Source organism: Pseudorca crassidens, chromosome 1 (assembly GCF_039906515.1).
Source record: "Pseudorca crassidens isolate mPseCra1 chromosome 1, mPseCra1.hap1, whole genome shotgun sequence".
Taxonomy (NCBI): domain Eukaryota; kingdom Metazoa; phylum Chordata; class Mammalia; order Artiodactyla; family Delphinidae; genus Pseudorca; species Pseudorca crassidens.
Window position 1 is genome coordinate 195,546,201 of NC_090296.1, and position 1,111,148 is coordinate 196,657,348.

Here is a 1,111,148-nt window from a genome sequence, read left to right on the forward strand (position 1 = left end):
GTTTGACCCAGACGCCCTTCAGGTTACTGCCTCTGCGCTGGGACTTGCACTGTGTGAGATTTACTGTGTGCCCCTTATGAGTCTCTGTTTCCTAGATTCCTCCAGCTCTCCCATGCACAAGCCCTGTTGCCTTTCAAAGCCACACGTTCTGCAATCTTGTTTTCCTGGTGTAGGACCTCCAGGCTGGGAAGCCTGATGTGGGGCTCAGACCCCTCACTGTTTGGCAAGAACCTCTGCAGTTGTGATTATCCTCCCATTTGTGGGTTGCCTACCTGGCGGGTGTGGGTCAGATCATCGTGTATCTCTACCATCCCTAACGATCTCATTGTGGTTCCTTCTTTGTGTCTTTAGTTGTGGAAAACCTTTCTGCTGGTCTTCAGGTTGTTCTCATAGATAGTTGCTCTGTCCATAGTTGTAGTTTTCACATGCTCGTGGGAGGGGCTGAGCTCAGGGTCTTCCTACTCCACCATCTTGGCCCCACCTCCGTCGTGTTCTCATTTTTACTCATCTCTGAGTATTTTCTAATTTCCTTTGTGATTTCTTTTTTTTTGATCCATTAATTGTTTAAGAGCGTATTTCTAAAATTTTGTGAGTTTTCCAATTTTTTAGTTACTGATTTCTAACTTTCATCCAGTTGTGGTTAGAGAAGATCCTTTGTATAATGTCTATATTTTAAAATGTATTGAGACTTAACTTGTGGCCTAACATACGGTGTATCCTGGAGAATGTCCTATGTGCACCTGAGAAAAATATGTATTCTGTGGTTGTTGGGCAGAGTGTTCTGTATATGTCTGTTAGACTCGTTGGTTTATTGTGTTGTCTTCTGTTTCCTTCCTTATCTTCTGCCTGGTTATTCTATCCACTGTTGAGAGTAGAGTAGTGACGTCTCCAGCTATTATTATGGAGCTCTCTGTTTCTTCCTTCAGTTCTGTCAGTTTTTGCTTCATTTATTTTGATGGGCTATCATTTGGTATATAAATGTGGGTAATTGCTGTACCTTCTTGCTGTATTAAACGTTTTATAATAAGTAATGTCATTCTTTGTCTCTTCTAAGCTTTTCTGATTTAAAGTCTGTTTTGTCTGATATGACTATAGCCCTATCCCCTGCTCCCTTTGGGTTGCTGTTTGCACATAATATCCTTTTCCATCTTTTCACTTTCAACCTGTTTGTGTCTTTGGATCTCAAGTGATTATCCTGTAGACAGCATATAGTTGGAACATGTGTTTTTATACACATGCCAGTATCTGTTTCTTGATTTGTGAATTTAATCCATTTATATTTAAAACAATTACTTGTGAGGAGGGGCTTACTTCTGTCATTGTTTTCTATATGCTTTATAGCTTCCCCCCCCAATTTGCTACATTCTTGTCATCTTCGTGTTTAGTTGATTTTTTGTAGTGAGATGTTTAAATTCCTTTCTCATTTCCTTTTATGTATATTCTATAGCTATTTTCTTTGCGGTTACCATGGGGATTACATTTAACATTTTAAAGTTATACCAACTTAACTTTATTAACATACAAACACTGCTCCTTTACAGCTCTGTCCCCACCGTTTTTGGTTGTTGATGTTACAGAATTACATCTTTATACATTGTATGCCCCCAAACATAAACCGATAATTATTTTAAATGCATTTATCCTTTATATTATGTAGAAAACAAGATTTGGAGTTACCAACCAAAGTTACAGTAGTATTAGCTTTTACACTAATAATTTTTTCTTTAAATGTGTTAATTTCTTAAACCGTGTAGAAAATGAAAAGTGCAGTAACAAATCATGGTTACATTAATACTAGCTTTTATAATTTCCCATCTGTTACTTTTATTGAGATATTCATTTCTCCATGCAGCTTCAAGCTACCACATAGTGTCCTTTCATTTCACCTTGCAGGACTCCCTTGAGCATTTATTGCAGGGCAGGTCTAATGGTGAAGAACTCCCTCAGCTTTTGTTTATCTGGGAATGTCTTAATGTCGTCTTCATTTTTAAAGACAGTTTTTCAGGGTATAGGATTCTTGGTTGACAGTTTTTTCTTTTAGCACTTTGAATATATCAGCCCACTGTCTTCTGTCCTGTAAAGCTTCTGATGAGAAATCTGATAATCTTATTCAGGGTCCCTTGTATGTGATGACTTGCTTCTTTCTACATGCTTTCAAGATTCTTTGTCTTTGTTTTTTGATAGATTGATTATAATGTGTCTTGGTGTAGGTCTCTGAGTTCATCTTACTTGGAGATTACTGACCATCTTGGATGTTTATACTCATGTCTTTCATCAAGTTTGGGAAGTTTTCAGCCATTATTTCTTCAACTATTCTCTCTGCCCCTTCCCTCTCTTCTCCTTCTGGGAATCCCATGATGCATATTATGTTGGTCCACTTGGTGGTGTCCCACAGGTCCCTTAGGCTCTGTTCACCTTTCTTCAATCTTGTTTCTTTCTGTTCTACGGACTTGAAAATTTCTGTTGCCCTATCTTCAAGTTTGCTAATTCTTTCTTCTGCCTGCTCAAATCTGTATTAGAATGCCCCTGGTGAATTTTTAAACTTGTTATTGTTCTTTTCAGCTCCAGAATTTCTTTTTGGTTTCTTTTTAGGTTTTCTATATTTTCATTAATATTTCCATTTTGTTCACTGTTTATTTTCTTGGCTTTCTCCACATCATCCTTTAATTCTTTGAGTATCTTTAAGACAGTTGTTTTAACATCTCTGTCTAGTAGATTTGCCATCAGGTCTTTTTCAGGGACAATTACGTTGATTTATTTTTTCTTTTGAATGAGCCACACTTTCCTGTTTCTATGCCTTGTGATTTTTGCTGTTGTCATTGTTGTCGAATACTAGACATTTGAATCTAATGATGTAGTAACTCTGGAAATCAGATTCTCCCCTTTCCCCAGGGTCTGCTCTTTGTTATTGTTTTATTTTTATAATCTGTCTCTGAGACAGGGATTGGTCTGAGGTGTAAACTTAAGGTTTTTCTCAAGTCTTTTCTGAGCCTTGTCCTGGGCATGTGCAGTCACTTTCTAATTTTCCCCATATATTAGTTGTTTTTGAATGTCCTCATATCTGGCTCCTAAAGTGAAAAATGAATGGGGGATGGAAGTCACTTCATCCAGAAGGAGAGGGGCTTGTGACAATTGGGGGAGGAGTAACAACAGTGGCTGCCGCCTCTGTGATCAGAAGCAGGAATCAGCGAACAGAGCACAGGTGTCTGCTATTTGGAGCACAGCGTTCTTTTTGTCCACCCTGGATCCTGCACACTGTGTGCAAGATACTCCAGCGACATGCGTGCAGGTGCCTTTCACAGGCTGGGGTTGGGGGATAGGTAGCTGCTCCTGTTGACCAAAAATTAACTTTGGAAATTGACCAAAATTAGCTTCAATTTACTCTCCAAGTGTTCCCTTGGACACTAGTGCCCAGGGTACCAAACGAGTTACATCAGACATATTCTGCCTATAGGTAATTGTTGTCTAGGTGGGGAGACAGAGCCTGGCGCTGCCTACTCGACCATCTTCCCACAATCCTTCCCCAATATGTACATTCTTATTATGCCACAGGGCCTATCTCACAGTGCCATTATGAGGATTAAACAGGTTATAAGTATAATACAAGCATCCCAGTGTCCGACATAAAGTAAGTGCTCAGTAAGTATGAGCTACTAATTATATTAGTGGAAATTCAGGTGTAACTGCTAAGGAATTTGGCTTTTACTCCATAGGCAGTGGTCACACATGAACAGGGAGCTATAATCAGAGCTGTACTTAAGGAAGATTAATGGGCAGTATGTGAAGATGAATAGTTAGGAGAGAAACTCTTCTATTAAGCACCTACTACGTGTGCATATGCTTGAAACATTTGTACACATTTTCTCATTTAATCCTCACGAGGGAGCATATTAAATACATTTTATAAACGAAGAATCTGAGAAGTGATTCCTAACATTCTGAGATTTAAACCTAGGTCTGTCTGACTGGAAGAAATAAGTATTATGTATCGGAATAAGTATCATCAAAACAAAATAACAAGTGTTGGCAAGGACATGGAGAAATTGAAATGCTTGTGCTTTGCTGGTGGAATATAAAATGGTGTACCACTGTGGAAGACAGTTTGGTAGCTACTCAAAAAGTTTAGCTTAGAATTGCCATTTGATCCAGCAATTCCACTTCTAGGTACACACCCAAAAGCATTGAAAGCAGGAGCTCAAAGAGATACTTGCAAGTCAGTGTTCACAGGGGCATTATTCACAATAGCCAGAAGGCGGAAACAACTAGATGTCTATCAATAGATGAATGGATAAACAAGATGTAACATATACATACAATGGACTATTATTTAGCCTTGAAAAGGAATGCAGTTCTGATACATACTACAGCATAGATGAACCTTGAGGGCTTTATGCTAGGTGAAACAAGCCAGACACAAAAGGACAAACACTGTGTGATTCCACTCATATGAAGTATGTAGAGCAATTCATAGAGATGGAAAATATAACAAAGTATAATAGAGGTTAAAGAGGGTGGGGACAGGGAGGGATGAGGACTTTTGGGTACAGAGTTCCTGTTTGCGATGATGAAAAATGGGTGGTGGTGATGGTTGTGCAACATTGTGAATGTACTTAATGCCAATGAATCGTACACTTAAATATGGTTCAAATGGTAAACTTTATATTGTATATATTTTACCGCAATAAAAAAGAATATACAAGCCCCAAAGTAATAATAATAGAATATAGCGTTTTCTGAAGCTCCAGATGATTTTTAAAAAATTCTAACTTGCAATTTGCCTTGAATATGTCTGCATTTAAGAGATAGTCCCCTTCCCACCTTCTAGTACTCTAAGACTGAAAGAAGAAACCTACTCCAATAATAGAAATACTGAGTTACTGCAACACAACTCAAATATATACTTAGAACACAAGGACAGCGCTTACTACCTGTTGTTTTGATCTTTTAATTAATAAAGGAAATGGAGGCTTGGCAGCAAAAAGGATACTTTTTACAGTTTTTACAGAGGTGTATCCCCGTGTGGCCACCACACTTCCTGTTATACTTTGCATATCTGCTTTTCAGGTTCATCCACGTTGTTATATGTTACTTATTGCTTATGTGTTACTTGTTCCCGTGTATGGAAATTCTGCAGTTTGTTTAGTTGTTCCCTGGTTGATAAGATATTTGGGTTATCTCCAGTTTGGCTATTATGACTAAAACTGCTATGAACATGTTAATGCAGTTTTTGAGTGGACATATATTTTCATTTATCTTGGGTAAATACCAAGGAGTGGGCTTTCAAGGTTGTATATTAAGTATGTGTTTAACTTCATAAGACACCGACAAACTGTCTTCTAAAGCGGTTGTACTGTTTCAAATTCCCACCAGCAATGTAGGAGAGCTCCAGCCGCTCTATAGCCCGTGCGGTATTTGGTGTTACTGAGAGTCTTAAATTTTGGCCGTTCTCTTGGGTGTGTAGTGGTAGCACATTGTGGCTTTGCTTTGCCTCCCCTAATGCCTGATGATGTGGACCATCTTTCCATGTGCTCACTTCCCATTCGTATGTCTTCTTTGGTAAAGTATCTGTTCAAATCTTTTGTCCCATAAAAAAAAATTGGGCTGTCTTATTAATGTAGATACATATATTTTAACAGTTTTGTTGAGATATAATTCACATACCATAAAGCAACCCATTTAAAATGTACAATTTTATGGTTTTTGTATATTCACAGAGTTATGCAGATATCACCACAATCTAATTTGGAATTTTCGACTGTCCCCGAAAGAAACCCATACCCGTTAGCAGTCAGTATCCATTCTCTCCCCACCCCCAGCCCTAATCTACTTCCTGTCTCTTTAGATTCGCCTATTTTGGATATTTCCTATGATGGAATAACAGAATATTTTATCTTTTGTGACTAGCTTCTTTCACTTAGTGTAAGGTCCTCAGGGTCCATCCATGTTGTAGCATGCATCGTACTTCATTCCTTTTTACTATGAAATAATATTCCGTTGTATGGACATACCACATTTATCTATTCATCAGTTGATTGACGTTAGGACTGTTTCCACTTTCTAGCTATTGTAAGTAATGCTGCTATGAACATTGTGTACAGGTTTTTGTGTAGACACGTTTTCATTTCTCGGGTATATAGATATACGTGTGCAAATATTTTCTCCCTCTTGAAGAAGTCTGTGTCTTCCCTCTTGATTTTCTTGACAGTATCTTTTGGAGAGCAAAATTTTAAAGTTTTCATAAATTTTAATTCATCAATTTTTTTCCTCTATGACTCATTCATCCTTTTTGTATCTTATCTAGGAAATCTTTGCCTAATCGAAGGTCACAAAGAATTTATGTTTTCTTCCAAAAGATTTATACTTTTAGCTCTTATATTTAAGTATGCAATCTATTTTGAAACAATTTCTGTGTCTGGTGTGACTTAAGGATCGAGTTCATTTTCCTGCATATGGTTATCTATCAGCAGTACGTTTTAAAAGATGATCAATTAACCATTGGATTATCTTGGCACCTTTGGCAAAAATCAATTGACTATGAATATGTGGATCTCCTCCTAACTTTTAACTCTGTATTCTTGATCTATATGTCCATTCTTATACAGCCCTCTATTGTCCATTCAATACAACCCTGTATTGACTACTGTAGCTTTATAGTATCACTAGAAATCAGGTAGTCTAAGTCCTCCAACTTTATTCTTCTTTTCCAAAATTCTTTTGCTTACTTGAAGTCTTTTGCATTTCCATATAAATGTTGAATAAGCCTGTCAGTTTCTACAAGTATGTGGCTGCAGTTTTCACTGGAATTGTGTTGAATTAATAGATAAATTTGGGGAGGATAGGGACTTCCCTGGTGGCACAGTGGTTAAGAATCCACCTGCCAATGCAGGGGACACAGGTTTGATCCCTGGTCCGGGAAGATCCCACATGCCGCGGAGCAGCTAAGCCCGTGAGGCACAACTACTGAGCCCGTGTGCCACAACTACTGAAACCCACGTGCCTAGAGCCCTTGCTCCACAACAAGAGAAGCCACAACAATGAGAAGCCCATGCACTGCGACGAAGAGTAGCCCCCCGCTTGTCACAACTAGAGAAAGCCCACACACAGCAACGAAGACCCAACAGGCAAAAATAAACAAATTTTTAAAAAAGTAAAAAAAATAGATAAATTTGGGGAGGATTGGCACAGCAATGACATTGAATCTTCTGATCAATAAGCATGGAATATCTTTTCATTTTCATTGCACCTTTAATTTCTTTCAGCTGTGTTTTGTATTTTTCAGTGCCTGGGTTTTGCCCGTAGTTTGCTAAATTATCCCTAAATATTTCATACATTAAAAAATTAAATTTCCATTTTACCCTTACTATAAGAATATGATAGATTTTTGCATAATGACCTTATATCCTGTAACCTTGCTCTCACCTTTTCTAGTTTTTTTTGTAAATTCCTTTTTTTCGACACAGACAACCAACCTGTCTGCAAATAAAAAGTTTTACTTTTTTTTCCCCGATCTGTATGCCTTTCATTTTTCTTGTCATGTTGCACCTCGTGGGACCTCCAGTACAATGCTTAATAAAAGGGTGAGAGCAGATATTATTGCCTTGTTCATAATTTTAGGAGGAAAGCATTTAATTTTTCAAAATTATTAACTATGGGGTTTTTTTGCAGGTGCCCTCTATCAGGTTGAGGAAACCCCCTTCTATTCCTAGATTGCCAAGAACGTGTATGACTTGGTGTAGAGTTTAGTCAGATGCTTCTTGTATACTATTAAGATGATACAGTTTTTCTTTTTGCTCTGTAAATATGATGTAAATATGTAAAAACTGTAAATTTTTGGTTTACAAGGTGGTGTTTGAATGCAAAAACAACCTTGCAGTCCTGGGATAAATTCCACTTGGTTGTAATGTACTTTCCTTTTGATAAACTGTTCAAAATGATTTCCTAATATTTTGTCAAGGATTTTTTTTTTTTTTTTTTTTTTTTTTGCGGTACGCGGGCCTCTCACTGTTGCGGCCTCTCCCGTTGTGGAGCACAGGCTCCGGACGCGCAGGCTCAGTGGCCATGGCTCACGGGCCTAGCCACTCCGTGGCATGTGGGATCTTCCCGGACCGGGGCACGAACCCGTGTCCCCTGCATCGGCAGGCGGACTCCCAACCACTGCGCCACCAGGGAAGCCCCATTGTCAAGGATTTTTGCACCTACATCCAGGGAGCTGTTAGTGTGTAGTTTTTGTTTCTTGTAATATCATTGTCTGGTTTTCCTATCAGGTTAATGCTGCTGCTTCACAGACTAAGGCGGGAAGTGTTTTCCTCTTTTATTTTCTGGATGAGTTTGTGTAGAATTGGTACAATAACTTCTGTAAATTTTTGGTAGAATTCACCAGTGAAGCCATCTGGGCTTGGAGTCTTCTTTGTGGGAAGATTTTTAACTAGAAATTTCTTTGTGATTGGACTAATCAGGTTATCTATTTCTCCTTTAGTGAGTTTTGGTATTTTGGACGTGACATTTTCATCAAAGTTGTCAAATTCATTGGCATAAAGTTCATACTACTTCCTTTTCATCCTTTTACCCTGTAGAATCTGCAAGAAGATCTTCTCTCTCATTCTTGGTGATTTGTCTCCTTTCTTTTATTCTTTGATCTGTCTGCCTAGAGGTTTAGCAATTGTATTAATTTTTTCAAAGAATCAGATTCTGATTTCATTGATTTACTCAATTGTTTTGGTTTTCTATGCCATTGTCTTCTTTTATTATTGCCTCCTTTCTGCTTGGTTTGGGTTTAATTTTATTCTTTTCCTAATTTCTTAAGGTGGAAGCTTAGATGACTGCACCTTCTATTTTCTAATAAAAGTTTAATGTTATAAATTTTCTTACATGCACTGCTTTACTGCACATTGCAACTTCTGATGTTGCATTTTCATTTTTACTTAGTTCTTCATCATTTATAACGGTCATATTTTACCTAGAAATGTGTTGTCTAATTTCCAGTAGTTTTGCGGAGGGGGGTAGATTTTCCAGATGTATCTGTTACTGATTTCTAGTTTAATTATTTTGTAGTCAGAGAAAAACCACTTTGTTTGCAATTCTTTTGAATTTGAGGGTTGTTTTATGGCCCATAAGATGGTTTCTCTTCATGAATGTCCCATGTGTTGTTGGGGAAAAATGTGTATTGAGTGGAATGTATTTGTTCACTAGAACAGAGGAATTTATGCTTTTTTTTTAGGTTCAGAAGACAAAGACCATATTGTGGTTGTTCTAATTGATCTTAAGAGATCTGTTCTGAGTTTGCATTTTCACGTTTTCAGGGCTAATTTTAAGTTTGCACACAGATTTGAAAAACCCTTGCCCTTGCTTTTCTTTTTCACCATGTTATAAAATGTATATTGGCCTTGCTGACATTTTCTACTCATGTTACTTAAGGCCAGGATTGAGTTTAAATGTAGATGGTGTAAGCTGCTCTTAAGTGAGATGTGAGGCAGGCTAGTTGAGGGCATGGCTCTTAGAGTTGGGTGGACCCATGTTCCAGTCTTTATTCTGCTACTTAATATGTCTGTGTTCATGGGCACATGGTCTTTCAATCTTGCAAGGCTTTTGTGAAATCAGCTTTGACAACAGCAGTGAAGCACCTGTGTGCATGGTACAAGTCAGGGACAAATGACACTCTTGCTGTTACGGGGCTTGGGGGAGTAATGGGAAGCATTCGCGCGGTTTCATTTTCAGAACCTGTCTGATGAACCTGGATCCCTTTCTTAGCCGTTTACCCGTATGTATCGAGAACTCTGCCTTCTTTGAGCTGCTCCTTAGTGATTATGGCACCAATGTCTCCTAAGAAGGGTTATTTACTCTTATTTTCTAACCCTATACAATGCATTTGTTTATTGGGTAGCTCTTCTCAGTGACGGGAGAAATGAGGCACCATGCTGATAGCGATCACCTAGGAACATGAGGCCGTAAGAAGGGGAGGGTCGTCCCATCAGTTCCTACCAGAGGCCTTGAATGCCTGTGTCGTGTACCATTGGGTTAAGCACCAGAAAGACGACACCTAGAAATAAGCTCGCAAATCAGAGGAGAAAGGCGACGGGAAAGGTATAGTTTACAATTTGTCTGCTATGTCGTGTTCCGTAGGGCCTGAGTAAAAAAATTATTAAATTGCTGAAATCACTGAACATACATAGAAGCAAAAGAGTAGTAAAGACAGACACAGCTGAGCCCTGTTAACGTGCAAATTATATTCTCGTTTGACCAACGTGGCGGCATGCACTTGGGCCGGGCACTCTGCCGGGCGGGTGACCCAGCGGCCGACACGGCCCGTCCTGGTGGGCGGCGTGCGAGCCACAGCATAAGGGCTGAGATGACGAGGCAGGTACAGGGGCTGTGGGAGCCCAGAGGAAAGGCACCTAATGCAGGCTTCCCGAAGGGTGAGAGGCCACGGAGTCAGGAGTGAGGGGCGAAGGGGTTCGGGAAGAGGAAGCAAGCTCTGGGGAGGCCGTTCGTTAGTTGTCACCTCTGACCTTCCCAGAAACACCCAGCCGCAGGGAAATGCACGATTTAGCAGGGAACGTCTACACCATCCAGTCTCCCCAGACCCAGCCCAAGATAAACCAAGCACAGGATGACGGTATAGTACCCCCATGTGTGTTACAGAGTTTTCCAGAGAAAATCTTGATAATGATTAAAAGAATGACCGCAAGTAAGTCAGGCTTGTTGATGCATTTTATTGTGAGATGGGGGAGTCTGGTAAAAAACTAGAAAATGACCATGGTGTAACAAGGAACTTAAAAATGAAGAGTCAGGTTTGTAACTTACATACATGAATACAGGAACAAATTGGCACAAAATGTTAAACGTTGTTCCCAACACTGTTTACATAAGGTCGCCCTAGCTTGGCTTGTAAGGAACGAGACTTCATGGTTAGACTAATCTCTTCATAAAACCGCAGAGCAGCATGCTGTTAGTCACACAGTGAATTTCAGAATTTAATAGTTTTATAGTAAAAACTGGGTAAAGGTAAAATGACTTGATTGTAGTTGTAAAACTAATACATTCCCATTTAAATTCTGTTCTACAGTCCAAGGCAAGTATAAATGTTAACATAACACTGTTAAATCAAATCTCAATGCAAGAGAACCAATTGCATCTCTACTTTAAATCTTATCAACTTTCCAAATTTTCATACTAAAATATATTATTGTATTAATACAAACTACAGTATTATACACTACACTGTGTAATAAATAAAGAAATATAAAAATAAGACACATAAATATAAAAGTTTTCTAAAACTAAAAGTACATATGTCAGTTAAGAAGGGTATTAATACTGCCAGGTTTGAAGACATACAGTACAAAAATGTTGCACAGATCTATAAACTAAAAGAAATAAAATAATACTGATAGGTAAGAATCAGCTAATGTTGTTAATAAACTGGGTCCATAATAACTAACATTTGGAAACAATTATGAGCCAAATAACAATGGCAGGTCCATGTTTGAAATGCAAGTACATGGATAAAGCAGATTAGAAAATTTCCCTTTCATTTCTGTAGAGAAATTCTGAAAGTCAATTAACGCAAAATGAATACGGAGGAATTATTAAAGGGTGAAATGTCCCAGTGTTTGGCTTCTCTGACAGAGTCAGTGGTTCTGAGTTTTATTTTAGAATTTCGATACAAGAAACAAATCAACAAATGCTAGTTATTGTAGGCCACGCATGAACGGAGGCTGGTCAGAGCCTTGAAAATACTGATAAATGGCACTTAGAGCACACAGGTCTTGCTTAAGGCCAAAGGAGATACAAAGCTTCATATCACATCCTTCATATTTGTTTACCACGTACTCAAACACAATTACGAACACCGATCTCTGCTGTCCTCACCAGTATCAACACTGTTAGTCCCTGCAATCAGAGCTCAACGGCAATCTTTTCAACTCCATTTAAACCACATGAGTAAGAAACTTCAGCTCTTCTATCGGCTGCTTTCTTAAGGCTAACGATACACTTTAAATGAGAATACGCTCTACTATGACAGCTAAATATTAGAAGTTACTACTTTCTAGACTGAATTTAGAAATGGTAGTTAGCACGGTTTGGAACTGCATTATACTTCTCCGTGAAGGGAATTTTGTAGTGCAGAAGTTCTCACATTTTAAAAAACATAATAAAATACTGAAGCGGATTTAGCATATGTTTACCAATAAAAAATTATAAAATTTCTCCCAATTGTACAGCTTAAGAATAAACCAACGTTAAGAGTGATAATTAATACTGATAAAATGAAACAATGCCAGATGCTTGTCTAAGTAATCAGTTTCCTTTAGCCTGTTGCATCTTTGCTTTCTGAGTCATTAAGTTTTCTAATCTGCTTCATGTTACAAACTTGTTCCTAACTTTGAAAAATGCATGAAAAATTACTAGGTCTGAGGTTCAGGCACACCCGGATTTTTTTTTGTGTGTGGTTTTTTTTTTTTTTTTGGTATTTTGTATTTTTTTAAATTTTTACTTTACACAGTAGTGAACAGAAATCACAGTATACAGGTTACTGTGTTTCCGTGAAAAGCATGTATAACATAGAACAAACTTCATTACCAATTAGAATTTTCTTTCTTTCTAGAAAAACGATCAGGCTTCATTTGTTTTCTCTTCAGACACCTGCTCAGCGCCCTGGCTGACTTTGTGTTCTAAGCTGTGGGCTGGGCTTCCAGCTCCTGCGCCCTCCCTCGCACCTTCTTCGGAGTTGGCTCGCCCCTCCCCCTCGCGCCCCTCCCCCTCGCGCCCCTCCCCCCCCTGCGGTCCTCCACTTTCCTTTTCCTCCTGCAGGTCTTCCATCTCCCTCTCCTCCTCCTCCTCCTCCTCCTCCTTGTCACTGTCCTCGTCCTCCTCCCGCGTGGAGCTCTCCCTCTCGTCCGAGTCGCCCTGCGAGGGGGAGGCGCGGGCCCCCGCGTGGTGCGTGGGCGGGCCCCCAGGGCCCGCGGCCCCCGGCTCGGGCCCCTCGGCCTCCCTCTTGCAGTAGGAGTAGCGGTGGTTCATGTGCTGGGAATAGGAGCCCGAGTGGGAGAAGCGCTTCCCGCACTTGTCGCACTGGTAGGGCTTCTCCCCGGAATGCAAGCGCGTGTGCTCGATCAGGTGATGCTTGTGTTTAAACGCCTTTTTGCAGATGCCGCACTCGTGAGGTCTTTTACCTGAAAATAAGGGCACAGCTATGAAATAAGATGGCATTAAGCCGACAGGCTTCGGGGCACTTCAGGTTGGAAATGGTTATAAATTTGTTTTTTCAAAACTGCCAGGTTCACGAGCATACATACCTGTGTGTTCGTATTTATGTCTCAACAACGAGCTACTCTTCTGGAATATCTTGTCACACAAATCACAAGCATACATTCCATTTTCTGTCTTCCGCATTTTCTTTTTGGGTGGCGTGGAGTCAGAGTCGTTCTGATCTTCTACATTGGATACTCCTTCGGAGCTAGTGTCTTGCCTTTCATCCTAGAGGAGACGAAGAAGGAGGAAAACTTCCTTTAAAATTACAAGATAAATGAGAGACATAAACAAAAGCACAGATTAAAGAACGACTGTGATGTACACTTTCCACAACTTGACCAAAGCAGGCTCCAAGGGGAGGGCCAGGTGACAGGTGGGGCTGACACAGACAAAAGGGAGGGGCGCTACAGCCGCGACCGCAGCAAACCCAGGGCCAGCTGGCGCCGAGAAGGAAGGACACCAAAAAGAAGTAGTACAGAACGCAGTACTAACACAGTCCACCTAGTTCCGTATGAATCGTTAATTTATGAGAAGTTGGCAGAAAGTTTTAACTTACGAGTTTGCGGAACAATCACAGGTTCGTGACTGCATCACTTACCTTCACTCTTTCATTCTGGGTTTCACTGAGCAAAAATTAAGATTCTGTTTTTTAAAAAAGTGGTCTTTAAATTTTATCTTCCAGAACCTTCGAGTTTTGTGAACTAAACTCCATTGTCTCCCTATCACTCTTCTAAGGAGCAAGATGGAAACAATGTAGGAGGGTCCACATCTCTAAACAAGGACACTCGCTAGACAACGCATCTTCCGAGTTTCGGGTTAGGGATAGGGTTGGGGCCTCCTGCCGGTAGAATTCTTCTTCAGGGAGCCTGTGGAGGGATTGGGCCCCTAAGATCCTGTGTCTTTTCTGAAGTCTTCCATTGTAAACTCACAAATTTTCTACAAGTTCAAAGGTTTTCCACGTTTCTCACGGCTTTGTGAGGCGGGAGAAGCGCCGACATATTTCTGGCATTTGCGAGCTGCTAACGGTGCTAAAGGGACTCGATTTTCAACGTTATTTGATCTAGTTGGATGATTAACTGAAATGCTTGTGGTTCCCTGTTTATTATTCAAAGGCATGAAGAGTGTTTTATATACCCAAAATTTAGACTTAGTGAGAAATTTAGCCGTGTGAAAACTTTTTCAAGAGAGAAATTTAGCCGTGTGAAAACTTTTTCAAGAGTTACCACAATTACGGGAAGCCCATTGGTAGCAATAGTTAAGGAGAAGAAAGCAGCAAAACACGAGTGAACAGGATACTGTAATTATTTTAGCTGCACCTACTTATAGCAAATATTTGGAAAAAAGATTGAATCAAATGAATACTAGAGATAAATTCAATCAGAAATTGACGGAAAGAAATGGAGAGACATCAAGGTCAGTGACATAGAAAAAGCCCGGACAGTGAGACACACACAATCACACACATTGGTTCTATCAAAACCGTCATGGATTTGGGGGGAGTTAAAGAGGAAACTGCAAACATAGATTCACAAGTATATTCCCTCCTATATCATTACGATTGAACACTATTTAGTTTACAGCTTACAAAATCATTGGTAAATTCACTAGATGAATTCTTTATATACTTTTGTTTGTTTACAGTTTTACAAACAGGTGCTAACACATAAAAGGTGGTGGCTAAGTTTGCCGGGTGTGAAATATCTGTGAACAAATCCTCATTTACGAATGGTCATGATCGACACAGAACGCTAACGAATTTTGGGATCTGACTAGAGAGCAGAAGTCTGATTAGTAAGCATTCCAGGTTTACTTTCCTCTTCTGTCTCTAGTTTCAAACAGTCAATATTTAGCTGAGACTCATCGACCCTTTTCTCAGCAGAATAACAAAACTGCCGTTGAAAAGTACTAAGGCACACATTCATCTATTTCCTTTCAGAAATGACAGCTTAACCAGCTGCTTGGCTCATCTTGGGACTGATTTTTATTAGAAAAATTCACTGAAAAAAGTCAAACGAGCACTTGACCAGTAGAGGCCGAGGGTGCGGGCATTCTTTACCTGATTTCCGTTGGGCTGGGCCGCCCTCAGGGCTGCTTCCTGGGCTGCCGGGCTGACTGCAGTCGAGTACGTGTAGGCGACCTGGGGGATCAGCAGGGTCTGCTTGTTGGCCGCCAGCGCTCGCAAGCACGGAACGCTGTTCTGGTCGGCGATGGCCACGATCGTGGGTAACTGGGCAGTGACTGTAGGTATAGCAATATTTATGGGGTTGGCACTTGGTGGGATTACATTTACAACTGGTTCTGAGTCTGTGACACAACTGTCCTTTTGTGGCTCCTTTTTTGCACAAGACAAGTTCAAGGGTTCTTCCTGGACAGAATAAACACTGTTCTGGTAAACACTAGTGATAGTTGACCTTTCCAATAACTCTCCCTGTTGCTTTGGTAGTGAAAGATCAAGAGGTTCGACCTGTGGCTCCTCCTGTGCCCCTTCTGCCGGGTACGAGTAACCCTGTGCGTTTCCGGAGGAGGAGAGGTTGAGGGGGGATGGGGACGATGCGCTGCCTCTGGAACCGTTGACCGCGGAGCCCACTGGTAGGACGGGGGAGCCGGTTATCTTCAGAGGACTCTGGAGATTCCTCGTGCCGTCCTGGGATTCATCTGCGTTTGTGGGCTGAGGCTGGTCATCGTTCTTAGCAGGGATGTTGGCTTTGCCTGGCTCGGGAGAAGATGCCTCAGAAGACTGCACTGACGTCTGTCCCGTCTGCATCTTTTCAAACCACTTTTTCACTACATCCGGCGGTAGGTTCACTGAGTCAGCAATTTTTGAGAGCTCTTCCGCACTTGGCTGTGCATTCAGAGCATAATATGCTTTCAGAAGAGACAGGAGGTTCTTTAAAGGTGGCTGGCTGGGAGACAGGCTGCCGTCTCCGGACCCCGAGGGAGCAGAGGCCTCGGGCTTGGCACCTTCTGGCGCGGGGGGCAGATGGGGCTGGGCGGGCTGCTTCAGGTCATAGTGCTTTAGCTCCGGAAGTGCGCTGATGTCCCCTGGACAGTCGTCACACAGGAGGCAAGTGCTGTCGTTCCCTCCTCCTTCAAAGCTTTTGTCCTTCTCAGATTTAACAGTAAGATCTTCTGGTAACTTTTCACTTTTGCAACTGTTGGTGGGGACTGGATTTTCTTTTTTTAAATTCTGAGGAACAACTTGAAGTTGGCTAGGTTGTTCAAGACTGTAGTTAATGATGATTTTGGTGGTTCCATCTTGATCCACCAGAGGAAGACTGATGGCTGAAATAACAGAATGGCCACCTTGCTGGATGGATGAAGCGCTGATTGTTTCTTGTTCTTTGGATGCAAGATTGGCTTGATTATTCTCCAAAACTTGCCTGATTACATTACCATCTACTGCCACTTTAAGTACATTCTGAATATCACTTAAATTGATACTGATGGGGGACACCAACCCCACCGTTGGCAGAACAACGGCTTGCACCACACCCTGAGGAGTACTGGTTGCCTGCAAGGGGCCACCACCACTGAAAACCCCATTCTGTAAAGGGGTTGAACAGTTGATTCCTGAAGCAACCACTATGGGCTTGAACTCATAATCCACAGGCTCCGTTTTGATTTGGTTTACGGAAAGTTGTTCTTGGAAGGGCTTATTCTCTATCTTCTGCCGTATCTGTGGTCGCGTGGGACTGCCTGGTGATGCCGAGAGAGATGGTGAGGGACACTGCGAGGTCTTGAGCCCTGTTCGTGGTCGCCCGTTCACAGGCATCAGGCTGATACATTTCTTACTGCTTATGTGTGAGCTATAGGAACCGGAATGGGAAAAACGTTTCTTGCAGTTTGGGCATTCATATGGCTTCTCTCCTAAACGACAACAAAAAATTACATTCATAAATTTTTACGTATCCACGTTTTTCCTAAAACAAGCAGTATCAATTTCAAAAGAGGTTACCATGTATATTTGTAATATAATTTTATTTAGAATCATCACTTTACGTTCAAAACCTACGTAAATGTCATAAACACCAGTAAAACGTGAGTCTGAACTACGTGCTAACCAATTAAAGAATCTTCTCAGCATATGTGTCCAACATTTCTGCAAACTTTTAAAAGTTCAAATCATTCTCAAATACCAAAAAATTATATCCTACTCTTTGAAGTAATTTTTTTCTTATCCTGTTTCACCAATTTATGTAATTTTCTATACTTTATTCTACTTAACCATCTGTAGGAGAAATTAATATTAGAGGAAAGAAAAGTAAATCTCCCATAAGGCTTAGCATGCATGAACATCTCGCCTTAACTGTGTGAGTCATGAAGATCTATCCTTCCCATATCCACAGGTTTCCTTGAAAATATCTTTTTCAATGGGAAGAAAACTTGAAATACAAGGTATTGTTAGAAGCCGTGGCTTATTAAACTGGGATGTATGTACTTCTGGATGTATCAGGCAATGTTTTACTGGGTATGAAAAGCATCTTACAGTTTCAATTTAGCGATAGTGGTTATGGTAATTTAAAACATGTAAATATTAAGACACAGAGTAGACTGTGTTGCACAAATGCAACGTTTCTGTGAAACGTTAGGAAAAAAACAAAGAAGCTTCCTGCTTACAGAGGCCTCCTTTAAGTTGCTTCCCTGGACCTTCCAGGGCACAAGGCATTTATTCTTCTTGGCCAGTAGGGATACTTGGACAGAAAATTTTGAGAAGCACTGAGCTACATGAAATATTTACATACAGCCTATTTCTTTTTTCCTTTTGCTTTAACTTATAGTTCATCATTTATAATTTAAAAGTTACTGATGCCCATTTTCAGGGAGGTAGCAAACTCCAGGTGTTGTGGGCCGTTTACCTGCACCTGTTACAGTGCAGCTCAGCAGCTCACAGAGATGCTCTTTAAAAACCTTCTTTAGATGAATGAATGGCTAATTATGAAAATTATGAAATGTGACGATGCTGATTATCTACTCAGTAGCAAAATTAAAGCTCTTTATCTCCCCCCCTTTTTTTTGATGTTTATAGCCACTTTATTTTTTTTAATTGATGTATAGTTGATTTGCAATGTTGTGTTAGCTTCTGGTATATTCAGCTTTATTCGTTTTTTGAATCTTTGAAATTTATTTTTTACACAGCAGGTTCTTATTAGGTATCTATTTTATACATACCAGTGTATACATGTCAATCCCAATCTCCCAGTTCATCCCACCCCACCCCCAACACATTCCGCCTTTCTTTTTAATAATTAAAAGGAAAGCAGCAGGAAAGTCAACGTAAGCTCTGCTAGTAATGTAACTTCAGTGTTGTAAGCGTTAAAACAAGTGCATTGTATTTTCATAGAAATTTATGTCTAAGAAATCAGAACTGGAGGACCTAGTAGGCCCTCTGTGTGGCCTCCTTCTCAATGAAGAGTTCATTTTGTATCGTCCTTGACACTGGCTCATCTCTGCTTAACCTCCTTTAGAAGGAGCCTCCTGCCGCTGGGCAGCTCTGTGGAGGACAGTCTCGTCTGGCTCTGCTGAGGACCGTGGGTCTGGGTTCAGATTCTGGCTCTGTCGCAGGCTGTTCTCTTAACCTTTTTAAGCCTCAGTGTTTTGGTGCATAAATGTAGGTACATCCTCGCTGGACTGTTGTAGCAGTTATGTGAGATTATATAGCAAACCTCAGTGTGCTCTCGAGAAGTGTTAGTGATTCCTTCCAAAGGCGGTGAGACAGAGGCTCAGTACTAAGCCAGAGTCCGCTGCTTGGAGCGCCTACTTCCCTGCACTAGTTTGCTTCTGATGCCACAGAATTGGGTTAACTTTTCTTCCACGAGCCAGACTTCCAAACTGATGAAGAGCTGTCACGTGTATTCTTCAATTTCCCTTGTGTACGTTGAACATATCCGGGTCTTTCACGCGTTCCTCGTGGGACGTGGTTTTTAGAACCCTTACTCGCTTGTTAACTCACCTCTGGAAATTCTCCAGTTTAATCAGTATCTTTCCAGTGGGATGCCTGAAATATGATTCATTACTCAAAATGCATCAGATAAAAATTTCCAGTGGGGGTAAAATAAGGGATATGTCCTAGTATCTCTCCTATTTTAACATTCTTAATTATTCGGTGGCATTTTTAGGTGAGCTACGCTTGTTCTCCTGCTCTCTAGGAAAATAAGCATATGTAATACAGGTTACTTCTGTCTTTACAAACAGGGAGGTAGAAGAGCACAGTGGGTACGGCAGTGGCTTTGGAGACAGGATGCCTGTGTCAGAGCCCCAGCTCTGCCATGTCCCAGCTGAGTGACTGTGGACAAAGCTAAGCTTGCTGAACCTCCATTTTCTCATCAGTTTAAAAAAAAAAAAAAAAAGAGGAAACGGTAGCATCCACCTCACAGGGTTATTGTGAGAACTATATGACTTAATGCATGCAAATAACTAGAGTGTGGCTGTACAGAGTTAAGTGTTCAGTAAGTGCTAGTTATCATTATGCTTATCGGGAATCACCCTGATACGTTACCACTCCTGCAAAGAAAGTCTGCAGGACAATTATTCTAGAGCCAAAGTCACTACGTTTGTTAGAAAAACTCTTGTTTCTAACTCTGACTTCATAGCTTACGGATGATAGATGAAGCACATCAGCTCGCTTACCAGTCGACCTGGGTCAGTGTTTGTAACCACTCAGCCCTGGAGGTCGTATCAGGAGGGTGTGCTGCTCAAAGTTACATGTACTGCGAACACTGACTTGCTTTTAATGGCTGGGTGGGTGTTCGGGTGCACCTGATGTAAAGGTTTTCCAGGCTAAAATGACTGTGAGGCCGTGGAACAAACCCAGGTTACTTGCTGGGAGGATCCCAGCCCAGGTGCAGGGGCTCCTTTGCACCCCCGTGTGTGGTGTGGTGGCCTTCTCACAGCTCAGTTCCCACCCATGTGTGAAGTTCACATGACGCGTGACACACGTCTCTGCATAGGGTTCATTTCATGGGTATCAGAAGAGACCAACTATCCGGGCAATTTTAGGGCATATAATCGAGGACCCTGACCCTCAAGGCCTTATGAAAACTCAGCTGAGAAAAAAAATTACAGAGGATTCCTGAAGGATATGCAGTTCATTCATTACTAGATACTCTAAACAGTGCTTTCAAAACCATCTGTGGTGAAGGATCATTTGTTTTTTCATTAAAAAAACTTTCCAATCTCCTGTGGACCAATATTGTATAAAATACAATGAAATTGTCACAGCACTGTCTTGGTATACTAGTTTCTCAATGTATCTGCGATGACACTGAGTAGCCCTGCTTGAACTCTCCCCTTGGAATAAACCATCCGGGAGCCGTAGACTGGGACGGCATCCATCGGCCACCCTGGGACAATGCTTTTTCTGAATTGCACTTTGGTGAAATATCATTGGCCTCTATTGAAGAATCTTATTTTAGAGAGAAAACACTATCAAATTCTCTGCTGTATTATTTTAAGGATATTTCTCAGGATATAAATATTTTGTTCTTTATTCTTTTTTAACTTAATTTTTAACATCTTTATTGGAGTATAATTGCTTTGCAATGGTGTGTCAGTTTCTGCTGCATAACAAAGTGAATCAGCTATACGTATACATATATCCCCATATCCCCTCGGTCTTGCATCTCCCTCCCACCCTCCCTATCCCACCCCTCTAGGTGGTCACAAAGCTCCGATATGATCTCCCTGTGCTATGCGGCTGCTTCCCACTAGCTAGCTGTTTTACGTTTGGTAGTGTATATATGTCCATGCCACTCTCTCACTTTGTCCCAGCTTAACCTTACCCTCCCTGTGTCCTCAAGTCCATTCTCTACGTCTGTGTCTTTATTCCTGTCCTGTCCTGCCCCTAGGTTCTTCATAACCTGTTTTTTTTTGATTCTATATATATGTGTTAGCATATGGTATTTGTTTTTCTCTTTCTGACTTACTTCACTCTGTATGACAGACTCTAGGTCCATCCACCTCACTACAAATAACTCAATTTCGTTTCTTTTTATGGCTGAGTAATGTTCCATTGTATATATGTGCCACATCTTCTTTATCCATTCATCTGTCGACGGACACTTAGGTTGCTTCCATGTCCTTGCTATTGTAAATAGAGCTGCAGTGAGCATTGTGGTACATGACTCTTTCTGAATTATGGTTTTCTCAGGATATATGCCCAGTAGTGGGATTGCTGGGTTGTATGGTAGTTCTATTTTTTAGTTTTTTAAGGAACCTCCATACTGTTCTCCATAGTGGCTGTATCAATTCACATTCCCACCAACAGTGCAAGAGGGTTCCCTTTTCTCCACACCCTCTCCAGCATTTATTGTTTGTAGATTTTTTGATGATGGCCATTCTGACCGGTGTGAGGTGATACCTCATTGTAGGTTTGATTTGCATTTCTCTAATGATTAGTGATGTTGAGCACCCTTCCATGTGTTTGTTGGCAATCTGTATATCTTCTTTGGAGAAACGTCTATTTAGGTCTTCTGCCCATTTTTGGATTGGGTTGTTTGTTTTTCTGATATTGAGCTGCATAAGCTGCTGGTGTATTTTGGAGATTAATCCTTTGTCAGTTGCTTCATTTGCAAATATTTTCTCCTTTCTGAGGGTTGTCTTTTCATCTTGTTTATAGTAACCTTTGCTGTGCAAAAGCTTTGAAGTTTCATTAGGTCCCATTTGTTTGTTTTTGTTTTTATTTCCATTTCTCTAGGAGGTGGGTCAAAAAGGATCTTGCTGTGATTTATGTCATAGAGTGTTCTGCCTATGTTTTCCTCTAAGAGTTTGATAGTTTCTGGCCTTACATTTAGGTCTTTAATCCATTTTGAGTTTATTTTTGTGTATGGTGTTAGGAAGTTTTCTAATTTCATTCTTTTACACGTAGCTGTCCAGGTTTCCCAGCACCACTTATTGAAGAGGCTGTCTTTTCTCCACTGTATATTCTTGCCTCCTTTATCAAAGATAAGGTGACCATATGTGCGTGGGTTTTTCTCTGGGCTTCTATCCTGTTCCATTGATCTATCTTTCTGTTTTTGTGCCAGCACCATACTGTCTTGATCACTGTAGCTTTGTAGTATAGTCTGAAGTCCGGGAGCCTGATTCCTCCAGCTCTGTTTTTCGTTCTCAAGATTGCTTTGACTATTTGGGGTCTTTTGTGTTTCCATACAAGTTGTGCAATTTTTTTGTTCTAGTTCTGTGAAAAATGCCATTGGTAGTTTGACAGGGATTGCATTGAACCTGTAGATTGCTTTGGGCAGTATACTCATTTTCAGTGTTGATTCTTCCAATCCAAGAAACACAGTATATCTCTCCATCTGTTTGTATCATCTTTAATTTCTTTCATCAGTGTCTTATAGTTTTCTGCATACAGGTCTTTTGTCTCCTTAGGTAGGTTTATTCCTAGGTATTTTATTCTTTTTGTTGCAATGGTAAATGGGAGTGTTTCCTTAATTTCTGTTTCAGAATTTTCATTATTAGTGTGTATACAGGAATGCAAGAGATTTCTGTGCATTAATTTTGTATCCTGCTACTCTACCAAATTCATTGATTAGCTCTAGTAGTCTTCCGGTAGCATCTTTAGGATTCTCTAGTACAGTATCATGTCATCAGCATTACTTCTTCTTTTCCGATTTGGATTCCTGTTCTTTTTCTTCTCTGACTGCTGTGGCTAAAACTTCCAAAACTATGTTGAATAAGAGTGGTGAGAGTGGGCAACCTTGTCTTGTTCCTGGATCTTAGTGGAAATGCTTTCAGTTTTTCACCATTGAGAATGATGCTGGCTGTGGGTTTGTCATATATGGCCTTTATTATGCTGAGGTAAGTTCCCTTTATGCCTACTTTTTGGAGGGTTTTTTATCATAAATGGGTGTTGAATTTTGTCAGAATCCTTGCATTCATGGGATAAATCCCACTTGATCATGGTGTATGATCCTTTCAATGTGCTGATGGATTCTGTTTGCTAGTATTTCTTTTTTTTTTTTTTTACGGTACGCGGGCCTCTCACTGTTGTGGCCTCTCCCTGTTGTGGCCGCCTCTCCCGTTGCGGAGCACAAGCTCCGGACGTGCAGGCTCAGCGACCATGGCTCACGGGCCCAGCCGCTCTGTGGCAGGTGGGATCTTCCTGGACCGGGGCACGAACCCGTGTCCCCTGCATTGGCAGGTTTACTCTCAACCACTGTGCCACCAGGGAAGCCCTAGCCTTTATTTTAAAGTCTATTTTGTCTGATAGGAGAATTGCTACTCCAGCGTTCTTTTATTTCCATTTGCATGGAATATCTTTTTCCATCCCCTCACTTTCAGTCTGTATGTGTCCCTAGGTCTGAAGTGCACCTCTTGCAGACAGCATATGTTTCTGTATCCATTCAGCCAGTCTGTGTTTTGGTTGGAGCATTTAATACATTTACATGTAAGGTAATTATTGATATGTATGTTCCAATTACCATTTTCTTAATTGTTCTGGGTTTGTTATTGTAGGTCTTTTCTTTCTCTTGTGTTTCCTGCCTAGAGAAGTTCCTTCAGCATTTGTTGTAAAGCTGGTTTGGTGGTGCTGAATTCTGTTAGCTTTTGCTTGTCTGTAAAGGTTTTAATTTCTCCGTCCAATCTGAATGAGATCCTTGCTGGGTAGAGTAATCTGGTTTTTAGGTTCTTCCCTTTCATCACTGTAAATATGTCCTGCCACTCCCTTCTGGCTTGCAGAGTTTCTGCTCAAAGATCAGCTGTTAACCTTATGGGATTCCCTTCTATGTTATTTGTTGCTTTTCCCTTGCTGCTTTTAATTCTTTGTATTTAATTTTTGATAGTTTGATTAACATGTGTCTTGGTATGTTTCTCTTTGGATTTATCCTGTATGGGACTCTCTGTCCTCTTGGAGTTGATTATTTCCTTTCCCATATTAGGGAAGTTTTCAACTATAATCCCTTCACATATTTTCTCAGTCCCTTTCTTTTTCTCCTCTTCTTCTGGGACCCCTGTAATTCGAATGTTGGTGTGTTTAATGTTGTCCCAGAGGTCTCTGAGACTGTCCTCAGTCCTTTTCATTCTTTTTTCTTTATTCTGCTCTGCGGTAGTTGTTTCCACTACTTTATCTTCCAGGTCACTTATCCGTTCTTCTGCCTCAGTTATTCTGCTATTGATTCCTTCTAGAGGATTTTTAATTTCATTTATTGTGGTGTACATCATTGTCTGTTTGCTCTTTAGTTCTTCTAGGTCCTTGTTAAATGTTTTTTGTATTTTCTCCATTCTATTTCCAAGATTTTGGATCATCTTTACTATCATCACTCTGAATTCTTTTTCAGGTAGACTGCCTATTTCCTCTTCATTTGTTCAGTGTCGTGGGTTTTTACCTTCTTCATCTGCTGTGTATTTCTGTCTTCTCATTGCCTAAGTTACTGCGTTTGCGGTCTTCTTTTCACAGGCTGCAGGTTCTGTTTTTGGTGTCTGCTCCAAGTGGCTAAGGTTGGTTCAGTGGGTTGTGTAGGCTCCTAGTGGAGGAGACTGGTGCCTGTGTTCTGGTGGGTGAGGCTGGATCTTGTATTTCTGGTCGACAGGACCGTCCGTGTCCAGTGGTGTGTTTTGGGGTGTCTGTGACCTTATTATGATTTTAGGCAGCCTCTTTGCTAATGGGTGGGGTTGTGTTCCTGTCTTGCTAGTTGTTTGGCATGGCCTGTCCAGCACTGGATCTTGCTGGTCACTGAGTTTAGCTGGGTCTTAGCATTGAGACGGAGATCTCTGGGAGAGCTCTCGCCAATTGATATTACATGGGGCCAGGAGGTCTCTAGTGGACCAGTGTCCTGAACTCGGCTCTCCCACCTCAGAGACTCAGGCCTGACACCCAGCTGGAGCACCAAGACCCTGTCAGCCACACGGCCAGGTATGTGGGGAGAGTCTTGCCTATTGGGAAGTCTGTGGTCTTCTGCCGGCATTCTGTAGGAGTTGTGCCATATGTAGATGTATATCTGATGCATTTGTGGGGAGGAAGGTGATCTCCTCGTCTTACTCCTCCGCCATCTTGAAGGTCCTCCCTGTTCTTTATTCTTAGTGATGCTTCAAGGAACAACTTTCTCTATGGACTTAGTATCAGGAAGGGTTGTGCTTTTTCCAGCAACTGATTCTTTTTACTTACAGTCAGTCTGGGTCTTGGTTACTAATTGTAGTTTTCTTACTTCCGAAACCTTAGGGTCTAATTTGTGGTCACTTCTAGCGTGTGCAAAGGATTTTATATATTCCTTTTGTTCTCATGTTTACTTCATGCCTGTCTTACTTTCTTAACTTTATTTTTCTTAAATGTTTTTAAAATTTTTGCTGTATTGAAGGTGTACAAGCCTCATAGTAAATAATTTTAAGAATAAGAGACATAAATACATAATGAATGGAGAGCAGAGCACAGTGGAAGTTTTGGTTCTACGATGTGGCCTAAATTTGCCTTATCTTTTAAAGCAGCAGCATACTGTTAGCTTATACAAAGCTCTTCACCATCGAAACTCCTAAAGTTTTTCTGTAGGTACTACAGCTACTAGCTCCCTACTTGATTGAGGTTGATTTTTGAATATCAACGTAGGATTCTGTGATTATTAACTTCTTGTTTCTAGACTTATATTTTAATGTTTGGTGTGATCTGTGCATCCCAACTGCGCATCATCTATAGATCTGATAAGTCCTCTTGTATGACTGCAATAGGACCATATGACATTCACTTTGTAAGTGAATCTTACTTTAGGAAGGGATGCTTCTGAACTCATTCTACAAGGCCAGCATCAGCCTGATACCAAAACCAGACAAAGACACTTTATAAAAATCTACAAACTCACAGAAAAAGAGATCAGATCTGTGATTACCAGAGGCGGGGGGTGGGGGGGACCTGGATGAAGGTGGTCAAAAAAGGTAGGTACAAACTTCCAGTTATAAGAAGTTATAAGATAAGTAAGTACTAGGAATGCCATGTATAACATGATAAGTATAATCAACACTGCAGCATGTTGTATATGGAAGCTGAGAGTAAATCCCAAGAGCTCTCATCACAAGGAACGTATTTTTTTCTATAATTTTGCGTCTGCATGAGATTATCACAGTAAGTTTAGTGAACATCCATCATTTCATGATGTACGTAAGTCAGATCACACTGTACACCTTAAACTTATACAGTGCTATATGTCGATTATAAGGCCGGAAGAAAAAAGGACAGTGGTGTAAGAGGAGAAAAGGTCCATTTAATATATATATTAATATATGTTAATATATATGTATAAAATTGATGAAAACTGTTCAATGGCACAGGAGCTGAGAAACAGGATCCTATTCCAGGCTCTAAAAGACAATCTTTACTTTCCAGACACATTATAATGTGTAAAAATTTTAAACTGTATTTGTATGAGTCTTGGTTTAAGTGGTAACTTTAACATTATTTAGCCCTCAACAACCAATTCAGCACAACGTCTATAAATGCAATTCCAAAATAAAACACAGATATCACCAAGCAGCCCTCATAAGGCCACCCAACTCTACTCTTCTTGCAGGACATTTGTGAAATCTTCACAAAATAAGCGTGTGCAGACACATAATTTCCCACTCATGAGCTATCCACTGTTTTTCATTAAAATTATTTAAGTCTTAAGTCTTAAGTAATACATCAGAATTAATCAGGAGACGAACAGAGTTCATAATGCAAATGTGGGATACTTTCTAGGTTTTGAGAGCTTTTGTGGAAACAAGTTTCTAAACAGACATAACATTTTTACCATATAGTAATGTTCATTCTGTACATAAAGCTGCAGACAATGACTAGTGTAGAAGGGAAGGGTGAGAGGAGGGCAGAGCACATTTCCCTCCTCTAAGTCCCCCTTCACGCCTCAGTCCGCGCCCTGCTGTGCTGCCCTCTCCCGCTGACTCCACAGCACCCACTGCCACCTCCTGCCTCGAGTTCCATTTCTACTTCTCTCAGGTAGAGTGTCTTCATCTCCTCCTTTCCTTGTGCACATGGTACCCCGTACCCTTTATCATTCCCTTGTTAACTGTGCAGACATTCACCAGAAAGCTGAAGTGTTTTCAGGTTGTATGTCTGGTTAATGCATGCTACTCTGATGAGGAAATTTGGAGTATGTCCTATTGACTTGCTCTACTTCAGTATACTTCCTATACTTTAGTCAAAGATTAAGATTCCAGTAAAATACCATTTACAAGCAGAAGATTTCTCCAGATTAGTCTTTATCCTAAAAGAAAAGCAGCATTTCTAGTCATGTGTGTAGATCGCATGTGATACTAACTTATTACCGTAATTGCTATGATATTCACCATAGACAAAGAAAACAAATATTTACCACTGTGGATTCTTAAGTGCTCTTTTAGATGGTGTTTGTATTTGAAAGCTTTTCCACATTCAGTGCACTTGAATTTACGATTACCCGCAGACTGCGTCACATGTCTCTGTAAGAAAGAATTGGTGTTTTATTTATAAAGCAAAAAGGCTTTAGAGATAAAGAACATCCAATCTACTAAAAGTAAGGTTTTGGTGATTCTCAAATTTTAACAGTCACAAAAATCTAACACTAGGAATATTACCAAAAGGAGGTTGATCATGGCAACAGAATTTTGACGTAAAGGAAAATCTCCACTTCCTAAAGGATCAGAAGTGTGAAGCAGCACAGCATTAGCACAAACACTACGCACTTCGCTAGGAACCGGAGGCCACGTCGCCTGCGGTCGAGAACACCCGTCATCTGTCTGTAGCACGGTTACTACGCAGAAGAAAAGGCCGGGCTTTTTCAGCACCGTAGCCTGTCTCTAGTAAGTTTGGTATTTCCAAAATGTACCTTAATCTGATGATTTAAAAAGTACTTCCATGTTTTTCAGCCCAATATGGGTGGTTGCACTAGCTTTCTGCCTGGCTTACCAAATCCCCACTTCTGTATACTTCGAATCTATCCTGTACCCTCTATTACTCTTACAGAAGCACCACTGGAATTGAATTATTCAACCAGTTCTGCTCACAGATTTCTAGAGGATTCCTCTCCACCCCTGAACCCAGATTCTACTACTACAGACGCCAGGTTCATAGCCCCTGAGTTTCCAGGCTTCTTCGCCAGTCCCCTCTCAGGAGCCTATGTCCCAGTCGTCCAGTGGGTCCCAACCTCCTGCACATGTACTGCTCTTCGCCTCCTTGCTCTGATTTATACTATGCCTTACTTCCTGGCTCTGCTTCCCCTGAATTCTGACAGTTAAGATTCTACCCATCTGTCAAAGGCTCAAGCTCTGCTTGCTGCGTGCTCTCCCTCACTGGACTCTCCCTTCTTCTGTCCTTCGTACAGGAAGGACAGAGAATGAGCACGCACCGTGCTCTACTTCACCCAAACCCCTGGCTTTGAAACCGAACATACGGTGACAAATGTCTCTCGCTCGATGTCTCCCATCCCCTCAATGCCAGGCCCTCACAGCCGGCCGCTCCCTCGATGGTCCCCACTGGGAAGCAACAGGCCACTGTCAACAGGCCTGCGGTGACGCCTGCATTTCTCTCCTGGAAGAGTCGGCCCTCCCCTCGTGTGTCTCTTACCTCTGTGAATAACCCCCTCATTGATCTGATCATCATTTAAGCCCTGAACTTCGGAGGAATCCCTGCTCCCTCTCTTTCCCTCAGACCCTTGTTCAATCCCGCAGCAAGCCATCCTGCCCCCACGGTCCCTCACGATGTTGCGTCTGCCACACCGACCACCTCTGGCCTAGCCCACAGCCTCTAAGTGGGCTCCCTGCTTCCTTCTTGTCTCTCTGTCTACTTTCCGCCCAGGAGCCCGAGCTGCCTTAGAATTTAAAGACAAAATGCAGTATCTTTCAGTGGCTTCCCTATCACACTTATTCTCAGAAAGGTCTCCCTACCCTGTAAAAGAAGAAAAACTCTCTACCCTCTTACTCTTATTTTCCATCATTCTGCCTGCTTTTATAGCTTACATTTCGGCCACCTACTAATACTCGCCTTCTACTGGCAGGGACTTGGCTCCTCTTTTTCACCATTGTGCCTCTAACACCTACAACAGGCCTCATACAGAATCGAAACTCACACTTTTCAAAGGCCAGCAAGGCAGATGGTCTGCCCCTTGGTCCTAACCTAAATTGTTCCCAATTCTGTTTCTCACATTATTACATTTATCACAGCTCCTTTCTGACGTTGGTCTGACTACATACTTCACATATAAAACCGACTACCTTTGCAAAACCCATCGGACAAATCCTCACAGAAAGTGGCCTTCACCCTCATCAGAGATCTTACAATTTTATAGCAGCATCTCCTGCTTTCCCCACCAGTTCCATCTGTCCTCTGAAGGTCCCCTCCTTTGACAAGGGCCCTCAGGGTAGAGGATGTGGGGCAGCAGAGGCAGGACAGAGCTGCTCCCCAAACATCACCTGGCAGGCCCTTTCCCCAGGGCTTGTCTATAGCATGGTCATGTCGGGACACCAGGGTGGCAAGAGCATGCGTCTGTATTGTCCCTGACAAGACTCGTGCGGGGCAGATGCGAACAGATGGGCTTTGTCTTCCGTGTGTCAGTTTTCTCCCCTCCTGGCGCTCGCTCCACCCCAAGTGCCCTGCGTGGACTGACCCACCTAAGGAGAAGCTTGGTTCTTGCTCCCTGCCTGCCACCCTCCCACACCCCTTATCTTAGTTCGTGAGTGTTGTCCCCAGAGTCCTGAGAAGACAGGCTGACCCTTCTCATCATTCTGTTGCAGTTTTCTGGTTTGGGGTAACTTGTCCTCTAGGGGATCTGTGACTTAGGTGCACACAGAGCAGACTCTCATGCACTCAGGTGGACGGATGTTCACATCCTTGGATATAAGAAACTGGACATAGCCTCAACATACCCTGTGCAGCTGAATATTTACTTGACTTTTAAATCTAGAATTAAGTAGCTAAATTTCATTACTTGCAGTTGATAGTTATCAGGATCTTATAAAAGGACAACTGGCAAAAGCTTCTTTAACTTTAACCTGTACTTAAGTACAGAGCCAACAATTTAAATATAACTTACACTTACAGGATAGTCTTGGTCTATGCTTCTAGAAATTGAGGCAAAGTGAAACAAGTAGAATAAACCATATGAAAATTGAATCTTCAGATTAAAAATGGTTTAGAGTCTGAACTTTAGATTTTTAGAGGCATGCAGTTTATGTAATCAGTTGTTTTCTCTACACTGAACATTCCAGTAGTATGTATTCTGAAATCCTAAACGTAAGAGAAATATTTGTTATGGTATAAGCAAAACAATTAAATTGAGATGAAAGGGACCTACCTGAAAAAGAAAACTTAGTTACCTCTAACATAGTGTTCATATGTGCTTTTAAAATCAGAAATGACCAGATAATCCAAATGAATCATCACTTTCCTTTTCGTAAGGCTGTAGACCAGACACATCCCCTAAATTTTTCAGTATATTAAAACCCTCACCTTCTGTGGAGGGGTGAGTTCTCAGTGTGGAAATTTCGTGAATGCAGTCATTCCACTTACTTGATCTCTTCCTGATTTGTGGGAGGTCATGTGACGTTCGAGCTGGGTTCTGTACGCAAAGGTGTAACTGCACAGGGAGCAACTGAAGTTGTCTTCGTTCTTTTCATGGCGATATTTAATGTGTTCTTTCAGAGAGGTAAAGCGTTTATATCCTCTGTCACAATATGGGCAGGTGAGTAACTGGGAAAATGCATCTGGTGTTCCTGTAAAAGAAGGATCATATATTTTAAAGTTAAAACGTTAAAAAAATATTGCCAGGACAGACTGTCAAGATGGCGGAACAGTAAGACGCGGAGATCACCTTCCTACCCACAGATACACCAGAAATACATCTACACGTGGAACAGCTCCTACAGCTCGACAGGCCATGCCAAACAACTAGCAAGACAGGAACAACCCAACCCATTAGCAGAGAGGCTGCCTAAAATCATAAGTCCACAGACACCCCAAAACACACCACTGGACATGGTCCTCCTGCCCAGCAGAAAGACAAGATCCAGCCTCATCCACCAGAACACAGGCACTAGTCCCCTCCACCAGGAAGCCTACACAACCCCACTGAATCAACCTTACCCACTGCGGGCAGACACCAAAAACAACGGGAACTACGAACATGCAGCCTGCGAAAAGGAGACCCCCAAAACAGCAAGTTAAGCAAAGTGAGAAGACAGAGAAACACACAGCAGATGAAAGAGCAAGGTAAAAACCCACCAGACCAAACAAGTGAAGAGGAAATAGGCAGTCGACCTGAAAAAGAATTCAGAGTAATGATCCAAAATCTTGGAAATAGAATGGAGAAAATACAAGAAACATTTAACAAGGACCTAGAAGAACTAAAGAGCAAACAGACAATGAAAAACAGATAAGTGACATGGAAGATAAAATAGTGGAAATAACTACCACAGAGCAGAAAAAAGAATGAAATGAATTGAGGACAGAAGAAGAAGAGGAGAAAGAAAAAGAAAGGGATGTCCAAGAAAATACTTGAAGAGATTATAGCTGAAAACTTCCCTAATGTAGGAAATAATCAAGTCCAGGAAGCGCAGAGTCCCATACAGAAACATGTCAAGACACACATTAATTAAACTAGAAAAAATTAAATACAAAGAAAATAAATATATTAAAAGCAGCAAGGGGAAAACAACAAATAACATACAAGGGAATCCCCATAAGGTTAACAGCTGATCTTTCAGCAGAAACTCTGCAAGCCAGAAGGGAGTGGCAGGACATATTTAAAGTGATGAAAGGGAAAAACCTACAACCAAGAGTACTCTACCCAGCAAGGGTCTCATTCAGATTCGATAAGAGAAATTAAAACCTCTACAGACAAGCAAGAGCTAAGAGAATTCACCACCAAACTAGCTTTACAACAAATGCTAAAGGAACTTCTCTAGGCAGGAAACACAAGAGAAGGAAAAGACCTACAATAACAAACCCAAAACAATTACGAAAATGGTAATAGGAACATACATATCTATAACTAGCTTCAATGTAAATGGATTAAATGCTCCAACCAAAAGACATAGACTGGCTGAATGGATACAAAAACAAGACCCATATATATGCTGTCTACAAGAGACCCACTTCAGACCTAGGCACACATACAGACTGAAAGTGAGGGGATGGAAAATGATACTCCATGCAAATGGAAATCAAAAGAAAGCTGGAGTAGCAATTCTCCTATGAAACAGACACAAGAGACAAAGAAGAACACTACATAATGATCAAGGGATCAATCCAAGAAGAAGATAATAACAATCGTAAATATTTATGCACCCAACAACAGGAGCACCTCAATACATAAGGCAAATGCTAACAGCCATAAAGGGGAAATCGACAGTAACACAGTCATAGTAGGGGATTTTAACACCCCACTTTCACCAATGGACAGATCATCCAAAATGAAAATAAATAAGGAAACAAGCTTTAAATGATACATTAAACAAGATGGACTTAATTGATATTTATAGGACATTCCATCCAAAAACAACAGAATACACTTTCTTCTCAAGTGCTCGTGGAACATTCTCCAGGATAGATCGTACCTTGGGTCACAAATCAAGCCCTGGTAAGTTTAAGAAAACTAAAATTATATCAAGTATCTTTTCTGACCACAATGCTATGAGATTAGATATGAATTACAGGAAAAAAAAACCATGGAGGCTAAACAATACACTACTAAATAACTATAACTAAGATCACTAAAGAAATCAAAGAGGAAATCCAAAAATACCTAGAAACAATGACAGTGAAAACACAACGGCCCAAACACAACGACCCAAAACCTATGGGATGCAGCAAAAAGCAGTTCTAAGAGGGAAGTTTATAGCAATACAATCCTACCTCAAGAAACAAGAAACATCTCAAATAAACAACCTAACCTTACACCTAAAGCAATTAGAGAAAGAAGAACAAAAAAATCCAAAAGTTAGCAGAAGGAAAGAACTCATAAACATCAGATCAGGTATAAATGAAAAAGAGATGAAGGAAACAGTAGCAAAGATCAGTAAAATTAAAAGCTGGTTCTTTGAGAAGATAGGCAAAATTGATACACCATTAGCCAGACTCATCAAGAAAAAAAAGGGAGAAGACTCAAATCAATAGAATTAGAAATGAAAAAGGAGACAAGTGACACTGCTGAAATACAAAGGATCATGAGAGATTACTACAAGCAACTCTATGCCAATAAAATGGACAACCTGGAAGAAATGGACACATTCTTAGGCACAACCTGCCAAGACTGAATCAGGAAGAAACAGAAAATATGAACAGACCAATCACAAGCACTGAAACTGAGACTGTGATTAAAAATCTTCCAACAAACAAAAGCCCAGGACCAGATGACTTTACAGGCGAATTCTATCAAACATTTAGAGAAGAGCTAACACCTAACCTTGTTAAACTCTTCCGAGGGAGGAACATTCCCAAAACTCATTCTACAAGGCCACCCTCACCCTGATACCAAAACCAGACAAAGATGTCACAAAGAAAGAAAACTACAGGCCAACACCACTGATGAACATAGGTGCAAAAATCCTCAACAAAATACTAGCAAACGCAATCCACAGCACATTAAAAGGATCATACACCATGATCAGTTGGGGTTTTTCCTAGGAATGCAAGGATTCTTCAGTATACGCAAATCAGTCAATGTGATACATCCTATTAACAAACTGAAAGAGAAAAAGCTTTCGACAAAATTCAACACCCAACACCCATTTCCCTCCAGAAAGTAGGCATAGAGGGAACTTACCTCAACATAATGAAGGCCATATATGACAAACCCAAAGCCAACATCATTGTCAATGGTGAAAAACTGAAACCATTTCCTCTAAGATCAGGAACAAGACAAGGGTGTCCACTCTCACCACTATTATTCAATATAGTTTTGTAAGTTTTAGCCACAGCAATCAGAGAAGAAAAAAGAAATAAAAGGAATCCAAATCAGAAAAGAAGTAAAGCTGTCACTGTCTGCAGATGACACAATACTACACATAGAGAATCCTAATCTAAAGATGCTCCCAGAAAACTACGAGAGCTAATCAGTGAATTTGGTAAAGCAGCAGGATACAAAATTAATGCACAGAAGTCTCTTGCATTCCTCCCATTTACCATTGCAACAAAAAGAGTAAAACACCTAGGAATAAACTTACCTAAGGAGACAAAAAACCTGTATGCAGAAAAGTATAAGACACTGATGAAAGAAATTAAAGATGATACAAACAGATGGAGGGATATACCATGTTCTTGGAGAGATATACCATGTTCTTGGATTGGAAGAATCAACACTGTGAAAATGACTCTACTACCCAAAGCCATCTACAGATTCAACACCATCCCTATCAAACTACCAATGGCATTTTTCACAGAACTAGAACAAAAAATTACACAATTTGTATGGAAACACAAAAGACCCCGAATAGCCAAAGCAGTCTTGAGAAAGAAAAACGGAGCTGGAGGAATCAGGCTCCTGGACTTCAGACTGTACTACAAAGCTACAGTAATCAAGACCGTATGGTACTGGCACAAAACCAGAAATATAGATCAGTGGAAAGAAAGAACAGAGATAAACCCATGCACATATGGTCCCCTTAATTTTCATAAAAGGAACCAAGAATACAATGGAGAAAAGACAGCCTCTTCAATAAAGTGGTGCTGGGAAAACTGGACAGCTACATGTGAAAGAATGAAATTAGAACACTCCCTAACACCATACACAAAAATTAACTCAAAATGGATTAAAGAATGTAAGGCCAGACACTATAAAACTCTTAGAGGAAAACATAGGCAGAACACTCTATGACATAAATCACAGCAAGATCCTTTTTGACACACCTCCTGGAGAAGTGGAAATTAAAACAAAAATAAACAAATGGGACCTAATGAAACTTAAAACTTGCACAGCAAAGGAAACCATAAGATGAAAAGACAACCCTCAGAATGGGAGAAAATATTTGTAAATGAAGCAACTGACAAAGGATTAATCTCCAACATTTACAAGCAGCTCATGCAGCTCAATTTCAAAAAAACGAACAGCCCAATCCAAAAATGGGCAGAAGACCTAAATAGAGATTTCTCCAAAGAAGACACACAGATTGCCAACAAACACATGAAAGGATGCTCAACATCACTAATTACTAGAGAAATGCAAATCAAAACTACAATGAGGTATCACCTCACACCAGTCAGAATGGCCATCATCAAAAAATCTACCAATAATACATGCTGGAGAGGGTGTGGAGAAAAGGGAACCCTCTTGCACTGTTGGTGGGAATGTATATACAGCCACTATGGAAAACAGTATGGAGGTTCCTTAAAAAACTACAAATAGAACTACCATATGACCCAGCAATCCCACTACTGGGCATACACCCTGAGAAAACCATAATTCAAAAAGAGTCATGTACTACCTACACTGTTCATTTGCAGCACTATTTACAATAACCAGGACATGGAAGCACTAGTCTCAGTGTCCATCGACAGATGAATGGATAAAGAAGATGTGGCACATATATACAATGGAATATTACTCAGCCACAAAAAGAAATGAAATTGAGTTATTTGTAGTGAGGTGGATGGACCTAGAGTCTGTCCTAGAGTGAAGTGAGTCAGAGAGAGAAAAACAAGTCCAAGTACAGGAATAAAGATGCAGACATAGAGAAGGGACTTGAGGACACAGGGAGGGGGAAGGGTAAGCTGGGTGGGACAACATGAGAGAGTGGCATCAACATATATACACTACCAAATGTAAGGTAGATAGCTAGTGGGAGGCAGCCGCATAGCACAGGGAGATCAGCTCCGTGCTTTGTGTCCACCTCGAGGGGTGGGATAGGGAGGGTGGGAGGGAGACGCAAGAGGGAGGGATATGGGAACGTACGTATATGTATAGCTGATTCACTTTGTTATACAGCAGAAAGTAACACACCACGGTAAAGCAATCATACGCCAATAAAGATGTTATAAAAAAATTACCAAAGCTACCACCAAGGTCCTCTGGTATGTACCAGACATTATGCTTTGTATTTGATCCTCAAAACAACACACTGATCTCCCCCTCTATTTTATAAAGAAAGAACGTGAGGCCCAGAAAAGGCTAAATAACTTCCAAATCACACAGCCAGTAAATGATGAAGTCAGAAGTCAAACGCGTGCTGTGTGACTTTTTCACTAAAACATATTTCTTCTCTTCGTTTTCAAGGTTAATTAGAGAAAAACGACACTCTAGTTATAGTCCTTGGAGAGTAAGCAGCACATGGACTATGTTTCTAAGACTCCCTTGCAGGTAGGTGTGGCCCTGTGCCCGAGTTCAGACCAAAAGAGTCGGGGCCAGACCAGGCCTGGCCCCCTGAGACGCCCCCTGCACGGCTCTTCATGTTCTTTTTCCTCCTGAAACACACCAGCACATTTTCTGTATAGTTTTAGCTGGGTGACTATTACGATAGCTTTCAGAAAATAAGGGCATTATGGATGAACTGTAGTTTGTGGAGTGAACTAGATATTTTTTATATATGGAACCATCTAAGCCTGCCAATTCTAAAAATCTAATACTTCTTTGGCCAATTAATATTTAACTAAGAGTAGATTTCCATATTTGATGTATTTCTTCAAAGAAATAAGTTCGTAAGTGACAGCTTATTGTAAATATCATCTTCCCTTCATTTTGGATTTCTTACAGAAAAAGACCACCAAAGAAAGTTTCGGAACATTCTTCAAATGCTTCATAAACATGTGGCCCCATTATTGAAATTCAAGTCTATGTAAATTAAATGTCTTGCTTAAGGGCAGGCCTGCAAATACTAAGCTGAGCACCTGACACTACACAGCTAAATACGCCGAAATATGTATCAAATATACAAATAAAATCACACAACCAAGACCCCCATGGTTTATGCTGTTTTTTTGTTTGTCAGCAGTTCGCAAGTCACCTGGAACCAGAGTTTTTTTCTCTTAGTGATGACTCTGGCATGACCCCCCCTTCTTTGGGGACTAGAGTAGCCACATGAGGACATTTTGGGGGGAAATCAAGTTATATTTTGTCTAGTATCAATTTCCTATTTGTACAGACAAGTGGGAAATCAACATTTGGGACACTCTCCTTGCCAGACTGTCTGTCTATCCTACTGGTCTCAGCAGCTAATGTCAGAGTCCACCGTTACAGGTGTTTGGTCATCAGTACCACAGTCACAGTGTGATTCCATGATTCAAGCTCCTTGTACTCCTGGGTCATAAGCGGTCTGCCTGCATTATTCTATTTTCTTCTTTACCTTCATTAATCCTTCCAATCAATCAGTAAACAAAATATCCATAAAATGACAAGTTTATCATATTCAAATAGCAAGTTCTTTTCATAAATCAGTATCTATTGAATGTTCATACTCATAAACCAGCACTGGAATATTATTTTTTAAAAACTCACTTTTTAGCAATGAAGACTTGCCATGTAAGGAAAAAAATGTTTCTTTTTAGAATTCCTATAATAAGCTTATGGTAGCAGTTCAATACTACTAAAAAAATCCAACCTATATCTGACCATTTTTTGAACAATAATTTCTTTATGTGTCTGTGACCATGCATATACTTATTTAAAAAACATTTTAAATTTCTGTATCTTAAACTTCCTTTAGTAGGCAGACTGATATAAAACCTGTGAAAAATTTCCTGATTTGTTCCCCACTGAACCAGAATTTGTGATAAATCCATCTGTTGAAGTTTCCCTGTTTACAACTTATGACATGCAGACGGTATGTTTAATCTGTTAAAACACTAAAAACCTAAGTGCTTCTGAAGATAATCACTTTTTCTATGTAAACAGATGTTGCTGGTGTGACAGAAAATCTACTGTGAAATACTGTGTTAGCAGTTAAATTAGATTATATACCTAAAAGTAATGAATTCCTGAATTAAAAACATATTGAATAATAATTAGACAAAGAAAACAAAAAATGTTTTACTAATTCAGAACAGTTAAGGCCTCAATTTTTATGGGATTTTACTGCCTTGATTTGTAACAATGGACTTTACAAAGTTTAACCTTATTTGATCTATGCAATGGAACATTTCTTTAGTTTTCATTATTTTCTTTCACTGATACTTTCTGAAACCCTCTTTGTTACACAGTTATACACATCTGCATTTAAAATGTTCTATTTCCCTTTCATATCTATGGTAAGCTACTGCTTCTTCAGGTGAAATGTTATCACATTTTCTTTAAGAGAAAAAAAAACAACCAAGAAACAAAAGTAGAAAACGAAGGCCCAACAGGATTATAATGCCAATAACTACGGACTCTGCAAATATGCAAACAGATCAACAGAACGCATATCATTAAGCTGAAATGCAGTGTCCCCGGGGGTAATTACTTATAGTTTTCAGAAACGTGTCCTTTTGCCACACTGCAGGAAACAATTCCTAGAGTACCCTACTTCTTTTTCCTTTGTCACCAAATTAGTTACAGAAATCCTATCTATTCTGGAGTGAAACTTCTCTTTCTGCTCTTTTGCATAGCTGATTCCTGATTTAAGGAAGGTACAGTTGACTCTTCACAATGGAATCTGTTTTGTTTTCTGTACCATCCTTCTCGATTTCATTCAAACATTTAAAAGTTGATTGATACAACACCATTTACACTAGCACCAAAAATACTTAGGCATAAATCTAACAAATTATGTATAAGGTTTATTTGAGGAAAACTACAAAAGTCTGATGAATAAAATCAAAGAACTAAATAAATGGAGAGATATTCCATGTTCATGGATACTCAACATTGACTCAATATTGTCAAGATGTCAGTTCTCCCCAACTAGGTCTACAGAGTCAATGTAATCCCAATCAAGTCATTTTATGGATAATGACAGACATTCTAAGTTTATACAGAGAGGCAAGAGACCCAGAAGAGGCAACATAACACTGAAGGTGAAGAGTAACGTTGGGAGACCAACACTATCTGACTTCAAGGCTTACTATGTAGCTATAATAATCAAGAAAGTGTGGTGTTGGTGAGAGAACAGACAAATGGGTCAGTGGAACAGAACAGACAGCCCAAAAAGCAAAGGCAACTGGACATCCACACACCAAAAAAAAATGTAAACACAGACCTTACACCCTTTACAAAACTCAAAATGGATCACAGACAACAACAGGAGAAAACCTATGTGACCTTGGGTATGGTAATGCCAGTTTAGATACCAAAGGCATGAGCCATGAAAGAGATACTTGATATGCTGGACTTCATTAAATGAAAAAGTTCTGTTCCATGAAAGACAATAACAAGAGAACTAGAAGAGAATCAGAAGATAAGCCATGGACTGGGAAAACTGTTTTCAAACGACACATCTGAAAAAGGACTAGCATCCAAAATATACAAAGAATTCTTAAAACTCACTGCTAAGAAATCAAATAATTTAATTTAAAAAATGGGCCAAATCATAGCCCCCTTCCTCCTCCAACTTCATGACGGAGAATCAGGAAATCAACACTGGAACTACTGAGTTCAAGAATACATACTTGAGATTAAAGTAAACCTGGAGGACAAGATGGTGGAGTAGAAGGACCTGAGCTCACCTCCTCTCACAAAGACAGAAAAATCACAACTAACTGCTAAACCACCATCAACAAAAAAGGGCTGGAACCTACCAAAAAAGATAATTCTACTTCCAAGGACAAAGCCACAACGAGATGGTAGAGGGGCACATTCGCAATACAATCAGATCCCATACTAATTATTTTCTAGTTTGACCCACAAACTAGAAAATAACTATATCACAGAGGTTCTCTCACAGGAGTGAGAGTTCTGAGCCCCACGTCAGGCTCCCCAGTCTGGAGGTCTTGCATTGGTAGGAGAAGCCCCCAGAGCATTTGGCTTTTAAGGCCAGTGGGGCTTGACTGCAGGAACTCCACAGGACTGGGGAAACAGAAGCACCACTCTTGGAGGGCACAAATAAGGTCTCATGTGAGCTGGGACATGGGAAAGAGTAGTGACTTCATAGGACCCTGGGCGAGACCTACCTGCTGGTCTTGGAGGGGTCTGCTGGGGAGGTGAGGGATGGCTGTGGCTCACTGTGGGTAAAAGGACACTGGTGGCAGAGGTACCGGGGGGTACTCATTGGCATGAGCTGTCCTGGAGGCCGCCATTTTGACACCAAGACCTGGCCCCACCCAGCAGCCCTTAGGTTCCAGTGCTGGCACGCCTCAGGCCAAACAACCGGCAGGGTGGGAACGCAGCCCCACCCATCAGCAGACAGGCTGCCTAAAGTCATCCTGAGCCACAGCCACCTCTAATCACGCTCCTTGACACGGCCCTGCCACCAGAGGGACAAGACCCAGCTCCACCCACCAGTGGGCAGGCACCAGTCCCTCCCACCAGGAAGCCTGCACAAGCCCCATGACCATTCCTCACTCACCAGGGGGCAGACACCAGAACCAAGAGGAACTACGATCCTGTGGTCTGTGGGACCTCAAACAGAGAAAGTGAGACAAAATGAGATGGCAGAGGAATTTGTTTCAGATGAAGGAACAATATAAAACCCCAAAAGAATAATTACATGAAGTGACAGACAATCTACCTGAAAACAAATTCACAGTAATGATAGTAAAGATGATCCAAGATCTCAGAAAAAGAATGGAGGCACAGACCAAGAAGATACAAGAAATGTTTAACAAAGAGCTAGAAGATTTAAAAAACAAACAGAGTTGAACAATACAATAAATGAAATGACAAATACGCCAGAAAGAGTCAATAGCAGAATAAATGATGCAGAAGGATGGATAAGTGAGCTGAAGACAGAATGGTGGAAATCACTGCTGCAGAACAGAATAAAGAAAAAAGAATGAAAAGAAATGACAGCCTAAGAGACCTCTGGGACAACACTAAACGCACCAACGTTTGCATTATAGGGGTCCTAGAAGGAGAAGAGAGAGACAAAGGGCCTGAGAAAGTATTTGAAGAGATAATAGTTGAAAACTTCCTTAACATGGGAAAGGAAACAGTCACCTAAGTCCAGGAAGTGCAGAGAGTCCCATAAGGGATAAACCCAAGGAGGAATATGCAGAGACATGTTAATCAACTTGACAAAAATGAAAGATAAAGATAAAATATCAAAAGCAACAAGGGAAAAGCAACAAATAACATACAAGGGAATCCCCATAAGGTTATCAGCTGGTATTTCAGCAGAAACTCTGCAGGCCAGAATGGAGTGGCAGGATATATTTAAGTGGTGGAAGGGAAAAACCTACAACCAAGAATACTCAGCAAGGCTCTTGTTCAGAGTCGATGGAGAAATCAAAAGCTTTACAGACAAGCAAAAGCTAACAGAATACGGCACCACCAAACCAGCTTTACAACAAAGGCTAAAGAAACTGTTCTAGGCAGAAAAGAAAAGCCCATGAGAGAAAACAAGAAAATTATGAATGGGAAAGCTGACTGGTCAAGGCAAATATACAGTAAAGGTAGGAAATCATCCACTCACAAACATGCTATCAAAACCAGCAATCATGAGAAGAGGAGAGTACAATGCAGGATATTTGGAAATGCATTTGAAATTAAGAGACCAGCAACTTAAAACAATCTTGTATATACATATATAGACTGCTGTATCAAAACCTCATGGTAACCGCAAACCAAGAATCTACTTATAGACAGATCCAAAACCTATGGAGTGCAGCAAAAGCAGTTCTAAAGAGGGAAGTTTACAGCAATACAGTCATATCTCAGGAAACAAGAAAAATCCCCAATAAACAACCTAACCTTACACCTAAGCAACTAGAGAAATAAGAACAAAAAAACCCCAAAGTTAGCAGGAGGAAAGAAATCATAAAGATCAGAGCAGAAATAAATGAAATAGAGACGAAGAAAACATTAGAAAAGATCAATGAAACTAAAAGCTGGCTCTTTGAAAAGATAAACAAAATAGATAAACCTTTAGACAGACTCATCGAGAAAAAAAGGGAGAGGGCTCAAATCAATAAAATTAGAAATGAAAAAGGAGAAGTTACAATGGACACACCACAGAAATACAGAGGATCTTAAGAGACTACTACAAGCAACTATATGCCAATATAATGGACAACCTAGAAGAAATGGACAAATTCTTAGAAAGGTACAATCTCCCAGAAATGAACAAGGAAGAAATTGAAAATATGAACAATAATCACAAGCACTGAAACTGAAACTCTGATTTAAAAATTCCCAATAAACGAAAGTCCAGGACCAGATAGCTTCACAGGGGAATTCTATCAAACATTTAGAGAAGAGTTAACACCTATCCTTCTGAAACTGTTTCAAAAAATTGCAGACGAAGGAACACTCCAAAATTCGTTCTATGAGGTCAACATCACCGTGATACCAAAACCAGACAAAGATACCACAAGAAAAGAAAATTACAGGCCAATCTCATAGATGAACATAAGATGCAAAAATCCTCAACAAAAAAAATACTGGCAAACAGAATCCAACAATACATTAAAAGGATCATGCACCATGATCAAGTGGGATTTATCCCAGGGATGCAAGGATTTTTCAGTACCCACAATTATTCAGTGTGATACACCACATTAACAAATTGAAGGGAAAAAACCATATGATCATCTCAATAGAAAAATCTTTTGGCAAAATTTCAACACCCATTTAAGATAAAAACTCTCCAGAAAGTGGGCATAGAGAGAATATACCTCAACATAATAAAGGCCATATATGACCAACCCACAGCTAACATTATACTCAGTGGTGAAAAGCAGAAAGCATTTCTTCTAAGATCAGGAACAAGACAAGGATGTCTACTCTCACCACTTCTATTCAACCTAGTTTTGGAAGTCTTAGCCATAGCAATCAGAGAAGAAAAAAAATAGCAGGAATCCAAATTGGAAAGGAAGAAGTAAAACTGTCACTGTTTGCAGATGACATGATACTATACACAAAAAATCCTAAAGATGCTGCCAGAAAACCACGGGAGCTCGTCAATGGATTCAGTAAAGTTGCAGGACACAAAATTAATGCAGAGAAATCTGTTGCATTCCTATACACTAACAACGAAAGATCAGAAAGAGAAATTAAGGAAACAATACCATTTATCAGTGCATGAAAAAAGAATAAAATACCTAGGAATAAACCTACCTAAGGAGGCAAAAGACCCGTATGCAGAAAACTGTAAGATGCTGATGAAAGAAATCGAAGATGACACAAACAGATGGAAAGATATACCATATTCTTGGATTGGAAGAATCAACATTGTCAAAATGACTATACTATACCCAAGGCAATCTACAGATTCAATGCAATCCCGATCAAATAACTAATGGCATTTTCTGCAGATCTAGAACAAAAACCTTAAAATCTGTATGGAAACACAAAAGACCCTGAATAGCCAAAGGAATCTTGGGAAAGAAAAACAGAGCTGCTGGAGGAAGCAGGCTGACTGATACTATAAAGCTACAGTCATCAAAACAGTATGGTACTGGCACAAAGACAGAAATACAGATAAATGGAACAGGATAGAAAGCCCAGAAATAAACCCACACCCCTATGGTCAATCTATGACAAAGGAGGCAAGAATATACAATGGAGAAAAGATAGTCTCTTTAATAAATGGTGCTGGGAAAAGTGGAGAGCTACGTGTAGAAGCATGAAATTAGAACATTCTCTAACAGCATACACAAAAATAAACTCGGAATTCATTAAAGACCTAAATGTAAGTCTGGATACTATAGATCTCTTAGAGGAAAACATAGGCAGAACATTGTTTGACATAAATTGCAGTAATACCTTTTTGGATCCACCTCCTAGAGTAACGAAAATAAAAACAAAAATAAACAAATGGGACCTAATTAAACTTAAAAGCTTTTGCACAGCAAAGGAAACCATAAAGAAAATGAAGACAACCCACAGAATGGGAGAAAGTATTTGCAAATGAAGTGAACGACAAGGGTTTAATCTCCAAAACATACAAACAGCTCATGCAGCTCAATATCGAAAAAACAAACAACCCAATCAAAAAAATGGGCAGGGCTTCCCTGGTGGCACAGTGGTTGAGAGTCCGCCTGCCGATGCAGGGGACGCGGGTTCGTGCCCTGGTCCGCGATGATCCCACATGCCGCGGAGCGGCTGGGCCTGTGAGCCATGGTCGCTGGGCCTGCGCGTCCGGAGCCTGTGCTCCGCAACGGGAGAGGCCGCAGCAGTGAGAGGCCCACGTACCGCAAAAAAAAAAAAAAAAAAAAATGGGCAGTAGATCTAAATATACATTTCTCCAAATATATATTTACATTTGGAGAAGTGTGTATTTCTCCAAATATACAAATGTATGTTTATCTATTTTGTTTATCTTTCAAAGAAGATACACAGATGGCCAAAAAGCACATGAAAAGATGCTCCACATCACTAATTATTAGAGAAATGAGAATCAAAACTACAGTGAGGTATCACCTCACACCGGTCAGAATGGCCATCATCAAAAAATCTACAAACAATAAATGCTGGAGAGGATGTGGAGAAAAGGGAACCCTCTTGCACTGTTGGTGGGAATGTAAACTGATACAGCCACTATGGAGAACAGTACGGAGGTTCCTTAAAAAACTAAAAATAGAACTACCATATGATTCAGCGATCCATCTCCTGGGCATATATCCAGAGAAAATCATACTTCAAAAAGGTACATGCACCCCAATGTTCACTGCAGCACTATTTACAAGAGCCAGGACATGGAAGCAACCTAAGTGTCCATCGACAGAGGAATGGATAAAGATGATGTGGTGTATATATATAGGTATATATACACAATGGAATATTACTCAGCCATAAAAAAGAATGCAATAATGCCATTTGCGGCAACATGGATGGATCTAGAGATTCTCATACTAAGTTAGACAGAGAAAGATAAATATCAAAGGATATCATTTATATGTGGAATCTAAAAAATGGTACAAATGAACTTATTTACAAAACAGAAACAGACTCACAGACTTTGAAAACAAACTTACGGTTACCAAAAGGGAAAGGCGGGGGAGGGATAAATGAGGAGATTGGGATTCACATGTGCACACTACTATATGTAAAACAGACAACCAACAAGGATCTACTGCATGGCACAGTGGACTCTACTCAATACTCTGCAATGACCTATATGGGAAAAGAATCTGAACAAGAATAGATATGTATATGTAAAACTAAATAACTTTGCTGTACACCTGAAGCTAACACAACACTGTAAATCAACTAACTCCAATATAAAGTTAAAAAAATGGGCCAAGGACTTTGTTACCTCATCAAAGAAGATATACAGATGACAAATAAGTGTGAAAAGATGCTGCACATAATATTTCATTAGGGAAATACAAACTAAAACAGCAAGATACCACTACACACTATTAGAATGGCCAAAATCGGGAACACTGAGAACGTGAAATATTGGCCATGACGTGGAGCAACAGGAACTCTCATCATTGCTGGTGGAATGAAAAGTGGTGCAGCCACTCGGGATGATAGTTTGGCCGTTTCCTCTAGAACTAAGCATACCCTTATCATATAATCCAGCAATTGTGCACCTTGGTATTTACCCAAAGGAGCTGAAAACTTATTTCCAGACCAAAATCTGTGCACGAATGTTTACAGCAGCTTCATTCATCATTGCCAAAACTTGGAAGCAACCAAGGTGTCCTTCAGTAGGTGAATGGATAGATAAAATGCAGTACATCCAGACTATGGAATATCATTCAACGTTTAGAAGAAATGAGTTATCAATCCATGAAAAGACACAGAGGAAAGTTAAATGCATAACTAAGTGAAAGAAGCCAATTTGAAAAGGCTATATGACTATGTACTATATGACTCCAACTATAAGACATCCTGGATAAGGCAAAACTATGGAGGCATAAAAACATCAGTGGTTGCCAGGGCAAGGAGGAGGGCAGGATGAACAGGCAGAGCACAGAGGACTTCTCGGGCAGTGAACATACTCTGTGTGATACTATAATGACGGATACTTGTCATGGTACATTTGTCCAAACCCACAGAACGTACAACACCAAGAGTGAACCCTAATGCAAATTAAGGTCTTTGAGTGATTATGATGTGTCAGTGTAGGTTCATCCTTGGTTAAAAAAAAAAGTACCGCTCTGGTGAGTGATGTTGATAATGGGGGGGGGGCAGGGGGAATATGGGAAATCTCTGCACCTCTGTACGATTTTGTTCTAAATATAAAACTGCTCTAAAAAGTCTTTTAAAAAAGTTGATTATTGAGCTCTTAAGCTAAATCTATCCATTAAACTGGGAACCCTGGAGAAACCAAACCAGATTTAGGATCTTAATACTTCAAATATCCTCCAACATTCCAAGCATCTTCCTAGTTCTTGGTACAGATACTGTGTAAAATTTCTTACAGGAGTATTTTCATCTGTTTCTAGTGCATGGAAGGCAGAATGACAGCATCTTTCTTTTCAGGAGAGTATGAACGCATTATTATTGTATTTCACCACTCTTTATATACTGGCTGTTCATATCAGAGAGGACCAAAGTAGATACAGGAAAACCATCTGTCTCCAAATCAGTATGTTTTGAACCAGACAGCCACGCTTTTCTTGCCAGAACAGTGGAGAATAATCAAAGGGCACTAAGGGTCATCCTAGTTCCCATTTCTACTACTTGCTACCATGTAAGTGAATGGAAATCAATGTCCAGGCACTGCCCTAAGCATTGCACATGTGGTGGCATCACACTATATACACGAGAGGCCACTGACACAATGCTATACTGTTACCATGGACAGTGTTCCACTCATTAAAGAGATCACTCTCTACAGCCACCTGCAATAAATGTTGGTTTTCAAAAATGTTCCCTCTAGTAGAGTGGGTTCCCACATAGAGTAATGGAAGCAATAATCCTCTGGAGATGAGAACAAAGCGGCCGTGATGCTTGTTACCGTTTTCATCGTGCCCGCTGGCCTCCGGCGTGCCCTGCCTCTGGTCCTCCTCGGGCGCCTCGGGGTAGATGACTGCAGTGTCTTGTTGCTGCAGGAACTCTTCAACGTTGGGATCATGGTTTTGTTCATTTTCTGCATCTGAGTCGCATTCATCATCTTTTACTAGAAGAAACGCATACTCTATAAAAACCAACTTCACCACCAAGTTGTTACACAGTTTTCCTAAATAAGAAATTGTTTATCTTGGGAGAATAAATGACTGTTCTTGAATTTGCAGGAAATATTTACAGAACATTAAAAATTTACTCGTTCTGTTCTAAGCTATTAAGAAGTCCGTTTTCATAAGTTTAAGATGTTATAAAAGTCTTGACATTGTCACGATATCCCTTGAAAGCTTTAGGGTTGTACTTCCATTCCATTTTACTGATGAACAAGACACAGAGAAGGTTGGCTGAATCCTTAGTTTCTGAATCAATGATAAAGCAAGGAAAACAGGAAAAGAGAAAAATGTAGTTCTCAAACCTCAGTCCTTCCTAGCAACCTACTGTTCATATTTAGTTGGAGTTGTGCTTGAAATCTGAACCATTCTCTGAATAACGAACTGCTCTGAAGTTCAGTTCAGTTATGTGATTTCTCAGAAAATAGCTTTAATAGTTCCCTACAGTTGGAAAGACTTCTAATAAGAGTCAAAGAGTATCAAATTGATAAAATTGCTTCCTATCTACCCTGGTATTCAGATACAGGCAGGGCTATTCTTTCTGTGTTTCTTCCTCAGTAAATGTTAATTGTGGGGTGAAGGAGAGGCATTTTCCCTGAGTCAGAAGGTTCCGAGCATTAACAGCACGTCTTCACTTGGAGAAGGCAGCCCAGAGCGTTGCCGTGTTTGCAGAGCGGGACTGGTATCCTGGGGTTCCCGTCCGTTTCCTCCCGGAGGAGGGTCTGCTCCACACTGCTGCTAACTGTCCTGGGTCAGGGTGGCCCCCGGGTGTCTCATGGCTGACCTCTTCACACACTTCAGACTGAACTCAGTTCTAAATTTATAAAGTAGCAGACTGAACTGGTGCTTAAAATGGTGGGACTTCCCTGGTGGTGCAGGGGTTAAGAACCCGCCTGCCAACGCAGGGGACACGGGTTCGAGCCCTGGTTCGGGAAGATCCCACATGCCGCGGAGCAACTAAGCCCGTGCGCCACAACTACAGGGCCTGCGCTCTAGAGCCCGCAAGCCACAACTACTGAGCCCGCGCTCTAGAGCCCGCAAGCCACAACTACTGAGCCCGCGCTCTAGAGCCCGCAAGCCACAACTACTGAGCCCGCGCACCTGGAGCCCACGCTCCACAACAAGAGAAGCCACCGCAGTGAGAAGCCCACGCACCACAACGAAGAGCAGCCCCCGCTCGCCTCAACTAGAGAAAGCCCGTGTGCAGCAACAAAGACACAGCACAGCCAAAAAAATTAATGAAGAAAAATTAAAATGGTAAATGTAAGGGCATCCTTTTGTTCGACAGTTACCAAAGCAGTCTTGCACAGGAGCAGTAACCCAACTCCTCAGGGTGGCTGCTATTAACAGACTTAGAGCCGATGACATAGTAATCATGATGACTCGTCATTTTTTCCTCCTCTTCAGTGCAGCCAAGAGCTATCAATTATTTAGTATCTGCTGTACACAGCTGACCCCTGAACAACATGGGTTTGAGCTGAGTGGGTCTACTTATACTCGGATTATTTCAATAGTAAATACTATGGTACTACATGACTGTGGTTGGTTGGATCCGTGGATGTGGAACTGTGGACACAGAGGAACCTCGTGTTGCAAGGGCTGGCTGTAAATTACACACAGATTTTCCACCGCGGGGAGGGTCAGGTGCCTCTAAGGCCTGTGCTGTTCAATGGTAACTGTACTGAGAACCGTAGTTTTTAGTTGACGCCTCTGAGCCACCAAACCAGGGTTACTGGATCCGGTGGTGTGTGCGGTGGGGGGGGGAGGGGGGGGAGGGGAGGCTCTTTTAAAGGGAAGCCAGTACTGTTGGTTTAAATGGAATCTACTTCCAGATCCTCAGCTTCCATGCACGGTCCTTCCTAGAATCCTGAAGGTTCTTCTTTCTACCCCTGCTTTTCACAGTCCTTTGCTCTGACTTCAAAGAGGCAGATCCCTCCCCCTCCATCCCTTACGTTAATACCGTGCATCGCCTCGGAGTGTAAAAAGCCTCCAGGTTGCCGAAGGAAAACGATTCAAAATACCGATTGGGGAAAACCTTCTTTGTTGGTCAGTCAGGGCAACATAAGAGCGCTCTAGGCGTCCAGCCTTTCCTGTTTACATGGATTTCTATCAGGGATAAAGTGTGGCAATTGAAATGGGGATTATTTTGGCCCTAGTTACAAAGCTCTGAACTCAGCTATATAATATATCCAGAGGGAGTGAGAGTAATTTTCCTTTAATGATCTCACCTGTTTCATTCCCTATTATTAAAACATTCACTGCTATTCAGGAGGCTGGTGAGAGCAAAGCAAAGAGTATTCTCGAAAACCCTTCCCAGGATCTGTCATTAGCTAGAACAATAAGCACTTCTGAATAACTAAAGCAGTGCAAGTCTGTGTTATTAGGTCTTTTCAATGTAACTTCAAAGTTTCAAGTTAAACTAGATTAAACTCATGAATGAAATTTATATTTTATGTGATTTCCTATACAGAAATATAGATTTGACAGGTTACTTAAAAATATTTTTATCAGATTATATTAAAAATATTTATCTCAGTTAAATAGTCTCCACTTTTAAAATGTTTATATTTTCTATAGCCTAGTAACTATATATATGCTAGATGATGGTATGATGAGGTTTTAAATAGTATATGTTTTTCAGAATTATATAATCTGTATTTTATACACAAACCTTTCATCCTCAGTAAGTTATAAGTTTATCTCCACACTGGTTGTAAAGGTACCCATTTGGAGACCAAGATTTTTATAAAGCATAACGATTACATTAGATCTAAATGATCTTAATCTCATTACTGAATAAGCTATTTTAAAGATGTATTTATTTATACTTTATATATTCCTCATTATTTGTAACATATATTTTTCATAGAAAATATTTTATAAAATCCCTCAAAATGTGTATCGATGCATTTATTTTAATTAGAAAAATGAAGACGCCCTTTTTCTTCTGAGAGAAAGTCTGATTTGGCTGATTGGTCTAACAGTGATAACCGGTTTTACTAGTAAGGTTATTAGGTACAGATTTTCCAGAAATTGAATGAACTAAGTCTATAGCTCTAAGGTATTGATCAAAATATAGTTAATTCACATGTTAAAAGGATTTTTATTTAAAAATGTACTGACAGAAGGTACTAAAATTAGCAAGATTTCAGTATCTCCAACCATTTCTGAATATATTAAACAAGGTGCCTCAAAGTGAGGGGAAAAAAGTAAGAAAAGCCAAAACAGGTATCATTAGTCCTTTGATAAGTAAGTATTGGTAAAGCCTTTTGGCATATGTCCCAGGAAAGGAGGGAGTCAATGATTCTGGTGACTGGGAAACAAATCCTTTAGGAAATTAAGTGGCTTTCCATGTTTGCTTTCAACAAAACTGAAGGAGCATTTAATAGAACTGTCAGTTGACAAGACATCAAAATATTTTTATTAATAGATAACCATAATTCTTTGCAAATCTGAATATGTAAAGAATCGAATAAATCATTTATAACAAAAATGTATTTCACCTTTTTATTTATGAGAATAAGGTTATCTCAGTGCTAAAGAAAAAAAGGAAACAATTAATGCTGAACACTTTTTCTTCTAGAATAAGCAACATTGAACTGCTGATATATGGGCTAATTGAAGAATACTTCAGCTCCTTTAATCTCATTTCCAGTAACATTTTTCTTTAATCAGTAGTTGACCCCTGAACAACACAGGTTTGAACTGCACAGGTCCACTTACACTGGGTTTTTTCAATACAGTAAATACTATCGTTCTACACCATCCATGGTTGGTTGTGGCCACGGGTATGGAACCGCGGACAGGGAGGGGTCCTGTGTACGGAGGGGCTGCGTACACGGGAGCACTGACTCTCAGTTATGTGTGGACTCTGACTGGGCAGAGGGTCGGCGACCCAGTCCCCATGTTGTTCAAGGGTCAACCATATTTATTACAATTTGTCATGTATGCTGTGATCAACTATGTAGGACTAATAATCATAGGATAAATCAATCCATAACGTTTTTTTAATCTTAAGAGCCGTATGGTTCCTGGGAACTTAAGAGAAACTTAGATTTCAATTTCTGTACATGTTTTTCTTGCAAGGAAATGAGAGTTGATCAAAAATATCTTCGAACAGGAAATATACACTATGTTAGCATCAAATTCTATGGGCTACATAGAATGGAAATATGAGTTCAAGGGGTAAACATTATGACATAACATTTCTGACTCTTAAAGAAGAGCTTATTCATATTTTAAAAATGAATGGTATTACACTTCTTTGGATTTCAAATATAAGAGTGATGTTAGAAATGTCATTTTTAATATGCCAGAGATTAGGCTGTAAGTACAGCTGACCCTTGAACAACTCGGGGCAGGTTACTGGTGCCGACCCTCCATGCAGTCCAAGGTCCATGTGTAACTTAGCGTCGGCCTCTGCGTACGTGGGTCTGCATCCTCGACTCAGCCAAGGCCAGACTGCAGCACTGCCGTGTTTACTATCGGGAAAAATCTGCATGTAAGTGGACCTGCACTGTTCAAACCCATGTGTTCAAGGGTCAGCTGTACTTACACTTAAAATGAAGAACTTTATATGTCCATCAGAAACTTGGGGAGTAATACACGATCCATGTGTATAACATAACATCTGGAGAATAATAACAGCACCTCTTAGGGTAGTTGTGAGAATTAAATGAATTACTACAGTATGTGCTTAGTATTGTACCAGGCACACAGTAAGTGCTGTATAATTGTCATCTATTTTCCTCAAAGCAGTCCTGGTAAGGTGAACATTAAATTGGAGCAGATGATTCAGTATTAGGAGTCTGCTTTCAAATTCTGGCGTCTTTCCAACTACACTGTCTCCACGAACCTGCATTTACCAAGCCAATTTCAAGCTAAGACCAGACATTCCACAGTTTCACCCATAAAATTTAAAGTGTTGGGAAGTGCATGTTGTGAAAAGGTCAATTATAAAGCAAAATTCCTCGTCCTAAGACTGATAACCTTACGTGTTTAAACATTAAAGAGATGAGCAAACACAGAGAAACACATAATGATAATTTGGTTTTCTTTCAGGTGTGACAAAACTCAGAGCTAACTGTCAAAGTATAGAACTATAATCATTTGACGAAGTGCAGAATTACAGGGTTATCATCGCAGATTGGAGAAAGCAAGGAGAGAGAGACAAATGTTTAGTGTAAAGACTAAATAACATTTTTAACGTGGCCATCAGTATTTCACTCCCATCAGAATAAAGTATCCTATCTTTATCCTCCAATTTTAAAACTCTGCACAATATCAGCTATATAAACAGAAGAGGGATGCTTAGAAGAACAAAGCCTGTTTTGGGTGATTTTTCACTCTCTGAATACTAAGCTGAGACCATAGTTCTCTTCACTTCGTGAATTGCAGAAGGAAGTCAGCTACAGAAAGAAGCTGACAAAGTTCTAAACTAATGATGGTGACCTTTGTGCCAGGTTTTTGTTGACTCTGTCAGCACATTATTCCCTAGAAGTCAAGGAAGTAACAAAAGCGAAGGCGAAACATAGTTTTAAAAGTTTAACTGCTCAATAGTCTCAAACGTCTAATTTCCATCCTTCTTTGCTGAAAAGTGCACTTGTCGGGGTTTCACTAAATGTCTGTCTACTCCTAACTCCCCATGTTCCAAGGAAATAATGCACAGGACTCATCGTCTTGTGGCAGAGGGTCCTGTGTTTCAGTGGCAGCTCTGGCTGATACACAGTGACTGTATCTTCCAGATGTGACTGTTTTGGTGGGGGGAGGGAAATTATGTATTACTCAGTACTTCAAACTGAAAGAATTCATTCATTTTCGTAGTGAAGAGCAAATTGTGAGGTAAAATACTGTAAACTTGGAACTGTAAATGTCTTTTTTGCTGGCATTTTGCCTAAAAGGGCAAACGATCTTTTACAGAATAACTTATATTACCCTGGTAATGTAAGTCATCAAATTGTAACATTAAATAAAAGAGTAATGAACAGCATTCTTTTGTGTTCATTAACACTATTTTACTAATAACAAATACCTCGTTTAAATATTTTATATAATGTGTGAGTTAGCCTGACAAATATTTGATAACAAGCATACCTGAATACATTATTCATGCAAGTTCAACATAACCATATTAAAGGCAGAATACAAAACCTTTGGCTGCAGGCACCATAAATTATCACATACTCCATTATTATTTAGTTAATCTGGAATGCACCTTCAGGAACAGTACAATGACTTGCTCTTTGTTTTATAGAACTGACAAGTACGGGAGGGCTGACGCTTATATTATGGATGAAAATCTATTTTTGACACATTACTATAAAACACACTCATCTTACACAACACAAGGTAATTTATAAGGCTCTGTGGAATACTCCTAAAATGTACTGCAAAGAAAAAAAAACCATAAACGTTAAACCAAAGGAAAAAACCAAAATTTAATTAAAACTATATGATAGAAATATCTAATTTATGGTTGTATATACAGAATACAGTTATACTACTTTTAAGTACAGAATTTTGAGGAAATGTTTTAATAATCTGGAATTTATTTTTGAAGTTTACATTCTAAGACTGACTTATGAGACACAATAATTAAGTGCCTACTCTTATCATATGTAAGATCTGGATTTAAGATTTGCACTTATTCTTTTGCTTCTTAAATCTGATTTGACTCCATTACAGAGGAATAGCCTTAAGTCTCAGAGAGTATGTACTTTTAGTCACCTAGAAGCAATTTTCAACGTCATTTTGGCCTTTTTCAATCACAGTAATTACAAGAAAAATGTTTATTCTCTTGTTTGCTGTGACATGTTCACTCATCAGTGTCCATGATTCTCAGTCTGGTTTCTGGATAAGCGATTATATCTGCTTATTTTTCTCTCTCTTGTCTTGTGGGCAATTCAATGTAGATCCTTGTAACTAATAATGAAACTCAAAATAGTTAGATCTGTATTTCTATAACTATGGTAAAAAAATTTGACAGAAGTTTAAATTATCATTCAGATACTTATTTGGGGATTATCTGTAGATTACACTTGTCATCCTGATGGCTGGAAACCTGTATTACATGAATCTGTAAGCTTACGCTGTATTTGAAGAATATAGAGAGCTAACTTTCCATCCAGTGTCCCACACGCCTAGGTATTTAAACATTTAAAGGGGACAAGATAAAGAGTAGGAAACAGACTAAATTCAGGACTCACAGATGCACAAACCAGTGACACAAAAGGCCTTGTTCAAGGACGACAGTGTGCATGAAAAAGGCAAGAGTTACCTGTACCTCCCACTTCATCTGCCCGAGCTTCAGGCCCCAGGATTTCTTGTCCTTCCTTTCCTGCTAAAATCAAAGAACAAAGCATTAAAATAGATCCACCTCTCACCAACATTTTAACTTCTAGAAATCTGAAAAGGAAACTTTCAGATTATATTTGGTTTGGATTTTTTCCCTTTTATAAGTATAGTAATATCTCCTAGTAAGGAAAAGCTTTTTAAAGAAATTAAGCAGATAAGTTTTACAAAACTCAGATATTTTAGTGAAGCAAAATAAGTGAAGATGTATATGTAATTCTGAACGCATACATGTCTTAGAATTACAAGCATACTAGGATTTTAGCATTTTCTTTTAGGAGAGGAGACCTACCTACAGGCAGTAGGATTCGCTTTTGCATCTCCTTCCCGAAGCACAGATTGCTACGTCCTGGGCACTGTACTAGATGCCTTATCAACTCATTTCCTTTAATCTTCATAACTACCTTCTTATAAATTTAAAAATCCCACCCAAACATGAGGCTTTAAGAGGTTAGACCACCTGCCTAAGGACACACGTTGCTGGGTGGTGGAGGCGGGACTTGCGTGCAGGTCTGACGGCTCCAAAGCCTACTTGCTACCCCACCTTGGCCCCCTCACGAGACGGAGTCCCGGACAAGCAGAAGGCAGGCTGGACCGAACTGCAGTGTGCCCAGAGCAAACACCTGTGGACGACACTTTTTCTTTCACTGTATTTATTATTCTAACTACTGACAAGTAGTAATAAATGATAACAGTGTAGGTACTAATAAGCATTTTAGGTGTCTATTATCTGTCTCTGCCACCTATATATGTTTGTAATGAACTCATAAGATCAGAGTAGATATGCACATTATTTAGGCAAGCAGGAAGTTGGCTTTATATACTTAGGTACATTTTATTCATTAAATAGTGCACATACAAAAGATAAGTTAAAAACTGCTTTCAGAGTATATATCATAATTATGATCAGAAGACTTACAGTCATATTAAAACACTGTGTAGTTATCTTCACTCCAATCAATCCCATTGAATATGTCAGTCAAAAATCTTGATTTACATTTCCCCTAAGTTTGATAATTGAATTGAGAAATAGAGCACTAATCAAGTAAAACGTGCTCACATTAAAGCATGTATTTCCTTAAGTGTCCCGGATTGTCGGGTGGATTTACTCAGCGGATTATCTATACTCGTTAACTGTTATGTTACTACTTAAAGATGATCATTATGTGAGAAACAGTTAAAATATGCACAGACCTCTCTAGATCAGCATAAAGACCACTGTCTAAAGTGGATAACGATGAGACTAACTTCTGCCGAAGAATTCTCATTTTGCCATCAGCAAAATGACAATTTAAAAATCTCTGGTCAAGTGTTAACAATACTGTAGGATAAACACTAGTATTTGGTAAGTGTCTGAAAATCTCTAATGTCTTTTATTCCTCTTCCTCCAAAGCATCTACTTAAACTAAAATAAACAGTGTGCCAAGTGGGCAATTATATGATAGTAATACAGGTACTTATTATTGCATATGCGCATTCTCTATTTCTCCTCAAATGAAGATCAAAGCAGGCAGAGTTACGACTTGCTAAGGTGGAAGATAACACTGATGTTAAAGTTTAAAGTGATACTTTGGACCTTATTAATTTTACTACTTACAGTTATTATTATAGCTAATTTAAACACTGTGTGCGATTCAATTAAATTATTCACTTCTTCATTCCTTCTGCTGGAATAAAATCTAGGCTGCTTAGATGAGTATGCGGCATGTCAGAATCTGGTCCCACACTCACCACAATTCGAAACCCGGAAGTGTCCATTCTTTCCCTCATTACTGGGGCTGGAATTTTGGTTCAATGACTAAAACCACGTCAACTAATGAAAACAGAAACGGTGCTGATGCTGGGCTGTAAGGTGGGCACACTCCTCTTGCTGCAGACTGCTACCTGGGGCAGCCCCCCTACCGCCCACTGCTCTGTCCAGGGATCAGCACGAGGGTGTCTTGGAACAGGGGCTGTTCTAAATATTTCTCAAGCAGCGTTCTCCCTCATGTGTTCTGATCTTACTTCTAGTTTTAAGAAATATATGAGGGGTAAAGTAGTTGAATCTACTTGTATATAAGACTTTCTCTCCTGTAAGACTTAATGTCAACACATTATGACTGACCCACCTAAATGCAACTCAGGAAGGAAAACTAGAATGCTGCTGAGGCTTTGGCTTTTAGTCTAAATTCCAAAGCAGATACATAAAGGAAAAACTCCTCAGTAACAAGACTTTAGTTTTTTAAAAAGGGTAAAATATAGCTGCAATAAGTCATAAACTACGACTCAGCAACAAAAAGGAACAAACTACTGATACATACAACTTCAGTGGATCTCCAAGAAATTACGGAGAGTGAAAAAAGCCAATCCAAAACGTTACATACTGTACAATTCCACTTACATAACATTACTGAAATGACAAAATGACAAAAATGGAGAAGAGCTTCGTGGTTACCAGGGGTTAAGGGTGGGGTGGAGGGGAGGAGAGGGTGGGTTGTCTGAAGGCAGGTAGGGAGCCCTGTGGTGACGGAATGCTCTGTATCTCACCTATGTCAGCGTTAATATCCTGGTGATGATACTGCACCACAGTTTTACAAGATGCTACCCCTGGGGGAAACTGGGTAAAAGGTACAAGGGCTCTCTGTATTACTTGTAGATCTAAAACTGAATTATTTGTGAATCTGTAATTATTTCAAAATTGAAAGCTTAGTTTTAAAAAAGTCAAAGGCAGATAGCACACATTTAGATCAAAATAGACAGCACTTGTTCATTCTGCCGAAGGATGAAATTCCTAGCAAGTAAAAGTAAGAATGACAAATGCAATTGATTTTAATTAAAAATCCAGAAGCTTACTATCAATGGCAAGATAGAACAGTGCAAAGTACAGGACTGATTTAACACACGTTCTAAACCCTAAACCTCGCATTTCTGAAATTCATGCCAGGGTGTTTCTAACCATTTCACACGTTTCTGTGGGAACACTTTGTAGCAACGGCTAATAAGGCACAGTAAGTGGCTAAATGAATCAGATTTTCCTTTCCTGCTTCTGTCTCTTCCTTGATGACACACATCCACATATGCCATGCACATGTATACCTGCTTCTTCTCAAGCTGTTTTCTCTGCCACAATGCTGTTACCCATTCATCTGAGTAACTTCTACTAATCTGATTCTTTAAAGATCAGTTCACATGTCTCTCATTTTGTAAGTCTTCCCTGACCCTGCTCTCTGCTATCCCCACCCCGCTGTTCCTATTATAGGAATACTATCCAAAAAGCAAACGCCGATAGTATAGTATAGTACAGTATAGTATAGTATAGTATAGTGTAGTATTAGTATAGTATAGTATTAGTATAGTATAGTATAGTATAGTATAGTATTAGTATTAGTATTAGTATTAGTATTAGTATAGTATTCAAACTTTATTTAGGGGTGAAACATTTGTTTCATTATGTACTTTTTCAGAACCTTTCCAGACAGTGCCATCTTCCCTTCTAATATCCTTTAGGTTCCACACATGTATTAATATGCTTTTGGTATAACTGCCCATCAATGTCACAGTAAATATAATTCACAACCTCCATGAATACCTGTTAACTTAGATAATGGTAAAAAATATATATATACATCTGGGGTCAGCTTTGGTTAAGATGGAGATGAACCACCTGTGTGTCCCACTGGATGCAGCTAGAGCACCTGGGGGGATGCAGGCAGGGGCAGTGTGAAGCCTCTGGAAGGCGAACCACAGCAGGAAGGCAGGCAGGGGAGGAAGACTGGGCCACTGAGCTGGAAGCGACCCCTCCCACCCCAGCCTGGGTTCAGGGAGGCCCAAAAGCTGGACGTCAACACTGAGGCACGAAGAGCGTGCTAAGAAAGCCCTCTACTTTAGGCTCAGGGAGCAGGAAGGGGCTCAAAGAAGGGAGAAATATGCATTTTTCCCTCTTTTGTCTTGTGTCCCAGCCCCCAGGTCATTCCACGGTGGTGGGAGAGGCCATGGGGACAGAAGGGGCCTAAGGGTACCTAAAACTCCAAGGGAAAGGGACCTTCTTCTCCAGTCAGAGGACCAGAGCCTGAAGACGGTGCACAAATGTCCACTGAGTTCCTCCTCCCTGTCTTCTCGCGGCCCTTCTTCTCGCAGTCACAGTTGCAGGAAGTACGCATCAGGTACGGCAACAAAGTCCCAGGTTTTTGTCAGAAGACTGAACAGGGGAGTCCCAAGGAACTGGAAATACTGAGGAGACGGTGGAGAGGGAGGGGCGTGGGAGAGAGACTGCACAAAGCTGTCTGTGAGCTCCAGGGTGCATCCCAAGCTTCTCATATGTGGATCTGACCACAGACTCTGAGAACTGAAGTGTGGGATAAGATCACTACTCATGTCCCAGACTGGCCACTGCATGGCACAGATCTGAAAAGCACTGCAAAGGCTTGAAAACTGAACTGATGTTGGAACCACAACCCACAGAAAGCTGCTTGGAACTTACAGCCTGATACACTGAATTGCCTGCTAAACCAAAAATACAAAAATTCTCCACAGGATTTAAATAACAACAAGGGTCTCATAAGACAATACTCAGAATGTCCAGAATACAATCCAAAATTACCCAGCGCACAAAGAACCAGGAAAATCGCAGCGCCTGTGGGAAAAGGTGATCAAAAATGGCAACACGGAGATGACACAGATGTTGAAATTATAGGACAAAGACTGTAAGCCAGCTACTGGAAAGGTGTTCCAAGAAGTAAGGCTGAACACTCCTGAAAAGAGTGGAAAGATAGAAAGTCTCAGCAAACTCTCATCAGCAAATAGAAGATATAAAAAAGAATCAAAGGAAATTTAGAACTAAAATTACAGTGACAAAAATGTAAAAAAAAAAAAAAATCACTCGATAGGCTCAATAGCAAAATGGAGATGAAAGAGGAAAGATCAGTGAACATGATGATAGAGCAATGAAAAAAAATTATCTAATCTGAAAAACAGAGAGTAAATGATTAAAAAATAATCTTGAGATGTGTAGGATAATAATAAAGTATCTTTCATGCCACGTAAGTCCCAGAAAGAGAATGACACAGAAAAAAATATTTGAAAAAATAATGTCTAAAAACATCCCAAATTTAACAAGACACAAATTAATAGATTCTAGAGTTTAACCGAATCTCAAATAGGGTAAAGCCCCCCAAATCCAGGCCCAGATCATGAGTCAAACTCTGAAAACTAAAATTAAAAAAATCTTGAAAAGAGAGAAAATGTAGCATGACTATAAAGGGAAGAATGATTCAAAAGACGGCATATTTATCATCAGAAATTAAGGATTCCGTAAGAAAGTGGAACATTTTTAAAGCGCTAAAAGAAAGAAAAGCCTCTCAACCCTAAATTCCACATCCAGTGAAAATACACTTCAGAACTGGAGGTAAAATAAAGAGATTCTTAGATAAAAGAAACCTAGCAGAGTTCGTTGACAGGAGACCTCATCTAAAAGAACTGCTAGAAGGATATCTTCATAAAGAAGGGGAAATGCTATTAGAGGGAAACTTGAAATGTCAGGAATGAAGGAGAACATAAGAAATGACAACTACATGTGACAACTACAACATGAAGGAAGGAGGGTAAAGGGACCCAGTGGGTGCAAGGTTTCTATATTTCACTTGGTAAAATAATGATTCTAAGTAGACTGTGAAAAGCATGTAACATTCAAATCTATAGAGCAAAGTAAGTCAGAAAGAGAAAAACAAGTATCGTATATTAACTCATATATGGAATCTGAACAAATTGGTATAGATGGTCTTATTTATAAAGCAGAAATAGAGACACAGACGTAGAGAACAAATGTATGGATACCAAGGGGGAAAGGGGGGGCGGGTTTGGGATGAAGTGGGAGATTGGGATTGACATATATACACTACTGGTACTATGTATAAAATAGATAACTCATGAGAACCTACTGTATAGCACAGGGACCTCTACTCAATGCTCTGTGGTGACCTAAATGAGAAGGAAATCCAAAAAAGAGGAGATATATGTATACATATAGGTGATTCACTTTGCTGTACAGCATAAACTAACACAACATTGTAAAGCAACTATACTCCAATAAAAAATTTTAAAAAACAGAGCAACTACTAAAAAAAATCTATACAAAGAGATAGTCAAAAATGAAATAAATAAGTGAAAATGTAATACTAAAACATATTCAAATGGTCCAAAAAAGACAGGAAAAGAAGAAACAGAAGAATGAAAAAACAGTGAACAAATAATATGCAATCATAAACCTAAACCCAAACACCAAAAGTTACATTAAATATAAATGGCCTAAGCAAGCCAATTAAGGGACAGAGATTGTCAGAACAGATTTTAAAAACCAAGCTCCATCTGTAGTTCTCTACAAATAAGTTATCTCAAAGGTAGTGATACAGGTATGTTAAAAGTAAAAGGATGGAAAAAGATATACCATACAAACACTAATGAAAAGAAAGCTAGGGTGAGTATTTTAATATCAAAGTAGGCTTTGGAGCTAAGAAAATTACCAGAGATGTAGAGAAACATTATAATGATGAGGTCAATTCACCAAGAAGACATAACAATCTTAAATTTGTATGAATCTAGCAACAGAGCTTCAAAATAGGTGAATGAGAGAACAGAAAGCAGAGGCAAATCCATGATTATAACTGGAGACTTCAATAGTCCTCTCACATTAATTGACAGAACAAGCAAACAGATAAAGTCAGCAAGGATATAAAGAACTAGGCAACATTAACAACTACCAGATCCAATTGACATTTATAAAACATTCAACCTAATCTTTTTCAGATGCACATAGAACGTTCATGAAGACAGATCACATCCAGGATCATACAACAAAACTTAACAAATTAAAAAATATATATAATACAAAGTATGTTCTTACCATAATGAATAGAAACTAGGTATCAGTAGAAGAAAGAGGAGAGAATCTCTAAACACTTGGGAAATTAACACACTTCTAAAGAATCCATGGGTCAAATAGAAAAATGAAAAACAATGTATCAAAATTTGTGGAATGTACCTAAAACACTGTTTAAAGGGTAATTTACATTATTAAATGCTTATGTTATAAAATAAGGACTCAAATCAAAATTCTATGCTTCCATGTTAGAAATGGGAAAAGAGGAGAAAAATAAACCCAGGGCAAACAGAAAGGAAGAAGTATTAAGATCAGAAATCAATAAAATTCAAAAAAGAATAACAGAAGAAAACAATAAAACGTTCTTTGAAAAGATCAATAAAATTGACAAACCTTAAGTAAGACTGACAAAAAAAGAGGGAAGCCACAAATTCTAACATCAGGAATGAAAACGGGATATCACTGAAAAGCCAGAAGATATTAAAAGGGTTATAAGGGACCACTATGAGTCCAAGGAGTAAACATTAAGATATACCTTTCTGACTCTTAAAGAAGAGCTTATTCATATTTTAAAAAAATGAATGAAAGTATTAAATGAAGGTATTAAATTGCTATGGATTTCACATATAAGAATGATGTTAAAAATGTCATTTTTAATGTGCTAGAAATTAGATCGTTTTTGTAATTATTTACACCTAAAATGAAAAATTTTGTATGTCCATTATGAAATCTGTGAGGCAGTACATAATCAGTTTACAAAATATAAATTTGGAGGATAGTAACCGTACCTCTTAGGGTAGTTGTGAAGATTAAATCAATATAGTATATGCTTAGTACTGTACCAGGCACATAGTAAGTGCTATGTAATTGTGAGCTATTTTCCTTAAAGCAGTCCTGTAAGGTTAACATCTCTAACACACATGAATTTGAAAACTTTGAAATGGACCATTTCCTCAAAAGCCAGAAACTACTACAAGTCATCCAAGATGAGATGGTTAACTTGAATATTCCTATAACTGTTTTAAAAATTGAATTTGGAGTTTAAAACCTTCCCCCCAAACAATATAAAATTCTAGGTCCAGATGGTTTTACTTTAAATTTTTCCAGACAGTTAATGAATTACACTAAATTTAAATAACATTTTCAAGAAAATAGAAGAGAAAGGAAGACTTTCCTACTAATTTTATGAGGTCCACATTACCCTGATATCAAAATAATGTAACAATATTGCAAAAAAAAAAACCACCTATAGACCAATATCTCTCATGTACATTGGCACAAAAATCTTCAACAAAAAATTACCAAATCATATTAAGCAATATATGAAAACACAATGACTAAGAGGGGCTTTCTAGGGAATCAATCTAAGGCCGGTTCAATACTGGGAAGTCCAGTAATGCATTCTACTGTGTTAACAGGCTAAAACTGCATGATCATCTCAATTGATGCAGAAAAATCATTTGAAAAAATTTCACATCTCTTCATGATGAAAACTCTCAGCAAACTAGAAATGAAAACTTACTCAGTTTGATAAAGAGCATCTACAACAAAGCTACAGTTAACATTAGATTTAAAAGTAAAAGATCAAATACTTCCCCCTCTAAGATTGGGGAAAAGAAAAATGTCCACTCTCACCACTCCTGACATCTTTTAATAGAAAGAAATAAAAGTTATACAGATTAGAAAGGAAGAAAAACTGTCCCAATTTGAAGAGAAGACTGTCTACATAGAAATCTCAAGGAATCTACAAAAAATTTCTAGAACTAGCAAGTCTGCAGGATACAAGGGCAACACACAAAAATGAATCATATTGCTTGCTATATAACAGCAATGAACAAATGGAAACTTACTTAATAACAAAACATTCACAATAGTTTCTCCCTTCAAAAATGAAAGACATAGGTTTTAAGTCTCTCAAAACATGTTAATGACCTGCATTTTGAAACTACAAAACACTGATGCAAGAAATCAAACAATACCTGTGCGGGACAAGAAAAAAAATCAACATACAAAAAATCAGTTGCATTTTTATATACTAACAGTGAACTGCCTGAAAGAGAAATAAAGAAAACAATCTGTTTACAACAGTGTCAAAACCAATAAAATACTTAGGAATAAATTTAACCAAGGAGGTAAAAGATCTGTACACTAAAAACTGTAAAACACTGATGAAAGAAATTGAAGAAGACACAAATAAGTGGAAAGATATCTTCTCTTCATGAACTAGAAGAATTAATATTGTTAAAATGTCCACACTACCCAGAGGTATCTGTAGATTCAATGCAATCCCTATCAAAATCCCAGTGGCATTTTTTACAGAAATAGAAAAAAAAAATCCTAAAATTTATACAGAATCACAAAAGACCTTGAATAGCCAAAACAATCTTGAGAAATAAGAACCAAGCTAGAGGCCTCACATTTCCTGATTTCAAACCATATTACAAAGCTATAGTAATAAAAACAGTATGGTACTGGCATTAAAAACACAGACTAATGGAAAAGAATCAAAGGCCCAGAAATAAACCCACGTGTATACAGTCAACTAATATTTGACAAGGGAGCCAAGAATACTCAATGGGCAAGAGATGGTCTCTTCAATAAATGGTGTTGGGAAAACTGGACAGTCACATGTAAAAGTGAAACTGGACTCCTATCTTGTATCACTCTCAAAAACTAACTAGGAATGGATTAAAGACTTCAACGTGAGACATGAAACCATAAAAATCCTGGAAGAAAACATAGGGAAGAAACTCCTTGACACTGGTCTTGGCAGTGATTTTCTAGATATGACACCAAAGCACAAGCAACAAAATAAAAAATAAACAAGTAGGAAGAAATACATCAAACTAAAAAAGCTTCTGCATAGCAAAATAAATGATCAACAAAGTGAAAAGGCAACCTATGGGGTGGGAGAAAATATCTGCAAACAGTACATCTGAAAAGGGGCTAATATTCAAAATATACGAGGAACTTATACCACTTGACAGTAAAAAAATAAATAATGATTTAAAAATGGGCAAAGGACCTGAATAGAAAGTTTTTTCAAAGCAGATCTACAGATGGCCAAGAGGTACATGAAAAGGTGTTCAGGATCACTTACCATCAGGGAAATGCAAATCAAAACTACAGTGAGGTACCACCTCACACGGGTCAGAATGGCCATCATTCGAAAGTCTACAAATAATAAATGCTGGAGAGGGTGTGGAGAAAAGGGAACCCTTGTGTACTGTTGGGCATGTAAACTGGTGCAGCCCCTATGAAAAACAGTATGGAGGTTCCTCAAGAAAATGAAAAACAGAACTACCACGTGATCCAGGAATCCTACTTCTAGGTATATATCTGAAGGAAAAGAAATTACTGTCTCAAGAAATATCCGTACTCCCATGTTCACTGAAGCATTATTTACAATAGCCAAGACATGCAAACAAAGTGTACATCAAGAGATGAATAAAGAAAATGTGGTATGTATACACATACACACACACAATGAAATAGTATTCAGCAGCAAAAAAGAAGCAAATCCTGCCCTATGCAGCAACATGGATGAAACTTGAGGGCATTATGCTGAGTGAAATAAGTCAAAGGGAGACAAATACTGCGTGATCTCATTTATAGGCAGAATCTTAAAAACATAACTCACAGAAACAGAATGCAGATTGGCGGCTGCCCAGGGCTGGGGAAAATGGGAGATGGTGGTCAAAGGGTACAAACTCCCAGTTATGAGTAAGTTCTGGGGACCTAATGAATGGCATGACGAATGTAGTTAACAATACTGTATTACAGTTCGAAAGTACTAATAAGAGAATAGATCTTAACTGTTCCCGCCATACACACAGTTGTAACTATGTGAGGTAATGGATGTGTTAACTAACCTTATTATGGCAATCATTCCATAATAAAAACATATATCAAGTCATATTGTACATCTTAAACAATGTTACATAGCAAATACATCTCAATAAAGCTGGAAAAAATAAAGATAGGGACTCCTCAACATAATAAAGATGTTAGTTCTCTCAAAATTCATCTACAGATTTAACACAATTTAAATAAAAATATCAGCAGGATTTTTTTATATATATAAGATTATGTTAAAATTCACATGGAAAGGCAAAGAAACTATAATAGTCAAAACAATTTTTAAAAAGAAAATTAAAGGTGGAGGAATGTCATTGCCTAATTTTAAGACTTAGGATAAAGTCATAGTAGTCACATGATGTGGTACTGGCAAAGGGACAGACCCACAGACCGCCAGAACAGAGTCCAGAGACAGAGCCTCACAATATGGACATTAAGTTTTGACACAAGTGCAAATGCAATTCAACAGAGAAAGGACAGTCTTTTCAACAAACAATATCAGAACAAATGGACAACCATATCCAAAAAAATGAACCTCACCTCAACCTTGTCTCTTATAAAAAATTAACTGAAAATGGATCATAGAGCTGATAAAAAAGTGAAGGACACAAAGGAGAAAATTCCAGTAATCTTGGGGTAAGCAAAGAGTTCTTGGACATGACACCAAAGCATGATCCATAAAAGGAAAAACTGTTAGAGGACCTCAATGGATCTAAGAGTTTTGCTCTGTGAAAGGCTAGGATAAGAGAATGAAAAGCTATAGGCTGGGAGAAAATATTTGCTACAACTAAAAGGATCACTCAAAACTTACAACTAAAACCCTGTTTATATAAATGCACAAAAGACACGAACAGACACTTCGCTGAAGGGGATATCCAGATGGCAAACAAACACATGAAAAATGTTCAACTTCACTAGCCATCAAGGGAATGCACAGGAGAGCGACACATGATAAAGACACACTTATTACAATGGCTGAAGTAAAAAATAACCGGTAAAACCAAGCAGTGGTGAGGATGTGCAGAAACTCGATCTTCCTGCATTACTGGCACTTTGACATTTTCTTAAAACATTAAACGTACACTTAACATTTTATTCAACAATACCACTACAAGTTAGCCTTAGAGAAATGAAAACTGTTCACAAAACCCCACACATACACCAGTGTTTACAGCTTTATTAATGATCCCCACAAACGGGGAACAGCCAAATGTCCTTCAGTGGGTGAACGGATAAACTGTGGTGCGTCCATACAATGGAACACTACTCTCCAACGAAGGGTACAGTATTTATCCTTGCAACAGGATGAATGGATCTCAAAGGCATGCAGCATGCAGGAAGCCAGACACAAAATGTGTTATGCTGTGATTTCATCTATATGACCTTCTCAAAAAACCAAAACCACAGTGACGGAGAAGAGGCCGTGGCCGCCAGGGTTTGCAGTAGGAGGAAGGTGTGACTAAAAAGGGTACAGTGAGGAGTTCTTTGCTGATGGAACTGTCCTGTGGGGTCCTTGGTCCTACAACCAAAAGGAACTGATTCCACCAATCTCCAAATGAGTGAGGAAATTGATCCTCTCCTAGGATCTCCAGAAAAATACGCAGCTCTGTCAACACTCAGATTTTAGCCCAGTGAGGTCTGTCATGGGCTTACAGCCAACAGTGCTGTAAAGCCATACATTTGTGTTGTTTAAGCCATTGAGTGTTCTGGTAATTTGTTATGGCAGCAACAGAAAACCAATCAAGTGGTTAAATAGTCTTAGAGCAAGGAGAAGAAAGAGGGTAACACCTATTTGCTGGCTAGCCAAGAAGAAGATTGTGATGTAGGGTTCGATATCAGATACCGTAGGCCTGAAAACCAAGAATCATCTAGCAATTACTAGGTCCTGGCCTTGCTGGAGGCCATGGGAATGTTTATAGTCTAGAGGGTGGGCCAAAAGGTTCCTTCAGATTTTAAGTAAAAATAAAAGACACACTTTTCATTTTCACCAAGAACTTTGTTGAACAACATAGTCACCTTTTTGTTCCACTACCTTCTGCCATTTTTCAGACAACTTCATAATTCCATCTTCCCAGAACTTTCTCTTGAGCAAAGAACTGCTCCAGGTGCCTTTTACGGTCTTCCGGGGAATTGAAATTTTTTCCATTAAGAGAATTTTGTGAAGACCGAAATAAATGGAAACCTGAAGGTGCAATGTCTGGTGAATCTGGTGGACGAATCAGAACCTCCCAGCCAAGCTGGAACAGTTTTTGCCTGGTCATCAAAGAAACATGCGGTCTTGCGTTACCCACATGGAAGATTGTGCGTCTTCTGTTGACTAATTCTGGACACTTTTTGTCGAGTGCTGCTTTCAGTTGGTCTAATTGGGAGCAGTACTTGTTGGAATTAATCATTTGGTTTTCTGGAAGGAGCTCAAAATAGAGGACTCCCTTCCAATCCCACCATACACACATCACCTTCTTTGGATGAAGACCGGTCTTCGGTGTGGTTGGTGGTGGTTCATTTCGCTTGCCCCATGATCTCTTCCATTCCACACTGTTGTACAGAATCCACTTTCCATTGCCCGTCACAATTTGTTTTAAAAACGTAACGTTTTCATCATGTTTCAGTAGAGAATCACATGCAGAAATATGGTCAAGAAGGTTTTTTTTCCGCTTAACTTAACGTGGAATCCAAACATCAGAGCAATTCACATAACCAAGCTGACGCAAATGATCTTCAGCGCTTCATTTGGATATTTTGAGTATGTCGGCTATCTCCTGCGTGGTGTAACGCTGACTGTTCTCAATTACTGTTTCCATTTGATCGCTATCAATTTCAACCGGGCTACCCTGGAGCACCGTCCAGCGAGAAATCTCCAGCATGAAACTCTGCAAACCACTTCTGACGCGTTCGGTCACTCACAGCACCTTCTCCGTACACCATACAAATCTGTTTTTGCATTTCAGTTGCATATAATAAAGCATAATACGCAGAAAATGTTGCTTTTTTCTTCCATCTTCAATATTAAAATGGCTACACAAAACTTCACCAATTTTGATAAGTTTTTTTAAAAATGCATACTGATATGACAGCTGTCACAATACAATCTAACAAAATTGTTTCGAATGAAGTTAAAGACAACTATGCACTACTAGAGCAATCTTATGGAAAAAACCGAACGCTCTGGCCAACTCAATGTAACTTGCCTATGAGAAGAAGGGAATGAAGGCTTTTATATTTAAAATATAAAAATGAAATACAAACAGATATATGAAGGAAACATAAAGACAGAAATTTAAAATAAAATTAAGATTTGGAGGTCATTAAGTCAATTAGAAAGGGGAGCATGAAACAGAGAAGAGTTCAGTGCTGACAGAAGCACCACAGAAGAGATCTCTATGGATGTATCCTATGATGAAATTACATCCTGTTCCTCTATACATGTATGTCACATAATGATGTTATATTCAACGTATATATATATATTTTTCTGTTGGTCTATAAGAAAAAGAAAATAGCATACTTTTCAGTCAAATAGATTTGGATTTAAATCTTGGCTTTCCATATTTAATGTTTCATCTTAACAAGATACTTAACCTTTCTGAGGCTCAGTTTCCTTACTTGTAAAATGGAGCTAATACGCTATCTCACAGAGTTGTTATAAAAATTAAAGAAAATGATGTTTGGGAAAGCAGTCAGCAGCAGGCCTGTACAGGTGCATCCACCCGGTGTTACTTCTCTGTGCTGATGTGTGGAAGTTGGCTTTACAGGTGAATGTTCATGATTGTGCCAGCCTTCCCAGCCCTCCAGTGTTTTTCAGAAAAGATGCATATCTCTCCAAACCCAAACTAGACCCGAATACAAAAGCCCGGATGAAAGGCAGAATGAGCCTGACTCATCCTTGCCCCCAAAGTTCCAGGTATGGAGACCAGCTCTGGGATAAGGCTGCCGGCAACCTGGAGCAGACCGGGAGGACAGTGACGGCCGTGCCCGAGGCCTTCAGGGACGGGACATCAGACATTCTATCAGACAGGCTAAGGCAGGGATGAAGGCCAGAGATCTGGCCAGAGATTCGACAGCACATGCACTCTGTAAGCTGAATTATTACTATGTTTCAGTGTTCCTCCTTTTGTTCTATTATTGTTTATTGAGAAAAATCTTTTTGAAAACTCCAACTTTTTTTTTTCAGATATACTAATGAAACTCAAAGAAAAGGGGGTTTTGCTTCATTTTGACCAGGATTAAAAAAAACCTTTTTGATGGATTAAAGACCTAAATGTAAGGTCAGAAACTATCAAACTCTTAGAGGAAAACATAGGCAGAACACTCTATGACATAAGTCACAGCAAGATCCTTTTTGACCCACCTCCTAGAGAAATGGAAAGAAAAACAAAAATAAACAAATGGGACCTAATGAAACTTCAAAGCTTTTGCACAGCAAAGGAAACCATAAACAAGACCAAAAGACAACCCTCAGAATGGGAGAAAATATTTGCAAATGAAGCAACTGACAAAAGATTAATCTCCAAAATTTATAAGCAGCTCATACAGCTCAATAACAAAAAAACAAACAACCCAATCCAAAAATGGGCAGAAGACCTAAATAGACATTTCTCCAAAGAAGATATACAGACTGCCAACAAACACATGAAAGAGTGCTCAACATCATTAATCATTAAAGAAATGCAAATCAAAACTACAATGAGATATCATCTCACACCAGTCAGAATGGCCATCACCAAAAAATCTAGAAACAATAACTGCTGGAGAGAGTGTGGAGAAAAGGGAACACTCTTGCACTGCTGGTGGGAATGGGAATTGGTACAGCCACTACGGAGAACAGTATGGAGGTTCCTTAAAAAACCACAAATAGAACTACCATATGACCCAGCAATCCCACTACTGGGCATATACCCTGAGAAAACCAAAATTCAACAAGAGTCATGTACCAAAATGTTCATTGCAGCTCTATTTACAATAGCCCGGAGATGGAAACAACCTAAGTGCCCATCATCGGATGAATGGATAAAGAAGATGTGGCACATATATACAATGGAATATTACTCAGCCATAAAAAGAAACGAAACTGAGCTATTTGTAATGAGGTGGATAGACCTAGAGTCTGTCATACAGAGTGAAGTAAGTCAGAAAGAAAAAGACAAATACCGTATGCTAACACATGTATGCGGAATTTAAGAAAAAAAAATGTCATGAAGAACCTTGGGGTAAGACAGGAATAAAGACACAGACCTACTAGAGAATAGACTTGAGGATATGGGGAGGGGGAAGGGTAAGCTGTGACAAAGCGAGAGAGAGGCATGGACATGTACACACTAACAAACGTAAGGTAGATAGCTAATGGGAAGCAGCTGCATAGCACAGGGAGATCAGCTCGGTGCTTTGTGACCACCTAGAGGGGTGGGATAGGGAGGGTGGGAGGGAGGGAGACGCAAGAGGGAAGAGATATGGGAACATATGTATAACTGATTCACTTTGTTATAAAGCAGAAACCAACACACCACTGTAAAGCAATTATACTCCAATAAAGATGTTAAAAAAAATATTTCATTCATTTTCTTCTTGTTGGTTTGGTTTCTGACGAGAAGTTGGCTGTAATTTTTAATTCTTGTTCTTCTGTATATAAAGTATTTTTCTCCTCTGATTTTTTTTCAAAATTTTACCTTGCTTTTGATTTTCTACAGTTAGAATATGATATGTATAGGCATATTAAAATATTTTTTATTTTGTAAAAAAAAAAAACCTTTTTGATTTAAAATAATTTTAGGCTTATAGAAAAGAAAAATAGCACTGAGTTCCTGTATACCTTTCAACCAGTTTCTCACATAATCACCATACTATTACGACCACCATTATAATAACATTAATGCCATACTATAACTCACGTACAGATCTTATTTGACTTTCGCCAGTCTCCCCCCTTAACGTCCTTTTCTTTTCTGGTTCAGAAATCAATTCTGGATCCCACAGTGCATTCAGTTGTCATGTCTCCTCGTCTCCTCCAAAATTTGACAATCCAGTCAGTCTCCGACAAGTCTTTGTTTTTTATGACACTGACACTGACAATTTTGAAGAGTACTTCAAAATTGCTGAGTTTAAAAAGTGATCCCACTTATTTTGTAAGATGCCCTTAATCTGATTTCTCTGACGTTTTCTAATGATTGGATTGAGGAAATACATTTTGAGCAAAACTGTCTCTGAAGCGATGTGCCTTTGTTAGTGCCTCTCACCAGTGGTGTGTGGTGTCAGCGTGTGCTACTACTGGTGACAGTAACCTTGATCACCTGGTTAAGATGCTGTCACGTTTCTTTATACTAGTTATTATGCCTTTCTTTATAATTGTCTGGTGGGGAAATACTTTGCGGTTATGCAGATACACGCTTTTCTCATTTTACTTGTACCCACTAATTTTAGCGTTCATTGATGGTTCTTGCCTGGAACAATTATTACCAAGGTGTTTGCCGAATGGCGATTTTCCATTCCCCTAATTACTTCTTAATTTACAACTGGAATTACACTGTAAGGAGGAGCTTTCCCTTCTCCCCCATGTATTAAGTATTTATATCAATATGGATGAATGGGTATTTTATTTTATAGATTATAATCCAATACTATCATCATTATTTTGCTGCCAAAACTGTTCCAGATTTGGCCCTGGGGAGCTCCTTCAAGGTAGCTCTTGTGTCCTTTGATATGCCTTCATAAACTTTTTAGCACTTTCTTACTTATGTTCCAGGCTTATCTCATTTCCCCCCCCCTCAGTTCTAGAATCATTCATGCAAGGAGCCTGGGTACAGTCATTCTGCAGGAGATGGTATGTGAATCCCAGGTCTGCACACTAGATACACTCACTGCTACTGGCTCTCACTGCTTCCATGCCTCCTCAGCAGACAGAGCTGGGAGATACATATACGTACCCTAACACCTGCATATACCCATGTATAATTTTGTATTTATCTTTATAGACATAAAGAACCATGAGTTCACTCTGGTACCTCTGATTCCAATCGGACACCACAGCGTTTATTCTAGCCTCCTTTCTTCCGCTTGTTTGTAACTTCTTTCTGACAGTGAGCAATCTGGGTCTCATCATCCTCAACAAACTTCTTTGTTCAATTCCAGGGTACACTTTACATATAAAATAGTCTCAAAATAATGCATACCTCTGTGAGTAGCATTTTTATTAACTAGGGGGAAAACAGGGACTGGGGGGGGGGAAGTGTGACACTTGTTTGAGTGTATCTTTCTGCACAGTACACCTTTACAGCCACGACAATGTCCCTGTTCCCCGCTCCACCCCCCCAAAATAAATCACTCAGCAGACAGAATAAAAAATGAAATACAAACATCAACAAAGGAACCTAACTGTATTATAAATGAATGACATCACACACTGAAGGGGGTGGGGAAGACAAGAAAGAACCTAAGTAACTTGGAAAGCAGTACTTGGAACACGCGCAGTAGAGCTGATGACAAAGGAGCTGCACACACTGCTCTCCAGGCAGCTCCTGTGTTTGGCTGGGATTTGCAGGAGGGCAGAGGGCACGGCTGAGGCTCACACTGTGGGCACAGCCCAGGCTCCTCCGCCAGGGCTGTCTCTTAACACTTAGGTATTTAGAGGCACTTAAATACTACGGTTGCATATTAGCGCAAATGGAGTGGGATCCCCTTATAAGCAGAGCTGAAAAGTACCTCCGTGGTCGTCTGGCCCAGTCTTTTCATTTTACAGACGCAAAAGAGGCGCTCGAGAGGCACAGAGTACAGTGACGACACGGAGCCGCGGGGCGGCTTTGTCCACATCACACACCATCCTTGGTTGAAAAGTTTCCAAAGAGTAGGTCAGGCTGAATCTTGAGACATGAGGATAATTTGGCTCGATAATGCGTTATATAGTGATTGATGCACTGTTTGCACAGATTACTTATTTTATTACAACTTGTATTCAAGAAAGCCTTATTGCTATGGACTACAAGATCAGAATTTCAGATGTTTTTATTTTAGAGAAGTTTTCACTGACTTGGCATTTTTGTAAACACGTACATTTCTACAGAGTTTAAAAAACTTCAACTAGAAAAATGGTTAAGTCGCTATTACTTGGGATCACTTTTTAAACTCAGCCATTTTAAAGCATTAAGAAATAGCCAATCCATTAAACAATATTTTATACTATTGGATTAGTTTCATATACTTTTTAAAAGCTAAAAAAATGAGGGGCCTATAAAACAGGTGTCCCAAAAGTTAAGAGTGTATACATTTAAGAACGTTTAACTGACACAAGCAGGAGAATTTTTGTCTGAACCACAAGAAACTCTTGTCAGATAAGTACAACATGTTGGAACACTGCCAGGTTACACTATCTTCCCTACAAAAAAATGTCAAGTTTATAGTATTTTAAAACAACAGGGCTTAAAGAACCTAGAAATTTCGTTTTTAGAAGTGAACATGTCCTAGTTAATTTAGTATCTACGAAGACACTGTTGTGTCTCTATAATCTAAGAACTTGCGATTTCACTCCCAGATAAGAAGAGATTCTTAAAGGCGCTTACTGCATGATTAACATCTCGATAGCATATATTTTCCAGTATATTTAGACCCTTGATTTGCACTCTGCTGCAGCTGTGTATCAGTTTCATGTGCTGGTCTCTGGCACAGCTAAATGGCACTGACTGCTTTCTTCTTTACTGCTCCCCCTTTTTCTTAAAAGTCTTTAAAGTAGCTGATTGGCGTAGATGGTGTGGCTCCTGTGGCTTTCCTTCCTTGTTTCTGTTGTTTGTTGTGTCACACTGGGTAGCAGTTTATTAACAGGATGCACCAAAAAAGGAAAGAACACAGACCAGCAGTGGAGCTGGGATCCTGAGAGAAACGGTGACCAGGCAGGGGGACTGTCTGCCTCTGGGAGCGAGCTCCACTGGCCGTAACTCACGTGTTCTGCTTCTGCTCCAGGATCAGGCTGGTTTGGTCAACCAGGTCCAATTCGACAGATAATTTTTCAAATTCAGCCACAAGGACCGCCTTGAGGAGCCATAAAACAGTTCAAGGGTAGAAGTGCTCTGGACCCGAGGTCTCATTACATGAACTTTCATCTGAAGGCATGATTAAGGGCCACAATGGTAGCCAACTGAATAAACCAGTAACCGTTACTAACCTGGAACGTCATGAAGTTAAATTAATTTATTATTCTGAACCAATATTCCAGCACAAAGTCTTGGTGGCCTTGCACTGCTGGGCAGTGTTGCAAACCTGCTGCGCCCCTTTTCACAGATGAAATTCTGAACTCCAGCAGTGGGAAAGGGTATCTTTACGTGGTGGAAGGCCAGAGTTATCCAGACTGGAGGTTTTCAGTGGCTGATACCGATTCTTCACTTTGGTCAAAACTATTTGTCAAAAGAACGGTTTTATGTTTATTGGTTTGTTCTACTTGGTCAGGCAAGATTGTTTTGAACATGGTGTGACACACATAAACCTTTATTTACTTATTTAATTAGCTAAGGTAAAGCCTAGAAATTAGCCCTTTATGTTGGTTTAGAAATACAGTTTATTTATGAAAGGAATGTATCTCCAAATTGAGGGTTTTTTCTTCAGAGGAGTTTTAAGTAGTTTTCAGTGTCTCTTTAACATACGTTCTCTAAACAATGCATGTTGAACAATAATGGCTCAAATGAAAATAGTTATGTTCAGGTAGGAATTAACGTGTAATTCTCAATACCCTATGACTTGAGTATCAAATTTACCATGAGATTTGGTCAAACAGAACTTGAGGTAGCTTGTACACAATACAAATGAGAAAGTATTGATATGTACTCTGTCTCATTAATTTTTCCTACCCACACTCATGTTGTTTGCTTTGTCATCACACGTAATTGGAAAATCCAGAAGAGGATATTCTACTGCATGTAGTCATACGTTCACTCTTGCCTTTGCGCTTTCTTCCTTCCTGATGTCCCAGGATTTCTTTTCTATCACTTCCTTTCTGTTCAGAGAGCTGCTTTTAGCCATTCATTTAGCGTAGGTGTGCTGGGGACAAACCCTCTTCGTGTTTCTTCATTTGAAAGTGTCCTGATTTCTTCTGCATCCTTGAAGGATCTCTTTTCAGGATACAGAGCTCCAGGCCGACAATTCTTCTCTTCAGCAGCTGAGGTGCCCTGTTTCTGGCTGGCTCCATGGTTTCCTATGAGCAGTCTGTCACTTAAACTGTTTTCCCCTAAAGGTAAAGGCGTCTCCTCTCTCTACCTTCAGGATTCTTTCTTTGGCTTTAGTTTTCTGGAGTTAGCCTACGATGCATCTTGGCCTGGGTTTCTTTGGATTTATCCTGTTTGGGGTGTGGGTGCGTGTCTTTTGCCACATTTTGGAAAATTTCAGCCATTAATTCTCTGAATACTTTTTCAGGCCCTTCCTCGTACTTCTCTGGAATTCTGATGACAGGCACAGCAGATCCAAAGAATTCTGATGACAGGCACAGCAGATCCAAAGAAGTCGCTTAGGCTCTGTTCTTTTTGCAGTCTGTCTCCTTCTGTCGTTCACGCTGGACGACTCTCCTGTTCCAGCTGCAACCTCGCTGATTCTCCTCCCATCCTTCCATGCGGCTACAGAGTCTGCGTGCTGAGGTTCTGAGTTTCAGTTATTGTATTTTTCAGTTCTAAACTTTCCGCCTGGTGCTCCCTCGTACTTTGTTTCTTTGTGAAGACTGTATCTTTTAGCTTGAAGCATGCTCACAATTGGGAGTTGAAGCACTTTTATCACGTGACTGCCCACGTCAGATAATTCTAGCATCTTTGTCACCTCAGTGCTGGTGTCTGTTGATTGTCTTTTCTACTTCAGTTGAAACTTTCCTGGTTCTCAGTGTGACAAATGAGTTTTGAATGACACCTAGATATTCAGCTATTCTATAGGGAGACGGAGACCCAGGATCTCCCGTGGGGAGGCGGGCACGCTCCCATCCTGGGCCGTGGCGGGGGAGGTGCGGGCTCCTCCCTCAGCCTCTGTTCTGCACCTGGGGAGAGGCGCTGCTCTTTACGGCTGAGCGGGTGGGGTCCAGGCCCCGGCCAGGCTCTCCTGATCCCGCTCAGGCTGTGAAGGGCGAGGCGCCTCATCACCGCGCTCCGCTCCACGTGGCTTCCGCTGGCCCTGCGGGCGGGGGTGAACGCCTTCAGTCTCCACCAGGCTTCCTAGCACGAGCGGGTCACCACTGCGGGCGGTGGGATGGAAGGCCAGGCTCCCGCGTAGTTTCCACGGTTACTGCTGCTGAGTGGGGACCCAAGTCCCAGCTCTCTACTTGGTCTCTGACATCACCATGGGGGGAGGTTCCTTTCAGCGAGTGTGGAAGGCTGGGCTCCCCACTAGCCTCTGCTGGTGAGGGTGGGCAGTGGGGCTGCCGTCTTCCCGTGGCTGGACTAGAGCAGGTAGTGTCCACAAGCCGCCTGCTTACCACGTGTTGAGGTTCTGATCCACGAGGGACACATGGCTGAGAGAAAGCCCAGGGGACTCACTGCTGGGTTGTTCCTCAGGACCTGAGGCAACGAGCCTGCCTTCTTCCCTCCACCTACCTTCCAGAGTCTTCTTGTTTACATGTAGTATCCACAGGTTTTGGCTGTACTTAGCAGAAGAAACAGGGAAAAGTATATCTATTCCATCTTACCAGAAGTCTCTATAGTTCTTTTTAAAACAGTTGATAAAGGATTAAGTGATTATCTTATTTTACTACTTCCTAGATGCCTTATACATGGGCCAGCCAAGAATACTCCTTAACCTCTATTCATATTTTATATAAGAAAAGTTTAAGAAAAGGAAGAAAGCAAAGTGCCACCCAGATGGAGCTTCCAGGTTGCTCAGATTTCAAAAGTAAATTTACAAAGAGCAGAAAGAATGTCACATAACCAAGGATGAATACAGGAGTTTAGACAACATAAGGTCCAAATAGTGTCAGGAAGATAAAAAATGGAGAAGAACTAAAGCTCTCAAAATGTTAAGGAAAGCAAGGAAGGGAAAAACATTTTCTTGAAACTGATGGTATAACTGATGAAGATTAAAAATAAAAGAAGGAAAACGTCTTACGTCTTAACTCATTCACTCACTTGCAGGAGATTTCTTAAGCATCTAATACGTACTAGGCGTTAATGGTCACAGACAGAGGTCAATATGATACAGTGTGTGGCCTCAGGAGTGTTTGGTGGAACAGAGTGGTCAGTCAGTCACAGCACGATGTGGGAGAGTGACAGACAGACGCAGCTTTGCTGACACTTACTGTGTCTGCGGGGGTCAGACAATGTTTCACAGAGGAGGAGACAGACAGGACAGAAGGACGCCCAGGAGAGGGGACAGGATACGGAAGCTTAGAGGAACGGGCTGGACACAGGGCGTGGTACCACTCCAAGCCTGGGAAGACGTGGTGGAGCTGGGCCGTACCGGCCCTGGTCTGTCATGTTGCAGAGTCTGGATTCAAATCCCACAGGCAGCCAGGAACTAAAAGAATTAGTTTTGATCTTCTCTTCCAGAAAGTATGAAGTTCAAGAAGCAAAAGAGAATCAAACTCATGATAGATACGTCACTGTACGGGAACTCTTGGTCTCCTGGCTCATACAAAATTATCTTCAGAAAATATAGAAGACTTTGAAGATAAATCACTGACCTGATCACTGGTTATGATCTGTGAGTAACAGTGGAGATTAGGAGATATGGACAAAGTCATTCAATTTGCATAGTCTACCTTTGACTTTCTTTTGTAAACTACAGATCAGAGATATTTAACTTCCATCCTGAGAATGTTTTCTAGAATAGATTATAAAGGTACTATGTTGTCTGCACTTAAGAAGAAAAAGAAAACATTGACCACTAGCATTCGGAATGGGTTCAAAGAAAAAAAGTCATATAAACTGGCCTCATATCCATTTTTTAAAGTATTACTAGGAGGCATGATCTCATATGATATTTATTTTTGAAGACATGGATGGATTAAAAAATGGTTGAATAAGTTTATTTAAAAAGTGGTGGTTTAGAGAGTGATGACAACAGAAGAAAGCTAGTGCCACTAGGTGTGTCGTTGGCCCTACTCATCACACTTCTGGATGACAGAGGGAAATGGACAGGACAAAAGACAGAATCAGACTCAAAAACAGATACAAGTGGGACTGGTTCCAACAAGATTACGAGTAATAAATGTGTCATAATCAGCTCCCTCCAAACCTAACTGTAAAATGGAAGAATCCATGGGATCATCTTAAACCCCTCTTCCTCTCACAATCCTGATATAATCCATCAATAAACCCTAGTGACTCTACTTTCGAAGTATAACCAGAATTTGGTACCCCTCACCACCTTTACTTCTACTGTCCTGGTTCAAGTCACTGCCCTGGAGTATTGTAATAACTCTGTGCCGGTCTTTGTGTCCCTACCCCTGACCTCTAGGGTTTATTCTCAATACAGCAGCCAGAGTGCTCCTTGTGAAATGAAAATCAAACCACACCACGTCTCCATTCAAATTCTTCTAATGTCTCCTCATTTTAACAAGAGTACGAGTGTGTCCAGTAGCTTCTAAGACCTCTCAGTGCTCTGGCATCTCACTGCCTCTCTGGCTTCATGTCTGCGGATCCCTCCCTCCCTCCCTCCCTCTGCCCATGAGCCTGCTGGCCAGGCTCCTCAGACGCCAGGTTAAAAATCACAGTGATTCCGGGACACAGACACACTACTAAATGTAAAATAGATAACTAATAAGGACCTGCTGTGTAGCACAGGGGACTGGGAGACTCTACTCAATACTCCATAATGGCCTATATGGGAAAAGAATTAAAAAAAAAAAAAAGAATGGCCATATGTAGATGTATAACTGATTCACTTTGCTGCACACCCAAAAGTAACACAACATTGTAAATCAACTATACTCGAATAAAAAAAGACTTTACTACGTTATTCTCTGAAAAATCCCACACCCTCAGTCTAATTATGGAAAAATATCAAGACAAACCCAAACTGAAGGATGTTCTGCAGGTACCTGACCAGTTCCTCAAACCGTCAGGTCACGAGAAACAAGGGAAGATGGGAAACCGTCACAGACTGGAGGAGACTAAGGAGACCAAACCAAATGCAATGTGTGCCCTGGACTGGACCCTGGGACAGGAGGACATGAGTGGGAAAACCCGTGAGATCCAAATAAAGTCTGGAGTGTAGGTAAAAGAAGATGGAGTCTTCTGACCCATGGACATGATACACTGCTCCATGCGCTGAGGTGCTTGCTAATGCCTCTGATAAGGGCTTGTAATTTGTCCGTGTGCTCTTCCACATCTATTTTCATTTTTTAACTCTTGCTGACGTATAAGGATGACTTTAAATTCAGTATATCATTTGTAGTCAGCAAATTTGTCAAATTCTCTTACTGGTACTAATAATTTATCTGTAGGTTCTTTTTTATATGCACAGTTGTATTCTCTGTAGATAGTGAGAGGTGTTCGTTCCTTCTTAACTGCGATCTTTCTGTGTCTGTTCTGTCTTACTGTGCTGGCAGCACCTCCAGAAGAAGGCTGAGGAGAGCGGTAAATGTCCTAATCACCAAGGAAATGTTCTCATCATTCTGTCATTAAGCATGATGTCTGTGATAGATTTTACATAGACATACTTCCTTCGATCAAGGAAGTACCTAATTCATTAGTTTTTATTATATCCATTCACAGGTACTGAGTTTTAATAAACACTTTTTTTCCGTGTCTGTTGAAGTGAATTTCGAGTGTTCTCCTTAAGTCTGGGTTAAAGTGGTATTTTTAAATTTTTATATTTGTAAAGATATTTTTTTGATGTGGACCATTTTTAAAGTCTTTATTGAGTTTGTTACAGTATTGCTTCTGTTTTATATTTTTTGGTTTTTTGGCCACAAGCCATGTAGGATCTTAGCTCCCTGACCAGGGATGGAACCTGCACCCCCTGCATTGGAAGGTGAAGTCTTAACCACTGGACCACCAGGGAAGTCCCTAAATTGTTTTAAATGTTACTCTGACCTTGCATTTCATACACGTACATGCATGTATACTGTATCGCTAATATCTTGTTTGGGATTTCTGTGTCTGTGCTCTGAGCAAGTCTGTAACTTTCCTTTCTTATACTTATCTGGTTTGGTATCAAGATTAGCCTCATTTAAAGAGTTGGGGAATCTTCTCTCTTACACTAGTCTTTGGAAGCACTGTCTAAAATTCTGATTATTATCTCCTTGACTATTTAGAAGAATTTACCAGTGATGTCATTTGGGCCAGTTTTCTTTGTAGAGGAGGAAAAAATTTCTCTCTATATATATACATACGTACACATATCAAATTATCATGTAGAAAAATTTACTGTTTTTTCTTTTGGTGTACAGTTCTATGAACTTTAACACATGTAGACTCATGTGACCACCACCACAAACAGGACGCGGAGCAGTCCCGTTATCCCCGACACCCCCTGGTGCCGTCTATCCCTTCATGGTCACACTTTCCCTTTAGCCCTGGGCAACTACTGATTTGTTACCCAGCATACAGTCTGTCTTTTTGAAAATGTAAGGTACGTGGACCCGAACAGTATACAACCTTTTGAGATTGGCTTCTCTCATTTAGCATAAGGCCTTTGGGATTCATCCAAGTTGTTGCTTGACCAGCAGCCTGTCCCTTCTCATCACTGAGCAGCATTCCATTTCACGGATGTACTACAGCTTCCTTACACTTTCACCTGTTGAAGGACAATGGGTTGCTTCCAATTTTGGGAACTTATGAATAGAGCTTCTAACATCAGTGTACAAGTTTTCCTAGGGAAAATACCCAGGAGTGGGATTGCTGGGTCATGTGCTAAGTGTATACTTAACTTTATAATAAACTGCCAAGCTGCTTCCCCGGGTGGCACAGCATTTGCAATCCTACGAGTCTCAGCTGCTCCATATCTTCACCACTCCTTTGTGGTCAGGTTATAGAACTATTCCTGTTTTCCAATTCTTCCTGAGCCAGTTTTGGCTAAGAATTTCTAATATCCTGTCCCACATTTCCCCTGTAAACTTGTTAATGTCTGTAGTATCTGTAGTTATGTCCACTCTTTCATTCTTGACTTTAGCTATTTATATTTTATTTTTTCCTTGATCAATCTCATCAAAGGTTTGTAAATATTAATGTTTTCGAAGAATAAAGTTTTGCGTATGTTGATTTTTTGTAGGTTTATTTTTTTTCAAAAAAAATTTTTTTTTGACGTGGACCATTTTTAAAGTCTTTATTGAATTTGTTACAATATCACTTCTGTTTTATGCTTTGGTTTTTTGGCCGCAAGGCATGTGGGATCCTTAGCTCCCCGAACCAGGGATCGAACCTGCACCCCCGGCATTGGAAGGCAAACTCTTAACCACTGAACTGCCAGGGAAGTCCCCTGTAGGTTTATTTTCAATTTTATATTACAGTTGATCCTTGAACAACATAGGTTTGAACTGCACAGGTCCACTTACACGCTGACATTTTTTCAGTAGTAAATACTACAATACTAAGCTATTTGCAGTGGACTGAATCCATGGATGAGGAACTGCACCAACGGGGGGGGACCTGCATGCACTGAGGGACTGCAGGCATGGGGGGACAGTACACATGGCGGGGACCACACACGTGGTTGGGGGAGAACTGCAAGCACGGAGGGCTGACTAGGCTGCAAGGAGGGTCGGCACCCTGACCCTCACATTGTTCAAGAGTTAACTGTACTTATTTTGTTTTCTTTTCTTTTACTTTCAAACAACTCAGTTTGCTGTTCTTTTTCTAAGTTCTTAAGATAGATGCTTATTAGTTCATTAACTTTTAGCCAGAAACTTTCCTAAAATATGTACTTAAAGCTCTAAATTTTCCTCTAGAAACTGCTTTAACCACATCCTACAAATTCTGATATAGAATATTTTTACCATTCAGTTCAAAATATTTCCTCATTTTCATTATGATCTCTTTATTGATCCATGAACATACATTCAAGTGTATTCCTTAAAACTCCCAAACATAATATTCTATGTATCTTATTTCATAGCTTAATTGTATTGTGTTCAAGGAACATGCTCTGTATGATTTTATCCTTTGAAATTTGTTGAGATTTGCTTTATGACCCCGTATATGTTCAATTTTTACAAATATTCCAAATAGCTTGAAAAAATACTTATTTTGCAATTACTAAGTACACTGTCCATATATCTTTTCAAATCTTCCGTATCCTCATTGGTTTTGTGTGATTATTCCATCAATGACTAACCAAGGCATGTTAAATCCTCAGCAATGACTGTATATTTGTCTTTTTCTCTTTGTAGATTGTCTATTTTTTCTTCATACATTTTTGAGGCCTCGTTATTAGGTACAAACACATTTAAAATAATATCTGATCAGTGAATTTAATCTTTCGCCATTATAAAATGATCCTGTTATCCATAATAATGCTTCTAACCTTCCAGTCAACATCATCTGAAATAAATTTAGCTACACCCGTTTTTTTTGTGAGTATTTTCATGGGAAATACTTCTTTTTTTTTTTTTTTTTTTTTTTGCCGTACGTGGGCCTCTCACTGTTGTGGCCTCTCCCGTTGCGGAGAACAGGCTCCGGACGCGCAGGCTCAGCAGCCATGGCTCACGGGCCCAGTCGCTCCACGGCATGTGGGATCTTCCCGGACCGGGGCACGAACCTGTGTCCCCTGCATCGGCAGGTGGACTCTCAACCACTGCGCCGCCAGGGAAACCCGGGAAATACTATTTGTTTATCTATCTTTACCATGTACTTGTCATTTTCTCTGTTCTTCTTACACCTCAGACCTCTAACAAGGATTTCTCTCTTCACGCCTAAATAAGGGTCTACTGAGAACACATTTTCTGTTTTCATTGCCTGAAAGTCGTCTGAAATCATCACCTCCTTTCTTAAAAGATATCTTGTGAAGTACAGAATTCTGTATTGGCGGGCATCTTTTCACTATGTTTGGCTTCCACTGTTTTTACAGAGAATTCAGCTGTCGGTCCAACTGCCACCCTCTCAAACATAATCTGAATTTGGGGGGTTACTTTTAAGAGTTTTATTTTTGTCTTGGATAATCTGTAATTTCACCATAATGTGACTGGGGATAGATTTATTTATCCTTCTTGAGATCCACTGAACTTCTTGAATCTGTGGTCCGGTGTCCTTCATCAAGACTGAAGAAAATCTAAGCCATTATCTCTTCAAATACTGCTGCTTCCCTGTTCTCTCTTCTCCTAGAATTAAGAGTAGAAGAAACTTCTATTCTATCCTTCATGTCTCTTATCAGGATTTTTCTATCTGTCTCTCTGAGTTACATTTAGTATAAATTTCCCCCTATATTCCAATTCATTAATTCTTTCTTCAGCTCTGTTTACTTTAATGTTAAACCTATCCTTTGAATTTGAATTTCTATTATTCTATTTTTTTAATTTTTAGAAGTTTTATTTGGTTCTTAAAATCTGTTGATTCTACTGTATTTTATTCTACCACAGCAGGTAATTTCAAGTTTGCATGTGTTTTCTTTAAACATGACAGTCATTTTATAATCTGTATCAGATAGTTAAAGTCCTTATGGGTCAGTTTCTGCTTCCTTTTGTTTCTGGTAGCTCTCACTCACACTGCTGTCCTCTTGCTGAATTATCTGGGAAACTTCTACAGTGCTACGATGAAGGTATGCTCCTCCAAAAGATCTGGCTTTGCTTCTGCTTGGTGTCTATGGGTAGGGCAGCAGGTCCACTTTGGACTCAATTATGGCTTGAACTTTATCAGGCTGCCCAGTGATGTGAATCTGAGCTATAAATCAATGCATGACAGCTTGTGGTTACTGTTTCTCAGAGACAATCCTCCATTCCCCCAATCCCTAGTCAAGGCAATTTTGTTTGCTAACTCCTGAGGATGGTAGGGGTGGTAGAGGGTTTGCTTTTAGTTCATCATAGTCAGGATGTAGTCCATACTAGGGGAGGATCTGCTACTAACTCTTTGGTGGTCCAAGGCTTTGTTTCTTCTCAGAGGCCTGAAAACCACATCTTAGGTTTACCCTTGTGAGGCAAATGTCCTCGAGGCCGAAGAGTCTTCTATGCTGTGCTCTGCTGACCTCTATGGCTTCCTGTATCCACTTAGATATATAATCTGTTAATGTCTTACTATCTAGTTAGCTCTTTAAATCTTTCAAGAATATTTCTTTCTTTATTTAAAAATTTAATATCATTAGTTATTTTCAGTGAGAACACTGGTCCAAATAATCTATCCGAATGTATTTTCAGAAACAGAACCTCTTCATTGATTTTTTCATCTTTCTTTTTACCTCTATCTCATTCTCTTGATCTCCCCCTTTTCCAGACAAATCATTTCCTTCTTGCTTCTGTATTAAGACTTCATATCAATGACACCAATGGATCAGTTCTGGCTACCAACAGTAAATACTTAAGCAACAGCTGCTCCCCAAATTTCTGAGCTCAGTATTACAATTTAACAGGTTATCAGCCCTGCTGTTAACCAACTGTGATAATGAATAAGCAAGTTAACTTCTCTGGGTTCTACTTTCCAGAAACCTGGGAGTTATGTCAGCCTTTCTTTCTCAATTACACAGAATTACATGGAATCAACCAAATTTAATATATTTTACCCCCTACGTTTCTGTCAAATCTCTCCCTTTTATTCCCATCCCAAGGCCCACTTCTTTAGTTCCAAAACTCTCATCACTGCCTGAACTATTAAGCCTCTTTACTGAGGACACTACCTCCTGCCTCTAGACACCCCTGTTCCCAGGATTCTTTTTCCATATTGCTACCAGACTTATTTCTAAAGTACCTATCAGTGCTGTTATTCTCATAGCTTCCACGATAAAGTTCAAATTCCTTGACTTAGCACATGATGCCCTTCATAGTGTTTCCCTTGTTTACTTCTCTGAGCTCATTTTCTGCCAACCCCATTTGTTCAAATCTTTGTGGTTCCATGTATGTCGTGCCTTCTGCTGCAAAACCACCTCCTGTGCCTCTCCTCTGCCTGCTGAACCTCTGCTGGTCCTTTGTGACTCAAGCCCAGCACTGTTTCACTCGGAGATCCTTCTAGGACTTCTCCTCTCTCAGGTGTAGGTGTTCCTTCCTCGTGTTTCCACATAACTCTTAAATTTACACCTACATCGAACTATAATGACTTTGTGACTTACTTCCCTCTCCCACATTAAACTGTAAGCACTTTTCACACAGAGACAGTCTTACTCCAGTTTGCAATCCCATTCCTGCAGAGCTGCTGAATGGACAGATGAGTAACGCCATAAAACAAGGGGCTGATTATGTGATTCCAGAGGTCCTCTGTTAGCTATAAAACTTGTTAACTCCTGTCACCCTGTGCCTACTCTTTGGACTCTTATCTCAGCTTCCACATTTGGTCACCCAGATTCTTGGGCCTGCATACCTGACCCATTTCCCCTGACTGTCTAGCCTGAGTTTTGATATCCTGTTGAGATGACTTCCCTGCGTTTGAATCTTGCTGGGCAGCTTCTCTTTGCCTGACCTTGAACTTGGTCCCTTCACCTGCTCCTCTCTGCCTCGGTTGATGCCCCGAGCCTGACCCCCGATCCCTCTAATTCACAACAGCTGCCACGCCCACATCCTTCTCTTTTTATCCCACTGTTGCTTAAATTCTCACAAGACAGGCTAAATAGTTTACTGGGAAAAGTAGAAAGGAGACATTTTAGAGCTGGAAGAAAAAGCACCTTCATCTGACAGATGGGGAGGAAGGTTAGACACAATGCTCGCTCACTGCAAGGGCACTAGTGGGGGCTCCTGGCTTTCACAGCTCCTTCCACTCAACCATGCTTTACTTTTGTAAAGGGTTCACTCGGGGAGAAATTTAAAGCAAGTGAAAGAACCATGAGAGAGAGACAGAGAGAGGGAGGGAGAGAGAGGGAGGGAGGGAGAGGGAGAGAGAGAGACAGAGAGAGAGAAAGAGAGAGAGACAGAGAGAGAGAGAGAAAAAAGGGAGAGAGAGGGAGGGAGGGAGGGAGGGAGGGAGGGAGGGAGATGCTTACAAACACTAACAATATTCCCATGATTTACCTGCATTTGGGATTTTTGCACACTGAATTACCTTATAATGTTACTATACCAAAATATACTTTGTTGGTAGATTCTTCATTTGAGGTCACAGTATGAAATTAAAGATAGGTTCAATTACGTCAACAGTATAGGGAAAGCTTGATTCTGGTTTTTGAAAAACTACCAAAATTCAATATATTATATGGATCAATATATTACATGCAAGTTATGGTCAAAATAACTTTCATCTCTCCTAATAAAATAGCAATGCATCATCAAGTTTAACACAATGAAGGTATTTTCAAATTGTCAATTAGGCCCATGCATTTCCTATTAATCCCACACTGACTTTAGAATGTACTTTTTGGTAAGTAGAAGGAGACGTTCTACTGATTAACAGCAAATAAGTTACAGTTCATTTCAAACTTTTCATCCAATTTATCGTTTCAGTTAATATATTTTTTAAAAGAAGACGGAAGAGATATGGAACATATGTATATGTATAACTGATTCACTTTGTTATAAAGCAGAAACTAACACACCACTGTAAAGCAATTATACTCCAATAAAGATGTTAAAAAAAAAAATCCAGAGAATAGAACATTACCAGAAAAACTGAACTCACCATCGTCTTCCCAGCAGCTCTTCACGTTCCCTTCCCTTGCGCTGCTCCCAGGTAGCACTGCCTGGTCTGTCGGCAGGCCGTCTTCTGGGGCGCCACCTTCACAATCTGCTGCATCCGTGATACTTTCTTCTTCCACAATGTGGAGTTTGTCTTCATCGTCTGAATCTGAATTTGTTTCTACCACAGTATTATAGTTTGTAACTGTAATACAAACAAGAAACAAATAATCAAACCCAATTAGTACAAAAGCTGGTTTTCACACCTTAGTACAAAGACATTTTAAGAAGTACTCAAAACACTGGTGTTCAGTAATAGGTTTAGCCTGTAAAATGCAAGCAGCTGGTTTCTTTGATAACATGCACGCACACAGCACTTCCTAGATACCAGGTGGACAAAAAGGCAAGTGACAGTAGCCACGCTTATTAAACGCTTAGCTACGCGCACGGGCGTTTTACGGAGAGTAACTCGCCAATTCTTCCAAAAACCTTTTAGCAGTCCCATGACCACAGGATCTACCTACCGCCTACTGCTTATATCCCTGTTCTACAGAAGCGGAAACCAAGGCACAGGGAAGGTAAGTATCTTGTCCAAGACCACACATCTAGGAAGTGGCAGGGTGGGGATTTGAACCCTAGGAGTCTGGTTCCATATTCTGTGTTCTTAACCACTACATCAAACATCTTCTCCAATCATAATGAGTTTATATGACATGACGCTGCTTATGTAGAACAAGGGCTTCAAATCTTTAAAGCATTGCAATTTAAGAAAAGAGTTCATCTCTCCTAATAAAATAGAAATGCATCATCAAGTTTAACACAATGAAGGTATTTTCAAATTGTCAGTTAGGCCCATGCATTTCCTATTAATTCCATACTGACTTTAGAAAGAATCAACCAATTTAACCAAATTTCCACATAATTAAGACATGATTTAAGTAATGTTTATACGTAAGTCCATCATTCTGAAGGAAAAAAGACCATGACATTTAGTTTTCAAACGGGCACCCTTTCCACATTTTTAATGAGCTTCAATAAACTTTAACACACCAGTATTATAAAGACATATAATAATTCTGAATAACTACAGCTCACAGAACCAAAACAACTTATATAGTACAGTCAATATTTCTTCTTTAGAGTCCTTGTAGTAGTCACTCTAATGCGATAAATTATTCAGAACCTCATGGGGTATGGTCACGGGAATACCTCTTTTCAACAATTAGCCGGGTGATTCTTACTTGCTAAGATAAGTGTGAGAGGAAGGGGGAAAAAGAAAGCTTTGTTTGCGTAGCTAAGCAACAATCACTTCCAGTTATTCTTTCCATTTCTTCCTTAAATTTTCCAAGCTTTCTTGAAAGAAGATAATCACCTAAACGCTTAAAACAACATGTGTGTGTATATATATATACACACACACACATATATATATATATATATATATATATATACACACATACCCCTTCTCATACACACACACGCACCCAAGAACACAAAAGAAGAAACACAATCAAAAGCATGGATGTGTATGTCAAGGTGAGAACTAATAACCACGTCTCCAAAACTGCTCTGACAGACCCTGGGAAAAGCCCTCTGTCCAAGAGAGTACTGGAGTTACTCTTTTGCCCACACTGGGAATTCTTCCATATCTGAAGAATAGTGTCAAGTATTGTTGTGTCTGTAATACTTCAGTGTGAATACAGTTTCCCAGATCTTGCCCCAAGAGCAAATAGTTTTCTCTCTAGTTTTAATGTAAAAGTAATACATGTAAAAAATTCAGACAATACAAAACATGTAAAATTAGTAAAATCCCCCTCTCGCAATTTTTCCTTCCTCAACTCACTCTTTCAAGGTAACAATAACAGCAAGGTTTATTAATTACTTTATGCACTAGGTAGGCATGATACTAAGCATTTTACATACCTTATCCTATTTAATTGTAACACAGACCTCACCTTATACACATACGTATCATTTAATACCAATCCTATATATAAGTGTATGTGTGCATACTTAAAATACACACACATGGGATCACATTATACTGTTCTGCCACTTAGTTTTTTGCCACTTAATTACATATCCCGGAAGCTTTTCTATGTGAGCATCTGTGGAGCTTTCCCATTTTCCTCTGGATGGGTACAGAGCATTTCACTGTAACAGATAGAAACTAACCAATCACCTGTGGACAAAATTTAGTTTGTTTCCAGTGTTTAAGTATTGTCAACAACATCATAATAAATTTTCTTGTAAATGTATCTTTGGACATTCCTTAAATACATTTGTCAGATACATTAGTAGGGGTGGAATTGCTGAGTCAAAGGAAAACTTATTAAGTAGATATGGAAACACGGGGAATTCCTTGCACTCCAGCCACACCAGGAGCAATGTAAATTGTGAAACTGTGTGTGTGGGTAAACAGCGTGATTCTCAAAGGACAGTCTGCAGTTGGGAAAGGGTTTCCCACCGAACCTTTAACTGAGAGTAAGATAGAGGTGTGTGTGTGTTTGAATGAGGGAAAGGGTTTCCCACCGAACCTTTAACTGAGAGTAAGATACAGGTGTGTGTGTGTTTGAATGAGGGAAAGGGTTTCCCACCGAACCTTTAACTGAGAGTAAGATACAGGTGTGTGTGTGTGTTTGAATGAGGAAAAGGGTTTCCCACCGAACCTTTAACTGAGAGTAAGATACAGGTGTGTGTGTTTGAATGGGGGATCTTACCGGCAAATGATGCGCAATGCTATTAGCTTTATTTTTACTGTCAAGGGCTCCTTAGTAGTAGCCTACTGAATGACTTACTAAAGTCACTGAAAGCTGGGACAGTATATAAAGGCATTTCTATGCCACAAGCTAAACTTAGAACACAGCTAGTGTTTCCTCAGGGTTAATCGATTCTGTGTTCCACTAGACCTGGATGCCACGGAAGGTTCGGCTCACTGCAAAGCTCTCGTCGCGCTTGGACATTCACAGACAGCTGAAATTCCTACTATTTTCTGAAGGGAGGTTTCAGTGCTTCTTCAGTGTCTTGAGTTGACCATGGGTTTATATTGGTGCTATTCTTGCCTTTTAATGAAGTATACTCCAGTTTAGTTTTATCATTATCAATTTTGTTAGCTGTAGGTTTTTTTTTGTCAACCCTAGATATTTACATGCACACTTAAGAGTATTCTAGGCTTGAAAATTTTCCAAAAATTGGGCTTTAAGACATGTATGCATTATGGTTCAAATATTTACTCGCGTGCTTCATAGTTTTCATTGAGTTCTTTTTACTCTGAGCTGTTTTATTCTGTCTGAGTCAACTGTGGCCTGAAGTCCTCTGAGAACACCTGTCACCGTCCAGGACTCTAGCAAAACTCCCTCCTGTCCCCCAGTGCAAGCTGCCATTGTGGTATGGAAGATTATAAGCCAAATGACCAAAACACAGAGACGGCAATATATTTTACTATTATCTTGTGAATTTTCCTAGAGGATGTTTTGAAGAAGTGGTATAAAACTTGAAAAATCCAGAAGAGCAATACATTTTGCTGGCTAAGATGGAAAAAAGACCGATAACTATTTTTCCAAGACTTCACACTGTCTTCTGCTTCAAAGTCACTTAGTGGAGAGAAAAAGTTGTGCAAAAGTAGTGCAAAACACTTACATTAATTATCGTAACTCAGATAACAGGCAAGCCTCCCCGTGTGTCTGGATCTATCCTGTGGTGGATCTACAGAGCTAATCTCAAAAGTACAGCCCCAGCACTAAAAAGCAAAGAGAGTAATACAGGACCTTTATCAATTCTGATAGCCAATGAGAGTGCCAGTGATCTCAACTGTGCCCATCTATCTCCGTATCTCTACATTGTTGCACCCTTTGGCTAAAAAAGTAACATCTAAAGAGAGGAATATTATTAACCATCACAGGTGATCATCACCTCTTGCTTCTGAGTTTTCACTGAAATAACATTTTAAGAAAGAAAAGACAAAGGAACAGAAAAGGTAAACAGCTTTTTAAAATCTTTAAATATAATTTATAATACACAATACGAATTTAAATTTCAATAAAAATAGTAACATTTTCAATGCATTCTAGAATGGGACAAGGACACGCTGACTCTCGGTGGTGATTCCTGTTCGTGCCATTTGCTACCATCAACGCCAGGTGTAACAGCGTCTCCCGCACAAGGCGGCTGGGAGGAGCTACTGACTTAGAAACGCGCTGTGCTTATTAGAGCAGCACCTCGTAGGCAGTAAAGACTGCAGAAGTGCCTGCTGTTACCATCAGCAGCAGCAACATCTCACTGAAGCTTACAACAGTTCCTAACAAGTAGGTACTATTACAGCTTCCTTTCATAGACAAGAAAAGTAGCTGAGTAACGTGTCTGAGGTTATGTAGCTACTAAGTTGAAAAGCTGGACTCCAAACCTGGTCTGCCTGATTCCACAACCCATACACTTTTACTGCTATATACAAAGCCTGCTGACAGAAGATGGTTGCACTAATCATAAATATTTTTAAACTTGTATTTTTGTGTCTAGCCTATTCTGGGGCCCTGTAATCCCAAACTTAACAATTTGGCACTAAAAACATTTGCAAATGACTAAAGAATTTTAACCATTAGAATCTCAAAATAATATAACAAACAGTATATACCACGGGGTAATATCATCATTATAATCAATAAACTTTAAAAGACTAGCACATAGCGTATTATTTCTAGTACTGATTGCACGTAGCACCACATCAACTGTGCTAAACTCCTACGTACCTGTTTCTTAAGTAATGTACAATAATACAAGAACTAGCTAAATTAGACGAAGACAGTTCAAGAAGAGAGCAATACAATCTCAACTTCCATCACGAAGATATCTGAAGGCTTTAAAAATAGAGACCCCACCAGACACTGTCTACAGTTGCTCTGAACAGCAGGTTGGGTTCCTGCACGTTAAGCGGGAGACTAGGGGTGGGTAGGGGAGTGGGCGGTGGTCAGGTCTGACACAGGTTTTCGGTTCCTGTCCGGTGACAGCGGTGGCATGTGTCGGTTAAAGCCACAGGTAAGGCCACGTTTCGACATATTTTTGGATGTACAAAGGTGTTTTTCCTTCCAGAGGAGGGGTATTTCATGCTTAACTATGTCCCACTCATTCCTACCTAACCCCCAACACACACTCATCCGCATGGCAGAAAAGAGAGATAAAATCTCTCTTAGAAAAAGACCTAAGACTGGTCCTTAAAAACTAACAGACTCCTTCTAACAAACTCTTCCATATACATCAGTCTAACCTACTGGTATAATTTAAGAAAGACCTAGAAAAAGAGGTACACTGCACGTCTGCTCAAGATCATAGCTGGACTGGGGAGCAGAATATTTTACACGTGTCTGCACTAGGCTGAGAACAATGTGACTTAGGCGTGAGTGCATGAAACGTGGAGAGAAAGGCGGAGACCAGCACAGGTGCTTCCATTACCCCTCGACATCACTGGGACGGAAATGATGTCACGTCACGTATTTTTCTTGTCCTGAGCAGAGTCCCTGGCACACTCACTGCCTTCCACACGGTAGGTACAGAATTATTTGCTGAACTGAATCTGAGGCCACACTTTTCTTCTCAGTGAAGTCAGTGAGTATATTTAAGTGTTACTGATAATTCAGGAAAATGAAGACAAAGCTGCAGTGACAACCATATAAAGAAACTTGTAAATTAACACATGAAATAGAAAGGAGAGGTTATTTGACAATTCATAAGGTTATAGAAAACTTCTGCAAATACTACTCCAAGAGAGAGGAGCTCACGCTGTCCATAAACACTACGCTCAGTCTACACCGTCAGTATTTGTTAATCTGGCTTTTGACCTGATTTACAGATAAGATTAACTTACTATCTATATTATTTACTGCATAAAGTTATGATATAATATGCATATTTAATATAACATACAAGTAATCCAGTAAATAATGTACAATGTGTATATTATCTAATTTTACATTTAAGTCCCTTAAAAATAGGCATCACAGTGACTGTAGAGCGCTCCAAGCCCTATGAACATGTGAGGTTTTAATAAACACTAATGGTTCAGCCAGTTTTGCGGGAAGTTATTTCAATTCCTCTCTAGGTAAAATCTTTCTTAACTTAGGGTATCTAATGAACAATAATCATCGACTCTTTTTACATTTTCAAAATAATTTGAAAAACATAACTTCAGTGAAAGTCAATGATTCTGAAGTTGACCCCATGCAAAAGGGCTGGTGGTTTTCAATGCCTCCAGATACCAGCTATTAATAGACTGAAAGCTGACTTGTCTTCTCCCCTCTCTCATCACACAAAAAATACTAGGTTTCCATGGGATCCGTCTTTGGTCCTCTCTCCATCCTTACTCTGGCCCTTCCCCCATTCTCCACGGGTCCGCTGTCTATGGCCCCCAACAAGAGCCATCCCAAGTGACCTTCCCCTTGTCCTGCCGTATCAAAACTCCCACTCATCCAGGGAGCTTATTGCAGCCAGTGTTAGTACAATTCACAAAAAGGTTGGTGGAACAGTTAAACAGCAAAGTTCTCAGCAGATTAAAGTAAATTCAGTCTCACGAACAGGTGAGGAAAATATATGGACTAAAATAACTCACACTAAATTATTAATAACTAATATTTCCTTCATAGGTTAATTCTACATTTATAAAAGGATGCTTTTTAATTTACATTACTTGTTACCTCTGGAACACAGGCAGTATGACAAAATGCAAATAAAGTGTGAAAAAGAAATTAAAAATATAAACATGGAAATTATTGAGTCAAAAAGTAGAGAAGCCATATAATTGATAAATCAATCCAAAAGCCAGATCTTTGAAGTATCAGTAAAATAGACAAGTCACTAGCCCACTTAACACTAGAAAAAAATCGAGAGGCACAAATATTCGATATTAAAATGCAAATAGAGAAGTAACTCCAACTAAAAGTAATTTAAGCTACTTCCTGTATAAATATTTTGCACAAATCTAAGCAGGTAAATGTGTAAACATGGATGAAGTAACTTTTCTGGACACTGTAAATGCTTATAGCTACATCTGATAGAATTTATAAAATTATGGAAGAGAGACCAATGGTAGACAGACCATAGAATAAATTTAGGAAGTTATCAAATAGTTAACCGAAAAGTGCCAGATAAGTTTTCCCAGGTGAACTTCAGATCTTCAAAGGACTGATAATTCTGTTGCCTTTTAAAAAGAGAGAGGAAAATGCAAAGAGTCCAAATTCTTTCTATGAAGCCGCATAGTAACAGTCAACTAGAATCTGAGGAACAGGGACTCCCCTGGTGGCACAGTGGTTAAGACTCCGCCTGCCAATGCAGGGGACACGGGTTCGAGCCCTGGTTCAGGAAGATTCCACATGCCGTGGAGCAACCAAGCCCTGTGCCACAACTACTGAACCTGAGCTCTAGAGCCCATGAGCCACAACTACTGAAGCCCGTGCACCTAGAGCCTGTTGCACCCTATGCAACAAGAGAAGCCACCGCAATGAGAAGCCCGCGCACCTCAACAAAGTAGCCCCCGCTCGCCACAACTAGAGAAAGCCCACGCGCAGCAACGAAGACCCAACGCGGCAATCAATCAATGAATGTCTGAGGAAGAGTACACACATGCCCACTCATAAAATCAGTCTCACTGGTAATCACTGATGTAAAAACTCCAAATAAAATATACTCAACATTAAGAAATATATGAGAGTTCACTACATTAACACAGTAAAGGAGACAATATGACTTGTATAGAAACCGAAACGCTTTTGAAAAAATTCACTATTCCTTGCTGATAAATGCTTTCTCATAAAAATAAAACTGAAGTCAGTATCATGATAAACTATTATGTATTGGAGGCAATTTTAAGATAAAGATGTTTAATGTCATTAGAAGTTAGCAGTATTCTAAAAGAACAAGCTGATTTTTTAAAAGAACAAAAGAAAAAGCACAAATACTGGAAAAAATAAAGCAAAATTATTATTTACAGGTGATATGTTTCTGGAGAATGCAAGAAAAAAATCATTAAAAAACTATTAGTAATTAGAAAAATTGGTAAATGACTAATTATGAATTTAACAGAAAAAAATCAATAGCTTTCCAATAAACCAACAATAACCTGCTAAAGACATAGGAAAATAAAAATTCTATTAATAATAGCTACTCAAAGGATAACACATGAAGGAAAAAAAGAAGCCTGGAGGACAGTGGGGAGCTTGCACACCCCCACTGCGTGTGGAAAGATATGGATGAATGAAGACATCCCTCTTGGGGGTGGAATGATTTCATATTGTAAAGATTCAATTCTACCTAAAATAATCTACAAACTCAATGTAATTCTGGTCCAAATACTAACATGATACTTTAGATTCTAAATCTAGATGATTTAGACCAAATGATTCTAAAGTTTACAAGGAGAGCTAGGAGCTCAGTCTCTGGAGCCAGACTGCTTGGTTCAAATCACAGCTTCCCCACTTACTGGCCATGTTACTCAACCTTCTCATGCCTCGGTTTTCTCATCTCTAAGATGGGAATGATAACAGTATGTCCCTAACAGGGTTGGCATAATGATAAAAATAATTATATATGCAAAAAACTTAATGTACTGCATATGAGTGCTCAATACATGATGTTAGTAGTATTATTTTCTGGGAAAATAAACACAAAAATATTCAGGGAAATTCAGAAAACTAATAGTAACGGTGGTGGTAGAAGAACATGGACTAGCCATACCAGATAGGGAAAGCATCTCAAAGCTATAGAATGGAAAGACATTTTTACAGGCACAGGGACAGGCAAACGATCAATGCACTTGCATAGAATCCAGAAACAGACCCCCAAACATATGGCAGTCTTGCTAATCAGACTCCCACCTCACAACTTTAACCAAAATGAAATCTGCATGAATCAAAGATTTTAATTAACACTAATGAAACCACAGATACAACAGAAAAAAGCACAAGCAAGTCCTTCTACAGACTTGGAATAAGGAAGGCTGTTACAAACACGACGTGAAACCCATGATTATATATAGAAAAAATTCAAGTCGAAAGACAAATGACAAACTGAAAAATATCTGCAATGCATGTTATCAAAGGCTGACTTCTTTATTATACAAAGAATTCTTAAATGTCCATGAGAAAAAAGATGAACCACCCAATAAGAATATGCAAAGGTAATTCACACACACAGCAATATGAATGGCCAATAAGCATGTAAAAAAGACATTCAACCTTGCCAATTAAAAACATACCTACTTTAATCCTACATTGTTATAATATCATTACTTCTTACACACACCTTTAACTCTCCTGCCTTTCTCCGACTTCAAAGCCCCTATTCTGATTAAATCTCACTTTTCCAGACTATACCTCAGTCCCTGTTCCCTGCAAAGCCTCCTGAAAACACTGCCTACACTTGCCTCCAACGTTTCTTCCAATTTGCTCTTATCTTGTGGCTGTGAAGGATGTTTACATTGCTAAATCCATCGACAATCGTCAGGCCTCATGTTACACGACCTCCTAGCAGCATCTGACATCATCCATCACTCTATCCTTGTCAAAGCCCTCTCTTCTTTTTTTTTCTTTTTCTTCTTATTTAATTAGTTTATTTTTATTTAAGAAAATGACCAATCCCAGAGCCTATATACAATAAGGAAGTAACGTGATCTATGGACATAACGTGAACAGCTTGCATTTATGTAGCTTTGACTCTCCTGGTTTTCCTCCTAACCCCTTGCTGCTTTTCTGTTTCTTTCCTCCACCTCCGGGCCTCCATCTGTCTCACGGCCCCAAACCTGCTTCATATCCGAGTCCCGTTTCTCCTCGGAACTCCGGACCTGGGCGTCCACTGCCTACCTGACGCCTCCACCTGGGTGACCAAGATGCAAACCTGCCGTGTCCCAAAGCCGACCCCTGGGCCTCTTCCAGTCCCCTCACTTCAGTAAATGGCAATTCTGTTCTTCCAGTTGCTCAGGCCAAAAATCTTGGTGTCAGTTTTGACTCCCTATTTTCTCTTATATTCCACGTCTAACCTAGAGGGGATGTATCTTAAAACCCATTTGGCATCTGACCAGTTTCTGCACCCCCCTGCCCCCCTGAATATCGTTAACGGGCTCCTCTCAGGCCTTCTTACTGCTTCCTTTGCTTCCCTACGGTCAGTTCTTGGGATGGCAGCCAAGCAACCCTTCCACCACATCAGGGGGACCCTGTCACCCTTCTCCCAACTCAGCCAGTGGGTTCCCACCTCATCCACTGCAATCCATAGGCCCTTCGGGAGAGGTGCCCGCCGCTGCCGCCGCCTGGACTCCACGTGCGCCCTTACGCCCGCTCCCTGCCCTCCGGATGCTCTGGTCAAGGCTTCTGCAGACTGCCCTAATTACAGTTACAGACCTCCTGCACCGCGAGAGCACACCCCGCTCCTGCGACGTCTCTCTTTTTAAAGTGCGTGCTGCCCACTGCCGTAACATTTTACTAGTTTTTAATTGTCTCCTCTCACTAGAATGTAAAATGCACATGGGCAAGATTCTTTGGTTTGCTCACTGCTGTGCCCCCATGCATGTGCGATACTGCCCATCAGTACTAACTGTTCATTAGCTCACGGTACACGCAGGGGTTGAGGAAACAGACACACGCTTTCACGTTGTTGTGTCAACTGGGCAGTGTTTTCCAAAATTTAAAACGTTTACCTGCTGATCCAGCAATTTCTTGGAATTTACCCTTTAAATGAACTTACACAGGTGTGCACATACGTATACATACGTTTCTCTGCAAACTTGTTTTTAATTACAAAAAACCTGAATAGCCACCCGAGGTATATCCATTTGTACTAATATAGAGGAGTCCTCCGAAACAGTCTGACCCCATTCCGGTAGAAAATACACAGAGCACATGTACATGCACCTAAATAATGCACGACACTGCCTGGAAGGACATACAAGTGAAGAAATGGAGGAAGAAAGAGTGACCTGTTGTTTTTCTATTTTATTCCTTCTATAAGACTGTTTAAATGTTTGTATTACTTAAACTTTTTTTTTTTTTTTTTTGGCTGTGTTGTGTCTTTGTTGCTGCACGCGGGCTTTCTCTAGTTGCGGCGAGCGGGGGCTACTCTTTGTTGCGGTGCGTGGGCTTCTCACTGCGGTGGCATCTCGTTGTGGAGCACGGGCTTCAGTAGTTGTGGCATGAGGGCTCAGTAGTTGTGGCGCACGGGCTCAGTTGCTCCGCAGCATGTGGGATCTTCGGGGACCAGGGCTCGAACCCGTGTCCCCTGCATTGGCAGGCAGATTCTTAACCACTGTGCCACCAGGGAAGCCCTACTTAAATTTTTTTTTTAAAGATATAAGTTTTAAATGTGCAGGGAGAAAGTCTGAAATAATATAAGCATACTGTTGCTAGTGGTGAACATCAGAAAACTGAACTGGGGGGCTTCCCTGGTGGCGCAGTGGTTGAGAATCTGCCTGCCAATGCAGGGGACACGGGTTCGAGCCCTGGTATGGGAAGGTCCCACATGCCACGGGGCAACTAGGCCTGTGAGCCACAACTACTGAGCCTGTGCGTCTGGAGCCTGTGCTCCGCAACAAGAGAGGAAGTGACAGTGAAAGGCCCGCGCACCACGATGAAGAGTGGCCCCCGCTTGCCACAACTAGAGAAAGCCCTCACATAGAAACGAAGACCCAACACAGCCACAAAAAACAAAAAAACCCCAAAAAAACAAAAAAAAAAGAAAACTGAACTGGGATCAGGGGGAACGTTTTCTTAATATTTCTGTTACTTGAATTTTAATAACAGTAGATAGGAGGGTATGATTAGAAACAACATGAAGTGAAATCTTAAAAATAAAGGTTAAAAATAATATTTAGGAAGAAAACAAGTAAGTTGTAAATATACATCCTGTAGGTTTTGAAATAAAACAACTTAAGTTCTTATTAGAAAATAACAGCTCTATTTGTCTTACATATGTGAAAGACGGCTGCCTGCTTTACAGTAAGAATAACATTCACCTTTTCTATCCATAGCTACCTAAAAGTGTGACATCACGCAAAACGAAAAAGGAAAGTGACGCTTGCAGAGAGACGTAAGTGACCACCCAGGCCTGTGCCTCCTGCCCTTCCCGCCGGTGCCGGTGCCGAGGGCAGCTGCTCTCGTACTCCGCAGGCGCCCAGGGAGGCCTGTGGAGAGCACTCGCTTCGCCTTGTCAAAGGCAACTAATACTCCCAAAGCACAGGTTACAGCAACACACACACCCATCCACACAATCATATGTTAGTAGCTTCTACTGCAGGAGTTGGCATGATGCTAAGTTTTCCTCGAGACATATCTTGTCATTTACCAATCCCAGAAGGCACTTTTTCCCTGACTGGTTTTGAGACTCACCGACTTGTGGTTGAACTGGTGATGAAAAATAAGATGAAGGCAGAGGACAAGAATTTTATTCTAAATCTTTTCATGTGAGTTTTTCACGTTCCCTTCAACTAGTATACAGTGTGTTTAACTGAAAACTCCTGGCCGTGTGCTGGACACCACTGCTCACAGCTGGAAAGGAAGTCAGGAGAAATGGAACGAAACAGATTGTAACCCCAAGGATGGGTGGTCCCTTGCTTCCAGGGGGGGCAGCACACAGTAATCAAGCAGGGCTCAAGGCACCACTGGGGGACCTCGTCTTTGAAGCATTCCTGAGGGCACTGCACGTACTCATTCCCCAAGTCTAGCCTCATAAAGGAGCTCTCTTCACTTCGTTATGGACTCATCACAGAAGAACAAGAATCACAGCAGTAAGGTCTGAACTGGAATTTATTCTTAATGAAGCATTAAAAACAATTTAATAGGTAACTAGATATTAGTTTTACTGAGATCTTCTAAACATTACATGTTACAAGCTTGTGAGTTATCAAAGTAGAATGAAGACTTTAGTTCTGACCTAAGTGCTCCAGAAGGTGGGAGGATGAAGACATATGTGGTCTACAGTCTCTGCTTCCGAGATGCATGCAATACTCACAAAATATGAATGATATATGTTGAATATTATGATGAGAATGTGACAGTAAATAAATGCTAAGAGTGATGTAGAAAATAAATACTATAGGATTCCCTACCTCATTGTGTCTAATCTTTTACACCTTGTTAATATGCTACAGAAATAAAATTTTGAATACTTTGGGTTTTTAATTTGAAATACATTGTCGAGAAGTTGAATGTATTTGAACTTTGTACTAAAGAATTTCTAGTATTTTCCTGGACCTGATTTATCTGAGAAGCAGTTGGAATGGTAACCATCTTCGGACAGAACCTATTCAGAAAATAAACAATATCCAGTAAACAAGATCACGTGAACTCACCACACCTAAGTTTTCATATAAACTTTATCTTAGCGAGTAAATGGCCTTCGTGGTGAAAGAAGTGGAGAATCTTGGAAAAACACACATCAATGGAAACTTTAATATCATAGACAGAAACAGACAGAGAAAGGAGTATTTTAAAAGTATTTAAAAAGACATTATGACCTACTGAATTTCTACTACTGGTGAAAAGGAAAGTTAAACTAATCAATGCCACTTACATAGTTTTGCACCCTGCCCCAAGAAGTACTAAGTATTCTATTTTTTAATTTTTTATTTATTTTTTTAACATCTTTACTGGAGTATAATTGCTTTACAATGGTGTGTTAGTTTCTGCTGTATAACAAAGTGAATCAGTTATACATATACATATGTTCCCATATCTCTTCCCTCTTGCGCCTCCCTCCCACCCTCCCTATCCCACCCCTCTAGGTGGTCACAGAGCACCGAGCTGATCTCCCTGTGCTACGCAGCTGCTTCCCACTAGCTATCTACTTTACAGTGTTTTATAAGCACGGAATCAGTTAATCCTTACAAGAGCCACATGAAGAGCTACTAATATTCTTATTTTATAGATAAGGAAACTGAGACTTAGGTTATGGAACCGCCAAAGGAGACCAGTTACACTGGAGCCAGGACCCCAACCCAAGCCCACGTGGCTCCCGAGGTCCTGCCTGAGCCTACGTCTACTGTGCCCTCCCCGGAGCAGAATGCCAGGGCCAGCGAACGAGCCACACGCCCTCACAAACAAACCAGGAAGAGAGAGAGGGTCACGATGAATTATTAGACACTTCACTGACAAGCACTTAATCAAGCCTTTCTGACCTCAGAATCTAAGAAAATAAAACTTCAAATGTCCTTATTATTTGTCTTTACATCAGAATGACATTGGAAGACACAAATAACTACAAATCTCAGTTCAGAGACTGTTTTATTCTCGATTTAAATTTCCATTGCATACACCATGAATTCCAAAATCCTATATGCAGCAAATAAGGGTCTGTAGACTGTGAACATTACGGCCTCAATTACCTCTTTATCTTGACCCCTACCACTCTGCCCAAGGTCTTCTATTCCCTAGGCAACTCTGTATGTTCACGTTCCCCTTCGCCCCTTTTCCTCTACTGCCGAATTCATACTCGTCTTTCAGAGCTCACATCCAAGCCATCAACAGATCCTGTTGGTCATGCCTCTCCACGCCCTCCTCTGGATCCTGTAAGACCTACCTCGTCGGTATCCCTGTCCGTATTTACCAGCGGCAGCTAGAACGATCTTTTCAAAACATAAAAGCAGAAGATGCCACTCTCCTTCTTGAAATCTTTTAATGGCTCTGCAGCGTTCTGTCATGGCCTGCATGCTCTGCAAGTTCGGGCCCACACCTTCTTTTCCCCTCTTCTTACACATTCTCACTGGATGATCTTGCACTTGGCATGTGTCCAGGCTTCCTGCACCCCCAAGCCCTTGTCCCCGCCCTCCCCTCTGCCTGGAGTGATGCTCTGCTCCCAGCTCCTTCCTCACTGGCTCTTTTCTCCACATCTCCACCCCAAGGTCACAGTGTCAAATGATCCTTCCATGGCCACTCAACCTAACCTGCTCCACCGGGGTTCTCTCACATCATCCTATTTCCTTCACAGCATCCAATCCGTAAATGTCTAAACTGTTCAGTTACTTGTTTATTTTCTTTCCTTTATATTAGTTTTCTGTTGCTGCTGTAGCAAATTCCCACAAACTTAAGAGGTTTAAAATAACACACATTCATTATTTTACAGTTCTGAGGTCAGAAGTCCAAGACAGGTCTCACTGGGCTAAAATTAGGGTGTTGGCAGAGCTGTGGTCTTTCTGGAGGCTCTGGGGGAGCCTATTTTCTTGTGTTCTCTAACTTCTAGGGGCTTCCCGCACTCCCCGCAGGTGACCCCCTTCTCCCTTCACAGCCAGCGACGGCCAGCTGAGACTCTCTCACGTCACATCGCTGACACTGACCCTCCTTTTGTCTCTCTCACCTCCACTTTTAAGGGCGCTTACCCCTGGGCCCAACTGGATAGCCCAAAATATCTCCCTATTTTAAGTTCAGCTGATTAGCAACCTGAATTTCTTCTGCTACTTTAATTTTCCTTTGTCGTGTAACGTAATGTACTCATAAATTCTCCCTACTATACTTTCCCACTAAAAATGTAAGCTCCACGAGGGCAAAGACATTGTCTCGTTCGCTCCAAGAGCTTAGTTCCAAGCAGTACAGGGCCTCTTGAAGGCACTTCAGAGATCTGTGAATTCATTAAAATGCTACTGCTTTGGTGGAGCTCTTCTTGCCTCGTCACGACTCTTGTTTCAATCTTTGTGCTCCTTTACAAACTCTTACATTCTCTGCAATAGCGCATATCTCATGATGTTCTCATTATGTTCACATATCTCATGATGTTCTCATTATGTTCACATGCTTATATTAGGTCTTTGGTCGAGTGTGAAGTGTTCTGACAATATGTCAATAAAGGATTAAGTGCTGTGAAAGATGTCTACAATCAATGAATTTTAAAGTGAAAGAGACTTTAAAAGGTTTCAAAAAGTTTGTTAATGATTCTGTAACTGTTTTTACGGTTTCCTAATAAAGTGTGGAATATTCTAATAACGTGTCAATAAAGGATCACCCTGCTGTGAAATATATGTTAAATTAATAAATTTTAAACCTGGAAAGGATTTGAAGATTAAGTTTCAGTCCCATATTTTACACTTAAAACCCAAAGAAGCTAAGTAATTTGCCTATTTACACAAAAAAATTGTGAACCTGGCAAAAGATCCAGTGGACCTTCTATAAAAATCTACCTCCTGAGGTTGCCATGAAGATTAAATAAATACATTTAAAAGCACACAGGGACTTCCCTGGTGCTGCAGTGGTTAAGAATCCGCCTGCCAATGCAGGGGACATGGGTTCGATCCCTGGTCCGGGAAGGTCCCACACGGCGCAGAGCACCGAAGCCCGTGCGCCACAACTACTGAGCCTGTGCGCTAGAGCCCGTGCTCCGCAACAAGAGAAGCCACTGCAGTGAGAAGTCTGCGCATCGCAACAAAGACCCAACGCAGCCAAAAATAAATAAATTTACTAAAAAGGAAAAAGCACATAAATGCAGTACCTCGCACAGAGCAAGTGCTCTATAAATAGTAGGGTCAGTAAGATGCTCTTATTGGCATGATCATTATCATAAACACTATATATTTCCAATTTCTCAACGATGAAAATAACTTATGCAAAGTAGATATTCAATGAATACTTGAGGTAATGAATGATTAAAATGTAAAATACAAATGAACATGGTTAAACGGTTTTTTACATGTTAACTGCTTTCCTACTCACTTTTTTTTTTTTATGGGAAAAGGCAGGTAAAAGAGAAGCAAAGCAGAGCACGCATATCACACTGACCTCTGTCGTGATGCCTTCCCCAACCTGTCCTTGTTAAAGGTACCTTCCCTCCTCCCTCATCGTCTATACCAGCAAGGTCAAAAGCGTTGCTATAGTACTACTAAGATGCTACATTATTTGCCTTATTTACTACTCTTTTGACATTCTGCACTGATGCAAAGGCAGTGGTGGGTAAAACTGTTGGTTTTGTAGCACAATTCAAAGCAATGGCAACAAACTGTATCCTTGTATCCTTTACTGCCACTCATTTCCAGCTTAAAAATAATTGCCATTTCACCTAAGAATGCCTTGATGGGGGCTTCCCTAGTGGCGCAGTGGTTGAGAGTCCGCCTGCCGATGCAGGGGACACGGGTTCGTGCCCCCGTCCGGGAAGATTCCACATGCCGCAGAGCGGCTGGGCCCGTGAGCCATGGCCGCTGAGCCTGCGCGTCCGGAGCCTGTGCTCCGCAACGGGAAAGGCCACAGCAGTGAGAGGCCCGCGTACCGCAAAAAAAGAATGCTTTGATGAAGTAGTAAAAATTATTTTATTAAATCTTTATTCATTAGAACATGTCTTTTAAATATTCTGTGTGACAAAATGGGATGTACACATAAAACATTTCTGCTGGATATCAAAGCATGTAATTGTTTTGAGTTGCCAGCTAAACTAGCTGCTTTGCTCATGGTACACCAATTTTACTTGAAAGAACAACTAATTATGTTTTTTCAGACTTAAGAGTTTGAGAAACATTAAAAAAAAAAAAAGTAAGCCTGTCACTTAAAGGAAAACAAAAGCCCAAATTTGTTTCCAATGATAAAATTTGAGCTTTCAGTTATAAGTTAGAATTTTGGAAAACATGTGAGTTTCACAGCTTCCCAATTTTAAAGACTCTTCTGAAGGGACTAGGGCTAATACTGATTTTTTTGACATGGTAAAATGAAAAGGGTCAACATTTGGAAGATCTATACAACTCAGTGAACCAATATATTCCAAATGAGTAATGCATGATGTTACAGACTCATGACTGTACAGAAGATCCATTTAAAGTTCAAGATAGACCAATGGATTTTCATGTAACAGACTACGAAATCATTATATGGTTTCCTGTTCCACTCACACTGCAACTAATGAGCTGCTGCTTGATGAGTTTTGGGGTAGTAATCAAAGAATACCCACAATTATCTGAAAAAGCTAATTCCAGCTACATAACTGTAGTTGTTCCAACTACATAACTGTGAGGCTATGTTTTAACATACTTCAACCAAAACAAATTACAACAGATTGAAGACAGAGCAGATACGTGAACCCAGCTGCCTTTACTGTTATTAAGAATCAATTAATATTTTAAGTGTTTTCAGTTTTAATTTTGAAAAGAATAAATATTAATCAACAAACCCAGATAATCAAAAGCACTTTGAGGTCTTAAAGGATTCTGAAGAGTGCAAAGGTGTCCTGAGATAAAAAAGACTTTGAAAAGTGTGCTGTTTAGTAAGGTAGCCACTAGTCACATATTATTCTTCACATTAAAGTTAAGTAAAATTATAAATAAAATATAAAGTTCAACCTCATTCGTCCTAGACACAGCTTAAGTGCTCAATAACTACATGTGGCTAGTGGCCATTAGACAGAATAGATATAGAACATTTCTATCATCACAGAAAGTTCTATTGGACAGTGCTGATCTATAAGTACACTTGGGAGGCAGTTAATCAGCATCTTACTAAACATCACTGGTATAATATTCTTTCAGTATTTTCACACCTGTTTTTAACTCTCTAAAAAGAATATATGCCTTTTGAGGGCAGGGACTAAAACACTAATATCTATACGACATGATAATGTTTTATACACATATATATTTATATTATATTATAGCCCATGACGCCTTAAATATACATTACTAGAAATAAATATGCTGAATAAGATACCTGCTGAGCCGAATACTTACTCAGTAAGTATTTATTGAGGGTTTTACATAAGACAGACCCACGTGATTATGTTTATCATCTTTCATATTTCAATATATTCCTGCCCAAATTTATAAGCATTGGGTCTCCACTTTTTCTCTTCTTATGGGTTTACAATAAACTACTTTGTCAAGGGTCAAGTTACGTTGTTTCACTTCATTTGCATAAATAAGTATTTAAAGACAGTCTTTTCCTTTTATTATCTATTGCTTATACTATATAGGTCTTGCAGTTCATAATCATGAACTACTAATTATGACTTTCAAGTCTTCCAAAGACTTGTGGGTGAAAAAAGGCAATGTTTTTAAAGTTATATTAAAAGTTATAATAAACAATAAAATGATTAAACTTGTTTTGAATAAATTAGTATCACCTGGGGTTTACAGAATGCTTTTATTTCCTGTATAGCCTTGTAGGATTCCTAACTTTTTAAAATTTTAGCATCTAATTATTTTGATTTGACAATCCTTATATCCTACTAAAAGCAGGGAATGGGATTTGTGGAAGCGTATTAAAGTTAAAATTTTAAATAAATTTTGTTTAAATACACTTCTGAGATTTTTACATGCCAAGATAATTGCAAAGTACTTAGGGATACCAAAGAGCTAGAGCTGGCCTGTATTTGCCCTCTGTTACTCCTCACTTAGTAGTTAACAGGTTTATAGTGTAGAGTGAACATTGCTTCCTCTTTCCTGTTTAGTTTAAAGCAGTGCTCCCTGGCAGGCATAGGAAGGTGAACAGGAGAGATACACAGGCTTCTGGCGGGTAGGTACGTCTCTGCTCAACAACCAAGATCTGTACCTGGAGCTAGGGGAGCGGTCAGCTGCTTGCACCCATACAAAAGCCCTCTGCCAATTTAGGACTCTGCATCAGCCCCTCCATACACCCCCTGAAAGATTCTTTAGGGAAAAAGAAGACAATATTTTTTCTTAAATCTACCTTCTGGGTGAGAAGTAAAAACATGATCCATAAAACTAACATACTCTTCGTACAGCGCGGAGCAGGTACTGATTTGGGGGCCTTACACAATCACCCCTCCTCCATGCAAAAGAATGTGTACCATAAGTTGAATCACAAGAATTTTTCAATAAAAGCAAATAAAAATAATTGCTATTAAATGAAGTAATTTTTGTAAACTGTAAACTTTATACTATGCTAGCTTCTAAAGCCTCTGTTTTCAATTTTGTCTTGCTATGTAAGTTCATTCTAAATAATGTTCCTGTAATTAGAAAGGGTTATGATCTAAGTAAGAGTTAACATATTTTCATAAACTGCTTTATTTTCCATATAAAGTGTTTGTGTAGCAAATTATTTTGCAAGGAACATTATAGCTAAGGGTAAAAATGTGACACTATATTGGCAGTGGTAGAAATTTTTTAAAAAGTAAAATCAGAGTTTATGGTTCAAATTGGCTTGTTAAATTTTAATATGGAAAAATTAGGAAATTTAGATAAAAGTCATATGACTACTTAAATAATTATTAAACTGAAAAAAGAGGCAATTTTTAGTAAATTCACATCATGCCACTAAATAGTAGCAATCTAAGACACTATACTAAAGGGCAGTATTTGGTTCACGTAAGGAGGCAATTCATTCATAAAAGCCATAAAAGTATAATCTAACAATGTAATAGAGGCTTTGGGGTCCGGCTGATTTGAGTTCAAATCATGGGTCAGACACTCAATGGCTGGTTGTTCTTGGATAAGTTTCCTTCTTAAGTCTTGGTTTCCTTACATGTAACACAATAATAACCACTTATAAGAGTGTTTTAAGGACTGAATTAGGCAATTTCTGTAATCTGCTTCACACAATAAAAGATGCACGGTAAGCGATTAATAAATGATCCTACACACCACACACACAGTTTCCCGAGGACACAAATATATTTACAAGCATTTCACTTTGATTCATTTTAGTAATCCATACCTGAAATAATATGCTATTTAAATTTTTTTTTTTTTCCTTTGCGGTACGCGGGCCTCTCACTGCCTTGGCCTCTCCTGTTGCGGAGCACAGGCTCCGGACGTGCAGGCTCAGCGGCCATGGCTCACGGGCCCAGCCGCTCCGCGGCATGTGGGATCTTCCCGGACCGGGGCACGAACCCGTGTCCCCTGCATCGGCAGGCAAACCCCCAACCACTGTGCCACCAGGGAAGCCCTATTTAATTTTTTTTACTTTGTCAAATATCACTGAGAAGTTTAAATAAGAAATTAAAAGATTTAGATTTAAAAATCATATGCAATTGCCTAATAAGTGTATCAAAAACAGACTCTCAGAATCCTATGATTCACTTTCCCTCAAGTAAGAATTCTGTCTACAGTATTCCTGACAGATTTGTTGACTTTTAAAGCAACTAGTTCAAGTTTTTTATATTGCAGATAGGGGATAAGGGGGGAGGGGGGAAGGGGGAGGAGGGAGGGGGAGAGAGACAGAGAGAGAGAGGGAGGGAGAGAGAGATCCCTCTAGAGGAAAGAGAGAGAGAATGAGAAAGGAGGAGACTGAGATTAAGTCCTGGTAATATAGTTTGAGCCCCTGGATGGATCAATACCTGAAGTCATCACCTCTTGTACTTTGAAGTTATACAAGCCAATAAAATCCATTCCCTGCCCTCCTCCCCTCTTTTTGCTTTTGCCTACTGATTGAGTCAGATACCTAAAACTTACAACCCAAACAGTCTTTGTCAATACACTAATTATGGGTGAGAATACAGCAGGTAGGAAAATGGAGGCTTTCTTTCCACAATATCCAGTAGAATTCTTTAGTAAATGATGGATTTAGCACATTCATACTAAGGTACTGATTCCAGAGCCTGTGCCCTCAATCACATTGCTGGAGTAAATGGCAGCACTGTTACATATACCCCTGAGATGTAACAATGGAATTCCTTTCTGAATTAAGACAAGGTTGCACACACCTATAGGCATCTGTTTTGTAACCATACACTTTGACAGTTCGTAAAGAAAATCAAACAGCAACAGAGAATACAAAGATGCAAATGGTATTTTCCTCTTCTCAGCAATTTAGACAAGAAGATAATTAAGACATTCTTTCTTTTTCCAGAGGTTTCTGCTACATTCATAGCAAGAGGTGTACAATTGAAAACCTATTTTCTCAGTTATACAGAAAGACTACAGCCCTGTGTCTGTACTTTAGATATGTCTCCCATCCAGATCAACGGGAAGTGCTCTGCAAAGTGTGACTGCAGACTGAGCTAAGGATTATTTAATTATATAATCTTGCCTTTTTGAGCTAAGAGACTCACCTACAAAAGGTGTTTGTATAGGGAGAAGGTAAATAAACACGCAAACTAGAGATTTCTGTTGTAGAAGGTGCTATACAATCTGGCATTAGAATTTCCAGGCATCCATCCAATTATTCACAAACAGGATATGGGTGGGATTAGCTAGTGCACCAGGAACAGTCAGATCACAGGACGTCCCAGTTGTAAAACTTCAACAACACGAGGGTTCTCTGTACTACTCCCAGGTTATAAAGTTAGACTGACTCTATAATCATAATATCTTGGTATAGTCTAAAGACTCTGGAATGAGTTACAGACATAAAACTGTCTTTCAAGAGAAGTGCTTCAGAAGGCCAAAACGAACTAGAAGTCAGTGAAATCCATAGAGAGCTCCCCAAACTGTCCTGTTTATCCCAAGTATCTCTTAACTAAGAACAGCTGTCACCCTGAGTCACTCTGGGGAACAGAGAGTAGAGACTCATGTTTTCTCTAGGTCACATGTTTTGTGTTTCAGCTGGAACCTTCAGATTGACAAGGAGTAAAACAACCCACAACATCTCCAAACCTTACAACTCTATGCTGCGGTTTATAAACGACAAAGCACTTCAACCAGAACATCCTTAGAACAAAACAGTGAGACTGGAGAGCTGGTATTCTCATCACTTTTTAAGGAAAAGGCGTATGAAGTATAGTGAAGTTAAAAGCAAACTGCTTAAATTCACACAGAGAGTAAGTAGGAAAGTAAGGATTAAAAGCCAGTCTCTGGAGTTCTCTCCAAAGTTCCATGGTATTCCAGGAATAAATATGTCTCTTGCCAGGTGCTTTGAATTTCACATTTAACTTTTCACAAAACCTCTGTGCTGTCTATATGCATGCATCTACAACTCTGTTTGATAACTGCAAACAATTATTCCATCCTTTGGTAAGCATCTGTATTCCAATTTCTCAATATGTGGGTAGATGTTCAGCTCTAGAAAAATACACCCTTAAGTGCCATGAAAATGCAAGCTGCTACAATAATTTTTGAGACCTGCAAAAACGAAACAAGGGGAAAAGCAAGTGAAAAGTAAGCTTCAAGCCAGACAGTTTAGAAGCTTTCAAATAGGCACTATTTATATAATTCAAAATTCGTGTGAGACTGATGCTGTAGATCACCACTGAGGAAAGCGGGTCAGGTGAAGAGTTATTTAGTGGAGGAAGTCTGTCATGCTGAGAAATGTGGGGGTTTTTGGGATTTTTTTAGATTAAAGAACTTCTCAGGTTTACTGAGGAATACATACGTAGCAATTTTTCTGATGATTTCCCTAGGCTTTGTTTTCTATGAGGCCTGATGGTCCCTGCTGCACTTCTGTCAATCCCACTCTTTCTAGAAACCTCACCTCCTGGCTGGTAGGAATCACTGAGTCGTCCCATTAGAGTATATGTCAGTGCACCTCCGTGTTACCAAATGACAAAGTGCTCTTGAGTCTGTGAGGATGGTGGGAAACTCATTCAGTTAATTACTGGCTTACTCAAAACTACTTAAAATCTATTTAAAATTTTAAAACACTTTCCTACAGATCCTTTTATTCTTAAATAAAAATACTGTCTAATCTAAATCTGATTAATTCAAATTCATGTCTTCTGGTCTCTGTATTTACAATTAATAAAGCTTTACTGAAACACCACCAGAAGAGGTACACAACTCTTCTTTTTCAGATACATTGTGCTTTCTCAAATTTCTTCGGGAGTACTGACATTCCTCCCAAACTAACAACTGCTGAATATCAACCTTCCAAATGTTTTCAAATTTTCTGTAATAAAAGGTTTTTTTCCCATTAAAAAAAATTAAACATTGGTTGCATTTATTGTATAGGAAAGTTGCAGGTAGAAGGCCAAGGCCGTGCTTAAGGCACAGTCCTCTGTCTGTACTGACCGTGTGATTGATAACCTACACTAAGGTTACTGTTATGAAGCATAAAATGTTGATTCATAGGCTGAAGAAGATTTAAAACATAAAATAAATCAATAAAATACTATGATTTGGTAAACCACTTTAAAGAGAAAAACCTACAGAATATATTATGCCAATAACCCACATGTCAAAAAAGAAATTCCCACCTTAGAAAAATAAAGTCCATGTGAGCAGCGTAAACGTTCTAACACGAGTTTAGCTGTCAAGTTCCAATAACCTGTCGTTCACACCTCTTTAATCACTGCCACAGAGTCGATTATAAACAGCCTCATACATTTTAAAATAAGGTCATTCTGAAATGAAACAAAGAAGGTAGTAAATATTCTTGTACATAAGGAGCTCAAATTCTAATGCACCACAGAACTGTGACTTGCTCAACGTTCAATCTAGAGAAAGCTCAACCACACCTTTTATTAACTATGTCAACTGTGCGCTCTGCGTAGATTCAGTGGAATAACTAAATTGCAGCACCATTTAAACCCAGAAGTTTAAAAAAAAATCCCTCCCCAACAAATTTCATTACTGAGACCGAAGGCGTTATTCATGGTATAATAAAAGTAAAATATAATAATCAATTTGTTGATCTACCTGAAACAATGCTATGCAAACTCAGGATGAAACGTCTACAAGGAAACTGTGTAGTTTCACTGAGGACACTGCTGGCTACTAATTACTCCACACAACTGATAACCTGAATGTACTCCTTCAGTGCGACTTTATCTAAACATGTGTTAGAGAAGAAGGTATAAAATATTTTAACAGAGTGGCAGAATACTTTTCAGAAAAAAATTAAAATTGAGAATAAGGAGATAAAGTACCACTTAGAAGGCAAGGATCTAAAACGATAAGCTGAAACCAATAACTGAAATGAAAGACAACAGAAACAAAAAAAACAGAAGTAACAATTTGGAATTGTATCAAGTGTCCTTCATAACAACTGGTCATCACAGAATTACTAAGTAAAATCTAAAGCATCCCCGTTACTCCAGAATGGTGCTCCACCATCACTGCACCTGCTGAAACGGGAGCAGTATGTTATTAAAATCCTGCATTTGAGAACTTTAAAGACTAAGAGAATCAAAAGACTGGGCCCGAAGAACATTTGATTCCAAGTAACTATTGATACAATCAGGTTTGCGTTTAATTGACTTTTTTTTTTTTTTTTTTTGCCGTTCGCGGGCCTCTCACTGTTGTGGCCTCTCCCGTTGCGCAGCACAGGCTCCGGACGCGCAGGCTCAGCGGCCATGGCTCACGGGCCCAGCCGCTCCGCGGCATGTGGGATCCTCCCGGACCGGGACACGAACCCACGTCCCCTGCATCGGCAGGCGGACTCTCAACCACTGCGCCACCAGGGAAGCCCTAATTGGCTATTTTAAGATTTCCCATGAAGTTTTCAGACTAAAAATCCTAAAGTTTTCTGGATGAACAACTCTCCCGCCCGCCCCGCCATTTTTCCATTTCTTCCTACAAGTGTGCCTGCTTATAGATAAAAATTACATTTGGGGAAGAGATACATTGGAGATTGGTGACTACTCAGTTCCTGAACACTGATCCTTATACATTTACATTATGCAGTAACACATCCTTTTTGGAGTATACCTACTGCATAAACTCTTGTTATCAGAATAATCTGAAAACAAGAAAGAAGTTAGAAAAACTTTTTACAATCTTAAAAAATTCCATGCATGTCCCAATTTCTACTGAATCATTAATTTCCTTCACCTGGTTTTAGAACTGCTAGCTTAAAAACATTATTTCTTGCCTAATATAAAGTCATTCACCTTCCGACTCTGTTTTCCATCCAAAACAGATTCATTTTTAAACAAAACTTTTAGTTAACTGTAGTCAGATACCTTACCTCTGACAAGGTAAGTACCCAGAGAAAATGGCTGACCATAGAGAAAACCGGGAGACTGCTTTCTGCCAATATTCCAGAAGAAGAGCTACATAGAGCTTTCTGAAATTAACTCGGCATTGTTATCCATATCAAATTCTCTTAACTCTATACTCCTATGATACAGCCATCAACATTGGATGGAATTAATTCTCACATTAAAAAGTACACTTCTGATATGGAGGTGATGTTCTTCCAAGGCCGTATGTCTAATAATGCTACTGCACCATCTTTAATGCTGCTTTTCAACAGTAAAATATACAAGGATCTTCAGTAGACAATAATCTAAAGATACTGTGACTTAGCTCTCTCTGTTAAGTATGAATATAAAATTAGTTTCCTTAGTAGTCCAAATACTATACAACCCTCAAATTCTTCTGCATTTACAACCTTAAAAATATAGTGTATATTTCAAAATTTGGGGATTTCCAAAGATAATCTTTAGTCTATCCCCCAAACCTACGGATGCTGGCATTGTCGTCCCTGCTCTTCTATTTCATATCCTCGGAAGTTCACCCGAGTGTGAAGAATTATACTGAAAACCCTTGTCTAGTGCTTCACCCTGTGCCAAGCACTTTAGTTCCCACACTTTCTGGGGTGACTGAGGGCTTCAAGACAACAGGCTTTGCCCAGACATAACATCTTTCTGGAAGACTGGTCTTACGACTTTAAAACATGCTGGTCAGTAGCGGGGAGGGGGAGGGGAAAAAGCCGAGAACTCTATGCTAGAGTAACCAAACTAGCTCCAGAAAGGCTGGCTAGTATGTAGTTCAAATACATACCCATGGCGCCAAGTAAAAATAGGGTTATCAGGGTCACTGTCTGTATCTGAGGGAACCAGATGTGGTCACTTGAAGTCATATGGGTGGAAATATTGTGACCTGGGTTGGGGCAATGACTGATTCATCCATTTATTTAAAACATTTATTGAGCATTTGTCATAGGTCTGACACTATAGTTAAGAAAATGAATAAATCAATTTATATCACCAAGGATCTCACGAGTAGGGTAGACTAACATCTTAAATAAATAAGCTATAAAACATCACGATGGGCGTACTTGATATAAACATGTATGACCTGATAGAAAGCAAAGAGAGAAGAAGAGGATGGACAATGGGGCAGGTTTCGAGAAATGAAAATGCTTTAGCAAGGAGATGATAATGTCTAAGCTTTCTTGCTAAGCTGGTTCTTAATGGATAAACCAAGTAGATAAAAAAAGAGAGATGAAGGTCATTTCAGAAAGTGGCAAAAGGAACTGCTTCTTTCAGACAAATTCCACCAAGCTATTCCTAAGTTAGGGCAACTGCAGAGGACTGAAGGCGTTAAGTTATACACAGTATACCCGGTTTTGCTAGAGGACCGAAGGCTGAATTCAGGTGCAAATGCTACACTTAAAACGTAAGAATGTGTTTCCAGCAATATAACTTGAAATCATTGTGGGTTAATAATAACACACAGTTGCCCCAACGCACTCATGTCTGGCCCCTCTCAATAAAAGCCATGAGCGCACCCACATTCTTTGAAGGTGCCCGGGCACTCCAGGGCAACACTCCTCCATGGCTCCGTCTTCTAGACCCCCTGCACAACTGCCTAGCCCCTGGGCTGGTCAAGTTTTCCCAACCATCCTCAGGGTTCTCGCCACCATCCATGCACAGCTTACCCTACCTTGAGTGGCTGGAGCTGCAACCAATCATGATAAGATAGGGATCTTCCCCTCTCTTCCCAAATGGATCCTAGAATGGCAGGAAGTAGTAATAATAGATAGCTTTTGTTTTATTCAATATCCGATAAGTCTGTGTCGTTCAGCAAGTGATTGGAAAGAAAAGAACCTGCTCTTAGTTTTGTTTTTAGGAGAAGGAAAATGGTCCTCGTCCAGTGGAAAACAACAGATACAGGGTCAAGAAACAGGCTGGCTGGCTAACAGGATGTTCTGGAAAATGTGAACATTTATGGAATGGATGAAGAGAATGGAGAAGGAACCATCGAAGATGTGGAGAGGCTAAGAAGACCACGCCTTGTGGGCGGCCAAGAGACTGGAGAAATTCACAGAGGGGCAAGTGAGGCAGGCAGGATTCTGAGTGACTCCCCTGTGTGAACCCTGCTGTGTGCGTGTGGACGGAGATATCACTCCCATTATGATACCAAGTTACATGATGAATGTGAAGGGGTTTTGCAGATATAATGAGGGTCTCTAATCAGTTGACTCTGTGTTTATCAAGAGATTATCCTGAGTGGGCCTGACTTAATCAGATGAAACCTTTCAAAGAGGGCTTAGGCCTCTGCTGAGCTCAGAAGCTCAGAGATTCAAAGCAGTGGAGACTTTCTCTCTTCTGCTGTCCCTGAAGAAGCAAAAAGCCATGTTTTAACTGCCCATGGAAAGGAGCAGCCTTCCGACAAGGACAAGGAAAGGAATTCCGTCAATAATCTGGAAGAGCTTGGAAGACGATCCTGAACTCCACGTGGGAACGTGGCCTGGCCCAGAGAGGCTGTGCCTGGACTCCTGACCCACAGGAACTGTGAGATAGTAAATATGTGCTGTTTAAGCCACGACATTTGTGGTAATTTATGCAGCCATGGAAGGCTAGTCCGTTAAGTAGGGTCCCAGCTTTTCTGAAAGTGAAGGAGAACTGGAATTCAACCTTCAGGCTGTCAGGTCCCTGACACATTAGGACTTATGAGGGACTGTATCTTCAGCAAAAATATTCCAAGTACAAACCTAGTAGTACAGGTTAGAACCAGTAGGGTCTCCTGGTTCACCCAGGACATTGCAGATCCTGAGGGTGGGACAGCCAGGCTAATTCCACATGGCATCATTTGACAGGCACGAGGCCAAGCTACTGCTCATTCAGCTCGGGTCTGGCTAGCAGAGCGGCGGTCACCTGCCGGCAGACGTCATGCCTGTCTTATACACGATTCCGTATATTCAGCTCCCGGCCAGCACCAGGCACGTCTCAAACACTCAAATGTTTGTTGAATGAATGAACGACTTTCACACTGGCCAAGATGAAGAAGCAAGTCAAAATATCTGAAGCTTTATGAGGAAAAATTAGTACAAGTCAGCACCACTCTTTGTGACTTCTTAAAAATAGTCAATTTAACTCACGGTCGAAGTATGAATTATTTGAGATGTTACGACAGACAGTGATCCAGTCATCACGCAGTAAGCCCACACACACCTGCTGCGCCCGACGCTGGGCTCAGACTGAGGTCTCAACTGAGGTCTCCGTGTCCATCCTAGCTGTTCTCTCGGCCAGTTTCTACACATCACCCAGAGCAATCTTTTTAAGACAAATCATCTCGTTTCACTTCCCTGTTCAAAACCTTGTAACGGCTTCTCACGATACTGAGGATAGAAGCCCAGGTCCTCAGTGTGGCTCTCCATCATCTGGCCTCTGTCTCCCCCTCGAGCTTCTTCCCTTGTGCATATGCTACACCCCTGCCTGGAACCTTCTGCCTTTGCCCACCTCCTCCTCATCCTTCAGACCCCAGCTTAAGCTCCTACTTAAATGTCACTTCTTCAAAGCGCTCCCGATATAAATTCCCTCTTCTGCACATCAGTTATCACACAGCTCGCGTGATTCCCTCCACGACACTGGAAGCTCCATTAGGTCAGGGACTCTGTCTGCTTTGCTCAGAGAAGTACCACCAGTACTAAGCATAATTAGTACACATACTGTTGAGTACATAAGAGTAAAGGCCTAGGAGACTAGCAACCACAAATCACGAAGGCTACTGCCACCACCAGTCAGGAGCCCAGAGCCCTACCGTCACTGGAGTACGCGATTCTGAACCTCAGTGTGGGGCGGAGGCAAGCAACGGAGACAACGCCCAGCAGCCCGGTGCTCCCACAGACGCAGCAGAACGAGCCTGAAAGCACCACAACTGGAACAGAGAACTTCTCCTTCTGTCTGTCTGTAACATACTGAGCTAGAAGTTTTAAAATTTAAGAATTCCACTGCTAGGAAAACCAAAGTTTTAAAATCACTGATTTAAGGGATCTAAAATGCTTTTTTCAAAAGATGTTTTTAAGAGTAAGAAGGTATAGAATAACATTTTAAAAAATCTGATTAGTATAAATGGGAAAAAGAAAGAATCTAAATTGGGCTTAGAACAACGCTGGTAATTAAACAGGGTCACGTCATCTTTCTTTAGCTTAGAACCTGTCAGTGACTCCCCACTGCCCTCCCGACAGAATGCCAGCTCTCACCAAGGCCCGCAAAGGCTGCCCCCTTCACAACCCGGCCCCTATCAGGACCATCCCCTCACCACCTCCGGGCTCTGGCCTCGGAGACTACTTCCCCCGTGAGGCTCTCCGTTCACCACGCTCCCTCCCCAGGAGCGCTCTGGCTCCTCTGTCCTGCAGGATGCCTTCTACTCGCCTGGGCTTAGCCAGCCCTTCCCCTCAAAGGAGCTCCAGAACTTCTACCCGGGTAAGGTTAGGGGTGGCACTCTGGAGGGAGAGAACCCTGGAGACTTGTCTTACAGCTGTGTTTGCAAAACGACACACACCGTACTTTGATGGTCAGACTCAGGTGGTATAGTTTTGGGGTCTGAAGGAGAGTCTCGGGGACTAAACTGTCTTCATTCTCTTCTTGGTGCTGACACTGCTTCTACTGGAAAAGTTTGCTGGGCAGCCCAGCCCTGTCCAGGTACTACACACCACTGTGTATTTCCCTCGATCAGAGAACTTACACTGCATTGGGGTTGTCTGTCCACCCGTCTCTTCTGCTAGCTCATGTACCTGCAGGTGAGAGCACAGACTATGTTTTCATGGCTCTAGTACTAAAGTCCTATGTCTTGGCACATGGTAGATGCTCAATTAAAAAAACAGTTTTTTTTTTTTTTTTTTTTTGACAGAATGAATCAAGTGTTTTATGAAAACCTGTTTGCACAAAGTACCCTATTAGGTGTTCAGAGTGGGGAACAGAGATACTGCCTGGTTAAAACTAGGAAACATAAAATATTTACAATAGCTTCAAATAAAGAAACTACCAGCAAATATGAAATAGATGGTAAAAACTAGACATTTCTATTAACCAGTATTCCCATACAACTGAATTTCTAAGTGAAACACCTGCTATATAATCAAAGAGGCATTAAAGACATTGCAGTACAGTATATTTTGTTATGATGTGAATTTGACTGAAGAGTGCTGTGCACTGTCAACCTATGAAGAAAATGTGATAACCCACTAATTAACTAGAATACTCAATTTCCTGATATTGCTTTCAGAATCCAGAATAAAACGATGATCCAGATTGATGACTAAACCCAACCTAAACCTCAAACCTCACCAGGTACTTCTGGCTGTGTTTTTAAAACTTGTAAGGGAGGAAGAGGAAGAGGACGAAACACCAAGAAGTGGAAACAGACACAGACTGTGCTGAGAAGAAACGTGACCACGAAGAGACGTGTACCGAACAGCAAGAACAAGTGAGACTCGGAAAACTTTGAATTCTAGGTTGAGTTTAGTTTTGATCTGCTAGTCAGTTAAGGACTATTAACACTCCTAACTTGGGAACGGAAGAGATAAAGACATTGCTTAAATAAATGCACGGCACATGCTAGGTTCTCAAATGCACACGGAACAAACAGGTTGAACGTATCAAAGTCTGAGCCAGGGCGAGACTGAGGCACGGATCCCAGCACGGAAGATACAGTAAACTAGGTGTGAAAAGATGAGAGTCGGGGCTGTGGCAACAGCTGCGGAACTGGACAATAATGGTTTTGCAGACTTTCTAACCGCCCAAACGTTTGCCCTGGAACTGATTTCATTAATCAGAGTAATGCCACAAATAGAAATTTCTAGGCTGTTACGGTACAATCAAGAAAATACCTGCTTCCTAGAATCATGTTATTTGGCAAGTACGTGCCGTGTTGCTGAGTCCTTGGATTAACTGTAAAATACGTAACTGAATTCATTCTTTCTATGTACTCCTGTGTTTCTCTCCGGTGCTCTAAAAATAAAATTTAGATACACCTGTAACATCTCCCAGTTTGTAAGGGGCTTTGACTCTTTGGTCAAATAATATATTTTAAAATTTGACTCAATATCCTCTAGGAAAAATGACTAAACAGTTCACAAAGAATTCAAATTCAACATTTTTAATTTCTTGTTTTCCATTTTAAGCAGACTGGTGCGTTACCATCATACAGATAACTCTAAGCTTACAGCAAGACTAGAAAATATACGTCACCACATCATCACGTGAGAATAAGAAATAATATTTTATTTCTTGAATATTTTTCCTTGAATTTGTTTTTATATTTTAACAGCTTTACTGAGGTATCATTGACATATAAAAGTTACATGTAGTTAAGCTGTACAACTTGATGTTTTTTGTTTTATTTATTTTTGGCTGTGTTGGGTTTTCATTGCTGCGCTCGGGCTTTCTCTAGTTGAGGCGAGCGGGGGCTGCCCTTCGTTGCGGTGCATGGGCTTCTCATTGCGGTGGCTTCTCTTGTTGCGGAGCACGGGCTCTAGGCATGGGCTTCAGTAGTTGTGGCACGTGGGCTCAGTAGTTGTGGCTCACGGGCTCTAGTGTGCAGGCTCAGTAGTTGTGGCACACGGGCTTAGTTGCTCCACGGCATGTGGAGTCTTCCCGGACCAGGGCTCGAACCCACCTCCACTGCACTGGCAGGCAGATTCGTAACCACTGTGCCACCAGGGAATTCCCTGATGTTCTGATATATGAGAAGATCACCGCATTCAAGCTGAAGTATTCAACACCTCCACATAGTTACAATTTTGTGCCTGTGTGCGGTAAGATTTAAGATCTAACTTCTCTGCGAATCTCAAGTATACAATACAGTACTGTTAACTATCATACCCATACTGTACATTAGATCTCTAGAACTTATTTGTCTTGCATAATTGAAACTTTGTACCCTTAGACCTCCATCATCCCACTTCCCCCTACCCTCAGCTCCTGGCAAACACCATTCTACTCTCTGCTTCTAGGAGTTTGATGATTTTAGATTCCACATAGATGTGATATTTCCTTATTTTTTAAAACCTGAATATTCCATAAATAATATTCCATTTATATATTCCAATGGCATTCCATATATGTATGTATTTATAACATTCCATTTATATATGTAAACATTCCGTTGTGTGTATATCACATTTTCTTTATCCATTCATATGTTGAAGAACATTTAGGCTGTTTGCATATCTCAGCTATCGTGAATAGTGCCGTGTTCAACATGGGAACGTACGGGATCTCTTTGAGATCCTGACTTCATTCCTTTGGGTATATATCCAGAAGCGAGACTGCTAGATCACATGGTAGTTCTATTTTCAAATGTTTAAGCAACCTCCATATGCTTTTCCATAGTGGTTGTACCAATTTATGTTCCCACCAGCAGTGCACAAGGGTTTCCTCTTCCTACAACCTCACCAACACTTGTGTCTTCTCTTTGTGGTAACTGCCATCTTGACAAGCGTGAAGCAGTATTCTTGGTTCTGACTTGCATTTCCCTGATGATCAGAGATGATGAGCATCTTTACATATACCTCTCAGCTGTCTGGGTTACTTCTTTTGAAAAGTATCTTTTTAAATTGGGTTATTTGTACTTTTGGTATCGAGTTGTATGAATTGATTGCTCACATATTTTGAGTATTAACTCTCTACTGGATATGTGGTTTGCAAATATTTTTCCCATTCTGTAGTTTGCCTTTTCATTTTGTTGATTATTTTCCCACTTCCAATAATGGATAGAACATCCAGCAGAAAATTAATAAGGAATTCTTCCTTTGCTGTGCAGAAGCTTTTTAGTTTGACGTAATTCCCCTTGTCTATATTTTGCTTTTGTTGCCTGTACTTTTGGTGTCATAGCTAAAATAATTAGTGCCAAGACTAATGTAAAAGAAGCATTTCTCCTATATTTCTTCTAGGAGTTTTATAGTTTCAGGCCTTACATTTAAGTTTTAATCCATTTTGAGTTGATTTTTGTGAATGGTGTAAGATAGGGGTCCAATTTAATTCTTTTGCATGTAGATAACCAGTTTTCCCAGTACCATGTGTCGAAGAGACTTGTCCTCTTTCCCCATTGTGTGTTCTGGGAAACTTTATCAAAGATCAGTTGACTGTAAATGCATAGGTGTATTTCTGGGTTCTCTATTCTCTTCCACTGGTCTAGGTCTAGATGTCTGGTTTTATGCCAGTCCTCTACTATTCTGATTACTAATTTCGTAATGTAATTTGAAGTCAGGCACTGTGACGCCTCCAGCTTTGTTCTCCTTGTTTGAGACTGCTTTGGCTATTTGGGGTCTTCTGTGGTTCTATATGAATTTTAGGCTTGTTTTTTCTATCTGTATAAAAACAAAATCATTGGGATTTTGATAGGGATTGCATTAAATTTGTAGATCACTTTGGGTAGTATAAACATTTTAACAATATTAGTTTTTCCAGTCCATGAATGTTGAACGTCTTTTCACTTATTTGAATCTTTTAAAATTTCTTCCATCTACGCTTTATGATTTTCAGCATATACCTTTAACCTCTTTGCTTAATACCTAGGTGTTTTATTCTTTGCATAGCTATATGTGAATGGAATTTTTTTGGTAGTTACTTTTTCAGATAGTTTGTTGTTAGTGTACAGAAATGCAACTGATTTTTTTAATGCTGATTTTGCATCCTGCAACTCTGAAGAATTTATTGGTTTTAACAGGATTTTTTTGTGGAGCCTTTAGGGTTTTCTACACGTATGATGTCATTGCAAAGAGGTAATTTTACTTCTCTTCTGATTTGGATGCCTTTTATTTCTTTTTCTTGCCTGATTACTCTGGTTAGAACTTCTATTACTATATTGTTAGCTATATTGTCCTGAGACTTAGAGGAAAAACTCTGTTTCTTCCCCATTGATTCTGATGTTAGTTCTTTGTTCTTCTTCTTCATATATAGCCTTTGTTGTACTGAAGTACATTCCTTCTATATCTACTTTGTTGAGAGTTTTTAACCATAAAAGGATTTGGATTTTGTCAAAAATTTTTTCTGCATCTACTGAGATAGATCATGTGGTTTTTGTCTTTCATTCTACTAATGTGGTAAACCACACTGGTTGATTTTCGTATGTTGAATAATCCTTGCATCCCAGGGATAAATCTTATTCAGCCATGGTGTATGGTCCTTTTAATGTGCTGTTGAATTCAATCTGCTAGTATCTTGAGGAGTTTGCATCTATGATCATCAGAGATACTAGCCTATAGTTTTCTTTTCTCGTGCTATCTTTGTCTGGCTTTAGAATCAGGGTGATGCTGGTCTCGTAAAATGAGTTTAGGAATATTCTCTCTACTTCTATTTTTTCTGGAAGAGTTTAAGAAGGGTCGGTATTAGTTCTTCTTTGAATGTTTGGTAGCATGCCTTCCGTGAAGCCATCTGGTCCACAGTTTTTCTCTGTTGGCAGGTTATTACTGATTCAATCTCTTTTTTATTGGTCTGTTCAAGCTTTCTATTTCTTCTTGATTCAGTTTTGGTAGGTTGTATGTCTCTAGGAATTTACTGATTTCTTCTGGGTTATCCAGTTGTTGGCATATAATTGTGCCTAATAGTCTCTCATGATTCTTTTTAGTTCTCTGTAATGTCTCCTCTTTCATTTCTGATTTTATTTGAATATTCTCTTTTCTTTCCTTAAACTAGCTAAGGGTGTGTCAATTTTGTTTATCTTTTCAAGAAACCAACTCTTACTTTCATTGATTTTGGGGGTAATGTTTTTATATTCTCCACTTCATTTATTTCTGCCCTAATATTTATTATTTCATTCCTTCTGCTAATTTTGGGTGTAGATTGTTCTTCTTTATCTAGGTCCTTGAGTTGTAAAGGTAGAATGTTTACCTGAGATCTCTCTTCTTTATTTTTTTAATTTTTAATTTATTATTATTTTTTTAATGGCTGCGTCGGGTCTTAGTTGCAGCGCCCAGCCTTCTCTCTAGTTGTGGCGTGAGGGCTCCAGAGCATGTGGGCTCTGTATTTGTGGTGTGTGGGCTCACTGAGCTTCTTTAGGACAATTATTTTGCATTCTTTTAGGCATTCTGTGGCTCTCCATTCTTTGGGGGTAGGCTAATTGGAAGTTTATTCAGTTCCTTTGGTGGCGTCATGTTTCCCTGATTTTTGGTGTTCCCTGTTTCCTTGCACTGGAGTCTGTGCATTTGAAGAAGCAGTCACATTTTCCAGTTTTCATAAAGAGGCTTCCATAAAGAAAGACCTTCACCTGCAAGACGGTCTAAAGAGTAGGTGTGTGAGTGCCACTGGAAGGGTGTGCAAGAGTGCACTGCTGCACCAGGTCTAGTTGTACACAGGACATCGAGTGCAGGGGTGTATGGCAGCTCCAGGTTTCGGGGAGGGATCCAGTGGTGCAGCAGCTGAGGTCATCAGTGGCTGTGAGGGCTGGGGTCCTCAACAGTGATTCCACCCACGTCCAGTAGTGAGTGTCCTTGGCTAGGCAGGGGCTAGGGTTGGCTATGAATGCATGCGTAACCGTTGGAGTCGGCTGCAGGCATGCATGTGGCAGCAGGGGCCAAGGCCAGCTGTGTGCAGTTGTTCTGCTGTAGGGGTCATCCACAGACACACGCTCAGTAGTGGCAGCCAGGATGGTGGCAGGGGCCAGACAAGGTCGTGAGTGGGTGTGTGTAGTGGCGATGGCCAGCTGAAAGCACCTGTGCGGGGACAGAGTTGCACAGTGTGTTCGCAGCTGTGAGGACCGACCACTGATGCACGCGTGCCAGTGAACACTGAGGCTGGAAGCGGGAGCTGGGCTGACCATGCTTGGCAACGGAAGCCGGGAGCTAGCTTTGCGTGTGTTACGGTAGCAAAATATAATAATGAGGGCGCTCGGCATGTTTAGTTATTCCAATTTTGGCTTAGAAACCTACATCACAAAGGAGAAACAGATTAAGAGCCTACCGATAGGTATACCTAAAACTAAATTATCTTTTTTCTTTTCCAAATATATGAAATATTCAATTACAACCAATCAAAAGGAACAAAAATATTTAGCCAAGACAGTCTTTAGAACTATGTATTAGTAGTAACCAGTACACCATATTTAAAATCTGGAAAAGAAAATCAGTCCTCAGATAATCACACCTCTACATAGGACACAAACTATAACAGAGGAAATAACTTCAAACATTTCAACACATTTTTATACCAACAACGGTAAGGTGAAGCAGAAAGCCAATAAGGCATTAGCATTTATATCTAAGATGATTACAAATAAGTCCGGCCTTGATTAACAATTAGGTATCTCATGCTCTGAAGCCCTCTTATATTTCTGAGTGTCAGCTTGGGTAGCCCTTAAAACACTGGGTAATTCTACGTTAACTTTATCGTTCGTGTTCACAATTGAAGAGAAATCAACACTTGTTGCCAATGATCATTCACAAAGTGTTATGAATCAAAACAACCGATCAATATTAGTGATTCTAGGTTATCTTTAGAAGGCAAAAAGGGCAACGGATATCCCAAATACAGGTTTTACATTCAAATAGCAACTTCACTTTTCTATATTCAGAATCCCTCAAACTGTATCTACAAAACTGTTAAAGTGTCAAAGTACTGAGTAAATGGTAAAGGGCTCTCTATCAATGTCAGAAATGCAACCATAAATGGAAAGTAACTGATGATTTAATGAAGTCCAATAAGACGGGACTCTCACTTTTTAAAATAAAAAAAATTTTAAAGTACAAGAGAATCTAACTTCTACTTGAGAAAAATTAAAGGTAAGGAAAAAGACGTTAAAAGAGATGTGATCTCACCACCCATCATGCTTTCTGCCCCCCAACCCCGTGAACAGAGACCTTTTTCTACACTATTAGTGTAGCTATGCTAGTCCTAGTAGTGTCAACAGCAGCCAGGATGATTAAGGTATCCTTGTCTAATTTACATAATATACATGGGCTAAATACTCCTGGCACTACTTCTCAGAAATGTAATTTCTTTATACACATGTATCACGCCAGCTGTCCTTAAGAACTTTTTTGATATTTAAGTTTCTAGAATTAAGTGAGCAAGGTAAAACAAATCTCTCTTTATAGGACCATGCTGTCTTTTCACAGAAATCATGTTCTCTCTCTTGAATAGTAATTATATTGGAAACACAGACTTCGTAGTCCATTGCTGACACTTCAGCAATGCCGACCGAGTCAAAGTTCTTTGTAAGGATGATGGGGGCAGGCAGAGAGAACAGTAAAATGATTCTGAATGAAAAACAATACAGAACTTATAAAACTGTACTGGCTAAAACCTATGACTCTGTTTCTCAATAATCTTGTTTGAATAAAGCTGGTGCGCTCATGTTAAGTTTCAGTTCCAATCTTTCATCAATGGTTAAGTGTTATGAAGTATGAGCAGTGCTTTTATCATTCTTTGCGATGTGTGCTCAGTCACTATATCAAAAACTCTAGTTGACAATGCTGCTACTATTTATAACCAAGTGAGGACTGAATTTTTCTTTGCTGAGGGATCTTGAAAGACAGAAGGGAGATAGTTGTGACAGGTAAAGCCTTGGTATAAATGTGATGAAGCCCAATATGATGTCAAGATGACAGGGATATCATGACTCAGATCATCTATATTACAGGCGGGGACGTGCAAACATTCATTCACAACTTCAAGAATCACTGAGTCATCGATGGGGATATGGAATTAGAGAGGTTGCCTTAGTCTCAGGAGCAAGTAATTTCATAACTAAAATTAGAATTAAGTATACCCTGTCTCATGTAACAACCCCTCTCACTAATTTTCAAACTTATTTTAAGATAATTACGATTTTATGGGTCCACTGTAGGACAGTGATGCTATATTTTGTTATGCCCCAATTAACCTTTTAAAACAAGTAAGGTAAAGACAGAACACTTGATAATCTATCTAATGAGAACACATTTACACATAATCCACTGTATAAATGCGAACCAAAATTTTGGCAAACACAATTCATTTAAAATTTTTTCTCTAAATTCTCACATTTTCAGTAGAGTTATGATTACCGGTCGATAAGAGAGGAAAAACAAATAACATCTGCTGACCGAAGCTCAATGACTGTGTGCTATGAACTATGCTGGGTGCTTTCAAACATTAGCTCATTTACTTTTGAAAGAGCCAATAAAGTTTTATTATCTCCATGTGACCTATCAAAAAACTGAGGTGCAGAGAGATTAAGTCACCTGCAGAAATCATATCTAGGACTGAAAAGGGTTAAGGGAAGAGAGAAAATAAAAAATGACTCACAGTTTGCTAGTCCTTGGATACACCACTAGGAGGAAAAGGGAGTCTGGGAGGGGCCGGGGAGGAGCCTGTAGCAATGGACACACTGACGCAGAGCAGGCGACCAATGGAGCTGTTTTAGGGGCAGCTGGAAACACGGACTGGCACAGAGACCAAGACATTTTGCCTGTTCACGGTTACGAAGATCAAGCTTAACGACTATAAAATTATAAAGATGTTCCGTCTACAAAGTTAAACTGTAAACAAGTCTCAGTTTAAAGACACAAACCACCTCTGTATTCGTAGCAGCAGTCAGAAATGTTACAGGCAGCCTTAATTAGAGGCTGTGCTTCATCTCTCTCAAACTCTCTGTCCTGAAGGGAGACCCACAGAGGTGCCTGCTGGTGAACGACACTGTCGCTGAGCCCACCAGCCTGCTTCTGCCTCCGCTGCCTCCTCAGCTGCGTCTGTCTGTCTGTCCCGGTAAGTTTTGTTTTTGGTTTCTGCACCAGCACAAGCCTGTGACCTCTGACTCCTGAAGCAGTGCTTTCCACCCTCTACACCTGTAATCACAATGTCCGTCCTCTTTCACTGCACTTGTCAAAGGCACTTTTCCCATCATCTATACACCAACCATCTACAATTCCACCTCCTATGTAAAGTTTTTTGAGGCTAAAGCAAAAGATGCAATTTTTGCTAGACCCTTCCAGCAGAATCCAGGGTTTATTACCTGGGAAGCCCAAAATGCACTCACCACTCTGTTCTTTGATTTACGCTACTGGTCTAGTTGTTGCCTATCTTCCACATGCCTGTGTTGATGCTGGATGTTTCAGGCTTATGATGGGCAGACATATATTTAACTTCATTTTTACAGGTATTAATTACCCTGTACAATGTCATGAAAAAATAATGCTTCTAATGTTGTTTATCGTCTATATAATCTAAATACGTAATCTTGTAATTATGGATAAAAATAAGTGAAATAAAAGAATTCTTGTCCATAATTTAGACTCTGTAACTTAAAAAAAATTATTAGCTATATGACTGTTTAAAAACCTTCTCTTGCAACGTACGGCGAGTCAGCTGACTTTAGGTTGGTTTCCGTCTCTTAGTTATACTTCCAGGATGTAGAAGAGTTTCAACACCTTCACTAGGCTGAGAGCAGGACCCCTGCTTAAACCTTCAGCTTGATGCTTCCTGACAGCTGTTTCAGGATACTTTACAAACCCAGGAAAGACTTTCCTAAGGACTAATACATTTTCGACGGAAGCCAAGGAGATCTAAAATCGACCCAGTGAATCCTTAAAATTATATAAGAAGGAGTCTTAAAGAAATGTATTTTGTCCATTTTAAAATAAAAATTCCGCAAGTGTAGTCACCCTACAATGAAAATTTTGGTATTCCCTCCTCTAGCTTTAAAAAGTTAGTTCTTAACTATGTTATTGGACACTTTATAAAAGTGAGCACGTACTTTTTCTCCATCTGCAGAGAAGCCGCAGTGTTACTCCCCCCTTCTCCCCCACCTACAGCTTTTTCACAGTTTTGCTCCTAAAAGAAAGTACAATCTTATTCTAATTCATGTGGTTTTAAATATAATGAATTCTGGCTGAGGTCTGTGAATGGTTAATTCAACTTTCAGGAAATCTTATATTGGTTCACTCAGTTTGCAAGGATCCTTATGAACTGAGGCAATCCCGTCCCTCACCCATTACGCCACAGGATGACAGAACGCTCAGCTGAAAGAATGTAAAGAAAGGTTGGTTTTATGTTTTAGCTTGGTTATGCAGTTAAATGAAATCAGCAAACTTGAACAAGGAAGAGATCTGGAAAACGAGTGCAGGTGTGACACAAAGCAATATCTTCCATCTTAAATAGGCAAGTACTATGTCACTACCAAATAAAAGAAAGACACTGACAGAGTTCCCTAAAAACCGTAGTATTTGGGATTTTGAATTTCTAAATTTTCATTTCCAAAATCTTTTAAAAATAAACTTTACAAGCACTATAAAGGCAAGAAACCATCACCATGTTAGACATAATAACAATATTCAAAGGAAAAAATTACCAAGTAATAAAGTACTACACTGAGTACAAAATATCAGGCTTTACGGGTGCAGGAAAAGACTACTATGGTCTGCATAAACATGCAGTAGGTTAATTCAGGAATAAAATTCTGTAGTTCCAATCATTGGTACTTCTCAAACTGTGTATATTATGTATTTACTTGGCAAAGTCTCTACTGGAAGTCTGGCCATCTTTGATATGTCTATACGATCATTCTAACAAGCTCCTATCTCCCTCTGTCCAATTCTCTGTTAAGTGGCTGGAGTACACAGGTGCGCACACGCAATCACTTTCAAATTAGGCTCATCTTGCACAAGTTTTCATGTCTGTAAGTCAGCCTTTTAAAAACAATCCCTATCCTGGCACTGGGAAAAGGAATGAAGAGCCAAGAATGCAGCAGAATCTCTGCTTTTTCCTCTTGTTATTTTCTGTTGCAGGACCAGCTACAGAAATTGGGAGATCCAGTGCAATGAAAACGCAGGGACCCCTGTTTGCAAAGTATTTGAAGACGGCGACAGCGGAGCATTCAGCCCAGGGCACGGCCCCTCAGCGTGCTTGGCCCCTGCGACCTTGCCCTCGCTTCGCACCCTCGCCCAGTCTACTGCCGAAGACTCACCTCCTCTGCGGTCAGCCCCTCCGCCCTCACCTCTTCCCGCCACCACGAGGCTGACCGGCAGACCACATTCTCTCTCTGTGCTGCTTCCGCCTTCAGACCGAAATCACAAAAGGAGAGAGGCAAAGGGCAAGGTGCACGGTTTAAGGTCAAATGGTCTGTGAGTGATTTTAATTGTAACCTACACTTTATAGGATAAGAACAGGATATAATAGATGCATAAAAAGATCAACTCGCTAGACAAACTATACAAAGTGCAAAGTAATACTTGAAAGCAAGCAGATGTAAACTTAAAATGTGGTCAAATATATATATTTTTTCCCCTACGAAGGTAAACCGCTCAGGTTGAGGTATGCATTTTGCTTTTAACCGGAGTATTAATCAGTTAACAGCATTTAAAAAAATATTCTCAAGGCCACAAAGTTGGTAACATTTTTAGTAAATTAATACTTGCATAGGTAAGTGCTCTGTATAGACAAGTAAAAAAATGTATAAAGGCAGATAAACAGAAGCCTACATTTACTATTAACAAAAATAACCGTTTATCCCTTCTGAAACAAGAAAGAGAATCACTATAATAAAACAGACTTTAAGAAGAGTGAAAAATGAAGCGGTTGTGGAAAAGGGTACACACAGCAATCAGAGAGGCAATGATTCACTGTATTAACATACAGCCTTCAACTATAACCGCAATCATAAAATGAATTTGTTATCTCAAACACATTGTTTCTGTTCTGAAAAAGAATGAGTTTTACTATTTTTAAGTGTCCAAAAGGATAATATACTGGATCTTTCATAACTTAGGTGGAAATTTAATATAGTAAATATAGACCAATCTGTCCATAGTCAACACTTCCATATTTTATCCCTTAAAGACTTTGTGAATTTTCAGCAGTAATTTGCCTTTCATATTTTCTCCATCTATTTTAAAAGGTACTTTTATTATTTCAGAAAAGACGACTTCTGCAAAAACATGAGTTTTAACCATTACCATATCATCAGCATTATCAATCTGTGTTCCTAATTAAAGCAAAGCATAAAAGCTGTTAAGAAGTATCTAAAGTATATTTCTGAAATTTTAAAATAAATTTCATGAAAGCAAAGCTGAATATGTAATATAAATAACAGGCCAGCAAACAATCTTGAATGCCCGCAATACTGGTGACCTTTTACAGGAAGCAGGGTAAGAAGGATTCTGTAGCACGCTGTTTCTGTTATTTTGTCAGATCTAGCAGATCACTAGTCTACTCTTACTTTCAAAAATGATTTTTTATATTAGTCTCAGAAATAATGCCATTTTAAATGCAAAAAACAGAAAGGAAAGTCATCTTAATTTTACACAAATAATTCCTCTCTAATTTACAAAAGAGTAATTTTGGTGTTTAAAATAGCAGAAGAAATTAGTTCCAACTCCTTGGAAGAAGATCATTATTTGTCACTATGGTATAACCTGGTAAAGAAAGAGTCATGAGAGCCTTGCCTGGTGGTCCAGTGGTAAAGAATCTGCCTTCCAATGAGGGGACACGGGTTCGATCCCTGGTTGGGGAACTAAGATCGATCCCACATGCCGTGAGGCAACTATGCCCGTGCGCCACAACTACTGAGCCCATGCGCTGCAACGAACGAACCCACAAAGAAGACCCCGCGTGTCGTGTCGCAACTAAGACCTGACACAGCCAAAAATAAATAAATTTTTTAAAAAAGTCATGAAATTACCCTTAATGCATGCAATTCAAACATCACTAATTTTTAACTCTTTGGGGGGTAAACTAAAGCTATTCTGTTATTAGTTAAGTGTAGCGGTTCTCAAGGTCCGGTCCCTGGAACAAGAGCATCAGCACCGCCTGGGAACCTGTGAGAAGTTTCTTGGAAATTCTGGGGCCCCACCCCAGACCTACTAAGTCAGAGACGATGGGGGAAGCGTCCCTCAACCTTTGTTTAAACAAGTCCTCTGGGTGATTCTGATACAGCTGAAGCTTAAGAACCAGTGGTTGAATGTTTTCAAAACGGATTATAAGGTATTTGAGATAAAACTGTCCAAATCTCGGAGGAAAGATGACGTGAAGACAGGAGATGGTCAACTATAAGCCAAGGAGAAAGGCCTCAGAGTAAACAACCCTGCCCACACCGTGACCTCCCAACTTCTCGTCTCTAGAACTGTGAGAAAACTTTCTGTTGTTTAAGCCACCCAGTCTCTGGTACAGTACTTTGTTTTGGCAGCTCTAACTTAGAGCATAGCATTAAAAAATGTTATTTTGGTGGGAAAAAAAAAACTGTCCAAATTTCATGTATGGTTTATGGATGAAGTGTCCCTAGACCACATGAATAGTGTAAGTGCAACTTAGAAGAAACAAGAAATCAATTTTACAAGTACATTAAATCTACTCTCTTCAGCAATGATGTAATCAAACTGTGAGAGAGAGCAATTAGGACTGAATGCAATGTCTTGGTCAATAACAGGTAGGAAATTTTTTAAAAGCCACCCCAAATGCTTTACGTAACAGCTGTATAATGTATCTTACGCAATGAGAAGTGCTAAATGCGCAATACGACTGAGCTGGCACCGGGTACGAAGTGCAACAGAGGAAAGAGAAAGCAATATGCCTGTTCCTTAAGGACCCTGGGAAGAAAGGCATCCATCTGAACACGTAGTTATCTTTCTTCGCTTTGAAATCAATTCCTGCATAAAATAGGTCCTCTGATCACATCAATTGGCATAAATAATATTTCCATGTTTTAAATTATTCAAAATGTATTTTCTCTTGAATACAAACAAGTTTTTCTGTTTCGCTTACAAAATACAAAGCATCAGGGTCTTTTTAAAATTTCCTTCTGATTTTTCATCTTTTCCTCTTTTGTCTTCCTGACAAACATCTTTCTTGATAAACCAAAAAGTCATTTTCATCCATATTTTCTTATTAGTTTTGAAGCTCATGATATGTCTATATGGTCACTGTTCCCTCACTTATTACTCTTCCTTCCTCCATATGTATCCGAATAAAGAACTTTCTAGTATAAATCAAGTCAGTGAAGCACATCTACTTTTTTCAGATCCCTGAACAAAAAAAAGTTCCTAAAAGAGGCCACTGAGAAGCACAGGAACCCTCCTCTAATTAAACACCTAGGGCAGTTCTTCTGGCTCTGGCGTCAGAAAATAATAAATTTGTATACAGTATGACAATTCACTGTTATAACATTATAGAATACAATCGGTAATTTTTAAGAAGAAAATTAGCGCTTCTGATTCCCAAAACATTTTACATTATACGACCTAAACTCCCTAAAAAGTGCACTTCTAGTAATTTTATTGGACTACCGTCTGAATCTAACAAATGTTTTCACAAAGGCAGCAAAAGACAGAAATTTATAGGGAAGAAGCATTTCTTTAAAAATAAACATTATTCCATCTGAGACTTGAATATGCCTAAGCTCTAGAATAAGAATTTTAAAAATTAATTTTTTAGTTCTACCAAATCATTTAAGCTACCAAAAAACTGAATATTAGAAACCCATGGTGTCTTTCTCCCTCTCTCCCTCCCTCTCTCTCTCTGTCTGTCTGTCTCGGACTCTGTCTCTGTCTCTGTCTCTCTCACTCACACACACACACACACGATCCTAATTACAGGACAGGAATACAGAATAAGTACTTAATACAGGCAAGATTTTGAAAAAGTATTAACTAAGTATATATTATAATAGCAATAGCAATAACTGTTACTGATAATCGATAAAGGTTAGTGTTCACTGAATACCAGGCTATACAGTTAGTACTTCACAAACATTCTCTCTGATCCTGATGACAAGTCTGCAAACTCAGTACTGCTATTCCAATTTTACATAGAAAGAAACTAAATCACCCTCTAAAATCAAGCTTTTCATTGCAATTTGCCTAAGTTACATAGCTAGTAAAGTAGTAAAACTGATAATTGAACATGAAATGACTAATTCCAAAGCCTGCTCTATTCTCTACAGGCTACTGCTTTCTCCATAGGCTAGACTGTATTTATCACATATACTTTATGTATATACTTATATGACATTATTATATTTGTATTGCATTACATTATTCCAAATAATTTATTGGGATTTATGGTGGCTAAGATAAATAAGAACCCCAAAAGTACGTATTAAAGAAAACTCCAGAATGTTTTTTCAAAGTTTGGCCTTAAATCCAATCTTCTCTGTTCTAAATTTTGATCCATAAGAAGTTGCTCCTGGCAGAGAAAGACAAAATGCAGTGGCAGTTCTGTACTTCCTGTGTTGAAGTGTTTTGAGTATTACGGAAAGTTTCACCCCCAGCAGACTCAGGATTGGGCATTTTACGCTTTTTCATTTCTTGTAAGCCAAACTTTTTACAAAAGGGCGCTAGAAACCAATGAGAAGAAACAGTAACGGAGTTCAGATGAAACAAAAGACACAGCAATCACTCCAAAGTTGGGAGAGACTTCAGCCACCACCTAGCAGTGGCCCAACACTTGCTTCACAAGTGAGAAAGCTCAGAGCCAGAGGAGTGACCGGCTGTCCATGGTCCCCACGCGATTAATCAAACACTGCAACACTGGCCTGTCTCAGGACACAAGCCAGTGATGGGTCCACTCACAGTGAGGCTTCCTCATAAACTGAGCTCATCATTTCAGGAGGACCCCCTCCTCCAACTCAGAAAGTCCTTCTTCCTGATGCTCTATTCTTTTCCTTGGATCACTACTCCTTAGCCACTAAGGATAATACTTTGGAGCAATCTTGGACAAATGTTTATTTTATATCCTTTTTATCCTACATTTATGGGAAGAGAAATCCTACTGCTTATATTTATACTTTCTTTTCCATTCTTACTGCCACCTCACTGGACAGCAACCTCTAACAGGAGGAGAATACTTTATTACTAATGAACATCAGCATTCAAAGAAATTGACAGATTTTCCATGCTCTTGGACTGGAAGAATTAATGTTAAAATGACCATACTACTCAAAGAAATCTACAAATGTAATATGATCCCTATCAAATTACCCATGACATTTCCCACAAAACTAGAATAATCCTAAAATTCATATGGAACCATAAAAGATCCAGAATTGCCAAAGCAATCCTGAAGAAAAACAACAAAGCAGGAGGCATAACCTTCCCAGACTTCAGACAATATTACAAAGCTACAGTAATCAAAACAGCACAGTATTGGCACAAAAAGAGACATATGGATCAATGGAAGAGAACAGAGAGCCCAGAAATAAACCCACACATCTATGGTCAATAATCTTTGACAAAGGAGACAAGAATATACAACAGGAAAAAGACAGTCTCTCAGCAAGTGGTGTTGGAAAAGTTGGACAGCTGCATGTAAATCAATGAAGTTGGAACAAACCCTCATCACACCATATACAAAAATACACTCAAAATGGCTTAAAGACTTAAACATAAGACTTGATACCATAAAACTCCTAGAAGAGATCACAGGCAAAACATTCTCTGACATAAACTGTACCAATGTTTTCTTAGGTCAGTCTCCCAAGGCAATAGAAATAAAAATGAAAATAAACGAATGGGACATAATCAAACTTACAAGCTTTTGCACAGCAAAGGAAACCATAAACAAAACGAAACAACCATCTACAGAATGGGAGAAAAAAATTGCACATCATACGACTGACAAGGGCTTAATTTCCAAAATGTACTAACAGCTCATACAACTCAACAACAACAACAAACAACCTAAACGAAAACTGGGCAGAAGACCTAAAGAGACATTTCTCCAAAGAAGACATACAGATGACCAACAGGCATGTGAAAAGCTGCTCAACATCACTAATTATTAAAGAAATGCAAATCAAAACCGCAATGAGGTACCACCTCACACTGGTCAGAACGCCCATCATTTAAAAGTCTACAAATAACAAATGCTGGAGAGGGTGTGAAGAAAAGGGAATCCTCCTACACTGCTGGTGGGAATGGAAGTTGGTGCAGCCACTGTGGAAAACAGTATGGCGGTTCCTCAGAAAACTAAAAATAGAATTAGCATATGATCCAGCAATCCCACTCCTGGGCATATATCTGGAGAAAACTATAATTCAAAAAGATACCTGCACCCCAATGTTTATAGCAGCACTATTCACAATAGCCAAGACATGGAAACAACCTAAACGTCCATCAACAGATGAATGGATAAAGATGTGACACATATATACAATGGAATACTACTCGGTCATAAAAAAGAATGAAATAATGTCATTTGCAGCAAGCAACATGGATGTAACTAGAGATTAACATACTAAGTGAAGTAAGTCATAAAGACAAATACCATGTATCACTTATATGTGGAATCTAAAATATGACACAAATGAACCTATCTATGAAACACAAACAGAATCGGGGACATAAAGAATAGACTTGTGGTTGCCAAGGCAGAGGCGAGTGAGAGAGGGATGGATTGGGAATTTGGGATTAGCAGATGCAAACTGGTATATATAGAATGGATAAACAATAATGTCCTACTATATAGCACAGGGAGCTATATTCAATATCCTGTGATAAAGCATAATGGAAAAGAGTATGAAAAAGAATAAATATATGTATAACTGAGTCACTTTGCTGTACAGCAGTAATTAACACAGCATTGTAAATCAACTATACTTCAGTAAAAAATAAACAAAACATTCCAAAAACGAACATCAGCAATATTATTACTCATCTACAAAGATAATGATGAAACATGCAAAACTGGATATCATACTTTAGAAACAAAATGAAATGCATCTTATGACTATAATTATTTAAAATTGTTATGCATGTAGTCAAGACAGACAATAAATATGGAAATTGGAAAACAGCAGTTATTTGGTGGTTTCATGATGGTTATTAAAAATCATTATTTAAAAAAGCAATAACTTTAACAAAAGCTATATTAGTAGGTCGACTTAGTATCCGTGTTATGCTTTCTGAAGCTTATAAACTTACAAAACATAAAATAAGGATCCTAGGGCTTCCCTGGTGGTGCAGTGGTTGAGAGTCCACCTGCCGATGCAGGGGACACAGGTTTGTGCCCCGGTCCGGGAAGATCCCACATGCCGCAGAGCAGCTGGGCCCATGAGCCATGGCCGCTGAGCCTGCGCGTCCGGAGCCTGTGCTCCGCAACGGGAGAGGCCACAGCAGTGAGAGGCCCGCGTACCGCAAAAAAAAAACAAAACAAAAAAGGATCCTGAAGAGTACAGTATGTACTATCTTTATAACTCTTCTGTAAATCTAAATTATTTCAAAATAAAAAGTTTTAAAAACAAAAAAATTCTTAGTATTGTACTAAATGACCAACACTTTTAAAGACAAAAAAATTCTTTAAAAAAAATTCCACATTGTAGCATACTCAAATAACGATCATATGTAATTTCAAATAATATTTTTTTTAGTATTCTACACTTTAAAATTGAATAAGTAAATGGTCAAAACCAAGGACCTGTTCAAAGAAGCTCTACATATGTTATAATATCAGTATATACAGTCATATTTCTAATACCTTGGTTCCATGTATGGTGTTCACTGAAATGCTTGAGTGTTTATTAAATCACCTCTGAACTACTTTTAATTTGGAGGCTATTTTTTATTTTATTTATTTATTTATTTATTTATTGCGGTACGCGGGCCTCTCACTGTTGTGGCCCCTCCCGTTGCGGAGCACAGGCTCCGGACGCGCAGGCTCAGCGGCCATGGCTCACAGGCCCAGTTGCTCCGCGGCATGTGGGATCCTCCCGGACCAGGGCACGAACCTGCGTCCCCTGCATCGGCAGGCGGACTCCCAACCACTGCGCCACCAGGGGAGCTCTGGAGGCTGATTTTTAAACGGCATTCATTCGTTTAGCAAATATTAACCGAGCAGCGTATAACATGAACCAGGCCCTGAACTTCTATGTGCTGAGAACAAAGCAGTGAACAAAAGCAAACAAAATCCTTGCCTTTACATTCTATGTGGAAAAGGCAGAAAATAAACAGGAAAAGTAAAATCTACAGGATGGTAGACAGTAGCAGGGCTCACAAGGAAAGAACCATGAAGGGGCAAGAAGAATGGGGATGGAGAGAATTTGCAATTTTACACTGAGTGGCTGAAGAAAGCCTAAGCTGACATTTCAGTAAAAATCCCCAAGTGATGAGGGAATGAGCCACAGGTAACAGGGAAAGAGATTTGCAGGCAGAGAGAAGAGCCACTGCAAATCCTCTGAAGCAAGAACTTGCCTACACGGTCCAGGACGAGCAAAGAACCAGTATGACTAGAGCAGAGGGAGGGAGGGAGAACAGGAGCTGAGGTCTGGGAATATGCAGGCGCCTAGAGGACGAGCCTGGTAGGCGATTTATCGGGTTCTAGCTTTTCTTCTGATTGAGATGAGAAGTCAGTGGAGGATTTTCATCCAGGTGGTGACATAATATGACACATTGTAACCTAACTGCTCTATGTGCTGTATTCAGAACCGACTGAAGTAAACCACAGGCAGGAACAGGTAGACCCACTGTAGGAGGCTTCTGCAATAATACAGGCAAGACGTGAAGGGGACCTGGATCAGAGACGCAGCAGTGGAAGTGGTGATCTGTGACTGAATTCCGGATATTTTTAAGGGTGCGGACGACAGACTGGTGACAGACATCTGGGGGATGGTCAGACACGGGATGAAAGAAAGCTAGGAATCAGAGGGGGCACCAAGGCTGACCGGAAAAACGACACTGCTTTACTGAGACTCGGAAAACTCAGGAGGACGTGGTGAGGGGGCTAAGATAGGGAGTCTGGTTTACTGCAGTACGTTCTGAGCTCAGAAAATGACTTCTGCTCATGAGCAAATCGATGGTCATCTAAAACCATGGGGCTGGGTGAGGTCACCAAGGGCGTAAGTGTGAAGAGAAAAGAGGTCCAAATTCCATATGTTGATGCATTCCCAGTTTAGAGGTTGGAGAGGAGAGAAGGACCCAGCAAAGGAGACTGAAACAGAGGCCAGAGAGGTGAGCGCAGCATCTGGAAGCCAGATGAAGACCGCGGTCAATGCTGCTCCCAGGTCACGGGAGCTCAGGGCCGCAAAGCCCACCACGGGGGTCAGTGAGAAGGACGGTTCTGAAGGGGTGGCAGAGGCTACACAAGCTGAATTCCCAATGTGCGGGCAACTCTTTCAGGGAGGTTAGCTGCAAATGAAAGGACCCTGGGCAGTGACCGAAGGCAATATTGGGAACAGGAATTATTTTTAAGATGGGAGAAAAAAACAGCATTATTTGTATGTTGATGGAAAATATCTAGTAGTGAAGGAAAAATTAACGGTGCAGGAGATGGAAGTCAGGTGTTTGATTTAAAACATTTTAAGTCAGGAGAGGAAGAGCTGTTTTTATTAACATCTTCTGGATTGTCAGACCCTTTAAGACTGATAAAGTCAACGAGTCTTCCTCCAGAAAAGATATACATCTAAACTTCTGCTCTCTTTTCAGAGAGATCCAGCCTCACTGAAGCCAATCCACAGATCCCAGGGCAAGATCCTCTGAACTTAAACAGTGTAATCACTTTGTTCCTTCAGGTAATTTCACAGATAAAATCTAAATAATTACACATAATAACAAGTAAAACCTAAGTAATTAACTGATGACAAGTAAAGTAAAATTATACTTACAGATAATCTAAAAATCAATAATCCGTGTTGTTATGTCTGCTGACTTATTGAGCAATTCAAATCCTACTTACCCATCAAGACCTAAAATGAATTCTACCACATCCATCATTTCTTCTGATATCATAGCCCGTAATTTTCCCCCCCTGGATTCAATGCTTCTTCAACACCGTTCAATCAGTTAATCCTGTAATAATTTGCATCAACTCACTGTTTCTGTATGTTCTGAGTTTCCCAACTAGAGCACTAGTAACAAAGTCAGAAATACTTCTTGGCATCATCGCCTTCAGCTATAACACTGTTGTAAAACATGATATATATTTCATAAGTATATGTTAAACAAACTAGTTAACTTCAATGGCTTCTGAAAGTACTGGTCTGATTTCACTAGATCAATGTCGATTACAGGCAAAAATTTGAAGGAAAAAAAAAAAACCCATGAAATGAAATGGAGTGTTTATTTTAAAAACAGTACCATCTACTAAGTGACAGAGCCCAAAGCTGGGTAAAACTCTATTAACTGAAAATCGTGATCATGATTGCTTAGGTTTTTTTTCGCTGACATGATAAACTGCCTTGATTTTAGTTCAAACTTTATGGTCTAGATACAGCAGTGAATCTTGATTGGTGTAACAGGGGTAAACGGCCACGTCTACTTGGGATTCCACTGTCAGTGCTATACCTATTACTCCTCTTCCAGTAAAGTCTCCCAAGGGTACACCCAGTCCCGGCAGCACTGTAAAGGAGGCAAAGTTCCTTGCTCACAATTCCTATCCCACCCTTTGGCATTCCACGCTGTTAAGATCAGGTTCTTTTGTCCGTGCTCTGACACCCAGGGCCTTCCCCGTGGCACCTGCCATGGCTTGTGCTCAGGCGGCAGGTTTCACAGCATTCTCATCTTTCTTTCCTTTGCCCTCCCAAAATTTAATGAACATTTATTTCAGTCATGTTAAGTCTTGCCAAGAAAATAGGTTAATCATTTCACAGAAATAAACGCACTTTAAGGGGTGCTTATTGTGCTAATTAAAAAAAATTATGACAGAAACCTAATTTAAGCTCCAAAATACACAAACAGCTCATGCAGCTCAACACCAAAAACCAACAACCCAATCCAAAAATGAGCAGAAGATCTATAAAGACAATTTTCCAATGAACAATACAGATGGTCAAAAGGCACATGAAAAGATGCTCAACATCACTATTGATGTGATGAGAATTATTAGAGAAATGCAAACCAAAACTACAATGAGGTATCACCTCACACCAGTTAGTCTACAAATAATAAATGCTGGAGAGGGTACAGAGAAGAGGGAACCCTCCTGCACTGCTGGTGGGAATGTAAATTGGTGCAGCCACTATGGAGAACAGTATGGAGTTTCCTTAAAAAACTAAAAATAGAGCCGCCATATGATCCAGCAATCCATCTCCTGGGCACACATCCAGAGAAAATCATACTTTGAAAAGATACATGAGCCCCAGTGTTCACTGCAGTGCTATGTACAATAGCCAGGACACGGAAGCAACCTAAATGTCCAGCAACAGATGATGTATACGATGTGGTACATACACACAACAGAATACTACTCAGCCATAAAAAAGGATGAAATAATGCCATTTGTAGCAACATGGATGGACCTACAGACTATCAGACTGAGTGAAGTAAGTCAGAAAGAGAAAGACAAATATCATATGATATCACTCATATGTGGAATCTAATTTAAAAAATTATATAAATGAACTTATTTACAAAACAGAAACAAACTCACAGATTTCAAAAACAAACTTATGGTTACTGAAGGGGAAACATGATGGGGAGGGATAAATTAGGAGTTTGGGATTAACAGATACACACTACTATACATAAAACAGATAATCAACAAGGACCTACTGTAGAGCACAGGGAACTCTACTCAATATCTTATAATAACCTATAATGGAAAAGAATGTAAAAAAAAGAATATATATATAGGTATGTATAACTGAATCACTTTGTTGTACACCTGAAACTAATCAACATTGTAAATCAACTATATTCAATAAAAATTTTAAAAATCCTAACACACACACACGCACAGAGCATGAAGGCATTACAATGCCTTTCATATCATGTATATAAGAAAGTGTAAGTCTGCTTGCATATGAAATTAGCACTATTTTAGGGGGGGAGTTTTATAAGATGTGACAAAATCACTCCTACAAACACTTAGAAAGAGTATCTGATGAGATTTAGAAGTGAAGAAAGACAAGATTTACAACATGCCCTATGCAGAAGAGCTCCTTGTTACCACACTATTATGAATGAATGTAAAGTCATGCATTCACTCAGTTAATCAACTGGTATTTTGTTGTATGAAGCAGACCTATCCACAGTACCTCACACAGATCGGATACTGAATTAATTATCCCCCTCTATCACTACAACTCAAACAACAATCCATTCCCCTCAAGTGTGAGGGCTTAAAAAAGGGACCACCATCCGTTTCTGCCCAAGTCAGAAACCCATGAGTTACCCTTGGTGTCTCTGTATTCTTCATCTTCTCATCTAATTAAGCCCCAGGGCCTATAAATTCTGATTCTTAAATCTCTAATACGCCCACTTCTCTTCATCCTCACTGTCACCACACTAGTGCAAACCCAAACTGACTGTGAAGCTTACAACGTCACATGTTTCCTTCCTTCCTAGGGCAGATGTGGCAGTCTCAGAAAGCGCAGGTCCTGTGGCACATCGTAATCCACATGACAGAACACACAGGGCCGTGAGAATGACCGGCAGCTACACTCAACAACACGGATGACTCTCGCAATCATAACGCTGCGTCTGGCTTCTTTCCTTGAAATGAGCGGAGAGGGGATGCTCCCATTTCTATAACATAAGAAGAAGAAGGTGGGGGACTTCCCTGGTGGCGCAGTGGTTAAGAATCCGCCTGCCAATGCAGGGGACACGGGTTCGAGCTCTGGTCCTGGAAGATCCCACATGCCGCGGAGCAACTAAGCCCATGCGCCACAACTACTGAGCCTCTGCTCTATAACCCGCGAGCCACAACTACTGAGCCTGTGTGCCACAACTACTGAAGCCCGCGCACCTAGAGCCCGTGCTCCGCAACAAGAGAAGCCACCATAATGAGAAGCCTGCGCACTGCAAGGAAGAGCCCCCGCTCACCACAACTAGAGAAAGCCCACGCGCAGCAACGAAGACCCAATGCAGCCAAAAATAAATAAATAGAAAAAGAAATACTTTAAAGAAGAAGAAGATTGGCCAGAGGTCTCCTTGGGGGCATGGGGGGGGGGGCAACACTGACCAGAAAGGAAAGGTGAGACGGGACTTCTGTTTCTTCACCCGGACGATGGTCTCATATGTGTATCGGTTTGTGGCGATTCATGGAACTATATACTTAGGATAGGCTCACTCTTCTAGATGTGTATTAGGCTTTAATTAAAAGTTTTAGAAAAAAATACTAACGTGATGTTCAATGTCTTCCGGCTGCTCTTAGCTAAAGCCCCAAATCTAATGTCTAATACCTAATAATGACCTGAAATATATTTCACCTTCCCCTCCCTCCATAAGCCTCTGTCTTCAACGTGCTGGCTCTCTTTCTTCCTTCATGGCTTTCACATATGCTTATTCTGCCTTCCCATTTTGTTTGACTAACTCCTAATAATGCTCAGATTCAGCTAGAATTGCATTTTTGCCAGTGAGCCTTCTCTGACTCGAGATGCACTGCTTCCCTCTGCACTGCTCCACCACAAATCTGTAGGAGACTGTACATTCTCTGAGGGCAGGGAATGTGTTTTATTTCCCACTCTATTCAATGAGTTCTTTATATATGTGATAACTGGTTGAATACATTTATTTCCTATACAAGAACATGGTAGGTAGTGGTGGCAAAGTTTCAGTCCATGAACTGCAGTATAAACAGTGAAATTGCTAAAAGAGTTTTCAATACAGGAACTTAAATGAAGTAAGAGTTAAATGCTAAATTGTTTATACACAGCAAAGACGTAAGCCATGCACGTGGGCACAGAGAGAGAAGCCACTTTTAATACAGTTCTTAAGTTTATTCACAAGTTCTACTTTAAATACAATCTATGATAATAAACTTCTGGGATAGAATTGACCATAAATAAGCTTTTACTGTCTGCATTCAGATCCCGATTATTTTTAATCTGCTATGAAAACCAAGGCTCCACCGCTGAGTGAACTGACTGAGTAGGTCAACTGTTTCAGTTTCTTTGAACACAAAGAGAATATTTAATATCTGTCTATCTCAATTTAAAAAAAAACTATAAATATTTGCAATTGTTCCTAAGAAGAATTTGAGCTTTTCTATTTTAAACACTAAATGATTTGTTGAATGAAAAGTAAAAATTTAACTCCTTATTTGTTATAATTACCCATGGTAAGTAACATAGGTGGCCTACTGATTCACAAACTGTTCTTCCTGGAAAAAAACACATTCTGGCTTTCTGAAAAGGTTACTGGCTATAAAGGCCGACAGCATAAGTGATAATCGCCTTGAGTGCTAATGCCCAAAGGAGAGAACAAAACAACACAAAACAAAACGGTCATCTATTTTGGAAATCAATGCCATTTTCTATAATGAGCTTTATGCTACAAATTTTAGAATCTTTAAGTATAATTAAATTTAAATAAAAAATACAGGTAATATCCTAAGTTGTCTTACTTTTTTCTATTCCTTTTGGGAAATAATTGCTTTCTGTGTATCATCCCTCAAGTTTCTTTTTATTCTAATATTCAGTTCATTAAAATTCATTAAATTCATTAAATCTTGAATTAGACAGACTTTACTGGCCAGTACCAGTACAAGAAAAAGATACTTCCTTTACTTTGAGAAAGAAGTATTAGTTTCCTTAATTAATGTAGGCCTTACTTATCATTTCTAAAGTACTACTGTAATTTTTTTTTATTTTATTGGAGTATGGTTGATTTACAATGTTGTGTTAGTTAAAAGCATCTTACAATAAAAAGAATAACCTTAAAATACTCTATCACTGAACCACAACTTGAAGCATACACAGTCTACTACAGAATTTCTTTAACCAGGGCTCAGAACCAGAAGGGGTCCCAACAATGCTCTGTGTGATGTTTATTAAGGCAATTAACTGCTTATTTAAAATAATCTGAAAATAACAAAAATAACATTCATCTATTTTTTTGAGTTTTAACTCTTTTTGAAGGGAGGATTTGAAAAGAGAAAAATAGGATTTAAATGATAATAGACAGTTCATTTTTTCTTTACTCCATCTTCAGGAATCTACCACACAGTCTCATGTACTTTACTGAGGAGTCATTTTCATGTGATGACTGGCACAGACTGCAGTCAAAGGGGGGAACAGAAGAACCTACTAGCAAGCTAAATGCTCCCATTTAGGCTGGTATTTCTCAAGTTTAATTAATTCAAGTTAACTCTTTTTCCTTCTAAAAATAAGTACAGTGTTTCTTAGAAATAAACTTTAGTTTTTATGCATATTAAGTTTCAAACGAATGAAGGCAAGTAATATATTTTTTGAACCCCAGTTTATCAGCGAAGTGATAATGTTAGTCCAGGTCAGTGTTTGTTAACCAAATTTTTTGTTACAAAAACCCTTCAAGAATATGATGAAAAATACAGACATTCTTCCCAGCAAAAAACACATACATACAAAATTTGATTATAATTTCAGGGTGTTTACAGCCTCTCTGGAGCTCATCCAAATACCACTTGGTAAAAAGAGAGCTAGGTTATATTTAAGGTACTTTGTAGCTTTAAATTTTGGTTTCAGAAATAAGGTTAAAGTCTTTAAACAAAAGAAAGTCAGTCTTGAGAATGTGAAAACCCAAATACAATTCATTAATTTACTCACTGCTGTTAAAGATATTAGCTTGGAAAGGCTGAACACCTTATCTACATATAGATGCAGGTGTTAATTTGACAAAATAATTCATACTTTAGACATCAGAAGTTAGGTGAAGTAAGATTCTTATGTAAAGCTAGGGTATTTCTAGACATGGAAATGTGTGACATTCACAGCTTTCAAATGACAATAAGCTGTCTCCTTCCAACCCTCCCCATCACCATGTTCAACTCCTTCTTAGAGTGAGGAAGAAAAATATTACATAACGTAGGCTATATTTGAGATCTTTTAGGTGACTGATTTGAGGGAAAGGGAATACTTTCAGATCCTTAAATTTCTTATTTAAAAATAACTGTTGGATCACTGCCAGAAAAAAGAAGAAAACTTACCTGTAATTCTTGTTCTCTGAAGGAAATGCAGTAATTTTAAACACATCCACACTCTTGGGTACATTCTCCTAAGCGTGAATGGATTTGGAATGCGCCATGGCTTACACCCAACTGCTAAACTGCCAGACTGCACTGGCAGTGGCTCTCCCTGCCTGGCTGGGAATGAAGTGGAGATGTCACCTAGTCATTCACCCTGGGAGGCAGGTGCGCCCCCTAGAGGGAGTGTGGAGCTGGTGTAATTACTGTCCTTAGAGAACACGAATTATGGTCTCTTCTCTACAGCTTAAGGGGGATGGAGCCACTACTAGAGAAGTTGTTACCTGCTTCAAAAATGCCACTAAAATATGAACACTAAAAACTGGTAAAGAGTAAGAATGGAAAGCTGTTCCTATGTAAAAGAAGCCCTGAGGGGGAGCGAATGAAACTGGTATAAGAACTGACTGGTTGTTGACCAGGTTGGGATCTACTGGTCAGCTCCAGAGCAGGGCATCACAGGTACTTAAATACTTTCACCTTGGCATTTAGCAACCTAGAATTTCGTGTTAATGCTTGCCAACTTGAGAGTTATGTGACAGCTGCAGTGGAAACCAATGGTAAGAAAGTAACTCAAAACAGCCAGGACCCTAAAAACTGCTGAGATCGTCACCAAGGGTGAATTGTTTTTCATACGGTCTGATACCAGTAATGTGCTGTTAGACAAGTTCTCTTTTATAAACTCAAGCAACTAATCTTTCAATTTATAAAATTTAATAAACCTTACAGTTTAATGTGATAATTTAGATTTTAAATGTTTAACTATATAAGGACTGAGTCCCTGTCATACACGCCCCTCTTTTGTCTCTTAAACATCTTAGAGAATTAGGAAGAAATGGGCTACAAATAGTTCCGGGTTGCATACTGATTTTCAGAGGGCTGTAAAACTTCTCCACAGAGGAAAAGATTCTCTATCCTCTAGTCCTGCACGTTTATAGGCAGTCTGATGTCTTCCACTCAGTGAAACCAGGGTAGGACTGCCAGATAAAATACATGACACCCACTTAAATGTGCATTTCAGATAAATATTTTTTTTTTAGTTTATACTAAATATAGCATGGGACATAATTGCTCTAAATTATTTTTTATTTATCTGAAATTCAAATTATGCTGGGCATCCTGAATTTTTTTTTTTTCCCCCCGTCTTCTGCTAAATCTGGACACTCTTAACCCAGGGGAGCTCACAGGGTTACCATGGACATCAGCATGGAGGAAGCTAGAATGGGCCCTCGACTCTCAGTCTAGATCTGTACCAACACGGTGGCCACAAGCCACGTGCGGCTATGGAGCGCTCGAACTGTGGCTAGTCCAATATTAAATGTTCTGTAACTGTAAAAGTCACACCAGATTTTGAACGCTTAGTATTGAAAAAGGTAAAACATCTCATAAATTTCTGTACTAATTATATGTTGAAATATTTTAGATATATTAGATTAAATAAAATATAATTAAAAGTAACTTTGCCTGTTTCCTTTTACCTGTTTCATGTGGCTACAAAGAAAACAGAAACCCTTAAAATTACACATGTAGCTTGTATCTGTGGCTTGCATTACATTTCTACTGGACGCTGCTGGGCTGCACGGCTCCAAGGAGAGGACTGGTCTAGAACTTCCTTGCTGTTCTTTCTCTAAAAAAAATCAATATTGGTAAACACAGGACTGCCTCTCTCACTTGTGTCCTGCTCTTAGAGTAGGTAGGGAACATGACCACACCAAGGAGACAAAACTTCTAGCAGGGCTGTTCCCACGGATTGGCTATTATGCTTTAAAAACAAAAACGAAACATGGCATCCAAATACTAGTGAGAGACAAATCAGAAACTTGGTCTTTGATAAGGTCTTATGTAAGTCAAAAGAAGAAATAAACCCTTGTTATGTGCGTGTGTGTATGACTAAGTATGTGCAGGTATGTACAAAAATAAAATCTCCCGGATCCCAGTCCCAGTGGAAGAATCTCTCAGTACTCTCATGTTGGGTTTTCACTCCTATATATTATCAGAATCATAGAACAATAATTTATCTTGTTGTCTAATACAAATTGAGATGATACAGTTATTAATAAGAATTATTGGGAAAAGATCTGATTTATGATGCTCTAGATACTGAAGGCAAGACCCAAAGGTCCCCAGTTTTTGTATTCATGCTATGTAAATGATGTGATATTAGACCACTGGTTCTAGAACGATGAAATAAATTTTTCTATTTAAAAAGTGTGTTGCCAATACTATAGTAAGATAAAGCTCATTTTAAGAAAGACGGGATGGGGGAGGGGGTCTTTTTAGATTAAAAAAGTTTCAGTTATAAAAAAGCTTTAGCTTAGGTAAAAAATAATAACCTGGTTAGTTATTTTTATACCCCACCTTACATTTTCAGTAGGTTTGACTTTCAATTCAAATTTTTTTCTCAACTGGCCCAAAGAGTTAATACATTTGTCTATTCTGTTCCATGCTGTTATAAAGGTTAAAAATATTCAACATGCTCTCAAATTAAAAATTCAAAGAAAATTATATATAGAGATTTTTCCCAAATACTTAATAATCTCCATTTTCACTAATATAATCTATATCATATCTACTTTGGAGATTGAAATCTTTTAAAGTCACCTGCAGTTATAATAAGCAAGACTGGTTCCAACTCCTCAACTGTATAACATACAAAAAAACTGGTTCTCAAGGTTTTTCATAAAAGGTCTCAGTGGTATTTTTACTCATTCTAACAGCAAACACAAGTGTACTTCTCCTTCTTAATATCTTTTATTATACAAATATAGGAAAAACTGCTTTGAAAAGAAAGTAAAATTATCATAAACCAAAGATAGGGCTACCAGACAAAAATCAGATTTTTCCCAAGTTTAATAGTTCATAAAAATTTCGCATCTTTTAACGTTTCCAAGATCACTTTAAGAGTTTTAATAAAAGATGAATAAAATTGGATATGGACGGACTTAATTTCTTCATCAGCACTTTAAGTCCTCACTGACAATACAAATGTCCTGGTGATTATAATCTGAAATGTTCCATAGACATTTGGTCTCCTGGTGGTCAATTAGGATCTGACGAAAATTTTATGACCCTATACCTATTAAAGATTAAGAAGACGTTCGCCTTCACACTTTCTGAAGCTTAACAGAGATTTAAAAAATGGTTTGAGGGACTTTCTCTGAAGTAAAGGTAAGCTTCAAGAAGATCATGAAAAGCAATTCTTCAAAGCTGGTTATATCAATTTAAGCTATTAAGTCACCAGATTGCTTAAATGCTGTCCTCATGTCAAAATTCTTGAATGCAAATCTTAATACATCCAAGAAGAGGTTTTGATGAAGGATCAACTGTGGTAGTTATTAAACTGATTTAAGTGTAGACTGAAGTGGAAGACAAGTTTTACTGTAACTGGAATTTTTAAAAAACAAAACGAAACAAAAAACACCCGTACATCTCCAGGACATGTGGACTTCTCAACAAGGAGAAGCATCTCTTCCTGATGGGTGTGGGTGCCCTGCCCACAGGTGCTGCCTACGTGCTCTTCTACGAGAGAAGTAACGGTCTCCGAGCCACCATGGAGCATTCCAAACCCAGTCCTGCGTGGAGCCTGGCCCTGAGCGTGCGCTCGCTACTCGGAGCTTACCTTTAGAGAACAAGGAGGCTGACAGAAAGGGACCAAGGGCTCACCGCCCACACCTCCAAGAACACTGAAAAAGACCCGCAGCGCTCTCCTGGTGCAGGAGGGACCTCTTTTTAGTCTTCTGGTGATGGAAGTTTAAGATTTTCCTGAAGAGGGGAGAAGAGTCAAATATTACACTGAGACCATGTCATGTGGTTCAGGTTTATGTATCTAGAATACAAATGGTAGGCTCTGAAGAAATAAATTAGATACAATCATGAGTCTTCCAAAAGCCATATTCTCTTCTTTCACAAAAAGTATCTTCCCTAAAGGATACTGCCTGCTTCAAACATTCCTCTTTAAACTCCAAACCTTAAGTGACTAGTTCAACTTCTACCTTTGCACTGAACTAATAGTTGGAAGTTGAGAAAAATACAGAAAAACTCTGGGTTGCCAAATGATTATAGTTGTAAATGCCACTAAAAAAAATCAGGAAAGCTAAACTCACTGAAAAGCAATGAGTTAAAAAGAACAAATAGAAATTTTGTCCTGCCTCTATCTCTCTTTAATGACATGCGTTTCCTGACAATTAACAGAAAAGTAGCCCTTTGAGTTAAATGCCACATAATCATATATGAAGCAATCTACTAAGTGTAAGCTCCTGGGGGAAAAGAATTTTGGGTGCGTTTTCTTCCTTACGCAGATTATCTGCAGAGCCTTAAACAGCTCCAGGCACATACTAAGCACTAAAAAAAATCTGGTAAGTAGAAAGAATATTAACCAATTAGTCAATATTCTCAAGGTTGAAACTTACACAGAATGAAACAATTAGAAGCCTACAAATGTTCCAAAGAATTTGAAAACACGTTACTTAAAAATACTATTAACAATATCAACCCCTAATCACACATCAAATAACTTGAGAATATAATGTTTTTAAAATGCTATACCTTAAAATATTTATGAGACAATGCTATAAATATATTATTTCAACCCAAATTCCTGAAAAGGAATGGAATACCTTGTTAAGGTCAGGAAATCACACACTGTACCTTCAAAACATATTACTAAATATCAAACATAAGAATATTAATGTAGAGAAAAAGAAACATGCCTTCTTAATGCTTTAGTATTAATTATTTTTCATCCTCTGAAGAGTAGGTCTACATAAACCAAGTGCTAATACGGTTATCTATATGCATAATTCTGCTTAAGTAAATCATTACCATATTTTAAAACTGAAATCAGAAGATGCCATTCTATCGGTATGATTTTCATATATATTTTAAGTAAATCTTCTTCAATCTCAAAAAAGAAAACGTAAACAGGAAGTGCTGGATATTATTCGCTTATTTGCTTTCCTATAACTTACAGACTATTACTAAGAACAGAGATTGATTTCTTCCAGGTAGTTTTAACGACTCTTTCCAAATTTGATAAATTAGGGAGAAAACGAAGAAATGCTGAAATCAGTAACACATACAACAATCCTACTGATAAAGGAATAACATGTATATGTTTTTTAAGTCCAAAATGCAAGGCCACTAGAAGAACAAACTATTACGAAACACCTGATTTCATTTGACCCCAAATTCCACAAATGTGGAACTGGTCCTCAAAACACACTGGACGGTGCACATGGGCATCTCATCTCAGAGCACAGGCAACCATTTAATGTACGGTCAAAACCACAGTCACACAAGACAGGTAGGAAATCTAGGATCGATGCTGACTCTGTATCAGTAAGACAATGTTTTAGCTGACAGATTACGCCTTAATTATAGTAGTAAAGAGCTTTTTGTATTTCACAAAGAATTCAATTTAATATCTCATATCAGGGAATCAGGATTAAATGTGAAAATGAGGAAGAAATTTTAGAACAAAACTTTAGAAGCTCACTTAATTTAGAACAATTTTCCTATTTAGGTACCTTGAAAAACCTTCGAAACTAACTTTGGAGGAGAGGGGTGAAAACAGCTATGAAGAACTAAGTGTAATATGTCAAAAAGAGCTTAAAAGGGGTAAAGGAAAATACAAAGTTGGAAATTTTGCTGAAAGAAAAAGATTCCGCTACCTGGTTGAATCCCCAGGCTCAGGAGGGTGAAAAGAGGAAATCAGTTCCCCAGACAGAGGCACTGACTAGGAGGAACTCCTTTAAAGTCCTGGTTCCCACTAGTGGGTAACGGATCCTTTGCCTCATTTCCACTGGCAGGAGGGATGACGTCTAAGTTGACCACATTCAGAGATTTTGTGTTCTATTCTGATTTCACTTGCAAGTATAGACTGTTAACCTATAGTAACAAGTGATTTAAGTTTCTTACACAATTGCCCTAAGCAATCTGCTTTCCCTTTTTCATCCTGACCAGTGTTTAACATAGTGGAGGACGGTTTTTGGACCCATGCTCACGGCCTACTGCTCATAGCTATTACTCAGCTCAGACCACATGGGGCTTTCCAGGCAGCTTCCTCCAATGAGATAAAACAGGTGATGTGCTTGGATGACACAGAAGCATGACACTGCTGTGAAAGGTTCTAAGCAACTACTGAAATTGAGAGGACGCAGTGAGTCGTGGACAGTATAGCCATCACTACTCCACTGCCCACACTTCATGGAATGCTGATCTGGGTTAAAAAGTAGTGTCTTCTGATACTATCCCTTATACTTTTTTACTGGCTCGAATTTCCAGTTCTCACTCATTTGTGCCCTTTGAAATCTACTGATCAGTTATCAGGGGCTGGTTCCAGTATATCCCTCCCATCAGTTCCCTCTGCAGCACTTACAACAGAACATTCTGCAGTGGTCGATGTTCTGTATCCGCTGTCCAAACGGAAGCATTAGCCATGTGTGGCTACCTGAAATGTACCAGTGTGACCGAGTGACTGAATTTTTTATTTTACTTAAGTTAAATTAATTTGTGTTTAAACTGTCACATCGGGCTGGTGGCTACCATACTGAACAGCACAGTGCGGAGTGCTGCGTTGTTTTCACTTATCTTCTAATCAGCATTTTAAAAAATCACCCATTTCCTTCAAACCTAGAACAAATATTTTAACTGTGGATATCACTTTCCACATGTACATATAGGTATATACACACTTGTAATCATGGCATATAAACTTACTAGTTTATTTTCACTCACACCTAACATTTCTCCACATTTCTAGAACTGCAATGCCCAGTAATGTGGCCACTAGCCCCACATGAGTATTTAAATTTAAATGCTGCTAAATACAATGAAAAACTCAGTTCCTCAGGTGCCCCAGCTACACTTCAAGGGCTCAGCAGCCACGTGTAGCTAACGGCTATGATATTAGTACAAATAACAGGATATTTTCATCCACACAAGAAGTTCTACTGGACAGTTGTTCTAGAGTCCTCAAAACTAGCCATTTAAAGACAACATAATATTTACACTGATGTTCTATAATTAGTCTCTAAATTGGGTACCTTTCTCTCTCTCTATATCATTAGCACAATATATATTTCCTAAATTCCTACTAGTGAAATATCTAAACATTGCTGTGACTCAGAGCATTTTTGCCTGTATCACTTCCCAGAAGAGTTTAGTATCACTGCTTATCTTGCCAAGATTAGATTTCTTTTAAGAAAATTCAGCCCCTTTAATACAATGAAAAACCTGTATCTCTAAGTCGTAATTTGCTCAAATTTATTGCTCAACTTATCAAAGTTTTTTGATAAGTGCATGGGTAAATATTTCCCCTCATATTTATTTATTTTCATATTCTTAATCTGTCATACTTTTTCTCATACGTTAGAATCTTGAAGCCTAAATTTGCATATTCTGCAATAACATAAAACTGCCACAGCTATTATCACTTCCTTTGTAACTTCTGATTTAGATATTTCCACAATCTTCAGTGATCCTTTGAATTGCAATATTTTAGTCTGACAAACATTTTTAATATTCAGGTGTATCTTTACCTTGCTGAGTTCTACTAATGCTTCAAATATGAGACGTAAAGGCATTTTCTATGCTACGTTTTAAAAAATTCCTATGGTGGTATGAAATACGGATGAAAGCCTTTTTTTGTCTTGTCACTTCTGCAGTTATACCACTATCTAATACTGGTGAATGAATATTGTTTAAGTGGCCTCTCCTATAGGGAAGGATATTAAGCTGTTGTAAGTAGATGGGACTAATTTTGGACTCCTCATAACACTCCAGTAATCCATGTTTCACAAGACAGGAAAAAAGTTTACTTTTCAGAACTCCTCTTAAGAAGGCAATTGTATTAATTTAGTAAAGTGTGTGAACAGAAGTGGGGTGAGGGTGTGGATGGTGATGTTTTGCTCAAAGGCTAAGAAAAAATTTGCTGATTATAGCACCTACTCAGTTTCTAAACCGACAAAATGCTAAATTTTTAAAAACTAGTAGAAGGGGTTGATTTCACATCTGTATTGGCACTGGCAAAAAACAGGGTGGGCAGAGAAGCAAGAAACATGAGCATTAAGTGAGGGACAGGGATCTGCATAAGTCACAGGACGAAGGGTATTTCTCTTAACTCTCACTGACCAGGAAGTCAGGGGTTCAAGGAAAATTTCTGTCTAAATCTCCAAGGAGCAGAAAAGTCTCCTCTACTATCTGGGTTACCCATCTATTCCTGCATCATTACCACTGTTGCTGCTTTAGAAAAGTTTCCGGTATGTAGTAGGGTGAGACTTCCCCTCAGTGTAGAATCACTATAAAATAAATCACTAGAAATTCTGAAAGTTAGAAGTAAACTTAGAAATCTATAAATTGCGTATAGTCAAATAATTTGCCAATATTCTCAAGATTCAGAAACAGTTTCTCTTCATTTATTTGAGTCTTAAAATGTTCTCAAATGTTTTAATAATTTCTTTCTAAAGGCTTAACATTTTTCTCAAATTTATTGTTAAGTATTGTACTTTGTTACAATTCTGAGTGGGGTCTTTCTCCATTATTTTTTCAGCTGGTATAAAGATATAGTATATCCAGAACTTTATTTTTATTGTTTCTAAAAATGGCTCTAAAGCTGACTGCCATAGATTTTCTTAATCAATCATGTCATCTAAAAATGAAATATTTGTTTTATTTTTTCTTCTTATTTTGTTCATTAACAGTATTAAATAAAAATGGAGTTAGTGGTGGTTGTTGAATAAACTAATAATAAAAATGGTAATTGTTTTGCTCCTGAATTTAAGTTTATTAATCTGGCAATATTAAATCATCCCCTATATGCTACCCACCTATATGCTACTACTCTGCTCCGTGGTACTGTTCAGCTTGCTGACTTAATGAAGCATCTTATTCCTTGAAGTTCAACTTGTCACTCATTACTCAGTGGAAAGCAATATATTTAACCAAGTAGAACTTGGTAGAAAAGGTTCCCAACTCCTAAATGATCAACACTGTATATGCTGACTATATAAAGCTGTCCTAATACTGACAATGTTCATGACAATCAAATAAGAAATATCTTTATTCTATAAAAATCCTATAATTACATGGGCACTTCAGTGTTGTATGCTCTTCGTACCTAAAGTTACTCTTGGATAGTAAACTAGGTATTTAAGAGATGGTACTGAAAGTACCAGGTTTCTTTCTAGGATGAAATACTTCAGGGAAATCAAAAAGCCACAGTTTATGAGGGAAATTTCTTCTTTATAGAAATTTCAGTAATAAATAATATTATTTATTACTTTCAGTAATAAATGTAGATGGGGTAGCAGATTAAAATATTCGTTATCTTGCAAACCCTGATGACAGAACTGATTCAAAAACAATCAGCAGTGGGGCTTCCCTGGTGGCGCAGTGGTTGAGAGTCCGCCTGCCGATGCAGGGGACACGGGTTTGTGCCCCGGTCCGGGAAGATCCCACATGCCGCGGAGCGGCTGGGCCCGTGAGCCATGGCCACTGAGCCTGCGCGTCCAGAGCCTGTGCTCCACAACGGGAGAGGCCACAGCAGTGAGACGCCCGCGTACCGCCAAAAAAAAAAAAAAAAAAAAAAAAAAAAAAAAAAATCAGCAGTGGATGAAACCACAGAGGAAAGGGGGGAAAGTCTCCCTGGAGAGACTGGTCAGCACTGACTAATTCTAGCCTCGCAAAGAGTGTGACAAGCAGACATCACACGCTACATGACGTGATCCAGTGTGAAGGCACAGCCTCACGTTCGAAGTATTCCTGTCCACCCCACCACAAACCCAAAATCAAAGCGGAACCTGGATCTAACTAGGTCTTTTGCGCTAACTTCTAATTTGCGGGAAATTTAGAGGTCAATGGAATAAATAACTGGGAAGCCACCGAAAAAATCCAGAATGGGGGCTATTCTATGGGACAGCTTACTCAGCCTCTTTAATAAGTCATGAACAGGAAGGCAAGAAAGACGAAGAGAAGGAGGGAAGGAGGGAGGGAAGTAGGTAGTGGGGAAGAAGAGATGTTGCAAATTATGCTGCAGAGTCCAGACAACCAAGCACTACATGGATCTTGCTGGGATTCTGAACAAACAGCCCAAATGTGACGGGACAATGTTGAATTAAAAGCAGGGGGGGCTGAATAGGGAGACAGTATCAGGTGATAAATAAATGTTGTTAATTTTGTTTGATGTGATAGAGGTATTATGGTTATATTTAAGAAGTCTTTCTTTCCCTACTGTAGAGCACAGGGAACTATATTCAATATTCTGTGATAAAGCATCATGGAAGAGAACATGAGAAAGAATGTGTATATATGCACATATATGTAACTGAAGCACTCTGCTGTGTGGTAGAAATGAACACAACATTGTAAATCAACTATACTTCACTAAAACACATCTTTTAAAGTCTTTTTTAAAAAAGAGATGACTACTGAAGAAGGCAGGAATAAAAAGACTTGAGGTCTGGGATCTGCTTTAAAATAGCTGAGAAAACAGGAAGTAGATGAAGCAACTGTGGCAAAAATGTGCTAATTGTTAAATCTGGGCCACAGATAGAGGGAGTCTCTCTTCCTTTACATGTTTGAAATTTTTCATAATTAAAACAACTCAGGCCCCCAGAAGATCATCTATTAAGCCAAACACGGTATGAGTAAAAATAGAACTATTATCTACTACCCTGCCAGACATCAAACCTTCTCACCCTGTACAAAGCAAGGGCGCAAAAGATATGACAGACTGCCCTGTGGTTGGCATGGATGTGCCCACGTTGTAAAAGATTCATTTTAAAATTAAATTTGACTTGCATATATTGTTACTGTGTGTATGTGTATTTGTAGAGAAAAAAATGGTAAATTCTAGTCCAACAATACTTTAGGAAACAAAATATCAGAGAAACAAAACAATTTGTACCCTCAAAACAAAAGATACTATGGCTTGTAGGGTACACTGAACCAATCAATGCAAAGTAAATTATTTTGCTATCTTACCTCCTTCATATCTCAATAAACTCCTGCTGCCTTCTGATTTTAATGGTACATATTACTTAGGTCTATATTTTCAAAAACTATCCCCTGATTCAAATGCCGCCCCCTTTAACCAACTGATACTCTCTTCTCTGCATGTGGCTGACTGGTCTCACCTAAGCGACAGGAGGTTGTGTGTTACAGCCTCACTGTGCTAAGTATAAAATAGCATAATATTTTACACACAGCAGGTACTCAGGTATTCAATTGAAAGAAAGATATAAGTTTAACACCCACACAGATATCTGGATTTATATGCTCCTCTTAAACATTTAAATGACTCTCTAAGGGTAAAGTACGTGGCAGAGATCCCCTGAAACCTGCCCCTCATATGTTCCACCACAGAACCTCAGTCATCATTTATCTGTCCTCACATAAAAAGTATTCTACAGCTTAAGAGAGAATTATCTACTTATCTTGTTTTCACAGCAATTAGAAACGTTTTTTTTTTAAGGTTTTGGCTGCACTTTTACTATTAATGATTGCTTAGTGATGGATAAGACTTTTTTCCACTTGATACCACAGTAAGCAAATCCTCCAAAAAAAGTTCTTTGTTAATTTTATATTCTTATAAACTTCAGTCTTCTTTCATATGATTGCGTGTTAATATTTCCTCCAGATAACTCGTAAATTTAAGTACTATCCTTGTCCAGAAAATGTTTGCATTTAATGCCCTTGTAAGATTTTCACATTTTAAATGTAGTAGCTGACAATACAGGCATTCTTAAATCTTCTATTAAAGTCTATAAAAGGCAGCTATTTTAAATCTGTGATTTTTTTAATATGAAGAATTATTCTAATTATGACTACAGTAGCATCTAGTAGTTCACTAGGCGTACCAACCAACTTCCTATGTTCACTTGGCTCGGAACCCATCGGGGCCCAGACGCCTGCCACACTAGAGCAGAGCTGGGTGATACAGGGGCCTTCAGTTAGCAGCTCCTAGCCACTCCACTCTCCTTTAGCAGGAGTAGGTGGTCTTTTATAGGATTCAGTGAGATCATCTGGTAAAGCAAGTAAGTGCATATATATAAAGCATATATAGATCATGCTTGCTTATGTCTTTTCCCTTAAAATGCTATAGTCTACTTGAATTAGTAAATTACTCTGAAAACTCATGACACCATTTATACAACTATAAATGCCCTATATTGTTGCAAAGGGCAGAGTTGGTAAGAACTGCTGTAACTATTTAAAACTGGTTTATAAAAAGTCCAGATGTGTAAAAAATAATAATTTGGTACCTGTTTGAAACGTTTACTAGAAAAAAGTTTTAATCATGTAACAAGGAAATGAGTTTGAAATTAGGCAGACTACAGGAATTTTACATTTCCCTTGTGAAGTTATGGAACAGTATGTAATTTATATGGGAATATTTGAGAGGCCCTGAAATAGTATATGTAAAAATCAATAATGTATTTTTACTTGAAGGCATCATGTAAAATACCTTGTAGAACAGAATTCTTTACTCAGTATATTTAAACATTAAAAAACGTAATGAATTCTTAGCTTTTCATTTCAATTTGGAGCAATAGCATGGACTGGATATATACCTACTGTGTGTGTACATGTGCACAGACACGTGCACGCGTGCACACACACACACACACACAAATACATAACACATACATATAAAAGGAGGCGACTGAGAGCTGAGACAGCCGCATAATTCTAACAGGTTCATACATCTGAGATCCCTCTACTTATTAGTGGCAGAGCAGGAACTGGGTCTCAACTCTTCTGCTTGATGTCTAAGATCTTTCCATGGTTTTAGTCTTCCTGAGGCCTAAGCACAGTGACAGCATAATTCTTCTGGCTACCATGACACTACTGTTAGCAAGTGCTAGGTAGCTTAGTAAGTTCTCAATAACTTACTAAGTCGATTAATTCTATTCTGCTCTATTCTATTACTTATTAATTCTATTCAGCTAATTGTGGTCACTGGAAACGATACTTGTAGTAGTGAAATAATTTTCTCTCATTGAGATCTTACAATGGAAGAAATATTTCTGTATTGTAAACAAAAATAAAGACACTAGGTTATGAAATTCCTATTTTAGATTTAATTCAAATACTTCATCTGAAAATGATTCATTGAAGTACTTGCACTTATTATAATAATTAAATTGAATTAATCCACAAATATAAAATTTTTCTTTGTACTCTTTTTATCTCCATTTTGCAGATGAGGAAACTGAAGCACAGAGGAGCTATACAACTTCCCTAAGGCTGCAAAGCTTATAAGTATCTCAGTTAATACTCAAGCCCAACCAGTCTGACTCTGGAGCCCAACCTCTTAACCACCGCAGTTTGGAAATTTTTAACGTAAAACTGCTTCATATAATTGTATTAAATGATCTGTGTAATGTACAACATACAGGATAGGCTTTATGAGTTTGCTCTGCTCATATTCACATTTCTTGGTTCCTTAGAAACTTGAAGATTTTTCCACAGTAGTTTCTTGCTTTAAATAAGCTGTACAAAAGCCAAGACTATATATCAGTCCCCACTAATTTCTGAGATCCATCCTCAAAGAGTCTCTGTCCAATTTTATGTCAAAATGAATAACCTCATTTCATGAGGAAAGTAAACTGACTGAATGATGAGCATACTACAGATCAATTCTCAAGGTATCCTGAAGAACGGACTGCTTTGTTTTTTTAATGTCACAACTTGAAAGGGAGGTGGGTGTCCTTCTTTTGAGTGTATCTAGGAAAAACTTAATTTAGAAGTCATTGCAAAGACTGAATTCAACGTAATAATCTGGAGGAAAAAATTAACAACAGACAATTTGGATTTTTGCCACTTGAAAAATACTTACATTTATTTAATATTTTAAATAGCTTACATATTTTAGTAGTAAATTAGGGAAAGATCATTTCTATTATAAAAGTAAACTTTTTTGATTTTAGGTTCATACTAAATAGTATACTCTGATTCAATCTGTTTATACTATCAGCTGAATAAAGAAAAGCTAGTCCTTCCATGAGAGTTTTTTTAAAATGTTGACAGAGCAAACACAGAAAACAACTAACTTCATCAATTTTCAAACATCACTTCCCTTAGACAAGATTCTCTGTGTCCTACAGAAAAAGCGTAAACATTTAGGCATCCAAATGGTCTATCATATGTATTTTCAAAAATGTAATAAATATGTTTTAGAATAAATTATAAAAGAAACATAAATTTTATATTCTTTTCTTTCAAAAAGGAATAAAAGTTGATTAAGGAAATCATACTATCATTAAAAAATGTCTGCATGTAACAACTCAATGATATAAAGTGAGTGATGGCCTGACACCAGAATGGAAGAGGTGCTAAGGAGGACAGTGGTTATTTTATGATTGACATACTTTAATAAACTTAAATTCGGTTGAAGAAATCAGGGTCTTCATTCACTGCATGCAATCCTACAATGTTAAAGGATCCTATAAGAATTCTCCCCAGAAAATGAAATTCTCACATAAAAACACTACTTTGACAAGACTTTGTTGTAAATTCTTAAGAAATCTAAGAAAATAGAACAGTAGCATAAAAAAATTTCTCTCTCCATGGTTGGAATTTAGTCTTTCTGCATGTTTCAATTAGAAGATATTCATTTAATAAGTGATAAATTTTAAAAGTTCAGAAGACAAGTCATCAGTTCATCTTAATACATAAATGTGAGCTCCCTGCTTTACTTACATGCCAGCCATACTGCTTCTACTCTCACAGCTACTTACACTTTTCCAGAGTGTTGGTTCCAGTTGCAATTTTACATTCATCTGTGTAATTTTATCTACAGTGTAATCACTGTCTACACTGCAAGTTCAAGAGCAGTCAGGAAGCACCTCTGTTTGGAATCGCACCATTTTCTTCTCAGCACTTGGCTGAATGGCTGGCACGGAGCAGAGAGTCTATATGAACCTGAATTACTAAGCAGGCGGATTAAAGGACAGATGCTGCCATCCAGAGTACTTAGTTCACTGTCAGCGTGTGAATGTTTACATGATGACAGCTGCTGTGCAGAGGTGCTTGTCACACGTGCTATTCCTGACATGCTTGTTATTAAGCTCTAGAAAACAGTTAAGAATATGGTCACATTCAACTAACATCATTTTGACACCTCTAATCGCAAAAAAAAAAAATTCAAACTATGTCAATCTCAAAAATTGTAAGTTTGACAACAGAATACAATCTACTATTAATATCTGGCCTTCATCACCATTATCCAGTTATCACAAAGCTACTATGTCCACAGACGCTAGAGTAAGCTCGGATAAACAGTGCTTTTAGACTTCAACCTTTATAAGATACTAATTCCACTCTTGTCCAAAGTTAATATAACTAATCATGGATCTGATAAGACACAGACGTCCAAATAAAGGGATATACAGGAACCAAACACAAGGAGGATAAAAATATTAAGTTTAAGGTCACCTGAAAGATATAAAAATGCAGCTAAATTTGAACTTTTTTCTCAGTGCAAATGTGTGTATGGCAAGGGAGAGATGTCTGATTTTATCAGTACAATTTGATACTGTGCTATATTGTGAACAGCTACTCTATTTTGGCTATACAAACATCTTAAGAATCTAATATTTTTCACAGAGGTATAGTAATAATGATACATTTTAAAGGCCTAATGTTAAACTAAGTCTATTTTATTATTAGATATTATACATTCTTTCTTCTTCCCTATCACTTTATAATGGAAGTAAAAAATGAAACAGGAATCAACAGACTACTTTTTTGCAAAATTTATGACATTTACTGTAAATGAGAAACAGCTATGAAACTAACAGATAAATTCAGTTTGGTGAAAACTTTACTGAAGCAACACTGAAAATAGGCTATTTTTAAAAGACGATTAACTACAGTCGAACCACAAAAAACTGAACCTGTTAAACTGATTTTCACACTTAATACTGTTTTCTTATCAACATTAAGCATATAAAATCTTTCATAAAACGACTCCTTGCATTTATTTCATTATAAGTGCACCAATAAGCAACAGACATAGAAATTCAAACACTTGGCATTAATTACGTCCTAGATTTTAAAAGCTCTAGAATTTTAATTCAAATACAACGTGGGCTGGTAAGCTTTACACACACGCACTCGCGCACACGCTGAGTTAATGGGAAACTCTTACCATGGGTTCCCTTTGGGCAGCTCGTCCCTCCACAGCTCTCTGGGTAGGCCTTCCTCTGTCGAGCAGACAGTAGCGAAATCACAACACGGCTTTTGGACGCTCCTGTCTTCAGATGGGAGTTTTCGGCCAATTGCCAGGTGAGAATTTAAACTGAAACTAAATTACCCAAACTTTATTAAGTTGCTTCCACACCCACCAACTGATAATGAACAAAGACTCTAAGCTGGAGAATTAAGTGAGTTGAGTTTGATTCACCTCCTTCCAAGCAGTCTTAACATGTTTAAGAAGTAATGCTAGGGCAAAGAAAAAAAAATCTCTTCAGAGAGCAGTTTTAAGTAAACTTCATTTGCTTCCAAAAAAGTTCCCTCAATTATTCTGTTAACCCAAGTTAACACACGATAAAGATGGTATTTATTCAATGATGTATCTATAAACTATAGAGTCACAAACTTAAATTCTGTCAAACAGTGACTCTACCTGAAAACTATTTGTAATGTTGGGAAACACTTTGACAGTATCATCTGTAGTTATAAAGTATTTATTAAATCATCAACTACTTGCAGTCCGTATCATAAGAAGTTAAAGGTTACATGCCCTGCCTGCAAGCCTCATCCTCTGTACTGAGAAGAAAAAGTATCTGGCTACCACTTCCAACAATAGTGCACAAACAACTCGGGCCCTTTTCTGCACCAGCTTAGGCTCCTTTTTTCTTAGTTATTATACCTAATCTTTGCAGTGCCTGTCAGCTACATATGATCTTCAACCATCAGGCTTTCCAATTAGGTTTTTACAGTCTCTGTCTTGACACTTCTCAAGTATTCGGCATATTACATTGCTCCCAGATGTCGCTGAGGTATACCCCAGAGTCCCAACAGCATTTCTGCCCAGCTAGAAGTTGGCCCATTTCAATAATTATTTTTTCCTATTTACAGCTTCAGCAAATACACAATAAAGCTAAAATGAGGACAGGAAAGAAAAGAAAAACACGGTCTTATTTTCCTAAAGTATTGTGTTTACTACTGATTAAAAATTGTTTCCGAATGTCAACTATAACAGGTCCGAAACTCAGTGCGCATAACTAGACAGTCATGCAGACTCAGATCGTTAACACTGACCGTGACGCGTCGCCCATCCACATTCCAGACCCGCCCTCCTCTCACATGCACATGAGGGCGTGTGCGCGCGCGCCTCTATCCCTCCTACATCCTGACAACTCTCCCCATCAGTAACCTGACACTGAGGCATTACATACAAGAGAATATAAGGTGAATAATCAATTTATGGTTAAACTAGGAGAAACTGACTTCAGAACACAAAGCCTAAAGCTTGACGAAACAGCAGTGACCCCAAACAGTTTGACATCCTAGAAACAGGCTTACTTCATTCTATCCAATAATTTTAATTCCAAATCCTCAGTAGCAATAACACTTATGAACTATTCAGAGACTAACAGAGTTCTTTCCTGGGTACTACGAGATACACAGGAAATGTTAAACTCCTTTCTCAAGGAGTTTTGTAATACACAGCTGAACATGGGGGTTAAGGAGGAGAAAACAGCTCATGAAGACATATGAATGGCTAGACTTGCAAGAAAGAAACAAGCACACAGTGGCAGCTTACATTGTTTGAAGAGACTTGTCACATGGCGGTTGATCTGAGAAGACTTTGTATCAAGAAGCATTTTTAAAAACAGAAAATATACAACCACTTTAGTTAGCTTGATGAAGCCCACAAAGCAAAACTTGATTAAATATGGACTGTGACTATGGAAGTATGCACGTCCTCACTCTGGAAAAAGATCAAGGATAAATTCCTTAGCCAATTGAAATTACACAACACGAAAATACTTGAAAAATCATGCATTCAGGATAAGAGAAGCAAAAACTCTAAATTTGTTCATGTCACTCATCCTAATGATTCCGATCATCATGGCAGTAATTTAATTTTCAGTACAAGAGACGTAATTCTGAAAAGTTACTATCAGAGTAACAAAATCATGAACCAAAAAGCAGAGAATGCAACTCTCTTGGTGTGAATAACATTATCGGTAACACACCTACACAACAAAGCTGTTTCACAGGCTTCCCTGGTGGCGCAGTGGCTGAGAGTCCGCCTGCAGGGACACGGGTTCGTGCCCCGGTCTGGGAAGATCCCACATGCCGCGGAGCGGCTGGGCCCGTGAGCCATGGCCGCTGAGCCTGCGCGTCCGGAGCCTGTGCTCCGCAACGGGAGGGGCCACAGAAGTGAGAGGGCCGCGTACCGCAGGAAAAAAAAAAAAAAAAAAAAAGCTAGTTGGTTTCACATTCTAGCAATGACGACTTGCCAGTGTGTTTATGTGCTTGCGTATAATCTTAAATATATTCAACTAGTCCACTTATAACAGTTTCAACATGTGACACCACGCTTCATTTTAATGAAGAAACAGGTCCAGAATAAGAGGACATTATTTGCCCAAAGTCACACAGCTAGTCTGCAGCAAAATCAAGACCCCTTAAGAACAAATGCTTCTTTTATTATAATCAAGGAAAGAAACAGTTATGCCTCAGAAGGAAATACAATTTTATTAGGAAGATTTAAACCTTTTAACCTCAATACTAAATCTCAAACATACACATCATTAGCCCCAGAAAAAGGCAAAGAATCAATTCGCAAAGTTAGGGGAAGAACAGTGTATGATTAATTTAAACCTGATCCTCCCTCTTTATAAGCTTTAAGGCAGGCAATTAGTCTTACATCCAACTCTTACAGACTCAGAACATGGGTCTAAGGAATACATAAAATTTTATCAAAAGTTTCTATACAAAAGACAATTCGGTAGATTTTCCCCTGGCATCACATCTATTTTTATTTTACCTCCTGGCACTCTATTTATCCAGTTTTTCTTAGGATTGTCTAGCAATTTAAGCACAGCACATGGACAGCATTAGAATTGAAAAGTCTTATCTTGACTGCTTGATATAACTCATCCCAACTATATATAAATCGGCAGTAAGAGAAGTTCAGAAAATGTGTAAATGGGAAATATAGAAAGAAATAGTCAAAAACTGCTTAGATTTAGTTGTAAGGATAAAAGTTGGCCACTAACTCAATTTAGCTTTGTAAAACACAGCACACTTTTTTTTTAAGTACAACTGGTATCCAAAGCCAGAGTGCTCATTAGGCAATACCTAAAATCAATCACCAAAACTCTTAGAACAGGTAAGGACACCAACAAATTAGTTCCACCCACCAGCATGACACACTTCCCCTGACCAGAGTCTGGGAGACAGCCAAAGAGCGTGAAATACTCTTACCATTTATTATTAAAAATAGAATAAAATATTCTAGAATATAAAATCCAGATCTATCTTATGCTATTTAAGCAAAAAATATGTGCTTAAGGAGTTTTACTTATATTCCATTTGGTCACAAAATAACATCTCAGTATATTATATGTATCAATATATACACGTGTATATGTATGTCTATATTTATAGTAGAGAGCGGTTGAGTTGTGTCACAACTAAGACCCAATGGAGCCAAAAAAAAAAAATTCATGCGAGTTTATTAGAATGTGTAATTTTTAAAAGTCTTCCTCAATGTGCTAAGTTTGTGTGTGTGTGTCTACTTTTTCACCAAGAATTGTGACTGGCCTCCTTAAAGCAACATAGGGTTATCTATGTTTAGGTCTAGCTGTTGAAGTATTCTATACAGGGTTAGGATATTGATATACCAATACACGTAAGAAGAAACAGCTTCTTTATATCATTCACATTATTCACAGCAATCTTTGAGAGAATAGGATTTTTTAAACCAACCAAAGAAATATGCCTCATCCTTTTCATAAATTTACCATGTTTATAGGAAAGTCATCTGGGGGGCAAGTTATTTGACTTATCTCTACCTGAGTTTCTCCATCTGAAAAATGAAGCTAACAATAGCATCTCACCTCACAGGCTTGCTGTGAACATGAGGTAAGTTAACAGCTGTCCACCGGCTGAAGGAGTGCGCCAGGCACACATCAGCCTTCAAAGCCGTCACAGCCATGGTAAGCACCATGACCACCACCATCACCACCTTTGGAAGCACCTTCAAGGAGTCTTAGTAAGAAAGCAGACTAGGCCACACTCCCAGAGATTCTAATTCAGTATCACACCAAAGTCTGAAAATACGGTATTAAAGAGAAAGCAAATAAATACGCAAAGCACTGCTTGTACCGATATGACATATGAAGACAGTATCTAGAAGCAAAATACTTTACAACAGAAAAGGCTCCAGCTTTAAGAGTCCAGTAATAGTGCTACTTCCTTCTCTAAAACACACAGAACCCACCCCCAAAGCCAAGCGTTATTTTCTAATAAGCCAACTGCTCTACAGGGTAGACAGGAATGCAGAAGTAAGTAAGGGATCCTGGGTTCAACAAACAGTTAAAGAAGCTTAAATACTTCATTCCTTCTTGGGTACAGAGTTGCAAGCAATTTTACAAAAACTTCCTGTGAGTAAGGCAGTTACCAAACATTTGCACGCTCACTTGAGGTGGTGTTCTCTGCTAGGTATTAAGGGGGATAGAAGCACGAGATACGAAGCGTTACTGGAATCTCAGCAGGAAAATCACCTCTCATCACGGAAGTCCGGCTCCAGCTCATGAGTAGTATGTGCTCGGAGCTCAGAGAAGGGATTTTGATGGGGAAGGCTTCACAGAAAAGATCTTTGCTAGACCTTATAACAAACAAGATTTTTACAGGTAGAGATAAACTCCATTTCAGGTCGAAGAAGTGTGAGCAGGAAGCAGAAACTTGGAAAACCACCGCTATCCCAGGACAGCGCACACACCGCAAAGCACCTACACTGCACCCCGCAGAGCCTGATCATCTACCTCACTTTCTCTGCTCAGAAACCCAACCAGTCCTTCAGAAAGCTTGTATTGGCAACGGCGTGCGTAACGGGGTATGTTACGACAGTCCAACCCTGCTTTTGAAAAGGGACAGAGACGGGAATCGAAAGGGTTATTTTAATCCATCAATTGACGGTGAGGAACAAAACAGGTACTAAAGATGGTTTAAGTTTTAAGTCGGGTTTTTCCAGCAACTCTCTGTTCTGCCCTGTCAGCCTAGGATGAAGGAAATGGTAGACAGCAGAAGCCGTGGAAAGCGGACTTGGGGTGGTCTTGGCGGCAGGCGGTGAGGACTACCCCGTGGCAGCAAAGGCAGAGCAGCTCCAGCAAACACTTGGAAGCCTGCTCCGGTTTACCAGAGCCAAGCGCTCACAGCTGCTTTTTCTTGACGACACTTCAAAAGGCCTTAAGGGTGTGACTGACGAAGAAAGAAAAGGAACAACAGTTTGAGACACGGAATGCCTAAAAATGTCGATCATCTGGTCTAAAGATTATGTTCCCTATATTTAGTAGGGCACACAAACGCATTCTACTACAGTTTATGACAGTCACAAATTCCGCCTGCCCAACAAAAACGGATCAACAGTAAAACTGCTTTATTCAGTACAAATAAACGTATCAAGTACTTGTGAACAAACCTCAATAATAAACAAAGCTCATTTATTTCACTGGAAGTGAGAATTTTTGCTTTGTTAGACTGGACTCACCTTTAAATTTCATATCATTATTCCTGAACATAAGAAAAATATAAGTCATATGTGATTCTCATTTAAACCCTACCTCACCCCACCCTCCGCCCCCTGGCCTTTTTTGGAAAGTTGTTCATAGGTAACGTTCGTAGACATCCATGATATCACATGTTTGGATCTTCTCAGTCAAGCAGGTCACATCACTGAGATGGCTCCTTAAAAGCAAAGGCTGTGCTTTTCTGGGTTTTGTCTATCAAAACTCAATGGCACTAGGGGACTTCCCTGGTGGCACAGTGGTTAAGAATCCGCCTGCCAATGCAGGGGACACGGGTTTGAGCCCTGGCAATTAGGAAACTAACAAGTGCCCAGCTCTATGTAAATACTTTTAGAAAATTATAAAATTATTTTTACCTATCCCTGGCTTTTAAAGAAAAGTGCTATATATTTTTTTCTATATTTTCTTAATTGCCTACTATGACTGTGTATTACATGTGTTACTGGGAGGAGAGGATTTAAAACATCGGAATGTACCAAACAATCTGACATCTTCCTGATCATTAATATAAAAGTTAAATAATGCTTTCAATATAGTAATGCTTTCAAGGGTCCATGACCTACTCAGACTGCTCTTTTCTTATACTCTGAGTTTTCTCTGACATCAACTGTGTCTTGTTTCTGCTGTACTTTGCTGGGAACTGGTTAAGAGAGAACCACTAAAAACAAAAAAAAAAAAGAGAGAAAGAGAGAGAGAACACCAGACGCCCATCTATATAGCTCACTGGCTCCCTGCTCCCCACACATCCCGCTCTTGACTTCCCAGTTAAGCACATTCAGACAGCTGAAGCTGCGAGAAGCGTGCTCTGAAGCACAGACGAATTATTCTGGTGACAGTGAATCTCTTTTTGAACTTAAACTAAAAATCAAACCTAGATAGTTTTGTACTTTATATAATATAAAAAAAATTCCTCATTTCCTCTTTCCTTTTCTTCTTTCTTTCCTTCCTTCTCTTGGCATTTACTTTACCTAGAAATAATTCTGACCTTTTATCTTTGTATTGTGATTGCAGACCTCTATAAAGCAGAGGCTGTAACATGAAGGCCTGAGGGCTAAATATATTCTACCGTCACATCTTTCCCTGTAGTGATGGTTTTAAAAAACATTTGAGGGCTTCCCTGGTGGCGCAGTGGTTAAGAATCTGCCTGCCAGTGCAAGGGACATGGGTTCGAGCCCTGGTCCGGGAAGGTCCCACATGCCGCAGAGCAACTAAGCCCGTGCGCCACAACTACTGAGGCTGCGCTCTAGAGCCCGCGAACCACAACTACTGAAGCCCGCGCGCCTAGAGCCCATGCTCCACAACAAGAGAAGCCACCGCAATGAGAAGCCTGCACACTGCAATGAAGACCCGACGCAGCCAAAAAAAATAAATAAAAATAAAAAACATTTGAATTAGTTACTAACTAATTTACACACAAATCTGTATTTCAGGATACTTTTGAAAATCTGGAAAATGTGGGAACACTCAGCCTGAACACTCGCATGGCCACAATCAGGTGGAAAAGAGTACTAGCCGCTCCCCACCCCCTCACTTAGAGGAGCATAAACTCCCAAGAACCCCAGGCTCCAGATCATTTCCCTAAATGCTCTAATTCTTCCTGTCAAAGCTCTTACAGGTATTTGTCTATGCGACCCCGATACAACAGACTGACAGAAGCCGTAAGTACACAAAAAAATACTGCTGGCTAAGAAAACAGAGCAGTTCGTAAGGCATTCAGGCAAGCATGCTTTTAAAACTTTTCCCTTCTGAATCTTCTAATTTAATTAGGAGCCTATTTCTAGAACCAATGAGCCAACTGTAAATTCTGATCATTACAAAGGAAAAAGTGTTTCTTAATAAAATGCTATTTGAAACAAAATGGTTTAAATCTCAGTTTCAACCAACCAATCAGCAATAATAAAATCCTAAACATTCAGTCACCTTTCTAATCTGATGTTGATTAATAAGTGAACCAAGTAACATGCACTACATGGGTCCACATCGTGTACGTACAGAACTGCTTACATGCTTCACCATATAAAGAAGATGTAAAATTCTCTTTTAAACTAAGTTCTCCATAGACTACTTAATGGAATCCACCAAACAGTAACAGGAATTAGCTCAATACACAAGTTATTTTTAAGGAGCAGTGCTTTCTCAATTACATTCTGTGTCACAGTCACTCCCTGGCATTGAGCGCAGGTCACTCAGAGGATTCTGGAAGCGACCTACAGACGGGACAGCGACAGGACTAGTGCTGCGGCCCGTCAAATCCCTAGGCCTGGTCGAACCTCCCACAGTTCACAAAGCTGCCCCTCTCCCTCCAGCTCAGCTGCTGGACCCATCATCTCCAGCCTGGTCTACGGCAGCAGCTTCTAACGACAGGCTTCTACTTGCACTGAGGTCAGACTCAATGGTTTTCAAGTGAAAACCGAATCAGGTCACCCCTCTGCTTACAACCCTTCCATGCCTTCCAATATCCTTTAGGAAAAAGGCCGAAGTCCTGAACAAGGTCGCATGATCTGCTTCCTGAATTCCTCTCCACCTTTACGCGTCCTCTTTCTGATGCTCAGCCGCACTGGAATCCTTTTAGTTCTTCTCTTGCTTTCGCAGAGGCTATTACTGCTGCCTGCAGCGCTCTGACTCATGCTGATTCCTGACAACCTCAGCCTAGAGGTAACTCGCCTTGTCCTTCCCTGACTTGCCCATCAGCACTGCCCACCACCAGTCCAGGCCGGGTTAGGTCTGCCTGCTACATACTCTCCTATCACCTTGTGACTTACTTCTCCCTTAACGCTCATCTGAGTTGCAGCTACTTTGGTCTTTTCCAAAGTTGCTGGTTTCCTGAGGACACAGACCTTAACTTCTCATTTACTGTCTTACAATATCATTTAACAGAATGCCTGGCACACACTAAGAGCATTTAGTAAATATGTGTTGAATAAATGCACCTCACTAAATTTAAGTTGAAAAGGTGGCACAGTACAGTAGACAGTGCGCGCATCTGGGCGTCCTGAAGAGCCGCTACGTAATCCCAGAGCTACCGCTCACTGCGCCACTAAGTCTCAAACCCTCAGATTCTTTGCCTCAGTAAGAGCAGTGTCCAACGCCCTCTCTGTCCTCCTTACGTAGTTGGGGGGAGGGAAAAAAGGAATAGTCTGTTTTCGAAATTTTACAATGCATGTATTTTTCACTTTAACACTTTTCAAATCAAGAGGAGTCTTACAGTAGACATGAAAAGAAACTTGCCAGTCGTTACACGTCATAACACCTTGTCACTGCCTATCCATGTGTGAACTTGGACATGATTAAGAATATACCTTTTATCTATCACCTCAATTATCTGCATTGAAAGAACCACATACAGTTGAGTTTTAACTTAATGTTAACTCCCTAATTACCTCTTAAAATGCCTTTATAAAGATCGCTATAATGCAGCACTGAAATAAAAAGTTATTGTACATGCAGAGCTGCCTGTAACATGTGGCTAATTTATGTTCAGTGAAGATTTACTAAGTGATAATTCTGAGCAGGTACCAAATACCTGTCTGTGAAATTCTCCTGGATGACTTTCAAGAGAAGTTACTTAACTTCTAGTGATATGTAATATAACTACTAAAAAAAACAAAGCTACAAGCTTAATTAAATAGGAAATGGAAGCGAAACCAAAGTAATTCCTGGGTGTGCCTCAGAATTATGCTATCGACCTGAAAAGTGCTTGAGGTCAAGAGCAGCACCCCTACAGCTGAAAGAAATTCAGAATAATCCTTAGATAGAACGCTCCTCCCCCCTCCAAAATAAGTGCTTGATTTTTTCGAAAAAGAGAGTAAAAAATGCACTAAAATCAAAGGATATGTCTTACAATCGTCGTCTCTCAGAATCAAAAAAAGTAGTAATATGCATGAACATGCTCTGCAAATTAAGTGCCACAAATAGGTAATTTTAAAGGCACCCATTGTGTGCCGTGTACAAAAAGCAGTGCTTTCCATAAAACTTAGAAGCTTCTGCCATAAGTCACTTACAAAGTCAATGTTTAAAAATAAGAAGGTGAACAAGATTCCAATGTTATTGATTTTTTTAGAGGAAATGAAACGTTCCCTCTAACGTTCAAAAGACAAATACACTTGACAAAACTAAGTCCACTTCTTTTGCCCTGTTCGCACTTTCAGCACTTTCCACGTAATCCATAACCCTATCATACGTTCAATTCTTTAAAATATTCTCCTGGGAAATCTATTCTAACATCTAATGGTTATCACTGTCCAGAAGTTCTTCCTTACATCTATCTCCATTCTTCCAATTGTCTACTGTATTTAATATAGTATTTTATTTGGTTTTATCTTTGTAGATACTGTTTAAAGCCAAATCAATATCCTCTTCAACCTGATCCTGAACAGCAAAAAGCAGGACTTGTGCTTTCACTTATTTTTTATAAGTGGCACTGATTTTCTGACTCTCTTACCTGGTGACCAAAACTCTGTAATGACAACATGACAGGTTGGTGGCACTGGTGACTCCCAAGACTAGAACAAACAGCCGACTCAAAGTGAATCAATCTTTGACTGTTAGCACCATGGCTGTATCAACCAAAGCAGCCAGTATTCACATCCTTCATATAAATGGCCAGTGGAAAATGACGTATCTCTTCAGACTTCTTCCTCTGATTCGGTCTGGTAAGCCCTACAGCAAGGGACTTGTCAATCAGATCATAAACAAATTCTGGCGACCTGAAAAGACGGCGTGGGAAAGTCACACGACTTCTCTGCAAACTGGAAGGCGGAAGAATGATGGCAAATGGAAACAGCCGATTTGCTTAAACACTTCGACCAACCAGCAGCCCCCTACAGTGGGAACAGTCTGTACAGAACAGTTATAAAGAACTTCTGCACGAGGTAGATGCTTACATTAGAGCTATCCATTAGATGACTACTGTAAACTTTATTCAGATTAGAGCTAGCAAAATACCTTGATAAGACGAGATGAATTATCACTCGTCATTTAAAAAACATACTTCCAAGGACCCTCATCACAAATACAAATATTAATCAAACATGCAGGACAGGGGAAAGGGACGTGCTGGGAGCAGCTGGTGCTCCAGCACGCCGCCGCGCGCCTCCACACAGCCATCTCATTTAACTGTCGCATGATCCTGCGGGGTTGACACTACTACTGCCCCGCCGAGAACATGGCCGCGAACAGCTGTTCCGTGATTCTCGTGTGGAGCCAGCACATGCCCCACACGTGCCCGGTGACGCCAGCTTGTGACACGTGGTAACAACGAGAGCCTACGTCCCACGAAAGAAAAGCTCGACTCCCCTGCGGTAGTCCAGGTTCCCAAGGAGGGCTGCGACAGCGCCGTCGCCCCATCCGGCAGCGGAACCACCCCCCGCCCCCCCTTGACCTGAGCTGGCCTCGCGACCTCTTCTGGCCAACGGAACGCGCAGGAGTGGCTCCGGGTCGCTCCAGAATCTGGGCCTTCACCTTCCGGGGCCCTCCTCCCTGAAAGCCAGCTAACCAACTGGGAGAAGCCCGAGAGGAGCCCCCCCCGGAGAAGCCGCCCCCGCTGCAGCCTGCGTCCCGGCCGTCCTTCGAGCACCGCGACCACGACCCCGAGAGGCATCAGACTCGGCCGGGCAGCCCTCAAGGGCACGAGGGATGAGCAGCCACTGTCGCGTTAAGCCAGAGCCTCAGTGGCGTTTGCTGCGCAGCAACTGATCAGTGAAAGGCGCTCTGTCCTCTCAGGAACGCGCTTCAGCGATACAGCATCAGCACGTAGAAGGCCAGTGAAACCCCAAAATATTTGGTCTCTGGGACTAGTGAAGTAGAATTGTGAAACACCACAGTAAAGCCTAAGTTTTAAGAATTACTAAGGATCACACCTAATTTAGATCAAAAAAACCCAACATGGTTCAGCACTTAAAGTCAGTGTGAATATCACAATGACTGTTTATGAATAAAGTTAATATTGACTGAATCTCCAAGTCCTAAAATAAGCAAATAAGAAGGTATCGCTTGAAGTTTGAAAAAGGCAAATAGGTAACACGGCAAAGTTTGGTTACATCACAATACAGCATCTAAATCAGCTTTATCAGCCTACACATTATGGATTACTGTCATATGGAGAAGAGCACACGATAAAATATGTAACACTGAATTACGCTAAACGTATTTATCTTACTTAAAAACTTATTCAAGGATAAACATTTCACTGGTGAAGTATCAGTACACTACAGAAGCAGCAAAATATCAACTAATAAATATTTCCAGTTGATGGAAGTGTGGATTACAGTCTAATATCTTACTTTAAATTTCCATCACATAAATGTAAAGTATTATTACATCATGAAATGTGCTGAATATACACAAGTTTGAAGAAATATTTTTGGATAATCTCTTAAGATATCCGGATACTAATTTATTACAAAAAATAAGTATGCAGTTGATTTATGAAAGATAGCCACCATCTCCAGTGGTGTCACCGACCAAGAGGCTATCGGGCTGTGGAAGAAATCGCTTTGATCCAGTAAAACACTGAGTCTCTTACGACTTAAATAGCAGAGAAAATAATCTAGCATAATTCCTACTTTGGTGCTGTAATAAAAGGTAGAAAAATGGAATTTCACATAAACATTTAATATTATCTTCATAATTCTTAGAAAATAAAAAATTCTCAAATGGCATGTAAAGAATTAAAACTCTGACAATGTCACAGTCATAGTGAAAACGTTTCTGAAAAACTAGAAGAAATGCAATGATTTACTCAATTTTAAAATTCAACTTTGTCTTGAGGCAGACACTATGAAAGATACTAAAGCCAAAAAGAAGAATGTGTTTTGCTAAAGAAAATGCCCCAGGCAACTTCACCTAGGGTAGGGTCTGACAACTCGTAACTACGACAATGCATAACTACTCTGCACCTTTCTAGCCGCTACGAGAGAATATACATTTAAGACAGATTCCTCCCTTTCTCTGGTGACCCCAGTTATGCAGCTAACACTGAGGCCGCAACCATGCCCGAGCCCTTGCACATTCACACAAAGTTACTCTTTGGCTGTAAAGGATCCTTTTAAAAGAGAGAAAGCGAATAATGGGGGAGAAAGGAACTGGGGAGAAAGAAAAAGCCGCTTTTGTGCCATATGAATTATTTATTCAGTCAAGCAATGAACTCACTATTTCTACCGCTAACAGTCCATCAGGGAACTCTAAATAGTGAACTCAAAGACTAACAAAGTTTAAAAACTATCACTATTCAGTAAACTTCTGCTTTTTTTCTACTTGAAAACACTTTTAACACTGTAAATTATATTTTTCTAATTTATAAATTTTATAAATCAGAACAAAACTGTCAATTTTAAAACAGACCAGCAAATCAGCTAAAAATTTTCATCACGGGATATTAGAAACCAAACTATTTTTTGTTATTCTTAATTGAGGAAGCTAATTACAAAATGCTCATTTATCAATCTTTTAATTTTTATCATTATTTGTGTCCATTTAATAATTAAACGTCTTAAACTGGTTCAGGAAAACCTCTCTCCACTGGTGACAGTGTCATCGAGATTTACTTTACAGAAGTCTCTGCTGGGTAGTCCCGGCACTTGATGCGCACAGCCAGGCTACGGGTCAGGTTTCTCTCACAACTCTTAATGATGTCTGGTTGCCTAAATTATTAATAGAGCTTAAGTCTTCTTTGAATATAGGCAGAGTTAAGGTGGTTGCTTCTTGAAAAGAGAAATAACCAGGTTTATTCTCTGCCCAGGTCCCCTTTTCCTACATATTTGAGATCACACACAACTTCTGCCCCCTTTCTCATCACAGAATGAATAATTTACTCTAAAAATATGAAAATAGTTTGCCTTTGTGTGAATATCTGAATCTTTAACAAAATTCTCTCTTTTTTCTTTGGCTTCGACTGAGTCATTTTGTAACCTACAACCTACACAGGACACAACTTCCTTCGAAAAGTTATGTACATGTCTCCTTATACTTTCATTCTCTACTTAAAATTATTTGAAAATCCTTCTGTCTCAAGAGAAGTTGTCTACATGATGTAATTAGACTGGATCCCATTTTTCTTCTCCCGCTAAACCACCTGAAGAGTGAACCACACGTCTTGTTCCTTCGGCCCGGTGCCCTCCCTCCTCCAGGTACATCTGATGCTCCCTACTCCTGCCTCCTTCCAGACAGATCACCTGGTCAGATGCCAGCACTCGTCCTCCCTGTTCAAACCCGTTTTGTAATAGAATGAGAATTAGAGCTGGGAGAGCACTTAGAATTCATCGAAGCTTATGGTGAGGAAACCGAGGCCCACACAGCTCAGGTAACTAACTCAGACATCTACATTAGCACGTGGCGGGACAGAGACTAGAAATCATGCTTCCAGACACCACCTGGTGCTCTGTGCTACGCGTCCTCACCAACCTCTCAGGAGGATTCCAAATTCATACTGGAGAGTACCGACTGACGAAGCCTTTTGCAAAGAGCGTTAGCAATATGTATTAGGAGGCTTAAAAGGGTCTGCCCAATAATTTCACTCCTGGGACTCTATATCCCAGGATAAACTGTCAAACCAACTTTATATACAAATATTCATGTCAGGTACTTATAATAAGGAAAACAGTTTTCATAACGTATGTCCAATAAGAGGAGCCAGTATATCCACTAAAAGACCTATAATGGAGTAATCTGAATTGTTTATGAAAGTTTTATAAACTTTATAAAAGGTGCTTTCCTATGTTAAGTGGTATATGCGTGTGGAGGGGACAAGTTAAAAAACTCATGAATGTTTTCAAACAAATGAACCCTCAGCTCTTCACTGAGTGAGATTCGATTACATTAAGACTGACAGAAATAAGAGAAGAAGAATCTTATTTTAATAAGAGGAGGTTATGGGGGGGAGGGGAGGGAGGGAGCGAGAGATCTTCCTCTAAGAAGTACATTTGTTTTTTTTAAATCGGCATTTCACAATTCATTTTCTTTCTCTAGCACTTTATAAGGAATAAAAACCTGCCCTCATAATCACTTTAGAGTAGAAATAAAATGAGTTTCCTAAACCCTGACTAAAACCTCAAAAACTTCCTTATCTAAAGCTGAACTGCATTTTACTTAGAACCAGAATAAATACCCTCCAAGTGTTTGGAAAATTTTTAAAGTTCTCTTTTAAAGCACCAAATCTCACTTATCAAAGCTTCAAACAATCCTCAGTGGTTAGAGGCCTTTCAAAAATCACACTCTTAAAATTCTGTAAATATTGTCTAACCTTAACTCCAAGGAAAGGGCTGAATGAGCAAAAGTACAGTGTTAGGGTAGAAAAGTATTTTGTGCATCTATTAAATGGGCAGTGCAGAAAAATGTGCAAAGAATATTCACATTATTTAAGACTCAAAGGTCTGATAACACATTTACTTATTCTGTAACCTATAGTGAAAGAAAGACCTGATAACTGACATCATTAAACATGTATGGTTATACCTGAAAGACAGAAAATAGGACTTATGTGTAAGTTGACAAGATTTATTAAGTTCCTTTTACACAATAAAGAATAACCAGACTAACAGACAGTGAAAAACTTTATCTTTTCTCTGACAGGATTTTTTTCTATGTTAGTTACTATTTCATGCCTCTCTTCAACAAGTGGTCTGTCCTTAACTAATCAAGACATAATAGTAACGTTAAAATGCTTTATCCACCTCCAAAAGCGAAAAGAAAAGGGATACATGAAAGTTGTTTATATATTTACTTTTTGTTAAAAGAAATACTATTAGTCCCAAATCCATCTAATTCAAGATAAATTGTTAAGGGCAACTGTTAAAACATCTCAAAAAGTTCCTGTTTCATTCAAATTTTAAGTACTAAACTCATATAATTCTGCCTTTATTTTGGGTCTAGGGTTTCCATATATCAACAACTCTTATATCCTTTTGTCTCCCTAAAAACTATCCAGTTCCTAGAAATAACCCTAATGGAGTTGAAATACTCAAGTCAGCAAGACATTTCCCATAATTCATGTTTGTACAAAGGTCAGTCTTTCACACAAGTCAATGAATAGAGTTTTACTTCTGAAACAGTGTATAAGGAACAGTGAACAAGCTGTAAAGGTAACTAGTAGTCCTTTTGTCATATGATCCCCTATAACCTCCTCACATTTTAACAATGACTGTTCACACTTTTACCAACCAAACCCAATGAGGAAATGGTACTTTTGGCTTCAAACTAGCTCTATGATCTACACACCAAACCACCTAGCTTTCTGACGTTCTCAGAAAGATAGGTAGACAAATTCCTATCTATAAAATGACCAAATCAGCTGGATTTGTTTAAGGACCTTTCCAATTTAAAAATCTGTATTTCATTTCTCTCACTCTTTTTCAAACCCTTTTCAAAAGTGATAGTAAAAGAAAATGTTCTCACCTTTTTCTGTTAGTCTGCACAGAAAAGTCTTCTAGGATCTCCCAGCATCTTCAAAACCCTCCTTAAGATCTAGAGAAGCTGATTTCCTTACAAGATAATGATTCTCATAAACGAATGAGGCTTCTCTGCTAACAGCCTCCTTTTTTTTTTTTTTTTTTGGCGGTATGCGGGCCTCTCACTGTTGCGGCCTCTCCCGCTGCGGAGCACAGGCTCCGGACGCACAGGCTCAGCGGCCATGGCTCATGGGTCCAGCCGTTCCACGGCATGTGGGATCCTCCCGGACCGGGGCACGAACCCGTGTCCTCTGCATCGGCAGGCGGACTCTCAACCACTGTGCCACCAGGGAAGCCCAACAGCCTCCTTTTTTGATCTCCCTCCCTTTAGACTACTGGTCCCCTCGGTGTTCTGCTTAGGCAAGACAAGTCACATAACCCCCATCAGGGTTTCTCTCCCATAAAAGGTGTTAGGATTGGGGTTTTTTTGTCTTTACAGCTTTATGGGAAACATCAAGGCTTCTGGAAAGTAGTTTTGTGCAGCTGGACAACTTAGAGCATGTAAGGGTCTATATTCACCATACTGGCCAAAAAACTGGATGAACTTAGAGAAAAAGAATTAATTCTAGGTTGCTAGTCTACCTTCCTGCCACCACACAATTCTGATGAGGGAAATTAGTGCTCCTGTTTTAAGCAGCTTTAGTAATAACACAATGCCCTCCCACAGCTGTTTTCATCTATCGCAATGTATGCTTTAAGCTTCAGCTAAACAGACTTAACTAAAGGAAACGACTTCAGAGCCCTGTGAGTGAAGAAACTCGTCAACAGAGATGCTGCGAACACAAGTGGCTCAGTGAGATGCTACAGGCTTGGATACTGAGCACGTCAGTGGTTAATCTGGGCTCAACCACCTCTTCAGCTTCCTTCCCCTACTCCAAAATGTTCAAATCAGAAAAACCTCTTCTGGTAGAAAATGCTTTCTTCTAGTCAAATCTTATTATCTAGAGAAATCATCAAATATTTTGATTTTCTATGTTCTCTCATATCAAAATTATTCAAGATCTCCTTTTATGTTACTAGTTTTCATTAAGTTTCAAATCGATATTTATTAAGTCTGTTAAAAGAGCTTTAATCACTAAACAACTGATTCAGCAAAACAAGAAAAAATGAGTTAAGTTCTGAACCATTCTGAGACTACGGTTCAATATGTTCAAAATAGCCCTGAACAAGCCGAAATGTCCAAGTTAGCAAGAAATCGCCCACAATTCTTGTCTAAAAGGAGGAAGAGTCTTTTCACCCAAGGCACTGAATAGAGCTTTTCTTCTGAAACAAAGTGTATGAGGTACAGCGAACAAACTGTAAAGGTAACTAGTTCTTTTGTCATATGGCCCCCCTACAACCTTTTTATATTTTAACGATTAGTGACTATTTGTAGCTTCTAATCAACTATCACCAATAAGGATGTAGCAGAAGCTTCTGCTACTGAAAGTCATGCGAGCCTAAGTATATTCTTAATTTTCAAACAGATTATCAGAACCTAAATCAGAAAGTTTAAAAGAGTAAGATTCAAGAATTTTCAATTTCATTATTGTAAAATTAAAATACTAATTACTTAACTATATTTATATTTAAGCATTTTACACTTAACAGTTGACAAACTGGCATAATTACCAGGCTTACAAAAATCCTCACAGAAAAACACACATATAATCTTTTATTATATATACTATACACATACTTGGACACATGAAAAACCTCTTATGCTATTAACTACTGTGAGGCAATCTAATCTAGCTTACTGATAAGGGAAAAGGGAGATGCCCCCCAATACAGTGCCTTGATACAGAATCCTTAACGTGTTTATGATAAAACAGGAGTGCCTGGGTCAAAGGGGAACCGCAAATACCAACCAGCAGCCCTGCTCTGCTCTCCATCGGTGTATGGAAAGTACGGAGGAGAGGGCAGCAAGCCCACCTACACTTGGCTCGCACCCCCCTGAAAGGACCATCACCCCATCCCACAGCAAGCCTCCCTAACAGAAAAAGATAAACGGGGTGGGATTATGGCAAGCTGGCTCCAAGCTCTGTTCTCCTCCTCAAGACACGTTCAGCAAAAGACTGGAGCGCACATCTGGTCTGACAAGCACTTAAGCTTACAGAGGAGGTAAAAGTGAGATCATACGTGGGGCACTCGTGGCTTCTGGGTCAAAGGTCGCTTAGCAGTATTTCAGCTGCTGCTTACTAAGACCCAAAGTAGGCCAAGCACAGAGAACCGCAAAATCATGGTACATCTGCTCCAAAAGGCACCTTTGGAAATCATGGGCTCCAACCTTTTCGTTATACAAACATATTGTATAGCATATTTGATTAACTCTGAATTTCCTAAGAGCTATTACTCATCTGTCGAAAGACACACACATACATAAATAAACAAAAGGATAGGCGGGCATAACTGTCCAACCACAAAATGAAAAAAGTCTATAAATCAAAAGCTATGATTTAAATTATGTAATAAATAACAAAAATTTAGGTTTAACACAATCCTGTAATAAATTACTGGGTTTTTGTATTTTTCTAAAGGGAAATATTCAGGACAGAAATAACAATGCTATGAAAATAAATTAAAGCCTTTTAAAGCAGATGAAATATCAGGTCGAATAATCTTTTTAAAATGAACCAGAATTGACTGCTTAGGTTTACTGAAACATGCTGAAAACGTTCAACTGAAAATGTTAACTCTAATTCAGTGCTAAAATAAATTTTGCTTTTTTCTGTGCCGCCAGTGTAATGTAGAAAGCTCTCAAGAGCTTTTTGAAACAGAAGCATTCAAAGGGCCTTGGGGGAGGGGCAGGGTAAAGGGCCAGCAGGGAACTGGGGACAAATGGCCATCCACTGGGCAGTGCCTGAGGATTAGAAGAGCAAGTGCGTTTTGTTCCTGCCATTCTTGGGATGTGGACTCAACAGCCACCAAACAAAAATCCCTGATGCTACAAACACAAAAAAATTGCCCTACTACTATAAAAAGCGAGGTAGGGGTTTTTCTTTGCAGGGGAGAAATGCAACATTCAGAATTCATACTTTAAGTATGGCTGGAATGTGAGGCCAAATTTACAATTTTTGTATTTTTATTCTGAGTACTTTTGCAGCTTTCCCGCAGGACTGTCCACGTGCGGGAGGCAGTGAAGCCAATCTCTCCCTGTCTCTTCAGCAAACCAGCTCTCACCCTTATGTCCAAAAGCTGGGAGTCAAAGAAAGAAAACGGTACTCACCTCTCCACCCTCTGCGGCCCCTCATCTGCACAGAAGGGCGCCTCACCTACTGAGGACTGGGTCACTCTCTTCCTTGCCATCCAAACGTCTGCAGAGAACATCCTCCACTCCACTCCACTCCGCCCCCGAGACCTGCCCCTTGGTCACCACCCAGAACAACCCACCTTCACCTGCAACACCTAACTCCCTGACCATCCCTCCTCTCTGTCTCTCAGGACTTGGTCCCCACCACACGTCCTAGACAGTCCCAGAACGCCTCCATTCTCTACCAGCTCCGGGTCTCGGCTCACTTCCTTCCCTCCCAGCTCTGTCACTGAAGAGCATGAGTTTCTGAATCTCTCCTTGCCCAGCTTCCACCTCCGTAAAATGGGAAAGATAATATGTACTTCGTATTCACTCATTTATTCAACGAGTATCTGAGCACATTCTGCAGGTCAGGCACCGAGAATACAACTCCTGTCCTCATGGAACTGATGCTATAGACTCTCCTGGGACAACGATGGTTGTTGTGAGGATTAAATGAGTGGATACATATAAAGAATAATGCACAGCACATAATATGCAATATTTGCCACAGCTGATCATCTCAACTGCTCTAACTCCAGCACAAGCGTTTCCCCAAACTCACAGCTTTCCACTGTGCCAGACTGGTGAAAGCTCAGTCCTGGATCAATGCTACATTCTGACCTCCATCACTGGTTTAGGCTAGAGAGGGCATCACAACTGTATCGATCTGTTCTGTTAAAAATGTGGCTCACGTTACCAGTCTCAGGTGGACCCTCAGGCGGGCTCACTGATTACTTCATTTGCTCTCAGCTGATTCCTTCTCTCCTTTGTGGGGCTCCTCCTTCCCTGCTTGACTCTGAAACACTGAGATTCCCCAAGAGCCCGTCTCCTGCCCTCTTCTACGTTCTCTGCGCACAGGCGCTCCGCGCAGGGGCTCGTGATTTCAACAGCCTCTGACACGCTGGTTCTTCCAGCCCAGGATCCTCAGCCACATCCCACAGGGTCAGATTCAAAAAGCCAACTGCCTTGTTAGACCCGAAACTCAAAATGCCCCAAACTGGCTCCCTTAGCTTCGAAACTGGTCCTTACTCATCATGTATTCGCTCTGTTTGGTGTCATCACCACCCACGCAAGCAACCGGCGAGAAACCCTGGAGTCAATCTTATCTACTCCTGCCCACCACCCGCCCCGCCATTCCCAAGCATCAAGTCCTACTGAATTTACTATTAACCAACAACAAACGCACAGAGTCTGAAATCTGTTCCCTCTTCCCCATTTCTGTTAACACCGCCCTAAAGTCCTCATCAGCTCTGATTAAGCCAACCACCTGGCCTCCCTGCCCCCCATCTTTTTCTCTTCCAATTACCATCCACGACAGCTATCAGCGTAACCCATTCAGCTTGCCTGCAATCGAATCAGCGCCTGCTTCAAACTCTTCGATGGCTTCCCGAAGCCCAGAATGAGAGATGAGTTCAAGCTCCTACAAATGGCATAAAAAAGCTTTCTGTGATCTGGTTCCATAGCTCTCCACCCTCTCGGTCCCTTACTTATACTCCTACCAACACACACACCTGCGTGCACTTCCAGAACACATCTGCTGTTTCTCACCAACATGCCCTCACTCCTCTTCTCCCATTCCCTCCCCCCCACCTCCATTCTCATACACACACAGACACGTGCACAAATGCTAATTCTCTCTCTCTGATCCTTTAATATTCAGTTCAGACATTATCTCTTCCAGTAGTGCTTTCTTTGGCCATTCTTTCCATTTCTCTGTATTACAGTGACTGTACTGTATCACAAATATCTGTTTTTGTGACTCTATCCATTGTCGACTGTGAGTTCTCCTAACTGCAGGACCACAGCTCTATCCATCATTGTAACCCTAGCAATTAGCACAGTGCCTACCACACAGATGGAAATCATTAAACGCTGGTTACTTACACTGTCTAGTCTCATATCAAGAACAGCAAGTAAGTCATCAAGCGCCAGATTGTCAAATCATATAAAACTGCAAAGGAGAAGTTAGGTGATTTACTTCTCCTTTCTGAACGTTACGTGCTGTTACTAAAATGTTATGAACAAGGCTTAAAGATTAGCTGCAGCTCCAGTCAACAAAAGTAAAAAAAAAATCAGACTTTTGCTATAGTTTATCCTCCAAATGGTTTCAAGTCTGTACCAAAGGAAAAAGTTAACAATTCATACAATGTATCCCTCAGTGTTTTGACATCTGAAAGAAAGAGGTCTTGTGCCCAAAGCAGGATGTGCCTGGTAGGGGAAGAGTAAGAACATGGAGTTATAAAACCCTTGAATTTATATTGCAATTTCCATAAGCTAATATCAGATTCTCAAAAGGGTGTGACCCTCAGTGGGTAAAGAACTATCGCTCTGAAGGATCTGATTCTTCTCTCTTTATCTCTGGTGCCTTATTTCCAAATATTACTACTAGCTTCTTCACAAACCACTTACAATTGCCCAATTCTCTCTATTCACAGTCTAACTCTACCTGATTATAAGAATTTCCCAAAAGTATCATCATGTCAACATCCCTGAATCAATATTGCTGTCCCAAATTTACACATGCTACCATTAAACTTTATTTTAGACTATGACTCCATCAACTCATCTTCAGAAAAAGAAAGAAAGGTCACTACCACCATTTGTGCACGTGGTCAGACCTGCAGTTAGACTACCAGGTACTTTGACCCATCCACTCTTCTCATCTGATGAATACACGGACACAAGTTTCATTTAGGAGTAAATTTAAGCAATGGCTGGAAATATATCATTTACTCATGTTACTTTTCACATTCTAGATAAAAGAAAGGGAATTACATAGTCTCATAGTCTGATAACATGCTGGCAACCTTCAGCAACAATACCCTATTTATTAAACAATGTTGAAAATGCTGGCATGTTCCCCTTAGAGATCTACTTCACATGAGCTTCTGTAGCTCAGTGGTCTGGAGCCAAGCTGCCAGGCTTTCAGGCTCACTTACTAGCTGTGTGACCTTAGGAAACAGCCTCTTTGTGTCTGTGTCCTTGGCTATAAAATGAGAATAACAATCTCCTCCTCACGGGATTTTAATACAGATTAAATGAGTTAATATTTTCTAAGTGCTTAGAATAGTGCCTGACACATAAAACTATTAAGTGTTTTATAAATAAATAAAACAAAACGGTAATATTGAATGCAAGTGCAATTTGCACCCACAAATGCAACCGCAGGAATAAAAGACATCATACATGTTTTAAGTTAGAAAAATATAAGGTAAGGCAAGGCCTTTCTCAAACTTCTTAAAATGCAGTCAATAAGTGGAAAACATATGAAAGTAGAAAACTACGTAAATTCAATGCTTAGAAAAATGTAAAAGAATTAAAGTTATCTGTACCCCTTGAAATAAATGACTACATGTTGGATGGAGTACCTCACAACCAGCATTAGAAACTGTTATGCTCTATTAGACACAAAGATCATATTAAAAACTCAAGATACCCAAAAGGATTCACTTTTCTGTTTCCAGTTACTATTTTCAATTAAATATTGACTATCAGTGATTAATTTTATAAGTAATTATTAATGGGAAATACTAAAAAACATTTCCATAGAATAAGTTTAAGGTATAAAGAATAATACAGTACATATGAGTATTCACCATCCAGTTTGGAAAAAAAAAAAAAATTACCCTTACCTCTTATATTTACTCTGTGTCCTCCCCCAAAGTAATGTTATTCACTTATCCCAAAATTCTGTATTTATCATTCCCTTTAGAGTTGTACTACGTTGGTATCCTTTAACAGTATATTACTTCACTTTGCATGTTCTTGAATTTTATATGAATGCAACCATGCTGCATATTCTTCTACGATTTGTTTTGTACCAACAGTACATTCCTCAGATGATCTAAGTTGTTGAACACAGCTATAACTCATCCATTTTCAGTAATGAACAGCATTCCATTGTATGAATATACCACTTTGCATCCTACTGTGGATTTGAGGGTTTTTTTGTTTTGTTTTGTTGTTATGAACAGTGCTGTATGGACAACTAGACACATGACCTGATATGTCTATAGAGAGATTTCCCTAAAACATACTTGGGAATGGAGACACTGGATCATAATGTATGTGCGTCTGCATCTTTATTTAATATCACCAAATTTTTTCTAGTGGGTATTTTTTCTAGCAAGTGTTCTAGTCACTCCATATTTACATGAACAGAAATATCATTTGGCTTTTAATCTTTGAGAATCTAGGAGAAATGAAATGCCTTCTCATTGCGGCATTTGGTTAATAATATGGTTTTAATATGCACTTCCCTGATTACTCATGAGGTTGAATATCTTATAATATGCTTACTGGCCAAATGACTTATTCTTTTATGAAGTACACATTTAAATCCTTTGCCCAGTCTTCTGTTACCTTTATTCCACTGCGTGGCAGATCTTTATTTGTGAATACTAATCCCTATTGTCTTTAGATATCTATTAGTGAAAAGAAATTGTTAATTTTGATGTAGTCATGTTTGCTCACCTTTTGCTCTACTTATGCATTTTTACCGTATTTATTCAGTCATTAAAATACTCTGCTCTGTTATCTTTAGAAAGTGGTGTGGTTTTACTTTAACTATGCCTTCACCTCACCTACAGATTTAGATCTATAATCCAGCCCAAGTGATTTCTCTGAATATTATGAGGTGATGCTCCAGCTCAACTTTCTTCCACTTAATTAACCAACTACCCCAATTTTTTTTTTTTTTTTTTTTGCAATATGCGGGCCTCTCACTGTTGTGGCCCCTCCCATTGCAGAGCACAGGCTCTGGACGCGCAGGCTCAGCGGCCATGGCTCACAGGCCCAGCCGCTCCGCAGCATGTGGGATCTTCCCAGACCGGGGCACGAACCCGTGTCCCCTGCATCGGCAGGCGGACCCCCAACCACTGCGCCACCAGGGAAGCCCCCAACTACCCCAGTGTTTGAAAGAGCCATCCTGTCTCCACTGACTGGCAATGCCAATGCTGTTACTGATGATCACGTTTCCTTAATGAGCATCTCACTACTACCCCTTGGATATTTTGTAGAATTTTCTAGTAACCTGTGTGGAGCTAGTATTTTTGAGAGAGTATTTTTCCTTTATGTTTTAAGAACATTCAGTTTTCTATCCCTTCTTGAGCCAATCAATATGAGATATATTTTTCTAGGAATTTGTCCATTTGATCTAAACTTTCAACTACAGGAGCATAAAGCTGGCCATTCCCGAAACAGCTATCGGAACACACCCCCTTCTTCATTCCAGAAGTATGCTGCTTTGTGACTTCTCTCTTCCCTTGACTAATCTTGCCAGCAGTTTTCAATTCTGTTAGTCTTTTCAAATAATCTACTTTTAGTTGCATTGTTTTCCTCTCTGATTTACTTTTGTTTTCTATTTCACTAACTTGCATTTATTTCCTTTTTATGTTACTTGAAGTACTCTTTTATTCTTCTTCTAATTCTTAAGAATTCAGTTATTTTTCAGCATTTAGTCCTGTAAATAAGCATCAAAGTCTACAAGTTTCCATAAAGTACCACTTTAGCTATATCACACAACTTCTGTATACAGTATTTTATACTGTTAAATTATAAATATTTTCTAATGTTCTTTTTGAGTTTTTCTTTGGCCTAAGAGTTATTTTGTAAATAATACATCTGAATTCCCAAATATACAGGGAAATTATGTTATAGTTATTGTTATATATATTGTTATGTACTTATAGTTAATGGCACTGTAAACAGAGAATGCAGTGATGCCAATATACTGAAATTTGTTAAAACTGGCTGTATTTGACCAGAATATTATCAGTTTTTAAAAATGTTCCCCATGTGCTTGTAAATGCTATTATTAAAATCTTCTATATTTTTGTTGATTTTTCTCTGCTTATTCCAACACTAATAAGCAGAGAAATTATTTTAAATTTATTAAAAATCAATTTAAATCTCTCTTTAGTAAGGGGGACTGTTTTTAATAACTTACAAGGCTGATGGATTTGCCTGTTTTTTCTGTGGTCCTACTGTTTGCTTAATATATTTTAAAAGCATATTATCAGGTACACAGCAATTTTAAATTACCGTTCTTTTTATCTTTTTGTCATTATTTGGTGACCCTCACTGTCTAGGATACTTTTTTTCTCCCAAAGTCAACCTTACACCATATTAACATAGCCACATAACAGAACCTTTCTTTAGTATTATCAGGCATGTCTTATTTTTATCCTTTTTATTTTCAAGTTTTTATATCCTTTTTAAAGGTATGTTTCTTATAAAGAGCACATAACTAGATTTTGTTATTTTATCCAATCTGACAATCAGCTTCTGTTAACAGGAGCATTTTTCCAATTATATGCATTTAATTTCTAATATATTTGCATTTATTACTACTACTTTATTTTGTGCTTTCTACTTGTATCCCCTTTTCTATGTTTCTTTTCTTCTTCCTTGTCTTTTTAAAAAAATTGAGTATTTTTTCTCATTCTATTTCCCTCCTCTACTAGTTTGGAAGATACACATACTGTTTCTAGATTTTTATTCCTTATCTCAGAAATTTTAACATGAATATATAACTTATCAGGGTCTACAGCTTATCAGTAATTTTACCCTCCTCCCAAATTTTACAGTGTTTGTCTAAACCTACCCTTATTTATCATTTCCTGGGTTTTCTATCCTTACATCTCAGACCTTCCATCTGCAACCACCTTCCTTACCCGTGAGACTACGGTGATCAGAAACTCAGAGAACGTAACGGTGGAAGTATGACCACGACTGATAACTGACTGCTGCCTCAACCCAATACACTAAGGACAGGTGGTAACCCCAGGCTCTCACAACTCAGGTGACCATGAACAGGTGGGGGTTAGTGTGGCCCTGAACCCTGAAAATAGCCAACACCTTGCTTCCCTCCCCACATGCCTAAGGTACTTCCGAAGAACAGACTGCCGAAGTCTGCCTTCCTGCCATAAACCATTTCTGAAGTTAGTACAGTAAACTCCACACTCGTCCACTACGGATAAAAAGGAGGCGGCCGCTCCTCACTCAAAAAACCAGCTTGACGTGGTAAGAGCTAAAATTACGAAGCACTTTACAACAGTTAAGTTTTACTAATGTCACACATGGTATTACGTTTTATTGTTGTCACACATGGTAAGTTAAACATATAAATAAGGTACAAAAGGTACAAATGAATACTAGTAAGATGAGGTTAGTTTTCTAAGTTTTGATTTAAAAATACAGTTTAACATATAGAGCGCAAAAGCCCCTTAATTAACATAAAATTAGGTCCAATGTGAAATACTTAGAAAACATATATAAATAAGATGGTATTTTTTACGTAAGAATTATTACCTTAGTGGATGAAACATGATAAAAGTGTGCTTTCTCAGCACTAGGTCTAGAGAAAGGCACTAGTTTTCATCTATCCTGCAGCATACAGTGAAATTTCCCAAAGAAGCCTGAATTTTTGTTCGTTTGTTTAATAAGAAAAACACACACCAGTCCTACAGCTATTCTGAATCAGAAACATTCAGGTAAACAAAGTGTTATTTTATTTGGAATATGGAAGTTTTGTAGATGCCTAGTTATTTCCATGTAGACAGTAAAAGAGCCAGCTCACTACCAGCCTCATCTAACATAGGGAAGCAGGTACTGGATCATGCCAGCCAAGAGAACGGCAAGCATCATCTACCTTATTTTACTAGATACCTATGGTAGGGAGCCGGTGACAAAGTACATATAACAGGTTCACGAGACAGAGCTCTACACAGACCATTAAGGAGTGCCAGGAACGATCCAGAAAACTGTCTCGTAATAATAAACGCAAAGGATTTTACATCTCTGGAGAACCATAATTCATGGCAGCAAAACCATCTTATTCCATAGGACTGTAAGTCCACAACACATTTGCATTGGTTGTGATTTACTGATTTGAAAAGAGGAAACAAATAAAAATACAAAATCCCTCCAAATAGTGCAGAGCTCAGAAGCAGCCAGCTTGGGGCACAGACTTTAGCAGTCACCTCCAACCAAGGCCACTTCCGCTTCTAGTGAAGTAAGCCTTTTATTCATAGATGCAAAGTGGTAGTGGTGACAGTCATGATGGTGGCCACACCATCAGAGCAATTACTGTGTGACTCTCTTAGTGTTATAGTATACAAGCAAAAACTCGGGAACACAGGAAAAATCAGTGTTTACTTTTATACTTTTCCCACTTTTAGTAAAGCAAGCGTATATCTTCTTGGATTTTTAATCATTTAACTTTTTTTTTTTTACTTTTTTGCGGTACGCGGGCCTCTCACTGTTGTGGCCTCTCCCATCGCGGAGCACAGGCTCCGGATGTGCAGGCTCAGCAGCCATGGCTCACGGGCCTAGCCGCTCCGCGGCACGTGGGATCTTCCCGGACTGGGGCACGAACCCGTGTCCCCTGCATCGGCAGGCGGACTCTCAACCACTGCGCCACCAGGGAAGCCCTAATCATTTAACATTTAATACATAAAGAGGATGATGAAGTATATAATCGTTGTCACTCTCTGCTTCAAGACCTTTGGCAATTCCCCACCACTTCCAAGATAAAAAACGATCATGGCAGTATAAAGCTTTCTTTTCATTTGCTTCCCATCTAATTGTTTAGCCTCATCTCTAGCCATTCCTCCACTCACCCTACAGAGTTTGCCCAAACATGACTTGCAGGTCCCAAAATATGTGTGTGTGTGTGTGTGTGTGTGTGTGTGTATGTGTGTGTGTGTGAGAGAGAGAGAGAGAGGGAGGGAGAGGGAGAGAGGGGGAGGGGAGGGGGAGGGGAGGGGGAGGGGGAGGGGGAGGGGGGGAGGGGGGAGGGGGAGGGGAGGGGAGGGGAGGGGAGGGGAGGAGGAGGGGAGGGGAGGGGAGGAGGAGGGGAGGGGAGGGGAGGGGAGGAGGAGGGGAGGGGAGGGGAGGGGGGGGGAGGGAGGGAGGGAGGGAGGGAGGGAGGGAGGGAGGGAGGGAGGTGCTTTTGCACATACAATACCCTGTCTGGAATATTATTTTCCACATCTTTACTAAGACAACAGACACCCATCCTTTAAGACGTGGCCATCCCCTCCATGTGTATGGGACAGAATATCACATCAGTTACCAAACTAAATTCTTAAGGTTTGTCTTCCTATGTTTCTTCCCTAGTACACTGGAAGCTATTCAGGGCAACATACTGTATCTTTCATCCTAAGAGTCTCACTGCCTTGCACACAGTAATCCATCATGTTCATTCTACAGATGAACACACTTGGGCCCAAATAAATTGAATTATTTTCCCAATTTCATAGGCCAATTAATGGCAGATTTAATATTAGAATCTAAGACTTCTATCTTCCAGTTCAATGCTCTTTCTGTAAGTGCACCAAAGGATACCAGATCAGAAGGAATTATGCATTAATATCTATAATGTTCAAGCCAGACACAGAGCTAAATGGAGTATAAAAAAGTGAGACCTTTACGAACAAAAATAAGATACAAGTTAGTTATAAAGAATTTTCAAGGAATAGGGATAGGTGATAAAAATAAACAGAAAAGTTAGATAGAAAAATACTATCTTAAAAATAAGAATCACATAGGAGTTAGTCCAGTGACATATAAACATTTTAGGACATGAAAAAGATAAATAATAAGTAAATAAATATATCTGTAATCAACTTCAAAGTAACTAAACATTTCTTTCCTTAAACAATATAAGGGGTAAAGTATGTAGCTAAAAATCAACAAGATCAAGCATTTACGCCTCGGTAAAAGGAAAGTAGCCTTATTTGGTGTATAAGTTACCTTTTATGGGAAAAAACTTACAGGAAGCAAGATTTTAACTTAAATAAAAAATCACCAGTCCAAGAAGAATGAACTGAAAAAAGCTCTCAATTGAGTAAAAATAATATTAACCAACTCAGATGTATATGCTTTTAAATATTATAAAATATATAAAATTTTTATCTAGTCTTTCAAGTTATCCTTGGGGCAGAGGGGAGCAGGGCAATAAAATTCTTCTCCCAGGGTTAACCTTCATTCAACACGCACTGAATGCCCACCATGTGCCGGTTCACTGAGAGGCAAGAAAGGGCGCTGGCTACAGGAGTAGAGACTCTAAATGGATTCAAATCCCGCTTCTACTGCTTATCAGCTGTGTGAACTTGGGTAAATCACTTAATCTCTTTGCCTGTTTGCTCACCTACAAAAAGGGTCTAAAAACCGTAACAGGATCACTGTGAGATGCCAATGAGCTAGTCAGATGTAAAGCACCTGGCACGCGGACAGCAGTGTAGATGCGGTAGGGCTGTGCCTGCCACATCATTACTACCACTCGACTACCCCCTGGTATGCCAGGGTGAGGAAGACAGTCTCCATCCTAAAGGAAACCAGGGTCAGACAGGGAGGATGACACAGAAACACACCATAACACAGCAGAAAAAGCACAATAATACAAGTATAAAAGATGGATCCGGGCTTCCCTGGTGGCGCAGTGGTTGAGAGTCCGCCTGCCGATGCAGGGGACACGGGTTCGTGCCCCGGTCCGGGAAGATACCACATGCTGCGGAGTGGCTGGGCCCGTGAGCCATGGCCGCTGAGCCTGCGCGTCCGGAGCCTGTGCTCCGCAACGGGAGAGGCCGCAACAGTGAGAGGCCCGCGTACCGCAAAAAAAAAAAAAAAAAAAGATGGATCCACCGGTGTAACAGAAGAGAATTAACTTTTTCTGACAAATGGAAAAGGGATCACAGAAAGCATTTCAGATGAAGAAATACCTGAGATGAACTCCTGTCCACCTTGCAAAACATACCAAAACATATGGGGTAGTGGGGAAAAAAGTGTGTATTAGGTAGAGAGAACAAAAGTACCTCCAAAGACACGGAGAAAGACCCAGACATCTGTAGGTCGGAGGGGCCACCAGAGAGAGGAAAGAAACAGCAGGGCAGGACCATAAACCAGGGCCTGGGATCTCATGCGAAGGATCTTGGTTTTGTCCTGTAAGTTAATAAAGATCCAAGGGGGGGTTTAATTGGGGCAATGACTGAATCAGACTTTTTCCACAGAGATAATTTTGGCAGCAGCCTGCGTGACAGACCAGAGGAAGGAGAAGTAACTGGCTAGTGTAAGAGTGAAGTGCTAAGCTCACTGACACCACACAGGAGTAAGAGGCCATCAAGAGAACATCCACACTCAGCTCAACTCCGGCTACTCTCTCTCAAGCATCCTTCCCGGAAACTTTAGCCTTGAACGTCTCCGTGAAGTCAAAGTGTGTTCAGGACACAGAAAACTTGAAAACGCTGACTAGACACAATGGAACTGTGCTGTTTAAAAATGTATAAAACCAGGAAAGCAGGATTTGTGTTCCTCTACAATCAAGAGCGTTGGTTCTTCGGTTCTGAAAAATATTCTTAAAAACCTCCAACAGAAATTCTCATACTGAATTTTGATGAGTAAGATCAAGTTTTTGTCTCTTGCAAACTACTCAAGGCTATCTCAAGCAGGGTTGCAGATGAAGATCAAAACAAGGTAGAGACAAAAATTAACCTGAAATGGATCACAGACCTAAATGTTAAAGCTATAAACTTAAAACAAAACATAGCAGCAAATCTTCCTCAATTCGGCAAAGATTTCCTAGAATACAAAAAGCACAAAGCCTAAAAGAATAAAATTATAAATTCGACTTCATCAAATGTGGTACAAGCCACAGAAAGGGAGAAAATATTTTAAATATCTATATACAACAAAGAACTTGGATCCAGAATATAAAAAGAACTCTTGCAACTCAATAATAAAAAGACAAGCAACCCAATTAAAAGTAGATAAACGATTAGAACAGATATTTCAGAAAAGAAAATACAGAAGTGGCCGTTAAGTACATCAAAAGATACTCCAACATCATTAGTTATCAGTGAAATCCAAATTAAAACCAAAAGGATACTACTACACACCTACTGGAATAGCCTAATTTATTTTTTAACATCTTTATTGGAGTATAATTGCTTTACAATGGTTAGTTTCTGCTGCATAACAAAGTGAATCTGCTATATTCCTACGTATATCCCCATATCCCCTCCCTCTTAAGCCTCCCTCCCACCCTCCCTTATCCCACCCCTCTAGGCAGTCACAAAACACCGAGCTGATCTCCCTGTGCTATGCGGCTGCTTCCCACTAGCTATCTATTTTACGTTGGATAATGCATATATGTCCATGCCACTCTCTCACTTCGTCCCAGCTTACCCTTCCCCTCCCCACGTCCTTAAGTCCACTCTCTAACATCTGCGTAGTTATTCCTGTCCTGCCCCTAAGTTCATCAGTACCATTTTTCTTTTAGATTCCATATATATGTGTTAGCATACAGTATTTGTTTTTCTCTTTCTGACTTACTTCACTCTGTAGGACAGACTCTAGGTCCATCCACCTCACTACAAATAACTCAATTTCGTTTCTTTTTATGGCTGAGTAATATTCCATTGTATATATGTGCCACATCTTCTTCATCCATGGAATAGCCTAATTTAAAACGTGGACAAACGTTTGCAAGGACTGGAGCGACTAGAACTTTCATACACTGTGAAAGGTGAAATGCCACAAGCACTTTAGAAACTAGTTCGGCAGTTTCTTGCAAAGTTAAACGAACACTTACTACATGAGCCAGCAATTCTACCCAAAGAAACGTAAGCATATATTCACAAGAAAAATTGGATGTGAACACTCATATCTGCTTTATTCTACAGCAAAGGACCAGAACCAACTCAAATGCAGGCATACCTCTATTTATCGCACTTCACTTTACCGCACTTCGCAGACACTGCGGGTTTTTGTTGTTGTTTTTTTTTTTTTTTAACAAATTGAAGGTTTGGAGCAACCTTCTGTTATCAGATGATGGTTAGCATGTTTCAGCAACTAAGTATTTTAATTAAGGTATGCACACTGTTTTTTAAGACAATGCTATTGCACACTTAACAGAGTACAGGACAGTGTAAACATTTTATATGCACTGGGAAACCAAAAAATTCATGTGACACACTTTATTGTGATATTCATTTTATTGTGGTGGTCTGGAACCAAACTCCAAGGTCTGCCTGTAGGAAGCCCATTGTAGATGAAGAGAGAAACCAATTCCATCACACAATGGAAGACTACTCAGCAACACAGAAAGAATGAACTACTGATACATGCAACAACACGATGAAAACGTTATGCTGAGCAAAAGAACACAGACAGCACATACTGTACGATTCTGTTTATATGAAACCCTAAAGCAGTAAATCCACCTTCAGGGATCAAAACCAGATCAGTGGTTGCTTGGGCAGAGGCAGGGAGGATTGACTGAGATGAGGTACAAGCAGGAAACGTTCTGTATCTTGACTGTGGTGGTGGTTACACTGGTAGCCACAGGTATGTCAACACTCACCAAAATGGTACATGCATACTAGTGTATACATACAGCCTTCCTCAAGCTAAAAAACATATACTAATAGCTATAAGATGAAGCTTCAGTGTAGAATGCAAATTATACCTCAATAAAGTTTATTAACACACACACAAAACACGGTAGCGTTTTAACTTTTGTCTTAGGATTGCCTTGATCCACAAGCACAAGAACATACTATGTTTTAGGAAGACATACAACTGTCTTCTTCAATATATTCCAAACTAAATGAATGAAACCATGAAAAGTTGTGGATGCCACATTCATTAAGCTACTCAATTTTTTTTTCATCTTTTTTGGAGTATAATTGCTTTACAATGTTGTTAGTTTCTGCTGTAAACAAAGTAAATCAGCTATACGTATACATATATCCCCTTATCCCCTCCCTCTAACCCTCCCTACCTACCCTCCCCAGGTCAAGGTTCTTTGTTTTATGCAATTGAATAATACTGGGACATTACCCTTGAAGTTCAGGTCAATGTTATACATAAAGTAATATGGTGAGGTCTCTCTCAATATAATGCTCTTTAAAAAAGAGTTCAAGGCCGCCTTCCTCAAGCTAAAAAACATATACTAATAGCTATAAGATGAAGCCTCAGTGTATATTACTATTCTATTACTGATTTAACAGACAGCCTTGTTCTTAAGGCCAGAACAACTAAGCAATGTTTAAGGTCAAAGTTATAGAAGCAATGAATAAATTTTATAACAACATCCTTTTAGATGGCAGTTATGTCAGCTAAAGTTAATTGTGGACAAGAGAGTAAGGAATTAGGTGTCAGTTGATGCAAGATGCATTTAAAACGAACATAATCTAATAATATAAATAAAACTTTAAGCAAACATTTACTGAATGCTTAAAACTGTGCTAAGCGCAGTGCTTCATAAACTCTAAGGTTACCATCCCCATTTTACATATGGGAGAATTCAAGCATACGGAGACTAAGTAATTTGGCCAAGGTGACTCATCTAGTAAATTACAGGATCAACCCAAACCCTTAACCACTACGTTTGCTCCCCTTCAGAAAGAAACACTATATTCAAAAAATGAACTCCAGATTCACCAGAGACCTAAATATGAAAGGTAAAACTACAAAACTATTAGAAGAAAATCAAAGAAAATATTTTTGCAATTCATGGATTAGGAAGGACTTCTTACTACCCACAAAGTCAATAATTTGACAGATGTAAATATATTAAAATTAGGGATTTCCATACCACAGGCAAAGTCAACAGGTGACTGGGATTACTATCTCAAATACACAAGGAATTCTAGGAAATCAACAAGTAGAAACCGAGCCAAAAAGGAGGGCAAAGAGTATGAATAAGCCAGACATGGAAAGGGAAACTCAGGTGGCTAGCAAGGATATGAAGAAATAATCAACCTCGCTAGTAAACAAGAAAATACATATTAAAGCAACTACAATATTCTATTTAACAACTGTCAAACTAGCCAAATGCAGATGTTGTACAATACCAAAAGCTGACAAAACTGTGAGAAAATAGAAATTTTGATGTTAACACTGGTGAAGGTAAAAAGTGGTGCAGCCGTTTCAGAAATAATCTGGCAGAATTTAGTGATATTAACTATGTGACTAACCTATAACTCAGCAATACTGTGCCTGGATGTATGTTCCCTAAGAAACTCTTCCACAGCCATTAGCAACATGTAAAAAGATGTTTTTTACAGAATTATTTGTACCCAAGAGTTGGAGTCAACCCAGGCATCCATCATTAGGGGAACTGATGAGTAATTGACAAGTGCTGACACAAACCATGAAATACTGCACAGCTGGAAGCAATGAACTAGATGTACTTGCAGGAACATGAACAGATCAGATCTCGAACAACAGGGGTGGCGAAAGTAAAATATACAGCAAAATATCAGGTATACAGATGCAAAACACACAAAGAACTAGATAATTTTACAAGGAAAGAGACATAGCCAAGGACGTATATAAAACACCCTAGACTGGGTGGAAGTGAGGGTTGGGAAGGACAGGGTGGGACAGGGTGAATGGGAGTTGAGGTAGGGAATGAAGAGGGAAAGTTACAATCCAAATAATGGGAGCATATGCCTCTAAGCAGACCAAACCTACTCTCTGCACCCGAAATGTTTTAAGTGGTATTGGCACATTAACTGTTAAATTTGATGGATTTATGGGAATAGATTAGAAATCCATTTTTATGAGATGATTGAGTATTCTACACAATGCATTTGGGTTTTACTTTGACAAATTGGAAAATTCGCAGCTTATACTTCTTCATTGTTATCATCATAGATAAAACGGTCTAACAAAGGAACACCGAGCTACCGGCCTGAGAAGCTGTAACCTGGTCCAAGCAAACTAGTGATAGAACTTGGCAAAGTCCTTTTACCTCTTTGAACCTGTTTGCTTATCTGAAAAAAATGGATTTGGATGACTGTCCCGAATCCCTCCAGCTCCACAATTTTTATTTTCTTTTTTTAAATTTTTATTTTCTTAATTTTTATTCATATGAAATTATTTTCTCTCTGCTCCAACTATTCCCTCCCCCGCAATCAAAAAAAAATAAGAGAGTATCAAAAGAGATTTAGAAAAGTGATGTAGCAATAGGAATGAATAGCAACTTCGTTTTTTAGGGTAGAAAGGAGAAAACATCAGAGATACAGTGATGTTCAGAGAGCCTTGGCAAGTACCTAAGTCAGAGTGACGTTAACTTGAGCCCAGGTTCAGACACTCTGTTCCGTTAAGGATTTTACTACCCACTATTCCACGCGTCACCACTGCCCCTTCTCAAAACACACGTTATAGTCTCGTATGGAGTTTCTACTTGAAGGCCCTAAATTTCAGCTTACCTATATCAATTTTCAGATTAAAAATGATGAGTCCCTAAAAGCCCTTCCATATTAAAAATGTAAGATTCCAAGAGAATGATGAATTTTTTAATCAACAAACTGGTCCCCTTGAGCATTTAATAAAAAACCAAGCATTCAATTAGATCTGTGGATTAAATGGATATAAAGACATTAAAAATAAGGGAAATTAGACTATATTGTGGCTTGGTGACCATGAATAGTAACTGAGGTATCTAAAAATTAGTGGTGTCACATTTTATAAAAAGAGAATTGATATCACAATATTTAAAATATCTCAAAAAAGCTGGAATTAGAATATACCTAAAATCTTGAAACTGGAACATTTTAAAAGAGAAAAGAGATGTCTTGCAATATTTTTACAATACAATAATAAACATGAGAAACTGACATCATTCCCATATTTATCTTCATTCACACTGAAGTTTAAATATGGATGGGGAAGGGGAGGGGGAAGGGGAGGGGGAATTAAGAGGTCACGAAACATCTGTTCCTAGTAATTCCAGCACAGATGCAGTTGTTGCAGCAAAATCGAGGATGAAGGTCCTCCAGGCTGCCCTGCTATGAGGTCTTCCACCAACAGCTACAGAGCAGACCCCAAACGCTGCACATCAAGTCCCAGGAACACAGAGTTGGCTGTGGGAGAAAAATGTATGTGTGCAAGGACGATTAACTGCACTCCCTGTGTCTCCAGAGCACCTGTACTAAATAACAAGGAAACGGCTGACGAAATGACCGAGAGGAAAACAACTTCTTAGAGAATGAAAAATAAGAATCTAATAAAACGTTTCACAGCTTGGACTTGAATTCCGCTTTTCTGGCTGTTCCTTCTGGACTCTTTGGATTTATCTGCACCGAAGTGATATACTCCAAAATACGTTTTAACAAAATCAATGAAGTGAGTTGTAAAAATTAAATTTTTTTCTCTGAACACAATCCACAGGCAAACTTTACTCATTAGAGAGCACCGTGCTCTTGAAGTATGTTGCCGAACTTCCAAGAAACTCCGTTTCAGGTTAACAAGCAGTATAACCCATCCCATCACGTGCACAGCATACTGAAAAACTGTATTTGGTAAAATCCGCGTCCTAAGAATGCTTCCTTTGCAGATACAATTCTTCAAACGCTGTCCCATAGAGATGTCTGTCAAAGGGTACAAACTTCCAATTATAACACGAATAAACTCCGGGGAACTGATGCACAGCACGAGGACACTAGTTAACAGAACTGTATGCTGTATGTGAACGCTGCTATGAGAGTAGTTTTAATGTTCTCACCATGGCGACAACAGAGTGTAATTACGTGAGGTGAAGGGTGTGTTAACTAACCTTATCGTGGCAAACGTGCAATATACACATGTATCAAATCATCACACTGTACACCTTAAACTTACACAATGTTGTACGCCTATTACATCTCAATAAAGTTGGAAAAACTTAGAAAAAAAGCCACTGTCCCATCCAAAGGAAAGATTATTTCCTATAGCAATGCTTGTATAACAGATCACATTTAATTTTAACCAGGGTTGCTACAGAACTTTTCCTACTATGTGTATATCCATTTATTTTCTACTTTTAATATAACTAGTTTAATGATCATTTAGCTAGTTATAGGCACAACATACAGCCTTTTAAAAAGTATTTAAAAATACATTTTATTATATTTCCTAATCAGGGTATCTTTCTAACTTAAAATATTTTACTTCTCTTTCAACAATGAACTTTTGTTTTATTTAGCTTATAGCTCTATTTGAGATGGACATACATTTCCCCCTTAAATTAGTGATCATACTGCAAGGATTAAGAAACCTTTTTCAGTCCTAAATACTATTTCTACCATTTCACCAAGTCCTCTAACCTCTCATTGCACTTTCGCACACCAATGTGTATCTTCTTCTGACATCTGCATGACTTTTCTTCTCCTCCATTGCAATTCACTACAGGTAGTTAAGAGTAGCTAACGATATAATTCCACGATATTGCATCTGTGTTTACATCTGGCTCTAATCACATGCTTAGTAGTGATTTATACAGGGGAAAGCAAAAAAGGAGGGGAAAAAAACACAACTATGAGAAACAAGTTGTTATTTTAAATGTATCATTCCCAACTTGATATAACTTTCTCACCACAGGCTTCAAAGTTACTGAAATTGCAAACATAGGGTATGGCATTTCAAAAACACTGGATATAAGAAAGAAAAAAAAGTACTAACCAAATATTTCATATGCTTTTATGCTAGGATCATTTTAACAAGTGATTGGTACCTTCAATTTGTAAGATAGTTTAAGTTTTGCTCCATGCTACAACTGTATATGTCATGGCTCTGTGGTAAAGTTCCTCAGTTCATAAAAAAAATAAGTTGATAGTAACCAAACTTATTCACTACTGAACTCTAGGAATTAGAACACCACACTCAAGAACTGTGTCAGGAAATGTAAAACTATATTTACACACACACACACACAAACACACACTCTCTCTCTCTTGAAGAACTATGACACCCTAAAATGAGAAATTCACACAGGTTTACCTGATAATTCACATAATTCCTACTTATTTCAAGATAAAGAGTATTACTGTTGCATTATGGTACTGGTGTTGGTGCATTTACAGAAATACCATTAAAAAAATATTTAGGTAAAAATACCTAAAAAACATTAGGGAAGTAAATACTTCTAACATTTGACCTAATGAAAGGCTTCTAAAAGTTTACAGTAACATTAACATAATTATATAGACACAGGCCAAAAAGACATAACTAAATACATTAAACCTCATGGAATATAAGTTACAATACCAATCTATATTTGCTGAAAAGAATTCTTTGAAAACAAGCACACAATAATTAGTAAACTACAGAGACTCTTAAATGCATTTAAAACTTCAAAACAAGTTTCATTCCTTAATTTATAATTGGTAAATTTAAAATTTATACACTACCTGATTCTGAATCTTAATCAGAAGCGGAAGGAAAAGATAAAAATCGCTAACATCTGAGTGACCGCTGTTAAATACCTTCTTCAGTAGTTGTCTGCCAACCCATGTATAGTTTTAAGTCTATCTAAGTTATGAAAAAATAATTATACAATATCACCAATTAATTTCAAATTTTCTTACCATATCCAACCATTTACATTTTTTAATGTCTAAAAATATATATTTCCAGGGATCTTACCATGAATGAAAAAGGAGATTAAAAAATATAGTAAGAATGCAAAACAAATACGGACCGATCATTACATATTCTTCTCTAAACCTAACAACATAAAACTTTCTTTAAAACAGCAGTAATACAACTGGTCTACAGCAAGACTAAATTGACAGCAATCTCAGCTGCAAGATTTAAAAAGACCAAATTTATACAACTGTTCAAGCTAAAACAATCCTACTTCTTTCCAGTCCTAGCAGACTAGAAAATGCTTTTGCCTAATTTACCCAGGGCTAGTTTTAAATAAGGGTAAGACCCGGAATTATACTGAAGGTCCCTATCAAAGCAGAGGTCCCAAATCAACAGGAGATAGACAGATTTATGGTATACTACACCAATAATAATTTTTGTTAGCATCCTCTACTGGTGGTTTCCAAAGACAGCAAGTAGAAATGCAAATGACAGAAGATATGTACCTGCCAGTCCATCTAGAGTGAATTAATCAGTATATGGTCATTAGCAGCTAGAGTACATTTCTCAAATAGATAAATAAATAAGTAACCACAAAGAGTAGAAGTGGAAAATGAGAAGGCAGATTTTTAAAATACAGCAAACAAAGCATTACATTATAAACGGTAAAAAAAAAAAAAAAATCAATTTAAACCACTAACATCATCACCATAGAGTTACTACGTAAGGTTTCAGGCTTTGGCCAAACCTTGCTCAACTGTTTTACCCCTGTCAAGTTACATTACTTGATGCTCCCATTAACATCCTACTCTGCAGATATATTCCAGAAAGGAAATTAAAATGTTTTACTGAAGGCTTAGCAGAAAATCTGCATGCCTTATTTTAAAATGAACAAAAAATTATTTACATATAAATTACAGTATAAAGTATCTCTATGACCACCTCCCACTGTATACATCATTTATTCCTTCATTAAAAAGATTTAAGAGTTAACATTTTCCAAGCGATTCTCTCCAATAAACAACTGCAACTTAAATATGACTGCGTTGCTAAGAAATCTTAACCAGCACCTATCATGAGGTTTCACAACACAATGGCATACAACTTCATTTTTAATTTGCAAATCATGAGGCTTAATCAAATAGCGTGGCTGTAATAATCAGCAATGGATGAAATGCATCTGAGAACAAAAAGAAATACAAGGACAGAGCCAACACTGATGAAAATGGAAGATACCTGTAGTAGCACAGTGCTATCTGAAACACCTTTTGTTTTCTGAGAGTGATGCACACTGCAGACGAGACATTTTGTGCTAAACAGCCCCAAATCTGTTTCTCTAATAGTAAACACAAAGGAAAAACACTGACAGCAAGCGCGGTAAATAAATCGCTCCCTTGAGAATGAAAGCAGCAGACTGGAGGGGCTGACACGCGCAGGGGAAAACTAAACACCATCTTTTTCTACCTGCGCAAGTTGCCATTTGCTGCAGCCGTCCAGCAGCTCTCTTTCCTCCTGATTTCAAGTACCTTTCGGGATCGCTTTTTCCCCCTAAGTCAGCTGTTGATATGCCTTATGGGTGTAATATTCGTATCACAGGATCTTTAGGAGGAAAATCCATCCTTTCCTGCTCAGGTAAACATGTTTACAGCAGCTGCACAGACGCTGGGTGGTTCAGACTCACATGTCACACACATGTCGTCAGCAACAAGAAAAGCCCCTTTCTCTGGCGACGAACATTTTAAATAAGGTAAAACGCGAACAGCCCTTTCCAAACCAACTTACCTTTCATAAAGCCACAGCAGCAACAGCTCGATATAGCACACACACTATTTGACGCTAAAACAGGAAATTAAAATTGCAATAGCCTGTGCTCCGCTGCGGCCGTAACAAGTCATCTCTCCACAATGAGGACGCCCAGTATTAGTTATCGATCATAACTAACGGAGGTCTTTAAAATACAAACGTGTATTTGGATAACTAACACAGTTCATGAAAGCGGTGATTCTAATGTCGACTCGAATATATTAAAATTACGTTTACGATTGGAAGGAAACATCTTGAAACCGCCTAAAACCTTCGTATCTGCTTCGAGACAGGAAATCCCACACAAAATCTGAAATTGCCAGGAAAGGTTACAAAACCTCGCGTTTCGCATCCCAGAGGGGAGGGAGAAAAGGGGCCCAGGCGTGGGGGTGGGGCGAGCGCCGGGTAGTTCTGACTTAAACCCGCATTTCCTCATTTTCTGGCGGACACGGCGATCCCATTTCAGGCGCCTTTATTTCCCGACTCTCAGAAACTCGTTTTAAAAATAACGCAGGAACCCACACGAGCCCCTCGGTCCGCTAGGTCCGTGCAATTCCTTATATAGACTCGGCCTCAGCCGGCGGCAGGGCCGTTGCCGCCCATTATTCTCCAAACAGGTACCGGGCGGGCGGGGGCCGCGCTCCAGCCTCGGCCCTGTCGCCGCAGGAACTGTCCAGACAATACCCACCAGCAGACGTTCGTTGCCGAGCGGTGGGCGGGCGGGCGGGCACAGCGGCGCCCGAGATAAGCAGACATGCAGTCAACTTACACCGTCTCTCCCAACTGCAAAAGGCGACTGTGCAAACCACCACCACATGTTCGGGGCTCGCGCTCGCTCTCTCGTCATTATTGTTATTTTTCTAAACTCTCACGCCAGGCAGGGCGGGTGTGCGTCCCCGGCGCAACGGCACTCATCAGTAAACACCGCGGCCCGCAGCGCAGGCAGCGGCGCCCCGCGTCCGTCGGTCCGGCCGCCCCTCCCCCACCCTCCTTCCACCCGAGACCCGGAGCGCCGTCCAAGCTCCGTTCGCCGGCTTCACGCCCCGCGCGTCCGGCCCAGGTAACAACTTCCCCAAACCGAAAGAGCACAAGGGAGGCGCACGCTCGGCACCCCATCCCGGCGCGGAGGAGGCGTCCTCCCGGGCGGGGACCTGTCTGCGGTGCTTCCCGGTCCCGAGACCAGGTAACAACTCCGCAAACCCGCCGGCCCCCGCGGCTCCCGCGGCCGCAGCTCCGCGCCCGCCCCGCCCGCCCGCGCCCCCGCCGGCTCCCCGCGGGACGCGGACCGCGCTCGGGGCGCGGCGGCGGCCGCGGGCGCGGGAGAGGAAAGGCGCTTAGGCACCCGCGTCCCGCGCCGCGAAGCCCCGTCCCGCGCCGAGCGCGCCTCGCCGGCCGGTCCCAACTTTACCGCCGCCGGCCCAGCCCGTCCGCGCGCTCCGCGCCGCCCGCGCACACGCGCGCACGGACGACACGCAGCCCGCGGCCGCCGCTCCCGCCGCCGCCCGCCCGGCCGAGCCGCGGGGCCCGAGCGCCGGCGCCGGCGGGGCTGGGGCGCGCGGAAGCCACTCTACACAGGCAGCGCCGGGCACAAGTTAGTTCCTCGGCTCCGGGGCCTCGGCGCCGCGGGGACGAAACGCCGAGGGCGCCGAGGAGGAGGGGAGGGGGGCGCCGAGGGGCACAAGAGTGGGGAAAAGTGCGGAAAGAAGCAACAGCCGCTCCCCCGGAGCCCAGAAAAGTGGACGCCGTGTCCCGGCCGCCCGCCTGCGCCGGGGATGCGGCGGCGGCGGCTAACGGTCCAGCGAGGCGGCAGGGGCGGCGGGAGCCGCTAGGCGGAGAGACCAGGTAAGAGACATAACGGTTCAGGGAGAGCGGGCGGCCGCGGCGCGGCTCCCGAGGCGGCGGCCCGGAGGGGGGCAGAGAGCACTACTTTCTACTTTCCCACTCCACTTGGCCCGTCCCTACCCGGCCGCCCCCAGCCCGGCTCGCCCCCCTCGCCCCCGGGGGCGCCCCAGCCGCCCGGCTCCCCCTGACTCCGCCGCTCCCCGGTCCGCTCCGCCACTCACCGTTATTGCGCCGCGGGTTCGCCTGCTTTCTGCGCTTACACCTGGGGCCATCCGCCATGATCCTCTCGCTTGTGTCTAAATGCTCGAGTCACCTCCTCCCCCTCCCTCCCTCCCCCTTCCCCCCCGCCCCTCCGCCTCCACCCCTCCCCCCTCCCCACCGCACCTGGTTTACGACACTCGCGGCTTTACGACATCACCTTCCTTACACCTAGAGCCGCTCGCTCTACGGCCGGAACCTTGTTGCTAGGGAGAGGACGGTTTGCGGCCGCTGGGGGAGCGGCCGAGTTTGCATTGAGGGGCGAGGGAGAAGTTTCCCCCAGGTGTCGCGGGTTGGGGGCGGGGGCGATGGGGATCGGTGCGGACGTGGTCCGAAGGGCGACTGGCCGTCGGAGTGAGAAAGGTAAAGTAGGAGGCTCTGAACCGGCCACACCCGCCGCGGCCGCCAGGGGCACGATCGGGTCTGGCTGATTCTCCCCGGGATCCGGTGTCCTCGGAGCTGCCCCCGGAGTCGCCGGAGCGACCTGTCCTCCCTCCTCCTCACGGGGGGCTCACGCACCCCGGGCCGCCCGGGGACGCCCCGGGATCGGGGCAGGCAGGTCCGGGGAGCGGAGAGGGGCTAGTTCGGGACACGCGGTGCCAGGGGAGAGGCCACCTGACCCCCGCACGTCTGCCTCTCTGCCCCTCCTCGGACGCACGGTTTTCCCCCGCGCGACCCGGGATGGGAAGTGACTTCAACGAGATAGAAGTCCAGCTGGAGCGACGGAGGGGCGAGGAGTTCCGCTTGCGAGCCACCTCGGCGGTAACGCGGCCTGAGTAATGCCCACGCTGGCCTGTCTCACTTCCTCCTCCGCGCCGGGCGCTCACCTGCTGTCACCTCGGCCGCCCCCGCCCCCGGCCGGCCAGATCCGAGGCTTCCAGACTTAGAGCTGAGGTTATCGACAGGCCGCGATTTAGTACCTAGACGGGCAGCTGTGGCTGCGAAGGACCTTCCGGCAAGAAACGAGGGCCGGCGGGGGCGGTCTTGGGGGCAGAGCGGTTGCGATCTTCTCTGAGTTCTTTGTACAAGTTCGGGGACTTCTGAAGGGCCACGTAGATAACACCACAAATACCAAGAAAGTCAGGTCTTAAGTGCTCGGTAGGGACTTAGCTTTCCCCTCCTCCCCGCCTTCAAATGAGGAAATGTCTTTGGGACCAACCTTACGGAATAAATGAGCCGGGCTGCACTTCGAATCGTGCAGTTCCAAGTGAACACGGTAAGAGATGACAGAGAAATTGAGGAGACCGGAGCGTGACGAAGTATGAGAAACAACCCAGTCACCTAGCACAGTGCTGTCACAGTAGGTGCTCAATAAATTCATGCCTATAATTTCTGCCGTGCCTATGGCTGGACTTTTTTTATTATGTTAATCTTCTAAACACTCTCCAGACTTTTAGAAGATTCATTAATAATCTCTTCACACCTTTCAACTGAAATTTACAGCTGAAGTCTGGTAATTTAAAATTAGAAAGTTTAATCCTGAATATAGATGAAAATTCTCTCCCACGTTTGCTGTGGCATTTTGAGAAGTGAATGCATTATTTATTGGTGCGTGAAATGTGACTGTAAATATCCTTTGCTATACATTATGTCTATATGTCTGCTCCCTTCCTCAAGGCCACAACTAGAATTATCCGTCTTAATGATCATCTTAAGTACAGGCAGCCCTGCCTTTCCTCAGCACCACGTTAATTGGCCTTGTACATGTGAGGACCAGAACCATGTGGGTGCTTTGCTTGGTTCAGGTGGTGCTTTTTCCCGACCCTCTTAAGAGCTGTGTGATGTTCAGTTTCCTTCTGCATCAGCTTGTAGACTGTATCCTTTGCTGGCATCTCCCCGCCCCCCCACCCCAGCACACAGGCAGGCACACACGCACAGCTTTTTACAGCTACCCTAATTTCCAGTCCGAAAGGAAAAAACAGAACAAAACAAAACTTTCTAACTCTAGTGCACGTTCACGTACTTTTAAACTTAGAAAGTGTCCAACGTCTTTCTGAGGTGCCTGTCCTGACCCCCCGACTAGGCTTTCTTCGTTGTTCATCCTTACCTTGAAGTCAGAGAGACCAAGTCAAGCGATAAGCCAAGTGGAAGTCATCTTCCTTACTTTAGTGGTTACTGGTTTAGTTAGTTTGGGCCAGACTATTCAACTTCTTGCGGACAGGTACCTTTTTTGCGTTTTGTTTTTGTTTGTTCATTTCTGTGCCCTTAGCACTTAGCAGAGTACCTAGTCACAGAGCAGATGCTTGGTAGGTAAATATTTCTTTTAAAAGTGAGTATCGTTGACTTTTTCTGAATCTCTTCTTGGCTCTAACATAAGGGTTGTTTATCTGCCTTCATCACATTAGTTCTTAGGAGCAGTTGAAATCATGAATGTGAAAGCCATTTTCTGTCGTTTATATTCTGCCTTATTTTGAGGCTAATTGCTCTTGATTTTAGATTCTCCATAATCATTTCTCCCAAATGATTAATCCCGATCACTTCTGGTTTTTAAATATGCACAGGAAATATTGATGTTCCAAATTGTCTGATACAGAATTTCAATTTTGTAAAATCCTACAGTAATTAGATATAGATTATAAATTTAATATGTGGTTAATGCGCTTTATTTACTGTAATGTTCCCAAAATTATTGAACGCTAGACTGGAAAGAAAGCAGGCAAAAGTAAATCTCAAGATAGATTGCTGCTTTAAACCTGATGCGTATGTGATGGTTGCTTTCTCTCTTAAATGTAACTAAAGAATTGGAAAAAATCTTGAGAATAACTTTAGAAAAGGAATTTCTAAATAAATGTGTTAAACTTTAGGTTTATTTAGTCAATTATACCTCAATTAAAAAAATTAGGCTTACTTTATTCAAACATGGTGGGGATACTAGAGTTTAGCATGTGTGCTGTATTGTTGTTGGTTTTTAGTAATCGTAGTGTCATGGTACAATATGTATTCAATATGTGCCCCTAGCTCTAATGCCACTGAAGTGGTAACACTGCTTCCAGGGAGTGCTGGGATTGCACATGTTGAAGGAGAGGTAGACTGCTAAAACTGAATTCCTGTAATCTTTTCTAAATTCACAGGGAAAATGTAAATGGGTAGAACATTTTCAATATTGAGTTTTTTCTATAAATTTTTCATAAACCCCTTGCACCTGCTGTTTGCGTTTCATGTAAGATTCATGTATCAGCTAGGATAAAATTTGACATAAAATTATTTTAAGTTTAAAATGTACATACTGCACAGTGTTCCACGTGGAGCATATGATTTCCGTGTACCTCACTTCCTGAACACATTTGAGAAGTAGAACATAATGTGATTCTATAATCTTTGTTAAAGTAAGAAATCGGTTATTTTCACGGCAAGTTAATATATGTATTTCATGAAATAAGTTGACTTCGCTAACTTGTCAGGCTTTAATCTTAAAGTCTTGAGACATGTTGTCCATCAAAGGACAGCATGGAGAAGCCCCTGGAGAGCGGCCCTGCAGTCCGTGCTCAGTAGTGACTCTGGGTGTACATGGGTCACCATGCGTTGCAAGAGGGCAGTTCACCAAATTCTGTGTCACCAGATCAGGAAGGAAACAAGGCTACGGGGTGGCACGGAACCAACAGTTGTCCTGAGGACCCACACATGCTTTTCTAATGAAGCCTCCCGGGAGGTAATAATAGGGACAGGTGTTTTCCCCAAACCTCCCTGTGATTTTATTATATATTGCATCACAAAACTGTTTTTCCCTCTCTGGGGAATAAGGCTCCTATTTTTAATATAAGTCCGTGAAATGTTAACCCATGGAGCTTCTAATCTGGGGGACAGTTTTTTGGGAACATGTCTAACATAGAGAGATGTTAAATATAAATAAACGTAGAGAGAGAGAGATGTTTGAAGGCTGTTAATGAACATCCGAAAAGTAAAGCTGATCTTTTCCGTAAAGTCATAGTGATTAAAACGATTGCATTCAAAGGCTGCCTCTACAGAAGATAGATTAGTTTCTGTTATTGAAATCACTTGTGAACATGAGTGGCATGTTTTTTCTTATACTTAACAACTATAGGTAGGTAATTTGTACTAGAGAAAGCAACATGCATATTTTGGATTTGAGGGAATTTTAAGAATCTACCGTGGTATCAGGGGTCTGATATCAGGTTTCTTATATTGTTTTGCTGTTTTTTCCCCTTTGTCTCAATGCATTTCTTTTCTCTGGTATCTTGGCTTATTTTTAGCAGCCGACTGGTTCTGCTGCAGAGTATTGCTATTTCTTTGACCTACAGTCCTAGCCTTCTGTATTCCACAGACCTTCAGTCATAATCATTGCCACTATTCAATCCTTTGAGTATACATGTTAAAAATATTTGCAGTCAATAACAGGTTTTAGATGTCCCACCACCGTGTTAAACTCACGTGGAAAAGTTGGCAATGAGAAACACACTGTGTTCAGACATAGCCACAACTTTAAGGCCCCTGGTCAGGCCCTTCAGAAGTTCTTTCGTCTTACGCCTCCATTTTTCTTCGCTCACTCTCTTTATCCCACTTACATTAGTAGAGCACACCTGGGCCCCTCTCTGCTCTTTCACGTTTTAATCATTCTCTTCCTCCATCTTTCTTCGTCCCAGGTCTTGCCCAGATCTGTTTGGATCGATTCCCTTTTTCTTTTTGTTCAAGGCCTTTTGAACCATCCCCACCCTGTGAAATATCAGTACTTTTCCATATTATGCTGGTTATATCCTCTGTCCCTCAAAGTCCAGTCTCTGCCTTTCTGTGCTCTGAAAGGCTGATTCCTGTGGACCACATCACCCAGGCTCCTTTGTCCTTTGGTTTCTATTTGATTTCAGCCCATTTGGAGGCATTGGCAGATGATCAGAGGAAGGAAAGAGAGAGAGGTCAGGATATTAATTTCACCTTCCCCCACACTCCCTCCTGCCTGTCTGTGGCTTTTGGCAGGCGCCTGGCTCCTCTACCTAAGGCCGTGGCTCGGGTCAGACAGTCCTGTCCCATGGCTACAGGTCTTGGCAAGTTCCAGAAACCGTGCCTTCCCTTTGTCCTTTCAGGCCTAGAGAGGGTAATGGTTTCCTCCTGCTGTGAGTCCTTGGGTACTTCATCCCTTATTGGTTCCCCTAGAGCCTGCCCACGTCCATGTAAGTAGTCTCTTCATCAAACTCTCTGCGATTTACCCTTGGGGCATGCCATCTGCTTCCTGTCAGGCCCCTGAGTAGTACACATCTAGAAATAAAATACGTTTTTAGCCTTCTTTTTTTTTATGATTAAGCATTTTTTAAAATTTTATTTATTTTTGGCTGTGTTGGGTCTTCGTTGCTGCGCGCGGGCTTTCTCTAGTTGCGACGAGCAGGGGCTACTCTTCGTTGCGGTGCACGGGCTTCTCACTGCGGTGCCTTCTCTTGTTGCGGAGCACGGGCTCTAGGCACACGGGCTCAGTAGTTGTGGCGCATGGGCTCTAGAATGCAGGCTCAGTAGTTGTGGCACACGGGCTTAGTTGCTCTGCGGCATGTGGGATCTTCCAGGACCAGGGATCGAACCTGTGTCCCCTGCGTTAGCAGGCGGATTCTTAACCCCTGCACCTTATTTCTTATTAGTCAAGAATTCTGTTTCCATCGATTACAACACTAGAGTTTGAATGTGATGTCATCACTGACAGGCATATACTCCTGTTCTAATATGTGTACATGCAAAATCTGGCAGAGCTTAGGAATGTGCCGGAGCCAATGCATCGTAATTATTCAGTTACTGGTTTTGTAATGAGGGCCCCTGCCTTGGTTGACCTAAAAGTAGGAGAGACTACTTCTATATACTTAAAGCAGTGAGTGGGAGGGCATCACAGCACTGCAGTATTAAGGTAGAGGTGGCTGGTTGTCCCCATAGGTTTCTTCCCCTTTTAATAATGGAACCCGCCACACTTGTCACGTGGCCCCTGGCATGGCCGTTGCACGTACCTCGCTGCTGCTGTGCCTCTCAGTTCTGGCCCGTGAGATGTGAGTGATGCCCTGGTTGGTGAGGTCCCTCAAGAGGGAGCGGTTCACCATTCCTCAGAACTCCTCTTCTTGCTGGCTGGGATCAGACGCGCCGACGAGCGCTCCTTCAGGTTAAGGGAGGCACAGCAGCAAGACTGAAGGAGCCCGAGTCCTTGATGGTGTGGGAGAGCATTACCAGCCCTCGACTTCTGCTGCCAGAGCCCTGTTCTGGAGAGACAAGTAAACTTCGATCTTCTTTCAGCCGCCACTGTCTTCGGTTCTGTCACATGGAGCCAAGGTTAACCTTGTCCGATGTGTTGTAGGTATTGTAGGTTAGTTTCCTGTTGCTGCTATAAAAAAAATGACCACCAACTTGGTGGCTTAAAGCAACACACACGTATTATCTTACAGCTCTGGATGTCAAGAGTCCGGAGCGGGTCCTGCTGAGCTGGAATGAAGGTTTTGGCAGGATTGGGTTTTTTCGGAAGGCTCGAGGGGAGAACCTGTTTCCCGGCGTTTTCCAGCTTCTGAGGCCGCCCACGCTCCTTGACGCCTGGGCCTCCTCCATCTTCTAGGCCATCAGCCCGGGGCCGAGCCCATCAGCCCGGGGCCGAGCCCATCCCGTGCTGCCAGCTTGCTGGCTCTCTTTCTGCTCGGCTCTTCCAAGTCTGAGGGCTTTTGTGGTTAAATTAGGTCCACCTGGATCATTCAAGGTATCGTCCATTTCAGTGTCAGCTGATAACGATTAGTGAGCTTAATCCCATAGGCAGCCTTAATGTCCCTTTGCCGTATGACCTAACATAACACACAGTCTGTGCCCAGGGGATTAGGGCATAGACATCTTTGGGGGCCACTATTCTGCCTACCGGAGCATGCAAGCTCTCAGTTTCGTGATTGAGAAACATGTTTGTATCGATTAATTTGTTCATCTTTAATTGATAAGCAGCTCTAAAGCCTTTTGCTAAGTGGTCATTACGTTTTATATAACATTGAACATTGTGCCACATGGAAGTTCTAATAGTAATTCATTGGTTCATCTATTCACCTAATATTCTAGCATTCTAATGTGACAGGCACTGTGTGGGGCTAGGAATGCCTAGTACGGTCCCTGACTTCAAGCAGCTCACAGGTCTGTGGAGGAAACACACTGACAAAGAGCCTGTTACACAAGGGTCAGGTTGGTATAGTGCACACAGGAGAGACATCTGAAGTACCCTGGAGTCAAGGAAGTCTTTCTTGAAGAAGTGATGGAATTTGTCGGGAGGAGCAGGGAAGAGTGTTAAAGGCAGAAGTGACAACAGAAGTCTCCGGATGAAGGTCCTGTGCTTTGGGGCGGGGGATGGGGGGGCAGTAGGGGGTGTGAGGAGGTGGCAAATCCCATGGAGGAACCACAGCAAATAAAACCCCGCGTGCTCCCGAAAAGGCCGCAGAGGTGGGTAGGCAGGAGCCAGATCCCGGGAAGGCGCTAAGGTTTGGGGACCTTATACTGACGAATTGTAAGCCACGGAAAGGTTTTTGTAAAATCAAGGGTGTCCACGTTATATGTGTTGATTAGTGTCGTGGGTGCCGGGCATGGGGAGCGGGTGAGCAGAGCAAGCGTCAGGGGAGCTGCAGAGGTTTCTTCCTCTGGAATAATCGGTCACTGAGGAAAAACTCAGCAAGTAAAGGTGCACGTACGAGCTGTGACGATCCAAATGAAGCACAGGTGAAAGAACATTTCCACAGCAAGTAGTGTAACCCTGCTGTGAAAAGCAATGCAAAGCATCATCACTATTGAGTATTTACATTATTAATAGAGTTGTTTCAGTTTGTACATTCTCACAGTGCTCTCACCAGCTCCCAGTACTGCAGTAGTACACGGCAGACCCTCGAAATTCTATACTAAATGAATGAATATTTTAAAAAAGGGTCTCCAATGTGTCTTTTAACACTTGCTTTTCTTCCCCAGTAGTATGTTTACTACAGCCTAATGCACAAAAGCTAACATCCTCCCCGTCCAGATTCTGCGGTCTTCCGATTACCTGACATATTTCCAGGGAGGCAGGATAGTTTTCTTTCCGTAGATTGCACATTCTCTCAGCAGTTTTCTGATACAACTTATCAGAATTCGTGGGAATTGGGCAACCAGCCCCACATAGCTAGTAATTCCCTCACACCCTTCAGAGCACTTCCTACCTACCACTGTTGTAGCATTTACTACCTTTACTGGGTGATTGACATCTCTCTCCTCCCAGCCTGAGCTTTTCATCTTTGTATTTCTGATACCTAAAGCAATGTCTGTCTAATGGGAAGTCCACTCAGTTAATTATGGAAAAGAGTGAAAGTTCCTGCCATTTGTGAATCATTCTGGTGGAGGGGTTTTGTGAAGAGCAAATGAGAATACTGTATGTGAAGTTTACATGGTACGTGGCACATGGCCAACAGTAAATGGTAGATAATACGGCAAAGGCAAATTCTTGGGCAAAGAGCAGAGTCAGATATTAAGAGCATAATCCACTAGAATTCCTACACAGTGCCTTTCTGTTCAGGATAAAAGATAAGGTGATTTTTATCCCTTAAAATGTCACTTCAGGTATAGGTGGAATGATTCTAATTAAAAGGCAGAAAGAAGAGATGATATTAACATGCTGTTTGTTTAACATTAGCTGGAATATTTGTTATATTGTCTAGAGATACTGTTGGCTCCCATTAGCTATATTATCTATGGAAAATCTATCTACACAGTAAGTGAACTTCCTTCCCTAGTATGAGTAACGCTGTTTGCAATGCAGTTAGATGACGTGTGGCACTTTTTAAAAATACAGGTTAAAAATTACGAAAGGAATGTAAAAACTCTCTTTGTTTTGTTTTCTGGTTTGTGTGTAGCAGACACCAACTCAAAGTGGCCCAAGCGAAAAAGAGAGGGATTTTTAATAAGGATGTAAGTGTGTGGGCTTTTGGCCATGGAATCCGAGAGCAGGGGGGCAGCCAGGTCTCAGGAGGGAGGAGCTGGAACACCTGTAGACCTGCAGGTGGTGTCCCTCCCTTTCTCACCTCTGCGTCTCTCTTGCATCCGATTCATTTTCTTTGCAGACCTCCTGCTGGGCACGAGGGTGGGATGGACACAGGAGAGGTCTATTACGCAAGACTTAGGGTGAAAGCAGTCATCCCTACTCCTGCACCATGTTGGGATTATTCACTTTTCACATGTAGTTTATACAGTTATAATAATGCCTAGTTTTTGCCATATTCATATATAAGAACCGTGTATAATTTAGTAGTATTATACTGTTTTCACTTAACAAACACATTTTCCCAGGTAGGCACAGAACCTTTATGCTTGAATTTTTTTTTTTTTTTACTTAACTATAACATTCCTCAAATTGATATACTATAACTTACTAAACCAGTTATATATTGTTGAACATTTACATTATTTCCAGTTTTTTTGTTTTGTGAAGAATGGACACTATTGTATGGTTTTTGATCATTTCCTAGGGAAATATTCTCAAAACTGGAATTATTTTGTCAGTGGGAATGAACACAGTTGTATCTTTTTAAACCTATTGTCAGCATGCTTTTGAAAAGGGTTGTACGAACGTATGATGCCGCTAGAAATATATAAGAATTTGTCTCACCAAGATAAAAATTTTTGAAAGTTGGTAGCTTATTCACACTGATTGGAAACATACGAATCACTCTGTGTTTTAGAATATGTATACAGGAAGACACTTAAATGGACTAAGGAAGAACATATATGACTATATAGTAAATTCCATACTGGATTGAACCATTAATAATTCCAGCCCTGGACCTTGAGACCTATTCAAGCCCTCTCATACCTAGTGTTTTTAAAATATATGTATGTTTATTCATTTGTTTATTTAAAATTCACTTATTAGTGAAAGAACACTTTGTATTTTAGATTCTAATTAAGCTTATCACTGGATTTTTAAATAAATGTCTAGTAAAATAACAGTATTTAGAATTTTTGTGAGTTTCACATTCTCACTTGCTCTTATGAAATAATCAGTTAACTGCAAGTATCCTTTTTCTATGGGATAGCAAAGGTTAGCAATTTTGGAATACTTGAAAAAGTATACTTGGCTATCAAATAAATTAGAGCAGGGGCTTCCCTGGTGGCGCAGTGGTTGAGAGTCCGCCTGCCGATGCAGGGGACACGGGTTCGTGCCCCGGTCCGGGAAGATCCCACATGCCGCGAAGCGGCTGGGCCCGTGAGCCATGGCCGCTGAGCCTGCGCGTCCGGAGCCTTTGCTCCGCAACGGGAGAGACCACAGCAGTGAGAGGCCCGCGTGCCGCAAAAAAAAAAAAAAAAAAATAGAGCGTAGTCCAAAGGAATTCCTAGGAATACTGTGCCATCACTTAAAAAGAATGAAGCAGCCGATCTGAAATTAAAGTCAGATAAAATGGCATGATAAAGGACAGCGTGAGTGGTTAGCTACCATTTATTGTATACACACAATTATACACACACACGGCTGTGTAAGCTAGAAAGATGACGATACTCAAAATCATGATAAAGTGATTCCATTAAAAGCTGTAAGGTAGTGATACAGCCAGCTCTTAGCCGTAGGCATAGCATGGTCTGACAGAACTGCAAATCACTGTTAGCCAATATTTTTACTTTTTATCCACATCTAGACTGTACAACTCTGGCCAGTTTCCCATTTTGCTGAATTTCCATGGCGAATTCTTAACTCAGGTGGTTTTTTCTTTCTCTGTCAAGATTGCCTTCATCTGGCAAAGGGAACTTAGGGAAGGAAGAACAGTTAGCAAAAGGTGGATGAACGAGTGAATGAATAAATGAATGAGATTTGAGAGTCCACACTCAGTAGTTTACTGTAGGCATAACCTTGGGCAAGTCACCTCACTTCCTTGAGCCCAAGTTCCTTCTCTGTGGGATTAAGCCTAATTTCCCTACATAAACCAAAATTCCCTACATATTCACAGGGTCTTGGTGAGTATGACGTGAGATCACGTGTGTGGACGTTATTTTGAAAACTGTTAAGACATCGAATTTTGAAGTTTTACTGTACAAACCTGTATCATTATAAAAAATTCTTCCTAAAGCCAAATATTAATGAGTTTTGAATAATTAGCTCCTTTGTATTTTATTTGAACCTCTGTAGTATTAACTCATTTCAGCAACATATACTGAGTTATTTTTAATTTCTTTCGTTTCTCTTGCTCACCCTCTAATGGAAGTGCCTTTAAACAATGAAAAGGTCAAAAACAAAATAGATGCAAAAGACAAAGTAACAAGAGGTCTGAACTAAAAAGGTGTATCAAATACTTGACGATTATGTCACAACCACCCTGATAAACTTTTGAAAACTATGTGCTTTTTATTTCTGAAGGTATTCGCAAAGGACTGGCTTTGGTTTTACGACCAGTTTTGTCTCCGAAATTGCCTGCCAGGATTTCAGCCAGCTGTCAAATGCAATTGACTTTAGTCACGTTTTTCCTTCTAGGTTACTCTATAAAGTGTTCCTACAGACCATTTTAAAAATGCCCACAAATAACACAATTATTGTTTACTCCTAACTTTGAGATTGTTTTACATTTTTGTTGTATAACTTTAGAGAATTATGTTTTTTTACCTTCAGTAGCAATATTTTAGTCATAGGTAAAGTCATTCCTATTTAAAATAGTATGGAACGCATGCACATTTGGAATCAACGTTATTCAACGTGTTTTGCTGTTACTTACAACTAGCAATTAATACCATTTTAATGTAAGCAGTTGTGGAGTTTAGTCATTTTACGTACATTGAATTAATTAGTCATTAAATAAGTATCTTTTCTCTTTAGTGGCTCAACTAATTTCCTGATTCTGCCCATCTGATATGTGCTTTTGATTGGGAAAGTCACTGACAGATATCTGTTACGGTCTTTCGGATACTGTTACAGTGATATGAAAGATCTTCTGGCAGATATCTTTATTAGCTAACCGCTGGCATATTTAGTAAATGCCAGAAGGTAATATATGAATATAAAACATCCAGTGCTCAGCAGAAACCTTATAAATGGCAGAAATGGTGACTAGGAGAAATCACTCAGAAATTGTTCGCTACCAGAAAAAGATAAAAAAACATGGACTATGTGAGAAAAATGTAATTAGTCTCGTGGGATGGTCGAATAAACTGATTCGTTCTTCCCTGTTTTATTTTATTTTCTGTACCTATAGAAGTCGTAGTAAATCAAGAGAACATATGGCCTGAATTTTTGTTTTCCTTATTCCCTAGTTTACTTATATTTTTGTCCTCCCTCGAACTTATTTTCTCCAGACTTCGGGTATGTTATGGACGTAAATCAAACCACTACAATCCACTTTGGGGGTTAATGTTGGTTGTAAAGCCCGTCCTCGTTTGCATCTGCTCCCCTTCCATTGCTGGTCAGCATCGAACTGACCAAAATATTATCAACCAGACAGAAGCGCTAGATGTTGGACAACCCATTAGCTAGAAACCCATCCCCTGGATAATTCAAGATCTATTGAAGCTCTTCCCCATATACAAACTTGTGCTGTAGTTGCATTCATTGTTGCAGTTTTCCTTTGCACAGCCTTGGAAAACACAGATCAGTGGGGTAGCAGCAAAAGACATCGTGATACCAAATAGGGAACGAGCTTAACCTCTTAATTTCCAGGCCACTTGATAGCAGATACAGTTCATTACACAGGAAAATTGCTTGATCTTGGGATAAGAGGGTGCTGGAGGTGAGGGAAAATGAGTTAGTCACCAACACAGTTCACCTTGCAATTCAGTCATTTAGATCTAACTGGAGAATGATTGCTGTCGCATTCCAGGTGAAGAATGAAAGCTTATTTCCACAATAAAATGGTGAATCATGTATCCACTGTGTCTAGATTCGAGAGCAAAAAGGAAGGAAAAGGAAGGAGGGAAATATCCTACGTACGCTGATGCACACTTACCAGCATAATAGAGAACGTACAATTTGTAGAGCCTTTGTAACCTATCACGATGGTTTTATTTGAGCTTTGTTACAGCACTAATAGATATTATTTCCATCTCATATGTGTGGAAACAGAATCAGAGAGGCTACCGTCACCTAGTTGATGATAGTCTAGACTGGAATTCCAACCCAGATTGTAACTACAAATCCTACGTTCAAATTCTCTTGTACTCGATAAACATTAAAGCATATCCAGGGCTTTGCCAAAACAAAGTTCTAAAGCATAAAGGAAATGTTAACATTCAGAAAAATAATTGGGAGCAGAAATATTTTGGTGAACATTTTGTTATACATCAAGCATTTCTATAAGTTTTCTCATGATGTACAAAATTTTGAATGACTTGTAATTCTTTCTCTATCCCCTCTTCTCTACTTGAGCAGTTCCATGAACACGAGACATTCTCTCTTTCTCTCATGTTTCAGAAGATCCTTTTTCCCCCCATCCGCATCCCTCCTAATCTGCTTCATTGATTTCTCTAGTCTCCAACAGCAAAGTTTTTAATCACCTTTATTTCATAATCAATTGTTCCCTGTCTTCTCTCTCATGCTCCATTATAAACTCTTTAATGATAGAGACCATGGCTGATAACTCCTGTTATAGTTGATGACTATGTCTGGAACGTATATGTATTTTTAAATATCTTCTATGATAGATAACAACCATCAATGGCTCGTATAAGAAGAGGGTCCTGATTGGAAGCTGATACAGAAGGACAGCACAACTTGTCTCAGAGTAATTGACCTGAACTTAACCCGATAGGAAGCAAAAACCTGGAAAAGGGGCAGCCCTTTTAAAATGAGCTACTGGGGATGAGGCATCACATTTTATACCATTACATGTGGTATTAGTACATCTGAATTCTGAGAGCCAAGGAGGAAAAGATTCGTTTGGGGAGCAGACGTCTTTGACATAACTAGACCAAAAGGAGGAAGACAGCAGTCAAAAGTTGAAAGATATCCATCACCGAAAACAACTTAAATTCTGAATTAGAATTTAGGAGCCCTGGAATAGAAAGGGATCTAGATTGTCCATGAAAGTGGGGACACATGACAATACAGCTTGGGAGTTACGGAGACAGAAAAAGTCAAGAATATATCTTCTAGAGTGAATACTTCTAACAGGCAAAACTAAGAGTTTGGGGGAAAAAATCTAACATCCCATTGTTGCTAGCATAACCCACAAACATAATACAAAGATTCTTTTGAAACATAATTTTAGAGTTTTTATCTTAATATACCTGGGGCCAAGAGTTCATAACTATGGTAGCTCCTCTTGGACCAAAAGAAATGGCCAACCGGATAACAGAATTAATTGCTGGGACTGTCGAGGTTCTGTGCCTTCAATGTGTACATTTTAAAGTAGCCAATAGAAAAATTAAGGACTGGCAGAAATACAGATGTCGGGGAGGAAACGTTTTTTCAGATAGCACAAGATGCTTCAGTTGTCATGGAAGGCAACTCCAGCAGCAGGGCCAGACCTCAAAAACACGCACCACTCGCAGCATCCTGTAACCTACTTTTTCAAACCAGGGCTCTCTGTAGGCAAAAACAAATGACTGCAGAGTAGGAAGAAATCTCAAAAGCCTACCCCCAAACAGCTTTAAAGGTAAAAGTCAAAATGTTTCGAAGTAATTGTGTCTCAACTAAGACATTACTACAAGAATAAAGATGGTTTTATATAGATGCACATACACGTAAGATGTAACGATTAAGGATTTGAAAGAGTACAATGAGATAAACAATGTATTAACTGGATGTCTAAGAGTAATGATAAAAAGATAAGGGTCTAGTCACACTATCCAAGAAGAAAATTTGGAACAATATAGATACAGGCGCCAGTAATTTTCCGCAAAGAAACGTCAGCAGAGAAAGAATGCCTTTTAAAAGTCATCCAAGTCATTAACAAAGGTCTTAGAACAAAAGAAATCATAGTGAAATAGAAAGATTTCTGGGTGGAGCCAACTATTGGTTTAAGGCGTAAGAATTATTGTTCTCTCAGTATCAAGAAGGTCAGTGTGGTAAGCTCAGTACAGGAAATACTGCCGGATTGTTTTTAGAAAACTGGACAGCGCCGTGCGCCAAGTAAGATAAAACAGGTCAAATATTAAGCCCAAGATGTCAAAACATGCCATTTAACCTTATACATCTACCTTGGGACCAAGGGAGAGTGTCTAATCTTTTTAAAGAGGGACACTTAAGAAGAATTCATTTTTTTTCATTCATTTGACAGATATTTATTGATCTGCTTCTGCGTGCCAGGCACTGTTCTAAGTTGCTGGAGACGCCAAGGAACCAGACAGACAAAAATCCTTGCCCAGGAGAACTTAAGCGCTAGTGGAATGAGACAAATAATAAGCAACGAATACAATAAGCAAATTGTATGACGTGTTAGAAGAGGATTAAATGCTATGGAAAAGGAGAACGGGGTAAGAGTAGTTGGAGACGCAGAGGGGTCATGATTCCCTCTGGTAAATTACTGAACAGAATTCCAGTGCGCTGGTAACACGTTCTCAGAAAGGTGTGTGCTGGTATGGCCAGGAGGGTGTCGGGAGAGCCAGGCAGGTAGGATGTGTTCAGTCCACGATTGCTTGATTTTAACTGCTCGGTAAGTCTCGTTTGGTTCAAAGCAAGTGTCAGAGCAGAACATGTAAGGTGCGGAATTCTCATAAGAATATATAGTTTGTTACAAATGCTATAATGAAACCTGTGGTGTCTCCCATTAATTGACTCCCTAACACCTGTTCTCTTTGTTTACTTTTGTTTTTCATTATGTTAGATACCATTTCACTACTGTTTTAAAACAAAGTAAGTGAACATATGTGCAGTTTTCCTTATAAAACGTTTACCTTCTTTCCATCAGTGTTAATGATGATATAGTTGACTGTGTTCGTGTGTTGACGAAAATAGGGCTAATGTCTTTAATTGCCGAGACGGAACATGTAGAGCTTCATCCATTTGCACAGGGCCCTGGAGAACGTGGAGGGGTTTGCTGGCTTAGGCCAGGGGCCGCAGGCTTCATGTACCTTTGCATGGCTCTTCTAATGTCATCCAAGTACGTTATCCGTGACACTAAAGTCCAAACCACATCGATGTGGGGACTTCTGCCTCCTTTCTCAACCCTTGAAAGATCATTAGAATTAGGAAGCTGATGGATTATTCTTAAACTAGTCATCATAGTTCAAAGAGCTTTAGGCTTTGACCACTGAACATCTCGCTTGATCCTGATAATAACATCATGATATCAGGAACATTCGTTGGGAAACTGAGGCGCAGAGATGTTGTTTTCCCAAGGTCCCTCACCTAGTGGGGTGGACGTGGAGAGCACAGTGTGTGAGGCCCAGATGAATACTACACTGATCTTAAGAAAAAGAACCCCGTTAAGTTATTTAGGGTTAAGAGATTTGGTTTTGTTGTGAAAACCGGAGCAGTATTTAACAGAGCTTACCACATCTGGGTGCTGCGACGCCTAGGTGAGCCTCGTCCTTGAATGACTAAGCACCTTTCCCCGCTTTGTCCACAGTTGGTTCCTGTTTCTCAGCAGCTCAGCTTACCTCACCCCACCCCTCCTTTTCATCCCCGGGGAGCAGGGTGCGGGTAGGATCAGGACTGTTATAATCTCTAATAAAGGAAGCAACCAAGTATGCACGAGAACTTTAGTTGGCTTCTTTTAATGTTATGGTCACCTAGGATACAAACTAGAATTTTTTTTTAACTCGGCCGCACCGTGGGGCTTACAGGATCTTAGTTCCCCAACCAAGGATTGAACCCATGCCCTCGGCAGGGAGAGCACGGGGTGCTTAACCACTGGACCGCCGGGGAATTCCCCTAGAATTTTTTAAAGAATGAAACATCTCCTGTACAGTCATTCTTAACAATTCACGATTTTTTTAAGATTGAAAAAAGTTTCAAACTGGATATTGTAAAAAATTAACATTTGCAAGTCAGTGTTTTGCTGCTTTGTATGTGATGTATGGATCGAGCCAAGATTTTAGAATTTAAATGTGTGGAATGTTCCAGTCTCAATACTCGTGTTAGTACAGAAGCCGACCTGCTAAACCCTGGGTCATTGTAGTCCTTTACTGTGTATTAATACACGTCTGGAACGTCCATGGCCATAGGCTTTGCCTCAGGTCTCTATTTCCAACTTGGTCATGAAGCTTGCAAGAGAATATCCTACCCCATTTTGTTTAGGAAACAGTGAAAAAAAGAAAAAATACTCTCCTTGAACTCTAAAGTTTTTTTCCTCGTGCTGTTCAAAAATGTTCTCAGAGGGGTGTGTGTGTGTGTGTGTGTGTGTGTGTGCGCTCTGCTGAGGGATTGGTAAACAAGTTTAATTGCACATTGGATAACGGGATGAAATTTAACATTATCCAGCAGGAGTGCCCGACCCCACTCCCAGGTGCAAAGCATTATATTATTTATGGAGCGTCTCTAAAGATTGAAGTAACTCCCCCCGGAAAGGAGACTTAGGACCTCATTCCAGACTTCTACAGGTTTATTAGGATATTCTTCCGTATTGCTTACTGCTTTGTGTTTTTGCCTTTTCTTCTGGTTTCCTCCTTAACTGGCAATAAGGCCAGAACCAGACCCCACTGCGTATGTACTGAACCTCACAGCCTCTCCTTCACCCAGGGACGGAAATTACCCCCTCTCCTCTGCATCACGTCCCCTTCAGCAACACAGCTGCTGCAGCATCGTGAGAGCCGGAGGTTACTTCTCAGTCCTTGTGGCAGCAGAGCTCACGGCTAACCCTCTGTCCTCCCTGAAAGACCTCCTGCACTTGGCCTTTACAAAGGCACACTGGCCTGGATTCCCTCCTGCTTTTCAAGCGACTCCTTCTCAGTCTGTCTGACTTGTTCATCTTCCTCTCTCCAGTGTCTAAATATTAAAGTGCCAGGGGTCAGTCCACGGACATCTTTCCTTCTCGGTCTGCATGCCTTCCTGAAGTGATCTCCTCTGTGTCCTTGGCTTTAGTTCTGATCTCTTGGCCAGTGGCTCCCAAATAAATATTTCCAGCCTGGCCCTAATCTGTGAACTCTGGGCTTACTTGGCCTCTCCATCTGGATGGCCAGTAGACAGGGCTGCACACTTAAACTGCCCCAAACTGAGCCTCTGGTATCAATCCCCCTCCCCCAGCCTGCTGCTCCTGCGGTCTTAATCTCTTATTTCACACAACAATAATCCCATCCTTCTAAAAGGCTCAGGCCTGAGTTAAGCTTGAGTTAACCTTGGAGTTAATCTGGACTCCCCTCATTCTTAAACCCCTTGTTCAATTTTTCAGAAAATTCACATGTTCTCCTTTCAGAATACATCCAGAATTTGACCACTTTGCATCAGTTGCCCTGCTGCCGTCTGGGCCGAGCTACCGTTATCACTCGCCTGGACCATTGAAGTCACCATTGTCCCTCATGGGGTTTCCCCTGCTTCTGCCTTTGTCGCCCTCCGGCCTGTTTCAGTAGGAGCGGTCAGAGTTACCCTGTTAAAACAAGTCAGCTCACGGTCTTCCCTCCAGCCCTCCAATGGCTGCCCCTCTCGGTAAAGTCAATCCAGATTCCGTACAGTGGTCTTCAAGGTCTGCAAGATCCGCCCACACCCCGCTCTCCAGCCTTACCCCTGCAGCCCCATCTTCACTCCTTTCCACCACACCGGCCTCCTCAGTGGCCCTTGTATGTGCCAGGCGTGTTCCTGCCCTAGAGCAGGGTAGAACCAAGGTCTCAGATTCCAAAGCCTATTCGTAAATCTAAATAATTTAATAGAGAATCTCCAGAAATCCTAAGCAGAATGTTCTCATAGAGACATAGTACCTAACTCATATACTAATTTTAAATGCTTTTGTTGAAAGGAATTCTAAACATACGCTTCATTGTGCCGGGCTGTTTCCTAACATGTGACATAAACAGTTATGGGACTGAAAAGAAAAAGATCTAACAGAGTTCTGTGATGTATGATATATACAGTCTAATTAATATAAAAGCATCTAAATGCTATCAACAAATGTTTAGTGTCTATTAAGTGCTAGCACCTACGATGCCACCATGGGTATTAAGCCCCATCTTGGGGGAGATGCAATGGTGAATGAGAGAAACAGACAGAGACAGAGAAGGAGGGAGAGGAACTGGAGAGGCCCAGGTGATTTTGCAAAAGGGACTGTCAGGTACCTTTGTCCAAAAGCGAATAGGACATACGACTGTTAAAAGAATCTGGGAATGCACGTCTTATTCAATATTATATTATCAGTTAATGAATTCATCATATTAACAGGTTGAAAGATAAAAATTGTTAGATACTCAGTAAATGCAAAAAAAAAAGCATTTGATAAAATTCAGCATTCATTTGTGATTTCAAAAAAAACCCCAAACTCTCAGGAAACTAGAAATAGAAGGAAATTTACTTAATCTGACAAAGAGGACCTATAAAAATAGCTTATATCGGTCGTTGTATTTATTGATGAAAACCTTCTCACTAAGATCGGGGTGAGATAACCATGCCCATTGTCAATGTCCAATCAATATTGTGTTCAAGGTTCTTGCCAGTAAGGCAAGAAAAAGACATGAAACACAGAAGGATAGGAAAGTAAAAAGTAAAGGACATTGTTCACAGGTGATATGATTGGGTCAAAGAAAATCCAAAAAGATCTTCAGGTAAATTTTTAGAATTAATTAGAGTATTAGCAAGAAGGCTGAGTATACAATCAGTATACAAAAATCAGTTGTATTTCTCCATACCCAACAGTAAGTAAGGCCTAGAAAAAAATTAAAGATACCATATAGCATAGTTTTAAAAGCATCAAATGCCTAGGAGTAAGGTTAATAAAAGATGTACACCTCTACATAGAAAAACCATAAAACATTCTTAAAAGCAAAGCATAGAAGACCCTAATAAATGTGTGTGCATCGGAAAACTCAGTGTTGTAAAGATGTTAGTTCTCCCTAAATTCAATGAGTTTCATGTAATGAACATATTCAGACAAACCCAATAAAAATTCCAGCAGGTTTTTATGAAACTGACAAGCTGATTCTAAAATTTATATGGAAATGCAAAGGGCCGAGAATAGCAAAGAATCTTAAAGCAGAAAAAGAAGTATGGAGGAACCATGATTTACGTTAAAACAAAGTAATTAAGAGTGTGACCTGGCAAAAGGATTGTAAAAAGACCAATAGACCAGAGAAGATACTTCACAACTAATACATATACGTATATGGACTCTTGTGTTGTGACAGGTGGCATCTTTGATAAATGGTATTGAGTCAGTTGGCTACTCATACGGTAAAAGATGAAACTGCACCCTGGCTTCATACCATACACAAAAATCCATTACAAGTAGATCGTAGATATAAATACGGAGCGTTAAACATTAAATCCTGCAGGAAATGAAACAGAGGATTATCGTTAGGGTATTAGGATAGGCAAAGTTTCCTTAAACAGAACACAAAAAGCACCAACTAAAAAGAGTGATTGATACATCACATTAAATAGATTACATTCAAATTAAGAACTTACTAACACTCAGAGAAATAGAGAGTGAAAATGAAAGCCACAGAGTAAAAGGCAATATTTGCAACCTGTATAACCAAGAAAGAGCTCATATCCAGAATATGTAAAGAACTCTTAGAGATCAATAAGAAAAAGATAGATAACCAAAAGAAAAGTGGGCAAGAGACTTGAACTTCACAAAAGAGGATATCCAGATGGCCAATAAAGATATGAAAAGCTGACACCACTGCCCTTCAGGAGAATGGAAATTAAAAGTTACTTCAAATCTACCAGAATGGCTAAAATAGAAAAGCCTGGCAGTACGACGTGGGGATGTGAAGCAATAGGTACCCCTATGTTGCCGGTAAGAGCGTAAATTGATACTGGTAAACTAGAAAACTATTTTGTATTATCTACTAAAACTGAGCAGAGTCATACCTTATGACCCAGTTAATTCCACTCCTTGGTGGAAATGCATACACATGTGCACATGCACCAAAAGACATGTATAAGAATGTTCATAGCAGCATATACGTAAGTAACATTGTAAGATGTCCATTCAAGAAATGCAAATGAACTAACCATTGTTATTCCATCTATGTAATGTTAAAAATAGGTAAAACTAATCTATGGTGATAAAAATCAGAATATTGATTATCTTTCAGGAGGAGGGAGGATTTAGAAATGGAGAGGGACCAAGAGGGGGATTTTAGGGTGGTGGTAATGTTCTATTTCTTGACCTAGGTGGTAGTCATAAAGGTGTTCACTTTGGGATAATTCACTGACATATATTAAAGTGAGTTTTCACTTTAGTATATGTCTGTTATACCTCAGTAATTTTTAAAAGATTTTTTAAAATTCCCACTGCAATATAGCAACTATTACTTATTACGTACCATTTTTACCTATTTCGTCAATTGATTTATTTCTGTTAACAATGTCCTGCAGTTCTCGGGAACAGCATTATATGAACTAATAAATATAATAGCACCTCAGGAAATTATACCCTTGGCCCGAGAAATGACTGGGTTATTTTACTGGATATTTTGTGTTAGCAAGCATGGTTACAAATAAAATTTTAAGAGGCACTTATCAAGTTAACACTTTTTCAAATAATATTTTAATTCCAAAGTAATACATTGTTCTATGGCTCCACAATTAGGCCATGCCTGTGTTTATCAATACATGTAAAATACATACGGTTTTTAAAAAATGAAATGTGATCATAACTTACATACCGTTTTGGGGTTTATTTGTGTACCTGAAATATACATGTGAAATCATTCTGTTCATTTATTTATTTTTATAAAGTACATGTTGTTATTCAAACTCAAAAAGCTATAAGAATGAAAAGTAAATCCCTCTTTACCCCTCCCCTCACCCTTCCCTGCTTCCCAGAATTAATCTTGTTCACACTTTCGTTTTTTGCATCTTTCCGTAAATTCTCTGTGTGTATGCCAGTGCAGTTTTTTTCTTTTTTTTTTTTTAACAGAGTTTGAGACCATGCTCTTCTGCAACTTAATTTTTTCATCAGTATAGTTTTAGCATATTTATGTGTTTGCATATCAGTGCATAAATAACCTGCTTTTAAATATATCTTGTTTTAAGTATAGATAATGTCTGTATCGTATTTTTAATGGTTACATAATATTCCAACATCGGGAAATTTCGTAATGTATTTAGCTTTTCTCCTACTAATAGGTATTGATATCACTTCTAGTTTTTGTTATTACAGAAGTGTTACAAGAAATATGTTTGTGTGTGTGTATGTGTGTCTTTATGTGTCTGAGAGAATATATGTATAGGAATTCCTAGGTCAAGAGTATAAATATTTTTTGACATTCCAAATAACCAGAACCACACTTTTGTGAGTAGTCTTTGAGAATTGGGTACAGCAGCATAGCAAGACATTAATTTCATCAAGAATTAAAGGCACCAAAATGGGAACCAATGAGAGTCATTTAAGGCAGGTAAGACATGTTAAATGTTAGTGGTACGAGGTTTTAGTGGAAAGGAAGACATGTGGCAGGTAGTGTTCCCTGCCCCAAAGTCACAACCACAGGCCCCATCTGAATGTCAACTATAGAATGTCAAACAACTTAACACGAATCTACAGCCAGTACTCACAAATGGAGATTGTAATACAACATAATTAAATCATCAATTTATAGTACCTAATAGTCAAGTAGGGTATTTCACTTAGATTCCTTAAATTTAGAAATTGTCTTCTCAGAGTCAGGCTACATTTGCTCTAAAAAGCCATCAGTTTTGAGTCATGCTGTTCTAAGAATTGAGTTTTTCTTCTAATGGAAAACTGTTGATCATTTAAGTCTGTACCTACTGCTGATAGCGGTTCTTAGTTTAACACCAGGAAATGAAGGTATCAGAACCTGTTAGAAATGAAGCAGCAGACACTATATGTATTAATGTGCTCTGAAAATTGTTGGATTTAGAAAAGAATAAATAATATTTCTTCTTTACAGCTAGAAAATTCGTTCCCCGGCTCTGTGTTACTTACCTACACTGTGCGTCAAAATGAAATAAAAGGTTGTTAATTGTAAGAGAACAGAGGACATGGTGGACTCTATATACCTGGATGATGTTAGCCTTTGTGGATAATCACAGCTAATATTTGAGTGTGTGCCATGCTTGGTGCACTGATAAGTGCCCATCGGTGTCATTCCACTTACCTGTCGTGACAGCCCTGTGAGTTGGGTGTTACGATAAGCACCGTTTTGCAGATTGGGAATAGGAAGTGTAGAAACGCTATGCCAGGCAGGAGACCAATGAGTAGCCGACCCAGTGTTCAGACTCAGAGCCCCTCCCCCTAACCGTTTCACCAGAGCTGGAGTCTCATCTGGTCCCGAACTTGTGAAGCCCAAGGCTCCACATCTTTCCTGCCTTTGCAGCACACAGCCTCAGTGGTCATGAGATTTCCCCCTGACATTGGGAAGGGGAGCTGGACAAGGGCAGAGGTTTCTCTCTCTGTGTGTGTGTGTGTGTGTGTGTGTGTGTGTGTGTGTGTCGTTTGTAAGATGGGTGTCTTCACCTTGCCTTGCCTTTTAGCATGCCTTGTTATTTTTTTGCAGAAAGCCAGATATGAGCCAACTGGCAATAGGAACTGGGTTAATCAGGCTTTTAGTGTGAGGTGTCAATCTGGCCAGGAGCTGGGCCAGGGGCTTCTGTCTCCTCTAGGGTTTTTTGGTTTTGTTTGTTTTGTTTTGGGTGTTGTTTTTCCCTCCCCTGATGTCTTTAGGTTTCCCTAAGGGCTCCTTCTTAAATAGAGCCTGTGTCTTGCAGCTCCCTTGATTGTAATCCACTGATATTACACTGGAGCCTTGTTGACGTGGTGGTTAGCTATGGGGGAGGGAAAGTGTGCTATAATCTTAATGATTAAGTCTCTGCCACTTCTCATGGAAAATTGCATAGCTGTATACTGTAGACCTGATGGTATCTGAATGAGGTGACGGCAATGTCCAGTCACACACATAAGCTGTGGTGGTACCTGGTAGGCCTGGCATGCCTGGCTGTGCCCAGTGGACCCGGCAGTGCCCAGGAGGTGAGGTGCCAACTAGTCAGGGGGCCATCGGAAGCAAGAAGGCGCTAAAGCCTTACACGATGACTAATTCTCTTCTTCGACTCTAACCTCATGGTGAAAACTGACCAGACTTGTTAAGGAGCTCGTGTGAGACAGCCCTTGTGAACTTCCAGAACCCCTTCAGGCAGATTTGCAGAGACCTAGGGTGTTGTATTAGCAAGTGACAGAAAGATCCCCCAAAAGCAGGAGTGCTGCAGTTAGCTAGAGGTAAATTTTTAACGTTAGTATTAAAATCCATAAAATAAGAACTCTTAAACATTCTCTTATTTTTGTCTGTTTTTGCTCTCTGAAAATCCTTATTTGCCATTAATCCAGTTCTTTGATGCGACTGCAAACCTGCAGAGTAGATAGTTTAATTATCTTGGTTCAGAGCTCAGATCTGCACTAGAAGCCCGTGCAGAAGGCAGCCAAGGACGTACCTCCAGGACTTGGAGCTTCAAATGCAAGCACAGGAAGTCTCATCCTCTTTCAAAGCTCTTCGCTCAGTGGGGAGCAGGACAGGCTGAATTTTTATTTATCTTTTCTTCTGCCCCTTCCCTAAACTCCATCCAGGCTCAGTATCCTGTGGTCTTGTTAAAGGTAATGGATGTTGAAAATGTGATGTCAGTAAATGATGTTTGCAGCTATGCTTCCTTAATTTTCCCTTTGGGAAAGTTTCTGTCGTTTGTTCTGAAATAATTGTGTGTTTTGTTTTGTTTTTCATGATTGTTGACTTAGGAAGTCAGTGGCTATGTGTGGTTGCCTCCCCATCAGCCATTATTACCGTAGTTCCCAAATTGCACTGATGTGCTCTGGGGCACCACAGAGAACTCACAGGAGCACTGTGAGATATTTGACACTTTCAAGGGAAGCACTGTAACGTTTGTTGAATGCTGCATGAACTACAATTATTAAGTTGTTTGGACCTGACTACTTAATAATAAAAGCAATAAAAAAGGATCTGTAGATTATTTCTTTTGACCTAGAGGCACCATGAGAAAATTACTGAGGCACTAAGGGCACTGTGAACAGAGGAAGTTTAGCACCTCTGCATTACCTTCTTCCCAACAACTCTTTGGGGATCCATGTGAATCTGAGACATTGGATACACCACCAGGTTTGAGGGATGGACGGCATGATCAAGCTAAATTAATCAGTGTGGTCTACCTTCCCGGCCTTCTGAAGAGGTGAATATGTGTCCCAAACCAGCCCAGTCAGAGTAAATCTCAAGTCTCGTACAATCTCCATCTCAATCTCCCTGGCTCTCTCTCTCTCTCTCTCTCTCTCTCTCTCTCTCTCTTTCTCTCTCTCTCTCTCTCTCTCTCTCTCTGTGTGTGTGTGTGTGTGTGTGTGTGTGTCTTTGGCTGAGAAAGCATGTAGCCGTTGGAGCTATTGACAACCATCTTCAGACTGCAGTGAGAGCCAAGTTTGAATGAAGTTGACACTGCATAAGATAGAGTGGAGAAACTGAAAGAAACTGGGTCCTTGGTAACATTCTTGAGCCCCTGGATCAAGCCTTGCATGAAGCCTGCTAGTTCTTTTCATTTAACTTTTCTTGCCTTATTGCACTAACTAGGATCTCTGATACAATGTTGAATATAAATGGTAGTATTGGACATCATTGTCTCATTCTCAGTCTCAGAGAGAGAGCTTTCAATAATTCACTAAGTGTTATATTTGCCGTACATTGTGTTTTGTTTTTGTAAATACTTATCAGATTAACAAAATTCCCTTTTATTTCTTGTTGCTAAGAGTTTATATCATGAATGAATGTTGAATTTTATCTTTTGAAGCAGCAGTCATTGCTGGACCTGCTGCCCCTCTCCTGGATTGCCCAACAGTGCTCTAGGCCTAGAACATTCTCTTTTATCTGGAGGCAGGGTTCCAAGTTGTCACTTGGCCCTTGATTCGTCTTCCTTATTAAAGAAACCTTTCCCCTGTTCTGGGTACACAGTGAACTTCCTTTTATTTCTTAAATGTGTGTCACATGGCACGTGGATAATCCCACCAGTGTATCTGCCCCTTCTCCTTGGGAAGGGAGTGAGGTCTCCACCTGCAGCATGAGAGAGGTGCCTGAAGTCCATAGCCCTGCACTGGCTCTCAAGAGGGACATCCTGGCCATGGGAGACCAGCACACTCTGCAGATACTGATTTTGCTGCGTGTATTCTCCTTTCTGTGAGGAAAACATTGTTCCAACCACTGCCTCATATGCTGAGTCCTTCTTGGCGGCTTCCAACCCATAGAAGGTGGAGTAGGTTGAGGTCTGTGGGCTCCTACTTCTCCTGGTTGGCGTTGTTATGATCTTTGCTGTCCTCCCCTTGGTGGGAGTCCTCTCTGGGGATTGGTAGCTGCATCTTCCTGCTCAACATTATCAGATGCTTTTTCTGCATCTACTGAAATGACCATATCATATTTTTTTCTCCTTTGTTCTCTGTTAGTGAGGTAAATTATATGAACTAATTTTCAAACATTATACTACCCTTACATTTCTGTAATAAACTCCACTTAGTCATAATCTAATGCTGTTTTTATACATAGCTGGATTTGACTTGCTATTATGTGGTTTAGGAATTTTGCATCTGTGTTCAAGAGAGAGATTGGTTTGTGATTTTCATGTAATATCCTTGCAAATTTCGATATCAAGATTATTCTGGCCTCATAGAAAAGTTGTGATTCATTCTGTCTTTTCTTGTTCTCTAGAATTTGTTTATTTGCGACATTTCTTCCTTACAGTTTTTGGAAAACTTTACCAGTGAAACCATCTGGCCTTGGAGTTTTCTTCATGGGAAGGTTTTCAAAAACATGGTTAATTATTTAACATATATACGTGTGTGTGTGTGTGTGTGTGTGTATGAGTATTCAGATTTTATATTTATTCCCTTGTCAGCTGTAGTAAATTCTATTTTTAAAGAATTTGTTATTTCATCCAAACTGCCAAATTTCATGGCATAAAGTTGTACAGATTAATACCTTAATACATTCTTTATGTCTGTAAGATCTGTAGAGATGTTCGTTTTTTTATTCCTGGTGTTGTAATTGTATGCTTATTTTTTAATGATTGGTCTTGATAGGTTTTTATCAGTTTTATTTAGGGGATTTCTAACCTCGTGTTTATTATTTCCATTCTTTTATTTTTCTTAGGCTTTAAATACTTTTCTTTTTCTAGCTTCTTGATATTGAAACTTAAAACATTGTTTTCCAGCCTTTTTTCTTTGCTGATAAGTGTGTTTAAGGACATAGTTTCCAAAGTAAAGCTTTAGCTGCATCCCATGAGTTTTGATATATTATTGCTTCATTATAATTCAGTGCAAAGTATTTTATATTTATTTTAATTTTCTTTTTTTCCATGAACTATTTCATAACATAATTTTGTTGTTGTTTTGTTGTTGTTTATTTGTTTGCAGAGAGTTTGGGTTAGGATCTATTTCCAGCTGAATTCCATTGAGGTCAAAACACATCTAAGTGATTTCAGTCTTGTAAAATTTATTGAGACATTTTGTGTGACCCAGAATATGGTTGAATTTGGTAAATATTTCATGTACATTTAAAAAGACTGTCAATTCTCTCCTTCTTGGTGTATTAACTAGACCAACTTTGTTAATTATGTTGTTCAGATTTTTCTATAGTCTTCCTAAGATTTGCTTACCCTGTGACCTACTTAGATGAGGGTATGAAAATCTACCCCTTTTATTATAATTTGGACCATTTTTGTCTTTTAGTGCTGCTAATTTCTGCTGTATATATTTTAAATCTTTGTCTTTGTGTGCAAATAGACTTAGAACTTTATATTTCCTGGTGGACTGATCCCTTTATCATTATGAAAAGTCCCTCTTTATCTCTGATAATGCTTCTTGTCTTAAAGTCTATTAATCTGATACTAGTATTACTAAAGCAGCTTTTTCCATACTTTTACTTTCAACCTATGTCTTTATATTTAAAATGTATCTTTTGTAATCAGAATGTAATTGAATTGTTTTTGTTTTTGTCCTGTGAGTCTTTTACTTGGAACGTTTAGCCCGCTTACATTTACTGTAACTGCTGACACTGTTGGGTTTAAATCTATCTGCTTCCTGTTTTCTCTCTTTGACTCACTTGTTTCATATTCTTTTTTCTCTCCTTTCTTGCCTATTATTGTACTAATCAGTTTTTTATTATTTTGTTTCTATGTGTTCATTTGTTAGGTAGTTATCCTTTAACTCTTCTTTTGTAACTACCCTAGAGATTACAATTTATATCCTTGTTTTATTACAAGATAATATAAAGTATTACTTTTGATACTTCCCAGGTAATCCATTTATCCCCCTCCTGCCTTTCGTACTATTCTTATATGCATTTTAGTTCTTTATATAGTTTAAACTCTGTAAGACATTATCACCATCGTCGTTTTGTACAGTCAATATTCAGTTGTATTTATCCAAAATGTTTACCCTTTCTCTAACTCTTCATGACTTTATGATATTTGGTGTTTTCATCTGTGATAATTTTCCTTCTCTTGGGCTACTGACAACAAATTATCTCAATGTCAGTTTTTGTTTTCTAAAAAGTCTTTATATCACCATCATTTTTGAAGGACTTTGCAGAGTACAATTCTAGATTGGCAGTTATGATTTTTCACCAGTCTTATTTATGTCATACTAACACTATCGTTTTTTGGTTTCCATTATTTCTGTTGAGAAGTTACCAAACAATCTGTGGATCCTTTTAAGGTAAATTTTTCTCTGGCTGCTTTAAATATTGTCTTTTTGTCTTTTTAAAGGCAGTTTTATTCTGGTGTGCCTGTAATATTTATCCTTTGTATTTTTCCTTTTTGAGGTTTAAAGGCCTATTGATCTGCATTTTGATGTCTTTCATCCTTTGGGATCTTCTTCTTTATCTCTTCCTGTTTTGTTTCACTCTCTCTTCCAGCTCCTAATGAGACTCCACTTACATGACTGTTGAACCTTTTCACTGCACTTCACGTGCATTTCATATTCTTGTTTCTTATTCTTGTTGTCCCACTCATTTTTTCCTCTGTTCTTTAGTACTGATGTTCTACACTGACTTGTCTTTGAGTTTACTTTTCCTTTTAATCTCTGTAATCTGTTGTTAAACCCATATGTTGAGTTCTTAATTTCAATTCTTGTCTTTTTCAGTATTTTAGTATATTTTTGTCTTTTTTCTTATATTTCATTGAACATGTTAATTACAATCATTTCAGAGCTCTTGTCTGCTAAGTCTAGTCACCAAATCTCAGAGGTCTTTTTTATCTCTTGAGTTTGGGTTGTATGATCTTTTTCTTGGCATGCTAAGTAATTTTGTATTAATTCTGGACATTGTGTGATAAGAAATCATAGAGGCTCCAGATTATGTAATCTTTCTCCAGAGCAGTTCTACCTTTTCCTCTGCTGGGCAGAGAGAGTGAAGACTGACCATCTAAACCCAATCAAGGACTGTGTGGTGTTCACAGGAGGTCACAGTCTCCCCAGATTCCTGGTGGAGGCCTCCTGTGTTCACCAGAGCCTCTCCTTCCATCTAGTCCCTAACTTTCTTTTCTTTCTTTCTCCTCAATCAGAAACTCAGATCTGATTTTTGCAGTCTTTTTTGTTCTTAGATTCTCAGTTTCCCACCTCTTGCAGCTTCAGAATTCAGCAGATGTCCTGGGGAAAACCGACCATGTGCCAACGCTGGTGCTTCATGTGCCCCTGCTCTGACTTGTTAAATTAACTTTTGTTAAGCTTCCCACGGGGTGCTGGCATGGTTCAGCAAAAAGCCACAAGAAATCGAAATAGGGAAGTTTATCACTCACAGGTCCTGGAGGAAGTTCATGGTACGCTTCGAGGGGTTACACGGGGAGGTCAAGGCAGGGGGCAGGCAGAGAAAGAGGCAGGACCTGGGCACATGCCTTTATTAGGGTCTGTGGGCAGAGTGCTTTGGGGTTCCTGGGCTGAGATCAGATTGGTCAATTTAAACCAAAAAGAGTAAGGTTTGGTTAAGCTCCAAGGGGCACACAAAGAAGGCCTTGAGAGGCAGGGAGACTGCTGGTGGGGAAGTCATATCAGGAACTCAGGTTGCTTGTGACTCTGGGGCTGTTATCTAGGGAATGCTCTTGCACGAGGGGCTAGTGTCAGTGTAAGGCCCCTGCAGGCCCCTTGGTCAAACCAAATGTCCACGGGGGCAGTGATACCGTGCAACAGCTAAGCTACACTCTCAACGGTCCCTTTTCAGTCGAGTACTGGCCCTTCAAGTCTCTGATTTTGTGTCCCAGTGCTGCAAGCCCACCCAGAACTCTGCTGGTGTCTCTCCCCAGTAGCCCTCTGTCCAGGCAATCCTCAGACTCTAGGATCCAGCATCGGCAAACTTTCCCAGGGAAGAAGCAGCTACAGTCTCTCACCTGCTCTTTCCCTGGTTGTCCCTTTTCCAAAAGCTTCAGAGTCTCGGCCTCCCTTCTTCCTGGTTCCTTCCATTGGTCACTGATGCATTTAAATAGATGCGTGTTTTGTGCATCTCATTTTTTTCTATTTTTCTGTTTTTTCTTAGTGGGAACATTGATATACTCTAAGGTACCCCATCACATCCTGAAATGGACGTTGATTTATTTTTTCACATTAATCTTTATAACTGAACCGTGTTTTAAGGGATCCAAGCTTTCTTTGTGTTGCTGAGTGAGGTCAACTAACACCATTACTTAAGTACTAAGCACTTATTTCAGATAAGTTCCACGTACTTTAGAAGGAGTCTGGAAGTAGTTCTTACTTAAAGGAAATATTACAATATTTTTAGTGTTTGTAATCCAAACAGGATATTTCAAAAAATGTTTTCGAAATTACAAATAATTTAAGAGAAATCTCTGGACGTTTTGGGAAGGAGGTGCTAGTCAACAACATACAGAAACTGCATTATCTCTTTTCTTCCCCGTGATACCCCCTAGGATTAGGGACAGGGAAACATCTGACCCATATCAGAAAGACAGGAATTCTGCTGACTCACAGGAATTGGTCTAATGGCCAGTATCAGAAAAGCAGACTGAGAATTTTCTATCATTAGAAAGAAAGAGCCAAGAAGATAGAATTCCTCCAAACAAAGACCAAATAGGCAATGAAGGATACGCTACTGGGCTACAACACCGATCTAGAGTTAAGGGTCAGTAATAAAGGTTAGGATAAGCTGTTGCTAGCATATGTGAACAGCTAGAGAGATAAATATAGTAGAGATTTCCAATTTGCCGTGAAGGTTATCTTTCTGAGTCTAAAGGAATCCTGTCCCTCACGTCACCCCCATTCTTAATGTCCCCAAACACACATTTATATTTAAAGTCAAGGTAATACACGTTTCTGGAACCACCCTGGACCTGGTAGCAGAAAGGAAGGGATCTGAGGTTGTTAAATCATCAACTTAATAGTGTCCAGTCAGTCAATTCTGCAGTGATATCCCGGACTCCCACCTGCTTCTCCCAGTTACTGATCCTTCTTTGACATTTAGAAGCCTTTCCAGCCTACTTTTCTGGCCTTACCTTCTCCTGCTGCACTGCTGGCCCATATACTCCAGCCACATGGGACCGCGTGCGTTCTGCAGATGCGCTCTGGATTTGTTACACCTCTAAGCCTTTGTTTATTTGGTCTGTCTTCTTCGAAAATAGCCTCTCGTTTCATCCAACCCCTGTGCTTTCCTTCTTCCAATCTCTCTGTTTGTGGTAATCTGACTTATTTTTTAGTCCCCTCTCCCATGACTCTTTCCCAGCCAGATGTGACCTGTTCTACCTTTAGACTGCCGGAACACTTTGCTCAGGTCTCTCTTAGGACTTTTTTTTACTGTCTGCCTTGAAGACAAACTTGGTGCTCTTGTGTTTTCCTTCTTATTAGACAGTCTGTCCTCTGAAGAACAGAACTGTGATTTTTTTTTTCAGTCCATAGAAGGGCCACTAGATTGTTACAAATACTAGTCATTGATAAATATGTGTCCAGCTAAATATAGGTGGCATGTGGTCCCCACAGCCAGCGCACAGTAGGATGTTGCCTTCTTCCAGGCCAGCTGAAGCGTGCTTCTCTGACTCCTCACAGGCCTTTAAAGACCCGCCTGATTAGGTAAGACCCACCCAGGATAATCTCTCTTCTGATTACTCAGAGTCGACTTTTTTTTAAAAAAAAACTTTTATTTTATATTGGAGTAGAGCCGATTAACCATGTTGTGATAGTTTCAGGTGTACAGCAGAGCGACTCAGCCATCCATATACATGTATCCGTTCTCCCCCAGACTCCGCTCCCATCCAGGCTGCCGCATAACACTGAGCAGAGTTCCCTGTGCTATGCAGTAGGTCCTTGTTGGTTATCCTTTTTAAATATAGATATCCCTTCCCTCCACCCTTCCCACCTGGTAACCATAAGTTCATTCTTTAAGTCCGTGAGTCTGTGCCTGTTTTGTAAATACGTTCATTTGTATAATTTCTTTTTAGATTCCGCATATAAGCGATATCATACGATATTTCTCTTTCTCTGTCTGACTCACTTCACTCAGTATGACAATCTCTAGGTCCATCCATGTGGCTGCAAATGGCATTATTTCATTCTTTTTTCATGGCTGAGTCATATGTCATTATATATATGCACCACATCTCCCTTATCCATTCCTCTGTCAGAGTCAACTTATTATTACTTAACCATGGCAGTGATATCTCATCATATTTCCAGGTTCCATCTGTACTCAGGTGGAGGGGCACAAAGATAATGGGGGCCATTTTAGAGTTCTGCCACCCATATGCCCCTCCCTTTTCTGCATCGTTTTCTTTTTAATTTATGTATTTATTTTTTACTGAAGTATAGTTGATTTACAATGTTGTGTTAGTTTCAGGTATACAGCAAAGAGATTCAGTTATATATGCTCATATATATATATGTGTGTGTGTGTGTGTGTATATATATATATATATATATATTCTTTTTCAGATTCTTTTCCCATGTATAGGTTATTACAGAACACTGAGTAGAGTTCCCTGTGCTACAAAGTAGGTCCTTCTTGGTTATCTGTTTTATCTGTGGTTGTGTGTGTCTGTTCATCCCAAACTCCTAATTAATCCCTCCCACCCCCCACCTTTCTCCTTTGGTAACCAGGGCTACTTATACTTCTAGAATTCTCGTGAATATAATTAGAAAGGATTAAAACATGACGTGTAAATTGTGGAATAAGCCGTCTGTGTATATGCTTGCCTTATAGAAAAGGTAATGCAGTTTTCTTCTTCTTTTCACCCAGTTGAAAGGGCTTCAGACTTCAGGAACTATAAATAATGGTGGTGTCAAAATGGCGACCTTTGCTTTAGAACCACCTACCTGTGACTTAGAATCTCCACAGTGTTGCACAAGCTTTCAAACTTCACAATGCATTGGATGAATGGAAACGAGGCTTGAAATATCATTTTACCCAGAAACTCAGAACATTGGGAAATTGATGTAGCACAAATATTTATTAAAGTAAATTTAATTCAGAGTCAAAAATTCAGAAAGGAAATTTAATTCAAAACCTGTTGCCAATTAGGGGAAAAAAAGAAGAACCCTACATTTCCGAGTAGGCTTTTTCCCAGATCTTCATATCCCCTCCGTCGTCCCGTGCCCCAAAGAAGACCCGTCTCCTGCCTTGGAATCCCGCTACTCACACACACAGGGGAGAGCTCTCAGCCTCTTTGGAAATGCTTTTTCCCTCTCAAAGTGTGTTAGTTTTCTTCACTCTTTTAGGTATATGTTTTCATGAGCCTCCGTTTTAAGGCTAAAAAGAAAAAGAAAAAATCAACAACTAGTTTCAAATCAATTACCAATAATCTTAAAAATGCTTTATTTGGGCTTCCCTGGTGGCGCAGTGGTTGAGAGTCCGCCTGCCGATGCAGAGGACACGGATTCGTGCCCCGGTCTGGGAGGATGCCGCGGAGCGGCTGGGCCCATGAGCCATGGCCGCTGAGCCTGCGCGTCCGGAGCCTGTGCTCCGCAACGGGAGAGGCCACAACAGTAAGAGGCCCGCGTACCACCAAAAAAAAAAAAAAATGCCTGCAAAATTTGCCTGCATTACATCTTTTCCTTCCCATTACTTCCCGTCTGTGCACCACCCAGGTGGGGACGACCAGCACATGTGTCCGTGACTCTCGCTCCTTTCCCAGTTCCTGCTGAGTAATGAGCCTGTCCACAGTCCCTCAGCCTTCAATGTTTACTTCTTTCTCAAGTTCTTCTTTCTAACTTACTTGCTATTCTTTTGCTTTTCGCTCTTTACTTCTCTTCCTCTTACTAAATATCTCTCATCCTTAAATTTTCTGCTCCTTTTCTATCAGTCTGGGGCATCACAATCAACTTCCTAAATTCAGATTTTTTTTTTAAAGAGCAGAAAACTGTAATCTTTAACCATCAGATCGGAATCACCTAGTATGGCTCTAAAAGCAACTTCTTAATGTTAGTAGCATCTCTGATGAAGCTACCTACTCAGGATGAGCCCTTCTTAAATGTATTATTTTATGTGTTTATCTTTATACATGAGCATATTTACATCTTTTGAAATTAAAAAGCCTCAAAGTTCTAGCACCTGGAAATAATATATTTTTATATGTCAGTTATACCACAATTAAAAAAAAAACAAGCCCTGAAAGTCTTGTTGAAAACAATCCCCCTCACTGTCCCTCTCCACCTCCCAGACTGAGGATCCCAGGGCAGCCAAGTTCAGTCCTTTTACCTGCTTCTCCACCTTGTAAGTAATATACTTAGAATACAGTTCCTTGGTTTGTGAATTCTAGGCAGCGTCAACCTGCTATTTTGTAGGTGAGGCTATAGTTACAGTCTCACCCTCTCTCCATCACCCCGCCCCCGCCATCTTCCCAATAGAGTGAAATTTCAATTTGTGGCTAAATGAGCAGTCACGGTTTACATTTACAGGACTACATAAATCTTTTCTGTTGCTCATACAGGTAGTGTACTTTGATTGTTTCCTTCTTTGTACAAGTTTTTATTCTTCCTAGAGTTCATGATTGCCCTGTTTATATTTTTATTTGCTTAGTTTCTGTGTATCTGTCGCTCTATATATTTTTTCTAATGCTGTAACATACCTGTCAAACAACTAAAAATTAACTTTTCCAAATGCCACACATAGCAAATCAATCAGTTCCCTTTCCCCCCTCTCTGGAGATTTCTCTCCCATGGCTTTCCATCTTGCCCGAACATGGACCTGCTGTCCAGGGCTGCCACACAGCTGTCATTCCGGAACATTCTTTCAGTGCCCCCTGGGAATTTCCATAGTCTCCTAAATCCTCTGTTTCCTGTATCACACGTCTTCCTTTTTCTTCATTTACTTCCTCTTTTTTTGTGGAGCAGATGCTCTAGTACTTTCCTGAGAAAGAGAATATATAGGAGGTAAAATTTTTGAGCCTCTAAAATATTGGAGATACAGCCTCTAAAATATCGTAAAATATTGGAAATAATTAACAATTTGTCTGGGAGTAGTGTTTTAGGTGGGAAAGAATTTTGCCTCAAACCTTTGAAGAATCTTCCCCATTGTCCTCTAGTTTGTCCTGTGTTGGCAGTTGGATGCTATTTGACACCTGACTCTGCAAACGGTGTTTGCTTGCTTGTCCTTTGGGTTTAGATTTTAGGATCTTCTCTTCTTTCTGATTTTCCTAAATTTCACTGGTGCTGTGACTTGGTGTGGGTCTTTTCTTCTTTGTTGGGCTGGCCTCTTCAAATGTGGAAACTCTTTTTTTTAAAAATTAATATTTATGGCTGCATTGGGTCTTTGTTGCAGTGCGCGGGCTTCTCTTGTTGCAGAGCACAGGCTCTGGGGCGCACGGGCTTCAGCAGTTGTGGCACAAGGTCTCAGTAGTTGTGGCTCGCAGGCTCTAGAGTGTAAGCTCAGTAGTTGTGACGCACATGCTTAGCTGCTCCGCGGCATGTGGGATCTTCCCGGACCAGGGCTCGAACCCGTGTCCCCTGCATTGGCAGGCGGATTCTTAACCACTGTGCCACCAGGGAAGCCCCAAATGTGGAAACTCTTATCTTTTAATTTGGGGAGAATTATTTGTTTATATTTTCCCCTGTCCATTTTCTCTGTTGTCTCTGGGACTAGCAAATAATTTCAGTTTCTAATCACATCTTTATAGAACTGTTCAGACCATAAGGCTCATTTATGGCAAACAGTTTTCATGACTACCTATTAATTTGGAAAATGAGGCATAGGGGGAAGAAATCAAGTGTACATCTAAAGAATGTTTAGTTTATTCAATTTTTTTCTTACTCAGTTTTTCTTATGTTTCTCATTTCTCTTACTTAGTTTTTTCCTATATAAATCTTGCTTTTATAATTTTTTAAAGTGAAGAAATTCCTGTTGTTTTACTTCGTTTCCTCGTTAAACGTGAATACTTCTAACAGTGATAATGACATTGTGGTGATTGATGGTAACGGCTCCCGTTGTGGCTATCATCATGACTCAGGTTCCTCACTGTAAAATAGGATCACAATAGAATCTGCTGTCCCTTAATGCTGTTGTGAATATGAAGGGAGTGTCACACATAAAGTGCTTGGGCCAAACGCTGAACACAGTGAGTGCTCAGTAAGTAGTAGTTAACCTATTTTTATCACTATTCATGATCCAGTTTCTGTAAGGCTGGTATTGTCCCCATTTTACAGAGGAGGAAGCCGAGGCTCAGAGAGGTTAAATCACTCGTACAAGGTGACACAGCTAGCAGGGGCTCTTCCCATTTGGCTGTGTTACCAGTGGGGAGGCCTTCTTGTCTTTGCATCCATGTCCTTTTTCTACTCCCTTATACAACGCACTCACCTGCCCATCCTAAAACCCAACAGTGTGCAAGGTCAGCATTGGATCACCAAACGCTAGCGTCAGCAGACTTTCTTGAAGGCACTCAAGAAGCACGTAGAGAACTTTGCCCCAAATACGTCCAGTACCCGCTGTGTGGAGGCAAGGCCTGGAGCACACGTTCTCCACACGTGCTGTTCCGTGACATCACGGAAAGCCTAGGGTGTGTCTCAGTTAAGACCGTGAGGATTTCCCCGTTGGTGCACAGGGTAGGATACCTGCAGCACGTGCTCCACAAGCAAGACACGGATGGCATCCTCTCCAGGAGAACAAACAGACTGGCCATCCATGTTCTTTATGACACTTCCCAAAAGAAAAGGTTCCATGTGTGACTATATAGGCAGTGACCACATTTTCCCAGTCAGGCACACAAAGTCAGTCCCTCAAACCTCACCTGAAATATCCCCACATTGTGGCCAAGCGCACTGGGGGCTGAACACCCTGCTCACCGTCAGACCTCGCCCTGGAGAGCCAGCTCCACCCCGGGCCCAGGGGCATCCTGTGTGCTCAGCACAGCTGACTGCTGTGGGTTGCCTTCTAATTTTGGAACTGGACAATGTTCTTTTTGATAAACGTGGACCCACTTTTGGACAGGCCCATTGCACTAGGCAATTTTTGCACTAGAAATAATGTAAATTAGTATGAGATGAAAAGTACCCTTGCCTCTCTCCCCATTCAAAACCTCTTAAAAGTTTTAGCAAATGGAAAAAGGAACCAGCATCGAAGGAGGTGATGGGCTGTGTTATTGTGATCCTGAAAGGAATCATGTGTCCTAGAAAGGAAAATTCCCGGGACAAAAAATTAAAGATGCTGGAAACACAAGAAACAAGAACACACAACATTCTAAATACTGGTCCATCCATTTCCTTATCCTACCCCATCCTTTTCTCACTGCAAATCCAGTTCCTCAGGACTGCTTTCATGGTTTTGACACTAATGAAACACCCAAGAGTCTGGAAGCCAAAGAATCAGGCTGAGAGGAAGGCCATCATTTCTGGCCTCAAGGTTTGCCTTCGTGAAAATGACGGGCCACTGAGCCAGAGTGAATAGAGCGGAGAGAAGGGGCACCAGCGGGGGTCCCGCCCGCCTGGACCCCGTCCCCACACGTCCTCCTCAGTTCCTCAGCTCGGTGAGGTGGTCATTTCTGTTCTCACATTACATGTGAGGAAACTAAGGCGCTTAGAACTCACCCAGAGCGTCTAGAGGAAGAGCTGGGATTAGTCTCATGTGTAGTTTTCCAAGGACCTGCAACCCAAAGTCAGAATACTAGCTGAGTCCCTCACGGGAAAAGATCACATTAAGAAAAATGCAATCCTGAAGATAGGCAGGGGGATGGAAAGAGCTTTTTCCATTTCGAATTCTAAATGCCACACAGCCATCCTAGTCTTAATTATAGGACAAATAATCATTATTTGTTGAAATTCTTCTGCGAGTAACAGTTCGTTAAGGCTTTTGAGGAGGAATTATTTGGGAAGTGTGTTTAGCTCACTTCTACTTAAAATTCACATCAGAGCAACTGTTTTAAGTACAATGAAATGCCATTTTAATAATTTCATAATATGTTTTAGTGATGGATAGCTACTTTAAATTTACATGCCAGCGACGTAAATGGCCGTAAGTGATTTTTTTGTCATCCTAAATGAAAGGATGGTAAGTAGCTCGAGATACCAATGTGAGTATGACGCAGGCGTGCCATTTATAGTTGATTAGACTAAAAGGATGCTAATCCGTCTGTATATTTAAAACAACACCCATTGGGGAAGGAGATTGATTTGCTAGGATAAAAAGTTATTTTTTAGAATTAGAATGAACTGTAACAAGGACTTAACTTTAATAAGTATATTTGCTAAGGATTCTTAGTTTCACCTTAAGAAATGATTGTACCCTTAGAGCTGAGTGGAGTGAGATCTGGGGGGAGTCTTTGTAGGATTTCCTAGTAGACAGACTGGCAATTTCTTCTCTTCTCTGGCATAAATAAGACACTCATGAAAGCATCAGCCCTGAAAATCAGTGTTTGTATATTGACATCTACGCTCCACACTATCTTTGGTTTTACTTTTTTTTTTTTTTTTTTTGCGGTATGCGGTCATCTCACTGTTGTGGCCTCTCCCGTTGCGGAGCACAGGCTCCGGACGCGCAGGCTCAGCGGCCATGGCTCACGGGCCCAGCCGCTCCGCCGCATGTGGGATCTTCCCGGACCGGGGCACGAACCCGTGTCCCCAGCATTAGGCAGGAGGACTCCCAACCACTGCGCCACCAGGGAAGTCCTGGTTTTACATTTTTAAAAAAGGCTCTTCACAAAGCTTTACTATTAGAAGTAGTGACATCAAAGCAGAAGTAGTTTAGCCTTGAGCAAGCAGCAGTGCAGCCTTTTAAAAATCATTATTTGTGAAACAACATGAAATTCTGTTGACTCTTCTCGCGTAAAAAAAAAAAATTTGGCTGAAGTCTTTAAGTTACCTGCAGTGACTAGAGATGAATTAAATAACATTTTTAAAGTAAATCTGTTTTTTCACACAGCTAATTTTCCCAAGGAATGCAGGATAGATGTACAAATTGTTTTGGCCGGGTTTTGTCAGCAAAGAATCAGGTTTGTTTCAGTGGAGGATCGAGCTCTTTGATGCATATTGATTACCTTTTATGGAACACATATTTGCAGTTAATTGTTATAGCAATATTTTAGCTGATTTGGAAGTTGATAACTTTTCTTGGGAAGAAGAAAGGACAATTTTGGATGTAAACTTAGTTTAAATGTTAATCCGTAATTTATCCTTGAGTGTATTACTGTACAATTCTATGATACTTTAAAAACCGGAAAAAAAACAGAACCCAAAGCATTATCATATAGGTACCATCTTTAAGAGTCATTTCATTTTGTGTCCTTTCTGCATTTTACCAACGTTAATCGTAGGCCTGTTATGATGTGTGAAGGACAAACCTGGCAGAACATAATTTTGTCTGATGTCATTTAAAAATTAAAAGTATGTAGGATTTTAAGCTTTTAAATACTTCTCTTGGGGCTAACATTACACATATATGGATTTCATTTATTCCATCTTCATCCCAATAAGCAATAAGCTACTGAAAGCTTATTCCATATAAACCACTGAGCTGAGTCATGATGAGGTTACAGAGAGGAATAAATACAGCCCCTGCTGCATGGGGAGTGTTCGTTAGGCTTATTACGTAGCTGCTGTAACAAAGAGATCCAAAATACAGTGGCTTAAATAGGATAGAGATGTATTTATTCCCCCTGTAGCAACCCATAGGTGAGTATGTCCAGGGCGATGGAGGTGTTCTGCCGCCCTGAGTGTGTGGCCTCCAAGGGGCATCCAGCCACCAAGTCTTCCAGCCAGCAGGAAGGAGACATTCAGGACAAGCAACTTGCCATTAAGGGGGTGGCTGGAGCTCACATAAATTATTTCTTCCCACTTCTGTCACCGGAGTGAATCTAGTTTTGCGGCCACACCTGAGGCGTGTAGTCTCTAATCGGCAGTGGGAACCCAGCTAGAACTTAGGGGACTCCGTCACTGAAGGGGACTCAGTAAGTAAAGGGGTCAAAATATCTTTGTTAATTGAAGTAGAGTTGATTTACAATGTTTTTTAATTTCCGTTGTACAGTAAAATGATTCTGTTTTTATATATGTGTGTGTGTGTGTGTGTGTATATATATATATATGTATACACACACACATTCTTTTTTATATTCTTTTCCATAATGGTTTATCTCAGGATATTGACTATAGTTCCCTGTGCTCTACAGTAGGACCTTGTTGTTTATCCATCCTATATATGAGTTTGCATCTGCTAATCCCACACTCCCAGTCCGTCCCTCCCCCCTGGCAACCACAAGTCTGCGCTCTATGTCTGTGAGTCTGTTTCCATTTCATAGATATGTTCATTTGTGACGTATTTTAGATTCTACATATAAGTGATATCATATGGTGGTATTTGTCTTTCTCTTTCTGACTTACTTCACTTCGTATGATAATCTCTAGGTCCATCCACGTTACTGCAAATGGCATTATTTCGTTCTTTGTTATGGCTGAGTAGTATTCCATTGTATATATTTACCACATCTTCTTTATCCATTCATCTGTTGATGGACATTTAGGTTGTTTCCATGTCTTGGCTATTGTGAGTAGTGCTGCTGTAAACATAGGGGTGCATGTATCTTTTTGAAGTGTAGTTTTATCTGGATATATGCCCAGGAGTGGGATTGCTGGATCATATGGTAATTCTATTTTCAGTTTTTTGAGGAACTTCCATACTGTTTTCCATAGTGGCTGCACCAACTTACATTCCCACCAACAGTGTAGGAGGGTTTCCTTTTCTACACACCCCCTCCAGCATTTGTTATTTGTAGACTTTTTAATGATGGCTATTCTGACCAGCATGAGGTGATACCTCATTGTAGTTTTGATTTGCATTTCTCTAATAATTAGCGATGTTGAGCATCTTTTCATGTGCCTCTTGGCCATCTGTACATCTCCTTTGGAGAAATGTCTGTTTAGGTCTTCTGCCCATTTTTTTCAATTGGGTTGTTTGCTGTTTTGTTGTGGAGTTGTACGAGCTATTTGTATATTTTGGAAATTAAGCCCTGTCAGTCACATTGCTTGCAAATATTTTCTCCCATTTCGTAGGTTGTCTTTTTGTTTTGTTTGTGGTTTCCTTTGCTGTGAAAAAGCTTGTTATCTGGTACTGTTTTTAAAGTCAAAAGGGTTTGCTGCTGCCTTTGGGGAAGAGACATCACTTGTGCCCAGCAAAGGGGCCTAGGACTGGAGGGTGGGTTAGCATCCTCTGCCCTCACCCCAGTCCCTTCTGAGCTGCCTTCAGGCAACTTCCCTTCTCCCCAGATGCTTGTGAAGGTCCCTCAGGGCCCCATCCTTAGCAGTAAGTTACTCTTGTTGAAAAAGTGGTTTGAGAATGGGCAATGGATGTCCTCCCAACTACCCCGCTCCCACTCCGTCCTGCCAACCCCCAAAACTTAAGCTCTTGTTGGACCAGCATTAATACCCTGGGCCCTGTAAGCATCTCCAGTGGATCTGTAGAGGGAATCGCCTCGTTTTTTGACACACCGTGAGCCTGAGCGTCTGGGGTGATCATTTCACGTTCAAGAGAATAGACTGTGCAGGTCTGGTTTTCCTTCTTCTTCAAAGGACTTAATGAGAGCCAGGTGGAAAGTTTCTGGCCTGTGATGCTGAGCTGTACACGGGGGTCTAATATGTGCAACCCATACCCGTTCTTTGTCGTGATGATTATTCTGGGATGTTCTGAGCTTTGGGTTGGTCCTTGTCTGACCACAGAATTGCTGCATGCCCTTCAGAGGTATTTTACTATGCTCCCCCGAGCCTAGCTGTACTAGTGTTATTATATGATATCAGATTTCTCCACAAAATGCCATTGCCATTGGCTATTCGTTTGTGCACAGCAACAAGATGATTTTACTGTGCTGAGTCCATTTTGTAGTATTTGGTGACCTTCACCAGAAGTTCAGAGTTCTTGGCAGGCATCTTTCCCCTTGGCCACAGAGGAACCCTGTATTTCCCTGGATCCTTCCAAGAGATGGGAATGCAACAGCAGCAGCTGAAGATATGAAAATGACTAGGAGCAACACAGACACAAATTCAGAAAAGTACTGGGAAAGAATGGTCAGCTGAAGTAGTTCTCTTTTGACCCCGAACATTCTGTAGGAATCATTGGTAGGTTGGCTGTCACACAGCAGTTTTTTGTTTGTTTGTTTGGTGGGTTGGTTTTTTTGCGGTACGCAGGCCTCTCACTGCTGTGGCCTCTCCCGTTGCGGAGCACAGGCTCCAGACGCACAGGCTCAGCGGCCATGGCCCACGGGGCCCAGCCGCTCCGCGGCATGTAGGATCTTCCCGGACTGGGGCACGAACCCGTGTCCCCTGCATCGGCGGGCGGACTCTCAACCACTGCGCCACCAGGGAAGCCCACACAGCAGCTTTAAACAGGAGAAAAACAACTGCCTGTGTCCTGACATGTGATTTCATATTTTAAACACAGATGATAGAGTTCTGACTACAGATTTGACTCTTAGGCCCATGTGAGTGACTACCATTATATGCTGAAATCCATGAAATAATGAGAATCTAACAGAAACTTCTAATATATATATTTTTTAATTCTGTTGAAGTATAGTTGATATAAATGTTGTGTTAATTTCTGCTGTACAGCAAAGTGACTCAGCTATACATCTGTATGTATTCTTTTTCATATTCTTTTCCATGATGGTTTATCACAGGATATTGAATATGGTTCCCTGTGCTATCCAGTAGGACCTTGTTGCTTATCCATCCCATATATACTGGTTGGCAATTGCTGACCCCAAACTCCCACTCCATCCCTCCCCCAGCCCCCTCCCCCTTGGCAACCACCAGTCTGTTCTCTATGTCTGTGAGTCTGAGAAACTTCTAATATATTTTTAATCAGACACAAATAAAACTTTAAGATTTCCCAAAAAGAAATGAATCGAGTGGGTGGATGATGTCAGCACCTAAATTTCTCTCAATGCTTTCAAAGTGGGCTTTTTCTTAATGTTTAACAACAACAAAAAAATGTTCCACTGATTGGAAAGCCAGCGCTTACTGAGATACACAGTGCCTTTGAGCGAGCGTTCCAAAAAAGTGTATACATCCTTCTGGCCTGGATCGTCCTCTCCTCGGCGTTCCCAGCTGACACAACCGCATTCCTCCAGTTACATGTTCTGTTACCCTCGAGACTCCGGCGCCGTCCCACCCAAAAGCATTAGCGTTGCTCTATTACCATAAAAGTCCGCCCTGTGAGTGCTGTGTAAGAGACAAAGCAAATGGGCTGCACCGACACATAAAAGCAGCCCCCCCTCCCGGATTGAAGAAAACGCGCCCTCCACACTCTGACTGCTGGAGTTTCTGTCTTCCCGGAAGGATGATGGCTCCTCGAGTGCAGAAAGCCTCGCCCCAGCACACAGGGATGGCCACGACCTCTGCTTCTGTTTCTCGCATTTTCCCGAAGGTATTTTAACGCACCAAATCTTAAATCTAAAGCTGTGTTTGAGATCAAGAGAAATATTTATAACATTTATGCGTTCAGTTCGTGATTCAGAGATTTATTTATAAGACCGTTGACTTGGGGACACCCCACTCTTGCCTTTAAACTGCCGAAGTGAGTCATGTTTGTACGAGGTAATTGTACCAGAAGGTACAACTAACTTGTAAGCTTCTCTTTAAAATGTCCACAGTGATTTACAGTGATTGTTCACAACCTACAATCGCTGTAAATAACAGGCTGCCAGGAATTTTGCTCGGTTTTATGGCCGTGTATCTTTATTATGCGTGCATTAGGCTGTACCCAAACAGACTTTTGTCACAGAGGGGTTCTTGGAGGAGAAGCGAGTCCCTTTATTGAAGTATCAGTATAGAGTCCTGAGGGTGTAGGACTGGAAAGATGCAACATCTCAAGGTCTCCCTCCCATGATAGGGAACGAAGCCGAGGAAACAGCTGGCGCAGAAGAGAAATAATAGATTCCGGTTGGTGGAAGGTGTACACGTATGATTCGAGCATCATTAAATCGCAGCTGCAACCCACTGTCATCATGGCGGGCGCTTCCCTCTTTAGCACCTCAGTGCCTCGTGCTGGCTGGGTCTGTGTCCTCCTGGGAGGCTCTCTGACTCTCCACTGAGAGATTGATGAAGCCCACGCCCATCTGACCCCCAGCACAATGGGAAGCTTCTTGTGGCCACAACGCCAGAGTTTCTGAGAACATCCTGCCGTTCGAATACCCATGACTTAGGAGGAAGACCTCACCAGCCAGAGCTGGTGTTGTACGAAGGAGAAAGAGTAGGAGGGGATTTGGTGTCTGAAGTCAGCTTGTTACACAACGGACAAAGGCCCGCTCTGGCCGCGTCGAGGTTTCACTGCGCCCTCGCTTCACCTGCGTTTGACTCAACCTTGCTTAGCACACATACCTCAGCTGTGATGCCGAGGCCTCCCGGTCTCCCCTGAAGCTCCCTTGACTCCTGAGCCAGACACACTTCTTTGGTGGGTTTGAGACTCAACCGGCTCTATTACCAGCCTCCTCAGGCTGCCTGTGACCCAGCCTGTTCACATTCATTCATTCATTCGTTCATCCACTCATTCTTCACTCGTTTACTCACCATTCATTCAATAATGATTTACTGTCTCCCCTGTGTGTGTCAGTCATGCTGGGTCCTGGAATGTACCTGAGAGCAAAACCCAGCCCCTGTCTTTGAGGAGTGTCCTGCCTGGATGGGGAGATAGCCCTGAAAAGTGGCAACTTCAAAACCACATGATAACTGCTACGTAGGGGTGAGTGGATGCTACGGGGACACATCAGAAAGGTGTCCTACCTGATCTTGGGGAGCCGAAAGCACTTCCCATGAGAGCCCACGTTTAAGCCAAGCTGGGAGGGAAGAGCAGAAGACAGGCAGGAGACCTAAGGGGGAACGAAGATAAGGAGAGAAGGTACAGTATTCTATGGGGAAGGAAAGGGGCAAGCCAGAGCCTGTGAGGGCCAGGCAGATCCATGTCAGAGAAGTGTGAAGAGTTCACAGTGCGGGGCGGGGAGCAGAAAGGAGAACAAGTAGCGGAGAGATGACAGAGGAGATGACGGTCCGGGGGAACCAGACGTGAAGGGCCGCATCTGCCACGGTAAGGCGTTGGAGGTAATTGGGATCAGTCAGGGGATGAACCCCATGGACCGTGTTTCCATCAGAGCAGCCGTTTCCTGATTTGTCATAAGCTCGTATCTAAGCACGCAGGCTCTATCCTGAACAGGTTAGTGGACTCTAGCCATCTGGCTGGCTTTCATGCCCTCCTGTCTTTCCACAGTTAACCAAGGCTGTGACCACAGCTCGCCCACTGTTTGCGTCCCCTGACTGGTGGCCTCGCCCAGTTTGTTGTGCCTCCTATGGTCACACGCTCTGTGCTCCATCTGGGCCCACGACACACCTACAGTGCTCCTATTTTATGCACTTTCATCAAGATGTCTCTCTTAATTTTAACTCAAATTTAAATCTGAAACGTGTAAAAATATAGGAGCTTACCATTCCTTCCACAAATATTAGCGTAACTACTCTGTGCATGAGAATGCTCTAGGAGATACAGTAATGACTAAAAAGGACTCAGCCTCCAGCTTCGCGGGGTTGCAGACAGACAAACAAGACAGCAGAGGGTGACAGGTGTTACGTAGAAAATCGTTAGGAGATGATGCTTGTTCTGTAGAAAACTTAAGCAGCAAGGGTTGCTGGACCATGCTATTTTTCTGTAGGGTTTTAACATATACACACAATAGAAAAGACAGGCTACCATTACTGTAAGCCTGTCTCAGGAAGTTTTTTAATGACCTCAGGATTCAAAAATCAGAATTCACGTAACTAGTTACAAATCATAGATTTGGATAGTAATGTTATTGTCGCTTATCAATTTCAGTTTTTAAGAATCTTTCTGATTTTAATTTTATTAAATTCAGTGTATGATTATAATTTTAGCCTTGTAGTGGCATAAACAGGATTTTGCCATAATCTTATGGTCTAAATGTCCCTGATTTAAATGCTGTGACTCAATGCATTTCTGAATTAGGATTTTGCTTTAAGCAAATAATAGTTAAGCACTTCACTGTTTATCTTGTGTCTTAATTTTCCACTTGGAATGATGGAGAAACATTAGTGGTACAACCCTGTGGGCGATAGTAGGGACTTTGATAGGGAGGGACACAAGTCCTCCAATATATGCCCAGTAGGGGTGACAGGAAAGAGGACTGGAGAAGCAAGATTTGAAGAAAGAAGAGCTGAAATTTTCCAGAATTGTAAGACAGCATGAATCCTCAGATTAAAGGGACAGCCAGTAGCAAGCAGGAGGAAGAAAAATAAGTACAGTAGAGAGGTTGAAGAACACCAAAAATAAAGAGAAAAACTGTAACAGAGAAGAACAGATCTGACTCCATATTAGATCTGTTTCTTTTGCTTTAACCTCCGTGCTCCATTGCCTGTGCTTAGTCCTGCAGGCTCTGTGCCATTTTAAAAAGAATGTTGCCTGTAGCCTGAAATACATCCCATTCTCAAGGCTCTGACCTTTAAAGGTGTAACACCTTTCCGTTCATATAGAGATAAAAAGTTGTAGAACAGAGAATCACATGTGTGTGGCTGGAGGTTTACAGGAACATCGTGACCTGATCTACGTGGACAGCGGCAAAAACAAGGGATTCCGGCACCAGGAAGTTTGCAACAGCTAACCACGCCCCTCCCTCACCTGGCCTTTAATATGCTTAGCTGAGAGTTTGGGGTTTTGGGGGCGCAAGCCACCTGTCTTCTTGCACGGCCCTGTGATAAACCTCTCTCTGCTGCAGCTGTGACGTTTTGGTTTCTTTGGCCTCACTGTGCGTCAGCACACAAACGTGGGTTCGGTAGCAAAAACTTTAAAACTATCAGAGACAAAAAGCAGATTCCACGCAAAGGAGCACTCAACAGACTGACAGCAGACGTGTCATTATTACAACAGATGTGGGGAGACAGTAATGTTCTCATCACCTGAGAGAAATTAACCCTCCATCTAGCATTTTAGACTCTGCAAAACTATTAAAAATGCAAAAATAGACATTTACATACTTACAAAGATTTAGAAAGTTAACCAATCATAGACCCTCATTATAGGATATACTTTAAAAAAAAAAAAGAACCCAGAAAGTATGGACCACAAGATAACAGCAAACACAGATGTTGATAGAAATAAAAGATAGTATATCAACTATTCCAGTCCCTGGGAGCTCCATCTCAAAATCAGGAGAAAGTCAACATTCTTATCAAAACAATCTATTGTAAAGACAACACAAATCAGAATGAAGCCTTTCCGATGTGGACCCAGCTGCCAGGAGGGATGAGCATTGGCCGGCCTGTGTGGTGACCCTGGGGCTCATGGTATAAGAGGTCAGGCTTGGGAGGAAGCCAGCACCTCTCAGCGGCCTGAGGGTGAGCGAGGGCCCTGTGTAACCATCCGTTTATCTTTTAGTCTTTAATAGTACAATATGATTATTAGAAAAGTTTTTGGTGTTATATTAGATGAATCTGAAGTTCTAAATAACAGTATGAAGTATTTAGTGGGAGAAGGTTAAATGCTGACCAACTTTAGACTTGGCATTAAAAACATAGGGAAGAGACTTCCTTGGGGGCGCAGTGGTTGGGAGTCTGCCTGCCGGTGCAGGGGACACGGGATCGAGCCTTGGTCTGGGAAGATCCCACATGCCGTGAAGCAGCTAAGCTCGTGCGCCACAACTGCTGAGCCTGCGCTCTAGAGCCCGCGAGCCACAACTGCTGAGCCCACGTGCCACAGCTGCTGAGGCCTGTGTGCCTAGAGCCCGTGCTCCGCAACAAGAGAAGCCACCGCAATGAGAAGCCCATGCACTGCAACAAAGAGTAGCCCCCGCCCGCCGCAACTAGAGAAAGCCCGCGTGCAGCAACAAAGACCCAACGCCGCCAAAAATAAATAAATAAAAATAATTTTTTTTAAAATAGGGAAGAATATATTTAAAAATTTTAACAGTAGTCACCAAAAGAATAGAATCTATAGCTTCCAAAAAAGTAGCAGGGAGAAACAGGAAGACCGAAAACTTTTATCAGTCCAGCAGAAGACAGAAAAGGAGAAAATTGCAAAGGAACATGATAGTAAATTAAAAGTAGAAATGTTATGAATATGCAATGAAGCAGCAATCACAATAAATATGAGTGGATTAAGCCAGGAGTTGGCAAACCTCTTTTCTGTAAAGGACCAGATAATACTTAGGTGCTGTGGGTCACATACAACTTCTGCAGTTCTTTAAAAACCTTAAAACCATTCTTAGCTCGTGTATGGCTTGAAAGCCATACAAAAACGTATTTCAGGCCAGATTTGCCCCTTGGGAGTAGTTGGTCAACTTGTGGATTAAATTTTTATCAGACAAGAAAAGTTTTTCCATTTATATTTATTTATTTGCTTAATATTGAAGTATAGTTGATTTACAATGTTATGTTAGTTTCAGGTGTATAGCAAAGTGATTCATACACAAATATATATATATATTATTTTCCAGATTCTTTTCCCATATAGATTATTACAAAATATTGAGTATAGTTCCCTGTGCTATACAGTAGGTCCTTGTTGGTTATCTACTTTATATATAGCAGTGTGTATATGTTACTCCCAAATTCCTAATTTCCCCCCCCCACACCTTTCCCCTTTGGTAATCATAAGTTTGTTTTCTATGTCTTTGAGTCTGTTTCTGTTTTGTGAATAAGTTCATTTGTATCATTTTTTTAGATTGCACATATAAGTGATATCATATGATATCTGTCTTGCTCTGTCTGAATTGCTTCACTTAGTATGATAATCTCTAGTTGCATCCACGTTGCTACAAATGGCATTATTTTGTTCTTTTTATATGGCTGAGTAGTATTCCATTGTTTATATGTACCACATCTTCTTTATCCATTCATTTGTCAGTGGACATTTAGGTTGCTTCCATATCTTGACTATTGTAAATAGTGCTGCAGTGAACATTGGGGTGCATGTATCTCTTCAAATTATGGTTTTCTCTGGATATATGCCCAGGAGATGGATTGCAGGATCATATGGTAGCTCTGTTTTTAGTTTTTAAAGTAACCTTTGTACTGTTCTCCATAGTGGCTACACCAGTAGTGTAGGAGGGGTCCCTTTTCTCCACACCCTCTCCAGCATTTATTATTTGTAGACCTTTTGATGATGGCCATTCTGACTGGTGTAAGGTGGTACCTCACTGTAGTTTTGATTTGCATTTCTCTAATAATTAGCAGCGTTTAGGTATCTTTTCCTGTGCCTTTTGGCCATCTGTATGTCTTTGGAGAAATGTCTATTTATATCTTCTGCCCATTTTTTGATTTGGATTGTCTGTTTTTGTGATATTGAGCTGTATGAGCTGTTTGTATATTTTGGAGATTAATCCCTTCTTGGTTGCATCACTTGCAAATGTTTTCTCCCATTCTATAGGTTGTCTTTTCATTTTGTTTATGGTTTCCTTTGCTGTGCAAAAGATTTTGAGTTTAATTAGGTCCCATTTATTTATTTTTATTTTCATTACTCTGGGAAATGGGTCCAAATAGACCTTGCTGCAATTTATGTCAAAGAATGTCATTCCTATGTTTTCCTCTAGGAGTTTTATAGTATCTAGTCTTACATCTAGGTCTTTAATCCATTTTGAGTTTATCTTTGTGTATGATGTTAGAGAATGTTCTAGTTTCATTCTTTTACATGTAGCTGTCCAGTTTTCCCAGCCCCATTCATTGAAGAGACTGTCTTTCCTTCATTGTATATTCTTGCCTCCTTTGTCATAGATTAACTGACCATAGGTGCATGGATTTATTTCTGGGCTTTCTGTCCTGTTCCATTGATGTATATGTCTGTTTTTGTGCCATTACCATACTGTTTTGATGACTATAGCTTTGTAATATAGTCTGAAATCAGGGCAGCTGATTCCTTCAGCTCTGTTTTTCTTTCTCCAGATTGCTTTGGCTATTCAGGGTCTTGTGTGTTTCCATTCAACTTTTAAAATTCTTTGTTCTAGTTCTGTGAAAAATGCCATTGGTAGTTTGATAGGGATTGCATTGATGGGGATTGCAATGACTGCACTACCCAAGATTACCTTGGGTAGTGTAGTCATTTTGACAATATTGATTCTTCCAATCCAAGAATATGGTATATCTCTCCATCTGTTTATGTCATCTTCGATTTCTTTCATCATCATCTTATAGATTTCACAGTATAGGTCTTTTGTCTCCTTAGGTAGGTTTATTCCTAGGTATTTTATTCTTTTTGATGTGACAGTAAATGGGATTGTTTCCTTAATTTCCCTTTCTGATCTTTCATCATTAGTATATAGAAATGCAGTGTATTTCTATGTATTAATTTTGTATCCTGCACAGACAGAAGTTTTCAGATGGGATTTTTTTTTTTAAAGCTGGCTGTGTGTTTCTCACAGGATAAGAGCCTTTAAAAACACATAAAATATTTATAATAAAGGGTGGGAAAGATACTCTATGCAGCTGACCCTTGGACAACACGGGTTTGGCCTGTGCAGGTCCAGTTATATGTGGATTTTCTTCAATAGTAAATACTACAGCACCACACGATCCCTGGTTAGTTGAGCTGAGGATGCGGAACCACAGATAAGGAGGAATAGGGAATAGGAGAACCCAACTATAAGTTAAATGTTGTCATTGTGCACTGACCCTCTGCACAATCAGGTTCACCCTGGCATCACTCACTCAAGGGTCAACTGTATTAAGCAAAAGAAAGCTGGTTGACAGACCTGGAAGCAAGGTTCCAAGTACAGATTGTTTGGGAGGTGATTCCGGGAAACACAGGTAGGGAGAAGGGAAGAGAAGGAAGCCAGTCCGAGATGTTATTCGCCACTTAGCACCATGGCCACTGGAGCTCCGCCCCCCGAGGGCTCTGAGAGTCAGAGCAGGATGTGGCTCCAGGCTTCCACCTGAGGAGCAAAGGATCTCGAGCGCTGGCTCTGGGGACACTGGCCCTTCGGCTGTCCTGTCTTGCCTTGTGGGTGAGTGGAGTGTCCTCCCATGGCCAGAAATGAAGCGGCCTTTGCACACAGAGGTGAAGCTCAGGGACTCTGAGTGGGGCAAGGAGCGCCTTCAGCTACGCCAGTACCGCAGCATCAGTATGAGTCAAGACGGAATTCAGGGCAAAGGGCACTACTAGGGATAAAACGGGAAATGACCTAAGAATAGAGGAGTAATCCACCAAAAACCAAACCAGTCCTGAGTTAGCTCAAGACCTAGCATCACAGTAGGCAAAGCAAAAAGTGACAGAATTACACGGATACATTGGAAAGTGCACAGTTAGAGCTGAAGGTTTTAAACAAACTCTATTAATAGACCAAGCAAACCAAAACGAGTAGAGAAAGCAGAAGATACCGTGGGAAATAGTAAATTGTGATATAACTCAAACTAAGAATGAAAATGGGGGAACAAGTTCCGAGTCAAATGGGTTCCGCTGGGCTAACACCCAGGTGTGGGTAGGGCTGCATTCCTTCAGGAGGCTCGGTGGGGGAGACCCACTGCCTTGCCTTTTCCAGAGGTCACGTGCGAGCCCCTTCCTCCATCGTCAAAGCCAGCTGCTAACACCTTCCAAAAGGTGCTGACTCCCTTGCCTTTCTTTTTCACTTCTGAGGACCCTTGTGATTACTTTATCCTATTGGCCAAGTCCCTTTGGCCATGTAAGGTACCATATTCACAGATTCCAGGATTAGCACGTGGACTTCTTTGGGAGGGTCACCATTCTGTCTACCACACAAGCTATGTCAGCTGTTGCAAAATGTATATTCAGAGACAAAGAGACGCATCAGTGTACTCTTGAGATCAGGGAAAACATAGGAAAAGGAAACCATAGACCATTTTATTTATTCTGAATAAAATAGTAGCAAATTAAATTCAGCAGTGTTTATGTTCAGGTTGGGTTCATTTCAGGAGCAGAGGGGTGATTTCAGAAGGGATTCCAAAATCTTTTGATGTAATATGCTGCATTAAGAGATTTTAAAAATCTCTCTGATCATCTCAGTAATTCCATGATAAGCATTTGATTTAAAAAATCAGCATTCAGCATGATTTTCTAAAATCTTAGCAAACTAAAAAAAAATAAATAAATCTTAGCAAACTAGAAATAGAAGACAACTTTCTATACCTAATATCCAAAACCTACAGCAATCGTGTATTGATGAAACTTTAGAAGCATTCTCATTAAAGTCAGGGCCCCCCCCCCAAAAAAAGGATATTTCATGTCATCGCTCCTTTCAGTAATGTACTGAAGGTTCTAGACAACCCAACAGATGGATAAAAACATAAGAGATCCAAGTACTGGAAAGAAAGACATGAGGCGTATTTACATACTACAAAACCTAAGAATTCGTATTTTTCCTAGTAATGAACCCATACAAAATTCTAAAACTAATTTGAAAGCTGGTGCATATTTTTGGATAAAGCTGAGCCTAATAACGTTCCTAATAATCCATTAGAAAAGCAATACACAAAACATACTTTCTGCAATGACAACAAAAACGATAATTTACCTAAGACTAAATCCAACAAAGATGTATTTGATAATCAAAAAGAAAATACAGGGCTTCCCTGGTGGCACAGTGGTTGAGAGTCCGCCTGCCGATGCAGGGGACACGGGTTCGTGCCCCGGTCCGGGAAGATCCCACATGCCGCGGAGCGGCTGGGCCCGTGAGCCATGGCCGCTGAGCCTGCGTGTCCGGAGCCTGTGCTCCGCAACGGGAGAGGCCACGACAGTGAGAGGCCCACGTACCCCCACCCCCCCAAAAAAACAAAAAAACAAAAAAGAAAATACAGCATTATTGAAGTAATGGAAGTCTCAAATAAATGGAGAAGTGCTAAATAAAAACCGTGTTTTTGGATTGGAAGTTTTACTATAGTAAAGATAGCAGTTTGCTCCAAATTAATTTAAAAATCAGTTTAAAATGTAATTCCATTTAACATATCATCAGAGTTTTATATACGATTTGATAAGTGTCCTTAACATTTATATGTAGAGAAAAGGACAAGAATAGCCCCCAAAAAATCTTTAAAGAAGAGCAAGGTAGGGAAGAGATCAATACTTTTTGTAAAATTATAGTGATTAATACAAGGTGATTTTGGCACAGATATGGAGGAGGTGCCCAGTGGAATAGAATACACAAATAGAATATTTGTCAGGAGTGGCATTACTGATCAGTGGGTTAATAAAATGGTGGTGGGAACATTAGTTATCTGTATGGAAAAGATAAAATTTAATTCTTACCTCATTCCCCTGGCTGGATTAAAAACTCAGTGTGTGGAGCAGTATTTTAAAAATTTAGAAGATAGCATAAAACAATATTCTTAAGACCTGAGGATGGAGAGAGAGCATTCTTAAACAATATACAATAGCAGTCAAGGAAAGAATTGATAAATTTGACTCCTTTAAAATGTTAAACTCCTTTAAAATATATATTTTTTAATGCTATAAATAAAGTTAACATAAAACACAGACCAAAAGAAGACATTTACAATGCACATAGTTGACAAAGGATTAGTTGTCAGAGTATGTAATGATTGCCTGCAAATTAAAGAGAGAAAGAACTGACTTGATAAAAAAAAAATAGGCAAGGTTTCTTTTTTTGGAGTGGAGAGAGATGAATAAACGGAACACAGAGGACTTTTAGGACAGTGAAAATACTGTCTGACACCATCATGACGGATACAAGTTGTCATACATTTGTCCAAACCCATAGAACGTACAACACCAAGAGAGAACCCTACTGTAAACTATGAACTTTGGGTGATAATGATGTGTCAGTGTAGGTTCATCAATTGTAACAAATGTACCTCTTTGGTGGGGATGTTGATAATGTATGCTTGAGGGCAGGGGGCATACGGGAAATCTCTGTACCTTCCCCCTATCATTTTGCCGTGAACCTTAAACTGCTCCAAAAAAAAAAAAAAAAAGTCTTACTTAAAAAAAAAAAATTAGGCAAAGTTATATGAGGTTGCAGTTTATAAAAGAGGATTGCCTAATGACCAATAAACATGAAAAATTGTTTCATTTTTACTGGTAATCAGAGACATGTAAAATAAAAAAGTAAGTTGCTGTTTCACATCATGAGGTTAGAAAAATATTTAAAGCCTGACAATACCACATGGTGACTTGAATGTGGAGCAAGGAGAACTTTCAAATATTTCTGTTGGAAATGTTAGTTAGTACAAAATATTTGGAGAATAATTTGACCATGTCTCTCAGAGATGAAACTCGGCATTCCCTGTGTCCCGGCATTCCAGATCATTCCTGAAGGAATTCTTGCAGATTGTTGCACAGAGGCACTTGTACAGGAATGTTCACTGTAGCGGTGCCAGTAATGGTAACAGTCTGGAAATCGTGTGAATGTCCATCAATAAGAGCATGAATAAACAAACTGTGATACAAGCAAGGGAAAAGGAACCCTACACAACTTTAAAAGAATGAACTGGAACCACGGGTAGCAACCTCTGAAAAACATGATGTAGAAGGAAAAAAAGTTGTAGAATGATACGTAGAGTATGGTGCCACTTATGCAAAGCTATAATCCTTCACAACAATGCTATATAGTGTTATGGAACTCCCTAAATAGGTAGTAGCAAAGCGCAAAAACTTACATGAGAAAGATAAATGCCAGATGACTGACAGCAACTATCATTAGGGATAGAGAGAGGGGAACAGGATCCAGAAAGGATACACAGGGGTTTCCGCTTTGTCTGCAGTATTTAATTTCACAAAAGAAAAAATGTGGAGCAAATATGGCAGTATGTCAACATTTGATGAAGCGTGGGGGTACCACTGCGCTTTCTGTTTTGATTTATGTACTTCTCAGTGCCCATTCTTTCAAAATGAGTATCTCGCATGTGCCAAACACTGTTTTAAGAACTAGGGATAGAGCAGAACCCATCAGCCTCGTAGACTGTATATTCGAGCGTGTTTAAGATATTTCCTAATTTTTAAAGGGAGAAGCAGAGCAAGAGAAAAATGAAGAAGTGAAGATGAGTTTTTTGAGAAAGATTGGTTGGAACTGTGTAGATTCAGTTGTGCTTGTTGGTCATCAGTCTGTAGTCACTGGGGTTAAGCAGTCTGCTCAGTAACGTGATTTTCTCCCGTGGGATCCCACTGCCTAATTGCAGGCGGGTAGAAGAAGAGCAGTTGGGTTAGTTCAAAGGTTTTTCCAGGTAGGGAAGTGTAATTACCAGGCCGAGGTTCAGAGAGGGTTCTGGGAAGGTGACAGAGGAGGGAGCATCAGGAACCTGTCTCTGCACCCAGACAGCAATTGCACTGGCAGACTCCGTCCAGTGTAACCATCTTGGAACTCTGGAGTCCAGCAACTGCTAGTGGAAGGCTTCATGGTAAATTGTGGTTAAATTCAAATCAGTTTCAGCGCCCAGCATGGTAGCAGCTATCCATCCTCCGTCTCTCCATCCCTCCCCCATCCCACCCCCACCCCCGGCAAGCAGCCTTGCATGTGTTCCGGGAGCAGCTCGTGTAGCTTCCGGAGCCGGGGGATCTGTGCTCTGACTGCTGGTTGCTGCTTTGATCATAAAGGTGCAGGTGAAGAGGTGAGCAGGCATTGTTGCAAGCCCGCCTCCTCTGGCTGAAGTGACTTCCAGGGCATTCAGAGGGCTGGTACCTCCTCCCTTCATTTTTCCCTTTGTACCCTTTTGGGAGCTGGACACTGAAGACTAGAATGTTCAAAAGCAACTGCATATATGGGACAATTAGAAAGTTACCACACATATCCAGGGAAAGGGAAAGGTACAGACTCAGAAAAGACCTGAGAAGACCCTAAGTTTACACCTCAGGCTGATCCTTAGCATGGAAACAGCCTGTAACAACAGACAGAGAGGGGAGAGAGAGAGAGAGAGAAATCAGCAAACCTTGGGGAAGGGGGAGAATCTGATTTCCAGAGTTAGCACATCATTAGATGCAATGATGCATTGCATAATTGCAATGCAATTAGATGTGATTTTCTGATTTTTAAACAGAAAATCACAAGCAATACTAAGGAACAGCGAAGTATGGCCCATTCAAAGGAAAAAATAAACCAACAGAAACCGGCCCAGAGAAACACCAGATGGTAGACTTACTAGGCAAAGATTTAAGGTAGCTGCCTTAAAGATGCTGAAAGAACTAAAGGAAGATGAGAAGAAAGTCAAGAAAATGGTGTATGAACAAAATGGAGATATCAATAAAAATATATAAAATGTAAAAAGAGAGAGAGAGAAATCTGGCCAACATGTGGAAGCAGAACAAGTGTCCAGATAAGCAAAGTGTGGTATATATGTGTGTGTGGTGTAAATGATACCATGGAGTGTTATTTAGCCTTAAAAAGAAAGGAAGTTCTGACAGACGCTACAACATGGATGAACCTTGCTAAACGATGTTACGTCAGTCTGGAAGTTCAATGTTGCTCCTCTTGCTCAGTGATTTTAAAGAAATTGAGCAGTTCCAGTGTGATTTCTTTCTTTCTTTTCTAAGCTGCATTCCTGTTCCCACCTAAGGCATGCCTCTATGTACGTATCGGCTACTATGGTGTTTCAACGTGTTTGAGACATTGAACAGCATCCCTTAATTCTCTATGTTATTTGTCCGAACTGTTATTTAAAGAACGAAGTATGTGTTGCATGAAAACACGTGATTTTTTCCCTTGGTTTAAATAAACTTCAAGATAACTGGAAAAAAATTATTATAGTGAAATACGCCAGTCACGAAAAGACAATGCTATACGATTCCGCTTATGTGAGATACCTAGAGTACTCAAAATCATAGAGACGAAGGAGAACAGTCATTTCCAGGGACTGTCAGGAAAGGGGAATGGGTATGTGTGTGTGTGTGTGTATGTGTTTAACGGGTACAGAGTTTCAATTCTGCAAGATGAAAAGAGTTCTGGCGATGGATGGTGGTGATGGTTGCATCATTGTGAATGTACTTAATGCCACTGAATTGTACGCTTAAAAATAAATAAGATGGCGAGTTTTATGTTTTGTGTATGTTACCACAATAAAATAGATGGCAAGGGCTTCCCTGGTGGTGCAGTGGTTAAGAATTGCCTGCCAATGCAGGGGACACGGGTTCAAGCCCTGGTCCTGGAAGATCCCACATGCCGTGGAGCAACTAAGCCCATGCACCACAACTACTGAGCCTGCGCTCTAAAGCCCGCGAGCCACAGCTACTGAGCCCACGAGCCACAACTACTGAAACCTGTGTGCCGCAACTACTGAAGCCAGCATGTCTAGAGCCTGTGCTCCGCAACAAGAGAAGCCACCGCAATGAGAAGCCCGCGCACCGCAACGAAGAGCAGCCCCCGCCCTTCACAACTAGAGAAAGCCCACGTGCAGCAACAAAGACCCAATGCAGCCAAAAATAAATATATATATATATTTTTTAATGGTGAAAAACAAGCAAAAGTACAAGGGCCAAGGGAGTTTAGTGTCCCTGCAGGAGAGTAGTTGAAATAATGGGCCATGGACTCCAAGCTGGCTGGGAGGGATGTCATGAAAAGGAGGACGTGGAGAGGTCAGTGGATGGAAGTTTCACCAAGGCTACAGGGGACCGGGTGTTTGTAGGGTTTCTTGCGCAGGCCAGCAGGAGGGACAAAATACTGCTTGGAGAGGTTTGGACTGGCGATGATATTGGAGGGGGGCTTTTCCCGCTCCCCCGCATACATCATGGATGTTTTTCCGTTTCAGAAGTCAGAGTTCTATTATGTGCATTTTAACAGAGCATTTCATTGTATAGACGTGCCATAACTTACTTAACCAATCTCTTACTGTAAATCATAGTCACATGTTGATTATTTAAGCTAATAAATTACAGTCCTTACAGAAATCCTCACCAAGCCGTCTCTGACCTTCTTGACTTGGCCAGTGGAAGAAACCCTGGCGCTCCAGAGAAACTCAGGACCAAAGCTACCGATAGGTGTCCTCTCCACGAAGATGGTGGGCAGCCCAGATTCTCTGCACACTTAATCACGTCAGAGCAGAGATCAGGTTACTCTAACTTGCTCATTGATATATATGAATTAGTTAATTGATTAACTAATTGATATATATGAATTATGTATTGATATATATGAATATATATGAATTAGTTAATTCAACAAAAATTAACTGAGTATATATGAATTGATATATATGAATTAGTTAATTGATATATATGAATTAGTTATATATGAATTGATATATATGAATTAGTTAATTCAACAAAAATTTACTGAGTCGCTTCTGTGTAAAAAGAACTGTATCAGGAACTGGAAATGTGAAAGTGCTCTCAAAGATGGAAGGCATAATTAGACGAGGATGTAAATTACTGTAAGATCAAGTTCAAGCAGCGGCAGATTTAGCATGAAGTGTGTGGTGCCTGGGCATCAGTGCCCCTCACTCCTTTCCGACCCCAGGGAGAGACCCTATCAATTCACTTACCTGGCCATACATTTTGGTAAAATTTGAAAAAGTTGAGTTTTTGTTTTTTTTTTCCACCTGTGTCTCCCTTCTTGCTTTTCCCCATTGCTGAAAAAGCCAAGGATATTTTTGAGATCCAGCAAAGGAGAAGTTGTGCTGAGGACACATCTAGCTGGGTTTTTTGAAATGTATGAGTGGGGCTCCTGGACACTGCATTGTGGAATGAACCACTTCCCACTTGCACCGGTGCAGGAGTGATTTCTAGAAACATCTCACCCCCCCCACCCCCGTGCTGATGCAGGTGCCAAGCAGTGGCTTTATGACGACAGGAGCAGGCCCCGTGGCGCTCAGCACAGGAAGTGGGTGGGCACGGAGGAGACACCAGCTGTAAAGTAAATGGAACCCAAAGCGAGTTGGTGGGAAATTCTTCTAATCAGACACGTAAACCTGCAAACAGAAGATTCAGTTCACAGCAGTGCCTGGTCAAAATAGAACTTTCTGAAGCCAGGAATGCTCTCGATAACACAGCATAAATAGTTACAGTTATACACGCATCATACATTTTCTGGTTGTTGATGATGTGTAGGTATCGAGGTACAACCTGGTGGCTGTAGGACAAAGAGTGGGTACTGCACCTACATGTGAAGTTGTATGTTTTATTTATTCCAGTTATTAACAATAGTAAAATTGTGACCAACCTTATAGAAGAAACACTGAATTATCTTTCCATTTTCTCTATAAAAAATAGTTAAGTAACTCTGACAGGTACTTACTTCATGAAAATGTGAATTTTCTTCTAGATTTTGTAATGTTTGTTTTATTCATTAACTTGTTAAAACTTGATTTTGTTGTGATTTCTTTATTTTAAACAAATAATCATTTTCACATCTAATTTTTACTAATTACTGTGATTTAGTGAATTTTAACTAATCACTTATAATTATTTTCCCCAAGGAGGTGCCCCCCCCAATTGTTTAAACTTTAGGTCCTGCAGAACTGGATCTACCCCAGGACAAATTAATGAGTGTGATAAGAGAAAAAGATAAGAGGGGCCGGAGGGCGGGGTATTGAAAAGGAAGAAGTTATTAATGACAGACGATAGAGGAAGGGTTTCAGCTAAGCTATGATTGAGTGGAAGACTTTGAATTCAGAAACATGGCGAATGGGGTTCTAAATGAAGAAGGTAATTCTTCATAGCTTTTAGATAATGTCTATCCCCAGAACCACCCACTCAGATATTCTCAGTTTGTTATTGACATATCTTCTCTACCTTCACATCCTTTCCGATTCCGCATCCCAAAGCCTTTCCGTTGATGTTTTGTGCTGATGGCTTCAAGTAACAAACTAGTGTGAATTTGGTGGGTGTGAAGGAAGAGACTTTCCCAGGATGGATTCTGGGTAGGAGTTCAAACCAAGAAGTTGGTGACAGTTCCGCATTGCCACCCAGACCCTATGACATGAATGATGCAGAAACAAAGCAGACTTTCTCCCTGCTTTTCAACTGTGGTTCAATTTGTGAACAGGAGTCAGAAACAGAAAAGCCCTGTTTTTAGGCTCTAGGCTGGAGTCGCCTTCCTTCATGAGAAGGAAGCAATAGTGATATTCAGAAGCCACGGGGAAGAAGCGTTTTCATGTGGGGCCGTGGGGCCTGGATACCGTGACACCACATCCCTGACTTGTTGAGGTCGTGCTTGTGCATGTGTGTGTGAGAAAGCAAGAGACACAGAGAGACAGAGCCTGAGACCAACCGTGTCCTGCGCAGGCTCGGGGCCCCTGAAGGAAGGGCCACTTGTCCCACCGGCAGCTCAGCCTTCACAGGTCCGGTGACTCGCCGAGCACCTCTGGGGGCCCTGGACTTTGCACGACTCAGCCCTGAGCGAGCTCACTGTGCACCTAGCTGACGTGAACCTAGCTGATATCGGCGGGGAGAGACAGCATCAGAGACACAGAGGGTCAGGGAAACGAGGCTAGAGGCAGGTGGAAACCGCTGAGGAGTTGCTGAGTCACAGGAGGAAGAGCTGAGAGCCGCGACGCCTGGAGATGGGGCTCTGGGAGCAATGACTTGGGGCCAGGACTTCCTTGCTTCGAGGGCTGAGGCCGTGGGTCCTGCTGAAATGCAGCAGCGCTCTTGTCATCCAGCCCGAGGAAAGCTGGTCATGCTGTGCTAATGCTAATGACTGTCTTGCTCTTCCAGCCCCTCGGGACTGGGGGCTGAGCTCCGGCCGTCCCACGCCAGCTCTGGCCGGCTCAGGGTTGTGTGTGTGTCACCCGGGCCAACTCTGGCCGCTCAGGGTTGTGTGTGTGTCGCCCGGGCCAGGCGTCATCCTACTGCTCCGGCAGCCTCTAGGGCATCGTCCTCCGGTGGGAATGCAGGAGACACACACTTAGCAACCGTTTGCCAGGCGTGAAACCTTAGAGTTGGGACTTTTGTATTTGCATGTAATGCAATTTCCTTCCGTACAACTGTCCTCCAAGACGGGTACAGCTATCCATTTTCCAGGTAAGTGAGCAGAGACTCAGAGGTGGTACCTTGTGTGGGTCCCATCGATGATCAACTTCACTCTGGGTTTATTCCCTTTATCCTACTTTCATGAAATGTGCTTTCATTCATCAGAACTGGGGAGAATAATATCTACGGGATTGTTTCGAGGATCAAATGGAATCCTCACTACGAAAGTACCTGCCACGCGGTAAATACTTAAATAACAATTTCCTTCCTTCACCCTAACCTGACTTCTGCCTGGAAAACGAGCTCCGCTGACAGAATCTGGGCTTGGCGCATGCCGAGTCCAGCATCAGAGTATGTAGTGGGTTGTAATACATGTTGGATGGATGAATTAACGGTTAGTCAGTGGAAGCATTTAGGGTTTGCAAGCACCTGAAGACCATCCTTTTCCGCCTGCACTGGGCTCCTCTTGGGTCTATAATCTGAACATCAGACCTGCTCTCTTGCTGGATTTCTCTTCACTTGCAGCTGAACCTCCTCGCGCATCCTCACCGGTTCACGAGAACATGCTTGTCTGTTTTGCACGTGCCTCACTGCCGGGTCAGAGGCTCTCCTAGCTTGCCTGTACCTTTTCTTTCCGAGTTGCCATCCTGATGTTCTGGACTAAGGAGGCTGGACCAGAGAGGATGTGTTTAGCTGAGCAGGTGGTCCCGCAGGGGCAGGTCTCGTGTGGATGCAGGCGGCCCTCGGTGCTTCGACCGGGCTGAGCCAGGCCACCTGCTAGCTCAGCACCTTTCCAAATAATTAGGCAATCTACCGAGAGCCTGGAGCTTAGAATCAGAGGGAAGAGCTTTGGATGGAAGTACAAGCAAGGCTTCTGTAGAGATGCTTCCTCCTCTAGCCAACAGTTCCATTAAGGAAATTTATCACAGTGTTTTGGCAGCCTGAAGATTTTAGTTCAGTCACGGAGACGTCCAGTCATCGCTGTCGTCAGTCGGCAGATTCAAAGGCGGCTCAGAGGGGAAAAGGCAGGGCCCTGGGCCATCCGTAGGACCCAGGCACACCTGCAGCCATGCCAGGGAGGGGATGCCTGGTCCTCTGTTGAGCATCTGTTCAGGGTCGCCAGAATGATACCTGGTCAAGGTAAAAACTGCATCTGGAACTTGATTAATCTCCAACATTCATTAATCTGCAATTCTCCAAGAATTCGGAAAGGAATAAAGAAATCCACAAAGGTAGTCGCTAAAGAAGGATGCGGCGACCAGGGATTCCCTGCTCTCGAAGCCCTCGTACCCCACAGCTGGGACCTCTTAGTGATTACCTGGAGGCTCCGCTCTGCCTCAGGCTCTGTGATCAGGTCAGGGAGAATAGAGGAACCGTTTAGGTATCAGTTTGGGGGTTCTGCATCAGGTCAGCCGTGCTCTCACGTCTGCTCTGACTTGCAGTTCAGAGTCTGGGAAGCGGATTCTCACCTCATGCTTTTTGATCAGGCGCACCTGTGAGTCAGAAGTTCCAGGCCTGCACCCTTATCTGACCCTTGCATACCTGAGCTCCTACCTGCCTCGGCATTTTCCGGACTGGAAGCTTGCCTTGCTATCTCGAGAATTTGCAGGAAGTAGACTCCTCTGTTGGTTTGTCAAGCCTAAGGTCGATTTAGCTTACTCGGAGCTGAAATCTTCCAGGACAACCTGCTCTAACCCATTGGATCAGCCAAGTTTTGTATCACGGCCCCGTCACAACTCCATGTGACCAAACCTGATGTTTGACTGCCCTCTGATCATGAAAGAGTACAGTTGGGTGGATTAACCCATCCACGCCCAACTTCTCTATCTGCGTGTAGAATCCTGGGGCGTGGGTGGAAGTAGCAGGACATCCGGGAGTCCCGAGGATATCACGGAGCATGAAAAAAAATGAACACTTCTACTTCTGAACCAAATCCTACCAACCATTCCGGGAAGCCTGGCTTCTAATTCTGCATATGTCATTCACGTCAACCTTGCAAGGTTTGGGTCCTTACCGTATGCCTTCATTTCAAAGAACCAGCCAATTAAGGATCTTAAACTGCCATGAAGCAATAAAAATTTCCCTAAACATTAACCGTACAGAGGATCACTTCCAAGACTGAGATTTTGTTATCTCATTGCGGGCATTCTAGATTAAGCCCTGGAGGAAAATCTTACTGCTAATAAGTAATCACTTGTAGTAATATGCGTTATTGCTGAGATAATAGGCTCAGTATCAATATCTTCTCATGTTGTTGTAACTGGGAAGTTAAGATGGGAGAATACTGCTCTGTGTCACAGGATTGAGGAAAACCAAATGTTAATTTTCAGAGTGTCATGTTTGGTTTAAATTATCTATTCTAAAATAAAAGCATGTGTTCACCTTCAGTGCAGTGAATTCGTTTGTTACCCAGCCACATGTGATTTCTATCAAATTTCTCTCCAAAACAATTCTAAAGGATAGGACACAGAAGAACAAAAACCGTCCACAACTTATCAGTTGACAAATAATACACTGAAATTCACTAAAAGAGTGTTGATGAAATCTTCGTATTTTAAAAAAGGAGCTTCATAATAAACTTGACAATTCATATGGTGAAAGGTCTAAAAAATCTTAGATTCTTGTGTGTTTTTTCCACGCAGAGCAACTTTTCAGAATGTGTTGGTTTTTGAAAAATCCTGTATGTTGTATATATTCTGATATTTAGATATTGTCAAATCTTCAGGTGGAAAATCGCAGTCTCTGATTGATCTCCAAGGTTTGAGTTTTTAATTCACCAGAAGGGATTGCTGAAAACTGAACTGTTTTTTTCCCTGTGATTATTTTAAAGCTTACTTTAAAAAGGCATTTTTTCAAAAATAAATTTGGATGGAATGAGACTCATGAAATAATGAATCTAGGAGAATCTATGGCCACTCCAAGACTTTTGTTTCCAAAAGACTTATGGAAACAAAACTTACGATCAAGCCCCTAAGGCCATATAACTTGGTGGGGATTAATAGGGAGTGAGTCGACCATAAGTAGTCAATTCAAAGAAAGCAACTTAGTACAATGATTTTAAATCCAGGTTCACAGTTTTCCTGACAATGGATAGTCCAGGGAGATTCACAGTGGCAAAGATATAAATCTCCACTAAGGAAGCGTTCTAAAAGAAACACTAAACCAACTATATTCTGGAAAATGGGATGTTAAATAAAAAGAGCTTGCGTTTGCTGATCGTTGTAATCGTGGAACAGCATTAGTCAATGGAATATAACCCTAAAAGTATTGGATTTTCTTTTCAAACCACGGAGTAAATTTGGCTTCTGTCACTGACCAATGATCCTACCAAAGTGTCCGGGACTTGAAGGACCAATATCCCAGAGAAAAGGGATATTGCGGAAAGCTCCACATTTGGCGTCGTTTTCCTCTGACCCTATTGAAGCTTATGCTGTACAGGGCAAAGTCTAGGAAGCTAAGCAGAAAACACTGAAACACAGTGTGGAATTGTCAACAGGCTCACGGTCCTTGGGAAACAAACGTTGGATTTCAGCATCTGCCAGAAGGGGAGGGGGCCCTAGTGACCTTCCCCTGGAATCTCTGGGTTTTACGCTGAGCCTGTGGGTAAACCAAGCCTTACAAAGGCCACAAGTCCGCCTCACGTCCCCTCCGTCCTGGTTGGATTGAACTCATCTGATTCCGTTCCATTCTGGATGCCTCACAGAGGGCAGGGGAAAAGCCTCTTTGAAGAAAAATAATGGTATCCAAGGCCATAAATTTTTAAAATCACGATGTCTGACATTAAATAAAATACCAGGTGGACTCATCTGTGACTCAGCTATTGGTCAGACACATACTTAAAAATAATAAATGTTATTATGTTAAGAAACATTGAAATCAAGATAGAGAATTTTCCAGAGTACTAGATCTTTAAAAAATATCAAATGGAAATTCAAAACCTGAAAACTATAATAATGTAAATTAAACTGTAAACGGATGTATTTTATAATTAATTATATACAACCAAAGAGAGGACTAGGAAATGTGAATGATGTGATAAGCAAAACTAACCTACGTGACAATGCACCTAACTGATGGAATGTACTTTTTTTTAGAAAAGTCAACTTTTTAAAATTTTATTTATTTTATTTATTTATTTTTGGCTGGGTTAGGTCTTTGTTGCTGCGTGCACGCTTTCTCTAGTTGCAGCCGCTCCGGGGGCTACTCTTCGTTGCAGTTTCACGGGCTTCTCATTGCGGTGGCTTCTCTTGTTGCAGAGCACGGCCTCTAGGTGCACGGGCTTTAGTAGTTGTGGTGCACGGACTCAGTAGTTGTGGCTCATGGGCTCTAGAGCGCAGGCTCAGTAGTTGTGGCGCACAGGCTTAGTTGCTCCATGGCATGTGGGATCTTCCCGGACCAGGGCTTGAACCTGTGTCCCCTGCATTGGCAGGCAGATTCTTAACCACTGCGCCACCAGGGAAGCCCCAGAATATACTTTTTTCAAGTCATACATGCCAAATTTTATCAAAATTGATCATTTGCTAGGTCGCAAGTCTCAACAAATTTCAAAGGATTGAAATCATGTTCTCTTACACAGCGAAATTAAACTGAAAATAAGCAAACAGAAATAATCACTAGAAAATTCTCAAATACATGGAAGTTAAACAATTCATTTAAAAATAAACCTTAGGTCAAGAAAGAAACCCCAGTGGAGGTAAATGATACTTTGCACTGAATGAAAATGAAAATATGGCATATCAAGATATGTTGAGTGCCACAAATGTTGTGCTTATGGAAAACTGTACAACCATCAAATCCATATGTTAAGGAAGAAAGTTTAAAAAACAATGATCTCACTATCCAGCTAAAAAGCCTAAGGGAAAAAAAACCCACAAACTCCCAGCCAAGTAAACCCAAGAATATAGGTGGAAGGAAATAATAAAGATAAGAGCGGAAATTAATGAAATAGGAACTCTAAGTACCATAGAGAAATATCAACAAAGCTGAAATTTGGTTGTCTGAAAGACTAAGTTCGTTTTCTGAAGACTGAAGAAGGAAAAAAAGAGAGCCCTTATAATCAATATCAGGAATCAAAGAAAAAGACATCACTATGGATCATATAGACATTTAAAAGATAAGAAGAGATACTGGAACTAAATTTAGGCAAGAAATTTACAACTTTTGATGAAATGGACAAATTCCTGAGAAAGTACAATTTACCACAACTGTTACGAAAAGAAAAATGGAAAATCTGAATATCCATTTAAAACTTAAATATGTAATTAAAACTTAAATTTGTAATTAAATACCTTTCCACTAAGAAATCTCAAGGCACAGATAAACTTCATTTGTGAACATTTCCAAACCTCAAGTAATATATAACACCACTCTTAAAAAAACACTTCCGAAGGGCTTCCCTGGTGGCGCAGGGGTTGAGAGTCCGCCTGCCGATGCAGGGGACACGAGTTCGTGCCCCAGTCCGGGACGATCCCACATGCCGCGGAGCGGCTTGGCCCGTGGGCCATGGCCGCTGAGCCTACGCGTCCAGAGCCTGTGCTCCGCAATGGGAGAGGTCACAAAAGTGAGAGGCCCGCATACCGCAAAAAAAAAGCACTTCCCAAGTATAGAAAAAGAGGAAAAAAATCCCAATTTATTTTTATGAGGCCAGCATAATATTGATATCAAAGCCTGGCAAGAATAGTACAAGGAAAGAGAATTATAAGCTGGTTCTTCTCATGAACAATCGAGGCATGATCCTAAACAAAATATTAGCAAATTGAATTCTGCAATTTATAAAAACAAAACCAAAAACACGTCATGAAAAGTTGGATTTATTCCAGGAATGCAAGGTTGATTTAACACTATAAAAATCAATGAAATGCAATTCACCAGATTAACTGAATAAAGGAGAAAAATTGATTATCATGTCAGATGCAGAAAAAGCATCTGATAAAATTCAAATTCCAGTAATGATTAAAAAGGAAAGAATTTACCAAAGTGGATATAGAAGGGAAGTTCCTTAATGGGATGAACAAGTATATATAAAAAACTTAGAGTAAGCTTCATACTTAATTTTGGTATGTCAGAAGTTTTCCTCCTTAAATCAGGAATAAGACAAAGATGCCTAATAGCACCATTTTTTAAAATAATAATTATTCTTTATACAGTGTTATTTATTTATTTATTTATGGGGCTGCGTTGGGTCTTCGTTGCTGCGTGCAGGCTTCTCACGGCAGTGGCTTCTCTTTGTGGAGCACGAGTTCTAGGCGCGTGGGCTCAGTAGTTGTGGCTCGTGAGCTCTAGAGCACAGGCTCAGTAGATGTGGCGCATGGGCTTAGTTGCTCCGCGGCATGTGGGGGTTTTCCCGGACCAGGGCTCGAACCCGTGTCCCCTGCATTGGCAGGCGGATTCTTAACCACCGTGCCACCAGGGAAGTCCTAAATCACCATTTTTATTTAATGTTGTAATAGAGATCCTAGACAGTACAATAAGGCAATAAAAAAGTAGAATGATTAGAAAGGAAGAAATGAAGCAGTCATTATACATAGAATATTCAAAATAATCTACAAGCTATTTATAAGTTAATTTAGTAAAGATGCTAGATAAGAGAACAATACAAAAATCTTTATTTCTGTATATTAGCAATAAAGAATTAAAGGTGAAAAAATTAAATCTACCGTTTATAATAGCATCAAAAATATCATATATCTAGGATATAACTCATGAAAATATGCAAGAGTTCTATGTAGAAAATTATAAAACATCATGGAAATAAATTAAAAATACCTAAATTGGGCTTCCCTGGTGGCCCAAAAAAAAAAAAAAAACCTAAATAAATGAGATTTACACCATGGTCATGGATTGGAAGACTAAAATTATTAAGATAAAAGTCTCCACAAGTTGACTTATAGAGTAACTGCAAACTCAATCAGAATTTCAGCAGATATTCTTTTGTGTGGAAATCAACAAACTGATTCTAAAATTTGTGTGAAAATACGAAAGTCTAGAAATAACCAAAGTAATTTTGAAGAAAAGCTAATTTGAACTTATACTCTGATACATTAAAACTAATTATGAGGTTATCATAATAAAGTCAGTGTGCCATTCACACAAGGAGAGACAAATTGAGAAATGAAACATAACAGAAAGTACAGAAACAGACCTAAATATATAGTCATTTGATTAAATGACAAAGATGATACTGACGTGAATGAGAAAAACATGGTCTTTTCATTTAGTGGTGCTAGACCAATTGAATATCCATATTGAAAAACAGAAATCGTACTCAAAATCAACTCTAGGTGGATTATATATGTAAATAAGGAAGGCAAAACCAAGAAACTTCTGGAATAAATCACAGGAGAATATCTTCATGCTTTTGAGGTAGGGAAAGACTTTTAAAAGGCACTAAATGTAATGGATAAATTGGACATAATAAACAAGTAAATAATACATAATAATTGATAAATAGGGCTACACAAAGCTAAGAAACTGTTGATCTAACAACATTAGGAGAGTGAAAAGGCAAGCTGAGAAGTCGGGATATGATTTTTTGCAATACATGCAACCTGGAAAGGACACATATGTAAATGTGTAAAAAATATATGAAAAAATATATAAGTAAAAAACCTCTTACAAAGAAAGAAAGATAGTAGAGAAATGGACAAAATATATAGACAGATACTTCACAGAAGAAGCTATCCAAATGGCAAACAAACATATGAAGAGGTGCACAAAATCATTAGTTATCAGATAAATGCAAATTCAAATCATAAGATACCACTGCACACCTACCTGCAGGACTAAAATAAAAAGGACAGACAATACCAGACATCCTTTTGGCAAGGATGTGGACCAACCGGAACTCTCATATACTGCTGGTGGGTATGTAACTTGGTAAAAACCACTTTGGAAAACTGTTTAGCATATCAATAAAAGTAGACTAGACTTATACCCTAGGGGCCAGCAATGTCCCTTCTTAAAGTATTAATCAAATTGATAAATACCTAGCAAGGCTGATTAAGGAAGTAGACACTAACCATTATTACAATCAAAAAGGAGACATCAGGCTTCCCTGGTGGCACAGTGGTTACGAATCCGCCTGCCCATGCAGGGGACACAGGTTCGAACCCTGGTCCGGGAAGACTCCCGCAATCCACAGAGCAACTAAGCCCATGTGCCACAACTACTGAGCCTGTGCTCTAGAGCCCACGAGCCACAACTACTGAAGCCCGCGCGCCTAGATCCTGTGCTCCGCAACAAGAGAAGACACCGCAATGAGAAGCCTGTGCACCGCAACGAGTGGCCCCTGCTTACTGCAACTAGAGAAAGCCTGCGCGCAGCAACGGGGACTCAACACAGCCAAAAATAAATAAATAAAAAAATAAGTAAAATAAATAAGTTTATTTTTAAAGGAGACATCACTAGCGATATTTCAGAAATTGAAATTAGTACTTCAGGATATTGTGAAAAAAATTTATGCCAAAAAAATGAAAACTGAGGTAAAATGGACAATTTTCTATAAAAACACAGCTTTTCAAAACTCATATTAAGAAAAAATAGAAAATCAGAGTAGTCCTGTAATTAATAAAGATATTAAATCTGTAATTAAAAACTTTCCCACAAACAAAACTCTATGCCACATGATGTCCGTATGGCATCCCAAGTGAATTCTACCAAACATTTATTATTATTTTGAGCAACAGATAGAATTAAGAAAAAATCCATTTGATCTTACATGATGCTAGCATATTGTCTTTTAAGGCGAATGGCACTGTGATCTTGGAACAAGGGAGAAGGAATTTGGCCCTAGAATAAAAAATAACTATACAACCATGATAAATAGTTTATTGATTTCCAGTATTAGAATCAATCTATAGGCAAACCTCGAAATATTTAACTATTCTATCAGTAGAGGCAAAATGTACATAACATCAGCCTTGACCACGTAAAATAGGATCTATCAAAGTGGAAGTTTAAGGGGCTTCCCTGGTGGTCCAGTGGTTGAGGCTCTGCGCTTCCACTGCAGGGGGCGTGGGTTCGATCACTGGTCCGGGAACTAAGATCCCGCATGCCGTGCGGCACGGGCCCAAAAAATAATAATAATAAGTAGAAGTTTAAAATTTGTAGGAAAGGATAGAGACAGTGGTATCCTCATATTGCAAAGTAACAAATCAAGGTACACCATTGCAAGTTGATGGAACACGAAAGGGAGGTTTAGATGTAGCATTTTAATTTACAAAGGTAACCAAAAGAGAGGGGAAAATTAATGGTAGAACTGTCAAATAGAGAGGAGGGAAAGGAGATAAAATAGTAAAAATGCACTTGAATTTGCTGCCCTCTGGCAACTCTTTACGTAGCATTCACAAACATTTACATAGCATTTACCTTGTATTAGATCTTATAAGTAATCTAGAGATGATTTAAAGTATACTGGCAGGCTGTGCGTAGGTTATGCAAATACTGCATCATTTTTTTATATGGGATTTGAGCATCCTCGAATTTTGGTACCCACAGCGGTCCTAGAACCAATCCCCTCCAGATACCGAGGGAGGACTGGATGGCTTTAGCAGATGAGAAAAAGATACAAATAAACATATATGTATATATACCTATAGGGTGGTCATGAGTCTTCAGTGCAATGAAGTATATAACAGTGCTTGGCCAAGAGCAGGCTTTCAGTGCGTGTCAGTTTTTCCTTTTTATTGCAGAGTCTGAACACTGATTTGGTCCTTTGCTGTGTTCTCCCTCTTTCCTCTTGCATGGTTTGGTCTGTTGCCATCACATTTTTGTATTTCTGTATAGTAAGAATATTTTAACTTTCAATGAAAATTGCCTTTATTATTAAACGGCTTGCCTATTATTTTTAGAGAATTCCCGTTACTTTAAATAGTTCAGCGAGGACTTTAGGAGAGGAATCTTCTCAGGTAGAATCGTTGCCAGAACGCCTCAAAGTATTCCACGGAAGGAGTTGCTTTCCTTCCCATGGAAATAAGATCAATGCTCTGTTGCTATGGTTACTCTTCTTTCATTAATGCTAAAAATCGTAGCATTAATGAAAGTAAGGAGATGTGCTGATCTTTAATGGCACGAATATGTCATTGACAGTTTCCAGGCTACTTTTACTTACGGCGCTATTCTTTGTGTAGTGCGGCCAGTACTGTCGGACTTAACACGTAAACTCCAATTTTCAAGAGTTTCTCAAACAGCTAATATAAACCTCCATGCTTGGCAGGAACTTCCCTTAAAACGTGCCATCCATGGGCATCTTTTCTAAGTATAGGTGATCATTTAGCCTATGGCCTTCAGATTTCTACTATCTACAGCACATGAAGTAGGACCCCTTTCTTCTGGACGTTTACCAGTTTCTTGAGATTTTCACTTAATCATATGGGTTATGCTGCAGCCTGGAAATGTCTGGCTCGTATCAACTTTCTTTTCATTCTTACCTCATTACAATGTTGATTACCTGGTCATTTTAAGTGAGAACTGACAGGTACATTGGGAGGGTACCTGAGGGGATCAATCTGGACATTTACACACTAGGTCGCGAGTTGGTACGTGCGCAGCGAAGGACTGAAGGCTGATGAAATGCTGCCACTGCGAGCACATCAAGCACTGGCCTCATACAGAAAGCCAAGAAGAGGGCAGGAAAGAGAGAAAGTGTGATCCCGTTTATGAAGTTCAAGTTCAGGCGAAAGCTGTCTCTACTGATGATGGTCAGGTGGGCTCCCCCTGGCTTTTCAGTCCTCTGTTTAGAAATCAGCACAAGCCTAATTGTAGTTCTTTTGTAAGTGACCTTTTTTTCTCTGGCTGCTTTTAGGATCTTCTGTTTTTCTTAGGTTTTCCTGTGATTTTTCAGAAATTCATCCCGGTTGGAATTCACGGGGCTTTACTGCATCTAAGGATGGACGTCTTTCAACAACTCTGAAGCTTTCTCTGTTTGGACAGTGCCTTGTCCACACCCTGTTTTCTCCCTCTGGAACTCAAATTAGACATATGTTAAAGCTTCCAACTCTATCCCCTTCCCCCGTAAACTCTCTTTCCCATTTCCCATCCCTCTCCTCTCCAGATCTTTTTCATTTCTTTGGGTTTATCTGCCATTCACAGTTTCCTCTCCGAATCAACTGCGTCTAATCTGCTACAAAGGCAGTTCATTGAGTTTATTATATTCACTTTAAGCCTATTAAATGAGTTATTCTGGGCCAGTTATTTTCAATATCTAAAGCATTTGGGGACTTGTTTCTGTTTTGTGTTGCTTCTGGTGGATTTCACCTGTGACGGCTTCTTTCCTCGAGTGTTTCGTGAATGTTGCCTGATGGTTTGGGAAAGTTACCTGCGCAGGAATTTTCCCGGCTGGATTGGAAGCCGAGCTCCTCTGGAGAGGATTAGCCCTTGTTCCTCAGAGCCACCAACCCTGGACCATTTTAAATTAAAATTTCAACCTGAGTTTTCTGTACCACCCGGGTAGGGTGGATTTAGACTGCTGGCTTGTGGGTACGAATTCTCAGGGGGAGGAGGGGCATTTATTTTTCCCAACCTTCAGTTCAGAGTGGAGCCAAGTTTCCCTTCTGTTCCCTCCTGAATCTCAGAGTTTCCTTCTCACTCGTCCTTCCCTTAGGACTGTGGCCTAGAGGCTTCCGGATGACTAGGGGTCTCCTATTAGATCCCCCTCGGGCAGCCCTCTGCCTTACCTTCTGTCCTCTGATAGCAGAGACCATCCGAGCAGCGACTCAGCATCTCTAGGGTTTGGCCACACCCCTTCAGGGCATAAGTGGGATTTGGTGTCGGCCCACCTCCCAGGATGCCCGTTGTCACTCTCTGTAGGATTCTGCACATTCCTTGATTCAGTGCCAGCTCAGCAATGCCCCTAAATGAATGGGGTGTGTCTTTCAACATTTAATCTAGTATTTCAGTTTTTAGTGCGGGAGGTCCTTCAGGGTATCTTATCAATCACACCTGTGGAAACAGACGCCCCAAAGCCTGTTCTGTCGAGGTTGATTGTTTCCTGCTAGATGCTAAGCCTGGAGTTGCTACAGGGCTCCAATTTCATGAGTGCATCGTTCTACAAGCAGCATACAAGTTACTACTAGAAGAAATGATTCTTTCTTACCTAACCTCAGACCTTAATTAGGCAGGTGATTGAGACTTATTTGGGGGGAACATTTGAGTGGCAGGAAGCCTCAGGAATATGGGAGCGACATCTTCACATCTTCAATCAGCCCAAACATGCTTCACTGTTTCCATTGTTGGAACAGTGGGAAGCTTGGAATGGGGTTTATAATGCAATCATTCTTCCAAATGCATAACGTGGCACCAGTCCGAGCACTTGTAACCATCTCCAGAACGAGCAGAATGAATCCAGATTCTACTGCAACTGTCTGGCTGGTGGGAAAATGATTTGTTGATTTACAGGGAAGGATAAAGCCCATTAAAGTTATTGTTTGAGTTTGTTCTGTACATTGTCTTTTCTTTCTCTCCCTCCTCTTTATTTCCTACTTCTTCCCACAGTACATCATATTTTTATAAAAGTCACTGGTTTCAAAATTCCATTTAGAGATCGATAACAGCATTCCTAAGTCCAGCAAGATGAAACAGTACATCCCAGTTAGCTATTTTCCGGAATTAGAATCTTCTCTTTTATAAGGAATCTGTTTCTAAACAATTATTCTATGATTGTAAGCCTGGAAGGCATTCAGATTAAGAAAAAGGAAAAATAAGTATTTCGTAATAATTCTCTTAAATGGGAAATGCGTAAGACATAGTTAATGTCAATAGCATTCTGTTAAGATATGTTTTCTTTTTAATTCTTTGGGACACCTGTGAATTCACTGCCAAGCCATTATTTATAACTTACCAGTGTTCTACTCGCCCATCTCGTCCCCTTACTTCTCCACTCGCCCAAATCACCACTATCCTGGATTTTGTGTTTAATCTTCTCTTGACGTTTTTAGTTTGTAGTTTTTATCAAGTACCTTTGTATGTTTGAACAACGTATTGTTTAGTTTCATCCGTCCTTGAACTTTATAAAAAGGATATGTAACATTCTGAGACTTGCTCTCCAGTGGTTGCAAAGATCAGTCGTGTTGTGTGTATCATTCATTGTCCCTGCTGTAGAGTATCCTGCTGTTTGAAAATACGATTCCCTTGCCAATGGTCACTGGTGTTGCTTCTAATTATTTTTTGCTATTTTGAGCAGTGCTGCTAAGTACATTCTTACATCTGTCTCTGGACGCACGTCAAAAGATTTGGGGGAGTTCTTATCTAGAAGCGGAATTGTTGAATCGTAAAATGTGTAAATATTCAACTTTACAAAGTAACGCCAAGTTGTGTTTCAAAGTGATTGCGCCAATTTCTGTCCTAATCCTTGGTGTGTGAGCGATCCGGTTCCTCTGCGTACCCTTCAGTATTTGGTGGTGGTACACTTAATTATTTTTGCCGGCGGAACGGGTGAAAGCAGTCTATCCTTTATGGTCTTGATTTGTATTTCTCTGACTCTTGAAAGTTGAGCATCACTTCATGTGCTTATTGGCCTTATACATTTGGTGATGTGCCAGTTCACATCCTTTGCTCAGTTTTCTATTGATTTGTCTGTCTTTGCAGTATTATTTTTTGTTGCTTTGTAGAAGACTTTAATACAGTCTTCATAAGAAACCTTTCTTTGTTATGTGTGGCAAATATAGTCTCTTAGATTGTAGTCTGTCTTTTCATTTCTTTTAAGTAATAATCTTCAGTAAGCAAAAAACGAGCCCCCGCCGCCCAAAATGTGAAGCATGCATTCAGCAGACAGTGAGTGTTCCTTTTGTGCCAACTGCTGCTACAGGCCCCAGGGCTGTTGCTGGGAGCACAGCAGACCAGCACCTTCCTTCTGTGGAGCTGACTTTGGGGAGGTCCACTTTTGACTTCACCGTCCAACAATGTGTGGGAACTTGCAAAGCTATTTCAGTTTTTGTCTCTATAAATGGAGTTTGTGACTCTCAGCGCCGCCTTCCTGATGGACAAACCAGAGGCTCCTGCTGACTTTGGTGGAGGGGGCAGGACTCGCCCTCATTGTCTGTGCGTGTGGTGCGTGTCTGTGCGTGTGTGTCTGTGTCTGTGTGTGTGTGTGTGTGTGTGTGTGGTGTGTGTGTGTCTGTGCGTGTGTGTGTGTGTCTGTGCATGTGTGTCTGTGTGTGTGTCTGTGTGTGTTTGTGTGTGTGTGTCTGTGTGCGTGTGGGTGTGTGTGTGTCTGTGTGTGTGTCTGTTTTTATTTTATTTTTTATTTTATTTTATTTTAGAGTATAGTTAATTAACAATGTTGTGTTAGTTTCAGGTGTACAGCAGAGTGATTCAGTTACACATATGCTTGTTACCTATTGTTTTTCGAATTCTTTTCCCATTTAGGTTATTACAGAGTATTGAGCAGAGTTCCCTGTGCTGTACAGCATGTTCTTATTAGTTATCTATTTTAAACATAGCCATGTGTACATGTCAATCCCAAACTCCTAGTCTGTCCCTCACCTCCCACCCTTCCCCCAGGTAACCGTAAGTTTGTTCTCTAAGTCTGTGAGTCTGTTTCTGTTTTGTAAATAAGTTCGTTTGTATCATAAGCAATATCATATGGTATCTGTCTTTCTCTTTCTGAATTACTTCACTTAGTATGATGATCTCTAGGTCCATCCATGTTCCTGCAGCTGGCATTATTTCATCCTTTTTTATGGCTGAGTAATATTCCATTGTATACATGTACCACATCTTTTTTATCCGTTCATCTGTTGATGGACATTTAAGTTGCTTCCACGGCCCACATTGTCTCATGGTGCCGTCACAGGCCCTTCCTTGGGGTGCTGTTCTCGTGTTAAGGACCTTATTCTGCCTTCTAGCTCCCCCAGGAAAAGCATGAGCTATCTTACAATGAGGTCCGATTCTTTGCCATGCACCACGGGCAGTGTTCAAAGAAAACAAATACCCTTAGATAATTTCAACCCAATACTCTGAGTATTGTTTCAATGTTTGCTGAACATTCTCTCGTTGAAAAAGTCTCATTTAACAACCTGACGGTGGCACAACCACAGGTGACAAATGTGACATCTCCAGGCTCTGGCATCCCCCCATCATATACGGGCATGTGTGCGCTCCAGTGAGGTAAGATGCTACCTGAGACCCTGGGGCCGGCAAGCAGGAGCCTTAGAGTTCTCTCTTTGGAAAGATCGCCGCGTTATTCTGTAGGAAATGTCTTCTTGGCACTTACCTTGAGGATAAAAGGTGATGCTCCTCGAGTAGCTTGGGCATCAGTAAACTTTCCATATTTGATTGAATTCACCAATGGTCAGAGGTACACAGGGATGACTGAGTTCCTCCTGAGCGAGATCACCCCCTGCTACAGCCTCCGCCGATAGTAAACATTTACTGAGCGTTTACCTGTATTCATGGGTATTCAGTCTTTCTGTTTTCACAGCAACCATACGAGGCAGCTGTATTTATCCTCATCCTACAAAGGGAGAGGTCAAGGTCAAGCACTTTGTCATCTTAAGGCAGGAAGGACCCCCTGCTCCATCTTGTGTCCATTGAGGGAAACCATTGACGCTCCCCCGACAGTTAATCGCAGTTGGACTCAGCCTGCGAGCGGAACATCATGGCCAGGAACTTAGGCAGCATCTCAGGGGGGTGGGCGAGGGATGGCATAGCGGCAGGATGCTGCCGCGGACAAGTTATCCGATGCCAGGGGACCGCTCATCGCGGGATGGACGCCTGACCCCCCCAGCCTCACCCTTCTCCACCCTCTGAAAGGTGAAAAGAGAGACAGTGACCAAGTTTTTTTTAATTGAAAATTTTTTTGAAACCTTTTTTCAACTGGATTCTAAAGAACTCAGGGCCTTGCAAGCGTGTCCCAGGAGAGCAGGTGATGGCTGGGCTGGGAGGAAACGGTAACACGAATCAGCCTGGTAACGGCGCTGATTGGCTGTAACGGTTTCTGAAGCGCTCGCTGCCCGGGCCTTTGCCCCGCCCACTCCCAGCCTCATTAGCCTGGTGGCCTGAGCAGCGGTGCCCGGCCACCCTGCGCCCCGCTCCCTGGCCGAGCCTCCCCGCAAAGGCATAAATTCAGGGGCCCCCGCACAGACGCTGAATCACGGCCCCGTAAGCGCCTGCCGAGGAGCTGCCGTCAGCCACTTGCTCTGGAACACGCTGTGTCATCTTGAGGGCTTGCTTAGCGCTAAGCAGGTTTACCGCAAGGCAATAACCACGAGGGAGCAAATGAACCTTTCCTGGACGGAAGGCACGGAGAAACTCCCCCACTTTCCTTCTTTCTGTTCGTCCTTTAGGTATTGCCATTATCCACTGCGAATAAGATTTCCTGTCGCCGCCGGCAGCCGGGAGGCCAGGGTCTCCGGCTTCTAACTGGTTTACCTAAAAGGATGCAACGTTCGGACTCTTGTCAGTTTTAATGCCTTTGGCACCGAGCGCTAGTTCCCTCTGAAACGTACGCTTGACGTTGCGGCCATAGGAAGGTGCTTTCACAGCGAGGCCAGGAGTTCTGCAGGGCTTTCCCTTTGGGTTTACTAGCATCGTCATCCGAAGTTTATGAGGTCTGTCTGTACGTGACGCCGCTCCAGATGTCACCTCTCCCTTCCACCTAGGAAGAGGTGCCAGAGTTTCTCCTCTGGGATCCTCTAATTTGTAAACGCTTTGCTGAAGATCCTAACACAGGAGTATGCCAACAAGCAATGGAGAAGGTATGGCCGATAGAAACTGTTGAACTAATCGAGTGCGCTGGAGAACACATTAGGCATATAACCATCCGAACCAATTTGCAAAGAACTGGAGTTCCAGACATAGCAAAAGTGTGCCAGAGATCACGTACCCATTCGTTGATGAAATCAGGAAACGTCTGAGGAGCTGGTGAAAGCAGCTTTTTTGGCACCCGAGGGGAGCTGCAGGGCGGGCTGACAGCGGAGCCAGTGATTGCTCAGAGCTTAAGGGTGACCAGCAAGGAATAATTATTTGATGGGGGAGTTTGGAGAAAAGCGATCAATCATGGTAGATTTTATAATCGCCAAGAACAGGATGTGGTATGTAAGCCATTCCAGGAAACGGGGTCAGAGTCAGAGCCTGGGCTGACCGTCGCAGGAGGGCAGGTATCCAGGGTTCCCAGGGAAAGAAAGGCTGCAGGGGGAAGCAGCAGAGCAGCCTGGGCCGCAGGGAACATGTCACGAGGAGAAAGCAGCCCGGATCGTTAGGGGGGCTGCCCCGTGAGCCAGGCTCCATCCAGATCCTGAGGACTGGAGGGGGCGGCAAGGGCCACAGTCCCGGATAAGCAGGGACACTTGGACGGGTTCCAGGACAGAGATGCAGGCACGAGGGAAACTTGGGCTGGGGAACGGGCATTGCCAGGGGAGAACGATTTGATGCGGGATGCCCGAGGAGGGAGCACGTTCGAGAAAGGGGCCCGGGAGGAGCAGACGCAAGAGCCCCAGTGAACGCACGTCCTCTCCAGGACGCTGAGGGGTCAGCCTGACTCGGGGTGGGGGCTTGTGCCGCGTCGAGCTGCTGCCTGAACTTCCCCCAGCCGCGGTGGCAGGGGCTTTGCCCGGGAGCCTCGGCTGTGGAGACTGGCAGCAGTAGGGGCAGGAGATGAGGCAAATCATCACAGAGGAGAGAACACCCGTCACAGGAGCAATGGGCTCCCCAGTCCCCCACCCCCCAGCACTGCCAACAGTCCCCTGGGCACCGTCTGAGAAAGACTGGAGCCCCGATGAGGCCCCCAGCACGCGGACCCAGTGAGGTCCCCAGAGCCTGGAAGTGAGAAGGTGCTCAAAGAATGGTGGAGAAATGTCAAAATGACCCAGGGGCCCACCTGCAGTGGCTCCCACTGGCCAAATCTGGGATATTTTGATCATCAAAATATATAATGATATGAACAGATTATAACTCAGTGAGTAAAAACAAGAATGTGTGAGTCCACTCACATGAGTAAATAATCAAGGCACAAGGGAAAGCCCTCCTTACAAGCAAGTGCTGATGCGTAAATGCAGAACGAATGATGGGTTTAGGAGAGTCACCGTTTGCCAATGATCCTAGTGATGACTGATTCAAGCAAGGATCATCCAAAGCTTGATGAGGTAGAGGATACTTACAGCATCTCAATGTGTCTCCCCCCAGATTCCTTGTTAATTACAAAAGGGAAAAGTAACGTCGTCCCGGGGGAAACCTGATGGACTGCACTTTCACCAAGGCACCGGAGTTCGCACACTCTGCCTCCAACCCGACAGAAAATCCTTCAAACCGTATCCCGGCAAACCACCGTCGTCCCCCGCGGAGGGATCGCCGATCCCCTCCCCACTCGTGTCCCTGCTCCCCGCCCCGGCCCGTGCACCCAGAGGCCACTGTCAGCACAGCAGCCCAAGGGGTCCTGTGAAAATGGGAGTCAGATGGCGTCACTCGTCTGAACAAACCTGCAGCCCCTCATCTCACTCGCAGCCGAAGCCCAGGTCCTCAGAGTGGATGAGGGTCGGGTGCTGCGTCTGCAGCCTCCCACTGCCGCAGCCTTCGGTGCCTCAGGTGCACTTGCATCTCCGGGTCGCGGCCCTGGGGGCTGCCGCCGCCACGATGCTCTTCCCTCGACAAGCAGGTGCCTGTTGAACCTGCTCCCTCGCTCCTCCAAGGCCTGGCTCAGCCCAAACCTCTGTCGACACCGCTTTCCGTGGACACTGTTTAAAATGGCAATTCCCTGCTGCCCACCCTGGGCAGTCTCCCCTGCTGTGCATCTGCTGACACTTTCTGACGCACCGTGTGTTTAGTTATGTACTTTTGCTGACTGTTTCCTACACTAGCATTTGAGCTGGGAGCGATATCTCCCCGCAACCCAGAGCACAGTGGACACTTAACCCACACTTGCTGAGATGTTGAGTGGTTGCGTCCCCACCGTGTGTCACCAGGGCTGTGCTCAGCGTAGCATGGGGCACAAAAGAAGAAAACCTGAACGAAACTAAACGAAAACCATTTGCCCCGGTCTCTAGCTCTCCAGAACCTGACAGTCCCGCTGGAGCAGTGAAGCGGGTCCAGACTAGCATCAGCGAGGCATCAGGTGTTCAGTGCTTGGTCCCTTGTGCCGCGCAAGCCGGCTTCCAGGAAGGGAACGTCCCGGGGCCGGCCTTCTAGACTGGGTAAGCTGGCTGCGTTTGGGGGAGAGGCAGGGAGAGTGACACCCCAGACCCAAAGAGAGATGCTGAGGTGCTTCTTCCGGAGCCCGTGGTGAGGGAGGCCACGGGGAACACAGGTGCCGGGTGGCAGAGTGTGGGTCAGGCCAGGCCGCAGAGGTATTGCGGCTCCCAGGGCCCTTCACGCTCCCCACAGCTCGGCCCAGCCTGCTGTCCTGGGCCGGGATCCTCCTTAGTGTGCATCTCCTGGGAGCACACCTGCGACCGAAGAGAGGCTAGTGCCGCGTTCCTGGAAGCCATCCCAGGAGAAGTGAGCCAGGCAGGAGGAGGAAGCTGGTGCTGGTGCCACCCGAGCGGGGTACCACAGGGCACCACTGCGGCCAGGGGCCCAGCCTGCAGCAGACTAGGCTCTGAGGGCTCTCTGCTGGGACGCGGGAGCATCATGTCCCCCGGCACCCCCAGCCCGAGAGGCAGCCGCGGCTCAGAGAGCTGCAGGTGACGGGGCACCCAGAGGGGCAGCAGCAGGGACCTAGAGGCCGGACGTGGCACCAGAGCGTCAGCGCTCATGCAGTCCACGCGTTCCACAGTAAGGAGGTACGTACGCCGTAGATCCCATAGCAGGATTTTGGTTTAATAGAGGGGAGTGAGAATTCTCCGTGCATCACCGCAGTGCCTTTTGCCCAATTTAGAATTCCTGTGAAACCTGGTCCCTGAAACTTTTTTATAAAGACACGGAAAGAGCTGGCCCATCCAGTAAGGCAGACAGAGGGGACTCAACCATCCTTCCAGCTAAAGACTCTGTAAATCAGGATCAGCATCACGGAGCCTTGAAGAGGCATTCTCCCCCGTGGTGACAGAGTGTGGAGCGAAGAAATCACGCGCCAGTAACCCCCAATTCATTCACAAGGGCAGTGGCGCTTGTAATTAGTATTCAAGTTCAATTCCATAATTTCCCGATACCAAGGTAAAGCAAAACCCACATGGCTCCTGGCTGACTGTCCATTTTCGAGAAGATGGAGAAGCAAGATCACAAGGCCGCGGGCAGCTCAGTGCCGCGGCCGCTGGCTTCCTGTGGGAATCTTGGCACAGAGGCGAGGAAAGGGGTCTGCACGCGGCTCTCAGTGTCCTGGCCGGCAGACCCTGGGGGCAGAAGCTCGGACTCCATGAGAGCCGTGTCTCCAAAGGAAGACGGGCCAGCACTCAGCCCTGCGTGCTGAGCGGGAAACGCCCTTGAACTCTGGAGGTCCGTCAAAACCATTTCCATCCGGAGCGGCCTCCCTTCCACCTGCTGGTAACTGGAGAACGCAGAGGCCCTTCTTGTTCTGGTGGATTCTTCTTGATTCCTGGACCTGCCGGGAATGCGGCTGTGGGGGCGGCCAGCCGGGCCCGAGGTGTGCGAGGCTGAGGCATTCCGACAGCTGCTCTGGGGCGGGGGCACCAGCACGTTTCAGTTGTCTCGGGGCAGTTGCCGTAGAGTTGAATTCCCCCTCTAACCTTTAAAGCGACCCTTTATAATCCTGTTTGGGAATCCTGTGAATGAGTCAATAATCGGGACCATTCACTTAATCGAGGAGGAGGGAGGAGCCACCGTTTCATCCTTCCCTTCAGGGATGCTCTGGGAAGCTCTGTCCAGGGATCTCCCGCCTCTCTTTGGAGCTCTGTGTCCAGGGTGCCCGGAAGGAAACACTCTACTCCTTCCCCGCAGCTCTGGGCACAAAATGGGCTCCCCGATGGGGATGGCCCAGCGATGCCTGGCGGTGTGCATCAGATGTGGGCCATGGCTGGGGGCCCCAGGGGGCTTCTCCCCTCCAGGCAGCCACCCGACGCCCCAGGGCCTGGGCTGGGCTCTCCCCGCCTCTGCCGGCCTCCGTGGTCTTGGTATCGTCCATCTCAGAACCTCTGCTGCCTTGCCTCTGCCTTCACATTCGTATTCAGACAGGCATCCTCTCACTGGTCCGCACGGAAGCCCTGGGGCTGGTTCCATCAGGGAGGGCAGTGAGGCACAGAGAGGTTGCAAGTTGGCGAGGGACACGCAGCTGGCGGTGGAAGAGCTGAGGTTCAGAGTCGGGGCTTCTCTCTCCGATCCCAGGGCGCTTCCCATTTTACTCCAGGGCCGCCGCCAAAGTCTCCCAGAGAAACAGCCACTTAAAACTGCTGTCACGTATTAACAGGAAAGGGATGGGTGTTCCCCTCCCGCGTCCCTGTACGGGTCGTGGTACCCGAGGACGATTCCCACGCGGCAGGGGTGGGGGCTGGTTCCCAGGTGGAAAGATGCTGAGGGCAAGGGTAAGGGCAGCATCACTGACCAAGCTCCCGTCCCAGAGCTCAGCGAGGTAGAGGCATAAGCGCTTTCTTCGGATTAGTCCTTTGCACAGCCCTACGGCTTCAGTAGTATAATCATCCCCGTTTACAGTGAAGGAGCCGAAGCGCGCTTAAACACCGTGGCCCTGGGTCCCAAAGTGGTACCAGGGGATGCAAGCCTCCAGGTCCTGCCACCCCCGAGCTACCGCTGGGGAGGTACAGGGAGGTGCAGGGCGCGGTCCTCGTGCGTGCACACGCTAGCGCAGCTCCAGCCGCTCAATGCACGCCGCGCCGTTTCTCCCCATTTTACAGGCAGGCAGCCTGAGGCACAGAGTCTCAGTAACTCGCCCAAGCGTGCAAGCCGCCAGGGCGAGCTGGGGCCCCGGCGTCGTGGTCTAACCACTCACACTTGTTGCTCGTCTGTGGACGTGGCAGGTCACACCTCGAGGTCAGGGGTGAAGGAGGATCCGGTTCTCTCGATGCCCTGTTCAGAAACCAGGTCCTGTTTGGATTGTTGATGGTGATGATTTAAAGCAGAGGGTTCGCTGTGGCAGGAACTTGAAAGAGCCTCTGCCTGTCCCGCCTCCGGAGCCGCTGAGAAGCTCTGTGCTTCTGGAACTGGGCTGGAGGGCGGTGTAGACAAACGCTCTGCTCACGGCCCCGCTGGCAGGGGGCTCCATGGGGCCGTCACCTTTAAAGAAAAGGTGAAAATGAGAGAGAAAATTGACCTGCCTCCATTTTTCTAGGGGCGTATATTTCTACGTGCTAGTTGACAAACAGAATGGCCCTAGGTCAGTGCAGTGGTTACGCGCTGACTGCTGGATAAGTGCCGTTCTCAGACGATGCTTTGGACCTGAGCTGCTCCCTACCACGGTGGGAGAGGCAGTGCCGCTCTACCTCGGTACAAAGCTCCTCCTGAAAAAAGGCAGTGGCTTTCACAGAAATCAAAGAAGGCATTCACCAGCAGCATCAATAATTAACTTCTGTTTCTTTACTGTCATCCCCCAAGGAGGGCGCTTTTAAGGGAAGATGGTCAAAAGACAACAAAGAGAGCTAGATGGTGGTGACATTACAGGAGTCCGGGACCTCCCTGGAGGAGGTGCCCCTTGCGGCCGAAGAGACATTAGTCAGGTAGACCAGCTCCAGGATCACACGATCAGTATTTGGTAAGAGCTGAAGCTGAGGCGTGTGAAGCGAGGAAGACCTCATCCCGCCCACCCGCTGCTGAAACAGCACAGAGGGCCGCGGCCAAGCTGGGTACGCCGGACAGGGGCTCAGCTGTCCTTAAATCCACCCACCCATTCCTCCCGTCCGTCAGGAGGCTTACTCAGCTACGCATGAGGCACTGCTTAAGCGCTGGAGGTGTAGCGATGAGCAAAACAAAGCCCCTGCCCGGATGGCATTTATATTTTAGTGGGTGAGAAAAAAAAGATACACGTACATAATACACTTACATACATATATAATATACTATGTTAACATACAATGTGATTAGTATATGTGACACTAATGTATCATAGTATACATTATTCTATACAATTTAATACTATTGAATGTGTTTATTAAATATTAAATAAGTATTGAATCTAAATTTAATGCAAATATTAAATTATATCTATGTTTCCTATATATGAAATCTCAGCTAGTGGTAAATGCTGGTCAGTGTAAGTGACACGCGGAACAGCCCCGCTCTACATGCCTCTCCTGGATCTTACCGTGGAATAAAGCGGGGGGGCAAGCAGGGGTGCTACTGTTTCATGATGGATGGTGTCCGGGAGCCACTGGGATAAGGTGACATTTGAGCAGGGACCTGAAGGAAGGACGGGAGGGCCGTGCTGATCTGGAGGAAGAAGTCTTCAGGCAGAGGCCCCAGGGGCAGAATCTCGGAGGCGGGAACAGGCGACGTGTGTGTCTGAGGGGCCGGGGGGAGGCCCCGAGGCTGGAGCAGAGGGAACGGGAGAGAGGTGTCAGCAGGTGACGGCAGGGAGGTGATGGGGCCACCATAGGCACGTCGTGGACCAGTGTCAGGATCCTGGCTTTTACCCTGAATGAGCTGAGATGCCTTGGAGGGTTATATCACCCGAGGTGAGACAGGATCCAATCCACTGAAGATGAAACGACACAGGAGCGCTCGGACTGCCGAGGAGAAAATAGACCCAGGGCAGCAAGGGGAGCTGGGAGGCCGTTTAGGAATATCTGGCGATCATTCAGGCCAGAGATGATACCAGCTGCTGCCAATGGGCCAAGCACGACGTGACGGAGAACTGACCCCTGGGTTTAGCTGTGGGGAAGCCCTGGTGACGTGGCCAAGGGCAGTTTCAGGGGCGAGGTGTGGATGCAAGGCTGACTGGAGTGGTCCAGGAGAAGATGGAGAAGAGGAGGAAGTAACAGCAGTGGGGACACAGGGACAAAAGAGTTTGCTTTTAGAATGGGGAACAGCAAGGTGTTCGGATGCTATATTCAGGAGAGGATCCAGTAGAGAACGGAAAGGTGACTTCACGGGCACAGAAGGAGACAGATGCTGGAGAGGTGTAAGGGGACGGCTCCTCTGTCCCACTGGGGGGGCAGAGCTTAGACGCCGCCAGAGATGGTTCGCAGTTATGGAAGAGAAGGCAGTGTAGACAGGCGGGGGCAGACGAGATGGCGGGGTGTGAGGAAGCACTCCTCTGACTGTCTTCTCTCTCAGTGGGATAGGAAGTAAGGTCATGTTCACGCAAAATCAGTAGAGGGTGAATTTGGTGACTTGGAGAAAGAGGATTTGGAGATTTCCAGAGAGAATAGAAATGGTGAAATAGTCTCCTAGGAGAGCGAGAGGGTGAGGGGACCACAGAATCCTCGTAGGGCCACAAAGGTCCTTCTCGAGTTTGACGTGAAACCAGTCAGGTTGGTTGTGTGTTTTTTTCCAACTACATTCAGCCCGCAGGTTCAAGTACAAAATCGGTGGAGGGCTGGATTCAACTAGAGTTAGGATTTTGCTCGGGACAGGACACAGGGAGTGAGGTCACGGGCTGTAGGGTCAGGGGACTGTAGGTCTTCGTGGGGTCAAAGCGTTGCTGGAACTGGGTAGTAGAGAGTAAACTGTAAAGACAGGAGAGTGGGTTGCTCGGAGGCAGCATGACCTCACTTGCTAATGGAAGGAAGGTGTATTGGCTTCCTCTTGCTGCTGTAGCAGGTTATCAAAATTTATTGGCTTAAAGCAATACAGATGTATTATTTTATCATTATGAGAGGTCAGCATTCTGGAGTGGGTCTCGCTGGTCTGAAATCACGGTGTGGGCAGGACTGTGTTCCTTTCTGGAGGCTCCAGGGAAGAAGTCACTTCCTGGCTCTTTCCGGCCCACAGAGGGGTCACCCACATTCCAGGGCTCAAGGGTGTCCTCCTCCGTCTTCAAAGCCACGTTCTCATGTAGCATCGTTTTCCCGTCCTCTTCTCTTGCCTCTTCCACATTTGAGAACGCCTGTGGTTACATTAGGTCCACCTGGGTACTGCAGTATACTCTCTCTGTTTAAGGTCAGCTGATTAACAACCTTAATTCTGTCTGCAACCTTTATTCCCCTTTGCCATGTAATGCAACATATTCATAGATTCTAGGGATTAGAGTGTAGACATCTTTGGGTGGCAGGATCATTACCTACACAGAAGGAGTGTAGTTACTGGTAAAGACAAGGTCTAGGTATGACCGTGGGAGTGAGTGGCTTAAGTGGGGTAGAGGACAAATCATTGGAGGAGAGAAGGTTCGGGAGATGAGAGGCTAAGGTATTGCAAGGGGTATCTGAGAGAGTACTGATATCACCAAGTATTAGAGCGGGAATAGTATTGGAGAGAATGAGAGTCAATCAGGAAATAAAAATCACCAGTGAATGGAGAGTAATGACCAGGGGATGAAGCAATTTTCATTGACAAGCTGTTGGGTGAGAGGAGGTATTGATAAAACAGATGCAGCTGAAGTTGGTGTCAAGGGAGAAGACATTTTCCAAGCTCTGCTTTTCTGGAAGATTCTTAAAAGGTAGTCAAATGACAGAGAATTTCATCAGTGCAGACTTCCTTTATTCCATGTCTCAAGGTGAGCTCTCATACTTGAACGGTATTGTTTTATATTTTTCCAAACATTTAAACATCTATTATCTCCATATATGCTCAACTGTGAGATGGAAACAGACAAGCCACGTTGTCCCTCTTTCTTCGTTTGGAAAATTAGGGATTCACTGGTAGCAAATAAGTGGAAACATTAGATCGACCGTGTGCCCATTCAGTTACTGAGCTGAGTTATTGAAGATACTGTGGAAAATACAACAAAGAATAGCATCTAGTTTCTGTTCTGTTGGGTCAAAAATCCTCTGGAGAATCTGATGAAAGATAAGAAATTCTGCCCCTAAAAAAGCGCATACACACAAAATTTTACTTATAAGTTCATGACATCCCCAGTTTCCCTGAAGTCTCAAGGGGTCGGTGTATCCCAGGATAGAAACCTCTTATCTAAATGCTGGGGTAAAGCCATACGCAGTAGAAATGGACTTAACAGCATCAGGTCACAAGGGAAGGTATGGTTAGGCACCAATTAGTGGTACAGAAAATAGGAGTTCTGAGTCCTGAAGAATAAAGCATCACTGAACTGGGCAGCAAGAGGGAGAGGAGAGAAATTGGAAATTAGCTTGGAATGTTTGGGAGACAGTCTGACCATCTGTGAAATGTGGGCAAAATGACTTCTAAGGAATATTTGTGAAAGAGAAAACTCTCGGTGAAAGCAACCTCCACCCCCCAAACATTATTAATATGGTAGATGGATTTGGTCCAGGATGAACAGTGCATAAAATTATTATTGTGATTGATTCCGTAGGGATTTCTAACTGTGGGGTAAACACTTATAAAAGGCCTCTCTATCTTTAAAAGAAAATGTTGAAGCAGAAAAAAGTAACTTTCTCCTATTCCAAGTGAGAAGGTTCTCATAAGAGCTCCTTGAATATTACGTTTTTTCCTGTGACTTTTATGTACCTTTTAAGTGTTTGTAGCTTCTTCTGCAAAAGTGATTTATGAAGACCAAACAAAAGCCCTTGTTTATAACTGGGAAGAAGGCTTCCATTGCTCCAAGAGTTGGTGTAGGGTCCCAAGGTCATCTTCTGCTTCTCTTTCCTCCAACTTTCTTTTACTTTCTACAGAACAGGAGCGGCCATGTGGCAGGGAGGAAGTAAAGTGGTTAGTACACTGTGGCTACTTTAATAGCATTTAAAGAGGAGTCAGATCTTTGCAGAACACAATATCAAGTGAAAAACAGAGGGACGGTGATTAATAATTCTAGCTAGAGCTCTGAGTTGCCGCCCTGGAATCCAGCTCTGAGGTATCACAGGGAAAAATCCTGTGCAGGACTCATCAAGGGACTGAGTTACACCAAAATGAGATCCAGGTTAGCAATGTGGAGACCGTGGAGAAACCCCCTAAAAGCAGATTCTTCTGAGCTAAATTCCCCCTGGCAGCATAGCCATCGAGAGTCATTATGAGCATCGCAGAATCATAGCATGTTAGGACCGGAAGGGATCTCAGTGTCCTCCAGTCTGACTCCATAATTGATGCTCGAGGTTCCTCTCCAGCACAGCAGCTCCTCTCTGAATAGACGTATCTGGAGACGGGCAAAGTCAGTGGTGTGCTGGTAGATGCTTAACAACTGGATCCCCAGAGAAAAAAGAAAGACTCTGACTGGTAGCATTTGCCAATTTCCATGGCGTATATGCTCCCTCCATGGCCTATTTGAGCTTCCAACAAGACATCTCCTTACATCGTATTTCCACCGTATTACATCCGATACAAGTAAATAACCTTAGGAACATAGGTAATAGTAAAACACAGTAAAATAATTAGAAAATGATGAATTTGGAATATTTTTACCTTTTTATGGAAGTATAATTTAATAATGATGTTGTAGGATTCAACTTATAATAATGGCTGTATGTAATAATTTGGCCAGGCTGGCTCCATCACACCGCTGACAACAGCCCTAGAAAAGGACCGAGTTCACCCTCCCTAGGAAGGCCATCAGCTGGTTCTGATCAGTGGAGACACCACCCAAGCACTCTCTTCTTGGCCTGTTCTCTCTGCCCCACTCCCACTTCTCTGTAGTTTCTTCCAACAACAAACACCGTCCACAAAAATAAACTCCAGCTGGATTAGTGACCTAAATACAGAAGTGAAATCTTAAAGAACTAGGAGATACATAGATGGATACTTTTATAAACTTGGGGCAAGATGGACTTAAGCATGATATAGAATCCAGAAACTATGGAGGAAAAAAAAAAGAAGAATGAGCAGACTTGATTTAATAATTTAAGACCTTTGTATAAGAAAATATTTCATTAGAATAAAGTTCAAGGGAATTCATAGAATGGGAGAAAATATAAGTGCCGTATCTAGCAGGTTAGTAGCCTTACTCAATAAAAAAGCTCTCAGAAACTAGTCAGAAAAGGTATATGCACCCCTGTGTAAATCACATCATTATTTACAACAGACAAGATACGGAAACAACCTAAGTGCTCATAACGGATGAATGGATAAAGAAGATGTGCTATATATATACGACAGAATACTACTCAGCCATAAACATAAAATCTTGGCATTTGTCAAAAACCTGGATGGACCTTGATGCTATTATGCTAAGTGAAATAAGTCAGACAGAGTAAGATGAATACCATATGATTTCACTCGTAGGTGGAATGTAAAAGACAAACAAAATAAGTGAACAAATCAGACCAAACAAAGACAAACAGGTCGATACAGAGAACAGAGTAGTGGTTACCACAGAGGAAGGGGTCGGGGGTGGGATGGCAAAAGAGATAAAGGGGGTCAACCGTATAGTCACGGCTGGAAACTCAAATTTTGGTGGTGAGCTCGCTGTAGGGTACACAGAAGTAGAAATGTAACGTTGTACACGTGAAACTTACCTAACATTATAAACCAGGGTTACCTCAAAAAATTATTTAATTAAAAGCTCTTAGAAATCAAAAAGAGGACAAAAAATGCAATTGAAAAATGGGTCAAGGATATGAACAAGTAGAAACCACAGTAAAATGATATGGCGTCTAACAGATTAGTAAATGTTAAAATGTTTGACAACCCCAGTGTCAGGGAAGCCATGGGAACCAGGCATTCACACACTGTTGATGAGAGTGTAAATCAAAGCAATTAACTTCAAGAGGGAAAACAGTAATATCTAAAATAGAAAAATAAGTTAAAACGCATATACCCCTTGACCCAGCAGTTCTGTTATGAATTTATTTAAAACTTTTAAACTGAGGGACTTTCCTGGTCGTGCAGTGGATAAAATCCACCTGCCAGTGCAGGGGACACGGGTTTGATCCCTGGTCCGGGAAGATCCCACATGCGGTGGAGCAGCTAAGCCCGTGCGCCACAACTACTGAGCCTGCGCTCTAGAGCCCGTGAGCCACAACTACCGGGCCCGCATGCCACAACTACTGAGACTGTGCTCTAGAGCCCGCGAGCCACGACTACTGAAGCCCACGTGCCTAGAGCCCGTGCTCCGCAACAGGAGAAGCCACCGCAGTGACAAGCCCACGCACCGCAGCAAAGAGTAGCCCCTGCTCGCCCCAGCTAGAGAAAGCCTGCCCTCAGCAACAAAGACCCAATGCAGCCAAAAATGAATAAATAAATAAAATTTTTTTTTAATGAACTAAGTTCTGTGTACAAAAACGTTTGTCATAGCATGGTTGTACCTGTGTAATATTAGATACAATAAATGTTCTCTCATAGGAGACTGGTTGGAAACCTATGCGGTGGCCACAAAATATAAGGCAGTTAAGCTGTTACTTAAAGACCTTGTATGTGCAAATAAAAATGTCTCCAAGACTATAGCATTACGTGGGAAAAAGGTTCCAGGCACAGTGTTTAGAATTATTCCACTTATATAAATTTAAAAGGACATGTGTATATATTTGTGTAGTCATATCTTTTTCTGGAAAGAAATAAAGGACACTGTGAACAGGCATTACTGTCAGGTAGAGAGACTAGAGGTTGGGAGGTGAAAGATGTTTACCTTTCATTTTCTATCTTTTTATACTTAAAAAATACCAGGTTCGTGCATCACCTTTATTCAGAGAAGAAACTCTTTTTTTCCCCCAGAAATAAATCAGGGTGTCTTAGCTTTGGCTCTCCAGAAGCAGACACCAGGACAGAGATTTGAGCGTGAGGGTTCATTTTGGTGGTGAACTTGAGAAACATGGGCAGGGAATGGAGGAGGAGAAGAGCTGGTAGGAAAGGGAAGGCTGTCGATCAACAGTGTCTGTCAATCAGGTTACCACTGAGAGCAAAGGAACGCCGAGATCCAGTGAAAGACTCAAAACGCAGTTAACCCTCCAGCGGGTGCGTGTCCGTTAGCTCCTGTGGGTCACTGATTGAAGTCTGCTCTGGGGTGTTCGTTCCATGGCTCACACACAGACAGAGCAAGGTCTGGTGGCTCTGGGAAACCTCAGGCAAAGAGTCAGGACAGCCTGCCTGGCAATGGTGGGTGGCGGGATGTAGGTGAGGCACTGGCCACACCTGCTACAGAGACCACAGCCGTCGTACCAGATTCTAATATATCAATGATATGTGCATATGTGCTGACTTAGGAATCAAGTCTAGGAATGTCCCTCCTGATATACACTAACCTACCTGGGCCCTGATCAACAATATATATAGGAAGACAGGTTTTATTACAGAATTGTTTTCAATTTTTTTAATTGAAATATAATTGGTTTACAGTGTTGTGTTAATTTCTGCTGTACAGAAGTGATTCAGTAACATATATATATATATATATATATATACACACACACATATATATACACACACATTCTTTTTCATCTTCTTTTCCATGACGGTTTATCACAGGATACTGAATATAGTTCCCTGTGCTGTACAGTAGGACCTTGTTGTTTATCCATCCTATGTATACTAGTTTGCATCTGCTCATCCCAAACTCCCACTCCATCCCTCCCCCACCCCACCTTGGAGACCACAAGTCTGTTTCTGTGTCTGTGGGTCTGTTTCTGTTTCATAGGATAGGTTCATTTGTGTCATATTTTAGAATCCATATATAAGTGATACCATATGGTATTTGTCTTTCTCTTTCTGACTTACTTTGCTTAGTGATAATAATCTCTAGGTCCATCCATGTTGCTACAAATGGCATTATATCATTCCTTTTTGTGGCTGAGTAGTATTCCATTGTATATATGTACCACATCTTCTTTATCCATTCATTTGTCGATGGACATTTAGGTTGTTTCCATGTCTTGGATGTTGTGAATAGTGCTGCTGTGAACATAGGGGTACGTGTATTTTTCTGAATTAGAGTTTTGTCTGGATATATGCCCCAGAGTGGGATTGCTGGGTCGTATGGTAGTTCTATTTTTAGTTTTCTGAGGAACCTCCATGCTGTTCTCCATAGTGGCTGCACCAACTTACATTCCCACCAACAGTGCAGGAGGGTTCCCTTTTCTCCACACCCTCTCCAGCATTTGTTGTTTGTAGACAGAATTGTTTTTAATACAAAAAATCCAACGCAAATGTGAACCAGTAGGTGATGAATCGAACACATCGTGGTGTGTCCTATGGAAGAAACCAAGAGAAAGAGTAAGGTGTATCTTGTTAACTTTCATGACAAAAATCTCTGAGGCGCATTACACTGTATAACGATGTCTGTAGCAGGTGTCATTTTTATAAAGGAAAAAACAAAACAAGCAGGTGAAAACACACACAAACTCCCAGTCCAATATATGTGCCCTTATGTGTACACAGAAGAAGATCAGGAAAGGGCTTCCCTCGTGGCGCAGTGGTTGAGAGTCTGCCTGTCGATGCAGGGGACACGGGTTCGTGCCCCGGTCTGGGAAGATCCCACATGCCGCGGAGCGGCTGGGCCCGTGAGCCATGGCCGCTGGGCCTGCGCGTCCGGAGCCTGTGCTCCGCAACAGGGGAGGCCACAACAGTGAGAGGCCCGCATACCGCAAAAAAAAAAAAAAAAAAAAAAAAAAGATCAGGAAAGATAAACAAGTTGCAGGAGTAAATGCAATTTAAAGTGTATGTTGTTGTATGTTTGAATGTCTTATTATATGATTTAATTTACTGTAAAACCCACACTGTATTGCAAGGGGGGCCAGAAATCATACATATTTCATTGATTACTGCAGAGACTAGCTGAGGTGATACATGTAAAATGTCTAGCACAGAGAACCACATGCATTCTATGTTCAGTAAATGATTGGTATCAAAGGAGACCGCTTTTCCAGCCTGAAGAGCCCTTGGGTGTAAAGTGAGTCGGACGTCCTTCATCTCCTCCCACACCTCTTGACTGGTCCATCGTTTGCGAGCCTCCTACCAGCCAGCTGTGGGGGATTATTTAGGGAAGAGGACCAAGTCCCACCCTCGTGAACTCACATTCTGCCAGGCAGGCCGTAATCAAATAAATGTGCGACAGGCCATGAGGTATCAATGCTCTGGAGGAAGATGAAGTGGGGGTGGGGTGGGGTGGGGGGAGGGGAGAGTCGTGGGCAGGGCTGCTGTTGTTTACAGATGGTCTCTTATAAAGTGGTGTTTGAGACTTTGAAGAAGAGGAGAATACTTGAGGTATCAGCTCTCCGAAAATAGGGAAGAGTGAGTGCAAAGGCCCTGAGGTAGGTGTGCTTGGCCAGTCTGAGGAAGAGCCAGGAGGCTGACGCAGCTGGAGCAGAGGGGACAGGGGAGAGGGGCCGGGTGGTCCCACAGGCAGCAGGCTGTGGGGCGTGGGGGTCTGGGCAGGCTCACGGCAAGGCAGGGGCTTCACTGAATGAGATGTGAGGTGATTGCTGGGGGTGGGGGCGGTTAAGCGGCCTGGATGTCTCAACATCACTGTGGCTGCAGTGCAGACAGTGGATGGGGAGAGGGGCAGGTGGGCAAGGGAGACGGGAGGAGGTCCTCCTTTACAGGTGGGAGAAAGAAGACCCTGGGTATGACCATGCAGTGAGGGCGGGGAAGGAGTGGAGGGGGTCACGTGAAAAAGAGTTGAAAGGTGAAAGCAGCAGAACCTGGTAATTCATCAGATGTGAATTATGAAGGCGTGAGGCCGAGGTGACGCTGAGACTGCTGAAGGTGACAGCTATGAGTAAGTCTTGAGGGAGGGGGCTCCCAGGAGCCCTTGCGCACTCAGAGCCTCCAGCCTCTTGCCCAGCCAGGTCCCCTTCTGCCTGACGCACACTTGAATTCTCCAGCTGCACCAAGTCACTGAGTTATCCAGAATGCCTCTGCCCTACTTGGCTGCTAGGAACTCTGCTTCGTCCTTCAAAACCCAGCTCAGGCATCACCGCCTCTGGGTGGCTTCACGCCACAGCTCAGCTGAATCGTGTGCTTTCCTGCATCACTCCGGGCCTCGTGCACCGTCTAGCGCACAGCTTCCCAACCAACGTGACGTAGCACGTCGGGCACGCAGATAGATCCCGGGCGCGCCCTCGGGCCTTGAGGTGTCCAGTTGGGCCTAGAGTAGCTGGAGCTCCTGGCCAGTCACCTCCAGCTGCCAACGGCACATCCGCTGACCCTAGAGGACCACACAGATGCTTCCATTTTCTGTACATGCGACGCCCTGGGGGGAAGAGGGATGCGCTAAGGTTGCTAAATTGGAACCTTTAGTCTCCGTTTCAACTGAGGCCACAAGCAATAGCTAAGATGTTCCAAAATGAGCTGCAAGCTTTGCAGGGAATGCTCGTGAAGACCAGGTTTCTGTACCTTCAGCCCACCACCCACCTCCAGACTGTACAGGGTGATGCAGACGCCGAGGGAAGAACTGCAGTGCTCAGGAGAGAATTAGGGGGAGAAGGCTACGCGGCGGGTCCCACCCGGGAGAACGGGGTGACTCCCTCAAAACTGTACACAGGGGCTTTGAGGAAGTACTGGAGGCTTAACCTATGTCCCTGAAGCTGGCGGGACACAGTGGGCTGGAGCCTGGCTGAGTCTGGAGGGAGAGCCTGGTGGGTCAGCCACCCTGATGGCCAAGCAAGGAGAGGCGGCCGCCCGGGGACCAGCTTGCGCTCAGAGTTGGTGGGCAGGGGGCTCACAGCGTTTCCAGATGGCGGGATGAGGCCCATTCAGCAGAAGGAGGGAGCAGGGGGGCCAGGTAGAGAGTGGGGCGACCCTAGTAGGACGCGACCGTAGAGTCCAGGAGCCAAGGCAAGAGTGGAGAGTGGCCAGCCAGAGGGGATGCACCCAGCAGAAGGGGCTGCGGTGAGACCCCGGCTGGACTGGGGCCGAGCTGGGGACGGGGGGGGGGGGGGGGCGGGCTGGACGGTCTGGGAGAACCACTGAAGGCATCGCACGAGAAAGAACCTGCTGGAACTTAAGCGGGGCCGAGAGAGAGGCCGATGCACTGCCGCTGGTGGTCCTGGAGCAGCTCCCGGCTCCCTGACCTTCTCCCTCATCCCCGCTGCCTCACCCCTCTCCGCGGTAGGCAGGAATCCGAGCCACAGCTGGGGGTGGGCCAGCTGGGGGGCACCTCGCCCCTGCTGCCCTCAGCCCGCGGTCCGTGCCAGGGGGAGGGGCGAGCGAAGTTTTCCTGTGCAATGAACTGTGGAGCTTTTGATTATCACACTTGCCTGGCCACATAAATCACTGAAATGAGCTGGTGTTCTGAGATTTAAATGACTGGGACGTTTCTCACGTCTAAATGTGATCAGGAAAGTCACGGGCCCCTGATTTTTCCCCGCTGAGAGCTCTAAGGGGAGGCTGCAGGGAGAATGCACGTCCCCGCCCGTTGCCCGCTACGGTCCGGGCTTGTCCGTCCTCACAGGTGCGCCGCTGGCCGCGTCCTCCCCCCTCTGCATCCGCTCCTTGAGGGCAGGAGCCACACTCACACCTGTCGGCTCCTAGGATTTGGGGCAGCGCTGGGCGCACAGGGGGCACCGTGGAGCTTGGGGGACGGACCCAAATGCCATCCCGTGGCGCTTCATTTCTGTTTCTTTGTCCCCAGTTTTCTCAGTTGGAGCCCCTCGCCTCTGTGCCTGGAAGGAGTTGCAGGTGTGTGTGAGGAGAGAGTGGTCACCCACAGGGCTCCGGCACAGCTCGGGGGGCCCTCAGGTGAGTCCGGCGGGGCTGACAGCCAACACCGGTTCCCTTCATCCGCGAGCACCCCTTCATCCCAGCGGCATCCCTCCCACCTCCCTGCTCGAAGTAGTTTTTTCCAGTCTCTCCCCCAGCGGACACCCCGCTTCCCCGTCACCTTATGCAGCATCACCTCTTTCTTACCTGCGCGAGTTACATTTGACATCGCTTCTTCTCCATCTTCGTTCACTGAGAATTCCACACACGTGGTGATACCGGCGTCCCTACGTCTACGTCACTACGCCTGTGTTACAGGCATCACGGCGGAATGAGGATGCAGGGACCGCCACCTGGCTTCCTCTGAACCACTGCCACGTGCGTCGTCCCCATGTCGCTCCAGACTCTGGGGACGGCCGAGCTCCGGGACCAGTCAGCCTCCAAGGTGGGACTCGATTTAGCCACGGGGCAACAGCTAAGTCATTTTGCTGAATACCTGAAACTAACGCCACATTGTAAATCAACTCTATTTCAATAAAAGCAAGTTAAAATAAATGATGGCGACAGAGTTAGGAGGTGAGAAAAATTGTCTGATGCCAAAAAGCACCTGAGCTGAACTGGAAAGAAGGTGTTTCTGAGGAACTTGGTCAGAAAACGTGGCAGGCAGTCTTCGGGCTTGGGTTGTCTGTCTGCAGCTGTGACACGTGGTCCTGACCGCCTGCACCATTATTTGGAGACTCAGGCAAGACTAAAAATGTCTAATAAAGTGTGCTTCACGTTGATAAGACTCTGGAAGCAAGAAGAGAATTGTATTGTTTAGTCTGGCAGAAATGACTAAAGCAGTCATAACTGAAAACCATGCGCCTGCTTCTTTGAGCTTTGTACACAAAACGCTCTTAAGTCCATAGGGTTTGGTAACGGGGCGATTACTTGCAGTATGTGAATGGACTGATTTCCTCTTGGCCAGAGAATACACGAGGCAGGGAGATTACCCACCTTACGGAGTATTTGCTGTGCCCCCCTCTGTGGATGGGCCCACCGCTATCCCTTCACTTCCTCTATCGAATACAAACCCTGTCACACACCTTGCCAACCACTCCTCACCTGTGGCATCGTTCCTCGGAGGCACGCAGAGGATGGCCCAGCCGGAGGTGGGACCACGGGAGAGGCAGGAACCCCCAACCCACTCTCTCCGCATCCCAGTTCCGGGATCCAGGCCAGGCAGCACAGGGGCTCTGCCTGTGGCCCTCTCCCCTCTCAGAGGGAGGACAGGTGCGGAGTTGAGAAACCGAGGGCTACGGGCGCTCCCCTTAGCTTCTGCCCTGGCGCAGGGCAGGCACCGGAGTGCCCTCTTCCACTTGGGGTACCTGCCAGGGATTCCCAGTCCCCCCCAGGACTGCAGTCTTCTCCTTCTTCAGGCCTCGCACGGTCTCTGCTTTCCCCCAACAGAAGACCTCGGCACCATGACCTCAGGGCCACGCAGAAGATGCCTGCCCTTCCAGATCCTTCAGTGGGGGGCACAGGCTTTCATTCCTGCAGCAGAGCTTCCCCGCCTCTGTGCCAGTTGTCAGTGTATCGACAGACGGGTGCCCTCAGGTGTCGGGCACCTCGGCAGGGCCCGGAGCCTCCCTCCTCTTCGCTCTCCACGGTCCCTGAGATGTACAGGTATTACCATTCCCTGTGACAGCCATGACGTGCAGACAGTCTGAATGCAGCAGAGCGTCCTAGCGAGGAGATTCTGGTGAGGATGGGCCCAGTTCCGCCGGAGGCATCTCTGCCCCTCGGCTTTTTAGCCAGAGCATCACTACACGCCGGAGGGGCGGCTGGGTGCAGGGCTGGGGGCTCTGCCCCATGCCCAGGGCGCCGGGCGGACCTGAGCCCTATGGTCCCCACTGAGCTTTTGAAGTGGAAGGTCCCCCATTCTTCTAACCACTCCAGAATATCCTCCCTGTGGCCGCTTCTCTTTTTCTCCAGTTTCACCCAAGGGTAGAGTTGCCCTCAGCCCATCATGCCCTCGCCCTTCTCTGGCCCTGTGCTGGGAACTCAGAAGCAGGTGTGGGAGCCCGTGGCTGTGCCCTTAGCCCTGGTCGCAGGGGACACGGCCTCCCGTTAGCACGCCGCAGGAAGACTCCAGAACTGACACCCACACTCGGCTTTGGGGGGTTTACAAAACACATCCTGCCCCCCAGAATTGCAGGGATATTTTAAAATTCAAATGGGTTATATTTTCTAAGCAAGAGCTACATCGCCTTCCCCAAAGGAGTTTTCAGGCATTTGAAAAACGTTAGCTGGTGAGTCAGAAGTCTCCTTTTACTCCTTCTGTTTTCTCTGGCTCTGAAAATATATACGTATGTATACATAAGCACACGTCACGCTTGGAGGCGTATCTTCTAGGATGTAAGAGTGTGGCGGTTGGAATCCTGGTGCTTGGAAGAGATGGGTCTGTGCTCTGCATCCCAGCACAGCGTTTAGCACATTGTGACGTACGGAGCGTCTGTTCCGTACGTGCACCCTCGTCTTCCCCTGTGCTCGCTGACCTGACCCGCGAGGCCGCTGGGCTGACTTCCCGCGCTCGCGCCACGTGCTTGGAGAGTTCCCAAGGCCGGCAAGCCAAATGTTGCGGCCAGGTCATCGCCTATTTCCAGCAAAATGAGTTCATATCCATTTAGGCCCGTTTTACTGCTCTTTGTTATAACTATTGCCAAGGAGAAACGAGCAGGTTTGGGCACCACAAGGCAAAATAATATTTGAAATTTTAACATATGCTTGTTTCTTAATATTGTAAGCACCCTATTGTGACTTGGGGACTTTTTGTGTTCGTCTTCGATCCTTCTCCCACAGAGTCCGGGAGGACTGGGTGCCCTGGCCTTGGCCTTGGGATGCGCGGTCTCACTCCCCGTGCACAGAGGCGGCATCCTTTGCGCCCGGCGGGGCTGAGTGGAGGCTCCAAGCTCGTGTGGCCTGAGACATTCCATCGCAGAGGCTCTCCTAGCAACATGGCAACGCCAGCAAACCCAACAATGACCTTTTGTCGTTAGCTCTATAAAGCCTGTGGCATGAGTCTCGCCAGAAAATTCAAAGGATATTTTGCAAGCGAAGAGCGATTTCCAGCTGAAGCTTTGAATCGGTTGCTTTTCCTCCAATCTGCAAATATCAAACTGGACCGGCACCAGATGGTCGCTTCAAGAGCAGGACGGACCCAAAGAGGTGAGTCTGGACCGTCCCAGTCCTGGCTCTGGTTAGGGAACCACCTGTGTACCACCGGCAAGTCACTTAACTCTCTAGATCTCCACGCATGAGCAACTGCTCCTTGGCAGTGCAGGGTACTCGCTAACCGTCCAGATTCCTGGGCTGACACCCGTTCTCCTGCTGCATCAGAATCTCTGGGGCTGTGCTCCACAAACGTGACTTTCAACCAAAGGCAAATAGATGACATTGCTGAACAATCGTAAAAGTGCTTAGGTAACTAGCTTTCTAATTTGTTTACTTGGCATAAAGAGGGCCCACGCACCCTTAGAATTGGCCTGTTGTGTATATGGTAGGGAGCGTGTTTTTCTCTAATAGATTTTATAAAGGACTAAACCAACCCATTTTCTTTGCTGTTTCTGATTAGCTATCCTCTATAACAGACTATAAATCATGCACCCCTATCAGGAAAACACTTTAGAGCATGTGTTTCCAATATTGGCACTTTCAAAATATTGAATATTAATATCTGTATTTATTTATATACTGTATTGTGCTTTAGTAGGGACATATTTGAATATGTTCCTAATATTAAAAAAATGTTTTTAAAGGAAAAACGTTGAAATAAGCTTTAAGATTTTGATCAGTGAAATTTTTGGTTTAGTACTTTGTGATACAGTGAGATCAAAACCAGTTTGTAAACAACAGAGATTTACTGTATAGCACAGGGAACTGTATTCAGTATCTTGTAATAAATTATAATGGAAAATAGAAAAAGAATATATATATATGTATGTATAACCGAATCACTTGGCTGTACACCTGAAACTAACACAATATGGTAAATCAACTCCAATAAAACAAACAAGAAACAAATTTCTGATGTTGGTTTTGAATTCGCTTTTATTACTTAGTTATAATAAATGAAAACGTGCTTCACAAAGATACATAGATTTAAGTGGAAGAAGCACCCTTTTTCCTGCACTTACTAAATTATGATACTGATCTTTTAATTCCCTCCGCTAATTATCCCAAGGTTTCTTATGTGCTAGTAAATTTCCATTTTTTCTGAATGTCAAATTGATGTTGTTGAAAATTAGAAAGTGTGGCACTGTTTTACATTTCTAACAAACATATTTAAAACGTGATAAAATTCTTCATTTGGAACAACTGGGGGCAGGTTCGAAAATTCTGTTTCCAGAGTTTTCATGTTTGCAGATATGAGTTTTTACATTGTTTGTGACAGTAAAAGCCGTGTAAATCAGAAACATTCTCAAACATCCAGTTTCAAAATGCTCTTTCCGTAGCATGAATTTCTTTCAAAAGTTATTCCTTCCTCACTCATTTTAACATCATTTTCGCAAATGGACAGATTAAACGTATTTACTTTTTGGAAATGTCTGCCAGACTGTGTGTCAACCCCTTATAACCACACCCCCAAAAAGCCAGCACATTTGGAACATTTGTATTTGTAAAAGAATAATGACCATTTCAAATTTAATCACGTTTTTAAGCGCTTTGCCATCAGATATCTTACAACCATCCGAGGGCACAAGAGATTTTCACGGTCATTCCCCTATTTCTTTCTTTTATGACATCCGGTAGCATTTGGGGGGTCTCTGGTTCAGTGTTTTTGCTGCAGTGACATCCTTGTGACTGATGCTGTCAACGAACGTCCAGGGAGGGACCAGTTCTGGGCGTTTTCCTCGGTGTCCTTTCTTTTTTTTAATTCTGCCAAAGCTGCCACTCCATGAGTGATTATACTTATATGGATACCACCCCACTCCCACTTCTTTTTATTTTCTTTCTATCTTTATCTTCTCCTTCCAATTTTATTGAGATATACTTGACATACATCACTGTGTAAGCTTAAGGTGTACGGCATCATCATGTGACTTACATCCATCATGAAAGGATAATCGCAATAAGTTTAGTGAACATCCGTCATCTCCTACAGATAAAAAATCAAAGAAATAGAAAAACAATTTTTTTTCCTTGCGATGAGAACTTGTGTTAGGATTGACTCTCTTAACAAATTTCCTATATAACGCACAGCAGTGTTGATTCTACTTATCATGTTGTACGTTGCATCCCTAGGACTTATTTATCTTAAAACTGGGAGTTTGTACTTTTTGACCACCTTCATCTAATTAAAGAAGCCATACTTTGATGAGCACGTATCTTTGTCTGGTGCGTCTTTTCTCTGGCAGCCCATATGAAAGCACTTCTGCAGGTATTTCATTATTGAAACAATCCAGCCGCTCAATTATGGAGTCGTGTTAGAAGGCTTTCAACGTTCATTCTTGCGGCAATCAGCCCACAGTTTGTAATTTTTTCTAACACTTTGCTTGTGTCTTCTAAAGGGTTTTCTAACTAAAGAGAGCGCTTTCATTTTCCATTATTGCTTTATGTAAATTATTTCTCTGCTGCAGTTTCTCTAACAGCGTATTTGCTATTAGATAAGAAATCTCAAAAGTAGCTTCTAAATATTATAAAAATTTCGTAAATTATTTTAAAATCCTGGATGGAGAGTCACACAACCATACACTTCAAACAAAACAAGAGGCTTAGTTTTTTATATTCTGGAATTTTGATTTTAAATTGCTTGCTAACCATGATAATTTTGTTCTGTCATCTTCTAATATAGCAAAGGAACGCTATACACTTAGGTCAGTGTTCATTGTTAACAATAATAGGTGTGAAAAGCTGTATTTCAAATAGACTTTTTGTAAGAACTCTTTAATTTGAGAGAATTTTAGATTTACAGAAGAATTGCTAAGATAGAACGAAGAATTCCCATATACCCTTCATTGCAACTTCCTGTAATGTGGGCGTCTGACATAACCATAGTAAATCCATCAAAACTAAAAAATTAACACTAATAAAGTATTATTAACTATAGACTTTATTTGAATTTCTCCAGTTCTTCCATTATTGCCCTTTTTTTCTGTTCCAGGATACCATGTCACCAAAAGAGTCAGCAGCCAATGCCACGTAATAATTTTGTGAAGATTTGTTTAGTTAAAACTAGATGATATTATTTGGCATTCCAGTTCATCAAGAAGAGCTCACTGCAAGTGTTACAAGATGCTGAAAGCAGGGGTGGCTTTGTCCCTTTCTTTCCTGCTGTGGAACCAGGACTCTGTTTTCCACTGGACCGGAAATAAGGTTGGTCTAGCTTGTCGGCCGAATTAGGGGCCAGCCTTCGTATGTTTATTAAATATTGGGGAAACGTTACTTCTTCCTTGCCTTTCCTTTTTAAAGACAAAAATTTGTATCTGTAAAAATTCTCAAATTTCCTTTCTATAGCAAATGCCCCTGCTATAAAGAGAGGGCCAGGGTCTTCGGTACCCCCTGGAGCACCCACATCCCATTTTGGGGAACACGGCTCTATATTATATTCATGCTCCTTTGGTGGTCCAGAGAGTCAGCCCTAAACTTGTGCTCATGTTCACAAGGGCTAAACTGGGAAAACTGGACACTTTCAGTGTCTTGTTCTGACATGTGCCTGAATTATGGTCTATAATAAACAATTATCGAGTAACCTATTGAGGCAATGAGTACACCCAAATAAATTTCTCCAGGAAGCACCTCTTAGACCATCGCTCAACAAATCGTTAAAACTTCTGGTACTTGTGGCAGGGTGGTGTGGGGAAAACCCGGGGGTGGGGGCTGAGGGCCGATAGCCCTGGGGCACCGTGTCAGTCACACCACAAACTTGTGTGACTGGAAATTGAATCCTCGATAGCTATGTCATTCACTTACTGAAGGAACAGATAATGTCGTGGATACTGTTCTGTGCTGCCTGATCCCCCTTCAAGAAGGAGCGACTTCTCCCGCAGCTGCTGGGGATGTGCTAGAAGGCCCTTACCGTCGACCCCCTTTGGGGATTGCCTCAGCTGAAGAAAACTGCCTCACCCCAGGCCCGCCTCCTCCCAGGACCAGCCAGCATCCAGTGCCCGATCGATGGGGCATGAAGGCCTGGCTCCTCCTCCCATCTTGGAGCAGCTCTGAGGGGCCATCCAGTTTCTGACTCCTCAGGGGTTGGCTTTGCTGGGAATCCGTCGCAGACCAACTTCTCCCTCCATCCAATCCTGCTTCCCCCCTCGCCTCCACAGGAGCACCCCCTAACAGATGTTCTGTACACGAGTCTCAGCTCAGAGAATCTGCCTCCCAGAAGACCCACCTGCCACACAGAGAAGTCAAACAAGCCAAAACAGTGTGCAAAGGAAAATAAGCACACCTGTGCTTGCGGATGCATCCAGAGATGGTCCTGAGTGTGTGAATGTGTACGTATAAAACAAAAATACGTGTTTTGGGACTTCCCTGGTGGCACAGTGGTTAAGACTCCGCACTCGCAATGCAGGAGGCCCAGGTTTGATCCCTGGTCAGGGAACTAGATCCCACAGGCATGCCGCAACTGAGAGCCCGCCTGCCGCAACTAAGGAGCCCGCCTGCCGCAACTAAGGAGCCCGCCTGCTGCAACCAAGACCCAGTGCAACCAAATAAATACTTTTTAAAAATGTGTGTATGTATATATGTGTTGGCCATTTTCTTAGAAAAATGGTAGCATCTTATGCTTTTTTATTTATATCATATTTTAAAATCTTAAAATCTATTTTTACATAGTGATACATAAAGTTTTAAAATCACTCGGGCTTCCCTGGCGGCGCAGTGGTTGAGAGTCCGCCTGCCGATGCAGGGGACACGGGTTCGTGCCCCGGTCCGGGAGGATCCCACATGCCACGGAGCGGCTGTGCCCGTGAGCCATGGCCGCTGAGCCTGCGCGTCCGGAGCCTGTGCTCCGCAACGGGAGAGGCCACAACAGTGAGAGGCCTTCGTATCACAAAAGAAAAAAAAAAAAATCACTGCCTACTATGCCATTGTATGGACACACCATGTAATGGCCACCGTTTGAGTCCGACTGTTTGCTGTGCACTCTTGCACCCTCTTTGTATTTATTCAACACGTATTTATGGAGAGCCTGTTATGTGGAGACACTCTTCTAGGTGCTATTCTCTCAGGCTTCACTTCAGCCTTAAAAAGTACCTCCTGTGATTATCCTGATTTTACAGAGGAGAAAACTGAAGTTTAAGCAACTTGCCCAAGGTCACAGGATTAGTGAATTCATAACCAGGCAGCTGGTCTCCGTTGCTTCAGCTTTTAACCCCCCCACTAGCCCCCTCCCCAAGCCCCCTTCTGATGGGTAGTCAGGCTACATGCAGCTGGCGGCTGCTATAAGCAATGCTGCAGTGAACATCTTTTCTCATGTGTCTCTGGGTGCCGTTTCCCCACGTGTAAAAAGCGCTGAGAAAGGGAAACAGGTGAGCTCATTATCTTACCGGATATCTGTTAGCAGTCCCAGGTCATTTTAAAAGGTGCCTTTCTCCAAAATTAGGGATTTAAGGAATCAAAAAATACTACGTTCCATTCTTAATATGAAAATCTTGGGTTAAGCCTTTGAAATACTTCCATGCTGGCCCTGCGTGTTGGATGCATATTTGCAGATAGGGTAATACCTGGATTACCATCACCAGCATCCCTGGTGGGAAATGGAATGTTTTTATTAAAATTTCTCTTGTTTGCGTTTCAGGAAAGAAATGAAAGCGGATCCACAAGCCAGGTCTGGTTTTAATCAGAGCCTAATCTTTATGAGACAACGCAAGGCTGAGAATTTTTTAATCTGATATTTTGAAAGAAAAATCCGTGTTCCAAAATGATACAAACCAATCAGCCTTAGAAGAACGATGGAGAAAAGAAATCTCTTGCATAAAAGAGAAGCAGGAAATTCCAGAGAAGTTTCACAGGGAGGAGGGGAAAACCCAAGGTCTGTATCGCTATTTATGGTCTTACTTCTTCGTACAGGGTAATAATCTGGTTTTGTTGAACAACCGAAATTCAGTTGAGAGGGAATCACAGCATTCTGTCTCCCTGAAGTGAGAACATAACTGAACATATTACAAACCCACTCTGTGTCCCATGATCCATCGGCCCTTTAGATAAATATTTCGTCCTCTTCAAGGACTCTTCCCATTGTGGTCACAGATCCATCTCATATTAGATGATTTAATACCTTAGTGATTTGGAACGTCTCTGTAGACATTGCTGAACTTTTTATATTTTCATGTACCTTCCACTGATGGGGGGCAAAAGTTCCGATTGGCAGGACTTCAGGGTGGGTTGTTGAAATTTATAATCATTTTCATATAATGCTCGGCTAGAGTGGGGATAGTACAATCTCTATCTTCCAATAAGCTGCAAAACTATTAATGGATTTCTAGGTCATGTTGTTCAGGGTTAACACTCAGTGGAATATATTTTCCATTAAATATGAAAGTGCTCCAAGTACGTTTTATACCAGGTGTGTTAACTTTACTGTTTCCTGGAGTGTCTATAATTTCAAAATTAATCAAGTCTTCTTTTATGTGCTTTTGCATGAATTCTGGCTTTCTTTTGAACAGTCATAATGACTCAGAGATGGAGACTAAAAATTGGCAAGAAAAAGCCAATAAAAGCATAAAGTCCAGAGTTTCAGAGAAATGAGATTTACCAAATGATATACAGTATAGTTCCCTCGACCGGAGCTTTCAACGTTATATTTATTTGAAAGTGCCTCGTTTAGTGTTTATTTTTGCCAGTTTCATAGCAGGAATCAGATCACAAGGATTCAACGAGCAAATCAAACACCATTTTAAAATTCATCCTTGGAGCATAGGCGTGTCTCTTCTTATTCCATTGTCTTATCTCTTTCCAAAGCAAGACATTTAAATTTTTATGTGACTAAAATCGTCACACGTCAGAATACCGTAGGACCTAAAACTCCAAATGTTTTGGCTTACACATTTCAATTTCCTAACTCCACTGCAAAAAGAAAAAGAACACTGGATAAATTAAAATAGCTGGTGTCTTCCTATCGTTAGTCTCCATTTATTCCTCTTTGCGTACATCATGCGTGTTTACTCGGATAAATACAATTGCCTTTTCTTCGGTTGCTTAAATCTCTTTGTCTATGAAAAGTAGAAAGAGCTCATCCATTATTTAAGTTACTATTTCTATAACTGAATTAATACATACATCTACCCGAGCAAAGAGGTTGACAGAGTGAAGGTCCGCACAGAGGTTCCGCTTGAAGTCCCACCTGATCTCTGTATGGATACGTAATAGTGAAAGCACGTTGCCAGAAATACCAGGTTTTAGTGCTATGATGATTCCGTAAATGATACTGTAAGAGGAAGAGACCCTCAAATATTTTCAACATTTAAAAGGATGTTCTCCTAGTTTAAAAGATGCCTCTCTTACTCTCTTAATTCTCCAGGGCACAGAGCAGGAAGTCAGAGCTGTTACATTCTGCTTTGTTGAGTGTAGGTCAGGCTGATGTATATCGATTGCCCTGGATTTTTCAATATAAAAACTTGGAGTTTGAGCTTTCCTTCAAGTTATCAGTCCAACCTCACTCTGCCACTGCTTGGGTTCCCCCAACTTCAGTTTCCTGGCTGTGACCCCCAAGATTTACACTGGCCCCAGTGGCTGCCTCTGTGAAGGGAGGACGTGAAGCGGAAGAGAATTTCAGGGCAGCCCCGGACAGGGAGTCAGGGGAAAAACGTGAAGTTTGCGGGAAAGTAGGGTCAGGCCCTTGCCCCATAGGCCTCCACAGCTGAACCTGCGTTCGTGTATTTGTTTCATAGATGAATTGACATACTTTAAGGGAAGATGTATTCTCTTCTGAAATAGTGCCTTGTACATTGCAGCTCATGGAAGATGGCCCTCTGTAGTGGTAAAGTGAAAGCACACACACACCTGAGCTGTTGGCAACGTGTATTTTTAAAACAAATACATGGGGCTTCCCCAGTGGCGCAGTGGTTGAGAGTCCGCCTGCCGATGCAGGGGACACGGGTTCGTGCCCCGGTCCGGGAGGATCCCACATGCCGCGGAGCGGCTGGGCCCGTGAGCCGTGGCCGCTGAGCCTGCGCGTCCGGAGCCTGTGCTCCGCGGCGGGAGAGGCCACAACAGTGAGAGGCCCGCGTACCACCAAAAAAAAAAACAAAGAAAACCCAAAAAACCCCCACAAATACATGGTAGGGGGAATGTGGGAAAGAGACAGAGAACAGAAGAACTGATCAGTAACAGGCGTCCTGCTTAGAGAGGTTCATTTAAGGAATTGGCCCATGTGATTGTGGAGATGGGCAAGTACAGCGTTTACAGGGCAGCAGCGGGTAGGTTAGGCTGGGGCTCAGGCAAGAGTTAAGTTGCGATCTTGAGTCCAGAAGCCGCAGGGCAGGCTGGCAGGACTTGTGTGTGGAGTCTTGAGGCAAATTCCTTCTTCTCCCAGAACCCTCAGTGTCTGCTTCAGCTGATCGGATGAGGCCCACCCACATTACCAAGGGTAACTCCCTCCAACGTCAGCCGCTCGTAAGTGTTGATCGTATTGACAAAGTATCTTCACAGCAACATCTAGACTAATGTTTGACCAAACAACTGAGCCCCATAGCCAGGCTGACACATAAAATTAACCCTCGCAGTATTTTCCCCCATTATAAAGGAGGAGACTGGGGCTTGAAGAAGTTAAGAACTCGCTCGAGGTCAAACCACGAGAGTGAAGTAACACTGTGCAGCCTCAGTGCTTATGCTCGTAATCACAGACCCTGGCTGCCTGCTTAGGTTACTTGCTAACTTAGGGAAGACGCTCTAAAAGAGAGGCACTTGAACCTGGTAGGTTTTGATTTAAGGCAAGGGTTTGAAACACAGGGCAGACAAGATAGGGTAACAAGGACCAGATTTACCCTCTTGCCTGAAATGACTGGAAACAGAGATAATGTATGTGAAACAAGAGTCTGAAAGACCCTGGATATCGGGTAGTAAAGGATAGCGATCCTTGAGAGACGAGAAGCAAACCGGGGTTGGGGTGGGGGGCATCCCTAAAGGAGGGTTTCCCAGCAGTGGGGCAGAGGAGGGCACCCAGGCAGGTCCCTGTGATCTCCCTAAGTTGAGGAGACAGCTGAGAGTCTGGGGAGGCCAAGGTGGCTAGAGTTAGCGGGAGAAGAGGGGGCCATGTGGAGAAAGCCTCCAGAAATGTCCAGAGTGTCTCCCCTGAGGCTTCAGCTGACAACCTATCAGCAAGCGTGTGTGAGGAAACCCCCGAGGCTGGGGAAAGAGCCACCCAAGAGATAAAAGTAAATAGTCTCCGGAGATAACACAGGGCCAGAGCAAAAGAGGCGTCGTCATTCATGGAGATCCAAGTGTGTGCCTTGGTGGTGAGGCAAAGTTAGACCTGGACCACATTCTCTGTGGTTCTGCCCAACAAACCTTCACAGCAAACTTGAAAGGATTGAACCATTTCCAAGTAATTTAACTGTGCTCCGGAGTTCAGAGTTCAAGAATAGTTCAAGCAATACAAAAACAGGTAGTACCCAGCAAGGTAAAATTCACAGTGTCTGGCATCCAATCTAGATTACTAGGCATGTAGAGCAACAGAAAATTTTGACCCATAATCAGAGGAAGAAATAAGCTCATGGAAACTGATACACAGATGCCATAGGTGATGGAATTAGTGGACAAAGATATTTAATAGTTATTATATCTGTATTCAGTGTGTTCAAGAAATTGGAGGAAAGATCACGCATGATTAGCAGAGACATGGAAAATATAAGATACAAACTGAAATTCTATGAAAACTACAACATCTGAGACTAGAAACACACTGGATGGGATCAGAATAGATTAGACATGGCAGAGAAAAAGATTAGTGAATTTGAGGACTTAGCAATAGAAAGTAAATACAGTGAAACATGGAGAGAAAGACTGGAAACAATAAACTATCTGTGCACTCTGGGACAGCTTCAAGTGGTCTGATAATGTGTACTTGGAGGTCCTAGTCTCGGCAAACTAGGCATCGAAGGGAATTCTACTTGATAAAGATTATCAAAGGAAAATGTATAGCTAGCCTCCTACGTGTGGTGAAGGACCGAACACCTTCCCCTGAAGATTAGAAACAAGACAAGGATGTTCACTCACCACCTGTATTCAGTACTGGAGGTTCTAACCAGATCCACTGATAAGGCAAGAAAAAGAAAGAAAAGCCATCTTAATTGGAAAAGAAGTAAAACCTTTTTTATGCGTTGATGACATTATCATCTGTATAGAAAATCTTATGGAACCTGCGAAAAAAGGCCAAAAGAACCAATAAGTGGCTTTAGGAAGGTTGCAGGATGTAAAATCAATATACAAAGATCTGTTATTTCCAAATACTACTAATGAACAGTTCGCTATTGACATTTTTTTAAATTCCACTTACAATAGCATTAAAAAGTGTTATATTCCTAGGGATAAATCTGGCAAAACGTGATTAAGGTCTGCACATTTAAAACTATAAAACATTGCTGAGAGAAATGAAAGGCCTAAATAAATGGGGTGATTTACAGGTTTCATGGGTCAGATAACTCAATATACCGAATATGTCCAATTTCCCCCAAATTCATCTGTAGGAAAAAAAGCATTCCCAATGAGAATCCTTTTTGTATAAACTGACAAGCTGATTCTGAAATTCATTTGGAAATATAAAGAACCTAGGGAAATCAAAACAACTTTGAAAAATAGGAGGAAAGCTTTCATACTACGTTACTTTGATATTTATCATAAAACTACAGTAATTAAGATACTGTGGTATTGGCATCAAGATAGATAAGTAGATCAATGGAACAGAATAGCGTAATTAAAATAGTATGATACTGGTGTCAAGACAGACAATAAGGTCAATAGAAAAAAATGGAGAGTCCAGAAATAGACTCACATCGATAAGGTCAATTTTTTTTTTTTTTTTTTTTTTTTTTTTTTTTTTTTTTTTTACCTAATCCTTGGGTTTAAAGTTCAGGGCTGCAGGTAAGGGGCAGAGTGGCAAGGCTGGTACAAATGGTAACAGTGGCAAGGAACCCAGCTGTCATTGGCAGGAGCCTGTGCCAGGGTGTTGCAGTGCCTGTGTCTTGCTATCCTGGCTCTCTCTTTCTGGTTTTCTTTCTTTTGGTAGGTGTCCTGGGGGATACACCGGAGACAGGTGTCAGCAGTTCTCAAAGGTCAACTTGTCTCATATGTCTCTTTACACAGGTGTAAAGGTAATTCAGAAGAAAGTACAAAGTTTTCAACTAACGCAGATGAAACAGTTGGATATTCTTATGCAAAAAATAATTCCAGTCCAATCCTGGCACTTATACGAAAAGTAAGTCAAAATAGATTGGAGATCTACCTGTAAAAACTAAAATTATAAAGTTTCTAGAAGAAAACATAGGAGAAAATCTTTGTGGCCTCAAGTTAGGCAAAGATTTTTTTACGTTCAACGGCAAAAGAATAATACACACACATACAAAATTGATATATTGGACTGCCTCAAAATTAAGAAATGTTGTTCAAAGGGCACTGTTAAAAAGTGAAAAGATAAGCCAGAGAGTAGAAGAAAATGCTTTTAAATCACATATCTGATAAAGAACTGGTATCCACAATATATTAATAACTCCCAAAACTCAGCAATAAGAAAACAAACACTGTATTTTTTAAATGAGCTGAAGATTTGAACACACAATTCATCAGAGAAGATAGACAGACAGCAAACAAACACATGAAAAGGTGCTCAACATCATCGTGCACTATGGAAATGTACACTAAAACCATAGTGAGACACTGTTGTGTGCCTACTTGTACGTCTATAGTTAAAAAGACTGACCCTGTGAATTGCTGGTTAGGATGCGAACGAACTAGACCTGTGACACACAATGTAAAATGGCACAAGTACCTGGAAAACAGTTTGACACTTTCTTAAATAGTCATAAACACACACTTTCCATAAGATCCAGGCTTTCTCCTTCTGGATATTTATCCAGGTGAGATAAATGCCTCTGTCCATACAAAGATGTGTATACAAATATTTGTAGCAGACTTGTTTGTAATAGCCTTAATTAATTAATTAACTAATGAATTAAAAGGAAACCAAGCACAATCGAAATGGTTGTATCATTAGGTGAATGGATGAACAAATTGTGGCACATCCTCACAATGGAACAGTACTTAGCAACGAAAAAGGAACGAACTGTGGACACATGGAAGGACGTGGATAAAGCTCAAAGTAATCATGCTGGCGAGGAAGCCAGAGAAAAATCAGCACAGACTGTGTGATCCCATTCATACCATAAACTGACCTCTGGGGACAGAAGGCAGGTGCGTGGTTCCCTGGATTGGGAGCAGGGGGTGGGAGAGTGATCGCAAAGGGTCAGGTGGAAAGTTTGGGGGGCTGGGCACGTTGGTCCCTTTGTGGGGCGGTTTCGTGGATGTACACGTATGTTGGCATTTCAAATTGCACACTTTTTTTTTAAAGAATTATTTATTTATTATTTATTTATGGCCGCGTTGGGTCTTCATGGCTGCGTTGGGTCTTCGTTGCTGCACGCAGGCTTTCTCTAGTTGCGGCGAGCGGGGGCTACTCTTTGTTGCGGTGCGCGGGCTTCTCATTGCGGTGGCTTCCCTTGTTGCGGAGCCGGGCTCTAGGCGTGCGGGCTCAGTAGTCGTGGCTCACAGGCTCTAGATCGCAGGCTCAGTAGCTGTGGCTGGCGGCTCTAGAGCGCAGGCTCAGTAGATGTGGCGCACGGATTAAGTTGCTCTGCGGCATGTGGGATCTTCCCGGACCAGGGATCAAACCCGTGTCCCCGGCATTGGCAGGCGGATTCTTATCCAATGCGCCACCAGGGATGTCCCCAAATTGTATACTTTTAAAACACACCGTGTACTGTTTGTTCATGATATGTGAAGCAACGTGGTGTTGGCCCTGCGACTGGAAGAGGCGAGACTGAGGCAGGAAGACCACTCAGGAAGATGCTGAGAAATCCAAATCGTCCTTACGCCTAGAACCCGCCTTACAGCAACCAGATTTACATAAATAACTCTAATATAAGCATAAGATCCTGGTCTGTTAGGGGTGAATTCATTTGTAGGAAAATAGGAGCTAGTAATGAGTTAAGTAAAGCCTAAGCCAGTACATTAGGGGCTTTGGTGCTCCTTACAAAAGGACTCCTGGTTCCTGCTGCCCCGTCACCCGTCACCTGGGTGCCTTTGTGCAGTGCACAGGCCGCACAGCCATCCACGGCAGCCCTGATCCTATAGACCACGTGGTGTGATAGAAACAGCCCTGACCACCGAATCTTGGCTCTGCCATTAACCATATAGCCTTTGGTGAATCACCTAGAAGTCGTCATACCTTAGCTTCTTCATCTTGGATTCTGGCCCTGTGGGGCTTGGTTGAGATAAGGACTGTGGTTAGGCTTTCAAAACAGGCATGGGCCCATCAACCTGTTCTGACAGAGGTGAGGGGAGAAAGGCTGGTCTGGAGTTCACCCAGAGAACATCCCCGGGCTCTTTATTCATCTTTATTAAGATGCGCATTAAGCTACTAAGCAGGGCTGTCTTGGATCAAACTGTGAGAGCTGTGTTCCCACTTCTGTCCCCACTGCTACCTTCTGGGGCCTTTTGTGATGAACAAGCATCACACCCGGTTCCCCGTGTCACCCCCTCAGCGGCCCAGGGCCCACTGGGAATTCCTTCCCAGAGAGGTTCGCTGCCCTGAATTCCCGAGTCAATCCATTCCTTGCTTCCATCTTCCCGTCCTTTCGGTGTGTAGATCACAGCTGGGAGGAGTGAATGTTACTAAATGGAGTCATGCTCGGGTTGGTATATACGACTAGGGCTATAGCTCTCTTAACCTTAACCTCTCAAGAGACGCTTATTTTAAACGAGATGCTCATTTACTCCAAAGAATGACTTTCTAATGGTGGAATTTGGTATCAAGTAGCTAGCTCTTTGGGCATGGGATGGGAGGGGTGTCTCTCGAAACAAATCTCCACGTTTAGTGCTGCCAGATCTCCAAAACGATCTCCAAAATGCTCAGCCATTTACGCTGACTTTCCAACAAGATAATCATGTTTATATCTATTTCTATATATCTGCTACAAACTCTGCACGGGAAATAATGGAATCAAATGTGGATTTTTTTAATCTAAGAAACTGATACACTGATTGAAGGCTGCTGTCACAGTGTTTCAGATGCTGCTCGTGGCTGAAGTTCAAGTTGGTATGTTCCAGTCATGTAGCTCGATACACTTGTCAGTGGTCTAGAGGATGAAGTGAATGGCCGTGTGAAAGAATTTGCTGATGACACAAAAGTGTTCAGGTTGGTAAGAGCTAGGAGGGTTGTGAGGACCTTAAGATGGCTCTAATAAACTGGATGACGGAACAAACGTGAAGACTGATAACGTTTTACAGAGAAGGCCCAAAGGCAATAGATACTGAAAGAAATCATTTAAGCTCTACATAATTTAAGCAGTACACACCGATGGACTTAGAATTTATGTTAGTTTCAAAAGGAAAAGACTTGCTGTAGGAATCAAATTAATAAAAACATTTCAGGAAAGCCATCTAATCTGCAGTGGTCCTGAAAAAGGGGCCAAAAGAGTCTAGGTATGTACTCAGAAAATGCAGGGAAAGATACAGGAAAGCATGAGGTGGTTGGGACTGGGTACCGACCTAACAAGCCCCCTTCTGCCGACTTGGTCCTGATGTGTTCCTCCTGTTACCCTCAGAAAATGAATCAGGACCTGTCTAAACCAATAGTCCCCAAAGTATGATCCCCAGACTGGCAGCAGTGGGATGACCTGGCAACTTATTAGAAATGCAAATTTATTAGGCCCCATCCCCAATATACTAAATCAGAAATTGTGGTGGAGGAACACAGCAATCTGTATTTTAGTAAACCCCCCAGAAGATTCTGATTCATGCTGAAGTTTGAGAACCACTGGTCTAAACCAGTTGTGATAAAATCCCATTCCCCTTTTTTGCCAATGAGTACATGAAGGATAAGAATGAACTCCCTTCAGGTCATTGAGATACAAGTGAAAGTCTGCTGGAGGATTTTAAGAAAGGTATTTCTCTTGGATGAAGAGAGTAAAGACATTGCAGCCTTTGGCCTTAGTTCCGTGAAGATGTGATGTTCGGAGCTTCAGCATCCATCTTGTGGCTATGAGGAGGCATGGCTGAGGACCACAGAGCAAAAAGATCATGTTTTTGTGCCACTGAATTAGCCAACCTTCCAATGACTCGACATCCAGGATGTCTGGCTATGTGAGAAAACCTCACTTTTGGTCAGATATGCTATTCCTCGCATCAGAAAGCATCCCCCCAAAAGCACATGCCTTTCTTCTCCACCGTGGTAGAGAGGAAGCAAACCTGAAGAGGTAAATGTTCAGAAATAGTGAGAAAAAAAACAACAACCCAGATCTCAGCCCTCTCACCTGAACACGAGAGAGCTACGTTCCCTAACCTTAAAGCAAGTGTATTATTGAGCCTCTCCGCTCTTATATACTGTATTAATATAACAAAGATTTACTTTTCTCATAGTTATCTGTAAAGCATCTTTAGTAATAGAGCTATGTGCAAACATAAAAAATCCCTCCTGGGGTCAGCATACCATCCATCCAGTTCAGGGCTGTGTGACTGAAAGATACACTGGGAGGAAAGTTGGAAGGTGTGATCGTTCTTGATCGCAACCTTGGAAAGTTAAAGTTGCACACAGTGCACTTTCATTTCCCCCGCATCCCGTTACGAATGACCATTTATGGATCTGCTCAGCTTTTCATGTTGTTAGTCCTACTAGGAATGAAGAGGTCACGCAGTGGACGCACACCTCAACCCAAGGACCGCTTTCATGGGAAATGAAATGCCAAGACAGATGTATGGGTGGAAACCTACACTTAGAGGAGGCAGAAGGTATCTCCTGCTGACTGTGTCTTCACACCTCGGCAACACACATTCGTGGGCCTGTGAGCAAAGTCACAAGGAAGAGTGCAGAGTGCGAGACTCAGCCCAGTGAGTGCATCCTTTTCTGTACCATCCAGCTTAACCTCTGACACACTCTTAACAGTGAAACCCCTCATGTGACTAACTGCAAACACAGGTGGGATTGTCATCATGTCCTACAGGTCAGGAAGATTGGGCTTCACAGGACTGACAGCAGGAATTGTTCCAAAATCAACTGTCCTCCTCGGAGAATTCCCTGTCAGCTGTCAGAGAAGGCTGGCTCCGTTGAATTCAGCCCTCGAAGCGTGCAAAGGGGAGAGAAGAGCTCTCAGAGACGAAAAGCAGACCCCGCAGGATTTTACGGCTTAAGACCAATACCTTCCCCTGCCCTCGGAGCCATTAGGGAAGCCAGCAGCATCTGGGGCCCAGATGTTCTGAGCAGATCTCCCTCTGGGCAGAGGCTGGCCTAGTCTTCCCTGGAGCTCAGAGCAGGTCACGAGAGAAAGGAGTCTTGCCCCGGCCAGGGAAGTGGAAGGGCAGCTCCTGGCCACAGTCTTTTATCTAGGCTGTAGCCTTGAGTTCAAGGTTTCTCCCATTTCCTACCCTTGGAAGGCAAGGCAATTCCTGTTGCCTGGTGGAGGGGAGATAAAATGGGACAGGGGATGGGAAGAGCACTGACTGTGTGGCTTATAAAATCCCTGTGGCAGAAAACACTGTTGTGAACTCACCCAAAGCTATTTCTCAGACTCCTTGGTAGCCAGGTGGGGTCATGTGACCGAGTCTTGGCCAATGGGATGTAGGTGGAAGTGAGTGACGTGCGTCACTTCTGCGCGTGGCCCAGAAAACACACCTGGGCCGTCTCGCAATCCCACTCCCCGGGCTTCTGGTCACGTGCATAGGATCCGCAGACAAACCCCCAGCTGACGGGGATGGGGGCCCACCCGATGGAAGGAGCTCAGTTCCCTCATCAGCTGCACAGAAGGCCACCTGCCTAGTGGTCTCAGATGGTGCTGGAATGCAAAATAGAGCTCTGACTGTGCTCAACCGTCTCAGAGTTTGTTGTCCTATCAAGCACTGTTTACCCTACTTAATGCAGGCTCGGGATGTGTCCCAGAGAAAGCAACTGAGAGGGTGACTGGAACCTGGGGCAGGGGTGGGGAGCCAGGGGTAGCAAATACGTTTAGAGAGATGGCTCACAACGTCCAGGTGGCATGTGGTCTGCCGCTCACTTAACGACCCTCCCTTATCAATGCTTTATGCTCTGGATGAACCTCTGTGAGGCTGCCCGGGGGCCCCTCACCTCTGGCTGGCTGTCAGGATCTATACAGACAGCCAAGGAGGCATATTAAACAGACCTCAGGCAGTTCAGGATCTGAAAGAGATTAGCCCAGGCAAATCACCACCGAGTACATTTTTCTTTTCTAGAAGACAACATTGGCGAACACAAGCCCCACCATCTCCTGAAGCCTGTGTGTTCACTGCCCTTGAACGCATCCATGTGGATGGCTGACAAGTGTAAGGACGGCTGGTGCACGTACAGCAGGTTAATAGCAATCTTCATTGGCTTGGTAATTAACCTGGGAGATTTTTTTCTATATGAGCTCTACAGTGTTCTTATTCCAGAGATGGCAATCATTTTAGATAAAATTTTTTTTTTGCGGTACGCGGGCCTCTCACTGCTGTGGCCTCTCCCGTTGCGGAGCACAGGCTCCGGACGCGCAGGCCCAGCCGCCATGGCTCACGGGCCCAGCCGCTCTGCGGCATGTGGGATCCTCCCAGACCGGGGCACGAACCCGCGTCCCCTGAATCGGCAGGCGGACTCTCAACCACTGCGCCACCAGGGAAGCCCTAGATAAATATTTTCATGCAAAAGATTCTTCCAGATATTTTTTATGCGTGAATAACCTGATCTGAAGAAATGCAGTTCTGATGCTCAGATACTACCTCCCTTATTTTGGTATTGTGGCAAAATATACATAGCATAAATGTACCATTTTATCAATTCTTTTTTTTTTTTTTAAAAGACCATTGTTTTATTTTATTTATTTATTTTTGAGGTACGCAGGCCTCTCACTGTTGTGGCCTCTCCTGTTGCGGAGCACAGGCTCTGGACGCGCAGGCTCAGCGGCCATGGCTCACGGGCCCAGCCACTCCGCGGCACGTGGGATCTTCCCGGACCGGGGCACGAACCCGCGTCCCCTGCATCGGCAGGCGGACTCTCAACCACTGCGCCACCAGGGGAGCCCCCATTTTACCAATTCTTAAGTGTACAATTCAGTGGCATTCATTACATTCACAGTGTTGTACAACCGTTATCACTGTATATTTCCCAAACTTTCTCATCATCCCAAATAGAACCTCTCAAAACAACTAAGTAATATTTCCCCTTCCCCACTTTCTCCAGCCCCTAGTAAACTCTGATCTATTTTCTGTCTCTAGGAATTTTCCTGTTCTAGATATTCCATGTAAGTGGAATCACAAAATATGTGTCCTCTCGTGGCTTATGTTACCTAGCATAATATTTTCAAGGTCTGTCCATGTTGTATCATACATCAGAACATCATTCCTTTTTACAGCTGCATAATTTTCCATCGTATACATACACTTTGCTTATCCATTCATTTGTTGATGGACATTGGGTTGCTTCCACCTTTTGGCTGTTGTGAGTAATGCTGCTATGAAGATGGGTGTATAAGTATCTTTTCCAGTTCCTACTTGCAATTCTTTTGGGGATATACCTAGGAGCAGAATTGCCGGGTCATACAGTAATTCTACACTTAGCTTTTTGAGGAACTACCAAACTGTTTTCCATAGCAAACCTGCAAGATTTAAAAAACCCAGATTAAAGAAAAAATGTAGTAGGCTCTTGTTATGCCATGGGGATGCCTGCGTGATGAGTGCCAGCTGCGTCTGGAACCCTCATTAGCACAGAGCACAGTACCTCTTGGACCAGCTCTCTCTGGGCAATCGCATTAAAGGCTTCACACCTGAGTGACTCCTCTATCCAGAGGTAAATTGCCGAGCAGCTGATAAAGCTAAGCTTCGGAGCCCCTCACTTGCCCTGACTCCTTCCAAAGCCCTGGGAAGGGCCCTTACCATATGGTAATTTGTTTTGTTTTGTTTTGTTTGCAAAAGTAAGAGATTTGAAGCAAAATCCGTTAAGACCACTGTCTCTTTTCACTCTAACTCCCCCTTGAATTGGGTGGTGTTGGGATGCCCGTGGGCATCTGGGAGAATGTTGATGATTTATTCTGGAAGCCACTGGAAGAAAAGACTCCCAGTTTTTGAGTCAAGTAAGTCTCCAAATAGCTATTGAATGACACTGCAGGGAGCTGGGTTAAAAGAGCTTAAGATGGTTGAGACCTGGCTCCCGCCCTCCGGGAGATTCCAGACTCAACCGGGATGGGAAACACACATTAACACTTACAATAAAAGTCAGAACTTGCAAAATGCCATAACAGTGTGTGATGGGTCCAAAGCAGGGAGAGACGGCATTGAAAGTGTCTGTGAGTGGGTCCACTTGGGATGGACCTGGAGGGTACATTTCCCCCAGCAGAGAGTGGACTAGTGGAAATCAAGGCCCTAAAGGCAGGAGCGCCCAGGCTCTAAAGACATGAAACTGCAAAAGGAAATATGGGACCACGTTTTAGAGCAGGGGTCAGCCGATGTTCTCTGTGAAGGGATAAATCGTACTTTAGGCGTTTCAAGCCACGTGCTCTCCGTCACGATGACTCAGCTCCGCCGTCAGAGCATGGACGCAGCTGTAAACAATATGTAAACGAGGGGTGTGGCTGCGTGCCAATAAAATTTTATTTACGCAAACAGGCAGCAGGGCCAGGGCACCCAGCTACGGAAACTCCAGGCCGTGAGAAGCCGCTGGAAGTCTGTGAGCAGGAGAATGACATTGTAACACGACCCGAGGTGTGTATTTGTTTGTTTTTGTTTGTTTGTTTGTTTGGCGGTACGCTGGCCTCTCACCGCTGCGGCCTCTTCCGCCGCGGGGCGCAGGCTCCGGACGCGCAGGCTCAGCGGCCACGGCTCACGGGCCCAGCCGCTCCGCGGCACGTGGGATCTTCCCGGACCGGGGCGGGAACCCGTGTCCCCTGCATCGGCAGGCGGACTCCCAACCACTGCGCCACCAGGGAAACCCCAGAGGTGTGTACTTGGAAAAGAAAGTTGGTTATAGGGTAATCCTTGAATCGGAGGACGTGGAATTGAGTGTGGAGATCATTGCTGAGAGGCTTTTAGAGTGTCTGGGGTCAGAGGCTGGCATTGGGGCGTTGAAAACAGGAACCAGAAGTCCAGTTTGGTAGGGCAAGGGATCTTATTGGGTGTAGAGAGAAATGGAGAGAGAGCTGGATTAAAAACGGGGCCTGGGGGGCCGGGATTTAGGGAGTCTGCAGGGAAAGCTCGTGAGCGATGAGGGGCTGTCGGGTTGGATAGGCCCCTGGATGGTCTCTGCGCTCTGGGTGGAGTCGTTGGGCAGCTGGCGCCAGGTGACTGAGACCCCTTCCTGCCGCCCAAGGCCACGTGGGGCACGGCTGCCACGGGCCCCTGTGTCACTCCCAAGGCTCCGAGCAGACAGCGCCTGGCACTCCGTGAGTCTGGCCGAGCCTGGGCTCCGGGCGAGCCACGCCCTGGATCGCTGGGCCACTAGACACCTCTGAGGACAGCCAAGGCAGAGCCATTGCCGCCCCGCCAGAGGCGGGCGGAGGCCGTGCGGAGCGACCGTGGCTGCTGGGTGGGAGGGCCCGGCTGCTTTCTCATCACACGGTGCTCCAGACAAGACAAGGCTGTGTCTCTTGGAAAGCATGTGTGCGGGGTCAGGGTGAGTCCAGAGGAGGTCAGGCCTCGTGGAAACCGCAGCAGCCAGTGAGGTTACAGAGTTCCTTAGCATCCCGGGGACTGTGTGTGCGACCCAGCGGCCCGGCAGGCACACGTATTCCGGAGACTCGAACGCATTTAAAGAGAGCAGGGGGTTCGGAAAGAAAATGTGCCGTTTCACCGCGAAAATCTCGTCATTTCTCCCAGGAACGTAATATAATACCTTCCTGGAGAAATCATCTGAAGGTTGGGTTTTTGCCTGGGTCCCGTAGCAAACCCTGTCCCGGCTGCTCTGCGTGCTGAGACAATTCAGTGGAAGAGGAGCCGCCTTAGAATTTGCCACATTTATGTTTGACAAGGAGGCACTTTACTCACTCGTTGCATGCTTTCTTGCTGAGATGCGAGCGTGAGGTTGGCAGATACTGAAAATGCTATTTTGATACGTTGCGCACTTTCTTGGGAATTTATTTTAGAAGCAGAGTAATAAGAGAAATCTTATGACGCTACCGCGTGCGGTTATTTATTTCCGAGGCAATCAATGAGGAAGTGTTAGGAAACACATTCAGAGGGATTTCAAATCTGATTCCAGTCAAGTGAGTAATCTTTCCATTTTCTTTCCATATGTTATACGATTTCTTAAAAAGATGAAATGCTAAAGAACTAAAAGGCACTCCGGAACTCAGACCCTAACTATGGATATAAGATTGTACATTTTTTCAAGGAATGAAATGGCTTTAATTATGCTGAAACACATGTTGATAGTGAAACCAAATACTGTGCATTGTGTTCATAGGCACAATATTTTATGTTATTTTAAAAATTTATTTTATTGAAGTATAGTTGATTTACAATGTTGTGTTCATTTCTGCTGTACGGCAAAGTGATTATATATATATATGCATTCTTTTTTATATTCTTTTCCATTATGGTTTATCACAGGATATTGAATATAGTTCCCTGTGCTCTGCCGTAGGACCTTGTTGTCTATCGTTCCTGTATATACTAGTTTGCATCTGCTAATCCCCAAACTCCCACTCCATCCCTCCACCACCCCCCTCCCCTTTGGCAACCACCAGTCTGTTCTCTATGTCTGTGAGTCTGTTTCTGTTTTGTAGATAGGTTCATTTGTGTCATATTTTAGATTCCACATATAAATGATAGCATATGGTATTTCTCTTTCTCTTTCTGACCCGTCAATACTTTGCTTAGTATGATCATCTCTAGGTCCATCCATGTTGCTGCAAATGGCGTTATTTCATTCTTTTTGATGGCTGAGCCATATTCCATTGTATATATGCACCACATCTTCTTTATCCGTTCATCTGTCGATGGACATTTAGGTCGCTTCGGTGTAAATAAACTGTAAATAGACTGTTATAAGTAGGCTACTGTAAATAGAATAGGCACAATACTGTAAAATACAGCTGGTGATTCCAGGCCTTTGGGCAACTCTTTCAGTTTTTTCAAGGTGAAGAGTCAGCCAGCTGGGATCCAGTCCCTTCAACTTGGTCCCAGGTGGTCTAGACCAAGTACATCCCCAGGCGTTTCAGCAGTTGAGTTTCCGTTGTACGTACACACCATGGGCTCTGCCTGTACTTGTTGGCAAAAGGGTTAAGAAGTGATAATGAGCAAAGGTTACGTGCGGGTCCTTTACGTTTCGTTCCCACCAGGGCCATCAAGGAGGAGAACAGACGAGTAGAGGAGCTTGCCTCGCTAAGTCAGGGAAGGGAAGAGGGGGGAGTGAGCTTGGTCTTCTTTCAGCCCTCTTTCTGATAAGATCCTCTTCCTGGACCATGTTAAAGGTTATTTCGGCCTTCTGGAGGACCTGATGGAAAGGGCCAGGTGGTTGGAGATTGGATCTAGAGCAGATGCTGCTTTAATATTACTTCTCCCAATTTGGAGACCCACGGGCCTGTGGATACCTGCCCTTGAAGGCACGTCAGGAGCAAAGGTTTGGAAACCCATGGCTGCGTCCCTGTGTCTATAACCAGGTGAATGGGAGCTGGATCTCGCGATCGAGTCAGCTCCTCCCGGCTCTGCTGGGGGCAGGGTGGTCAGCAAAGTTCAGGGTGAACCGGACACAAAGGCAGCTTTGTTTGCCGTTGACCTTGGTGTGGAGAAAAGTAGCTTCCCATCCACTGAGAGCTCTCACCCGCAGGCCTGCTCTGCTGATGCCGAGAGAATAACCCACCGATGCCCAGGCAAGGTGTGGCGTAGGTGAAGTTGTCTTCCTTTCTCTGCGTGTCCCTTCTGGTGCCCTTCCAGATACACTTTTCTTTTTTCTGGGACCCACGGACCGCCTGTTCTTGACCACCCCTTTCCCACCCCCGCCACCAGCTTCCTTCAGAGCTTAACCTCAGGCAAGAATCCGCACATCATCGAAAATCTCGTGGGACGTTTTCCACAGGCATCTTTTCCTCTTGGCAGAGGCCTTGGCTCAGATGGTAGAATTAAAGATTTCGTTTCCTGTTTGAGGTTTCAGGCAGCAAACTGGCAGAGGAGGACATATGAGGAACACGTCTGCACACAGATGGCCACCCAGGTTTGGCCCCAGTGTATCCACACCCTGCGCACACACGCTTGGCAATATCTGGAGACACAAGATCACAAGACAGAAACACGCTGATTCTTAGAAAAGAAATTTGGATGCAAAAATCTAGTTCATCTGTGCAGATTTCGGTGAATTACATGGTTTGGACCACAGTGCATGACCTTTAGGAACTGAAGGCAAATGGAGATAATCCCCAAGTCACTCTCAGCAGAGAGGAGGTATCTGTCTCTCTGTGGATCACAGACGCCTCCAAACACACCCCCTGGTTTTCCTCCAGTTCTGGTTTGGCCTACTTTCCCAGCCCCAGTTGACACCGCTCTTGTGGCTGTAGCCTGAGAAAGGAAGTGACCCTCTGAGATGAGAGGGTTCCCCGGTGACATCCATCCAGCTGGCCACAGTGGGGGCTTGTCTGGGGCCCACACAGGCGGGCTGTCGGAATGTGCCAAGATCAGCAATGATAAGGTCTTTGCACAGAATTCCTTCATCGTGAGGGGCAAAAAGGCTGGACTGAGTGACATATCTGAACCCAGCCCTTGCTTCTAACATCTTTGGCCAGTGGAACCAAACTACACTCAGAGAATAGTCTGGTTCAAGAGACAAAAGAAGAAATAAAAAGAAGCGGAAAGCCAAGGTCATGGCTGGAAAACTTCGCGTATTTTGCAAATCAGACCAAAGCAGCTCTATCAGCTAAAAGGTCAAACATCTTATAGATAACTTCCAAATGGCTTTGATGCTGGAAAGTGGCTCCTGCCAGAAAGCTCCACTGGGATCTATGAGCGAGGGCTTTTTTTTTTTTTTTTATCTATTTAGCCCTGCACACTCCCGGACTTTATCCTTATTCTCTTCTAATTGGTCTTGATGCCAAGCTCAGGGACCTAATGAAATTAGCCAGAGCAACTCTGAAGGGAAAGAAGAAAACCAACTTGTGTTGGGCATTTGGCGAAATACCTGCCCTAATTGGATACGGAGCTCCGGACCTGGTGTTGCCGGATCTTCCCACGGTGGCTCTGTAGCTGGGAGGCGGAAGTTCCCATCTGATGCCCACGGGGGCTCCTTGGGCTCCCCCAGAACAGATGGTGAAGGCTTGAATCTAGTGGCCTCAAAGAGGTGACTCCACCTGCACCTCAAACTGTCCCTACTTGATTAGCTTCAAGAAACACACGACCTGCCTTTGGAAGGAGAAATATTTGATGGGGCTGGAAAAGTGGGGGAAGGTTTCTGCTCACTTAGGGAGATGGGCTGTGCTTTCTGACGTTTATTGTTACAGAGAGCAGGGTAATGACCCCTCGGGCTGGAGGACCACCCAGGCTGCCCAGGGATGCTTGCTGACACTCCTCAACTAGTTCTGTCGTCACAGGGACCCTCCACCAACTTGTTCTAGAAGCTGACTGTCCTGACTTGCTATTCTCAGTCTCCACACTGGTGCCCTGGACCATTTGTTGTAGCTCGGATTCTCTGTGCGTGCATTAAAAAAAAAAAAAAAAAAAAAAAGCCACCTTGCCTTCTGTTAGTGCCCTGCTGTACGGAAACAAGGACTGAGAAAGTTGGAGGAGTTGAAGAGTAGCTTTAACTTGCACAACAGATGTTTTTGCATTTATTTTCCCCCGGGGAGGAGAGGAAATGCACTTTGTTCATTTGAGCAATTTCCATCCTTTTGGATGGCCCCTATCCCCTCGCTGTGAAATGTGCGTAGCTTCTCAACCAAATTGTATGGGATCATCTTTCTGAAGGGAGAAAACCTAGTTTGCATACTTCAGATTAGAGGGCTGCGTTAAAGTGCGTGGAAACCAGAGACTCACACCGTCCCCAGTCACAGCCGACTCGGGCCCTTAGGGAGGGTGATGCTTGACGCTTAGAGGTGGTGGCAGGAGATCTAATGACACTTGTGAAAAAAAATGTATAGCTCATTACACAATGTTTTGGAATTCTCAGTCTTTCTGAAATTTTCAGATCTTTCTTCTGCAGGTATACCAGGGATGAAACTTTCAAAGCCTGCCTCTGCACACAGGCTGTGCTCAGGCCAGCTCCCTCGCTCGTCTCAAGAAAGGGGAAGGAATCCGAATTGGGTTTTCTTTTCCTCAGCATGAAACTACCTCTGCGGCCAAACAGCTGGCGCTCGCTTCCTCAGCAAGTTCAGTTTTCCCTGGAACTCCGAGGCCAGCAGAAAACTCCGGAAACTGAAACCATGAAACCTCCAGGGTTCCCAGAGGAAACTGGACCACCCCAAACCTTTCTAAAACGGATGATCACCGACCCAACTACAAGTCAGGAAAATGGTCTCCGGGGGAATGAGTTTTCTGAGGTCTCAGAACGTTTTCCCTGCACTGAGAACATTTGGACTCACGGTCTTGGGTTTGCATCTGGAACGGGAAAAGTGCTTGGTGCCATTCTCTCCTCGGGAGGTCAGAGCACAGTGGCCCACGACCGGCCCTGCGGGCCCCAGGGCAGGCGGCAAGGCGGGGCGCGCTCCCCAGTCCTGGACCAGCTGCTGACGGTGCTCCATCCCATGACTCTGCAGCCACTCCAGCTGGGCAGCCACGTCACCAGCGTTTACCGCTGGGCTGGCCTTCCAGAAGCTCAATCCCATGGACTCTCGATGACAGGGATTTTCAGTGTTTACTAGTCAGGTTTCACTGTTTTTCTCCGGTGGATAAAAAGCCCTGACTTCCTTTGTTTCTAATTAAAGGCAGATGGGCAGCGGATTGACCTGCTCCTTCATTTTCCCTCCGTGTGAGAGTATGGCCGAGGGCAGCCCACTTTGCCTGTCACCAATCTGTCGGGCACTTTTAAACAAGTCACCTGGTCTCTCTGCAACGCGAGAGGAACACACACTTCTCGGTTGGGGTGCTGGGCTCTTTCCCTGCTGAGTGATGTTCAGCGCTCATAAAAGCGCCCTCGAAGCAAAGCCCTGGGTTGTCCAAAGGCCCATCCGTCACCATAAGCAGATTTATCCCATAACACTTCAGGTCTTTAGAACTAAATGGAATAACTGCAAAAAATCTCTTTGGAATGAAAGGGAGAAGGCTCAAGTAAGAGCCTGAGCCGCGCGGTGAGTTAATGACCCCCCGGGAGCGCAGTCTTTTCCTACTTGGCAAAAGCTTTAACTCTGCTGGTGCAAGAAGCACAGCCTAGTAACTAGGCCACCAAACGGCAAGCTATTTGCTCGTCACTCTGTGCCTTTTCCCCCCGAAATATGCATCAACACAAGTCATGGTTCTTGTACCGCAGCTGTGGTTAATGCCGGGTCTGTCTTTCCAAATGAATCGGTGTTTAGGGAACATAAACTATGGGTTTCAGAGCTATGGGCCGGGAATGATATAACTGGAGAAGGAGTTCGCGTTTGCCGAGCACGTCCTCTGTGCTGGATACCGTGCTGACTGCTCGAGGGTCAGCTCACGAAATGCACACAAACCCGTGGAGCAGGTGACTCGGCGTCTCCACGAACCTGGACCGCGTGACCTCAGGCTGCAGCCTTCACACACGCTACCTGTCTCCAGGTGTCTTCAGCTAGTCCGATGGAGGGGACCTGCCCACGTTAGAAATCTGCTTCACTGGCTGTTCATCGAACCGGAATCCAGCGGTCGCTTAGGAAATACTAATTCCCTCTCCCGTCCTTTCCCGTCAATCCTATCTTACAGCCGTCAAGGAGGATGTATTTGGAAGAAAGACTCTTCTCCGGGTCGGGAAAGAGCAAGAGAACAATCTGTTTAAGAAGATCTTTTCCTCTACGTGGGGATTTTAAAGAGTAGGGCCTTGTCAGTTACATCTCCACGAAGCTGGGGAGAAAATGGAGTGCCTCGCTTGAGGTAAATCAAAAGAATAAAGAAATGAAAAGTAAGAGGGCAGAGCCTTTCCGTGTTTATAAAATGTGTGCACTCCAAAATGTTGATGGCAGGCGCCCTAGGGATTCCGGTAACGACCCTTGTCAGAGTCTAAAACTGAGGCACCCCTCAGCACGACTCACCAGCAATGTGCTCAGAGCGTCTCAGGTTTCACACGCTTGGTTGGAAAAGAGCTCATCCACCTGCTGCTAAGAGAAGCCCCCTGAAGTGGTTCCCTGGGGACGCAGGGGTGACTATGTTGCTCTGCCTTCCTGGAAGCGGCTTTTTGCTCTTCTCTTCAGGAAGGAGTTCAGAAGCCAAGAGGAAGTGCTTTTTCTGCCCTAGAACACACTGAATCAGGACTGAACCCTATTCCCATTCCAGTCCCTCGGACCCATGTCCCCTGGATGAAACTATGCCAACGGTCAGCGGACGGGCTCCACGGCTGGAAGGGCGGAGGGGAGAGGTGTTGGCAGGGAGGGGCTAGAAAAGGGACTCCTGCACCGTCACACACCGGGCTTGGCCAGGTCCTTTGCAGGTCAGCACCGAGAAGTTGTTGCTCTGGGTTTTGGCCATCACTCACGTCCGTCAACCTGGGACACGTGTGGCTTTATCAGGGTACACGCTGTGTTTTTCACGGCCTTGCTGATGTCTATACATACTCAGAAGATCCTGAAAACCAAGAGCTGGCCGCCCGCTATGAGAACTGCCCCAAATCCCAGTTTCCACTGAAGGAGATTAAAGCAAAGAGCTGTTCAGGGGCTGTGTGTGTGTGTGTGTGTGTGTGTGTGTGTGTGTGTGCGCGCGCGCGCGCTCTTTTGTTTTTTCAAACTGGTTAGCACTGTTCAAAGCGTCTGTAGGAGGCTTTTTGCTGGGAGCTGGCCCTGCAGACCGCACACGGCCACTGCACCACATCCTGCCCGTCTTTCCCAGCTCCCGGAGCCAAGCTGGGAAGTCTCTCACGACCCTGAGGCTTGGCCTGAAATTGCTACAGCTGCCTTTCCTGGGGCCTGCAAAGCACACTGATCCCTGAGCCGGGGCTGCTCTGCTCGCCTATTCTTAGCCTCGCGCCACAGACCTCTCTGAGGGCTCAGGACGTGTTTCCATCGGGGCCGCACCCGGAGGAGACCCGTGTGCTGCCAGGTCTGTGGGACACCTGCACGGGGATCCCAGCAGCAGTTCGGTGTGGTTTGTTTCAACGGCCAGAAGAAGAGAAATAAACGCCCGCCGCCGGCTCCCTCCCTGTGTCCCGAGAACAAGGGGCTGAGTTTTCTCTTCCAGCTGAGCTGAGGCCCTGGAGGGCGGCTGCGGGTGGACCGTGGTCACGCCGAAGTGCCCGAGGGGCGGGAATGGCACACGCAGGACAGCCACTCACGGAGCAACGGGTCAGGCTTCGGCGCGGAGCTGCCTCCCGGCCTGCCCTCCGTGCACGCCCCCGATCTGACCGTGCGCCACGGGCTCTGCAGAGCGGTGCTCCTGGCTTCTCCGCTCTGCGTCCTCAAGCCCCCGGGCAGACGCTACTACAGGCTCCATCACCTTGGAACGGTTGCTCTGTGGCTGTCACCCTCACCCGACGGGGCGACTTGAGGGACAGGGAACCACGTCTGTTCACTTTATCTGCATGTGTGCCTGGTGGTCCATGTATGAGGGGAGGGGGTGTGGCCATGAGGAAGGAGGCGTGGTTTGGGGTCGGCTTCCGAGGCACCGCCTGTGACACCCCCCCCCCCACCGCAGGGAAAGCCGAGCAAATGAACCCACGGATGACGCGCTGCGAGAGGATGTGATGATTGAAGGTCAAAACCCAGCAAATCGCCACAGTTAGCAAACATACAGCAGCTAATTCTGGTTTTACTTGTACTTTTCCAGCTTATTTGGGTTTAAGTAAGACTCTCTGGAGTGACTGCATTCATCCATTCAGGAGACCTACGGACCCTAAACCCTGGCTGGCCGGCCCAGGCTCTACATACGCAGCCTTACGTTGTAAAACGGTGAACGCACCATCTCTGACTCGTCCCCAGTGTCAGCCGTATTCAGGCCAGAACGTCATGTCCAAAATAATCAGGCGTGACGCTAGCAATGAGAAACAACGCTCAGCCGTTCACGAGCTGAGGCAGACCGTTGCCGGTCACTCAAGAGTGACGGTCCTGCAGCGACTGTGCGGTGTTCGGACCGGAGCTTGGCCACACTGACTGCTGCACGGGGCAGAGCGGGAGGGCGGTGCCCGGCCCGGCGGGGCTGCGACCCTTCCGAGGCCTGCTTTGCGCCCAGGCCTTTAACTGTCCCCGCCCCCCACCCCCACCCCGCGCTCGGAAGCTGCTGTCAGAGCCCGGCTCACCCTCTCTGTTTACCTTCCTCGGTGGCGGGGCCTCCCTGCCCAGCACCTCCTCTGAGCTTTGACACTTCCCTAAATGCCACTTTTCTGACCTCTTCGGCGTCTCCACGTTCCTCAGCCCACAGAGCCAGGTACCCTGGGTCCCCACGGCACTGAGAAGGGGGCTGAGACAGTCATGAGGTGTAACCTCAGAGCCAACCCCAGAAGGCGGGCTTTCGGAGCCAGGGAGGAGGTCAGGGGACCAGGTAAGCTCAGCACAAAGGGGTGCTCCCGGCCAGGGACAGACTACAGCAGAGATGCCCCAGCCAGAGTCGGCATGAGAGCAGGTGGCCGGTGCAGGCCCGACCCCGTGCCTGGGAACAGGCCCTCGGGAGCCCGTGTTACCCCTGGCCCAGGGCAGCTCCTGACATCTTGGGCCAAGAGGGGCTTGCGGACCTACTGCCCCACGAAAAGGAGCTGATTTCTACGGAGTTCTGGAAAGATCACTAGACCAGTGGTTCACCACCCAAGGGTGTAATCAGAACTATCGTAGGAGTCTTGTTTTTTCATAATCCACACGCCAGGGCCTCTCTCTGGACCTGGCAAATCCAAATCTCGACGAGTCTGGGGTGAGAAGAGCAGACACATGTGACTGCCCAGGTGACTCGGATACAACACCTGCCCCAAGGGGGACGCCTTCCCAGCCGGGCAGTTTTGAGGCCAGAGACCATGCCTTTTCGAGGTTTTTAAAATTTACTGAAGTATAGTAGGTTTACAATGTTGTGTTCATTTCTGCTGTACAGCAAAGTGATTCAGTTATACACATGTATGTATTCTTTTTCGTGTTCTTTTCCATTATGCTTTATCACAGGATATTGAATATAGTTCCCTGTGCTCTACAGTAGGACCTTGTTGTTTATCCATCCTGTACATAATAGTTTGCAGCTGCTCATCCCAAACTCCCACTCCTTCCCTCTCCCACCTTCCCTCCCCCTGACAACCACAAGTCTGTTCTCTATTCTGTGAGGTTGTTTCTCTTTCATAGATAAGTTCATTTGTGTCATATTTTAGATTCCACATACAAGTGATATCATATATTTGTCTTTCTTTGACTTACTTCACTTAGTATGATATTCTCTAGGTCCATCCGCGTTGCTGCAAATGGCATTATTTCATTCTTTTTTATGGCTGAGTAGTATTCCATTGTATACATGTACCACATCTTCCTTATCCATTCGTCTGTCGATGGACATTTAGGTTGCTTCCACGTCTTGGCTATTGTGAATAGTGCTGCTGTGAACATAGGGGTGCACGTATCTTTCAGAATTAGAGTTTTGTCTGGGTAAGTGCCGAGGAGTGGGATTGCTGGATCATACGGCAGCTCTATTTTTAGTTCAGAGACCATGCCTTTTCACCTTGCACTTAGTACAGTTCCTCCCACGTAACAGACCTAAAATTGTCTTTGTTGATTGATCGAATGAATGAATATGTGAATAAATGAATAAACACTGCCAGTGACCAAAAGAATTATTGATAATGCCAACACATCAGCGAAAGAATAGAGTTTCCCACGGTGGCTTTTAGCCCCAGCTGTAAGTCAGTCACCAGTTCCCCACTCGGAACAACAGCTAAATATGACGACATGGACGTGGATCTTAGGGGCTTGTGTGGTTCGGCAGTATACAGTGTTGCTGCAGGAAACGAGGATTTGTATGAACGTCGCAGAAGAGGGCATACAACGAAAGAGGGCACTCCACTTAGCTCACAATTAATCGTATCATCTGAGGTTTCGTTCTGGCTCTGGAAACAATGGGAACCGTAATTACATGTCTAAAGCCCCAAATGGAATCCCACAAGTGTTTGACAAGGAGAACAGAAGGATGATGGAGTGCTTCACCCATCAGCCTGACCACAGGGCAGCCCTGGTGAGTCACGCTTTCAGGCCGCGGTAGGATTTCTCATTACCCTCCATTCTTCTCCCTGAGTATATTGAGCTCATAGCTGTTTGATGGATGTGACTCTGTTTGTGAATCCAGGCTGGCCTGCTGTCTTCCTGGATCTGACCCCTATGGAAGAGCCATGTAAATTAGCATGGGCCTTGGGCCAGGAAAAATGAATCCAGGCCTCAATGCAATCAAGTAAGAGGTGTCAAAGGGCAAACAGAGAGGGAAGTGTGACTGGGGCCAGGGATGCCCTCTTTTACAGGTTTCGCTACTTACCACCTGGTGATCATTTTTTGTTTCTGTTTTTGTCACTAGAAAAGTCGCAAAATGTAAGAGGAGCTGATGGAAGTCTTTCCAAATCTGTATGGGATGAGAAAAGAGTTCTTGCTGAAAGTGGGATTAAGGCATTCAGGGAGGGCTTCCCTGGCGTCAGGTCTGAGTGGGCCTACAGGCCGGGACCCCTCGCCTTGACCTCAGCACCCAGGCCATGCCTGGACAGCGCTCGCCACACTGGGTTGTTTATTCACGTGTTTTGTGGTGTTCGTCTGTCTCCCCCGTTGGACTGAGTTCCAAGGAGGCTGAGAATCACGTCTGTCTTGCCCACCTCTGACCCCAGTAAGTGGCACAGGCGTTGCAGGAATGCACAGAGATGCCAGATGCTACCCAGCCTCCCTCTAACGAGAGCAGGCTCCAGGGTTGGCCGTGCCCACGGTTCGCTGTGCGCCTGTCCTTCACAGAACCCCCTGCTGGCTGGCAGCTCTCACGTCCTGCTTGGGCGTGGGATGCCTTGAACACTCATCAGGTTTTCTTCTAGCTGCCCTGGCGAGCTGCCTGGTGAAACACCACCCAGAGAAACGGAGACAGAACGTAAGGAGCCCTGGCAAACTGGAGAAGGGAAGGCAGGGGCTGGGGCGAAGGGTGGGCTGGACCCAGAGAGTAGCAGGTCGCGAGAGAGCTGGGGGCCCAGAGGGGCTGGGGGTGGAGGGCAAGGCCACGTGGAGGGCAAGGAATCAGTGTAGGCTGAGCACGCTGGGGCGGAGACCCAGGCGCAGCAGCTCCCCGTGTCACAGGACCCCACTTCTCCGCCTGCAGAGCCCGTGCTGAGAGCAGTAACAGTAACTGGCATCCACTGAACTCTCACTCTGTGTCCTCCACAGACTCTCCCCGTGGGAGTGACCGACCCAGGCTGGGGACGGGAAATTGTCAGAGCTTAGAGGTCACAGAGGTGAGGCTTTGACATCCGGGATGGTATCGTCGTTCGGGAACTAGCAGTGTCCCAAGTCTCTGTCAGTCAGTCCCCCTCCCCTGAGGTGTGATTGTGTGTCACCGCGGAACACCTGTGATAGCACGCAAGGAACAGTGGCAGAATGGCATCCCAAACACAGGGCCTTGTGATATCCCAGGGACCCCAACACAGCGCTCACGGGTTGAGGTGGATCAGAGCCTGCCGTCTAGACTGACGACCACACGGACACGAAGACCTCCTCCCCCGCAAGGAAATGTAAATGATAGAATTAGCGAGTTACGACCCTCTGTAGGGAGAGAACAAGCACAGGCAGCCAGCAGTGTCCTGGACGAGGTGCGTCAGAGGGGCCGCTGCCTGGGAACACGCCCTCGAAGGGTGGCGGCCTCTGAGCCTCGCCATTCTGTTGGAAGCTCTTCCTTGGAGGACAAGGATGTGTCACAAGGAAGGGGCCGGGCCAGGGTGCAGGTGGACGGGCAGAAGCAGGAAGACGCGGGAGGGGAACCGTCTTCCCCTCCAGCAGTCGCAGTAATAGTAATGATGATAATAAACATTCAGATGCTATCTGCAGAGTGCATCTAAACGTGCAGTTTAACCTATAGGATGATCATGCTGGGAGCTGTTCTTTGCCTTGAGATAAGCACATTGCTTTAGTGACCCATCCGAGACCACAAAGCCAATAAGTAGCGGAGAGAGAACTCAGTACCACCAGCGTAACGTCCACCACGTGGTGACCGAGTTAATCTCGCCGGGGAATGGGATTTGGATAGAAGGGCAGACCTGACGCTGTGCCCATCATCCCAGCCAGGCCCTCTCCTTCCTACCACCCGTCCTTGCCAAAGCATCTTCCTTGCTGACTCCCAGTAGAGGAAATTCTCTGTCTGGCTGTACCTTTCCAATTTATAATTCTACGTAATTTAAAATCTTTCCAATGATGGATCAGTTCTTAAAGGCAAGTCACTAGTATAGGATGTATGGCAGTAAGCACCATCTGAATGTATTGGTAACTCGCTGTGCGCAGAACGGCACGTCTAGGTGCTGGGATGGATAGAGCAATGAAATGGGCCTCAGAATATGACTGTTCATTACAACAAAAAGATGTCATTTCAAGTTCCTGAGAGAAAAGATGGACTTTATAATAAACGATGATAGAATAACTTGTCTGTTAAAAGAAGATTCAGTTGGCTCTTTGCTGCTTACCATCAACATATAGATGCATCAAATGTAAAAATACAAAGCCACAAATGTCCTGGATAAAAGCATAGATGACTATTTTTATCATCTTGGAATGAGGGACTTTTTCATCCCAACATTATATTGATACAGCACATAATTTTAAATTTCATACAGCAGAAAATTACAAATAACATTTAAAGAGAAATAATAAACTGGGAAAAATATTTGCAAACTGTATAACAGACTAAGAGTTAATATCCTTACTGATCACAGGTCTTCTAAAAATCAATAAAAGGAAACAAACAGCCCAATAAAAATGGGAAAGGAAACACATAAGCTTTTTACCAAAGAAGAAATGCCAAACATATAAAAATATACTCAACTCTTAGTACTAAGTATAGTGACACAAATAACTATATTGTTGTGTGTGCGTGTGTTTACCTACCAAGTACAAAGAATAAAGAGACTGAGCAAAGAATGTTGCCAGCTTGCTGGGAAATGCTTATTCTCCTGAACTGGTAGTTGGCACGTAAACTGACATAACTTCTGGAGGAAAGTTTATTAACATATACCCAAATGTAAAATATACACACTTACCCTTAGCCCAAGAATTTCAATTCAAAGAATTCATTTATTTTTCTTGTGGTAAAAGACGGGTACTATAAAATTTACCATTTTAACCATTTAAAAATGTACAGTTCGGTGGCATGAAGTGTATTCACGTTGTTGTGCGCCCATCACCTCCATCCACCTGCAGAACTTTTTTCTCTTCCTCAGTTGAAACTCTGCACCCATTAAACACGAACTCCCCATTCCCCCTGCCCCCCGCCAGCCCCTGGCAACTGTGTCCTACTTTCTGTCTCTAGGAATTTGACGACTCAAAGAATTAATCTTAAGGAGAAAATTGTCTAAGAGCAACATATACATCCACGAAAGATGGATTCATTCAAAAACCATTTCCTGAGGACCTACTGTATGCTAGGTAATAAACAAGATAGACCAGGTTACCTGATTTACGCACAAGTCGTGATCAAGAGAAGGTAGACCGTGAACAAACGTGTAAGGAATAGAGCATTGGGTTGCCATAAAGACTCTGAAGAATAGAAACAGATTTATGTGACAGTGATTTTGGGGGGTGGGTGCTTTAGATAGGGCAGTAAGAAACAATTCTCTCAAGCACTATTTATAATAGCCAACGAATCAGAAAAACTAAGCATCCAGGCAACACCCCTGCTAAGGCGGAGAATACATCTGGCCAGATGTCAACATGTGCCAGTTCATTATAGGCCGCAAGAGACTTTCTCAGAACGAACTCCCTTAATTCAGTGTGTCTTCTGTAGAGTATTTTCCTGGAGGGCAAAAGTTTCCAACATTTGGGGATAGAAAATAATTTAGCAGGGGCGCACGCCAATGCTGCTTTATTCCGAGAAGGAATGTGTGGATGACAGTTTCAAGTGTTTGATGTCCAACCCCTCCTAAAACTGTAAACTAACAGCCAGACGGGGAAGAGGCTGATCTAAATCTTCTTTCTGTGGTTTTACGTTTGCTCTGGCAGGCTGAGCAACACGAAAAAAATTACAGTGCGTGCATGGGAAACATTCTCCCCTTTTTCTTGAGTAACTGACATGTTGGAGGGCGGGCGTGAGTTAGGGGCGATGGCGTTGCTGTGATACACGGACGATCGAAATAGCATCAAGGGCCCGGCCTATCCTGAGCCCAGGCAGGAAATTCAAGGGTAATATAACACTTCACCGTTAAGTAATGCCATTGGAATAAAACCATGTTTGGGATGACTTTTGGCTTTCACTTGGAATTTCTGTTTCATTTGCTTCCAGAAAGAACTTTCCCCCCTAACGTTCTTAACTTGCATTTCAAAAGTTTTTGTAGCTTTATAAATAGGATGTATACGAACTGGCCTTGAATTAAAGCTGTATGTCACAGAACATGCTGAAAAACAAATCCAATCCAGGACCTCCGTTTTCACTATGGGCTCCAGGGCAGCAGCTTCAGGAAATGGAAAGCGTAAGTCACAGGTTAGAGACCTCACTCTGCTACCTATTAGCCGGGTGACCCCGGGTGGATTCTTTGACCTTGGAGCCTGTAGTAGAGGAATAACAATAGTACCCGCTCAGAAGGGTTTTGTGAGGATAAAATGCAAGAGCATGAAGGCCCGGTGCTAGCTAGCAATACAGCGCTTTCCTTCTTTCCTGGGCTTCAAAACTGAGTCGGGCATGACTGCCACAGAGTAGAAAAAGACTAAAATGGAAAATCAAAATTTATTTTTGTCTGAATAACTTGGCCGTGGTTTGCTTTTCCCTGTTGGTTTTAAGCCATATTCCTCCCGTGCTGCCTCCTAGGCTGAGTTTCTGCATGATTGAAACACCATCTTCAGTTTCAAAGGAGCTCAGATGCACTGGAGCATCTCCAGATACTCGGATGGTGCAGGAGACTCAGACCCACGGCAGGAACTGGTGAAGGATCTGCAGGTATTTAACTGGGAGAAAACGCGGAGGGGACATGGGAGTTGCCTCCAGATACCTGAAGGGTAATATCATGTGGAAGAGAAATTAGATTAATTCCGCCTCTGGCTCCATAAGTGGAGACAGATTCTAGTTTTATGGATCGAAAACCTTAAAAAAAAATCAGATTGTCAAGGAAACATGCTATCTTTTTTTTTTTAACATCTTTATTGGAGTATAATTGCTTTACGATGGTGTGTTAGTTGCTGCTGTATAACAAAGTGAATCAGCTATACGTATACATATATCCCCATATCCCTCCCTCTTGCATCTCCCTCCCACCCTCCCTACCCCACCCCTCTAGGTGGTCACAAAGCTCCGAGCTGATCTCCCTGTGCCATGCGGCTGCTTCCCACTAGCTGTCTGTTTTACGTTTGGTAGTGTATAAATGTCCATGTCACTCTCTCACTTCGTCTCAGTTTACCCTTCCCCCTCCCTGTGTCCTCAAGTCCATGCTCTAGTAGGTCTTTATTCCCGTCTTACCCCTAGGTTCTTCTGATGTAGGGAATTCCAGAGGGATCCTATCCTGCACTTCGTGGGAGTCCTACAGGGAATTCTGCATCAGAAAAGGCTGGGTGAGCTGCCCTTTGAAGGTTCTTTCCAGGTCAGGGAGGCTGCAATTCAGGTAGCTACATAAATGCAACATTTTGCTGCAGGAACTTAAGGAAGAACAGCCCGGGGAGGTGTAAGGCACACACAGGGGCACACACGTTGTGCGGGCGCGCGAACTTTAGCCTTCTATAACAAAAGAACGTCATGCCACGTTAGAAAAAAAGGCCTTTAACTGCGAGAAGCCAAAACGGTCATGGTTTAGCGGATCATATTTTACAGGTTCCTGTAGACACAGGGGCCAAATGAAACCGAGCCACGGTCTTAGGCATCAAATTACACTTCACTTTTACCTTTTCCCCATGTGATTCTGACATACGTGATTAAAAATGAACCCGAACCTTTGACCTACCCATTTGGGTTTAGGGTTCCCCCTCCGTTTATTTTCTCTGTTCACCTGCAAACCTTTGCTGGTCGTTTCATAGAGACTTGGTCAACTGCTTTCAACAGCTTAACATTAAAGCCACTGAGAGCATAAACAGGAAGCTGGTGTTTAGGTGGGAGTTCCTAGGAATTTTATACCACCGACCACAGAGGCCAAGAGAGAAAGGAAATAGGAAAAACAGTGTAAATACCTGGGTGACTAATGACTTAGCGCAGCTCAGCTGGCTTTTCTGAACACTTAGCAGGAAGTCCTTCCAGGGGCAACACCCTTCACATTTTTCAGGACCCCGCAAGGCACCGAAGGGCCAGATCGGGGCGTTTGCTGGTTAGCCTGCAGACTCTGCCCACGTCTCCAAAACGCCGGCTCTATTTGCATGCGCGCTGCAGACCGCTCGCCGAGCGCCTGGGCTCCAGGCCTGGGGCTGCAAAGGCTCGGAGGGCCACCCCCTTCCCGGTTCACACGGCGAGCGCCTAAGAGGATTTAGAATCAAGTGGGCACGTTTGCAGGCCTCGCTGTGAAGAGGCAGCTGGAGCGCGGCGCAGCCCCCCGCGCCCCGGGGCTTTATTGTCCTCCGAGGGGCCGCCGCCGGGGCTCCTTTGTGCGCGGGGCCGGCCCTGTCCTCCCGCCTGGCGCCCCCGCCAGCCCCCGCCCCCCCGACGCAGACGGCTCCCTCCGGCCGCCGACCCGCCGGCTGCCGCGGTCCCCGCGCGGAGGAGCGGGCAGGGCGGCGGGCGGGCCATCTGCACGGAGACTGACGGCGGCCCCGGAAGGTCAGCGCCCCGACGACCGTCGTCTGAACAGCAGGCCACCCGGGCCTCCCAGCAACACAGGGACATCTGCTCCCCTTCATTCGGAGCCCCGGTTCCGATTTCACCAGAGGGCCCCCCTCCCGCCGACCCGGGCTCCGCGGAGGCGGGGGAACGGGGACCCCCGAGGGGCCAAGCAGACGCGCCGCCCGCCCCCCCCCCATATGGGGCCGAGCGGCTGAGTCCGGCGGGGCGGGGGAGGGGGGTCGCCCACGTGACCCAGGTGACGTCGTGCGGGGGAGGGGCGGCTGGCCGAGTGGGCGCGCGGGTCCCCGAGCTCGCGGCGCGCGGAGGCGTCCCGGGTCTGCAGACGGGGCGGACCCGGATCCCGCCCTGCGAGGAGGAGGGGTCGGGCAGCCCCGCGGACAGAAGGGTTTGGGGCTTTCCCACTTGCGCTGGGAAGAACGGCGAAGGCGCGGGAAAGTTCATAGCGAGCAGAGAGGGGCATCCATCAGGGTTCCTCGTGCAGGGCCCCGACGGGCAGTTGTAAAGCCAGCTGTCAGCGGGCGAGGCCGGAATCTTGCCTGGACGGCTGGCACCCAGACTCGTCCTGCCTTTCCTGCTTCATATTTTGGCGAAACGATGGAAGGATGAGAGGACAGCGTTTCTGTTGAGTTTCCACCCCTAGATCATAAGCTCCCTGAACACAGACGCTGCATCTTATTCATCATTGTCTCCCCGCCTCACACAAATGTTTGGACGACGCTAGACTAATGTGCGAAGGGCTTGGGGTGTGGTCCTTGTGACCTCCGGGTCCAACTGCTGTCGTTTCCCATTTGACTGAAACCAGGGCGTTGTGGAGAATGAACTTGTGGCTGCAGGGAGGTGTTATTTCATCGCTTTGCACCCTCTTTCCTTCTTCCCTGCTTTTCCACAGACGTTTTATGGAGTGGCTCTGTGAACGAGGGAAATAAAGAAACAGGACACCCAGGCCTCAAGGTGTGGGCCGTTTGCCAGGGATGCTGTGCAAAAGTAAACAGCTAACCAGGACTCTGGGTAATGAGTGCTATTGACAGGAAATGGGGGGGGTCCCTAAAGCCAGCTTCTAGGGAGGGAAGGGGTCTAAGCAGAGGTGGGAAGCCGGGGTGGAAGTGTACCAGGAGAAGGCCTGCTGCTGACGCCGTTCCCTCTGCATGGATCCCCCCCTCCCCAGATCGGTTCATCTCCTGTTCATTCTTTAGGCCTCGGGTGAAATGTGACTTCCCTGGTGCCTCCGTAAGAGAAGGTCTTCCTATTAAGTGATTCTGTAGCACCTGGCACTTTTTTTTTTTTTTTAAATACTCCTGACCGGTCCAGTTGGGCAATGTTCATCACCCCTATTCTACTGTAAGCTCTGGATGCAGAAACCGGCCTTTCTGTTCGTGAACAGAGTCTGCATACCCAGCCCGGTGTTCCCTAAATAATTTGTTGGGCTGATGAATAATCAGGCTTTCCTTAAGTTAACGAGCAGCTCGTTGCTAGAGTTTCTGTTCTGGGCATGAGGGCAGGCGGTGAGCGTTCCACGCCGGTCCCCCCGGGGGGGACCACCTGGAACAGAGGAGCCGTGGTGCAGCATGTATTATTTTCGTGGTCTCATGCAGCTCGGTGATCTCAGAACTGTTTTCTGTAGAACCGTCGTGAGGTCGGGTGCTATCATGAAGTGAGCCTGAGGACAGGGCTTGAGGCGGGACAGACAGGGCTCTGCGCTGCAAGTAGTTTAGAGCCTTGACGGGCCTGCTGCCCTGTGTCCCGGCCAGGAGCATCTGCGTAACACTTCGCAGCTGGGGGTGTGGATGGAGCTAAATGGTAACTTCGCTGCCCCGGTTCGCCCCTCTCTTCCTGGGCCCCGGGGCTGGAAGGGCCGGCCATGGGAGAGCCAGACAGGATTAATTTGCCCCCATCAAGGTTGGCTCCCTCATCCTGGCCTCTTGGTCACATCCTGGGACAAATCCCTCCCTTGGTTTTTGGTGATAAGGGGAGAATCGAGGTCGTGGAGTAAAGAGGCAGACCTCAGTGGCTGGTGTTGCCTGACTTAAACTCAGCTCTACCACTGCTTAGCTGTGTGACTTTGGAGGCCTTCCTTAGCCTCTCTGTGCCTCAGGCACTTTGCAATGAGAGATAATAGTATCGAATTTATGTGCTGTTATAATTTTTAAAACTCTGGTATGTACAGCTGTCCCTTGAACGACATGAGTTTGAACTGCGAGGGTCCACTTATATGCAGATTTTTTTCCCCAATAAGTACAGTACCGCACGATCAGCAGGTCGTTTGACCCGTGGCTGCTGAGTTGCGGATACAGAGGAACCTCAGTTACGGAGGGCCGACTATAAATTACGCTCGGATTTTCACGGAAGGTCGGGGCCCCTAACCCCCTGGGTAGTTCAGGAGTCAACTATATTAGAATTCTCATGATAAGCGTACATTTGACTTAAACGCTAGTAGCTGATTAATTAAACTTTGAATAGCCAACCTCCAGTAGGTTAGCGTGACTACTTAAGTCAAGTGTCAGTAGAACAGATCACAGAGGACTATGGTCTGAGAGATGAGATTTTCTCCGCCATTGCCTTTGGAACTCAAATGATGCCTTCTGCACTTCATCATTGCTCTTCCAGCCAAAAGGATTCTAATTCTTTTTTTTTTAATTTTTTAATTATTTTGAGATTTTTAATTGAAGTATAGTTGATTTACAAGGTTATGTTAGTTTCAGGTGTACAGCAAAGTGATTCAGTTACATATATATGTACATATATGTATATGTGTATATATATTCTTTTTCAGATTCTTTTCTCTTATAGGTTATTGCAAAATATTAATATAGTTCCCTGTGCTGTAGAGTAGAATTCCAATTTTTTACCCGTGTTGGCTGAGCTCTCCCTCTAAGTAAATTTAGTTGTGATTCCATTACCCGTTATTCTCACAGAGAGGGGCAGAGCAGCTGTACATCAAGATTCAGACATTTCGCCCGCAGTCCATTTCCCAGGACCGGTTAGTAGCCCAGTGCTGAGTTCCTCGGCCTCAGGGTGGTGATCCAGGAGACCACACTAGTTTAAACAGCAGAGACCTGCTTACAACGAAAAGTAAATAGGATCTTGCCTTGTTTGTTGCAGCTTAATTTGACCATGAAAAAAGTCAGGACTGGATTCTCAGAGAAGAAACGTTTTCAGGGGTTGTAGGTAAGAGGACAGTGGGACAATTCACACTGTTCTAAAATTGCATTTAAACCAGCCAGCCTAAAAGAAAGCTGCTTCTGGAAATTCAGAGGTGCTCTGAAAATGAGTGTAGAAATGGCTTCTTACCCACATGCGTAATACGAACAGTTTCACTCCTTCAACTGTTCATTTTCTGCAAAGGACGTTAACTTGTGCGGAGTTTGCTAGACAAGATGTTTGGCGTAAATCTGGTTCCAGATATGATCCCCGATGCATTCATGAAGCGTCATACTTTGAAACAGGAAACAAAGACATACTTTTCAAATATTGGCTCTATACGTAAATAGAATCTCAATGCCCAGAACGGTGTGTGGCTCAAATATCCTCACATCACATAACTCTTCCTGGCAGGGGGGGCGGGGGGGTCACTACTTAGGGATTTCTAAAGATCAAAAGATTTTCTCTAAGGTGCTCTTTAAAAAAAAATATTATTGAAGTCTAGCTGATTAACAATGTTGTGTTAATTTCTGCTCTACAGCAAAGTGACTCAGTTATACACACACACACACACACACACACACACATTCTTTTTCATATCCTTTTCTGTTATGGTTTATCACAGGATATTGAATATAGTTCCCTGTGCTCTACAGTAGGACCTTGTTGTTGATGCATCCTGTACGTAATAGTTTGCATCTGCTAATCCCCAAACTCCCACTCCATCCCTCCCCCACCCCCCTCCCCCTTGGCAACCACATGTCTGTTCTCTGTGTCCTTGAGTCTGTTTCTACTTCGTAGATAGGTTCATCTGTGTCGGATTTTAGATTCTACGTATAAAATATGGTATTTTTCTTTCTACCAAGAAGATGCTCTTACAGCAGAATCCAGTTTTAGACCTGGAGTACCTCGTGGGTACCACCTCAGTGCCTTCGGGCATCTCTTGTCCTTTATTACAGCCACTGAGGCAGGCTCTGAGCCGCTTCCTACAGGGGCCGCCTGACAGGGCCGTGCCCTTGCCCACACCTCACATCTCTGCTGAAGCTTCCAGCGTCTGCCGCGGAGCTTCTCCGGAGCCACGTGGGGCCCATGCGTTGACTAAGCCAGAAGCTCTGGGGAGTAAGTTTTGGGGGCAAACCTTTGACTGGTAGGGGCATAAGCGCTAATGGATAAACGCTTTCCTTTGGTCCCCCAGCTGCTGGGAGCGCTGTCAGATGATGGCCCTCAGCTGTTAGCCTCTGGGGTTTGCTGCAGCTAAAGGAATCTGCCTGGTGATCTGAAGATCACACCTCCTTCTAGTGACAACCTGCTTTGAAACGCCCTCTTGCCCTAATTTGGGACAACTCTAAAAGGCTGCCCCGGGTCCGGAGCTCCACATGGGCTGGCTGATGACTGTGTCACTCTCCACTTCTCCCTTTGTCTAATTCTGCTTCCCCCTTTCCCTTCACAAGTATTGAGCCTGAGAGCAGTCCTCAATCAGCTACTTCCCTGGGAACACGACCTACAACAGCCCGTGAAACTTGGGTCGTGACCAGATGAGATAATTTGTATTCATAGGCTGGTGAGGTCAGTGAACGACAGAACTTGGGTTATGAAAAGTGCTCCATCTTATTCATACCAAACTCTAATTATGAGCACCTTGCTAGTTGTCAATTGATTTTTTTTTTTTAGTTGTCAATTGATTTTGGTTAAAATATACATACAGGGAGCAAAGGGGACTCTTTCTGAGAGTTCCTAAGTACTTGCAGCCTGGACACACCTCACTTCAGATGCCAGATTTCCAACTCTGCTTGCAATTCTCAGTTTGGATTTTAGCCATTTCATAAAAGAGACTGCATTTCACAGAGCTAAGTAGATGCAGACATTCCCTGGAGTTTTGACACATGGTCAGAAACTGTAGGACCTTTGTGGATTCGTATATTCATGTCCGGAATCCTAAGGTTCTCTGCCTCCTTTGCACGTATGGCTTGTTCAATCCGTTCTCGAAACGGAACCGTCCCGATCAGGTAGATGTGTAACATAATTCAGATATATGCCAAGGTTCGCATTCAGTGGGCAACTGCAGAAACTTAAAAACATTAATTTTTATAAACCTCTCTGAATATTTTCTTGACTTATGACTCCGTATTTACCCAATAGCAGCTCTGTGAATTCTGTGGAGGTGTTGGGGAACTCAGGGTTGATCAGAAAGGTAGAATCGGTGTCCCAACCTGCCATCTGTTTGCACACGAGTCCACTTAGGTCTGAGTGCCTGGACAAATCAGCAAGGCACGTTTTTCTTCCTCGACCCTTCAAGTTCAGCTCTCGTCTCATCCGCAAGAAATGTCTCATCCCATTTGGGATCCTTTGGGAAAAGAACAAGGTGGTTCCTCTGAGTTCTTTCATGACCGAAGGTTATTGATCTGAGGAAGTAGTTTAGAAACCTTCTCCGACAAGTTCGTACAACTCAGCACTGATTATACTAATTCCACACTCCAGTGCCTATTCTTCTGTACAGCCTCAGCGTCACAGAGGGGACCGGTATAAAGAAAATGCCCACACGATCACTGCTGATACATGTGATGAGCCTGAATGGCCATGTCCGCAGGCTGGTTCTGACAAGGATGCTGTGGAAGCTGGGCCTCACCCCTTCTTTTTTTTTTTTTCCTTAAATTAATTAATTAATTAATTTTTGGCTGCATTGGGTCTTTGTTAGACCCATTAGAAAGCCTGCACACGGGCTTTCTCTAGTTGTGGCGAGCAGGGGCTTCTCTTGTTGCGGAGCGCGGGCTCTAGGCGTGTGGGCTTCAGTAGTTGTGGCACATGGGCTCAGTAGTTGTGGCTCACGGGCTCTAGATCGCAGGCTCAGTAGTTGTGGCGCACGGGCTTAGTTGCTCCACGCCATGTGGGATCTTCCCAGACCAGGGCTCGAACCCGTTTCCCCTGAATTGGCAGGCGGGTTCTTAATCACTGCACCACCAGGGAAGTCCTCACCTCTTCTTAGGGCTTGAGTAAAGAGCTGAGAACTTCTCCCCTTTTCATACGATCCTTCTGAGGCAAGCAAACTGGCTTTTCCACTTGATATCAAGCTTCTCAGATCTTTTACTGGAAGGGGCATGAGGGCTAATTCGTGGAGGGATGCTGACCTTGCACATGGTCCCAGTGAGCCCCACCTCCCATCTTCCCTCCCCACCCTCCTCCATGCGCAGCTCTGCTCTTCATGGTGTGCACGATCCTATCAGCTCTAAACGTCTCTGGTTAGCAGGACTGTAAGAATGAACCCCCTCACGCTCCCCAGCTTTGAGGGTTGCCCTGTGTGCTGCACTCCCGCCGTCACAGGGGCGGCAGAGGCCGGGAGCAGCGGGCGGACCGGACAGGAGAGGCCAGGAGAACAGAGCAGTTCAGGGGAGTGACGAGCCCAGGAGCTGTCAGAGCCCGAGTCAGAGCTTGCTTCTGCTGGGCCCTGTCGTTTCTCAGTGAGGTTAGGCCGTCTCCCAGGGAGATGGTCTATGGGAATATTGAACCCAGTCCTCCTGTCGGCCTCATCAATGTACATTTGGATGCCAGCATACTTGCAGTTGTACTTGTGTTTGTCCTTTCCCTTGGACTTTTCCATTGAAAAAGCCACTGTTGAAAATGATAGTAGACTTTTCCAGTATTGGCACCTCTGTCATTTCAGCTCTGATGGGCCATTGTGTGGACCAGCTGTGCCCTCTGGTCAAGCCAGATTTAGCTCCTCACATAGTCACAGGTGGAACAAGGCAGCAGCCCCCAGCTGAAGTCTCTGACTTGACTCACATCCAGAACAATCTTCCTTCCTTTCTCCAGGTTGGCTGTGCATACGTGTCTAGAATGGTTCCTTGTGGCCTGTGTGTTCCAGACGATCAGGGCCATGGTTTATGTTTTCCACCACTGTTTCCTTGGCTACTGGAACAGTGCTGGCACAGGTGACCCTCGGCTACTCTTGGCTCAGTAAATGAAGTCTGCTTCAGGTTCAAGCAGCAGCCTGGCAGGCTCTGGGCTGGGCTCTGAACGCACTACAGGGCGGAGTGACTGCATAGATGCAAGAGATCAGAGTTGGGGACGCGGGGAAGTGGAGAGACTGATGTCTGAACAGATCAGTACAGCATTTTTAAGTGCTATGAGGCTAGGGGTGGAGATCAGGGAAAGTGACCCAGAGTCCTGAGGACAGTAGGAATTGATCAATCCATCCACACTCCTCAAGCTAGCGACAGGGGCCATTTGACATCTGTTCCCCTTCCTGCACTTATCTTTTTTTTTTTTTTAAATAAATCTCTTTCTTTCTTTCTTTAATTTATTTTTGGCTGCGTTGGGTCTTCGTTGCTGCGCGCGGGCTTTCTCTCGTTGCGGCGAGCGGGGGCCACTCTTCGTTGCGGTGCGCGGGCTTCTCATTGCTGTGGCTTCTCTTGTTGCAGAGCATGGGCTCTAGGTGCTCAGGTTTCAGTAGTTGTGGCGCACGGGCTTAGTTGCTCTGTGGCATGTGCGATCGAACCCATGTCCCCTGCATTGGCAGGCGCATTCTTAACCACTGTGCCACCAGGGAAGTCCCCCTGCACTTATCGTTTTAATCTAAGTTCTCCTTACTTCCCAGCCAGCCAGCCCTTCTGTGCCAGGGAAGCTGATCTGCTTTCTGTAACCCCCAAGGACTGGCTGGATACTGTCTGGCCACTTGCGTCCATGCTAGCCTTTCACTGTGAATTTATGTTCGTTACATCCCCAGAGGTTTTGCTCAAACCCAAGGGGACAGCCTTCCCTAATGAACTCTCTTCTGATTCCTTTATTTCCCTCTTACGCAGAGCTTATGCTTCTGTCTTGTACAATCACACCGGCACAGAGTGTGAGCTGGATGTCTACAGATAAAAATCGTTCAAAGAAAGGTGTCAGGATTCTCCTCAGGTATTTTTATAAGGACAGGAAAGGTAGAGCTTGTGCATTGCATTTCAATGCGGAAATGAACACCGTGGGAGGTGTCCACCTCCTTTTCCAGAGACTCCTACCCTCCCTCCCATCAAGACATAGTTCTGTATGTAAATTTAGCACTGTTTATAGATATGAATATTTGAGGGGAAATCTGGAGGGGAAGTGTATTAAAATGGGCTTTATAACCACTATCAAATTTTTCTATTTGACTCCCAACTGAGTTATAGTCTCTTTAAGAATTTATCCATCTTTGTATTCCTATAGGAGAACAGTTAAGGAAACTAATAATAACAACTTTATAATTACGTAGAGGGCGTTACAGTCCACATCTCAAGTAGATGTCACCTCCTCTGAGAAACTGTCCTGAATCTCCAGGACTCTACTATTCATTGAAACAAATCCGCAGATTAGTGAACCTGCACAGTTCGAACCTGTGTTGCTTTAGGGTCAACTGTGATTTACGTTCCATGCCTGACTCCGTAGCAGACAGACTTCTCCAAAGGGGAACTTGGCCTTTTCATTTGCAGGCTTTTGTGATCTGGCTCATGATACATAAATAAGATAAATAAATGAATGAACGGATTAATGAATGAATGAATGATATTCCCGGATTAAATATTTGATTATGATAGAAAAAAGAAAAAAGCAGATAAATCGTGCTAAGAACGGTGGGGAAAATGTTTGTGGGAGAAAGTTTGGAGTTGTAGATAAAAGCCAGTCTCTAAATTTTCCTGAGTTCCTTTATCCCTAGAGTAGATGAGAGTTCGTGGTATTAATCCGGGCCAGCACTTCGGCGGTGTTGTGAGACTCATTTAATTCCGTCCTATCTTTCCCTAAGACGTAGGAAAGAGAAAGTTCCAAGATTCACAAAAGTATAGAACCAATAGCTGCCACGTAAATGACAGAGTATCAGGTGCTTCTCTGCGTATTTTCTCCTTCATGCTTAAATGTGAATCTCTGAGTTATGCCCTATAATAATAGATCCGACTGAAAACGTGTTTCTGGAACTAATGCATAAAATATGTGCATGCGGTCTGAAGACTGAAAAATGGTTCATTCTTGGGGGGAAAAAGAATGGTATGAAAGTTACTACCACTCTGGGGAAACAGAACGTGATTCTCTACAAGGTTAGCTGATTTTATATACTGATTGCCAAACTGTTCAATAAAATATGAATACTTATTATGGCAATCCACATCACTCGTTACATATCCTGTTTCGGGGGTGATGGGCGCCTTCTTGAAGAAACGTACACTAACTGGGTAATGTCAGACATTGTGAAGTGAGTGGAAATTGAGCCTGAGGTTCTTCCTCCCTACTGGTGGCCCAACTAGACTTGAACCTCTAGGAAAAGACTAAAACTATAAACAATTCTTAGTATCCATGGTAACATGCATAAGAAGGTAATTATTTTTTCTTTACGTTCTTGAATTTCAGAGTTTAATAGCATATTATATGCGTTGCCTCAGGCCCACAGTTCCTCCAGTTGGTCATTAAGTATCAGGAAATGCCCTCCCTACCAGTCATTGTGGCTTAAATAAAGTGCCGCTTACAAGCCCGCTGAACAAAAGAGCTACAGTGTCAGCGGCAGGCACACCTTGAGTGTTTAGCGAGTTGGTGTAGGAAGCGAGGACCCTCAGAGCACCTGGCCCGGGAGCCCGGCTGTGTCCTGAGAGCAACATTCACTAGGGAACCTTTTCAGTTACGGTTAACTGGACTCAAGAAACAGCTCCATCCTTCAGGTGAACCCACCAGAAGACAGGTCCCAAGCCCACATTCTCATATGGTCACTGACTGCAGGAGCAAAGCATTCTGGGCAAATCCAACCAATGTACATTAATTCCACGTGACTACGAAGAACTACTCTCTGATAGGCCAATTAGGAAGTTGTGTTTTGTACTATTTAGCTTTTTTTTTAAAGGAAAATTCATATTCACAACAAATCAGATAATTGAGAAGGTATAAAGGCAGAATTTACTTAGCAAAATCTATCTGATGTGAGTTCTACACAGGCAGAGTGATGACAGTGTTTTAAACGAATCCAGAAAAATCCAGTCCAAGTTGAACAAACTCCTTTCTTGATTACGGAGGCTCCTTTTTCCTTGGCCCCTGGGCATCTGGGTGTCTGACTCCAGACAGGTGCCCCGTCATGGCTTTGGTTTGCCTGCAGAGACGGCCTCAGTAAACCCGTACCCAGATGACTTGTGCAAGCGAAAGGAAAAATACGTGCTGAAAACCGAGAGCTAATCTAGGAAGTTCTAAATTTAGATGAGACATTTTCTTCCAAGAGTTTGTTTGTAAATCAGTCTTTGGAACGCAAACATTTTCCCATAAATGTGGCTGTGTAAATGTCACCCTAATGGAAATGAACAAGTACACATTAGCAAAAGCATCTTGTATCAGCTGCGTTTTTTTTCACTCTTTTCCAGCTGCGTTATGGATTAAGCAGGCCATTTTTGTGGGCTGCTCTGGGAGCTAGACTACCATGTGCAATGGTTTCTATGGGAAATTACTCCAACTCAAAAAGCTGGACGAGAGGAACTCTCCTCCCGCTGCCAAAACTTCACAGAGAACAGGAATTCTCTCCCGCGGTTCTGATAACGCCGCCCACAAGCAAGAAGGAGCAGCCCTTTTGGTGTAAGGGACATTCATAAATTGGGTGTTTGTACTTTGGGAATTGCCAGAACTTAATTTAGAAAGTATTACAGCTGTAATTGGCTGGAGTTGAACTTCACAGAGTTTAGACCAGGAAGTTGAGTAAGAAAACATAAACAGTAAAGCAAAATATAGAACCAAGATCTGAACAGAGGTAAACCCTGGAACGAAGAACTTCAGAGCAGGGCTATGGGCAAGACCGGTGTTCCTGGGCCAAACAAGGCAATGCATGCATCTCTTTACTAGGAAAAAGAGAGGAATTCAAGGGTAGCAAAGTGACGGATTGCGATGCGGATAACACCAACTCGGTTCTTCTTTTGTCTCTGTCTGTGTTGACTGTAGAAGTTAGTAAGTCCTGAACAGGCTGAGCTGCCATGAAGTCCTGTGGCCACTCTGCTCCCCGTCTGTGACCCACGTCCCAGCTGCTTGCCCCACCCCAAAAAGCTGTGAGCAGCCTAAGCCCTCCTTCTAGACAGTTCCCCAGTTGGTTTTGCTTCCAAATGACAAGCATGATAGAGAATTGTTTTTTCAGCCAGAATGAGGGGTGAGGCAGGCTGGGGGGAGGGGAGCAAACGATGGAGCCGCAACCCATGAGAAAGATGAGTTAAGAGACCGCCAGGGCCCGGAGTCCTTTTGGAAGACAGGGAGTGTAAGCCTGGGGAGCGGAGTTAAAGCAGAGCGGAAGCAGGAAGGCAGAGGAGGGCTGTGTGCGGGGCATGAAAGGATGCTTGGAATCTTCCAGAAGAAGAACAGCAAAAAGGAAAAACGTGTGTGATGAGGTCACATTTCTCGTGGTAGCTACGAGGGAGCGGAATGTAAATTCCTGAGCCAGGGCAGCAGCTGTGAGGCTCACCAGGGACTCTGCAGATGGCCGTGGCTGGGAGTCTGTGCCCAGATAACCTCAGATCCAAGGTGCACAGAGATCTCTTCGTGCTCCTGGGGAGTAACTTGGCTTCTCTCTTGTTCACCCTCCAGCTTGGGCAGCTCTGGGAGCTTGAGTTTACGCTCCCAGCTCTAGCCATGACCCCGAGGAACCACACCAGCTGGGTTGGGGTCCAAATCCCCTATGATTTTGAGGAAGTGGAGGGGGGTTCAAACACTACGTCCTTTGACATCACCTGTGTCCTATCATTTGGGGCAATTTACTCCAGTTGCCACCAAGAAAACAAAATGGCGGATGAGAGAGATTTTTCAAAGCTGTTTTTTTTTTTTAACTGAAGTATAGTTGATTTACAGTGTTGTCTTAATTACTGCATACAGCAAAGTGATTCAGTTACACATACATACATCCTTTTTTATATTCTTTTCCATTATGGTTTATCACAGGATATTGAATACAGTTCCCTGCGCTCTGCAGTAGGACCATCCAACAATATAGGATGTTGTTTATCCATCCTATATGTACTACTTTGCATCTGCTCATCCCAAACTCCCACTCCATCCCTCCCCCAACCCCCTCTCCTTTGGCAACCACCAGTCTGTTCTCTATGTCTGTGATTCTGTTTCTGTTTCACAGATAGGTTCATTTGTGTCACAGTTTAGGTTCCACGTGTAAGTGATATCATATGGTATTTGTCTTTCTCTTTCCGACCTACTTCACTTAGTATTATAATCTCTAGTTGCATCCATGTTGCTGGAAATGGCATTATTTCATTCTTTTGTTATGGTTGAATAGTATTCCAAAGGTGCACCACACCTTCCTTATCCATTCATCTGTTGATGGACACTTAGGTTGTTTCCATGTCTTGGCTATTGTAAATAGTGCTGCTGTGAACATTGGGGTGCAGGTAACTTTTTGAATTAGAGTTTTGTCCAGATTTATGCCCAGGAGTGGGATTGCTGGATCATATGGCAACTCTATTTTTCATTTTCTGAGGAACCTCCATACTGTTCCCCATAGTGGCTGCACCAACTTCCATTCCCACCAGCAGTGCAGGAGGTTCCCTGTTCTCCACACCCTCTCCGGCACTTGTTACTTGTAGAGGTTTTAATGATGGCCATTCTGACCGGTGTGAGATGGTACCTCATTGTAGTTTTGATTTGCGTTTCTCTAATAATTAGCCATGTTGAGCTCGGAGCTGTTTGGAAATCACTTCTCGGCGTCAGTTAAGAAAAGGCCCACATAATATGCTATTTCCACTGCACCAAGACACAGAAGTGGCTGTATGCAAAGATGCTGTTGGAAGAGAAGGGGAGATAGCAGTCTGATGGTTCAGGTAGATTGAAAGCATAAGGTAAAATGCTTCGATGATAGGAGATTTTTCTGCTCCTTTGGACCTGGAATTTTAAGCATCTGTGGGACTGGTCCCTGTCTTATTTTTCAGTTTAGAGCTTTCAAATACGTTAATTTCAGAAAAACGCTTCTTGCTACTTAGTTCAAATAATTCCTCCTCAGATGAATGAAGAGAAAAGGAACAGGAGAGTCAATTTTAAAAATCCAGGACATGGAAGCAACCTAAGTGTCCATCGACAGGTGAATGGATAAAGAAGATGTGGCACATATGTACAATGGAATATTACTCAGCCATAAAAAGAAACGAAATTGAGTTATTTGTAGTGAGGTGGATGGACCTAGAGACTGTCGTACAGAGTGAAGTAAGTCAGAAAGAGAAAAACAAATACCGTATGCTGACGCATTTATATGGAATCTAAAAAAATTGGTTCTGATGAACCTAGGGGCAGGACAGGAATAAAGACACAGACACAGAGAATGGACTTGAGGACGCGGGGAAGGGACAAGTGAGAGAGTGGCATGGACATATGTACACTACCAAATGTAAAATAGATAGCTAGTGGGAAGCAGCCGCATAGCACGGGGAGATCAGCTCGGTGCTTTGTGACCACCTAGAGGGGTGGGATAGGGAGGGTGGGAGGGAGATGCAAGAGGGAGGGGATATGGGGATATATGTACACATGTAGCTGATTCACTTTGTTATGCAGCAGAGAGTAACACACCATTGTAAAGCAATTATACTCCAATAAAGATGTTAAAAAAAAAAAAAAGATGCGTCCCAAGGTAATGAGATTGTTGGAAGTCTGACTTGGTGGGAAACCCTAGCCTCTGGGCCGTGGGCCACTGCAGCCGTGCCCTGTGGCACAGCGACTTCTCAGCTTCACGATGTTTGGACAGCACAGTTTGGACACACGGATCATCAGAATATATTATTAGTCTCCTGAATATTCCACCCAGAAAGTTCACGGTTAGGGGAACCCCGCCCTTGACATCCGCCTCAGAAGGGCTTCATCAGAAGGGGTCGTTCTATGCTCTTGCGCATTTCAAAACAGGATTTGCGTCGGGCAAAAGGGATTGTATTCGCTATCCTGTCCATTATTCCTAAACCTAATTGTGTTTATTAATGTATATTATCAGAGTAATTTTTTAAGTCCTCACTGATTCGGATAGGCTGGAAGAAGGTCTTTCTGAATCGCCAGTGTCTGGGTGATGAAACCATTTAGAGCCCGCATGGAGTCTGGTTGTTTTAAGTAGTTCCACTTGACTGTTATTACACTTCCATAAGCAACAGTGACTGAGGACGCTGCGTCAACGAAAGAATGTGACTTGTCTTGACTCATCCATCTTTTGCTTCTACTCCACCTGTGCCCTTGAATGTGCCTGGGTTGCCTTCTCTGCCTCTGAGAATCATCAAGAGATGGAAAGGGGGAGGGGACCATTTGGTCAGGGGCTGGCAAACTTTTCTGTAAAGGGGCAGAGAGTAACTATTTCCACCTTTGCGGGCCCTATGGTCTCTGTCACAACGACTCAGCTCTTCCCTTGTGGCAGGAAAGCGGCCACAGATAATACAGGAACAAATGAGCATGGCTGTATTCCGACAAAGCTTTATTTATAAAAACAGGCAATACGCAGAATTTGCTGGTGGGTTTTAGTTTGTTAACTTCTGATCTAGTCCAAATTCCTCACTTTACAGATAAGGGAAAAGAAACCCGGGAAGATTGGGAATTTCCCAAAGTCACTAGATGGTTCAAAGCAAAGATCCCAAATCTAGGCATTGAATCTAGAATCCAGCTTTATTTCTACCATGCTGTATCCGTCTGTCTTATTTCATGAAGCTGCTTCTGCCCTGTAGATGGCATAGGTTTGAATCAGAAAGTGGTATTTGAGGAAATGATGCTCTGGTAACATCAGTTATTTAATAAAAAGTACTTTGAAGGAGAGATTTTTATGGGAGATTGTCACTAATTATTGACACTACTCTCGTGTGCCATTGTTATGTTTCAAGATGGCATCAAGGTCTTCCCTGGCGGCACAGTGGTTGAGAATCCGCCTGCCAATGCAGGGGACACGGGTTTGACCCTGGTCTGGGAAGATCCCACATGCCACGGAGCAACTAAGCCTGTGCACCACAACTACTGAGCCTGCGCTCTAGAGCCCGCGAGCCACAACTACTGAGCCTGCATGCCACAACTACTGAAGCCCGCACGTCTAGAGCCTGTGCTCCATAACAAGAGAAGCTGCCGCAATGAGAAGCCTGCGCACCGCAATGAAGAGTAGCCCCAGCTCGATGCAACTAAAGAAAGCCCGCGCACAGCAACGAAGGCCCAACGCAGCCGAAAATAAAAATAAATAAATAAATTTTAAAAAGATGGCGTCAAAGGAGTGAAAAACTGAAAGATTGTTATTATGTCATAGGGTCTCATTTTAAGAAGGCTTTTCACTAGAGTTGATTTGAATAAGGCTAGAAAACTCGAGGTTCCCATTCACCAAAGAACAACCAGCCCCCAAAGCAGAAGTTCTTAACGTGGGATTCAGGGGGGTTCATGAAGCTCTGAAATTCACGCACTAGTTTCTGTGCGTGTACGTTTTTTTCTCAGGACAGGATACACTGTTTTCTTCAGATCCCCGAAGGGATTTGTGACCCGCCGCCAAGTTACAGGATTCTAGATGGTGAAAGATTCTTGTCCAGCCAGCCTGCCTGAAGAAAGAATAAGGAAGCTCTGATCAACCAAGTTCCTTCCTTCACATGTGCCCTCAGCGGCTGGCTCTCCGGAGGGAAGTTAGCAGGCCACCAAAAGTGTTCCAGCGGGGAAGGGAAAAGTAGTCACGATCCGGTCAACACGTGTGGACGCACAATATAATCAGTGGGGTGAATTCAGCATCAGAGGTCCCGGGAGCAGTGACACTCAAAGTTAGCGGACAGCGGTGTTGTAGGCAGGTTAGCGGCTAGCTCAGAGCAAGCCCTCCACCAGGGACTGACACGCGGAAGGCGAAATTCAACCCCCAGAGGCTGGTACGTGGGCTCAACTTCTGGCAACATGGTGGAGTGTGTTGACTCATCCACTCCTTCAGGCGCAAATACAGTGAGATCCTGGATGGAATAGAATCTTTAAAAAATTGTTGTTTAATGCAAGTTGAATTTTTAAAAAAAGAAATGGAAACTCTCATACGCCAGAGGCAAAGTGAATTCCAATCAGAATATGGTCCACTCGAGCTGAAGCCACATGGCTAGAATGTAATTCCCGCGCACAGATGAGAAACGTGGCCCCGAGGCTACTCAAAAGTAGAAGGAAGAGAGGTTTCAGCTGAAAGCCAGGACTCTTGAAGGGCTGCTGGTTTATGAGAAGGGCTCCAGGAAACTCCATCCAATGGCCCAGACAGGTATTAAGAAAGCATTGTGCCCTCTTCAGAGCTCTGAGTAGGAAAGACTGTCTACTGTGAATAATATTAACAGCCAAGGGCTTCCCTGGTGGCGCAGTGGTTGAGAGTCCGCCTGCCGATGCAGGGGACATGGGTTTGTGCCCCGGTCTGGGAGGATCCCACATGCCGCGGAGCGGCTGGGCCCGTGAGCCATGGCCGCTGAGCCTGCGCGTCCGGAGCCTGTGCTCCGCAACGGGAGAGGCCACAAGAGTGAGAGGCCCGCGTACCACAAAAAAAAAAAAAAAAAAAAAATTAAGAGCCAATCTTGCACTTCATATTCAGGGATGGAATCTGAATTTACATGACACACGTGGATTGGGACTCTCTAGCTGCAGAAAATATTGTCCAAACTGGAGAATGCCGGATGCCCAGTGGATACCTGCACAGAACCAGGGCACGGATCTCAGCCCATGGCACACAGCCTCCCAGAGGACGATGCTCTCCACTGAGGATGAGCTTATACAAGAAGATTACACACACACACACACACACACACACACACACACACACACAGCTGAACCACCATGGGAGAAACAAAACCTGAAGACAACTGAACAATCTGGAAGAGACTATAAAGTGAACATTTAAAAAATATAAAATAAGATGTTGAAACCATTAGGAAAGAAGAAATGAATAACAACAACAAAGGTTTGAAAAAGAACCAAACAAATGATAAAAATGAGAATCATAATCACAGTGAAAACCTCCATGGACCTGGAACACAACAGTCTCTATCTAGCTGAGGCAGAAGGCAGACCTGAGGGAATCTCTCCGAATACCCCGCAGAAAGTTAGAGGCATGGAAATCTGATGTGAGTCCGCAGAAGCCCAGGGCCGCTGGGCCATGACGGCAGGACCAACTCCAGACCCATCCAGCAGCTTCCTCCCTTCCACCCCAGGGCTAGGGGTCCTGCTGAACCGGTCAGAACTGCTTCAGGAGGGAGGGGGGCCTGAGGCTGAAGGTCTGGGGAGCTCCCGGTGAGCAAAGCTTGGGGAAGGGGGCATCTTCCTGTCGGGCCTGACGCACCTGCCATCACCTGCCCACCCAAGGTCGTCCTGTCCCGAGATTAGCTCCTCTCTGGAAAGGATGAGGGAATCATCCAGTTTCCTCTGGGTTTTCCTTACCAGGCCTGTGGTCCTCCCTCCGGCTGAGGAGAGCCTCGCCGGGGCCTTCAGAGCTTCACAGATGGTTTTCTAAAAGCCATGCTGCTCAGTGCAAGGACCTGACCCCACGGAGTTGTTGGGGGACAGTCACCAGGCCTGGGATAGATCTTGTTAGGAGCCTCCCCTGAGCAGGGTGCCCCACGAGAGTATGAACTCAAGTTCACTGACAGCCTCTCTCTGTGGAGTCCCTGGGCCAAGAGTCAGTCCCTGACCTACTGCCGGCCCGACTCCTCCACCCTGACCCCACTGACCCCTCCTGGTTCGGCCCTCAAATAGCCACCCTCTCCTGCCTGCCTCTCCCAGGCCTGGGACCACCTCGGCTTTGGCCCAGCCCCCGGCCCTGGCTTGGTCACACCCTGAGTACGACCTTTGCATAGCCAAGCAGGGTCTTTCCAGAAAGCGACCCCACTCTTTGCTTCTGTTCCTAGGTGTCCATTCTTGTTCTGAGAACCTCTTGACATACAGGACAGCATTAGAGGAAACACACTTACCCCAGGGGTCCCGGAACAACTGGATTTGGAAGTTGGAGGTGAATTTTCACAGGCTCATCGCGCAGGAGAGCCCCAGAGAGCTGGGCCGATGACGCCCACTAATGGCCCGAGAAAATAACACCATTAGCGCCGTAATGGTGCGGCGTCACCTCTGTCCTCAGGACTCCCGTTGACTGGAGAGGGACCCAGCCACCAGGTGATGTTAAGATGCCCTCTGCCCCTTTCCTTGTTCAGCGTGTACTGGTTCCAAAGTGAGTCAGCAGTCTGAACTCATCCTGGAACAAAATGAGGACCTTTGTTATCTGAAACTACTTGTGCCGTCTAACTCCCTAGACAAAGCCAAATGTCTCTTAATCAGATCACCCTAATTTCATAAGTACGTAGCACATTATCACAGCGAAGATTTTATTAGGCTACCGGAAGGTACCCTCAGAGACTGTTAAAAGGGGGCCACAAAGGATGTCAATTTAGCAGGGGGGAGGCTGAGGGTCCAGTTTCCTACCAGATGCTAAAATCCTGACTCTGGCTATCTGAACAGACCTTCCTACGAAATGATACCTCAACCCTAAATCTGTGGTCAAGATAGTCCTTATTATAATCCAAAATAAAATCCCAAAGAAACCTTCCCTAAACAGGCTGCTTCTGTCAAAGGATGATGAGAATCAAATGTTTCAATTCAGTTTTTGCTCCTATGTAAAAAGTCACAAGGAAACGGTGTCTGTAGTCAACAAGAATGTTCTGCACAGTTAAAAACTTGTTTGGAGGGTAGGTCTCGTATTGAATAATCTTACAACAATAACACAAAACAAAGCAAACAAAACGCGTCACAAGCAAGCAGACGGCCTGTTTCAGCTCCCTCCTCCCTCTTCCCCATCAACCGGAGCCAGTGCATTCTGGGCCTGGCCTGCACTCTTCACGTGTGCACACGACACGTTTTCCGAGGTCTTTTGGTAGGAGTGGAGCCAGAGGCCTGGACCATTTGGAGGATGGGTGGGATGCAGGGAATAGCAACGCCCTCACTGGCGAGTGCCTTCTAAGGAAGCGGTGAGGACGGAGACCCGGTCCTGCCCTGAATGGGCTGTGTGACTTTGGGCCATCGCTTAACCTTTCTGTGCCCTGGACGACTCATCTGGAAAATGAAGAGAATAGTCTATCTCAGAGTTGTTTGAAGGGTCAGTGTATAACACCTGTAAAGCACTGACCTTGTAACCAGCTACTTATTAGCGAAGTGGGCCTCCCTTCGTTGCCAGAGTCAGTACGTAATACCCCACAGCTGAGAGAGGGGTCCCCACTAAATTGCATGTGCAGAGGAGATCCGTTGTGGCCACTGAGGAAGATACAGACATTTCCAAGAATATTTTGGCATTCGGAACCAAAAGGACATATATTATTAATCAGGGAACAGGATTCTGGTGGATTCGGGTTGTAGAATATCAAGTAGGGACTGTTTAGACTGTCCTAAATGCAGGTTCTTTTTTTTAATTGAGTCGAGTTGATGTACAATGTTGTGTTAATTTCTGCTGTACAGCAAAGTGATACAGTTATACATATATATATATATACACACACACACATATATACATTCTTTTTTATATTCTTTTCCATCGTGATTCTAAATGCAGGTTCTAGATTAGCACCGCACTCATAGAGTTATCGAAAGCTAAATACGGTGGCTCATGTAGAGGCCATTAGCCCAGGGCTTGGTGCAGCAAAGCTCTCCGTACACATCGGCCGTGTGGTGTCCTGAGTCAGACTTACCCCGGTCCACCGCAGAGTGCGTCTTCACAGGCAAGGAATCAGGGGCCCGCGGCCATGAAGGGAGAGTTTACAGCAGACGCTGGGGTCAGCGCGGGCCCCAGGGCTGCGGGCTCCCTGGCCGGCGGGTCGCACAATAGGCCTCTCTGTTCTTCCCGTGGTATCCTGAGAGAGTGAGGGCCTTTTGACCCAGTCACAAGACGTGACTCCCTTATGGGGCAGGACTTTTACTGTGCGGCCTCCTCAGCCAGCAGGGTGGCCGGAACCTACCCGAGTAACTCCTGCCTCTGGGGACTCAGGGATGCCCTGCTGGGGGGCTTGCCCACAGCTTTTAATGATGGAGTTTTCATTTCTTTTCTTTTTTAATTAATTTATTTATATTTTACTTATTTATTTTTGGCTGCGATGGGTCTTCGTTGCTGCACGCGGACTTTCTCTAGTTGCGGCGAGCGGGGGCTACTCTTCGTTGCAGCACACGGGCTTCTCATTGCGGTGGCTTCTCTTGTTGCGGAGCACGGGCTCTAGAGCGCAGGCTCAGTAGTTGTGGTGCACAGGCTTAGCTGCTTCGCAGCATGTGGGATCTTCCCAGACCAGGGCTCGAACCCGTGTCCCCTGCACTGGCAGGCAGATTCTTAACCACTGCGCCACCAGGGAAGCCCTGATGGAGTTTTCTTCTCCTCTCTCTCACCTGCTGCTCATACATGGAATTCATTAATTCCTGTTCATTCTTGCAAATGACCGCAGAGACCGGTGATGTGGTGTTTCTCACTTAAGAAACTCAAAGACCTTAATGATGACAGGATCCAGCCACCTGGCTTTCTTGTTTTTCTAAACAAACAAACCAAAAGGAACAGGAGGCAGGGAGGTCCCTAAAACCTATACTTAACCTGCACGTGGATCTTGGCATTATTAGGAGAAAAATGCTGATGAGCATAGAATTATGGTTCCGTTTGTTGATGAATCCGCCTTTGAAGTGGCGACTGGCATTGTACTGTTCAATTTAGAGAGGATTTTCGTGAGCATTACTGCACGTGATTGTACCAAAACCCTGTGAAGTTGGTAGGAGATTCTGCAGATAAAGAAATGGAACCTCCGAGAGGACGGGTGACTTCCCAGGTACAGAGCTCAGCGGGTGCTCTGACTTTTGGTCCATCACCCAGCATCCCAGCACAGCAGAAAATGTAGGCAGTCCTGCATCCCAGCAGCCCCCAGGAGAGAGATGCAGTGAGAGCCTGGGCAGGTTATTAGAACACAATTTGAGCAGCTTGATGGGATTTAATTGTTTGGAAGTTATTCAACACGCTATTTCCAAACGCAAAAGGAGAATGCTGGAGACTGTTTCCCCAGATAATGACGCTGCCTTCATTTCGGAGAGTGCTTTCGTGTTTACAAAGCACTTTTGCAATTTTCTTATTTGATTCCAGATGCAATCTGGGATTGGCGTGAAAGGTTTCATTTTCATTAACAGATCGGACAACGTATTGGAAAGAAAAAAGATGATGGGGGTGAACAAAAGGGAGAGAGGAAGGCCTTTTTACATCACCTCCCTCCCTGCTTACCTGCACCTGCAGGCCAGGTGTGCCGATGGGCAGGGCACGGGGCCCAGAGCTGTTCTTCCTGCTTATAGGCACCACCCGCTTGCCTCTTGCTGAGGAAGCTTTCTGACCTCAGAGGGAGCCGCGTTTTGCTGCCTGCAAAGGTGTTATTGTCCACAGGGGCTTGTTTGAAACAAGCTTATGGGTGAGTCAAGGAGTACAGACGCAGCTGCTAGGAGAGGGTCTGCGGAATGCGTTGCAGGCCTGGGGGGGTCTTAAGGCCTGAGGTAAGGGTCCTCCCCCAGCTGTGGATTTAAAGGACCCCCAGGTCTAAAGCTAGCTCTTTTTTTTTTTTTTTTTTTGCGGTACGCGGGCCTCTCACTGCTGTGGCCTCTCCCGCTGCGGAGCACAGGCTCCGGACGTGCAGGCTCAGCGGCCATGGCTCACGGGCCCAGCCGCTCCGCGGCATGTGGGATCTTCCCGGACCGGGGCACGAACCCGCGTCCCCCGCATCGGCAGGCGGACTCCCGACCGCTGCGCCACCAGGGAAGCCCTGAGCTAGCTCTTTTTTAAAAGGACCTTTAGCTAAGGGGACACCCTCCCAGGCCTTGGTTGGATGGATTTAGCTGCAAACGCTGCTGAAGCCTTCACACCAGGAGGCTCTGAGAAACAAGTGGGAAGAGATGGGGCGACTGCTGGGGCCCCAGCCCGGGCAGAAGAGCTCTGAGGGCCTGAGTGTGAGACGGGGAAGTGACGCCGTCTGCCCTCAGCGTGTCACTGTCTAGCCCTCCCACAGCCAAACTTGGTTTGGAGGTGGTGACCCCACCATTCATCCCCAGGCAGGGCTCTCGCTGTGGTCACACCCAGATAAAGGGGAGGGTCTCTCCATCCCCCCTCCCGGCTGCTTCGGACCACGTCCACTATCACTGACAACTGTTTTCTTGCTATACGTTTTGGGGACACAGACGAGCATGACTTGGTGTTTCAGAGCACACGTCAGAATCCGATTCGATTTTAGCAGATGGACACTAAAGAAACGTGCTCCATCTTGTTCCAACCAGAAGAAGCTCTCTGGGAGCGCACGCTTCCCTCTGGGTTATTGCACAGGCTTCTGGCTGGTCGTTCCCCTCCCTGTGCTTGCTCTTCTGCGGTCTCTTGTCACACAGCAGCCGGAGGCATCCTTTGAAGCGGGTCCTGGCGTCCCACTGCTCCAGCTGGTGTGACAAGCCCGCCCCCCCCCGCCCCCGGCCCCCCCCCGCTCGCCCATCCCCGCCACGTGGCCTCCTCGTCAGCCCTCTCACTCCATTTGAGGGGCTTTTGCTCCAGCCGTAGCCTCTGCCTAGAATATTCCTTCCCCCTGAAATTCACAGCTCCTAATGCAGCCCTCCCCATGGGCAGGGGCATCTCTGCTGGCCTGTGGAGGTGTCCCCAGGGCCCATGTCACGTCTGCCACACGGTTGCCATTCAGTTAGCCTTGGTTGGGTAAACGGATGGCATCCAGCAGGCTGCCTGCAGACGGATGGTCCTCGGTGCCCAGTGTCCCCCTCGTGTGGGAAGAGGACTCTGCTGGACACTACAAGGGGCCACATCAGCCTCCAGGCTTCTGGAGGAAGGGCCAGAAATGCTACCCAGAGGGCCTGGCTGTTGTTTCACACGGACCCGAGGCTCCGGGGGCGGGAGGGGGCTCTGGGGGCAGGAGAGGGCTCCGGGGGCGGGAGGGGGCTCCGGGGGTGGGGGAGGGCTCCGGGGGCGGGAGGGGGCTCCGGGGGCGGGAGAGGGCTCCGGGACAGGAGGCCAGTACCGGCCCAGGGTGGGGCAGGCAGACTCGCTCTTAACCCCTCCGCTGCAGACATCGTAGCCCGCGTCACGGGTGGCTGGAGTGCTCAGCGGGCTTGTCCCCAGTCGTCAGGGCCAGCGGGGAAGAGATCAGGGCCAGAACCTGTTATTACACACAATTTGTAGGGATCAGAGTCCAAAATAAAAATATGGGCTGGCCTCTTGTTAGGAATGTATTCAGGGGCTTCCCTGGTGGCGCAAGTGGTTGAGAGTCCACCTGCCGATGCGGGGGCCACGGGTTCGTGCCCCGGTCCGGGAAGATCCCACATGCCACGGAGCGGCTGGGCCCCGTGAGCCATGGCCGCTGAGCCTGTGCGTCCGGAGCCTGTGCTCCGCAACGGGAGAGGCCACAGCGGTGAGAGGCCCACGTACTGCAAAAAAAAAAAAAAAAAAAAAAGAATGTATTCAGAATTTCAAGGTGCCGACAGCCCAGCATTAAATTGGGCTCAGGGCCCTTCCGAGGACTGACCACGCTCACAGCCTTTCACAGATCTCTCTGGGGAAAACTCCCCTCGGCAAACGTATATCACTGGCGCCGTGTGCAGCCTCCTTCTTTGAGGAAGGAAGCCCAAGGGTGCAGTGGGGGACAGTGGGGGACAGTCTCAGAGAAAACCTGAAGGTACCAAAAAACGGTATGCCTGCAGCGCACAAAAGGCCCTGAGGTCACGTTGCAGGCGGGGGAGGGGGGTGAGGGTGGCAGAGCAGGTGACATCAAAGTGGCATCCGGGGCCAGACAGGGCTGATGTCCATGGACAGCCAAGACCCCGGATCATTCTCCTCTCACAACGGTGCTCCGTGTTCAGTAATGGGCGAGAGGAGCGGAAGCAGAAGACGCAACCAGAAGAAATGAAGCAGGATTGGGTCGTGCGGTGCTGGCTTGTCGGGCTGGGAAGCCCAGGCCTCTCCCCGCGGCCGCTGACGGGGGGCGTGTCCTTACACGCCTGACAGCGCTCAGCGGGCATCCGTGGACGCTGAGGCAGGCACTACCTGCTTCCATTTGGAGGACGCGTTACAGTTTTAAAAGTGCCTTATGTGATTTCAGTGGACCCTCTCCGTAAGCCTCTAGCTTAGCCGAGTGTCGGGAAGGGCCAGAGAGGATGCTGGAACTCGGTTCTCCTGGTGCTGAATCCAGCACTTTCTTCCTTTCCTCCACGATGCTCCAGCCCCTGCTGGCTGCCATCTTCCCAGAGTCCAAGGCCAGAGACAGATGCAGGCCAGGGCATCACAGGCACGTGGCAGCACGTCGCTTGATTGCCTCCAAAGTACCAGTGACCTGCCAGCACAGCCAGAGGGATCTGCTGGCGACGCAGAAGACTAACCCCGCCCACAGGAAAAGGTAGACTTTCAGAAGGATCGGATGTTTCCCTCCTACAGACATTACGGGAGCTGCTTTCCGGGGTCATCCAGTAAATGTGAGCGGCAGATTACGTGAACATGAGTAAAGGGATGCTATTCTGAGCGAGCATGCGTTTTGAAACGGCCCATTAACCTCTTATCAGGAAGGATTCCTTCCTTCGAAACGTTGGTGGTTTCCTGCACTAAAAGGTGTGAGGATGATTTGCCAGATCACGTTATGATGTGCAGCTAACGGCTTTGCCGAAACTGGTACCCACAGATGTGAAGTCAGGGGGTTGAGTTCCATACCTCAGCCACTAACGTCTCCTCTAAAGACTGACAAGTGCAATTAGCCCGTATTAATGGAATAATCTCCCCAGGAGTTTTTTTTTTAATCTGAAACTCCATTTGAATCACACAAAGAGAATATGCACCTTCCAATCATTTCCGTTTTAGGACAGGCACATGTTAAAAACAGCTGGCCTTATTTTTCCCCCTCTTCAAATTCTGCCAAATTCACTCCCAGGTTTCCTTTCTAAGCCAAGTTTCAGAGCTGAGCACATTTTTATGGTCTAGTTATAAACCCTAGAAAAACAAGGTTTATAGGAAATGTTGACACAACCTTAACTAAAGTGGTGCTGGCTGACACCTATTTTCAATTTGGGGATTTCTACTGGGAAAATATAAACGCTAATTCAGCAAAGGAAGCCAACGATAATAAAAGTGTTGTAGTCTTCCTGTTCACCCCACGAAGCTCGGCTTCAGGAGATGCCAGGGCGGCGTGGAGGGGAGTTAGAATGAGGACGCTCAGTTTGCGAGAGGCACCTGCAAATAGCTCAGCCCCCCAACTACTATAGACCTCGCCTGGGAATGCACGACCTCACCGTGAGTCACCGCTGCGCATGGCGGCCCAGGCGGAGGGGTGGCAGAAGATTCCGGATCTTTGCGTCAAAGGTGCCTACCATCCTCCTGCGACTCACTTCCAAAGCTACCCTTGGGCTACCTTGAGGCACACCGGATTTTTCATAGGCCAGTAAGACCAACCTCCAAACATGCAGAGAAGCCCAAAAGGATGAAAGTTGGAGAAAAGGCAGGCCCCAGAGGTGGATGTTGAGTGATTTCGGCCTCAGGCTGGGGCCAGTAGCAGTGCCAGGGGGACCCAGGTGGGAGGGCAGCCCGAGACCCGGGGACAGAGGGCCAGTGACAGTTCCCGTTTCCCCAGTCCCGCTCCACAGCCCAGCTGAGAAGCACATGTGTTCCATATTTAGGCTTTGGGTGTTTTTTTGTTTTTTTTTTTTCTTCTTCTTCTCTCTTCTGAACCAGGAGGTGGGAGAAAGGAGTGAAGTTTGACTCAGGTCCAGAGATAAAGACTGACACACACAAATGGCCCATAATAGGGGGCAAAGCGAGTTAAGCCGGAGTCAATGTTTTCAAATCCTCAGCTAAGTAGACTAAACAGCACTGGCTGAGGAGCCGGCAGGGACAGCTGCCGGCCAGGCGCCCCCAGCTAGGAGAGGGGCAGCCTGCGAAGCCCCCCGGGTCCCCCTTTGTCATCTGTACAATGGGGGCCCGCATCCGCCCAGCCGTCCGGACAGTGCAGAGAGTAAGGCCGGTCCCCGGTCGGGCTCTGCAAAGCTGCGAGGCGAAGGGGGAGCGTTGCTTGGTGTTGCTTTATTCCTACTCTGGAAAACTACATTCAGAAAATAGAAGTGTTTTCAATCGAGGGAGCAATCCATCAGGATAAAGTAGAGAAAACCTCTCCCTGGCATATTTGTAATTGCTTTTTGTTCATCCTGGGGCTGATCTGGGGCTGCGTCCGCTGCCGATGACTTCGCTTTCCTGTTCGGTCTAAGACTCTACTAACGAGGCCATTTGGGTTAATGCCCCAATTACCATCACATATTTCTAGCCTTGCCCAGCTCACAAGGGACCACTCACTTACATATCTTCATGGGCACAAAGTATTTTTTCGGATGATTATTTTTTTCCTCCTCAGCTTCTAAGCCTATTGGCAGAATTTTCCCAGAGTGTTTTCAAAAGCTTTCACAAGATATCCTCATAACATTGGCAAAAAGAAAAAAAAAAAATAGGAAGCATACTTCAATGCTTAACTTCTGCAGGCCCTGATTTGTTTTTTTCAGGTTGAAAAGGAAGACTGAGTTTCTGGATGTACCTGTCAAGACTAAATGATTGTTCATTTCCTGTGAATTGGAAATCACGTAATAGCATGCAGCTGGGGAGCTAGCCTGGGTTTCTTGCTTCTTCCTCTTCCAGAAGCGGGGTCCATTACCAGCTGGGAAGTATTACTGTACGAATGTGCTGAAAAACTTAAGGGAAGTGAGAAGGGGAGCGTTCTCGATGTCAGCAGTTTGATGGTCTTACCTGTACCCACCAGAGAAGATTTTAACAGCAAACGTACAGAAAGATTAATTTAACTAGAAATGAGCTCAGGAGAAAAAAAAAAAAAGGATTGACAAAGCCACAAAAATCTTTCTCTAGCATTGAGCTGATTAGAATGAGCCCTGCTAAAATGATGCTTGCTAGTGATGGGGTGAGTTGGAGAGAAACCATTTAAGATAATAAAATGTTTTCACCCAAGAGAAAAGGATTACTACGAATCAACATAGTCATGTCTTGCTAATGAAGTTGTTACCTGGAACCAAAAAAAAAGAAAAAAAAAAACCCCACATAATTTCAATGCTGAGTTTAAAATTGGAATTCAGCAAAATGTCATCCCAGACACTTACTTGAAATGCACGCCTATATCTTTTTGTATAATAAATTTCATTCTGTGTTTCATTGCCATTATACTACTCATGGTGATTGTGTCAGACGTTAGCTGCTGAGAGATGGAGCGGACATTTACTTCAGGTGGCTCCTATTCCAAGTCATCATAACAATTAATTAGAGAAAGAGGAGGTAGGATGGGAGCAGAATTGATGCTGGGAAGGTAGCTTCTCCTGGGAAGGTAAGGAAAAGAAGGAGAGGCCAGGGCCAAGCAAAGTCACTGCCAGTGGAATGTTACAACATCGCTGCCCATTGCACCCAGACGTGTGCTTGGGAGAAAAGAGATCTGGGGTCTGAATGGAGTGTAGGGTTAATACAATGGCCCTGAATCACCTGGTGTGTGGTTCCCAACCCTGGCTGAGCAACAGGATCGCTAGTGGAACTTTTAAACATAGAACCCACTGGGTCCTGTCCAGTCCTGGGCTAAAGCTTTGCATGACTTCTCTATGTTTAAGAAATGTTTGGGGGCTTCCCTGGTGGCGCAGTAGTTGAGTCCGCCTGCTGATGCAGGGGACGCGGGTTCGTGCCCCGGTCCGGGAAGATCCCACATGCCGCGGAGCGGCTGGGCCCATGAGCCATGGCGGCTGAGCCTGCGCGTCCGGAGCCTGTGCTCCGCAACAGGAGAGACCACAGCAGTGAGAGGCCTGTGTACCACAAAAAAAATGTTTGGGTGTTTGTTGTTGTTTTGTCAGTACATAGTGAAAATTTCATTTTATTTTTTCCAGTTTTTAAAAAAATTATAGTTGATTTACAATGTTATGTTAGTTTCCTGTGTTAGTTTCGATGATTCAGTTATACATATATGTATAAAAAGAATATATTTTCTTTTTCAAGAATGCATACATGTGTATAACTGAGTCACTTTGCTGTACAGCAGAAATTAACACAACATTGTAAATCAACTAGACTTCAGTAAAAAATTTAAATAAAGAAGGTATATTCTTTATCAGATTCTTTTACCCTATAGGTTATTGCAAAAGTTGAGTAGAGTTCCCTGTGCTGTACAGTAGGTGCGTGTTGGTTGTCTGTTTTATATATAGTCGTGTGTATATGTTAATGTCAGCCTGCTAATTTATCCCCCCACTCCCCGCCTTTCCCCTTTGGCAAGCATAGGTTTGTTTTCTATGTCTGTGGGTCTATTCTGTTCTGTAAGTAAGTTCATTTGTATCTTTTTTTTTTAGATTCCATATGATATCACTTATAAGTGGGATCTTCACAAATGTATGTTTTTAATAAACTAAAACCTACGATTAATTCTGAGTGCTGAGTCAGGGTTGAAAACCATGGGTAGGTGGAGGCTGGAAATAAACCAGAAGGTGAGTTTGACAGTATTGCACTTTATCTAAATCTCTCTTTCATCTTGTTTGAATCCAAGAAAGAGCTGTATGTCCTGAAGTTTATCAGATAGACATAAGATGATAAGGATGACAATAAAAGAATACCTCGCACTGGCTCTCTGGGGACTCTTGCCCTAGCTGCCAGAGCGCTTACACATGCGTGATGTCATTTCTCTCCCCTCCTCCCCTCCCTGGATGCTGCAAAGCAGGCTGTGCAAGAATCATCACCCCATCTTACAGAAAAGAAGACAGGCCACATCCAGCCGAATCCCCCAACAGTGCTAATGAGTGGGCTGAGTCCTCTGCTCTCAGGTGGCTTAATGCTCGCGGAGCAGAAAAGAGAATCCAGCAAACACTCAGCTCCCACGTTCACTGCAAATGGAGAAGTGCTCTGTGCCTTGCTTTTACCTTAAAGAGTTGGCTGGACTTCCCTGGTGACTCAGTGGTTAAGAATACGCCTGCCAATGCAGGGGACACGGGTTCCAGCCCTGGTCCGGGAAGATCCCACATGTTGTGGAGCAACTAAGCCCGTGCGCCACGACTACTGAGCCTGCGCTCTAGAGCCCGCGAGCCACAACTACTGAAGCCCGCATGCCGAGAGCCCATGCTCTGCAACAAGAGAAGCCACCGCAAGCACAAGCCTGTGCACCGCGATGAAGAGTAGCCCCCTCTCGCCGCAACTAGAGAAAAGCCCGCGTGCAGCAATGAAGACCCAACGCCGCCAAAAATAAATAAATAAAATTATTTTTTTAAAAAAAGAGTTGGCTTACATCCAGTGTGTGTGATAGATTTTTGGCTTTCCCTTTTACACAAATCCTTTCCTTAAGTGAACACCTCATGCCTCCCAGGTCTCTTCCGTTGCTTCCTGGGGTGCAGTAGAGACAGGAGACAGGGACACAGGAGGAACAGTAGGTAGCCTGCCCCACACCTGCCCCCCAGCTTCTTCCACATCCCAAGAAGGAGATGGTCCCCAGGTTAAGGATGGCAAAGAAGCTGAGAAGTCTTCCAGTCCTGTTTGGGTTATTTCCCTGCCACCTGTGTAAGCTCTTAGTAGCCTTGGGCTTATGGTTCAACTATTCCAATGGAAAGAAATAATGATCACAGCATTTGAGGCTGTTGATGTGTAGAGCCGGAAGTTACCCTCTTCTGAGGAAGGCTTTTCTGGGAATGGACTTGAGGATAAAGATGTTACAAAGCATGACACTAGAATCTAAGCTTTTGCTGATACAATTTACCTAATAATCAAGTTACTTTGCAGTTTATGATAACATAAAAAAAACCTTCCTAGATAAGATTATTTTTTGAAGACGATTATGTTTTCGTGATGTTATGATAGCTGCTGCCATGGCAAAAAGTGCAGTGTTAAAGTGTGATAGATAAACAACAGGGATATATTGTGCAGCACAGGGAATTATAGCCATTATCTTGTAATAACTTTTAATGGAGTACAGTCTGTAAAAATACCATATCGCTATGCTGTACACATGAAAATAATATAATATTGTAAGTCAACTATACTTGAATTTAAAAAAGTATGATGAATCGATCTCCTCTCAGATACTAATATTCCACAGATCAATAAAAATTAACTGTGCTTACGGGTTTACTCCATTATACAAAAATATATTTATAAAGGTATCAGGTTTTTATACATGAGTTGGCTGACCATTTTATCATATTTTATCTTCTACATGTGTGAGTTTAAAAGATTGGTGGTGTTTTAATTATGTATAATCACATCTGGTTTCCCAATAACCTATTGAGAAACACTTTTGACAGTCATAAAAAGAAATTTTCTAGAGAGCTGAATATATGGAACGTAGCTAACTTTTTAAACCAGGTCTGTAGAGCTATCTTGGGGGACAGGAAGGGCAACTATGTTTCACCCAAGCGCCGACCCACTGGCCTATCACTGAGGTGTTATCTCTGGAAAGCTGGTCTGGGCTTAGCAAGCAAGTATGCCGAGACTGACTAGTGACGCCTGCCGGGGAAGAAGCGAGATCCTGGTACCATGTTTGCAATCTCTGCTGGCGGGGAGAAAGGGAAAAATACTGAAATACGTAATGAATGCCCATTTCACTGGGAACAGAGACTGTTGAGATATGTAAAGAATTCTCCCAATGGCACAGTTTTTGCCAGAGCCGAGCCCCAGTCGATAGTCTCAAATAGTTTTAGATATAAGAGCATTATTTAAAATGCTTAATGCATATCTGGGTGTCTAAAAGAGTAAGGATTATTCACTTTTCTCAACACGCTACACCGTTATGTGAAATTCTGGAATTAAGTCTGTCATCGTCACGGCGGTGAATGTCAGTCAGGATCTTCCAACTATTTAAGCTGCTCACAAATAAGGCTTTTTCCGTGAATTCCATCAGCGCTCAAGAACGTGTCAGCCTGGTCAGTTTCATTAATGTGTCGTTGCCATTGCACCCAAAGCAGTTGCCGTCTTTTCCACCGGCGATAATGGTGCCCATGTGTGATTGTGGCGCCCACAGGGAAGTCATAACGCCCATCATATTTCTGAATTCCATCTTACAGTGTTAGCGAGGATACTAGTCTAGTAATGTGGTTTCTTTCCTGTAACAAAGTGGTAATAATCCCTCTGGAGAAACTCTGAGCTTAAGATGATTAACGTTGCACAGAAATAACTTCCTTAGTGAATAAACGGTCCTTTCATCAGAGTGACTTGTCTTAAATTGCAAAATTTAATTTCAGAGGGAAGAAAGCACTCCTCAGTTATATGGTAAATACTGACATATGTAGACACACATCTTTAAGCACGTTTTCTACCAAAGTTATCATTTTAGATCACCTTCATTGTGTGTTTCTTAGTCGCAGATTATCCCTCTTTTCAAATGGACGGGCACTTAGTATTATCTATTGATTGGTCCTTGAAGACATGGGTTGACTCGGAAGGGGTTGGTGCTGGTTATTTTAGACACAGCCAGGCGGGTGGGCAGAAGCCTCTGGGAATTTGTCATTCCTTTCTATATACTCTTCCTCGTCTTCTCTATGAGCCATCAAATCCATTTTCTGGGACCCCGATCCCCACATCGTAGTTCCATATTTCCAACCGCCATTTAAACGGGACCTTCGATCATCTTGCCACGTTCTCCAAACCAGCGAGAGCCCAACCTGAGGTCTCTTGACTCATGCCCTCCTTTTCACTGAAGGCATTCTTCATACGGGGTTTTGTGTGGTTTGTTGGGGGTTTTTTTGCTTTAAATTATGAAAGTAGTTTGCTTGAGCTACAGGAGGAAGCAGGGCATGATTTTTCTGAATTCATACATTACCTTTTCTGTATCCATGTCTCATTGGTCTTTGGGGGTCTCTGGGGACTGAATGCCTTTGTGGTCATGTTTTCAGAGGTGGTTATATTCACCAAAAAGGAAAATTTCTCCGAACTGTGTGCAGAACCTCGGGCAGAATAGATGTGGGGAATATTTGGCCTTTATTCAACCCCAGAGGGCCAGCACAGAAGGTCCCCCTGGCAAACAGCCTTCGTCTCATATGGAGATATTCCAAGCTGGGTGAGCAGAAAGTGGTCATTTGCTTTCAGCCCAGCATTTGAGCAGAGCCTTCCTTTCGAGTCTGTGTCAGGACTGCTGGTGCCTCTTCAGATCTACCCTCCCTTCTTACCAGCAATGCGCCCGATGACAGAACTCCATTTGCTAGCCTCCCTGCAGGTGGGGAGGGCAGGGGGGCACAGAGATGGACGCCGACGTTGGGGGTGGAACTTCTTCTGACTGGTCCTCAACTCCCTCCTTTCATCCTCTGTCAGCAGATTGCTGAGCCCTTAAAACTCGTCTCAGCTCACATCCATCCCTGCAACTGTGAGGCTTCGCCCTTCCAGGGGGCAGTTTGATGAAGGTTGTTAGGAGATAGAAGGGGCGGGAAATCTGGTCGCGTTAATGCCACAGCCTATGAAACAAAAATGCAAAGATGTCACTGAGGATCTTACTAATTTAAATCTGATTACAAACACATTGCGGAGGAAAAATTTAGGTATAATAAATCCAAGTGGGGAGATTCCATTTCACCATTATCTGCATTAACAAGGATAGATCTGTTAGCTTAATAGTTACCAGCAATAGTGCTAAGAGATGTGGTCTGGGACTTTCTGGAGTTGTCAATCTAATGGGGGAAGGCATATAAAACAGGCAATCAGGGTGAAGATGTACAGCTGCACAGGGTGTGCACTGGCCAACTTCAGGGGACATTATTCCCATAGACTATGGTATAAATGGCCCCCCACTGTAAGGTGTGACCTGTCCAACCGTAGATGGTGACCCTTCAAGCAAAGCTGTCTAAAGGGAGCTAAGTAATCCCACTCCTGAGCATATACATCCATACAAAACTATAATTCAAAAACATACACGCACCCCATGTTCATAGCAGCACTATTGACAATAGTCAAGACATGGAAACAGCCTAAAAGTCCATCAACAGATGAATTGATACAGAAGATGTGGTACATATATACAATGGAATACTACTCAGCCATAAAAAAGGAACGAAATAATGCCATTTGCAGCAACATGGATGGACCTAGAGATGATCATAGTAAATGAAGTAAGTCAGAAAGAGAAAGACAAATACCATATTATGTCACTTGTATGTGGAATCTAAAATATGACACAGATGAACCTATCTACGAAACAGAAACAGACTCACAGACATAGAGAACAGACTGGTGGTTGCCAAGGGTGAGGAGGATGGGGGAGGGATGGAGTGGGAGTGTGGGATGAGCAGATGTAAACTAGTGTACATAGAACGGATAAACAACTGGTCCTACTGTAGAGCACAGGGAACTATAGTCAACATCCTGTGATAAACCATCATGGAAAAGAAAAATAAAATGAATAAAAAATAAAGTGATCTAAGTGAACAGTGATAGGGGACATGTTGTGCACCTGACCCAGCCGAGGAAGTGGGTTCTTGGGGTAAAGGACATTACTGTTGGGACGTAAAGATCAGCCCCAGTTAGCCAGACCAGAAGGAAGATGAGCTGTCCAGGCGAGGGAGCAGAATGTCCAAGACCGGGGACAGGGGCTGTGAGGCTGAGCTGCCCGAGGAATGAGCAGGAGGGGCACCGTGGCTACTTCGTCCTGCTGGCTGTCTGGAAGCCTTCTTGCTCTGCCTTTCCAAATCCAGATCAGCTGCACCCAAACTTGATGGATTCCAGAAAAAAAAAAAAAAGGAGGAACTCCTCACCTTCCAGCTCTGTTTTCTGACTGTCTCAGCAGCATTTGTCCCCTACAGTGCGGGTGATTCAAAAGCTTAGACTAAACGCAACACTCGGGGAAGATCCCCTGCCTTCAGACAGATGGGGCCCCGAGGCTGGCTCCGTTCCCGCCACCTGTTCAACTTCATCAATTGTCAAGCCTTTTGACTCAGACAAACTCCTTCAACCTGATGGTGACACTCCACCGCTTAAAGTCTCCTATTTTAAGGCTGTGGGCATTTAAAAACAAAATGAAACATAAAAACATTTTGAGGGATAAAGTTCCAAATTCTTAGCATGGCTTACGTGGTAGAGTCATCTCACATGGGGCAGGGACCCTTTCTATCTGGTCCTCTCTACTGTGCTCTGTCGTTGTATCGAAAGCAGCTTGGGGGACAGTGGCCTTGGTGCGAATGTGGTGGTGAGTCTGGAAGAGAAGCAGCTGGGTCCCCTCACACCAGACGATCCAAGCAGTACTTTTCCACGGCTGCCATTGCCGGGAACACGGCAGAGTCTCTATACATATTTGTTCTAAATAAATAAATAAATGAATAGAACATTTAGGATAAATTATATACTCAAACCACATAATTTTTATTTTCCCATAAAGTTTCTCTTCCTGAATTGGGTGATGGTATTTCAACTTCATCTCCTTGACAGTTGATATAAGAAACATCTTCACAAAACTCATTGAGAAAACCATAATTCAGAAAGAGACATGTACCACAATGTTCACTGCAGCTCTATTTACAATAGCCAGGACATGGAAGCAACCTAAGCGTCCATCGACAGATGAATGGATAAAGAAGGTGTGGCACATATATACAGTGGAATGTTACTCAGCCATAAAAAGAAATGAAACTGAGTTATTTACAGCGAGGTGGATAGACCTAGAGCCTGTCATACAGAGTGAAGTAAGCCTTTTGAACTTTTAAAGACCACCGGGACACATCATGTATCACTCGGTGTCTTCTTTATGAAGGTCCACAGGGAAAAATTCTTTCTCCGTAGCATGAAGAGTTGTGTTTTACATGGCTGATTCAATGGTATATTTAAGCAATTAATTAAGTACAATAATTAAGTGATTGACAATGTGATCAGAGTTCTTTTTTTTTTTTTTTTTTTTTTGCGGTACGCGGGCCTCTCACTGCTGTGGCCTCTCCCGTTGCGGAGCACAGGCTCCGGACGCGCAGGCTCAGCGGCCATGGCTCACGGGCCCAGCCGCCCCGCAGCACGTGGGATCTTCCCGGACCGGGGCACGAACCCGTGTCCCCTGCATCGGCAGGCGGACTCTCAACCACTGCGCCACCAGGGAAGCCCCAGAGTTCTCTTTTTTTGTATGCGTACCTGAAAGCTTGGAACCAAGTTGTGGCCCATCTTTGGCAAATGTATAGGGACTCCTACAAATGGTTTTTGTGTATTATTTCAACAAATACTGATTTTGGACCAAAACTTACTCATGGGTTAATCTTACTTTTCTTACCCTAATTCTCTTGCCCCCTGCTCACAACTTATTTTCTCTTCCAGTATAATATACATTTTAATAGATCACTTTATAGTTTTGAAGTATGGTGGAGTATATATAAATTGGTTGTTGTTTAAGGCTAAGGATGGTAACCTTGAGCTATGAGTGAACACCAGCCTGGAGCCTCACATCCCCAAACATTCCTCTTCGCCTCTGCCCTGATGCTCACACTGTTTTCTTCTTGATCTTCCAGGAGAGTCTTTTGTTTTTTTTTAATTGAAGTCTAGTTGATTTACAATGTTGTGTTAATTTCTGCTGTACAGCAAAGTGATTCATTTATACACATGTATATATATCCTTTTTCATATTCTTTTCCATGATGGTTTATCACAGGACATTGAATATAGTTCCCTGTGCTATACAGTAGGACCTTGTTGCTTATCCATCCTATATATAATAGTTTGCATCTGCTAACCTCAAACTCCCAGCCCTTCCCTCCCCTTTGGCAACCACAAGTATGTTCTCTATGTCTATGAGTCTGTTTTTGTTTCATAGAAAAGTTCCTTAGTGTCATACTTTAGATTCCATGTATAAGCGATATCATATGATTTTCATCTTTCCCTGTCTGGCTTACTTCACTTAGGAAGATAATCTCTAGTTGCATCCATATTGCTGCACATGGGATTATTTCATCCTTTTTCATGGCTGAGTAGTCTTCCATGGCATGTATCTACCACATCTTCTTTATCCATTCATCTGTCCATGGACATTTACGTTGTTTCCATGTCTTGGCTATTGCAAATAGTGCTGCTATGAACATAGGGGTGCATGTATCTACCACATCTTCTTTATCCATTCCATCTGCTGGTGGGCATTTAGGTTGCTTCCATGTCCTGGCTATTGTTCCACTGGAGTCTTTACCACATTTTATGGCAAAGATGTGCTTGGGGGCCTCGCCTGCCCTGAAGCAGAGCATTTTGATTCATCCCTACTACTGTAGCCTGAAAGTAAACTCACTGTTAATTACCAAGGATCATGGTCAACCAAGCCCCCTCTCTTATTTCTTCTCCAACACCCGCCATTGCTAATTGTGGGAAACTTTCACTTTCTACTTTATTCATTCCCATCGGCTTGTAATTTGTATGGGTACACTCTCTTTATCATCAGAGGGAAAAAAGAATAAAGATGTAGGAACATCTATATCTGGGTTAACCCCTCAAATGTTTTAGTCTTGTCTTCCCAACCCTCATCATAGTGGAGTTTTAGAATTTTAACCAAGACATGTGCACACGACAGGGAGTACCAAAAGGACAGTTAGAAATTTATTTAAGTTTGGATTTGAGAATAGAAGATCCTACTGTGGACAAGTCATTCCCTCCCTCTGATGTCCTGTGTGTACTTAATAAGGACAATCAAATCAGAAAGGATACCAAAAAAAGCAGGAGTGTCCATATCAAGAATGGAATGGCTTCCATTACTAATCAGCTAAATCTGTTTATTACTAGGAAGCAAATGCATTTGACCACTGCAGCTTTAAGGGGGAATCAGAGAATCTGATACGTGGACCGTTCCATGTTCATGTGAAACCAAGAGAGTGAGCACACCTCTTATTGAGAATGATTGACGGCCCCTGCTGTGATGAGCAAGTGTGGAAAACACATGCTGCCTGGTTTTATGCATTTTGGCTGCCAGATGGTGCCTAACACCCCCCCACCCCGGAACCGTCCCTCACCCCACCCATGCCAATCCGGCCTTACCCCAAACCCTCATCCTTCCCAGGCCCCGAAATCCATCCCCCACCAGAAGCAGGGGCTGGGGGGCACTGATGTGTGAGGCCCAGGTATAAAATACAGATATCTCTTTTGCATAGTATTAGGTAAAATAAAAAGCTTAAAGTGGAAGAGTTTATTTTCTAGGACATATGTTGACAGCATCTGAATGTCATGTACCTTTTCTCTCCTACGAGAAGCTTGTATTTCTGTCTTCATCGCCAAGACAGTTCCCGGAGCGTAGTTCGTGGAACATTTACGTAATTCATGTCTGTTCGATGAATGAGCGAACGAATAAATAAGTGAATACATGATCAACCCATATAATAACCCAACAAAGAAGGAAATGAGGGGAATCTGGCATAATATGGTGTCTGTAAACCCAAGCTTTCTCCCAGCGTTCTCATCTACGCAATAGGCTGTCGTAGAATTTGTTGGAGACCCACATCAGTCTTCTCATTTCGTTATCTCTGAACTGTACCATTTTCGCCCCTTGGAGAGCTGGGACACCACTTCTCTTTTTCAAAAGATACCCGCGATGGAATTGTGATCACATTGGCAATCACTTTTCATTACCCAGATTATAATTCACCTGGTTTTATAGGCCCATCTCTCTTCAGGCTACATAGTCGTTTATCGGGCATCAAATCCTCTTTTTTAAAATATATAAAGATACACATTCTTAGTACGAAAGTCATGTAACCACCTTACCAAAAAAAGTCTCAAAAGTAGGAATGAAGGGAGGAAAAAAAATCACCGTAAGACTAACCCTCTAATACAGCCACTTATTAGGATTTCGGTAAATTTCCTTCTGCTACTTTCCCCCGTTCCCCATCTGCTTTTACGTAGCTTCATACGGTTGTTTCTGTATACGTGTAATTCAATTTCCTAATTTTCCGAACTAGTCAGGAAACTAGAAACAACACTATTTAGCAGAGAGAATTTAATATAAGAAATTGGTTAAACAGGTATTGGAGAACTCCAAATGTATAAGGCAGACCCTGAAATAAGAAAGGAATAATAAGTGCAGGAAGCAGCTTCCGTAACCAGGGGCTGGAGGAACAAAGGGAAGAAGTGGGTGTCATCAGACCTAGAGGCTTGGGGGAGGGGCTGCAGAACTGGGACCTCCTGGAGGGGACAGCAGCAGGGCCAGGGCTGAAAGCTCTGAGGGGAGGGGTGATGGGGCTGCTGCTGGGTGTGGGGAAAGGGCCAGAGACTGGGACCAGCTGCTGGTGGACTCAACGGCCAGCGTCCAGGTCCAGAGGGAGGGGCCCTGGTGCGTAACTGGCAAGCCAGGAAGCACGCAGGAAGGGGCCTGCTCCTTCCCCCAGCCCCTGCCTCCGATCTCCCTCTAGTGCCCCCTGTTGGTGGAGCCTAATCGGGAGGCATCCAGCAGAGCAGAAACTGAGCGTGCTGAGTTCCAGCTCCAGCAGCACAAAGCCGTGGGGGTTCCAAGATGGGGGCCAATGGCTTCACAACCAAGCCATACCTTAAGCTTTGCTTGGGGTGTTACTACGCTGCCTGCATTTTTGGTTGTTGTTGTTTTGGGGGTTTTTTGGTTTTGTTTTAATTGAAACATAGTTGACTTACAATGTTGTGTTAATTTCTGCTGTACAGCAAAGTGATCCAGTTATACAAATATGTTCATTCTTCTCCTTTTTTTTTTTTTTTGCGGTACGCAGGCCTCTCACTGTTGTGGCCTCTCCCTTTGCGGAGCACAGGCTCCGGACGCACAGGCTCAGCGGCCATGGCTCATGGGCCCAGGCGCTCCGCGGCATGTGGGATCTTCCCGGACCGGGGCACGAACCCGTGTCCCCTGCATCGGCAGGTGGACTCTCAACCACTGCGCCACCAGGGAAGCCCATTCTTCTCCTTTTTTTAAAAAAAAATATTTATTTATTTGGTTGTGCTGGGTCTTAGTTGTGGCTCGCAGGTTCCTTAGTTGTGGCAGGTGGGCTCCTTAGTTGTGGCACGTGGGCTCCTTAGTTGTGGCATGCACATGGGATCTTGTTCCTTGACCAGGGATCGAACCCAGGACCCCTGCATTGGGAGTATGGATTCTTAACCACTGCGCCACCAGGGAAGTCCCATGTACATTCTTTTCCGTATGCATTTCCATTATGGTTTATCACAGGACACTGAATATAGTTCCCTGTGCTATACAGTAGGACCTTGTTGTTTATCCATTCTCTCTATATAATCGTTTGCATCTGCTAATCCCAAACTCCCAGTCCATCCCTCTCCCATCCCCATCCCCCTTGGCAACCGCAAGTCTGTTCTCTATGTCTATGAGTCTGTTTCTCTTTCATAGATAAGTTCATTTGTGTCATATGTTAGATTCCACATATAATTGATAGTGTATGGTATTTGCCTTTCTCTTTCTGACTTACTTCACTTAGTATGATAATATCTAGGTCCATCCATGTGGCTGCAAATGGCATTATTTCATTCTTTTTTATGGCTGAGTAGTATTCCACTGTATATATGTACCACATATTCTTTATCCATTCATCTGTCGATGGACATTTAGGTTGTTTCCATATCCTGGCTATTGTAAATAGTGCTGCTATGAATACTGGGGTGCCTGTAACTTTTTGAATTAGAGTTTTGTCTGTGTATATGCCCAGGAGTGGGATTGCTGCATCATATGGCAACTCTATTTTTACTTTTTTGAGGAACCTCCATAGTCGCTGTACCGATTTGCGTTCCCACCAGCAACGTAGGAGGGTTCCCTTTTCTCCACACCCTCTCCGGCATTTGTTATTTGTAGACTTTGTAATGATGGCCATTCTGACCGGTGTGAGGTGATACCTCATTGTGGTTTTGATTTGCATTTCTCTGAAAATTAGTGGCGTTGAGCAGCTTTTCATGTGCCTGTTGACCATCTGTATGCCTTCTTTGGAGAAATGCCCATTTAGGTCTTCTGCACCAGAAGATGTTGTATATAAATGCAGACACGCCGTATGTCCACACACATAACGCCTACAAGTGGTGCACGCATGTCTACGTGTATATTCACCAACTATTCCTTGGAGGGCTGGATTCTGCTAACACATGAGCATTTCTACTTCCTTTAATTAACTTTAAGAGGGCAGATTTCTTGTAGCAGCTTGTTCTATTAAATCCAGGCAATCTCTTCTTGGTTCCCAAATTTATGATCTCTAATTTCAGCACACCTCATATTTATCAAAACCACGAGAATGAGGGCCCAGATTTCACGGTGACTTAATGGTTGTTGTAAAGAGATTTTCTTTGTTTTGTCCTCGGGCCAGGCAAGGTCGATGGAAGTCCGCCGAGCGCTTTTCTTTTTTCTTGAAGGGGATGGAAGGAAGCAGAGAAGACCAGCCACAGACCTTCCTCAGCGTGAGAGGAGTGACAGCGTGTGGGGTGTGCAGCTGTCGCTCGCTATTTTACGGTCCTTCCCAATTTACGTGCTAGTCCACAGCTGAGCCCGGGAGAAGGAAGAGGGGCCGACTCTGTGGCCGGCATCGGGTTTCAGAGCTGATGACTTTATGCCTTAAAGATAAATAAGTAGAAGCAATGTTTAAAGCCAGTTCTGAGGGACGGTCACAATTCTGCAAATATGGCGTCGATAGGAAAGAAGGGTCGTGGAAGAAAATAGAAGTAAATTCACAGGCACGCCCCTCAGAGGCCTGGAAGGAGCGGCAGATGCCCTAGAGCAGGGCTCTGGGAGGCGGGTGGGAGAGCAGAGGGGCAAAGCGGGGGTGACGCAGATCTAGGAGGGAGCCCGACTGTGCCCCTCTGTTGACAGAAAGGACGCGTTCTAGTGACACGCCAGGTTGTCAGAAACATGGGCATCGGAAGGAAGAAAAGATACAAGGAACTTAAGAACGTCCTTTGGGATGAGAGCAAAGAGGATTATTTAGAAAAAACTTCTCGAATGCTCTGGAAACATAATCGAACGAGTTAAGATGTGTAGCGTGTTTGGATAGTGAATACAATGCGTTTGCCGTTTTATTCTCAGCAGCAGCACGTGGGCCGTATGAGGAAGGGGACCGTTCAGAGGGAGGGCAGGAGGCAAAGCATGGAGCACGAGTGTGTCTGAGGTTTCGGGGCTGGGGTGGAACGGCGTGCTCCAGGCCACAGGGCACGTCCATAAGAACATGGGCCAAATACGTGCAGGCACTGGAAATAGGTTTGGCAGGGGCCCGGGCAGCCCTGAGCTGCTTCTCCTCCCAGACTCTGGAAGAAGTGGATCAGAGCCTCCCAACCTTTTCAGAGCACTCACTCCGGTGGTCCTAAAAGGATAACCAACCCCCCTGCAGCACACCTGGCCTTAGGCAGCCTCACCCCCTCTGTCACCCAGCCCTCTCCCTCCTGCCTCCCATCCTTTTAATTTGGGACCCAAAACAGTAACCGGCACACAGACCTAGAGAACAGACCTGTGGTCGCCAAGGGGGAGGGGGGACGGACTGGGATTGTGGGATGAGCAGAGGCAAACTATCATATATAGAGAGAATGGATAAAGAGCAAGGTCCTACTGCAGAGCACAGGGAACTATAGTCAGTATCCTGTAGTAAAGCATAACGGAAAAGAATATATGTGTGTATAACTGAGTCACTTTGCTGTACAGCAGAAATTCACACAATGTTGTAAATCAGCTATACTTTCAATGAAAAACTAAATTAAAAAAATAATTTGGGACCTAAACTTTTGTTTCACACCTGTAGATAAAACATATGAATATAAAGTATATTAAATGTAAATATTTTACATTTATATGTTTTATAAATTAAAAATATAAATTACATCTGTATTGAAATATAGATCCCGAGAGCAGGGCCTAGAACTTACATTCCCTGGGTGTAATTAATCCATCAGCAGCTGTAACCCATTCTCATTAGAACCTCAGCAGAGTGGTCAAAAGCCTGGGCTTTGGTGTCAAACAGACTTGGATTTAACTCCAGATCTGCCCATTGCCGGTGACCTTGTGCACGTTGCTTCACCGTTATGAGCCTCAGTTTCCTCATCCGTAAAACGGGAATAATGACACCATTTACCGTGGGGATCGTTGCAATGATCCTACCATGTATTATGAGTAAAGGAGTTAGCACAACCTACGACTCCATACGTGGGCATAGCTGTTGCTGCTACTGTTCATAAGGTGAGTGGTTTAGAAAGCAGGACGCTGCTGGCCACAGAGCGGATCAAGGGGTGAAGACAAGAATAAAGATCCTGGATGGGCGGGAGGTTAGCATGTGCAACTTCCGCCTTGTACGACAGCACCCTGTGAACATAGAGAACTTCGGTCGTTCAGCTACGTGATGCCCACCACTGTGGCTCACGTAACTTATGCTCTCACTGTTGTTCGCGTAATGTCATTTTAAGGGAGTTTTGTCCCCAGAGGCATCCTTCATTGATGTATGGAAGCCTGGGGAAGGGAAGGGGCTGGAGATTAAGTTTTGAGCCTGTTTACTTCAATCTCAAACTTCCAAAGGTCTGTGCGAAGTCTCTGAAGAAATGAGAATTCCCTCCCAACCCAGATTATTAAATAGTGTAAATACTGCCCCTCAGAATACCTTAAGCAAAGTCATTTGCAAAGGCCTTCAAACTGGAAGGCCCATCCCCACCTCCTACTGTTGGCTCTGATCCAAAAGGCGCCCGGCACCCTCCCCATGCTCCCAGGCTGCATCCTGAAATACTTGCCTCGGTCCGTCTTGCTGGCCACTTCCCTTCCCCACCTGGTCCTGACTGGCCAGGTCACAGCCCTAGACCTGTTTCCTGCTCCTCTGACCTGTGGTCTGATACTGCTGCCGTCAGGCTGACCTCTGGCTTCCTTCCTTAGCTGCACTGTTCACTGGTCCCTTTGTCACAGTGCTTCATGGCTGCTCGGGCCCGGGGTCCAGCCTCTCCCTGGTGCCAGTTCTCAAGCCAGAGTGCCTGCCGTCCAGGTCCACTCTGCTTCTGGGAGTGGACACTAGACCCACGTCACCTTTGTATGAAAGAATTTTGGAGCCACTTTAAAGAACTGGCTGACATTCAGACTTTAGAATTTGGTCAGCAATGAAACATCACTGTGGATCGTATAGCTGGAAAGGCCGTGTGTATATGAGAATTGACCCTCTAGGTGTGGGTGTTGTGAGCACCAGACCTCACCCATCTATAATTTTTACAAAAATTTTTGACGTATAGTTGATTTACAATGTGTTCATTTCTGCTGTACAGAAAAGTGATTCAGTTATACACATATATACATTCTTTTTTCATATTCTTTTCCATTATGGTTTATCACAGGATATTGAATATAGTTCCCTGTGCTCTACAGTAGGACCTTGTTGTTTATCCATTCTCTATATAATAGTTTGCCTCTGCTAATCCCAAACTCCTAATCCATCCCTCCCCCACCCCTCCCCCTTGGCAACCACAAGTCTGTTCTCTATGTCTGTGAGTCTGTTTCTGTTTCATAGATAAGTCCATTGTGTCATATTTTATTTATTTATTTTTTTTTTTGCGGTATGCAGGCCTCTCACCGTCCCGGCCTCTCCCGTTGCGGAGCACAGGCTCCGGACGCGCAGGCTCAGCGGCCATGGCTCACGGGCCCAGCCGCTCCGCGGCATGTGGGATCTTCCCGGACCGGGGCACGAACCCGCATCCCCTGCATTGGCAGGCGGACTCTCAACCACTGTGCCACCAGGGAAGCCTGATTGTGTCATATTTTAGATTGCACGTAAAAGTGGTATCATACGGTATTTGTCTTTCTCTGACTTAACTCTGCTTAGTATGATAATCTCTAGGTCCATCCATGCAAATGGTATTATTTCATTCTTTTTTTATGGCTGAGTAGTATTCTATTATATATATATATACACCACACCTTCTTTATCCATTCATCTGTTGATGGACACTTAGGTTGCTTCCATGTCTTCACATGGCTATTGTGAATAGTGCTGCTGTGAATATTGGGGTGCATGTATCTTTTCGAATTATAGTTTTGTCCAGATATATGGCCAGGAGTAGGATTGCTGGGTCATATGGTAGTTCTATTTTTAGTTTTTTAAGGAACCTCCATACTGTTCTCCATAGTGGCTGTATCAATTTACATTCCCACCAACAGTGCAAGAGGGCTCCCTTTTCTCCATACCTTCTCCAGCATTTATTGTTTGTAGAGTTTTTCGTGATGGCCATTCTGGCCAGTGTGAGGTGGAACCTCACTGTAGTTTTGATTCGCATTTCTCTGATAATTAGCAATGATGTCATTCATCTATAATTAAAGAACAGTAACACATGGTAGATCTTTGCATGTACAGCAGTCAATCCACTATTCAGGGAGAACTTTTAATTGGTTGCTTAGAAAAGGACAACTTAAAGATGATTTTAATGACTCCACATCAGGTGATGCAGTGCCCCAGCCATGCCTTATAGTGACTTTCCAGGCATACTGTCCACATACCGGAATATGCAATATTTTCTGAGATCATCCTCATTTACAGGTGGGGAAAGGGAAGCACAGAGGCTAAAGACATGCCCAAGGTCACAGCTTATAAATGTCGGAGCTGGATTTGAACCTAGGTAATTGGGCTCCAGATTCCATGCTCTCAACCCTGACATTAGGCTACCTCTCAAAAGAAGAATTTCCTTCAAACATCTTGCAGTAGTAGTTATTTTTATTTGCTTGCTTTATACAATTCTTCAAGCTGGGGGTAAGTTTATAGAACAAGTGGAGCTGCCTTCTTCAAGGTGGTTACTGGCTGTTTCCAAATGCTAAAATGAATGAAGCTTTAAGGAACCATAAATACCAGGAAGTGAGATTTTTAAATCCATTGATCCAGGCATGGGACCTGCAAGCCATGAAAGACTAAATGTTACCTCAGATGTTCAATAGTTCAGGGTTCTAAGTTCTTATCCATGTTTGGGCAACTAGATATAGAAAAACCTAGAATTATCTGCTCCTGGCTTACCAGAATGCTCAATTATTGAATTTATTTTTCTTTACCTGGTCTTTTCATAAAGTGGTCGCTCTCAGCAAAATTCTCCTAGAGCCCAGATTGGTTGGTTAGTTATGTATTTATTTATTTAAGAGCAACTTTTGGTGGCCACCTGAGTTCGTACAACTTTGACCCAGTCTCCATCCAAATAATCTTTAGTGTGAGGGACCACGAGGTGCTAGCGCAGCTTGCATTTGGCCCTTTGGACCGTGTTTACCGAGTCAGGAAAGTGGCCATGGGTGCTTGATGGGTTCCTAAAAGCACTGGCTCTGAAGAAAAATCAATTCCCCCAAATTTCTGGTTGAATACAGCTTTACTATCGATCAAAATGTATTCTTTTCTATTAGGACAATTACTGAGAAAAATATTTTGTGTACCTTGTCTATATTGAGTGTTATATGCACAGGGGTTGCCATGGGCATTGCGTTTGTAAAGTCGTTCCATGATTTTAAGAGAGCACCCAGGTTAGAAGCGCTCAGCTAAATGGTATATAAAGTCAGTTGAATTCTAACGACATCTACTGAGCCCCTTTGGTGCAGGATGTGGCTGGGCTAGGTGAGATGAGTTACTCAAAACTGTGTAAGATAGAGTTTTCCAGATGACTACAATATAGGTGACTAGAGCACAAAGCAAACTAAAGAGCTGCAACACCATGGAGCTCATAGAAATGATCTAACTCGAAAAGGCAACTACCTGGCAATACACTGCCACACCCCCTTCCTGTATCCAAGACAGACATTATCAATCAATCACACACTCTTTCCACTGAGCCCAGAAGCAGCCTTAAGGAAAATCATACCTACAATAAATCTCTCTCGTATTCACTTGCATTTCCTTCTTGAAAGGGACAGAAAGGAGTGGAATTATAGCTACCAAGCTGGAAACACTCATTGGGTTATGCATGCAAACACAAACATTAAACTGTCACATGTTACAGCGGTAGAGAAGACTGAGTTTTTTTTTAGGGGGGGGTTGCTGTTTTTAAGCATCCAAGTTTTTATTATATTCACTTTAAACATTTTGGTGGCTTCATTTGCCCACTTTTGGTAATTTTAGTAAGAAATTATAGCGCCCCTCCAAACTCATTCCAATTTATTGGGGACACCTCTGTTGAGAACAGCTGCTCTGAAGGATTAAACTCCCAAGACTGTTCCAGACCAAGGTGAAAGAACAAGCTAATTAGGTCAAGTCACCTTAACACGTTGAGAAGTCACTAACCCCGTCCAAAGCAAACTTTCCCTTCCCTCCACATTCCTGACAGATGTGCATGGTCTTCCTACACTTCGATGCTTTCAACTCTTGGTCATCAAGTCAATTACAAGTCAGAGCCAGCACGTTGCGTTTATCCTTTGCAGACACCCCTCTGAAACGTGAGGGGGGCAGGCATGGCCGTGCTCCCTGGCACCTCTGTGCCTCGACCCCGTGCCAGCCTGGACAACATCTCAGAATCCTTCCCTACCCTCTTCAGGAGAAAATGCCCTCCACAAGGCAATGAGCCCCTTCACGGAGGGTTCTTGAGGGCCGGTGTCTGCCTTGTCTCCAGCATCTAACAGAGCCTGGTGCACAGCAGTGCTTAGGAAAGACGTTTGAATGAATGAATGAATGAAGAATCAGTAACACTTGCCTTATATTGAGGTGCTCCTATGTTGGGTGCATATACATTTACAATTGTTACATCTTCTTCTTGGATTGGTCCCCTGATCGTTACGTAGTATCCTTCTTTGTCTCTTGTAACAGTCTTTATTTTAAAGTCTATTTTGTCTGATATGAGTATTGCTACTCCAGCTTTCTTTTGATTTCCATTTGCATGGAATAACTTTTTCCATCCCCTCACTTTCAGTCTGTGTGTGTCTCAGCCATAAAGAAGAATGAAATAATGCAACATGGATGGACCTAGAGATAATCATACTGAGTGAAGTAAGTCAGACAAAGACAGATATCATATAATATCACTTATATGTGGAATCTTTAAAAAGATGATACAAATAAACTATACTTCAATTTTAAAAAAAAAATCAAGAAAAGTCCCCATCGTACATCTCTGGTCCCCTTCCAGAGCTTCTCTTCAGCCACAGGCGGCCTCACCTTGCTCTCCTTACTTGCCCTTCATAGCTCTGGGCCAGCATCTCCTGCTTCCGGGATCTCCCCGCACCCTCCCCCCCGCCAATATGTCCCCTTCCCAGGCAGAGCTACCGCCCTTTCCCCAGCCCAGCATCTTCACACCCATCACCTCCCCCTAAACGGTCCCTTCGGGATCCCCCCTTCCTTCAAAAACAGCCAGAAAATTGTGAATAACAAGGAACGTTTCCCTCTCACAAAAACACTGTTCCCATCACGCACATATCTGTCACATTCCTGCTCCCCAAAAGGAGTAAGCTCTTTAAAGGCAGGGACCTTGCCTTTCACCTATAGTTCTATGTGCTCCGCGTGAGTGTGTGTGCGTGCGGAAGGGGCACTATTAATGCCAAACTCTTCGGATGTTCTTTGATTCTCAGAACAAACCTTAGTCATGTTAATACTGTGTTTGAAAATGAACGTGTTGGCAGTTAGGGGAATTAAGTTCTTACCTTGTTTCCCAACAGAGAGAAGGCCTCTTAAGACACGTGGGATTTCATGGACTTTGAGTAAGGAAACGTAAGTTTTCTTTTCTTAAGACCATAATCTAATGAGTATAAACACATTCATTTAGGCAGACTTTGTGACAGCTCTGTAATTCTTTCCAGTAACATTCAAAAAGAAAAAAGAAATTCCTATTTCACTAGCTCTTTTCTCTTACCTCTTTCTTTCTTTTTCTTTAATTTCTTTATTTCTTTATTTTTGGCTGCGTTGGGTCTTCGTTGCTACACGCGGGCTTCCTCTAGTTGTGACAAGCGGGGGCTACTCTTCGTTGCAGTGCGTGGGCTTCTCACTGCGGTGGCTTCTCTTGTGGAGCACGGGCTCTAGGCGCACGGGCATCAGTAGTTGTGGCCCACTCAGTAGTTGTGGCACGCCGGCTCAGTAGTTGTGGCTCGCGGGCTCAGTAGTTGTGACATACGGGCATGTGGGATCTTCCCAGACCAGGGCTCGAACCCGTGTCCCGTGCATTGGCAGGCGGATTCTTAACCCCTGCGCCACCAGGGAAATCCCTCTTCTACCTCTTTCAAATGTTCTCCGTCCCTGTTCCCTTCTCTTCCCTTCCCTCACCACCCCCGCCCACACACACACACACACACACACACACACACACACACACACACACACAGGGAGAAACAGAAGGAAGACGTGTTAGAATTGCAGAAAGAGAATTCCACCAAGTCAAAACTATATGATTTACAGTTGAAAAATCTATTTTTCTGTAACCATTTTCTGCTTAGAAAACCAGTTCCAATAATTCAGCTCCTTTTCAAATGGACTTTATGTTGTTTATCTCCATTCCGTCCCCTGGAACTTAATTTTTATTTGATTTTATTGACGCTGCTCGATTGGAATGTGTATTGCTTGAGCCCCCATGGAGAGCCGAGCAGGTGTGAGTAAAGCAAAACATCCTTTGTTAATAGAAGTACACCCTGGGAGTTCATGGAGACACTGTAACTTCAATTGCTTTTATGAAAATTCTGTAAATTCCCATGTTGTGAATTTCAAACAGAGCTTGGGAGCCCAACAGCCTTTAATACAAGCCAAAGATACGGTTATTTCTGTGACTGAAATGAAGGTTCTGCTTTCTTTCTTCCAAAAAATTAAAGCCAGGTATTTAATTAGTATGTTGAAACTGGTAGAAAATCATATTAACTTTGAGTTTGGCTCTCGTGGAGAAAATGGAGCTCTTACTGTGATCAGCCTACAGAAGGATGACTTGGAGTTTCCCAGGTAACTTCTCCAGATGAAGGAGAGCTCATCCCACCTTCCTCGGGCGTCCAGAATGACTTAAGAGGATTGCCCATTCCCAGCCCAAATCTTCACACATATTTATGTTTAGAAACCAAGGGAACAGGAACAGATTCCCCAAAACTCTCGGCTTAAGGGGGTGGTGTATGGTTTCTCCGTCTGCCTCTTGGACCAGCTGCCACAGAGGACCAGGGGTGAAGCCAAGCCCAGCTTTCTTCCTGATTTGGGGCCAGACTCAGACGATGTTGCCTTCTCCCGAGCTGGAAGGAAAGACGTAAGCTCGGTCTATTACAAAATTGCATGTGTCATTAGAAAAAGATGTCAGAGTGCTTTATTTAAAACTTTGTTTTCTCAGGTTGTATTGCCCAAGTGTATCTTGGCACAGACGATCTCAGCTTCAAAAATTCCAAGATATATAAAGAGGTTCACATAGCTGAAGCTATTATAGTTGGTTATATGCCACTGACACCTTTCCCCGCTTCGTTCTTGCAGAGAAGTGAAGTGATGACTGAATTTCTACTAAAAAATTTGTTCTCTCCTCCTTGCAACCATAGGATCTATTCTTGACAGAATCATTTACTTGTTCCAAAAAGAAAAATGGGGAGTTCATAGGGATGTGGGGCCCTTGGGGATTTCTTGGACAAGACCTGCAGAGTCAAAGATTTCCACCATTCTTTTAGAAGAATGATCTAGCAGCCTGTCCTGGTGAGCTTGCCAAATTGCTCATCCTTGGCTAAAAACCACAGGCCCTTGAAAGGACTTTTTCCCCGTAGAACAATAGAGCATCACTTGACGGAAGGTAAGCACACTTGTGTGATGTCTCTGGGCGCTTTTATGGGCTGAGGATAAGCTCTTGTAAAGGGCCTGTACCACCTGCCAGGTTGACACATTCACATCCACTTAGGCTGAAAAGAAGATCACTTGTGAAGAAGAACAGACGTGCCTTTTTAAAACACAAGCCTTGCTTGGTTTTCAATGCTATTTGGTAAGTAGGTGGAGAAATAAGAAGGGCTTTGATTATTTTTTCCCCAAACTTTAGAGTGTTACGGGGCATGGCTATTCTTAAGTGGAAAGTTCTGATAGACTTGAGGACGCTTCTGTGCAACACATAAACTTCTCTGGGAACAGTCCTTCTGGGCAGGGACTTTGTCTGTCTCTTAGGAAGTCCCCAGCCCTGTTGATGACCTCAGCACAGAGAAATGTAACCAGGCTGAGTGTAGCCACGTCTGTCCCCAGGACCTCACTGTATTTCCAAGCTGCATGGCCTCAGCTTCTCACAGTTACCACAAGTAATGTTGGAATCTATTTTTGGTCCCCTTGGCCGCACTAAGAACATTTGCTAGAAAATAACAAATAGGGGTCCAAAAAATGATGTTCAATAATCTGTCAGCGGAAAGTAAGAGATCTGCCATGTTGCTTCCCCCAGGGCTTAAGATCCTGCCACCAATGCCAATTCTGAGTTGTGATTTTAATATGCCAATAAAATGGAGTGATGCCTAAGAGAAGCCATCTGGCGATGTGCGGAAGAGCAGGAAGCTATTCCCGGGCCCAGCTGTGCCTGGTATACAATTCTTGTGAGTCAGATGCTCGCTTTCTGCCCAGCTGGAGCCAAACAGCTCAGGGATAGATGGAAAAGAAGGGGAACTGCGTTAGGAGTTAGGACCCGAAGTCAAGGTGCAGAGCTGCCCTGAGTGAGTCCTGTGCCCTCAGGTGAGCCACGTTAATCCTCAGAGGCGCCGCTCTCTCCAGCAAGATGAGAGGCTCTTCTGTCCTGCGATGCGAATCTTCCGCATCTTCCTTCGGGCTGTACCGCTCAAGGTGGCTGACCCGACTCTCCTTCCCAGCCCAGGGAGCCCAGGGAAGAGGCTAGCGGGCCCAGTGGTCAGTGTGCTGGGCTCCTGAGAAGGGCCAGGGAGCTAGGGCTTCAGAGAACACCCACACGGCACAGGAAGCCGAGACTGGGGCCTGGCTCCACCTTCCATGCAGGAAAGGAAGCGATGACCTCTCCTATCGTGGGCGTCCCAGCTGCAGGAACGGCACACCCAACCCGGATCCTATGCTGGTAAGAGTTGATATTCTCCTTACAGCACCCTCCAGCTCCCGCCTCTCTCCCCTGCTGCTGGCAGAAATGCTGGCTTGAAATGTTTGAAAACCACATGAATCGCAGTCATTTGGGGAAACATTCACAATGACGCCTAATTACCAAGTAGCACAATAGCGATTGTGTGCGTTAGGGACGTTGTAAGGGGAATGAGATCTATTCAGTTATAACCCTATGCACGGCCTGTGCGTGGATGTTCAGTCTTCAGAGTTCTGGGAAATAACTGGACAGTTGTTCCCATTTCTCATCCAGGCACCCAGATTTCTAGAGAACAAAACCTAAGCCAGGGGTTCTCCGGTATTAACATGCAGAAGAATGGGAAAGTTTTGGAGTGGCTGTTACTATGCTGATTCCAGGGCCTCGCCACCAGGGGTGCTGGCTTAGTAGGTCTGGGGGAGAGGCTGGGGGTCTGCCTTGTCAACCAGTACACCAGGTGAGCTCAGTGCTCGTGGTCGGAGGAGATTCACCTGGGGAGATACCGACCCGAAGCCCACCCCTCTGCCGGCTGCCGTTACCTGAATGCCCGTCTCCCGTTCTAGAGCTTGCCTGGTTCTTCCTTCCTCCAGGCTCCAAGCTTAGTGAACGCCAGCTTCCTGAGCACCAGTGTGGCCGCAGAGCCAGACATCATGCCTGGTGGCTCAGGAATCACCTCCGATAAGCGAGAGCTCCAGTCTTTCCCGTCACATCCTTTAGCTGTCCCTTCGGCCTCATCACTTCCTGTATTGAGCTAAAAGTGGTACCCAGCATGTTTCTACTGTTACATTATTTGTGCTTATACACCCTAAAATTTCCTTTGGGAGAACGCCTGCCGGTTCTAACGTGGGATTCCAGAGTCTCTTTTCCCAGAGCAAAGACCCCCTCAGTCGCCCCCACACATCCTGGACAATGGAAACAGGGTCCCCTCACTCCCAGGACGCAGTGAGCGGTTCCGAGGGAAGGGGCTGCCCCTGGAGGGGGGTGGCGTCTCTGTAGGCGCTCAGCCTCCAGACGGCAGTCCCCTGGGCTGCTTTTTTGCCTGAGGTCAACTAATTCTTTTTTTCCCAAGAATTCTTGGGTTTGCCCCATGGCTTTGATTTCCACCGCACCCACCTGTTTCTTGGGGTCATGGTTTTCATCCTTCTCTTGCTTCTAAGCCTTGGGATCAGCCATAAAGACCCTCCTGCTTTCCAACTCCTGAAGTCAACCACAATCCGTTCATCCTTTTGAAGTTGGAAACAGCTGGAAACAGACGGAGGGTAAAAAGAGCTGACGGAGACCCACAGATGTTAAGAGCAAAGGCTCCCAAGCAACTCTGTCCCTCAGCCTCCTCGGCTTGTAACCGGAGCCGAGGCCGGGATCATGGTCTGGACGCTCTCGGCTCTTCAGAGGCGCCTCCCTTGATGTTCAGATGGGGGGGGCTGGTCGTCCCCGTCCCTCTCTTCAACAGCCCTTCCTATCTCAATTTGTTATTTACTCATTTCGTGCTCCCCCCCCTCCCCAGTCCCAACCTCCCCAGGAGAGAAGGAAATGGGAAAATGCTAAAGATGGATTTTAGGACTCCCAAAGATCCCCTCGTACAGTCATCCCTCATCACCCCTGGGGGATTGGTTTCACGAGCCCCGCCAGTACCCAGATCCACGGATGCTCGAGTCCCTTATATAGAATGAGGTAGTATTTGCCTAGAACCTACGCACATGCTCCTGTACATTTTAAATCACCATGTAGGTGCTCTGTCAATAGTTACTGACACAGCAGATTCCAGGTTTGCTTTTTGGAACCTTCTGGAATTTCTTCTTCTGAATATTTTTGATCTGTGGTTGGTTGATTCTGTGTATGGGGAACCCACAGATACTGAGGGCTGACAGGATTAGACATCGTCTAAGCATTAAGCCTTATTATGATGGTTTGGCCTTCATGTACCTCACTCACCGTGCTTATGTCTCAGTTTCCCTCCAGGATCCCCAGCACTTTCATTCAAACTGTAGCTCTCTTTCCCACAGCCAGAAGCAACCTGTTTCTTAGCAAGTTGCTTTGTAATTTTTCTAAAAACGTATCCGATTTAATACCATCTTGATCACATTAGATGACCCACAGTGCAAGTTAACTCCCATGCAATTGATCACTAGGAAAGGAGGTTAGCAGGACCTGGAAACATGGGTTCACGATCTCTTCCTGGGCAAGGGGCACTGTTACCACAGCAACAGAATGATAACCTGTAGCAGAGAAGGAAAAATTAAACAGCCTGATTACCACCCTAGCACTAGGAACCTATAACCTGTACCTTTAAGGAAATAGATATCGTGGGCCTCTGGGAGACCCTCCCCTAGAAGCGAGGCACAGCCTCTGTGGCCCTCGCCTTGGGGCAGTAGCAGGTCCTGGGTCGCCCACCTTCACAGCAGCCCACAGCCTCCCCGATCTGTGCTGCCGCGGCCCTGCCAGCTCTGTTCTGATGTAAACGTCACCCGGGATGCCACTCACTCATTTGCTGTGGCATTTTCTAGACTCCCCGAGAGCTGCCTAACTGGGCTCTGGAGATTATTACTCCGGGAACCAATTTTTGTTTTGATACTGCTCTGGTTACAAGGTTGCATAGTTTAGAATGGCCTGCTGTAATCTCATGTCTTCATAAACTCAGTTCCTTCAGTAAATCATTTTGCAGGGCACAAAGCTTTGTAAGGAAACACATCACCTTAGAGCCGAAACACCTGTCTTATCTTTACCTGGAAGACACATGTCAACACTTAATTTCGATGTGTCTCTATGATCTCTGTAAACGGATTGCAAGTCGTTATTTTAAGTCTTGAAGTTACCAAAAAGGTAACGTAGAGGTTCATTTCCTGGAAATGAGATGCTGTTCTAATGCCCTTTCATCCAAGGTAGCCTGGATTCAGTGTTGACTAGTTTCTAAGGTCAGGTGTAGACACCACGTAGCCTTCAGTTTCTAAGTTGCACGTTGATATCTTTATGAAACCATTTTATTTTTGTGTCCTATTCATTCACTCTCATAGTCTCTCTCCCTCTCTGTCTCTGACTTTCTCTTTCTCTCTCTCGGTCTCTCCCTCTCCCTCTTTCCTTCCTTCCTTCCTTGTCACTCTGGGAGAGGAGGGCTAATTTTATTCAAGGCTGTTTCTTAGTGACTGGTCCGTTTTCGGTTTTGTCAGTATGATCCATCATGCTAAGATAAGGGATATTTTATATTCTTGGAAAAAGAAATGAAGAAAGAAGATACACCATATTAATAATGAACTTAGACAGATCTGTCAATATTTCGCACAGAAGGCCTCAGTTACCTTGTCATCCGACGTGTGAGTTATTTGTCCTTAGTGATGGTGACGTCAAATCAGAAACATTTAGTTGGTGTTCATATATAATATACCACTTGCTATGAAATACATACAGATCAAATCGTTGTTTTAACATTTATTGACCACTTATCATTTTCTTTATATACATTAGTTAATTTAAAAATCATGATAATATCTAACACATTGCAACCAATGTTGTTTTTTAAATTTATCTTATCGGAGTCTAGTTGATTTACAATGTTGCATTAATTGCTGCTGTACAGCAAGGTGATTCAGTTATACATATACATGTATATACGTATACATTCTCTTTCACATTCTTTTCCATTATGATTTATCACAGGATGCTGAAGCAGTCAATGTTGTTTTAAGGCTTGTTACATGCCAAGTATTCTTCTAAGCATTTCAGTGGTTTTAACTCATTTAATTCTCCAATCATCCCCTAGAAGATAAGTACTCTCATTATACTCATTTTTTCAGGAAAGGAGACTGAAAATGGTTATTGAGTCTAAGGTCAAACAGCTGGGACGTGGCGAAGCCAAAACTGAAAGCCAGGCATTCTGACTCCAGAGCCTGCAGGGCAGATATCCCCCCAGCCGTCACCATGCTGGCCCAGAGAGGAAAGAAACGTCATTCCCATTACACAGCTGAAGAAACTGAGGCTTGGGAAGATAACCTTGTCCAAAGTGGCAGATGTTCAGGAGTAGGACAGGGATTTGAACTAAAAACTTAAGCCCTTGACCACTTCAGTTCTTCCTGAATTTTTCTGCTTCTCTGTAATCTTTGTCTCCTGTTCCGCCATTAGACCCCCTTGTCTTTTGACTATTTTTAAGACTTCATGGGGAAAAGCCTCAGTGCTTTTCATTTATTCCTTTTGAATTTGCATATTTATCATTTATTTCTCAAGTGTATGTAGAAATAAGACTATCTGGTTTAAACAGGAAGTCTTTAGCAAAAAAGACATCACTTCGAAGGCATTCTCAGAAAAGTTCTCAAATGTGCAAACACTTTTTCTTTTCCTTTTAAAAACTCTTCTGAATTAACTTGGCAGAAGACTGGCCATTCCTGATAGCTTTGAGAATCCTCCCAATTTCTCTTTAAAATTCCATGGAAGATAAACAAAAGGATTGGCAGTGGAAACTAAAGCTGAGAAGACTGTATACAGAAGACCAGCCGGATTCTCCACGCCTGGTATCACTCCGAGGGTTTTATAGGGGAGCACGCTCTTGGATGAAGAGGCACACACTCCGAAGGCTGAACCAGAACAGGACAGATGCTCCCCAAGGGGACCGGACAACCTTCTGACTCATGCGTTCTGTTACTGTGATACATCGGGTTGGCACCAACAAGAAAAACAGACATAGTCCCCAACTTTTGAACATGTGAGAGCCACACTTCTGCCTCACATCTACCAATGTCTCCTTCCTGTTTTTGTCAGTTTCTTCAGCTACTCACCTATGGCTGGAATAGGGGTAGAAAATGGGGTGGAGGGGAGGGGGTGGGGTTTTGGAGAAACAGTTTAGGAGGTCCCAGTGGAAGAACCACTTGCAGATAAAGGGGTATGTCGTTCCCAGAAGAAAACAAAATAGGGTTTGGTGACGAAACCTCAGTGGGGTCCAGGAGATCTACCCTCAGGGAATACTAGACTTGATGAGCTGAGCTGGGTTCTACACACCAATTATAATCTCCAACCTGGAGAGGAGAGACGTGCTTGCCAGTGTCCAGACCCCCATCCCCAGGCTGGGGTATCCATCCTCCAGGTGCTGTGAGCTGAGCCCTTCTCCAGAGTTGATAGGAGCTGCCTCACCTGGAAAGGCAGGGACGATCCCACCCTCCCCCCAGGTCATTACATTCAGCCAACAACCTGCATTGTGCAAAAGGGCAGCCCCTTGTTCAAGGTGGGACAACCAATGGGACTGTTCACGCTCCAGAGCTCCCCGTGGGCTCAGGTTGAGGTTGGGCTTGAAGCTGAGTCCACGTGTTCACCTGGCTTCTTCCTCAGTCCCATCCTGGACCCCTCGGTCCCTTGCAGGTTTTACCTGCAAACACTCTCACTGAATCACTGCAAAACAGTCCCCATCTCAGGCTCTGCTTCTAGGGACACCAACCTCAGAAAATCTCCTGAACTAACGAATAATCATGTAAGTAAAGCACCCTGAATATGATGGAAATAGAGGTGACACAAAAACTTTGACACCTGTAGTTTTTTTCTAATTGTAGAGATTCCAAATTCAACTCCCAAAACTACAGAACCAGAATAGTCTGTGGCTCTTCAAAGGCACTGCCAGATTCTTTTTTGGGGAAGCTGTCCCGACTGTACTAACCTCCAACAATGTTTCAGAGCAGAGATACTAACACAGCAGCCAGCTCTCGGAACCAGCATCATTCCAGGCTCTGAAGCTTAGCGTTGTGGCTTTTATCTGTGTCTCTTGGATTGCTAACGAGGTGGTTACACATTTCCCCGTATCTGTTTACTCATTGTAGCCCTTTCTTAGGTGCATTTCCAGTCTGAGAAGAAAATTCCATGCCAGGTTTCCAAAGGTTTCAACGCCACGAGATTAATCTCGTTGCGTGTGAGGGCTTTTCAGCTCCATGTAAGACAATTCCAAGTTTAAAAACCGGTCCAAGTCGTCAGGACTGTTTTTCCTGTGGAGAAAGGTTAAAGCAAAGCAGATGTGCAATGGCCTCCCACCTCCTTTCTTAAGCTGCATTGTTTGTCAGGGAGTGTTAACTCTTGAACCTGCACGCAAAAGAAGGCTGAAGAAATCATTTAATGATCGTTAAAATGACTTTTCATGTCATTTTCTTCATAAAAACAAGGGCACTGTATAGCCTGAGCTTCCCTGTGATAAGCGACCTCGTTGGCTTTCCTCCCTCAGCTCTCCTGGCAAACCCCCTGTTTTCCTCAGGACCTTCCTCCTTTTCTTCTCAAGTGCCCTGAATGTATGTGTTCCCCCCAAATTTCTGTCCGTGGGCCTTTCGTGGCTCCCCCTTCACCTTTTCTTTGGGTCATGAATTTGCAGCATGAAATGAATCCCTCTGGGGTGGTTTTTCCTGACCTTTCCATTGCACTCAGGAGTGTGGAATTCCTCAGGGTGCTCTACAAACCCAGCAGTGCTCTCCCAGCGACGGGGACCTTCACGATGAGGACACCTGGTTCGCTAGGGAATGCCGCAGAGATAACATGGGTGTTTCTATGTAATTCTCATGCCACCACCTGGCCACTGACCTGGGGTGAAAGACGACTTGCTCACCACAGTCTATGTGCTTCCTGTTACGGGCACAAAACAAGTTGTTGACAAACCGAGCCCAAGGAAGTGTGTTTCTAGCCTGTGTTAAGACTTTAAGTTTCTTCGCAAGATCCAAAAATTGGGAGATTTCATATCTGATTTCTAGCTTCTCTTAGAGAAAAAGATATGCTAATATTAGACTCCAAATTCCTGCGTGAGTAGAATCGACAAAAGCCTGGTAACGGCTCCAGGTTAACAGTCCAGGTTAACACAGCCCCCACCCTTCCCCATTGCCTCAGACCTCCTCAGACTCCTTTGCCTCTTTGCTTAATATCCATCCTCCCTCATTCTATCCTTCCATCCACCCATCCATGTATCAATCCTTCCTTCCATCTTTCCTTTTTCCTTTCCTCCCTTCCTGTACTAACCCTTCCCCTGTCAAAGAGTCTCTCCTCTCATGCTTCCTTCAACGTACCTCGCCTCTTCTGTGAAGGTTTTCCTGACTGCCCAGTACCCCCGCCTCCTAGTTAATCAGTGACTCTCCTCTAGCTGCTCTCTCAGACATGCATATCTGCACATATTTATCATTTATCTACACATATTGGACAACCAAGATGTCTATCGAGAGACTAGCATGCAGTAGGCACTCAGCGCGGGGCTGCACGTATAAAATCCAATACAATATGGTCCTGGGCGGCATGGGGTGCACAGCGTGTGGCAAGTGTCAGGATAACAGGTCCACAGAGTGTGGTGGAGAAGTGAGGAAAGGGCCCTCCACCTGGACCAGGCTCTCCAGAGCAAGGGACTTCCTTGATCAGAGATTGGAAGGACAAGGAATTAATGGCTTAGCTAATAAATTGAGGAAAAGTGAATTTTAGGAAATCATAATCTGAGAAGGCACAGAAGCATAAAGGGAATTGCAATCAGCTCTATGTTGTTACAGAGGTACATTTCCTGAAGCAGCAAAAAAATGAGGCAAGAATCATTTTAACCTACTCTTTGTTCAAATCCGTGGTTTCCTTTCACTCCATTTTTTTTTTTTAAGAAGATGTTGGGGGTAGGAGTTTATTAATTAATTTATTTATTTTTGCTGTGTTGGGTCTTCGTTTCTGTACGAGGGCTTTCTCTAGTTGTGGCAAGCGGGGGCCACCCTTCATCGCGGTGCGCGGGCCTCTCACTATCACGGCCTCTCGTTGTGGAGCACAGGCTCCAGACGCACAGGCTCAGTAGTTGTGGCTCACGGGCCTAGTTGCTCCGCGGCATGTGGGATCCTCCCAGACCAGGGCTTGAACCCGTGTCCCCTGCATCGGCAGGCAGATTCTCAACCACTGCGCCGCCAGGGAAGTCCTGACTCCATTCTAAGTGGTAGAATTGATTAAAGATCATGGTTAAAATACATAAAGGTGATTGTATTTTAGAAGAGAGACTTAATTTTTAACTTAAGAGACCTACATTTTTCATCTTAGTTCTGTGATTTTATGTGACTGTGGAGCCTGCTCTCGAGCTTTCTTTGGAAGCTAGAGTTTGGAAGGGATTTTGGAAACGGGAACACAATACAGGCCATTTTTAACACGAAGACTATCATGCTGCTTTGTTCTCACAAGCACAGATAGAAAGATTAAAGAGAAGAGGTTCACAAATGGTCATGACAATTGGATAGGGCTGTACAAGGACAGCTCACTTATTGGGGGTAAAATAAAAACTTGTTTTACCCCAGATTTTTCCAAATTATTTTTGGAAGTTACAGCACAATCAAATTTGATTCGCCAAATCCTCTCCTGGGGATTGTTTGGCAAATATGAAATGTAAGTGAGGAAAAATTTCCTCCCAACCTTCCAAATGGAGTTTTCTGTCATCATATCAGGAAAATATAACCTGAATTTATCTTGCAAGCAGACTAGATGTTGTTTCACCTTTTATTTTCCCCTGAAATTACTTTCAGGGATTAAGTCAGAAAGAGAAGGGCTTCCCTGGTGGTGCAGTGGTTAAGAATCCGCCTGCCAATGCAGGGGAGCATGTGTTCGAGCCCTGGTCTGGGAAGATCCCACGTGCCGCAGAGCAACTAAGCCCGTGAGCCACAACTACTGAGCCTGCGCTCGAGAGCCCGGGAGCCACAACTACTGAGCCCGCGTGCCTAGAGCCCGTGCTCCGCAACGAGAAGCCACCGCAATGAGAAGCCCGCACACTGCAATGAGGAGTAGCCCGCGCTCGCCGCAACTAGAGAAAGCCCGCGCGCAGTAATGAAGACCCAACACAGCCAAAAATAAACAAATAAAAATAAATAAATTTATTTTTTAAAAAAAAAGAAGAAAGAGAGGGATTATTTTGTACCAATAATGTGTTCTCTCTATAGCTGGATTGTAGTTATCACCGCCTGAAGCATACTTAACATTAAGCACACTTTAACATTGGTGTTTAGTGCTTAAAATTTCAGGTTCCACATACAAAGTTCCAAATATATCTGCCAAATACGGCAAACCCCCATGAAAGTTATTCATTTTGAAAGTTTGAAATAGTAGTTTCCTTGATGTTCTAAAGATAAGGACCCCTGCATTCTTTAGCCAAATACCTTGTCTTCTGATAGCTAATAAACTTCAGAATTGAAGATAAGAACTTTGTCGTGAACATTCAAATATTCACAAAGGAAGGCGTGTGCTCTAGCGCTTTTCATGGGGTTGGCTACCTTGATAATGACATGAGTAGTCCTCATAGACTGCTGGGCAGGGTTTTAGTTGCTCACCAGTGAGTAAATCTGATTTTTTTCCCCTGCTGAATTCTTCACCGTGAATCCAGTGTTACTGGAGAATCATCCCTGCACATTCCAATCCATTTTTTTAAGCTCATTTGTTCAGAAGAATTTTGAAAGGGCTTCAAAGATATTATTGGTTTGGTTGTAGCCCCCAAGGCTTGAGAAACGGCTTCCTTACTTCCACACCATCTTTAACCACAAGTCACGCATAAAGATAAGGTGTAACACAATGTTCTTGAGGATAATCATAAGATTCATCAGACTAAGGGGAGGAAAAAGCCAGGATTTGAGCTTTTGCAAAACTTAAAAATGTGGCATCAGCAGATAAGACCTTCTAATTCCTGACTATAGAATTCGAGAAAAAAATTCTGGAATAGCTTTGAAATATCCTCTCAAAGAAACTTTTGGGAGCCCTCAGAATGAATTGTTCCCCGAGAATTTCTCCAGCGTTGTGAAGTTTGGTCCTCCAGTGATTAAAAGGGATACTTGATACAAAATCTTTACAGCCATTACAGTTTTTCTTAATATGTTCTAATATTGTTTAATATTATATACCACAGAGAATTGCACTCTAGTAATAAGATCGACCCGTATAAAAATAAGGTTTGTGTGAATCCAATTTAAATGCCATGATAAATGAGGAGTTTGGGATTAACATATACCCACTACTCTATATAAACTAGATAATCAACAAGGACCTACTGTATAGCACAGGGAACTCTACTCAATATTCTGTAATAACTTATATGGGAAAAGAATCTGAAGAAGAATGGATATATGTATATGTGTAACTGATTCACTTTGCTGCACACCTGAAACTAACACAACATTGTAAATCAACTAGACTCCAATATAAAATAAACATTAAATTAAAAAAATAAATAAATGCCATGATACCCACGGTGGGAACGACATAGTTCCTTTGATCCGTGTACTTAGGCACAAAAAAGTTGAACGCTTGTCGTCTGCGATAACCTGCTTCCAACCTTGACATACAAGTGAGCCTCATCAGGTTTGTGTTTTGGCTGGCATCTTCAGTTGCCTTCTAGAAAAAATTATTCCTTCTTAATGAGGAGTGTTTCCAAGAGTGCCAAGCTGGTTTTGAAGAATAAAGCGATGCTGATGGCAGAAGACGACCCCCTAGTTCCCCCTCATACCTGAGCCCAGGAAGCAAAATATTTGTTCGTTTTGTGTGTTTACCCATGTCGGCCTAACACACGCCACCGTTGAATGGAGACTTAGACAAGATTTAACATAGTTTTATGATTCTCTGACTTTATTTGCTGTTGGGCTAACGCCATTGTCAAACAGTACAGAGATATAAAAAGAGAAAAGAATGATTCCCCTTCTCTTACCAATTCATCCTTCTGAGGTAAGTCAAGTTATGTACCCATCCTCTTCTTCATATGCTCCTGCAAATACATCTTTATATTAACACACAAATACGTAGTGTTTTTACCTTATAAAAATAGCGTTATATTGCACAGTTTTCTGCAACTTGCTTTATCACTTACCAGCTTCTCATGGGGGAATCCCCCTGGACCATACAGACAAATTATTCATTTTCATTTTAAAGAACATCAAAAACTTAAGATTCTGATTCACTTTGCATTAAAATGTATTAAAATGGGGAAGGAATTTTTTAAATCATACTGTATTTCTATCTAGTAACATAAGTTTTCATTTATTGAGGTGTTTTTAGGGTGTTTTTTGTTTGTTTTGTTAGTTTGTTTTTTGGCTACACAGCTTGTGGGATCTCAGTTCTCTGACCAGGGATTGAACCTGAGCCACGGCAGTGAAAGCCCAGAATCCTAACCACTAGGCCACCAGGGAACTCCGTTATTGAGGTTTTATTTACATCTTTCAAGAGGAAAAAAAGGTTTTCATGTAGCTACTGTAATTCTTTGTTAAATTTTTTTTTTTTTTTAGATTTTATTACTTTCATGAAAAAGCTTTTATTTTCCATTTATGTTTAAGTGGTTATCACTAGTATGGTAGATTGTACTATTCGTCATTATCTACTTCCTCCATGGTAAGAAAGGTCTGCTTGTTGGACATCATTTGCAGTACCTTCTTAGAGATGAAGCACCCATCCATCCTGTCCCCATTTGTGTTGGCCATGTGACTTGCTTTGGCCAATGAATATATGACATAAACACAGCAAACCGAAGCTTGAAATTCAAGTGTGTGATAATACTTGTCCTCTTGAGCTCCTGCTCTCTGGCATGAACATGGCCAGGTTGGGGCTACTTCTTCAGCCTAGATCCTGGAACAAGAATGCTCGTGAAGCAGACCTGCAGCCAACCCGTAGCTTGGAGCAGGGTAGCTGCCAACCATCAAGACCTGTGAAGGGTGTCATAATTTACTTTACTTTCAAGTTAAGACGTTCATTTGCCCATTGCATGGATGCTGACAGAAGACACAACTCCTAGACCAGAGACAAAAGACGGCAGCCAGAGTGAGTGTCAGCACGTTTGTGTTGGCTCCCTGAGTCTTCATTCCCATGGTGGGGACCGGATACATGCCTGAACACAAAGTCGGTTGCATCACAGGAGAGGGAGAGTGAACTTGAAATCCCATCACGTCATAGCAAGCAGTAAGCAAGCCTGCTCTTTGCCCCAGAGGTAGGTATTACCTTCTCCCTCAAGGTTGCTCACTGCATACTCAACCCTGAGGAATGGCTGGGTAAAAAAAATGATCAGGGTTTTGAAGGCTTAGCATACCCAGCAGGACACATAGGGACACAAGAGGCTCATGGAAGAGTATCTCCCACCACCAACCCTCAGGCCTCGTGGAATGTCAGTGAGAAATAAATGTTTGCTATTGTATCAGGGTTGTTTTGCTACAGAACAAAGTTAACTGGTGCAACAAGTACAGAGAAAAATCCATTGACATCTGTGTATTTATCTTACATCTTGCCACCATACCTTAGTCTCTTATTTAAAAAAATAATTTAGTATAGTTTCTTGAGTTCTCTAAGTATAACAACATCTTCTGCAAATAAAGTGAATTCTCGCTGCCCTCCCCCAGTATTTATGTTGATTGTTATTATTTTGTGTTCTTACCTTCAGCATTAGCCTAAGTTTCTAATTTTTGAATAATAATGGTGATAGCAAACATGCCACTCTTCATTCCAAACCTAACCTTTGATGCTTTGCTTGTGATGCTGGGGCTGGAATTTAGCAGACCGTGTTTTTGCTTTGCAAGGTGGCTGCCTGTTCAACTGTGCTGATGAAGAGTTCACTGGCAGAGAGCTCCCAGGAAGGAGAAGGAAGCAGGGATTGTTCCTTACTGTTTGTTTTCTGGTCACTTCTTATTCGCTCCCTGTTCTATGAGCGTCAACCTACCGATGCTGCTTCATCTTGACAGAGCAGTTCCTTCCCACAGCAGCAGGACAATCCCATGAACAGTTTTCTAACATGTGTAGGAACCGCCTCTTTGCACCCCCAACTCAGAGATACATGACATCTGCGTTTCATTTCCTCGAGGCCTTTCTCTAAGCTTCTAAGCTTTAATAACTCCAACTTCTCTTCTTGATCCCACTCCATCATATAGTGGTAGCTGTTTTCTGCAGTTGCTACCTCTGTGATCCCAAGTTCTCTTTTTGTTTTTAAGCTACCTTGTGACGTTGACACCTAGGTAATAATTCCTTATATTAAATTCTCTCTGCTAAAATAACTGGTGTGGTGTCCGCCTCTTGACTGACCCCTGATTGAGAAAGTAGCTATCCCTATTTATTTTCTGCTTTTAATGATGACGCTTTACCCATTTGCCTTTTAGCCCTGTAACTGCTGGGTTTTGGTTTTTGGTTGATTGTTATTGAAGTTTATCAAGTGTGTTTCTTGTATATATTGACAAATGCATTTTTTCTTTCTTGTTAATGTAAGAAACTAGACATTTTTCGCAATGTTGAACCATCCTATTCCATATTTCTGGAATAAATAGCTAATAGTTAACACATTTGTAGCACTTACTACATATGCTCCAGGCATTGTATATATATAGATTCACTTAGCAAACCTCCTTGGTCATGGCTCATAATTACATTGCCAAATGTTTATTTAGAACTTACATTGATAACTGAAATTCAACAATATTTGGAGTTTTATCTCTTGTATTGATATGACTTGTTCCTACTATCTTATCACCTCTATCGAACTGAAAGATCCTTGAAAATCAATGTCTTCCTATGCAGTCAGTACCTCAGTATCATGCAAGAGCGTGTGTTGATGTTTGTTGAATGATTAAACACACTTAATGGATCTAAAGTAAGTCTACCTTGTGAAAATTAGCATTTATTCTGTAACATAAATTCTGATTTCACACATTTACAAATATTTGTAAGTAATCAAAATACATAAAAATGGATACATTTAATATTAAACTAGACTTTTCTGGGCATATGTATGCATTTCAGAATGCTAACATTTTAAGAATTATTGCTTATCCTGTCTCCTTAAATGTCTCTTCATAGAGTTTTAAAATTCTCCAACATTTTGTTAATAGCAATAATTACTGTTGTATATTTTTGAGTTACTGCATTATGTTTTGTGATGTAGATTATATCAAAATGATTCCTTTTTCCAGAAGATTAAAGACAAATTAGTAAAAGATATGCATCAAGGATTCTTAATGTATGAAACCATTTTCAACAAAATGTTTTTTATTTAAGTCAAAATTGGATTTCCACGGTTTAGGGCTTCAGGGCTTCTAAGCCATTGCTCCCACAGATTTAAGACTTGAACTGGACATCAAAGGTTATCGTGCGGCCTCTTCAAGGCACTAGCTCAAGTTTTGGTAACCGTTTTCTGTGGTTTAGCTTTGCTTGAATCCTTCCCTTCAAAGCAGCTGTTGCTATGTCATTGAGATTAAGTTTAAGGACAAGATGTGTTATTATTTATTTGTATGTTTTTTTCAATTGTATTTTAAGGACCTTCTGTGTGCACAGGAAAGTACTGGCAGACGGGTAAGTAAAGATGTTATCGTCTACCGCCAAGGATTGTGCAACATAAGGACCCACATGCAGACCCACATTTTATATAGAAATAACATTGTGGGACAAACTTTTTTTTGCAATCCCAAAGCAATAGGAAAAAGAAAAAAAAAAACCTATCATAAGGAGAGGAGCACAGTGCTATATTGGCACCCTGAGGATTTTTTCCTTATTTGTTTTTGCTATTGTTGTTTTAATTCTAGGTTCTGATTTTATGTAGTTTGGGGGGTAATGACTGGGCATTTATGATCACAATCACAAAGGATCTTTTTCTCACACCCTTTCATCATGTTTGGAAGCAGTAATATAAACCATGGTAATAGAAATTATTTTACTATTATTTATTTTTTCACCTTCCCTAATAACCTAAAGTTTATAACTCTAATTTTCATGAGTAGGAATGACATATGTATGTGTGTGTATACACACACACATATATATATATATATATATACACATACATATATATCCTTTTTACTGAAACACAGTAGTTTTATAAAGCTTGGGCTGGATTTATTTGAAAAAATACTCTATTTTAATTCATTATGTAGACTTTTTAATAAAGTCTAACTTTATTAAAGTGACCTAAAATTCATTTTATCAGTTCAATTCACTTATCTCAGCCTATGTGGTTTCTGTGTGTGTGTGTGTGTGTGTGTGTGTGTGTGTGTGTGTGTATCATCCACCTGATGGTGGCAAAAATGCTACACAGTTTTGAAAACTACAAATATAAAGAGCTATTTTGATGATCATCTAATTTTAGAAGCAAATTATGGCATAGAACTACAGTTTAATTATATTAAGTATAGTCTCCATTACTGTCCTATATTTTTATCTCAGTTTTCACTTTACCTCTGAACATAGATTCTTCTTTTCATAGGTTTTCCTGAATTATGATTTAAAGACAAGGAAATAAGAAATGCATATAGTTTATAGTGTGTTAAGTGACAGACACGAGGATCTATTTCAGGAAATTAAAATGGCAACCTGGGGGAATTTGTTTTCTATAAATTAGGTTTATTAAGAAATACAAATTTTCTCATTCACATCAATTACATAATATTTAGAAACACGAGAAAGTTGGTAGTTTAAAACTTCACACAATTGACTTAAAGAAGAGGTTTGTTCAAAGTTTTTCACCAACTCTCTGGAATGCCAGTCATAGGATAAAACATAAGACATACTATCTATTTTTTTCTGGTGCTAGCATCCCCTTTATTGGGTGGCTTAAGAACTGTTCAGTTTTCTGTACAGTTTTTGATTGCTTTTTAATGGTTTTTTTTGTTTCATTCTTTTTAAAATGTTGATACTATTTTCACAGAAAAAAAAGAAGCATAGACCAAAATAAGAAAATTATGTTGAGCAAATGTTAATGGAAATTGACTTAGGTTTCAAAACTGAAGTGGACACTTTTGAGCTGTGAAGTTCTGAGTTTTGTTTTATTTTCATCAAAAATTCTCAGATTTTATGAGAGCAACTGAAGTCAGGAGACCATCCTGAAGGAAAAATTGGGGGGGAAAAGGTGAAAATAGAATATTTCAGTTGCACAGCAACATCTTTGCTGTTTTGAAAATAAATCTTTGCAGGTGTGTTTCCGATCTGACTTTCTTGCTCAAGGAAGAATGTTTATCATTTTCTGAATTTACCAGCAATTGGTGTGCACTGAGGGCTCATTTATTTCTTACAAAATGTCGCTAACTCACTCCTGTCCTCTTAAATTTAAAACAGCTGCTAGCCACTGGCAGGATCTAAATCTTAACAGAGACAGAATTCCAGACTCTCTGGATGCCTGTATTACACTCTTGTTAATAACGATCTCTGTCCATCAAGGTGACGACAGGACAACGTGGGGCTATACATGTTTTCTCTGTCCATATGTAAAAAGCTAAAGCTTTTATTTTGTTAACAAAAGCCCCATGATTTCATGAAATAACCCCTCTGATTATTGGTGTCATTTGATGAAGCACTATAATTTAGTTTTGCTTGAAGCCCCCTAACTTCCGAAGTTGTTTCCTTTCTAGGCAGTTATATTTTTAATGTTATCTGGGAGTTAGAGTAGCCTTATTTACTGGAAGTAGCAGAGGGATCCAAACTCAACTTTAAAAGGTGAGGCAAATTTGGGAAAAGAAACATATTCTTTAGTTTTCAATTGTTTAGAATTTTATTTTCAGATACCATTTTCACAATGTAGAATTTATAATCTCAACATTTCCTTGTAAAGAAGACAATAATTTCAACTTTTCCAATGACTACCTCACTGTTTAAAATAAGAATTTTGACATAAGCCTTAAATACCGGGATTTTCAGTCAAAGATACAATACTGCTTACTTTACCAAAAAGAAATCATTTTGTTTTTCTTAGGTTTTCTTGCAGAATGACTGTTCAAGTTCTATAAAGATAGATTCATCTGTTGTGAACAAGGCTGAAGATTATTTTCATGCATAAGATAAATCACTGGAAGAGACAGTAAAGCATTCAAAATGTACTTTATGTCCTACCAGAGAAAAATCCAAATCACTCTTCTCCACAGTGAATTCATGGTTTCCTGCAAGATAAGATCTCATCCTGTTAAGGACTTCATCTTGGAAGAAGAGAGAACATCATCTCTCAAGGGAGCTCCAGTATCATAATTCATAAAATCAAATATATCAATAAACACAGCTCTAATTTTAAAATAGCCATCCAAGTCTCTGGAACCTAGAGCCTAAACACTCGATGTTAAACTGTAGTATTTTATAATAACATAAATTTGTAAAAGAGAACAAATAATTGTTTAATTATTTAAAAGTTTTCATTCTCATGAATAAAATTTAAATGCTCAGCAATCCTTAATTACTACATTTGGAATCCCTTCCTTAGTGATGAGAATTAACTTTGCAATTTAATTTGCTGCTTTACCATGTGAAAAAGAAAGATAAAAAATAAGCCTCTTGGGAACGGGAAGAAAATTTCCAGTCTCTCACCAGCCAATCCAGTTTTTAATCAGCACTTTCTCTCTCTCGACGTTATTGGCATTTTCACCCCCATTCCTCCCCCAGTTCTGGTTTACAGACATAACTAACTGTACAGATCTGAGGTTTGGATTTCATTTCACCTTGAAGTGTTTGCCTAGATTTGTTTTACTGGTCAACATGGTAGTCCAGAATGCAGAAAAGATTTTAAACAAATTATAGACTCTGCTAAAGAAGATACATGATATTCTAGGTATAAGATATCAGGAAAGAAGTATAGCAAAAATTTCCAAATGTTTACTACTTTTTCTTAGAGTGTCAGGCTTACCTCTAGGTGGTCACAAAGCACTGAGCTGATCTCCCTGTGCTATGTGGCTGCTTCCCACTAACTATCTATTTTACATGTGGTAGTGTATATATGTCAATACCACTCTCTCACTTCATTCCAGCTTACCCTTCCCCATCCCCGTGTCCTCAAGTCCATTCTCTACGTCTTTATTCCCGTCCTGCCCCTAGGTTCTTGAGAACCTTTTTTTTTTTTTTTTTTTAGATTCCATATATATGTGTTAGCATATGGTATTTGTTTTTCTCTTTCTGACTTACTTCACTCTGTATGACAGACTCTAGGTCCATCCACCTCACTACAAATAATTCAATTTCATTTCTTTTTATGCCTGAGTAATATTCCATTGTATATATGTGCCACATCTTCTTTATCCATTTATCCAATGATGGACACTTAGGTTGCTTCCATGTCCTGGCTATTGTAAATAGTGCTGCAATGAATATTGTGGTACATGACTCTTTTTGAATTATAGTTTTCTAAGGGTATATGCCCAGTAGTGGGATTGCTGGGTCGTATGGTAGTTCTATTTGTAGTTTTGTAAGGAACCTCCCTACTGTTCTCCATAGTGGCTGTACCAATTCACATTCCCACCAGCAGTGCCAGAGGGCTCCCTTTTCTCCACACTCTCTCCAGCATTTACTGTTTGTAGATTTTTTGATGATGGCCATCATGAATGCATTTTAAAGTATTTAAATGAATGAAGTTTTTTACAAGGAAGTTTTAAGTGAACTGAGAAGTTACCAATCTAGTCTCTTAATTAGCTGAGAAAAGCTTCTTGAGAAAAATGGGGTTTAAGGAGTACAAGCTACAGAATATCTGGATCTTCTCCTTCCTGCAAACTGGGGGGTTCTTGGAGTTCAGCTGCCATCTTGGATGGAGAGGTGACTTTGAGAATGTAGATCAAGCATTGACTGAGCAACAAGATGGAAAGAGCCTGAATCCCTGGCACCACTGTGGGCGAACTTGTCCTGGACCACATATATCCAGACAGTTTTACGCATCGAGAAATAAACTTCAAATTTGTTTAAGCCTGTTATCTCAGGGGTTTTCTGTCACTTGCATCCAAACCTTATCTTGACTAATGTCAACAGCAGTACCTAAAGTATGACTAGACAAGAGAATCTCCCCCAAATAACAGACTTATTAAATACCCACATTCTATACAGCCTCGGAGCTCACTTTAAAGTATAATTTAAAGGTGATTGAGTCTACCATTTGTGGTATAGAACAAAACGGAAACGTGATAATTAACAGGATAATTAACTTTCCTTCTCCCATGTTGTTACCTGAGAACAGAGGCCAAGGGAAGGAGAGAAACTTCTGTGACTCTCTGCTGGGTAAGCCTGTGTGCTCTGTGAATGCAATCCGGGCAACACGCACATAGGCCTGGCCATACTGTGCATCCAACCTTCTATATTGCACTTCAATTTTTCTTAAGTATTTTTCTTTTTTGTTTAAATACCAAAAAGCAATATCTTATTGGAAAAAATCTCGAATGCACAAGAAGTTTATTCTCTAGAAGACAGACATAGAAACAGTGAAAAATCTATCTATAGGGCAAAATGTAACTATTGAAAATCATTACTTCACTTAGAGCATTAGTGGATTTCTGAGCAAAGCTGTTTATTTTGCAGGTTTTATGATCCTTCTTAAGCTAGAGTCTTAAATGATCCAGCCCTTCACTCTCAAGGTCCATCATAAACTCCAGTGCCACGTGGGTAGCTTAAATAGCCCCCAGGTGGGGTTATGGGAAAACAGGGAACATCTGTGTCTCTGAACCCGGCAGCTTCACTCCAACGATGAATGCCCTGGGTGATGAGGGGGGCTCACATCATCAGAGCCACTGATATTTGGAAGAAGCCAAAATACTTGCTTTTTAAATGTTATCTTCTGATATTCAAGAATTTAAAAACACAACGTGGACCAAATCGAACACCTCAGTGACCTGAGCACCATCTCTAGCTTAAAGTCCAGGTGCAACTGGATCTGACCTTGCAAAATCAGATTTTAAAATTTAACTTTAATTTGGCCTCATTATATTGCTTTAACTGATTACAAACTGCCTGAACCCAACATAAAGGGTAAACAATAAATGACACTTTGTCAAGTAGAGAAGAGACATGCCGAATTAATTACCAAGGGGAACCTTCACATACCTTTAGAGCCAAATAGAACTCAACTGGGATAAAACTCAGAGAAGTTGTGACTTTGTTTTCCCAGAACAACAGGGCTTTGCGGATAATCAAAGAGTTTGGGTGATGACAGTGATGACTTTTGTCTCCTAGGTTGCACCCACCTGTCACCTGTCAGGGAGATGACATACCCTCCTCAACTGAATTCAAGAAATTTGCCCGATGCCTTTCACATTCCGGAAACTGTGTTAGGTGCTAAGGACACAAAGTTGAGCGAATCAATCTCCGTCTTCAAAGAATTCATAGCTTAGTGGGGAGAAAGACGTATAAGCATTTATAAAGCAGTATACTGTGTGCTATTAAATCAAAGATGCTATCTGTGATAAGATAAATCATTATTGTTTTATAAAACGAAGAAAAAAATTAATTAAATTATGTTATCCTTTCCATTTTAAGATGCATTCTGATTTGAGAGATATTTAAATGTCATGTGCTATAGAAGTTTCTTTAAGGAGCAGAGGGAAGAGATGGTTTGACCACCTGGGCAAAGCAATGAGCTCCAGGGTAGTATTTAAGGCTGAAATTGGGAGTCAGATAACTTTAAGCTACGTGACCTAGGGCAAGTCACTTAACATCACTTTTTCTCTCATCTGTAAAAGACATAAAAATAGTAGCTACTCTGAAGAGTTGTTGTGAAGGTTAAATAAAGATTTCACATAGAGCGCTGATCAGTGATTTAGATCTAAGCGCTCAAAAAAGTTGGCTGTTTTTAGCAGAGAGAGTTAATGATAGGACTTGAAGAAAGACTAGGTCTTTTCCAAGAGATAAGGGAGAAAATAGATCCCACGGAGGAAGAACAGAATACACAAAGACTTCAAGCCTGTTTCTGGAACGTTCTGCTTGACTGCGGTGCTGTGGTAGGTGAGGTTTCTTCCTTGAGGAATTCTGGATCTTTCTGACACCTTCTTCTTTCTCCTGCACCTTCTTCCCCTGCCCTCGAATCCCAACACACCCACAAGGCAGCTTGGTTCCTTCAGCTTTTCACTCAAAAGCATGCACCTGGCCCTTTACTCAGTCAAGGACTTGGCCTCTCAGAGCCACACCACTGGTGACTTGCTTTCCTTTTCCCTCCTCACTCCCCCACCCCACTCTTGCCTTTGGGAGAAGCCTTTGTCCAATATCCTTTGTCTGAAAGGATTCACTGCTGTTCCCTAGTGCCTGTCAATTTCTTTCCAGGGACTTCATGCAAATAAGGGTGCAGGTGGCCTGCACTGATTTCGCAGAGTTCCCTGAGGGCTAACACCCTATTAGGGCTTTCACTCTGAACAACGTTCAGTGATCCTAATCCCCTCCGAAGCTTGGAGAAGTTACTGGATTTCTCCAAATAACTGGGCACAGAAGTACCCAGGCAAGCGGACCCCGTTCAGGGTTTTGCGATATTATGCTGCACCATCCTTCAAACAGTTATTCCTCCTAAAGGATTTTTCTTCTCGGTATTATTTCTATTAACACAGTGCCCCCTGTTTAGAAAGCAGCTAGTATCCTGAGTAAGAAACCAGCCAGTGTGTGGATTTGAGGTCATGTATCCATCCGTTCATTCCTCCACACATCTTTAGTGAGTACCTGCTCAGGGTAGGGTCCTCAGGTACCAGTAAACCTTTGAGGTTGAACAAGACCAATATTACCCCTACTCTCACAGAGCATACAGTCGAGCAGGGGAGGAGGTGAAAATCATTTCCAAGGCCCAGAGCAAAGGCAGTTTAGGCAAAGCTTCTCGGAGGAAGCTTCTGCAAAGGAGAGACCACAGGATGGGGAGAATTAGCTAAGTAAAGGGATGAGAGAAGAGAGGTGATAAAATGAGATACGAAATAGAACTTTGCAAACCGTGTCACAGCAGCCGTAAGATTGTGGGCTTATGAACGTACCTCCTTCTGCAGCCCCCCAATCTCTGTCCCCAGTCTTTCTTCCACCAAGCTACCCATCTCTGCTCCTTTCTCATGACAACCTCTCTTTTTTTGGGTGTAACTCTTGTTTTGTGGCTGTTTATCATGTTGTCATTATTACAGTCTTGGTTTTTGTCCTGGAGACAAGAGCCCTTCTGGATGTAGAAGTGACCTGGTTATTGTGTTGATTACCTCGACCAGATCCTGGAGCTGGGAGGGATGCAAGGGGGTTGGAATGGGATTTGGTTTGTCTTGATCTTGATTCTGAATGATGAAATATGCATAGAAGTCAGGCAAGTGCTGGTTATAATAGTGTTTCTGAAACTTTTTGAATTGAGATCCATGGTAAGAAATACACTAACATAGCAACTCGGAAAACACACACGTTACCGAAACAGTAGTTTACTGAAGCTTGTGTTTTGGGAACAATTACCCTTATTGCACGGGATACAATTTGATATTTGGGATTCTGATTAGTGTTTTTCAGGCTGGTAATCCATTAATGGGTCACAAAATCAATTTACTAGGTCATGATGAGCACCTCAAAAATGGAAATAGAAGTGCGGAGACAGGCCAGGAAATGGTGAAGAAGATACCCCTACACTGTGGTCAGTCTTTAGGAGCTAGAATTTACAGATCTTGCACTTTCCAAGTCCCTGTTTCTTGCCTTGTTACTTGAAACTCAATACAGATCAGTGGTTATGGCTGCAGATTCTAGAGTATCTTGACTCTGTTACTCAGAGGCTGTGAGACGTGTGACACTTGGTCTCCTGCACTCTGCTTGCCCCGTGTGTAAATGGGAGATAATAACAGCACTTTCCTCATCCAGTTGCAAGGATTAAATGAATTAATGCAGTGTCTGGTGCATATAAACACTCGACAAATATTAGCCATTATATTTCAACCTTTTGTTTTCCCCTAGTGTTAAGGTTCAGCTTTTCGCAGTTTGCCAATAGGACAAAAGGAACAGTTATGAAGTACAGGGCCCTGGAACCCAGCTTGCTAGGGGCAGCAGATACCAAAGTGAAACAACCACCAGGGGAAACTGAAACCCCAAGGGCCAGAGTGAAGGAAGGTCCTTAGTCCTTCCAGTGCTAACCCTTGAACGTCCAGGGATTTGTTTTGTTTCTGTTTTTCCTTAAAGAAAGCAGTTCTCCTAACAGTTCCTCTCTCTAATATCAACATACATTTGACCCTAGCTCCTGGCTACTTATCTAGATCAGATTCCAGTCTGTTACAGAAACTTGACTGTATCTGATCATGTATTTCCCCCAAATTTCTACTTGATATTCCCTGAGGTTCCTCTCCTTGTTTGGGTACGCTTCCTGCCTGTCAATCTTTTGTTGGCCGCATTACTTCTTTCCTGCATCTAGCGAGACAGGAGGCTTTTGTTTTTGTTTTGTTTTGTTTGAAAATCTTGGGGTATCAAGAGAAAAAAATTGCTAAATAATAAGATGAGAAGAAAGGAATGTCTTCTGTCATACCATCTTACAGAGGCAGAAGTATTTTGTATTGAAGAACTTTTAATGCATTTGGTGTATACTTCTTAACCATTTCCATTCCATAAAAGGACAGATGACATATACGATGTGTGGGACGCTCCCATAGGAGTATCTAGAATCTCCTTAAAGAAGGATTCCAATTTTGGGGATTTTATAAGCATGTAAATAATGAAATTTACAATTTAAAGTTTTCTTAAAATTGTTGTTTTGCAAGGAAAATATACTGTCATTTGTTCAATATGCAGAAGTTTTAAAAAGTGCTTATTTTTCTATAACTGCTCCACAGAACAAAAACCTTATTTTTGTTAAAATTGTTATCTACAAACTCTAAAAATTTCTTATGTCATTTGATAATGATCGTTAAAACCTTGTATGATATATTAAGATAAAATGTACGAATAATATCCAAATCAGAAACTTCTCTAAGCTTTAATTACTTACGTGGATTTTTCCTGAATAATACGTTTATTTCTAACCAGCCCAGATATCAGGCGTTAAAGGCTAACATTCCCCAGCATCACTCTTTCCTATAAAAATACTGCAGTATTTTCAGTGAGAGTGTAAACAAACAATTGTTTCAGGTTTTATTTACACTGGAGCTGCCGGGCAAAATTCCCTGCTTCATCTAGCTATTTGTCGTGATTCCAAGTAAGTTTTTAAAAGTGATCCTTTCTCTCTTCAGTACTTCCTCCTTAGTGTCTATTTCCAAGGCCTGTTTTTCCCATTCTTTATTTTTCAAGACATATTTGCCTGAGCCACTTTTAAGCATCAAGTTTTTTTTTCTGCCTATAAGAGTAATAATATAAGAATCCAACAAGTCAGAAATAAATGTTTAGTATATTGCTGTCGGCTTCTCGAGCCTTCCTTTTTCCTTCCACTGAGCCATCTTTGAACCAGCACTCTTCATTTTTAAGAACACAGGAAAGAGCCTAAAAAGGGGCAGAGACCCGTGGGACGGGCGCAGGAAGGTGTCGTCACGCGAGGAGGAGGTGGCGGAAAGTTTACAAGAGCGAAGAAGCGAACATCCTTGTTTGTACAGATCATCGCCTGCTAAGCTTAATAGAGGAGAACGGTAGTCTGCAAGTCGTCTCACTGAGCCAAAGCGGGAAACCCAGTAGGAAGGATAGAGGCTAAAAACTCAAGTAATAAGGCTAGAGGAGCCGCCGGGACAGGGTGGGGCCGCCAGGCGCCCGCCTAGCCTCGAGCGGGAGCCGGAAGGGCGGGCCCTAGGGGGCGGGGCCGAGCCGATGTGGGCGGGACCAAGAAGGAGCAGGTCCGGTTGGGGCGGGGCCTGGGGCGGGGCATAATCAGAGTGGGCGGGGCCAAGCCACGGCCTATCCAGTTGGGGCGGAGTCTCGAGGGGGCGAGGCAGGAGCAAAGGCCGGTGGGGGAGCTGACCCCGCCCGGCCGAGGCGCCCGTGGCACCTGGTGAAGAGCAAATGGCTGTTTCCTCATGTGGAGGACTTTTAAGGAACACGTGAGGGAGGGAAGGCAATGTCTGTGGAAAATCTACCTCACAACCCTGGCGTCCTGCTCCAGCCCCCGGGCGACAGCCCGCTTGCTGTGTTCCCAGGGTCTTTGCAGCCACGTGGGCCGTCTGCGCCTGCGCCCGCGCCCAGGGCTCCGCGGCGGGGCGGGGCCGCTGAGGAAGGGCGTGTCTCCCGCCGGCGCGCGGGGGGCGGGGCCGTGGGGGGGCGGGCGGCGGCGACCCGCGGCCTGACCTGCCCGGGCGCCGGGTCTCATGACGTCACCTCGCCGTGACGCGCACGCGGTAGGAAAACTGTAAGTTTCTGAGGATTCCTGCAGTTCCCCGGGCCTGCGGGGCTAGCCCGGCTGCTCGCACCCCCGGAGTCGGTGGTGGCCGTGGGTTCTGCTCCTGGGGCGGTCCGGGGAGCCGCTGAACGCGGTGACGGGACAGGTGCCCGCCCGGGCGGGGAGCGCGCCCTCCGCGGCGGGAGGGACGGGCGTGCGAGCAGGCGAGGCCGCGCCCTGGCAGCACCGCAGCGTCTCCCCTGGGGCCGATATCGAGGCCGGGGAGGGGGGAGTCCGGGGGGGAGAGGCCCCTTTCTTTCTTCCCCGATGGGGGCACTGGGTTCCCCTCTGCACATACTGAGTCAGGGGTGCAGGGTTCCTGCGGAGACACCCCGCCCCCCCCCGCCCGGGCTTCCTCTGGGGTCCCGCGAGCGACCAGGTGGCTGAGGCGGAGCCACTTGCAGGGATGACCACTTGCTGCCTCAGTGCCCTTTTCGCGTACACTGGAGGCGAAGCGGCCTCCGGCCTCCCTCCGAGGCAGCCCCAGGGCCGGGCGCGTCGTGAGAGCACGCGAGGTGACACTAGCATGGGACCGCGCCAGGAGAAAGCGTACAAAGGCAGTGGGCTACTCTGCGAACGTGGGGACCCGCAGCCCTCTGACAGAGGTCTCGTGGGCCGGGGTCCTTGCCGCAGGTCTGCCTCCCGCCTTCCTCCGCCCGCTCTGATCCTGGACCGCCCTCGAGCCCGACGGCCGATCTGAACGTGGTGGACGGGGGCCAAGAAAGAAGTCGCTGGAAGCGTCACCGCAGCGCTCTCGGCGATTATGAGGCCCCGCCGTGCGGGTTTGCAGAGAGAACTCTGAGCGCCCCGGAAGAGTCGCGGGGTGCTGCCGTGTCCCCTTGGAACGCCCCGCCGTCGTAGCTGCCTGCCCGCCCGGGCTTGGTGCGCCGCCGACGCGTTAGTGCTGTGCCAGCATCGTTCTCAGATGCAGGGCAGGTGCTTGTCAGGAACTTCGAAGGGCGGAGGACCAGGCACCCCCGGTGTATTTATTCAGGAGACTGAGAGATCACGTTTCCGTAGAGTCAGCTCCAGGGCCTAATACTCTTCCATCCTAGTTTGAAGGGCCTTAGACTGGGAACGCAGGGGTTCGAACCTTTGTTCTGCTCGTTACTAGCCTTTGCGTCCAAAGATGAGTCACCCAAACTTGGAACTTGAGCCTTCTCCCTAAAATGGGAGATGATGGTATGCGTAGTATCGCTCTCCTGAGGTTCAGCTGTGGTCATGAAGGTGAAAACGAGAGTACGGTGTCGTTACCAAGAAATTCACGCCGGTTCCCTAACCTGGGGAAGAGGTGTGTTGTGCTCTCAGAGTCAGGTCCTGGGTCAGAAGCGGAACTAGAGCATCAAATGAGATGACATGTCCAACCTAGTGGAGCTCACGTTCCGGCGGGGCACTGGGCAGCAAAGAGCAAGGACGTGATGTTATTTCAGACGGCGGTAAGTGCGGTGAAGCAAAGGAAGACAAGGCCAAGAGTGGGAGAGCAGGGCAGGTCGTTTCAGAGGGGGTCTGTCTGGGGACACCTCTCAAAGGGGGTGGTAGTTGAATGGATTGACGGGAGAGGAAGAGCCTGAGGTAAGAGCATGTCAGGCAGGAATAATCATAGCAGTGAACCTTGCCTGGAGCTTACTGTGTGTGAGGCCCTCGTCTAAACGCCTAATGAAGTTTTTACAGCCTTCTGAGGTCTGTATTACTATCTCCATTTTTATCGATGGGGATAGGGCCCTTGTAGGCGTGGGGCAGTGAAGATGCTCCTCGAAGCGTGATGGAAAGCCACAGGGAGGTTTGCATCACGGGAATAGCGTCTGACTTCAGTGCTCTTGGAGAGTTAGCCGGAGGGTCGTGGAGCGGGGAGTGTTGAGAGTGGGGAGGTGGGAGAGTCTTGCTGCCCCCTGGGGAGAGACGGTGGGCGCCTGCACTAGGGAGGTACTGGCGAGGTGATGGTACGTGGGCAAAGTCGTGGAAAGCTTCTGAAGCCAGGAGTGCTGGTGTGGACTTGCTAGTTGGAGGGTGGGGAAAAGGAAGAAGTGATGACTTCTCAGGTTTTAGGCTGGAACAGCTGGATGGATAGTGGCGCTGTTTCCCGAGACGAGAGAAAGGGGTTTGGGAAGAAAACCGTGCATTCTGTTTTGGACGAGTTTTAGATGCCTGACATAGTAACAGCAGTATTGGCGCTAGGAATAACAGTAAGCACCGTGTAAGCGTGAACTGTGTGCCCGATGGGGTTTTAAACATGTTTACACATGTTAATTCATTTAATCCTTATATCACAGCTGTGTGTGCCAGGAGCCCTCAGGGCCCCCACTTTACGCGGGAGAAGACAGAGGCACAGAGAGGTTCAGAGTGACCCGCCTGCTGGCACCCAGCTGGGCAGTGATGGAGCTGGGATTCAGACCCCAAGCCGTCTGACTTCCAAGCCCATGCAGTTTATCCCTGTAACGCCCTGCAAGTCGACACGTTGAGTAGGCCCTTGGGTGTATGGATGTGGAACTCAGGGGAATGGTCAGGGCTGAAGACACACGTTTGTGTTTCTTAAGAGAAAGCCCTCTTTGGTTCCTCATTAAGCCTTGATTGGCAAGGGGAGAAAGGAACACAGGCAGTTGGCGCTGTGCTAACTGGCCTTTCATTACTTGATTCCGTTCAGGCAGCCAACATCCATCCAGGCTGAGGTTCGTATCTCTTCTACTTCTCTGTCTCTAGTCCCGAATCTGGTGCTTGCCATGGAGTAGATGTTAGGCATGACTTTATATGCAGGATATTGGCTGAGGTTTGGGGAGTTCAGAGATGAATAAAACATAGCTCTCTTTCTGGAGGAGCAGAGTGTGAGGAAGGACCCGTGGGGATAAAACTAGAGTGGACGGAGTGCACACTAATGAGCTCATCCTGGCCTTCTTGCCGCCCCCGCTCTGCCCCGCACGCTTGAGGGGTGGGGCAGGGCGGGGTCAGAGGAGCAAAAGAAGGCCTGAGCGGTCGCAGGATGGATTCGAGGTTCCCCAAGAGTCCTTTTCAAGAAAAGAATGACTCAGAGCCTTGCCTAGTTTACTATATTTGCATTAGTTTTATTTGGCAACCGTATAATTTTTCCCAAGTGAAATACAGTTTGATATTTGAATATCATGGTGGAGTGATGAGTTTTTCCAGTTCTGTTACATCAGTGTTGACAGGGCCAGCTGGTGAAATAAGGGAGTTGCCTTAAAATGTTGCAGCTTGCATAATAGAGGGCGATGGAGGGGTTGTGTGAAGTGTTTAGGCAGGTTTCCGCCCGGTTAAGTGAATCAGGCCAAAGTTCCACACATCGGAATGAGTTTGAGTTTCTCTGCGGATCATCCCGTTAACACTGAGCTGTATTTCTTGTCAGAGAAAGAGGATCTGGTGATATTTGTCATGAGTGGAATTGTGTGGAACAATGTGGAAACACAGGAACTTGAACCATACATACAAGAATAGGTATGTTATTTCTGTGGGTTTCTTTCAGGGCGTACTATAACCTCCATACATTTATCACAATTTTATTACTTCCTAATGTGAGTATTTCACATCTGAACCATTGCAGATTATATATTGATAAATTTATGCCGTTGTAGATTTCATGATTAATTTCAGAGCTTTTCCCCTACAACAGATAGCAGTTATATTTTGTTTAGCTTTTTTAGCTTTCAGTGGGAGAGTTGATCTGAATAACCAAGTCCCAGGACTCTAAAACAGGAATCCTCCGCAAGTGTAGAAGTGGAGATGTGCTGTCTCATTTTGCAGTTCACAAAATCTTAAATCTGCTATTGTAGCGTCCCTAAATTTAATGGAGTTGAAGTGATTATCACTATTTTTTTTAACCACAATTGCAGTTAGCTTCCTTAAGAACATTAGATATGGTATAAAGTAGAATTGCGTCTTAAGTGGCCTGTTGATGACTCAGGCTTTGTCACTTTTTAAGTTCAGGCTCTGGGACAGCAGGTTGACGATTAATTGTGTCAGGTAGCTCCCGGCAGAGGGGCAGTGATGGTCAGCCGTCCTGTTTGAAGACAACAGAAGCCACTCTTTCTAACACTGACCAGGTGAAATATAGCATCCTAGATAACTTATCCGAATTGCGTTTAAAATTTATATTTACCTAGGCAAATTTAAAAACTACCATGTTAAGAGTACCAGTGTAAGTACTGATATTATGGAAATTGTTTCTTGTAGAAAACCATGTGTCTAGCCCAGTGATGGAATGTAGTAGGCATTAAATGTAATGCTTAAAATTCTACTTCGTATGGTTTCTTTTATTTTTGCACATTACCTTCAACATATATATTATATATTTACAGTAATAGCTGAATACTAATTTGGGTAATTTTACTTAATATTTTAAATGTTTAATTTTAATAATTTAAATAGCTATGGAACACTTAATTTTGATTAATTTCATATTTGGTTGCTTAGAAATTAAAATGTCAAGGCTTGATTTTTTTTTTCTTTTTCAACGTAAACACTAACGAATAAGAATTAGTAAGTCTGGGTGGAGACTAAGCTTTAGTGACAGGCTAACCAAATTGTTAGCCCAAAAAAACTCCCAAGAAGAGAATTCTTAGAGAGGATGAGGCAAAAACAGCATGTTGATGGAAGAGATAATTGAACCATAACTCCCTACGGTACCTGTAATTCTTCTTACGACGTTACTGTCTTACAGACAGCATTCTTTTCTTGAGTTCTTATGTTGCAAAACTGTTAGTTTTTCAGACTGCATTGTAAGCCACCAGTCTATAGGGAGAGAGAGAGAGATGTAAGATAAATACGACTGGAAGGTAGTACTATGGCTGTAGCTCAGTGGATCGCAACTGGGGATGATCTTGTCCCCTCCCCAGCTCACCCTGGGGACATCTGGCAATGCCTGGAGACATCTTTAGGTGTCACAGCTGTGTGGGAGGGGTGCTGCTCTGCGCATCCAGTTGGTGGCGGCCAAGGATGCACCTACATACCCTACAGTGCACAGAGCAACCCCGACATTGAAACATGATCTGGTTCAAGTGTCAACACTGCTGCTGTTGAGAAACCCTGCAATGTATAGCTTTCTTCTTTTCCTTTTTTTCCCTGATGCTTTAGAAATTGAAGGGGTAGTTTTAAGTGGCAGACACCCGACTCGAACAAAAGATTGTGTTGAACTGCTTTTAGTTCATTGGAGAGCTGAGCCAATTTGGTGCGTTCATTGCGTGGAAAAGAATTCTTGTAGCTAATGGCCGAGTGGTTGCCAACGGGTCTGGTGTGTCGGGTATGTTCTTAGGTGTGAAATGTTTTTCTTAGTAAAGTTAATTTAATTGGAGCATTATATAATCCTGGGTTGTAACAAGTTTGTTCGTATGAATCCTCTTCATTTTTGTGGGTGTGGAATTAATTATCTCCCAGTCAAAACTCCCAGGGTTTCTCTATATTTGAAAAATCCTTTTCACATTAATTGTCATAAATACCCCATGACATGTGTAGGGTATGCGTTACACCACTGTTTGACAGATGAGGAAACCGACTTAGATCAAATGACTTGTCATGTGTATTATAGCAAGTTAGTGACAAAAGTAAGTCTAGGACTCAGAGGTCTGATGCTTAGGACACTTTTAAAGTTACTGTCTATCATTATCTCTTTTAATCTTTCTGACAGTCCTGTGAAATAATTCCTATTTTATAGACGAGGAAACAGGTTCAGAGATATTAAGTAACTTATTCAAGGTCACCAAACTCATAATGTAGTTTTGACTGTTTCCTCTGAGCTATACTGCCTCTCCATGGATTCTTCTCTAGAAATAAATTCGACAGTTTCTGTATGAATTCACCAAATCTATGCCTAACCTAACTATGTAGGCCTCTTGGCACTGTAGGTGAGGGAAAATTCCCATCTACCCTCTCTGGGTCTCTAGCTGGGCCTGAGAATTAAACTGACATAAAACAGATTAACAGGAGAAAAACATACACATTTTATTAAACTTTTACATATGCATGGGAGCCTTCACAAGAGAATGAAGACCTGAAGAAGTGACCAGAGCAGGAAGCTTCTGCACATTTTAGACAAACGATAACTTTGTGAAGAGTTGACAAGACAAAGGGGTGTGGGCCAGGGGCAGTGAGTGGTGAGGAGGTAACAGCAAGACAAGGGTTTTACTGTAATAAGGTTTGTTTGTACAGATTTCTCAGCCCCCAGTTCCCCGCCTCTGCTGATAAGAATGTCTTCCTCCTGGTACAGAGAGAGTACCTTTCACATGGGATTTTTATCTCTTGCTTTCAGGAAGGACAAAGGAGACTCAGAGTGTCTTTCTTGTACCTGCTATTTCTTAAGTGCCTTTAATTCAAAATAACCAATATGCCAAAATGGCAGATCTTGCGGTGACATTCTGGTTTCCTTTAACACCTAGTCAAATGTTCATGTTAACTTGAATCAATTGGTAATTCAGTGTTCGTAATCCTACTCTGACTGGACTCGAGTGGAAACTTCACGGAGCTTTGATAAACCGTAAGGTAACACCACTTGCCATTTAGAATTTATTTTTTGAGAACGCTAAGTCCACAAGCCGTCCAAAACGTGGCCCTCAGCCGTATCTGAGTGTACTTGGGTCAGGCAGCCCTCTCGCACGATTCACTTTGCCAGTCTGATAGAGGGATTTATATTTGGGATAGGACTCCCATTCATTCTAATTTTCTAATTAGAACCTGTATTACTCTCTTCAGCCATCTTTTATGTCAAATTGAGACAGTTTTTCTTACTTTTTTCCATGCTGACCTAAACCTCAAGCTGAGTTGACTTTAGCAACAAACAAAATAACATAATGGTTGGGTTTTATTTGCCTTTCTGAAACATTTAGCGTTCATCTTACTCTAAATGAGTACATACATCATTTTTGTGAGGTGGTAGGAGCTGGTGATGGTCGCTTTATTTTCTAGACTGAAAAATTTAAGAGGAGATGATCAGTTTACCCAAGTAAACCAATCTCAAAGATAGGATTTAGAATTTAGGTTTTCAGATCTTAAAAAACCAAGCCACACTGTCATTTCTATTAGGTCAGAAAGAGTATCTACTTGAATATTTGCTCAGTTACCATATTCTTTGAAGACTATTTGATGACACTCAATTCTTGATACAAGTTCCAGTAATTGGAAATTTTAGTGTTTCATATGGTACATCCATCGGCTGGGTTTGGACCATTGATAGTGTGAGGTGTGGGTCTGGGGTTGAGAGGAGAAGGAAAGGGACCCCTTTGTTAGTGCAGCTGTGTATTGGGCTAGAAGGATTATACTTAGGCTTAAAAGGCAAAGACTCTCAACTTTCCATAAAATTGAATTATTATAACAAATATTTTTCTTAGCTTCATGAAGAAAAATGCTAATAACCAAGTAACCATAATATTTATCGTATTATTGAAGGAAGAGACCACCACTCCAGTGGTCAGCTTCCAAATCGAAGCTGAATTTCATACTTGCTGAGCAAGGGGGAATCATGCCTGCAGAATATGGTCCTCACAACAGGCAGAGATGTGCTTAGGTGGGATTTTGAGGAAGCATGGAGTTTCAGGATTTTTTTTTTTTCAAAAGTGAGACAATTTAAGGATTGGTTGACTTTAAACTTGGAGTTTAGGGACTGGCCAGCTTTGAGGAGCGAAGGTACTGAAGGGGGGGCAGTTCCTGATTGGCGTACTTTCTCAACTGCGTACTTAAGTGGAGATATTGAGTAGAGTTGAAGGATTGATTGATTGGGGCTTATTTAAAACCGGTTCTGTGTTTACTTGTTCCCAGCTTGGGACAAGAGCCAAGGAATAATCTTTTCCTTTCTTGAAGTTGAAGAACAGGTACTTTAAATTTTCCATGTTTATGTCAAACCTTTGTTAGCAGTGGTGCTAATATAACACTTTGATTTTGCTTTTCTTTTGAAACTTAAAAGAAAAAAAAAAAAAGAGTGCAGTGAGTATCATTTGTTTCCTACCCAGTAGCCTCAGGATTCTATGATATTTGGGACCCAGGCTGTTTCAAGGATTATTTTTATATGTAGTTAAAAAGGTAATGTGTGATTTATGGAAATACTTTAATGCCTTAGACATTACGGTGAAAGCTGTGTGACTTCTATGTTTACCTTTCTCTCTTGTGGGGGTGTGTTGTGTCAGATGCCTGCCACAGTTCGTCCTGATGGAAGCTGAATTATAGATCTAAAAGCTTGCTGGGTTTGCTGTTGTTAGAGTTACCTCCAGAAGTGATCTCCTTTTGAAAGCAAACTAGCAATTTTCCCTATACCAACATTTTAGAAGTGTTCACGATTATATTGCATGTCTTTTATATAAGGGAGGCTGAGTCACGTTAGTATCTGTAAATCAGTTTACCACAACTATTATATTAGAGTACCATTCATATAAAGTATTTTGGTTTAGTATTTATTTTGAAATATTTTTATGCTTCGGAATGAAATAAAGAGCTATTTATGACTATTTCTCGGAACTGTGCCAAAATGTTGGTCTTTTTCTAAATTGATCTCTCCTAGTAAGAGTTTAGTTTTAAAAATGTTTTCCTCTGGAGATGTTAAAATCAACTCAGAGGGCATTATTTATCCTAGAAGTTCAAGAAGGCAAAATGAGTTGTTGGTGTACTTTGTGTTTTGAATCGAAATTTTATTTAAAATAGCATACATGCTGTATTTACACGAAATAAGCTCATAATATTTAAAAAAGAATGGGTGCTGGGCTTCCCTGGTGGCGCAGTGGTTGAGAGTCCGCCTGCCGATGCAGGGGACGCGGGTTCGTGCCCCGGTCTGGGAAGATCCCACGTGCCGCAGAGCGGCTGGGCCCGTGAGCCATGGCCGCTGGGCCTGTGCGTCTGGAGCCTGTGCTCCGCAGCGGGAGAGGCCACAACAGTGAGAAGCCCGCGTACCGCAAAAAAAAAAAAAAAAAAAATGAATGGGTGCTGTATACGTTGTGTTTACAGGCTTCTCCTACTCCCTTCCCTTTTTTTTAAAAAAAATATTTAATTTATTTATTGTTTGGCTGCGTTGGGTCTTCGTTGCTGTGCGCGGGCTTTCTTTAGTTGCGGTGAGCGGAGCGGGGGCTGCTCTTTGTTGAGGTGCGCGGGCTCTAGGCACGCGAGCTCAGTAGTTGTGACTCGCGGGCCCTAGGCACGCGGGCTCTGTAGTTGTGGCGCACGGGCTACGTTGCTCCACGACATGTGGGATCTTCCTGGACCAGCGCTTGAACCCGTGTCCCCTGCGTTGGCAGGCGGATTCTTAACCACTGCGCCGCCAGGGAAGTCCCCCTATTCCCTTCGTTAACCTACAGCTTTTGTGTCTCACCTCTGCCTTCCAGATGGATATCATCATCCAGTGCTAAAGCTATAGTTGTGATTTAGATAAAGCATTTTTACGTGAAAGCTCTTTGAAACCGTGAAGCCTGATTCTCGTTTTTATTTACAGTCCAAGTTTCTGACCTGCTATGAGAGTTAACCTTAAGAGGTTGATCTTCATCTAGTAGCAAAATTAATGTTATGATGTTCCTTATGAAAGAGCTGTTGATTACGAAATGATACTCAAGCATATTCAATCCTCAACATTTCATTTTTACAAATTTATTCTAAATAGGTACTTAAGTTTTCTAGAAAAAAGTCTATGATGCCTGACCATGGTTACTGGGATTATTCCTGTACTACCTACTGTATGAAGTTATGATTTGAAGTGTGGTTTTTCTCTGTGCACATGCAGTGAATAGTTGGGCTTGTATTGCCTAGTGGTGTGATGAAAAAAGAATCTTAGGCTAGGTGATCTTTTGTAATAAAATGGAAAAATACAGGGTTATATGCACTTCAATAAAAGCCTTGTTTTCTGGACTTTGCTAATATAAAAGATATAAAATGGTATCACGTAGGTTTAATTTGCATTTCTTTGATTACTAGTGAGACTCAGCTTCTCTTCATTCACTTGTTAGCCACATGGATTTCACCTGTGCTTGCCAGATTTAGAAAGTAAAAATACAGGACATTATAAAATTTGAATTTCAAATAAACAACAAATAATTTTTTAGTATAAGTGTATACTGTGTAGTAGTCAGGCCATGCTTATACTGAATTTTTTTCATTATCTATCTTTAATTCAGAGTTAATGGGGCAGCCTGTATTTTATCTGACCACTTGGATTTTATTTTCGGTGAATTGTCTGCTTGTCTCTTATCCACTTTTCAATTGCACTTCCTGTCTTTTTATTGTTATTTTTCAAGAGTCCTTGGCATACAATGGCTATTAAATCCCTTGGTTCTTTTTAGATGTTGCGAATAGGTAGTCCCAGTCTTTTGCCTGTCTGTTAACTTTGTCTAGAACGTCCTTTGTTGAATAACAAGTCCTTAATTTTGAGGGCCTTGTTGTTATTACTTGTTAAATTCCATCAAAATTTCCCCATGGCCAGGTAGAGCTGCACTTAAAAACACAGTCTCAGCTCCCTTACAGCAACAAAGGTTGATTTCTTCCTCATGACATGTCCGTGGCTCTGTTCCACATCGTCTGTTCCACTAAGCCAAAGGAATAGGCTTTTTGGAGACATTGCTGTTCTGTGGCAGAAGGAAAAGGATGTGGCAGAATCAGGTGCTTGGACGTGGCATGTGTGACTTCTGTTCATATTTTATTGGCCAAAGCAAATTAAATGGTTGAGCCTGAAATCAGTCAGACGGGAAGAACCGTCTCAGGTCACGTGGCCTGCCTGACATCACTGGGGTGTGGTGGTTTCATCCTCCTGTCATGAGTCAGATGACCTCAAGGTAGTTCACCTTGAATTGAGGGAAAGATGGGTCTGCCACAGAAGCCAGCAAGTGAAGGAGGAGAAAAGACAAGCTTAGTATCTATGACGGGACTGTCTTTAGTTGTGGTTGCTTTCATGTGGTACTGACTGAAGGCAAACAGACCTGTTGAATTTTTGAGAGGTTTACATTGGCAAAGATGCCACAAGTTTGGCTTGTAAAAGCCTGTGGTGGGTGTGACATTGACACCTAAAGCAACCCTTGACCCCCAAATTGGCACCAGCTGTTTGCCACGTCTTTGGAGCACATAGTTTTCCGTATCCACTTCACATATGGCTAGAAAGGATGATGGAAATTAAAAAAAAAAAGAATTTTCCAGAGGCAAAGCCAGGCTCCAGCAGACAAACTGATAAAGGAGATCCCTCCCCTTCCCCCCACAGGACAGGACTGAGTTTAACCAAGGGTCTGGCTTCCTTGGTGGAGGGGGGATTCTTCACCTTTCTTTTCCAGCTGTATCTCATCATTGGTAAGAATGTGTATTTGCCATTCTTTTCTTTTCAGAATGGGAGACTTAACTGCATTCATCTTATTTTCGTTTCGTTGTATTTTGGTTGCTGTGGTGGTGGTGGAGAGCAAAAGGTTCCTGGTCTGTTAGTTTGTAGGTCACTGGGCTGGGATGGAGCCACGTTGATATCTGTTGCAGAGATTGCGTTGCCCAGAGATCGTAGACTCGGAGTGGAATCCAGTGATTGGATGGGCGCCCCTTTAGGAAGGAGACGACTCTTCCAGAGTCGGGAGAAGGATACCCTCTCACCTCTGACATTTAGCTCGGCCTACAGAGAAATTGTATTTCTTAGGCTCCTTGTAGGCGGATGAGGCCACATGTCTAAGTTTTGGCCAGTGGGTGGGAGTGGAAACGATGAGTGCACCTTCTAAACCACATTTGTATTCAGATCTGCTGTTAGTCCTGTTCTTTTCCCCCACCCACAAGAGCAAGGTGTTGTGAGCCAGCTTCTGTCCTGCAGACCAGGGCAGTGTCCACAGGGGGTGGTGGGACAAGACAGAAGGAACCTCAGTCCCTGGACCTTCCTGAGACCACCTGTCTGCCCCCGAACTGTTACATGGGAGAGAAACAAACTCCTCTTTCATTTGAGCCATTGTATTCTTGGTTTTGTCACAGCAGATTGGCCTATATCCTAGTTAGTACAGATGGCAATGAGGTTAGCAGGAAACAAACAGGGAAAGTTAGATTTGAAATTGTTCTTAGGGATTTTTTTGTCCAGTTGAAGTTTTTCACTTATATAGTCTTTCTGTGAAAATTTATTTTTCAAACTGCTTAGCCAAGAGTTTAGAAATAAGCTCTTTTACTGGAACCTCACTCTGACGACAATTATGATATATTCCTTTTTATTTCATATGTGTGTGTTTTACGTGTCGGTATAAAATTTTGTAGCCTGATATTTTCATGTGACACCCATTTCCTCTGCTGCTTTAGAGTTCTTGTACTTGCACAGTTAGTGTTACATAACATTCAGCTTTACCATGCTTTAATTAAAGTGCAGTTACCGTTGGCTGCTGTGGACTGAATTGTGTCCCCCCAGATTCACGTCGAAGCCTTAACCCGCCATGTCACCGTGTTGGAGATCGGGCTTTTAAGGAGGCGATTAAGGTTAAATGCGATTATGAGGGTGGATCCCGACCCTACTGGTGTCCTCACAAGAAGGGGAAGAGACACCAGAGAGCTTTCTCTGCCATGTGAGAACGCGGTGAGAAGCAGGCTTTCTGGATCCCAGGAAGAGCGCTCTGACCAGGACCCAACCGTGCTGGGCTGCCAGCCTCCAGAACTGTGAGGAAATGAAGTGATGCTCTTGAAGCCACCCAGCCATGGTGCTTTGTTACAGCAGCCCACGCTGACTAAGCCCAAGCCCGGGCTTGTAACTGCTACACCACACAGAGAGGCTTTTCTCAGATCATACAGTAGATAGCAAAGCAGACTGCCAAGAAGGGTCCAAAAGAGTCAAGCACCAAGAAAGAATAATGCCACTGAAGCCAGGAGACAAGCACTAATGTCACTGAACCAGGAGACAAGATGTCGATGTTCAATTGACAGGTTTAATAAATTCGTAGTGGATTTTCAGCTCGGCGGTCACGTGTGTTTTGGAGAGAGCAGTTTTGTGTTTGCAGGCAAAATCCAGATCTCAGGGGGTCGAGCAGTGAATTGGGAGTGGGGAAGCAGAACCGTGAAAATAGTGAGTTCAAGCTGTCTTACGAGACACTTGGCTGCGAAGAGAAAAGGGAAAAGAGGACAAAGGCAAGAGAGAGACATAATGTCTGGGGCAGTTGTATTAGTTTTGTTTGTTCATTTGTTTTCTGATGGGAGAATTTGAGCCTTTGCGTGCAGTGGGGCAGAAGCCTGATGAGAAGGGGAAGGGGAAGATGGGGAAGGGGCAGGTGGACCCGTGACAGGGTAGATCCCTGAGGAGGTGGGCTGCCTCGCGTGCCTTCCAGAGCTCTGGCTGGGGTTCACTTCGGGCAGGAAGAAGGACATCCGCCCTCCGCGCTGCCAGGAAGGAGGTGAGAGCGGGCGTGTGGTCGGTGATCGGAGGGACGGAGGAAACGGAGGGAGTCTGACCTAATGACCTCTCTTGTTCCTGTGGAGGTGATGTCGCTTATGGAGTGGGGGGGAGGGGAGGAAGCGTGAAGAAAGTGATGGAAGCCTGGAATTGTTTCTGTCGGCTGTGAGAGAGGGACTGGATTGAGAGCCCTAAAAAAGATGGATGGGCTCCTGGTGCGGGACCGTGTGTTTGCAGAGTCCCCCGTCGGCACGGCTGGGGCTTTTTATAGCCGCGACCTCTGGGTGGCTGCGGTGTGCCAGTGAAGAAGTAGATCCTTAGGCTGGTTGAGGGGAAGGACAGGCCGGCGAGAAAGTTGAGAGTTTAGGCAAAGGAGTGATTGCAAACCTGGGTGATCAGATCCTAGGTCACAGTGGACAAGAAGTAAAGCTGAGCGCGTGGTTGATGGATCAGGTACGAAAGGAGAGGGGTTTGGGGAAAAGCTGGAGGCCTAAACGCCTTTCAGATCACGCAGGACTGATTCATTCACTCATTCCATAAATGGTGAACATCTGTCCTCCAGGCACTGTTCTCAGTGGTCTGGCTCCCAAGACCAAAACAGTGATCAAAACAAAGTCCCCGCCCTGGTAGAGCTTCCTCCTAAGCGGGGAGGCAAATGGCAAACAGGGAAAATTTCAGACAGTAAGAAAATGTTAAAGAGAAAAATGAAGAAAGGTCAGGGGTCAGAGAGCGATAGCGTGAACAGGAAGAGGCGACCTCGGAGCAGACTCGAGCGTCATCAGGACACAGCAGTGCACGTGGGTCCGGACGCAGCCCGGGCAGAGCCCCGGCCAGGGCTCGGAGCACGAGTGAGAGGAGAGAGGCATGGTGTGTCCAGGCTGCCCTGAGGAATTAGGGTTTGGTTCAGGTGTCCTGGGAAAGACACCCACCAGTCAGAGGAGTGACGGTCTACTTTCTGACGGTTCACGTTGGCTGCTCTGTGGGAGGCTGGTTGGCAACGGAGGCCAGGGATCTGGGGAGCAAGAAGGAGAGACTGGGGCCAGCAAGCGGCATTTTGGAGTTGAAGGTTTGAGCAGTTGAGTGGTGCTGGGTGAAGGAGCCCAGGCTGTTCCTTTAAGCAGACGCACCCACTCCACAATAGGCATTCTTTTCAGTGGATAAAGGCCTGACCCTGACCCCTGGCTTATTCCACACCCTTTCCTGTTTTTGACTCTGCTCCCCACCGGCTTCATTATCCATTCTCCCCTTTCTTCCTCACCTCGTCTTTCAGATCTGATGCACATTGTTGTCTGCCTGGCCAAGACTTCCTCTAGTCTTAAGGTTTTCAGACCTTTTCGTTGCAGTCTGATTTCAGTCTTCAGAAAGTGTCCGTGGAGGCCCAGTACATAAGACAGGTGAAGTGCAGTGCTCTGCCCACTTACAGCTCTTCTCTGATCCTCCCGGAGCAACCCCGAGATGCCTCCAGAAAACGCCTAGCCTCCCAGGTCACGGTGTGGAAAAGGCCCGCCTTGAACTGGGGTGCTGCTGCTTGCAGCCGGCGTCCCTGGGGTCACCTCAGGTCATGCTCCCCCAGCTGAGCTGTGCCTCGTAAATCCTTAGGCACCTCTAGCGAAGGGAGTGTGGGAACCTCCAGTTACAAAGTGGCGTGCTGAGGGCACTCAAAACTAGGAGGCGGGCATGTCTTCCCCAGCGTTAGCTTTACTTGCTGGCTGTCATTTAATTTACTAATTTTGCGTGGTAAAGATGGATGAGCAATGAGTTACCGATAAGCCATGAGTTCTGTCTTTCCTTCTCAACAGATTTGTATATTGACCCTCATTAAGAATGGTAAATTTTTTTTATAACAAAAGAACATAGATGTATTATAGTTTAGAATATAACATTGGTGGGAACTCTTTAAGAGAACAAACACCAGTCTAAGAAATTTTAAGTTTGCCTGGGCCCGTTAGGGCTGGGCCTTTAGTCTTCTGAGGATTATTTGGTCCCTCTGCTCTGTACTAGGAATGCTTTGATAGACAAGGTTGGAACTGCCTTTGTAAGTTAGTGAATTTTTGTTCTGTATTTTTGTTTTTATGTTTAATGGAGCTAGTATAACTTTTTTTTGCTCAGCATGGAGTAGGAACTGGCCAGGATAGGGACTCAGGACCTTCAGGTTTTTCTGATTAAAGGTAAAACTGTGAGTATTTTCCTCTTCTAGTCAAGTTTCATTTTGACAAATGTCATTAAACTAAGCACTGCTGTATTATAAAAAGGATTTACAAGAAGCAAGGGATGGCCTATTAAGGCCAATACTCAAAAACAAGGTCGTCCTAGGCCACAAAATAAGTTTGGCACTTCGGATTTTTTGAAAAACAGGATATCGCCTACATTAAAATCTGTGGTGTTTCATCTGAGTTGAGGGTGGATCTTTAAGCATTAAGATGAAAAATTTCTTTCTTTGGATTGTTTGCTATTAAGAAATTTTTTTAGGGCTAGGGACTTTGCATAATACTGCCAAGTTATCAGACTAATGAGGGTAAGGATTTGGTTATGTTCAGGAATGCATCCTGAGCTAGGAGTCAAACAGTGCCTGCGATGTAACACTTCATAACTATTTTTTCCAGTGAATGAAGGAACCGTCTTTTATATAACTTGGAAATAACATTGTCTGATTATAGATACAAGATAGCGTCAGAGTTGAACTGGGGGAGACTTCGTGGAAGTTCTGCTGCAGTGTCATCAATATACATTGATAACAATGTATATTCATAACAATGAATGAATATCAATATTCATTCATCTTTAAATGAATAAAACCAGGAGCACATCTGTAAGCTTACTTTTGAGTCAACCAGTTGTCAAGTCTGTTTAATGACATGCCAATTCTGTCTGTAAAATGGGGATACCAACACGGCATCTGTTTATTTAGTGCAAGTAGCTGCACTAAGATGAGATGAGATACACAGAGTGGGAGAAAATACATAAAAATTATATATCTGATAATGTACCTGTATCTAGAATTTATACAGAACTCTTACAGCTCAGTAGTAAAAAGGACAAATGACTCAATTAAAAAATGGGCAAATGATCTGTATAGACATTTCTCCAGAGAAGACTTACAAATGCCTGGTGAGCACATGCAACGATGCTCAGCAGCATTCGGCATAGGGGTGGGCAAGTCGGAACCACAGAAGGAAGCGTGCATAGCCCCTACCCGGCTGTAACAGCATTCGGCATAGGGGTGGGCAAGTCGGAACCACAGAAGGAAGCGTGCATAGCCCCTACCCGGCTGTAACAGCATTCGGCATAGGGGTGGGCAAGTCGGAACCACAGAAGGTAGCGTGCATAGCCCCTACCCGGCTGCAACAGCATTCGGCATAGGGGTGGGCAAGTCGGAACCACAGAAGGTAGCGTGCATAGCCCCTACCCGGCTGTAACAGCATTCGGTATAGGGGTGTGCAAATCGGAACCACAGAAGGAAGCGTGCATAGCCCCTACCCGGCTGTAACAGCATTCGGCATAGGGGTGGGCAAGTCGGAACCACAGAAGGAAGCGTGCATAGCCACTACCCGGCTGTAACAGCATTCGGCATAGGGGTGGGCAAGTCGGAACCACTGAAGGAAGCGTGCATAGCCCCTACCCGGCTGTAACAGCATTCGGCATAGGGGTGGGCAAGTCGGAACCACAGAAGGAAGCGTGCATAGCCCCTACCCGGCTGTAACAGCATTCGGCATAGGGGTGGGCAAGTCGGAACCACAGAAGGAAGCGTGCATAGCCACTACCCGGCTGCAACAGCATTCGGCATAGGGGTGGGCAAGTCGGAACCACAGAAGGTAGCGTGCATAGCCCCTACCCGGCTGTAACAGCATTCGGCATAGGGGTGGGCAAGTCAGAACCACAGAAGGAAGCGTGCATAGCCCCTACCCGGCTGTAACAGCATTCGGCATAGGGGTGTGCAAATCGGAACCACAGAAGGAAGCGTGCATAGCCACTACCCGGCTGTAACAGCATTCGGCATAGGGGTGGGCAAGTCGGAACCACAGAAGGTAGCATGCATAGCCACTACCCGGCTGTAACAGCATTCGGCATAGGGGTGGGCAAGTCGGAACCACAGAAGGAAGCGTGCATAGCCACTACCCGGCTGTAACAGCATTCGGCATAGGGATGGGCAAGTCGGAACCACAGAAGGTAGCGTGCATAGCCACTACCCGGCTGTAACAGCATTCGGCATAGGGTTGGGCAAGTCGGAACCACAGAAGGTAGCGTGCATAGCCCCTACCCGGCTGTAACAGCATTCGGCATAGGGGTGGGCAAGTCGGAACCACAGAAGGTAGCGTGCATAGCCCCTACCCGGCTGTAACAGCATTCGGCATAGGGGTGGGCAAGTCGGAACCACAGAAGGTAGCGTGCATAGCCACTACCCGGCTGTAACAGCATTCGGCATAGGGGTGGGCAAGTCGGAACCACAGAAGGAAGCGTGCATAGCCACTACCCGGCTGTAACAGCATTCGGCATAGGGGTGGGCAAGTCGGAACCACAGAAGGAAGCGTGCATAGCCACTACCCGGCTGCAACAGCATTCGGCATAGGGGTGGGCAAGTCGGAACCACAGAAGGTAGCGTGCATAGCCCCTACCCGGCTGTAACAGCATTCGGCATAGGGGTGGGCAAGTCAGAACCACAGAAGGAAGCGTGCATAGCCCCTACCCGGCTGTAACAGCATTCGGCATAGGGGTGTGCAAATCGGAACCACAGAAGGAAGCGTGCATAGCCACTACCCGGCTGTAACAGCATTCGGCATAGGGGTGGGCAAGTCGGAACCACAGAAGGTAGCGTGCATAGCCACTACCCGGCTGTAACAGCATTCGGCATAGGGGTGGGCAAGTCGGAACCACAGAAGGAAGCGTGCATAGCCACTACCCGGCTGCAACAGCATTCGGCATAGGGGTGGGCAAGTCGGAACCACAGAAGGAAGCGTGCATAGCCACTACCCGGCTGTAACAGCATTCGGCATAGGGGTGGGCAAGTCGGAACCACAGAAGGTAGCGTGCATAGCCCCTACCCGGCTGTAACAGCATTCGGCATAGGGGTGGGCAAGTCGGAACCACAGAAGGTAGCGTGCATAGCCCCTACCCGGCTGTAACAGCATTCGGCATAGGGGTGGGCAAGTCGGAACCACAGAAGGTAGCGTGCATAGCCCCTACCCGGCTGTAACAGCATTCGGCATAGGGGTGGGCAAGTCGGAACCACAGAAGGTAGCGTGCATAGCCACTACCCGGCTGTAACAGCATTCGGCATAGGGGTGGGCAAGTCAGAACCACAGAAGGAAGCGTGCATAGCCCCTACCCGGCTGTAACAGCATTCGGCATAGGGGTGGGCAAGTCGGAACCACAGAAGGTAGCGTGCATAGCCCCTACCCAGCTGTAACAGCATTCGGCATAGGGGTGGGCAAGTCGGAACCACAGAAGGTAGCGTGCATAGCCACTACCCGGCTGTAACAGCATTCGGCATAGGGGTGGGCAAGTCGGAACCACAGAAGGAAGCGTGCATAGCCACTACCCGGCTGTAACAGCATTCGGCATAGGGGTGGGCAAGTCGGAACCACAGAAGGTAGCGTGCATAGCCCCTACCCGGCTGTAACAGCATTCGGCATAGGGGTGGGCAAGTCAGAACCACAGAAGGAAGCGTGCATAGCCCCTACCCGGCTGTAACAGCATTCGGCATAGGGGTGTGCAAATCGGAACCACAGAAGGAAGCGTGCATAGCCACTACCCGGCTGTAACAGCATTCGGCATAGGGGTGGGCAAGTCGGAACCACAGAAGGTAGCGTGCATAGCCCCTACCCGGCTGTAACAGCATTCGGCATAGGGGTGGGCAAGTCGGAACCACAGAAGGAAGCGTGCATAGCCCCTACCCGGCTGTAACAGCATTCGGCATAGGGGTGGGCAAGTCGGAACCACAGAAGGAAGCGTGCATAGCCCCTACCCGGCTGTAACAGCATTCGGCATAGGGGTGGGCAAGTCGGAACCACAGAAGGTAGCGTGCATAGCCACTACCCGGCTGTAACAGCATTCGGCATAGGGGTGGGCAAGTCAGAACCACAGAAGGAAGCGTGCATAGCCCCTACCCGGCTGTAACAGCATTCGGCATAGGGGTGGGCAAGTCGGAACCACAGAAGGTAGCGTGCATAGCCCCTACCCAGCTGTAACAGCATTCGGCATAGGGGTGGGCAAGTCGGAACCACAGAAGGTAGCGTGCATAGCCACTACCCGGCTGTAACAGCATTCGGCATAGGGGTGGGCAAGTCGGAACCACAGAAGGAAGCGTGCATAGCCACTACCCGGCTGTAACAGCATTCGGCATAGGGGTGGGCAAGTCGGAACCACAGAAGGTAGCGTGCATAGCCCCTACCCGGCTGTAACAGCATTCGGCATAGGGGTGGGCAAGTCAGAACCACAGAAGGAAGCGTGCATAGCCCCTACCCGGCTGTAACAGCATTCGGCATAGGGGTGTGCAAATCGGAACCACAGAAGGAAGCGTGCATAGCCACTACCCGGCTGTAACAGCATTCGGCATAGGGGTGGGCAAGTCGGAACCACAGAAGGTAGCGTGCATAGCCCCTACCCGGCTGTAACAGCATTCGGCATAGGGGTGGGCAAGTCGGAACCACAGAAGGAAGCGTGCATAGCCCCTACCCGGCTGTAACAGCATTCGGCATAGGGGTGGGCAAGTCGGAACCACAGAAGGAAGCGTGCATAGCCCCTACCCGGCTGTAACAGCATTCGGCATAGGGGTGGGCAAGTCGGAACCACAGAAGGTAGCGTGCATAGCCACTACCCGGCTGTAACAGCATTCGGCATAGGGGTGGGCAAGTCAGAACCACAGAAGGAAGCGTGCATAGCCCCTACCCGGCTGTAACAGCATTCGGCATAGGGGTGGGCAAGTCGGAACCACAGAAGGTAGCGTGCATAGCCCCTACCCAGCTGTAACAGCATTCGGCATAGGGGTGGGCAAGTCGGAACCACAGAAGGTAGCGTGCATAGCCACTACCCGGCTGTAACAGCATTCGGCATAGGGGTGGGCAAGTCGGAACCACAGAAGGAAGCGTGCATAGCCACTACCCGGCTGTAACAGCATTCGGCATAGGGGTGGGCAAGTCGGAACCACAGAAGGTAGCGTGCATAGCCCCTACCCGGCTGTAACAGCATTCGGCATAGGGGTGGGCAAGTCAGAACCACAGAAGGAAGCGTGCATAGCCCCTACCCGGCTGTAACAGCATTCGGCATAGGGGTGTGCAAATCGGAACCACAGAAGGAAGCGTGCATAGCCACTACCCGGCTGTAACAGCATTCGGCATAGGGGTGGGCAAGTCGGAACCACAGAAGGTAGCGTGCATAGCCCCTACCCGGCTGTAACAGCATTCGGCATAGGGGTGGGCAAGTCGGAACCACAGAAGGAAGCGTGCATAGCCCCTACCCGGCTGTAACAGCATTCGGCATAGGGGTGGGCAAGTCGGAACCACAGAAGGAAGCGTGCATAGCCCCTACCCGGCTGTAACAGCATTCGGCATAGGGGTGGGCAAGTCGGAACCACAGAAGGTAGCGTGCATAGCCACTACCCGGCTGTAACAGCATTCGGCATAGGGGTGGGCAAGTCGGAACCACAGAAGGAAGCGTGCATAGCCCCTACCCGGCTGTAACAGCATTCGGCATAGGGGTGGGCAAGTCGGAACCACAGAAGGAAGCGTGCATAGCCACTACCCGGCTGCAACAGCATTCGGCATAGGGGTGGGCAAGTCGGAACCACAGAAGGTAGCGTGCATAGCCCCTACCCGGCTGTAACAGCATTCGGCATAGGGGTGGGCAAGTCAGAACCACAGAAGGAAGCGTGCATAGCCCCTACCCGGCTGTAACAGCATTCGGCATAGGGGTGGGCAAGTCGGAACCACAGAAGGTAGCGTGCATAGCCCCTACCCGGCTGTAACAGCATTCGGCATAGGGGTGGGCAAGTCGGAACCACAGAAGGTAGCGTGCATAGCCCCTACCCGGCTGTAACAGCATTCGGCATAGGGGTGGGCAAGTCGGAACCACAGAAGGTAGCGTGCATAGCCACTACCCGGCTGTAACAGCATTCGGCATAGGGGTGGGCAAGTCGGAACCACAGAAGGAAGCGTGCATAGCCACTACCCGGCTGTAACAGCATTCGGCATAGGGGTGGGCAAGTCGGAACCACAGAAGGAAGCGTGCATAGCCACTACCCGGCTGCAACAGCATTCGGCATAGGGGTGGGCAAGTCGGAACCACAGAAGGTAGCGTGCATAGCCCCTATCCGGCTGTAACAGCATTCGGCATAGGGGTGGGCAAGTCAGAACCACAGAAGGAAGCGTGCATAGCCCCTACCCGGCTGTAACAGCATTCGGCATAGGGGTGTGCAAATCGGAACCACAGAAGGAAGCGTGCATAGCCACTACCCGGCTGTAACAGCATTCGGCATAGGGGTGGGCAAGTCGGAACCACAGAAGGTAGCGTGCATAGCCACTACCCGGCTGTAACAGCATTCGGCATAGGGGTGGGCAAGTCGGAACCACAGAAGGAAGCGTGCATAGCCACTACCCGGCTGTAACAGCATTCGGCATAGGGGTGGGCAAGTCGGAACCACAGAAGGTAGCGTGCATAGCCCCTACCCGGCTGTAACAGCATTCGGCATAGGGGTGGGCAAGTCGGAACCACAGAAGGTAGCGTGCATAGCCCCTACCCGGCTGTAACAGCATTCGGCATAGGGGTGGGCAAGTCGGAACCACAGAAGGTAGCGTGCATAGCCCCTACCCGGCTGTAACAGCATTCGGCATAGGGGTGGGCAAGTCGGAACCACAGAAGGTAGCGTGCATAGCCACTACCCGGCTGTAACAGCATTCGGCATAGGGGTGGGCAAGTCGGAACCACAGAAGGAAGCGTGCATAGCCACTACCCGGCTGTAACAGCATTCGGCATAGGGGTGGGCAAGTCGGAACCACAGAAGGTAGCGTGCATAGCCACTACCCGGCTGTAACAGCATTCGGCATAGGGGTGGGCAAGTCGGAACCACAGAAGGTAGCGTGCATAGCCCCTACCCGGCTGTAATCAAAGATGGGCAATGACAAGTGTTAGCCAGGATCTGGGGAAGCTGGAACCTTTATACATCGCTGCTGGGAATGTATAAGGGGGCAGCCACTTTGGAAAACAGCTTGGCAGTTCTTTAAAAGGTTAAAAACGTCAAGTTACCATGGGTTACCTAGCAATTCCATTCTTAGGTATATACCCCAAAGAAATTAAAACATACATTCACACAAACACTTGTACGTGAATGTTTATCGCAGCGTTATTCCTAATAGTTAAAAAGTAGAGACAGCCCAGATGTCCATCAAATGATGACTGGATAAACAAAATGTAGTGTATCCGCACGGTGGAATATTATTCAGCAAGGAAAAAGGAATGAAGTGCTGACATGTGCTGCAACATGGATGGATCTCAAAACGTTATAATACACTGTATGATTCCATTTATATGAAATGTCCAGAATGGGCCATTCCACAGGGACAGAAGTAGATGAGTAGGCTGGGGGCATTGGAGGCGGGGGGATGGCGAGTGACTCCTGATGGGCAGGGAGCTTCTGTTCAGGATGATACAAACAGTCTGAAATGGCTTTGCTGATGGTTGCACAACTCTGTGAATATACTAAAAGCAATGCATAGTGTACTTTAAAAGGGTGAGTTGTATAGTAGGTGAATTATATCTCAGTAAAGCTATTAAAAAAAGAATATATGAGGTAATATGTAGGGACATACTTTGAGCTATTTGAGAAGATCCTAGTAATATTATAGTTTGACTGTAAGGCTTTTAAGTAGTAGCAGGATGACTTAGATATGTTTCCTTGCTTGCAGGCCTGTGATTTTATGCCATGACTCAACTTTATAAGGCTGTAACTCAGCAGTATAAAATACTGAAAATGTTGAAACATAAAATGAAAACTGCTTGGCTTACTATTTTTATCTAATAGGATTTTCTGAATCAGTTAATTAGCAACAAGTAGAATGTGTCATTAAGGAGTTAGATTTTAGAATCATAAAATTTTAGAGCTGGAAGAAACTTTAAAGTCATCTATTTGAGGTTCCCTCATATTATTTTGTAAGTGAGAAAACGGAGTCCTGCAGAGGTTAAATATGATATCTTAGGTCACAAAGTTGAGTAAACTCTGGAACTGAGTCAGTGTTCTTTGGGTTGATTACTGTTGGTTTTAGTGCTGTTAATAGTATTAGCACTGACAGTACCACCAGCAGCTATTTAAGTGCTTCCTGTGTACCTGGCACTCTGTTAGGTACTTTATGTGTGTTATCTTGGCTCATCTGCACAGCAGTCTAAGGGTGATTCGTTTCACCTGTGGATGAGTTTCCTGTTGCTGCTGTTACAAGTTAACAAAAACTTCATGCCTTGAAATAGCACAAATTTATTACCTCACAGTTCTGGAGGTCAGAAGCCCAAAATGGGTCTTACTGAGAGCTGGTAGGGCTGCATTCCTTTCTGGAAGCTTCAGTAGAGATGCGTTTTCTTGTCTGTTCCATCTTCTATAGGCTGCCCACACTTCCTTTGCTCGTGGCCTCCTTCCACTGTCCGCAGTGGCAGATTGAGTCTTTCAGATGCTGTTTCTCTGGTTCTGATTCTTCATCCCTCTTCTCCCATTAAGGACCCATCTCAGTAATCCAGGATACTCTCTTTTTTTTTTTTTTATTTTTTTGCGGTACGCGAGCCTCTCACTGCTGTGGCCTCTCCCGTTGCGGAGCACAGGCTCCGGACGCGCAGGCTCAGCGGCCATGGCTCGCGGGCCCAGCCGCTCCGCGGCATGTGGGATCTTCCCGGACCGGGGCACGACCCCGCGTCCCCTGCATCGGCAGGCGGACTCTCAACCACTGCGCCACCAGGGAAGCCCCAGGATACTCTCATTTTAAGGTCAGTTGATTGGCACTTGCAATCATAAGTCCCCCTTGGCATGTAACCTACCATATTCACAGATTTCAGGGATTTGCACGTGGATATCCTTGGGGGAGGGGTCATTATTTTGCCTCCTGCAATCTGTTAATGAGAAAGATTGAGGTCCAGAGAGGTTAGCTAAGTTGTCCAGGGTCGCAACGTTAGTAAATGAAAGAGCTCATAGTTTAACCCAGGTCTGTTATTTAGCATATCTTTCGCAATGATGCGATGTTTTCTACAAATGCCATTTGATTGTTGTCTGGAAGAGAGAGTAGGATGGTTGGCAGTATTCAGATGGTAAATAGCTATTTATTCTTAAAGTAAAATCACATTTACTTTAATAATATCAAGAAATAGGCTATGGGCTTCCCTGGTGGCGCAGTGGTTGGGGGTCCGCCTGCCGATGCAGGGGACACGGGTTCGTGCCCCAGTTGAGGAAGATCCCACATGCCGCGGAGAGGCTGGGCCCGTGAGCCATGGCCGCTGAGCCTGCGCGTCCGGAGCCTTGCTCCGCAATGGGAGAGGCCACAGCAGTGAGAGGCCCGTACCGGAAAAAAAAAAAAAAAAGGCTATATTACTGTGAAGTAATTAAAAGCATGGTAGAGAATTACATTTATTGATGTGGGAAAGTGTTTATGACTCCTTGAGACTTTAAGTTCGTTCCTCCCCCCCATTTCTCTCTATTCATGAGTTCCCCGTGGTCATCAGTTCCTTCCTCATCCAGGCTTCTGCCCCAGTTCCAGTTACTCGCCTGCAGACTCCCCCACCCCTTTGCACCCCTTTGATCTCCTGCCTGGCGAACACTCAGGGCTGGACGAGCCCAACTACCTGCGTGTTGGTTTCACGTTAATGGTACCTACACTCTGCAGCCTCAGAATTGCCGGTAGCCTCCCCAGGTGCCTTTTATCTCACTCCCCACAGCATCCCGCCTCCGGGCTTTCAGACCTCTCACCCCTCCCGTGTTACCTGGCGTCTCAGCAGTCCTCCGCGCAGTTGACCGCAGTTGCCCATTGCTTCATTGCGGGAACCCTCTGCTCTTGGCCTTTGTCACCCCACCCTTTCCTGGCTGCTCCTTTTCAGTCTTCTGTGTCGGCCCCACCGCTTCTGCCTGACTGCTCGGTGAGGAGCCCTCAAGGTCTAGTCCTCTTTTTCTCCCCTCGCCCTTTTGATTTTAACTATGATCTATTTGAGTCAGTCTCCCGTGTTCATGTCTCTCGCCCACGCTCTCTCAGCCTCGGCACTAGTGACGTTTGGGGCTGGATGACAGTTTGCTGCAGGGCTGTCTTGTGCATTGCAGGATGGTCAGCAGCATCTCTGGCCTCTACCCACTAGATGCCAGTAGAACCCCTCTGTCCCCGGTGTGACAACCGCAAGTGTCACCACTCATTGCTGAGTATCTCCTGGGGGGCAAAATCACCCCAGTGGAGACCCACTTACTAAGCCTGAAGCTCCCTTCTGAGGCTCTAAGGATAACGCCTTTTGGCAGCTCCGTCTGCCTGTCTCCTAACAAATTTGACAGAACCAAAGTGGACTCTTGCTCTTTCTCCCGACTCGCTGCCCTCCAGGTTTCCTCTTCCACATCATGCGTGACCTTGCAGGGCACTGGAGGTACTTCGGCTTTTATTCTGAGTGAACTAGGGAGCTGTCAGAGAGTCTGGGGCTAAGAAATGATAGGCTCTCATTTAGGTCAGGTCTTTGTTGAGAACATACTGTAAGTTGGAGGGTTGAAGCAGGAAGACTAGTTAAGAATACTGCGGTGATCCAGGTGAAAAGGTAGGAGGAGCTTGTACCAGGGTGGTGGTAGAGGAGGTGGTAAGGAGTATGGTATCTTTGGTTTACGCCTTAAATATAGGTATCCCTGAGAAGAGGAATGCATGGTGGCATCATGAGATTAACATCTTTGTGTGATTTGTTTATCAAGTATTTTCTAAGATCTTGAAGGAAGCAGGATTTGGTAGATCAGAGTGAGAAGAGAGTAGCCAAAGCCGGGACCCTGTGGGGATGTTACTTGAACGAATGCAGGCCAGGTTGGGTGGTGAAATGAGAGACCCCATGGGGGAGGGTAAGCAGGGCATCCAGTACAGCCAGGCCCACCTCACAGTCTTCTCCTGGGCTGGCCCTCCCACTCTAAAACAAGTACCTATGCCAGGGCAGGTAGAAGCAATGGAAGTCAGGAGACGTGTCTTCACCAGACCTTGTGAGCAGGTTGTGGGCTGTAAGGCTCTCAGCTGAAGTGGGGTGGCAGTTGGCATTTGGGGTGGGAAGGTGGTTGTCATACAGGGTGGCCCTGCACGTTGTGGAACACTGAGGATCCCTGGTCCCTCACTGAGAGCAGCGTGTGTGTGCTCCCTCATCATGACATCTAAACCGTGCCCCTGCCCTCTAAGTTCCACATTCCCATGGGGGTCGGTCACGTTCAACTGCAAACCACCACAGACTAAGCCCTTTTTATTTATTTATTTATTTAAATTTGGTAATTTATTTTCATGAATTTTTCCCTTTTAAAAAAAATTGGAGTATAGTTGATTTACAGTGTTGTGTTAGTTTCACGTGTATAGTACAGTGATTCAGTTATATATATATATATCTCTCTATATATACATATGTAAACATATATATCCTTCTTTTTAAGATTTTTTTTATATGGACCCTTTTTAAAGTCTTTATTGAGTTTGTTACAGTATTGCTTCTGTTTTGGTGTTTTGGCCGTGGGGCATGTGGGATCTTAGCTCCCTGACCAGGGATCGAACCTGCACCCCCTGCATTGGAAGGCGAGGTCTTAACCACTGGACTGCCAGGGAAGTCCCTATATATCTATTCTTTTTCAGATTCTTTTCCCTTATAGGTTATTACAAAATACTGAGTAGAGTTCCCTGTGCTATGCAGTAGGACCTTGCTGGTTGGTTATCTGTTTTATACAGAGTAGTGTATGTATGTTAATCCCAAACTCCTGATTTACCCCTTCTCTCTGCCGCCCCAGTAACCATACATTTGTTTTCTATGTCTGAGGGTCCATTTCTGTTTTGTAAATAAGTTCATTTGTATTTTTTTTTTAGATTCCACATATAAGTAATATATGATATTTGTCTTTGTCTGACTTACTTCACTCAGTACGACAATCTCTAGGTCCATCCATGTTGCTGCAAATGGCATTATTTCTTCTTTTTTATGGCTGAGTAGTATTCCATTGTATATATGTACCACATCTTCTTTATCCCTTCATCTGTCGATGGACATTTAGGTTGCTTCCATGTCTTGGCTATTGTCAGTAGTTCTACAATGAATATTGGGGTGCATGCATCTTTTTGAATTATAGTTTTCTCCAGATATTTGCCCAGGAGTGGGATTGCAGGATCGTTTGGTAGCTCTATTTTTAGTTTTTTAAGGAACCTCCATACTGTTCTCCATCATGGCTGTACCAGTTTACATTCCCACCAGCAGTGTAGGAGGCTCCTTAAGCCCTTTTTTCAATTTGAAAATTGTCTTCCATAACGTGAAGTCAAAGGGCCGTGGCATGGCAGACCCTTAAAGAAAACCTAGATATTTGATTTCTAGTTTTAGGGGCTTAGAAAGTATAGCAGTGAATATTGCCGCCAGTACTTTAAAATTAGCATCCCTTAAATGTTTTCTGTCCCCAATAGGTACCTTAAAATATTCATTCTTAACTCTTCTGTAGAGGGTGTGGGTGTCTCAGGGCCACCTCTAAAGATAGTGCACAGGACACCTGTTCCAGCTACTGCCTTCCCAGCCTTGAAGTGTGAGGGAATTTGAATAAAATAAGCGAGGAGTTGGGATGAAAGCAAATTCCCTGGCTGTATCTTAGGAAAGGGGTGGGAGTAGGGTTGGAAGAGGAAGGTTAATGGCTGTGTGTGAATGTTTATGCACGTCATGTGTTTATCAGGTCTAGCTGCTATCCAGAGCGAGGTATTTTTACAATCACATTTTAGACAGAGTAGTAGGAAATACAATGTACGACTCATCAGATTTGTGAAAGTTTGATAACTCAGAATTTGGAGCAATGAAAAACTCACCAAAGAAAAGATCATCAGTTTGGATATATGAAATTGAAGACTTGTTCACAATGGAAAAATACTATAACAGACTGGGGGAAATGCTCATATCAAGTGTGACTGAGGGTTAATATCTGTAATACCAGAGGAGTTCTCTCAAACTTAATGAGGAAAAAACTGTCAAGATTTAGGACATAGGTGGACAGAGAATTTTAGCAGGTAAGGAATACAATTAGTAATAAAAATGGGTAATCAAAGAAGTGCATTTTAAATCAGCCTTCTCTCAGAAGTACTGGAAATTAAGATAATTCCCGATTCCAGCGAGGTTTTAAGGGATTGAGGCCATTTTCTGTTTTCTGTTTCTTGTGCTGTAGCTACCCCCAGCCGCTGCCTTTGTCTCAACATGACATATGACTCTTCTGCCTCGTCCATATTGCGTCTTTCACCTCTTCCTCCTGGGCTCTGTCTTCTCTCGAGAGCAGCAACCCGATAGGAGCGGGGCATCCCACCCGACCCAGCGCTGCTGCTGAGCCGCCCTCTGAGTTGACCCCGCACCATACTGTGGTCTTGGGTGTATGAGTCAACCCCTGCCACCTGTCTGGGGGGTTCCTGAAGTTAGGGGTGGGCGATTGCGCCTCAGAGCCTGGCGCACAGAAGCTGTTCAACCACGTGGGCTCTCTCAAAATTCATAGCTGTACAGCTGAATGTCTCTTCTGAAATTCTGGCTGACAGCCAACGGTTAGAGGACTGAGTTGGACTAAGAGACCACTGCCGTGTCCCAGACAGGAGGGGGTGGCTTACATCAAGGCAGTGATGGCAGAAATGGGTGGCAAGGAGCATGTTTGGGACAGTTTCCTGTGTAGACTTAATGACAGAGTTGATGTGTAGGGGTAGGGAGAACGAGGAGTTGTAGATCGATGTTTCTTAACTTTTAGTGTGCATATGAATCGCCTGGGGATTTTGTTTAAAGGTAGCTCCTGATTCAGCAGGTCTGGGGTAGGGCCAGAGACTCTGGGTTTCCAGGAGATGAGCCGCACCGTTGGTCTGTGGACCAGTCTTTAAGTAGCAAGGGTGAGATAACTTGAGTTTCAGGCTCCAGTGCCTAGATGATGATATCTATATCAGAAATGGGAAACACGGGAGAAAAGAAAGGGTGGGGAGGACCTGGGAGATGGAGTGAAGTCCTTGTGGGACGTTCAGGCTGAAAATTATAGACAGCTGCACACTTGGATCTTCAACTCAAGAGAAAATCAGGCCTAGAGATACAAATTTGGGAATCAGCACTTCATCAGTTATAGTAAGTAAAAGCCACAAGAATGAATGACATTACCTGCAAGAAAGAGATAAAGGTATTATTAGAAAATGTGCTTATTCCTGCTTGCGAGAATTTTAATGTTCCATTTAAGTTACTTTGTAAACCAGCAGTATGGAGGAAATTGGATAGGTGAGCCCCTGCATGTGAACAAGCTGTAGGGATAAATCCAGAAGTGGAGGAGTCTTCTTTGGAAAACCCCTTGAGTCCTTGGTAATGACCATAGATCAGGTTAAGTATTCCATAGATCAAGTTTAAAAAGCATTGGTGTACCTTCTCTTAGGAAAGTTCATTCATACAAACAAATATGTATTAAACATCTTCAAATGCCAGCCACTCCTCTGATCTCTGGGCTTAAGATAACACATAGAATGTATCCCCAACATGGCAGAGATTATGGGGGAGACTGGCAAAGTGGGTTCCATGAGTGTGATGCATGCTGTCGTGGGGAAGTGGGGCAGGGCCACACGACTCAGCATGGGGACAAGGGACAGCTTTCTTGTGGAAGCAGCATGTAAACCGAGACCGGAAGTCCGAGAGGAGGTGACCACGAAGAGGACGGGAAGGGCTGGACAGTGACGACTTGGAGGGGACAAGGCTCTGCAGGTTGAAGGAGGGTGGTATGGCTGGACCACAGAGTGTGGGGAGGGAGAGTTGTGAGGGATGAGGCTGGAGAAGGGAGCAGAGTCCATGATGAGGCCCTTTCCCCCCGGGACCTGGTGGAGGGTGGAGGGAGAAAACAGTGTATTTTCCAAAGGAAAAAGTATTATTCTGCCTGGGGGTAGTTCAAACAATAGTCCTATGCATGTGGTTTCATAAGGCTTTTATGGACTGGCCTAGTAATGGAATGACTCATAGTAACATTGTTTCTGTAGGAAAATGTTTTGGGCTTCAAAAACTTACAATTTAACTTCCAAAAAAATTTTTTTCACCATTTCGGGACTGCTTGGATGGGCATACAACTCTAGTGCTTTTTGTTATTTGTGCTCCAATCATGCTTTCTCTGGTGTTTATCTGTGTGGCTGCAGTGTTGATTTTCCACCCGCTGATAGGAATCAAAGGAATCATTCCACAGACGGAGGAACAGGTTTAGAAAATATGTGGAAATAAAAATAGAAATCTTTTTACAAGTTGTTTTGTTTTCAGAGTGTTTGTTCTTTAAAGTTAAGGATTACTCCATAAACTATATTGTGGTGTCGTGTTGTGTACCATGAAAGTATGGAAAATGAAACTGACATGGAAATTGTAAACGGAAAGTAAGAGAGAGTGGCAGGGTTTCACTATTGAAGTCAAATGGAATGCTGAAGGTAAACTACACGGATAAAATACCTCCTTCAAAAAGACTTTAATAACCATGAGCTTAGCTTAGCCCCATCATAATTATCATCATCATTATCTTCATTACAACTATTGTTATCATTAGAAATACTAGATTTTTTTTTTTAAGCAGAAAAGAACTGTTAAGGCCAGTCCCTTTATAAAATAGAACTACATGAGCTTCATTTTGTTTAATAAGTGGAACTTTAGGCTGAAACTCCTTCAAATTCCCAGGTCTCCAGTAGGCCAAGTTAATTTCATCCACACCCATCTCGTGAAAATCTTTCTTTCTGTGTTAGTTAGAATGCTTTCCGCTGACAAATAACTGAAGACTCAACTGTGAACAACTTAAATAGTAAGTAAATTTAATGATCTCATATAACTAGAAATCTGGAAGAAAGATGGTTTTATAGTTGGTTCACGTAGCAGCTGACTGCTGTCATTAGGCTCTTGGGATCTTTCTGTCTTTCTGTTCTGCTGTCATGCTGAGTGAGCTTTTGTCCTCAAGCTTGTCCTTTCCTGGTCTCAAGATGGCAGGCAGCTTTAGCTCCAAGATCGACATCCTCATATCAAAGCACCCGAGACTGTAAGAAGAGGTGTCTCTTGTCTTGGTTCGGGTGCTATAACAAAATGCTGTATACTGGGTGGCTTCAGCAACAGACATTTTATTTCTCACAGTTCTGGAGTCTGGGAAGTCCAAGATCAAGGTGCCTGAAGATTTGATTTTTCACGAGCTTGCAGACAACTATCTTTTTCCTGTTTCCTCGCACGGCAGAGAGAGAGCGCTCGAGGCTCCTATATTATAAGGACACTAAACCCATTTTGGGGCTCCATGCTTCTAACCTAATCTAACCCTAATAGCCTCCAAAGACCTCACCTCCAGATACCATCACATTGGGGATTAAGGCTTTAACATAGGGTTTTTGGGGGGCACAAATATTCAAGCCATAGCATCTTTCTTATGTCTTTTTTCAGAGAGAAAAAGAAGCCTCCCAGAAGACTTGACTTCACTAGCCAAATTTACACGATATATCCCATTTCTAAACCAGTCAGTGGCAAGGGATATAGAAGTCCAGTGATCGGCTTTGGCTACTCAAGATTCATGGCCCTCCAGCCTCCTCTCAGAGAAGAACGAACTTAGGATTCTGGTATCCAGGACGGAGAGTGGACTGGTGAGGCCAGCCACTCGTGTCCACCACCCCTTCCAAGGCCAGCTCCTCTGCCTGGGCTCTGAATCCTTTTTTGCACTTGGAGGACTTCATTCTGTTCATCATTTTTTCTCATCTTTATTTTTAGTCTGTCTTCTCTTTCTCTTCAAGCTTATTGAAAGAAGGGTCTGTGCGTGCTGTCTCCATTTCTTTTCCTCCAGATTATTCCGTAGATCTCCTGTAACCTGGATTCTGCTGCCCCTAATAGGAAACCTCCCCTTCTGTCATCCGCACCCACCCAATTGCCTGGGCCTTTGCCAGTATTACCGCTAGTGTTTGGCAAGACCGGTGCTTCTCCAGGTTTAGCGTGTGCACCAGAATCGTTTGGAGGGTGACTAAAATACAGGCCCTTGGGTTCCATCCCCAGAGCTTCTAAATCAGTAAGTCTGAGCTAGGGCTTGCAGAGCTGAGCTGACTTAACCTCTCTGCGGACATTTGATATTGTTGATTTTACTACCACCTTTCTGAGTTTCAGAACTCAAAATTACTCTCAAACCTGCACTTGTTCCTTTTGTATTTTTTTTTTAATTGATGAATGGCAGTGTCCTTCTTCTCACGTAAGAAACCTGGAACTCACCGTGATTCTTTATTCTTCCTTACCCCCATATACAGTCGATTTATGTTGCACACTCTGAATATCCCTCCAGTGCATCATTTCATCTCCATCCTTATTGTCTCCGCTGTAGTGTGAGCCCCATCTTTTCACCCATATTGCTGTAATGTTCTTTAAAAGTGCTTGTCCTGTCTCCAATCTCAGACTTTCTCTTATTTATACTTCATACTGTTGCAGAGTGATTTTTTTTTAATGCAGGTCTAATCACATTATTCCTGAGCTCAAAATTCTTTGGCCTCCTACACCTTCCAGATAAAATCCAGACTCCCTCCCACGCAAGCAGAGGGCTTCAGACCTGGGTCTCTGCCTGCCTGGCTAGCGTTTGCTTCTCTCACTTCTCTACTTTTCCTGGGCGTTAGTACCTGAACCTGCCATGATTCTGATTCTCTTGAGCTTTTGAGCCTTTGCATGTTTTCTCTTTGCCTGAAACACTTCTCTTTCTCCCTTCACTGCTTATCTTCCAGGACTTAGCTCAGGGATGCCTCTACTATCACCCTGCTTCCCTGGTCCCTTTTCTGTCCCTGGGAGTTAGATGCTCCTTTTCTGTACAGCCATGGACGTATGTAAGTTGTACTCATTTAGCTCTTAAACACACTGCTCGATTCTGGAGGTTTATTTGGTACTTATCCTCCTCTAGACTATAATTTCTTTCAGGACAAAGACTGTACTTTCCATCTGTTTCTTAATATAGTTCCTAACATAATTAGTCATTGTTTGTTGAGTGATTGAATGTTAAGGACCATTTTTAGTGATAGAAACTAGTCATAAAACCCAATCTGGAGGGCTTCCCTGGTGGCGCAGTGGTTGAGAGTCCGCCTGCCGATGCAGGGGACACAGGTTCGTGCCCCGGTCCGGGAGGATCCCACATGCTGCGAAGCGGCTGGGCCCATGAGCCATAGCCGCTGAGCCTGCGTGTCCGGAGCCTGTGCTCCGCAACGGGAGAGGCCACAACAGTGAGAGGCCCGCGTACCGCAAAAAAAAAAAAACCACAAAAAACCCAGTCTGGAGAACTGAGGGCCCAATCTGGAGAACTGAGGGCCCAATCTGGGGAACAAATGGGAGGGTGACAAAAACACTGTAGGCTTTACATCTAGTTGGATTTGTTCAAGATTCTGGAGGAATTGGTATTTCTTAGAGACTGTGACAGGGCAGGGATTGGAGTTGGTGATGTATTATAGAAATCACTTTAGTGATATTCAGACTAGGTGGCCATTTTCATTTCCTTGATAATTTGGATGAAATTTGGAGATATGACTGTGAAATTTGGAGATATGAACATCCGATTCCAATGTTATAGCATATATAACGTATACCATATATACCTATGTCTATATCTATATTTATATCTATATGTAGATATAGACATATTGGTTCATTTGGTTGTTCTTTGAGAAGTTTATGCAAACTTAAAAAGCAAATTACGGTTGTCGCAAAGCTGCCATCTTTGCGATATGTAAATTTTATTTAAAAATTTTAAAGGTTAGCTTATTCACCCATTGTTCTTGAAAAACACGTATCTGCCAAGCATTTGATAGCAGTTGTATGTTCCAAGCCTGCACTGGCCATGTGCTAAATAACCACCAGCCACGTGTGGTTATTTACATTTGAATTTAAATTCGTTAGAATTAAAATCAATGAAAAATTCAGTTCCTCAGTCGTGCTGGCCACCTTTCAAGTGCTCAGTAACTGTATGGGACAGTGCAAATATAGGATATTTCCTTATTATATTGACAATAATTTAGTTAGATGATAAGCATATAACCTCAAATTCCTGTTTTTAAAAAAATCCAAAAATGTTCCTTAAAAAGTGTTTTTATTATAAAATAAAACAAAGGTATGAAAATCACCCAAATCAGATATATGATTTAATGAACTATTACAATGCCAGTAGCACCCAGGTCAAGAATTAGACCTTCATGAGTCACCCTTGAAATTCTTCCTTGTGTCCTGTGTCAATCACAGCCCTCTCCTCTCTCATAAGTAAGCGTCATCCCAAATCTTCGTAGTAATCACTTGCATTTTTCTTTTTATAATTTATGGATCCAGTTTGTTTCCTTCAACACTATCGTTTGGTTTTAACCACAGTAAAAACATTTTTATTCAGATACAATTTCCATGCTGTAAAATCAATCCATTTAAAGTATACAATTCAGTGGTTTTCGTGTCTTCTCAGAATTGTACAGCCATCACCACAGTCTAGGTTTTAGAACATTTTTGTCACACCAGGAAAAAACATGTGCCCCTTAGCAGTCATTCCTCTTCCCCACCCTCCCAGTCACCCCAGGCAACCATTAATCTATTTTCTGTCTCTATAACTTGCTTATTCTGATTTTTCATGTAAATCAAGTCACACAACATGTGGTCTTTTGTGTCTGACTTCTTTCACTTAGTGTAACACTTTTGAGGTGCATCCGTGGCATAGCATATATTAGTATTTTATTCCTTTTCGTTGCTGAAGACTATCCCATTGTACGGATATGCCACATGTTGTTTGTCCATTGATCAGCCAACAGGCGTTTGGGTTGTTTGCACTTATTGGCTGTTATGAATAATGCTGCTGTGAGCGTTTACATACAAGTTTTTGTGTGGATGTATGCTTTCATTTCCCTTGGATATATACTCAGTAGTGGGAATTGCTGGGTCAAGTGGTACTCTATGGTTTAACCTTTTGAGGAACTGCGGAACTGTTAGAAAAACAGGCGACACCATTTTGCGTAACCAACAGCAATGTAGAGGGTTCCAGTTTCTCCACATCTTCAGCAATATTTGTTATTATCTCTTTTTCATTATATCCATCTTAAAGGGTATAAAGTAGTATCTCATTGAGTATCTAATTGACTGTAAATGTATTATGGTTTTCTTTTTTTAATTTTTTTAAAAGAATTATTTATTTATTTATTTTTGGCTGTGTTGGGTCTTTGTTGCTGTGCGCGGGCTTTCTCTAGTTGCCGCGAGTGGGGGCTACTCTTTGTTGTGGTGCGCGGGCTTCTCATTGCGGTGGCTTCTCTTGTTGCGGAGCACGGGCTCTAGGCGCTAGGGCTCAGTAGTTGTAGCATGCGGGCTCTTGAGCGCAGGCTCAGTTGTTGTGGCACATGGGCTTAGTTGCTGCACGGCATGTGGGATCTTCCCAGACCAGGGCTTGAACCTGTGTCCCCTGCATTGGCAGGTGGATTCTTAACAACTGCGCCACCAGGGAAGTCCCTGTATTATGGTTTTCATCTGCATTTCCCCAGTGGCAAATGACGTTGAGCATCTTCTTAATGTGTTTATTAGCCATTTGTAAATGTTCTTTGGAGAAACATCTATTCAAATCCTTTGCTCATTTAAAAAATTTTAAATTATAGTTATAAAATAATGATAATTTTGATTATATAATTGTTTACCTTTTTATTAAAGGCTTACAGAAGTTCTTTATAACTGATACCAGTCCCTTTTCAGATATATGATTTACAATTATTTACTCCCATTCTGCGTTTTTTCCCCCGCTTTCTTTATATTATCATTTGCAGTACAAAATATTTTAATTTAGATGGATCCAAATTTATCTATTTTATCTTTTGTCACTTGTACTTTTGGTATCATATTTAACAAACCATTGCCTAATTCAAGACCATAAAGATTTACTGCTCTGTTTTCTTCTAAGAGTTTTATAGTTTTAGCACTTACATTGAAGTCTCTGATCCATTTTTAGTTAATTTTTATGTAAGAAAAGGTCCAACTTTATTTTTTTTGCATTTGGACATTCATTTGTCCCTGCACCATTTGTTGAAAAGACTGTACTTTGTCAATTAAATTGTTTTGGATGGCACTCTGTCAAAATTGATTATAAATGTAAGAGTTTATTTCTGAACTCTTAATTCACTTCCATTGTTTTACATGTTTGTCTTTGTATCAGTACCATAATGTGTTGATCACTGCAACCATATAGTAAGTTTTGAAATTGGGATACGTGAATCTTCCAACTCTGTTCTCCTTTTTAAAGATTGTTTGGCTATTCTGGGTTCCTTGCATATCCGAATGAGTTTTAGGATGTTTTTAAATTTCTGCAGAAAAGGCAGCTTGGATCATTATAGTAATTGTGCTGAATATGTAGACCAATAAGGGGAGTATTGATATCCTAACAATATTAAGTCTTAACAACCCATGAATGTAGCATGTTTTGTCTTTAATTTTTTCCAACGTTTTATAGTTTCCAGTGAGTGAGTCCTGTACTAGTTTTGTTAAATATTGAATATATTCCTGAGTATTTTATTCTTTTTGATGTGATTGTAAATGCAGCTCTTTTCTTAATTTCATTCTTTTATGTTTGGGTTGGTCATTGCTGTTGTATAGAAATAGAATGAATTTGTATGTTAATCTTATATCCTGCAACCTTGTTGAACCTGGTTATTTGTGTTTAATAGTTTGTTTTTTTTTTAGTTGGTTCCTTAGGATTTGCTATAAATTCATATCATCTATGAAGAGATAGTCATACTTATTCCTTTCTGGATGCTGATTTTGTTTGCTTGGTTTTCTTTCTTACCTGATTACAATGGTTAGTTACACCTGCAGTGAAATGTTGAGTAGAAATGGTAAGAAATAGAACATTGTATTCTTTTTTTTTTTTTTTTTTTTTTTTGCGGTAAGCGGGCCTCTCACTGCTGTGGCCTCTCCCGTTGCGGAGCACAGGCTCCGGACGCGCAGGCTCAGCGGCCATGGCTCATGGGCCCAGCCTCTCCGCGGCATGTGGGATCCTCCCGGACCGGGGCAGAAACCCATGTTCCCTGCATCGGCAGGCGGACTCTGAACCACTGCGCCACCAGGGAAGCCCGAACATTGTATTCTTGTTCCTAATTTTAGGAGTGATCCATTCAGTCTTTCACTATTAAGTATAATATTAGCTGTGATTTTTTTTGTGTGTGGATGCCCTTTGTCTGGTTTAGGAAGTTCCTTTCTATTCCTGGTTTGTTGAATGAGTTTTATGACAAGACTGTTGGATTTTGGAAAATGCCTTTTCTCAATTGATATGATCATGTGCCTTTTATTTTTTCTTTTATTAATTTGGTTTGCTAATATTTTGTGGAAGATTTTTGCATCAATAGCTATAAAGAATATTGGTCTGTAGATATCTCGTGATGTCTTTGTCTAGCTTTGGTATCAGAGTATTACTGGCCCCTGGCCCCATAGAAGTATTATCTCCTTTTTTTTTTTTTCTTTCTTTCTTTTTTTGGAAAGAGTTTGTCAAAGATTGGTATTAATTCTCATTTAAATGTTTGGTCGAATTTACCAGTGAAGTCCTTTGAGTCTGCACTTATATCTGTTGGAAGTGTTTTTAATCACCAATTCAATCTCTTGCTATAAGCCTTTTTAGAGATTCCGTTTTTTCTTCAGTTTTAGTAGTTTGTATTTTTCTAGGAATTTGTTCTTTTCCTCCAAGTTACCCACTTTGTTGTTGTACAGTTGTTCCTAGTATTCCTTTATAATACTTTTTATTTCTGTATAATCAATAGCAATGTCCTTTTATTCATTTGTAATTTTTGTGTTCCCTCATTTTTTCCTTGGTCACTATAACTAAAGGGTTGTCAGTTTTGGGGATCTTTTCAAAGAAACCATTTTTGTTTTCATTGATTGTCTTCTGTGTTTTTCTGTTCTTTATTTCGTTTGTTTGCATTTTAATCTTTACTGTTTCTTGCTGCTTGCTTAGGTTTAGATTGCTCTTTTTTCTTGGTTCTTAAGATGGAAGTTCAGGTTATTGATTTGAGATCTTTCTTCTTTTATAATATAGGCATTTACAGCTATAAATTTTCCTCTAAGCACTGCTTTCTTTAGCTACATCCCATAGGTTTTGGTATATTTTAGTTTTCATTCATCTCAAGGTATTTTCTAATTTCCTTTACGATTTCTTCTTTGTTTCATTGGCTACTTACCAGTGTATTGTTTTATTTCCATGTATTTGTGAATTTCCAAAATTTCCTTCTGTTACTGATTTCTGATTGCATTCCATTGTGGAATGGATTTTAGTCACATGATTTTAATCACTTTAAATTCTTGAGGGTTGTTTGTGGCCTAGAATATGGTCTCTTTTAGAGAATGTTTCATGTGCACTTGAGAAGACGGCCTCGTGTTGTTGGGTGGAGTGTTGTATAGATGTCTGGCAGGTCTAGTTGGCTTACACTTTTATTCCAATCTTCTATTTCCCTGTTGTTTTTTTCCTGGTTTTTCCATCTAGTGTTGAAAGGGGATAAGAAGTCTATTATCATTTTTGAATTGTTTATTTATTCTTTCAGTTCTTCTTCCTCCGTTGTTCTTGTAGCTTTACCACCCATTTTGGCTGCTTTTCTTACAGTTGCTGTTTCATCGTGTGTCACTTTCTATCCTTTTACTTTCAACCTATTTGTATCATTGAACCTACCGTCTCCTGTAGACAGTATATAGTATATAGTTGGGTTTTTAAAAATACCCTCTGATAATCTCCGCCTTTTGATTGGATTGTTTAGTCTATTCACATTTAATATTATTGATATGGTTGGATTTACACCTGCCACTTTGCTTTTTGTTTTCCATAGGTCTTATGCCTTCTTTTGTTCTTTTTTTTTTTTTACTGTCCTCTTTTGAAATAAGTGAATCTCTTCCAGTGTGGTATCTTAACTCCTTTAATAATTTTTAAATTATACATTTTGAATTAGTTTCTTAGTGTTTGCTCTAGGGCTTACAATATAGCTCTTAGCTTAAGAGAATCTACTTCTGATTTTTACCTACTTTCAGCAAAATTAAGAAACTCCTCTCCTGTATAGCTCTATTTCTCTCCTTTTTTTTTTGCTACTACTGTTATCTATATTACGTCTATATATTGTAGAAACCCAACAATATATTATTATAGTTTTTCTTTTATGTAAGTCTTTTAAAGAAGCTGAGAGAAGAAAGGAGAGCAGGTGCATATTTATGGGGTTAGTTATATTAACTTTTCTACTTTTCACCCACCTCATATATTCTGTGGGTCTCAGTTACCATCTGGTGTTATTTCCCTACTCCAGCACAAGGCAGGTTTGCTCTCATCTGCTTCCTCTGTGTTACTATCATCAAATATATAAAATTTTACATGTTGTTATTAGCCCAACAATACACTTGTATGCATACTGTTTCATTGAATTGCTCTGTAAATCAGTTAAGAGAAGGGGGAGAAATATGCAATGGTAGTCTCTTTTGTAATTATGTACATAATTCTTGGCAGTCTGTTTTTTGTGTGCATTCAAACTACTGTTTGGTGTCATTTGCTTTCAACCTGAAGAACTCTTTTCAGTATTTCTTATAAAGCAGATCTCCTAGCAACAAATTCTCTCAGTTTTTGTTTTTCTGGGAATGTCTTGGTTCTACCTTCGTGGTTGAAAGATAGTTTTGCTGGATGTAAGATTCTTAATTCACAGTTTTTTGTCTTCAGCATTTTGAATATTCAGTCCTACTACCTCCTGGTTTCCTCTGCTTCTGATGAGAAGTCAGCTGTCAGTCTTATTGGGGTTCCTTGTATATGAAGAGTCATTTTTCTCTTGCTGATTTCAAGATTTTTTTCTTTGCTTCTCAACATTTTGATTATATTTTGTCTGGGTGTGGATCTCTTTATATTTATCTGGTTTGGAGTTTGTTGAACTTCTTAGATGTGTAGATTACTAATGTTTTTCATCAAATTTGGGGAGATTTCAGCCATTATTTAAATCTTTGTTCTGTGCCTTTCTCTTTTTCTGTGGTGCTCTGTTCATGTTTCTTCATTCTTCTTTTCTCCCCATTCTTCAAATTGTATATAATCTCTATCAATATATCTTCAAGCACTCTGATTCTTTCTTCTTCCAGTTCATGTCGACTCTTGGGCTCCTATAGTGAATTTTCCATTTCAGTTATTGTACTTTTTCAGTTATTGTACAATTCCAAAATTTCTATTTGCTGCTTTTTTTCTGTAATTTCCTTATCTTTATTGATATTCTCTATTTGCTGAAACATTGTCATTATACTTTTCTCTAATTCTTTATCCATGGTTTCCTTTAGTTCTGTGAACTTATTTGGAATAGCTGATTTGAAGTCTGTCTCTGTTAAGTCTAACATCTGGGCCCCTTTAGAATCAGTTGTGTTGCCTGCCTTTTTTTCCTGAAAATGGGTTTGCTGCTTCTTTGCACATTTTGCAATATTTGTTGAAAACCGGGCATTTTAAATAACATGTAGCAACTCTGTGTAGTGATCACCTTGGGAATGGGGGTTAATACTGTTTGCTTGGTTATTTATATATATTTTTAGTGACTTGGATGAACTGACTGTGTGAAAGCTGTTACCTCCAGTGGACAACATTGGATGTCTCTACTCAAATTTATTTTCTTGTTTTTTCTTTTATCTTTACTACCCAAGGGTTACCCCTTGGTCAGATAAGCCACTCATTGGTTAAAGGCTGTGCTTATACCCTCCTAGCCAGTTAGAATTTTACTCTTTACCATTAGACGTGCATGTGGCTTGAAGAGTGCTATCGCAGTTGAAAGAGTTTAGGTATTACCCAGTCATACAGTTCATAAAGGAAAGGCAGGATAAATTCTTGAGCTTTTTCTTTGATTTAATAGTTTTTAAGAATGATTAATTGGTTCTCTATCATCTCTTGAAGATGACCAATTATTAAAAAAATTTTGAACTCTTAGAATTAAACGTTTGATGGGTTTTAATCCATTTCAGTTATTATCATTAATGAAGCTCAAATTATTCCATCTTTGGCCAGTGGGAGCCTTTTGAGATTGGCTCCTGAGTCCTAGAATTAGCCATTTCTCTAAGAAGCTCTGGTCTCTAAGGGATGCTCGATGATGCTGGATTGGCCTTTGTTTGTAGGCCTTTTCTGTAATCAGAGTTAAGAAAGATATGCACATATTTAAGATAAAATAAAATACCTCACAAGGTCATATTGATGCTTCCAGTTAAAACTCTAGACTACAGTGTATTTGAATCTTCCTTCTATATCTCCTTTTCTCTGTGCCAAGAATCCTGGTTTTTCAAAGACACAAGTGATTATAGAATTAGAAAATCCCATAATTATTCATTTATTTTTATCCCGTATTACACATGCAATAGTCTCAGAATGACAACAGTAATACTACTGAAAACATTAAAAAGCATACTTTTGCTTATACTCTCACCATCTTTACAGCATTTAGGACTGGCAGTGTCTTCTGAGACATTGTTTGTTTAGCAGAATGAAATGTTTGCTTAGCAACATTTTAGAGCACCTTCTCTTTCTCAGACTCCCTGCTACAAAGGAGGAAGAGACACAACCTTGTTCTCTAAAAGCTGGGCTGTTGGGTTACGTGGTGTCATTCCGGTATAGGAAGGCATGGCCCCAAAATCTGGGTTTTTCTTCTTCTTTAAAGGTACTGTTAATGATGTAATTGCATACTTCCTAAAATAAAACTCTTTCATTTTCTGCTCTTGTCAGGGAGCAGCTTCCATTGGGTGGAGATGCTTGATACTTCCTAATCTCTGTTACCTAGTGTATTAGTCAGGTTGTGCAGAGAAATACAGCTAGCAGGGGATATATCTATATATCTATGTATGCTATCACGGCTTTTGTGGATGCACTATAGATAGATGGATGGAAAGACAGAAAAATAGGATATACTAGCTAGATAGATAGATAGGGAGAGAGAGTTAGTTTTTATGTTAAGGAACTGGCTCACATGATTGTGGGAGCTGGCAAGTGTGAAATTTGTAGAGTAGGCCAGCAGGCACAAATTTTAGGTAAACGTTGATTATGTAGTCTTGAGTCCAAAATTTGCAGGGCAGCCCAGCAGACTGGAAACTCAGGCAGGTTTCTGTGTTGCAGTCTTGAGGCAGAATTGCTTCTTTCTTGGGAAAGTTCAGTCTTTGCTCTTAAGGCCTTCAACTGATTGGTTGAGGCCCACCACATTATGGAGAGTAACCTGCTTTAAAGTCAACTGATTGTAAATGTTAATCACATCCACAGGGACTGTCACAGAGACACATAGACTAGTGTTAGACCAAACAGCTGGGCACCGTAGTCTAGCCAAGTTGACACATAAAATTAACCACCAAGGTTAGGTTAACCATTTAATTTAGTGCCCAAACTGAGATTCCTTTGAGAATAAGAATTACTGAAAAATAATAAAATTGTATAATTTTATTTGTTGACTAACAGATTTATTTTTATTGTATTTTAAAAACAAGTTTATTTCTGAAAAACGTTAACATATTTCCATGTTAATATTTTAAAAAACCCCAAAACATCACAACAAACATCACAACAAAATTATTTCATACTGATTTTTTTCAACTTTAAAAAGACCATAAATAGAATTCTCAGTAGAAGCCCATATACATTATTTAGTTTCTTAGTCATAATTTGTCTGTAGTACTGGGTCTCTGTATGTTTCTGAAAGGAATGTAGTTTTGAAACACAGTTGTATTGTTTTTAATTGTTTCGTAAAATTATAGTCTTCAAAGTTTCATTTTATGATTACTAAACTTGAAACTTGATTCTTTTCAGTAGTTACTAATTGCTGTAAATCATAATCTTTAAATTTGAGAATATAATATCTGTATAGATACTAAGGTACCTGGTAAGTTCAAAGCAAATTCTACTAAATTGAGGTCATTCTAAATTTTGATTTTTTTTTAGTAGTTTAACAGGGAAATATTCCAGCCCATATATTTTCACAGGTACTGTCTTTTTACTCTATTTAGAGTACCTTTATTCAATGACATTTTTACAAGAGAAAGCTTGTCAGATAAGTTGTATTTATTTAGAAGTCTTCTGAACATTTTACCAGATTTTTTTTTTTGTTTTAATTTTTAAAATTTTTATTCATTTATTTTTGGCCACACTGCATGGCATGCGGGATCTTAGTTGCCTGACCAGGGATCGAACCTGCGCCCCCTGCAGTGGAAGCATGGAGTCTTAACCACTGGACTGCCAGGGAAGTCCCCCATTTTACCAAATTTAGATGCTGCTAGATTGTAAGCATTTGGAAGTCCATTTCATCCTGGTACAAAGTATAAACTTATCTAAGTAAAAAAACTGGTTCTCTGTATAAATTAAATCTGAATTAAAGATTTCCAACTGACTGAACAAAATGAAGCCAAGATTTAGAGTGCTCAGCTGAAAAAATTTCAATGCTATTGATGATTTTACTAAGTGAGTCTTAAAAGCCTCCAAGATTTCTAAGATATGTAGCAACAAGAGAAAACAGGTACTGCCATGTTGGAGTAGTATTTTTTTTTTTTTTTTTTGCGGTACGCGGGCCTCTCACTGCTGTGGCCTCTCCCGTTGCGGAGCACAGGCTCCGGACGCGCAGGCTCAGCGGCCATGGCTCACAGGCCTATCCGCTCCGCGGCATGTGGGATCTTCCCGGACCGGGGCACGAACCCGTGTCCCCCGCATCGGCAGGTGGACTCTCAACAACTGCGCCACAAGGGAAGCCCGGAGTAGTATTTTTTTTTATTCAACATTATCTTTGTCACATGAGTGACAGTTTCTTTGTGTGTGTGTGTGTGTGTGTGTGTGTGTGTGTGTGTGTTTAAATATTTGTCAGTTGTGATTGTTAGACTGTCACATCTTTGGTGGATGTAATTGTGGGACGTGTTTGCTTCTACTTTGGTCATATTTTGCCGTTCACATGGTATCTCTTGACACTGATAGAAAGCTGGCATGACTTAAGTGTAAATTTCTTCTGCTAATAGAGCCAACAAAATAACAGCTGCCACTTAATTTTAACTATGTAAACAAGACACTTTGTAATCAGAACTGAGCAAGATTAAAGACTAGTCATTTGATCTAAATGAAAAGTCATGCTTTATAGAATAATATATAAAACACCTTCTTCATCTGCTTTTCTGAAATTGGTATCTTCGAGCTACTCATAGTTGGGGCAGCAGCATTTTGAATATTTTTTCCACCTCCACCGAAGACTGCAGGATTTAGCTGTCCCTCGGCCTCTCCTGTCCAAGTGCACTTCCTTTTTCTGCCCATGGTTTGGGTGCTGACTTTGAGAACGAGGTGTCAGTTATAGCCCATCCAGAGAGAGGTCTTTCACGTTCAACCACAGGTTAAATTGACAATTGGATTCACTGTGCGTGTATCTCACAGCACTCACCAAGATCCGGGCACAGCCTGGAAGTAAATGTTCCGGCTTATTATAACACTCCCATTAAAAAAAATCGCTAGAAAGTGGAGACTCCAGGACAAATAATAAATTGCGGGGGTGGGGACACTGTGACAATGGACCTAAGTTGAGACTGTCTCAGTCAAACTGACACACATGGTCGCTTTACCAGACACGTGTCTTTTCAAAAATCTCCTAACCCCAAATTCCTGATTACTGTTTTCCCCTCACAAAGGCTGTGCCCTCAATGTGATTCACTTGTTTGTGACTACTTAGTAATTTCCACAGCATTACGCACGTGGAAAAGAATGTGAAACATTCTTATTAGTCAGTTTTATTCATTGTAGCACTTCCTTCTTTCTAGAACATTTTCTGTTTATCTTAAAACTTGTATTAAATTTTGCATGCCTTCATTTTTAAACATTTTTAAAGACATGTAATAAATTTATGGTATTGTTCTTCCTTAAATTAGTTCTTTTGTTATCTTAATAAAATATCATACAATAATTTTTAAAATTTGGGAATGAAAGGAATACAGTTGTTCACATATATTTGATAAAAATGGATTATCTGAATATGATTATGATAATACTTTATATTCTATTACAGGATTAAATTAAAAGGATTTACCATACATCTTATGACTCTTTACTGGAGCCTTGGGAGATAGGTAAGTGACAAGCATTTTTTGAAGAGAGATATTTCTGAAACATTAAATGATTTGATCTCATAGGTTCCTGACAAAGTAGACAATGGAGTATATCTTACTTCAGTGATTTACCTCTTTTTCTCCTCAGTAAAAATGGTAGAAATACCGTGTTTACATGAATGTAATGTAACATTCTCTGGTATCCAATAAATCATATTTTCCAGGGAGTTTTAGGTTTATTTTGTATAATAATTATACAGAGAACATTGTCAATAAGGGAAACAAGTTAGGCATATTTCAAAAGTTAAAGCCCTAAAAAAATCGTTAAATGCAAAGTGGTGTCCTGGATTGTATCTTAGAACTGAAAAAAGACATCAGTGAAAAGCAGGTGAAATCCAAGTAGAGTTTATAGCTTAGTTAATAGTAAATGTACCAATGTCAGCTTCTCAGTATTGACAAATGTACCATGGTAGTGTAAGATGTTAACTTTAGGTGGAATTTGGTGAAAGGAATACAGGAACTCGGTAATATCTTTGCAACTCTTCTGTAAATCTAAAATTATTCCAAAATAAAAATTTTTCTTTAAAGCCAAAAAAAATCGAGATTTATTTGAAAATTATAGTTTAGAAGTAGCTTTTCTGTGTAATACTTTGAAAACTCAAAATAATTAATTACCTTTAGAAAAACCCAGATGCCGTGCATTAGAGATGCAGGGAAATATGTGACGATAGGTTTCACTTTTCAGTTCATGGGAGGCGTGGGATTTCATTTTCTTGACATTGGCCTGGTGTCCATGAACATCTCCTTGAGCTCGGTTACAGACTTGCTCTTTGATTCCTTTAAGGTACTTGTGTGTTCTTTGGTGGTTTAGTACTGCTCTTTCTGTTAACATAAGCGGGCCCTTCCCACGGTTCCCAGTGCACCACTTTTTTCTTTTTCTTTTCTTTTCTTTGATGTACTGTTAGGGGCAAAAAGGCCAGTGATGTGACTCCGTGGTTTGGAGTTGAGACCCTTTTAGGGTGGTTTTGTTCAGTCACATCTACTTGAGCTTCTAGGTCAGGCGCTGGACTCAGCTGACCTCTCGTTAAAGAGCCATTTCTGTAGTTGAGCTGAAATAATTGATTGCTGTCAGATAATTGAAATTGTCAGTTTCCAAAATGAACTCTGGCAGTATAACTCTTTTAAATTTCTATAAATATTAAAAGACTATAAGAAGGGAGCTCCGTAGTTTGCTGAACTATTACATAACTTGTCATTAATAAAAGTAAAATAGCCCTGCCGGCCTTTAAATGGTCTCCTGCTGCTGCTGCCAACTTTAGTGATTTTAGTTAAACTTAAATTTCATGAAGGGAAATAGAAGTAGATTCTACTTAAAGGATACAGGCGTTTAACACAGCAGACCCAGGCCTGGATGACTTCTGCAGGATAGTTGTTAGGCTTGGAGAGTTCTGTTTTGCTTGATGATATTTGTTCAGAATTGGTGTTGTAAATTCTATTGGCATGAGATTGATATCTTTACTTCTTAGTGATGTAGCATAATTGTGCCAACCTTGGTAGGAAAGTTCAGAAAAAGGGAGGAGCATTTTTTCAGGACAAGTTGAAATTCCATTGATCAAATTATAGTCCACACATAAAATCAAGCAAAAAAGCTTTTTATTCTTCTGTGCTCGAAGAGCCTTGCAAGTGTTGTTTCTGGAGACATGCTTTACCACTCCGCTGGCTGGCTGTTACTTTATGGTCACCTAAAGTATAAATGGGGGTAGCTAATAGGCACTGAGCGCTTTCTATGTACCAGGCACTTTGTTTACAGTGACCTCATTTAATCTTCACAAACACCTATGAGCTAGTTTGGAACTCCCATCACACATGAGGCTGGAGGGTAACAGATGTCTCCAGGGCAGCCCTGAAGGTGTGGGGCAGAAAGAGCCGATTGCCACGGTGTGCAGTACCTACAGTTTAGTACCTGGTATTGCCAGCTTCCAGGGAATCCTGAGTCTGTGGACACACGGTAAACTTCAGATTACAACAACTCTTCTGGGTAAAAGGATGTCTGATCATACCGGGTGACCTAGAGCGGACTCCCCCCGGGGTAATGGGCCTGGAGTGGAGTCTCTGCTGCCCGTCGCAGCCGTGCCCTGGCTCATCCTCTGGTTCCCAAGCACGTCAGTTGCTCTCTGTCACCTGATGAATTGCCGAACAGCCACGCATTGTGTGCTTCATTGATCAGATGCCAGGAACTCTTGGCAGCTCTGGGGAGCGTGATCTCAGCGTGCCTCCTGGTCGGCGCTGGGCAACTGCAAGCTGTTAGTGGGGGTGAGAACTTGGATCCAGAAGCCAGGACCCATGCCAGAGGCCAGGGACGGGGTAACTGAGCAGCGGGCATGTGAAATGGAGCTCTCCAGACTCCGTCAGCTGGCCAGGAGGCAGAAGGAGAGTTGCACGTGACTCTGAAAGGTGGTCTTTGAAGAAGATTATGACGTCTGGCTGTGGGTTTTGTACTTTGTAGATATAAATTACTCCCAGTTGCTTTTTGAGGAAGAACGAGAATGTTGCCAACTTACACATCATAGTGCTTGTCACAATGGGCAGAAACCACTCTCTCTGAAGCTTCTCCCCGTCAGTTCTAGCCATGTCTTTCTGTGGCCTAAATCTCCAGTCCTTCTTATACTTGAAAGCATAAAATGCACGCAGGGTTACAAACTCTCCTTCTCGGTGTCCTCTTCTTCGTGGTCTCTGACGGTTGGTGTCCTTCAGGGCTCAGTCCTTGGTTGCCTTCGCTGCTTATTCGCCATGTGATCTCATGCGTCCCTCACTTTAAATACCGTGTGTCCCCCCAGTTTATTTCTTTGCCTTGATCTCTCCGATGAGCTCCAGGCTCCTATCCGTCTGCCTATCCAACGTCTCTATTCAGAAGCCCAGTAAGCATTTCAGACTTACGTATGTGCAGCGGGACGCCTGGTCTCTCTTCCCCAGACATGCCCTCCAGCTTACTCAGTGGTCCACTCAGTTGCTCAGGCCAAAACCTAGAAGTCGTCTTTGACTTTTCTCTTTGCTTCTTAACCCACATCCAGTCTATCGGGGGCTTGGATGTCTTCCTTTCAAAATATATGCCTTTGCTGCCATCGCCCCCACTGCTACTCTAGTCTAATTATATAATGTAACTTATAATCACCATTGTAAGTTACCTAGATGACAGTAATAGTCTCCTCGCTGGCCTTCCTTATCTCTAGTCCGTGCTCCATATAGCAGCGAAAGTAGGTTTTGTTTTGTTTGTTTCGTTTGTTTGAGTTTTAATGTTAAACAGTGCCTGTCCTTCCCCTGTTCACAACCCTGCAGTGTCTGCCCACTGCACTCAGGGTAAACTTCTCACCCCGTTCAACCAGGCCCTGCACGTTCTCCCTGCTGCCTTTTCGCCTGCCGTTCTCTGTGTGCTCATGTGGCTCTATAGCCACAGTTGCTTTCTTGCTGTCCCGTAAATTCTCCAAGTCCATTCGGAATTGGCTAAATCCCTCCTACCCCCTACCCTATACCCTCATCCTGACCATTTCAGCTTTTAACCTGGTGCCAGTGGAGGTAGATTTAGAGAGAAAAGTACATTTCTGAGGCTCTGTAGCACATGTAGTGGGAGAGGTCAGAGGTCACCCTAGAAGCTTTGCAGTCTCGTTGTTCCAAGTTTCTGTAATTTGAATTGCTCTCAAGCGTAAGAGGGCCTGGAGATGTAGAGCTGCAGAAAGACGTTGCTAGAATTGATGGGGAGAAGTTGCAGAGAGAGAGGTTTCTGAGGAGAGAGAACATTCTATAAGCAGTAGAAGGAATAAGTTGGTAACAGTGACATCTGCATATAAATAGACGGGCTGCTGCAGAGGACAGTGGGCTCTTTGTCACTGACGGTGTCAACTTGAGGCCGATCTACCTCCTGGGGTGTTGCAGAGGAAGATGGGCTAGAGTGGGGGAGGGGAGAGTGGTTTTTCTCGCCAGAGCTGGTCTCCCCAACTCTGAGATTATATCCGTTTTCAGAATCTTCTTTTTTCAGACGACTCCTCCTGTCTTTGTATAGGGAAGCTTTCATCCATAAATTATAAAGGTGAACTTCTAGGTGAAGTTCCCAGCATTTGAGGTGAAAGAAGAGCTCCTATCGAGGTACTCAGGTGGACGAAGTCCTCATCTAAGGCGTTTCCTTGGAGGCATTTTTCTTTCTTTCATTTTTCAATTTAAAATTTATTTAGATTGATATTAGGTCTGAAATAAATAATACACACATACACAAATTCTGTAATAGATTTTAGTTATTAAACAAAAGTGTACTGAGTCTCAGAAGTAAAGAGCATGATATTTGGAAATGGCCTTTGGTCAGAGTTTGCTAGAAATGGAAAGTTCATCCTACTCTGATGCCAGAAGCGCTTTGAGAAGGACTGACTGTGCTTCCCTGTGTCATCGACGGTGATCCAGCCATTCCCTTCTCTTCTCTTAGAAAGACAAAAATAGGATTTAAATAATAGAGAACTTTAAGTTATAAGCGCTTTTAGTTAGACCCCAGAAAGTCTATTAATGCAAATTCCAGTTTCTTATAACCACTGAACTGTGGAACTTGGAATTAGTGATACAGGAAGGAATGATTTTCAGGCACTCTGTGATACTAAAGTACTTTATACTTGATTGCTCTGGTAACTAGCGCCTAAGTAATAGGATGACACATTTAAAGATCGCCCGCAGCCTGACACAGGTGCCTGTAGCGCCAGGGTCCGGTCCAGCCCGCCCCCGTGCGTATGCTGGCGCACTATGTGAAATCAGCGTTCTAATGAAGACACCGTTCTGCCTCTAAGGAAGGCCTGAACTCTGTAACATGTTTCCACCTAGAATCTCTCTGGTTTCTCTGTCTTCTCCAGGCTTCTGACTTTGCTCCCCTCTTTCCCATTAGAGCGACCTCTGTCTTTTAGATTTGACTCCTTCTTCTTCTCTTTTTTTTTTTTAACGGATATTATTATTTTTTAAAAATCTTTATTGGAGTATAATTGCTCTACAATGGTGTGTTAGTTTCTGCTGTATCAAAAAGTGAATCAACTATACGTACACATATATCCCCATATCTCCTCCCTCTTGTATCTCCCTCCCACCCTCCCTATCCCACCCTCTAGGTGGTCACAAAGCACCGAGCTGATGTCCCTGTGCTATGTGTCTGCTTCCCACTAGCTATCTGTTTTACATTTGGTAGTGTATATATGTCCATGCCACTCTCTCACTTCGTCCCAGCTTTCCCTTCCCCCTCCCCGTGTCCTCAAGTCCATTCTCTATGTCTTTATTCCTGTTCTGCCCCTAGGTTCTTCAGACCCATTTTTTTTTTTTTTTGATTCCATATATATGTGTTAACATACAGTATTTGTTTTTCTCTTTCTGACTTACTTCACTCTGTATGACAGACTCTAGGTCCATCCACCTCACTACAAATAACTCAATTTCATTTCTTTTTATGGCTGAGTAATATTCCATTGTATATATGTGCCACATCTTCTTTATCCATTCATCTGTCGATGGACACTTAGGTTGCTTCCATGTCCTAGCTGTTGTAAATAGAGCTGCAATGAATATTGTGGTACATGACTCTTTTTGAATTATGGTTTTCTCAGGGTATATGCCCAGTAGTGGGATTGCTGGGTCGTATGGTAGTTCTATTTTTATTTTTTTAAGGAACCTCCATACTGTTCACCATAGTGACTTTATCAATTTACATTCCCACCAACAGTGCAAGAGGGTTCCCTTCTCTCCACACCCTCTTCAGCATTTATTGTTTGTAGATCCTTTGTATTTCTGCAGTGTCAGTTGTTACTTCTCCTTTTTCATTTCTAATTCTATTGATTTGAGTCTTCTCCCTTTTTTTCTTGATGAATCTGGCTAATGGTTTATCAATTTTGTTTATCTTCTCAAAGAACCACCTTTTAGTTTTATTGATCTTTGCTGTTGTTTCCTTCATTTCTTTTTCCTTCATTTCTTTTTTTTATTAACTAAAGTCCATGCTTTATTCAGATTTTCTTATTTATTTTTACATCTTTATTGGAGTATAATTGCTTTACAATGGTGTGTTAATTTCTGCTTTATAACAAAGTGAATCAGTTATACATATACATATGTTTCCATATCTCTTCCCTCTTGCATCTCCCTCTCTCCCACCCTCCCTATCCCACCCCTCTAGGTGGTCACAAAGCACCGAGTTGATCTCCCTGTGCTATGCGGCTGTTTCCCACTAGCTATCAATTTTATGTTTGGTAGTGTATATATGTCCGTGCCCCTCTCTCGCTTTGTCACAGCTCACCCTTCCCCCTCCTCATATCCTCAGGTCCATTCTCTAGTAGATCTGTGTCTTTATTCCTGTCTTACCCCTAGGTTCTTCATGACAATTTTTTCTTCTTAGATTCCATATATATGTGTTAGCATACGGTATTTGTCTTTCTCTTTCTGACTTACTTCACTCTGTATGACAGACTCTAGGTCCATCCACCTCACTACAAATAACTCAATTTCATTTCTTTTTATGGCTGAGTAATATTCCATTGTATATATGTGCCACATCTTCTTTATCCATTCATCCAATGATGGACACTTAGGTTGTTTCCATCTCCTGGCTATTTTAAATAGAGCTGTAATGAACATTTTGGTACATGACTATTTCTGAATTATGGTTTTCTCAGGATATATATATACCCACTAGTGGGATTGCTGGGTCATATGGTAGTTCTATTTGTAGTTTTTTAAGGAACCTCCATACTGTTCTCCATAGTGGCTGTACCAATTCACATTCCCACCAGCAGTGCAAGAGTGTTCCCTTTTCTCCACACCCTCTCCAGCATTTATTGTTTCTAGATTTTTTGATGATGGCCATTCTGACTGGTGTGAGATGATATCTCATTGTAGTTTTGATTTGCATTTCTCTAATGATTAATGATGTTGAGCATTCTTTCATGTGTTTGTTGGCAGTCTGTATATCTTCTTTGGAGAAATGTCTATTTAGGTCTTCTGCCTATTTTTGGATTGGCTTGTTTGTTTTCTTGTTATTAAGCTGCATGAGCTGCTTATAAATTTTGGAGATTAATCCTTTGTCAGTTGCTTCATTTGCAAATATTTTCTCCCATTCTGAGGGTTGTCTTTTGGTCTTGTTTATGGTTTCCTTTGCTGTGCAAAAGCTTTGAACTTTCATTAGGTCCTATTTGTTTATTTTTGTTTTTATTTCCATTTCTCTAGGAGGTGGGTCAAAAAGGATCTTGCTGTGATTTATGTCATAGAGTGTTCTGCCTATGTTTTCCTCTAAGACTGTGATAGTTTCTGGCCTTACATTTAGGTCTTTAATCCATTTTGAGCTTATTTTTGTGTATGGTGTTAGGGAGTGTTCTAATCTCATACTTTTACATGTACCTGTCCAGTTTTCCCAGCACCACTTATTGAAGAGGCTGTCCTTTCTCCACTGTACATTCCTGCCTCCTTTATCAAAGATAAGGTGACCATATGTGCATGGGTTTATCTCTGGGCTTTCTATCCTGTTCCATTGATCTATATTTCTGTTTTTGTGCCAGTACCATACTGTCTTGACTACTGTATATTTGTAGTATAGTCTGAAGTCAGGGAGCCTGATTCCTCCAGGTCCGTTTTTCGTTCTCAAGATTGCTTTGGCTATTCGGGGTCTTTTGTGTTTCCATACAAATTGTGAAATTTTTTGTTCTAGTTCTGTGAAAAATGCCAGTGGTAGTTTGATAGAGATTGCATTGAATCTGTAGATTGCTTTGGGTAGTAGAGTCATTTTCACAATGTTGATTCTTCCAATCCAAGAACACGGTATATTTCTCCCTCTGTTTGTATCATCTTTAATTTCTTTCATCAGTGTCTTATAATTTTCTGCATACAGGTCTTTTGTCTCCTTAGGTAGGTTTTAGATATTTTATTCTTTTTGTTGCAATGGTAAATGGGAGTGTTTTCTGGATTTCACTTTCAGATTTTTCATCCTTAGTGTATAGGAATGCCAGAGATTTCTGTGCATTAATTTTGTATCCTGCTACTCTACCAAATTCATTGATTAGCTCTAGTAGTTTTCTGGTAGCATCTTTAGGATTCTCTATGTATAGTATCATGTCATCTGCAAACAGTGACAGCTTTACTTCTTCTTTTCCGATTTGGATTCCTTTTATTTCCTTTTCTTCTCTGATTGCTATGGTTAAAACTTCCAAAACTATGTTGAATAAGAGTGGTGAGAGTGGGCAACCTTGTCTTATTCCTGATCTTAGTGGAAATGCTTTCAGTTTTTCACCATTGAGGATGATGTTGGCTGTGGGTTTGTCATATATGGCATTTATTATGTTGAGGAAAGTTCCCTCTATGCCTACTTTCTGCAGGGTTTTTATCATAAATGGGTGTTGAATTTTGTCGAAAGCTTTCTCTGCATGTATTGAGATGACCATATGGTTTTTCTCCTTCAGTTTGTAATATGGTGTATCACATTGATTGATTGGCATATATTGAAGAATCCTTGCATTCCTGGAATATACCCAACTTGATCATGGTGTATGATCCTTTTAATGTGCTGTTGGATTCTGTTTGCCAGTATTTTCTTGAGGATTTTTGCATCTATGTTCATCAGTGATATTGGCCTGTAGCTTTCTTTCTTTGTGACATCTTTGTCTGGTTTTGGTATCAGGGTGATGGTGGCCTCGTAGAATGAGTTTGGGAGTGTTCCTGCCTCTGCTATATTTTGGAAGAGTTTGAGAAGGATAGGTGTTAGCTCTTCTCTAAATGTTTTATAGAATTTGCCTGTGAAGCCATCTGGTCCTGGGCTTTTGTTTGTTGGAAGATTTTTAATCACAGTTTCAATTTCAGTGCTTGTGATTGGTCTGTTCATATTTTCTGTTTCTTCCTGATTCAGTTTTGGCAGGTTGTGCATTTCTAAGAATTTGTCCATTTCTTCCAGGTTGTCCATTTTATTGGCATAGAGTTGCTCGTAGTAATCTCTCACGATCTTTTGTATTTCTGCAGTGTCAGTTGTTAATTCTCCTTTTTCATTTCTAATTCTGTTGATTTTAGTCTTCTCCCTTTTTTTCTTGATGAATCTGGCTAATGGTTTATCAATTTTGTTTATCTTCTCAAAGAACCAGCTTTTAGTTTTATTGATCTTTGCTATCGTTTCCTTCATTTGATTTTCATTTATTTCTGATCTGATTTTTATGATTTCTTTCCTTCTGCTAACTTTGGGGTTTTTTTGTTCTTCTTTCTCTAATTGCTTTAGGTGCAAGGTTAGGATGTTTCCTGTTTCTTAAGGTAGGATTGTATTGCTATAAACTTCCCTCTTAGAACTGCTTTTGCTTCATCCCATAGGTTTTGGGTTGTCGTGTCTCTGTTGTCATTTGTTTCTGGGTATTTTTTGATTTCCTCTTCGGTTTCTTCAGTGATCACTTCGTTATTAAGTAGTGTATTGTTTAGCCTCCATGTGTTTGTATTTTTTACAGATCTTTTCCTGTAATTGATATCTAGTCTCATCTCTCATAACGTTGTGGTTGGAAAAGATACTTGATACAATTTCAATTTTCATAAATTTACCAAGGCTTGATTTGTGACCCAAGATATGATCTATCCTGGAGAATGTTCCATGAGCACTTGAGAAAAATGTGTATTCTGTTGTTTTTGGATGGAGTGTCCTATAAATATCAATTAAGTCCATCTTGTTTAATGTGTCATTTAAAGCTTGTGTTTCCTTATTTATTTTCATTTTGGATGATCTGTCCGTTGGTGAAAGTGGGTGTTAAAGTCCCCTACTATGAATGTGTTACTGTCGATTTGCCCTTTTATGGCTGTTAGTATTTGCCTTATGTATTGAGGTGCTCCTATGTGGGGTGCATAAATACTTACAATTGTTATATCTTCTTCTTGGATTGATCCCTTGATCATTATGTAGTATCCTTCTTTGTCTCTTGTAATAGTCTTTATTTTAAAGTCTATTTTGTCTGATATGAGAATTGCTACTCCAGCTTTCTTTTGATTTCCATTTGCATGGAATATCTTTTTCCATCCCCTCACTTTCAGTCTGTATGTGTCCTTAGGTCTGAAGTGGTTCTCTTGTAGACAGTATATATATGGGTCTTGTTTTTGTATCCATTCAGCCAGTCTGTGCCTTTTGGTTGGAGTATTTAATCCATTTACATTTAAGGTGGTTATCGATATGTGTGTTCCTATTACCATTTTCTTAATTGTTTGGGGTGTGTTATTGTGGGTCTTTTCCTTCTCTGTGTTTCCTGCCTAGAGAAGTTCCTTTAGGATTTGTTGTAAAGCTGGTTTGGTGGTGCTGACTTCTGTTAGCTTTTGCTTGTCTGTAAAGGTTTTAATTTCTCCATCAAATCTGAATGAGATCCTTGCTGGGTAGAGTAGTCTTGGTTGTAGGTTTTCCTCTTTCATCACTTTAAATATGTCCTGCCACTCCCTTCTGGCTTGCAGAGTTTCTGCTGAGAAATCAGCTGTTAACCTTATGGCGATTCCCTTGTATATTATTTGTTTCTTTTCCCTTGCTGCTTTTAATATTTTTTCTTTGTATTATTTTTTGAAAGTTTGATTAATATGTGTCTCAGCGTGTTTCTCCTTGGATTTATCTTATATGGGACTCTCTGCGCTTCCTGGACTTGATTGACTATTTCCTTTCCCATATTAGGGACGTTTTCAACTATAATTTCTTCAAATATTTGACTCCTTCTCCTTGATTACCATTTTGACCTCACACAAAACTGCTGTGCTGACCTAAAACATACCATTCGGATTATGTCCTGTGTTGTTATTCCTGTTTTGAATTGAGCCAGGGATCCTCCTAGGAGGAGAGATGGCCAGTGGTACCTTCTCGATGGTGAAGGTGACATGATCATGGCACACATGTCATGCTTCTCAGTCTCTGGCACTGAGGCAGTTAGACTAATTTTTACACCTGACCTTGGCAGAAGACTAATATATCCACACTCCTTTAAAGCCAGTAATGAAATAATCAATAAAGGGAAAAGCAGTTCTCAAATGTAGTACACTTCTCTCTGTCAAATTAAAGAGGTATTTGAGCTATATACAGATGATGTTGGAAAGTTCAGGTCTTGAAATGATCTCAGGTCCACTCAGAGCCCCTTTATTTACTCGTTTTTCCTCTTAATAACGAGAGTAAACACATACATAGCTTACTGTGTTCTAATTGCTTTATATGTTTGAGCTAATTTAGTCCTCACAGCAGTCCTGTGAGGTATAGATTGGGTGGACCAAAAAGTGCCTTCAGTTTTTTAAGTAAAAATAAAAGACATTTTTCATTTTCACCAAGAGCTTTATTGAACAATGTATTCACCCTTTTGTTCCACTACCTTCTGCCGTTTTTCAGGCAACTTCATAATTCCATCTTCCCAAAACTTTCTATCTTTTTGAGCAAAGAACTGTTCAATGTGCCTTTTACAATCTTCCAGAGAATTGAAAGTTTTTCCATTAAGAGAATTTGTAAAGACCGAAATAAATGGAAATCTGAAGGTTCAATGTCTGGTGATATGGTGGATGAATCAGAACTTCCCAGTCAAGCTGTAACAGTTTTTGCCTGGTCATCAAAAAAACATGTGGTCTTGTGTTATCCTGATGGAAGATTATGTGTTTTCTGTTGACTAATTCTGGACTCTTTTCGTCGAGTGCCACTTTCAGTTGGTCTAATTAGAAGCGGTACTTGTTGGAATTAATCGTTTGGTTTTCTCGAAGGAGCTCATAATGGAGGACTCCCTTCCAATTCCACCATATAGACAACATCCCCTTCTTTGGATGAAGACCGGCCTTTGGTGTGGTTGGTAGTGGTTCATTTCACTTGCCCCACGATCTCTTCTGTTCCACATTGTTGTACAGTATCCAGTTGTCATTGCCCATCACAGTTTGTTTTAAAAATGGAACGTTTTCATTATGTTTCAAAACGTAGAGAATTGCATGCAGAAATATGGTCAAGAAGGTTTTTTTTGCTTATGTGAGACCCAAACATCCAAGCGATTCACATAACCAAGCTGGTGAAAATTATTTTCAAAGCTTGATTTGGATATTTAGAGTATGTCAGCTATCTCCCAGGGGTATAACGTTGATTGTTCTCAGTTAATGTCTCGATTTGATCGCTATCAACTTCAACTCGTCTACCCGACCATGGAGCATCGTCTAATGAGAAATCTCCAGCACGAAACTTCGCAAACCACTTTTGACACGTTTGATCAGTCACAGGGCCTTTTCCGTACACTACACAAATCTTTTTGTGCGTTTCAGTTGCGTTTTTACCTTTCTTGAAATAATAAAGCATAATATACCGAAAATGTTGCTTTTTTCCTTCCATCTTTGATATCAAAATGGCTACACAAAAATTCACCAGTTTTGATGAGTCTTTTTTTAAATGCACTCTGGTATGACAGCTGTCACATACAGTCTAACAAAATTGTTTCCAATGAAGTTAAAGACAGCTGAGTACTACCAGAGCCATCTTACAGAAAAAAATGAACCTTTTGGCCCACCCAATGTGTATATACGTATGTATGTGTATGCTTAGCAAAACTCTGTGAGGACACATGCCAAATATTAACAGTTGTTATCTTCTAAGTGATAGATTTATAGATGGCATATATTTTCATCTTTATATTTTTGGCCTTTTCCAGTTTTCAGTAGTGAGCCTGCATAATTTTCTAGATATAGTTTGTGATTATTAATGTTATTACAACTGTCAGATAACTATATACTCCAACTTAGTTCATGACAGCCTAGCCTTGGAGGAAACATTTGCTTCCTACCACCAACTTACCTCTCTTCAACCTCCCCTAAAACATCTGCTCTTTCTTTTATTCTCCATAAAATAAGCTATTTAATGGTTTAGAGGAGCTTCATTTTAAGCCTTTACTTAGGTATCTACCCACACAAATAATAAAGCACAAGTATTTTTAAGAATAAGAGTAACAAAATAAATACTTTTTTCTATTCAATTTTTGTAAATTTTTTTGTATTCAATCCTAAGGAAAAAAGAATCTAAATAAATACCCTTTATCTACCCTCCCCCTCTCCTAGGAAGGTATGCTCAGTAGGTTTCTTAGAGGGAGATCAGTTCTCCTTTCAGCTTTTAAAGTTCAATAACCAAATTTAAAAGTGAAGTACCTGACTCTTACTATGGAGCAGGGAAGGAAGTAGCAAGGAGACAGGATAGAAAAGCCTGATTCATTTGAAATCTCACCTTCCTAGAGAGGTGGGTGGTGGACAGAGAAAGTATTTCTGAAATCTCCGTAGGGGGGCTCCTGAGGATCTGCTGAACACCAAACCATGCACAGGATGAAGCCCCCAAAAGGACATCTCATGAGAAGTGAAAAAGTACCAGGTCGCTGTAAGGTTGAGCCCTAGAGTAAAGGTTCCTCTATACAAGCCGTGAACGAGCTGAAAACTAAGCCTCAAAAGAATCATATTAATCCACAGTAACAACTGTCTGCTAGAAATTCAACACTGTTTAAACAAACACAAGAAATCCAGCATTCAGCCACTTAAAATTCACAGTGAATTGCATCCAGTCAAACATCACTAGATGAAGAAAGGAGCAGGAGAAAAACCCCATAACCAGGAGCCAATAGAAATAGACCCTGAAGTGACAGAGATGATAGAACTAGCAGATAGGTACTTTAAAACAGCTGTTGTAAATATGGCTCATGTACGTACACATAATGCGGAATGAAATAGAAGATAGAAAAAAGAAAACATTGGAACGGGCAGAGATAGAAAAATATAGTAACTGAAACGAAAATTTTACTAGATGGGATTAAGTGCAGGTTAGCTCTTTCAGGAGAAAAGCTCAGTGAACTTGAAAACATAGTGAGAATTTAACCAAAAGCATAGAGAGAAAAAAGATTGAAAAAGATGAAAAGCACCTTGGTTGCCTATAGTATGATAACCATGGGCATAAGTGTAATTGTAGTCTCACAATTTAGAGGGAGGGTGAAAGAGAAAAATATTAATGGCTGAAATTTCCCCAAATTTGAAGAAAATATAAACCCATTGATCCAAGAAATTCAACAGAGCCCAGGCAAGATAAACAACACATACACACACACACACACACACACACACACGGTACATCAAGAAAATTGGTGAAAATTAGTGATAAAGAGAAAAATGTTAAAAGCAGGCAGAGGGAATAAAAAGATATTACATACAAAGGAATAAAGTCAAGAACGGCAGCAGACTTGTCATCAGAAACTGTGCAAACCAGGATGCAATTTAATAGCAATTTTCAAGTGCTAGAAAAATTGTCAACCTAGGATTTTACAGCCAGTAAAAATACAAAATAAAGGAGAAAAAAAATAAGGGCCAAATAAGAACTTTTTTAGACAAAAACTGAGACAACTCATGACCAGCAGACATACATTACAAGAAATATTGAAGGAAGTTTATTAGGCAAAAGATACCAGGTGGAAATTGGACTATACAAAGGGATAAAGAATGCTAAAAGTGGTTCATATGTTGATAAAAAAAATTTTTCTCCCTGTTTCAGTTTCTTTAAAACATAAATGTCTCTTTAAATAAAAAATAATGACAGTGTTTATCTAGTGAGATTTATAACATATGTAAAAGTAAAATGTATGACATCAGGGCTTCCCTGGTGGCGCAGTGGTTGAGAGTCCGCCTGCCAATGCAGGGGACACGGGTTCGTGCCCCGGTCCGGGAGGATCCCACATGCCACGAAGCGGCTGGGCCCGTGAGCCATGGCTGCTGAGCCTGCGTGTCTGGAGCCTGTGCTCCGAAACGGGAGAGGCCACAACAGTGAGAGGCCCGTGTACCGCAAAAAAAAAAAAAAAAAAAAAAAAAAGTATGACATCAATGGCTCAAAGAATGGGTTGGGGAAAGGAAACATATCATAAGGGTCTTATACATGAAGTGGTATATTTTTTGAAGGTAGGTTTTCTTAAGCTAAAGAGTATTCACGAAAATAGCTAAAAAAGAGTTTTAACTAATAAGAAACTAATGGTGGATATGAAGTGAAATCCTAAAAACTAATCCAAAATAAGACAGGAAAAAAGGGGAGAAGGACCAAAACTAGATGGACAAATAGAAAACTTGTAACAATATGGTAGGACAACATTCAGTCATATCAGTAATCACATTAAACGTAAATGATCTACTCTAATCAGAAGGCAAAGATTGTCAAGTTGGATAAAAAACCAAGGTAACCTTCAAAATAGGTTAGAAACAAAAGGGTGTAAAATGTATACAATGTAAGCACGAAGTATGAGAAAACTGGAGTGGCTATAGTAATATCAGAGTGGGCTTCATAACAAGTGGAATTAAGAAGGTTAAAGAGGGACACTTCATAATAATGATGAATGGGCCAATTTGTCAAGAAGAAATAATAACCTTAAATTCCACAATACTACATTGTAAAAATACACAAAGCAGAAACTGATAGCACTGAAAAAAAAAGAAACTGACAAATCTTCAATTGTAGTTGTAGATTTTAATACCCATATCAGTAATTGATGGAAAAAGTTGAAACATGATCAGGGAGGATATAGATGCACATAACAACACTGTAAACCAACTTGACTTCACTGACATTTACAGAACATTCCACTCACCAGTAGCAGAATATGCATTCTTTTCAAGTGCACATGGAATATCCACCAAGATAGCCCTCCATCTTCTAATACATAAAACAAGTCTCATTAAATTTAAAATGATGGAAATTATGCAGAGTGTATCCTATGACCACAATATAATTAAGCTAGAAATCAATATCAGAAAGATATCTGGAAAATCCTCAACATTTGTAATTACACCACATACTTCTAACTAGCACATTGGTCAAAAAAAAGGAGGGGTGATTAAAAGATGTTTTGAAGTGAATCACAATAAAAACACATCAAAATTTCTGGGATATATGTGAAGCAGTGCTTAGGCAAATCTTTAAACGATCTAAGTGTCCACCTTAAGAAGGTAGAAAAAGAAGATCAAATTAAAACGAAAGTAAGTAGAAGGAAGGAAATAGTAAACAAAAGAACAGAAATTGATGAAATAGAAAACAGGTAAACAACAGAGATAAACAAGGAAACCAAAAGCAGGCTCGTTGAGAAAACGATTAAACCTCTAGCTATCCTAATCAACAAAAATAAAGAGGAAACACATGTTACTAAGTATAATGTCAGAATTGAAAGAGGGGACATCACTACAGATTGTACAGAAATTAAAAACATATAGAAAGAATATTACAAACATCTTTTGTACATAAGTTTGACGACTTTGATAAAATGGGTACATTCCTTGGAAGGCACAAATTATGTAATGAAATTGACTTCGGAAGAAGGATAACATTAGAGTAGCACCGTATCTATTAAAGAAGTTATATTCCTGCTTAAAAACCTTCCCACACAAACAAACCAAACCAAAACCAAGAACTCCAGGCCCATACATGTTTTAACTGATGAATTCTATCAAACATTCGAAGGAGAAATAATTCAGAAAATAGATGAAAAGGAAACTCTTCCCAACTCATTTTAGGACACTAGCATTATGCTAACATCAAAACTAGGTGAAGACATTACAAGAAAAGAAAACTATAAACAAATATCCTTCTTGAACATAGGTGAAACATTTTGTGAACGAACCATTAGTAAGTCAAATCCAGCAGGATATTAAAAATGAGTTTATTCGAGGGATGCAAGGTTGGTTTAACATTGGAAAATTCACTAGCATAAGTTCATCACTTTAACAGAAAAAAGCTATATGATCCTGTCAGTAGTTACAGGAGAAAGCATTGGAGTACATTCAACAGCCATTTGTGATAAAATCTGTCAGGAAACTAGAAACAGAAGAGGATTTTCTTAACCTGACGAAAGACATCTACATGTAACTTCTAGCTGAAGTCCTATTTAAAGTCAAAAGATGGAGTGCTTTCCTCCTAAGACAGGACACAAGACAAGTATGCCCATCTCCTCCATACGTGTATCTAATACTGTAATGGAGGCCCCAGCCAGTGTAACAGGCAATAAAAAGAAACAAATGACATACACATTGGCAAGGTAGAAATAAAAGGTCTTTATTTGCAGACAACATGATCATGTATAGAGAAAATGCTAAGAAATCTCTAAAATGCCACTAGAATTTGTCATTGAATTTATTAGCAAGCTTGCAGGACGCAGAGTATATACACAAAATCAGTTTTATGTATATATACCAGCAATGAAAAATTAGAAATTGAAATTGAAAATTTATATCAAAATACAAAGGACCTATAAAAACTAAAACATGTATTTACAAGAATAATATTGGAAGGTTTTTAGTACCTAATTTCAAGACTTCCTCTACTTTTTAAAGCTCCTTCTTTAAAGCTGCGGTGATCAAGGTAGTGTTGGCCTAAGATAAACATATATATCAATGGAATAGAATAGAGAATCCAGAAATAGACCCACACATATATGGTCAGTTGATTTCTGACAGTTGTGCCAAGTTAATTCAATGGGGAAAGGATAGTCTTTTTAACAAATGGTACTGGAACACGTGGATATTAAATGTAAAAACATTAACCTCAACTCTTACTTCTTCTAGATATAAAAATAACTTGAAAAGAATCATGGATCTAAATATAAAAGACTAAAACTATAAAACTTCAAGAAAAAATTACAGGAGAAAATACTCGTGAACTTGGGATAGGCAAAGATTTCTTGGGGCCCAAAAAGGATGAACCATAAAAGAAAAATTGACAAATGGGACTCCATCAAAATTTAAAACTTCTATTCTTCAAAAGACATCGTTAAGAAAATGAAAAGGTGATCTTTAAACAGAGAGAACATATTCACAATACATATACCTGACAAATGACTTGTAGCCAGAATATATAAAGAACTCTGACAGCTCATTAAAAAGACAACCCAGTTAAAAATCTAGGCACAAGAAAATAATGAATGCAGCACAGGAAAAGGTGTTCAGCATCATTAGACATCAGAAAAATGCAAACCAAAACAATGAGATACCATTGTATATTCATCAGAATAGCTAAAATTAAAAATTAAAAGAACAAGTGTTAGAATGGAACTTTCATATATTGCTGGTAGGAAAGTAAGACGATAAAACCATTTAAACTGTTTGGCAGTGTGTTATAAAGTTAAACATTTACCATAACATACAACAATTTTACTACTAAATATTTACCTAAGAGAAATGATAACATATATTTACACACATACTTGTACATGAATGTCCATAGCAGCTTTATTCATAATAGCCTCAAGCTGGGAGCAACTTAAATGTCCATAAACTAGTGGATGGACGAACACATTGTGGCATATATCCATGTAATAATATACTACTCAGCATTTAAAGGGAACAACGTACTGATACATACAGCAACATGAATGAATCTCAGAAACGTTATGCTGAGTTCAATAAGCCAGACACAAAAGAATACAAACTCTATGATTCCATTTACTGCCCACAATTATTATACCAGAAATGATGCTAAAAAACCCCAAAACAAACAGATTTAATCTATAGTCACAATAAACAGACATGTTGTCTGCGGCTGAGGATGGAGTGTGATTGACCTGGATGGGGCTCAAGGGAACCTTTTGGTTTGATCAGTGTGTTCTATATCTCTACAGTTTGTTTAACCAGGATGGGGCTCAGGGGAAACTTTTGGTTTGATCAGTGTGTTCTATATCTCGACTATGGTGGTGATTATATGGATATATGTATATGTTTGTAAAATTCATTGAAATGTACACATTTTACCTCAATAATGTTGTTTTGAAAAAAATTCCAAAAATTTGAAAGTTAATTTACTAACAAAACATTAACTTCTGACTAATGTTAGAAGACCTCTCTGTGTAAGGCTGAAACTGAGTTGACCTGAAAATTCCATTTAGATAAATCAGTATACACAATATAAATAAAAATATGTGAATTAAATATCCTTAAACAAGGAAAGAGAGTAGATGAATTCTCAGTGTAGTTAGCCTATGATTTGATGTATTGGAATGGGACCCTAGCATCCTTAAAATTCATTGACGTACCTTTCTAATTTCTTTAATTGATATTTAGTAGTGTCTTTGGCTCTAAGAAGAATCCAGCTAAAATGAAGTAATTACATATAATCCCCTCTTGATTTTGTTTTCTTGTTCTTTTCATTTTTTTTAACTAGAAAGAATATGTAGAAGATACTCCAGTGTCACTTACGATCTATTTTTCCTGTTAGGAATAGAACTTCTAGATTTTACCTGAGCACATACACGGCTGCCCATCCAGAAACTACATTTCTCTGCTTCTCTTGCAGCAGGGTGTGGCTTTGGACTAATGAGAGGTGACTGGTGACGTGTATAAGGTTACCTCATCAAGGACAAGCTACTTGCCCTAGACTTTCTCTTTTCTCTTTCTGCTGGTGGGGATGTTACATCAGGTATAGCAGCCACCTTAGGTCCAGAGATGGAAGCCATGTGGAAGCTGATAGAGTCATCTTGGGTCCCTGAATGATCTTGTGATGCACACCTCCCCCTGCACCCCGCATTGTGACATGAAAAAGAAAAATCTCTAACTGTGCCTACTATATTTTTGAGTCCTTTTGTTATGGTAGAAATTTTATACCCTAATACAAAATGGAAAGCATTTAAGACTTTTAAGTTTTTCTCTGTGTACTGTTTTGCCATAGCCAGTATATTTTGGTGTGTATTCTCATCTATTTATTTATTTATTTAGGCTGTGTTGGGTCTTCGTTGCCGCACACGGGCTTTCTCTGGTTGCAGCGAGTGGGGGCTACTCTTTGTTGCGGTGCACGGGCTTCTCATTGTGGTGGCTTCTCTTGTTGCAGAGCACAGGCTCTAGGCGTGCAGGCTTCAGTAGTTGCAGCATGTGGGCTCAGTAGTTGGGGCATGTGGGCCCTAGATCGCGCAGGCTTCAGTAGTTGCGACGCATAGGCTAAGTAGTTGTGGCTCACGGGCTCTAGAGCGCAGGCTCAGTAGTTGTGGCACACAGGCTTAGTTGCTCTGCAGCATGGGGAACCTTCCCAGTCCAGGGATTGAACCCATGTCCTCTGCATTGGCAGGTGGGTTCTTAACCCACTGCACCACCAGGGAAGTCCCTGATATGTATTCTCAATTAAAATAATTTCTAAGCTAGCATATGATTTCATGCCAAGAGTTCTCTTTGATCCAGTAGTTATTTAGGAGAGTGTTTCTCCAATTTACAAGTTACTTTTAAAATTTAGGTACTAATTAGTAATAAATTGATACACAGCATTCTAATTTTTAAATGTCTTCATTGACTAATTTATGATCAGTTTTAGTAAAGTTTCACAGACTTTTTCAAAGAATTTGTCTTCCTTGTAAAATACTAAAATATTTAGTTATTATGTTGTTTAACTTTTCTATAATTATTTTTTATCTGATCTCAAAGGGTTAAAGATGTAAATCAGTGATTTCTTCCATTAATTTTTCTTTATATTTCTCTCTTTTTTTGTTTTGCTTTGTGTGTTCATGTATTATTAACTGTCAGTATCTCAATTGAGGATTATACCTTTTATCAGAATAATATCACTTTTTTCCTAATTTATGCCTTGTGCTTTGTGTTTTAGCTGACATTAATATTGCTACTTTAGTTTATATTTCCCTATGTATCTGTGTACTTCTTATTATATTTATCCTTTCTTTGTCATTTCTTTTAGATATGTTTTCTATAAGTGGAGCATAGTTGGATTTCATAGTTGGATTTTTTAACCTAATGGGAGGAACCTTTGTCTTTTAACAGGTATTTTAACTCATTTATATTTATTGTCAAAATTGATCTTTAATTCGTTTTATTTCATTGATCTTGTTTCTTTTATACAAGTCTTTTATTTTCCATTGTGTTTTGGGCTTTTTGCTATTTGATTTAAAGTTTATCTTTGTTTAATTTGGTTTTGAATTTTGCCTGCTTTGAAATCTGCTGCTGATTATTTTTAAGTTTTTTTGAAACGTTAAATCTATGTCATACCTATAATTAAGTCAAGAATGAGATGGTATCTTTTGTCTTCCCTCAGTAGGAAATGAGAAATTTAATAAAGTTTTACTTATCTGCCTCTCAGTTTTCATTGATATCTTAGATTTTTATCTCAGACTATTATTAAATTGTAATTTTAAATAATTTGTAAAATATTTTCATTAATTTTTATAGCTATAGAAATTATGAAAACCCTAAGATTGTCACAACTTTAAATAAATTGCCATGTTTTCCAAGTATATATCAAAGTGAACCTTAAGAAAGTCATTAAAAATATGCTATTGTGCCATATTACATTACTTCTCATTTTCTTGACCTATTTCTGTATTATATCTTAAAAAGACACTTTTAGTATTGCCCACATTCAGGCCCTTTTCCTTCTCATTAGACTGGGAAAAAAGAAGAAATAGTCAAATTGAAGTTAATGTATCAGATTTTGTATTTGGTGTTTGCAATGGCAAAGTACAAGATTCAGAATATGTTTGGGATTATTGAATTACTGGATTTTATGGTGATGGGTAGGGAAACATTACCAGTTATTGACGAGTAAGCTTGTTTTCAGAGATGTCCCTGTCAGTTATGGTACCAGGTGGCACAGGGCATGGCATTTACATTCTCCTCAATGTTTGCTCAGTGTCAGAGGCCGTCCTTTTGCTTTGAGTCCCTGATAGAGTATTAGGATGCTCCTAGTCGTGTGCCCTTCTCAGGTGGGCGTCATCTCCATTCCCTCACTATCATAAGCGTGCTTGTGTACAGGGCTTTCCCATTTTTTTCAGAATATACTTGAGGACTATTTATGGAAGCGGCTCTTAGAGGACACGCAGCCTTGTCTTGGAAATAGTGTGGAGGAAAGAAGGCTGTAGCGGTTGCAAGGGGTAATATCTTTAAGAAAATAGTAATGTAGCTGTTACTTTGAACTGGAAGGCTTGTCTTTATTTCTCATATTTTTTTAGCAGATAATTATGTAGCTGGACTACCAAAATGCAGGGAGTGAGGGGAAGCTGCGGACAGCCTCTTCAGGATTGCGGGTCAGGGTGAAGTTCTTGGCCAGACTCCTTTCCGTGTGGCGTGTGGAAAGCAAACGGGCTGAGGAGAATGCAGGAGGACCGTTAGTCTTGCTTTGATCCTCTGTTTTCCTTTGTGACCATGGCAAACGTCTCAGTTCTTCTGGGCCTCAGGCGGGGTCTGTGCTGTGAGGTTGATGACTGTCCAAGATGCTTTCTCACTTTAAAACTCCACGCCTGACCAGGGCACCAGGGATAGCAAGGGAGTTTCCATCTGACAGAGCTTTTATTTCGTTTAAGCAAAGAAGTTAGCTTCATTTCATCTTGGAAAGTCAAGAGAAATAAATCACTTCTCTTACCACCTTGAGTAAGGAGAATTGGAAGGATCATATGTGACTCATGTATTTATGCTCCGACCTGACATTAGCAAGTGACACACGTTGTGGTGGACTGTCCCGCCATAACACCTGGAAGTAATCTAGTAATAGAATGACTCAGAGGAATGTGAAATCACCATTTTTTTCCCTGAGAAAACTAAGATATTTATCTAGACTCCCAGAAGGTTCTTGCCTTTTTCCCTGGGATGTGTGCATGTTTTGAGATTGAGGGTCCTGGGAGGTAGGCCCACTGTGCGACCTTCAGCCAGGCATCAGACTGAAGGTCATGCCGAAGATCTTTCATTGATGAGGTCCTGAGTGGTCCAAAGGCTGCTTGCCCTGAGTTTGTGTTTCATGAGGTCAGCAGTAGGAGGCCGCCCAAACAGGCTTTTTGTGCTAAGCTGAGCTGGGCATGGTCACAAGCAGGGTGGGCAGAGAGAGTTTTCAGATAATGAACATGTCACAATTGTGGAAGAGCGAGGACACAGTGCTGACTGAATGGAATCTGTACAGCAGTCAGAGGACGACTCTTTTTGAAGAAGGGCTTTGTTCTGGCTAGGTTCTGGAGGATGATTCCCGACAAAGGCTCCATCCAGAACAGTGTGGAAAAAAGATCATTGCTTCTTTTCTCTATAGTCATCACTTTGAGGACTAAAAAGTCATTGAAAAGTTTTATTTCCTGCTCTATCAAGAGCTTCTAGGGGAAAAGAAAAAAGAGAATTGTTTCATTTCAGAAATGCATTTTGTTTCAGTCAATAAAAAGTTGCTGTGAATAAGTCAAAATAACATGCAAAATAAATTCGAAACATGGATAAAAAAAGTAGGTGGTAGGCTTTTATTAACCGCCAGTGTGAGGTAGGCCCTTCTAGGGATGCAGAAACCAACGTTCAGTAACCTCTGTTCTCAGGAACTGAGCTTGAGTGAGGCAGACAGATAGATGGCTAATACTTACTATGTTTCAATTGGGTTTTTATAGAGCAGCTACTCTATGCAAGACACCGCACTAGGTGCTGAGTCTACAAGGCGAGGTAGATACAGTCCCTGTTCTCAAGATATTTAGAGTCCAGAGTGAGATGCGTCACCAGGCATGCCGAGCACCAGGTACGCGGAGGCGTACAGGAAGACATCAGTAATTAGAATGCACAGGACGGAATACACAGGCGACTGTGAACTTGCGCCAAGAGCTAAGCAGTCTCGAGGCACCGATTCCTGCAGCGGCTGCCGTAAGCTGTGCTTACGGACGTTCTGGCCCCAGAGCCACACCTTTCTGATGTTAAGGATAATAAAAATAGCCAAGAATCGCACAGTGCTTGGCTCTGTTCTAGTACTTTACACATAACAACTTATGTAAACCTTGCAACAGTCCTATCAGGTAGTGTTAATATTAGACCAGAAACTGAGGCCCAGAGCAGGTGGGTAACAGCTAGCCTGCGGTGGGTCACCACGGTGCTAGGTTGGGGCTTCTAGAATCAAGGAAGCCAGCTACAGGAGGAGCCATTGTTCAGAGGTTTGCAGATATAGCAGCTTAACATTAATGAGCCCATAGCTGAGCATATGGGAGAAAAAAATTGTTGATACATGTGCTTTTCATTTGCTAGAAATACAGATGTATATTGTTGTTGTTGAAATTGCCCTATACTAGCTACACATTATATCTAGAATTTTTATTTGAAATTATAGGAAAATAACTTTTGATCAAATAGTATTACCCATTTATTTACAGAGAAGGGCCTTCTTGGATTATAAATATATCTAAAAGAGATCGTACTGCTTCCCGCAAACACCGACTCCACAGCTCCTTGAGGTGGAGATTTCTATTCAGCCTAATGTCCTCCTGGTCAAGTAAGAGGCTGCTTTCTCTGCCTCTCATCTGTTGAAATGTCTGTCCCTGTTTACAGTACTGGAGGTCTTTAATTTATAAGCTGGATTTGTAAATTGCAGGGGCCTGGGGCTTCCCCTGGTGCGTGAACCACAGGAGGCCTGCTATTTGCTTCTTTGTGGGAGTTCGTAAGACCTTTTGTGACCTGGTTTGCCCACAGTTCATAGGCTCACATCTAGGTGATCTGAAGGAAGAAGAATGGGGTGAAAAAGTCAAAGTTATGGTTGTGAACGGGAAGGAAAGTTAGAATTTTAAAACCAGCATCAAAATGGTACAGACAAGAATTAGAAGCTAGGAAGAGCCTAGGAGGAGAGGTTTTTAATTAGAGCAACCCTCAAGACGTTGGAAATTGTTGTGACGATTTTAAATGGCCTTAAAAAGAATCAGCAACTTGACTTTCTGTATGTGGTTTATGAAATGTAAACACACACAGAATTCAAGGGGAAACGGTGATTTTTCAATGTAAAACTGTTTCGATTTATGGCTTCCTGGACATTGAAAGCCTCCTTGCACCTTGATTAAATACATTGAGTGGTTTTAAAATGTAATAAAATTGTAAGGCAGGTTTTCTTTTTTTTCTTTTTGCACAAGCAGGTATTTTCAGTGTAACAATCAGGAAGATTAGGCAATCTGTGACATAAAGCTTGAATGGTGTTACTAAATAGGGGGAAGGAGCCTTAGACCTCTTTTTGACTCTATCTACAAATAAAATAAACTTTTTCATGCAATACTGAAATCAACTATGCAGTTGAAGAAACTTATTAAGATAATACTTTGTGTAAATCTATTTTCTACTTTGCTTTACTAAAAATTTTATTTATAGAAGGAATACATAAATACCTTTTTTTTTTAAAAAAAAAAAGAAGCCTTACAAATCAAGGATTTAAAGGGATTAATGTTCCCTTTGACCATCACGGTCCCTGGGTCATCATTTTGCCCTTTATTCTTCCAAATCTTGTTCTGAATACTTACATGCATATATTTGTATGCCTAGAACAGATATTTATGTTTTGTGTAGATGTTAAAAAATAACCCACAGAGGGACTTCCCTGGCGGTCCAGTGGTTCAGACTCCACATTTCCAGTGCAGGGGGCGTGGGTTCGATCCCTGGTTGGGGAACTAAGATCCCACACGCCACAGTGTGGCCAAAAACAAAAACAAAAAGACCCCATAGAATGTATTGTTTTGCTGGTTGACTCAAATATGACGTTGCATTATATCTTTTGTTTTTAGTAGTTCAGTAATGTTACTGACTGCAGCTGGTATTTACTGAATAGTTATTATGTGCTAGGCAAGATGTTTAGCATCTTTCATATAATTTTGTTTCATAATCTGCATAATAAGCTTCAGAGGTGAATAAAAGTCATTGATTTTACGTGAGTCAAATTCCACCGTCAATATGTCTCACATTTACATTAAATTACTAATGCCAGTAGTTCCATCATTGTTTAATAAGACTTCAAAAATAAAGCATTTGGAATGATTTTTTGAATTGCTAAGAATGTAACTGTTAGTTCTGTTAGATTTGTTGTTCCTGTGCTGTTGGCCTCTCCACCCAGCCCTGGGAGTGAGTGTCTCTGCTAAGCCAGAAGGCCGGGAATGTGCTCACCTTTTAGGCATGAACAGGTAGTATGTGTCATGTATGACTCATTCTAAATGAAGAACAGACAACCCCAGACATTTCCTCAGTAGTTAATGGTTTTCAAAGCCCATGCCTGTGATGATGTCCTTATTTGGGGGACAGTTACATGATACAAGTCCTAAGTGTGAGCAGGTTTGTTTTTGAAAGATGCTTTTCACTGTGCTTTTGGCCATTCCGGTCTGAGGAGTAAAGGCTGCTGTCGTAGGAACTCTGATTGTTTTTATGGGAATTGGTAGAAAAGGAGCGATGTTGGGTGGGTTGAGAGAAAAAAAGATTCTGCTTATTATGTGTACTCTGACTTTAGAGTTTGGATGAAGATATTTTCAAAATTTCCTGACAAAGTAGAAAGCTTTAATGTCTGGGCAGCTGTCAGAAGAGTTTAGATCTCAGCTCTTCTGCTCAACTAGCTGGGGAATCTTATAAAAGCCACTTATGCTGTTTCAATCAAATGATAATAATACCCACTTAATAAAGTTGTGGGGTGGAATTAACGTAAAGTGCCTTGTACAGTGTGAAGCACTGTATGAATGTGCAAATATTGGGTGATACTCTTACTGTTTTCATCATCGGAACTGTTGTGAAGGTCGTCTGCAGTTTGCCTCTTTTACTATTGCCTCTGTCCTGAGAAATTAACCTGCTTTCCTCTGTCGTTTATTACATGGAAGGGAGTACTGTAACAGAGCTCTGTGGTCTGCAGAAGAGCAAAAGGGGCCTTACTGCTGAATCATTGAACGAATACTGAAGTACAGCCAGCATTTTTTCAGGCCTAATGTAAGAACTGAAAAGATCATCTACAGTAACTCAAGAAGCGGAGATATGCCAAAGGTCCCAATAAATATCATTTCATTGTCACCAGTACATAGTGTTTGTAGATGTATTTGGCCTTTTTGTCTTCAAGAGAAAAGTAGACAAGTATTAATTAATATCTGTCTATTTAGAAAAGTGTTTGTTACTAAATTCTGTTGGAGTGGGACCTGGTTTGAAAAAAACCATCAGAAATTATCTTGTGTTCTGGCTTCTTTTTGGCTATAAAATACTTAAATTATTCTGAAATCTCAAATAACGTTCAAAGAAGGTATGAAGTTTTTATGCTTATCAGAAGGAGACATGGGTTAAAGCGATTAAGAGGCCTTCCAAGTGAGCTCTCATTTCCAGGTGAGCAGATAGCGCCATTGAGTTTCCGTGTGGTCCACGTGGTGATGGGGAACTGATCGTTGCTTGGAAGCCCAGTCAGAAGTCTACAGTTGAAATCTCAGTTGCTGTTTGGGTGACGTGCCATGCACTGTACAGAGTCACTACTGGTACAGGTTGTTTCTTGGGGAAGCTATGTGTGCTTTGGAGGAGAGGTACATGCTGAAAACAGAGCAAAACAAAACAAAACAAATCTTTGGTTTTGTTGTTCCTTCTTCTGGATAGTTCTAAAAAGCTAACCCCTCTTCTGGATACTTCTAAAAAGCTAACCCTTTTAACTTTCATTGGTGGTTTGCTTTGTCATCTCTGTGTTCACTTTCATTTATTTCTTGACCACTATGGCAAACCATCTCTATCCTGGTTATACCAAGGGAAAAAGTGAAATCTTGTTTCAGAGTGACCTGTAAAATTCTATTCCATATTTTAGACTTAGCCCACTGGAGATATCACTTTCTTCTTCATTTTATTTCACTACCCCACCATGCCCTTACTGTCCGAGCACCATGGGGTGGGTTGTTTGTTGTTTTTTTAATGAATCTCACACTCACCTATTTATAGAAACTGAGCATTTCCCCCTTTCCCAGAGGCAGCTGTGGCAAGAGTAGCTTGTTTGCTTGAGATGGGGACCAGCGGGGCTCTGAAGCAGCCCAGGATCTGCACAGTCACACTTGGTTCTCCTTAACTAGCAACTAGAACTATGTTAACTTGCCTTGACTATCCCTAAGCAGCTCTTTAAAAAAAAAAAAAGTTTACAATCAGTTGAATTCTCTAAGCTTCTGGCTTACAATAGTGAAAAAACTTTTACACAGAGTAGATAACGGATGGAGTAAGAATTTCTGATTCGTTTGCATGTTATTTATTGTGGAAAGAATGTTTTCCCTACAGACTGACAAGGAACAAGATGTTTAAACATAAGCCAGGGTGGAGACCTGTTTGTTTGGTCAGCTTCAGAGAAGCCACGTTTCCCTACTTACGAAGAGTCTGCCAACTCTTCTATCCTCGCCACCCCCGCGTGATTCTTCAAGTTTCCTTGGGATTTTTACTTAGGCCTCTTGTCGGATGAGGCAGTGATAGAGTGCCTACGTGGCAATCAGAAAGGCTAAAGGCTTTTTCCTGCAGCAGCATGATTTTATCATGTCATTATGAGTTTATGCTGTGTGTGTGTGTGTGTGTGTGTGTATGTATAAAATCGCTTTTTCCCAGTCCCCTTCTGCTGTTGGCTTGTGTATTCGCATTGCTGGGTGGCAGCAGGACCCCATTTATCACAGGCGGTAGCAGTGGGTACGGAGATATGAAAGGGTTACTGTTCACATTTCCTGTGTAATTCCCTCTGATCTTACTGAGCTGTAATTCCTTTCTTGATGTTAAACATTCCCAGGCTCCTATAACCTTCTCGCCGGGTTGCACTAGCCAAGTTTGTCCCAGGTGATCATGTAGGCGGACCTCCTGTTTTTAAAGATTAGAAATCACTCCTTCGTCGGTGAGATAGGCTACATGCTCATTACTTTTCAATCCCAGAAGAAATCCCTTTGATTTGAAACCAGAACAGAGCACTAACATATTAGTTTTAAAATTCACATTTAGCAGCCAACAATCAAATTTGTTGTCAAATTAATTGTGTCGATTTAACAATCTGCCGATTGCTGGTTTAGTGAATTTCGAGGTAAATGAAAGCCCGTTGATCTAGTGAAGACTTACGTTCTTCCTTCTAAAAGCACACTTGAAAAATGGGTTCTGATTAGCAAAGGGTACATTTTGATGCCGCTGCCTTACTTTTAGCTTATGTGATTGGTAGTGTGTTTTAAGTTGCCTCAAATGTAAAGCTGCTTAGCTGAAACGGCAACATTTCTGCTTCAATTCAGTTCAGGAGGTTGTAGCTGAGCGTAGGGAGATACTTACTTTCTACTTTTTCTCTGGTTTTTAAAGTATATAGCAGCTCACTTTTATTCCACAACTTTTTAAATATACATTTTCGTGGTTGGCAAAAGGTTTTCTATTTTTGCCTTTTCCCCTTGAGTTTCGGGAGAAAATGTTACGCTCCTGTGAAGCGTCCGTATGTGTCAGCGGCTGCTGACGAATTGGTAGGGACCCGGCGTACCTATTCCAACACTGGCCTCGTCCAGGTAGCGAGCTGCCCTTTAGACGCAGCCCTGGGTAAGTTTGCTCGTGTTGTTTAGAGCGCATTGCCATGTACCCACCCGTCAACTTGGGGTTTGGGGATGGATAGAATCGAAACAATGTCTCTCTGAAGGAGTTTCTAGAATAATTTAAGTTTGCTGGCCAAAGCTATTTACATGGCTGAAAGCAGTGAGATAAAATATTTTTTATGCACCTTCCCATGTGTAATATGGTTTTCCATGAAGGTGGGTGGAGGAATTTTTGGATTGATTCTGTTTGAATCTGCCTTAGGGGTCAGCATGCCTGTTGATATTTCTCATTCCCTTTTAGGCTGCCTGAGACAGCCTGTCACGCAGGTGGCTTTCGATAGAGGGTTGTTTGAATGAATGAAGTAGATTACGTTTGTAGATTCGGAAGTGTTCCGTCTGTGCGCGATTAAGCACGTGTCTAACAACGTAACCCTCTCTCCTCTTCCTACTTGGTCATAGAGAAAAAGGACATTTAGTCATAAATTACTTAAATTATAGATAGTCTGTTAACATTTCCTAAGACCAGTAAGCCCATTTATTATTCTCATGATGGGAAGATGCTTATATTTTCTCCCATATCGTTATTCCTAGGGCCATCATAAAGCACTCAGTGGTAATGTTAATTAGTGGACAGATACTTAGAGAATGCCGACATCCACGGCATCGTGCCTGGCACTGTGTGTTCTCCAAAGACGTGTGCGACTTTGGTCCTACCACCGGGAGTCCAGACTTCTCAACACACAGGATCTGTACGCTGACCGGTTAAACAGCAACTTAAGGTCCATAAAAATGATGATGGGCTATGTGAGAGGCCTGAACGAGAACCAGGTGGCTTAGTGGAGAAGTCGTTTCACTTGAGTTAGAGAGCAGTGAGAGATTTCATCAAGGAAGCTTGAGTCGGGCATTAAACTAATGGTTGGGGTTCAGATAGGAAGGAGTGAGTCTCTTTGACATTTATATATATGGGTGATCATTATCACACTTTGTGTTCCCAACAGCGGTGAAGAAACAGCAACAAGAAACTTAAGTATACGATGGAGACCTTTCTCCATTGGTGACTTATTTGTTCCTTATTTTTTTACTGAAGTGGAATTTCAAAACAGCTTCCACCAAGGACATACAGCAGCTCTTTAAGTTACCATAAGGATCCACTTCAGTAGGGAGTGTCCTCCCAAATTTCTCACCCATTTAAAATTTCAGCAGGAAGGCAGGAATAAGACACATTGAAAAATTATCATTCATGACTCCACGTTGGTGATAGAGGCCCCATCCAATCTCAGTGGCAAGTTTAACAGCTCTCACTGTTGAGTTACATCTCGATTTGAAGTCTAACATATAAGGAGATAGATCCAAACTGACAGTTCCTTTTTGCACAGATGTTGGTGGTGGTAGTCACTATAGACAAATATAACTTCACAGCAGTTTTTTATTAACCCCTTAAAAGTTCTTCTACAGTAAAGCAATTGTTACATTAATATCCCAAACTCCTTTAATCCAGTTTGTTTTGGTTTTGTAAAGCAAATTTAAAAATGGATAGAATTTTTATTGGGCTCCTTGGACTGTATTTCCTTATTATTATTATTAAAAACAAATACTTTAGTGCATTTAATTTTAGAGCCAGACTTCTGTCTCTAGTTTCATCCTTTTATTGTATAAAACAGCCAAGGAAGAATTATACAGCAAAGCAGTGAAACCAGTTTTTCTAACACAGTAAGGACGGAATCTTAAGACGGTCTGCTGACTTTCTTATAGTCTTTTGGCCAGTAGCAAATTTATGTGGCCCTCTGCGTATTTCTGAATATGCCCATTTGTTCAGCTATATAAACTGAAGTGTGATAATGAAGGGGAAACTATAGCCAGTGCTTGTTACCCATATTTTTGTGACGATCTTGGCTTTTAAGATATCACTAAGTGATCCACGATTAAAGAGTGTGGTGGTTGGCTAATTTTATGTAAGGTGAGAGCATTTCAGTGAATATTGATATTTTATTTAACCTAGTATTTCCCAAATATATTTGACGGAAATGCCCACTGCCTTCCTTCCTTCCTTCCTTCTTTCCTTCCTTCCTTCCTCTGGCTTCCTTCTGTTCTTCCTTTCTTTTTTAAGAACACCTATTAAAATCTCTTGTAGAACAAGTTTCAGGAGTTGGTAACTATAAACTTTACACACACACACGTATATATTATTCAGGTCTACTGCTTAGGTCCATTTGCTTCTTCATCTTCACCTTTTCTAGGGCATAGGATGGGATATAGAAGGAAAAAGAATAATGTTTAAGACTTGCTAGCTATTCTGATGTCATGGTTAGTGGGAAAGAGGCTGAGGCTTCTTTCTGTCTAAAGCAAGGTATGAGATTTCTCTGCTGATTTATTTCAAGAGTTCCTACTCTCTGCATCTTCTATAGCTTTGAACGATCAGTTGACCAAGCGTAACAGAAGTTACCTGTGGTGGGAAGAGTAGGGTGGATTGGAGGTAAAACGAGACTTTCACTTTCTACTATAAATACTTCTGTTTTGTTTGAATTTTTCCATTAGTGTAAATTCCTTTTGTAACCTTAAAACAAAGGACAAATTAGAAGCTCTCACTAGTTGAGAGAACCTCTATTTTATGCAAGGATTGCTTACTCCAAGCTTTTGTATACACTAGCCTCTGCGGTGTTTTTAAACTCACTTTGAAAAAAGTCAAAAAATTTAAACCATGTTTTCAGAAACAAACTTATTATATGATGGCAAATCTGATTAAAGTTAATATCCCTTGCCTCCACTGTACCTTGTACATATTTCTGTTGTTGCTATTAATATACTGCACCATCATTCTCTATTTACGTGCGAAATGGGGAACTGTGTCTTACTTATCTCTGTATCTTCAGCACCTAACTTTGAACCATGTCGTAAGCATTCAATAAATGTTTGTCGTTGTGGGTGTAGGGAATGGAGAGGCTTAATTTAATATTTATTCCTAGGGGAATATATTAGTGATTGTCACTTTCAAATCTTAAGAGGAATATGTTCTTTTAAAAATACCTTTAAAATATCATTTATTTTATTTTTGTGAAATGTAAATAAATACATGTCTTTTTTCAGAATTTAAGATGGTATTCATTCGTGCATATAATGTAAAATAAAATTTAAAATAAATGAATAAAATAACAAAGTTGGAGGACTTTGTTACTTCCCAACGTTAAAACTCACTATAAAGCGACAGTAACCCAGACACTGTGACCTTGCCATAAGGATGGGCGTACGAGTCAGTAGAGTGGAATCAAGAGTCCAGAAATAAACCTTACATTTTTGGTCCATTGTATTTTGACAAAGCTGCTAAGACTATTCAGTAGGGAAAAGGTTCTCTTTTAAACAAATGGTTCTGTGGAAATTGGGTATCCTTATGCCAAAAAATGAACTTCCTCATAAAAATCAACCATACACAAAAATTAACTCAAAGTTAATTACGGACCTAAATGTAAGAGCTGAAACTGTAAAATGTGTAAAAGAAAGCACAGAAGGAATTTCATGGCCCTGGATTAGGCAAAGAGTTGTTAGATGTAACACCAAAAGCATGTGACATAACAGAAGAAATTGATAAATTTAACTTTATTAAATTACAAGCTTTCGTGCTTCGGAAGACACTGTTAAGGAACTGAAAAGACAAGCCACAGAGAAAATATTTTCAAATCATGTCTGATAAAGGACTGTGTCTAGAACATATAAAGAACTTTAACAGTTCAATAATAAGACAAACAACTCAATTTTAAAATGAGAAAAAGAACTGAATAGATATTTCATCAAACAATACATAAATGACGAATAAGCGCATGGAAGTGTGCTCAGCATCATTAGTTAGTAGGAAAATGCACATTTAAAACACAGTGAGGGGCTCCCCTGGTGGCGCAGTGGTTGAGGGTCCGCCTGCCGATGCAGGGGACACGGGTTCGTGCCCCGGTCCGGGAAGATCCCACATGCCGCGGAGCGGCTGGGCCCGTGAGCCATGGCCACTGAGCCTGCGCGTCCGGGGCCTGTGCTCCACAACGGGAGAGGCCACAGCGGTGAGAGGCCCGCGTACCACAAAAATAAATAAATAAATAAATAAAACACAGTGAGATAACTACTTTGTACCCAGCAGGATGCCCATAAGTCAAAAAGACAGACGCTGTCTAATGTCTAGGATATGGAGAAGCAGGAACTCTCATGCATTTTTGGCGGGAGTGTAAAATGGTGCACCCACCTTGGTAAACAGTTTGGCCATTTCTTTAAAAATTAAACGGAGTTACCATATGCAGTGGTCAGGTTCTCCAGAGAAACAGAACGCATAGGATGTGTTTGTATGTGGGACGAAAGTTATTTTAAGGGATTGGCTCACAGGATTGTGGAGGCTTGGTGAGTCCAAAAGTTGATAGGGGAGACTTGCAGGCCGGGAACTCAGGAAAGGGATGCAGTTTGAGTCCAAAGCCAATCTGCTGGAAAACCAGGGAGAGTCGACGTTGCTGATGAAGTCTGAAGGCCATCTTCTGGGGAGTTCCCTCTTGTGCAGAGAAGTTGGCCTTTTGTCCTTTTCAGGTCGTCAACTAATTGGACGAGGCCCACCCACCTTATGGAGCCCAGTCTGCTTTACTCAGAGGCCATCAATTTAAATGTAAATCTCATCCAAAAGCACTCCCAGAATAAAGTTTAACCAAACGTCTGGGCACTGTGCCCGGCCACGTTGACACAGAGAATTAACCACTACACCATAATAACCCAGCAGTTCCACTTCTCAGAATCTACCCAAGAGAAATGAAAACATATATCCACACAGACTTGTATGCCATTGTTCATAGTACCTTTATTCATAACAGACACAAATGAGAAACAATCCAAATGTCCCTCAACCTTTACATGGATAAACACAACGTGGTATGTCCAGACACTGGACTACCACTTGGCAGTTGAAAAAGGGAAAATACTGATATGTGCTGACACATGGATGAACCTCAAAAATACTATACTAAGCGAAAGAAGCCAAATTCAAAAGGCTAAAAATTGTATGACTCCATTTGTAGGAAATGTCTACATAGAGCAAATCAGAGGAGCTTTGGGAGTGGGCCTGGGAACTGACTGTATGTGGACTCAAGGGAGTTTGCGAGGGGGTTGGAACTGTTCTAAAATTGGGTTCTAGTGATTACTGCACACTTCTGTAAATTGACTAAAATGTCAATGAACTGTACACTTACAGCAGATGAATTTCATGGTTTGTCAATTGTATCTCAATACTGTTAAAAAAAAAAAGAGGGGTGACAAAAATGGGACAAATAGGCTAAGGGTAGGACACACAATGCATCTCATAAAAGCTCCCTTATTTGCTTGAGGTGATTCACAGATTTTGCTCTGAGCTCTTTAAAGAGACCTCTCCTAAGGTGAGCTATGTTTTCCAGTGTTTACAATGTCAAATTTTATCAGCATCTTGGGAGAAACCTAATGATTGTACTTCAAAGAGAAGCATGTCCTTTCAGTCGTAGTGCAGCGTACTCAGCTCTGTCCTCAGCAGCGTCCTTGGAGTCAGTAACTGACAGTGCTCTTCTCCACACCTGTCTCTTAAACCTCCCTTCAGTGCAGCGTAGTGGCTGCACATCAAGGGCAGTTCACAGAACACACCAGTTCTGCTGCGTGAATGGGGAGGTGAGCGTAAGAGGACGAAGCCAAGAATGCTGCTGCTCTCGGGTGGTCCCTCTTAATCCGGACACGCGGTTAGAGAGTAAAGAATGGTTGGACGGAATAGACAGATGGCAGTCCTGCAGGAGCTTTCGGTGAAAACTGAGTAACGGGAAGTTTAGCATCTCACACCCTGGCAAGTACCTAGAATGCAGTCGTTCTCAGTTACATGTTAGATACGGGGCCATTTGCTTTAATAGCCAGCGAGGTGGGGAGATTGGCATCCTCTTAGGGAAGCTGGGGAACCTGAGGAGGGAAAGTATTTAAATAGACTGCCTACCGCCTATGCGTAGATGTGGCCTGAAGAAATACGTGCTGATGGGTTATGGCTCTCCCTGAGAAATAATTTTGGCTGTTCTCCAGTGCTTAGACTGCTTAGAACAGGGCCTCATTCTGTCTCTAAAGACAGTAGAATGTGGCCACAGACGTTAGCTTGGAATGGTGTGCTTTTCATTGTGAATTTTCACAAGTGAGGCATGCTTGTTGTAAAACATTTTTAACTATTTAATTCATATGTCCAGTATAGAATATGTAGAATAAAAAAGTAAGGTCTCCTTTCATTTCTCTATTCCCTTCTTAGCTATTTTCCTATATTTAAATATATATTTAAATTGTTTCCAGATTTTAGCTGTTATGATGCTGCAGTAAACATACTGGCACCGGGCACTCCTCTGTTTATAAAAAGATATGAGTGTACACACGCACACACACATACACACGTGTGTGTGTGTGTGTTTATATGTGTGTGTATATATATATATATATATATATATATATATATATATATATATATATATACTCATATATGTTATCACCTTAGTAACAGCTATTACCTGGTCTGTACTTAATAATTTACCTTAGTACACCAGTATTTCTTTATGTTCTTTTTTAAAATCACTGGTTGAGACTACTACAAATGGTCTTAATTTTGTATTTGTAATTCTAGTCTTGTTTTAATCACGAGAAACTGTCTAAATAAGCATTTGTTAAATGAACTACAGGACAACCTGTGAGTGCATCTTTTGGCTTGATTATACGTGAAAAGTAGCTTACTTAGTAAGAAGAAAATTGTTGGTTTTAATTGCAGTAACTTAGTTGAAGTTTATTATGTTTGGAGAATTGTTTTATAGTATCTCTGAGAATGCTGGCCTTTTTTTTTTTTTTGCGGTACGCGGGTCTCTCACTGTTGTGGCCTCTCCCGTTGCGGAGCACAGGCTCCGGACGCACAGGCTCAGTGGCCATGGCTCACGGGCCCAGCCTCTCTGCGGCATGTGGGATCCTCCTGGACCGGGGCACGAGCCCGTGTCCCCTGCATTGGCAGGCGGACTCTCAACCACTGCGCCACCAGGGAAGCCCCAATGCTGGCCTTTTTATCTCTAAGAAATCATTTTACCGTATAATGAACTTTGCAGATTGCTTCTGCATAAGACCTAGGCTTAGGCTTCTGCTTCCAGTTCAGTTGTAGAGGTTAGAGGCAGGACGGTGTGGCCCCTGAAACAACCTAAGTAAATTACAAAAATCACTATTTCAGTGATCTGTTATTACATAATCAATTGCGCCAACACTGAGTGGTTTAAAACAGCAGTTGTGCTGTATAGCTCATGATTCTGTGGGTTGGGAGCTCAGGCAGTCTCAGCTGGTTGGTTTTTCTATTCCATGTTGCACTGACTGATATCACTGGATGGTGTTCATTTGTAGATGGATTGGATGCTCTGGAGGATCCAGGATATCTTACTCACATATATGGTACCTGGAAAAATGTAGAAGACTGTGTTCACATGATCTTTCTAGCATAGCCTCAGGGTAGTCAGACTTCTACTATTGTGGCTTGGGACTCCTAGAGAGACTTTTCCAAGAGATAGGAAGGGAAAGGTGCTTTAGGGGAAGGCCTAAAACTGGAAACTGGCCCCACATCAGTTCTGCCATATTGTGTTGGTCAAAGCAGTGCCGGAGCCCTCCCAGTTTCAATGAGATGGGACATAGGCGTGGCTTCTCAATGGAAGAGGTATCAGGGAATTTGTGATCATCTTTAATCTACCACAGTTAGATTAAATCTGGCCACAAATCATTTTGCATTCCTCCTATATTCAGAATATACTCAACCCCTCCCAAGAATTCCAGAATTCTCATCCCACTGTGGCTTTACCCTCAAGCTTCAGTTCCAGCACCTTGTCATATAAGTCAGGTCCAGATGTAACTACACCAGGAAGCTCCTCTGGTGTAGTTCCTTCCAAGAGACAAGTTATTTATTCAACACATAATGGAGAAGCAGGCATAGAATAACTGAAGTAAACATTTCCACTCAAAATCCAGGAAACAAGAGGTACATAGCTTTCACTGGTTCATAGCAATTTTGAAATTCTGATGTTGTCATTTCTTTATTAGGTCATTTCTACTCCCTGGAAATGATTGTCCATGGCTCCTGGCTTCACTCAAGCAATTCTGAGTCACCCAGCTTTTTCTATACGAAATGGTTCATGTTTATAACTGGGTAGTCTTTTCAGCCTTGCTTCCTGCTTGTAGAAATTTGAGAATCCAGAAGCATCTTTTCAGTTTGTTCTGTCTCTGCTCCTTTCAGTCCAATCTGACATAATTCTTTTGAAAACTTTGTGAGATTCCTGTGTATCACATTATAATCCACTCCGTTAGACAGAAGTCACACCCACATTTGTTTTGAGATATGCTTTTTTCTACTTCAGATTGTGTGTCAAGGCACTAGAAGATGATACCCATAAGATTCTTAGAAGCTGGCTTCCCTGGTGGCACAGTGGTTGAGAGTCTGCCTGCCGATGCAGGGGACGTGGGTTGGTGCCCCGGTCCGGGAAGATCCCACGTGCCACGGAGCAGCTGGGCCCGTGAGCCATGGCCGCTGAGCCTGCGCGTCCGGAGCCTGTGCTCCACAACGGGAGAGGCCACAGCAGTGAGAGGCCCGCGTACCGCAAAAAAGATTCTTAGAAGCTTTTCTGTTTGAAAGAGTCCAAAAGGCACACCCTCAAGATTCCTAGAGGCCTTTTATCTAGTAAAGAGAGTCTAAGTAAGAGGCACACTCTTAAGATTCTTAGAACTGAACTAGATACAACTTTAAATCATTTTTCAGTCTCAATACAGTATTTTATAGTCACACTCTAGAAATTTTTATCCTGAAACCATGCTTTACTGGCAGAGCCCTAGACTTGATTTTTAGTTTGAAGCCATTTCTTACTTTTCTGTCTGGGGAGAATGGGGATGAGAAAATGTTTTATGTTTGAAAAGAGCAAGTCCTGGCTCCTCTAAATTCTGCTTGAAAATGAAACGATTCTTTTGTTAGCTCTAAATTCTGCTTGAAAATGAAAGAGTTCTTTTGTAACTCATCTTTCTCTTTGCATTCCATATCATACTTGGCTAAAAGAGACATCACTTTCAACCTTCTGCCTGGCAATCTCCTTAGCCAAGTCTGCCACTTTATTGGGCACATTTTCTCTTTTCTATTTAATGCAAGGAATAGTGTTGCAATTTTTCCACCACTGTGTAAGAGGGCTTGTCATTTCTCCATCTGTTAACATTTTCATTAATGTCCTTTAAGCTTTCATTAACAGTATTCTTGAGGCCCTTCCTGTTTCTGCTCACCACCTGGTCCCAAAGCCAATGTCACTATTTTAAGATTTTTATTACAGAGTCCCACTTCCATGTACCAGTATCTGTTATGGTTATCTAATTCTGTAACAAATTACCTAAAAACTTGTAATCTTAGAACAACAACCATTTTGTTGTACTTCACAAATTGTAGGTCAGTGAAAAGGGCAGGCTCAGATGGTGGTTATTCTTCTCCATGTAGCATCAGCTGAGGTTAGTTGGTGGCATTCAGTTAAAGGATGGGCTGGTTTGAAGAGTCCAAGACAGTTTTACTCACATTTCTGACACTTTGACAAGGATCATTCAAAAGCTATTCTTGGCTGGGGCTGTCAACCAGAGTGCCTACACCTAGCTTTTTCAGCATGACAGTCTCACTGTAATTAGACTGTGGTGACAGTAGCACAAAAGACAGGAAGGAGGAAATAGGTATCTTCTGTTGTAAAATTCTTACTTATATGTGAAGTGGTGTACTATTATTAGAAGTTAGATTGTGGTAAGTTAAAGCGCTATAGTTTAAGCACCAGAGCTACCACTAAAACTACAAAAGAAACAGGTATGTCTAATAAGCCAACAGTGGAGATAAAATGAAATACTAAAAAATATTCAGTTCCAGATAAGGCAAGAAAAAATGGGAAAAGGATAAATTTGGGCAAATAGAAAATAGCAAGATGGTTACTTTGAATTCAGTCATATAAATAGTTATATTGAGTATAAATGGTCTAAATGCTCTGAAGGTGGAGATCATCAGGCTAGATAAAAAAGCAAGACCTACTAACCACAAACTGTCCACAAGAAATCCTCTTCATATATGAACACACAGGTTATAAGTAAAAGGATTGAAAAAGATATGCCATGCAAACACTAATCATTAAGAAAACTGGACTGGCTGTATTAATATACAACAAAATAGGCTTCTGAGCGGGGAATATTACTAGTAATATTGAGAGATATTTCATAATGACAAGAGAATCAGTTTATCAAAAAGACATGACAATCCTAAATGTCTATGAGCCCAATAACAGAGCTTCAAAATACTTGAAGCAAAAATTGACAGAACAGAAAGGATAAATAGGCAAAACTACAGTTGTAGTTAGTCTCAAACACTTCTCTCTCAGCATTTGATTTATAAGTAGGCAGGCTATTAATAAAAACTAGAATCTGGAGCAACACTGTTAACCAGTGGACTTAATTGACATTTATAGAATATTGCACTCAATAATAGAGGAACACACATTCTTTTCAAGTACACATGGAATTTTCATCAAGGTAGATCATATAACAAGTCTCAATAGATTTTAAAAGATTAAAACTATACAGGATATGTTCTTTTACTATTTCTAAATTGAACTAAAAGTAAATAACAATAGAATATATAGAATTCCTCCCCCAAATATTTAGAAATTAAACAATACAGTTTAAAAAAAAACCATGGTTCCAAGAAATCACAAGAAAAATTAGAAAATATTTTTTAACTGAATGAAAAATGAAAACACATTAGATCAGTATTTATGCAGCTAAAGCAGTGCTCAGAGGAAAATGTATAGCTTTAAAATACATACATTAGAAAAGAAAAAAAGTCTAAAACCAATTATCTAAGCTTTCACCTTAAGGAGCTGGAAAAATCAAAGCAAAATGAACCCGAAGTATGCGGAAGGTAGAAAACAAGAAGTAGAAATCAATAAAATAAAATATTATAAAACAGACAAATAATAGAGAAAATTGATGAAAGCAAAAGCTGTTTTATTATTGTTTTTTACCAGATCAGGTTAGTTGGCCCTCTTTAGTGTCAGTTCAGTGCCTTCCATATATATATTCCTAGATATAAGAGGTTAAAATTGTCAGCGTCTTAGGCTCTAGGCCCAGAAACTGGTGTCTTGTCATATCCACCATATTTTATTGGTCAAATAAGTCAAAGAGGTTACCCAAATTCAAGGTTGAGGAGAGACATATACCCACTTCTCAGTGGGAGAAGTTTCAAAATATTTGTGTCACTCTTAAGCACAGTCATTTTTGAAGACCTCAGAGAGCTATGAAAACGAAGAGTGCTGAATGAGCTGAAATAGCAGAAATGGAGGAGCATGTAGGAGATGAGATTGCTAGCAGTCATCCTTCCTGAGCGTGTTTGCTGAGAATGGACACTGGCTAAGGATCAAGCTTGCTATGGAAGTGAAATTCTATAAGGGAAAGAGGAACCATGGGAATTTTGATGGTCACATAGTCTGGCATGGTGAACTGGAACCTAGGGAGGCCTCAGACACACAGCTCGTTTTCCCCATAGGTTGTTTGCTGAGCCTTGGGGCGGGATGGGAGGTTGGGAAGTTGAGCTGGAAATATGCAGTGACGTCTTCTGCAGTCCTGCAGTGCTTAGGAGACCGTCTCCATGTGATGGAGTAGGGTGCAGCTGCAATAAACACACACTGATTTCACCTTTGAGACGTTTTACACCAGAAATAAGCTGATTAGATTGAAGTGAGCAGCTTCTCACCCTACCTGTCTAATAGAGGAAAGGATGGGCCCTCACTGGGAGAAGATAACATCAACCACAGTTTTATGGCTGTTACATTGACAGTATTGATAATAAACTAAAAAGTTAGGTGACATGTGAAAAGTAAAAAAAAAAAAGTTCAAAGAAGAAGGTACAAGAGAAGCAGATCCACCAATGATACAGACTTAGGAGTTACCAAACAAAGATTTTATAGCTGTTGTAAATGTGTTAAAGGAAATAAAGGAAGAGGCTAGCAAAGTGGATGAAAAGATGAACAGTATCAATAGAAAGTTGGGATCTATCAAAAAATAATCAAGTGGATATTCTAGAGCTGAGAAATACGGTATCTGAAATTAAGATTTGAGTTTAAGAGCAAACTTGGCACAACAAAAATAACTAGAACTAGTGAACTAAAGGAAAGTTCAGTGGAAAAAAGTACAAGCTCAGAAAGAAAAAGGAATGGAAAGAAAAAAAACAGCTTAAGAGACATAGGGGATTGAGTCACTTCATCTAATGTACATGTGGTTGGAGTCCCAGGAGGAGAGAATGAGCAAAAGAAATATTTGAAAAGATAATGACCAAAGGTTTTCCAAACTGATGAAAGATAGCAATCCACAAGTTCAAGAAGCACCAGAAACTTAGTGAACCCCAAGCAAGATTAATATGAAGAAAAACACACCTAAGTACAACTTAGTGAGACTTGTGAAAACCAGCTATAAAGAGAAAAATCTTAAAACAACTGAAGGAAATAAACCACACTCCCTTCAATGGAGCAACAGTCAGATTGGTGGCTGACTGTCCTACAGACATTATTAAAATCAGATCATAAAGGAATGACATCCTTAAATTTTAAGTGCAGAAAGGAAAAATATGGCCAACGTGAAACTCTATACCCAGCAAAAAAATTTTTTTTTAATTGAAGGCAAAATAAAGATGTTTTTAGACAAAAGATGTGACACTTCCTCACAAGTAGACCCACAGTACAATAATACTAAAGAAAGTTATTCACTCGGAAAACAAGTAATCCCAAGTGAACCATAAAAGCTCAGGGAAAAATGAAGAGCATAGGGAAGCATAAATATATGAGTAAGTATAAAAGATTTCAGACCATTGAAAGCAACAATAGTAATGTTTCGTGGGGCCTTAAACATACATAGAAATGGAGTTAAACTGGTATTTTTGTCTTGCTCAGGAAGTGGTAAAAGTCAACTGTAAATCAAGAAAGTATTTATAATCTGTAAGATAATTGCTAAAAATATTACAAAAATGTTTAAACAAAAACTTCACCAAAAGTAAAATGGTATAATAAAAAATTGATTAATCAAAAAAAGAGGAATAAGTGAAGAAAAAAGAGCAGATGGAATGAATAGAAAATTTATAACAGAAAGGTATCCTTAAATATAATTAAATTATGTGTAAATAGGCTTATTCCTCCAATTAAAAAACAAATTTTTGGACTAGATTTTTTAAAAAGAAAAAATATATAGTTTGCATAAGTTATATATCACATAAAAGGGTATGGAAAACAAAGAAAAGGTACACTATACAAATACTGACCAGAAACTCTTGTATATTAATATCAGACAAAGCAGACTTTATGCCAAGAAGAATTATGAGAGATAAAGGGGGGCATTTTATAATGATAAAGGATCAATTCAGTAGGAAGACAGAACAGTTCTAAATTTATATGTTCCTAACAACATAACTTCAAAATATATAAAGCTAAAATTGACAGGACAAAAAGGAGAAGTAGATCAATCATAGTCGGAGAATTTAACAACCTTCTTTCAACCACTAATATAACAAGCAGATTTAAAAAAAAAATTTTTTATTGTGGTAAAAGTCACATAATGTAAAGCATACTATTTAAACCATATTTAACTGTCCAGTTCAGTGGCGCTAAGTGCATTCACATTGTTGTGCAGCTCTCACCATCATCCATCTCCCGAATTTTTCACCTTCCTAAATTGAAACTCTGTCCCCATTAAACACTAACTCCCTATTTCCTTCCCCCCACCCCCAAGCTCCTGGCATCTACCAATGTACTTTCTGACTCTCTGAATTTGGCTATTCTAGGTGCCTCATATAAGCGGAATCAAACAGTATTTGTCTGCACCTAATGTATATTGGAATGCAGGTATTATTTTGTTATTTAAGGTTAACTTAATATATGTCCAGCAAGCAGATTTTTAACAATGAGTAAGGTGATAGACTATTTAAACAATGTGATTAATTTGACCTATTTATAGAACATTATTTGCTATTTATAGAACATTATTTCCAACAACTGCAGAATGCACATTTTTTTCAAGCATGCGTGGAACTTTTACCAGAATAGAACGTGTGCTAAGCCAAAAAGCCAATCTCAACAGATTTCAAAGGATTGATATCATAAAGTATATGTTCCATGGTGGAATTAAACTAGAAATATATAACAGAAAGATAAAAAATTTCTCAATTTGCATGGAAAATAAGCAGCACACTTTTAAATAATCCCTAGGTCAAAGAAGTACTCACAACCACAATCAGAAAATATATTGAGGGCTTCCCTGGTGGCGTAGTGGTTGAGAGTCTGCCTGCCAATGCAGGGGACACGGGTTCGTGCCCTGGTCCGGGAAGATCCCACATGCCGCGGAGCGGCTGCGCCCATGAGCCATGACCGCTGAGCCTGCGCGTCCGGAGCCTGTGCTCCACAACGGGAGAGGCCACAACAGTGAGAGGCCCGCGTACTGCAAAGGAAAGGAAAAATCAAAAAAAAAAAATATATATATATATATTGAACAGAATCAGTATCAGAACATGTGAGACACAAAGTAGTGCCTGGGGAGAATTGTACAGCTTTAAATGCATTTGTTTAAAAGGTAACATTAGGGCTTCCCTGGTGGCGCAGTGGTTAAGAGTCCGCCTGCCGATGCAGAGGACACGGGTTCGTGCCCCGGTCCGGGAAGATCCCACATGCTGCGGAGCGGCTGGGTCCTTGAGCCATGACCTCTGAGCCTGCGCGTCCAGAGCCTGTGCTCCGCAACGGGAGAGGCCACAACAGTGAGAGGCCCGTGTACCGCAAAAAAAAGAAAAAAAAAAAAAAAAGAAGGTAACATTAAAAGCCAGCCATCTAATCTTGCATCTCAAAAAGCTAGAAAAAGAAATGCAAACTAAATTCAGATAAACTAGAAATAACTAACAGAAAAAAGACAAAGAAAATTAGCAAAGTCAAAGGTGTTTCTTTGAAAATATTAATAAAATTGATAAACTCCTACTTAAAATAAAGAGCTCAAATTAACAATATGGTATAAAAAGGAAATATTACTAGAGATCCCAGAAATATTAAAGGATAAGAAAATACTATGAGCACCTTTATGTCAGTACATTTGACAACTTGTATGAAATGAACAAATTCCTTACCAAACTGACACTCAAAAAAGTAAAAATTGTGAATAGTATTATACCTTTTAAAGGCATTGAATCTGGGACTTCCCTGGTGGCACAGTGGTTAAGAATCCACCTGCAGGGGACACAGGTTCAATCCCTGGTCCGGGAAGATCCCACATGCTGCGGAGCAACTAAGCCTGTGTGCCACAGATACGAAGCCTGCGCTCTAGAGCCCGCGAGCCACAACTACTGAGCCTGCGCGCCCTAGAGCCCATGTGCCACAACTACTGAGCCTGCGTGCCACAACTACTGAAACATGCACGCCTACAGCCCGTGCTCCACAACAAGAGAAGCCACTGCAATGAGAAGCCTGCGCACTGTAACAAAGAGTAGCCCCTGCTCGCCGCAACTAGAGAAAGCCCACGTGCAGCAACGAAGACCCAACACAGCCAAAAACAAAAAAGGCATTGAATCCATGCTTGGAAATCTTCCCATCTCTAGTAATGTTCTTCACCTGAACTAGGTCTCAGTTTTAGGTCTCTGATGTAAAAGTTCACTGTGGCTGCTGACAAGATTTAGACTCAACTCCCCTTCCATACAGTTTCCTTCAGATTGATCTCCGTTTATTTACTTTTCATCCCATTTTTTGGAGTTTGAGGCGTCCAATTAAGTATATCACATTTCCTTCTGCCAGCTTCCGAACCTTTGAGAAGCAGACATAACTCAGGTTGGCATAAAAATGTCGACCTTATTTGTGGGGGAACTGGGTAAAAGCATCCTTAGGTCTGACTCTAGTCATCGTACCCCTTCGAATTGGACTGACCTAACTTGCCCTTCTGAGTTTGCCATGTGGATGAGAGGGGAATGTATGCAGGTTTGGGCAAGCAAGTTCTAAGAGAGGGTGAGAGACTGGTGACATGTGTGGTCAGTCTTTCACTCTCTCTCATCAAATAGATAAGGCAGAGAGAGGGAGAGGGAGAGAGAAAGGGAGAGGGAGAGAGAGAGGGAGAGGGAGAGGGAGGGAGAGAGGGAGAGAGGGAGAGAAAGAATGGTGTTTTTTCACCTGTCAACCTGGTTGGAGCCCTACTCTTATTATCCTCTTTCTCTAAGAAGTCAGATCTACCCTGTTCAGATGGAACCCCCAGTTCCACTGCCAACCTACTTCTGGGTCCTCATGTCATCTGGACCCCCTGCTCTATTTTGAATAAGTTTTTATAATTTTGATCTTACCCCCAGAATTCTTGCCTCTCCTCTGCAGAAATGTAAACCTGGCTTTCGTAGGCAGTGCTATTTTTTAACTGTACTATAACAAGTTATATTCTTTAACTTGATCAGTGCTGTCAACCAGAATCATCTCAAGATCTCAAATGCTGAAAGTCCCTCTGTTTTCCTTCCTCCTCTTCTCTGGCTAGTGTTTTCCCTTCAAAGCCTCAAATTCAGAGATTCCTTCAGTTATATACTGTCTCTCCACCTCTCTTTCCCTCCCCCCTCTCTATCACAGCAGATGGCCGTGCTATTGATCTTAACTTCCTCAACTGTACGCCCTTCTACACAATAATTTTTATCTATATCCGTCACCCATCCTTTCTTCCATTTCTAACCATAAAGAGAAAACAGTTTCTCCTCTTAACATGGCGAACTCTAACCAGACGTCTTTTCCCACCTTCTCACTAGACTTTGCTCCATTATTAACCTCTCTTCCTTTTACTGGCATTAAAAATGAAAACAACAAGTCTTGTTAAAGATTCAGCTTTCCTTTCAAACTATGCCAGGCCTCTTAGAGTAGTTAATTCCATTTCTCCATTTTCTTTAATTCCCCCAATTACTGGAAGTTTCTGTTCTCTTTTATTGCCATCCTGAAATTTCTTTCTAAGCTCACCAGCGCCTGTTAAGTTATTCTTAGCCCTCCTTCCGCCCTGAAAAGACAGGACCGGGTGCTGCCTCCTTTGCCTCTTCTTCCTCAACTTCACTGATGGACCGCAGACTTTGTGGAAAGCTCCCCTCTCAAATAAGTAAACCTTTTAGAAGGTAAGCAAACTGTCTTATTGACTTGCTGTAACAAGGGAGACCACACAGATGATTCTGAAGGACTGCCTGCTTTAGGAAATGAATTTAGGATTTTTATAGGTTGATTATAGGTTTTATAGGTTGATTATCAGGTTCTAGGGTAAGAGGTCAGAAGTGAGCTGAGTCTTTGGGTTGGTTGATTTTTTAAAGTCATGATCAATGCCCACACGCAAGGTGGTGATTGAAAGGGAAGGTCTGTGGCGGCCGAGGACACTGCGTCTGTGACTGTCCGACTGAATGCTGGTAACCGTTCCAGCCCTCGGTCTTGCATAACTGATGGCGTGGTTATTCGTGTTCTCACTTTCAAGCACGTCTTCAGTGTATTTTTGACGATTTAAATCCGTTGCAGTTGCCCTGGTTTCCCCTTACCTTGGCTATTACAGTAACAAAATAGGTCTCACCGCCTTTCGAATCTTCTCATAGTGACTCTAAAACCAGAGCCATCTTTCTAGAGTACAAATTCGAATGAGTTTTCTACTGAAAACCCTTGGTGGCTCTTTTTATGTATAAAATACAGCTGCATATACTGAGTGTAGCATTCAGCCCCTTTTCCAGTCCTCGTCTGTCTGTTGGTCTGTGGGTTTCCTGCTCCCTCCCTCCATCCTGCTTTTCCCCCTCACTCCCTGCCCCCCTTTTCTCTTCCTCACCCCCAGACTATGCTTTTATCATAGAAGTATACTGACTTTTCTGAGCTCATACTCTGTATTGTGGCCTCTGTGCCTAAAACAAAATAATTTTTGTTTCTTCTTGGAACGTTACTTGTTTCTAAACCTTACCTTTATCCGATTGTTAAAAGCCCTGTCTCTTTTCAAACTGTATTTCAATGTCACCTTTACAGAGCACGCTACTTTGCTGGGACTGTGTAGCAAAATCCTGCAGACGGGGTGACTTCAACAGCAGCAGCCTGTTTGCTCAGTCCTGGAAGCTAGTCATCTGAGATCAAGGTGTCGCAGGCTTGATTTCCTCTGAGGGCTCTCTCCGCAGCTTGCAGATGTCCGCCTTCTTTCCTTGTCCTCACATGGTCTTTCCCCTGGTGTGTCTCTTTGTGTCCTAACTTCCTCTTCCTACAGGGGCACCAGTCAGATTGGATTAGGGCCCACCCTAAAGGCCTTATTTTAATTTAATCATATCTTAAAGGGCCTTTTCTCCAAATACAGACACATCCTGATGTACTGGGGGATGAGGGCTTCGACACATGATTTTGGGGGGTTAGAAGACACAGTTCAGTCCCTAACACAGAGCCTCTGTACGTCTTCCCTGCAGTGAGGAGCCCTCCCCCAAACCCGAAGCACTCTGGACCACTTGCAGCGTTTATTGTATTTGCCTTGATGTGGGGTTTTTCGAGTTGATCTGTCTGTCTCTGGCGGTTTGTGGGTTTCCTAAGGACAGGAACTATCTCTTACTCAACTTCATCGCTCCCTGCTCTCTAGTGCTGAGTGGGGCTTGATTGTTCGCTAAATTTTAAACGATTCAGCGTAAATTGGGCTTAAATATCTAATAATATATTTTCCAGAAGTTTTAGGAGATTGACATAAAAAATATAGGAAGGGAATATGTTATACTTCCTATTTTAGAAGTCTTTGAGCATAGCTTGAGATTTTTATCTTAGGTTCTTAAATTATACATAATATAAGTAATGTCAGTTTTGTAGAACTAAATATAACTCTTTTATGATGTTTAATCATCTAATTGGCTTCTGTGAGCTACCTATCAGTTCTTTCAATTTTATTACTTCCATTACATTTGTTTTCAGATAAAGATGAATGTCATGTCTCAACCAACACTGAAAATGTGACGTTTAGAAGACATTTGCTAAGTCGAGTCACCTCATGTAAGTCTGCTCACATCTCTCAGCATCAGCTTAATATTGATTTAAAATGTAAAGAATTAAGTTCACCACCTTTGAGGCTTTCTCAACGCTCAAATTGCTCAGAATATCTCAGAGTCCCCTTGTATATTGAATCACTGGTCTTGGAAAATAGTGGAAAGATGATTACGTACTAAATTTCATGTGCTTATTACAAATATAATGTTTAAAATCAAGGTATTATTTTAAAACTGAGAGTAGCACTTCAAAATCGTCCTTTATTTTGTATCAAGTCTAGGCAACAAGTCCCAACTGTGTGCCAAACTTAATGGTTCTAAGATGGTTTTCCATTGTAACAAATGTTTTGTATTTCAGTTTCTTAAGTCTTTGTACGGTTTTTTAAAATATGTTCTTGATCATTAAAGGGCGATATATAGTAACTGGAACCTTAAATGGTTAACTATTTATTCAAAAAATGTAGCTTTGAAAAGTCATCTTAACCAATCCCAACTATTATAATTATCTCCTAATGGTCTTCTGTCTTCATTCTGTCTTCTATCCTGTTTTTGTTGCCAGACAGATCTGCAGGTAGAACCACTCCAATAATTTTAAAACCCTTTAATGGCTCCCCACTCACTACTGGATAGAATCCATGCCTTCCCCTGGCATTCACAGCCCTCTCCCAAGCTCCTAAAAATACCCCCCGCCTTAGCCAGCTGAGCTCTCTCCTGTTCTCTGACTTCTCGTTCTTGTCTGTGCCTCTGCGTCTCAACTTGGACTGTTTCCTTGGTGTTCTCTGTGACGTCCTTTGCTCCTCCCTTTCTGGTTTCTCTGCCGGTTGAAATCTTGGCGCAAGCTGGCCCCTCAAGGCTCAGCTCAGGTGTGGACCCCTCCACGAAGCTTTCCCTGATCACTCCAGCTAGAAGCACGAGCTCTTCCCCTCTCTGCTGGCTTCGCCCAGGATTTTGTTTTTACCACTGTTTCAGCACATTTCACCCTGCAGCTTTAGTGTGTGTGTTGATGTCTGTCTTATCTCCCACCCGAGGTTGTGAGGGCCAGAAAATCAAACCTCTTGTCTGACTTATTTTTGTCTTACACAGCATTCGGCAATAACCTTTAATAGTGCTTGGTAAATATTTGTATAACAAATTGAGAATGTGCCTGGACTTTTCTCCCATCATCCCCTTCCGTCTTTCATCCTTACAGACACATATGGTCCGTATTCATGGCAACTGTTCTCCCTCGTTGTGCCCTCCTGGCAGACCTGCACACTGCCATCTTATCCTAGGCAAACACTGACCGTGGTGTAATTAACAAGATACGGTCAGTTCCCAGCCTCAGAAATAAACTGTAGTCCCAAAGTTCATGTCTAATTCTGCTGTTTGGAATGCAGAAAGCATTTTTCCACAAAAACAATGTTATAAATAGTGGTTAGGTTTCTCAGCCAGCCCTCCCAAGACTAGTTAACCCAGAAGTACCAGTGTAGCCTCCGTGTATCACATTGTTTTGTAGAGAACTTCTAACTCTGGATATGGAAACACATCTCTCGTTCCCTAGAAGCAGAACAGTAACTTTCTGGGCAGCCTGAGCTGTAGGAGGGTCTGAGCTGGGGCTCTGGCATGGCCCCTCCCCCCATATTGGATACCCTCATACCAGCAGCTTTTTGGTTTTCAGTATTTGCATAAGGAACATTTACCGATAGGTCACTGATACTCTCATGTCTTCGGAATTGAGGGCAAGGGGACACTTGCTCTTCTCATCATCCCACAGTAGATTCGGATGGTAAATAGGGCTTCAGCTGCCCTGTCACATGGGGGTTAAGTGAGGTATTGACAGATGAGGAGTGTCTTACTACTGCTCACTTTCAGTTGTCCTGTGGGCTTATGGGAATTAAATATATAAGCATGGAAAATACTTCTCTCTATAGGAAAAACACATTTCTAGGCATCAGCTCTGTATTTGACATGACATCAGTTTTGTGGACAAGTGATTCTCATTCCTACGTGGGCGTAGTGATGCTTTGCCATGAAAAGCACCCGTGTATGTAAACAGCCCTGGAGGCTGACGGTTTCTGCTGTCAGGCTGTAAGAATAGCACTCCATAAAATTTAGAGAATTTAACATGTTCAGCATCTTATGAGCTTGGAGCACAGGAGTGAGTGTCTATTTTATGTTTAGTACTGTCCTAGATGCTGGGGACTGGGGAACGGGAACCAAAGATAATATGAAAAGTGTCCTTTCCCCTCCAGGAGCCTGAATCAGGGAGTAGAGTATGAAAGAAGCATTCGCAGTGCAAACAATATGTTGTTAATTGCCATAAAGTACTTCAGGAAGGTAGCAAACGTTCTTAGGATGATCAGAATGGCATGATTCCCCATGGTTATAAATATAGTGGTGGGATTTCATTTAGTCTTAGAGCAATGGTGAAGGTCTAAATAAAGAGCTAGGAGAGGAAATGATATTCCAGGTTGGATTAACAGCATGAACAGAGGACTAGAGTTACAAACAGACAAGCGAAACAGCATTACTGGCTGGAACAGAAGGTTTAGTTTACGTCAGTGAAATAATAGGTGGGAAAATGGCGCCAGTGGTTCCACCCTGGCAGTGAATAAGCGCTCATCCGTAGATCTTTTTAAACATACAAGTCCCTGGATCTTAACCCCGGAACTAATAAATAGAATTGCTGGGGCATGAGACCTAAGCCTCTTTATCTTTTAACGCTCCCCCAGTGGTTGAGAACCACTGAATTAGAAGGAGGGGCTGAACGTAGGAGTCAGGCCTCTGTCCCTCAAGCAGTGGGAAGCCCTCAGGGGCTTCTGAGACGGGTGACATATGAGCAACGGGCGTTTGCCAAGATAAAGGATTCGTCAACTGCATGTGAATGGCAGAGAAATAAGAACCAGCTTGAGTCTGAGCAGTGGTGGTGGGAAGGCAGAGGTCACATGTGTACGTGTTCATGGATGTATGGGAGTCAGCGATGTCAGCCTTGACCTCGGCGTGATTTCTTTTATAAACCGCTTATACGACTTCACCCTCATTAGTCTGATCTGTTTTCTCTTACAACCTGGCAACTTAAACAGTAATTTCCGCCAGTTTGCATTTAATGGAAGGAGACCATTGTCTACTCATGTCCACGTCTAACTCATAATCATAAGTGAAGTTGTGTGTATGAGGAATGCGACCTGTAGCGTACTCGTAAGGCGTGTACTAGCCACCCACATGTGCAGTAAGACAACCTCAGTTCTCACTGGGCAGGATTGCGCCAACAGCCGGAGTCACATGTACGATACTTACATGATTCTCTAGCATCTAGTTGAAATTGAAGCAATAGTCTAAATTATGCTATGCGCTTTAATATTTTTAGCAAGAGATTTGATAAGCGCTTCATTTTTCTGGCAGCAGACCCACGCCTGCTTCCTGACAGCAGCAGCTGCCCTTCCTCTGAGTTCATGCTTCTCTCCTGCCCACACCTCCTCCCCTCCCCTCCGGGCCCATCCCCTGCTGGTGTCTGTGCACCACACCACACCCCATCCTCACCCGGGGGGCAGCAGAGAGGAGATTAAAGCAGTCAGAATTTCACTTCTCCTTTGCCACTGACACGGCCGGCTGACCCTGGAGTCTCACACTCCTGGCCGACGCCGGACGTGAAGCCTGCCAGCGTATCCACACTCAGAAGTCTCAAACCACGCCTTAGTCGGACATGTTTCCCATCTCTTTGACGTATTTTAAATAACTTACGTTTGGCAACAATGGGCCATGTTTATTAGATGGCAGAGAATAAATTCAAGGTGTGATGTTTTGATATGACCTGTCCCCTTTAAAAAAGGATTCAACATCATGGATTTTTAAAAAAGAACCACTCTCTTGGCTATTCTGTAACAGTACATACAGTGACAGCAGTTCCTGCTCTGGTCTTCTTTGCCTGTGGCAGTTAATTTACTCTTGTGTTATCAATATCTCCAGATCTCTTGACTTAAATTTTTTATGACAACTTAGGCTTTCACTAACCATCCACATGTTTAACCAGACAATGGATGGTCTGCTCAGATTTGAGGGAGCCTGTAGGAGAAAGGGAAGCGGGGAGAACTAAAATTTGTTGAGTACCCACTCCGTGCCATGTCCTTTACGTGTCTTTTATGATCTTAACTCCATTTTACAACGGAGGAACTTGGGATTTAGAGAGGTTTTAAAAATGTATCTGATGTCAGAAGTCTAGTCAGCGATAGAACTGGGTTTTGATCCCAGGTCTGGCTATCTAACTGTTTAAGCAGACTGATCCTACAGATCTGCGTGACTTTTATTTGTTGGGAAACATCAGTGAACTTGGAATTGGTCGGGGGTGGGGGGTTGGGTGTAAGCTTTACCTCCCTCACTAATAACCGTGACCATTTTAATGAAATTTTTTTAACACCTTTATTGGAGTATAATTGCTTTACAATAGTGTGTTAGTTTCTGCTTTGTAACAAAGTCGATCAGTTATACATATACATATATCCCCATATCCCTCCCTCTTGCGTCTCCCTCCCACCCTCCCTATCCCACCCCTCTAGGTGGTCACAAAGCACCGAGCTGATCTCCCTGTGCTATGTGGCTGCTTCCCACTAGCTATCTACTTTACGTTTGGTAGTGTATATATGTCCATGCCACTCTCTCACTTCGTCCCAGTTTACCCTTCCCCCTCCCCGTGTCCTCAAGTCCATTCTCTAGTAGGTCTGCGTCTTTATTCCTGTCTTGCCCCTAGGTTCTTGAGAACCTTTTTTTTTTTAGATTCCATATATATGTGTTAGCATATGGTATTTGTTTTTCTCTTTCTGACTTACTTCACTCTGTATGACAGACTCTAGGTCCGTCCACCTCACTACAAATAACTCAATTTCGTTTCTTTTTATGGCTGAGTAATATTCCATTGTATATGTGTGCTGCATCTTCTTTATCCATTCATCTGTCGATGGACACTTAGGTTGCTTCCATGTCCTGGCTATTGTAAATAGAGCTGCAATGAACATTGTGGTACATGACTCTTTTTGAATTACGGTTTTCTCAGGGTCTATGCCCAGTAGTGGGATTGCTGGGTCGTATGGTAGTTCTATTTTTATTTTTTTAAGGAACCTCCATACTGTTCTCCATAGTGGCTGTATCACTTCACATTCCCACCAACAGTGCAAGAGTGTTCCCTTTTCTCCACACCCTCTCCAGCATTTATTGTTTGTAGATTTTCTGATGATGCCCATTCTGACTGGTGTGAGATGATATCTCATTGTAGTTTTGATTTGCATTTCTCTGATGATTAGTGATGTTGAGCATTCTTTCATGTGTTTGTTGGCAATCTGTATATCTTCTTTGGAGAATAATGAAATTTTAATTTAAAATATTTAATGCTCTCAGCTTCAGTTTCCTCATTTATCCTATGGGGATAAAGCCTGCTTTACTGACCATTTGGGATGGTTGTGAGAATAATAAGCTAGTGAATTTCAGTATGATTTTACACGTATAAAAACCCTTGAAAGATTGAGAGATTTTTAATGAAAGCAAAAAACAAGCAAAAACCCACAAAGCATTAAATGAGATGATTTGGATAGATTTTGTGGTATTTCACTTCTTAACATTGCTCTACAAACTTTCCAAATAATATTTGTCAGTTTTGTAAGTCCCCACCACCATGGTTTGCCAAACTGCGTCACTGAATTAAACATCTCAGTGCAGCAGAGAGAGTCCTGGCTACATACCAGGTACCTCATTTCACTTACCAGAAGCAATCATTAGTTTCTATACCATATCCAACAGGTCTGAACTCTGCTAGATACTGAAATGTTCATAGCCAGTGAGGACTCAGAATGTTCTAAGTCTGCTCACTAGTCATAGACTTATCGGACTAAAGTTAATGTTAACATTCTCAGGATAATTCTTTATATTTTTGAAGTTTTTAATAAGCCTGAGTAATAAAGTCACATTTTGTAAAAGTACTTTCACAAAACTGCTCTTCAGAAGTGTTTCTGGGTTTCTGGGCAACGTTCATAGGTTACAGGATGGTGAATACTGAAAGAGAGCTCTGAGCTATTGTCATCCACTTAAACTTCTTCCACGTATACAGAGAAGAGATAAGAAATGTAGGGAACTCGTTAAGTTACAAGGACAAGGTTACGAATGAAGTGGCCATGAGCCTGAGGAGTACCAAGGTCATGTCCTAGGTTTACCCCAAACCTTTACCCCATTAAAGCCCTAAGTCTCTCCTGAAAGGCAAATGCCTTAGGAAGCCCAGCTGAGACCATGGGAGAATGGTATTAGAATAGTATTCAGATGTGGATCCAGAAGACTGCACCTGTTCAGTCTTGGACCCAGAAGTGCCTAGGGCTCTTCCGCATCTGCCATGCGTCCCAGGAGGGGTCCCTAGTCCTGAGGTGCTGACTCCCACCTGACTTCTAGTGCCAGCACTGCGCTTGCTTCCTACATCTGGTGGATGGATGCCTCCAGGAAGGGAAAGGAGACACAGGAAGCAAAGTAAACGTACAAAGCAGAGACTGTCCATAATTGTGGACCATGTTTGGCTTGCACAATGTTCTTTTTAAACGCGAATTCGTTATTAACTAGCATTATTCTAACTAGTTCCTAATTGAATTTGCTGTTAATTAATTTAATGTACGAATCCAGATTTCTGGGTTCTCTTGAAAACTGTCAGATGTGGCAGCTTTAGTCCTACCTTTGCAGGTGGCTGTCATCCGTTAGAGCTGACGAGAAGTTGCCTCAATGAGATGGGAGCCTGTGCTTTCCAGTTCTCACAGCCCCACCCCTGGCTGTTGGTTTCCTTTAAATAGAATGAAGAGGAAAGTTAAATGTTGCTTATACTGCCATTTGTGTTAAAATTGGAAATAACAGGTTGATAGGATAGCACATTTCAGTATAAGTGAAAGACTGTGTTATTGTCCTAGGGCTGTTGTAACAATGTACCATAAACTGGGTGGCGTCAAACAACCAAAGTTTGTTCTCTCATTGTTTGGAGGCTAGAAATCTGAAATGAAGGTGTTGGCAGGGTCCTGCTCCCTCAGAGGCCTCGGGGGAGGACCCGTGTTTCCTCTTGTAGCTGCTGGTAGCCCCACGTGCTCCTTGGTTTGTGGCACCACCACTCCAGCCTCTGCCCCCGTCTTCTCTTGGCTGTCTTCCCTGTGTCCAGACTTTCCTCTTATGAGGACAGTAGTCATATTGTATTAGGGCCTGCCCTAATGCAGGACAAACTCATTTTAACTGAGTTACGTCTACGAAGACCCTATTTCCAAATAAGGTTACGTTCACAGTTACCCGGACTTAGGACTTCAGTGTAACATTTTGCAGGGGCACAATTCGACCCGTAACTGATGGCATATTTCTTGGTGGAGTGCAGAGTAATAGTTTAAGGGCAGAGGTCCCTGGAACGGGGTGCCTGCATTCGTACTTAAAACTTGTGTGCTCTGTAATATTGGACCAGCCGCCTACCCCTCTCAGTGACTCTCCATGCCCTCATCTGTCAAACGAGGATGATGGTACCCGCCTCACAGGGCTGAAGTGAAGACAAAGTGAGGAAATACATGGAAAGGACTTGGAACAGCGTATGGCACGTGCTAAGTTTCAATAAACTGAGCCATTATTCTCTTCACTGTTATTCACTCTTACTCATATACACAAGTTCTGTGCATGCAAGGAGTTTCCGTGTCCAAAGCTGTTATTTAAGATAGCATTATGAAGCAAGCCATGGACAAAGTAGAAATAATAGATAGAAGTGCTGCATGAAAAAAAAAAAAGCAACTTAAACCAATAAAAAAGAGAGTGAGAGAGGCTGGAATGTTAATAAGATTTACTTTTTCCTGCAAATAAAAGAATCATAATACATTAAAAATGTTTAGTCTCCTCACTGTATTGGATTACCTGCCCAGCCTCTAGATGCACTTGAAAGTGATAAAGACCCAGGCAGGAACTTCAGACCTAGAGGCTTAGATGTTGACTCTTGGGCTGGTGAGCACAGTGGCCCGGAGATAACACTGGGGAGGTTAGTCCAGGGAGAGCATCCAAGGAACACATTCCTTCTAAGTATCCCCGCCTGCCTCCTTGGAAGCATGTTATTACTGTCTGCCTCCTTCCCATAAACCCTTGCATTGAAATTATCCTGGTTTCCCGTCACTGGGCCAGAGATTGAGGCCGAATAATTCTTTACATTTAGACCCTACTTTTCTTCCAAAGGGACCAAATATTTTGAGATATATTATTTCATTTTTCCACATAGCGTTTATGTAAGACAGCCGTACAACTTGAATTTTATTAAAAACTGAGAACTCCAGTAGAGAAGGTTTAAAGAAATGACAGGACTTTCCAAAGTCCCTGGAAGAAGATTCTTCTACAGCTTAGGGCTGTTGGGTATGCAGTACTACAGAACATATATGTGCCTCAGTCTCCAAGGTAGTGCTGTCCTGAAAACATGAGACTATTCAGATAAAATCAAAGTATCTTACCTAAATGGTGAAAGGGGCATATGGGTATGATATTTACTATTTGTGATTTTGTTTTAATAAAAGAAGTTAGGCTGTTTAATTTTTGGCAAAGAAGTGGTGTTGTGTCATTCAATTAGTAATTTGGAACATTTCAATTAAATGATGAATTCATCAGGACTCCTTCAGTTGCAAATGCAAGAAAGCCAGTTCAAGCCAGCTTATGAAAATCAAAGGAACTTAATTGTTTATATAACTATGGTTTCCAGAGGTACATCTGGCGTCAGGCATGGTTGCAGCCAGGAACTCGGATGATCTCATCTGGACTCTTTTTCAGCTCTGCTGGTTTCTTTATTCGTCATTCTCCAGACAGCATGTGATCAGTGAGATGACCGGCAGTGGCTTGAGACTGTCATCTTCTCAGCTGAGCAGTCCCAACAGAAAGAGAACTTGTGGGGCTAAACACCTTGCTGCCTGCCTTAGAGAAGATGCGAATCAACCCTCCTTGACCCCGTGTGTGATGAGTCATCACTGAGGCCCAGCGGAGGGCATGATTTCCCAGTGCTTCAGTGAAGAGGTGTGGTCCAGGGACTGGAAGCCCCACTGGGGTCTTCTCATGCAGCAGAGAGGCTTTCTCCAAAGAATTCGAGGAAGGGTGGTGGGAGTGTGTGCTCAGCAGACCAAAACTGTAGTGGCCTCAGAGCGTTACAAATGGTGTGTGGTGGAGACTGTAAGTTCTGATTTTAAGATGGCAAATAGAGAACTTTCTGCCTTCTCCTATTACAAAATCCATCCAGAACAAAGGAAATAAGAAAAAAAAAATTCCGGCTCTATCTTTGATAAAAAGTAGGTGACATTAGTAACCCACAAATATGAACACAGAAGTCATATGACCCTGTGACTTAGCCGAGGACAGTGAAACACCTAAGCCCCATGAGGAGAGTAACACGCCAGGAAGCAGCTTTGCCCACAGAACCCTAGGAGGTCTCTGGTTAGGCTGGAGAGGGAGCTAAGGCATCCGGTTAGAAACAGACCCCGCCCGCTGCAAGTCTGTGAAAGGACCAGTTGGACACTCGGATCCTTGTCTCACCCCAGCCAGATAACTACCTTCCCCACAGCCCAGGCAATGGAAGGTTTATTCTCTGGAGATGTTGACACTTCAGAGAATCGAGGCTCAGGGACACGGGAGCTGTGGAGGGTGGAGTCAAGTAAACATCCGCCCTGCTCTTAGGGCATCAGGGGCCAAGTTCCCAGTCAGGTGCTGGAGGATTGTCCAGAGAGCCTGATGGGTCCCAGAGAGACTTCCTATAGGGGTTCCCCACAGGGAAAGCCAGCTTGCTCCCCACTTGCTCTTCCGTGAAGAGCAAGCTTCAACAAGCTCAGCCCATAGGCAGAGCCGCCATCTTGCTTTACTAATAACTTACACTTAAATAGGGAGAGTCAGCCAAGGATCAACAGATATTTGGGAATACCTCCCATATGAAAGCAGAGATAAAGCAAACAGAAATAAAGAACTCTGAGGGGACAAAACAGCAGGGAACTTAAGAAACAAACTAATTACTATCTCTGAAAATGTGAGAAGATTTTGCATAGCAGAATCCTTTTTAAGAAGGAGAATTAAAGGAGAGGAAAATTAAAGAACAAGAAGTAACTCACAAAATTAGAAATGTGGTGGCTGAGGGGCTTCCCTGGTGGCGCAGTGGTTGAGAGTCCGCCTGCCGATGCAGGGGATGCAGGTTCGTGCCCCGGTCCGGGAGGATCCTACATGCCGCGGAGCGGCTGGGCCCGGTGAGCCATGGCTGCTGAGCCTGCACGTCCGGAGCCTGTGCTCCGCAGCGGGAGAGGCCACAACAGTGGGAGGCCCGCGTACCACGAAAAAAAAAAAAAAAAAAAGAAATGTGGTGGCTGAAATCAATTCCTTAGAGGGATTGAAAAATAAATTTGAGGAAGAAATAATTAGAGACACAGTCCAGAAGATTCTGTCACTCACTTATACAAGAGAAAATTTGGAGAGAATTATCAAAGAAATAATATAAGACACTTTCCTAGAACAGAAAGAAAAGATAAACGATAAAGTTTCCAGAGAAGAGAAATTGTCATATACAAAGTGTTCTGGATAAGAACAAACAAGGGACCCCTCAACATCAGTACTGATATAGAAACATAAATTGTGAAATATTCTCTTAAGGGATAATTTTTGTCATTAAAAAGCATTTCTTCTTTTACCTGAGAGTTAGTTACTGTCAAATATCTCTAGTTTCCTTAGCACATTTAAAATATTCCACTTACAAATTTTCCATTATTTAAACCTATTTAAATGTTTTAAATAATCTGAGGTACACCTGAAAATTTGTGTTTCAGAGATTTAGGATATTTTATGGTGCTTTTTTGTACCATAAATACATAAATATTTTATGTATTTTTTGATTCACTAATTCACTCAACAGATAATTGAGTGATCTTTTCTCAGGGTACTGTGGAGTTGATACTTCTTGGTTTTGTGTGATAGTCTAACATCTGGTCCATAGTTTTATAGTCAGTGATAATAAATATGACTGATTTAGAAACTCACTGATGATACTAGGGTATGTGGTAGCAGGACCTGCAAAATACTTTTCTTTTTTTTTTTGTCCCAACATACTGTGATATCTTTTTTTTTTTTTTTTTGGCCGTGCCACATGGCTTGTGGGATCTTAGTTACCTGACCAGGGACCGAACCTGGGCTGGCAGTGAAAGAGCTGAGTCCTAACCACTGGACCACCAGGGAATTCCCCAAAACATATTGTGATTAGAAGTGACAAAGTTTGGGTCCTACTTTTCAAATATGTTTGGCTCTTATTTTTATACATGTATAAAACTATATTAATTGTGAGTAACAAAGTATCAGTGTAGAATATTAGTTTTTGTCTTATCTTTTATCAGTGTAGAAGACAGAGTCCTGAGTGCTAATTTCTTCCAGAAATTAGAGGCATCAAAAGTTGAAATTTAGCAAACACTTTTTTCAAATTTTAATTATTTGAAAAAATAATATTTTTAGGATTTGATGAATATTATTTTTGACTATATAACTAATAAAATGTATTATTATGGTATTTTTGGATTAAAAATCTCCTCCAAATAGCATTTTGGTTTTTAAAACATTCAGAATTTTAGGTTGTGAACGTTAAAAAAGAATTGAAATTTTAAGTGCAGTGCAGCTCCCTCCGCTTTTTGGACTAGTTTCGAAAGCCTAATGAAATGGAAGGCAAGTGTCTTTTTCCACTTAAAAATGGTTATATTTTATTTCTTAATGTACTATAATGAGAACAAAATAATATAGAAAAGTCAAGAAATGAAAAAGTGCCAGGATTCTTCTTGCCAATATAACTTTTTAGAATTGTGCTGAGTTGCTTTTGCTGTAAAAACCAGACCCAGTCTCTTATGGATTCTCTAGGTAATGACATTTTGTGGAGGACTTTTGTAGTTCTCTTGGCTTAGCGAGGTCGAGAATTTTGAATTAGAATTATAAAACTGGAAGACATCCTCTTATTCATTTTACAAATGAAGGAACTGAAGTCCGGAGAAATCATGATTTATCCAGGGTCATACAGTTAACAGCGAGGGTTGGAGGAGAAACATGGCCTCCTGGCAGGCAGTTCAGTGAGTGATCTTTGTAAAAGACTCTTCGGGTTTATTCTCACCACCATCACGTTACGTGTAGTGTCCATAATTTATTGCATTAGGCCCAAGATGCAACTTACAAGTTTGTGTTTAATTTTCTGAAGCTGAGGGAACGTTTAGAATTAGGAATACTGACAGTGACCCAAAAAACTGGAATGGCAAGAAGCATTTGGAAGAACTGTTGCCTGGGGTAGAAGATGTCCCTTGCTTAGACTCCAGCCCTGCTCTCTAGAAGGAGCTCCACTGTTCAGTATTCCCTAGGACCTGAATGTCTTCTGGAAGGTTCTTCTTTGCCCATCTTCCGCCAGGGTCACGCTTATACGGACATTGGGGGAATATTCCCGCCTTGGAGGCTGTGTAACCTTTGTTTCCTACTTTATGATCATGCAGTTTTGGTGGTTAGAGCATTGTGTTAGGAGTCAGCTGGAGGCTTAGAGGCAAGGCTTGGGGGGTGGGGGGCTGGCAACGTTATTCCCTCAGAAACTTTGCTGGCTTCTGACCTCCCTCCTTGTAGTTGACTCCATATGCCAGACGGAGGGATTACGTGTCCCATCTGTCAGGGACAGTCTCAGTTTATATCCCTCGTGCAGGTTAAGTGATAATGCCCTCTTTCACTCTCAAAACTGTCCCGGGTTGGACAGTAAATTGTGTATGGTCTCTCTAGCCAGAAAAGCATGCCAGGAAGCCCCACGCCTAATTTATTCCTTTGCTTCCTGTCTCCCGTTCCCCCTCTCTCAGTGTATGGGGGCCCTTGGATGGCCATTTGAAATAGGCTTCCTGGGAAGTTCACCGACTCAGCCTGATCGGCAGCAAGGCTGACTTCCCCCTGTTCACCTGAGAAGACCTAACAGGCCATCTTTACTCAAAGCCTTTTTCAGTCTCCTCTCTTGCTGTGTAAAATCCGGAAGCGGTCAGATTTTCTAACCCTGGGAGCCTCCAGACTTTGGGATTCTCCGCTCCCTTTCAGTTCTGCTCTCAGACCTGTCACTCCTTGCCTGTGCAGATTTCTTTCTTGTAAATTCTCAATAAATGCAGCAAGTAATAACGTTATTCTGATATTGTTTTCCATCTCTTTTTCCCTGTAGGCTTAGTTAGACACTTAGTTAACACTTAGGTAGATAGCTCTGAAGCTATCTCAGGCATTTTCAAGCATTGAGGTATAATGTACACAGAGCAAAGGCACAGCTTTCGGTTCAGTGAGATTGACAGTCGTATACACCGTGTAGGCCGCCACCAAGACCAAGATACAGAGCATCTCCATTGCCCCAGACGGAGGCCGCTTTCCAGTTAGCTCCCTGGAGACAGCCACTTTTCGACTTCTTTAACCACGGTTCCCTCTTCACAAGCAGTACTTGTATTAAAAGTTTTGTGACTGTGTGACATGACTGTCCTTCTATCCTTTACTCGGTCTCTCCCTTGCCTGCTGCCGGGCTGCTAAGCAGTTGTCATATATTTTAGATTTGTTTTGTTTGGTCTGCACCCCACTTAAAGATACCATTTTTTTAATGTTAGCTGGGGAAAGCTAAGTGCTGTAGTAAGTGAACCACAAAAAACGTAACAGCTTCAACCTATTTAAAGTGTATCTATTGCTAACGAGCAGTGCACTGAAGGCGTCCTCCGTCAGTCGGTAACTGTCATTAACCTGGGCCTCTGAGTCCTCCAGTAGCTGGGGAAGGAGCAGGAAGCTACCTCACCTGCTTCTGGAAAGCCTCGACCTGAGATCTGACATTCAGCCCCATTCTTGTGGGGACAGCTATGCACAAGACCACCTCTGGTGCAAGGGAGGAGGTTTGGAAGTGTGGACTCTGGCTTGACACTACTTCTCAGTGGCAGCTCCACACCATGAGGCGGGACAGCAAAGTTTGGAGATGTTAGTTGTCTACAAGGTTAATGTCACAGCTTTTATTTTCTTTTAATAACACAGATGTTAGTTGTCTACAAGGTTAATGTCACAGCTTTTATTTTCTTTTAATAACACAGATGTTAGTTGTCTACAAGGTTAATGTCACAGCTTTTATTTTCTTTTAATAACATAATACCATATTGCTTTTCTTTTCTGTCTTCATGTTACTTCTTTTTCTCTGTGTTGTGTATTCTTTTATGCTTTTCAAATAAACGTTTTAGCATTGGAAAAAGTTTTAAAAGGGTATTGCTATCTCTATGATAGAAATGTTCAAGGCAAAAGCAATTTAGTTTCCTTAGACTATTCTGATGAAATTAAAATTATCTCTGGCTATTAGCAGATATAACTTAACTTTTAAAAGATAAGGATCCATGATATCACCATTTCTAATCAATATTGTATCAGAGATCCTAGCCGGCAGAGTAGAATAGAGGAGAAAACCCTAAAAAAAATAAAAATAGAAAAGTGTAGGAATGGAAAGGAAGAAAAAAACTGTCACTGTTGGCAAATGATATAAGTGTCTATGTAGAAATTTTCCAGCACTCTGCAGCTAAATTCTTAGCATTAACTAGAGAGTTGAGCAAGGTTCTTGGACACAAAGTTTTTGTGGAAAAGCCAGTTGCATTTCTGTGGACCAGCAAAAACAGAAACAAAACAGGATGTAATTTTTTAAAAACATTTTATTTTGAAATAATTAGCATCCTACATAGCCGTGGTATATCTTCTCAAACTAAGAAATTAACATTGATACAATAATATAAACTGAACTGTGGCTTTATTTAGATTTTCCCAGTGTTTCTACTGATGTCCTTTTTCTGTTTCAGGGTCAAACCCAGGTAGCTGTTATCTCTTTAGTCTACTCCAATTTGTAGCAATTTCTTGATCTTTTCTTTCTGGGACCTGATGCTTTGAAGAGTAATGGTCAGATCCTTTGTAGAATGGACCTCAATTTGGGTTTGTCTGATGTTTTCTCATGGTTATGTCTCATCCAATCAACATGACATCACTGGCGATGTTAACCTTCATCACGTGGTGTCGCCAGGTTTCTCCACAGTGGAGTTACTGTAGAAAATGCAATTCAAAAAATGTACAATTTACAGTAGAGGCACAATGTAAGTAGCATTTGAATAAATCTAACAAATAATGTCTACAGCCTTTATTGAGAAAGTTATAAACTTTTATCGAAAGACATTAGCTACAGTCCAGTTAAATGGAGAGAAACACAGTATTAATGGATTGGAAAACTTAATGTTGCAAAGATAGTAATTCTCTCAATGCACCTAGAATCAAATTCCTAACAAATTTCGGGGGTTTTAACATTACTACTACTAGTAGTAGTATTACTCATCTTTAATGTTGTTATTTTGGTGATGCTTAACATTATAATTCTGAACTTAACATGGTAGAGGAGTGGTCCAAGAATTACAAAGACAAAGTGAAGACAAAGTCTTTCCTACCTATATTGTGACTTAATGTAAAATTATTATAATTAAGTCAGTGTATGATATAAAGATATACAAATTGGCCAATGGAAAGAATAGAGAATTCAGAAACAGATCCATCTATATATGGAACCTAGGTTTATAACAAAACTGGTATTGTAAACCACTGGGGGAAAGGACGGGTGGGTTTTTCAGTGTATCAAGTTGGGGCAAGAGATTGCTCATATGAAAGAGCATGCTGTTGGATTCCTATGTCATATCACAGGCAAAATGGGAAATGGTGGAATTATCAGTTATAAATTTATAATTAGACTTAATTATAAAATTAGAAGCAGAACCCAGGAAAGAACAGTTGAAGGAAAAAAACAAAGCTACCAAAGGAATGAAAACAAAATTGGAAGGCGTGAAAGGGAAAACAGATGATACAGAAGAAGAGTGAGGTCATAGGGATTAGAGATGCGAGAAGGGAGCCAAGTCAGACAGACATTTAAAAGATGATGTAACGCCTTTGGGTTTAAAATAGCAGTGTTTACAGTATGCCAGAACTGCATCAGTTACTACCTGTCCTCATCCTTCTGAGCTATGTGCCAGAAATCAAAAAGCGATCTATAAATTAGTTTAACGATCTATCTACCAGCAACTCAGTTACTCAATCATTTGTGGAAAGCAAAGAATTGGAAACCATCTGACTTTGAAAGGGATTTATTATCACTTTCTCAGTTTGGGAAAGTTTATTTCCCAAATAAAGATAAAGATTTATCACATAACTGTTATATTTATTACTCTTTTACTTAGAGGCACCTTGTTTAACCCAATGTGCTTAGAAAGTGTTATTTAGAAACATTATTAATTTTAATATATACTTACCAACATACAATGAGTTTTTGGAGGAATATTTTGTCTTAACATATGTTTGAAACGTATTTTTATCAAAACCTTGCAGCTATAATGTACGTCACTGAATTGAGGGAAAATGGTTGCCATTTAATCTAATTGACAAAGCTTAGTCATCAACTTTAAACTTATCTTCCAAGTCAGACTTCCTTCTGTCAGTAAAAATCCGACTTGATTTTTCAGCTCAAATAAATATGTTAATGTACGTTTCCATGACAACCATCACACAGCTGAATTCTAATTCTAACACAGACAAATAGATAAGGCACAGAGCCTTGCCACGTGTTGCCTGGATACAGTGATGCTGCTGCCTTCAAGATTTCTTTGCTTTGCGCTCCCTAAAGTCTCCCAGAGTTGAGCTGTACCTTTTACAATAGTAAGGGTTTTGGAAGGTAAGGTCCTTAAGTAAAAACACTCTCATTACTGCTTCATTCTACTCTGTACCTGATTTTGTAATTTACTAACATGGGCCGACATACTCCATTTCTTAATAAAATAGGTATGTTATATGTATGATGGGGAGTGAACAAATCCTTACTGTAGTGCTTTGATTAAAGGAGGATTTACAGGTTTGGCTTCCTGGAGGGTTTTTGTATGCCAAGGCAATGCACTAGCCGGGATTTGTGAGTGGTATGCATTTCTTTTGTAAAGTGGGAAAAGAGTGATTGTGAAGGAGGGGAAGAGGGACTGAGAAGAGGCTGGCATGGTACCTTGGCCTCAGGTACATTCCGGAAGAGGTCAGTAATAGGAAGGACGGAGGTTGAGGATCTGGAATTTGATTGCCTTTAAACGATCTGTGCCGACGTATCTCTTAGTCTTCATATAGCTCTAAATGTACCTCAATTTGTAGACCGCTGATACAGAAGACAGGCAGAACAGGTCCATCGTATATATAATTGTAGATACAACAAGACACCCAAACTAATGAAGTAAATCCAATATTTAGAAATTAAGCTTTTCTGAAATACAAGACAACTAGAATCTGCATATTAAAGGGGCGTACTGTGTGTCTGTGCCTAGTAAAAGTGCTGGACCTCAGAGGTAAAGAACAATTCCTTTGGGGAACCAGGCACATAGGTTGAGTTTTTTTTGTAAGGGGGGAAATTATGTTGGCCTCAGATTTCAGTCAATGCAGGAAAATGGAATATACTTTAAAGATTTTGAAGAAAAGAATAGGTAACTTAGAGCTTTTTATATCTGTTTAAACAATCCTTCAAGTATAAGTCAACCAGCAAATAGTTTTGAACTTAAAGAATTTTCAAAAATGATTCCTTTGGGCCTTTATGGAGGCAATAATAGAGAACAGATTTTTTTAATCCTGGCTTTGCAGGGTAAAGATGTACTTGGAGCTGCCAGAACAGGATCTGGCAAGACTTTGATTTTCCTTATCCCAGTACTGGAAGCTTTTTATCATTCTTAATAGACTTTGACAGACAGACTCTGGGTCCTGATAATACTTTCTACGAGAGAACTTATCTATTTCTCAGGCCTTTTCTGAGAATTAGGAAAGAATCCTGGCTTCTCAGCAATCTCATCATCGATGGAAAGACCTGAGACAGGGTGTTTGAGAAGATCAACCACATAAATATATTATACTTGTTTGCATACAGGTTTGACTGTTGAACACAAGGATGAGACAATAAGTGTTCATGACACCCGTCTCCAAAGGTTAGTTCATGATGAGGTAGAGTAGAATCTTGGGCGTGGACCTTTGCTGACACTACGAATGCTGTTATAAAAAGAAAGAAAGAAAGAAAGAAAGAAAACATCTTTCTAAATAACATTGACTTTGCTTTTTTCTAGGCAAAACAACTCAGATCTGTAAAAGACCTTGTACCTTGTGTGCTTGAGTTTGAAAATCTCTGAATATGTTAGAGTTGGTGAGAAAAGTAAAATATAACATCCCTGTCCCTTTGGAATAAAACTACATAGGTTGTGAGCTGAAGTAAGAAATAAGTATCCTATATTCCATTTTGAGAAGTATTATATTTTTTTCCAGTTGTCGAGAGGTTCGGTCCCTAAACCAAGTTTCCTACTGCCTGTACTCTGGTATTTCTATTCTTGACTTCTGTTGTTGACAACAGCAGATGAGAACAATGCAAGTGTGTAATAAGTTTATCTGCAAGAGAGTGAACTGTGCTCTTTGGTACTGATACTATAGCCAGGGTGTTGGATATTCAGGCCACGAATTGAGTTCTTCAGTTTGATTGCCCAGAGGATACCAACTCATATTCACAGAGTCAGAAGAAAGAAAGGATAGTACAGCAACTTCTTGAGTAGAAAGTGCTTATGAAAGAAATAAAAATCAATCCAGAAAAATGTATGGACATCTAGAAAACAAAAACAAAAACTGGAGTCATCTTTAGCCCAAGATCAACAATGAAAAGAAAGAGGTCAAAGGTATTTTGTTTGTTTGTTTGTTTGTTTGTTTGTTTGCGGTACACGGGCCTCTCACTGTTGTGGCCTCTCCCGTTGCGGAGCACAGGCTCCGGACGCGCAGGCTCAGCGGCCATGGCTCACGGGCCCAGCCGCTCCGCGGCATGTGGGATCTTCCCGGACCGGGGCACGAACCCACGTCCCCTGCATCGGCAGGCGGACTCTCAACCACTGCGCCACCAGGGAAGCCGGTATTTTGTTTCTTACGTATGTAAGTATATCTGATGAAGGATGAAAGAGTATTTGATTTGAACAAGTTACGTTTACCCAAATAGGCTATATTTCTTGTTCTTACTATAAGCAGCTCCTTGGATAAGATTCCTTCAGAAAGTGTAGAAACAGCTTACCAAAGAGTTGTTAAAGAGCTTAAGGCTCTATCCCTCACCCATGACTAAGTGGAGGAATTTAGAGCTTATTGCAGTGAGAAGATGTCCATCATTAAGTAAGGTAGAAAAAGGCCAGAAGCAGGAGAGGAAGAGTACAAGCTGGCCAATGGTGTTAATAAAGAAGAGGAGGGAGAGGAAGGGAGGCAGATGAGGGGAAACATGGAAGCGAAGACGGTCAAACCAAAAGGGCCTCAGACTCAGTCTGCTCCTAGTACTGATGAGGAAATCGCAGAAACAAAAAAAGTAATGAAACACCTTAAGTGAATAAGAAAATAACACGACTGATGAAGGGAAGTTGGTTCACCAGTGGCCGCCAATGTAGGAATCCACTGTGAAGGATACTAAGGAAGACGATCATGGTAGTATCAGCCCTGATAAAGCAGAAGATAGGCTTCCGGAAGAGGGTACATTTGATCAAGAAGAGCATGGGAAGAAAGTTAAGGCAAAGCATGTGGAGAAAAGACTTCTAAAAAGTGAAACCAAAAGAGAAGCCAGCAAGAGGCAAGCAGAGGCCAAAGATGAAGGGGGGATGATGCCTTTTAGGGCTGGGTGTGGTGTGTGATGAAGGATTTGATCCATTCACTCCCAGATCCTGATAAATACAGACGTCTGAAAAATCAGACAGTGAAGATGGAAAATGAAATTAGTGATACCTGGAAGAAGCAGAGAATGAGGAAGAGGACAACAGTGAGGTGAAAGGAGTGAAACAAGTTGCAGTAGAAAGGAGGCCACATGGGAAACCTACGAGCTTTGGGATACAGGCCTGTCTTTAGCAGAGGACAAAGGGCTTGTGTTATGTCTGCTCAGAAGTTGAAGCTAAATACTTCTTGCTCTACTCTTCTTGAAACCCTTGGTTATGACTATGTGGGCCTGAAGTCAAAAAAGAGTTGGCTTTGGAACAGTGAGGTACCAAGAGTCCCATCCTTAAAAGATCAATGCAGCTTCAGATAGAAGTGGTCATATATTTAACCCCCTTCTTGCCCCATCACAGAATGTGCTTAAAGTGAGTGGATTAAAGAAACTTCCTGATCCCATTTCCAGCATGTATGCTCTTGGATTATATCCATTCCTTTATTTTACTGTCAAGTTGTGGAGTCCTTGTCCCATTTTTAGAAATTCTTGTCTTGCTTACTATTCAGAACATACTATGTTTATTCGTTTGTTTATTAAACAAAATTGCTCAGAATTTTGATGTATTTAGTATTTCCAAGAAGAGTGTGTATGATGGAGCAGCCCTATTTTGAATTGAGATTATCAATAATATGCCTATTTCCCATTTTTAATAAAAGTACAACATCTAAGAATAAAATTAACAAGAGTCATGCAAAAATTTCTACATTGGAAACAATAAAACATTATTGAGAATAATTAAAGCAGACTTGAATAAATGAAGAAGGATGGCATGTTCGTGGATTGGAAGACTCAATTAGATGACAGTTCTCCCCAGATTGACCTATAGATTCAACTTAATCCCTATCATAATCCCACAGGCTTTTTTTTTTTTTTAATTGGCAAGCTGACTCTAAAAGTTATATGGAAATGTAAAAGACTGAGACTATCCAGAACAATCTCCAAATCATAGCTGGGGGAGTTGACTTCATAACCTAACCCTAAACTACAGTAACCAAGGTAGTGTGGTGCTGCCGTAAAGATCAACAAGCCGATGGACGCAACTGAATAGAGAGGCCGGAAGAGACCCACAGTTATATGGTCGTTGGATTTCCAACCGAGACCCAAAGCAACCAAGTGGGGAGAGGAAAGGTTTTCAGTAAGTGGTGCTGGAATAACTGGATATCCATATGGAAAAAAAGAAATCTCAACTCCTACCTTGCACCGTGCACAAAGATTAATTTGAGATGGATCATGTTACTTAAATGTAAAAGCTAGAACCATTAAGGCTTTTAGAAAAACACATCAGAGAATATCTTCATGATTTGGAGGTAGGCAAAGATTTAAATGTAGAAAGCAATAACCATAAGAAAAAAATATATAACTTAGATTTTATCAGAATTTAAAAAAACAAACTTGTGGTCATCAAAAGACACCATTAAGAAAACAAAAAGATGAGCCACCGACTGGGAAAAAATACTCACAAAACCTGTATTTGTCGAAGGGCTACACAGATGATGAATTTATACAACTCCATAACAAAAACACAAAGCGGGGATGGGGACAAATGATTTGAAAAGACACTTTAGAACAACAACGCTCCGCCACAGAAGATGTTTGAATGGCCAGTAAGCCGGTGTTCAGCATCATTAGTCGCTAGGGAAATGCAAGTTAAAACGATAGTGAGACACCCACCAGAATGGCTACAGTTAAACAGCTTGGTAACACCAAATGTTAAGGATGTAGAGCAACCGGAACTCTTACATATTGTGTGAGAGGCTTAAACGGTGCAACCTCTCAGGAAAAAGATCTGGAAGTTTCCTATAAAGCTAAACAGACACTTACCTGGTGACCCAGCAATTCTACTCCTAGGTATCTACCCAAGAAAAATGAAAATATAAATCCACAAAATAAGATGTAGACAAGAAGAACATAGCATATGGATATGTGACTTCATTCATAATAGCCAAAAACTAGAAGCAGCCCAGGTGTCTCAGTAAGAGAACGGATAAACAGACTGGTGTGTTCATAAAATAGAGTGCTACTCTGAGAGAAAGAAACAGCACTGACACCAGCAACAACGTGGCTGAATCCCATCATACTAACTGAGAGAAGCCTCATCCAAAAGAATACATCGTGCGATTCTCCATTTCTGTGAAGTTTTAGAACAAGCAAGGTTTGTCTGTGAGAGAAAAGAATCGGAAGCGTGGTCGCCTCTAGGGGAGGAGCAACGGATGACTGGGGAGGATCACGAAGGCACCTTTTCTGAGGTGTGCTTCTGGTGTGGGTTACAAGGTATATGCATTTGTTTAAAACTCATGGGATGGTCCACTTAAGATTTGTGCGTGTCATTGTATGTAAATTTCACTCCAAAAGAGGAAAAAAAAGCTTAAAAAAATATCTCAAGGAGGAACCATTTTATATCCAGCAGACTGGCAATGCAGTGGGGCACCCTGACCCCTCTGACCCTCACTAGTGGTGGTGTCAGTTGGATCGACCTTGAAAAACTTTGTCATTATCTAACAACTTGTGCATATACCAACCCAGCAGTTCCACTCCGAGAGATAGAAGCTCTTGCAAACATACGTGGAGAAACGCATATGACAATGTTCCAGAAAACCAGAAAGAACTCAGATAGCCATCAACAAGAGAAGGCATAAATTGTGCCGTGTTGAAACATACCACTACAGGTGAACCTTAGGAATGTATAAGAATGCTTCCAATATGATTCCAACCAATATAATTCCATCCCAGATCTTACAGAATTTAAGATTTGATTCTTGATTTGATTAGGGATACATATGCTAACACTATAAAGGAAGGTGAGGGAAAAAATTCAAGGTGTTTGGGGAGAAGGCATGGCAAGAAGGAGTGGAATTGGAATGGGAAAGACCACAAAGACGACTTTGGAGTGACTGGTAATGTTCTATTCCCTAATCTCCACAGTAGGAAGACAGGTGTTCATGTTATTATTTTTCATTATAACTTACACATATGCAAAAATATTGTTTGGTATATATTCAATATTTAGTAATAATTTCATGAAAGATAAGGTACATTTTAAATTTAATCTTTAAGAATTCTTTATTAGCAACAATATGATATGCAGGATATAAGAAGTTGGGTTTCTGATATCATTAATTCAGTCATTTGTTCAAATGTTTATTAAATGCCTGTACACAGCGTGATAGGGATGTGACATTGGTTAAGCCTTTATTTGGAGACTAAGGTTTCCGTAGCTGTATCCTAAAATGAATTTGAAAAACGACTGAAATCGAAGATGGTTACAGTCTTACATAGGCCCAGCTTTGACCTCAGTCCCCTAATGCTAGTCCAGGGGACGTCTGAAGGCACACTTTTAAGAATTGGGATGTCACTTGGACTGGTCATTGACCAGCCATTAAAGTTATCTTACAGTCGGGTCATGGAGAATGTCTCCCATAATTTATCTTCTTGAAACTTAACTATGATAAAAATTCTCAGGATGCTGTGGCTAACACTTACATCTTACTGCTCTTCTGTTGAATCTTAAGCAGTTTCAAGGTATTTATGGATTTTTCATTTTAACATCTCCTGCAAAATTTGTGAGTGATTTTCATTAAATGAACTCGCCAGAAAATAAAGATTGAACTCTGTAGCTATAATGCGGTCCTAAATTCGTAGCTTAAAATGAAAAGGGCTTACCCCAATCCTTGACTTTTTATAAGTATTCAAACATTCCTTTGAATGTCAAATAATAAATTCATAGTGCTAGATATCCAGCAAGATGGCAGTCCTGTTGCCTATATGAAGTGCTTAAATATACCCAATTGCAATTCCAAAGCTTTATTGCTTCATTTATCACAGGAAATGCCAGAGTTCTGAAATATTTTGTAAGGAAAGCTACCCTACTTGTATGAATTCTCATAGGAATTACCAAGAATATTATGCCAATTCAATCTTAAGTATTGAAGTTAGAGTTCTAAATGACATTTAATAGTATGATTTATTTTCTGTCTTAAACTTTATAGGTCACATAAACAAGATCCTATCCTTTCATATTGCTTTTTATTGTTAAAGTGTCTGAGTGATGATAAAAATCTAAGCTTAAGAACTGTCAGATGATTTATGATATTTCATTTATTTTTCAAAGGATTGGGGTGTCACCAATAAGCCTATTAGAATTGTAGGTTTAAAGTTCCTCAATTTTAAAAAAGACCAGCTGCGTAAACAAGTGTGTTAGCTTTGTAATTTAATTCCGTGTGATTTTTTATAATACTTCAAAGTACCAAAGGAGGCAGTTTTTCTTAGGTCATAAATGCTTATTTATGTCATTATGATCTCAAACTTTCAAGTGCATTTCAAGATCTACTTTTTAAAATATTAATACGTTTTTATTGTGTTCTTTATAACCTCAAGACATTTCTCCTTTTGTCGACCTAAATCTGCCTTTCTTCATGGGCTGACATCAACAGCATGGAATGTGGATGAACTGGAGGAAAACTGCTTTAAAAAATTAGAATTCTGTAGTCAGGGATGGATAATCTAAACTATCTTTGCGAGTGTGCTGTAAGCACCTTAAAGCTGTTTTTTTTGTTGTTGTTGTTATTAAATTGTAAATTGGGGATAATTGTAAGTTCACATGCAGTTAAAAGAAATAACCCGTGTACCCTTTACATAGTTTCCCCCAAATGTAACTTCCAGGATACTAACATGGATACAATGCAGATCCTATTCAGATTTTCCAAGTTTTACTTGAACTCATCTGTGGATGTATGTATTTAGTTCCTGTGCACTTGTTATCACAGGTATAGCTTCTTGTGTCTACTGTAGTCAAGATACAGAGAAGTTCCATCACAAGGATTTCTCAAGTTGCCATTTTATAACTACACTCACCTACCTCCCCCACTTGCCAGCCCTGACCCCTGGCAACCACTGATCTGTCCTCTGTTTCTATAATTTTGTCATTTCAATAATGTTATATAAGTGGAATCCTAGAGTGTATAATCTTTAGTGTTGACTTTTTCATTTAGCGTAATTCCCTTCAGATTCATCCATATTCTTGTGTGTATCAGTAGTTTGTTCCTTTTCATCATTGAGTGGCATTCCATCAAAATCTATTTTGATTTTTAGTCTTCATATGTACACACACATAAAATATGAGATAATTAAAATATCAGTTTAAAAGTGGTTTAAGATACGTTACTATTAACCTATCAATTAAAATTCCAGGTAAGTTTTTAGTATCCTTTCAGTCATTTCGATTGGACTTGTCTGTGTCTTAAAGTACTAAGAGCAGATGCTTTGCCAGCTGTACACACATTTCCAGTAGGAAAAATAATGCTATTTTCTAACAATAACTCATTCTAATAAAAATTGGCAAGTTTGGAGAAAAGACAGTAGCTGATACCATGCAAGACAGGTCCTTGTTTTGATTCCAGCAGATTTACTGTTTAGTTTTTTTTTCTTTCATGTAGCCTATAGCTCATGTGCATTTCAAGATCTACTTTTCACGTAACCCCACTAGCTCTTTTCATACAGCCTATTATTATACAAGTAACTCTCCTTACCCTTGTGCCTGTGTTTGTTAATGTGATAAATAAAGCTGTAGATGTGGATGAGATCTCCTAGGGAGAGACTATAAAGTGAGACCCAATGTTTACCTTGAGGAGCTCCAAGACTTAATGGCCAAGGATGGCCGGAAAGGCAGCACGAAAAAACCAGGGGCTTCTGGTTCGTGACAGCTAGGAGAAAAGAGGGTATGAAGAAGGAATAGCCTCCGCTGAATCTTCTTCCCCACTTTCACATGTGGTAACTGTGCTCTTAAGTCTTTCTGCATCCAGGCCTGGGGAGGATGCAGAGACCTCCAGGACCTCGCTTCTCCAGAAGTGCTCAGTTGAGCTTGGGAGCCTCAGGAACCAATGAGAAAGAAGCTCTAGCCAGGCACACTGTGAATAAGAATAAGTGTACCTGATATTACCCCTAATTCTGGTCATGAAGACAGTTGCAGAAATCTCTTTGCATCCCTGTCATTATCACTACCATCTATGTGTACCATAGTTGTGTGGATATATTTGGACATGGTTATCAAAATTGGAAGAAGGCATGACGTACCAGCATGACAAATGCATTTTTAGATTCAGGCCAGTGTTTCATGGTGGTTACCATGACTGCATAAGCCACAGCTCCTTCTAAAATGCCTTTACGATACTTAACTTTCTCACACGTAGTTAGATCGTACAGTTAATGTCATTACTTGGGGATGGAAAACACCCTTCTGTTACTAACACTACCTTGAAACTTAAATGTCTGAAAATGATTCGCCATGCAGTATTAAGAAGTAAAATGCTTTTATTACTTTCAATGAGAGGACAAGGCTCTAAATGTAGGTGTTCAGGGTGAAAATGAAGGAGAGTGAGTAGGACCAGGAAAAGCAAATTAGAGTAAAAAGTAATTTTCTGAGATTTATCATTTCAGGTGTTTGAGTTCTGTTTTTCTGGAAATATAAAATCTCAGCCCAGAGCCAGGAACTCTGCAGTTTAGTCAGTTAGAAACTTGTGTTGTATTTTTGGAGTCGAATTTTCCTGTTGCCCACGTAAAGATGTCAGTGAGTTAGAAGCAGCTCATGGCTACTTTGTGTGAGTTACTGAGTGTTGATTATGTGATAACCAGAACCAAAACTTAACCATGTCTTTGGATTTGTAACTTCATATAATTCAGTAGTCATTGTTTAGGTCATGTTCACATACATATACATTGAGAAATCTTAGTACTTTACTAAAGTGGTAAGCTTTTATATTATACAGTAGAATAAGGTAAATATTTTTATGGATTTTGCTTAAGATCCTAAATACTGTGCCTTTTTTTTCAGTAAATGTAGATGTAACCTTCATGCCATACAAGTGATATTGTTTTGCATTTTTCTCTCAAGTTTGAAAATCCAATTGTGTTTCCTGAGTATGTTGAAGAAAATCAGCAAATTTTATCTTCTACACATTTTGAGAGAAATAACTGCAAACCTTATATAAGAATAATGCAAAGATTTGATTAGAAAATGTTTGCACACTGATGTATCATAATTTCCATATTTGCCTCATGAGGCCTACTTTTGAAAAGTCTGCAATGGATGCTACTTCCAGAGTATAGTTCATAAATGAAGTTCCTGTATTGAGAAGTTTAGTTTTGCTATATCAGGCAGAATATGGTCTTTCTCTCAGAAAGTGCTTGGGCAACTAACTTTCAGTCTTAGTGGTTTAAACTAGCATTTCACATCTCACTGCACTTGTACTGATTTTTTTATTTGCAGGGTTTTTAAAATCCTTTCTTTTACACCATGGCCATGAGATAGATGTGATATTAATCAGGAAAGGTAGAACAGCTACATTTATTTCCTACTCTGCTCTCCTTAGAGTTCTTCAGAATAAATGTGTTTAAGGGCAAATCCGAAGTAAAGACTTCACCGTGTGTACCTCTTACCATTAGGGTGATACTAAGTGGAATGGTGAACACTTACAAAGGTAAACCAGCTAGACCTAAGTGCCATGTATAGAGCACTGCACTCAACACAGGCCGAGCACACACTCCTTCCAGTGCACACGGCTCCATCTCCTTGACAGACTTGCCGTTAGGCCATGAAACAAGCCTCAATAAATGTAAAAAGGATCGAAAACATACAAAGTATGTTCTCTGACCACAGTAGAATGCAATTAGAAATAAGTAGCAGAAGGAAATTTGGGAAATTCACAATTATGTGAAAGTTAAACAGCATACTCCTAAATAGCCAGTGGGTTAAAGAAGAAATCACAAGAGAAATTAGGAAATACCTTGATATAAAGTAACTTAAATACAACATGCCAAAATTTACAGGATGCAGCTAAAGAAATTAGAGGGAAACTTATAGCTATAAATGCCTGCTTCTTTTTTTTTTTTTTTTTTTTTTGCGGTACTCGGGCCTCTCACTGCTGTGGCCTCTCCCGTTGCGGAGCACAGGCTCCGGACACGCAGGCTCAGCGACCATGGCTCCCGGGCCCAGCCGCTCCACGGCATGTGGGATCTTCCCGGACCGGGGCACGAACCTGTGTCCCCTGCATCGGCAGGCGGACTCTCAACCACTGCGCCACCAGGGAAGCCCCCCTGCTTCTTTCTTTTAAAGGCCACATGTTAAATGGTTTTATTTATATGAAATTTCCAGACTAAGCAAATCCATGGAGACAGAAAGTAAATCAGTGATTTCCGGGGACAGGCAGTGGGGTAGAGTGATGGGACATTTTGGTATTAGATGGTGATGAGAGTTGTACAACTTTGTGAATATACCAAAAACCACTGAAATGTACACTTTGAAAGGGTGAATTTTACGGTATGTGAATTGTATCACAAATATAAATAAATCAATCTGAACTGAGCCCCTCCTGGGTATTCTGTTATTGTGCCCCACATGCTTTGGGTACCATATGAACACAAAGGGTGTGAACCCTGCCTTCTAGAGCTGCTAGTCTGTTGGGGGTAGTACCCCCGGTCCGGGGTACTAGACATGATCTAAGTATAATTACAATTGTGGTCAGTGACCTGAGGGAAAAAGGTACCTGTTCACTATTAACAGGGGTATCTCAGCCAGACGAGGTCAAAAGACGGTCCTCCTAAGGAAGTGATACTGCCTTGAGATCTGAAGGATGGTTTCAGGTTATCGCAAAGAAAAGAGGCGTCACAGGGAGGGGGACCAGCATGTAGACAGTCTGGACGACAGAGCCACGGTATGTTCTGGGGGTTGGAGGAAGGCCAGTGTGGCTGGGCACAGAGAGTGGGGGTGAGGGGTGCAGGAGGAGACACAGAAGCGGACCGAGGCCGGACTGTGCAGAGCCTCGTGGGCGCATTATGGCTTGTAGTGGCTTTGATTCTGGACCGCACGGCACGCTCTGTGTTACGAGAGCATCACTGTGGCCGTGTCGGTTGCAGGAGCAGGCGTGGAAGCAGGTAGAAGGGTATTCAGTGGTCTCTCAGGGGATGGTAGAGCACACCTGGAGCCAGGTAATTGGCAGTGGAACTGAGAAGAAATGGACGTATCTGAGGGCTTTTTAAGAGATAAAATTGACACGATCTGGTGAAGGCCTAGAGACGGGAAGTGAGGGAGGGCGTGTAAGGCGTGGCTCCTGGACGCTGGGCTTTTGAAAGTGAGTAGGTCAGAGGGTCGTTTCTGAGCCAGAGATTTTCCTGTCACACTTTGTATGGACAACTTCAAGTAACATGAATGTTGGTTGTTTTTTTTTCTTTTGAGAACTAGTTCTTTCTTACCAAGGCAGTCACACATTATGTAGAGCTATGCAATTTGCTGATAGCAAATATTTGGGGAAAGTTAACAATTTTTTTGAGAAAACCAGATACATTTTTTAGTATCTGCCAGATGCATTTCGGTCTTGGGCTCTTTTGGTCTTGGAGCCTCTTTTGGCCTAGCCTGCATCTTCAGGGTCTTATAATGTACTTGGCCTTGCTGTAGAGATCATCTGTCGTTTAAATTTCCTCATTTTGATGTAAGTATTGAAAATAGACTCTGAAATAATTTTCTGGCAAGTAACTACCTTCTAATGAGGAATAACTGAAATGAATCCAGTTTTAGCAATTCTTATTTCCTTGGCCAGCCAAAGTCTTACAATGTCAAGCTCTTCAGAGATGTTTTTATTCTGCAGTTATATGGAGCAATAACAGTTTATTATAATTTCTAAAAGCCACTTTGGCAATTTAAGACTACACGGAAATAAACTTTATACCCTAAAATTTTTTTCAAATGACCTTTGAAGAGTTAGTTATTTGGGTATCCACTTGCATTTGGAATGTCAACATACAGAACCAACAGATGGGTAAAGACCTGACGAAGAAAATAGATCATGCCAATAGGTTGTGATTTAGGTTAAGTTTTACCATAACTGTTACAAGGAAGGCCCTTCTGCTTACAGTGTTTATTGCTAATCTACCAGTAATAGACAAACCTTATAAATCTATAAATGCCACTGTGTACAGCAAAGCAGGAGGCAAATTTAAATTAGGGGAATAAAGAGTCATTTAGAGAAAGTCTTAGTGACCTGCCTTTTGCAGCCCTCTTCTGGGGCATTTTCACTAATGTTTGTTCTCATGGGCCAACACACACAGGAGGGAGTCAGCCTATTGTTCATAATTTTTCCACGAGAACACTGAAGCTTGCATCCATTTGAATCAAGTTTCCTTTTTTGTAACTAGCAATATAGGCTCAATCTAAGGATTAGCTCTTTGCTGGTAAGCATTAACTGTACGTGCTTATTCTATTGTGCATTTTAATTTCTGAGAATTGTCCTTTGAAATGGGGACTTTAAATGCAGACCTACTAGAGAATGGACTTGAGGATACGGTTAGGGGAAAGGGCAAGATGGGACAAAGTGAGAGAGTAGCATGGACATATATACACTAACAAACGTAAGGTAGATAGCTAGTGGGAAGCAGCTGCATAGCACAGGGAGATCAGCTCGGTGCTTTGTGACCACCTAGAGGGGTGGGATAGGGAGGGTAGGAGGGAGGGAGACGCAGGAGGGAAGAGATATGGGGACATATGTATATGTATAACTGACTCAATTTGTTATACAGCAGAAACTAACACACCATTGTAAAGCAATTATACTCCAATAAAGATGTTAAAAAAAAAGAAATGGGGACTTTAAGAACAGGGAGGGCTTCCTTGGTGGCGCAGTGGTTGAGAATGAGCCTGCCAATGTAGGGGACACAGGTTCGAGCCCTTGTCCGGGAAAATCCCACATGCCGCGGAGCGACCAAGCCCGTGTGCCACAACTACTGAGGCTGCGCTCTGGAGTCTGTGCACCACAACTGCTGAGCCCATGTACCACAACTACTGAAGCCCACGCGCCTAGAGCCCGTGCTCCGCAACAAGAGAAGCCACCGTAGTGAGAAGCCACCGTAGTGAGAAGCCCGCACACAGCAAAGAAGAGTAGCCCCCGCTCACTGCAACTAGAGAAAGTCTGTGTGCAGCAACGGAGACCCAACACAGCAGAAAAAAAAGAAAAGAACAGGGAAATTTGGAGGTTAGAGGCAGTTGTGGTTAAAAGCAGAACCTAGTACCTGTCTTCAGACCTCAGCTCCACCATTTTACTAGCTGTGAGAGCTTAGATAAGTTACTTAACCTCTCTGTGCCTAATTCCTTATATGTGAAAGGGTGATCATAAAATACCCATCCCAAGGCTGTGGTGAGAATTAAATAAATTAGCACACATTTAAAATGGCTAGAACACTGTTTGGAAGATAGTAAGCTCAAAATAAATGTTAGTTGCTGCCGCTGTTGTTATATTGCTAAAATATAAAATAAAATAGTAAATTAAATATAAATTAAATAAATAAAGATAAAATATTAACTCTCACCTGAAAATTAAGATGTTATAACTCAGTTATGGTGGTCGTTTTTGTTGATTTTGTTTGTTGTTTGGGCTTTTTTGGTGGAGCAAGGACAAGGTTACACGGCTAGTAAGTGGTGGAAACCAGGTTTCCTAAAGAGTTGGTTTAGGTCAGGAGTTAGCAAACTATGGCTTACAGGCCAAACTGGGCCTGTTTTTATACAGCTTGCAAGCTAAGAATGTTTTTACATTTCTAAATCATTGAGGGAACATCCAAAGAAGATAATATTTTGTGACACATGAAAATTACATAAAATTCAAGTGTCTTTGTCCATAAATTAAAAAGTTTATTGGTACACAGCCATGTTTATTCATGCATATTGTCTCTGGCTGCTTTCACGCTACACCAGCAGAAAGGAGTAGCTGTACAGAGACCGTAGGGCCCGTAAAACTGAAAATATATGCTAAATGGCCCGTTACACAAAACGTGTTCTATTAGTTATATTGACTGAATGAATGAACTGTCCTCCTTTGACAAAAGATGTAAGCTTGCATAAGAAAGCATATGACTTCAGTTATCCTTGTGTCCAGAACACTTTTGTTTTGTTTTGTTTTGATTTAGAAAAAGTATAATTTTCCACCTTGGTTAAAATTCTGTTGAACCTGACATACAAGTTCATGAGTAGACTTAATTCAACTGTAGTAGATGGCGTAAGTGCAGACATGCCAAAAAACATACTTCTTCAGTAAAGAGTATTAAGATTTGGATTCCTCTCAAGAATTGTCAGAACAAAAGTTCAATTGTGTGTGTGTGTGTGTGTGTGTGTGTTTAAGGGTATTTGCCATCCCATAATTCTTTTTTAAAGATTCTTGAAATAGAATTCTGAAACAGTCTGCTAGTAAGATGGATTTTACAGTGATAACATACCTGAAGAGTACAGTGTTATAATCCCACTTCAGGAGTTACTTGTTGTTAGTTTTCTCAAGGCTTTGACTTTGTGACTCAGAGCCTCATATTTCTAAGACAGCCCAAACTGTGGAGGCTTTTGGCAATTGAGCCTAGAGAACATGGGCCTTGATTTTGTCCCACAGATCATTTAGGCAAATAACCTTTTCTTCTCTCCTTATGCTATTTTTAACTATGATGTGGATCTTTTTTGTTTTGGTTGGTTACATAATCTTTATTTAGGAAATGTTTTGCTCTTGAATATCTGTAAATCTTGCAACTCCTTCTGTTTAGGTTTACATCTTTCAAAGTATATTCATCAAATGCTTTTGAACGACTTCTCCCCTGCAAGGCCCCAGGGCTAATGGGAACAAGACAGAGCTGGGCCCTGCCCTTGGAGAGTTTTGAGTTTGTCAGGTTGATAGATGTTAAATTAACATAAGTATCATCAGTGTTGGGAAAGAAGAATTAAATTGTGTACTGGATTCGTAAACTAAGAAAACCTAAACTCATCAGGGGAAGTCAGAGAATATATTGTTCCTTTGGAGTTTTTTATTTTTTAGTTTTCTGTATTTGAAAATCTGTTCTCGGCTAAATGCCTGTTACTAAGCTGAAATTATTTTGAGTTTAGCGAAAGTATTGAAATAAGAATTTTAAGAACTTACATCTAATGGCCCTCTTATTGATCTATGCACAATTTCCTAATTAGTATTTATTGGTAGACATTAGATGGTTGAGTGATGAACCTCGTGCATTTGTTTTTGACAGAAAATTACTAAGTGTAATGATCACAGTAAATTTGGGATGAGGAAAATACAAAGTGAAAAAAGACTACCATTTAGTTTGTTAATTATCACTTGAAAATCAAAATATCCTTTTATCCTTCTTGAACAGGTATGTTTTAAAAGTGGATTCTAGGGTTTCCCTGGTGGCGCAGTGGTTGGGAGTCCGCCTGCCGATGCAGGGGACGCGGGTTCGTGCCCCGGTCTGGGAAGATCCCACATGCCGCAGAGAGGCTGGGCCCGTGAGCCATGGCCGCTGAGCCTGCGCGTCCGGAGCCTGTGCTCCGCAACGGGAGAGACCACAACAGTGAGAGGCCTGCGTACCGCAAAAAAAAAAAAAGTGGATTCTAGCTAGTTTTTTTTTTTTTCTCTTTTGGAACAGTTTTTGTTTATAATATAAAAATAGACGGTTATATATTTTATACACACATACACTGTGTTTATGTGTATGGGTGTATATATAAACACACACACCAAAAAATGTACAAAGAAAAGAGGGAATTTTCACCAACCCAAGTCCCAAAGGTAACCACTGTTGACAATTTGATTTCTCTTGGAAATACAACTTTTTTTTTTTTTTTTAAGACAAATAACATCAGAGCATACTCACTGTTCCACAGTTTGCTTCACTTAAGATTATTTCCTGGATGTCTTTCCCTGCCAGTGTTTACTGAGGACCACCTGCCTCTCCAGATCTACTTCATTCTTGTTGTTCTTATCACTGATAATGTTATTTTAAGTAGTCCATCCATAAGGTAAAATATTCAAAAAGTTTGTTTACAAAAGAGTGTGCAGTGGAAGTCCGCCTCCTGCCCGAATGTGCACCCCAGGTCGCTCCAGGGGCAGCCACCCTGGCAGTTTCTTATCCTTTGAAATCGTTCCTTTATTTTTATATGCCTTCCCTTGGTGAGACTAAAATTAACCCCCTGCCCAGTCATTTATAGGGAATCTGAATGCTTAGTGAATTTCCAGCAGCAACCAATTGATCTTGTAATGTCAGCGTTTAAGATTGCATACCAACGGGCTTCCCTGGTGGCGCAGTGGTTGAGAGTCTGCCTGCCGATGCAGGGGACGCGGGTTCGTGCCCCGGTCCGGGAAGATCCCACATGCCGCGGAGCGGCTGGGCCCGTGAGCCATGGCCGCTGAGCCTGCGCGTCCGGAGCCTGTTGCTCCGCAACGGGAGAGGCCACAACAGTGAGAGGCCCGCGTACCGCAAAAAAGAAAAAAAAAAAAAAGATTGCATACCAAAATGAGAAAAGATTTCCCACTAGTTGTATTTCAGTTTTGAATTTCATGCCATGTGATTGTTTAGAGGCTATAATCCGTAGGTGTACAATCTTTGCCAGTGTTTTAGATCCTTAAAATGTAACTGAACGTTCCCAGCAGAAGCCCCACAAGGCCTACATGCCCCAGAGCACCTCCTCCCACCTGCCCTCACCCACCCACGCATGCTGTCTCACTGTCGACGTTGTGAATTACAGACCCAGGTCTTGGGCGGCCTTGCTGCTTTCATCTCAAAGCTAACAGGGATTTATGGCTAGTCTCTGAGATGCCTACGGTTATCCTAATCTGGAACCACTTGGGTTAACTTCATACCCTCAGCTTAATTTGGGTAGTGCCAGAGCCTGGGGAGGGGAGGGGGGTGGCTGGGGGAGCGGGCAGTGGATTGAAGTGGGGGGCACTCACCTCTGCCTGAACCAGCCTGGACCTGAGAAGCTGTTGGTTAGGGAAGCACTTGCCCTGTAACACTGGGTCTTTTGTCAACTGCTGATACTAAAGTCCCTCGTGAACAGAGCTGGTCTAGAAACCCCTGCCTGTCTGATAAACTCACCAGAGAATATGGGGTGATACATGTTTTGGAGAAATAAAAAGAAGTAAACCAGATCCAGTCTTCAGAGTGGCTATGTTGACATACATATGGCCTGAGGAGCCCTAGGCTGGGACTTCCTGTTTATAGGCAGTATTTACCTCTGTGTAAAATATGTTCCTCAAAATATACACACATCTGTGAAAAATGCCATTGGTAGTTTGATAGGGATTGCGTTGAATCTGTAGATTGCTTTGAGTAATGTAGTCATTTTCACAATATTGATTCTTCCAATCCAAGAACATGGTATATCTCTCCATCTGTTTGTGTCATCTTTGATTTCTTTCATCAGTGTCATAGTTTTCTGTATACAGGTCTTTTGCCTCCTTAGGTAGGTTTATTCCTAGGTATTGTATTCTTTTTGTTGCAGTGGTAAATGGGATTGTTACCTTAATTTCTTTCTGATTTTTTTGTTGTTAGTGTATAGGAATGTAAGAGATTTCTATGTATTAATTTTGTGTCCTGCAGCTTTACTAAATTCATTGATTAGCTCTAGTAGTTTTCTGGTGGCATCTTTAGGATTTTCTATGTATAGGACCCCAATGTTCATAGCAGCACTATTTACAATAGCCAGGACATGGAAGCACCCTAAATGTCCGTCAGCAGATGAATGGATAAAGAGTGGTACATATATACAATGGAATACTACTCAGCCATAAAAAGGAACGAAATTGGGTCATTTGTACAGACGTGGATGGACCTAGAGAGTGTCATACAGAGTGAAGTAAGTAAGCAAGAGAAAAACAAATATCGTGTATTAATGCATATATGTGGAGTTCAGAAAAATGGTATAGGTGACCTTATTTTCCAAGCAGAAATAGAGACACAGAGGTAGAGAGCAAGCGTACGGATACCAAGTGGGGAAAGGGTGGGTGGGATGAATTGGGAGCTTGGGACTGACATATATACACTATTGATACTATGTATAAAATAGACAACTGATGGGAACATACTGTAGAGCACAGGGAACTCCTAATGCACTGTGGTGTCCTAAATGGGAGGGAGATCCAAAAGGGAAGGGATATATGTATATGTACGGCTGATTCATTTTGCTGTACAGTAGACACTAACACAACATTGTAAAGCAACTATACTCCAATAAAAATTCAAAAAAAAAGAAAAGAAAAAAAACATACACAGAAGTTAAGTGCATAATGCTATATAAGAAGATTCTATCACCAGAGAACTAGTAAAACATTATACAATTCCTTAATACATCATTTCTTTCCACATAGATATATGTGTAGTATAAATATTGTATCTTTGTAAATATTCTTTAATTTTACTATTTTTCTTCACAATTGAAGACGTATATGCCTGGCTAAAGTCCACTGTGCTTCCAAATAGGTTAAGGATTTGCCTACTTAAAATACCCTGAATGATTTGCCTTTTTTGCCTAAATTTATGTAGGTCATAAGACCTATGCTTCTTATCACTAGTATAATCACATTTACCTTTTTAAAACTGTAAAGAAAAGCATAACAAAATTTATCATCTTTCCCATCTTTTTGTACAACCAATCTCTAGAGCTTCTTCATCTTGCAAAACTGCAGCCCTATACCCATCAAACAACAAGTCCCCATTTTCCCTCCCCACAGCCCTTGGCAATCACCATTCTACTTTCTGTTTCTATGAATTTGACTACTCTAGGTACCTCATATAAGTAGAATCACAGAGTGTTTGTCTTTTTTTGTCTGACTTACTTCACTTAGCATGTCCTCAGGTTCATCATGTTGTAGCAGGTGTCAGAGTTTCCTTCCTTTTTAAAGCTGAACACTGTTCCATTGTATGCATGTACTACATTTTGTTTATCCCTCATCCATTGATAGATAACTTGGGTTACCTCTGGGCGACTGTAAATAGTGTTGCTATGAACATAGGTGTGCATATATCTCTTCGATATCTGCTTTCTTTTCTTTTGGGTATATACCCAGAAGTGAAATTGCTGAATCGTATGGTAATTTCTAGTTTTAATTTTTTGAGGAACCGCCATACTGTTTTTTATAGCAACTGTACCATTTTTCTTTCCCACCAACAGTACAGAAAGGTTCCAATTTCTCCATAGCTTTGCTGACACTTGAAATTTTCTTTTTTTTTTTTTTTTGGTAGTAGCCATCCTAATGGATGTGGGGTGATATCTAATGATGGTTTTGATTTGCATTTCTCTAATGATAAGTAATATTGAACATCTTCATATGCTTTGTGACCATTTGTATGTATCTCCTTTGGACATATGTCTATTCAGCTCCTTCACCCTTTTTTTTTTTTTTTTATTGCTGTACACGGGCCTCTCACTGTTGCGGCCTCTCCCGTTGCAGAGCACAGGCCCCGGATGCGCAGGCTCAGCGGCCATGGCTCACGGGCCCAGACGCTCCACGGCATGTGGGATCTTCCTGGACCGGGGCACGAACCTGTGTCCCCTGCATCGGCAGGTGGACTCTCAACCACTGTGCCACCAGGGAAGCCCCACCCATTTTTTAATTGGGTTATTTGGTTTGCTGCTGTTGTTGAGTTGTAGAGTTCTTTATATATTCTGAATATTAACCCCTTATTTAGACAAATGATTGCACATATCTTCTCCCATGCCATAGGCTGCTCTTTCACTCTATTGAATGTTTTCTTCGATGCACAGAAACTTTTAATTTTGATATGATACAGTTTGTCTATTTTTACTTTTGTTACCTATGCTTTTGGTGTCCTATTAATCACATTTACCTTTAATCTTTTGAGCGCCACTGATTTTTCTAAAAGAATAAGAGGGAAATGTAAGGAAATATTTAAATAATCATAAAACCGTTGCACAGACGTAGTTGGACACGGCTTCAGAGTGAACTGTTGGCTGCTGGGCCGCACCGTCATGCACTAGCTTAAAAAGTCGCTTCATCAGCTAATGTGACAATGTATATGAAGCCCAAAAGGCAGTTTGAGATGTGGATCTATAAAGTGTAAAGAAATGGATTTGGGGGCCGCGGTAAAGCACATGAAAACAAAGGATCAGGAAACACTGGTAATCATATCCTTTCGTTGGAATCCCTGTGTATGCACAATGAACCATTGTAGGAAGGCTTGCAAGACAAAATGTTCCTCTGTTTCCTTCCGCATTCTTCTGTTTCTCATCTTGCCTATGCGGTGATGCCTCATGGTCCGTTAACACTTCTAAGCGAATAGAGATAATTTGAAAGTTTTATTTGAAGCCTGACTTTCAAATTTAGAGCAGTAGAAGATGGTTCTTAAAATATGTAACGTCGCTTGGCTCACCTTAAATGTTAATAAACTGCTGCAGTTGATCAGCAGCACGACCATTTGACACCCAGCCAATGGTTATTGACTATTTAGACCAGCGACAATGCACAGAGTCTATAGGTGTCTTTCTGGCTGCAGTAGAGAGAGGAAGAGCCGGTTCTTAACTGGTTTTCTGTATCTTCTAAGATATTTAAAGAAACTGGAATTTAAGTGCTTTTTTTTAATCACAAGCCATTTCTCCTACAATAATGCTGCCATTGTGCCTGTTTCCCTCCCACTTGCTTTTTCTTTCTTTTGTGATTGCTGCCCATTCATCCTTCCCCTGCTCGTTAACCCACGCGGGTGTTGCCCGCCCTTCTTCTTGCCGGATTCTCCTTCCCACCCATCCAAACTTACCATTCCGTGTCTTCAGCCCTCCTCTCTCTTCCAGCCTCTGTAGGATTAAAATGAGCCCAACGGAGTCTCTGTGGAGACCATTTCGGATTTCAGGTCACTAGTGGACACACACAGCAAATACTTCCTAAGTACCAGGTCAGGTGGCTTCCTCTTCCATCTGGTGCCCAGGTGTTGGTCAGGCAGCTACCAGGAAATCCTTAAGCTTCAGTGTTGCCTCTGGACCATCTTGTCCTGCAAACACCTAAAGAAAGCAGTTTGAGTCTTGGAAGCTTAAGCAGAAAAAAGAAGCTACTGAGACATCTACCCCACCCCCCGCCTTTATTTTCTTTTAGGTATAAATAAATAGGAATCTTTATGAGCAAGCCTTAAGTTGACAAAAGAGACAACAGAAAACAAGTGAAAACTGCCCGTGACAGATAAGCCTCTTGGCTCAGTCTCGTACCCACGTGAGGATTTTACTCCTTAAATAAAACGTTGTAGCAGATACAGAATTTTCTGCAATAAAAGTCCATGTGTGCTTGTTTAACTTTTCAGTTCAGCGTTAGGTGAATGAGAATTCAGGTTATTGAGTGGTTACTTAGTTCCGGTAGCCCTCTGGCGAATCATTTTGCAGTATGAGAGGATGCAGTCATCATATTCGAGAAGTTTTATTCATTAACAAAAGGTACCAAAATAAATTTAGCCGGGGTCACAGCGTTTAATTTAATAGTATTCCAATAATAACTGCCATAATTAGTTTCAGATTTGCCTTCCTTCCCAGAGGACAAGGATTTTTAGCTTTTTGATGCCTATTTAAAGCATGAGAATGACAGGAAAATTAATGTCACGACCTTTAGAGCCTGTTTATGGTTTTTCCATGTCATACCCTAAAGGATGTGGGGAGTAGTGTGCATCTAAAATAAACCACTTAGTACGGACAAGTAAAAATTGGGTTAATTGGGTTCACCAGATCCTCAGCTGGTAGCACCTCAGTCAAGACTCCATTTCATATTAGACAGAGGAGCACGCTTTATACACTATAAAATTATCTCTTAAACTACACCTGTTACATTCTGTGATGTCTTGAGAAGAAAAACAATTTTAAAAGGACAGTTTTTCAAATACGTAGGATTTTTTTCCTCCTATAACTTTATCTGGCTTGTCTGCCTCAATTAGGAAATCACTTTGTCTTTCCATTTTCACAACAAAAATGCGCTGACACCACCTCGCAGGCCGCACTCCCTGACCCGCACACCCACTTCCTTTGGGTGACTTGGGGCAGCACTGACTATTTTTCCCTTTCTAGTCCGTCAGGGACTTCCCGTAAACAATCACTTTCTTGATCCTTGAGAGGTGAAACTTGTTTGTACTTTATTGTCAGGGTTTGTGTGTTTCAACAGAGAGCAAGGGTTGTCTGTTCAACTAGAGTTGAGAAAACTATCTAGGCAAGCTGGACTCTGAAGCTTTTGGATTAGTTGGTTGAACTAATCCTGTGGCAAATTCGGCAAGTAGCGTTTTGCAAGGAGTCTCATGCGTCGCTGGGTACGTCAGTGCCGCTTCCTTGCATGACGTACGGCAGTGTCCGTAAAAATTTTAAGTTGACCCGGACATTTCTTACCCTGACTTCACCCTTCGGATGGACTTGCACGTGCCAGCTAGGCTGTGAGTATAAGGATGCAGACTGCAGCTTCGTGGGTAGGAGCAGAAGGCTGAGGACAGTCTCACTGTCAGTCGGTAGGTGGCTGGTTCATAAACTGCGGCTCCATGCAACGAAATACTCTACAGCCTTTGCAAGGAATGAAGAGGCTCCGTAAGTGCGGACACGAGAGCTCCTGAAAATGTATTAAGCGAAAACAGAGCAGCGGGTATAATCTGCTCTAATTTGGGGACGGGAGAACGGGTGATAGAGCATATTTCTACACGTTAGCTTGTGTACACACAGACTGTTGCTGAAAGGATTTCCACAAAGGTGCTAAGACTCGCTGCCTCTAAAGACGGGAGCTGGGGGGGTGTAGGTCGAGAGTCAGGCTTGTTCATTTTTCCTTCGCTTTTTCCATGTCGGAGATAAGCATTGTATGGTAACCTAAGCGATAGACCAACGCCATCAGTGGCGGCAAATAAAAGAACAATTTAGGTGATGCTGCAGAGGTAGGCGTGTGACTGGGGTGTTCCAGGGAAAAGGTGAAAGTTTATTTTAGAAGAGGAAGACATCACCAGAATCATTCGTGAAGCAGTCCACACACTCACAGGAACGTGAAAAACTATGGAGCATAGATGAAGTTAGCAGGAAACAGAGCAGAGCAGGGGGGTTTTGTTTGTTTGTTTGTTTTTAATTGAACAGTCATTGTAAAGTTAATTAATGGGATTTTAATTCAGGGCAGAAATGGTAGAGAAGAAAAGAGCTAGAGATGGGAGCAGAGGTGAGAGGAGTGGGCGCCCTGGCAGTGCTGTGGGAGGGTGGAATTCCCAAAGACAGGCAGGCGGTAGAAATAGTTGTTGAAAGGACACCAAGTGGTCTGAGGTGATGCGACCAAAACTCCCTGGTGCTCAGCAGCCGAAAACGAATGTGAGGGATCCAGAATGATCTTCAGAGTGTATCCGTTTCCTGTAAACCTGCTTAGTTTGGAGATGATTTTGTCACTAAAGGTTGACAAGAGTGGTGGAAACGATCATTTCAAAATAATGAATTAAACCCGAATGGTTAGAAACACTGCCACCAGACTGCTGGGAGGAAACAAAATGCTGACCGGTTTCACAGCGTGTCTCCAATCGTGGACGTGTAAGTGACAGCCTCTTTATTTGATAGTATTTATTTGACTGTCTAGCGTCATTTCTTACCAAATGGTGCAATTCTCTTTTGAAATGCTTTCATCTTCATCATGATGATAACCTCACAGCCCAGAAGGATCCATCCTTTTAGCATTGAGAAGCCAGGCTGGAGATTCCGAAGATGCTCTGTTTGATGTAGAAAGAACCAAATGTTTTTCTTACATCTTTATCTTTTACCTTTGAATAAATAAGGGATGGAAGAATGCCCGTTTGTTAAAACTTGCCTAAATCTTGGGTCTTTTTAGACTTAACTAAAATGCACTCAGGCCTTTTAACAGGAAAGCAGCATTGTCAAATTACTTCATTTATAGATAGTTTTGGGAATCATTGTTTCCTACGACTTGTTATTGATAGTTAATGACACTTAAAACAATGTTGATATATCTGAAAAGTCCCACACCTGCTACTAGAGAAACTGAAGAAACGAGGACATTTTTTACATTTACGTAAGATAATTTTTAAGTCATTTTAGGAGTGCTTCAGTCCTAAAAACACAACCAGGCAATCTGCAGAGATCAAAGGAAATTTATTACTGAAAAAATTAACTTAGTCACTTATCTGTCACTTTAAGTTATAGAAAAGTATAGTAATGGCAGAATTAATAAGCTATTCCTTCAGATTTCAAAAATCACTATTCATTTAAAAAATGACTCAGAATTTTAGAAACTCATCTATTGAAAATAAAAGATTTAAATGGTATGAAAAGTACTAGATGGAACCATGCAAGTATTGTTAAATAATTTCTAGCACTCTTATTTTTACAGGATTATTGACATTTATTCATTCAATAAGCATTTATTAAACCTTATTATAAACCAGGTACTTCTAGGTTCTGGAAGTATAAAGATAAATATGGCATTGCCCCTGCCATCAGGAAACTCACAAATTTAAGGGGAAAAATGGACAGATTTAAGCAGATGCTGCGTCCTAAGAGAGCCAGTCAAAGTGTGTTGAAAGGTAATGGACAGATCAGTAGAAATTTCTTGAATGGGCCAAGAAATTGTAGACGTTGCAGAGGCGTTGAGTAGGAATTGTCTAGCAGGGTAGGGGCGAGAAAGCTGTTCATGAAGAGCTGTGGAGGCAAACGAGAACGGCCTTTTGAGATGCAGCTGCTAAACGTAGTGGTGATAGCCACACAGGCCAGTGCGCTAAAGGCCTCGTGTGCCGGGCTGAGGAGGTCGGGCTTCATCCGTGGACAGCAGGGAGCCACTGATGGACCTGAAGCACGAGGAAAACATTTTAATGGTTAGATTTGCATGAAAAAGACCCTTTCAGGACTACTGGGTAAAGATGATAGTGGAACTCAGAGATAAAGTTAAGGAATTTTTCCAGAAAGGGCAAAAACAAAAGAGGTTAAACACGGGACTTCCCTGGCAGTCCAGTGGTTAAGCCTTCGCCTTCCAGTGCAGGGGGTGCGGGTTCAGTCCCTGGTTGGGGAGCGAAGATCCCACAGGCCTGGCAGCCAAAAAACCAAAACATAAAACAGAAGCAATATTGTAACAAATTCAGTAAAGACTTAAAAAAAAAAAGGTCCACATCAAAAAAAAAAAAAAAAAAAAAGAACTTTAAAAAAAAAGAGGTGAAACATGTGAAAAGGGGAAAAAAATTGTTAACAGTCCAGGGAGGAAAAACATCGGAATAAGAAGAGTTCAGGGGGAAAAGAACAGAGAAAAATAAATTAGGAAATCTTAGAAAAATAATTGAAGAAAATGTCCCAGGATCCAGAGTTTCCAGATTGAAAAGGCAAACACTTGGCAAATGGTTGAAAATAGGCTGAGAGACTTCATTGTGAAATTTCAAAACCTTGTTTCCATAGAGAAAAAAATAAAAACAGACTCATACAGAGGATCACAAATAGCTTTGGATGTCTTAACAGCAACACTAGAAACCGGAAGACAGTGGAAATTTCACCCTGGACTTCGGTGCTCAGAAAAATTATTAAGCAAGATTTTTGTTGATTGAGAGATAAGAATAGAGATAAATCTTCAACCTTCACAGTGGGACACCAGGAGGTACTGCCTAACACTGAACAATCAAGAAGTAAGATTATAAGCATGTTAGTGACAGAATGGAGGTATAAATATAAGAAGAGTCAGCTCGAAGAATTCAAAGTGCTTGTTTCTGGGGAAGATAGATGAATAAGCTCTGGGGGTCTAATGTACAGCATGGTGATTATAGTTAGTTGTGTTCTTAAAATCTGCCAAGAAAGTAGACCTTGAGTGTTCGCGCCACAGTTTAAGTGTTCTTACCACAGGGGGAAAATAAAAGTAACTGTGAGGTGACGGGTGTGTTAATTGAGCTGACTGTGGTAATCATTCTACAGAATATGCATATGTCACGTCATCACGTTGTACACATTCGGTGTATACAATTTTATTTGTCAATTAATTATACCTCAATAAATCTGAAAAAAATTTTTTTTTAATTTTAGGAGGCAGGAGCTGCATTTAGGTTTCAGGTAGCCAAGTGGAGCTGTGTAATAAGCAGAGAATATTTCACCCTGGAACCTGGGAACTAGAAATACAAATTTAGAGCTGTGGTTAGAGCCTTAGAAGTTGAAGTAATCTTACAGAAAATCTGTGAAGGGGATAAGAAAAACTAGGGTCTAAGGCTAGAATATATTTTCCTGGGTAGATTTTTATTAAGTTAGAAGAATGCCCTCCTAAATGCTATACCCTGCCTAGTTCAGTCATATGTGGAACACATGTGAAAGAACAAATATCTATATGTGCTTGCACTTTACGAGGGTGAATGATTAGATCTTACAGGTGAAAATGACCTTGTTTGTATTTCTAAGTATATTCTAGTATATTCCTTTTTTTTCTTGGAAAAAACCAAATGAACTTTTTTGCCAACTCAACAGTAACCTTTTTTTTTTTTTCCTTTTGGAAGAATCCTGCAGAACTTTACTACCATATATAATACCCTGTTTTTTGAATAGTTTTTTTTTACAAAGTATTTTCAACACATAGTATTCTAAGTTTAATCCTTTCTTCAGCCAAATGGGTTAAATAGTATTATCTCTCCCTTTCTAATTCAGGGAAACTAAAAGACAAAAAGATTCAATGACTTGTTCAAGCTCACAGAAGTTTCAATTAAAAACATACATCTCCCCACTCGGTTCACGGATCCTTCCACAACTTCTTAACACATTGCACAGTTGAGGTGGGGCTGGAACATGGTCCTGAAAATGAAGGGTCAGTCTAGTCTTTTCGGGTTTTGGTTTGGGGAATAGCAGTGAATATCTGGTGAGACCACCTTAGCAATAGGTCTAAAATTAGGGGAAGTGGGACAACCCAGACTTTCTGTAACGCTCAGTAGAAGAGAAGTTGCCTTGGAGGGACTCGAACAAACTAGTCCCCCAGGACAACTCTGTAAAGCATTTTACTGTGTCAGTGACTGACATTCAGAAATATCTGAATTTAAAGAGACCCTTTTTTTAAAAAAAAACTTATTTATTTTTGGGTGTGTTGGGTCCTCATTGCTGCACGTGGGCTTTCTCTAGTTGTGGCGAGCGGGGGCTACTCACTGCGGTGGCTTGTTGCGGAGCACGGGCTCTAGGCGTGCGGGCTTCAGTAGTTGTGGCTCACAGGCTCAGTAGTTGTGGCTCACGGGCTGTAGAGCGCAGGCTCAGTAGTTGTGGCGCACGGGCTTAGTTGCTCCGCGGCATGTGGGATCTTCCCGGACCAGGGCTCAAACCCGTGTCCCCTGCATTGGCAGGCAGATTCTCAACCACTGTGCCACCAGGGAAGCCCAGAGAGGCACTTTTTAATTGAACTGATTAACAGTGTTCAACCACTCAGGGGAGGAAGAAGATTGTCAAATATGTTATATTAATGCAAATATTAATATAGGCAGTTAAGAATTTTCTAAGTGGATCAAAACTCATTCTGTAGATTATCTTTCACCTTTTCTAATCCTTTTGTGCCAATTTCAGAATTTTATTATTTGTTTCTTAAATAGGACAGATTGAGATGGGAATAAGCATTTATTATAACTGAGCAAATGACTGCTACTATTAGTCAGAATCTGGGTACCATAAGATTACATTATTTTTGGAAAATTGAGCTTTAAGGTATTAGGATCCTCTCATTTATATAAAGATCTTGAGAAACTTGAGTTCCATCCATGCTGAAAAAAGTTATTTTTTTAAATCAGTGAAATATAGTACAACGACTTTAAAAACAGGCCGTTGCCTATAAAGTTAAACCACTCAGCAGTTTCACGCTAGGCAGTTTCACCCAAGAGATATGAACATGTTTATCTACACAAAGACTTGGACACAAATATTTATAGCAGTTTTATTCATGAGAGCCAAAAACTGGCAACAACTCAAATGCCCAACCATGGGTGAACGGATGAGCAAATTGCACTAGAGTCATAGGATGGAATACCATTCAGCAATAAAAAGAAATGATTTACTGGTACGTACAATAAAAGAATGTACACTGTTTGATTTATATGAAATGATAAGAAATTCTAGAAGAGGCAAAACTAATTTATGGTGACAGAAAGCATCAGTGATTGCCTGGGGCCAGGGAAAGGGGCTGGGGGTGGATCATAAGAGAACACAAGGGGACTCTCTGAGGTAATGAGGGAACTTTTTGATGTTAATGTTCTATATTTTCTTGTAATGTATCTGGGATTTGTTTTAATCGGGCATGGTAGGGTTACAGACACAGAGACAACTGCCTTTGGAAGAAGAATTTATTACTTACAGTTCCCAAGAAAGGGGGTGTGCCAGGCGTTCAGGGCCACATGGGGAAGCTCCAGGGTTGGAAGTTCCAGGGAAGGCGGGATGGGAAAGCATGGCCTAGAGCCTTTATTGTGGTCTCCCTGGGAAAGGCGAAGCAGGGCAAAACAGTTTAGGATTGGCTAGTTTGAATGATGTCAGTGGTTCCAGGGTCTAAGGTAGTCCTAGCTGTCCAGTGCCTGGCCCTGGGGTGATTAAAGCCAGGGGAAATACTGGCTTGCTGTGTAAGAGTTCCATAAAGGAAGTGGTTGGGGATTTGGACTTTGCATTGAAAGATGTGCTCTCCGGAGGTGGTTTGCTATCTCTAGGATTATCTAACCCTGGAAGGGGTACTCTGTCCAGCCAGCCAGGCCCCTCATATGTCAAAACATCATCAAATGTAGAAAAAGAAGAATGTAATTCCTACATAGATATGTATACGTTTGTGTGTGTGTGTGTTTGCTGTATGTAGATTATACCTCAATAAAGCTGATTTGAAAAGTTTTTTTAAAAAAATAGTGAAATATAATGGGCGCATGAAATTAAACAAGGTAGGAGAATTCATCCTCAAGTGCATTAAACGTTTGCAGACAATACCCAGGTTTATAAAAGAACAGAGCATCATCGAATACTTCATAGGTACAAGTTCATTCAGGCAGTTCCTTTCTTTCCCTCTCTGTGTTATGACTATTTCCTTATTACAGTAAAAGAAAGGTGGCTTTTTCACTCATATGATGTCTGGGGTTATGCAGCCTTTCTGAGGCCTTTCCTGCCATGGTGCTGAAGTATACGATGAGTGGTTCTTAGGGCTGGACAAAAAAGGCTTCAATCAGCTTCTCCTTCAACGTTTTCAGTGACAGAGTTCAGCATTTCAAATAGCAGGTAATGGAGTGGGCGTCAGAGTTGAACGTCAATAGTCATGAGAAGCTGCTTCCTCGCGTCCGGCTGAGGTTTGCTTCCTTGTAACTTGTCTCCCTTCCTGGTCTGACTACTGCCCACTGGAGTTACCTAGTGTCGCTCGAATCTTTCCTCCATGTAACTTCCCTTCAAATATTTCAAGATGACTATTGCTTTCCCCTGAATTCTCTCATTTCCCAGGTTCACTCCCTTCCCAGCTTCTCTAAATCACTTTTTCCCTATTACTTCATTCCCATTCTTTGTTTCACTGATTTTCCTTTAATTCTAGTTTCCAGCAACAAACCTTCTCTCTCCATTTCCATTGACTTGGTACACACTTGTACAGGTGTTCATGAGACAGAAAAATGGAGGAAAGATGGAGGGGAAGGGAGACTGAACGCAGCGGTGCAGGAGCGTGTATATGAATTTAGGGACCAGACACACTTGGAGAATTGGTTCTGGCTCATCCAAGTGACCTTGAGCACGTTACTTAATTTCCTTGGGCCTCAGTTTCTTGACCGTAAAGACGAGGACAGTGCTGATTCCCTGGTGAGGATAAGAAGATTGTGTGTGTGTGTGTGTGTGTGTGTGTGTGTGTGTGTGTGTGTGTGAGAATTACTTTGTAGGTCCAGCCCATAGCAAATACTCAGTGCAGAAGAGCTATAGTGTAGAATACAGTGGAGGGGCAGGTGTCTTCTGTAGATTCACCAACTCTGGCTCTAGCCTCAAACCTAAAATCTGTGGGACAGTCCCTGTGCAATGCTTTAAAGTCCAGAGCCACGAGATCACCATAGAATCAAAACTGAAGGAAGGCCTGGGAGAAGAACAGCTTCCCAATCAATAGGTTAGTAGCGTTACCTTCATATATAAAGAAGAGCCTGTTACAAATGACCCATAGTTAGACACCTAGAGACTTTATTACCTTTTTAAATGTTTTCATGTTTCAAGTTTTTCTGACCAATTGCATTATATTATGGCACTTATCTGAATGACAGTGTTTATTCGTTAGGAAATAGTTCCCTAGAAATAATTCCCTAATACTAATCAGTTAGTATTAAGTTCCCTTAATAATCTCGAGTAACATCCACATTGTAGCTCTCTGGATGGTGCCTACGTCCACACACAAGAGCACGCACTTAAACGCATACTCACACTCTGGGTTAATGGTAAGAAGCTTATTGAGCATAGAGCAAACAGTTTTCATTTATTCTGTAAGATTCTTTATCTAGATGTGTTTTTAGGAAACTTGTCAAGGCAGCATAGCAAAGACAAGGCAAGTTGTGCCTTAGGTTTCCTCAACTAGAAGATTTCCATTTCCAGCACCATCAAGTTGTCACTTCTCAAGTAACCAATTCACCTAATTTCCATTTTTAAATTTTCATTTTTAATCAACTCTGTTTAAATGTGACATATAAACTAAAATTAAAAGTAACCGTATGAGTGATTTATAAAGCATATTAAGTCTTGCTATAATCGATAGTATTCACTCATTGTGTTCTTTAATTTTTGTTCCTTTCCAATAGGTTTTTCTACTTAATGTACTTTTCAGCATTTAAGTAGGAAAAGCCAGGTTATAATGATCAGAGATTCTCTAGACTGTGAAGGACACAGTGGCTGCTAAATGCTGTTTCATAGTACCTTGAGTCAGGGTGCCCGCTGACTTTGCTTGTGTGATACTTGAAAAATGCTAATACATCTTACATGACTTTTTAATGCATCTTCCCTGTAGAACATGTATATAATGGCCTTCTACTTCCAGCCCAATCAGAAGGTGAGATATTGTGATTACTCAGGTGTTTTCTTTAATACGCATTAGGTGTATTTATTGCCCTTTTGTTTTTCATAATTACAGTGGAATTAAATACAGTCATGCTTTATGTGGCAGAAGAAGATAACAGACTCCATTTGAGTGAATTTTCTACTTTAAGTACCAAGATATTGGGGGTGTACAGTTGAGATTATTTTACTGGTAATGCTTATCTAATATAACATTCCAAAGCAATTAAAATAAAAAGTTGATTTTTGTTTTGCTTTTTTTCAATTGCAGAGATAGTACTTGTTCATTGGGGAAACATAGCAATATGTCCATAAGCATAAGAAGGAAAGTTAAATAACAGTTTAATTCCTCACTCAGAGAGATAGCCACTTTTAACATGTGGCAGTTTCTCCTAAGTTGGTTACAGAGTGGTACAGTAACCAGCTCCTCTCATATAAAAATGTGTGGCAAACATTTTTCAACTTTTTAAATATTTTAAGAAAGTGTCTGTAATAGTTTCATTATAAAAATATATCCTAATTGACTTGGTGTATATCTTCAATGGTAACCTGAAGAATTTAGAAAGATAATGCGGATGATGCTAGTGAAGATGGTAGTACATAGCTTTGCACAGTATCATGATTTTCTGAGGTGGAAGGAAGCTCTAGATGAAAAGGAATGCAGAACTTTAAGGCTCAGGGTGCATCCTGCAAAAATACCCCCCAAACGCTTTGCATGCACCGCTCTGTAGACTTTTTCCAAGCATGCATTGCTTTGTCTTTTTTTATTTTTGCCATTTTTTAGGGAAAGAAATCTAAATTTTTTTTTTGAAATTTATGTTTATTTGGTTATTAGTAAGGCTGGACATTCTAATGATTTACTAGTTTGACTTATATAAATCTGCAAGTTTTATGGAGTGCTTTCTCATTCTTATTAATTTGTTTATAACAGACCTGAGAGTGCAAGGACCATTTCTACCATATCCTTGCATAGTTGCACCTCAAAGACTGTTTGTTAAATGAGTAAGTGGGTGACTATATATCTATTGTAAATTTTCCATTTTTTCCCAATATTTGCCTTAATTTTTGACAGCTCTATTAAGGTGTAATTGGCATACAATAAATTACATGTATTTAAACTGCGATGCGGTATGTTTTGCTATATGTATGTAACACCCATGAAGCCGTCACCACAATCAAGGTAGTGAATGTATTCTTCTCACTAATAGGTGGATATATGTTCGTCGTGCCCAGCTGTAGGCCCTTCCTCCCAACTCTCTGTCTTCCTGTGCTCAGGCAACTATTAATCAGCTTTTCATTCCTACAATTTGCATTTTCTAAACACTTATAAAAATGAGGGCATAAAATATGTACCCTTTCTTTATCTGGCTCCTTTCACACAGCATGATGTTTTCGCAGATTCATCCATATTGTTGTGTGGGTCAATAATTTACTCCTTTACATTGCTGAGGAGTGTTATGTTGAATGGATATACCACAGTTTGTTTAACTGCTCACCTGTTGATGAACATCTGGGTTGTTTCTGGTTTGGGGCTACTATCAATAAAGCTGCTGTGAACATTCTTTGTACATATGCTTTCTTTTCTCTTGGATAAGTGGGAAGGAATTGCCTGGATCATATGATAGGTGTATCTTTAACTTATGAAGAAAACGCCAAACTATTTTTCAAAGTAATTGTACCATTTCACATTACCAGCAGCAGTGTGAAAGACTTCCACTTCCTCTACGTCCTTGCCAACGCCTTGGTATAGTGTTGTTGTGGTTTTTTTTATTTTAGCCATTCTAATAGATGTGTGACTTTCACTTACATTTGTGGTTTTAACTTACATTTCTGTAATAACTAAGGATGTTGAGCACCTTTTTATGTCCCTGTTTGCAAGCCATATCTTTTTTGATGAAGTATCTCTTCAGATCTTTTGCCTGTTTTTTTAAATTGCATGTTTGTTTTTTTATTATTGAGTTTTGAGAGTACTTTATTCTGGATATAGTATCTTTACATATTTATTATTTGCAATTATTTTCTTTCACTCTGCAGCTTGTCTTTTCCTTCGCTTAATAGTTTTTTAAAGAGCAGAAGTTTTAAATTTTGGAGTCCAACTTATTAGTCATTTTGTGGATTATGCTTTAGATGTCCTATCTAAGATGTATTTACATGATGAAAAGCCATAGTGTTTTAGAAGTTTTGTAGTTTTAGGTTTTACATTCAGGTGTATGTTGCCCTTTGCATTTGTATGTGGTATGAGGTATATCTCAAAGTTTTGTTGTTGTTTGTGTATGGATATCCAATAGTCCAAGCACCATTTGTTGAAGTGACTATCTTTTCTCTACTGATTGCCCTCTGTACCTTCATGAAAAATCAGTTGGCCACATATGTATGGGTTTATTTCTAGACTCTCTAATAAGTCTTGAAATTAAAAGAGTATTATCTGTTTGTCTTATTGTTAAAAATGATTTTGGCTATTCTGGGTTCTTTGCACTTCCATGTGAATTTAAGAATAAGTTGGTTAACTTCTACAAAATGTCTATTGGGATTTTGATTAAGATTCCATTGAATCTATAACTCTGTTTGCAGAGAATTACCGTTTTAACAATATTGAGTCTTCTGACCTGTGAACATGGTATATCTCTCCATTTATTTACGTCCTTAAAAATTTCTCTCATCATTGTTTTGTAGTTTTCAGTGTTTCACATCTTTTTTTCAGATTGACCCTTATTTCATATTTTTGATGTTGTTACAAATAGCATTTTAATTTCTGATTTATTGTTTCATTTCTGATTGTTACTAGTGTATGAAATGTAATTGATTTTTATATATTGATCTTGTATTCTTTAACCTTGTTAAACTCACTTAGTTATATTTATAGATTCCATTGAATTTTCTATGTAGATAATCACGCCATCTGCAAATACAGTTTATGTCTTGTTTTCCAGTGAAGATGCATTTTATTCATTTTCTGCTTTACTGCATTGGCTAGAACTTCCAATACAATATTGGTGAGAGTAGATATCCTTCTCTTAGTTGTAAACTTAGAGGGAAAGCATTCACTTCTTCTCTATTGGCATGATGTTAGCCATAGGTTTTTTCATAGATGTCCTTTACCAAGTTGGGGAAGTTTCCTTCTATTCTTACTTTTCTAAAAGATTTTTTTTAAAGGAATGAATGTTGGATTTTGTCACATGCATTTTCTGCATCTATTGAGATGATCACATAGTTTTTCTTTTTTTACTTTGTTAATATGGTGAATTACATTGATTTTGAATATTAAATACGTGTACATTCCGGGGATAACCCTACGTGGTCAGGATGTGTTAATATTGTTGGATTTGATTTACTAACATCTTGTTTATAATTTTTGCAATTCTGTTAATGAGGGATATTGTCCGGAGATTTCTTTCCTTCCAGTGGCTTCTTGAGTGATTTTGGATTCTGGATAATGCTGGCCTCATAGAATTAGATACTTAGAATTCCCTCCTTTTCAGTTTTCTGGAAGAATTTGTGTATAATTGGTATTATTTCTTCCTTAAATATTATTTTTGTGTATAATTGGTATTAATTAATTGGTTTTATTTCTTTCTTAAATATTCAGTAGAATTCACCAAAGAAACCATTTGGGCCTAGAGTTCCTTAAGGGAAGATTTTTAACTAAACATTCAATTTCTTTGAAAACATAGGGCTCACTTTTTGAGTGAGCTTTGGTAGTTTGTGTCTTTCAGGGTAACTGTTCATTTTATTTAAATTATCAAATTTATTGTCAAAATGTTGTTTGTAATGGACCCTTATGTCTTTTTTTTTTTTTTGGCGGTACGCGGGTCTCTCACTGTTGTGGCCTCTCCTGTTGCGGAGCACAGGCTCCGGACGCGCAGGCTCCGGACGCGCAGGCTCAGCGGCCATGGCTCACGGGCCCAGCCGCTCCGTGGCATGTGGGATTTTCCCGGACCGGGGCACGAACCCGCGTCCCCTGCATCGGCAGGCGGACTCTCAACCACTGCGCCAATGGGGAAGACCCCTTACGTCTTTTTAATAGTGGTAGTCTGTAGTGATGACACCTCTCTCATTCCTGATACTGGTCATTTGTGTCTTCTTTCTCCTGATCAGTTGAGCTAAAAGTTTATCAATTTTATATATTCTCAAAGAATCTGCTTTTGATCTAATTGATTTTATCCATTTTTCTGTTGTCCATTTCACTTATTTTTTCTCTGATCTCTTATTTCCTTTCTTCTACTTACTTTGGGTTAATTGTACTATTTTTTTATTTTTTAAGGTGGAAACTGAGGCTTGAGACCTACCTTCTTTTCTAATATAGATGCTTTTAGTGCTCTGAATTACCCCCTGTATACTGCTGTAATGGAATCATACAAATTTTGGTATGTTATGTTTGCATTTCATTCAGTTCCAAGCACACTCTAATTTTCTTTTTGATTTCTTCTTTGATCCATAGGTTATTTATAGGTGTGTGATTTAGTTAACAAATATTTGGAGACTTTCCAGATACATTTCTGTGATTTTGGCTTCTACTTTCATTCCGTTGTGCTCAGAGAATATACATTATGACTTGAATCCTCTTAAGTGTATCGAGCCTTGTTTTTATGACCCAGAATATGGTGCCTTAATAAGTATTTCGTGTGCACTTGAAAACAATGTGTATTCTGTTGTATTGGGTGGAATGTTCTATAAATGTCAATTAGGTAAAATTGGTTTATAGCGTCATTCAAATCTCCAGAGTCCTTAATGATTTTCTGTCTGCTTCTTTTATCGATTATTGGTTATTAATTATTCTCTATTTCTCCTTGCAGTTCTATCAGTTCTTGCTTTATGTATTTTGAAGCTCAGTTAGTAGGGACATAAACATTTAGGATTTTTATAGCCTTTTGATGAGTTGTCCTTTTATAATTATGAAATGACCTTCGTTATGCCTGGTAACATTCTTTGCTCTATAATCTGCTTTTTCTGATACTAATATAGCCACACCACCTTTCTTTTGACTAGTGCTAACATGATATATCTTTTTCCATTCTTTTACTTGTAATCTGTTTGTGTCCTTATATTTAAAGTGCCTTTCTTACAGGCAGCATGTAGTTGGGTCTTGCTTTTTTGTCCAATCTATCTTTTAATTGGGATATTTAGATCATTTATGTTTAATATGATTATTGATATGTTTAGGTTTTAATCTATCATCTTGCTTTTTGTTTTCCATTTATTCTACCTATTCTTTGTTCTCTTTTCCTGTTTTCCCTTGAAAACTGAGTATATTTATGATTCCATCTTTTTGTTGTTGGCGTATTAGATAAAATTCTTTCTTTCGTGATTTTAGTTGTTGCTTTGGGGTGTATAATATACATGTTTAACTTATAATCTAGCTTCCAGTGATACTATACCACTTCACCTGTAGTCTAAAGAACCTTACAATAGTATATTTACATTTCTCCCCTCTCTACATGTGTCCTGAAATTCTCATACATTTTATTTTTACATATGTTATAAACCCCACAATGCAGTGTTAATTATTTTTATTTAAACCATTATATTTTAAAGAGATTTTATTAAGAAAAAAGCCTTACATGCTTATCATGTAGTTCTGATTTCTAGTGTTGAAATCTTCCTTTCTGTATATAGATCTATATTTTAATCTAATATCATGTTCCTTCTACTTAAAGGGCATCATTTAACATTCCTGTAGTGCGGGTGGGCTTGTGATGAATTCCTTTGGCTTTTGTGTATACAAAAATGCCTTTATTTCTCCTTTATTTTTGAAAGATACTTTCTGTGAACATAGAATTCTAAATTACATTTCTTTAATTTAATTTCATTAAATTTCTTCAAGTACTTTAAAGATGCGGCCCTAATGTCTTCTTACTTGCATTGCCTCACTTTAAATCTTTCCTTTTTTCACTCGTTTTGAGCCACTTGGTCATGATATGCTTTGGTGTAGTTTTCATGTTTCTTATGCTTTAAGTTTTTTGAGCTTTTTGGATCTGTTCATAGCTTTACTCAAATTTGGAAGTTTCTGCCACTATTTTCTTAAAATAATTTTTCTGACTTTCCATCTCTCTCTTCTCCAGTTACTGATATACTAGACTGCTTAAAGTTGTCCTAGAGCCCACTGGTGATCTGTTCATTTTTCTTTTGCTCTCTTCTTCCTGAGTTTCATTTTGGGTAGTCTCTATTGCTATGCCTGCAAGTTCACTAGTATTTTCTTCCGACATGCCTAATATGCTGATAATCCTATCCAGTGTATTTTTTTACCTTATATATTGTAGTTTACATCTTTGGAAATTTTATTTGGGTCTTTTTTTATGTCTTTCCTGTCTAAACTTTTTGAACATATGAAATACAGTTATACATCTAATGATCTTGTCTGCTAATCCTAACATCTGTGTCAGTTCAGGGTCAGTTTTTATTATTTTCTACGCTACGGCTCATATTTCCTGCCTCTCTGTATTGCTTACGCTTCTTTATTAGGTGCCAGACACTCTGGCTTTTACTTTCTTGGGTGATGGATATTTCTGTCTTTCTATAAATATTCTTGAGCCGTGTTCTAAATACACAGGTGAGACACTTGGAAACGCTTTGATCCTTTTAGGTCTTGCTTTAAGATTTGTTTTGTGAAACCAAAGAAATGTTTGATGTAGGACCAATTCTTCCCCTTTATTAAAGCAAGATTATTCTTTGTACTGTACCCAGCGTTCTGTGAATTAGGAGTTTTTTCAGTCTGACTTGTAAGAACAGACAGTATTCCTGTGAATACTTGATGGGACCCTATTCATTGCGCGCGCTCTCTCTCTCTCTCTCTCTCTCTCTCTCTCTCTCTCTCTCTCTCTCTCCAGCTCTTTTCTTCATTACTCTGGGAATTTCCACCCGCTTTCTCCCTTCCTGCACTGTAGATGATAGCGTTCACCTCATTTGTTTCCTGTCTTTCAAAGATCAGTCTTTTGTCACCTAAGGTCCAGTGTTTCGAAATATTGTTTTGTGTATTTTGTCTGTGTCTTGGTTGTTTCAGGAAGGAGGGCAAACCTGGTCTCTGTTGTTCAGTCTTGGCTGGAAGCAGAAGTCATGCCCTTTTATTTTACCTAGTTTTCTATTTTAAAAACATTTAAAATTTTCAATGGAAAAATTCATCAGTCTTTACCTTAATGGCTTCTGTCTTTGGCGTCGTGCTTAGAAACACTTTCGTGTTTGAAGGCTTACAAAAATATTTACCTGTATTTTTTCAAGGACTTTAATTGTCTTATACATTCAAATAGTTTATTAATATGGAACCCCGTATTCTAGACAATTTGGAAAGTAGCTAAAATGGAAGGGGAAACACCTGTAATTATATCACCAAGAACAAGGCTAATATCCATATTAACATATTTCCTGTCTTGCATTTTTCTGTGCCTTCGTTTTTTGTATAGTTGTTATCCTCGTGTGTATGTCATTTGGTGTGTGCATCTGGTACATCGTATCATCACCATTTTCCATGTTGTGACGGAATCTTCAAAATTGCATTTTAATGACTGAATTATGTTTCATCAAATGATCATATTGCAGTTATACTGCCTTTACTTATATTGTTAAACACTTTAGTTATTTCTTAAGCAGAATCTATAAAACATAATTATCAGGCAGGGCATTTTTAGGGAACCTTAACTGCCTACTTGCACATTTCCCTGACCCTACGAGGGCAGAGAGGCAGATACAGGGCCCTCTCAGTGTGTCATTGCTCCCTCCCCAAGCCCACACCAGTGCATTCAGTGAAAGCCTGTCTGTATAAAAACTAGAAGGAAAATAAAAACTTCAGTTTCCCAATAGTTCAGTCCATTCCTTATTACTCATATAGTTATAAATAAAAAGCTTGTAATTTATATTTTTCGTTTGTGTTAACATGGCATCTCAATTATTTTCTAATTATTATTTGCGCTTGGTTATTTTTAGGCAAATTGTTGTTCAAGTCAAAGACATCATAATGCAGAGTGCTTCATCAGTACCACCAAAAGATCAAGGTAAGATAAGCCATGCCAGGGAAACCGGTAATGTGTGTGTCGTAAAGAGTTTTAACAAATGCATTTAACGTCACTGTCCTCCAACCATAAGGTGACTTATTTCCTGGAACTAAGAACCAAAAATCCAATTACATACGAAAGTTGATTTCTTTTGGTAAATGACTTGAGTGTCTGTGGATTCCTGGTTTATCAGACGACGTCCCCTTTACTGAGGGCAGCCCGTCTCATCCCACGTAAAACTCACAGACGCCAGCACCTCAGCTGGTAATTTAGCTGGCGCTAACAGATGCCAAATGAAGTTACAGAGCATTGGCTTTAACGAAGCAGAGTGACAGGTGTTCTAGTGAGAAGGATGTATACAGTATATATATTCTTGCACACGTATGCACACACAACACGCATGTAGAGAGAGAGAGGATGTTCGCTTATACATTTTTGACCTATTTCTTCCCATATACCCATTTAACAAAAAGAAACATAAAAGAAACTGTTTCCCCTCCATATGAATTTTTAAAAAGAAGATCATGGGTTTTTTTTTTTTTAGCAAGAGCTCCTGGACCTTTCAGGAAAGCCGTTTAAGGTGGAGATAGAGTCATTTCTGAATAAAGAATAACTAAATTTTCCTCAGTATAAACGGCAAAGTCTAACCTTTAAGAGGAATTCAAGTCTTTCCCTGGCCTCTACTGATTCTCTTCCCTACAGAAGGTTTGATGTGTGTGTGAGAAAAATAATGCCTTTAAATGATTCAAAACTGGGCTTCCTTAGTGGAAGGTGTAGCTGTTCGTGAAAGGAGGGCATTTGCTTTAAAGACCCCTGAACTGGAGAAAACACTCTTTGTTTGCTCTGCCAAAATGAAAGGTGGTGGCATAACTGTGAAGAGTGTGGCGTCTGTGTCTGAAAGTCATTTCTGCCCCTGCAGTGCATAACCTTGGGTACATCACTTGACCTTAACTTTCTCATCTATAAATCCGTAAAATGAAGAAAGTAAGCCCTACGCTCTAGGTGATGTGGGGGTTGAAGGAGGTAATGCTGTAAATCACTCCGCACACGACTCCCCGCGGAGCGGGCCCTTATGAGGTGACGGCGCCTCTTGCTGTCAGGGGTGGTTATTAACACGTGGGCCCTGCCCGCCTGTGGAGGCCCACGCGGGAAGATGGGCACGGCTGCTTCCTGCTGGGGATGACTCGCCGCCTTCAAAGGCCACGCGTGATCCAGGGGCGCTCATGGGAAGTGAACGCAGAGCAGACCCCCGGCTGGCTTCTCATCCAGGCCCGTGGCCAGAGGGAGAGTAAGAGCCCTTGAGAATCGCACACGTCCTAGCCCCAGACACTAGGGCAAGAGAGCGGACGGGGCAGACGGGCAGGGAGAGCAGGCCCTCGCTAGAAGTTAGAAGTGTGCATGCCCGTGAGCGTTTCGGTGCGTGTCCCCTGGGAGATCTCTGCACTTGTAGCCGATCAGTGTCCGAGCTGGCCTGACCTCCGTCCCCTGAGCAGGCGAGGAGAGGTGTGGCTGCTTGGAAGAGGGAGTCGGGAAAGCTGGGCCCTGGCCCGGATATAGCCCCAGCCAGCTGTGGGCCGCCAGACCAGTTATTTTGCCCCTAAGCCTGGGTTTCTTACTAGCGAAGCCAGGATTCCTAGCCGTTCTTTCCCAGCTCTAGCAGGTTACGAGTCAGGGTGAGTAACTAAGCAACGAGCTGCTGGGTTTCTGGCTGACACAGGGAAGCAAAGCTTGTCTCCACTCACACCTCTTGCCTACTTCGCTCTCCTCAGGGTTTACTTTGTTTTGGTTTTGTGTCTGCCTCTCTGAGCTGCTGTGTAAGCTTAGTTATTACCTCCGTTGACTTGACCAAAGTAGAAGATGCCCTCACGCCTAGCGAGGATTCAGCAGCTCTCACAAACTCTGCATCAGTCTTTCCTGGGACCAAAGGTGTGTAAGCCCCAAACCCAGAATTTGACAGACAAAGAGATATAATAACTAAAAGACCTCAATTAATCGAGGGCCTCAGTGTAATAGTCACTCTACCTACAACTTGACATCCGTTGTTTTATTTAATGTTCATGATGTTCAATATAATCTTTATTTCTGTGGTTCAGGGAGATTAGGGTTTTTTTTTTTTAACCAAGGTCACCAACCAGTTCAGTGACTGAGCCAAGATTTGAAGCTAGATCCATCAAAGTCCAAGACTGTTTGTCCCCTGCGTCATACTGTAAATTTATAAAGAAGATCTCTAATCTAGTTTTAGATCATCCCCCTTTTTCTTCTCTGATGAAACATTGTGCTTAATTAAATATATGAACACTTAAAGCTATTTCAATCCAAAGTAAGCAGAAATTAGAATTTGTATCGTGGGAAATTATATCAGTAAGGAAACCTATGAGGCCTAAGAATTGCCCGGTTATTCATTAATTTACTCATTTATCAATTGCTTTCTGTGTGTCCTGGATTACTATTCATATTTTTTAACAAAGAAAAATGCCAGATTTTTAAATTATGATTTTGTTTTCATTTCTTTCATCAAATGTAATCACTTATGGGACATGAGAAGTTTGCTGATCACATGTCATTCATTAATTAAATGCTGAGCGATTTATGTAATGAACTATTGATGGCTGTCTATAAATTACAGTACATTCAAATTTCAGATTTGTAAGCACATGTGCGTGCACACAGGCGCACACACGCACATTATACACGTTAACGTATGAAATTCAGGTAGGACATCACAGCAGAGTTGTGGAGCTTAAGAAAATCCATGGCATCATGTATGACACTATCTTCTAACAAAATTTCATACAGTGCAAGCAGATTTAATGATCACCAAGACAGTACTTACCAGGAACTATGCCCGGTGATATGAGGGATCCAAAGATAAATCAGACAGAAGCCTGCGCTCTTACAAGACACAAAATCCTAGTAGAACAGCAGACATGTGTGTAATTAACCAGAAAAAAGCATGACAAATGCTGTACTAGACCTGAGTGTAACATACTTGGAGAACAGTTGGTTGAGCCAGAAGTTTGAGGCTGGTCAGGAAACACGACAGGAGGTAGCGTTTGCTCAGGATGTGAGCACAAGTGTAGAAGTCAGTCAGGTGGGGTTTAGGGGTCACAGGATGTGGAGTAAAGCTAGGAAAGAACTAGAGGAAACTAATTAGAAATTCCAGTGCCTTCTATTTAAATGTTTCCTAATTTTGGATAAAGAAATTAACATTGTAACATCACTCAGATAATTTGTAGTATATTAAAAGCTTTCCATTATAATAGTGTTGTTATTATCCCTTTCTGTGTAAAAGTGTTACTTATAGAATCTCCAGAAGTTATTTTGTTACAATTTTCTATGTTCTCACGCATTCAGGATTTAGAGATAGGATTTATGGTTTTCCCATAACTTTCTTTTTTTGTTTGGTATTTTCAAATGATAAGCTAATAAAAATGTAAGGACATGTATTCTGTGTTGGAAAACAGCAAATTGTAGCAAGTGATAAACCATGTTTTGGAAAAAAAAAAAAAAAGGCATGAAAACAACATGATAAGGCCAACTACAGCCGTAACTTCCACTTTAAATTTGTTGAAGGAAAGAAAACCACCAGAGTGACTGAAAACGCAAAGGCATTGATTTACTTGCCAGATGAGGAAACACACAAGTGAGCAGCCTTGCCAAATGGTTCTGTTAGAGGGACAGTTTACGTTCATTATGTGCCAGGAAGAAGTTGACTGTAGTTGTGCCAGTTAAGGATTGAAGTGAGCACCTTGGAGAGGGCAGGATGAGTGTCAAGTCCCCACACAGTTAATTAACACAAGTCCCACTGTTCATTGGTCAGAAAAGAGTCTTAGGTCCCGGGAGGGTCTGTTTTGCTGGAGCCATTCAAACCTCTTAGATACTCGCCAGCTTCGCAGTTCAGTTTTGCCATTTCCTAGGCAAGTGTGCTGTGAGTAGAAAGGTCTTAGCGGCCTTCTGACACTTTTCTCGGCTCTGTCATAACATGTGTATAGATTAAACGTAGTTATCAAATTGTGAGCGCTGTTTTTGTCCAGTGAGAGCAAGAATAAATGGCGCTGGACTTCCCTGGTGGCGCAGTGGTTGAGAGTCTGCCTGCCTATGCAGGGGACACCGGTTTGTGCCCCGGTCCGGGAGGATCCCGCGTGCCGCGGAGCGGCTGGGCCCGTGAGCCATGGCCGCTGAGCCTGTGCGTCCGGAGCCTGTGCTCTGCAACGGGAGAGACTACAACAGTGAGAGGCCCGCGTACCGCAAAAAAAAAAAAAAAAAAAAAAAAAAAAGAATAGATGGCGCTGAGAAAATGGCAGATGCTTGGAGGCATCTTACTTCTTTTGAGTAAGAAGTAGTCGGTCTTAATGACCCCCTTCAGGAACACTGCAGTTAGCTAAACGCGCTCTGTACCATGCCTACTAGCCTTCAAAACCTGTGCATTATTTAACTGTGAAGCCAATAGCCATTACTGTCTTTCATGTGAATTCAGATTTGGAGCTGTGATAAAAAAGAAGAAAAAAACCTAGATTTTCTGATTAGGTGAAATACTTTAAAAATAATCATGGCACAGCCTAAAAATATATTCTTATGTCTTAGAGACATAAAAAGCTGTACTTACATCTTACAGAAATAAACATTTTCGTATTAGTGAATATAGAATTTTTGAACTCAAGGAACACTTGGGGTAGGTAGTTAATAATGTTCTTTTTTTTTAAGTTTAGGAAAATGATCCTACTTATTTTAGACTCTTAGTATCAGTTGGGTTCTTTATGTAAACTTTTTAATGAATTTTCTGTTTTTGGCGGGCTTTTAAGCATCCTGGCATGTAGTGGTTTCTCAAATACATATTAAATTTTGTTAAAAGTGCTTTAAACTCTCAAACACTTTAAAAAAAAACATATTACTCAGGTGCTATGAAAAGATTTTAATCTTTGTTTTTTTATAAAACACCAAGCTGAAGTTGTCAAGTCTGTGTGTTCACTTAACAAATATTTATTGCCTTTGGAGGGGCAATGAGCAAGGAGCAAAGGGGGAAAAAGGAAAACCAAACTAAGCTCTACGCTCTTATAGCTCAGTGTCAATGAATAAAACTGGGCTGTCTATCCAAGCAGGAGTTGACCTTTTATGAGGACTCAGCCTAAGAATGGCTTATGGTCTTGTTATCTAACTAAAGTTTCACCCTTCGAACATGGTATTGGAGATGCTTCCCGAGCTCCTTTCCTGTCTTTTGTCCTCTGCAGCCCTCTCGGTCTGGGGAAAGAACACCAAGCTAAGAGCTGGACAGCTGAGCTCTGGTTATTCTTCTGCCCTTCTTTCTAGGCTCTGTGATCTTGGCTAAATCTGTGAGCCTCAGTCCTTTCATCTTTCGAATGGGGATGTTAATTTTGCCCTGACACAGTCCAATGAGATAAGATACTGTTGATTCTCGTCACTTGCAGCCGTCACATTCTGTAAAGTCACCACAAACACTGAATTAGCTAATACTGCACCATGGCTCCTACGGGAAATGCAGGGTTAGGTTTCCTGTGAGCCTTTGGTCATCTTCATCAGCTATCAACACAAACCCTGGCTTTATGTGTGTTTCTGTTTAAAGACACCTCACTGAATGTATCTTGTTGATTCCTTGACATTAATTGGCCTCACAGACGCAGCATTATAACTCATGCCTGAACAAAGCTTGTCGAACACACGTATTTTTTTCCATGAGGCACATCAGACTCTTCTAATGCTTAGGAACACTGCACAGCATATCAGCACTATGCTCGAGGGCTGTTTTAAACAGTGAAATCACTAACAAAAAGGAAAAAAGTTAAATGTGGCGCTAAATAGACTGCAGAAAGGACACTTGTTTACAGTGTGGGAGCTGAAACAAGGCAGAGCACCAACTACTGCTAGGAACATGACACACACTTTTTGCCTGTGCATGTCTACACATGACCACGACAGTGCCACCAGTGTGGATTTGGGGGTTGCAAGTAAACTTTAGCAAGCAGGTGAATGCACAAATACAGAATCCGCAAGTGTGGCTCAACCATGTATGAATGCCCTTTGTAAATTCATAGAGCGCAATAGAAATCTCAGAGTCAGTTACAGAATAAAAGTGCTTTCGGAACGCAGGTATAATAACTTTGTGTAAAGTTGATATGATCGGTGTCACGTTAATCAGGTAATAAGTGTATTATTTGAAAGTGACCACAAGTTCTTAGCTCAGTAAAGCTACAAAGACAACTCCTGCTGTGAACTCTGGCTCCTCAGGGCTCACATTTAATACACAGTAGCAGGGAGAAGCACTGTGACTTGTTGCTTTGCACTTAGTGGTTAAGGTGGCGTTGTGACCTCATTAAAGGCGCGGAGGGCATTCCCTATGTTTTACCAAAATATTATGTTTCTAAATATGTGACATTCATATGGAAACATTTTGCTCTTAACTAGCGGTGTAAGTGCTGTTCTTGGGCTTTTGGTACCATTTTATGTTGCAGACCAAGTACAAATTGACATTTTCAAGCTGGTTTTGGTTAACTCCTTAACGTTGGAAATTGGAACTTTCCAATGTAATAACCTGCTGTATTAATATGTTATGCTGTTGACAGAAGTACAAATGGAAAACACACACATACCTACAGAAAGTTCCTTGTAGAACAAAATGGAAATGACTTGGGTGGCCTAAACCTTATCAGGTAGACCTCATATTAGGAGTTATTCTCCTATTTGAGATAAAATGCTAGAGTCTGGAATATCCTTTTTAGTAAATTCGGTTTATGAGTATCTCTGTTGTTTGAAATAGCCTGATTTCCACTGCTTAAAAAGCAGGCTACTCACCGGATCATCTCCTCTGGCCTGTATCAGTGTCACTGTAGCCACCCGGCAGCAGAGTCTGTCAGAAACTCCAATTAACCATGTAAATGTATTTCATAGCATCACATCTCACTTTGTCAGAACCCCTGCTGCCTTTCTATCATTAACATAAATGCAGGTGCAAACAGCATTTATGTACTTTGATAGGAAGCAGTTGGAGACATCTCACCGTGGGACCCAACATTTTCAGATTGTATACATCTGTTCAGATAATGTATGCGGCCCCAGCAACATGAACACAAGGATGGGAGCATCTGCCCCCAAGACCATTTGCCATATAGCAGGTGCTTACATCTTTATTTATGCAGATAGTTGGTGTGATAAGCTGAGTGGGGATAAAGGAAAGAATTTCGACGCGGTATTTAGATGTTATGCAAGCCAGAAGTATAGGCTAGGCATTTTATGTTTGTAAAAGTCTACTACTAATAGGAATGGAAATTTGTAAGTCTAGTCATGCTTTGAATGAACATCTTGTCTTTAAATTAATTGGCACCAAGACCCTAAAAACATTTACAGAAATTGCAATGTCCAACTTATATTAGAAACAGCAAGTTATTATTTTGGTTTTGATAAAGTAACTTTAAATGATTTTGAATGCATTTTGCTAAAAGTTCTGAAAGGAAAACAGTGCTCTGTTTTTTTCAAAAATTCTAATACTACTAAGAGAATCTTGTGATGATATTTCTTAAAATTGGAGAAAAAATGCAAATGTCATTAGTTTAAATATGTTATAAGATGTTCCATGAATATAAATTGAGTAAAATAAATTTCAAAGCATTAACATTTATAATATTTTTGTCAAAAAAAATTTTAATTTAAGCTGTATTCTAACATTTCCAACTAGTGATATTTAATTATAATTTATATTTTTATTAGGATAAATTACCTTTAAACACTTCATTTTCACAACTCTGTCTCATGGATCTGCCGTATTATATTCTCACAAGGGAAAAGCGTGAAGGAAACAAAAACTTATCAACCAAAAGCAAGACATTTCCAGATTTTATTTTCTATTCTCATTCACATACACACACAAGAAATCAGAATCTTGAAAGAGCTTGAACTAGATTTCATGTAGTCGGCAGTTCTCAAACATTTTAGTTTCAGGCCCCTTTACGCTCTTAAAAACTATTGAGGACTCAAAGAATATTTTTTTATGTCAGTAGTGTCAAATGGGATTTACCATATTTGAGATTATAAACTGAAAAAATATGTATTTGTGAATTCATTTTAAAATAACAGTAATCTCACTACAGCTTAACATAAATAACATATTTTGTGTAATTGGCTATATTTTCCAAAGCAAAAAAATTAGTGAGAAGACTAGCATTGATTTATGTTTTTTGCAAGTCTTTAAAGTCTGGCTTCACTGAAAATGGTAGGAGTCTCCTATCTGGTCCTGCATTCAGTATGTTGTGCTATAGTGTTTATGTTGAAGTATTTGAAGAAAATCCAGCTTTACAGTAACTGGAAAGGGAGGGAGTATTTTAATAGCCTTTTCAGATAATTGTGGATAATTTTCTTTGCTACTACACCAAAATGTGTCAGATAACTATACCTGAGTTTAAACGAGTCAGGTAGCAGCTTAAAGTTTAGTTGTAATGTGAAATTTGAAACCGTGTCAGTGTACTTCTTGTATTCTGTTACATTTAGGTCCATCGTGCAATGTGTATTAGAAAACAGTTCACTGAGTTACGCAGATCTTCTATATATGTCATTTTATACAATATTTTAAAAATCATATTTGTTAAAATAACCAGTAGTCTTACCTGAAAAATCACTAAGTCTAGGGAAGCTTCAATATCCTGGTGATGGATTCAAGTTTTCCAACATTCTAATGCTGCTCGAAAGCATGATTTTTATCACTGGCCATGGGTACTGCCAGATGTTTCTTCTTGTAATGACAAGGCTCGTTCATTCACGTCTGAGAAAATGTCTGCGAGGTACCCAGGTCTGAATATGTTCTCTCAACATATGTCTGTCAGATGTTCTTTCAAGTCAAGATGGTTATTCCATGAAGAGCAGCTAGTTCAGCTTCAGACCATCACATGAGCACTGTTCCTCGTGGCCACCGTCATGCCTCAATGAGCAGCGGAAGTGCTCTGGGGGGAATGAACCGTGTCATCGTACAGAATTTTTAAAAGGCCCGTAAGGATCAAGGTTTAAGAAAACTGAAATTTTATCCTGCGTTTTTGTTCTGCTGAGGGAGTATGGTGGCAAAGGATGTGGCTGCTTGGACAGTTTGCTGTCACTGCCTGAGTTCACTTTTATCCAATTACGTCCTTTGCTCCATCAATGCAACATGTGCAGAGGCCAACAGCGTAGAAAAGGGCAAGTGACATCTTATTACGAGTATGAAAAGAGAGTGTGAGGACCCTCCCCAGGTTGGCAGACCATACTTTGAGAAACTGTGCTCTAGTCTAATCCTCCCTTGGTAAAAAGAGAAACTTAAGACCAGGAAAGGTTATGATCTCGCGCGGGCTCACTCCAGTAGTAAGTGAAAGAACCAAAGCCAGGCCTCTGTTCTCATTCTTGCATGTAATGCAACTCGTCTTGTTTACCCCGAGGAGCTTCCCCCTCACCATCCAAAAAAGGGAAATTCTCAGATGCTCTGTCAAGGTGACTGAAGGGGCAGGACTTACCACGTGAGGAATTGAGAAATTCTTTCAGCATTTTCAGACTTCTTCATTCAGTCCTAATGTTCTTCATTGACCTCAGTTTTAGAAGCAAGAGCAATAGGATTTGAAAAAAATCTGGGAAATTTATATTATAACTGAAATTATAAAAGACCTTAGTAATGATTTTTTTCCTTTCATTTTTGCTCATCATAAAAAACCTCTTTAAGTCAGTACCTAAAAGCGTTATTAAATTGATTGTGTAATTGATGCTTTAAAAAAGTTACATTTTGACATAGGCCTAGAGGGTTTGTTCATCAGAAGCTCTGTGAAAGGACACCGTGGAGTTTGGGATTAAAATATACACACGACTATATATAAAACCAACAAGTACCTACTGTATAGCACAGGGAACTCTACTCAATAACCTATAACCACCTATAACAGAAAAGAATCTAAAAGAGAATAGATATACATGTATACGTATAACTGAATCACTTTGCTGTACACCTGAAACTAACACAACATTGTAAATAAACTGTATTTCAATAAAAAAATTAAAAAAAAAAAAGAAGAGGAAGGCCACCACGGAAGAAGCCTGGCTTTTAAGCACTAGGGCACTGTGAAGGGACTCCCTCTGTGTTAATTTCCTTAAAATCTTAAACTTCCTGTAAGTCTCCAGTAGCCATGCTGTAGACTCCTGTTAGGAAAAGGAAGCGTGCGCTCTCTCCTGAGGGTTACACTCTGGTTGGAAAAGGTTAGTCAAAAGGATCTTCATTTTCCCAGCGTCGAGATGGTTGGTGTGGCACTCACAGCCACTGGAGGAGACCGACAATATAAACAGAGTCATCGCCAAACCCCTTCCTTAAGTTCGGTGTGTTGGAACGGAAGGAGAGCAGCTTTGGGGCCAGAGTGGGTTCACACCCATCTCTCACCTACCAGCTTGTGACCTCGCCAGGAAGTTTCAGTTCCTGCATCCGTGGCCCAGAGATGTTACTACCAAGAGCGGGTGGAGGATGAAATGAGATCATAGCTTAAGCACCGCATCTGACTCTTGACGGAGGGACATTTTAGTCCTTCACAAGGGGGTTTAAGGGTTTAGGATGAGGAAAGATAGAGTTAATAAGTAGAAACGGGGAGCATATACTCTACCTATGGTAAATTTTCTCACAAAGAAAAGAAAGGAGGTAGGGCAGTAGCTTGAAGAGGAGAGAAAGCCCAAGGATTATTTATGGTTGTTGGGTTTGTTTGTATAGTTTCTTGTCCAGCAAAAGCACAGGAGAAAGCAAGACAATACAGCCGAGAGCTATCAGGTCACTCATTTAGTGAATAACGTACTGCCTGATGGCCACGTACCAGACAGGGACTAGGGACCAAGGTCCTGGCAGTGAACAAAGCCAGCCCCTGCTTCCTTGGAGCTTACATTCTAGTGGGAGGAGACAGGTGATATAATGTCATTATAAACATAAGTGCTGTGAAGGACAATTAAAGAAAACAGTTGAGCGCCTGGGGTGGAGCACAGCCTTCAGGTGGGATGGTCCGGAAGGCCTCCTGAACGCCCGGGGCTCGCTGATGGTGTAGGAGCCCAGAGGCAGCGGAGGGGCCTGGAGACAAGTGTGGGTGCAGCAGGTGTTGGGAACACCCCATTTCCTGATTCTGAGATACACATCTTCTTACCTTTTCGTGCTTTAGGACTCGGGGCATATGGTATATATTTAGAGCAATAGGGCCTCGCCCTCCTGACCCCACCCCAGGAAAAAGTAACCATATTTGTGTTGTATAATTAAAGAGGAGAGTTTAGAAGTAGGAAGCAGGGCCAGTGACCTCTCTCTTCCGCACCAAGTGTCAGTCACTTGAAGCTGCTAAAACCAAGTACCATGGACCGAGTGGCTTCCAAACAACAGAAATTTATTTCTCAAGTTTAGAGGCTGAAAGTCCAAGATCAGGTGCCAGCGTGGTCAGGTTCTGGTGAGAGCCCTCTTCTGGGCGGCAGGCTGCCATCTTCTCAGTGTACGCTCCTGTAGCAGAGAGAGAGGAAGAGAAGTCTCTGGGGTCCCTCTTATAAGGGCACCAATCCCACTCATGAGGGCTCCACCCTCGTGACCTGATTAACTCCTAATACCATTACACTGGAGGTTAGCATTTCAATATGTGAATTTGGGGGTGGGGAGGGAAGGCACAAATACTCAGTTCATTGCAAGGTCAATGCCAAAAATCACTGACAAGAGAGAGAGCCATGGGGGAAGGGTAGGGTGGGGCAGAGGGGTGGGGCCTCAGACAAGCACAGTGGGAGAAACCTGGGCTGGTCCCAGTGAGGGACTGAAGGGAGTCTGCTAGGACAAGAAACTGACTGTGGAATCAGTCTGCAGCCTCAGACTGGAAACCTGACATTTATGATGTTGTCCAGTGTTCACAGTGGTTGGATTTCTCCAGCACAAGGCAGCAGGCAGTGGGAGTGGAAAGCATGGGGGAAGTAGGGGAACCAGGTGGGGTAAGCGCTGTGGAAAGACGCACGGCATGCCGGGAGTGTCCAGGGATGATCAGGCAGGAAGCCAACTCCAGGACCAGGAGTATTTACCTAAGTACACATACCTATGTACGTGCAGAGCCTCGGGGAAAAGAGAACGCAGGTGGACTGTGTCATCACTCCATCCCCTTGGAGAAAATGGGGAGTTAACGCTTACATGTTCCTAACCTGTGGACGAGAGTGAGTGTTTCCTTCAGCCATGTCTGTAGTTGTCATCCAAAGAACAATAAAGATATTGATGGAGGAGAAGCCAGGCAGAATTCAAAGGGAAAGGAGTCCAGATTGGTCCCACAGCTTTCACACTCCGAGGCCGTCGTGGTTTTGTACCTCAGAATCTGTACAGTATGTGGGGGTTAGCTCACGGAGGTCCGGACTGGTCAGCCCCACGGGAATAACTCCCACAAGCCCGGGACCTTGGTGCCAGCAGTGCCCGGTGCTTCCTTTTCTTTCTCTTTATTTTCTTCCAAGTGTCAGTATCATAGGTGGTCTCTGTGTTAAGGTAAGATGTACCTTGACTGAAGAAGTGAGGAACAGTAAAGATTCAGCAAGCAGGAGTTTTAGGGAATAATTATCCACGTAACAAAGAGATACGCGGTGCTGTACGTTTGTACTTACAAATCATGAACTGTTTGACATAAAAGCTGAGGTGCAGAAAGACCAGAAAAAAACAAAAATGTCCTAAATCAGTGTGAGTTGTGAAGATAAAATATCTGTACAACTCTACCACAAAGCAGTGCAACCATTATTTCATTTTTTAAAATGCAGTTTGCACATTCTTTAAAGATGTCTGTTCTATATATATATACAGCAAATCTACTTTTGAAATTATGGTATAAAAATAAGAATATCTTTGTGATTCCAGTCCCTTGCTTTTAACTATCCTGCTGTTGAAACATTGTGATCTTTACCACTCTAGTTTCATAATCATGGTATTTTGACCAAAAGCAAGAACTTTCTGCACTGTCCTAGTTTAGTCGTTCCAGCTGACTGCGTGTTCTGATGTTGAAACCTTGTCTTTCCGTTCATCCCACTAAGGAAAAGGTTTTCTTCACCAACTGTCATCCCAGATATGTAACTGTTCCAACTGATATTGAAATATAAGGTGTAAACAGAAGGGGTCCATTTGTAACTCGGTGGTGGAAGATTTCTTGCCCTGAGACGTTTATGTAGCTCACTAAAGCCCTTTTGCAGGAGGTGTTTCCCTGCTCACCAGTCCTGTTGAGAAACAGCTGACTCAGAAGAAGTCGGCATCTCCTGGAAAGACAGCGCGCACAGGTATTTGTTCTATGGGAGTTAGAGTGTCGAACGAAGTGATTTGCTGCTTTCACCTTGATGTGGTCCAGTTAGCAAGGCCTTCTGGGTTTCAGCTGTGTGACTCACCTGAACATTCACAATCCTAGCAGTATTAACAGCAAAAAGAATAACGGGAGGATGGGCTTAACAAAGCATCCCTCTGGCTTGCTTTGCGTTCCTCATAGATCGTTAGCTCTTAGTCAGATTCTGGCGCTACTCAGTCATTCTTAGATTTGGGTAAAGATACCAAGTTGACTGCTGTGTAATAGTGAATAAAATCTTGCTCACATTACAGGGTTTTTTGGGTTTTTTTTTTTTTTTTTGCCAAAACGATAAATAACTTCATCTTTCTCGATGCATTAAAAATAAGAATATATCATAGTTTTCAACTGTTTTTCATCAGAAGCACTTGAAATTAAAAATAGTTCCTCCCAGAAATGAGGACTGATACAGGGGGCTTAATTAAAATGAAGGAGAAATTCACTGAAATTGAGCATTATTAAAAAGTATTTTAAATGTAGTACTTTTTAAATTTTAATTTGGGACATTAATTATATGACCCAAAAAGAATAATTAGCTACTAGAATTTAACAAAAACCACATTGTGTAATTTTTTTTTCTTTTATTGCCGTTAATGTTTTAGGTAACTGGCTTTTAAATTTGTTCATAAAGAGTGCTTGTTTCCCCATGCTTCATGACATATTCACATATCTAATTTGTTCAATTTGATGGGCTACAGACCCTCTTTGGATGCTAGACTTTTCTTTCTATAAACAAGCTATCTTAAACTTACTTCTTAATGATCCCCCACCACCACCGCAGCATACTGAAATCTACAAGTGCTGTCAAAGTTCTGGTTGCCCTGACCCACCCTCTGAGAGTCCCCATATTTTCTCTTCCGAATTGAGAAACCCCGTGGCCATTGCTCTCACCGTCCTCCTGAGATGTGGCCAGAGTCACTAGTCCCACTCTAGACCCCGTCCCTCCCAGGACCCCTGAGACCTGGGCTTACCCCCATCCCCTGAAGGGCCACCAGGGGAGTTTTGTCCCCTGCTAAGCTGGAGAACAACAGCAGTTAGCATCAATGCTCAGTATAAACAAAAGCAGAGGAGGATGTCCCCAGAAAACAGCCCTTTACAATGCACATATGTTCACTCCTATTCACTAGAACTGTTCATCTGCTTAGCACTTTGTCAACTGGATGCAAAAATTGGGGGGCGGGGCAGGGGAAGAGAGGCTGACAGGCTGGATCAGATGTAATAAGTGAGCTGTCAGAGAGAAGTGCTTTACAGGTTTATGGGGAGCATCGTTCACAAGGAATAGTTATTTCTTCCCGCTTTCCTTGATTTACCTCTTAAAAAAGAAATACCCGTTTAAGGGTTCAGTGCTGCTGCCGTATGATTCACGGTCAAGATTTGTGCGTTTTTTCCTCCCACCAAAAATAAATGTCAGGAGCTTCGTACTTCTTGGCAAGAGAAGGTAGGAAACTGCTGAGAATCTAACATGTGGTAAGCACCACCCTGGCACGTTTAATGCGTACTTTCTTCATTTAATCCTGACAGCGACCAGATACTGTTATGCCCATTTCATAAATGGGAACATTCAGGCTGAGTGACTCTCCCAAACCACGAGACAGAGACAGGAGTTGAACCCACATCTGTCTGAACCCCCAAACCCGTGATCTTACCACTAGAGACTGTGATGGTGACTGTCACCGTGCATAATAGCTTCCAGGCAGCAGGTAGACCTGGGGAGAGCCTTTGGAGTCACGCGGGCCAAGGCTTGAGTTCCAGCCTGTTACCCGCTGGCTGCAAAATCTTCATCTGTAAAATGCACATAACAGTAACTCCTGACCCAGCGCGTTGTGGGGATTAAAGGACATAACGCGCGCGAAGTATTTTGCACAGCACCTGACACGTAAATTGGGAACATGCTCGCTTCCTTTGTACAGTGTCAGATTTCCTGAACTTGGGCTCCTAGTAGAATGACTCTAGGCGGGCTGAGTGCTGTAGATGTGTGGACTGGAGTGATGATTGGCATCCCGAGTCCTTGGAAACAAAGCACCCGTGTGCCTGTGTTGCCAGCGCGCTTTACGGTACCATCTCTCCCGCCAGCACTCAGTACAGCCCTGTAGATGGCGCCGCAGAGCCGGGACATGCGGGGGAACGGGTGGGCGATGGCTCCACGTGTTTGTAGGTTTTTCAACAGAATTAAGTTGAGCTGCCTTGTGTTCTGAGACGTTTCTTTCATCTCAGATTTCTCCGGGGTTTTACCATGCTTGTTCTAACCAGAGACCATCCTGGGAAACAGTTTGAACCCCAACTGGAACTTATTATTGGAAAGCCAAGTGGGAGGGAGGACAGGGATGCCAACCAATAAAATTGAAGATAGGGTTTTTCAGTTCAATAACGTTAAAACCTAAACAAGTCCTAAAAGTTTTGGCTTTTTCGTGGCCAAGACTTGGCAACACTTTCGCTCTGAGCCTGGAGCCAGGGACTGCGTCAAGAGCGGGGGGCCCCCTCTCTCCACCTCCGCTCCGGCTTAGCCGCGGGCCCTCGGGTCCCCGCAGGTGGAATGAGGGGCAGCCATGCCCGAACCAGCCAAGGGTCGGGTGGGAAGAACTCTGTTCAGAAGCAGCGCTGCGGGCCTCGGTTCATGCCGGTGGGAATCAGGAAGTGAGCTGCTTGCGGCTCTTGGACAGTCACCCGCCCCGTGTTCCTGTCTCTTAACACGGTGTGCGGGGCCACGTTGTGGCACAGTTAGAGGGGGCTGGCTCAGATGCGGGCGCGCGGTGCCACTGGGCCCTCGGCTTCCATCCGCCGCCTGGCAGGGCAGCTGACACGCACCAGCCCCGGGCTCTGGAGGAGATGGAGGGGGACGCACACGGTGCTTTCTCCGGACAGATACCTGGCCGCCTTTCTGGGTTTGTCAGAACCCTGTGGATAGGAAGTGGGAAACTCAGCTTTGAATATCTGCTTTTACCTTCAGGTGACTATTACCTTTTCATCAGTTCTCTAATAAGTGGGCTGTTGGAAAGAATCATTTGATGGTAATTGAAGTTTGGAGATATGACAAGCCATTGCTATTTCAAATTTTTTTCTTCTCCTTAAAATCCAGAGATAAAAATTATATTTTGGAGCTAATTAGGGCAATTTTGTAAAGAATTTTCCCCCTTTTGAGGGGAGGATGAAGGAGAGGAAGGAAGGTCACTGCTTTGCATTGGAATGGGACGGACCTGGGTTGTGTGGATTTTGGCATGTAATTAACTTCCTCAAGCCTCTTTTTGCCTCATCTGTAAAAGGGGACAATAATGTTTATTTGCAGAGTTTGCATAAGGATTCAATTAAAAGACCAGCATAGATTCTAGACCATAATAAGGACTCATTGCCTCCTCGTTTTCCTTTAATCCACAGTTAGATCAAATTCTCACCAACTGTAAATGTCACTCTTCAAAATAATTGTTCAATATGCTTAACATATTAAAAACAGTCCACATTTAAAATCCTAATACTAAGTATTTGCATTGTAGAACTGTGCAAAAATTAATTTTACTGAGTGAGGCTTTTACGTTTTCAGTTTAGAAAAGTCCATGTTTAGTGCCTCAGAGTCCTGTGGGTCTAACTGTGTTACGGGTAATTCCGCAGGATTTCCAGAAATGATGAATGTCAGTAGAAATTTCGACTTACCATTTAGTGCACAGTTCTGTGAAATCTGTAAGTTAGTAGGTGACAGGTGACGGGGTTTAGATCACACCATCTGGCAGAGGCCTTGTAAATGTGTCGTGGAATAAACCACTGTTGCAACTACGTGGCCAAGAAAGCCTTCCCACAATCAGACAGCTCAGTGTTTTAAAAAACTTAATGGCATTTGCAGTTTCTCTAAACACTCCTATTGATCAAACCTCTTTAAAAAGAAAAAGAAAAGAAAACCCCTGTAGTTATTGTAGCATAACTGACCTTTATTGCAGACGGCCCTGTTTTATTTTAAAGAGCCAGTGTTGGGAGGAACGGTTCTCAGGACTGCGGTTGTGCTTCGGGGGTGAGCTCTGATGCTTCTCAGGGCTGAACCTTGGGGGGTAGTGATGAACCGCCTGTCAGACGATTCGATTACTTCCCTTATCATTAGCAATTCTTATCATTAAGTAGGCAAGGAAAGTAAAAGCCCGAGGTGCTCTCCAGGTGTCATCTGGACACAGTCATTTACGCACGGACGCAGACTTACCCATCACAGATACCCCACGGATAACCTTTTGCAAAACGGATCCAAAAGGGAAACTTTCGTTTTCCTTTTATTCATTCAAAAAATATTTGTAAGTACCTCCTGTGTGCCAGGCCCCGAGAGCATTCAGTGGGAGATACACATGCATCCCACCCCGACCTGTACTTCCCCCGGTGGCTCCACCCCGAAGGCCACACTAAGGCCAGTTTCTTTAGTTTCCTTTGAGAGAGATTCTGTGTGTATACAGGAGTAGATCTGTGTGTGTTTCTCACTGCTTTTTTTTTAAATCCAAGTGATAGCATACGATAAACCTCACATCTTGGAGAGTATTCCATGTCAGTCTAACTCATTCTTCTTTTCCGCTGTGGCATAGTATTCTGTTGTATGGTTGGATGAGTATTAGTACCCTGTTGCTGGACGTTTTAGTAATTCCTAGGGGTTCTTCTTTCCTTCTATTTTTGTGGCCTCGCCGTCTTTCTCCTGCCTTGCTTTTCTTCTGATGCATCGTTTCATTCCCTATCACTGCATCATTAATGATTCTGGGAGGTGGGACTCAGCACCACCTTCGTGAAGACCCCACCCTTGTATGTAATCCCCAACAGATCCGGGCAGGCATGAGCAAGTTAGCTTACTGTGCAAGGCCTTGTCTTTTCACCCCACAGACTTCTCGTGACTAGCTTGTGGTTAGTGATCATGAAGCCAGTTGATACGCTCTTCTACGCCAGCACCCACTTCTTTGAATTGCAGGGAACTGAAGGATGACTCTGTGCGGCGGGCCCCGTACTTCTCACCCAGGGCCCTGTGGTCTCAGGCCACCAGGCTGCTCACCGATCAGTGTTCTCTGTTGCCGGGACAGCTGGTTACCCTAAAGAGTTTCCTGTGCTCCTGGACCACGGTCGGCCTCCTTTTCTTTTGACTGCCATTGCTCTTTGTGTGTGATTTTATTTCCACTGTAATGGACGAACTCTTGAAGATCAGTTGAAGCACATCCACTTTTTTTTTTTTTTGCGGTACGCGGGCCTCTCACTGCTGTGGCCTCTCCCGTTGCGGAGCACAGGCTCTGGACGCGCAGGCTCAGCGGCCATGGCTCATGGGCCCAGCTGCTCCGCGGCATGTAGGATCCTCCCGGACCGGGGCACGAACCCGTGTCCCCTGCATCGGCCACCAAGGAAGGCCGAAGCACATCCACTTTACATGTATCGTAATTAGCTCCCTCCCTCGCCTTTGGAATGGCTCAATAAAGATAGTTGGTTTCATTGCTGGAAACCTTAACTGTCAGAAGGTTGCTTCCTTACACTTGGTCATAAAACCTAGGAAGCCCCTTCCCAGTGGAAGTCTTTGGGGACCTTGACGTGACCTTGACCACCGCTTGTTGCTTCAGCTGCATCTTCTCTTCTTTGTTATTTCTGCTCCTCATTGTGCTGGCGTCGCCATTCTCTGCCTCTGAGGGTCAGTTTTCTGTTTCTAGCTGTTCCTCCTCTCTTCACTCTAATCCCTGTCTTTTTCCCTCCTCGCATGTCTGTTTTCTTTAAAGCGACGTCTACTCCAGAGCTTGCTTGTTTCTGCCACTATTTGTGGGGTTCACGTCCCAACAGCGTCACTTACTGTCTCTCTTGTTAGTTCCTCAGGTGGTTCGTCAGTTGGCCTCACCTCTCCCCTTTATCTCAAAAGGTTTTGTTGTTGTTTGGTTTGGTTTTTCGTTTGTTTGTTTGTTTTTAAATCATGGTGCAAACCCATTTCCTTATGCTGGCAGTGGGCAAATTTTCAAAGTAATTTGGCATTGTTCAAGCTTGCTTTTAAGTTATGTTTTTTTTTTTTTCTTTCAGCCACTGGTCACTTTATCACAAATACCACTTACAAATTAAACAAATAATTATCAGATTTCTGAGCCCATGCCTAACCCTGTTCCAGGCCCTGAAGAGGCAGATAAACTCCCCTCCCTCAAGAAATTCACTCCAGGGGTGGGGGGGCTGCGGACCATAATGAAGTCCGTGAGCACGTGTACGGGAGAAAATTAAAACAGGAAGGCGGGGCAGGGAGCTCAGAATGGGGTACAGGTTACTGAGGCGCTCAGGGAAGAGTTCATCACGAAGAGGCCGTTTGAACAAAACTTGAAGGGAATGCTGCAGCAGGTACCGGCGGTCACCTAGGGAAGCAGTCAGGGTGGTGAGAGCGCAGGCGAGGACCAGCCCCGGGGGGGCGGTTGGCGTGCCTGGAGGCGGTGCGGGTCAGAGGGCTCCCAGGAGCCGAGGGCGCCAGGCCCTGGAGGCCCCTGCGAGGACTTGAGCTCTGGCTCGGGGACAAAGAGCCGACCGCACAGACTTGAGCAAGACAAGTGACGTGTCTTGTGCTGCGATGCGTTACTGTCACGTACTATTTCAAGAGGACTTGCGGCTAATTAAGGCCAGCATAGCCTTTCTTCCAGCTCTTCTCGCTATAAATATTGTGTGCTCGATCACTTAGGAGTATGGCCTAGACAGAAATCACCCAATGTTTCTTCTTTTTTCCCTCCCTCACCCCCGATAGGTTGTGTAGATGCAAAGACCGTTGTGATTGTTAGTGGAATTATTTAATAAGCCTTGTCCCTAGGCAGCCAAAAGCTTTCAATACTTTTAAGCTCTCTGCAGACTTTCACCAGTTCTGAGTTAGTATATTTATCAATACGTACAACTTACGTCAGTGCTTCTTGCAGAAAGATGAGATGAGGCTTAACATGAAAGACGTTTAAATTTAAAGGCTGTGAATGTAGAAGTGAAAAATGAATTAAATTATGCAGGGAGATGAGGCAAATGTAGCATATCAATTTGGGTGACTGTTGTGAGGTGATCGACCAGTCAGTTTACCCGTGAACTTCATGGTAGCAAAGCCAAAAAGGAAAAACAACAGATGACATAATTATCCTTGTCTGATGCCCCCAGACCGTAACACGACTCTTTTTCCTTCTTCCTCTAATGTAAGCTACCAAAGTAAACTGGTCCGTCAGGATATATTTCAACCTTATTCCTACTGTGCTACTATTTGTTACTCGCAGAGTGTCATTTTTGCTGAAAACATCAATTTTCTGCTAAAATTGCCACTTCACTAACTGTAGACATGAAAATCAAGGTTGATTTTTTTTTAATGTTTATTTGTCTGCTTTACCAGATTGCCAGCTACCTAAGGCAGAAATTGTATCCATTCATGTTTAGATCCTTGGTGGCCCCTAAAGAAATAGTTCTTCCGTCCTCTTCCTATGACTCCAAAACCTAACAGGCTCTGAAAACAGAAAATGTTATCAAACGTTGGGTACCAAAACTCATTCAGAGGCAAAGCCTGAACTGAAATAAGACCCTTTAAAAACCTTCATGTTTTTCCCCCTTGTGAAGGCTCACGTGTTACTCCAGAGGTGGTACTAGGTACTAGGTACTAGGTTCCCCCTTGTGAATACTCATGTGTTACTCCAGAGGTGGTACTAGGTTTAACTAGGGGTACTCTGCAGACTCTGCTGGGTGTTAGGTAACATCTGGCGTGAGCATCTTACTACTTTCCTAAAATTTGAAAGTGTAAATTCCAAAATACATCTGGCCGCAGTAGTTTCAGAAGAGGACTCACAGGCCTGCCACATCCACTGTCTAGAATAGTGTAGGTACCTGGTAAACGCGCGTCGAAGTGAAGCTTGACGAGCATGAGGTACTTAGAAATGGGAAGCTCCTCTGCAGCCAGGCCTTAGGAGCTTGAGGCCTCAGGGGATCAAGTCAGTGAATCAGCCCTGAGAAGCAAGAACTGTTTCCTTAATTGTTCCTCAGAGCAGTAATCACTGCTCTTCCGTCAGCCTAATAAATCTGGGGAATGTGAAGTGTTAGTCTGTCAGTTAAAGTTGTTCCTCTTGGTGTCCTGGAAGGGGCTTTTTGTGTGATTCATGTATTTTTTATGTTGTCTCTGTATCTTATCACTGTGTATCTTTTTGTTTTTCTTCCAACATGCTTGTAAGGTGTCACGTCAGCTTTTTTAATACTGGTGATTTAATTGCAAAAGCACACATAAACAGTTTGGAAGGTATGAGAAGAAATCCACAAGTCACACGGGAAAACAGCCACCAAGCCAGCATTCAGGCTGGAATTCATCCACTGTGCAGAACGAATTGGCTGCCAGTGGGTCAAACTGTGTATCCTGAAATTGAGTGGAAAAGAAGTTTGATACAAGAAACATTTGTTTCGTACCAAAGATACAGTGGGAAATAGCAAGGCAGATCCAATACGGGCTTCACGCTCACAGAGCTTAATAGGGAAAGCAAGACATTTATATGAAAGAAATAGAGTACAAGGCAGAACGTGCCAGAGGGTGGGCAGCCCGGGAGCTTGGGGGAGGGGTGGGGTCGCCCTGGCGGAATTAGGCCAGTGGAGAGGACGGACTTGTGGAATACAAGGAGGGGGAAGCCCCAGCTCTCAGGAAGCTCTGTGTTTAGTCGTAGAGATGCATAAACAGATAAATTACCGTGGAAAGTGGTGAATCATCAGTCCTGGGAGGGTGGGCAGGAGCTGACCTTCAGGCTGGGTCTTGAGGAACACGGGGTTTGCCCCCAAGGGCAGGGCTGGGTCTAGGGATGCTTCCAGGCAGAGGGAATGGTAAGATGCTTATGTGACACCAGCGTGACTTTTTATGCTGCATTGTCCTTGCAGGTGAATCAAACAGCCCTCCTGGAACGATTCAGGGTGGGAAGGGTCTGCAGGGTAAGAGTCAGTTTAGAACCATCGCTCCAAAACTTGCGCCCCGAGTCCTGGCGCCCAGAGTGGTCCCGGGCCCGGCGCCCTCCCTCTCTGACCACGCGCATCCAGGCCCCTCCCTCGGCTCGAAGGCCCTGGGGATGCCCCCCCAGAATTACGCGCTGATGCAGGTGGCCGGCCAGGAAGGGACCTTCTCTCTCGTCGCTCTGCCACACGTCGCCTCGGCTCAGCCACTCCAGAAACCCAGACTGCCTCTGCCCAAGAACCTGAAGCTGCCCATCCCCCGGTACCAACGCCCAGGACATAGCAAAGGAGCCAGAAAGAAACCGGGGTGCAGCTCCTCCGACAGGGGCTGTAGCCAAGCTCCCGCCCAAGCGGCCCCTCCCCTGCCTGAGCACCCCGAGGCCCCGCACAAGCCCAGCCCACCCAAGCCGGCGCTGGCACCCGGCCAGGCCCCGGCCTCGCTGACCAGTGGGGGTGGCCGTGGAGACCCTGGGCCCCCAGGGACCAGCGACCACGGAGGTCGGGACCCTCCCGCCGCCCCAGCGCTGTCCACACCGGAGGAGCCCTCTGCCGAGCGGGGCCTCCCGAAGAGTTCAGGGAGAGCAGGCGTTGCAGGCAAGAAGCCCTCCAGGAAGCCTGTTGTCGCCAGGGGAGAACTTAGAGAACAGGTCGACCCTGGCAGGGCCGCGACCCATTTGTCGCCAGGCGTTATTGGAAACGCGGTTCAGGTGGTCCCTTCCATCCCCAGAGGTAAACTGCCCATCCTGCCCTACTCAAGCGCGAGGGCGTCGCAAGTTTACAAAGGCGGAGCAGCTGTGAACGTTGCGCATGTTTCTCTCCCTGGGCTCAGGGCAGCCGGTGATAAGACCTCGTCCATCCCGGAGGGCTTCTGTTCGGCCCCCCAGGTGGCCGACAGGGCACCTGCCCCACAGGCGTCGTGGCAGAGCCCCTGCGACAGGGCCTACTGTCCGGCCACCAAAGCCGACCTCAACCACAAAACAAAACCGAACGGCGGGGCAGCCAAGAGAAGAGGAAGAAAACGGAAGGTCCCGGATGAACTTCTGACATTTCAGAGTAAAAGGAGGAAATGTGTCAGTAATAAGTGTAAAGATGGCAAAGAAAGAGCCAAAGCCGAGCCCCAGGAATCCAGGGACCAAAAACCTGGGGCTGTGAAAAAATACCGCAGCATCATGCCCAAGCCTGTCCTGGTCCTGCCGGCCCTGGCTCCCCTGGCCTCGCCCGCGGCCACGCTACAGCCCCCGGCGCCCGGCAGCCGGGAGCACGCGTCCTTCAATCACTCCCTCGCCGCCCCCAAGCATCTGGGCTGCAGGCAGGACGACGGCCCCTCCCCGAAGCCCGGCTCGGCCTTTAGAAATGGGGTCTCCGGCCTCAAGAAGCCTTCGCACGGATGCCACGTGTGCGAGCACGCCTTCCAGCCCAAGCAGCACCTCCGCGAGCGCGCCAACACGCACAGCGACAGCCGGCCCTACAGCTGCCGGCTCTGCCGCAAAGCCTACGTGCGGCCGGGCAGCCTGAGCGCACACGTGCGGCTGCATCACGGCGACTCCCGGCCCAGGAGGCTCGTGTGCTGCGAATTCTGCGCCAAGGTGTTCGGCCACGTCAGAGTCTACTTCGGCCACCTGAAAGAGGTGCACGGGGTGGCCGTCAGCACCGAGCCCTCCCCCTGCGAGCCGCAGCCGCAGCCGGGGGACTTGCTGAGGACCAGGGAGCAGACTGCCCGAGGGATGGAGGGACCGGTGGACAGGTGAGTGTGGGGATGCTTCGGAATTGAGGTCAGGGCCAGATTCCACATGCAGCAAGGTGGGTTTGGAAGACCCTCCCCCAGGTTAAGATTTCATAAGGGAGCTGCCGCCTCTTCCCCCTGTTCTGTGAAGAGTGGCCACATTCCTCTCTGGTCTCTGATCATTAGTGATTTTTGATGACTCCGCCTTCTACGAGCCAGGACACAGAGGTCCCTTTGAGGGACACTGGGGACAGTTGGGCAAGAGATTAATTTTGCATCTGAAATATGAAAGAGTAACTTAGTGTCTATAGTTCTGGTGCTTCCGAGAAGTAATGTTCTCCAAACTCTTGGCCACAGAATGTATACCCAAAGAGCACCATTTAGCCCAGAACACGGCGTGGCAGGTGGCGGGGACTCAGCGCGGCTCTGCTGCACGGACCAGCCCCCGGGTGCGGGCCTGAGGCGCAGCACTTGCCCTGTTTCCCCGTCAGGCGGGGTTTACCGTCTCCTGTGTCCTTGTCTGTTCAGCGCTGCTTCCCAGCACCGTAAACGAGCCAGCTGAGTAATCTGAAAGACTGCCAGGCGGGTCTGAGAGTTGGAGTAAACCAGGGAAACGCCCTGGTCTGTCCACCTTGCTCTAGGTGATGGGGCGGAGGTTGCGCTGAAGGGAATGCTCGTCAGCACCGTGAAACTTAAACATTTTCCAGCACTTGAGATCCTCGGCCCCTGACCGTTCCCAGTTGTCCTAATGGTTCTAAATCCTTTCTGTTCAATTTCAGCTTGGTCTGTCATATTCATTAAAAATAAGTTACGCCTGTCCTGTTTCCTCCCGGCCTTTCTGGGGGTTTCTCTGTGTCTCTGTAGGCATTTCTGCCCCTTTTCCTGAGGTACATAGCGGCCTCCCCAAAGAAACCTCACTTCTTAATTGTTGAACGGCGTCCATGCTGAGTTTTAGCTAAGGTGTCCAGCCTGCACTGGGTGCTCAGGGAGAAGGAGGGCCCTGGGGGGCGGGGGGACAGTCGCCTCAGCTGGACCCAGCGAGTTCCTGCCGCTCTCCTGGTGCTCACGTCTGTTGCCATGGTAACCGAAGAACAGGTGGCTCCCAGGGGAGCCTCCTTCCGAAGTGGACCCTGCGGGCGTGGGAAGTGTGAGGCCCCAGGCAGCACTGACCTTGGCCTTCACGGTGGCCTCTGCCTCCCACGCGCTCTCTGCTTGCCCCTCCTTCGGCCCCTCCTCGGTGAGTGTGTCTGAGATCCCCGAAGGCCAGGAGCTGTAAGGAGAAGTTCCGCTTGTATTCTTCCATGAGATCTGATACAGACTCTTTCCCCCCTTTCCAGGGAGACCAAGTCCAGCCTGGAAGAAGACCTCCTTCTAAACCAGGCTGATGAGGTCAAATTCCAGATCAGATGTGGCCGCTGTCACATCACTGCCCAGTCTTTTGCTGAAATCAAGTTCCACCTGCTTTACGTTCATGGAGAGGAAATCCAGGGCCAGTTGCAAGAGGAGCTCTCACCCTCCCCAGGAAGCAGGGGAGCTCAGGGAGAACTGGTTCAACAGGCTGCTCCTTTCTGGAAACATCCTGAGAGAAGAAAGCAGCTTAAGCACCGTCCCTTGGACGGGGAGCTCTGTGCAGTCCCCAGACTGAAAAAGCAGCTCTACCTCCGTCATCAGAATGAGGTGGAGATACTTGCGAAACGTGAAGGAGCCCAGCCAGGACCCAGTGAGCCCGGAGGACACCCCCAGGGCCCCGAGGGTCCCGGCCCCGACGCTGCCCTCTCCCCGCCCCGGCCTGGCTTTCGCTGCGTCCTTTGTGCACAGATGCTGGGAAGGAAGGAAGAGCTGCTCCTGCATTGGGAAGAGCGCCACAAGTGCGAGGACCCTCTGAAACTCTGGACGGTTCTCAGCACGCTCTCCAGCCAGGGAGTCATCGAACCTTCCAACGAGACCGGAAAATGAGACAGGGAGCCGGGGGGTAAGGGGAGGTTTTCTCTCCGCTTCCTCTGTTCCATGGTGGTGCTTAATACCAAAAATCAAGCAGGTTAGGATCAGCTTTAATGAGCACAGTGAGTTTTGTACAGTTTTATTTTATTATGAAATATATATGTATGGGGCTTCCCTGGTGGCGCAGTGGTTGAGAGTCCGCCTGTCGATGCAGGGGGCGCAGGTTCGTGCCCCAGTCCGGGAAGATCCCACATGCCGCGGAGCGGCTGGGCCCGTGAGCCATGGCCGCTGAGCCTGCGCGTCCGGAGCCTGTGCTCCGCAACGGGAGAGGCCACAGCAGTGAGAGGCCCGTGTACCGCAAAAAAACAAAACAAAAAATATATATATATATACACACACACACACATATATATGTACATATGCCCTTGATGCATATTTTTCTAACATAATGCAGTTTTATTTTAAAATTCTATGTCCTGTTAGTATCTGAGACTTTATTTCAGATTCAATAAAAAGATAAATTTGCAGATTGAAATGTAGAGTATTATAGGCTATTCTTCAAGTACGGTTTTTAGTAAAAACACGTGTTTGAGTTATTTCCTGTCTGTGTGCGTGTATGTGTCCTTTTGTTCACATGTTTTCTGTTTAAGTAGGTCGACAAATGTGGTAAATGTCCAGGTGACAACATCATTTCTGTCTCAACCCTGGCCTATTGTTGATCTTTATCAGATTCTCTAGTTTGTTTGAATATGCCGTAGAGCAGCACCTTAAACAAGGTTCTCATCTGTCATAACTGGAAGTCCGTGTTTTCAGGATTTTGATTTTTTTTAATTCATTTTCTTAAGTGCACATCCGTTGAAGCTTAGATGCTATAAGTCTGATACCTGTAGTGTTCCCGTCAAAGTCATCAGCCATTTCTTAGTACTTCAGCTAATAGAAAAACCACTTTTTTGTTAAAAAGTTATTTTCAAAAAGTCTTTTGAGTCAGAAAATTTACAACCTGGAGAGTGAACTGGGTAGTTCAGCCCAGATGTCAGGTGTCTCAGCGGCCTTTCCTCTTCCCCAGTAACTTCAGAGGGCTGTCACTGGCTGATCAATTTTAGATGCAACTGTGCCTTTCAAGCCTCGTCCTCTTTGAAAGTCAGGAGTAAATGATTGCCTGTTAAATTCTTGGGAAATTACCTCGAATCAGAAATGTTGCCATTTGAAGTTTCTGGCCATCCTGGCTGCAAAATCGTTTTCTCGGAATGAGGGAGTCTGAACACTTCAAGCCACTCGGGTCCCGGGCTTTGGTTGAAAGCGCCGTGCACGTGGCCAGGCCTGTTCCTGAAGCTGGGCCCGGGCATCGTCATAACATTTTTCTGTGTTAAAGGAAGTTACCTAAACGGAGGAAGACCTAAGTTCTAACTGATGAGCTAGCGGGTCTTAAATCATCTTTCTGAATGTCTCGTTTTAAAACCAAGTGTTCATAAGTACAATTTGGTTCAAATAGCGCAAAAAAAGGAAAACTCAATCCTTGGCTTTTTTGCAAATAGTTTTATAAATTTGAGAATAAGAAGGTGGGATAGAAATCTCGGAAAGATTCTGTGTGGTTCATCAATCGATCACACTGCACCCAATCTCAGAGAGATACTATCAGACCTCCACTGTGTGAATATTTTTAGAACTCGGCTAGTCACGGAACAGCTTTACCGTTCAGCGCAGCATCTAGTTTGTTTTGGGAAGAGTGGTCTCGGAGACACTAACAAATGAGAGCTACCACGAATGCTACTTGAGTTCAAGCCATGAAACTTGACTTAAACTCTAAAGTGCTTCTTAGACCCCTCTGTCTTCAGATGCTAAGCAGTATTTCTGAAATCCTGGCCAAGAAGGCCTCGGGCAGAGGAGCGGGTCCGGTTGGAGACAAAGGTGTGGGGGGCAGAGTGCATCCACCCCGCACGTAGAGGAGAGTCCGAAGTCCCCGAGGTTGCGAGGACTCGCCCCTGTGGCCCATGTTTAATCCCATATTCTTGCAGTGAGAACAAGACAGCGAGGGCTCAGGTAGCCTCTGGAAAGAAATAGAGGGTTAGGATGGGCCAAGAGCAAAGCTGGGGAGATGCAGTTGGCTCTTCACGAAGCGCTCTGCCTGGGTCCCCTTCTCAGGACGCTCCCTGCGTTTCTCCAGGAGCAGCCCAGTGCCACCTAGGTCAGGGAGTTTCTGGTCCTTAATGACGACGCTTCTTCAGTGGGAATGCTGCAAAAAGGGACTCCGACTGGGGAGGTGGATAAAAGGGAATCGTTCAGCTAAAGAACTTCGGGAACAGCTCAAGTTGATTCCCCGGGGGGTCTTGCTTGCCAATCCTTCCGTGGGCGCAGACGTCCCAGCCTACGTAGGTGACCCACAGGCAGTGACGTGTACAAGGAGGTGCTGTGAGGCTTACTGCCCGTGAGTTGCCTTTCGAGGCCCCATTCTCCCACCGGTAAGATGGGAGCCGTGACACCCCCCCACCAAAGCATCTGTCGTGAATGGTCGATGCCACACAAATAGAGCGTGGGGCACACTTGGGCCACGGAGTAACTGGGGGCTGTTATTTATTATACCTTTGGGCAGACTTGCAAGAAGAGGTATGTGGTGCCGTAGAAGGGTAACTTAAAACAGCTCAGGTCGGCCTCACGTCCAGAATTCAAGGATAAAACCTCTGCGGAGAACCACAGACATTTGCATCTTTGCATAAAAAGTGTATTTTAATTTTTAAATAAACTGGGGTTGGGATCACATGGAGTTTGGCGTCTATTTAGTCAATACAAGAGGTAAAATTCACTAGATGATCTCTGTTCTCAGTTCCACTGTGGGCCACGAATCCCTCCCCGGGGCTGCCCTCCGCGGCCTCTGCTGGCCCTGGTCACAGCGCCCGCCCCAGTGTCCTGAACCTCACAGTGGGCTTGTCTGTTTCCCACACTGGACCATAAGCCTTTTGAGGGCAGGGACTGTGTCTTTGCTCAGCACACAGCCCCAGAGGATCCAGCCCCTGACAAGGAACAGTGTACAATATTTGTTGAAAAAATAGATACGTGAGCAAAAAACACATAAAATTGTCCCTTTCCCTTTCTATGAATAAATCCAGCTTCAGGAGCTCCCCACCTTAGAGCTAGGAAGGCACGGAGGCAGATTTGGTCTTAAGTGCAGCACGTCCATTTCACTGCATGTCTTTTGCTTCTCGGCAAGTTGTCCCAGAGCCAGAAAAATGAGGGGTTTTTTGTTTTTTGTTTTTCTTTTTCTTTTGGCCCTAAATTATTTCTGAAAGTTACAGCATTTTAGATTTGTATTGTTTCATTAGCTGTCACTTTTATCCACGACCCCTTTCGTTTCTCTCTCTTTCTCTGGACCTCTTCCTGCTGGAGCTTGACCGTTCCTCTCATATGGAAAGTTGTCTGTCCATCAGCACGCCATAAGTAATCCAACCTGCGTGCATTCCACTGTCTGCCCTAGCTCCATGCTCCTTCCCACCCCCAGCTGCCCCGCCCCAGTTTTCTGTGGCCCCAGTGACGTGATCGTTGGCAATAAATGCTCAGCTCCATTTATTTACTGGAATTCTCAGATCTGGACCAGTTTGCTCCATTCAAGCTGCTGGCGTGTTTTGTTAGGTACACATTCTGTAGAATCTCCCCTTCGTGCTGAGCTCGGAGGAAGGGGCCCCGGTAAGGATGAACTGGGATTTAACAGGAATTTGGCTCCAACTTTATATGGACTTGCCTAACGCCAGGCAGTCCGCAGCTTATCTGGACTTGGGGTCCAATACGTATCTGAACCATATTCACCTCTCCAGCGTTGCTCCTTTTGGAGGTGAAATGTTTATTGTATCTCACATTTGGTCATGGTCATGGTTATCCCCATAATAAAACTATAACCGTGGTTTTGCAAGCATATTTTAAACTTGTGTTTAGGATGTTAGCTAAGTAGTACATCACATCTTCCGTGCTCAGAAGTGTGAGAATGTTTCAGTGTGTTGCCTTAACCCTAGGAGAAGATCCAGGGTCTACTGAAGGAGACCAGACGTGACACTTGTTCTGATTTTGATGTGAAGCTAAACAGGTTTGGGATTTTTTTTTTTTTCAGTGAAACTTGCTCACATGTTCAAAATCGCCCACCACGCCTTGGTCAGCTTAGCCATAAAGAATTCACCTGTAATAGGATGGCAGTACTTGCCTCTCTCAGTACATTCCACAAACAAAATTGCAAGCGGTTAGCATCACAATAGATCATGTCTTGATAAATCAGCCACTAAGTGCTACTCAAAAAAATGAAAGATTTTACCTTCTGTCATTAAGTAGGAATTTAATCTCCAGTCAGGTGTGGCAAAGAGACTGCCCACCGGGTGTTCTAAGGGCATTTGCAGAAACAGCAATGAACTTGATCTGATTATTGCCTGAGTTGTCATGCAGACCTTACCACAAAAATTTGGCCACGGAGGAGATCCAGGGGCTCAAACATACGAGCTGCAGGACCCTCCCTAAGCTCTGGCTATTTCCGGAAGTCATTGCTAAGTGTGTGCTCTTATGAGACTAATACACTGCCTTTCCCCAGTCTCATCCAAATTAAAGCACAGTGAAATTTTTCCTAAGACATTCATTGAACCAAGCCTTTTTGACAATGGTCACAACTGAGGAAAGTTGAAATATCCAGGAAGACTTAAGTCCTTTGAATGGCGTTTATTCTTTCTTGAAGTGAAGGGTGGGTAGGGCCAGCACGAGGGCAGCAGTGCCACGTCAAGACACGGCATGAGGAACTTTCCGATGATGAAAGGAAAGGCCCAGTGGGGTGCCGCAGGGTAGTGGCGAGCCTGGGTCTAGGGTCCAGGCAGCAGAATGGGATTAATAGTTTGGCACCACCTCCGTGGAACAAGCCAAATGTGACCATTTCTATCAAAATCTTTTTAAAATGCACAGACGTTTTGACCCAGGAACTCCACTTCCAGGAATCTGGCCTATAGATATTACTGCACGAGTTCACAGACAGATGTGGACAAAGAAAGGCGCCTGCCGTATCAGGAAACAAAGGATGTTGCAGCCGTCAAGCTGTCAGCCACTGCAGCCGCCCCAGACTGTGCACCCAGAGCGGATTCGGGATGGAGACACCAAGGATGCCGGCCCCAGATAGCTAAGGTGCATATCAAAGGAATCATTTCAGTGAGCCCAGACCCTTGCGTCTTCCCATACACAGAAAATTGCTAAATTCATTAACTTGAGATGTCTGGTTTTCTTTAATTAACAGTCATCATTCGATGTTCTGATGACCTGGGTTTTTTTTGCAAAAACTCCTATATATCCTGGCTTCTCCCTTCCGGTCCCTCCAAGCAATCTGAGAGCCTCTCTCCCAGGCCTAAGTGCTTAGTATGTCCACCACATAAAACGTAATTCTCAACTTCAGGGTTGTGGGTTTTTTTCAGTCGACACATATGTGAGGATGTTCAGTGCAGCATTGTTTATAAGACTGAACACAAATTCAAGTATCCGTCAGAGCCGGTTTAAAGAAGCTTCAGTGCTCCAGGGGACGGAATACCGTGCTGCAGGAGAAGAGATGGGAGTTGCACCTCATGTGCTGAAATCTGTACTGTGTGCAGGAAGCAAGATGCAGAGCACGTACGGTGTGCTGTCATGTGAAAAAGGAGGAAGGAAGGGTGGGCGAGAAGGGGTCGGTGTGTGCTTGTAATATGCATAGTTTTCCCGGAAGGGGGCTTCAGGAAAGGGGTACCAGGAGATGGCAAAGCGGGACACTTACTGTTGCGTTATTGGAATGTTTGGCTGCATTTTATTTATTGTTTTGGTTGCAAAATGTCTTCGCCGGATTAAGCAGTAGCTGGGCTGCCGTCGCTCGGGAAGCCCTCGGCAACGCTGTGAAGGAAGGAGAAGTCGTCTGACCCCTTGGGCTTGAGCCCCTGCTGCCTGACAGTACCGCACCACAGCCCACAGGTACAAAAGTTTCATTTCGTAAAAATAATACAGTCTACATAATCATGCACTTTGCATCTTGAATGCTCTAATTTCTCCTTTTAATTCTGGCTCCCTCGCACTAAATTCATCTCATGACCCACCAGTGAGGCCCCAATCTGAACTAGACTGCTACAGCCGTCAGACTTGTCACCCTCCCTGTCCCTCTGTGGCCTCCCTGGGCTGTCTGTCAACCCAGGCCCTCCAGTCCCTGCCGTCAGGGCCTGAAGGAGCACCGCCTCTCTCCCCAGATTTGCATTTTATAGGCCTCCTGAAGGGTGGCCTCAAGCCAAAGGGATGACTAATGCTGGCAAGTTCTGAAGCCCTGTGGCCGCCAAGAAGGCCTTTTGGTGCCTCAGTGATGCCCTGGGGGGCTCCTGAGTGCCCTTTGGAAAAGAGTGAAGGTCCCTTAGGAACCCAGAGGCATCGCCACCTGGCCCAGGCTCACCCTGAAAAGCTCTTCCAAAGTTTCAGTTGACCAGAGTTACTGACTCTGGGTTTGGGCTGGGTTTGAAATTGTCTCTCATTTCTCATCCTAATTCAAATAAAATGGTGCAGCAGAAATCTGGTCCTCTGAAGAAGATGCAGATTCTGACGGCATTGGAACCTACTGGAACCAACAGCCTTCCTCTCCCCTCTGCCCTCTCCTCCTCTCCTCGCCTGTGCTAAGAAGCCCACATCGGGCCAGGTTTTCTGAGGATGTGGGTATGACCTCCTCCTTCTCGTCCTCCTGGCCTCACTGTCCTGTCAGATGTTCTGCCGTTTTGCCAGGCCTGCGGTATGACTGGGTCACAAGGGTAGAACGTGGCCGAAGAAAGGGCCACTTAGACTCCAAAATGATCTGTATCCTTCCACCATCTCCAGGGAGGGAGGCTGAAATTAGACCAAGTCTCTCACGGATGCGAACAAACCCCCACCCCTCCCATGTCCAATAGCCGGTGCTGCCGTGAACACAAAGTCTGTCTGTCACGCAGCTGTCGCTTGGCCCAGAGCACTCAACGTTAACACCTAGTTAATCACATTCTCCTGTGTGTATTCCTCGGAGGGCCCTCTCTCGCAATTTTCATGTGTTGGCTTAAATAAAATCTGTCTGGTTCCCCTTTTCATAGCAGCTTAAATCTGTCCCAAGTTGCCCAAAAAAGTGTTTATGGAACTACTCACGGGTCCTCCAGGGAGATTTCCCAATCAACACACATGCGTGAGTGCCCAGCTCATGCGGAGACCCACACCCTAGCCCACTTGGGGCCCCCCGGCTGGAAAGCCAGCCCAGCACAGAGCACCACTGGTCTGAGAAGATCCTCCGCACTTCCGGTCACATGGGGTTACCCAGGAGATGCTGTTGCCCAGCTGTACTTTTCCGTTTGCACATAGACGGGAGCATAGGACTCTTTCATTGACAGTAAGAGGCAGTAGGAGAGAAGGAAATTGGCTGTGATCGGATGTTTTCATTTTGCTTTGATTTTCATCAGTGCCCTGAAAACACTATTTCAAACATCTTCATCATCTCATACGGAAAATAATAACCTCAGTGGTATTTGTTAACTCGGAGGGCCCTTATTATCGAAGAGGGCAATCTTATGCCAGTTTCACAAAGGACTCGTGCTTTTCTGGGTCCGGTGGGATTCACTGGGGATTTCAGTCCACTCACAACTGGGAAAATTTCCCCATCATAAAATCCATTGCCAAAATGGACACCAATTGGCCTCCTGGTTGACAATCCCAGAAGTGAAGGTTCTGGGCTCCAAAACGAAGCGATTTGCTCAAGAGTTGAGACAGTAGCAGGAAATCATGCTGTCTTGACCCAAGGTTTGCTCTCTGCTGAGGATAACGGAGAGTTTGGGGCTGCAGGGCCATCAGTGTCACAAGTAATCCATTCAGAAATCGCGAAAGGCCTTCTACTATTAACAAGGAATTTAAAACAGTTTCAGCCGGACTTAAGCATACTTGGGCATTCATAGTCTTTTAACCTAGTGGGAAAAAACCACTGCGACTTAGTTGGTGGTGAAGCTGATGGAGGGGGAAGATGAAAGAGCTACTTCTCCTGAGGTGGGCGTGTTTGACCAAATTTCAGGAAAACAGCCTAATGGCTCTCTTTCTACGCCTTGGGGCTGAAGGTGTGATTTGCGTGGACCACATCAGTCTCAGGTAGAGTGAATTGGCTCGCTGCGCTGTGAGGTTGGCATTAAACCTTTCACACCCGGGCCTTCCCCGGGGGTCCAGTGGTTAAGACGCCGCGCTTCCGGTGCAGGGGGCGCGGGTTCAATCCCCGGTCGGGGGGCTTGGATCCCGCCTGCAGTATGGCATGGCCAAAAAAATAAAAACTAAACGTTTCACAGCGGGCAGCCCTACGGTCCAAACTGCAGCCCATCTAGCTGAGAGCGGCCCGTTTCCTAAGTGCAGCCCGTACAGCCGGCAGCAAGCTTATCCCAATATTTTGTCACATTCAACAACATCCTCGAGAAAATGGCCTAAATGGACATTCTTTTAGAAGGCCAGAAAAATAAGATCAACAACCACTGAAAGGTCTGTGGAATCTGAAGCATGTAGAAATCGCCCCCCGGACCCCATGGGCTGTATTATTTCCCCCTTTTAAACCAATATTTATCATATAACCGCGGTTTTACAGCCAAGCCATCCTGAACATGTCCCGTCCAGGGAACACGGGTGGAAATGACCCGTGTCATCTCAGGGGCTCTGAGACCCCGGCCTTGGAGCTGAGCCCCTCCCGCCCCCAGCCCTGCTCTCTCCCCTGCAGGGCGGGGCTGCCTCCCCCGCCCCCCCCAGGCTCTGCTGGCCCCGCCTCTCCATCCGTGCGCCCGTGGTCCACGTGGCCACTCACGTGGTCACTCGCAATGGGCCCGTTCCCGCGGAGGTCGCGGGAGGCTTCCTCTGCTTCCTCCTCGGATGGGGACACGCTTTTTTACGGGGCCCCGAACTGGGAGGCAGCCCTCCATTTCTCCCAGTGAGCACTTATTCTTTGTTTAGTCTCCCTTTCTGCCCGCCCTTGAGTCAAGCCTGGGGGAAGGCGCTGGGAGCCAACCCAGAAGCCCCCCAGCGGGCTCTGCTCCCGCCTTCATCACTTCTGGGTGGGCCCTCTGCACCCGCAGCTGCGGCCTGGGGGGTCGCCAACAGCGGAGTCCGCCCCCTGGCAGGCTCGCCCTCACCCCGCCTCCCAAGCCCACCCCCAGTGCGGGGGAGGGGGGGACCGGACACCCCGAGGGCCTGGCAGCAGCTGCTCCCGTCCCGTTCCAAAGCCTGCTTCTACTGCCTCGGCTTGGGATTCACGCAGATGGGCGTGGAGTGGAGTCCCGTCTTCCTGGGTGAGTTTGTTGACTGAAAAAAAAAAAGCACAGCCTGAAAGTTGCCAGTTCAGGAGTCTTACTGAGGACTCTAGCCTGGGGATCAGCCTCTGAGATCGCTCTGAGGGACTGTTCCAAAGAGGTAAGGGAGGATATATAGGAGGTTTTGCTGAAAAAAAAAAAAAATGTAGTCCAACATCAAAAGATGACTGTTAATCACAAGGACAGACATCTGAGGTTAGTGATTTGAGTGCTTTTCTGTGTATGGGAAGAGGCAAGAGTCTGGGCTCATTGAAATGATTCCTTTCGTAGCATCTTCCTAGGGCCAGCATCTGACCTTCACCCTCCTGAGTGCCCCCCACCAGGGGGCAGCTGCAGTAGCTGATAGCTTGGGGGTGGGCAGCATTCACTGTTTACCGGAAGGGCAGACAACATTCTTTGTCCGGAAGTTCTCACCTCCCCAAGGAAGGCTAAAATCCTCAACTGTCAAACCTACCTTTCTAGCCCAAGAAGCACAGTTCGCTGGGTTTTGTGAACCAACGCTAAAGTGCAAGTGACAAGGTACCACAGGCACAGAACATATGCACAACGCAGGTTTTCAGGACGTTGAATTAAGAGAGAGGGGGCTGAAGAACGAGACTTCAAAGGAAGCATTGAACCCGCACCTTCCCAGAGTGAAGTGGGGACGGGTGGTTTCCAGAATACAGGCCCAGATGGGCATTTGAGTGGTGTCCTCTCACTGGATCACCTGCTCTGGCTCTAGGGGCATCGGAGGGCCACTTCTGGTAAATGAAAAGCAGGCATGTGGAGACTCTGATGAATGTCTTCATTGGAATCATACTGCTGTGGAGGTCGAGGAAACCCGCGGAAGATTCTGCTTTCCTAAGTAAGCTGTGCTTCTCAAGTTCAAGGTGCTGTTTCTTTCATGAAACTTGATTAGCAACTAATTAAACGGAGGAAGGACCGTCCACAGCACAGGTGACCAACAGGGTTCCCGCTGCAGACAGGTCGAAGCAGTTGAATGTGTGAAGCCCACTGTTTGTGTGTTTCCAGGGCTGTGAAAGTGATGGCCTGGCTAAGCAACAAAAAACACAACCCTTGAACACCACGGCCAAGGCCCACCCTTCTATAAAACATGTGCTCTCTTCTCCGAAGCAGGGAGCATCACCAACTCAAAAAGCAAGCCCAGGACCGGTTTCTTCTGAGGAGGGGAGCAGAGTACGGCCCACCGACAATGGCTGATTGTGATTTATTAGTGGAGGGAGATTCGGAATTGAACTTCACCGTTGGGATTTACTTGCATTTGAAAGCGATGCAGTTAGCAGTCCATCTTTCAACACTGAAAGTATTTTGTCCACTTTTCTATCCTTCTGATGAATTAAGGGCTTATGAAAGGTGAGGGGTGGAAAACATTAGCAGCTGAAGCTCTTAGTGGATCTGCTTGCCAGTTCAGGCTGGATGGAAAAACACAGGGGCCAATTTTACATTGTTTCCCCACCAATTCCCATCAGCCGTGAACTATGATGCTTTCCTGCGTCTGCAGTGAGTGGATAATAAGAGTTCCCGGTCCTCCGGTTCTCCAAGCTGTTTTGAACGAGGTCTGCTAATTGAATTCAGTTGTTTGCAGTTTTAAATGTTCCGTATTTTCCACAGAGCAAGAATGTATTAAACTCATTTCATCTGTCATCCAAGAAGAATTGGAGCCTGCATTTTTATTACCAACTGATTCGTGTTCACCTTCATCCTCGAATTTTTTCTGAAATGTTTACGATGTAATTAAAAACAATCAAGTCAAATTATCTATTTGAATTGGTCCCTTTGGGGGAAGATGAAGGAGCAGGAAAGGTGCCTGCGATGACATCATTTTGCATCCTTGCCTTCTCACACAGAAATACATCATGTAATCTGGTCACCGAGAGCATTCTGTAATGTCACTGCTGATTTAACAATTACAGAATATTGTAATTAAACGTTCAAATGCTCTCGTACATTTTCCCATTAACAAATGATCCTGGAACTTGATTCATTTCAGTGTTTAGAAAGGTCCTGGATTTGGTAATGTTGCTTCCTGCCACGCACACCTCCAGGGAAAACTATGATCTGAATCCTGAAGTCGGACCCAATTAAACTCTTGCATCTTCCCCACTGTGGCCGTAAGACGAACCACTTTTTCAATCATGGCTCAGACAGGCTTGTCAGGTTTCTAGGGCTCCGCATGCCTACTGCCAGCCTCGAAAAAGCATTCCCTGGGAACAGTCTCATAATAGGGAAGAAAAATGATAAATCCACAAAGGCAGGAGCCACAATGCACGATGCTGGGCACAGCGCTGACTAAACATCGGGGCAGCTGGACCTGGTTAGGAGCCCGGCTGCTGGCACAAGAGTTTGCTGCTCTGCTGGGCATAAAGAGGTAGGTAGCTGAGACATCGTAGAACAGAAAATGAAACTTCTGTATTGAAACGTCAGAAGAGGAGAAAGGCTTACAACCCAATTTGCCTTGGGGCTGACTAATTACAGGGGCAAATCCTTAGATAAGATGTCACATAGGAAATTAGCAAAGCAGGAGCCATTGATCATGTCTCCTTAATTTTAAAGTTAGTTTTAACGATTCCCCAGACAATGGACAGAAATCACGGTTCATGACTTGAGTTTCTCCTCCAGAGAGTTGAATGTTGGGTAAAGTTGCTCCATCTGACTTTTCCCCTGGCTTTGGTATTAAATAAACAAACACCACCAACAACGAAAACCTCGCGGCTAATTAAGATCAAGCAAATGAGTTGTCAAAAGAAAACTACCTTCTCTTCCTGGGAGGATGGTTGCCAGTCTGTTTTGCTTTGGAGGATTTGGACAGCTCTGCCCTGCTGGGCATTAAATACAAACCTCAGATTTGCTGCAAAGAATGTTGTTTTTAAGAAGGAGATTGGGGAATTCGCTGGCGGTTCAGTGGTTAGGACTCTGCGCTTTCACTGCCGAGGGTGCGGGTTCAATCCCTGGTCAGGGAATTAAGATCCCACCAGCTGCAGGCGGCCGGAAAAAAAAAAAAAAAAAAAAGATGTTTTTTGCATTTTCCTCTCTGACCTAAAGCAGGAGGTCTCTGGCGTGTAATATAGATGCCAACCTCTTTTATCACTTAATTTATAAAGCCATGGGACATTAGGTTCACAGGGTCAGAGGCGAGGACCAGGGCACCAGGCCATCGTGATGAGGACTGCGGGACCCTGAGCCCCTCACCAGTGCTGACACCCAGCGCCTGCACCCCATGGAGTTGCTTCATCAGTATCAGCTCTGCTTAACCTGCCCCTTCTTTTTTCTCCTGCTGTCCATGCATTAGTACATCTTTAAGATGAGCCCAAATCCTTCTATACGTTTCCCCAAAGTTCAGCAAAGAGTGGTAGTTTTTTAAATGTGATCTGAGCACTAATTAGCTAATGCTTTCTCATTCATGCTGGTTCATTATTAGCCAAGCAGAGCACGGCAGCCCATCCTTCGTGTTTAGAGGGATGTTACATTTGATGTCACAATCCTTCTCAAAGCGCTCGCCTTCCAGGTAGCCTCCAGCACCACCACCCTGGGGTCAGAAGGGAGGTGGCCGCAGGTGTTCCGCACTGAGCAGAGCCAGCCTGGACAGGTCTGGAGCTGGACAGGCCGTGCTGTCCTCCCCATGTCTGAGCAGAGCCAGCCCGGACAGGTCTGGAGCTGGACAGGCCGTGCTGTCCTCCCCCATGTCTGAGCTATGGTGTAGGAACATTCCAGAGTGTCCACCAGCCGTGCACTGGGGTCTGAACAGAGACTGCAGTAGCACCCAACAGCCCGGGGCAGGACACAGACCATTACCCATCCACCAGGAGGGCACGGCCGGGGCATGCGGGAAAGGAAGTCGGGAGAGGCCCCGAGGGCCAGCCGGGCTGCCCAAGGCACGTGCGGAAGCTTTGCTTCTGCAGATTTTGTTCCCGGACTGGATGTTTGCAGCACCTCCAAACAGGAAGCGGCTCAGGCCACCCCACAGCCTGGAGAGCTAGGTGGACCCAACACCTGAAGCACTCGTTAAGCCCGCCCCAGTCAGCTCCTGACCTGCCAGCCACAGGTGCCATGGGGCAGATGCTCTTCAGGGCGCCATGGGCGGGGCAGAGTTGGATGGAAGGGGTCAGAGGGTGTGGAAGAGGAAGAAAGGGGGCGGAGAAGCTGAGGGTCTCCAGCGGAAAGGGTTAGGAAAGCCTGAAGGAAAAGGCCGGTTTGGAAGGAGGCCAGCACAGAAGGACCCTTCAAAGCCCGAGGGGCTGGTCCAGGCCAGGTCCCAGGACCCAGTCTCCTGCAGCTCCTCGGCCTGCAGGGATAGCCAAGGCGAGCTCTGCCGGACTCAACGCTGTTTTCTGGAATGAGGGACGCTTGAGCTAAGCCCGGTCTCCATCTTAGTGCTTCGGGGGAAATCCCATTAGAACTTCTGAAGCGCAGTGGGATTTGTGGCTGGAGAGGGCTGGGTCCATGCGGGTTGATCTGTTTGGTGCACCTGCACCTCCCCCCTCCCCAGCCAGCCGCCAGCCAGCCCCTGCTGAAAAGCCCTGAGCTGGGCTGAAACGCGCCCTGCTGGAGACGGTGGAGGTAAAACAGGATTTAAAGCAGTGCATTCTACCGGGCAACCTTATCTGGCTTAACTGCTCTGCGTTTTCAGCTGTGTGTGGATGTGAAGGGTAATTACCATCGCATGTTACCTGAGATTACAAGGTTGTGTTCCAACTAATGACACCACGAGAACCAAGCGGTTGTTAATATTTAATCAGTCTGTGGGCTTAACAATTGGGTCAATGAGGTATGTAATTACGTAATTATAAAAGACATTTCAGATAGGAATGGCTGGTACTGGTATTAATACCAAAGATGAGAGCTGGTAGAAATACCCCACCAGGTCGTTTCAGAAATATCACCAAAGAAGGACCTTCGAGGGGAGGGTATCCCTTAGAAAACGATGAGCACAGATGGAAGATCGTTTCCAGCACGTGGACTTCTTCTCTTCTTTCAGGCCCCCATATGGAACATCAGGCCAGATGTTTTACTGACGTCACAGATAACTATCACTGCAGTATTTAAATGGACCCCAAGAGAAAAGCTCCAGAATTTTCTTAATTGCATTCTAAAGGTGAGCGATGTTTAGTGGCTATAGGTGCTGGTGGATTTTTGCTTCTTTGTTTATTTTTTATTTTTGGTTGGCATTCAGGAGAGACTGACCAAAAATCGGGCAGTGAAGCCCCGTGCCACCTTCCTGGGGCTGCAGCTCCCCACCCTGGGTGGCACCTGTCTGCTAAGGGAGCAGCCCACATTGTCTCTGCTGGGAGATGCTGCTGGCATCCCTGTGCTCTACCTGGGGTTCCAGTTTCTCTCTGGTGCTCGTGGCTCCTCAGTGGAAAATGCCATTTCTAACCGGGGGGCTGGGGGGCGGGGGGATGGGGGGATGGGGGCAGGCAGCCAATCAGCTGAGTGTCCCTGCTCCATGGCCTGTGCCTGCAAAACATGGCTGAGAGCCCGTTAAAGGCACCCGGCAGATGTGAGCGCCCAGACTGGAGCTGCCATCGGCCAGGACAATGGCCGTCGGAGATAGGAATCCGAGTGTGTGTGTGTGTGTAATTTATTGTGGGAAAATCCGTATCCCTCGAGAGCCATTTGTCAACGCTGCCAACAAGCCCTCTCCCCTCGCTCCACCCCTGCATCGTTTTAGGGATCACCTGGACGCACCTGTGCCGGGGCGCAGAGGTGCGTTGCAGCTCAGGACACCCATCCCATCCCCCCACCTGGCAGCCCAGCCTCCGCCCCCTCCTCCAGGTCTTGGGGCCCCCAGCCTGTGCCTTCCCTTCTTCCTGGGCTGCGGGAAGGATGGTTCCAGAAGCCGCTTTTGCACCCTGCCTGTGTAGCAGTGTCTGTCGGCACGTTCCAGCGCTGGCTGGGAGCAGGGCCCTCCTGGTGCCCCGGTCTCCACGGAGGGTGACACTGCAGTTCCGGGAGATGCGTGATGATGCGGAGGTCGGAGGCCGCCCTTTGTGGAGGCCTTCCCCAGCCTCTCTAGAGAGAGGGCCCATCTCCCCTTGCCCTTGTGAAGCTGAATGGCCCGTCGGAAAACCGCGGGCCCAGGCGCCAGACAGACGTGGGTTTGGATGCTGGCCTACGCCGCACTGTCAGCGTGAACCAGGGGGTGACTCTCCGTCCACGCCTTCACGTCCCCCTCCGAAGAATGGGCCGATTCCGCTTCAGTCAGAGGCTTGTGGGCAGTAAGGGGAAGCCCAGCCCTGGGGCAAATACTCTGGAGACTTGGGTTTTCTTCCCCTTAGGCTGCCTTGGGTTACTTATCGGTGCCACTGGCGGCGGTGAGTCCCTCAAAGCAAAGGAGGTGTGACTCCTTATCACACCTCTTCCAAACGGCCAGTTCGGGCATCACTTAAGGGACTGGCATCCTTTGCCCGTGGCCAGAAACCACGGTGTCCCTCTGCAGCGAGCTTCCCGAAGCTCAGCGTTTGCACCAGACAGGATGCCAGCGAGGAAGCGGGGAAGGTGGGGGGCAGGGTTGGCTAACCCAGCCAGAAAGTTCATGCAGCTGCCGCCAGATGCCCAAGTGATGATGTCACCAAGGCTCCATCGCTGGTCCCCTCCGGCTTGCTGGCTTTATTCTCCAAACAGACCTGCACGTGGGGCTGGCTCGGGCCGGGCCTTAGAGCTCACGGCCGCACAGAGCAGCCTCTCCGCTCGGCCAGCAGTGTCCAGGGGAGGACCTGGGGCCTGGCCGCGGGTCTGGGCTGTGTGCTGTCCCTGCTCAAGCCCCGGTCACCTGCCCGCTCTGGGTCTGGGACAGGGCGCAGTGAGTAGAGAGCCGCCCGCTCTGTGGAGAGAGGGCTCGCCAAGGAAGGCGTGCTGGACACAGTCAGATGTCCATCCCAGCAACCGCATTGCCCAGGCTCCCTCTTGTGTCCATGCCTCTTGCAGACGAGCGGGTTGCTTCATCCTATTGCCCAACCAGAGAGAAAGCGGGAGACGCCAGTGGGAAGGCCCTGGGTGGGGTTCGGAGGGCGGGGGAAGAGGCCCTGATTCCATGAATCTCTTTTTATGAGCGTGGCCACAGCTGTGGCGTCTCTGATTCTCCGGGGGCCCCCGGGGTGGGACTGACAGCCTCTGCCTGGAGACAAGGCCGGGCTGCGGGGACCGGGGAGCGGGGGTGAGCCTGAGACGCCTCTGCTTCCTGGGCCCGGCTCCAGCCTGAACGGGGCCCGTCAGTCTGGTCCTTTATCTCCGATTGAAATATTTATCGGGCTGTTTCAAAGGCCACCGCGGCTCCGGCAATCTTTCCCAGCACCCTTCCGTGGGGCCGGAATCTGTCATCATGGAGCCTCGTGCTGGGCGGGGCCGCAGTGGGGCTGGGTGCTGCCTCTGAAGGGCAGCCAGGCCACTGACCCACCCAGAGGAATGAGGTCTCGAGTTCAAGGGCAACGTGCACTCTCCCTGTGCCCCTCCATCCTCACCCTCCCTCGTGTTCTGCCCTGCAGCTGGCAGCTGAATCATCCCGTGGAGGGGGCCAAACCGGGAGGGAAGGGAAGCGGGGCGCAGGGGGCTCTCGGGAACCGGGTGCGTGCTGCAGGACAGCAGAGGAGGGCTTCCTGGGGGAGGTGATGTAGACTGGGAGCCTGGAGAAGGGAAGGCGTGCAGGGAGGACGTGATGCTGACCGTGGGTGCCGGCAGGTGTGGGGGGCACTGGCGGGGGGCACTGGGGCTGGCGGGCTGGACTGCACGCCCTCGTCTCTGTGGCAGTGGGCACCCCCGGGGGTTTCCAGATGCAGAGTCTCTGGGCTTTTCATCTTCTGGAGCCTCGGCTGTGCTGAGGATGGACAGTCAAGGGCGGGGAGAGCCCCTGGGAGGCTGCGAACTCGGGGGCCTGGACGGAGGGAGGGAAGTAGGGCCACTCCCTTCTTCCATCAAGGCCAACGTGCCCGGGTGCGCACCTGTGCTGGGGGCTGAGCCCGGACGAGACAGGTGGGCTTCCCACCCTCAGAGGCACCCCACCCCGCCCCGGAGCCGCCCACCCCAACTTCCTGCGGAGACGAGTGAACTAACATGTGAAGTGTCCGCGCGCAGCCCTTTGCGGCTCCAGACTGGCCGGCCCAGGCTGGAGGGCGGACGGTGGGTCTAGAGGGCCGCAGGCAGGCGGGGTGCGGGGAGGGATGGGGGCGGCCTGGGGGCCACTTCCCAGGGTCCCGCTTCGGGGAGCTGAATGGGTGGGGATGCCAGCCACGCGGGGATGGTGCCAGGGGCTGAGGGCTGCGGACAGGCCGGCGAGATGGACTCCCACAGGACGAGGCTGAGGTGCCCGAGGACTGCCTGCGTGGCGACGTCCTCCTCCCTGCGCCTTCTCTTTCCTCCCTGTGCCCCCCCTCCGTGCTGTCAGCGCCCCCCGGAAGAGCTCGGGGAGCCTGGCGGGCGTCTGCGCTCCAGCTTGGGGGCTGCGCGCGCAAGGATGCTGGGGCTGACGCGGCTGGACCAGCCCCGGCCCAGGGAAGCCACACTTGAACCCCTGAGAGGTGAACAGGGCTAGTGGCTGGCGAGGGCCATCCCGGAGGCAGAGCAGGGAGAGCCCAGGCGGCACGCGCGCCCCCAGCCCAGCTCGGTTCCGAGCCTCCGAGCCACCAGGGCGGCACAGCAGGTGCCAGACACCGGCTCAGTTGCATCGAACACGTACTCAGCCAAAGAGGTAAATCGTTCCAAGGATGCTGCCTCGTACTTCTCAGAAGGTAGGGCGCTGGAGCAATCGCAGTGCTGCCTCGTTTTGCCTGGGCTCTGTAGCTCATTTACTTCTTCCTTCGGATAATATTCCATTGAAACATGCACCGTGGCAACCCCTGCACCGTTTATGCTCCTTTGGACTCTTTTCAGGTGGCAACTTGCCCCGTAACAGGGCGGGGACGAAGGGAAGAGCTTAGACAGGGAACGGACTGGAATAGCCCACGTCAGCTGGGAGCTCACTGCAGGGGAGCCTCCGGCCATGGACGGAGCCTGAAGGACGGAGCCGGCTCCAGCCTTCCGGGGGGACTTGATTCCACAGCCCGAGGCCTCTCCCAAGCTGGTCCCCACCTGCCCCTCCCCCTTCCTCGCCTCTCTGCCTCCCCCCTCCCCCTTTCCCGTGTCACTGTGCCCATCTTCTTCCCTCCTTCCGTCTTCTTTACAGACGTTTGGACTGAAGCTGATGGTGGCAGCACCTCCTACTCCCCCGTTGACTGCAGCCTGCATCCTTACCTCCACGTGACGACGTCCTTGGACTAGATTCCCTCCAGACTTCTCCCAACCCGTAGCTGCAGCTCCCGCCTCTTCACCAGACCCAGTACCACCCCTAGCTCTCAAAAGAAGTTCTACAGGTAAACTTTCCCAAGAATTCTAGAAACATAGTAAATCCCTAGTCCCCCAAAGAATCGAGGAAACTTTCTTCAGGTCTTTGGTGGGAAATTTTCACTGCCGTAGTCAGATCATTCACTGGCTTCTCATCTCTCTCCTCATGCTAGAAAGTTAGTGCCAAGAAAGCAGTGCGTTTGCTCTACTTCACTTCTGTGTCCCTGGGGCCTGGCAGGCGCCTGGCATGAGGCAGAGCCTAATACCATCTGCTGAGGGACAGAGGAACCTCATCTTGACTTGGGTCAGGTTCAACAGCCTCATGCACTTGAGACCACGCCACCCGTCTGAGATGTGGCCCTCCACACAAAAGGCAGCGGTGCGACGCTGCCTCTGAACTTGGGTGAACGTGAGAGAATCAGAGGGAAGCCGTCCCCTTAACTTCCCATAACAAACAAAGAGACTTTGCTCGTTAACTCGGGCCATCCATTATCGGTGTCGCCGTCCCGCTCTCCTAGGCAGATAAAATGCACTTGGCAGACAGGGACGGGCGTCTGCAGAACATCTGCAGACCTTCCAGCAGGAGTTAATAAGCCACGCTAATCAGGTTAGTTCTGGGCCTTTTGCTTTAAAAGCATCATCCTGCTTTCAGTGTAGAAGACCCCGCACAGGAGGCACGCCCATCTGGGAATTCCTCTCGAAATTCTCCAGGAGTTGGTTAACGATAAACACAGCTACAGCGAGCAACGGTTCAAGGGATGGTTTCTCCGTCGCATGTGTTATTGGGTTGAACGTTTCTGCTCTGGCTTCTTGGAGTTTGTTCCTAAAAAGTATCCCCAAATATGTTGATGGAGGCAAGACTCTGAATAAAAGGAGGTCAATCCAAAGCGGCATTTAATCAGAATCGGTCGCTTTCTAGGCTGGGGGTTGAGGGCATAGCCAGGGAAGGGGGAGAGGGCAACACTGTACTAGATTGGCAGGAACGAGCCATTCCTAAGCCCAGCTCATTTCAGTAAAAACAGGCATGAGGTGAAAGCAAGTTTGGAAACTGAATTCTCCCAACATGACTCAAGGGTTGTCTTTCGGATGCCAATTTGCAATTTGGTTTTTAATAGGTGGATGAAAGTCTAATCTCCACATGAAGAATAGGACATCCGACGTATCATGTGAGCATGAAGTGGAAAGGGGCTCTTCCCCAAAACCTAGAGAGATGTTGGAATGCATATTCTGGAGAGGGAGATAATGTCCAGTGGGTCTGTTGTATAATGCAGCTGTGTACGGGGCAGGGGCAGGGGGAGGAAATAGGATTTAAAAATACAACCGTGTACGTCAGAGACGGGTTATAAAAGCATAGGTTTCTCTTTCAGGAGCCTCTGAAGTTGGAAAGTATGAATTACATACACTCATTAAGACTTGTTACGTTAAATTCAGAGAGTAAAATTAGAAGTCACGTTAATGATCCCTCCATCCAACAACTGGGCAGCAGATGCTGGAGCTTCTGGTTAAGAGATTACATGGTTCGAGACGACGATGTGCTGTATGTGTCCCTGGCCAAGAGGAGGTGTAACAAACATATTATCAGGCACAGAAAATATGCAGCCCTGGAAAAGGGACGCACGAATCGGACTGCCGTGGCGCTTTCAAAGCTGCACATTTTCCCACTAAACCGCTGTTTCGGAGAATTAGTGGCTTTTTTTTTTTTTTTCCTTAGAACGAAGAGTTAATCTTATCCAGGTTCAGAGCCAGAAACCTGTCATGTGAAATCCCAGCGAAGACCAACATTCTTTCCAGGTTCGTTACTCGCCGTGGAGCTGAGTTTTCCAACGATGCCCAGGCTGAGTAGCTGTTAGGAGAAACGGAGCCACTTGTGGCCACTCTGGGGGGCTCAGGGGGACAGCTCTCCTGGTGTGCGGGTTCCTTTTGGGGGGGAAATGCCGCTTGGGAAGCATGAATAAGGAAACCTGAAAGACTGGGAGGGACCGGGGCGTCCCGGTTTACAGACACCAGGAGGTCACAGGTTTGGTTCCCTGCAGAGGTGCCCAGCGCACTGATGGAAAGTGTCCCAGGCTTCAAGCTTCAAACCTGCGAGTTTTAACTCCTACCCCTTCCAACCATCAGAAGAGGAAGAGCTGCAAGAGAGCTGTGAACAGAGGAGTGTCCACGGGAGCGGGGAGGCTGCAGCCAGGCTCCCCATCCGGGGACGCGTGCAGGGAGATGGGCGCAGGCCGCCCTTTCCATCCTGTTCTCCGACACGAGCCGAAGGGCCGGCGGGGCAGGTGTGACACGATTCTGCTGGTTCCGTGCATCCAAGCCCTCTTCTCTTTTCCACGTTGCCTGCAGCACTTTAGTTCCTTCTTTCGGGGACCGGGCAGGGCTCCATTGCTTTTCTGGATTCCAGGGTGTACCCCACCAATTACCCGGGGTGGCTGGGAATGAAGCCACTCTGCAATGTTCTCGTATGCAGCAGTCACAGCTGCCTGACCTCGAAGGGAGCAGTGGACCCAAGAAACCAACCGTGAGGCAAAACCTGGGGGTCCACACCCTCCAGTCGTGCACCCTCGGGCCGGAAACTTGCAAACGAGGAAGCGCACCGGGCCGGCTGGCGAATGCCTTGCTCGCCTAGCTCGCATCTGACCAGTGCCCACGGTGTGCCAGCTTCCGAGCCAGCCGCCGGGCAGAGACGTGGACCCCCGCCCCCGGGGGCTCATACCTGACACTGGGGTCCCCCCTGCTCTGAGCTCTGGGGGTGTCAGGGTGCTGCCCACCTGCCTGCCTGCCTGAACTTCCTGTCCCAGCCCGTCACCTGCCAGCCCGCGGTGGGCAAACCTCCAGCTGCCGTGTCACCTGACTGCTTCTCGGGATGCCTCCTGGTCTCCAGGCTTCCCTAGGGTCCCAGCCAGGAGAGGAGATGGTCCCCGTGTCACGGCTCAGACGCCCTGTTGGCGGTCCTCCCCGACCCTTGATGGCTGGGAGCCGCAAAGCTGGGACTAAATAGAGAGGTGCGCCTCCTGGGGACCTGGGAAATACCGGGGCGGAGACCTGCAGGTCTTCAGTCTGCAAATTGTGCATCTTAACCACGAGGGTCCCCTGTGTTTGAAGAGCGCGTTTCTCCATAAAGCGCAGGACAGGGAGGGCTTTCAGGTGACCAAACTGCATCAGCACCTCCTCGGCAGCAGGCAGGAGGTGCCCAGACGGAGCGTGACAGGAACGGGCCAGAACCCCTGCTCCTCCTGCCAAGGAAGCGGACAGATGATGAAGGCAAAGAAGTCAACTGTGCTTTATTCGAAGGGAAACCGTTACGGAGAAAGAGGAATCAGGCGAGAGGGAGAGGATGACGCGTCACGGCCGTTACGAGTAGAGTGACCCGTGAAGGTGGCACTTAGAGCACGAATTTGGAGGCGAGGAAGCAGCTACTCGGGTATCTGGGAAGCGCACCCCCAGTGGAGGGACAAAGGCCCTGAGGTCGGAGCCCCCCGCCCTGGGCTGGAAGGAAGAGGGGCAGAGCGTAGGACACGAGGCCAGGGGTGCAGCAGGCCAGTCAGGGGTCTGAGCTCTGAGTGTGCGGGGCCTCCGAGGGCCGCAGCAGACGCACAGGGTGAGGCCTCGCCCCGCGGAGTGGGAAGCAAGGGCGGGCGCCACAGCAGCAATGCAGGAAAGGAGGCTCCTGGCCTAGGTGCCAGTTCGTGGTGGACTGGATGTGACGCGTGGAAGAAAGAAAGAAAGAAACCAGGGACCGCGTCCAGGGCGTTGGACTGGGCGCCTGGGTGCCCGGGCGGATGGGGTTGGCATCACCCAAGAAGGGGGCAGGCCTGGTGTGGGGCGATCGGGGTGAAGTGTGAGACACACATAAAGTCCACGTGAGGATGTCAGGCGGGCAGGAGTTTAGTGCAGACAGAAGGCTGAAATCCCCAGCACAGAGGCGTTCTTCAAGCCCCCAGATGGCAGTGCTCATGGGGAAGTGGGTGAGGCTAAAAGAGGCCTGAGCCCGAGCCCTGCGGGCAGACAGGTTAGACCCACTTTACCCACCAAGGTCTAGAGACGTCTCTGTCCAAGGCTGCGGAAGGGGGTCCACTTGGCCGGCCCCCAGCTCCTAGGGCCCTGGGAGACAGGCCCCCAGCCCACTTCCTCTTGTCTACTGCGCTTCTCCCAGGCCAGGAGCAGCAGTGATGGCCGGTCGCCAAGTGTCACACGGGATCAGGGCGGGCAGGATGCTGCACGCGGACGCGCACAACCCCCGAGGCTGCCAACCAGATAGCAGTGCGCAGTGTGGCCACAGGCCCAGGAACAAAGGCAGGTTGGCCACTGCACGACATCTGCAGTTCCGCACAGAACGCGCCCTGTTACGCCCTGGGGCTCGGAAGCAGCCGGTCAAATGGGCTTCCCAGCAAACCCCCAAACCCGATCTCTTTCCCAGGCCAGACCCCAAGACGAAGGTTCCGGAAGGTTCCAGAAGGTCCCTCAGTCCCTTCCCCCCTCCAACCTCCCCCACTAGGTGGCTGGGAGTTAGGGCTACATTCCCAGCTAGCATTTCCTCTACATGAAGCCACGTTTCTCAAACCCAGGCGCCTGGAGATCCCTCTAGATTCTTCGATTCCCACATTGTTCTAGAGGAAACTCTGGTCACCTCAATCCACGCTGAGAATTACTGACTGTGGAAATCCACATGTCTGGTGTTTGTTTTTGTGTTTTTGAGCCTGAGATTAGAAAGGCTTTAGGTCCTGAACCTCTTCCCCGGGGTGGGGGGGGTGAGTGGCCAAGAGTTCGAAAGCCCAGCTCTGGATTTCCGTGGCCTCTCGGTAAGGCCTTACTCCCCTCATCCGTGAAACGGGAACAATAACCGTCCCTGGTTCTCGGGGTTAAATGAGTTAGTAAGTGTTAAGTTCTTAGAATAGTGCCTGATATAAGGAGCCCTCACGCAGTCCCAGGGACCCTTATTACCCCCGCAGGAGTGTGACAAATGGACAGAGCCCTCTGCCTAGGCCAGGTTGGAGCCGTGGTCGGGAAACAAAGTTTCGCATTATTTAAGCCTGGCCGCGGCGCACGCCGAGGCCTGCGTCACTTCGAACTGCAGTGTGAAGGGGTCAGACGGGGACTTCCTTAGAGCGACTGAAGTTTCTCTCTGTTACACTTTAAACACAGTCTCGCCAGGTGTCCTGGGAGCAGGACGAATTAAGATAGTCTCGGCCAGTGAATGAAATCCAGGGTTTGGAATCCAAAGAGACAGAAGCCCGAGCAGCGTCAGGCAGCTGGATGGGCAGAAAATTGTCCCCTTTTGGTGTTTTCTTTTCATCCACAGACTTTCGTACGTGTCCTCGGGCATCTGTCACTCCCAGGGACCATCAGGCTTGGCTGGAGCGATGCAGTCCTTGACGCTGGGTTCTGAAGACTCAGGGAACATGCGTTCATTGCTGTTGTTTGGAAAACCAGGTGAGCTTCTGTGCGGCTCAGCCCCCCTGGGTGCCGGCTGGAGGGGACTCGGGGCGGCTGGAGTGTTTGCTCAGCCTGTGATCCCGCAGCCTTGCCTGCCCAGCCCCAGGGACCAGCTCCCTCGCAGTCGGGGGACATTCTTTCCTGGGGGCATCCCTGAATTTTCCTGGGCATCTACAACTGCAGTCAGCCGCTCACAATTCGCATTTCTGCTCCCACCTTGTAAACTTTCGCAGCCAAGCATTTGCCAGAGCCCTGGGGCCACCACCTGCGTTAGCCTCCAGCCAAGCAAGGACCTGCAGGGAGGCATAGACTTGAGGTTCTAGTTTACATTTTTTCGAATGAATGTTAAAACAAAAACATAACTACTGAAATTAAAAATGCTTGTTTGTGCAACACCAAGGTCACCCAGCTTGCCTTGGACGGACCGTCATCACACTTTGGGATGAAGAAAGTAAACATGACAGAACTGTGATCAGAGCCAGATAAATTTCATCTTTGTTACAAAATAAATTGACGAGGACTTTAAAGAATTACCTCCTCACGGCATTCCTTTAAAACTTAATTTCTGGGGCAGTGGTTAAGAATCCACCTGCCAATGAAGGGGACACGGGTTCGAGCCCTGGTCCGGGAAGATCCCACATGCCGCAGAGCAACTAAGCCCGTGCACCACAACTACTGAGCCTGTGCTCTAGAGCCCGCAAGCCACAACTACTGAGCCCACGTGCCGCAACTCCTGAAGCCCGCGCGCCTAGAGCCTGTGCTCTGCCACGAGAGAAGCCACTGCAATGAGAAGCCCATGCACCACAACAAAGAGTGGCCCCCGCTTGCCACAACTAGAGAAAGCCCGTGTGCAGCAACGGAGACCCGACGCCGCCAAAAATCAATCAATCAATAAAAGCTTAATTTCTGTGTCCTTAGAGGAGGTAATCATGTCATTGTTCATAGAATAGTGGTTTCTGATTGTGTGTTGCATCTTTATGCCTAAACACACGTTTTCACATTAAAAAAAAAAAAACCCACTGGTTTTCAAAAAAGATGCAAGAGGCTTTCACTGCCAGGCCTGCGAGGGTCCTTAAACGGTCAGAGAACCCTGTCTGAGACATGAGTACACTGAGGCTCTAGAGCAGCTGAAGGGAAGTCCACACAAGCCAAGGTGAGGCGCTATTCCCCCTGTGCCCCCCTCCTTCCCAGAAGACGCCCCTTGCTCCCTTGCCCTCTGCCGGATCCCAGCCCCGTACACCAGAGGCCTCGCTGCCACTCTCCCTGCCCTCCTGGGAGCCTCTGTACGTCCTCTGGCTTGGGCACCTCCTCCTGGCTGCTCCCCTGACCCGCCACGTCCAGTGTATCCCACGTTTACAGGCGGCTCCCTGCAGGCCACCCTAGAGACACAAAGGGGAATGAAAGCCAGTCCCAGGCTCGCACCAGCGGCACTTGGCCTCTGGGGCGACCCTCTGGCCTCAGCCTCCGCCATCACACTCTGAGGGCTGCCGAGGGTCTCTGGCAGGGCCTTCCTGGAACTGTGATTCCGGAGGTGGGAGGCCTTGGTGTCTGGCGGAGGGAACCAGACCACATGGGAAGATGTCTGCTCGGTTTCGGGGGTTTTGTTAGATGCTCCACAGCTGGGGCTCTGTTAGCTGGTCCCAGAAATTGGAGTCCGTGGAATGTCAGTGTTCCTCGAGAAGATCTATGAGAAGCAGGCCCTGTGATCAAGGCAATTTGGGCAACACTGCAGACTCTAATCTCCCTTTGGAGCACGATACCGTGCTAGCTTACGAAGGACTCCCAGGAATCCTAGAGTGGAGAAACGTGTTCAGCCCAGCGCGTCCCCATCTCATCTGATCACAGAATCCTTTCCTGGCAGACGACATCTGGAAAGGCCGGGGAACACTGGATTTGCCTACGGTCCAGCTCAAAACCCCGATATCTCGTTTCCTCTGATCCGGTGGCGAGCTCTCAAAATTCGGGACAGATTGATTTTTCAGGGACGGTAACAATTTCTGATAATTGCTGCTTAGAAGCCTTCCCTCCCCCTCTCTCCCATAAGAAACTTAACCACAGGGGGAAAAAAATGAAGTTCTGGCCTCGAATGGAAGTAAACAGCTGGAGCTGATGAATTCCAGAAGCAAGTGTCCCTCTAAGCATCTACGTGAGAGAGAGGTGCGTGCCACGGAGGCCATGCAAATATAATTACTTCCAAGTAGAGTACCTTCACCGTTTCCCGTTTTCCGTGAGGTAGCAGGGAGGTCACGGTGAGGCCGGCCGTCCAAATATGGCTGCCGATCCCTCTGAGTCAGCAAAGTGTATTAAAAAAAGATCTTTGGGAGAGAAATTTCTATTTTCATATTCTAGTTAAGTCTCTCCAAATGTATGGGGTATTATATTTAGAGCTGCGGTTTTCAAAGCATGAAAAAAACCCCTTTCGAGGAGAATCATACTCAAAACCCCTTCCCACAAGCCCCAGGCCAGCTTCTGAGGCAGCCTCAGGAGACCCCAGGAATCCGGTCTGGACCTCAGTGCTCTGGGGCCTTGGTGCTCAGAGGTGGGCCTCAGACCAGAAACTTCTCGTCACCCGGGCGCCTGTTGGAAATGCAGCCTCTGGGCTCCACCCAGACCTGCCTTTACACTCCGCCTCCAGGGAATCTGGGTGCACGTTAACGCGGAAGAGGCAGGCACGGGGATTTCTTCCTCGATTGGATCGTTCTAAATACCAGAATGAGGCTTCTTGAAAGTTAGTCTGGAAATGTTCGACGCCCAGCCCGGCGACCGCTCTGAGCAGGTAATCCAAGCGAGTGCTGTCTTCTCTCTGCAGAATCTACTGTGTACCACTCCTCTCACAGAAATGGCAAGAGAAGAAGTGAAGGTGGCCTGGAAGGAGGCAGGAGAAGAGAGAGCAAAATGGTTCAAAGGAGAGGGTGTGAACCAGAGTGCCGGGGCTTGAACCGAACACTCCCACCAGCTCCCCGCCTCCCACCCCCGGGTGGAATCGGGAAGGTTGATTAAGGTCCTGTCCTATTATCCCCATCATCACAGGGGGGTGGGGGGTGATGGCCATGGTGAACATGACGATGGCACCTATCAAACGACTGATAAGCAGGAAGCACCTGGAATCGCCTGGGCGGCCGGTCAGGGCCGTCACTCCCGAGTCAGTAGGCTCTAGACGCGTGCCCCGGGCGGTGCTTGTAAGCACCTGGGCTGGGAGCCCTTCCAGGCCCAGGGTTCAGCTGGGGCCTCCCGGGCAGCCCCTCTGCAGGGTGGTGCTGGCAGCCGGGAGCCTTTCTGCATCGTGCTCAGAGCCTCTGCAGCCTCTCTGGTTTCTTGGCACCGTGAACCACTTGGTCTCAGTCCAGGGATTTGCTCTTATAGAAAAGAGAGGAAAAAAATAGAAAAGTTGTGGAAAACTGACACAAGGAATTAGGTCACCCTAGAAATGCTAAGACATCAGCAAAGCCCTTGATTAGGAGGATTTCATTTGGGGACCTCTGATGGCCGCCAGGCCCTGGCTGTGTAGGCAGAGAATTCCAGATGGGACAGGCAGGCGGGTGAAGGTCAAGACGATCCACCTCCTGACCTCCGCCTTTCTGCTGCCGAGGGCAAGCCGTGGGGCTGCCCCACCGTTGAGGGTCTTGGACCTGGGGTCTGGGAGTTTGGGATCCTGATGTGGTGACCGAAGCAGGCTGCCCCTCCACGTGGGATTCAGTATCGAGCTCCCCTACCAGCAGAACGCTAAGCCACCCTCCCCTCCTTCGGGGGCCTCATCATTGGACTTTCGCTTCCTTGGTTTTGATGCCAGCGTCGTGTTCGCAGAGACGGAGCAATTGTCACCATTTGCCCTGCAAAACACCTCGAATGATGAAAGCTAGTCTTCCACTCTGCTGTAAGCCTTTAAGCCACTTACCAGACTGTTCTTACTATAAATGCATCTCTGCATAGACAGTCACCAGCCTCTGGAACACACTTACACCTTGGAGCGGCGGAATGCATTTTAATGGCATTAGTAAGAGCTGGGACCCGAGCAAAGCTGTAAGGCCCTCTCTTGCTCAGTTAAAGGCGGCTGGATGGGGCAATGGACCACCTGTCTCGCAGGAGCCGGGCTGCAGGGAAAGGGATGCTGCGACCCGTACTGAGTGAGAAGGGAGGGCTTGAAAGGAAAGGGGGCTTGTAGGTGGTGGTTGGATTTAACCGAAAAAAGAAGCAAAGGGAGAAAGGCTTGTGATGCGGTGGAATGAGCACCAGGCTTGCGATTAGCTCTGAGGCAAGTTATCTGCCTGTTTCCCCATCTGTAAAATGGGTGCAGTGGTATCTATCTACTCCCGTGAAGAAGATGAAAAGGGGGTTTCCGAATCCATTAAGCACCACATCATACGGCCTCTGCTGTTGCTCAGGCACTGACTAGGAGACCGGCCCTGTGTTTGCAGCAACCCTGAAGGAAGGCAAGGGTGGCTGTGCCCATTTTACAGATAAGGAAAGCAAGACGGTTCCCTAACTTGCCCAGGGCCACGTGGCTGGCAGGCGCTGGAGCTGAGCTTTGGATGCAGGGCTGCCTGGCTGCATCTTTACTTCGGGAAGGATGTGCTGTGTTTCCTGGTGACTGTGTAACGGGACAAAGCCACACGCCTGGAAACAGCAGCCTGAGTCCGTGAACTAGCTCCTCTTCTGCACAACTGCACCCCTGTGTGGACCCCGGCCCCTCTCCAGCACCCACCACCCAGGAGCGGTGAGCTCTCTGGTCGCTTGCGGTGCTGGCCACCCTGAGCCAGGGCAACAAGGAGCCAGACTTGCAAAAGTCCTTCTCCAGAGTCCTGTGTCCGGCTGCTTAGACGGCAGGTGGGACCAGGCCGCCGAGCATCTCTGCCAGGCCCTGGCCGGCAGCCGGCGCCTCTCTGGGTCTACACTGACAGAGGGGAGAGTGCAGACCTCCCTCACATGGCTTCTAGAGCGGGACAGCCCGCTGTCACGGCAACTCCAGTCATTCCCCAAGCGCCCGCTGAGCCCGCTTACTCTAAAGGCGGTCAGTGTGAAGAGAAACCCGTCCCCGTTTTCCCTGCAAGGGTGTCGGCCGGCCACCTCCGTCCAGTCTCCTGTTCTCTAGGTGAAACCTCCCTGCCCCCTTGTCTTCGGGGCTTGTGGGACTGAGTTCTCAGAGCTACCGGCTTCCTGCAGCCCGAGCTCTCCTTGCTCTGTCCACGCACGTCCGGTCTCCATCCTTCCCAGCTCAGGGCCCAGAGAGATGACCAACCGTTCTCAGCCTCGACGGCTCGGGCGGAAGGTGGGAGCCCTGGGGGGGAGGCAGGCAGAGCTCTCGGCAGCAGCTGGCCCTACGAGAGCTGAATAATTAGGGGATTCTGTAGGTGTCAGGTTCATGATCTGGGGATGAAGATGGGCTTTTCTGTGGTTGTCCATGTTACATTGCTGATCCTTCATCTGCATTTATAGACCCCCAATTCCAAGAAAGTCTGGAAATTCTGAAAACCTGGAAATGTATCAGCCATTCCCCTTCCTGAGCCGCTGGGAACATCAGAGAACGAAGCCGCCAGCTGGACCCCATGCTCCACAGAGCGGGTGATGCTGGTTGGGAAAGGAGAGAGAGAGAGAGACAGAGAGACAGAGACAGAGACAGACAGAGACAGAGAGAGACAGAGACGGAGAGAAAGAGAGAGAGAGGGAGAGGGAGGGAGGGAGGGAGGGAGGGAGGGAGAGAGAGAGGGAGGGAGGGAGGAGGGAGGGAGGGAGGGAGGAGGGAGGGAGAGAGAGAGAGAGACAGAGAGAGAGACAGAGAGACAGGGAGAGAAAGAGAGAGGAGAGGGAGGGAGGGAGGGGGAGAGAGAGAGAGAGAGGGAGAGAGACAGAGAGACGGAGAGGGAGAGGGAGAGAGGGAGAGAGAGAGGGAGAGAGAGAGAGGGAGGGAGGGAGAGAGAGAGAGGGAATGAGCTGGAATCCAGTCCAGCTGGACCCCAAAGCCCAGACTCTTTGTTCATACCTCCACCCAGCCCCTCCGTCCTGGGCTATCTGCCTGTCCAGGTCAGATGGGGAGGGGAGGGGAGGGGTCGGCTCAGCCCCCCAGGGAGCAGGGGCTCCCACCTCCTCTGCTCCCTCCCCTCCCCCTGTTAAAGTGCAATCGTGTAACTAACACATGTCAGATGAGCTCAATTTGGTAATTCTGGGCACCTGCAGTGCCGAGGGCCCGAGGGCCCGAGGGCCCATCCTGCACGGGGAGGGGCGGGCTTGGTGCGGCTGGCCCTGCCCACCCTCAGCCTGTGGTCAGGACTTTGCGACCAGGCTTGGGGGATGCTCCAGGAGCTACCGTATCCTCCCCATGTTCACGTTCCTAAGAAACCACTCTCAGATTGAGGGCTGAAAGGAAGGGGCAGAAGAGAAGAGAGCAGACGTCAGGGGAAGACGCAGGAGAAAGGAGACGGGCTGACGTGACGTGGATTCCCGTGAGCTCGAGCTTAACTTGGGTCCGATTGTAAGTTAATGCCCGCCTCCGAGATGATTTAATTAGAGGCAAATCCCACAGGCCACCTGTTGGTTTAGCTCTTTTTCCTGTCTGGTGGGGATGCTGGGACTCCCCGGGGGAACATGGAGCAATAGCCAGTGACTAGATTCTCCTGGGGGAAATGAGTGAGAAAATGTTCAACCCCAGACCCCAAACTGTTAGATTTTCGTCCCTAATTGGAACGCAGACCCTTGCGCACCCTTGTCTGCATCTCCCACGTGCGTGTTGTGTTTTCTTTATGGGGTTGGGATGGGCGGGGGAAGGCGGGCCCGGCCCTGGTTCTGCTGGCATCTGCACAGCGTCACCCCCGAGCTGGGTGTCTCTGATTAAATCACAGTCTCCCCACTGCTTCTCCACGTCAGGGGGGGACTCGCGTCAGGCCGCTCGTGCTACATACATGACTTCACAGCGGTTCGCATTTCTTTTCTGCTGTTCATTCCGAAACAGCTGGAGGCCCGAGAGGGAATTCAAACCAAGTTGCCGGTGGATGGGCCCAGGGACTGATGCCATCCTACAGGCATCCCCGGGACCAGGGCACAGGACGAGGGGCTGCGATATTGGCTCGCGATGAGCCGTGGCCTCTGAGGACGGCGCCGCACCAGCCCCCCGGGCCCCCTCCTCCAAAGGCTTTGCTAAATCTACTCCTCAGAGGGTCACCCTTCCTGCCGTGACGTCCTCGCACCATCAGGTACTGTCTGGATCATTTTTGCCGTATCCACATACCACATACTGTAGTCTGCTGCTTACTCCATCCTTTTTCCTTAAGTAGACTCACGTTTTTACTTCGATAAATTAGTTTATAAGGAAACGACCTCACGTTTTTACTTCGATAAATTAGTTTATAAGGAAATGAACTACCGCCGCACTAAAGGGGAAAGTGGTATCATTTGTCAGCCGTGGAAGTTACCATTTTAAAAAACGCCATGAAAACCACGGTGTTCTCAGAATGTAGCTGCTGCCTGGGGCCGGCTCTCTGCCCCGCAGAGGGAAGGGCATCGCCGGGGGACACGCCGTGTGTTGGGGCTCCCTCTGACGTCACCAGGCGGGACGGGAAGCATCTCTCACCAGGGACGCAGGGTCCCTCAGCTGGTGTCTGGGTTCCTGATGCTGGGGCGGCTCCTTGCCGGCACCCTGCCGTGTGGCCCCCGTCCTGCCAGCCATCAGGACCTCCTGGTCTCCAGCTCCGTGTGTCCCCGAAGTCCTCCCCTCTAGAAAAGCCTCTCCTTGGCCCCGGCACCATTGCCCTGCCTTCCAGATTCTTCCTCCCGTTCACCCCGTTTGGAATTCTGCCCTTCCTCCCCGTTCTTTGTGGGCTGGTGCAGCAGAGGGCTGGGAGCTGTGTAGACATCTCCGGTCAGGAGGACCGCGGGGCCACCTCACTGACCCCAGCGTCCTGGGACGTCACCGCAGGACGGGGCTCCAGGTGCACCAGCTAGGCTGGGGTGATGGGTGTCTGTGGGTGCCCAGAGCCCACAGCTGGGTCGGTGTGGTACCAGCTGGCCGAAGGGCCTGTCGACAATCAGGGCTTGGCCTCCCGGCCTCCAGGTCCCCGGGCAGTGGGTGCCCAAAGGGCAGGCCGAGCCTGGCACGGTCAGTGCTCGCAGGACTGTCCCTGTGGGTCACAGATGCGCCCTCCACAGATTCAAACCCTGCAGCCGAGTGATGCCCACGTCCCTGTGCTGGACCCGGTGGTCGGCCCGGGGGCGGGCGCTGCTGGTAGCCGGGCAGGTGTCCCCCGCTGCTGCCCCCTCCCCTGTCTCACCCTCTCCCAGGGCCCCTCCTAGCCGGCAAGCACGTCTGCTCTAAGGTTCTCATGGGTATTGTGGCATCCATCCCTCCTGCCTCCCAGGTGTGTGCTTAGCCTGGGGCCGTGCTGGAGACAGATTGTTGATTCCAAGGTGAGGATGTCGACCCGGTCCGGATGGAGGGGGTGGGTAGGCGGAGGACAGCATGCCCACCCCGCCATGGCCGCCCTCGGCTCTGGGGCTGCCCGTTTCCTCCTGCAGGCTGTGGGGCTGTGCTCCGCCTCTGAGACCCTCCCTGGGGTGACGAGGGTCCCTCGGCAAACACCTGTTTCCGATTTCTCCCAGGCTTAACCTCAGGTTGGGGCGGTGATGCCGCCTCGCTGGGATCCACTCCTGGGTGTGGCTGTGCAGTGTGTTTGCTCAGAGGGGTGGGGAAAGCCCAAGCCCACGTCCCGTGTCACTCAGGGTGGGAGACGCCGGGAAATAGAACTCACAGGGGTCGCGTCGGGGGAGACCAGAGTGATGAGGAAAGCGCAGACAGGTGCTTCCACGATGCTGAGTGACCACCCATCTCCCTGGTCCCCGTGGAGGCCCTGGGACGGGCTCCCACCCGCCTGGCGTGAGGGCGGCAAGCTGACCGGTCAGGCTTTAACCCCGGCCGTCCGACTCCAAGGCCAAGTGCTCTCACTACGGTGAGAACAGATTCCCTCTGGCACTCTTCGTGTTTTCACACCTGTTGAAGTGTGAACACTCTTAGATGAGACGAGGATGCTAAGGTCGTTAGATTCACTGCGCTTTTCCTTGTCCGACAGCTGCTTTTGCTAGACTCTCCTGGGCCCCGGGTCCCAGGCTTCCTCAGGAAAGAGAGGGAACCAAGGCCAAGCCTAGAGACACAATTCTTTTTTTTTAATTTTACCAAAGTCTAGTTGATTTACAATGTTGTATTAATTTCTCCTGTGCAGCAGAGTGACTCAGTCACACATATATATTCTTTTCCACTGTGGTTTGTCACAGGATATTGACTACAGTTCCCTGCTTTTTTTGTTTTTAAACTTTATTGAAGTATAGCTGATTTACAGTGTTGTGTTCACAATTCTTGGTCTGAAATGGAGACTTTGAAAAAACAGAACAGTGCTCTCCGCCATCAGGGGCAGCAGAGCCACAGGCCTGGCCTGCGGGGCTGGATGGATCCACAAATGCTGGGGTCTTGGGGTCTATCAGGGAGATGCAGGGCGCTGAGAGCATGGGGGGTCCGCTGAGTCTCCCCCTCACAGTCACCCTCCTCGGTGCTGCCTGCCCAGCCAAAGCACCCGTGGGCTTAGCTCGGTAGTGGCGGACCGCCTGGGGACCCTGGACAGACACGCTGCAGCCCCCAGGACGATGGGGCTGACGTGCTCGACTGCCAACCCGGGCTTTGCAGCAAGAAAGCAAACACGCCTTCAGCCGGCCTGACACATGGCCCTAAGACTTTAATAAAGCAACTCTTTGACACAAAACATAGGGATGGTTCCTTGGACCTGTTTCAGTGTATCGTGTCGCTCTTTGCTCTTGGAGATGTTACAAGCCTGTGAGGGACACAGTCCAGAGTCTAGTTTTACAAGGTTTTTGCTTAGAAGTGCAACCGCGTGTTGGCTCGGCCGACGCACAGATCTTTGGAAGAGTTTAGCGGGGAGAAAGATTAAAGTGACTCTAAAACCACAAACTATGTACAGAATGTATTACGGACTTGAATTTGCGGGCTTTTGTTCTTTTTTTTTTTTTCCTTGCCTCCTGCAGCTTGGGGCAATGGTTTCCAGAAGAGTCTGTTGTTTGGATTTAAAACTGCTTTGTGGAAATACTCTGTTCTCCAAGGTTCTGCGGGTCACGGAACAGTTGGCCGGAGTCCTGGTGGGCCCCCAGGAGGCTGGTTCTCTGGGTGATTCGGGCAGGGCTGGGCCTGGACTAGGGGCTCCGGGAGTCCGGCCTGGGTGGGAGTGGGGCCGGCCAGGTGAGCCCAGGGGCTGAACACCAGAAGTCCAGACCTCACTGGTCTCTTGTTTTCCTGCCTAATTTCTAGTTAAAGAAAGTAGGTCCTAGGGGCTTCCCTGCTGCTTTTGTCTTGTTTTGTCCTGAAGAGTTCACACCCTAGGGTGGGCCTTAGACACAAACCTCATCACCACCCTGACCTTCTGAGCTTCCAGCTGCTTCTGAGTCCAGGGTGGTTTTGATCATGGAACACAGTGTTGCGAGACCAGATGGGGCAGGAGGCTTCCGTGGCTGGGACTGCCCCTCCCTGTGTTTCGTGGGTGATGAGATCCCACACACAGTGGATCACTGTTGCCTATCGTCCTGGGAGTGTGTCTTGTTTCCTAATCAGAGGGCGAGCTCTGTCAAGACAGACCCCATCCCTCATAGCTCCTTTCTTTGCCCTGGTGGTAAGAGGATTCAATACAGAATATGTGGAATCTAAAATAAGACACAAATCAACATATCTACAAAACAAAAACAGACTCGCAGACATAGAGAATAGATTTGTGGTTGCCAAGGGGGAGGGAGGGTGGGGGAGGGATGGAGTGGGAGTTTGGGATGAGCAGATGCAAACTATTATGTACAGGAGGCATCAACAACAAGGTCCTACTGTACAGCACAGGGAACTGTATTCAATATCCTGTGATGAACCATCATGGAAAAGAATATGAAAAAAATATATATATATGTAAAACTGAGTCACTTTGCTGTACAGAAGAAATGAACACAACATTGTAAATCAACTAGACTTCAATAAAATTAAAAAAAAACCATAATCTGGATTTCATTGGAAGTTCCAGACCCAGCATTCCGGCCTCAGGCATCTGGCCTGGAAGAGGAGTGTAAGAACAGCCGGATGCCTGCGATAAAGGCGCTGGTCCTCTCTTTCTGGTGATTTTCTGGCAACCTTTAGCCAATCCTTGGCTATAAGCCTTGGCTTATAGAAGCACCACCCCCACCTCTGCCTTCGTGTTTGCATGGGGTTCTCCCCGTGTGCATGTCTGGGTCCAAGTTTCCCCCTTTTAAGGACACCGGCCATATTGGATTAGGGCCCACCCTCATGACCTCATCTACACTTAACCAATTACATCTACAATGACCCTGTTTCCAAAGAAGGCCATGTTCTGTGGAACTGGGGGTTAGGACTTCAACATATGGGTTTTGAGGGGGGTGGGAGGGATATAATTCAACCCATCACACCACCCTACCTCTTGGACCTTGGGACAGTGGGTGAATACTTCTGAACCACATTTTCTCCATCTGTGGCATTGCTGGTCTTTTACGATTCTTTCCAGCTGCTAAGCTCAGTGATTCCAAAAGTCTGGAGCACATGATGGTCTATTTCATTCCCTTTCTTAACGGTTTTAGAGCAAGTAATTCTTTTCATTGGACGTCATTTTTAAAAGCACTTTATCTGGGCTTTAGGAAACTTATCATGGTTATTTGCATGGGTGACACTCAGTATATTTAATGACCAGTATGGGGGGCCCCAACCAAACAAATGGCCACTGGCCGTTACAGCTGCACTGAACATATTGGTGTGTACTGATGTGTACTGGCTGGATCCCAGCCCTGGGCCTTTCTGTATTTGCTTTGTCTCCTTTTCGACTTAATCTTCTTCTTTCCAAAAAAGATTTTTTTTCTGGCTTTAAAATAGACATATAATCATTGTTGAAAATTTGGAGGACCCGAATTTTAAAAACCTAAAATACCACTTCTTAGCGATACATGATGGTATTGAAGCAGGTTTTTATGTGTATTCTTCTTTTTTCATATTTTAGCCTTGATATTCTTCTGTGCATTAAATACTTTTCGAAAATATAATTTTTATTTTTGCAAAAATTCTATCCTACGGATGTGCTATTTCCATTTTTTCAGTATTACAAATCACGCTGTCTTGAACATAATGATGTTAAGCACAGTGGTATTTAATCTTTGTGCCTGTCCTAACTGCTTCCTTAGGTGAAGCTCCGTAGCGTGGAATTACTGAACAAAAGTTTATACATATTTTAAATGTGTATTGTCAAAATGCCCTCCGGAAAGGTGGTGACGATGAACTCTCTCAGCAGTGTCTGAAATTACCTTCGTTTCCTATCGGGATATTTGCTCTTTTCTTATTGATTTGTACAAGCTCTTGTTATACTTAAGATATTGGATCTATTCCCGCACACGTGTTGGAAGTATGGACTTCACACTTCTCAAAGTAAAGGTCCATATGCCTTATCACATGAGATTCTCACAGTGTCAAGTTCCATGACTTGTACACAGAAACACCCAGTCAATAGCCACAGCATATAAAGGGATGACATCTGCCATTAAGAAGCATATGTTGTAGCCCAAGGAATTTAAACAGCTACAAAAACCAAAGTGAAACAAATGCTGTAATGGAGGCATCAAATACTGTGGGATCAAAGAGGAAAGTGTGATCCGTTCCAACGAGGAGAACCTGGGAGGTCCAGTTTCATTTGGGGCTCGAGTATGATTTTTAACCAGAGAAGGAGACATTCTAGGCTGAAGGGTCAGCATAAATACAGCACATGGCGTGACAATTCCTGGTGTGTTTGAGAGAGAGAGGGGGGCGTTCACGCCTCCCAGTGCTAAGAGGACCTTGAAGGCTACAGGGCTTTATGTAGACAGTAGGACCAAGTGGAGAACACTCTGCCCTGACCTGTGTTTGGGGAGGACGGTGCTGGCAGCCGTGTGGATGAGAGAAGGGAGAAGAGAGAGACCGCTAACTTGCTTTAAAGGAAGCTTTGTGGGACTTCAGACCAAGAGGGCAGCAAGGGAGGGAAATTCAGAAATTTTGTTTCTGAGCCACTTAGTCTGGTGGCTAGAGGACAGTGTGTGTGGTGGGGCTCCTTCCCAAGGGGCCGTAAGAGGGCAGGGCTGTCTCTCTATAGCGTCACAAACCTTTGCCTTGAGACGGACAAGTTGAAATGTCTGTAAGGGAGACACCAGAGCAGGCCTTGTTACAAGTTACCCTGTTAATTTTTTCAAGTTCTTTCCACATACGGGGAAAAGAGAATCATTCAAATGGAAATCGTTGCCACCTGCTGTAAAATAACAACAAAATTAAAAGAATAGGCAAATACGGTTTTACCTGGCTGCCTGACGAAATGGGTTGAAATGCCAGGGAGGTAAAGGCAGTTGTTCTATTATTAATGGCACAGTCCATAATACTCAGCAAAATGCTGTTTTCAGGTTTAAATTTTAGTGAAGACTTTTTAATGTTTAGGCTCTAAAGAAGATCCTCTCTTTTTTTTTTGGAGATGATGTGATTGAAATGACAAAGTGGTAAATTATGAATTTCAAACGAGGGCACTTCTGGCCTCTGAGGAACAGTCCAGAATACCCCTAGATCTAGAAAAGTGTGTTGTTTTTATGGACTTCAGGTATTTCTTTAGTTACCCTTCTTCCAAACCCCCAGGGACACTGGCTCAAAGTGTCTCCTCCGGCCTCTGTCTCCCCCCCTCACTCCAGAGGGGCTGAGAAATACAGTCACGACAAGATGTAACTGACACTCAAGGCCGGTGTGTGCCAACCTGGGGAGTGGCTTTTTCTGGGGCTGGGACCCCCGTCACTAGGAGGGTGGCGTCCCAGGTGTCCTCTCTCTGTCAGAGGCCCCCTTATCTCCCTCCTCCCTTGATGCCGTGTGTCCATCCTGAAATCTCTTCCTCCTCCCCTCCCCCTGCAGCGTGTAGTGGGCAGGGACAGGGAAGTGGGTCTGGGGTCAGAAGGCTGGGATTCGGACCTGCCATTGTCATGCCAGTTACTGAACCTCCCCTGGCTTCCGGAACCTTGAACTGCAAAATGGGATCACAACGTGCCTTATCCGTTCACAGTTAAACCCACCGACGGGTGCAGTGCTGGGCACAGAAGAGGCGGGCGGGCTGTGTGGCCCCCGTTCCCAGTCTCTGCGGGGCAGGTAATTACCCTGTCGTCTGAACTTGTAGGGGACGTTCAGTTTACACTCCTGCATTACCGAGACCATCCCTGCGGGCAGAAACACCCCCATTCTGCCTCCGGTCCCCACCGCAGTCGTCTCCCCAGCTCCCAGCTGATGCCTGAGCCCCCTGAGGCTCTACAGAGACCTTCTGCCTCTGGGTGACAGATGACTCTCTTCTCCTCCGGCCCAGGGAGGGAACCACCGCCTAATGTTACCGAATGTGGCGAGTATTCAGATGTAGCTACCAAAGCCACTGCCTGGACCAGTTATTGTCCAGGGCTCTCGTGTATTCCCTTCTCTCCTACCCTTTCTTCATAGCCAGAAGGGGTGGAAATTCCCTAATTCATCTGTGCACTTCGAGGAGAATGAGAATGATGAACGCGCTGCGGTTCGTGGAATAAATAGCTCTTGTAAAGCCAGACTAAGTTGTGATTTGCAGTACGGATTTTCCCGTCCGAGTTCTTAGAATCTGTTCCGTCAGCACATTCAGGCTCTGTGTCCAGACATCCGTCAAGTGAACGGCATCACCTCCAGCCCCGCTCAGGGTGTGGGTGGGGCTTCGGTTTGTCTCGGAAGGCTGGGCTGAGGGATATGCAGGGAGCAGGCTCCGGGTGGATGTGTGTGGTCGGAGAGTTGCCCGCCGACCTCCTGCTGTCTGGAGGACAGAGCCTAGTACCCAGTGGTCCCCAGGCCTCCCTCCCACCTGCATCTCAGTCCCTCCCCTCCACAGGGCTTTGCACACAGCAGCTGTGAACCGCCCAGCAGGCCTGCCTCTGGGGGGGACCACAGGTACCTCTGAGAACTCCCAGGGGACCTGGCCAGCCTGGCTGAGCAGCTGATGGTGGTGGGGGGAGGGGAGAGGTAGACAGGGAGTCAAACACAGCCTGCAAATTTTTTTTTTAATAAATTTATTTATTTTTGGCCGCGTTGGGTCTTCGTTGCTGCGTGCGGGCTTTCTCTAGTTGTGGCGAGCGGGGGCTACTCTTCATGGCGGTGCGCGGGCTTCTCATTGCAGTGGCTTCTCTTGTTGAAGAGCACGGGCTCTAGGGGCATGGACTTCAGTAGTTGTAGCTCACCGGCTCTAAAGCGCAGGCTGAGTAGTTGTGGCGCACGGGCTTAGTTGCTCCGCCGCATGTGGGATCTTCCTGGACCAGGGCTTGAACCCGTGTCCCCTGCATTGGCAGGTGGATTCTTAACCACTGCGCCACCAGGGAAGCCTGTTTACAAATTCTTAAACAAGAAAATCTGCTATAAAATAGCCCTGCTTGGCTCTAAAACAGGCGCCTCTGTAGCTCATTCTGGAATCTGTAAGATATCAAGAGCCAAGCCCCAGGACGGGGTGGGCAGGTGCGTGGGTGCTGCCTCTCCCTGGGCTACCTGCCCACGCGCCCCGTCTCCCTGGAGGGCAAGGCTGGGCTCTGAGCGCGCTGTGTGGAGGCCTCAGCCCTGCCACCTTCCTGCCTTATGGGATTCTGTGCTGAGTTGTTGGCTCCACTGGCCAGAGTGGCACGTGCCTTCCTTTGCTTTGAGATGAAATGATGCTACAGGATGCATAGAGCGACAGACGTCGTATTGGAAAAGCCACCTGTGACTTGGAGGGTTCAGGTCTGAGGTACCCACTTAATAAGTGACTTGGGAAACTCACCTTGGACCTCCCGGGCCCTTGCAGGCTCTGCTACAATCCTGTCCTCGGGATCCAAGGGCACCCTCTAAGCAGGAATATTCTTAGTGTCTCTGGCTGAGGTGCCAGAAGACCCCCTTCCCCTTGCACCACGTGCTCCACCGTCACAGCTACTTGGTCGACAGGTGACATCTGGGCAGAGACTTGGAGGCAGGGAGACGCTTTCCAGGAGGGGAATAGCCAGTGCAGAGGCTGCGGTGGGAGTGAGCTGACCCGGTGGAGAAGTGGCTGGCGGGAAGCTGGGGAGTGAGCCAGAGGGGTGGCGGGGTCCCACCTCGGGGCGCCTGAGGGCCATCGGGCGCCACCTGCTTTTGCTGGGAGGAAGGGAATGGGTGGGAATCACTGGGGGATCTGGAGCAGAGGAGAGGGCGATGCTCTGAAGACAGACGTGTGGCCTGCGTGCACGTTCACACACCGAGGTGAGCACACCCAGGCCTCAGCGTGAGCCAGTCTGAGTCGCAGGACTGCCATCCAGCAGATGTGGCAGCTAAGTGCTAGGGAAGGTCACTACTTGGGCACTTAGACAATGGTGGGACTGAGGTCACAGATGAGACAAGGCTGACGGCAGAGAATCCAAGGCACAGATCCACTTCCAAACTGCAGATGGCCAGGGTGGGAGACCCAGGCACCCAGGGGTTTCCCCGGGAAGTGCTGGGCGCCCAGCCCTCCTGTCCGGCCTGGGGCGTCCAGCCCAGAATTGCACCTCCTAAACCACGCCCTTGACATTCATGGCCATGTAACTTCATTGTTCCTGATGGCAGTAGTCTGTTTAGTTAACCTCTGGCTTCCTTTTTTCCTGGTACTTTTATACATCTGGTTCTGGTAAAATAAAAAGATTCACTCCATTTACAACTGTACTTCCTGTGCTGGCCTGGGCTTCCCTCCCCCCGCCCCCAGCTGAGGCGGACATGACAGAGCCCCTCCGGAGAGACCCTCCAGGGGCGGGACAGCGCCCGCTGTGTCCCCCGGGACATCAGAGACTGCCCCTCCCTGGGACCGGCCACCGCACCCCCTTGGAAGTCACCACTTAGGAAGGGACTTTCCAGGACACCACACTGCAGCATAGGGTCCCCTCCCAGGCTTTACCGGGACCCCAGGTGGAACAAGGCTGCCTCCTGAGAATGTGGGTTCTTGGTCCTGTGTGGGTTTTACACTGGTCCCCCTTTATCCACTGGGGATACGGTCCATGACACCCGGTGGAGGCCTGAAACCATGGATAGTACTGAACTCCATAGACACTATGCTTCTTCCTATACTTACCCACTACGATGAAGTTTAATGTATAAATACACACAGAGATGAACAAATATAGCTAAAAGTAAAACAGAACAATTATAGTAACACAACATCTTATTGTAAAGATGTCCTGCCTTCTCCACCTGAGCTAAGCGTTTATCACCCACTGTGGCCGTAACTTTTGCAGTTTGAGGTGCAACAGCGGGACCAGCACGAATTCTCTCTTCCTTCTTCACAATTTCATGAATAGGAGATTTGTTCTGAATGTAGATCTTAGCAACCTCAGCGAGATTTCATCAGTCCTCAGAATGGCATGCAACTTAGAACATATGACTTGTTTATTTCTGGAATTTTCCATTTAATATTTTCTTTTTTAAGTTTTTGTTTTATATTGGAGCATAGTTGATTCACAATGTTGTGTGAGTCGTACACCTGAAACTAACACAACATTGTTAATCATTTAATATTTTCGGACCACGGTTGACCGCAGGTAACTACAGCCTCGGAAGGTGAAACTGTGGATAAGGGGGAAAGACTGTACTTACTGTTTCCTACCAGCCGCCGCGTTTGCTTGTGTTCAAGCAAGATGCAAACTCTTCAGTACAGGGAAGCCTCTGACCTGCAAAGGCTCACAGAGTCTGTATGTAGAAGAACAGGAAGAAGGATGCCAGAAGAAGGAGGGCCCCGCAAGGCCCGGGGAGGCCGCTCAGTGCACAGGGGCCAGGGCCGGGAATTAGGACGGGGGCTCCGGGGCGCCCGAGCTCGAGGGACACCCAGAGGAGGGCCCCCACCCCGGCCACCGGGGCCAGCCTCGGGCTCCTTTGGGTCTCCCGGTCACGTGCTCCAGCAAGATTCCTGCAGGTGCGGCGGTGGAGCCCGACCTGCACACACGCTGCCCCCTGACCACAGCGATGACCTGCCTGTGAGTCTGAGCCCTGCCTGCGCCATCCCAGCCTTTCCCACCCCCAGAGAGGACGGCACCTGTCGCACAGGAGGAGGCCACCCTGAAACACCATAACTCACAGTGCCGCCCACGCACAGGGCTCCGGACCCACGGGCCCTCATGGATACAAAGGGGCAGTGCACACAGATGCACACACACACCCTGCACACTGTACACACCCCGCACTATACACACTGTACACACTGTACACACTATACACACTGTACACACTGTACACACTATACACACTGTACACGCTATACACACTGTACACACGATACACACTATACACACTATACACACTGTACACACTGTACACACTATACACACTGTACACACTGTACACACTATACACACTACACACTGTACACACGATACACACTGTACACTCTGTACACACTGTACACACTGTACACACGATACACACGATACACACTGTACACACTGTACACACTGTACACGCTGTACACACTGTACACACTGTACACGCTATACACACTGTACACGCTATACACACTGTACACACTGTACACACTATACACACTGTACACGCTATACACACTGTACACACTGTACACACTGTACACACTATACACACTGTACACACTGTACACACTATACACACGGTACACACTGTACACACTGTACACACGGTACACACTATACACACTGTACACACGGTACACACGATACACACTATACACACTGTACACACTATACACACTGTACACGCTGTACACACTATACACGCTGTACACGCTATACACAGTATACACACTATACACACTGTACACTCTGTACACACTATACACACTGTACACACTGTACACACTGTACACACTATACACACTGTACACACTGTACACACTATACACACTACACACTGTACACACTGTACACACTATACACACTATACACACTGTACACACTATACACACTGTACACGCTGTACACGCTGTACACGCTATACACACTATACACACGATACACACTGTACACACTATACACACTGTACACACTGTACACACGATACACACGATACACACTATACACACTATACACACTGTACACACTATACACACTATACACACGATACACACGATACACACTGTACACACTGTACACACGATACACACGATACATATGGTACACGCTGTACACGCTGTACACGCTGTACACACTATACACACTGTACACACTGTACACACTATACACACTATACACACTGTACACACTGTACACACAATACACACTGTACACGCTATACACACTATACACACGATACACACTACACACTATACATACTGTACACTCTGTACACACTGTACACACTATACACACTACACACTGTACACACTATACACACTGTACACACTGTACACACTGTACACACGGTACACACGATACACACTATACACACTATACACACTGTACACACTGTACACACTGTACACGCTGTACACACTATACACGCTGTACACGCTATACACAGTATACACACTATACACACTATACACACTATACACACTGTACACTCTACACACTATACACACTGTACACACTATACACACTGTACACACTGTACACGCTGTACACGCTATACACACTATACACACGATACACACTATACACACTATACACACTGTACACTGTACACACTGTACACACTGTACACACGGTACACACTGTACACACTGTAACACTGTACACACTATACACACTGTACACACTGTACACACTGTACACACTGTACACACTGTAACACTGTACACACTATACACACTGTACACACTGTACACACTATACACACGGTACACACTGTACACACTGTACACACGGTACACACTATACACACTGTACACACGGTACACACGATACACACTATACACACTATACACACTGTACACACTATACACACTGTACACGCTGTACACACTATACACGCTGTACACGCTATACACAGTATACACACTATACACACTGTACACTCTGTACACACTATACACACTGTACACACTGTACACACTATACACACTACACACTGTACACACTGTACACACTATACACACTGTACACACTGTACACACTATACACACTGTACACGCTGTACACGCTGTACACGCTATACACACTATACACACGATACACACTGTACACACTATACACACTATACACACTGTACACACTGTACACACGACACACACGATACACACTATACACACTATACACACTGTACACACTATACACACGATACACACGATACACACTGTACACACTGTACACACGATACACACTATACACACTATACATACTGTACACTCTACACACTGTACACACTATACACACTGTACACACTGTACACACAATACACACTGTACACGCTATACACACGATACACACTATACACACTATACATACTGTACACTCTGTACACACTGTACACACTATACACACTGTACACACTGTACACACTATACACACTGTACACACTGTACACACTGTACACACGGTACACACGATACACACTATACACACTGTACACACTGTACACACTGTACACGCTGTACACACTATACACGCTGTACACGCTATACACAGTATACACACTATACACACTATACACACTGTACACTCTACACACTATACACACTGTACACACTATACACACTGTACACACTGTACACGCTGTACACGCTATACACACTATACACACGATACACACTATACACACTGTACACACTGTACACACGATACACACTATACACACTGTACACACTATACACACTGTACACACTGTACACACTATACACACTACACACTGTACACACTGTACACACTATACACACTGTACACACTGTACACACTATACACACTGTACACGCTGTACACGCTGTACACGCTATACACACTATACACACGATACACACTGTACACACTATACACACTATACACACTGTACACACTGTACACACGACACACACGATACACACTATACACACTATACACACTGTACACACTATACACACGATACACACGATACACACTGTACACACTGTACACACGATACACACTATACACACTATACATACTGTACACTCTGTACACACTGTACACACTATACACACTGTACACACTGTACACACAATACACACTGTACACGCTATACACACGATACACACTATACACACTATACATACTGTACACTCTGTACACACTGTACACACTATACACACTGTACACACTGTACACACTATACACACTGTACACACTGTACACACTGTACACACGGTACACACGATACACACTATACACACTGTACACACTGTACACACTGTACACGCTGTACACACTATACACGCTGTACACGCTATACACAGTATACACACTATACACACTATACACACTGTACACTCTACACACTATACACACTGTACACACTATACACACTGTACACACTGTACACGCTGTACACGCTATACACACTATACACACGATACACACTATACACACTATACACACTGTACACTCTGTACACACTGTACACACTGTACACACGGTACACACTGTACACACGATACACACTGTACACACTATACACACTATACACATGATACACACTATACACACTATACATACTGTACACTCTGTACACACTGTACACACGATACACACTATACACACTATACACACTGTACACACTGTACACACTGTACACACGATACACACGATACACACTATACACACTATACACACTGTACACACTACACGCTGTACACGCTATACACACTATACACACGATACACACTATACACACTGTACACACTGTACACACTGTACACACGATACACACGATACACACTATACACACTGTACACACTGTACACACTATACACACTGTACACACTGTACACACTATACACGCTGTACACGCTATACACACTATACACACTATACACACGATACACACTATACACACTATACATACTGTACACACTGTACACACTGTACACACTATACACACTACACACTGTACACACTGTACACACTATACACACTGTACACACTGTACACACTATACACACTGTACACACTGTACACACGGTACACACGGTACACACGATACACACGATACACACTATACACACTATACACACTGTACACACTATACACGCTGTACACGCTATACACGCTGTACACGCTATACACAGTATACACACTATACACACTATACACACTGTACACACTGTACACTCTGTACACACTATACACACTATACACACTGTACACACTATACACACTGTACACACTATACACACGGTACACACTGTACACACTGTACACACGGTACACACTATACACACTGTACATACGGTACACACGATACACACTATACACACTGTACACACTATACACACTGTACACGCTGTACACACTATACACGCTGTACACGCTATACACAGTATACACACTATACACACTATACACACTGTACACTGTACACACTATACACACTGTACACACTGTACACACTATACACACTGTACACACTATACACACTACACACTGTACACACTATACACACTGTACACACTGTACACGCTGTACACGCTATACACGCTATACACACGGTACACACTGTACACACTATACACACTGTACACACTGTACACACTGTACACACGATACACACGATACACACTATACACACTATACACGCTGTACACACTATACACACTATACACACTATACACACGATACACACTGTACACACTGTACACACTGTACACACGATACACACGATACACACTATACACACTGTACACACTGTACACGCTGTACACGCTATACACACTATACACACGATACACACTATACACACTGTACACACTGTACACACGATACACACGATACACACTATACACACTGTACACACTGTACACACTGTACACACTATACACACTGTACACACTATACACACTGTACACACTGTACACACTGTACACACGATACACACTATACACACGATACACACTGTACACACTGTACACACTATACACACTGTACACACTGTACACACTATACACACTGTACACGCTATACACACTATACACACGATACACACTATACACACTATACATACTGTACACTCTGTACACACTGTACACACTGTACACACGATACACACTATACACACTATACACACTGTACACACTGTACACACTATACACACTGTACACACTGTACACACTGTACACACTATACACACTGTACACACTGTACACACGGTACACACGATACACACTATACACACTATACACACTGTACACACTATACACGCTGTACACGCTGTACACGCTATACACGCTGTACACGCTATACACAGTATACACACTATACACACTGTACACACTGTACACTCTGTACACACTATACACACTGTACACACTGTACACACTATACACACTGTACACACTGTACACACTGTACACACTGTACACGCTGTACACACTATACACACTGTACACACTGTACACGCTGTACACACTATACACACTGTACACACTGTACACACTGTACACGCTATACACACTATACACACTATACACACTGTACACTCTGTACACACGGTACACACGGTACACGCTGTACACGCTGTACACACTGTACACACTGTACACACTATACACACTATACACACTGTACACACTGTACACACTATACACACTGTACACACTGTACACACTATACACACTGTACACGCTGTACACACTATACACGCTGTACACACTATACACACTGTACACGCTGTACACACTACACACTGTACACGCTATACACACTATACACACGATACTATACACACTATACACACTGTACACACTGTACACACTGTACACACGATACACACGATACACACTATACACACTATACACGCTGTACACACTGTACACGCTGTACACGCTGTACACGCTATACACGCTGTACACGCTATACACACTGTACACACTGTACACACGATACACACTGTACACACTATACACACGATACACACGATACACACGATACACACTGTACACACTGTACACACGATACACACTATACACACTGTACACACTATACACACTGTACACACTGTACACACTGTACACACTATACACACTATACGCACTGTACACACTGTACACACTGTACACACTATACACACTACACGCTATACACACTATACACACTATACACACGATACACACTATACACACTGTACATACTGTACACTCTGTACACACTGTACACTCTGTACACACTGTACACACTGTACACACGATACACACTATACACACTATACACACTGTACACACTGTACACGCTATACACGCTGTACACGCTATACACACTATACACACTGTACACACTGTACACATGATACACACGATACACGCTATACACGCTATACACGGTGTACACGCTGTACACACTGTACACTCTGTACACACTGTACACACGATACACACGGTACACACTGTACACACTGTACACACTGTACACACTATACACACTGTACACACTGTACACACTGTACACACTATACATACTGTACACTCTGTACACACTGTACACACTGTACACACTATACACTACATACACCCGACACTGTACACACTGTACACACGATACACACTGTACACACTGTACACACTGTACACACTATACACACTGTACACACTGTACACACTGTACACACTATATACACACACACCACACTTCACACACACTACCCTCTGCACACACGTTCTCCACAGATACACACACATACACTCCGAACAGACACATGCCAATCCACACACACACACACACACACACACACAAATATCCATGTCCAAAAACATGACAGCAAAGCAAAAAGATCAAAATATTCAGATTGACTAGTGTTCAAAGAAATACAGTTTTTTAAGAAATATGCAATTGGCCACATTAAACAAAGTGCTGCTCTGGTGTTGAGAACACAGGCTCTGGCGTCAGGCCGCCTGGCACGAGGTGTCACCTCCCTGCTTACGTGCTCAGTGACAGCGGGCAGGTGAGTGAACCTCTGTCCCTCCTTCAGCTCTTCTGGGATGAGGGCCTGACAGCACCGACTTCAGAGCTGGGGTGTGAGGCTTTAATAAGTAAAAGCAAGTGAGGTGCTGAGAACAGAGCCTGCCACGTGGGGAGGACCCCACACGTCCCTCTGTTGTCACCACGGTAACCGTTACGGCTGACGTGGACCAGGGGCCCAGCCTGAGCCCCTCATCCCTACTGGTGGGGACGTCTCTCTGGAAGGTGATGTTAAGACACATCAACTCCTGAAAAACCGTTCCACCACGTGACCCAGTGCCTGCTTTACCCTGAGGACACAGCAGAGGGGTGCCCACAGACTTGTGTTTAAGGATGTTCCCTGCAGCACTGCTTGTAGCAAGAGAAGGAAAAACACAGACTGCCTGAGGCTCCTACACCAGGAGGTGGGTCATGGGCCACCCGCCTGGCACCCAAGCAAGGGACCTGGACATCACCCTTTGTTCCTTCCTCACATCCAGTCCTCGGCCAAGCTCTGTCGTTTCCACCTCTTCCCTTAGGGATCTGACCGCTTCCCAGATTCACCCGTTCACGCCTGCGCTGGAGCAGGACTTCCTCAGAGCCACACCCTGCCCACCGAGGATGCCCGGTACACGCGGGGTGACGCTCTGTCCTTTCCCACCAGGCTCACCACCTTGGCAATGACCGGATCCCCACTTCCTTCTCCCCCACCAGGTGGTGAGTCCCCCCAAGGGCCGGGCTGGCTGTCTCACTAAAATTGTGTCCCCAAAGCCTGGGACAGCGCCTGGCATACTCCATGTTTCCTGACTGAGGAACAAGCCAGTGAAAGAAGGCATGTGATTCAGCCTTCAAGCCATATTCTCAACAAATCCATATGGCAAAATGCTCACCATACAGCATTAGATGAGGAAAAAGCCTAAAAAACTGGATCTGTAGCATGACATTAACGTCATTATATACAGATACATGTGTAAAAACCCAGACGAAAGCATTAAATTGTTAGCCGTGGTTATTCCTGGACATTTTAATTTTTTTATATATATATATATATATATGCCTGTCTTTTCCAGATATTTTGCAATGTCCATTTCCTTTATAATCATGAAAACAGTGGGAAAATAGATGGATACAGCACCGGATCCAGAATCTGGGGCATTAGCCATGATTGGAGTCCAGGACGTGGGTGGTTGAGGCAGCCTGCGAAACGTCCACATTTGAACTTGCCCACGATGTCTATTAAAGCATCGTTTCCAGAGCAGCTCTGTACAATCACTGGTGATTCTGCTAATAACAGGCTCCTTCCTTTCTCGTGGGGACTCATTAGGCTGAGCGCATCAGAGGTGACAGGTAGTGGTTTCAGAAAGATAACAGAAATGTTTTTCTTCTTCTTAACAGAAAATGTCAGGGTAAATGAGTTTGTTTTTTTTTTTCTTCGTAAGTCATCATACTACACATTCAGGGGAATGTGGTCAGAGGCTCTTACAGGAGGACTTGTTTCTATGTCTATGTCTTTGTTTGCAGTAACTGTTGCAGGGTACCAAGGTGACAGCCCCACAGTCGGGCCATCGGAGCATCTCTAGGCCAGACCTCCCCAGGCTTGGGAATCTGCAGTCCCAGGGACGCAGCACATAGAGAGGCGGCCCTTGGATGGACCCAGGGAGGATGGAACCTCGTGGGAGGGACATTGGTTTCAAGTCTTGATCTGGACCCTGGATTTCTGCTATTGCCAGATTGCTCAGGACCTTGGTTTTTCCATCAGTCAAATTGGAACGTGTGTGCATCTCTCTGAGACAGTTGTAAGAAGCAGTGATATGTACAGCACTGCCTTTGGGGATATGTCCTCCCGACCTTCCGCCCAGAAGTCTCTCTCGAGAAGATCACCAAATGAGGAATGGAATGGAGAGAAGGAGGGCTGTTCAGCCTGGAGAAGAGTTTTTTTTTTTTTTTTTTAAAGGACAGGAAGTTGGAGCATAAAAGGTGTCATATGTATGCAGGATAGATTTGTCCCATGTGGCGTCCCAGAGCAGAACTGGAGCCTGGGGTGCAAGTAATAGAAAGTAAGATTTCTGCTTCCCTTAAAAAAGAATCTTCTAGGACTTCCCTGGTAGTGCACTGGTTAAGAATCCACCTGCCAATGCAGGAGACACGGGTTCGAGCCCTGGTCTGGGAAGATCCCACATGCCATGGAGCAACTAAATCTGTGCGCCACAACTACTGAGCCTGTGCTCTAGAGCCCGAGAGCCACAACTACTGAGCCTGAGCTCTAGAGCCCGAGAGCCACAACTACTGAGCCTGAGCTCTAGAGCCCGAGAGCCACAACTACTGAGCCTGAGCTCTAGAGCCCGAGAGCCACAACTACTGAGCCCGCACACCACAACTACTGAGCCTGTGCTCCAGAGCCTGTGCTCCGCAACAAGAGAAGCCACCACAGTGAGAAGCCCGTGCACTGCAACGAAGAGTAGCCCCCGCTCACCGCAACTAGAGAAAGCCCACGAGCAGCAATGAAGACCCAACCCAGCCAAAAGTAAATAAATAAATTTATATTAAAAAAAAAGAACCTTCTAGGAACAAAAAGTAATCCAAAGGGCTGTCCTGTAGGGCAGTACTGAGTCACCTGTCACTGTGAATATTTCACTGGGGCTGGTGATCACGGGGAAGTTTCGGGAGAGGGATTCAGCGTTAAGTTGAAGACAGGTAACCGCTAACATTTTTCCCAACTCCAAGAACCTATGTTTCTGCCATTTGGCCTTTCTGATTTTGGAACTGCTTGAAAATAATGTCTAATTCCTCCCAACCATGTTATCTAGGTCCAGCCAGAGCTGCAATGGCCAGAAGTTCCCCCTCCCCACTCGACCCGGATGTTGGAAATCTGTCATGTTTATTACTATCTCCCTCTTACATGAAGAGCTCACAATGAGTCCTGCCTTCCCAGAATAAAGGTCAGAACTCGAATTCCCAGCCTTCCCTGCAGGAAGGATAAAGGCTTGACCCCTCAAATGGCCCCATTCAAGACCTGAACTTGGAAGTGAATGACCTGGAGGGAAACAAGGTGAGGGTGGGGAGAGGAGGAGGGAGTTCCTCCTGGGGCCTCCATACTTTCTTAGAAGTGTTCTGGGTGATGGCAGAGACATCCGCCCTTCAGTGGTGGCGGCTGTTTCCCAGACACTGCAAGGTCAAGCCCTGGGACCGGAAGTTCCACTAGTGCTAGCAGAGGTGGCACGTGCACCCAGGCAGGCCTCTGGCATTAGTGGCTCCGAGTGCGGAGGCCACCGCGGTCTATCCTTGGAGCCTGCGGCCGGGGTTTGGGAACGCTCCTGGAAGTTCAGCCTCAGCTCTTACCCGCGCCCGTCCGTGACGCTGCATGTTCTAACATCACCTGAGAGAACGGCTAGATGCTCGCCTGAGTCGTTTTCTCTTTGTCCTTGGGCACACACGGGGCTGGGCTGCTGGACTGCCTTTTCCAGGCTTCCTGGCCTTTGCGTGTGGCCACATGACTGTGCTCTAACTAATGGAATGTGGGCAGAAATGAAGGACTTCCATGCCTGGTCCCAACCTCCCCCTCGTCATCCCACCCCCGTGCAGTCCTCCATGCTCTTAGCTCCCAGGATGGGGGAGAGACCCAGTGGAAGACACAAGGTCCCTAGAAGATGGTGGAGCCAGGAGAAGTGAAGGAGCCCGGGGCCCTTGAATTCCCCCGACTGGACTGTGCCCAAAATAAGCCTCTAATTGTGTTAAGCCACTTTGATTTGAGTGTTGTGTTAGGGTTAGCCCCTCCTGACTAATACACTTAAGAAATCCATTTTCTGCTCAACTAGATTTATTTTTTATGACCAAGAGCGCTGAGTGTTTCACCTCCCTACCTGGTCTGCCCTCAAGAAGTCTAATGCGAGAGACAGTCACGCCCGCGGGCAAGCTTCCCTCCGGCCAGGAGGCACCGGGCTCCACTTCCCTCCCCTGGCGATCCCCACCCTTCCTCTGGCCCAGGCCACAGAAGTCTCCCTGAGAAAGTCGGCTTCTCCTCCGCTGTGGTCTTGCCCCGCGTCCGCGACTTCACACCTAACTCCCTGCCTGACGCGGAGGGAAGTCAGGCACGTTCTGCCCGGCGCCCCTGAACTCGGCGTAAGGAATCCTGCCTCCTCTTTATTGTAAGGCGAAGCTAGCGCTGGGTCAGGAGCCCAGAGAGCCAGCCATGAGGAAATTACCCTACGCCGGGTTAAAGTCAGGCTTTGAGTTAGCGCAGTAGATGCCCTTTGGCACGTCTGGCCCCTCCCACGCCTTAAGTCTCCCCTACCCGCCACGGGTGGGGGTGGGCCCATGGCAGCCACGTTTGTAGCATGTGACTGAGTCCTCACAGCGGATTGGGCCAGGGCTGGGCACGTGATCTAAGCGGGGCCAACCGGAGACTTCGTGCCTGAAAGCAGGAAATGCAGCCTCACCGGGGCTGCCCTGAGCCCACCTGTTGAGTGGATCGTCGTGTGTGCCAGGTAGACTGAGAAAGAGGCCTAGAGGAAGCCAGTCGAACAAAAAGCAGCAGAAATAGAGAAGAAAAGGTAAGTGAAGGAGAAACTAGGAACTTTCTGAGCCCCGTGCATCCTGGGTCGTGGGCCCACTAGCAAACCCCCTACCCGTAAGATAAGCTTTCTCTAGTTTGCATACGCCAGTTCAAGGTAGCCTGTAAAATCTAAACTGGAAGAGTCTTACCTGATACAGGAAGAAGTAGAAAAGGTCACCCCACAGATTGCCTCCTCATGGAAGCCAAGGCACCTGCTGGCTTGCCCTGAACTGGGAAACCTAAAAGTACTGGGAGCGAGGGAAAATGTGGCAGCTGGAGAGACCTCTGGGGATTTATCGTCAGCGAAACGTGCCCGACTGATTTTCCAGCCGAGCAGCCTCATGTCAGAGCCGAGCAAACGCAGGGAACCCGGGGCCGGGCGGGAGCTCTCTGGATAAGTCAGCACGTGTTGCTAGGCTGGCGACGAGCGACGCGCCTAACTCCCCGGCCCCGCCGGTCCCCGCGCCGCGGAGACGCGCGCTCCCTGCGCACACGTGCGCACTCGGCCGGCGCGGGAGGGGCTGCGGAGGCCTGGCCTCGGGGGAGACGCTCGGGCCCCGCGCCCACCCCACCCCTGCGCGGCGGGGAGGGCCCAGCCCGCCGGGCCTTTCAGAGTTAATTAGCCTTCATGCATATGGATGGTACCGCCGACTGAACGCCGTGGCGGGGTCGCGACCTGACCCCGGCGAGGCGTGCAGAAAGAAAAGACTCCTCTTCCCAGCTCGCTCCCTCACTGAAAGCCCAGCTGCCGGGCGCAGCGCCGGGGTGTGATCGCCGCCGCCCCATTTCTCCCGCAGAAGAAGCGCTTGCGGGGAGGCAGGGGGCGCTGTCCCCGGCCCCCATGAGCAGCCATCCCCCTGATCTGTCGCCGTACTGATATCAGCGCTGGGAGTTTACTCCGAAGCTTTCCTTTCCCGTGATGGTTTTCATTTCCTGTCATTTAAAGCTGCAGCCTTTATGGAATATCACATGGTTTAAGTTTACACAGGAAATCAGCTGCAGTTGTGAGATGCCGACTTACTTTTTTTGTTTGTTTTTTAATCCTCCCCCCCTTAAAAAAATTGAGAGGGAAAGGGGAAAAAAAAAGCCAGCTAGCAACAGTTTGTTTTGAAATCGTTTTCCTTTTTGATCCCAAGTCCCTGTTCTCCGAAGTGGTTTGCGGTTGTACAGAAAGCAGCAGTTTCTTTCTGACACGTGGTAGTCACTTTACGTGAAGAAAGCCTAGCACCGAGAGATGCTTTTGCTTTTTCCAGGCCAGGGACGGGGGCGCGGGCGCAGCTGCGCCAGAAGCTCCGCCCCCGGGATGCGCCACTTGACCCGCCGCGATCCGCCCAGGGAGCCGCGGGCCCGGCTGTGTCCAGGAGCTGGGTTTACCCTCCTGGAAAGGTGGCACGTACTGCCCAGTTACCCATTCTGGGATCCCTCTGCTTGAACCCGAAAGGAGCAGTGTCCTGACCGACCCCCGACCCCGGACCCCCCAAGGACCACAATAGAAGTCTGTCCTCGACCCGGTCCCAACACATCACGCCAGGAATCAGAGAATCGCAGGGCTTCAAAACGGGGGTGAGGATGGTGTGGAAGAATTCGCGATTCGTTCTTTAAGCCCCGCCCTGCAGTTGCTACTGAGTTAGGAACTGCAGACTAGAAGCAGCCCCGCCCCCCAAGACCGCACTCCCTGGTTACCCTCTGCACGCCCGCCCTGAGGGCAACTAGACGGCCCTGGGCAATAGCGCCACCTGGTGCCCAGCATCCCTCCCAGCGATTCCTCGTATCCCTTTCCAGGATGCTGCACCGCCTGAAGAGATCAAGGGTGCCCAGAATGGGTTCAGGACTCCAGGGGAGCTCCCACCTGGGGTTGAAATGGCCCCTGCCTCCTCCCGTCTTGTCCCTGAAGGAGCTTAAAGCACAGGGAACAGGAGGTGCTCCTGTCTCTACAGAGGCACCCACGATAAAAGACCCACTCCTTTCATGGAAGGCTGAGCCCTCAATTAAATGGAAAATGCCCTTGAAGAGATGCAATTTAGGCACCTCTTTCAGAGTGAACCAATGTGTTACCTTTTTCCAAGGGTGAGCGGGCATCTAGAGAGGCGAGAAAGCAAAGAGGCAGGAGGCCCACCCTGAGGTCCGGGAGGGCCAGAGCCAGCACTGCGGCCGCCCTTCAAGGGCCCGGGCCATCCCTGCGGTGGGACTGGGCGGAAGGGAGGGACGGCTCTGGAAGGCTGGGTACGGACAGGGCCTGCGCGCACTTCATGGGTGAGCAGGGGGCCTCACAGGACCCAGGTGTCCCTCCGCGACGGCTGCAGCCCTGGCAGCTGAGACCCCTTTAACTGAGACTCAGGCAGCCCGCCCGTGACCGTCCGCACCGCCCCTCCCCCAGCCCGTAAACCAGCAGCCCTCTGTGTGAACATGAGCCCCACGTGTTTACGGGCTGTCTGCGGGGACGAGAAGGGGACAGGGCTTAGTGCTGCAGCCCTTTCAGCCTCCAGGTATTAAGCTGCGTGACGTGACCCATTCTCTGAAACCAAATGTTTGTAAGGACACCCGGAAGCCACCTGGGAATTTCTCTGGGCTTCCACGGGTCAGCAGGCAGAGCTCCCCTCTGTTATGCAGGGGAGCCGCCCGCCGGCTGTCACCGCTGGCCCCAGATCGGGGTGCGCAGGCAAAGTCTGCGGCAGGCCTGTGAGCCCGGTGAAAGGAACCCTGCCCCTTTCCGCAGCAGCAGGCGGCTGTGGTCTCTGTCTGAGGCCCTGAGCTGTTTTCCTCCCAGGAAGCTGATTGGCCTCCTGCTGCCTATTACCTGACTGGGGGACTGCGGGAGTCAGTGTGGTCCTGCGTCCAGACTCTTCAGCCCCGGGGTGAGCTCCGCTGGGGAGACCAGTTCGTCCCGAGCCAACGCCCTGATTGGGTCCCTTGTGAGATGCACCTTCTTCCTCCATGTCCCACCCAGCACTCCTCTTTTTCCTGCCCTTTCTCTGGAAGTATGGAGTTTATTGGTCTCTGCACGGAGGACGGTGGGGGGAATGATCTTAATTAAGAAAAGATCCAGCTCTGGCCTGGCTGTTTCGGTTTTAGGGCGGTTGCCAGCGAGTCACGAGGACTCTCACGTGAAACCTTCTCCGCTCAGGGCTCTTTCTGGTCCCCTTACTTGACCATCTGGAAGATGGGAGAGTTTTTGGAGGGAAGTTTGGGCAAGAAAAATCAGATGCGGGAAAGCCTCTTTCTCAGCCTCGCAGCTTCTGAGGACCCCCGCATTTTTGGCCAAGAGTGGGTCCTGCCGGCCCCACGCCCCAGGCTGCCTCCCCCAGAGGAGGCCTTCCCGACTCTGGTGAGTTGGCCCCTGGACTCAATTAACATTTCAATATGTATTTATTCCTGTTGCATGAAAAAAATAACAAAAAAAATCACCTTCTGGTAAGGTGCCAGAACGAGATATATAATGATGCTGTTTACCCGCGACGGTGTCGTTCGCTGTTGTTGACAGTCAAATAAATCAACATAGTAAACACAATTTGCTCAAAAACGGCTGAGGAAAAGCAGATGGTTAGCACATTTCAGCAGGACCTGTTGGTTCAAGTCTGCACGGATGTTTAGACTCTGCGCTGCCTGCAACAGATGCTCGCCTGGGTCCCCACGTGAAGGGCCCAGGCGACGCTTGCGCTGGCCCTTGGGGGCGGGGAGGGCAGCCCGCCGGCTGGGGGGCAAGCACCCAGCCCATTAACATTCACAGCCCGTGGCCGCCCAGCGCCCGGCCTTTGTGTGCCGGGAACAAGCCAGCTTTCTTCCCCGGGAGGATGGCGCCTCAGCGCCCCATGCGGCTACTGCCTTCGAGCTTTCCAGTGGCTTTGGGGGCCAGAGGGCCTCGCTTGGCACTCAGAGTGGCTGCCTCGTGGTGCTCAAAAGAGAAGAAAAAGTTATTTTTGCAGCAGGAGGAGGCTGTGGCTACCCGGTGCCAGGGAAGCCGTGGAGTAGTGGTGGGCGGGTCACTCCTGGGAGGGGACGGGACCAGCAGGTCGCTGCCATCCTAGGTCCTGGTGACCAGGCCCTGCTTCCGCCTCCAGCTCCAGTCTGTGTCTGGGGATGCCAGGGCTGTCCCTGGAAAGGGGACCCTTACCAGGGCCCCGACGGGCCCAAGAAGCTCCTGGACATGTCGGCACTGCCGGGGCACTTCTGTGTGCAGAGCCCCGGGGTGGATGCTGGAGACTTCAGGGATGGTTCAGGCGTGATTTCCCACGGGAAGGTCTAGGGTGGGAGATGCAGCGGTGTATGAAATCACCAGGAAGAGGGAGGCTCTGATGCAGGGTGGCTCGCCTGCCCGCTGCGCTGCGGCTTAGCTGTGTGACGCCGCACAGGGACCCAGAGTCGGTCTCCTCGTTCCCTAAGCGGGCTTGTTCTGAAGACGGGGTATGGTGACAGTTGCAAGCCTAGCACCACGCCCCGCATGTGCTACGTGCCCACCAAACGGCAGCCACCGTTCATCCTGCCGGCAACGTGCAAGGCGGCTGCGTGGGAAAGGCAGCATGTGCCCTGGGTCCAGGGGTAATTAGGACCTCATCCAACTGTCTGATAACTTCCTCAGACAGAGCACAGCCAAGACTTACCCGTCTGCCGATTTGCTCCTGAGCGGCCCCCGACTGACCCGCCCCTTCCCCTTTGCTCCAGGCAGGATGCAGGATGGACCGCTGCACCTCTGACCCTGCTCTTGGGCCGGGCTCTCCGGGAGGCCGAGGCGAGATGGAGTTAGAAGGCTCAGGGCGGCGGGGGGGGGGCGGATCTGGAGGAGGCAGGGAGAGCCTTCAGACCGGGATGCAGGTCTGACCCCTGGGAAGGGAGAAAGGGAGGAAGGAAGATGGGGTCTCAGGAGCCTCAGACACCAGTGCAGCTCTAGAAAGCTCGCCCCGGCCTGGAGGTGCTGTGTGTGAGCCTCGCCTCTGCTCTCCTGGACGGCTTGGGCAAGTCTAATAGGAAAGTCTAGTAGGGAGAGTGTTCTGGAAAGCTAGGGACACCAAGTACCTGGCAGGAATTTATCCCTTATCTAAACATTTTAGGGTTTTTAGTATAACAGCCACTATGGTGCTAACCTGCTAGGGAAGGATGACTCAGAACCAACATCCCTTCTCTCTGTGTAGCCTTGAAAATCCTTTAGCACAAAAAGCCTACTTTCATTTTCTAGCCCAGGAGCCTGGCTCAACTGTTGGCAATTTAGTCATTACCAGCGGCCTTAGTTCTAGAACGTTCCAGAAATGGGCTCTGCGACTTTGAGCACTTTGCTAGCATAACTCTTAGGTTATCTTGTGGGGGCAGTGGGAGGGTCTGTCTGTACAAAGCTCTCCTTGCTGACGTTCATGCCCAGTTGTTTCCAGTTGATACACACCCCAGACAAGCAGCATGGCCCCTAGAACCGTACCCCGCGCCAACCTTAAACCCCCTGGAACTTCTGATGGTCCCAGGCCCTCTCTCCTGACTAGCAGAGCGCCGCACCGTCAGTACGGCACGTCATCGCCCAATGATGGCAAAAATCTCCATTGGCTGGTGCAGCTGTGGCACAGATGTCCTGCACGGCAGTTAGAACATCGCCGGTGATCGATCAGCGCTGTCTCAGAGACATGGACCGCAAGCATGGAGCCAGAAACTGCGACAGCAAGAGCCGTGCGGACCCTTCGCAGGGAAATGGTCACAGACTCAGGACCCGCGGCGGGCCCCTCCCGCCCACAAGGAAGGCCTGCACGCCGTGGATCAGGTGCTGCGTTTTGGCAGGGCCCAGGCTTGAGTCTCTGTGCCAAACTAGGGTGTGCACCCCTAGAGTCTGCTCCTGGGGATGGATGCCTGGAGTTTGTGCTAAACCCGAACCCCGCAATTTGTGGTCCTCAAGCCCTGGGTCCCGCCTCTGGCGTTTGTGTGGCGGGTGGCTGCCAGGCTCACTCAGTACGCACTGCTTTGTGAAGCCGCTCGGGCTTGCTGAGCTCTAGTTGTGGTAGGCCGCAGCCAGTTTAAAAGAAATTTCTCCCAACGAGATAGCATCCCTCCAGGGTCCCCAGCGCATGTCTCCCTGCGTTCCTTTCTGCCAGAATAGGCGGCCTTTAGGGATGACGGGCTGCCACGTGGACCCTCAAAACTCACCGAGGTTCCTGGGAGGAGGAGGATGGAGCAGTTCGCCTGCCCGTCAGCAGGAGACGCTGCAGTCCGCGCCACTGGACTTGAGCCCAGAGGGCACAGAAGAGATGGCCCAGCCGAGCCCTCATTTTGCAGGTGTGGAAACCGGGGGCAAAGCAGCGACATGACTGTCCAAGGTCACACGGCCAGAGCCGGACCACAGGCCAGTCTGATGTTTGGGTCTCACTTCCATTCACTGTGTTGTTCTACCTCATCTTTTTTTTTTTCTTTTAATTTTATTTATTTATTTATTTTGGTTGTGCCGGGTCTTAGTGGTGGCAGTCGGGCTCCTTAGTTGCGGCAGGTGGGCTCCTTAGTTGTGGCACGTGAACTCTTAGTTGCAGCACGCGTGTGAGATCTGGTCCCCTAACCAGGGACTGAACCCGTGTCCCCTGCATTGGAAGGCAGATTCTTAACTGCTGCGCCACCAGGGAAGTCCCTACATCATCTTTTAAATGTAAATCATTGTGTGTGTTTGCGGGGGAGAGGGTTAGTACATTCTCAATTAAAGGGAAATTCTTCAATAAAATCTGACATTAAAAAAAAAAAGAGTCAGCACAAAGCCATGCCTAGATTCTGAGACCCTGAGTTGAAAGGCTCCTGACCCTGTAACATGGCAAGGGCACAGGAGGAGGACGTGAGTTTACAGACGGACAGACTCCAGGGACATTTGTCCCAGGGAGGAGGAGTCTAGGGCTTTGACTTGGCTCTGAAAGGGCTACAATTCCAGAAAATCCGGCTTGCTCTGTCCCTGTCTCTTCCAGGGTGAGCAGAATTGCCGTACAAGTCAGAGCGCTGTGCGCTGTCCTGGATGTCGGGGTCTGCGTGGGCGCCCCCTGAGGCTGCTTGCCCCAGGGCCAATCTGAGTCAGGGACGGCCTTCTCAGGGCCCCTCTTCTGGTCCAGACCAGGTGGCAGTGTTCGTCCCCGACCTGGTCCACTCGGACTTGTCTCCCGTGGCTTCTGGTACTACGTGGAGGGCCACCTCTGGACCCCGGCCGATGTCCTGACCCCACCTGCCCCGCTCTGGTGGAAGCCCCCTTTCAAAGTCACCATTCACTGGCATCGAGCCTTCTTCCAGAAGACATCCAGGTGGACCCTGAGGAGGTCAGGACTGATCAGTTACTGGTTGTAGGGGCGAGGAGCCCCCAGCTCTGCACCCCCGAGGTCACCAGGGCCTCATAAACCCTGTCTCCAACAAGGTCCCACAGACAGCAGCACCTCGTTCATTCTGATGTTTGTTCAATACTCATTTGCACAGTAACTCTTCTAAGGGTCATCCAGTGGGGACCGTCCCTCTTAGGGCTCCACAGCTGAACATTTACTGACATGCTGACACGGAGCTTCCAGGAAAAGAAAGAATCTCAGGACTTTACGGACCAGTGAGATTCTGCACAGTTCCCCATTAAGTTTCACTCTCCCTATTTCAAGGGAAAATCGTTTTCCCAAGTGACTGGGGGAGTCAGTGCCTGGTCTGGGGTCAACCCTTCCAATGCCGGCCACAGTCCCTCTGGCCTCGTGAGCAGCTTTAATGAGCAAGGGAAGCACCAGGGCCCACAGAGCAGCTGCTGGGAGGCGAGGAAGAACGGACACCCGCGTGGGGACGGCCCCCCGTCCGTCCGTCTGTCTTCTCGCTGATGACGGCCCCAGTACCCTGCTGGTTGATGCTAAGACTCACGGAAGGCAGGTCTGGGAGCGCCTGTCATTAGACCAGCCTTTGTGGAACAGCTCCCGCCTGCCAGGCACGGTGCTGGGTGCCGGGGCCACAGGAGCTGGGAAACGGGCTGCCACCCTCGCTCTGGGCAGATGCAGGAGGGCAGCTGTCTCTGGTCCATCAGGAAGTGCCCCGGGGCAGGGGAGGTGTGGTGGGCTTTACGAAGAGCGTCCCGGGCAGACAGGGCCTCTCCAGTGAGCCTGGCAGGGTGGTGGATGCTGGCGGACGAGGACGGGGACAGAAGTGCTGGCCTGGGCTCCTCGTCACCCCAGTGTCTGGCCAGGTCCCCGCGTGTGCACACGCCTGGCTCCTCTAGCGCTGACGTCAGTACCTGAAGGCCCACGGGGCCCGGAGGAGGTAGGAGCAGCTGCCGCGCCCTGCGCCTCCTTGGCCAGGTGTGCCACGGCGGGAACGGCGCTCCCCACGTCAGCACCTGTTCCTCCTGCCCGAGCCCCTCCTGTTGGTCGTGCAAAAGGACACGCCAGGCGCACCCCTGCCCCAGGCGAGGCGTGCATTGGGGGTGTGGCTTTTCAGGTGGGTTAACTGCGGCTGGATTATTGCGTGACCCGGGGCCGGGCCAGGAGATGCAGCGCCCAGCCTTGCCCGGGTGTCTGGACGCCTCTCAGGTTCCTCAGAGCGGCCTGGGGAACACCCCCCAACACAGGCCTTGTGGGTTAACAAACGCCATTTAAGAATGATGAGAAATGATTGATAATTAATTTCAGGAGAGTAGCCCTCGCCAAATAAGCCATTAAACGGGCTCTCGCTGGCTGTCCGTTCAGCTCATTGTCAGGCCTCCAGCACTCAGGAAAAGCAGCACCAGGTTTTAGCCAAAGTTTCCAGTCCGACTCTGCCGTTTTCGGCCGCTTTCCTGATTCCTGGGCCCTCTGATGTCCCAGCAGAGTCCACCCTGGTTCTCTGCAGACCAGGGCTGCAGGGCGTTGGTCTTGCAGGGCGTTGGGTGGGGGGCACCTTGGGTTTTTCTCCCAAGTGATCACAGGCAAAGCCCGAGAAATTCTCATTTTTATGTTTATGTCCGTCCTGATCTTTGTTCCCAGTTGTCAGGAAAGATAAGGAACAGAGATCCGAGCAGCCAGGACGTGTGCCCTAAGCCTCAGCGCTGGTCCAGGGACAGAGCGGAGCTGAGGCTGCCCAAGGGACTGCGGGCCCCTGTCCTCAGAGTTGACAGTGGCACAGGGAATTCGCTGAGGTGGGTTTGCACCAGTGAGCATCTGGTGAGTGAGGGAAAGAGCTTGGAATGGGGGCGTGTGTGCCAGGGGGGTGGGCAGTGGCCAGAAGGGGGCAGCTGGGGGCGGCTGCATTTTCTGCCGCCTCTTTCCAGGCTGGCCGGTGGCTGGCTGTGCTTTTGTCGGATGCATGGCCTCGTGAGAACAGCCATGACCAGCTCACCTTGGAAGATTGAGATGCGAGCGCGTGGGGGACAAAAGCAACCAAACCCCTCTTGACAGTGGCGTGTGGTGTCCAATGAGGGGTTTGGACAATGTAAACCCTCCCGTAAAAGGCAGGAGAGGCAGCAAGCCCTGCCGTTGAGGTCTTGGAAATTCTTCACCCAGAAAAGATTTGAGCTCTGTCCTAAAAACACGGTAGGATCTGGAAGAAGGTGTGTGGGGTTCTGGGAACAGGCTCTGGACAACACAGGTGGATCCGAGTCCCCCGGCGGCGGGTGTGGAGGAGAGTGGGCGGGTCCGGAGGGGAGCAGGTGGGTCCTGCTGGAGAGCTGGGTGAGAGCTTTGAACGGAAGACTGTGATACAATAGAAGATTTGTTCTGAAGGAAGTGATGAGATGGGAGTGTGGTCCAGGGCTCTCGCAGTGGAAGGCGTAGTGGGGGGCTGTTGCCAACCCCCATGAGTGATGCTTCAGGAGACTCTGGCCGTGGGGTGCAGGACGGATTGTTGGGGTACAGAGCAGTCTCCTCGATCTGCAACTCTGGGCTACCGGAGGATACATTATACCCCAAACAGCTGTTAGGTATTAGGCTGCAAGTGGCAGAAAAGCCCCCAGTAACAATGACTTAAGGATGGTTATTTTTTTCTCTTATTTTAAAAATTCAGGGGTAGACAGTTAAGGATTGGCTGGTTTTCCTTGGTGTCAGGGATCCAGATTGCTTCTAGCCGGTTGATCTGCAGCACATACCTTTTACTCCTAACGACTTCTCATGGTCCAAGGCAGCTGCTGCAACTCCAGCCTTCGCATGTCACTCCAAGCAACAGGAAGAAGGAGGAGATGAAGAAGGAGTATGGAAGACTAAAGATGGCCATAAATTCCTTGACAAGTCTCCCAGTGAGAAGTGGGGATCGTGCCCCCTTCCCTTGAGTGAACTACTGTGTCCACTAGAAGGTGGCAGTAGTCATGTCGTGCCAGTTTCCAAACCCACATCTGAAGACAGTGGCAGACTACACGGCCTCTAGGAATAGTCTCTCTGGAATAATGAGCTGTCAGGTGATGCCCTTGACCATCCTGACTGCCATGCTGGAGAGGCCACGTGTAGGGACTCTGGCTGACAGTCTCTGTTGCTCCTGGCCTTCCTGCCGTCTCCGCCTACGCGCCAGCCGTGTGGCCCCCATACACCAGCCCCCACACCAGCTGAGTGTCACCAACTGACCCAGTGGAGGAAAAAATCATATCACCCAGTGGGCTCCATCCAAGTTTTGGATCCACAAAATTGTGGAAAACAATAAAAATGATTGTTGTTTTAAACCCCCCAAGTTTGGGGGTAATTTGTTATGCAGCCATGGATAACCGGAACAAAATTTAGTACCTGGACGTGGGCTCCTGCCTCACAGAAACCTAACACATGGCCTTGGCTTTGGGATGAAGCATTGGGCAAAGCTGGGAGGACCTTGGGAAGGTCGTTAATAAAAGCCAGAAGGACCTCAAAGAGACTTGATGAGAGCTTGGAGGAAAGTGAGGAAAATATTATTTGGAGGCTGGACAGAAAGCTTAGCAACACTGTCACCCCTGGCAACATGGAAAATAGGATACGCAATGAACCCAAGGCCCTGGCTGAGGAGACGCCAGGCAGAAGACAGAACACGCCACTGGCTTCTTCCAGCTGCCTGCGATAAGCTGTATGAAGAGACAGATGGACTAGGGAAATATAAAGGGACCAGGGCTTTCTGGGTGTGATAACGAAACTGTGTCTCCTTGCCGCTGTCTCCCAGAAAAAGTGACTCACAGTGAGACGTGGCTTTAGGACAAAGATAAAATCCAGGGCACTGTCTGCGTAGCATGGCCTCAGGGTGACCATCCCAAGGTGTGGCTCTAAGACTTCTTTCCAGACCTTAGAAAGATGTAAGGATATACCTTGCAGGGCTTCTAAGAGCCTTAAAGGCGGGCCTTGCAGACTTTCTCGGTTAGACAGTGGGGCTTTTAAGAGTTTTAAGGGCATTGCTCCCAACAGCTCCTGACTAAGAGCCACTGGGAGCCCCTCCCCAAGAGTAGGACTTGGCTGTAATCGGGGAACCAGAGATGTGGCCTGGATGGGTTTCCAAATTGCTGTGGACCAGCTGCTGATACAGGCTCTCTCTCCTCCCTGCTTTGCACGGAGCGTGTTACGTGGAGCTTTCCTGCCCTGATATCACATTGTTTGTTGAATGGGTGGGTCATGGCGCTCTTTTCTCTGGTTTACAGGTCTTCAGAACAAGAGAAACTGGGCCTGAGTTGCTGTTCATGAGGAAACACCGAGATGGATCTGGACCTGCCTTGGGAAGCGCACTGCGGGACCTCGAGCCTGAGCCTGAGCCGTGATGGGGAGAGACCTTCGGGGGTCTTTGGATTCTGTGTGCAGAACGAATGTAAGTAATTCATGCCCGAGGGAGGTCTGTGGAGGGTCAAGTTCTTTGACGGTCGTGCTTGGGCCTGGATCCCAAACTGGCTGGATTTGAAGGGTGTTCACTGGAGGCGACTTTCTATTCCGGTTGAAATGCAAGCGAAAGCACAGCAGGTTCGTCCTTGGGGTCAGCACGTCAGTTCTAGAAAGCCCAGCCTGGACTCTGAGGGATGATAAATGGGCGACACTCCCCGGGGGGCTGGGGGCCGAGAAGTAAACAGGAGAGACCAGGCTCCAGGTCTGCTTGCCCGTCCGTAGCTTCCGTTGCGGCTGTAGAGGGTGCCCCTCGCTGGGGAAGGTGACACAGTCTAACAGACTCTGCTGTGACCCTCTCAGGGGTCACACGTGGAAGGACAGAGGTGGCAGGGGCCGAGGAGCCCGTGGTGAGATGTGGCTCCCTTGACAGCCCGTGAAAAATGACTGAGAAAAAGTGAGTTTTCCAGCTCTCTGGGGGTGGGTCCCGAGCTCTTTCCCGTGGGAGGTCAGAGTCCCCGGGAGGAGGTATAGCCCAGGGACGGGGTGGCCCCGTGGGACCAGCTTCCACCTCTCTGCACGCTCCCCTTGCATTTTTCTTGTAGCTCTGTGACCACGTCCAGTTTTTGCTGCTCACCCGTTCTCCTGAAGGCACGCTCACTTCTGTCTCCCCAGAAACACTTTAGAAGTGATGACTAAACCAGGCCTCCACGGTCAGGGCCCACGTGAGCCCCACTGCGGGACAGGGTGAGCAGATGCAGGAAAGGGCCCCAGATGCGTCTTTCAGCCCCTCCAGAAACTCCCTCTGCTCTGCGTCTGCCGGAAGTTCTGCGTTTCTGCTTTAGGCTCTTCCGTTAAGTAACTGAACCGAATGGATTCTACTGCGCGTGATCACAATTGCCTCGAGTTAAACCATAAAAACGTTCTACTGCTTGTCTGCAGTTCGGCTGTTATAAAGAAAGTAAATGGAAGTGTACGAGTTTAAGAGCTTGGAACTAGTTTCCTCTGGGAGCAAAAGTGGCAGCTGTCAGACACCTAGCTGCTAAGTCATCACTGTGCTTCCCGTTGTAGGAACGGGGCCACCGGGGCCTGAGGCGCTGCAGACAGAGATGCAGGGAAGGAGGACGCAGGGGCTGCTCCCGGGAGCGGAAGGCTGAGGCACACGTAAGACCTGGTGCAGGGCTTCCCTGGTGGCGCAGTGGTTGGGAGTCCGCCTGCCGATGCAGGGGACACGGGTTCGTGCCCCAGTCTGGGAAGATCCCACATGCCGCGGAGCGGCTGGGCCCGTGAGCCATGGCCGCTGAGCCTGCACGTCCGGAGCCTGTGCTCCGCAACGGGAGAGGCCACAACAGTGAGAGGCCCACATACTGCAAAAAAAAAAAAAAAAAAGACCTGGTGCAGGAGTCCAGGCCTTATTTTCTCTTCCTAATTTTTTCCTAAATGAGCAAATGCCCTGCTCTAGAAATGGCAAGCATTTTCCGAACGATGGTCCAGGTAGTCTCGCATTCCTGAGAAAGCACTTAAAACCAAACTTCAGGAGCAGATGTTGGCATTTTGGCCTCTCCTGACGTCAGTCGTTGAGGGTGCAGATGGCAGCTGACATGCTGAGTGGGCGGGGCCGGAGCTGGCCCCTCCCACCCAGAGGCATTAAAAAGCATCATCCCCTAAAATACCCACCAGGGCGATGGGCCAAGCCGGGGAAAGGTGGGCCGTACATTGGAAAACACTTGTTTTCACTCCAAGTTACGCGTGGAGCCCATCCCCAGAGGGAACAAATGATCGCAGGCTGCTGTTCAGGACGGCTGGTGATGGGTGGCGGGGCCCGGGCTGCCCCGAGAGCCCTCGCCTGTAGCTCAGCCTCGCCCTGGTCTCACCAGCCTTCCCGGTGGCGCCCAGGGACCCCAGCCTGGACCACGCTTTCCGGGCCACTGGGCTGCAGGAGCAGAGCTGTGTGGGCCAGCCAGCGCCTCACCACACACGCCCCGCCCCCCCCACCCCGCGTGTCCCCCACCACTGGCTGCCTTGGTGGGCTGTCCCGTCCCTCCGGCCAGGCCATGGTGGGCAGCGCGTCCTGCCCGGAGTGGGGGCTGGACTGCAGATCCTGTTTCAGGAAGCAGCTCGGCCTCCCGCCTAATTGTAGGGGTGGGAACAGAAAGGCAGCCACAGGGCTTTCCTTTGCCAACGAAAAGGCCGGAGTTGGGTCCTCCTCCCAGCTTTCATTTCAAAGAAGGCGAAAAACAATCCGCTCATTTTGCCTGAGTGCTGCCTTCCCAGGGTGAAAATGGAGACTTTGATGTGTCTCTGCCCGCCCAGCTCTCCAGGCCACCTGCCTCGGGGGCGGCCTCAGGGTGAATCACTCACCCCTGCCACCCAGTTCCAGGGCCCGGGACAGGACAGTGCAGGAGGCAGGCACCGCAGGGCGTGGGGCAGGGGACGCACTGCACTGTGGCTCCTCCTCGGGAGGGGCCGTGGACGCGGTGCGTGGCCGCCTCCAGGTCTGCCAGGGCCCAGCTGGCCTTCCGGGAGCACCGATCTGGGCTCAGGTGGGGCTCCTGTGCATGAACGCTCCAAGAACAGCTTTCCTACTCAGGCCTCTGGAAGTGGCCGTGGGGTCTGACCTGGGGCAGAAGGAAGCCGCTTCTCTCACCCCATCAGCCCCCATGGGGCACGGCTGGGCCACAAGGCCTGCCTGACTAAGCCCGGCTGTACTATCAAAGCGGTGCTTGATTCATTAAAGCTAGAAAATTTTTAAACCCAGTCTTCCTTAAGGTTTTAAGCCAGCTTTTAACAAATCTCGCATTCATTTTTAACTTGAAACGTTTCACCCCCTTTTGAGCTGTCATCTTACCCAGCCGGTCCATTTAAAAGCTTGGAAGTCTTCGTGGATCGCCCATAAGAGTGTCAGCCTCACCCGCAGTTCAGTCCAAGCAGTTTTCCTCTCTGTCTCCCTTTCCATCCAAATGCCCCATTATCTGAAGGGAAAAAGTGACTTGGGAAATTGTCAGTGTTCCGATGTGAACTTTCCTCCAATGTACATCTGGAGGCGTGGTTCTCTGTGTGCTCCATCTTGCTGTAGGTGCCTTATGTACGTGGCACGTGGATTTTTACAGTCCAGGGCAAGCTGCCTCTTTCATCACTCAGACCAGAACATTTCAGCGAGAAGCCCTCTCTCTGTGTCTCTTCTCGTTCCATCTGGAAGACAGGCTCACGGCGCCCATTAAGGTGGGCTGCTGGCACTGCACACCTTGCCCTCAAAAGCCTGGTGGCCCATCTGGAGCACCTCCACCTCCGTCCATCCCTGAGCTGACCTGAGGGCCCAGCTCCATCCTCAGCCGCTTTGTCTCATCCCAGGCCTGCGGGTAGAGTGAGATACTTGTTCATCTGGGGTGCCCCCCAACGCCGCCCCAGGCATGTCCTTCCGGACCTCACCTCTAGACCCGAGCTCAGGTCTGTTATTCTGCACCCGAGTCCCATCAGCACATGGCTAATCTGTTAGGATACCGCCAAGCAAATATTATACATTTCATAAAACTGTTTTTGTATCAGTGGATACTTCCACGGGAAGTGATTTTTCAGGTATGACTTGGAAGAAAACTTTATTGCTACGGAGTTAGGGAACCTTCCAAATTTAAACACACACACAGCATGAACTTTGCAATAATAGACTATTAACAGAGTCTTTGTAGAGTTTTCAATGAGTCCCCTTCCCATGTTGTCTCTGGACGATAAGCGATGGTCATTAACAACAGCTGGGGGACTTGAGTTACCGGCTGAAGGCATCCCAGGTGTGCCCCACCGTCTAGGGCCTGTACCAGACGGCTGGCCATGAGCAGCCTCGCTTGGCTTGCTGGAAACCAGTGGCGGTGTAACACTCTGACTAGGTAATTGGAAAGTTGCCCTTTGGGATCCATATATTTTAGTTTCAAGACCTTCATTCATGAGCAAGTTTATTCAATGAGGAACAGGCACGGTGGGGGGCGGGGCTTGTGCAGAGCTAAGAAAAATGTCCACCAGGCCAATTACACGCACTGGGGCCCTTTAACAGCCCTGGTGCTGGGCATGTCACGTCTGTAAGAAAGTGCATGGCATTGCACTGGTTTGCGTGTGTGTCAGTGAGTTGGGATTTCTGCGTTCACTCGGATTGATTTTTCTTTTCCTTCGTAATTTTCCTAAAAAACAAAATCAAACCTCCCGTCAGCCTTCTGGAACTTCCGGGAAGGTCCCTTTGCCGAGGAGCTCGGAATCTGTGCAGAGTTACAGGGGCAGAGCTGGAAACCCCTCTTCCGCAGCCCTGTCCGTCCTGGGCTGCGTCTGGGCGCCCACGGGCCCCCAAGGCCGCCGTGGGTGAACAGGAGGCCAGTCAGCAAAATCGGCCCAACCAGACGGAGTTTCTGTCGGCGGAGGCACGAGAAAACCTCGCTGATGGTGTGAAAGGGCAGCTACATCGTGACGGGAATGAAATTTTCCTCCTCTCCTCTAATTACAAAGAAGAAAAAAAACACACACCAAAAACATGTTTAAAATATCTTAATATCGGTCCGTACAGCCCCAAGCCACCATCTTAAGCTTCGAAGGCCGAGTACTTTGAGGCGGTTTCCGATCGTGACTCCACCTCAGGGGGAGGTCCAGCGGTCGTGGGGACGATTCTGCTCCGGAGACGCGTCCCGCGGCCCTGCGTGCGGGGCTCATGCTAGGTGCGGAGCTTTGTAAACACGAAGGACAAACGGCCCTGCGTGGCCGGGTTGGTTTGATCGGGGAGAAGCCGTGTCCCGGGCCTTCTTCTCCACTAACCACCAGCATGGCCCTGGCTCTGGCTCCGCCCCCTCGTCAGTGTCACAGGGGACACCCCGCGCCACAGCCCTTTGGGGCTCAGACCCAAGGCCTGACCCTGATAGGGCTGCAGGGACTTGCAGACTCATCCTTCCTCACAGCTTGCTCCCTCTGGGGCTGCTTGGGCCATGGAAGGGGTGCGGACAGAGTGAGACCATTGTGGCCTCCAAGGCCTCCGGACACTGGGCTCTGTGTGGCCCCCTAGGGTGCAGGAATCTTCCATCTCTTCGGAATTCCCGTCTCTTGCGTTTCTGTGTTAACTCACTTGCACTGCCCTCGGCTGGGCCTTGAGGAGGCTGTAGGGGACGGAAGAAGAGACTTCCATGGACTGACAGGAGGGGGACCTGGGGGTCAGTGGGGGTCATTCAGCATTGGCGCTGGCCTCTTAGGCAGGTAGGAGGTCTTTAAATGGTCCCTCGTGCCTCTCATTTCGGTATCCACGGTCGCCCCAAGGTCACCCAGCGCTCACTTCTGAAGTCCTGCCTTACTGGCCGTTGCTGCCCACGGTTCGCGTCCACATAGGGCGTCATCTGGGGTCTGTGCCGGATCTCCCATCATGTCCTGCCCATCTTTGCCTCTTTCCACCCTGCACCGACTCCCCAGCCTCGTGAGGCCCAGCACAGTTCTCTGAATTCTGAAAGTGAACAAAGCTCTGCTGAATCGTTTACTCTTTTTTATTTATTTAATGTATTTATAGCCACCTTTTCTAGAAGGCATTTAAGATGACTCATAAGACACAGAAAAAACAGCTAGATGGACGAATTTATTTTTTGAGTAAATGAATTCCAGTTCTTTCCAGATATGAGAATCTGAGAGTTGAGACATACGAGGTCCCTTCTGCATAAAAATACGCACGTAAAGCAGCAGTCCTGAAACATACGCCCAAAGAAGCGGTCCTGAAACATACATGCCAAAAGCCGTGGAGGGACCATATTCTTGAGTCTGTAAAGAAGGCCCGCCTCCTGGAGCCTCCCACCTGGTCATGCAGTGACTGACAGCGTTTCATGCGTGTAAATCATTTCTCCTCACTGGAGTACATGGCACTTGAAGAGGGGAATGGCCAGCTATGTTTGTGTCCACCAAAGGGCATATGCTAAAACCTAGGCCTGCAGGAGAGGTGTAATAGAAACCTTGGCCTGAATTGAGCCCAGCCCTGGACACAGTTGCCCATAAAGGCTACAGCAAACGATATAACATTTTCCTTACTCACCCCCGTAATGGGGCCAGTTGCTACGTGCCCTTAAGCCTTTTAAAATATGTGTAGCATTTAATGGGCTATCCAATCTCTGTACCAAGCCCAGAAACTGAAATTTCCTGAAAAGATAGGGTAGCTCACAGAATCTGCAGGAAGCATCAGGAATGAGACTCTGGAAACAAGGGGTCTTGGGGGGGAAGGTCATCTATGCGGACTTGGTCCCATTGCTGCTGCTGACTTACCACTAGCGGGTCCTGCCCTTGTCACCCTGGAGTCACAAAACTACCATCACCACCGCATTCTCACCTGTCTCACGGTGTGCCTCGCTCCCTCGAGATCTAAGCCCAGGGACCCAGTCCAAAGCGAGTGACTTCACTCTGTCTTCCTGTCCAGATGTCCAGTTCCACTGCAGGCAGCCACGTCACCCTGGAATCCTTGAACCCTGGACACCCTGAACACCGTTCTAGGTAGACCCGGCCCAGTCTCCCAAGCCCTTCCCTCCATGAGCACTTGATTCCGGAGACCCCAGGCCATCATTCAGCTCTTTTCCCACTGTGGTTCAGAACCCCATCTCTGAGCAAGGGAACGGCTCTGCCCTCAGCCGGGCAACAGTCCAGGCTCCTCCCCATTTCCTCTGGAGTTTGCTTACTGGCAACCCGCTCACACTTGGCAACGTCTCCCCTGCTAGACTGTCACCCTCAGGAAGGCAGACTTGGACGGATTATCCTGCCCATCAGTGTGATACCATTGGCTAAAATATTGCCAGACAAGCAGCAGATATTGATGAACGTGTTGATTAAGTGAATGAATATATGATTTCATTAGCACTCCGTGTCGCAGAGCTACGCTTAGGAAATTCTTTCCTGGAATTCTAAAATCCTCCTTGCACGGCCAAGATTAGCCAAGAGCCACGTCTGGTTTCTTGAAGGGAACAGCAGCATCTGAAGTAGGACCCTTGGCTGCCTCTTAAAGGCTAGAGAGTAACCATCCCCCAGTTGTAACCCTCAGGCCCATCGGTGTTGCACATCAGTGATGGAGCGAGGGGTGGGTATGATTATCTGAACTCATCCAGCCTAACTTGGGGTGGGGACCCCAGACTGGGGGCCTCTTCTAACTTAGGGTCCTCTGTGTAGTGGATTCAGGACTGGCCTGGACCTACAGAATTAGGTGCAAACTCTTGGGCCTACCTGCTGAGTGATGGCCTCTGAGTGACCAACTCAGGTTTCTAAGAGGCTCAGGGTTTTGAGTATCTGAAATTGTGATGATTTTGCAGGGCACTGCTTGGCAATTTTTAGTGATAAATGACGGACTTAAGTGTTCAGTGGAGTCTTTGCTGATTATTTTCAAAGCATTGCTTAGAAATTGTCCAAACAAAATCCCCTCTGTTCCGAACACACGGTTTGTCTGCGTACAAACATTACAAATAGTGTTCACAGGAGTTTATTTGCTGGTGTCCAGCTCCTCCGTTTCTGGGGCCACTAGTGAGCCGAGTACTAGCCTAGGGACAGTGATGACGTGTTAGTGCATCTCTGTAGAAAGCGGCTTATTGGTCAGACGGATCACAGCCAGATTGGAGAGTCTTCGAAAGAGCTGACCCGAAAGGGACCTTCAGGGTCGTCCACTCCAACTTTGTTTTAATTGAACTGTATTTGATTTACAATATTGTTAGTTTCAGGTGGCAGCAAAGTGATTCAGTTATCCATACACATACCGATTCGTTTTCATGATAGGTTATTACAAGATATTGAATATAGTTCCCTGTGCTCTGCAGTAAATCCTTGTTGCTTATCTAGTTTATATTTAGTGGTGCGCCAACTTCTTAACCTAAGAGGAATTGGAGGCCCCGAGGGAGCCTTAAAGGCCTAGGCTGGGCCGGCACCTGGTTCGCCCCGCCCTGAGAGAACTTAAGCCCGTTGGTGCTGGTTCTGGCGCGAGAGGCTGAGAAGTGAACGCCACTACCGACCTGACGCCTGGATGGGTCTCAGCACCTGGGGATGTTCCTCGGTGTCTCTTCTTACGCCTTGTTTGCCCTTGGACGTGGCTGGGCCCTCTGGGGCCGAGTCTGCAGCTGGCCTTGGCCCACCTGTTCCCCCGCCTGTTTCCCGGATGCCCTGATGGCGGGGGGAGGGGCCCGGCCAGCAGCAGCACAGCAGATGGAATTCATTCCAGGGGAGCCCGGGGCGGCAAGCCCGGCCTGGCCCGAAGTGGAAACTGGTCCTCCACCAGATGGGGGCCAACTCCAGCCGCCCCACGCCTTCTTCACACGAGATGTTCTGCTTTCTTTGGAAAGTAACTTCACAAGAGCCCGTCCAGGCTGAGGCGGGGAGTTGGAAGTCTAGCATCGGCCCATGGGGAAGCAGGAACAAAAGTCAAAACGGCCTAAGATCCGGTCCTTCTGCCCATCCCAGCCCCGGCCCCATGGCCTCCAGCTGGAATGGCTGAGACAGCTGGGATTTATCAGCGGCCCGACATTAACCCATTGGCTCCAGGAGTTGGGATTTCCTGAACCCAAAGCACTAACTTCTGCCATTTTTTTTACCTTTCCTCTCTGACTTCTAAGGAAGCAGGGAGCGTGTGTGGGCGAGGAGGCCAATTTGGGCAGCAGGTTGTTTCAAGTGAACTCGGCAGCTCAGGGAGGGAGGAAAATGAGCTCCAGTGGCCCTTGTTTATTGTTCCTGTGGGGTCCCCGCGTTCCTGCCCAATGCGGCCTTTCTGTCTCTGGCTTTTGGAAGACAAAACCCTAGGTAACAGGGACCCTCATCACCCCTCCCTGAACTGATTACATAAACAAACGTGGGGATCTTGGACCTCAGAGGTGACCCTCCTCCAGCTCGGGGGGCGCCGTCGGGTCCCATGTGAGCTAAGCACCCTCGTTCGGCTGGGCCCGGGCAGCCCGTGGGTGCAGGGGCGACAGAAGGGGCCCACTGCGTATGCTCTCTCACCCCCTCTTCCGAGGCTCGCCCACAGGCCCGGCCGTAGCCGGACTGTGAAAGGAAGCCGACGTGCAGCGGGACTGGAGGCCAGCTTCCACCTGGCCAATCAGCTCCAGCCTCCCCACGTGGCGGCCGGGCGGGCGCGTGCGCACACGCACACGCGAGGAGCTTAACTCAGGGCCCGGCGCGGCTGAGGACGGGGTCGTGGCAGTTTCCCGCCGCCCCTGCGATATCTTCTTGGTCTCCTGCTCACGCTGACCTTTACCGGTGAAGGTCCCCACCAGGTACGTGCGTGTTGGGTCTGCGGCCGAGTGGCTGCCGTGTAGGTAACCGTGCTATTTGCCAATGAGCTGCAAAGGTACGGAACCCAGGGGCCGCGTCTGCGCGTATCGGGCGCACAGTTCCCCCGTCCACTCTGCCGCCCCTCTCCTGCCAGCCCCTTCTCCCTGGCGGCTGCCCACCCCAGCCTGGGAGCTCAGAGGCCTCCTTTTCAGTAAGCACTCGGCTGTGGGACCCCAGCACCCTCCAAGCATCGCTCCAGAGCCCCGGGGAGGAGGGAGAGGCGCGGGGATTTGAGAGGAAACAGCTGAGTCACGGTACTAGCTTGTGGAATGGGTGGGGGGGGGGCCTTCATTTCCTCACAATTCTTGGGGCCTTTTCTAAACTGGTATCTGGGGTCTCGGGGCGTCAGCACCAGGGGAAGGCAGCCCTCTGGAGACCAGGCCGAGGTGAAGGCAGGGGACACCCTGTCACCTGGCTGCAAGCCAGGGATAAGAAAGCAGGGAGGCCACTGTTGTCTGCACCAGCGGCCGGGAGAGAAGAGGAGGGCGGCCGGGCCCTGCCAGTGGGCCCAGAACAGGGGCTTCCGGAATGTTTCAAGTGCTGTCACAGACGGAACCCCCGACAGGCCTCCGTGCTGCCCTCCGTCTGGAAACGGTAGCGTTTGTTGTCCGAGCTGTATAGCCTTGTGTGCTGTGAAGGGCGAGTTCCCCCAGGAAGGCTGCGCTCTCAGGAGTTTATAGATTGGTCTCCTCCAGGACAGGAGCCCCTGGGCTGTTGACAAGCAGGAGGGAAGAAAGGAGAAGGAGGGTTCTGCCGTTGTATTTGGTTTCCTTTACAGTTATTCCCTGGGCGGCCCAGAGAGGAAACAGCATAACAGTCTTAAAGAAAAGGAAGTAAATACGAGAAGGAGACGAGGATAACTAATACTCTGTCCCTTAGACCCGACTTTCACTTGCTTATAAACACCCTAAAAGACAGCCCAGATTTATTTAAACGGCCCAGATGATACATAAAGCAGTGGAGAAGCAGGTGGGACATTGCAGCTCAGGCAGGCTTGGAAACAGATGAAGGAAACCAGGCTCACAGCTGCAGGGATGGGGCAAGGAGGGGCGCTGACAGCACCCAATGCCAACAAGAGAAAGGGCACCCTTGTCGCCGGGCCAGACAGCTGCAGGGCGAGCCTTCGGGGCTGCTCCCAGAGCCGCCCTGACGGGGGATGGAAAGGACAGGTAGGGAGTTTGAGTTTCGGATCAGGCCGCTGCCCGGTGCTCTGATCCCTCGCGGGCCTCTGCTCGTTTGTATGGCGAATAAACAACTGTTAAACACGTATCACTTGGGTGAAAAGGGCCTGGCCTGCAGGCACTGGGCGCTCTGGAAGTGTCTGCGGTGGCCTGTTTGTGTTCGGTGGTGGCTTCAGGGCCACCTGGCAAAGGCGGAGCTGCGGGCGTTGTCGCCGTGGGCAGCCGGACAGCACGCTCTGCCGCCGGGGAGGGTGCAGGCCCCCAGACCCTCTGGGAGGAGGGGACAGAAAGCCCGGTCGGGGTCACCCATTTCTCCAGCAGAAGCCAGGCCCTCCTCCTAACAGGTGCGCCTGCTCCAGGGCCGCCTGCGGGCTCAGCGGCGGGGCCTCTTCCACTTCGGGTTGGAGGGCTAAGGGGCCGCTTTACCGTTTGGCAAGCGGGTGGGCAGGCGTCTTCCTAAGCGGGGTCTGTCGCATCATTTTCTTGTCCTGCGGTCCCTCTGGGCACTGTCTCGGAAGCCACAGGCCGCCCTCCACAGCTGGGTGGTACAGACACGTGCCGCAGTCACATTGAACTTTCCAGAGCTGTCACGTCTCGGGGTCCTCAGCCTTTGGAAGACACTGTCCCCTGGCGTGGGGCATCCAGCCTTGCCTTCACGGTCCCCTTCGGCGTGTCCAGTGGCTCTAGCTCCTGACGTCCGCCACAGGCCGCCAGCGAGCCGTGCGGGGTCAGAGGGGGCCTGCCAGCCGCCTGGCCTCCGCCCCTGGCTCCCTCCCCTCCCCCCTGCCTCGGTTCAGGATTCCAGCTTCAGGATGGCCAGCGGGCAGCCCCGCACAGAGACGAGCCCCAGGCAGGGGCCCCCAAAGGCCGACTGGAGCTCCGTGGGCCTTGGCGCGGGCTGCGGTGGCGGCTCGAAGGGGAAGCAGGGCTTCCCGGCCCTGCCCCCTCCCGGCCTGCAGTTTCCTTTTGCTGGTTTTGTCGCCTCTTTCCACTGGCTGTGACTTCACCGTGGACACCAGCCTCCGTCAGTTGGCAAGTGGGGACGGAGCCAGCTGGCCTTCTGAGCGGCCTCATCCCCAGGGTGCTCCGGCGGCAGGGCACACTCGGCCGCGGCTTCCCCGCCTGCAGCCTGGCTCCCGGCAGGCCTGGGGCCCCCTCTGCCGGCGGCCGGCCTCCACGGCACCCGGGGCGGGGCCTCGGGAGGGCGGGCCGCCCGCAGCTCTAGCAGGGAAGCCAGCTCAGAGCTGACCTGCACCTCTCTTGGCTCCTAGGGTAACCGACGATGGGAAGGGAGGACAGAATCGGTCCAGCTGGCCATGCTTAACTGGGGACGCCTGCTTTCCTAGGCTGAACCACCAGCCTTCCGTGTGCGCGGATCGGTTTAGATGCTCTTCAGCAAGGTGGAGCTGTCTGGCCATAATGCAGGGCACAACTTCCCACGATGCTCTAATGGGCTTTATCGCTTTAGGTCAATTTTCTGTTTGCTTCTCACCCCAGAGATCTTCCTGAGATCCAGTGTAGGGCCTGGAGCCCTGCTCCCAGCGGCTGTTCGGGTTTCTGAGTACTGTGGGAGTGACTCTATGAACCAGTCAGGGATTGGTGTGTAGCTCTGGGACAGAAAGCTCTGGTCTCCCGAAATGTCGAGGAATGAAAAGGCCTGTGATCTGACAGCCCGCGGGGCCCATCACCAACTTCTCTCCAAGGCCGTCCATCCTGGGGCCTCCCACCAGGCTGCCCATCTGCATGGGCCGAGCTCTGTTAACAGCCCACCAGCATCTGCAAGCTGGAAATTTCTAGCATCTTCCTGAACACACGTCGGGTTGAAACTCTCCCCGGTGGACAGCGGTGGAGACAGGCAAGCCTCGGCCAGGCCACGCAGAATAAAAATAGCCCAGAAGGGCTTCCCTGGTGGTGCAGTGGTTGAGAGTCCGCCTGCCGATGCAGGGGACACGGGTTCGTGCCCCGGTCCGGGAGGATCCCACATGCCGCGGAGCGGCTGGGCCCGTGAGCCATGGCCGCTGAGCCTGCGCGTCCGGAGCCTGTGCTCCGCAACGGGAGAGGCCCCAACAGTGAAAGTCCCGCGTACCGCAAAAAAAAAAAAAAAATAGCCCAATGGCCCGCAGAGGGTGTTTTCTTTCGGCTGTCTGTAGGGCCGGATTTCCTGAGGAGTGGGAGTGTGAGAGGCATGAACCTCTGTCACTCGCCTCAGGAAACCCTGTCTCCCCAGATGGCGAGCAGACCCCCCCGAGGGCCCCTCCGAGCCAGGCAGAGGCTCAGCACAGGCCCCGCTGGCTGTCCGTGGGAGGCTGGGGGCAGGTGACGGGCCGGTGTCAGGGGCATGTCAGCAACCACGGCCTCTGCGCGGAGCGAGGCTTGGGACCGCCGACCCGCCTGGTGGGCACTGGGCCTGCGGTGCCCACGGCCCCCAGTTCCTCACCCCGGTTTGTGTTCATGGCATCCTTCCCTCCCAGCCTGCTTGTCCGTGGTCGGCGATGACAGCCCCATTGCCAGGACGACGGTGGCGCCGGGAAGGCCCTCCTGTCGGCCATGGGGCGCCTGTTGTCCCAGACGGGTCTCCGCGCCCCGGCCCAGCCTGAAGGCCCCTTCATCCCTGCCCCGGCCCCTGGGCCTGACTCCGCCCCGGCTCCAAGCTCCTGTGTCGGCTCCCTGAGGCCTGCGCGGCCCATCTGTCCTCCTGCTCCGCGCGCCCGCCTCCTGGCCTCTGCGTCTGGCCGCTCGTCACACGGCCTTCCGTCCGTCCAGGTTCCCTCGAAGGCTCTGTATCCATCTGTCCTGCCCGATTGGAGCCCCATCTCAACGCCCGCTTTGATGAGCCCCTGTGACCCTCACGCCCCAGGCTCTGGGCCTGGCTCCCTGCTCCCCATGGGCCTTTGACAAGTTACCCCGCCTCAGGGGGTCTCAACTGGGGGGTAGCGTCGCCCCACAGGGGACACTGGCCACGTCCCGAGACTTTCTTGGTTGTCACGCGTGGGATGGTCCTCTGCTGAGTGGGGGCCCGGGATGCTGCCGAACCCCCCCGCCCCCCGGTGCACGGGGGAGCGTCCGCCCCAAATAGGGACGACGCATAGTGAGGAACCTGCCTTGGTCTCCCCACCCGTGAGAGAGGAAGGTGGTGGAAAAGGCGCCAGGACGGCCCGCGTAAAAGCAGATGAGACAGTCGATGCTCTTTGCATCCTGCCCTCCCCGCCCCTCCTGCAGTACTTCTTTTGGGGGGGGGCGTTGGTGGGAGTTAACAGCCCGCGCCGCACGCATGCTTGTGTGGGTGAGCCCACGGCGTCCTCCTGGAAACCCAATCGCACAGGGACTAGTGTGGACCCTACTTTCCGGAAGAGGAAATGGGCGCTCAGAGCCACCAGGAAGGAGCCGGAGGGCGCCCGCTCGTGGATGAGGGCTTTCCCAGCCCGCACTCGAGTCCCCGGTCTCATCACCTCGAGACAGCGTCTGGAGCAGCATTCGAAAACGGCGAGACACTGTGCAGGTGTGCTTGCGATTCTCTACCTGGAGCCCCTCCCACAGGCTCCCTGCGGAGACTCAGCCGTCCCAGCAGACGAATTCAATGTGCCTGACGCTGGCGGGTCAGGAGAGACTGTGGTGTGGCCCGGAGGCCGAGTCACCAGAACCTTGGAGAGTGCCGGAAGCTGGAGGAGGCTCCGTGGCTCCAGGGAGCCTGAGACCTAGTGAGGAGCGGCCCCTCACGGCCCACGCCCGGCCTGGCTGGCATCTCTGGTGCTTGAGCGGCACACGCGTGCTCCTGGCGGAGGGCACTGCTGGCCAGGGCCCGGGGCGGTTTGCCTTGTGGCAGCAGCACGGCGGCCAGGGCAGCAGTGCTCACCTCCAGAGTGGGGGGCGCCCCCAAGCTTGTCGGGGTGGGCAGCTCGCATCATGCTGTGACGTCCACAGCACGACTCTGTCCCCTATAGCAAGGCCAAGTTCTCTGTCAGGCACCAGGGAGAGGTGGCCAAGCTCCTTTGGGGACGCACGTCCAGGAAGATGCAAGGCCCAGCCTCACGCCATCTGCCGAACCACAGTCAGCCACTGTCTTCCTGTACGTAAAGGGCAGCTCAAGTCAGGGTGGCTCGCCTCTCGTGACCTGGCCGGCTTTGGGGAGCAGTTACTCATCTCCGTCATCATTTCCTCTTTGTTTTTCCATTTGGGAAGTAAGAGATTAAATCTGTAGGTGAAAATCTCTTTCCCAGGTTCTCCTCTGAAAATAATTCTGAGGTTAGGGACGGTTACTCCTCTGCTCTGGGCGTAATGCCCGTAAGACGAGTGACACTGACAAAACCCTCCGAGCAACACACAAGAAGCAACATAATCCTTCTGGGAAAAAACATCAACCCAATAGGAAGATAATATATTGCCCACTCCCCTGTAAATAAAATGGGCCACGTCACCTGCCCGTGAGTGATGACCAGTTTATCCAGTGTACGCTGAATAATGATTTTCCGTGGGGGCAGCAGCTCTTATGATAAAGTGTTACCGCTCTAGCTGTATTATTATAAACAACATCCAATTTATGGTGTTAGGAAGCAGTAATGTGCCACCGTCGTTTAGAACGAGCCGTAAACTCTAGGCTGTCATGTGTCTTCTGGCCGCACATTTCAAACACTTAATATTCCTGTAACACAGTCTTGATCGCAGGACCAATTTAGAAATTACTTGTTCAATATGATGATTGAATTGCAGAGTTAGAGCTTGCCGTGGCCAAAGGTGAATCGCCACATGTGACGAACCTTGTACAGCTTCTCAGACGGAAGGAACTGTTTGAGACATTGGGGATTCTGGGTGAATTTCAAATGAGGTCCCTTCACCTTAGGAGGATGCCACGGTCTTGCCTGCCTTCCAGAGGAAGATGAGTCACTGGTGTTTTCCTGCATCCAAATACCACGGCCGTTCCCTGGGCCTGAGTCAGTCTACGGAGGCGGCAGACACACACCCAGGAGGACCCTTCACCTTGACAGATGGCAGAATCTCTCCCCTGCTCTCCCCGAAAGGTCTTAAATAAGGTCATCTTCTTCTTCCCCAGCTCAGGGAAGCCAGACGGAACTGCAGGCCTGGGGGACGCAGAACGAGCCCTAGGAGACATAGAGCTTGGAGTGATGCCCCTCTAAAATCTATGCCACCAACAACTGGGTGGAAAGAGTGACAGGTGATGGGGACATTGTCACTGACGAATAGGTTATTTTAAATACGTGGGCAGGGCCAGGCCCGAAATTTTCATCCATACCGTGTCAGCAAAAGAGCGTCGTTTTATCATTTCGTTTGCAAAACCTGTTTCAGCGTTCTGTTCACATGTAAACATGTCCTACGTTTCCTTGGTCATTTCAGAAGTGCTGTCTTTTGTGTATCTATAGGTTCCCAAGGATGGAGGTGAATTCCAAAGACGAATTTCCCTGTATCCTGCATGGCCCACTGCATCTAAAAATGGAAGAGCCAAGAAGAAACCAGCCGCTCACTGGTGGTAAGTGTCTGGGGAGAGGGACACTCGTACACATGCTCGGGACGGTACGCCCTGTTAGGAAACTCGGGAAAGACAGTGTGGCCGTAAGTATCCAGACCTGCGTTCTCTGACGCAGCCATTCCACTTCCAGGAATTTATTCTCAGGAAGAGTCAGTGGAGGAGTGCTGAGCGCAGCATCCCTGCTGCTCCCAAATGCCCAGCGTGAGGGGATCTGTTCAGTGAGTGTGGGGTCATCCATCCGATGTAATGGCAAACAGCCTTGGAGACCGTGTTACGGACCACGTGGTGATCTATTGCCCAATGCAAAGGGCCACTTAAAAAGCACATCTCCTATGACCTCAATTTCATGTAAAAACGGAAATCTTACACAGGCTTGGGGGGGAAGGATCGCTAAACGTTAACGCCGATTATCTGTGTAGTTGAGGGAGTGAGTGGGTGTCAGTTTTTCTTCTTGGCGCCTGGCTAAATGTTCTAGAATAGACACGCATTACATTCGTTATCAGAGGAAAAGAATCCGTGTGATCGTTGAAGCACATTTGCCAGTTGTTAGCAGAATTCTTACAGAGACTGTGAGAATTTGTATGATATACTGTGTCCCGTCAGATCGTGTTATATTATATAAAGTTCTGTCCGTCACCAGGGGATGGGTCAGGGAACTTCTTGGCCGTTCCATTTATGATCAGATGATCTGGAGAAGAAGTGGGGAAAGGAGACCTGGGGCCTGTTGAACACGGGATTTTCTAAAGAAAATCATTTATGATGACCTCACCTAGGAAAGTAGATGTAAGAAGAGTCCTGGATACCTTTTGGTTTGGAATTCACCATACATTGGAAAGAAAGTGGTCAACTTATCCCATAACATAACTTGGAATCCTGGTAGCGTTAAGCTGCCATCCACATAAAATGGAGCAGTGAAGGCAAGACCAGTCATGCCGCCACCGCTCAGAGTGAGGTCCTGTGCGCAAAGCACCAATAAGAGAGGAGCCTGGCCAGGGCAGCTGGAGTGGGTCATCACCATCGTGGCACCGTGAGACCCAGCCCTAAGCCTCCAGTTTCCCCAGACGGAAGCCCTGGCGGGGAGGGCGAGGAGGACCGGCCCTGTGTAGGAGCAGCCGTAACACCACCTTCCTTGTCAGCCACAGTCCGTGCACCTGTGTGCGTGCACGCCAGGCAGAGCTCACCCACGTGCTGTGTGTGTGTGTGTGTGTGCGCGCCCATGCGTGTGAGCCAGCCGCCATCCTGACTGAGGTCCTGCTCTGTTCTGGCACCAGGGCCGGTGCTGTGGGTGCCCCCCCTTTGTTCTCTGTGTCTTAGTAAACAGCCACTTCCTCTTTTTATGGTAGTGAGGGCTCAGTTCCTTAGAATCACGGGGGGAGCTTGTGTAGGGGGACATGTAACTGTATTATGCCCTCCAGCACCCAGATTCCCGTCAGCATTTCTCAACAGAGGTGCTGTTGGCACTGGAGCAACAAAAAAGTGTTGTTGCTTGGGATTGGCCCAACGCCTTACTTCAATGTCTTTAGTTTTCCGAAAGAATTCCTCCAAAGGAATGCCATTGGGGCCCTTTCTGACCCTGTGGTCCCCAAAAACGCCCTCACCACTCTTCCAAAGCCACTGCAGGAGCCATTCTGAAATCAGAGGTTTACTCCCCGCATAGAGTCGGGTCGATTCTCAAACCTGGACCCTGCTGCTCTCTCCATCTGTGCCCGCCACTCTGGGAGAGTGGCTTTGCATAGCCACCCGGTTTGTATGATGGCTTTCCTGTTTGTTATTCCTGGCTTTCCAATACCCCATCCCTCTGATGATTGGATGCATGGAACTTGTGGCCTTGACCTATTTTGTGAGGTCATAAATCTTGGAATATCAAAGATGGGTCAGGGCCCTATATTTCAACTCACTCATTCATTCAGTCAATATTTGTAAAGAACCTACTACTGTTAGTTCCTCTGTTAAGGTACGGGTATACAGTAGTGATCAGAGAAATCAATCCAACAGTCACATGACTGATACGTAATTGTAGACTGAGATGCATATTCTGAGGAAGGAAAAGAATGAGACTTCAGGGGAATTTGTTCTAAAGGACCCCCCCTAGACCGAGCAGCCAGGGAAGGTTTTTAGTGAAAGGATGCTTGAGCAGAGACCCGAAGGGGATGGCTGGATGGAAGGGGTGGCCGTGCGTGCTGGCACTGGGTCATTCCGGATGCAGGGAAGAGGGTGTGTGAAGGCCTGTGCGAGAGCTGCCAGGCCTGGGAGGAGACGCAGAAGCCAGGGTGGGCAGAGCACAGAGGACAAGGGCATCTGAGTAGCGGCCTGGGAGGCTTGTTAGAGAATTGTTTTTCCTTTTTTTAACAATGTTGTGTTAATTCCTGCTATACAGCCGAGTGATTCAGTTATACGTATATTGTACATTCTTTTTTCCATATTCTTTTCCATTATGGCTTATCGTGGAATACTGAATATACTTCTCTGTGCTCTACACTATACGTTGTTGTTGATCCATCCTATATATACTAGTTGGCGTCTGCTAATCCCAACTCCCACTCCATCCCTCCTCCTCCCCTCCCCCCTTGGCAGCCACGAGTCTGTTCTCTGTGTCTGTGAGTTTGTTTCTCTTTCATAGATATGTTAATTTGTGTCCTATTTTAGATTCTACATATAAGTGATATTATATGGTATTTGTCTTTCTCTTTCTGACTTACTTCACTTAGTATGATAATGTCTAGTTGCATCCATGTTGCTGCAAATGGCATTATTTCATTCTTTTTTACGGCTGAGCAATATTCCATTGTATATATAGACCACATTTTCTTTATTCATTCATCTGGCAGTGGACATTTAGGTTGTTTCCACATCTTGGCTATTGTGAATAGTGCTGCTATGAACGTAGGGGTGCATGTATCTTTTTGAATTAGGGTTTTGTCTGGATATATGCCCAGAAGTGGGATTGCAGGATCGTATGATAGCTCTATTTTTAGTTTCTTAAGGAACCTCCATACTGATCTCCATAGTGGCTGTATCAACTTACATTCCCACCAACAGTGTAGGAGGGTTCCCTTTTCTCCACACTTTCTCCAGCATTTATTGTTTGTAGACTTGTTACTGATGACCATTCTGACCTGTGTGAGATGATACCACACTGTAGTTTTGATCTGCATTTCTCAAATAGCTAGTGACGTTGAACATCGTTTCATGTGCCTTCTGGCCATCTGTATGTCTTCTGCCCATTATTTTATATTTTATTTATTTATTTATTTTGCGGTACGCGGGGCTCTCACTGCTGTGGCCTCTCCCGTTGCGGAGCACAGGCTCCAGATGTGCAGGCTCAGCGGCCATGGCTCACGGGCCCAGCCGCTCCATGGCATGTGGGATCTTCCCGGACCGGGGCACGAACCTGTGTCCCCTGCACCGGCAGGTGGACTCTCAACCACTGTGCCACCGGGGAAGCCCCTTCTGCCCATTTTTGATTGGGTTGTTTGTTTTTTGATGTTGAGCTGTATGAGCTGCTTATATATTTGGAGATTAAGCCCTTGTCAGTCGCATCATTTGCAAATATTTTCTCGTATTCCACGGGTTGTCTTTTTGTCTTGTTTATGGTTGGCCTGGCCCCTCTGCTGTGAGATGGAGGCCTATGTATGTCTCTAGGAAGGCTCTCAGAGGCCCCTTCCCAGGGCCATTCATTAGTAAGATGGTGTTTGTGATGTCTCCCTCCATGTGTGGGGGGCCCCCTTCCATTCCGAAAGTGTAGATGGCGCGGTGATTTCCGGTGCCACAAGCTCCGAGTCTCCCGACACAATTGGTTGTTGGCACTTCGGCTCAGCTCTGACACTGACACCCCAGCCTCACAGGTTAAGGGCTGCTCCCACGTCAAACACCAGTCACAAGTCCTGGGCGTCCCCTACTTCCCACCAGCTGGCTGTCAGGCGGGTTCCTGTGATCATTTGCTAGAACACCTCCGAGAACTCAGGAACACGCCGCACTCCCATTTACCAGTTTATTACAAGGGATGCGACAAAGTGAACTCCTATATGGTGAGAAACACAGGGCGAGGTTCGGAAGGCTCCCAGGCGCAGGGGCTTCTGCCCTGTGCACTTGGGGTGCTGCCCTCCTGGCACATGGCTGTGTCCACCAGCCTAGAAGCTCCCTGAACCCCATGCCATCGGGCTTTCTATGGAGGCATCATCATGTAGTGATGATCGATCATAACTCGGTCTCCAGCCCCTCTCCCCTCTCAGAGGTTGGGGATTGGGGCTGAAAGTTCTGAGCTTCTAACCACCATTCGGTCTCTGGGGACCTGCCCCACTCTGAGCTATCTGGGGACCCAACAGCAGTTGCCCCATTAGGACAAGAGATTTTCCCATCACCCAGGAAGTTCCGAGAGATGGTTCCAGCCACAAAGACCAAATAGTAGGACAAAAGACACTCCTCTCACCCCATCACTTAGGAATTTCCGGGGGTCTCTGTATGAGGAACCAGGGACAGGGACCAAATACACGTTTCTTCTTATGCTGTAGGTGGCTGGTCCACGGCTGGCCCACCCTGGAGTAGGGCAGGGGGCACTCCCGGGGAATTCTAGAACAGTCTGCAGCTGCCGCCCATCCGCCAACCTGCCCTGAGCACTACCCTTACCTGCCGGCAGGGGGAGCCCGTCTCCGACGCAGGACCCACCTCTGAGGGCAGCGGAGGCCTCGGGACAGGGAGGGGGGCGGGGTGAGGAGGGGGCCTGCTCACACTGCGGGCTTGTGCCTTCGGAGTGTGACTGTGTCACGCGGCTGGGACCTGTGCCACCACAGGCACGGGGCAGCGGCAAGAAGGGGGCAGCGCTCGCCGCTCGCTGGCTTCTGATCTGAGCAGATCTTAGCCGCGTTACTGCTCACTCTGGAGCCCTGCAGGGAGGCAGGAGCAGCCCCATCTTACAGGCGAGTAACCGGTGGCTCCCGGACGCCTGCAGACCTGCTCAGCGTCACGGTCTAGTGGCAGAGGTGGGATACACACCCCACCTGGTGGGCGCCAGTGTCAGTCGTGTGCGTTTTCGTGATGGTCGGGGGACAGAACCCAGACCCAGGAGCCGATCCCGGAGGCTGGCCACACCCAGACCACAGCCGGCTGACTTACACGTAAACTAAACCAGGGCGCCGCGAGCCCGGAGATGCCGTAGAGACTCCCGTTCGCGGCTTGCAGCCTTCGCTCGGCCGCCAGGATGGAGGGGAAGTTCCTCAGCTATTTCCAAGCTCTCTTTCCGGTGTCTCTGGGACCCTATTTGAGAGGCTGCTGTGCATCTTCGTGAATGCAGGCTTTGCAGCCCTGGCACGGGCCCCTCGGGCACCGCGAGTAGGCATCTGGGCAGGGCCGGGGAGAGCACGGCGGCAGTCCACCCATGCCGCTGCCGTAGGCAAGCCTAAAGCTCCGCGTACAAAGAGCTTGACCCCCCCCCCCCCGCCCCCGGGAAGGACGGCCCCGTGCTCCCCACACCCACTTTTCCTGCTGCCCCTCCGGCCACTTAACTCACTTTCTTTGGCCAAAGAGACCGGTGTGTGTGTGGGGGGGTGGGGAAGCCAAGTTGTGCCCTTGGGGCAACTCCGCTTCTATTTTCAAACCCGCGGATGCTCCCACACCTGCTGAAGCGCCGTCCTCTCCCTTCCCAGCCTCTCCCACACCTCGCTCCCTCCCCGAACGCCCCCTGACCTTCCCAGGTGCACCGTGATCCGTTCTAAACAGCCGGTCCTTAAGCAACTTGTTGGGGAAAAAACAAATAACCTGACGAGCGCTTTAAACTGCTTCCAGCCCTCCAGGCCCCTCTGGACCCCCGAGGGGGACTGGACGTCTGTTTACCCATCACGGCAAACGGTGTGCACACGCCACCTTGCGACCTCCTTCTGGAAACGTTCCTTTCCGAGGCCCCCTCCATGTATGGACATGAGCGGCACGCTGGCCGTCTCCAGCGGCTCTGCAGCGGGCCGCGGGGTTGCAGCGTTTCAGGCTTTGCTTAGTCATCACAGGATGGCTCGGCGTTAGGGTTGCCTCCAGACGAGGCTATTATAAGTAGCCTTGCTGCCTTCCAGTTGTTTTTTGCACCGAGTCACCCACTGCTTAGCTGTTTAGCTTTCCTGGGGAGGGTCCTCCCTCACCGGAGCAGCAGGAATGTGCTTTAATCTCTTGGGTCCCCCTCCCTGCCCGCAGGGGTGCTGAGCCCAAGGAGAGCTTCCTAACAAAAAGAGCCACTTCTTGCGCCTCTGCTCTCTGCCAGGCCCCCGGGAAAGCACGTTCTGTGTATTTTCTCATTTAATCCTCAGGGCGTCCCTGTGCAGTAGGGGCCACTGGGATTCTGATTTTATAAATGGGAAAATCAGCACTTACAGAGATCGGATAATTTCACCAGTCACATAGCCAAGTAAGCGAGCGGCAGGGCAGGGCGTGGTTGTGAGCCAGGCCCCGGATCCATGCTCCCCTGCTGGGCCCATCCCAGTGAACTCATCTGTGCCTGCAGGCAGGTAAACTCCTGTGCCCTCCCAGTGCGACTGGTGGCTCGTCCCAGGCTGACCTGCAGCTTGGGAAGAACGTTCCTCACATCAGCCCCATGCAGGATCCCGTGATGGAAAGTCAGTGCCTGGGCTGCTAGTTTCAGGTAGAAGCCACCTGCGGGGGTGTCTGCCCGGGATGCCTGTCTGTCCCACCACGTTCAGAGCGAGCTCCGTATCCCCACTCCAGCTTCTGAGCCCCCAGACTGAGTTTTCAGAACAGAAGATGTGGTATTCCTCGGGTTCCCAGGGGAGAAGGGGGGCAGGAAGGACGTGGGGTTCTGCTCGCGGGGCCCTGGGCACCTCGGGCATCTTAGAGGCAGAGGACCACAGGCGTGCCCCGTGTCTGAGAAACCCCTGAGGGCCGGCAGCAGAGGCCCTGGGGTGAAGTAGGGCTGCAGGGCCACAGCCCCAGGAGAGGAAAGGACAGCGGCTTCCTCCTCTTCCTGAAACTCCTGCCTGGTGGGGCAGCTCAGGGCAGCTGCGGCCCTGGAGCGAGTCCTCGGCGCGAGACATGGAGAAGCACGCGGCCTCCGCCCTCCTCGCCCCTCTGGCCGGCTGGTCCTAGCCACGTATGTCCCTGTCTGAGAGAAGGGGCCTCACCAAGGTGGCTCCTGCGAGACCATCGGGGCTGGAGAAGCCTTTTAGATCGCCTGACCCGGCCCGCGGCCTTCAGACAGGTGAGGATCCGCCGCTTCTCCGCGGAGGCCGCCGTGGTCCAGAGAGGCGAGTCCACGGGCTGGGGGCTGCTCGAGGCCGCACGTCCCGGGGGCCACGGCTGCGGCAGCACCACGGGCTGCACTGGCACGGCTCCCCAGCAAGCACCCGGCGTCTTTTAAGATAGCATCATTTTTCTTTCTGATTCAAAAAAACAGTCTCTCATTTTAGAAACTGTCGAAAAAGGAAAATCAAAACTGTCCGTTATCTCTTCGCTTGGCAACGGTCGCCGAGGATGAACACTTGGCTCTATTTTATGTTCTTCTTCACGCACACGCTTTTCACATAATTACATTCACTTACGTAGTATTTTGTGTAGCTTGCTTTTCTCACTTACCATTATCGACATCTCCCCCAGTCATTCGGAGGTCTTTGTAAATACGCGTTTCATAACTACATATGTGTCGCTTGATATCATGCCAAACTTTTCTTAACTATTTCCTTAGATAATAGTCGCTCAATTCCAGTTTTCTGCTGTCGTTCATAATTCTGGGGCTAACATTTTCGGAGTAAGCTTTGTCTGTATTTTTGCGAACTTCCATAGTCTGGATTCCCCAGGTGTGGAATGACTGGGTCCAGGTTCTTGGTAAATTGCTCTCCAGGGCAGGTGTGTCCTTTTATACTCCTGCATCAGGGCCCGCTTCACCCCTCCAGTCTGAGAGTTCCCATTAAAAAATTTAAAATATGTAATAAAATGATCAAAGCCCATCAACGTCTGCAGTCATGACTTTCTCCACGCCTCAGCTCCGTCAGTCACGCGGCTGATAAGGACCATGTCCCCTATACCAGACTCTGTGCTAAGCATCTTACCTGCTTTATCTTGTGGGATCTTCCCAGCAACCCTGGCCAGGTGCTGTTACTGCCAGTGCATTGCAGATAAGAAACCTGAGACAACAGAGAGGTTCAGCAGGTTGCCCAAAGCACACAGCTGGTAAGTGGGGAGACTGCAGTTAAAGGGTCTAACTCTTACCTGCCTCCTCCACCCACCCATCCCGAATGCCAGGGCCAAGCTGGGCCCGGGTCCGGACCGCTCTGCCCGGCACGGGTCTTACTGCTGGTTCGGAGTGAGGACCCCACGAGGAGCTTCCTACCTGGTTGACTTCATGGCGTATCAAGGGCTCGGCCTGTCAGGGTCAAACCAACCGAAGCGGCCGTAGCCGTTCACACTGCCGCCAGACTCAACGCCACGCAGCGCTGGGCCGTTCGTGACGCGCTGAGCGCTCTGCGGGATGGAAGGTTGGGAGAACGTCCTCTTTCCGTCAGAAGTTTACAGATTAGTTGAGGGGTGAGCGGAAATACATAAATGGCCGCTTTATAAGATGGACTACGTAAGGGCCTTGAAAGAGATTTGAGGGTCTTGGGTGGTCAGAGAAGGGAGGGGCAGCTGGCTGGAGGGCTCCGCTGAGGAGGCGCCGTGTAAGCAGCATGAAGGGAGGGAAGAAGTTCAGTTGGCACAGGTGGCAGGCGAGGACCCCGGGCAGAAGGCCTTGCTGACCCAAGGGGTGGAAGGCTGTCGAAGAAGCGGTGGGATGTCCTGCGCGGGGAGCCGTGAGGGGCGGCGGTCGCAGACTGAGGCTCTGCTTTTCCTCTAATTGAAGTCGAGGGGATTGACAGTGTTGGGTTCATTTCTGCTGCACGGTGGAGCGACTCAGTTACACACATTCTTTTTCATCTTCTTTTCCATGATGGTTATTGCCAGATGTTGAACGTAGTTCCCTGTGCCCTACAGTAGGACCTTGTTGTTTATCCATCCTATGTGTACTAGTTTGCATCTGCTGATCCCACACTCTCCCTCCCCCACCCGCCTCCCCCTTGGCAACCACAAGGCTGTTCTCTGTGTCTGTGAGTCTGTTTCTGTTTCGTGGATAAGTTCATTTGCGTCATATTTTAGGTTCCACGTGTAAGTGATATCATATGGCATTTGTCTTTCTCTTTCTGACTCACTTCACTTAGTATGATAATCTCTGGGTCCATCCATATTGCTGCAAATGGCATGATTTCATTTCTTTTTTATGGCTGAGTAATATTCCATTGTATATATGTGCCACATCTTCTTCATCCATTCATCTGTCAATGGGCATTTAGGTTGCTTCCATGACCTGGCTATTTTAAATAGAGCTGCAATGACCATTGTGGTACATGACTCTTTTTGAATTATGGTTTTCTCAGGGTATATGCCCAGGAGTGGGATTGCTGGGTCCTATGGTAGCTCTATTTTTAGTTTTTTGAGGAACCGCCATACTGTTCTCCATAGTGGCTGTATCAACTTACATTCCCACCACCAGTACAGGAGTGTTCCCTTTTCTCCACACCGTCTCCAGCAGTTATTGTTTGTAGACTTGTTAACGAGGGCCATGCTGACCCTGTGAGGTAGGCTGTGCTCTCGACGTGGGCTGCAGGACCAGAGGTTGTGTCGCTGCCCAGGGGGACAACACCAGATGCCCGTGGGGCTGGAGGGGAGCTCTTGAATTCAGGCGGGAGATGGAGGGATCGAACAGTGAAGGTGGATGTGAGAATTGGGAGCGGAAGGGCACTTGAGAGTCTTTGGAGATGGAGTTGACGCGCCTGGATGACGGGATGAGAAGGAGTGGCTCATGATTGCCCAGGTCCCTAATTCCTCTCTTTGCTGCCCGCCTCCGCCCCCGCCGTCAATCCTGTTGGCTCCACCTCTACCACACATCCTGGGGGTGTCAGTCCCCCCAGCTCCCCAGCCACCACCCTGGCCAGAAGCCCGTATGGCTTGTCTTCACTGCATTCACTTCCAGCGGACCTCTCAGCTTCCACAACGGCTGTGCCCACGCCCCTCCCTGTGACCAGAGTCACGGGGAATCCTGTGATTTGTTGTCTGAACCAGGACACTTTTAAAATTGGAAGGAGGCACGATGATGAATTACACCAGGCAAAAGACACAAACCAGGACTGTCCTGGGCAAACCTGGACCTACGGACTTTCTAGCCAGAGGGGTCATTTGCAGATATGAGTCACATCACGTCACTTCTCTGCCTGCCGGCTTCAGCTCTGCATGTCGTCACCCCAGACGTCCGCCCAGTCTCTGTCCTCCCTCCTCTCTGCCTCTCCCTGTGCTCTGGCCACGTAGGCCCTTCCGTTCCAAGAACTCGCAGCTGCCAGTCCCGATGCCGGAGCGCCCTCCCCTGGACCTTCATGAGGCTGGTTCCTCCCCACTAGTCACGTCTCTTCCACAGACGGCCCTCTCGTGACCTTGCGGTAACTCATGCCCATCGCCCCAGTCAATTCTCCCGCACTTCATCACCACCCGAAAAAGTAGGTTATTTACTGACTTTTGTTTCCGAACCAACAGGTAAAGAGTTTGGAAGTTCTCACTCCCATCCTTAACGATAAGAAGCAGCTGGCCAAACTGAAAATTAACACCTTTTCTTTGACCCATTAGAGCAGCGGCCCCCAGCCTTTTTGGCGCCAGGGACCGGTTTCATGGAAGACAGTTTTTCCACGGACAGGGTGGGAGGGGTGGCTTAGGCAGTCATGTGAGTGGCAGGGAGCGGCGGGGAGCGGCAGACGGAGCTTCGCTGCTCACTCGCCGCTCACCTCCTGCTGTGCGGCCCGGCTCCTGAAAGGCCGTGGACTGGTACCGTCCACGGCCCGGAGGTTGGGGACCCCTGCATTAGAGAACTGAGGTTTCTGAGAAAACCACAGCCCTGAAATCTGCAGAGAATGCAGAGAGGCACGGCTGAGAGGTTGTTACCCAAAGCCAACGCTGCTGGACCCGTGAACGGCTAGGGACACGTCAGCGGCCGTTTCAGTGACTTGCTGGAGGCTGAGTACGCACTTGTGTGAGAGCACCCAATTCCTGGGGAGTGCGGCCTTCAGGGGACGCCTCCTCCCCTTCTTCGAGCTTTACCTCCAGAAACTCCACCGGGTTGTCCTGGCGAAGGTCTAAGGCTATGGCTGAAGTGAAGGAAGAGTGGCCCTTGTGAGATATCCCAGAGTGCCCTCTGTGGCTTCACCATAGCTAGCCTTGTCCCGGGTCTGGGAAGAGCATCCCTCCCCAGGCCTTCCTGCCTCACTACACAAAAAGAAACACTTGTGAAGGTCACAGACAAGAGGCACACACCCCCACAGGGCTGAGATTTAGCTAGAAGATGATGACGCTTCTCCCCTCCCCTCCACTTCTCCACACCAACAGGGCTCCCCGTAACAACAATGGGTTGCAGCTGAAAGGGTTACAAGACACACTCCCTCCAAGAAGGAGGATGTAGAGAAGCCCAAGATCAAGAGTGGAGACAAAAACCAGACATGGGGACCCCAGGGCGATCTAAAGTCTGTGGTGCTTATAGCTGCAAAAAACATTAAACAAAGCCAACTCCTAGCCAGATTATCATAAATCCTTACAGAAGAGGCCTGTTTGCCTCAGTTTCTATTACCCAGTGCAGCACGTCCAGCTTTTGACAAAAATAATCGTAAGTTCCACCCAAAACCAAAGAAAAACAGTCTGAAGAGACAAAAGATGCATCAGAAAAGCAGACTCAGATGTAACACAGATGGTAAAAATGATCATTCAGGGAATTTAACTGTGATTAATTTGTTCAGGGCTCTAATGGAAAAAGTAGACCACATGCAAGTACAGATGGGAATGTAAGCAGAGAGATAAGGAAGACGCGAAAGGAAATGCTAGGAAGAAAAAAAAACAGGAATGAGGAGTGCCTTTGATGGATTCATCCATACACAACACAGCTGAGGAAAGAAGCAATGAGCTTGAAGATAGACCAATGGAAACTTCCCAAACTTAAATACAACAACAAAGAATTTTTTTAAAACATCCAAGGATGGAGACAATTATAAAAGGTGTGACACGCACCTGATGGGAATACCAGATGGAGAACTGAGTAGAACAGATATTTGAAGTAATAATGGCAGAGAACTTTCTGAAATTAATGACACAGCAAACCGCAGGTCCAGGAAGCTCGGTACGATTAAACTAGCTCCCTTTGTGTCTGCCGCATACTGCCTGCCCTGGCCCTACCGGGACCCCACGATTGTGTAGGCTCTCTGAGAGCATCCGTCTTCTTCATTTCTGTCGCTCTGGAGTCCAGACAGGGCCTGACGCACGGTAGGTGCTCAGTAAAGATTTGTTGACTGAGTGAAGGAGTCAGGCGGGTTTTGAGACTGGGTGCCTCCAGAGCCTGGGCGTGTGCCCTGTGATCTCCTTGGTTCCTGGTGGTCACTGTGCCACTCCTGGCACCATGGCTTCTACCTAGATGACAACAGAGGCCTCGGGACCCGTCTGCTGATTCTAGCTCTGTTTCCCTCCAATCCACGGTCCACGCTTCAGCTAGGGTGGTCTCGATCAACAAACATATCAGTCCTTTCATTTTTCTCATTACAAATCCTTCCGCAGCTCTTTATTGCATTCATGATAAAAAACAAACCAACAAAAAAACCAAAAACCCAATTCCTGGGCATGCGCACAAGACAGCTCATTATTTTACCTGCTGTCCTGGCCAGTGTCGCTGCATGCCCCAGTCCCAGTGTCACCGACCAGGGTTCTTGGCTTCCTTAATCAGTTGAAATTGATAAGAGGCCAGACAAGAAATGCAGGCAAGGGTTTACTGGGGCCCCTGCCGCAGCAGGGGGAGCGGGAACAAGTAACAGGTTCCCTCGCTCGCTCCCCAAGCGGGGAGTCTGGTGCATACCGGGCCCTGCTGCTTCAAAGGCACTGGGAAGGCCTCTGCAATGGCTTCCGCTCTGAGCTGGTTTGGTGCCTTTCATTTCAAAGCGCCCATGCCTCCCACACGACCTCATTTCTCCTCACAGAGTCCGTGCCAGGGCAGAAAGGGACAGGCATGTGACAGAGGGGACGTGAGGAAACGGACCAGAGGAGAAGAGATGCTGCGGCCTGCCAGGCCCCGGAGGAGCTTGGGCAGGGAAGCTGCGGCCAGACGCCTCCCCGCACCACCACCCCATGCTGCTGCTGGGCCCCCTGGGCTGAGGAGGAAGGGGACAGGCAGGGAGGAAGCCGAGCGCTAATTCGAAAATGCTCCCTCGTAGTCCTGACAGGTACAAAATCTATGCAAACCTGTGTTTAAGATGAATTTCCTGATCGTGCCTTTTTCTCTGGTTATTCAGCAAGTTGAATGGATGATTATGACTCATTCCCCCCAAGCGTGGCTGATTAAATATTTGGTAAATAGAATTTAGCGCTTTTCACCCACAGAGAGCTTTCCTGACATTAACTAATTGCTTCTAAGAAAGGTGTCACCTTCCTTCTATGGACAGCAAACCTGGCCAAGGGGAGACACTCACAGGAGCCAGCAAAGAAAATGTGTACAGGGGACAGATGCTGAGAGCAAGACGATCCGTGGCCCACGGAACCCCCCGATTTGGGGCGGTTTCATTTAACTGTGAAATGTCTCGCCGCAGGGCTGGCCTCACGAGGTGGATTTGCTTCTGGGAAGGTTCCCTGCGCGCGGGCAGCAGGGGATGGAGAGGAGGCAGCCGCGGGATGGGAGCCCCTCCCCTCCCCTCGGGTCACCGGATTCAAGTTCTCTCGTGCTGGAAACAAAATAACCGGCAGAGATGGGGTTGCTCGGGGTCAGATAGGGCCCTGCGGGGGAGGTCTTAGCCCCAGCCCGACTCCGACCCCGACCCCCGTGCCCAAGAGCGGGCGCTGCTTTAGGGACGGTGACTCGGGGCGAGGCGGGGTGGGGGAGTGGGGGCGGGGCGGCCCGGCTCCTCCGCGTCCGCTGCGAGCGACAGCGCCACCTGCTGGACCCCCGCTCTTCGCTCCGCGCTGCGGGCCCTGGGCCAGATGGCCTTCTTCTGTCATTTCCCTACTTCCTCCCCAGGCCAGTCCAGGCTCTGAGTTCTGGCTTTTCAGCCGGAAGAATGCAATTGACACGTTATTTCAAAATTAATATAAATTAATTGGCCATTGGACCATTTGGATATAAACAGCAAACATCTCCCCCTAAGACATCACCCCTGCGTTAAATTCAGTGTTAAAGAAGAAATTTCAGGCTTGACTGGCCCTCGGGAATGAGGTCTCACCTATCCCAGGGGCCGCTGAAGCCCTTCCACCCTGGGGGCGCTGGGGGAAGCGCTCTGTCTGGGCGTGGGTTTCTGCATAGCGAGCGCTGTTTTCTCCCTTAAGCTGCGCGCCTGCTTGGGGCTGCCGGAGGGGGGGGGGCGATAGAGATGGCGGGCTTTGGCGCAGTTACAGGTCTGCTGTGCGAAGACCCCCCGCGAGGCCTGGCTCCGCCACCCCTCCCGCCCAGGGTCTCTATTACCTCCTCCAAGTGCACAGAGATGAGAAGCCTCTTTTGTTCTCCGAGTTCTGAATTACTCCCCAGGCTGACAGGTCCTTTCTCCTAGAAGGCAAGGCGATTCAGCTTCTCTTTCCCCCGCTGCTGCCACGCGGGAAGCACTCGCTGGCACCCTGTCTGTTACTTCCTACAACCTTATGTGGGGTGGGTACTGCCATCGGCAACCCCATCCTGTGGGTGGGAATAAAGCTGGGGCACAGAGAGGGTGAGGAATTTGCTCAAGGTCAATAGTTGTAAGGGGCAGGACAGGGACGGGCACCGGAGAGCCCGGGGCCTGTGCTCTTTGCCTTGGATGACCACCCCCCCGCCTCCCCCCCCCCGACCCGGGTACTGTGTTTCCAGCACCCACAGCCCCACCGGGTATCTTAGCCTCCGACATGGAAGGCAATGGGTTTGGGGGACGGGTGGGTGAATTGGGTACTTTTTTTTATTTTATTGAAGTATGGTTGATTTACCGTGTTGTGCTAATTTCTTTTGTACAGCGAAGTGACTCAGTTAGACATATGTATATATATACATTCTTTTTTATATTCTTTTCCATTACTGTTTATCCCAGAAGACTGGGTATAGTTCCCTATGCTCTACAGTAGGACCTTGTTGATCCATCCTATATATAATAGTGGGCATCTGCTCATCCCAAACTCCCACTCCATCCCTTTCTGTACCACCCTCCCGCCCCCCACACCCCCAGCAACCACAAGTCTGATCTCTCTGTCTGTGAGTCCATTTCTGTTTCATAGATAAGTTCATTTGTGTCATATTTTAGGTTCCACATATAAGTGATATATTTGTCTTTCTCTGTCTGACTTCACTTAGTATGATGACCTCTAGATCCATCCATGTTGCTGCAAATGGCATTATTTCGTTCTTTTTCACGGTTGAGTAATATTCCATTGTATATATGTACCACATCTTCTTTATCCGTTCATCTGTCGATGGACATTTAGGTTGTGTCCATGTCTTGGCTATTGTGGATAGCATTGCTATGAACATTAGGGGTGCATGTATATTTTTGCATTATAGTTTTGTCCAGATATATGCCCAGGAGTGGGATTGCTGGATCATATTGGCAGCTGTATTTTCAGTTTTCTGAAGAAACTTCATACTGTTCCCCATGGTGGCTGCACCAACTTACATTCCCACCAACAGCGTGGGAGGGTTCCATTTTCTCTACACCCTCTCCAGCATTTGTTATTTGTAGAGTTGTTAATGATGGCCATTCTGACCAGTGTGAGCTGGTATCTCATTGTGGTTTTGATTTGCATTTCTCTGATAATTAGTGATGTTGTGCAGCTTTACATGTGCCTCTTGGCCATCTGTATGTCTTCTTTGGAGAAATGTCTATTTAGGTTTTCTGCCCATTTTTCGATTGGGTTGTTTGTTTTTTTATTGTTGAGTTGTATAAGCTGTTTGTATATTTTGGAAATTAAGCCCTTGTCAGTCACATCATTTGCAAATATTTTCTCCCATTCCAAAGGTTGTCTTTTCGTTTTGTTCATGGTTTCCTTTGCTGTGCAAAAGCTTCTAAGTTTGATTAGGTCCCATTTGTTTATTTTTCTTTTTGTTTCTATTGTCTTGGGAAACTGACATAAGAAAACACTGATATGATTTATGTCAGAGAATGTTTTGCCTATGTTCTCTCCTAGGAGTTTTATGGTGCCATGTCTTATATATGTCTTTAATCCATTTTGAGTTTATTTTTGTGCATGGTGTGAGGGTGTGTTCTAACTTCACTGACTTACATGCAGCTGTCCAACTTTCCCAGCACCACTTGCTAAACAGACTGTCTTTTCCCCATTTTCTATTCTTGCCTCCTTTGTTGAAGATTGACCGTAGGTGTGTGTTTATTTCTGGGCTCTCTGTTCTGTTCCGTTGATCCGTATATTCTGTTTTTGTACCAATACCACACTGTTTTGATTACTGTAGCTTTGTAGTATTGTCTGAATTCTGGGAGAGTTATGCCTCCTGCTTTGTTTTCCCCCCTCAGGATTGCTGTGGCATTTCTGGGTCTTTTATGGTTCCATATAAATTTTTAGATTATTTGTTCTAGTTCTGTGAAAAATGTCATGGGTAATTTGATAGGGATTGTGTTAAATCTGTAGATTGCTTTGAGTAGTATGGCCATTTTAACAATATTAATTCTTCCAGTTCAAGAGCATGGGGTATCTTTCTTCCATTTCTTTGAATCATCTTCAATTTCCTTTACTAGTGCAATTTTATAGGTGCAATTTTATAGTTCTCAGCTTATAAACCTTTTACCTCCTTGGTCAGGTTTATTCCCATGTATGTTTTTTGGGGGGGTGCAATTTTAAGAGGTATTATTTTTTTTTACATTCCGTTTCTGATATTTCATTTTTGGTATAAAGAAATGCAACTGATAACTGTATGTTAATCTTGTATCCTGCTACCTTGCAGAATTCGTTTATCAGTTCTAGTAGTTTTCGTGGGGAGTTCTCAGGGTTTTCTATATATAGTATCATCTTATCTGTATATAGTGACAATTTTACCTCTTCCCTTCCAATTGGAATAACTTTTCTTTTTCTTGTCTGATTGCTGTGGGTAGGACTTCCAATACTATGTTGAATAGAAGAGGTGATTGTGGGCATCCTTGTCTTGTTCCAGACTTCAGCGGGAAGGCTTTCAGCTTTTCACCATTGAGTATTATATTGGCTGTGGGTTTGTCATAAATAGCTTTTATTATATTGAGATATGTTCCCTCTATATCCCCTTTGGTAAGAGTTTTTTCTTTTATCATGAATGAATGTTGAATGCTTTTTCTGCATCTGTTGAGGTGATCATGTGGTTTTTGTCTTTTTTGTTTATGTGGTGTATTACATTGATTGATTTGCATATGCTGAACCATCCTTGTGAACTAGGGATGAATTCCACTTTGTCCTGGTGTATGATCTTTTTTATGTGTTGTTGGATTCAGTTTGCTATCACTTTGTTGAGAATTTTTGTGTCTATATTCATCAAAGATATTGGCCTGTCATTTTTCTTTTTATTTTTGGTGGTATCTTTGTCTGGTTTTGGTATCAGGGTGATGGTGGCTTCATAGAATGTCTTTGGGAGTGTTCTCTCCTCTTCAGTTTTTTGGAAGAGTTTGAAAAGGATCAGTATAAGTTCTTCTTTGTATGTTTGGTAGAATTCCCCTGTGAAGCCATCTGGTCCTGGACTTCTGTTTGTAGGGAGTTTTTTTTTTTTTTTTTTTTAATTACAGATTCTCTCTCACTTCTGGTGATTGGTCTGTTCAAATTATCTGTTTCTTCTTGATTCAATTTTGGTGGGCTGTATGTTTTTAGAAACTTGTCCATTTCTTCTAGGTTGTTGTATTTGTTGGCATATAATTGTTCATAGTATTCCCTCGTGATTTTTTGTATTTCTGCAGTATCAGTTGTTATCTCTCCATTTTCATTTCTTATTTTGTTTATTTGGGTTCTCTCTCTCTTTTCTTCTTGGTGAGCCTGGCCAGAGGCTTGTCAGTCTTGTTTACCCTTTAAAGAACCAGCTCTTGGTTTTATTGCTTTTTTTTCTATTGTTTTTAATCTCTATTTTATTTTTTTCCTCTCTGATCCTTATTATTTACTTCCTTCTGCTGACTTAAGGTTTTGCTTGTTCTTCTTTTTCTAATTATTTAAGTGGTAGGTTAGGTTGTTTATTTGAGATTTTTCTTGTTTTTTGAGGAAGGCTTGTATCATTATGAACTTCCCTCTAAGAACTACTTTTGCTGCATCCCATAGATTTTGTATAGTTGTAGTTTCATTGTCATTTGTCTCAAGGTATTTTTAAATTTCCTCTTTGATTTCCTCTTTGATCCATTGGTGTTTTAGTAGCTTGTTGTTTAGTCTCCATGTAATCATTTTTTTCTCATTTCTTTTTCTGTGGTTAATTTCTAGTTTCATGTCGTTGTTGTCAGAAAACATGCTTGAGATAACTTCTATAGTCTTAAAATTTGTTGAGGCTTGTTTCGTGCCCTAGTATGTGGTCAGTCCTAGAGAATGTTCCATGTGCACTTGAAAAGAATGTATATTCTGGTTTTTTTGGATGTAATGTCCTGAAAATATCAATTAAGTCTAACTGTTCTGTTGTATCATTTAGGATCTCTGTTGCCTTATTGATTCTCTGTCTGGAAGATCTGTGCGCTGATGTGAGCGGGGTGTTGAAGTCTCCTACTGTTATCGTATTTCTATCAGTTTCTCCCTTTATGTCTGTTCGCATTTGTTGCATTTGGGTGCTCCTATATCAGGGATATATGTGTTGACAAGTGTAAAATCCTCTTCTTGTATTGATGCATTTATCATTATATAGTGTTCTTCTCTATCTTTCTTTATGGCCTTTGTTTTAAAGTCTATTTTGTCTGATATGAGTATTGCTACCTCTGCTTTCTTGTCATTTTTGTTTTCATGAAATACCTTTTTCCATTCCCTCACTTTCAATATATATGTGTCCTTTGCCCTAAAGTATGTCTCTTGTAGGCAGCATATCGTAGGTTCCAGTTTTTTTTTTTTTATCCAGTCTGCCATTCTGTGTCTTTTGATTGGAGCGTTTAGTCCATCGACATTTAAGGTAATTATTGATAGATATGTATTTATTGCCATTTTAAACCTTGTTTTCCCACTGATTTTAGACTTCTTCCTTGTTTCTCTTTCTTTTTCCTATTGTGGTTTGATGATTTTTTTAATTATACTTATGTTCTTTTCTTTTTGGTTTTGTGACTCTATTTTATGTTTTTAATTTGTGGTTACCCTGTTTTTCAAGTATGTTAATCCCTTCCTATTATCTACGTGCCTTAGACTGGCAGTCATATAAGCTCAAACACGTTCTAGGAAAAAAAAATTTACATTTTCTTACCCTTCTTCCCCTCACTTTATGATTTTGACGCGTCCTCTTTTACACCTTCGTGTTTGTCCTTCTGCTGTTCATTGTGGTTATCATCACTTTTCATAGAAATTTTTTGATTTGATTTTTGTTTTTTTAATCTGTGTACTGGCTCTTTTAAGTGATTTTATTTCCGATTGTGATTTCCTCTTTGGTATAGATTCTTACTTGTTTTCTGTTTAGAAAAGGCCTTTCAATATTTCCTTTAGAACAGGTTTAGTATTGCTGTATTCTTTTAGTTTTTGCTTGTCTGAGGAACTCTTTAACTCTCCTCCTATTCTAAATGATAATCTTGCTGGGTAGAGTATCCTAAGTTGCAGAATTTTTCCCTTTCAGGACTTTGAATAGACCTAGCCACTCCCTCTGGCCTGCAGCATTTCTGTAGAGAAATCAGCTGATAGCCTTACGGGGGTTACCTTGTAATTAACTCTTTGTTTTTCTCTTGCTGCCTTTAGAATCCTCTCTTTAACTTTTGCCATTTTTATTATAATATGTCTTGGTGTAGGTCTGTTTTGGTTTATTTTGTTTGGGACCCTCTGTGCTTCCTGTACCTGGATGTCTGTTTTCTTCTTTAGGTTTGGGAAGTTTTCTGCCATAATTTCTTCAAATACATTTTCGATCCCCTTTTCTCTTTCTTCTCCTTTTGGAATCCCTATTACATGTAGATTGGCGCACTTTATATTATCCCATAGGTCTCATATTGCTTTCACTTTTTTTTTTATTTGGCTTTCTGTTGGCTATCCTGATTGGGTGATTTCCATTATTCTATCTTCCAGGTCACTTATTCTTTCTTCTGCATTATTAATTCTGCTATTCATTGCCTCTAGCTTAGCTTTCATCTCTGCAAATGGGTTTTCTAATTTTTCTTGCTTACTCATTATATCTTCTAGTTCCTTTTTACAGTAATCTGCATTTCTGTCGATAGCCTTTCTTAATTCCTTCACTATTTTCATTATCTCCTTTTTGAAATGGGTGTTTATTAAACTGAAGAGGTCTGTTTCAATGTTTGTTATTTCTGGGGAATTCTCTTGGTCTTTTCACTGGTGTAGTGGTTCCCCTGCTTCTTCATTTCACTCGTATTTCTCTCACTCTGTGAGTTCAGGAGAAGCAATTATCTACTGTGGTCTTGGAGGGCTGTTTATATTCGGGAGTGACCCTGTGTAGCTTGTGTGGGTTTAATATATTTGGCCTGAAGGCTGTTTTTTTTTTTTTTTTTTTTTGTGGTATGCAGGCCTCTCACTGTTGTGGCCTCTCCCGTTGCGGAGCACAGGCTCCGGACGTGCAGGCCCAGCGGCCATGGCTCACGGGCTCAGCCGCTCCCGGCATGTGGGATCTTCCCGGACCGGGGCACGAACCCACGTCCCCTGCATCGGCAGGCGGACTCCCAACCACTGCACCCCCAGGGCAGCCCAGGGCTGTTTTCAGTATTGACGCCCGTCGCCTACTTCCTCAGCATGTACTGATCACTATCCCCTTGACTGGGGGTGTGCAGACGTGGTGGCTGGTGCCCAGTCCTGGGGTTCTGGGTGGCTGTGGAGGCCCAGGCCTGCCCCCGGAGCGTGCGATGGGAGTGGAAGCGGCTCTCGACCACTCCTGGAACCCGTGCAGGCAGCGTCCTGCCCTCTGCGAGTGCGTGCACAGGGAAAAAGGCTACAATGCCACCCCTTCCTTAGTGCACCCCCCAAACAATTGCGCCTGGCCTCTATGGCGGCCCATGCTTCCTCTGCCTACAGCCTCAGTTGCGGTTGCACCAGATGCCAGCCTGCCCGGGCTGCTTCTGCACAGCCAACCCAAGCCCTCTCTCTGGGTCTGACCTCCGAAGCCCGAGTTCCAGCCCCCAGCCCCCACCTGCACCGGCGGACTCCGCCTCAGGCTGGGGAGTGCAGCGTGGCAGCACTGACTGTGCAGTTCTCCCTCTGCTCTGGCTACCGCAGCCCGGCCGCCGTGCTCTCCTCTGAGGCTCTGAAGCTCCCCTGTGTCCTGGCTGCTCTCCCCGTCTCCTCTTCTATAGCTTCCTCCCCCCGGGCACAGGTCCCATCCCGATTCCTTTCTTCCTTTCTTTCTTTTTTCCTACTCCGGTGCGTGGAGGTTTTCTCGCCCTTGCAGCAGTCCGAGGTCTTCCGCCAGCGTTCAGCGGGTGTTCTGTGCGACTCGTCCCACGTGTCGATGCGGCGCTGACGTATCTGTGGGGGAAGGTGAGCTCCGCGTCCTGCAGCAGCTCCACCTTCATCGCTCCCCCTGCACTGACTTCTTACAAGTAAAGGAGGAAGTAAAGTAGGGCTTTTTCTTTGGGTCAAATACTGCACCAATATATTCAATTTCCGACTATTTCAGTTTTCAGTTTGACACTCCATTGTTCGCATTTGAATCATGACCTTGACCTTGACGTATTATTGTCCCCCTGACCCTTACTAGTCTCTCACTACACTGCTGACCTGCTTTGCACAGAGGCCTGTTTTGAGGCTTCTGGCCCTGACTCTGGATCTCAGATCAAGAACGGGCTTTGAAAACCAATCCCCAAACCCTCCCTCTGGGCCCTGGCTGGATGCCGCCCACCCTCTGAGGAGCACTGAGTGCTGACCTGGGCCTTCACACTGTGCCCCACGTGACCGCAGAACCTCACACACAGCCGGGTCAACATCCAGAGACCAGCGTCTGAGCGCTACTGCTGATGGGAGATGAACACGCCAAAGAGCAAATGCAGGTTTTCCCTTGGAAAAACCCCAAACGTGAGCACACATCTCTATGTTAGTTGATGTAAAGAAGAATCTGGAAGACTGTAAATCAAACCACTGAAGTACTTGTATATGGGAAGTGGTGATGAAGACACTGTCTTTGGCCAAGCTGGAGTCAGGCTACTCTGAGCCTGGCCTCGGGCATGGCCTCCAGGACAGGCCCACATGTAGCAAGATCCTCACCCTCGTTATCTGATCGGGTGTCTCCACCATCCCCCGAGGCGGCGTCTGGTCACCCTGACCTGCACTCAGCAAGAGTCGTCTGAGGTTGATATGGCCAGATCCCCCCCTTACCCTGACGTTTCCTCCTAGTGATATCCACTGATGCCCACACCCCACCTCTGCTTCTTCACTGTAAATCCCCACTCTTCCTTCTGTATCTGGAGTTGAGCCCAGTCTCTCTCCCCTTCAGCAGTGGCCCCTACACCTGTCATGATTGTTGTGAGTAACGTCTGCCGTACTGTCTTTTTTTGGGGGGGCGGGGGGGGGAACAGCTCACAGCTTGTGGGATCTTAGTTCCCCAACCAGAGACTGAACCCAGGCCTCCTGCAGTGGAAGTGCTGAGTCCTAACCACCAGACCACCAGGGAAGTTCCTGCCTTACTGTCTTGACCAGCGTCATGAGTGAGTGTTTCTTTAACAGCAAGAATAGCTGTGATTTTCCATCCCTAAATTATATATCCTTACAATGCTGACATTTTCCACGTAGATCAGTGTTCCTATTTTTCTGAAGCAGCACCCTCGTGGCATGACATCATATGCGGTAAAACACACCTACGCGAGTGCACGGCTCAGTACCTTCTAGTGCTTCTGCAGAGTTGTGCCACCATGACCAGAATCCAGCTCTAGACTGTTTCCGTCAGCCCCCCCGGCCCCCAGAAAAGTTCCCTGGGGCTCATCCCCAGTCCCCTTCACTCCCATCTCCATCTCGAGCTGCCACTCATCTGTCTGAATGGGTTTGCCTTTTCAGGAAATTCCATATAAATGGAATTGAACAATATGTGGCCTTTTGTGTCCGTCTTCTTTCATTGAATGACGTTTCTTCCCCCGCCCCATTTATTTATTTAAATGTTATGGAGTGTGGTCGATTTACAATGTTGTGTTAGTTTCAGGTGTACAGCAAAGCGATTCAGTTATACACATACATATATTCATTCCTTTCCAGATTCTTTTCCCATATAGGTTATCACAGAATACTGAGTAGAGTTCCCTGTGCTACGCAGTAGGTCCTTGTTGATTATCTATCCTATATATAGTAGTGGTGTGTGTATGTTAATCCCAAGCTCCTGATTTATCCTATCCCTTCCCCCCATTTTTCCCTTTGGTAACCCTAAGTTTGTTTTCGATATCTCTAAGTCTGTTTCTGTTTTGTAAATAAGTTCATTTGTATCATTTTTTTTTAAATTAGATTCCACATATGAGTGATATCATATGATATTTGTCTTTCTATGACTTACTTCATTTAGTATGACAATCTCTAGGTCCATCTAGGTCCATCCAGGTGCTGCAAATGGCATTATTTTGTTCTTTTTTATGGCTGAGTAGTATTCCATTGTATATATGTGCCACATCTTCTTTATCCATTTCTCTGTCGATGGACATTTAGGTTGCTTCCATGCCTTGGCTATTGTAAATAGTGCTGCTATGAACGTAGGGGTGCAGGCATCTTTTCAAATTATGATTTTCTCCAGATATCTGCCCAGGAGTGGGATTGTGGGATCATATGGTAGTTCTATTTTTAGTTTTTTAAGGAACCTCCGTACTGTTCTCCATAGTGACTTTATCAGTTTGCATTTCCACCAGCAGTGCAAGAGGGTTCCCTTTTCTCCACACCCTCTCCAGCATTTGTTTGTAGACTTTCTGATGATGGCCATTCTGACCAGTCTGAGGTGATACTTCAGTGTAGTTTTGATTTGCATTTCTCTGATAATTAGTGATGTTGAGCATCTTTTCATGTGCTTTTTGGCCATCTGTATGTCTTCTTTGGAGAAATGTCTATTTAGATCTCCTGCTCATTTTCTGACTTGGTTGTTTATTTTTTTGACATAGAGCTGTATGAGCTATCTGTGTATCTTGGAGATTAATCCCCTGTTGGTTGCTTCATTTGCAACTATTTTCTCGTATTCTGAGTTGTCTTTTTGTTTTGTTAATTTATGCTGTACAGCAAATTGATTCAGTTATACATATATTTTTTCATTTTTCTTTTCCATGATGGTTTATCTCAGGATATTGACTATGGTTCTCTGTGCTATACAGTTACCTTGTTGTTTATCCATCCTATATATAATAGTTTGCGTCTGCTAATCCCCAGCTCCCAGTCCTTGAATGATGATGTTGCTGAGGTCCGTGCATGTTGCCGTGTGGATCAGTGCTTTGTTCACTTTGCTGTTGGATAGTATTTCATTGTGTGGATGTACCACGTTTTGTTTATGTTTCTCAGCCAATGGACAGGTGGGCTGTTTACAGGTTTGGGTTATTATCAGTGATGCTGCCGTGAACATTTGTGTACTACAAGTCTCTGTGTAGACAGTGTTACTTTTTTTTTTTTTTTTGCGGTACGCGGGCATCTCACTGTTGTGGCTTCTCCTGTTGCGGAGCACAGGCTCAGCGGCCATGGCTCACGGGCCCAGCCGCTCCGCGGCATGTGGGATCCTCCCGGACCGGGGCACGAACCCATGTCCCCTGCATCGGCAGGCGGACTCGCAACCACTGCGCCACCAGGGAAGCCCAGACAGTGTTACTTTCATCATCAGAAGGCAAGAAGAACAAAAGCGAAAGGCCAAAGCGGGTTCTCAGGCTGTTTCTGGAGTGCGTCTCTTTTTACCAGAATGGGAGGTCTGCCACAAGTGGGGCTGAAGTTCTAAAATAAGGAGAGAATGAAGTGGGCTCCTGCGCAGTCTTTGACCCTGACCCTGACCCGGGCACAGCCCGAGAAGGACACACTGGGGCAATGGCTCCTGTCCTCTGGAACCTGCTTGTATTTCTGCGGGAATTTTTATTAAAAACAGTTGATGTTTTCTTCATTTGCTGCTTTTGAACTCAAGGACTTTTAAAGGGGGGAACGGATATCTGGGTGGAGACAAGATGTCACGTGTGTCCTGAGGCTCTGGAGAGGGAGCGGGAGAGGCCACAACAGTGAGAAGCCCGCGTACCGCCAAAAAAAAAAAAAAACAGAAAAAACCCCAGATGGTTTGCCTTGGAGTGGCACCGGAGAAGGAGTGCAGCCCAGGTGGTTGAGTTGTTGAGATTTAGCATGTCATGTGTTCAGGTGGGGTCCTTTCCCAGGATGCAAAGGTCATGTCCTGCTACGAAGGGAAAAGGATCACAGAGCCACATACTAGAGGATCTAGTCCTGCAGGCCAGAGAGAGAGTTGGGAACAGCTCAAGAAAAGAGGCGAGAAGTAATTACGAAATGCAAGACAGGGTTCCCTGTTTACAGAGAAGAGGCGAGAGGCAGACAGAGCGCAGCGCTGGGGGACAGTGTTTAGTACCAGTGGATGTACGCGGTTTTAAAGCATTTGGGACAGTTTGGGGTAATGGGTATTGCCGATGACTCTGTGTTACTCATCACACCTACAGCAGGCTCTCCTCCGGAAGTTCTCATCACAGCCCTGGTTACTTTCTGTGCATCTAAGGATCCAGGTGACTTCCTTGGGTGGTCACGACGCAGGCAGCCCTGCCTCTCTGACACTCACTGGTTGTCCTCCTGGCTCTGTGCGCCCCCCTCTGCTCCTCTTTGCCTACTACCCATGGGACACACAGTCTGAACCCCTCTCTCTACTTTTCCTTCTACATTTTTTCTTTGGAAGGTTCCACTTGCTTGGGTCGAACCTGTCATTTCTAGGTGCGTGACTGTGTTCCTTAACGTCAACTCTCTTGCTTTCCTAAGTCCACTGCCATGACGGTAACATTGGTAGCAGTGGGGATCTAGCCCTCCTCGCCAAGAATCAATCCTGGGAGGTGGGCAGTTATAGGATTGATTTCTTTTCCTTAAAAAGAGATCGAGGTGGGACAGTTCCATGCCTGCCCAATGTCACAGTCATCAAGTGGTAGGGCCAGAGCAGGTAGAGACCCCTGACCCGGCACAGTCCTGGGGCACGGAGGGGGTGGCGCTCGTGAGTCAGCGACGGAGTCTAAGGAAATTCTGTGATCGACGTGAGAACTAAGACCAAGGCGGGTGGTGGTAACTCCCAGCGGGCTCTGTGGTCTTTGTTCAAAACCAGGGATTTGGGGTTTGACTGACTGACTGAAGTACAGTTGATTTACAGTGTTGTGTTAGTTTCAGGTGTACAGCAAAGTGAGTCAGTTATATATATTCTTTTTCTTTTTATTGGGGTGTAGTTGCTTTACAATGTTGTGTTAGTTTCTTTTTCAAATTTTTTTCCCTTGGACCTAGGAGTTTAAGAACATAAGAGCTGGTGAGGAGGTTTTTTTTTTTTTTTTTTTTTTTTGCGGTACGTGGGCCTCTCACTGTTGTGGCCTCTCCCGTTGTGGAGCACAGGCTCCGGACGCGCAGGCTCAGCGGCCATGGCTCACGGGCCCAGCTGCTCCGCGGCATGTGGGATCTTCCCGGACTGGGGCACGAACCCGTGTCCCCTGCATCGGCAGGCGGACTCTCAACCACTGCGCCACCAAGGAAGCCCTGGTTGGTGAGGAGTTTTTAACGCTTTCTAAATGCCTTATGTCTGCAATGTTTTTAAAAAGGCACTGAGCTCTTGAATTTGAGATGCAGCTACAGTTGAGGGTAAAGGGCTTCTGTTGAATGATGACTTGCAAAAATACGTTCTTCGGCATAGGACTTACAGCTTACTTTACGGGCCGAATATCTGTCTATTTAGCCTCATAGCCTCGTATTACGTCTTGCCCTGAACTCAATTAAAAGTTACGGCAGTTAATACTGAATCGTGGCATATTGGTACTAGGTTAACATTTCCAAAAATTATTTTTCAGAAAGGAACTCAGTGTGAACTAAGCAATTCATAGTCGTGTTTATTCTGAAGCTTTTATTTTGGAGTCTTCCATCGCCGAATGACACATTTAATTTTTACAACAGGTATTAGAAATTGAGATTCATTTTAAAATTTCTACCATTTCAGCGTAAAATTGTAGATGATGTTCCAAACCATCGTCAAAAAATGCAGAGCAAACTTTTCTGTATATAAACTGTACATAATACAAGGCACTATACATTCGGGGGCGATATTAAGGTAGAAAGGTGGATTTGCACAGATTCTTAAGAGCCTGTGCCTGGAAGTATAAATTCTTTGTTCATCTTAGCACCGGAAGCAGCACTCAGAACGAGTCCGACTTAACGCTGAAGGAGGCGCCTCTGAACGTGGGTGAAGGTACGCGTTGGTGGCAGAACTAATTCAACAGAAGCAACTACCTTTTAATACTATTTTGACACCAAAAAAAAAAAACCCCTTAAAAGTGAATGAATACATATTGCTTTGTTAAATACATATTTGATTTATACGGTGTTTATATAAATATATATATATTTAGAATCCACAAACTATCAAAATAACAATTTATAAAGGGAACCGCTTAAAAAGTAATAATAATAACAGGCAGCGCTTAGCAGGACCAGGAGGGCAGTGCCGTGGCCTTTGCTGAGGACCCCCTGCGTGAGCGCGCGTGGAGATGCGGATGCCTTATAAACATCGTCCGCTCAATCGTGGAAGGTGTGTTTCCAGAGAGTTTTCTGGAACATTTACAAAATACACAACTCCCAAACAAGCAGGAGAGCTGATTGCTTCAGGTTTCGAAAACGCAGATGTAAAAATATTTTTTAAAGGACTAGCCATACCCCGCTTCCAAAAACAAAACACATCCATTTTCCTGGTCCAACAGTATTGAAAGTGACAACAGAGGTTCCTCCAGCATCTCATGACTCAGAACAGACCTTTTGCTTTCTTCAGGTTCACCTGCTTCCAGGCAGGCAGTGCATTGTATTCGTCTCGGGTCATGTCTAGTGCAAACTGGAAGGAGGGAAAGAAACGCCCTGAGTGAAAGGACCCTCCGACAAGCCACGCATGCTGTGTTCAAATGCTGTCCCACCCGAAGAAGCGCTTACCTCGAAATCCTCGTCGGTGAGGTAAATCTCCAGCTTCAGAGGGTCCACGCCCTCGGGCAGGGGCCTGGCTAGGAGGTCGGCCAGCGGGTAGATGGTTTTGCACAGCTTGGCTAAGACATCCTCCACCAGGGTGATCTGATTTGAAACTTCCGTGTCCTGGAGAAGAGGAGGGGGCAGAGAGGGGGACCTCCATGTCCCACATCTGAACACGTTTCATCATGTGCCTGAAAATATGCCCCCCTGGCCCATCCGCACCGCAGCCTGGAGACCCCGCTCAGGGAGATGAGGCTCTGAGAGGCCATCTCACCCTGCACGGCGTTTCAGATACATCAGGAAAAAGTTTAGGGACTGTCACACGAGTGAATTATGCAGAAGATGGTTAAATGTGAAGCTGAAACGCTGGAAGCATGCAAATAATGGAACTTGCTTACAAATATTTAAAAACAGTTAACCTTAAAAGGAATTACCCCCCTCCACCTCCTCAGACCCCATCTCTTCATCCTCAATAGAAAAAGGAGGTAAGAAAATGCATCTAGAATAAGCTGGGGCTGAACTGAGGTCTTTTTTGCTTTTAAACCACTGTGTGCATTTCATCTGAACAGGTTATTCCGGGTGAACGATCTTCCTCTGTTAAACCTGGGACCCCGCAGTGGGCTACCTCCTTTGGGTGGAGGTGTGTGTGTGGGGAATGATGTGAATTCAGCTGCACTCAGACCAGGGATCGGGGGCGAGTGGCGGAGGGAACGTGTCAGAGATCGGGGCGAGCTTCTCCGAGTGCCCACGCCTCGGCTAGTTCGCCAGTGAAATGGGATAAGAAGCAGCTGGATCTTAGTGGACTGTTGTGAAAATTAAAGGCGAAGCTAAGTGCGGTGTTCGGAGCAGTGCCTGGCACAGAGCGGCCCTTAGTGAATTCTCATCACGACTTGCCCGACGGCAGACTGGCCGATGGCCTGCAGGCTGTACAGGACTCCCCAGAGCCCCCCGGCCAGCCCCCGGGGGTCTGCAGGGCACACGGGACAATGGCAGTGATTCATGTAATTGAACTCGGACCGCAGCAACGGGGCTCGTAACCCTTAGAGCTCTGAGGTGTCCTGGGTCACACGTTCATCATGGATAGAGCCACCTTGCCATGCCTGTCGGCTCCCAGGCGGCCTGAGCCCCCATCTGTGAAGGTCAAGTCCACGGGGCTCCAGGGAGTGAGCTTAGGGTCACCAGCAGAGATGAAGCAGGCCCTCTCCGTGGTCGAGAAGCGGCACACATTTGCTGTTTGTTTAAACTTATCCAGACCTCCTATCAAATACCCCTCCACGTCATCTCTGCCAGGGAAGTGGCCCTCCTCCTACACAGTGAGAAAGCCTGAACGGAACAAACCTGTCTCCCACGACACCAAAAACGCCCTTGGGATTGCTACTGCAAGCAGCGTTCGAAGCTCAGACACTGAGAAATTCTACATAGCGGCAGTAAGCGTCCTCTTTTCGGTGCAGTTGGAAAGGGTAACGCTCTGGCTCATAAGGAGCTGCGTACCCCTCAGGACGGGCTCACCACCTCCACTCCCTGACGCAGCTGAGCAGGGACTTCCCCACGGGCTTCTCTCGCGTCCCCTCTGACCCAAGGTTAGGGTCTGAGACCCGGGGCGCTTTTGCGGTGCCTTATGTGGACTTGGAGAAGCAGCGGATCTTTAGCTAACAGGAGGAAGGGACCGCTGCTCCCAATGAATTAAATTCACCTTTGCGTTCAAGTGTTTGAACTAAGCCGTGTGCAGATTACCAAAATACTTCCACTGACTTCTCCTCAGGCCCTTCCTCTTCCTGAGCTGATTCTGCGGAGACTGGTGAACGTGTTGTGACCAAGGAAACGTGTTCCCACGTGAAATGCAATTGGCTGCTTCTCCCAGGTGAGGTCCTCCCACAGTCCGAAAGGCAGGGGGCCCCCTGGACAGGGAAGGGGCGTGCTCACCATTTCTGTGATTTCTGCAATGTCTTCTCTGTGCTCCCAGCTGGGAAACATGTTGGTGAAGGTCAGGGGCTCCAGACCGGCATGGATGAGGTAAGACTTGGGGGGCGGCTTCTTGAGGTTTTTTCCTGCGGTCACACAGAAGGCAGATGTCACAGAGCCAGCGTGGCCCCGATGGCCCTGGCTTTTCCCCTGTAATTTTTGCCCTGTTTGCATCTCTTAAGGGTTAAAATGGAAGTTATGAGTTTATAGCCCCTCCCCGCCATGATGTTTACCAAAAATGTTAATTTCATGCATGTGACTGTGCATGAAATTGCATGGGATCGACCTGACTTTGAACTTCCTGAACCCAACAGAACACTTCTGGGTCCCTGGATGGGAGAAGAGCAAGCCTCTCTCTGTGGCGTCTGGGTGGGACCGTCCCTCCTGGACTCACCTGTGAAGTATTCCTCTGATTGCCTAACCCAGCCTTGAGTTCGGTGTGAATTACCAGCTAATGGCAGCATTTTAGAAGCTACTGTAGCTTAAACATTTGGTGGGAAGTTTATTAAGTTATTGTTTATGAAAGAGCTTTCCAAGAGAAAATCAGCTGTATATATTCAGTAATACTAATCAATGAAATCTTAAAAATTCAGGTAAGACATTAATCACTGGCACCTTCATTTTATATAAGAGAACAGACGTTTCAGGTGGATGGTATAATAGAAAAGCCATGAATTGACTACAGATCTTTCTTTTTAGGTAAAACACTAAACAGAGTAACAGATGACAGAAAGGTTGCCATTGGCCTTCCAGCCCGCTTGGGGGTGCTCTCTACTCTCCGACGGGGCTGACACTGGGTGTGGACAGTGCGCGGATGGGGCCTGGTGTCCCCCAGCATGATCGATCCTCAGTGCAGAAGGGTTTTAACCAGGCCAGGCATCCCACAACTCAGCCGTTAACCTCGAGGGTGACAGGTTAGTCGGCCTCATTAATATAAAAGAGAAAAATGATATTCACTAGTTTGTTGAAGGGGGGGCACATAGGGGGAGTGGGTTAAAAGGTACAAACTATGAGGTATAAAATCTGCCACCAGGGTATATGGTACAACACGGGGAGTATAGGCCAATATTCTATAATAACTATAAATGGGGTACAGCCTTTAAAAACTGTGAATCTATATTGTATACCTGTAACATACAATATTCCACATCAACTCTACTTCAATTTAAAAAAGAGAGAAAAATGAAATCTCATTCACGGTGGCAGCTGAGAATGTACTAATCTCAAAAGTAACAAGCCTCAAAAGAGCTCAAGGGAAAGCAGTCGGCTTCAGGGCTGTCTGCCGGCTCTGTCCAGGCTGCTGGCACCCGTGGAAAGGGAAGCGTGTATCCGGGCCCCCCCGCCGCCGCGGCCTCACCTCGGCAGTACTGCAGCACCGTCTCCATGGCGTTCTTCCGGTCCGAGGCCCAGCGGATGCGGGCGGAGCCGGTGATCTTGTTCTCCACGGGCCACCAGCCCTGCCAGAGGTACACCTCGTGGTGATTGTCAACAAGGAAAAGTGCTGCGAGGGCGGAGCAGAGCAGACGTCTCGTCAGGGGCTCTGTCCCACACCGAACCGACGCCTCCCTCCCTGCCGCCTCGGTCAGTGCGAGAATCCGCTTGGCAGGTAAACTCGGGGCCGCAGGGAGGGTGCCCCTGATGTCTTGGCCCTTTGAACGGTGAAGCAGGAGATGCCTCGAGGCAGAGAGATGGCGTTGATGAGGGGGGCTCTTTCCTCCCTCTCCCCCCATTCCTTCCCCCTTTGCCCCTCCTGCAGCTGCCCTCTGGGGCCTGGCCGGTTGCGAAGAGTGGGACAGATGACATCACGCTGGCCCTCGGGTCATCGGTGGTCATGCCCCACGTAGGACTGCTTGGCAGGCCATCTAAGTCCATGGTTCTTTCAGGGAGGAATGGGCTTTGGAAATCAAGTGTTGCTCCCTTTTCCCTTCAGCAGACCCTCAGCCTGACTCTTCCACGTGGTCAAGGGCTCTCACACCCGCCAGCCCAGCTCGCCTGAGTCCTTTCCTAGCCTGCACCTCAGAATTCTGTGATAATCAATCACATGCCTGAAAAGCCCGGCGGAGGCTGCCCCCCCCGAGCCGCAGGACGGAGAGGTGGGTAGCAGCCCCTTTTCAGACACTGGCTGATAGTTCCCCAGTATGACCCTGTGACCACGTGCACCGTCGAGGTTTTAAGGTGGTGACCGCGGCTGCCAGGGTCCGGGAAGTTCCTGGTGCCGCTCCAGGCTCTTGTAATATGAGAGCAGAGATGACGTGAGGCCAGGGCGGCCGACCTCAGCCTCAACTGTCTCTACCGCCTGGTCTCTGTGACTGTCCCATGACAAGAGCGTACAGCTTCTGCCTCGAGGTGGCAGTCACGTGGATACAGCCCTGACCTTGGAATCAGAAGACATGGGCCTTGGCCCTGCTGTGCAGCATGGCAGACACTGCTCTTTGGCTCACTCCACAGATACTCCCAACCCCCTGCTCCTTGGACTCTTGCAAGGTTCCCTTGCAGCTGGGGTGTGGCCATGGGACAGAGCTCTGGCCAGGGGGATGTAAACGGAAGTCTGCTGGGGGCTTCTGGGAAAGCTTTTGCTTTATCTGGTAAGAGAGAGACATGGCCATCATTATTGCCCTTTTCTCTACTCTTCCTTCTGCTTTGAACAGAAACATGATGGCTGGAGCAGGGGCAGCTACATGGAGACCATGAAGCAGCAAGCTGGAGGGAAGGCTGAGAGAACAGCAGAGACTCATGCCTGACACAGCTGCACTCAACCTACTCTTAACTGACGAATGTGGGTGAGTTGAGTAACTGAGGGTCAGTTTTTTACACTATAATATGTGATTGATTGATGTCAACTTCCTTTGGGGGGGAGGTGTGAGGATTAAATGAGATAATATAAAGATTAAGTGAGATAATATTAAGTGTACTTGGCAAATTAAAAACTGCTTACTAGATGCAAAAGTAAAAAGCCTTTTGGAAGGCGTGCCTTCTGCTGGCTCAGCACGACTACCCCCTTCTGTGGGCCATACCTGGTTGCGGGGCGCTGTACAGGTCTTCCTGCAGGAAGGGCATAGAATTGACCACAGAGGGGTCTCGGGCTGGATACATGAACTCGGTGGCTGAGAAGTCGCCAGAGGAGCTACTGAGGATGAACAGGCGGGGCGTGAAGTTAAAATTTCCAGGATCTTTGAAAGAAGAGAGAACAAAAGCTAAAGACAAAATAGGCACCAAAGTAAATTCCAGGTGGATTGGAGAATTAACGTTTGTTAGACGTGAAATGATCAAAGCATTGTAAGGTGTAAAAAGAGGTGAGGTTTATCTGAGCTTGGAGGTGGGGAAGGCCTTTTTAATCATAATTACGAAAGAAGTATAATTCAAGGAGAAGAGATTTATGCATTAACAACATAAAAATGAAAAATCACATTATACAAAAAGCACCCCCAACCAAAGAAAACTAAAAGGGAAGTGACAAAATGGGAAATATGGAAACCTGTTAATATCCTTAGTAGTCTATAAAGGAAGATAATAATGAAACAATACATATCTAAAAAATGTGAAGGCCCAAAGAAAACATTCACCTAAACGGAAGTACAAATGGCTAAAAAATACATATAGAAAGCATTTAACATTCTAATTTAAAACATTAGGTTATAACAGTGTTTAGATAGTAATTTCTACCATCAATCTTGGCAAACAGGAAAAAGTAATAAACTGTATGATTGTGCCGTGAAACGTACACATCTGTAAATTGCTGGTGAGAGTGGAATTTGGTGCCAGTGTTCTGGGGACATTTGCTGATCTGTAACTGTAAGGCTTTTATACTAACTTCAGCAAAGGAGATCCATGTCTAGGAATTTACCTTAACTAGAAATGAATGCAGATGATTCTTTTGAAAATTATTTGTAACTTTATTATCGTTAGAGGAAAACTGGAAAGAACTCAGCTCTCCAACTATAGGACACAGGCTAAGTAGAGAGTCGCAGATATACTCATGAAATACCCTGCAGGCATTAAAAGTCTAAATATTAAAATAGGATTTGGGAAATGGTTCATAGTAAATTAAGGGGAAAAAGCAGGTTGCAAACAGTGTGTATAAAGAATGCTATCCAAATTTCATTTTAAAAAATAAGTATTTATTGCATAAAGAAATGTTAATTCTGGTTCCCATCTTTTGAAAGATGTCATTATAAGGATCATATTTTCTTTCTTAATTTCTTTGTACTTTCAAACATTTCCCATCATCACTATGCAGTACAGTTAACCCCTGAACAACACAGGTTTGAACTGCACACACAGGTCCACTTAATACATGGAGATTTTTCAACAAATATATTGGAAAAATTCTTTGGAGATGTGTGACACTGAAAAAAACCTGCAGACCGAATAGCCTAGAAATACTGAAAAAAGTAAGAAAATGTAGGTATGTCATGAATGCATCAAATATATGTAGATACTAGCCTGTCCTTACATAGGCATGAGGTGATAGTTGAAATAAAATGTGTTAGTTTTCTTACTGTTTTATAGCTTCGCTTTCAGAGAATTACATTACCGTACAGTATGCCTCTCTCTAATTGGGGAAGCTGTGTATCAGCCTATCATCACGGGTGAGTGATTTTTATAAAAATGTAACAATGTTTCCAATACTTTAGTATGAAGAGGACTGTAACACTGCCATAAAAATTTTATAACTGTTCATTAGTGTATAGACTGGGCTGCTGTGAAGCAATTGTATCAGTGACACTAGCTGACTGTAAAGTAATCATATTGCTGCTTCTTCGTTATACCTGTATATAGGAATTTCTTTTTCACGTTCTTTTTTTTTGTTTAACATCTTTATTGGAGTATAATTGCTTTACAATGGTGTGTTAGTTTCTGCTTTATAACAAAGTGAATCAGTTATACATATACATAGAGGGAAGAGATATGGGAACATATGTATATCTTTTCACTTTTGATGTCTAGTGTTAGTAATACATATAACATCTATAGTGTTTTGTATCATGTAAGAGAATATTGATGTAGGTACTGACAAATGATTCATTTCGTAAACAGATGATGTAAATTTACGGTATCGATAAATACGATACAGTAAATGTAATTTCTCTTCCTTATGATTGTCTTAATAACATCTTCTTTTCTCCAGCGTACTTTATGGTAAGAATTACGGTATTTAATACATATAACCTACAAACTGTGTGTTAACTCTCTATGTTCTCGGTAAGCTTCTTGGTCAGCAGTGGGCTGTGAGTAGAGAAGTTTGGTGGGAGTTACAAGTTACATGTGGATTTTCGGCTGTGTGTGTGTGTGCGCATGCGAGGTTGGCCCTTAACCCCCATGTTGTTCAAGGGTCAACTGTACTTTAAAAACCTACCTAGGTAAAAGTTTGGAGGCAGTACGGTGGTGTGGTCATGAGGACATCCCACTGTTATCCAACCCGGGCAAGCTGGTTAACCACCCCAGGCCTCAGTTTCCCCATCGGGGACCAGGGCAGCTTGTTGGGTTGTGAGCACTGAGTGAGGGAACATCCAGCAGGTGTTTAGACAGGGCCTGGCTCGCCTTTTTCTGACGCTATTCTGCACGTATGTCGACCTGTATCTTGTGTATTTAAACACAAGACCGACCCACTCTCTCACTTAAACCCCACTGTTTCCCTGCACCCCAGATGCCGGCTGCACCGAAAGCGTCTTGTTCCAGAGCTTCAGGCTGTGCTCAGCTCGCTTCCTGGAATTCTCCCCCCTCCTTCACTTCTCTCCAAGCCACCAAGGCTACACCTCCAAGGCTCCGGTAAGTGCTGACTTCCATGGAGCCCTGTGTGATTTCTTCCTGGAGGAAGAAATCTTTCTTTTTAACTCTCCACCTCTGTCACCTGTACCTCTTTGCTGACACACACAGCTTTTCCTTGGCATCGTGATCAGTCATAAGCGTTATTTAGCCTCCTTGTGGGCCCCAGAGGAGTCGGCCTGGGTGTAGCTCCCGGTGTGCTGTACAGAACACGTGTGCGTAAGCGCGCACTGAGTGAGCCGGGGCGCCGGGGGTTACCTTGGAGCATGCAGTCGTAGGCCTTCCGGTCTCTCCTCCCCAGAGCGTCCCAGAATCCCAGGGGCTCCGACCCTTCGTCACACTCGTGAATTGTCACTTTGCTGCTACTGTGCAGCCCGGCCTCCAGGGGACATCTGCACAGAGAGTCCGAGAGTTTGTGTCAGGCCCAGAAGTGAGGGCGGCACAAAATTAGATCCCTGCTAAATCTGCAGGTCGGTTCACCAGCTCGCTCCTAGAACAATTCTTGTAATGAATAAAAACACGCTCTGTGGTACCTGAGTGTGTGCAGCAGGGAGGGGTCGGCTTGGCCCTTAGAGAGGAACGTCGGATTACAGAGAAGCCGTGATGAAAACAGTCAGTGTTTTTGCACGTACACACTTCCCGTTCCTCGGCCCGGGGTTGGGTGTGTCGCCTCGCACGGCCCTGGTCCCTAGATCTGCGCGTGACTTCAGGCGGCGGCTCATTAAGTGTTTGTTATTCATTTTGTTTTTTCTCAGGGGTCCAGGGGCGAACCTGATGGGCCTCAGTGCCATGTGAGACCTGGCTGAACCCTGTCTATCATCTAGCTTGCTGGCCCTCAGCGTGATGTCGGGAGATGAAGCATCCCGCTTCACAGCTGTCCACCAGCCGAAAGGTCCCCCGCCCTCCACGTGCGCTGGGTCACGTGTGCGCCGTGAGGGGGAGCCGACCCTGACCGCACCGCTTTGGTGCCCAGAGAATGAATTTACCAGGTGGCACCTGGTGGGATGTGGCCCCGGGAGACTCTTCCTCTCCACTGTACGGGTGTCACAAGGTCCTCCCAGGTCTCAGCTCGAGGGGGCACTGGGCTCTTTGGCTGCCCGAGATGCACAGAGGCACCTGGGCAGGTGGCGGGCGGCACAGCTGCTTCTGGGCTCTCCCCGCCTTCCCCTCCCCAGGGTGGGTCCTCACCTAGCGCTGTCACGCTGTGCTGTCTCTGGGTCGTGGGCACCTGTGGGTGCCTGTCTGGGAAAGGGCAGCTGCCTCGGACGCTGGGAAACACACTTGTCCCCGAAGGAGGGGGCATTCCTCAGTCTGACACAGTGGGTGGTCTCCTAACTGTCTTTGGCTAAATGCCCTTCAACCTTCCACTGCTCCGATACAACCAGCTCTGCTCCCCTAAATGATATTTGAAATTTGCTCTCTTTAAATAGACAAGGACTCCAGGTTGACAATTCAAAAGCCAAATCACACCTTCAGAGAAGCTGCTGGGGGTCCTGTGCCTTTCACGGAGGCCAGGTAAGTCCTCAGGAAGCGGGGAGGCCCTCACGGGGGAGAGGTTTGGGCTGGACACGTGCCACATGAACTTGGACCTTCAGGGCCCCTGACCACGTGGGGCTCAGCCTCCCACGCTGAGTCACTCTGGGCACACGGGGCGTCCACGGGGACCTCAGGGTCCTTAGCCTGCACCCGGGAAGCCCTCGGGAGAGGTGCTCACACACACAGCACTCACTGTTCCTTGATTTTATTGGCCGCAGTCCTTCCGACCTCCTTCGTGTGGGCCTGGGCTTTGCATCCGTGCCACAGGTAGATGAGGGCTTTGTGGACGTTGAGGACGACCATGGACGTCCTGGACCTCAGGCTGCTGCAGTGACAGGCCACCTCCAGCAAGTTCCCTTCCACGGGCACTTCTCCGCGCACACAGTACAGCCTCCACTCGCCTGCAGGGGGCACCAGTGGCACAGTCAGGACGTGGCGGCGCAGGGAGGGGGCCTGGAGGAAGGGGAGCCTGCAGGGCAGCCCACGCCCCGCCTCCTTTCTGTGTCTGGAGGGGCAGGTGGAGGCGAGGCCAGGCTGCGGTCTTACTGAGTCCCAGGAAGCCAATTTTGTTGGAGTTATAGTTAGAAGCAGGCTGCCCAGAGTGCACGATGCAGAAAAACCAGTTTTACATAATTTATAAAGATCTAGGTAAGTCATAACAGGCATATTTTTTTAAGAGGCTCTGAAACTATGATTTCTTTTTTGTTTTTTGGATGCTGGTCAACAAAAATCTCGTAATTTAGAAGAGAAGATCGCTAGTTTTTTTTTCCCCCTCCAGGATCCAGTTTAAGTTCGAGTCATCTTGCGGCCTCCTTTATGCAAAGCTGCTTTCTGAAGGCAACTCCATGGAAGGGAGGGGGAGGGAGGCACCCAGGAAGCTGATTTATAAGGCAGACATCAGGAGGCCTTCGCTGGTCAGGCCGCAGCTACATGAAGAGAGAGTTACTCTAAAGCCCACGCCTATAAAATACCTTCCCGGAGAGGAGAAGAGGGTCGAATTCCAGCAGCAAAAGTGACTCACTCTGTGCGTTGTCTTCTTCCTCCTCCCGTCTCCCGGAGTGGACCACCATCCCTCCCTGGAAACACTGCAGAAAACAGGGGGGCTCCTTGCCCTGCAGGACCTGGACCTTCCGATTTAAACACATTACAGTGAGTCACGTGTCCTGGTTTTGCAGAGTCATAAAAATAACATGCCTGTTGTCGAAATCTGAAAAATACTGAGAAGTACAAATAAAAGCCACTGATAATACTGTGATTTATGGAGAACACTACTACAATTCTGGCGTGTAGCTTTCCTATTAATACAAAGTATTTTTCAGGTATACATTTTTCCCAAATAGGATCGCTGTTTTTTATGTTGCTTTATCCCTGGATTTTCTTCAGCTGACGTTTTTCTGTCGTCACATAAGATTCTTAACATGAATTTTGATATTTTAATGGTAGTGTTCCACGGTACGGATATAACGTGATTAACTTAAACATGTTTTTAATAAAGAAAATCTCTCAGCAGTGAGAATGACTAATCCCTGACTTAATGATTCCGGGGAAAAGAACTGTCTCTTGCAGGCTCTGGTCCACTCACAGGGCCTGTCACTCAGCGGCGCCTCTGTCAGCACAACAGTTACGCATCAGCGTGAGATGCAGCAGAGTAACAGGAACGTACGTAGGGCTGAGTCAACTGACTCTCACTTTGCCAAGGTATATCCCATTAAACAAGGAAATGTTTACTGAGCCTGGCAGTCGGGAAACATTGAAAGGTAGGACACATTTCTCACCATGAGTTAACTTATCAATCTCAGGGCCCCCTTCTGTGTCATTAAGAGCCAGTCTGTGGCAGTGTCTTCTATTTCTGCAGTGATTTTTCCATCCGTTGGATAGATAAAAAAATTAAATGCGCCAATCAGATTAAGACTCAAAACTCTAAGGATGATTTTGAAGGCATGATAAAACATTCATTCACAGCCTTTACGAGAAAAAAAAAAAAACCCCAGCTGAAATGATCCACTATGAGGAATACATTAACAACTGTTTGTTTGTCCCTGAAAGCTATTTGGAAAATATAGTCCATAGTAGAACATCTGCATTAAACACTTTTCTAGGGAAGAGGATTGGTTCTTAGGAACCTGGAAGGCTGAATGAGCGTGGATCTATTTCTGGAGAAAATTCCTCTGCTCTCTTTCCTGATGTTAGTTTTAACTATTCATCCAAGATAGTAAAAGGATCTGCACAGGGTGTTATGGTCCCCAAAACCCCAGAGTTAACTCTTAATTACTGGTAATAAAGGAAGGGACAAAACATTAAAAAGAAATGCTTTCAAAACCTTGACTTGGGGTAGTGGTACCTGCCAGGCGTCATGCAGGCCCTGGGGTTATAACGGTGGGTAAGACCAGGACAGACATAGTCTCTTTCATGCTCACAGGGAAGACAAAGAATAAATAAGTAAACAAAATGAATGTTGTTTTACGTAGGGGTAAGTGCTATGAAAAAACAAAGCAGAGCAAAGGGACAGAGGAGGACAGGAAAATGGGGAGAGATGTGGATAAAACATGGAGGCGACATTCAAACAGAAACCCGAATCGTGTAAGGTTTCAGGGGGAGTGTTCCAGGCCGGGGAATCAGTGCAAAGGCCCTGGGGTTGGGGGGCGGAAAGAGGTGTGTCTAGGAACTGCAAGGAGGTGGGAGTAGCCTGACCAGGTGCAAGAAGAGGGAGGTTGGAGGGGGGTGCAGGGCTGACCCCCGGGAGACCCTCGGATGGTAGTCCGAGTGCGATGAAGGACAAGGAGGGGCACCATCTGATGTGTCCTAGGAAAATCACTCAGGCTGCTGTGAGGAACGCAGATGCTGGGCAGACTCGATGTTTACATCAGTCCCTGATATCTCCTTAGGATGGGTTTGTGTACGTGGAATCACTGGTCAAAGCGTATGAGCATCTTAAGGTTCCTAAGCCGTGGTTGCTTTCAGGATGGGTATTGCAGTTCACACTTCTCAGTGGAAGCAGGCACGGGTACCCATCCTACTGAATCCCTGCCAGCCCTGGATCTAGTCTTTTACAAATCTCTGCCATTTGAGGCGTGGAAAATGGCATCTCTTTGTTCTAGTTCCTTGATCAGTCCAGTGGAAACTTAAAAAAAAAACCACCCACGGGCTCTCTGCACTTGTTTTGTGGATTTACTATTTGCAGGTGTACTTTAAGGTCATATTGCAAGAGGTCTGCCTTCCTGGTGAGGGGGTGGGGAGATGAAAGATGAGGCAGACCCCGACATCTGGAGAAGCCAGACCAGGACTAAAGGGGCTTCGGATGATACTGTCTTCGTGTTTAGGGGACCAGGCCACACACCCTCCGGCTCCCGGAAAGGCCAGTCCCTCATTTCCGGCGCATCTGCCTCCAGGACTTACCTGGGCTCCCCTTTCCTCGTCCAGCTGCACCGTCATCAGAGCCGATGTGCCCTTCTCACTCACAGTCGACTGCCGGCCTTGCCAGAAGAAGTAGACACGCTTCTCTTTGCCGGCCACCCTGACCGGGTGCTCGCCCTTCTGCCGACTTCCCACTGTGGACACACACAAGAGCAGAGCGCGGGGTGAGCAGCAGATAAAGCCCAAGGAGAGCCAGTGCCAGCTCAGGCCTCCAGGCCCTGTGAGGACGAACAGTGAAGGCGCAGCGCTGGGGAGAAAAGTCATTCACAGCTGGGGGGAACGTCGATCATGGCTTCGGAGGAGCGAGAAACCGCCTTTCTTCTAGCTAACGGATCCTGAGCCTCCAAACTGGAGAAAAATGATCTCCAGGGCCCTCCTGATACCCTAAGACAAACACCTGTCATCCTGAGGGAGGTGGCAGGCCATCCAAGTGTGTGACAGAGAAAAGTGGGGACGCCAGAGCAGGGTCAAGGGCTCCCGAAGACAGACGCATTTTCCACATGACACCATCCTTTGGCAGAAGATTAGCTGGGGGAGAAAAGACACTGCAAACGACTGCTGGGCCAGCCTTAAGCACGAAGGGAAAAATGTAGTCTGCTAAGACTATTCTAGTAAAAAAACCGCTTTGAAGTCTCCAAGTTGTGTCAGAAAGGGGAGAGAGAAATTGCTGACCTATGGCTTTCACAAAATAATCTGGGATTTAAATGCTATCGGCCACTAGGGCTGTAGCCAGGAGTAAGGGCTGGTTCTCCTCGCTGTCTGGGACCTCGCGGGCACTGGATACCTGTCAGCAGAACACAGACCCCACTGAAGGGCAGCCACGGAAGGTTCTTTGGGCAAGTGGTCGTTTCAGATGGTATTTCAGACCCCAAACTGCAACCTTTAGGAACAGATCTCTCCAGATTTCTCTCATTTCTTCATTCAGCAGATACTTACTGAGCACCTACTGTGTGCCAGGGACTCTTCAGGATACTGGGCTATGGCGCTGAGCAAGGCAGCTCCGGAGGGTGGGAGGCGCCGTGAGGAAAAGACGGGATGTGACACGGGGCGGGGGAGGGCTGCTGTGAGTGCCTGGTGGGGGAAGACCTTTCCGAGGAGGTGCGCGAGCAGAGGCCCGAGTGGCAGCGACCATAGGGCAGAGCCTTCTAGGCCGAGTGGCATCCGGAGACTAAGTTCTCGACTCAGATGCCCGGGTGGCCCCAGGTGGGGTCAACCCAGGGAGGATGCAGGTGGCTATGGTACCCACACGTGTTAGCAATCAAAAATAATAACTGGGGCTTCCCTGGTGGTGCAGTGGTTAAGAATCCACCTGGGGACACGGGTTCGAGCCCTGGTCCAGGAAGATACCACATGCCAAGGAGCAATGAAGCCTGTGCACCACAACTGTTGAGCCTGCGCTCTAGAGCCCACGAGCCACAACTGCTGAGCCCATGCACCACAACTACTGAGCCCACATGCCACAACTACTGAGCCTGCGCTCTAGAGCCCGCAAGCCACAACTACTGAGCCTGTGCTCTACAGCCCATGAGCCACAACTACTGAGCCCGCGCGCCTAGAGCCCGTGCTCCGCAACAAGAGAAGCCACCGCAATGAGAAGCCCACGCACCGCAACGAAGAGTAGCCCCCGCTCACTGCAACTAGAGAAAGCCCGCGCGCAGCAATGAAGATCCAACGCAGCCAAAAATAAATTAAATAAATAAATTAATTAAAAAAAAAAAAAGAACTGGATCCCCTGGTTCTATACGACCTCAGTCCTCCTCAGCTCCAGTCCCACCGACAAAGTCACAGCTGTCTTGAGGTTTGTAGGTAAGAAGGAAGCTCATTGTTTTCAAGTTCTTAAGAGGTCAGGGGCCATACTTACGTGATTTTTTTGCGGGGGCCCTTTATCAAAGTCCTCTAGAACAATTTTCATAAATGATTATGAGAATTCTTCAAGGATTCTGACCAAGCTCAGCCCTTAGTGCCTTCTACTGTGAACCTGAAATGGTCAAGTTTGTGTAGTTTGAAGTGGGCAAAGTGAACAGGAACCATCCATGAATAGATGATACATGTCCACTGTTCACCTGGAAGCCACTCCATTGAAACTTCCGCTAATTTAGGTAGGAACAAACGTTTACCTTTGATTAGCAATCCCGCACTCTCACGTCAACTAGATTACTGGGGAGAGATATGCATGAAACAGACCACAGATCACAGCAGCTGACACGTATCTTGGAATTGGGTAGCACTTTGTGTAAATATACGTTCACGCTTAAATAACCAACCAATGTTTTACATCCTGACATTCAAAAATGGGCTTGTGTGTATATACCTAAAATAGGATATTTCCTTAAAAATATCCCATAAAAGTTTTCATGAATTTGCCTTGCAGTTTTCTTCAGCATACCCCAAATTTAATCCTATGTACAACTTACTTTTTGACTCATTTCTTTCGTTTTAATTTTAGCAAATTAAAGGCTAAGCTATATAGTAACAGCTGCTGGGCTATCATCTTTGCGGCCTGGCCCCGAGGCCGAACTGAGCGTGTCGCTGCATCCCGCCATCCACCCTGCTTTCAAGAGGAAGTTCACCGCCAGCAGCTGCGTTTACGAAGTAACCGAAAACCGAGGTACGAAGAGCGAGCTGCTCTTGGCGCCGTCTTGCAGCCGGACCCCATTTACCGACCCCCTACTACAGGAACTTGGCCCCTGGATGGCGCTTCAGCGTGGCCTGACGCAGTGTCCCTGGGTGCCCAGAGCTGCCTGTCTGCTGACCCTGGGGGGACACGAGTCACACCCTGCAGCGCCTGAGGCAGCCTCTGGGGCAGGACACTGACCACCGGGGCCTCTGGGCTCCCTAGTCTGGGGGCCACAGTTCACTTCGCAAGAGCAGGCTGCCCGGCATCTGCCAACAGGGCGACTGCGCTGTGTCCCCCGGGACTGCTGTCTGCTGGGCCCGCCCCAGAGGGGCCCCGGGCTCAGCCCCGTCGGCAGGTGCGGCCCCTGTGGGGTCTGAGCAGCGTGAGGGCTGGACCAGCTGACACCGCGGGGCCGGGGCTTCCGTGACGACCACGGGGCAGCTGCGGATGCCATCGGGCCGCGCTTTTCTGCCCCCCGAGGGACGGCCTGGAATCTGAGCGCTGCCCGGCCTCACTTAATCCTCCGCAGCTGGGCTTGGTCAAAGCTGTCACTTTGCCCATTACGGTGCTGCTGGATCAGGCCGTGACATGTACCTTGTGTTCGCCGGGGAGAGATACAGCAAGCGTTTGCCTGGGTCAAATCAGCGTTTCTTAGGGGTCTCCAAGTAAACAGTCAAGGAAGACCTCAGAAACCTGAGATCTGTTTTTAAAGTTCATTCATTTTCATATCGTTTTAGTCATCCTTTCACTGACCATTACTTCTTGTTTTATATCTAACAGCTGAGGTAAGGAAACGACTGAATTTCAAACTGTAGTGCCCAGTGTGGTTTTGTAAAACACCAAGTCCCTTCACTTCCTGTATCTTAAGGAGGAGAACGACGGGTGCAGGTCCACGACACCGAAGGTCAGTAGATCTTTCCCCGCTTAATTCTCTCTTATTGTCTTTATTGCCACGCGGCACAGATTAGCATTCAGCTCGCCAACTCCGCACACCCTCAGCAGCCTAAACCCACCATAGAGACCCTCTGAGAACTGCTGTCGTTTGGGGCGGGGCCCCGTTATCTGTCTGATCTTCAGGTTCAGTGCAGGAACTATGCTTTGGCTGCTGAGAACGTCAGCGATGATGATTTCCCGTAGCCTCACGTAAGTAAGCGGTCGGCTCTGCACTGAACATCGCGCACCAGATCCTAGGACCCTGCGGGCTGGGTCTTAGAAGCTCTGTTTTCCAGGTGAGAAAACCGAGGCTCAGACAGGTTAAGTCACTTTCCCCAAGTTACACAGCTGGCACGTGGGGCCTGAGAGAAGACTGAGACCCAGGCTAGAAGGCCTCGTTGGGTAAAAGAAGGGGCTTTTAGTGTCCAGCCCTGTTCTCTCCTAGCCGTGTGACTGCAGGGGGCGTTCCTTAATCTTGGTGTCCTGTTTCTCTTCTGAGAAGTTAGCGAAAGGACAGAACACATCCCGCGGAGCCTCCATGAGGCACTCACCTAGTGCGGGTGGTGAAGCCCAGAGCGGTGCCTCTAGGCCCGCAGTCCGTCTCCCCACCTGCGATGCCTGCCCATTGGCCGCTGGGCTTTCCCACAGCCGCCAGGTCCTATTCAGGGAACGGAGCTCTCCTACCCCAGCAGGAGGCAAGCACCTCTTCCATACTTGCCCACCACCACCCCCCGTCATTTATACCATATGCTTCTGGAAGGCAGGGCCAGGAATATTTACTGACACCCAAAAGAAGGGTCTTATTCCTTAAACATAAGACATGACACCATAAAACTCCTAGAAGAGAACACAGGCAAAACATTTTCTGGCATAAATCGTACCAATGTTTTCTTAGGTCAGTCTCCCAAGGCAATAGAAATAAAAGCAAAAATAAACAAATGGGACCTAATCAGACTTACAAGCTTTTGCGCAGCAAAGGAAACCATCAACAAAATGAAAAGACAGCTATGGACTGGGAGGAAATATTTGCAAACGATGTGACTGACGAGGGCTTAATTTCCAAAATATACAAAGAGCTCATACAACTCAACAACAACAAAAAATAAGCAACCCAATTGAAAAATGGGCAGAAGACCTAAATAGACATTTCCCCAAAGAAGACGTACAGATGGTCAACAGGCACATGAAAAGATGCTCAACATGGCTAATTATTAGAGAAATGCAAATCAAAACCACAATGAGGTACCAGCGCACACCGGTCAGAATGGCCATCATTACAACCTCGACAAGTAACAGATGCTGGAGAGGGTGTGGAGAAAAGGGAACCCTCTTGCACTGTTGGTGGGAATGTAAATTGATACAGCCACTATGGAGAACAGCATGGAGGTTCCTTAAAAAACTAAAAATAGAATTACCGTATGATCCAGCAATCTCACTACTGGGAATATACCTGGACAAAACTATAATTCAAAAAGATATCTGTACCCCAATGTTCACAGCAGCACTATTCACAACAGCCAAGACATGGAAGCACCCTAAATGTCCATTGATAGACGAATGGATCAAGAAGATGTGGTGTGTATGTGTGTGTGTGTGTATATATATATACACACACACACACACACACACACACACACACATACATACACATACACACAATGGAGTGTTACTCAACCATAAAAAAGAACAAAGTCATGCCATTTGCAGCAACGTGGATGGACCTAGAGATTATCGTACTAAGCAAAGTCAGTCAGAAAGAGAAAGAAAGACAAACCCCACATGATATCACTTATAGGTAGAATCTAAAATCCGACACAGATGAACCTATCTATGAAACGGAAACAGACTCGCAGACATAGAGCGCAGCCTGGTGGCTGCCGGGGGGGTGAGGGACGGACTGGGAGGTGGGGTGAGCAGATGCAAACTAGTATCTATAGGATGGATAAAAAACGAGGTCCTACTGCAGAGCACAGGGAACTCTATTCAATATCCTGTGACAAAGCATATATATATATATATATAACTGAGTCACGTTGCTGTGCAGCAGAAATTAACACCACATTGTAAATCAACTATGTTTCAATAAGATAAATTTTCAGAAGTGTCTTACCCACAGAGATACATTAGGAAAGAAACCAAATGGCTCTAAGCCTGCAGGTGTTTGATCAGCTAACATTGGCCTCCGCCCTGCGCCCGGCGGGGCAGCCACACCCGGACGGCAACGGGGCTGGAAAGAGGCGAAGGAACTCCCTTGGCAAGTGAATCTCGGAGCGACCGAGTTGTGTCATAAACTGTCTCCTAAATGCGCCGGGCTGAGGGACACTGTGCACGGCCTGGTTCGTGCTTTCTTCTTGGCAGGAAAAAGGGATTATTTCTCCCAAATCTGCTGCTGTCCGCCCTCACTGCCTCTAGCGCAGAGCACAGCACGGAGTGTGTTGTTTCGCCACGAAGAGCACAGCACTCGTGGGAACCACGAGTAGTTCTGACCGTGTCTTTATTCCTCCAGACCCACAGAGCACGGTCAGCGCTCTCGGCCTCAGAGGAAATGCGCCTTTCATTCTGACTACGTCTTCTGGGCGTGGATTTACTGTGACGTCATGGCACTCTTTTGTTTCCGCTCTGACACGTCGGCTCTGTGTTACTTAATGGCTTTCATTTCGGCAGCATCCAGCCACATGGTGACCGTCATGTGGGGACAGATCATCGCTTTCCTAGGAAGCCTCTGGGGACGGGGCAGGGGAGGGGCGAGGGCGGCAGAGGAACCTTACCACGCCAGTCGGCTTTCTAGAGGGAGACGTCACAGCTGCCGGCCACGGTGGGGTGTTAGGAATCTATCCACGAGGTTTACGAGGAGGTTCTCAAAGGGAATAGGCCTCGACCGGTCCTTCGCCCGCGGCTGGGGCAGACACGGCACGCGCTCCGTATCCGGCAGCCACGATCCCCGCGGCGGGGCTCGAGGGACACGCGAGTGGCTCACTCACCTGCCGTGCTCACGATGAACTTCCACTTGACCACGTAGGCGTCGCCCTCGTGGAACTGCCCAATGCTCTGCTTGGGGAGCCTGCTGTAGTCGAATTCCAGGATGTGCCAGACATCCACCGACAGGCTGGCGACCTCCAACTGCCCGCGGTCGTCCCCTTGCACCAGGCCGTAGCCCCGGCCCACGTTGACCCCGTCCAGCACGGTGCCGGCTGTCGTCTGGGGCACCGGCACCATCCGCGTCACGTCGTAAGGCTTGACCTCTGCCCGCGGGTCGTCCTAGGAGAGAACGCAGAGATGCTCGGCAGCAGCCCGTCGCACTCCACACTGCGGCGCTGGCGGTGGGACGGCCTCAAGTACAGCGCTCAGGCTGTTTCGGGGCACTTAAAGAAAGGGGGCGTTTAGGGGACAGACAGCCACGACTGTGAACGGGCCGCCGATAAACCCGGAGCCGCAAACACGGCTGCTTTCACCTCGTGAAGTCAGAACAGGACTGGAGGCCGGTTTGCTGTCCTAGGAAAACCCCAGGAAGGCGTTTAGCATGAAGGCCCCTCTGCCGGGACCCAGACCAAGCCCTGAGGTTGGGGCTTGATCGTCCCACATACCTTGTGCTGGGCAAGTTCGCTGGCGTTCTTCTCGTTAGGTCTCTTCAGCTCCGTCCAGTCGAGAAATTTCTCTTTGAACAAAATCGTCTCGTTGTGTTCTGTGAGTCTCCCAAATATTGCCCAGTCAGGCCGCCCCTGTCCTTTTCTGTTGGGCGGGTCGGGGAGGGGAGGGGAGGGGAAAAGAACCAAGATCAGACAAGTCCTGCCGAGCCCGAGAAGTCCAAAACCAACACGTGGCGAGTGAGAGGAACGCAGAATACGTAGGCAGTAGACAGGTGAACGGTTCGCGTTCACTTATGTGACCCAATCAGTGGCGTTTTGCTATTTTAGCCCAAAGCCTTGCAGGGCTTTGTGTCCTTGGAGCTGATGTGCCTGAATGTGACCCACGGCAGGACTGGACCTGCCTGGCGTTCCAGCAGATTCTCGTGTTGGGGTCCCCTGGGGGGCAGCACGCTCGGCTGGGAGCTCAGCACAGGTAGGAGTCACACGCGTGTCTTCCTCGCCTCCTTTACGCCACCCATGCTCACCCGCGGGGGCTCGCCGCGTTTCCGTCAGGGTAGTGAACAGGCGGAGGAATTTATGCTCACCCTGATCCTCTCTTTTTGTAAGTCACGTTACAGTGGAGACGTCCAGTCTCCAGGAACAGGAAATTCTCCTCTGTTCCCGAAGTGAACACACTCTCGTCAATCATAAAGTGAATGTGTGCATGTTGATCTCTAGGCCACTGGACGGGGCAGCGGGCAGGCAGAGCACAAGGACGGGGAAGGAAGCAGCGTAGCCCAGTCGGGAGGTCCGAACCGCTTCGGGGTCTCAGAGTCTGACGCTGAGCTCGGAACACAGCTCGCTCAGAAATGCGCAGAGCCAAGAAGAGACGTGCCGAAGGGGGTGAGCCTGAGGTTAGGGTGCGGCTATTTCCCATCCTTCCAGACCAACCCTGGCTTGTGGATTGGGGCCATCAGACCGAGGGGCAGTGCTTCCTGGGCCCCGCGGTGGCCCCTGACGTGCTTCGTCACGTCCTGTCTGGTCCAGACCACAGTTTCTGGCATCATGGCTAAGGCACATCAAGGGGGGCTGCCCGTTTCAAAGGGGACTGAAAGGATAAAAGGCACTGTGTGCAAATACTTCCACTGCCAAGGCTCCCGGGACTTAGGAACCAAATACCAGCAACTGTGGAAAATTCAGGGCTACCCTGAAGGCTGTGGTCCTTATCAGAAAATAGCGGAGTGACTGTCTTTTGTATAAATTCCACTCGGCAGACTTGCTAAGGTGCCTACGGAAAGACACTTGGTCTCAGCTTAGCAACGCATCTTGGATGTGTGAGGTCAGGGGGCACAGAGGGCAGGTCTGCAGCAGGAGGGTGTGAAGCTGGATGCTCTCTACCTCCGTCCTGACTTGCAGGTCTGAGCTGGGCTAAGTCATGACTCCTCGGTGAAGAAGGGTGGGGTGCTCTACCTTGGCTGTACCTTCAAATCCCTGGGGGAGCTTTTAAGACGAACTGACACACAAACCCCACCCCACCCAAACTGAAAACACAGCTCCTAGGCCAGGACCGGCACATGCATTTTTTTGTTTTAAAGCTTCTCTGGTGCTTCTGATCTGGGAGATGTTGGGAGCCAGTGGGTTAGGTGCCCATTCATCTACCTTCAGATCTCGGATGATGTCACGACTAAATATAAATCGTCCATCACATAGATTTTATGCTTCAGTGTGTTTTTTTTTTTTACTATACCAACTAGAACATTCTTTTTAGTCTTAGCTTTAGGCCTTACGTTTCAGTACTAATTTTATGTTAAATGTGCACTCGCTTGAAGAGGATTTGAAACCTTTTCACCTACACTGACATCCCTTTGAATTGTTTCTATAATGACAATGAATAATAAAATCAATAATTGTACTTTAAAACAGGAAACTAGGTAGGAAGGTTGAAATCTGTGTGTTAGTTCAACTGGAAACATCACAAAGCAGTTTTAATGTGCAATTTCTGACCCATTACGTGGCATATGCATGGTTTAAACGCACTTCTCTTTCTTCCTGGTAGTTAAGAGATAAAAAAACAATGATCCTTTGCATGTAAGAATTCCTGTTTTCATGACCATATTTCTGAGAGTTTTGTGCACCTTCGGCTGATTTGCCAAAATGACTTTTAAAAGTCCAGCAGACTGTCGGAAATATTATAATTACAGCCATCATTTCAATACCGCATCCTCCCTCCCCCAGAAAGGCATCACCTACTGCCAGCTAAATGGAATTCAGGGGCTGGGCTGGGAAGGTGTGAACTCAGAAAGAGACGCGTTGCTTTTGGACCTTCAGACCCACGGCTGAATTCCAGGGCCTGGCAAGCGTTTCAGGTCAGCAAGTCATTGGTTTAAACAACAGATTATATGTGACAGCAGCACCTGAATACCGCAGGTCCCATCGATTTGTTTCCTTCAAGAACTGAAATATAACAGGAGCACCTTCCAGACGACCACACCGTCCATATTTCTGTATTTCTTGGGGAAAAGCTAAAGCACTGTTCTCATTGTGAATACTCGTGGTACTGCACTGCAATCGCTTATGAAAACTAAAACCCCTGGAGGGTGAAGGCTGAACACTGCGGTGGGAGCCTCGGCTGCCCAGGGCCCCAGCGGTACCTGGGAATGAGCGGGTTGCACTCTCCAGGGTCCAGGGGGTTGATGTCACAGTTCTCGTAGTCAAAGGTTCCGTTCCATAAGTGCTTTGCCAGCTGAAAGGCTATCTTCCGTTGCGCTAATGTGACTTCTTTCCCGTGCCACACGTAAACTTCGCTCCCAAAATCAAACACCAGGACCTGGGGAAATGGCACGGAAGGACGTGTTCACTTCAAGGGCATGTTCTCGTTGAACCAGGGTCTCTAGTGACCGTGAGTCCAACAGGTGATGATTCAAATACTAACGAAGCATTCAGTACAAGCACAGCCAAGCCAGCCTCTGCCCTGTGGGGATGACTTCTGTCTTGTGGTCCTAAATGCCCAAGTTAACACCCCGCCTCCAAACACTCGGGCTGCCCAACACTTCTGATTCCTAACAGCTATTTAAGCAGGTCTTCCTCCCTGGCCCCGCCCTTCCTTCCGCCTTTCCTCCTCTGTCATTCACTCACTTAGCTCATAAGGGCCGCTTCACATGGCACTGAGGACCCAGTGATGTCTTTTCTCCCCTATACAATTCTAGGGCCCTCAAGGGCAAAGACCATACTGTACTTATTAACGTATTTACCGTCGGGCTCACTAAGTGTTTGGTGAATGAATACATGAACTCAGTGCTCTTACTGACATACCTGTTGGTTTGTTCTACTCTTTCTTCCTAGAATAATTTCTTTCTTCATTTCCAGCGATCCCAATTCTACTCAACTGCAAACTAGGCTCAATTTCACCTTCTCTTTAAAATCATTCCTGATTATTTCTTTTTCTGTGGCATTTTTTCTCCGTTTAAATTTGTCATACAATCAGTCTATCTTTGGATGACACCCTTTCTGCTAGCCTTCTACCCAACGAAATTTAAAGTCCTTTTGCGTCTTCCCGTTTTTTTTCTCAACACTCAGAATACTTAGTGGTGGGACTTCCCTGGCAGTCCAGTAGTTAGGACTCCAGCTTCCACTGCCAGGGGCTCGGGTTTGATCCCCGGTCGGGGAACTAAGATCCCCGCAAGCTGAGTGGTGCAGGCAAAAAAAAAAAAAAAAAAAAAAAAAAAACTTAGTGGTGCTGGAAATGTATGTAATTTTGTAAAAATAAATATGTGCTGGTGTGAGAGGAAAAATGAGCACATTACTTGGCAAACCCACACACTACAGATACACCTATGTCTCCTGAAACTTAAGGACTGAAAGATATTTAATGTTTATACAAAAATCAAGAGATGGGGCTAAGTCGTATTTCTATCTGGCCTAAAACAGAAAAGCCTTCAATGACCCATGCCTCCTCTGAACAACATTCGGAATTCGGTATCAGCATCTAAGATGGCAGTAACGGTTTGAAATCACAGATCGGTAGGCAGCCTTTAAAAAGATGTCTCTGCAGGTACACACTACTATATTTAAAACAGACAACCAACAAGGACCTACTGTATAGCCCAGGGAACTCTGCTCAACATTCTGTAATAACCTAAACGGGAGAAGAATGTGAAAAAGGATACATGTATATGTATACCGGAATCACTCTGCTGTACACCGGGAACTAAAAAAACACTGTGAATCAACTAGACTCCAATGTAAGATAAAAGTTAATAAAAATAAACAGATGTCTGGTGTGCAGCGAGTACCGTCCCTGGCTAGCGTCTGTCGGTACTTACTGCCTGTTTTAGCGGGCAGCCCGGGGCCAAGGGCTTTCCTGCCGAAGGGCAGACCACTCACTGTACCTCTCTTGCCTGCAGAAGGGAGCACTTTGGAATCTTCCCCCAGTAGTCGTCATCAGGAACGAGTTTGTCATCCATTAGTCGGTAAATGCAGTTGGTTTCTATTATGGCCGTTTCATAGAGCTCATCTTCCTTTGGGTCTCCAGCAGCTTTGGGGTGAGAACGGGAAGAGGACATTATGCTTCCCACTGGAGGGAGGCTGGTTTGGGAGAAGGAAGCAGGCGAGGAGGAAAGGTAGGCAAGTCTCATTCTCTGAGACGCAGTAAACGCTTACACTGGTAACTGGTTTGGCCGCCCAGAAGCTTCCAGAAGTCTTTGGCTGCATGAGTGTGTGTGTTAATTCCTTCTTCGATAGTTTGGATATAAGTAGCTCTACAACCAAGTTCCCTCTTGGTCTGAATTAAACTTGCAAGTTCTGAGGCCTAAAAAGAGAGAGGAACACAGTTACCTGGGCAGACAAGCCCACGGTCAGAGGGAGGGGCAACGCTGAAATCAGAGTAGAGAGACAGCGTGTCTGGAAGGAAAACCTTGTGGCCACAGGGTCCGGGGGCACTGGTGGCTGGGGACTGTCTAAAAGTCAAGAAAATGGAACGGAAGGACTGGGGGTATCCATTCTTTACAGCAACACCTGTCCATCTTCAAATACAAAAGATCATTCGTGAAGCTTTTTAAGAATACCCATCCCATTACTCAGCCACATAAAAGAACAAAATCATGCCATTTGCAGCAACACGGATGCAACTAGAGATTATACTAAGTGAAGTAAGTCAGAAAGAGAAAGACGAATACCATATGATACCACTTATATGTGGAATCTAAAGTATGACACAAAGGAACCTCTCTACAAAACAGAAATTAACTCACAGACATAGAGCACAGACTTGTGGTTGCCAAGGGCGAGGGGGCGGGTGGGGGAGGGATGGAGTAGGAGTGTGGGATAAGCAGATGCAAACCATCACATAGAGGATGGATAAAAAACAAGGTCCTACTGTAGAGCACAGGGAACTATATTCAACAGCCTGTGATAAACCGTCATGGAAAAGAAGATGAAAAAGTATATATATGTGTAACTGAATCACCTTGCTGTACAGCAGAAATTAACACAACATTGTAAATCAACTCGACTTCAATTAAAAATAAATAAAGGGGAAAGAAAACCCCAAATAAAAATACCCACTCCCTGGTCTTCTCCCACTAAAGTCTCATTCAATAGACTCATTCAATAGATCCACAGCAGGACTTCCTAGACACCTAGGATAAACAGCCTGGAAGTGATGGGCCAGTTCTTTTTCTCCACAGAAGGAAGGATGAACCAGAACTTCCAACCTGGAGGCACAGGCCAGATTCCTTTTAAAACATCCCCCGTAAGCGCTTACTAGGAGCTTGTTTCAGAGACCTTCTGGACGATAAACACGCCCATCCCCTCTCGCTTGAATGAAACACTGGACGTTTAAGAAGCCTTCTGGGGATCTGGCCACTGGAAGAACATTCTACCTGTGTCTAAAGGAGATGCAAAACGAGACCACTTTCGTTCCTCAGATACCGACCTTTGCCTTCTCTATGACGTTGGCAAACTCTCCGACCCACAGGAAGCAGTGGTGGGGGGACAGCACGAGGAAGCAGTCCCCGCTGTTGAGGGAAGAAGCGCGAGGTTCCACCAGCCGCGTCTGCACGTGTCTTCTTCCTGAGCACGAGGCACAGGGTCACCGTCTCCCCAGAGACGAGCACTGTCCCGCAGCCCCGGCAGGGCCGACCGGGAAGCACCCCGCGTCCGAAGCATCCCCGCCCCCGACTTCCCATCCTGAACAGCCTCATGTGTTCACGTGAGTTCCCATGACCCAGGGCACTTAGAGGCATAGCCTCGTCGATGACCCTCCCTGGTGGCAGGTTCCCAGAGGTCACCATGTTTCCCAGGACCATTAGCAGTGTCCCTTGACAGAACGTGAATAGATTAATTAAGGTTCCCTCCCCCAGGGACACCAGCAGACACCTCCTTTCCCCTCCCCCACTCATCTCCTGGTCTCTCTCCACTCAGCCCACCTCCTACACTTAACAGCCTCTGCGGGCCGGGGCAAGGCGAGGGCCTTCAGAGAGCCTCTGCATCCTTGGGAGTTCTCCTCTAAACCGAAAACTTGAGTCTGGAGAGGACTCAGCTCAGAGGGAAGCACTGCCTTGTGCAGGTTCCAACTCCTCCTAAACGGTTTCAATCTTTCCACAATCACACTGATGGTGTAGTCTCTGCGCCACAACGTAGGAACGGAGGCGGGTGGTGTGCACTTTTCACGGGTCTTTTAAATACACTAGAAAGGACAGTGGCCACGCAGACACACCCCGCAAACCCCCAGCGAAGCAGAGGACAGGTCATGCTTTCCTTGAGCATTAATTTACAGCAGTGCCGCCCGAGGCAGCTAAGTCACTGGGGCAGAGCCAGAGCCCCCCTGGTTGTGGGTTAGGGCTCCTTGCTACAGGGAGAGAGGGAGGGAAGGAAGAAAGGAAAAGAGATAGAGGAAGAGAGAGAGAGGGAGAGAGACAGGGAGGGAGGGAGGGAAGAGAGAGAGAAAGAAGGAAGGAAAGGAAGGAAGACAGGGAGGGAGAAAGCAAAAGAGGTTGAGAGAGAGAAAGAGAGAGGGAGGGGGGAGGGAGGAGGGAGGGAGGAAGGGAGGAGGGAGGAGGGAGGAGGGAGGGAAGAGGGAGGGAGGGAGGGAGGGAGGAGGGAGGAGGGAGGGAGGGAGGGAGGGAGGAAGGGAGGGAAGAGGGAGGAAGGGAGTGAAGAGGGAGGGAAGAGGGAGGGAAGAGGGAGGGAGGGAGGAGGGAGGAGGGAGGGTGCTGGAGCCGCTGAGACCCCCTGCCCCATGCTCCCTTGATCCCTTCCTCAGGAACGGCCCTCTCTCCATCCCGCTGCCCTAACTCCTGCTGACCCTGGCGAGGAGGACAGATGGAGAGAACACTCTGGTGGCTGAGGGGGTGCCTGGTGACCGCATGCAGTGTGCGGCCGGGGCCACGGGAAGCGGAGCAGCAGCTTCTGCTGCGGTTCTGGAATCAGACAGACCAGGGTTCAAAGCCAGCCCTGCTGCTCAGCCGCTGCTGGGGCCTCGGCCGCATCAGGAAGCGCTACCACGCGGGCGTAATATTTCCCACCTAGTGGGATTCTGTGACGTTGATGTGAGATGAGGTGGCACCCGAAAGCATGCGTTCCCTTCTCCCTTCGGGCAAGTAGGGGGACGTCAGGCCTCCCGATGTTACCAGGCTAAAATCCCTGGTCGTGTGTCATTCTCTCTGCCGCTCTAAATACCTTTAACCTGTAACAGCATCAGCTTTTTGTAGGGCACCGCGCTATTGTTGGAATTCTGTTCCGTCAGGTTCACGCTCCGCAGGCTGACGTTGCTGAAGTTTTCTTTGCTGGCTAATCCCGCCAGGGTGACTTCTGAGAAGTTGGAGCTGGCGGACACTGGGAGGGTCAAAGGAGGAAACACAGTGCAGGGGAAGCAAGACATTCAGGAGAAATGACAGTGTTTACACCCAGCGATCGTGCATAAGTGACTCTCTCCTGTTTTCCTTTCAAGTTAATCCTGATGGGGAAAGCATACTCCGGTCTGATTAACTATGCAGTGAAGCTTGTGTTAGGAATTAAACATAGGATTGAAAGTGTAAATGCTTGCCGAAGAGTGTCACCCTGGCCATGCAGAGACAGGAATTGAGTGGCCCTGTGGACCAGCCACATCAGTATAAAATCAGGAGCTGGACTCGCGCTGCAATTCCACTAAAGCTGTTATCGTTCCTCACCGTGTTAGATGCTGAAAACGCATCCTAAGGGAGACTGTTAGACATCTTCCATCCACAGTCTTTATATGCAGAAAAGCAGGCACCTTGTAGGCATGGTTTAGTTCTCATCTTTCTCTGGAGGCTAAGTGAACAACTACACGATCTCTTGAGATCACCTGCTCTCAGATTTAAGATTGTAACAAGATGCTGGATTTTCAGTGTGGACCAACAAATGTACATGTGTCCCCAAAAAGTGGAGATACAGTTAAAGTACATAAAACTTGTGCCAAGAAACCTCTATTTCTCCAGCTCATTGTTTAAAAAACTATGCATATGCTAGAGAGAAACTCAGAAAATTATTTTGCTGGGATGAGGTTCGAACACTGAAGAAATATAACACTACCTGATAACTCGTATGGCACAGAGATTTCGTAATATCTTATTTAGTAAACCAGTTATCATGGAAAGACTCAACCACTTCATCCAAAGACTATTTCTAAAAATAAACTTTAGTAAGTAGGTTTATGAGCGCTATAGGAAAATAAAAATGACAGCAAGAATCTTCCGAATAACAAGATTACGCATGCCATCAGCTCCGCTGGGAAAACCAGTCTGAGAACCGGGGAGCCCCACAGGACCAGGCAGATAAAAGCCGAAGGTTTAGCCTGAAGTGGGATGAAAACCTCGGGCCTGCTCCCACGCTCCATTCACTGCCCCATCCCACTCTCCCGGCTCCCCCACAGCCCACATCCCAGCTCCAAGGAGCCCGAGGGTCCTGCCCAAAACGATGTGAAGAACACCGGTTTCTGCATTAATTAATAATGCAGAAACAGAGATTTGGGACACTTGCCCACGAGAGATCGGATCATTTGCTCTAGAATAAGATCAAGTGAAGAATTGCTGTGTTTGGAAGTGGGTTGAATTGCAAAGCCCAGCAACCTCCCTTTCCTCCAACCTCTTGAAAGAAAACTCAACAAAACAGGATCATTTGATGTCAGTGAATAGACGGGCCACACTGCAAGCCTTTCCGTTCCAAGCAGAGTTTCTGCAGGTGTGCACGTGTGTGTACAGACGTGCTCATTTTTCTTGCACGAGAGTCTCCGGGCGCTGTCATTGGCCTTTGCAAGGCAGGGAAAGGAGAGGACAGAGTCACAGGCTCCCCGGTTCCCGAGCGCACAGCTGGGGATGGCCCTGATACTCACTCTTTTCGACTTTCATACGCTTTGATTCCACGAAGGCCACGTTCAGTCTCTGCTCCGTGTACCCCTGGAGGAGATCTTCCCTTGCCGCCAGCATCTTCAGGGGGTTTTTGGAAGCCTGAACCCGGCGCTTGGGCCTCACCGCACGCTTGTGCTCAGCCACAGAGGATGTCAACCTAGGAGGCAGAGCAGAGCTGGTGTGGCCTGGGGCTGCAGTGTCACCCCCGCCTCGTGGCTTGCGTGTGTCTGAGCTGAAGCGGCGGGTGCCGCGATTTTAGTTCTTGACTTCGTTATAATCGTACAGTTCCTCCCCTCCCATCACCCCTCCACTGAGGATCTCGGAGGTGGGAGACTGAAGCCCATTTAGTTCCAGATGCCAGCCCACGCCTGGAGCCCCGCTCTCACCACGCCCCGTGGTCTCCAGCTGGAGGAGCGGCCAGTGCCTCTGGGGCAGCCCATCCCCCTCCTGGACAGCCCTGAAGGGTGCGGTCCTTCCCTCTCATCGCACCCACAACACGCTGATCACTACTTCTCCTGCCGGAATAGGACCACCTCTCCTCCTTTGGGCTCCAGTAAGCCCTCTGCGGATGGACAGCCAGCCACTGCTTCCTGATTTAACCCTCTCTCCACCAGACTCAGCTTCCTCTCCATGCAAGTTTCCCAGTTCCCTCCCCAAGTTCCCCACTGCCCCCCTCTGGAAAATAAGCACTATTTTGAAAAATATACTGAAATAAAAGAGGCCCACAAAACCAACTATGACCCTCACACACGCACACTCAGCTCTCTGGGGCAGAAGACCAGACACCGGGAGAGGGGTGGACCCAGTCACATGGTTTCCCAGCAGATTCCAGCTGCTTTTAATGTCTTAAGTGCATGGATCGCTGTACCTGGAGGTCCTCTTTCATACAGAACATTGTCGTGTGTGTGTGTGTGTGTGTGTGTGTGTGTGTGTGTGAACATACATATCAATGTAACCATGTAAACAATATTTGGGTGAGGAGAAGACTGGGCAATGATGGTTCACTACCAATGTATGCAGATACCCAAAATATTACCTCAAGGTGGGGAACGGCACATTGTTCGTTTTCTTAAGGCAGCAAATTGAAAAAAACTGAACACATTGAAAAATGCAAAACAGGTATCAGGAGCGGCTTAAGGAAACATTTATGATAACCACGCAGACTTCCGGAAGAGAAGGGCACTCTGAAAAATTTGTGGGCAACAGATACACGTGGTGGATGGCCGTGGGGTTATTAGCTCACCCAGCACACTCTCCCTGCTTCTCGTAAGAGCTCCTTGACTTTCCTTTGGGGGAACCATCTCCCTCCATGCCCTGTCCCCTACCCTGGCTCCGGAGGGGGAATCCAAAGACCACCCACTGCTGGCCAATCAGCATCTTCCATCCCCTTGGCCACAATGATGGCTGTAGGGCTGGATGCAAACCCAAGAAAATCAAGCCTGGAACTTCTTCTGGGAAGGCTGGGCAGGTCAGCAGCCTGTGCTGGCGGTGGCCAAGGAGATGGGATATAAATCCGGAGTGAGGGGTGACCATCTACCACGTGGTGACAGCCTGACTGAGAGGAAAGCCAGCCTAAAGGAACCAGGTGCGAGAGGCCTCATTCTGAGCCCCTGGAACCTGAGTTCATGCCTGCGCTTTTCAAGGGGTGAACCTGTAACTCCCTCCACGCCTCTCTTCTGCTGAAGCCAGCTGGACTTGGCTTTCTTTGTGGCAATCACAACCAAGGGAATCCTAACACCAGGAACACTCTTTGGCGGTTTAGTCACGTTCCTGCATGAAGAGGGACCCTGGGACATCACTGAGAAAACCCTCAGATCTATTGACCTTATCAACGATTGCAAATTAAGTAACACGTTTCATTGATTTTCTAGTTAGCTGTACTCACTAGAGCCCAGGTGATCCAAACAGTTTGCAAAGTTGAGTAAGAATTTGACGTGTCAAATGAAGAAAGGCATAGAAATTTCTGCTAACCAGTGTTCATAAAGTCTGCAAAACAATATTTGAGTGACATGATAAACACAGTCACTTTATTTTTATGGACCAGGCATGTGGTGGGGATGCAAGGCTTTCTGCCGGAGGGGACGTCTGTCCTGGGTACGCAAGCTCTATCTAGCCCAGTGTCTGGTTCTAGAGAATTGTGATTTTGAGACGGGCTGGGACCTGAGACCCTTTGCTGCAGGGCTTACACCTGGACACACGCCTCTCCTCAAGCAACAAAATACAAAAAACGATAAGGGACTAAAAATAACTGTGCATGTGCAATTGGGCCAAATTATGGACAAAGGATACAGAAAGACCAAAAAACCCAACTGCTGCTTCTGAAGAGCAGGGAGCCAAAACAGGGTACCAGGAGCCAAAGCAGGGCACTGCCCATGCCCTATACACACACCACCACCGAAGGGGTGGGCAAGCCACCTAAGCCACGCCTCCAGCCCGACCCCTGGACCCGCCCCTGCCCTCTCCCCATATAAGGAAGCAGCTCACCCCCCTCGGGGAGCGAGCAAGGGAACCTGTTACTTGTTCTCTCTCCCCACTGCTGCAGCAGGGGTCCCAATAAAGCCCTGCCTGAATTTCTTGTCTGGCCTGTTATCAACTTCTATTGACTGGGGGAGGCCAAGAACCTTGGCTGGTATCAGGCTGGCTGCAATGAAGTTCTATCGCAGAAGGAGGTAACAGTGAGAGAAGATTCTCGAGGAAGTGCTGTGTGGAGACCAGTGAAGGAATCCGTTTCTCCAGGGGTGAAAGATGGGAAATGAAATAACTCACTTGGGGGCATAAGGATCGAAAATGACATCAAAGTCCTCGTCCAGCTCCACGGGGCTTCTCGGTAGAGCGGAATCCATGCTGCGGTAGAACTTGGCAAAGGTTTCCTCATCGTCCGGCTTCATCACCTCTTTAACGGATTTCCCGGTGACGGTGAGGACCGTTTCCTGCATCCCACCAACTACCGACAAACAAGCAAATCAATGACCTGAGATTTGTGTAAAAACATGACTCCAACTATGCTTCACTGAATCTTAAAAATGATTTTCTTCCCGCTAAGGTCCAGGAGTGGAGCAAACATGACAGGGATGTCCAGGGTTCTGTAGATGCTTCCTGGGTATCAGCTGCCTTCTCAGGAGAGGACTTCCCGTCTGAACAGAGCGTGCACTGTGAGTGCTAGGAGGGATGGAGGCTCCAGCACACCGGGAATTTCTGAACCTGCTCTTTTTGCTCTTTTGGACGCAGAACTAGCTCAGCCTCCTTCTAGATCAGGGCTTGGTGAAAACTTTTCCTGCAAAGGGTCACGTAGTAAATATTTTAGGCTTTGCACGGGAGTCTATTTGACCTGTGTTGCCCCTTACATGACCCTGCTGCTATAGTACAAAAGCAACTATTACCAATAAGCTAAGGAATGGGCACGACTGTGTTCCAATAAAACTTTATTTACCAAAAGAGGAGGTGAGCTGGATTAGTTTGCCGACCCCCGGGCTAGATCACCGTTACATGTAGGTAGTAAACTCTGACTCGTTTGCATTCTTCGCCTTGCCAGCTTTGTTGTTATATTACACTTTTGTATTTCTGGTTTCAGGTGGTTGTCTGTATTATTTTCAACCTATAGGGGTCACTGTCAATAGCAGGGACTCCAGTGCTTAGTATTTGATAAATTGCAAGTACTGGACATTTTCATTAAGAGATGAGGCTATTTCTGCATGTTATTCTTTTATTATATATACTTCATGGACTTTTGTATTGAAATCTTTATTTATTCACTAGAAATTTCTTTTAGAAATCATTTGTGATTATAATAGCAGCTGCTACCTTACTGGAAATTGACATATACGACTGAAAGTTTATCAGGCCCAAGTTCACGTTGATTTCGTGTAATAATCTGCTTTCAGGGTTAAAGGCAAAATTACCGAGTCTACAATCCTGATTGGATGACATCCCAAGGGTTTATTTACTTCTTTTTCATAAATTTATTTATTAATTGATTTTATTTTTGGCCGCGTTGGGTCTTCGTTGCTGCGCGCGGGCTTTCTCTAGTTGCAGTGAGCAGGGGCTACTCTTCGTTGCTGTGCACGGGCTTCTCATTGAGGTGGCTTCTCTTGTTGGGGAGCACGGGCTCTAGGCACGCAGGCTCCAGTAGTTGTGCCGTGTGGGCTCAGTAGTGGCTCGCAGGCTGTAGAGCGCAGGCTCAGTAGTTGTGGCTCACGGGCCCAGCCGCTCCGCGGCATGTGGGATCTTCCCGGACCGGGGCTCAAACCCGTGTCCCCTGAATTGGCAGGCGGACTCTCAACCACTGCGCCAACAGGGAAGCCCATCCCAAGGGTTTAGATCCAGGAACAAATGTGTTATTGGGGGCTCCCTACTGAGTTCATTACCAAGTGAACCAGAGTTTGGTACTCTAATCAATGTTGACCAATAACTTCATTTCTTAAAACCTAACAACAAAGATGATGCTTACAGTATGAACTGGTGACGTCGCAATAGAAGACAATTTAGCTGAGGAGAAAAAGCAATCCGGGATCTAGAGACTCTGAGAGCAGGGCAGGTGTCCCTAGGCTTCCTGAGCTACCCACTGAAACCCGAGTCACACTGGCTACAAGCACATGAACCCAAGCTTCCCTCTGGCTCCTGGCGTGTACCTTTGTTATTCAGCCTTCTCAGAAAGGTTTCCAGCCGGTCCAGCTTGAGGTCTGATTCTAATTGCATGTCTGGTCTGGCTTCGATATCTAGGCAAGTAGAAAACACAGGTGAGAGAAGCACGGAGGGCTCTTCTGATCACAGACCTCTTGGCCCATTGGGTGCCTGGTGACTCACCTTCCAGGGGTCTGGAAACTGGCGTGGTGCCCCTCGTTCTACTGCAGATAGGGGACGCTACTGGGGTGATGGCAGTGGGGGACGCCAGACCTGCAGAGCAGACAAAGGAGCTACTGAGCATCTGAGGAAACTTCCGGAAGTTCCCAGGACCCTGAGGGACGGCCACGAGTCCCAACGGAGATCTGACAATTCACAGAATTTACACACACGCATGGGACACACATATGTGCATCTGGCAGGGACCGTGCCCACACGTGCAGGACACCTGCCAATGGAGACAGGGTTTTGCTGCTTCCAAGGCCTGCAGCGGCTGTCAGGCTGCCATTCCACACTGAACCACGAAGACACGAAGGCAACCAGAATGTCCTCGAACAGATGAAATGGTGACGTCTGGAGGCTTTGGGGGCAGTGGGGGTAGCTGAAGAGAAAGTATACAGTCGTCCCTTGGTATCCACAAGGGGTTGATTCCAGGACCCCCGTGGGTACCAAAATCCACAGATGCTCAAGTCCCTTATACACAATGGCAGGTTTGCATACAGTCTACGCACACCCTCCCGTGTACTCTAGACCATCTCTGGACGCCTCATTATACCTAAGACAACGTAAATGCTGTGTAAAGAGCCGAGGTGGCAAATTCCAGTTCTGCTTTCGGGAATTCTCTGGAATTAAAATTGTTTTTTGATCACGGTTGGTTGAATTCGTGGCTGCGGAACGCGAGGATGCGGACGGTCAGTTGTTTCTGCACCATCCCCGCAGAGGATGGGGGAGACTGGGCTTGCCACGCCGGCCGGGAAGTGCCCCGCAGTGTCCCTCCCAGCTGAGAGGACATGGGGACAGTCTGGCCTTTGGGGGCGTCACTCAGAGTGTGGTCCTATTAGGCAATAATGCAGAGGGTGCTAAGCTCTGTAAGAAAGGCACAAGAGGAACCATCTGTACTGATCTGTGACTGTTGGAGGATCGTACCCATGTCAGGTGTGGCTGGGAGCTAGGGACATGCTTCCACCTGCGTCTACCAAGAAGCAGGATGGGGAATCTTTCAACGGAGAAATGGTAAAAGACACATGAGAGGGAAAGACAGACGTTCCAGCCTGAAGAAGGCATCTGATTAGAGTAAGAAACCTTAATAAAGACAAAGATGAGTATTCTTCCCTAACCTTAGGAGGGATTCGAAAGGGAAGTAATTAGTTACAAAGAACAAAATGAGACCTTAATATTCTTTGTCTCTGTTTGTAAGAAACGAGAAACCCTTAGGTGACGTTGCCATGTTAAGTATCGCTCTGAGAACCACAAAGGGAGAATATGTAAATCACTGTCACTTACGGGAAAAAGAATCACTGAAGTGAGTGGATCTGCCCCTCCCTCCTGTGAGGTGGAGCGGGATGTGCTACAGCACAAAACTTTTAAGGAAAAATACTGAAATGCAGTTTACAACTTAAATTTTAGGTGATATTCTAGAAGTACTTCTCAACATGTACGTGTACTTCCTTAATGATGTCAACAACATTTTAAAAAATTATTTCTTTACCGGAACTGCAAAGGGTTTCTATCCGTGAGAAAGTCAACTTTCTTGAAAGATGCTAAGAGGATAAGTAAACTTTGGTGTCACCGGCTGGGACCTGCCAGGAGGGTGCGTAAGAGGCACGGGAAGATTTCATGAGCACAGAGGGTCACTAACTCTGAAGCCAATAAAACAGGCCTGACTCCAGCCGACCAGGACACCAGCCCCTCGTGCTGTCGCCGCGCGCCCTGCTGCCTGTTCAGGCTGCAGTGCGGAGCTCCCAGAGGTGGACCAGCTCCTTCCTGGAGAGATTTAGGGTTCGGCCATAGTGGGGGAGGGCACACAGATTTAAATTTCACCATGTTAAAACAAAACAAAGCATTCCCCACACCTCTTTTCAGTGAATTCTACAGGCAATAACCAGTCACCTGCTCTCTTCAGGAACATTTCACATCTCTTTTATTCAAAGGTGCACTTTGAGTACCTTCCTTCCAGGAGAATTCTAGAATACCACAGAAATCTGTGGCGTCCTCACTGTTATGTAGCGTCTAGGAATTAGAAAAAGGGAGACAGTCCTGGCGAGGCTGGGGAGAAGAGAGTGTTCTGGGGTGAGAGAATGAAAATCAGGGTACGGCACGCCTCTCGGCAGCTCGCAGGTACACAGTAACCGGAGGAGATAGGAAACCTCGGTGGCTGCAGAGTGGGGACTACTAATTCTTTGGCGAGTGTAGGACATTGGACGCCCTATCACTGCAAATCCAAAAGAGCGGTGACTGAGTGAAACACATCACTGTGTAGGTGGTAACGAATATTAGAAAACCAGGGTCCAGTTTTTCCATTAGATTGAAAGTACAAGAAAATTATTTCCTGAGCAAAGTCACATCGCACCCGTTAAATCAAGATCCCTGATTTATTCAGAAACACGTGAACGCGAACTCATCCACTAAGGGAGAGGAACATCTCTGACTTTACTCTCCAAACCTGCCTAAGAGCAAAGCTACTTCCTCTGACACTCCTGTGGACAAGGGCAGTGGTATCTGGTAGTAAGGGCCCGACTTCAAATAAATTACCATCTTTTCAGATGGAAGAGGAAAGAGGAAACCAAAGTGAAAAGTCATCAGGATAAAAGCCTGGGCTAGAAGCTGGCAGGTCTGAGCTCCAGTTCAAGTTCTCAGCTCGAGTTCTTCTTAACCAACGTGGGCCTTAATCTGCTTTAGTTAACATGGGGATGGGGGTCATGTAAAGTATACAGAACATATTCAAATGCCACCTCATTCTGAGAGTAAATTATCTTCTGTTATCCTTGACAATTCCAAGCAAAGTTAATAAATTTGTTACAAAGGGTTTTTCCACCAAGATCTAGGTTCATCTCAGTTCGGGGCTTTTCCCTCCCTCCTTCCCTTCCTTTCTCTCTCCCTCCCTGCCTCCCTCCTTTCCTTCTGCAAATATTTATCATGAGCCTACAATGAGCTAGGCACTGTCTTTGAGTGAGGATCCTGAAAGGTTTTGAGGAAAGCCAACTGCAAACCTAGAAAGCAGACACCAATGGAAGTTAACTCTACCTGAATGTGAAAACCTTTATCACTAAGTTAAGAAATTTGCTTAAGCCACAGCTTAGAAAATGAAGGTACGTGCACGCAGGTGAACAAGGACCCCAGATTTTAACCATCTCCTACAGGATGTGGAGCCCCTCAGCTCTCTGGTGACTTCTAACCACGTGATTCGTCACTTTCATACATCTTCGGATTCCCCGCTGCAAATTAGTTCCAAGAGCTCAGCTGCAGGGAAACTGCCCCTCTGTAGGGAAACCTCACTCCCCTGTGGAAGTGGATCCATCCTCTGGACAGCTATTAAAACATCGCTGGAAACGGGGCTTCCGAAGCCAGGGAACTCTGGTTTGATGGAAAGAGACCTGGGAATTACCCTAAAAGGGAGAAGACAGAAACTCCTCCTTCATTGAGAAAAAGGCTTATTTGGGTGAACTGACTGCCAGATGGCAAGAAAATGGAAATAATTTCAAAGCAACGACAGGAAAGGACTAAGCTTTGTTAGCAGATTTGCAAAATTGCTTTTGAAACCTGGGCTCCATCTCCAAATGGCTGTTTTGAAACGTGACTAATTGCATTACGCGTCTGACGTCGAAGATGACGGTGTCGTAGGAAAAGGCTTTCGGTAGGAATATCTCACAAAACCTACCCAGAAAACGTGCGCACAATTTCAGTGAGAGTGAAAGCCAGAACGGACTAAGGCCTCATTTTTCACACTGAGCCCTCCCCGGCCACGTCTCCTCCGTGGGCGGGGATGCGGGGGTAGGGGGGGCGACGGAGCGCGGACACGAATCCTGACCTCGCTTCACCATCCTGCCGGCCACGGTAAACTGGGTGGAGTCGTTGGCTGCCCCTCGGCCTCTGGTCTTCCAGGCGTCCTCTCTCACGGTGATGAGCTGCTTCCTCTCTTCAATCGTCATCTGGCTCTCTCGACTTTCTGTGACCCGCTGTTTACCCAGAAGAAAACAGGAGAGCAAATCACAGAGACAGAAGCGTTAGCGCGCAGCCCCCCGTGAACTGAGAAGCAGGCAGAGCGCAGCCGTGCATCGTCCCCACACGTCCCAGCTGTTCTCGCTGAAATAGGCTGGGCTTCCCTATTTCCAGCTTGGGTTAGAGATCGCCACCACCAACGCGGGAACTGTAGGTTAGACCTTTGTTTTTCACTTATTTGTTTGCAACGCTGGAATATCAAAATGATACTCTGTAAAAAGAAACAAAAATAGACTGTCTTCCTGCCATGAATTTTACAGGGTTTTAAAGTTGCTCTGTTTTACTTATCTAGTTAAACGCAGTTGACTAGGACTCTCTATCCATTATACTCACAAAGAGCACGGTGGGTCTGGAAAATCTTACCCTCTTAAGTTCACGAGGAACATGGTCAATCATAAAGGAAGGAAAGCTGATTAGGGGAGGATGTGCTATCAGAAGGCTTCCTGGAACTCGCGTGCTTTTTCCTAGAGCAACTATGTTACATGGGCAGTTAGGCAACCAGGTCAAGCCCATAAAAGTGACTTTTAAGTCACAGAATATCTGACACTGGGTTGTGCTATAGAGATAACCTACATACATAGTAACAGTTCCACCTAAAAAAGGCATTCAAATGCTTCTAATTGGGGTTCTGGAGATAGGTGCCTCTTCAATTTCTAAGCGGTTGGTGACACTCATTTGGCCTAAAAGGCAGAAGCTGGAGGTGGTGGGTGACTTGAGGGAGACGAGGAAAGGAGGGGGATGGGCAGGAAGGAGGCCGAGGACGGAGCCAAGGACCAGTGCAGAGGAAGGGGCGTGGCCGGGAGAGTGGTTGACCGTAGCACCGGGCCCGGGAGGTGCTGGAATGCTGGCTGGAGAAAGTCTCCTTTCTCTCCTCCTTCGCCCGTCCCTCCTTTCACTACAAAATCCCCCTGGGTATGGGGGTGGGGCACACAGGGGGAGGGCAGGAGCCGTGGAAGCTAGTGCAGAGGAAAGAAAAGCATCGTCCCCAGAACAGAAGGAGCTTCTATCTCCAGGTCCTTCCTACTCGTGAGTGGTGAGATGACCCTAATTCCAAGTAATTCTCTGAATCACAGGCCCTTATAAACTATGAGGTGGACCTGCTAGGAAAACCTCATCAAAATTCAGAAAAGAGGATAAGTTTTCTTGGAAAATGAAGTTTCAGGAATGAATTTTAATCAAATCAATAGGACACGAGCCTTAAAATATTTTCAAAAACATATAAAGTGCCAAGAAAGTTTTCTTCTCCGCAGATCCAGACATCACCAGTGCTATGGTGAGCTCAGCGAAATCTTCAGAGCCCTGGTGCCTGGGGAAGTGTGGTTCATGACTCAGAAAAATGGTGTCCCCGGATCAACAATTCCATTTCCCAAGACACCTGGATTCTCCCGCAGCTCCAGGGAGAGCGTGATGCACGGAAGCCCTGGGATGATACAGGTGTCCCAGGATTCCAAGTGTCCGGTGGTGCCAGATCTACGTTAAGGAGCACGCTTTCCACTCACCTCTAAATGATGTTGTTAAACATAAACGTTTTTGCTTCTCTAGAAGTCTCACCTTAACTTTGCCACTTAGTAGGGTTGGTCTAGAGGCCCCTGATTCCCCTTATCTGACTTTAAATGGTTCTATAATGCAGTAAGATATATATATCTTATATATATGTATATATATCTTGTATATATATCATATGCGTGCGTTATATGTATGAATATACACAGTTTATTTATTCCCTTTAGAAATTAATAGAATGTATCACAAGTTGCTATTAAATTTTAGAACTCAAAATGTGAAAACAGGCAAGATAGAGATCTTCGTCTATGTACTTTTTTTTTTTTTTAGCTTAAAACTTCATGATTGTCTTGTCTTGCTTTTCCCTTCGAAGGTTTTCTTTCCTCATTTAGAGAAGGACATAATACATAGTATAGTAAGCACTGTGCCATTTTTCAGGTTTTCCTAGGTTTAGCCGATGATATTTAGGATTGACTGGGAGAGTAAGGGAGTTGGGGCATAATATGAATAGAAGCCCTACCCAGTCTATCTTTAACTCTTTCAAATATAGATCTCATGAACGTGATGCAGAAAGATGGGGAGGGAGAGAGAGGGAATGAGAGAGAGAAGGAGAAAAGAAGAAGGAGAAGAAGAAGAGGGAGAAGAAGGAGAAGGGGAAGGAGAAGGGGAGGAGAAGGCAGTGAAACAGTTGGGAGGAAAGGAGGGTCTTAGGGATGGACAGAGCCTCGGCAGGACACAGCTAGAAACTGTGCAAAGGGTTGAGCTGCAAGAATGTTCTCAGCTTACCATACTGCTGCTGATGGGTTTGCCTCTGTACACCTGAGAAATCACTGTGCAAATCTCACTAAGCGTTTCCGACACCAGAGGTGATACACGAAACAGAACTAACATGTGTGACTAGGATTAGTGCAGATCTAAGGGTAAAATTCTTCTATACGTGGAGAGCTTCATAGATAGAAAATACTGTGATCTGACTTTTAAGTTTTTAATCTTAATTACCTCTAGTGAAACTACATGACAGGAAGAAATCACAGAATCATGTGTTAAGAGAAATAAGGTACAGTGACAAATCGTCACTTCTCAGTTTTCAAAAATGCTATCACCATTTCGAATCCTGTGCACTGTTATGGGAATTGAGCTCTGCCATCTCTTTAAGTGATTTCCATCCATCATCAGTGCCCAGAGCCTCACGTGGCCTGAACAAAACATGGAAAAAGATCTCAACTAGGTTTGGACCTCAAAGTGACTATAATCTGACCTTGTCACCCTTTCCCGGCAACTAAGATGAAAGGAAGGGAACAAGGAAAATCTTATTCTGATACAGCCCTGAGGCATGTGAGGAAGAAGAAAACGTGGGTTGAGGACTGACAAGAGACAAATAGTCCATTTAGGCAGAGCTTGTGTTTCAATGCTCTGTCTCCCTCTCTGAGCCCCTGCACTGTTGGATATCTATACCAGGGCTGCTGGAGGAAAGGATCTCCAGGAACACTGAGGAGCTAGTGCCCCATCACTGGTATGTAAAACATTTATCTGGGAAAATTGTCCAGAAGTAAAAATACAGGAATTTTAGGCCATTTTAATTTTGAAGTGATAAGACATAGATTGCCTCTGGTAAATGTTATTTTTCTTTAAACTAAAAAAGATATGGAGAGATAGTCCATGTTCATGGATGGGGAGATGCCATCTTGTCAAGATGTCAGTTCTTTCCAACTTGACTTATAGATTTGGTGCGATTCTAATCAAAATCCCAGCAAGTTATTTTGTGGGTACTGATGAACAGACAAGTTTATATGGAGGAGCAAAAGACCCAGATTAGCCAACACAATATTGAAGGGGAAGAAAAAAGTCAGAAGACTGACACTCCCCAACTTCAAGACTTACTGCAAAGCTACTACAAAAGTACCATTATTACCAAGACAGTGTGGTACTAGTGAAAAAACACAAATAGATCAAGAGAACAGAGTAGAGAGCCCAGAAATATACCCACACAAATATGCTCAACTAATCTTTGAAAGAAGCAAAGGTAATACACTGGAGAAAAGACAGTCTTTTCATAGTCTTTTCAACAAATGACTGGACATCCACAGGCAAAACAAAAGAATCTAGACACAGGTTTTGGACCCTTCACAAAAATTAACTCAAAATGGCTCATAGACCTAAATGTAAAATGCAAAACTATAAAATTTGTAGGTCACACAGAAAAAAATCTAGATGAGCCTGGGTTCCGTGATGACTTTTTGGATACAACACTAAATGCATGATCCATGAAAGAAAGAGCTAAGAAGCTGGACTTCACTGAGATTAAAACCTTTTGCTCTGTGAAAGACACTGTCAAGGGAATGAGAAGACAAGCCACACGCTGGGAGAAAATATTTGCAAAAGACGTATCTGATAAAGAACTGCTATCCAAACTATACAAAGAACTCTCAAAACTCAACAAAAAGAAAACAACCAATTTAAAAATGGGCAAACGATCTGAACAGACACTTCACCAAAGAAGATGTACAGATGAAAAGATGTTCAACATCCTATGTCATCAGGAAAATGCTAATTAAGACAACAAGATACTTCTACACACCTATCAGAATGGCCAAAATCCAAACCACTGACACCACCAAATGCTGGCGAGGCTGTGGAGCAACAGGAACCCTCATCACTGCTGGTGGGAGTGCAAAATGGCGCCGCCACTTTGGAAGACAGTTCAGCAGTTTCTTACAAAACTAAACATACTCTTACCATAAGATCCAGCAATCATACTCTTTGATATGCAAATGAGTTGAAAACTTATGCCCACACAAAAACCTGCAATGGATGTTTATAGCAGTTTAATTCACAATTGCCAAAACTTGGAAGCAAGCAAGATGACCTTCAGTGAGCAAATGGATAAACTGGTCCATCCAGACAAGGACGATTATTTAGTGGTAAAAAGAAGTGAGTTATCAAGCCATGAAAATACATGGGGGAAACTTAAATGCATATTACTAACTGAAAGAAGCCAATCTGAAAAGGCTATATGCTGTACGATTCTAACAATATGACATTCTGGAAAAGACCAAAACTGTGGAGACAGTAAAAATATCAGTGGTTGCCAAGGGAAGGGGTGGGGGGAAGAGGCAGGGATGAAGAGGCAGAGCACAGAGGGTTTTTGTTTTCTGTTTGGTTTTTTTTTTTTGGGGGCCGCGCTCCACGGCACATGGGATCTTAGTTCCTCGACCAAGGATCGAACCTGCACCCCCTGCAGTGCAAGTGTGGAGTGTCAACCACTGGACCGCCAGGGAAGTCCCCACAGAGGGTTTTCAGGGCAGTGAAACTACTCTGTATGATGTTACAATGATGGATACACGTCATTATACATTTGTCAAAATCCAGAGAATGTACGACACCAAGAGTGAACCCAAATATAAATGATGGGCCCTGAGGGATGACAACTTGTCAACTGTAATGAACATGCCATCGGTGGGGTACGCTGATGATGGGGGAGGCTGTGTGGCGGGGGGCGGTTAGGGGAAGTCTCTGCACTTCCTGCTCAATTTTGCTGTGACCCTAAAACTGCTCTAAAAAGTAAAGTCTATAAAAAAAAGCATACCATATATATATATATATATATACACACACGACATGTGTATTATATAATATACGTAAGTTATATTTAAAGACTTGAGTAACATATCTTTTCTTTTAAAGTCTCACGTTGGCTTATTTAGAAGCAAACAGGCATTTCCCCCCTTAGTGATGGGACAGCAGGTCCGCTCCAGAGTTCAGCCTCTTTTTTGGGGTGGACCCCAGCTGGCAATGCAGGGCTGGGCTCCCACAGACCCGCATCCCTAACTTCAGAGGAAAGGCACTAAGAAGAGTGAGGGAAAGGCCGCCTTCGGGAGAGAAACGGGGAGTTCCTGCTTGTGAAGATGCCAGATGAAGCCGGGAGGACCCAGCAGACCCTTCCTCTGGCTGAAACCCTGTGCCTCTCCCTCAAAGACCTGTTTGGCCACCACTAGTCCTAAAGGAACAGAACAGTCATGAGACTTCTAGTTGGAGGCCACCTGAGAGGCGTGGTCCCAGGGCTGGTGAGGAGACAGAAACCCTAAGAGGGGAGTGACCGGCCAGGTCCCCCAGACGGAAGGCAACTAGCACCTGGGGCTCGCGGCAAAGGGGATGCAGCCACTGTTTCTAGCTACTTTGACCCCAGGGACATTCCAAGGGGAATAACAATCACTGGTATTTTTAGCTTTAAGCATCATCACATATCATGTACCAATGTATCATATCAGCCCAGGCTAGGTCTCCCTTCTGTGGCGGGGTTCGGACGGGGTGCAGTGGAGGTGGAGAGTGGGGAAGGAGGGCTGTGGTTGCCATGCCAACAGCACCATGGCAGCTAGCTCCCATCAGGACCGCCTCTTCCATCCTGTCTCTTCCACGCCCCAAAGCACCTGGGCCACCTCCTCCTACTTTATCAAGATAGCCCCGGGGTCCTTTCTTGGGCTCCTGACTCAATTTAGGATATAAACCTTGGAGATTAAAATGGGGGACTTTCCTCTTCAACCAATTACGTGACTATGAGATGAATTAACACCATAGGTCTCCCTAGAGGTCTGAGCGAAAGTTGAGGTGTGGGTGACTGACCCTAAATACATGAAGTAGCAATTACATCTGCGCGCGCGCGCGCACACACACACACACACACAGAAATGCAGCAGGAGTTACTTCCCCAAATGAAACAAGTTTCTCCCTGCTGCTCAGAAATTGCAATGAGGCTTAATACGTGTAGGCAATTCCTCACCTGATTAATAGATACAAAAGACAGGTATTTATGGGCAGCAGGTATAGCAGGAGAATAAGTAGAAGCATATACAGGTTCCTATAGAGCAAAGCAAGAGGATTAGAGGTGAAAAGAGAAGATTTATCACAGCGGGGTGGGGAAGGGGGAGGGACAAAAACAAGGATTTCTCTCACAGAAAGTTAATTTACTCATTGCAATTTCAATTCGCTTCCCAAAAGAGTCCGTCCTACTTATTTTTTTAGAATGCTAACAGAAATCCCCACATCAGCACAGTAAATAGACCCAAGTCAGCTCTGTGCAGTAATTGAGTTACTGGCAAGATTACTGCAGTTTACAGAAGATATTCCGTGACATACAGGGGAACCCTGACTTCCATGGACCGTTTTAACATCGAATATAAAATATCTTCTTCAACGTCTTTCAAGTTTTTTCATTCTACGGTTGAAACAAAATTTCAGGAAACAGGATAGCGCTCCACTCTGGATCAAGGTGGCATCTTGCCTCGGGATAAGAAAACCAAACAGAGAGGGGCACCAAGGGGAACCGTCGGGGATGAGAGTTACACGTGGCGAGGAGATCTATGCGAGAGTCAGGCTTACCCAGAGCAGATTAGAAACGGCATTATCATCTGTCAATGCTCCTTCTTCCTACAGGTTAAAACAAATAGGAGACACTGCAGAGGGCTGGAAGGGTAGGATCGGGTTACGGTGTCACAGTCATCTTCGAGAACTCTGTGCTGGGTTCCAGGAAAAGCATGCACATGCCCACACGGTCGGGTGGCACAAACACCAAGTGAACTCATCACTCGTCAGTGGGATAATAATCTTTAATTTGGGGGTCATACCAACAGCCTTCCTGGCCCTCTTAGCCTGGTTCCTTCAACTGACTTCACGCTCTTGAATTGGGATTTCGAATTTCAATGACAGAGCCAATCAGGACACGAATGTGGCGGACTGATCTTCCTAGAATTTTCAAGGACTTGTTCTGGGGACAGCACAGACCTTAGCTTGATTCACTGACCTGACACGCTGATGGAAGCAGAGCCAGATATCAAATCCTGGTCTGTGACTCAGCTGTGGACTCGGGGCTGTAACCACAGACTCTATACAGGGTTTTTATTTCCTGAAAAAGTCTGAAACACTGATGATTATCTTGACCCAAGGGCACAGGAGTCACGTCTCTGCCTTAAATACTGAAGATGCCAAAATGGGGTTGGAATTTTAACTAATGATTTGGTGCAAAATACATAACTGCAATTTAGTTGAAACAAAGAGACTCCTGCCAAAGGCCTTTTCTTTCGAACTTGGCTTCATTTCATCTCTCTCACTCTTGGGATGGGATGAGTTACTCTGAAGGAAACTGTCCACGTACCATGCTCCAGTGGACACATTCCCTGCACTACAAGCCTGGCCGTACCTACAGACCAATGGGCTTTGCCATCTTTAGAACTAATTCTATGCACTACAAGGGCAAAAATGTGTAAGTCAGGTTAGCAATGCCCTAAACCACGAACAGGAGAAGGGAAGAGGCACGGCGAGAGAGAGAAAACCCAAGCTGTTCGTCGTAGGAAACGACAGGGTCCACCAGGTAAACGATTAGCACTGTTAAGCTCCAAATCGTCGATCCTGATTTCGGGGGGATAAATTTGGAAAGCAAGGAACTGATGTTAAGTGACATCAGCTCTTGAGACATAACTGATCTTTCAGAAGGGCAAGGAAAACGCTAACTAACTTAAAATCTAACCTCAAATCTATTCATGGACCAAAAGAGTATTTTCTTCCATATAGGACCCCCGGCGAGATGCGGGTTAGAGCACCGAAACTTTGTTTTGTTTTGGGACAAACCCTTTGACAGAAACAAAAACTGTTTTAGATTTTCAAGGCATCCTTTACATCATTTTTTTTAACGTGGCCGCATGACAATCTCTAATTACTCGTGTGGCTCGCATTATATTTTTACTGGACAGCATGGATTTTCACAGGGGAAGTGATTTATATAGAGGCCGGTCTCCATCTCCTGCTTCCTCCGCTTCTCCACAGGCTGTAACTCGTGGGACCCTGCTCACTGCACACAAAAGCTCGAGGAGGCCAAAGGGTGAAATGTTTCATAACCACGAATATGTGCATTTGATGAACTCAGAAACTGTGCAGGAAGTGATGAGCTGACTGTAAATCTAGTCCCTTGTCCCTTGGTGCAAAAGATGGAAGGTTCCAGAGCCTGTGCCCCTAGCAAGTCTAGCTCCAGCCCAGGCAGCAAGCTCCCATCTGCATGGAGCACGCGTCATGAATGTCCTTCCTTCTCCAGAGAAGCGTCTGGACACCCAGCAAGCCCTGGCCATGTCTCTAGCACCCCCCCCCCCGCCACCAGCTGCCCCGGGGGACTGTCTTAAGGCAGATCAGGTTCACCGCGGCTCTCCTGCTTCATCTGAGCTGGCGAAGGCGTGGCTGAAATACACGGCCTGCCCTTGGGAAACACGAAGCTAAGGGCTTATCAGAGGCCACGGGAAAACCACCCGACCTCAACAGAACTTGCGATTTCCCAATGCCTGCTACAAAAACTGAAAACAGGTGGGCTTATTTTAACTTCAAAGAGCTTATTGTCTTGGGCTGAAGTGAACTAGGTCACTCAGCAGGAGAGTGACGGTGAGTTCACTGCTGGTGCAGAACCCGCCGCATCCGTGAGCCCAAGACACCACTTCCCACTCAAGCCAGGGGCAACCGCAGTCACCTCCTCCCATCTCTCGCCTCCTGAGAACCTCTGCCTAGTGTTAAGGCCATTCTGTTCTCACCCGCTACTCCCAGCCTCTGGGCTACCCAGCCTCGGATGATCTCTGTCTCCAAAGTGGGTAGAGCACTGAAATCGATTCCACTGATCACGAGGGCTCTACCTGGCTTTGTGTTTTGTAGCTTTACTTTTCACCGTGCCGTGCGGGACCTGCTAGGGAAGGTTTCTTTGCATCTTTTGACATGACCAAGAATGAAGCGCTGAAGTTATGTGTGAACCAATGATTTCAAATCAGGTTTTTAAATAGTTTGTGGGCAATGGGGATCAGTGATTTGAGGGACAGAGTTTTCTTTCACTTCCGGGTCTCATTCTGGAAACCCAAATTTCCTACATGGGTGCTGTAATATCCAATTAGATTTGAGAACTTTACAAATGGTTGAGCTTTAACTGTCTTTAGTCATTATCTTTAACGTCATGTCTGTCTCAAAAAAGAGAATTCAAATTGCTGTTTCAGCTTAACCTATGAAAACACAGGGGTGCCACAGGAAACAGTGTCAGAACTCTCTCCTCGCAGCCCTGTGGACACACCTCCTCTTAATGTAAGTTTCTGAACGCCTGAAGGTCACGTTCATCATTTCTGTCTTCCACGGATGCGTATTAAATTGTTTTAGATTAGAAGGGGTCCAGGTGATCATCTGGTTGTAAGTATTTTGTTTTCCTTTTTGTTTGAAGACTTTTGATCCTAGAAGCTGGCCAGTGGGGGTGTGTTACAGCGTCTACTTTGCCCCCAGCCAGCAGGTGCATTGGCAATCACCGGGCCATGCAGTGGGCAAGTCACCTTCTGCTTTCAAAGTGTGCACTGACTGGTCAGAGCTGGTCATCATTACTAGTAATTTAACAATTACATTTGCCTATGAAGAAATGCTTGCCCGTATCAACAACAGCGTATTACTTTTCCCGAAACTTGTAACGTACTTTGCCGCACCTTCTCAATAAAAGGCTTACCTGCTCATCATGAAACATGTCTTCAATTATGAAATAAGTCCTCACCGACCACAAGCATGTCCTTCTCTTGTATACTCCTGTTTTCAACCTCGGCACAGGACATTCAAGCCCATATTTTATATGCAACTTAGAAACGGTTAGCTGTCAATGACAGTTTTTCATTCTAAAGACTTTGATAACATTGTAAAGTCAGACTTCATTTAAGAAGGTCTGAAACCCAAGTAAAAGTGCACACTTCCAAATTTAGGAACTTGCTTGCTGCTGCATTAGGTACGTGGTGCTGTTCACAGTTCTAGAACATCTCAGGACTTTACCTGGTGATCCACTGAAGCCGCTGTGGGACAGGCTTTAAGTGTGGACCCTCGTGGCAAGACAGTGCTATGCTGCCCAGGGTAGTAACCAGCTAAGTTATGCATGCTCGCCTGGTGGATGCACGTCCAAGCGTGATGTTAGTTAGAATGATTTTCCCGTGCACGGACAATGTTACCTTCTTCTTGAGCGACTGTCCCGCTTCTTGGATGTGCACGCTGCTGGTGACGGACGCTTTGCCATACTCCTGCTTCCTGTTAAGTCTGTTTCTCCAGTCTTCCTCACCACTCTTCTTCAACAGTGCTAATCTAAGGGGAAGACACGCCGACCAAAAAGAGTTCAGCACTAGCCCTTCCCGGTACCAGAACCACAGTTTAAGTCACCCAGAAGCCTTTGCCCAAGAAATGACCACAGCTGCCTAATTTGAATGAATGTCACTTATTCTGAAGAACGTCTGTCTGGAAAAATAGTACAGATGACTATATTATGTAGATTATTATATTTTCTAAGATGGCCCCAACAGTCTTAAAATCGGATTGAAATGCAAAGCTGAAAACTGACTTTCCCAGATAAAAGAGGCAACATCATTCTACCAAAGGAATATCTCTGTTTTTTTCCTTGCCTTTGGGCTGAGAGCAGGAAGGAAAATAAAAGTAAACGTCCCCAGAGAAAAATGTGTTCGAGCGATCCCTCCTGGTCACTTGATGAATTAACATTTAATGACTAAAGCTGGATAGCAGAAATGGGTTTAAACATCTAAAGCTATTGACAATCTCTGAATATCACATGTTTTAATTACAGGTAAAAGATGATGTTAAGACGTCCTGTATTCTAAGTCCTGTTCTTTTCTTCCAAATGAACTTGGTCTTTCCAGTCTGCCTTCTTAATACAGAAACTTCTCTAGAAACCCATTTTAAAGATTATCATTTCAACTTTCCTCAGGGGAAAGCTATATACAGAAGCAGAATCTAATTAACTGAGGTTTTTACCTAACCTACTTTAGCTCAACTATGGTGTGACTTGATAAAAAGCTGCTTGGATGTTAAAATCTATGAAAGGCTATTCTCATGGACATGAGGCTCTTTCAGTCTCGGGCATTTAAGTTGGACAAACCCAGGAAAGATAAAAGGCACAAAAGTGGTGATCATTAAACTCATTTGAGCTGATGCTCAAACCATTTAAACATTAGGGAAAACAACGACTGGACTCCTTTCCCTTACGGTGAGTCTGCTGGGCTGGGCCTTTTAAACATTCATTAATGCGTGTCCATAAAGAGTGTATTTTGAGCGACACATCAGCGCTCATTTGGCTGTTAACTCCTGTCAGGTAACCTGGTCTCCGTTCCTTACTGGTCACAGTGGGAACTGAACTAGACGGTTTCTAAGGGCCCTTCTACCGAGTGTCCTGACTCCATTAAATATCTGAATTGGAGATGGGATGAAATATATCGTACTCCACGATAAAGGTTTAGCTAAGCAAATAAGAAAACAGATTTTGCAGTAAATATGACTCCATGTGCATCTACAAATCCATACAGAATCATACTGTATATCTGGATTTGCTCAGTCAAATAATGGAAAGCAGGCTATAAAGAACGCCCCAAGGAGTTCAAGGGGGGCAAGGGCTTCAAACTCTGGACCTCTCCCCTTTCCCGACCTCTTCCTTTTCCTTCCCTTCCCTTCTGCTATGTGACAGCAGATAAGACCCAACATTCACTCCACAAAGCTGGTATAAGGCCGCCTCATTTACCTGTGATATTGTGATGTATAGTAAATATATACTTGGTCTTTGCCCCCTTTCCTGGCACAGAGCTCCTACAACTGCTGGAATTTCCTGAATGATGAGAGTGGTAATGCTATCTTATGTGGATGAGGTGACTTTTGGAAGCATCTAAGTGTGGGCTTGTTGCCAGGAGAACCAACCCTGTGATTAGAGGGTTGGAACTTTCAGTGCCCGCCCGCCCCCCCCCCCCCCCCGCCCCGACCTCCAGGGCGGAGGAAGGGGCTGGAGATTAACTACATCATTGGCCATTGGTGATTCAGCTCAATCAGGCCTATGTAATGAAGCCTCCATAAAAGAGCCAAAAGGACAGGTTCCGAGAGTTCTTGGGATGGCAGACAGGCGGAGGTCTGGGGAGGGTGGTGCACCTCGTGAGGGCATGAAACGCCACACCATCTCCTCACACCTCGCCTGTGCGTCTCTTCCATCTGGCTGTGCCTTAGTTACCTTCTTTGATAATAAACTTGAAGTCTAGTAAATAAATATATTTCTCTGAGTTCTGTGAGCCACTCTAGCAAAGTAATTGAGTCCAAGGAGGAGGTCGTTGGAACCTCCAGTCTGTAGCCGGTTGGTAGGTCAGAAGCACAGGTGACAGCCTGGACTTGTCACTGGTGTCTGCAGAAAGGGGGAGGGGTGGTGTTGTGGGACAGGGCGTTTACCCTGTGGGGTCTGATGCTGTCTCCGGGTAGACAGCAGCAGAACTGGGTGGAACTGTAGGACACCCAGCTGGTGTCAGACAATGGCTTGATGGTGAGGGAAAAAAATCCACACTGGAAACTAGAGTCAGAATCTTATGTCTAAGACCCTCCTTGCTCTCATTTAGCCCCGAAGTCTATAATCTATGACGTTTGGCAGTACTCTGCATCTACAAGGGCTGGTTCATGTACTTGGAAACAGATTCTAATTTCCTTTAAGGATTTCCATCTAAATGCCAGACTATATAAAGACTACGATTTATCTTTCCTCCAATTATTCTGAGTGAGTCAGTTTTATTCTAACAGGAAAAAATAATCAAATAAAATCAAATCATGAAAAGAAATCATGAGTATTTGCACGCTGCAGTAGAGCTGTCAAAGCGTCTATAAAGGAGACTTCCAAAAGGTAAGCATGCCAGCACCACCCAAATGAAGATGTATTTCCAATTCCTCATCTTGTGAACATGGACATTCATCTCATGGATACTCTCCTTACCGCTCAGAACCAGCTCTGACTTCACCCTTGACCTAGACCAGTAGTTATTCATCTTGGCTACCTTACCTTTGTAATCAGATTAGAGTCCAAGTGATTTCAGAGAAATTAAAAAAATCAAATGCAGCCTCAGAAGTTGCGTTTATGAAAAAGAATGCACTACGGTCTTTAAGGGCATTCTCAAAAATAAGGTCCCAAACGTCTGAAGCCATGCCAACATCATCTAAATAATCACGTGGCTACCCTGGTGGCTGCGCAGAGGAATGGAAAACTGATTTAGAAAAAGGCCAAGTATGGATCTGTAATCGCTCTGTAGTCCACCGCATACCCACTCTGCTGACCTGCTCAGCAACCTCTAAGAAACTGGATATTGTTCCGAATGAGACAGGGGTGCACACACAGGCCAAGGATGTCACTGACCCAGGTCACCTGCATGTCACTGGGGCAGGGAGCTCTGGTTCCAACCCTGGCACATGCTGGCTTGTTTCACCAGTTGTGTGGAAGCTGACCAGGCACGTTTTCGCTCTCATGTGTTAGGAACTGCACTGTAATTCTGGCTTTTTTATATATTTCCCCCCCTCTCCTGGGACAGCCTTCAAAGAATTCCTCCATTCCAACAGCCTGAAATCTTGCTATTAGATACGCTGGCAGGGTCATCCTCAGGAACTTCCAAAGACTACAGAGTAGCCAAAATAATACGGAAGAGGCGGTGTTTCAGTGGAGCCCACCTGGTATTAGGCCCAGCCGGAGCCCGCAGAGTGCAAGTGACAGAAAACAAGCAACACGCACTGAAACATACATGTATTATTCCTGTCCGCTTAGATTTCCGGCCTGGTGTTGAACAAGCTGAGGAGGGCGGGTGCCTTCTCTCCTGCGATCTCATGACGCTCCTGAGTCCCTGCAGACCACCATGCACTGCAGAGGGCTGGGGTGGGTCGGGGGCAAGCGTCTGGCCCTGCACCTACCATAAATTACTGCCTATGCAACTCAAACAGCTGTCGGCACTTTTAACGTCCACCAAGTCCAAGTGCTATTTGCAGGGCTGGGATGTTGAGCGCCTGGGCATCTGCTTAGTCTGAGGCTGAGAACCCGTGAGTTATTCACCCCAAGGCCTGGCCGGGGCCACCGTGATGGGTGCTTGCCAGGCCACTGGGGAACCGGCTCTGCCTCCAGCCACAGCCCATGCTTTCCCAGCAGGGAACACTGGCCCGAGGCGGGCTGTGTCAGCAGCAGTGCTCTGACAGCCCTGCTCCACTGCAACAGGTTTTGCAGGCTCACGGCAGCCAGGGCTGGGTCAGAGCACGGGCCGGCAAACCAAGTGCCTCTAAGACGCAGTACTCTTTTCTCCTCCCTCCTTTAAAAATGCCCCCTCATTTCAGAGAATCGCGGACACCACACAGATAAGGCTGAACAGCACGGGTTAGTCCTCAGATCAGATCTTGGCCTTGGCTGGTTTATAGGCTGCAGGAGTGAACTAATATGTCTTTTATATGAGGTCAAATCAAAGCTCAGAAAAGGAGGCAGCAAAGGAAGGACACCTCTGTCCGTAATGCCAACACAAATCCAGGGCCCTCCAGTGGCTGAAATCTCCGGGCCGCAAGGTAAGAACCTCGAGTCTGACTGGGTGGAAGGTGGGGCTCGCGGGGAACACAGGGGGACCCCAGCCAGGCCCTATAAGGCAGGAGTCTGCAGGCTCAGCCAGAGGCATGGGCGGCCTCTTCAACATTCCTGGGAGTTCAATACATCCTTACGCTCCATCAAGTTCCCGGTGGAAGGACGGCTCTTCTGCCTTTTTTAGTCATCTTCTCCCCCCGAAAGTGAAAACACAGAGCAGTTGTTTCAGTAACGGTGGAAAAAAGATTTCTAAAAGCCTGATAAACTTCTAAAGAGGTGTCAAAGGTTTTATCCCTAAATAACACAAAATATATTCGATTTACCATGGTTTTCAAAGACGTGTCCCACAAGGGACAATTTAAACCCAAACCACGTAGGCAGTTATGAAACAGTGGTTTTATTAATCCAATGGGAAAAGCAGAACATATCCTTAACTTGATGTTAGTTATGATCCAAACTTGGCGCTCAAGATGTCAGAAAAGATGAAAGAAAAGGACCTTTTAGATATGTCTCCCCGACCGTCAAACATGTTCTAACATAGGAAGGTATGGAGGATTTCCTCTAATTTCTCAGTTGCTACCCTTTCATAAGTCTTAGTTTATATCTACGAAATGGGGATAGTATTGCCTCCTTCGAAGGGCTGTCTTCAGCCCTCAATAAGGTCACACAGGGGAAATGCCTTGGGCAGCCTAGGAGCCTCGGTGGTCCTCGGTACGCAGGACTTAAGATGCTCAAGTCCTGAGCCGGAAAGAGACAGACGCACAAGATCAAGGAAGGCAGAGCCACATCCTCAGGCTGCAGCTGCTTAGAAGAAACGATGAAGGAAATTGACAAAGTCCCGTCACTACTTCTGAAGAGTCTGAAACATGAAAGTGAAATTTGAAACAAGTGATGTGAAGAACACGTGAGTTGAGGAAATTAGTACAGGAGGAGGGTGCGCTCTTCCGGGCACTGCTGTCCAGTTAGAAGTTCTGCCCTCTAACCGATGTCCCCCTGTGAGCACACGCGTCAGCTGCTGAAACGCTGACCTGAACACACGGCAGCCTTGTCACGTGTACTGAGGGGAAGAGTGGATGACCAGCCCCTGGGGGTGGTCCTGTTGGCCACGTGGCCCCAGAGGCCACTGGAATTCAACCTCTCCTTCCGCGTAATGAGGCGGTCAGAGGAATTAGAATAAGGTTTAAAAGTTCTGTTTTATGTCATCTCAAAATAGGAAAGCCCAAATGAATATAAGAAGAGCATTCTTATTTTTAATGGTCAAGCTTCATTATTTTATTTTAACAGAAGGGAGTAATAGAGACCCCCGCCCTTGGGGAAAAGCTATCGCACGTGGCCCGTAAAGATATACAGCTTTAGCAAAGTACAAATAAAAGTACCATCAACATAAGGCGGGGGGGGGAGGGGGGGTAAGATCTCTGGCAATATATTTTGTTTTGGCATAATTTATTACAAACATAAATGCTAAATAAAGTGTCCCTCCTCCTTTGTTAAAGGTACAGTTTGACAATTAAACTGAATAGCTGAAGATTTAAGAAGCATTCTCATGATCATGCTTCTGGACACGATGGGACCAGCAGCCCGTTGGATCTGTGCGAAGCGCTACCTCCCACCAGCCAGGAGGTCCGTGTGTACGCGGTCGGCTTTGAACACCCTTCCAGGCAGCTCACAGCAACCTTACAGCCACCCTTCATCTCCTCAGACACCTACAAAGCCCGGGTTAGGGAGATGCACCTCTACCACATCTCGCGTTTTTTAAAAATTACAATTTTACAGCAGGATTAAAACTGTTTCCAGAAAGAGAGAAACTAAAACTCACTAAAAACAGGCAAGTGAACCAAGAATGACTGCATAGCAGATAGGACATCTGATGAAGTTTTTTTGTCTAACAGACAGAATGTACCCCAAGATGGGGAATCTCTTTAAAAGCCTTTGAGAGAAGGGGTATATTATTATTTTCTACTGGAGTTTTACCCCAAGGATGTTTTCTGATGGGTAAAGCATCAGAACTTGTGTATAAGTGGATACTTACCATTATTTCCCTTAAATGGTACCTCGTCCTTCTCACCTAACCAGTTATCAATAGTTGGGTCTCTGGAGGGTGTGGAGAAGAAAAGGGAACCTCCTACACTGTTGGTGGGAATGTAAACTGCTGCAGCCACTGTGGAGAACAGCATGCAGGCTCCTCAAAAAACTAAAAATAGAGCTACCTTATGATCCTGCAATCCCACTCCTGGGCATATATCCAGAGAAAACTATAATTCGAAAAGATACATGCACCCCTATGTTCACAGCAGCAGTATTCACAGTAGCCAAGACATGGAAACAACCTAAGTGTCCATCGACAGATGAATGGATAAAGAAGATGTGGTGCATATACACAGTGGAATATTACTCAGCCACGAACAAGAATGAAATAACGCCATTTGCAGCAACATGGTTGCGGCTAGACATCATCATACTAAGTGAAGTAGGTCAGACAAAGAAAGACAAATATTATATGATATCACTTATACGTGGAACCTAAAAAATAATCCAATGAGTTCATTTACAAAACTGACTCATAGAAAACAAACTTATGGTTGTCAAAGGGGAAAAGTGGGGGGGAGGGATAAATTAGAAGTATGGGATTAACATACACACACTACTATATATATAAGATAAACAAACCCTACTGTACAGCACAGGGAACTATATTGTACATCTTATAATAACCTATAATGGAAAAGAGTCTGAAAAAAATGTACATGTAACTGAATCACTTTGCTGTACACCTAAAACTAACACAATATTGTAAATCAACTATACTTCAATTTAAAAAAAAAAGTGAGGTATCTGGGATCGAACCCTCTTTGAGCCAGTTTCTGTGGAGAAGACTTCATTCCAGAATGGGCCAAACTGCTTCCCTGATCCAAGTGTCACTCCCTGTATTTAGCTCCTCCCCTTTGGCCCCAACACCCACGCCTCCTCAGGCTGGCCAGTGCCGCTCAGAGCAAGAAAACTCCTGAACAGTGGAGGTGCTAAGGAGGGATCAGCGTGGGCGGAACCATACTTCTGCCAATCAAACTGGGAAATTCACGAGAACATTCCGGACCCAGTCCTCCTGTCACTCACATCCTCCGCTAAAGGCTAACACGGAAACTACAACCCCAAATACTTCACTCCGATTCTTTGTATCTGTCCCCTTTATCTCCTCTGAACCCTCCGTGACTCTTTGAATGAAATGAGCGCTCAGTGTTATTTAATCCTCAAATGTAGTCTTTCATAGCTATTACCTGATAGGAAACGTCTAAATGCAGTGCAGAAGAGTCACCCATTTTACTTTCTGTGAAATAAACAAAACTCAGATTCTAATCCCCAGGATTTCCGTCCGAAATGTTAATTGTTATCCATTCCCTCCACATATAATTTACACTGACAAACAGTCACAAGCAGTGGACACGTTCAATTTCAAGCCATGTGTATCTGAAAGGCAAAGAGCCCAGATCTCTGCTCCCGTCACTGGCTGGTCAGAGAACCGAGTATAAAAAAAGAAAACAAAAACAAAAACAAAAAAACAAAAAACAAACAAACAAAAAAAAACAAAAAAAGAAAACAGAAGCACCAACAAAAGAACAGGCAAAAGCCTGTTTCTGTTTGTCTCCTCGTCTGAGTCCTGAAGCGGCATCTCCCAGCGTCAGGAAACCAGGCATGGGGATAAACGCGGTTTCCTCTCAGATGCCCTGAGGGCACAGTCCCTCTGGTAGCTGGATTCCTGAGTTTCTCTCTCTGCCCATTCCTCAGATCTTTTTCTAAAAGTAAGTTGTACGACGCCCTCCCACCAGTAGAGTTCCTTCTCAATCATTAAATCTCGTTACCTTTCTTTAATGGACATGGTTTTGCTGGGAGAGTCGAGGATGCCCTCCGCCGCGGGTGCTTTGATCTCTTCAGCAGCAAACATTGCACTCGGACTCCGACAGCGCTTCTCCTGCGGCTGTTCAGAGGGATCTTGCTGCTTCCAGGACACGGGGGCTGCAGTCTGAGCGACTGGTCTCCCGGCAGCTGCGCCTGTCTGCTCAGCAGTGAGATCCAGGAACTCTGCCGCTGGGAAGCAACGGAGCGCTGTCAGCACTTACTCCCCTGCGCAAGCATTCTTCGAGCCCTTCACCCCGACCCCGACCCCGGATGACCCGCACTTGGAGTTCAGTCCGTGGGCACATGGCAGGCTACCCAATCCACTTGGATTTATGCAAATCTAGGGCATGCTCTAGTCCCTGAGAAAACCAAACTTCCCCGTGGATGACTCCACCCAGCGACTTCTTTTGTGACAACTGGTCTTTTCCTGCGTGCGACACACAGGAAGTCGGTTTGGACTACACGCTGCAGAATGTTTCTACGCCTCCAAGACAATACTTTGACATTTCACATGGGTCGGACTCCCAACGCAAAGCCACTATTATAACTGACACACTATCATTTTATGGAAATGCAGAAAGAGAATTACAGTCCCACGCAGCACGGCTTGCCAGTCTGCACGAGAAGGATCTAGGAAGAGAACCTGAAACCCAGAGACTGGGTTCCAGCCCTATCCCCTATATGCTCACCCAGCCCGGGACCTTTGGGGTCACCAATTTCTAAAAGGGGCCAGAAGAGCTAGGGGTTCACAAGGCTGTCGTGTCAGTTAACGTGACAAAAGTCATCAAAAACCCTTATCAAGATGTGGGAAAGCGCTTCAGGTATTTTTATGGCAGAAACGTTGATGAGTCCACCAAACAAGCCGGGTCCAAGAGGAGGGTGCGATTCACACTGGACTTTCAATCAACACTTAACACTTAGTTGTCAACTGCCTTCATAATTCAGTTAAAAGCAATCCCAAACACACGCGACCCGCCAAGCAGAAAGGAAAGGAGCAGTAAGCGGTAAGTTACCTTTCAGCGAAAACTTCCTCTTCGTGACATTCTCCACATCCACCTTCTCTTCAAAGAGCTGCCTGTCCTTCCAGTCCGGGCTCCCCTGTGCGGTGCTTTGTGCAGTGGAAAATTCCTTCGGTTCATCACCAAACTGAGCCGCGGGAGGATGGGCGAGCTCCAGGCTTCCCCTTCTCGGAACAGCATAGATGGGCTCCTTGTGGCCATTTCCTTCCCGGACTCTGCTAAGCATGGGGTAGGATGGCTCTGCTTCCTCCAAGGACCCGTACTTCGTAACACCACCATCTCCACCTGTCAAGACTCCCTTGCTTTCTGTCTCTTCAAATTCTCTCGACATTCCTTTGCTCCCACCAGCCTCTACCGAAGACTGCCAGCCCTGGGATTTCAGGATGCTTCTAACTGGAGAGTCTGAACTTTCTAGCGAAGAAGGAAACTTCTGCTCAGCGGCACCGGAGCTGTCATCCAGCGGTGGCTTTGTCCGAAGATTCCCTGCGTACATGGGGGTGACGGTAGATGCCGGGGTGGACACAGATGTGTTAACAGTGGGGCAGAAAGGGCTGAGCTTGCCACTTTGCACCTGGGAGGACACAGTTCAAAAGGAAAAGGCTGATTTAAAAACACCACCTAGGGAACTCCCTGGCGGTCCAGTGGTTAGGAACTCCGCACTCCCAATGCAGGGGGCCCGGGGTGGGGGTTGATCCCTGGTCAGGGAACTAGATCTGCAACTAAAGATCCTGCATGCCGCAACTCAGACCTGGTGCAGCCTAATAAATAAATAAACATTAAAAAATAAAAACACCGCCTATGTAAACACTGCCGTATGGATTGACGCGGATGGAGACACTACACTTGGGGCAGTTTTCCTGCTTCTCTGGGTGAGAAACCAATCCTAGACGTAGCTGTACAGATGCGTCTCGTTAATCAAATCATCTGGGTGAAAAGCAGGTCACGCGCCCTATTTTTCTCCCCGAAAGGGACCCAACTCAGATGATTTCAGCCATGATGCGAACAAGAGAAGAGATCCATCCTCGGCATGGTTATATCCTCCTTAAGAACGAAGTTATTACCAAGTAACGACAGGTAACATAGTTTACAGGTAGACGCCCTAACTATACGCTAACCTCAGAGGGACACCGTGTTCCCATCTTTTAAGGACATACGTGCGAATTGGAGCTGTATCACAGGCCACCCACCTGTTCCACCTCTCCAAGCGTGACCGGTTGGGTTTGATAGCGAGCATTCATCCTCCTGTGTCTCACATCTAATCTGTTCCGCGTTGAAATCGCTTTTGAGACCGGCTGGGACAGTTTGTTAAACAAGGCCAACTTCTCCGCTAAGCTCAGGGTGGAGATGTCAGGTTCTCCTTGCTCAGCAGAATCTTTGCCCTCATTCGCCTGGTCTCTGGCTAACGCCTTCTGGTGAGCAGATGCCTGCAGTCTGAAAGGGGGCAAAAGTCAACCACACACAGGGAGACAAACAGAAGCCCACTGCCAAGTGTGTCTGTTAACTTTCTTCAAGGTGTCACTTCAATTGGAAAGAGGGCTTATTTTTCCGGCAGCTGGTTAGCTATTAACAAGACGACAGCGTAGGCTGGAGACCCTCACGTGGTCAATATCACACAGAGCAGACTTTCAGCTCTGAATTATTTCTAAAAATTGAATTGCCTATTTAAGGAATGAAAGTCGCCTTGGTATACCTCATCTTGGAGAGCTGAGCTGTACTGTTAGTATCAACGATAAATACGGCTAAAGGGAGTCCGCAGACATCACCTACTGCATATTTAGACATTATCTAAAGGTCTGGTTCAGCAGGTGGTCTTTACATTTTAAATAATTAGGAAATAACACAGTCATTCTATCAACAGCGCTATCTACAACACAGGGTTTTGAGTTTCACCTGCTAAACACAAATAGCTTAATTGTAAAGATTCTCTCCCTCTTTTTAGTCTAGCATGTTCTCTCATAGGTTTCTACCTGCTTCCTGAAAGGTAGGTAAATCTGAAACTCCAGGTAACTTGCAAAGTGAAGGAAATGTCGGGGCTGATAAATCCCTCCTGCTTCCAGGTAGAGGAGAAGGCTTCTAGTTACCGGGCCAGTTCATCTCTGAAGGTCTGAGACAATGTCCCTTCTGCCACTGGAAAATCTAATTCTAAATCCAGTGAAAAATATATTCTGCCTCGACTCTGATTAACCAGCGCCTTACAAGTTGTCCCAGACGAGAGCAGTGTCAGTTTTCCAGGGCACAGTGAGGATGGGAGTAAGGGGACCTGAGTCTTGGCATCTTTCCTGAGGTCCAGCAAAGAACTAGGAATGATGGCAACCCGCTTCCCCAAAGAGAGCCCCGCTTCTGGACGAGGCCAGCTCTACTTCTGCACTGTCATTTTCCTTCTTTTAATTTTAGCTTTAGCCTTTGCATTTGGCCCAAGATAATAAAACAGAGGGGATATTTACATGCCTTAAGGACACCATTTTAAAACACCACCATTGAAAACGTAACAGTAAAACAGTAAAACATCTAAGTTCAGACACTATAAACTGTTACTGTCCCAATCCCCAAATATAACGGCATTGTCTCCCTATCCATTAGAAACAGGTAGGATTGTTTCTAAACATGTATTTATGTCTAGAAGTGTTTTAAAAAAAACTAGGTATTATCAGACTTTCAACATTCAGGTTAACGTCCTATTTTTCTGTTAATCTTTAGTAAGTGCTAGTGTTTTAGATGAAGAATGAAACTTTTTAGGGATGACCAGCGTTATGAAAAACAAACAAAACAAACGGATAAGTGGGTTAGTGGGATCCGAGTTCCAAGACATAATGAAAGGCCGTGGATGAAATGCTGTCATATACAGGCCGACGTGAAGTCCCCAGGGTGACAAAGCAAAATGCCCCACGTTCCCTGGGACAACTCCTTGTTTGTCAGACAAATGACAGGCATGGAAGACCTGAAGATGCACCTCTGCTCGCAGTGCGACATGCAGCTACTTCTGTCCAGTACCTGGCAGGCTGCCCGGGGCTCTTAGCTACAGTGGGACTAGGATGTCTTGTCATTACAGGGCGGGTGGCCACAGAGCACGAAGCAGGGGTAGGTTCGCTTTAAAACCAATTGCCAAAGATGGAACATTCATAAGGAGAGAGAAGAAAAGAAGCATTAAGGAAGGTGTAGTTTTCAATTCAGAAACATTAAATCAAAAAATACTGGAACAAAATCCTTTGCTCATTTCTTAGGGAAAATCACGAAAGAACTTGAAAAGCAATTACAAACTTGGGAAATAAGAGACAGAGGTGACCAAAGTCAGTGGAATAAGAATAGGTTTTCAGAGCTTGGAAAGAATTTAGAATATTTAGAATAAGTTCCCGGTTTAAAAAAAAAAAAACTTTAAAGAAAGCTAGTATTAACCAACACCAGCAAAGCAGCAGGTTGTGTCCGTGTTTTACAATGTTGTTCTAAGCTATTTTTAAAGAGTCAGGGTCCTCGTATAACCTATAAGCACATCAAAGTACATTCAGCAAGTCTGACAAGGGGATAATTTTTGCTTATATTTACTGTTTTGCTCCCAGGGGTAGTTGCTTCTTATTTTACAATAGCCGCTCAAATATTAAAAACAAAAACAAAAAACTGATTTGCTAAGAGTTCCCAATGAATACAAGATGTACTTGTCCACAAATACACAGAGAAGTGAAGGAAGTTAGGGCAGCTAAGTGAACAGCAGGTTCACAGTTGGGCTGTTGATGCCCTCGATGAGATGAACTTCATTTTTTCAGGAAGGGTGTGTATACGTGTGTGTCTGGGGGGAAAACAATTTTAAAAAAACTGGTAAAAGTTTTCACTTTAATGGAAGCAGTAATCCCTGGAGGAATTACTTTGGGAGATTCATTCTGAACACATTGGGTCAATGCTCAAAACCTACCTCCCACGGTTTGGAAAGTTATCAAACTTCCAATTAATCTTTAAAAATTCGTGATTATTTAAAAACAAATCAAGAGAACCCTTATCTTTTTGAGATACAGACTGAAATATTTATGGCTGAAATGATACCTGGGGTTTGCCTGAAAATACTGCAGCAGGAAGTGGGATGTGGGTGAGAATACAGGTAGAGCAAGGGGGGCCGGGGGTCGTTGGCTGTAGGGACTGAGTGACGAGGACATGAAGGCTCATGATATTACCCCATCTACTCTTCTGATTTAAATTTTCCATTGCAAAGAGATAAAAAAAAATGCACAGGCAAAAAGAAATTAAACAAAATTCCTCTTCATGTTCTTCTAGGAGATACAATAGGTAACACATCCCTTTACAAAGTTCAGAGACACCAGAGCAAGGAAAATCCCTCAACACCTACTTCTCCGTGGCTTCTAACTGAACCGTCTTCCGACCTCCTCATTTTAAAAGTCTTTAAATCTTTCTTTAAAAAGAAGACCTTACAGCCAAGGCCCGAAGGCCCCAAGGGCACTTACGTGGCTGCAATGACCACCTCCTCGGTGGTGACAGGCTGCGTGTGGGATCGGTCCTGCAGACGCCGCAGCCTCTGCTCTACGGCTGCATTCCTGGAGCGGCGCTTCGGAACGTTCTTCTCGTCAAATGACTTTTCCATTTCCTGAGATTGGAAACAGTGTGGATCCTGATAAGTTGGGGGAAAGGGAGTCGGGGCTGCAGAATGTCGCGACTCTGTTCCCCTGCAGGACCTAGAGGAGGGGCACCCCGAGAGGCAGCATCGGCGTCAGCAGTGCACACGCCAGCCACACCGGAGGAGAGAAGCGCAGGTGGGCCCAGGGCCGGCGCAGGCAGCAGGCTGGCCGCGGGGCCGCCCACAGAGGTGACGGCTTCTCCGACAGCCCTTCAGCACATCTTACCCTGAAGAGCAGCCTCTTCGCAGCAACGCTCAGCCTGGCTCGCTCATCGACCTTCTCTTCATCTGTAAAAGGTCACAGGTGAAAACTGGATGTCATTAGAAAACGTAGGGAAAGCCCGTGAAACGTTTCCCAGGGCTGACCTGGAAATCCTCTGAATGTGAGAATTCTTAGATATACTAAAAATGACAACAGGCAATACTTTCCCCTTGGCGGGGGAGGCTATCCTTCTGCTTCTGAAAAGGTACTAGTTCCCACTGCAATTAACCAAACGGAGCTCCTGTCTGGGCCATAATTTTCTACTACAATATTTGACTTAAGTATAGATATTATGGAACTAAGAAGAGATTTTATGGAAGGAACTTCTCTTCTTTATTGTTAAATAGTAACAAGAAAGCAACAAGAAAAGTCTGCTTCTTCGATTCCAATCAGTTGTTTTAGTATGGTTCACGGCTCCGTTCTCTCTCTTGGCACTAAGGGAAAGTGCGTGTGAAAATCTCAACTAGGCTTTATTGTATTCACAGGAAGAAAACCTGCCAGAAAGAACGCAGTATGTTCCATCATCTCATTCTTTCCAGAAGCAAAAATCTTATGATCTAAATCTAATCTGGGTGAGATGACAAAGAAGAAAAAGACAGATACTTGCCCTCTGCAGCTGGCATTTCTGAATTTGAAGTTGACCTGGGAAAGACATTAGCAAAAAAATAATAACTAACAATTAGCTGGTGGGAGTGGAAGATCCAAGGATAAACTAAAAGTGAAAATAAAACTGCAGTTAAAGTCTCTTAAAGAATATCCCCCTGGTAGCAATTCTAGCTGCGGACACGCGTGGACAGCTGTGGACACGCGTGGACAGCTATGGACACACGTGGACAGCTGTGGACACCGTGGGCTACGTGTGCACACAGACCGGCTAGGTGTTTCACCTTGTGCAGACAAACCAGGACCAGGTACGACTCATTAAAGACGACTGATCATCACCCTTTGGACGAACCCTTTCATTTCTCTGCATCCGCATACGATAAGATTAAAAACTCACAGATAACACGCAGGTAGACGTTTATAAACTGAATATAAAATCCCTTTTCACCGTAACATCTGGTGGACGGTCCATCTGGATTCTAACTTAACAAGGGCATAAAAATTTTATACCCTTAAATGAATAACGTTTCTCACTTCTTACCATTTGAACGCAACTGAAAACTACGTGGTGATAGTGTCGTCATGGTCAACATTCTTTAAAGATACATTTACACGAGCCAAATAAATATCCCGTATAGCTTAGATGGGAGAATTACGGAGTCATCACATCCCATTGAAACAGTATCGGGACCATCCCTGGGATAGAAATTCCCATAGGATTTCTTCTAAGTTCCTAGACCAGGGAACTTGACAGACACATGCCTACCTATCTGATTCCTTTCGTTCTGCTGAGGTTATGGGTTGAGTTCTAAATCTCTCAGAAGTCTTTCTACTTTCACCAGGAGAAAAATAGCGTCTTGGTTTCCGGGACCCTCTCTCCCGTTCCACGCTGGTAGGCAAGCCAGCACCTTCGCTTGACCCCTCGACCCGTGAATGGCTTTTACAGTCGTGGGGAGAAGGTAGACAGAAGGGAGACGGGGAGACAGAGAGAGGGAAGAAAGCACAGGTTTATGCAACTCGGTGAGTCAAGGCACGAACACCGCCAAATCCCACTGCATGCCTCTACCATGCACGTCGGGAGATGGAACATTGCGAGACCCGACACTCTAGAGCTCCCCGTTAGTAGGCGAAAGCAGACTGGTAGTCGTGGAGCCATGTCCTGGATGGTCTGCCCTGCACACACTTGTGAGCTAAGCTGGTAAGACTCAAGGCAGGACACCACACAAGTCGAGAAGTGAATTAACTCTGCCAAGGACGTGCAAGTGACACATCGGGGGGACGCGTGGACATCACCTACAGCTCGGGTCTCTCGCTGGCCCGGGCTGACTGCAGGAACACATTGCAGAGCTGGGCGACGGAGACCTTGGTGTCCAGCAGGCCCACTTCCGACTCAGCCTTGGACGCCTGCGGCTCCGGGTCGCGCTTGGAAGCCGGGGCCGTGGCCTTCGCGGCCTGCAGCTGAGGCGGGCCCGTGTAGTCAGACAGCGAGCGGGTGAGGACCTTGCGCTTCCTCATGGGCTCTGCCTCCTTCCTGTGACCTTGGGACACAGACTCGCTCTGAACATACACAACCATTTCGCTTCGGCCCATCCTCTCCGTGGGCTGCTGAGCTGGAGGCGGGCGGGCCAGGCTTTCAGGTTCCTTCTGAGGTTCCGAGGTGACTGTGCTAGCAGCGGGCTTACCCGAGTCCTCGGTTCCAGGGGGGTCTTCCTGGCTTCTCCCAGGCCCACGATCCTCCAAAGCGAAAAGCGTTTTCCTGCTTTTCTCCAGAGCTTCAGAGAAGAGCATATCGTCCTCTGCTTTTGACTCACAAATATGGAGAACCGGGGTATCTCTTCTCTCACCTTCTAGAACCTTCGAGGGGGGAGGCTTTGTGACGGTCTGGGTGGCCGACTCCACCCAGCTGTACTCGGATGCGCTTTCTGGGGTGTCCGAGGTTGCCAGCGTGATGGTGTGACTGGGATCTGCCGGCTGGACGTAGCCGTGGATGGGCTGTCGTGCAGAGCTGGCTGCCTTGCCCGAGACCCTATCGAAGGCTGAGTTCTCTGACCGAAAGGCCAGGTAATGGCCTGGCACTGGCTGGTGTCTCCTCTGAGTTAAGGACTCAGGGGCAAGTTCAGGGCTGCTGCGAGCACTCTCCTCTCTCACCAGTTTTTCTCTAACTTTAACTCTTTAAGAAAGAAAAAGGATTTAAGTGCAGTAACTGCTTAAGGGGAAGAGAGCATGTGTGTGCAGATCAGGGATGCCCAGAGAATGGAAAAGCATCTTGGGGGTGGGGGCGGGTGGAGTCAGTGTCAGACACCCACTGCTGTTTGCCAGAGGGAGTCTGAGTTGTTTCCAAATGCCAAACTCACCCTTCCTTCTGTAAGGCTAAGAGGGGTCAGATGCTACCCTGGGAGAGAATGGATGCCTTCCGACTAGATGAATACTCAGAAGCCACAGAGCGATTCATTAATAGGCACCACGGGTATGCACCAGGGCACGCTGCGGCTGGGCTATGGGTTGGTACGTGTTCCACATGGACAGGCCCAGTGTAAGGGGCAGGGACAGCTTCCAAGCGTTTACAAGCCTGCAGACCATATGTAATTTCATTGTCTCCTGCTCGACCTTGCTTACCGCTCAAAATTATATTTACATTCAGAAAAGCTTGGTGCTTGTTGGTCTGAGGTCTAAGAGAATTTTATTTGTGGTAGTTTTGCATTTATCGCAGATAGTTGTGTGCAGACCTCCGGTGTGCATATTAGACTAATTCCTACTTTCAGGAGTTAGCTCTCCACTCGTTCGTTCTAAGCTTTTTGTGGTACCTTAGCTAAATCCCTTTGCCCAGCACCTATTCCCTCTTGTAAGTTAAAGCACAAACTGTAGGCATTTATGAGATACGTATTGAAAGTGATATTTCTGTGAGCCCCTTCTATTTTTGTGTATGAATATGATTAATAAAAATTGTAGATTCCCACTGAAAAAAAATTTCATTGTCTCCTGTAAATGTCAGAGCATTTGTGATTATTATTATTTTTTATTGAGCTCAAGATATATCAGACGATTACCTCTTTTCAAGCACTCAACAGTCACAAACTTTTTCATGCCATGCAGACTACATTCAATCATTCAGAAAACGTGTGACCGGTTAAGACACCATGACGTCTAGCAATTCGAGCGCTAAGAAGAACGTTAGAAAAAAAAGATATTTGTTGAAAGAATTAATGCACTGAACATTTTCTCCCCTCTGGAATTGCCATTAGGCCCTCAGTTAAAAGCTAATCTAAAAAGGGAGGGCTCTGGTTGTTTCTAGAGCTATTTAAATATCTGAGAGCAAAACTGAAATCCATTTCAAAAGCCACCAACCTTTTCTTATGACTGTAGCCAAGAGCGCTGGCTGTGGGTCCCAGGAGACCTCTTTTCAAAGCCTGACTCAGCCAGTTCCAGCTGTATGGTCTCAGGTAACCTACCTGCCCCAGCTGCTTCACCTTTTAAATGGAAATAATGTGATGTCTGCAAAGTTCGCGGTTTAGTGCTTAGCAAAGAGTAAATGTCCAATAGTGCAAACTAGTTCTTGTTTTTACTTTTTTAAAATACCACATCGTGAGGAAGAAGAAACCATTCAGACTGCTTAGGCATGGATTCCTTCCTGGGGATAATCTTTAAAAAATAAAGAAATGCTTTTGAAGTGGGAAAAGCGATTTCTTGGGGAACGTAAAACCTTTATTTACTCAAGATTACTCAGCAAAAATAATTGCTTCCGATATTTATTTTCTGGAAGGGACTATTTCCTTAAATGACAAAGGCACCCTGCTAAATTTGATATAAATACCTACATGTTTTTCAGCATAAGATGCAAGGTATCTATCTATATGTCATTAAAAAAAAATCAAAGACACCTAAAAGGCAGTCACTGTGAACAATTCAGAGGGGAAAGAAAGCATTCTGGGTTGTTACTCTTCCCAGAGACTAGCCAGTGCTGGATGTTTTCATATTTATAATCTTTGTTAATCAAAAGGCGGCTGAAATGTGGTTCAAGTTCTCCTGCGGAATATGTGTCCTTCTCATCAGAGACAATCTGAACGTTGCCCTTGGCCAAGAACAAAGTGACTGTCAGAAACTCAATATATGGGTGTTTTGTCCTCCCAATGACTTATTCATTCTAACTCCTGCTGCCTCTCCCTGCCCCCAGCCTTAACAATGAAACGAGAGGGGGTCTTGTCTGCTTTGAAAACCACATGCCCTAAATGTAGCTGTGCCAATGGTTGAGGGACAGGCAACACGGAAAGGGAAAGGAGGAGGCTGGATGGGCAGGGCGGGGCAGGGGCAGCTGCTGACAAGATAGGACACTAGCTGGTTAGCCTGGTTCAGGGGAGCAGCCCAGAGATGCTGGTTACATCGTCACTACTGCCCCTTCCTGGCAGCACGTGAGTGTGAGAAAGGAGAAAAAGCCAGAGGTGTAGCCAAAAGAGTTTCCAAAAGAGAAGCTGAGGGAAATACTATTGACATTAGTAGGGATTAGGGCAGGAGAAAGAGAAAAGCAAATGATTGGAAAGTAACTTCCAGCAGCCCCTTTGGAACACATGACTTTTAAAAGTCCTGCCACCAAAAAGAGGGCAAAGGAGAGTTAGTTTCGGTGACGTGCGGGACATAAGCCAGCTGGACCAGAGATGCAGTCGCTAAACGCAAGCCGAGAGCTCGGGAGGTACCTGGAAGGCCAGTTGATAAGTGAAGGTGTGTCCCCTTCGGAATCTTTCTGGAGAAACCACTCATGTTTGGGTTTCCCGGTACTATTGTGTAGAAAAAACAAAACTTCAGGTAATGTCTATGAAAATGTTGACATATACACAGACTTAATTATTATAATTTAAAACTCTCAAGGCTGATTTTTCTTAAGTAAAGAGTAATTCTGGCTTTTGAAAAGGTCTAAGCACGTTTTGCCATGGGGTTTCTATTCAGTTCACGGAATTTCTAGGACGTTTGGTTCAGTACTGAAATCAAGAGATCGAATAAATATATCCGAAGCCACCAAAGAAAGTGTTTTTGGGGTCATTTAAAAGTATCAGGAGTCACACTCTGCCCACAAATAGCAGACAATTCTCTTGTAAGAAGCTGGATTAAAAATATCAATTAATTTATCAACTATAATTGTGTTAAGGTACACTGGTAAATAGCGAAATATAAAAATAGTGTCCATGGGCTTCCCTGGTGGTGCAGTGGTTAAGAGTCCACCTGCCGATGCAGGGGATGCGGGTTCATGCCCCGGTCTGGGAAGATCCCACGTGCCGCGGAGCGGCTGGGCCCGTGAGCCATGGCCGCTGAGCCTGCGCGTCCGGAGCCTGTGCTCCGCAACGGGAGAGGCCACAACAGTGAGAGGCCCGCGTACCGCAAAAAAAAAAAAAAAAATTAGTGTCCATGCAAAACAGTACATATCAAATAAAGGTAATAAATAAAATCAATAAGTTCATATCTTTAATTGCTATTCTATATTTTCCTTTTATATTTGTCATCGAACAATGCAGCCAACATAACAGTTACCAAATACTAATGCAAGTCCATCTGATAAATGTTTACTGAGTTCCAACTATGTACAAAGCACTGAGCTGGGCTCTGAGAAGTAGCAAAGGTGAATCAGTACCATGCCAGCCATTAAAAAACTTACACCGTGCTAGGCAGGATAAAATAGGATTTATACATGCACTCCTCAACGCACAATCGAATATAATGCAAGCCCGAATGTGACTAAGTAATAACGCCAGGCTGAAGATATCTTACCAAAAAATCATAGGCAAGGAAAACCTTGCGGTCATTATGTAGAGCAAGACACAGGAGGAATACTCAAACCACCGACCTGTGCCCTCTCACAATATACAACGAAAGCATGGAAATTCTACAGGCTAGTCAAAATGTTTACCAGCTCAAAACCTTGCCAACCTACCTGTAAGAGTCCTTCAAGACCAGGCTGGAAACACATTTCAGATCAAAGTAATTTCCAAAAGAATAGAACAGAATAGAATAATAATTAAAATAAAATTCTCTTAATTTTCTAAAATCATTTTAATTTGGGTTTCGGTTTGAGCTCACAGGCAAGAACCTGTCGATCATCACTACGCTGCGTTTTGCTGCGACCCCTGAAATCTGTCACAACTAGGTGTGGAACTAGGCGTTCCCCAGCCTTGCTACACCCAAAGCAATGACCCCTCCACCCCTCCCCGTCTCCAGTATTATAGCCATTTAGCCCGGGGTAAATAAAAAAAGTCAGATGTATGGGAAGCCATCTTATTTCCAACAATAAAGGGTCTAATTTCTCAACATTTATTTAAACATAGGAATAGTCTGGCATATCCTCTGTGGCCCGGAAAGGAGGCAACTGATGTGGCTCAGGACACAGAGGAAGAAGAGAGAGCGATGGATGCCTGCTTTGGAAAATCATCAGTTAGTAACTCATACGCCTACATCCCAGAGTCATTTTAAGGCTCAAATGCTTTTTGTACGATAGAATGCTTTGCAAACTGTGACATATGCTGTACAACTTTCTGAATATAACCTTCATTAATCAGCATAAACCTTGGTCAGTATTGCCCTAAAAAATTATCAGGCCACTTATGAGACCAATAAGTTCTCAGGATGTAATGTACAACGTGGTAAATATAATGAACACTGCTGTACTTTATATATGAAAGTTGTTAAGAGTGAATCCTAAGAGTTCTCATCACAAGGAAAAATACTCTTTTTCTATTTCTTTGACTTTGTATCTATATGAGATGATGAGGTACACTCAACTCACTCTGGTCATTGTTTCATGATGTGTATACGTCAAATCATGATGCTGCACACCTGAAACTTACACAGTGCTGTATGTCAACTATATCTCAATAAAACTAGAAGAAAAAACTAAAGATAATAACAAAGACAAACAAAAGCAAACAAACTTATCAGGGGGTTGTTTAAGAATATGTTGAGGTCAGCATTTGTAAAATGAAATCATACCCAGACCTGGGGGATCTGCTGGGATCCATTTATCCATCACAACTTAGATGTGGGACTAGCCAAAAAGCCAAATAACCACTACCATCGTGGTGGATACTCAAAGTCTGATGCTTCACATATGATAAATACAAATGTATGGGACAAGACGTAAACGAATGTGAAGGCATCACGTGGAGACCGCAGTGAGCCCTTCACAACGCTGGTCTCCTCCTTGCCTTTCCTCTCCAAGACGACACAGCACTGCACGTCTGTGAGTTCCTGGTGAGTCACCTCCCACATGTAAGGAGAGTGGGTCCAGCCTGAGCTCGCCCTAAGTCAATTCAAAGCAGGAGGGACTTGGAAGAGCATTTCTCCAAGTAAGGCTTTCAGGACCCTTGAGGTCGGCCAAGGCACTTACTAAGGTGAGGTTTTCTGCCATCAAATCCAGAAAGAAGGTGGGGCAGGTGGGGAGAGACCTAAATTTAATGAAACGTTCACTGTCCACGAGGCTGTCCTGGGCACTTGGTCTGCTCCATGTCACAGAGCGTGGCCGCTTCTCCGCCCTTCTCTGACTCACCCACTGCAGCCGGCGGTCGCCCCCTTCACCTGCCCCTCCTTCACTCCTCACCGTCCTTGTCGACTCTGCCTCCCCGCCTGCCCCTCTAAAGCTCAGGGGGCTCACGGCTCTGTCTCCTTTCCTCCTCAGTAATCAAGGCCGTGACGATCTCACCAGCTTTCACTCCCCTGCGGACCGTCTGCCAGTGGTTTCTCCCCATCCGCTCCCTCCCTTGAACTCAGGCTCTTGGGTTCATTTCCATTTGGGTACCTAACAGACATCTTAAAGTTTACAGGTCCAAACATGAACTCTCGATTTCCCTCCAAACTCAGCTTGTGCTGGTGTCTTCCCTATTTCAGCCATTGGCAACGCCCTGCTCTGAGCTGCCCCGGCCAGAAAACGGAGACTCACCTTTAACTCCTGTTTCTCTCTTACGTCACATCCAAGCCATCAGCAAATCCTACTGGTTCCCTTCAAGAGATGACCTCTTTTCACGACCTCTGCTGCGTTCACGCAAGTTCAAGCCACTGCCCTCTCTCACCTAGATTACTGAGATGACCTCTTAATTATTCTACCTGTTCTCATGCTTGCCCCCCTACCAGGTCCGCAGCCACAGTAATCATCTTAAAATGGGAGGCAGATTGGTCGTTCTTTTCTTGGAAACCCTTATATGGCTGCACACGTCATCTAGAGCAAAACCCAAAGCCCTCACGATGGGCAATAGGTCCCCACTGATCTGCCCACCTCACCTGACGCATCTCACCAATGTCACCCCATCACTCCACCCCCCTCCAGGCTCCTGCCTCACTGATGACTGGGGGTTGCCTCAAACGCTCCACACATGGTGTCCACTCAGGCCTTTGCAGGGGCTGTATCTCCCTGGAACCGTCCACCTCCAGAGCTACATGGCTCGCTGCCTCTCTTTACGTAGGTCTCTGCTGCACTGCTATCTTATCAGAGAGACTTTCCTAACCACTTTATATCAAATAGCAGCCCCGATCGCTTCTTTTATTTTAATCATTACTTTTAAAATTTTAATTATTATCTATTCCTTGAAGTACAGTCGATTTATAATGTTGTGTTAAGTTCTCCTGTACAGCAAAGTCAGTTATACATATACATATATATATATATACACATTCTTTTAAAAATTCTTTTCCATGATGGTTTATCACAGGATACTGGATATAGTCCCCAGTGCTCTACAGCAGGACCTTGCTGTTTATCCATCCTATAGGCACTAGTTTGCATCTGCTCACCCCAACCTCCCACTCCATCCCTCCCCCAGCCCCCTCCCCCTCGGCAGCCACCAGTCTGTTCTCCATGTCTGTGTCAGTCTCTTCCTTTTGATGAAAAGTATGCCCTGGCTCCCCAAAATGGTGAATTGAAGTGCAGCACTGATCTCCCTAACCCACAGGCTCCCAAACCTACGGAACATGATGGAAGTTTGGGACCAAGTTTTCCACCAGGGAGCTAGGGGAGGCCCAGGCTCAGATGAAAAGATACATCATTTTATCAAGGGACAAAATTTATTTCTGGAGCCTGGGGGCATTGTTTTGAAGACATAATAATAGCAGGTGAGTGTTTTAAAATGTGAAAAAAAAAAGAGATCACATCTGGAGAGTGGCAATGAAGCCACGGGTTCTTTTCTCTGTTTTTTAAATCTTGCCTGGATGTTGTTATTTTGTGTCTCTTAACATTATGCTTAACTCTTTTTTAATAATTACGCTCGGTTAACAAGTTAACAGTGGGAAGGATTAGTGTCATACAAACATAATGATTGAATATATGACACTACCAGCCTCTGTATGAGAGCTAAGTGAGGTCCTTACAAAGTCAAGAATCGATGTAGGTGGAGAGAGGCACAGCGGTAACGAAACTTTTTCTCTCTAGACAGGGGTAATGCTTACACATTTCCCCAATTCAACAGCCTGTGTCCTTAAAATACTACATGCAGTTTGATGTAAATTATACCTCAATTTAAAAATATATCACTGTTGGGGCTTCCCTGGTGGCGCAGTGGTTGAGAGTCCGCCTGCCGATGCAGGGGATGTGGGTTTGTGCCCCGGTCCGGGAAGATCCCACATGCCGCGGAGCGGCTGGGCCCGTGAGCCATGGCCGCTGAGCCTGCGCGTCCGGAGCCTGTGCTCCGCAACGGGAGAGGCCACAACAGTGAGAGGCCCGCGTACCGCAAAAAAAAAAAAAAAAAAAAAAAAAAAATCGCTGTTGGGACATGGAGAACAGACTTGTGGTTGCCAAGGGGGGGTGGGGAGGAAGGAGTGGAGTGTGGGGTGAGCAGAGGCAAACTATAATGTACAGGATGCATCAACAACAAGACCCTACTGCAGAGCACAGGGAACTGCATTCAATATCCTGGGATAAACCACCATGGAAAAGAGGATGAAAAAGAACGTGTGTGTGTGTGTAACTGAATCCCTTTGCTCTACAGCAGAAATTAACACAACACTGTAAATCAACCCTACCTCAAAACAATTTTTAAAAATATCTCACCACCAGGTTATAGAGTGAAGCTTTCTTGAGTAATCAAAAGGTAGAAAGAGAGTCTTCTTGGGGCAGAAGCAAGATAAACATGTTAGCTAACCAATTTCATCCAGGCTCCCTCGGGGCTAATCTCAGCGCTAAACGCCAAATGCTGCGATCTCGGCCAAGAAACGGTGAGAGGACGGAGGGCTGGAGGGAAGGGTGGAGTCTGCGGCAGGGGCCGGGGTGGCCTTCTGAGGGGGGTCAAGTTTCCTGTTCCCAGATCCATTTGGTTTCCACATCTCCTGCTTGGCTTCTAATGAAGTAACCAAGCAAAGTCATGCAGGGATTCAACTGCCTTGGGACCAGCCTAGAATCAGCCTTTCGGGGCTGGAGGCTGCACTGACAAGGCCAGCGGCTCGCCAAAGCAGCCAGCGGCTTTTTGGCTCACGTATCACGATCCCCACTCACAGCTGAGCAGTATTTATGTGGACTCAAGACCACATACAAGGATTCTAAGCCCAGACAAAGTGGACAGAGCCTGGTAGTAGAAGCAAGGGCTACTCCAAGCGTACTCTGCTGATTGGGGTCACTGGTCCACAGTTAGGTGAAAGGCTTGGGCCAGAATGTAAATGACCAGCCCTGAGTCCGCTGTGCAGTTCAGTGGCATCTTCTTCCCAGCACAACTTTCCTGAGGAAGGAAAGGACCCAAGACTTACATTCCTTGCAAGTCCCTTATACGTTGTGGGCTGATAAGACATCTGCAGATTGGCTGTTTCAGGCGGCACTGCTACTGCCTCTTGACACTTTATGAAGACATGGAAAACAGCAGACCATTCATTCAGAAACGACTGACGGAGCCCCTTGGTATGTGTTAGATGCTGGGAAGGAGATAGGAAAGTGACTGAGACACGGTATCTACCCTTCCTGTAAGGCTTCTACTAAAGCAATGCTATCACTGAGATCGTCCTTACCCATCTTACGGATTGGCTTAATACCAGATTCAAGGCGCCATCCTTGAACATCCCTGTCTGGGTGCGTCCGCTTTGCTGTAGGATGCTGGGCACTGAGATGCCCCTCTTCCTGAGACGTGAGGTGCAGCTGAAGCTGCATTTGTGAGACGCCTCATCTGGTTCCTGAGCTCTTTCTCTCCTTTCCCCCTTTTGGCAGAATCATCATCAACCAGAAGCCAGCCTGGTAACACTAGGGCTCCCTGCACCAATTCAAGCTACAGTTTTATAACCGTGCTGGGAAAAGGACAGTCTGACAAAGAGAAGAACAGACTGCTTCGGGAATCTAAGCACCAGAGAATGTGTAAGAGACTCCCAAAATGACTCTTAGGTTTCTCCTAAGACAGACAGAAGCTTATACAAACTTGGAGAGGTCAAGAAAGCAGGCAGATGGGAAGGTGGACTCTCTGAACGTGCTCTCATAGGTTGATAGCCCAAGGAGAATGAGATCCCCAGATGTGATCTGAGCACTGCAGAGCACAGGTGGACCAGTGCTACCTGTGCTATTGACAGTTCATGTTCATTAATGTCCCCTAAGATTGGACTAGACATTTTGGCAGTCAAATAAAGGACTTACTGTCAACTAAAAGTTCTAGGTCTGTTTCCCATGAACTGCTATTAAATCAGGTTTCCCCAATCCTGAACTTGTACATTGATTTTTTTTTCCCCTTCTAAATACAGGACTTTCTTAAATTTCATCTTGTTAGTTTCCAGCCATCGTTCCAGGTACATGTGCTCTCTCGCCTCCATGCTCATGTTCTCTCTTCCTTCTCTCTCTCTCACCCTCCCTCTAATCTCTTCTCTCTCCATCCCTCCCTCTCCCCTCTCTCTCTCTTTTGCTATCATCAAATTTATTTACACAGTCCCTCCTCCAGAAATCTGACCACCCTATCACTGGCATCTCCCAGATCATCTGATGAAATGCCAAACAGGACCAAGCCCAACGTGGAACCAGAGACTCCAGCACTTCATGGCTGGGTAACTGCAACCACCTCTTTAGTGACCTCCCTGACTGAATCAATTCTCCTTCAGACCAATCCCCCCCAGTCCTCCAGCGCTATCTTTCTAAAGTACATCATCGAGCATACTTGTTTTAAAATCCTTCAGACACTTCCCACTGTACTGTCCACAAGAAGGCCAAATGCCTTGTCATAAGATGCTCTATGGTTGGTCCCCACCTGGCTCTCCTGCTTCATCCCGTCCCCCTCCTTCTAGGTCACCTGAAGCAGCCTCCCCTCCACGTCTAGCAAACTCACCACATCCTTAAGGACTTGGTTCAACTATGCCCGCTTCTCCAAGGGAGAAGGTTGAATACCTCATCTTGGTGTTCCCATGTCACCCAGCCTTGAGCTGTATAACCTTATCAACCTCACTGTGTTGTAGTTATATCTCCCACACTTAAAAAAAAATGACACGCCCACCCAAGAGCACAGTGCCTGGCACAAGATAGTTTTCTTAAACTACTTCAGAGCTGAAATTAACCCATAAATCAAGACTTCTGAGGTCTGGGTGGATGGACAGATACCTACTGAGTTTGAGTCCCCCCAGACTATATGTTTTCATTTTGTTTATGAGGATGAGGCCTTTAATACCTTATGTAAATCCACATAAACGGTTTCTATAATATCCCTGACCTTCTTTCCTAAAGTTTCTAACCTTCAAAGGTCAAAAACAGCAAAACCTCTTTTCCACTATGATGGAAAACAGAACTGACATTAATAACAAGAGCAGCGTGTCATGGAAAGAACTCTGACGGATTCAGAGACCTTGAATGACCGCATCATGGACTCAGCTATATGGTCTTATATAGATCATATAATCTTCAGAGGTTTTTTCATGTATAAAATAGATTTTTAAACTAAATAATCTCCCGGGTTACTTCTGGTTCTGAGAGTTTAAAATTCTTTAACATAGAATATCTGTTTTGTGGGGTCCTGGGGTGAGCCCGCTCTCCATAGGGCGGAGGTTACCTCTCGGGAGAGGGCTATAGGATTACTGTGGATGAGATGGTGACCTTGAGTGTAACCGAACTTTTTAATGATGTGGCAACTGTCTGGCAGAGGATTGTATCACCAAGAAATAAGAATTCACCCGAAGTTGTCAAAGACAGGAGTTGCTCTGGGTTTGTATCCCTAAGTATACAATATGATGACATGCTTTAACTCCCAATAACCCCTAAGAGTTAACAGACAAAAAAGTGCTTCCTGCCACCAAAAGGAAGTCAAATCCAGCCAGTAAAATTAGTTTCACCCTGTGGGTGTCCAGCTCTAATTATATAACAGCTCCTAATGATAAAACACGATTCAGCTTAGGAAGAACAGTTATTAACTTCGGCATCTCATTAAAACTAGAAGTTTATTTGCTGAAAGTTGTTTGGAAAGCTGCTAATGATTTCTTTGTATTCATTGGCAGTGAATATGTATGCTACTATTCACACACATTAGGAACGTGCAAAGGCACAAGCACACAGGCACAACTTTACATTTTAAAATCCGGCAGACTTCTGCAGTTTTAGGACAAACCAGCTAGTATTGGGGGTGACACAGTCTTATTTCTTTCAATGGACAGAAATGGATACTTGCCAGTGAAAACAGAATAAAATGGAAAAACATGGCAATGAGTTAACCATAAATATAGCCCAAATTTAGAAGAACACGGCAAGGACTGATGTTTGGGGATACAGGGACTGAAAGGTGAAAGCGATCCTGTGCTGATACAAAGACAGACACGTGAGAAGTACCCAGCGGTCTCTTTAAAGAGTAGATCCTCGGAGATCTCTGTTCTTATGACATTCTGCCCCGACGCAGAGTCTCTGTTAGGAACCTTCCTGCCCTGGTAGAGACAGGAGCTGAGCCAGGAACACAGATGGTCCAGAGGCAGGTGCCTTCCTCAGCATCTCTCTAATTAACCAAAACAATGAGCTTCAGGCTCTGGAGACGGTTTTTAGATGCAAACCTCTCACCGGGAGATGCCCAAACGATCAGAAATAAAGGATAAAAACTCTAATTCAAAATGATACGTGCACCCCTGCGTTCATAGCAGCACTATTTACAACAGCCAAGACATGGAAACAACCTGTGTCCATTGACAGAGGAATGGATGAAGAAGATGTGGTATATATATGTGTACACACACACACACACACACACACAATGGAATATTACCCAGCCTTGAAAAAGAATGAAACAATGCCATTTGCAGCAACGTGGATGGTCCGAGAAATTATCATACTAAGTGAAGTAAGTCAGAAACAGAAAGACAAATATCATATGACATCACTTATATGTGGAATCTAAAATATGACACAAATGAACATATCTACAAAACAGAAACTGACCTACAGACATAGAGATCGACTTGTGGTAGCCAAAGGGGAGGTGGGGAGGGAGAGGGATGGAGTGGGAATTTGGGATGAGCAGATGCAAACTATTATGTATATGATGGATAAACCACAAGGTCCTACTGTAGAGCACAGGGAACTATATTCAATATCCTGTGATAAACCATCATGGAAAAGAATATGAAAAAGAATATATACATGTATAACTGAATAACTGAGTATATGTATATGTATAACTGAATATATGTATAACTGAATGTATAACTTTCCTGTATAGCAGAAACTAACACACCTTTGTCAATCAACTAAACTTCAATAAAATTAAAAACAAAAGAAAACAAAAGAAGTTTTTTGAATTAAAAAGAAAGAAAGACTGCAGCATAATCCCCCTTCCTTCCTAGTTGGCCAGAGTCTGCACGTCACAGTGTTGCAGAAACAGACTGTTCTGGAGGATATACCCTGGCCTATCTTCCTGGCCAATGCTCCATCGCAAGGGAAGCCCAGTCTAAACCATCAGATCACCAGTGGCGGCTGCCCCCGGTCAAATGTCAGCATCAGCTCTGCATGAAACCCCCATCATCATTTTCTGGCCACGAATGATACAGTTTACTATGTGGGAGAAGGTGTGATGGGGATCCCAGTAGAGTAATAAACAAACAAACAAACAAAAACAAGGGTTTTCCAGAGCAGGTCACCTCTAGGAAATCAGGTGTGATTCTCTTCTTTCCAGTCACGTAGGAAAGTATAGACGCTCAGGAGAAGAGCAGCTGTGGGACTCGGGGTAGTGAAGGAGTCCCTTCACGCACAGAAGGAACCGAGACGGTACATCTTATTGCTTTTACTATTAAGAGATACGCCGAGGAGCAAATTCAACAAGAGCTTTTAATTTAGGATTTCTAATAGAGCTCAGAGTTTTAAATTTTTGAATAATAATTCATAGGCCCCAGATCCCTTTGAATTTTATTCTAAAATTCACAGTGGCTGAAGTAACAAAGAATGGTTCGTATCAGTAACACCACCTCGTCAGAAAACGTAGTTTCTGAAATCCCAGACTTCACAGGATTTGGCAGGATTTGGGGAATGGTGGTTGGGAGGTGTTTTATGCTCTATTACTGATATAATATAGTATATATATATATATATACACACACACACACACACACACACACACACACACACACATATATGATGTGGTGTATATATACTGCTCTGTTACTATGTACATTCTTAGTTTGCTACAGAACAATGTTTTCACCCGACTTCCTGGGAAACTAACAGGGTTTCTGAACTGAAGACCCTGTGACTAACATACATATACATACATACATTAACATACACACATACATATGTTCTTTATCATATAAACTGGACGTTAAATAATTCTAAAATAAACTTACTACTCAGCTAAATATTGCCCTAGAGATTGTTACTGAGCTTATAATGCTTAAAAACAGTATATAGTACAGTGTAAGAACTAATGATTATTCCGTGTGTACATATATTTCTGCGTTAGCATATATGAGAATATACAAAAACTATGCATTCGCTACCTGGCTCACATTTGAAATTTAGGACACCACGGGCAGTGTTTTGATGTTATAGTTCATGAGTGATGTATTCCTATTTAATTAATGAAACAAAAAGAGCCTCTTTCTCGTGAGCACAAAATGAAACGACGGAATGGGCATGACTTAATTCAGAGATGAATAGTTCCAAATCCTGGTAGAGCTAGGTGATGAAAGAGTAAAATACAGCAGTGAGAAAAATACTCCGTTTCAGTGATAGGACAAATCCATGATTAAGTATGGCATTCAATTGTTTTGTTATTTGTAGATAATTATTTTTGGTCATTCCTTAATCTTCTAAACTTCTCTGTCACATATTTCCAGGTCAGACACCATCTTATTTTCACTTATGGTTACTGGGTCACCGAGGGTTCTCTGGTTACTGTTTCAGTTCACAAAATATTTTTTGTCTTTCTTCTCCCCAAGTGGAAGTGAGACAACAATGACCTTCTGACACCCGAATTTCCTGGCTCTAGAGAAAGGACAACTAGCAGAATGTTCATCCATTTAAATCCACCTTTAAAAGGTGAATAAATAGAATCATTGCCAAATAAATCCCAACGCTATTTTAACATCATACCTGTCACACATTCTTTTCCATCCTTTTTTAATGTAAATATATCTGAGGTATTTTCCTTACACGTATGAAATGATTTGTGTTTCTTTGCCTGTAAGTCATAGAATTGTATGCCTTGAGTGGCTTCAAAAAAAATAAGGCACGTGCTTCCTTGTGAACTCCTTTACAACTTCTCAATACTTTTAAGCCTTTCTTCCATGAAAGTAAGGCGCTGTCAGGCTAAGGCTTACGAACATTTCCAGGTAACGTGCCTCTTCAAATAATCTAGAAGGAAATGGGCTCTTGCGATTTTAAGTGATATATATTTTTGAATATTGAGATTTTAACTCACAGAGAACTATTAAGAATCCTGTCATTTTACCTGGAATACTCAACATGGTTTTAATTATTATTACAACTGCTTCAAAATCTCATCTACTATATGTGATCTAGATGGCTAACTAGACACCACGATAATAAACAGTTTTCATGATATGGCACTCAGAAGTTAGATTCCTCGTTATTTTTTAACCCATGTAACCAAACTGCGATGTTAAGTTTGTCTGTCCTGCGCACACAGCCCATGAAGAGTTTGCTTTGATAGAGCGTAACTAACGCCAAAACACTGCTTCTACTACGAAAAGCAAATTTCCCAAACAACAGACTTCCCTTTCAAAGTACGAGACAATAGGTCCCTAAATTTTAAGCAGTTAAGTTCAAAGGCTGGACAAAGGCCCTCAAAATACAATCAGGACCCATACTACTGAATTCTCTTAGAAACTAATATCCCTAAATATTCTAGCATAGATGATCAAGCAAGTGGTGACAGGTCTTGAGGTCAATATACTTCAATAACTAAAATAAGCTGCTTTAGATATATAACTGCCACATGAAGACGACCATATTTACTGCTCCGTTCCAATGTGGAATAAACAGGAGTATTTTCCAACATCCTTTTCTTTCTTCCAGAATAAATTTGCTTTATCTCGGGTTCTCATCCTTCCTCAATTCACCTGCAAAGCTAACGCTTGTTTGAACTGAAAAAATACATGTCGGAGTCTGTCTAGACAATCACCCCAAACCGTTATGTAGGATGTTTAAGTAGATTGCATTTTAACTGGTCATCACGCTTATTAGATTTAAATATCTAAACTGAACTTAAATTTAAATTTAGGTATTTAAATTGGGAAAGAAACACATATCCTCTCTGGCATCTGACCTTTTGATTTTATTCCTTTTCTGATCTTCCATAGGTTGACCCTATGACACAGCGATTTCTCCTACTGGCTGATCTTTTCAATGAGATGCTCGTATACACAGCTGTCTTCTTAGCGTGCCAATATACTTATAAAACATATGTCACAGTTATATTCAGCGTATATCACAGTCACACTTCACACCCTAAACTGAGACCCAGTGGAAACTGGTTAGTGGTGTCCTTCTGCTTGGTGACTTTAAATGACTGCAACAAAAACAATCGCCCCAAAGTCTTGGGTATGACCACAGAAAAACAAAGAAAAAGACAGTTGTTAAAGGCGAGCGAGAAACACAGTAAGAAGAAAGGTCATGAGGAGGACCTTCAAGATGGTGGAGGAGTGAGACGTGGCAATCCCCACAAATACATCAAAAATACTTCTACGTGTGGAACAACTCCTACAGAACACCTAAGACCTCACACTTCCCAAAGGCAAGAAACTCCCCACATACCGGCCGTGTGGCTGACAGGGTCTTGGTGCTCTGACCGGGTGTCAGGCCTGAGCCTCTGAGGTGGGAGAGCCGAGTTCAGGACATTGGACCACCAGAGACCTCCCGGCTCCATGTAATATCAATTGGTGAGAGCTCTCCTCGAGATCTCTGTCTCAACACTAAGACCCAGCTCCACCCAACGACCAGCAAGCTACAGGGCTGGACACCCCCTGCAAACAACTAGCAAGACAGGAACACAACCCCACCCATTAGCAGAGAGGCTGCCTAAACTTATACTAAGTTCACAGACACCCCAAAACACACCACTGGAGGCGGTCCTGGCCACCAGAAAGACAAGATCCAGCCTCATCCACCAGAACACAGGCACTAGTCCCCTCCACCAGGAAGCCTACACAACCCACTGAACCAACTTTAGCCACTGGGGACAGACACCAAAAACAACGGGAACTACGAACCTACAGCCTGCAAAAAGGAGACCCCAAACACAGTAAGATAAGCAAAGTGAGAAGACAGAAAAACACACAGCAGATGAAGAGCAAGGTAAAAACCCACCAGACCAAACAAATGAAGAGGAAATAGGCAGTCTACCTGAAAAAGAATTCAGAATAATGATAGTAAAGATGATCCGAAATCTTGGAAATAGAATAGAGAAAATGCAAGAAACATTTAACAAGGACCTAGAAGAACTAAAGATGAAACAAGCAATAATGAACAACACAATAAATGAAATTAAAAATTCTCTAGAAGGAATCAATAGCAGAATAACTGAGGCAGAAGAACGGATAAGTGACCTGGAAGATAAAGTAGTGGAAACAACTACTGCAGAGCAGAATAAAGAAAAAAGAATGAAAAGGACTGAGGACAGTCTCAGAGACCTCTTGGACAACATTAAACGCACCAACATTTGAATTATAAGGGTTCCAGAAGAAGAAGAGAAAAAGAAAGGGACTGAGAAAATATTTGAAGAGATTATAGTTGAAAACTTCCCTAATATGGGAAAGGAAATAGTCAATCAAGTCCAGGAAGCACAGAGAGCCCCATACAGGATAAATCCAAGGAGAAACACTCCAAGACACATATTAATCAAACTATCAAAAATTAAATACAAGGTAAAAATATTAAAAGCAGCAAGGGAAAAACAATTAACACACAAGGGAATCCCCATAAGGTTAACAGCTGATCTTTCAGCAGAAACTCTGCAAGCCAGAAGCGGGTGGCAGGACATATTTAAAGTGATGAAGGGGAAAAACCTACAACCAAGATTACTCTACCCAGCAAGGATCTCATTCAGATTTGATGGAGAAATTAAAACCTTTACAGACAAGCAAAAGCTAAGAGAATTCAGCACCACCAAACCAGCTTTACAACAAATGCCAAGGGAACTTCTCTAGGCAGGAAACACAAGAGAAGGAAAAGACCTACAATAATAAACCCAAAACAGTTAAGAAAATGATAATAGGAACATACGACGTAGAGAATGGACTTGAGGACACGGGGAGGGGGAAGGGTAAGCTGGGACGAAGTGAGAGAGTGGCATGGACATATACACACTACTAAATGTAAAAGAGGTAGCTAGTGGGAAGCAGCCGCATAGCACAGGGAGGTCAGCTCAGTGTTTTGTGACCACCTAGAGGGGTGGGGTAGGGAGGCTCAAGAGGGAGACGCAAGAGGGAGGAGATATGGGGATATATGTGTACGTAAAGCTGATTCACTTTGTTACGCGGCGGCAACTAACACAACAACGTAAAGCAATTATACTCCAATAAAGATGTTAAAAAAAGAAAAAGGTCCTGAAAGTGTGTCCCCATGACACCTGTTCAATTTATTCTTTTAAAAAAGAACACACCAAGAATTATAAAAATCAAAAAGACCAGGAAGCTTTCTGCTTCCGTAGGACCTGTGTTGAGACTGCGGAAATTGAAAAACCATAAATCGCATTATTTCTGCGGTGAGCCCAGACTTCCGCAGAGCGCCGAGAACCCCCAGATCCCAGACACAGCAGTGGCAGAGGGGACGCAGGTGTCTGCAGGTCAGCACTTACCTGGCTCGAGCCTCGGCAGGGAGTGGCAGGTCGCCTGTGGAGTGGCTCGGAGAGGCCGGCTGCCCAGGTGGCGGCCCGGGCAGGCTGTGCGTTGGCTTTGGGGACCTCGGCATTTCACCGAGGGCGCAGTCTCGCCCGGAGAACGGGAAGGATGCGGAGCCCTCCCCCGCGGGGGGCAGGTCTCGGGCTGGCCCGGTGGCACTGGGCTCTTGACCTCGTCTTTGGTTTTCTACGTTGAGCAGCACCTCTGTGTCGGAAAGACCATCGCGCCGGTGGAGGGCGTGGTCCTTGGACCCAGCCATGCAGCTCCCGAGCCCCGGGACCTCGGCCCTGGAGTAGGAAGCGCCCGAATCTCTGCTGGGCTCCGCAGAGCGGTCGCTTCTTCCTCCCCTTTTCTCAGCCGTCTCAGGGTCCTTCCTGGACTTGCTGTATCGAGACGGAGACTCAGCGTCGCCTTCCGGGTCCAGGGTGAGCCCATACTTTTCTGCCAGCTGCCGTCTCCTCTCTGCTTTGTACCTGGCGATCCTTTCGGCTTTGGACTCTAGGCTCTGGGTGTCCATGATGCTGGAACCGTAGGGGGAGTCACCATGGATGCCCGAGGATTCTGTGCAGTGTTTGGATCGAGTCTGCTTTTCTAAGGAAGAATCCAAAGTTTCTTCCTCTTCATTTGATTGGCCTACAAGAAGATCACACACACAGATTTCAAGCAAATAATAAAATGAGGTTATTCTACTCTGTTCCGTACACGATATGCTCCGAGCGCCCAGGCTGTGAAGGTCCAATTTCTCACTTACGTGCAGCTGCCTAAAATGATTTACCTGGGATGCTGAAGAAGTTTGAGGTCTGCAGTGAAATACATAAAGGCTGTGACGTTCAATGGGCTGCATAAGCTGGGTCAAGCATGGCCGCAGCTACAGCTCAGTCCCGACAGCCCTCGCTCTAGTTCAGTGCCTATTTCCCCTTATTTACTTTTCTGCTTTTGAGTTTAATGTTTCATCTGTGAGGCCAGAGGACGAGTTCAGACTCCTCTAGAAAAGATAACAGATATTCGAACTGCTGTAATTTGACGAGTGATGGATAGTGGTTTCATGGGAAACCACACAGGATCTGATAGTAACCATAACAATAATGGCCCATGTCAACATCTGCCAGGTGTGGCTGTGTTTTTCGTTTTTTTTTTTTTTTTAACAGAAGTGGCTTTTTCCAATTATCCTCTGCATGCTTGATGTAGAAAAGGTCTACGGTGAAAACAGGAAGGTTAACCTCCAAATCACCAATAATCACTAACATACAATAATCAGTAATAAATACATGGATAATTTGCTAAACTTTTCTATACACTCTTTCTAGTCTTTTATGTGTCATTTCTTTTTATATAAGTGATTTCTTTTTTTCTATATAAAATAACTCATATTTTATGTAACCTTAATGTCCTACATAAAACATTTTTCTAAGTGTGGAAATCTTATTTTGAAGACATCATTTTAAGGTTTCATAATATTTCACACTACAGGCATTCCAGAATCAATTTAACCATTCTCATATTCCTGGGCACTGAAGTTGACTCTAACTTTTAATCCATCATATTTTCTGATTATTGTTACAAAAGATAGTTGCATAAAAGTGGAATTGCTTTATCAGTAGGTACATCATTTTAAGACACGTGCTAGACTGTCAAATTAATTTTTGTAAAGCTTGAATCGATGTACACTGGAACCTGCAATGTATGCTCTCACTAACACCGAGTGTTAATTTTAAAACTCGCCTTTGAGGATATGAAAAAGAATGTATACATATGTATAACTGAATCACTTTGCTGTACAGCAGAAATTAACACAACATTTTAAATCAACTATACTTCAATTAAAAAATTTAAGAAAGCACATACGTAATATATAAAACTATACACGAGACTATCAAATAATCACATAATAATTTATTATCTATCTGTATCTGTTGTGCTTCATCTTTATATCTCTATTTTGGATTTATATAAATAGTTCCACTTTTTTTTTTTTTTTTTTTTTGCGGTATGCGGGCCTCTCACTGTTGTGGCTCCTCCCGTTGTGGAGCACAGGCTCCGGACGCACAGGCTCAGTGGCCATGGCTCATGGGCCCAGCCGCTCCACGGCACGTGGGATCTTCCCGGACCAGGGCACGAACCCGTGTCCCCTGCATCGGCAGGCGGACTCCCAACCACTGCGCCACCAGGGAAGCCCAGTTCCACATTTTTAAAAATGTTTATCATGATGTCCTGTTTCTCAAAAAAAATTTTTTTAAATTAAATTAAAAATTGCCTTTGATTACTAGAAAAAGAGGACGCATGCATTTTTCAATTATTTAGTAGCCATTTGTATCATTATCTTTTTCTTCTCTGGAATATCTGGTCAAGCTTACTGCTCTATATTCTTTTGATTCACAGTGTCATTTTTATTGTTTTGTGTAAAATTTTATAGGAATATGAGCTTTTTATCTTCTTCATGGATATTTTTAAACTTCCTTAATTTTTTGTGACGTCAAAGACTTTCTTTGAAGCACAGATGTTAATTATTATGTAGTCAAGTCAATTGACCTGGTCATTGGTGATTTCTACAGCTGTTTCAGTGTTTTGAAAGTCCTTTTCCATTCAGCTGGAACTAAATACTCACCTCTGTTTTCGTGTTTTTAATTATTCTCTTAAAATTAATTATGTGATTAATTGGACCTTATTTAGGTTTGGGTAGGAAGTGAGGAGGGGGTGTAGTCCCTCCCCACTGCTATCCCATTTTTCCCATTACTGGTTTATTAAATAATTCTTCCTTTTCTTACTAACACGGTGCTTCAATGATCATATGATACATGGATTAACATGTTATGTACGCTGGGGTTTATTTCTGGCCACGTATCTTGGCACTCTGTCTACTTTCGCTTCTTCACGTATGTAAAAAAGAGTCTTAGTTCTCTAGTTTTCTGACCGCAGAAAACCAGAGACTGTAGAGACAGGCAAACGTATCACATCACGAAGGGAGACCGGCGTCTCTCTCTCAGGAAGGAACCAGAAAATACCGGATATAAGAGCAGCAGCACAGAGCCGCAGAGCCGCAGAGCCAGGGACGGGGAGGGCAGGAAGGGCAGCCCCGCGCGCGTCACCCTCTCCCAAGGTCACGTGGATTATCTGATGCTACAGCAACGTCTGAGTAACCAAGGAAAAGCTGTCATGTTTGACACGCTGTTCAGTATGAAACAGATACACAGTGCATTTAAAGTTACACCTATTAAAATAACTTAAATAGGATGCTTGTCGCATAAACACAGAGATTAAGCGCCCCGGTCATTCGAGGTCCAGCTTCGCTCTTCCAGGCTCCCTGCCGAAAGCAACGCTGTCCTGTGCTGGGCATCTGTGCATTCTATTTAAACCTATCATAAGAGATGCCTGTCTCAGCCCTTCCCAAACAAACCTGAGGGTCTCTGACAGCTGGGGCCCTGAGCGGGTGGAGAGAGAGACGCAGTTCCTGCCCTGGGATGGTCTGGGGCACGGGGGTGGAGGTGCGGGAGACTAATGACTGGTCACCAACTGCCCAACTGGGGGTCATTTCCCACTGCTGTGACACTGGAGGACCAGCCCTGGGGCGTGGGGCAGGGCTGCCACAGGCGTTGCTGCTGCTTTGAACAAACCCACAGCTTTCATAGACATTTTATATCCACACAGTCTGCGCCCTTGGGACATCTCATTCCCCAGGAGTGCTGGACAGAAAAGGCTGACGGCGGGCCAGCGGGCCACAAGCTCACCGATGTGAGGACTGGCTGGGTCTGTGGCGCGCGTGCATCTGGGCAGGTCCTCCTCCAGCAGATGATGACTCACTAAGCCCGCGCAGCTCTGCAAGAGGATGGGCTGCGTGTCCGTTTCGATTCCTTCTAGGCGCCTGGCAATTCTTTCTTTTCTGTGCAAGACACCAGCAAAGGCGTGGTGAGCCACGGACATCAGTTCTCAGGCAACACTGGACACTGCTCTGCAAACTCTTCTACTTCCTAATTATGTACAACGAACATCTTACCTTTTCATGTCTGAAAATTCTTTCCTCTTTGGTTCAAAGAGTTTTCTTAATTCTGCAACTAAAATAAGACAATAAAGAAGAAGAAGATAGTCCAGTATTTAGTCGTCATGCGTTCATTTTATTCATTCATTCGTTCATGCAACATCTATTTATGGAACTCATACTTCTGTTCATGGCTCCCATGCAACAGTGATACACAAAACGGACACAGTTCCTGCAAACTGTCTTATAATGGGGGAGGCAGATGCCAGATGAGCACGTGTACACACACACACACACACACGTCACAGGCTGGTCTAAGAAGTAAAACCATGGAGTAATAAGAGTGAGTTCTATTTCATCCACGGGAGCCAGAGGGAGCCTAGCCCTGAATCTCTCTCCAGCCAGCGCAAATCTCACCGTTTTTTAGTTTTATTAGGTTTAGCACAGTATTTCAAGCTTTCCATCATGCAACACTGCAAACGTGCAAAAGTAGAGACTAAAGTACCGCGAACCCCCAAGTGCTACCAGCAAGCCGCAGCAGTCAGGAGCTCACACCACTCCTGCGTCCCCCATCACTGACCTGTAAAGACCTGTAACTACCCGGTGGGGTTTCTAACGGTGCGTGACTGCACACCTTGATCAACTACAGTTGAGATTAACCCAGTTCCTATGCCTCCCCTTACAGGCTTTCCCTGGAAGGAAATGTTAACATTTGCTTCCTGGCTGTAATTCAGGTGGACGATGGAAAATGTAATGACCCCTACTCTCCCAGCAACGCTGGGAGATCAGATGAGCGTCCTACTGATGTTGCGAGGGTCTCCTGTGACGCTGGCCACAAAGATATTGCACTGAGAGGCCAAACAATGGTTTCTCTGGAGAAATGGCCCAACTTGGCAGAGAACCGAGGTCTCTCTCCTTGTGTCCTCCTCAATCACGTGCATTCGTAAGGGCTCGTCTGACCAGCTCCCACTGAGGTCCTAGGAACAGAGAGCTGCGACAGCCCTGGGGCCCACGAAACATCTGCAAGGCTGAGTCAAAGCAGAAACTCACAGGATAGGGTACGAATGCACAGAATTGAATTTTCAGCTGCTTCAATTTCCACTGGATTTTTTTCAGTGGTTATTTTTATTTTTGGCTCTGCCGCATGGCTTGTGGGATCTCAGTTCCCCGACCAGGGACTGAATCCAATCCACGGCAGTGAGAGCCCCGAATCCTAACCACTGGATCGCCAGGGAAGTCCCTAAGTGGTTATTCTTAGTAGTGAGTGAAAACCTCACATGTGCGTGCACACACGACTTTTATACTGTCCTTTGATTGTGTTCAGAGATACCAGCCATCTTTCTATTTACTAGTTTATTTTTAAATGACGGCCACCTGAACAGTTAGCTGGATTGACTGTTTTCAAAGGACAGTTGGCTTCACAAGTCTGTCTGTCCAGTGGCCTTCACAGGCACCAGAGCAGCTGGGGGTGGGCGTCTGGCTTCTCGTGTTTGGTGTAGAAGGCAAGGGTTTGGTTACCATGGTACCTCCTGCCTTTGGAGGAAGTGTGGCTTAGAGCAGTGTCCCTGATCATTTACTGGGGAACAAAATAAGGTCATAAATCAAGCTATACTTTAAATGGGCCCATGAGCTTGTTAATTCTTCGTGGAAAGCTACAGTGAATCTTCTAGGAAAATAAAAAATCCCTCCAGTAAATAAGTTACCTCTCCGTCTACTCTTTCTAACAAATTAATTCTTGAGGACCAAGACCTGCCTCACTCCTACAGACACGAGACAACAGAGAAAAGAAATGGTGTGGAAGGCAAAAAGAAGGAGCAGAGAGACATCTGGAGTTTGGTTTCCCTTCTCCAAGTCTACCATTTAAAAGCAAACTTAGTAAAACACACATGTAACATCATTACTCTGGTACACCTATTCCATGTGAAAACATGTCGGTTGTATAAAAGAGAAGGATGCTGTATTTCAATGGCTGATGTGTGTGTGCACTTTTTTCATTCCTTTCCAGGAAACAGAACACCTTCATACGGGCACGTGCAGTCCTTATTAGGCACCCCCCCTCCCGCGTTTTGGTTGGGTTTATCATAAAACACTGGAAAAGAAGCTAATACTGAAAAATCATGGGAATTGCCCCGACTGTGGAACCATGTCATCACTCCATGTACCAGGTATAGAGACCACGGACTCTTCTATCATCGTTATCTTCTGCCAGTCCTGAATATAGTTTATTATTATTTATAATCTCCCAAAAGGTTTCCTTCCTTTAACGTTTTTATATAATTTCAGACTCAGAAAAATTCAAAGACATATTTCATACGTTAACATTGGTCACTACATTTGACTGAGTTTTTTACCCTCTTTCTCTCTCTCCATATGCATATTTTTGTGTATATACACACGCACATATTTACATATTAATCTTTCTGAATCATTTAAGAGTAGGTTGCAGCCTGATGCCCTTTTTACCTCTAAATTTTTCAGTGCCTATTTCCTCAAAACAAGGAATAAGAATTTTTAAAAAATTAGACGTAAAAGCCGTCATTCAATTGATGGTATGCTGTGTCATGTGTATATAGCTAAAACACGGTTCAGAAAACAGTGATATTCATCAACATAAATCCAGACAGACGCCAGCACAGCTGATCTAACTTCTGTTGTAACAAATTTTCTACTTTGCTTTCAAGTGCATTGAGACTTGTACCCTTTATACCTGTGATTTTAGCTGCTGCCCTTGTCTAACAATATAGATTCTGTGAGTCTAGTTCTTCAGTTATTTCTGCTGGGCCTTGTGTTGGTCATTTTCCAAGTAAGGCAATTTAAGGGACTTTGACATCAGGGCTGTAATACTTTATAAAAAATATTTAACTGCCTCATATACTTTGCAATAGTATATAATACCAATACTCAGGATAATTGGTTCTGTTAGGGGCTTTTTTTAGGAAACGTGGTTTCTTCAGTTAGTTCTGAGAACAGGCTTTCTGGTAAAGTTATTGTTGAGTTCAGTCTCCCAAGCCTGAGTACAGCAGAATCTTCCAAAGAAATATAAGTGGCAGGGGGACTGCCAAGAACAGCTCTCTCCCTGCCTGCATTTGATACCTTAGGCCAGATCCAGAATATTCTGAAGACTTCTCTTTCTTCCCCAGGAGTAAATCCCCTTTAAGTTTTACACGTGGATGGCAGCCACTAATATAAAGACCAGCAACTTCTAAAATAAGTCATCACACACCTAGAGGAATGAGGGGGAGACCTGATGGCTAAGAGAAGGGGTTTTTTGGGGAAAATAAAAATGTTCTAAAATTGCCTCTGCCGATGAATGCACGATTATGTGAATCTAGCAAAAGCCACTGAACTGTCCACTTTAAATGGATGAATTGTATGGTATAGGAATTATGTCTCAATGAAACTGTTAAAAAAAAAAGGAGAGTCATATATTTGGTCCATTTCATAATTCCTTAATGGAAAATCTATTTTAATATGATAAGTTTTACACAGGTAAAGGATCTTAATCCCTTGATTACCTGTTCGTGATACACAGTTAAAGGAAGTTCCTTACAGAAAAATCAATGATCATTTTAGAGCTCAATTTCACGGAAGCCAAAATCCCTCACTAAATGAACAGGAAGAGACTTCTGTAAACTTATAAACATACATGAAACTCCATGCCATTAAAAGTCATAATCAATTCCTACTTTTAACCTGCTATTGCTAAGAACCGAGAGAATAACAAACATGGAAGTGCAAAGTTCACTGGTTATACCTGGGTCTTTGCAACCACGCCTGCCCAAACTGATAAACAGTAAAGACTGTAAAATAAGACTATGGGAATTTAGATGAAATTTAGGGGAACAGGGACTCTGACACTTTAAAAGCATGTTTTAAAGGCCTTGTTAATTTAGAAACATAAATCTGGTGAGTACATAAAGTTAATGATCTTTGATTGGTGAAAATCATGATTTTTATTACCAATATGGTAACATGTTTAATTAAACTGGTTAATAAGCTTGTGCATTTTAAAATTTTGTTATATGTAGAGTTCCAAGTCGTTGAACCTTAAGGAATCTAGGCTCTCATACTGTTCTTAATTTTTATGATCTTAATATTGTCTATTATTCATCAAGGAACTGGGGGCAGGGGAGAGAGGAAGAGGGAAAACTTTAGCTCTATATAACTTTCCTTAATCAGTCAAGTCTAAGCTATTGCTAAAATCAAGCTGTTCATTCTTATTCTTTGCTTTGATCATCTTCATAGACTTTTACATTTGGCTCAGAGTAAATTGAGTTTGTCTTTCACAAACAAACAGTCTTAAAAAATCGGAAGGGCCTTTCCATTTCATACTTGGGGTTCCAGGTGGGAACCCTTCACGGCATCTGTCCTACCCTTGACTACGTGGCTTATGACCTGACTTGAACAGTTAATGCAGAACGAATGAGATCACAATGCAGTGCATTTCACTTCGACGTACTACGGACTATCAGAATTTTCCTTCTCCCACAAAATTTCACCCGCCTCCTTGTAATTCTAGACATTCTTCTTACTTTGGCCTCCGGAGCAACACAGAATAAGCCTCCATTTCAGTTGACAGTGTTGTTAAGTACTTGAAAACTGAAAAATTTCCCTGTTTGTTTCCACCGGGCCAGATCCCTGGGGTCCTTCAACTATCCATCTTTGTCACCCTGTGTCCCGGCGTACGACCCACTCAGTTCCTCATGATACATGCGAATTTGCCAGTGGGCCTGTATAAACTGGATTTCGTTTCTATTAAAAGACTATTTTTTTCTGGTCTAATTTCTTCTGGGCTTGATCTCATGTGTTTTGTTGCTTTTTTTTTTTTTTGGTTTTGTTTTTTTCAGAATAGAAAAAAATTCTGACCTTTCACCAAAGCTGTTTCTTCTTTTTTTAATTTATTTTTTATTGAAGTATAGTTGTATAGTTGATTTACAATGTTTCAGGTGTACAGCAAAGTGATTCAGTCATATATATATATGACTTTTCAGATGCTTTTCTATCATAGGTTACTACAAGATACTGAATATAGTTCCCTATGCTATAGGTCCTTGTTGTTTATCTATTTTATATATAGTAGTGTGTATGTGTTTACTCCAAACTCCTAATTTATCCCCACCCCCCACCCCTGCTTTCCCCTTTGGTAACCATAAGTTTGTTTTCTATGTCTATGAGTCTGTTTTGCAAGTAAGTTCATTTGTATCAGTGTTTAGATTCCACATATAAGTGATATCTGATATTTGTCTTCCTCTGTCTGACTTCACTTCGTATGATAATCTCTAGGTCCAGGCATGTTACTGCAAATAGCATTATTTCATTATTTTTTATGGCCGAGTAATATTCCATTGTATATATGTACTGCATCTTCTTTATCCATTCCTCTGTCAATGGACATTTAGGTCACTTCCATGTCTTGGCTATTGTAAATAGAGCTGCTATGAACATAGGGGTGCCGGTATCTTTTTGAATTAGAGTTTTCCTCTTTTCTGGGCATATGCCCAGGAGTGGGATTGCTGGAAAAGCTGTTTCCTCTGAAGTCAGGGTTACACAGCTCATCTGGGATGAAGACAGCTTGTGAGCTGGTACTCCCCAGCGTTAGTGTTACATTTGGTAGAAACAAAGTTCAGGTAATGTTCACATCATTCCACGGGCAAAACTAGGCACAGTGGGCTGGTGGCTGCTGCAAATATGTGACTGCATGTGCGTCTAGTCCAATGAAAATACGAATTCGCCAAATGTGTGAGAACCTACTTGGGTGAGAAGAGAGATGCTTCCGACGCAGTCTGCACTGCTTGCCCAGTGTGTACCCCGGTTGGGAGCTGAAAGATATCAAGTGTAAATGCCTTTCCTAGCACTGGAAAGCATCAGGGGCTGGAAGCGGTGGGAAGGGGTGGAGAAGAAATGGGCAAATGAGCGGAACCCACCACCGGTGGAGAAGGTGAAAGGCAGGAGAGAGATGAGGGGAGGCTGATTCTAGAACCCCTCTCTCATCCTCTGCACCAGCCTCCAGTGAAAACCTGAGGAGGCCTAAAGTGAAAGGAGGGAACTTGTGCAAAGGTGAGGTCTAACCACGCAACAAGAGAGGTACTTTGAGGTTGATTCCTGGAAGAGACAGAAAGGTACACAGAGGAGAGCAGAGCTGGAGGTTAGCGTAGGGGCCTCCTTCAAGAAGGTCAGGTCACACAACACTTAACACGCACTGTGCACTTGTCAACCGTCTAGAAGCCTCACCTTTCGGGAGGGCAGCTAAAAGCTGAGCATCGATTCCTCTTTTGTGGTTAGCAAGCGGTTCTTTGTCTTCAAGCAAGAACTCTTCCTGAAAGCTAAAAATAATTCCATTAAGAAAATGTTTAAAGTCATTTTAAACCCTGGTAACTGATATGAGCCAAAACAGTGCAGAACGTAAAAATTATGCTACTGTTATACATAAACATGTGTGTGTAGATCACAAGTGAAAAGTTCTATTTGGGGGCGTTAACTGGTACCTTTTTTCAATTATTTATGATTTTGTTAATATGACTTGGGGGTGCAGCTAAATAATTACATCAGCATAGGCGGGGGCGTGGCCTAGGGGAGTGAAAACGTCGCTGCGCTGGGAGCCCGATGCCTTGGTTCAGACCGACGACCTCTTCCAGGGTCACCAAGAGCTGTCAAGCCTGGATTACTCATTCACCTCTCTGCACTACAGCCTTCCTGAAAATCAGCAACTTGTCTAGGCGATCTACATGCTTTCCTCTGGGTTGAAATCAAAGTAACAAATGCCTTCAAACAAACAAGAAATCAAAGCATGGTGAAGAGGTCTGAAAGGTTCATGAAAACTTGTCTGGGAAAAGCAAGAATCGAAAAGGGGAGACGAAGAAAGGAACTGAGCGCTTGCCTCGCACTTGCCTTCTACAGGGAGCCATCCCGGGTAGGAGCTAGCTTCACAAGACCCTCTGGGGTGTGACCTCCTGAGCGCTGTGCCGGTGCAGGCTTAACAGCCGACTCCCTCCTCCGCCCACCCTGCCCGCAGCCCCGCAAAGCACCTGTTGGGCAGCATTGGCTGGTGGGTAAACACTCCCCTCCCCCGGCACTGCCACTCTTCCAGCTCTCCCGTGGCTCAGTGACCTATGCACGCGGGCACACTCGCTGGGGAAGAGGGGTGCGAGCCAGTCCCAACACCCCCGAAACTACTGTCAGCCTCGGCTCCCGGATCACGAACCCGTTCGAGGCTTTGCCCATGCGGCAAGAACAGTACATGAGGCGCACATCTCGCTCAGGCTCCTCCACTGTGTGCCGTCGCCCCGAGACTCAGTAACCACAAGTTCAAGGTCTCCGTGGGGACGTGCCTGGAGCTCGGCGAGACAGAGCTGCTGCCTCGCAGGAAGAAAACGAACCTAGGGAAACAGGAAACTCATCTTCCCCAGCGACACGATCACCTCTGGAGAGGCGGCAACAGGTCTGCAAACACACCCAGCGCGAAGCCGACCTTCCCTGTTGATGGTCCCCTGTCTGTGCTTGTGCCTGGCAGGGGTGCGTATCCACAGAGGCCCGAGGGGAGACTGAGGAAGTGCTGTGCGTGCCATGTGAGGGAACGCGTGGATTACCTACATCCCATATGCAAATTAAATTAAATTTCAAGGATCGCCTGCACATTCCAAAACATGGCCATCCCATCTTCCTAGAGCCAAGCTCATCTCAAACCTTCGTTATTGCTTATAAATGTGGAATGGGAATGGGTGATGAGGGCCACGTTCACATCAAGAGCCTTGAGAATGAGCAGTCTTTGTAAACCACAGTCCAGTTGGCTTGAAGATCCTAAGACGCTTGCTGAGGTCAGAGACTTGGGATTAGCCCTGACTTCTCAAGAGTGAATCGCAATGCAGGGACAGTTCTCAGTGTTTTCTTCGGAGGTATGATGTGGTCTAAACCGAAACATTTGAACAACTGCAGAAAGGCACCCTACTTGAGGAATGCTATTTTAACTGACGGTTTAAATGCTTGGAATATCCGGATGAAGTTCTGCACTGTCTTTGGGAAATGAAAATCTCAGGGAAAAAATCCTGTATTACAATGAAATGATGCAGCCCCTGAAACAGCCAGCTCCTGTGGCCACTGACCTCGGGGTACAAATGTATTATCTCATCTTTTCAAAAATAAACATGTGTGTTTCTAGTTTTCCCCTTTCATCTGCTCATCAAAAAGCTCAATGAAGCCGCTAATAAAGACTAAGAAACGACCCCCTACTTAAACATTCTGCTGAACTTCTACAGAGTGGGGTTCACAGGCCATCACCCTACACCCCTGGCTTCACACGCACTTACTTTCTTGAAACAAACTACAAATGTGTTTGTGCCGATGGGAAGGATTACAGGTGGTCAGAAACCAATGGAAAACCAGAGCACGTTAGGAAAATCTCTCCGGCCTCCTCGCGTGGTTCACTGTAAATGCTGTTTCCGCCTGAATTCTCACCTCTCCTGCTTCCTTCCATCCTGGCTGAGTCCTGCTTCTGGTCTGGGCCTCAGTTTAAGGTGGTTTCCTTAAGAAAGAACCCTCTGACCCAAGTGTCTGTCCCACCAGAGCCGGTTGTTTCTTTAAGAAAGAACCCTCTGACCAGTGTCTGTCCCACCAGAGCCGAATCTATATTATGCACCTCTGTTATTTCCTCTCATGTTATCCTGTTTTCCTATTTACAGAACATATTACAAGTGTCTCATTTTAAATTACTGATGTTTAAGAATATTTTTTAAAAATCAATAAACGTATAGGGAATGAATGAAGGAATGGCTCCAGTAAAATATTTCAGATGTCTAGTGTGACTCGCTCTGAAGTGTTTTACGTATACATCTTATACACTGTTGATGTGATGGGGCAAAGAGCGTTAGAAATATGGAGACTAATTAGAAGGGCATGCATTCAATCACATCAGTTATAAGCTTGCTTTCTCCCTCCCTTCCTTCCTTTCTTCCTCTCCTCCTTTCTTCTTTAGAATAACATATAATTGGGAAAACATCTCTCCTTATTACCTCTGCCCACCTGGCATGCACGGATGAAAATATGTGTATGTCTGCCTGCATATGAAGTATTCCATGTTTCAAGTCTCCATCTTCGAGCTAAACTTTTCTTATGGAATCCACATGTCATCGTCACATTTTGTTCTTGCTTCTGCTGCCTCTCTCCCCTATGTTCACCAAACGGCTGCTAACTTCTGAGGAAGCAGATGAGCAGGTCGAACGAATAAGGAGGATGGGTCGGAACCAAGGACCCTGACTTGAGATTGTCACAGAGCTGTGACTGACACAAGATCCCCCAAATCGACGTGCAACCAGGTTTTGAAAAAGGTCACGTCTCTGCCCTGGACTTTCGACGCCCGAGGGTATGAGGCAGCAGTGAAAATGCTTGCAAGACACGCTGGTAAAGAAGTACGGACTCTTCGTGAATGAGTCACCCCTTCTGATCACCACGGCCGGTGAGACACTTACAAAGGCCGCCCCTACCCCAAAGCCCTGACAGCACGTCCTCTTGCTTTTCTGAATCAGAGGCGCCCAGAGCAGCCTCACTGGTGGGGCCCATCCTCAGCTCACACAACTGGTGACTCCAAACCTAAGCTTCGGATGCTGGCTTGCAATCTTCCTCGTCGTCACCCACTCGGGGATCAGGGGTCTCTGCCTGGACAACCTCTGTGGGGCTTGGTGGGTTGCCACAGCTCCAGGTGGGATCCTCTATTTCAGCATGAAACTGTCTCTCCATATGTAATGAAGACATGCTACAGTCTTCATTTTTTGGAATTATAATTTAAAAAGCTTCTAGTATGAAGAAACACCTTTAATATGTCTTATTTACCTTCATCTCCTCTGAAATGGAGCTCACTCCTCGTGACTAATTATTTTCATGCTTCTAGCTCTTTCCATCTGCTTCAGTAATCTAAAAAGAGCTTGCCCTTTGCTTCCATGATAATTTTTTTTTAATGTGTCCCATTAACCTACTTAAATGCCCAGCAATAGCAACAAGGGGAAATTTTATTAAAGTGAGAGCAGGATATTCTGCTGTCATTACCTCCTATCTTTTACACAACGTGGGATACGGTATTCCAGTTAACTGTTCAGTATCCACACAGTGAAGGGCTCCCCGACATCTGCTCACTCTTCTATTGCAGTTTAAGTTACAAGATAGATGAAATCCATTACCTCATATTCTCACCTCTGGTGTCTGGGTGACTAGATTTCTTTGAAGGAGGCAGGTTCTTGTATTTCCAGCCCAGTTTACACTTAGGAGCATAGCAAGGGGGCCACTGTTTTAATAGGTACACGTGAAATAACACCGTTTTAGAACGGCAGTGTCCTCTGAGTCCCTCTCCACTGGAGTGACTGACCTGCATTCATAGTTCATACTTCTCCTTCCCAACTCCCTTCCTATTGTTCCATTCTCTTGGTCACTTATTAGGTCTATTACAGCTAAACCAACCTGCTAGAGACGTATCGGGAATGAAGCTGCTGTGGTCTGAATGTTTATGTTCCCCCAAATCCGTAGGTTGAAATCCTGACACCCAAAGGTGATAATATTAGGAGGTGGGGCCTTTGGAAGGTGATTAGGTCATGACGGTGGAGCCCTCATGAAAGAGATTAGCGCCCTTATAAAAAGAAACCCAGAGAGCTCCCTGGCCCATTCCACTAAGAGCAGATACAAGAAATCAGCAGTGGGCAACCCGGAAGCGGACCCTCACCCCACCACGGTGCACCCTGATCTTCGACTTCCAGCCTCTGGACGTGAGAAATAAATTTCTACTGTTTATCAGCCACCCAGTCAACGGTAGCCTGGACGAACTAAGACATAAGCCTTAGCTTCTATTAAAAAGATGGAGAAGATGAGAAATACGGGAGATTGTGTCAAGCCCCACAAGAGTGAGATTTCATGAGTCAAGTAAGACAACCTTACTGATAACTCTGCCTCCCCACCTGACGCTAAGATGCGCACGCAATTCATCAAAGCTTTACCCCGTCCGGTGCGTTCACAAGGCCAATGCTAACATTTTCAAATGCAGAGCCAGGCTCAGCCTGACGAGGACAGTGGTGACACAACTGTTTATCCCGATGCTACTGAAATACAGACTTTTTAAGTAAAGAAACGATGTCTTACGTAACAAGCGCATCCATGTGGAATGAGGGGTAGATCTGGGTTGGGTCCTTCTAGCATAATAAAGTGTATGTTGAAAGCCACACCTGGCTGTGTAAGAGATAATTATTTTGTGCCTCTACCTGAAAATCTCAAAACCTGTTAGGGACAGCGATGTACTAGGAGGCATCTGAGATACAGCTGCCTTGTTTGGTACCAACTTTAATTTTTGTATTATCTCATATCAGTTATGATGTACTGCATCAGGTAAATCAAATTAGCACATCAGGTAAATGAAATTAGCACCCGTAACATCCTGCAGCCAATGGAACTGGAGTGCAGAAAGGTTAAGAGGCCAGGCAGCAAGAACTCACCTGGACAGGGGAGTGGCTGGATGGGTGGAGGGAGGGAAGTAAGGGGAGAAGAAAGGGCCGAAGGAAGGGAGAGAGAGAGGAGGAACAGGCTAGATCCTTTCTTAAAAAATGAAGAGCTCCCTTCCTAGAGGGATAGACTGCGAAAAGGACATCCCATGCTTAGAGGCAGGTGTGAGACAGAAAAGATAATAGCCCTTGACAAGTTTGTAATTATAGAGATACCAGTAGCCGGTTTTGCAAATAGTTCCCATAAAAAGCATTAAACACAAAAAGAATCTTTGCTAACTGAGTGCACTAAGTCAGCTCGCTTCGCATGTTTTAACGAGTCAAACTCTGGGGAAAAAACACTTTTTTTTCCAAACATTTAAAACTCATGAATTAGGAACGTAGGAGAATAATTTCAAAAGCTCTTACAAATCTTCAAAACTTAAGATTCCTTGAGCAAAGACTACTTTACCTTGGAACTATTCTTTGACGCGGGAATCCAGCAAGGCTTAAGTTTTTCTTGTTCAAATCTAAGGGGAAAGAAATAATATAAGATTGAAATACCCACACAGTCAGTTAAGACCAAAAGAAAACACTCCAATGGGAAAAGAATTCTTCAGCCTCCCTTTGAGAGCATTTAAGAAAAAGGAAACCATGAACCAGAAATGTGAATACAAAAAGGACACCTTTATGAATCAAATTCCACCACATACATTTCACTTAGGCAAGTTTTTTTGGTTTCGGTTAATAGTAGCCAAGATACTCCATGGGTTAAAAAAAAAAAAATTCTGACATAGTTCAATGCTATCATTTAAATTCTCTATGGCTACAAGAGTAACTCAAAGCAATTAAATACTGAAAAACATGGATATTATCCTCAGGGAAAAAAAAAAAAAAAGGAGGGAAAAAAATTGAACAATTTTGGTCCAGGTGACCAGGAAGGTTGAAAGTCATCACTGCCTGATCTATTTGAGATGCTTTTAAAGAATGCATGGTGGGGGGCAGGCACGTGAGGGGTTGATGAACGGGGGGCGGGAACACTTCAGGTGTGTTTTTATTGCCTTCATTAAGATCTAAATAATAACAATACATCGAATTTGCCACCTATTTATTTTTGAAGACAAGACATATATTATGTAAAGACAGCTGGTAACAATCCCATCCGGCAAAAACACACACTGAGTGAGTTGGTTAATGAAAACCAGGCACAGACAAATGCACAGCCAGCCTTGGGTAAGTAATCTGTTTTACAAGTTTTGGCATAGAGCAACGGTTTGTCCACCCAGAAAACCACAATTAGACCACTTACGGAAATTCTTTCCCCCGTGGAAATTCCTTTTACTGTTTAATATTTGGGGGCAGAAGCTTGAGGAAAAGGAGGTACAAGATATACCGGATGCCGACATGTCGTTAGTCATTAAAATACACCCTGAATCCCGGAATTTGGAAATTCCGACCAACTAGAGAAATACAATAAAATGAAATGTATATTGCCAGTTAAACATCTAGGCTTTTCTGCTAATTACACAAATATCTTTGTGTCACATTTAGAAAAAGAGAACGCAGTTCGAAAAGGTATCAAAGCACAGGGAGATCAGCTCGGTGCTTTGTGTCGACCTAGGGGGGTGGGATAGGGAGGGTGGGAGGGAGGTTCAAGAGGAAGGGGATATGGGGACATATGTATGTGGATAACTGATTCACTTCGCTGTACAACAGAAACTAGCACAGCATTGTGAAGCAATTATACTCCAATAAAGATGTAAAAAAAAAAAAAGCTATCAAATACTGTAGAAGAAAATTCCTGAATCTGATGCCCCAACTGTTCAAATCACGTCCTAATCGTGCATTTGGGCTCGAAAAGGCTTTTATAGACAATGGCTGAATTTCCAATGTGTCTTTCAAGATAACCTAAGCTTCTCCTTTTGGTTCAGTCAGTGAGCTGAATCTGAGATGTCACTTCAGCAGTTACATTGAAAGCACATCTTTTCCTCTGGGCTCAAAAGGAAGCCACTAAACAGACAACATTTTGTCCCAAACAGTCTCCCATGAAGATGTCGTAAAAAGACAACCACCACTGCCTACTGGAAATAACTTAGTAGATAAAACATTTGGTTTAGAAAAATATTTTAGTAGAAGTACAGCACACCCAGAACTTAATCCAAAGTGTGGGCATTCCAATTTAATCTGCAGTGTTTCCTCCATAAAGGCTTTAGTGGCTTAGCAATACCTTTAACTTACAACAGAAAACAAAAGTCATGTTTCTCAGCAATCGCAAGATAAGCTAACTTATAAAGTCAATGAGACATTTAAGGTATCCTTTGAGAAAACCACAGAACCGTGTAACAGGGGCACCCAAGATGAGATGGAGGATGCAAGACGCTCCCGACGTTATGAAATAGACACTTCAGTGCCTTTTGCATTTCTCTCGCCTTACCTTGTTTCTCAGAGAACTTGAAAGCTCCCAAGTAGCTAGAAACCCCTGGGCTTCTGAACATGGTTGCACACAGAAAGTTCAGGGACAGAGCCTGCTCCACAGCTAATTCTCAACCAGCCACGGCCCGAGGCCTGTCTGAGCAAAACTAGGTTGAGCTTTTCCCAGCGCAGGGCTACAGCAATCAGGCACTGGTGTCCTTGACAGTATAGTAAACGCAAAGCAAGAGACTGCAGGCTAGAAGAGCTCAAACCCCGTAATCAGATTACAAGCAGAAATTAGGCCTGTGGATGCTGAAATAGACTGGATTCCAGGGATGGGACATTTATGAGGTTACTACTTCAAAGCCATGGGCAAATCACAGCTTCCGCTTAGGAGACAATGCCGTAACCTAACTACCATGGGGAGAGTCAGGACAACTCCTCCCTGCCTTAAAAACAAACAAACAAATAAAAACAAAACCATACAAAGCCTCTCAATGTGCTGGGAAGAAGGGAAGACTCCTAACTATTCCCAGGCCGCTCCGAGCCTGGCCTTGGCTAAGTTCAATGAAATACTTTACCGAACAGGGAGCCAAAATCCCATAGTTAAGACTTAAGATTATGAACAACATATGAGTGAAATTGTGGGAAAAGGACGGACAGATATTACTAGAGGTTCAAAAATTTTAATTTGAGACAGAAGCTCTTAAGAATTACTTATTCTACTGACCCTATTTATTTTACTTTTTAAAAAAACATTTTTAAATTTATTTATTATTTATTTTTGGCTGCATTGGGTCTTCGTTGCGGTGCGTGGGCTTCTCATTGCGGTGGCTTCTCTTGTTGCAGAGCACGGGCTCTAGGTGCGCAGGCTTCAGCAGTTGTGGCTCGCAGGCTCAGTAGTTGTGGTGCACGGGCTTCAGTAGTTGTGGCTCACGGGCTCAGTAGTTGTGGCTCATGGGCCCAGTAGTCGTGGCTCGTAGGCTCTAGAGCTCAGGCTCAGTAGTTGTGGCATGCAGGCTTCAGTAGTTGTGGCTCGCGGGCTCAGTAGTTGTGGTTCGTGGGCTCTAGAGCTCAGGCTCAGTAGTCGTGGCACACGGGCTTAACTGCTTCCCGGCATGTGGGATCCTCCCAGACCAGGGCTCGAACCCGTGTCTCCTGCATTGGCAGGTGGATTCTTAACCACTGCTCCACCAGGATGTGAGAACTTCAGTTTTGTAGTAAACCCAAACCTGCTTTAAGGACATTTTTTAGAGCAGGTTTGGGTTTACTACAAAAGCGAAGTTCTCACATACTCCCCACCCCACACGTGCACAGCCCTCCCCATCTTCGACATCTCCCACCAGATGCTATATGTTACCAAGGGTGAACCTTGGTAACACTGATACATCATAATCAGCATAGTTTAATCGCAAGGTTCACTCTTGGTGTTGTACATTCTATGAGCTTGGACAAACATACAATGACACGTACCCATCATTTTCTCTGCCCTCAAAATCCTCTGCACTCTGCCTATTCATCTCCCTCCCTTGGAGACCACTGATGTTTTTATGTCTCCATAGTTCTGCCTTTTCCAGAATGTCAGAGTTGGAATCATACAGTACATAGCCTTTTCAGATCGGCTTCTTTCACTTCGTACGTAGTATGCACTTAAGGGTGCTCCGCGTCTTTTCATGGCTTAACAGCTCATTTCTTTTTTTTTTTTTTTTTCTGCAGTACACGGGCCTCTCACTGTTGTGGCCTCTCCCGTTGCGGAGCACAGGCTCCGGACGCTCAGGCTCAGCGGCCATGGCTCACGGGCCCAGCCGCTCCGCAGCATGTGGGATCTTCCCGGACCGGGGCATGAACCCGTGTCCCCTGCATCGGCAGGTGGGCTCTCAACCACTGCGCCACCAGGGAAGCCCAGCTCATTTCTTTTTAGTGCTGAACAATATTCTGGATTATAACTGGATGTAGCACAGTTTATTTCTCCATTTGCCTACTGAAAGACATCTTGGTTGCTTCCAAGTTTTGGCAATTATGAATAAAGCTACTCTAAACACCCACTGTAGGTTTCCGCGTAGGCTATACATTTTCAGCTCCTTTGGGTAAATACCAAGGAGTGTAATTGTTGGATTTTACGGTAAGAGAGTGTGCAGTTTTGTAAGGAGCTCCCGAGCTGTCTTCCAGAGCGGCTGCACCACTGCGCCCCCCCCCAGCAGCGACGAGCGTTCCTGTTGCTCCCCAGCCTCTCGCCAGCATCGCGTGCTGTCAGTGCTCTGGTTCTGGCCGCTCTGATGGGTGTGTCGTGGCGTCTCACTGTTGCTTCCATTTCCATCTCCCTGATGACCTGGGATGTGGAGCATCTTTTCAAGGGCTTATTTGCCATCTGTATCTATTCCTTGGTGAGGTGTCTGTTCAGGTCTTTGGCCCAAATTTTATTCAGTTGTTTGTTTTCTTATTGTTGAGTTTTAAGAGTCTTTTGTATATTTTGGATAACAGTTCTTTATCAGATGCGTCTTTTGCAAATATTTTCTCCCAGTCTGTGGTTTTTCTAATTCTCTTGATATTGTCTTTCCCAGAACCGAAGTTTTTAATTTTAATGATGTTCAGCATATCAATTATGTTTTTCATGGATCGTGTCTTTGGTGTTGCATCTAACAAGGCATCACCATACCCAAGGTCACTGAGGTTTTCTCCTAGGTAATCTTCTGGCAGTTTTATAGTTTTGTGTTTTACATTTACGTTTATGATCCATTTTGAGTTATTTTCCATGCCGGGTGTAAGGTCTGTGTCTAGATTCTTTTTTTTTTTTACACGTGAATGTCCAGTTGTCCCAGCACCACTGGCTGAAGAAACTACGTCTGCTCCATTGTTTTGCTTGGGAGTCTCTGCTCCTTTAAGTAAGAACGACTCCCTGTATCTGCCTGTGTCGTTAATCTTAGAGGCAGTGAGGGCCTCACTTTCTCCATTCCTCTGTTGACGGACGTTTAGGTTGTTTCCGTGTCTTGGCTATTGTAAATAGAGCTACTATGAACACGGCGATGCATGTATCTTTTTAAATTACAGTTTTGTCCAGATATATGCCCAGGAGTGGGATTGCAGGATCGCAGGGTAGCTCTATTTTTAGTTTTCTGAGGACGCTCCATGCTGTTCTCCGCAGTGGCTGCACCAGTTGACATTCCCACACCTGCCTTTCTTCTTGCACAATGTTAGAGTACTCTCTCAGGATCACACAGCTCGTGGTGTGGCAATGCCAGGCTGGAAGTCCACACCCTCTCGCTCTCCCCAGGACGAGTCCCACATTAGCCTGGGCACAAAAGAACGGGGGCCACTGCTATAAACTCGTCCTGGACTGACGTCATGGTGTCCCCCAGCCCAAGAGCCCGGGTTGCCTTAATGGGCAAAAAGATGAGTCTGACCCCAAGAAGAGGAGGCAAGCCAGCTGCTGCCTGCTTTTTACAAATCTCACATGATTTCCTGGTCTGGTTTTGGTGCTACAGATGTTCACCGAGACCAGGGCTGTTGACTCCAGACATGAGTAACTAGGGCATATCTGAGACCCAAAGCAAAGACGGAAGCCAATGTGCCTGCTGTGGGTGGGTGTCACGAACCAAGCAGGCGGCTGGTAAGTCTCTGATTTCTTCTCCCCTTCCCAAGGCCCTCACCTTATGGCAGAAGGACAAGGTACAGATGTTATTAGCAACTTTGAAGAGTGTATAAAACAGTGAGTCAGGAATTCTACTTCTGGAAATGTACCCAAGGAAGGAGGAGAAGGATAGTTACCGCCGTTGTGTTTATACACGTATAACGCTGGAACCAGCCCACACGGGGCCGTGGAGAATGGGTAAACAAATTACACAAGAAAAGCAGATCTGAAACTCCACTGGTGATCCGAACCCTTTTCATGAAATGTGAGATACACACACACAGACATTATCAGAAAGACAATAAACATCTCAAAGCATTAATTATCTCCCAACTCCGAGAGAGCTCTCTCCACGCTCTCCCCTCTCTACTTCCAAAGTGTCCACAATAGGCATGAATGGCTTCTATAATTACCAAAACAATTCAGCACAAATAAAGATGACGGTAATAGGTCCTTCTGAGACGCCAAGGCTTAGAGCTGGCCTAAAAATCCAGGGCAAAATCATGATGGGAAGCGTGCCCAGGGGCCGATGGCACGAGGTCAAACCGCCCATTCCTTCTAAGCCTCCTGTAAGCATTTCTCGGCTATACATGAAGCTGAGCCAGAGACTGGCCAACGCCCTCAACGACACGCAACACAGGCTTTCTCAAACTTGACCCCGGGGGGCCCTCCTTGAGACTCCTTCTGAAGTCGTCTTGTCTTTCCTGAAATGTGGGGCTATTGCGGGAAGCAAGAATATGGGTGCTGGGGGAGAGACGGGAAGAAAAGGTCAAAGATTCTCCAGGGATGTCTCGTAATGGGAGAACCCAGGGAGATGATTCTTGTTGTACAGCCGTGGACAATGTCACTAGGAGGCCAGGTAAGAAGGGTCACCTCCTCCATTGCCAAGGTCCAAAGATAAGGTGTTGGATGACAAAGGATCAAGGTGTTAAACCCTGAGGGAGTGTGCTGCGTGGTCATGGCTGTGGCTAGACCGGGGCCGGCGGTCCTGTGGCGGGTTCTAGCTGAGGACATCCATGCATCCCCGCAGGACAAGGGGCAGCTGTTCTTTGGGAGTCATCACCATGGTGGACGAAATGGAAACAAAGCCAGTGAAGAGGGAAAGAGACACATACCGCACCTGGCAACTAGCCATTTTTCTACCATACCCGGTGGGATGATGGGCAGAAGCTGGGAAGACCTGGCCAGCATGCTGACAGCATGGTGGGGTGGGCGCAGTGCTGAGTGCTCTAGGGCAGCGGTCCCCAACCTTTTTGGTTTCGTGGAAGACAATTTTTCCTTGGCCGGAGTCAGGGGGGGTGGGGGAATGGTTTCGGGATGATTCAAGCGCATTACATTTATTGTGCACTTTATTTCTATTATTATTACACTGTAATATATAACGAAGTAATTATACAACTCACCATAGTGCTGACAGGAGGCGGTAACGCGAGCGACGGGGAGCGGCTGTGGATAGAGATGAAGCTTCGCTCGCTCACCCACCACTCACCTCCTGCTGTGCGGCCCGGTTCCTAACAGGCCAGGGACTGCTACCGGTCCATGACCCGGGGGTTGGGCACCCCTGCTCTAGGGCGCTAACTCATGTGGTTCTCCCTAGGAGATCCTACTAGTATCGCCCCCTGCAGATGAGAAAACTGAGACACGGTGTGATCTGGGAGAAATATGCAAGCCTAGATTGACCCTTTAAAACGCATCTCTAAAGGCAGATCAGCCATTCGCTGGGCAGACAGCCAAAATAAAATCAAAGAGGGAAATACAGAGGCGAGGTCATGACTCAGTGAGAAAATGATGCGCAGGCACCCTGAACGCTGGAACGTGTTATTTAATCCACGCAGGGATCTACATACTGAAAAGACCTGCAGGCATACGGCACCGGGCTGTGTGACCGCACCCTGCGTCTCTCACTGTGCTCCCTGAATTGCAACTGGGGCAGCCCCAGACCACAGGAAAGTGACCTGAAATCTAAGGCAACACGGGCGGTGTGCAATGACTAACAACTGTCCGAATACACACTGTTGTGAGTTACCAGTGCATTCCTAAAATTAAGACGTGCCACACGATTTTAACGAAATCTACCGTAAGCTACTAAGGTCGATGGCTGGGCTGACATTCCACAGTGAAGGATATATGTTTACAGCCTCCGAAAGGAGCATTCTGCACGCCAGCAGCAGCTGTAAACGGTATTCTCATTTTCTTTAGTGGATTTTATGTATGTGCACAGACTCTTAATCTGGGGCAGAATTGCCGGCCATGAGGTAATCCCATCAGCGGGGAGACCGTTGGGTCCCTTTCATTTCCCTTTTATCACATACTGGTTATTCATGCATTCCAGATGCCTCATTTTAGTGTGCACTGTGAAATGCTCTGTAAATTTTCGTTAGTGGTAATATTTAGGGCAAGTCTGCAAATAAAATTGGGTGTTGTGTGATTATGTAAGGTAATTTAATACAGGCCACGTATGCAGAGATGAAAAGGCAAAAGTACTTTCAACAATAAGAAATATTACCACTCACAGATATCTCTTTATCAGATGTGTTGAAAGAAACATGCCAGGTCTTGCCACATTCCAGAATTCTTTTTTAAAGAAAAGGCCTATTGCAATCCTTCAAAAGACTTATTAACGCTTTACACTAAACGTTCAAACAAGTAATGTTAACATTTGTTGTGAGAATTTAATCATCTGAACTTCTGGCCGATTTTGAATCTATAGCTAGTGAATCTTGCTGGAAAACGATCCAACGAGCTTAGAGAGGCTAATCCACTGTTTCTCAGAGCGAGAGAAAAATAGACAAAGGGCAGTTTCGTGTTTAAGATATACAGACAGTGGCATATTATTATTCAGCCTTAAAAAACGGCATTCTGACACATGCTATGAACATGTGTCATAGATGAACCTTGAAGACCTCATGTTCAATGAAACAAGCCAGACACAAAAGGACAAACCTTGCATGATGCCACAGAGAAGAGGGAGAAGCAGAAGAGTCAAGTTTATAGACACAGAAAGGAGAGTGTGGTCACCAGGAGCTAGGGGGAGAGGATGCTGGGGAGTTCGCGTTTAAAGGAACAAATTCAGTTGGGGAAGAAAGCAAGCCCTGGAGGTGGATGGTGACGATGGCTGTACAATGTGAATGTGCTTAAGGCCACTGAACGGTGCCCTTCAAAATGGTTAAAGTGGGGGACTTCCCTGGTGGCGCAGTGGTTAAGAATCCGCCTGCCAATGCAGGGGACACATGTTCAAGCCCTGGTCTGGGGAGATCCCACATGCCGCGGAGCAACTAAGCCCGTGCGCCACAACTACTGAGCCCGTGAGCCACAGCTACTGAGCCCACGTGCCACAACTAATGAAGCCCGAGCACCTAGAGCCCGTGCTCTGCAACAGGAGAAGCCACCGCAATGAGAAGCCCATGCACCGCAACGAAAAAAAGTAGCCCTCGCTCGCCGCAACTAGAGAAAGCCCGCGCGCAGCAACGAAGACCCAACGCAGCCAAAAATAAAATTTAAAAAAATAAAATAAAAAAAATTTTAAAAAAGGGTTAAAGCGTTAAATTTTGTGTTACATATATTTTACCACAATTTTTAAAAATGTACACTGTAGGTAAAGCACAGACAGACACAAGATGTAGGCAGGTGCTGGACGTCCAGGGCACAGTTCCCCCGAAGGGCAGGGGACCAAAGACGGATGCTGACCTGGGTCGGGGAGACACCAAGGATGTTTCTGACCCGTTAGGGCACCAACACACAAAGGGCCCTTACGTGGTGATGTGACGAATAAACAGACACTTAGGTGTTTACTGTATAAAATCCGAAGCTATCTCCTAGAACATCATAAGGTGCAGACACCCTTTCTTTAGAGCAGCAGGGGCCCAAGCCCCATCTCACTGAGGAGATACCCCATCACAGGGGAAGGACGCGGACAGGATTACAACGACCCAGGAAAGTCGGAGAATGCCGATCGCTCAATACGCACTAGTGGATGGTTTTCACATGAACAGAAAGCTAGCAGATACTGAATCATCAGATGGGAGAATTTTCTAAGAGTCTAAAAATCCAGATGGCAGACAAGTAAACACGTCAAATCCCTGTTGATATCTGATAGATCCTAACTGTTCAGGGTTATGCCAGAGTGATTTGAGGGAAACAGCTCTGAGTAAAAGAACTTCTGGGCTTCCTCGTCCTCAGAAGGGCCTCTTAATAAAGCAACACCACGGCCACCTCCACAACACTCAGTGTGAAAACCCAAGAAAAATGCAGCGATCTGCCATTCCCAGTGCCCCCAATGTTTCCCAAAGGTTATGTTAGCTGGTACCCCAAAGCCCTTGCCTAGAGTCTGAAAACAGGTTCCAATGCGTTTGCTGGTTGATTGGGGCCGGGGGGAAGAGGGGTGTCAGTGACACCTGACTGTTCATGGTGGCTTTTCCCTTGGCAAGGGTCACCGAGAAGGCAGATCCTGTGCTCACACATTGAGTGGCAATGGAAGGTCATGAGAAAGACGTCGGAAGACGTATTCTCCTCTGCTCGCAGAAATGCCTAAAGATATATTTGCACTTCTGAGTCAGTTTCACACCTGATAATAGGCAAATGATGCAAAACATGGGTGCCCTCAGAGCCACGTGGGGTGCTTGTTAAAAATGAAGACCCTCCCCCATTTCCTGGAGGTCCAGTGGTTAAGACTCTGTGCTTCCGGGACTTCCCTGGTGGTGTAGTGTTAAGAATCTGCCTGCCAATGCAGGGGACACATGTTCAAGCCCTGGTCCGGGAAGATCCCACATGCCGCAGAGCAACTAAGCCCGTGCGCCACAACTACTGAGCCTGCGCTCTAGAGCCCGCGAGCCACAGCTACTGAAGCCCACGTGCCACGACTACTGAAGCTCGCGTGCCACAACTACTGAAGCCCACGTGCCACAACTACTAAAGCCCGCGTGCCTAGAGCCCGTGCTCCGCAACAAGAGAAGCCACCGCAATGAGAAGCCCGTGCACCGCAACAAAGGGTAGCCCCCGCTCACCACAACTAGAGAAAGCCTGCACTCAGCAACGAAGACCCAATGCAGCCAAAAAAAAAATAATAATAAATAAATAAATAAATAATCTTTTTTTTAAAAAAAAAAAAAGGCTCTGTGCTTCCAATGCAGGGGGAGCGGGTTTGATCCCTGGTTGGGGAACTATGATCCCACATGCTGCATGCTGTGGCCAAAAAATTTTAAAAAAGAAAAAAATATATAACGGAGCTGTAATTATATTTTAAAAAAATAAAATGAAGGTCCCCCTGCCGCAGACGATTCTGAGATGGTCGAAAGTTCGGAAACCACTGGTCCATGCCATTTGTGATGTGAGGACATAGAATCAGAGGATGAGTTTGAAGAAGGAAGGCTTCTATACGGTGACTGGTGAGCCTTACGAGTGGCGAGGAGAGGGCTGGACATGGCAGGAGGAGGGGACAAAAGCATGAGAAATGGGATGAGAACGATGCTTAAAGGAGGTGCGAGCTTAAACGGGGTCCCATCCAGGAGCTGAGAGGGGGCCCCACCAGGCCATTCAGAGGTAGGGGTGGCAATAGAGAGCCTCCTGGATTGGGATGGGGGAATACATGTGCTGTGAAGAAACATGGGAGCTGTCACTGAAGCCCAAGCAGAAAAAGAAATGTCAGGTCCCCCTTCACAGCCGGACACCAAGCTGAAATGTCACACTGCACGGTCTGCAGGTGGTGAGAGAACAAACCCTGTCTCAGGAACAGAGAGGGGCCGACCAACATCTCCTAACATGTGGCCTGTGCGCCTCTTAGCATTTCAGCCTCTGAACTGGGACTGTAGACAGTGAAATGCAGAAGCTTATACAAACCACACTTCGGGGATTAAGAACCTCAGGACTGCGATCCCCTCCCCAACCTGGCTACCCCCAGCGCTCCTGGGGCTTGGTCTGCGTTAGACGTGACCAGCCAGTCTTCACGTCCCGGCCACTGGAAGCCGGTGAGACAAAGGTCTTTAGACCTCTGGACCCGTCTCTTCTCACACAGGATTCACTGAGCAACTACTAGAGGTCAGGCACCAGGGCGTCGGTACCGTGAGTCAGTTCACGGTCTGGATGAGGAAATCACCTACTACGTCAAGGGTGGGTGCTTGTACGTGGCAGCACGGTCCTTCTCCCCCGGTACCTCCGACTCTTTGAAAGTGTCCCTGCTTCCTCCATTTCTCCCATCAAGTACGTGCATTTGTCTTCCCAGGTACGCTACTCTTCCTGGGTCTAATGAGAGGACGTTCCACGAGCTTTAGACCAACCGAGAGCACAAGCGGAATTGAAGGAAAACAGTGCAGGGGTCCTGCGGGGACCCAGTCCCCATAACAGAGAACCGACGACTCCGTCTTCCTCCTCTTGGCCTTCAAACCACCCAGTGATACGAGCTGAAGCATTTCCGCTGTGACAGAGCATGTAAGTAAGCACGTAACTGTAGAGTCCTAGACAAGGATAAATCATCGTATGACTTTCTACATTTAGACAGATTTGGAGTGAAGTATTTACTGTGGCTCCACCGTAGCTAATCACTTATTGAGGTGATTAAGGGATAATCAAACACAGTTGGTTAAAGCAGTATAATCGATGTGAGTCAGTGATTAAGTCATTTTCCTCCTCTTTGAAAAAGACAACACTTTCACTTTCCAAAACCAGTGACTATGCCTCAAAATCAAACCCCCATTTATCATTAAAGCTATATCCATATATTTTAAAATCAAATGGGAAAACTCAGTTGCCCACCCGCTAGAATTCTAACTTCCACATTCAACGTAACAAGGATGTCAAAGCTTCAAGCAATTGTCTCGGAACTTACGATGCAGTAGACTTGCGGCTTCTAATACAGAGCCTCACATTGCACGTTCTTACGGGAAGCCTCTTCCCTTCTCCCGACACCTTTGTGAGGCATAAAGAAAACGTCTCCACTTGAGAGACTTCTCTGCTCTCTCTCATCCTACACACAGTTCATCTTCTTCTCTTTACAATTTGAAGTGCAAGATATACAATGGAATATTAGCCCATAAAAAGAAACGAAACTGAGTTATTTGTAGTGAGGTGGATGGACCTAGAGTCTGTCCTACAGAGTGAAGTAAGTCAGAAAGAGAAAAACAAATACCGTATGCTGACACATATATATGGAATCTAAAAAAAAAAAGGTTCTGAAGAACCTAGGGGCAGGATAGGAATAAAGACGCAGACGTAGAGAATGGACTTGAGGACACGGGGAGGGGGAAGGGTAAGCTGGGACGAAGTGAGAGAGTGGCATGGACATATATACACTACCAAACGTAAAATAGATAGCTAGTGGGAAGCAGCCGCATAGCACAGGGAGACCAGCTCGGTGCTTTGTGACCACCTAGAGGGGTGGGATAGGGAGGGTGGGAGGGAGACGCAAGAGGGAAGAGGTATGCGGATATATGTATATGTATAGCTGATTCACTTTGTTGTACAGCAGAAACTAACACACCATTGTAGAGCAATTATACTCCAATAAATATGTTGGAAAAAAAATGTGAAGGGCAATCATTTTCCCCCTGGCCAATGAACTTTGTATCAAGTCCCAGGGTCTTATAACGCCCTGGCAGAGCTCAGCACCAAGATAACACGTCCCCTTTTGAAGAGGTCAGAGGTTTATGTATTAAGAAAAGTATCTCAAAGCCACAGCCCATGACTTGAGGAGCCAATCAGCTAAGCAGGCCACAGAGATGGAAATGGACACTTTAAACAGGAAAAGAAAAAAAAAAAGGATTTCTTTAACAGGAAGGGGAAAGTCATTTCACCCTTTTCCTGAAGGACAAGAAGCAGAGGTAAGTCGATGAAAAGACGATAACAAGGTCAAACATGCCCTCTGCCCCTGCGGTGAAAGTCCACACACAGGAGCCCAATCTGACCCCAGGGGGAGGAGAGTCCCTTGTTCACAGAGGCGTCTGGTGAGCTTCTGGAGGGAGTCACCTGAGCAGGGGATGGGGCAGCTGGAACACCTGCTGTAGGTGCCCTTCCTTCTTGGTGGGTGGTCCAGCGCCTGCACCAGGTGCAGACGGGAGAGAAGGAAACGGCTTAGACCAGAGACATGAACTTGAACTCTCCTCTGGCCAAACCCGCCCCTCCCCGTCCCCCACAGCTCTGGTTCACCAGCTGCTTAAACTCGAGAACGTGAGACACCTGAACAAAAGTTTCAGTATGGAAAAGTGCCGTCTTCCCTACTTTCTAGCTACCGCATCCAGTTTTGGGGAAAAAAAAATGCAAAAGAGAAAAGATGGACTCGGCGTAAAAAGTTCCATCAAGTTAGGTATTTCCCTCGGACGCTGAGCTGTGGCATTTCCCTTGGACGCTGAGCTGTGGCTACCATCCGCCGAGGCTCATTAGACCGTATTACTGAAGAGGAACAGAGGAGGTGTGCGGAGCGGCATTTCGGAAGAGAAGTCTCCATGGAGGGGCCACTGCAGAGCCTGTCAGTCAAACCTGCACTTTACAGGGAGCAATGGAGGTGACTGGCCCAAGGTCCTGTGCCCGTTTGTGGCAGCCCCAGAACTCAGGTCCCCGCCCCCAGGACTGTCCTTTGCACGGTGCCACCTTGCTGCCCGGTGACAGCTCCCCCGTACGTGACCGCTCCCCTAGAAAGACAATAAAACACCATCAAGATCCTGACTTGCCAAAACATCCTGGACTAAAAGGAAAGCGTTGAACGTTCCCTGGTTAAGTCCATACTTCATCGAGTAAGTCCTGACGCAGGACTCGACAGAACAAGCTTCACGGTAAGTGGAGCACCAGGAAAACGAGCTATGCCCCTCTGTCCTTCGGGAAGTCACCTCCTCTTTTCCAGCCACACCATAAAGTGTGTCTGCCACGGAGCGTGCCTGTTCTGACATCACCGCCCCAGAATTAATTGAGCAGTACTAGGCCGCGTCTCCAGGGTCTGGGCTCCTTACAGGACGCAGCCCACTGCCACCCGCTGCGCTGGCCTGTCCCCAGGCGCCAGCCTTCTCGGCCTGCTGGTCTGCCTAATAAGGCCGTGTGCAAGTTGACGGGCTGGCTGGCTTTTAGGTCACCTACTGTTCACCGTACAGACTCCGAGGCTCACAAGCAAAGCCAGAGCCTACCTTTGGGCAGACAAAGGGTCACCCTTTGCCAAAGCTCTTAAAAGCCTGCCCAGTTGGTCCATTTACATAATAACAGAGCCTGCTGCAGAGTCTGCCAGCCTCCAGATCTGATGGCTTTCTGAGCTAAAGGAACTTCAGCTGGGGCCTGGGGCCAGGGAGGCTGTGCAAGGGAAACCTCTTTGCCTCTGCCTTCCCCGGGCCCCTCCAGGCTCCATCAGAGAGCGCGCACCGTCTGGCTTCGGAGCAACCTCTGTGGCGTGCATCCTGACTCCCCCAGACGCCCCGACTTCAAAAACAGCTGCTGACTGTCTCCAGATAGGTTGCGTGTCCTGGGTCCTTAAAAGGGGGTCAGTGGGTCAGGTGTAGGAACAACACTTAGCATTCCGGGAAAATAAACTTCTGTATTTTCTAATAAAGAGTCTGAGCTCTGAGCCAAACCACACCTGAATACCAGCATTCCTTACTTCCATTTCTGTTCCGGTCTGGGCGCCTTGGACTCTTACGCATACAAGGACGAGACCGTGTCTGTGTGATTAATGACAGCACATTCACCCGTGGCTCCAATTTCCTTTTGCTTTTAGCCATCGGTCTGTCCTTCAGAAGGTGGTCCACCTGCTGGGTCACCCAAATCTGATACGTCCCCACAGTTTCCAACGCTACCAGAATTCCGAGTTTCACCAGGGGACTGCCGATGCGAGATAAAGAGGGGTCAGGGAGCAGGAAATAGCAAACCTGGAGGACGGGTCCCCCCCCAACCACTCGTTCACACGTGAAGCCACACATACAGCGAGATGCTGATGGATTACGGCAAAGAACACTGACCCAACAGCCACATCCCCCTTGTGCTCACGTCCAACGTGAACTTTTTCCCTGTGAACTTGGCCTCCTTTTGAATGGCTCAGAGCCCCAGTGAACACAGAGCAGCCGTCCTTTTGCTTCTCACAGGAACGGAGTTTGGAGGGGCTGAAACCAGAGTCACGAGAAACGGAGGCCTCGTCCGTGCTAAAGTGCTGGGCACGTAAATATCAGATCAAGCTTTGGTTTCCATGAATCCGGCGTTTACCTATTCAGTCCCCGGCGGTGGGGGGATTCTCTAACAGAGATATTAGGAAATTCCTGTCTAGATATTCCTGGCAAAGAGCAAGAGGGTGAGAAGGGTGATACTGAAGACGGAAAGCTTGGGCGCAGCCCTGGAAAGCGGAGTTTAAGAAAGGACCGTCCACCCCCATCGGGCCCTAACCTGCCTCTGCCCTCCTCGCAACCTGGACTCTGAAGGGACTGGCTCGCTCTCTCCTTTATGGCCTTGAAATCAGGCAAAGCAGGGGAGGGCCAGGCAGGGCCAGAGCCTGGAGGGGCGGAGAGCTGCTCCTGGATCCCCGTCACCCCTGGAAAGGGAAGGCAGCCCGAGCTGGCAACCCCTGAACCGCTTGGCTTTTGCGATTACTTTACTCCCGTGAAGCTTAATTCCCATTATTTAAGGCCCAGTGAGAGAGCCCGGCCACTGCTGCGCCCACCCCCTCCTCCCTCCAGCGCCACAGCTCTGCGGCTGTCCGATTCCGAATTAGCCCTCCACCAGGGACGAGGCCATGAAAAGAAAAAAGGCGAGAGGCCTTAGCTACCGGCCACATGCTCTGTCCACCGAGACCCCTTGCAGGGAGAACGTTGCAGCAAGAGGCTGGGGTGGCCTGGATCCACCCTGCAAAGAGTTAGGAGGCCAAACCTCAGGACCGTCGGAATGACAAACTGAAGGCTGGAGGAGAGGAAAAAAAAAAGCATAAATTTCTTAAATAATCAGCCATGACTACTGAGCCAATCTCACGATTATGCTAATTAAATGTAAGGTCATAATGAGAGGAAATCCCTCCCTCCCTGTTCCTGTGACCCTGTCCTTAACAGTGGAGACACTCCCTGACCTCGCCTCCCATGGGCACTTCTGTCTTCAGCGGGTTGTCCAACGGGTTTCCACACAAGAGATCTATTCATAGACTTGACTACGTTAGGCGAGCAGCTGACACTCGGTTTTGAAGGTATATATTTAGTCAACAGCCATGTAGCAGAACTAGAACCACTGCATTTCCCCCCTGAAATCAGCAGATGATGGATTTTTTTTTTTAGATGATGGATTTTTATCAGATCTTTTCTTGTTCAGAAGAGGAAAGAATGTTCTCTTTAACATGCACATTACAGCTGTTTTGCTATTAGACCATATATGCAATTTGATTGGGTGGCAGAAAGCGATTTGAAAATGATTAAGCACTAAAGCTTCACTTGCCACCTTTTCATAAAATACTTTATTTTCAAGCACATTATCAGGCTATTTTTATGGATATGTTTTTAACCTGGGCACACGCTTATCCCGTGTTCAGCTTAAAATATGCTGATATAGCTTTAAACCTCCTCCTGCAGTACTGATTTACTAGTCACAGTTACCCACATCCACAAGTATCAGTTCAAGTACTCACCTCTCTTTTTAAAAAAGTCATTGAAACTGGATTCCTTAACTGCACTATGTCGTCCCCTAGTGGCGGAAAGGAGTTGATGCACTTTCCCAGGAAAGCCTGAAGTCAGGACAATTTTGTTTATAGCAGCTTTAATGTCTCTAAGATATGGAAGGCTTAAATGTTAGCAAATTACTTCATTCAATTACTCAACAAATGTGCACTGAGCACCCTACAGACCAAGGCCTGTTCCGGAGGATACAGTGAGAAGGTTCCGTTCTAGCAATAAACAACTAAAACGAAGGTCTGACATAATTAACGTCCCACATGTGCAGTGGCCTTTTATTTTAATGTACATGAAACATATGTTATGTGACCTCACTATCAAATGTTCTGAAACGCTACTGGTTTTGTACTGCAGGTTCAACCCCTGGACTGTCCTTCCCACCTGCTTTTACCTCCCTTCTTCCCAGGCAGGCCCAGAACTTTCCACCGGTGACCTCAGTAAGTATCTGAAGAAAATGACTGTGGCCTGTAAGTACCCATATGCAATCCAGACTAACAAGTCTTCGTGATCAGCGAAATAAAAGGGCTTTCACTGTTCCCAGCTCTCCTTATTATCAACTAAAATCCTGAGAGCTACAAGCTGAGGTGGTCTCATACAAAAGTCACAGGCCTAATGCAGTAATATACCACAATCATATATTCTTTGGCAGATAAACACTACAATGCCGGGGACACTGTATGCAGAATCGCGCATCTGATGGAACAATAATCATAAACTCCAAAGCGGCAGATGCTACTGCTTCATTCCTTCCATCCCTCCTCTTTTTTTTAAGCAGGCAGCGTCAGAACGAATGGTCCTAAATGTGTGAGTTCTTACAGAATGTGGGAACATTGGGTGTTACAGGACACACCAGGGCGGCAGAGAGCACGCTGATGCCACTTTGAAACCCAGGTCTTGGCTGTGTGAAGCCCACGCTGACACGGGGTCTTACCCAGCCGCATGTGGGGAAACCCAGTGCTCTCTGGGTGGCTGCTGACATCAGCCCTGGGCCCAGAGGCGGGGACGGGCAGGGTACCCGCCACACCACCCATCTCTGCTCCTTTATACCAGTCCTAGGTAGCACTCTAATGCTCAGGCATGTTAAGAGGCTTCTTGGAAACAGTGCTCATGCTTTTAAGTGCCTAAGTGCCACAGACACATATTCTCTTTTTCAACCTATTACATGTCTTCAAATAAGAAAATAAAGCCACTTGAATATTCCACGAGGAGCAAGGGAGTCCCTTAGGAGCATAAATTCTCACAAAAGCTGAGTCCAGGGAGATTCTCACTTCTGTCGAAATCCTACCCGAACTAACCCCAACCCTAACCCTAACCTGTTCAGCTTCTTCTTGCCAAGATGGTTCCAGTGAAGGGTGAGGATGCAGATTTCAACGTCAAGGGGCCCACGGTTCCACCTCTGACACTTACACAGGAAGGAGGTATTCTGCAAGCCTAACACGTGATCCAACTTAACCACACACACGGACAACCACTGTTAAAATACGCAAAGTGAGTTTTGTTGGGGAAAATGTTGTCTTGGAAAAAGTAGCCAAGTTGATTTTCAAGCGAAATCTGTGTGACAATCACACTGGAAGTCCAACCAAACTGCAAATAATTTACTTAGATGTTTCTTTCGTGGCTAAGGCCTAGGTTAAACTTCATTCTACTCACTTTGGATTCTGCCTCATTTTTTACGGCTATAAAAAGGGGTCCTGGAAATACGTTGAATTTCAACTCAGTGTCTACCTTGAAAGCAAAAAATCTCCCAGGTTTTAAATGACTGATTTGTTAAACTGAAATTTTAAATAAAAGCAAGACTTTGGATATTTGAGGTCACATTGAAAGTCATCAAGTACGGTGATCCAGGCCTAAACATATCCGAAGATTATTTAATCTCTGTGTTACGGTTACAGTTTTCGATCACAGCCGTGCTATCATCTGTGTGGTTAGAGGCACTTGCGAAAAAGGAGGGGTTCTGTAATTTTAAACTAAAACTGTATTATGATGCAACGTCTTAGAAAAATTTCACACTATTTTAAAAGTACAAACCAGGCACACATTGTCCCCTGGTCCCCTGTGGGCTCTGCCAGGAGCCGATGGCAGTGGGAGGTAAACTGGTAAGTGCCTGAAGCTGGTCCTGAAACCTTTCCATGAAGAAGACAGGCTTCTGTCCCTGAAATTCCCCAAATATTTCAATTGGCAACCTGAGGGCTTCATCTCACGCTCTTCCTGCCCTCCAGGGAGACTCCAGGGCAAGGGAAGCCATGTGGGGGGGGTGGTCCCTGTTACCTGCCCATCACACTGAGGTTCTCAGAAACCGGGCTGCCTTCACTAACCTCTGGCCAGGCTGGTTATCCAAACCCAGACGAGCCAGACGCCTGCTCCCCTGGCCGCCCTGCTTCCTTTATCACTTGCAGGAATTCACAGCGCTTTCCACCTGCAGCCCAAACCCTCTCATGAAAGAACAATACATTATGGAACTGCCCAAATTAGCAACATGATATCTTGGCCCATGTGTCAAATTGCACTGAGAATATTTAATACTATCCACATATTAAGCTACAGTCAACATATAAATCCTATAGATTTTTTTTTTTTTTAAAGACAGTATGTCGTTAAATGCATTGACTCCAAATCCTATCCCTGGAGATTCAAGAAGTCCTTTTATTCTTAATGCACACCCAGTTCTAAAGAGCTTGGCTGTCTGATCCCCCAGCCCCTGGTGAGAAGCTGCTGAGAAGCTTCTGGAAAGTTAAGCCCACACCAGGGAGAGGGGAGGGGGAGCTGGTCGGGTGGGGGAGGACACCCTGGCGTCCCCTAAGGTTTGTCTTTGCTACCTGACAGCTGCTAACCCGGGACGTGAGCGTCGGCGCTAGATGGGCCTCCGCCTCATGGATTCTTGCACACGGGGCCCCTGGAAGCAGCCCCTCCACGCTTCTCGGGCTGAAGCCTGAGGCTGCCACAGCTGCCCGGGAAGCAGTGCAGTGAGGTTCACCCAGAGAGCTGGCCGCCCCGGGCTCGGCTGGGCAGGCGTGCAGGGGCAGTCAGGCGGGGCGCTGAGGGCACGGGGCCCCGGCAGCACCGACAAAGGATGTTACGATATTTACAAAGGACGGTGACGTTGGAACACACGGGCCAGAGCCGTCCAGTCGAGGGGCAGAGCAAGCGAGTCCCACTCATCCTTCTAACCAGTTTCTTGATGGGGGGAAGAAAAACAACTGATAATGTAAAAACAGCAAAACACGTTCTGGCGGGCCGACCTTTTAAACTCATTTTTCAAGACAAAAATACACATGGCAAGGGGGAGGCTACAGCTGGTCCTTGTTCTGCATTTCGGTGCTTCTCTGTTTCTGCCACATGGCTGGGTCTACGCCCCACCGGGACACATGCATCCTCACGTGCCTGCTTCACGCACGTGACCCTGCTGCACCCTCCACGGCCCGGCCCAGGCGCTCCTGCTGTATCCCCCAGCCATCACCCGGGCCCCTTCACCCGCGCCGGGGCAGAGGCCCCTCGGGCAGGTGGCCCCGTAGCCTGTGGACTCATCCCTGGGCAGGCCGTGCTCAGCGAAGGGTCCAGGACTCCCTCTTCCGCGGGGTTAACTGCCCTGTCTTCACAGCGATGGGTCAGGCAGTGGGTCTCACGTCTGAGTGTACACAGGCTGTGCCGTGTGACCCCTCTTCTTGGGGGAGCCCCTCCTCCAGTCAGAGCTCGGCTGTGCTGGGTGCACCCACCTGGCCTCTGTCTTTAGAAAACTCCCTTCCCGCCGGATGCAGAGCTCACAGTGGGAGCATTTCAGCAAGCCATCGGCCATGGAGAGGTCAAGGGGTCTGGGAAGTGATGCCACAGCTAAAGAGGTATCGGGGTCCGGCCAGAGGGGGTCACCCCATCCTCTCCCGCACTGCCCTCTTCCCTATCTCCTCACGTCTGGAAACCAGTTCGCACCCAGTGCTCAGCATAAACGACTAACCCCATCGTTTTCCACTGATACGGTCTTTAACTGCAGACACAGTGCTTTCAGTAGCTCATCTCACCTTCGCTGCCCCCAGCTGCACATCACCGTAAAGCATCCTCTAATTTACAACGTGCTTTAGTGCACCTGCCTTCAGGTGAGCCTGCCGCCACGACGGTGAGTATCCAGCCCCATATCACAGGTGACAAAACTGCCCTCCAGAGATGTTAAAAACACAGCGTTCGCTGAGAGATGAGGGAAACAAACAGTTAACCAGTGGGTTCTGTACATGGTGGAGGGAGGGCTGTGTGGTCCCTGCATTCCAGCTTGAGCTCTTAAAGGCAGAGATGACCAACCTGAATTGCACTCTCTCTCTCTCTCTCTCTCTCTCTCTCTCTCTCTCTCTCTCTCTCTCGCTCTCTCTCTCGCTCTCTCTCCCTCCCTTCTCTCTCTTTCCCCCTCACTCCAGCCTCAATGGAGACTTGCAGATACCACAGAAAGGATGATCCCATGTGTTCTAAAACTCAGCAGCCACTACCTTTGGAGTGAGTGGGAAAAAGGGCCTGCAAATGTGTGTCTGGGGTGAGCGGGATAAAAACCACCGTTTCTTCTTATGAATCATGTGAAAGCCTGTTAGGTTTTATTCAAAACTGCTGCTTTGGAGTCTTGGCGATCATGGCTGTGTAGATGCTGGACTCTGACTGAGGGAAGGGAGAAGTGAGAGACAAAAGATTGAAACAAGATTCTCGCTACATTCTTCTGGTGACAGATTTGGAACACGAGCTACTAAAGCAACACACCAGCCCGGCCAACGCTGAAGGAGAACAATACTCTCTACAGCTGCCTCAGGGCACCGTTCTGAGCACAAATTTGCCTCGCCCTGCTCCTCTCAGCAGCTTTTCTTTCTCCCTTTTTTTTTTTGTTTTAATTGATGGGAGGGTGTGGATAATCCTTGCAAACCAATATGTCATTCTGTTTAGCTTTAGAAATATTTGATCACACTGATGTGGCCAAGAAAAAACAGTGCTCTGTAAGCAGGAATATTTCATCTCTGCCATAACTAGTTTAAGCAAGTCAGGGATGGGTCTCAGGCTGACTGTGAGGGACTGATAACCCAACACTGAGGACGATGCTTCACTCCTCAGCCTGACTTTGACCCTCAGGCAAACTCACAGGATAATAGCTGTTTCTTTTTGTCTAGCCCAGAAAATTTACAACAAGTTCTGAATCCCAACAATCTCTGTCGTTTTTTTTTCCTCCAGTGTTTGCTCAGTCTTTGTTTAAAATTTTTTTTTTTCAGTCCTCTGGTGGGAAGCAAAATAACAAAACCAATTCCCAGCAGGTCACATGGACAAGAATTGGGTTTCTCACCAGAGATGAAAGATCCCTGGCCACAGGGCGAATGGAATTCACAGCAAATGCAAGCTGTTCAGCAAGCTGCGACCTTACGCGGGGTACTGTTCGTAAGTGTCCTCTTCTGTGTGGTTTGCTATGCTGAATGCAGGCAGGATTAGGATATCACTTACATGTAGCCCATGAATGAACTGATAAAATGACACTGCAGGTGGCAGAAAAGATGCTTCACTACTTAGTACTTCGGGCTAGGCGAGGTTCTTACGAGGATCACTGAGAAATCCAGCTGAACTTCGGACATTAGTTATATATGACACAGGCTAGAAATCAGAAAGGGGCAGTCACGTTCATTTAGGACCTCAAGGTCAGGTGGCCTTTAGGGTTAGTCCTGGCTTTAGAAACCCTCTGGTTTGGTTTCTCCACTAGAGCTGAGGGCGAGACTCTTCCCAGGGTCTGGAGACGTTCCCGCCCCTGCCACACCCAGACTCACGGCCCCCGGATCTCTGGGGATCTGGTGAAGCACCCCAGGTGACTCAGGGTGCAGCCCAGGGTCAGAACCGAGGCTAACCTAACAGGCTCATGTGATGGAGGAACGTACAGGTGGGCTATGAGGGCAGCAGCAGCAAAACCAAGGCCCTAAGAACTCAGGTTCTTTTTTTAAACACCGGCATCATTTTCATAGTAAAGTTTGTTGCATGGTGGTGCATTTAAACAAATATGATTAGACAATATGCGATTTGAATTTTATCAGTCCCAGAACTTGAGGGAATAAAGGACCTCACTCAAACATTACGGACTGGAATTACGAAAAAAACACAACCAATGAGTTTCCAGTGAACCAGGGAAAGGAGCGGATGAGACAATTCCAGGTCATCCTAACTGAAATCCCACTGTTGCATTGGCATACAGCCGCCTCCTAGGGCTCCATGCTGTGAGAGCCTTTGAAGGAGCTTTTAATTAGAAGGACCGGCTGACCCAGGTTACATTAATGCATATTATGATCACGTTCTGGTTTATTTCTAACACTCAGATGGTAAGCAACTCACTTCTAGAAATCCCATATAATATAACCACAGGACGCAGGGCACCCCGATATCTGCCACGTTCGTTCTTTAAAATCCCTTTCCCTGGCTCCATTTCTGTCATTAATATACAGTACTCATGTGCTGACTTGAAAGGTTTATATTTTGTTGCGGTTTTCATCCTCTGTATCTCAGAAACATGTTACTACAATTATATAAGTTTGTCATCCAAGGAAAATCGCTAACAACACCAGCATAAATAAGTTCCCAAGCAAAGGCATTTAAAAAAAAAAAATCCCCCCTAGAGTTTTATTTGTCCACTTTGTTTTCCAAAACGCCACATGTCATGTTTTAATCTAAAACCAATGCACATATCAGACTTCCCAAAGCCCAGAGTTGGAACTAAAAGTGATTATAAAGATCAAGATGGGCTGTTCTTGATCTGTGAAAAGGATGCTTCTAAACCATTATTAGGGAGAGTTCCACTGTAATGTATTTCTCTGAAAGAGGCCATGTATTCAGGCCCGCCATGCTCTACACTTTCACCCCAGCACGTGGCCCCTTCTGGCCCCAATTTTCGGAGGGCGTTAAGCTTGAAGTATGATCTGCAAGGGAATTATGAAGGTCTTGCCCTTGGCCCATTTCAGGATTGAACCCTCAGCTTTTAGCTCTGGAGAGGTGACCAATGACGTGCCACAGATGCCACGTAATGCAAAGAGCTGCCCGGAGGTTAAAGGTCTGGGCTCTTCAGACGGACAGGAGTTCAAACCCCAGCTCTGCTGTTCCCCAGCTATGGGACTCGTAGGTCAATTATCCCCTCAACGATGGAGGCCAGAAGGTTGTTCCAAGGATGGAGGACGCTCACGTCCATAACACAGCACTCGGCTCCGTGGAGGCTGCTGAGGTACCATTACCTGGTGGCATCACCCACTGCCCCCTGCACACTCCCCTCTCCCCACCCCTCTCCATCTGCTTCTTCTCTTCCCCAACTCGTTTCCGGGGTGCACGCATGCGCACACAGGCTCCTGTCTACTTCACCACCTGTGCGTGTGAGGCCCGCTGGGATCCCTCTTCCCCAGTTTGCTTCACACTCTTCTAATTGTTTCTCTTGTCACCGGTTCCTTGCCTGTCAGGCTCACTATAAACTCCACTTAGCCCAAATCAGTGACAGTGTTGGGGATCTAGGTGACGGATTTGGTTGTGTGCTCTCAAAACATGGGGCCCCTATTATTAGCTTTTATTCCACCCTTCTTGCTTTTAACAGTTTATGGAGCTATTAGCAATCCTAAACACCGAGAAAGACATGCTGTCCACGCCAACACAGTTTGGATTATTTTGCAATAACCTACAAGCAAGGAGAACACGTTGGGGTGTTTCCTGAAGTGGCCCAGACTGGTACGTCTCCCAACACCACTGCCTTGCCTGCCTTGTCTTTGCCTCCTGCCTCCACCTGCCCAGAAGGGCTGGGAGCGTCCATAAAAGGACTGGGGCAGGTTAAACGGTCACCACCAGAATGATTATTGGAAGAAAAAAATGCAAATGTTTCCACTCATGAATATAATATAAATGCTTGTGGGGGTCACGCCTCCTAAGGGAAAACCTGTAAATCGTGTGAATTTGTAAACTGCAGTTTTCCTAGCTTTGCAATGTAGTGTCGAAAGATGCAAACTGTGAAGTCTGAAAGTTGACTAAATCTAACTTTCAAGAAGGGGGGAGAGATACAAAAAAAAATTATTTTTTTAATTATTTAAAATATTTTCATTCCTAGTAAGATGACAAGGGAGGATGTCTTCAGGGCTAGACACCTGGGCTCTGCTCAGGGTACCTTCTTGCCCTTCCTTGGATGTGCCTTTCTTTGGACTTAAATAAAAACAAGTGCTGAGCAGGACAGAGTTGCTGACACAAATGGCCTTCAGTCCCAGGTGAAGGAATAACTGAAGCAACGCCACCCACCCTGCCCTTCTAGCTCAGTCTCTCACCCCATGCAGAGAATGAAAGCATGAATAAGATTTCTAACGGTCTCCTCCTTACAAAGAAAAAAGGAAATGGAAAGGAGGAGAGAAGTTAGTAATTTTGTTTCCAGAAAGACTAAGAAACAGTCATCTTTGTCTTTCAAAGAAGGAGCTCTGTCTGGGGGTGGGGGGGTGGGGGGGGTGGTGATGTCAATAAAGTAGGTGCTAATTGGCAGTTTTTAAAACGAAAATGAAAGGGCGTCCAGCAAGTAAATTCTTGAAGTCTCAACCCAAGTAAAAGACCTCTGGCTCCAGGCAGGGGAAAAAAAAACCCCAGAATCATGACATAATTTATGGCCAGACAGTTCACTGAATTTCTTCACCTGTAGTTTTGAGACATACGCGGCATTCATATTTAATAGAGCAGCTGGCTGGGCCGGGGGCAGGAGATGAAGTGACAGAGCGATGGGCAAACGGAGCAGCATTCCCCTCAGAACAGTCACAATATCTTACTTAATCCAAGTACCCATCCAGGGCCGGTCTGACCACATTCTTAACAAAACAGATATTGAAAAGCACATTTAGCGGGGCACCTGAGGCATATGTTTTCAAATGACCTAACCGTTATTTTTGGATTTTTACTCAATTCATATAAAATTATACTGCTAATGGATGTCATACAGAAAGCCAGAACTTGGTCTGCAAAGGTGACTCTGGACTGAGCCCAGAGTACAGTCTTTCCAAATCCAGTTTATGTTTCTAATTTCTGCATTCATGTGATTCGAATAAAGCTCAAAAGTGGGAGAAGGTTCACAGTGAAAAAACAGTCAGTTATTAGTTTCTTGTTTGTCCTTACAGGCTTTCTGTATGCAAGCAAATATAAATAAATGCTTACTTTCCCTTTTATACCCAGATGTAAAGTACCCTTAGCAATGGCCCCCTGGAGATCTTTCCACAAAGGCACACTGGACAGCCTCCTCATTTGCTACACAGGACCCCATAACTTACTTAATGAGCCCCCTATTGATGGGCACCACAGTTTCTCATCTTTTGCTCTTTGCACAAAGCTACAGTGTATAACCAGGAATGCACATTCATCTGAAGTGAACGGCCACATTGCCCCTCCCAGACACTGTATCGTTTTGTGACCCACAGCATGTGATCAAATTCTAGATCTTTGCCGCTTTGAGGTTTCACAGTCATAGGACTTTTTTACTTTGCTTACTGAGTGAATGAGGTTGGGCATCTTTTCGCGTTTTAGCATCATTTAAATTTCCTTTTTCTTTTTGTGTGTGTGCTGTCCATTTAGACGTGTTGCTGATTTTTCTACAGTGTTGTTGGTTTTTTTTAGGATTTCTGTAAGTTTACACGTTAACGTATTATTAGCCATACGTCTGTGATAAGAGTTGAGAATAGTTTTCCTAGTTTTTTCCCTCTCTTTGGTGCTTTCGTTTCACAGTGCAAACGTGTCGTTGTTGTTTTTAGAATCTAGTTGGTTTTTATCAATCTTTTATGTCATGGCTTCTGGACTGTAAGCAGTTGGAAAGATTTGCCAAATCCATGGCTATTAAAGAATTCTGTTTTTGAAAGAAAAAAAAAAAAAAGAATTCTGTTTTTGAAAAGATGCTCATCATGCTAATTGTTAGAGAAAGGCAAATCAAAACTACAATGAGGTACCACCTCACACTGGTCAGAATGGCCATCATTAACAAGTCGACAAATAACAAATGCTGGAGAGGGTGTGGAGAAAAGGGAACCCTCCTACACTGTGAGTGGGAATGTAAATTGGCGCAGCCACTAGGGAAAATAGTATGCAGGTTCCTCAAAAAAACTAAAAAACAGAGTTACCATATGATCCTACAATCCCATTCCTGGGCATATATCTGGACAAAACTATAATTTGAAAAGATACATGCACCCCAGTGTTCACTGCAGCACTATTTACAATAGCCAAGACATGGAAGTAACCTTAATGTCCATCAACAGATGAACGGATAAAGATGGGGTATATATATACACACATATATACACACATACACAGAATGGAATATTACTCAGCCGTAAACAAAAATGAAATAATGCCATTTGCAGCAACATGGATGGAACTAGAGATTATCATACTAAGTGAAGTAACTCAGACAGAGAAAGACAAATACCATATCACTTATATGTGGAAGCTAAAATATGACACAAATGAACTTATCTACAAAACAGAAACAGACTCACAGATATAGGGAACAGACTTGTGGTTGCTAAGGGGGTGGGGGAGGGATGGATTGGAAGTTCGGGATTAGCAGATGCAAACTTGTATATATAGAATGGATAAACAACAAGGTCCTACTGTATAGCACAGGGAACTATATTCAGTATCCTGTAATAAATCATAATGGAAAAGAATATGAAAAAGAATATAGATAAATAATTATATATGTATGTATAACTGAATCCCTTTGCTGTACACTGGAAACTAACACAACATTGTAAATCAACTGTACTTCAATAAAATAAATTAAAAAAGAATTCTATGTTTTACTCTGGTACTTAATTTTTTTGATTTTGAAAAAACGTAAACCTACACAAAGTAGAGACAAAGCTACAATGCACTCCTTACACACCACTAGGTTCAACAATCACCAAAGTTTTGTCATGCTCGCTTCTTCTATCTCTTCTCTCTCCACAACATTATTTTAAAGCAAACCCAAGATATCAAGTCATTTTACCCCTATATATACTTCAATCGGCATTTAAAAACATTATGGACATCTTCTTGCCCAACCATCAAGATATTACCCTATGTAACAAGATTAACAAATTAGTTGGTGTCATTTAATACTCGATCTACCCTCCAACTGCCTCAAAAATGTGTCTACACAGTTGGTTTGCTCAAATCAAGATGTATCTATGGTTTAATTTTTTTAAACATTTAACTCTGTGAATATTAGATCTATTAGAAATTTATCCTGATGTAATGGTACAATTTATTTAAAGACATAAATTTATTCATCATTTATTAATTATTCTCTCACGTGGTCACCCAGTTGTCTTAACGTTTATTTAATAGTCCTTTTTTCCCCATTGATTTTAAATGATACTTTTTTCCATTTCTTTTATTTATTCCCACATATTCTAGGGACTCTTTCTGGTTTTCTAGTCTGTTCCACTGTCTGTTCACTCACATGCCAGTGAGCGAGTGAATCACCTTTTAATTACTGAGGCGTCACAATGTATTTAATAAGTGGTGGCTCGTTTATTTACCTGTGTGAACTTTAGAATCCCCTTGCCTACCTTTTTTTCTTTTTTTAAGAGTTGGTATTTTATTGGAAATATGTTAAATTTAATAAAATTAACTTAGGAAGATTTGCGATATTCGTGATCTTGAATTATCCTATTCTAGAACACGATGCATGCCTTTCCACTTTTTTTTTTCAAATTCTTTTTGTATTCTTTAGGTGTATTGTCCAATTTTCTACATGTAGATTTCACATATTCCATGCCAAGTTATTCCTTGGTACTTAATCCAAGGCTGTGTTGCCTTAGTAAATGTGCACGTCTCTTTCTCCGAAGTCCTTGCATGGGCCCTTGTTTGGAGGTATAGCTTTTAAGTGTCAAGGTCTGGCTCGCTGCCTTGGAAGATGCTCAAAAGCCCAGGCTCGCCTGTGCTGTGACAACCAGGCCACACCCCCGAAGCAAAGCAGGGAGCAGTTCAATTCAGGCCAAAGCCTTCCTGTCCCAACTCCCATTCCATTCGTGGGCAGGGCTCAAGGAGCTGGGGATCTGGGGAAAGCAGAAGACTGCGAAACAGCCAACTCTGGGGCCTGTGAGATTCCTTATCTCCTGCCAAGCTCGTACAGAAGCTAAACTTTCTCTAATTGGCAACTAAAAATTTGCTCTGTGATTAACAGTGCTGCAAGACAGGCACCTGCCCGATCGTTCTTCCAGGTTGCCAGGGCAGGTTATGAAAGGCCCCTGGCGGCCACTGCACAGCTCTGGACATGGCAGTCACCTCCGCAGCCAAATCCTTCTTGCTCAGGACACGGGGCTCCGTGTGCTTCCTGCTGACCTAGCGGACCTCCATCAGGATGCAGTGGTGGGGATGGAGAAAGTCGGGGCAGCCCTCGCCCTTTTCTCATGCATGTGCTGTGGCTCCCCGTGGACTTGAGGGGTGGTCCCACATGGCCCCTCCATTCCTGCAGACCTCTGTACCCAATCAGCCCTCCAGCGCAGCCGTTCCCCCTGCGCCCGCTCTGGTCCCTCCCTTTTTCTCCCTGGGGCTGTCATCGTAGTTTGGGACCCACCCAATCCCAGCCGCCTCCTGACGACCTCATCCTTCCTGCGGCCACCAGCATCTGCCCTGTCATGATGCCCAAGGTTTCCTGTGGGCAGTAAACACACCCCATTTACCTCGCCATTTAAGGCTCTCCACGGCCCAGTCAATGTCTGTTCCTTCCACCTTCCCTCCTGCCCACCAACCCCCATCGTTCCACTTATCAAAATCCTCTCCAGGGCTTCCCTGGTGGCACAGTGGCTGAGAGCCCACCTGCCGATGCAGGGGACACGGGTTCGTGCCCCGGTCCGGGAAGATCCCACATGCCGCGGAGCGGCTGGGCCCGTGAGCCATGGCCGCTGAGCCTGCGCGTCCGGAGCCTGTGCTCCGCAACGGGAGAGGCCACAACAGTGAGAGGCCCGCGTACCGCAAAAAAACAAAACAAAACAAAACAAAACCTCTCCATCCTTTGCATCTAGGAAGTCTCCCCAGACTCCTGCTGCTCTACCTCAGCACATACGCCATCAGACCGTGACCCTTTGTGCGCCTGCCTACGGCTCCCGAGCTGCCTGGGGTAGCTCTGCAGCACCCAAAGCACTGCTCGCTCGTAAAAAGCTTCCAAGTTGCGTTTGTGCACAAAGTGACCAGCCAGTTCATACTCGCCTACGTGTCTGATCTCTACTTTCTGCTCTTTCGATATGGAATATCTCACTTTCTGCCTTTGGGGATAACACCACTTCGCACTTACAGAACACCCACTCAGCGCCCGAGGGCGAGGCGCATCTCCATCCTGAGTCACGTGTTTGCACTGGTGTCTCCTTCTGCCTCGCCTGGATCCCTCTGACCGTAATGCTTGGTGTACTTTCGTGTGGTTACAAGGAAGCTCGTTTACCACCTTCCGTACACTGCTCCTTCCTATTTCTTTTAACGACTCAAAGCACTCAGCAGCCCCTCTTCTTAAAGGCTGTTTTAAATGTAAGGGCTGGACCCTAGGGCCGGTGCGGCTGCTAGGAACTGCGGCGGGGAGGGACCGTCAGTCAGTGTCAAGTGGCTACTCATCCCCAAGCGCCCTCATGCCAGGCAGGATGTGACAAGTCTCTTTTTAGCTCTGGCAGGCGTGTCCCTCTCACATATGACCGTTCAAATGCCACCCCTTGGTGGAGATTAAAAAATGACTTGACATTTTATGACATCCTGGGACGTTCCATAGAGGAACCGGGAGCAAGCCAAGGCCAAAGGTACAGAAGTCCTTGAGTTCAAGGGCACCTGGAGGTTAGGGTTGGCGGCCGTCAGATGAGGCTGCAAGGCGGCGGGTCCCAGCCCTGTAGCATCTTACAGGAGACGGACAGGAACATCTCAGAAGCTGGGCAACTCCTTGGAAAATGGCTGGTCGCCACCAGTCAGAACTCAGAGTGAATCCTTCATGGTGCCTGGAGATGGCTGGCTGCCTGGGACCCCTGCACTTGGGGGCAGCCTAGAGGTTCAAGGGCACTTATGGATATTATAAACCAAAGGGGCCATGCCAGCAACAAAGGAGAACATGTATCGCTCCACTGACACTGAGCTCCAGGAATTAGTGGGAGGGAAGGGGCTGTGGAAGGGCGTGACATCTGCCAGCAAACGTTGGTTCGTTTTTCTCCGGAAATATTCTACCTGTCTTAAGGGAAGGTTCAGGTGTTGGCAGGATTCACCTCCTCTTCTATCTACGAAAATATCAACTCTCGGCGCTCCTTCCCATTACAAGCAAAAAGAGAATCTGCTTGGACCTCGGGTGGCACGTGTGTGCCAGGTGGGCAGTGGGGTCACTGGAGCCAAGTTCCCAGGGAATCTGGAGACACAGGGACAGCACAACTCTGGCTGCAGGTCCTTAGCGGCTGATAGAAATACATGCCCTCGTTCTAGTTGTTCTCAGGGGAAGATTCTAGAGCATCCTGATGTTCCTTCACCCCTAGCTTCTCATGTGCTGATAACGACATCAGCTACCAGAATGACTGAGAGTTCTTTACCTCATACATGCAAGCGGTGATGGAGTTGGAAGGGAGCTCCTCCGTGAGCTGAATTATAGTTGAATTACTTGCAAACTGAAACATGATTCCCTACTTGAGGACTCAGGGTCTGGGAGCCATGCTGTACTCCCTTATGAGCTCTGCCCACATACGCTGCAGTTCAACAAATAATTTGCATTTCAAAGGAACTGCCCTGGAACTCTGGATCTAGTAAAAAATAAGAAGAGGATATCCTGCGTTCGCTTGGATTTTAAATGATTTTTTTCTAAGAGATGTTACACACTTAAAAAAAAAACACCCACAAAAACTTAGCAAAGGAAAATTCAATTTTCAAAATAGCTTCTGATCCTTTAGTAAGTGTGCTTTTCCTGACCATACAGCTGAGTAGAACAATGGTGACAAGGGCCCACAGCAGGTGTGTCCATTCCCACACCGGTGGCAATGGGTGGCACTGGGCCAAGATGCCGTAGAGGGAGGGACAGAAGGCCAAAGGCGGGACCACCCACCATGCTGTGCATCACAGCACCTGGGGGAGGGTAACAGCCCCGCCCCTCAGTTATGAATAAACAGGCTGGGGTGGGGCTCAGTAAACCGTTTCTGTCAAGAGCCGCATCAAGCGATTCTAATGATCTTTCAACTTTTGAAAACAACCCCCTCGATAAATTAACTATGACCTATTCAAACTGATGCTGATATGACTCTAGCTAAAATATTTTATTTCAATTAATCCCAAATCTCCTCTGATGAATTATGCAACTATTCACTACAATTTCACATCTGAACCAAAACAAAATTCTCTTATTTTATGTGCTATTTTAAAAAGGAACCCACTAAAGGGTAACAAAATCCAGGTAATCATCTTACATATCAGTTCCAAAAACCCACCCAACTCCACATAAGCAGGAAAGTTTTCCTTTCCCCTGGTGGGATGTACACGAGTTATGACCAAGGCGTTCTGGGTGTGAACCAGCTACAGAATGCTGGTTAAATCTGACATACTGAGCACCACCTCCTGAGGAAACTGAGTTTGGAATGATCACTCAGGCATCAGAAGTAGTCATTTTCTATTACTGTTACTAAGATAACACATTTTTAAACAATTTTTTAAAATTAAAGAATATTAAATAATTTCACTAGATTTCAAGGGAAACACAGGCTCAAACCACCTACTTTTAACACCAAGGTTACAAAAATCATTGCAATAACTTTTTAGTTGAAAAAAAATCCTTACAATGTAAATTGGCGCAGCCACTATGGAGAACAGTATGGAGGTTCCTCAAAAATATAGAAGTAGAACTACCATATGATCCAGCAATCCCACTCCTGGGCATATATCCAGAGAAAACTAATAATTCAAAAAGATCCACGCTCCCCTATGGTCATAGCAGCACTATTCACAATAGCCAGGACATGGAAACAACCTAAATGTCCATCGACAGATGAACGGATAAAGAAGATGTGGTACCTATATACATATGATGGAATACTACTCAGCCATAAACAAGAATGAAATAATGCCATTTGCAGCAACATGGATGGACCTAGAGATGATCATACTAAGTGAAGTAAGTCAGACAGAGAAAGACGATATCATACGATATCACTTATATGCGGAATTTAAAATATGACATAAATGAACTTATCTACGAAACAGAAACAGACTCACAGACACAGAGAACAGACTTGAGGTTGCCGGGGGTGGTGAGGGATGGACTGGGAGTTTGGGGTTAGTAGATACAAACTAGTGTATATAGGATGGATAAACAACAAGGTCCTACTGTAGAGCACAGAGCACAGGGAACCGTATTCAATATCCTGTGATAAACCATCATGGAAAAGAATATGAAAAACAATGTATATATATGTATAACTGAGTCACTTTGCTATACAGCAGAAATTAACACAACATTGTAAATCAACTATACTTCAATAAAATAAATTTAAAAAGAAGAAAAAAAAATCCTTACAGCTTAAGGCTAACATTAAACCTCAGAGTTATCTTTGCTCTAATGAAGATTAATAATCATAATCTCTCAACAAACACGGCCATGCTGCAAGCGCTGCTTTAAGTGTCTCTGAACAACTCTATGCGCCAGGTACATTATTGTCCCCATTTTACAGATGAGAACACTGAGACAGAGGCTGAGTTACCTTCCCATGCTATTGCAGGTATGGGTGACGCTTGGACAACACGGGTTTAAACTGTGCGGGTCCACTTAGATGCAGATTTTTTTTCAGTAAATACAACACTATGTGATCTGAGGTTGGTTGGTTTCACGGATGCTGAAACTCGGATACTGAGGGCTACCTATGGGACTTGAGAATCCACGGATTTTGGTATCCGTGGCAGGTCCTGGAACCAATGCCCTGTGGATACCGAGGGAGGACGTTAGTAACTAAATGTTGGAATTTGAACCCCAGCAGTCTGGCCGCAGGGGCCACACAGAGATGCTACAGTCACACACCAGGTTTGAACTTTCAAATACATGAATCACGTTAGCAAACTTTTGAAGGTAAAGGGCAGCATCCACAGTATTTAAGGAACATACCAATTTTTACATTGCTATTATTAAAAACTACCACATCACAATGATCTTAGCGCCCTGGCTTTAGATTTAAATAAACCATTTTCCAGACATCGGCCACCTTGTTTTCAACCTTTTAAAATTATCCTAATTCAGTTATTTTAAAAAAAGTTCAAGAGTCTGTTGTCTAGCATATTTCCCCCAGCAACACACAAAGCAAATTCTGCACGGCACTGGATTAAATGACAGACTGGATTCCAGTTTTATCAGCAGTATCTTCTGGGCTTAATTACTCATTTCGTTTAAAAGCTAAAACTGATTATTCCTCCCTTGTCACAGGCGGTATAAAAACGGAACTGGTTAAAACAAAAACCCGTAATTACCTTCCTTCTGGAGAAGGCCTGAATGAGTCAGAAGTGCTAACAAAGAAAATTGTCGCTCGGGAGCTGGGCAGGTGAGGACAGCAAGCTCATTCCTCATTCGCGCGCGCGTGTGTGTGTGTGTGTCCCATTCAACAACTTCTTCACTGCACAAGTATTTACTGATCACCTGAAGTAACGGGAGTCCTAAATATCAGACACAGCAATACCAAATATAAGTATAAAAACATTTTCCAGACATGCTTAGAAGCACTGCCACTTGGAAATACCCAATTTTCAGGATAATTAAGAGTTCACCATTTGGACTTAGTTTTTGTGCACCATGTGAGGTTTAGATTCTTTTTGTTTTGCCTTTGGGATATTCAGCTGCTCTAAAATCATTTGCTGAAAAGGCCACCCTTACTCCATTAAGCTGCTTCTACATCTTTGTAAAAAATTAGCCGGGTTCATTTCTGGGCTCTGTATTCCATTCCATCAATCTATGTGTCTATCCCACAGGACCACAGTGTGTTGATTACTGAAGCTCTATATTTCAAAAACTAACTCAAAATGGATCATGAACTTAAATGTAAAATGTAAAACTATAAAAGCTTTTGGAACAACAGGAGATAAATTTATTATTTCAAGATCTAGGACTTGGCAAAGAGTTCTTAAATTCGATACCAAAAGCACAATCCATAAATGGAAAAACTGATACATGGAACCTTTTCAAAATGTAAAACTTTTGCTCTTCAAAAAACCCCATTAAATGTACATCAAATCAAAAAAAAAAAAGAGTTCACCGTACTTTCATCGAGTCTAAATGTAAGTGGATGGCTTCCCTACACAGTTCGCAACACCACATCGCAGCCCACCTTCATAAGGAGCCTCTGAAGAAGACCAAATGTAGTCGCTGTTTAAATCCTGATCAACTCGAGGTTCTTTCCACGTATAGGCTGGTGGCTTATTAGGCCTTTTCTATTTGAGGAAACTGCGTTTCTAGCTTTAAGACAAAAACAGGTAAACCTGTTCCGTAACTTTGGAGTTCAGGCGATTATGACAAGATATGCGCACGATGTTCTGAAATTAAATAAAACCTACAACAAACTGATCTACAGGACAGACCTCAGATAAATAAAACCTCACAGAGCAAACCTGTTAATTTGCCATTAGGGTTTGCCGTACTGCGTTGCTATTTTTTATGGGAAGTGCATGGCAGGTCATGCGTTTCTCTAAAGAACAGATTTTATTTTAAGTTTCAAATAATATGTTAGTAAAATCCTAAAATGACAGTACAGAGGGCAGCCAGAGTGCACCCAAGTAATGCCATTCTTCTGTGTGGTCTACACTGAGGCCGGGGTGCTGGCTGGCTCTAGAATCTTCTCTCGTGTGCCAAGGCCCTACACAGGTGTGTGTGTGTGTGTGTGTGTGTGTGTGTGTGTGTGTGTGTGTGTGTGTGTGTGTGTGTGTGTGTGTGTGTGTGTGTGTGTGTGTGTGTGTGTACGTGCTGCATATATATGCATGCTGTTCTCCACGCTGCTATTTAAATCTAAGTCAACTGGAGAATTAGCAAGTTCACATTAAGAAATTCTGACCAATTAGGAAACTATATTCAATACCCTGTGATAAACCATAACGGAAAAGAACGTTAAAGAAGAATGGGTACCTGTGTATAACTGGATCGCTTTGCTGCACACCAGAGATTGACACAACATTGTAAATCAACTATACTTCAACCAAAAACTAATAAAAGAAATTTTGTAGGCGTAACTAAAAAACTCTCCAAGAAGTATGTGAAAACACACCCTTTTCGGAGATTTCCTGGAGGAAATCCTCCTACGTGACCATGACGTGGGGTTTCTGTGTGTCCTCCGAGGTACACAGTATACTTGTTGCCAGTGGGCTCCAGATGCCAATAGGGATGAGACTTTTCTCAAATCAGTGTCTGTGCGGCTCTCCACGGAACGGAGGGGGAAAGATGGCCTGGACAGGCCAAATTTGGTAGCAGGTGGGGAATACCTGATTTAGAAGACGGACGCCTGCTTCAATATTGCACAGTCTGGCCCAGACAGAAGAGGTTTTCAAGTCCTGGAACACAGTCAATGTCACAGGCCATGTAAAGCTGGCTCAGTAACCTCCAGACTATACACAGTACAATGCCTGGGGCAGCCCACCTGGAGCCCTACGACGGCTCCCAAGGGGCTCACGTGAGCGCGAGGGCAGCGGGCTGTTCTCCTGGGGGGCTGGCTGATGCAGCCCTCTTCAGGATGCAAGACAGAAAGCTCTAGAATAAGCTCCAAACCCAATAGCTGCACCGGCTCAGATGAAGATTCAAGACCCCAGTACATGATTCTGAGGGTGGGGAGAGCTGATGGTAGAGTCTGTCATCAGGGGCCTCAGGCAGACTTCTTCTGGGTTAGCGTCTGCCGGAAGCAGAGACAAAGCTCAGGCAGACCCCAGCCCCGCACGGCCCTGCCGCTCACACAGACCCACGATGCCCGGCGCAGCCCGGACCCTGTAACCAAACCCACTCGCAGACCCCGGGGCCTCCGTGACTCACGCGTGACCATCCAGGCGCACTGGTCCAGGGAGCGCCGGACCCTCTGCGGCCCTTCTCTTCCAGGTCACAGGCGTGGGCTTTCAGCAGACGCTCTAACGCAGAGCTTCTGGGGCCCCCGCGTGCTTGAAGGCCCCAGAGGTCTGTAGCGGGAGGGCGGGATTCGTGCTAAAAGCGGCGACTCAAGATCCAGGCCTGAGCAGCCTAGGATGGCAACCATCACATCCCCCAGGGGAAAGAAGACGAAACAGCCTCTAGAGTCTAAACGGAGACTCTCGAGTGACAGATGCACAAAACAAACGTACGGTTACCAGGGGAAGATCGGGGGAGAGGGATAAACTGGGAGACTGGGATGGACATAGACACGCTACTATATATAAAATAGATAACTAATAAGGACCTACTGCATAGCCCGGGAACTCCACTCAATACTCTGAAACGGCCTATATGGGAAAAGAATCTAAACACGAGTGGGTACATGCAGATGTATAACTGACTCACTTTAACACAACATTGTAAGTCAACTAGACTCCAATAAAAATTAATTTAAAAATAATAAACTGAAACTACAACTAATAATTCTTTGAATTCCTTCCTCAGAGGGCTGACAGAAAGCACTACACACAAAACCATATATATATATTTTTTTTTCAGTCACCCATGTTTAAGTTCTTTTATATACTTCATTGGCTTAAGAATATAAATTGAAGGGGGTTTTTCAATACCAGAGAAGAAATGTCTTCACGTGGATACTGGGTCACAGTCTGTGTGAGGAAAATGAGGGATCTGGGGTAATCTGCTGGGCTGTCAAACTCTAACGACTCTTCTGACAGAATGATTTTGGTCGGGGAAAGCTAAGACTGTCCAGACGTAGGACAAATGTTTACGATCAGGGTCAAGTGTGTTTACTCCTCTTCGGCGGTTAGCATTTAGAAAAGAGCTTTGACTAAAGATGAAGTGAATGCATCCAAAGCTGATACTTAACACTCCTTGGAAGAGTCACCGACTCACAGCCACCGCTTCCAAAGCCCACCGACTCACAGGCACCGGCCGGCAGTGTAGACGGTGAGGTCCATCTTTTCACGGCAACATCTATTTTTGAAGGCCAGCACATGCACACATACAATATGATATGGTTTCCTTTTGAAAGTCATAACAGCCAAATAATTACAACGTTTCTAAATTTAAATTTGAGTTAACCAACACCCAAGCAGGAGCTGAGGTTCGATTTTAATTTTCGCTCTACTAAAATTACACTAGACTGTCACGTACTCCCTGTCTCCTTCTTACCAGTGGCAAACTACATTCTAAACATTGTAAGTAGATACTGTGTGGCTGTCAGTCACACACAGCCACACAGACATGTACGATGCATCTATAAACAAAGATAACAGGAAAGGAAAGGTCACCAGTTCACTCTAACAACAAATGAGAATCTCGGTCCACAGAATGTCGTGGCGCCTAAAAAGTTAGATTCCACGTCTCAGAACATCATGATTTTTGAAAGACCAATTCTCGTATTAGCAGCGTTACCAAAGCTCTCGGAGCTGTGAAAAGGGAGGGTTTATGTCTATATAAATAGATGTCATATATATGTTTTTAAAATGATCACGGCACTCCTTCAAATCGGGAAAACTTACACGTATCCATGGCTGCATGCTAGTCCTGATCGTTAAGCTGAAGATGAAGAGGAGGTGGGAAGAGAAAAGGGAATATGGGAAAGTGGAAGTAAAATAGGAAGAAGGAAGATGAAAAGGGAAGAGGAAGAAGAAAGAAGGAAGGAAGGGGAGAAGGAAGGAAGAGAGAAGGGAGGAAGGAGAGAAGGAAGGAAGAGAGAAGGAAGGAAGGAAGGAGAGAGAGAAGGAAGGAAGAGAGAAGGAAGGAGAGAAGGAAGGAGAGAAGGAAGGAAGGAAGGAGAGAGAGAAGGAAGGAAGGAGAGAAGTGGGGAACAGGAAAGAGGAGGGTGAGAAGGCGGCTAACTCTCCTTATATCGTCCCTAAATGTTCACCAACTCCTCGAACAAACCAGAGAAGGTCAGGTGGTGACTCGGGTAGTGCACGGGGTTGGTTATTTTAAAGACATCCATTCAGCACAACAGCTGAGCTGAATTCTTTTTGATATATAGTCACCTGACCCAATTAAACACACGTATTCACCCACAGCGGACACAAGCATCCAGCAGGGGCCGTGACGGAGCACCCCGGCCTCTCTGGTCCTGATGTTTAATAACGGACTACCCTACATTCTTCTAAGAAACAGGTACGTCTTGTTGCACTCGTAGAGGGAAAATCACTCTGGTCTGTTTGGATATTCAATGAAAAGAAACGCAGTGGAGACTTAACTGACCCCCCCGGGTTATTCTACACATAAGGACACCGGTGTTTGCCCTGAGCTGCTCAGATGAGCCCGTCGCTGTGGGAGGGCAACAGGAGGCCCGCTTCACCCTGAGCAGAGCTTCCCGGGGGAGACAGCGAGTTCCCTGCTCTGGAAAGCTGAGGGGGCTGCTGGGGAGAGGCACCCCAGACCAAGGAGAAGAGGATGCAAAGGCAGAACAGGGAAGGTCCCTGGCGCCAGGACGGGGGCTGCCACTGTGGTCGGAGCCCGGGGTGCAGAGGGAAGGGCTCCCCAGGCTCCCCAAGGCCGTCACCCCAACCACCCGGGCTGTGGGCTCATGGGTGGGGCTGAGGGCCACGACCTTGGATGTTGGCTGGCCCTTCTCGACCTTAAAGCATCCTCCAACCCTGAATGTCCTTCCTGCGCCGCCCAAGAGTTCCCATTCTCTTTTGCTGTGGGTTCATTTTAATAGTAAAGGTTCTGGGGAAAAGCTGCACACACACACACACACACACACACAGAGACACAGACACACACACACACACACACACACACAAAGGTGGTATAGGTCGACACCTGGGATTTCAGGTGTGAGGCTAGGTGACTTGGGCGGGTTCACAGGCCAGCCTCCATTCTTCCCTTCCCATTCCACGTTCTCAACTGTCAGAGGTTCACAGGACGTAGACATTTGGGGGAAGATACACAGTATCATTAGCAGCCAGGCTGGTCCTCCAAAGAAACTGTTATAAACGACAAGCATCCGGCATGGTTCTCCAGGAAAGACCAAGACTTCACACAAGCCCTCATCACAGAAAAGTGTCCCCATCACGCACAGCACAGCCCCGGCTCCCAAAGGACAGCTCTGGTTTGTATCCCTAAGAGTAAAAAAGTTAAAAGCAAAACTAAATCAAAAAAACTGTGTAACACTAATTTCTCACAAAACTCCATGACCTCAGGCTAAAACACAGACTCAGGAAAGATGCAGGACGCAGCCAGAGGACACGCTGGTGACATATTCGATTCCAGCCCCGTCCCCCAGGCCACTTTGGTGCTGGATTCGCAGCAAGTCCGTCCACATTGAGCGTTAAGCAAGCGGTGCCTGTGATATTAGCTTAAGGATTCAAGTTAACGCTATCAGTGATGGTGAGACTGCGAACACGTCTCTTTGGATACATAGTTCAAAACGTGCAAAGGAACATTTGAAGCGTTTGGGGCCACAAAGAACCTATAACACCACACCCTGTGTGTGTGTGTGTGTGTGTGTGTGCTTGCATCAGGGATGTTTATTTGTGCACTGGTGGGAAGGATGGGGAATCCATAGAAAAGTTTCCTCTGATACAATAAGCTTCAGTTTCTCTTACAAAGCGCGGCATTTTAAATGTTTCCGCTGCAATTCCAGCATCACCAAGATGCACTGAGGTTCTCCAACCTGTATCAGCAGATGCGTAAAGCGCAAATCCACTTCCCCAGACCTGCGCCGTCCACCACACAGGGCTGCTGCCGTCTGAACTAGCTAAAATCATTCAAGTTGGAAGTTCAGTCCCTCAGTTGCACACACCATTTTTCAAGGGCTCAAAGCCACCTGTGATTAGCGGCTACCCGACAGAACAGCATCCACAGAGAACATGTCCATCAACACAGAAAGTCTTACTGGACAATCATGACCCAGACCCACCGGCTGCCCTGACCGTGTTTCAGGGGCTGGATGGGCCGCCGCAGAGCTCCGGTTGGGGTCACCTGGAATTTCTGAGAGCCTCACTTTTATACAAATAATCAGGAGGAGGCTTTAGTCTCTCGAAAGACTGTGTTTGTTCTTCAGGTTTGGGGAGTCATTAGTCCCTTTCTCTTCTCCTCTATTAAATGAACTTTCACCACGAGGAACATTTTTCATATAGTTTTTGTGAGACAGTCTAACCTCCTGAAGCCTGTCCATGCACCTGTTCAAACACATCTGCTCAACAAAATCATCTCTTGCAGTGACCACCACCAGAAACACAACTTGCCTGCAATAACAGTTCTGGCTTCACCCCGTCCTAAGTTATCTACCTGTCAGTCTTTTTCTTTAATTTGAGCTCATTAGTTATAAAAGTCATCATCAGCTCTCATATTAGCCAGAGAGATACTCTTCATAAAAATTAGCTCTGAAAACTCTCTTCGTTCAAATACCAAGGTACTTTGTCCTCCTTGAATCCCAGAGCATCCATTTACCATCTGATGTGACCACTTTGATCTGGATACGCTGTGATTCACTTTTAATGAAATCATTCTCTGGTGAAGGACAAATGTTGAAATGCTTACGGTCCTACGAACCAAGAACGCCCTTTCCAACTTGTGCAAAATTAAATGTAAAAATAGTGCTAACATACAATGTGAGCAGGAAAGCCGCTTATGTACTAGTTAGTAACACAGTCAGTTTCACCTGGCGGTAGAGTTGACCAGATGGATAATCTTAGGGAGAAAAATGCACAGAATGTTAAAGTATAGGTTGCAAAGGTTCTGCCGTCAGACAGCTCCCCTCACAGTACAATTCTTACACGATAATAGTTCATCTGTGATGCCCAAGCTCTATGTAAGCTCATTTCAAAGTCTTCAGGTAAAATGACCTTTCCTTTTATAATTTTTTTCTAAGTTTACTAAAAAGATTCAAGAGACACAAAGTCTGAAAGTAAGAAGTCAAGCTGATTCAATGACGTATTTCTGCAACATCCTGGTGGATGATATCAATGTCCACCTTTACCTCGGCAACGAATCAACATTTTATAGATAGCCCTTTATGACAGCGGAGGGAACACAGGTTAAAAAAAGAAGAGAGAGAGAGAGAGAGAGAGAGAGAGAGGTATCTGACCTGTACCTGCCTAAATTAAACAAAGTTTTTAAGAAGCTTATGAACTTTATCAGTATAAATTATAGGGGAGGAGAGAATTGCAGAGATAGAAAATGCAAACAGTAGGCAGATAATAAACCTAAAAAGTACCTCCTTTGGGCTAGAAACAAAGTATTTTAAATTCCATCATGTACACACTTTAAGGGCACATTCAGGGTTGAAGATGAAGAGTCTCAGGGGACTTGAGTACAATTCCATTAGAACTTAAGCTCCACGACGACTGGGATTTTGGTTTTTCACTATTCTTTCCCCCAAAACCTGTACCAGTCCCTGGCACATAGTAAGTGCTCAGAAAATAACTGCTGATAGAGAAAGCGCTCAGCCTACTCCTGTCATGACCAGAAAAACTGGGTCTTGGGCATCCCTCCTGGACTTGGCCGTGACCACACTGGGGTCTCACATCAGGCGAAAAAGTAAAAGCCCTAAAGAAGATAAGACTATGTCAAGTTAGAGAAAAGACAATTTAAGTATTTAAATGAAACCAAGAGAAATGACCAGAGCTTAATCTAAAATGATGGTAGAAACTTCCAGAAAGGACTGAAGACAAAGAATGGTGATCAGGCCAACGGAGAAGGAAGAAATTGGCTGCACATTTCAGGAGCAGCAAGTACAAGGAGGAGACATTGTACATACATATGCGTTCTCGCTCAAGACATTTCTAACTTGTTCTCGCCTCTCTCATCTTGGACCGCCACCTTCCAGATGCAGGGTTTCCTTTCCAGGGAAGGCTGGAATATTTTCAAGCTCTGAAATCTTTAGATTATAGCATCCATGTCAGTAGAAGGGGCTTTAGAAATCATCCAGTCCGGCGCTCATTTGAATGAATGAGGCTGAGAGGTTAAGAATGTACCCAAGGTCACACAGCTGGTTATTAAGACAAGCGTTGTCCTCACTTCCTCTGTCATTGCCCCCAAGCACTCCTCAGGGTCACACACCTTCAACGTCTAAATGAGATTTTCTTTGTCCACTCAGAGCAGGAAAAATTTTACCCGGGAGCTCTGGGAGGTGGGCTGAGGGTGGGAAGAGCACGTAGCTGGTTTGCTATCATTGCTTTCACAATATTTTCCTCCCATGTGTTCCCTGTTCCACTTTCTTCCTGCAGCTCACTTTTGAATATTTAAATATTTAAGAACTGTGAGCTGCCTGCAAGCTCTCTGAAGCCTCCGGAGAGAAGAACGGATACACATCCAAATAAATAAATTCCATCTCCACGGGAGGCTCCTGTGCTGGGGTACAAGGCATTGCAGGAAGCTCACTCATCCTGGTCTACTGCATCACAGCAATGGTTATCCAGTCACGGAAGTGTAAAATATTCAACGCTTTTGATCAAAAATGTATGAAATCGTAAAGCCAAAGGATTATGCGTGTGTGCCTGAAATGAACTTCTGGTGGAAATTAAGACCGTGAGCATAATTTGCAGAGCCGTCTACCTTTTAGTGGCTTGCCCCAGTGTTTTCTTCTAACCTGGTTCAAACGTATGGCGTCACGAGCTGCGTTAGGTATCCGACACAATACTTGCCAACCAATAACAGACATTCAAATGTCATTTGTCTTTGGGTTTCATCATGGCAACTGTTAAAGGAATAAACGAACTGCAGAATTAAATGAATACAGCTGAATTTGGTGACCATCCTAGCACATGGTAAGCTGAAATATCAGCTTCAATTTTAAAAAACTCTTTCTCTAAGAAAATCCGTATGCAAAAAGAGGACTAAAACTTTCAGAAGTTATTTTCCCTTTCATAACTGATTTCTTAATTCCACATATTTTAAGCTACTACTGAAAACCAATTGCTTTCCTACTTGGGTTTGGCTGGAGTGGCTGTGTGTTGTTGTTGAGTGTATAACGTGTGTCCAAGTACAATACGTGTCTATTTTAAATTTTTGGTTAAATGAGATAAAATTAGATACGGTACTTTCAGAATGTACGAAAAGACCAGGGCGTAGAGTACTTAAAGTGTTTGAAATCTTAAAAGTATAAAGATGTCAATATGGTCTTTCTGTTCAGTGACTGTATATATATATATATATCTGAGCCTGAGACTTCTGCCTACTTTCCAAACTCAGAACCTAACTGAAAAGTCAGAAAGAAACAAGAAGCCTCTCACTGACCAAAACAGAGTTCACCCCTCACATACTGGGTGGGAATGTAAACTGGTGCGGCCACTATGCAAAACAGTATGGAGATTCCTCAAAAATTAAGAACAGATTTACCCTGTAATCCAGCTATCACACTTCTGGGTATTTATCTAAAGAATGTGAAAACACTAATTCGAAAAGATATATGCACCCCTCTGTTCACTGTGGCATTATTCACAATAGCCAAGATATAGAAACAACCTAGGTGTCCATAAATGGATGAATGGAGAAAGAAAATGTGATACACATACACACAAACACAAACATACAATGGAATACTACCCAGCCATAAAAAAGCATGAAATCTTGCCATATGTGAAAACTCAGGTGGACCTGAGGGTATTACACTTAGTGAAATAAGGCAGATGGAGAAAAATACAATATGATTTCACTCATATGTGGAATATAAAAACAAAATAAACAAATCAAACCAAACAAAAATAAACACATAGATACAAGAACAGAGTAGTGGTTGCCAGAAGGGGAGGAGGGGGGAGGGTGAAACGGGTATGGTGATGGATGGAAACTAAATTTTTGGTGGTGAGCATGCTATAGAGTATACAGAAGTTGAAATATATTGTACACATGAAACACAAAATATTATAAACCAATGTTACCTCAATAAGAAATAAATTTTAAAAAAACAGTTCACAAATTGGGTCAGACACTCATTGTTCGTCTTTATGCATAATTCTAGCAATACTGTGGATGTGGGATATAGACCCTAACATAGCAAGAAAATAAGGTCTAAAATCCAAGTGAATATATTCCACCTGAAATGGACAGGTCATATAATTAACTCAACGTATAATGAATAGCACAAGAATTTTTATCTTAACGTGGACCCTAAGAAGGTGAGCTGTACAAACGAAGAGACAGAAAATGATTTAGAAAATAAAGGCAACCGGGGCTTCCCTGCTGGCACAGTGGTTGAGAATCTGCCTGCTAATGCAGGGGACACAGGTTCGAGCCCTGGTCTGGGAGGATCCCACATGCCACTGAGCAACTAGGCCCGTGAGCCACAACTACTGAGCCTGCACGTCTGGAGCCTGTGCTCCGCAACAAGAGAGGCCGCAATAGTGAGAGGCCCGCGCACCGCGATGAAGAGTGGCTCCTGCTTGCCACAACTAGAGAAAGCCCTTGCACAGAAACGAAGACCCAACACAGCAAAAATAAATTAATTAATTAATGAACTCCTACCCCTCCCAACATCTTAAAAAAAAAAAAAAAGAAAAGAAAAGAAAGGCAAGAGGATGGTCCAAGCACACAGCAGTCTGGTGAAGCTTAGTGCTGAGGCCAGAGTCTCGAAACTTTACTACAACCGAGATGGGATCCTCAGAGAGAGCAGCTCAGAAGGAATGCTCAGCGAGGTCAAAGCAGCGGGGAGATGAAGCAGGTCTCGGAGGGAGAAAGAGCTCCGTGCACCTGGGGGCTGTGGAGGAGTGAATGGGTGGTTAAAGAAAGAGGGGACAGGCTTCCCTGGTGGCGCAGTGGTTGACGGTCCGCCTGCCGATGCAGGGGACGCGGGTTCGCGCCCCAGTCTGGGAAGATCCCACGTGCCGCAGAGCGGCTGGGCCCGTGAGCCATGGCCGCTGAGCCTGCGCGTCCGGAGCCTCTGCTCCGCAGCGGGAGAGGTCGCGGCGGCGAGGGGCCCGCGTACCGCAAAAAAAAAAAAAAAAAAAAGAAAGAAAGGGGATAGCTTGAGGTCAGGACAAGTTTTACTTAGGATGCAGGAAACCTGAGTATGTCTTCAACGCGAGGAGAAGGAACCAGGAGAAAGGTAGACGTGGAAACGAGAGAAACAGGGGCAACTGTGCAAGCAAAGCATGGGGAGGGATAGCACAAAAAGCACGGAGGAGCAGAATCACCTCTTTCCCGGGAAGAAGCCTCCTTCAAACCGCCATCCGACCTGGTTGCCTCCATCTTGAGAGTAGTTTACAACCAGCTACTCAAAGCCGGTCCTCAGACCAGAGGCGTCAGTGTCACGTGGGCTCTGGCCTGCTGCCTCTCTCGCTACCCCAGCCCTAGCCAATCACACATTACAAGCTCTTGCACGTTAACAAGGTGGCAGGTGATGCCCCTGAAGTCTGGGATGAGCTGGTTTAAAGCAGTGGTTGTGAACACAGGCATTGAAATGAGACAGATCTGAGTTCAAATCCAGCTCTACCGTGACCCCGTGGTATGTGCCCTAGGGCGAGCCTCCCCAGGCCTCAGGTTTTTTCCTCTGTAGAACGGGGATAATGATACTGTTTCTTCTCAGGGGTCGTTGTAAAACTGAGATCATGCAGGGAAAGAGCGTGCCTTTGAGCCTGGCACACAGTAATGATGTTGTTTTTGTTCATCCCTTCCAGCCTACTTGGGTAACAGCTCTGTTATGTCCACGTCTGAACCCCGGTAGGGAATGAGTTCACCAAGGACGGGAAACATGCATCGGACCGGGAGATCTGCACACAGGTGTGTGATATTGAGGTGAAACACTCAACGCACTACGTGCTGACATGGGGCTGGGACACGGGCAAGTCGATGATCCCACAGCAAATAGGAAAGCACTTTTTTCGACTCTATGCATACAAAAGCCGGTTAGAAATAGGTTATGAACTTGCCTGGGATTAAAGGATAAACTTTCAGAAGAGAATAAGCAAGTTACCAGGTGAATACACTTTGAAAACCTCCTGCGTCAGGGCGTGGCCATGACAAAGTGAGACGGAGATCTCTTTGAACCCACACCCAGGTGCTGCACCCCCTTCCAAGGTCAGCAGTGCAAACCACCCAGAGACGTTTCACCGTAGGGATGAAGCTTAATTCTCGGGAAAAGTACCTAAATCAACGCACAGCACGAGACGAGTTTCTTCATTTTCGGCAAAGCTCCAATAATGAAGGGGCTGATTTCATCGTACGCACCTTAATTTCTTCTCTTGGCAAAAGCACATATACAGAAACCCCAGCAGGCTTGTAATAGGAGGACAAGTCTTTCTGCTTGTGTTATGAGATATGGGAAAAAAACACAGAACTTATTAACACTGAACACCCACTTCTGTCGTGAATAATATATAACAGCAAAAGTATTTTATGGAGCTCAGTTAAGTGTCTCGACATGAAGAATCCACAGGTGATTTCAATGCATTCAACTCTAGCAACTCACACCTGTGGAACAGCCATTGGGCAGTGGGCACGGGCTAGATCCTGGGGCGGCACGGGGGCTGGGACCCAGGTGCCTTGTTGGGCACCCCTACCGAGGAAGGGAGCCTGGGACACGATGCCAGGGCCCTGTGGGCTAAAGCACAGTCAAGGTTCCGGAACCCAGAGGCAGAAGGTCAGAGGAGGCTTCCCGGAAAATCTCATTTAAGATCACTTCCCTGGGGCTTCCCTGGTGGCACAGTGGCTGAGAGTCCGCCTGCCGATGCAGGGGACACGGGTTCGTGCCCCGGTCCGGGAAGATCCCACATGCCGCGGAGCGGCTGGGCCCGTGAGCCATGGCCGCTGAGCCTGTGCGTCCGGAGTCTGTGCTCCGCAACGGGAGAGGCCACAACAGTGAGAGGCCCACGTACCGCAAAAAAAAAAAAAAAAAAAAAGTCACTTCCCTGGCAAGCAAAGGGAGGGGGGCCCAGCAAAGACAGTGGCATGAAAGGCCCTGAGCGGGAGGCTGGGGAGCTGGGCTTTAGCCTCTCATCAGTGGGAAACTATGCACGTTTGGCTTTTGCTCCGATCTTGGTTTAGCAAGGTCATTCTGAGGATGGACGGATGGCGGAGAGCCTGGGGCAGAAGGATCCATTAAGGGCGATGCAGTCATCCAGGTAAAGGGACTGGGAAGCTCTCGAGGAGGTGGGGGGCAAGCGCTTCCTTTCAGACACAGACTTAGCCACCTTGGCGACCTGTGGGGAGGGTGACAAAGGGGCTGCTGGTTCAGAGCTATAAAACGAAGAAGGCTGGAAGTGCAGGAAAGGTCCGGATCGGGGAATTCTCCTGGTCACAGTGAGGCCCCGACATCAGTGTGTTAATACAAAACAGCGAGTATCCTAAAAGCCCAGGCCGCCCTGGAGTGAGAAGATGACTTCCTTTGTACACCAGCAATGAAGAGACGCCTCTGGTGGTCCCTCCCCACGCTCTCTGCAGCCTCTGACCCTGAACGCTGCAGCTCTCCGGACATCCTTGCAAAAGCCCTTTTCTTTGGATACAATTTCTGAATTGTAAAATTTTAAATGACCTCAGGTGTTGCCAAACGTGTTCATGCTGAATTGAAGTTCAAAATCGTGCAGTGGTGTGGTGACCAAGAAACAGGATGTCCCCCAGTACAAGCAAGGGTATCTGTGTCTGTGTGTTGAGTGCAAATAATGTAAGCTGGGTGCTTTGACCAAATTTTGCTTGGAACAGTGTGCTCGGGGCACTAGAGTTAGCATGTCCCCGGGAGATGACGAGCACGGTCCCGGGCCCGACAGGGGGAAACAAGATGAGCCAACGGCCTCTCTCTGCCCATCTGTGCCACCTTCTCAGGGAGAGACAAGGATGATCTCTCCTGGCAGGACACCCCACTGCTTGGCTTCCCAAGACTTCTCCTGGTGTGGTGAGAAGAGGCAACCCTATAGGCCTAGTTTACTGATGCTTCTCCCTGGGATCGAGGGAATCATTGATACCCTGCAGTTTTTCTCAGCGGGGGACACCACCAGCATTTTGGCCAGGGCCATGCTCTACCACAGGGGACTGTCCCATATAACAAGGCATTAATAATTTTAGCCACATCCCCCCAAACGCCAGCTGTAGTTATTATGAAAAACAGAATCACCCCAAGCATTTCCAAATGCCCCTAGGGTTGTGGCACGCTAGCTGGTTGAGAACCACGGCAGTATTCACCGATGAGGTTCATCTCTATAAATATTCTGTTTTTCTACCTGATAAAAATAATGACTGCCCCTACTGGTCCATCTGACACAGTATGCAGAAACCATCTTTAAAATAAAGAAAGAAATACAAAGAAAACAAAAACAAACAAACAAAAGAAAAAAATCAAAGAACCATGTTTTTTTCAGTACAAGCAAATCACCAAAAGCTACGTTACAGAGAGACGACAGCTGTCTCTAGGGCTTTACAGGAATGATATGACATTATTTTCTTGGAGAATTAAAAATTGAAATAGAGCCCCAAATCTAGAAACTAAAGTGAGATTAAAAATTAAATAAATTCTGGAACATAAGAAGTTCTATCAATCAAGCTTAAAGAATCCGAGTCAAGGTAAAGAACCCTAAAACAAAGATCACACAAAAGGATCGCTGGTGATTTACGCTTCCCCGGGGGTTCATAATAGGCGCGACATAAGACTTGCCCTTCTGAACGTCAACCTCATACCTGTGATACAATGACTGAAGTACTGTGTATTGTGTATCATGCTTTTAATTCCAAGGCTTCAAGTGCTAACATTCAGACAGGAGGGACCTTCTAGATTCTATTGACGAAACTGTTAGTACCAACTTCGCTGTACCATAAAGTAAGTTCTTTTGTTTTTAAGAAAAAAACCCCAATCATTCCAAAACCAAGAAACATGCCCAAGGGTACTTAGAGGAGTATGCAATTACTAGCACATACTGGCAGGAACATTCCAGTGTTTGAAATCAACAAATCCTTAGGAGGCATGCTCAGACAGATGACACTTAAGAAAAAACAACTGCGTTTAGATTTATAGGAAGGTTTTTCACTTACTTCAAATTTCTGTATAATCCTTGTTCCTCTAAGTTAAAGGGGGGAAGAAAATCACACTGTAATTCCTTATTTTTCTAATTAAAAAATAAACAAAACAAAACACGTTATATCCTCTAATTCGGCTTTGGCTGTCCTCAAGTATTTTCTTTGCGTCTCCTTTCAATGAATACTACTTTCAAATTCTAAACAAAAAGCAAAATATCAAAAGTGAGCCCAGGGAACACTGTACAAAACCAAGTATCACAGTGCAAACAAGGCAACTGCATCTATCAGAAGTGATGATTCAGAAGAGGATAAATATAGAACGGTGCTTTCCAAATGGCGTTTGGGCGGCAAGTGCAGTAAACAGGTGAAGGCTACATCCCAAAAGTTTCTCTGAAAAAAGATCGCCAAAGTATTATCAACAAGTGTCTTCTTTTTGAAGCTGTCGGTCCCCTGGTGCCCCTGACACTGAACTTCCGCAATCTGGCCTTGGTGTGGCCATCCATTCCTGGGTAAATCCAAGTAAAACCTGAGGACACTTCAGCCTCTGAGGACGCCGTCAGAAGCAGTGGAGCAACTCCACATGGGACGGGCCTTTTATGGCCTGAACTGGAGAGCCTTGATCCCAGATCATCTACCAGAAATAGCTCCTGAAACTCAGAGGCGCCCACCAGCTGTTGCAACAGGCCTGGCCAGCAGCAATTTCAAATGCAATGAGAACTGTCACATTGTCTTTCAGCTTGTTTTACAGAGAAACTAAAAATGCACCAGCAATCTCCCGAACGGGCTACAACAATACGGAACTGAACGGGCAAACGTTTTTCTAATTCTAGTCTTTGGGGTATAAAAGAACACATAACCAGCTCAGACATAGACTCTCAAAAAGGAAGTAACACACCTATGCACGTATAAACAGTTTGCTGTAAAGGCACACGCCTCTTTACCAGTTTACAAGTTGTGTAGACATCTGTGGGTTTCTTCCCACTTCCAATAAAGAATTTCCAATAGAAAATGAGTCATCGGAAGATAGAATTGTGCTGGAAGTAATTTCTCTAAAACAACACAAAGGTTTTGCCTTAAAACCAAAGACCACGCTCTGAATGGATGGATCTGTCTTCAGATGGATCTCAGGCTGCTCAACTTACTCAAAGACCAGAAGAAACGTAACTAATGGGCAGGGGGGGAAGAACCATCGAGCACAAGCACTTGTTAAAAGGCTATTTATGTTTTTTATTTTTTTTTATTTATTTTTTTTTGCGGTATGCGGGCCTCTCACTGTTGTGGCCTCTCCCGTTGCAGAGCACAGGCTCCGGACGCGCAGGCTCAGTGGCCATGGCTCACGGGCCCAGCCGCTCCGCAGCATGTGGGATCTTCCCGGACCGGGGCACGAACCCGTGTCCCCTGCATCGGCAGGCGGACTCTCAACCACTGCGCCACCGGGAAGCCCTATTTATGTTTTTTAGATACTCAAACTACTGTTGCAACTCTGCTTACAAAAATCCTTACACCTGTGGGTGTCCTTGTCGCTGGGAAGCATAATAGAACGTCTTGATCATCCTGACTTCACTATAAAGCACAAAGTTCAGAACTCTGGGCTGGGCCAAGGCTCTGCACCGCCCCCGGGGGCAGGTACCCGGCTGTTAGCTCTCAGAACAGCAGCTGCTTCAGTCAGCAGAGGCCGCCCAAGCAGGATCTGAATTCCCGTCATTAATTAACCCTGCAGGACGACGCCTCTTTCTAGACAGACAGTCCGGTGGCCAGGTGAAAGACGGCAGATACCCTGGGCAGCCTTCATGATTAAACACCGGCTTTGTCTTTCTCTTTCTGACTTACTTCACTCTGTATGACAGACTCTAGGTCCATCCACCTCACTACAAATAACTCAATTTCGTTTCTTTTTACGGCTGAATAATATTCCATTGTATATATGTGCCACATCTTCTTTATCCATTCATCCGATGATGGACACTTAGGTTGCTTCCATCTCCGGGCTATTGTAAATAGAGCTGCAATGAACATTTTGGTACATAACTCTTTTTGAATTATACCATATGCTAACACATATATATGGAATCTAAGGAAGAAAAAAAAGCTCATGAAGAACCTAGGGGTAAGACGGGAATAAAGACACAGACCTACTAGAGCATGGACTTGAGGATATGCGGAGGGGGAAGGGTAAGCTGGGACGAAGTGAGAGAGTGGCATGGACATATATACACTACCAAACGTAAAATAGGTAGCTAGTGGGAAGCAGCCGCATGGCACAGGGAGATCAGCTTGGTGCTTTGTGACCACCTAGAGGGGTGGGATAGGGAGGGTGGGAGGGAGGGAGACAAAAGAGGAAAGAGATAGGGGACATATGTATATGTATAACTGATTCACTTTGTTATAAAGCAGAAACTAACACACCATTGTAAAGCAATTATACTCCAATAAAGATGTTAAAAAAAACTAAAAACAAAAACACTGGCTTCATGATTGTTTTGCTCGAGGGTTAGAGACAATTTGTCTATTGTAAATAGTGCTGCAATGAACATTGGGGTGCACGTGTCTTTTTGAATTATGGTTTTCTCAGGGTATATGCCCAGTAGTGGGATTGCTGGGTCATATGATAATTCTATGTTTAGTTTTTTAAAGAATCTCCATACTGTTCTCCATAGTGGCTGCACCAACTTACATTCCCACCAACAGTGTAGGAGGTTCCCTTTTCTCCACACCCTCTCCAGCATTTGCTGTTTGTAGATTTTCTGATGATGCCCATTCTAACTGGTGTGAGGTGAATGTTCACTGCAGTGCTATTTACAACAGCCAGGTCATGGAAGCAACCTAAATGCCCATCGACAGACGAATGGATAAAGAAGATGTGGTACATATACAGAATGGAATATTACTCAGCCATAAAAAGGAATGAAATTGGGTCATTTGTAGAGACGTGGATGAATCTAGAGACTGTCATACAGAGTGAAGTAAGTCAGAGAAAAACAAATATCACATATTAACGCATATATGTGGAAACTAGAAAAATGGTTACAGATGAACTGGTCTGCAGGGCAGAAATTGAGACACAGATGTAGAGAACAAACGTATGGACACCAAGGGGGGAAAGAGGCAGGGGGGATGGTGGTGTGATGAATTGGGAGATTGGGATTGACGTGTATACAATGATATGTATAAAATGGATGACTAATAAGAACCTGCTGCATAAAAAATAAATAAAATAAAATTCAAAAAAAATTAAATAAAATTAAAAAACAAAAAAAAGACAATTTGTCCAAGCCACATGTTTTACTCACCTCAAGCAGACAAGCAAAACTTCACAGTCACTTCCTAATCTCTGTCCTGGCCCTCACCTTATTTTTCCTTTGACCAATTTTGCTTTCTACTCCTTTTTAATTTTATTTGATCTTGTTTTATATATTTATATAAGCTGCTTTACATTCTTCCTGGAGCAAGCAGGGTAAAAATAAATAAAAACTTCCATGAAACAGTTGACTATCTGGGTCTTTCTTTCAAGAAAAGATAACACTGTTACTGCAACAATGCAGGGTTTTTTGTTTTTTGTTGTTTTCCTAAAAAAGATTCATTCCCACAAAAGAAACATCTAACTTTTGGATGCCTCTGAGGTTACTGGTCCCTGCAGCATCAAGCTGGCCCAGCTTAATGCACTGGAGTCTAGTAGAATAATTCTCCTAGGCTGCTTCTTTCATACTTGCTTCTTGTCTTTGTTCAAAGTCCAGTTAATTCTACCTGCGCAATCTGTTTAAATACTTTCCTCCATTTTTCTTTTTTTTTTTCTTATATCGTGAAATCAGGAAACTCTTGTCATACATACTTCTTCCCAAAAACTTGACAGTAATCAGAACTGATATGCATGAGAGTAGATTTAATGATATACCCATGAAGAAAACGGAACATCACATTTTATAAATTAAGAACTAGACTTAGACCTCTCCGAGATTTTTGATAAGTAACTATTCCTCATTTGCTATTATTTAATACTAGTAGGATAATAACCATATGGTAGTCTACCATTCTTTCTAGTGACTTCATTGTATCAGCTTCAGTATGACTTTTTTTTTTTTTTTTTTTTGGGTGGTACGCGGGCCTCTCACTTGTGGCCTCTCCCGTTGCGGAGCACAGGCTCCGGACGCGCAGGCTCAGCGACCATGGCTCACGGGCCCAGCCGCTCCGCGGCATGTGGGATCCTCCCGGACCGGGGCACGAACCCGTGTCCCCTGCATCGGCAGGCGGACTCTCAACCACTGCGCCACCAGGGAAGCCCCCAGTATGACTTTTAATCTGGCTTTTGTGGGTTAATCTAGAAACCATGACTACTTATGATATTGATCTCAAGAGAAACTACATTCTATGGTACCTGTTTTATAATAAACAATGAACATGTGGAAACCAAAATTAAAACACAATGCTTTTCACAATCATGACAAAAAAATAGACATAAACTTAACTAAACATATACAGGATCTGTATGCTGAAAATTATAAAAGGTTGATGAAAGACATCCAAGGAGACCTAACTAAACAAATACACATACACTGTGTTCATGGGTTGAAGAGTCCACATAGTACAGATGTCAATTCTCCCCAAAACGATCTATAGAGTTAATGCAATTTCTATCAACATGCCCGGAAGGATTCTGGTAGATAAAGACGAGCTTATTCTAAAATTTATAGGAAGAGGCGCAGGCCTTAGAATAGCTAGAGCAATCTTGAAAAAGAAGAATAAAGTGAGAGTAATCAATGTACCCCACATTAAGGCTTTTACTATAAAGCTATAATAATGGAATAGAATAGAGAACCCTGAAATATACCAGGCAAATATACCCAACAGAATTTTGACTTAAGGTGCCATTTCGACAAACGGTGCTGGAGCAGATGGACAGACATAGACAAAAAAACAACAACAAAAACCCAAACAAAGCAAAACAAAAAACCCAAAAACCCTTAAGTCTAATCCTTACAACTTATACAAAAATTAACCAAAGTGAATCACAAAATTAAGTGTAAAATATAAAACTATGATACTTTTAGGGAAAAAAACAGGAGAAAATCTTCACGACCTAGACAAAGTTCTTGGACTTGACCCCAAAAGCACAAGCCATGAAAAATGACAAAGGAGACTCATCGGAATGAGAAACTTCTGCTTTGCAAAAGACTGCGTTAAGAGGACGAAAAGATATGCTAGGGAGTGGGAGAGAGTATCTGCAGGTTACATACCTGAGAAAGGACAACTACACAGACCATAGGAAGAGCTCTCAAAATTCAACAGCAAAAACTCCCCCAACAGTCCAATTAGAAAATAGGCAAAAGATATGAAGAGACATTTCACCAAAGAAGATGAAGGACAGGTGGCAAATAAGCACATGAAAAGATGTTCAACACCGTTAGCCATTAGAGAAATACAAATTAAAACAGCAACGAGGGGCTTTCCTGGTGGCGCAGTGGTTGAGGGTCCGCCTGCCGATGCAGGGGACGCGGGTTCGTGCCCCGGTCCGGGAAGATCCCACGTGCCACGGAGCGGCTGGGCCCGTGAGCCATGGCCGCTGAGCCTGTGCGTCCCGAGCCTGTGCTCCGCAACGGGAGAGGCCGCAACAGTGAGCGTACCGCAAAAAACAAACAAACAAACAAAAAAACAGCAACGAGATATCCCTACTCACCTATCAGAATGGCAAAAATGAAAACAACGGTGACCAAACCAAACGCTAGCAAGGAGAAGCGGGACACACGTCGCGGGTGGGAACAGAAAATGGCTACCCGGGGAGGCAGCTCGGCGGCTTCTTCAAAAACGAAACCTGCCAAAGCAAACTACCGTATGGCCTGGCAACTGCACCCCTGGGTATTTATTCCAGAGAAATGGAAACGTATTTTCATACAAAATCCTGAACACAAATGTTCACGGTAGCTTTATCTGCAATAACCGAAACCTGGAAACCAGCCAGATGTCTTCGATGGACGAACAGTTTAATAAACCTGGCGCACCCACGCCGTGGAAGGCCGCTCAGCGATAAAACGCAACAATCTACTGATACATGCAGCAACCGGATGAATATCCAGGGAATTGCGCTGAGTGAAAGAACGCCAGTCCCCAAAGTTTAGATGCTGTGTGACTGCACTTATACCACATTCCTGAAAGATAACATCGTAGACGTGGAAGGCACATCAGAGGTTAGGGATGCAGTGACGGGGCTACGAGAGGCCAGCACGAGGGATCCTTCTCCTGTTCTACTGACTCTGCATCAAAGCCAATATCCTGGTGATGATGTCGATTTCTAGTTCTGCCAGATGTTACCACTGGGGGAAAATGGGTAAAAGGTACACAGGCTCTCTCTGTAGCAAGTCTTACAACCGCATCCGAATCTATAATTATCTCAAAATTAAGTCTAAACACTAAAAAAAAATCGACTTCAAGTGAAACTTCCAAATGCAACCCATCTGTAACTGGGTTACTCACCATAATTGTACTTTGAGTAAATCTATGTAGATTTGCCTGTCATCAAGGCCATCTGAAGAAATCCGAATTGGAAATGTTTCTCTTCCCCTACGAGAAGGGAAGTCATGGCCCCAAAGTAAAATATTTGATACAGAGTAAGAAAAGGAGAGCATTGCTTTCCAATTAAACATGTTTACTTGGCAGGTTGTCCGGATACCGAAAAGAGCATCTCTAATGCCTAGGGCCAGTCAAAGAACAGGATCCCTCCCCTTCATTTTCCGCAGTTCAATCCACCGCCAAACACGATCGACACTTGAGAAACAGTAAGAAAACAACTCTTCAGAAAGGGAAGAGACCGGGTCCTCTCAACATTTCATCCAACTACAAATACAGCAAACAGGTTTTTCAACTCTAGAGTTCTACAGTCTTGGAGGTGTCATTCTTGAAAATAAAAGGACAAGACCCGTGTTCGGCCTTCCAAGTGCTGGGACAGGTCATCTGAGGGTGCTTCAGTATCCTCTGTCCTCTCAGATGCTATAGCATAAAACTTAGATCCGAACATCCTGAACTGACCCTCCTGGGGGTCACTCACGCTGGCCTTTCGTGCTAGAAAGGATCAGCTCTGGGGAAGGCCACGTCAGAGATGAGATGAAGCTTCTCTTCAGTTCACCTTAGGCGGGGAGCACAAGCCCAAGAACATCTACGCTCTCGCCTCTCTCATCTCCGCCCCCAAGCTCCTCCAGCCCACCTCCGCCTCCCAGCCCGTGCCCACCTTCTTCCTCTCTCCCCCTCACTCATCGTCCGTGACTACTGTCCCCTCCGGCCCCAGAACCCACAGGCTCCCGCAACAGGTTTACAATTGGACTCCAGCTCCCTCTGCATCCCAGGAGCTGCTCCCCCACCACGGAGCCCGCCGGTGGACTTGGCCTCTGGCCGGCGGCGTCTGACACTCTCTGACCATTTCCAGCGGCACGAGGTCTCTACCCGTCCCAGGGTGAGTTCTGCCGCGATCCTCCTGTCTCGACGGCTCCCGTTCTCCTGGCTGCGCTCGGCCCTCACCTCGCAGCCGTGACCACATCTTGCTGCCTGGGGTCCTCCCCGCCTGCCCTCCCCCATCCCTGCTCTCAACGGCCTCTCGCCAGGACTGCTGCAAGAGCCTCCACGGCCCCTCCGTCCTCCACCGACACCTCCCCAAGCCCATCCTCCCCGCGCCTTCCAGACGCATCTCAACCGCCCAGGCTCGGCTGCAGCACGCCCGGCGGAAACCTCGCAAGCAGCCGTGCCCGCAGGTCTCCGCGCGGAGCCCGCTCGCACCGCCCCCTGGTGCCAGTCCCTTCTCACGGACGGAGGCTCACGTGACGAGCTTTTGCAAGTGATGTTCTTGAGTAGTAAATGTAAGCACGTTCCTGTAAAAGAGTCACTTTCACCCTCTCGTGTGCAGATGCTCATCAGAAGGGAGAAGGGACCGGGCTACAAATAAATACGTGGGCAACTGCACCTGCCCCAGAGATGATCTCACACGGACCGAGATCTGTGCTGACTGACTTCTGCGGACGTGCGGCTGAGAGCGGTGTGGCGACCAGAAAGGGTTTCCATGTCTTGCTTCATTGCCACCCTCACACTTGGATACACCCAGGAGCCTGTGACACGGCTGGGTATCAGGCGGCGCCCGTGTGCTGGTGACAAACAGAGGGTGAGAATGGCCGGCCTGGTGGGTAAAGTCCAAAGTCCCTACTACCTCTGTGACCTGGCCCCTTCCCACCTCTTCAGCCACATGGCCCACCGTCCCTCCCCCAGTAGGTGACCACGAGAAACCGCACTGACCAGGGCTGCTGGGTCCAGGCTGGTCTCGGAACGCCTTCCCTCCCTTGTCACTTCGAAAACCCCTCATCGTCCTTTCCCGATGAGCCCTTCCTGACATGGTCTATGATTTCCAACCTCTAGACTGTTCGTGTCCACAGGGCAGGGGCTCCATCTGTCTCTGAATCCACAGAACCCAGGAGGGTCCGCCGCTCCACACACACAATAACTGTCTGGGACATGCCCTCAGATCTCTTTTTCTCATTTTAATTCAGCGACAACATGCGCCTCTTTTTCTCCAGGTGTGACTCATCAATTCTTAATATCCCTCTGAAGTGAGCAAGGGACAAGAAAGTGGCTCCTCAGTTTAGAAGCAGAAAGTGAAGCAGGTGGAACCCACTCACGTGCTTTTGGGCGGAAGCCCCCTCTTCCGGCTTTCCCTCCGTGAAGCCCCTGTTTCCGAAGGAAGGAGGACGTCAGGGCATCGGCCAGAACCGTCGGTGCGGGGAAAGCAAGACAACAGAGCTCTCCGCCTGACTGCTCCCGCCTCCTGCAAAGTTCTGCTTTCTAAGAGGCGGTGAGCTCGAGCGATCAGGAGACGTATCTGTTTAAGCTGCTCATCTCCAGGGGTAAGAACACCGAGCACGAGGGTCTGAATTCTGTCCTCAACTCTGCTACGACGGTACCAGACTTGGAATCCTTTTCTTTTTCTCCATAGACTTGGGAACCGGAATCCTTTTTTCTTTTTCTCCATAAACTCGGGATTTTGACATCTGCGAGTGAAGACCAGAACGTACCTGATCGTCTCCTAACACCTACACTAATACACCCCTGTGAGTCTGAGCTTGGGCTGCCTGCACCACGGACAGATAAATGTTAACCGCTGGGTAGGTTTAAAGAAAGCAAAAGGGGGGATATTATCGTTGGTTAACAATATTTTTCAACCAATAAATCACCCTCCCCCAGACAGTCTAAATCAATCAATCTCTGTCTCTCTGTCTGTCTGTCTCTCCCTCTCAAAGCTTAGGGAGAACTTCAGTGGTCTGGATGACAATATTTCGAGCTCCAAGGTCACGTGTAGGTCACTGGCTTGAGCACCAGATGAGCAGGCCAGCTCTTCTCTCCCACGCTGCTGCTTCAAGAGCGATGGGTGGAGAACCAACGCTCAGCACGAACAGAACCGCTGGCCTCAAGGTCCAGATGAAATGCGAGTTTGCCAGGGAGGGAGCTTGGCCCGTGTTTCATGAGTCCTGGCTGCAGGGAGGGGATACAGCCTCTCACAGGGCTGGACCAGCACTGCATTCCTGGACACCACGCTGAGTCCTGAGAGTAACGGGAGACGTACCAAGTGTGACATGCTCTGTTTAGGCTGCTATGCATCTAAGAGTATGGGACTGCTGTGAATTCATCGCATGGCAGAAACGCAGAGGTGGCTTCTCAAAGGGAACACGGGCTTGGAGGGCTCCAGCCGGTGGAGGGAGGTACTCGGACACGGAAGCAGACCCAGGCGCTTGATCCTTTCCACGAGGGCTTGACATCACAAAGGTTAGCACCAAAAGTGGTTCCCTTGGCTGACCCCAAACACCAAGAGGGGACAGACAGCCCTGACTCCTGAGTGAAAACACAAAGCTTCTGCGGTCCTCCTGGGGGCCCGTGTAAAGGTGCGTGTCTGCGCCGAGATGCACAAAGGAGAACCAGGGGCAAACTCCAGACCTCAGAGGTACGCCGGGGACAGGAAGGACGGGGGTGCTTTCTCTGCAGCCACGGTCTCCCAGCCTCGACACAGCCCGGCAGCCCACGCGGCCCTGGGTGGGAGCACAGCGCGTGCAATCTCCCCATCCATGGGCTTCCGTTATCACGTTCACTCCCCTTCTTTTCCGCCAGAAACACAATTCTAAGCGATGGCTGCACACTTGGGCCAACCCACAAGAGCCTAATAATCCTGTAATGAAGTGGAACCGCAGCACCAATAACTCTATCAAACTGAACCACTACGCGCGGCGGCTTCAAACGTGTCTGCGGCTCCCACTGCGGCTCCGGAACGCCGGCTCCCTGGCAGCGCACGTGGTGGCTTCCCACCCTAAGGCCGAGGCAGAGACTCTTGTTCTGGGGGCCGGGGCTACGAAGTTGAGAAGGAGAGCACCGCCTGGGCGGCTGCGTGTGGGAGAACAGGGTGAGCAGGTGGCGTCAGCCGTGCAGGCAGCGTGGGCTGGGGGGCTGAGTTCAGGGGGGAGGAACCCCTGGGGCAGAGAGATGATGCTGAAAGCTGAAAAGTTTCAAGAAAAGGAAACAAAGGAAAGATATGGGGACCCACTGACTGGGGTCTGAAACACCGACTTCATTTTCTGATATTTTCTCATTTCACGGCTCCAGGTTAAAGCCTGGTCAGTCCAGAGGCCAAAAACTTGCTGCTCTAGGTTGACTCCCACGGTCCCACTGGGTTCTAAAAACCTGAGACTCTGTGATTCTGAGGCAAAGCACTGTGTCACAGTCACCAAAGTAAAAGGGAGAGAATTAAGAGAAAGAAAAGAAGAGTGCAATACGGACGATGGAAAGGGGTCCAAGGAGAGAGAAAGTGTGTGAGCGCCAGGCCTTCTGGAGTGAGAAGTACTAATGAGACAGCAGGGCAGGAAATAACAACACAGGGTCACCCCTCAGCTCCCTCAGATAGAGACTCGGTCTGGAGTGGATGATGCCCTCAAAGACCCTGAAGTTATCTGCCAGACTTGCTATGCCGCCGTGGACTTAGTAGCGTGTATGGGGAACTCCCTTCAGAGGATCTACTGCAAACATCTGGTAACCTCATCAGTGGGATGGAGAGCGTGCCCCGCATCAGAGTGAAGAGAAGAAACGTAGCCGCAAATACACCCTCAAAGGACGACACTTATTTAGGAGTCCTTCCAGGTTCTCCCAAGTCCCTGACTCTGCTTTACGCAGCCTACATTCCACCCCCCCCCACCAGCGCCCTGAGAACGTGAATTCCAAGAGGAGAGAGATTTTTGTCTGTTCTGTAGATGGTTGTTAATTTCCAGTGCCCAGATCAGTGCCTAAGACATAGTAAATGTTCAATAAATGTTCCTTGGAGGAAAGGAATGAATAATACCTATTTTACAGGGAGAGCACCCAGAGTTGTTTTAAAAGTAAACAATTTTTTTCTTTACGGCCCGCCCCCCATTACTCTCTCCGCAGCCCCCAGTCTGGGATCACGGTCCCCGCTGGCTTTGGGAAGAGCATCCCACAAGCCCGAATTAGTTTACCTTCTTTCCACATACCTCTTTGGGGAAGACTTTCCTCATTAGACGGGGACTAATTTCAGTGCCGAGCTCCCGGGCATCCTGATCTTTTAGCATCACTTATGCAAATCCACGGCACCTGGACCAGCGCAGGGAGGGAAGCGAACTGCGTGATGAACCTGGACGGCAGGATCGATTTCCAGAGTCAGCCTCCTGACAGGGCCCTCCCTAAATGTTTTCTGATGATGGCCAAGTGGGCAAGCTCAGGCCTTTCTCCCCAGAAACACGATCCTGCTTTCTATACCGACAAGTATTACTTCAAATCCCTAGTGGGCAGTCCAGGATATGGAAATTATAGTAATCTAATCTTGTAGAGGAAGAAGTATGAATCATCATTACACGGTCTGACAAAGAGCTAAGTGATTAATCCCAGGTTGCACAGAGGCTGGGGTCCATGGTGATGGCTACCCATGGGCTACCACCCAAACAGTGGGACCCGGCCGGCAGACATCCGACAGGCAACGTCACGGCTTTCATCCCAGGGGAGCACCAAGAAACAAAGGGCCATGTTCTCAGGACCACGTTGCAAAGCTCTTGATTCTTTGGAAAACTCTTGACTGTGCGCCAGAGGAGTGAGAGAATCTGGGGCTCAAAAATCTTGTCTCTCTTCTGACTCTGGTGTCACACACTTAAGTTCTGAGGTTTACTTTTCAGTAGGAACTGGGAGGTTTGCGGAATAATGGCGTCTCAAAAAGTGACCAGACACTCCTATCCTCTCCAGGGAAAACAAAAGACTACGGTTAGGAAAAGACACCACCAACAACCAGGATGTGCTCTTCACCACATCACAGACACCTACCACTCTGAAGGAAGGTCTTGACCTTTTCCTGAAACTTGCAAAAAGAACACTGAAGCTCCCCAGCCCCCATCAAGAAACCACAGCCCCAGGCACCCTGGGAAACTTGGTCAGGGCGCCCACAGCCCTGAACCATCACTGGGCTTGGCGCTTTTTTCCCTCCACTTTTTCTCTTGCACAGCTGTGTTCAATTTTCTGTCCTTGGGGTTTTTAAAGGAACATTTATTCTAGGGCCAGGATTCTCCAGTTTTACCGTTATACAACTCCCTCTCAGGGCCAAAGAATGTTTGAAAAGCCTTAAGCCCAGCACAGAGAGTTAGTAAAAGTATCCAAACGAAAGTGAAATGAAAAGTCAAGACTTGTTCCAATGTCGATTCAACCTCTTACTTGACTGCGCTGTACCTTCTGTTTGCCCTGCAAGACATTTGCTACCTATTTTTAATCAAAGTATAAGTATGGTGTGTGTGTGTCTCTGTGTGTGTGTGTGTGTGTGTGTGTGTGTGTGTGTGTGTGTCTGTCTGTCTGTCTGTCTGTTTGCGAGCAGGTAAGGAACAGAGAAGTCCAAACGTGTATTTATATTCTTCCCACGGTTACTGTTTCCTGTTCGATGGTAAATTTTATTTTAAATAAGACCTCCATCTTCAATTGGATGGAATAAAAGATCACAAAGAAAGATTCCTTGAGGATTTTTAAGGGCTTGTTTGTTTTTCCTAGTTAGAGAGCCAGACAGTACTAGGTTTTTGGTAGTAGGATAGCAGTTTAAAAAAAAAAAAAAACAACCCTAGTTTTTACTTAAACGGTGAAACTAGCGGCACTGTTAGCTGAAACGCCCTAAGTACATTACCAACATCCAAAAGCACAGACCCACACACGTACGCGCCAACCAAACAGCGTGAGGCTCCCACCAGCCGTGAAATGCTATCCAGGCTTCTGAGTGCAGCCGAATGGAGCTGTTTCAGAACGCCCAGCAGTCTCTTACCCGTCCGCTTCTCTTCTCTTTTCCTGTCACCTAGACTCCCACGTCTCAAAGAAATCTGCCCAAAGGCTCTGTCTAATACAGGTTCATGAACATCACTCTTTTTTTGCCCTCTGGAGTCTCCCAAAGGCCATCCGCCTGCTTGATACACACTCCCCTTGATCTGACAGATAAAGCAAAGGTCGGGCGCTGAGGCCTGAGCTATGTGACACAGCACACAGCACCCACATGAGAGGCCTGGCCGCAGCCCAAGGCAAACAAGATGATTTTGAGAAACGAAGTAATACGCACAGACTCACCCTCGAGCAGAGAAAACTGAATCCGTTTTCCACCGTGGAAGGATCTGAAATGCTGTCGGTAGCACCTGCTAAATACAGTCCAGTTCTCTGAAAACGATGAGCAGATACTGTAAACTAACCTTGCGACCGGATCACGATCAGAGACAAGAGGCAGGCTTCCCTCAAGGGGCCGACGTGAGCAGAGCACATGATACCTTTCCCTTTCGACCACCTTCTCCTGCTCTTTTAAGATCAAGATATCAAAAGTGCCCTTTAGCACGGCCTTACAGACAAAATGACAGGTTAATGTTCACATGATTCCTCCCAGATAACCAGACTCTAATTCTCCCGTGATTGGAAGTTGCCGGAAGTTAGTGAACATCTCTAAACCTAGGGCAGGGGACAGCTGAAAATGCAGATTCTGAAGTCAGGGTGTCTTTGAAGTCGGTAATTTCCTCAAGTAGGACACACTTCTAATAGCATCTTCTCATAATAATCAATGAAAAACCCTGTGGATCTGTGCTCTAGAACAAAGACGCTCCTTTCAGAATAAGAATGTTTTCATGAAAGTAATACAGAAAAATTCTCCCCTCAAAATCCCCAAACACATGCTCCCTACATGTACAAGGAAACACAGCCAAACAACAATAACCACATAAAAATAATTTTTCAAACCACACATCCAAGAAAAAAAAAAAATCTTTACAAGAAGCTATAAGCGGGGCTTGAGAAACCAGGATGTTTTCTAACATCACGCCAAGCCAGTTAGAACACACTGGGTTTTAAAAATACGGTTTTACGATAGCCCATTTACATTCCATGTAAGAAAAGACAGAAATGTGGCTGAGAACGGTCAGATACAACTTTAAAATCTGCCTCACTGAAGCGTGTAGGCACACACACTCACCCCTTGTAGAAGAGAAAACAAACACCACTTGGGCTCATCCAAAATGTGCGGCCTTTGATCACGGTCTCATGATGTTTACCCAGAACGTCCAACGCACTTTATAGCCTAAGGAGCAGTCCAAGCTCTCAACAGAAGGTTGTCACTTGAGGGACCGTGTGTCTTGAAGAGCTGTTTTCACACGATCTAAATGAATAAAGAAGCATGGGGGAAGCAATGCACTGATGCAAATGGTAAGACCCACAGTCATCGCACCTTCGAGGCGTATGAAATGCATTCCGCCTCGAGCATCTGCATGTGTGCCTTTTGAGAAAGTCACCCCCTGCTCCCTCCACCTCGCTTCAAGGACCCGCTGTAGTCTCGGGGGCCCCAATGCTGGGATCCACTGATGTCTGAAGAGATGCAAGGCAGTGATGTAGGTACAGCCAGGACTTCACTTTAGAGAGACCTGCGCTGCATCTGAAAGCCTGTGGAATGTCTTTTCTCTTTAATCTGATTTCAAATGAAGATTTTATTTATTTATCTTCAATTTTAAAAACTTTTTATTGAAGTACAGTTAATTTACAATGTTGTGTTAGTTTTTGGTGTACAGCAAAGTGATTCAGTGTATTATATATATGTATTTGTATTCTTTTTCAGATTCTTTTCCATTATAGGTTGTTACAAGATATTGAATATAGTTTCCTGTACTATACAGTAGGTCCTTGTTGGTAATCTATTTTATATATAGTAGTGTGTGTACATTAATCCCCAACTCCTCATTTATCCCTTCCCCCCCACCTTTCCCTTTTGGTAATCGTAAGTTTGTTTTAATTAATTAATTACTTTATGGCCGCTTTGGGTCTTCATTGCTGCACACAGGCTTTCTCTAGCTGCGTCGAGCGGGGTCTACTCTTCACTGAGTTGCACGGGCTTCTCGCGGTGGCTTCTCTACTTGTGGAGCATGGGCTCTAGGCATGCGGACTTCAGTAGTTGTGGCATGTGGGCTTCAGTAGTTGTGGCTTGCGGGCTCTAGAGCGCAGGCTCAGTAGTTGTGGCACACGGGCTTAGATGCTCCATGGCATGTGGGATCTTCCCGGACCAGGGCTCGAACCCATGTCACCTGCATTGGCAGGCAGATCCTTAACCACTGCACCACCAGGGAAGTCCATAAGTTTGTTTTCTATGTCTGTGAGTCTGTTTCTGTTTTGTAACTAAGTTCCTTCGTATCATTTTTAAAGATTCCACATATGAACGATATCATATGGTGTTTGTCTTTCTCTGTATTACTTACTTCACTTAGTATGATCATCTCTAGGTCCACCCATGTTGCTGCAAATGGCATTATTTCATTCTTTTTTTACGGCTGAGTAATATTCCATTGCATGTATGTACCATATCTTCTTTACCCATTCATCTGTCAATGGACACTTAGGTTGTTGCCATGTCTTGGCAATCGTAAATAATGCTGCTATGAACATTGGCCTCACTAGAAACACTTCCCTCACTGCCTGTACTGCTCTTATCCATACCCCTCCTCAATCCACTCTGGCCTGGGGTTCCCACTACCGAGCTACCCTCGTCAAGGCCACCCGAGCTCGGGGACCCCGCACTCTCCCCACTCCTGCCTGGCTGCCCCTCCTCCACCCCACCCCATCCCGAGCTTCATTAACAATCTCTCTCTCTCCTCTCTCTGCGATCCTCTCCATGGATTTATCTATGACCTACATTCTATCTCCAGTCAGAACCACTCCTCGGAGCTCCAGCCTCACATTCAGCTGTCTACTGAACACCTCTATCTCGATGCTCAACAGGGACCTCAAACTTAACATGTCCACGACAGAACTCTCGATTCTCAAAGCTGGCCCTCCTCATTAAAAAACAAACAAAGAACAGAAAAGAAAAACGAAACAAAGAAATCCCTCGTCCCCCAGTCTTTCCTCTCCTCAGAAGTTGCTAGAATTTGGGAGTCATGCTTCCTGCCCCCCTCGTCCTCACTCCCCGAATCTCATCCGTCACCAGGTGCTGACAGCTGTACCTCCAGGACACACCCCTTTCCCTTACAACATACGACAGCTTTACTGATGTATAATGCATGCGCCATGCGACTCACCAATGTAAGGTGTACACGTCAACGGCCTGTAGTAGGTCCATGGAGCTGTGCGGCCATTATCGCGTCAGTTGTAGACATTTTCATCACCCCCAAAGGAAACCACACACCCACCAGCAGTCAGTCTCGATTTCCCCTTGAACAATCCAGTCCTAGGCAAACATTGACCTACTTCACGTCTCTGTAGATTTGCCTGTTCTGGAGACTTCATATAAATGGACTCACACAGTACATGGCCACTGGTGTCTCGCTTCTTCCAGTTAGCCTATCTCCAGTATTCATCTATGCTGCAGGATGTATCCGTGTCCCATTCCTCTCTATAATCAAACAACATCCTGTCATATGAACATACAATGTTTTATTTGTTCATCAGTTAATAGACTTTGGGTTGTTTCTATTCTTTGGCAATTGTGAGTAATACTGCTAGGAGAGGCAAACTATTATATACAGGATGGATAAACAACAAGGTCCTACTGTACAGCACAGGGAACTATATTCAGTATTCTGTGACAAACCATCATGGAAAAGAAGATGAAAAAGAATATATATATGTATAATCGAATCACCTTTCTTTACAGCAGAAATTAACACAACATTGTTAATCAACTAGACTTCAATAAAATGAAAAAAAATAAAACTGCTATGAAAAGTTTTTATATAGAAAAATGTTCTCATTTCTCTTGGGTGTACACCTAGGAGTGGATATGCCAGGCCATAAGGTAAACTCTATGTTTAACTATGTTAGGAACTGCCCGACTGGTTTCCAAAGCAGCTGCTTGGGAAAGAGTCTGCATTCCTACCAGCCGCGCAGGAGAGTTCGAATTTCTCCATATCCTCACCAACACTTGTTACTGTCCATCTTTCAGAGAGGGTTAGGAAGTGGGATCTCACTGTGGGTTTGATATGCATTTCCATGATGGCTGGTGATGTTGAAAATCTTCTAATGTGCTTATTGGCCATTTACATAGCTTCTTTGCCTACTTCAGATATTTACCTATTTTTGAATTAGGTCATTTTTTTTAATAAATTTATTTATTTATTTTATTTTTGGCTGCGTTGGGTCTTCATTGCTGCGCGTGGGCTTTCTCTAGTTGTAGTGAGAGGGGGCTACTCTTGTTGCAGTGTGTGGGCTTCTTATTGCGGTGGCTTCTCTTGTTGTGGAGCACGGGCTCTAGGTGAGCAGGCTCAAGAGTTGTGGCACACGGGCTCAGGAGTTGTGGCTCACGGGCTCTAGGGCACAGGCTCAGTAGTTGTAGCACACGGGCTTAGTTGCTCTGCGGCATGTGGGATCTTCCTGGACCAGGGCTTGAACCCGTGTCCCCTGCACTGGCAGGCGGATTGTTAACCCCTGTGCCACCGGGGAAGCCCAAGGTTATCTTTTTATTACTGAGTTGTCAGAGATACAAGTCTAGAATACATGATTTGCAAATATTTTTTCTCGTTCTGTAGGTTGTCGTTTCACTCTCTTATCAGTGTCTTTTAATACACAAAATTTTTTAATTTTTGTTGAAGTCCAATTTATTTTTCTGTTGTCACTTGTACTTTTGGTGTTATACCTTGAAAAATCATTGCATAACCCAAGGTCATGAAGATAACACCCACGTTGTCTTCTAAGAGTGTTACAGTTTTAGCTCTTATATTTAAGCCTTTGATCCATTCTGAGTTAATTTTTGTATATAGTGTAAGGTGGGGTCCAACTTCATTCTTTTGCGTGTTGATATCCAGTTGTCCTAGAACATTTGTGGAAGAGACTATTTGCCAGTGAATTGTCTTGGCACATTTGTCAAAAATCAATTACCATAAATGCTGGAGTTTATTTCTGGTCAATCAGTTCTATTCCAAAAACCTATATGTCTATCTTTATGCCAGAACCACTGTCCTAATTACTGTATTAAGTTCTGAAACCAGGAAGGGTGAGTCTTCCAAGTCTGCTCTTTGTTAAGATTGTTCTGGGTATTCTGGGTCCCTTAAATTCCTATATGAACTTTAGGGCCAGTCTGTCGGTTTCTACAAGGAATCCATCTGAGATTCTGAGAGAGAGACTCTGCGTTGACTCTGATCAACTCAGGGAGCACTTCTGCCATTTTAACGATAACGTCTTCTGATTCATGAACATGGGACGTTTTTCCATTCATTTGGCACTTTCTTTAATTTTGTTCAACACTTTGCAGTTTTAAGAGCATGTTTTTTATACTTCTTTAACTACATTTATTCCTAAGTACAGGCGCACCTTGTTTTATTGTGCTTCACTTTATTGCACTTTGCAGATACTGCCTTTTTCATATGAAGTGAAGGTTTGTTGGCAACCCTGCGTTGAGCGAGTCTATTGTCGCCATTTTCCCAACAGCATTTGCTCACTTGGTGTCTCTGTGTCACATTTTGGTAATTCTCACAATATTCCAAACTTCTTCATTGTTCCATTTGTCATTATGATCTGTGATCTTTAATGTTACTATTGAAAAAAGATTATGACTTGCTGAAGGCTCAGATGATGGTACTTTTTAGCAGTAAAGCATTTTTTAATTAAGGCATGTACATTGTTCCTTTAGACCTAATGCCACTGCATACTTAATAGACTACAGACAGTGTAAACATAACTTTTATATGCACCGGGAACCCAGAGTATTTGTGTGACTCACTTTATCGTGAGACTCACCTTACTGCGGGGGTCTGGAACCAAACCCGCAATATCTCCGAGGTATGCTTGTGTTTCATTCTTTTTCATGCTGTTGTAAAAGGAATTATTTTCTTAATTTCATTTCAGACTGTCTGTTCTAAGTGTACAGCATTCCAGTTGACTTTTGTAGACTGATCTTGTATCCTGCAACCTTTCTGAATGTGTCTTTTAGTTCTAACGGTTTAGTGGATTCCTTAGGGTTTTCCATACCCAAGATCATGTCACCTGCAAGCAGAGACGGTTTCACTTCGTTCTTCCCAATCCGGAGGCCTTTCGTATTCTTCAGTAACTGCCCTGGCTAGACCTCCCAGGAGAATACTGAGCAGAGGTAATGAGAGTGGGCATCCTTGTACTGACCCTAATCTTAGGGGGAAAGCTTTCTGTCCACAATTAAGTATGATGTTCGCTGTGGGGTTTTCATAGGTGCTCTTTTTAGGCTGAAGACGTTTCCTTCGATTCCTAGTTTGTTGTTGTTTCATTTATTTATTTACTTATTTAATTATTTTGGCTGTGCTGGGTCTTAGTGGCAGCGTGCAGGATCGTTAGTTGTGGCATGTGTGATCTAGTTCCCTGACCAGGGATTGAACCCAGTCCCCCTGCACTGGGAGCACAGAGTCTTAGCCACTGGACCACCAGGGAAGTCCCTGAGTTTTTTTGTTTTTTTTTTTATCTTAAAGAGGTATTGGAATTTCTCAAATTCCAAATTTGTTTGCATAACAAATTTCCAAATTTCTCTGCATGAGACACACCCGTGTGCAATTGTGCTTCCCTCTGTATTCTCTCCCTATACCATCTCCACAGCTCAGTATCACTCATCTTTCCAGGTCTGTACTTCAGGGCAGTGCTGGACCACCCTATTCAAAGTTCCCATCCACCGCTACCTCCTCCCGCGTCAGCCCTCACACAGCCTTCGACGCACTCGTCATTATTGTTCTCAGTACAGATTTGCTCACCCCTCACACAGCCTTCGACGCACTCGTCATTACTGTTCTCAGTACAGATGTGCTCACGTTTGCATAGGGTTCAGTATTTGCCAGCATGAATGCATCGTTGCAATCCTCACAACAACCTTACTAGGTAGACGCTATTAACACAGTTTCACCGATGTTGAAATTGAACGAGAGGTTAAGTGTCTTGTTCAAAGTCATGCAGTTTATAAGTGGCAGACTCAGGATTCAAACTCAGGGCCCATCACTCCTGAGACCATTGTCTTAAACCTCTGGCTGTCGTGCCTATCGATAATTGCTCTCACTTGCTTCTTACCATATTTTCTATCTAGACGCAAGCAGCAATCTCTTTATCGCTGTACTTTTAGCACCTAACACGAGCGTGGCCGGTGTTAATAAATAATGAACACATGAACGCGGGACTTAGGATGCCCTGTAAGAAGAGTTCCACGGGACTCTGGTGAGCCCTGCCGGCGACACCGTCCACAGAGAGTCACAAGGCTCATCCACTTCCGAGACCCTTCAGGAAGGAAGGTTAACTTCAATGTTTCTCAAACTCACTGGAGCACAGACCCATCTTCATAGCCCTGTCTCCACTGCACTAACAGTCTAGAGAAGTGTGTTCCACACTTTGAGAAACCCTGCCCCAGAGTGGCAGGGCAGATAGCACAGTCCCTAGAAAGGTGCTTCTGTTCCCTTCCGTGCCTGGCTCTGCCCTCCTCTAAAAAGTCTAACTTGGAGTCCCTGAAAGCTCTGTTCAAAAAGGAAACCCCAGGACATTAAGCTTTGCTTTTCTTTCACACATTGGAACACACGGCTACTAAGGAGACAGACAGATTGTTCCAACGCGTCAGATGGCTCTCCCCTCTGGATGCTGGGGGTCCCATAACTTGTCACTGAGGAACCTTTAATTTTCTCAGACCTCTGGTTTGTTGAGAGTGATTTAAACAAACTCATCCTTCACAACGTTCTTTAACCTAGTCTCAGAACTGCAGCCAAAACCAATGATGTGTCAACCACAGAACGGTTATATTTCTTTCTAAATACTTACCGTAATGTTGATGTTTAAATCATGGCTTTTGATAGAGAAGGACTTCGAAACTCTCCCTGTCTCCGCTCTCCCAGTCTTCTAGCTCATGTACTCCAACTCTTCCTGCAAAAGGAGAAGGAAAAATTTCTACTCAGAAATCTGAGAAAGAAAACAGCAAACAATATAAGACAGCCACATGCGTGAGCGAGGTGAGATACATGGCTGTGATGCATCTGCTTCTAAAGAGCTTTTCCCTTTCAATTAATCAGCTTACATCGGTGACTACAAATGATAGGCAGTGGTTAGAACATCGGTGACTACAAATGATAGGCAGTGGTTAGAATATCTTTTTACACCTCTTAGAAAAAATACTCAATTAAAAATACATTTTTTATAGAGTTATCATATGATCCAGCAATCCCACTCCTGGGCACATATCCAGAGAAAACTCTAATTCGAAAAGACACATGCACCCCAACGTTCATAGCAGCACTATTCACAATAGCCAAGACATGGAAGTAACCTAAATGTCCATCAACAGAGGAATGGATAAAGAAGATGTGGTACATATACAATGGAATACTACTCAGCCATAAACAGGAATGAAATAATGCCATTGGCAGCAACATGGATGGACCTAGAGATTATCATATGAAGTGAAGTAAGTCAGACAAAGACAAATATCATGTGATGTAACTTACATGTGTAATCCTAAAAAATGATACAAATTAACTTATTTACAAAACAGAAGACTCACAGACATAGAAAACAAACTTATGGTTACCAAAGGGGAAAGAGGGAGAGGGATAAATTGGGAATTTGGAATTAACATGTACACACTAGTACATGCAAAATAGATAACCAACACGGACCTACTGTATAGCACAGGGAACTACACTCAATATGTTGTAATAACCTATAAGGGAAAAGAATTTGAAAAAGAATATAGATATATGTGTGTGTTATATATATTTATATAAATTATATATATTTATATATATAAATTCAGTTTATATATATAAACTGGATCACTTTGCTGTACACCTGAAACTAACACAACATTGTAAATCAACTATACTTCAATAAAATAATAGAATTTTCAAAAAAAAAGCAAAAACAAACAAACAAATACATTTTTTCCTTCATCTCAAACTCAGTGAATAAAATCATTTCTATGTGATCGTTCTCCAAAGCTCTGATTTTTCTCTGGTGATGAAATCTGACATCTGATAGCATCAAGACAGCAGAGCTATCTTGAGTAAATATGAGTTCTTTCTACGACACAAATTTACATCAGACCCAAACAAGGGGCTTTGGGAGAGAAGCCTTGTAACAAAGGAAGACTCGAAAAGACAGAGGAGGGTGGGTTGGAACTCATCGAGGAGCTGGATGTGTACAACGAGAGGGAAGCGACAGAGGCTCAGGTCCTTAAAAAAGAGAGAGGCTGGGTAAAGAAGTTGAGACCAGCATAACCCGTCTAGGGCGTCAGGACTGAGGGACTGACTGGGCTAGAAACTGGTCTGTGCCATTAATTCCAGGCAGAGAAAATCTTCAGCGTTCATTTCCCTCAAAGGCTGGGGAAACGAGGGAAAACACCACCTGTGCTGGAAGTACAACAGAGGAGGACAGAGGGAAGGATGCACTTCCCTGTGTGATTTTCCGAACTGTGAGTAATTTGCATACAGCATGACTTCCCTGGAAGTACGCTCATTCCTCACCCTCAAAAGGCCAGCTGCTGCCTGTGTGGCACTGCAATGACTCAGCCTGGGAGAGAGGCACCATGCATGAGCAAGGCTCCAGCCTGAGATCCCGGACTAGAGAGGGAAGCCCTAGGTCTGTTAGTTAGTTAATGGTTAGTTGTTTAGCGGTTAGGCTTTGGGAAGTCTTTGGTTTTAGGGGCTAATGAGGCACCTCTTCCTCTCTCTTCCTGATGTCTAGGCAGTACTGGCTTGTATCACCTTTTGAAAACATCATCTTAGGAAAGAGTTCACTCGAGTACAAGAGGCCCTGAGCTGGCGAGCAGCCAGCGTCCTAAAGGTCAGAGCTGGTGTCGGTAGCAGGTTTGGGAAGCACATGGGAGGCGAGCTATCAGAGCCTCTTTTACCTCCTGTAGAGAGAATGGGGTTCATCTCCAGAAGCCCAGGCAGCCGCAATTTACAAGGAAATGAGCCTGTGGGGAGGCGGAGGGGGGGGGACAGTCGACCATTTGAAGTTCCCACAAAGCACAAAAACATTGTTACCACTGCTCCGTGAACTTCAGACAGCCCTGAACTCATGACTTGAAGCCACAAAGACGCTTGTGGTTAACATAGACCGACTATTGGTTTAAGGAGAATTTTTTGTGCCAAAAAAATTTATTTGCCTTCCTCCCCCCAAAATCTGTTTATTATTAAAAAGCCCTGGAGACTTGGGAACTGGGCTAGAGCAATGTTAGCCTGTCCTTCTCCCGAGCCTCTTCCAGGCACCAGACTGGGGAGGAAGTACCAGCTTTAGGAAGGAGACCCTCTTTCCACACTGGCTGCAAAGGAAGGGAAACTGAACTTATTTCACGAAGAAAAAAGGCCAAGAAAACCAAAAGAAGCCAAGAGACAAGGGCAGGAGAGGACATACTCATCTCTCTTTCTCTTTGGAGAGCACCCCTCTGTCCTTGGTATACAGCCCCTGGTACCCTCTAGAGCTGGGGTTCTCAATCTCGCATGTACAGAGGGATCCCCCTGGGGCTATACTACCAGGGGGCAAGAAAGAAGAAAATCTCCAGTGGAGATCGTGAGCCCACAGACCAAGAAGGAGTTTGAAAGTCCCGTACCTGAAACACTTTCATTCTTGGAATCTGCTTTGTCTAAAGACAAAGGGAAACCTTGGTCACTAGATATTAAAACTTCAGAATACAGCACTGGCAGGAAAACAAAACAGTGTATCGCCTTAGTGCACTCATGATAACTTGGGGAAAAAAAAACAAAAGAGCAAGGCCCACAGTGAGGCAAGGGTCCAAACTAAGTGACAGGCTGAAGTTTAACTAAACTAGTCAAACCTGTATAAAAGCAGAAAAAATTCCAGAGGAGAACAGGGCACTGGAAGAATCACTATGGTTTTAGTGCGCAGGAAGACATGTCCAGCTCAAGGTCAGATCCCGCGGGCTTGTCCAGTCTCTCCAGGGCTCTCTCCATCCTTCGAAAGCATATCTTCCTGGTCAAAAATAAACTTTCACTGGACTTTCAGATGATTATCTCTATGCAAAAACTCTGACAGGACTCTGTCACTAACTCTAGACCCACTGCATCTGGAGGGGAGATTACGGCAGAGAAAGACAGGCTTTTATCTTAACGTTTCAGAAGACAGGTCTGACAGGAGGTGCGGTGGAGGTGTACACAGGAAAGGGACATATCGGTGAGTTGTAGGCACACATTACAGTCGGCCCTTCGTATCTGAAGGGGATTGGTTCTGACCCCCTTGGATATCAAAATCCATGGATGTTCAAATGCCTTATGGAAAGTGGTATAGTAATAGATGTGGTACATATATACAATGGAATACTACTCAGCCTTAAAAAAGAATGAAATAATGCCATCTGCAGCAACATGGATGGACCTAGAGATTATCATACTGAGTGAAGTAAGTCAGACAGAGAAAGACAAATACCATATGATATCACTTATATGGGGAATCTAAAATATGACACAAATGAACTTATCTACAAAATAGAAACAGACTCACAGACATAGAGAACAGACTGGTGGTTGCCAAGGGAGAGGGGGTTGGGGGAGGGATGGAGTGGGAGGTTGGGGTTAGTAGATGTAAACTAGTATCTATAGGATGGATAAACAACAAGGTCCTACTGTAGAGCACAGGGAACTATATCCAGTATCCTGTGATAAACCATAATGGAAAAGAATATTAAAAAAAGAATGTGTACATATATGTGTATAACGGAATCACTTTGCTGTACAGCAGAAATTAATACATTGTAAATCAACTATACTTTAATTAAAATTTTTAAAAATTAAATTTAGAAAACAGAAAAATGTGGTATAGTGTTTGCATATAATCTATGCGCATCCTCCCGTACACTTTAACTCATTTCTAGATGACTTATAATACCTAATAAAATGTAAATAGTTGCCGGTATGCAGAAAATTCAAGTTCCGCTTTTTGGAACTTTCTGGAATTCTTCCCCCCACTATCTTTGATCTTCAGTTGGTTGAATCCAGGGATACAGAAGCCATGGACACGGAGGGCCAACGGCACCTAACTACCACAGTGTCAGGTGCCTCTGGGTTACAGTATTGACCAGAGTCTCGTCCCCTCACCAGGCCTCCGAGAGTCCCCTCTTACCGACTCTAGGGATGAGGTTTCCCCAGACCCAACTTTCTCTCTGGCTACTTTCTCCCGTCTTTCTCTCCCTGGATGCCTAGAGCAAGAAAGGAGGTTCTTGAAGATATTTTCCTAGAGCCATAGGCACTTCCTCCATGCTCCCCCAACAAACGTCAAGACACCTTCCAGGATTCAGCTCAGAGGGCCTCCGGGTCCTAGGAGGCTTCCCTGACCACCTCCCTTCCTACTCAGGGACCACGCTCCCCCCTCAACTTGTGCCAAACACCTGGTTAAAACGACGACTGTAGTTCATTCTCAACCATCATGGGCTGGTTTAGTCACAGCGATAATAGTAATAATAATAATTTTAAAATAGTAATCATTTTAATTATTTGGACATTTACAAAAAATAAATGTCTCCAAATCAGAAAAATCACGTGCCTATTAGAAGGTGTCCACTGACCGGCACTACGAAAACCTACGCACATCTGCCTGGGTCTGCGACAGTGTGGGGACAGCCCAGTTCCATCAGCCCCCAGATAGGCACTTACAATACTGGTGCCCAAGCCGAGGTGACAATCTGTTAGCGTCAATTCCAGGACCACACAAGCCGATGGAAAAACCATTAGCAAGCGACTGGACTGGCACGAGCAGAAGCCAAGGCTAGAGGCAGACGAGAAATGACAACAGGCGTAGGGGCCATAGGAGGTGAGGCAGCAAAGATGCTGAGGGAGAGCCCCCCCCCCAAAGATCCTGGGCCCCCGGCCGCCTCTAGAAAGAGCGCAGGACCGACCGCTGGCAATGACACACTGAGGCTGCCTAGGCTTCGTTTTAATATGGAATTGGGGGTGGGTACAGGAAGCTTGGATAAAGAATAAATAATAGGCCATTTTAAGAGTACTAACAATGGTGCATTTTGTTTGTCAAGTAATTTATCAGAGATTTTGTGATCCTGAACCATTACTCTTGTACTATTTTTACACATTAGGATAACATCCATAGAACACTGAGTATTTTCCTAAATACTGGATTCTTTTACTAAGTAAATGTTGGTCATTTTCACTAAATAAGGGTATGTTAAACACATTTCGAGGTACAATTTGACTGTGCCAACTTCTTGTCCTCCAAGTACATAAGAGAACTTCTTATTTTTTTTCTCTAAAATGGACTGTGCGTTGTTATAAGCAGGTCTCTGATCTTGTATCTTTGTAGTATTTCACAGCCCCGAGTCCAGTGCTCAAGGAGATGCGGAGAGACCCACAGGAACCAGTGGGCACAGGGCAGCTCACTCCCCTGGGAGGGCGTCTGGCAATCAGCACGCCACCAGCTGCAGGAAGATGCCCACAGTCAAAATAGCAGCTGACGTGGGGACACATGAAGGAGAGGGAGCTAAAATAAGCACACAATCCTCCCTGGTGACATCCAGAAACACCACCTCCCCTCCGTCCTTGGGGACACCTTCCTATGGGGACACGCTTCCCACTTCATGGGCTTTATGCTGCCACCAGGTGGGCTTCCCATGTGTCCCATTACAGCACAGGTTCTTAAAAGGCCATGTCAGGTCCTCATGCATTTTCAAATACGCTCCTGTAAAACCCTGGGAGGTGTTCCGCTCCACAGTTCAAAGGATGCACGTGTCATCCAAAACTGCAAGTCGAAAAATTAAGTTAATGGGCTGAATTCTCCATTTTAAGTTCTCTCGTACACTTCTTTTTCAAATTCTTCGGCGTCTCCTACTACTTGCCTAAGAGCAACCACAAAATAAATAAACAAGTAGCAAACAAACCTTGAAGGAAAACTCAGCTTGCTGTCTGACAGATATATGCGCTTGGGAATATGATTTCATATTGTTTATAGCATCCAAATATAGAGCTATGTGTCCCTCAAAATTAATCTGTTGACATCCGAATCCCCATTGTGATGGTATTTGGAGGTGGGGCCTTTGGGAGGTGATTAGGTTATGAAGGTGGGACCCTCATGATGGGACTAGTGCCCTTACAGAAGAGACATAGAGCTTGCTTCTGCTCTCTGCTCTCCTCCAAGGGAGGACACAGGAAGAAGGCGGCTGTCTGCAAACCAGGAAGGGAGCCCTAACCAGGAACTGAATCTGCCAGCTACTTGCCCTTGGACTTCCCAGCCTCCAGAATCATGAGAAATAAATGTTTGTTGTTTAAGCCACTCAGTCTACGGTGTTCTGTTACCACAGCCTGATCTAAGACCTACAGTAAGACAGATAGTAAGAGCCACCTTTATATTTATGAATGATATAAATATATATACACACATATGTATATAGGTATACATGTATAGATACACACATACACACATATATTTGTAATTATAGTGACACAACATACCACGTGCCAAGTTGCAACACAGAACGCGACACTGCAACATTTCACAGCGTGCCTCAAAGGGTCTGACTATCTCCAAATGCCCTTAAATCTGAACAAACCTAAAAGTCCCCACAAGAGCACATTTTCCCAGGCAGCCCCAGGAGGCACCCTAGATGTGCAGCCGCCACAGCAAAAACAGAACTAAGACCCTTCCTAGGCTCACAGGATCCAGCACACGCTGTTCCCTCTGCTGGAGACACGTGGGGTCTCCCAGTGGACTGGAGTGGGCTCAAAGCAACCACCACGATCATGACCCCTCTCTGGACTCCATCGACCCTTGAAATTCAGCAACTGGTGAGGACAGATATCTTTTATCACTCTGTTGGCTTTATACGTGCATGTTTTCGTGAAAATGAGATGATGAGGCGAGGCCTTGCTCTTTCTTTCCTAAATGAACAACAAACACAAATTTAAGAACCTACTGATGTGCAAACTGTATTTGGTAAGAAAAATATATACTAAGCGCTGGGGTTCACCGTCGAGCATATATGCCCATCAACCGTCATGGCAGGTAAGGAGGTGATGGGTCCTGGTGGACTCCAGGCCACCCTCCCCTCCTCTCTCTCATCTCTGGGTGCCTGTTACAGATGTGGGTCTCAAGAGCTTCAAGTATGAGGAGCCCCCTTTCAACGCCATCATTGCCTCTTATCCGTAGCACGCCGGCAGTTGTGTGTTTAGTAAGACCATGTCAAAAGGCTGCTTTGAATTCAGCGACGCATCTCACAGGTTTGTATCTTGTAAGTCACAGCACTTACGGACATTTAAAGTAGTACCTTATGAGTCACGATTCAGCCTGCAGACGACGCTCAGATCAACACGCGGGCCACAGCAATGAAGTGAATATTGTGATAAAGTGAGCCACACGAGGCTTTTGGTTTCCCGGCGCACGTAGAAATTATGTTTACACTACACTGCAGTCGTTAAGCGTGCAATAGCATTATGTTGAAAAAGTGCGCATACCTTAATTAAAACATATTTTCTTGCTAAAACACGTTAACCATCATCTGAGCCTTCAGCCAGTCGTAGTAGTGACATCTAAGACCACTGATCACAGATCACCATAACAGAGTAATAATGACAAAGTGTGAAATATTGCAAGAATTACCAAACGTGACAGAGACAGGAACTGAGCAAATGCTGTTGGAAAAAGGCGCCCGCAGACTTGCTCAACGCAGGGTTGCTACAAACCTTCAGTTTGTAAAAAGCAAACACAGTATCTGAAATGCAATAAAGCGAGGACTGCCTGTGAATTCCTCCAGCCTCTGTGGTAACTCTGAAGGGCAGGAGAGAAGCAGGGCTGTGTCAAGGCGGGGGCCCCCGCGGGCAGGCCTGCCGGGCCCACTTGCTGGCTGCGTGCTCGCCCACTGGTCCCTGGGACCACCTGCTCTAGCCCTCAGGTGGTGGCCCCCAAACACAGAGGCAACTTACTGGACCTCCCGAAAGCACAGGTCCCAAAGGGGAAAGCCAAGTCAGGTCCGGAAGAAGTTGCTAAAAGGGCTAGAAGAAACCATTTTTGTATGGGGGTGCCAACACAGAAATTAGGAAGTGAGAGAGAAATGACTGAAAATCTTGTGCCCAAACTTCCAACCCTGACCTAGTGAGCAACCTGGTGGACTCAGCCCTTCACGTGGAGGACACAGAGACATCCTGATGGAGGGGACAGCACTGCTCAGAAACCACACCCTCCCCGAGCTTCCACAAGTAAAAGAAAGAAGCAAGTGAGACCAGACAACTGAGGCCACTTAACTTGAGCTGAGTCAGCATAGTGAGGATAAGTACACACCTCTGGGGATGATCACGCCAGGTAATGCCACGAACTCTGCTGCTCAATTCAGTTACACGTATATCTGTTCTTTTTCAGACTCTTTTCCTATATAGATTATTACAAGATATTGAGTAGACTTCGCTGTGCTATACAGTGGGTCCTTGTTGTTTAGCTTTTATATACAGTAGTGTGTATCTGTCAATCCCAAACTCAATTTATCTCACTCCCTCTCTGTTAACTGAATTTTAATCATTCTTTGATCAAGTATCTAGAACCTGACATCCGTGAAAGTGTCACAAATGCATGAAAAACACACATTTTCAGAGTACTAGGGGTAAAGTTTAGTTAATAACAGTAACAGCAGTGACTAATACTCCTATAGCGCTTAACACCAGCCAGGCACTGTTCTGAGCACTGTGTACATATCAACCATTTATCATCACTCCTCACTGCTATTGTTATCCCCATTCTACGGATGAAGAAACCAAGGCATTGAAAGGTTCCCAAGGTCACACAGGTGGTTAGTAGCAGAGTTTGTCTGCAGAGCTCTCACTCTTGACCACTACGCTATGCTTCAACAGTGATTAAACAATAATGTAAAATCTTCAAGAGAAAGAAAAGCCTTCTCACAAGATTCTGCACATTTCATGGCTGGTGTCTCCAAGCTAAATCTATATACCTTATAATAACCACAGATTTGGTTCTGACTTTTCCACCCTTCACCACTGCGGCAGTCCAAACCCAGCTTTATATCCCACATTTTGTGGCTGATGCCTTATTGCCAGGAGAGAAATAATAGGAATCTCTCCCTAGGTCTTGGGGTAGGGCTCACCTACCTTGTGCAGATGCCCCATGAGCCTGCTAAAACATGCACCAAAGTCCCACTATGGGCCATCTCTGCCCTGGAGATCAGTTTAATCTAGTTTATTACAACCAAGTCCAATAGGTACGTAGTTCGTATCTGCTGGGTACAAGGCACTGCACTGGTGCGATAAGGAAAACGGAAACTCAGGCAACAAGGAAGAGCGGGAACACTTTTAAATGAAAAGTAACTTAAAGGTCCAAGTAGAAGAAACTGGAACACAGAAGTGAGAGGAGAAGAGGGGAGAGATAAATCCCGAGGTTTCTCTTCAAGAAGGCAAAATCCGGGCTTCCCTGGTGGCGCAGTGGTTGAGAATCTGCCTGCCAATGCAGGGGACACGGGTTCGAGTCCTGGTCTGGGAGGATCCCACATGCCGCGTAGCAACTGGGTCCGTGAGCCACAACTACTGAGCCTGCGCGTCTGGAGCCCGTGCTCCACAACAAGAGAGGCCGCGATAGTGAGAGGCCCGCGCACCGCGATGAAGAGCGGCCCCCGCTTGCCGCAACTGGAGAAAGCCCTCGCACAGAAACGAAGACCCAAGACAGCCATAAATAAATAAATAAAGCAAACTGTCAACAAGTAAAAATAAATAAACATTATTATAAAAACGCGGCAAAATCCTCTGGGCATCAGCCCTGAGGACCAGAAAGCGGCTCCGGAAACTCCCATACCTTCCTAGTGGGAAGAGAAAACAGCCACTCTGGACATCAGTTTGGCAGGTTTTTATAAAGCTAAACACATACTTACCATATGACCCAGAAACCCCACTCCTAGGTTTTTATTCAGGAAAAAATGAAAATGCATGTTCCCATAAAAACCAATACACGACTGTTATTGGAGTTTTAGTCATAATCACCGCAAATTTTAAACAATGCAAATGTCCTTCACCTGGTGAATGGATCAGCAAACTCTACATCCACAACGGAACACTTCTCAGTAATAATAAGGAACAAACTACCGATAACACACAACAGCACTGGTGCATCTCAACAGCGACAGACTGCATGATTCCATTATAGGGCATTACGGAAAAGGCAAAACCGTAAGGATAGAAGACAGATCAGCGGCTGCCAGGGGTCAGGGCTCAGTGATTACAGCGGGGCATGAGGAACATTTCAGGGGGATGAAAACTTATATTTTGATTATGGTGGTTGCACAACTGTACGCAATATTGAAACTCACAGCTGTATTAAAAAGAGTGAATTTTACTGAACGTAAATTATGAATCGATACATCCGACTTTTTAGAAGCAGCTCAGAGTAATTATGCTGACAAAATTCTCTCATGGAGTGGGGCTCTTAGTATCGTCTACAAGGGTCTATGGACCATTTACCCACCTTCCTGTGTGTGCCCCCTCCCCCAATTTCTTCTCATATAATATTTACAGGAAGATGATTAGCTGCTCAGTGGTGGGAGGAAAAGCTCCGTTAGTCTGATAACATTTCTTAAAGTGACGTCTTAGCGTTTAGATAATTATGGGAGCGCTACTGTGCTAAAAATAGACATGAGTGTTGGCTCTGTTTTCCTTGTGCTATGTACGTGCCTGCTAATCGCTAAGGCAAGTGAGACTCCAGCGGCTCTGTCCGTGGACACGTAGCCACTCTAAAGCCATTACAGCGCCAGGAAGTCAAGGTCCTTATGTCCACATGGTACCTGTGTTCCATATGTTGAACTACACTGAAGGTCGACCAAGGTCACTGCTAAGATCTTTAGGCAAGAGCTAAATCTAAGATAGACCCTGATCATTGAATCGGAAACCTTATTAGGGTAGGAAAATCAAAAGCATCACTGTCCCACTGAACAACGTGACTGCTCAAAGACTTGGTCTGCATGTGCAGACCAAAAGCAATGTGAATGATTCTGGTTCTTTCCTTCATACAATACCTAGCAGATATGTCTTGACTGCCTACGTGTGTAAGGCATGAAAGATACATGTTATCATCGTAAGTCCCTGTCCTTATGGAGTTTACATTCTCTTGGGAGGGACAGATGAACTATAAATAAGTGGATGGACAAATAAACCAAGCGACGAATCAGTAAGAGACCGAATGTCCGCTACTTAGAGCCGGAAGGAAGGAAAAGCAGGGTAAGAGGCTGGGGGCTTCTCATTTAGATAAAATGGTCAGGTCTCTGCGGCGGGCACCGCTGAGCAAAGACATGGAAGAATTGGCCAGAAAGCTGGTGGGTATGTGGAGGAAGAGGGCTCGGGGCTGGGGCGGGGCGGGGGGGGGGCGGCGGGGAGAAGGAGCAAGTGCGAAGTTTCAAGCTTTGAGATGGGGGTGAGACTGGTGGGTGCACGGGACTAGCGAGGTGGCCGGTGTGGCCAGAGCCCAGTGACGGACAGGAAGGGTGCTGGGCAAGCCAGCAGGCAACGTCCGGCAGACACAGGTGAGCACAGATCACAGAGGCCCTGTGCCAGAGAAGGACCTGGGGTTTGATTCGGCGTTACCGGAAGGCACTGTAGGGTGTGGGCGAGGGAGAGAATGATCTTGATTTAAGTTTAAAGAATCAGTCTAGCTGCTCTGAGGAAAACAGACTTTGGGGGGTAGGTAGATGGGGAAGAGGGAAAGCAGAAGCAGGGAACTTGATGGGAGGCTACCACAGCCAGGCAGGCGGAGACAGTCAGCCCCGAACTGAGTGTCAGTGGGGGAGGAGATGCAGAGAGAAGGGGCCGACTGGGCCCTGGGTGCGGGATGGCGTCACCAACTGAGATGGAAGATGGCGATGCTGATGCAGGAGCTCAGTTCCATACACGAGAGCAGCCCCGGAGCCGCCAGGAAATGTAAATTATGTTGCTTTCAGGGAGCTCAAGAGGTGAATTAAGATAAAGAAAGGTTAACTTGACCTAAATAACATCGTACCTTATGACTACATAAGCTTTGCAGTGGAAATAACCGACTCAGGACCAGTTTAGATATTAATTTTATCTTGCAGTAGCATTCCCACTGACTAGGTAATTCACCACAGACAGCTAAGGAATGGATTTGTGTAAGAAACTAGATAGACCATTAGCGAACTTTCCAGGAAACAAAGATTTCCAGGGAAGCTAAAAGAACTTCAAAGCTTTCTGTAACGTATCACCAAGGCTTTGAAGATCCCCCTTATTTAACCCTTGCTAAAAGAAAAGAACGTCAGCAAGACTGTAGAGTATGGACATTCCTTACTATATTTACGTTACAAAAAAGCTTTGTCTGACGGGAAAGAGAAGTCAAGTTATAAGACCCTTTAATGGGTTGACATGTTAAAGCCTTTGGAATAAACACTGTTTGTTAGATGTAATCCACATCAAAACATGTATCTGTTTCACAGATTATTTTCTTCAAGCAGTCCTAAGTTTCTGAGTTTTATGAAGTTGCATGGAACTTAGAAAGGGGCCAGAGACGGCACACAAAGGCACAGCTGGAGCATGTTTGATTCCTGCAAGGAAGAGTGAGGGGCAGGAAAGTCACCAAAGGTTAGGACGCCGTGCACGTCCCCAGAATCACATCTGTTTCATCCAAGACAAGATTCGTGCCTAGGATTCAAAACACAAGGAAAAGCTTAACTTGTTTTGGTTGGAATAACTTAGCCTGCTAACCTCCACAGCGTCTTCCAGGAAGATATCAACTCCCATCTTTTCCATCTTTTCCTCCCTCTTTCCCCCAAGTCAACCTGAAGAGCAACAGCACAGAGCCAGATGGGGAACCAGATCAAAACACACCAGGGGGCGCCGAGCATGGGGACCTCTGGAGACGATCCACACCCTTTCAATGGATTCCTGTTGGTGAGAAAATGTTTCCATCCAGTTGGAACCACCCACACTTGTAACCATCTTATGAACTTTGTCTGCTTTTGATTTTTTAAGTTTTACTCAAAAGAAATAAGCTTCCCAATGTCACCATACTCGTCCAAGCTCTCGCTCGTCAGCCAAGAGAAAAATTTCCTTTTAGTCACGTAGGGCTGGGACAGGTGGCCTAAATGGCTTCCCGGTGTCACATTTCTGAAGTTCTTTAATGGTTTTCCAGGTGTTTTCCTACCACCCTGTATCTCTCAAGATATACTCTTGGAAAGATCTCTTCTCCAAAAAATTCACTGTTTTGCTCTAAAGGATTAAGAAATCAAATGAAGAAACTCAAAATCTCTGAATTAAGTGACTTTTCCCCCACACTATTAGCTATTTTTAAAAATAAATTTATATATTTTATTTTATTCATTTTTGGCTGTGTTGGGTCTTTATTGCTGTGCGCGGGCTTTCTCTAGTTGTGGCGAGCGGGGACTACTCTTCGTGGCAGTCACGGGCTTCTCACTGCGGTGACTTCTCCTGTTGTGGAGCACGGGCTCTAGGCACGTGGGCTCAGTAGTTGTGGCTCATGGGCTCTAGGCACACGGGCTTCAGTAGTTGTGGCGCATGGGCTTAGCTGCTCCGCAGCATGTGGTATCTTTCCGGACCAGGGATCGAACCCGTGTCCCCTGCACTGGCAGGTGGACTCTTAAACCCCTGCACCACCAGGGAAGTCTCACTGTTAGCTATTAAGGACAGGCTTTTTTCTGGCTTGTTGCTTTAAGATGTCAAGATCTATTCTGCTTTTCTAATCTGGACTTGGGATTTCCCTTCACATCACCCCTCAATGTTACACTAACCAGATGCTTCTGCCTCTTTCCAGAAGACAGCCGTATTGAGACGTTACACTCTAGGCTTCTCCCAGGTCATCCATTCAGATATTTACCTTATTCCCAATGGGTCCAGACAAATCTTCTTTATTTCCTTTTTTTTTTTTTTAAATCTCAGAGTTAACACACACACATGCCCACACACTGTCAAAGCCTCCGCCAAGACTGCTTAGTGTGGTTTTCTCCTTGGACGCGTCTACAATGACCTAAAGATGGATCACATCTGGATTCCCAGAGGTCTGCTCAGTATTAACCATGACGATGTGCAATGTCAGACAACTGGGTCTGTCTGAAGCTCCGTCATTAATCCAGTCTGCTACTGTTTCTTGGTGAGATTCTATAACCCATTTTGAAACTGTCACTGACCCACCTGTAAAGTTAATGAAACCTATAATCTCCCTCTCCTGAAATATCCTAAAGCAAAACAGTAGCTATAATGGCTGTTCTAGAACAGGGATCAGCAAACTGCAACCCCGGGGCCATATCTAGCCCACTGTCCATTTCTGTCAATAAAGTTTTATTGGCACACAGCCATGCTCATTGCTTTCCATATTCTATATGGCTGGTTTCCTGCCACAAGAGTTGAGTTGAATAGTTGTGACAGAGACCGTATGGCCCCCAAAGCCTGAAATATTTACCATCTAGCCCTTCACAGAAAGTCTGCCCACCTCTGCTTTAAAACCGACAGCTTAGAAGACAATGATTATGAATCCCACTCTGTGATTTTGCAAAGATGCTTCATTAGAATATCATTTTTCACAGGGTAAGAATGAAATGATAAAGTTACATGTAAAAGTGCTGGGACTCAGGAGGCAGTTAATACTTGTCCCTTCTAGTTGCCAAGGTCCTTCTGGACCTTCGGTCTCTTCCTCTCTGCTCTGTTCTCCCTGCAGAGTTGGAATTTTCCTCCTCTTGGCATCACAAATTATTTCAATACTGGCTGTTCCGTCCTCTCGTTATCTACACACTTGTCCTTCTTCCCATCTAGAAGGTGGCTTTCTCTGGGAAGTACCATATCTGAGTTACCTTTGTTTCCCCAGGGCCTGGCACATGGCAAAATGCTAGCAAAGATTTTTTTTTTTTTCAGGGAATAAGTGAGTCAAGAAATAGCAAATGAACACTAGGAGTATCTGTAATTCTAAAAGATGCCAGGCAGAGATCATTTATAATAGATTAGTATATAGTACCAGGCTCCCCAGACTAAGTGTCACAAACAACGAGCACTTTGGTGGGCAGGGGGCTGGGGTGTCATGGATTTAAGCCTACAAGCTTGCTACCTAGGACAGCTGCTTTACTGACAAGGCAAAGGGCAAGTTAACACTCCTTCCCTGTATAGGTACAAGGAAGCTCCGAGAACCCAAGAAAGCAAAAGTGTTTACACCTGTTTACACCTAACAATTTACAAAAAAGTTCTCCAACAAAACCTCTCATCTTTGAATGACAATGTAAAGTACGATATTCTTTGTCTATAACAAGAGCCTGAATTTAAGATTTCTAATCATAAGCGATGCGCTTTAGCATCCAATAATTCCTTTGAAAAGATAGTTGTTTTGGTTTTTCATGGATTGAAATGAAGAGATTCATTTGTTTAAAAATGAATTTTAAAAATGAAGTAGGCAGTGAGGGTATAATAGTGAAGAAATAAAGTTCTTGCCCTCACTTTACTGAAATAAATTAACTTAGAGCTTACAATTCATTTTGACAAGATTCTTCTCTGAGTTATTTATCTTCCATAAATTTTCCATTATATTTCATAAATAACGAAGAGGGTCTCACATTTCCAAAGTAGAGACGGGTTTCCGCATTGGATTGTTTCCCATTGCTGCTGTGACAAATTACTATACACCTGGTGGCCTAAAACAACTTTATTATCTTACAGCGCTAGAGGTTAGAAGTCTGAAATGGGTCTCACTGGCCTAAAAATCAAGGTGTCGGCAGGGCTGCATCTCTTCTGGAGGCTCCAGGGAGAATCCATGTCCTGGCCTTTTCAGTTTCTAGAGGCCACCGGCATCCTTGACTCACGGACCCTCCTTCATCTTCAAAGCAGCAAAGCACAGAGACTTTATCACATGGCATCATTCTGACACGCACTCTCCTGTGTCCCTCCATCACGTCAGAGGACCCCTGTGATTACATTGCACCCACCTGGATCATCTGGGATACTCTTCTCATCTCAAGGTCAGCTGAGACCTTCCTATTTGCCACGTAACCTAATATATGCATAGCTTCTGTGGATCAGAACATGAACCATGATTCTTTGGGGAGTCACGATTCTTCCTACCGCACACATCTTTGTAGCAATCAGTTCAACAAGCCCAGGTCACATGCATGACGCAGTGTGAAAGCTGGACACCACGACCGCTTACTAGAATGTTTCTCCTACCCTCGCGGTTCCCCGGCAGCTGCCAGAAGCGCGCCACCTCTGTGCCTGCACCAGCCCCTCCACAGTTGCCATTTCCTCTTCATCCAACCCTGCTCCATTCACCCCTCAACGCTTCTAAGAATAAAACCGACTCTTCTCCCACCTGTGCCCCCTCCAAGTGAAGGAAAACCATGCCCTTCCCTCCATCCTTCTGTTCTTGGGAGGGATCAAACCCCCTCTGTTACTGTTAATTGCAGTAAACGTCATTCATATTTGATGCTCCCAGTCTACCTCCACCATGTCTTAATGCTCCACCTTCAACCCAGAGAACCCCAAAACACGCAAGCAAGAAGGCACCCCAGAGAGCAGCATTTCCAGCCCCTTCAGTCTATTAGTGAAGAAATGCTTGTGATCCCAGCAGTGAAGCCAGAGTCTGCTTATCTGTAAGACGACAGGTCTAGAATCTCACCTGAGCCCTGCATTTGTGACTCTGTATGTCGGAGGTAAGCTAAGTCACCGTTCCCTGGAGGAGTTACGTCCACAGGATGCAGCCAACCAACTCTGAGTACGGAGAACAAGCTTTTGTCCAAACAGGGACAACTACACACAGCAGAAGCCTCCAGAGCTGGGTGAGAATTCCAACGCCCTCCTTGCCCTCCGCTCCACCATGGTTCTCCCCTCACACTCAGGAAGAGGGGACCAGGAGCTGATGGGAGCTGACGGGAGGCGTGGCCACCTCCTGGCAGTGGTTTTCACAGCCGCCCACGTGTAAAATGAAAAACACCTGGCCCCACAGGTGTGCGTGGGAATGCAGGGATTCTATTGCTCCACTAAACTTCTACCAAAGTCTCAAATGTGGTGATCAGCCCACACAGCACCGCCTTGGGAGAAAGGCTGCTGATAAAGCCATCGAAGCTGCTTGAAGAAAGAAGGGCAGCCCCGATCGACGCGCCCTGTCTCCCTCCGCATCAGGCGGGTGCCCCGAGCCACGCGCCCTGTCTCCCTCCGCATCAGATGGGTCTTCCTTATTAAATACTTTGTTAGAAAAACAGTAACCTGAAAGGAAAAGCACTGAGTGCAGGGTGGAAGTCTTAAGAATCAACAGTCAGAAAGCAGACACTTTCTAAACACCCGTGTGTGTGAGGGATGATGTCACAGGCCAGGGATCCAGTCCCGCCTTTATCGAAGTCTGTTCAGTGGAGACTGGTGTCGAAAACTCACCACCTGGCACGAATACTCTTGAGATGAGTTTTGTCCAGGGCCCCCAGAAGTCCCTCTCCCAACAGGTGCACCTGACCTCCCTTGCTTCCTGGGGGAGGGCCCTGGTGACAGCTTCAGTGACCTGTCAGGTTCAGCCCATTGAGAAGGAAGGGGAAGGGCACTGCAGGCTGTAGGAACACCGTGTGCGAGGTCGTGAGGTTGAGGCCACGCCTGGCATTTTCAGAAGGCATGACTAGGACATGGGGCAACCGGGTGGGGATGGAAGCCTGCATCAGAGGGCTCTCTATGCCGGCTGAGACTAGATGTCAGCCCTGAGACTGCAGCCGGAGACTCAGGCGCTAACAAGTGCCCTGAGCATCTCGGGAGGGTGACAGAGTCCAGTGCAAGTGGACAAGGGGAGGGAGAGACAAGGTGGTCGCGGCTGAGGCTCCTGACTCCCCAGCCTGCCGGTCATCACCTGCCGGGCTCGCCCCTCCAGAATCTTCCCAGGGCAGCACCAGGCTCTGCAGAGCTGCAACCCGGTGGACTTCCTGGAGGCGGGGGCGGGGCAGGGAGCAGGCAGGTGAAATTGGAAAGGGATGACATGGGGAGAACGGAGCTTATATAAGAGTGTGGAAGGGCTGGAGAGTGAGGCTCAGGGCACACGCAGCAGAGGAGGGAGGAGAAGCTGGCAGTAGGTATGGGTCACAGAGTGAGGACTTCATAAGTAGTCGGTGATGATGAGACAGACTGTAGCTACCTTAGCACAGAGCCCGACAGGGGCAAGCGTGACCGTTTCTGAAGTGTCAGCCCAGGGGGGTGTGTGTGAGAGAGAGACCGAGACAGAGGGAGAGAGACAGAGACAGAGAGAGAGACAAGAGTCAGAGAGACAGAGAGACAGAGACAGGGCGAGAGACGGAGAGAGAAGGAGAAGCAGCAGAAGAGGAGGAGTGGGGGGAGGCGCCTAAGGCCTCGGTTCTATTTAATTCGTATCTCACGACCGGCTCAAAGGTTTCCCCCCGCTGACCAGAAGGCAACTCCTACTGTGCCTGTGGTTGAAGCCTTGGACCTACGGTGTCCTTTCCAGGTAAACTCACGTGGCACAGAGGTTCTAGAAGAGCTGCCTCCTGCCCTCCTCCTGTGACCTCCCAGGAGGGCGCGCCAACAACCAAAACGGGCCCTCAGGGCAGCTCCTCAAAGGTGTTACTCGCTTGGACTTTCCATCCGCCAGACTCCCCACCGGCTGCAGCTGCCTGCGCTCCTTTACTCACTTCAACAGGGGCGGGGCGGGGCCAGAGCCGCCTGAACCCCCATCAGGGACAGACACTGCCGCCACGTGACCCAACCACAGGCTTCCTCTCAGACCCGAGGGCAAGGCTCCGCTGTGACAACCAGCACACGCCCTTCCTGCCTTCGACCTCTCCCCCCAACTACAGCCCATCCATCAGAGACGCTTCCTGGGAGGGGGCTGGTGAACACAGCAAGCACGGGCCCCACCAGACACAGTGCTGCCTCTCAGCCCCGCTTCCCTTCCACATCACGCCTGCAGGCATCCTGGAATCGCCCTCAGGAGCTGACGGCTTAACCCGTGGTCGCCAAGGCAGTGGCAACACAGCGCACGCCTCCCCAGCCCCTGCGAGGGGACCAAGCACCAGTGAGCACAGACCACAGACCAGCGGCCAGTGAGGAGAGCAGCCGCTGTGTCAGACCAGCAAGAAGTTCACGGATGAAGGGCCGGTCCTGCTGCCCCTAAGGCATGTGGGTCAGGAAGATGCAAATCGTGAACTCGTTCAGTAAATGTTCATCAAGCGCCTTCCTTGTACCAGACACTGTTCCAGGTGCCCGGCGTCAAGTGCAGGCAAAACGGAAAGAAATCCTCTTCCTCACTGAGTTAATATTCCAGTGGTCAGAGAGGAAACACCTCTTCCCACATACTTAGTGAAAGGAACCAAAGCAATGACACCAGGCGAGGACCGAGTGGTGCTCATACAGAAGGAAAGAGGACAACATACTTTCTGCTGGAATAAGGGAGGCTTGAGGAGGAAGCAGGGGCAGAAAAACCTTGTTAAAACACAAATATGCCTTCAGAGGCTCAAACATATAGACATCTTCAAAACAGACGACCGCACTGCGCTTTCCCTTGTCTGTATGGGCCACTGCCCCGCCATTCCCCAGCAGACACTAGCGGTTCAAGGGCGGCAGAGCAGGTGGGGTTCAAAGGTCACGTTAAGGTCCTCGTAACAGTCAGGTTTATAATCGACTCCCAGCCCAGCCAAACCGACACACCCGCTTCTGACAGCTTATCATCTGTCACCTTGTCTCACCGCCCACCTGGGTGGATCCGAATTGTCATGCACCCCGATCCACCCCGCTCCCCAGGGCACTCTGGGCTCCCCAGCTGCAGCCCGAGGCCCACGTCACACAGAAGAACACCCACAGAGTCATCCTCTCCCTGGGCAGCCTTTCAGGAAATACGCTCAAGAATCAGAGGTTAAAGAAAATTACCTTTCAGTAGATGTGCAGTAATCTAGTTGAATATTTTGCTCAATTTTTTTTAATTATTATTTTTTAAGTTATTGTTTATGTTTGGCTGCACTGGGTCTTCGCTGCTGCGCGAGCTTTCTGTAGGTGCAGCGAGCAGGGGCTAGTCTTCGTTGGGGTGCACGGGCTTCTCATTGCAGTGGCTTCTCTTGTTGCGGGGCATGGGCTCTGGGCGTGCGGGCTTCAGTGGTTGCAGGATATGGGCTCAGTAGTTGTGGCTCACGGGCTCTAGAGCGCAGGCTCAACAGTTGTGGCGCACGGGCTTAGTGGCTCCGCGGCATGTGGGATCTTCCCAGACCAAGGCTCGAACCTGTGTCCCCTGCATTGGCAGGCGGATTCTTAACCACTGGACCACCAGGGAAGTCCCTATATTTGCTTAATTTTTAAAATATGTGAATTTAACAAAACACACACACACACACACACACACACACACACACACACACAGACCACTTTGCTTCCTTTGGGCCATCAATTGAGAAACTACAGAATTCCTTTTGTTTGGAACCTAGAAAACCTTGTCCCAAATCCAGCCAGGCTCCTTTCCCGGAACATCCTTGTCAGACAGATGTGCAGTTTCTATAGAAATACCTCCATCAACAGAGGTCCTCCTCCAGGCAGGGCAGCCTGTTCACTAGACAGTCAGAGGTTCAAAAATTCTCCAGATATTTCGTTACACCCTCAGCCCAGGGGCCCTAAAATTGATTTGGCTTAAAAAAATGTAGCTCAATGTTAATTTAAAGATGATTTCTTTTTAGCTATAAATCCAATCATTAAGCAGAGCGATCTGAAGAAGAGGGGGAAAATAAACGGACGCGCCGAGAGCAGGAACTGTCACTGTTCATAAGGACCAAATACTGCCAAGAGAGTTCGGAAAGACGATCTTTCGGGAAACAGTAAGTGAGCCAACGGTGGTCCTGAGTTTTTGCTGTGAGTTCTGGGAAACGGGAACGAGGGCATCCAGCGAGGACTTCTGGCCTGGAGAGGATACCCAGCTTTAGGATGAGGGGGTTGGGGGAGGGGGCTGCTCCTGGGCTCCAGCCAAAGACAGGGTGGGTCTGGGGCAGGGGGCGGCAGCCGTCGTGGGGCTTAAGTGCCCTGCATCTGGGGAAAGTGTAAGGCAGCTGCCGGTGATTATGTTTTATCAAATCTATGTGTGATTAAAATGAGTCCCTACCCTTTAGCTGTCTTTCTCTAACTTCTATCTTGGAAATTCTCACATTCTCTCTCTACATGTGGGCATGTCACACAGACCAAGCCTGGGAGACGTGCCCAGGGATGCAGTCTAAGAAAAACAGTAAATTACTCAGCTGGGTCCCACCTTCATGCTCCGGTATACCTACCTGGAAAGCTTATTTTAAAACAATATGCTAAGCTTTGTTTTAAAAAAACAAACCCCACAAGTAATGAGAATAGTACGAGCTGGTTTTTGGCGACAGCGAACATCCAGGACTCCCGGTTACCCGTGTGCTGCCTTTGCAGCCGGTCGGCACAACAGCATCGCAAACACACTGTGGAATGATCAGTACTTACTTTCTATTCTGTGGCTCGAAACTCAAAAAGAATTCATCGTCCCTTCCTGGGCTTCTGCTTTAGTTTCAGGAAACGACCAGTCTCCAATGTAGCTAGAATCTGAAATATATATATATATATATTTTTTTAATTGTACGATGTAACTTCTAAAGCTGAGGCATACATACGTGAGATGGAATAAATTCATTTGCCTTAAGTTAACCTCTGAGGACACCGGACTTCCCCCGACTTTATCAATATCCCTCACTCATAAGGCCTCACACAGCGGGAAGTGAAACTGACAATTTCTGTAACAGTTTTTTTCTGCTTGACCATTTTGACCACGACTCAAATTGCCTTGATGAACCTGACTTAACTCGAAACATTTGGCTTCAGCTACTGTAAACAACCAAGTTACGCCTGATTGCAGCAACAAGGAGTCCCTTTCTCTCTCAGTAACCACGTCGCCGTTGGGACAAGTTACGTCAAAAAGCATCACAAGCTGTTCACCCGCATACGCAGGCGACCCAACACCCAGAGACCAGAGGGCAGCGAAGAGCGTCAGTTATGCTTTCTTCATCTTGATAAGAGGGAGCAAATCGACTTTTAACGGATGAACAAACTCCTAGCCCCCATGGATGCACTGAAAATCTCCCAGATCTGGACTTAAAATTAAAAGTGCTGCCGTTTTTAACCACGCAGCATCCGCTAATTCAGTCTGTGGCTGCCTCACGGCGGTGAGCGAGCACATCTGCTCCTCCCTGCTGATGTCTGGTGGCTTTGTTCTCTGGACCTGGCTCACTGCAACTTCAGAAGCCAGAGGGCACCAGCACTCCCGGGTGACTGAATACGAGGTGCAGTGTGGCAGGGACAACCCTGCCTCTGAAAACGCATCCAGAACCCGGTTGGGTGTCCTTCCCAGCTTTCTTTATTTACGCCAGACTCCCTGGGATCTCGATCTGCCCTGCTGGCCGCAGCAAAAGCAATGTCCTTCCAGCTTTCCTTGCACCTCCTCCGGCTTCTCTTAGCCAGAACTTTGCCTTAGTATGTTTCTTCCTGTTTACAGTAGCAACTAAAGGCATTTAAGTGCCGCAGTGCACACAGAACTGTGCTACCAGGATGAGCAGCTCTTTTTACATAACTGTCTACCTACAGAGATGTCCCCGGTAACATGAAGCCAAAACTCTCTCCAAACTCTAAAGTACAGAGATGCTCCGTTGCCAGGATATACTGGGCAGGATATATCGAAGTATATCAAAACACGTGTACTCAATGGGTTATTATTATTGTTATTAATGGCAGTCACTGGAACAGAGAAAGATATTAAGATTACAGTAGATAGGCAAACACTTATGAGATAACACAATTGAAAAAAGCAGAATTTAAAATTGTTCCAAAGTGCTAATTACAACTCTACCAGAAGTATCATCACATATGGATGTAGCTATAGAAATTATTATATATAGATATATATTTATACATCTTATAATTATATATAGATATCTGCAAATCTATATTTAGCACAAATACACTACAAGAAAGAGTTGGTTGATGATTATTAAATTCTAGGACTCTGAGAACAGAATGATAAAGCTGTTCCCAGGCTTAAAGTCTGCAACACTGGGGCTTCCTGGTGGCGCAGTGGTTAAGAATCTGCCTGCCAATGCAGGGGACACGGGTTCGAGCCCTGGTCCGGGAAGATCTCACATGCCGCGGAGCAACTAAGCCCGTGCGCCACAACTACTGAGCCTGCGCTCTAGAGCCCGAGAGCCACAACTACTGAGCCCGCGTGCTGCAACTACTGAAGCCTGCACGCCTAGAGCCCGTGCTCCGCAACAAGAGAAGCCACCGCAATGAGAAGCCCGCGCACCGCAACGAAGAGCAGTCCCTGCTCTTTGCACCTAGAGAAAGCCCACGCGTGAAGACCCAACGCGGCCAAATATAAATAAAAAATTTAAAAAGTATGCAACACTTCAGAATCACAGAGTCTTGTCACCAGAAGGGACATTAGCTCAACCTTTTCATTTCACAGATTAGTAAATTATACCAAAAGAAGTTAAGTGACTTATCCATGGTCATAAACCTACTTCCTGGCAGAACTGAGACCAGCATGGGGAGGTCCCCACTCATGAATCTGCCTTCTCTTCAGAACACACTGCAATGGACTCGTGCAAATAAATCAGGGGCTCCCGGTTATCTGAGCGGTCACTGTCCAAAAACCCACGTGGTTAGGAGCTGTTTTAGGGAAGCACACCTTCAAAACTCTACGGTATTTCCTAATATCAAGTCATTTAAATGACTTGAATTCCCACTCAAAATTCCATCCTTGTTCACTGTCAGCATCTTTCCTGGTTGCAAATCTTGCCCTCCAAACACAGAATTTCACAAGGTTAATCAAAACGGCATTAGAGAACTTCCCCAATAACAAGTGAAACAAGGGCAAGTGGGGACTGAGAAGGCGGATGTAGCAACAATCTTTAAGAAAAACATTTTAAGTTGGTGGCGAGACAGGGATTTCAATACAGAGAGAGTTTAAGAGTAAGGGGTCTAAAGGGCCCAAAGGAAAATGACTAGGGCCTCAAATATTCCTGTAAAACTGACCATCCTGAAGATGTGATGTCAATGGCAAATGCGATTTAAAAAGCACCTCGATATACTATCATACAATTGTGTCTAAAAATGTATTCCTCCCCAATCAATCCATCCTTGATTTTTGCATTGCTCATTCTAGGAGTTAGCCATGGTCAAAATGATCTTCTAAATTGTGTTAAATATAAACTAAAAGAATTATTTTCATGATATTCAGAGTTTTGGGCAAGATAAAGTCCCAAAGCTTTTAAAAATTGTTTTATGAAATTTTGGTCCCCATTTAAGTGGATTCAATTTAAATGGCCTTTTTCTGGCTCTAATTATCCTCAGATAGCAAGCACCTGCTGTAGAATCTTCAGAAATAATTTCTTAAAGTATAAATCAGTAATACGCAGGGTATTTATCTCATTTCAAGCCAAGCACACACTTTAGGAGCAGGAACTTTAGATCCAGAATATGAAATATCAGGGGACAGTGTGCTTTTAGTTTGTCCCTCTGCCATAAAAAATAATGCATTTTATGTTTTATTTTATACAAAATAAAAAGGTTACAAAATTACAAATGACTATATTTGTCTCAATTCCTTTAAAAAGTGCGAAAGTGTAACCACGTATTTACCATTCTGAATTACGTAATTAAATTTTACACCCTATTTTATTTGAACATAACCATGAAAAAAGCTACATAAGGTTCTTAATAGTGGTTAATTTGCATACTCTGATTGGTTCTATCACCTGCAATTATCTGTGGTTCTGTATAATTCCTGGTCTGAACTTCACCTGAGAACAATCAAGTTGGCTGAGTTCTCCTGTGCCCAAAATGTTTATTACGTGAAAATGGTTGCTATTCAGGGCTGTTTAACATTCACTCAGATAATAAAAGGGCTTCTAGTATCATGAAAACACAAGGTTTCATTTTAGAAGCATCAATTATTCAGTGGAACGTTTTCTTCTAGAAGAAGAAAGAAAGAAAGAGAATCTTTTTTTCCATTAAATAAAACTACAATGTTCTATAGTAGAAAGATATTTTTTTCTTTTATTTTCCAAATCCGTAACAATATTAAGCATCTAAATAATCAATGACAAACACACCTTAAAGTATGTGGGATAATCAATTGGAACGACTCCCTTCTTGGAAAGTTTCTAGCTGCTGTGACCGAAATAATAAACAATTCATGAGGCAGTTTGTTTACTAATCCTGTCTCAAAGGTCAAGGTCAAAATTATTGACTCAACCTTGTTGTCAAATTTACTTTGCAAATGAGTATGAACGTATGACTCAGGATTAAGATGTGACTAAAGCTTCCTTCCAGGCAGGACCACAAAGCTCCCAGTTCCCACAGCCATCAGACGCTGAAGAACAAAGGTGGGGCTTGAATTATTTCACCGCTGCGGTCTAAGAACAGTACAAAGAAAACTGCTCAAAATCACCTTCCCAAATACTTGAGACTCACGCTAAATCAATCAGATAAGCCCTCTGCTCTGGTCCCCCTTCCCGGAGTGGAAGCAGTGAACTAGTGGAAATTCAAGGACCAAGGGAATCCCTGCTCTACTGACTCAGGTAAGTTACTGCCAACCTCAGGGGAGAAGTCTGCCTGTTTTACTGCTCTAAACAGGAAGTGTTTGTGCAGGGAAGCTTGACCAAACCATAGGAAACAGGAAACCATGGACTGGGCTCCTTATTTTCGGCCAACGGACTTAGAAGCAGGTGTTTGTCAACATTAAAACTGCCTTTAGAAGGAAATGCACCACTAAACTTCCTATCAGCCCTAAGAGATGACGTCACGAAGATGCTAATAAACGTGACTAACCCTCCCCTGTCTGCTCAGCATCTTCCAGCCACAAGGGAGGGAGCATCCCCACACTCTCTAAGCAGGGGGACCAGGTGGGCTCAGGAATCCCACAGATTGCCTTGAAACGCTTCCTAGCTGGGGCACGTTTCCTCATCTTGCCAAACCTCTTTACTCCTCTGTAAAATGGCTACAGGAGCAAAGTCGTAAGATTCTTACTGGCTTTAAAGTGTCAAGTGTGTGACACAGTGCTTTGGACACAGAATGTTCAGATGCTTCATTATTCTTCTTTTTCCTGCTACATACAAAATAGAGTACCTTTCTACATTCTCTTGGGAGAAGCTGCCTTAGATACTGAATATTTTCTCTACTTAGAGCTGATCCTTTCCACCCAAAACTGTGACTGGGAATGTCTTTTATTACTGTGAAAATACAGAAAAAGTAATACTTCAGAATGCAGCATTCTAAAATCCTTTTCTCTAAGTTACTCCAGAAGAGAAAGGACCCTTACGATTTGGGTTTAATGATCACTAACGCTGACATAGCATCAGGCACTGCTTTCCATACGTTAACTCATTTAAAATCCATCATATCCCCATTTTACAGATCAGGAAACTGAGAAGCAACTTGTCCACATGCCAGAGCCACACAGGACCTCTGTGCTGTGTATTGATTTGGGGGGATTTGGGGAGGAAGAGTAGGGAGTGAAGAAGGAGGAAAAAAAGCAAAACAGTCTAGAATATTCTTCCCCCCTCCAACACACAAACATAGCAAAGAAGACTTTAATTGTGAAGACATCAAATACCTTCCCACTGGCTAGTTCTTCAAATAGAAATGCTTGATTTCTTATTTAAGTATTTTCCTAGGGATACTTGCAGAAACAGGAGGAAAGAGAGGGCTGGTTACCAAGCAGAATGGTGTCAGGTAGCAGCATAGAGAGAGGGACCCCTGCAGGGCTCTCAAGGTAGGAGGGTGAGAGGGGATTGTTCTAGACCTTACTGACATCTAGCACCAAATGGCTATGGTTCATCGCAACTGCACACACACAGGACACCTGTGAATTCCAGCCCGTCCTCCCACCGCTAGAAACCGTCCCCAACGCATTCTTCTTAAATATGACGCTTTCAAATGTGAGAAAAGCCAGAGGAGCGGGAGTTGCTACTGCAAGAAGTATGGGTACATATGCACGTGGCCTGTGCAAGGTCATTACCAGCATTAGTCAAATCTCCACTCATCATTCAACATGATCCCCATTTTAGAGGCACGCTCAAGGGATGGAGCGTTTTGCCCCAAGCCACCGCAGACTGACTGATAAATTCCAGCTTCTAGACGCTATGATGGACTGAGGAGTCCAGTGAGGTTTTTGAAAGGCCATCATCTCCCCGCATCGCACAGAGACACCCCCGGGAATGAAGACGGGTGAACAGTGCACCCCAGTAAGAAGAGGTATACCTACGTAAACAAGGATGGGAATAACAAACATTAATAGTTACAGTTGCTTCGTTAAGTGTTTTGCAAAACACGATTTAATGCTGTCTTTATATAACCACAGGGGAAAAGGGAAACTAAAGAAGAATTTGGAACGTGTGGGAAACCTCGAGGTGAGAGGTTGACATGAACTGCACAACGTTAGGGACAGAAACGTAAGGAAACTGAGCTTTTGGAAGTAACTGTGGATTCAGAAGAAGAGACGGCAAAAGGGAGAGAGAGGACCAAGGAGCCACTGCAGAGCCAGGCGCCTCTCTCTCCTGCAAATAACCGCACTGCTCATGGCGTTTCTGAGGCCAGCAGTTAGGAAACTACTGCATCAGAGTCGGGGGCTCAGAGCACACTTTCCGCTAGACGGTGGGCCCCTGGATTCCACAAAGTGAAGAGAGATTAGGAACGAAGACGCAGCAAAAACCAGGGGGGCCTCCGCAGCCAAGCTCCTTAGAATGTTAATTTAAAATTAAATTAACTCATTTAAAATGCTAATTTGTCATTTCAGAGGGTGAATAAGCTTGATGTCTCCCACGAGAAAACCCCGGTGCCTGAATCATCTCACTCCCCCCCAAAGGAGGCAAACTTTGAAGGGAAATAAATCCCATCGCTTGTGTTTAAAAAGCTGTTCAGGTGGCAAGGGGTGGACAGTGGAATCACATCCATGTGAGCAAATGAAAAGTTGCCTGAAGTCTCCCTCAAGCTCCGTCTCAGGATCAAGGCGGACAGAAAAAGGGTCGTTAACAGGCGATAAGGTGGGCAGGCGTCCGGCGCCCGTTGGCTGCACCATTTAAGCCAACGGGAGCCAGCCCGGCTGGAAAAGCAGTCATCAAACGACACCGCGAGACCACGGATTTGGAAGCGCTCAAGACGGATCCGAACAACTGGCGGGTGGGCCGGACTGCGTCTGAGAGCTGAATACAAGAACGGATTTTAATAACTGAACAACGGCTATGGTTTTAATGACAGGGCCGGACAGGCTGAGGCCAAACCGACCGAGGGTTTTTTCAGCCCGATTTGCTAGACTTTTTAGCGAGTGGTATTGGTGGAGGTGGGAACACTGGACGGGAAGCCAAGCAGGGCCAAATCTCCGGGCAGGAGAACGGGAGACGGTTCAAGTCCAGGCCTCGGTGTACCTGGGGTCAGGGGCACCTGCTGCGCTGTTTCCTCTGGGTACGTCGGCGGGTGAAAGTGCTAGTCTGTGAAGAGAAGACACCAAACCAAATGAACAGTGGTTTGGGCTCGAAACCCTCCCTTTAGACAAATCAGAAACTGGAGAGTGGTTTTCAAAGTTTACACGGATGGCGTCTGAGTGACCAGGCAAAGATGAAGGGAGATTTCCAAACTCAGGGGAGAACCGCTGTTTTTCTTCAAAAAGGAAAAAGAAGAAAAAGAGGACACGATGAAGAATATAAACACAGATAAAGGAAATTAATTCGCCTAAAATAAAGAGGGGCTCAAAATGTCGGCTTCTTTAGCAGATATTTGACCAAGACGGAGTGCTCACCGCATAAGACAAACTGCTGAAATCAAAAGCAATCAGAAGGAGAGCTGGATGAAGGCGGGTCTTGAGGGGACGTCCGAGCTCTACCTTCGTCTGTGTGGGCTGGAAATTCACGGTAAAATGAAGGTCATCCTCGGTCACGTTTTTCACGGAGAGAAAGCCCTGGGATGAGTATTTTCCCCGAACACTCTAACCACCACATGACCCCAGAGGCACCTTCTCACCGAGGAGACATACCTGCATAATCTGCCAACAGGAGCCTAGGAATGCCACAGGAAGAGCTCTGGGCACCTGCTCCGTGAACCCCCTGCCGCAGCCTATAAAGCAGGGAAGAAATGCATACTGCCTCCACGCTTTCTGGAAGACAGCCTCTGCCTGCTACTCTGTACCGCCCTCAGCCCCGATCACAAGTGCCTCCTTCTTGGCTATTCGGATACTTACATAAACGCAAGTTGGAGAAGCGCTCTAACTGGGCCCACGAAATCCCAAGGCTCCAACAAGCAGCAGGTCCCCCTGGGGCTGCCATTTTCCTCTTCTCTATCCTCCATCCCTCAAACACCAGGTGCCCTAACAACAGCAGGCCCATCTTCCTCCTCTCTCCCACCATCACGACCCCCCGACCCCTCACTGCAAGGATGGACCCTGCATGGCAGCCCAGCCCTCTGGGTACAGCCATGGGCGCATGACCCAGGCCAAAGGCACTGCTTTCACAGGACTTGATTAAGCAGCACAGGAAGAAAGAGGGTCTTTCTTCTTTCTTTTTGGGTCGAAGCTGTAAGAACTGCCAGCAGCCATCTTTCGGGCCCATCCCCCAGAGGGCACCTGAGCCTCGTCTGAAGCCAGGTTCACCCTTGCATTTCCCTAGTTTATAAGCCAACAAACTCCATGTTTTGCTTAAGCTAGTTGGAGCTGGGGGGGGCGGGGAGATGTGTAACCCCCAACGTTCCTCAAGAAACATGACTGTTGCTTTTTTTTTAATAGGAAAGAGAAAAATCTTATATCTAATAGTATAACCAGTTACCATTTCCCACCCAGAAAGATTCTCCACATTTCAACAGAAGATAATTGTTCTCAAATACACTCGTAAAACAGTCGCTTATTTTAGGCAGAAAATTGTTCGCACTTGATGCTTGAAACCTTAAAATTAAATGGTTTAATTTATTATAAGGCTCCAAGTTACCTTCTCCTACATTGTGACGTTCTAATAAATTTGAAGGATTATGTAAAATAGTTTTTAAAGAATTCTGTCAGACAGGATGTGGCGGCATCTTGAAAAACAACGAGCCACGGTGTTTCCCAGGGGACTGTCCCAGGCTAAAGCCTCATAAAGACAGGATAGAGCAAGTGCTACTTTTGGAATAAATGTCCCATCAAAACCGGAAAAGCTCCTGAAAGAAAAAAACTGCACACCCAACAGCACAAGCAGACGTCTTCTGTCTCCCTGTGGCACTCAGACATCCCGGAGGAACCTGAACCAAAACCATCCCTTGGAGACCAGGGGCAGAGACAGTGACCTCCCCGCTGGATTCTGCAGGAGGTGAACTCCTGGATGGGATGGTCACGGAGCAGCCGCCCACTACAGCCCAAGCTTCTGCACTTATCCCATCACTCACTCCCTGGACCCCGAGGGAACTACAGCCAGAATCGGGATGTTAGCTCCGATCACAAGTTGATGAGGTTGATCAGATGGGGTAGGAATAATCAATGAAGTTATTCCACTTCATAAATAAGGCCACCCTAATGGGCATCAGTCCAAGATATATTATGGTGACAGTGGTAAGAAATCCCTAGACCGACAAAGCTCACAGACCTTTGATCTTTCATGACTTTCCAATGTATTGTCTGTGGACAATCTGACCACCAGACCCATCCCTGGCTCTGAGTGGCTCCTGTCCCTGGTGCAAACCTTCAACTCGCAGCCTGACGCGGACACATTGTTTTCTGCATGTCTGCCCTTCTGGAAGGGCCCACAACTCTAGAGAAGCAGGGATGGAGTCCCCCTGATCTTGCTTCGTGGCCCAGATTCTGAGGAATTTGACAGGCTGCCTAACAAATAAATGTTCATTAAATGGATAAACATTTACTTTCACTTTGCTATTTAAAAAGAAAAAAAAAAACAAACCAAAACCAAAAGAAATTCCAAACTTGGATCTTAGGATCTCAATCAAGATACTTCCAAAATATGAGGGGGCCCAATACAGACTTAGGGGTAATGTGAAATAATCTAGGTGTTTATTTTTAATACAGGAAAGAGCATAGTTTTTGTTAAAAAATAATAATAAAAAAAAAACAAAGAAAAAATTTCTAACTTTAAAACAGACCCAGGATTCTTCCCCCACTTGCATGTTTTTTTATCAGTCTTTTAAAATTTCTCTGGGTTCAGTTATTGAAGGTCCTAACACTGGATTTGAAAGTAACTCAGGTCAATTCAGGGTCAAATACCAGAGACTGAGCACACCCCCTGCACAGGCTGTCTTTGCTGATAGGGAACTGTCAGCTCTCAGCCATCAACACCACCTGTTGTCAGAAACCCCCCTCTTGAAAATCGCTTCTTCCACCCCAAATGCATTCCTGTTCTCCACTCATGTGCCCTCCATTCATGACGAGTGAAGCAGAGAAAGGGCAGGAGGACAGAACAAAGGCCCCTCTGTTGGCCAGTCCTCAGGGTGCTCCAGCACCTACCGGGGCTCTGGGCTCAGAACAAAGAGCCCAGCGAGGGGCCAGTGGGGCGGACATGTGGCCCTGGGCAGGTGACCTCTGCTAGGGGAAGGGTCCAGACGTTGGTGGCCTCAAAGGGGTAGAGGGAAGCATCAGTGGGCAATCACTGGATCCACCTGCAAATAACAGAGTCCTAAAACATGGGATGTTGCCCATCCCATCTGGAAGGCCTCAGCAGCCCTGAAAAACAATCCATTCAGTGGAAAATGCCAAGTCTCTACGGGGAGGTAACTGTCAGATGTGTCCTTGACCTGGGTGTTTACTGCTTTAGACTGAATGTTTTGTCCCCCACAAATTCATATGTTGAAACCTAACCCCCAATGTGAAAGTATTAGGAGGTGGGGTTTGGGAGTTGAGTAGGTCATGAGGGTGGAGCCCTCACAAATGGGATTAGTGCCCTGATAAGAGACACCAGAGAGCTTTCTGGCCCCTTCCACCATGTGAGAACACGAGGAAAAGACAGCTAGCCATCTATGAGCCTGGAAGCGGGTCTTCACTAGACGCCGGATACGCCAGCACCTTGACCTTGAGCTTCCAGCCTCCAGGACTGCAAGAAACACATCTGTTATTTAGGCACCCAGTCTATGGTGTTCTGTTATAGCAGCCCAAACAGTCTAAGACATTTATCAACACAGAAGTTCACTGCTATTTCTTACTTCTGTGGGCTGGGCATGCCCACATTTTACCCCTAAACTGCAACCACTCTTCTCTCAACCAAATCTGTGAATTCCTATTAAGTTTTCCAGTCCACAGAGCTCACGCCACTCTGCAAATCCATAGCATCTCACAAGTGTGCGTGCGTGTTCACTTAGGAACTGAGCGTGTGCACTAACAGGTGACAGAGAATAGGCTGTGTTACAATACTTTGGAAATGTCTACACCACGTCTGCCTCACTAGCAGGGATTATTTTCTCTCTCTCTTTTTTTAATCTCCAAAGCACCTAATACAGGCCCTCATATAGAGTAGGTTCTCAATTATTTGTTCCCCAAATTCCATCTAGAATTTAATTTCTTTGGTTATTGATCATTTCCCCCCAGTTGTTCATTTCACCCACAACCAAGAAAACCATTTACTGGTGAAACAGAAAAATGAACTATTGTTCACTTTTATTTGAGGGAATAATCCTGGGACACAAACTCTTCCAATAACAAAGCCAGGATAGCAGATGCAACAACTGAATAATATTACCCTGGAGACTCAATCATTCATCCACAGAACACTCAGCTTTGGAGGGACAGTGACAAATGCACTGCCTCTGTCTGGGGAAGGGGAGGGAGGGAAGAAGATGTATGAACAAAAGTACACTGAAGTTCCACACGTGCAGTGAACGTATACACACAGGGCTCTTGCACACACAGCCGGTGCCATCAGCAATGCTCTTCATGGTATGACTGCTCCTTAGATTTCAGATTGTGGTTCAGATGACACCTCCTCCAAGAAGCCCTCCCTGACCACCAGTGTAAAGGTTTCTCCCCCCACCCCCTAACCCATTTTCCACACAGCACCCTTCTGAGCACCTAGCACATTTGTAAGCCTGGATTTCTTGGTCCACTGCTCATGTCTGTCTCCCTTTCCAGTCTGAAAACTCCAGGAGGGTAGGGTCACGTTGTTCTTTGCATCCCTGCTCAGAGAAGGGGTGTGTGTGACCAGTGGACGCTGTGAGGATACATGTGCCAGGATGGCCAATCCCACCGCCAAGGTCAAAGGTGGAGGAAGTTGGAAAAGCCGTCCTAAATCACAGACGAAGTTCATGGGAGCAAATCATCACCCCCCAGGAGCAGAGGAGATGGGCAGACCTCAGGTGGAAATCCTGCTCCCTCCTTTTACTCACATAAAATGGGTACAGCCACTGCCAATGGGGTTGTGTCAGCTCCCCTGGCACAGTGCCCGGTACCCAGGACTCGAGCAATTACTGCCACTTCTTCCTCTCTCCTCCGGAGCCAGGTGATTTGGAAAAAAACACATACATACAAAGCACGAAATCCTCCTTGGCACAATTTAATGGACCGACGTCCCTGGCGAGGGTGGGAGCCGGGTGGGGGAGAGGTAGGCAGAAAAGAGCGAGGAGGGTTATGTGATCAGAACGTGAGCTCGAGCTCACACTGAATTAGGACTGAACCCCTCCCTGGTCGTTCGGGTAACTGCTCCATTTCATCGCTTCCTCCATCAGCAAAGATAACCCAGAGGGACTCAAGGCCTGGCCTCCTGAACCAAACGCCATGCGCGGACACCTCTCAGGAGCCCCCAGGGGCTGCCACTTTAGCTTTTAATACATTTAAGGAGGCAACTTTTTAAAAATCCCCCTTCGTTTATACACTGGTGTTATATTTAAGTTGAGATGCTTGCAGTGAATCTGTTTAAACCATGTCCATGTGGTACCAATTTTAAACACATTAATACCTTTTGAAACGTCAGGAGAGCAGAAATGAGAGCTTTACAATTATTTTTTGAATGCATGGAACAGAAACCATGAAGTGTTAGAAGTTCTTTATCTCTGAATATTGGTAATTAAAGGAAAACATGGCGGGCGGGGGGGTCATTTTTCCTTTAATTTGCAACTTTCCCAAAGAGATATGCAGTGCAAAGGTAATGTAAGCAGCATAAATATTCATGGTCAGAAGGAAAAAGGTGTGTATGGTAAACTGAATAATTGCTCCTCCCCCCCAAGAAAAAAGACATTCATGTCCTAATCCCTGGAAGCTGTGAAGGTTACCTAACACGGCAAAGACTCTGCAGATGTAATGAAGTTAAGGATCTTGAGATGGGGAGATTATCCTGCGTTATCTGGGTGGGCCCAACATAATCACCAATGTCCTCACAGGAAGAGGCAGAGGGATATTAACTACAGAAGAAAAGGATGCGGGGATGGGAACAGACTGGAGAGAGATGCTTTAAAAACGGAGGAAGGAACGCAGGGAAAAGCCAAGGAATGCAGGAAGACACTAGATGTTGAAAAAGACAAAGAAACAGAAGCCCCTTGGGAGGCTCCAGAAGGAACTGGTCCTGCTAAAACCTGATTTTATCCCTGTAAGACTCATTCTGGACTTCTGACCTCTGGGGCTGTGAAGGAATAGATCTGCATCGTTTAAGCCATTAAGCCTGTGGTCATTTGTTACAGCAGCCACAGGAAACAGATACAGTGTGATTGTTTGTTACTAGATGAAAAATCCAATTTTAAAAGAATAATTATAAATTCTCACCCCCAAACACATAAACTTGTAAGTTTGACCTAATAAATTCTGGGTGCCTTTCCCTTTGCAAAAGCCAGAGCTCTGTTTCATTTCAGACAAAGACTCCTCCAGCATTAGCAAATTCAGGGGATAGCTGGAAATCTGTATTTTATTTCTTGTTCTATTATAAAGGTATGCTTTCTTGAATCTTATAGTGTTAAGTGAGTTCTTAGATATAGTTCTTATCTCATATTAGGATTAAAATAGGAATAAAGGAGACACGATTTTACAGAAATTCACCATACCAAACTTTAAAAATTACAGCTTATCTGCAATCTGCTCTCGTTGGGTCTCAGGCTGTATCTGTTGGCTGAATGATATACACAGAGGTTTGAGTGAGAACTCAAAACTTAATAATTTTATACCCATTGCTTTCCCTCCACTTCTGGAAACCGTTACAGCTGTAAAGGGACTACTGCATTGTAACTAACCAACGTCTGACTAATAAAGAGCATGGCATCCCTCACTTAAGAAAATGGGTAAATGTGCTAGCTGACATAATTTACCAAGACCTTACGCTATAACTCAACCTGGAAACATCTGAAGCATGTATAAACAAAATAATAAGGAAATGAAAGAGCATAGCCCCACAGTTGCTTAAGAAGAAGAATATGTAACAGTTCAAAATTCTAACAAAGAACAGAGGAAGTAAATTCAAGTGACTGAGCCACAAGGCTTTGATTGTATGCTCTGAATAGGCATCTTCTAGTGATGAAAAAGAACTGCAGGAAGTCATGACCCTTACTTGTAGTTTCCTGTTGGCAGTGCCCTCGGAATTGGAATTCAGATACTCTTCTATGTGTACTGCAGGTAGCATAAAGCAAATGAATAAATACACACTTCCTGTTGGAAATCCAGGCTTTCAATGTGGGAAAAGGGAGATGCAAATATGGAATTAGAGAAAAGTGAGGAAGGACCATGTGAAGATGGATTGGAATGGGAGCATATCAGTATGAACTAACTTTTTTCTTACATTTACTTCCTAACTCTGTCCAGTGAAGAAGCCTAGACACTGGGACACCACCTCAGCAAAAAGCACACATGGCACAGATCCTGACTTCTAAGTACACTCCCCAAAAGGAGCCAGGCTCCACAGAGAAATGCCTGATTCCAAATCTGCAGCAATGACGGTACAAAGTGAATCCGGAACTTATACCGTCCCTTTAAACATGGAGCCATTTCATGACTGTCCCGTAAGCGGTGGAGCTTTTGGTCACCTGAAGTGGGATAACCTAATTATACCTGCCTCCCGTTGTGATTAACTGAATACACAACATCACTCTTGGACAAAAGTGTCCAAACTGAATCTCATTATTAGGAAACAATGAGACAAACCCAGAAGGTGGGACACTTGTCATGACTGTAAGTCCAGAATTTGGAAAAAAAGACAGTTTCATGAAAAATAAAGAATGGCAATGTCACTATTCTAGATTAGAAGAGACTAGAGAAGCAACCCCCCCAAAATGCATGAACATTAATTGGATGTGGGTGGTCTGGTGCAGAGGGCATAAAAATTTTTTTGGACAACTGGAAAAAAATTTTTAAGGAACTGTGCATTAAATAACATTATTGAGTTAATGGTAATCTTCTTCAATGTGATAATGGTATTGTGGTTATAAGGAGACCGTCCTTATTCTTAGGAAATTCCTGAAGTATTTATTCAGGGATACATTTCATGATGCTTGCAATTTAGATTCAAATGATTCAGCAAGGAAAAAAATGTATGTGGAAAATCATTGATAAATCCAGGTGAAAAGTACACAAGATTCATTAAACTGTTCTTCACACTTTTCCGGAGGCTTAAACATTTTCAAAATTTAAAAAGTTGGAAGAAAAATTCCAAGGAAAGGAAACTTTAAATGTCTTCAAACCACATGCCATTAATTTTGCCCGAAACTAATTTCTACTAATTACTATGCTTGCTTGTTTGAAGATATTCAGGGAAGTAGTGCTAATAATAACGTCAGCTATAGCAGTTGTAGTAAAGAACCAAAGAAACAGTAGTTTACAGATAAGAAGTGCTCTTTACATAATAATTAAATGGGGATTCTAACCAATTTAAAATAATGTGGCATATTTACAAATAATAATAATCAAAGCCACTGTGCTACTTAAGTACTTTTCATTATCTCATGAATTATTATCTCATTTAGTATTAGTATTATCTCATTTACTATCATATTAAAACATCTAAGATAGGTACTATTATCATCCCCATTTTATAGATGAGGAAATTAAGACTTAGTAAAGTAATATAAAGTATAGCTAATATGTCTATACACATATACATACATACACACATAGCTAGGCTGTGATTTAAACTCAGGTAGTCTGACCCACTAAATGACGGTAAAAACATCTTTCTTTTCAAAATGTGTAAACTTACATTAGTGAAAAAAGGAATTAGTTATCAGGAAACGAAAGATTTTGACACAGTTTTGAGACAATGAACACAACCATAAGAACATGCAACTATAAAAGAAGAACAGAATGCAGAATGCTTAGAAAAAACTACAATCTGAAAATAAAAAGAACTAATGAAATTTTAAAATAAGGAATACCAAATAAAAATGTCAACAAATGAGTTTGAGGATAAAGTTATGGGAATCTCCCAGAACATGGAGCAAAGAGATGAGAAATTAAGGAAGAGATAAAAAGACAGAGCACTAAATCCAGGAAGTCTAACGTAAGGCTGATAGCAGTCCTAAGAACCACAGAAGAGTGGGGGTAAAAGGAAGAAGAAATTATCAAAGAAATAATATAAGAAAACTTCCCAGAGCTAGACAGAGACAGAAATCTTCAGACTTGAAGACTGTGCTGGTGATCACTGCACTGCCTCTTAGCTGCCAATCCGCCCTCCATGCCCTCCTTCCTGATCCTGGAGCTGCATGTGGGAAATGTCTCTCCTTTGCCAGCTGCCATCCAGCCGAGCTTTGTGAGGGCGCTCCAGGGGTGGTACACAAGGAAGGGCTTCCCTGCCGGATGCGTTCTTACCTGCTTACTGCTGAGTGCCCACAGGCCAGCAGCAGGCGGAAGATCCCAGGGCATCCCCTCAGCAGGTACCAGCAGCATCCTTGCAGGTGATTCCCAGCCGCTCCAGCGGGTACCCAGTGAGGTGCAGCGGCAGCAAGCCCAGGAGTGTTGCTCAGTGGGAACTTGCAGGTACCCAGCAGGTCCTGTAGGCACCAGCGGGGGCTTCCTGAAACTTCCATCACCATCCCAGGAGGCAGCAGCCCACCCAGAACTGCATGCAGAGCCTCACAGTGGGCCACAGAGCCACGCCCTCTTCAAGGGGATCCGACTCTTGGCTCTCAGGTGGACGAGGGGCAGCTGCTTCCACATTGGATCCTGCCTCAACCCTAGAGGCAGCAGCTGCTCCCTGTATCCACCATCCCTATATCCCTTACAGTTCTCTTTTCCCCTCTGTAGCTAATCCCCTGCTAACCCCTTTGCAGTTAATCCCCTGCTACTAGTCAGTAATTCTTTGAACTTTCCCTGTCCAAATTTCCGTGTGATTTTTGTCTCCTGAACAGAACCTGACCGATACACCCACTGACTACCAAACACAATAAACGAGAAAAGACTCCCGCCCAGACATGTCACTGTGAAATCACTGTGAAACTGCAGAATACTGAGGAATAAAAAGAAAGAGAGAAACTCTAGGAGCCACCAAAAAGGAAAAAAGAGTCAGTTAAAAAGATTAAATAAAAAAATCAGACCCACATATGGCTTTTCAAATCAGTAGCAATGAGGCAAGATTCTGACACTGAGAGAAGAATTGATTTTAAATCTATAAATCCACACCAATCGTCGTGAAGAACGTTTTCAAACGTGCAAGATTCAGGAAGTTTCCTTCAATCCTAGGAAGTCATGTGAGAGTATATTCCACCAAAGTGAGAGTGAAAAACAAGAAAGGGGAAATGCAGCATACAAAAATGGTAGAGCAAAGCCTGGAATTCAGAGAAAACTGACAGGCTCAGGCCCAGCAAGCAATGAGAACTTCAGTGAGTGGGCTGCACAAGGACGCAGAAAGGCATTTATTCCACGCGATAAATAAGTGAGGTAGAAGCTAGAGGGTCTGAGGGATACGGTAAAGGAGACATGAGTCTTCCCTCAATAAATAAAAAGGTCAATAAAAACTCAAGGGAAAATAAATGCCAGAAACAAAATGCAAGAAAGACATAGTACAAACGTGCCATGGTTTTGAGTGACTGGTGGAATTTAACAGAATGAACCCATCTGTAAATGACACTAGAAATTTTCTCCTTTGAGCAATGCTGTAGTTGCAATACAAGAACTACAGGGAGGGATGTGTATTCATACCATATTACTGGGCCCTGCCGCAGGGAGTATTTCCATTAACACACTCACTGTCTTGTAACCTTCAAACAACCTATGGACAAAGCAAAGGAAATACTGCCAATCAGAGAAGGCAAACATTACCAACCTCAACAATGCAAAAGTAAAGACAACGCGGAGAAAAGTCGAACGATGGACAAGGGGAAAAGAGAGGCAGACGAAAGGGTGGTGGTGCCTAGGATCCTCATCTCACGAAACTTGGCACTTGAAATAAAAGGTAGAAAGTAGATGGAACAAGGTATATAGATTTATGAATATTAATTTTTTTAACATCTTTATTGGAGTATAACTGCTTTACAATGGTGTCAGTTTCTGCTTTATAACAAAGTGAATCAGCTATACATATACATATATCCCCATATCTCCTCCCTCTTGCGGCTCCCTCCCACCCTCCCTAACCCACCCCTCTAGGTGGTCACAAAGCACCGAGCTGATCTCCCTGTGCTATGCGGCTGCTTCCCACTAGCTATCTATTTTACGTTTGGTAGTGTACATATGTCCATGCCACTCTCTCACTTCGTCCCAGCTTACCCTTCCCCCCCCCGTGTCCTCAAGTCCATTCTCTAAGTCTGCGTCTTTACGAATATTAAATTTTAAATTGCAAAGGTAACCAACAGAGAAATTCATGTAGCGATAAAACTAAGACGTTGTGCGTGCTGTGTGCGCATGTGTGGGCTCCATCCGTCACAGCCAGCGGTGTCAACAGATGAAACTCAAAGCAGATACATCAAAGAGAGCTGAGTAAGTATGCTGTTAGTTACAGAAGTAATAACCACTACCGGAGCCATCAAAATTGTGTTGCCTCTGGAGAATAAGACTCCTGTTCTTTCATTATTAGTGCTTCACAACCATGTGATTTTTTGTAATCACGTTCATGAATCACTTTGCGGTTAGGGCAAGAGCTGGCAAACATTTTCTGTAAATAACCAGATGGTAAATACTTTAGGCACTGTGAGCCGTACGGTTCTCCGGAAACTACGCAACTCTGCCACTGTGGTGCCAATAGACATTTGTAAATGAGTGACTGTGACTGTGTTCCAATAATACTTTATTTATACAAACCTGTGGCAAGACCGATATGGGCTGCAGGTTGTAGTCTGCAGACCTCTGATCTAGTCCAGTGTCTCCCAGACTATGTACTATAGGATGCTCCAATATATTTAAGGATCTTCCTCCACAGAGAGGGCAGGGAGAGGCTCCATGTTCACAGAGCTTAGAAAATGGTGGGTTAAACGATGATAAGCAGTCATCTTTACCCCAGGACTTGAGTCTCTAATATGCCTATGAGCCTGTACCCAACCCAGAAGCACACAGTCTGAAGTACACACCAGGTCTCCAGTTTTCCTGAAGACACTGGAAAAACATCAAAGGCCACAGTGTTCTGTTAAACGGTTTGGGAAACAGTGTCATAACCAAATTCCTACCCTATAAAGGTGAGTAAATAAGACTCAGAGTGGCACGTTACTTGCTCAAGGCTACTGGCTTGATGGTGTCAGAAGTGGGACTGGGAGCCAGCACAGGGCACCTGCCGCCACCCCACAGGGCGTCTGCTCAGATGCCCACGGAACCAACCAGCGCAGAGCTAAGGACATCTCCATCCTGAGCAACTCTAGGGGACACACTTCAAAAGAGTGTCACTACGTTGATGCCACAGTAATACTTACACTTCAAGAAATTGGAAACTATGGGCTTAGATCTTATTATTTTCTTTAGCAGCACCATGAGGTGAGCTGAAGTGATCAGGCTCAACCACTGTGAGTCTGTTTCCTCGTCTATAATATGGGGGTGGGAAGAGGCGTAGGAAAAAGAGAAAACAAGGAAGAAGAATAAAATAATCTTTTTTCTCAACTTTTTAATGATTCAAGGTCATACTATTCAGCGGTACTAAGCGTACTTCATATCTTACGATGTTAAGTCACAAATAGCTGTTGATTAAGCTCTATATGACCCTACAGCAACAGTCAAAGCACAGAACGTTGCTTAGGAGATAGAAGCAAGTTGAGGATCAGAGACCAATGAAAAGGGCTTGGGAAACCTAAGGTATAATCACTCATTTTTTGTGAAGATAGTACTAAAATATGAAACAAAGCAACACAGTCCCAAACATGGAAATGTTCAGGATACAAACTGAAACAAAAACAGGTGGTCTAGGCAAGGTGGGATTGAACAGAATTGGGTATACCCACTGTGAAAATATCATCCTGGTTCCTAAGGTGGTTTCTGAATTTTAGAATGTTTTTCAAGATCATTCTTTTCATTCAAAGCCCAACCATTCCATTTTATTCACGTCTTTCGGGTGTCATTTCATTGTCTGTGATTGTAAATGTAGATGGAGTTCTGAAAACACTCTTAGCCACCTGAGCTACAGGGCAGCTCTCGCCTAACACCCTCATTAATGGTGTGGAAATGAAGCCTGCTCCTTCCGGAACCATGGAAACGCTGCCTCTGCTGACCGAATGTCCATCCAACCAAGTTCGGGTGAGATGGAGCCAGAGGTCAATGGTCAGTAGCCCAGGGGAGAGGAAGAACAGTAGCAGTTGACCTACAAACCTTGCTTGACCTTGTCCCAAGGTCACAACCCACAAACTGTCCCTGAGGTCGGATCTTCCCCCCCCCGAGACTTGTCCTAATGGCCTCCCAGTTGGAAGCTGGCCAACCCCTGAGCCATGGTCACTAGATCCCCCTGAGGCATGGTCACCAGATTCTTCAGAGACCACATACTGTATGACTTCCTCTGTTAAACTCCTAAATCCCTGGGTGAGGTGGGACCAGACAAGGAGGAAGCAGCTGCAGGACAAGAAAAGTGAGGCCCCTTCGGGGTGCTGGTATGAGGTCCCCACATTCCAAAGCAAACAAGCCCCTGACCAGCCCTGCCCAATGCAAGAACCATGGCCACACAAGGCTACTTGAAATGTGGTGGGTACAACAGAGGAACCAAATGATACATTTTAATTAATTTTAATTGGTTTTATCTATTTTTAAAAACTGAAACAGTGTAAAATATTTTTCCATGAAACACGAATATATTACTTTGGTAGGGCTCCATTTCTCTTTAAACGCTATATTGCTTAAGATGGTGTTGATGTATTGCAGTGCCTGAATCCACACATAAGTACGTCACTGACCTACTTCGTGGGAACAAGATGCTTCCATTCAAACGATTTCATTTCTACACACCGCTGTCCCCTGCAATGTGTTTGTTGGAATATTTTATGCCAATAGCACAGGTGACAGTAATAATTAGGTAAATCCTAATTGGTAGCTAAATCAAAATACTTGTTTTAATTAAAATATTTAATTTAATTATTCTTCTAATTTATAAAATAAATATGGTCAAACTTTCAAATTTAAAACGAAGTCTTTGTACTGACACAAAATCAAGTGGAGATATAAAAGCTAGTACTATGATCACACAGTAAAGGATAAAAGGAACTAAAGAAAGTAAGTAAAAAATGTGATTATCAAAGACAATTTTGGGAACCATCCTGCACTGTTGGTGGGAATGTAAACTGGTGCAGCCACTATGAAGAACGGAATGGAGGTTCCTTAAAATGCTAAAAATAGAGTTACCAAATGATCCTGCAATTCCACTCCTGGGCATATATCTGGAGAAAACTCTAATTCAAAAAGATACATGCACCTCTATGTTCATAGCAGCACTATTCACAATAGCCAAGACATGGAAGCACCCTAAGTGCCCACCACCAGATGAATGGATAAAGAAGATGTGGTATATATACACAAGGAACACTACTCAGCCATAAAGAGAATGAAATAATGCTATTTGCAGCAACATGGACGGACCTAGAGATTATCATACTAAGTGAAGTAAGTCAAAAGAGAAAGACAAATACCATATGATGTCACTTATATGTGGAATCTCAAATATGACACAAATGAAAAGAAACAGACTCACAGATATAGAAAACAAATTTATGGTTACCCAAGGGGAAAAGTGGGGAGGGATAAGTTAGGAGTATGGGATTAACAGATACACACTACTATATATAAAATAGATAAATACAAGGTCCTACTGTATAGCACAGAGAACTATATTCAGTATCTTGTAACAACCTATAATGGAAAAGAACCTGAAAAAGAATATATATATATGGCTGAATCACTTTACTGTGCACCAGAAACTAACACAGTGCTGTAAATCAACTATATTTCAATTAAAAAATAAATAAAGACAATTGCAATTTGCTGTGGCACAGCAAACTGAAAAAGCCGTTTACTACATTTAGAAAAACAAAGATAATAAAGCAGACAATATTAAGAGACAGTTTCAGCAAGGGCAGTGCATTTGATGCTCAGTCTCCTTCCAACAGTCACAAAGGAAACAGCCAAAATCACAATTAAATGACCAAGAAAAAATTTTAAATGATTTTTAGCAAAACTTGAGCTTGTAACTACGGTCAGCTATAAGACATCTTAGATTCTTGAATAAAAACAAAAACAAAGGAGCATTTTTAGATGGAGAGATATGTAATGTAAAATACATTATTATTTAGTTATGGCAATGTTGTTCAAATATTATGAGAAGATAGAAAAGATACTGTTGAAAGAGTGAAGGACTTTCAATTAGCAACCAAACAATTGCCCATAGAAAACACACCATTTCTAGCAATACCAAGATAAATAAATTCAAAATTTGAAAAATCACAAGAATTTTCTTTAGCTTTAGATGAACTATGCAATATCAGAGACATTGCCCAATTAGTACTTTGAGTACGTTTTGTCTCAAAAGACTTCCAAATTCATGAAGAAATGTTGTCAATTCGTAGACTAAGAAAACTGAACTCTCATGGTGAAGGTACTTTTGAACCTTGTACATCTGCCAAAGAAGGATTTCGGCTAGATATGACAACAAAAGGTTTCTATCATGACAGACAGTACTGCTGCTATGTTGGGTCAAAAATCAAGACTTAGTAGACTTTTCTAACAGGAGACTGGCATTTCTCCTACTGCTTCATTCTACTGTATGATAATAATTTTTAGTTGGCTTTCTAAAGCACAGCCTACGAAAACCATCATGGATATTGTTGTTAAAATTGTTCAGTATAGACACATAAATGCTATGAATTACCACCAGTTTAAAGAACTGCTGGAAGAAATACATGACAATGAACTTAATGACTATGTGTTCTTTGCCAGTGATCTTTGGTTGAGTCATGGAACAGTTTTACAAAGATTCACTGTATACTTAAGCAATTCAAGATTTTCTGTAAACAAAAATAAAAATTTAAAAATTGCTGTGTGGTTTATGTTTTCTCACAGACATTACACTGCATGTGAACAAGCTAAATTTAAAGCTCCAAGGAAAGGAAAAGCTTATTTATGACCTAGCTAGAAAGTGTGAGAATTTATATCAAAATTGATACTTTTCATAAATGAAAAATAATGGTTTTATGCATTTTCATAACTTGGATCAATATGCAGAAGATTTGATTGAAATAAAAAGCTTTATATGAATTGCCTACAATCTACAAGAAAAATTTGAAGAAGACTTTATTGAGATTGATAAATTTAGAGTTGGTTTTTAATTTTTATAATATCCCTTTGAATTTGATGTTAGTAATTCTGAGTTGGCATGAGAGTTACCAAATTCACATAACTTGAACAGACTTTAAAATTGACAAGCTTTTAGTTTCAAAAAATCAAATCAATTCTTCTAAAAAGATGAACCAGTTTTGTTAACTGAATGGCAAATAGTAAAGGAAAAGTATTTTTGACACTTGATTCAGTTATTGGAAAACTTAAGTATGTTTGAAACTTGGTTACACAAATCTACTTTTTCGACTACAAATTTTATGAAATCTAAAAACAGACCCAAGTATTTCAGATGTAGTGCCTGAATTTAGCTATGCTATAATCCTAACATATACACCAAATTTCAAGACTTAGTACAATAAAATAAAGAAGTCTCATTAACATTTTTATACTGTTTACATGTAGCAATGGTAACATTATGGGGAGATTTAAAGAGTTAAAGAAAATATATTATTAAAATTAATTTCACCTGTTTCTTTTTAATTTTTTCAATGTGACTATCAGAAAAATTTTAAATTATATACGTGGCTCACATTATATTCTATTGAATAGCTGGAGATGCTGGCTACTCAAAGTAGTTTTTTCCCAGAAGCATCAATATCATCTGAAAGTTTCTTAGAAATGCAGACTTTTAGGTCCCAGCTGAAACCTACTGAACAGAATCTGAATTTTATTGAAAATTGGTTTGGCCAATATGAAATAATAGGAAACAGATTTAAGCCTTTGCCTGAGACAAGCAAAAACAAATAACCACATCCCCGCCCCTACAAAAAGACAGAGGGTGGGGGGAAAGGAAAAGAAACCAGACAAAATATATGAAATAATGGTTTTCAGGAGACAAGACTTCAGGAAGCAAATGAGGTGAGCCTATGAGTATCCCAGCTTATTGCCTTAAGAGATTTCCTGGCCAAGACACAGAGAAAGAGAATCCAAGAAGAGCCCAGGAGATTCCCTGAGTGGAGGATACAGAACTGAGAGTCTAGGAAGACCAAGGCAGCTAGAGTCTGTAGGAAAGAGCGGAGAGCTGCACAGATATCTGCAAAAGTCACTCTTGAGTATTCAGCAGAATACTGATCACTGCATGTGTGTGGGCAAACTATCCGTGGCTGGGAAACAAACATGGATGGATTAGATGTATCACTGTCTGGTGCTCACACGGGGCCAAGAATAGTACCTATTTCCACCAGACAGATTAGAAAACCTCATAAATCAGCAGCGTTAAGTACTCAGAAAGATCTTGCCTCTTTAGTGTGAAATATTAGCCCTAGATTGAGCACTGCTCCAGTCCCATCTAACAAGCCTCAGAAGCAAGATACAAAAGAATTGCTTGTCCCCAACTAATTTAGCTACGGTCCAAAAAGAAGCTCCAGAATATTTATAGTGATACAAAAATATCCAGAACCCAAGAAGATAAAAATAACAATAACAATGTCTGGCATCCAATAAAAAAAAAAAAAATGCTAGGCATGCAAAGAAGCAAGAAAATCCAACCCATGCGGGGAAATATCAAACAATTGAAACTGGCCCAGAATTAAGACAGATATTAGGATTATCAGGCGAGGACACAGATTCAAGATTTTAAATAGTGACATGAATTTATAAAACACAATTAAAACACATGAAATTTATAGAGATGAAATCTACAACATGTAGATTCGAGCCCTCATGGCAGAGGAGGGGTAGAAAAAATATTTGAAGAAATAATGACTGAAAATATTCCAAATCTAAGAAAAATATAAGCCCCAAAAAACAAGGAGCTCAACTAACCCCAAGTATAAGATATAAATACCAAGGCACATCATAAATTGCTCAAAACCAGTGATAAAAAAAAAAATCTTAAAAGCAATCAGGTGAAAAAGAACACATCATAGAGGAAGAAAGATAACGATGATAGCAGATTTTATGTCAAAAACAATGTAAGTGACAAGACAGTGAAGCAACATCTTTAAAGAACTGAAAGGAAAAAACCGTCAATCTAGAATTCTACACCCTGCAAAAATATATTCCAAAAATGAAGGCAAATAAGGACATTATCAGATATATAAAAGTAGAAAGAACTCATTAGCAGCAGTCCTGCATAATAAAAAATGTTAAAGGAAGGCCTTTTAAGCAGAAGGAAAATAATACCAGGTAGAAATATGGATATACACAAAGGAATGAAGAACACTAGAAATGGCAATTACCTAAGTAAATATATGACTTTTTTTCTTATTATTTAAATCTTTTTAAAAGAGAAGTGACTTCTAAAACAAAAATAATAATTTATGTGGAGTTAATTACACATATAAAAGTAAAGTGTATGACAACAAAAATACAAGGGCCAAGATGGAAGTACACTATTGAAAGGTTCTTATAATATAGGAAAAGTAGTAATAACATCCCTTAAGGGTAGATGATTAAAGATGTATACTGTACACCCTAAAGCAACTACTAAAATAACTAAGCAAAGAGATAGAGCTAATAATCCATCAGAGGAGTGAAAATGGAATCGTAAAAAATTCTCAAATAATCCAAAAGAAAGCAGAAAAACAGGAAAAGAGAATAAAGGACAGGATAAATTAAAAAAAAAAAAGGCAAGATTACAGACTCCAAACTAATGATATCAGTAATTACATTAAATGTAAATGGTCTAAAACACCAATTAAAAGACAGATATTATCAAACTGGAAAAATAAAAGCAAGATCCAAACCCCATACTACCTACAAGAAATGCACTTTAATAAAAAGACACAAATAGGTTTGAAGGAAAAGAATGGACAAAGATATACCATGCTAACAAACAAAGGATATTTCAGAGCAAAGATCATCATCTGGTATAAAGAAAGTCACTTCATAATGAAAAATGTCCAGTTCATCAATAGGACTTAACAATCCTAAATATCTATTCAACTTAACAAGCATGCTTCCAAACACATGAAGCAAACACTGATAGAACTTCAAGAAGAAAGGCCAATTCAAAAGAATAGTCACATATGTCAATACTGTTCTCTCAATATTTAATAGGACAAGTAGACAGAAAATCAGTAAATGTAGAAAAGATTTGAACAAGATCCTGAGGCGATCTGTATGCACATTAAGGTCTAAGAGGCACTGCTCTACCTAATCATAATGGATAGACAGTCCATATTCAGTCAACTTGTAGCACATTTTTCTTTTGGCTTCTTACTGGTATCATCATAACTGGCACAGGCATACCTCATGTTATTGCATGTTGCTTTATTGCACTTGATAGATGCTGTGTTCTTTACAAACTGATATCGACGCAAGTGGCAACCTTACATCAATCAAGTCTATTGGTGCCACCTCTCCAACAGCATTTGCTTACTTCATGTCTCCTTGTCACATTTTGGTAATTCTTACAACATTTCAAACTTTTTCATTATTATATTTGTTTGGTGATCAGTGATCTTTTTTTTTTTTTTTTTTTTTTTGCGGTACGCGGGCCTCTCACTGTCGCGACCTCTCCTGCTGTGGAGCACAGGCTCCGGACGTGCACGCCCAGCGGCCACGGCCCACGGGCCCAGCCGCTCCGCGGCACGTGGGATCCTCCCGGACCGGGGCACGAACCCGCGTCCCCCGCATCGGCAGGCGGACTCCCAACCACTGCACCACCAGGGAAGCCTGATCAGTGATCTTTTGATGTTACTACTACAACTTGCTGAAGGCTCAGATGATGGTTAGCATTTTTTAGCAAGAAAGTGTTTTTTAATTAAACCATGTACATTGTTTTTTTAGACATAATGCTATTGCACACCTAACAGACTACAGTATATTGTAAACAAAACTTTTATATGCACTGGGAAAACAAAGAGCTCATGCTACTCGCTTTATTGTGGTACTTGCTTTACGGCACAGGTCTGGAACCAAACCTGCAATATCTCCGAGGAATGCCTGTATACTTCTGTCTGGCTTCCAGGCTAACCAGGAGTTAGAGGAGAAGGTAACTTTAGGAAAGCTAATCTTAAAGAATGAATCACAGAACTTAGAGAGTAGAGTTGAAAGAATCTGGATTTACTCACCTTATAGACCTAGAAATAACACCAGCTCCACCACTTAGATTTAAGTTTCCTGAGACTTAAGGTACTCATCTGTGGGACTATGTTAAGAGCTACCATGAAGTAATGTATAGACAATGCCTAGCACACAGCCTACCCCAGAATGCATGATCAGTAAACATTAATTCTTTTCCCATCAGCATGGACTAGTCAGTAAACACTCCTGGTACAGAGATTAGCTTTCCAGCTCATCTGCTTGAATAATCTCAGTAAGGATGAGGAAGGTCAAGATCTTCAACAGCAAAGCATGCCAGTATCTCTATTCTGATCACTGGATATCCTGACACACAGCTGAACTCAGCCAATACTTTTCCTTCTAACCCTCAATGAAGAGGTTTACTTTATTTACAGTGGTCACTGACATTCTTCTAACTGCTGTTGCCTTCCAACTCATAATGGATTAAGAGTGAAAGGAAGAAACTGAAGAGCTTTATAACAAAGTTTTAAATTGTGGGAAATATAATTAAAAATATTGCTATTTTAAGTATCTTTAAAAATCCCATTGGAAAATATCACTTGTTATTGACCTAATCAAATCGAGAGTGAAAAAACAGGGCTAAGAGACGACATGGAATCCAGGCCAGACCCTAGTACCTGCTTCCTTTATGATCTGAGTAAAACAGTTTTCTTTGTGACCCTTAATTTCCTCATCTAGAAAAGAAAGATAGACAAGCCCAGTTCATCATATAGAGTGCAAAAGGAATTTAAATGAGATGCATGTGAAACTATTTAAAAAAATACTTAAGTTCAAGGTATTATTATTTTCAATGATCATGGTCATTGATTGTTCCTATTAATATGGAAAATCAAGAGGTAACTGGGGGGTAAAACCTGTCAAGTATCAAGCCACTATTCTTCTTTTTAGATTTATGCACTCAATATTGTGTCAGCAAGCATAAGTTTTTATAAAGCTCAAAAATTTCCCAAATTACTACTGAAGAGATTTCTCTGCAAGTAAGAGGAAGTGCAGTAACAAGAAAAAAAAGTTTGAGTAATTTTTCTAAGACTATATTACATAAAGCCCAAGAAATCAAGAAATTTTAGCTTAACACAGACCCAAACTTTCACCCAGACCCCTGTTAGAAAGTTAAGAAACACTGGCAACATCATATCTCAATAAAGCTATAGAAAGAAAGAAAGGGAAGAAAGAAGGGGGGAGGGAGGGAGGGAGGAAGGAAGAAGGAAAGAGAGAAAGAAAAAAGAAGAAAGAAAGAAAGAAAACAGTGGCAATGGCAGTTGGAGAATGCACACATTAAAACACAGCAAAACAAAAACAAAAAACAGTGCTTTCATGTTGGACACAGATCTGGGACAATCAACGTCTTCAGCAAAAAGCAGACAAATACTTGAATCCTATTCTCTAAACCCAACGTGGACTCAAGAGCACTAAAAACTCCAATCCTACTTTGATAGCTTTATTCTTAAAATTTTACATTAGCATTGTGCTGCCTTTCTGGAATCTCCCATTACTCATGTGCCATTCAGTACAGTGTCACTGCCATTTATTTACTGGCTTAGCCCACTGGAAGCTCAATGCACCTTGGAGTCAGAAGACCTAGGTTTAAATTAAATCTCTATCCTGTCACCCGCTAGATAAGTGATTCTGACCGCAATTGGTGGTTATGACTAATGACATTAGCAATGTGAAAGTGCTCCTATATGTAGACGCTTAAATAAGCATCTCCTAAATTCAAACATGACTATTCATGCGAGTCATGCTCGTAGCACTTTAACTGAAACGTCCGGTATTCACTACCAAGACGGCATTACTCTTGGAAAGAGCTGTTTGCCCTACCAGACTATGAATGATACTTTAGGGAATAATAATAATAGTAATAATAAGAGGAACCCATCTTGAGAAAAATTATCTGAAGAGTCTTTTCATCTTTTAAATTGTCTCCACTCTCCTATCTATACAGAAACTAAGAAAAAATATTAAATCCACAGGCATCCTCATTATTTTTTTTTTTATTTTCTTTTTTGCGGTACGCGGGCCTCTCACTGTTGCGGCCTCTCCCGTTGCGGAGCACAGGCTCCGGACGCGCAGGCTCAGCGGCCATGGCTCACGGGCCCAGCCGCTCTGCAGCATGTGGGATCTTCCCAGACCGGGGCACGAACCCGTGTCCCCTGCATCGGCAGGCGGACTCTCAACCACTGCGCCACCAGGGAAGCCCGGCATCCTCATTATTTACCTACACTGAGTGAGGATAACTAATTCGGTAAGCCTAAACACAATGGGGTCAACTCCTTCAGAGCTCATTAACTCTCCCCAGCTCTCCCTAGATTCCAAAACAATGGGGAAAGCATTTGGGAAATGGGACACCAAGATGAAACAGAAAAGCCGTTCTGGGGTAACTATTAGCAATGCGTGTGGATCCGGCAACCAAGAGAAAAAGGTTTGGGTGATGATTCTGCAAACATAGCACTTATCTTCATGAAGGAGACTTTTAGCTGAAATGGGAAGTAAGGGAGTAGAAAATGTGTACAGTCGGCCCTCTACATCTGAGTTCCGCATGTGCGGATTCAACCAATCGCGGATCTGCACATGCGGGAATCCCGAGAATACCAAGGACAGACTGTGTTGCAAACTATGCCTATGGGGCAAAAAACATATAACTGGGTTTATAAGTGTTAGTGGCTCTACCATCAGATAAAGGATACTACTACTTGAACCTAGAACCAGTGTCTATGCTCAAAATGAAAGTGGGAAGTTTTCCACAATAAATTTGCAGTTTCGTCTAAGGTTTGTTTGCGGTACGCGGGCCTCTCACTGCTGTGGCCTCTCCCGTTGCGGAGCACAGGCTCCGGGCGCGCAGGCTCAGCGGCCATGGCTCACGGGCCCAGCCGCTCCGTGACATGTGGGATCTTCCCAGACCGGGGCACGAACCCGTGTCCCCTGCATCGGCAGGTGGACTCTCAACCACTGCGCCACCAGGGAAGCCCTAAGGATTTTTTTGTTTGTTTCCCAAGAAGCCTAGACATTAGCGATGGAACTAATTTGTTCATGGAAAAAAATAAAGTGGTTTCACTGCCTGATGTTTCCTTCCAACACCGGGAGAACCAAGTATAGAAAAAAAATGCCACATGATGAAAGCTTTTAGTTTTCTTAAGAAGTGATGAAGTTTTTTAAAAAAAAAAAAAAAAACACAGATGTTGGGTTTACATAAATAATCAACTGAAACATTTTTCTACTATATAATTTTCTTGTCGAGCATATAATATGCTTTTCTTTTTCCTGGAAATTCAATGTCAGAACTGTATGACGATGACTGTTTTCCAACAGATAACTGGATAATTCTGGGGTCAGAATAAGAATATAAACATATCTATACACACACACACACATATATCTACATATCACATATATCTTACTGGATAATTCTGGGGTCAGAATAAGAATATAAACATATATACACACACACACACACATATATCTACATATCACATATATCTTACTTAAACATACACACACACACACATATATCTACATATCACATATATCTTACTTAAAAGTCATGTCAGATTCATTTTTAGGTATGGGAAGGAAACAGTTTAACATTGTTTGAAATAAGTTCCTTATACTTGAGGTCACGGTCTATCAGTTTTTCTAGGAATGTAGGTTCTTAGCCTTATTCTTAGAGCTTTTGGACTTAAAATCCAACAGATTAAAAATCGCAGCTCTTCAAAAAAGAAAGCATGTTTACCTCCGAATTTTCAAGCATGGAATTTTCCCCTCATGGCACAGAGTTCGGGAACAGAGGACTGTCTTTCCACTTACAGTCGTATTAAGAGCCACATCTGAAACCGGACATACAGACACAACCCTGAAGCAGACCATCCTCGTCCAAGTTTCTTCTTGAGCCCCAGAGTGATCCATCCTGAAAGGCCACCCTGGGTCCCCACAAGCTGGTCCAGTTTCCCTTTCAAGCCTCTTTTTCTCCAAGAATCATAGGTTTCACCAACCTGCCTGGCCACAGTATCCTTAAAATCACAACTGGGATTTATCAGAAATACAGACGCTTGATCCTTGAAAGCCACTGAAGATAAGAGCAGTGTCGTCTACACCACGCTGGGTGTGAAGATGAGACTTGAGGGCTCACACACAGATATGCTTCTGATGGTGGGAAGTCCCTCTTCCCTTCAACAGGCCTGAAATAGAAGCACTTTCCTCCCCCAGACACGGTTGAGAACAGCAAGGCGGACACCAGAGGCTGCTGGCTGCGACACACAGCACCACAAAAAGAGGCAGAGCGCTGTGGAGTACAGTCCCTCCCGGGCGACAATGAGCCTGGCAGCCAGTTTCTGCAAAGCTTGGCAGAGGGAAAAGGAAGGCTCTTTAGAAATACAGTTGGCGAAACACTGAGTATAAAGGACACTCTGAGAAAATGCATAATTGCAGACTCAGAGTCACTGTCTCGACCAGTACATCCTTTACGGGACAGCGGAGGAAGTCTAGACCCCCACTGGACATCCTGTAACCGCATGGCTCTCCAGGCTTTCTTCCTCCTTCGTTACATGCAGCGGTGCAGATGGACACAGAAGGAAAAGTAAACCTACAAGACGTTGACCTGGTGTCTCCTTGACTGCATAAAGTTTATGACTTGGGATCTGAATTCAAACCCAGACCTGACTACTTACTGTCTTCTCTCATTTGAGGTACTTCCCCTATCAAGGCTTCAGCTCAGAGAGGGTGCTGATTAAAAGACGCCCAGCACGTCCAGCCCGAGGCATAGAGCCTGAGGCACGGTCCCAGCCACAATGCTGCATCGCCACGCCCACCACTGCATCCTGCGTGCCCGTCACACCTGGAATGTACTTCCGTCTCACCTACAACACGTTCCCGTGGTGGCAAAGCCATCTCTGACTGTAAGCCCCATGAGGGCAGGATTCGCTCTGTATTCTCAATGCCAAGCCCACACACACGTGCACACACACGTGGTGAACAGACGTTTGCTGACCAAACCAATGAATGAATCAACAGTCTGACTGATCACTTTCATATCTTGTTTTCTATATAATCCCAATTTAAAAAACCTTTCCCCAGGTGTTGTTATAGACAGATTACTAGATTGCGTGAAATGAACCCGATGCCCACATCAAGATTCTGCTGGACGCCGATTACAGAACATTTGTTGAAACAAAGATCCCTTGGTCTGGGTGAGTCTATAGGAACATAAGCTCCTATTCCGATGCTCTAAGCAGACTTCCCTATCTACCAGGGCAGAAAAATGGGCTCCCTTTTAATTGGGAAGGTCTAGAAGCAAACTCCATGTTGGCACAGGTAAGCATCCTTTCCCTTTGTTTTACAGAATTAAAAAAAAAAAAAAAAAAAAGGAGAGCAAGGTGCAAGGGCTCCAGGGCTCATGGGGAACACCACCTAGCAGGGGCTACACCCCAGACACTCTCCCTGCAGCCCTGGCTCAAGGCATCCTTCCCCACTGCTTCCCAACAGCCAACCCGTTCCATCGTGACCCTGAGGATACCCCTCCATGTTCGTAGCTTTGGAGAGAAAAATAAAGAGTCCCAAATCAGGGTGAATCCGTGAAGGATCTCCCCAGACCTCCTCTCCAGCATATTTTCATGGACGAGGGATCATCGCTAGGAAATACCCACCAGGAGCCTCTGGAACGGCACAGACTTGAGATGACCAATCATTCAGACCTTACACACGAGCCAGACCGACCACACAGTACAAACTCAACTTCCTTTCAAGATCTTTCAGAAATATAATTTGAAGGGGTGGGGGGAGGCGGGGGAAAGCAAGTGTTAATTCTGCTCTGTGTATGTACAATTTCCATTTGCAAGGAAGAGGTTATCCAAAAACAAGCTCATGTTTCAGTGACCTTCACGGCACTGCCACGTGAAAGGAGAGCCAAAATAAATCTCAAAGCCATTACCCCCAAAGTTCAACCCTTTGAAATGCCCTGACTTGACCAGTTTCAAGACTGGTGTTTCCAAGTTTCAATTCCAAGAACCCCCTTTTTTTTTTTTTTTACAAATATCTAAATAAAAACTGTGATAGCGTATATGATGTATGTCACGATTATACCCAATGCAGGTGACAGCCAAGCAGGATTGGCCTGGGACAAAGACAGAAGGGCCTGCAAAATGTGGGTCTGAAAAAATACAGGAGAAAGAATCTACTTCTCAGGCAGCACAGTCAAAGAAGGGGAGGAAGGACTGTCTATTGGAAAGGGACTAAGAAAGTAAATCTTAACAGTGCTCAGCACAAGGAAAAAAATGTGTCACTATGTGTGGTGACAGACGTTACCTAGACTTACTGTGATCATTTCGTGATACACACAAGTACTGAATCGTTAGGTTGTAGGACTGAAGCTAGTATGTCAATTACATCTCAGTAAAAAGAATTAAAAGGGTTAAAAAGGGTGGGGTCGGGGAGGGGAGGCAGGACAGGAACAAAGCCACATACACACTGGAGGCCTGGGGAAGCGCACACACAAAGGGGCAGCAGGGAGCCCAGAGGAGGGGCTGCGACAGGGCAGCAGAATCAGCGGGAGGAAAAGCCGACAGGAGTCAGCAGCAAGGACGGCAAGGGGGAAAGTCACCCCGTGTCAAAGGGCAGGCTGGCTAGTGGGGGGAAGCAATTAAACACCAATGACAGATGGAGATAAGGGCATCCCAGGCAAGGCCGGCGTCCCTAAGACACCTGACACCGAGACTGCGCGGCAACAGACCGGCAGCAGAGGAGGGGCAGGCGTCAAAGAGGAAACACAGGGTCCCAGGAGGAGCGGAATGCTGCCTAAGTTTGGGGGTGCTGTTGGAGGCATATGGGGAGCAAAACCGTGGCTGCACGGGGCACCCGGGGGAGGCCTGGGCCCGGGAGGGGCCTCACGGCTGCAGCCCCAAAGCGCATCGGCTTCGTCCTCCTGCAGGGAAGGGGCTGCCGCTTCCAGCCTCTAAGCAGCAGGATACTGAAGGCGTTACCTGGTCCCCACGACCACGAGAGCCGGCGCACTTCCCAGCGCCCCCCTGTGAAAAGGAGGACGCGGTAACTCTGACCATCCGTGAACACCTGACATCCATCAAGAACTGTGCAGCGTCCAGAGCATCAAACGGGGAGAAATACCTCGATGCAGTTAACGTGAAGTCTCCTTCTGAAAGGAGCTGAGCTGGCTGGAGAAGGACAGCAGGTCCAGTTACCATGCTGGGCCTCTGCGTGTCTGCAGGTGTGTGTGCACAGGTGTGCACGTGTGTGACGGGAAGGAGGGATGAACGTGTCAGAAAGCTGGATGGACCTAGAGCTCATCCATCAGACTGAGTGACGTAAGTCAGACACAGACAAATATCATACGATATCACTTAAGTGTGGAATCGAAAAACATGGTATCAATGTACTTATTTACAGAACAGAAACAGACTCACAGATATAGAAGACAAACTTATGGTTCCCAAAGGGGAAGGGGAGGAGGGATAAGTTAGGAATCTGGGGTGAACAGATATACACTGCTACAGATAAAACAGGTAAACAGCAAGGTCCTACCGTAGAGCACAGGGAACTCTACTCAACACCTTGTAATAACCTATAATGGAAAATAAGCTGAAAAACAATAGGTTTATATCTATCTATATCTGTATCTATAGAGATATATATAAAACTAAACCACTCTGCTGCACTCCTGAAACTAACACAACACTGCAAATCAGCTACAGTTCAATTTAAAAAATAAAGGGGGAAAAAAAAGCAAGCTGGCAGCTGTGCTCGAGAGCCAAGACTCGAAAACAGAACATGATGAATAAACGATTATAACGTGCAGAGAAGTGTAATAAGGAAGAGAGTCATCCCAGGGAAAGAACCCAGCGAGGACCTGTGCAGTCGGTGCAAGTACAACAAAGTCTCCAGAAGGAGAGGACTCATCCTCTAGTTTTGAGCAGGCTGACCCTTCCTAGACTTGGCCAGTGAGGGCGCTGAGTTCTGAGGCAGGACCTTGTGATTCCAGTTCTATAGCCCAGGCAGGGTTCTCAACGGCAGGCAGAGCCCGTTTCCCCTGCTGTACAATACACCCCACCCACTCCCGCCCCCGGTCATCAGCCCTGAGAACCAAACAGAGTTCCCCAGAGTCTCAAAAGAAAACGGCAGCTAAACCAACCGAAGGCCAAAACGTGGTCAAAAATCTAAGATTCCTAAGCAAGACGGATGGAGTAAAAGATATGCGAATGTGTCCATGGCGCCCAGAAGGGGATTAAAGGGCTTATAATTGTGGGTCTAACTCAGCAACTCTGGGTCGCTGGGTGAGCTGAAGCCACAGCTGTTTCCAGCACAAGAGCCCCTAAGAGTGAGACGAGCATCGGCGTCTGAGGCTTTTGCCCGTGTCCGAGTGATCGGGGTTTTCTTTATAACCTCTTCTAGAACAAAGGAATTGAAGCTGACTCAGTCCCTGTAAGGGGCTGGAGTTACGCTTGTAGCTGCTAGAAGCCATTCATTCACAGGAACTAGGAGGCAAGACGCTTTCGAGGGCTGGGCAGGAGTCGGGGCCAGGGGGGCGCAGGTAGAGACAGGTGTGTCTACACGCACAGGCAAGGCCTTCTCTCGTTAGTACACGTACTCAACATCTGATCAACCTTATAATGCTTCTTCTGTCTTCCTGTACCCAGACACTCCTCCTCGGCTTTATTTGAGCAGACGTGGTGACAACACCGATGCGATTACACAAAGAGCTGCCTGAAGAGGCACTTTCACACAAAAAAGACGCTGCCTCTATTACAGCCCTCAAATAGTACTTGTTTACGTCTGCTGTTTCTGAGCTGTGAGTCCTCCAGGGCTGGGCCCAAGCCCTTGTTCACCTTCAGGCCCACTGCCATGTGGACGCTCAACCTAAGATTTGCTGAAGTAAACCACCCAGTCAAATCATCTCCGATAAGTAACAGTAACAACTTCTTGGAAACGCCAGTTTCCTCACGGATAAGGTAAGGGGTGTGGGCAAAGCACCTCCTGGCTCTAACAAATGCAAAATACCCTAATCTTCTGAAAACAAAAGAGCACTGTCTGGACACGCATCGTAACTTTTACACATTTCAGGCAACAGAAAAATGTATGTGATTAACCTTGATGGATACGGCAATTAAAAAAAACACACATTTAGTTTTAATATGAGACCCGTTCCTTTGTTAGTCAATGAAATAGAAAAGCGACCTAGGTTTTAAGTAGGGAAAAACTATATACACATTGGTCATCCTGAAAAAACTGTATTCGGAACAAAATGTTAATTCTGACATTTCCTTTTAAACCTTCTCCCCTGAGAGGCTCTATCGGGAATAACATTGACATAACAGAAACAAACAAGACTCTTTACGGTGGCTACAGTTTAACAAAGGCATCTGCGGATGGTTACCTTCCTCGGGGACTCTGCTCAAAAGCAGAGAACGGAGGCACAGTTGTCCCAGCAGCTGGCAAGTTCTCCCCCATATGCGGAGAAGTTGTGGAACAGCTGGGGAATGCAAGATGCTTTTGAACACGCTGCTATGTGATCCAAAATAACGCTGTCTGTTCATCTTCGCGACAATGGTAGCGACAGCCCAGCGCAGGTCTGGCGCATGCCCTACAGCTGCTTCTTTCTTCCGCCCTGGAAACTCAACAAGTAGCTACAAATGAAGCGAGATGCACAAAAGGGGAGAAACCCTGCCGCTAACCCTTTATGTGCCGTCCCCTGCTTACACGGCAGATCGCTTTGCCATGTGGGAGGACGCTGCATTTCGAACCCAAATGGAAAATCTACGTTTAGCTTTCAAGGGCAAGGCCTCCCTGGACTCCACGCCATGCCCATCCTGGTGACAACGTTCACGATCGGGTGGCGTTTAATAACATTATAAGGTCTCCAGTGCTGTTGCCCTGGGTGATTATTTAAAAGATAAATGCAAAATCGAGAACTAGGAAATAGCAACGTTCAGGGGTCTTTCATCAACAACTTGACATAGTATATTTTAAAACAACTGTTTCTCCACTTGTTGCTAAACTGAAAAGCTTCCGAGATCTTTTAACATATGAAATAGCTATCCTGGTTGTTAGCTGGTTCTGCAGCTAAACTGGACATAACCAGACCTCTCTATGTCACCTTCCAAATGTTAGTTTGGCAATTTTCAGATCATACATAGGTCACCATATTTGAGCAAACAGTTCTGAAATGTTATCTCAAACTCTCCTCCCTCCTCTGTCCATTTCGTGGCCCATCTTTAAACAGACTCCAGGCAATCTTCTGTTTTCCAAGTAATGGTCCCACTTGCCAAGGTCGGGCCAGCACAATTTTCACAGATGCAGATACTCTCTTTAGTGTTGTCAATGGCTAGTGAACGAACAAAGAGAAGACCTGCTTCCTTTTCTCCAGCTTGTTTGGTTTTGAGCTTGCTTTTTTAAGTCTTGTCATCGTGGCTATTAGGATACTGGCTTCAAATTTAAAGGAAAGAGAAATGGCTGGAGGGCTGGCCGCAAAATTACACAGTGGTAACGCTAGGAGGAAAGCCCGATGGTTCCGGAGCCCCTTGTAAATTCCCTGGGCAACGAGACAAAGTTTTCCATCACTACCACCCCGCCTCCCACCACACAGGGACACACAGCACTTGCTGACAAGAAGGAAGAATCGCTAAGCGCATCACACTTTGCTGTATGAACCAAGAAGATGAAGTTCAACTATCAACTATTTTGCCTCTCTAGACGAGGGAAGGGAAGAAAGAAAGAGTCTGTTCTTGGACATCATCATTATTAGTTAACACTCGTTGGGCAGCTACGACCTCCTAGGCTCTGCGCTACTAAGTACCTTGTATGAATGACCAAATTTAAGCCTTGCAGCTTGAAACCAGGTGGTGCTGTGACTATTCCTGCCCTAAAAGAGCAAAGTGAAGCTCAGAGAAGCTGAGCAACTTGCCCAACGCTACAGACCTATAAATGGTGGAGGCGGCATTCGAAGCCTGCCCTTAGTCATCATGCCTCACTGTCTCCACAACTGGCCCTGCACTAGGACATTCTGAGTCAGAACTGTCATTCCAGGGTTCCAAACAACAGATTTCTTTAAGGCAATACACTTTCAGTACATTCAAGACAACACCACCGCCCCATATTATAAACTTGAGCTCAATAATGCCTAAAGATGTGGAGATGATCTCAGATGTCTAAAAGGAATTTTAGAGTCATAACCCATCAGACAGTTAATGAAGGCTGGCTGCATTTCCAAGGCATTTGAAATACACATTCAGCGTGGTGGCAAAGTCACAGAGCTTAGACAGGGTAGGCACTGCGGCTCCTTTCTGCAGGGAAGGCCCACAGAGCTCCTAGCTACACAGACCTCCTGACCCCAGGCCCACCTGCCTAATGAGACATCACACAAAGCAAAGGACAGCTGTTTCTGACTCTCTCTGGGGCTGTCAGATAATTCTAAGCGGTTTACTTGTCTTCACTATACCTTAAGCTTTAAACTAAGAGCTGGGGGACTTCCCTGGTGGCCTAGTGGCTAGGATTCTGGGCTTTCACTGCCGTGGCCCAGGTTCAATCCCTGGTCGGGGAACCGAGATGCCACAAGCTGGGCAGCGCGGGCAAAATAACTAAATAACTAAAAAGAAAGAAACTAAGAGTTGGTTTAGCTGAGGCCTTGAGCCGCAGAAAAGTCAGCCACAGGTGGAAGGTCAATCTAACCCTAATAACGAACATGATCAAACCGAACCTGGGTTTACAGCCTGCACCCTGACTCTTCAATCAGCAAAACCCGTAACAAATTTTCAGGAACGTCCTTTGGCATAAAACTGGGATGAGCAAACCTTACCCTTTGGGGCAGGAGAGACTCTTGGGCCCAGAAACCTCTTTAAGCCTGTCTCCCCACCTGTGAAATAGAAATCACCGCTCTGGAGGAGGCTGGGAGGTTTCAAAGCGAACGGTGAAGCGCTTTCCCAAGTGGACACAAGATTCTCTCAACAGAAGGCCTTTCCCTACTTCTGAAGGGAGTGGCGTCAGATAAGATAAGAAAACGTGAATTCTATCCACGGATTACCGAGGGATCAGGTTTCACACCAGACCAGAGCGCCCCAGGTTTCTCTCGGGCAGCACCTCCTCTGGGTCCAGCTCCCGCGAAATGTCTGTCGCGCAGGGGAGATGGTGCCCCTGCCATTCCAATGATAGACTCGTGCCTAAGTCTGGGGTTTGCATAACCTCGGGGGAGGGGGAGCGGGGAGGACAGGAGCTCTCTCCTTTCTCGCCGCGGTCCTCTCCCCTTCTGCGGAAATTCCAATGGCAACAAACTGTCAAGGCTGCACCGGAGCTGTACTGCCGAGGCCAGGAGCGCTTAACCCCGCACCTGACCCAGACTGCGGCCTGGACTGGAGTCGCCGGGCCGCTAACTCACAGGAATGCAACCACCGCCTTCTGGAGGTCCCCTCTGGGCGCCCGGGGCCGCCGCTGTCACCCCAGGACTAAGCCCCTCCCTTCCGGGAGCCCGCGGGGAGGGGCGTGGCCCGGCGGTCCGGCTGGGCGCGCGGCGCTGGGACCGTGCGCCCGCGGGGGCCCTGGGGCCCGGGCGGTGGGGAGGGCAGGCCGGCAGTGTCGCGGTTCTACGCACACGCGTGTCGCTCCCGGGGCCGCCCCTCCCCCGCCCCTCCTGCCCGCCTAACCGGCCGCCCCGCTAACTTCCCGAAACTCCGCGGAGGGAAATCCTGAGACAGCCGGTACCTCCGGACGGCGCGCGCCGGGGACGGAAGTGGGTGGGAGCGGCGGCCGCGCCGCGCCTTTGTTGCTGCGCCGGGACCCCGCGGGCCCACGGGAGCGCCCCATCGCGGCGGCCCGGGGATCGGTCGCCCCTCCCAGCTCGCCGACCCCGGCAGGACCGCCCGGAGCCCGAGCCTAACTGACCCCTCCTCCGGCCCCCGGAGGAGGGCGCGCCGCGGCGCGTCCTAGTGTCTGCCAGCCGGAGCCCGGCGAGGCCGATGCCCGCCCTCGGCCACCGCGCCAAGGGACGCTCCTCACCTTCTTTCCGAGCTTTCCCCAGGCCTCCGGGGGCACAATCGCCGCTCCCCGCCCCACAGCAGCTGGGCAGCCCCGACTCTCGACAGCGCCACGGCCACTCCCTGACTCCCTGCACAGAGTGAGGACCGGGTCCCCCTCCCGGGAGGATTCACCGCTCCTCACCTGGAGCCTCGCTCGAGTCCCCTCCCCTCCGCCGGTCCGCGCGACGACCAGGAGCGGGCGCCCTCTGCCGGGCCTCCCGGCCGGAGCTCCCCAGGCCGGAGTGGGTCGGGAACATGGAGCCCGGCCGAGCGCGGGGAACCCCGCGGCCACCCCTCGGGAGCAGGGGCCATTGCGCCGGGACCGTCCCGGGCCGCCAAGCCCGGGCTGGGCCCGACCTCGGGCCAAGAGGACCAGAGCTGTCCCTGAACCCCGGGGCCACTGCGCGCCCGGAGTCACCACCCCACTCGCGGGCCGGCCGGTCCAGCCCTGCCCCCGGGAGGCGTCCCCAGGAACCCGCCATCAATCGCGTGCGCACGGAAAGTCAGTTTAAAAGCCCCGGAAAGTCAGTTTCACTGTGTGAAAACAAAGTTTGGGTCCTCGTTCCCAGTAGCCCTCCTCCGCCCGAATTAAAGGGACGGAGGGGAGGGCGGAGGCCTGTCACAACCCCCGGGTCCTAGGACTTGGAAGACGCTTGGGGCGAGCTTCAGAGACAGTCGCAGCCCGGGTGGAGCCCAAGGTCGGCCGGCGCGTTGCCCCCCAGCCGGGGGGTGTGGCTGGCCCATGACTCGCTCTTTCGCCCGGGTAAACACACTTCCAGCAGGTGAGCCTACCCGCCCCCGCCTCTGCCCTGCGCCAGGTCCTGGGTGCAAGTGTGGAGGGGGACCAGGGGGAGCCGAGAGGACACCCAGGCGCGATGGGCCGCGTCCCCCGCCGAGCGCGTCCACGCGCGCGCCCCGCCTCCCCGCACTCACCTAGCCCGCGGGCTCGCCCACCTGCCGGCCGGCAGCCGGCGCACAGCTCCCCGCGGCGACGACGGTGGCGGGGGGCGCACGCTGGTCCCTGCGCGAGCTGGCTGTCGGCGAGGGAACCGGGAGAGTCTGTCCGGCGCCCCGGCGCCGCAGCTGCCCGAGCAGACAAGTTGCGAGGCGGCTCAGGGCCGAGCGGGCGCCTCCGTCCCCGAGTGCGGGCGCGCGAGTCCCGGCGCAGCGGGCGGGCGCCGGGTAGTAGTTGTAGGGCCCCCGGGTGTCGGCCGCCGGGCGTTCTGAGTGGCTCGGACCGCGAGCCAGGCTGGAGGGGCCGGCGCGACCCACCCCCTCGGCACGCGCACGCGCCGGCCCGGGGACGCGCACGCGCGCGCGCCCGGCGGCTCCGGGGCCCCGGGGCTCGCCGCGCTACCCGCGCTACCCGCGCTGCCCGCGCTCCAGTCCCTCGTGTTGCCCGAGGGGCGCCGCTGACCTTAGAGACCCCGAGCAGGCGCCCTGAGTGTCCAGCAGATGCAGGGATAAAAGCGTCCGACGTGTGCGAAGGTTGTAGCCGCAGGCGCTCCGGGCCAGTTGTCAGGGAGACCGTCCTGGCCCCGCGGCTCACAACTGTGAAAAAGTCACGTCACCCTCCGACCTGGCCGTCTTGACGGGGGACCAACCCCTCTCTCCGTGGTTCTCACACTTCACACTTCGGCGGATCAGAATCGCCCGCCCACCTGAGCCTAGTCACGACACAGAGTGCTAGCTCCTCCCCACTTTCTCATTCTTTACATCTGCCAGGTGAGGCCAGGCAGCTGTGCAGACTAAACAGCTGAGGTGCGTGAAGTGCTTGGTAATCTGCAAAGCAGTGGCTAACCCTAAACTTGCGAAATCCACCCGTGCTACTTGTCTGTTTCACTAGCAGGTGTTCCCATTTAATCTCCCTCCAATCCCTGCTTCTTTTCCTCTGAGTGTTAAGACTTACTTTCCTGCTAGGAGGCAGCAAGCTTAGGCATGGCAGCCCCCATGGGAGGAGAGAAAGGCGAGCGCGTCAGCTTCCTAGGGCCGCCATCACAAACTGCCAGACGCTGCGGCCTAGACCACAGAAGCTTCTTTTCTCACGGATCTGGAGGCTGGAAGTCCAAGATGGAGGCTTCTGTCAGGAGGGTTGGTTTCTTCCAAGGCCTCTCTCTCCTTGCCTCGCGGGTGGCTGCCTTCTCTGTCTTGGCCTGGGCTCTCCTATGTGTCTGTGTCTAATGTTCTCTTTTAAAGACACCAGTCATACTGGATGACAGCCTACCCATAAGCCCTCATTTTAACTCAGTTACCTCTTTACAGACCCTCTCTCCAAATACAGGCACATTCTGAGGTACTAGGAGTTAGTGCTTCAACAGATGAACTTGGGGGGTCGGGGGGGGTGCGGCAGGGCCTGGGGACGCAGCTCAACCCATAACAAACAGGGAGCGCCACTGCCCCGAAGGTCCTGGCACAGAATTTGAGCGTCAGCCTTCCCTCCTCCCTACTTATCCCTGTACCCTCCCCGTAGGCTGGCCTGTGTGTGGACTGAGGCACACTGAAAGGCTGAGATTCAAAGCTGGAAGGACTGAAAATCCAGTAACAAAACGGCCCTCTTAGCTCAGGGTCCTGGGAAATACGATCAGGACAACACTGCAGTGTGTGAAATGGATATTGGAGAATGTATCAGCAATTTGGAACCCTGACCCATCAGATATTTCAGAACCAGCCCATTACAGTTTGTTAATGCCTAAGTACAGAGTCACCCTTACCTTCGTCCTGCCTTTGTTGGAGCTATGCCATCTCCAGAAGCCTCCTGAACGAGGGACTGTTGAATAAACGCAGTAAAGACGCTTCCCTCCTCCTAGCTCCCTGGGAGAACTCTGGCAGCATCGAAGCTAGGAAAGGCAGGTGGAAGCAAAGACAAGGGCGATTTGCACGGATCCCAGGCTCACCAGACCCAGCTGATCCTCAGCAAGTCAGCAATAACCCTGAATTTGGGGCCTTCCCAGAGCCTCATTCCCAATCCTCTGCTGGTCCCAGCTTTGCTGTGTGGCTTCATCTAACACCAGGCTAGACCGCTCCCCAATCTCCAAATCCAAGTGGCTATTGGATCGGCTTGGGCACTCCAAAGTCGGTGTGTCCATCATTGAACCCTTTCCCCAGACTTTGTCTCCCCGCCTGCACCCTCGATCTGAGCGGATGGCCAAGACGCACATCCGAGACAGGACCTGCTTCAAGCCACCCGCTACTGTGTCCTTGATGCCTCACAGAGGCCTCCCCGCTTACCCATTCCCACCGCCGTTGCCCCAGCCAAGGCCCTTCGTACAGTTTCTCCTCTGGTTTTCGACACCGGCCCCCCAGATAGACCCGCTGCCCCAGCCTGCCTCTGGCCAGCATCACCCACGCTGCTCCTTTAGGGATCTTTCCCTCCTCTGGAGGCTCATCTCTGACCATTTCCCACCTGTGTCCTTCGCTGGCGCGACAGAGACCACTCACAATGCCTGCAGACTCGAGAGGGCTCCTGCCCTCAGAGCACAAACCCCTAGGACTCTCTTGGTCTAAGGAGACGGTGTCACTCCTCTTCCAGCGTCCTCCAGAGAGCCACCAGGTCTAGGAAGCCCACCCACTCCTTCTTGAATTGGGGGGGGGTCCCCACAGCACCCCAGGTGCATCTCGGTTGTAGCAGAACATTGGCCATGATTCCTGGATCACCCTTCTGCAACCAAGAGGTCCTGGACAACAGGATCCTTATCCATTTTTGTAAGCCGAAGTCTAGGCTGCACTGAATGCTCAAAAAAAAAAAAAAAAGTTTGCTTTAAGGAATGAATTAATTCTTAGAAATTCAGAGGATTTAGTCAAATGTGGCATCTGCTAGCAAGTCCCTTATTTGGAGCAAGCTTCACTTTTTCTGACAATACTTGTGAACACTCTCCCTTAAGTCACTTCCTGTTTGAATTATAGGTTCATCCTTTAGAATCTCTAATTAACTTCTATGCTTCCTAAATACCCAGGGTGCCTCTGGGGTTTTCAAGCTGCTGGTCACGGAATCAGTTTTATGGGTAGAGATGAGCATTTTTTTTTAATGAAACAGAATTAGAATTAAACACATGCATCCTGCCTAGTAAGAGTTAGTGTTGTTTTCATAAAACTTTTGTTAACTATAATTCTGAATGGTGTGTGTGTGTGTGTGTGTGTGTGTGTGTACAAGGTTGCTGTGTCGTCCAATTTATCCCTTCCTGTGGGTAATGGTTAAAAGCTGGGGCAACGCTATCTTACAGAGGGCTGGAGTTGTGCTCTCACCAGATGACATATTTTTAGAGACACTGGAAAAGGGGGTCATTAAGCAGAGAACATTTTCTGGAAAGAAATTCTGAGCCAGACTTTTAATCAAGGAATTGGCCAAGTGGAGAGTAAAACACAGGACTCCCTCTGGCACACAGTAGGTGCCCCCTAAGTGCTTTGATTGCCTGGTCTATTCATGGAGATGTGTGCGGGAAGTTCTCTTGGCTGGAATCTGTCAAGGAGTAATAAGAAATGAGATCAGTGACACAGAGCAGAGGAAGGAGGCCTGGGTTGTGGCCAGACCTTGCCCTGAGGTTTCACGAACAGGAGGTGGAGTGACATGGGATTTCCTAACCCGGCTTCCATCACGAACGTTCCAAGATCAAATGTTACGAAGCAAACCTTTGCTGAAATAAAAATACCACTTTCCCTGGGTTAGAGTGGGAGATGTAAGTGCTCAAGGCAATGAATTCAGATGAGAAGCTGTATTTTCTCATCTCTGACCGTCAACTCGTCTGGAAAGCCTGTGGGGAGAAGGGCCTAAATGAGACAGGATTATGAAATGAGGAGAAGTAACAGGTGGCCCTTATAAAACTATAACCTCGAGAGATCTGCCCAGTATTTCCATCCATATTAGACGCCTTTAACTGAGACACCGAGACCTAGCCCACAACTATTCGGAAGGCAAGGTCCTCACTCCCTAAAGTTTAGAAGCTGCAAAAGAAGGTTGCCGTGTAAATAAAGAACACGTATTATTGCTACTATGTTTTTTCATTGCTTAAGTCGTCTGATTTGGGTGGATGAGAAGAATAAAAACTTGGACCGGGGGGATAGAGATAAGATTTTGGGAGGGTTGTTAACTTTAAAAAAAAAAGTTAGACTTTTTTATTTTATGGCGGTAACACTGGTTTATAACATTATATAAGGTTCATGAACCCAATATTCTATTTCAATTTCAATATACCTTACAGCGTGCTCACCACCAGAAATTTAGTTTCCATCCATCACCGTAGAGCTGATCCCCTTTACCTATTTTACTCTTCTTCTTACCCCTTCCCCTCTGTTCTCTGTATCTACATGTGTGTTTTTGTTTGGTTTGTCCACTTATTTTGTTTTGTTTGTTTTTTATATTCCACATATGAGTGAAATCATACAGTATTTAGACAAGATTTTTAAAAAGAGAAACAAATAGGGTGGACCAGAGATAGCCAAAATTATAATGAAAAAGAAATTCTAGAAGACAATTTCTCTGTTCTCTTGCTTCTAAGTAGAAATACACTTGGCCATGAATATTATAGAATTATATTTTAAATTTGAAAGATGGACAAAATCTGAAAGAAATCAGACTGTCACAAGCATGAGTTTTAATAAAACTTTAAAATGGGTTCCAGATTCTTCTTTCAGCTTTTGAAAACACACACACACAACAGGATGGATGGCCAAAAAAATGTGGTTTCAGAAAATTCCTGGGGACTGAAATATTCTTTGATATTATTTATAACACTAGCCATGTCTCAACCACCTAAACTACCTAGATGGGTGTTAGTTGAATTTTCCCCCTAAACACAAAGAAGAATCTTTGACCACATTTCACCCTCCACTCCCAATTCTGTGTAATTATACAAGTAATAAACCCTTCTTTAATATCTTGAAAATTAGCAGTAGTTTGGGTACCAACAGGAGTATATAAATGAAGGTACTGATAAAAATTGAAAATATAGGTGGGACAGAACTAACTTAGCAGAAGTTTCTCATCTCCTTCAAAGGACCTGCTGAAAGAGGCTACGTAGTTACTTCCTTGATGCTGCTGTCTCTTTTGGAACTGCCAACTTTTTTTGGCTATGCAAATTGGTAGTAAATCTTCATTCTTTGTGTAGCTGATTTCTGCCCACTCACTACTTCACCTGTCACTTCCTCCTTTCGGCCTCCTGTTGGCTGTGGTCCATTTTCTAGTTTATTTACCTGCTTCTCCATCCTCTGAGGGTTGCAGAGCTAGCCTGCTTGGGTTCAAAGCTGTGTTACTTTGGGCCAGTTATTTAACCTCTCTGTTCCTCAGTTTCCTTATCGATAAACTGGGGGTAATAGTCCTCCTGTCCTGAGGACTTTTATAAAGAATTTAGAGAAAAAAAAAAAAAGAGAGAGAAAAAAAAAGAGAGAGAAAAAAAAAAAAAGAATTTAGAGCATGCGACTGACAAGTTAATATCCAAAATATATAAACAGCTCATACAAGTCAATATCAAAAATCAAATAACCCAATCAAAAAATGGGTAGAAGACCTAAATAGACATCTCCACAAAGAAAACATACAGATGGCCAACAGGCACACTCAAAGATGCTCAGCATTGCTAATTATTAGAAAAATGCAAGTCAAAACCACAAGTTAGGGCTTCCCTGGTGGTGCAGTGCTTAAGAATCTGCCTGCCAATGCAGGGGACACAGGTTTGAGCCCCGGTCCGGGAAGATCCCACGTGCCACAGAGCACCTAAGCCTGTGCACCACAGCCCGTGAGCCACAACTACTGAGCCCGTGAGCCACAACTACTGAAGCCTGCCTGCCTAGAGCCCGTGCTTCACAACAAGAGACGCCACTGCAATGAGAAGCCTGTGCACCGCAACGAAGAGCAGCCCCCGCTCGCTGCAACTAGAGAAAGCCTGCACACAGCAATGAAGACCCAACACAGCCAAAAATAAATTAAAAAAAATAAAATAATTTTTAAAAAGCTTTAAAAAATCCCCACAAGTTATCACATCACACTGGTCAGAATGGTTATCATCAATATGTCTACAAATAACAAATGCTGGAGAGGGTGTGGAGAAAGCGGAACCCTCTTGCACTGTTGGTGGGAATGTAAATTGGTGCAGCCACTATGGAGAACAGGATGGAGGTTCCTTAAAAAACTAAACATAGAGCCACCATATGATCCTGCAATCCCATTCCTGGGTATATATCCAGAAAAGACAAAAACTGTAATTTGAAAAGATACATGCACCCAATGTTCATAGCTGCACTATTTACAGTAGCCAAGACATGCAAGCAACGTAAGTGTCCATTAACAGATGAATGGATAAAGAAGATGTGTACATATATGTATACACACACACAATGGAATACTACTCAGCCATAAAAAGGAATGAAATAATGCCAGTGGCAGCAACATGGATGGACCTAGAGATTATCATACTAAGTGAAGTAAGTCAGACAGAGAAAGACAAATATTATATGATATCACTTATAGGTAGAATCTAAAAAATAATACAAATGAATCTATATACAAAACATAAACAGACTCACAAACATAGAAAGCAAACTTAACGGTTACCAGAGGGAAAGGAGGGGGGATAAATTAGGAGTATGGGATTAAAGATACGAACTACTGTACATAAAGTAGATAAGCTACAAGGATTCGCTATATAGAATAGGGAACTATATTCAATAGCTTTGAATAACCTATAATGGAAAATAATCTGAAAAAATATATATATAACTGAATCACTTTGCTGTACACCCAAAACTAATACAATATTGTAAATCAGCTATATCTCAACTTAAAAAAATGCTCATACTATGTGACCCGGAAATTCCAGTGAGAAAAATAAAATTTAGGATAATCCCTCGAACATGGTAAGTGGTTAGTAAACTGACTGTTGTTCTTAGTTATTGTACATGAAAACTTCACCCATCATTCTCTCAGTTAATTATTTGCACGAGAACCACTTTGGACGTTGTCAATGTCAGCAGTCTGGATACTAGGATGGCCCCTCCACGCATCATCACAAGCGTTTCACTTGTTTGTTGCAACAAATCTTTCAGCTCCTCGGGCCCTGTGCCGGACCCTTGGTAGAAAGCTATAGGCCAGCATCTTTGCATTTGAGATAACAAAGGAAACAGTTATTATTGGTAGTCACTGACAGGTGAGGTCTGAAGATGTCCAAGTTATATTTATATGGTGCCTTTCCCAATAGACTGTAAAGCCCTTGAGGGCTGACCCCCACTGTCCTGACTAGAAGGAAACTCGCTTTGCCCTGGGTTTCCTTTCTCAGTAACGCCAGGATCCCCAGAGTTGTTTAGATAATACTCTGCCCCCTGTCATCAGCTGAGCCCCTCAGGGAGCCCCTCAAAGCTGATCTCCACAACCTCCGACTTCTAGACATACCAGGGGCTGGGCTCAGGAATGGTGCCTTTGTGCTAGGACCCAAGCAGAGACGCCAGAACAGAGCTGCCAGGGGGGACCCGCAGGGGCTAAATTCATGACAGAGGCATAGAAATTAGCCAGTGAAGAAAGAAAGACAGAAAACCCCAGGGAGACAGTCTATTCGCATTTCAAGGGTATTACACACGAATTATTAGTTTCATTTTTCTGCCAGCACAAAACCACCTAAGTGACCTTGAAAATACCATCCCTACCTTCTGCCTCATGGGTCTAGCGCCAGGTCCCACCTCCACCAGCCGGACGAGAGCTAGTCTGGCCCCTTCGCAGTGAGCCCGGGCTGGGCCACTCCCCACGCTCCAATGGCGGTGGACCTACTAGCACGCAGCACCATCTGTGCTTTTTGGAAAGTTTCTTGAACCCCTTACAATCTCACTCTCACCCAGAGCCCTACGCCTTAATTTAAGCCCTTTGCCTCCAGTTCTGTTCCTGGCGAGACAGCAAACGGCCTCATATCAATCGTCGCAGAGACGATATTCCTTTTGAGGGAGCTGGAACCTTCGTGGTTTTGTCCTATCACGTAGCCACTGCAGAGAGGAGATTTTTTTTTTTCCCATTCCACCCCTGTTTATTAAAAACAGCCCTTTTATCCTCCTTATCAAATCTTGCCAAACTCTAAACCAGGGTTCTATTTCATGTGACAGGATAAAAAATAAGTAGTTCTCCCCTTCGCCTTGAACTGGAACAACCCAGGAACTAAAAGACTAGCCACGCAGTCAGAGGCCTACAGAGCCTTTTCCTGGTATGGGTGTGAATCGAAGATGTGCCTCTGACTCTAACCTGATCTGCCTTGGAGAAGATGATGTCAGAAGAGGCTTCACGAAACCCAACTCCAGAAAATTAAAGCCAATAGCCTTGCTCAGCCAGGACAGAAAGGGCATTGGAACCATTCAGAGGTATCACCCGACCTGATAGAAATCACAGGGTCTCGCCTACCATGCTCAGACACGGTCTGTGTACAAGAGCTGGGCTGGCACACCCAGAAGGCTTGCAGTCATGTTACAGGACTGTCTTATTTCCAGGACCCGGCCCTGGAAATTGCAGCTAAACCCCAGAGGCACATCCCTCAAGAGGGCTCAAAGAGAACCAGCCGGAAATCTGTGCTGAAGATCAAAATCTGGGGTTAATCACCGGTCTTAAGAATAGTGCTTTCTTCCAGACAGTGTAATAGATCTTTCCTAAGAGATTAAGACAGCAGCTACAGAGCCAGCCAGGAACCTGCCCACGTTGCCAGGGCCCGCGGCTGGGTGTTCGGGGCGTGGTGGCTGGGCTGGGTGGTGGCCCATAGGCATCGTGCCCACCTTCCGTTGCTGCCGCTGCTGGGTTCTTGCCCCATCCCCCCCGCCGTGATGCTAGCCATCCTGGCTCTGCCCCTCTCCCACTCCTCAAGGCCCCTCTTTCCCTCAGTTAACAGGTGGATGGTATTGGTCAGGCTGCTTTCAGCTAAGAGCAATAGACAACCCTCTTCCTGTTAGCTTAAAGAGCGAGGCTCCATTAGGAGTCACGCAGAGGGTTTTAGGATTTGCTCGGTCTGGGGACTTTAAAGTCTGTTTCCCTGCAGGCTCTTTTTGCAAGCTTCATCCTCAGGCTGGGGGCAGGAAGATGCTGCAGCTGTTTGCAGACCTCACGTCTATGCTTGACAATGTCCACAAAAAGAAAGGAAAAGTCACTCCTGGAAGCTCTTTAAGAAGACTGAGAAATGAATTTCCCCTAGGCCTCCAGGAACTTAAAGTCTGTTTGTAGGCCATTGGCTCCAATTACATGTGCTCGTTCCTAAATCAGTCACCGGCAAGAGAGGCGGAGCCCCCCTTGAGCAATTGGGCCAGCCCTGGAGTTGAGGGTATCGATCCTGTTCGTTCCCCTTGAGGCCCTGTGACTATGGGGGGAAGGGGAGAGGCCTGAACAAAACCAGGGTTCTGTTACCAAAAATTAAGGGATGGAAAGGATGCTGACTAGGTGGTTATGGTGTGCTCTGCCACCGGATATGTATTTATTATCTTTTTTAATCATCATAAATAAAAGCTATGGTAATCATTATGCTTTCCCCCAATATTCTGTCCCTCCTCCTTCTGGGAACACGGTAGCACTGAACTTCTTGACCCCCCCCGCCCCGTGAGGCTATGTCACCAGATCCGGCCAGTGAGCTGTGAACTGAAATGATGCGTGTGTCTTCTGGGCCAGAACATTTAATTGCCTGCCCTAGTTTCTCCAGGCAGTTCTTTTCCTCTGCCACAGGGACCAGCAATGGTCCAGATAACGGCTGTCCCATCAGCCTTGTCCTGGAGTGAGGACAGTGGAGACCAGGGCCTCCAGGCCACATGCAATGAACAAGTGGCATGATAAAGAAAAAAACACACACTTTGATGTTTGGAGATAATTTGTTACTGCAGCAAAAGCCCAGTGTATTTCAGCTGATACAGTAGCTTACATCTAATGGAGTGTTTCCCATGTTCCAGGCATGCGATAACACATTATCAGTAATTTCAATGGACAGGAGAAGTCAGGAGTGGCGGGGGCCCCTACCCACACCCGCAAGGCGACTTCACTCCTAGGCATTTCCACCAATTGGCACTTGCCTAAGGATGTATCTGAGTTCGGGTTGCTCCACCACAACAGATAAATGTCCTAAGGATTCTGGAGCAGAGAACAAGTGAGTATTGGCGCATGTGAATAGGAGTCACCAGAAAAAGATAGGAACATTCAGGTATACACGGACGCTGCGACTTCGATACGAGGAGAAGGGAAAAATATGCCACTGGAATAAATTCTCCACAGTTCTCTTGTGTTTCTGCACACCTTGTGATCAACGCACTGATCTGCCTTTCGTTCCAACTACCTTGTCAAGGATGTTTGTGTAGCAAATAGTTTGCAGGCTAGAGATAATGCTTCCCCCAGAGCAAAGATCGGGTTTGCCTACCCCCTTGGAAGGTGGAGATAGTATCTTTCTCCGAAGCAGAGGCAAGTACACTTACTCTCCAGTATGATAGAGACAATGTCTTGCTTCCCAGCAAAGCAGGCATGCTTCATGCCCATTATAATATGAGTCAGGCTCCTTAAGCTCCAGGCTCCCCTCCGGTAATGCAACCCACTGGGTGTGTAGCTGTCATCACCGTGTGGGAATTGACACTTTGGTGCAAACATTCTGATACACTAGTTGCTGCTACTGCTGTGGGTAATAGACTGCCCTTTGTCTCTGACCCAGGAATCTTACCTCTCCTGGTGGCATTTATGGAACTGTGGCAGGCTAACTTTTTAGCCTGCCAGTGGGGTGAATCTCAGACCCTTCATAATTCTGGACACATGTGGTTGTTTATGGACAGGTAACATTCCAAATTAAGCATATAGAGAGAAGTTAGAGAGAAACCTTTTCTATCTCAGGAATTTGCCCAGAGAAATTGATCTTCTTCCTATTAATATCCATTATTTTCCTTTCTTAAAACTGGTAGATGATTAAAAAGAGAATTTTCTCTAGAATCTTCACATCCACCTGAGAATCTAAGCAACAGCTTGTGAAAATAAACCAGAATGCTACCCAGGGATGTCGTTCTCAAACTGCCTGACTGAAGGTCTGCTCTTGCAGCCCCTGCGTCTGTCTTCAAATATCAGAAAACCTTGGCACTCCAAGTTTCCAAATTGGAAGTGAAGTCTGCTCAGTGAGGATCTGATTTGAACAGAGTGTGGAATTGATTCTAAGGGGTTGGTATAAGCTTTAACATCTGACTTATAAATGTGTCACCTGCTATGTGCTGAATGAGGAAAACTTGCTACAGACAACCAGGGCTCAGAGAACAATGGGTTTTGCAGCGTTCTTTGCGCGCAGCTACACATTCCCCCCGCAGTATTCAGTGCCAAAGTTTAAGTAGGGCTTCCCCGGTGGCGCGGTGGTTGGGAGTCCGCCTGCCGATGCAGGGGACGCGGGTTCGTGCCCCGGTCCGGGAAGATCCCACGTGCCGCGGAGCGGCTGGGCCCGTGAGCCATGGCCGCTGAGCCTGCGCGTCCGGAGCCTGTGCTCCACAACGGGAGAGGCCACAGCAGTGAGAGGCCCGCGTACCGCAAAAAAAAAAAAGTTTAAGTAATTCCTTATAAGACACCACAGAGTTATGACAGGTCATACAGGAGAGAGGGATGCAAGTATATTTTTACCTTTGCAAAAAACAAAGGACAAGATAAGACAACCTGCATGGAACTGAGACCATCCGAAGGATAATCTTTAGACCCGAGTCACTGAGTCAGACTTCAATGATTAATTTTTATAAAGGAATCTGCATTGTGTCAAGCTGCCTCTCGATCATAGATTATCTGAGTCTATGAGATGTGTTGGGGAAAACCTCATAGGATAAAAATGAATCATCCGTATGGCATTTCAGCAAGACCTCAACCCATTTATTTTCCAGTATTAAGTTCGTTCACTGATTAATTCAATCTGAACAATTTCCCGAATGCTTAGTAATGTGTTAGGCTAAAACAGATACAGTCCCTGCCCTTAGAAATGTTCTCTCGAGAAGGTTTGACTTTGAAATATGTTAAGTGCCACGAAGAAAAAGTAAACAGTGTTGTGAGAGCTTATAATAGGAGCCCTACCCACTTCTGGGAGGCTCAGGAAAGGCTTCCCTGAAGATGGGACCCTGGAGCTGAAATCTCCAGGCTTTAAAGGGATTTACTGTGCAAAGAAGTTGGGGATGGAACAGGGGTGACAGGGGGAGGTTAGAAGATTATTCCAGGCTGAGAGAACAGCATGTCCAAAGGCCTAGTGACAGATGCATCCTTTTTACTTTTAGGGCAATGAAAAGGGTCAAGTCCAAAATCTGGGACCATTTGAGCAACAGAATATATAATGATAGCAATAGATTATATCATAGAATAAAATAAATACCCACCAGGCCACAGTGATAATCAACAATCAGACAAATAAATGAACAAGAAGATAAGCTATTCTTGCAGCAGAATTCCAATTAATAAACGTAAAAAGGATAATGGACATAGAGAATCACCATTTGAAAAACACCACGGTAATAATTACTGCATGCAAGAATCATCAATTGGTGATAAAATTGGCAGGTAAAACGATGATGAGAAACATTATACTTACATAGATTCACAATGTCTCTTCTCCCCATCCCTCCAATAAAGGGTAACTTTACGACGCAGACACCATCTTGACCAAGGGCTCAAAGTTAACACCACCAGTAATGAGATGTGAATATCATGTACCTCCTAATACGGTACGCTGAGAAGGACACAATATCACTTCTGTGATATTCTTCCCAAATTATTTGCAACTTGAATTTAAACATGAGAGAACATCAGACAAACCCAAACTGAGAATCATGCTACTAGATAACTGTGTTCTTCAAGATTGTCAAGGTCATAAACCACAAAGGAAGAATGGGAAACAGCTCCAGACTGGAGGCCAAGAAGACATGGCACGCACAGGCACTGAGTGATCACTGGATCCTGAACCAACTGTTGAGATTCAGGTAAGGCGTGTAGGTTAATTAATAGTATTGCATGTTTGGACAACGAATGTTGCCTGCCATTTCAGTAAACAAAAATGCTGTTTCCAGCGATCACGCTGGCTGTGGTGAGGAAAATGAGTTCAGTTCAAGGCAGGCTGGAATACATGTGGGGAGATCAGAAACAGGTCCTTGCAAGAGAGCAGGGGAGAGGATGCTGCAGGCTTGGTCTAGGGTGATGACAGCGAGAATGGACGAACATGAGGAGACTCTCGAGATATTGAGGAAGTAAAAACATAGAGTGACGTGAGCGTGGAGAAGGACCAGGTGGTGGGAGTCCAGGATGAGTACCCATGTCTGGCTCTGCCTGAAGAGGAACAGAGAAGCTATTCACCAGGAGAGAGCACACGCTGCAAAAAGAAGCGATGTGTGAGTTGGGCCTTGGATACTCTGAGTTTGATGTCCCTCTGATGGACCCGGATGGTGATGCCAGAAAAGGCATTTGGAGGTTAGGGGAGTGAAACTCAGGGGTAAAGTCTGAGGTGGAGATAACAATTGGTCGTTGAAGCAACTTGTCCCAGACTAGTGGGGGAGAGACTTTTAAACAAAGTAGTTATGATTTATTCTAGAGCGTAAAACAATTGGGTTATAAATAAAGATGTGTGTGAGCAGAAAGAGAAGTAGCTGCTAATGTCGGTGAGGGAGTACGGCTTTCTCAGAGGAGGTGCTACAGAGATGAGCTTAGAAGGATGGACAGGAGTTTGTTACACGGATGTAGAGGAATCTTTGGACAATCTGCCTGAATATTCCTGTTTCTTTAACTAGTGGGGGTCCAGCCCCACAGGCCCAGCTAACAGGCAGTGGCTGTTAGCTCCCTGGGCTCTACAAGTGGAAAGAAGGCAGTGCGTTTGCAGTTGCCCAACTGGTCTTTCTTTGCTCTTTTCCCTAACTGGGCATATTTTGAACTCCATCCATAGTGCATGCACCTCCAGAGTTTTCCTCCTTCCCCTCTTCTGCAATTCCCCTCTCGTCAAAAGTCCCCAAACCCTACCTACAGGGCACTACAGACCACTTCCCAGGTAATGGTTCTTTCAAAAATTACTTGTTGGTTCATGTGTTAACTGTTGGGTAGTGACTGACTTAGGGGCATTTCCATTTTAATGAGGATTGAAGCATTCCCATCGGAACCAGTCTTAAACTGCAGAACAACAGCATTGTAGCAGGAACTGCAGGTTCCAAAGGGCTCTTCTTCAGGGCCTCATGAGAAGTACCCATATTCCAAATGACCCCGCGTCACTCAGGACTGTTTTCCACCTCCCCACGCAGAGACATACGCTGTCCTCCCATCGGTGACTTGGCCTGAGGTCACAGCGGTTATCAGAGGGATCGGAGGGAGGATACCTGTCTGAGGATCCATGTCAGAATCTCCGGCGATTCTGAGAAACTGCCCAGGGGATTCTGAGTTGCTCAGAGGAAGGACTTCTTTCTTCCCTCTTCCCCCAAGCTTGTGGACCACTTTCAAAAACCCTTAATTCCTCTTCCCGGGGTCAGACTAACTGAATTCGTATCTCTAGGTTGGTTAACTTACCCTGCAGGGTCACCTGTGATCCTGGCTAGCTTCTGTCTGAGCCCTTGTTCTTAGGGGAAGCCGTTTCTTAGGTAGCATTTCCAACCATACACGCTTTTCATGAATTTCTTCTGGTAGTTTCCCGACTACTGCCAGAGACCAGTGCTTTCGCTGATGACTAAAAAAAAACCCAAAAAACAAGGACTAATTTTAGCAGAAAGTCACGTTAAAACAATTTATTAAACTAACAGGGAGAAGTTAGCAATTGAAATGACAATAAACAGTACCATTTACAGGAGCATAAAAACCTCAAAATGCTTAGGGACAGATTTAGCAAAATAGACACAACACCCAAACAGTGAAAACTATACAATGTTTCAGAGAGAAATGAAGGACACCTGAATAAATGGAGTGAAATATTATGTTCCTGCATTGGAAGATATTGTTTTCATATCAGTTCTTTCCAAATTGATCTACAGAATAAAGGCACTCTCAATAAAAATTCCAGCAGGTTTTAAAAATATATAAATTGACAAGCTGATTCTAAAATTTATATAGAAGTGCAAAAGATCTGTAATAGCTAAAACAGTTTTGAAATAAAAGAGCAAAGTTGGAGGACTTACACAGTTGTCCCTTGGTATCCTTGGGGGATTGGTTCCAGGACACCCCATGGACACCGAAACCCATGGATGCCCAAGTCCCTTTTACAAAATGGTACAATATTTGCCTATAATCCATGCACATCCTCCCATACACTTTAACTCTTCTCTATATTACTTATAATACCTAACACAATGCAAATGCTATGTAAGTAGTTGCCTGTGCATAGCAAATTCAAGTTTTGCTTTTGGGAACATTCTGGAGTTTTGTTTTTTTTTAAAGAATATTTTCAATCTGCAGTTTGTTGAATCAGAGGATGTGGGACCCATGGATACAGAGGGCTGACGGTACTACTTAATTTCAAGACTTAACATAAAGCTATAGAAATCAAGATAATGTGGTACTCGTGTATGAACAGATATACAGATGGAAGCAACAGAATAGAATTCAGAAATAGACCCACACATACACAGACAATTGATTTTTTTAAAATTTTTTTTAATTTTTGCAGTACGCGGGCCTCTCACTGTTGCGGCCTCTCCCGTTGTGGAGCACAGGCTCCGGACGCGCAGGCTCAGCGGCCATGGCTCACGGGCCCAGCCGCTCCGCGGCATGTGGGATCTTCCCGGCCCGGGGCACGAACCCGTGTCCCTTGCATCGGCAGGCGGACTCCCAACCACTGCGCCACCAGGGAAGCCCCAGACAATTGATTTTTGACAAAGATGCCAAGGCAATTTAATGGGGAAATGATAGTCTCTTCAGGGCACTGGTCATATAGTCATATATATGTATTGGCAATACAAACAACAAAGTCCTTGTTTCAGAATATTTAAGAACTCTTAAAACTTAATAATAAGAAACAACTCAATAAAAAATGATCAAAAAATTTGAAGAGACACTTAATACAAGAATGGCCAGTTGGCACATGAGAAGACGCTTAAAGTCATTAGTTATAGAGAAATGCAAGTGAAAAGCACAAAAGAAACCACCGCACACCCATTAGAATGTCCAAAATTAAAGAGACACACCAAGTCCACAGCCAGTGTTGGCAAGGATGTAAAGCGATGGAACTCATACACTGCTGGTGGGAAAGCAAAACTCCGCAACCACTGTGGAAAGCACTGTGGCAGTTGCTTCTAGAGATACGCTTCAAGGGATCCACCCAGAAATCCTATTCCTAATATTTATCCAAGAGAAATGAAAACATATGTCCACAGAAAGATGTGTAGACAAATGTTCAGAGGAGCTTAATTCATAACAGCCCCAAAGTGGAAACAACCCTAATTTCATCCACAGGTGAATAGGTCAACAGATGGAGGTCTAGTGACACAACAAAATGCTAGTCAGCCGTAAAAACAAGAACACGCTGTACACAGTGGCACGGATCGGTCTCAGAAATGTTATGCTGTGAAAAAATAGCCTGACACAGCAAAGAGTGTGCCCTGTATGATTTCATTTATATGAAATTCCAGAAAAGACAGATCTAATCTATAGTGACAGAAAGCAGATCAGCGGTTGCCTGCAGCTGGGGTGGAAGGACTGAGTGAGAAGCTCTGCAAGGGAATTTTCTGGGGTGCAGCCCGTGATCTCTATCTTGACTTTTCTGGTGGTTATACCTGAGCGTACAAACTTGTCAGAACTCATCACAATGTACACTTTGAAGTCGGTGCATTTTATTGAATTAAGATCATACCTCAATCAAGTTGATTTGAAAGAAAAAGCATTTAGTGAGTAGAAAATACTATGCTGCACAAAGATCAAGTTGAGAGAAGGCTACATACAGACAGAGAGTCAGAATTCCTGGGAAACCCCAGTCTGCAAAATGCACTCACTTTCTGGGAGACGTCGGTCCTTCTCAGAGCTGCCCCACGGGCTTGGCGTGGGAGCCGGCTGCCGTTCACGGCCACCTTGAGAGCCTTGCACGTGCTGGGTCATGGGAGGAGCTGGGAGCTCTGTTTCAGCCCTTGCTGGAGGACCTTGCCTGCTCTCGTCAGCTCTGCGGCCACCCTTCCCAGGACTCCCGGGATGCGCAGAAGCTCGCGCCTGCTTCTACTCAACTTTCCACCTGAGGCCCAAGTCTTCTCGAAGTTCACAGAGACAGGCAACACAAGCCTTGTGCCTTCATTTGCCCTTTTTTTTTTTTGCGGTACGCGGGCCTCTCACTGTTGTGGCCTCTCCCGTTGCGGGGCACAGGCTCCGGACGCGCAGGCTCAGCGACCATGGCTCACGGGCCCAGCCGCTCCGCGGCACGTGGGATCTTCCCGGACCAGGGCACGAACCCATGTCCTTTGCATCGGCAGGCGGACTCCCAACCACTGCGCCACCAGGGAAGCCCATTTGCCCTTTTTTGCTCTTCTTCTCACTGCTTTTTCTTTCTCAGCTCCCAAATCACATCCTATTTCTGTTGGACTCTCCTAGCATCTCTCTCCCTCCTCGGTTCTTAGTTCCCACACCCTGATTTCGTGTCTCAATATCATGGTGACACAGCCTGTGAGAAGATTCAGGAGTTGCCCTCTGATTTCAGGGGGACCTAAGGACTCAGGAAAGGATGGATGGCCCCAGGGGAGCCAGCGGCCACCAACACGATGCCTGTCGTATGGAGACTTGAGCGAAAGCTTCCTCCAAGGAATGCCAGTTGGCCATTTGTCCAAAAGTAGCCTGTTGGAAGATGAATACACTTTTTTCTCTTATTTATTTATGTTTTTATTTTATATCAGAGTATAGTTGATTAACAGTGTTGTGTCTGTTGCAGGTGTACACACTACTACATATAAAATAGAGAACCAACAAGGACCTACTGTGTAGCACAGGGGACTCTGCTCAATATTGTAATAACTTAGATGGAAAACAACTTGAAAATGAACACAGTTTGGATTGTTCTTTATTTCTAAGCGTAGAGTACAATCTCCTCGGCTTTGCCCACCAGGCCATCACAACGCGGTCTTGGCAGACTCCTGGAAACCCGGCCCTAGCTTGTCCTCACCCACCACCCCATCCCACTCGGTAACACTTCAAGCCCCAGCTGAAGAGTGAGCGTGAGTCCCTCCTTGCCCCCCTCTTTACCTGTCTCTGTTACGGCATCCGTCACAGAGTCCCGTGGGGACTCAGCCGCCTGGGCCTCTCCCCACAGAAACATCCAACAGCGCAGGTCAGCTTCTGTGACCCCCAAGCCTAGCACTGCTTCGGACACGTAGTAAGTGCTCGAATCTTTACATCGCGGTGCTCAGTGCTGTAAGAGACACAACTGCCTAAGGCTTCGTCTGCATCTCCCGGAGCTCTCAGGCCGGAAGGCAACTGGACAGGCAGACGCAGCTGCAACCCAAGGGAAACTGCCGGGTAAGTGCTTCGTTAAGTGTCGGGCAGGACAAAGCAGCAAGGAAGAAGGCTTCAAGTCAAACTGCCGGCACAGATGTTTGAATGTACTGAATTATAAGGGCTAATTTGCAGTGAGTGGTTTCTCTGCGCCACAGACCAGCTAAGCATTTACACGACGTATCAGTTTCCCGTGGCTGCCCAAACCAAGCACCAGAAATGGGGTGGCTGGAAACCTCAGAAGCTTATTCTCTTCCAGTTCTGGAGTCCGGGGTCGGCAGGGCCGTGCTCCCTCTGCAAGCTCTAGGGGAGAATGCTGCCTCGCCTCTTCTAGCTTCTGGGGGTTGCTGGCAGTCCTTGACCTCCCTTGGCTTGTGGCTACTTCACTCCAATATCTGCCTCCGTCCTTCCTCCCCGTGTGTGCATTTATCTGCGTGTTCTCTCCTTTTCTTATAAGAAGAAGACGGATTTAGGGCCCACCCTAACCTGGTATGACCTCATCTTAACTGATCACATCTGCATTCTGAGGTTCCAGGTGGATGTGAATCGAGGGGACGCTAGTTAACCCACTTCACATGCCTAAGCTCCTTTAACTGTGACCATGAACATGTGAGGTAAACGTTATTACAATCCCCATTTGATACATGAAGACATGGAGGTGTCCAGACCTTAAGTGGTGGCCCAAGGGAACATTCCAGAAACGCTAGGAATTCTGGTGTCAGAGCATTTTATCACACTGTGATTCTCCACTCTTAAGACTTAACGAAGTTTTAAAATTGTAAAATATATCGTTCATTTAAAATAGTGTATGCAAAACGAATGTACAGATTAGCGAATATTAATAAAATTAATACCCACGTACCCATCACTCAGCTTACAGAGCAGAACACTACTGGGGCCTTAGAAGCACAATCCTGTTTTATCCCCTCCACCCACAGTGTGGATCTGAGATCACCCCCTAATAAACATTCTGCGTGCTGACCTGCTGACGCCCATCTCTGAGTCAGCTCCCCGGGCCCCGCCCCTGAGGACTGGCACCAGCAGTGGTCTAGGAAAGCACGCATTCAGGTGGGACTTTGCAGATCAACATCCCACCAGCTGCGGACGATGAAGATTCCATCCCTGTTGGCTGGTGGGTCATGAAGAGCTCTGTGAATTTACAAACGTAGTCTGGTCTCTCTGTGTCTGGGGAAAGAAATCTTCTATGAGATACTGAATCCTGGGGGGGAAGAAGGGGGTAGGACACCAAGCCCACAGTGGGCTATTCGGTCAGTGGTTTTCACCTGAGGCTGGGGGCTCGTGGAGGGGAAGGAATTCCAGGATGGGGGACTCACCTCCCGCAGCCCCAAGTCAGCCCTGATCCCCCGCCCCATTCACTCCACTGTCGGCGGCGGGGATGGAGGTGGACAGCGGGAAGGTAGGCAGGAAGGCTGTTGGAACTAGAAGAGGAGCTTTTCCAAAGACACGGATGCCCCTTTCCTGGCTGGGAAGCACGAGCTTCACCATCTCGCTTTATCAACTGGCCCTTCTCTTGAATTGGAAAAATCACCTAGGTAACATATCACTTATGTAAGTACTATAGAATACTTATCACTTAAAGCATTATTATTATTATTATTATTATCATCATTTATTTATTTATTTATTTTTGGCTGCCCTGGGTCTTCATTGCTGCGCATGGGCTTTCTCTATTTGCAGCGAGCGGGGGCTACTCTTCGTTGTGGTGAGCGGGCTTCTCACTGCGGTGGCTTCTCTTGTTGCAGAGCATGGACAGGCTCTAGGCACATGGGCTTCAGTAGTTGTGGCACACGGGCTTCAGTAGTTGTGGCTTGCGGGCTCAGTAGCTGTGGCTCGCGGGCTCTAGAGTGCAGGCTCAGTAGTTGTGGTTCACGGGCTTAGTTGCTCCGCAGCATGTGGAATCTTCCCGGACCAGGGCTCGAACCCGTGTCCCCTGCATTGGCAGGTGGACTCTTAACCACTGTGCCACCAGGGAAGCCCTTATTATTATTATTTTAAATCCTCTGAAAAGGCAAACATTAACCACCATCTCAGAAATATAATAATTTCAATGGTAAACAGGACATTTTTGTTCATTTTATCTTTTTTATTAGGGTGCAATTGACGTACAACATGATATTAGTTTCAGGTATATGACATAATGGTTCAATATTTGGATATATCGCAAAATGATTACCACACTAAGTCTAGTGAAGTAGACTCTGGTTAAGCAGAGAACATTCTTTCGTGTGCGATTCAGTTATACATACATATATATGTATATATTCTTTTTCATCTTCTTTTCCATTGTGGTTTATTACAGGCTATTGAATCCAGTTCCCTGTGCTATACCGTAGGACCTTGTTGTTTCTCTCTTTTATGTATAGTAGTTTGTAGAGAACACTGTTGCAATGTAGAATTAAGGTAAAGGTGTTTTCTCTTGCAAGAGTTGTTTCTGAAGAGGTCTTGGCACAAACTCCTGCAGTGTGTCGAACCCCATCGTCACACCGTGTACTGTGGATCCAGGCCACGCCAGAGGGTGAATGCTGACTCACAAACGGAAACCAAGAGAACTGCCAGCCTCTGCTGTATCAGATCAAGTCAGCTGGGAACGTGCTTTTCCTCAGTCCCGCGCGCCCAGGCCCCTGGAGGCTCAGGCAGCTAGTGAGGCTTCTTCTCTGCGTGTCAGTCAGAGGAAGGGCACAGGGACACCTTGCAGCCTGACCTCCACCACCACTGACTCACGTTCACTCAACACGTGAAAATCCAGTGGAAATAATAAATGGGTGATAGAACCTTTTACAAGAAATAGAAAATCTAGCAGGACTTTTGAGGATGGTAGGAAAGCAAGCTCTTGGATAATGTGGTTTATGTTCCTTTCCCTTTTTTTTTTTTTTTCAGTTTTCTTTTTTCTGCCTTAGGAGGCATTTGTGATTTGTATGTTCTGTAGAAAAGAGGGCTTCCCTGGTGGCGCAGTGGCTGAGAGTCCGCCTGCCGATGCAGGGGACACGGGTTCGTGCCCCGGTCTGGGAAGATCCCACATGCCATGGAGCGGCTGGGCCCGTGAGCCATGGCCGCTGAGCCTGTGCGTCCGGAGCCTGTGCTCCACAACGGGAGAGGCCACAACAGTGAGAGGCCCGCGTACTGCAAAAAAAAAAAAAAAAGAGAGAAGAGGAGCATGGAAATTCTAAATATGATCCAGGAATTATCAGTGTCACTATTTCTGAAAAACGGAAGCCAGTTTTTAAAAATGATAAATGGTGCTCAAGTCACATTCTACTTTAAAGGTTTGTAACAAACACAGACGAATTAAAAAGAAAAAAGATAAATGCAGTACATGCATTAAAAAATTTCAAATAGTTGAGAAGGATATAAAAGATGAAAATAAATTTTTCTTTTATGCCTCCTCTACCTAAAGATAGCCATTATTAACAATTTCTTATATATCCTTCCAGAGTTTTCCATGCATACACAACATTGAAAAAAACATAAAAATTTGTATACAATATTATGACATCCTTTTTGAATAATTATTTATTATATATTTAATAATATATTGGCATGCCTTATTTCAACACACACAGATTTACTTTATTATTTTTAGTAGCTACATAGTATTCTTTCTATAAATGTGCTTTATATACCAGTCCCCTATTCATGGACATTTAAGTTAGCTTCCGATTTTTAAAAATATTACAATATTACAGTGAGTATTCTTTATTCATATATTTTTGTACATGCACAAATATATCCGTAGGGTAAATTCCTAAAAGCCAAGTCAAAGGGTTTGTACATAAAATTTTTTTACAGATATTACCATGGTCTCCACAGAGGCCTTTATATCTGACCATCAATCAATGAAGGGAGTTTCCCTAAATCCTCACCTATCCTAGGTTTTATAAAACTTTTAAGTCTTTGCCAACTGATTTGGAAAAAGAAAAAGATGTCTCCTTTGTTTCAATTTGCATTCCTCCCATAAGTGTCTCCATTTCAATTTTTAGCAAAAAGAAGGCAAAACATGCTATGCTGAGCGGTTTGCAGTCGCAGAAAGAGCGACCTGTGACCAGCAATGCCGCGCTGAGCGGTTTGCAGTTGCAGAAAGAGCGATCTGTGACCAGCAATATTTTGCGTCCCTTGACCTAATTATGTCCGCGCTCCAGATATTTTCACGAAGCAGGTAGCTTTTGAGAAAATCCAAAAAAGGTAGAGTCGGATCTGGTTTATTTACAAACGAGTCTGTTGGTGAGGAAACACTGATGCCGACGTCCAGGCACAGTTCCGGCTCTGCAGATCTGCAGCCGCCTGCAGGGCCGCGGATCGCAGGGACGTCGTCGACAGCTGGAACGCTTCGCGGTCCAGCACTGACCTGGCCTCGGCACCTGAGCAGAGCCAGGCTCGCTGGAGGCATGCACTCCTTAAGCAGCCCTTTGCTTTCGCTTCTGGGGAGCCGGCAGGGCAGCAGCTGTTTAGAATTTCATAAATAAGGCATGGATCAACTCCGCCGGTTTTCTTTATCCCACTGCCCCTGCCCCTGTAGTGACCCTATGGGGTGTCACAGCAGGTACAGAACGAGCAGACCCAGGGCAGGGGATCTGTCCACCTGCGCACAGATTCCCAGCTGCTCACCACCTCCCTTGGTCATCTCTGGAGGCCACGCTTGCTCCCTTTGTGACACGGATTGCCACGCAACCGACCTGTTCACCCACATGACTCCAGCTGTATCTGGATGGCTTAAACGTGGCCCATCAGGTCGGGCAGCGGGGAATAGGCAGGTTCTAGGTGCTGCACGGATCCCGGCCCCAGAGCAGCCACGTGGCCGCCTCTTCCTTCCCAGATGCTTTCTCTTGGGCCACATGGAAAAGTAACCATATGGCGCAGTGGTTAACACTCAGGTCTTGAACCCCACGTGCTGCGGTTTGAATCTTGTCTCCTCTCATTAATTACTGCGGTGCCTAGAGGAAGCTACTTAACCTCTCTGTGCCTCAGATTCACAGAAGATCATATCTAACTCATGGGCTTCACGTGGGATATGATCACAAACAAGACCAGTACTTGGCCTAAAGTTCCAAAAACGTTGCCTGTTGTTATTACAACCAGACTGTGAGACTCCAACTCTCCTGATATGAAAAACCTATATTCCATTTGCAGATTGGAGTGGCAGTGAACTAGTAAGTCCAGGATTCATCAGAAATCATTTCTCTTCTTTCGCCTGTCTTGACCTAGTATCTGGTTTATCGCTACACCTAATTTTCATGCAAAGACGCAGACTTTCAGCAGCAGGAGTCATGAGAGAGGGCTTTCGGCCTCAGCTTAGCTGCGTCGCGGAGTTCTGCATTCCGTACACAGCTGTGTTTTCTCCTACACCTCCCACCAAATGTGGTTGTGGACTCAGGGCAGCTATACTCATGAAGGGGCTTGGCATAGACAGTGTCCAGATGTGGGAACACAGCTGCATGGAAACACCCTGCTCACTGGTCACGATCAGACTGAAAGAGATTAAGAGTCAGAGAGAACTTTCTCCAAGATCTAATCTCATGCCCCTTTGCTTCCACGCTCTTGCTTGTGGCATTCAGGCCACGAGGAAGAGGAGGTAGAAATCAAGGATGCTTTACAGTGATTTGTACGCTCCTCAGCCACGAGACAGCTCATTTCTGATGGGATACCTTCCACTGGTGCAGAGTTAACCCGCTCCCAGAGGCGGTGTGTGACAAAGAGATAACTACCAGACGTGTGCTGGTTAAATAACACACCATAAATTCAAAAGAGTTATGCAAACTGGGAACGTGACTGAGGGTGGCTGTTTTGCAGAGAGAACGGGTTCAATACCATTGAAGGGTGAGGAATGCTGAGGCCTCAGACCTAATTTACAGCTTCCAGGAAACATAGGGGACAGTGCGGTTAAACTGCCCCAAGGTGCACATGCTGGATCTTTCCTGAAGGTGAAACATACTGCAGGAAAGCTGGCCTGGAATCTTCAAAGTCATCATTATAGGAAAAAATTGGAGAGTGACCTAGGTGAAAAGAGACGCAGTTCCCAAAAGCAAGGTGCAAACCTTAATTAGATCCTTGTTCAAAAAAGTAAAGGAGAACAACCATAAAAGACGTTTAGGGACAACTGGAGATCCTGAAGGATAGGCTGATTCTCAGGCGGCTCTACAGAATTATGGCTAATTTTTCTGGGCATGAAAATGGCCCTGTGGTTACCAGGAGAGTGTTCTTATTCTCGCGAGATGTCTGCCACAGTAATTAGGAGTGAAGCATTATGATGCATGTGGACAACCTTCCAGTAACTCAAGAGTGAGAGGGAGTAAACGCGGCAAATAGGAGAATTGTTGAATCTAGATGGAGGTTGGTCCTGGGAGGGTTGTTCCAGGCTGAATCTAGGTGTTTGCTGTTCTATTTTTTTTTCAACTTTTCTCTAAGTTTGAAAACGTACACAGTGAGAAGTAGAGAGGGGAAGGAGAGGTTACGGATCCAGGGGCTGGCAGCCGTTTCTGGCAGCCTTTGTGGGACAACTCAGCTTAAGCCTGGCAAGCACCTTCCCTTGGGAAGGGGGGAGGCCTTTGATACCATGTCCGTTCTTAAGTTGAGAACTGTCTTGCTGTGGGTGCCTCATCCCCTGATGCCGGACAAAGAGGACACCTCTGCAGAGTCAGCAGCACCTCCAGGCCCAGGGCTCTGAAGGCCACCATCCTACAGGGGGAGGGTGTGCCAGGCCTATTTCCCCTTATAGAACACACCCTCCATCTGCCCTCATTTGGTGCAGAAGACAAGGCTAGGTTTCTACATCACCTCCTTTCTATATCACCACGTAGAAAACAGGATTGTGTGAGAGTTAGATGTCAGATGTTATGTACTTACAGAGTGGAAACTTTGCACCATTGCTCAGAGTACAAGGTAATATCAAAATTTTAAGAAATAATTGAACATTGTGTTGCTCTTGTATCTTATGCTTGGACTCCATAATTTAACCCAAGGAAAGAATTCTCTAATAGCCGGCCTTTGGGACACAGGCAGTAGAGGAGCTTTGGGGTAAGAAGGCCTTTTAGAAGAATGGTTCAAATCATTGAACCTTGAAGGCAGACCCCCTCCTTGATGAGAGGCAACAGACCATTCTGAGTGACTGGAATTCACACTGTGTCTCTCACCAGAAGATACATCTTTAACCAGCTGTAGGAAGCTTGCTTATCACAAAACTAATGAACCTTAACTGGGTATGGACAGCCAAACATGTTGACAGCAGTGGAAACCAATACCCAAGACACTGTTTGGAGAACAAAGCCAGAACTGTGATGCCCAGATGTTAACATCCAGTAAAATATTTGTTAAAAAAAAAAATCCCAAAGACATTGGAGGATTGGCCAAAGCAATCTTGAGAAAGAAAAATGGAGCTGGAGGAATCAGTCTCCCTGACCTCAGACTATACCACAAAGCTACAATAATCAAAACAGTATGGTGCTGGCACAAAAACAGAAATGTAGATCAGTGGAATAGGCTAGAAAGCCCAGAGGTAAACCCACGCACCTATGGTCAATTAATCTATGACAAAGGAGGCAAGAATATACAATGGAGAAAAGACAGACAGTCTCTTCAATAAGTGGTGCTGGGAAAACTGGACAGTTACATGCAAAAGAATGGAACTTTTAATTTTTATTAAAGGAACAAATAAAATCTATCGTCTGCTTCACCATAATTTCATGAAATGAGGTGCACTTTAATTTCAAACAAGAAGTAAGGACATGATTGGAGAATGAAGATGCCTGGGTGGGGGGCCTAGATGAGAAGAATAACCAGATGGGTGAAGGCGGTTAAGGTGTTAGCACCCTCGATTAGAATGCTGTCCAAAAGAACAGAGCAGAAAAGCATCTAAAGGATCAAAGGAGGGATGATTATGGTCAAAAACGTTTCTTGCCCTACATTTCTGACACCTTCTTATGTTGCTGACACTTTATAATAAAATGTTAAAGGTTTACTCTGCATCAGAAAACAACTATGCTGCATATATGTGATGATGTGTGTGTATGTAAATCATTTTATATTTTCAAAATGCTATTTAATTCATTTAAACCTCACAACAGGAATATGAGATTCTCACCACAAACTTGGTCATCCTATGTCTCACTTTACATCGGACACCAAAGCTCCCAGGTGAATCCCTGATGAATCAGCAAACGTCCTAAAATGTGTCAAGTCAACTGGCAAATTGGTCTGGATCTGAACCTTGTGGGTGATGCTTGACTAAAGGAATCCAGAGTTTTAAACATCAGAAGTGCTATAAATCTTCTTTAATGTGCTTCAAGTACCTTCTAACTACACTTCAACCCAAATAAGAATAGAATCCAAATGAAACAGTCCAGAAGTTAACAGTGGCCATGATACAAGTTAATTCTGGAGACAAAACATGCCTGAAACAGATGTGGAAAAAGAACCCATGTGAGAGGATTAGGTCACCATCACAGCCTTGGGATTCTCTAGAAAGCAGAGGCGAAGGCGGGATCTAGGTGTGGACACTTGTCTGCGAAGAGCAAGTGCAAAGCACTGGGCAGCAGGGCAGCGGGCTGTGAGGTGGGAGGGATGCAGGGCAGCGACGTGGTCCATTGTACCACAAGCCTTAGACGCAGCAGGTCGCATGGGAGCTTGTTCCTGGGGCACTCGGGGCTTCTCTGGAAGGGTCTGCAGGGGAGCCACATCTCAGAATGATCCCCGGAAGGGACGCAGGGGTGGTGGTGTCTGCCCGGCTCCCTCCCACCCCCTCTCCCAGCAGCACTATCTCATCCATCCATCTATCGGGACCTTACGCCTTACACTTTCCTGTGTGCCAATGGCTACCCGAAAGTCAGATTCCAGGCCCTGGGACTTGGTATTTGGTACAAGTCTGAAAGAAAAGGGACTTGGGGTTCCAACAGAGAGGACGGAGGGAGAGAGGAAGTGGGAGAGAGAGAAGAGGAGGGAGCAAATCTCAAGAGGCTTGTGTCCCGTACAATCAATATCACCTCCTGGTAACTATGAAGCCGCTTAGTGATGTTCAGAATTCTCTGTGCCAGTTAAGACATGAGGTAGCATGAGGGTGGTTTTCAGTGCCCAGAAATACTTTATGAAGGAGCCAGTCAGCAAGAAGACACGGACGCTTTTAAACAGACACGGTTAGATTTTAGCAGGAGCCACGAGCGACCATTTAAAGTCAAACATTTTGCCGAGGATTGAGCATACTGAAAACTACTTAGGTCTCGGTTCTATAAGAACTAGAAGTTGTTTGATTCCAGCTTAAATATGAATTATCAGAGGCAGTTGCATTGTCTTAGACTGGGTTCCTCCAGAAGCTGCCCTGAAATACGAGAATGTGAATACAGGCAGCTTATCTACAAGGTGAAGGAGAGACAGCGGACTAGGGAGAAGTGAGGGATGCCGGGAAGACGTGTGGTTTCAGGCAGATCATCACCGCATATTACACTGCCAGGGACCCTGGGGGCCCAGAGTGAGACACTCTCCAGGGTAATTGCATCCAAGGGGCAAGGAGCTGGGGTATTTACACACTGGCTTCGGGGAGTGTCCCGTTGAGAGCTTCTCCCAAGGGTTCTCATGTCTCCAGAACTTCCAGCCTGCTTTGTGGGAGGACAAAATGGTCTCCAGCTGCCAGATACGCTCGCAGGCAGAGATGCAGATGCTAACAACTAGAGGCCAGGCCTTTGCCCTGGGAGCAGGGCACCCAGACAACAGGCTGCGGGTGACTTTGTCACCTGTCAGGGTGAGGTGACTCAGCAGACGCCTCCAGATATTATGGTGCTTTCTAAGTTTTAAAAGTGTTTAATGTTTGCTAACACTAGATCTCTTTCTTTGTGAAGTAGATGCTTTAAGTCCCTTTGAATGCATTCATCTAGAATGCTTTCTTCTTTGCAAAATTAAACTTAAAAAAATTACTGTGTAGGTAGTTAAAATCAGAAAACTTTGAGGTTGGAAAATCTGTGTTTTTCTTTTTCCTCTAAGAGGCATATTCCTACAAAAAACTTAAATACTTTTAGAAGCTAACTAATCTTGCCAGTTGCCTGAATTGTGGAGGTGAGAGATTGTTCAATCAGGATGACTAAAAGTTTTTTAAAATAAATTTATTTATTTATTTGTTTGTTTTTGGCTGCGTTGGGTCTTCGTTGCTGCATGCGGGCTTTCTCTAGTTGCAGCAAGCGGGGGCTACTCTTCGTTGTGGTGTGTGGTGTTCTCATTGTGGTGGCTTCACTTTGTTGCAGTGCACGGTCTTCAGTAGTTGTGGCATGCAGGCTTCAGTAGTTGTGGCTCATGGGCTCAGTAGTTGTGGCTCGCGGGCTCTAGAGCACAGGCTCAGTAGTTGTGGCGCACGGGCTTAGCTGCTCCACGGCATGTGGGATCTTCCCGGACCAGGGCTCGAACCCATGTCCCCTGCATTGGCAGGTGGGTTCTTAACCACAGTGCCACCAGAGAAGTCCCCAGGATGACTAAATTTAACTAAGAAGGGAAGCAGGCTCAGCAGACACGTTGAAAATAGGCGCACTAGCAGAGGACTCCCAACTTCAGTCCAGCAGATGCCACCCCAACGTTCAAGGCATCCTGGTCAAAGGCAGATGGAAAATTCCTGGCCACTCTACATGAGCAGAGGATGGTCAAGCAGGTATTGATGAAGTATTAATGCACCTCACTCTTGTTCATCTATTTTATTGCTAGCATGATAAACAGCCACTTTCTCTCAGATGAAACACAGAAAGAATCCAAGTACCACAATGATGTCCTTGGTGTGAAGACCAGCTCTAGGAGGACTCGAGCATAACTGCTGTAGTGTTTTTTTTCTTAATTGAAGTATAGTTGATATGCAATATTATATAAGTCACAGGTGCACAATATAGTGATTCACACTTTTTAAAGTTTAGACTCCATTCACAGTTATTATAAAATATCGACTCTATGATGATTGCTGTAGATTTTGTTGTTTGCTACGTAAAGCCCTCTTGTGAGTGTTCCCAAACCAGGCTTGGGTAAAACCTTCCCCTCACGACGACCTCAAGGGAGTGTCTGCAACGCATTCATCTCCGTTCTTAAGGTTTCAAGCTGTGGTCTCACATTTAGAACCCACATTCCCCATGCCAGGGGTTTTCCTGGTTGATGGCTTTTTTAGAGGGTATCAGATCGTTTATCAATTCCACAGGATAATGGATGATACCCAAGGTTCATTCCCCTCTATAACTTTATCTAGTACCATAATTCAATTTAGATGCATTTCACAGGCTGTTCTCACCTGGAACTTGCCTGTGTTGAATCCCACCCCATATCATCCTTCTTGCCTCTTTCTGAGTATTCTTCTCATTCTCCAGGATCCTCTGCTGGTTTGGGGCTGTGTCCTAGGGCTCCTTTCCTATTTCATAAGCGTTTCCTCTACAGTCCTTCAGAGTCTTATGCTTTGTTTAACCATGTTTACATTAAAAAAAAAAAACTTTAAGCAAAAGAATACTCCAAAAATGTGGAAAAGTCACCAATCAAGTAAACAAGCACGATTCTTATAAACAAACTCAGAAACAAGCGCGATTCTTATAAACACTTCTGTGAACTGTGTTAAGTTGGAAATAGATGTTGTAGAAACATCTCGATTTAATTTTAAGACTGTGAAGTCAACAAATGCTTAGACATATAAGTACTTTCTCCAAAGAATCACTACCCACGTGTCACCAGTCTGCAAATGGACAGCCACAGTGATTCTTTGATGTTTGTGCATTCGTTGCTGAGAGTGGATCACACGAAATCTTATCTGAGCCTCAGTGGTTTTTCTCTATTAAATGGGAATAATAATACCTACCTTGTAAGTTTGTTGTGAGGATTAAAGAAGACCATTCATATGCAACACAGCACTGTGCTCAATAAATTATTGTGCTCAATTAGCTATGGTTATGTGAGACATTTTTACCCCTGTTCGTAGTAAAAATTGAAGTGATTAAAAGTTCAGCTTCTGACCTCCACAACCCTCTCCTCTAACTGCCTCCCCAAAGGGCTGATGATGTGACAGATGTCCAGGTGACGCTGAAGGAAGCAGAATGCAGGGCCTCTCCAGAGTCCTGTGCTGATGCCCCACTAGCTGTTCTAGCTGTTCTTACTGTTTCTTGTTTTTCTTCTTCCTTTCACCTCCATGGTCAAAAGCATAGCTGACGAAATATGTAAAACATCCCGGCACGATGAAGGGATTTTGGGTGGATGGCGGTCACCTAGAGCATCTTGGACAGTCCCCAGCCTCTGCAGTGAAGGCCGGTTGAGTTACTCCAGAACCCAAAAGAAAACAATTAAATAGGCAGAGAAGAATTTTACTTCAAAATCATATTTATGCTTTATTTCTTTTTTTTTTGCCATGTTGGGTCTTTGTTGCTGCATGTAGGCTTTCTCTAGTTGTGTCGAGCGGGGGCTACTCTTTGTTATGGTGTGCAGGCTCCTCATTGTGGTGGTTTCTCTTGCTGTGGAGCACAGGCTCTAGGCGCGCGGGCTTCAGTAGTTGTGGCACATGGGCTCAGTAGTGTGACTTGCGGCTCTAAAGCGCAGGTTCAGTAGTTGTGGTGCATGGGCTTAGTTGCTCTGCGGCACGTGGGATCTTCCCGGACCAGGGCTCGAACCCGTGTCCCCTGCATTGGGAGCATGTAGTCTTAACCACTGCGCCACCAGGGAATCCCCTATTTATTTTTTAATATTTTAATGTCTCTCCTCCATTCTTTTTTTAAAAAAATATTTATTTATTTATTTTATTTTGGTTGTTTTGGGTCTTAGTTGCAGCAGGAAGTCTCCTTAGTTATGGCTCACAGGCTTCTTAGTTGCAGCACATGGGCTCTTTAGTTGTGGCACATGGGCTCCATAGTTGCAGCTCACCAGCTCCTTAGTTGTTGCATGTGAACTCTTAGTTGTGGCATGCATGTGAGATCTAGTTCCCGGACCAGGGATCAAACCAGGGCCCCCTGCATTGGGAGCACAGTGTCTTAACCACTGTGCCACCAGGGAAGCCCCTGCTTTATTTCATTTTAAATTCGACATTTCCTTTGTGGAGGTAAGAGCAAGCCCATCTCCACTCACTACTTAGTACAGTGGTTTGAACTGTGTCCCCCTAAAAGCATGTCCATCTGGAACCTGAGAATGGGACCTACGTTAGAACAGGGTCTTTGCAGATGTCATTAGTTAAGAATTCCCAGGGGCAATAATCTTGGCTTCAGGGTGGCCTTCTAAATCTAACGACTGGTATCCTTGTAAGAATAAGGTGGTGTGAAGATGGAAAGCAGGGACTGGAGGGAGGCTGCCACAAGCCAAGGATGCCGAGGCCACCAGAAGCCGGAAGTAGTAGGGAAGGTTCCTCCTCTAGAGACTTCGACGGGAATGTCGTTCTGCTGACATCTCAATTTTGGACTTCTAGCCTCCAGAACTGGGAGAGAATAAATTTTTGTTGTTTTCAGCCACCAAGTTTGTGGCACTTTGTTACGACAGCCCTAGGAAGCTAATACAGACCGGAAAATCCCACCTGTGCCCACACTGTGGAAAGGGGAGAAACAATCAAAACTCCTTCACCTCCTTCACTCCACCTGTCTCCTCTGCTTTATTTGTCCACGCGGTGCTCACCACAATGCAACACATTACTGGTTTTTCTTTGTGCTTGTTTTTGTCTCTCCCCCACTAGCATGTAAGCTCCACGGGGCAGGGGTTTCCTATCCTGGTAACTGCTGTATCCCTGCAGCCTAGATCTATGCCTGCCATACAGTAGATGCTCAGTAAACGTTTGTTGAACTTAGGAATAAATGAAAGAATGAAACAGGCAGGAGTCCCGGGAATTGCCTAGTGTAATTTTTTTCTTCTTATAACACACAAAAATAAGAAGACTAAGAGGATTCGGGGAGAGGAATCAATAAGGGAGTGAATGGCGGAGGGTCAGGAAGACCAGAGCTGCTGGTCTGATGATGGAGAGTTCAGGGTGAGGATGGAAGGATGGACTGGGGCCTGAGTGTGAAAGGCCTTGCATCTGGGTAAAGAATTTGGACTTATCCTGAAGCAGTGGAAAGCCAATGGGTTTATTTAAAGCAGAGGAGTGATAGAGGTTTTTAAGGAATTGCTTGGAAGCAGTGGCAGTGATGAATTCAGGAGGCGAGAGAAGAGTGGCAGGAAGTGAAGTAAGAGATGCCAATGGCCCAAGGGGAAGTCGCCCCATCTGAAGTGTGAGGACAGCCCTGGAGAGGGACTGGAAGGGGCTGGAGAGGGGATCAACCTACAGGGGGCGGCCCAGCATGGCTCCCAGGTGTCTCCCACGGGGGCTGAGTGCCTGGTACTGGACAGCATAAGACATGGAGCAAGTTCGAGGTGGCACATACAAGTCTGGGGCGCCCATGGAACATTCGAGCGGAGATGTCCAGTACAGGTTGGACAGATAGGTCTGGAACTCAGGAAAGAGGGGAAAAGCTAAGGACCTATCACTGGGAGACACTGACAGAGATGCAGGCAGGAGAGTAGATGAGACCACCTGGCTGGGCGCAGATAGAAAGAAAGGGAATTCAAGGACAGACCTCTCGGAAACAGGAAGTAAAGATATCTACATGCAAGCACACTGATCAAAAGCCTGATCAAAAGCAAGCTCAAAATGCTTACAGCTCTCCAGAGAAGGGCCGTCCTTTGGTACTAAGTTAATATTTTTAATGATTCTGTTCTATTTGTCTTTTATCAAGCTTATCAATAATGAACCAACAATACTAATGTGGATAAGATAATAGACTCTACATTAAAAGAAAGATAATTACAACAAGTCTCAATCATCCAAGATAAACACAGGAAATGGGAGTGATGGGCATTAAACTGGACCCAGAACACAAACAGGATTTCCTGTGAGTGGAGGAGGGTAACACAAAGAACCTACAATGTTTGAAAATCTCCTTCATCCTGGATGGATGGTACGGACAAAGGGCCATCTACTTCCTTCCTGACCGGCATGGAAAAACATCCTTCGTTCTCCTTTCTGTAAACCTACCCAGACCCTTCTGTGGTTCTACAATCACCTGTCACTTGTCAACAACCTCCTTGTTAAAAGGTTCACGTAGAGGAAGCACGTGAGTTAGTGCTCTTGCTGTCTGACGCGGGGATTTGGGGTTTGGTTGCAGAATTCTTCCCAGAGGAGGGCCACAGAAAGGTCGGAAGAAGACATGTGTCTGTCTGTTGAGGCGCCCCTCACATCTGCTGTGGAATTCCTTCTACTCACCAGCTGCTTCTCTTTCAACACTGAGTTCAGGTGTCAGCATTTCTGGGAAGCTGATCACGACATGGCTTCTCACCTCGCCCACCATCTGAACACCCAGAGGCTACATTAGAGCCTCTTGTCTAAGACCCTAGTCATCCTGTCTACATATGCCTAACCCTGGAATGTGATTCCGTAACCATCTGTTTATCTGCCTTTCTCCACCACCAGACATGCGTTCCTTGGCACAAGGGATCTGTCTTTGTCATCTTTTGTAGAAACAACACCCAGAATGGTCCTGTCCTAGAGCTCAGAACCAGTGACACTGACCAGCCTGCATTGCCTGATGGCAGCCCGGGACCTCTGCCCGGGCAGAAGGTGCAGGTGATCTGACCTTGACCCCTGCCATTGGCCTGACTCAACTCTCTGTGTCCAAGTATCTTCCTCGTCCATCTGCTCTGCCTCTCTTGAATCCGAGGACCAGAGCAAGGAGAATCCAGGGGAGGAGGAAACTGCAAAGCCTCCCCGAGAGAAAGGAGGCAAAAGATCTAAGAGGAAATGACAGGCAGCCATGAACTTGGGGTGGAGAGCACACCACACATGAAAAAGAGAGAGAAGCCACTGAGACCGGCTTGGGATGGACCACAAGTCTACCTTCTGCCCTCCAAGAGGTTCCTGATCTTTCCTTTACTTGGAGAGCTGGTGACAGGGGCAGTGAGAATGGGTTTACTGCCTGGACATGTAACTGTTCTTACAGCCAAATCCAACCAATGAGAGAGAGGCACCCTCACACAGTTATTCAGTTAGAGCACCCGTGTGAAGACAAGCGCTTCTATAGCAAGACTCTGTTTCCAAAGGGTATTACTGTCCACCATCTTGTTGGTGCTACTAGAATGTGAAATGGTATGACTCTTTTCATTTTTGATTATGGAAAACTTCAAACACAAAAGTAGAGAGTAGACGATGATGCCCCCCCAGAAAGCTCCTTCAACATTATCAACACTTTGCCAACCCTGTTTCATTTGTCTCTACCTCCCCTCTTTTCCTTTTGTATTAGAGTATTCTGAAGCAATTCCCAGATACCATTATTATTTTCACGATGTCATGATCACACCCAACAAACTTATAAATAATTCTTTGATATCATTTAGGGAATAATTGATTGCAGAACTGGTATCCCTACCCCATTATTTTTAATCCACAAAGACAAAAGTGATTAGCCCAAGGTCACGTGGCTGTCAGGAAGGGCACCGCACCAGACCTGGGCTCCTCTGACCTTATCGCCCAACGCACTCCCCACTGGAGCTCCCAAGCCAGAGAAGTGGAAGTGGGGAACAGTCACACAGGCGCAGAGGCAAGATCCAGCTGGTGTGCTTCTCGGTAGGTAAGATATTGCAGCTGCAACTCTTTTTTCTGTGGGAGATTCGTTTACATCGTTTCCCAGAATCAACCCAAATGGCGTGTTGCAGACAGAACACACAACCCCCGGGGCTCGGCCCCTCTGCAGCCACCCGCATGCAGGGGCTCAGGGGGCTCAAGCTGCTTGTTGGAGCGGGAGGGGCTCCATGTGCTCTCTGGATCTCAGAGGAAGAGTCTAGAAGAGTGACAGGACATCCACGTATTACCAACCTCCCCCTGGAGAGGAAGGACAGCCAAGCTGGAGACTTCCCAGGTAATGCTTCGGTGACCAGATCCTGTTTCCAGGTCAGGGTCCCCAGACCTGTCTGTATATTCCATTCCTTGTATACCTGCTCTGGTTCTTTTTGAAGAAGACAATTGTTGGAAAGTTTCTTCCAGACAGGGGATGTTCAATAATACAGGCAGAAAACGGAGTGAGGGATACATCAGGCTGCACAAGACAACGGGAAAGGATCCTGGAGAAGGAAAAAAGGAAGAAGGTCCAGGATGGGGTGGAGAGGGTGACAGCAGCCTGTGACTGCGGGCGCCGGTGCTACAAAGTGTGTTTATTTCCGTCATCCTGAGTCATCAGCTTCACGGGCTTCCCAGCTGCACGGCTGTGTCACTCCTGATGTTGACATGTGTTTGGGAGGCAGGAAACTTGAGAACAGAGGAAAGGAGGTTTTTAAAAAACAACAACGGCAACCAGCAGCGAGATGGGAACGAGGTCATGGGGCCAAGATTCCATCCTCAGCAGGTCCTGGAACCAAAGGACATTTCAGAGCACAAAAAACAGCCTTACTTTTTTCCTGTCAAAATCCCAGCAAGATTTTTTGTAGATATAGACAGGATTATTCTAAAATTTTGTATGGAAAGGCAAAGAAAATAGAATAGCTAAAATAATTTTGAAAAAGAAGAATAAAGCAAGAGGAATCAGTATACGTGGTTTCAAGATTCACTGTATAGGGACAGTAGTCAAGGCAGTGGTGTTGGCACAGAGATAAACACACAGACCAGTGGGATAGAATAGAGCCCAGACATAGGCTCATACAGGTGTGCCCAACTGATTTTTTACAAAGATGCAAAAACTGGTCAATGGGGGAAAGATAGACCTTTTGACAAATGGTGCCAGAGCCACTGGGTATCCAAAAGCAAAAAGATGAACCTCACCCTAAGTCTTTAGCTTTATACGAAAATCAACTCCAGAAACATAGTGGACTTAACTGTAAAACATAAAACTGTGATTTTTTTTAAAACATGGGAGTTTTTAAACCTCTTTAAAAACATGGGAACAATCTTTGGGATTTAGAGCTGGGCAAAGAGTTCTCAGACTCAACAGCCAAAGCTCGATCCATAAAAGAGAGGAATGGATGAATTGGGCTTCATCAAAATTAGAATCTTTGGCTTTTTGAGACACCCTGTTAAGAGGATGAAAAGACAAGATACATAGAGAAAATATTTGTAGACCACATATCCAACAAAGGTCTAGTATCTAGAATATAGAGAGAGAATTCTCAAAATTTAACAGTATAAAACAAAAAATCCAATTAGAAAATAGGCAAAGGATACAAAGAGCCATTTTACCAAAGAGTACATACAGATGGAAAGTAAACACATGAAAAGATGGTCAACATCACTAGCCGTCAGGGATTAACCATTCCGGTAGAATTAAAGGTGTCGCCTGATAAGCCAGTGGTTCTCACTCATGGCAGCAACAGGAGAATCAGCTGGGGTGGCGGAGGGCAGGGAACGGGTGAGAACCACTGACCCCAAGGGCTTTATTCCAGCTGGACACAGCGGATGCCCACGCTCATCTTCTTGCAGCTTCGGCCTTCCCCAGCTAGGGTATTTTTGTGTCTATTTCTGGAGTGGCCTCTGTTTCCGGGGGCTCCTTCCTTCCCAGCCGCTCCTCCTTGCATCCCTAGTCTGATCTGTCTTGACTTATCAGCCTGTACGTCTTCCCTTTTCTCATGAATGCTCATCCCCCCTCCACTGGTCCCTACTCATCCCAGTTTTCTTCCTACCTCTACAGCTCCACAGAGCAGGGGAATCTCATATGTCCTTCAACCTTCTCATGTTATGTTTAAATTCTTCTGGGGAGAAATTTTGAACCTGAGTCAACAGGAAAGCATGATGTCTGAAATTGTGGTTGCCTCTCAAAATTTTGGTTGTATGGCCATTATGCCTTATAAAAAACATGTGGTACCCTCTAGATCCCCTGGAACATTTTATACATATACCTATATCCACATCAATGTATCAATATATTTATATATATTACATATATTTAGACATATTATGGAGTAGAATCCTGAGAGTTTTTTGAAGATTGGAGAAATGCAAGTTGAAAAATGTGCAGAAGTCTTCTAATTTATTCAAGATCTTTAGGAAATAATCAAAACCACGTCAGAACCGCTAAAGGTAGATATTGAGTATTCCTAAGACTAACAAGGTTGGTAAAACAAGGAAAGTTTCAAGCTGGTACCTTTTATTATAAGACAGCAAGTAAAGAAGTCTCTGAGAATTTTAGGCCAATCAAAATGTCCTCATACGGAAAAAATATCCAACCAGATAATCAAAATCAATTCTGGCAAATAAGGTTCTGGGTCCTAAAGGTGTTTTATTAAGTAAGATGGCTTATGATAATATTTATTGTAACAATAAATTGTATCAGTCATAGTCAATATATTTCCATAAGGGTCAGTCTTGTAATGATGAACAAGTTCTGGTCTTGGATCCACTGTGTACGACACGTGAATAACAAGGTGGGAAATGATGCTCCCAGGGAATTATAGCAAGTATGGGCATGGGAGCAATTTCAGAGAGTGACCGTGGGAGCCAAGAGAACCCTCCCTCAAGGGGTGGTGGCTGTGTTGTGAGGAAGGGTCTCCAGTCTCTGACTTCCACTGACAGGGTCTTCCCCAAGAGCTGGGAGTCAGGAAACGTGGCTTCAGGCACTGGCTGTAAGGCTGAAGGGCTCGTCGTTCAACATCCATTGACCTCATGTTTTGAACTGACAATGATATTAGCATTACCTTTATCTAGGATATTCTATAGGACAGGGCATTAAAAACTTATTAGCTACCATGTCTAGGTCACGCCACTTTATCCAATGTCTAGTGGCTTCCTAGTAAAAATATGTCCCACAAGGGACTCAATACTGTCATTCCTGGCCAGAAAACTCATCAATTTCTTGGCCCTGTGATTTCAGACATCCTCTGAAAGTTCTTCAAGTCCAATTCCTGACGCCTGGAAGGCTGTTGTGAGTTAAGAACAGGGCAAATCTAAGCCAACAGTCACACAACACCATCAAAGTAAAGCGCCCCATCTTGTATCACGAGTCCAGGTGGAAACTAACGGTGACAAAGAAGTTTTCCCATGATGCCATCCGCCTACAAACACCTCTGCATTAGTTACCTCCAGGGATTCAGACAATTCACCACTCCTAGGAGTTTCTTGGGAAACACCACTCGTGTCCCTCTTCCAGGGTACTCTGCAATGGGTCTCTGCTTTGGGAGAGTTGTTTTGCCTCTTTTCTACCAGATCTGGAACTTACGTCTCCAAAGTCTTAGCTGAGTTAAAATACTGACTCTTTGTTAAATACAAAAGTAATATCTTTAGTTTCAAATCACTTCCCTTAAAATACTTACTGATTACAAAGGGGAAAAAAGGGTCTGACAGACATCACCTCATCAAGGGATCAAAGTGAACATCCCCAGTAACAAGACAAACTGAAATCATGAACTGATAAGACGCAGTGAGAAAAACACAGCATCACTTCTGTGATACTCTTGCCAGACACACAGAACCTGAATTTCATCATGAGAGAACATCAGGCAAACCCAGACTCAGAGCCATTCTATAAACGATCCGGACTGTCATCTTCAAAGCTGTCAAGTCATGAGAGTCAAGGAAAGCCTGAGGAATGTTCCAGATGCAAGGAAACTAAAGAGACATGACAACAGAAAGCAATGTGTGATTCCAGACTGTCTCCTTTCACTACCAAGAAAACATTAGGATAAGTGGCGAAATTTTAATCGGGCTGAGGATTAGGTGGTAGTAATGCATCACTGCTAACTTCCTGCTTTGCAAGGTTGTATAATGGTTACGGAGGAGAATGTCCTTGCTTGTGTTCGGGGGGGATAGGGCATCGGATTAGAAACTTCCTCGTAAATAGTCTAAGGGGAAGAATTATTTGTACTGTACTTGTTACTTCCTTTAAGTTAGTGATTGTTTTGAAATCTAAAATACATACACATATATGTTTTTAAAAGTATGCCTTACATAGTAGAGAGCTAGAAGAGAGGTTTTTGTGTGTTTTTGTTTTTTCTGGGTCCAACCAGGCTGGATAAAAGTCTTCTTTATTGATGTATCTTTCTCAGAGGTGGCTGGTAATACTGCTCTAAGCTTGGCACCATCTTCAGAGGATGAGTTCAGCTTTGAAATGGAACAGACAAATGTGAAAACGTCCAGGACTGTTGGAATTATCAGCCTGGGCTGATAAAAAAAAAAGCTTCATATAGATTGTATGCGTTATTTCAAACCAGGGCCTGGTTCCGGAACCACAAAATATGTGGGGTCCCTACTCTCACACTGAAATGTTAGAATCTACTCACTAAAGAAAGTCCTTTTCACTCATTACAGTTCTCCCAGGAGAGAGAGAGAGAGAGAGAAAGAGACGCCTGTGTTCCTTTGAAACTGCCCTTCACAACAAAGCACCACCTTTTCCTAATAAGGCCACCCACACTCTCAGACAGAATCAGCCACGCAGTACAGTTCAAGTTCTCTGCGCATGCAAGGTCGGACAGCAAGCAAAGCATCTATTTACATGTTTTGTGATAATGATGTGTGTCTATCGTTCAGTCATCTCTCTACATCTTACAAAAGCAGCAGTGTTCTTGGGCACAGCCCTGGCTGCATCACTCCTGGCCAAACATGGGGGACTTGACCATCACCGCAAAGTTGCCTCTAGTTGCGACTTGGCTTCCAACTTTGCCCTTTTACCCTTTTTAAGCTGAATAGAACTAGTTAATGAGTGAGGCATAATCTGGAGGTGGAGGTAGCAGAGATGAATTTAATTTGGCCAGAGGTCTGCAACTCAGTCTCTTTCCTCCTGAGAGCGGCGTTCTGTTATGTTCACAGTACATTCCCTCTCTGGTTTGTCCCAAACTAAACGGAGAATGGAATGCGCCGCGGTTCAAACAGAACCCAGCTCGACAATAAAACCAGGGCCAGGCCTGCTGCTAACCTACGGGAGTGTTACTGTCAAAAGTCTTCCTGGAGGAGAAGGAAAAAGCCAGTGTCATCGCTGAGATGTGTGAAAACCAGGGGTTGTTCCGGGCCACAGATCACCCCTTCCCCTCCTGTTTCACACAGCTAATGTGAGTGGAGATGCCTGGGGCTGCATCTCCTGGTGGAAGGTGGGGCTTTTGTGATGGGCTTGGAGAAACTCTCCAGGGATAAACTGCTCCAGGAGCAATGGAGGTAAGAAGTGGTTGGGAACAAAAAAAGAGAGAAATGTCACCGAGATCAGTGTTGCAGGAAGCAGTAGGGAAAGTCTCCACGTGGGTTACTCGAGGGATTTGAGAGAGACTCTCTGGATCCAGAGTTTCTGGGCGAAGGATGCTTGTTTCTTCTTTCTTTAAAAGAGACAGGTGTCTTAGGAGGTCTATGGCCTGGGAAAAAGAGGTTTTTTCTCATTCTGAGCCATATGAAGAGCATTCATCCTCTGGGCCAGGTGGGCGATCTCCCAGGAGACAATAAACCACTAACAAGGCTAGGACCCCTCTGTGATCCCACTGGCATGGAGTGACAGAGAAAGCTGACCTGGGCAGCAGGAACCCTGAGTTCCAGCTGCAGTTTTGAGACGAAGCGCTGGTGGGACCACAGAAGGAGCCTCTGAGGATGCGGTGACGCAGTTTCACCACCTGTGTAATGAGAGAGCTGTGCAGGGTCCTGCCTGGTTCCACCCTTCGTGCCTCTGGTCTTGGTGAAGACCCAGCATGGCAAACAGGAGGTGCTACTCCTTCCGGAACCCTGCTTGAGAACCACACCTCCCTGCTGTACCATGGAGACAGAGCGGATCCATGGAACCCAATCGATGCTGTAGGAGGGCAAGACTCGACCCCTGCCCTGGCTGTGACTGCTTCACCAAAAGCCCGGAGAGAAAAGATGGGCTCTCCTTCCCTGGTGGGAACTCTAGCTCAAATCGCACTTGCCTTGTGACAAAGGCTAGTGACATAACGACTAAAACCATGATGATAATCTTACTAATGATAGCAGGTGACACCTAATGAACACTCACTACGTGCCAGGCCCCTTCCCAAGCCCTTCCTGTCTTTATTCCTGTACCCTCTCTCTACCTTGTTCACAGATGGGAAAACCAAGGCACAAGAAGGCTGGGTCGCTTGAGTTAGGACACACAGCCAGTAGGCTGTGGGGCTGCGATGTGAACTCCGACAGGCAGTGGCCGTCCATGCTGTCCACTTTGGGGCATCTCTTTTAATGATCTGATCATATAACACCTTTGCTTAAACTCTTCAGTGGCTCCAATCACCTAGACTATAAGCTAAAGTCAACCCCCTTGGCAAGGAGCGCCCAGCCCTGCATGGCTGCCCTGGCCACCCTGCCTGGCCTCACCTTGCTGTGCTGTCCACCTGCATCCAAGGCTCCTGATGTGACGGTCATTTGCCTTCTCCAAGTGGCCCATGCCCCCTCCCTGCCCTACTTCTTTTGCTTGGTAACGAGCCCATCACCATGTCCAGCTGGCAAATTCCTGGTCAGACATCACGTCAGGAACAGGGTGGCCCCTTCTAAGGAGACTTTTCTGGCTCCTCCTGGTGGAATGAACCACATTTCCCTTCTGTGTTTCTCCACACTGTGTCCACAGTGTGCACATCTCTGTGTTACAGACCTGAGCTCATCGGAGCAGAGCTGCCTGCTTGCCCTGGTCTGTTTCCCCACTGAACTGGGACTTCCGCTGCATCTCATTTAGTTTTGTATTCCCAGTGCCTAGCACACAGCAGACTTGCAATAAATATTTGCGGGATTCAATTACATGACTTGGTAACTTTGGATTCATATGTCTTCCCGAGGCAAACTTTAGATCGTCAATCCCTGGAAGGCAAGGACGGTTCCTTCCCCCGCACACATTTCTCGGTGCTGGGGGCATGGTTGGTGCTAAGCAAGTATTTGTTAAGTAAATGAATAAATGAACAACTACCTTGAGGATAAGCTTTAACATGAAATGAGTAAAAGGGAGATCTAGATCCAGTTATCAGAAGAAACACCCAGTTTTCTGGATCTTATCTGCAGAAGTAACCAATGGGGCTAAAAAGGGTGGACAGTGGGAAATAAAGAAATGATTTCAGGAACATAGAGCAAGTAGAAGGTCAAGCAGGGAACACAGCTTTTTAGATTAGGAGAAGAGCCTTGTTAATATAACAGTAATTGCTATTTTGTTCCAGGAGAAATCTGTGTCCAGATTTTATTTTCCTCTTGATGTTGTACTGTTTACATTAAACCAAAACTACTCTGATGCATGAGTACCCCTGACTATTCTTTCCACTAAATACCAAGAAAAAATTTGCTTCCACCAGTCCATAAACAGACACTCATTTTCTTTCTTAAGTCTTTGTTTGCTCTTTGTCCAATTACTTGAAAATAAGCTTTATGCTTCTGCAGGGTATGAGGTGATGAGATTCTGACCATGAGAAAGGAGTTTTCACAGTCTACAGATATAAATCTTGGAAACTTGTGCTAAACCACAGAAGAAATATTTAAACAATGACAGATTCCTTTCTTCCTTTTTTTTTTAAGGATTTAAATTTCTTTCCAGTAATTCTAATTTCCCACTACAGGTCATTGAAAAGGAGGCCCCAGAGTAACATTTTACTGTAGACCCCAACTGAATCTCATCCCTCCTGGAAACACTCCACCCTCAAAGGTGGCCTTATAGTTTAGGTCGGAGTTTGCTGTTGCTGTTGTTTTTAGGTAGCAACTACCTCTCTGGCCCTTTGATTTACGTCGTACTTACTTCAAAAGATACAGTCTTTGAGGGGAATAAATGAGCAAATCTAATGTGTGTTTAAAATATTCTCTTAATTGTTTCTGTACGTATTTCTGGAAAGAAGGACATTTTTGGAGGAAGAGTGGTCACGAACATTACTGGCAGATACAGGCCATCTGGAAGAGTTTATAAAAATCACAGAGGTTTTGCTCTGGCTGGGGTTGACGGTCTGGCCCTACTTTTTCAGTTGGGGAAACTGAGGCTTCTTAAGGGCCTGGAGGAGATCTCAGATGCTGGCTGAGCGGGGCCCTCATTCCAGCCTTCCCGATGCCCAGTCCAAAAGAGCCAATCACAATCCCACTAACTGCAAAAAGTCCTCCTGGTGACCACGACTCTGAAGGGAATTGTTGGTTAGGAAAATTCCAACACTGGGGAGCATTCTCTGTTACAGAAGATGCCAGATAATGAACCTGCTTTACAAGCGTGTGAGCTGTTCCGTTGGAGGAAACAAAGAATAAGGGGCATGGAAGTGAGGCCCGTAATGGGAGAGCACCTGACTTTCAAAAAAATGACTTTTATAGTTAATTCGCAGCCCTGGCTCTAATGATGCTCCTCCCTCCCCCGAAAGGACAAATGGTCCACCCATTAAAAAAGATGATGTGCTCTCTGAGTTCTAGAAAGCATAGAAAACAGACTAAATAAATCCATCATTAAGTCAGAAGGAAATGATGCATGGGAGAGAAGGGATTTTCATATTTGACCTGAATAGCGGAAGTTTAAAGCTTACATTACCATGGAAGTGTTGAAAGGGTTAGAAACAGATAACGTACAAATGGGCAGAAAAAATAAGATACCTGCTCCAGATAACACCAGGCAGAGATGAGAAGCCCCGCCCACCAGATGTGGGAAGCATGGCATCAGGAATCCTCTGGAGGGCACCAGCCCGTTGGGAGGGGAACAGCTTCCTGCACACAAAGAGCTTCCTGGTGTCACCTGGGGGGATTCAACTCAGCTGCCCTAGGGGTGACCCTGTGGAAAATGGACTAGAGGACAATTCAGCCACACCTATCAACGTGCAACATATGAATAGAGCCTGGGTCCAACAATTCAACTGCAAGGGGTTTAGTCTACAGATATACTCACAAATACACACCAAGTCATGGAAAAGGCTGTATTACAGCAGTATTTGTGACTACGTAATAGGGGAATGACCTAAGTGTCCATCAACAGGAACGGGTCACACAAGGAACGTTTGTATGAAAGGCATGAGGTAGAGATACATACGAGCTTCTCTGCAGAAGAGTGCTGGCATGTTACCTTTCATGTAAAAAGCAGGGGATGTACTTATGAATGCATAAACAATGTCCAGAAGGATACATGAGAACCTGTTATCTCTGGTTCCCTCAAAGTCTAAGGAAATCTCAACAATGACAATAACATCATCTTTCGCAAATGGCACCCATTTGCGAACTTTACATGAATTAACAAACTTAATCTCCATTTTACAGACAGGGAAACTGAGGATCAGGGAGTTTCCATAACTTGCCTAAGGCCACCCAGGCTGGCAGTGGAGGAGCTGGGTTTGAACCCTGGCAGTCTGCCTGAAATCTATGCTCTGAACCATTACACTGTGAACTTTACTTTTCATTGTATATCCTGTTTATTTGAATTTTTTCCGTTACTGTATTTATTCATATATGTTTTCAGTGAAAAAAAATTTAAAAAGAGACTGGTTGGCCCCTTCCCTTCTTCTCATTAGAGCCCCAGACCGGTCTTTGGGTGAAAGACCCATAAGAGGGAGGATACAGTGCTGGCAGTGGGTCCAGATGCAGGAAGAGTCCAGGGGACTGAGGTGTCTGCTGGGGGCGCACTGGGGTGGCTTGGGGAACGCGTACGTGGGGGGTGAGGAGAAGCGATCATTTCTCCATGCGCTGCACTTCCTTTCTTTGATCACAACTCTCTATCTTGATTAAAGATTTGCTGTTTTCATCCTGCTGCAGAACATGCAAAACTTTGCCTTACCAGCAACTGTCATTGACTTTTCACCATCCATCATGTTTTTAAGAGTCATAACCAATTTTTATTTTCCTGCAGAGCTGTGGGAGCATCTGACTTTCCCACGCCAAGAAGCGGTTCTGAGGGAGTTGACTCCCATAGTGATCTCTGTACACTTCAGGTGGAGGGAGAGTAGGAACTTGATAAACCAGTCTGAGGTCAGAAGAAAAGCAGGAGAGGGGTCCCAGGTAATGTGTGATGTGACCTCACATGCTCCCAGGCTCCAGATTCACCGAGCCAGGCAGGGAGCATGGCTTCTTCCTGGCCACCCGTTTTTCCCAATGGTTCAATGTATTACAGCGCTGAATGCAAAATCCTTTTGAAATTTTACAATAAAATACAAGACACCTTACGTGTGTACTATGAATTCTGTATATGCCTCCCCCTTCCCCGAGCATTAGAGGTGATAAATTCACTGACTTCCAGGTAGGGGTAGCCTGGGAAGATTACTGAGAAATGTTCCCAGCCTGCTAATTGGTGGGTTAAGGATGCTAGGGCAGGAAAGGCAGGGAGGTCAGAGTCTAGCTCAGGACGAGTGCGGTGGAAACCTTAGGATGCTTTTTAAACCATAGGATGGGGGCTTCCTTGGTGTCACAGTGGTTAAGAATCCGTCTGCCAATGCAGGGGACACGGGTTTGAGCCCTGGTCCAGGAAGATCCCACATGTCGCGGAGCAACTAAGCCCACGCGCCACAACTACTGAGCCTGCGCTCTAGAGCCCGCAAGCCACAACTACTGAGCCCGCGAGCCACAACTACTGAGCCTGCGCTCTAGAGCCTGGGAGCCACAACTACTGAGCCCATGTGCCACAACTATTGAAGCCCGCGCACCTAGAGCCCATGCTCCGCAACGAGAAGCCACCGCAATGAGAAGCCCGCGCACCGCAACAAAGAGTAGCCCCCGCTCGCCGCAACTAGAGAAAGCACAGCAACGAAGACCCAACCCAGCCAAAAATAAATAGAATTTAAAAATTTTTTAAATAAATAAATAAATAAACTATAGGATGAGAGACGTGATCTGGTGTATGTTTTTAGCTGCTGTGGAGGGAACACTATCGAAGGAAGAGTGGAATCAGAGCAGGTGGGATGCTGTGGTGAGATTCCGGGTGAAAGACGATGGCGACCACAATGGCGAGAGCTGGGAGGTGGTGAGGAGTGCTGGGCCCGGGGTCTGCTTTGGAGGTAGAGCCGTAACATTTGCTGACGTGGGAGAGTGAAGCGTACGGGAATCCAGGATGACTCAGGAGGGAAGCGGGTGTGGGCTCTGAAGGGTGGCGTGCGGCCTCCTGCCTTATTCCAGGCGGCCTCTGGCGGGGGCGGGGGGGGGGCGGTCTCTGGAAACAGGGGCTGGGGGTGAGGCAGGTGCTGTTGTGATAAGGAGCCCTGGATCCAGGGCCGGGTCTCCTGGTCACCCCCTGGTCCTGCTGGGCACTAGCTGTGAGGCCTTGGAAACGTACTTAACTGCTCTGTGCCTCAATCTCCCCATCTGGGAAGGAAGGAGGGTTCCTGTCAGGATCAACACACGGGAATCACTTAGGAAAGTACCAAACACACGGTACGCTCAGGAGACGCAGCCCCAAGAAGATGGAAAGCAGGAGGGACCTTGCGGGTTTGGGGGTCAAGCCGAGGCTAGTTTCTCCCACGTGGAGCGGTCTTCGCTGCGGTAGAGCTGCCCACGGAGCGAGCCTCTAACCGAAACTTCTGGGAAACTTTCAGAGGCTTCAACGTGACCGTTCATCCAGCCAGAAGTGATCTGTGAGGCAAGTTGTTCTCCAATAAACACAGCAATTTGTGAAGAGTTTTTGGTTTTGTTCTTGGAAAGGGGTACTGTTGTTATACAGGCTACAGTGAAGAGAACGATTTGTAAGCCTCAAGGCCTTGGCCTCAAAGTTACTGTTTTATTGAACTGCTCTCTGAAATAGTTCTGTTTTGTCTTTTTTTTTTTAAAGCAGTATTTAATAAACCAATTTGAACAGGAACAGAACCCCTGCAAACGTAAGAGATGGGACCCTCATACAGTAAAAAGATAGTGTTATAGTTAAGAGCTGTTCTCTAGCATTGAGCTGCCTGTTTGGTCCTGGCTCTGCCTTAGACCCACTGTGTGACCTTGAGTGAGCTACCTAACCTCTCTGAGCTTCTGCTTGTCTCAGATACGAAATGGAGATGATATCGAAAGCTTACACATAGCTTGTGGTGAGACTGGAATAGGGTCATGTGTACAAAGTAAAGCTCACCACAGTAAACCTGCAGTAATTGGGAATATTATAGTAGTAACACATGATGTACAAAGTAAACAAACATAAGACATTTAAAACCCCCCACAATGCCCACCCCATTTTCTCACTCCCTATTAGAAAGTATCAGACAGTTTACACTGCAGTAAGGAAACACTCCGAACCTCAGTGGCTTGGGAGAGGGACAGAGATGGGGGGTGGGGCAGGGGTTCTCCCTGGTCTGTGATGTCATTGGGTGGGTGGTGTCACCTCTGGTGGCCGCGTCTGCACCAGAGGGAAGGGGAGCTGGAGAGCCAGGCACCGCCTCTTAAATGTTTCCTCCTGGAAGTAACACACGTCATCTCTGCTTGCGTTCACCAGCCAGAACAAGTCCTGGCCTCGGGGAGCTCCAGGGAAGTAGGGAAGTGAAGTCCCCCCATGGCCGGAAGTAGAGGCTGGACAGTAAGTAGGTCTCACCCAGCCCCCCAGGGCCCCACCAGGCAATGTCCCAGCTCAGCAGGAGAATGAGGCGTGTGTGTCCCCCGAGACAGGGGACTCCGTCCCTACAAGGCATCCTCTCAGACCCCCCCGTTTCCTGCCCTCCCAGCATCAGTGTGGCCCCTAAGAATGTTTTTAAAAGTACTGAGTCCTGCAAACTCATCAAAATGGCTCTAGAAGCCTGTCCAATAAGCACCGTGTGACCTGATATTCTAGAATTCCGGGTTCCACTGTAATTTTGATGACTAGGTGGTCGTCACCATTAGAATTCATAGAAGAAAGGCTGAGAACTAGACACCAACCGCCTCTCGTTTAATGTTGAAGCAGAATGTGAGCGAGGTGCTCTAATCATTAGCTCGCACGATAAGGTTTAGGTCCACCTGAAATCCTCTCAACGTTTAAAGTTTTTACATTATGAAAATGTCAAACATACTGAAAAGCAGAGACGATAGTGGAATGAAATCCTTAGACGAAGACTTGGTATCATTTCCCCACTGCTGCTTCTGGGTCTATCTCTAAAAAATACAGACTTTTGTTTCTACATGACCACAGCCCGTCATGACACCGAGTAGGTCCTGGGGCCCTCTTGCTCCCAGCCTGTGATTAAACTCGCTCAACCGTCTAAAATTTTTATTTGAAGCTGATTTGCTCTGCGTGGGATAAAATGAGGTCTACACATAGCTGTCGGGTGGTGCGTGTCCCTTTTTTTTAAAAAGGCTTTTGTTGATTTATTTGCATCTCTTGGATTACTGACGATGCCGTAACACACTGTCTACCACCTGAGGTTACTTCTCTGTAAGTTGCCTGGTCAGCTGCGATTCTGTTATTTGTGGGTTATTTTCACTTTGTTTGTGGAACGGTATTACGTGTTATTTTAATTGAAGTATGGTTGATTCGCAATGTTATATGAGCTTCAGACGTACAGCATGGGGACCCCACGTTTGTACCAGCTGCACTCCATTAGAAGTTATTACAAAATAGGTTGTTGTGTGTCCTAAGCTGGAGAAGCGCCTATTTCTGTCCCCGCGCCCCTGCGTGCCCTGGGCTGACGGCAGACACAGGGTCACTGTCCCGTGGATGCCCCGCTTTCTGGGTTTGTCTGCTCCCTTCCTTGAGGTTCACTTTCTTCTTTTGGGTCCTGTCTCCAGGAGTTAGCTCTGGAGGCATGATTTGGTTTCGACTCAACCGTTCTGGTAAGGAGCTTTCACAGGAGGTGCCGGGCGGCCCACAGCGCATCCCATCCGCAGGTGCGCGGGGTCCCGTTGCTCACCTAGCGGGACGCTCAGCGAGTCTCCCGTTGTCACACGGACGTGCAGTCGCCCCTTCACGTGCAGATCATTCACTGGCGAGGGTGGCTTGATCAATCATTTCATTAGAGGTTGCAAAAGGCTGTTTTTACAGATTCATTACCTTTTCCCATTGCTCAGTGAGATTCCTTCAATAAAGTGGTTTTCCCTCATCCACTTAGAAACAGGGTCTGTTTCATTACCCTCGAATACAGTTCATAAGGAAGGGCTGGAGGGGAGCTTGATTCTTTCCTTTTGAGGCTCACTTTCAGAGTAAGGAGTTGGTGCCCTAGTTACTTCCCGTGGTGTCCAAAGGTTGCGTTTCTTGGTTGGTTGGTTGGTTGGTTTGCTCGTTTTTTTCTTTTTTTGGGGGGATGAGAGTCTCTCTCTCAAATGATGAGGATGATTATGGTGATGGACTCTTGGGTTTTTACCTATTTAGTGTATTTCAATCAATTGCATTTACCAATCCCTTTTGTTCTTCTATTTCACCCTCTTTAGCCACTGGGAGGCCTTCCACTTTGGCTCCTACGTCCCTTTCACGTGACCCATCAGTCTCCGCTTTCTTTCATCACAACGTATCTCAGCTCCTCTCGCCTGTTTCCTGCCTAGACTTGGCAGTAGCTGTACCTCCAAAGAGCCCTGCTTCCTCCTAGTGGGCCTACTGATTGCATTCCAGAACACAAAATACATGTCTCTCTACGCTCATCAGCCTGGGCACGAGAGCTAACATCTCTTCCTCCCCCACCTCCCCCAGAGCCGCCCACTCAGCAGGTCGGCTTTCTCCCAAAGGTCTGGAATAGATGACATTCTGTGGTCCCCTCATAAAGCTTCACTGCATTCCAAATGGGTAAATAACTGCATTCTTAGTATTTTCCCGATGCAGCTGTGAGTCTGAGAAGTGACAGACGCAGTGAGATGTAAACCAAGGCGCAGGCTAGTCAGAGAGCAATGTGGAGTTACAAGCAAGGGGGACCCTGAGGTCCAGGGGGCAGTGAGATGAGGGGGGAGGGGACCAAGACACGAGGTGGTACCGGGTCTTGCCCTGAACACATGTGCCAGCCCTGAGGGACTGGCCTCCTTTCCCTGGGAACATCACCGTCTTGGAAAGAGGGAACACAACTTCCAGAAGGATTCCCTGGGAGCAGAGGAAGAGGAAGGGGACCTCTGACTGAGATCAGCTGGATACACCAAACCATCAATGGTGGGTAGGGGGAACAGGCACCAGAGACAGATCCTGTCGCGTCCACACCCACCAGGAACCAGTGACACAGGAGGGGGAGGACGCTGCCCTTTGCAAAGACAAATGAGCAGATCGGATGAATGAACAAGGGAACGTCCATGCCAAGTTCCCTTGAACTTGAGTAAGGAAACTTTGTACAAATTATAACCATTAGTAAACGAACTGCCAATTGAGTTCTTGAATCACTGGCAACTTGGAATCCAGAGGAGAGCCCTTCAGAGACGTGACAGGGATTCTCTAGGTGCGAGCTGAGACAAAGATCTGATTTAACCACGGGCCCTCCCTTGGAACAGCGTGTTATCTTTCAGAGAAATGCAATGTTGATCTCTTCTCCTCGAGTTTGGCTCGGGACAGAAAGAATCTTCCACTGTGTGTCTGGAACTCGTGGAGACCGGGCATGGGGAATCTAGCTAAAGTTACGCTCTGGGCCGCACGCCATCTGCTGAGCCCTGTTGTGCAATTAGCAGACCTCGCCTTTGTAAACCGTGTGGCCTCCTGCACAGCTTGCTTGAGTCCCTGCCATCAGAATAAGTTTTATATGGGCCGTCACTGCTCAGTGTTCTGCAAGTCATTTCCCTCGCTTGAGACCATACAAGGTTAGGGTCTCTGTCCACTTTGTTTCAAGGGTCACCTAACCAGGTCCTGCAGGATTTCACATCTGATTCAAAGGCACCCGGCGTCCTGGTGTTCCCAGGAGAAATGTGGGGAAATAAAACCCATGCCTGACACATGCAAGAGGCTGCTGGGGGTGCTCCGAGAGTTTGTCCAGGTGGGCTTTGCAAAATCCCGCGTTCAGGCAAAGCCCCGGTATTTTAAACAGACAGGAAGCTGGCAGAGAGCGCCTCCCCGAGTGACCAGCCTGTCGATATCATTTTCTGCCTGTTGTGCCAGTCTGTCTCCAGAGGGCACAGAAATAAGTCTGTGCTGGCTTTGAGATAAGCACATTCAGGGTGTGCTGACTCGTGATCTCAGTGCTGCTGGGGTCCCCAAATCCAAGGAGAAGCCGCACCCAGAAAGCTCTCGGTGGGCGCGGGGGTGGCTTTGGAGCACCGGGTCCAGCATCTGTTCCTGCTATTTGTACTGTCACCCTCTCCATCCATCACCCTCTCTTTCCGTCCCCCCTCCCCACCCAAACGACCCCCGCCTTGCCAGTGGCCGCGCTCAGTAGGTTAATACTGAATTACGAATGCCAACAATTACTGATACTGGTATTACTGAATGCAATACTGAGCGTTGGAGCTGAAGCGAGACAGCAGGGGTGGCGAGATCTCACCTGGGGTCTCTCTGGGGAGGGGGTCCCATCCCCTTCTTTGTCCTTTCAGGGATATGATACTTTCGAAGACTACCGGGAAAAGGTTTCAATTTGAAAAGCGTTAAGATGCACGTTCAGCTGGTAGAAGCCGCCACTCTTCAACTGATGAGAAGACACTGAAGAAGTTGGGAAGGGACTTCCCAGGTGGTCCAGTATCCACCTTGCAAGGCAGGGGACACTAGTTCGATTCCAGGCGGGGGGATGTAGATCCCACATGCTGCGGGGCACCTAAACCCGCGACGCAACTGCTGAGCCCACGTGCTCTGGAGCCCACGAGCTGCAGCTAAGACCCGATGCAGCCACGTAAATCAATCAGTAAATATCTTTTTTTTTAACGCTGAGAAAACTGCTGGGAAGCTGATTTCAAGGCTGGGCTTCTGGACCTTTCTCTGTCTTCAAGCAGGACTGCCAGGGCACTCTATTCTCAGAGCTTCTGTGCAATTCGGGGCGGAGGGCCGCAGGGGAACGTGGGAGGAAGCAGAGACAGGCTTGCTTCAGACTCTCCCGGACTGTCAGCGGGGTAAGCATGTGAGGCTCAACGTCAAGTCAGCTCTTAGCGGCCTTGCTCTTCGATCCCCCCACTGAGCTCATCTGGGGGCCTCCCCTGGCCTGGGGGCAGATCTAAGGGCCCGGGGCCCCAGATCCGTGCAAACCGCCGGCTTCCAGGGTGTAGTGTGGGACCGCCTCCTGCAGGGGACGCTCGGGAGCCCCTCGCCCTGTACACTGGGGTGGCGTGGCCGCGCAGAGGGGGCGGCGCCAGCTCTGCGGGATTTCACTCTGGTGCCAGAGAACAACCCCGTCTTCTCTGCCCATCTTTTCTCTCTCCTGGTCCTGCTACGTAGGGGCGGTTCCTCCTCCCAGTCTGCGTCCCATCTTCCATTTTCCTGCCCCCCTCTCCCCCTCTCTTGGTTCTCCTCTTTTCTTCTTTCCTCTACCTGTGGTCTTTTCGGCCTGCATCATCGCCCCCGCCCCTCATCAGTCCATCTAATCAGTCAACTCACCAAGAGCCTGCTGCGTGCCAGGAGGTTCTCCGCACCGGAGATGGGGCAGGTACAAGGCAGAGAGATCCTGGACCTCTAAAATGGACCTGGTGGGCGATGGTGGGACAGACTGATGACAAGGAAGCCGAGGGGTGGATATGGTAATCTCAAGAAGTGAGAGATGCAGTAAAGAAGGTATATTAGAGAAATGAGACCGAAAGTGACAGTGGGAAAGGGAGAACTCTTTTAGCCAATTTGGTCAAAAGGAAGGATTTTTTTGAGAAGGTAACATATACTTCGGACTTGAATACTGAAAAGGAGGTGGCTGTGTGAAGAGTTGAGAGAAGGTTTGGTAAGTGCAAAGGTCCTGAGGCAGCTGGGAGCCGGTGTATCTGAGCCAGGAAGGAGGCTAGTGTGGCCGCAGCTTAGCCAGCCCCAGGAACCAAGGTGGATGAGGAAGTGGGAAAGTCGTAATCTGCAGGAAAGGGTTTGGGTTTGACTCTGGTTGAGTCAGGAAGACGCTAGCAGTATTTAAGCAGGTGAGTGGTAAGAGAATATTTCTGTCTTAGGAAGCTTCTGTCTGTGCAGAGGGGCAGGGGTGGTGGCCAGGAGGCCAGCTGGGAGGCTTTGCAGTAGCCCAGAGATAATAGGGGCTTAGACCCTCAGTGGAGCAGAAGAGGGGGGACGAGAGGTCAGATTCAGGGTACCTTTGGGAATCCGACTGGCTAAGGCAAAGAGATAAAGAGGCTAAATTTCCTTTCCTCCCCTTTTCTCCCCTTTCCTCTTCAGCTTCCTTCTTCTCCTCCTTTTTCTCAATTGAATGGTGCCGTATATTGAGAGTAGCAGGTTAGAGGTGGGGAGAAATCAAAAGATATACTTTGGTCATGGCCTCAGCTAACCTATAAAGCAACTTGGAGAGAATTAGAAAGGCACCCCCATGGAAGCTACCTCCTCTGCTCTGCGGTTGGAGCCCACACCTGAGCTCAGGGCTTAGGAAGCTGGACATGGGCTGCACGCCCATCGGGCTCCCTTGGCTGGCTGCCTTAGGCAGTACACAAGCTGGACAACGGTCCATGGCGACCCTGGTCTGGCCCATATCACATCTGAGATACCTGTTAGGCATCCAAATAGAGATGATAGGTAGACAGCTGAATAAGCGGGTCTGAATTTCAGGGAGAAATCGGGGCTAGAGATGTGAATTTAGGAGGCATAAGAAAAGACGGAATTTAAATTCAGGGGGCTGTTTGAGATGCCCTAGGCTGTGAGGGTGAAGGAAGAAGAGAAGCAGGCTAGGAAGTAAGCCTGGGACACTCCATGATGCAGCAGTCAGGAAAGAGGAGGGGAACGCAGCAGAATGACCCAGAAAGAGCTGCTGGTGACATGGGGACAACCTGGGAAGCGATGACCCAGACAGCAAATGAAGAGAGGATTTGAAGAGGCAGAGATGGGCTCTGTCAGGTGACGCTGAGGCTTAAGTAAGATGAGTGGTGAGCGGAGCATCTGGTCAGATGGAGACTCGGGGTGCAGAGTGCGGGAAACGGGGCAAAGCTTGATTGGAATGGGCTGGGCACAGAGAAGGAGACAGAGGCGACCCTTTGGAGGCGTTCTGATAAAAGGGGAGAGAGAAAAGCAGGAGGTGAGTGCGAGCACAGGGCAGGCAGTGAGGTTCAACCAGAGCAGACCAGGAGGGCAAAGAAAGAGTAAGGGACGCAAGGGACCAGAGGGTGTCTGCCGAGTGATCATTAGCGCATAGGACACAGACTCTTATTAAGGGAAAAAAAAAAAAAAAAAAAGGCCTGAAATACACATAAGAGAATATATATAGTCAAGACCTTTCCTAGCTCAATCGCAAGGGCAGAAAGTATTAATAAGAGGACTAGGTGATGAAATGATACATGTATCAAAGTTACTGTAAAGGAATCTGCAAGCAACACTTATAAACTGACTTTGAAGCACTTGCTAAGTCCAAGCTCTGTAGTGAGAATTTTATACGCATTATTATTTAATTAATTTACTTATTTATTTTTGGCTGCGTTGGGTCCTCATCGCTGTGCGCGGGCTTTCTCTAGTTGCAGTGAGCAGGGGCTACTCTTCGTTGCGGTGCGCGGGCTTCTCATTGCGGTGGCTTCTCTTGTTGCGGAGCACAGGCTCTAGGCGTGCGGGCTTCAGTAGTTGCGGCACGTGGGCTCAGCAGTTGTGGTTCACAGGCTCTAGAGCGCAGGCTCAGTAGTTGTGGCACACAGGCTTAGTTGCTCTGTGGCATGTGGGATCTTCCCGGACCAGGGCTCGAACCCGTGTCCCCTGCACTGGCAGGCGGATTCTTAACCACTGTGCCACCAGGGAAGTCCCTATATGCATTATTTATATTTAATCTCAGTACAATACTTTTTTGTAGGCACAGAATCTGAACTTTCAAGGCTGTGCAGTTAACTAAGTTATAATGCTTCTTCAAACTTGGAAAGGATATTTGCAACATATATGACAATTTTAAAAGATTGAATATTCATTAAATATTAAAAGCTCTTATACAGCAATAAGAAAAAGAACCACTTAATAGAAAGATAAAGCAAGGAGCCACAAACAGGCAATTCAACAAAAGAAGGAAATACAAGAGGCTAATAATATTCTCCTCGGCATCCCTGAGATGCAGGAAATTCAACAATGATAAAAGCCTATCAGTTTAGCAGAGATTAAAACATACCGGAAGTTGGTACTGTCGTGCATTTTGCCGGAGCTTAAATTGGTACAAGCTTTGTAATGTGGCCCATTTGGCAATGTTTGAGGTCCTCTCCTTTCACCCAGTGATTCCTCTGTAGAGTTTATTGTATAGAAATCAAGCAGGTAAAGATATATGTTCAAATATTTGGTTTACATTATTTATTATAGAAAAAAATCCAAATGGCCACCAATCAGGAACTGGTGACATAAATTATGGTAAACCATGGAATGAAATATAATGAAAAACTTTCAAATATTGAGGTAGAAGCCAAAGAACTGACCTGTGAAAAGTCTACAGCATATTGTTTAGTGAATAAAAGAGACGTATTCAGTGTGTAAACGGTGGTTCTGTTTAGCCGCATGTCTACTCGTTTGTGCAGAGCCACGGTACAGAATAGCATACACGCCATTGTAAAGCAATTATACCCCAATAAAGATGTTAAAAAAAGAAAAAAGAATAGCACACACGGAACTATTCTCCTTTGGGGGTGCTTTTCGGGAGGCTTTCACTTTTATTTTCTATGTTTCATTGTTTATCTTCCACTGAATATATATTATTTTTATAGTTATAAAAAAGGAAATAAAATGTGATATAATTAAGACACCTCATCAGGATGGGAGTTCCTTTTTTTTGCCTCTGTCAATCGTTACCATTTTCCCTCTCCCCCTCCCTCTGCCCCCACTTCCTCCCTCCTCTTCCTCTCTCTCTTTCTACTGATTCCAGTTGAGTAGCTGTGTGCCACCCTGCGCAGCTTACAGCTGTATCACCTGTGGAGGGCGGGACTCTATCCATCAGGCATTCTGTACCCGGCACAGTGACCAGCACCCCTCCAAGTGCAGGCAGCCCCGGTTAGCACTTGCTAATGAGCAGTGGGTTCGATGATGGTAACACATCTCCTTTCCACTGTACCCCTGGAGCAGTGAGGCTGTTACACTTGCTGGACCCACTGTGAGCGGAGAGCTCACTACACCGAACGCTCCAGGTCGGTTTGTTGAAGGGCTCACAGAGAACTCGGGCTGCCTTGAGGTCTACGTTTGGCTCAGCTATTTGCCCTGTGCTTAGCACAGAAGCCACACTGCACGTACTCCATAAATGCCGGATGCGGCGATTATTATAGTTAACACTGCCGTACGGTTACTCGCAAGTTATTCAGAGGGTAGATCCCAAGAGTTCTCATTACAGGGGAAAAAACCCCATTTTTTCCTTTTTTTTTGTATCTATATGAGATGATGGATGTTCGCTAAACTTATCGTGCTAATCATTTCCTAATATATGGAAGTCAAATCATCATGCAGTCCACCTGAAACGTATACAGTGCTGTACATCAATTATATCTCAGTAAAACGGGAAAACATGACTAAGATAAAAAGTAAACGTTGAATGAATGAATGGGTGGACAAAAGAATAAATACCAATGTATCTTACCGTTTGTGGTTCCTGAAATATTCTGTGTTCAAAACCGTCATACGTGAGACTGCTCCTCGAGATGTGGCCTGAGGGCAGCAGCATCATTTCACCTGGGGCTCATTAGAAATGCAGCATCGTGGGCACCCGCAGACCTGCTGAAACAGATGTGCATTTGGACACGATCCCCAGCAATTTGCACGCGTGTGTGGGGCCTGCTTTAGAGGGGAAGTGGGTGGCTGCTGTTGTTTTAATTTCTGGGTTTAATGTTCTCTAGCTCTTTGGTACTTAATTATGAGACTTTAGAGGTTTCACTGGAGGATAGGCTAAGAGGAGGTGGCCCTGCATAACTGCAGGCTTCGGCCGGCTAGGAGAGAGTTGACGGAGCAACTTTTAAATCAAGGATGAAATGTCTGTGTTCCCACGATGTGGCTAGCCCTCTATTTCCGCTTTAGCCGTGCCTGGTCCCAGCCTCCCCTGGGATGGGCAGGATTAAGGCAAGGCCTCCTCTCTGGGTGAGTGAAGCAAGCTGGCTGTTTGCCCTCCACAGCCTGTGCCTGAAGCCAGGTCAGTGGTCCTATGAAGCCACCCGGCGGTGGAGTGTTTTCCATCTGGGAAGCAGCTCAGAGCCCGGCTCAGCTGCCAGGGACAAAGAAGGCCGTGGCTCCCGCCCTGCTTTCTGCCCACGCTCTCAGAGCCCCATGAAATCAGCCCCCTCCATCCAGCTCTTTACAGACAGGCGGGGTGTCCAGGATTATGATGGAGGGGCCCTGGCAGGGAGGAGTGGAAAACAAGTCCTGATTCCAAGCCCAAGTCCTGGTTATGAGCCCCTTGCTGCTTTCCAGAAGACTGCTGATGCAGGCTGCCCTCGGCCAGGGCTGGTCCAGCCTCCAGAGCAAGGCCCAGGCTGATGTCCACTGGGGGGGGGCACACCCACTCCCCATGGGGAGGAAGGTGGCTTCACCTGGTCCATCAGCTGAAGAGCTAGGAAGTAGCTGGGCTCTCCCTCCCTCCCTCCCCCCTCCTTCCCCCTCCCCCCTCCTTCCCCCTCCCCCTCCTCCCCCCTCCCCCCTCCCCTCTCCCCTCCCCCTCCCATATCCCCTCCCTCTCCTTCCTCCTCCCCACCTCCTCCATGCCACCCCAGCCCCACCTCCTGTCCTTCTCTCTCCCTTTATCTGGGGGCAGGCAGGAGCGAGCTGAGCTGGCCTCTGATGATTCTGTCTTTGGCTGCAGAAACTTGACTTTGGGTCAGGATCAAGATTCCAAAAAGACGGCCTCTCTGCCGTCCTGATTTTATTGAAGGGCTCCTGCCAGTCTGTCTGAAACAGCAGAGATAAGTATAATCCACTTTCATCGCAGCCAAGGTCGCTGGATAAAGTTGGAATTTGATAAAGAGCTAAACTGCTGTTGAAACACGGGAAACCTTGCTGAAGCGAGTTCTTCTAGCTGCTTCCTCACGCAGAGTGAGTGCAGGGCGCCAGGTCCAGCCAAGACAGATTCCTGGGCCCCGCAGCTATTGACTTCAGCTGCTAAAAATTTAGCTTGCTACTTGTAACTCCCTCACTCACCTGCTGGGAGAATCCCGATAACTGGCGGAAGCTGAGTCCAAACAGCTCTCGGGGAGCAAAGCGTAGATGCCCCCGCCCCCCGCAATGCCTCAGGGGCTGAGAAGGCAGTTCCCATCAGGAGCAAGAAGCATCCTCTCCGTGAGCATTTGCAAGGTGTGTTCCACGTGGCCTCTGCGGCGTGGCAAGCGTGACTGCAGGTGTGCTGGAGGATGGGCAGGTACCGCCCAGGGAGCATTTAACCCCGCCCCTCGCCGGCAACTAAGTTATCCCTTTGGAGTCCCAGCTCCTTTAGTTGTAAAATGGGAACAGCAACGCCCACTACAAAAGTCTGTTGGTTAAATGAGGAAAGATCCGCCTTGCTCCACCGTGGGTGCCAGTAAATATTTGTTCTCTTTATTGGCACCAAAATTCTTGGCGGAGATGTGGGAGAGAGGATTGGTGGTATCACAGTGACTTTTTTTCAACCTACGTACCTCTAACCCCCCAACTCCCTGCTGCCTGAGCCGGATATTCAGATGACCTCCTCTCCTGCCTTCGCCTCCAGGTCCTTGCAAATCACGGCCACAAGCACAAACATCCCCAGTGGGAGTAGGCCTTTGTCAAAGTGCGAATTCTCCTTGGAGGAGAAGCAGGCTGCGTCCCGCCCCCAGGGCAGGAGTGCACGTCTTGGGTGTGCTCTCCTAATCCCCAGAAGTGCTTCAGCTTCAGGAGCAGACCAAGATGGGGAGGAGAGGGAATGGTGAAGGGGGAGAGGTGAGGAGAAGAGGAAAAGACCGGAAATGGGAGGCATAGGCAGCACAACGATGATGCGGGTTCTCGCCCTCTGATGGCAAATCATTTAGTTTGTGGAGGACAAACCTGCTGCTTTATAGGGGACCCTTCCTACACTGGCCATTAGAGGTAATAGAGATTTTCTACAAGATCCCAGTAGGAACCTGATTTTACAGTGAAGCCAGATTTGCACCACGTGACGTCATCTTGAAACGAAATCTGCCCCCAGATATTCCAGGATATCAGCTTTCAAAGCCAACATTTCCCTTCCATAGACGCAGGTAGAAAATTTTTAAAAATGATTTAAAAAAAACTGCAAATCTTTGTTTTCCATCAAGATGTATTAAATATTGAAGACATTCAAAAAGGAATAAAGAATACTATAATGAAGGTTGTCATATCTCTCAACCAGTTTAATTGTATAGAGTTAAAGACAAAAATACAAAATATTTTCCTAGAATATGTATCAACGAGATAACAATGTGTAAAAAGGGTAGCAAGGGCCTAGTGAACAGACTTGGGGATGGTGGTTACCTTGCGTGGGGACATCGAGGGAACAGGGTAGGGGGGACCCAAGGCTCGGGGAGCTGTTCAGGTCTTAGCCTTCTTAGACAATGGCGTGAACCAAAGTCTGTTAAATTCTGCCTTCAAAATTCAAAAAACAAAAAGCCCAAGATGCTCAGTGAGAGAAAATTCTAGCTCTTTTCAAAGTCACAGGTTAAGAAAGGACACTGGACTTCCTGAAGTGACATATTTCATTCGGCGACCAGGCAATTTGGATTCAGTTCAGATTTGGGCGTCGAGCCCACGTTTTTACTAACGCAGTTTACGCGCACAAAACGGGGTGGTGCCTAGCGAGGCCTGTTCTGTTTAGGTGACTAAAGAAGCATTAAACAAATCACACAAAAAGCACAAGATAAAGCCTGTGTGAGCAGCACATATGGACCTTTGTATTATAGACCATTCTCCCTTCTTTGCACAGGAAAGGCATTTCCATAAAGTGAGCGAATTTACTGTACATCTGGTATCAGACCTATTCAAGATCGCCGTGAAAAGATTATTTATGACTCAACAGCTACTCTTGTTTACTACACAGATGACATCATCATCCCAATATTGTTACATTACATCAGCCTTTGCCCCACTTTTATTGCCTTTGCTATCAAGCCCGTGGCTCAAGCAAAAATGCCTTCCAAAGACGAGCCCAGAGACTGATAAAAACGTGCAATTCCAGCCTTCTCTGAGCTTGAAGGTTTATCCCAGCCGGACCACCCCTGGCCCAAAGAGAAGCCCCCTCTGTCTGTTGTCTTGAGCATTCGTCCCCCTTAGTGGGAGCATTTCTCAAGGAGGGGCAGAGTAACATCTTCCAGGGGTGCAGAGCCTAACAGGAGTATGAGAGCCAGCATCCATTCATCTTCCTCAATAACACCACCCCAATTTCGAGGAGGGAGGATGGAATTACTCCTGTCCTGCGAGATGGATCTGGGAGAAATTGTTATTCATGGCACTATGCCCTCCTGCGGTTAAGAGACCGTCATTTGACACAAGCTGGACCAAATAAGCTCTTCACAACCCAGGACCACCTCTGGATTTTGAATCGTAATCTCCCCTTGCGCACAGGAGGGAAAAACAAGGGGCAGAGGTGAAAAGACAGAAGCCACTGGAGCTCATTTATGTGAGTGGCAGTGCGGTCAGCCCTCGGCATCCACCAGGGATGGGCTCTAGGAGCCCCGTGGATACCAAATCCAAGGATGCTCAACTCCCTCATATAAAACGGCGTCCTATTTGCATATACACATCCTCCCGTAACACTTTACATCTTCTCTAGATGACTTATAATACCTAATACAATGTAAATGCTATATAAATAGTTGTCTGCGAGTGGCAAATTCAAGTTTTGTGTCCTGGAACTTTCTGGAATTTTCCCCCCAAATGTTTTCAATCCAAAGTTGGTTGAATTTGCAGACGCAGAACTGGCCGATACTGAGAGCCGACTGTCGTTGGGTTTATTGAAGAAAATTTCTAGTCCCTAGATGGAGACACTCCTGCCCTGGGTGCCCTGACAGCCAATGGAAACTACGCCCTATCTTATAAAAAGGTCCAGGCTTCTGCCCCATGTTGCAGGTCCCTGGATCCTTCCTTGAGAACGGGGACCACCCACATCATGAGGTGTTGAGTAGAGTTTGTATCACTTCCGTTGCTGTCTTTAATCATCTTTAAAAGGCTACACTGACGCCAAGTTCTAGGTCCCATTCCTTCCAATGAATTCCCTTTATCGTTAATGAAGCTGGCGTCTCCGTCTATCGCTTGCAGTCAAAGACTTGAAGCCCAGCCCCTGGACTGCTCCGTAGCTGTGTGGACACCCCAACTCCAGGGACAAGTATGCTACAGCCTGTCCTGAGGAGTCAATCACGCAGCCGGCAAATGTGGCAGCCCCAACAGGGACAGCCCTGTGGGTGGCGCTCAGGCTCCGTCACACCCACCCTGAGCGCCTCGAGGCTGTGTGCCGTACAGAGAATCAACTCAGCCTGCAAACCGAATGCTTACAGGTACCATCAGCTCCTGACACTGGGTATATGCTCCCCCCACTGGAGAAACAATCGGCAGTAGCATCGCTCCCTCGGTCCCATAAAGGACTTGAATTCCGAGGTGAATCCAAGGGCCGTCCTGTAACTGTCCCCAGGGTTGTTGTTTTCCTTCCCCCCTCTGCCCACACCAGGCAGCCATTCATCTCCCAGTAGCAGGAAGCTCTGCCTGTCCCCTCATCTCCTGGCAGCTCTAGGAAGCAACGGTGGCAAAGGGGACACCGTCACCAGCACCCCCTTCCAACCCCACTGGGGAGATGTGCCAGGGCCAGCCGCCTTCATGGAAGCCGGGAAGGACCCGAGAAACGAATGCTCTCGTGAAAGGAAACCTGGAACAAACAAGTGAAGCTGGCTGGGAACTGGGCTTGTCCCACCTGGAGTCGTGTCCTGCTGAGGGCCGTCCAGGACACTCGTACCTGGCTAGTCGTTAAGCAATTCAGTCCTTGTCGCTGAACCCTCACTCACTCAGCAGAGCTCTCTGCATTAATCCGCTTGAAGCACAGGCCCCGAGACAAGTGTTCTGGTTACTGGCGCTGTGAGGCACAGCCATTTTATGGCGCGTGCAGATTGGGACGGCGACCCGGACGGGCCCGGCAGGGCTGGCTGGTCCCCGCTCCGCAGTGCCTGGGGCCTCGGCCGGGGCTGGCTCCACAGGCTGGGGGCTGGACAGTGGCGGCGGGTGGATGCCTTCTGAGATGGCTTGGTCACGGTCACGCGCACCTGGCACAGCGTAGGGACGGCTGGAGGGCCAAGTCCAGCGGGACTGCAGGTGCAGAGCCCAGCGGGGCAGCCCTGGGAGGTGCACCGCACTGCCTGCCTTGGGTACTCAGCCACTACCTGTTGGTGGAAGTAGCACCACCTGGCCCAGGTTCAAGGGGAGGGTGTCAACGAATTGGGAGCCATGTTTAAAGCACCTGTGGGCTGGAGAGAGACTGTCCAGGCGGGATGTCGCTGAGGGCAGGAGCCCGGAAGAAGCCTGGCCTCGGTCACTGTTTGCATCGCACACCTCTCCCACCTCTGGGCTCCAAATACAGCTCTCAGAAGACTCTCTGCTGCCCTTCAGCCTTCAGCGTGAAGCGCACAGTCTGAGGACTGAGGTGCGAGGGCAGCACAGCTGACCCACATGCTGAGCCTCAGAGCACCCACGAAGGAGCCGGTCCATCCCTCCCGCGTCGGGATCCGGGTGGGGAGTGATGCAGCGGGGCTGGGCTGAGGCAGGGGTCGTCCTTTCTCTCCCTTGTCCCTCCCCACCAGGCTGCCCTTGACTGTTCCCCCTCCCCGACAATGGGGGTCTGACCCTGACCCTGACACGCAGCTCCAGACTTGGGACTCCATGGCCTTCATCCGCCTGCCGAGTCTGCAGCCCCCAGAACCTGCGGTCCCTGGAGCCAACTCTGCACAGCCTGAGCTCATTCCCTCCTGGCAGCCCCGGGATCCGCGGGCTCAGGTGAGGATGGGCTGGCGGCACACAGGTGACACTGTCTAGAAGGGCCGGCATCCAGCAGAGCTGGGCACCTGCTCCTGTCTGCGTGCGGCACGAGTCAGCCCGGCACCAGCCCGTGCAGGACGATGCCTCTGCCCACCTGGTGCCTGACGGGCCAGGTGAGTCCCCGTGTCACTTTAACTGGAAAAGGAAAGAAGGTGTATGGGGGATGGAAGGAGTAGAAAGATGTTACAATCAGAGCTTTCAAAAAAAAAAGAATAGTAAAAGTCTCTGCAGCAAGGAGTGAAATTCCAGCAGGCTGGTGGGGATACAGGGCGAGGGAATGTAAGTGTCGCGTAAGAACCCGGCACAGAGCATGGAGGCGCACAGGTCAGTGTCGCTCAGTCTGGATGGACCCTGGGCCCCCGCCACCGCTCGAGGTTCTTTCCCTTCCAGAAAGCACAGTGTGTGGTCAGTCCTGTGGGCTGTGGGCATGACTGTCCCCAGAGGCAGCCCCTGGCTCTTTGCAACTCCCCGCATAAAATGAGCTGGACCTTAGATTCCACATATAGATGTTAGCATACGGTTTTTGTTTTTCTCTTTCTGACTTACTTCACTCTGTATGACAGACTCTAGGTCCATCCACCTCACTACAAATATCTCAATTTTGTTTCTTTTTATGGCTGAGTAATATCCCATTGTATATATGTGCCACATCTAAGGAAAAAAAAAAAGGTCATGAAGAACCTAGGGGTAAGATGGGAATAAAGACACAGACCTACTAGAGAATGGACTTGAGGATATGGGAAGGGGGAAGGGTAAGCTGGGACAAAGTGAGAGAGTGGCATGGACATATATACACTACCAAACGTAAGGTAGATAGCTAGTGGGAAGCAGCTGCATAGCACAGGGAGATCAGCTCGGTGCTTTGTGACCACCTAGAGGGGTGGGATAGGGAGGGTGGGAGGGAGACGCAAGAGGGAAGAGATATGGGAACATATGTATATGTATAACTGATTCACTTTGTTATAAAGCAGAAACTAACACACCATTGTAAAGCAATTATACTCCAATAAAGATGTTTTAAAAAATTCATGTAAAAAACCAATATTTTAATGAAGACAGTGTTATTTTCATTAAAAAATTATCTTACAAAAAAAGAAAAAAAAATGAGCTGGACTCTTGTGAAAGGTCACAGCCTCTTGCACTGACAGTTCCTACAGGCCTCACTGCAAACCAAGAAGCAAAAACACAGTATAGAATTGAGGCCCGGTGGGACATTCATGTCACACACTACGGCCTTGAGTGCCGGGGGGAGCTCCCCAGCTCTCAGCCTCAGTAACCTCCAGGGTCAAGCACGGAGCTCCTCCGGGCTCCTCTGCCCAGTGTGGAGAGCTACCACCCAGGCTGCCGAGACCCCACCACACAGCATCCAGGCTGCGCGCCTGTTTCCTACCTTGCTAGTAGAACAAAGTGTATCGTCTGGGTCTTCATTCTCAACAACCCCTGGACCTGGCTTAGCTTTGTGGCTGGCAGAGCGCATCTCTGGATCCTCACGTGGTCCACTCGAGCTGTGAGGCCCTCTTAGCCCTTTCCCCCACAAGCTCGCACTTTCCTATCTGTAACTGGGTTAGCCTGAACGGTCCTGTCTTTAGGTCTTGCCTGTCCTACAGTTTGTACCCTGTGTCTGGTTGGGTTGTCCTGATTCTTCACCTGTCTCTTCTCATCTATAACCACATCTCCATTCCCTCACCGTGTGAAAGAATTAACAGTACATATGTGGAATCGGCCAAGCAGTCATCCTCATCCCATTAATGTTGGGTTTGGGCACCTGACTTGTTTGGCTGGTAGAATGTGTGTGGGGGGAACATGATGTGAGTGTGTGGGGCTTGGCTCCCTCTCTTGTACTCTGGTTCCAGAACAAAATACACAAGAAACTGACAAAACCCAGGCAACCTACAGACCCAGAAACAGGAAAAGTACATGCTTGTAAGCACAGAATTTGGGGATTGTTTGTTTTACAGCATGTTCGATGCAAAAGCTGACTGATACAGACCCTGTGCAGGGCAAGAGCCTGTCTCATTGCCAATTTTGTTCTTTCTGATTTTGTGACTTCAGCTGATGACTTCTTCTCCCATGACCAGCCACTTACACCAGCTGGGTCAGCGCTTTCCTCAGTCTCCCCTCCTCAACTCCCTCCCACCCGGTGGGCTGACGGAGGACCCCAGCCCCTTTGATACTAGGTTATGCAGCTTGTGATAGATGAGGCCCATGGTTCTACAATACAGACCACACAACTGACACAGACCCTCTTGGCCATCCTTCTCCCCTGGTTAGTGATGTCCTAGTGATAGGGAGAGAGCACAGTTATCCCTCCTGGTAGGGGCCAGTGCTGTTTCTTTAAATTGTGGTAAAATACATAAGCACAAAATTTCCCACTTTAGCCATTTTTAAGTGGACAGTTCTGTGGCATTAAGTACATTCACATTCTTGTTCCACCATCACCACCAGGCACCCATCTGAAAGTCTGTTCCCATTAAACATTAACCCCCATCACCCCACACCCCCAGCCCTTGGAAGCCACATTCTTTTTCTGTTTCAATAAATTTGACTATTGTGGGTACCTCGTATCAGTGGAATCATACATGTGTCCTTTCATATCTGCCGTATGTCACTCAGCATCATGTCTTTTGGGTTTAACCATGTTGTAGCATGTGTCAGAATTTATTCCCCCTTTAAGGCTGAATAATACTCCACTGCATGTATATATCACATTTTGTTTATCCATTTGGCTATCAGTGGATATCTGGATCGCTTCTACCTTTGGCCGTTGTGAATAATGCTGTGAAGTACATGCATACCGAAGGCTGTTGTTTCTTAACTATGGTGTCTGCAGCTGGAGGGTAAATACCAGTACTTGTACTTTGCGGGGAGTGCTGGGAAAATGAATCAGACCATGATGTCTCCCTGAAACCCCTCTCACTAGGCTCAAGGTGAAAGACAAAGAGGGAAAGAAAAGTGCCTCTGCCTTCCAACAACTCTTTCCAAAGAAACTCTCTAACTTCTAACCTCAAACACTTTCAACCCTTGGCCGGTACAGAGCGAAGGGTTGCATAGAGTCTTCAGTCCTCTCCTTTGCAAATCCTGCACAGGTAGGTGCTGTATATTATGCCCATCGCTTCCTTCCCTCCCTGGACGTTCACCCTGCTGCAGCTCATCAGGAAAGTGGACTCTCTTCCTGCCCTGCCCCTCTCGGTCTGGCCTGGCCCTGCCATGTGCCTTGACACCCTGCACGTGGCGTAAGTGATGCTGTGACAGCGCTGAGCCTCGCCTTTAGGAGGCCTGGCGTCTTCTGCTTCCTTTCCGGGGAAAGGTGAGCAGACCTGTAAGCAGTCCACCACCGGGCCCACCATGCCGCGAGGAAGCCCAGGCTAGCCGTGTGGAGAGGCCACACAGGAGCTCTGAGGACCCAAACTGACGGGAGAATGCAGGCCCCAGCCACAGGGCCCCGTCACGCCACCTCAGCCCCCCTCGCCCCTTTCCCTGATGTTCTGGGGACGCCAGCTGAGGCCCAGACATTAGAGGCACAGGCGAGCCGTCCCCTCGATGCCCTGTACAAGTTTCTGACTCAAAATCTGGGGGGAAAATAAAATAGCTGTTTTATTCTTCTGAGTTTCGGGTGCCTGTTTATGCCGCCACGGACACCCGGAGCAGAGGTCTCACACTTCACTTTGCCACGTGGGGACACTCGGCCCTTACGCTTTTGTTCTCAGCCCTTGGGCGCCTCAGCAGAAAAGGGGACAAATTCCATTTTCACATCCTGCTACATACATTTCAAGACACTCTGAGAACACTTAGACGTGGTGCTTTGTCTTTTATATTTTTTCACTGTAGTAACTTTTTTCTAAGTCCCCGTGGCTCCCCAAGCCCGCAACACCACGGGGCCAACAGCGGGTACAGGCCTTGAGGCTGTGAGGCTACAGGGCTCCATACGTGGTGGTATGTTTCCAGCACTGAAACGCACTTCTCCCCCCGCCACCACCCCCGGTCCTGGGGCGCCGGAAAGGGACCCCTCGGCGGTGGGAGCGCCCCCACCTATTACCCGAGAAGGGGTTCGACGCTCCAGAATCCCGCCGTTACTGGCTGGAGCACGGCGGGAGAACCCAGCCTCACCCAGCCTCCCGACTCGCGGCGGGTCATCACCGTAAAGTTTGAGAAATGGTCGCAAGGGAGGGGTGTGCGAGGGGCCTGAGGCTGCTGGCAACAGTGGCCGGGGGTGGGGGAGGGGTGGGGAGGGGGAGGGGTGGGGAGGGGCTTAGGGGGTGGGCGGGGGAGGAAGGGGAGGGGGGAGAAGGGGTGGGGGAGTGGGAGGTGGGGGGTTAGGGGTGGACGAGTGGGGGAGGGGTGGGGAGGGGAGGGATGGGGGAGGGGCTTAGGGGGTGGGCGGGTGCGGAGGGGGAGGGGTGGGGGAAGAGGGGTGGGGGAGTGGGCGGTGGGGGGTTAGGGGTGGGCGGGTGGGGGAGGGGTGGGGGAAGAGGGGTGGGGGAGTGGGCGGTGGGGGGTTAGGGGTGGGCGGGTGGGGGAGGGGTGGGGTGGAGGGTGGGAGGGGAGCGGCTGGGGGCAGGCGCTTACGGGGTGGGCGGGTGCGGAGGGGGAGGGTGGGTGACATGCCCTCGCGGCCCCTCCCCAGGCCCACCCTCCGCCCGGCTCTCACCGTCCACCTGCCTGCTGCTGGAAGTAAACGTGCCGGGAGCCCCGCAGACCCGGATGCCAAGGATGGGCCCGGCCGCGTGAACTTGCCGTGGAGCATGGCCTGGGTCCTGTTGGGGTGTAGGTCCCCCACGCAGAGCCACGCCGTGGGGTGGGTGGAGTCACAGGGACTCTTCTCGGCACTGCTGCCTGCAGGGGGCCGGAACACGAAGGGACACAAATCAACCGGAATCGGAAACTCCTGGACGGCCCTCAGAACCTGGTCCATCCGCCCAGGGAGGCCGGGTGGCGGGGTTCCGTGGGGCAGCGGGTAGACCTCCGTCTCTTGGTTCCTCCCTGGAGTTGGCGGGGCCGACGTGTTACCCTTTAGCAGCCTGCGGTAAAAGATGCTCTCGTGAAGAAGGAGCCTCAAAAAAGCAAAATTCTGGGCTTCCCTGGTGGCGCAGTGGTTGGGGGTTTGCCTGCCGATGCAGGGGACACGGGTTCGTGCCCTGGTCTGGGAAGATCCCACATGCCGCAGAGCGGCTGGGCCCGTGAGCCATGGCCGCTGAGCCTGCGCGTCCGGAGCCTGTGCTCCGCAACGGGAGAGGCCACAACAGTGAGAGGCCCGCGTACCGCAAAGGGGAAAAGAAAAAAAAAAAAAGAAAACTTCTGACCATCAGCAATCAGTGGCTCCTCACGTTTCTGTACTCCCGGGGCAGGAGTACAGAGACATGCATGCCATCTGCCTCTTAAAGGCAATAAGTCAGGCTAACAACTTATTACATTCAAGAAAATATGTTCTATCTCCCAGTTGTGACCAAAAAAACACAAACCTTCATAACCATCTCGAAGGCCAAGTTCAAATTCAGAATTCTCGACCCTTGGGAATTGGACACCGAAATATGGTGTTGGTGGCCCCTGGGCTTTGCTCCATTGCTGGCCTCTTCCCAGGGTGTCGTGGTCATGGTCCGCATTACCCGCTCCAGGCCATGGCAGTGGGCACAGGGCACTGCCAACCAGGGAAGCCTGCCAGGGCATGGCTTTGATTGAGCCCCCATCTCGTACTGCCCACGTGGCTGACCTCTAGTCTCCAACCCCTCCTGGAGTCTCGGCCTAATATCTCCAGAGGTTGGAACTGATACAGTGCGTCCTGAGTCCCCATCGTAGATCATGTTGTCATGATGCGCAGTGGCTAAAGCCGTCAGGAAAACAAAGACCCTCTTATTAGGAAGAACATTCCAGAGGCTCAGAGATCCCCTCCCAGTAGCCAGGGCAAAGGCCAGACCTCACTGTAGGTAAGGCTAATTCTTCACCTCACAGGGACCCAGAGTTGGGCCCCTCCTACCTAGGTCAGGGGTGGTATTGATCAGAAACCCTCCCCAGGAGGTGACATAATCCCAGGAGGAGCGACACAGCAAAAGAAGCAGGGTGGCAGCATCACGAATTCTCAGAGGAGCCCACGTTTCCAAAGGGAACAAGGTAAGGAAGGAGATTCCCAGTCCAAGAAGAGCAGCCCAGAGTGGCCAAGCCTGGCAGGGGTAACGTCAGGAAGGCCTAGATCGTGCTGAGGCTCACGGCAGTCACCAGTTGGAACAGCCCTTCTAGCCACATTCCAAAAGCATGCAAAGGACCGCCTGCTCCGGGCACCAGGGGCAGCGTGGCAGATCTGCTCCCTCCTCCGGAAGCGCCAGGGAATGAAAGCTGTCCACTTGTCCAATGAGAAAAGCAAGAAAGCTCTGAGAAAATCAAAGCCAGAGAGAGGGAAAGGCTGAAAGAAGCCAAACCATTGCATCCCGGACTTGGATTCAGCTGGAATCTGAAAAACTCCCTCCTGGTACCTCGTGTGAGGTGAGATACGGAGACAGAGACCAGGTGACGGCAGGTACAGTCACACCTGGCTCCAGGCCCCTGTGCTCAAAAGTGGACGATGCTCTCACCTGCAGTCACCTCTAACCCTCTGTTTGGGTTCCTCATTTTTATTTTATTGTCAACTCGGATCAGGAGACCAAAGTTATTCTTATCACCTAACAGATGACGTGAAGCCAGAGGGCATCCCTGACACCTGAATAGAAGAATCAGGACTGAGAAGGGTTTTGGCAGACCACCACAGCAAAGGAAGTTTAATGGAGATGACTCTTATATCTGTAAGCTTGAGTTGGAGGAGACCTGGCTTAACAGGAATTCACATGAAGAAACAGCAGAGGTTTTCAGTTTTTGAGAGTCCTGTATGAACCCACAATATGGTTATTCCCAAGTATTAGCCGGATCTTAGAATGCATTGAGAAAAAGAAAGCAAGTACATCAGTGATGTGCTTGTCAGATGGCTTTGGAGGACTGTGCCCACCTGCTGTTTGGGCTTCCTGTTTTAATGGTCAGGTCCAGAGAGAAGTGGTTCAAGTGGTGATGACTCTGGAAATCACATCATTTAAAATTTTTGAAGAAGCTCAGGGCTTTGAGTCTGAAACAAGAAGGCTTAGAGGAGACTTGTTAGCTGTCCTCCAATATTTAGAGGACCATCACGGGGAAGGGATAATAGACTTATTCGATGATACTCAAGAGGGGGAAGATTAGAAGGAATGAGTGAAGGATACAGGAAGGGCTTCAACTCAACACAGGGAAGACTTTTCCAAAATGAATGTCTTATATCGTAGTTAACTCCCATCCCTGGAATACCCACCTAGGGATATTACAGAGAAGACTTTTGGAATTCAGCAAGGTATAATATCTGACCAAAATGCGGGATCCCTAATGGTGGAAACCCAAGCACTGTGGCAGGCTGCAGTGCTCATCAAATTGGACCACGAAAGCAGCTATCTCCTGCCCCTACAGTAACCAAAGGATGGCTTCAGTCCCAGAATCAGATTACTTTTCCCCTTCGTTTTGAAGGTTGGTCATAAATCAATAGCTTTGTTGTGGCCAGACTGAGGTTCTGGCTTTCCACATTGGCAACAACAGTCTCTCATTTGACTGGAATGCAATTGGAGTAAAATTAACTCACTTTCCATATGTTCAGGTGTGCAAAAAGCCCGTGTTCGGATTCATTTTTCCTGGATTGTGATTCTTTGTATGTTTCAAACATCTGCACTGTTCGAGGTCTCCTATTTATAGCTGATGAGATGCTGAGATGGCCCAGGGGTTGACTTCTTATGCTCGTTCCTCTGTAACACTCACAGCAGCTATAAAAGCTAGCTATTTTCTAGGAATGGTACCTCTATTATTTTTTTGTATACACGATGTGGCACCTGCAAAGACATATCAGGGCTGACCTTGTAGAAGTTCAACTTGGCTTTTCTTTTTCCTGCAAGCACATGTGATGAAAGTCAGATGGGGTTTAGGTCATCAGTGGGAGTTTGCCAATGCAGCTATACTTAAAGGGATGGGAAAATAACAATAGATGTGTGTGTGTCCTCAGGCTAACACACTAATTTGGTGAAAAGGACACTTTCTGAGGAAACAGGAGGCTTTATAAATTTACATAAACTTAGGAGAGCTCTTGGGTGTTTCGAGCTCGCAGGGATGGATTAAAAAATTACCCCGATAGTTCCAAGGCTGACTTTGCTGAGAATGCGACTCATTTTCCCTAATGTGTGTGTACGTGTGTCATGGTGGCTCTGGTAGACGTGTGCTCCAGCAAATTCCCACAGCTTATCAGACAAGTCAGTAGATTACGGTCACGTTGCCACCTCTGTTCCCAGCCCAAGTTGAAGATGGTCTTGTAGCTTCATCCCCTGATATTAGCACATCCGAGTGGGTGTATGATGCTTGCCAACACGATAAATTATTATGGCATTTACTTTCACCCACACGCTCTTTTTTTTTTTTTTTTTTGGCATTTAAAAACGACCTTTTCACGTTTTAAGAATTTCTAACAGTCTGAGAAAAGAAACAACCTCATCGATGCCATATGGAGTGTTTTACCCGACGGATGAGCTTTGGTACGTACTCATCGGGACATACACTCAATCTTTTCAAAAGGCCAATCAAGAATTAACCCCGTGGCTACAGGGACGCCCTTGCCCTACCTTCTTCATTAAATCCTTGGATGAAAGAAGAGAGGACAAATGACAGCATATGTTGTCACTGGAAGTCACGACGTGGCCTCGAGGAAGGCTCCACTCTCTGTGGGTGCAGACCCACCGGTGTGTCGGGGCCAGAGGGCGTGCAGGTGGATGGAGAAGCTCTCCTGCTTGTAAACACGCAGGGGTCCTTGGCTCCTACACTGTACAGAGTCTGAATTTGGAACAGGAAAGGGTCTTTAGAAATAACCTTGCTGCATGTTAGAATCTGCTGGGGGGCTCTGAAGACAAAACCAAAACGATACGTACTGTCAACTGAAAAAAAAAATGCACAACCTAGAAGCTGAGAATTATGTTTTATTCGGTAGACTTTCTGAGGACTTAAGCCCAGGAAGCAGCCTGTCAGGTAGTTCTGAGGGACCATCAGAAGAGGTAAGGGAGAAGCCAGGATACATACGGGGTTTTGCAACAAAGACCAGGTGGTCAGAACTTCAAAAGATGACAGTTAATTAAATAAAACCAGACATCTCAAGTTGAGGAATTTAGCACTTTTCTATTTATGGGAAGATGCAAGAATCTGGACTTATTGAAATCATTCCCTTGATGGGCATCTTAAGTAGGGCCAGTATCCTGTTACTTCCCATCCTGAATCCCCTCAGGGTACACAGCTTGGTGGAGGCGGGGTGGGGTGGCACTACAGTGGCTGATGGCCATATGATGGCCATATCCTTTGTTTACTGATATGACAGATGACTTTCTTCATCAACACTACCAATGCCTGTGCTATAAACCACGTGAATAAGACTTTCTGGGGATAGGGCCCAGGCATCTGTATTATCTAAGCTACTAGGTAATTCTGACATATATTAAGGCCAAAAAAACCCCATTGATCCTGGCCTAATCCCTTTATCTTACATATTGTGGTCACACAGTTAACTAGGGCCCAGACTGGAGACAGATTCTCTGGTATGTTCTCTTTAAATATCAATAACCCACAAGAGGAAAAACATAAAGTTGGTTCTGGTGTCTCCAGTCTTCCCACTCTTCTGTATTTACTTCTTTGGCTATGTCCTCACTCCCAGCCAACCCTCTTGGGTTTCCGTGCCCTCAGAGTTCTTCCCTTTCCTGCTACCCTTTGGTGCTTAGGAAAGACCCATTTACACTCATGGTGATCGGTGTGTATCATCTCCCTTCCCCGGATATATGCATTTGAACACTTGCAAAGCCTTGAAAGCCACTTCATTCTTCTGGGATTTCAGTTCTATCAGCTGTAGATAGAGTTTGGGGTTCAAGAATAGGGTTCTTACAATAGAATTGTAGATATTAGCGAATGGGTCATTAAGGAATTCTAATTTGAGGAAGAGACCTTCTCTCACCCTTGAAATCACACTCACTTAGTTGCCCACACTCCACATTTTAAGGGGGACTGTCCCAACGTGTGTTCAGCCCACGGCACTGATTTCGTGCCGCTTCTGTGGCGTCGAGGAACCCACACCATCCGTCACGCTACTCCACCGAAACAAGCTCTTCCATGTTTCTCTGGGAAATCAGGAATTAGCCGTGAGGCACCTAAATGGGAAAGATGGGCTGAAAAAAAATTTTTTTTTCCTAAAGGAGAAAATTAGAAAAATGGACTAAAGGGAGAGAAAGAAAATTTCTAAAATGTGTGAACAGTGAGCTGGCAGGTGCTTTCAACGTCTTTTTAAAAAATATAATTTTATAACCAAGTTTTTTATAAGCATGCGTTATTTCTATAATCAGAAACACAAATTAATATTTTAAAAGAACAGACCCATTGCTGGGGGTTTGTGGGCCTCCAGGATTGAACACTCAGGCTGTCTGGTTGGCCAGACGCTGGCCTCTTATAGGTCAGCTGGTAAAACGCTGACCAGGAGCGGTCTGACCCTTTGACTGTGAACTTGCCTGGGGAAAGTACAGCAGCTCTAGGAGAGGAAAGGTTTCAAGTCTTAGGCAGCAGTAACGGCTCCGAGTGGCAGAGTTGGTAAGATTCTTCCTTGGGGGCAGTTCCTGGAGGTGATGGTTCAAGGCACTCGGGGCAGGGTGGGGGGCAGGCCCGCAGGCTGCTGGGTCGCTGGTGTTTCATCGTCCTCCTTGAGTTGTGGAACTGCCCTGCCGCCTTGGAACTTGCGGGCTTGTGGTCCGAGGAGGTCAAGTGAAGGACTGATTCACTTTCCCTAAGAAGGTGGAGGGAGACTGTGGTCCTCCAGATAGAGCAGTTAGGGAAGTGACGGGAATAGGGTGACTTCCTTCCTCTCTGCACGTGAAGAGAAAGTGGCTCTATTTGTAGAAACGGTTGAGGGAAAGAAACACGGGGCATATATGCTTGAGGGGTGATCTTTGTGCGTAAGAGACACATTCAATGAGTATTTATGGAAATTGCATCTGCGCTAATGCCTGACCCAGGAGCCCATTCCTTCCTCAAGGAACTTACATTGTAGTGCAGGGAGGCCGGCGACAAGCAACGATCATAACAAATGAGGACGTGGCGTGAATAGTAAAAGGTGCCAAGTGTGCAGAAAAAGCAAGGGGTGAGGAGGCAGCAGCCCTGGAACTGACCCCACTGGGTCTGGGGAAGAAGTTGGTTCTCGGCTTCCTTCCCAGGTTGGGAGGGAATGGGATGCAGCCGGAGAAGGGCTTGTTGGTCTTGGGAGGACAGCACATTCCTCCGAGGGGAGGGTGGGGGTGCTGGGGGCGGAGGGATGCAGATGTCCAGGTCAGGAGTTCCATTCTTGCGGGCCGAGGAGGAGAAGAAGCGGGCACGCCCTGTTCCTGGGCTGGATGACCTAATAAGGCCTCTTCCATCTTGCCCGCTGACAGTCGGGCCGCAGAGAGATCTCCCTGTTCTCCCTGGCAGGCGCTGCAGAGGCCACAGTGTTTAGGATTTCTGAGCACCACTGAGTGTTCCAGCCAAAGACTTTCCATGTGACCTTCCCCTGAGCTGGGGGGAAGGGTATGGGAGGGAGGGAGGGAAGGGGGAGGGTGTAGGGGGGAGGGGATGTAGCGGGGAGGGGGAGGGAGGAGGGGGAGGGGGAGGGGGAGGCGGAGGGTTGGGGAGAGGAGCTTCCCATTTCAGCCTCTGGCACCAGGCTTTCTGCTGAGACCAGGCAGACAGGGAAGAGACAGAAGGAGAAAATGCCAGGGCTCCAGCTGTACACGGAAGCTTTTCGAAAGTAGCTGGAGCTGAGAAGGAAGGTAGTTGAGAAGGTAAAGAGAACAAAGGCCTGTCGAAGCAGGGGCGTTTGGGGCTTGGGGGCACTTCTGCAGCCTTTCTTCTCGCAGGAGCCCCGACTCAGGGCTGGGGCCGCGGGTCACACTTCTTTCCCTGCCTCTTGGGAGATAATTCGGGAAAGGACTTCTCCGCCTGGGGAGGGGAAGAGTGGGTTGTGTCCTATCTCTTTCAGACTCCTTGCGTGCTGAAGCCGGAGGAAGCTTCTAGATCACAATCACCGCGTCACATGCTGGGGCCTTGGCGAGCACCGTACAGGGAGAGCCGTCCGTCCGAGGCCAGGCCCGGGCTGTCATTTCTGCGAGGCCGGTCTCTGATCTGCCTCCATAAATAAAAGCCTGGAAGGGAGGCTTTGCTTGTGTTTGCACGTTCTTTTGCCATTAAAGGGCACATTTGGAGACCGGAGGTCCAGGCTGGTGAGAGTAGATGCCCGAGGTCTGAAGGAGGATGCAGTCGGGGTTCTCAGGCTAGAGCTCAGGTTTTATGTTAAAGTGAATTTCATCACCTCTACATCGGCTGCACATTGAATGAGGCACGGGGTGTGGGATTGTTAGCACGATGCGTGAGTCCACAGCCTGCCTGGGTCCTTTGGGACCAGGCGGCGGCCTTCCCTGCGTGGAGTTGCCCCGGGCTGGCGTGTCCTTCGTGGCTGGTGGGGAAACGGGTATGGGCTGTGGAGAGACTCGGAGTCCTGAGCCAGGAGCGGCCTGGGAGAGTCACTACTCGCTGCTATGGGACGCTGGCTGAGTCCCTTCCCTTCTCAGGCCCTTTGTTTGCCATCGTTGCGGGGAGGGGTTAGAGGAGACCCGTGTTTCTGGAACTCTGCTGCTTGGAAGGTGAAGGAGGGCTTGGGGCTGGGGAGACAGCTGCCACATGTCCCCATCCACAGCCCTGAGAGCTTCTTTCATGTAATACAGTATGTGGTATGTTAGAATGTGTTTAGAATAGAATAGAATAGAATATTACGGAGCTGGACTTCAGGGTAAGCTTGTGTTTGCAAGAAGGATTCCATTACCTGAAAAGTTTAAACACCCCTGCGTCAGGTGACTTCAGAGGCCCCTGGATCCATGATTCTATTTCTCCTTAAACAGTCCTGAGCAGAGCCAGAGAAGACTGGCAGTGTTCACGCTGCTGCTTACTTAGAAGCCTGAAAAAATGCCAAGAATTCACAGTCAGAAAAACACCCTCTGGTTCCTCATTTATCTGGAGGGCAGAACAAAGTCGCTTGACAGATTGTGTGGTTCTGGGGAAGCAGCGCGGTGGGAGAAGACCTCGCTGATGCTCGGGACGTTTGCGATTTCCAGCCAATCCGGCGCTCACTGCCCCGGAACGTGCTTGCGCGCGCGAGGCCCGAGCCCCCCCGCGGGGCAGGCGGCAGCTGCTCTGGAGAGCCTGGGGCCTTTGCCACCTGCGGACGCGACACTGACTTTTCTCACGGTTTACAGGGAGACGTAAGATCTGTGACGCGTGGTGAGCCTTCGGTCTCCAGAAAGGAGAGGTTGCGCTGTTGAAGGTTAAGTGAAGTGACCGGAGGTGATGGGGTGCTGTCTGAGGGGGGGTCTGATTGCCGGTCACCTTGTATGTAAAGCCACAACCGCGAGGGCCTTTGCTAGTCTGTCTCGTTAAGGAAAAATCTGACTTTCAAGCTGCAGGACCAATGCCTGGGAGCAAGTCTCTGGGCCAGCTCAGCCTTGACATCTCAGGGTGGCTTCCCAGTTCTTTACTTCACTCAGCAAATATTTATTAAAAGCCCACCACGTGCCTGGCACTGTCTGAGGAGACGGGCTATATCCTTGAGCAAGACACATGCAAATTCCTGCCCTCAAGGAGCTTCCATTCTGATGCCCATTCGCATTCACGGCCGCTTGCTGGGGGGTGGGGGTGGGGATTAGGACACAGAGGTCAGAGCTTGGGGGTTGGTGTCAGACACCTGGCTTCAGACCCTTTGCCCATCCTCTGGCTTAGTTCTCTCCTTAAGCAGGTTCAAGGCCCGTGGCCGTTCCCTCGTCTGGTAAAGCGGATGGTGCGAGGTGTGGGGGGTGGATTAGGCAGGTTGGGGTGGTGCCTGGAGCTTAGTCAGTGCTCCGTAAGGAGGGGCCCAGCTGCTGTCAGTTCTCTGCCTGCGTCCAGCCTGCAGGGCTTTAGGGACTGTGCCCTTAACCCTCTGTTCGGTTACCACGGGCGCTGTATCCGTGGAGGGCCTCAGCAGGATGCGGTGCTGTCAGGCGTGGATGCGTCCTCTGTCGCTGTCAGGCCAGCAGGTGCTGCTGTCCGGGAAGGGAGTGGTCGACTGTCCCCAGGGCCACTGTGCCCACCTCCCCTGGGCAGATGGCCAGGGGGCCGCCTTCAGCCTCAGGGCAGCGCCCACTCCCAGCACTTTGGCTTCTTGGTCCGGGCAGGCCGCCTGTTCTGCGTGAGAAGACCACGCTCCTCCTTGCGGTCGCCGTGCGGCAGGCCCTCTGCTGTCCCGACACCCAGCCCAATGCTGCCCTGAACGGGCTGTGTGACCCGAAGCCAATCGCTTCACCTCTCTGGTCTCAGTGTCCTCGTTGTCAGAACGGAACTAACAATGCTCGTGGCTGAGGGGCGCGTTGTCAGGTGAGACGAGGAGGTGAAGAACCGTAGAACTGTAAGCAGGGCGCTCATCCCCCCATCAAGTCTCTATTCTGCCCAATCTTTGTCCCCCCCAAGCACCTGTGACCTGGCGACGCTCCCTTCCCTCAGCACAGCCTTTCAGCACGTCTGGCCGCCTCTGCCGACCGTGAAGCCGGATGGGCCACTGGGGCGTAAGAAGCATGAACTTCTGTTGGACTGGGAGTTTCCTGAAGCAGGGCCAGCTCTGTTCCTCTCTGAGGTGCCCCCTTCCTCTCCCGCAGAGCCGAGCCTGCAGCAAGTGCCCGGCACACAGACGTGTGGGACAGACGTACAGACGGACGTGGGTGAGGAGCTGGCCCCTCTCTCCTGATGCCCCGTTTATGTTGTGTCATGTAAGGACATTGTTTCTGAAACTGTCGCTCAGAGATCTAAATTTAGACTTCCCAGGAGCCCTTCTGCCAGGAACGGGTCTGAAGTATAGTCCTCAAGGCTTGCCTTTCTTGGTCTCTCAGAGGCACCACCAGATAGCCAAGTCGGGGCAGCGTTCAGCTCGGAGTCTTGGAGGAGTTTCTGGTTGAGCGCGGACGGCTTGTACCACCACCCGGCTGCCTGGGAGGCCTCGCGCCCCGGTGATCCCGCAGGCTAGCCGGGAATCCTGCGGCCGCGCCCCCAATGTGCGTGCTTCCTAGCCTACCTGTCCTGCCCTCCTGGCCCTCAGGGCCGCCTAGATGCTCGTCTCAAGGACTGCCGATGACACGGCAGCTCAGATGCGCTTCTCGTATCTGGAGTGGAGAACTAAGGAGGTTTCTCTGCCAACACCTCGCAGGTGAGCTGGTCACAAGAGCCAGCAGAGAGTTACGGCTATCTTGGGGTCACATATCCAAAGCTCCAACTTTCCCCTGATTATTTGAGTGATACGATGAAGACACTAATACCTAATATAGGAACTAGCCTGCCCGAAGGACCAGATTAATTACTCTAATCCTCCGTTGCCCACTTTCAGTGAGGATCTGGTTTCAGTCAATCATGTAGTAAGTGGTACCAGATTAATCTGGGCAGGGAGAGTAAAATGGTACAGACAGAGATGATGGATGCTGAGGGCTAATGAGAAAACAGAGCATTCGCAAGTGCCTCTAGGATTTAATGAGACTGAGTCTGTGGGTCAGAGAGGAAATCCGTCTCATCACCCTGGTTTTTTGTTGCCTCCCGCGTCGCATTGTTTTAAAGCCAGTCGGCCGCAACATCTCTCTTCTGGTGACACAGCTGAAGGAAATATTTGCGTGATGGCCCAGGCAGGCTGTTGATAAAATAAAATCCTCAATAAACCATGCCTTCCAGCATCCATGTCCCTGCGTAGTGCTCTCCTCAGATCTGGGCTCGTCCTCTAATTTGTCTTAACCAGTCAGCTGTGATGGGATTTACACTCTGATGATTCTGGGCTGTGGCCTTAAGGAGGCCTAGCAGCCTCTGCTTTTGCATTTTTGGATGCTCTGAGCTTCTATGTAAGAGGTCACGCTCCCTTAATGGAGACCACTGGAGGGACATGTGGAGAGGTCATATGGAGGGAGTGCCGCCCTGAGACTCCACATAGAGAGAGAAGTCTGACTATCCCAGCATGCCAGCGGAGCCCAGCCTGCAGACTCTTTGGACTCTGCACATATATAATAACATCTGGGCGTGTGACTCAGCCACATTGATACATAAAGTTAACCATCACATCATCTATCGGCAAAAAACGAGTGTTCTTTAATTTCACCAAGAGGGTAGTGTGTGCCTTTTGGAGAAAGAACCTGACTAGGGAATAAGAAGACCTGAATTGTGATTGAACCACTGAACCACTGTATCATCAGTGAATCTGTTCATTTCTCTGACCGTCTGCCCAGGTTATGCAGCTAGCAACCGGCAGAGCGAGGATTTGAACCCAGGGAGTCTAGATCCAGAGTCACTGCTCTCAACCACTACGCTAGTGCTGAAGTGCTGATTTCAGGCTCTTCTGGGGACTCAAGAATGGAGGGGACCTGTGGCCTGCTTTGCAAGGCAGAGTCCTGGAGTTAGCGCTGTCACACACACGTTGTGCCTTTGTGCCTTGTCCAGGCAGATGGGCCGGGGACAAACTTGCCAAGGGCTCTGTGTGTCTCCCCTGTCCCTGCCATGGCACAGAAGTAGCAGAGGGACCATGACGCTCCCCCTTAATGTGGCTCAGCTGTGGTGCAGGGGCCCAGGGAGGTCACATGCCCTGCAGCGAGGGTCAGCTCTGCAGCCACCTAGGAGGGGTCGTGACCACGTGTCAGAATGGGAAGAAGGCTATTCCAGGGGATGCTTGCCTTCAAGCCTACATGTGCCCTGAGTGCCTTGGCACTAAGAAAACCTACTAGAACTCAGACATGACCCCAGGGAAAATGGGGAAACCTCTAATTAATTGATAATCCGCTCTCTGCAAAATTGACTTTTTTAAAAAAATTAATTAATTAATTTATTTTTGGCTGTGTTGGGTCTTCGGTTCTGTGCGAGGGCTTTCGGCAAGCGGGGGCCACTCTTCATGGCGGTGTGTGGGCCTTTCGCTGTCGCGGCCTCTCTTATTGCGGGGCACAGGCTCCAGACACGCAGGCTCAGTAGTTGTGGCTCACGGGCCTAGTTGCTCCGCGGCATGTGGGATCTTCCCAGACCAGGGCTCGAACCCGCGTCCCCTGCATTGGCAGGTGGACTCTCAACCACTGCGCCAACAGGGAAGCCCAACATTGACTTTTTGAACAGAAATTAATTTGAACAATAGAGAAGCTAAGTTATTCATACGTATCTGAGGGTCAGAAACCTTTACCCACAGTGCTTTCAATAAAACTGTGTTAAACAAAAGATTGATGTGAGTACATTGAGCAGAAGTCTGCTTCCTACAAGTTGTATGCATTTGTTTTAGCCCCATCCTTTGAGCCTAATCTAAATGGTCGAATCCCTCTTCTACCAGATAACTCTTGTTTGTTTGTTTGTTTGTTTTTTGCGGTACGCGGGCCTCTCACGGTTGTGGCCTCTCCCGCCGTGGAGCACAGGCTCCGGACGCGCAGCCTCAGTAGTTGTGGCTCACGGGCCCAGCTGCTCCGCGGCATGTGGGATCTTCCCAGACCGGGGCACGAACCCACGTCCCCTGCATTGGCAGGTGGACTCTCAACCACTGCGCCACCAGGGAAGCCCAACTCTTGTTTATGACAAACCAACCATTCACAATCCCATCAGAGGACTCCGCATAGGTCACACTTCTTTTTTTAAGATCAACATTATGGAGACATAATTGAGGTACAATAAATTGCACCCAATTCAATAACTTTTGACAAATGTATCCACCCATGTGGCTACTACCACAGTCAAAATGTCCAACATTCCCATCACCCTCCAAGTTCTCACATGGCCCTTTGCAGTCGTCCCTCCCCCCAGTACTGGCCCGAGGCAACTTCTCTTCTGCTTCCTGTCATTCTGTATTAGTTTTGCCTTCCTAGGAGTTTTTCTTTATAAGTGGAATCACATGTCATCATGTTTTAAGTATCTATAAAATAAATGGGAAAACCAGAGAAATCCCATCAGATGGAGTGGGGACCACTGATGTGAGTCTGCTTGGCCAGCTTGCCGGGCGCTGCTGGGACCAGAGACAACCCGCCTCTCAGAGCTAGCATCCCTCTGTTCCTGGTCTCAGGATCCTTCCCTGTGGCTCTCTGTCTTCATGACCACTTTCCCTCCCTCGTTCTTGGAGCCGTATTTCCTTTCTTGGCCCACATCTGCTGACTAAGTAAACAGCCAGTGCAACCCCTGGAGAAGCATCTTTGCTGAAGAGTTTGCTCATCTTTGGGGAGAAGCAGACAGGAAGTGTGTGTCCACTCAGCTCTCACCAACAGCCCAGATAACGTAAACTCCTCATTTCTTCCACAGCTGGGTCAGGGTTTGGCCTCTCGGACACAGTGAGGGGACTTTCAGTCTCTCGTTATCAAACAGCTGGAAGCCCCTTGCTCTCCTGGCACCTGGGGCTAGCTCTCCCTCTCCTGTCAAGAGCTTCGATTTGTTTTTTTTTTCTTTTTCTTGATCTTGTTCACCTCCATACTGAAAAGAGTGTGAGGGAGAGCGATGGTCTAGTGTTTGAATCATTTCCTCCTCTCCCTAAAGCTGTCTGGTTCTTCACTCACGTGAAGAAGATTTTTTATGGCTGAGGAGACAGACATGGGCTTCTGGAGTCCAGCTAACGGTTAACATGTTGTTGTTATTCTTCTCAGAAAAGGTACTTCCACAGAAGAGTGACTGGTGGAAACCGAAGACGTCTGCAGAAAAGAGAAGATGTATAAACCCGAGAGCCTGACCCTCCCCTGCATCTCTGGGCATCATCAGTGCAGGCAGGGGATGAGCCTGTGCCTTCCACAGCATGTAGGCTGGACCAGTGGGTCCCAAAAGGTGATCTTCAGACCAGTGGCCTCAGCATCCCCTGATGTATTTGTTATCTGTTATGTGTAACAACTTGCCCCCAAACTTGGTGGCTTCAAGCACCAAAAAATCTTTCTTATTTCTCACAGTTCCTATGAGTCAGGAATTTAGGAGTGACTTACCTGGGAGATCTTGACCCAGGGTCTCTCATGAGGGTGCAGACAAGGTGTCGCCCAGAGCTACAGTCATCGGAAGACTCGACCAGGGCTGGAGTGACATCTTCCAAGGTGGCTGACTCCCAGGAAGGTTGGCCTTCCCCAGGGTGTGTGACCTGAGAGACACAGAGAGCCAGAGACAGAGACACAGAGAGGATAGAAGCTGCTGTGCCTTCTAGAACGTTGTCTTGAAATCCATCACGTCTATCAGATACAGTTAGAAGCGAGTCACTAAATCCAGTCCACTGTTTTCAGGGAGGAGTGTCAAAGAATTTGTGGTTGTATGTTAAAAATATCTTACCTGGTTGAGAAACCTTACCTGGTCTTGGGCCGCCCAGACCCCCTGAATCAGAGTCTCTGGGGTTCACATCCAACAATCTGTTTCAACAAGCCATCTGGGTGATTGTGATGCTGGGTGAAGTTGGAGAACCACCAGACTGGACCAAAGAACACTGAGAAAACCTCAACTCACTCGTTGGTACCTGGCGTGAAGCCTTACTCACCAAGGCTACCTTCTAGAAGCTGAGTTTTTGTGAATTTGACAAAAGGTATTGGTCTTACTTCAAGGTAATCCACAAGAAAGATGCGGTAGGCAGGATAAGGGGCCCCCCAAAGACGCCCGCAGCCCAGGAGCCTGTGAATATGTTACCTAACGTGGCAAAAAGGACTTTGTGGTTGTGATTAAATTAAGACTCTTGAGGCGGGAGATTATCTTGGCTTGTCCCGATGGGCCCAAAGTAATCACAAGGACCCTTGTAAGTGGGAAGAAGGAGGGTTAGGGTCAGAGAGAATCAGAGAAGGAAAGTGCTGATGGAAGCAGGTCAGAGACAGATTTGAAGATGCTCCACTGCTGGCTTTGAAGACAGAGAGAGGGGCCACAAGCCAAGGACTGTGGGCCTCGAGAACCAGGAAATGTCAAGAAAACAGATTGTCTCCTAGAGCCTCTGGAAAAAGTGCAGCCCTGCCAATACCTTGATTTCAGCCCAAGGAGACTCATTTTGGACTTCTGACCTCCAGAACGTAAGAGAATTCATTTGTGTTGTTGGAAGCCACCCTGTCTGTAGTCATTCATTAACAGCAACGGTAGAAATCTAACAGGAAAGGGTTCTGGTCTGGGACTTCCTTTGGGTGGAATAAAGAGAAAAAGAAGAATGGGATGATCTGCTCCCTTAGGTGTTTCCACGGGAAGGGTAGACGTGTGTCATTGCAGGGTCTGTGCTTGTATTTTTACCTGCAGAATAGAAATACTGTAGCACTTCATTGTCTAATATAGTAGCCACGAACCAGATGTGGCTATAGATAAATTTACATTTCAGTTAATTAAAATCACATAATATAAAAAAATTAAGTTCCCAGTCCTCCAGCCACACAGCAAAGGCTCAGTAGCCAGACATGGGCAGGGGCTAATGTACTGGTCAGCATGGACACAGGATATTTCCAAAATGTTCTATTGACATTTGTAAACGTTCCACTAGACAGCACTGCTCCAGCCTCTTTGATCTTCCCGAGTTTGAAATAAGCTTTTGCAAAAATCTTATTTTACGATTAAATCTTATTCTGTGGCTGTGACTTCCAGTCGAGACTATCAGAATCCTTCAGCTCCATCACTTGTGTGTATCTGCATTGCTCATTCCCTAGGTTTTATAACCTCCGCGCTTCAAGGGCTCCTGGGGATTCAGAGATGCTGTGTGGACCAGAACATGGGGGAGGGGCATATCTGTGCGTCCATGTGTGTAGGGGGCTATGGGGACAGGGCCTTCACCCTGGCTTGAACTAGAGCAGCTGCCCTCGGCTGTGTTTACCTATTGAGCTTAATGTACCGTTTCATTTGGAGAACGGTCCCATGACTTTCAGAAGAAGAAGAAAAGTCTGAAAACCCTGAGTGTGGAAGGAGGGTCCCTACCCCCCCTTCTTTGTCCCCCTTCGTAGTCTCCTGGAAGTCATTTGGACACGGTTCCTTCTCACTTCACACCATGACCAGAGCAATAAATCACTTGCCCCTGGACATTTGCATGGGGTCATCATCCAGAATTTCTGGGTTTATGGAGAATTCTTCAAAAACTTGAACTAAAAGTTTATTTTAGAGGATGCAGTTAATTTGAAAAGTAAGTGTATTGGGTTGATCATTTTCCTCCTAGGATTCACTCAACTATTCCGTATTTCTATTCTCAGAAACATTATGTTCTGTCCCACTTACAAACACACACGCCCACCCGCTCCCCCCCACACACGCATTTTACAGAGCACACAGTCCCTGCCTGTTGTAGTAAAGTTTTATAGTGCTTCTGGCCCCAAACAGTAAACTAGGGATACAGATGGAGGGCCTTTGGAAGTTTCTTCAAACTGCGTAATTCTCAGCCCCCAAGGGGCTTCTCAGCAGAACTGACAGCCCCTTGGCTCAGCAGAACCTGGGGGACCAAGCGGTGGGAGCCTCACCTTGATAGATGAGGTTGTACAACTTCTTATATTAAACATTAAAAGCGTTTAATACAATGAGATCACACTTCTCGCCTCTGACAATAATTTCACTTTTCTCCGATATGACCTTGCATTCAATACGTACAAATCCCCCAATGAGAGCCAACTTCGCTGGGAGTGGTGAGCGTGCCTGTCCTTCTCCTTCCCCAGAGGAAACACTAAACACTGGCCGAGGTCATTGTCATGGTTCTTGTACAGACGAGTGTCTGTCTCTCTAGCGTTAGCCTGGGCCTCAGTTTTCTCATCCCTGAAAATCCAGGTTTGTAGATTAAAAGAGTTCTGTCTCTTTCCAGCTCTGAAGATCTTTGGTTACGTGACGGATGAAAATAATTAGACTCAAAGAACTCCGTTTTCAGGTAAGAAGTGAAATCTGTCATGCATGATAGTAATAGCAGGAAAATTAGGCCATATTTGATAGCAATCATTATTTCCATTTAAAAGATGAATGCACCCGTAGCCAGATGACAGTGAGAATAAATCTCATTTAAAAATACCACTGAGCAGGGTGGGGCTGGAGGAGCGCTCACCTACAGCTGCGGAAGATACAGCTTAGGGGCCCCTCACTTCAGTGGGTCCCCGCCACAGCCCTGGGAGGGGACTCTGCAGCATGATTCCATCTTCATATATTTTGTAAACCTTGAAAAGTGCAGGCTTTCGGATGTAATATGTTAAGACTGCCGTCTCCTTCCGTCCACGCTTTCTCCCTCTTGGGTGCAGTTGGGGTGGTCTTGGACACTTGGGGGATCCAGCTAAAAGCAGATGAGCTGGCCTGCATTTACTCTGAGCTCAGTAGGATACTTTGATGTGGTTTATTCCGAGGACTCTAGAAAGTCACTAAGAGTTCAGGGTTTTTCCCATTCCCACAAAACCTCTGCTGGAGAGCTTAATGAGGCAAAGCCATTATTAGAATGTAGGAGAACAGGAAGGAAGAGAAACATGAAACTGCCTGGATGAGTAGTTTGAAGAATCAGTCCTGTTTTGTTTGTTTTTTTTGCGGTACGCGGGCCTCTCACTGCTGTGGCCTCTCCCGTTGCGGAGCACAGGCTCTGGACGCGCAGGCTCAGCGGCCATGGCTCACGGGCCCAGCCGCTCCGCGGCATGTGGGATCTTCCCGGACCGGGGCACAAACCCGTGTCCCCTGCATCGGCAGGCAGACTCTCAACCACTGTGCCACCAGGGAAGCCCATCAGTCCTGTTTTACTAACCAGCAGCACTTTGGAACTAGGCATGTTGAGAACAAGGATTTAGAATAAGGTTAATTTCAAGTCTCAGCTGTGCCAAGTGTTTACCTTGTAATCATAGACTCAGTATTTTTCTTTGAATTTGTTCCCTCCTCCATGAACGGGGAAAGGAATATTTATCGGGGAAAAGAATATTTATCTCCCATGCTTGTTGGGAACTTTCAATGCTGTAAAATAATGTGGAATATTATTCCAAATAGGAATTCCGTAAATTACAGCTTGTTTCTTTCCTTAATCATACCATGGAAGGTTCTTGCATGGTACACTTAATTTGAACACCAAACATTCCAAGCAAGGGGGAAGATCTCCTTCAAGGACTGTTGAAGTGGGGAGAGACCTTGAGATGTTTAAGTGAGGACATTGGGGTTTTGCAGAGCTGTGACGTGGACCAGCTCATGCCCCTAGGGAATGGCAAAGCTGGTCTTAGAACCCACCTGTTCTAACTAGGAGTATAATCAGGACAAGCTAGAAATGTGTGTACCTACGTGTGGGCCTTCCTTCCTGACTGGTATTTGCTGGAACAGTTGTTTAGTTGTCTTCAGAAAAGGACATTCTCATTGGTTGTTGTTAAACTCAGCTGTTTTCAGGACAGATTAGACTGTTCTCTCTTTTGCTAAAGCCCAGATCCCCCTTGACTAGAGTTCACCTCTAAGGTCAGATGTGTTTTGGGGAGAGTGTCAGCTATACCCTCAGAGATGGGGCTGCTGTCAGGGAAATCCACAAGACAGCATTGAACCTGGCTCTCGGTCAACAACACATATCTGTTGGATGAATAAATGAAGGATATATAATGCTCCTAGCAGAAGAAAACATTGAGAAAATCGCGTCTGTGGCTTTAAGAAGAAAGAGAAAGGACTTTTTGGCAATAGCTCCGAGATCCCTTTAAGAACTGGGAGAATTTAAGTGTTCAACAGAGAAGGTGGCAGTGAAATGAGAGGGAAGTTGAGTACGTAACGTGAGTGAAGAGGGAGCTCAGAGGGTGAACAGACATCCCTGTGGATCCCAGAAAAAGGCTGCTTCACATCAGAGCAAAGCACCCTGCTTGATCTCATGATGCCATTTAAAGAAAGCAACATTTCTTTACTGCTTGAATATTGGAGTCGGAGCTTAAATTTTTAAATGCTGTATACAAGGAGAGGCTGTAAGAATTAATATGATACTAAGTTCATAGGTGGGTGGGAAAGGAAAGGAGGCAGGGGAAATGACAATTTCATGGTGTGTTCTCCCCCTACCCTTCCCGTGTGCTTTGAGCATCTGGTCCATGGCCACTGAAGCTGCTTTCCTGTCCTGGACTGATGGGGCTGCAGTCAGCGCTGGGTGCAAGGCAGCAGTGAGCATTGCCTGACAGCTGCTTCATTGCAGGAGCAAGAAGTTTAGGAGGAGGATGGATTTCTAATCGACTTGGGCAAAGGAATTTCTCTTCTGGGAGAAGCAGAGTCCCTGAGTCCACAGTGGCACCTGCAGGGAGTGGGCTGGTCAGGGAGAGGTGACGTCACAGTCACCTGGGAAGAGTCGATTGCCAGGGGACCCTCTGTCCATCAGAACTGAGTCAGGGCATTTAGGAAAATCTGCTTATAGGCTGATCGATACTGATTTGCTCAGGGAAATGCCGTCTCCCTTAACTAGGACTTATGCTATCCACTGTGTCCTCGGCTGGTGGCAAGTGTCAGGGACCACGTCACAGGATGTCTGGCCATCACAGGCATCCCTCTCACTCCAGCCTGGGTATGACTTTCCCAAGGGTAAGCAGGTGGGAGAATCAGCTCGGATTGCCACCATCCTTGACAACCACGGTGAGCACATCCCAGCTCCCCGCTAGCAAAGGAGCCAGGTGGGTACGACAGAAAAGTGGTCAGGGCACTGGCTGTGGTCTCAGCTATTCTTGGGTTCAAATCCCAGCCAGGGCAGGGACAGGATCCGACAGGGCTGGGATCGGGGTCAGGCAAGTAAGGCTGAGTTCTGCCAAGTACAAGGTCAGATCCTGTCTTTATTTAGAATTTTGATGTTTTGTTCATTACGGATTTTTTCATTCATTTTGATTTTCTAAATATGGCATTTAGAAACACATTCTTTGCCCTGATTACTGAGTTTGGGGCTCCCCTTTACATTTTACACATAAGTTGAGCATCTTACTTGCCTCCCTAGTCCTGACTTTACCCGGCCCAATTGCTCACCAGCCCTGTGAGGTTGTGCAAGTCACTTTAAGCCTTGCTTCGCTAGTCTGTAAAATGGAACCATTCATAGGGTCTTTTGTGTTTCCATATTAATTGTGAAATTTTTTGTTCTAGTTCTGTGAAAAATGCCAGTGGTAGTTTGATAGGGATTGCATTGAATCTGTAGATTGCTTTGGGTAGTAGAGTCATTTTCATAATGTTGATTTTTCCAATCCAAGAACATGGTATAACTCTCCATCTATTTGTATTATTTAATTTCCTTAATTTCTTTCATCAGTGTCTTATAATTTTCTGCATACAGGTCTTTTGTCTCCTTAGGTAGGTTTATTCCTAGATATTTTATTCTTTTTGTTGCAATGGTAAATGGGAGTGTTTTCTTGATTTCACTTTAAGATTTTTCATCATTAGTGTAGAGGAAAGCAAGAGATTTCTGTGCATTAATTTTGTATCCTGCTACCTTACCAAATTCATTGATTAGCTCTAGTTGTTTTCTGGCAGCATCTTTAGGATTCTCTATGTATAGTTTCATGTCATCTGCAAACAGTGACAGCTTTACTTCTTCTTTTCCGATTTGGATTCCTTTTATTTCCTTTTCTTCTCTGATTGCTGTGGCTAAAACTTCCAAAACTATGTTGAATAATAGTGGTGAGAGTGAGCAGCCTTGTCTTATTCCTGATCTTAGTGGAAATGGTTTCAGTTTTTTCACCATTGAGGACAATGTTGGCTGTGGGTTTGTCATATATGGCCTTTATTATGTTGAGGAAAGTTCCCTCTATGCCTACTTTCTGCAGGGTTTTTATCATAAATGGGTGTTGAATTTTGTCGAAAGCTTTCTCTGCGTCTATTGAGATGATCACATGGTTTTTCTCCTTCAATTTGTTAATATGGTTTATCACATTGATTGATTTGCGTATACTGAAGAATCCTTGCATTCCTGAAATAAACCCCACTTGATCGTGGTGTATGATCCTTTTAACGTGCTGTTGGATTCTGTTTGCTAGTGTTTTGTTGAGGATTTTTGCATCTATGTTCATCAGTGATATTGGCCTGTAGTTTTCTTTCTTTGTGACATCTCTTTCTGGTTTTGGTATCAGGGTGATGGTGGCCTCGTAGAATGAGTTTGGGAGTGTTCCTCCCTCTGCTATATTTGGGAAGAGTTTGAGAAGGATAGGTGTTAGCTCTTCTCTAAATGTTTTATAGAATTTGCCTGTGAAGCCATCTGGTCCTGGGTTTTTGTTTATTGGAAGATTTTTAATCACAGTTTCAATTTCAGTGCTTGTGATTGGTCTGTTCATATTTTCTATTTCTTCCTGGTTCAGTCTCAGAAGGTTGTGCTTTTCTAAAAATTTGTCCATTTCATCCAGGTTGTCCATTTTATTGGCATATAGTTGCAGTAATCTCTCATGATCTTTTGTATTTCTGCAGTGTCAGTTGTTACTTCTCCTTTTTCATTTCTAATTCTATTGATGAGTCCTCTCCCTTTTTTTCTTGATGAGTCTGGCTAATGGTTTATCAATTTTGTTTATCTTCTCAAAGAACCAGCTTTTAGTTTTATTGATCTTTGCTATCATTTCCTTGATTTCTTTTTCCTTTATTTCTGATCTGATCTTTATGATTTCTTTCCTCCTGCTAACTTTGGGGATTTTTTTGTTCTTCTTTCTCTAATTGCCTTAGGTGTAAGGTTAGGTTGTTTATTTGAGATGTTTCTTGTTTCTTAAGGTAGGATTGTATTGCTATAAACTTCCCTCTTAGAACTGCTTTTGCTGCATCCCATAGGTTTTGGGTTGTCGTGTTTTCATTGTCATTTGTTTCTAGGTATTTTTTGATTTCCTCTTTGATTTCTTCAGTGACCTCTTGGTTATTAAGTAGTGTATTGTTTAGCCTCCATGTGTTTGTATTTTTAACATATTTTTTTCCTGTAACTGATATCTAGTCTCATAACGTGGTTGGAAAAGATAATTGATACGATTTCAATTTTCTTAAATTTACCTAGGCTTGAATTGTGACCCAAGATATGATCTATCCTGGAGAATGTTCCATGAGCACTTGAGAAGAAAGTGTCTTCTGTTGTTTTCGGATGGAATGTCCTATAAATATAAATGAAGTCCATCTTGTTTAATGTATCATTTAACGCTTGTGTTTCCTTATTTATTTTCATTTTGGATGATCTGTCCATTGGTGAAAGTGAGGTGTTAAAGTCCTCTACTATGACTGTGTTACTGTTGATTTCCCCTTTTATGGCTGTTAGTATTTCCCTTATGTATTGAGGGGCTCCTATGTTGGGTGCATAAATATTTACAGTTGTTATATCTTCTTCTTGGATTGATCCCTTGACCAGTATGTAGTGTCCTTTTTTGTCTCTTGCAATAGTCTTTATTTTAAAGTCTGTTTTGTCTGATATGAGAATTGCTACTCCAGGTTTCTTTTGGTTTCCATTTGTATGTAATATCTTTTTCCATTCCCTCACTTTCAGTCTGTATGTGTCCCTAGGTCTGAAGTGGGCTGCTTGTAGACAGCATATATATGGGTCTTGTTTTTGTATCCATTCAGCCAATCTATGTCTTTTGGTTGGAGCATTTAATCCATTTACATTTAAGGTAATTATCGATATGTATGTTCCTATTCCCATTTTTAAAATTGCTTTGGGTTTGTTATTGTAGGTCTTTTCCTTCTCTTCTGTTTCCTGCCTAGAGAAGTTCCATTTGTTGTAAAGCTGGTTTGGTGGTGCTGACTTCTCTTAGCTTTTGCTTGTCTGTAAAGGTTTCAATTTCTCCATCAAATCTGAATGAGATCCTTGCTGGGTAGAGTAATCTTGGTTGTAGGTTTTTCCCCTTCATCACTTTAAATATGTCCTGCCACTCCCTTCTGGCTTTCAGAGTTTCTGCTGAAACATCAGCTGCTAACCTTATGGGGATTCCCTTGTATGTTATTTGTTGTTTTTCCCTTGCTGCTTTTATGATTTTTCTTTGTATTTAATTTTTGATAGTTTGATTACTATGTGTCTCAGTGTGTTTCACCTTGGATTTATCCTACATGGGACTCTCTGTGCTTCCTGGACTTGATTAACTATTTCCTTTCCCATATTAGGGAAGTTTTCAACTATAATCTCTTCAAATATTTTCTCAGTCCCTTTCTTTTTCTCTTCTTCTTCTGGGACCTCTATAATTCGAACGTTGGTGCATTTAATGTTGTCCCAGAGGTCTCTGAGACTGTCCTCAATTCTTTACATTGTTTTTTCTTTATTCTGCTCTGCAGTAGTTATTTCCACTATTTTATCTTCCAGGTCACTTATCCGTTCTCCTGCTTCAGTTCTGCTATTGATCCTTTCTAGAGAATTTTTAATTTCATTAATTGTGTTGTTCATCACTGTTTGTTTGCTCTTTAGTTCTTCTAGTCCTTGTTAAACGTTTCTTGTACTTTCTCCATTGTATTTCCAAGATTTTGGATCATCTTTACTATCATTATTCTGAATTCTTTTTCAGGTAGACTGCCTATTTCCTCTCCATTTGTTAGGTCTGGTGGGATTTTACCTTGCTCCTTCATCTGCTGTGTGTTTTTCTGTCTTCTCATTTTGCTTAACTTACTGTGTTTGGGGTCTCCTTTTCTCAGGCTGCAGGTTTGTAGTTCCCATTGTTTTTGGTGTCTGCCCCAGTGGCTAAGGTTGGTTCAGTGGGTTGTGTAGGCTTCCTGGTGGAGGGGACTAGTGGCTGTGTTCTGGTGGATGAGGCTGGATCTTGTCTTTCTGGTGGACAGGTCCACATCTGGTGGTGTGTTTTGGGGTGTCTATTGCTCTATTATGATTTTAGGCAGCCTCTCTGCTAATGGGTGAGGTTGTGTTCCTGTCTTGCTATTTGTTTGGCATAGGGTATCCATCACTGTAGCTTGCTGGTCGTTGAGTGAAGCTGGGTGCTGATGTTGAAATGGAGATCTCTGGGAAATTTTCACCGTTTGATATTACGTGGAGCTGGCAGGTCTCTTGTTGACCAATGTCCTGAACTTGGCTCTCCCATCTCAAAGGCACAGCCCTGATGCCTGGCTGGAGTACCAAGAGGCTGTCATCCACACAGCTGCTGTATGCCTCAGTTTTCCCCTCTGTAAGCTGGCGGGAGTAGGGCAACCTCCAGTTTATTCTTTCAATGAACATTTTAGCATATCCAAAGAACACTTATTGGGTGTCTCATATAAATATGCCATATTAAAACTGGATAGATTTCATGCTTACCAGTAAAGTTGAAATCATCTCTTTGAAAATTTTGGAAAACTTCCAGACAAGAGATTCTCCATGGACTAGTGAAATTTGTGGACTTGTTTTACGTTTAAGGTTTTAGGCATTGAAAATCACTTCTGTCCTATTTCCTAGGATAAAATTCAATTCTAAAAGGAATGATAAGGAGAGAAGTGATTGATGAACTTATGATTTCAAACCTCTTTATGACTTGAGATCTGGAAACATCTTGTGTGACAGGCAGAAAAATGGTCCCAAAGATGTCCACGTTCTCATCCCCGGAACCCGCATTACCTTCCATGGCAAAGGGACTTTGCAGGTGTGGTTAAGTTAAGGATTTTGAGATGGGGAGATTATGTGAATGGGCCCAGATTAATCATGTGGGTCTTTAAAATCAGAGAACCTTTACCTGCAGTGGGTAGGGACAGATATGACTGTGGAGGAAGGGTCAGAGAGGTGCAACTTTGATGGCTTTGAAGCTGGAGGAAGGGGCCACAGGCCAAGGAATGTGAGCACCTCTAGAAACTGGGGGGGGGGGGGGAAGTAATGGACTTTTCCCTAGAACCCCCAGAAAGGAACACAGCCCTGCTGACACCTTGACTGTAGCCCAGTGGGACTGTGTTGGACTTCTAATACACAGCTGAAATCATGTCACTTTTCATTAGTCACTTTTATGACATATTACAGATTTATTAGATGTTTAGAAGCAAACCCTAGCACAGTAATTTTTTTATGTTATTATGTTCATTGCTGGGTTTTCCATCCTAGTTTTCCACATTTATCTCAGGATACCTCAGGAGGGTGCTGATGGACTTCTAGACATGAAAAAGGACCCTGGAATTACTCTCCGGGAAGCTCCTTCTTTCCAACCCAAGAGACGAGAATGTGGCCATGCACCAGGACATGCCCAGTGAGAGGAGAGGCTGTAACCGTGGGAACTGGGCCTCTGTAGAACAAGATGTAAATCGTTAAAGTCGTTTTTAATGAAACGTAAACACGGAGTTAGCGTGAGGGCCACAGTTTCTGGGTGGTTGGCTCTAAGTTTGGCAATCAGGATTTAGAGGGAAAATTCACCAGTTTTAAGGACCTCCAGATGTTCTTCTGGTTCTAGCCAGAACGTTTTCATCCTTTATGGTTACTTTTTATTGTCAGCAGCAGAATTTTCTCACAATATCTCCAAATCGGTGGAAGTGGCCGTTAGTCAGCAAACAAACCCCAAATAAGAGTTTAATCTTGGGGTCACTTTAAGTGTCGCATCGCACCCCATTTAACTTATAAGTTTTTAATAGTGTAGTGGCCAGAATTTTCAGTTTGTATGACAATGGACCAAATGAGTGTCTGATGACAAATCAGTCACTGAGCTCGTATGAATACAATGCCCCATTTTAACAATGGTTGGAAACTGGCCGATGTTTAGAAGGAGGAAACAAGGATGTCAGAAGGCCGCCATCTTGTGTGAAGAGGCAAAAGGTTTATTGCAAATTACAATGAACTACCTCGTCATAGAATTTAGATTAAACACTCCGTTCGCATCAGTTGGGAAACACTGAAGCAGTTACTTTTCAGAAGCACTCTTTGGGAAATTCAGAACTTAGAAAAAAAAAGACAACTTCCGTTTTCTAGAGCAAGAATTTTGTGACCACCTACACTTAATAAAACTTGACTCTATAGGATTCGCTCTGGGATTTGGTTTAAATTACGTGACGTAGTCTAAAAAGAAGTAAATCACTTCTATTCATGCTTCACTTTCCTCTGAAGAAATGAGAAGAATGAGAAGAGCAGTTCACCTTTCTGGAAGTCTCTTCTGAGAACCGCCGTCCACGTGCCGTCTTGGATTCATAAGGAAAGGACTGCATTGGGTGGCTGCAGTGAGTTCCCATACGCTCGTGATGCCACAGCAGGACCTGCTGGAATTAGGGTGAAAAGGCGCCTGAAGAGCCTTTGTTACTTGCCTATTTATAAAGGACGGGCTTTATAACTTGTTAATAAGTCACATCCCGCTTGTCCTGGCGCTTTTATCAAGGGCTTTTATCTCTGCTTATATTCATTTGTGTCGCTGGATAATTGTTGAGATTGACTCACCAGGGCCTATGGGTTCATGGGTAATTAGGGCCTGGATGATAGGCCCCTCAAGCCACTTAGCTACTGAAGCCTTGTGGCTACTGACGGATAATAGAATCTCTTTGTTTTTACAAAATGGTAATAAATCATTTGACTCTGTACTAAGCCTTTAATCAGTAGCCCCCCACCCACGCACCTAGCAGAGCAGTTGGGAGTTTTACTACTTACAGAGAGGAAAGGTCCTTCCAGAATGTTAGAACAAAGGCGAGATGTCACTTCCGACCCTAAATGCACATGTAGATTTCACTGGGGAAGACTTCTCCCGTCCCGTGTGGTTTCCGTTCTCTTGCTGGTTCGGGGTCCACACAAGCTCTTCCCAGCAGGGAGACGCGGTAGCAGGGGGCCCAGCCCCATCTGGAGGGACGGGCAGGGCACGCAGCTGGAGTGGACAAGATTTTAAAAATACAAGTTTCAGCGTTCATAAATTCTCTCCTCTGCTGATAAGTACTTTTGAAAATGTAAACCTCAGACGCATTCTTTTAGGACATTTTCCAGCAGGTACTCACTGTATAAAGTCTTCTTAGACTACCCCTGGCCCCCTTTGAAGCCCAAGGCTGATTTCCAGCATCTACAGTCTCTCCAGGGCCCTATAATTACCGAGGCAATGAGCGTCAGTCCCCGGTGGTCTGCGGAATCCGACCCTCCCAGGCAAGGAAAGGCATCCCTTTGCTAATTGGAGTCCTGGTTTTTTCCTCCTTAAAATCAGCACGTGCGATATGATGGGTCGCATGTGTGATGATGTGACGTGATCACATGAGGGGTAATGAGAGAAGTTCTGCTCTAAGACGATGCGTCACTTCATCTCCTCTACCCCTCCCCCATCACATTGTTGAAAATGACAGCAATGAGAACGATTACAACAGCAATGAAGAGAGCCAGCATTTGTTAAACCTTGATTGTGTATCAGACACCCTGCCGAGTGTACAGCCTTCGTTGTCTCCTCTAATCCTCAGGACGACCTACGAGCCAGGCACCATTAGTATGTTTACCCTATTTCACAGATGGCCCTGGAGCGGCTAAGATACTTGACTTTGGGGTCAAGCATTGAACCCGTTCTTCTCTTGCTTTTAAAATGTATTCATCTGTTCTTTTAACAAAGATGTATTGAGCACCTTCTGTGTCCCAGGCCCTGTTTTAGCCTTAATACGCTCTTGGGAAAGATGTAATGAGCTCAGCAAACCCCTTTGTTGTTAGAGAAGAAAGGCGGTTTTGTAAGAGCAATGGAATTCAGAGGAAAACGAGGGAACTAACCTCAAAGTTTACTGCCTTCCTACTTCTGCCTCAAGCGACAGTAATAAGAGCCTCATCTCACAGGTGTGCGTCTGTCATCCTCACCTTTTCACCTGGGTGGGGAGACTGTTATCTGGGGAATGTGAAACGTTCTTCCTCCCGGCTTTCTGCGAAGTCTGCTGGGGAGTTTAGGGCCCAGAAAGGTCGGGGGAGTGTCCAGGTCTGAGAAAACTCACTGACAAACTTAGTATCCTGGTATCTCTGTCTGAAAGGACCCCAGAGGCCCTTGCGTCCAGCCCTTAAACCAAGCAAGATCCCCCCTTGATGAGGGGTCAGAGCACCTCCGTTTGCATACTTTCTGGGGAAACTGGGGAGCTCTCCCTCATGAGGCAGCCCATTCCGGCGCTGAAGGCTGTTCTTCATCCTACTGAGCTGACACCTTTCTCCTCATCACTTAATGATGTATCGCTGGTCCCAGCTCTGCGCTCTGATGGCGTGCCCAGCTCGCTGGTCCCAGCTCTGCGCTCTGATGGCGTGCCCAGTACGTCTAGCTCCTGCCTCACAGGAATGTAGTGCCCTTAAGTGTCTAACCTCAGAGATCTCATCCCCACTAAGACCTTCTCGCCGCCTCAGCCTTCTCCTATGCGCTATGATTCCTAAAGCCTTCAGCCTCTTAGCCGGAACGAGAGAAATTGGAAATAAATGGGCTGAACTAACTCAAGGCTCCCTGGGAAGAACTATTAATCAACACACACTTAAGTGACAAGAGGCAGTGAAGGAGGTGCAGGGGAGGCAGCCCCTCTGGCCATGAAAACAAGGACAAAGGGTCTTTAGAGTCGAAGAGGTCTCTGAGGTCAGGGCTCATCTGGCTGGTACTTGAGCCCCTAAATAATGCTTAGGGCACTCAGAGTCGTTTCTAGAAGGCCAGGCTGCAGAGTCTGATATCCTAGGATTGGGAAGAGAATCTAATGTTTCTAAGAGCATCCTTGCTCCTGGAGTTTATGCAGCTGTCTCTGGGGGGAGTTTTATTTACAGGAGGAAGGGGACGGGTAGAGTTAAAGCTACGGATGCGCTAAACCCTCTTGGAAACGACAGCTCCCGTGAACCCCAGTTCCTTCACCCGCATAAACATTTTCCCGATCTTTTGTAAAGAACTGAAATTGAGAAAAGGCCACCCGTGGTACCATAATAACGCCCACTCCACCCAATGACGTCACGGACTCTAAGAGTGAGTAAGGGCTTCATTTTTTAAGGTTGCTTTTCAGTGATAAAACCAAAGGAGCTAAGTGTAGGTCGCGTAGGCCAATCCGGCCCCAGTAATAGAAACACATTTTTTTCTATTTATATGGTGGCAAGTTAGTTTGCTGTTTGCCTTGCTGACGTTGTCGGAGGAATGTGTCCTGGGTGAGCCCATGAAGCTTGGCTACAACCTAATGTGTAGGTTCAAAGCCATGTTGATGTGAGGCGAGTGTCATTTTGTCCTAATTTCTTCCGCTTAATAGAATGATGCTGCTTGACTGTGTTAATTGTTGCTACACGTTGCCAATAGTTCCGGTGATGATGACAAGGCCTCCGGTAGGAGGTAAATAGTAGTAGCTCCCTTTCGCAGGTCAGGTAAGCTGAGGCTGAGAAGGGTTCAGTGACGTGCACAGGGCTTCGTGCCCCTGAATAACAGACCCCAAATAATATCCCAGTCTACTGCCCAGTGCTATTTCCCTTGCAGAATTCTCCAGAAAATGAGCAAACTAAAACGGAGGTGTGAGCGTTAAATCCACAGAGGTGCATTTCCATTCCAGACCCATGGGAGACGCTGGCGACATCCATTAGACCTGTCCATTGCACAATTAAAAAGAAAACAAAACTCGATCGTTAGGTCCTAAACAAAATCAGCAAAAGGCGAGTCTCTACATCTTTGAAAATCTTAACGAGGGTAAGCTTTTAAAAGACAATGGTCTCCCGTGGCATGTAAGCCACGAGGTAGGGTAAGCACTTGATCATCCTAGATTCCCTAGATACATAGAATTTTCCTTCTCTCCATATCTGGGCAGTCTTTTTTGGAGTCTGCAAAGAGTAAGGCACGCAAACTGCTTTAATTCCTCAAAAGATGAATATACCAGAGATAGAAAACAGGCTTGTCACTGAGGTTTGATGATTGCTCCACCAAAGCCACAGATCTGGCTACCCTCAAAGTGGTCTGTTAGTTAAAGAGTAAAATTTAAGGAGAGCTCGTCTAATTCTTTGGAGGTTTAAGATAAGCGCTTGTCAACTGGATACCGTAATCTATTTCTTTGGGAGTAACTGGAAATATTCTTTTCACTTTTATGTAAGATATGTGTTAATGTTGGCTCTGAAGGAGAAATTTATATCCAAGGTTCTCAAGGAACTCTTCTGAGATTAATTCATTTTGGACAAGCATAACTTACTTGCTTCCATTTCGCAGAGATTTAAATGAGTCCTGGCAGGGGAATGTTCCTCTTCCAAGGAAGGTGTCGTACATTAGAGGCTGAGTTCTTACTCAGCTCAGGGTCTGTTATCCTCCTAATGGGTACTCTTCCACTTCATTTTGAAACAGAAGAGTGTTAAGACCCACAATTCACGTTAAGAACATAAATTTTACATATTGATGCCATACTTACATAAAAGAGGTATCTAATCAGTTACTGGGGCTAATGCCTTCATCTGACCACCTACCACCCACTCATCCATCCGTCCATCTTCCATCCACCATCTAGCCAGCCAGCCATCCCTCCATCTGTCCATCCATCCATCCACCATCCGTTCATCCACTTTCCATCCATCCCTTGATTCATTTAGCATTGGGTAATGGTAAGTGCATGGTCCAAAGCCTCACTGCAGATCGTCTGACTTTTAAACGTTTGCACTTAACCAGCAAGGCAGGACGGCTCTAACCCGGGCACAAGGCAGGAAGGGTCCTTCTGGAGCAGGGTGGCCAACCATCCCAGTTTGCCCGGGACTGTCTTGGTTTTAACACTGAAAGCCCTCTGTCCTGTGCAAATGGGATGGAGGGTCACCCTAACCTGAAATTACTGTTGGCAGATAACTTGACAGGAACAGTGTGGAACGGACGGCCTGAGTGGTATGCAGTGTGTTCACCTCTCTTAAACCTATTAAACTTTATTTAGGATTATTTAGCCCATTTATTATTTATTTAAACAGCAGAGGGGTGTGTGTGTGTGTGTGTGTGTGTGTGTGTGTGTGTGTGTGTATTACCCAGTTCTGGTCCCTGTAGAATTATTTTCATGGAGATTCCCTTTTTCAAGATGCTCAGGGTCTCCACAGCTGGGGGCGGGTGTGTGTGTGAAGAGCCCTGGGACACTCACATATGATTCCCTGTATGGGTATCATTGAGACCTAATTCTCTATGTTACGCTGTGTTGCCCTCCTGAGGACCCTGGGGGCAGTTTCAGGACTGGGGAGACCTCAGAGTCCCAGCTGCTGGGATGGTGGGTCCTCTCTGTGGCTGTCCTGGAACCAGTTGGGGTGAGTTCTTCCTGATTCGTCTTATTTTCTTATATTTACATCTAGAAATGGAATGAAATTAATTGACCGTTTCTGGCCCTACCGTACCTGTGCCGTGTGCTGTGATGGAGGGAGATGTGTCAGCTCGTCTGCCTGTGGTCAGTGCCACGGGGACCCTCTCGGGATGGTGACGGTAGGTGGCTGAGTCCCGACCCTCAGAGAAGGGCTCAGAGTGGCCATCAGTCTTCGGAGGAGCACCTTGCAGTGATTCTGTGCAGACAGAAGGAAGTTATGTAGGAGAATCATCAAGAAACCCACGTCAGGAACCTTCTACCGGGGCTGAAGTGAGAGAGTCATGTCTTCAGGCCGGCAGCAGTGGGATAAAGCTCTGAACTAGTCCTTAGTCTTAGACCCCATCTGTCCACAGCAGAGAGCGAGAGAGTGACACAGGGGGGATGTAAGGCGTGTACAGGAAGGTTTGGGTCTCAAGCAAAGTGGGTCCTACGCTCTGCTCTCCCCAGGCCTACGGAAGGGGAATGACAGATCTCGGGGAGTCAGTTGGCAGAGGGGTCCTGGGTCTCAACCTCTCCTGGACCCAGCTCTGGGAAAGGGACGAGATCCCCAAGTGGAATGAGCCCTATGAGAGCCTCCCAGGATGCCCACGCAGGTCGTGGAAGAAGCTGGAAGAGACATGGGCCTGAAGAGGTGGCAGCTACCTGTGCGCTGAGACCACACCTGGATCTCTGGGGTTGTGGACCAGCCCCGTCCCCAGCACCTTGGCTGTGTGGAGGTCAACCCTCCTCCAACAAGGAAAGGAGGTGAGGCTGGATTGCCAGAGATGCATTTTCCTCCAAATGGGGGCTCGAAATAGACGGTGAATTCAGTTTTAGAAAAATAATGTTACATTTCCTTCACACCTGACCTTGTGGACTGAGATGAGAGTCGCTCGGGTAAAAGGATGATGACAATGGTCATGGCGGAGACCCTGAGAGCTGATATCCGTGGAGCATTTATGACGGGTCTCTACCTGGATTAACTCGTGAAATCCTTACAACAGTTAGGTACTGCTTAGTCCCCACTTTAGAGGAAACTGGGGCACAGAGAGGATGAGGAACTTGCTCAGAGTCACAAAGGAGGATGCAGGATTTGAACCTGGGTCCTCTCCACCACCCTTTAGCGGCACACTCAATGTTCAGAAACCAAGTGGTCAGAAATTCTTCCCTAATCTCCAACTGAAGCCTTCTTGGGGGAGTGTAAACCTCTCCTTCGTGTCTTGTTCTTAACAGAAAGAGCTAATAGTTACTCACGTGATCCATATCTTTTCTCCATTTCCTCTTTTTCAAGCCAAATGACCTCAGTTGCCTCAGCCTCTCCGCAGAGTGGCTGTGACCCGAGGCTGTCGCTGCTGTGCTCACTGCTTTGGTGTCTGAGCCTGAATTGGAACAAAGGTTAGTACCTGATGAGTATTCTAGGAAGACTGCATCTTTCCGATTCCCAGATCAATACATGCTGGTGTTGGATTTAACAATTTCTTTCAACAGGGACAGATCACTCCCGTGGTCTCCCACGGTCCTGGCCTGAGCCTGCGGTGCTTTTATGAAGATGCCCTAAGCCTTTCTCCAAGGCTTCTGGGAAACAAGCTATTTGGCCTTACGGATGTGGCCGATTGCCAGGCCTGTTCTCTGTCCATCTAAGTTATGATGGCAGAGAAGATAAAAATACAAAGACCAAAAAGTCATTTTTCTCCCCCCAAAACACCACAATTCTTTGAGCCTTTCATTTTCTTCTGCGTTTTTTTTTTGCTGATAACGATGAATAATGGTTTCTGCCTCTGCTTTTATTGGCTTAGCATTTGGGGTTATAAGAATGTAAATGTTTCCCCAAGGAGAAATACATTTGGGGGGATTAACTAGATTGTTTCTTTTATTTTTAAAATTTTAGTTCTAAAAGGAAGAAAGAATCTGCGAACTAAACCAAGTCACGATCCCAAACAGGAACTGGAGAGCAGAGACCACCATTCATTTGGGTCGGTCACCTCTGGGGGGTCCCATTTTAGTTGGCACGCCTTGAAACAGTTCTATTTTAAAGCCAATGACAGTCATCTTTAAACGTATTCATAGTTGGGTCAGATCACGTGATGATAAACCCGATTTCGTTCAGCATTTTATCCCTTTAACTGACCGTACCACCCGATTTCCACAGCAACTCTTCAATGTGGGTGTATTTAGCAAATGGTTATTACCTTTTCCTCATCACCTGTTTTCCCCTCGAGTCCCTCATAAGCTGTCATTTACCCTCACCCCTCCATTGAAACTGTGCTCTTAGAAATCAGCAAAAACCTCCTTTAGGTCAAATGGAAAGAACTCGAGCTCTTTTCTGTTGCTCTACCTGAGCCCGTCAGCCCTGTTACCCCTTCTCCTTCAAGGCTCCTCAGTCCTCGGCCTCTTTGATACCATGTGAGCATTCCTTCTCTGGGGAAGCGTCCATCCTCCCTGGATCCACCAAGGCTTGGCACCCGTCTCTAGGCTTCATTTTCTCTGTGTTCATCTTAGCTTAGGCTCCTATCTTCAGCTGTCAACATTATTTATGTTGTTCCCAAGTCCACATCTCCCACCCCGCGTCTCTGAGCTCCCAAGCAGCAACTCCATCAGCTTCTGAACAATTTCATTTGTTAATTTGCTTTACTCTGGCACCCGAAACTCAGCAGACCGCCTGCCCAAATCATCTTCCCTCAAGTTCACTCTTCCTGAATTCTCTCCCAGCAGCACCATCATTTCATCTCTGAATCAGTGGTCCTTGTAGACTCCTTTCCCCAGACTTTAAGCTCCAAGGAGAGCAGAGGTTGTTCCCACCGTTTTCACCACCACCCCCTGGAGCCTGGCACAGTGCTTGGTGCATAGTAGGAAATACAGTAGGTCTTTGTTGTTTATCGATTTTATACATAGTAGTGCATACCTGTTCATCTCAAATCCCTAATTTACCCTTCCTCCCTCCTTTCCCTTTTGGTAACCATAAGTTTGTTTTCTATGTCTGTTATACTTTAGTTCTGGTCATAAAGGGAGGGAAATAATAATACCTACCTGTGTGTGTTGACGTGACGATTAAGTGAGAGAATGTTTATTAAATGGATATAGTAAGTGTTCGATAAGCTTTCTGGATGATGGTGATGTTGGTGATTATGATGATGATGATGGTGATGATGGTGATGTGATGCTGGTGATGATGATGGTGGTGATGATGGTGATGATGACGACAGTGATGGTGACAATGGTGATGGTGATGATGAAGGCTGTGATGTTGATGATGGAGATGATGATGGCGATGATGAGGATGGCAGTGATGATGAAGGTGGTGATGATGGTGGTGATGATGATGATGGTGATGATGAAGGTGGTGATGATGGTGGTGATGATGATGGTGATGATGACAACGGTGATGGTGATGATGAAGGCGGTGATGTTGTTGATGATGGCGATGATGATGGTGATGATGAGGATGATGGTGATGATGAAGGTGGTGATGATGATGGTGATGATGAGGATGACAGTGATGACGAAGGTGGTGATGATGGTGGTGATGATGATGGCGATGGTGATGATGATGGTGATGATGAAGGTGGTGATGTTGTTGATGATGGCGATTATGATGGTGATGATGAGGATGACAGTGATGACGAAGGTGGTGATGATGGTGGTGATGATGATGGCGATGGTGATGATGATGGTGATGATGAAGGTGGTGATGTTGTTGATGATGGCGATTATGATGGTGATGATGAGGATGACAGTGATGACGAAGGTGGTGATGATGGTGGTGATGATGATGGCGATGGTGATGATGATGGTGATGATGAAGGTGGTGATGTTGTTGATGATGGCGATTATGATGGTGATGATGAGGATGATGGTGATGATGAGGATGACAGTGATGATGATGGTGGTGATAATGGTGGCAGGGGAGAGGCATAAGCTGGGCCTGGTGAGGTTTGGAAGCAAGTGCAATGCTGTGAGGAAGGACGTCATGTTGGGGTGTGGGCGAGCAACTGCAGCAGCTGTCAAGATCCAAGGTACGTTCAGGGCAGAAGATCGAGAACTCCGACGGGCATGAAACGCGGCTGGAGAAAAGGCAGAACCGAGCAGACTCAGTAGGGAGGTGGGCTCCAGCCGTGCTCCTCAAGGTCCTGGGGTTTTCTTGGAGGGTCTCAGAGACTCTGTGGGTGGGGACAGGGACGGCTGTCCCTGTGGCTGAAGGATTAGGCACTAAAACATACAGGTGTGGGCTGACTAAAGGGGGAGAATTTGCTAGACGTGTGCAGATCTGAGCCAAGCTGCTCTGCTTTTGTTTTACCTCTTGGTTTTCTAAGATCACCTTTGAAGGAAGAGTCTTGCTGCTTTATATAAAAAAGTGAGAAAATCACCAGTGTGGGCCTTGAAGGCGAGCTGAGAAGTTTGAGCTTTCTATGTTTAGCACTGGGGAAGCTGATGAGATTTGGATGGAAGAGTAGCAGGACCAAAGCGACGCTTTGTCAAAACTCTTCTTCTTACAATTCATTCAGTGGTGGTGGTGTAGCTAGCTGGGCAGGGGAACGAACACATTGCCCAGGCAGGAAGGGCCACTGTGAGACTGATTCTCCCTCCAAAACACCCGCTCTCTGCCCCCTGCCGGGTGTTCTCTTGGCCAGCAGTGCGGTGTGGTCCCAGCATCCTGCGTGGAGCGTGGCAGCCGCCCCCTAACCCTCTGCCCTCGGACTCTGGCCCCCCATCCAGGTCAGCTCGACAGAACTCCCATCTTGTCGTTCCATCCATGTGCCAAAGCCGCCCGTGGTTCTCCCTGGTTTGTTGGAGAAAAAGCAAACTCCCTTGCTTGGCATTCAAGGCTCCACAATGGAAAACATTCTGTTCTTTGAGTCCTCTCTGCTACTAGCTGGTGTCTGCAGCTGGTGAAACCTTCTTACAGCACCGATACCCCCGAACACAGGGTGTTTATTTTCTCTTGTGCATTTCGTGCCATGCCCTGGTCCTGGGATGCACCCCCCATACACACACACACACACACACACACACACACACACACACACACACCCCTGTACTTAGTTTTCTATCCTTGTAGACTTCACACAAATTCCCTCAGCCTTCCTGACCACACTTGGTCATAACTGTCTCTCCCCGTGTGAACTCTTGAAGGAACCCTGCCTCTTAAATGCTCATTCTGCAGCCATCAGTAGATTAGTGGTTCCAAGTGTCACCTAACATTGTGCTGAGCTCATTGCAGACCGACAAGCCTCAGTGACTTGGTCCACTGAAGGGGGAGCATCCCCGATTCCTTCACTCCTTCTCTGCCCGAGGCCACCTCATGCCCCGCCCACCCCCCTTCCTGCAGCACCTCCCGCCCTAGCCTGGCGTCCTCCTGGGTCTCAGGACAGGACTGCTCAGGGATTTTGTGCAGCTGCCTGTGTTTTCAGAAGTGGCTTGATTCCAGCCAGCATTCCTTCCCAAATGGGGCTTTTTATGAAATGTCTTCTCGAGAAATGCTGGCAGATTGGAGATTCACCTCACTGTTCATCAAAGGAACCAGAGCCCTGCCCGACAGACCTGCTGCTCCAGGCTCTCTCGGCCTACATGTTCTAGTCAGAAGCCATTGGGAGAAGATTCTGAACAGGCAGTAGAGGCCCTTCCCCTCCCCACAGGCAGGAGTGACAAGAACAATTTCAAGACACGCAGTTGAGGCAGAGAAGAAGCATTTCCTGTTCCGCACTTGGCCAGGTCCTCATTTGTCAGCCCCCAAGCAGTACATCCGCATCTATAAAAAGCATCCTTTGCCCCGAAAGTGCCAACGTTCTAGTGACAGACAGACTCATTATAAACCTGTGTAGCCGGCTTCCTCTTTCAAGACACAGGAACCATGGCACAGATGGCTTTGTTGTCATTGATGGACGGCCCCCAAGGACTCCTCTGGCCTGTGCCAGGGATGAGACATGACAGGCATGAGATGTGCCGGGTTCTGGTCTTCAAGGAGCTCCAAATTAGGAGGGGTGATGGGAGCTGCCATAGAGAAAATAAAATAACAACAACAAAATCAATAAAATAAACAAAACAAAGTTTCTGGCTAGCTCAGGCTGAACGCCAGAGCAGTTCAGAGAGGGTTGCAGGAGGTGGAAGGGGACACACGCCATGGGTGTTCTACCAGCAGAGGGTCCAGGAGCAGAGGATAGGATGGACTTGGGCTTGAACAGCCTGAGGTGAGAAGAGGGAGGAGAGGAGGCTGGATTCTTCCCCAGACGCTGTGCCCAAGGTTAGGAAGGGGACTCAACCTGCTGGTAGACGCAGTGCGTTTCTCCTCTGAGCAGAGAAGGAGCATCTTTCCCTCCAGGCAGCCCCGCTGTGAAGTGTCAGCTTTGCAGAAGACAGGCCCGAGGGCCCCATCAGAGGACATCAGAAAGGGGACAGGGGAACGTCCAGGCTTCTCCTGGTCACACCACATGGCTTTGATTTCTGGCCACACTTACCCCATGCTCTGGGGTAACCCAGATATCAGTGATGAGGCCAGATATCAGGAATTACCATCTGAGCCTCAAGTTAAGATGGGCCTACTTCACCTGAGCTGTCACAGGTGGGACAGGTAAAGGAGGGTGACAGGTGACAATATATGAAGGGCCACCAGCCTAAATGACAGAAGCATCCCACCTTAGTCGCCTTCTGTGCAGGAATCCCGTATTTTTAGGGGAAGCTCAGACACAGCTCTCAGTGTTCCCACCATGTGGGTGAAGGGAGAAGCAAGGAGAAATTCAATCCACGGACAGATCTCAGTCCCAAGTTTTAGTCCTGGTTTCCAGCATCTTCCTCATAAAATCTTTGCCCAGAGCCATCACGAAAAGGACAAAATTGTCTGATTTCCACATTGTCTTTCTGTCTTCCGTCAATAAGTTGGCTGACCTTGAACGAGCCCATTTGGTGCTCACTCTTTCCGGTTGTATAATGAGGATGGCGTTGGTCTGGGAGCACAGAGGTCACTGCCAGCACTAACGCTTTACGGTTGTCTCCCAGTAACGCTCTTCCCTCTGCCGGGCTGGGAGATGGGGATAGCTGAGCAGGCGGCAGTACTGGGCAGTGGTTAGAGCTTTGCCTCTAGAGTGGGAGAGACTTGGCTTAGATGTTGGGCCCTCTCCGGGCTCAGGGCACCTCCTGCTCTGATAGAGGTCGGCTGTGAGCGTTAAACCAGCTAGCTGGCCTCCATCAACCAGACCTACACGCCAGGTCAGGCTTGAACTGAGTCAGCACGAAGATTGTCTAAGGGATTTGGGACAGGATCATGACCATGGCTCCATCTCAAAATCAGGAGAAAGTCAACATTCTTATCAAAACAATCTATCGTAAAAACAACACGAATCAGAATGAAGCCTTTCCGATGTGGACCCAGCTGCCAGGAGGGATGAGCATTGGCCGGCCTGTGTGGTGACCCTGGGGCTCATGGTGTAAGAGGTCAGGCTTGGGGGGAAGCCAGCACCTCTCAGCGGCCTGAGGGTGGGCGAGGGCCCCGTGTAACCATCCATCCAGCTAAGGAAAGGCTGGGAGGCAGATGGGTGAGGGGAGAAGTCCTGCATGAAACCTTTTCATTTTTCTGTAGAGCGAGGACTCTAATGGTAAAAAGTGAAAATAATCACTTCCTTTTCCTCAGGCAGAGGATGACACCTTTTAAAGAGTTTCTCCTAACTGTTCCCTCAGGGACTAGATCCAAGGTCCCTTTTGTGCTCCCCGTTTAGACTTGATGTTTTAATTGGGAACACTTAGCGTTGCAAGCACGGGGAATTTCTGATCGCCCACTGTACCTGAAAGCTGAAAAAGCAACTCTATTCCCAGCAAGCCCGAGGCTCTGGCTCTGTGATGGAATCACGCAGCTGGACTGTGCGGGGGGCCGGGGAGAGACGCAGATCCCTTCCTCAGGCCACAGGCACATCTGTTTCCCACCGAAAGGCCCAGCCCCGGGGGTCCTTTTTCAAAGGCTGCCTTATTACTGGGGCTCCCTCCTATTTTGTAGGGCAGCCACTCCGCCCTGGCCCGTTCTTCCACCTACAAAGCACGTCCCCTGCTCTTGGTGAGGCTGTTCTGTCGAGCAATAACAGATGCCCCTTTTTATTCCCAAGGGGATGGGACAAAGCACAAATGAATTACAGCCATGAAGCCTTCAGTCGGATTTTCTTGTCCAGTACGCTTCACGTGGATGGGGGACTGTGTTTCATCTAAGAAGCAGTAAACAGGGGAATGAGGTTCTAGAGACATTTAAAGGGAACCTAGAGGGTTCTGACATTCCTGAGACGAGGAAGCATTTCGCTCTGAAGTTTCAGGTCACTAAGCGGGGCTGAACCCCAGGAAGCTGACGCTGGTGGGAATGTCCTGGCAGAAGGACAGGAGCCCCAGGCTGGTCCGACACTCCTGCTACTTGGCTGGGAAGCCCCGGCACTGGGAAGACAGCTCATTACTTATGTCTCTGTCTATTACTTGCCTCGATGTGGAGGCCCCGTGATGAGTTGCACTGACATCAAGAAAAAAAGTTGAGGGGGAAATATACCGGATAGTGACAAGCTGGGAAGGCTGGAGGACTCGTAATGTTCGAAATGTTCACTAGATTTTTCCTGAAAATGAGGTTGGGTGGGAAGAGAGCGGCCTGTCCCCTGGCTTGGCTCACTGGCCAGGTGGGCTCTGGGCATCGTCAAGGCCACCAGCAGCAGGGTTTTCAGATGTCCTACAGAGCACGTGGCGGTCCTAGGGCATCTCAGAGATTCAGATCCAGTAACTCCAGTATCGCCCAGGAAACGGTCTTCTCTGCAAACGCACCAAGCCTGAGAGCTGGACGTAACAACGCCTATCGCGTTACATCAAGTTCAGGACCAGCTTATTTCTGTCAAGTTCAGGAGCAACTTCTGGTCCTGCAAGTTTTCAAGGAATGGGACGTAAATGGACAGGCATGTGCCTCTCACCCACTCAGGGTAGGTCCAGGATTTGTGGGACCAATGCTTATTCAATTCAGAAATAAGGGAAATAGTACCACATCGTCAGTGCAAAAGCAGGGGCAGCGCCTTGGAAGGGACTTGTACATGGCAGAGACTCAAGCTTAGGCGCTTCTAACTTCACAGTACATTATCTCTGTCCCCTGCCATGGTTATCAGCAAAGGGCAGTTAGGTTACTCACCGCAAACTTACCCTCTGGTCGTGGAGTCACAGAACATGGCGACCGTGGCCCTTGGTGGCCTGAACAGGCTTTGGTTCCCCCCAGCAACTAAGGCAGCTTCTAGAATCTCTGTTACAGAAGATAAAGCCAAGAAGGCGTGCGTCCCATGTCCTCCAAGCGCACATCATGCTCCCCAGGGGACAAGTGTCTTGCACCCTTGCCTCTCCCGGGGCCTGGCCGAGTGCTGGCAAAGAGCCAGCTCGTGGCTGAATGGATGCGGAAGTGAAGAATTAAACTGAAAGAAAAAACCCAGATCCCCAGGTGAGAGTGAAATCCCCAGACTGGGCTTGGAGGCGAGGGGCAATTCCCTTCCTGTGCCTACGAGACAAGTGCGCTCCTGCTTTGCCCGCAGTGGGATGATAAGCCTCTCCCCGTCTGTCGAGGAGAGGGGTTCTTCTGGGTGTGTCCAGGGCCCCCAAGGAGCCCTTAGGCCTGGGCTTCCCGGCACGTGGGAATTTCTCTCTCCAGAGAAGGTGTGCTGACGGGACTTGCAGAGGTGATCCAGCTGTCGTCCCTCGGCTTCCAGCCCCTCACCCTTGGCTCCGCTGCTGAGTTTGGACAAGCAGGCCCCTTCCTGCTCTTCCTTGAGATGGTGCCTGGACCAAGTGCTTTCCACTGTGGGAGACGGAAAGATGAAGGTCTCTGCCTCGGCCTATGAGCTGACAGGGCTTCGAGCCAGAAGTCAGTGCGTGGAAGGAAACCTCGTGCAGGGTCGGATTTCGTCTGGTAGAAATTGGTACGATGTGGGGCGGGGTCTGGACATGGGGGTAGAGGTGCTGTCGACAGCACAGGCTTCAGGTGGGGCTAACCTCTGTCCACAGGCTGGATGAGGGAGGGCGTCACTGTGTGCCGAGCCCAAGTGATGGGTGAAGGAGAGTGTTCCACGGGACGCTGACGCAAAGAGCCACTGTGCCGGGAAAGAGTGTCAAGTGGGTTTGGGGAGTGGCAGACGCCATCGCCTGCTGGGACGTCTGTCGTGTGTGTAGCGTATTAACGTCTGAAAAGGCTTACAGCTGAATAAGCAAAGTGAAACAACGTTCACTCTGCCAGCATTTCCCAAGTGTGCTGGTCACGGCACCCTTGTTCGGGTCACACCACGGACATGCCACGGGCGACACTGGAACTGACTCGAAACCCAGCTGAGGCTGAAGACGGGACTGACTGAGCGGGAGGGTGGCCCCGTGTGGCTTCGGCTGGATGGAGGGACGGCGTGGGGTGTGCAGAACACTCATTGAGCCTTGATGCTCAGGTCTCTGCCCTGCAGTCGAAGGCAGGAGTCTGTAGGGGAACCTTCGGGAAAAGGTGGGGCAGAGAGGGTAAAAAATAAAAAAACCCTCAGGCAGTAATGCATGTCTTGCTCGGGCAAGAGATATGGGGGAAACAGGGTCCCACTGTGTGAGGTCAAGGAAAGGGAGCCCACGGGGAGACTGAGAACCTGCTGCAGAAGATCTACTAGGATGACAGGTGTTCCCAGGATGGGTGTTATTAGGATGAGGGGTGTTAGTGATACACCTGAAATATGACTGTGATTATTTACTGTATTTATTACCATGAGTGGTGATGCTAGCGTTTATCTGAAGCTTTATTGTTTGCAAGTTATTTAATCTCCTTGGATCCACAGAAGAACTGTGAGACGGATGACGGTCCTTAACGTTATTCACTCTTGGGGGGAGATAAGTTGAGTACGTTGCTGACTTTCACTTAAGCGATAGACGCTGGAGCTTGGACTCAAGCGCTGGGCTCGAAGCTTCTGGTCCTTTCTTCGGGGGGAGCCAGCAGTCCTGTGGCCCTCTGGCTGCCCTTCTTGGGGGACAACCCGCAGGAGGGGGCCAGGGCCCCGGGATCCCTTTGGGAAGGATAAGAGGAAAGGCTGCCCGGGTCCTTCCGCTGCCATGTTGCCCAGAGCCAAAGGCACAGAGGTGGTAGGAGATTGTGCCCTGTAGAGGTTCCCCTAAAAGTTGGGGATGGCCAGGGTGCGGGGCCAGAAAGACAGCTCTTTTCCCTCACATTTACCTCTTTGGTCCCTGCTAAGCCAGAAGAAGACGTGAACAGGGCTCCGGCCTGTGCAGGGTTTTCTAGCTTTGGAGGAAAGGCACAGACATCTGCCCTAATTATAGAGCAGGCTTCTCCCCGAATTGGAAAGGCGGGGTGAACAAGCCTGGATCCATTTTCAAGCTGTCTTATAGGCTTGTTCTGGGGTTCTGAGACCCGAAGGGGACGAGCTGATTCCAGGTGTTCAGCCCCAGGGCCCTGAGCTGCAGGTGGACCGGGGCACAGGGAGGGGTCCACGTGTAATCCCACCCCAGCCTTCGGTCATGGGTGGATCTCGAAGCCAACCTGGGAAGGCTGTGGCCGTAAAGACCACCTGGAGATGATCCAAAGTCGCGAATCACCCCCAGGGAGCAATAGGCCTGATCCACAGGCCACCTGGGGCACGTTCAGATGCTCTGAGCGAGGGATGCGGTCACAGGGCAGAGCGAGGCGCAAGCCTCGAGGCTTACAGGAGGAAGGTTCGGAACACAGAGGGGCTGAAAGCAGAGCCCTTCGGGACAGTGGGAAGCAGCCCGGCGGGGGTGGGATTGCACCGAGAGGGGCTCAGTTGGAGGGGAGGGACCCAGGGCCAAGAACTGCCGGGGGTGGGGAGACAGCTGAGCGCGCTCGGGAGGAGAGAGAGCAACGTGTGAGCAGAGGGCCAGCGAGGCCAGGACTGTGGGCTGAGATGAGACAGAACGAGTGAGACAGGCAGGCAGAGGCACGGTGGGGGCGATGGAGTGGACGCCCCGGGGAGCCCCTCCTGGGCACCGTGCTGGCGGGCTTGAACTGCAGCGGTGGTTGGTACCGCGTATTGGGGGGGGGGGGCAGAAGGGAGGAACAGAACCAGGAAGCGGGCTCGGCGTGCAATGCGAGAGCCTCGCGGGCTGCACTCCCGGCCAGAGAAGGCTCGTGGGTCACGGCCAAGGCGGCAACAGTTTGGCCTCCCGTCACCGTGAGCGATGGGGCAAGGTGTCGTGAACGCATCTTCTAGAACACCCAGTCCACTTGATGTCGACCTGCACCCACTCCTCAGGCCACAGAAGGAAAAGTCTTGCGGGTGATTCCGAGTGTCCTGCCTGGGGAGCTCTGCACCCATGGGCTCCCGGGTCAGCACACAGCCTCCTCGTCAGCCCTGACGGCCCAACGTCTCCTCCAGGAAACCGTGCAGACCCCCTTCCAGCGGGAACTCCCTTACGAGGGCACCCCTACCGTGCCTGTACCTTCTCAGCCGCCTTGCGTCCCATACCAGGCTCACTGCCCCAGATCCCCTTCTAACTGTACCACCTGCCTGCCTGGAAACGCAAAGTGATCCACAAGGTGAAAATAAGGCAAAGTAGAGATGCGCGTCCTTGCGGTGCCATGCTGGAGCCTGACCCAAAGGCCCTTCCGAGGATGGTTCAAAACCCATCCTTTGCTGGGCTAACCATTTGCTACAGATCAGGACCTAAATTCACTGAAGTTACTCGGAGATTCATGCCAGATAGCGATGCAAATTATTTCTGTCAGATAGAAAAGTCAACCCCAAGCGGTATGGCTATATGGACATAAACCAATTTAGAAAACTCTAACCTGGTGTCTAATTCCACACGCTTTCTTCAGTGGCTGTAAATACTGTACTTCAAACGCTCTTTAAATCAGCTCGTCTGTTTGTTTCCTCATTAACGAGTTAAATGAATCTTTGACGCAGGTTTATTCTGTTTTTATGCATTGGTGTTTTTAACATTTGGGAAATTTGGCACTTTTAGAGATTGTTTCATAGAAAGGCCCCCATGGGCTTCCTTGTTGAAGCCCATTAAACTGTGTCACCCCCAGAAGAGTCCCATGTTCTCCTTGGTCCCAGGCTTGCGCTTTCCTGGGTCCCAAAGTCAGTCTCTAGGAGCGAGAGAACGCCGTCTCCGGTGACTCTCTGGTTTTCAGGGGTTTCTTGGATTTTTGGTTTCAATGTTTCAAATTCTGATTCTATGTTTCTGCTTTTTTTTTTTTTAATTTATTTATTTTATTATTTATTTATTTATTTAGGCTGTGTTGCGTCTTTTGTTGCTGTGCACGGGCTTTCTCTAGTTGCGGTGAGCAGGGGCTACTCTTCGTTGCAGTGCACGGTCTTCTCATTGCGGTGGCTTCTCTTGCTGCGGAGCGCGGGCTCTAGGCACATGGGCTTCAGTAGCTGTGGCACACGGGCTCTGGAGCACAGGCTCAGCAGTTGTGGCGTATGGGCTTAGCTGCTCCGCAGCATGTGGGATCTTCCCAGACCAGGGCTTGAACCCGTGTCCCCTGCATTGGCAGGCGGATTCTTAACCACTGCGCCACCAGGGAAGCCCTATGTTTCTGCTTTTGTTTCTGGTCTGTGTAACAGTCTCTTTCCACTGCCCGTTCCAGTGAAACCAGTTTTTATCTTGGGTCACTAGTTGGCCTTGACGTTCTTCTCATATGTCAGGAAACTCTGGGTCTGGGCCACACTGTCTTCAAGACCGGTGGGTGTCTGACCACTAGGCTGGTCTCCACTGCACGGGGAGAGAGCACCCTGTGTATTTGGTCTGTGCACAGCTGCTAAGTTAAGCCTCCTCGGTGAAAGCAGGGATTGGAAATCTGCCTTTATGGGCTGATCTCTTGGTGACCCATTATGGTCTGTTGGGCTGGGTGGATGATGGGAGAATCTAGTTTGTTAATTTTTTGTCGTTTGTTTATCTATTAGGAATCAAATCAATTAAGAAAATATTTCACGCCCACTGGAACGGAGAATGGCTCTTTGAGAACTGGATGGGTGAGTTTCACTATTTCTGTGATTACCTTTGACCTGCAGCTCAGCGTATAGAACTACAACTGCAAGTTCTTGGTGGGTCTGTACATCTGTCATTGAGAACAACCTCTGTTTCTCGTTGTTTCCGTGTGAAATATATTCCGAATATTAATATTAATAAATATTAATTTATTTATTATTAATAAATATTAATATTTATTAATATTAATAAATTTAGGGTATAAATTTGATGATGTATTTTCTAAAAGAAGTTCTATTCAGATTGGTTTATAGAGAATTGTAAACACTTACCTGTATCTAATATTCCCTGAATTTCTAGAAAATAAAGAAACTGAACTTCTAGTACTTTAGATGTGCTGGTCTTTGAAGGAAAAAAAAAAGGCCCTCTTACAGAAACTGCTAGTTAGGAATCTTTTAATTAAGAATCTCAGTTCACATAAGCAAGGTGAATGGTTAAATAAATCAAACTGGTTTAATAATTTTGGTTTAAAAACCAGCTGCATGACTTTCCCTCGATTTTATAAGCGAGGACTATAATACAAGGATACATTTTACTTAAGATTTGGATTTGTTTTCTCATGAAGAGACTACTTATAATGTAAACTTCCTGAGGTTTTTTATTGATTTATTTTTTTACTGGTTTCCTGGTCAGGTAAACTAACATTACTTCTATGTAATGTTTAAATTAAGAAAAGTATAAAATTACATGTTCAACTAATTTGAATTCTCGTTCTGACAATTTTTATATCAACTTTTACTATATTCTATAGTGTATCAGCTTAAATATAAGTCTCAAAATCCTTCGTTAACCTAAAACCTTGAATTACATTAAATCAAGGTAATTAATGGACAGTTTTTGGATGCCTGAACAACTTTTTAAATAAGATAGACTGTTGAAACACTATAATTTAGAATAGACGGCCTCCTTTCAACCAGGATAAATTAGGCAAAGTAATTGTGCAACCGAGGTCATGCCTGGAATGTCACCATTAAAAATTGTTATTTTATCAGATATGTATGTATATATATCTACATAATTTCTATATAGATATATATAGAAATTTTTTAACGAGGAGCCTGTATTTTCATTTTGGACTGAGTTCTGCAAATTACATGATCAGTTCTGTATGTATTTGTGTGCATGTGTGTATGTGTGTACATACACATATATGTATTCATATCTTTGCTTGTTATTGTTATATATAACAATATATATAAGCTGTTCCTTTGGGTTTTACTTATCAAACATGTTCATTTTCTGCCATTTTATAAAAATGTGTAAGGATGGAGGTAGCCGTAGGGGATCGTAGTACGTGTGTTTGTGGGATTTGCGAATCTGCTGAAATACTTGTGTAGGACGGAGATCTTTCAATTACTCACCTTTAAGTTTTCTCTCTGGTTCAAGTTATACTTTATAGGAATATATAATCAATATAATATGTTTATCTGAGACTGTATGAGGAATAATAATGGCAAAGAAACACAACTGTATGTGCCAAGTAATAAAATGTGGTTTTGCTTTTCAAGAGAGAAAGAGGATAGCTTTGTAGTAAAGTGTCAGGTGGCGCCAGAAGGTGGAGGACTTCAGTGAAGGGTAGAATGCTAGTGGCTGCAGCACCTGTGGAAGGTGTGGGTGGAGGTGGTTGATTGGCCTTGGATTATAATACCTGGAAATAACAAATCTAAAAAAGTGTAAGAGTGTGTCTGAATTTGCCAGACTCTACTCAGTTCTCATGGGTTTATCCATAAGATAATTTTATTAAAAGTTCTGTGACTCCCTTCCTGGTAACAGACCCATGTAAAATTAGAATTTGGTTTCCTTTCTGTTAAAATGACTATAGGTCTTAGAATATTTTATCTGCTTGTACTAAGCAGTAGCAAAAGACCTTTCTTTACCTTGATCATAATTTTCCTAGGCAGGTGAGATGCCATATGTTAGGAGTAACTTTTCGTGCTCTGTGCTGACTTTTATCTTGATTACTTTTAAAATTTCAAAGTTCCTCACATCTGAAAGAACTAAGATCCCTACCTAACAGCTGTGTTATCTTCTCAGTGTGTTTCGAAATATCATATTGTCATTTTGATGCATAAGTAATCAAGCTAAAATCACATTTTTCCTAGGTAACTATGATCCTTTCAAAATCCCCTCTAATAACTTTAAAACTTAAATGAAAATTTAAATTTTGCCCCCCGCACTATTTAATATTTTTAAATTTCAAAATAGATTTTACACCTAAACTACATATGTTATTTCCCAGAAGGTCCCTGGGCAGTTACAAAGATTCATTCTTTCATATTATATACAGAGGGATGATAGAAATGATTGGGTTTGTTTGTACGTTGTCTATTTGGTAAATAGGTCAACACTAACAAGAGCTACACAGGAAGACGGTCAAGTGAAAAGAGAACTCAGGTTGCCCAAGTTAATTTTTCACAGGTAGTATGTTATTAATATAAATATATTTCAGAGACTTTACGTTTGACAGGAACTCCTACAGGTCTGCCAGCGCTCTCACTGCCTGTAATACATCCCTCCCCTGAAGGTAGCCACGAACCAGAGCCTTGTGGACCAGTGAGGTTATTACACTTAGTAACTGTAATAAATTAACCATCACTATTCTGAGTTTTTCTCAACAGGTGGTTTTTGCTTTCCCCTCGTATTTGCCGGAATTTTCTATAATATCCAGGTTAGCATTGGATCTTTAACCAAGGATAGTCTCAGAGCACTAGTGGAAAGGCTTATAGCAGGTGCACTAAACTATTGATTCCTGGCAAAATACACTCATGCGTACAGGTTTGGGAGTTTAATCAAGGTGGCATCACTTACACAACTCTGACAGCTTGTATCAGACCAGAGTCACGTTTCTCAGCTCTCTCCAGTCCAAAAGCAAATAACTCTGCAAAAGCAGCTCGCTGACCCATGAGCCAGTGGTACAAGAATTAGTTAAAGAGAACTGAACGAACAGATGAAGGAGATTTAATTGTGTGGGGTTTTTTAAGGATTATTGAAACTGTTTTTAATATTTTATTAAAATAAAATATTGTATTTTAAATAATTTTTAATAAATAATTTAAAAAATATTTTATTTTTAATAAAATAAAATAAAATAAAAAATTTGATGTCTGTATGGCGGAACTCTTCTTTTTCGCGGTAAAATATACATAACGAAATAACCGTGCTGACCACTTTAAGTGTACAACTCCATGACATCAAGTATGTTCACAATGTTGTGCAACCATCACTACCATCCATCTGCAGAGCTTTTCATCATCCCAGACAGACGTTCTGGACCCGTTAAACAATAACCCTTACCACCCCCATCCCAGCCACTGACACCCACCATCCTACTTTCTGTGTTTGTGAATTTGACTACCCTAGGTGCCTCATATAAGTGGTATCATACAATATTTGGACTTTTGTGACGGGCTTATTTCACTTAGCATAATGTCCTCAAGGTTTCTTCATGCCGCAGCATGTGTCAGAATTTACTTCCTCTTTAGGGCTGAATAATATTCCATCTTATGGATAGGCCATGCTTTGTTTATCCATCCAACTGTCCGTGGGCTTTTGGGTTGCTTCTTGCTTCAGGTTCAGAAGCCATCTCTTTCCCCACCGTTCTGACAGTTTAGGCAGGCTTGTCTTTTCCATAATCTATGAAGGTTGTAGATTTCCTTTATCTGCAAGGCCGGCTATACTGGGGTTTACATAGCTTGCACCAGTTTCCAAGCTCACTCATCCTCAACTCATAGAATGTTAGAGCTCAGTGGAAGGCCTGCCTTCCCTCGGTTATAAAGAGAAGCTGAAGCTGAAAGAGAAAAGGTTTAGGTAGATATGATAGAAATATTGTAATTTATTTCCGGCCGTGTATTGACATACGATCTCTTCCTGTCCATGTATCTTTTTTCCATATGTTTGCATCTTAGACTGTGAGTTCCAAGGCCATAGGGACCATATGTATGACTTCTCTCCCTGCAGCTTTACTGCTTCCCCAGAGGTGAACGGGTATCGTGTAAGTACTTTTCGATGGGGATGAAACAAAGGAAGAAATGTTTCTGGAAGCAGACATTCTGGACATTTCCAGAGAACTCTGTTCAGAGGTCAGAAGGTGACTATTCCTCTGTCTGAAACTGCTCTAACGAACCCTCCCTCCCCGGGGAGATGATTCAACTCATCCCTGCCTTTAAGCTCGGCCCAGATGCCTCCCTGAGGCTCTGCTTGGGGAAGTATTATCAGTGTCACTACCTAGGAAGATTTTTGCTTGGAGCAAAAAGTTTTGTTACTTTTGGCAGATATAGCTAGAGAATGGCCAAGAAAGGATGTGACATGAAAATTCAGCAATTTAATTCTGAAAACCCCGTGGTTTCAAGGCTGTTCATTTCTTGTTAGAGCTTTGTTTTTCCTCTCTGCTCTTAACGAGTGGACTTCCAGGGGAATATTTCTTCTTACAAATTAAGGAAATTTTCAGAGCCAAATTTCAGGTCTTTCCTGATCTAAAATAAAAAACAATGAAAGGATAGTGGGCTTGGCTTTGAATAGTAGCCAGGGACACTACCCAAAAGGATGACTGTTATCACACTTCCTAACAAAGCAATGCTATTTTTGAAAAATAAATGCTTTTGTTATTGAGGAAAATCTAACACTTTTATGGAACCTCCACTTGGAGGTTCTCGTAAACATAATTCTAACTTTAGAGGAGGTGGGAACGGCACAGTGCAGAGAAGAGATTTCTTTCTAAAGCAAATTTGGAACCCAAGCTAGAGATGCAGGTATTACAGCGTTTGACCCCATCCTCCGTGAGGTCTCCTGGTGTAAAGAGCTTAACCCAGTGGTCCTTGACTCCTGGCTCCTTGTCGCCAAGGGGAAAGTCACCGCTTGAGCCTCAGCTTCCTGTTTGGTGAGATGGGGTCGTCACACCAAACTCACTTCGATGCTGGGAGGATCAATGAAATAGGAGGACGAGAAGAGCTAATATTTGGGCTTCCCTGGTGGCGCCGTGGTTGAGAGTCCGCCTGCCGATGCAGGGGAAGCGGGTTCGTGCCCCGGTCCGGGAGGATCCCACATGCCGCGGAGCGGCTGGGCCCGTGAGCCATGGCCGCTGAGCCTGCGCATCCAGAGCCTGTGCTCCGCAATGGGAGAGGCCACAACAGTGAGAAGCCCGCGTACCGCAAAAAAAAAAAAAAAAAAAAAGAATAGCTAATATTTTTTGAGAGCTTACTATGTGCCAGGCACCTATGTAAGGACTTAATACATAAATAATTTAAGGACTTAGCACATATTCTATCACTGAATCCTCACGACAACCTCCGATGCAGAAACTATTTTTCTTCACCATCTTACAGACCCCTATCCGTAAGACTGAAGCACAGAGAGGGCAAGTTACTCAGTCAAGGTCTCACAGCTACTAAGTGATGGAACCCATAGTCAAGTCCCCGCTGTCCAGCTTCAGGACTGTGTACCCAGACACTGGGCCATGTTCCATGTCCAGACTGCACGCGTGGATGTATCTAATACAGTGTCAAATATAGTGAGTATTCAAGTAATTTCAATCTCGTGCTTACAGATACCACAGTCCGTTGGATGCTGTGTTGTGCCCCCCAGATGTCCCTTTGGAGGAGGACTCACTGCCCAGCTGCTGGCAGTGCCCCTGCGGGCACCCCTCAGCTGTTGGCCGCCTTTGGTGATTGGCTCTGCTGAACTGAGCTACCTTGTCCAAGGTCACGCTTCCTTCCGGGGATGGGCCACAGCCAAACGACGACTGGCCTGGGGATGTAAACGCCTGGCTGTTGCCCCACACTCAGGACAGCTTCGCAGGCTCACCTCATCTTCAGAATCCCTGCAGCCCCATCTGAGGCCACCCCTAGGACTGCACCGCCGCTTGCCCTCCCCCGTCTGATCCTGCTTCCAGCCCGTCCCTTCTCTTCCCCAGGTGTCGATCCTAAGAGCATATGTCCTCAGAATCTTCTTCTGTGCGAAAGTGCACCTCAGCAGCTGCTTCTAGAACCCAACCTGTGACCAAAAAGAATTTCCCAGATATATTGGAATACGGAATCTTCATTTTTATGAAACACCTACCCCCTGGGGAACATTCAAGAAGACAATTTTGGGAAATGTAACTCCAGCGGAGGAAGTACTTGCAACCAAAACAACTGATGTGTATTCAGACCTGCCTGTTGATCGGCTGTTTCGATCTTGATCAAGCTTCCTGTTCTGCGGGAGCTTCAGTCTATCATCGTAAAATGAGCACAATAAAATCCACATTCCAGGACTGCGAACAGACCTACCAGTGCTTAGGTGATCCGTCCAAAAGGCTCCAAGAAGCAGGCATTTTGGCCTGGTTTATATACTACTATGTCCCGAGTGCCTAGAACTGTGTCTGGTACGTAGTAAGCATTCGATAAATATTTGAATTCATTAAGTAGATAACACACATCGAATCTTGAAAGTTTTTATCGAGGTATATTTCCAGTCCATATTGTTGAATCGGTCATTTATGAAAAGAACACCTGAAGATTATTTTCAGAAGATCTGCTTGCTGACCTTTCCCGCACTGACTGCGGAGCCATAAAAGTATCAGCGCCGTTACTGCTGAGGTTTCGTGGGCAACGTCCCACACACCTTTAAGTGTAGCTACCCATTTTGTTTGCTGACCCTTCCTGTAATTTTTGGTGTAGGTCATATTCTCAAGCAAATAAGCCAGAGAGTCACTTGCATTGACAATTGTATTAGAGTAAAGCGAGCTTCATAAAGTCCCAGTGAAATGAATTCTGAAGGCTTATTAATTTGAACTGTAAAACCTCTTGAAGCTTACTGAGAAGAATCAAAATGCCATGCCATGCTGGCCTGCCGTAGCATGAATAGGACAAAGGAATTCCAGCTTCATTGAGCACGTCCCAAGGCTTATGTGGTGAGGAATTTCCTGCCGGCAGTGGCATCAGAGAGCCACAGTGAACAGAATTCTTCAAGGCGGCATTGTCTGAGTTGGACTTTGTGCACGATTTTGCTAAACGACGTAGTCTCTTCCCAGAGGAAGACTTCAGCTAACAGCAGCAGGAGGTCTAACACCTTCTAGAACGAGGAAAGGTTTGGGGTCTTGCTCTTGACTCTGAGGCATAATTTTGTGGGAGAAAAACACACCACCACAAACTTCTAGAAGAAGAACAAATAAAAGATCTGTGTGGAGAGATCCCATCAAGTAGAAAAGGGACCCAGAAGGAGGCTACTAATTGTAGCCTGAGCTTGGAAAGACATCTCGAAGAAGCTGTCACCTGAATTGTGTCCTGAAGACTAAATATAATTTCTGATGGAGGGGTCATGAGGGAGGGGCATTCCAGGCACAGTACAAAGGGTACAATCTGGAAACCGATCGAGACGGGATACTGGCGCCAAAGGCTAATATGATGGGCAATGAGAATGCACCGATGGTGCCGGGAATTAAAGACTTACGAACATTTCATTACGTGTGATCGGTCACTGAGTTAGGAATTATCTCTTCTAGTTCTCACAGTGTATCTCACGCCCCAAGTCTTCAGCCAAATTGTAGTTCTTCTGTTCTCACTCCGTGCACTGGCTGGACTCAAATGAGAGTTTTGCTCACCTTGCCTGCTGGGCGTTGGGTACTCGGGCAAGGATGTTAACACAGGGAGAGTCTCCAGGAACCGTACACGATTGCCAAGAGGCCGGCAGGGGAGGGCGGGGCCAGCAACGCAGACATGTGTCTACAGGACACACTGCGCGTGCTGGGCCACATCTTAAACCATAAAGAGGACGCGGCCAATGTCATAAGAGTGTCCCCGGGTTGACATGAAAGGCTGAATTCCTTCATGCAGTCCAAGTACCTTCCATAACCAAAACATCAGGAATGACGTGGGGATGATAGAGATGAATGTGGCACTTGTTTTAAACGGAGCTGGCAACAAGTCGGGCGCTCTACACACAGCTAGGACATTTTCCATTCAAAACAGTCAAAATGAGCAAAAGTTTGAGTCATCTGAAAAGAAAGAAAAAACATGCTTGCGGAGGAGGCTGATTTCCCAGCCTTGTGGATAAGCCTTGTGGACGGCTTATTTCCCAGCAGCATTTCACGATGAATCATCGGGTCCGCTGCGCAAGGCTAGGACCAGGTGCTCATGGGTTGACTGCCAATTGAACGGGTTCTGCTTTGCTTTTGTTTTGCGCAATAAAACGGGTAAGCACCGGTTTTTCCTCCACTGGTAACTAAACTTCGTCGCAGAGAACGGGTGCTCCCTCCCCATTCCCTGTTCCAACTCCTGGCACTGCCATCCTGAGCCTTCCAGACTGGAAATGGGGGGCGTCTTCAAGTCTTCCCTGCCCCTCACCACCTTGCCCAGATGGTCGGCCCAGTCTACAAACCCTTTTCTGTAACATTTTGTCCATTTGTCCCCTTCTCCTCATTCCTACTGAAGCAGGTAATTCTTTTCTACCCGGATGGTTGCAACAGCCTTTTGGAAGGCAGCTGTTCCCCATTAGCCTTTAAATCCATTCAGTCCTACACCCTCTACCGGAAGATGCTCATCTGAGAATCCGGCTGGGACCCGCCCGCACCCTGACCATCAGCACCTCTCATAAAGCACTTCCAGTCACTGCTTCTCAGCAACGGGGTCAAGGCCTGCTTCTCAGAAGTATTGTTGGAAGGGACAGTGTCACTTCTGGGTAGAACACTCAGCACCGGGATGAGACCCTCCAGAGCTTTTCTTTTCCTTCTCCCGCAGTGACCGGTGTGCCCCAGATGGCAGCAACCCCACCGGCCTGAGTCCTGGGGTAAGGACGGTGTAAGGACGGTGTGCAGTGCAGCCTGCAGCTGAATGTAACACACATGGCAAGTCCCGCTTGCAGTCTTAAGCCATCGGGGTTTAGTGGTTGCTTATTACAGCAGCAGCACTGAGTCCATCCTGACTAATGCAACCCTCCCAAAGGCTTCAAAGAATCCCCGTTACTTTGAGACTCTCTTTGAAACCCCTTGACACAGCATTGAAGGACCCTTGATGCAGATCTGCCCTTCCCGCTTGCTCCCCCGAGATGTCCCTTTACACACTCTGTATCTCAGTTAAACTGGACCAGTTTCTGCCCCCCAAGACTCTCTCCACCTCCATCCCTCTCCTCACAGGATACCCTCTTAATATGCTTTTTCCCCATGCCTCCCATTACCAGTCAAATTCCGCCCATCCCTTAGTACCTCCCTCAAACATCCTTTTTTTTTTTTCGGACTGGGGCACGAACCCGTGTCCCCTGCATAGGCAGGCGGACTCTCAACCACTGCGCCACCAGGGAAGCCCTCAAACACACTTTTTAAGATGTAGCCTTTCCTGACTTCTCCTGATGCCACCTTTGTCCCCTGCGAGTGTCTCTGTTGTCTGTTGCCCTAATCACTTTTTAAGGTCCTCGAGTGAGAAACCTGTCACCCTGGGCATTACGTTATCATTACCTAGAAGCCAAGCCCAGAAGCAACGCCATTCACTGCTCCTGGAGGGGATTCCCGCCGCTATGGGCTTTACCAGTGCGACGCCCCCAGCCCGTGGGGGGCAGGTTCCACAGGAAAAGCTCATTGCAGCTGATTCCTGGGGAGTAGGGGATACGTTTTTTCTCTGAGGTTTTTGTTTTGTTTTTAACAAGGAAGCTCTGGTCACGATGAATAAGCCCTTTAGAGGACACTATTTCTTTCCTTCTCTTTCTCACGTCCCCCAAAAAGAAGGGAGAAAAGAACCCCTGCGGGGTGAATGGAAGGTTTCCGAAGATATTCAGTTTTTCAGCATTTTCTAAGCAGGCCACAAATCAGCCTAACTGATTCCAGTCGTGGGCTGATGGGAGTCCAGGTTCACATGTTGTCTGCCAAGCAGACTGGGTCAGGCTTTAGCCAAGTCTGCATATGGTTGGTGTTCGGAACATATCTGTGATGGATCGACTGAGTTCTGTGTGCCAAATCCAGCCGTTTCCAAAGTGAAAAAGGAATAACGATGGCTCTCTCTTTTCCTGCTTGAAGGAGTACACTGTGTACAATATTCCGTAGGTCCCTGGGACCGGCCTGAACGTCTTCCAGTGTAATCAGATCCCTGACTTGTTCACACTTAGAGGATGTGGTAGGAAAGCAGAAGATAGAACTTTTCGATTCAACTCTCAAGCGCTAATTAGTCTCCGTGAAGCCCGTGGTTTCTCCTGCCTCCTTGTTACCAGTAGGCGCTTTAGAAAGGGAGGCCCTGACCTTCACAAGTGAACACACGTCCCCTGCAAGTCAGGGCTCGTAAAAGGAACCGACTGCATAAGCAGAAGTGGGATTTACTGAAAGTACACTGGGAAGCTGAAAGAATTGGAAAATCTGAGAATCAGGTTCAGGGCCTCCATTGCCACCCAGAAACATCTCATTGTGGACCAGCCCGGGGTGAGACCCACCATCTCGCCTCCACCCATCTCCGGGGTCTCCACTTGCTCCGCCCTCCTGGCTGGAGCTGTGATCGCTCCTCTGCCCCCGGAATCTTGCTCAATGGCCCCCCGCTCCAGCGAGACTGGTTGCCTGGTCCAGTGTGGAGAGTGACTGAAGGGCAAGGCCAAGGTCACAGGCCCACACTCTCAGTTGGCACTTGAGGACGTGCCATTCTCGGGGGGGGTCTCACTACTCACAGTTTGGGACGCGGAGGAAAACGTAATTCTGGCATTGCCTGGCTCCCACCAAGACTCAGGGTCGGGGAACCTCGCTTCACACAGGGAGGGGCTCGGACGCAGGGTCGCCAAGAAGAGTGACAATGTCCGGACTCCTTAACCAGATACGCAGCACTCGCTGCGATATATGTCCGTGTTGTTTGGTCTATGAAACTCCTTAGGAAGCAACTGGGAACAGGATGTGAGGGGAGAGGCTGAGGTGACTCCCAGGCACGTTTTGGGGCCCCCCATGCAGTCCCAGCAGTTAAGGTGCCCGAGTGCCCACGTTGTACCCAGCATGGCAGGAGGGGACCCTCATTCTGTGGGGCTCTTTGTACCCCTGGTTGGGAGAAACAAGTCCACCTCTCAAACCAAATGGAGGATTAGGACGGCATCGCAAATTTTGTACCAGCCTCCTGGGGACCTTGTGAAATGTGCAGATTTAAGGGTTGAGGCTGGGATCCTGCATTTCTGACAAGCTCCTGGGCGACGCTAGTGCTATAGCTCGTGGACGTACCTGGAACAGCTGAGCACAAGAGAACAGCACGTCACGAGTGCCACAAACCAGGAGAGCACTTGGATGGATCACAGCGCCACGGCCCTTCTCAGAGGGGAGATCCCAGCCTTGACAAGCAGGCAGGAATTCATTAGGTAGCCTGGGTTGGGCCTGGATGTGTGTTACACCAAGTCCCGGTTTGCCCTGGACTGTCCCGGTTTAAGTGCCGAAGGCCCTGCGTCCTGGGAACAAGTGATGTGCTTCTCTGATATCTGCCCGGTAACACCAGCCAAAGTCACACAGTCACCACGTGTTATTTGCTTGACAGATTGGCCAAGTTTACACTCTGGAGGCTAAAGTCACAGGGAGTCTGTTTCACTTCTGGTCTTAGTAAAGGCTCCGAAAGGAAGCAGTGGCGCTTTTGGTATTTTTTTCCTTAATATCATTGTGATGTCAATGTTCACATCACTGTTTTACAGTAGCAGGGTTCCTGAGGCTTTCTTTTATTACCGAGAACATTTTAAATTCCGGTGCATATATTCCCACATGCGTATGAAATGTCAGCACCACTGTCGGAGGCCCCCGAAAAGGCAGTCTCGGTGCTGCCTGAACCATGCCGCCACAGTGCAGCGCATCAGCTGGGCCGGGCATCCAAAGCGTCTGAGCCGCCGAGGCCCCACCACGTCCCCGGGGTCACAGCTCCGTGCACGGTTTCAGGAAGCCGGCTTGCTCGGCACCTGGAGAGAGGCCCGTCCCAAGGCTGGGGCTTGTCCTCAAGAAATGGGTTTATTTGCTATGATCAGTTTCCTCCTTACCCACAAGCATGTTTTCCATTCCTGGTGAGCCAGAAAGACGCTCATTAAACTTGACATCTAGGTTCCCTGCCCCAGAAACCCAAGCAAAGTCCAAGAAAGACCAGCTGCCCCTTTTCACGGAGCAGATCCTCCAGCCAAGCTGATAAGCACACGTGGCCTGGGCATGGGCTGGGGGAGGCGAGGGGTCACCTGCACAAGCAGCATCCAGGCGCTGGTCCTGCAGACAGTCCCCTCCTGCTTCACAGCGTCAGCGGTCTCCTGCTGGCCTGGGAACGCACTCCTGTTGGAACGTGGAAGCCCCAGTTTCAAGAGCACAAGTCATCCTGTTCTTCCTCTCCTGCCCCCTTCCCTTCTCTCCACCTCCTCTTCCCTCTCCCTCCCCCTTCCTCTTCCCCATCTCCCTCCCCCTCCCCTCCCCCTCCTCCCCTCCCCTCCCCTCCCCTTCCCCTCCCCTCCCCTTCCCCTCCCCTCCCCCTTCTCCCTCTCCCCCTCCTCCTCCTGCCCCTCCTCCCCTCCTCTTTCCTCTCCCCACTTCCCACCCCTTGCCCCCCTCCCAGCCTCTCTCCTCCTCTCCCCGTCTCACCCCACACACACTTCTCCCTTTTCCCTTTCCTCCTCCAGAACCTTGAGGGTCCCAGCTCCAGGTCTTGAAACTGTCACTATCTTTTCCAAGCTTGATGCCCCCCGGAGCTGAGCGGCCTGTCCGGTCCATGCATGGCTCGTGGTTTGAATCCCTAACTCTCCGAGCCTGTGGCTGCCTCTAGTCCTAACCTGCAACCCGATCGCAGAGACCAACGTGTCTCCACGGGACCTAATTGTGACACGAATCCCACGGTTCCCTGGACTCCCTCCCGGGCTTAACTCCTCTCCGAGCTACTCAGGGAAGTCACCCAAGTTATTTTTCACCGAGTTTTAGAAGATGGTGGGCAAGATTGGGGAATAAGCGGAGGGCAAAGGAAGGCCACAAATCGACCTTTGTTTGGGGAACATGCTGTGCTTTGGGAGCTGAACGTTAAAGAATTTGGGTGCATCTGAGACTCAGCGCTTGCTACAAAGATTAATCCGTCAACTCTGCTCAAAGCCCAACCTCCACCTGGATTCCTTCTCCTACTTGGCCCCGGGCTCTGACCGCTATCCCAGGAGCACCGCCTTGGCTAACGAGCCTCACTGGCCTGGGTGGCTGCTGGACTCTGCACTCAGGGACTGTGACCCTCCAGTGGCTGCAGGGACCAGAGTGTGGATGGAGGGACTGGCGAGGTCGTGACAAGCGTGTCCCAGACTCGGGCTGGCTCTGGACCGTTTCTCCCCTCCTGGAAGCCTGCTGTTTCTGCTGAGTTTTTTTAAATATGCACGGTTGTCTTTCTGTCTGATCTTGTTGGAAGTTGCTGTCCCCTTCTCTCTGGGTCTGGGGCCACTTTCACCTTTGTGACTGGGTTTGGGCCCCTGAGCTTTCTGTAGGATTCAGCAGAATCTCGTCATTGGTGGCGGTGTTGAGAGTTAAGTGCCCAGGAGAGCGGGGTTCCGGGCCTGCCGTGGGTCCCCACACCCCAGGGCGGGTCGGAAATCCAGGGGGCAAGGGCTGGACTCACGGCGCCCCTTCAGGACACCCTGCCAGAGCCATTCCCGCTCCGTCCTGGGGCCCCGGGCAGGCCTGGAGAGGCTGGGGGAGCAGGCTTAGAGGAGCACAGGGCTCCAGTCTTGACCCGAACGCACATTAGCTGTGCAGCCTTGGTCAAGGTAGGCACCTCTCTGGGCCCACATTTACTCCTCTGTAAACTGGAGCTTATAGTCTCTCCTTCTGGAGGGTGATTGTGGAGATCGGATGAGAGCCTCTGCACACTTCCTGACCTAGGAGCTCGTCGACGGTTGCAGTAAATGCCCAGTAACGGACACTTGGCTTAGAGAGCAGAAGGGAGAAAGAGGCAGGAAGCAGTGAATGGCGGCGAGCGAACGGCGAAAATATCAGAACAAATGCAGGGACTGACCCTTAACCTCGAGCCTTAGGTATGGTGTCTGTTTGCATGAGGGATGCAAGCAGAGACAGCTTGCCTGTGGAGCCACCGGGGGCACCAGGAAAACCGCTCCTGAGAGCCGGGGCAGCGTCGCCTACAGCAGTTAGGAGCAAGGGCGCTGGATCTGCACAAAGGACTCGAGGCCCTCGTAGGGGAGATGCCAGCCGCCTCCTACATACAGTGCTCGTGGCTGACTTCTCCGAGACAAATAGCGGTTTTCTCAGTTCAGAACTGGGAGCTGGTGGCTGGGAACGACAGGGTCCTTTAAACCTTTTGCTCTTGCTCGATGTAACATCTGTCCCCATCTCAACGCACAGGCTCCCCGAGAAGCGTCCAGCCCTCTTGGAATTTCTCGTCACAATTCCAATCATCCCAGCTGTCGCTTCCAAGCACCACTATTTTTGCTAACAAGGGTCCAAGTGCCTGGGGACCTCTTTCACGTTGAGTCCACACCCTTGTGCTGGTTACACAGTGGCCCTGAGCTGAGTCAGGCCTGCAGAGCAGTGTGTGTGTGTGTGTGTGTGTGTGTGTGTGTGTTGGGGTGAGGGCGTTGACCCAGCTCCAGGCCCCAGCATCACCCTCACCCTGCTCTGTTCCCATCTAAGAAGGTAGCTTGGAGGAGAGAGATTTGGCCTTGAAAAGCATTTCCTGTCCATGAGTGAAATCTCTCGTCTCTCTCCCTCTCTCTCCCTCAGACCCAGGGTAGCTTTTGTCAACTGATCTCAACCAGGAAGGCTGAGTTTTAAGTCTACTCATTTATTTTCAGCCAGATCCCTTCATGGACGCCTCCTAGTGGTTTAGAGAAGGCTCGTTCTTGCTAAAGCACTGTCTCTGGGCAGGGTGCGGGGTATCAGTCTGAAAAGAGGTGATGGGGTAAGCGTGCGCATGGCTGTGTGCTAATCACCTTCCTTCCCCTTTCCCTTCCGCGAGGCTCTAATTTTGCGTCTCAGAACGAAGATAGAAGAGGGCGTGGCAGACACACACACACCCGTGTCTTCTCTTGAAAATTCTCTAGCACAGCGCCGCTATTTTTAAAGGGCACATGGATCTCTGCGGCGGCTGAACAATGCAGGGAGCTATTTGCGTCTAGTCCCGGCTTAGCACAGGCCTGCCTGGGATGCCGGCGTTTTCAGCTCCAAAGGGAAAGCACGTGCTCACCCGCAAATGCCTGCCTGGGCCGGGGGAGAGCTCCAGCTGCAGGGGAGTTAGCTGCGCGAGCTCCGACCTGGAGGAGTCTTCTCTAGGCAAATGGGAGGCCGCGGAGGGTCACTGGGCCCCGCTGCAGGCTCCCGAAGACAATTAGGAAAAGGAAGCAGGATGCGACACCCATAGGATGGAGGTCCTGGGGGGCCCTGACAGCATCAGCCAGCGTGTGCTCCTGTCCTGTTTCCTGCTTTTCCCTCCCATCCCAGCCTCTCTGCCTCACTCTGAGTGAGAATGTCTTCAAATAGACCGTCTCTCTCGCTTCCCATTGTTTGACATCCCATCAGAAAAGCACAGGGGAATTGTGTCAGTCTGTTTAGGACAAAACACCCTGGACCGGGAGGCTTGAACTGGGGACATTTCTTTTGTCAGTTACTGCAGGCTGGAAATCCAAGGTCAAGTGTCGGCAGGTTGGGGTCTGCAGCAGGCCCCCTCCCGGGCTTGCAGACGGCTGCCTTCTTGCTGTGTCCCCCCCGGCGTCCGTGCCTCTTCTCACGAGAACACCAGGCCACCCTCATGACCTCATTCAACCTTCATCACTGCCTTAAAGGTCCTACGTCCACACACAGTCACACTGGAGATTAGGGCTTCGGCGTAGGAATTCGGGGGGAGCACTATGCAGTCCAGCAGGGGTGTTCCTGAACTCACACGTGGACACAGCACAGCCCACAGATGCCCCGGGCCCCCTGCGTGAATGTGGGCACGCTCCCACGGAGGCCCCAGCACACCACGACAGAGGCACACGGGCCCACGGACAGGGCCCGCACTTACACAGGCTGAGGCGACCAGCAGGGGGCACACGTGGTAGGACGCCCAGGGACGCCAGCACTGGGCAGGACCCAGAAAGGGCACCTTTGCCCTTTAACCGGAACCCTGAAGGGCCTGGAGGTTGGGTGTGGAGCAGAAGGGCCAGCGAGCATATGTTCCCGGGCCGGACGGAGTGGGGACAGAAAGGGTCAGAGCCAGGCCAAGCCAATCCTGGACCTCGCCCCTGCCTCCTCCCAAGGGCTCCGTCTGTCCTGAACGGGCAGCCGAAACCCTGAGGGAGGGGACGCCTTCCTGAAGCCTCAGGTCTGGGCCCCCCGCCAAGTCAACGTGGGCAGCCCCATCCCTGAAGGCACCAGCTCTGCGGGTACCGGGGGCGCCCGGGGAAGCCTGCCTCGCGCCCTCCCCATGCGGGAGGGGAGCCTGGAGGTCAGCCGCCCCGCCCCACCGCCGTAGGGGATCCGAGGAGAAGCCAGCGAGAGGCACTGCCTGGAGCCTGTGGTCAAAGACAATCACCTGGCCTCGCCCTGCAGAGCTGCTGCCCTTGGGGGGAAGGAATCAGATGGAAAGAAATAGAGTCCTGCCCCCTCCCACCCTACCGAGCGGGGTACCCCTCAAGGCTGGGGGCTCAAGAGAAACGCCTGGCCTGCGTTACCGCTGACGGCCAGCAGGGGGCAGTTCCCGTTTGCCTGAGGGCGGACGGGCAGTGAAGTTTCTGGACATCACATCGTCTCCTGCAGGGAAAACGGTAAAATACTGCAGAACATTGAAATAGCTGTCCTAGGAACAGAGTCTTAAATGCTCCCGTAAGCCTCTGAGAATCTCAGGATGCTGCGGAGGGTTACGTTCCCTAATTCTTCTTGTTTTCTCCCAGCGTCTACCTCTTGCATTTCCAAAGATGGAGTCTAACGGAGCTCCTGTTAGGCTCAGAGTAACCGCCGAAGTCCTCCTAAAGGCCGCAAAGCACTGTCCTGGAGCGTCTCCGAGCACATCCACAAGGACCCCCGTGGCCCACCCCACTCAAGACCCTGGCTCCCTGCCGTGCCCGAATGGTAGGTGTACATCTTCCCAGGGCCTGTGCACTTGCACTGTCCTCTCCTGGGAGCCCCCAATCCCAGATATCCACACGGCTTCCCCCTCCACTTCCTCAGGTCGTGGTCAAAGGTCTGCTTCTCAGTGGCGCCCTTGCCACCCGTCTGAACTCTCACTCAGGCTCCCGCACCCCCAGCTCCTCTGCAGCACTTCCCGCACCTAACACCTCTGCATTTTCCTTATTTATCGTGAGTCTTTTCCCCATTAGATTCTAAGCTCCACGTCTGGTTGGTTCCTCACAGCCTCTCCAGGGCCCAGCATAGTGGCTAGCAGATGCATAAACAGTTGTTGAATAAGAACGCGTCCTTTTAACTTGAAAGCCCATTTCTCTCTGTGATGCATGCAGAAGGCCAACGTTGTTGGAAGGACTGCCCTGTGGACTGGGATTGTTACTGAAAGTGGGTCCGGGCGCTCACCGCTCAAAAGCCAATAAAGAAGCAAGGCTGGTGGAAAGGAAAGTTTGCTTTATTTTGGAGGCCGGTAACTGGGCAGGGGAAGGGGACAGGGGTGGACCCCTGTCCAGAGGCCAACTCCCCTCCACACACACCCTGACAATCAGGGGGCAAGACCTTTTATAGACAGAGAGAGGGGGCTCCGTGCAGCTCTGACGGTCATATTGACATTGGTCACGCAGTGGTCTGACCAGTGTCATCCTGATTGTTTAAGTACAGTTAGTCTTTAGTTCCAGGGTTGCTTTGTTCCCATTTCTTGGAGGCCAGCTCTTGGAATTGTGGCAGCTTCTGTCATGGCTACAGTCAGGTCATCATGTGGTTAACTTCTCCCACCTGGTGGGGCTTCAGTACCTACAGGACAGCTCACAGGACATGGCTCAGAATATATGGTTCCTGGGCTTCCCTGGTAGCGCAGTGGTTGAGAATCCGCCTGCCAATGCAGGGGACACAGGTTCGAGCCCTGGTCTGGGAGGATCCCACATGCCGCAGAGCAACTGGGCCCGTGAGCCACAACTACTGAGCCTGCGCGTCTGGAGCCTGTGCTCCGCAACAAGAGAGGCCGTGACAGTGAGAGGTCTACGCGCCGCGATGAAGAGTGGCCCCCGCTCGCCGCAACTAGAGAAAGCCCTCACACAGAAACGAAGACCCAACACAGCCAAATAAATAAATAAAATAAATTTATAAAAAAAAGAATATATGGTTCCTCCTTGAGAAAGAACTAAAGGTCCTTGACTCTGCTTAAAGACTAAACTACTCTTATTGGTCTCATTTGAGTGCTGTCCTTTGTTTCTGCATCTTCTCCCTTCTCTGATTCAACTTATTCTTGCGTCAAAATTTGTCCACAGACAAAAGGCAAGCCGAGGACGTGGGGGAAGGACTGTAGGGTCCTGCTTTGTTTCAGGATGACCTTGGGAACTCCTTGCCTCCAGGGTGGATGGTGCTCCCCAGCGATGGAGCTCGTGCACACCTTGCAAAAATCAAAGTATGCAGAAGCACAGGGCTTTCCATTTGTCTACGTATCAACTTGGTTTCTGCTTCCAGATCACATCCTGCTGGGACGATGGAAACTCCCCCTTTCTTTTCCCTGAGGTTGTGGCTTCTATCACCCAAGTTCCAGGGGGCTGACATTCCACCAAGGAGCCAGGTGGTGGGTAGCATCTGGCCAAACTGTCATCTGCTCACATCAGCACCCCCTAGAATGTTCAGCATCCGTCTTGGCCTTTGCCCTTGGTCCACACAGGTAGTGCAGTGAGATCCTTTGCTCCCCTTCACGTGCCGCGGCATCCTGGGGGCTGTGTTACTTCCACATGCACCCAAGGTCACAGAGGCAAGTTGTTGTTTCTGCTTTGTGCTTGATGAGCGTGACAAAGGCCCAGGGTCGACCCACTGCACGGACCGCTGTTCTGCTCCCAAGGGCTCTGCCTGGAAAGCAGGGGGCAGGATGTCACCCAGCTTTCTGAGACCTGCCGGGGTCTGATAATCTCATAACTTGTCCTCTATAAAATCAGAGTTTTCTCTGGCTGGTGGCAGAAGGAGAAGTCAGAGATTCAAAGCACAAAGAGGAGGCCACGTATGCCGTTGGTTTTGAAGATGAAGGAGCTGAGAGACCCCTCAGTGCCCGGCTGCAAGGACCTTGATCCAGCCAGTGACCTGAAAGAACTCAGGGTGGATCCTTTCCAGAGGCCCCAAGAAGAGCCCGCCTGAACAACACCTGGATCTCAGCTTGGAGACCTTGAGCGGAGCGCCCAGGGGGACCACGGGACGTCTGCCCTGCAGGGCTGGGAGTCTGTGAATGGCGGTTGTACGAAGCCCCTAAGTCTGTGATGACCTGTGACACAGCAACAGAAAATGAATATGGGGACAAAAGTCACCGTGCCTGACGCTGAGACGGCACTTAGCAAATTCCACGTGATTTCCTCTCCTTTTTGCTTCTCGATGTTTTGTAGATAGACTGCTGCAACAGGGCTCAGCAACGGATTCTTCAAGCGCATTTCTCTGCCTTTCTCGCCACTCGGATGAGGCCGTATCATTAACCTGGGCCCGTGGACCAGAAGTGGAAGTGATGGGTGTGCCCCTTCTGAGCTGAGGCAATTAAACTTGGGTGCTTCGTCACCTCTTTCTCCTACTTTGCTGGGGAGCACGTGCTCCAGACGGTGCAGCTCCCAGAGCCCCGGCTCCATCCACCAGACCCTGCGTGTCTGCGTGGAGCTGAGGGCCTGCCCACCTGTGGCACTCGTGCTTTACGTCTGTCATGCCGGCAGCGACGCTTGCCCTGGTTAACACGCACGTGGTCGCCCCGTGAGCACTGCTGTTAAAGCTTACAAAACAAAGGAGAAGGAATGCTTCATGTCAGAAGTTCCCTTGAACAGCAACCTCTCCACTGTAGTTCAGTTTTTCTTTATATTGGTCGGGAAGGGCAGGGTGGCCAGAGGAAAGGGTTTGGAAGCACTGCCAAGAGAAAATCAAACGATGAAGAGAGAGCCATCACTGAAATAAGTCAGTGGGGAAATACTCGTTCTCTAAAGTCTATCCACAGATGTTTTCCTAGAGCCTTGGGCTTCTTCTAAAGAGTCAAGCCCATTGCTGAAAGCTTCAGCATTTCTGGCCCATCATCACTGTCTGACGGCCTGATCTCTGGCATCAGCATGGACCTCACCCCGCGAACATGTTGCTTCTACCTTCTCCCTACAGGTTTCTCTGGCTGCAGCTCTCTGCGGGCCCCTGTGAGCTCCACACAGACAGCGACCTTCTAGGAGATCAACAGGCCAGTTCACTCCCTGCCTGAAAGTCTTAGGAAACAGCCAAACCCCACAGCACGTAAGAATCTGCTGCTTCTGCCGTGACCGCTTCCCCCTTCATCTCAGGACACAGCTCTCTGTCACTTACCATCCCTGAATCCCGTTGGTGTTTTTCCTGTTCCCCAAACAGACCTCAGGGTGTACGTGTGGTTCCCTCTGCCCGGGGTTTTGGGCCTAATGCCTTCTGCCTAGACCCTCCCTTAGACGCTTGAAATGGCCCCACTCCTGAGAGGCCGCCCTCACTGTGATACGTCCACCATGAGACACACTGTCTGTTTCAGCCTCTGATCTGTTTCTCTCTGTCACTCTGACAATTCAGATTACTTTGCTTGGTTACACGTGTTTTTCTTCCTCCATCAGGATGTAAGCTCCGTGGGAGGTTCAGAACGCTGAAGGGGCTGAGGTTTTATCCTCCCCACTAGCTAACTGGCTAGCCTGGCCCAGCTGAGTGGATGCTGGCAGAACGCGAGACTCCTGGGTCAGAGACAGAGATGCAGCAGCTCCGGCGGCGGCAGCAGCTTCAGGCTTGACCCTCAGCTCCCCTCGTCCGTCAGGTTCAGGTGGACGCTGCACAGGCAGGGCTGGCATCACAGCTCAGGAACCCTGTGCTTAAGGAACCCCAATCATTTATCACGGGCTGCAAGCACACCTGACCTTGGCCTTGGAGAGACTCATCTTTATTATACGGGATAGTACAAACCGCCCTTTTCTCTAAAGGGAGGTGCTATCTCTATTTTCCGAGCTACCTGCAACACAAACATCCTTGAGAAGACGTTGCCTCTGCTGGCAGGGGTACAGAGATGTGAGAGACCACGGAGAGCCGTCTCCCTGCAGAGGGCAGAGCTCACGAAAACGCTGGTCTCTGCTCTGGCCCGTCAAACCAGGGGCCACTCTCAGCTGTCAGCCACAGAAATGAAGCCACTGGGGCTGCGTCAGCCCAGTGGAACTGGTGGCATTTTCAGTAACACTGAAGAGCCATACAGGCTAGCAGAGTCCTACGAAAAAGCACCTTCTTTATTGCTTTCCACACGTTGGAATTCCATTCTGGAATCTGTCTTGGCTTGCTCCTGCCCGGAGAATGAGATAAAGTACTGTTTAAATCTGACATAGACGTGATGGGACAGAGTTGTCTCCGGGAGATGCTTGAGTATTCTGGTGGAAAATCATGATTTTAAAGATGACTTTTGTTTAGGAAACTCCAAGATTAAGACAGACACTGTATAAGGAGGGAGGGTGAGCGTCCACAAGAGGAAATAACTGGGTGAGTGTTTGCGGAGGGCAGTGGCTACAAATAGAAATGGTGTTTATCTCTGCTGTCTGTAAACATTCAGAACCTGGGTTATCTTCCTGGGGAGGTCAGCGGGCATGAGCCCAGAGGCTGACTGCAGAACTCTTCCGGACACCGCAAGTCCTACACCTAATCAATCACGAAGGCTGGTCTTGTGTTCCTTCCTGTCCCATCCCCGTGGCCCCTACTCGATTCAGACCATCTCAGACCACCATTGCATCATTTCTTCACCCTTCTGGTAGGTTTCCCTGCATCCAATCCACACCTCTGCCTTGGAGATCTTTCTCAAATGCAATTCTGATCTTGTCATTCCCCGTCTTAAAACTTCTCAGTGATCTCCTCTTGCCGTAAGGATAGAGCTCTAACTGAAAAGGGCTCATGAGACCCTCCCTCTTGCGTGATTTCTCCCCCCCGCCCACCTCATTCGGACTGTCTCTCCCCCTCTTCAGCCACAATACAAGTGTTCCCTTGGGCAGGAATGCCTTCTCCGCCATTCTTGGGAAATTTATGTTTTTCAGAATCCCAAGAAAAATCAGTCCGGGAATCAGGAAATGATCATCTTACAAGAATTAAGGCTTAACCATCCACATAGGAATGTTACCAGTTTGGAAGCATCCACGACTACCAAGTGGAAAGTGAGAGCAGGAAACGCTGACACGTAGAATCCGGAGTCAGAGTCCCATTGCTGGGGACCCCGGGACAAGAGCCAGCAGGGGAGACGTGGTGGAAATCGCTCGGTCTTGCTGGCAGCCGTGGCCACGTGAGAAGTGTGCTTATGGCTCTATCTCCTAATTAACAGTTGATTAATTCTTGCAAATTAAAAAAATTAATTACTGTATATACATAGTATACCTAACACAAATCTTACGAGTAGCTTTCCGAGAAATAACGAGGCAAAACAACAGATGTCCCTGACATGCGTCCCCATCCTTCATGTCTGGTTAAGGTCTGTTCCTCCAGGAAGTCACCTTGAACTTTAAACCTGGGTTCCTTGTCCCTCCAGCGTGCTCTCGTAGTATTTACATCAAGTGGAGGATTATTACTTCGTAGTCCCCAGAAGAACCGTGCCTCCTGCTTTGCATAACCTTACGTGGCCCCTCCCACACTGACTGTGGGCGTGGTCGTGTGACTTGCTTTGGCTGTCGGGACGTGAGTCAGAGTGATACAGGCAAATAATTGATAGCACCTCTATCCTGGAGCTTGTTTCCTTGGAACACTCCTTCTTGGAAGGCAGTCACCACAGCCTCAAGTAGCCCAGGCTAGTCTACTAAATGACGCGAGACCCTGGGGGATGACAGGCCATCTTGGACCTTCCAGCTCCGCACTCCACCCCACCCCCAGACTCCCAGCTGAATGCAGCTGCTCCAGAATGTGGAGCAGAAGAGCTGCCCAGCTGAGCCCCGTCCACCCAGAGACTCGTGAGAAACAAAAGCCATCTTTTTTTTTCTTTTAAAGCCCCTGAGTTTTAGGATGATATTTGACACAGCAATAGAAAACCCAAACACCCTGTGTTGTCATTACCTGTTACTTCTCCCTTTGCAGATAAACTCTAAGTTCTAGGAAGATGAGTTCAGGCCTGCCTTGCTTTAAGTAGAGGCTCATTATACACTGTTGCTCCCTAGCCTCAGGTTAGTTCAGACCCAGCAGCACTGCCAACTCAAGCTCAGCTGCGTGAAACAGGGTGTGATTAAGCATTCTGTTTCTACTTGCACCAGTGTTATTAAAGAGCACAGGCTGACTTTCTGTATCTCGTGCTGAAACTAAGTTACGACATCAAGTGAAGGAGCAGGATTACTTTAGGACACTGCTACTTTGCTGGGCTTTCTTGTTGTTCTTTGGAAGCAAGTTTAGACGGACAGCCCTTCTTAGAACTTTGCTTGGAAAACACCTCTGCTTCCAAACACCCAGAGGATCCGGGGGGAGGAGAATGGAAGGTGGTGAAAGGAGAAAAAAATAGTTTGGCCTGAGTCCAGGCTACACTTTTTAATCAAGTCCGCCTCTGACTCAGCACCGGTGTGAGGCAATCACGCTTCTTCTGAGCTCCTGGGAGGTTTTTATCTGGACCATCTGGCAAGCAATCACGGCGCGCCCTGTGATCTCCTCCTCTGTCTTCTTTGCACTGGGTCCTGCCATGTCATTTTTCACAGGTTTGTGCCCGGCCTCTTCGCTGAGTTCCCACAGAGTCCAGCACATTGTAAGCACTCAGTACATAGGTCCCAGGGGTTGGTTTTGCTCCAAGCAACCCTACCAAAAACTGGATGGGAAGGACTTTGAACAGCCCAAGGTAAGATTGCAAAGATCCAGCAGGGCTGGAGTGCACTGGTGTTCAGAGGGGGTGAGTGTCAGCCTGGCGCAGGGAGAATTGTACACGATTTGTATCTTGGTCTTTGGAGACATCCGACCCCAAACCCAAGGCTTTCTCAGCCTTAAGCTGAGGGATGGACGACGATTCATTGCCTCTCTCTGCCTCTGTGTCTCTTTCTGGCTCTTTCTCTCTTATCTGTGAATCTATGAATCATTTTCTATGCCTTCACCGAGGTTACAAAAAGATGAGGATTTCAGTCAAACAGAGTCTGTCCTGCCGGCTAGAGATACCAGCCTGGGTGATAGGGTCTCGGGGCAGCAGCGTCTCTTTCCAAGGATGTCTTCAAAGAAGAGAGAACTTCTCTGCCGGCTGCCATGATGTCTGTCTGCATCCAGTTATCGATTCCTCACTCTCTGATGATACCACGTGTCTCAGGAATAGACCTGGACCCACATTATTCTGAGAAGCAGCAGCAGAAGCAACATCTCTCCCCCAATATACAGTCTTTCTTTAAAAATGACCAACACATCCATGATTCTAAAGGAAACTCAGGAAATAAACCTGGCTGGGGCTATTCTAGCTTTAACCCCAAAGCTCTTCTCATGCTATGGAACTTCCTAGAAGCTGGGGAGGTCTCAGAGCCTTATGCTGACTGTCAGTAGCCCAGCCCTTTCCCCTCCCTGCCGGCCTGATGCTCTGAGCCCATTTCTCCCAGGCCACATTCTAAGTTCTCTAAGACGGACCGCAAGATCCTGCCCCGTAGTGATCACATGCTATATAACCCCCTCCCCCAAGTACCGGATGAACAGGATGGCTGGCCTCTTCCTGGGTAAGGTTATATCCTACTGGCAAAGCGATGGGATGATTTGGTCACATTCTATATATCACATATTATGTGCCCTTCATAGCTGACTAAAGGGAGATTTGAAGGGAGAGCCATTCTGTTGGCTCTGAGCATCCCTGTTGGGGGTGGTCAGAGGCTAGGACCCAAGGCGGGCCTCTAGTAGCTAAAGGTGACCCTCCGTGACAGTCAACAAGAAAACGGGACCTTATTCCTTAAAAAAACATATGATCCAGCAATCCCACTCCTGGGCATATATCTGGAGAAAACTATTATTCAAAAAGATACGTGCACCAATGTTCATAGTAGCCAAGACATGGGAACAACCTAAGTGTTCATCAACAGAGGAATGGTTAAAGGAGATGTGGTACATATATATTATACAATGGAATATTACTCAGCCATAAAAAAGAACAAAACAATGCCACTTGCAGCAACATGAATAGACCTAGAGACTATCTTACTAAGTAAGCCAGACAGAGAAAGACAAATATCATATGATACCACTTATAGGTGGAACCTAAAACAATGATACAAATGAATTTATTTACAGAACAGAAACAGACTCAGACATAGAAAGCAAACTTCTGGTTACCAAGGGGGCAAGCGTGTTAACATACGCACACTGCTGTATGTAAAATAGACAACCAGCAAGGACCTACTATAGAGCACAGGGAACTCAGCTCAAGACCTTGTAATAACCTACATGGGGAAAGAATCTGAAGAGGAACATGTGTGTGTAACTGAATCACTTCGCTGTACATTTGAAATGAACACACATTGTAGATCAACTGTACTTCAATAAAAACAAACAAACAAATAAATAGAAAGAAAACGGGACCTCGTCCTACCCCTGAAAGGAACTGGATCCTGCTGACAACCAGGGACCCCGGAGGGGGCCCTGGTACCCGGACGAGCTCGGAGCCCCTGTGGACACCTTGATTTCAGCCTGGGGACACCGTGAGCAGAGGCCCCAGCTTTGCCGGGTCCGGACTCCTGACCCACAGACCCTGTGAGATGAAAACTGAGTTGTTCTAACCACTCTCTGTGTGAGTTGTTACCCAGCAGAGAGGATGAGTGTAACCCTCTCCCCTCATGGCAGCCCTCAGCCTGCTTGGTCACGCAGCGGCCCTCGACCAGCGATGGGTAACTGAGCAGCGTTTTTGCCCCGGGATACCTGCTTTGAACGGGAAATGCCTTCAGTCTCCTCCATTTTGGACCATCACCCCCTCTGCCAGACCCCAAATGCTCGGTGGGCACCAGGCTACACCAGGAGCTCTCACACCCACCGCGAGGCCCCCGGAGCCTCACAGCCATGCTGCCCTTGGGGCCTGGGGGACACTGCGCCCCCAGAGACACTGCCTTCCTGCACTCTTAACACCCAGACAGAAGGGAACACAGAGACTGGAGCCCAGGTTTTCCCAACTCCGAATTCCATGCTGCTTCCACTCTGCACACTGCGGAACTGCAGACGATTTCTGAAGGCTTGAGGAGGGATGTTGGAAAGCGGTGGTTTTCCAACATTACAAACTAGACCACAGTGCTAGGACCCTGGGTGGAGGGACCTTGCCGGAGGGAAGAGCCGGGGAGGGCTGAGTGCCCGAAGCATGGTTTCTGCCTCTCCGTGGTCCTTATCTGTCCTCAGTCCTCCCCAGAACATCACACACCGTCCAGGAAATTTGCTTTCGCTTTGGGAGTGGCTCTGAGGCTCCCTGAGAATCCTCTGGCCTCTGCTTCCCTTCCTGTGATGCCATCTTTAAGTGTGACGCCCGGAACAGTCCTGCCTCAGCAGGTGGGAGTGATCTCCCTGTTCCTGGAAGGCAACAAGCCCAGAGAGGAGAATAGGGGGAGAAAGCGGGGTACTTCCTAGTAATCTCTTCCTTCACCACTGATCCCTTCAAAAAGCAAGTAAAGGAAAGAGGAGAAAAGGGAACAACATGGGTGGAGTGGGGTAGAAAAAAAGGGTTTCTGCCCTAAGCACCTATAGGGACAGATTTTAGGGGGGTGGAAAAGGAACTTACCAATACATGACAAGTTCCAAATACCAGTCAGCATTATGTCTCCATTATCCACCAATCACTGCCCGTGTGGGCAAACCGTGTTCTTTTTATATATTTATTTATTTATTTATTTTAGTGATAAGAAGAAATAACATGCAAACGGTCATAGTTCAGAATCTGTGGATTCTTCCTGAAAAATGCCGAAAACAAGTTGATGAAGCTTTAATTCCCGGAGAGATTAGCCTCTGGTGCTGGCTCGGCCACTATCTCTCCTTAACACAGCTTGTGTCTGCTGATAATGTGGGCTAATCTCTCGTGGGGTGAGGGGTACATTTGTGCTTTTCTCATTGCCTCTTTTTCAGGTGTTTGTTTTGTCTTCCCCAAAGCTGGAACAGGAAATTGTCTTCTGTTTCCAGCAGTCTTTCTGTCTGTCGTTGCCATAGAAATATTCCTGGATATCATAACATGGTCCACAGTGCGCCCCAGTGCCAGCCCTGCGTCCTTGCTTCTTTCCGACGCCCAGAGGGTCCTGAATTATGAAGATGCCTGCTCTCTTCTGCTCTGCTCGTACATGGCTTTTCCCTCCAATACTTTATTATGAAAATGTTCAAGCACACAGCAATGTAGTAAGGAGTTTTAACGGACACCTACCACCCAGATTCTACAATTAACGTTTTCCCGCACTTGCTTCATGCCCTGTCTGTCCAACCCCGTTATCCACCCAGCAAGCTTCCTTGTTTTAAACAAGGCAGTGCCAAGTAAATTACAGTCATCGGTGCACCATCCCCTAGATATTTCAGCATGCATGTTATTAGTGAGGGTTCAATGTCTGTTTGTAGTTTTTCCTTTGGATGTAACATTTGCATGTGATGAAACGTGCACATCTTCCATGTCACTGGCTGTGTTTTGGGGATGTGCATACACTCTGGTAACCTAAGCCCCTAGCAAGATAGAGAGCTTTACTCCCCCGCCATGGGGACATTGCTCTGTGCCCCTTCCCAGTCAATTCCTGTCCCTACTCTGCCCCCAGAAGAGCTTCTTTTCTGATTTTCCACCATAGATTAGTGTTTTCTCTTCTAGAAGTCTGTAATTGAGGATACTTTCACGCAAAGCTTCTCAGCACGATGACCGTCAGCTCCATCTACGTTTTTCCTTTCTTTTGATCGCTGCGTTGATTCTCTTCCATGAATGTGCTTCCGCTTGTTTATCCATTCTTCTGGTGTTTCCAGGTTGGGGCGACTCTTTACATGTATTGAAGGGAAGACCAAGTTGAAATCACAAAAAATTAAACCAACAACAATAAAAATTAAACGAAACATACCCAACACACACACATTCATGAAGTCTTATCTTTGGGCTAGAATTTCATTACTGTTTCTTACATGCAGTTCCTAACAGTATATATTTGTTAACACAATTTGTACACTAGAGAGTCTATTCGGATAAACAGACTAGGATTACAGGCCATGAGCACGTTATTTAGTTGCATAAAGATGGGTACGAAATGGTAGAAACCAATTTGTTTTTCCTAAGCCAGGCTGGCATTTTAAAAAAATACAGCTCAGGACAATGGGAAATGATCATCAATGTCTAATGATTGAAGTCTAAATGGACTATAAAGGAATAGAGTGCTATCCTCTGGTCTAGAAACGGGATTCTCGGGTACGGTTTTATAGCTATTGGTCCCTCTATGTGTTGAACAACGTTTTTCCAAGTAAGAGGTGGTGTAGTGTCTTAGAAAGAGTGTCACATGGGAGGGGTCCAGGCTGAACCCCAGCTCTGTGGTCCTGGGAACACCACTTACCATCTCTGGGCCTCAGGCATCCTCTTAAAATGAAGAGATCAGAATGGATAATCTTGAGGGTTCTTTCCAGATATATATACATGCTGATTTTATGGTATTTTTAGGTGCTTTTTGTCAAGGTCTGTTGATTTTAAGGAACCAAAAACCTACATGAAATTATACATTGGAATATAACTCAGCCATAAAAAGAAATGAAATTGAGTTATTTGTAGTGAGGTGGATGGACCTAGAGTCTGTCATACAAAGCGAAGTAAGTCAGAAAGAGAAAAACAAATACCGTATGCTAACACATATATATGGAATCTTAAAGAAAAAAAAAGAAAGGTTCTGAAGAACCTAGGGGCAGGACAGGAATAAAGACACAGACATGGAGAATGGACTTGAGGACACAGGGAGGGGGAAGGGTAAGCTGGGACGAAGTGAGAGAGTGGCATGAACATATATACACTACCAAATGTAAAATAGATAGCTAGTGGGAAGCAGCCGCATAGCACAGGGAGATCAGCTCGGTGCTTTGTGACCACCTAGAGGGGTGGGATAGAGAGGGTGGGAGGGAGGGAGGGAGACACAAGAGGGAGGAGATATGGGGATATATGTATACATATAGCTGATTCACTTTGTTATACAGCAGAAACTAACACGACAATGTAAAGCGATTATGCTCCAATAAAGATGTTAAAAAAATTTATTCAAGAACAAAGAGGGGAATTAACATGTCATTGTAAATCAACTATACTTTAATAAAATAAATTTTTAAAAAAAGAATAAAGGGGGGATTTGTCGTAAGGCCAAAGAGACAGCCTAACGACCCTCCAAAGGCCGGCCGTCTGGTCCCCTGGGTCTTCCCAGGATGATCTGGGTCCTGGTGGGTTGGGGCCCAGGACTCTGTTCCCAGGCATTTCCCACAGCATCCGTGGTCCATGGACACAGCTCCCCTTCCTCCCGGATGTAGACCTGCCTTCTCTTCATCCTCTGCTCACACCACCTGTCACCGCCACTCTCTGCTTCAGTCCCACTGCCAAATTTTATTGCTCCACAAGTGCTTATTTGAATGAAAAAACCAAATCTATTAATTTCCCATGTATAATTGCTGTTGCCCTTGGAAACTCTTATTCCTTTGTGGGGATGTGACTCGGACACCCTTTCAGGAACTAGAGTGGATTAAGAGGAACCCCACTGGCATCTTGCCAGTTGGGACTGTTTGGAGCGCTTAATAAGAAAAGGTCAATGAAACAGGTGACGTGGGGCTTAAAGACTCAATAAAGAGTAGCTGTTCTGATGATTGTAGAAAGGATCACTGTTCACAGTTCACAGTATCATCTGCAGAGCACCTGTTTTAGATGGGAGGGGGAGTTTTGTTAGTTGGACTGGTTTGGTTTTTGATGGTTTTGAATAGAGTAGAGAGCAAGGGCAGTCCATCTAGGCTAAATAAAGCTTAATTTAGCAACTATTTTCACAGCTTAGTGCCATGTTTATTTGGAAAGATGTGGGTTAATCCCACCAGCTTTGGTGACAAGGGTTTCCAGAGTTCAAGCTCACCTGGCTTCCACAGGGCCCTGGAGTTTGTACTTGAGTCTTTTCTAGGAGCCTAAGATGCCACCCGGTAATGGCGGAAACATCAGCTTTCTTCTCCCGGGCTGGGGAGCTGGGACAAAGGACTTGTCCCGGGGAGCTGCTGACAGACAGCCCCCCGTGGGCTGAGGCTTCCCGGGGCCTGCTCCGTTGTCCCATCAGACTTTATTTACAAAATACACATTCAAAACTAAAATTTAATCATCAAATTCATTGTATGAAGGGCATTAAAACCCAAATGTCGGGCCCTTCTGAGCACAGGGCCCTGGACGTCTGTACTGGTGGCTAGCCCGTGAGCCAGCCCTGTCACTTAGGGACACTTGACAAGAGTGGGGGGACCCCAGCCCTCGCCACCGCATCTGCCCCACCTCGGCTTGGCCCGTTCCCTGCCGGGCCTCTGGAAGGGTCTGGATTGCAAGCCCTGGGTTCAGCCTCCACAAGGCAGGGACAGTCACACGTTGCACTCTTCAGAGTCTGGCCAGGCACTGGCCCGTCTCACAGGTTTGCGACAGTGTTTGCTGTGTTTAATTGGCTCCTACGCATGGGGCTCCAGCTTGTGCTGTCTCTCTGGTCCCCTGGTAGGTGGACGGCCTCTCCTTCCTGGATCTGCCTACCTGCGCCACTTCTCAGGAGTTAGCCTGAGAAGCCCCCAGGCAAACCGTCCTGCACGCCCAGAGCTTTAGTCAGTGTGTTTTCCTGAAAAAGGGAGATTAGGGGATATCTAGCAGTTTTAGGGGGAGCCTGGTAAAGAGGGCTTCCACTATAGTGGCGAATCTGTAAAAGAAGTAGTGAAAACAGAGAAGGAGGGTTTCTGGCCCAGCGTGCAGGCAAATAGTCGACACACAGCTGGAGATTCCTTTCCTGCCAAGTCGCCCAAGCTGCACAGCAGGCTATTATGAAACCATTTCCATGAAGCAAGTTTTCCAGTGAGGCAGGGTTGTTGATGTTCCCAGGAAAACCACTCTCCTTGCATTCAGGTTGGTTGGCGACATGGCCTTGGTGACCCCCGGCTGTGACCAGCACACTTCCGCGTGCCCCTCCCATCCCTGGATTTGTTAGATCGCACGTCCTCACTTTGCTCTTTGGAAGGAAACCCACTGGGACGGGACAGAATTTTCTGGAGTGACGCTAGTATAGTTTTCTTGTCCAGCGTCTTTCCTGGTCAAAGCTGGGTGGAGAGGCAGCCCGGGATTATCTTGGTTTTGGTTTGAACCTGAGTATGTTCTTTTTTTTAAAAAAATAAATTTACTTATTTATTTTTGCCTGCATTGGGTCTTCGTTGCTGTGCACGGGCTTTCTCTAGTTGTGGCGATCGGGGGCTACTCTTCGTTGCGGTGCGCGGGCTTCTCATTGCGGTGGCTTCTCTTGTTGCGGAGCATGGGCTCTAGGTGCGTGGGCTTCAGTAATTGTGGCATGTGGGCTCAGTAGTTATGGCATGCGGGCTCTAGAGCACAGACTTCAGTAGTTGTGGCTCTCGGGCTCAGTACTTGTGGTTCGCGGGCTCTAGAGTGCAGGCTCAGTAGCTGTGGCGCACGGGCTTAGTTGCTCCGTGGCCTTGGGATCTTCCCGGACCAGGGCTCAAACCCGTGTCCCCTGCGTTGGCAGGCAGATTCTCAACCACTGTGCCCCCAGGGAAGCCCTGAACGTGAGTATGTCCTGAACCTCCACAGGCCCACTTCTTCATCCCATGTGCAAAGGACCCCAGCGGTATTTCAGTCTGGACGCGCGAGCCCCGTGCTCCCAGCCCCGCCCTCACCTACCTGTCAGCCCCCCTCCACCGCCTCAGCAGAGCCCTCCTCACACCCTCCAGACACACAGCAAGAAAGTAAATCTTTCTTAGGAGAAGATAAATCTTCTCCCAGGAGTTACTGCCTGACAGAGTCTGACGCAAGCTTCAGGATAGGCTGCCTTCTCCTAGAAGGACGTTCTTCTTGATGTCCCTGCCTTGTTACCTCCAGTATCCGATACTCATGAAATCCTGTTAGCTTCACCTCCGGAGTAGAGGGGATTTGACTGCGTTCCCTCTACCACTCCCCGTGACTCCCCCTCACTTCCAGCCCTCCTCACCTCTCCTCTGGACCATCGCCAAGGCTCTTAGCTGGGTGTTTTGCTGCTAGACTCTTCTCTACCCACCCCTTTCTTTAAGAGACTCCAGGTGCAAATTCGATCATGTTACTTTCCTGTTTGAAATCCTTTACAACAAATCAGAAAGTGCACGGGATAAAGCCTAAGTTCCTTGACCTGGCACACGGGGCCCTCTGAGATCTGGCCTTGCTTTATCTTTGCAATCTTCCGTCCTGTCATCTGAAGCGCAAATCACCGGTCTCATGTGGTCCACATAGTCAGTTTCACTCGTCCTCCGAGATGGTTTCCAGCCTCCATTTTCTGAGAAACCTCCCTCCCTGTACCCGTCTGCCCTCAGCCAGGACTGTGCCCTGCTCTGGGTCTGTCATAGCCCCGATCACAGTCACTGTGACCATCTGTCTTCTTCTAATAAATGGTGAATACCTCCTGTGTCCAGGGCCCATTGTAGAAATATTCAGATGAAAGCCCTTACTTATTCAGGGATATGCATGGAAATGTTGATTGGGACACCGTCAGACATTTGAAGACAACCCCAAATATATATTTCTTAATTCGGCAAGTGGTTTATTTTGAGGCAGCTATAAGTCGACATTTTCGTTTTTAAAGGCTTATATATTGTAAACTAACTATACTTCAAACAAATAAAGAGCTTGTATATAAAAAAAGGCCCGAAGACTGTTTTAAAAGAGATGCGCCCCCATCTTTTAAAAACGTGACCGCCGAAGCAACGCAGTGTTGTGAAGTCTTTCACCTTCTCCAAGGATGCCCAGAAAATTATCTTAGATGGATAGATGCAAGAAAAAATGGACAAGTCAAAGTGGAGTATGACCTTTCAGCCTCCTTAGCAATATGGGGGAAGGAAGACTGGGGAGCCCCGCCAAGGGTCAGAAACAGAAACGTCTTTCTGTGCTAAAACCTCGAACGCTGGGGCAAACTCAGAGGCAACACTCGTTTGCCCGAGAAGCCTTGGTGACCGTCAACCTTCCAAGGAGGACGACGCTGTAGGGGGGGTAGAATTACGTCGCATTCCTAGAATAGGGCAGCAGAAGTCCCTCTGTTGAGCAAAAGTCACCATGCTGAGCTGAAGGAGGCTGCTGGCACAGGACAGAATGTTCCAGCACAGGGATGGCTATGTCGGAGCACAGGTTGTGAAAGAGGTGAGTGTCTTCTATGGGGAGCAGCTCACTGGTACCTACAACACCAGGTAAAAGGCTACCATGAAGCCGCCTTACTGAGTCTGGGGTCCCACACCCGCAGCTGTCACGGATGCCATGAGTCTGAGGAACTTCCTTGTGAGTGAACCAGGAAAGTCCAAGATTGATGGAGACAAAGCAGGCTGGCCTGACAGAAGCCTGGCTCCTGCCCTGCAGAGGAGACACCAGCCGTTGTCCCCTCACCCCCGCCCTGGAGGGCCGGCGTGCTTCCCTGGGCCTGTTTGAGGGAGGTGACCTGAGCCCTGGTGTCACGAGGTTCCTGATGGACAGTTTGCCCTCACTTCCTCATGCAGCTTCAGCCTGAGCAAAGTCAGGCCGCAGCCACGGCTGAGGTTCCCCGGAAAGCATCCTCCTGTGCCTCTGCCGTCCTTTCGGGCTCCTGCCCCCTCTGGTTTTGACTGTGTTTCACGAACACGGGCCAGCAGCTTGCCGGGATGCCAAGGTCAGAGCCTGTGGGAACTGCCCTCACCTGCGGCTGTGGGTCTGAGAATAAACGTGAGGTCCAGAGGTGGTCCTGGTTAGGGCTAGGGTAGGATTAGGGTTAGGGCTAGGGCTAGGGCTAGGGTTAGGGTTAGGGCTAGGGTACGGGTTAGGGTTAGGGTTAGGGCTAGGGTTAGGGTAAGTGTAGGATTAGGGTTAGGGTTAGGGCTAGGGTAGGATTAGGGCTAGGGCTAGGGGTAGGGCTAGGGTACGGGTTAGGGTAGGATTAGGGTTAGGGTTAGGGTTAGGGTAGGATTAGGGTTAGGGTTAGGGTTAGGGCTAGGGTTAGGGTTAGGGCTAGGGGTAGGGTTAGGTCTAGGGGTAGGGTTAGGGCTAGGGTTAGGGTTAGGGCTAGGGGTAGGGTTAGGTCTAGGGGTAGGGTTAGGGCTAGGGGTAGGATTACGGCTAGGGGTAGGGTTAGGTTTGTGTTAGGCCTAGGGTTAGGGTTAGGGTTCAGGTTAGGGTTCGGGTTAGGCAGAGTGCTTCCTGCCATGGTGGGATGGGTCTAACCCATATGAATTTTTCACAAATTTGCCCAAGTTGCCCAAAGTTCTTATCGTGGGAAGCCCCTTAGTCCTAGGCAAATGGGGATGACGGCTCTCCCCTTCAAAGCCCCCAGGGTTTCTCAAATCATCATGCTTCTCCTGCGCTGCTGAGCTCTCCTCCTTCTGGCTTCTTACAGGAACGCATTGTAGGTTCCTCTTTGCAGTGAGCATGGTTAGTTGCTGCATCGCCCTAACAAACACGTACGGGGCCATGTGATGTCTTTAGTGTGTTATCTTTCTCCTGCCAGCCTTTTGCTCTGTAGTTTCCCTTGGGCTTATTTTAATACTTATTGTACATTGTACGTCCTTTTGTTTGATGGTCTATCTGAAAGACCTACATATTGTTAGTTCCCCCTCAAATCTCTTGCAAGAAATCTTTCCTAGCTGTCCAGGTGCTCATCTGAATGCCCCAGCCTCGGCCTGGAGGCACAGTTATAATAAAATCCACCTTATTGGGCATATGGAGAAGAATCACTTTTCTTTTAGTGTTTCTTGCTACATACAGAGCTATTTTCAAAAATGCCTCGGCTTGGGAATTCCCTGGTGGTCCCGTGCTTAGGACTCAGCACTTTCATTGCCAAGGGCCCAGGTTCAGTCCCTGGTCGGGGAACTGAGATCCCACAAGCCACGCAGCTCTGCCATCAACAACAGCTGCAACATAAAATGCCTGAGCTTAAGAAAGGTCTTAAGGGTCCATCAATGAACAAATGAATGCTAGAAAATGTTGCGTATATATATGCAATGAAATCTTATTCAGCCACGGGAAAGAAGGAAATCTTGCCATTTGCCACACGGATGGCCCTTTAGGGCATTTTGCTAAGTGAAATAAGTCAGACAGAGAAAGACAAATACCATGTGGTCTCACTTACATGTGGACTCAAAAATAATAATAATAATAATAATGATAATAATAAACAGAAAACAGCTCACAGATACAGAGAACAAATTGGTGGTTGCCAGAGACAAGGGACGTGGGGTGCTGGGAAGCAAAATGGGTGATGGGGGGTCAAAAGGGGGATGCGACATATGGCGCGATGACTGTGGTTAATCATACTGTCTTGTATATTTGGAAGTTGCTAAGGCAGTAGTTCTTAAAAGCTCTCAACACAAGAAAAAAAAAAAGATTTGTAAACTCTACGTGAAGAGAGATGCTAAGTAGATTTATTGTGGTGATGATTTCACAATACATACAAATATCAAAACATTATGCGATACACCTGAAACTCATAATGTTATATGTCAATTAGACCTCAATAAAAATAAATAAAGTAAAATTTAAAAATTAAAAAAAAGAGAAAGGATACTTAGTCCTCCAATTGTGCTCATATTCTGAACATGCCTGATAGTTCGTTCTGCTGTAGCAGCAAGGTGAACGAGTCCAGCTGTTACCCCGCACTATCACTAGCGTGGTTCCCGTGCACTGATTTCTCTCTAGTTGGAAGACGGTAGCTTTTCCCGCATGGGAAATTCTAAGTACAGAACTACTGTTTAGGTTTCTTGGGTTGAGCTGAAGGAAACCAGCCCAGTTAGGCTCTGTGAACACCAGGCTGTGTCTGGATGGACGCTAGGGTTGGTCTAGCTTTGATGAGGTGTGAGGAACACAATTCCACCGGCCACAATGTGGCTTCAAGAATGGGCCTTCCAGTCGCAGTGTTACAATGCTTCGCCCCTGGCTGTTCAGATTCTCAGTCTGAGAAGTACTCTTGGGCTAATGAACTCTTCCTTTGGCACTTGTGGAACGAATCCAGGCACCGTGGGGCAAAGGAATTTGGACGTTTCTTAACTGAGTAGGATTTGGACACGGGATCAGCAAATTTAGGAAAAATCACTTAGAAAATGCGTCCTAGGTGTGTTAGCGGCAATCAGCCCCCTTTTCATGTACCTTCACAGAAATTCACTCCCTGCCTCAATCCCATTCAGATAACAAGTTCATCTTTAGATCTGAAAAAACGTGGGCTGTGGTCTCCGCGCTGTTATCTGAATTGTCCAAGTGGCCCCAGGAAGAATGGAGGTACATCTGACTGAATCCTCTGACTTCCCAGAAGGTTTATGATTCATTGGGAAAATGTTTCCTGTGGTTTTTAGAGCATTTTCAAGCCACAGCCATAGTGAAGAGGTCTCGGCTATGAAGACCAGATACTAAATGACACGTTATCAACCCTGTTGCTGGGCAAATGTCTTCATGAAACCTGAAACCTCAGTTAGCTCTGGGTTCAAGCCAAGCAAAGCACTTTAGCTGATTTCACCAAAATCTCTCCCAGACCTTTGACCTTTATTAGAAACCATACTATGAGGGCTATGCCCCACTCAAAAAATGTACTTTTGTTTCTTCCCATGAAACGTTGTGGTTGTACAGAGAAGCTTGGCAGAGGTACCAGTTTATGTTCAGTTTAAGATAACTGTGCCCAAGACGATACATTCAACATGATACGTGGTTTCCTTTTCTTGTGAAATTTCGGTCACCAGACCTTCCCAATTAATCAGAGCAGCTGAGCTTAACCAAAATCCCTTTTGGGGTTTGGTGTTCCACTCTCCTCGTGGTTGGGACCTGCCCGTAACACAATGGGACAAACTCTTATAACCCCGCCAATACCCCCTAGATGAAAACTACTCAGTCCAAATACAGTCCATGCCTTTGCCCAATGGAGGTCCATGGGACTCTGTGACTTTGTCAGGGAAAGGAGAGAGTGCCTAGAAGGTCACCTTAACCCCATGAAAGAAAGGCCAGGAAGAGAGGCACCATGTAACATGCAGAAATCCTGGCCAGTTGTGGCGGCCAGCAATGTTCTCCCCCATTTTTACAGAGACCAGGACCCTTTTAGGAAGTGTGTACAAAGCATGTCACCTGCCATTTCAGTAAAGAAAGGGTGTTCAGGCCATCAAGCCATCAGCCATGGCAGCCCCCCTGATGGGACGCCCTGAGGGGAACTCAGGATGGAGAAAAACAAGATACTGGCCCTAGAGAGCTAAGATGCTTATCAAAGGAATGACTTCAATGAGCCCAGACTCTTGCATCTTCCCATACACAGAAAAGCACTAAAATCCTTAACTGAAGACGTCTAATTTTTTATGATTAGCAGTGATCTTTTGATGTTCAACTACATTTTTTTCCCCAGCAAAAACTCCTATATAACCTGATTCCTCCCTGACCTCTTTGGAACAGTCCCTCGGAGTGATCTGAGAAGCTGCTTTCCTGGGCTATAGTTCTCAGTAAGGTCCCCAAACAAAACATAATTCTCAACTTTTAGGTTGTGCATTTTGTTTTGTTTTGTTTTTAGTTGACAGAAGAATCAAAAATTAGATTCACTGTGGTAGGAGGTAGTACTATACACATACTTTCTTGGGAGGCTGAGTGGAGGGAAAGAAGGAATTTAAACATGTTTTTGGTGGATAAACTCCCAGAATTATTCTCCCAGATATGGAGCAAGGATGAGGGGCATTAGAGTAGTTGGGAGCGGGAGAAGAATTTGAGAATTTGAGAGAAGCTGTTACCCACTTTTAAGGCAAAATAGAGTCACCATAGCACAGGATTTTTGAAAGCTCTGTGCAAGATTGATTTTAATGGTACCATTTCACTACATCTTAACACAACATCTAAACTCTCTGCACCTTCCAAATTTCTGTCTAATTCATCCCCGAGCTATGAAATTGTTACAGATTTCATCCCTGAGGGGTTAGGGAGTATCTTCCCATTGTAGAGATAAGTAAAGCAAGGTTCTGTGGATTTTGTTGGTTTGTCTTCTGGAGAAGAGACCTCTATTCTCTTAGGTTCATACACTGAAATTTTTGCCAGCATTTGGTTGGTATATAACGTGATTTCCTTTTCTTTACCTTCTTTCTCTTGGAAACGTGGGCCTGACACCATCCTTTACCAAGGACTACCAGCAGATGAATATATTGAAAGTTGATGAGTACAAAGGAACTTGACCACCAACCACTCGGCATAGTGAAAGGATGAGCATGTAAGATGTGGATGGATTAGAACTGGCTGGGATTTTCTGATCCCCGAAGTTGCAGTTTGCCACACAGGGACAAACACGTGCCTTCCATAGCCCTTGGTGTAAACAGGGTATTAATCGGGCTGTGACTCCGTGTGCTGGGAGCAGATCAGAGCTCAGTCCAGACCAAGGCTGCGTCCCCTGCCCTTGGTGCGTATGGACAAGTCCTGGACCAGCAGCTGTGGCCGCTCTCAGGTGACAAACAGGGTGCAGCTGGAGGGGCAGCGGGCAGCCTAGGGCCTGGGCTCTGTCCCTCGGGCCTCCTTGTCTCTTTGCTTTACTGGGATCCTGGGAACGAGGTGTGGTGTCCAAGGAGAAACCAGAGCCTCCAGATTCCTTTCTTACAAACCTTTGTCCACTTTATTTAAAACACAAGCAGGGCATGGGCAGGCCATCCAGCCCTGGCCTCACATTACACCACACACTGCTGTGTGTCAGCAGCCCACCAAATTCCTGAAAAACCAGGTAACTGTAGAAAATCTGTCACGATTCCTTTCAGGGTCATCAAGATTATAATAAATATTTCTAGAGGGGACAGCCAAACACTTGTCTTTAATATAATTATTTTTAATATATTTATAAATTTATAATTGTAACAATAAATAATAAAACGTTATAATCATAATAAAGCATACTTATACTAAATTAAATTATAGTAATAAAACATAATAATTATATACTTAATCATAATAAATTAGAATACAAATAATATAAATAATTTCTAAATATAAACGTAGAAATGTATATTTTAATAAATAGGCCTATGTTATATTCAGTGGGGTGTGGTGTGTATATGTAAATATATACATATATTTATATTCAGTTGTTGTTGAATTTATCAGCGCCCACCTCGGCCTGCACCCCAAACAGCAGAAGGAGATCAGAAAGCTGGGGGCTCCCTTGCCGTCTGGCGGCGGCCGTCCGGTGAGCCGCGATGGGCACCTGCGCGTACACCCGGGAGCTGGGGCCGAAGCAGCCGTCGGACGCGATGCGCTTCTGCTCAGGGGACGCCGCGGGCAGCACCCCAGCTCTCAGCGCTGTGCCGCCCCGCGCCCCGCCGGCCCGACAAGACGCGGCTGGGCTGCGAGGCCAAGCAAGGCTATGTCATGCATCGGCTGGCGTGTGGCGCAGTGGCCGCAAACGCCCGGTCCCTAAGTGTGCCTGCCACCTACGGCACGCCTGTCCACCACGGCGTCCACCCGCTCAGGTTCGCTCGAAGCCTCCCCTCTGCCGCCGAGGAGCTAGCTGGGCGCCGCTCTGGGGCCCGGAGGGTCCTGAAGCTTTACTGGGTTGGTGAAGATTCTGCGTACGGATCTTTGGAGGTTGTCCTCATTGATCCATTCCATAAAGCTAAGAGAAGAAACCCTGGCACCCAGTGGATCACCACGCCAGTCCACAAGCACAGGGCGGCGCCTGCAGGCAGGGAAGGCCACAGGGTCCTCCGCACGACCGGTGGTTCTCGCCGCGCAGCCTGGAGAAGGCACAGTGCTCTCCAGCTCCACCGCTACCACTAACACAAGTAACGCTTGTAAAATCCTTACCTAATAAACAGTTTAGGACATCCGTGTCTAATCTGTCTGTTAAAACTAGTTGTCTGCGGACTGTTTCACTGAATGCATTGTCAGGTTCTGAAAGTGCAATAATGTTTGAAGACCTTAAGTGATGGGGTATCTTGTTTCTAATAAGGGAAATGCCTTTGTTTTTGCTTTGTTAGGGAGTTGATATGTCCGTGTTTAAAATGCCTTTTGGTACAATAGGTGTAAAATTCTGGAAAAGAGGAGTGCAGAAACTAGCCGTGTAGATTTGTTGGTGCATGTGATGAAACCTACAGCTTTATTGGGGTGACGCAATGCTCTGCTGGTTTACTCTGCTGTTTTATGGAGTTTGGCAAGGACACACTTTCAATTGGGTTTTCCTTGGAAATGTGAAGGGTGTCGTGATCCTTTATCATAATCATATGCAGAAAAATAAAGTTGAGTAGGGCCCACATTTTTAGACTTAATCTGCTATTCCATATATGCAACTGCTGCTTCCAAAAGGCGAAAAGTAAAGGAATGCCACCATGTTTAAAGAGAATTGAAAAAACCTGTTGCAAGATGTTTCTCTTACCAACTGAAACAAATCCTGGTTAACCTAAACTAAATTGCCTTGGCCTTGACGGTACCACTGAAGTTCACATAAAAGGTGCGAGGGCTCCCCTGGTGGCACAGTGGTTGAGAGTCCGCCTGCCGATGCAGGGGACACGGGTTCGTGACCCGGTTCGGGAAGATCCCACATGCCGCGGAGCGGCTGGGCCCATGAGCCATGGCTGCTGAGCCTGTGCGTCCGGAGCCTGTGCTCCGCAACGGGAGAGGCCACAACAGTGAGAGGCCCGCGTACTGCAAAAAAAAAAAAAAAAAGTAGAATTTCCAGCAGAATGCAAATGACGGCATTTTAAAATAACACAGTTCATCACTCTTTAAAATATATCTAATGAAAGGGAAAAGCTATAGTGATTTTATGTCTACTATCATGCATTTAAAAAACATACCAAATTCTCTCCTCTAGGTGTTGGAAATTTATTATCTTTAAATTGTATTTCCATTCCTCTTCCATACAGGATCTTATTCCAAGAGAAAATATTTTTATGATTGAAAAATCTTTCAGGGAATTCCCTGGTGGCACAGTGGTTAAAAATCCGCCTGCCGATACAGGGGACACGGGTTCGAGCCCTGGTCCGGGGAGATCCCACATGCCACGGAGCAACTAAGCCCGTGCACCACAACTACTGAGCCTGTGCCCTAGAGCCCGTGAGCCACAACTACTGAAGCCCGTGCGCCTAGAGCCCGTGCTCCGCAACAAGAGAAGCCACTGCATTGAGAAGCCCACACATTGCAACGAAGAGTAGCCCCCGCTCGCCGCAGCTAGAGAAAGCCCGCGTGCAGCAACGAAGACCCAACGCAGCCAAAAATAAATAAATAAATAAATATATTAAAAAAAAAGAAAGAAAATCTTTCATTGATTGCCCACTATACTTCTTTGTTACAGAAATATGAACAAAAGTGGAAATTAAAAAATTATTTCTTCCGGATTTAGTTATCATTTTAACATTAATCTACATATGATCAAAACAAATACATTGTAATAAGCTTCGATTAAAATAATTATTAAATATAAGAGGTAAACATTTTTGGAAAAGTATCTTTGATGAGATGGTTGGGGTGTCGCAGTGCCTTCATTAAAAGACATCTTGCTGATGCCAGTATTCCTAACCGTCCCTTCCTTTGGTACCCAGTACGGCAGATAGACCCTAGGGTGGCCTCCACTTACGCCACTTCCTGGTGTCCACACACTGCGTAATCCCCTCCCTGAATGTGGCTGGGACCTGTGACTTACTCCTAACCTGTGAAATATGGGAAGCGTTTTGGGGTGTCAGTTTTGTTACATAAGCTTGCAACTTCCATCTTCCCAGAAGACTCCCTCCCTCACTGGCTTTAATGAAGCCCACGTGGCAGGGAACACAGGGCAGCCTGCAGGCGACAGCCAGCCGGGCTCTGAGGCCCCCAGTCCAACCACCCGCAAGGAACCGAACCTGCCAAAACCCTCAGGAGCTTGGAAGTGGTTCCTTCCCCAGCTGAGCCTCCGATGAGAACCCAGCTCCAGAAGACACCTGAGTGCAGCCCTGAGCAGAGGACCTAGCTAAGCCACACGGGGACTCCTGACCCACAGACACCATGAGATCATATACGTGTGTGGTAAGCCACTAAGTCTGGGGTAATACTTTATGCAACAAGTGCCCCTCAAGTGCTCCCAAGTGCCCACGTCCTGAATTAAGGGCTCTAGCTTTCTGCCCGCATTGCACATGAGGGGGGCGAGGCAGGAGGGGGACACCCTTGTGACAGCCAGGGGGAACTCCTCGCTCTTGCGAGAGAGAAAGACCTTTGAGTGCTTTCATTTATTTTGCTATGAGTAGAGCCGATCCCCCCGACAGGGTATGGGAGGGAGGGTTCTGGAACATATTCTTGCCTCCTAGGGGTGGGAAACTCTTCCAGGATGTGTCTGGTCTGCCATATGGCAGAGAAACCGAGCCCAGTGGGGCACTGGATGACTTGGAGTGGGTGGCCGTCCTGGGCAGACATCCTGGGATAGGAGTTCCAAGGGGTGGATCTAATCAGATTGCTCCTTCCCAAGAAAACAAGGCACTGGTGGAAAGTTTAATTACAATACCGACCAAACAACATCAAAGATGCCACAAGGCAGTGGGCAGATCCCAGAGAGGAGGCAGGCAGTGGGGCTTGGGGACTCGAGGAGAGGGGAGGGCTGCGGTGGGGTTAGTGGTCAATGGGGTTTCTGGGGTTCAAGGGCATTTGCGAGAGACGGGTTAGGCCCCCTGGCTAACCGCAGAGAGCCAGGTCTGTGGAAAGCCAGACTGACTTCTGAGGAAACCTTTAAAAGAAGCAGGAATCAGGAAGATGATTCCAGCCAGAACCCCTAGGATTTCAGCCCAGGACAGGAGAAGCCCTGGCCGCTGGGAAGGCGCTGACTTCTCACAGGACAGGCCCGTTTCCTCCGTGGAGCGTAAGTCCCTGAAGCTTGGTTGATGGACCACACCGTGTACTCCCTCCATCACGGCTGAGAGGAGAAACCAGGCCACAGAATGTCATGCTCAGACGTGGAGTGGAAACCAGATGGTGAAGCCTGTAGCCTGTGGCAGGTGTGAGGGATGCTCCCAGGTACCAGTTGCAAGGTTGGGCGTTTGTGTAATGACTCTGTGCTTCTAAGCCCCATCCAGTGGCCTCTCTTCAACCCCCTCCAACAGCCTTCTCTGCCTGGTCCCAGCTGTCAGCACACAGGTCAATTCTAGTGCCTGAAAGGTGATCTGCCAGTGAGGCTGAGCAAATGGAAGCATTAGATGTTGGTGAGACTTGCGGCGGAGTTAGCAAAGGTGGCCAAAGCAATGCGCCATGATATAGTCAGATATGCTTCCAGAGAAATTCTCTGAAAAGGCTCTTTGGAGCCTGGGTAGAGAATAGCCATTTAGAGTGGATCTAGAGAACAAAATGCTTTATTCTCTTCCTCAATTCCAAGCGGAATCCATCCTTGTGTTCATTTATGAATCCATTATTATGTTCGTATATGTATTTCTTCTCAGTGTGCACCAAACTTTTTTCAGCGTGCACTGAACTTTGTTGGCCTTGTGAATATTAGAGTACATTTTATTGGCATTTGTAAGCATTGCAATAAATTAGACATTTAAAAAAAATACACATCTCTGAAAATAATTACTGGAGTTTTGGCTAAGGGAGAGGTATCCCCAAGAGAAGCATCAATTTCTTTTGTTGGAGAAAAGGCAAATATTTTTATGAAAACAGTGCTCACTCCACATAGCGGTAGATGTGGGCGTATACACAAGAGATGATGCAAGTTCTTTTCCCACGCAGCTGAACTGAAAAACAAGACCAATATTTGAACAGCTTATATGTCAAGGAGACAAGTGCAGACTCCACTTGTTAAAATAATAATGGTATCGCGGTGCACTGAAGTGGTACTTTCATCTTCAAAGCAATTTATGAACGTTCATGAATTGACTCGGAACAAAAGATCAGAAATTGGCGGGAGGTCCTGGGTATATGATTTTAAGAAGAATGGGTGGGATAGAGATCAAAGAAACAGCCCTCCACCCCCGAGGCTTTGTTAAGTGTCCCTTGGAGCCTAAAAGGAAGCCCGTGATTCTGCCCTGGGGGGTGGTTTCTTCTGCCTGTGGAAGCTGACAGTTCAAAGGCAGGAAGAGAGGTTGTACCCGTTTTTCACCAAAGCCCACTTCCCTAGCCCTGTGTGGTCATGGTCCTAGAACCAGGGTGGGCCAGGAGACACATTCCCCACCAGGGTCCCAAGGACCACCTCACACCCAAAAGAGGGAAGAAATTTCAGCTCCTGATATGGCCTCTACCTCACTCCCATCTCCTTGGGCCAGGATGGGCCGTACAGCTTGGATCCGATGTCGTAATAGTGATTCTGGAGGCAGGTAGGGGTGGGAAGGATAGATTGGGAGCTTGGCATTGACATGTACACACGGCGATATTTAAAACACATAACCAACAAGGACCTGCTGTAGAGCACAGGGAACTCTGCTCAGTATTCTGTAATAACCTAAATGGGAAAAGAATTTCAAAAAGAATAGATACAGGTATATGTGGAACTGAATCACTTGGCTGTACACCTGAGACTAACACATTGTTAATCAATATAAAATATTGATACTCCAATATAAAATAAAAACGAAAAAAAGCTGTGATTCTATTTACTGAGAGCCTCTAATGGGCTAGGCCCATGTCTCTTCACTTGGATCAGCCGTTTAATCCACACAACTGCTCTTTGAGGCAAGCACTCTAATTGTCCCCATTGTTCAGATGGAGACAGTGTGGTTAAGTAGCTTTCCGAGGTCAACAGCCACAGGCCGTGGAGCTGGGACCCATTTGCTGGCAGTCAGCCTTCAGGCCTCATACCAGCAACCCTGCACCACGATGCCTCCAAATGACAGAGAAAGAAACCTCAAGTTTCTAAGCTTCAATATTCTGTACACAATAAGCTTGTCAGAACCGCAACTCTAGGTTTGTATTCGATTGTTAGGCTGTCCAAGGTTATTTAAGAATGTTGATGCAAAGGGCAAAAAATCCTAAGTGGCCTTTGGTACATCACATACCAGGGGCGACAGGGAGTTGAGCAGTAGACTTTTTTTTTTTTTTTTTTTTTTTTGTGGTACACGGGCCTCTCACTGTTGCAGCCTCTCCCGTTGCGGAGCACAGGCTCCGGACGCGCAGGCTCAGCGGCCATGGCTCACGGGCCCAGCCGCTCCGCGGCATGTGGGATCTTCCCGGACCGGGGCACGAACCCGTGTCCCCTGCATCGGCAGGCGGACTCTCAACCACTGCGCCACCAGGGAAGCCCAAGCAGTAGACTTTTGATCTTGACTTGCTGGGTCAGGAAACAGTAAGAAGAAATCTTTGAACTGGCCCTCGGTGAAACGTGGGCCTGCTCCCGGTCCCGAGCCGGCTGCCTGCTCTGTTCGTCCCCAGAGCTGTCCTGCTTGGCCCCGGGCCTGGGCTTTCTATTTGTCCTCTTCCGTTCTGCGCAGAGCTGTCACCCTTTGCCCACCTGTCTCTGGGCTGAATGACTCTCAAGGTCCCAGTCACCCTCACTTCCTTCCTTTTTTCTGTTAACCTCACCTAACGATGGTGCCCGGGGGGCGGAGCTGATTCCATGGGCACCCCGTGCCTGGATTTGTTTCCGTGTGTCTTTAATGGAGTGTTTCCGGAGTCCCCACTCTGTGCTGGGCCCCTTGCTGGGTGCTGGGGCCATGGTGTGAATAAGGCAGTGTTGTCATGGCCTTCATGGAGCTTCTGGTCTCAAGGAGTCAAGCATCCCACGCGTGAATGAGCACTAATTTATCAGGGGAAACGCGCCCTACGCGTGACGACTCCAGGGAGCCAGGAGAGCCGATAGCAGGAGGTCCTGACCTCATCTGTGGGTCAGGAAAGGCTCTCTTGAGACGGTGTTTGCGGAGGACGCTGTGGAAGCAAACGAGAGGAAAGAGGGGTGGGGTGGGGGGAATCCTGGGAAGAGGCAAGGCCTGAGGTGGCGGGAGCCAGGGGGACTTTACAAAGGTTAGCGTGGCTTGAAGCCAGGGAGGGAGAGGCAGTGGGAGAGCGAAGGGGGGCTGGGCCAGGCCCTGCAGCGTTCTGGGGGTCAGAGGGCAGACTTGGGTTTTAAGCTGAAAAGCAGCGACAAGTCAACAAAGGATTTTCAGTAAGAGGGTGATAGCATCTGATTTACATTTTTAGAAGATCACCCTGGCTTCTATGTAGAAACCAGCTGCACAGGGCGGGGGCAAGGGATGCCTGAGCAGGACCCCACTGTAGCCATGCAGTGGGAGAGGGTGGGCTTGACGAGGGGTGTCAGAAGGGATGGAGGGCACTGGAGGGATGTTAGTTTCTCCAGGCTCAAGAGAGGGTGTTTGCGTATATTCTCGGTCAATAATAAATGTTTTACAAACGTCAACCATCATCATGGTTGTTATTGGTCCACGTATTTGGTTTGGAAATACATAAAGTAACATAACCTCGTTAAGGGAAAGAGCATTCCAGATCAAGAGTTGGCAAACCACAGCCCATCTTGTGGGCCAAAGCTGGCCCACTGCCTGCTTTTGTAAATAAAGTTTTATTGGCACACAGCCATGCCCACTTCTTTCCCTATTGTTTATGGCTGCTTTCACCTGGCGAGTTGAGCGGTTGTAACAGAGACCACATGGCCTGCAAAGCTTAAACCACTTACAATTTTACAGAAAAGTTTGCCAGTCCCTGTTCTAGATCTTCATGCTTCCTGTTGACGAAAGCTGGATTTCTTAATACTTTCTCTCTGGCTTTGCCAGTCCTGAGAGCTATGGGCTCCTCTCTCACTTCTGCCCTTGAGGTGAAGGCAATTGTCAGTCTTCCTGGGTAAAAGGACAGCTGTAGATAAGTGCATACACTAGTTATAATTCTATGTCTTCTTGTTTTACAGAATAAGTAAAAATATAGAAGGAAGGCCACTGGCCCTGGTATTTTATTTTAGGTTGATGTTATGGGTAAACATACTTAGAATATTTTGACCAGACCCTACAAAAGTCCAAGTTGCTGGTAGGCACATTAACAGAGGGTCTGCCCCATGGCTGCTGTCAGAAGCTCCTGGTTATCCAACAGGTGGGAAGCAGTAGCACACCTGTGTCTCACGAAGTGTTTTTAACAATTTTGCCCCTAATAACAGGCAGGTTGAATAGCTCAGGTTTGAAAACATTTCTCAAAAAAAAAATGGGAGGATGGGTAGCTACCAGAGAGTTTGAAATGTCCATGTTCCATGAGGCTTAAACAGACAAACATATACGCAAATGCATCCAATCACAGACGTATTTTATTTGATTTTCCAAGAAGCAATGACCATCAACAACTATGGTCAGTGGGAAACTTCGAAGGGCAGAATCCCCAGCTTTATGTGACCATAGAAGGAATTAGAGTGGTGGCCTGGGGACAGCACAGGATTTAGAGGGGACAGAGCAGGATTCACCACTCACTGGCTGCATGAATTGGGGCCATTAGCGAATTCCTCCAAAACCTTAGTTTCCCCACTTGTAAAATAAGGATAATGACAGCCCTAACCTCATAGGGTTGTTTCAACGAATATTCATTGGATACCTACAAGGTTCTAGGGACTGTCCTTGTTTTGGAGACTACAATGTGAATAAACCAGATAATGTCCCTGCCCCTGGAGCTTCCAGGGCGAGAAGAGGCATCAGCAGTGCCCAGCAGGGACAAAGCGCTGGGTAAATGAAGCTGGTACAGGTACAAGGATTACCCATCCCACCACATCATTACCCGTCACCACCTGGACCTTGGTAGTAACCCAAGCTTCCAGGCTTGTTGCCATCTGAGAATCATACACAAACGCAAAGCCGGACTAGGGTGAGGGAGAGGCAACCATCTCAGATGCAAACTTTAAGGAGACCCCAAAAAACTCCAATTAATGAGACATCATCAAAATAAAAATTAATGCAGGGGGCAGAGTCAAGATGGCATACTAGGAGGACGTGGAATTTACAAACAAAGCAACTGACAAAGGATTAATCTCCAAAATATACAAGCAGCTCTGCAGCTCAATATCAAAAAAAAAAAAAAAAAAAAACACAACCCAATCCAAAAATGGGCAGAAGACCTAAATAGACATTTTCTCAAAGAAGATATACAGATTGCCAACAAACACATGAAAGAATGCTCAATATCACTAATCATTAGAGAAATGCAAATCAAAACTACAATGAGGTATCACCTCACACCGGTCAGAATAGCCATCATGAAAAAGTCTACAAACAAGAAATGCTAGAGAGAGTGTGGAGAAAAGGGAACCCTCTTGCACTGTTGGTGGAAATGTAAATTGATACAGCCACTATGGAGAACAGTATGGAGGTTCCTTAAAAAAATAAAAATAGAACTACCCTACGACCCAGCAATCCCACTACTGGGCATATACCCTGAGAAAACCATAATTCAAAAAGTCGTGTACCACAATATTCATTGCAGCTCTGTTTATAATAGCCAGGACATGGAAGCAACCTAAGTGTCCATCAACAGATGAATGGATAAAGAAGATGTGACACATATATACAATGGAATATTACTCAGCCATAAAAAGAAACGAAATTGAGTTATTTGTAGTGAGGTGGATGGACCTAGAGTCTGTCATACAGAGTGAAGTAAGTCAGAAAGAGAAAAACAAATACCCTATGCTAACACATTCATACGGAATCTAAAATAAAAATGGTTCTGATGAACCTAGGGGCAGGACAGCAATAAAGACGCAGACATAGAGAATGGACTTGAGGACACGGGGAGGGGGAAGGGTAAGCAGGGACGAAGTGAGAGAGAGGCATGGACATATATACACTACCAAATGTAAGGTAGATAGCTAGTGGGAAGCAGCCGCGTAGCACAGGGAGATCAGCTCGGTGCTCTGTGACCACCTAGAGGGGTGGGATAGGGATGGGGGGAGGGAGATGCAAGAGAGAGGGGATATGGGGATATATGTATACGTATAGCTGATTCACTTTGATATATAGCAGAAACTAACACAACACTGTAAAGCAATTATACTCCAATAAAAATGTTAAAAAATAATGAATGCAAAAGAATCCATGACGAACAAACCATCGAAATTTTAAATAAAAATGGAATCACCTTTGCTGAATTTTCCTTTTGCCTCAGGGTCCAAGATGGCTTGGCCGCAGCTGCACAGACTCACAGCCACAAGTCCGAGTGCGTTGTTCTGCTCTTGGGCACGCACGACCCTGTTCTGGGCTGCAGGCACGTGTCCTCACTTCTTCGTGAAGCATAACCATTAGATGGAACTCCGATGGCTGAGCGTTCCGTGTTCTGAAACCTCTTTCCCTTTCCCCTCTTTGGATGCCTCGGAAATGGAGTTTTGCTGTCTTTTGTTTTGCTTTGTCGACATTTGCCAGAACATAAACCAGAGAACTTCCCGTCGTTATTGGCTTGGCCTAGGAAAGTAGAAACATAAATAATTGAAATGGCATCCCATCAATCTAGAGACGCAGCCTCAGAGACCTACGGGCCCGGCAGGGGGGACGCGCAGACCTCACAGTCGGGTGGGAAAGAACCCAGCCTTGAGACCTGAAGCAGAAGAGCCTTCTCCTCTCAGGTCCCCGGGCGTCCTGTGAGTCTTCCTCATCTGTAACACACACACACTCCCACTCACACGCAGATACGCACACACACACTCACACACACACATAGACACTCACACACATTCCCACACACTCACACACACTCTCTCACACAGAGAGACACACACATATACACAGAGACAGACACACTCACACACAGACACACAAACACAGACACACACACATCCATGTTGGCTAATTATTTGTGTTTGCCAGAAAATTGAAACTCACCCTTTTAGGGAGTTAAAACAGCAAAAGTTGAAATGATTTGTGTCACAATCAGTATATGTATTAATGCAGAAGACTGAAAAAGTAAATTGTGTGCGCATGTGTGTGTGTGTGCATGTGTATGTGTGCATGTGTGTGCATGTGTGCGTGTGTGTGCGCATGTGTGTGTGCATGTGTGTGTGTGAGAGAGAGCAAATCCTCCCAAGAGCACCGAGGACCCTGATGACGTCATCCAGTGGCTATCGCGGTGCAGACGTGGGGTTCAGGGCCGAGCCCCTCGCGGCTGCCGCAACGCCGGGGGTACAGCGAGCAGCCCCCCGTGGATGCTGACATTGGGAGCAGCCCGGGCGTGGCCCGGCTTCTCAGTAACCCGGCCTGCGGACCCAGTTCACCAGAAGGGGATGGTAGGTGTCCAGCGCTTTGCTATAGATTTTGCTTCCAGGCGCGAGGCCTTCTTTGTTGCAGGCGGGAGAAAGTTCGATACATCACGTCCAAGAGGAGCCCCATGGTGATGAAAGATGGTCCAGCAGGTGAGGGGGCGGGAGGGAAGACTCGGCTTGTCTGCCTTCCCAGGGATGGAAAAGCGCACCTTAGAAATCAGTAGACGGTGGGGGTTGGTCTGTTCATCTAGAAAATTACCTGTTCATCACATGTTCATTACAGCCACTTGTGGTTGGTAATAAACTCAGGAGAGAAACATCCAGGAAGGCTTAGGAAAGTTACCCTGTCACCTTAGAGGCAAGTTACATGTACAATAGCGAATAGAAGAGAGGAGCTTGCTTTGTACGAGACACTGGGGAAAAGATTCCACAGATGGGCCACAGAAGACACCCCACCATTAAAACCAGAATGTTAAATCTACAGGCACAGTGGAGTATGAAAAAAGAGGAATTTTAGGATAGAAATTCTCGAACTGATCAAATAGTCTGTTTGTAATATCAATTTCTCACATGACAGTATTTTGACTTTTTTATTGTGGCAAAATATATAGAAAATTTGCCTCTTTTTTTCATAAACACACTTGTCTGAGTACTTTTTTTTTTTTTTTGGCTGCGTTGGGTCTTCATTGCTGCACACGGGCTCTCTCTAGTTGCGGCGAGCAGGGGCTACTCTTCATTACGGTGCGTGGACTTCTCATTGCGGTGGCTTCTCTTGTTGCGGAGCATGGGCTCTAGGCGTGCGGGCTTCAGTAGTTGTGGCACATGGGCTCAGTAGCTGTGACTTGCGGGCTCTAGAGCGCAGGCTCAGTAGTTGTGGCGCACGGGCTTAGTTGCTCCGCGCCATGTGCGATCTTCCCGGGCCAGGGCTCGAACCCGTCTCCCCTGCATTGGCAGGCGGATTCTTAACCCCTGTGCCACCAGGGAAGTCCCTAAATGTCACCATTTTAACCATTCTAAGCGTATAGTTCTGTGGCATTAAGTACATTCACATTATTGTGCAAATATCACCACCATCCGTCTTCAGAACTTCTTCACCTTCTCCAACTGCAATCTGTACCCACTCAATACGAACTCTCCCCCAGCCCCTGGCAACCACCATTCTACTTTGTGTCTATGAATTTGACAAGAATTTGACTAGTCTAGGTACTTCATATGAGAGGAATCGTACAGTATTTATCTTTGTGACTGACTTATTTCAGTTAGCATAATGTCTTCAAGTGCATCCAGGTTGCAGTGTGTGTCGGAATTCCTTCCTTCTTCAGGCTGGGAAATACTCTGTTGTACGCCTCTACCACATTTTGGGTATGCATGCATCTACCGACGGACAGTACTTTGACTTTCAGTCTCCTACATGCTAACTACGTGGAAAGGTGGAAAATAAATGAGGCGTCTGTAATGCACTTTGCATAGCTGGAAGGGAGTCATTACCCCAGGCGGTGAGTCAGTGGGCAAGCTCATCCCAGATGTCACTGCTCACGGCTGGCTTGAGAAGCGATGGAAAGAATGTGACCTAAATGTCCATTCGTAGAAAAACAGATATGATCAGGGTAATGTGAGTGGTGATGTCAGCTTTTCTGTCAAGAAGCTCCCAGCAACAGCGTCTCGAAACACCAGAAATAATGGCACCGTGGTATGCACTTATCTGACAAAGGTTTACATGCATACACTGAGCCTGCGTCCACTAATAGTGATGACAGTGATATTTAGTGTCGGGGTTGATGATTCTAGTTTCAAATTAGTACTGTGTTTATTTCAGAAGAGCTACTGTCTTTCTAAGTGGTGTATCAACGCTTTTAGGATGGAAATGTTCAAAGTGCTAAATCATTGGGGAAGGAAACAGTGCAGTTTTGGTTTCTCCTTTGTTCCAAAGTCTGCCTTATTAGGGTCCTAGTAAGAGTTAAATTTCTGTTCAACTAAAAGGGAAGTCAGGAAACGGGGGCTACCAACAGGCTGACCCTCAGTGGGCAATGGCTTGAATGTGTCAATCAATAAACAAGAAGCATCACTGTCTATCGGCCTGCGATCCTGTCTCTGAAACGTCCCCATTGCCTCTTTTGATAAGAAACAGGCTGCTCCCAGACCTCGCCGCCCTTGGTCCCTCACACACCAGCTTCCCTCCCCGTTGGCCCCCGTTGCAGACTGAATAGGATGCAGGTGTCGTTATCCAGGGTCTGCTTACTCAGCAGAATGGAAGGGGAAAAGAAAAGTTCACTCCACATGTGCGAGGAAGCAAATGGCTCTCCAGGGGGGAGAGAAAACCCCGGCCAGCAATTGTGTAGGAAGAGCTGTGTGCTGGGGGAATATTTCATTCATACGAGCTAGTGAGGCAGCAAAGGGTGATTAACATATTATTCACCTCAAATCAGGAACCTAAGGGAACCAAGAGAGGTGGATCCCTTTCCACCCCTCATGGGATCCCCCAAAGAACAGGTCCTGTCGTTTTCCTTTGCGCCTCTATGTTTATTAATAAAGAACTGGACCAATGTAGACCTTTCAGGTGTCTTACTCACCACATCTGGGCTGAGCAGGTGAAACGATGCAGGGTTATCCCCCACCTGGGACAGTTTCAAGCACAAACTCATGGGAGCCTACACCCCTCACAGACTGACGCCATGCAGATCCTGATGCAATGCAGTGGGAATGGCACACATCACCAATGCGGTGTCCTAGTCCCTAGAAGCAAGGGTTGGAAGAATTCCTTTAGAAAAGCCCATAGTGGAAGAATGCCAAATGTCCTGCTTCACTTTGGGGGACTTGAAATTCCCACCTGGCTATGAGTGAAGACATCCCATGCTCTGTGCTTTCCTGTACACTGTTCCTTCCTGTAGAAAGCTTTCCTCACTTCTCCCCCTAGAGATCACTTGCTCACTGTTCAAAATGCATCCCAAGCTCTCTGCTCCTCTGGGAAGTCTCCGTGGGCCTCGCCAAGCATTGAATTGTGTTATCTCCCCGATTCCACATCCATTTATTTATAGATACCTCTACTCTGCTGCTTAGAATCTGCTCACTGCACTGAAATTCTCTCTGCCCCTCTCTCCGTCTCTGCCTCTTTCTCAGAAGACTCTGAGTACCTCTGGCCTGGGGACTAACTGCGTGTTTGGCAGAAGGTAGCTGTTGAATGAATGAACAGTAACTCACCGTGCACCTCCAGAAGGCCACGTGGAACTGCAGAGCTGGGACACAGAAAGGAACAAAGCATTGATCCACCAGCTTATCGGTTCAGTTGGCTGCCACCTGGCACAGAGCAGAGGCCTGAAAAAATGGGATTTAATCAGAAGGGAGGGACTTTAGGCCTCCCAGTGCCTGGGCCCTACTGCTTTCTCCACCTGCCATGCTCGGAGGAGCCCGCCTGCAGTGGGGTAAGGACACGCAGTCACCGGTTTACAGGTGTTTCCAACATGAACGTCTGCACCACATGTTTTGGGATCTCCGGGAAGCTCGGCCATCAGACGTCATGCCGCGTTCTGTTCTCGTCTGTCCCCGCCGTGGAGAACCCAGCCCTCCCCCAGCCCCTCTCAATCCGTCGCTGCCACCTTCCCCGCGCAAATGCGCCCCTCAGCCTGGAAGCAAGCGGTTCAGCACAGAGCCGGGAACACCTGAACTACGACAGACTTGAGCTAGAATTTCCTACCTGAGATTCTGGTGGCCCCGCAGAGGACCGCTATTCGGGAATAATTCTGTGCTGGGCAAAGACCAGGGGGTCCCCAATTTGTAAACGGGGACTCTTTCCTCAACCCCTTGAGGATGTTTGGACCCAGCAACTGCTGCTCCGGGGATGGGGAGGAGAGGATCGCTGAGGACCACTGTCAGCTGCGGAGCGTTAAACGGTCACACGTGTCGCACACGCACATCATCACGTCCACACACGCACACGCAGTGCGCGCCCGAGGAACGCGCTCACGTCACACGGGCGCACGGCGCACCGCGCACACCCAAGGGCTTCCGAGACCTGGCTGGGCTCTTCCTACAACTGGCCAGCAGGGGGCAGCATTGCGAAGGCTGGAGGTCAAGGACTTCGCGTCAGAGGCGGCGAGGATTAATTAACCGGACAGCCTGCGTCCAGTGCGTATGTGCCAGGCCCTGAGCTGGGTGCTTCGCAGCCCGCGATGAAGAAAACGGGAACACCTCACCTTCCTGCCAAATCTCTTTAGAGTGGGCTTCATCCAGAGCCAGCCATGTGGCGCCTGGCTGAGGCAGGAAGGGTAGGGGAGTTGCTGCCTTAGATGCAGACGCTGGGTTTGTGATGCTGGGTGAGCACGTCATCCCTGCCCCTTTCCTGGAACACGTTGTGGCCGACAGAAAAGCATCGCCCAGTAGAACCGTAACGTGAGCCTCATAGGCAAGCCGCATTGGTGACTTTCAGAAAGGAGAAGAAGCAGGTGCCACTAACTTAGTACTGTTCTATTTGACCCAATATACTCAAGTAGTATTTCCATGTGTAATATACAAATACCGAGCTATTTTGCATTTGTTTTTTGAAGCCTTCAAAGCCGGGGCGTAGCTTACGCGTTGACAGTGTACGTCCCCGCGAGGACAGCACACCACAGGGGCTCCTCCGTGTGGAGCAGGCCTGGCGGCCGTGGGAACCGCTGAGCACTCGCCCAAAGCCCCCGAGCTGGGAGGAGGGACGAGAAGCTGCTCTGTGCCCAATCCCCACAGTACGAAGCTGGTGTCGTTCAAGACTTGTCACCAAAGGACCACATGCCAGCCAAGCGCATTTCTTTTCCTCCTTCCAGTGTGCCCCCTATACCCTCCTCTGCACACACGCACAGGTACACACACACACACAAATACACACAGACACACACAGACAAACACACACAAATACACACAGACACACACAAATACACACACACACACAAACACACACAGACACACAAATACACACACACACAAACACACGCAGACACACACACAAACACACACAGACACACACACAGATACACACACACACACACACACACACACACAAAATGTTTGGAACCTGCAGTCCGAGTTTCCTCAGAGGTCTCTTTTATTAAAAAATATACAACAGAGGGACAGAAGGGTGGCCACTGTGCAGAACAGGATGGAGGTTCCATTAAAAACTAAAAATAGAACTACCATATGACCCCGCAATCCCACCCCCGGTCGTATAGCCAGAAAAGATGAAAACTCTAATTTGAAAAGATACCTGCACCCCAACGCTCATAACAGCACTATTTACAGTGGCCAAGACATGGAAGCAACCTAAAAGTCCATTGAGAGAGGAATGGATAAAGAAGATGTGTCACATATATACCATGGAATACGGCTCAGCCATAAAAAAGAATGAAATAACGCCATCTGCAGCGACATGGATGGACCTAGAGATGATCATACTAAGTGAAGTGAGTCAGACAGAGAAAGACAAATATTATATGAAATCACTTATATGTGGAATCTAAAAAATAGTACAAATGAACTTATTTACAAAACAGAAACAGACTCACAGACATAGAAAAGAAACTTTTGGTTACCAAAAGGGAAGGGAGGAAGGATAAATTAAGACTATGGGATTAACAGATACTCACTACTATATGTAAAATAAACAACAAGGATTTACTGGATAGCACAGGGAACTATATTCAATATCCTGTAATAACCCGGGCAACAAACAGTAACTTGAAAAGATATCTGCACCCATGTTCATTGCAACGTTATTTACAATAGCCAAGATATGGAAACAACCTAAGGGCCCATAGATGGATGAATGGAGGAAGAGACTGTAATAAATAAATAAATATATATATATATGGAGAGAGGTTTGGAGGAAATTCGGTTTTTAATTAGGTAATTAAACTTTCCAGATGTCTCCTCTGATGTGTGCTAGCTGGCTTTGGAAGTATCTCTAAACTTCCTGAACCTCTGTTGCTTCACCTGTAAAACAGGAATAAAAGTATCTGCGTACCTGGCTCGCAGGAGTGTGGTGAACAAGGGTTTCGGCTTTGGCTGAAGAGGGTTCAGGACTGTGAAGGCTCTGAGGTCGTCGCCCGCCCTGTAAGCGAGGCTGGCCCGGTGTCACAGGTGGCGGCAGAACACAGAAGCATCCTGGGCCGGGAGGAAGGGCTGCGCAGCTGTCAGCAATGGTACTTAGCCGGGTGCCGGCGTTTTCTTGACCCGGATCCAGATCCCTAACCGCCAATAGGCACAGGGCGGAGTGAAGAGGGCCAGGTGACACCTGCCGCGGGACAGGAGCCCTGCGCTTAGGAGACGCATGTGGTCGGAGGGGCGCTCAGCCTGAGCTTGGGCCCCGAGGCACACGGTCTTCATCCCGCTGAGCCGTCAACAAACCTGCACTTTGCCCGGGTGACAGACACTGGCTCTGTCTTTCCAGACTGTTCGTTCTGTGAACATCCTTGGAAAGCTGGTCGAGAGAAAAAGCTACAAGAGCCGTCAGCAGAAGGGCAGGGGGCCCGCAGAGAGCTGTCCCCCGATACAAGCGCCACGTGCGGTGTGGGTACTGGGCGTCCGTCTGGTGCTCTTGCTGCGCGGATGCTGACAGCGCCCCTGTGAGGGGCGAGGCCGAGACGACCCCACTGTGTTGCTTACGAGGATGCGGAGCTGTGGCAGGAAGAGGTGAAGCAGGTGCCCCAGGCCACCTGGCTACCCGGTGAGTCGCCGAGTCTAACCCTGAGAAATCTGGCCTCCGGGGCCCCCGGCAGGATGATCTCTGATGTCACTCGAGCCCCATTCATCCCCACGACAACCTACAAATTACAGCGCCGGAAGCACTCAGCAGTCACTGCCCTTAGAAGCTTCGGAAGCGTCCGAGACTGAGCACCTATGAAAACAGGTGAGAGGTGTGCTGAATACCTGGGCTGCGTCCCGGCCATCGTGCTTGCAGGGGTGGCAGAGGGCTACAAGGGCGCTCGGGACACCCAGAAGCAATCCGGACCTGGAGCTGCCCGGGCGATGGGGCTGAGCCCGGCGGCGGGACGGGGTGTGTGTGCGGTGGCGGTCAGCCAGCCGCACTCATGCCTGCACGGCCGGAGCTGCTTTGTCCCCCAAGGATCCGTACCCGAGGGGCAGTTGCTATGCAGTGAAGGTGGCCAGGCTCGAGAGGTCGAGGGGTCTGGCCTGAGGTCTGTCTTCGTGTTTCAACAGGTGTCGGCAAGGGGCTCTCACCCGGGAAGCGGGGAGCGGGGTGCCTGCAGGAGCCCCAGTTCCTGCCCCGTCTCCTCCGGGGCTCGTGCTCGGCCTGGCCTCTTCTCCAGGCCGCAGCGTGACTGCTGATGAACTTAGATTGAATAGGGCTTTGCGAAGCTCTCCGCGCGCGTTATTTTATCTGATCCTCGTGAAACCCTCTCTATGACAGCAAGCTAGAGTCACACAGTAAGTGACAAGACGCCTATCCGTCCAAGGCCCCAGTGGCTCTAAGGCCCGTATATGCTTTTCACAAAAGGTTTCTGGTTATCTGCATATTTTCACAAATCAAGTCCGGGTCCAGCAGCAGAATCCCTTAAGAGCCTTTCTTTCGTGCCGGCCCATTGCAGCAAAGTGCCTCAACCCAGATCTTAGATGAGTAGGTCTGGGGGTTCTGTTGGCGGGAAAAGCTGCCGGCCCTCCCCGCAGCCCCGAGGGATCAGATGCTCTGGACCAGCTCGCTTCTCGGCACGAGCCGACGCTGCCCTCTGGTGTCTGAACACCGGTTGGACACCTCCTCTAAGGATGCTCTGGACGGCGGCCCCCGTCGTCCCTGGAACCACAGAAGAGAGCCCACACCTCTGAGCCCTGAGCAGTGGGCCACTTCCCAGCGTCTGACCACACAGACAGCCAGACGCTTCCTGCAAATCCCAAGCACGCCTGGCCTGAGCGGGGCTGCCAGCGCTGTCCAGCAGGCTCTGCTCCACAGAAGGGCTTTTTTCTCTGGTGGGGATTTGGGGACACCCTTTGCCACAGTCGGTCATCCCTGAAGGCGTTTATCCCAGTGGCCAAGGGCCAGTGTTGATGCTTGGCTGGAATGCCAACTCGGATTCCACGGCCTCAAATGTTCTGCATCTCCTAGTCTCTCCCAAGTGATCATCCCTTTAGAAACCAAGGATATTTCCAAAGACATGGATCTGAGCACTAAGAAACACAGCAGCTCCTTGTGTGAGGCCTTTGGAGAATACCCCAAAAGCACAGATGCCTCTACTGATTTTTAGCCTTTGAAGAAGGTCAGAGGAAGGCTCCGAGGTCAACTTGACCCTCAGGTATAAACGGGGCGGGTGAGAGGTGAGATATCCCAAGGCAACCAGCCCAGGTCAATCTAGCACTGATGGTTGCCAGGCAGGCATAGGGTCAAAGGGCAGAGAGCCAATCTCTTGAGCACACCCCCTCTCCGGGTGATTCTTCGTATCCCTGAAGGCCCTGACCTCAGGCATTTGCAAGTTATAAAAATTCCTGGATGCCTTGAGAGCGCAGGGTTCTCCCTGTAAATGCAAGCAGCATATAATGAACGATGGAATTTGCCCGCGTCCCAGTCAGCAGCTTTGTCACTGTCACGCTGTGTTAACAAGAAACCGAGAACATTTCAAGAACGTGCACAGTAAGCATTGGGTTCTCACTCACACTACCGTGGGTCAGCTGAGCCGACCCGATTTCAAGCTACAGGTCTTTGGATCGACTGGGGTAAGAATGCCATTCATGTTTCCAGAATGAGGGGCTGCTGGGGTGTGTTTTCATGGCAATGGGCGTCATCCAAACATCACACCCTGTGGACCCCAATGCGCCTTTGAACTAATTGGTGGGTGGAACACACAGAGCTGTGGGGAGGCCCATGCTGGGCTGGCTCCCCAGTCAATGATGTACTGAGACCCACCAGCTTCAAACTGGAGGATTTATGTGCAACCGCAGAAAAATGGCCAAATGCCACTTTTCATAAATATCACTCAAGAACAGACAAAACTGTGTAACCAGCTCGCAGAGGCTGAGGAGCGGCCCAGTTTCCTAGGACTGGGAGTCTCCGCCCAGGCAGGCGCTCGCTGTTGTCACTGTGGGGTTGCCTGTGGAGATGGCCGCTCCGTGGGAATCGTGGTTCTGATCTCAGAGCTCACTCGAAGCAGGTGGCCCAGCGAAGATTCTTCGATAAGCCATGAGCAAGGCATATTGAAGAAACCTGCCCCAGACAACCACCTGTTATTTTCATAAGAAGATGTTTTCTCTCTATTGCATGTGATGGCAGGATCTAGGCAATGATTCTGTGACTTGAAACGTCTCTGGATAAAGAAAAAAATGAACCCCTTCCCAGACACCATCCATCGGACGTACCCAAACTTAATAAAGATGATCTATTGTAAATGAAATAAATTCTGCAAACTTCAGCTTATTATCCTTCATAGTACAATCTTATGTATGTGGATTGTATCTGAACCAGATATGATATGGGCATGATTATAACTTTGACAGGGGACCTGAGAGTAACAGACACTTATACTAAAGAGAGTCATTTTAAAATATTGGTCTAACCTGTGTGGCACAATATTGGTGTGACTCAAACACAGAGTTCTGTCCAAGTTCATCCCTGTAGGGCTTCCCAAAGCAAAGCAACTCTCCTGACAGCTTGTATACAAAAAAGGCAGACCCTATGGTAAAATTACAAAACTCTCAAAATGAATCCTCCCAGGACCCATCTTACATTTCTTATTCTTTCTCCAATAGCCATCATAAATTCCCCTTTTGCTTTCACTTGTAACAGAACCCTGATTATATTCAGATTCATAATGGTGTCCAACTTAAAGGATTACATTTCCCAGCCTCCCTTGCAGCTAGTTTGACCATGTGACTAAGTTCCAGCAAATGGAATAAAAGTAGAAGAGTGTAGGACGTCCTGGAAGTCTCTTTAAAGGAGGCTAACCTACCTGGGAGGAGAAGTCTTCCTCCTGTCAGCTACCTGGAAAGTGTCTGAGATGGCTGGCACTCTGGCAGCTGTCTTGGACCATGAGTTTACCTCGAGGATGGAAGCCACCATGTGAGGATGCTGGAACAGAAAGACGTAAGGAGCCTGGCTCCCCATTTGCCATGGAGCTGAGACGCTAGCCCTGGACTGCCTGCCTCTGAACTCCGTGGAAGTGTGAGAGACATAAGCTTTTATCTCATTTAAGCTACGTTGTTTCCAATTTTCTGACATAAGCAGCTGAGCCTGATTAACAGATGCATTTAGTGTGGTAAGATGTTACCTTTGAATTTCCTGACTCACTGGAGGATCATTCTCTCGTCCTCCTGGGATGAAGCAAGCTAAGATGAACAGCATGCACTTTGGGGTAAAGAAGTAGGTTTAAACCCCTCCCCTGCTGCGAGCTGCATCTGTAAGCAATTATTTGTCTTCTCTGTACCTGTTTGTCTTTTGTAAAGCATTGTACATTAAATTAATGCTATAACCTACCTGGCACACAGTAGGGACCCAGTGATGTTGGTTTCCTTGTTTCCGTCCATCCCATGTTGAGAATTTAATTTTAAAACTCAGAAGAAACTCCAGGTAAATGCACTTGGGTTTGTTTCTACACGAGCTGACCCTGCTGTGATAGCCTTTGAAACTCCAGTGGGGTGAGGCGAGGTAAAAACAACCACAGTTAATGCAGCAGGAAGCACAGGACAGAAGGAGGAACCACGAGAAGGAACAGCAAATAGAGCCTCTGCGTGATCTGGTACAAACCTCCTCTACGTCAAAGAAGAGCTGGGCTCTCCCACTGAATCCAGACGAAACACCTACTGGGCCCGGGAGGAATAACGCTCAGTTTTCCACGGAGCTGTTGTCCCCCAAATGCCGAGCGATGGGGTGACCGACAGCATTTCCAGCCTGTGAAATACAAGCTGAGCATCTGGGGGGAGGTTTATGCTCGGGGCAGAAGCGGAAAGGCCGACTTAGCTGGTGAGACACAACTTCTCCCAACCTGCGTGCATTGAAATCGTGAGAAAAGAAGGCTACTCAGACACTGCAGATTAACGCCTTGGACTGACTGCCAGGCTCATAAACATCCCGGTGCCCTGCTCTAACCTAAGAAAAATGTTTGGGAGAATTCAATGTTGTCAGTCTCTTGGCTGGCCCGTAACTATGGCAGTGGAGAGAGAAGCATGATAAGTTATTGGAAGAGGGAAGTGGACCACCCCGGTGAAGGGATAAGTCGTGGCCGGGCTCCCTACCCCAGCAGTGACCCGGTCCTCTGTCATGCACAGCCGTAATTTTCAAATTATTTTACTCCTGGACTGTTCTGACAGGGCAAAAGACCCTATGGACTCCCAATTTTGCCAAAAAGTAGTTATATCATGTTAGAGTTGGAAGGAACCAGCTAATTTAGTTCAGTCCCTTCTCTCCACTTGTGAAGTGTTTCCAAGTGGGTAGAGGAGGTGGCCTCAGTCACAGAGGGTTTATGCGGAGCCTGGCCCAGGACTGGGCCCCCGATTCCTGGCTTGCGTGTTTCCTCCCATAGCATTAATTTGGTCAAGGGACTCCTTTTTCAGTTATGTTCTAATGTGTGCCTTGAACTACCAGCTGGCTGGGAGTAGCTCTTATTTTAAAACCCGCATCTTAACATGATCTGAAGTTTCAGGCTACCGAGAGGGCACTGGAGCTCCTGAGCTTTGAGGCCCACACACGTGGAGCCAGGAAAGAATGAGGACAACGGTCTGCAAAGCTAATGGGAAAGAGGAAAAAAGAACCACATTTTCTTACAACTCAGAAACAGCAGCTTAGCAGTTTGCTGGGCTGCTAGAAACACACCGAGAGCCCGGTGGGGTAGCGAATTTGCATCTACCTCCAGACCCGCGCTACTGAAAACAAGGCAGTGAATCCCTGCAGGACCCAGGCCTGGATTTGAAAACCTTCTGCCGGCTTCCCACGGGTTGCAGGTCTTCGTGCGTTTCTGTGCACCGAACACCCATCACGGGTCAGGCAGGGGCTTTTTCATACACTTGATTATTATGTTCAAGGGGTAACAGAGGCAGACGGGGAAACAGAAGTCAGGGAAGGGGCGTGTGCAAGGCCACACGGTTAGTGGTAGAGTCGAAATACAAACTCAGTCCCC

At 45.1% G+C, this 1,111,148-nt stretch overlaps 5 protein-coding genes, 4 long non-coding RNA genes and 2 pseudogenes across 100 annotated transcripts; 7 read left to right on the top strand and 4 right to left on the bottom strand.

The window, feature by feature from the left end:
• Positions 1 to 10,689: 10,689 nt before the first annotated feature.
• On the bottom strand, positions 10,690 to 203,389 carry ZEB1 (zinc finger E-box binding homeobox 1). 12 transcript variants are annotated; one of them, XM_067704902.1, is made up of 9 exons: positions 203,276 to 203,389; positions 87,026 to 87,226; positions 54,615 to 54,668; positions 47,116 to 47,277; positions 30,713 to 30,915; positions 27,543 to 27,648; positions 15,308 to 17,118; positions 13,296 to 13,476; positions 10,690 to 13,172 (listed from the first exon to the last, which is right to left on the bottom strand). In XM_067704902.1, exons 1-9 carry the CDS (start codon positions 203,331 to 203,333, stop codon positions 12,613 to 12,615), a joined length of 3,336 nt encoding a protein of 1,111 aa, XP_067561003.1. In that variant the 5' UTR covers positions 203,334 to 203,389; the 3' UTR covers positions 10,690 to 12,612. The 12 variants fall into 12 exon arrangements, with proteins under 12 accessions (XP_067561003.1, XP_067560991.1, XP_067560996.1 ...); XM_067704890.1 differs by having other exon boundaries at positions 54,609 to 54,668; XM_067704895.1 differs by having other exon boundaries at positions 54,615 to 54,671.
• LOC137206225 (uncharacterized) lies at positions 87,228 to 97,074 on the bottom strand. The gene is made up of 2 exons (XR_010934544.1): positions 89,691 to 97,074; positions 87,228 to 89,623 (listed from the first exon to the last, which is right to left on the bottom strand). It is a non-coding gene; the product is annotated as an uncharacterized lncRNA (long non-coding RNA).
• Positions 202,015 to 395,009, top strand: LOC137206212 (uncharacterized). 12 transcript variants are annotated; one of them, XM_067704980.1, is made up of 10 exons: positions 202,015 to 202,272; positions 298,939 to 299,045; positions 300,456 to 300,671; positions 301,848 to 302,213; positions 305,149 to 305,360; positions 307,786 to 308,019; positions 338,244 to 338,372; positions 338,895 to 338,980; positions 387,043 to 387,119; positions 387,785 to 395,009. In XM_067704980.1, the coding sequence occupies exons 1-4, from the start codon at positions 202,028 to 202,030 to the stop codon at positions 302,042 to 302,044; spliced, it is 765 nt and encodes a 254-aa protein (XP_067561081.1). In that variant the 5' UTR covers positions 202,015 to 202,027; the 3' UTR covers positions 302,045 to 302,213; positions 305,149 to 305,360; positions 307,786 to 308,019; positions 338,244 to 338,372; positions 338,895 to 338,980; positions 387,043 to 387,119; positions 387,785 to 395,009. The 12 variants fall into 12 exon arrangements, 1 of the variants encoding a protein (XP_067561081.1); XR_010934537.1 differs by lacking the exons at positions 300,456 to 300,671; positions 301,848 to 302,213; positions 305,149 to 305,360 and adding exons at positions 313,290 to 313,401; positions 314,197 to 314,393 and having other exon boundaries at positions 202,271 to 202,395; XR_010934538.1 differs by lacking the exons at positions 202,015 to 202,272; positions 300,456 to 300,671; positions 301,848 to 302,213; positions 305,149 to 305,360 and adding exons at positions 203,470 to 203,675; positions 313,290 to 313,401; positions 314,197 to 314,393.
• A 20,270-nt stretch (positions 395,010 to 415,279) lies between these two features.
• Positions 415,280 to 712,729, top strand: ZNF438 (zinc finger protein 438). Of its 50 annotated transcripts, XR_010934694.1 has the most exons (15): positions 418,785 to 419,554; positions 461,570 to 461,630; positions 482,296 to 482,378; positions 509,821 to 509,898; positions 538,235 to 538,385; positions 566,363 to 566,430; positions 597,244 to 597,459; positions 598,151 to 598,266; positions 606,601 to 606,717; positions 610,780 to 610,966; positions 612,053 to 612,103; positions 612,305 to 612,728; positions 616,234 to 616,364; positions 620,860 to 621,081; positions 621,801 to 622,034. XR_010934694.1 is itself a non-coding variant. In XM_067705137.1 (11 exons), coding segments are annotated over exons 7-11 (2,586 nt in total). In that variant the 5' UTR covers positions 415,965 to 416,080; positions 416,744 to 417,546; positions 419,466 to 419,554; positions 447,996 to 448,192; positions 461,570 to 461,630; positions 482,296 to 482,378; positions 509,821 to 509,896; the 3' UTR covers positions 592,333 to 592,913. The 50 variants fall into 50 exon arrangements, 40 of the variants coding, with proteins under 40 accessions (XP_067561348.1, XP_067561264.1, XP_067561292.1 ...); XR_010934693.1 differs by lacking the exon at positions 620,860 to 621,081 and having other exon boundaries at positions 418,786 to 419,554; XR_010934699.1 differs by lacking the exons at positions 418,785 to 419,554; positions 461,570 to 461,630; positions 482,296 to 482,378; ... (10 more) ...; positions 620,860 to 621,081; positions 621,801 to 622,034 and adding exons at positions 622,194 to 622,833; positions 623,311 to 623,551; positions 654,963 to 655,114; ... (9 more) ...; positions 710,426 to 711,185; positions 711,425 to 712,729.
• LOC137207096 (probable ATP-dependent RNA helicase DDX10) lies at positions 525,166 to 529,056 on the top strand (annotated as a pseudogene).
• LOC137207106 (probable ATP-dependent RNA helicase DDX10 pseudogene) lies at positions 529,207 to 531,303 on the top strand (annotated as a pseudogene).
• Positions 700,822 to 936,215, bottom strand: SVIL (supervillin). Of its 14 annotated transcripts, XM_067705080.1 has the most exons (44): positions 934,622 to 934,799; positions 894,406 to 894,504; positions 872,807 to 872,908; positions 866,046 to 866,228; positions 865,160 to 865,246; positions 801,374 to 801,431; positions 795,683 to 795,774; positions 789,470 to 789,527; positions 789,204 to 789,355; positions 785,436 to 786,111; positions 769,920 to 770,000; positions 766,529 to 767,401; positions 765,998 to 766,168; positions 765,236 to 765,270; positions 764,593 to 764,654; positions 764,197 to 764,336; positions 762,740 to 762,835; positions 760,936 to 761,179; positions 759,743 to 760,319; positions 758,693 to 758,918; positions 750,436 to 750,565; positions 746,819 to 746,866; positions 746,220 to 746,297; positions 739,749 to 739,896; positions 735,905 to 735,994; positions 735,730 to 735,816; positions 733,868 to 734,045; positions 731,086 to 731,258; positions 729,414 to 729,569; positions 727,669 to 727,805; positions 726,396 to 726,543; positions 726,125 to 726,270; positions 724,388 to 724,563; positions 721,755 to 721,899; positions 721,152 to 721,428; positions 714,603 to 714,754; positions 712,228 to 712,333; positions 711,400 to 711,607; positions 709,929 to 710,062; positions 706,919 to 707,074; positions 705,262 to 705,405; positions 703,866 to 703,990; positions 701,910 to 702,065; positions 700,822 to 701,814 (listed from the first exon to the last, which is right to left on the bottom strand). In XM_067705080.1, the coding sequence occupies exons 8-44, from the start codon at positions 789,475 to 789,477 to the stop codon at positions 701,728 to 701,730; spliced, it is 6,726 nt and encodes a 2,241-aa protein (XP_067561181.1). In that variant the 5' UTR covers positions 789,478 to 789,527; positions 795,683 to 795,774; positions 801,374 to 801,431; positions 865,160 to 865,246; positions 866,046 to 866,228; positions 872,807 to 872,908; positions 894,406 to 894,504; positions 934,622 to 934,799; the 3' UTR covers positions 700,822 to 701,727. The 14 variants fall into 14 exon arrangements, with proteins under 14 accessions (XP_067561181.1, XP_067561184.1, XP_067561180.1 ...); XM_067705083.1 differs by lacking the exons at positions 894,406 to 894,504; positions 934,622 to 934,799 and adding an exon at positions 935,575 to 935,863; XM_067705079.1 differs by lacking the exons at positions 865,160 to 865,246; positions 866,046 to 866,228; positions 934,622 to 934,799 and adding an exon at positions 936,059 to 936,215.
• On the top strand, positions 716,354 to 719,933 carry LOC137206590 (uncharacterized). The gene is made up of 2 exons (XR_010934713.1): positions 716,354 to 717,228; positions 718,018 to 719,933. It is a non-coding gene; the product is annotated as an uncharacterized lncRNA (long non-coding RNA).
• Positions 936,216 to 1,010,409: 74,194 nt separating the features above from the next.
• Positions 1,010,410 to 1,051,849, top strand: LOC137206593 (uncharacterized). 8 transcript variants are annotated; one of them, XR_010934735.1, is made up of 6 exons: positions 1,010,410 to 1,010,597; positions 1,017,468 to 1,018,847; positions 1,020,599 to 1,020,661; positions 1,034,843 to 1,035,594; positions 1,036,121 to 1,036,224; positions 1,036,718 to 1,038,314. It is a non-coding gene; the product is annotated as an uncharacterized lncRNA (long non-coding RNA). The 8 variants fall into 8 exon arrangements; XR_010934720.1 differs by lacking the exon at positions 1,036,718 to 1,038,314 and adding exons at positions 1,029,704 to 1,032,524; positions 1,036,318 to 1,036,553 and having other exon boundaries at positions 1,034,843 to 1,036,224; XR_010934723.1 differs by lacking the exon at positions 1,036,718 to 1,038,314 and adding exons at positions 1,033,020 to 1,033,226; positions 1,036,318 to 1,036,553 and having other exon boundaries at positions 1,034,843 to 1,036,224.
• Positions 1,051,850 to 1,088,045: 36,196 nt separating this feature from the next.
• On the top strand, positions 1,088,046 to 1,088,740 carry LOC137221640 (large ribosomal subunit protein eL15-like; the record flags this gene model as incomplete). Its single annotated transcript, XM_067731717.1, has 1 exon — positions 1,088,046 to 1,088,740. A coding segment is annotated over one exon (678 nt), but the record flags the coding sequence as incomplete, so codon positions are not given.
• A 7,161-nt stretch (positions 1,088,741 to 1,095,901) lies between these two features.
• On the bottom strand, positions 1,095,902 to 1,102,964 carry LOC137206811 (uncharacterized). The gene is made up of 4 exons (XR_010934838.1): positions 1,102,757 to 1,102,964; positions 1,102,264 to 1,102,377; positions 1,101,636 to 1,101,798; positions 1,095,902 to 1,098,271 (listed from the first exon to the last, which is right to left on the bottom strand). It is a non-coding gene; the product is annotated as an uncharacterized lncRNA (long non-coding RNA).
• Between the last annotated feature and the right edge of the window lie 8,184 nt (positions 1,102,965 to 1,111,148).

Bases quoted from the DNA above. Each gene is read 5' to 3' on its own strand.
- LOC137206212 (XM_067704980.1), top strand. From the start codon at position 202,028: ATGTTCGGGGCTCGCGCTCGCTCTCTCGTCATTATTGTTATTTTTCTA. The intron at 202,273-298,938 runs GTAACAACTTCC...CTTTGTCCCCAG, and splicing joins GCCCCGCGCGTCCGGCCCAG to TTTTCTCAGTTGGAGCCCCT. The intron at 300,672-301,847 runs GTATTACCATTC...CTTCTCCCACAG, and splicing joins ACGGTCCCTGAGATGTACAG to AGTCCGGGAGGACTGGGTGC.
- ZEB1 (XM_067704883.1), bottom strand. From the start codon at position 203,333: ATGGCGGATGGCCCCAGGTGTAAGCGCAGAAAGCAGGCGAACCCGCGG. The intron at 54,672-87,025 runs GTGAGTTCAGTT...CTTTGATTTTAG, and splicing joins GAGCTGCTGGGAAGACGATG to CAGGAAAGGAAGGACAAGAA. The intron at 13,477-15,307 runs GTAAAGAATGCC...CGTCTCCTCTAG, and splicing joins CCCAGCCCAACGGAAATCAG to GATGAAAGGCAAGACACTAG.
- ZNF438 (XM_067705163.1), top strand. The intron at 579,691-588,584 runs GTATTTGTTCTA...TTGTCCTTGCAG, and splicing joins TGGAAAGACAGCGCGCACAG to GTGAATCAAACAGCCCTCCT. The intron at 590,398-591,713 runs GTGAGTGTGGGG...CCCCCTTTCCAG, and splicing joins ATGGAGGGACCGGTGGACAG to GGAGACCAAGTCCAGCCTGG.
- SVIL (XM_067705048.1), bottom strand. From the start codon at position 803,396: ATGTTCAGAAGCCCAGGGGTTTCTAGCTACTTGGGAGCTTTCAAGTTC. The intron at 764,337-764,592 runs GTAAGATGTGCT...TTCCAATCTCAG, and splicing joins CGAAGAGGCTGCTCTTCAGG to GAAATGGAAAAGTCATTTGA. The intron at 761,180-762,739 runs GTACTGGACAGA...GCCCCCTTTCAG, and splicing joins AGCCCCGGGCAGCCTGCCAG to ACTGCAGGCATCTGCTCACC.